Here is a 1093159-nt window from a genome sequence, read left to right on the forward strand (position 1 = left end):
GCGGGCACGTGGCCCCCCCGCCCCAATCTTTGCATGGGGCAAGGGCGGGCTGCAGCTGCGAGGTGAGCTGGGCTCTGCTTGTCCACGACCCAGCTCAGCCAGGGCTTCATTTACTGTGAACGCGGCCCCAGTCAGGCTGGGTCATGGGACAATCCCCACAGTGCAGCAGGGAGCAGGGCAGAGGTGGGGGTGAACAATTTGCCCCTGTCCCTACCCTGCTCCCTCCTGCACTGTGGGAGTCTTGATCTCCCCCCCCGCCCCGAAGCCCAGAAACTAAAGAAAGAAACCTTACCTACCTGCCTGCTGTGCTGGGCTGGCTGCAAGCCGGGCATGCCCCTCCCCCCGCTGCAGCAGCCTGTGGCCAGAGGCATAGCCAATCTTAGGGGTGCATGTGCACCTCTTGTGCGTCGCCAGTGCTCATGGAGCAGGGCAAGTTGTGAGTGGCACAGTCAGGAGCAGGCTGAATGAGGCCTTGTGAGAGGGGGTGGAGTGCAAGAGTGGAATGTAGAGGCCCAGCAAGGCACAGAGTTTAGCTCAGCCTTTGGCTGGAGCTATTAGCAATTGGCGATGCCATCTGTGAGTCATGGAACATGGTGGAGGGATGGTACAGAGCCATGTACAATGCCCTAGGCATCGGGGCATTTAATGGGCAGCCTCCCGCACTCAACATCTTGTTTATTACACCATGTTATGGCAGATGAGACGGGGCAGACTGCCCTAGACAGGTGGGCAGGCCAATGTTAAGATCCAGTCTGGTGAACGGTCACTTCCCGTACCAGGGCTGCTCATAACACGGCAGCACCAGTTCCTCCAGTCCAGCTGGAGAACAGGTATGAGGCCTTGGCAGCCCTGGAGGAGAAGAAAGGAGTGGGTGAAACTGGGGAGGAGGCAACTCCACACTCCCCACATCCCATGCAGGCTGAAGGAGACAAGCAGGCCAGGAAGAGAAAGCACTGTGTGATCGTCATTGGCGACTCCATCCTGAGAGGTACGGAGGGCCCCTTCTGTCGCCAGGACCCCTCGGTACGCGAGGTATACTGCCTACCTGGAACAAGGATTCAGGACATGAAAGGGATGCTCCAAACCATAATCCAGCCCACCGATTATTACCCCATGGTTCTAGTTCATGTGGGCACTAATGATGCGGCCAGATGCCCTGATTGCCTGATGGAGGACTACCACGCTCTGGGGTGCGTGCTGAAGGAGATGGGCACACAGGTGGTTTTCTCTTCTATCCTGCCAGTGAGTGGACGTGGCAGACGGCACGAAACGTGCATGGCAGAGACCAACTGGCGGCTACAGGAATGGTGCTTCGAGGCCGGCTTTGGCTTCCTCAGCCATGACCGGCATATCAGGACGAGAGACATGCTTGGATGGGATGGGCTCCACCTTTCCCCTAAAGGTAAGTGTGTGTTCTTTTCTAGGTTGGCGTATCTCCTCTGGTGGGCTTTAAACCAGGCTTGTCGGGGGAAGGGGAAGTTGAGGGCGGAGGAAACATCGAACTGCCAGACCAAGCAACACCCACAACTACAGCCCAGCCTAGACCAACGAGCGAAACGAATAAACAGGTAAGCGACAGGGGCCAGGGCAACACTGGGACTAGGGGGTCAGTATACACACCCAGAGGAGGCCTCAAATGCCTGTACACAAACGCTTGAAGTATGGGAAACAAGCAGGAGGAACTTACCCTCCTGGTAACTGACACCAGCCCAGACATAGCGGGGATCACTGAAATGTGGTGGGACTCAACACATGACTGGGCGGTGAGTGTTAAGGGCTATAGGCTGTACAGGAGGGACAGGAGAGGAAGGAAAGGTGGGGGTGTGGCACTCTATATTAAGGAGGAATACACATCCTCGTCAATTAGCAAGGAGTCAGAGGAAGGGCACTCTGAAGTGCTTTGGGTTAGAGTACAAGGCAGTTGAGGGGAAAGAGACTTAATGGTGGGGGTCTACTACAAACCTCCTAACCAGGGGGAAGAGCTTGACCAGGAATTCTTAGGTCAGCTCACAGAGGTAGTGAAGTCTAAGGATGTGGTAGTCATGGGGGACCTGAACTTCCCAGACATCTGCTGGGAAGAGCAGTCAGCCAGGTCTGACCACTCACATAGGTTCTTAGGCAGAGTACAGGACCTCCATCTAACCCAGGAGGTGCACAACTCCACCAGGGGAGACGCCTTGTTGGACCTAGTGCTGGCCATGGGTGATGACCTGGTGAGGGGGCTGCGGGTGCTTGACCACCTGGGTGACAGTGATCATCGCCTGCTGGAATTCACCATCCAGCGCAAGGTGGCAAAGGTCTGCAGCAAGGCAGCAGCCATAGATTTCAGGAGGGCAGACTTCAATGAGCTGAGGATAGTTGGGGAAGCGCTGAGGTCCCGGAGGGGAGGGGAGCCAGGTGTCCAAGGAGAGTGGTCGCTCCTTAAGGAGACGATCCTCCAAGCCCAAAGGAAGGTAATCCCAATATGGATCAAGGGGAGCAGGAGGGCACACAAGCCTCCATGGCTCACCAAAAGCATCCGGGAATGCCTCCTCGCTAAAAGGGAGGCTTACACCCAATGGAAAGAAGGGGACATCACCAGGGATGACTATACTGCAGTCGCTCAGGGATGTAGGAGGGCAGTCAGGAAGGTCAAGGCAGAGATGGAATTAGGACTAGCTTCCCAGATTAAGGACAATAAGAAGTCCTTCTTTAAATACATAGGGGGTAAAAAGAAGGTTCTGGGTAATGTGGGGCCCCTGCAGGATGCGTTGGGAAATTTGGTCATCACACCAGATGACAAAGCTAACATGCTTAACGATTTCTTTGCCTCCATCTTCCTAAGTAGGGACCAGAACAGTCACCTCCCTGCTGGGCCCCCCTCGGGCCCCGGGGGAGGCACACCTGGGCCAAGGGTTAGTGAGGAATTAGTTAGGGAACTTCTGGAGGGGTTGGACGTATTCAAGTCAGCCGGTCCGGACAATCTCCACCCTAGAGTTCTAAAGGAATTGGCCGAGGTCATTGCCGGCCCCCTGGCAAGGCTTTACGAGCACTCGTGGTGCTCTGGTGTGGTGCTGGAGGGCTGGAAGAGGGCCAACGTGGTTCCCATCTTCAAAAAGGGGAAGAAGGAGGATCCGGGAAACTATAGGTCAGTTAGTCTTACCTCGATCCTAGGCAAGCTGTTTCAGAAAATTATTCTGGCACGCATCCACGAGGGGCTAGCAGGGGACTCCATGCTTAGGGGCAACCAACACAGGTTCATCAGTGGCAGGTCCTGTCAGACGAAGCTGGTGGCCTTTTACGATCCAATCACCAAATCATTAGATGCAGGGGTAGCAGTGGACGTAGTCTTCCTGGACTTCCAGAAGGCTTTCGACACTGTCTCTCACCCCGTTCTCATTAAGAAACTGGGGGGCTGTGGTGTAGACACCCACACAGTCAAATGGGTCGCCAACTGGCTGGAGGGCCGCACCCAGAGGGTGGTAGTGGATGGGTCCTTCTCAGCCTGGAAGGACGTGGGCAGTGGGGTCCCCCAGGGCTTGGTCCTCGGGCCCGCACTGTTCAACATCTTCATCAGTGACTTGGACAAGCGGGTAAAAAGCACTCTGTTCAAAATTGCTGATGACACTAAGATGTGGGGGGACGTGGGCACACTGGAAGGATGCAACAGGCTACAATCAGACCTAGACAGGTTACAAGGGTGGGCGGACGAGAATAGGATAGGTTTCAACACAGACAAGTGCAAAGTGATCCACATGGGGAGGAACAACCGGCACCATACCTACAGGTTGGGGAACTCCCCTCTTGTCAGCACAGAGGCGGAAAAGGATCTGGGGGTCATCATTGACTCCAAGATGAACATGGGCCGGCAGTGTGGGGAGGCAGTCAGGAAGGCCAACCGCACCTTGGCATGTATCCACAGATTCATCTTGAGCAGGTTCAAGGAGGTGATCCTCCCCCTCTACACGGCACTGGTCAGGCCACAGCTGGAGTACTGCATCCAGTTCTGGGCGCTGCACTTCAAGAGGGATGTGGACAGCATGGAGAGGGTCCAGAGGAGGCCACTCGCATGATCACGGGACAGCAGGGCAGGCCCTATGAGGACAGGCTGCAGGACCTGAACCTGTTCAGCCTCCAGAAGGGAAGGCTGAGGGGGGATCTTGTGGCCTGTTATAAACTAGTCAGGGGGGATCAGCAGGCATTGGGGGAGTCCCTGTTCCCCCGAGCACCGCCAGGAGTGACCAGGAATAATGGTCACAAGCTGGCAGAGGGCAGGTTTAGGGTAGACATCAGGAGGCGCGACTTCACGGTCAGGGCGGCTAGGATCTGGAACCAGCTTCCAAGAGAACCCCCTGGGGGTTTTTAAGAGGAGGCTGGATGAACACCTTGTTGGGGTCGTTAGACCCCAGTACTCTTTCCTGCCATGGCAGGGGGTCGGACTAGATGATATACTCAGGTCCCTTCCAACCCTAGAAACTATGAAACTATGAATGGCCCCCTATCACATCGAGAAGTAAACAGAGGGGAGAAGGAAGCAAGATGTGAGTGGAAGAATATGTTGTAAGGAGGGGCCAGCTTGCTATGCTAGGGCCAGGGGAAAATGGGCTCCCTTTGTCATGTCCAGGACATGGCAGAAAGTTTTGGTTTTATTTGCTTATTTGTTTAAAAGATTGTGCTTTTCTTGGGAGGACTGGCTGAAGAATTCCTCAGGGGGTGCACATGCCTACAGAAAGCAGCAGGCAAAGCAACCCACTTACAAGCTGGTGGAAATCTTTCAAATGAGAAGCGTTTTTTTAATGAAAAAAGACTCTCTCAAAAAAAAGATAATATTTTAGTGAGAAATTACTGGAGGGTATTATTTGATGCAACTTTTTATATTGATTACTATTTTTAAATATAATTGAAAATATTTTTATTATTTTGCTTGCCAACATAGTTTTCATTTTGATAAATGTTTAACTTTTTTTGAATGAAACGTTGAAAAATCTGCAGAAATATTCCAAAACTGTTTCAATATTTCTGATGAATGAGTTCCATTGTGACCTGCTGTACTACCAGTACATTAGATTTTTCTAGCACGGGATCATATACTAATGTAACTTGTCAGGGAATGGGATGGTTTTGTGTGATGCATTCATAGCTTCGACTAACAAGAACAAATGTAATTCCGTGAGTGATTACCTATATATAATGGCAAAAATAGCAATAGATGAACTCAGCAATTTGGAATATTTATTGGAAGGTAGAAGAATCTGAATTATTTTTTATTATAAAAAGGGGGGATCTTATATAGCTTGATAGTACTGGATCTCATTAGTGGCAGTTCAGTAGGTAGTCAAAAAAACCTTTGCTAGCTTAGGCAAAAGTTGTCCAGCCCTCACTGACTTTCATATTTAGGAATCAAGTCTGCATCTGACTATGATGAATGCCGCATGTCTATATTATTTGGCTATGAATAAGCTGATTGAAGGTTTCGGATGCAGACTTTGAAGATTAATGAGAATACTTTTTAATATATAGTGCTATATTTTAAAAACTCAGAGTGAAAGATGATGTATTTTGAATTGATTAGAGAACATCTACAGTTAGAAAAGCTGCTCGACTAGCACACAGTATTGGACATAAATCTTTATTTCTTTTTGCCAATAATTTTTACACATTGACTGATTTATGCTATAAGATGAATGCTAAGATATTAGCAGCATTGATCATGAAAATGGAATAGCTACATACGTAACAGCTAGCCACAAAACTCGTATTTGATGTTTTGAAAATAATAGGTGAAATAACAAAGTGCAAATATTGTTTTGACATAGTAAGTTAATTTAGCAGATTAATCCATTTCTACATATAGAGGCTTGCATTTAATAAATTATATTTAATGAACTGGAAAAGAATCTGTGGTCATAATTTCTACTCTAATGCCTAAGAAAACTTGCAGATTCCCCAGAAGGATTTTCTGAATCCTTGGTTGTAAGGAGACACTTGAGATTATGTAAGACTCATGCAAGGTTTTCTGTTGTCGTTTTGATTTATGATATTGCATTTTAAATTAGGCTAAGTTGTGTGTGTTGTCATTGGGCATGTCTACATGAGACGCTGTGTTGCTGTAGCATGTTGCTACAGCCATGTAGCATCGGCAGGCATGAACCATGATGTCAATGCTACTGGGTAGTAGCAATGACTTACTGTGCAATAGCTAATTGCTACTGCACAGTAGGGTCAGAAATGACCTATGTGCCACCAGGACTATGCAGTAATGGTGGTTACTGTGCAGTCATTTTGTACTTTGTAAGGTAAGTACTAAATGACTACACAGTAACAACTGTAGTCAGGTGCATGTGTAGATGCATGCACTGTGCCTTACTGGGCTGTGTCTTAGCTTAGGTGAAGTTTTCTGTTGTGCTTTGTCATATGGTTGAAGTTGCAAATTGTGTTCAATAAGTGCTCTTTTCAAAGAAAGGACTATTCTTATTCAAACATTTTAGATAGTGGCACTGAATTCATTAGTCTAATTTTAAATTTGGTAAGATGTGGGGGGAAGTGGGCACGATAGAAGGGAGGAATGGGCTGCAATTGAACCTAGATGGGTTACAGGGGTGGGCGGATGAGAACAGGATGGGTTTCAACACTGACAAATGCAAGGTACTGCACCTTGGGGGGAAGAACCAACAGCATACCTAGAGGTTGGGGAACTCCCTTCTTGTCAGTGCAGGGGCAGAAAAAGATCTTGGAGTCATTGATGCCAAAATGAACGTGGGCTGACAGTGTGGGGACATGGTCAGGAAGGCCATCTCAAGCAGGTCCAAGGAGGTGATCCTCCCCCTCTATGCGACACTGGTCAGGCTGCAGTTGGAGTACTGCATCCAGTTCTGGGCACTGCATTTCAGGAGGGATGTGGACAGCATCGAGAGGGTCCAGAGGAAGGCCACCTGCATGATCAGGAGTCATCAGGGCAGGCCCTATGAGGAGAGGCTAAGAGACCTGAACCTGTTCAGCCTCCACAAGACAAGTGGTAAACTAGTGATCTAGTGGTAAACTAGTCGGGGGGGGGGATCATCAGGCATTGGGGGAATCCCTGTTCCCCTGAGTGCTACCAGAAGTGACTAGAAATAACAGTCACAAGCTGGCAGAGAGTAGATCTAGACTAGACATCAGGAGGCATTACTTCACTGTCAGGGCAGCTAGGATCTGAAACCAACTTCCAAGAGAAGTGGTGCTGGCTCCTACCCTGGGAGTCTTTAAGAGGAGGTTAGGTGAACACCTTACTGGGGTCGTTTGACCCCAGTACTCTTTCCTGCTATAACAGGGGGTTGGACTTGATCATCTGCTCATGTCTCTTCCGACCCTACCTTCTATGAAACTATGAACACAGTGGGTGACAAATTTCCACCTGAACCCACTATAGGAACTAGCACCCACAGGTACTAGTTCTTTTTGAGAATGTATGACCAACTTCATTATCATCCAAAGAGTGACCCCTATCTAATGTCCCTCCTGTATACTCTCTTTACCCTGAAAAGGGGGGCACTCCACTTCAGACCTCTACACAGATTATAGTGAGTGGTGATCCCATGGTGACCCTTGTGCAATGTTCCCTTGCAGCATTTGTGCAGGGGGCCATCCCCAAGCCCAGTCACAGAATCGGCTCACCCACCTGTCTAGGGCAGTCTACCCTGCCTCGCCTGCCACACCTCGATGTAATCAAACAAAACAGATGGAAAAATGCAGGAGGTTGCCCATTTAATGACCTGATGACAAAGGTGCAATACACAGTTCCTGCCTACCCTGTACTGTGTCCCATGCCTTACAGATGGCACCTAAATCACTCCTAATTCCCCCAGTCTCATTGCTGGACCATACTAGGCCACTGGCCCAGACTATGCACTGTTACTCCCCTGACATCATTGCTGGGACAGGCTTGGCCTCTGGCCAAACCTGGTCTCAGGCTTCTGGAGACTTACCTTGGCCCCATGCCCCTTCACTGGGGTCTCAATTCCCATACGCCCTCTGGGCTCCTGGCCTCTCATCAGGCTTCTGGTCCCACACATTCTTCCCCCTCACTGGGGCTGAAGCGCCTTATGCCATGTGGGCCTCAGTGTCTGTCAATATGCCTGGACCTCACTCTCATCCTATGGTCCACTCAGGCTTCAGGAGTCTGTTGATGTACCTGGATCTCACTCCTCCTTCAGGCCTCCCACTAGGCCTCACTCATTCAGGGATTGGGCCTCAAGCCTTCCTAGCCTCCATGCTGTTGCCCAAGCCTGGTGCTTTTCTCTCAGCATGTGCTCCTTTAGCCTTTCCCCTCCACAGGATCACCTGCAGGGCAGTGGGGGATGAGGCTTTCTGGCACTCCACAGTCACTGTTCTCTAGGGAGGCATTGGTGTAGCATTTCCTGAGGACTGCCCTGCCACTAGCAGCCCCAGCACACTATCCTCCCCACCAGCATGTAGTTTTTAGGTCATTCCACAGGACCAACACAGGCCTATCTGCCCTGATCTTACTCTTCCCTCACTGTGCTTCTGGATGTTCCTCCTGGGCTGCTCACTCCAGGGCACAGTGTTGCAATCTTCATTTCATACCCTTCCTCTCAGCCACAGGCCCCATTTGCAGGATACCTCCCATCAGGAGCCTGCTTGCTAGCTGACCTCCTATCCTCTCTCAGCAGTGATGTCTTCCCCCCACCTACATGGAGACTCTTCTAGGCTCTGGCCCTGCCTCTAGGCCGCTTGGGGTGCCAGTAGCTCTTCACAGGCCTTGCCTGCCTCTCATGGTGGGCTTCCATGCCCTTCAGCCTATTGGCTCTGGCCCCCTTGCATTGACCAGTTGAGAGTCTGAGGATCAGTGTAGCAGCAGCTGACCTCCCTACTCAACGGAGTTCCCCCTTGGGCCCCAGCATACAGCCATCAACTCTCACTGGGCCTGCCTAGTGTCCCAGAGATCTATGAACAGCCCTTTACTCCACTGGGCTCATCTGAGCCCCTGCATTTTTCCATCAGTCACAGCCAGTTCTAATCAGGGGTTTCCCTAGCCCCTCAGTATGCCCGTACTCTCTAAGACCCTTCCCTAGGCTGGCCTACCTCTCCTTTTGCCCATAGCTATTTCCTCGGGGTTTGGGACCCCACTGGACCCCTAGGAATGCCTTCTTTCCCCATAGCTCTTACCCTGACCTCCAGAATGTTCCTGGGAGCATCAGTACTCCAGCTGGGAGATGTTCACCTTTTGTTTCCCCAGTTGCAACTGCCGGCTCTAGTCCTCAGGGCCTGCTCTTATCTTGAGGCTTCTCCACCCAGGTCCAATCAGGCAGTCTCCTGGCTATCACTGTCTTAACATTTGTGTCTGCCCAAGAGATACCTGCATTTCAGTGATACTGAGCACATAGCTGTTGTAAGCTTTGGGTGAAAGATACCAATGGGAATTTCAGAGGACCTTTGGCTACCATGGCTATGTCTGCACATGTAATTAACGTGATGTGATGCACTCTGGAGCAGTTTGCACTGGAGTACACTGCTCCCGGGTGCAACTGCCTGATTGGCTCTGCAGTCACCTGCAGGCTGCCTCACAGCCTGCTCATGCCCTTAAAGTGGCAAGCACCCAAAGGTGTCCTGCCACACCTATCAATTCCAGAATTTTGGAATGGAGGGCCGGTGGATGCAAAGATCTAATCCACTTAGCCCTCTACACTTACACACTTTACCCACAAACAGTAAGAACAGGCACAAGTAGCCCTCAAATCACTTAACATGCACGTTCATGGGGGTATGTAGCGAAGGAATACACAAAGGTACCATAACAGAACAAACAGAGCATGAGGAAGGTTGCATGGGAACTGGGTGAACATATTTAAAATCTAAAATTCTCCTTTACAGCCACCAAGAAAAGTCTGTCTTTTATAATTGCCCTCCAGGTGTTTGAAGAGCATTAACAAAATGCTCTTTCAATCTTCTCCAGACTAAGCAGTTCTAGTTCTCTCAGCCTTTCCTCATAAGCTATGTTTCCCAGGCCTCTGATAATTTTTGTCACTCTCCACAGGACTTTTTCCAATTTATCCACATCTTTGTTGAAGTGCTAGTCCCAAAACAGGACACAGTACTCCAAGTGAGGCTTCATCAGTGCTAAATAGAGTAAATCACTTCACTTGATATGCAAGAGGTGCTCCTGTTTATACAAACCAGTATGCTGTTGACTTTTTTTGCAACAAGTGAACATTGATGGTTCACGTGGTGAAAGAAGGTGTATATTATACTCTCACTCAGCATTGAATATGTCCCACTGAGTCTGAAGAAGATGCCAAACAATAATGTTTAGGGACATGGAAAAGTTGATTATTTTATGCTGTCTTTTATCAATATAAAGCACACTAATCCACCCAGTGCACTTGCCATATGTAGCAAATGGGAATAAGCTATGATGAGTCAGATGGTGTTCAGGAGCATTTCTGATATTACAATGATGAGGACTGCATTAGGACAAATATAATTTAATCATACTCGTAAATCCTTTCAGTGCGATTTCTACTAGCTAACAGCAGCTGTGTTTCAGGCTCTGTGGAGCCTGCACACATGGGTTTCCCTGGTCTGAGAAGGTCTTAGGCATATAAAGAGGAATAGGTACAATTTTTCAAGTGTCTAATTCACATAGGGTGCATCTACATGTGTTGTGCAGGTGTGTAATTAGCTCCACAGTAAAGCATTACCGTCTACATGAGTCCCAGTATTAGGGTGCAGTAAATTAACTAGCTCTGCTATAAGACAGTACTTATGGCAGATTCATTTACTGAGCTGCAACACACATGTGGATAGGGACAGCAGTGCTTTGAGCTGGAGCAAAGCAGGCCTGGGCTGGCATCAGGGTGGGGTGGGGGGGAGGTCCATCATATGGAGATGCAGTTTCATCGCACCTCATGCCCCAGCCAGCTCCTCCACCACCCGATGCTACCACCAGGAGCCTGGGGCTGATTTCCTGAGCCTGCTGCCAGCTCAGGGCTCCTCCACCGTGGCTCAAAGAGCCTTCTGCTAGGCCAATGCCGCACCCAGGAGCAATGTACTCTGGTGCAAACTGCTTCAGAGTGTATCACATGTGTAGATGCAGCCATGGCAGCCGAAGGTCCTCTAAAATTCCTATTGGTATCTTTCACCCAAAGCTTACAACAGCTATGTGCTCAGTATCACTGAAATGCAGGTATCTCTTGGGCGTAGAGAAACGTTAGGGCAGTGACACCACTCTTAAGATAAATGCCTAGTTCTCTAATGTCCACATAGCATGGACAGTTCCTTTTAATATTTCAGATCTCCACCCATAAGCCTTAATAGCTTGTACTCAACTTCAAGCTTGCCTAAAATTTATACTGTACAAATTATGCCTTCTGGATTGCTGCATCATGTCACATGTTGCTCTTTCCAGAATTTCAGTTTGTTGTGGGACAGAACCAGAAAACTAGTAGCAATTCAAAATGCCCTGGACAATGAAGAGCATTTGTGCAAGACAGGGACAAGGTATTTCTTCTGAAAAAAATGAGAATTCAAATGGTAGGTATTTTTTAAATTTATAACTATTCCAAGAGCACAGCTTCACTTTTATTTCACAGTTGGCTTTATGAAGCTTGCCCAATAGAGCACTTACGTTATATAAATATATCATTGCAAATATCTTGGCCACTGAATGAATGCAAAACCCACTGAATATTACCCCTGAGCAACTAGAGGCATGTTTTATATATACACATCTCTCTGGCTGACCTTGCTGAGGAAACTTGTTAGTCAGTATGGGAGCCATTTGGAGTGGCAAGAGATGAAAAATTATAGACCAGTAAGGCTAACCTTAGTGGTAGGCGAGATCCTAGAGACATTAATAAAAGATGAGATCACAAAACATCTGGAGAAATATGTACTGACAAAACTTAGCCATCATGGGTTTATAAAAAGTAAATTAGGCCTTACAAATCTACTAGAGTTTTTAAAAGTAGGAAATGAGCAAAGCAGAGAAGAATCCAACAGTGGATATAATCTACTTGGCTCTCAAAAAGTGTTTGATACCAGTTTACTTTGCAATACTATATATTAGATTACCAAACACCTCTGTAAAAAGAACAACAACGGCCATGTTCAAAGAGAACTGGACAGGATACTTGAACTGACGCATTGTTCATGCACACAGCCATTAGTTAGCTTCTGTAGCCATTCTGGACGCAATGGGCTCCTAAGACTGCCTTTCATCCATAATATTCCGCTGTTGAGAGTAATTCCCTTAGAGGCGTGTACTGAAGAAAATGTGAATTAAGACAGAGTGAGAACAACCAGATCTTGGTTCTTCAAATTAATTGAGAGAAATTCCTCATGCCAGGGGACTTTCTGTGATTATTTGAATTTTAACTTGGCTCCTTTTTCCCTATTTATGGACCATCATGAGATGAAATATAATTAATTATCTATGTTCCAAACAGCTTAACCTCCCCCCCACCCCCCGGTCTCCACTTTCCATGGGTTCATATTACAAAAGAAAGGAAAATAACTTGGCACAAGAGTGCCAGTGTCCAGATGAAAGATACTTATGAAAAGAGGTGATTTTTCACTCTCCTGCAATACAGTGTACTGTGTAAATTAGTTGGTTGCAACCCTGAAGCTTGCAGGTCACTGAATACGCAGTGGTTTTGTATGTTGGTGATAAGAGCTGGAATTAGTACTATGGGGGCCTTGATGTGATGTCACACCCATGTCCCCTGAACTATTTGCCAGATGGGTTGGATAGGTGATGCTTTACCATAGCACACAAGGAAATAGTATTTTAGGGACATACCGAAGTAAGCTGCCACTTGGTGTTTTGTGCTCTTTAAAAGGGTGGGAAGAGGAGAGGCCAGATAGGTACATTTTATGCTGCCCTGGAAACCATTATCCTAGTTGGTTACCTGTCCTTTTTATTCCTCACAGCCTGTCATTTGTTAAATGGTTTGGTATCCTTAGAGAATGAATGTGCTATGAAAATATAAAATATATTAGCATATCTTTTCACCTTGTAGTTGCTCTCTATGGAAGGCGCAAAACCTTGAACTGCTTCATGCAGTGACCAGGGCATTCTAGCAGTGCAGCAGCCGTGGTCTGTGGGATTCTCACTGAAACCACAGTGGCTGTTTTACAGATACACTGGGAATGTCGACTCCCTACGCTTACAGCAGTACCCTTCCCTTCCTGGCTGACGTGATTTAGCGTCTGCTGCATCTGGCCCAGTCTTCAGGTTCAGATGACTTGCTAAACAAAGAAAAAGAAGAGGCAAAGAGCTTAGTCTGCCATCTTTGTAATTTCCTGATCCTTCAGTTCCCTGGTGACTGGATTGGCCCCCAGACTGCTGTGTCCTCCTGTAACTGGGAGTCACGGGCTCCTGTTGCTTTAGAGAGAAAATACAGCAGGAATGTCCACAGGCGGGTGTAGGCCTCTGAATCTGGGCTAGCTTCTGGGTAAGCATCTGCATGGTGACCTGGGAGGGGTGGGGGGAGGCAGGAGATTGAGTCTTCTAGTTAGAAGTGGCTGCTTGAATACCTGTTTTGTTTTAAATTGGAGTGGGTGGTGGTTGTAAGGGTGGTAATGAGACCATGCAGGGATACCTGAGAGGCATACCAGGTTTTGAGACCTACCAGGGGCAGGGGTGTAAGACAGAGAGACATGCAGGTGGGCTGGGGTCATGAGGGGCAGAGAGCCTGAAAGCAAGACAAAGGTGGACTGTGATGGCCAGAACAAATGGGCCTAGACTAGACAGCTACAGCCAGAATAACAAGAGGGCCAAAGACTATAGTGGAAGGTGAATGACAGTGGCATGGGTGTGGCTATGGGGGGAGGCTGGAGGCCACATGGCTTAATTAGTGCCACTCAAGTCACAAGTTGTGACCACAAAGTTCGGGTAGTACCAGAGAGCATGAGCAGCTCTCACTGGGCATGTGAGCTGCCCACAGGCAACAGGTTCTGTTAGGAGTGGAGGGCCGAGACAGCAGAGCTCAGTTGAGTCAGATAGGCACCAGGACCGTATACTCCACGAGTCAGGGGCAACCTCCCAATCAATACAGAAGGAACATGAAGACATGGCAGGCAAGATGGAACAGGGGATATGGAGGACCTGTAGTGCAGGCAAGATTAGATTGCCCATAGGGATTGCTGCCTTGGGGCCCAATCCTGCTCCATACTGCCTGTACCTCTTTAACTATCACTCTCCTTCATTTTGTCAGGTGCTTGCAAAAGTGCATTTGTGAAACATGGCCTAAGTAGTTGCTTAACCTTAAAGAGGCTGATAATGCTCATTTAGTTCCCGATTACAAGCACGTTTACATGCCCTTCCTAAATAGTTGCTTTCCAGAATCAGACTTAGGGCAGCTTTTAAGACTGAGGCTCTGGGCCACTGTATTCACTTGTAGAAGAAACTGGAATCTCTTTTTACCAGACATATATAAACATGTACCTATATTACCCACTATTTAAAGAACACCTTTTTTTTTTTTTTTTTTAGTCATGCACTTGATCCACATAGCTCAGATTTAAAAGGAACCATTCCTATAACGGAAAATAATAACAAATCACCTTAGGTTTTAAAAAATCAGGTTTTTGCAGAGGGCTCTGCATAACCTTGGATATAGTAGAAAGTTTGTAGCAATGATGCGCAGAGAGGGAACGAAGTGAGCCATGGACACTTTAACAGTTTGGGTAGATCTCGTCAGAAAAAGCTGCACACATCAATACTGGATGAAACAATCTCTGAACATCAGAAGGTTTTTATGCATGAGTTGATTTGCTAACATTGTTTAAAGTGTTGACATTTGCAACACTTTCTGATACTTGGATAGACAGAGCAACAGAATTTCAAAGTACTAAGAATTTTAATACCAGCTATGTGTGCAAACATCAGAAAAATCACTGCGTCACACACCTTTCCTTCAGGCAAGAAGGCATCACATACGTCTTTCCTGGCAAAGGCATGTACCAGTATAAACAACATATTACCTAATACAGATATGTACAGAATACAAACATTTGATTACACTAGGGGTCTGATACTGTAAGTGCTACTAAGGACTAATGCCTAGTACTGTGAGCAGGAAGCTTGTAGGGGAGCCATGTAAGATTTCTTTGGTAATATATTTTTGGACCAGCTGTATACTTTGGGAATGCATTAGCCAAGCTTTTGGGCTCAAAATGCCCTTTCTCAAATCCAAACTGGTGGCAAGTGTTTGGTGATCAAGCCCTTAAGCTCATTTATATTATGCATACCCCTACTGAAAGCTTGTTTGTGCTCCTTTGAGATCAACTGCAAAATGCCATTTGATGCCAATGGGGCGAGATCAAGCCATACTGATTTAAAGACCGTTCAAACTGGCACCACAGAGAAAATATGGAGATGACACTGACTAAACACCAGATTCATTAACAGTGGAGGAGTTTGGATCTGGATACAAGCTCCATGGCTCCGGCCCAGCCATGATTAAACTGCTATTTATCTTATTTGTTTTGGTTGAATTAACTTTTCACTAAATTGTAAGGTGGGTGTAATTCCTTGTTGGTATTAAACTTCCCCCAAAAAAGGCAAAAGCTTCAGTGCTCTAAACTGTTCTCTTATTTATACTACAGGAAACCAATGCAGTTATGCAAACCCACAGCCAAAATAATCATGCGCTGATGTATAGAGAGCTAAACTACCTCATGGACAAATAACTCTAGTTTGGAATTCTTCCCAAATGTTGGGCTGTTAATGCTCCAGCAACTGTGGGTAGGCAAAAATCATGTAATGAGATATAAATGTGAACTGTTGGTAAACCCTTTGGTAATATGATACCATGTTAAATATGTAAGACATCAACATAAATGTTCTTTAAAAGTATGACGTTTGTGCCACAACTCTACAGTGGATAAAAGTAAAATGAGAATTGATTATATATTTAAAATGTTTTATAGTATGATAAACAAAACACAGCCAAAATGTGTTTTCTTAACCTTGCTCTGTCTTCTATTACAAACATTTTTATGCATGGTTTAAAATGATCACACTCAAAAAAGATGCCATATGCATTATATATACACACAAATCCACAGTCACAGAAATTCTACACAGACCAGTGCATGCACAGCCTAGGATGGGAGGCAAGAGGCACATATTTAATGGAGTTATATCAGTTGATAATAGTTCACTGAATTCAATCTATGAGATTTGGCCCCTGAATTCACCACCAGTCACATGGTGACACAGGGATAACAAATTCAACATGGGAAAGCCATTTGGGATCTGACCCCTCAATTTAAAAATATACCCTAAATAACCACCATCATTGCCACCTAAATTGAAAATATGTCTTGTGGTAGCCAACTGTTCCAGTGGAAAATAACAGGCTGCTTGCAGATGTTAACCCTTCCCCCCAATGCAAAAACAGCACTTTATACTTGGGGTGCTCCCACAGTGAGCCCAGCGCATTAATTGGTCCTGGCTTGCCCAGCGTCTGTATGGATTGGGCACTTTAGTGGGGCTTTTTTGGCCCTTTTATCTAATATGTGATTGAATCAGCTTTAGCTAAAAGTGCCAAAAAGCCTTTGTGAAGCTCCTGATCTATACAGACACTGTGGAGCCAGGTTGAACTAACATGCTGCTGCTTCTGGTAAAGTGCATTGCTTTTATTTTTTTTTAAAGTTTGTGAGCAGCTGTAGTTACTAACACCAGAATATGGAGTACTCTTTGCAGAGCTCCACAACCTAACATTTCCATAGAGGTACAAGCAAACATCTAGACTAGGGACAAAAGTTACACACAAATCAGTTTAAGTGATCAGAAACTGACTTAAACCCATAACAGAACATAAGTTCAGTGCACATAAACCAGTTTGAAAATATCTTAAACCAGTTTCAGCCAAACCTGGTTAACTGTAGACTTAACTAATTTGAGATAAACTGTTTTATGGAACTTCTGTCCCAGACCCCATTAATGCTTTAAGTTAAATCAGAGTACCCCAGCATCCCAGCATGCTTTTCAGCCCTGGGCTGGGCTGGGCTTTCTGCTTGAGAAAGCAGGGCTGGCCCCACCCTTCTCCTCTCTGGCTGGCTGAGAAGGAGGTGGGGACTGCAGCGGGGAGACCGGAACATCTGCCTGGCTTCTCCCTACCCCACTGTCCCCTCACTCGCTGCTTAAGCAGGGATCCCCCCTCTCAAGCAGGGATCCCAGGGGAACGGACCCTAGCTGGCATCTGACCATGACACCCCCCCCATGCTAGCTAATGCTGAGAGGGGTCTATGTGTGTGTGTTTCCAATTTCACTGGAACAAAGACAGACAGAACAGTGTCCACTTAAGGCTTTTTTGAACTAATCAGCAGGTCGGCTGGTAATGTCCCTCCCTTCCTTCCTTGGAAAAAGCTGTTTAACAAGAGCTTGAACTAATGAAAGAAGCTGTGTTTTCCTGATGGGCTGGTAAGCTTTGTGTTCTGATAAGCTCACTGTTGACTTGCTTGCTTCAAAGGCTGCAATTTGTTAGTGTTCAAGAGGGGGCAGAGAGAGGTGTGAGAAATGACTTGGTCTGTAATGAAAGCAGTGCCTATCTACTGCAGACAGTATAAAGAAGCATAGAGAGTAAGATTGAAAAGCTCAGTATCATCAACAGATGCATGCAGTCTACACAAGCAGTCCTCCTTCCCCTCACCTCCCTTTTGCCTGAGAGCAGTAGCTTGGAGGATGGGGTCTGGCAACACTCCCCGCCCCTTGAGCAATGAGCTGGCAAAACCCTGGTGAGGGCTGCTTTCCCCCCCGCCCCTTGAAGCACACCCCAGCTGGGGACTATGCAGGCCAGGGTGGGGGTTTAAACCCCTCCCTAATCATAGTGTCTTGCCAGGCCTGGCCCTGCCCTTCCCAGCCCAACACTGTGGAAGGAAAGGGAAGGCTCACTCTAGTGCCCCCTGTCTTCTAGTCTGTGCCACTGCAGGCATATTCTTGCATTTCCTGATTCAAAAGTGAATGTCTATCCACATGCAAATTGGTTAAATCTCTGCAAGTTAGAGTAACCTGCAAAGATTGAATCAATTCAGGCTTGGGCATTTTGAATGTCTGTCCCTAGCCCTAGTCTGTAGAACACTAACAAGAAAGATGGTATTTCTTTGATAATGGTTTTCTGTCTCAGGGTCCTTGTAGAAGACTAGGGGGAGCCCAGAGAGGGAATTCCCTACTTGCCCCCTTTCCCTCAGTCCCTAAGAGCCAAGCTGCCTTGCTAACTCTGGGACGACAGATGGAGTGGGTGTAGAGTTGGAGGAGCCCCTATTATAGGCCCAGCATCTTCTCAGAGACCATACTGGACTATCTTGCCTGAGAGGGAGTAGCCCTGATGACAGAGCCTTCTGCTTCCAATGGGACAGAATTCTACTTAAATTTTCCATCAAGTTGTGGCAGGAAAGTGTTCTTGGAGGGTGGAAAGCTCCCTAGTGGGGTACACAGTGTGGGTCAAGTCACAGACTGGAGCTTAAACACAGTCCTTAAATTAAGACTGTGAGATTTTTCTGAAAGATATGCGTTGGCCAAACTCAAGGTATTGAACTCTATACAGAGCAAAATAGGTGAAATTCTATGCGTTTTGCTATGCAGGTGGTCAGACTAGATCACCAGGTATGCCATGAGGTCCTTTTAAGGATGTTGCAGGGTACTGTACAATATAAGCATCGTTAGGTGTGCAAATACCTACACATGATTCACAAGATAAACCCAGAGCTTTCAAATAGGAATCAACAGTGTCAAATGTTTTGACCTGTTGTGGTCTTTCTGAATTCTTTGTAACAGAAGAATTACTCAATCATTTTTCTGTAGTGAGAAAATGAGTGAAAAGAGAGCTGGCATTGTCTGAGGGCTGCCTTTAGTTTAATGAGGGGTACCTTGAAGGTGAGAACCACTGGACTAGATGTTCAGTCTTTGAAAATTCTTTGTGAAGAGCAGCCCAAGTTTTAAAATAGTCTGTATTTTCCAGTCTTCGTGGATCTCTCTGAAACTTCTTGTTGAAGTAGGCCTTTGGGGGAAAAGGTCCTGAATGGGTGAGAAGTTTACAGTGGAGTGATTTACCAGAGAAAAGATCTTGTGTTCATAATTAAACTTTGTTGTTAGCTTGCAGTAATTTTTACCTGAATGATCTTGTAAAATTTTGTTAAAGGGTGCTTACAGCAATAGTAAGTTACTTTTGGTATAATTTATTATATTACACACAAAAGATAAATATCTATTAGGGCTATGTGAAACTTCACTGGCTGTTTTGTTTCAATGCTGTTTTGACATGTTTCAAGCTCGAAACAGTGAAATCAAAATGAAGTAAAGGGCTTCAAAACAGCCTCGAATGAAACGAGGGCAGTCAAAACTTTTTGAAAGTTTTGAAACATTTTGAGTTTCAAAGCTCAATCTGGGCTTGCCTGCAGGGAAATGGAAGTAAGGAGAGGGAGGGGGAAGAAGGGGAAGGACTGCTCTGATACTGACTGTGTAGCTGGCCAGTGACTGTGATCCTTCCCTGAGGTCTCTTCCAATCCCAATGCTCTGGGGGAGGGATGGAAAAACAGCATAAAAAGCAGCATTGTTTGAACTGGCCTGCTTTCTGCCTTGGGGTCAGTTACTGAGATATCTTCCAGAAGCTCAGCAGCATTAGATGACAAAGGCGACTATCATTGATTTCCTACTTGCTAGCCTAGCAAGTGGGATTCTACACTACCATTTGCTTTCTTTCTATACCCATTTATTTTATTATATTAATTGATTGATTCCTTCCAATTTATTCCTCCTCCAAAATCTCTTTTTTTGTTTAGTCGATTTTTGGTTCTTTTCAACTCTGTGCTTTCTCTCACAGTGTGCATTCCATTCACTGTGCAGGGAAGCATAGCATGATTTTTATATATCTACATAAAAAATATTTTATATATATAAAAATCAGGAGCGGGGAAGGATTCCACTCAGCTCTGTTAACACTACAACCTGCCAGACATCTGACTCCCCAGGTACTTCTCTACTTTTACCTGTGCTGCTACATCACCCTTCCCCCCTCATCCCTCCCCCCAGCCTGTCCCTCTCCCCCTGATGCCTCTATTTCCACTTTCACTGACTGACTTTCTTGCCTGCATTGCATGCCAGCCTCTGGCTTCTTTACTATTCCTTCCATCCAGGAACAGCACACACACCAACTGCAGGTGCTTCCTCTGCCTGACAAAGGGTTTTTTAACCCAAAACCTCACTAAAATATATTTCTGTAACTATTCAGTTGGTCTGCTAAAAGATACCAGATTAGATTAACCCAAAGGACCTTGTCTTCCAGTGCCATGTCCTAGCACCTGACTGGAAGGAGGCAGGGCCCTGGGCACATCTAAGTACCAGGGTTGGGGCTGGCAGAGAGAGTTCTCTGAAGAAAGAAGGGCTCTGTCACAGTTTGGCTGCCTGAGATGCTTCTGGTGCTACTGTGCTGCTGCTCACTAAGTTATTTTACCTGTTGTTATTTAAAGTGGTGGACTGAGCTGAGGCTGTAGGGGAGGAGGTGGACTGAGCTGAGGCTGTAGGGGAGGAGGAGGCCTCATTGGGGCACACTGTTGTGTTGTGTAGAGGCCCTAGTTCCAGTGAGGGTGTGCGTGCGCACGCATGCGTGCGTGCACACACACACACACACATACACACACGTTACGAGTTTTGCTTGTCAGGAGCTTGAGGTGCAGTTTCCCAGAAACCCCTGTATCTATCGCCTTGAAACCCAGCAGGCTTCATGGCCTCAGCAGGGGCTAGCATGCCTGCAGTTTTCACTCCGCTGTGCCTTAACATACACACGTGACATGAGTTTTACTTTCAAGAATTTGAGGTGCAGTTTCCCAGAAACCCTGCACCTATCTGACTGAAACTTAGCTGGCCACATGACCTCAGAAGGAGTTACCATCTCTGCTCATTTCATCCAAATCTGCCAAAAAATGACAAAGTTATAGGCAGTTTCATGCTTCCCCATTATAGCCTATGGGCGAAATGTTGAAACCGCAAAACAGTTTCAACGAAATGAAACAGAACAGTACTTCAAAAAGAAACTTGAAATGAAACTCTGTCCTGGTGAAACAAAAGTCAAAATGAGATGGTGCTGTGTCGCACAGCCCTAATATCTATTTTTCCAAAGCAGGGAAGAGGGGAGTGGTTGTAGTATTGCACGGCTGAGATCACTGTTGACCTGAAATGTGCATGTCTTATGAAAAGACAGTAGGGGAATCTGACTAGCATCTGTCTCATGTCACCCTTCCTTGAATCAATGCTTTCCAGCTATTTTGAATTCATCCATCTCCTCAGCCAAATGTCAGAGATGTAGGAAGTTAACGTTCTATTATTGAAAACTCTGGTTCACACTGAAGGGTTATGGACTGCTCATTTTGGAGCTCACAATCATTTTTCTGAGCAAGCCTAGAAACATTTCAAAAAGTAGCACAGCATACTGGTGTAATTTGTAACTATGGATGATGTCATCAAATATATCTTTGCCAGATAACTAGAGTATTGTATAGTATATTGTATAGGTTATGTATAGGTGCCAGCTGGCAAGGAATCTGCAAAGCAATCTGGAAAACTTAGGACAGCTTGTGGGTAAAAATACTGACATCTAAAAGATCTGCAAACCTCCTACTCAATTTTAACTATTTATTATTTATAGCTGGTAACATCTTTCTGGAAAATACTTTGCTTATGACCCAGTCCATTCATTATAATACTTGATTGAGCAGAAGATAGTGCAATCTATCACCGAGAACTGCATAAATAGTATCCATGTCTGTCTTTTGCTCCCAGCTACAACTGAGGTGCTTGGGTCTCCAGGGCATAGGTGTCACTGGGATTGATTGTCCTTCTTAGAGACAGGTGTAATTAAAGAATGATACATAGTGTGCACTATAGCTTGTTGGGATTACAATTGCTGCAACATCCAAAAGCCATACTGATCTCATTAGTCTCTTGATTGCCTCCTGCACAATCTGCTGGAAATCTTTGCAAGTGCAGTTCAAAAAGGAACATAATATGTCACGCTTGGATAGGTTCCTCCAGTCACAAACAGGTAGCAGAAGACCTGCTGAGACCTGGGAGCTAAACACTGAAAAACCAGGGAATAATCCAAACTCAGTCTGCAAACCGGCTTACCTTCACAACGTGCATTTGCCAAGGTTCAAATTTGTCTAGAAAAGTAGTGAAGCCATCTGGAAAACTCCAGATTTTTTCAATCTGAGATGTTTATTATCTTCTTGATGCTTGTCCAGCCCCCAACAGATGTTAGTCTTCTGTGAGGAGCCCAAAGGGGACATCTGCAGAGTTCTTGGGACTCCCCATTCTGAATACAGCTGGGAAGGAGAACATGCAGTATGGGTGATGCTTTGTTGTATTCATTTCAACTTTACATTCCCTGTTTTGACTGAGATGGATCCATGGATATTAACAACACAGTAACATTCAAACTCAGAGTAAAAAAATTGACTGCTTTAGTACAGCTGAATTTGGGAAACCTTCTTTTGGTCACTGCATCCAAGTAGACTGAAGTAAATTGTCTCTGGACTATTGAGGTTACCCAGAGCATTATGTGCTCATAATCCACCCGTTATTCCTGTTCAGTCGGTGAGAGTTTTTCTTCTGCTCTGTGATGCAGTTAAAATAACATGTTGTCAGCCTGTACTACTGTCACCGTAATTTGGTTTCGGTTAAACTGAACATCCCCTTTATAAAACGAACATAGAGCAAATTTCTCTCTGCAGACATTTGTATAGAAACAATCTCCTAAATTCTAAAAGAACAGATTGGCATATCTTTTGCATTTTTGAAGGCACGGCAGATCCTTCCAGTTATAACTGTTAAACTGAATAGGAACACGAGCTGTTATCTTCCTTACCTGCAGCTGGGTAGCATTAAAATTATGTAGAGCAGAATTATCCCCTGCCAAAGTACCAATAAAATTCTTTCTAATCTGATCCTTGAAGCATAAATTAAGAGCAGACACTTTGTCAAAAGGGGAAACCAATGCTTAGGAAGTAAGATTAGAAGTCATTGTTCAGTAATAACTACAGAGAGCAATCAGCAAAACTAAACACCACTGTGCAGGTATCTGTCCTTTTCATTTTCATTATCCTGTTTTGTCTTCCAGTGAGCAGACAACTTCTCTGCCTGGCATATGATTTCCTGCAGGGCTTGTGCCGGATTTAAAATGTAACTTCTTTTCTGAGGTTTGATTTTTAAAACAAACAAAACAGATAAAAGAGCAATGGACAGTTCAACTGAAGATTCACCCTTGGTTTGGCATCTCCTAGAGGTCTGAATTCATAGATAAGCTCCTTTCTACCTCCGGCTGAAGATCTCTGCCTTTCAGGGCAGCATAACTCTGGAGACTTCCTTTCCCTCTACCTTTTTTTCTTCAGCTGGAGGGCTTCTCCCTAGGTTTCAAAGTGCTGGTGCAGGTACTGCTAGCCTCTGTCACTGGAACAAAAATAAGTACAGGTAATCCCATCTGCCTATGTTTTAGTGCAGTCTGACTGAAAACTCCTTCATAGACCAGGCCTATGAACTCAGTAAAGGAAAATGGCATATTTGTAATGCATATTGCACTGTCCGAGACTAGACGGTGTTTGCAGGAGGCAACCGCACCAGTGAGAGCTCCTGAACCGTCCCTGTCCACTTCTGGTACGATTTTAACTTGTACTGACAGAAGTGCAAGCAGTTGCTCTACTACATCCTATTATGACTTTGTGGTAAAGCTAATTCCAGCTATAACGTGAGTATTGCTCCTACCTCAAGGCTCATCTGTGCACAAATCCCCTTAACTCAAATGTGGCAGCATCCTTATCTTGAGTTCGCTGGCTTGTCAGTGAGCATAGGCTAAAACCGAAATGAACATTACTTGTCAGCTGTTAGCATGACCACTCTATTTTGCTGTTGCCGATAAATGCCACTGCAGCAATGCTAGTTATTCAGTGCCTTCTGCAATTTTCCCCATAAACCTAGGAAGGACAGACATGCTTTCCCATAGTTCATTGGCAAAAGAATGCATAGAGCAGCTCAACTGACTTTGACATTAAGAACCATGAGATGGTAACTTGATTATTTTGCAGGATGTCTGCTCTCACTTGAACTAAGAAAAATTGAGGAGGAATTCAAGCATGGAAACCCCAAGTTGACTCTATAGGGAAGGCATACAGCCCAAACTGTAACCTCTGCTGGCTTGTGCAGAGAGAGAAGCAGCCCTGTCCCAGTCTTCCCCTTCCTAACGGCTGGCTTCACTTCACTGTACATTCTAGTCTCTGGCAATCGCCAGTGGCTTTTTGCAAGTCATTAACTTTATCTCAGTAATTCCTTAGTCTCTTGCGGTTTGTCTTCACTGCAGAGTTAATTCAAACTGCTCTAGTACAGGTGGTGAATCCCCACCGTAAATCCCTCCCCATACCAGACTCATGTAACAACATCTACAATGATTCAACGCTAGCCTCTGTCACTGTGGATTTCTGGCGAGGCATCTCAAGGCTTTAAGCAGTGCATTAAACTAGGCTATTCTAGGAGTACATTCCCAGGGGGCTGGCTCTCTTTCTTCTTTGATGGGGACCTGCTGTCTGACTGTAGCATAAGAATAAATATGTAAATAATTTCCAAGCAGAATTACTTGTTATTAACAGGGATGGTTTTGAAGGCAAAAGCCAACAGCATTTGTCAGCAAAAACTTTGTCAGAAGGAATTGTCTGCAAACCCAAAGTGATTCATAGCACACCTGACTGACTTTGCTGCCTCTCAATTTCTTTCCTGTCCACCAAACATAAAAATGAAATCTTGGGTCTATTTCCTCAAATTATGGGATTTTCTGATATCACACCACAACTTTACCAGAAAGCTAGGTCAGCTTCTGGCAGCTGGCCATGTGGGAGAAAGAGTTCTTGGATGGTCTCCCTGTTCAAATAGTGAAAAGTGAAGTAGGAAAATATGGGGTTAAAGTACAGTGCATATGATTTGGAAAGAAAAATACAGGCCATGTAAAACTGCAGGATGAGATTAGAGGACCAATATGGCATCTGTTTACTGCCAAATAGGTGGGTTACCAGTCCAGGCTAAAGTAAAATCTACACTCAAACATAGACTTAATGTTGTAGGTGCCAAATAAAGCTGAAAAGCACTTTTAGGCCCGGATTAGATTTTTTCTGGGTGAATGGCAAAGGCCTGAGGAAACCCAGGTGTGATGGTGAGACCCAGGGAGATGGGCAGAACTCACTGGGATGCCTCACTGAGACCATGGCTGATGGCCACAGACTGGCCAACTGGAGACTGCCAAAGGCCTGTCTCCTAAAAGACTTACCTGCAGGAGCACTGCAGCAGGCATTGGAGCGGTGGGCAGTGCTGCTGCACTGATTTATAAGCTTCTGCTCCTTCTGGCTCCAGGGATGCACAGCACATGATGTCAATGAGCTGCCATGTGCTGGCAGTATAAAGAAAGACATGGCCCCAGTGAGAAGGAAGGAGAAAGCTGGAAGGCAGACCCCAGCATTTGGAGGACTTGGCAGTCTCCCAAGGGATCCCAAAGGAGTGGAGACAAATCAGGACTAAAAGCTGTTAGCCCCACTGGACCTGGGGAACCAGCAGACCTGGGTAGGGGTATTCAGGGCTGTCCTCTTCCATGAGTGGGGAAGCCCTGGGAAAGCTGAGCACTGGAGCCTGCAGGATTCAGCTCAGCTGAAAGGACTGCATATGCAGTTTCACCTCCATTTTCACTTTATTTGTGAGCACCCCAAGAGGGTTTTTGTTTCCTTGTTTGCAAGCAGTATTTGGAGCTTCAAGGCCCCATGTTATTTATGTTTATTAACTAGACATTGAATTGGGACAGCCCAGGCCCAGAGAAGGATCTCAGCTTAGGGTATTTGGGACCTCTTAGAGACTCACCTGGGGAGACTTTGGGAAATAAGGGATCTCATGCGTCTACCTTTGAAGTATATTATTGTTTATGCTGTTTCTTTTTTTCTCAACAAAATTACCTTTTGATACGCAGGGATTGGGTGCCTTGACTGCAGCAGTATAACCTACCATCACCTAATGGGTGACGAGGAGCAAGACTTCATCTACACAGTTCTACCTTTTAAGGAGCCCAGTGGCTTTGACTGAGTCACTACTGCATCCTTAGTGACACTGCAGCTGGTGTGTGGATGGGGTGTAGGGGAGCTAGAGCCCCAAATCCTTAATATGTCACTCTGTGAGTAACCCTTGGGGGGCTGGGGGGGCACCCATAATAACATCACTGAACCCTCATCTTTCTTTATAACACCAAAGATGTGGCAGGAGAGTCGGAGGTGGTTGTATCTTAGAGTGCTCATCGATAGCCCCTTCTGGAACGCAAGCTCCACAATAGCGTAGGCTGATTCTGTAGTAAAGGCAAAGCTTCTAGTATGAGAGGCACAGGGGAATGTGATAAATAAGGCAGCTTACAGACATGAAAAACAAAACAAAACAGCACTTTACTTTCAGCTCGGTGAACCCCCACATCAACCACAGCACATGCCCAGAAGAGCCAACACATTAGTTTGACTTGGTTTGCTCAATGTCTGAATAGATCACGAGCTTCAGTGGGGCTTTTTGATGCTTTTATCTAATAGCTGATTGAATCGGCTATTAGACACAAGTACCCCTCCCCCCCACCCAAAGCGTGTGATCTATACAGATGTTGGGTCAGCTGGGTCAAACTGACGAACTTCCTCTTTTGCTAAAGCACTGCTTTGGGTTTTATTTTGCACCTGTTAGCAGCATAACATATTAACATGATTTAGAAATTAACAAAATTATAAATAAATCATGGTGGCTGCTCTTGTTTGCAACAATTTTATAGGGAAGGACAAGACCCTGATCCTGCTTCTATGACAAGTCAGTAGAGGGACTCTTCTTCAATGAGAGAGGAATTGAATACTAAATGACTTAATATGTTCTCCTTCCTTGTAATTGCTATTGTTTTATTTACAGGTTGGTGTAAAAAATTGTTTATTACTAAATGTAAGCTGTTCCCCCCCACTAACAACTGTTCAGCTAGAATCAGCTTTCATAAAAAATGCCATTAATGGTAACTGCTTTGGGTACTGTCTTCAGCAGGGGTCATAATTATAAATAACTTATATACTGAATTTTAAACAACTAAACCTATCTAAAATCAAATAAAAATGTTCTGCACTATGAAGGCTTCTTGCATCAGGGCTCTTAAATCACAGCTGAATCTTTTTTTATGAGGCCTGAGGGAAAGTCAAAGGTTGTGTTCTTTGCTTTCTTTTGTAAATATGTTACAGTTCATTTCATCTAGAATCTGACTTTTTTCACAGTTGGTCCTAGAGTTAGTTCTATAGCCTTCATTGTGGCTTAAATAATTTAATATCCTGTTATTTTTTTACTGAAATGTAAAGAACACTAGCACACAATATATATTTAGAGTAAAAAGTGCTGTTCATTGTTTCAGTGGACATCTAAAACAATGTCACTTTTTTTTCTTTTCACATTGGGCATGTGGAAAATGAAAAATACTTTCATTCTGACACATTTTCAAATGTTTGTATTTAATTAATTAAATAATTCACAAGTCAAGTAATTCCATGGTTGTTTAGTTTAGGGAGTGGCCAACCTGTGGTGTGGGTGCCACAAGTGGCATGGGCAGCTTCATTATATGGCATTCTGCAGATTGGGGAGGGTTCAGGCAGCACAGTAACGGATCAGACAGGAAGTAGGAAGCAAAGCAGCAAATTAGGGGAGCATGCAGAAAAAAGCAAAGCAGCAAATCAGGCAGGGGAAGGAACTGGAGTGGAACTTAGGGAAGGTGTGGTGCTTACTTGTGGCATTCCTACCAAAAAGGTTGGCCCCCACCAACCTTGAAACTAGTTTGTTTCAAGATACATGTCTTATTTGCATGGATTCTCTTTTGCTTTATAGACAGCAGATACAACATGGCAAGAAGGTACAGCAGAAATGTACAATTTTCTGAGTAATATACATTAGAGACCATTTTGGCTGTCTCTGCTGTGTGCATGATATTGTTTTTATTGTTACACTGTTCTCTTAGTACGTTCTCCTCTGTCCCTTAATGCTAATCTATCTAGGAGACCTGGGTAGCCACCTTGTAAGTAGCACTGTAGAGACCCACAAAATAGCTGCAGAGAGTAATCTGAACATGACAACATCTTTCTGCATTAATGTAACCATTGCAATTTGAGCTAGCCAATAATTTTATTTTCAAAATTAACTTTTAAATGGAAAACATCTTTTTAAATATTTTTTTACCTCCTTTTCAATTTTCTTTTGGAAAGAATCACAATCAAATATTATTCTTCAGGTTAGAACAATCTCAATTTAAATACTTTGGTTTATTGAACTGAACTAAAATCTTGCATTTAATGTTTAACAGATCTGATTCTGTATCTGTCTAAGCTATCACAGAGCCTTGTGGCATTGCAGTTCTGATGTCTTCTGCCCCAAAATTGGCAGGCTCCCTGGTTAAATTATATTTCCCATGATGCATTGCAGGTGTCTTGGTTGCTGTGCCACCATGGTGCATTATGGAAGTCCAGAGATCACTGTGCTTAATTTTGGGAAGAAGCCCAGCCCACAGTAGCAAATGATGGACAAGCACTTACACTGTGGGGCAGCATTGGATAGAGACCAATATCAAACCAACTAAAATTAAGTAGTTCTGTTTGGGAATGTCATTTAAACAAAAAATGTTGAAAAGAAATGCTTTAATATCTCCAGATGAACATATTTTGATATGTTTATTCCAGGAAAAATAAAGATTTTTTTTGTCCCAATTTGAGGTGGCGGGGGGGGGGGGGAGGAGGGGGGAACAAGAAAAAAGTCAAAATATTGAGATCTCCCGCAAGATGGAAATTCTGGTTTTCTATAATCTCTATTCACGGTGCAATATCATGACAATCTGCTATGGCTATTGTGTCACTGTGGCTTTCTTTTATAATTATCTCCTGTCTTTTCTGTTTCTTTCCTTTTTCTTTTCCTCTGTGGCTGAAGGCAATGAGGTATCTATCTTTTTCTCCATCTTCACTTCCATACATGTGAACAGGTGAAAAATAATCTCTTGTGGAACCATATAATTGGAGCACTTTTACATACACCAGGCTTGCACCTGAACCTTTACAATTGCTTTCAGGTGATTTTGAGGTAAATGGGTACTGAAAGATCCCAAAAGACTTTGGGGCCAGATTCTGGTTTCATTCATACTGGGGTTAATCCAGGGGCACTTCATGTTTCATTAATTTAGTTCTGAATTGTTTATTCCTTTCATTAATCCTTTTATTATTTCTAGTGCCCCAAATTGTGACTGGTGCCTTCCAAAACAAGTAATTACCAAACTTTTGCACTGAGGTGACAATCTTAATTTGACGGTTTTTTTCTGAGTAAATAAGGTGAAAAGCAATACAAAATTACATGATTTTGCTGAAGTAGGAAATATCATACCCATGTGAAGGCAAGGATAGGAAGTCTAAATTCAATCCATAACGCAATAGAGAGCCAGTTAAGTGCCTCAAAGAGGGACCTAAGTGTTGACATAGGTATGACTTTGGAGATGGGAAGACTCTTGTATCTTAAAAGAGAAGAAGGAGATAGTCAAGAGATATGAGGAGGGTTTTAGTTATGGAGATAGAAAAGGTACAGATATTAGAAATGTTTTGTAGGTTGAAGTTATAGTACTTGATAATGGCTTATGTTTGAGCACAGAAGTTGTTGTAAAAAAGGACCCCTAACGTTCTGAACCCAAGGGACATGAAGGAAGAAATAATAATTTATTCTAGCAGAGAATAGAGATTAAGAAGATTTTGAGTGTAGTTTTGGCTACATGGAATTTGAAATGATGAGTGGCTCTTCCATCTGAGATGCCAACTAGAGAGCTGAACTTCCAAAAACAGTAAAGCTTTGACACAAAGGAGGGGTAAGCTTTGTCTCAGAAAGGGGTCAGTTTTCCCATTTTGTGCAACCAGATTAAAAAAAAAAAACACTGAAAAACACCGTAGCTTAAATCGTAAGATTTTTCACAGAGTTTATAGAGGTGAGCTAAAATCAGGGTGCTTCAGTCTTCAAAACTGCTGCGTTAAGATTTTGGTTGATTGATGCCTTTTTTAAAAAAAATCAAAGTTCACGAAGTTGGGAGCTTAATGGGAGAGATGATAAAAAATTGACCTATTTCTAGATGCTTCTAAGTGAAGACTTCTATGTGCCTGAACCTAAAAAATACGTCTGCCCCTCCCCTTGAATGATTCAAGTTCATTCTTGATTTCTTATTTTTTTAATTTTCTTGCCTGCGGGGTAGGTGGATCTGCAGCATGGAGGAAAGATGACTCAACTTGGCCTGAAACTTAACTTGTGGAGCACTTACTGGTTCTGACAGCACACTTTGTTTTCAATTATAACTATTAAACCATGGTTAAACCACCTGTCAACAAAACTGTAATGATCTATAGGGATTTCCAAAACTCCACTGAATAGTGAATGGGGAGCAGAAGATGGAGCTGGTCACTACAACATGTGGTCAATTCTGAAGATTTAGGGTCCTTGCAAATCACTCCATCCCTGACTAGTAGTTAGTGAGGCCATGATTTTTCCCATTTTGTTAGTGACACCTAAATGTAAATCCTGTGGATTGTAACTGTTACCAGACTTTTGCATAATGGTTGTTTTTTTCATTTTTTTTTCTTTTTAACTAAGAGGTCTGGTTTCTAAATCCTGAACAGCTTTTTTTTGCATGTTTTCCTCCTATACAGAGGAAATGCAATGAAATCCATGAAATGGCAAATACTCTGAATGAAATACACCTCCTTTTCTTTCCTGCTGAACAGTTAGTATAAACAGGTGTTATCCTGGCTCATGGTGCTGCCCATGGCTGCCACTGAATAGTGGGATCCTAGGGTGCCCAGTAGCAAGCAACCTCACCCAGCCCTTCTAGGACACCCTTTGGGTTAAGTACAGACCATCAAACAGCCTGTGGCTGAATTGATTCAACCTTCAAAAGTTAGTCTAAGCTACGTAGATTGAACTGATAAGCAAGTGAACAGATATTCACTTTTGATTTTGGAAATGCAGCCACATGCCTGCAGTGGCTTAGGCCAGAAGCTGGGGGGCTCTAGAGCATGCTTTTCTGCTCTGCTGGATCAGACAGGTTGGGCTAAGTCTAGCCCACCCACCCTGCAAGTTTCTGTGTGGGAGGGAAGGTACAAAGCAACCTGGGATGCTGGGGGACTGTGAGTTAACTTGAATATGCAGGAGTTCTGGGATAGAAGTTCAAGAAACTGATTTAACCTATATCAGTTATGACTGATGTTACATCCATCCAAGTTTATCTTAAATCAATTTTGGCCATTTTGAAAGCCCTTTATGTGCACGAAACTCCTGTTGTATCACAGATTTAAACTAGTTTTTGATCACTTATACTGGTGTGTGTGTAATTTCTGTCTGTAGCCCTGGAATTCAGAGTCATATCAGGAACTTCCTGTTGCCTTCTGTACAAATATTTTTAGCAGGGACAAGGAGAGAAAGGGAGGAGGGCAAATCTTTCCTGTTTCTAGTCAGTGTAGCACTAAACTCATAGTAAGACACCAAACACTTCAAATTTGTTGGGAACCTTAAGGCTGATAGTCACAGATTTTATTTTCAATTATTCTGTGTTTGATCAGCTATGGAATTTTTTGATGTTTTATTGAAGAAAATATTAACCAGACCACTAACATGTTTATAGCTCAGAAATTAAGCAACTTGGTTTCTGTAAGGTCCTCCACACCATGCACACAGAGTGCAGGTCAAAAGAGTAGTGACAGCAGCAAAAGAACAATGTGGTAAAAGATGAGTCCATCCATCATGAACACACCATCTAGCATCTGGGAGATCCAGATGATGCACACTGTAGTTTTCCAATATCAGCACTAATGTCTCTGTTGTTGCCTTTTCTAAAGCTCTTTTCTAGTGAGGCCTATGGCATGATTGAACTGCTGGTTATTGCAGTGGCTGTGGCACAATCAATCATCTTGGGTAAAACAAGGCCAACCTGATCTTAGTCTCTTGCCAATTTCCTTTGATTGCAAGTGGCTGTTAGGATTATATTAACTGCCCTAAGAGCTAACAGGATGACTTTTGGCTTGTTTTTTGGTGGTTTTTTTACTGCTTAGTAATCATGGTGCATGTAATTGCTCAGAGCAGACATTTATTTTAGACTGATTCTCAGTTATTTCTTCACTAGTCTTGATCTTTTTTTTCTACATGTAGTGTCCTGCAATTTCCTGTGAATTTGTTTTGAAGGGCATCATGGGTGTGTTGAACATCTGAGCATCCATGCAAATAGTGTCTGCACCTACATATCTATAATAGTGGTGAATCATTCTTTTCCTTGTTAAAATTTTACAGCAAAATCATTGGCTAAACACAAGTGGGAGAGGTCTATTGAGGCGTCAGAATAACAAGAAGGTAGGTGCGTTACACAGGGAAGAGTACTGCCTCAAATATGCATTTCATTTCAATTTAGTAAGTCTAGAACTGGGAGCTACATTTTAAAAGACAAAAGTCAGATACAGACTATGTTATAGGGTCAGATTTATTTTGAGTCTGTGCATGCATAGGAGTCTTTTGCAGAGATGCTGCTTTAGGAAGTCTGTTGAATCCATCATTTTCAGCAGTACTTAGTGCTCAGATTCACAAACTGTTAGAATCAGAGAGGATTTAAGTAGCCTGCAGTACCCTAAAATGGAGACTACTGACAGAGCAGGGGTCTGCTCTAAAGGGTAACTGAAGGATGTGCATCACCTCGCTAGCCTCTGCAAGTGGGATTCCTTTAGAAATCCCAGCCATAAACCCACTCCTGCAAAAACCCAGCTGCTTTTTCTCAGGCAGAATCCCTGAACCAACACTAGGGAACCAGGCCTAGTACTGTTAATCCTTGTATATGTTTAAAAGTGCTTAGTCAACAAGAGGTATTTTAAATAATCCTCCGGGATTTTTTAAACCTAGATGGAACCCACATGTCATGTTTTACATGCGGGCCGTGCCCTCGAAGACATTGACTTCTAGTTAAAATAAATAAGTGGCATAAAGATTCAAGCAATGTGATAAGCTAACTTGGATAGATAGTTTGGGACTGAATGTTATGCTCAGCTGTATCAGTTACAAAACCAATGAGAAGAAGCAGCAATAAGCTCCTCTAACGTCCCAAAGGACTAGTCCCAGTGCAGTCTCTGGACTGAAGCCTGGGAGTCTGAAATGCAAACAAGGCCACCTCCACGCAGTCCAAGCCTTTTCCAAACTTTGTCCTTGCCATTTTTCTCTCTCTTGTTTAGTCCCACAGTAACCAACATTATCACCTGTTGATAGGGCCGACCTACTTTTCCTAAGTCTTATTATGGACACATATTCATTACCACTAACTTGGGTAACTTCAAATACCTCTGTGCCACTGGATCCTACCTGTTCTCAGCTTGTTCAAAATTCAACCACATGATTCCTCACTCGGTGAAGGATAACTGACCATATCACTCGGCCAGCGCTTTAGTGACTTATAGTAAAAGAGTAGATCAGTAGAAAGATCCTGCAGCTTACATCCTGAGCTGTGCTTGGCTGTGGCCTGCTTTCTTTCCATGACCTTATAGCAGCTCTAACTTGCCTGGCCATTGGTACTGTATCTCTTTGTCCCAGTCATATTATGAATAACTAAAATCCAGTTAAACATTACCTGTTTAAGAAAATATACATTATTCTGTTATCCTTAGTACAGAGTTTCATCATGTGCTTTTAAAGCAGCAATGCAGTTTTAAATTTCTGTAGCACTTTCCATCATAGGATCTCAAAAGCTAATTACTAAGCTTTTTTAGTTAAGTGTTGCCACTGTAACACTGTGAGAGAGGTGGATAATTTCCAGTTTACAAATGGGAATATTGAGGCATAAAGAGGAGTAAGTAAGTCTATGGCGGAGCCAGGAAAAGAGCCTCCATTCCTCTTGTTGGAACCACTAGAGCACATTTCTTAGCCTTCCAGGGACACCTTTCCCTTTAAACTAAAATTTTCAGTGCAGGAATATGATTGTTTCTTGGTGAGGTGGGGGAAGGGGAAGGCAGGAGAAGGGCGTTGGTTTGCTGTGGAGAGGGTTAAAAATAGCCCTAGTCCCAGGGGAGAGGGAAAGAGCCCCCTTGTCTCTCCAATCTGCCCCTAAGGATAGCCCTTCTGATCCCACCAGACCTTTGGATTGGATGGCCATTTTTAACTTGATCTAACATACCCCTAACTTCCCTGAATGCCTGTACTCTCATAGCCAGCTTTCTCCTTAGTGAGCTGTCAAACACAACCTGTAATTACAATATATCTGTCGATATTTTATGTTTAGTGTCAGACAGACACTAAACACAATTCAGATGAATCTTTAGATAACACTGATGAAGGATTTGTGAATGTGGATACATAATCCAATGAGAGAGAGGGATGTGCGGCAAAACTATGGCAGTTATGGCTCCAATAGAAGGAAAATGTGCAGCTTTTCAGCAAGCAGAGTGTTGTTCAAGAAGTCAAATGGGCCTAACCAACAACAGGTCATCAGCCTGAAGAACTTAGTTACAGGTATAGGCCTGTGCGACGCTGGCACTGACCTTGGCCATCCCACTGACAGCGGGAAGAGCGTCTCTGGCAGCAGCACGAGTGAGCAGCACGTGGCGTTTGCCAGTCCGTCCGAACCCACAAGGCTGACAGATCTTTCGGTGGCTAACAAGCATTGCTTAAAATGCCCCTCTGCAGAGCATAACAAGCAGGCTGGACTGGCTCATGTGAAAGACTCTTACAGCTGCACCCCTCCACAAAGGAGAGCACCCCTGCAAGTAGTTGTAATGCCCCTTACAACTGTTCAGTATCTTGCAGCCAAGCCCTGTCAAATGCAATCTGTACTTACAATATATATGTTGATATTTTATTACAGCTGCATTATTTTTCAAAGACACTGCTTTAGCTGTGGGCTGTCCCTTTGTCTGCGAGGGAGACTCTGCAGTGATTCTGCGATTCATGCAAAATAAGCAGCTACAATATTTGCCTGACTCAAAAGCCCCTTGTGAGCTCCTGATTAGGTGAGGACCTTCACCTGCCTGTGTTAATCCAGGTTCCCAAAATCCAGCTGTTTTCCTTTTGCTACATGGGCCTGAGGGAGGAGCTGTTGTTTTCTCCTTCTCCAAGGGGTCCATGCCTTAGGATCTGTTGAGCTACTCAACGTTCGAGGCTTAGAAATTTAACCTTCAGCCCTAAAACATCAGAGACAAGTGGCTGATTCATTTGGCTATCTCTGGTGGCCTGAACCTGCCCTTGTGCTTCTGCCTGGGATGGCAAAGCTGTCTTGCTGCTGGCGCAGGAAAAGTTGTGGTGGCCTTTTAGTCCTGAAGCAGCTGTTGTGTAAGTGTAAGCTCAATATAGCATAGGTCATAATTTTTCTCTAAGCGGTTTGGTTAGGTGCCTATTATCTGCTTACTAGTCATTCTGAAAACACTAATTGCCAGTTCCCTCCCCCCAGCACCTTTTATCATTAGATGATATTTGAGGAAAAGCAAAGTGCCACTTTGCTTTTCTCCACCCTGCGAATTTGCTTGCAAGTGTACAAAACACGAAGGCAGGCTGGGTGTTATACTGAGAAGGATCCTGAAATCCTTACCCAGCTGCTCCCTAACCTTGGAAATGCCTGAGCGCTGTCTCTATATACATGCCTTTGTTTTTGAATGGAAAGTGCTCTAGGCTCCCGGAGTTCCCTTTCTCCACGCTTGCACAAGCACCTTGCTCTGATCTGAAGTCAATCAGATGAAATTAAAGAAGGACAGCTGCATGGTTCGGGACTTGGGACAGAATAATTGCATGCACAAATACAGGCTGGGGAGTGATTTGCTAGGCAAGCTATTTAAGAAAAGGACCTGGGGTTACAGTGGACCATAAACTGAATATGAGCTAATACCTAGTATGCTTGTTTTGCAAAAAAACCCAACCCTGACACCCCCCTTTCCATCCCCAGCATACTGGGCTGGGGTGACAGGGGTGTCATTGCAAATCAAGGGAAGTAGGGAAGTGATTCTTCCTCTCTGTTCAGCACTGGTGAGGCCTTCCCTGCAGTTCTGTGTCCAGTTTTGGGCTGCAAGAAGGACGTGCAGAGATTGGAAAGAATCCAGCAGAGTAACAAAAATGATTAGAGGCTTGGAAAGCATGCCTGGTGAGCAAAGACTGAAAGAACTATGGCTATTTTGACTGGGGAAGAGAAGACCGAGGGGCGATTGATAACAGTCTTCAGATACCTGAGGAGTGATTACTGAGAGGATAGAGATAATCCCTCTGTGGCCGTAGGGGGCAGGAGCAAGAACAATGGCCTCAAGCTTCATCAAGAGATACTTTAGGTTGGAGATTCAGAGGAACTTTCTGATTATGGAGGTGGTCAAGTATTGGAACAGGCTACCTAGAGAGGTCAGGGAATCGCCATCCTTGGAAGTTTTCAAGAGCAGGTCAGACAGACACTTGGATGGGATGGTCTAATTGGGGGTAATCCTGCCTTGAGCAGAGGATAGGACCAGATGGTGGGAGCTCTGTTTCAGTCCTATTTTGCTGTGACCCAGGAAAGAATTCAGAAGATCCAGCTGCATCTTAGGCACTGAACCACGCAGCGCTGGGATACCCCAAGTCTCTGACAGCTTTGTTAAAATTATACAGATATTAGCACAAATGCTGTGTGCCCCTGGAGGCTGGGGGGACACAGCAAGCTCCCATAGGTGGCAGCTGTGGTGTCGGCAGTGGCGGGTGGCAAGAGCGACCACCCACAGACACTGCCAGCTGCATTAGCAGCGCTTTTTGCAGGGGATGTACTGCCAAGCTCAGGGGATGCACATGCACCCATGTGCACCCCCTGTGCATCGCCAAGGTTCGACAGGTAGCATTTTATCCATTCTGTTGAGATGCCAAGTAAGCAAATTGGGCCCTGGGAAAAGTAAAGTAACTTCCTTAGGGTTATACTGTCCTGCACATGTTTTTGCATAAGTGGATCCTTGTGCCCCTGTAAAGATCCATTAATGTCAAGGGAGAGCTGCATGTGCAGAAGGAGCTGCCCAGGCTAGTCTTTCAGAAGAGGGCTGAAATTTCAAGCACTGTGGGGGAAAAAAAAGAACATAATTTTGTCTGCCTATTCCCCTGATCTAATCATGCCATACATTGCAAAGGCCAGCTCATTTCCTGCTCTATCACACTACGTTGAAGCGAATGGAAACAGTCGGGAGTGAGACTGGCGTAAATAAATGCATAATTTGGCCCCAAGAGTACTGAAAGTATTCCTGTTCTAGTGCTTTGCTGCTCCATAATATTAACTGCTGTGTCATTTTGGATTGAAGACTTTTTTCTGCTTTGTACTTGGAAATGAGTGTTCTGTAAGTTATATTTTACCTGTCAGTCTCTGGGGAAGAAAAGCTTTAATTAAGTCTGAGTTTAATTATGTTCCATGCACACTGTACCAAAAAAAAAAAAAATATGATGAAAGGATGACACTTCCTACTTATGCTGCCTTCTGGGAAGACATAGGCACCGTATCCAGTAATGTCTGCCTAGTGCTTTGAATACTATTATTATGAGAATAGGTAAAATAAAATTCTTAATAAATACTTTGTAATAATAATAATGGTTAAACAGTTATAATGAAATGCTGAATGGGAGAATGATAGCATGCTAAGGGAATGTTTCGGACCCAATCAGCAAATCACATTCCTGTGCTCATTGAATTCATGCAATACCTATAGAGCTCCATGCAGGTATAAGCATCTGGGTATATGGACCAACCTACTGGACTAGGGCCAAAGCCCATGTTACATATTGATCTTTGCTAATTATACCATAAATGGTGTTATATATTTCTGTATTCTGGTGATCTGATGTGTTTAGCGAAAGCCAGTCCTTGTTAATTCTTATATATCCATTAGACCAGTGGTAGTCATCCTTTCAGCCCCATGTTGTGGTGTGGGGCCAGTCCATATGCCAGATCTTGGGGTGGGGTTAGTGCAAGTTGATCCAATATGAGATTAACAAAAGGTTTGGTCGGTGGGTGTGATCCCAAGTGCCATATCTGGCTGTAGAGCAATCTCATGAGCAGTAAGGCACACAGTTGACAGCTCAGAGGTTGCAAGTTTGACCACAGCAGAAGTGCTCATAGCGTAGCCCTGTCAGCTTCCAATAAATCTGAAAATTGTGCTAAATGCATAAGGACATGAAAAAGGATAGGGCCATGTCATCCAGCCCAAAGGTCCAGAAATATGGCAGCAGGGGAGCCATGGAAGTGGTAATTGCTGTGGCTTCCAAAACTGCAGCAATTAATGGTGCTGCTGCCCCTCTCCTGCCATTGAATTTCGAGACCCTTCAGGCTGAATGACACGGCCCTGTGGCTGGATTTGGCCTTCAGGCTAGAGGTTGAGCACCACTGCATTAGACTAATGAAGATCCTGTGGTTTCTCACTATTGTTGTAAGTACTGCCATTGACATGATTTCCAAAGCATTGTTTTTACAGGTTGTAGATGCTGATGCCCAATGGATTGAATGAGTGGAATTTGTGTTTAAAATAGCCAGTTTTACCACAGGTCTTGAAGCTGTGTCTTCTTCAGGACTCACTTATTTGCTTGTTTGCCTCTGCCTAACTATGGAGAAGTAATGGCAATCCTAGCTGTTACAGTAGGGTAGGAAATCTGAGCTCACAAGGAGTTCTGCTAGCACACGGGGTTTTATTTCTACTGTGTTCTGAGTGAGCAGGACTGTAGGATTTGCATCTAAACTTTTAGAGAAACCCCCTCATCAGAGTTGTTACAGCATGACACTTGATTCATGTTCTGTCAGGTTACATGTTGTCGTGCTGGCAAAAGTTCTTATAGCAACTGAAAATAACATGTTTGTCACCAAACATCAAAGTCAACGCTGCTCATTTCAAGAGCATACAATCACCTCAGGGTAACACAATCTGAGTCCCCTGGGGGATAATGTGCATCTTGCATGGATCCCTAATTTGGACTGTTTTAGCCCCACCCTTGTTTGCTTTTGAACTTCAGTTCTTAGGTTGTCTGGACCTGCTTTGTACCCGGTTGCATTCTGCTATGATCTTCAAGGCCCTTTGTGTACTTCTGAATCTTTCATCTTCTCTCCTGAAATCTTGATCTCCTGTTTATGTACATTTCCACCATTTTCATTTGTTGCTCAGTTAAGCACTTGGGGAAACCATTTTCTTGCATCTTAGTGAAAGACAGTGACCTGCCACATTGCATCTAAAGTGTGGGTAAGTATGTCTCCATGTGCAAATTATACACCTACAAAAGTGGGAATATCATTAGGAGATGCGTCAAGTTCTGCAGCATAAAATGAAGTGCGAGTCTTTCTGGCACAGTCATGAAGGACCTACTTCACAATATGCATCTACACACAAGGCAACTCTAAAGATTGTTTCTCAGCGTAGGCTAGGAAGTACCATGTAGCTCTATGAGACCCATTTAATTGATAACAGGGCGTGTGTACACATTCTTTAATACACCGTAGTTATGGTGCATTAAGTTTCATACCTGTAATGACAGGTACAAACTCAATGTGCAATAGCAGTAGCTTTGGCACATGCTTTTTAAGTGATGCTAATGTACAGTAGACTAATTCTACTGCTCCTTAGTGTATTAGCGCAGCTTTTGTCATGGCGCGCTAATGTGTACTAGAATTAGTCTACTGTGCATTTAGTGTCTCATGTAGACATGCCCACAGAAAGGAAGGAATTTATGTTGTTGAAATGTTTACTGTACCCATTAAAACCCTAATCCTACTTTTAATGATCAGCGGTAAAATTCCTGTGGTTTCGTGAGCTGTTAACTTCTGTATACTGTTGCAAGGGTCTGATCCTGAAAGGTGGTGCTCTTGATGTGAAACATTCATTGTATTATGTCTCTCCTGTGTCTTGTGATTCCATTTCTCAGGAAGATCACCACTGCTCCTGACAGAAGCAGTTTGCAAAGGAGATTGGTTACATATCCTCACTGAGATTTTTTTTCCCTTTTATGATTTGATGTGTGGAGAAAGGAAAGTAATGTCAGTGCAAGTTTGAGGAGAGAATATTTGATGAGAGAAATCACAAACTGATGTTAATGTGTCCAAGGGCATGATACTGCAGTGAATTTGCAAACTGCTGTTAATGAAGATCAACATGTTCTTTTTATGCTTGACCTAAATCTGCTCAAGGTATGAATTTGGCTTTAGACTCAGAATATTCTAATTTATGGTTTGAAAAAAGGTTCCCTCCCCACAATATAGTTCAGTACTCTGAGGTCTACTCATAAAGAATTGTATATCCCTGCAAATACTAAGTCACAGGCAAGCGTGTCCTAGATAAGAAATGAACATTGCTGTTGTATTAGCATTTATGATTTGTTGTACTGGAAGCTGGCTGTCAGTTAGCAGCTTTGAGTAACATGCTTCTGTCCTGTGTCAGAAACTGCTCTTTGAAAGTATGTCCAGAACAGTGACATATGAACTCCCAATGGACTCTGTGCCAGGGTGCTTAGTGTGCCTGTCACTTTAAAAGGAGAGAAGGGTCTACAAACAGCTCAGGCAGCAATTGGGGAAGACACATGACGGGAAGGGGGTTGGGCTTGAGGTGTACATAAGCCCAAGGCCTGAGATAGGAAAGCAGTCTTATCCTGGCAGCTGATGGGAAAGGAGCTCCTGAGCAGGCTACTGAGAGAGCAGCTATGGCTTGCACCAAGTGTGTCTAGCCTTTACACACACACTGAGCCTCACCAACCTCATCACCAGAAGCAAACTTTCAGTGGGCCAAAACACACCGATTGGATCCAGACAATGCCATGACAACAAACGTAAAACCTGCCCACACATCTTCACCACCCCCACAACAAACCATCAATATTCCTGGATCTCACACTGGACCTCCAGAAATGTAAAATCTCATTCAGTGTACTAAATGTCCTGATGGAAAATATGTAGGAGAAACCAAGCAAAAACTGCAAACCAGAATGAACACACACCGAAAATCTATCACAGAAATACCCAATTACCTGTGGGGGCACATTTCTCACAAGATAACCAGTCTCTCTCCAATCTCTCAGTTCTAATCCTCAAAAGGAATTTACAAAATATATTTTGCAGATGAGCCAATGAACTTCACTTCATCAACCTACTGGATACAAAAAATCATGGACTGGCTGGAGCATCGGGCTCAGAGAGTAGTAATCAATGGCTCAATGTCTAGTTGGCAGCCAGTATCAAGTGGAATGCCTAAGGGGTTGGTCCTGGAGCTGGTTTTGTTCAATGTGTCTTCATCAGCGACCTGGAAGGTGGCATGAAGTGCACCCTCGGCAAGTTTGTAGGTGCCACCACGCTGTGTGGATTAATAGATACACTGGAGGGTAGGGCTAGGATTCTGATGACCTAGACAAGTTGGAGGATTGAGCCAAAAGAAATCTCATGATGTTCAACAAGGACAAGTGCAAAGTCCTGCGCTTAGGGTAGAGCAGTCTCATGCACCAGTACAGGCTGGGGGCTGACTGGCTGGGCAGCAGCTCTGCAGAAAAGGACCTGGTGGTTACAGTGTACAATAAGATGAATATGAGCCAGCAGTGTGCCCATGTTGCCAAGAAGGCTAATGGCATATTGGGCTGCATTGATAGAAGTGTTGCCAGTAGGTTAAAGGAAATGATTATTCCCCCTCTTTTCAGCACAAGTGAGGCCACATCTAGAGTACTGTGTTCAGTTTTGGACCCCCCAATACAGAAAAGATGTGGAAAAATTGCAGAGAGTCCAGCGGAGGGTGACAAAAATGTTGAGGTGGCTGGGGCACATGACTTATGAGGAAAGACTGAGGGAACTGGGCTTATTTAGTTTAACAACAAAGAGACTGAGGGGGGACTTAATAGCAGCCTTCAACTACCTGAAGGAGGGGATTCAAAAGAGGATGGAGCTGGACTGTTCTCAGTGGTGGCTGATGACAGAACAAAGAACAACGGTCTCAAGTTGCAGCAAGGGAAGTTTAAGCTAGATATTAGGAAGAATTTTCTCACTAGGAGCATAGTAAACACTGGAACAGAGAGGTGGTAGAAGCTCCATCCTTGGAGATTTTCAAAGCTAGACAAAGCTTTGGCTGGGATGATGTAGTTGGGGCATGGTCCTGTTTTGAGCAGGGGCTTGGACTAGATGTGACCTCCTTAGGTCTCTTCCAACCCTCACTTTCTATGATGCTATTACTAAATATGGACATTGGATTTGTGGGACATTATAACTTGCCTACCACCTGATTCTCCAGGTAACCTCCCTACAATTTACTAGCTACATTCTATCTCCAGGTCACCATTTCCTTTTCCCCCACCTGTCTCTCACCCCCTCTGACCCACACCACCACACGTTTTCATCTTCACTGACCTGCATTCATGCATACTGGCTTCTGTCTCATCCAGGAAGAGTGCAAAACAACTGCAGATGCTCCCTCTGCCTGAAGAAAGGTGTTTATACCCAAAAGCTTGCAAAGAAGAATTTTTCCAACTATTTTAGTTGGTCTAATACAAGATATTAGATATTAATACAAGGTATTAGATATTATTTACCCAAAGAAACTTGTCTGCTTATGGCCTTGGGGCCAGGAGTTTAGCCTTGGGGCTGGGGGAACAGCCAGCATACAGCCTTAAGGCTGAGGAGTGTCTGGTGGGTTGTGGAAGGAACTGAGATGCAGTGAGGAGGTCCCAGCTGGCCCTGGGAGAGAGGGACCAGAGGGTCCAAAGAGGGAGAGAAAGGAGCTAGAGGGCTCAGAAAGAGGACAGAGGGCTTGGGAAGCAGGTAGAGCCAGGATGCCCATAGGTTTTTTGGCCTAGGAGCAGGGCCAAGGCTCAAGAAGGGCCATAGCCAGAGACTGGTGGGGCTGGAGAGCTCATGGGCCTGTCTCAGCTGTCCTAGGCTGGGGTCTAAGCAGAAGGACTGAAACCCAGGAGGGCCACAGCCAGAGATCAAGGGGGGGGCAGAGTGCCCATAGCCCAGAAGCACTGGTGTAAGGCTGAACAGAGCCAGGAGCCCATAGCCCGTGGTGGCGGTTATGATATGATTAGTGTGTGTTACATTTGTGAGGCATGGGGGTGTGTACTGGGGAGGATGGAGCTCTTGTAATTAGCCCTTAAGGCAATGGACACGGATGCCTGTGTTTTTGTGAGACCAGGCTTAGTGAGCCCTGGGGCAGCTTCCCTTTTTCTAAAAGATAAAAACATCAAGGTGTGGCAGGAAAGGGAGATTGCCCAAAGAGAGCAAACTTGACACGGGCTGAGGGCTCCAGGAGCATTATGGCCACCTTTTGAGAGGGACCCTGTTACAATTCCCAACGTGAGCTGTATTTCTCAGAATACTGTTTCTTGTGAGGAGGGGTGTATGTGGGTCACTTACCGTGCTGCCTTAAACAGGCAAGTTAACTCCCTTCTCAATTTCTCAGGCCAGTTTTACTTTTCAAAGAACTACTTTGAGCCAATAATGAAACAAACAGCCAAAATCACCTGCCCTTTCTGGGCATTAGGAAAAGGGGCAATTTTAGACCTGGCATTCTTGCCAGCACAGCAACCAGCACTTGCTTCCTGAAGTTCCTGACTCTCTTTGTGGTTCCACTCCCATTAGCTGGCCATCCCAAGTCTCCCAGCCAGGTAGATTATTATCTGCTGACCACCTGCAGCTGGTTTCAAGTCCTTGAGTAGCTGTTCATCTCCTTACAAGGGGACTCGTGTTTCTGATGTTGCTTCCTTCCAGTTATAATGGTGTGGTTAGGGCAGGGGGTCAAAGATATGGCCCATGGTCTGGATCTGGCCCACAGACCACATCATTCAGCCTGTGGTGCTGGCACTCGGTCTTGCATTGCCCTAGTGCCAGCCACATGTGGCAGGCACCAGACCTGCCCAGCACGCAGGGCCTGGGACTTGTGACATGGCATGCTAGCTCCAGGACCTGTGCTGTATGTAGCACCTGTGTGGGTCCAGCCTGTGATCCTCTGCCCCCTTCGCTCTGCATGCTGGATCCAGCAACGGCAGCACCCACTCTGGTTGGTTCAGGATGGTGCTCCACATGTGGGGCTTGCTTGAGCCAGTCCATGATACAAGCTGCCTCCAGTGCATGCTCTGGCCAGGCCAGGACACATACCACGTACAGTGTCCACTCCAGGAGGTTTGGGACAGTTGCCATGTTCAGCATGGGTCCTGGAGCAGGATGGGGTAGGGTCCCTTGCATGTGTGATCTGGCACCTGCTCTGGCCAGTCCAGGACTGCGCTGCAGGCAGTGCCTGCTGTAACTGGTTCAGTACCTGCTGCTGCACCTGGCACCTGCCTTGGATTGCCTGGCACCATGTGCAGCTTGCATCCCAGACTGACCAGAGGAGGTGCCATGGCTGTTGGGTCCAGTGGCAATGGGGGAAGGGGAATATAAAGCGGTCCATGGGCTCAATCTACTGTCATTTATCTGGCCCATGGATCAGTCCTGTGTCACTCATCCAATCCATGGGCAATCCATGGGGCCAGATGAGTTTGATACCCCCGGTTTAGGGAATACCTCTCAGTGGATGGTTGAGGCATATCCAGCTTTAGTATATATGGAAGGCCGAATGTCTACAGCTATTTCCCCATTGCTCATTGTCAAGGTTTTGTAAAACAGTCATTACACTAGATGCAGATGTTTTCTATGTACGCTACTGTCTACAGGGACTAGTCTTTCTTACCTGTAGGTGCTTACCTACTAACTAAAACTACCAGTACTTGTTCATCCATTTAGTGCTGCTGAATTCTGTTCCCTGTATACATTATCATCTTAAGGCTGTGGTGTAGCCACATACCTGACCAGGGATACAGAGCCTCTATAAAGTATAACCCTGGCCCAAGCAAGGTGTCAGGCAAGGGGAATGGATTTGCTGTACTATCTCTAGTGTACCCAGCCATCTCTCTGGGCCCATGCAGACTCCAGAGGAAGGATCCTTCTGCTGTCCCGCCTCATGAACAGCTGAGCTGTGACCAAGTAATCTCCTGCTCATCCAATTACCTACATTTTAAAGCCCTTATCATACTATTGGCAGTCTCTGAATAAAAAATAATGGGATGGTCAGTGCCATCACCCAGTCATAAAAAGAACTGTATATCATTGCTCCTGCCTTCTGCTTCATGCTGTGCCCTCTCTGGTACACTGGTCAGAGAACAGGCTTCTCCTAATGTCCTCTTCAGCAGCATCATTCATTTTGTCTCTTGTCACATGCTTTGCCAAGTCTCTGCTGGGCTGCGGCTTTATAAATTCTACATGCCTGCATTCTCATCCAAGTCACTCCCTTGATTTTTAACCCAATATCAGTTATTCTAATAGCGTTATATATCTCCTGAAGATAGTTTAGTTAAGACCTGGAACTGTTTCATAAATGCATGGCATTTGCACAGGAGAAAATTTAGCTTCCTCTTCTCTGTGATGTTTCTTCTTTGGCCATCAGTTCCTTTCGGCTTGTCCATAATATTGTAATTATTTTTCTCATCCAACTAGATGCCAACAGCAGAAGGCAAAAGAAAGCAGCAGAGAATTGCAATTAGGCATGGTGGAGGTATTCTTTGCTTGTTAGTGTCTTTTTGATTTTGAAGGATTGATTATCTTTCTTATGAAAGCACCTGTATTTCTCTCTTTGTCTCTCTCTCCCCTTTTAAAGAGTTTCTGAAACTTTAAAGTAGTGTTTTTCCCTTTCACTGAGCTTAGGGCTATTAAGTGACTTCATAGTAAATGTTTCATATGCTTATGTTTGGTCAATGGAAAGGATTTTCTTGTGTAACAGTTACCAGAAAATCAGTTAGCATACAGCTTTTCTTATTGTGGCTGGAATTTGAATTTAATATAAGGCTCAGGAATAAACGCCTTTCTGCAACAGATTGGATTTATTGTTCCTTTGGCAATATTTACCAGGATCTCAAATTTTGAGTATTTTGAAGACAGATCTTGAATATAAATAACGATTGATTGTCCTTAGTGTCCCATCACAAATCAGTGGCTACTTAGGACTTCATGGCTGTCTTTTTGTTGTAAGCCATGGCTGTTTTAGACCTTCATAGGAATAGAGCTTTGATCGCCTTCCCTCTCAAGCTTGGTTCTTACCAGTTGAGACAAAGACAAGACTGGGGTGAGCTGTTATACAACCTACCATTACCCATCCAACCTCCCTCTAGTAACAAAAAAAAATCATGTAAAAAAACCCACATTGCTATAAAACTTCATGGTTTTTCTAACGGTTTGTGAGTGCAGGACATTGAGATCCTGTTATGATCCAGGAATATCCTGTCAGTTATGCCATTGCTGCTCTAAAGAGCTTTGAAACTCACCCTCAGTTGCATCGCTTGGAAGATGACCCATTCAAATCCTTGGGAGCCTCACCATGCAGTTTGAGAGGCCCTTGGGTGCAAAGATGTGCCCAAGTTTCTGATGCTCCATTTCTGCACTTTGATAAGGATGAAAGGGGAAGAGAATGGGGGAGGCGACCATAAATTAGGGTGTTCTTACAGGCTATCGTTAAGCCATTCTAAATGTGTGGACTGCCGGCAGTGTTATAAAGTTAGAGCAGTTTCGGAGCCATCACAGGTTAAGGTTTAATGGTGTCTCTGACCTGCGCAACTGTGACTTGTCACGAGAGGGGCTGGCAAGTAGGGGTGTAGCCAGGAGCCAGGACTCTGCCCTCCTCTGGGAGTGGAGCATCAAAACCACAGTGAGAGCTTGGAGCCCAGGGAAGCATGCCTTCTTGGGCTCCATACCTTTGCTGTCTGGTGGCTCTGCTCCCAGCTGAGCTGCCGGGGGTTAACCACAGTGATAGCATGGAACCGAGAGGGCCATGCCTACCTTGGGCTCCATGCTCTCACCATGCTCGACATTACAGCCCCCAGGAACGTGGGGAGGGAAGCCACAGTTCCCCATGCCCCCAGATTCTGCTGGCTAGGGGAGAGCTGCCCAGATATGGGGCAAAGGTTTAGTCATCTGAGAGGAAGTCTATGTGCCTGGTCCCAGCTTGGAGGCCTGGATTGGGTCTCCTGGAATCCTTGGAGCTGGCAGCATGGTGCCATGTAGGCTGAGGTAATACTCACTGGAGGCGGGTGAAGGCATTGGCTTGGGGCTAACACTGCCCCTGGGTAGTAGAGTTTGGGAGGGTGGAAAGTTTGTCAGGGAGCTGTGTATCCTGGGATGCTGGATGACTGTGAATTGGTCACTTTATCCCTGTGGAGTGCAGTAACAAAGCCAAGGTTAAGTTCTACGGAACAGCTCATAGAATCACAGAAATAGGGTCGGAAGGGACCTTGTAGATCTTCAAGTCCGACCCCCCCCGGGCAGGAGAAAAACTGGGCTCAAATGATCCCAGCTAGGGAGGCATCAAGCCTCCTCTTAAAGACCCCCAGGGTAGGAGCCAGCACCACTTCCCTTGGAAGTTGGTTCCAGTTCCTAGCCGCCCTGACCATGAAGTAGTTCTTACAGATGTCTAATCTAAACCTACTCTCCAACAACTTGTGGCCGTTATTCCTTGTTATGCCAGGGGGCACTCGGGGAAACAAGGTCTCTCCCAAACCCTTCTGGTCTCCCCTTGTGAATTATAGACGGTCACCAGGTCCCCCCTCAGCCTTCTCTTGTGAAGGCTGAACAGGTTCAGGTCCCGCAGTCTCTCATTGGAGGGTCTGCCCTGTAGTCCCCGGATCATGCGGGTGGCCTCCTCTGGACCCTCTCAATGCTGTCCACATCCCTCCTGAAGTGGGGCGCACAGAACTGGATGCAGTACTCCAGCTGTGGCCTGACCAGTGTCATATAAAGGGGGAGGATCACCTCCTTGGCCCTGCTAGAGATGCACCTGTGGATGCATGACAAGGTCCGGTTAGCCCTGCCAACCGTGACCTCGCATTGTCGGCCCATGTTCATCTTGGAGTCAGTAGTGACTCCAAGATCCCTTTCTGCCTTGGTGCTCTCAAGAAGGGAGTTTCCTATCTTATAAGTGTGCTGCTGGTTACTACTGCCCAAGTGCAACACCCTGCACTTGTCAGTGTTGAAGCGCATCCTGTTTTTGCTAGCCCACCCCTGTAACCTATCCAGGTCTTGCTGCAATCTTTCCCTCCCTACTAGTGCGCTCACCTCACCCCAAATTTTGGTATCATCAGTGAATTTAAACAGGTTGCTTTTTACCTCGTCATCTAAATCGCTGATAAAGAAATTGAACAGCGCGGGCTCAAGGACTGAGCCCTGGGGGACTCTGCTGCCCACTTCTTCCCAGGTTGAATATGACCCATCCACCACCACCCTCTGAGTATGACCCTTCAGCCAATCTGCAATCCAGCTGACTGTGCAGGCATCAATGCCACAGTCGCCTAGTTTTTTATGAGGGTGGGGTGGGAGACGGTGTCAAAGGCCTTGCTGAAGTCCAGAAAGACTATATCCATGGCGACACCTGCATCCAGTGCTTTTGTGACCTGATCATAAAAGGCAATCAGGTTGGTCTGACTTGACCTGCCCCTAATGGCACCGTGCTGGTTGCCCTTGAGCATCATCCCTGAAGCCGGCCCATCACAGATGTGTTCCATGATGATCTTCTCAAAGAGTTTCCCTAGGATTGAGGTAAGACTGACGGGCCTATAGTTGCCCGGGTCCTCCCTCCTCCCTTTTTTAAAGATGGGGACCACGTTGGCTATCCTCCAATCATCTGTCGCCTGGCCTGAGCACCACAAGTGCTCGTAAAGCCATGCCAAAGATAACCATCACCTGAAGTGGCATAACTTTTAAGATGCTTAGAGGGTGCTTAGCAAAGTTTAACACCCTTTAGAGTGCATGGGAATTGCTGTTTGAGTGCTGTGCCATTGGTGTTACAGATTACCTTTAAACTATTCTACTCTTGAGGGGATCTTGGGACCTGCTTTAATTTGTGTTTCTGCTGCAGTAGCCCCTTGAAGGTAAAAGGATGGCTTTGTTTATGGACTAGGACTCCAAAGAGCTGGGTTCAGTTCCCAGTTTGGTCCACAGAGGTGTACCTGGATGTCTGAATGCCCTGGGTGGCATGTGGGACATTGTCAGTGGCTGTGCTATCAGTAGCACAGTGCAGGTAGCTGAGCTGGAAGCACAGCTGTTGTTTTTGCACCCCCTCCACCTTCTGAGTCAGCATATGGGGCTGCTGCAGCCCTTGTTCCAGTACCGTGCATCCAGTGAGATCTTTAGGCATGTAACTTATCTCCCTTTGCACCTTCTCCCATTCTGTGTTATTTAAAGTTAAGATGGAGTGATAATGCTTCTTTGCATAACAGATGTGTTTAAAGGCAAAATCCATCAGTGACTGTGGGGTGGTTAGCTGCATCTATAGTGAGGGAGGTAGAAGTATCCAGATAGGAGCTGATGACCAACCCGGGTGAGATGGCATGCAGGAAACTCGACTGAGCCACCTTAATGTTGTCACCCACATTTTAGGAACTAAGAGGGCCTGATGTAAAACTGACTTGGCAGCTCCTGTTTTCAGGGAATCATTCTTTTCACATTTTGATCCCTTCAGAACAAAGGAGTAGCATGAAGTGGCTGAAGTGCAAAATAAAATCAGTCCTAATAAATGTAGTATCATTCTGCAAGCTCTCTTCCACTAACTTCCTTAAGAACTGAGTATGCTGCTGCCTTGCAGGTTAAGCCTGTATGTCCTTACAGTTCTAGGATGCTTAGGTGTCGAAGTGTTGCATGACATCAAATTATTAAACCTTGCAAGTCTTCAGAAAAGGAAGGGTCTCTCTCTGGTATTAATCCTTCCCCTTTTCATGTGGTGTCCTTGAAATGCTGCTTTTCTCTGCAGGCAGCAAGTATTGTCACAACTTCTCTATGAGAACTATTCACCTTTTTAAATGTAGAAAACAGTCTTCATTGTACTCCAGCTAGAGGATAATCCCCTTTTTCTTCAGCTCCTCCATCCTCACTGGTACACTGATGATGATAAGTGAACTCTCGAGCAGTTACAATTTCACAAGTGCTTCCGTGGGTTGCAGAACGCTGGGTTTCGCAGATGCTGTGTTCAATCAGAATGACTTGAAGTGTCTCGGTGCTTTTAAATCTGACTTGTTAATGTCGCTACATTAATCCTAAATATTGTACTTTACTGTGTGAATTCTTATGGTTTCCTATTTAATGCCTTCCCATTTTTATTGCTGAGTGGTTTTTGGTAGCTTTCCCCAGTGCTGTCAGCCCTTAAACTTCTGCATTATGGACTACGGAATTAGAGGTGAGATGAATTTACTAAATTGAGAGAGACTGCAAAGCTATCTTCTTCTACTCTGTTAAGAAATAAAAAATAATTCTAAGGGGGGAAAATGAGCGACAGTTAACAATAGTGATGTAGAAACAATATTATATGCTTTGATCTAGTGTATCTAGCACATAAAGCACCTCAAATACTATTTCATGCAAAAATCAAATTGGTAACACTCTTGATACTTCTAGCTACAATAGAAGGTAATGGTACTGCAGATATGCATGCAAGAATACCACTTATATTTCCATAAGGAAATCTAAAATGAGGAATGTCTCTTTCTAAGCACAAGCCCTTTCCCCATCTCTCAAACCCGAATGGGTCTTTGAAAACAAGTGCTGAACACTGTAAATCTACAACCTACTCAGTAAACTTTGTTTGCCAAATAATCGAGAATTTAATAGAAAAATATTAATTGCATAGGCTCTGCTATATAATAGAGTTCAGTGTAGCTATGTAGGAGTCAATGGCATTCAAACACCATCTTTTGATGAAGTAATCGGGCTGCTTCTGGGGCCTGTTTCAGCTGCTCTGGGCGTGCTTCAAATGTAAATGACTGCCAAATGAATTCTTTCTAAATTCCAGCCAATTAAAATACATTTAAAGTGCAGCTGGTGGAAAGCAAAAGACTTAAACTTGTGCAAGAAACTTTAGGGCAAGGAAACAGAACACCAAAGTTCGGTGAGCAAGATTATTTAATACAGCCTTCTTGGAGAAGTGGAGAAATTAAACAAAGAGCTTCCCCAAGCTGCAGTCAGAAGCAAAGATGACACTTTTAGCACCACCTTAAAAGAGACAAAGCAGGGAGTGTGTTTGTTAGGGTGTCAGTTTTCTACCCTTCGCTCTTTAAACCATGTAGGTTTGGCAGCTTGCCCTCTGTGGTGCTGCATACAAATATTGACAGAACACAGTGGTATTTGTTAAACCCGTTCTTGGGAAGCGAATGATTAAAACTCTGAAGGAAGATCTGAGAACTTCAGACACTTTCTTCTTCACTAGCATTATAACACTGACAGAATGAAACAGAAAATACTGAGTTTGTAAAGTGAAAACACTGACCTTCCATTTCTGCTTTGCCTTGTAGGTAAGGACAGACTTTTGTTTGATATTTTACATTTTATAATGAAGAGTTTACATTTAGCAACACTGAAGGTGCTGCTAACACTTCTGATTTAGTCCTGTGATTTGTGAGGAAATTATGAGAGCGTCTGAGTAAATAGAGAGAAGATGTTACCCAGTAACTATGTACCAGCACCGTTAATTTTACCTTCTTTTTTCAGTGCTATTATAGTGTCTGACTAAATGCATACATTTTTGTGGACCTCTTCACGTTTTATATTCGGTTGTCTGGTGCTTTCCTGACATATTAAGATCACAGCTGCAGGCTGTCTAGCTGCATCTGTACAGAGATTTCAAAGTTTGCTGTATATACTGTACCTAAGAAGTTATTCTCTCTATCATCTAGTTGAGGATTGTGATCCTGGTTTTCAAATGTTTCACAGGCTTTTTTCCTTCACCTTTTCTTTAATGAGTAGTCTCAGCTAAGAATATTCTTCTTTTCTTTTGCTATTTTAAAAGAAATAGCTGAAGAAAAGCATATATTACGTTGTTTAGATGCTCCCTTGAAAGCAGATATGATTTACACTTACTCATGTCTGATGTACTGTAAACTGAAATGTCTGCAGAACTTCACCAATAGTGTTGGTTTCTATCATTTCATTTCAGCACTTTAAATTGCATGAAATTTCTGTCTGTTTCCCATTTCAGTACATGATGGCCAGTTCTTTTTTGGCTTCACTTTTGTTAACTGTGAGCAAAAAATCTTGCACATTTCACAGTACGGGATCATATTGCAACAGTAGGGATTCCGTTAAATGTGCCTTGTTAATCGTTAATGTGCAAGTAGCACTGAGTATAAGCCAAAATGAGACCTGAAGAAATGCTTCATGTGCCTATTGCCAAGATAAATGTTGGTCAGGCTACAACATAATATTTTTCAAGGTATTTTGCAACAAAATTTAACTTGATTTCATATTTCCTATGAAATTATTTTGCATGCAGTAAAAAAGAACAAGAAAATTTAAGAAATATACACTAAAACCCTCATTGTTTAGGGCCTGATTTCTGCAAGTTTATTTGCTTTGTCATTTGGGATGTCACTTTTCATGTGGCTGGTCGTATTGGAGATATGGTTTGATCAAGTATTACTTCTTCTTAGTAACTGTTATGGAATTGGGCTCACAGTGTGTATTTATATTGCATTCTCCATATTTATTAGAGCATATGGACAGATGCAGAACTAAAAGCCACAGAGATCTAGATTCTGCAAAAAATTGAGCATATGCATACGTGTCTACAGGATTGAGACAAAGTTTTTCTTAATGATTCAATGGAAGACCAAAGCTAAAGTATAGATGAGCATGCAGTGGTGGTAGGGAGTCAACACATCACAATGCCCTCCTCCACACGCTAATTAGCAGTGTAGCTGGAGCCAATAATACCATAACAAAAGCTGCTGTCTAGAAGTGACTTGAGACCTCCAGATGGAAAATGCTATATAAATTAGTGCTTATGTGCAAAGTTAAAAGCAATAGAGCAACTTTTCTAGAGGGGATAATACAAGAAGACAGTGAACCTGCTGTGTGGAAACCTCAAAAATGGGTTATTTGCTTTGATACCTGATTGTTATTTTCTACATCCACCCCCACCATTTATTTTTATGCATGCATGCACACTTTCCCACCCTTGTTTTGTACTTCTCTGTAAGTTTCCCTTAGATACATATGGAATGCTTGATACTTCTCTTGGGGCCTCAGGTGCTGTGCAATGCTCCAGTTTTCCAAGAAAGTACAAGAAGGGTTTAGAAAGTATCTAGACAAACAGGTTGGAGGAATCCATTGCTAATTCTGGGTTCCCTGCTCCATAGCCTTTGGCCCTGGTAATAACAATGGAGATCAACGTGCTGATATACTGTGCAAACACACAGTAAGAGTCAGTCCTGCCCTGAGGAGCTTGCAGTCCAAATTCATTCTGTTCTCAAAGAACTTGTGCTGCAGTTTGGAAGGGAACTCATATTTTTGTACATATTTTTGTTCTAAGAATAGCTAAATCTGGATATTTCCAGCTGGGGTTTTGTCAAGCCAGTCCTGGAAGTCTTTACAAAGCCCTAGCTGGAAAGATGTAGGTGGGGATAGTCCTGCTTTGAGCAGGAGGTTGGACTAGATGTGGCCTCCTGAGGTCACTTCCAACCTTCATTTTCTATGATTCAAAATCCCTGTTTTGGGTGCACAGCACAAGTGATCATCAACTGTAGAGCTCTAACCTTCCTAATAGAAACAAAGGATGGGAAGCAAAAGCGAGAGGCAGATGGCTTGTTGAAGGAGTCACCCAGCTTTGGTATGACTACACTAGAAGTGTTGCCTGAGTGAGGCCTGATCCTGCCATCCAAATGTTTGTAACAGCAACCAGATGTGAACATACAGAGTGCACGCTCCTCTCTATGCAATAATACTTCTGTTACTCTGATACTCCATGCTGCCACTACTACTTCACACGGAGCCGGCCTTGGTGGTGGGTGACTACCCAGGGCATCATGGTCAGGGGAGTGCTATGTACACACACTCTCCCCCTGCACTACCCCAGCCAATCCCCACCCCATGCAGGAGTGGTGGTCAGTCTAGCCTGCCCCCCACCTCCAGTCACTGCTCAGGAGGAGCTGGGCCAGGCATATACAGATGGGGTGGCACAATCTCCAGTTTGCCTGCCGTGTTCCTGCCTAGCAGCAGTGGCCCTGAACTTCTGCCTGCTTGCCTCTGCCTGCAGCAGCGCCAGTGACTTGGGCGGAGTGAGGTGGGCAAAATACAAGTTTGCCCAGGGCCCCATTTTCCATAAGATCAGCTCCACCTTCACATGTTTGGCAAGTCATGAAATCCCCATGTGTCTGAACATGCTCTCCCTTCTCCTGTTAAAAGACTACAGCAACATAAAATTGGCTAGTATGATGGGCAAAGTGCTGCTGTTGTACTGATTTCCTGCAAAGAAAAATGTTCTGTGGTTTCCATATGGGAGTATATTATGATTCTGATAATTATTTAGTATTCCACTACTAATAGTATTCATGGCTCTGTACAGGTCACAGGAAGAGAGACTGTACCCTGTGCTTACGGCTGTGGAATCGTGCTGCTTTTATGTCATATGTCCTTTCAACGGCTAATTTGAAAATAACACTGATACGTTGGCTCAGTTGAAGGCAATGTCAAAACTCCCAAAGCAGGATTTGACCCTAAGGGGCAAGTCCTGTTCTACCTGTGACACCTGTAGATAGCACTGGGGCACCTAAGTGAGACTGTATTTCACTCTGTTCAAGTCCCTAAAAGACATTACTTTTGTAATGAGCCTTCATCTTGACTTTGACTAGGCCATAAAAAGTGGAAAGGAAAAGGAGGACCATTTGTCAGGGGCTCAGGAAGTGTAATGTAAGAGTGCATGTGTGTCCCAGTTGTACTTGGCTAAGAGGAAGAATAAGATCCATCCCTAGGTGACTACTACTGTTGTTACTATATAGAATTACACTTGTTATAGAAGTATATGTTTTTATTGCTAAATGTTCCTGGTGCAGATTTATGCTGATGACTACTGCAGGTGATTCATGTACTTACAGAATTAAGGACAGAAACAAATAAAACAGGATTACACTGAAGAGTAACATCAAGGTATTACCTGATATTAAATTGGAAAATTTTAATAGGAAGTTTTTTTCCTACTTTACTTAATTCCAAATTTTTTGGAATTCTAGTTATTCCCCACACCAGGAGACAAGATAGTGTTGATAGCTTGAATTGTTGCTGTTAAAGTAAAATGTTTTTAAGCATGAATAAGTTTTGGCTTCCATGCATATTATTTGGGGATAAAGGTGAAAGTCTGTGATGTTTGTAACAGTGTTAACTTTTAGAACTATGGATTTATGGTAAAACTTGGGACCTAAATATTTGATCAAATATAGTTTCCTTCAAAGCAATTTTTCTGTCTATAGCTGTTCTTGATATATCCAAAGTTTTTCTTTTAGTTTGAACAGTTAGTTTGAAGAATATTTTTGAATCTCTCCGCCACAAAGTCAGACAAGGTTCTTTGGGTAAATCCAATATCTTTTATTAGACCAACTCAAATAGTTGGAAAAAGTTCTTCTTTGCGAGCTTTCCGGTACAAACACCTTTAGGAAGTCCTTCTTAAGGGTTTTTGTACCCGAACGCTTGCAAAGAACTTTTTCCAACTATTTGAGTTGGTTTAATAAAAGATATTGGACTTACCCAAAGAACCTGGTCTGCCTATGTCCTTAGACCAACATGGCTACAACCAACACTCCTCAGCCACAAAGTGCCACTTTTCTCTATTTTTTTTCTTCTTTTTGGTAGCTGCTTCAAATCCCACTGTATTTTTCCAAATTGTTATGCAGGGAATTTTTAAGCAAAATGCTTTGGCTAATGGCAGTTTTGTAAATACTGCTAAATACCAGTTGTTTAGCAACTCATCTAAAAATCAGCATCGAGGAGCATCAGTTATAAGCTCACAGGGTGCCGGATTGAATGTCTAACCTCTGATATTTTTAAAGGCAAAATCTTCTTGAAAGTCATTCCCCCAATAATTTAGTAGACAAGGGTGACTGGCCAGATCAGTGATTATGGTTCTTCCACAGGGACTTGATTATGTTTCTTCCACAGAGACTGGATAAATCCTCCTGAAGCCTCAAGTCTAATAATTGCAGACTGAGAGCTTTATATACATGTGACCAGCTATGAGAGCCAAAACAGAATGGAAATTGTGGTTATAAATTGGGCAAGATAGCTCTTCATTTCACATCCAGAAGATGTGGCCTACTTTATCATGGCCTGCTTTTAGAAATGCAAACAACTTAAAGGCCAGTTCTGCTTTGAAAAATGGCTATATAGTATGACTGCTTACTCAAGACCTCAAATGCTATTGGGTCAGAACTGCTGACACACAAATCTTTACAGGGTTTTACTTATATTAGCATGGAAGAGCTAATACTAAGTGGAGTAAACTATATCCTTGTTCACATGTCATTTAAATACTCCTTCGTTTAAATACTCCTGCAGGCCAAAGTGTGCCCTTACTAGTACTCTGGAGACTCTGGTTTTCTGTGAAGTTGCAGATGTATAAATGAGGGCATGAATTGACCTCTTATCACTGGTGGCAGAAGAAATAAACAAATCTGCTTTGGCTTTCATATCACAGGGTGAGTTCACAGTGCTGGGAGTTGAGAAAAATGCATTTTTGGGGGCAACTAAGCTAATTGTGCACTGACTCAGTGAGACATGAGGGTCTTGTGTTTGCTATAACATTTTCAGATGAACTCTACACTTATAGTAAAGAAGCAAAACTTACCAGGAAAGTAGCAATCCTGCCTTTCTTGATACTGGCATACAGGAATCGATCTGGGGTGGTAGGGGTGGCGGGGGGGGGGGGGGGGGGGGGGGTTCAATGGTGCAGTCACACCTCTGTTAAACTTTGGGTGGACCAAAAATTAAAAACCAACTGCTTGGCAGTGGCAGTAGCATCTCTATTCTGGCAGCAGTGAGGGAATCGCTTGACTTCATGGCTCATTAGAACCGATCTGATTCCTTCTCACGCCTTCATTCCACAGGTGTTAATGACCCCTTTTCCTTTATTTTTAACAGTTCACCAATTAAGCTATCCTTTCTTCTGCAATTCTGCCATCTGTTAGCTGCTCCTCTTAATGTAGCTCCTGCAGGCTGTTCTTAACTCCAGCTAACACCTCAGTTTAGGCATGGAAACATTGACTCAAGTGAACATCCACTCAGGTGTGAAAATAACTTTCAGTGAAACAGTGTATGTACTGTCGGATTGCTCTAGAAGGCTGGATTTTGAGAGATGTACATTTAATTCCAATGAGAACAGGACTGAATAAACAACAGCTCTGGATTAGTTTTGCCTAGTTTCTTGTGATATTATACATTTATGTATGATAGCAAATTAATGCACATTCCAATAAAGTTATATTTGTTTTTGCTTTAGTCTTGAACTGCATAATACACTTTCCAGCCCAGAGCATATTGGTAAAGCTTCTGGTTTCTTTTTTACATGGAGAAAAATGTGTGTTGTATTATGTGTAATGATACACTGCATTATCTGGACCCTCCTTTTCAAAATGTTAGAACTGTCCAAACTGATGTAAATCACTTTTATTGGTACAAACATGATTCTTTTGATATGGAAATATTGTGTATGTGCATATAGAAAAAATATTTATCAACACAAAGTATCTTTCTTTATACTGCATTTACCTTCTCTATACTAAGGCTTTTATGAAAAATTTGCAGCAAAAATTCATATCCCTTGCCAACATAATTGTACTGAGAAAACTTTTAAGTACTCCTCACAGAACTGGAAACTGCTTTGCCACAGTGACTTAATACAGTCATTTTCAGAGAGGGCCACATTTTAGCACATTAACATGATCTGTTATTGCATCCAGGCCTATTTACTATATCCAAGGAGATCCTTTGGTTCAGGGATCTTTGTTTTTCTGCAATTATCCAAATGCAACAAGGAAATTACTTATATTGTTGGGATTTTCTGTGTGCGAGTTTCAAGTTTAAAAACTAAAATCCAGAGGAGAGGAAGGAGCATTTAAGATGGCATGAGTGGTCATAAAAAGTAATGTAACTGTAGGAAAGGAAAATGTGGACTGAGTATCAGGAGAAACCTTATAATGGTAGGAATAATTAGACTGAAATGGTATATCAAGGAAAATGGTGGAAGACCCATTGCTCAAAATTAAATAGGACAAAGCACTAGGAAAAAACATCCTGTAGGAAACTATTTTTAGTGGCTGAGTGGGTAGCTAGATGAGAATATACTGAACTTCTATGATCAGATTCTGTAGACGGGTGTCGGTCTACAGGACAGAAATGTGACCATAAATAGGTAGCCAGGAACATCTCCATATTGAAGAGGGACTTCTTGCTGGTACAAGTTTATAGAGGCAGTTCCTTAGCAAACCTGCCTCTTTCCTATTGTGGGAGCAAGTTGTGGAACCGGGGGAATATAGTGAATAATGCAAAGCTTCCTATAAAAAGCCTATCTTTTGTGGTAGGAACCACTAAACAGGGATGCAGAATTCTGTTGGAGTATGGGCTTGGAGATGGTGGTATGAAATAGAGCAGCCCCTAGCCTACCCAAATTGATGTGAATGGCCAGGGCTGATTCAGATTACTTTCACACTTAAGCAACCATAATCAGTTCCCTGACATACTCTTCTCATCAGTACTCCACCACAGGAGTAGATCTGTCCTTTAATATATGTATCTTAAGTCCTATATAGATATTAATGATTTTAAAACCCTGTAATAACCTGGGGAATATATAGAATAGTAAGTAATTTTGAGCAAGAGAGAGGGAGTGTGTGTGACTTGCCTGAAATTGCATAGTAAGTTCATGACAAAATGGGAATGAGCCTTAAATGTTGTGGTCTTTTGTCTAAGCCTCAGAATTATTATCAAAAGTCTCCCCAAGCCTAAATGGCTCGCCAAGTTAGCACAATTAAGGTATACCTGTTTCTTACACAAGGGAGCTATGCAACCGAATACATCTGCCTTTTGCTCCCCAGTCTGAATGATCAGGTGCCCACTTGAAGCTCATCAACTGGAAACAGCTTTAGCATGAGTCCAGGGGAGACTGAAATGCAGATTTCTGGACTGTTGTGAAACACTTAACCACTTTGTCACCCTGAGCATCAGGCCTAAAATAAATTTGCTGACATCCTTTTCTTTTTAGGAAGCATTTTCTTCCAAGTAGAGAAGAGAGAAATTACCAATAAAATAACATTTAATTTTCTAGATGGGCTAATACTTGCAAACTTGTAGTAACTCTCATTGATAAATATGAGGGCATATTGATTAAATGAATTTGAAGGACTTGGCATTCTGTGCACATAACTGTGGTGCATTAAATAGTATTTTTGCTTTAATGGCATTACCGTTTTTCACATTTGTGCTCTGCCCACAGGGCCATTGTCATTTTCCTGTCCAAAGCCAATGTATTATATATTTTTTTCCTTTTGGTGGTAGGAACCACTAAATGGGGATTCAGAATCATTTTGAAAAGCGGTACTTCTGTGGTAACCCACATGAATGTTGTGTTTGTCACTTTGAGTGGAAGATTCTTTTGAGACAATCTCATCTGGTCATATTAGTGTGGGCTTTGTTTCCAGAGAGCTACGCTGTCTTGGCACAGACTCTTTATAAAAAAAGTGGCGATAGCTGCATTGCCCCAAGGAAGGAACTACTTCCTGTTTTTTGCTTTCTCATGGTGTGAACCAATCCGCTGTTGCTTCTCCACCCTCCAAACCATGCCGGGCCAGTGGGACCAACATTTGTACCCAGTTCTCGCTCACCTGTACTGGAGAGATGTGCCAGCTGTTGACCAGGAGTTGAGAGGACTATGTGAGTGTGGAATCTTAGTGCCCTTCTGCTTCTGTCCCTACAAGATGACACTAAACTAGGCCATAAACTGACCCTTCGCAGGCAACAGTGTATGGTTGTTTGTTGAAACCTCTGGTAAAATGGGGATTGCAGTAGACCATAAGCCAAAAATGAGCCAATAGTGTGCTTTTACTGGATTGCAAATCAATGGAAATGATTCTTCCACTCTGTTCAGTACTGTTAAGGCCTCGCTTGGACCACTGTGTCCCAATTTGAACCCCACACTTCAAGAAGGATAAGGGAAGATTGGAAGGAGTCCAATGGGGAGCAGCAACAAATATGACTAGAGGTCTGGAAAGCATGACTTAACAGGGAAAGGCTGAAAGAACTAGGACTGTTTAGTCTGGACAAGAAAAGTCTGAGGAGGTGATTTGATAAGTCTTCAAATACCTGAAGATTATAAAAAGGATGGAGATTTACTTAACTGTGGCTGTAGAGGACAAGACTAGAAGGAATGGTCTCAAGCTGCAGCAGAGGTAATTTAGGCTGGAGATAAGAGGAACATTCAGACTATGGGGTTAGTCAAACATTGGAACAGGCTGCCTAGAAAGGTCTAAAATTTCCATCCTTGGAAACTTTCAAGAGCAGGTGAGATGGACACTTGGTTGGGAAGGTTTAGTCAGGGATGACTCTGCTTTAAGCAGTGGACTGGACAAGATGACCATGTGAGGTCCCTTCCAACCCTCCTTTTCTATGATCCTGTAATGCAAAATGTGATTTGCATTGCACTTCAACTTAATTTCTGCAACAATGTTCTTAACATGTGAAACCATTATATGGCCTGCCAAAGGAGCAGTTGCATTTAAACTTGATTTAAACAGATGAATTTTGAAAGTTTTTTTTTTCTCATTAGTCACTGCTGGGGAGTAATGCACAGATAATCTTTTGCCTTTGCTGGTTTCTGCAAACTATTTTATTGTTTATACGCAAACTATATACCGTGGCTTTTAAATCAGCTTTTCTAGCTTTTAAAAGATTCCTGTAGAAATTATGTCTGTAAAAATACCAACAAGTCCTATGCAATGGATTTCATGGCTTTAAGAAAAGCTTAGAAATACTGTTGTAATCCTGCCTGGTCTCTCAAGCTTTGCAGCAGTGGCCTGGGTCAGTACTTGAACAGGAGATACCAAGGCTTACCTAGGCTGCTGAATGTAATAACTTTGGTGATTCGGGATGATGAATTCTTCCCCCGAGCCAATGCTTCAGTCTGATTTTTGAGGGCTGCTTGTAAACTATATATCGTAGAGTGCTGTATGGTTCTCTGGTACAAAATGCACAATGTAAACATTAAGGTATAACTATTAATAGTAAAAAGTGAATGCGTATTTTATTAGCTTGAGCTCTTGGCCACAGGCCTATGAGAGCAGAAAACAGCAAGTCCCCTTGCACCATACTTAGTTGTCTCAGGAAAATAAAAGCAAGAGCCAAATATGAGTAATTTTGAAGCTAAGTATCTGTAAATGGATTCTTTGTTCGTTAAAAAGAGACGTGAAAAATATGAAAGCTACGTCTGGCAAACATTCCAGCTTTGTTGTGCAATACAAACAGAGGGCCTAGAGCACCCGTTTAAAAAAGGAGCTTATTAGAAAGCCTCATTATTACAAGGCAGATCAGGTTCTTTGGGTACATTATTACAAGTGTGCACTATGATTTCTCCAGTGTTGATCTGATAGTCTTTCAGTTCATTCTTTGATACTTCCTATTAACTCCTTCCCTAGAGGTACCCTAGCATATGGAAAACTGACCCTTTTCTCTATCTCCTGGGCTAGGGACAGAAATTACACACAAACTGGTACAAGTGATCATAACCTGATTCAAATCTAACACAATAGAAGTTGCTGCTTTCAAAATGGCCCAAACTGGCTTAAGATTAACCGGGATGATTTACATTTCCCTTGAGGTAAAAACTGGATGCAAAGAAGGGCAACTTGAGACCCTCTGGGTCAAGATACAGGGAGAGCGCAGGGAAGGGGACTTGATCATAGAAGTCTATTACAGACCTCTGAACCAAGAGGAACAGCTTGAGCAAGAATATTTTAGAGAACTGGCAAAGGCTGCACGCTCATGGAGTATGGTTGTCATGTGTAACTTCAACTACTCAGACATCTCATGGGATGGGCACTCAGGTAGATCCAATTGCTAACTTCCTCACTTGTGTCGAGGAGCTCTGTCTAACTTACAACAAGGAGTCCTTTTTTAAATACATAGGGGGTAAAAAGAAGGTTCCAGGTAACGTGGGGCCCCTGCAGGACAAGCTAGGAAATCTGGTCATTACACCAGACGACAAAGCTAACATATTTAACGATTTCTTTGCCTCCATTTTCCTAAGCAGGGACCGGAACAGCCACCCCCTGCTCTGGGCCCCCCTTTAACCCCAGGGGAGGTGCACCTAGGCCAAGTGTTAGTGAAGAACTAGTTAGGGAACTTCTGGAGGGACTGGATGTATTCAGATCAGCTGGTCCAGATGATCTCCACCCTTGAGTACTGAGGGAATCGGCTGAGGCCATTGAGGGACCCCTGGCATGGCTTTACAAGCACTTGTGGTGCTCTGGTATGGTGCCAGAGGACTGGAAGAGGGCCAACGTGGTTCATTTCTTCAAAAAGGGGAGGAAGGAGGACCTGGGAAACTATAAGCCAGTTAGTCTTACCTCAATCCTGGGTAAGCTTTTTGAGAGAATTATTCTGGCACATGTCCACCAGGGGCCAGCAGGGGAGATTATGCTTAGGGGCAACCAACATGGGTTCATTAGCAGAAGGTCCTGTTAGACCAACCTGGTGGCCTTCTATGACCAAGATCACCAAATCCTTAGATACAGGGGGAGCAGCAGACATAGTCTCCCTGGACTTTCGGAAGGCCTTCAACACTGTCTCTCACCCTGTTCTCATTAAGAAACTGGGGGACTATGGTCTTGACACAAACACAGTCAAATGGGTCACCAACTGGCTGGAGGGCCGCACCTAGAGAGTGGTGGTGGATGGGTCATTTTTGACTTGGAGGGATGTGGGCAGTGGGGTCCCCCAGGGCTCGGTCCTCGGGCCCGCACTGTTCAACATCTTCATCAGTGACTTGGACAAGGGGGTAAATAGCATCCTGTTCAAATTTGCTGATGACACTAAGATGTGGGGGGATGTGGGCCCGCTTGAAGGGATGGAAGTCGGGAACAACAAGGGATGGAAGTGGGGAACAACTACCAAAGAGGAGTACTCAGCAGCCGCCCACACCAGAAGGGGGGACAGAACAGGACAGCAAAAGCACTAACTGAACATAAATTGGCAACCAGAATCAAGGACAACAAAAAGTCCTGCTTTACATATGTAAGAAGTTGCAAAAGAAAGAAGGGAAGCATAGGGCCCCTGATAAATGAAATGGGACAACTGTTAGCCAACACCCAGGGCAAAACTGAATTCCTTAATGAATACTTCATGTTGATATTCCACCAGTCCAAGGGTATTAGCTTGCTTGACAGCATACAGGATGACCATGGTGGGGGTGATCACCCTCCCATAGTTGATATCGATCTTGTTGGGGAGCACCTTCAAAGACTAAATATCGATAAATCAGCTGGACCGGATGAACTACACCCAAGAATGCTAAAAGAACTGGCCGACATCATTGTGTGACCAATGGTGAAGTTATTTGAAGACTTGTGGCACTTGGGAGAGGTCCCAGAAGTCTGGAAAAAACAAATGTGATACCCATCTTTAAGAAAGGGAGAAGGGTACTACAGCCAGGAGAAGGGTACTACCCAGGATACTACAGCCAATCAGAGGAAATGAAGTTTATGTCATGTGCTTGGACTTCAGAAAGGCCTTTGACCTGGTCTCCCATGATGATCACCATGGTCAAATTCAGAAAATGAGGCCTTAACTAGTTCATGGTCTGGTGGCTAAATAACTGGCTCCATGGTAAGACCCAAAGGGTACTGATTCATGGGACTCAGTCATCAGGTGGAGGGTGACCAGTGGCATCCTGCAGGGGTCAGTACTTGTACCAGTACTCTTCAACATGTTCATTAATGATTTTGATTCAAGTATTACAAGCAATCCAGCAAAGTTTGCTGATGACATCAAGCTATGGAAGAGCATTGTCATGCTCGAATACAGGCTGACCTGGACAAGCATGTGAAGAGAACAGTCCTCAACCTGATATCATTTAATACAGAGAAATGTAAAGTACTCCATCAGGGGAGAAATAACCCACAACTCACTTACAGGCTTGGCAGTGCTCTGCTTGCCAGCACCACAACTGAACGAGACCTGGGTGTTATGATTGACAACAAAATGAACATGAGTCACCGATGTGATGACACAGTTGGCAGAACTAATAAAACACTGGCATGCACCCACTGAGGCATCTCACGCAAGGCAAAGGATGTCATCCTCCTGTTCTACTCAGCCTTGGTGAGACTGCAACTGGAGTACTGCATCCAGTTGTGGGTGCCACACTTCAAGAAGGATGTGGAGAAGCTCGAGAGGGTCCAGAGGAGGGTCACACACATGATTAGAGGCCTGGAGACCACGACATATGAGGAGAGGCTGAGGGACTTGGGATTGTTCAGCTTGGAGAAGAGAAGACTCAAGGGGTGGGGGAAGGAGTTGGTTGCAGTCTATAAGTATATCAGGGGCATACACCAGGGTTTGGGGGAGCATCTATTCACCAAGGCCCCCCGGGGAGGACAAGAAATAATGGGCATAAGCTGATTAAGGAAAAACTTCTTTACAAGCTGAGTGCTGAGGGTTTGGAACAGGATCCCCCCAGAAGTGGTACAGTCATCCACCCTGGCAATCTTCAAAAAATGTCTTGGCACCCATCTTGCTGGGTTCATTTGATCCCAGCAGTCTTTCCTGCTCATATGCAGAGGGGCTGGACCCGATGATCTGTAAGGTCCTTTCTAGCCCCTAACAGCTATGAAACTATGAATTTATTATTAGACTTACCTGATTCAAATTAAATCACTTCCTTGAACTTCTGTACCAGATCCCCTCCAGATTCACGTTAACTCACCATCCCCAGCATCCCAGGATACTTTGCACCTCCTCCCCAACCCCCTTTACATGGTGAGTAGGCAAGCCTTGGCCCACACTGTCTGCTCCAGCCAAGCAGGGAGGTGTGCCCCCTGGCTTCTGGCCTGGGCCAATGCAAACATGTGACTGCATTTCCAGAATCAAAGGTGAATGTCTGTTCACTTGGTTATTGGTTCAATCTACACAGCTTAGACTCACCTGTGGAGATTGAATTGATTCAGTCTCAGACTTTTTGGCTGTCTGTACTTAACCTGAGGATTTCACACAGGGTATGCACTGAGTGAAGAAACATTTTCTTTTAATGGTAAAACTGTGATCTTCTGAGAGAGATGCTGGCCCTTTTGCTCAGCACTGGCCTGATCCAGTTAATGTGGCATTTACTTTGTGTGTTCATACAAAGCATTTCCTTTATATGCTGTAAAAAGTAGAGTAGGACAAATCTGAGCCTCTTCCACAACTTACTCCTTTTATATCTAACTTAGAGCTCATGTTACTCATGCTAAGCAGTATTTCATAGTTTCATAGTTGGTAGGGTCAGAAGGGACCTAATCAGATCATGAAGTCCAACCCCCTGCCATAGGCAGGAAAGAATATGGAGGTCAAATGACCCTGGCTAGGTGAATGTCTGGCTTCCTCTTAAAGGCCCCCAGGGTAAGAGCACGCACCACTTCACAGTCAGGGTGGCCAGGAGCTGGAACCAACTTCCAAGGGAAGTTGTGCCTCCTGATGACTAGCCTGCATCTACTTTCAGTCAACTTATGGCCATTAGTCCTTGTTACTCCAGCTAGTGCTCAGGGGAACAGGGAATCTGACATTGCCTGCTGGTCCCCCTTGGCCAGTTTGTAGATGGCCACCAGAGCCCCCCTCAGCCTTCTCTTGTGGAGGCTGAACAGGTTCAGGTCCTGTAGCCTCTCCTTGTAGGGCCTGCCCTGCTGCCCCCGATCATGTGAGTGGCCTCCTCTGGACCCTCTCAATGCTGTCCTCATCCCTCCTGAAGTGCAGCGCCCAAGACTGGATGCAGTACTCCAACTGCAGCCTGACCAATATCACATAGGGGGGAGGATCACCTCCTTGGGCCTGCATGTGATGCATCTGTGGATGCATGACAAGGTGAGGTTAGCCTTCCTGACTGCTTCCTCACATTGGCGGCCCATGTTAATCAATAGTGGAATCAATAGTGATTCCAAGATCCTTTTCTGCCTCTGTGCTGATGAGAAGGGAGTTCCCCAGCCTGTAGGTATGGTGCTGGTTCTTCCTCCCTAGATGCAACACCTTGAACTTGTCTGTGTTGAAACGCATCCTAGTCTCATCTGCCCACCTCTGTAACCTGTCCAGATCTAGTTGCAGCCTGTCCCTCTCTTCTAGCATGCTCACTTCTCCCCACATATTAGTATCATCCACAAATTTGAACAGGGTGTTTTTACCCCCTCGTCCAAGTCGCAGATGAAGATGTTGAATAGTGCGGGCCTGAGGGAATCCCATTTCCCACGTCCCTCCAGGTTGAATAGGACCTGTCCACCACCACTGTCTGGGTGCGGCCCTTCAGCCAGTTTGCAACCCATCTGACTGTGTAGGTGCTGACACCACGGTCATCTAATTTTTTAATGAGGATGGGGTGAGAGATGGTGTCGAAGGCCTTCCTAAAGTCCAGAAAAACTATGTCCATCACAACACCTGTGTCCAAGGATTGTGACAGCTGGTCGTAGAAGGCAACCAGGTCGGTCTGACAGGACTTGCCTCTACTGAACCCATGTTGATTGCCCCTAAGCATAATCTCCTCTGCTGGTGTGCTCCTAGATAATTTTCTCAAATTTCTTTGTTTTTGAGCTGATTTATGGGGGCAGATGATGTAAATTATCATATCTCTGTTAACACCAATTCTTGAACTTCAGGGAAATTTTGGAAATTTTATAACACCTAAGGATCTGCCTCATTGATTTGAATGGAACTGCGTAAAGAGTAAGTTACTACAGCAGTATAATTAGTGGATCAGGGACTCAGAATCTTGCTGCAGAGGGTAGGATGCATAGCAGGGGCATAAAAGTGCAGCAAATTAGTTAGATTGGATATTGGGGAATATCCAATATTCACTGTTATAACAATGAGGCACTGGCATAGACTGCCGAAGGAAGCCATGGAATCTTCTTCACTGGGGATTTTCAAGAAGAGGTCAGTCAAGCTAGCTGGTGACTTACGGCTAGCAATACCAAGTGTAGATGACAGGGGTGGGCAATTATTTTGGCTGGAGGGCTGCTTAAGGAGTTTTGGTGAACTGTCAAGGGCCACATGGGTATCCCCATCTCTTGATCCTTGCCCTGCCCCCTGGTTGCCATATTAGGACCAGAAGTCCCACTCCCTAACCCCTGACCTTTGCCACTGGAAGTCCCTTTTCCTTGCCCCCTGGAAATACTCCTTTTGGGAGGGGGGAATGCCATCTTAGAACCAGAAAAAAACCAAATCATACACTAGAAGTCAAACACCTACTAAAACTTATTTTAATTTTAGTACAAAAAAGATTTGTCATGGTTTGCGTTTGGGTACTGTATAGAGAAGGGATTGCATAATAGCTCAAAACTAAAGTCTCATTATTTTATATTGTGTGTGATGGGTATGGGGAGCGTGTGTGTGTGTATGATGGGGTATGGGGGGTGAGAGGCTGTAGCTCTGTGGGGGGGAATAGGGTATGTTGGGGCATGTGTATGTGGTAGTGTTATGGGGTACGGGTGTAGGTGTGTGAGGTTTGTAGGGTCTGAGGGAGGGTGGTGGAGTGAGGGGACCCCCCCACATACTTCCCTACAGCAGCAGGTGAGGGGGTGGGGAAGGGCTCAGGGAGCTCATGCCCAGTGCAGGCACTGGTGTCCAGTGGGGCATGGCTTGGGCCAGTGCTGTGTGGAGGTTGAGAAGCATAGCCAGCCCAGCTGCCCCTATCATGGGAGCTCCACGCTGCACACCTACAGCTTCTGCACTTCCACTGGGGGAAGCCCTGTGTAGGATGCTGCAGGGAAGCAGGGGGTTGGGCTCCCTCCTCTCCCAGTGGAGTCTATGGACCTGTGCGGCAGGGGGCAGGCAAGGCAGCCGGCTCCAGTGTGGGAGGTACAGGCATGCAGCCCCCACAATAGAAATGGCAACAGGAGCCAGCTGGGAACTGTGGGGGCTGGACTGACTCTTGCTGCATTCTGTAGTCCTGGCATTGCAGCCAGGAACTGTGCAGTGTGGCATGGACATGACCGGGCACCTCCTGGCTGCAACTCTGGGACTGCAGAATGCAGCAGGAGCCAGCCCAGCCCCCATGGTTCCCAGCTGACTCCTGCAGTTCCTAGCTGGCTCCTGCTGCTGCCAGCCCTGACCCCTGGGGTCTTTTCACCCACTGTCATTTCTCCCCTGCTCCTGCCACTGCTGCCTTTCCCCTGTCACTTCCCTTCCTTCTGCTTCCCTTCCTTCCGCACCTGCTGTTCCCCAGCCCCTACCTGCCAGCTGCTCTGGCACTGCACGGTTCCTGGCTGCTTGCTACACCTCCAAATTCTAGGCTCTTCTGGGAGCCCTACGGGACTGTGAAATGGCTCCATGGACCAGATCTGGCCCACAGGCCATAGACACCCCTAGTGTATGCCAAGGACTTTTATTGTATTTGCATTATTGTAACACCAAAGGTAACCATACAACACACAAAATAAGAAAACCATAATCAAACTTAAGGTTTAGACCAGGGGTGCTCAACCGCCAAACGCAGCCGATGGAAACATTGCATCTATCCCACAGGACTCCCCATGGCTTAGGAAATTTGGTGTTGCAGAAGTGGCAGCGATTAATATGGCAACCCTCACCCCCTTCCCTTCCCTCCCAGCACCCTCTCAGCACCTGGATTGAGGCTGGGCTATGCCCCCTCCCCTCCCCCTTGCACTGGATCAGGTCCCCCCCCACCCGGGCTAGGCTGGGGCTGGAACAAGTCCCCTTCCCCTATGCAGCTGGATTGGGGCCAAGTTGCCCCCCCATCCTCCTCTGTGTGGCTGGATGGGGCCCACCCTCAGCACAGAATCAGGTCCACCAGCTGGATCTGACCTGTGGATGGACTGGGTACAGCTCATCCAGCCCACTGACCAAAAAGGTTGAGCACTACTGGTTTAGACAGATTAAACAATTTTATCCATCAAAGGCACTGCTATAAACTGTTACACTACAACTGTTATTTCTGCCTGATTTTTGTGGTGACACAAATGTAACAAAACTGTTCTAAACTTAATCCTACTTTATGCTAGGGGGATTTATTGCAGTTGTAATATTTAGATTGTAACAGCACTGCCTCCTCTCCTTTTAAAATGTATGTTTGTTCTTATTTATATTTGTTCAGAAATGTATGTTTGTTCATACCCTCTGCTAATACTTTTAAACTTATTCCTTTTGCTTTAATAACACCACTCCACTGAGGAAAAGGAAATCCACATTTGGGTCCTTGTTACACAAAGCATCTGCCCCCGCCCCACAAAACTATAAAAACAGCCAAGATGTCAAACTAATGGGTGAAAAGGCTGTTTTGCAAACTGGGAGCAGAAAAAAAACCCAGTTATTTGCCTAAGGGTAGTAGTGGAAGATGTGGGCAAACCTGGGAGATGAACCTACAGCTAGTTCAGTGTCTAATTCAATGCCTTTACAACAGTTCTTCCTTTGTCAGTGAAGGCTCTGCTCTTAACTACTTTCTTCTATCAAGGTGCCAGACATTAACATGGATCTTTTTAAGAAGATGAGCATATTGTTTTCTTGACAGTTGTGCAGATATTTTTTTCTTTTAGATAAATATCTTCAGAGACCAATTATATTGCATCTTATGAACTTTGCAAAACTAAAACTTCAGGAAAGGATTGGTAATTGCATGCTGGTTACTGCTTAGTGCATCAGTTTAGGACTATCGAGATGAAAGCGGTGGGTTGTGGAACCTTGCTGAAGTCTGAGTGAGCACAACAGCTTGTGCACTGTCAAGCACTTTTTATCCCATTTCGTTGGTTAACAAATGTTCATTTTGTGTGACACTGACTGCAGCATACACAGTCACGTGACATTCTGTACCACTCAAATCTTACTTAAGTCTCCTGGTAAGTGCTTAAGTTGTGTAACTGGCATTTTGTAAAAGGTCTTCTGTGCTGAGACTAATTTTTAGCACTAAGATCAGGCTTTTGCTTTTGATTTGGGGAACTTGCCCCAAATTCTTTTGGTAAACAGGATGAGTTTTGAGCACCAGCCAGTGTTTGGGAGCTCTTGCTGAAAGAGCATGGCTGTTGCATAGTCACTGCACTACTATTGTTTTACATATTTCTTTTTGCAAAGCAGAGGTGCTGAGATACTTTGGCAATGGGCTATCAATATCAGCTCATAGATGGATGGAAAGAGCCATCTGGAATCTCTTATTATGAAAGACAATGTATAAATCCAAATCCAATTACGAATATAGAGAGCAGTATAAGTACAGGACTTGCTACTCTGCTGCTACCATTGTAGAAAAAGTGTAAGGAAAAATATTAAGAAAACACAGTATTTGGATGAGGGCAAAATGAGGCAAATCTTTAAGTGGCATAAAATGACATTACTTCATTGATATCAATCAAGAGTTGATTACACCAGCAGGAGACTTGACAGTTACATATTTCAATACTGGTTGTTATAAAAAAAGAAGCATAGGATGAGAATAAGTAAACCATTTCCCCCCTAAATTAGATCTTTTAATGCTTGATAGTTTTTTTTAATCAAGCCTTTTATTTGAAAAAAAACAACCTGGGGGAATATTCCCTTCTGTGACATTTCTGAGTATTATTTTGAAATATACATGTGATTTCTGTTAGCTTGGGTCAACCTGTCATTGGGATTTTATACAAACTTCCTAGACTATAAAATGTAACTTGATTGAAACAGAACATGAGGATGTTTTAAGACCAATACAAAGAGAGGATTTGGGGGTAAGGGCTGAATCAAGCAAGATGACAAACACTAGGGAAGATTTCAGGGTTGGGGTCATATCTGTACCATGTCTTATGCATATTACTAGATCACAGGAAACTTGGGCTAGAAGGGACCTCATGATGTCATCTAGCCCAGACCTTGCTCAAGGTGGGATTATCCCCATCTAAGCCATCCCAGCCAAGTGTTTTTGTCTAACCTCCTCTTGAAAACTTCCAAGGATGGAGATTCTACAATGTATTTAGGTAGGTAGTTTCAGTGCTTCAACATATCATAGTCAGGAAGTTCCTTCTAATCTTCATCGTAAACTTCCCCTGCTGAAGCTTGAAGCCATTGCTCCTAGTACTGTCCTCTACAGCCACAGAGAGAAGCCCATTTCTATCCTCCCTATAATCACCCTTCAGGTACTTGAAAACTTATCAAATCCCCTCCTCATTCTTCTCATCTCAAGATTAATCAGTCCTGATTCTTTCAGCTTTTCCTTGTAAATTGTGCTTTACAGGCCTCTAATCATTTTATTACTGCTCTCCACTGGACACTTTCCAATCTGTCACTATCCAGTGTGGGGCCCAAAATGGGACAGTAATCCAGGTGAGGCCTTTACAGTGCTGAATAGGTCAGGAGTTGCTTCCCTTGATTTGTAGAAGAACCTTATGTAAACACAAGCCAGGATGCTGTTGGCTTTTTCTTTTTTCTTTTTTGGCAGTAAGAGCACATTGTTGGCCCATTCAACTTATACTTTCATAGTTGGTAGGGTTGGAAGGGACCTGAGCACATCATCAAGTCCGACCCCCTGCCATGGCAGGAAGGAGGTACTGGGGTCAAACAACCCTGGCAAGGTGTTCATCCAGCCTCCTCTTGAAGACCCCCAGGGTAGTTGGTTCTAGATCCTAGCCATCCTGACAGGGAAGTCGCGCCTCCTGATGTCTAGCCTGAATCTACCCTCTGCCAGCTTGTGACCATTATTTCTTGTTACTCTTGGTAGTGCTCAGGGGAACAGGGACTCTCCCAATGCCTGCTGATCCCCCCTAACTAGTTTGTAAATGGCCACTAGATCCCCCCATAGCCTTCTCTTGTGGAGGCTGAACAGGTTCAGGTCCCATAAGCTCTCATAGGGCCTGCCCTGCTGACTCCTGATCATGCAGGTGGCCCTCCTTTGGACCCTCTCCATGTTGTCCACATCCCTCCTGAAGTTCAGCGCCCAGAACTGGACGTAATACTCCAACTGCGGCCTGACCAGTGCCGCATAGAGGGGGAGGATCACCTCCTTGGACCTGCTTGAGATGCATCTGTGAATGCATGACAAGGTGCGGTTGGCCTTCCTGACTGCATCCCCATGCTGCTGCCCATGTTCATCTTGGAGTCAATAATGACTCCAAGATCCTTTTCTGCCCCTGCACTGACGAGAAGGGAGTTCCCCAGCCTGTAGGTATGCTGCTGGTTCTTCCTCCCCAGGTGCAGCACCTTGCACTTGTCAGTGTTGAAACCCATCCTGTTCTCATCCGCCCACCCCTGTAACCTGTCTAGGTCTGATTGCAGCCTATTTGTCTCAGGCTAGCTGGGTGCTCTGAGTGTATCAATTTTATCACAGGCCAACTGGGCTGTTAGGTTCAGTTTTGGATCGAGGAGACAAAGTTGGGAGTGAAATAAAAGCAAATTTATTATAGCTTACACACACAAAACAGTTAACAGAAAGATAAATGCAATAAGCAGATAATGCAGTATTAAAGAGCTAATAGTAAATAACAACAAATAATAACAACAGATGGATCAATTCTGTTGCAGGCCACCTGGGCACTGTGAGGGTATTAGACACTGGGCTGTTCGAAACAACAGATAGACAGATATGGGTTGGCAACTTATCGATAGTCCCTCAATGCTAGGTATGCGTCAAGTGATTCCAGTGAAGTCAGGTGTCCCTTGATCAGGATCCGATCCTCACTCACACCAGGAGTCCAGGGTCCGGGCATGGAACAGAAATGGCCATTCTGTTCCCTCCTTCCTGCTGGTTACTTGATGCACGTGCTTTTTATACCTAGTCTTATGTTAATCTGATGGCCTCAGAGCCACTCATAATGTTGCCTTATAGCTGTTACCCTATGGGATTGAAAGGTGTTAAATTTATCATAAAAGGTTACTACCCAGACTAGGGTTTATCCAATAAGGAAATTATGATTCAGCACCTTTAGGTTTGACATTGACATTGCTCTGTCTAAGTTCCAACCCTTTTTAGGTTTCATTTGAATATGCTTTCTTAGGATATGTTTTCTTGGAACGTGTTGGGTGTGCCAGGCAGTTAGATCCAGTTTTATCATCAAGGCTGAACCCTGAGCAAAAAACCATTAGGTCTTCTAATCTTACAGCTACAGCTTTGCCTATGGGGCCCAGTCAATTCCACGAACAATTAATTTATCATTCTTGGTTAAACTTACGAAAGACAAGTTACATTTGCAGTTTACAAACTTGCAATGTTATATTAATTCATATTACCTGTTTAGGCAAAATACCAAATGCTTCCAAGAAGCACATTTTATTGCTTATTAATTACTCTGGTTCTGGCTGTTACACTTATTCCTCCCTTCTAGCATGCCCACTTCTCCCCACATCTTAGTGTCATCTGTGAATTTGAACAGCGTGCTTTTTACACCCCCATCCAAGTTGCTGATGAAGATGTTGAATAGCGTGGGCCCAAGGACCGAGCCCTGCGGAACCCCACTGCCCACTTATTCCCAGGTCGAATAAGACCCATCCACCACCAATCTCTGGGTGCGGCCCTCCAGCCAACTAGTGACCCATTTGATTGTGTAGGTGTCAACACCACAGTCTCCTAGTTTTTTAATGAGAATGGGGTGAGAGACAGTGTTGAAGGTCTTCCTAAAGTCCAGAAAGACTATGTCCACTGCTATATCTATATGTTCTACTGTAACCCCCAGGTCCTTCTCTGTAGTACTGCAGCCTAGCCACTAATGAGTGTATTTGTGCATGTAACTATCATGTCTTAACTGCAGGACTCCACATGTGTCCTTGCTGAATCTTAGCTGATTGGTTGCAGACCATTTCTCCCAGTCTCTCCAAGTTATTCTGAATCCTAGAGCAACTGGAGTGGCAATTCCATCCAACTTCATGTTATCCACAAATTTGCCCAGTGTGCACTTGATCACATCATCCAAATCATTAATGAAGATGTTGAACAATACTGGAGCCAGGAAAGACCTTTGGGGAACCCTACTTTTTACCTTCTCCCTACTAGACTAAATGAAAACAATGTGCCATTGATTTTATATTTGTACATTAGCCTCATATGGGTTTTTGATCCTGTTCTTGTTGATTTCAATGAGAAATCCTTGGATGCAGGGCATCTGTTTATTTGGATTAAGAAAATCTGTATTGGCAGACTAGTTTTCCAATAGTGGTTTTATCTGCATAAATCGACTGGTGATAGTAAGAGCTTCAAGAGTCTTTGTACTGGATGGAATGTGTAGCACAGCCAAAGATTGCTTTTTGGACAAAAATATATCCCACTGATTTAGTGAATTCCACAAACTTTACCATTACAGTCCAGAGTTGGAAATATAGTCAGAATATGGAAAATGAGAACCAATGTAGTCTTCTACACGATACAGGATAGAGTATTTTTTTTTACTTTTTTCCTCAGCATGGTGGTATTTTGATTCCTGTAATGGGTTAGGTGCCTGAGGGCTTTTGTGATTTCCCCTACAGGCCTCTGCTAGGCTCTCTCTCTTTCAAAGTCTTGCCTTGCCTTCTTTCCTGCCACGTCTTGATGGAAACTTCATGAAAAGGAAGCTGCTCTCAGACTGAACCTAAGGTGCTCTCTCCTCTCCAGTGGTCTATTCTCCTGATCCTGTTTGCTTTAAGGACTTATTGCATGGCTCTAACTTCCCTTTATACCAGGCCTTGCAGATGTTTCCTGTCATTAATCAGGTGGGATCGTTATCCCTAAGTCACCTGGCCGTCTCAGACCTTTATTCCCTTATTGCAGCTTCAGCCTTCCCAGCTTTTGGCCCTCTACTCTAGCTGGTCCCTTAACCAAGGCCCACTGTTCTGGATCCGTCTTCCAGGCTCCAGCCCCTTATCTTGCCCTCTGGGGCCTTTATTTCCCCTCTCTGGGCTATCTACCCTTCTTTGAGTTCTGGCCCCCAAGCTCTGCCCTTCTCTGGGCTTCAGGCCCTATTCCAGGACCTCTGACCCCTTCTGGTCTTGTTCCTAGGCCTTTGACTCTACTCCTGAACCTGGACCTCCAAAAACTATCCTTCACAGTCCCATCCAATCCACCAGTATAGCACTCTAACCCCAAATAAACTCTCTTTATAACACAAATTTATGCCACCTGGCAGCAACACAAACACCCAGTTCACTGGCTGCCTACTGCACTTCCAGGCTTTGCATCAAATCCCTTGGGTTGCTTTCACAAGGCTCCCTGCCTAGCAGTCATCAGTAGCAGCCAGCTCACAGCAGAACTTCCTGCCCTGCTGCTTCCCAGGTCTAACCCTCTGCTCTGGCTTATATACTCCTAAAGCCCTGCCCCTTTCTTGTCATGTGACTCCCCTGTCAGCTGACTTGAACGCAGGCTGTTCCTTAGCTCTGCTGGTTGCCTGTGCCTGTGCTACAAAGACCCTGCACTTAAAGGGGCCATACCACTTTCCAGTAACAGGGCAAGGGATCCCTGTTATAGACATTTTGCTCTGGAAACCACTTTTACTGGTATATTTTTCACAGGCAACTTGCACTTCCAATGCTCCCAAATAAAGAAATTTAGCTTTTTGATGATCAAAAAATACTCCTTTGACCATTAATGGCCCATGAAGAAGTGTATTAAGAACAGTTGAACTAGAGTATTACGTGTTGTGACTTGTTATCTCCACAGCCTTTTGCAGTTGAGGCACAGTCTTCAAGCCAAGGCCTGTGCTAACAGAGACCTGGTAGTTATTTTGCCTTGCTTTATAAGGGGAACAGTTCAATAATTATTTAGGAAAATATTTGTGAATTTGAGATTTTTTGTCTTTATCTGTACCAGTCGCATAACTTGCTGAACAATAAACAATGGGAAAGTTTGTCTCGGTAACAAAACTAACCAGAGTGAAAAAGCTGGAATTCTTTCAACGAAATAAATTCTATTCTTCTCAGATGTCATGAAAACTGATGTCACTTCTAATTCTTTTGCAAAAAAAAATGCTACAGTTTGCAGTACATCAATGCAGTCATTTTTCCCCCTGACTAACCTATAAAAAGACATTGTATACAAACTTCTGTTTTCTGTGCCAGAAATGCATTCCTGGAACATAATGGAGGCTCCTTTTTTTGTTGTTTAGTAATTTAGCTAATAGTTTCTCTGTGAACTTTCATAACATTTATTTACTATCATAAATGATTAGGCCCAGTGCTTTTGGCAGTCATAACTAGAATTCCTCAGCAGTAGGCTTTCTCATTACATTATTTAATTTAGTAAATATTATGCTGAAAATAATCTTGCATGACAGTTTTATATGAGTAGCATAAAGCTTCATATCTATGCATCCTAAAAGCTCTGTTTTATAAGGCACAGTGTTTTAGATGGAAGATGCATAGGTGGTAAATTTCAGCTGAACAAGAACCTTTTCAAGGATCTGGCGACCATCCAACCTTTGCATATATTGAAGTATTTGTTATTCAGACTGACTGGATTGCAGTGTTTCACATCAGAAACACTTCTTTTGATGGTACCAGCTTTACTTCTGTAGCATTTAGGGCACATCTACTCCCGTGACACTTGAATTCAATATTCTGGAAATTCCTACTAAGACTTTCAGTTGCCCAAAGATCATAAATGAGCAGTGATGGTATCCTGTTTCTGTTAAGCTTACTTGATTAGATAACAGATGTTGGTACAGGAGCAACAGCTCTGATTTAGATGGGTTCTATGCTGTATATCATATTGGTGATATCTCTCTCAAAAGAAAATTCTGGATTTCTTTAGTTTTTGATTTTTATCTGGTTCTTATAGCACCCTGCAGTCTTTACACAGTTGCTATGAGTCATTCTTTTCTGGTTACATTTAGCAGCTAGTATTTGATGAAAGTAATTATCACTATGCAACCTGCTTTATTTGGAGTCCAACATTTTTGTGTGTTCATTTTTAATTATCTCAGTTCTACAATACAGTTGTAGATGTGGTGTTGATGGTGCTGAGTTCCTCTGAAAATGAAGCCATGATTGAGTTCCCTAGGTCAGAATTTGTTAGCCTCATAGAATCATAGAAAATTAGGGTTGGAAGGGACCTCAGGAGGTTATCTAATCCAACCCCCTGCTCAAAGCAGGACCATCCTCAACTAGATCATCCAGGTCAAAGTTTTGTCTAGCTGGGTCTTAAAAACCTCCAAGGATGGAGCCCTCTGAGTAACCTGTTCCAGTGTTTTATTACCCTCCTAGTGAGAAAATTCTTCCTAGTACTGAACCTAAGCTTCTCTTTCTGCAACTTGAGACCATTGCTCCTTGTTCTGTTATCTGTCACCACTAGAGTACAGTTTAGCTCCATCCTCTTTTGAATCCCCCGACCACCACCCCTTCAGGTAGTTAAAGTCTGCTATTAAATCCCTTCTCAGTCTTTTCTTTTTTAGACTAAATAAGCCCAGTTCCCTCAGACTCTCATCAGAAGTCTATCCCCTATCCCACCTCAACATTTTTGTTGCCCTTCACTGGACCCTCTCCCATTTATCCACATCTTTATGTAGTAGGGGGCCTAAACTGGACACAGTACTACAGATGCTGAATAGAGGGGAATAATCACTTCCCTGGACCTACTGGCAACACACCTACTAATACAGCCCAATATGCCATTAGCCTTCTTGACAACACAGGCACTGTTAGCTCATACTCAGCTTATTGTCCACTGTAACCCCCAGGTCTTTTCCTACAGAGCTGCTGTACAGGTGCATGGGATTATTTCATCTTAACTGCAGGACTTTGCACTTGTTCTTGTTGAACCTCATGAGATTCCTTTGGGCCCAATCCTCCAATTTGTCTAGGTCACTGAATGCTAGTCCAATCCTCCACTATACCTACTAATCCCTCCAGCTTGGTGTCATCTCCAAATTTGCTGAGGGTGCACGTTATGCCATCTTCCAAGTCGTTGATGAAGATATTGAACAGAACCAACCCCAGGACTGACCCCATGGGCACTCCACTTGATACCAGCTGCCAACTAGACCTTGAGCCACTGATTACTACTCTGGGAGTCCAATGCAACAGCCAGTTTTCTGTTCACCTGACAGTCCATTCATCCAGGCTGTACTTGCTTACCTTGCCTGCGAGAATGCGGTGGGAAACTGTATCAAAAGCCTTGCTAAAATCAAGGTATATTGCATCCACTGGTCTCCCTGCATCCATCGAGCCAGTCATCTCATCACTGAAGGCAATTAGGTATTCAGGCATTACTTGCCCCAGGTGAATCCATGCCAACTGTTCCTAATCACCTTTTTCTCCTCCCAGTACTTAGAATGGATTCCTTGAGGATCTGCTTCATGACTTTTCTAGGAATAGAGGTAGGGCTGACTGGTCTATAGTTCTCTGGATCCTCCTTTTTCCCTTTCTTAAATATGGGTACTATATTTGCCATTTTATAATCATCTGGGACCTCGCCCAATCTCCATGCTTTTTCAAAGATGATGTCAAGTGCCTCTGCAGTCACATCAGCCAATTCCCTCAGCACCCTCAAGTGCATCCTGTCTGGCCCCATGGACTTGTGTATATCCAGCTTTTCTAAATAGCCCCTAACCTGTTCTTTCGCCAACTGTTAGCTGCTCACTTCCTCCCTAAACTGTGCTGCTCAGTGCAGTATTCTGGGAGCTGACCCTACCTGTGAAGATTGAAGTGAAGAAGGCATTGAGTACTTCAGCTTTTTCCTCATCCTCTGTCACTAGGTTGCTCCCCCCATTCAATAAGACACCCATACTTTCTCTGACCTTCCTCTTGTTGCTGATGTATTTGTAGAAACCCTTCTTGCTTCCCTTTACATCCCTTGCTAGCTGTGACTCCAAATGAGCTTTGGCCTTCATGACTTTATCCCTGCATGCCCGAGCAGTAATCTTATACTCATCCCTAGTTCTTTGTCCAAGTTTCCACTTTTCTGAGAGGCACTTCTGTATATGAAACACCACTCCAGCCAAAAAAAAGTAGGAGTGGTCAGCATCTCAGCAGATTAGGTCACAGGAGCTGAAGTTTAGCTCTCCAGCTCTGAATATCTTATCCTCCCATAGGAAGGGAAGACAGCAGGAATAAGTGTCTGTTGATATACTATGTGAACAGCAAACATCAAGAGCAGCACGTACTAAACCTATGATTTTAAAAGGCACTGTAGTCTATAAATGCTAAAAGCATATTTTGTAAAACAAGAGGAAAAACTTTCAGGTAAGACTTTTAAAAAATCTTTTACTGATTTTTAGAAGCCACAAGTCACTTTAGTTATGGTTAATGTATGAATTTAGGGATCCCGAGGCTGTAAATTTCTCTAAAGTGCATGATTCCATCTGCTTTAATTGCTTCAAAACTGAATTTCAGACAGATACTCTGTGGAACTTTGTTTTTAGTTTTCCAACTGCCTAATATGACCTGTAGCTAGAAGTATTGTATATATCATCACACGTGTCTTGCCCTTACAGCTCTCTTGGCTAGAAGCATGACTGATTTCAGCATTATTAGAGGATGAAAGCATTATTTCAAATGTTTTGAATAACATTTTTGGTTTATCATCACATTCAATTTGTCTCTGCCTTGGATCCATAATGTGAGTTCCAAAGAATTTACCTTTCTTCCCTTTAGGCTTAAATCTTGATTTTTAAATTCAAGTTTTTGGAGGTTTTCATTCACTTTAGTGGAACCTATGGGCCTTTTGATCTGAAGCTCATTGAAATCAATAGGAGACTTTCCACTGATGTTGACTAGCCTAGAATGAGGCCCTTCAAGCAGGATTATCTCCCTCTGCTCTGAAAGTATGTTATGCTAGGATTTGTAAAGGGGCTAAAGGTAGATTTACAATGGCACATCCCAACGAATTCCCACTTCTGTGGGTCTTGAATAGCTAACTTCTTTAGAGGCCGTGAGAAGTCAAACAATAGGTAAGTAATCTGAATAAGAGTCAAAAGGGTGGATCAGCCCATTTCCTTTCCAAATGTAGATGATGTTCAACAGGTTTGGAACATTCACCTAGACTAATTCATTTTTCTGACCTTATCACCCCCAATTTGCTATTAGCAAATTAAATGGAAAAGGTAAGAAAGCACAGATTAATCCTATCTAACATGTTGCATGGAAAGCATCATGTACTATAGCTTCTTATGGCATTGAGGGGGAGAAGAGTGGCCTACAATCCTTTTTCACAGAATGGGAACAGGTATACGTTTGTCCTACTAAATCAGTACAGCTTATTAACACCCAGGGCTGGGAGAGCTTAGAAAAACAGGAAGGTATGTTGCTTCCCATTTGGTAGTAGTGCATATAACAATTTCTGTTTTAAGATGAGACAAATGTCTTCAGAGAAATGGGGCAACCAAATAAACATTTAGCTAGGTCCCCAATCCAAGACCAGTTGTTGCTTTGAATCAGACCCTACAACATATGTAAACCTACTCGAGCTAAAAACTTGTGGCCTAACTCCCAACTAAATCCCTCTCATTCAATAACCCCATTATATATGATTGATTTCATCTAATTCCATTCACCATCACTTCTTGCCTTTCACTGGGAGGTGAAAAATGTGATCCATTGAAACATTTTGGGATCTTTTGGTATGTGTCTCAGTTATTCTGTTATAAACAATCACTCATGAGCCCAGCAGGGTAGCTGGCAAACCACCCATACTCCTTTTATTTTTGTGCTTTATCCTTTTAATCTGAGGTTAATGTGCATTCATTTATATGACTATGTAACATCTACAAGCTGGAAAAATGCTCTTTTGAATTTAAATTCACATAAGCATATATTGTGCGTTACCTCGTATTGTAGAGTAAAAATTATGCTACAACACACTTCTTTTGCAGGTATAATACAAACACTTTCTTTTTAGCGATATTAGTTACCAGGGCTTGAAGAAAATATACCTACCATCTCCTAAACACTATACCTACTAGCCAGGGTGTTAATTACCTTTTACCATAATGCCCTCTACAAGTCAGGTCCTATTTCCTCTAAAGGTCTGGCAATGGCAATTCAAAAAAAATAAGACCATTATGAACTATATTTAATTCTAATCTGTTGTGAATTTATTTTGATATAATGTTTCTTTTTAAAACAAGTTACTGCTAGAGCCAGTTGCATACCAGAGTAAAACATCACTTATTATAATTGAATTCCACCAGCATTAGTGAATTGGTGAAGTGTGCCTGCTTAGCTACAGAATGGGCTAGCTACAAAACTGGTATTACTGTATTTACCTGAACCCACAGTGACTCTGGATTTAAGACAATACCCCCCCATCCTTCCCCAATAAATTAGAATCTATACGTGGGGAAAATATACATTTTTGCTATAATTTTCTATGTATAGAATCTAATTAGTGGAAGGTCATCTTAAATTTGTCTTCCAAGTGTTGTGGGAGGGAAAGCAGAGGCAGGCTGAGAGGCCAGACCCTCATTCCTTGACGTTTCTGCCTGTCTGCCCTGTCACTTGCCTCCCTCCATGTTGCCCCCTTGCTGCCTGCCTCTACCATATGCACCCTTCCACCTGCAACCCCATGCTCCTTGCCCTCCCCTATGCCTGGGCCTGATCTCTCCTACCTGGCCCCCTCATACTCTCACCTCTGTGTCTACTCCATCTTGGATTTGAGTAAATACAGTACAAGTTTCTCTCTCTTTATGCTGTATGTACATTCCTGGAAAATGGCGCATAACTCAAATTTTCATAGAAGGAACCCACTTTACAATGTAACAAATAAGGATAAGTTCCAAGACCTTGATTATACTGACCCCTAGACCCATTTCTACCACTTTTACAAGACCATTTTGTTACTCGCCAACAGTAGGAGAGAGGTTAGCAAGCCACTTAGAAGCCATAATGGGGATGGCAACTACAGAAACACGTCGCATACAATGAGTGAGGAGCACAGATCCACACAGGAGACAATATTTTGGTGCATATTGCTCCCATAATGCACTGCACAAAGCAGCTGACTGCGGGCTTCCACCACACCGATTGCATAAGTAAGAGTGAATTTACCTTGCATATAATGAATATTTGGTATTAAAAGGGTCATCACATGAGGGCAAATTCGTACATATAGAACCTGCATAAAGCAAGGGAAACCTGTAATAGACTAAATACTGGCCAAATGTAATAGATGGTTGAGTTTGAGTATCATCCAACAAGAAGGTTGTTCAGACTTTTCTCACTGGCTGCTGTTGAATGAGTTCTCCTGGAAACTGTTGTGTTCATGTCTACTCTTGCTTATTGCATAACGTGAATTTACCACAATTCCTTTCAAAATACATCTTTTATCAGTGAGGAAAGTTAAACTGTGACTTAATTTCCATACCTGTAAGGTTCTTATTAGCCTGGCTTTTCATGACATCAGGCCTTTTTGTGTATTTTTCTACTGCATGATGGAAAATTACCAAAGGATATGACTATGAATGGTAGGTATACAAGTTTTTGTAATTGCCCCTGACAACATCTGTCAAAACAACACAGGAAAATGTTGAGCTTGGTTAGCTATTAGAGAATGGGACTGTTTGTTTATTCAATGGAAGAAATAAAACACATTGAGAAGAAGCCAACAGAGAGACACTGATTCACTTATAAAGACTTCCAACTTCCAGCTACAGGATATTTTGGTTCCAGTATTTCACATCAATAATAAACAATCTTTATGGGAACCATCAAATGATAAAAATGAGAACATGAATTGAGAGCTAGGATATATATTTTTTAATCTGCTGCTTGGTGTAGTTTACATTAGGTTCTATCTGGAGATTGGAAAGAAGCATGTTCCATATCACAGAAGCCTGATTTTTTCAAATAAATGTTTGCCAGCTATGCAAGGTATTATCAATAATTCATCACCCTAGTTCTTCAGAGATGATCTGTTGATGTAAACCATCAGTGCACGCGGTAATAATATGAGCATTCATGTGATTTACAGATCTACAAAATGGCAAATAACTTGAAATTTCTTCAAGTGACAGCCTGCATAGGCTTTGGAACATCAAAAATGGTACGTGTGACAGCTACAGCATGCTGTAAATCATGCTTGACTTTTTTCTAAGTGGTCTCTAGTGATCTTGGGGTACATGCACTTAGCTTGGCATCTTCATAGACCATTTCCAATACCTGATGGATGGGGTTGTATTTTATATAATTGAGCTTTTTCTAGATTTTTATTAACTCTTTATTCCTTTGGGTCTTTCTGCAGTCATAGCAGTACATCTTGGAAGGGGGCATTTATATGGCTCTGTAAATGTTTGTCTTCCCTTTCAGTGTCGGTTGGCTTGCATTCTCTCCAGAAAGGTGTAGCTTTTCCAGCATGCTGCGGGCTGTGTTACTCAAGGGGATTATATAAAGTCATTCCCAACACTCTGTTGTGTAGTAAATCTGGAGTAAACATGTCAACTCCTACAGCATCAACAGCATTTTGCCTTTGTGTCTTGCATGTTCAGGCAAAAGCCACAGTTTTTTGCGGGGGGGTTGGCAGCTGCATGGGCTTATTTTTAAATTTCTTGTCCTGTAAATCCCTTATAACAAGACCCTAGTTATAAGGGATTCACAAGAGTGTGAGCGCATGACTAGGGTCTTGTTATAAGGGATTTCAAGGGGCTTCTCTGTTTATTTCATTTATAGTGAATTTCATCAGTTCAAAACTGCTCCAAATACAGAAAACCAGCATAATACACAAATACCTGTAAAATATCAAGATTAACTAGCTCATGGGTATCAAACTCATTAGCCCCTGAGAGTCATATGAATGGTGTGGGGCCAGTCTACAGGATGGATCAAGCCTTTGGACTGGTCCCCTATAGCAGATCCAGCACACAGGGCCAGGTTGGCACTGGCTCTGTATGCAGCATGTGCCATCTCCCCAGTCCATACCCCATTCCTCTCCAAGACAAATGGGCAGCACCATAGGACAAATGATAGGGTTCTGCAGGCAGAACCCAGTCCGTGGGCCATGTCTTTGACACTCCTGAACTAGGCCGGCCTGGCTAGTTAACATAAAGCATAAACAGTAATTCTACATTGTGTTTGTGATTTGAAGGAAGTCTGTAATTTTGTATTGTACAAATTTCTGTATGCATTTATTGTTAAACATTCATCTACATTAGGGGTGTCCAATTCATTTGACCCTGTGGGCTGGATCTGGCTCATGGAGCTTCCTGTGAGTCAGAAGACCCATTTCTAGCAGCAGGGTGGTGGCTCATTAGTTCAGCTGCTGGAGTTGCCATGGCTCCAGAACCTGGGGGGGTGAATGCCACTGTTATGTTGTCTCCCTCTTTCCTTGTTGCTGACTTTAGTTGCCAATGGTAACCAAAGACCCTGGCTTCAGTGGTAGGGAAGGGGGTGGGATGCCAAATAGCAGTGGTGTTTACTACTTGGGTTTCAGAGTCTTGCCAGCACTGTGGTTTGGCAGCCACACTAATAATAAGCCCTGTGGGACACAGGTTAACTGCTCATGGGCTACATGTAACTCTTGGGCTGTGATTCACACAGGTATACTCTACATCATATAGTCACACAAAACTCCCATCAAGAACATTGATTGAAATAGACAGCAGCTATTGTTGTTTTCTTAGATTGTAATGACTACTTAAATGGTTAGGATAGGCTGCTCCCCTACTTTGTCCTCATGCTTATCCCTGTCAACTTCACTTTGTCCAGACTTTGTACCAAACGTCACCACTCTCAGCGTATTCAATATTTGTTGGTTCATGAGTAACATGTAAATTGTTGTCTGTAGCAACAAAATCCTCAAAGACTGTTTCCTCTGGAATGTTTGTGGCACTAACATCTATGCCCTATATTTTGTCAGTCTTGTATCTGCTTCATGAGTTTCTTCTTTTAGGTCAATGTGTGGTGCCTTCCATTGAAATCATGTCTGGCTCTTGCCAATATTTTACATTGATGTTTTAATGGAACACCACGTTTCAACAAATCATGTCCGTGGGTTTGTTTGAGATCTGGCTTCTCTTCTGTGTAATGATTATTGACATTAAAAAGAATTTGGTTCACCATCTGGCTTCTATGGTAACTTTTACTGAGTGAATTATGCCTTGATCCAGGGGCTGCAATACGGCAGCATGGTTCTGCAGTAGTAATTCAATTCAAACATATTCTAGATGTAGGGCATGTTGTGGATGGAGCCATTGGCAAATGGCATTTGAGTCATGTGGCTTTTTCATTTCCTCTTTGCATAAACTTTTCAGAACCACTAGTTTAACTAAGTTGTTTATCGTCCAAGTGTGTCTAGCATTCCACTAATCATAGGGGCAAATATACACTCTTGAAGCCGTGGTCTTGAATGATTCGCCAGTGCTCAACTCCTCAGTTCCTCATACATTGTTACAGAAGATGTCATCTAGTGTTTCTTACTTGCTCTGCAATGGTCACCTTTTTCATTTACTATTGTATGAGAGCATACAAGAACATACACACACACACACACAAGTTCAAGCACATGCAAATCCACATGTGTACATGTGTACGCTTTCTCTCTTAATCCCACTTTGAGGGAGAGTGTTGTACTTGGTGAAACATGGAAGATGCTGAATTTTAGCCCATTTTGGATTTTAAACTTCATTGCAGAACAACAAGGAAGTTTTTTTACATCCCTGCCTGCCATCTGACACCTCCAGGGAAGGAATCCTACCTGATCAACACATCAAAGAGCTACTTAACACAGCTCACAAAGACACTCTCATGGACCCAGAGGGACAGCCTTCCATCTCCAGCTCATTCTGTGAAAAAATTCATTTTATTTTCTACCTATGGGGACTTTTTACCATCTTATACCATCTACAGTTTTCCCAGAGCCTGACAAAGGTACTTTGATCCCAAAAGCTTGCAGAAATGGGCAATTTTCTTGCCATTTTTCAGTTGGTCTAATAAAAGGTATCATTTTAGAAACAAGAGTTCTAGTTTTTGTATGACTTTGAGGGAGGCAAACTTTCAAAATAGATGGGATCGCTGGCTTTTTGTTGTACTAGAAATGCCATGTACTTTTATGTAGTCAGAATTGAGTATGATTTCTCTTAGCAGTGCATTGAGTGGGGTGGAAGGTATTGTGGAAGTAGAGGACTCCACGGTTTCCTTGGATATCTGGGTGTGATTCCTATAATTAAATAGCAGTCCTGATAGAATAAGTGCCTTCCAACTCTCCTTTCCTAGAGGAAAATTCACCATGATGTGGAGGATTAGAGCAAGATGGAAGTTTAGAGGAAAAAAAGGAAAAGCATGGAAAATAATTAGAACTTTGCTTGACCTGAGAGAAACATAGATGTTAACTAAAAACAGTGTTTCTTGCATGTATCTGCAGTTTTACTGCAAATCAGTGAAGGCACTTGGTCTGGGTTTGTTTTGAGTTATCTGGAGAAAGCTATATATCTGGGTTGGTTTTTGACAATAGACATTTGAAGTGTCAAAGTTTTTTAAGCCAGTGTGTGTAAAATGAATGCCTAATTCATAATGTTCTTGACTTCAGCAGAGTTATGCTTAGGACAAATAAATACATTCATACTCTGAATCAAATAATTAATATGTTTTTGGTGGGAGGATTTGTACAATCTTTTAGCTTGCAGTGCAGGTAAAAAAATCAAAAACAAAAACAAAAAAACCCCAAAGCTCAAGGATTTTTAACACACAGCACTCTCCATCTCAGCAGAGTTTTGTACCATTCTTTTAGCAGCCCATCCTGAAGCTCTGTCAACTTCATGAGTGTCTCAGGTTTTGTACAAGGATTGCCATAGTTCATTGTTTCTGTGGTTTTGTCCTGAACAAAACAAGTCTTGTGTGCCTTCTGCAGCGTGCCATGACTGAAATATTTGTCTGCCTTGCCCTAGAAGCCAAGAGGTTTGGTGTATGAGACATGACAGCTTGACATGGATCAGTCACAAACAGGGCATAACATGTCTTTTGTGGTTTACAGGCTTGGATTTGGATCACTGGCCGGAAACTGGTCTTGGAAACAGAGCAGTACACCACACTTACCGCCTTATCCATATCCTATTGAACTCAATAGGCTCTTGTTGACCTTAATAGGCTTTGCAGTGGGCCCTGGATGTGGAACATATGGAAAAAGCCAGCTTTTGAATAAGTTTTCAGACACATGTTAATAAGCATGATTCTGTGTATGTCGCCAAAATCTGGCCTTAGTTTTGTGGTAAGGATGACTTTACATTTTTGCATTATTCCAGGGTAGCAGCCTGGCTATTTCTGTGGTAACATCAGAAATGTATGAGAAAATTTCTGTTAATTTTAAATTAATCCATTACGAATGCTGTTCTAAAAAGAATAAAGTTGCTTATTACACTTAGATCTTGCTAAGGGTACTTAAAATCCATGTTTAGGCTCATTTACATTTGTGCTAAGTGCCATCTAAGCATCTCAGTCATGCCACTTCAGGCGAGGGTTATTTCAGAGCTGTGCTCCCTAGGGAAGCTTGTCTGCTCCATGGAGATAAAATGAGCAATCTGCAGTCCTCCAGCATCCCAGGCTGTACCATTCCCATCCCTGTATCTTCCCCTCCTCCCCCAGCAGGGATGGAGCCCAGGTGTCCTGGTTCCTAGCTACAGCCCTGATTGCCAGCCCTCTAGGCTAGGGGCAGAAATTGCACATAAATCGGTTTAAGTGATCAGAAACTGGTTTAAACCTGTAACAGAATGTAAGTTTAGTGCATATAAATCAGTTTCAAAATGGCCTAAGCCGGTTTGAGGTAAACCTGGTTGAATGTAATATCAGACTTAACTGATTGAGGTCAAAGTGGTTTATGAAACTTGTGTTCCAGACCCGTTCCTGGTTTAAGTTAAACCAGAGTCCTCCAGCATGCTTTGCAGCCCTGGGCTGGGCTGTCTGTTTCAGCCAAGCAGGGTTGCCCCCATGCCTCTCCTCCCTAGTTGGAGCACTATCACTGCTCCGGCTGGCTGAGAAAGGGGTGGGAAACCCTGCTCTGGAGTGCTGCTGGGTCTACCTGGCAAGGGCGACAGCAGCCCTTGCCAGGTGTCCCCAGCCCCCCCACCTGCCTTGCTGCTCCAGTGGCAGGAACGGAGGTGTGGCCAGACCCCGGTAGCCTGAGAAGCAGGCGTTTAATCCCTCTATTGCAGGGGGTGGTGGTGGTGGGGGGGGTGGTTGGCAGCGACTGGCCTGTGACAGCCCACCCTTCCCTCTCCTGGTGGCAGAGTAAACTATTATGGCAGGTGGAGGTGACGCACCTGTCATCTGCCACTGGCTTGTGTTGGCACCAAGTGCTTGGGCAGGCTGCTGGGGGTCAGTTACTGCCTGTACCCCTGGGTCTGGCCTGGATCTTCCACTACTGGGGTGTCTGGCTGTGCTGGGGCTGTTGCTGCTGACTGCCCGGGAGCCAGGGCCATCACTAAAGGTAAGTGGCAGGAAAGCAGCTTTTGCAGAGGGCAGGTGGCAGGGGAGAAGTGACTGGGGAGGCAGGCACTGGCATGGGAGGAGGTAGGGAGTGGGGTCTGGCTACCTTATTCCACCCCTGCTGCTGCTTTCCATGGAGCAGTGGTAGGGGAGATGAATTTAACATGATCCTTCTCAATATTTAAATCTGATATGTGGCCAGCCAGCGAGCGCGTGGTGGTGGTGGGACTGGAGACCCCTGGCAGGGGCTGCTTCCCCCCTCCCACTCCAGGCAGACCCCGGATTGGGTCACTTCAGGCCAGGTGAGGGTTTAAACCCCACTCCAAACACTTAGCCTGCCTGGGCCTAGCCACACGCCTTCCCTCAGCTTAGTTTCCCTCCAGCCGAGGGCTCGCTCGAGTGCTCCTCAGCTTCTGGCTTGAGCCACTACAGGCATCTTTCTGCATTTCTGGATTCAAAAGTGAATGTCTATCCACTTGCAAATCAGTTTAGTCTAGACAGGTTAAACTAACTTGCAAAGACTGAATCAATTAGACTCCAGCTTTTTGAATGTCTGTCCCTAGTGGTATTTCAGGGCTGTCAGGCAAGAAATGGTATTATTCTTTAATGTGTGACTGCTCCCAGTATGTTTTAGCTTTAACACCACTTAACTTTCATAGATTTAGTATAGTTTAAATGTAATGTGCAACTTTACTCTTACATTGTGATTTAAATTCCTTTCATGTTATCCTTCTGCTACACATTAAGTTTTCAGCGTACTTAGGGAAACTTTTGTAGGGAAAATGTATAAGTTTATCACAGCTGCAGGGATCAGCAGAAGCTGATCAGAAATGGCTGAGGACTTTTTAACACTTGGGGGGAGTATGGGAGTGAATGTGGAAATTGTTGGGCAAGTGTATTAGCTGATTGTGTCTGCCGGAAATGTCTTGTATGTGCATTTTAGTTTGATGTGCAGCTTATTTTTAGGCTTCTCTATGGCTCATACCATCAATTTACTTGGGTAAAAACATTAATTTCAATGACTGGTCTCTTGGTAGCCTTTCTTGCAGCCTATAACTGCTTTGACTTTTCCAAAAATACGTTCTCACCAGCTCCCCACTAAAGCTAGAGATTCTCACAAAACAGCTACTGAGTGACTTGAATAAACTAGGATGTTCATTTAGGGCCTGCTTGGCATATTGCTAGTGGGAGGTCAGTCAGTTTCTCCACTTCTGCTCTTTCTATTTATATAAGTATCTCCATAATGCTCAATTTTTGCCTAAGGAGGAAATCTTTGAATACTTGTGCACCAGCAGAAAATTTGCTATAGATGCATTTGCTTAAACTTGCAGTAATTTTAAGAAACTGTGGCCTTCCACAGAAGCTACAGTACTAGTCCCAGTGGCAATGTAGACATTTTGCATGTGCACACTGCATGACCTTTCCCTTCTTGTGTGTAATTAAAATTTCAGCATCTGAAAAAGCTTTTTGAAACACATACCTCTTTCATGTCTTGGTTCCATGAGAATGGAAGTCAGTCGTATTTCAACATTCCCTCCCCCCATACAATGCAAATAACATAATGCATGAGAGAGACACTGAATCAAAAGGAACAGGCAGAAATAATGAAAAATCAGTTTTAATTAATTTTTGCAACATTTCTTAAAACCAAAAGAGCTCTGTATATTTCTGCAGAGCCTAGAGCATGTTGCAGCACTTTGGAGTGGCGATTTTAGGACTACCATCTTTTTAGAAAGTCTGATCCTACATGCCTGACTTCAGTGAGAATTTAGCCTGAGCTAGGAATGCATGATGAGGCTAACAGTCATCATGCTTCATCCTGTTTTGAGATTAAACCAGAGATGACAGTACAGGGAGCAGCAGCCTTGGGAACCATGGAGGGAGCTCATATGTTTATATTAATTTGTTATGTGCATGTAAAATGTATGTAACCTTCAAGGGCCTGAGTGCCATTGTCTGTTAAGTCTATCATGATAGACTGATAAAATCGAATTTTCTTGTCTATTCCTAAAATAAGATTGCTATCCCTGAAGGGGAAATATTGTAGCAGTGAGACCATTTTTACTAATTGTAGTTTAAAGAGGCCTTTTTGGCAGGAATAAGCTGTAGTTTGCTTTTAGCACCTGCATATACTTGCATGTGATTACATTTGGTTTTGATCTTCTAGTATTTATGTAGCCTTTAGTGTCTGTTCTCGTCTTGATATATTTATACGATTCATATGAACAGTAATGGAAGTTCTGTATGTTTAGTGGAAACTGCAGTCTCTTGTGCAAATTGTTACTAGTGATACGGTCTTGGAGTTTTTTGTCGTTCATAAAAAAAAATAAATTCCCAACTTTTCTTTTATTCAATTACAGGCAGCCCTTGGACTTAAGATGCAATTCATTCCTGAAAACCACATCTTATGTTGAAACCTTGTAACTTGGAACCAATTTTCCCATAGGAAACAATGTCATAAATGGGGTTTAGTTCCTGAACCAAGGCCCGATTACCCTATTTTCACCAAAAATAACCCAAAATGTGGTATGCAATCAATTATAGATGAGTAACATAGCTACATTAATGTATTTATGCTATAAATAGCAATCATATTGATTTGGAAGGACTTCTTTGGGGTGACTTTGCTGGACTTTTTGAAGGGTTCTTTGTTGGACTTGTTGAAGGGCTCTTGGCTAGAGTCTTTGCAAGAGTCTTGGCTGCAGGTTTTTCTGGAGTCTTGTCTGCTTTTTTAATGAAAGTGTCCAAGGAAGTCTGGACAGATGTTCTCCAGGGAGATGGGCAACACAGCAAACATGTTTGCTGGCATGGCATCACATCGGATCAAGCATTGTAAAGTTGAAACTGGCATCAGAAAGTTGAAACGGTGTCAATTTATAAATGTTGTAAGTGCAAAATGTTGTAACTCAAAACACTGTAAGTCAAGGACTGCCCATATTGTCAGTATTAACACTGTCTTAAGGTTTATAATATTATAGTTGTAACCAACTTCTGGCATAATATCTACCACTTCTGCATTGTATGGAGATAATCTACATCAAATTACAATTACAGTTACAGTTTATCTTGCCAGCTACTGTGAACTGCTGAATCTTTCCAAACAAAGAAAATAAGGAGTTTTCTATACTACAGTTTACCATTGTATTATCAGCACAGATTAGTAGCTATTCATCTTATTCCTGTTAGAAAAATGCATCCATTTTGTTATGTGTTTACAGAAGCTACAAAGGAAATCTTGTGCCTGGTATCACCAGCTTGGAATGAATGTAAAATCTTCATGAGATCAGAACTGAGATCAGAACTTTTATTTATTTTATTTAACTTTTATGATGCAAAATGTTATGGACCAATGTTAAGTCTTCAGTGTTGGGAGCAGGGTAGTCCAGATCCTGGCTCCTACTTGCACATTCTTTTATTTACTATCTTTTATTCCTTTAAAGTTTTAAATGTAAAGAAAGGCTCTGTAACCTTACGCTGCCACTGTTCACGCATCATTAACAGTATATATTTAGGTTTAAAATTAAAGTATTATTAGAGTAAATTTAATTTGATTTCTTAAACTAGTGGTGACGTGAGTTAAAGATCCTGGGATTTTTCTGTAAATTATTATTTATGTACTGGCAGTGCCTAGCAGCCACAGTCAAGGATAAGGAACTCTTGTGCCAAGTACACATAATAAAGAGAATTGTCCCTGCTTTAGAGAGTTTAGAGCATGCAACAGATGGTCAAAGAGCAAAGATTCATTAGGAGGAAATCTCAGCTCACAAATTGTCTGGTCAGGCTGACTTGAAGCTTAATACTCTCAGTAAACACTTCATGATCAAACTGCAAAGTAAGAATTTCTGCAAGTACCTAATATACTCCATTGGAATGCAATCCCATGGGGAAGTTTCTATGCAGTAAACTAGGGTGTGGCCTCCCTGGGTGCTTTTGTTCCATAATAATTCTCCATGTGAAAGATTTATGGGCACAAAACTCACTCTTAAACTGAAGCAGGATAAAATGCATTTAACTTACTATGCAGTGAATTAATACTCCAGTTTACTATATAATAATTCCACATGTAGACTAGACCAAGGAATGAGAGTGTTAAAGTTATGAATGCTCAACATAGAAATGTCTGAAAAACATGGGGGTGCAGCTTTATCCTTAGACGTATGCAATTATACTAATAAGGTTTTTGTAATATCATACACAATACAAAGACACTTGTTCAATATCTTGGAAACTCACTTGATGTATTCTTGCTTAAATTTATTACATTCAGTACAGACAATTATAGTCAGATTAGATCATAAATGAACAAATCAGCACCACATTCTGGCTGCAATCCTTGCATTCTGAAATCCTTTGAGTGGCAGAATAATTCAAGTATTAATTGGTCCTCATTACAGAACAGACAAGAGTTCTTGATTATGTATTCTAAGGTTGCATCACAGTAACTTTAATTTGCTTTAGTTCATATGCTAAAGTCAGTGGCACTGGAGAAAGAAACCAAGCCCAAACTATGGGAAGAATTGGAAGAAGTGTGGAAGGGGTAGGAGGAGGGTATTTAGGATTCCAGGCAATAAAGAAAGTGCGTTTGGCCTCATTCAAGTCTCTTAAAGGCCACGCATTCACTGAAGGTATCATATTATAGGTAGTCCTCGACTTACAATGTTTTGGGTTACAATGTTTTGCATTTACAATGTTTATAAATTGTTATCCTGTTTCAACTTTCTGACGTCAGTTTCGATTCTACGACGCTTGATCTGATGCAATGCCACACCAGCAAACAAGTTTGCTGCATCACCCATCTCTCTGGAGAACATCTGTCCAGACTTCCTTGGACACTTTCTTTAAAAAAGCAGACAAGACTCCAGAAAAACCTGCAACCAAGACTCCTGAGAAGACTCCAGTCAAGAATCCTTCAACAAGTCCAACCAAGAACCCTTCAAGAAGTCCAGCAAAGTCACCTCAAAGAAGTCCTTCCAAATCAATAAGATTGCTATTTACAGTATAACTACATGAATGTAGCTATATTACTCATCTATAATTGCATACCATATTTTGGGTTATTTTTGGTGAAAATAGGGTAATCGGGCCTTGGTTCAGGAACTAATCCCCCATTTATAACATCGTTTCCTAGGGAAAAATTGGTTCTGAGTTGCAACATTTCAACTTAAGATGTGGTTTTCAGGAACCAATTGTGTCACACTAACAAAAACATGTTTTGATCTTAATTTGGGTTACAGATGTTGTTTAGCTTTAGCTGGATGAGCTGTATTAAGCTTTCATTGCCAAGACTGGGAAAACTTGTTCTGGGTTTAATGCACTCCCTTCTTTTCACTCTTAGCAATATCAATACATGGGATGACAGTGGCCTGATGTGGGGTGGGTGACTAGGGCATTAACCCCTGGTGCCCACTTTGAGGGGGTTCAGAAATGGCAGGTGCTACGGCCAGCCCAGCTCCTGTCATCACTCCTGCCCCCCAGTGCATAACTCTGTCTCGCAGGCCAGCTGGGCACTGTGAGTGTATCAATTTTATCACAGGCCAACTGGGCTGTTAGATTCAGTTTTGGATTGAGGAGGCAATGTTGGGAGTGAAGTGAAGGCAAATATATTATAGCTTACACACACACAACAGTTAACAGAAAGATAAATGCGATAAGCAGATAATGCAGAATTAAAGAGCTAATTGTAAACAGCAGATAATAACAACAGATAGATAGATCAATTCTGTTGCAGGCCAACTGGGCACTACGAGGGTATTAGCCACTGGGCTGTTCAAAACAACAGATAGACAGACACGGGTTGGAAACTTATTGATAGTCCCTCAATGCCAGGTGCGTGTCAAGTGATTCCAGCAAAGTCAGGCATCCCCGATCAACGCTGTCAGAGGGATTACCGGGGAAGGTCCCTTGATCAGGATCCAATCCTCACTCATACTGGGAGTCCGGGGTCCAGGCATGGAACAGAAATGACTGTTCTGTTCCCTCCTTCCTGCTGATCACCTGATGCAGGCGCTTTTTATACCTGGTTTTATGCTAATATGTTGGCCTTAGAGCCACTCACAATGTTACCCTATGGGATTGAAAGGTGTTAAAATGATCATAAAAGGTTACTGTGAGGGAGAAGAGGAGCCAGCAGGCTCCGGGACTCTCCGCCGGAGCAGAGGGGTGCTGGTCACGTGCTCACAGGCTCCAGGGGCTAGGCAGGAATCCACCTTTCCCAGGTGCGTGGGGAAGCGAGGGACCGGTACTCACGGAGCCGGCATAAAAGAGAGGCCGGAGCTGACAAGCGGGAGCAATGCAGAACTGGAAGGAAGCGGTGGAAGTGATGGAGCCAGTTGGAGGACGTTGCTGAGGATGTGAGCAGTGCTAAAGTGCGGTAGGAACCTCTGGAAGAGGGGTAAGCCCCAGCAGGGTTTTTGAGCCCAGTCGGCTGAGCCTTGAGAGGCATCAGACTGTTTGTTTACCTGCCGGGGGAGGATGGAGCCTGGCTGGGGCTTGATACTATAAAGAACCTAATAGAGGAGCACTATATAACTGTGGACACTGTAGCTCCTGTAATAGCGGCGCAGCTGCATAGTGAGCTTTAACTGGGGAAAAGGAGAGTGGAGCAAGCTCTCCCAGGAGACTCTCTCAGAGCCAAAAAGGGGGTTTGACCCTACAGAAGGCAAGTCGGCATTGAAGGACGGTTGCAAATGCCTGAAGCAGCCTCTTCTATCAAGGGAATCCCTTGGCCATAGTAGTTGTGTTGATTTTTGTACTTTCTTTGGTGGACAATCTGAGCGACCAACGGATACGTGGCTGGACCAGATAGACAGCCACCTCCCGGTGGAATGAGCGAGGGTGTAGGGATGGCGGAGCCCTCAGAAACGTGGGACCCGTGGGACGGCAAGGAGTCTCACATTTGGACCACACGTGTCAGACTTCTGAACTAACTCCATTAACATCAAAGTCGTGGCAGGCAAGGCAGGCGAATGTGACATGCCCGATCAAAGGTGAGCTGACACTCAGCAACCAGTGGGCGGCCCCAACACGGGGACACGGGGCGTGTAACCCCAACAGTTACTACCCAGACTTGGGTTTATCCAATAAGCAAATTATGATGCAGCACCTTTAGGTTTAAAATTGGCATTGCTCTGCCTAATCCCCAACTCCTTTTAGGTTTCATTTGAATATGCTTTCTTGGAATGTGTTGTGTGTGCCAGGAAGTTGGATCCAGTTTAGCATCAAGGCTGAACCCTGAGCAAAAAACCATTAGGTCTCATAATCTTGCAGCTACAGCTTTTCCTATGGGGCTCAGTCAATTCCACGAACAGTTAATTTATCATTTTGGTTAAACTTATGAAAGACAAGTTACATTTGCAGTTTACAAACTTACAAGCTTTATATTAACTAATATTACCTGTTTAGGCAAAATAACAAATGCCTGCAAGAAGCACACATTTATTGCTTATAAATCCCTCTGGTTCTGGCCGTCACAACCCTGGTGGTTTCATTGCTTTTGGACCACATTGTACACTCACTACCTCCCATTTGGAATAATCTGTCTTAAAGTTCTGCAAAGTGGGTATTGAATCTTACTGGTTCGTTTTGGTTGAATTTTGTACCCACTTGTATGTAAGTGCCCACATATGGTCCAAGTATACAGACAGTGGCGTCTGTAGGCTCTCATTCTGGCTTTTATGACAGTGATTCAAAGCTGTCATGCCTCCACTGGTGTCAGTCTAATTACATTATAATTATATTAGGGGAACAGAGAAAAGTTTCAGATCAAACTGTGCAATGTGTGGCTGGCGTGCAACTGCTGTTGTCTTCAGTAGAAGGATTTCAGAGGATGGCTTTAGTGGAAAATGTGTATGCAAGTGTGAGTTGGACTGTAATTCTGTCTTATGTTGGAGTCAACTAAATTGCATTTTTCTTTGTCATTTTTAGTTTTAATGTTAATTCCCAGACACAAAGACAAGTAAAGAAAAACAATGACGACATCCTAACAGCAGAATTGTTCAGATGCATTTCTTTTGATGCATTGCAAATTGTCCTCTCGAACAGATCAGCTTGCTTTACCTGTGGGGAAGAAACAGCTGAACAGCTAGAAGGGAAATCTGCCAGTTCTGAAAATGTATTGTAACTAATCTAACTGAGACAACATTGTTTGTTTAGAATGTTAGTTGGGTTTTGTTGGTTTTAATCTAACTGAAGTCTTTATCAGACTGTTTGAAATAGTCTCTGACCCTCAGGACAATCACTGAAACTTGCAGAGGCACATGAATAGTTACTCTGTGTTGCTCACTGTATATATATCACTGCACAAGTAATTTCTCTCTCTTCATAGTATGCAGTAAAATCTTCAAGGCCTATGATAGAGACATAAGTGTGATAAGGCCGAACAGACCGTTCCTTCATTGGGTAGCCCTACATTTTTCTTTGCAGAGAAAATAGGAGGAGGTTCTTTGGATCTTTTGAAGTAGTGTGACTTGACGTTTTCTCCTTGCAAAAATAATTTGGGAGCTGCGTTAACATCGTTACAGAGAGGTTGGTTTTCCCTCTTTCATGAAGTCTCTAATTAACTGTTGAAATGTGTTTATATCCAACAGATTTTAAATATCCATAGCATATGATTGAAATTCTGTTATGTTCCCAATTTATCACTATACACTATGACAACCTTAGACTTTCCAAGACAGTAGGGAAGATATGTGACAATTCACTTTGAAGTGTTTTTTTAAAGCATTAAATGGCATCTTTTGACAGAGCTTAGAGTGGAAACTTTTGGATTTTATTCTGCCACTGACTTCATCTGTAGTCTTGAGCAAGTAACTTACCCCTATGCTTCTCAGATCTGTAGCATAGAGCATATATGTATGTGTATGTATGTGTGTATGTATGTATATATGTGTGTGTGTGTGCGTGCGTATCTATATATGTATCTTGGAGGAATTTGGAAGCTGACACGTTTGTGTCAGTCAAGTACTATGAGAGCCTCTGAGCCTCCATGCTGTATAAATGCAAAGAAATTAGATGATTTGATCAAAGAGTGTATGAGCAAAAGTAGCTTTGGGTACTGCCAAAGGGAGGACTATTATTAGTTTTGCTCATTTATGTAGAGCCAGTCTATGTTAACATCCTCCATGAGTGTTGGTTTTTCAGTACTCTTAATATAGATGGAAGAAAACTGGAAGATAAAAGGGGTAGTGTGAGTGGCTTTAATTTCAGTGAATAGCTTGAGATGTTCCATTTGTAGAGCCTTCTGGAAAGGATTGGCTTGACTATGGTCACTGATATAATAATGCCAGTGAGGTCATTGTCAGCATTCCCTTGGTACAAGGATGACTGTCTTTTAGTAAATAGGGAAGTCATTGCTAAGTCTGTAAGATAACTGAGGTGACTGATATGAGATCTGCATGTATGACTGCAGATGTGGCAACCAGTTCTGGGAGGAAGGAGCCAGATTACGGTGACATCAATTCTCATCTCTTTCCCTTTATCTCTCTTATTTATCCATCTCCCTGGTGAGGTGAGTTTGCTCATAATGATCAATGCCTTGCCATATCAATGCCCCCACTTCAGAAAGGATGTGGACAAATTAGAGAGTCCAGTGGAGGGCAATGAAAATGGTTTTGGTGCTGGGGCACATGGCTTATGAGGAGAGGCTGAGGGAACTGGGTTTATTTAACCTGGAGAAGAGAAGACTGAGGGGAGGTTTAATAGCAGCCTTCAACTTCCTAAAGGGTGGCTTGACAGAGGATGGAGCTGGACTGTTCTCAGTGGTGGCAGATGACAAAACAAGGAGCAACGGTTTTAAGTTGCAGCAACGGAAGTTTAGGTTAGATACTAGGGAGAACTCTCTCACTAGGAGGATAGTAAAACACTGGAACAGGTTACCCAGAGGGTGGTGGAAGCTCCATCTTTGGAGGTTTTTAAGACCCAGCTAGACAAAGCCTTGGCTGGGATGATCTAGTTGGGGATGGTTCTACTTTGAGCAGAGGGTTGGACTAGATGACCTCCCGAAGTCCTTTCCAACCCTAATTTTCTATGATTCTATGATATATTACAGTGCCACTGGAGATGATTCAGTGCTCAAACCTCACAGGTATCCTTGAATCTCTTCTTTTGCCCACCTCTAGAGTGGTAACTATCGGTGAGTTGGGACTTTAGGACCTGCTTCAGGAGCTGGTTGTCAGCATCCTTATGTGTCCTTTCCAAAAGAGCTGGTGTCATATAAACATGGCTTCAATGCTGGTAGTGTTTGCTTGAGCCAGAATGTTGGCATTTCTTCTTCTGATCCTTCAGTTGATCTGGAGGATGTTCCAAAAACGTTGCTCGTGGTAGTGTTCCAAAGCTTTCAGGTGTGTCTGATGTGTCATCCAAAGGTGTTTTTAATGTGTCATTCACACCTAAACAGCAGGGAAGGGATGACAACAGCCTGGTAGGTGAGAAGTTTGGTTTGGGTCCTGGTGAGATGATCATTGCAGACATAAGTTTGGAGGTGTCCAAAGGCAGCCCTTGTACATTTTATCTGGTGTTGAATATCATTATCTATGGGCATTCCCCACAGCAATGAGTCCCAGAGGTGGCTGTGTTGCCCTCTGGTGGCCTTGAGAATCCTGTGTTAATCTGGTTCCCTGTAGATCCCTTCCTCTTAATTCTACTCTTCCATGTCTTGATGGAAATATTTTTTAGTGAGGAAGAGAGGCTGTCCCAGAGTCCTAGAACAAATCTTAGCCAGCTTTCACACTCGTTGGTCCCTCTTGGATCCCAATGATCCCAATCAGTTTTCATGTCATGAGAGCCTTCCTGGCTTGTATACACATTCGCCACTAGGGCACCTGTTGCCTTATGGGCTATTCATGGCATCTGATCCTCCCCTACAGCCATGCCAATGCCTCACAGGTGGTATCATGTGGTCACTCTCGTGTGGGAGCTTTGACCTTCTTGGCCTCCTCTCCATTTCTCTTGCTGGAGTCTTCTAGCCCAGGCCCACTGTGTTGGTCCTAGCTTCTAGGTTCCAGTCCTCAACTCATCTTCTTGGGATCTTATCTCCACCCCTCCCAAGCTGTGAACCCCTGACCCTGGTCCCTCTGCCCTTCTTGGGCACTGGTCCCCTGGCCCTGCTCAGGCATTGGGTCCCTGGCCCAGCCTCTTCTCTCCTTGAGTGCCTTAATCCCAGCCCCAGGCAGGGTTCAAAGCAGTCACATGCCATTCAGGCACTACTAGGACCTCCACCTCCCCTTACTAGTCCCAAACCTGGGTTACTGGTATAACTAAAATGCAAATGACCATCAACTGCATAACATAAACCTCCCCCTCTGGGTAAAGCAAACCTCAACAGAAAAGTGTGTTACCTTCCCTTCTTCAGCGTCAACAACCAAACACCAAAGCAGCCCCACCCCTGGGGTCTCACTGCTTCTTGTTTCGCGAGTGTTCTGTTTTGGCCTCAGATACTAGATCAGCTACAGCCAGCTTGAGGCAAGGCTCCTCCTCCTGTGGCTTGCAGATCCAGACTTTCTATCTCGGGTACTGAGCCCTTTGGCTCTATAAAACCCTAAACTCTCTGGCAGTAAAATCAAACTTCTCATCCTGGCATGTGGCTTCATGTAAGCCTTCAGCCCCTTGATCACAGTGCATGTTGCTACCAGATCTCAACCAGTTGCTATAGCCATCCCAATCCAGAGCTCCTTCCCTGGCAGTCTTCAGGGCCAGTCTGCTTGCCATGGTTCAAGCCCTGGGTTTATGCGTCTCCCAGGCACTGTCCCTTTCTGGTCAGGTGACTTCCCTGGGTGAGCTATAGGTGTCTCTTAATTGAGCTTGGAAGCTTAACTCTGTGACAGATTTCTGCCTACCTGTTGCAGGACTGCTTTGCTTATTTGCATGGTTCTTCCCTAGCTGTCTTATGGTAGAGCTGTTAGCTCTGCAGTAGGTGCGTATAGCTTGCAAACCTCCCTCCCAAGGCCCTGCTCTTTTGGAGCTCCTATAGGCAGCTTTCCACAGCTATCTAAACCTCGGTTTCCCTCTGTAGCAAGGAACCCTGGCCCTGTTACTGGAGAGTGTTGCATTGCCTTTAAGGGCAGAGGGTTTTTAGCACGGGCAGCCAGCAAAGCAGATAAAAGGATAGCCCTGTAGTCAGGGCAGCTGCCTGGGGGCCTCATATGGCCAGAAGAGGACTCAGGGCAGAGCTATATAAGCCCTAGAATTGAGCCAGTCAAGGAGGCCAGCCCTGAGAGTCATGGAGTGTGGAGCTCCTGACAGGAGCACAGCAGGGCTCCCAAATCTACAGGGAGGATGGAAGAAAGCAGCACTAGAGGCTTGGGAGCAAGAAAGAGCTAACTGGGGCTGAAAGAAAGGGAGAGCTTGTTAATCAGGCAAATGGCCTCTATGTTTTATGTTAACGCTGGTGGCTTGGGTTTGGGCCTAGAGGGGTGGCTTGGAGGTCCCATTAGTGTCCTAGGGGCATGTGATTATCTTGAGCCCTGATGGGGGCAGGTGAAGGTAGAGCAGGGGCTGGGACTCAGAAGCCAAGTCTAGAAGAGTAGGCCATGGCTACGGAACCAGCCAGAGTAAACAGGCACAAGCCAGGAAGGCTAAAACCCCAAGGAAGGAAGGAAGGAAGGCCTGGAGTAGCCTGGAAACAAAGGGACAAATGATTGGTGATTCAAAGTCTGTGAGGCATGGGGCATGGTGTAGGGGAGGTATGGAGCCACGCAATTAGCCCATAAGACAAAGGACCACAACTACCAGGTGGTCCTTAGAGCAAGTCCAGGTCTGGGAAGCCCTGGGGCAGCCTCCCTTTTATAAAATACATCAAGACATGGTGAAGGAGGGACTGTTCCCAGAGCAAGCAGGGGAAAAAGGGAATTTTGGACGGGCCTCCAAGGGCTTACAGTCAACCTGGGGGATGGCACCTTGTTAAACCCTCTTTTAAAGTAACGGGCCATAGGCCCCCTTTTACAGTACGTACAAGTATTCCAACAGTTGAAATTAAACTGTTTAGATTTAGATTAACTGGTTGAAAACCCTACTAGTTCCAGATCAAACAAGTGTTAATTCAGCTGTCTTCCTGCTGTATAGACTGACTGTACTGTTGAGGTCAATCAGCCAGGGGGCCCAAGAGCACATATCCCAGCATGCTTTGTGAGCTCTGTAGTCTGCCTGGAGAGAGGTGGCAGCATGTAGAGAACAGATCAGGACTGATCTGGCTGTGGCCAAAGGGGACGATTTCCCCCTCCTAACAACACCCCTTCCCTCAGCTGCAAGACAAGTGATGCAGAGTAGTCTTCTGTCTTTTGAAGCTCAGGCTTTGGCTATAGAGGGGACACTTTGGCCATAGTCATCCTGGTACTTTGGCTTTGTGTAGCCTCACTGCTGTCACTAGACCTCAGGGCTCTCAAGTCCTGACAGGGAGAATATCTCTGCAGAACACTTCAAAGCTGGTACCAGCTGCCCTGTGCATAGGGCTGCAAGCATGGGGCTCTTAAGTGCTGTGCAGGGCAGGGGGGAAATTAAGTCCCCTGTGGCATTTCAAGCCAGTGACTGTATATGGGGCTGCAGGTACAGAACTCTGAGGTGCTGTCTTGGGGTAAAACTCCCCCCACTCGGTTCAGCAATTGGCTATGGGGGGGACCCCGGGGTGCTCCCTCAGACCCAGGAGGCACGAGTCGCCAAGCCAGGGGGGAGGCCCTCCGCGTGCTCTCTGGTGGACTAGAAGTGGACTGGAGGTGCTTCTAGTCCACTTTGGGGTCTGCTACTGAGTGCACGGTGGGGGGGGGAACCCCCCGCAATCCCATGGGATGCTTCATCCACCCCAGCATCGCTGCATTGATGAGCCACCTGGTACCTTGAGGTATGTAGAAAAAACATTTAAAGCTGTGTGTCCGAATTACTGAATCTTTCCAAATTGATTCAGAGGGTTCCAATTCGATTCGGAGAGATTAAAGGGTCTCCTGATTCAATTCAGATTCGGAGATTCAGCCACTGAATTGGGCCGAATCTTTGCCGAATCAAATCAGGGACCAAAGCTTTGCACAGCCCTAGTTGATAATACCAATGGCTTTCTCTGTTCTTTATTTTTCACTCTTAGGGTTGGCAGCATCATGTGCATGCTTGTATTTTGGGCAAGTACTCTGGATGATTGATTTTATTTTAGAATTGCACAATATTTAAGAGCAATCTAGGTAAAAATAAATTCTGATTGACATCATTTATAATTCTCCTCTCTCTGGAGACTTCTCTTTTTCTTTTTGTAAGAAGAAGAAAAAGATGTGTGGATACACCAAGTGAAGCTGAATCTTCCAGCCTGATGCATATCACCATCTGGTGTGTGCATGTGCGAGGACACTCTGCATTAAGCTGTCTGGATAAAATAGATTCCCTTCCAGGCTACGTGTTGCTGTGATCATTGCCTCTTTTAATAAGAAAGAAGGCATGAAGTTTATTATTGAGGGCTGATAAGGGATGTTATAGCAGTTGTTCATAGTGTCAGAGGATGACCCATCTTATTCTTATATTAGATGTAAATGATATCTGGACCATGAGTTTTGCCTGCCTAAAAGTGTTAGGGTCAGGTGGTACTTCTTAAATAATTAAACTGGTTGTAGGGATGTGAGGAGAGCAGTCCTTGTATGAGAACTGCTGCTCTGATATGTACACAAATGTATTATTTCCACCCAGTGTCTAGTTCATTAAGTAAAAGGTTAAATGGGCTCCTATTCAGGAATACAAAGTAATCCAGAGAACAAGACTATTTAACCACCAGACAGCCATCACAGCTGCTGTAGAACCTGTCACAAATAGATTGCCAGGAAGTCAGATGCCTGTAGTGGAGGAAGGTGTGTTTAACAAATGGATATCTATGCTTTCTGACAAACAGTGATATGTCCAGAAAGGAGGAACAAGAGCTCTAATCAGTCAGTGTTAAGACCCCAATTGTGCTGTCACTTCACCATATACTTTTTTGAAGATGAGGGCACAGTCCCAGTAGAATGAGATCCTAAAGGTACTATTCTAAGTTTCATCCATTATGACAGTCCACTTACAAGAGTCCCACTGGGACCACAGCCATAAACATAGTTAGGCACTGCCTAAACCAGGGGTGGGCATTTATTTGGACCTAAGGCCACATAGGGAGTTCTGATGAGCCATCAAGGGCCAGGTCACCCCCTCCCTCCCAACAACCCACCAAAGCTCCCTATGGGGCTTTGGGTCAGTGGGGAGCAGTGTTCGGGAGCACGACAGGCATGATCTACTCCCCGCATGCCCTGACCAGGAGTGGGAGGGGGGAAGGGAGAGTGACAGGGGGTGTATGGAAGTGTGTGGAGGGGGCATGTGAGTGTGTGTGTTGGGGGGAACCTGCCTGGGAGCCAGCTGGGGGTGAGAAGAGGGAGGGGTAAGTGGGGGGCACGTGGGTGCAGCACTCTACATGGGGCCAAGTGCAACCTGGGGCAGCCAGTGCTGTGCTCCCACCCAAGCCTCCCGGCCCCAGCCCAGCCTCTGGCCAGTGTGCAGCTTCTGGCAGGGCTGTTCCCAGTGCAGCTGCAGCCAGCCAGGCTTGCCTTGTCACCAGGAAGCAAGAAGAGCAGAGCAGCTCCTGGCCAGCTGCAGCCACACCAAAAGCTATGTGCTGGCCAGGGCCAGTGGGGATGTTCTGTTTCCCTTGCCTTCAGCTGTGGCTGCTGCTGCTGCTCTTGCATCTACTATGCAGCTCTGGGTGGGTGGGCAGGAGGCTTCAGCTGAGCAGCTCCTGACCAGTGCGTGGAGCTCTGGCTCTAGCTCCCAGCTACCTTTCACTAACTCCACCCACCTGGTGCGATGAGCTGCCACTTGTGGACGGGTGGAGCAGGTGGAAGGTGGCCAGGAGCTGGAGCAAGATCTCCATGTACTGGGCAGGAACTGCCTAGCTGAGCTTCCCCCACACCCACCTGCCTGCCCACCCAGAGCGGCGCAGTGTGGCAGGGGCAGAAGCAGCAGGCACAGCTAGAGGCAAGGGGAACCGAACAGACCTGCTGGCCCCAACCCCAGCCCTGGCCAGTGCACAGCTTCCAGTGGGGCTCTTCCCAGTGCAGCTGCAGCCAGCCAGGTGCTGCTGTGCTCCCCTCGCCTCCAGTGCCTACACCTCCTCCTGCTTCTGCCCCTTGCTGTGCTATTCTGGGTGTAGGCAGGGAAGCTTCAGCCTGGCTGCTCCTGCTGGGGGTGAAGGGAACAGAAGAACATTCAGCCAGCTGGAGCTGCACTTCAACAGCCCTGCCAAAAGCTGCATGCTGGCTGGGGCCAGGGCTGGTAGGAGTGTGGTATGGGCTGCCCTGGTGGGAGTGGGTGGGTCTCAGCCCTGTGTGGAGCACTGTGGGGGCAGCTGCAGGCCAGATCCAGCAGTTAGTGTGTCGGATCTGGCCTGTGGGATGTATTTTGCCCACCCCTGACTTAACCTTTTCCAGCATTGGAGCCGTAAGCCTCAAACCTTAGAAGACTTACACATGTGATTAACTATAGACATGTGCTTAAGCCTTTGAAAGACGGGGACCTTAAGAAGGCATGATTTTTGATGTATGATGCTGGCCCTGATCCAAAGTCCACTGCGTCAATGCAATTAACTTCAATAAGCTGTGGATCAATCCACTAGTGGTTGAACAATTTTAATAATTACAGAGATGACAGGAAATGGAAAGAAGGAAAAATGGTTTAAACCCTTAAGTTATTCAAAGCCAATTTTACACGATTACTGCAGTTAAATAAGCATGACAATACTATAGTTTTGATGCATACTTTGAGATGGAAACTTATTTTTCCTTCTACCACAAATGCTACATGATGACACAGTTCTTAACAGTTGGACTTAAAACTTGCTTATTTTTTGCGTAAATGAGACAATTTAAAAAGAAATCATATTGTGAATGTGAATATCCTTTAAGCATAATAGGCATAGTGTCCTGAGTCAGATATATATATATATATATATATATATAAGGGTCCTTTACAATTCACTATTAAAGCAGGAATTTGGATCTTATACTATTTTGGAAGGCAGATCATAGTTGTAACGGGAAGAATTGCTATGTTCATTTTAGGTTTCCTGCCTCACTAGAAATTTTGAACAATAAGAAATATATTGTTAGTCCTTTATGCATCCCATACCACTGTAGGCTTCCAACATTTCACCTTTATAAATATGGGCAAAATTTTAGAAAATGCAGGAATTCAGTTGCAGGAGATAATTTTACACAAATGCCCTCTTGCAGGCTGCAATGTATGCTGAACCACCTCCTAAGGTACTAGGACGGTTAATAAAGATCTCGGGAATGCACAGGTCATCACATAAAACTGTCAGTCAGGTACTGGAAGGACTATGGAGGTGCTGTTCTAAGTGCATATATTCATCCCTAGAGCTCACTTGAGACCACTTACAAAAGACATGTGAGATTTATACTGCACTATGACTCCATTATACAGTGGAATAACCAATCAGAGGTCAGTTTACTGTTATTAAATGCTGTTAGCTTCTTTCTGTGAAACCTGACTTCATAACTGTTAAGGGGGAGAAATCTATTGTTTGTTACAGCAATAAAACCTTGCCTTGATTCAAAAGTCTCCCCTCTTGTTGGCATGTAGGGGAGGCATACAAGGAGCTTTGAAAAATTACCTAGTGGGTTTTAAAAACAAAACTGTCTTGGTGATCAAAAGCTTCCAAGGCTGATCAAACTGTTTCAAGTGAAGACCCTTCTTTGACAGTGCGACTCTGAAGCAAACATGTTCTGCCCCCATATGCTTCTTCCCCACCCCCCCCACATACTTTCACTCAGCTCCCTTGTTTGTCCTGTGTGCCAGCTATACCCAAGCTTGGAAAAATGTTTGCTGAGATAACATGCTAGAAACAGATTTGTTTAGGCGTCTATGTTCTCATATGTTTGGGGCTTGTTTATATTGGCCAGAGTGAGATTGGTAAGGATTTTAAAAGTGCCAGACAAAATTTTGGTTTCTGATACCCTAGTACAAATATGCAAAGTCCTTTGATTTCTCAAAAAGTCAGCCAGATTTCTGAGGGACTGTAGATCTTTGATCTATAATCCATTCTGTTAGGATGGGATAAATCAACCCTCTCACCAAGCTAGTAACATAGGTGAACTCATAACATTTGCAAAAGTATAGTAATTCAGGAATACTATCTAGCAATGTTAGCCCTGTAAGCCCTAATGTTTCTTCCAATGCTTGACTTCTCCGCCTGTCCCTCATCCTTAGGAACAGCATCAAATAACACACAAACTTTGCATGTGACCTGAAGGTCAACAAATTCAAGCTTTGGTGAAGTGAAGAGAATGCACATTCCACTGGTGAGGATATGTCTCTGAAAATGATCTATATCCGGCTTCCTCGCTGTTAAATCACAGGAAAGTTAAACTTCAACCCCACCAACATATCATGGGAGGAAAGGTAGTTGCTTAAGTATCAGGACCCAACTTTTGATGGTTATGTGCTATTATGTATTGAGTTTAGTATTAAGTTGAGCATACGCGGGCCTTTTTGAATACCCCATAGAGCCACTATTAGGGCTAAAACAACCTGATATGGTCTTCTCATAGTACGTCAGCCCCTGGACAGTGAATATACAGTATTATGACAAACTCTATCTCCAGAAAAAGAGTATCTCAATTAATAAGAGCCAGGCCCAGACATCAGGATATGAATGCATGTTAGAATCCAAGTATTTCCAAGAGAAAGTGAGGATTTGTGATGGGAAGAAAGAACTAATAGGGAAGACATGAATATCTGTGTGAAATGGTTGTCTCTGAACTGAACTGGTTATTTAATACTTCCTTTACTTCTAACTCTTACACCCAAAGCATGTACTGTAATATATACCTGGGGCCTGGCTATGTAAGCTGTACATGTACCCTCAGTTTGATTTATATTGTGAACAGAACAGAATTTAAAAGGTAAAAGCTGTGGAACATAATTCTGAATGGTCTCTCCTTTAGAAAGATATCTAGCCTGTCTCACTACAGCAGAAATCTGCATACTTCCAATCATTACACAGTAGTCTTTCCTAGTCTATTTAGGAAGGGATAGCCTAGTGAATCAAGAGATTAGATTCATTTCTCAGCTCTGTTGCAAATGTCTTTGGTCACTTGGGGCACTGAGTTGGAGGCCCCTATGTCTAAGCTATTAAGGTCAACAATAGTCCCCAGCAGGGAGAACTGAACTAGTGTGTCTCCTGTTCTGAACTAGTTGGGGAAGAGTTCTGGCTATGTGTGCCAGTATTTGGCTTGGAAATCCATCACAATTTCCTTGCGAGTTGTACGTAGAGTTGTAAGTATTGCATCTAAAATGTGTCTGGTCTCAGCTAAACAGTGTAAATATTCCTTGGGAACAAACAGCATCTTCTTTAAGTGCCATCTTCTTTGTTTTATGAAGTGTTTGGCATTTTCTTTTAAATTAGTAGCTCTTTTAATTTATGAAACCCTGATCCACTCTTTTTTTTTATGTGCATCTCCTTTCACGTCAGGTTACAAACCGATTATGTTATCAAGTGTGCAGGAATTTAACCTGTGTTTTGCAGTTAATTAATGCATATAAATCCTTGCAATGGCAGGGCTGAGTAACAAATCTTAACCCTGTTCTGAGAAAATACATTGTAAATTAGCATCAGATTTAAGCTAAATCTATCCCTTCCACTGAGATTATGGATGGGCCTGTTTCTGTTGAAACAACCTAAGACCTTGATTAACAGACCTGTGCACACATACAGAGCCTTATTAGCATTTGCTTAAATGGGTTTCTGTGCTACTGCACCTACTTTTAGGGCTGGGGACTAAAGTAGCTTTATGAGTTGAAATCCTTATGCAACTAATAATTACATGTGGTATGTTAATACTTATCACTCTTGGACCTCGTTTCACCTTCAAAATACTTCAACAGTTTTATGGGTCAGTTTATGAACTCTTGGCAGGAAAGCATTTATGAATAGTCCCAGTGGCTATTCTTTCAAGTTACTGTCCAGTATTCCTTAACAGGATCCTAATCCTGCTTTCTCTAAAATTAACAAGATTCTTGCTACTGATTTTAATAGAGCCAGGATTGCAGTCTCATCAGTAATAGTACAATTTTACATCACAGGAGTGCCCAAATGTGCCAGGGGGTACATGCAGATACATATGGAAAACCTGAGGGGGGCTTTACAAAAAAATGCCTCTCCTTTCAGAAGACTGTCTTCTTCCAAATCACCTTTATGGGAAGAAACTCTGCAACATCCTTTATCAGGTGTTGTGCTTACTGGCATGAGTCATTCTATATTGACTTCGGTGCTACAACTCAAGGTAGCAAGCATGATACTCATCTATAAGCCGTGGCTAAGCACAGACCTTTAAAAAGCCCGAGCCTGAATTGATTCAATCTTTGCAATTGAGTTTAACCTGCATAGACTGAACTGACAAGAAAGTGAATAGACACTCACTTTTGATTCCAGAAATGCAGCAATATGTCTGCAGTGGCTCAGGCTAGAAGCTGAGGAGCACTAGAATAAGCCCTGCCTTTCCTGCTGGCTGGAGGGAAGATGAGTTGAGGGGGGTGTGGCCACACCCCAGCCTCATGAATATGACTGGGGAGGGACTCAAACCCCCACCCTGGTCTGCAGAGACCACAGTCAAGGTCTGCCCAGCTTTCCCCCCTGTTCGTGGCTCAGCACAGTCACTCTCCAGGTAGCAGAAGGAGCTGCTGGGCAGGAGTTGCTCCCTCAGCTGCATGTTCAGCTCAGCTTGGCTCTGCCCCAGGCTAGCGAGGACATATTTGAGCTTCCCGCCCCCACTCGCAGCCTGGGTCCCTCTGCTTGGTGGGGCTCATGTCCAGGATGGAGCCATTGCTATTGCAATCCCTCTGTGCATATCCCCACCTGGGCTTGGGGCCATTTTGCTCTCCCCCGATCTGGCCTTTGCTTCTGGGCTGCCCAAACGAAACCCTAGCCCCAGCAGCTGGAAAGGCTGTGGGATTTCCCCCTGGCTGGAAGCAGGGTTGAGCTGAGCCATGAACAGGGGAAAACGCTGGGCAGATCCTAGCTGGGGTCTCTACAGGTGGGAGAGGGGAGGCAGGAGGTTTAATCCCTCTCTGCCTGAGCCTGCTGTCCCATGCCTCTGCCCCCTCCACTCCAGTGGGGAAAAGCCTGGCAGGAGCTGTAAAGCATGCTAGGGGACTGTGATTTAACTTGAGCCAGGCAGGGGTCTGAGACAGAAGTTTCATAAACTGGTTTGACTTAAATCAGTTAAGTCTAATACTACATTCAACCAGGTTTTTCTTAAACTAGTTTTGGCCATTTTGAAACTGGTTTACATGAACTGAATTTATGTTCTATTACAGGTTTCAATCAATTTCTGATCGCTTAAACCGGTTTTTATGTGTAGCTTCTGTCCCTAGCCCATATGTTCAGGGCAAAGTATTGGTGGGGCCTTCTATCATTAAAGCAGGTAGCATGGATTATTTTTCCTCTTCAAATGAGACTGTTATAGGCAAGACTCAGATCCTCGGCTAGTTTAAACTGACCAAGCTTCATTCACCTCGGAGCAATTGTACTGCTAAGGATCTGACCCAGGAATTTTGAGCATTATGAAACCTTGATTTTTATCAGGTCATATGATGTGGTCTCCCACAACATTCTTGTAAGCAAGCTAAGGACATATGGATTGGATGATTAGCCTGTCAAGTGGATAGAAAACTGGCTGGATCATTGGGCTGAAAGGGTAGAAATCAATGGCTCGATGTCTAGCACTTGTTGGCAGCCAGTAACAAGTGGAGTGCCCCAGGGGTCAGTCCTGTGGCCGGCTTTGTTCAATATCTTCTTCAACCTGGAAGATGGGATGGAGTAGTAGATATGCTGGTGAGTAGAGCTAGGATTCAGAGAGACCTTGACAAATTGGAGGACTGAACTAAAATAAATCTCATGAGGTTCAACAAGGATGAGTGCAAAGTCCTGCACTTAGGACAGAAAAATCCCGTGCACCAGTATGGGCGGGGGGTTGACTGGCTGGGCAGCAGCTCTGCAGAAAAGGCCTTGGGGGTGACAGTGGACAATATGCTGAATAAGAGCAAACTGTGTGTCCTTGTTGCAAAGAAGGCTAACAGCATACCAGGCTGCATTGGTAGAAGTGCTGTCAGCAGACTGAGGGTAGTGATTATTCCCCTATAAGCACTGGTGAGGCCACATCTGGAGTACTGTGTTCAGTTTTGGGGTTCCCACTACAAAAAGGATGAAGACAAATTGGAGAGAGTCCAGTGGAGGGCAATGAAAATGGTTAGGGGGCTGGGGCACATGATTTGTGAGGACAGACTGAGGGAACTGGCTTTAGTCTGGAGAACACAGAGGGGGGGATTTAATAGCAGCCTTCAACTACCTGAAGGTTGGTTACAATGAGGATGCAGCTGGACTGTTCTCAGTAGTGGCCAATGACAGAACAAGGAGCAATGGTCTCAAGTTGCAGCAAGGGAAGTTTAAGTTTGATATTAGGAAAAACTTTCTCATGAGGAGTGTAGTAAAGCACAGGAACAAGTTACCCAGAGAAGTTGTGGAATCTTCATTCTTGGAGGTTTTCAAAACCTGGCTAGACAAAGCCTTGGCTGGGATGCTCTAGTTGGGGATGGCCCTGCTTTGATATGACCTCCTGAGGTCCCTCTCAACCCTTATTTTCTGTGATTCTATGCTTCTGAGAGGAGCGGGGATGTAGGCTGACAATTTCATCCCGAGAGCTTGAGGAATTTGGAAAACAAAATACTACCTCAGTTTGGCTTTTCTATTCCAGTTTTCTCTGGCTCAAGCTGCATTTTTTTCAGAGGCAATGGAAATGGGTATTTCCTGAGACCCAAGTTCTTTCATGTTGAAGAGCAATCAGATAATAGAGCAGAGGCAGTAGTCCCTCTTCTTGTAGGGTGCCCTGCCAGTGTCTGAAATTCTGGCCTGCAAAGGTCAACATCTGAGAAATAGGAGCCAAGGTGCAGGCTTCAAGTCCAGTTCTAGATTTCTCCTATATATAGCAGAAATTTCCAGAGACTGACAGCAGTGTCAGATTAGAGGCTTGATTGATGGGATCTAACCAGAAACTGTTACTCTGGGACCATTTTTAAAACACCATTTAGTTTCGAGCCCACCGTTTCAGGAGTAAGAGATTTCTTTTTATGTCCTTACCACCTAGTATTGCCTGAGTGACTGCCTTTGGCATAGATGCTTCCTTCCTCTTTATGTTTTAACCTTATAAAAATGAGGGATTAACTCTGATTTGAGCAATACTTTAAATATGTCAATGACATAAGAAGTTAAACTGTCTTATCACTTTATAACGGACAAAGAAAACAAGACATCTGTACTATGGAAGTGATTGTGGAGGTTATTTTTCTAAATTACAAATACTGCTACATTTCAGCTCTAGTTTCCTTTACATATATCTTTATAAAAATAAAATAGCTGTAAAGAAAAAATATATTTCTTATACACACACACACACACACACACACACACATGCTAGAAGAATGATAGCTATAAAGAAAAAATATATTTATTACATACACATACACACACGCATACACATATGCTAGAAGAATGATAGCTATAAAATATATTTATTATACACACACATACACATGCATACACACATGCTAGAAGAATGATAGTTATAAAGAAAAAATATATTTATTATACACACACACATACACACATGCATACACATATGTTAGAAGAATGCAGGGGTATATCCTGATAAAGGTAATGTCTACATTTCAAGCTTTATTTTCCTGGACCCCTCTTTTTCCATTTCAAGTGAGTTAGAATACACTGAGTTTTTTGTTTTTCAAGCAAACACTGTTTGTTCATCCTAAGAAAACATAGTTTGGGTAAATAGAAGTATTTACATATGGAGAACTGGAACTCCTACTAAGATGCAGATTGTGCTGCAGGGAAGATAGTTTGTACTTTTCTTTCTCCTTCCCTTTTCTTTCTTGACAGTCAGTTAATAAAGACTCAACAATAAGCAGCTGCCTGTGATGTCATTGGGACTTTGTCCACAGAGCTTGTATTTACAAGTACAGAGAAACTACATAACAGCAGAAAAACCAACTACCAGCAAACTTCATGTCTGCAGTTACTGTAGGGCTTCAGTAGTGCTGTGGATGGGCTAGCAAGCTAACTCTGCTCTTCTAACCACAGATTTTTAAAGGTTGGTAAATAAACCCTGGCTAAACTCAAGAGAATTTTTGGACTGCGAGAACTACTTAAGGTTCTGATTTCTCTAGGACTGTGGCATGTTTTCACTGAACAACAGCAAGTAAGACTTTCACTGTTTCAGTGTTTTATCTTATTTGCAAAGGTCATTTTCTTTAAAAAAAAAAATGTTTGTTTTAGTGTTACTGCTGCTTTAATTAAAATGAAATCACAAATGGTAAGTATGTAACTCCTACGGGTGCTTTCATTTGAAGCCAGACATTTGAATATGTTTTGAGTGAGGGCAACAGGAAAAATGAAAAGCTCATTCAGAATTTTGTTTCCTATGTTTATGTTGAACTTAATTTTTCTGTATACTAATCTAAGTGTAATTTCAGGCTCCCTAAAAATGTCAGAAATATATATATATATATTTTTTACAAACTGGCTGAGAAATTGTTCTTAATTCTAATTATTTATTGTGGTTTTCTAAGTAACCCTTAGTTCTGGACTATCAAAATTAATTTAAATATTTAACCTAGTTTTCTTTTAATTTTTTTCATTTTTTTCACTGCTTACATATATAGTTTAAAAGCAAAATGAGTGTGTTTCTTCTTCTTCTAATCCCTGTACAAATTCTGCAAGCATACATGTTTAAGCAAGCAGATCATAGTCTTCTTTGAAACTTAACACCTTTCAGTTAATACATTTTTACATTGTTCCTTTTTATATGAACAACGTAAATAATTTTGTATTGTTCATGTGAACAAATGTATTAATTTCTACTAAGGAAATGGTGTTTAGTAAAACGTGCAAATGATAAATAGCACTGCTGAGAGGGACCTCATTGGTAATTACTATTAATAATACATTTTAGTAATTTTTTGTCCTCCATTATGAGGAACATAGCATACTTTTTACAAACACTCACACACTTAGCCTCACACTGATCCAGCACAGTTGACAAGCGCCATGTCCCCATTTTACAAACATGCAAAAGTGAATCACTAAGGGTGAGTCTGTTTGGAAAAACTGAAGACCAATCCCAGATCTCCTGATCCCTGGTACTATACTTTAGGAAGCATCCCATGACCACCTCAAATTACCTATAGTGTCAGATGTACTGCCTATTCCTCAGAAAGCTATCTGATCATAATGCTGAGCATAAAGAGCTCTAGATACTTTATTACCATTGTTGTTAGTACTACTACCCTTTACTTAATTGTCTGTTGTTGTGGAAGCCATGTGTGCTTCCTAAGGTAGGAGACAGGAAGAGATTCCCGAGCGTATATGGCTAAAACAGCCTACACCACATCTAATCCCACTGGATCTGAAGAACATTTTAATTCTAAATGCTACCCAGTGTGGATCCTCACTTCGACTGCATATGCCCCCTTATATGCCATCACTCCTATGTGGGTTCAGAGATGCCATTCCTTCTCAGGGTGGAAGACACTCCCCTCCTATGGCTATTGTATGGATTGGCCATCAGAGGATACCTGTTCAACTTGGGACCATCCCATTCACCATTTATTTACTTCAACACTTTTTAAAACCACCTGCCTTGTGCTATGCCATGGGTGCCGACAATGCTTTTAATAATTCAGGATTGCAATTTAGCATTTCCATGTGGAAGAAGGATAGTCTTAAACTGAAGGCACTGGATCACAGGAAATCTGGCTTCCCTCTCAGACTTCCCATGTAGCTTTGGGTAAATCACTTCTTTTTTTCTTTCTGAATAATCGGTTGAGAGGCTAATTCTGTTTATATTTACAAGGCCAGCCTACAAACCTCCACAAAATAATTACAAAGAAATAAGATTTCAGACAAGGATTGGTCCTGATTCATCTCTCACTTAAGTAAGTTTTAAGTGTGAAGTCCCAGTTGTACAAATGCATACAATGGACGCTAGGCATGTGAAAAGACTCACTGACTTCTAGTACTACTTGTATGCAAAATGACTCATGTGGAACTGTTTAGAGGATTGATGTTTAAATGGGCTAAGGCAGGCCCATCTGCTCTTAAGTGAGGTATAGGGGTTGGATTTTATTGTCGCTGTAGTTGATGGCAAAACTCCAATTTCAATAGGATCAAGATGAGATCCTTGAATCATGCAGAGAGTTATGGAGATAGTTTACCTATTTGTTTCATTTTCCCTTTTTTACCTTTTTTTTGTTTCACTAAAACACATTAGGATAACACTATAAGCTTTGATAAGGCCTGTAGGATGGGGTCCTACAAATATGCCTGAGGTTCTAGTACCTGGAGCGGTATAATTTGGTATGGTATTTAAAGGCACAGTTGCTAGAAAAATATGTTCTTCTAGCTCTTTCTCGATTTGAGAAGAAGCAGAATAAGGACAGTGGGATGAGTAGGATTAAAACTGGGGTAAAACCTTAGCCCAAGCATAGAAGCAGAACTGGTTAAAAAGTTACGTCCTACTAGCACCAAACCTGAGACAGCAAGTTGCTGTACAACTCCTGCTGAGGAAAGTGGAGAAGATGGTACCTTCAGGATTTGAGCTGTGAAATCAAAGCTGCTCAATATAGCTTTCAAAATTTTGAGCATCTAAAATACATTTTTATCGCATACAATAGGACAAATGTATAATATAAATAGAACATTAACCATAACATTCGCAATACTCTGATCCATACTTGCCTAATGTTGTGAATCATGTAGTATGCAGAAACCTCAATTACTTAAGGTATTTCCTGATGTCTATGTAAATTAGTCAAGGTGTTTTTCAGGGCTAGAAGCTGGATAGTTGTTATCTGAAAATTACTCAGGAATCTTGCTATGATTTCTTTGACTGGCATTCAGGTGAATCATGTGAATATGGTTTGTACTATAGTAAAAGGTTCTGAAAATTGTTAGTAAAACTGTCTGAGTTGTAAATGATGTGGGCCCTGTAAAAAGCAGCTTGGATAATAAAACAGGGATAAGCATTATGTTGCTGAAAAATGGTGTATTAGTATTGATGCATGGCAGTGCAGATATTATACATATACCAGTAAAAGTGATTGGAAACCAGTCTATACTGGGTTAGACAGAAGTTTGGCACACACAGACTGGTTTAAAAATGATGGAATCTGGTCTAAGATCCCCCCCCAAAAGGGTGAATGTGTGTTCTGTTCACTACTGATCTAGACTACACCATTTACAGAAAACCGTGTAATTTAGATCAGTTCTGCCTTGGGCTTTTTGAAGTCTGCATCTAGCCACAGAGAACAACCGCTATTGTTAAACTGCATGTTTGGTAAGCTTTCCATGAAAGGACAGAATGGGCATGTTCCCACATTTGCTGCGCTGCTGATTTGCAGCACGACGGGGGTTTTGGCACTGGGGATCCTGGTGTCAACCCCCCCCCACCACTGTCACTAAAAAAAAAAAGCTGTGTGGCACACATGGCAGCAGTATGCACCACCAGAAAGGGAGCCTGGCTGACCAGAGACAAATAGCAGTGGTACAAATATGTGCCACTGTTATTTGTTCCATGGGGAATGCACACCCCTGCATGTGTACGCTTGTGGAGACGTGCCGAATTTGGTTTTTTTCAGAGCCAGGCTAATTTTGGATAGCACATGCTGTCTATGCTGCATCAAATGTGTATAGCAAATTAATCTCTTTGACAGTACAACTTGATTATAATAATTCATCCTTATCTAAATTGTTAAATTCAACAGTTTACCACGTCCTTTTGTTTCTTTATTATTCAGACATCATACAAATAGGGAAGACTTAATTACTGCATGAAACATCAGAGGCAAATTTCACCATCTCCCTTATTTTGATTGCAGTTGTCTCGAATTGCCATTATGGGTATCTGGGAATGGTGGCAGAAATTATTCTGAATAAGAGATTATTTTTGTTAGCAATTAGCAATTTGTTGTTCTCCTTACAGCCTCGGCCAGATTTTGATAACCCATTCCATGCTCAATAGCAACTTAAACCTAAATAGTTTTTCTGAAATTACATGCGGGTATTCATCCCGTTTAAATCCCTGCTGCTGGAGTCAGGTACAGCTCTGCTTGACAATAATGCTGTCTCTAAATGAATTGTTTTACCCAATAGCGTTCAGTCTGCCTTTATCTTCACTATGATTCTGATATCCAGACTTGGATCTGGAGAGCAAAGGAAGCGGTTCTCTTGGCACAGAAACTTTGGGATAGAAGAATATAATGACCTAGTTTATCCTGTTTTTCTCTGTCATTTTTCTTTTTGCTAGTTTCTTGAGCTCTTAGGTAAATCTTCTCAGATACAAAATGACTTGGTGGTAACATGTGCTTCTACAAACAACAGACTCCCTGAATCTTGCTGAATGGATCACACTGATAAGGTTTTGGGGGTGTTGTGCCAGTAGAGGGCCATGTTAAACTGAATAAAATACCTCCCTGCTAGACCAACATTTTCAATGAGTAATGCAGCTTAAAACATATGGATGTTTTCAAGGGCAAAATTAGTAAATAATTAGGGTTCTTTGTGAAGCTACTGCATGATTAATTATTTAAAATAAAAATCACATCACTATTAAAGCCCAGTGCTATATTACATGACCCTAATTAGACTGAAATTCTACACTGGTCTTTTAAAATAAACATGTAGGTATGATGTATTGTAAACTGTTCTAAATTGATAGATAATCTGACATAATACACTGCAATAGCATGTGCTTTCAGTGTAATGATACAAATGAGAAAAGAATTGCTTTCCAAAGGTGCAATCAAGCTTGGATTTGAATTGGGCTCCAAACTTGCCATCATTATTCAGGCTGCAGTGCTGCAGGAACTGACCTTTTGCAAAATATTTTCCTGTCCTTAATCTTTTATACACAGCTTTTGTGAACTCTGCACTGCTTGTGTTTTGTCGATTGTATTTGGAGAGTCATTTATTGCACAGTGTTTGTCCTTCTAGCAGATGTTAAAGGATCCCCTTTTAAAGGCTACTCCTCCACAGCATCTAATTATAACCCACACAAAAGATTAACAGATGTTATAATTGTCTTTATTCTTTGATTAAATAGTTTCTGCATGATTTGCTTTCTTTTCTCCCCCATTCCTAATTTGTAAGGTCTTTCTGGACAATTCATATATGTTTGCAGTTTGGCAGACACAATTTTTACAAATATTTAAAATCTTTGTTTTGATTGTTGAGTATTAACAACAGGTTACATGCACCTCTGGGCTATGAAAATGCAACAGAAATTCAATGATTAGAAAATGTATGCGTGAGTGCTTCCATTGATTTTTATTTTTCTCTTGCACTTAGAGTGAAGTGTTTCAAATGCACAATACCTGGGGAATGAACACTTTGGATGTTTAGTTTGCTCAATAGCACAAGTGACACTACGTATTAGTTGTCACATGCAAAGGAAATAACTGACTAAAAAGTGAAGTAAGAATCCCATCTGATCTCACCTCTCAATTCATTTTGTACACTGTCTAGCAAATGTGGCAGCTACTTTTTGTGGGTGCCATGTTTTTGGGGTTACTATTCAAGCCATAACATGCCATGAGATGTGAGGTTACACTGCAAGTTGTGTGATGCCCAGGAAAGACATCTGTTTTGTGCAGAACATGGTTTCCCTTGCCCCAGGGAGCATGCCTGCAAGCGGCCACACATGGTGAGCCAAGTCTGAGAATGCTGCTACCTGCCCTATCTATATTGCTTGCCTGGCCAGCTCCGTGGACTGTGTCGAGGGGCTGGTCGGAACCCCACCTTTCTACACCATTACCCATTCCCAGGGCTTGCTGAATGAGCAGGAATTTGGGACTTCAGAATCCATGTGGAAGGGTGGCATGTGGAAGGACAAGCAAAAGGATCTTTGTGCCCTGACCCCTGATGCTGTCTTTGCGCTAGCCAAAGGCAATCTGATTGCCATGCTCCAGTGAGCCAAGAAATATATGACCAAAAGGAGTTACCACCTTACAGCTCACTGGTGAACTCTACAAAATGAATTTGGGTGGATGGACCTTTTACACTGGGTACGTAAGGGAATTATGTACTGCCTGGCAGGTATAGTGTCTGCACATGTTGCTGTGTGTGTACATTATGGGAGAAAAAGGGGAATAGATCCTGTGATTGCAGACCTACTGCTCTCTTCTTCAGCTTTCCCCTTTCCTTGCTTCTGCTCTGCTCATGACGCAGAGAGGGGATGCCAAGTCTCTCTCCATTACCTATGGCTCTAGCCTTTACTACCCTGCATAACAAAAGCATCCACACTACCTATGTACTGATTTTTTGGAGTGATTTGTATCCAGCATACATTTTCAACATGGATCTCAAATGGCGTCATAAGAAAAAAATTTCCTTCCCTAGTGTTATGAAATCAAGGTGTCACAGCTTTTGATTTAACTGCACCTCTGGCCCCTTTGTAGGCTTGCTGAAGAGGCATCTTGCTTAGGTGTCAGGCCTCCAGCTGCCACCTTTTTAGTGTACGGTCTCTCAGGCTAGGGACATGTATTCAAAAGCCTGAGCCTGAACTGATTCAATTACAAACCTTTTACGACCAATTCACAAAGTCCATGGATAAGGGCGTCGAGGTGGATGTCATCTACCAGGACTTCAAGGTCTTTGACACTGTTTCTCACCCCATTCTCATAAAAAAAAACTAGGCGACTGTGGCATTGATGCCTACACAGTCAGATGGGTGGCAAATTGGCTCAGTGGTCACACCCAGAGAGTGGTGATGGACAGGTCATTTTTGACCTGCAAGGATGTGGGCAGTGGAGTTTTCCAGGGCTTGGTCCTTGGGCCTGTACTATTCAATATCTTTATCAGCAACTTGGAGGTGGGTGTGGAAAGCACACTGTCCAAATTCACTGATGACACAAAGATGTGTGGAGAAGTGGGCACACTGGAGGTGGGGGGGCAGAATCCAACTAGATCTAGACAGGTTACAGGGGTGGGCGGATGAGAATAGGATGGAATTTAACGCAGACAAGTGCAAGGTGCTGCAACCAGGGAGAAGGAACCTGCAGCATACCTATAGGCTGGGGGACACCCTTCTTGTCAACATGGTGGCAGAAAGGGATCTTGGAGTCACTGCTGACTCCAGGATGGACGTAAGCCACCAATGCAAGGAAGCAGTCAATAAGGCCAACCGCACCTTGTCGTGCATCTACAGAGGCATCACAAGCAGGTCCAGAGAGGTGATCCTCCCCCGCTATACGGCACTGGTCAGGCCACTGTTGGAGTAGTGCATTCAGTTCCGGGTGCTGCACTTCAAGAGGGATGTGGATAGCATCAAAAGGGTCTAGAGGAGGGCCACTTGCATGGTCAGGGGGCAGCAGGCCAGCCGTTTGAAGACAAACTAAAGGGCCTCAATCTATTCAGCCTCCATAAGATATGACTGAGAGAAGATCTGGTGGCCTTCTATAAACTCAGTAGGGGGAACCAGCAGAAAATATGTCAGGCTCCGTTCCCCTGGGCACCACCGGGATAACAAGGAATAATGGCCACAAATTGATTGAGAGCAGTTTTAGGCTTGATATCAGGAGGAATTACTTTATGGTTGGGGGTCTTCAAGAGGAGGTTGGATAGATATCTGGCTGTGGTATTATGATCCCAGCACTCGTTCCTGCCCGGGGCAGGGGGTCAGACTTGATGATCTGGTCAGGTCCCTTCTGACCCTAGAAACTATGAAACTTTGCAGGTTAGTCTAACCAGGCTAGGCTGCATCACTTTGTAACTACACACTCATTTCAGATATATAGGCACATACCTGCAGTAGCTCACACTAGAAGCCGGGGGGTGCTCCGCCCTTCCACAGGGCTGAGCTGAGGATGGCATGGCCAGGCCCACATGGCAGGATTTGGGATGGGTTCCCCCCTCCTTGATAACAGCGCATTTATCAGCTCTGTTATCAGCATGCATCACCCCATGAGAAAACAAACAGCCTTTCTCATTAGTTCAAACTCTTCTTAAACAAAGAAGGAACTGAGGATCATTATCAGCTGAACTGTTGATTAGCTCTGAAAAGAGCTAAACCAGCACTGCTCTCTGCCGCAGCATGGACCATAGCCAGCATGTGTAGGGCAGAGGGGACTGGGGATCCCTGCTTAGCAGGGAGTGGGAAGGGGAAACCAGGAAGAAACCAGGCAGACATTGCTGTGCCTGCAAGTCTCTGCTGGAGCTGCAGCCAGGGAGCAGAGGGGACCTGCCAGCTCTGCTATGGAACAGAGAGCCTCGTGCAGCCTCAAGAGCATGCTGGGATGCTGGGAGAGTCTGGTTTATCTTAAATCAGCAAGGTTGGGGACACACATTGCATAAACTGTTTTGACCCCCCCCGGTTGCTGACTGGTCACTGTGGGGGGGGGGGCACATGCACCCCTAAGGTGGCACCAGTCCCTGCTTCAGCACATGCAGTTCTGTTTATCTGATGATGAGTTAGAGCAGCTAAGCCCAAGCCTTGCTTTTTCAGAACAAAAGCATTTTGAAGAAAACCTGGCTGAAAAAGAAAAGGTTATACAGATGCCTAGCTTACCAGATTGTCACCATGGAGAACATGAAAGGCACTTCCCCTTCATATCTTTTGCTTGTCTGTCCTTGGATTGTATGCCTTGCCCTGCCCACCTCAGGAGCTGTTACCTTATTTGGTTTCATGTTTATCATCTCAGTTTTCATGAGCCAGTTCAAACGACCAGTGATTTCCCCCCAGAAAGATGAAGCATCAAAAGCCTTGTTAACTGCACGGTTTCATCATTGGCCATTTGAATGCACAGCCCCATTGTCTGGATCAGTGGGTGTCCTCTATTTTTGGCAGGTGTACCATAAATTATCGCCGCACACTCCCTGACTGCCACTCTGATTCCTTTCTCTACCCAATCTGCTGCTCCGCTTTTTGTTCCTTGCCCTGTCTGCTACTATGCTGCCTGTCCCATCCCTAATCTGGACACACACAGATGGCCTCTGCCACTTTTGGCACCCACGCTGCAAGTTAGCCACCCCTGCTCTTGATTTTGCAAGACACATTCCTTCTCACCCACTGACCCAGAGACACAATTAATAACAATTGCTTAAAGATGTATATAACATTCACACAACAGTTCCTCTGAATATTCCAGGATGCATCTGTCATGAAAGGTTCCTGATTGAATGCATGGAGAGTATGAAGCAATCCAAGACAATGGAAATCTCTGGTGACTCGTATGTTAATTGGTAAAGTCTCAGGTTGAGTTCATGCTCTTAAACTAATAAGGAAGTAGTTAGTGTCTTACTAACCAAGTTTCTATGTTATTGTCCCATTTCTGAAGTGCATGTAAACTGGGGGCTTCTTTTTTGCCTTTCTAAATCCCATCACTGCATGAAACAGTTGTCATGACTTCTTTTCAAGGAAACTAGCCTACTTGGACATTGAACTTGTTTATCTACTTGTGACTATTTCTATTTTCAGTTCCAAAAATGCAAATACTGCTCCATTTCTGTCCCATGTAGGAACATAGATTTTGGAGCACCAATTCTATACTGCCGTTGCAATTTCATTGAAACGAATGATTTGGCACCTATCGCACCATGTCACTGGAGCGGGGAAAATGTTATTCTCTTGTAGCAGATGCTATGAACAACACCGACCATGAGATTTTGCAATGTGCTCCACACTATTGTAGGTTTCATCAAATGCTGCTTTGAAGTGGTTTGAGTTGAGGTATCTATTGGCAATGTATGTTTATTGGTCTGTACATTCATACTTTTCAGTATACAACACCATTCCCCTGGGTTTCCCAAAGTGCTTTAACTCAAGTGCTACTTTGTTTAAGGATTTCAAAGATGACTGTATCCTTTTTGTTTTTAAATTGAGTTTCAAACTTTCTAAATACTTTCTATTTACAAGTGTGTGTGTGTGGGGTGGAATAGATGAGTTATTAGGAAGAATATTCCAGTGTGTCAACTATGTTGGCTATTTTAATTATGTAGAAACCTGTCCACAATCAAATTAAAGTATTTCACAGAGGTTGTTGAACAGTCAACAGGGTTTCATTCGGTATCAACCGGGTCTGATTTTGAAACAGTGTTGAAGAGGTGAAAGGCTAATGTTCTAATTTCTTATACTCCGAGCCATTCAATTCCCATATTACACTGGTACTAAAATGTCCAAGTGTTCCATGTGGATCTGAGATGCAGAATATTTATAAATTAATGACTTAGATATATCACTAGAATTTTAACATCTATGAACAATTGCTACTGAGATTGTTAAACTATAATATGACCCACGGTGTCCTAATCAATACATTTCTTTGGTAAGCCACAGTTTTGAATGCTGGGAATCTGTTCAGATATCCTCTATAGCCAGAGCTTAAGATCGCACAAGTAAAAGAAATCGCAGAATGAGATTGAAAAGAAAAGACAACAATAGAACAAGACAAAAAGTCTCAGACTGGCCATCCTCTTCCCCTCTCCACTCAAGAATCCTTAGAGTTCTCTTGTATTTAATTATATCCTTTTACTAAAACTAATAACTTCTTCCCCTAAAGCTCAAATTCTGTCATGTTGTTATTGATTGTGTATATATCATGATGTTCATAGGAAGCAGTTTCTGTCGTTTCTATTTACTAGTCTTTAATCAAGTGAATTCCATTTATTTTCCATCACCACAAAAATTTTCTGTCACAAGAAAAAGCTTTAAACAGCCATGGTTTAAAATTTATGGGACAAATGATGATTGTAGGCACAGCCCTGAACAAGGCACAGTGCATAAGCTTCCCCTTACCAGAAATGACTCTGAGACACTGCTCAGGGTAACAATTCCTACATGATTTTTTCCCTTGTTCTCAGGGAGAGGTGGGTAGTAATTTCACTTCTGGCCTTTCCCGTCTGTCAGGTATTGCAACCTTTTTACTTGGCTATTCTGGGCAGTGAATACTGTAGAATTGAAGTGCTGCTCTCTCCCCACCTGATTCTGTAACATGGTAAATTGGAACATGGCCTCATTTAATTCCTTGCTCCCAGATTCAAGTCCTGGATAACTTAGACATGAGGTACAAGGACATTTCCTTGCTCCCTTGTTTGGCTGAATAGTTCAAGTCACAAAACACAACCCTGTTGATTGTATCTTCTGTTCCCAAGGCGTGTGAACAAATCTTTTAATTGGTGACTGTCAGGGGCTCTTTCTTGTGAAAATTTTTGTATGTTGGGTTTTCTTTTAGTGTAAAGTCTTGTAAGTATCCTTTATGTACACCTATATTGGGCCAAATTCGGTTCCCAGTTACACTCACACAATTTGATCATTAACATCAGGAGAATGGGCCAGGTTGAAATGAGAACTCAGCTTGGCCTTCTGTTTGCTTATATACATTTCTATAAAGAACATTTCTATTAAAAAACCCTATTTAAACAGTAAGGAAGCCAGATGGTTGCTAAATGATGATAATAAAACATAGCAGTGGCACTGGCAGAGCATGTTTCATTGTCAAAGCTACTGACAAAAATTAACTTATCCTTAAAATATCCTGAACAAAGTATTTTTACCCCTATATTTCAGGTGGGAATATTGAGATAGAGGAAATCAGTGATTTACCTTGGATTACAGACAACTGCAGGTTTTGGCAGATAAACTCTTTAGTATGTATCCCAGCCTGAGTTTTAAAAATCACCTTAAAAGTAGATTGGCAAAAAGATTACTTTAGACTAAAGTCACTGGCCTTTCTCCCATCAGAAATAGCATGACCATATGCTAATCAGACTATTTCCACACTACACAGAAAGATTCTTTGAACTTCACTAAATGCGGGAGGGACCAAGTGCAATTTAAATACTTTTTAGTAAGTGTATGGTTAAGCAGTGTTTGCGTCATGTTAAAAATGGGAAAATACTTGACAAAAGAAGTTGCTGAGAACTTAACCTCTCTTTCTCCTGATTCTCTCCAGTTGCTCCCTCTGTAATCCAATGTTGTTGCTAATGCTAGTCCACCATATACTGCATTTCTGTTCTGTGTCATTTGATATGACTGAAAACAGATGAATTGGAGATTGGTAGGATGAAAAAAACATAGAAGAGTTATGGACCTTTAAATGAGAGATTAAAGGGCATTTTTAAAAATTTACATTTTTATTAAGTTTCTGGCAGATGGCAAGGTTTGAAGTCAGCCTGTGACAGCCAGTCTCCTCATAGGGAAACTAAAGGAAGACACTGTTAGCAGCTGATTGCCTGGGGGGGAAGGGAGGGGCTGTGCTTTTTTATGTTTTTCCAAAGCAAGACCCTTTGAGCTTAATAGTTTTTAATGTGGATCAGCCATTACAATGGAATTGGGTGAAAAAAGAAATGGAAAAACACTACTGGGGGCTGTAGTCCATCGTATCAGTGCAGCATCATTTTCTGCAGTTTATTGTGTTGTGCTTTATTGTGCTTCAGTTTTAATATGACAAGTCTATCATCAGGTCCCTTGGAAGATGATGCCACAGTCTGTATTGGATTTCACTTTAGGTATCTTCTCTAATACTCAACAGTATTGCTTTACTTTTCTCTGATTCACCCCTTTATCAACCAATAAATCAACCAATTCCCCATTTTTCTGGTATTTATACACTTTCCTCAAGCACATGTAGATTAGTAATGGCTTCTCCAGCCTGTCTTCCTTCCGTCATTGTTTAACAGGACTATGTGAAGCTTTGTTACTCTTTCCCTGTACAAGTTAATACTTTAACTTTTCTTGCTGTTGTCTGAATTCACTCTAACTTGCCTGTATACTTTGGGCCAGCAGCAAAAGAACCATTCTAGGCATAGTTTCACCAGCCTTGCAGGGAAATAGCATGGATACTAACCCCTTTTGTATCATTTAGAGAAAACGTGTTTTTCTCTTCCTCCTTACCCTCAGAGACACAATCCACCCTTTAATTTACCCACTGCAGTTTTCTTGACCATAAGATGCATAGAAATTGAGGAAGGACCTGGGGAGGTGGACCTTTTTTTGTTTATTGTGTACCTATTCTTACATCATCTACGCTACTAAAAAGATACAATCAATTATGTTCAAACTCTCTCAGAGCATTCCTGTTTTATATAAGGTAGGGTCAAATTGCCCCATTTGTATTCACAAGGAGCCAGACTGTCATGTCCATTCAATTCACTTTGTGCCAAAGAGAAGGGACAAGCAGACTTAAGCTGACGTGAGAATCTCCCTGAAGTTTCACAAGTGCAAGGAAAACCCTGCCATTATAAGGTTAGCAGAGGCGACATAATTGTCCTAAACCAGCTATTTTGCTATCACTAACTTAAAGGAAAGGAAATGGTGCATGTGATGGCGCTGTGTATTGCTGGAACTGATCCTTCAGCAATATAAACTTGGCTGAATTTAAGGTGGATTCTCTTTCCTCTGAACTTCTGCCAGGGCCAACCAGCTGTCAGGACCACGGTGCATCTCTCTGTAGCCACCAATATTTATTACGTCTGAGCTCAGCAATGACAGTGAGGTAGTGGCAGACTGGGGCTGCTGAATGATACTTTGTTGCCCAAGGAGGTCTACTGAACAGATTGTTCTTTGGTTTGATTTTGGGAATGTGTCATTATCTGCTGCCTCTCTTCTAAATTTACAGTTGTTGGGAAGTCCAAATGGCAAAGTAAGAACTTTTACATAATGTGGGTGACCATATATCATCCTAAGATGCCCAGATTTGTTAGCAAAAAATTCTACAGACTACGTGCAGGGCACCAAAGTAAATGGGTTGTTCCATCAGAACAGGAAGTGTGAGGTTTGGCACCCAACGTGTTAGTAGTAACAGAAACAAGGGATGTTTATTTAGCCTATGATTTGACCTTTAGAGTTTTCCTTTTAGCCTCATGAATGTTTCATAACATCACAGAGTGCTTCATGGAATGAAATCAGAGGTTTATATGCTACAAAAAAGTTAAGAAACTCTTAATCGTTTCTCACATCCATGATTACGAATGATCAGTAAATAAATGATCTTTCACTTTTCTGGGCTCTGTTCCTATTCAGAATCAAATCATGTTTTACAGTGATAGGTCATGAGACACAGGACACTTCCATTAGCACAACTTTGAAATTTTTGATAAAAGTTAATTTTATCCTAAAAATGAGCAGAGTAAACTGTTTTCATTTTTGTGTATATAACAAGAAATAAGCAAAAACTGTGATTCTGCCATGCCCAATTTTTGGCAAAGATGGTAAAAAAAAAATTTGCCAAAAGTCTGGACTGCTCAAGGCGTGGCAACGAGATGCCTCTCTTTCTAAGTGGTAGTGACTTAAAGTAGTTACAGATGTTCAGAGACTAATTCCTGGTAGCTCTGTGCTCCAGATTGCAAAGCCATGGTTATAACTAGCATTAATTACCATCCCTCTTGGCAGTCCCGGCTAAGCAGGGGAGAATACATAAATGGGGAATCAATACATTTTGGTGATCCCTCTGGAAAACAGGTTAGGCAGGGATGCAGAAGAGATGCTGCTTTTTCTGGATATGTTGTGGAAAAGAGAGGTTTTCTGACACTGCCATCTCTCTGGCATCTGTTGCAAGCACTACACACATTTTGTAAAATTCCAGTTGGAATTGAACTATTTTGCCTGTGGTGGAGAGTTGGAGTAAGATGTTGTTTTTTTTTCACTGGCCAGGGTAACTTTTTTTTACATAGATGTACTCCTGATTAACACCACCACAAGAGATGAAAATGGGACTGAAAGGTCGTGTCTACATGTGCTTTTACATGTGCTTAAACCTAATGTGCATTTGCCTAATGGACATTATAGCAATTCATGTGTATACATGTGCACACACTAATGCACATTAATGTGGGTGTGTGGATTGATTTGGGACTAAAGTTAGTCTCAAGCCAATGGACACACACTGCGTTAATGCGCATATGTGAGTTAGGTATGAGCTAGGCTTCTATCCCCAAAAGTAAGGGCTTAGGTTCCTAACCATAGGAGAAAGTTTGGAGCTGTGAATCCTGACTTTATATGGATGTCTCACTCAGGCCTGCGTGGGGGTACCTGAGCTCTGATGCAGATGAGATTTTAGATGCACTTGTTTTCTGTGTTTTCTTTTGGTTCGCTTAAGGGTCCCCTAACTCAGAATGCTACTCAGGTCCAGGTCCACATTCCCAGATATCTAATGCTTTCCATGCCTTATATATGGAATTTAAATGGCTAATTCATGGACTGTGGTCTCCTCTTTGCAGAACAGTTATTGTGAGTATCACCAAGCTTTGTCCCATTCTTCATGAAGCCCTAAGTGCCATCAAAAGTCATTTGACTTCTGTCCTTGAGTGAAGAATCTACAATGATCAGCTTCTTTCCGAACTTGTCGTTTGTTTGTTTTTTTAGAGACGAAAACATTGCAATATATATCCCTTTCCAATCCTATCAGTCACTGTCTCAGCAACAGCAGATTCAGGCCTACTCGTTTTTATCTCCTGTCATTTTTGTCACAAGTATTTAGTTCCACAATTTGAATGCCTCATATGTTCCATAAAAGCAAACAGCAATGTGTAATCCTTTGACCTTTTCAGGGTTCTTTGGTGTAATTTACTGGCTATTCACTTTTTCTCTCCAGCATAGACCTTACAACTCCACAATAAAAATGGACAGCCAAGCAAAAGGTGAAATGTGGTAAAGGTTACAGCCTTGATTTTGTTAGAAGTCTATTAAATGTTCATGGTCTTTTTATCAGGAAAAAATAGAATAAGAACAGAAAATGGCTTCAGATGAATCATGCTTGTTATGGGATAAAGAAATGATAGAAACGTCACCCATCTGTGTTACCATTCTGAGTACAATCTTGTGGCCACTCATTTTATGGGTGCTCTGTAGCCCATCTTATCCCTTTAAGTGAATGTAGTAATCCCGTTAATTAACTTGGTGAAAGATCAAAATACAAATCCTTTAAACTTGTCTCATGCATTTTATTCTGACAGGTATTTTTACCAAGACGTTGTTAATGCCATCTTTTGTATTTTATGACTCACTGAAATTCCCAGTATTTTTTGAACCCATAAATAGCTTTGCTACTTTTAATCCCTTAATTTTACTAGGTTAACTCCTAGAAATAGTCCTGACAGGTGGTGTTTCCTTTGACAAATGGAAGGAGAATGTCTTGCATAAGGAAGCTGGAAAGGTAGATGGAAAAGTCAAGGTTCAAACAAGGGGAAAGTTTAACAACAGTGCAGGTTTGTGTTATTGTATCTGTAGAATAAAACTTTGGGTAAGATTTTGCCTTTCCCCAGTCCAAACCAATACATGTTTGGGAGGAACATCCTTAATCAGATACTGCAGAGGGAGATCTTGACTCTAGGTTTAGCCTCTTCACATAGAGGACATAGTGGAACAGAATGCAAATGAAGCCGAGTATGGGATGCTCCTGACTGCAGAGCAACTTGCAGGTCATCTTTGTGAAAAAAAATGTTATCTATCTTAAACAGGATTTCATAATTGGCTTTATTGTCAATAGCCAGTTCTCAGCTGACTTTCTTGAAGCTGTTTTTCTTTGGTAGTGGCGATTTGATTTTGCTTTGTAACTTTTTCTCAGTTGACTAGAAAGATTAGATGTTTGGATAGATTGCATGAAGTAGTGTGGTGTTCGCAGCCTTATAGTTCCTATAACGTTCTAGTTAGTTAAGTGTTTTGGCCTCCGAGGCTGGAATTTTTCTGATATAATTAATGCATTAACACATGACAGCACTAGGATTCTCCTTCCCCTTCTGAAAAGAGGCAGTTTGCTTATCTAAATAGTTGCCTAATCCAGTGTGTGTGAACATACAGTATACTAGTGCTGGCAAACTGCTGACGAGTCTGATCACATACCTGGGTGTGCTGAGCTTTAGTTGGTCAAGCTGTCCTCACAGGGTTGCTGTGGAACGTCCTGTAGGTGAAACAGAAAATGTCTGGTTCAGTTTTGAGTTGCAGATGTCACTGCACTTTCCTGTTTCCCTTGTCACCTAGGTCTGAAGACAGATGTCTAGCACATCCATTCACACAAGAACGCTGGAATAAGTTTTCTTTTTGTTGTTTTCAACCCTACCATTACACGAATAACATTAGAGGGAGGCACGTGGGTGTGTTAATGAAGCCATCTTAATAGTCTGATTTTAATCATCATGCAAAATTTTCTGATGCTTTTCCAAGGTGGGGTGCAGTCATTCGACCCTAAAAATATTTTTTAAACGCTGTACTATTTGGAAAGACAGAAAATGGTTATGGAATAGATATCAGCTTTTTGACTGGTTTAGACCTAGGAAGATAACCGTGATGTTGATATTGACTGTTTTAGACCTGGCGAGATAACGGTGATGTTGATATATAATGAACATTTTTTGGTTCATTCAGTGCACTTAGTAATGACCTTCACAATTGGGAAAGCTTTCTTTTTTCTTATCTTTGTTTACTGCAAAGACTCGTGAAGTTTTTACAAGACTTCAGATGTCTGCATGTATCCGTGCCCACTTTCTGAAAGAAGCCATGGATAAACCCAACACACACACTGATGTCAGCAGGGAGCCTTCATAAGGAAGTCTACTGTGTAATGTGTGTGATGTGCAGAGGATAACATTTCAGTTAGAAAACAGATTCCAGAGAGATTGAATGTCTCAAAGGATTGGTGATGAGATATAGAGACTTTCTCCTGTGTCACTTGTTCAGTTTTAGCCAACATCTGCATTGACTGAAAGTTTTTACTAACTGGTAGCTGTTGGTAGCTTATGTTATGCCAGTGACCGCACTTTCAGTTTTTTCCCTCTTTTTTGAGCTGTTATCAGTTCCAGCTATAGTATTTCAAGTATAAAGCATAGTTCTTAAATTGATTGAATTGTTTAAGCTGGAACAAACTTTTAAAGAGCATAAACTTTTAAAGGGGTTATTGGTTTCAATTCAGTCGAGCAGACTGATATCCACGAAGAAATATATTCACTTGTTGACAATCTCTGCAGAAGTGGCTTGGGACTGAAAAGGCTGTTTAGAATGAATTCTTTATTGCCCCATGGACACTCACTTTATAGTATAATTGGGGTATGCAGGAAGAAGATGGGGAAAGCTACTGCCTTCATATACATTTAAAACTACAGCAATACACTCATTTTCATGTTTCAAAAGGATGCAATTGTTGTGCGGCACATATCTGGCAGGCATATATTGCCAGAACTCTATTGAAATCCTAGTTTTGAGCTATCTGATGTACAGGTTTAAATCTCTTGGATTTTTTTTTCTGGGCAATATAACGCTTTTACAACAATATGTACATCAAAGCATACTTTAGTGCCATTAAAAATGAAGATATGACTAACCAAGACAATTTTCTTAAGTAGATTATAGGCAGAAATGTGTGTTAATCGCAACAGCTTGATTCTTCTGGTTTGTAGGTTATTATAATGCAGTGAACATTCTTTGTATATGATAAAATGAGTATTTTCAAGATACATCATCAAGTTGATGACTCTGGCCTGCTACCTGTAGCTTTCTTGCAGGGAGGTAGATTTATCTGGTAGATGTATCTCTCTCTCAGACAAAAATATGTTGCATAGAAATGTCTGGATTTTATTGCCATCAACTTCTTAAAACAGAAACTTGTCTGTCAGCATTTTTGTTAACCGATGACTTTATCTCTTTGCAGAGTGGCTGGTTCTGACAGCCAAACTGGTTCTTGGTTTGTTTGACTAAAGTATTAACTGTTCTGTACAGAGCCATGGAACATCTGTAGGATCTATGACCAGGACTTCCAAAAGCATCTAGTAATGTTTGGGGTAAAGTGAAGTTAATGCCATGTTGGTCCAGGAAGAGACACGTTTTTGTGGATGGTATCTTTTATTGGACCAGCTCCACTGTGCAACTGCATAGTTGCATGCAGGTGGCTCAGTAAAAGATATCAGCCCCAAACAATCTTGCCTCTGGTAATTCTGGGCACCCAGCTTGAGAACCCCTTTTCCATTCTGATTTCTGAAGGGTAAGCGTTTACTTGGCACCCACACTACTTGTTCAGTTTTCAAAATCTTGGCCTGTGTTTTATGGGATATTATCCTTTCACAACTAGCAGATACACTTAGCTCTCAATATTTAACTCTGGATAGGCCTAGACCAGGGGCTGGAAAAATCTGACCCGCAGGCTGGATTGGGCCCATGGTGGACTCCATTTCCCAGCAGCCCCTACCTACATCACTGTGGCTGGTTTCCATGGAGACCCCAGGAGTCCACACTGCTTGGACGGGGCATGCAGGCAGTAGATTGCAGCCTGCCCCAGCCCCCCAGCAGCTCCCCCTCCCGCTGTGCACCCTGCCTCAGCACTGCTGGGCCTGTTCCTGGGATCTCCATGGAAACTGGTTGCAAGGATGTGGGCAGGGGCAGCTGGGAGATGAAGTCTGGCCTCTGGCTGGATCAGCCATTTTGCCCACCCTGGCTTAGCCTGTAAGCAGTCTTGGCTAGGAACCTCGGGGCCTTGTTACACCTTATGCTGTGAGCTGCACAAATGTTGATGGGTGTTTGGTGCTAGCTCGAGTTTGGAGCACTTGTGCTTCAGGCCAGCAGGGGCCTGAAGGACTGAATGGTAAGAAGGCCCCCCCCCCCCCCCGTTCTGGGCTTTACTTCACCCCAGGGGCTCCCTCAGTTTCCCTCCCCTGCCCCTGGGGCTCCCCACCTGCTTCCCTACCCCCACTTATTTGTGGCTACCTGTACTGTCCATCCCGGTGGAGCAGGCAAGGAGGGGTTAACTTATCCGTCTGGTGTCACTGCCGGGCTGCTGCTCTTCTCTGGGCTGGCTGGGCCAGGGATGGGCAAAATGGTGGATCCAGCTGGTGGCCGGACTCCATTTCCCAGCAGTCCATGCTTGTGTCACTCTGGCAGGTCTCTGTGGAGACCCCGGGAGTGGCGGGGCTGTGGCAGTGCGGGGCCTTTGTTTCTCTGGAGACTGGCCTGAGAAGTGCACTGGCAGGGCTCGCTGCTGGGCGGGGAGCTGCTCCCAGGCTGGGGCCAGGATCTCGTGGCAGCGACAGTGCAGGCTGGAGCCATGGGAGAGACGCGATCTGCTGCCTGCATCACCGCCGCAAGATCCCGGTTCCTGCCCTGGGGTAGCTCCCCACCCAGCCACATGCCCTGCTTGATCCGGCCCACAGGCCAGACTTTGCTTGCCTCTGCCTTTGTGTAATACAAGCTGGGTAGCAGGGATCAGAGATAAGCCTTCCCTGGAGAGAGATAATATGGGCTGCCTAATGTATCCTTAAAACACATTTCAGGTGTTACTGTGTGGACAGTCAAGGTGTTAAGAGCGCCAAGAACCACCCAAAATTACCATTTAACAAGAATTTTAGGGTGAGAGTACACATTACAATTAGGCCACAGTTAAGAGCACTTGAGACTTGAATGATCACACATTAAGGCTCATTAACAAGCGCCAAGTGCCCTTTAGGCATCCTGGAGTTATGCCACTTTAGGCAAGGATTATCTTCTGACCTGTGCTACATAGCTTGTGTTAAGTTAACTTTCACATATTCATCTGAGATAAAACCATCAATTTGTGATCTTCCAGCATCCCTGAAGGCACTGCTTCCAGGTGTACAAGTTATCGTTTAGGACTTTACAGCCCTGGACTGGCAGCTGGGAACAGTTGGGCAACAGGTGGGTGGGGATGGGTTGAGTGGGGTTGGAGGGAAAAGAGGTGAAGGGGAGTTGGGGGGGGGGTAGGGGGAGCATGGGGAAAGAGTGACAGAGGCAGGATTGGAGGGAGAAAGAGGGAAGGGGTAGGAGGATGGGGGAGCAGGTGGGTGGGGGTTGCTGCATTCTGCCCTAATCAGTCTGAGAGTGGCGGAGACACTGGGGGAGTTTCTCCTCCCTGCGTGCTCCTGGGGACCATGCCAACTCTGTGCACCCAGCTCCAGCCCCTGCTGGGCCACATAATTTAATGGAGCTGGAGGATCAAGGAGCGTGAGCTTCAGGGAACCTAGAAGCAGTCCCCCCACACTACCCTGCCAGTGCTCTCGGGCTGATTGGTGCAGTAGAGTAGAGATCCAGGGGTCGAGGGGTTGATTCAAGAGTCAAGGCGGGATCTGGGACCCGATGGAGGGATAAGCCCCTTCCTGGTTTATATTTTGGCTAGAGAACAGTGAGCAGGGAAGGCATGGAGCAGATCTGCAGTCCCTAGCCATGCCTCTGCTCATGAGCCCTCTAGCAGCAAGTCTGAGCTGTGCATATTAAGGAAGGTTTTAGCCCTCGATGTGTGACTGATCACTAGCACTTGTATTTATACATTCCCATAGCAGACCTTAAAAATTTTGTCTGGTGCCCAGATAGTTAAACAAGTATTCCTTGTTAGATAACCTCAGAAGTTGCAGCAATAGATAGACTAACACAGACTAACATTCCTTAGCATCAGTTTCTGCTAGTTCTAACATGTAATCTTGCTTTTGTCTTCATGCTTGTGTGGCACATGCTTACAGTATCATTTAAGACTTCACCATATTCCTACACCAGAATTGGGCTGGTCTCTGCTAAGTGTCTCTGCACAAATACTTGGGATAAGTTTATCCAAACTATAACTGCCTCCAGTTTATTCCAGCATTGTTGTATATCCACCGGTCAGTAGAAACAACCTTTCCTTCAGCACATGCACTACAGGCATGACAAGTGTACAAGTCCTGTTAAAGATGATAGGAGTTAACTCTTTCTTTTGCTGATGTGTGGTATAATAAAGTAAAAAACATTGCAATAAATTGCCTATGTCTCTTTTATAATATTTATTGTGGTATTTCTTATCAGCCAGGTTAACTAGTCTGTGAACAACTATGTAGTAGTTTGCTATTGCATTCCTTGATTATCTCAAGAATAGCACATATAACATTATAATTGGTACAGTAGTAAAGAAAGCAGAAGAGGTGTACAGTAATCATCTTTGTATAAAATGGGGGAAAAATGATTACAAAGTAATAACTGAGATTTCTTCATTGATATGTATCCTCCTCATTGTGCACATTGTGGAGATGAATCTCTGTGTGGACTCATTCTTTTTACAGAACTGGCTGAACTCTCATTTCCCATCAATGTAAATCAAAAGTATGAGTGTAAGTGAGATCCAGTGCCCATCTATACTGGGGAGAACAATAAAACTAACATTGGATATCTTGCAGATTCTGATTCCCTGAAGTCTCAGAAAATACACTTTCATTACAGTAGCCCTATTGAAGTACTAGGGCTGCTCATTTTTGAAGGTGCTAATCATAGTGAGCAATGTAGGTCACAACCGGGCTGTTTAGATCCAGATTCTGCCCTCTATCAGTGTGATTTCCCATTACATTTGATGGGTTTAGCACTAATTGCAAGAATGCAAAACTATTATTTTTTACAAATCTCATATTTTTAAAACAGCTCTTGAATAAAGATTTTGGACAAAATCCCCAAACCCCTGTACACTGAAAACTCCCTTTGGCTTTACTGGGAGTCAGCCCAGAGTAACAGCTCTAGAATGTTGTCCTTTGACATTATAGATGCACTCAGTAAGAATTGGGGGAGGAATTTCCTATATCTGGCTTTATATTCATGTACATATCTCTCTGCCTTGATCTGGGCCAGATTTTAATCTCAGTTACCCCATCGTAAATCCAGAATAATTTCATTAACTTCAGCAGTTACCCAAGATTTACATGAGTGCAGCTGAGATAAAATCTGGCCTATATCCCCAAAGCACACTATACAAATGTCAGCTGCATGTTTTACAAGTTTAAAGCTTTGAAATAAGTATCCTGTTATCATGGACATGTTGGGATTTTTTTTTTTTTTTTTTTTTTTTGCTACAAGTGGTAAATTATGACTTGGAAATAGACTTAATAGAAAAATGTCAGCAACCATAAGCCCAGTCCTCTACGGCAGGAAAAGGTAATTACCTCCACTACAGGATTTACTGGGTGATATTCCATGGCTTGTGTTGTGCAAGGGTTCAAATTAGAGGATGATCACAACTGAAACTTCTGACCTCTCAAATCTAGGAACGGTGCTCAGGTTGCTCTGTTTCCCTAAAGAATAATTGAAGTTGAATTCACATTGACTGTTTCCCTAAAGAATAATTGAAGTTGAATGCACATGGACTCTTGCAGGATTTGTGCCTTATAGATACAGGGATGCCTGCAAACAGGGCTTCCTGAAGAGTGTGAATAACATGAAATGAACTGTTCGGTTTTTTTTTCTCAGACAGCTGATTAGCTCTGCAAACACATTTCCCAGCTCTGTTAGTAAAGACTATAAAAACACAGAGTGCCCTGATAAAGGCAACCAAGGACAGTATCAACATAGATTGTTTTTTTCTCTTTTGGTTGAGATATTACCAATATGTTCAGTTCACATTTCTGTCTGGACACATCCGTTCTTTTGGCACACAAAACATGTTCCTGGAACATAGCCTACGCTAAGTCATTAACTGTTGGGTTATTAAAAAGTTAATGATGAAGGACAGAAACTGTTAACCAGAATATTGAAATGTGCTTTTAATTTTTTCAGTGATGCTGGAAACAGCCTGATATTTCTAGTACAGCAAAAGGAAAACAAATAACCTCATCCATGGAGAGAAAAAGACAGCTACAGAAAAGGGAATTTGGGAAAAGATTTTCTCTGGACAGCAGTCTTGTGGTAAGAATGAAAATATTCATTTACTGTATATATGTTTTGGCATTAAAAGTATTGCTCTTTGATTACTCTGCCCCAAAATATTGTCCCTTTTTTAAAGCATATATTTTAAGGCAAGCCATTAAAATAGCAAAGCCTCTGGTGAATATAACAAGAGCCAGGGCTAATGGATTTTTACATCAGCATAACAGCAGCATGTTATGACATAAAAACATGTCACTAGATTCATTGAAGTTACACCAGGGAAATATGGAGTGTAGTATACAAGGGTTATTTTTAAAACAGTTGTCAATGTTTTATAAAATAGAAAAATCTGGTTACATCAGTGTCTGTAGTGTTCTCCTGTATTTTCTCATACTTAGTATAGGAACTACCTTGAATGCTGCAACTTCAAAGGTTATCTAACAGCAAATACTTGTTTAACTATCTGGGCACCAAGCAGAATTTTTAAGGTCTGCTATGGGAATGTATAAATATAAATTACTGTAATATTTAAAGGAGAAATCAATGAGCATCTACTGCAGGTCAATCATTATTGCCATACCGGATCCTTAATTTCATACGAACACATCCGGATCTAAATTTACCTTGAAAAAATCATGTTTAAGCTATGGAATGAGGATAATAAGGAATATTTATTCGTCCTATCGTATACCCTGTTTAAAAAATGCTTCACAGATATTAAAGGTGGGGCTCAGCTTTTACATTCACAGGATTTATGACTATTCTCTAATATTTCATTTAGGGATATAACCTTTACTTGGAGTATATATTTACAACTAAAATGATTAAATGGATCAAACTGAGAGGTCTGACCCAACCTACATTGACCTCTATGACTTCTGCAATGGCTGTTCCACCTTTTTAGTGTCCCCTCCCTGCTGGGAATGATGCTTAGGGTACTAACTGGCATGTTTAGTCCAAAATTGAGTTTGGGCCCCTGGCTGGCAATGTCAGAATGGAAGAAGCCTATGTACGGTGCAGAAGTACAAGGAACTACTCCTTTCCTCATCTCTCAAATGCAGAGATGAAATGAGTCTGAAGGTCATCCATGCTGCCAGGGGTGACTGGTACCTCCTGAGTCTGGTGGGGCACAATTTGTGGGTGGGTCTGGGGGCAGGCTCAGAGCCCCATTTCCACTCCTATACTTCTGTGGTGTGGCTTAGTGACCCCCCTGCCCAACACACTGCCAGCTTGCGTGGCAAAAAACCTTCCCCATCATAAGCAGTGCTGAGTTGGGGGCCAATCTCAGGGGGACTACGTGCCCACTCCCCATGCCCCATACCAGTCACCTGTGCATTCTGCTTTGTAAAATAGTCAGGGAGAGAACAAGGCTCCCCCAGCCTGAAGAGCGGACTTTTAAAGGTCATAGTGAAAGAGTGAAACCTGTTAACTGCTTGGCATGTCAGGCACAGCACTCATTTTTACACTGTAAGCAGCTTCAAAACATCTGGATGTTGTGTCCCTTCCTATAATGGGCCAGCTTTCCTTCCAAGTCAGTCAGCCTTTTCAAGGCCTGTATCCACTTGCCAGGAGCTTGCATAGTTCAGAAGTTTACAGGTACTTTCTTGAGTGTTTCTTGCAAGTGCACTGAACTGGGACTGAAGAACGGAGATGAAGTTTCCTCATGTAATACACTCTAAGAAAGAAGTAGAACTTCATTAAACATTTATTATGCATCAATAGAGTATGGGCTGTGTTATACAGGGGTCCAAATTCTGCTAACAGTTCTAGGCACGGACACTACTGAAGTGGCCTCTGACCTAATTCCTATGGCTATAATTTATTGCTGGGTTCTAATGTCAGCCGTGCGTTCAGAGGTAAATAGAGATGGTAAATTGGAGAGTAAAGCTGAAAAGAATATTCTATTGTAATGTGTTTTGAACATACTAACTGCTGGAATGGTGCTATCTGGCACAGCTATGCTTTTCTTGAGAAGACATCTGAGGTATGTGGAGTTTGAAGGATAGGGTTTCCTGTTTTGCACCTTAAATTTCAACATATATGTGCATATTTTGTAACTGCATGCATCATGGGTCAGGATCTAGCCTGCAGGTTTACAGACCTAGTGGACTTCAGTGGTAGTCTGACAAGGGGGGCTTTGGCAGCACAAAATTGGGTGGCAGGAGGCTGCCCCAGTATGAGGCTTGGCTGGATTGCAACGAGAAGCAGCACTAGCAGCCAGGTCCTTGTGTGGGGTCATTCCCCCACTGCAAAAAGTTGCTAGCTGCTGGCATATGTGTTTACTGTCCAAGGAACCTTTATGCTGAGTAAAATTATTGAATTGATTATTTAAAGCAACATACAAATAATAGTTATTGATATTAGTCACCAAGTGGTCATCTTTTAGAAGTTGGAGAAATAATTTTGGGTTCATCTTTGTTAGTCTGCTACCTTCCCATACTGTGAGTAGGATAAATTTGTTCCTTCACCTGTCAGTTACTTCCTTTCTGTCACTTCAGCATCATGGTCCCCTCTCTCCTTTTCTCCTGCATCCCCAGTGTTTATATATTCCATTAGGTTGCTACGTTTCCAAAATTGGTCCACTCATCTCCACATGCAACTCCATTTCTTTTGTCCACACTTCTCTCTCACACTCTTCTCTTCACATGAGCCTGCTGCCTAACTGTGCCCTTGTAGTCTTCTTGCAGTCTCATTTTCAGGTATTCTTCAAGACGACACACTATTCTTCTAACTGTTGACTCTGATTCTCCATTAAAAAAAATACCACACTCCCTCCTTCATAGATTTCATAGACATTAGGGCTGGAAGGGACCTTGCAAGATCATTGGGTCCAGTCTCCTGCCCAAGGGTTGAAAAGTCAGCTGGGGTGAGATCACCCCAGCAAGATCCAAGCTTTCCTTAAAGGTATCCAGAGTAGGTGCTTGCTTCACTTCTGGGGAGAGTCTATTCCAGACTCTGAAGACTCAGATCATAAAGAAGTTTTTCCTTATGTCCAGTGAAAAACAATCTTCCGGTAGTTTGTGACCGTTAGACCGTGTCTTCCCTTGGGGTGCCTTGGTGGACAGATGTTCTCCTGGTTCCTGATGCACACCCCTTACATACTTGTAGGCTGCCACCAAATCCCCACTGAGCCTTCACTCCTCTACATCCTTTCTAAAGTGCTGAGCCCAGAACTGGATGCCATATTTCAGCTTCCTGGGTCTTGCTTGAGGTTCATTGATAGATGCACTCCTTGCTTTGTGGCATCTTCTAGCAATATTCCGCCAGAGAAAGAATCTCATTTGCATACTTTCAAAAGCATCCCATTTACAGTTTCTGACCTTGGACTATGAGAAACCAGTATAAACAGGAGTTCACATTAAGGAAAAGAGCAGTGTGATATGACTTTACTTAACTACTTCATATTGTTTTCTCCTTGTAGAAGTGAATATTTCCATGAAGGGAAGAGAGAAAGAATAGGAAAAGGTGGCATTGAGCCATTCTATTTTTTGAAATCTGAATGCAAACTTTGCTGTGTACCAATTAAGAAGGGAAAAACTTAAGCTTCTAGTGCTGGGCTCAGATATCAACTTCTAATTTGGACTTTCAACTGGACTTATTTCTAAAATTGGGACCTTCAAACAGTGTACTGTTGGGAGAACAGTGACACATAAGACTCTCCCTAGAAGTACAGTGTGCAGTCTTTTTTTTTTTCTTTTAATTTTCTTATGTGAAGGGAAAGTGAAATGTATTTATGTATTGCCCACCACAAACTTCCCCAGTTTTAAAATAACTACCAGGTCAGGTAACATGAACTTTAACATGGCAGCAGATAAGCTTTATATGAAAGATATGTAGATACATATTGTGATTTCCTGCTGTGAACTTGTAAACATAAATGTATATACATACATACATATGGTATTTACAAATATAGGTTTACATAAACAATAACTCTTATTAACCCTGAACTCAGGCACAGGCCTTAATCCTCTGAGGTCTTCTGGTTAGTCTGCAGTCCCAGCCCTTGACAGGACCCTCCAGGCAGCAGGTAAAGGAACAGCCAATGACACAACACGTTAGACAACAAATCAACAACAGGAAAATCTGGCAGTGATGGGACAATAATTGAACATGCACAGTAAGATGACATAAAATGAGATACACATGCATAAAGATTAGGGCTGTGTGAAGCTTTGGTAGCCAATTTGATTTGAAGGAGATTCGGCCTGATTCGGCGGGTGAGTCTCTGAATCCAAACCGAATTGGGAGACCCATTAAAAGGTCTGAATCAAATCCGAAGACTTCCAATTGATTTGGAAAAGATTTGGAGAGATTCGGAGATTCAGATTGGCCGGGGAGAGGCAAGCACAGGAGACTGCAGGTTCTCCCACAGCTCCTCTGGCTGTTCCTGCCTCTCCCTGGGTGGGGGAGCTGTGGGAGAAGCCCCCATTCATGGCTTCCCTGGCCAGCCCCATCCCTCACCCAGCCCCAGCCTCCTGGCACTTAAAAAAAAAAAAAAAAAAAAAATGCCCTGCATTCACTGGCTCCAGTGGGGGCTCTGGGGTCTTCTGGCAGAGCCCCCCCCAGCTCCCTGATCGCCCGCCCCGATGGCTTCCTTGCCTGGCCCTAGCCTCCCAGCAATTTAAAAAATAAAAAATAAAAGCCCTGCGCTCGCCAGCAGTAGTGGGGGCTTTGGGGCCATGTGGCAGAGCCCTCCCACACAGCCCCAGCTCCCTGATCTCTCCTCCCCGCCCACCCCGGCCTGCCCCTGATTGATGACAGCACCCCAGCAATTAAAAAAAAAAAAAAAAGCCCCACACTCGCAGGTTGCAGTAGATCTCATGGCAGAGCCTCCCCATGCAGTGCGGGGAAGTGGGAGGCAGTGGGGATCGCCTTCCCTGCCTGGCACCCATGCAGTAGCTGTCCCATGGCACAGGTGCAGCACAGCTTGACAGGACGCCACGTGCTTTCTGGGAGCTTTTATTCCTTCTGGAGGCTTTCTCCCCCTTCCAGATTGAAAATGGACCAGTAGGATAGCCTGAGGGGTTAGTTCCCCCTCAGGTCCTCTTCACCTTGCCTCTAGTTGAGGTCAGGGCAAGCCTTCCTCCTGCCTTCTACTGATTGGTGGGGAGGGAATTCCCCCAACCAATCAGCCTAATCCATCCAGCTCAAACCATCAAGCTGGCTGCCAGTGAGCCCACCAGCCAGCCTGCCACATTTTTAAAAATGCTCACATCTTTAGAGCATTGGCAATAATATTTTATAGTTTGTGTTCCTGTGAAATAACTCATTTAATATCAGACAGTGTGAACCTCACAGACCAGTTGTACAGGGCTTACTTTCAAATAGTATCATTCCCTTAGTAGTTTAGTGAAAAAAAACACCCTATAGTAAAGACATTGTTTCTTATAGCATTTAGAAAGATCTCTCTATATATGTGACAAACAAGACAGCATTTCTATGTAAACTGGACAGTGGATTGAGGAGCTTCGACTAGACTGGACCTCTTGTTTTTAATCTTCAAAACGAAACAAAAAAACCCGAAACAAACCACCTGCCTCTGTTGCCTCATTGATTATTAATAAAGGGCTTTGATCAGATCTGCAGACTGGTTATTAGAGGGTAACTCCAGCTTTTCTGTCGCATGTTAGATGCAATCAATTAGAAAAGAGAGAAATTTATGTTCCTTTGGATTACTTGTGGGAGTATAGGGTAAGTCATGACTCATGAGTTACACTGTGATTACTGAAAATACTTCAGTCCAAAATTAAAATATCTTTTGCATTTTATTTTTCATTATAAGAAGTTTATTTACAAGATATTGTTCAGTCATTACCCCTTAGATAACTTGGTGTTGTGTGCTATTTTTCAGACTGGATGTGATCACCGGTAAACCGTGATCAAGCTGCATCGTTGGTCTATAGCTGAGTTATTTTTAATAATAAACTCTTAAAGAACTATTCCATATAAAATTAAGGGAAGTAGTTGAGGACCCAAATGTAAGTCCTTTTGAAAAGAAATATTTAAAGCATCTAATACGATTAAAAATGCTTTATGGTTTTTCTTTTTAAAAACGTGGAACAACCAGAAAATGAAACAAAAACAGAAAGGGAAAAAAATGGCAGCTGACTTCTGTAGCTTGTATTCTTTTTCATCCAAGTCAAAATGTGAAAGGGAGATACACAGCAGACAGAGAGAACAATATGTTACTTTAAATAATTTATCATTTTGTTACTGATTATGAAATGAATATGGAATTTTTAAACTGGCAGTGTTCCTTTTATGTAGCAAGAATGTGTTTTATTTGTTTTGTGAGTGAGGGAGGTCTGGGTGGGGATGCTATTAAAAGAGCTAATGAAAAGATTGATTGTCCTTCAAGTTGTCCTTAAAGTTCTTCCAACAAAACAAAGCAAAACAAAACACCCAAGCCTAGACTAACCTTTAAAGAAGCATATGTAGGCTGGAGAACCTACCTGAACGTGTCATTATCACCAGGAGCACATGTAGCTGTGCGTTCACTCGAAGTACAGTGCTTTGTGAAAATAATAAAAGGCTGACCAGAAACCCAGCTCTTTGCTTGGTGCAAACTGTTCAGTTGTCTCAAAGACGGTGTTTGATCAGAAAAAAAGTTGAAGGTTCAAGCTGTGCTCTTTATTTCTGTGAATTAATCCTTAGCTGACTTCACGTTTGGTTGGAGCTTACAGCTGCAATGGCATTTAGCTGAGTAGGACATTTGACAATAGTTTATCTTTCCAAGCAGCCAGCCTTTACAAAGTAAAAGTTTTCAATTAATGTAAAAAGGAGTTTTTACTTTTAAGAGCAAGCTGCAGTAAATAACCCCTTTGGTGGCTCATGAGCTGTGCTCCAGCCCTTTCAGTTCAGTCATACACTGCTGTGATTGTCAATTGGATTAACTTTAATGACACCACTACCTTGTAAAAATGGTAGCACTATAAGATGATAAATACTACTTCGTGGGTATCCATTCCACCCCAGGTTAGTTATCACATATAAGTTACTGTCATATATAAGAAATGCTATGCAGAATCAAACCTAATCAGTAGTTGAACTGGAGGTCTCTACTGGAAGCAAGCGTTGTGGTCTGTAGCGCATTAAAGCTCAGGGTCGTGAGTCAGGTGTTTTGGGCTTGGAGTCTGTGATCTTGAACAAATATCTCAAACCTTGGTTCCTCAGTTTACTCATCAGTAAAATGCAGATGATAATGATGTCCCACCTCACAAAAATATGGGGAGGCGTGTGTGCAATTGTAAGGTGCTCAGAGATGAACAGATGAAAGATTTCATCTGCAAGGAGTTCTTACATTAGAGCCCTGCATTAAAGCACTTACGACGATTCTGGAAAGAGACTCTTTCTTCTGCCTGAGAATGCAATCAATGTCCCAACTGACTGTTAGGATGATTTGTGTTGTTCAATATCTATCTTTTATCTGATATGCAAGATCAAAAACCTGATCACTTGTGGATATACAGCTCTCTTGGCATTGTTCATAAAAATGAGTGGATAGAGGTTGTACGTATCTGTATTTTGATTCTTTGGAAGTTGCAGCAATTAGAGCTGCCATCACTCACCCTGATTCCAAAATTTGGGATACATGGGGAGCCCTTTAGACTGGATAATACAGTTCTGTGGACTGCACACAGCCCACAGGTTGTATCCCCCTGCTTTAGAATGCCCTAAAATGTATAGATCCCACTGAACAGAATAAACTAAGTGCTTGACTGCCCTTGCATATTTTTCCGCATGTTTGTTGGACTGTGGGTAATATGGATGGCTAGTCATGTCTGTAAAACACCGATGCACTGCAAATCTTTGACTTTTTAGGTGCACGTAATGAAGCCAATTCATTGCAAAAACCAGATATATCAAAGTTTGCCTTGGCGTGTTTTGTTATAGCATGAGCTAACATGTTGCTTAGTTGATAATTCTTACATTTTTTGTTTTTGAAACAACTAAAACATGAACAAGTATTCCCTCTCAGTGGCAATAAACAGGTTGCCTGTTGCTTCAGGGTTCTGCTAGGTTCATAACACATTATCATAGGTTCCTTGCATTTCTGTCCCTGGTATTCTGCACAAATGCAATAGTTATAGGCCATTTCTCCGATCTGAGCACTCATGATGGGCCAATGAAGTGTACATCTTATCAGCCACTTGCATAGGCCCACTGAGAGGTTTCCTCTGAGAATCTTTATCAGGATCTCTGGACACATTTTCTCTAGAAACATGTTGTTGTATTGTTTCAGTCCATTATCCATAGTCAACTTTGTTTCTTTTTTTTATTATTCTAAAACCCACCAAAGCTCCACATCTGCAGGTTGGATTAAATGGCTCTGCAGGCCAAATCTGACGTATGGGCCATGGGTTGGCAATCCCTGGTCTAGTACACTGGAATATATTATTGGATTGAGCATGTAAATGTCATCTGCATATGGATTTTGAATTTTTATAATTTTTCTGGACCGTTTAAGATAGTTGCATTTACTTATTATTGTCACTTTCCTTTTTCTGTCTCGTATCCAAAAAAAGCCCTTTGTCATTCCTCTGTTTTTAAAATGGGGGACTTTAGCTGCATCTACTGTGCAGCTTGTTCATATAAAATGATTTGCTTTGTGTAATTTGAGGCCTAATTTCCCTAGTGAAAGGCATTCAAAGAAGTCAGACCTCCCAAGATCACCAGGTCCAGCACCCCTGCTCTAAGGCAGGAAAGACTGCTGAGGTCCAGTCATCTTCTAAAGATCTCCAGGGAAGGTGACTGTACCATCTCTGGTGGGAGTCTGTTCCACACTCAAACCAAACCATAAAAATGTTTTTCCATATGTCTAATCTGAAGCAGTCTTCTATCAGTTTATGACCATTATTCCTAGTGTTCCTCTGGGGTACCTTGGTGAACAGATATACTCCTAGCCTTGATGGTCACCCCATATATACTTAAAGGTTGCCACCAAGTCCCCTTTAGTCTTCTTTTTTCCAGTCTGAACAGTCCCATGTCCTTCAGCCTCTCCTCGTATGGTCTGTTCTCCAGACCCATAATAATTCATGTGGCCCTCCTTTGGACTCTTTCCAGCTTCTCTACATCCCTCTTGAAATGCGGTGTCCAGAACTGGGTGTAGTACTCCAGCTGTGGCCTCACTAATGCTGAGTAGAGCAGGAGGATGACATCCTTAGTCTTACCTGTGATGCGTTGGTTGACGCATGCCAGTGGTGTTTGATTTGCTGGCTATAGCATTGCACTGACAGCTCATGTTCATTCTGTGGTCGATCATGACTCCCAGGAGTCTTTCAGTTGTGCTGCTGGCTAGTGTAGCACCACCGAGCCTGTAAGTATATTGTGGATTATTTCTCCCCTGATGGAGTACTTTACATTTCTCAGTGTTAAACATCGTCAGGTTTAGATTTGCCCATTTTACGAGCCTGTTCAGGTCAGCCCGTACCCTTAGCCCAGTGTTTCCCAACCAGTGTGCCACAGCACAAAAGTGTGCTGTCAGAAGTGAACAGGTGTGCCACAGAGTTTTGCCATGGCAATGAGCTACAATAGGTATGAGGATGGGGAATGCCTTAACAGAGCTGCTGCAGAAAATTTTTATTAATGTAAGTGTGCCTTGGGCTGGAAAAAGTAGGGAAACCTTAGCCTGTCATCCAGCGTGATGGCACTCCCCCATAATTTGGTGTCATCCACAAACTTTGCCAGTACATTTTCCACACCAATATTCAAATCGTTGATAAAAATGTTGAAAAGCACTGGTCCAAGAACTGAGTTTTTAGTTTGTACAATGTGATCGGCAAGTTTCATCAACCCAGTGTCTCTGTCTGTGTCACATTTTTTAATGCTGAGTGTTAATAGAAATGGGCAAATTTTTAATCAACAGTGACTTCAAGAAAAAATGTTCAAAATAAATGTTGCATTTGGGAAATATTGAAACATTGTACTTAACATTTTCAAAATGCAGGTGTCTGACTTTTCATTTTGGGAGAGCATCAGTCATTTAAATATTGACCCAAAATTACATTTTATCTGTCCTGCCAAAAACCCACAAAATATTGTTGTTTTGTTTCCACCAGAAAATAATTTTTCCCCGTTGTTGCTGTTCAGAAACTGAACCAAAAAAAATTCTTTATTCAACAGCTGTATATCTTTTAGTTATGGGTTGCTGATTATTGGTTATATTTTGGTCAGACTTCTGCTTTATCATATGCATGTCAGGACTGGTACTAGTATTTTCATCTGCTCTATGATATTTACTCATTTATTTAGTAGTATTTTCATCTGCTTTATGATATGTTCTGACCATTCTATTTTTTAAATATTTTTTAATACTAATTTTTTCTCTACTAGTATTTTGTTTCTTGTATATCTTTTTGGTTGATTCTGTTAGCAAAAACATTGTCTTTTGATCTTTAGTTTGGTCTTTTGAAAGACAGAACTACAGCCTGTCTATAATCAAGACTTCTTTAAAAGCTTAGATACAGAATTCAGAGATAGTTACAATTCCTTTACTGATTACCCTTTTTGTATACCAAATCGAGGTACAATCACATTTCCCTGTGATCCTCCATTCAATCATAGCAGATAAGGTATTACTACCACTCAAGTCAGAAAAAGATACAAGAGATGGGTCTATAACCCAGTCTTTTATTGATTTGCCCCAAAACATAAAAATAAGTACTTGTCTCTATGCCTATCTAGCTACATGCAACAGCACAATACAGATTCTCACCTATACAATGTTGGGGGAGATGCAGAAGGGAGGAAGCTGGAAGCAGGTTGTCTTAAATTTGCAGAGGTCTTAGTGAAGATTCCCCGTTTACACCCAGTCTTTATATGTGGACTATTTAAATAAATATTCTGATTGTTGTTCACTTTTTTTTTGTTTCGCTGAAACCTTGGGAACTGGACTGAACCAGTTTCCCTGTGGACTTGGAAGATGCTAAATAGCTGGGGTCTGTGTCCTTGAGAAAAATACGATTCTGGGAGGGAGCATTTGTCATCTCTTTCCCGCACCACCTGGGAATGTTCCTTGACATGTTCTGTTTCTTTTACTTTGCTGACTAGGCCTAGTTCTAATATCTGCAAAGGTTCACTCTGGAATAGCTATACTTTTGCAATTTAGCATAAGTCCCTTGAAAGTGGCCAAGGTTGATCATAGGTTAACAAAGACATGTTATTGCTGCAATAGGATTCTAGCTGACTGAATACAACTCAATTGTTATTAGAAGGCAAAACATTAGTTGTTACTTTTAGCTGCTGTTGCACACACTTTCAAAAAGCAGTTATTCATTTGTGGCCTAGTCTAATATTAATGGCCTGATGAACAGATTCATATTCTACTTTCTCAGGTTATTGCTTATGATTTAACTGCAACCTTTTTGGTTGTTGATTGTATATCAGCTTAAGCACGTATCATTCATAACTTGGGATATTCCTGCATCCATATACTGCTGTAGTAAGTGTGGTCATTAGTCACTGTTCTTGTCTACAGCCTACAGCAGGGGCGGGCAGTGATTTTGAATGGAGGGCCACTTACCAAGTTTTGGCAAGCTGTCAAGGGCCACAAGGGTAGCTCTGCCCCTTGACAGGTGCCACCAGAAGTCCCTATGCTTGCTCCCCAGAAGTACTCCTTTCAGCAAGGGGGTTTGCCATCTCAGAACCAGAAAAATACCAAGTTATAGTCTAAAAAGAAAATATCTATTAAAATATTCATTAATTTGATTTCAAAAAAATATTTTTGTTCTGATTTACATGTGTTTGTGTAGTGTACATAGAGGTGGTTACACAATAGATTAAAATGAAGTCTTACTCTTGTATGTTGTGGGGGTGGGTATAGGTTTGGGGGGCTGTGGGTATGTGAGTGTGTGGGGTTTGTGGGGGTGGATAGGCATGGAGGTGTGTGTATGTGGGGTGGGGGAGCATGTGGGTGTGTGTGTGGATGTGTGGGGTGTAGGTGAGCATGGGGTTTGTGTGGGCTGGAGTGTGGCTGGGGAGGTTTGTGGCATGCACAGAGGGGGAATGTTTGCCTACAGCCCCCTTGCAGCCGGCAGATCCCCAGCCAGAGCTTCTCCAAGCTTGGGCTTGATGCTCCTGCTGCTCCTGGCCCCAGGGTACCAGCATGGGCCCCATGCTCCGACTTACTACCATTTCCCCCCATCTGCCACTGCTGCCATTCTCCTGGCACTTCCCTATCCCCTGCCCCACTCACCGCCCTGGCATCACATCCTAGTTGCATAGCCAAGACCACAGGATGCAGTAGGACCCGGACCAGCCTGGCCAGCACCGCAGTGATCCAGCTGAGAATTGTGGGGGGCCAGGCCAACAGATCTTACGATGACAGGCTGAGAGACATGGGACTCTCTAGCCTGGAAAAGCGTAGGCTCAGGGGTGATCTAATGGCCACCTATAAGTTTATCGAGGGTGACCACCAGGATCTGGGGGAACGTTTGTTCACCAGAGCGCCCCAAGGGGTGATGAGGTCGAACGGTCACAAACTCCTGCAAGACCGTTTCAGGCTGGACATAAGGAAGAATTTCTTTACTGTCCGAGCCCCCAAGGTCTGGAACAGTCTGCCAGCGGAGGTGGTTCAAGCACCTACATTGAACACCTTCAAGAGTAAATTGGATGCTTATCTTGCTGGGATCCTATGACCCCAGCTGACTTCCTGCCCTTTGGGCAGGGGGCTGGACTCGATGATCTCCCGAGGCCCCTTCCAGCCCTAATGTCTATGAAATCTATGAAACTCCTGCTGAGTCCTGCAGTCCTGGCATTGCAGCCAGTTACCAGATGGTGCTGGAGTGGTGAGTGGGGGGTGGAGAGGAACCGCAGCAGTGGTGGTGAGCAGGAAAGTGGGGAAATGGCAGTGGCAGGTGCTGGGGGAGTGGCAGCAAGTAGGCATGCAGGAGTGCAGCGACATCTGGGTGGGAGTGTGGGGACAGAGGGGGCATGGGGCCCAGACTGGCAGGGGCTGTATGGAGCTGGGCTGGGCTGCAGCAGCAGGGAAAGCAGGGAGCCGGCTCAGCTCCATAGCCTCTGCCAGCCTGCACCCTGTGTTTCTGCTGCTCTGCTCTGGGCCCCTGCCAGTGCTGGCCCTGGCACACTGGTGTGGGCCCTACGCTTCTGGTCAGCTGTCACTGCACTCCCATGCACCCTGCCCCTCCCTGCGTGCCACTGCTATTTCCTCACTTTCCTGCCTGCTGCCATAACCATTCCTCTCCACCCCACCCCCATACCACTCTGGTACTACGTAGTTTCCAGCTGCAGTGCTGGGACCACAGAAGCCAGCCCTGGGGCTTGGCCTTGAGGACTGGTGTGATCACCTGTGGTCCTCCCCACCTTTCCCCCTCTTCTTATCTGGATTTCCCTCTCTGGTGGAGGAAGGCAGGGAACAGCCCCAGGCTTCTGGCTAGGGGTGGGATGAGGCGGGGCAGGCCTTGCTGTGGCTTCTGGGTTCTGCTGCTGGCTCCCCCTGGGTCCTACTGCCCCTGATGCCTTGTCATCTTTGACAGGCAGCCAGGGCCAGATAAATATTAATTTTCTAAATTTTTTTAGGGGCCCCGCGGGCTGGATAGAGAACTGCTTTGCAGGCTGGATATGGCCTGTGGCACCCTATTTTGCCCACACCTGGCCTACAGTATCTGTTATGATCCTATTCTTCATCATAGTCTGTTGTGTAAGTCTGTTTGTGTAAGTGGTTTATGCACTTACCGATTCTATAAACAGTTTATCCATTTATCACCTGTTTCAGTAGGACCATGATTCTTCTCATAGAACATTTTTCTTCTTGTGGATGTGGCTTACTATGGACAACCTAGATTTCAAATAGCTCTAGCAACCAATCTGGAATTTTCATTTTGGTGAGCTTGCTGCTAGAGACAGGCTATTCAGCTGTCTCTGCCCTTGCCCTGAAATATATATAAAAAAAAAAAAATGAATGTGCTGCATTCAAAAGCTTGTCTAAATCTATCCTAAACATGCAGTTGGTCCAATCAAAAATATCACCCACAAAAATCCTTTTAAAAATCAGCTTTCTGTGATGCAGACCACTTATTGTCCCATTATACAGAGATCAGTTTCAGTATCTCTTTCTGCTTAGTCCAGTTACCTTCAGTGTTTCCAGTCTCATAGTCCATAGGCAACATTTTCTTGCATTGTTCTGCATGAAAGCCATAGTTAGTCTGATTAGTTATGACACTGTGTGTTATCTTAGTTTAGACTGTTCAAAGCAGTGGAGACAGGGTACATTAAATGGGTTGTTATTATTAAAGTTGTTCAAACATACTCTGCTCTAGATAGCTCAGGAGAAGACACATTGAGAGAATGACCAAGAAGCATCTTATAGGAACATTTTGTACCTCTCATAGTTTTTTAATATAAAGGAAATCAATGGACAGGTAAAGATACAGAGACCCATACCATTTCAGGTTGCTATATTATGTTGCTAAAAATTTATGCTCTGCAATTTCCATTAGATGTGCTATTTTTAAAAAAATTTCTTCTACAATATATTGTGTAGTATTACAGATCAGTGAAGTGTATAGTAGATGAAAGATATTCTGTGTACCTCCGTGTGTGTATGTGTGCAGTTGGGGTCAGTTGCTTTGGAAAAGCTTAAAAGTAGGAATAACTTGATAGATTATTAAATAAATAGCAGAGGTTGAAGGAAAAATAGTGTTTTCGGCTTTGTTTATTCTGCTCTGCGACTCACAATAGAGGCAGTATAGTCTTAAGTCATATGCTGTATTTTGACCTTGATCAAAAACCATAATTTTCAATCTGTGAGGAAATTCTAAGAGTAGGAAATTTGGACCAAAAGTTGAAAATTGAGACTTTGCCATTAAATATTTTGTTTCACCTTGATCAAACAAATATTTTGGCTTTGTTCTTACCCTTTCGTATCTTATACTAATTGATATACCTGATATATAGTTAAAACATTTTTTACTTCATTTAAATGAAACACTTCAAATTTATCCTAAAAAAAAAGCTTCCCATAAAAAGTTAACGAAGTGGATACACTTTGATTTGGCAAAATAAGTATTTTCTATGGAAAGCTCTTTCATGTGGGAATCTTGACCAGATATGTTATGCTCCTCTGTATTGCGCCTCATGCTGTTAACGAAGGTGGTCAAACTCATACAGCTTAAATGGAGATACCTGTTCTCCATGACTCAGTAGACAAAGCCAAGGGTCTCTGGAGATAGACCTGATACCAGACAGATTTCTTATCTGGGTTTTCCTTAAAGTGCTTGTGAAGGCTCAGCTGCTATGGATAAATGTCTCGAAGCTCTGCTTTAGCTGTCCTCCCGCAGATCTTTTCAAACTGGTCATCCACTCTCTTTTTAGGAGCCAATCCTACCCAGATAGGAAATGAATCAGGATCATTGTTGAAGCATTCAGATTCCCAAGCAGGAACAACTGGCTTCAAGGGAAGTAGCCTATATAAATCCATGCAATTTTATGACACCGATGGATACTTTCCCAATGTTGAAAGTAAAGCAGGATAATATTGGCTTGAAACAGTCTCCTTGTTGATTTTCCAAAGGGCTTATTTTCACCATTCTAAATATCTTACAGTTTTTTGTTAAAGTGAAAATCTCTGATAAAACTGAGGGAAAAATTACCTCTACTGTTTCTAAGCACTCAATATGGTTTTTTTTCTAGTTTCAAATTTAAGAGCTTTGGCAAAGATAACTGGCAGTGTGATTACATTTCAGGGTTAGTGTCTGATTGAATCCAAAACCAACTCATAACTTTTCATAGCACTCCTTTGTGTCTTCTGTGACATATACATATAGTTTTTGGACTAAAAATATCTTTCCATCCTGTCCTCCCACATATAATAAATATTAAATATCTCACAAGAATAGTGTTTTTATTGGGGTAATAAGACAGTCCCAACTGCTTCCAAAGTTTTTTTTAGTATACAAATTGCAGTCCCACTCGAAATGGATATCTTTTTACACAGACAAAACCTGCCATGACTACTAAATGCGCATTGAGTACAGAAGTGGTTTGCTGTGTTACTCTGAAGTCAAGCAGAAGCTAAGGTAGGAGCACACCTTAGGGACTAACTGGTTGAGAAAGACATCAGCCAAAGTTATTGCTTATGCAAACAGGTACCTCTTTGAACCGGTTATTCTCTCAGGCTGCCTATGGGTATGCTTATTTTGCATTCTAATTAGAACACGCTGGAGCCGATTCAAATAAATCTGCTCCATGTCCTAATTGGAAAGTTCCAGCATCGCCTCACCATTAACCCCCTCCATGCTTCAAAATAGCTGTGGGCATGAATGGGGTGTGCCCCTGGTGGTGGGGGGGGCACAGCTGCGGTGGTGGTGGTGGCAGGATCATGGCAGCGGGGTGGGAGCCCAGCGGCAGTAAGTCCAGAGCTCCCGCAGATGCTGCTGGCACTGTGGGTAGTTTGGGGGCTAGGGTTGCAGAGCGCCGACCAGGGGTCAGCCACTACCCACAGGCACTGCTGGCAGCGGAGGTCAGGGGCGATTTTGGACCACCCACAGACGCCGCCAGTGGTGTTGGCAGTGGGGTGGCAAGTGGCGATCACCCACAGCCACTGTTGACAGTGTCGGCAGCGCTTTTTTTGTAGGGGGTGCACTACGACACTCAAGGGGTGCATGTGCACCTGCGTGCACCCCTATGCATCTCCCTTGGCTGCGGGGGTGCTTTAACTAAACCTTGTTCAATAAGCTTTAGGTAAAGTGCCCCCACAGCCATTTTGAAATGCTAGGGGACTTAATACACATGATAGTGAGCCATTTTAATTAGATCATCTGTCTGGGAACCTGTTGTACAGGCAGCCTAAGGGTATGTACAGGTGTTACATTTAGATTGACCTGCCAGGGTCAGGCATTTGGAGGGTTTAAATTGCCCAAAACATGGTGCATCCAATCTCAGTTAGTTCACCTGAGGATGTGCACTAATTTAGACTGAGATTAGGTTAACTCAATCTAAAAAAAGTTAACCCAATCATGAATGCCTTCCTGCATTTGCAGCACAGTCCTAGGGCTCCACTATTCGCAGCTCCCTGACCCTGACTGGGCTAGTTATAATGCTGCAACCCTGGCTCCCTCACTAGGCAACCTCTCCCTGCCCCCACCTGTAAACTCTCCAACTCCCCCCCTGACCCACTAGAGCCCCCCCCCGACCCTGAATCCAAGACACCTTTGAATTTAAATCAGCCCCCCAATAATTATTTTCTATACATGGAAAATCTACAAATTTGTTATTATTTTCCATGTCTAGAAAGTTAGTGGAAGGCCATCTGAAATTTTCCCTCTGTGCTTCTGTCATGGGGAAAGCAGAGGCAAGGGGCCAGAGCCTTGCCCCATGCTTCCTGCCCCGTGCCTGCAACCTGCCTGTCCCACTGCTGCCTGCCTCACTATGTTTCCCCCTGCTGTCTGCCACTCACCCAGTTCTCTCCCTGTAGCCTGCCCCCACCCTCTTGCCCCCACGTGCCTGAGCCTGTCTGTGACTGTGTAGTCTCACCCATGCTCCCCTGGCATCACACAGGTTGGGCTCCTCTATTTCCCACCATCATCCCATGGTGCCGCTTGTGTTTCACTAACTGTGAGCTCTGTCCAGGCTCATCCCTGAGCCCACTCAGATCCAAGAGGAGGCATTTTTTCCCTCATGCTCATTAGGGGAAACCTCATTTGTGATTCAAGTAAATACAGTACGTGTGTATTAAAACACATTATTCAGTGGTATCTACTTCTGTGGCTCTATATAGGTGCATCATTTCCCTGATGAATTAAGCTATAGAAAATGGAAATTTCCATCCCTTGAGAAATTCTGGTACTTTGAAAATTGTTTTCATCCTAAACTGGGGAGAAATATGAAGTTTTCCATAGAAAGAAAAGTGATCGAGAAAAACTGCATTTTTTTCTTTGTTGAATGGATTTTATGGATTTTTTTTTTAATTTGGGGTTTGTTGTGCTATGGGGCTGTGGTGCCTTCTGTACACTGTATTTTGTGTGCCTTGTAGCTCTCTTCTCCTACTGGATAGGCTCCTTGTCTGGACTACATCTTGTATGAAGCACTGTGGTATTGTGAGTCCTATGATGTATGGAGCTGTATGACAAGAAGAGAAATTAAAATATGTCAAGGGAGATGTCGAATAGATGCCCAATAAATGAAAAAGGGCAAGATGATGCCCAAAATACAACTTCCATAGTGACTCCAAGAGAACTTGAGTGAAACTGGCATTTGCCTTATACTACTTGCACATGTCTTATACCACTTAAACTCTTTGGTCTTAGTGATATAATTACTGATTTACACTTTCATAAATAACAGCAGAGTCAGATTCAAAGCGTATGACCAATCTATAGGTACTTTGTTTCAAGAATTTCCATAACCAACTAATGTATTTTACTTCCATTATCATACATGATATATGTTTAGGTTTGTATATATTTCTTCCCACATCTTTGGTAAATTGGGTTGATTTGTGATAATTACTATAATGGTTAAATTTTGATTAATTTTGAATTATAGTTGGCTTCTACTACTGCCTGAGCAGCTGGCTTTTTTTTGCTTGTTTGTTTTCTGGGTGTTTTTTTTTTTTTCCATTTATGGTTCCATCTGATGTGATTTATTTACATTATAGCCAGCTTGTAATCTGGGTTTCATCTGTGACTTCAGGCTTTCCTTTGAGAGTCACATCAACCGCATTGTCAAGACTTTATTATCTGTGTAGGAATTCAGCAAAGCTCAGGCATTGCTGTCTCAGCAGAGGTTTGATTTATGTCTGGGTAACAGCACAGTTGAATTATTACTATATCTGGTTCGCAGACCTCCCAGATTGGCTGTTATATGTTACTCTTTGGTTTGGGCAGAACTGAGTAGCTGAAGGACAAACAGCTAAATGTTCCAAGCAATCAGCACACTGCACCTGTCCCAGGAATTGTGTGTTGATTTCTATTCAAAAATGAAATTTGTTTTATAGTGCATAACCTATAAGGTCCTGAATTTACTTTCTTTTCCACATCTTCATGACCTATTCTTTTTCATGCTTCAGGACTTCCCCACTCCTCAGTTAGTAATGTATATCATTCAAGAATGATTTGTTGTAATCAATATTCAGCCCTTTTCCTTGAAAGTTTGCAGAATTGGCACACTTGACATTATTCATTGTCCCCTTCATTGGTTGTAAAGTTTCTGAAGTGACCTGCGAAAATCATCTTTTTGAAGAGTAGCATGTAACCCAAAGTTAAGTTTCATAATTTAAGTTTTTTTTTAGCATATCCTCCCCCAAATTACATCACTTACTGATTGAGGACAGAATAAATTTTCTGAGAATTTATGATTAAATTAGTTAATATATTTACATGTTAAAATTAATTTACAATTGAATCCGCATTAAATTCAAAACTGTGTGTAACACTTTGGTCTGAATGATCATAAGACTGAAGAAATGCAAACTCTTCAAACTTCCTGTTTACGTATATAGCTAACAAAACTGTCCCACCCCCCACCCCAAGGGTGGTGAAGAGGGCGAAGAAGGAACAGAGGCCTCTGCCACGTAGGATCCACTCAGCTGTGCTGGCTTGGGTCTGGGGGGTGGGTCCACATAGTGTGGGCCTCCTTTCCTCCTTCCTTCTTTGCTGATGCTGACAGCCAGCCACTTTTTGAGGGGAGAGGAGCCACACTAGCCAGCCAAGCCAGGCAGTGGTGGGGGGAGCCCTCACCATGCAGCCCCTTCTCCCCCAGCTGTGCTAGCTCTATCTGGGGCTAGGGCTAGAGCTGGCCCTTCCCACTTCCCAGCCACTACTGATAGTGGGCACAGCTTCTAGCCTCACCTTCTGCCTGCATCTGGCTCTGTGAGAACCCACTCAGTCCAAGCAGACAAGCACATCCAAGGCTAGCACACCACCCTGTGAGCGGGAGTTAGTGGGGACCTGCAAAGCAGCCTGGGATGCCAGGGGACTGTAACTTAATTTGAGTTGCAGGGGATCTGGATTCAGTAGACTAGTCTAATATAAACCACTTAAATCTGATACTATATCCATCCAGATCTATCTTAGATAGTGGTCTGCCATTTTTAAACTTGTCTATGTGAGCCAAACTTCTGTACTTTTATTGGTTTAGACCAATTTATGGTCACTTATACTGGTTTATGTGTAATGTCTGTACCTGGCCTTTGTGTAGAATTGGCCTTTTTCAAAGTGGCTGCTAGATTCACTATTTTTTTGGTATGACTAGGAACATGAGTGTCTTTCATTAGGGCACCCTCTTTCAAAGTGGCTAGTGAATCTAGTTGAAAACACAGGAAGTGAAATTAAACTGTCCTCAGAGGTGGCCCCAGACAGCATAGTTTTCTGTCTTATAGTGATATATGGCAGGTAAAGATTTAAAAAAATTGAAGGTGGGTTAATCAGTTCAGTATGATCTGTAGCTATTGGCAGTATTATTGCATATCATAATTTGGAGGATGTATCTGAGTAAACATTTAACAAATTTGAAGATGAAGATAGGTTAGAAGGAGTTGCAGACATACTGGAGGAGTAGGGCTAGGATTCAAAATGACCTTAATTAACTGGAGAAATGGCCTGAAATCAATCAGATTAAAGTTAACAAGGACGGGTACAAAGTTCTGCACTTGGGATGGAAAAATCATATGCACAAACAGCATGGGGAATGGCTGGCTAGGCTACAGTAGTGCAGAAGAGGACCTGGGGGTTATAGTGGACCATATGCTGAATATGAGCCAACTGTGTGCCCTTGTTGCAAAAAGCAACAGCACATTGGACTGTACTAATAGGAGTGCTACTTGCAAATCAAAGGAAGTGATTCTTTCACTTCATATGGAACTCTGGTGAGGCCTCATTGGAAAGACTGTGTCCAGTTTAGGCCCTTCACTTCAAGAAAAATGTGGGCAGATTGGAAAAAGTCCAGTGAAGGGCAAAAATTGTTAGATGTCTGGGAAACATGACCTCTGAAGAAAAGCTGAAAGAACTAAGGTTATTTTCTTCTGAATAAAAGAAGACCGATGGGGGAAATTGATAACAGTTCACATAACTGAAGGCTGGTTATAAAGGAGGATGGTGATGGACTCTCCTCTGGCTATGGGAGACAGAACAAGGTCTTAAATTGTAGCAAAGAAAATTTAGGTTAAGCATTGGAACAGGCCAGAGAGGCTGTGAAATTTTCATTCTTGGATGTTTTTAAGAGCAGGTTAATGAGACACTTGACTGGGATGGTTTAGTCAGAGATGATCCTGCTTTGAGTAAGGGGTTTGACTAGATGATCCCTGAGGTCCCTTTCAACCCTATTATTCTGTGATAAGAGTAATGCTAATTCATGACATCATTGCAGTCTCTTTTTGTGTCTTACCTGCGTATTTCCATATTTCAACATGTTTGGGTTTTCTTTAATCTTACATCTGAACTTCTGGGTTTACAATGTTTGCTTTCAAATAGTTAGTAGAACCTCATAATGTTTTTATCCTTGGGAAACTGATAGTTTATACTCTTGTTTCAGACAGTCTTTTATCTGGGAACTGTATTCATTTAGGTGCATAGCTATTTGTAGCCATGGTGCAAGGTGGGTCCTCTTCTGTAAGATTTCTAACAATGCACAGGTTTTGCAGTAAGCATGTTGGTGATTCAGTAGGTGGTATTAGGGTCCCTCTCTGTAGGGACAGATTTTAAAAAAGCCTGAGCCTGAACTGAATCAGGCTAGTCTAGCCTGCAGAGATTGAATCAATTTGCAAGTGAATAGACATTCACTTTTGAATTAGGAAATGCAGGCACATGCCTGCAGTAGCTCAGGCTAGAAGCCATGGGGTGCTAGAGTTCCCTTCCATAATGCTGAGCTGAGATGGGGCATGGTCAGGTCCTGGCATGATGATATGATTAGGGAGGGGTTTAAGCCCCCCCCCCCCGGCCTGCACATTCCCCAGCCAGGGTGTGCCTGGAGTGGGAGGGGGGAGCAGCCCTTGCCAGACTTTTCCCCGAACTCGCTGCTCCAGGAGCAGGAGTGTTGCTAGATACTGGCCCCCAGCTAGCACTCTGAGGCAAAGGGTGGGGGGTGGGGCTCCATAAACCAGTTTGACCCAAATCAGTTAAGTTTGACACTACATTCAACTAGTTTTATCTTAAACCAGTTTTGGCCATTTTGAAGCTGGTTTATATGCACTGAACTTACGTTCTGTAACAGATTTAAACCAGTTTCTGATCACTTAAACTGTTTTTTTGTGTAACTTTTATCTCTAGCCCCAAACTTAAAACCAAACCAGTGTACCAATTTTTATGGGATTGGTACCTCACTGAGCTGCTTTTGAACTTCTACCTTTACTCCCTTCCCTTAGCGTGCAAAGGTACAAACATTACTAGCAACTATAAAACTGTCCATCCCTTTTACAAAGTTAGGCCACAGTTTTTATCTCAACGACCTCTTGAAATCCTGAAGCTATAGGTATAATCAGTTGGGATTAATGGTACTACCCATGTGCTTTTTGTTAAGTATGTTCTTTAGTGCTTTGCTGGACTGATGCCTGCAAGGACTAAATTGGGAAAGAGTTTCAGAAACTAAGGAACTAATAAAAGGTAGAGATGGGTCAACCTAAACCCTTGGAACCAAACATCCCTGATACTGGCTTGAAGCCCATCTCTAATAATAGACAATAATAAAGACAGCATATTATCAGCAAGTGGCATTCAAGATTGCAGGAGGTCATGAGATAATACTGCAGTTGCATTTTAAAAAATGCTGGATAACTTTATGACCTCTAATAATGTTTGTAGCTCTGAAACCTAAGTTAATGATAACTATAATCTGATCTCTTGCTTCAGGGCATAAGGTAATTGCGTGTGGAGCCAGGAAAGAATTTATCCCCTGCATATATAACTAGAAACAACTGGTTGGCCACAGTAGCCAACACCTTACCTTTCTCTGGCTGCCCATTACCAGAGGGAGCATGACTACTTGGAAAATAGACTGATAGTCTTATCTGGTGTTAGCAGACCATATGACATGCTTCTATAGAATGAAAACTAAAATAAACTAGAAAAAGAGCCTAAAGATGTCTGAGTTTAAATTTGTATAAACCAGAGTTTGCATTTAAATACTACTGTAATATACCCTGAGTTGCTTTTCCCAGTTTTTAGGTGAAAAGCCTTACAAACTTGTCTTGTAAAATACTTTCATGAATTGAGGCCTGGGCTGATCCTAACTTGAAATTTCAAAGCAGTTATTGAGTTGACTTGTGTGTGAAAATTCATCGAAAATGGAGGGGAGGGAAATTTCTAACTCTTGTTTACTTTGTTTTGGTTTGTGATTTCTACCTTCTCATTCCATTGGGAACATTAACTGATAAAATTGCCTCTCATTGCCTGTCATGCTAGTTAAAATACGAAGTCCTGTGTACATGATAGTGCATTCAGCTCAGCTTTGAACTCACTCTTATTTTCGTTCATATACATGTAAAAATGTTTTAAAGTAAAAAACACTAGAGGCGACTATTTTTTTTTAAAGTTCAAACCACTTTTAATAGGATTTGAACACCCAAAAGCAATTGTAAGAGGATATATGCTGTCTGAACCTGTTTTTGTTTATTTAGAGGAGCAGCTTAAATGATATGGTAGATTAAAGCAAGCAGAGGGAGGGGTATTTAGTTAGCTAAGTTGAGTGTTAGTTAAGGTTCACTTTCTGTCTCGCTAAAGCTGCATGTCATAGTAGTACTTTTCTTTTAGCACTTCCTTTGGAAAGCCTATTCCCTTCCAATGGCAAAATGATATCAGCTTGAACTTTGATTTAAATAAGACACAGGGCTTGATTCCACTTTGGTTTGCACCAAACACATGAGAAGTAATGCAATGGAAATTAATGGACCAAATTGTCCTGTTGTGTGAAGCAGCATTGACTTCAGGGAAGCCACTCCAGTATACACCACCTAAGAGTACACTGACATTAGAAAATTACAGAAGGGCAATTAAAATCTGGTCTCTAGTTTAGAAATCATCTGTCCCTATATTGGTGTAACTGAAAGCTAGTTTAAGTCCAGGGAAATTACTCAAAATTTATACCAGTCTAAATGAAAGCACAATCTTGATCCTGTAGCTTAATAATATTGTTTTTCTTCCTTGGGTGAAATCTTGGCAGAGTCCTATGACTTCTGGATTCTTATGAGCTAAAAAATGTTAATTGCATGAACCTTTATTTAGTGTTTGAGAGCTGATTATTGTGCTTGTCTGGCCATCAGGTGAGGTATTCTTCCACATCTCATACAAGTGTAAGGGCCAGATGAACATGAGTTTCAGGTGGTCCTCTGCCCATTCATAGGAGAAATGAATTATTACAATCTCTGGTTACAGAGATGTGTAACAAATCATACTTTTAGCTCTGTAGGTCCCTTGATGCCATGTTGGCCAAGACAGCACCTATGGCCATGTGTAGATGAAATGAGGGGCATGTGTGTGTGACACTTTAAAGGGGGCTGGGCTGAGGAATTGAGGCTTGGGTTTACTTAAGGTCAAGTGGTTACTTGAGGTCACTGGTGCAAGGGAAAAAGCCCGGTGGCAAGAAGGAATCATAGACTCATACAAGTAGGGTTGGAAGGGACCTTGTAGATCTTCAAGTCCGACCCCCCACCTGGGTGGGAGAAAAACTGGACTCAAATGAGTCCAGCCAGGTAGGCATCAAGCCTCTTCTTAAAGATCCCCAGGGTAGGAACCAGCACCACTTCCCTTGGTTCCAGCTCCTAGCCGCCCTGACTGTGAAGTAATTCTTGCGGATGTCTAATCTAAACCTACTCCAATAACTTGTGTCCATTATTCCTTGTTATGCCAGGGGGCGCTAGGGGAAACAGTGTCTCCCCCAAACCCTTCTGGTCCCCCCAAGTGAGTTTATAGACAGTTACCAGGTCCCCCCTCAGCCTTCTCTTGTGAAGGCTGAACAGGTTTAGGTCCCGCAGTCTTTCATTGTAGGGTCTGCCCTGCTGTCCCCGGATCATGTGGGTGGCCCTCCTCTGGACCCTCTCCATATTGTCCACATCCCTCCTGAAGTGCGGCACACAGAACTGGACACAGTACTCCAGCTGTGGCCTGACTAGTGTCGCATAGAGGGGGAGGATCACCTCCTTGGCCCTGCTAGAGATGCACCTGTGGATGCACAACAAGGTCTGGTTAGCCCTGCCAACCATGACCTCGCATTGTCGGCCCATGTTCTTCCTGGAGTCAGTATTGACTCCAAGATCCCTTTCTGCCTCCGTGCTCTCAGGAAGGAAGTTTCCCATTCTGTAAGTGTGCTGCTGGTTTCTACTGCTCAAGTGCAGCACCCTGCACTTGTCAGTATTGAAACACATCCTGTTTATGTTAGCCCACCCCTGTAATCTATCCAGATCTTGCTGCAAGGAGACAGCCAGGAAAGAGAAAGAGGCAGAAACTTGGGAGCCTGGGACTGGAAACTGAGGCAGCCAGTTGAGAGACCGGGGCTGGCAGATAGCTGGGAGTTTGGGGCTGGAAACTGAGGCAGATAGCTGGGAGCTTGGGGCTGGAAACTGAGGCAGACAGCTGAAAGATTGGGGAGCAGAGAAGTGGTGCAAGGAGGAAACAGACAAAAACCCAACTTGGGGTTGCAAAATAACAGGCTTATTAAACAGACAGCACACTACACAGCCTCATGAAGTTATTGGTTTAGACACACATGCACACACAAGCACTTACAATGGCAGCAGGAGAAGGAGGCTCAGTGAAAGGGTTGGAGTCCAGGTAGGGAAGAGAAACAGAGTCCATGTCCTTGGTTGAAGATGGGGTGGGGGTGATAGCTACCTATCCAGGCTGGAAAGGGGTCTTTGTCCAACAGGTGTTCTCCAGAGGGGGGTCGCTGGCAGGACCTCTGGGTGGATAGGTGGTGTGGCATGGTGCTGGTCCAGATGGAGAGGGTGTCTCAAGGAGTCAATCTTCACTACCCCTTTTTATGGGGCTACCTCTGATCTCCTTGGGGGGGGGGCTGTCCAGGAAATGTCAGTCCTATTCCAGAGGGTTCCAGGTGTTTTTACTGAGCATGTGCAGCCTTGGCATAATGGTGGGTTGCCTTGTCTTTTGTTTCTTGAATGCTGAGGGTGGTTCCAATGGCTGGGTCATTAATCCAGGTATTGGTGTTGGTGGTTCAGTCATTCAGAGGGAGCTATTTTTAGACCTACTGCCATTGTCTCTCAAGCACCCTCATTCATCCCCATTCGTTCAGGGACCAAGTTACATAGGAAGGGTAGGTATGAGTCATAGGTTACAACATACTTACACAACAGGGCATGGGGACAAGATGAAGACTTGACAAACAAAATGGAAACTTGACATGACTTATGTTAACTTATAGATGTAGGCCTAAATCATATAGTATCAGTAAAATGGTAATATAGAATAGTAAAAATCAATATAAACATAATAATTATACAATATAAAGAAGGAGAAAAAATGAAACGCATACAACTTGCTACCAAAATAAATGCTGAAGCTTATCCTATGTCTTAGCTCACTTATCTATAAGGAATAGAGAAGGAGAGAAAAAGTCAGAAATTGTTGGGGAAGGGGAAGGAATTCATTTTAAAATAAGAAAAAAATTAAAAAATGGGGGTTTTGCTACAGGCTTTATGTTTCCTCCCCTCAACTCCTTAGTTCAGAAGGTTTTTTGCAAGCTGTGTTGTGATTGGCTTACATTTCTGCCCCCTCACTCCCCTTTGAGGCTAACCAAAGGTTCAGAGTTATTGGTAGAGCAGCATTTATTACCTCCTGGGTTGTTCCTAGGTATCTAGGTGTATTTGGAGGAGACCATGACTTCAGATTAACATTTCTAACTACCTCTCTGTGTGCATGGAGGAAAGCTTGCCATAATAAAGCATGTCCCCTTCAGGCTTGATTTAACAGAGCCATATGTGCATGAAGTTTTCATTAAGGACCTTCATTTATGGGAAGAAAAGGAGGAAAGTCTGCAGCTGCATCAGCTGTTTTCTACTATATTGAAGGGAGGGGGCAGGAGCAGCATGATTTTGCCTCTTATTCCCTTTTCATAAAGGGGACATCTGGCTCAGATGTCTGCATGAAGCAGATGGGATCTCACTAGATATGTTGACCTGTTTTTATCAAATATTATACATTCCATACTCTGCGTATGGAAAGGAGTTTCTTCTTAGTCCTCTAAGGAATAATACATATCCTTTGCACTTACCACAATATGTTTCTTTTTAAGAGAGTGATAGAAATAAAATAGCAGTGACCCAACCTAATTCAGCAGAGGCATAAATGACGGTGCATGTTATGTGTTGGGCGTACATGTCCAAGTACCATAACTTGCATTGGTTTGCTGTGTAGAATGTACATGCCCCTGGCAAACCGCAGGAAGGGGAGCTTGAATGACCTTTTTTGCATGGTTAAGGAATGCCAAGATGGTATGAGCTTCACTCCTTTGCGGTTTATAATAGTTTCATGTCCAACTGTGCATGCAAATGATCTCCCTATTGCTTTTGTCCCAGACTCTTCTTGGTAAGAACACCTGCATAGATTTCGTAGACATTAGGCCTGGAAGGAACCTCGGAAGATAACTGAGGCCAGCCCCCTGCCCAAAGGGCAGGAAGTCAGCTGGGGTCATAGGATCCCAATTAGCCTTATTACAGAAGGTCTGGATTTGGCTTCTTATGCGGCAATGACATTCTACTTGTGATAGACACAGGAATCAGCAAGGCACTACTGTGTCTGCTGCATACAGATGTGCTATAAAGAATGGAGCTCCATAAGCATACGTGGAATTACACTATGGAAAAGGTGCTAAACAAAGAACAAACTACTGCTCTAAAATGCTTGCAGACATACAAGCCTTGGCTGAATATGATACAATGAACAAACAAAGTGACAGGTGGTCTGACCTTTCTAGGTGGAATGCTTTGTGGAAATGATGTGCCTTTAGAAGTTTTTCTGAAGGAGCAGAAGGGGTGGAGGGCGAGCTGCGTGTGTGCAATTAGTGAGAGAAGAACAAATGCCTCCAGCTTTACTTGCATTGTGGTTGGCAACAAAACACATCAACACTTGATTTAGGGCTGGAGGTGTGTGTGTTAAATTGAATTTCCTAGCTGCAGCTGGCTTGTTTCACAGACTCGGCATTACTTTAAATGTACTTTTTTGTACTAAATTCATTTTCTTTGCATTTTTCATTTTAAGAAATGTCAGGTTATTACAAGTTCCAGGAGAAAGAATGACAAGAAGCTCCTTACAAGTCAGATATTGTTTCAGCTCATGCGGTACCTGACTTTAAACTAGATTTATTAACTTTTTCCATCTGAAATTTCTCTTTCTCTCAACAATACCTGCGCAGTGCCTTCAGCCCTTCCCTTGAAACATGTTGCTTGTTACAGACTCCTCGTGCTGAGTTTGCTTCTGTAGCTGTTCCAGGTTGTGTAACTCCCAGGGGCTTCAGTGGAAGTTTAGCATGTGGACCTGCTGCTGCAGAAGAGGCCGTAACATTTTGGGCATCCTCACTGAAACTTAGTGGGCTTCACACCTATAAGGAAGGAGTAGGATTGGTCAGTTCTCTGCAATAAGTAAATGCAGCTGATTTGTATTCACATGCTCTGCTTTTGTAGAAAAAAATGACTGTCCTCTGAGGCTCCTTTTAGGTGGAAGGTGAAAAAGTCAAGGGAGGATTAAGGACTAAAATGTTTAATGCTGAATTAGAAGTAATAGCTTAACTAGGCATGGGTGACTGTGGCACCAGCCCTCGGTGCTGATTATGAGGGGGTGCAAGAATTTTGGTCACCAGCCCAAAATGCAGAAACTGCTTACGATGCATCTCACTGGAAGCTTAAATTCTGTTCTGATTAATGCTAATAAAGTTGAAGTTGGGAACCCAGCTAATCTCTCTGCAGCTAATTAACAAAGTGAGCTACATTTACAGTTGCACTGATCGTGTGCCTGGTGAGGTCCGTGTGTGCTTTTGGGAAATGTCAGCAAAGTTATTAATTCTTAACACATGGATTGAAGTACACGAACAATTGATTTCAACCTACATTTTCTGTTCAGGGCTCTTTTCTCTGTTTTCACCCAGGGCTAGGCAAGTAAATACATTTCCTGATGGTGAGAGAAACTGCTTATCTGAATCCATGTGGAATCTCCTGGATATTTAAATTTTCCATTCCCTTCCCTGGAATTGGTGTTTGTTAAAGATACCACAGGCTTAGCTGTTTTTAGAAGTTGGGTATATACTGCAGTTAGGCAATGTCCATTAACTGGCTCTTATTTATTTATATACACACCGTTTATATTCTGAAATCTTTCCACATACAGTACATAGCATTTCACATCTTATCTTTCCAACATAGCGTTCCGTTGTAATGATGAGTGATTGTGAATATAGGTTTCGTGGCTACTTTTTTCATAAGTAAACTGAACAAGTTGACTATAAATAATGACAAGAACTTGACCTTGTTCCCTAATCTTGGTATTTTGCAAGAACATTCTGAAGGATATGTTTGATTGCAGCACGTCCACATCCTTCAATATTGTCAAATTTGCAACCTGTCTGTCACTTCTGTACTCTTTCAAATTACAACATAGATTCTTCAAGCAAAGACAGCTATTCAGTTCTCTAGAGTGGTGGGGTTAAAATGAAATTATGAGGTCAAGACTATTCAAGCATTTCTTTAGTCAACAAAGAAAATAAGCAAGAGCCAGTTTTTGGTTGTGCACTCGAGGATTCTTTTGGGGGATGTGCCTTGAGACTATTGTGTTATCAAATGCTCACTTCAAATGTAATATTCCACATAAAGCAAGCAAAAACACATTCACTCTTTTGGTTCCCTTGCAATTTGCTATGATGCAGTCTTGTTTGTCTCAGAAATATTTGCTATAACAGGCAAGTAACAGAGTTATCAAAGATGGAATTCGGTTTTTCAAGAAATGTAATAATCATGCTTGTGGCTAAAGCTAAAGCTACACAAAAAATGAAACACCAAAGGGAAGAATTACACCAAAAAAAATCTCTCTCTCTGAAAACTTAGTTTTGGGTAAACTAGATAAGAAAAATACGGTTATATTTTATTATGGTTTTGCCTCCAAGGATCGAACTTATTTTCATTTGGACACATGGGGTTAAATTTTGAAGTGGGGAGAATAAAAAATAATTCTTCATTTAATGCCTACATATTCTAATCTCCAGTTAATTCAGGATAACACTGGGAAAAATGTTGGGTTCAAAATGTTTATAATTAAATCAAATATTAGAGGTTTTAAAGGTGATGGTTCTCATGATGTATTAGGGTTAAAATGGTGTTGTAGCATGATGATCCAGAGATACATACAAGAAGCAACGTTTGTTTGATATATTTTACTCATATCTTTTAGAACCAACCTTTGGGAGAGATAAGAGAGATTTGGGCAAGCTTTGGGGCATGAAATGGTCCAAAGGTCTGGGAAAGAAGCTGAAAGAGCCTAAGCTAAATACTATGTAGAACAATAACTTGTTTAACAACTCCATTATATAAATGAAAATAGTCTCTTAAAAGGATGAGGGCAGAGAATCTGTGGGGCAAAAGAGTGTTTAATCCTAGGACTTGTGCTTGTGTACTCAAGCCTCTGGATGGCAAGCAAGTAAAAACCAAATTGTGGTCTGAAGCTACCACCTAAGTTTAATGAACAATTTGAAAATGTAATTCCTTTTTGTGTGGCCAATTACACCCTTTTTCTCAAAATATTACAAAATCGAAGTTAAGCTCATAAGAAAGGCTTTGTTCAGCAAGGGTGTAAGTGGGTGGAGCATTGAAACCTAAAAAAATTCCACAATATATATGAATGCATAACACAGAAAACAACAGAGATTAAAGAGATTCAGAGAAAGCCATAAGCAGTAATGCCCAAAGCAACCAATTATGTGAGCTCATCACTTGGGAGGCCAGATGCAAATTTAGGTGTGCACGAGCTTCATTTAATCAGTCAACATGTTCCTGCCAGTTTTGTAGCCCCACATGTGAAAACTATCAGAAAGAGAAAAATCTCAGAATTTTTCAAGCAAACTAAAATACCAAGCCAATGACCAACTGAATCATTGACTCAAATTGAATACTTCCCCAAGGTCTCCGTCATCACTATATGTAGTATATCCGTGTTCTTTCACTATGGCAGCATCTAGTGCATCTGTGGCTCATGGTACTTACATTTCTGCAACTTTTCTGTACACTTAGAACAGGGATTATATCATTTCAGACACACTTGGTTTGTTGTACTTGTTATCTAATTGTTATCAGGAAAAACTTCCTTGCTGTTAGAACACTGGACCAGTAAAATAGATTACCTGGGGAAGTTGTGGACTCTCCTTCATTAAAGGTTTCCAAGAGGTTGGATAAACATTGGACAGGGATGATTTAGACATACATGTGTTCATGGTGAGGGCTGGACAAGATGATCTTTATCCAACTCTTTGATTCAATGACATGTCTTCTGCAACTGTGCCACATGTGAGCACACATGTAGCCAGGCTGACAAGTGTCTTGAGAAGAAGAGGAAGGTGTAATTGTTGACTAAATATAATGGAGGTTTTTTCATGGCATCAGATACCTTCAGCTTTTTTATTTTGGTTGCGGGGGAAAATCAGGGGAGGAGAGAGAGAAAATCAGGAGGCAGCTACTCTCTCTGGCATCCTCCCACCAGATGAATGTAGATTCCCAACTGGAAATGCACCTGGATACCAGATGCTACCCGGAGAAGATGGGGATGTTGGGAAGTTTCTGCTGTCAGTGCAAGGTGGTGTTGCAAGGATCATAAAGAATTGGGGCTTGAAGGGACCTCCAAAGGTCATCTAGTCCAAGCCCCTGTCTGAGGTAGGACCATGCATATCCAGACAGTTGTATACAATCTGTAGTCTAAATTCTGTGTAAGATGTTTGTCAACCCTGACACAACACAGACCTAACACTTTAACCTGCAAAGCAAGGGAACCACAACAGCCAATGTCCTGCTTCTATAAAATGTTTTTCAATATACGCTCAATGGTTCCTGGGTAGAGGCCTCACTATTCTAACAGTGAAGAAACTTTTATGGATATCCAATCTAAACTTCTTTTGCTGGAACTTCAAGCCATTGGTTTGTGCCCTTTTCTCCACAGGATGAGAGAAAAGTTGCTTTCCCTCTTCTTTATGGCAGCCCTTCAAGTATTTGAAGACTAATATCATGTCCACTCTTGAGCATCTTTTCTGCAAGTTGGATGCGCTTAGCTCCTTCAGCCTCTTCTCATATAACTTGCTTTTCAAGCCTTTTATCATCTGGACCCTCTCTAACTGCTCCACATCCTTTTGAAATGTGGAACCCAGAACTGCACACAGTACCCCAGATGAGGCCTAATCTGTGCTGAGTAGAGAAGCACTATCACAGCCCATGTCTTTTACCTAATCCTTCTATTGATGCACCAATGTGGCAGTGCGACCTAGGGGTGCCGTGAACTCCCCTAGCGCCCCTGCCTACCGTGCCAAATTGGGTCCAAAAGCACCCTTTCTATCTCGGCTGCCACGTCTTGCTGGTAAATATCATTAAAGGGAGGCTGCCTTCTTGCCATCCTTGGCATAGTGCCTTGCTGTACCGGGGCTCTGTCAAATTGCCCGCCTGCGCCCTCATGGGCGCCCCCTCGCTTCCCTTGTGGCCCTCGCCACACCGGGGCCTGTCTCCTGCGGCTCCCCGCCCCCAACTGGGGCCTGGCTCCTGTTCCCCGCCCCCAACTGGGGCCTGGCTCGTGCTCCTGATATTGCCCACTCTGGGCTAGCCTTTGCCTTTATGCGAACCGCCTTCCCTGGGGCCTTGCTCGCGATTCCCCGCCCGCACCGGGGCCTTGCCTCGTGATTCCCCGCCCACACTGGGGCCTGCCTTGCCTCATGATTCCCCTGCCCGCACTGGGGCCTTGCCTCGTGATTCCCCGCAATTGGGGCTCAGGCGGCCTCAGCCTTACCTGGCTCCCAGACCCCCTTCCTGGGTCTTATGCCCACTGGGCTTCTCCTAATTGGGGCTCAGGCGGCCTCAGCCTTTCCCGGGTCTTATGCCCCACTGGGGCTTCTTGCCTACGCCCACACTGGGCTCCTCCTGATGCTGCCCACACTAGGGCCGGGACACCCCAAAACACAGCGCCACTCTCCAGTGCCAGGAACCCCCCCCCCCACTACTGGGGAGCTCCCATGCGGCCTCCTCCAACTCCTACAGCCTCGCCCAGTCCTCCGGTGTAACACAACAACAAAACAGAAAACACAAAGCCCCTTGGCTGTAACATAAATCCCAAGCCAACCTGGCTATGCTTCGTCCATATCCCTGTCAGGGTTCTCTCCACCCCGTACCATCATGCCAACACTGCTCAGGCCATCAGGCTTCTTTACTACGCCCGCCCTGCTTGCTCAAGCAGAACTCCCACTTCTTAGGCTGCCAGAGGGGAACTGACCTTCCAGCCTCAGCCTGGCTGTTTATATAGGCCAGGCCTTGCCCCCTTCTGGTCAGCTGACCCAACTGGTTGTCTCAGCAACCCCCATCTGTGCTGCCCTGGTGAGTGGCAGCTGAGCCCATATTGCTGTTACCAGTAGCAGGCACCCTAGTGCCCTGCTACACATCCCAAAACCACTTTTGCCTTTTGTGTGGCTGCATCACACTGCAGACTCATATTAAGGCTATTTGCTGCCAAGACTTTCAGATCCTTTTCCATAGTCTTGACGTCCAGCATGCATTTTATTTTGGTATTTTTGACTTTGCCTCCCAAGGCAAAGCACTTTCCATTTGTCCACATTGAACTTCATCCAGTTAGCTGTAGCCCAACTTTCCAATCTGTCAAGATCCTTCTGAATTGTGCTCATCTCCTCCAACATGTTCACAATCCTTTCCTTTGTGTTGTCTGAAAAGTTGCTTAAGAAGCTTTCTATGATAGCACCCAAATCGTTAACAAACGCATTGAACAGCACCAGGCCTAGGGGACTCCATCTGTGGGACTCCACTCGAAACCTGTCATTCCGACATGGACCTATAAATAATTACCCTTTGCTTGTGGCTATTGAGCCAGATAGCTATCCACCTTGTAGTAGCTGTAGTAGACCACATTTCTCCAATTAGTTTGAGAAGGTTGTGTAGGACCTTGTTGTGGAAAGCCTTGCTGAAGTGTAGATGCACTATATCCATAGCATTCCCTTCATCCATCCAAGTTGCTACTTTGTCAGAGAAGGAGATCAAGTTTGTTTGATGTGATTTGTTTTTCATAAATCCATGCTGGCTGCTTGTGATCAGCCTTTTCTCCTCCAGATGCTTGCAAATGGTCTTTCTCAGGATAAGCTCCAGTAACTTTGCAGATGTTGAGGTAAGACTAATCGGTATGTAGTTCTCCAGGTCCTCCTTTGTGCCTTCTTTAAAAAGGGGCACTGCATTGGCCTTTTTCTAGTCATCTAGTACCTGGCCTATCTCTCACAACTTCACAAAGGTCATTGCCAAGGGCTCCAAGATCTCTGCCAGTTCCTTCAGTACCCTGGGATGAAGTCCATCCAGCCTGCCCACTTGAATTCATTCAGACCCAACAAAAGCTCTCTGTCTCCTTTCTTCATGGCAGAAGAGGAACCAAGGGAATTGTGTAGAGGGACTTCGGCTTCCTCAGCTTAATGCAGGAATCACGAGATCATTGCAGATGCCACGACATCCAGATGTTTAGGTGACTAAATCCTCTACTGCTCCAAAAAATAGGTGACAAATACTGCAGGCCTTCTATTGTGAAGGGATTCAGAGGGAATTTCCCAAGTGGGGATTTATCAGAGTTTCTTACCAGTAATTATTAGGTAGTCTGGGGGCAGCCTCTTGCCCAATGTGGCCGCAAGCTGATCTTTATTTATTTATGGATGTCAGACATGACTAGTATAATCTGTCCTTGGAACAGGGCCAGCTTCTGGAACATATTGTTTGGTTGCTTTTGCATGAATGCTTGCCTAAGGGAAGAAGATGCTGGTGTGGCTTGTGCTGTGATTTCTGCTCTTGCTCCTTGTTAATTTGATGACAGTTGTATTTTCTTGCTTCCCTTATTCTCTTCTTACCATGCAGTGCTCCTATATGAAACAAGTACACATGTCATCAGTCGAGCAGGTGAAGCAGTTTGGTAGATTATTTACAGCTTTTAGAGATGGAATTGCCTCTAGGTTCTTAGTTCAAATATTGTCTCCCGCCACTTCTGTATGCTGCTCCCAAAAGGCATCTGTGCAGCACTGAAAGGGACAGTACTTGTGAGAAAAGACAGTATGAGTATGGTTGACCTTTTCTTTAACTGTGAATTGAAACTTTTGGCTTTGTTGAAGTGAAAAGCAGTTTCTTGACAAAACTCATTCTGATTTGTTGGTGTTGTTGATGATGGTAACAAATATGGAAAATGCAGGGCACTGTTGTAAAAACACCAGTATTAGCTCTTCCCTTTTCCAGTAAAAAATATTCCCTTGTGGTTTTATTTGGTTACATTTTTAATCAAACTACAAGGTAAACCAAAGTGCCACTTCTAGAAGCTGCCATATCAATTTTGTCATTAGAGACTGGCTCAAAGGAGCCTGAGAATTTAAAGTGTCTGGGAACCTAAGCCTGAATTCATATTGTAGTATGCTGTCAACACAAGGTGCCCTGGCTAGGGACAGAAGTTACAAATACACTGGTTTAAGTGATCAGAAAGTAGTTTAAACTTGGAACAGAACATAAGTTCAGTGCACACAAACCAGTTTCAAAATGGCCTTTTAAACCAAATCTCTGACTTTGAACATTGAACTCTAAAACTGTGGATGGCACCTTGTCTGTTGAGGATGCTGAATCAACCCCTTTGGTCACAACTGAGTTGTGTGGCATTGGTTATGCCAGAATAGATGGTCAGAATAGAGTCTTCTGACATTGCTGCCTATACAATCCAAAAACTCTTGTACTTCCGGACAGGTAGAGGAAAGAAAAATAATCAGGTGCCTCTTTTGAATGTTGCATATCAGAGCTGTCTCTCTTTATTATGGAATTCACCTGGGTAATGAAGCCATTTCATCTTTAGTATGGTCCTTAATTACCCTTGTAAGGAACATGAGGGTTTTTTTGTAAGTAGAGAGCTAGGGAGCAATCATAAAATCACAGAATCAATGAGTTGGAAGGGACCTAGACAGATCATTGAGTCCGACCCCCTGCCATGGGCAGGAATGACAGTGGGAGTGGGCGGGGCCATAAGACCCCAGCCAGGTGCCTGTCCAGTCTCCTCTTGAAGATTTCCAGGGAAGGTGAGAGCACCACCTCTCTGGGAAGCCTATTCCAGGCTCTGGCCACCTTTACAGTGAAGTCGTTCTTCCTAATATCTAACCTAAACCTATCGTCCCTCAGCTTGTGGCCATTGTTCCTGGTGACTCCAAGGGGGGCCCTGGTGAATACACTTTTCCCAAATCCCTGCTGCTGGCCCCTGATAAGGTTGTAGGCAGCCACAAGATCCCCCCTCAGTCTCCTCTTGGGGAGACTGAAGAGATTCAGGTCCCTCAGCCTCTCCTCATAGGGCTGGCCACGGAGGCCCCCAACCATATGAGTGGCCTCCTCTGGACCCTCTCCAGGTTCCCCACATCCCTCTTGAAGTGCAGCACCCAGAACTGGACACAGTACTCCAGCTGCAGCCTGACCAGCGCCGCATAGAGGGGGATCCAGACCTGTCTGGACCTGTTAGTGATGCCCCTGTTGATGCAGGACAGGCTGCGGTTGGCTCTGCCTATTGCTTTGTTGCACTGGCGACTCATATTCATCCTGGAGTCAATCCCGACTCCAGGATCCCTCTCTGCCTCTGTGCTGCCGAGAGGGTCAGCCCCTAACCTGTAACCACAATGCTGGTTCCCTCTCCCCAGGTGCAGCACCCTGGACTTGTCCTTGTTGAACCGCATCCTGTTCAGATCCGTGCACTTCTCTGACCTATCCAGGTCTGCCTGGATGCGGTCCCTGCCTGCTGGTGTATTCACTTTACCTCACAGCTTGGTGTCATCAGCGAAATTGAACAGGGTGCTCTCCACACCCTCGTCCAGGTTGCTAATGAAGATATTGAACAGCATTGGCCCAAGTACTGCGCCCTGGGGGGCTCTGCTGCCCACACCCTCCCAGGTCGACATGGACCCATCAACCACCACCCCCTGGGTGCGCCCCTGGCGCCAGTTTGCCACCCATGTGACTGTACATTCATCCATGCCGCAGCCCCTCAGCTTGCCCACCAGAATTGGGTGGGACACTGTGTCAAAGGCCTTCTAGAAGTCCAAGAAGATGACATCGACTTCCTCCTTTCCATCTAAGCTCTTTGTTACCTGGTCATAGAAAGAGGCCAGGTTAGTCAGGCAGGATCGGCCTTGCATGAACCCATGCTGGTTACCCCTCAACATCACTTCCCCTGAAGGGCTCTCACAAATGCGGCCCTTGATAATTTTTTCCAAGACCTTCCCCAGGATAGAAGTGAGGCTGACTGGCCTGTAGTTGTCAGGCACTTCCTTCTTCTCGTTCTTGAAAATAGGGACCTCATTGGCCCTTTTCCAGTCCTCAGGGACTTGGCCCAAGCACCAGGAGTCCTTGAACAGCCGTGCCAATGGCTCCACAATGACACCAGCCAATTCCCTCAGCACCCGTGGATGAAGGTCAGCCGGGCCTGCTGATTTGGACACATCTAAGCCCTCCAGGTAATCCTTAACTAGGTCTGAACTAGCAGTCAAAGGACTCGCATCCTTCCTGGGTCTCTACACTGTCACCTGAGAGCACCCCATTGTCATCAGACAGGAACACGGAGGCAAAGAACTTGTTGAAGAGTTCTGCCTTCTCTCACGCGTCCATCACCAAGTGCCCTGCCCTGCCCTGCCTCGTAGGGGTCCAGTGTTACCCCGAGACTTCTTCTTGCTACATATATACTTGAAAAAGGACTTTTTGTTAATCTTAATTCGAGAAGCTAATCTAAGATCCAGTGCTGCTTTCGCCTTCCTTACCAAATCCCTACAAGCTCGGGTCAGGGAGGTGTACTCCTCCTTTGTCCCTGCCCCCTGCTTCCACCACCAGTACGATTTTTAATTTGCCCTCAGGCCAGCTTGGATATCTGCGCTCAGCCATGAAGGTTTCTTGGACCCTTTTCCTGCCTTTCTGCGCAGTGGATTTGCGTTCTGCTGCACCCCAAGGATAGCCTCCTTGAGGAAGGATCACCTTTCCTGGACCCCCATACTAGCTATACTCTGGGCTCCGAGTACCTCCCTGACTACTGCCCTGGGCACATCGAAGTTGGCTTTCCTAAAGTCAAGCATTTGTGCTGTGCTAGTTACTCTCCCCACCTTTCTCTGAATAGCAAACTGGATCATTTCATGATCACTGTCCCCTAGCCTCCCTTGTACTAGCACATCCCCCACCAGGTCATCCGCAGAGGCTAACACCAGATCCAGTATGGCGTTCTCCCTGGTGGGTATGTGTACCTCCTGCATGAGGTGTAAGTTCTGTACACACATCAGGAACCTTTCTGTGTGGCTAGACCTGGGCGACTGCTCCTCCCAGTGGATTTCAGGGTAATTCATATCACCCATGACCACAACATCCTTTGCATGCACAGCCTCCCCCAGCTGCCTGGAAAATTTCAGATCCATTTCAGCTCTTCCTCCTGATGTGATGGCCTGTAGTAAACCTCTACCAGATTCTTCTCCCCCCACCCTCCTTGAAGTTTGACCCACAGGATCTCAGTTAAGCCTTCCTCTGGTCCATTTGGAAGGTAGAACTGGTATACTGTTCTCTAAAAGAGAGCGTAACCCCCCTACCTTTTTTCCCCTTCCTATCTCTTCTAAACAACCTATAGCTCTCTATGTCTAATGCCCAGTCAAAAGTTTCATCCCACCATGTGTCCACTAGGCCAACCAGGTTGATTTTACTACTTGCAAGCAGGAGAGCAAGCTCCTCCCGCTTGTTCCCCATGCTTCTTGCATTAGTGAAGAGACACCTTAATCCCCCCGATGGAGCCCTGGGCACCTCCCCTTCCTGAGAGACAGCTGGTCCCTTGGTATATACCGTATTTTTCGGACCATAAGACGCACTTTTTTCCCCCCAAAAGTGGGGGGAAAATGAGGGTGCGTCTTATGGTCCGAAGGTGTGTGTCCCGGGGAGACGGGACGGAGCTTGCCCGTGGAGGCGGCGGAGCCCGAGCGGGACACCCGCCGCTTGTTTATGCCGTGTTCCGGGGAGACGGGGCGGAGCTTGCCCGCGGAGGTGGCGGAGCCCGAGCGGGACATCCGCCGCTTGTTTACACCAGAAGCCGGCGCCCGTGCCGGTGGCCGGGAGCCGGCAATAAAAATGGCCGGCCACCGGCACGCATAGTCTCTCCTGCGATAAAAACTGGGTGCGTCTTATGGTCAGGTGCGTCTTATGGTCCGAAAAATACGGTACCTGAGCTCTTACCTGGGCAGATCCTACACCTGGTTGAGTTTTCTCTTGCTCCTGTGGATCCCCATCTCCTGATGAACTTATTTTAAAGCCCACCAGAGGAGGTCAACTAGCCTGGAAGAAAACAAACTCTTACCTTTGGGGGAGAGATGGAGACCATCATGCCCCAGGACGCCCTCTGCTCTGAAGTGCGGGTCGTGGTCCAGGAAGCCAAATCCAGCATGATGACACTAACTCTGGAGGTGCCAGTTCACCTCATGGATGCAGGTGCTCTGCCTCTGACGGCCTCCACTAACCAGGAGGAGGGATGAAAAGGTCACCTGGGCCCCCGACTTTCTAAGCTTGCCCCCCAGAACCATGTAGTCATGCATGATCTGGTCCGGACTACTCTGGGCTGCATCATTGGTTCCCACATGGATGAGGACCATAGGATAGTAGTTGGAAGGCCGGATGAGGTCAGTGATCTTCCCTGTGACATCCCTAATCTTGGCTCCTGGGAGACAGTACACTTCTCTCACATTGGGGTCCATGCGGCGGATGGGTCCCTCCGTTCCTCTGAGGAGGGAGTCCCCTATGATGATGACCCAACATCTCTTCCTCTGGGTCACTGGACGATGCTCAGTTGGTATGGATGCTGGCTTGCTGGATGAGAGCATGGCTTCCTCCCTTCCTCCTTCCTTATGCCCAGTCTCCTCCAGGGCTGCCAGGGCTGCATACCTGTTCCCCAGTTGTACTGGGGTGACAGCTGATGCAGCTATGTGCTGCCTGCGATGCCGCCTGGCCCTGGAGGTGACTGTCCTCCATTCGCCTCCTGCAGAATCCTGGGTGGTGACAGCCTGAGGGGACAGGCCCTGCAGAGAGAGTAAGGACCCATCAATCTCGTTCTCCATGGCCCTGATCCCCCGCAGCCTGCTCACCTCCACCTGGAGCTCTCTCACCTGCCCCTGCAGCACTGCAATCCTGGCACAGGTGGGACAGGTGAGAGACGCCCCTGCCTCCGCATCCCTCCCCGGCCCCAGGGACCAAGCCAGGCAGCCCCCGCAGGCAGGTGGCCCCACCTGCGTGGAAGCCTCACCGGTCCCTGGGCCAGGAAGCAGCCATGTTCTCACCCCCACTCACTTATTTGGAGACAACTGCTGCTGCTGCTGCTCCCACCGTTGGCTCTTCCATTGCCTGCGGCCTCTCGCGCACCTCCCTGCGCGAACCCCGGCAGAAACTCCGGTGCGCCCCTAAAGAACATGCCTGTTCGTGCGGCTCAGGAGCGCGGCTCCCAGTCGGTGTGGCTAAATGGGATCAGGCAGGGAAAGAGTCCCCTCCCCGATCGCCAGCACCTGGCCCCACTTGCTCCCTTCCCCTGGCTTACCTCCTCGTTGCCGCAGCTGTCCCTTAGCTGCGGATCGCTGCTGCTGCTGCTGCCATCACCTCAAGGAATGGGGGATATCGGGGGCACATGTGCTCCCTCCGGCATCCTCAGCTGACTGCTTTGGCCAGCCAATTAGCCCGGGTTCAGATTTCCAGGGCCAATCAGCAGGGCCAATCAGACAGTCAGCTGAGCCAGTCAATCAGCTGTGTCTGCCTGCGGCCCCGCCCCCTGTGGGAACCCCACTTGCCGGCCGGAGCTTCGTCCCACTAGGGGATCCCTGGTGAGTCGACTCTTGGGCTTCCAAGCTCCTAGCCCTCACCCGCCCTGGCGCAGACTCTGGCGTGCGCCTGTTTGCGCTCCCTGTTTGCGCGGTTCGGGAGAGGTCAGGAGATGTAGAAGAATTTTGTCCCAGAAACTCATGGGCAACATTATCTAGTTGTTAGAGAAGAGGACTATGAGTGAGGACTTCTGCCCTGAGGTCTGCTGTCTTCAGCCTTTGGAGTCTCAATTTCCCTATCTGGAGGCTTGGGTTAATACCCAGTCAAGCACTTTAGAATTGGGTACCATGAGACTTTCAGTGATGTCCAGAATCAAAGCATTACCTCATTTTTGTCTTCTGGGAAGTATGACTTCATAACTGGGGAACCTTTCATCACCTCCACAAGGAGCAGCATTTATAATAGCTTCATGTCCAACTGTACATGCAAATTCCCTCTCTGCTGGGGGGAAAAGCAGGGGAGGAGAGAGAAAAAACAGAGGCAAGTTTAGAAAAAGAGCAGTGTTAGAGGTGTTCTGCCATCCCTAACATCTATGAATCTCCTAATGCTCCATGCTTCCAGCAGCAGATAGCCTTGAGCTTTTTCTTCTCTCACTGACTTTCAAGAACAGCAGATGAGAGAGTGCCTCTGCTTTAAATAGAAACAGGCCAGATTTAGAAATCCACTGACCTTTCGGCTGGAGGAAAATATTCAATTTGAAAAAACTAATTTAGAATTGAGAATAATCCAAGGAAGTATAAATAGCAGCCAACAAATGAAATTCTTTTTCAGTAAAGGGGCCACTTCAGAAAATGAAGCTGCATTGAGAGTGCTGTAACAAGGGGGTGGTGATGAGCGGAGCAACTGCCCCAGGCACTGGAGTGAAGGGGCGCCAACAGTTGCTGCCTAGCTGGGGTGAGGCATGGGATGGAGCTGCGAGTGACTCGTTTGCGGGGCATGGGGTTGGGGGGGGGGGTCCTGCTGCTCTGTGCATTCCCAGGCCAGCATGGGGGGGCCTTCAGATCTGTGCGCAGGGTGAGGGTGGGTTGCCACTGCAGGCTTTGCCCCAGGCACCAAACTTCCTTGCCATGGTACTGTGCATTTATATTATGTGTTAGACTGGTTTGCAAGAGACCATGTCTATTCCTGCTGTCTCTGGACTGACACATCAGGTAGTGACTTGTCATGTCTACTTGTATTAGTAGCATGGGCTTATGCTAAATGAGTTAACATAACATGACTTGTCTTACCTCTCCCAAGCTGTAAGTACCAGACTACCATGATGAAACTTTTAGGAATGTGTCTTTGTGGACGCCCCTTTCCCAGGACTGTGCTGATCCCTTAGCTGGAGCTGTGCTATTAATTTCAGTCTTGCTATTTGATATGTGTCTTAGCCTGTATCCCCTTTGCCCTATTGATTTTTATATTTCCTTTTCTGATAGGCACTTTTACACAATTCAGCTTGAGAGTTTGATGGATGATATCCTTTAAAGCAGCTCAGTCCATAAATTCCAGAGAAACGGTAACTTGCAATTAAAGCAGGTTGGGAGGTTTTGACAAAATGGTTTCCATTCTAAAATGCCAGTTCATCAAAAGCAAAGGTTTTTTTCTAGAAATGTATCAGATCACTTTGAAGGGTATTTTTAACAGAAATATTTCTTGGTCCAGGATGGTAAAAAAAAGATGAGAACAAGTCCTACCAAAATATTGCAAAATACTTGGGCCATTCACCTCAGTTGTAGAAGACCCACATTCAAGACCTGCTTTGGATTCTGGAACAGTGGACTTTGGCTTTGGGCTGCTCATGTCTGAGGAGAGTCTGCTCTCCACTTGGCTTTTTGGGGGTGTTGCTTTTGAAAGGTTTCTGTTCTGTCTTGATCAGAAACAGAAAAAAAAAGAGAAATGGGAAAACTGTTTCCTGCCCAACTTTATTTGAAAGACTTGCATCCCTTGTGAGAGATCACAGCATGTTTCTACGTAGCTTGTCATCAATATATCTTTGGAAGTAGAAGAGGCTATAGATGGAATGGAAACATTTCACAATGACAGGATATGGATACAAATGCTGTACCTGTATTCTGAAATTGGAGATTTATTCCAAAAATCATTCTGAAGCAGTCTAGTGAGCATAGAAATAGGAATTTGGATCCTACACCCAGGCTGACAATATTGTACTGGCTTTGGGCTGAATATTGCGTTTTTGCTACAAATTTCCTTTTCAGTAAAATGGGAATAAAAATACCTACCCCACAAGGCTTCATAAATCACTTTGGAGTGAAAATTGTTTTGCTAATGAAATGCTAAATATTAATATCATGTCCTCTTTGTGTTAACATTTTTTTAAAAATTAAATGCTGTTTTTGGTATCAAATGGGCTAAAGTGGGTCCAGATTTATTCTACTTATTTTTGACAATTAAGGCCAATAGAAAAATTCAGAATTTTAAAAACGTTTTTGATGACATTTCCCCCCCCCATTCCATTGATATTATTTAAAATATATTTTAAGCAGATGTTTGTATCCCCACACCCACAAAGCACACATACCTAAAGCACATACCCTTTTTTAATACTCAGGGAACAAAATTTGCTTCACTTGCACACTTGTAGACAGTGTTTCTGAGGGTAGTGCTTGGCTCTCATTTAGTGCCATATGTTTCTGGAACTAATGTCTATAATATTTCTTTAAAAAAAAGTTTTGCCTTTCCCCCTCTAGCTGAGTATAGGCATTTACATTCAACTGATCCTCAAATGAGATGTGACTGTAGCAATTGTAGCAAAAGTTAGAAAAGCTGAAGACTGAAACATTTAAAATCACATTTTAAAAGATTATCCTTTACTCAGCATTCAGAGTATTTGCTGTTGACATATTCTGAATTTGTCAGAGCAAAAGGAACTAGGAACTAAAGGGAAAGGCACTGAAGCCAAAAGAATATGCACTTCTTTTGGTTAAACTTGACTATGTTGCTTGACTATAACATTCATGTACAAAAGTGATTCAAAACAGGAAAGTTCTGATTAATGTATAAATGCAAGAAAAATCTATCACTACATCCTTACCTTGGCCCGTTCTGACTAGATATTGTTGTTTATAGAGTTTATTTGTCTGTCTGATAACACTTAACAGTGTTAGACTTCCTAAGAGGCTCTTGCAATTCTAGTGAAAGAGTGATATGGTACATATATGTAGTTAGATATATGTTTGTGAATATGGTAATTCTGAAAATGAACATGCAGCATATTGGGAAATTTCTTCCAAGTGCTAAAGGAAACTACCCAATGTTCTGGGATGTCTGGTAGCCCTAATACAACATATCCTATAGAGTCTAGTAAAAGGAGTGCTCAATAAGGATTGGAGAAGCTTTAACTGAGAACTCTCTTGGTGTTTATAACCACTCAGTTCTCTTTTGATTAAGAATATCCAGACAGAAACACACTCATCCTAAAGCCATATTTCATAGATTTCATAGACATCAGGGCTGGAAGGGACCTTGGGAGATCATTGAGTCCAGCCCCCTGCCCAAAGGGCAGGAAGTCAGCTGGGGCCATAGGATCCCAGCAAGATAAGCATCCAGTTTACTCTTGAAGGTGTTCAGTGTAGGTGCTGGCAGACTGTTCCAGACCTTGGGGGGCTCGGACAGTAAAGAAATTCTTCCTTATGTCCAGCCTGAAATGGTCTTGCAGGAGTTTATGACCGTTCGACCTCGTCATCCCTTGGGGCGCTCTGGTGAACAAACGTTCCCCCAGATCCTGGTGGTCACCCTTGATAAACTTATAGGTGGCCATCAGATCACCCCTGAGCCTATGCTTTTCCAGGCTAAAGAGTCCCATGTCTCTCAGCCTATCATCGTAAGATCTGTTTTCCTGACCTCTGATCATGCGCGTGGCTCTTCTCTGGACTCTCTCAAGCTTCTCCACATCCTTTTTGAATTGCGGAGCCCAAAACTGGACGCAGTACTCCAGCTGCGGCCTCACCAAGGCCGAGTACAAGGGGAGAATGATGTCCCAGGATTTGCTCGAGAAGCATCTATGGATGCAAGACAGCGTTTTGGTCGCTTTATTAGCCGCAGCATCGCATTGGAGGCTCATGTTTATCTTGTGGTCAATGATGACCCCCAAGTCTCTTTCTTCTGTAGTGCTATCCAACGTAGCACTGCCGAGCCTATAAGGATGCTGCAGGTTTTTCCTCCCAAGGTGGAGAACCTTGCATTTTTTGGTGTTAAACACCATGAGGTTCTTGTCTGTCCATTTCCTGAGCTTGTCCAGGTCAGCTTGGATCACCTGCCTATCTTCTGGCGTGGATGCTTTGCTCCAAAGTTTGGTGTCATCGGCGAACTTGGCCAGTCCACTCCTGACTCCAATGTCCACATCATTAATGAAGATGTTGAACAGTATGGGTCCAAGGACGAGCCTTGAGGGACCCCACTGGTCACAGGGCACCACGATGAGTGACTGCCATCAATTACAACCCTGTGGGTCTGACCACGGAGCCAATTTCCCAGCCAGCAGATCGTGGTGGAGCCAAGGCCACAACTGGGAAGTTTGGCCAAGAGATGATCATGGGATACCAGATCAAAAGCTTTTTTGAAGTCAAGATATATGACATCAATCTCTTCTCCCTCATCCAGGTGATAGGTCACCTGGTCATAGAAGGAAATGAGATTGGTCAAACAAGACCTACCCGCAACAAACCCATGCTGACTATCCCTTAGAATGTTAGCCTGGGCCAGTCCATCAAGGATGGCCTCCTTAAACCTTTCTAAGATCTTCCCCAGGATAAAAGTCAGGCTAATGGGCCTGTAGTTAGCCGGATCCAATCTCCTCCCTTTCTTGAAGATCCGCACCACATTGGCCTTCTTCCAGTCTTCAGGCACTACACCAGAGCGCCAGGAGTTTTCAAAGATCCGTGCCAGGGGCTGGGCTATGACGCTCGCCAGCTCCTTGAGTACCCTGGGGTGCAGATTGTCAGGGCCGGCTGACTTGAAGGTATCCAGCTTCTCAAGATGTTCCTTCACGAGGTCAGCATTTATGGAGGGTAGGGGATCCCCATCACCCAGATCTCCCTGTCCCATAGCAGGCATGGGCGTCCCATGTGACTGATGAAAGACTGACGCAAAGTACCTATTTAATAGGTTGGCTTTTTCCTGGGCGTCAGTTGTCAGTTGCCCCATCTGGTTTAGCAGGGGTCCAACGTTGCCCTTGCTTTTCCTCCGGCTCCCCACATATCTGAAAAAGGACTTTTTGTTGTCCTTGATGCTTGAAGCTAGTTGGAGTTCAGTTGCAGCCTTGGCTTTCCTGGTTTGGTCCCTGCAGGACTGGACCAGTGCAGAATAATTCTCTTTGGAGGTGAATCCCGTCCTCCATCCTTTGTAGGCTTTCCTTTTTAGCCGCAGGAGGTCCGCTAGGTCCCTGGAGAGTAAGGAGGGTTGCTGTGCCTTCTTGCTGCCTTCCCTCCGTGTTGGAATAGATTTAGCTTGTGCACTGAGGATCGCTTCCTTGAGAAGCAACCACTCTTCTCGAACTCCCATCTCCCTGGGGTCATGGTCCCTAAGGGCCTGACCGACAAGCCTCTTGAGCTTGTCAAAGTCGGCTTTTCTGAAGTCAAGGACTTCTGTGTTGCTGACTGACTTGCCAGCTTTATGGCGGATGGTGAAGATGATCAGCTCGTGGTGGCTGTCACCCAGCTTCCTATCGATCACTAGGTCGCCGATTAGGTCGTCCCCCGTAGCCAGTACCAGGTCAAGCAGCGCTTTGCCTCTCGTTGGCCCATAGAGTTCTTGAGTCAGGTAGAGGTCATCCACACACGAGAGAAGGCTTTGCAACCGCTCGGATTTAGCTGAGTGATCTTCCCACGAGATGTCCGGGTAATTGAAGTCACCCATGACAACCAAGGTCCTGGAGCAAGCGGCCTCAGTCAGTTCCCGGGCGAACTCCTGGTCAAGCTCAGGACTTTGAGTGGGAGGTCTGTAGTAGACTCCCACCGTTGTGTCCCCTGTGCTGTATTCCCCATGAATTTTTACCCAGAGGGTCTCTAGCTGTCCATGCCAGTTGCCAACATCAGCTTGCAGGGACATGTAGCTTTCCTTGACATAGAGAGCTACACCCCCGCCCTTTTTGTCAACACGATCCCTCCTGTACAGGGTATAGCCCTCTATAGCCATGGTCCAGTCATGGGTGGAGTCCCACCAGGTCTCCGTTATCCCAATGATGTCATAATTCTTTGCACTGAGCAGGAGTATGAGCTCGTCCTGCTTGTTGCCCAGGCTCCTGGCATTAGTGTAGAGGCAGGCAAGTGTGCCCTTGGGGCCTCTTGCCTTGCCCACAGATTGTGCCAGGGCTGGGGCAGGGGTGGGCTCCCTTAAGTGCCTTGGTCTGCTGGCTCTGCAAGGGTTGCTCAGCTGGCCGGCAGTGGCAGTAGTCCCCCCATCCCCCAGCGGGCTTAGTTTAAAGCCCGGTGGAGCAGGTCAGCCAGCCTGGCTGAGAAGAGCCTCCTCCCTGGGGGGAGAGGTGGAGGCCATCTCTTCCCAGCAGCTCACTGCCTCTCTCGCCAAAGAGTGGGCTGTGGTCATGGAAGCCAAAGCCTTCCCGATGACACCAGCTCCGCAGTCTTTGGTTCAGTGCATGGATCCTCCTCTCCCTCCTCAGCCCATAGCCTGAGACTGGGAGGATCGACAAAAACACCACCTGACCTCCCAGACCCCTAAGCCCCGCTCCCAAATCCCTGTAGCGCCTCATGACCTGGCTGTGGGTGCTCCGAGCCGTGTCATTGGTGCCCATGTGAATAAGGAGCATGGGGTAGTGGTCTGTGGGCCGGAGGAGCTGTGGGATCCTCTCCGCAATGTCTCGGATGCGAGACCCCGGGAAGCAGCAGACTTCCCGGGCTAAGGGGTCGGGGCGGCAGATTGCCCCCTCAGTCTCCCGCAGGATGGAGTCTTCCACAACAAACATCTTTCGCTTTGTCTTGGGGAGAGTGGGGGCAGTAGCTGTGATTGAGCCTGGGTTGCCTGCAGGAGCCGGCAACTGAGCAGGCTCTGCTGGGGCTGCAAGAGGTGCAAACCTGTTGCTAAGCTCCGGCGAAGGAGGGGCCTTAGTGCGGCAGGCCTGAGGGCCCTTGACCACCGTGATCCATGCCCCTGGCTGGGGAGAGTGGGAGGTCCCAGAGTCCTCCTTAGTTCTGGAGGGAGACGGTGCTCTACCCTGGGGCTCCCAGGGGAGAAGGGCCTGGCAGTAGGAGTCTATCTCCTGCTTGCAGTCCCTGATGGCATGCCGTCTCTGGACTGTGGCCTGGAGCTCCTCCAGCTGGCGTGCCAGAGACCCCAGTAGGGAGCAGACCCCGCAAAGGGAGGTGGCCATGCTCCTGGGCCCCAGTGCCTGAAAAAGGGACAGGCAGCCCCCGCAGCCAAGAGCCAGGGGCTCCGTCTGCGAGGAGCCCAGAACCATGGGCTCCGTCTGGGTGGCCGTCTCTGAGGTGCCCAGTGGGGGGGCCACAGAGCCCGAGGGGACCCTCGGGGTGCGGCGCGTGCCCATCCATGTCATGCCTCTGGTAGGCTGGCTATAGCTGGGACTGAGTACTCTGGGGGGGTCGCAGGCAGGGTCTCGTGCCCTCCCATGCCCTCTCCTGCGCGAACTCCGTGCTAACTCGAGTGCCTGTTTACACAGCCTGTTCGCGCGGCTCCGGTCGCATGGCTCCCTGGGGGGCTGGGCCAAGTAGGTTTTGATATGTGGCTGTTGGGTCCCCAGCTTCCCCGGAACAGAGTCCCATGTTTTTTACCTCTCTCCCTAGATTTGTTTAAGTTTGGGCTCTGATGCGAGCTTAAATCTACATATTGTATTTTGTTATGCTTGCTTTATGATCCAAAATACACGAGGTGCCCTGGCTAGGGAGAGAAATTACACATAAACTGGTTTAAGTGATCATAAACTGGTTTAAACCTGTAACAGAACATGAGTTCAGTGCACATAAACCAGGTTCAAAATGGCTGAAACTGGTTTAAGAGAAACATGGTTGAATGAAGTATCAGACTAAATGGATTTGGGTCAAACCTGTTTATGCAATGCCTGTCCGAGACCCCTTCCTGGCATAAGTTAAACCACAGTCCCCCAGCATCCCAGATGCTTTGCAGCCCTGGGGTGTGCTGTTGGCTCCAGAAAAAACAGGGCTGGCCCCACCCCTCTGCTCCCTAGCTGGACCTCCAGCAGAGACTGCAGACACAGCAGGGTCTGCCTCGCTTCCCCCTTCCCCCCCTCACTGTTCAAGCAGGAAATCCCTCCCTCTCTCCCATCTCCCACAGCATAGACCCCAGCACCATGGACCTTAGGCACATGATATATTAGCTAATGCTGATAGGTGTCTTTTGCAGTGGTGTGAAGCTTCAGTCACTGATTCAATTCAAATCTGGCCTGATTCAGCAGCTGAATCTCTGAATCTTAATCGAATCAGGAGACCCATTAATCTCTCCAAATCGAATCGGAAGCTTCCAATTCAGTTTGGAGAGATTCGATGATTCGGCCATAAATGAATCATCAAATTGAATCAGGACAGTGAATTGAATCGGCAAATCGAATCACTGTCTTCCAGATTGGGCCAAATCTGAATTGAATACTACCTGCTTTGCACATCCCTAGTGTCTGTATATGTGTGCATCTCCAGTTTTACTGGGACATGACAAAGGCAGACAGGACTGTGTCCTCTTAGGGCTTTTTGGAGCTAATCAGTAGGTCAGCTGGTAATGTCCCTGTGTTCCTTTTTTGGAAAAAATTGTTTAAGAAAGTCTTTCACTAATGAGAGAGGCTTTTGTTTTGTTGATGGGCTGCTAAATGCTGTGTTATCACCCCACTGCTGGCTTCCTCGCCTGTCAGGTTTGCTGCAGACAGTATGAAGAAGCAGGGAGAGGGAAATTGAAAAGCTCAGTATCATCAACAGATGTATCCACTGCACACAAGTAGTTCTCCCTCTCCCTCCCCCATTTGCCTCAGAGTGCCAGCCAGTTGCTGGGGTCTGGCAACACTCCCGCCCCTTGAGCAGCTAGCGGGGGAAAGCCTGGGATAGTGCAGGCAGGGTGGGGATTTACACGCCTCCCTAATCAGAGCATCCTGCTGGGGCCTAGCTATGCCCCCCCTCAGCTCAGTACTGTGGAAGGGGTGGGGAAGGGCTGCTCTAGCACCCAGCATCTAGCCTGAGCCACTGGAGGCATGTGCCTGCATTTCCTCAGTCCAGAAGGAATGTCTGTGCACTTGCAAATCAGTTCAACCTAGGCAGGTTAGACTAAGCTACAAAGATTGAATCAATTCAGGCTCAGGCTTTTTGAATGTCTGTCCCTAGCCCCTAAGTTTTCCAAAATGTGCACCTGCTGATCTTTACTTTGGCAAGTATATACCATCCACTGTGTGGAAACTGAAGGGGCATCAGCAGGCAGGAGAGATGCATAACAGTTATGACTATAACTTGGAGGCCACACAGCTGACAGCCTGGTGCTAAAGTCCTGCCAATTGCCTTCGGGTTTAAATCTGGGCCAGGCAGTCAAGGGCCGAAAGAGGGGTTTGTATGTTGCAGTTGGTTGTCAATTTTTTTTATAGTAAGTGCTAGATGATATTAAAACATGACATTCTGGTCCAATTCGGGTGCTGATTCTGCATATTAAGAAACAACAACTTGTCCAAACCATATGTGGGATGTAAGGTATTTAAGCTCATTACTCTTCCTATGATATCAAGCCCTTCTGTGACTTGAGGATGACAATTTAGTTTTTTCATAAATAGTAACCGTATTATTGCTACAACCAGGGCCAAACATAGGCCTGGGTTATCTGGGTGGCCGCCCGAGGCATGGACAGAAAGGGGCCTGAAAATGGTTGGGTTTTTTTTCCCGTTGTCCCATTATTATATTATCTCTGGTAAAGGGGAGCCCAATACTAAAAGTTTGCCCGGGGCCACCAGGAGTCTAGGTATGGTGCTGGCTATCACTTATGCCTGACTTTCACTGCTGAAGTACTTATAAGCCTTTGTTAAATAAAGGGTGAAATTCACACCAGCACATCACAAAAACCTCCACATTAACCCTGAATATGCAGGTTAAGCAATAAGGGAGGTCATTTTGAACTTGAGTATGTCTTGCCCTCAAAACCTCCAAACTGTAGTCCTATCTTCTGATGGGTTAGGGAAGACTACGTTCTACTAATAACTGACTTTCTTGCTGGGAGTGAAGTGAGTGAACAATGTATATTTTACACTAGGATGACATCCATGCAGTTCCCATGAGACTTCACTCTGAAATCACTTATTTTTTTGAGAATGTATCTACAGTCACTGTTCGTTTATATTGGTCATATTGCAGCGTACAACTCCTTATGGCTTCAGCAGGACAAAGCTACCTTTACCGGTTAGGTGGCTGTTGAGGAAAATGGAGTAATCTGCACTTAAATAGGGTTCTGTTCTATTCCAAGCCTTTTCCTTTTCAGAGGTAGTCTGTACTGAAAACTCCTTGTCCCATGATACCATAACATAGAAGGTTCAGTGTCAATGCTACAAGGTCCTTGGCCCAGCTAGCCACTGGGCTCCAACCTCCTCCCCATTGCTTCCAAGCACTCTGGGTCCTGTCTCCTCACTGTTATCTTGCTTGCTATGACTTGATGATATAGGTTTGTAGGGAGGCTGAACCAGGGAGCAGATGCAGGTTTTAGGTTCTTGTCTGAACTCAGGCCCTTCTGGGCCTTGGCTCACATTTAATTTGGCTAGGTCCCATGGCCTGGGGTCCACCGCACCAGGACCCTAGGGTTTTGGGTTCCACTTGCTCCAATTTGCTTATCTGGATTATGCAGTTCTCACTCCAGTCTTCCTCAGTCGTCCCTCTGGTAATCTCATAATGAATCCAGTACAAGGGTTTAGACTCTGTGTTGTTTTGATTTCTTAAACATTGACAAGCAGAGCCACAAGAAGACAAGGTTTTGTTTCCTAAATGGATTTTTTTCATTTAGATGAAAGATTTTTCAATCAAGACAGCAATTTCACAAAGATATTGAATAAATGCACACTAATAGTCATGCTCTTTTATGGGATCCTGCTCTCTTACCGGATTAAGCTACTAGATTCTGGAGTACACAGAATAATTTTGTTTAGAGGGATAAAGTAATTATCAAATTCTTTAAGTCTTTGACAACTATCAGCATGTAAACATACAGGGAGCTGAGCAACTCCTTTAAAGCAAACAAAGGTTTGCAGTACTGTCTGTGTACTTTATTTTTTTAAAGACTGTTTCCAGCAGGCCAACATTTGACTGGTCCCTCAAGTTGCTGTAGAAGAGGTATTTCACAGTCCACCCTCCCAAGCACTGGTTTGACTAGCAGCCTAGAAATTGGCAATGCTTTATGCGTCAGGAGGACATTCAAGTGTTTGCACTTTAAATTAGTACTATTGCACATATAGTAGTAGTTGTGTTAACATCAGAAGGAACAAGTGAATTAACCTTAACGTTGTACTTTTTTTTCTAGGAAGCACAGGGTCAGATACCTGACACGAGCCAGAAGCTAATGCTCTATTGTGGCACAAGTGGGTTGGAGAATATTTTTCCTGCTCTGTTGTTTTAAATTAGTCTACATAAGGCACTTTTCAACTGCTCATATTTCCTCTACACAAATATTAATGTTGGAATAAGCGAACATTGAGAGTCTTTAGGAGCGATGTTGCTGTATGTACCGTTACAATGCAGAGACCTGGCCAGCGGGTTTCACATCCAGGTTTCCAGATGCAGCGTGAAAGTTTTGACACTATGTCTGCAAATGATTAAAAGACAATAATGTGTGCGTCTGTGGGAGGAAGATATGTTGGTGTGGTCTACCACAGGAGTGTCAAAGTCACCCTGGTACTACAGCTGGATCCAAACCATGGGGCTTCTCATGGGCCAGCTCCAGATACAGCAGTAGGGTGGGCAGTGTCAGAGTAGGGTGGGTGGCAGTGGCAGGGGTTAATACTGCTTTTGTTCATGCTTTGCCACTGACCCGTACGCCCCAGATTTAGGCAGCAGGCCCTGGCCTCTCTTCCAGTCCTGCAGGCCACACAACACAGCTTTGCAAGCAATAAGTTTGATTCCTCTGTTCTACCACAGAAAGATCTCTCTAAAGAGCCATGTTCCTGGAGAAGTAGTGCCATTAAATATAATATTGCAGTCTTTCTTTTCGATTATGTTATCTTGAGATTCTCAGATGAGAATTTGACTCATAGGAACAATGGAAAAACAAGTAATTTCTTTCAAGGAAATTGCTGTAATATCTTACCTCAAAAATTCACAAAGGGATATATTCATGGTGGCAAAGAGCTCTTTCAGTTATTTGTAAGTATCTGTCAGTCAAATGAAATAAAATTGTGCACAAGAAATAGCAGACTCTTAGAGAAGTGATTTCAGAACCTAATTGCATAAATGAAAATGAAAAAGAAATTAGCCACATCCTTTTTCCACAAGGACAGCATCATTGCAGTCAGTGATGAAAAGGACCTGGACAAATTGTCTGGTGCCTGCTAACATAAGGCTCATCACTACTTTGTACTTAGTCCCAAACAATAGGGTTTATTTCCGTTTACCCATTTTCTTGGTGTAAAGAGTACAACTGCAGTGTTTTTGTGGGTTAAGTTATCTGAACCCTGTTCTACTTCTCTCTTTTGCCTCGTAGCTTCACCCCACTCCAATTTCATAAGTATATATGTGGTCGGGTGCTTCTGTAATGTAGTCCTAGACAGAGAATGGTACTATCACATGCTTTCCTTTACAAATATGCACAGCAAGCCACAGGAAAGGAGACTGTTAATGTGCAAATTGAAATATAAATTTGGAAAATTCATAGTGCCACCATAGTTTTAGCTTCATAGGTAAGCCTTGATCTAAGACAAAAGAATAGCTCTACTATAGCAGACCAGATGTGATTTATTTTTTTTATATTTCTTCATGTCCTTTGGTAATTCGTCCTAGAATTGTCACCCAGAGTCTGACTGCAAGCTGAGTTCCAGATACAACATTTCCCATGCAGATGTCTATGAAATGAAAACTGAAAAACCATCCCAAACCCAGGCTCAATTAAAATAAGGAGCTAAGCACTGCAGCAAAAGAATTGGCTTTAGAAGAGGGTTAGGATTTTGGCCTACGTTGACTACTTCCTTGAGGCCTACACTGTGATACCCTTACTCATGTAAGGTGTATGTTACTCTTCAGATGTTCACAGTCTGACCAGGACACCTGGGAAACAAATACTTCAGATATTAATTTCAGTGACATTTCGTGAGGCATGGTGTGTTTCCAAGTGTGAGATGTTGGAGACCAGAATCTGTCTTAACGTGAGTATATTTACTGGCTGGTAACACAAATGGAATTATTTTGAAACCTCTTATCTTTCACTGGGAATAAGATTCGAGGTTTCTTTGTAGTTCCTTGAACAGTCTCTGAAGCACTTTATGGGTGCTTCAGAGACTGTTAGAATAGTCTGGGAACTCTTAGGTGTTAAGGGAGTGGTAAGAGTGCAAAAACAAGAGCCTTGATTGCAGCAGAATTTAAAAATATATTCTCCATCTCTTGCCACATTTTCAAACTAGTTTCTGTTAAAAGCCCTGTGTTTTGTAGTTAAAATAACAAATCAAATGGATAGTATCATTCTTGGACTCTCTGTAGATTCCTCCTCCTTTTAGTCATAAGAAAAATATTTTGTCTGTCTATGATCATGTTGTAAGATGTATTATCCCAAACCATAGATATTGACAATTAATATAAATCAAGCAGAGCAAGACTAATTAAAATCTAATTCTAAGTTTATATCAAAGGTCCTTAAAAGTGCAGCCTGAGGGCACAGTGCATATAGATCATGGCCAGTTTCCAGTTGACTTTGGGCCAAATTCTGACATTCTTAGTTAATCCTCCTTCAAGAAAAATTCCCATGTACTTTAAAGAGTCTGTGGGTGTTTAGTCTGGGTAAGGATTCAGTGAAAGAGGAAGGATTTATACTTTAAATATGATCTTTGGAGACCTATGATTTCTAACAAGTCAGTGCATGTAGTAATCATCATACTGATTTCTAACAACTTGGTATTTTATTTCTATTGATGGCAATTTTAGCTACCAATAAATTTCTTATGCATTTTTAAAAATGAAGGCATTTCTAGCAAATAGTATAGTTTTAGCTGTTTATTTTCTATTGAAATTGCATGTCAGTTGACTAGAAAAGATGGCCATATGAGGAAGGTACAAAACCACACACACAAGATTTTGTTCTGCGTTCTGTTCTTCACTGGGCTATGGGCTTTATGGGCTTTTTCTGTGCTGGGGGTGCACAACTTGGATGAAGGCTGTTTGCAAGGTGTAGTTTCTAATGGAGGGTTGCCCCGAGTGGAAAACTGAACTGCCATGCGGCAAGGACACAGTGTCTGGTGATAGACAGAAGAGTGGCGGGGAGCACCGCACCTGGGGCAGCCGTAATGTGTGGGACAGCTGCTGCCGTGCTGATTGTGGTAGTGTGGTCAGTTGCCATTGCAGTGACTGCAGGTTTTGCATCCCCTACCCCACCAAGGGTGGTGCCCAAGTCTGTTGACACATTTACCCCCTACTCCCATCCCACGAAGGCTACTAGTGATGAAGAGTAATTTGACTCTCTTGTACCTTTCAAATCCATTTCTTCACTTGCAATGCTCGTGGATCAGCAATGAGTGAGTGATTTAATAAAGGTTATGGCAGGTCAGTGGGATTCCCCTGGTGGGCTGCATGTGGTGCCCACCTCTTGCCTGACCTTTTGGTAGCTCACTTAATGTCTCAGTCTCCTCATGGGATAAATAATCTTCCCAGGGGATAATAGCATATTTTTATTGGCTTTTTTCCCACACTTGTTTGTTTAGCTGGTAAGCTCTTAAGGGTGTAGGCAGCTCTTGCTACATGCAAGGACAGTGATTCCTGATCTTAGATGGGGGCAATTTGCTTTACTCCTGTACAAAGAATTAAATAATAATATGTGATTTGGTTGCAGAGCTGGGACTCCTGGAAAGTTGCCAACCTGGAGTTGTCATTCATTTTTATTTGGGTGCTGTAGTTTACTAGAGGCCAATAATCTACGAAATGTAAATGTGCATTTCAGCAAATACTAAAAACCTGTCTGAGCTGAATAATACTCCCTTAGGCCCTGGTCCTGAACATTCTTATCTATGTACTTAATGCAATGCTTTGTGCACAGTCTTGTTGACTTCAATGGGTCTATTTGTGGTATGGAACGTTAAGTAAGTTTGTAAGTCTTTGTAAGGTCAAGCTTTACTGACTGTAGTGCAATTGTATGGGTGTAATTGAGAATAAGGTTTGGCCCCAGGTCATTGAGAACTATGTGAAGGGCTTCTGAACCTAATGGTATGTCTATACTGCAGACGGCAGTAGATGGCAGAAATCAGCGAGGTTGAAAAGAGCTGACTCTGGTACCAGAAACAGTCACTGTGGAATTCAGCACAGGCTAATCAAATAAATTTAGCCTATGCTGAGCTCCATGCTGCTGTGACTAGACTGCTACTAGAATTCAAACTAGCTTGTCTACAGGTAGCATGGGTATCTCTATGCTATGCTGCAATCTTCAGTGTAAGCCAGCGTAAAGGAAAAATTACTAATTTGGAAGTAGTCTTTTCCCCTCCAGGAACCTACCCAATAGGCCTTAATTGATCCTGACAGATATTTTTCAGGAAGGGTTTGAATACCTTTCAACAATTAAAGTCAGATTAAAAAAAAAAAAAAAAAAGGCTAAATGCTCCCATCCTTATACCAAGACAGAAACTCCCAATAATGGAATAAGAGGATTAAGTAAAAATATGGAGATTTGTCTCCAAATTTCTCTTTGGATCACATAAATCTTTTGTCTATTACTGCCTGGCAGGTGGCAGGATAGGGCAGTAGGGCTGTGTGAAGCTTTGGTCCTTGATTCGATTTGGCAAAGATTCAGCCCAATTCGGTGTCTGATTCTCTGAATCCGAATTGAATCAGGAGACTTGGAACCCTCCGAATCGATTCAGACATAGACACAGCTTTAAATGTTTTTTCTACATACCTCAAGTTACCAGGCAGCTGGTGAATGCTGCCATGCTGGGGCAGATGGAGTATCCCACAGAAGCACGGGGGGCTCCCCAGCACACTCAGCAGCAGACCTGGAATTGGACCAGAAGCACTTACAGTCCACTTCTGGGTCCGCTGGGAAGTGTGCACGGGGCCCCCCCGGTTTGGAGACTGGTGCCTCCTGGGTCTGGGGGGATACCCAGGGTCCCCTTGTGGCTGATCACCAAGCTGGGGGGGCACAAAGGGCCCCCCCAGTGTGCTCCCCAGCAGACCCGGAAGTGGACCAGAAGTGTTTCTGGTCCACTTCTGGGTCTGCTGCCAAGTGTGCTGGGGAGCCCCCCATGCTCCTGTGGGACGCTCCGTCTGCCCCATCATTGCAGCATTCACTCATTCTTCTTGTAACTTGTATGTAGAAAAAACATTTAAAGCTGTGTCTATGGCTGAATTGCTGATTCTCCGAATTATCATCAAGTCTTCAGATCAACGAACCGAATCGCTGTTCCTGATTTGGGCTGAACCTGAATCGAATACAGCCCATTTTGCACAACCCCAACAGAGCAGCACCTTAGAGACTAGAGACTATGTGGTTCAGAGAGGCATGAGCTTTTGTAGGGAACAGTCTACTTTATCAGATGCAATGACTAAACTAAGTGATTGAGAATTTTTCAACAAAATATTTGCTAATGAATTTAGACTCTTCTGCTTGTAGAACAGTTGCAAGCAAATAATTATTGTATGGACAAGTAGTTGGATGTGAGCATTCAATGTGTTATATTGAAAGTCAAATAGTCTTTCTTGGTTCTAAGCAAAAGTCAGATTTTTCTAATCATGTGCATTAGATTATGATTCTCATTCCCACCTATTCAATATATAGGTGCAGAAATGCTAACACAAATGGCACCCACTAAAAGCAAGGCTAAGGCTCATCCCTGTTGAAAATGTCCATGACAAAGATTCCATTGGAAGAGTGGGGATAGAAGCTTACTTCCATGATGTTCCTGTTTCCTTTCCCAACATGGGGTGTTTTGTCCTACATTCAGAACTAGGTGCATCATTCTTTGAACCAGTATGTCTTGGATGAATGGGGAATTGAGGATTTGGTTCTTAATCACACAAACCTGCATGTACTTAAATGTGGTTACCTTTATTCATGACTAGGTTTGTTGAGATCAAAACTATTCCTTTGTGCAGCTTGGATTTGAACCATGCATGTCAGGATTTATAAAATGTTTTATCATTGTTGTAGTGAAAAATATGACATATCTGTGCAACAAATACAATTTCATTTTTACTGTGCATGTTATGTGTCAGGTAGATGCAATGACTTAACCATGCTAGACTTCTTGGGTTTCCTGTACTATAATGAGAAGTCATATTATTTACTTTATATCCTGTGTAAAGGAATTTTTACAGTAAGGAGGTTTCTTTGAACTAGCTATGGAATTGGTGTGTCAGAGTCTCTGAGTCTACTTATCTACAAAGTACAATATATATGGCAAAAGATGTAGGGGATATATTTGGGAGAACTGGGTCAACCAAATTACCCTTAGAAGATTAAAACCTTAATTATTAAAAGGCTTGATTAAAAATGCTTATTAATTCTACTAGTGCTCTTACTGTATATATTAACTATGATAACATACCACATATGGTTATGACCTAGTGCCTACTTCCTGCTCAGGCCAAAAAGTTTAAAGAATTAATGCATATTCGAAGATTAATTTTTCTAATACACCCAGTTAAGACATTGATGTGATGGAACTGTATCTGGGAAATCAATATAGTACCAGATTACGTATCTAACATTGATAACTGTTCTTGTAACTTAAGAACTTTGTCAGCAAAATTGGCAACTTTAATTACATTGGCATGCCCATCTAGAGCTTTTGAGTGCTGGATGATTAGAAGTGTTGAACCTTGGTTAATGAAAAGCCCTAAAGGTTAGTAAGTTGTGTTATATAATTGAAGAGAATCTCAATTAACTGATAAGGTTTTTTACTTTTTAATTTTATTTTATTACTGAGTTAAGATAAAAGTGAGATCTCTCTTTTTGCATTCCATCCAGTTGAGAGGTTTATTTAGATAGAATCAGTGAATTAAGTAGTAAATTTGAAGACGTTTTCACTGCTTCAATCACCCATTATAATGAGGCAAATTATGGCCTTATTTCTACCCCTCCCCCACCCCTTGACTTCATTGCCATTACTTGATTGTAAATGGAGACAGAATTTGGCTCTGTAATAAATAGTGTCAAACACTATCTTTTAGTTCAGGGGGTAAATATAGACCAAAGTATTCAGATTGTCTGGCATTTTATTGAGTTAACTTCAGAGTAACAGAAAAGGCCAAACATGAACATAACAATTTCAACAGTTAAAATGGTCTGGATACAGAATACTTTGCCAAATGTGTTTGTGCCTATCTCAGTCAAAGTGCAGATACAAGGTGCTATCTGAAGCTAAACAAGATGATTAATTACACTGACACACAAGAAAACAACTTTACCTGCAATTTATGATAAGAAAATGCTGATCTTTGTTGCTGTAATGAATTGGTATCTTTCCCCTTTCTTCCCTTGTGTTCAGACGTGATCATTGTAATTAATTAAATAGACAAGAAGAATATTGCCCAGAAAATGTATACCCTTCCCAAAGTGCTACTAATTCCTCCATCTAAGAATGAGAATTTGGGGCTGTAAACCCAGATTCACTGAGTCAAAGAGCAAGGAGCTTAAAGTTTTGCTCCATTTGGTGACTGCAAGACTGCTCTAGGGATACAGTTTAGGGATCTCACTACCAGAAAAACAATGATATATTGGAGATAGTTGAGAGGAGAGCACAGATTGGTTCATAGATTGTAAGGCTGGAAGGGATCTTGAAAGATCATCAGGTCCAGCCCCTTGCACCAAGCAGGAAAGACAACTGGAGGTCAGGTAACCCCAGCAAGGTGACTGCCCAGCCTCCTCTTGAAGATGTCCAGGGGAGGTGATTGCACCACTTCTAGGAGGAGCATTTTCCACAGTCTGGATGCCCTGACTGTGAAGAAGTTTTTCCTAATGTTGAGCCTGAATCAATCTTCCAGGAGTTTGTGGCCATTACTCCTGGTTTTCCCCTTGGGTGCCCTGGTGAACGGTTGCTCACTGAGCCCTTGATGTACTTCCCTAGTGTAGCGGTAAGCTGCTACCAGGTCCTCTCTCATCCTTCTTTTCCTTAGGTCATGGGCAACTGATGCTGCCTTAGTCAGGGGGGCCTTGTGCCCACCCAGTGACCAGTCAGTGGCCGGGGGTGCCTCCCTCAGTTGATCTCACTGACTGGGGGGGGGTCCCCCCCGTGGCCTATTATGGGACAGCTGATCACTGCAGCTGATTGCTGTGGCTGCTTCCAGAAGTGGCTGCAGCCACTTTTGGCAATGCCATGGCATTCCACTCCCCGGCCGGTGCTTGTAGGGAGGGGCACCGGCGCTCCCACCAGCCACCTTTCCTGCCTGTCACCTAAGCGGTGAGTGCAGCTGGTCAGGGGATGTACCAGCACTCTCAAGGGGGCACACGTGCACCCACATGTGCCCCCTATGCATTGCCACTGCCTCAGGGTGAAGAGTCCCAGATCCCTTAGCCTTTCCTCATATGGCTTGCCTTTTAAGACTCTGATCATATGGGTGGCTCTACTTTGGACTTTCTCAAGCTTGTCCATGTCATTGTTAAAGTGTGGTGCCCAGAACTGGTTGCAGTACTCCAGCTGCAGTCTCACCAATGTTAAGTGGAAGAATCACCTCCGTGGTTTTGCTGGAGATGCATCGATTGATGCACGCCAAAGTATTATTTGCCCTACTGGCTACAGCATTGTACTGCCAGCTCATATTCATACTGTGGTCTATTATTACCCCTAGGTCCCTTTCATTCATGGTGCTAGTCAGTTTGGTGCCACCAAGCCTGTAGGTGTGTTGGGATTTGCTCATCCCGAGGTGGAGCACTTTAGATTTCTCGACATTGAACTTCATCAGATTCTGAACTGCCCAACTTGCTAGCCTGTTCAGGTCTGCCTGTATCTGTAGCCTATCTTCAATCATGACCATGCTTCCCAGTAACTTGGTGTCATCTGTGAACTTGGCCAGTGAGCTCTTCACCCCCACATCCAAATCATTAATAAAGATGTTGAAAGGTACTAGACCAAGCACCGACCCCTGTGGGACACAGCTGCCCACTTCTCACCAGGATGAAACAGATCTGTTTCCTATGACTCTGTGGGTTCTATCCTGCTGCCAGTTTCTCACCCACCTAACTGTCTTGGAGTTAAGCCCACAATCCTCCAATTTTCTCACGAGGATATTGTGGGATCAAAGGCCTTTTGGAAGTCAAGTTACACAATGTCCATCTGCTGCCTCATGTCCAGGTGGCGAGTTATCTGGTCATAGGACGAGATGAAGTTGGGAAAGCAAGACCTGCCCATCATGAAGCCATGCTGGCTATCATTCAGAATCTTACCTTCTGCAAGCTTGTTGCAGATAGAGTCATTGATAAAGTTTTCTAGGATATTCTAGGATTCTGAGATTTTCCCTAGGATGGAAGTTAGGCTGATTGGCCTATAGTTACCTGGGTCCATGCAGCACTTCATATTACAGTGTGCAATTCAGTTAAGCTACATGACTCTGCAGAGTTAGTCCTGAAAACTTGGATATGTATACTTATTCCTGAAGTATTGGATGCTGGATTGAGGTTCATTTGCATATGCAGCCCATAAGGCCTCACTGGGTGCATCTACATGAGACACTTTACTACAGAATTGACTAATTAGCCCCTCAATAAAGCGTCACTGTCTACACATGTGCCCCTATTAGGCAAGAGTAAACTAATCCAGCCATAGGATTATACTGCCCAACATAAGTACTGTCCTATGGTGGAGTTACTTGCTCTGCCCTAACTTATGTATAGATGGTGACTGGGGCTGGCTGGGGAATGGGGCTGCTACAGTATGAGGGCTGCCTGCCAGCTAGCCCTGTAGTCTATACCCCTGTGCCCCAGTCAGCCCCTCTGCAGCTTGTTGAGCCAGGGCCAAGAAGCTCTAGGCTGCCAGCTGAGGCTCTGCTACCCCAGGTCGACATGCTGTTTCCAGGTGCCTGTGTAAACACTTCACCCAGGAGCAATAAACTCCAGTATGAACTGCACTGGAGTTTATTGCATCGCATTAATATCACGTGTAGATGTGCCTACTGGGTCTGTTTTTATAAAAAAAAACCTTTATTCTGTTTTGATCATTCCCAGTGGGAAGTGTCATTCACTACTAGATTTATGGTTCTAAAGAGAACATACAGATGGCTAAATGGCTTAGTTGGGATGAATGACTTAGCACAGCTCACATGGATGGAACAGAGTCCTGGCTTAATTTTAACTCGGAGCATGGCTACAAGAGCTTTACATTATGCCCTTGTTCTTTGCTTGAAACTCAGAGGATGATTGCTGCCCTCCAGGAGTGAAATCTGTGTTCCACTGAAGCCTAATAGATTATTGACTACTGGCCAGATAACCAAATGATATCTTACCAAATTTACTTCTTAAAATTAAGTTATGAAGTAAATGACTAGGAGAAGATCCAGAGACAACCCGAATGGACTTACTAGTATAACACCAATAATTTAGTGGTGAAGTAGAAAGAAAGTAGTATAAAAATACAAAGTACAAATTTTTACCAAAAATGATATCCTCTTTTCTTCTGGTATCGCAGATTATATTAAGGATGTATTGGACATTTTTACTCAAGGTCTTTTAGCTACAGGCTTAATTTGTGTAGGAAAATGATTGCTAGATGTATGGATGGAAACTTTGGAAAACTTGTTTTGGGGTTCTCTAGGAACCCATCCAAATTCATTTTACAGTGTTTGTGGTTTCTGGAGGTCTCTGGTAGATGACATTTAACACTTTGAGAAACTCATTTTTAAGAACAAAATCTTTCTTTTATTTGTTATGTAGCTGGTTTACCATTGCCTCAGGCTGTCCAAACTGTTGCCCATAACTGAGACCCTGTGGGTCAAACTTCAAGGAGGGTGGGGGGACAGGGATCTGGTAGGGGTTTACTACAGGCCATGACATCAGGAGGAAGAGCTGAAATGGATCTGAAATTTTCCAGGCAGCTGGGGGAGGCTGTGCATGCAAAGGATGTTGTGGTCATGGGTGATATGAATTACCCTGAAATCCACTGGGAGGAGCTGTCGCCCAGGTCTAGCCACACATGAAGGTTCCTGACGTGTGTACAGGACCTACACCTCATGCAGGAGGTACACATCCCCACCAGGGAAAATGCCATACTGGATCTGGTGTTAGCCTCTGCGGATGACCTGGTGGGGGGGATGTGCTAGTACAAGGGAGGCTAGGGGACAGTGATCATGAAATGATCCAGTTTGCTATTGAGAGAAAGGTGGGGAGAGTAACTAGCACAGCGCAAATGCTTGGCTTTAGGAAAGCCAACTTCAGTGTGCTCAGGGCAGTAGTCAGGGAGGCACTCGGAGCCCAGGGGGTAGCTAGTATGGGGGTCCAGGAAAGGTGATCCTTCCTCAAGGAGGCTATCTTTGGGGCGCAGCAGGATGCAATTCCTCTGTGCAGGAAGGCGAGAAAAGGGTCCAAGAAATCTTCATGGCTGAGTACGGATATCCAGGCTGGCCTGAGGGCAAAGAAAAAATCGAACTGGCAGTGGAAGCAGGGGGCGGGGACAAAGGAGGAGTACACCTCTCTGACCCGAGCTTGTAGGGATTTGGTTAGGAAGGTGAAAGCAGCACTGGATCTTAGATTAGCTTCTGGAATTAAGGATAACAAAAAGTCCTTTTTCAAGTGTATAGGTAGCAAGAAGACATTGGACCCCTACGGGGTAGGGCAGGGCAGGGCAGGGCAGGGCAGGGCACTTGGTGATGGACGCGTGAGAGAAGGCAGAACTCTTCAACAAGTTCTTTGCGTCTGTATTCCTGTCTGGTGACAATGGGGTGCTCTCAGGTGATAGCGTAGAGAGGCCCGGGAAGGATGCGAGTCCCCCGACTGTTAGTTCAGACCTAGTTAAGGATTACCTGGAGGGCTTAGATGTGTCCAAGTCAGCAGGCCCGGCTGACCTTCATCCGGGGGTGCTGAGGGAATTGGCTGGTGTCATTGTGGGGCCACTGGCAGAGCTGTTTGAGGACTCCTGGTGCTCGGGCGAAGTCCCCGAGGACTGGAAAAGGGCCAATGTGGTCCCTATTTTCAAGAAGGGGAGGAAGGAAGAGCCTGGCAACTACAGGCCAGTCAGCCTCACTTCTATCCTGGGGAAGGTCTTGGAAAAAATTATCAAGGGCCACATTTGTGAGAGCCCTGCAGGGGAAGTGATGTTGAGGGGTAACCAACACGGGCTCGTGCAAGGCCGATCCTGCCTGACTAACCTGGCCTCTTTCTATGACCACGTAACAAAGAGCTTAGATGTGAAGGAGGAAGTTGATGTCATCTTTTTGGACTTCCAGAAGGCCTTCGACACAGTGTCCCACCCAGTTCTGGTGGGCAAGCTGAGGGGCTGCGGCACTGACGAATGCACAGTCACATGGGTGGCAAACTGGCTTCAGGGGTGCACCCAGAGGGTGGTGGTGCATGGGTCGATGTCGACCTGGCAGCGGAGTCCCCCAAGGCTCAGTCCTTGGGCTGGTGCTGTTCAACATCTTCATTAGCGACCTGGACGAGGGTGTGGAGAGCACCATGTTCAAGTTCGCTGATGACACCAAGCTGTGAGGTAAAGTGAATACACGGGCAGGCAGGGACCGCATCCAGGCAGACCCGGATAGGTTGGAGAAGTGGGTGGATCTGAACAGGACGCGGTTCAACAAGGACAAGTCCAGGGTGCTGCACCTGGGGAGAGGGAACCAGCATTGTGGTTATAGGTTAGGGGCTGCCCCTCTCGGCAGCACAGAGGCAGAGAGGGATCTTGGAGTCAGGATTGACTCCAGGATGAATATGAGTCACCAATGCGATGAAGCAATAGGCAGAGCCAACCGCACCCTGTCCTGCATCAACAGGGGCATCACTAACAGGTCCAGACAGGTCTGGATCCCCCTCTATGTGGCGCTGGTCAGGCTGCAGCTGGAGTACTGTGTCCAGTTCTGGGTGCTGCACTTCAAGAGGGACGTGGGGAACCTGGAGAGGGTCCAGAGGAGGCCACTCGTATGGTTGGGGGTCTCCATGGCCAGCCCTATGAGGAGAGGCTAAGGGACCTGAATCTCTTCAGTCTCCCCAAGAGGAGACTGAGGGGGGATCTTGTGGCTGCCTACAACCTTATCAGGGGCAGCAGCAGGGATTTGGGGAAAGTGTATTCACCAGGGCCCCCCTTGGAGTCACCAGGAACAATGGCCACAAGCTGAGGGAGGACAGGTTTAGGTTAGATATTAGGAAGAATGACTTCACTGTAAGGGTGTCCAGAGCCTGGAATAGGCTTCCCAGAGAGGTGGTGCTCTCACCTTCCCTGGAAATCTTCAAGAGGAGACTGGACAGGCACCTGGCTGGGGTCTTATGACCCCTCCCCACTCCCAGTGCTCCTTCCTGCCCATGGCAGGGGGTCGGGCTCGATGATCTGTCTAGGTCCCTTCCGACTCATTGATTCTGTGATTTTATGTTTCCTCCAAAGACCATAGATACTCTAAGAAAGTTTGGCCAGAGGGACCTTGAGCATAATTATACGATTATAATATATAAGCCATGTATTATTTTGTGTTTTATGAAATAATATCAAGATACTAAATACTTAAACTAGTTAAACTACTTAAAACAGCATGCACATGGTATACAGTTTGGATTGCTTATAACCTGTGTCAGTGAATTCAATTTAAGAACTCCCATCAACTTCAATGGGGATGAGAATTCATCCTAAGTTTCCTGCTCTTGCATGCTTGCCATGGGGAGGAAGGGATTTAAATTATTCTTATCCCAATATTTGTAAAGTAAAAAATACAAACAATGCTAAATGGCAGAATATTCCAGAAAATTGTCAAGCTTCCGTGCCATGGTACTGATACAAACATATGTACAGTAGAACCATGTGATGAAGTTAAGCTGGTCTTTGGTAAGGATGAGGTTAATGCTGTTCTACAGAATAGTCTCAGGAGCAACATTAGTCCATTTCCTAGAGGAGGCATACACTATTTATTCACTCATTAGGTCCTCATTGCCATATCACACATTGAGGGCCAATGTTTCTTTAGTAAATGGACATGTGAGGTGTTCATACATACGGCATACTCTTGCCAGATATAATTCAGATATGTTTGAAAAATAGCCTTAAATCTTTCTCTCTCTGTTGCTCTCTCTCTCTCTCTCTCCCAATCATAAAATAAATACAAAAAGAGCAACAAAAAACAACTTATTGAGTAAAAAAAGATGTATGAAGCAAGTTGGCACCGTAGGTGTGCGCATAATACGGATGTGTTGCAGACTATTGAATGCATATATTGCAATCTTACTTTTTGGAAAATAATTGTTTTTAAAAGGAAAATATGTAAATTAAGCATGTTAGTGAAGGTGAATAGCTACCACATTCACACTTTTTTTTACTGTAATATTCATGCACTTGCAACAACAAATAAAGTGGCCTGGAAGATGACTAGAAATAGAACAATATGATTAGGGGAGTTAAAGCCTGATTTGCATCTAAAAAATGTAGTATGTGCTCATTTATGTGCAAATGTAATGGAAAAAGGCTGCAGGTAAAGTGGCTAAAGCCTAAACAAAATAAACACTTAATTTTCTTTTATTGTACTCTGTGACTATTAATAATATTATGGTACTAAGGCAGAAACATTAAACTAAGCAGGGGAGCAATAAATGTTCCTAGACTGTGCAATGCTGTTGATATTAGTGGTTAATAGCTCCAGAGTTCACATAAAATGCAGATTGAAGTACAAAGAAGATGTTTAGTGGAGTCAGCAATGGCAGTGAACTGTTTACAGGTGAAACTAATAACCAGAGGGCAAACACAGCAGGGGTGGTTTCTGCAAAAGATATCAAGAAAGGAACGTTGTGAAGCACTTACGTGGAATGTCTCTATCCTTAGGGAAGAGATTTGATAAACTCAGTTTATTTCTCCTCAAAACTAGCTTTTGAGATGATTAATTAGAATGTGCTGTTTTTCCATTTACAAAAGTTGGGGACTATGGAGTGTGTCAGTATGAAAAAAATGCATTGATTTAAGAAAATCATTCTGGAGGTATGAAACATGTTTTGATGTAATATTATTAGGTAATAATAATATTATAATATAATTAGAAACTAAATTTTTGTTAATTAATCATAATTATGCTTACAGAAGGATGTAGCAGCAGCTAAAAATGTAGCAGCAGCTAACAGGGTAGTTCTGTGTTAGATTATCAGAAGTGGGCATTTATTTCCTGCAGATTTCGATGAAAGAGCATGAGAGAAAGTATTGAATGAAAAAAGTATTTTTCTCAATTAAAGAGAGTTCATTTATTTCTCATCAAATGTAGTTTGTGTTAGTGTAATTGTTTTTTATTCTTTATATTTTTGTAAACATTAAAATATTAAAAACCCAAATTTTAGTTTATATTAAGCTAACACAGTGGTGAACAAGTATGGTTTCTGATATGCATCAGTTGTTTAACCAGAATCATTTTCAAAGTACCATATTTACTCAAATAGAAGATGACTGCCCCTACCATCAGCATAGAGAAAAAAAGCCTCGTCTTAAATTTGCATACAAGAAACCTAACTAAGTACCTCATCTATCATTAAACTGCTGCCAAAAGCAGCACATGCTTAGTGATGGAAACCAACTATGAAGTTGATTAAATGCAGCCAACACAGAATCCGACTATAAAACACATGGCTCATGTGTGGGAAACTAGCACAAGGGTAGGTTAGTGCAGCTCAACTGAATAAGATATATGGTACTGCCCACTAAGCACAGTCCCCCTCAGTATCGACTTTCTCTTCACTTCCACAGCTGAGCTGTCATTCTTTTCCCATTTCCAATGATTCCTGTTTCTTCATTAGCCTTAAGTGCCTGGCAAACATCAAACGGAGCTCCAAACACTTCACCTAGAATCCCTTCATTGCCCCCTCTCTCAGCCTGTTGCATATGATTAGTATGGTCCTGCCTTCCATGAGGTGGAGCTGGACCAGGCTGCCCTGCTCCTCATCTGCATATAAATTTTTGGAGCACTTCAGGACTGGTGGCAAGAACACCCAGTTCCAGTCATGAATGGGAGGGGTAGGGGTACATGTAATTTATGCATGGATCCTTTGTGGGGGGCTATCTGGAGTACACACACATACTGAGCAGTGCTGAGCTGTGGGGGTCACCGTGACTTGAAATGCTGTTGACTGCTGGACCCCAGCCCAATAAATTATGTGATAAAACATGAGCCTTTTGGACTAATTTGATGCGTACAGGCCCTGCAGCCTCTCTTTTTGGTATTGGGTGGTGGAACCGGAGCGTGCTCCATCCGCTCCATGCATTGACCTGGTATTACAGTGCTTCCAGGACCGGTGCAAAAAAAAAAAAACCCACAACAACAAAAAAAACCCATACATAAGTACGTATAGAAGTGCCACTTAAAATAGTGTTTATGGATAATCTGTGCTAAAACTTGCAGCAGTCGTAAAAAAGGTAAAATGTATGAACTAAGTTTATGGGTGCAAGCAACCCCTGCTTAGTGCTCTGAATTAGTTCCTGAAAAACGAGTCTTAAGTGAAATGAGCGTTAAGTGAAACTGAAAGTATTTGACAATCCAAGATGGCAACCACAAATGTTTTTAATGACCCAAGATGGTGACCACGAGTGTTTATAATGAAACTCACTGAGCACTAAGTGGAATTAGGTATCAATTTAAAATGAGCATTATAGCAAAATAGCACAAAGCAAAACAGCATTAAGCGGAGGTTTCCTGTACTATATGCAGATTACTAGAGGTATGTGTTTCACGATAAGTGTTTTCAGATTTGCTCCTCACTTCCATGTGCTCAGGGAGAGTGGGCTCTGACAGTAAGGATGGGGAGAAGAGCTGCAGGACAAGAAGCTAAGGGAAGGAAGAGGGCAAGGGGGCTACTTGTCCCACAGATTTATTTTCCCTGCTGTAGCAGTGGGGAGGAGGCAAATTCAAGGCAAATATCCAATAATTAGATTCTATACCTGGAAAATTACCATGTTCAGCATCTAGTTGTTGTTGTTGGTGGTGGTGGTGGCGGGGGGTCATCTTCTATTCAAGGTTGCCTTACATTCAAGAGGCTATGGTATTATTATAAAGCTATGCCACTTCATTGGAGAACCCTTCAGGTAAGAAGACTATTTAACCAGCAATGTTCCCAAAGACAACGGAAGTTGACTCTACTGTGCCTAGCATAAAAGGGTCACTGTCTGGCTGATCACTGTCATTATATGCTAAAAATAATTTCTGGTGATAATTTAGGTTAATGGCTGACCTGGAAAAGTTTTAGCAAAAATTCTTATGAAGAGTGATAGATTAAAATTTCAAATAAAGATGCAGCGAATTTTATCTTATTCTTCTAGTTTTATTTATGTTTAAGACTCTTCTGTCATTTTATTAAATAGTAGGCACTTCTCTTTAGTCATTATATTGTCAGTTAGAACACTTCTTTACTGATATCTGCCCATTTGCTCAATACACTCATTTCTGTAAGTTGTTCCCTTGTTTGTATTTGTGATTCGAGTGGCACTGTAAATTACCTGAGTCATTAAAATGTCTCATCTGTGGGTAGAATTACACAGTAGGTACGTACTGATTTGTGTGTGCCTATCACAATGTACATTTCTCCAAGATAAAGAGCACAGTTTAGAGTAAATTAAGCCCTAGGCTATTGAAGTTAATTAAGAACACAGTGGAACAACATAAAAATCGTATGTGCTTCTCATCACATCAGGGATGAGCTAGTCTGTCTGCTTTTCATGTACAAGCAGAAAGAATAGGCCCAAAGAGAAGAATTCAGCTGAGAACATATAAAGACCTGTGGTACCATTATTCTTTAATGTACTTCTGCTAATTTTCACACCTACATATTTGGGAAAGGGAGGAAAAAGATATCTGGAAGTGCTAGGTGCATTGTTAAATCAAAGCTAATCAAAAAATGTATTGGGATTTATTGGGATTTAGGAGTGAGTAGATGCCTGTTACTAAATAACTTGGTTAAAGAGGGATTTAATAAATTGCTTCAAGCTTATTAAATCATTTCCAGCTATCTATATGGTGTGGTGCAATGCTTGGCTTTGCACTAAAATGCCATATAATTTTCTCTCAGATGGTATTCTCAGCATGTTAATTTGTGAGTGTAACATGATCCCACCCCAGGGCTGGCTTTGATGCCTGTGGAGCCCCCCATAGCTCTCATCACCTTAGCTTTCTTAGGGCAATATCCTCTTCAACTTGTCTGCCATGCCTTGATGTAATTTTGCTTTTGGAAAAAGGGGAGGTTACCCCATGGCTCCCCAAGCAAGATCTTATCCCCATGAACACAAGTGTTACTGCTAATCGCTTTAAGGGAGGGGTGGGCAAGATACAGCCTGTGAGCCAGATCTGGCACATTGAGGGATTCTGTCTGGCCTGTTGCAGTTCCCTCGGTTCAGCCCAGCCCAGCCCAGCCCAGGCATGGGAGGCAGACCAGGCTGTGGCATGGGGCGCAGTGAGACTGGGGTGGTGCAGCAGCCAGACTCCATTTTTCAGCAGCCCCAGCAGCAGTGCCTCCTTTCAGCTGCTTCAGTTGCCAGACCCATCCCCACTGCCTGGGTATACTGACTCATCCACCCTGCACTCACCACTGAGGACCATACCCCTGCAGACAGGGAGCTCAACCTGCTGGGTTTGATGGGGCTGTGGCCAGGCAGGGAGGTGTATTCAAGAGCAAGATGGATGGATGGAACCAGTGAGACCCTGGGATCTTGGGGTGGGTTCAGGGCTGGGGGCAGGGTTACAGCCATGATCCTCTGCCTGCATGTCCCTGCAATGGGTGCAGGTTCTGTGGGCAGGGGCATGCAGAGCAGATTGTGGCTCTGCTCCAACTCCATGCTATCACCACTCCAAGATCCTGGCCTTAGTCCCACCCTGGATATAGCTCCCTGCCTGGCAGCATCCCCATCCTGTCCACCCAGCTGTGCACCCTGCCTGGGCGGATCCCAGCCAGTCTCTATGGAAACCCCAGGATTGTGAGGTGGTGACAGCACAGGGCTGAGGCTGGAACAGATTCCTGGTTCTGCAGGCAGGGACATGCAGAGACTGGATCATGGCCCTGGCTCCATGCTGTCACTGCCCTGTGGTCCTGGGGTCTCCATGGAGATGAGCCAGGGGGACAGGATGGGGCTGCAGCCAAACTGAGAGCTGTGCCATGGGCTGTGTCCTGGATTTTGGGGTGGTGACAGTGTGGGGCTGGGGCCCAAGGCAGAGCTACAGTCCACTCCTGGCATGTCCCTGCACAAGGAATCAGTGCCTGTTGCAAGGGCATGCAGGCAGAAGATTGTGGCTTTGTCCTGGCCTCATGCTGTCATCACCCTGCAACTCCTCCTTTGATCATGGCCTCATCCATCTGTATCACTCCTGAACATCATTTCCCCACCCGGCCGTGGTCCCATCCCAGACAGGGAGTTTTGGTGAACTGTTAAATGGGGGCCGGGGGGTGAGGGGAGAGCTCAGCAAGACTCCTGATGTCCTTTTAGCCACCCAAGCCTCACAGATCTTATCAGTCACTTGCTCGTCTTTGAGCATTAAGTGTCATTGTCCAATCTTGTAAATTTCTCATCTATGGGCCTTCAACCATAGTATCAACTACAGTCAATACAGGCCTCTAATAGTCTCTGCCACTACTAGGGCCTCTTGCTCTGGTGCCGTTAACCATCCCAGCCCCTCCTTGTCTTGGGTCTCTGTATGTCAAACAGTATCCACCCTTCTTGGGCTTAGGCCTGCATTTTTACCTCTCCAAGGCTCAGGTCTCTGTCTCTTTAACTGTACCTTCAACTCCAACACAGACAATTTTTTTCCATGAATTTGTGAAAGAGTACAGCCCAAGGGGTGGGGACTGCAGGGCCTTAATTTGCTTTTTCCTTCAGTAATCTCTTAGCCAATAACCAGTGGTGAAAGAAATACTTCAGCTTGTCAGCAAGGGAATGAAGGGATCATTTTCGTAGGCCATTGCTTTGACCAGCTTATCTTTTTCTTAACGTTCCTCCATGTGCTCTTCCACCAATCATTCAAGCCACTTGCTGTAGCTTTCAGGGTTCATCATGGCCTGTTCTCATCCTACCTACCATGTCGTATTCAGCATTGAGAAGCTAATTCCTTCCTTTTATTTCTCCAGTGTGCCAGTTTCATTGCCTGCTTGTTACATTTGCAAACAAGTGTATTAATGCATTCTTCCTTGCTGCCCTCCAGTTTGGAGATAGTATAAATATCTACAAAGCAATTTCACTTCTGTCCTTCAAAGGCCTCCTTAAAACTGACCTCTTTCTGATGTCAGGCTTTTTGCAGACAACAGTTAGGTACCAAGACCAATGGTTTCCGTCTCTCTGTTTCCTTGTAGTCTCCTCAATGTATCCATTTTCTCCATTTTCTCCTGTCTTGAGCTGAGATTTTTAAGCTCTTTGAGGGGTTTCATTTTGTTATGTTTGTATAGAACCTAACACAATGAGTTCTTGACTTGGGACTTCTAAGCCCTATGGTGGTAAAAAATAAAAAATAATTTCTTGGCAGCCATGTGTTTTTCCTACATCAAAAAATTCTGAGTCTTGAAAGAAAATACTTGTATTTTTCATAGCATTCAAGATCTGCCCCAGAACTACATGAAACTGGAAATAAATTTTGGTAGTTAAGGGTTTTTCTTTTGGCATCTGAAGGTATTTCCACCCCCTCACAGACAGTGTTTCTGATGTCAGCATTTATTTGCATAACAGCAACACTTAAAATTTCAGTCCTTGTTATACTATGCTCTATATAAATATGTGTTAGGATGTATATTCTTCATAATGGGGGCTGCAGTTTGAGTAACTACATTTTATGGTGGGAAACTTGGAAGTAAACTGATTGAGCCAATCTCAGGAGTTTTGCTGGGTTGTTGTAGACTGGGTCAGAACAGCAACAACTCACCAAAACTGTATGTGGGATAGGGCCCGAGAAGGTGGGGAGCAGTGTTCAAGAGTGCGATGGGTGGGTGAAGCCAGGGTCACAAGGTAGATTGTGGGGAGCTGATAGCATAGGGCCAGGGCCCAGGGCAGAGCCACAATGTGCTCCCTTCATGTCCTTGCTCATAGAACCAGGGCTCTGCCCTGGCCCTGGCCCCATCCCCACACTGTCACCAGCACCTGATCCTGGGGTCTCCATGGAGTTGAGTCAGGATCTGCATGGGCAGAGGAGCTGCATATGGGGCTGGGACCGGCATCTTGGGACAGTGACGCTGTGGGGCCAGGGCCCGTGCCAGGGCAGAGCCACGATCTGCTCCTTGCATACCGCTGCCTGCAGAACCCATGCCTATTGCAGATCACGGCTCTGCCTCTGGCATCAGCCTTGTGCTGTCACCAGCACATGGTCTGAGGGTCTCTAGCTCTACCCACCCATCTCACTCCTGGGTGCTGCTCCCCACTGGTCTGGTGCCCCATCGCAGCTGCTGGGCTGTGCACCATGCCTGTGTGGGTCCTGCCCCCAGTAGGAGGATGGTCTGAGTGCCTGTGTAACACAGTTGGCAGCAGCACCCAGAAGGAGCTGCCACTGCCAGGAAATGGAGTCTGGCCATTGCACCACCCCAGCTGTGCTACATGCCTGGGGGTGGCAGGACTGGCCGCACATGCCTTGGCCCGGGCTTCCCTTTGTGCCTGTGCGCCGGGGGGGTGGGGGTTGAAGGACCTTCCGTGGGTCAGACAAAATTCCTCAGTGAGCTGGATCTGACCCACGAACCATATTTTTCCCACCCCTGCTGTACGGCCACCCCCCTGTTCTTGCTAGCTGTTTTCTGCCATACATGTTACCCAGTTAAGCAAAACTACAGGATGTGACCAAATTCTATTGTCTCCGTATTTAACTCAGCTCAGATACTAAGGCTACATAGGCTGAAACCCATGGGAGTCATTCACATGCTTTAACTTAGTTTTTAGTATTCAGAAACTTTATGAAAGTTGCCATATTCCTACTGGAATATTAAATATTACTAGTAAGACACAAGAAGGTACACTGATTTAAAAAAAAATTGTTCTCACAAAGATTATAGACACTGGATTTTATGAACATTAAGGCATCTGTCTTCACTGAAACAAGGAGGGCTTTTTTTTTTCTCTTGCAGCACAATAACAGCCACTCTGATACTGATTTTACTGTAAATTCCTTAGTGAAGACGAGCACCTCTTTTTACTAAAAGGGGCCATGATGTCATGTTGTCATCTTAGCTGTGATGGTTCAGGGAATTTGTAAGAAACAAGATTTGTGAGGTGAGGTAATATTGTTTTGTTGGATGAGCTTTATAGTGGTAGTAATGTTAGACAAACTTTTGGATAATGAGACCTGAGAAAATGCATTTTGGCCTCCAAACTTGTCTAACTGCTCTTGCAAACTATAAAATTGTCTAATAAAAGATATGATCTCAGCTCACAATTCTCACTTCTTAAGTACTAAAAGATAGGTAATCAAAGTCAGCACCCTACTCCTGTCTCAGCCTCTGGTTGACATCCCTGGTCAGTCTTGTGGCAGAAATACAGGGGTTTATCTCAACAGTAGAGTTTTAGAGCAGGAAGATAATGCACATTAGTTGTCTTACGAGAAAACCAAACTTCCTGTAAAAGAAGCCTGGTATAGCATCAAATGTTTTTGGTAACGTGTTGTGGAAGTGTCAGGGGTGGGTGCCTGAGCCTGGGTACTCCCCTTACCAAAATTGGCCTATGGGTGTCACTGTCTCTTGTCCTTCTCACCTGCCATAACTTGTTCTTAAATTTTAATTCATGTAACAGGAAGGCAGTTAGCTGATATGACATGTACTTCTACAGCAGGCAGGATTTACCACTCAGAGTAGTCACAGTTCAAATTGGGGCTTGTCCCTTTACAGGCTGGCCAGACTTGCCGGTTCAGTTGCCCTGGGGGTTTAAACAGGGCACTGCTGGGGGAGCTCCACCACCCCTACACTCCCTCCACATCCACTGATGTCCAACAGACAAGACAAACATAACAAAAGACCAGGAGCCCTTGACTCCTCCTACCCCTGTCCAGGGGTGTTGCAGCCAGGAGTCTTTACTATCTTCCTCTCTCTCCTTCCAGTCCCCACAGTTGCTACTTGTTTCCCCGTGGGTGCCCCTGGCAGCCAATCTGCTGCCTTCTCTGCCAACTGCCAGTAAGCTGTCCCTCTGGTAAGTGCCCCAACCTGGGGCTCCTTTGAGCCTCACTCCGGGCCAGGTTTTCTCTCAAACCCTGTAGCCGGCAGTCTCTCCGATCCCTGCAGTGCTGTGGGGATCAGATGGGGCCGAGGGAGGGCTGCAGAGCCTTGCTCTTCTCTGCTGCTCTGCTACATGTATAAATGACAAAACATGCAGTTTTAGTCATCCTGAAACATTTTGTGAATTTGGGTTGCATTTGCTATGTTGTTTCACCTGGGAAAAAATGGGGAACAGGAAGTAGGTTAGATTCCTGGAGGAGGAAGAGGTATTGTTATTCTTCTTTTATCCAGTCACTTAGTAGCTAGATCACTGACCTGGGGTGTAGGCGATCCGGGGTAATTCTTTTATTCAGTAGAGGAGACTGGAGCCAGCATCTCCCACAAGAGTGACCTAATCATAAGGCTTTGGCATTTGGGGTTATGAAGATGCATTCAACCATTCCTGTTGACACCATTCTACTTTGTATAAATAATTACATATTCACTAAAGCCAGAACCAAAATTCCTTGTCCCACCTCCCAGGTGAGGGTCCTAACCACCAGGCTAGAGAGTCATTCTCTGTCTCAAGGACCATTAAACATACAGTCAGGGAGTTAGAGCAGATGACCCTGGAGGTCCCTCAAGGTCCCATCATATGATTCTGTGAAAAGCAAAGCAGGAAGCTGATAAATTAAAACAGAATCCCAACAGAACAGTGGCATGGAATAAAACTGAACTGAGTGATAATTATCACCAGCAATTGACAATAGTTTACATTCAGTCCACATTACAGAAAACATTTCTAGTTAAGACCCAGTGCACCTGTTCATATCCCAAGACACAATTTATCATAGTGAGCTAAATCCTAATTTGATGTGAACTGCAGCGTAGCTTGAGATTTGCATCCTTGGAAGTCTAAGGATGCGCTTAAGCTCTTGGAAATTACTACTTCCCTCCCACTAAATAAAAGCTTCCCTTTGTCTAATAGGTACATTGAGACTGTTTCGGTTGTACAGTGTATGGAATGGCTTGGCTTCTTTTTTCTTTCCTTAAGCCTTCAATCCTTTTGGTATGCTGGATTTCACACCTTTGTTTTTCAGACATCATTTAGTACTAGTAACGTGAGAACCCTTGAACTGCAGGTTGTCTCTATGAAAACAGGAAGTGTTTCAAGAAAAGTAGCTTGCACTTAATAAGTTGCAGGTTTCAGACATTGGTTTCAAGCCAGGCTCTTGTTGTTTTTGGCCTACATATTTTCCTCTGAAGCTGATGTAGTTGAAATATTAATGCCATGGAATTAACTAGGTAGTTCAAGCTCAAGAGACTATATTTTGTCTGACACCTGCCTTCAAATGTACTCAGAGGGGTCTTTGCAGCTACGTCTGTTCTATCGAATTAGTGCTGATGAGAGTTTTATGCACCTGTGAAAGAGTGACTTTACACTTATTGCACCACATCCTGCCATCAAATATACACATGAAATTCCTGTGGACTATAAATCAGCTACATATATGAATGAAGGAACTGGTATGTTATAGAAACAAAGGACAAATTTGTTGATGCAGTTAGCTAGGTTAGGAGAAGAAGACTGGCATTTTTCAGTGTTCTTGTGTAATGTACTCAAAACCCCCAAAAAACCCCCAGTGTTCCAAGTGTCTCTCCGAGGGTCTGCTGCATGTATGTGGGGAACAGACTAGATTCTGCCCTTGGGATAATGCCTTATCCAGGCAAATCTTAGGATTGCCTGCCCTGACTGGATGTTGCAGATATAACATTTGGAAAAAGTAGGCTGTTGCTCATGAAAGTTCATGCCTCTGAACCAATTAGACGCCTGGCACAAGTTCATGTAAGTGAACCACCACATCTGTTCCCTGAACCCAGCAGTCAGTCGTGTCTCCTCCTTTGTCATATGAGTAGGGCAAGAAGTGTGGCCTTGGATTCGGCATTGTTCTACATAGAACATTTTTATGGCTGGCTTAAGGCACCATAAATTAGCAAACTGGGTGCATGTGTAGCACCCGGCATTTATGCTTTAATTAACATGTTGATTGTAGTATAAATGTAACATATAGAGGGGCCTAAGGTACTATGCTGTCCTGCCTTCTGCCTGTTCCATTCTCAGGGGCCCTGTGTATTATACCAATAATGTTCTTCCTCTAGACAGACCCCTGTCTGTCCTGTTAGGTATCCTTCCTGATTCAATATTGTATTTGAGTAAGACAGAAATATTTACATATTTCTGCATATGATTTCTGCTTCCAGATGGACAAACCCTTGGTAATATTTTTTTCAGCTATCACTTACTCAGGAGAGAGACACTCATTCAATGTGAAACATCCTTCAGAAATGCTCTCCAATCCTTGTCTATGTAAACAGAAGTATTTTCCTTTGATAGGTAAGCAGTCACTGTTTGGGGTTGACACTTTTGCTCAAGGACATATTGCAAGTTATGGCACCTTTCTGGCTGCTTGATAAGCATGCCAATTCTAGCTGTATGTTCTAGAGATTGCATTCCTCCTGGATAAGTGAATAGCTGTTGTCTGGTGTGCATCATGCCTGACACTTGGTTTAGCAATCACCTCACTGCCTATTTCAAGTCATGTTATAAAAACAGAGAAATACATTCATACCAAGTATCCCAGTTTGCATAAGAGCAAACATGATAAAAGTGAACATGGCTCAACATGAGCTGTACATAGAGACCAAGCAGGAAATCCAGGAAATATCCATGTATGACACAGATAGTACCGCAGTATTAATCCTGCATTTGTGTGTCCCTAGAACTGATGTCAGGCACATGTCTATGTACTAAAGAGATGCTGCAGAAGGATTCTGAATAAGGGAAAGCTGGTGGTACTGCTCCTGCCTTTAGGGACTTAGAAGGAGGTAATTTTCCTCATGTTGGTGTTCAGCAGGGTAACAGCTGCTATAGAAAGACAGTGAATCAATACAGCTCTCAACCATCTTGGCTACACGCCTTCTTTGTTTGCTGTTGTAGGGACATGCTTGTCCCTTCTAAATGGCTTTTCATTAGGAAGACTCCTTTTTCTTTCTGATGATAAATTTTTCCCCATTGTACTTGCTGCCATCAGGGATTTTTGTCATAAGCTAATATATATCCTGACGCAAATTCAACTAAGCAGCTTTGAAAGGCACAAGCATCATGGTGTCCAGAGCACCATGGTGTTTCTTTGATTTCCTGGTATACAACCAAGGAAGAATAAATATTATCTAATGCTATGAAGAAATGCCACAGGCAAAATTAGGTTTTAGGTAACGAATTAGCTAACTCTGTAGTAACGTGCAAGGCCTAGACTCAACATAGGTTAAGTTCCATCTGAAAGATCTCTATAGGCAACGAAACAACTGTAAATAAAGCTACATTCCCTTAACAGGGTAATAATTTTGCTCTGTAAGTTAATTAAAGGCAGTACATTTTTTGGACTTTTATTAATATCTTTGCAAGACGTTCAATGCAGATAAAACTGGCTTCTTTTCATGATGCTCTTTTACCCCCCATCTATTTATATCCAGGTAACTTTCCTTGTCACAGATCATACTTATCCCAGAACTTAATCTACTAGCTATGTCCATTATGGGCGCCTATACACATGCAGGGAGGCCGCTCCGACGTGCTGTAATTACAGCGTGTTGGAGCAGACTCAATTAGTCAAGTCTGATGGAGCGTGGTAATTACTGTGCTCCAGTAGACTCCACTGTCTTGTCCCCATGCTGAAAAACGGTGGTGGGGGCGGTTTAATTAAAGCTTGTTTGACCATCTTTCATTAAAGTGCCCCCGCTGCCATTTTTCAGTGCAGAGACAACTTGACATTCTGGGCACTTCAATTAGAATGGCTCTTGCGGGTGCTCTAATTAAAGTGCCCCCCCCCACCCTGGAACACATCTATAAACATCCTATGCTATGTCACAAAGGTATGACATGGATGTATAAAGGAAGCACACTTCACTTCCTTTATATGATACCATTGTTAATCTCTCAATCCAGAAGTACGAAAATTATTGAGAAGTACAAAGATGTGGCATATTGAAGCTGTGAGAGGCAAAAAAATAAAATCTATGTGGCTGGCTGCTTTTTGAGATGTGGGTAATGCAGCTTTTTGTCCTCTTTGGTATGGCTGGATGAGTAGTAAATGAAAGCAAGAATATGGAGAAATAAAAGCCTCAAGTTAGAAATCAAGCTGTTGGTAAGAAAAACAACAACAAAGAGTTGCAGATGAAAATCTGCACTTTTTCTTTTGGAGGCCCAAGGACTTGAAATCCCAGTCTGTACCTGTCAGGATATGGGCATACAATTAATTCTTAGTAGGAATTTTTGAGGGGAGAGAGCAGTACTAGGGTTATAGCTCCAACCACCCTACAAAACCTGCACAGAAAATAATAAATTTATCATGATCTGCGCTAGGGACAAACATACCTTTCAACTGCTTTAAAACAGGAAGGAGAGCTTCCATTTAGGTATGTGCATTAGGTGCTACAATCTAACTGTTATGTCTACATGATCTATGGGAATACAAGTTATCTATATCACTTGAACTTTCACACTGAATACAATAGAGTTAAAGCGGCAATAGTTTTTCTACACTTGTATTGCTACAGAATCATACAGACATAATAGTCCCCTCGTAATCTCTTATATCGGTATTTGATATAGACACAATTGTTATGTCTGCCTATACCCTACTTCCTGCCTGTAACTGTCTTGATCATCAACACATCTGGCAAAAAAAAGACAGATGGCATGTGCATGAGGTACACTTTACTCAGCCTGAGTGCCTGTCAGGTAAATGAAAGAGCCTTTTAAAGAATAGAGTCTAACACAGAAAAGCAGTTTATAGAAGTTCAGGGTCAGTCAAAACGGCATCAGAGAAGGTCAGACAGTTCATAATACCAATATACAAATTGACCTACAAAGATTGAGATTTACACCCAGACCTCCCAGTACAATCAATGTACTGGGAATGCAGGATGAATCATGAAGGGAAGGCTGCAAAGAATGGATCCCAACTGTGGTAATCACCAGATTCAGTAAACACAAGTGTATGTGAATTAGAATAACTCAACAATGAACTTTAATTGAGGAGCAGTAGGCAGCCTGTTTAGTCTTTCTAACTAACCAACTGGTTATTTAACTGAGGGACCATTTCCCAGTTATCAGCTTTCTCAGTATCCTTACTAGGGAGCATCTTTTAATTAAAACTTCTATCACTGCACTACTATTTTCAGCAGCTGTTGTAATGAACAAATTCAGCAAGCCAGATTCTCAATTGTGTTGAGGTTCCTATACAGTGTAAAGAGACTTGTTCTTGGTGAAAATGAGCATCTGGCATGATTACTTAAATAGACAGCAGAATTTGGGCTTTACTTTGGTTACAAATAAGAATTTAACAATTTTAAAATGCAAATCTTGAGCTTTATATTCTACTTGAAAGAACTTGATAAGCCTTTAAATACTTGAGTTTTTCACAAAAACAAAACATGAGAGCAATTTACCAAATGTTTGACCTGTCTCAGCAAAATTGGACCAGTGAATAGTGAGATTTTGGTACAGCACAGAAAAATCTTTACATCTCAGCAGGGTGAAATACTAGCCTCATCTGCAGCTTTGTACTGGTAAAGGTAGATTTCATGACAAACCCAGCCTTTCCTTTTCCCAGCTTACTTCTTCCTTTTCCCAGCTTACTTCAGATGAATCATCCAGGAAGTCTACCTGTTCCTCCTCCCCTCCTATCCCAAAATTATGAATATTTCATTTTACCCATTGCTTCTTGGAAAGACCCTTCCTTCCTGAAAGTCTGCAAAGCACCAAACACATTGTGGATGCTCCTGGGAACAAATGCATTAGTAAAAAAATCTATCACAAAAGAATAATTCTAGCATTGAGGACTGGAAAACAAATCAAAGTTTTTGTATCATAAAAGCCCAAGCAAAGAGCTACAAGTCCTCCCATCTCAACTGGGTTGGGGAATTCCTCCTATGATGTGTTTGATATTGATACACAGAGCTGACCACATGTTTCAAACCTGTCTGAGCCAATATGTAGATTCAGGGCTTGCTCTTCAGCTGGGATGAATCTTTGTAGCTCCATTGATGTTCGTTGGAGCTATGTTAATTTTACTACCACCGCCTCTTAGGATTTCATCTCAAATCGGTGTGTTTGTTTCCTTTTTTACGGTCCACAGCTCCTTTTTAATGTTTATTATTTCTCACACATTTTGTGATTCATAGTCCAATTGCAGGATTTGTGTGTGCTTGGGATTAGTAATATGATGTATACCATCTGAGAATTTGGCCCTGAATATTAGTTGTAGGGACAGAAATTGAAAAGAACAGCTCTCTTTCTGAACTGCCTGTTTGTGTTTGGAGGGATTGGCGGTCTCTTATGTATGCTTCTCTTATTTTCTTTCTATCTCAGATGCCTGTTTTCCAGTTCATTTCCAGAGGGCACTGAGTGAACAGCTCCCTACTTGCTACATATGGACTTGCTTTGAATAAAAATGCTCCTTTGCTCATTTATTTTGGAGCACAGCAAGTTTTGGCAACTAATGCTGCCAGGAGGCAGCTTTTATGAACCCTGGAGCAGATGTAGCACTGGGAGAAGAATAAATATTTTCTTTTACTTACAAACAAAACAAACCCACCTATTTCAACCCTTCTGCCAATGCCTTAACTATATGCAAGCCTAACAGTCTGCCTCTAACCTAGTGGCAGTTCCTGAAGCTGTAATTTGTCCAAGACCACTCTGTGAGGTGGTCTGGTAACTGCATCGTGGTTCTATGTTGGTCTTAACATAAGTTACTAAACTGTCTCCCCTCTTAAAATACATTACTAAATTCTCACTTTATTTCAGAGGCATTGGAGGTCTGAATTTGTGCTAAGATGAAAAGGCTTTACTTGGAAATGCTACATTTAAAGCATACAGATGCATTGCAGCATGCACTGGGATACAACACTGGCTGTTGTAAAACATTTCTAAAGGCACTGTTTTATTAAATATCTGCCTTAAAACAGGGTATTGCTGCAGTCAGCAATGATCTCTGAGCAGCCCTGTGTCCTCTTTCATGTCCATTCATTAGCTACCAGCGAGTCTCCTAAGACACCATAATGCAATCCAGGTAGCCTGATTTTCAAATATTCTATAGTTTGCATTGTGTTATGTACGTAACCCTCATTTTGAACGTGTTTGGGAAATAAAAATATGACCTGGATTCAGTTCTCTTTGGCTGAAACAAATAGCAGCAAACTCAAAGCTATACGAGGCTGAACACCAGTATAATAAACTATGGCCATGATTACTTGATAGCAGAGGTGCCCTCAAATATGCCATGATAGTCCAGGCAAGTTACCTCTTAAACCAGAAGTAGAGTAGCTATATCCTTGTGCTGTTCCAAGGGGGTTAATTAATTGGGAGGCTAGGGTAGTTGGCACTGGCTGTATCTATGGGGTACAGTTAACCATCCTTGTCAGTGCCATGTTCAAGCATGTACTGCTCCAGATGGGCTGCTTTTCAACCAAAAGCATTAGGGCTGCATCCACAGGACATGCTGGGTGATCTCCAGATCTCTAGGGCTAGAAGCAGACATTATACATAAACTCGTAAAAGTGATCAGAAACTGGTTTAAACCTGTAATAGAGTATAAGTTCAGTTTACTTAAATGATTTTCAAAATGTCTGAAACTGGTTTTTAAGATAAACCTAGTTGAATGTACTATCAGACTTTACTGATCTGGGTCAAACCGGTTTATGCAGTGTCTGTCCTAGACCCCTTCCTGGTGTAAGTTAAACCAGAGTGCCCCAGAATCCCAGATGTTTTGCAGCCCTAGGTGAGGCTGGGCTGTACTGTCTTCCAGAGACAGGGCTTACCCCTAGGATTGTGCAAATAGGGAGAAGTTTTTGATTCAAATCACTGTCCCCATTTGATTCAGCTGAATCAGAACCAGAGATTCGGCACTGATTTGGACATTCAGACAAGCTGAGGAGAAGCAGGCACAGCCAGGTGGCTGCAGGTTCTCCTGTGGCTCCTCTGGCTGTGCTTGCCTCTTCCCAGGTGAGGGAGCCACGGGAGAAGCCCCCATGGCTGCCCTGCCCAGCCCCAGCCCCAGCCTAGTCCCCGCACTTAAAAAATAAAAGGAAAAAAGTCCCCCACACACCGGCTGCAGCAGAGGTGATTGGGGCTCCTGGGTGCTTGTGGCAGAGCCCCCCCATGCAGCGTGGAGCAGTGGGGGGCAGTAGGGATTGCCCCCTCCCTGTCTGGTACCCGCATGGCCACTGTCCCGTAGTGTGGGTGCCGCACGGCTCAGCAGGGTGCCATGTACTGTCTGGGAGCTGGGGCTGCTGGGGCTGCAAAATATGTGGAGCTGCCGCAGCTCACAGACAGCATGCAGCACCCTGGGGCCATGGGGCAGCTGCTGTGTGGGTGCCAAGTCAGGGGGGTGATCCCCACTCCCCCATGTTGCATGGGAGGGGGGCTCTGCCACAAGCCCTCAGAGGACCCCATCACCGCTGCCAGAGCTGGGGAGTATGGGGCCTTTTTCTTTCTTAATGTGCCAGGAGCCTGGGCCAGGCAGGGGATGGAGATGAGCAAGGAAGCCATGGGAGCATCTTCTGCAGCCCCCTACCTTCTTCCTCCTATCTTCCACAGTATGGAACTCAGTCCCATGGTATGCTAGCTAATGCTTATGGTATGCTAGCTAATGCTGAGAGGTGTCTGTGAGTAGGTGTGTGTGTGTCCAGTTTCACTGGGACAAAGGCAGACAGAACAGTATTCACTTAGGGCTTTTTGAAGCTAATCAACAGGTCAGCTGGTAATGCCCCTCTGTTCCTTCCTTGGAAAAAGCTGTTTAAAAAGAGCTTGAACTAATGAGAGAGGCTTTGTTTTGCTGAGGGGCTGATAAACACTGTGTTATCAGCTTCCTGCTGGCTCCCTCACCTGTCAGGTTTGCAGACAGTATAAAGAATCAGGGAAAGGAAGACCGAAAATCTCAGTGTCATCAACAGATGCATGTACTGCACCCCCCCCCCCATTGCTTTGGAGTGGTAGCTCGGGCCTGGGGTCTGGCAATACTTCCGCCACTTGAGCAGCAAGCAGGGTCAAGCTTGGGACGATGCAGGTGGGGTGGGGTTTACACCCCTCCCTAATCAGAGCATTCTCCCAGGGCCTGGGCACCACCTCCCAGCTCAGCACTGTGGAAGGGAAGGGAGAGCTGCTCTAGCACCCCCTGGATTCAAGCCTGAGCCACTGCAAGCATGTGGCTGCATTTCTTTAGCCCAGAGGGCTAAAGAATCAGTTGCAAACTGATTCAATCTAGGCAAGTTAGACTAACCTGCAAAGATTGAATCAATTCAGGCTCAGACTTTTTAAATGTTTTTTCCCTAGCCCTAGATGCCAGTGTGCACAGTGATAAGCATTTGTCAATACCATAGCAATAAATGCATGATTTTCATTGTAATGTGCTTGTCTGACATCTGACAGGAGCAATGTTGCTAGATATACAAATAGATATCAGGTTTGGGTGTTAGAGTCAGCCCTTGTGCTATATATGATAGGATAAATTGTAAACATAGCCAAAACGTAAAATACTTCTGGAAGAGTCAAAGGAGAACTTTGTGGGTGAGTCACCTGAAGTAATTCAGGAAAAAGAAAAAGCAGTTCTTGGTCATGAAACCATTTTTTATCAATAGGAAGACGCAGATGGGGCTGCAACGGAGCTTGAATTTGAAAGGCAGTTTTCCTACTCAGTTAACTTGCCACCATCAGTCTCCTAAAGATCACCTTTGTGTCATCCCTCCTGCACATGGCTGCACATATTACATCTGTGACTGTGCTTCTAAAAAGTTAATGTGTACAGCAGCAAAATGCAGTGATTCTGGAATGGAATTTGACAGATATATTAAAGTTCCAAGAAGTGACAGTGAGTGAAACGATCAGACTATTTGCTCTCTATAGTGTCCTGACCACATATTAGGGATGGGAAAAAAAAAAGTTTTCACATTCGGACATTTTTTTTTAATGTACAATAGTTTTTCATTAAATATGATAATTTAGAGGTCCCAGTAGCTTATTTCCAAAGGGGTTCCTGATACTACATCAGTCTCCAGGAAAAAAATCCCACACAGTGGCTTTGTCTGCCATCAGCACAGTGGTGAAAGCTATTTGTGACTTAATAATGGTGAATGGGGCATTAAAAGGGCAACAGTTCTTTTCTTTAACATTGACTGAACAAGGGTCTCTTTCAAATACCCTCTGCCTCTGCCTCTGGTTGCTGCTGCTCTCCCCTCTGTAACCAGCCATCCTATCTGTTCTCCTCCTGGTCCAAATTTTCAAATGAGTAGTCCAATACACATCACTTTACAAAATAATTGCCGGAAAGCTGGGAAAGTTCACCCAAGCCCTTGGAATGAATCAAAAGGTATGGGGTTTTCCTCTAGGTGGAGAGGTACTAGGTGTTAAAAGAAGCAGGACTGGAGCTTGGGAGGGACAGTGGATTTGTCTAAGGAGGTTGGGAAGCTCTTACATGGTTGGAAGGCCCAGACAGAGCTCTCAGATTTGCTTCTGCAAGTATTTTCCTTTGCTTCTGATCCAAGCAACCTCAATTTCTGTATTGCATTTGGATGCACTTTGCATATATAGGAAAAGCAGCCCTCTGCCAGGCCAGAGGGACTGCTTGATGCTGACCTCCTTAGGTGCGTCCAACCTTTACAGTTTGCTCACTTGTTTCTCTTGACATGGAGGCTCTGGTTTCTGAGTGATCTCTATCTGCTTGCTTCTCTGTGTGCTTCTGCTCTTCTATACTGTTCAGTGAAGTGCCTTGCCTCTAAAGGACTACTAGCACTTGTGCACTTTTGAGTGAGGTTTTGTGTGTGTGAATACTTCGTAAGCTCAGAAAACATGCAGGAACAGTGAGCTACATTTTCCATAATTAGAAGTCACAAACACTTTCCTCTGCTCCCAACCCATGTGCATGAGTTTGGACTGGACCAATCTGGTGCAGTGTTCAACAGAATTGGATGAAATATATGAAAGATCAGTGTTGCCAGCTTCAAGTAGTCAATGTCATGGATCAGGCAGGCTCCCAAAATGATAACATTCATTTTGAAAACTCACAAGTAGAAAAGTGCATTTGGGTTTTGACGATTCTGATTTCAGACCCTTGAGATCATGCGTGGATGACATTTGTCAACATTTTTCCTCAGCGGTGAGGGCTAGAAACTTTCTTTAAAAAGAGAGCCGAGATTTTCACCTAATCACAGACTTCCAGGAATGGAGGCTTTAAAGAAAACACAGAGGCCGCTATATGATTTGGCAGCAGTTTCATACTGAAGTTGTGAATATGCTATGGAATGGTGAATGCATAAAGAAAGTATGCCCCAGTAATGGAAACAAGTGGATTTCGGGCTATAAAGACTTTATACTTTCTATTCCCTACTTATCACATCATTTCCCCATGGAAATATTGTGCAGGCTGGCTGGCAAGCAGTGCAACCGACTCAATCCATTCATTGTTAAACTTAATATAATGCTATAGAGGTAGTGTGTGTTTCATATGTTTTTATAAAATACCTCGGCTCCAAAGTCTTTGAAGTCTTCCAAATGGTTTTACACTGCATTGTGGTATCAATAGCCTGTCAGCTTAAGCTGTTTTTATTTGTCTGTATTGAATACCTGGACTTAGAGCTTCTTCAGACTGTTTAATATAAGGCCACTGAGTCTGTATTCCCAGTCCCCAGAAGCCCATTTTAAATAGTTGTTAACAGGTGTTTGATTCTCTTATTCCCAAGCAAAGTCTAATGGGGAACGTGAAGTGCACCATAATGGTGGTTTTCCCTCAAATCTTTTAACCTTCAGTCTTCCCTTTTTCAAATTCTAGTCTGACTTTTTCTCACCTATTTCCTTTTGTGCTATTAGCTGCTGCCTATAGAGACGTGGACTTGATCTGATAGGGAATTGTTATATGATACTGTAAGTATTTTGTATAGTCTTACAACTTTCATTCAGTAATAAATAGCAAAATATTGTCAGCATCTTAAAAAGAAAAACCACCTCAGCACAGTGGTAGCAGGATATGACTTTGGTGCCATTTTTCCTTTACAAAGAAACCATACAGGGTAATTTAAGTGTAGTGATTTGTTCTTATTAGATAGTGCCCTATGCAAGTTCCTAATCATTACTTTTTATATGAGTGGTAGTGAATTCTGTAACATTTGTATGAGGATTCATTTCTCTTTGGATCACTTTCAAGTATTCTGCAATACTATGCCTGAATCAAGAGCAATATATCCTCTCAGCTGCTAGCTCTGGATTCCTGTCGATACTCTCTATTGTTTGAAGGCTTTTGAGAAAAATGAATCCAATAACTTTGTATGGATCAAAGTATTCAAATAGCAAAGAGTTATAAGATCAAATACAGTCCAAACAAGTTAACTTGCCTTCCAGCTATTCAAATATACACCAGAATTTTATTTCCTATTGTCATTTTATTGCTAATGCAACTCTGACATTTAATACACTGAAGCCAATTTAAATAAGTTTGAATTCTTTAGTGTACTTGTTGCAATATCCATTTCGTTTAAAATGCTGTGGAAAATTTGATATAGGCACAGAGGAGATCACTCAGCTGCAAGAATCTCTGCCAAAGATTACAGGTCAGATCCTTCATCTGGAGTCCATCTAAGGTAGGTTCAGTGGATTTACAACAGGAAAGATGTGGTAAAAAAACCCGAACTTATATTTGTGAATATTTATAATATTGGCAAATATAATTTAGGTTGTTTTGTACAGGAGAGATGGAATCAAGCTTTTTGCAGATACCAATCAAGAAATATTGTGCAGGACAGTCGTGTGACATATTACAGAGCTAATTGTGATACTTTCTGGGTATGCAAAGCTTCTCGTGTTGTTTTGAGGAGCTGAGCTTTAAAGTACTGTTCAAACAACATTACTTGAGTCTCCTAATATTTCTGGTAAAAAGTAAATATTTGCAGTAATAGGCAGTCTGAATAGTGGACGCATTTGACAATAAGTACATTTGCATTTTTTCACTGTGCTTATAGGAGTTGAACAAACCACTTGCAGCAATGATAGAAAGGTTAGATTTTGTTTGTCTTCTGGGTGCCCTATTAAAGGAGTTATGTAAGTGATAGGCATGTACGACCTTAATTCAGGGTAAGAAAGGCTATTTCCCACCCCCCTGGGACTCTATGACTTGTTACTTCTTTGCCTGCTGGGCTCAATTCAGGACTTACTGAAATCACTTTTGTTTTGCAATAATAATATTTTCATAAGAGAGAATCATAATGTTCTTTGCTGTTCACTGGGACTCTCTGACAATTGATATAGGCTTTTGTGTACTGGATAAAAGACAGCTATGGACTTTCTTTAACTGTCGATACGTTTTTAGTTCCATGCGCACTTAAATTTATTGAAGTCAGCCATACTTTTTTGGGGTGGGATTTAGTGCACAGTTTGGGTCTGGCCCATATTTAAATTCGAGAGATCTTCAAGGAAAATGTGGGTCATGGGGAAAGTGTTGCTGGAAATGGCATGCATGGCTGCACTACTGAGCTGATTACCCAGAATATGCCAGAGGACCTTTGTTGTTTGAAGTATTTTTGTTAAAAGAGAAAATGGTAGGCCATTCAAAACTGTGGAATGTGCAACAGTACTGAGTAAGGGAAGGCTTGTGGTCCTGGGCTTTGACAATCATTGCCTCAGCTCTTGTCAAAGGACAGGTTTACCTATGGAGCTGTAAGGCCATATCTCAGGGACTATAATAACACCTACTATGGGCATTAGTTTGGGAGAATTGAGTTTTTCCTCCTCACCCCCAGAATATATTTAGTAATTGTATCTACACGAGATGCTGACTCTGCAGTAGCCCAATACTACTGCACAGTAGCATCATATGGCAACAAACATGATGTGTCGCTACTGCACAATAATATTAGGCTGCTGCACAATAGAGTTCCAAAAAAGATGATACAAGTACTAAACGACTGCATAGTAATGGCTGTGCAGTCAGCAGCTCACATAAATACGGCCACTGTGGAGCAAAATATGGGGCAAATTATTCCACATTATTTCTATTGTGTATCTGAAACATAAATTCACCTGCCATATTGGTTAGGTACAGACATTCAAAAAGCCTGAGGCAAATTTGAACTGACACAGGTTTCTCTAAGGAGACTAGGTTAGTCCAGGAGTGAACAGAACACAAGTTCACCCTTTGGTTGGGGGGGGGTGATGGGTACACAGGCTGCCTGCACTGGCTGGGGCCAGCAGGTTGCGGATGCTCCTGCACGCCCCCCCAGAAGGATGCTGAAGAATGCCAAGTGCAGCCAGCAACTAGCCACTCCCTGACTGGCCAGTGCAGCCCCTCACCCCAGCCCTGCCTCCTGCCAGTGGATGGCTGTTAACCATGGTGGGTGGGCATTGGGGCGGGAGCGGAGTGGGCCCCTCCCAGCTGTGCTGGCTCAGGCTACAGCAGGTGTCAGTGGTAGCCAGAGCCAGAAGGTGAACCTGTGTTTTGTTCACTCCCAAACTAAACTGATCTGTACAGATTTAGCCCTGGTGCCAGCCCCCCTCCTCCTACACACACAGCATGGCCCCCTCCCCCATTGTATTGCATGCCTACAGCTGCATTTGTGTCCCTGTGTCTGTGTCCCTGCACAACAGAGCAGCAAGGGGAGGGGAACTGCTCCAACCCCCCTCCCCACCCCCTGTGCCCAGCATGAGGAGAGCAGACCTCCTCCCCTCACTGGTCTGTTATGCAGGGACACAGACACAAAGATTCCCTTCCCCCAGCTGCTGCTGACAACTGGTTGGAGGCCAGGGCAGGGCTTGGACAGGGCGGTCTGAGTTCCAGCATGCCACTCCATGAGGGGAGGTTAGTGGGAACCTGCAAAGCAGACTGGGATGCTGCCAGACAGTGACCTAACTTGAGTCAGGAGGGGATATGGTACAGAAGTTTGATGCACCAGTCTAACCTAAATCACTTAAATCTGATAGCACATTGATCCAGGTCCACCTTAGACCAGATTCCACCATTTTTAAACCAGTCTGTTTTCTCTGAACTTCTGTTCTATTACAGTTTTAGACCAGCTTCTGATCACTTATACCAGTTTATGTGTAATGTCTGTATCTGGCCATTCTGCTGCCCTTCCAGTCGGTGCCCTGTCTCAGAGAAAGAGAGAGAGAGGAATTAAGATTATGGCTAGGGACAGACATCACACACAAACTGGTTTAAGTGATCAGAAACTGGTTTAAACCTGTAACAGAACAGACATTCAGTGCACATAAATAAGATTGAAAATGGCTGAAACCAGTTTGAGATAAACTTTGTTGAATGTAATATCAGACTTAACTGATTTGGGTCAAACTGGTTTATGCAGTGTCTGTCCCGACCCCTTCCTGGTTTAAGTTTGCATCCCTGTGTGGGACTCTCTGCTCCTTAACTGGGCTAGCCCCTCCCTTCTGCTCCCTTGCTGGATCTCTGGCAGAGACTGCAGGTCCAGCAGGGTCTGTCTGGCTTCTGCCTGCCTCCCCCACCACCACTCCCTGCTCAAGCAGGGATTCTCCTGCTCCTCTCTCCCAGCACAGACAGTAGCCAGCATGTGGTATGCTAGCTAATGCTGAGACGTGTCTGTGTAAGGCAGACAGGACAAAGGCAGACACAAGACAGTGTCTGCTTCAGGCTTTTTGGAGCTAATCAGTAACTCAGCTGGTAACGTCTCTCTGTTTCTTCCTTGGAAAAAGTTGTTCAAGAAGAGCTTGAACTAATGAGAGAGGCTTTTGTTTTCTTGATGGGCTGATATATGTTCTGTTATCAGCTCCCTGCTGGGTCCTGCCAGGACCTGGCCATGCCCCCGCCTCAGCTCTGCACTGTAGAAGGGAAGGGAGGGCTGCTCTAGTGCCTCCCAGCTTCTAGACTGAGCCACTGCAGGCATATGCCTCCATTTCCTCAGTCCAGAGGGGATGTCTGTACAGTTACAAACTGGTATAGCCTGGCCAGGTTAGACTAACCTGCAACAATTGAATCAATTCAGGCTTAGACTTTTTCAATGTCTGTGCCAAGCCTAAGTCGACAAAGGTTTATACAATTTTTTACACTTCTCAGCATGGATCTCCTGCTCTTTAAGTAAATGAACCTGAGATTTCAAGCTGTCAAAACTTTGGATGGTTTACAGAAAGTTGTAGCCACTTATTTGAGCTTTGTGTTAATTGTGAGTAGCATGTGACATTCTGTACCTTTAGTCAGTTAGATGGACAGAAACAGGAGTGGAACTTTGTACGCAATCAGCTGCATGTTCTAATGCTCTAAAGCATGGTGGTCCTGTTTATGTGAGCTTCAGAGACACTTTCAAGTTACTACAGAAATCATAGCATAGCATCTGTTGCTTAGGTCTGTGGGCTCACAGGGTATTGCAAAAACTGGCAGAAGTCTGCAAGCAACTCATATTTGCTCTGAAGGAAAATCTCTAGTAATACCTTTCCTTATACCACTCTGTATGATAGTTTGAAGAAGTCATTGAAGCCTAATGATCCTCATAGAGAATGACCTTCAGGTCATGAAGAGCGGTCCCGTTCCAATAGGTGTATTTACTCTAGGTATTTACTAGGATTGATCATCCCTCCTTGGTTGTTTATACAGTTAGGTTGCTCTATTCATCACAGCGTCATCAACTTTCATTGCTTTGAAAATGTTGAAAGCTTGATAAATGTTGATAAAGAAGAATATTCTTTTTATTTCTACAGATGCTAAACACTATTAATTTCTTTGAGAAGAACAGGCAGTTCTTAAGCCTACAATGCAGATCTAGTTCCACATGAGAGAACAATATATGTGGTTAATATTTCTTACAAGATATCCAACCAAGGTGAAACAAAGATACAAATCAATGTGTTAAATAATACTTTATATTATGTGGCTGGGTCTGCTGTATGAAAACAAATTACCCAGTATGCATGTAGGTGAAGTGTAGGAGGAAACACATTTTTCCATTTATAGGTTTTGTCAGCCTTATCTGCTGCAAAAAAAACTTTAATAATTGATGAACGTTTTTATTGTTTCTCATGAAAAAATCATATCAGTTTGTTGCATGATGTAGATTATAAGAGAGTGTTAGTACTGCAATTATACTGAATACTGTGTGATGTACCATATTCAAATTTTAATGAGAACACACCGAGACAAAGGGCAACATTATGAACGTAATGAAAATTGGCCTCCCTACTTAACTCACAGTGTTATAAGTAAGTTTTATAAGTGAGTTCTAAACACAGTGATATATATTCAGTGTCTTTTGACATTTGCAACTCCAGTACTCACTTAAGGTAGATTTGCCAGATTATAGGCTCAACATGGTGCAAAGGAAGTTTTGGGCTTTCTGCTTCAGTAGTTCTCAACCAAGGTGCTGTGAGACCCCCTTAGGGGTGCTCCAATGCAGGCCCCACTGCCACAGTGTTGGTGGTCAGATAAGACTGCCTGATATGCTTCTCCAACATTAGGGATCTCTGATAAGCCTAAGCAGCCAGGAGAGGTGCCTCACACTGAAGCTTTTCCCAGTCTGAACCTCCTCCTATGCACTCACTTCTGGAAACAAGCATGTGGGAAAGTTATGCCTGTCCCACACACCTCTGTTTCCAGGAGATGCTGTGCAGGGTTAGACCAGAAAGGGCTGGAGCATGCTTGTTCTCCTGCCTGTAGTAGGATGATTGGAGAACCCTCATTCATGTGGAGTACATGCACGTGCCACAGCCTTACTGGTCTTGCCTGAACGGAGTTCACCCAGTTGAGAAGCACTGGCTGTAAGTTGAGCAGAATGGTTCTCAACTGGGGAGTCATTACATTCAAAAAGGTTATGGACCACTGTTCTGCCTCAGTAAAAAATGACTTTTCCTCTTGTTTTCAGGATCTGGACTTTCAAAAGTATTAGGTTGGCTCTGTTTCCACCGAGGGCAGTGGAAGTCTAATCACTAACTGACTTCACTGGAGCACAGTTAAACTGATGCTGAGCATTGTTGAAATTTGTATCTCATGCCTTTTTGTACTGCAAATGAGACTGTTACCAGCACTACACATTTTCCCTTCTGAATATAAGCTTGATCCAGGCCTCCTTTCATTCACTCGGGTTGAACTCCCATTGATAGCAGTAGGAGTTTGATTTGCATTAAAAATGGCATGAAGTCTATAATATCTGCTAGTAGCTTGGCAGAGGGAACAAAACTGAAGTCAGTGACTGCCATGAGTGCATCGGAGGGTTAAATCTGGGAGTACTACCATGCGCTTTTTACCATCACATCGGCCCACTAAACTTGGGGTGCATGTCTTAGGCAGGAAAGCCGAATTCTTCTGCCCAGAATAGAAGCATGGAACTGCTGTAAAATGACTCCTGCTTCTTTTTCTTCTCTCTTCACAGTTGGGGGGGGGGAGTGAGGAAGCCAGTATTCAGCAGCAGCCTTTCACTGGTGAATCAGAGCAGGGACAGAACCTAATCTTCAGCTCACCCTCCCTTTCCTACACTGACAAAAAAAGCAGTCAATTCAGTGGTCAAAGGGTTAAAACTGTATCTTTTGCCTAAGCAGGAAAGGGGGAGTGAGTGAGTTACAGATTAGCTTTTGTCACTGCTTCAAGCAGCCATAACTCCGGAAAAATCTTTTTTTTTCCTTCCACCTTCCTGAAACCAAGCTTCTTATCTTATTAGGAGGCGCACGGTGTGTAAGAAAATGCAATGTGTTTTGAGGCACTGAAAGCCATGACATGGCCATGTAAGAATAGACGTATTGATGTATTTCAATAAAAAGGCAACATTTCTCAGCTTTACAGGGTAATACTCACCTGCTTTCCCAGCCTGTGCAGGTAGAACCAGACACAGAAACAGTCTCTGAGGTTTGTATTTCAATTAAAAGATTTTTAGAAATGGAAAATAGGGATTTGTAATTGAAATGCAGTAGTAGTTTGTTGACAGAGAGATCCTTCATGATGCATAAAGATTTAGCAAAATTGCAAACATTTGAGATGTCTCTCAAATAATCACACAACTATTAAATAACTGTCTAAAGAAGGGAGAGAAGCTAAATCCATCTAGGCTTTCAGTGTAGAACTGGTTGTCTCATGCCTGTCTGCAGTGTTGGTCTTCCTCCCTAACTACCATCAGGAGGGAGATATTTTCATTGACAGCAGTTGTGGAAAGCTGGGCTGAGTTAACAAGCCCAGCAGCATGGTGGTGGTGGGGGCAGGAACACAGCTTGTTAAAAACAAACAGCAAGAATCACAGTATATGAGTAAAGGTTGCTTTTGGAACAAAAAGTATAATTTTCTCTATGGCTCATAGTATTCTGCCTAACTGGGTGGTGACCTGCCTTTTTAACTGAGTCAGATGAGCAGTGCCAGGTTGTCCATGGGCCAGATCCCATCCATGGGCCCTATCTGGCGTGCAGTGCTCGCCCAGGTGGGGTCTTATGCAGCTCTGTGGACATTGCCTGGGAATGGGGCCCAATCCCCATTGAAGAGCTGGCCTAGCCAGGGACAAATACAGTTGTGTGGAGCTTGGAAATTTGGTGGCAAGTAAGCATTGACAATGTTAATTGCCCCCGCTGCCAAATCTCTGGACAGTAGGGGAGCTCTGCAGGCTGGAATATATGACTCCATGGGTTGGGGGTCGAGCAACACTGACCTAAACTAAGAAATCAGGCATATAAGGTATGAAACAGTTCCAGGTTTTTTTTTTTCTTATTTCCCTTTTTCTATCAATTGTGAGTCAGATTCTGTATTGTCAAAAACAAACAGGGTCTCTTCCCAACACTCCCCGCCCCCAAAATCCAAACCCCATAGATCCTAACTATGAAATAGAGTCCTGCCTTTGTGACGTCTCGGTTATGAAAGTGCACTCGAACCTCAGGTTTTTAGTCTCTTGTAAGGACTGTCTTAATATTTAGCATTTGCAATATTTTCTACCATAAGTCGTGTGATTGAGTTATTGTTTGTCTTTGAGCTTAGTGTTATTTTTTAAATGAATTCTTAACTACGGATTCAAGTTTCAGGTCCAGGATTATTTACCAATACTCTATTCACTGACGGTATTTGAAAATATCTATTGAAATTCATTAAAAAAATGCTTGGCTGCCAGAGTGACATATGTGGCATCTTGTAATCCTAATGGTAGATGGTAACTCCCATGCAATATCCTTTGTAATTGGACAAAAGTCCCCTGCCATTATCTGATTAATAGCAGTAATTGTACACTCTGTCAGTGATGAGTCTACCTAGTTCCCCTGGTGAATGTGTTATTTAATAGGATATGCTAAGAACTTCCCCCTTTTAATAAAAAATAATAAAAAAGGTTAATAACCACATTAAAAGACTCTGCCACATGTTCTCTGTTCTGTTTCAGCATGTTGATGCCACATGCTGTAAACTAGAACTCGCTGATCTGAAAGCAAACCCTACTTAGGGATATGGCTTATAGCAACCATGTGCTCTGGCTTTAATGATAGTGTCAAAGAAAACTTCCTCCTTACAGAGCTTCAGCAGCTGTGATATATGGGTCAGATGCTTTTACTATGATGATGGAATGTCAGTTAATATTTATCAAAGACAAAAATATCTTGCTGTACAAAGCTAGTATTTGTCCCACTGGTTTCAGAGAAATATTGCGTGAAGCTTAGGTTTAGAACTGCAGAAGAGCTTGTGGCTGCTTGAGGGCCATTATCTATTTCAGCACACTTTGTGAACTTCAGGGGGAAAAAAAAACCTGTGTGTGCAGGAAAGATTGGATAGTTCAAGGGGCTGGATGTGGGTGATAATATTCTTTCTACCTAGAACATCCATTTGTATTGAGAGGGTTCTTGGCTGATGATAAACTGGTTAGTTATTTTGAGGCTCAAGCCCCAAAAATCATCACTGTTTTGGACCACAAACCTAGTACTCCATCAGGGTATGGCATTGTGAGGAAGTTTCTGTGTTTATGCATTCTAGTGAAGTAAAGCCTTATCCAGAACTGAATAAAATCACAGAAAAAAATGGCGCGTCTTATCATAGAATCATAGAAGTAGGGTCGGAGGGACCTTATAGATCTTCAAGTCTGACCCCCTGCCAGGGCAGGAGAAAAAACTGGGCTCAAATGATCCCAGCTAGGTAGGCATCAAGCCTCCTCTTAAAGACCCCCAGGGTAGGAGCCAGCACCACTTCCCTTGGAAGCTGGTTCCAGCTCCTAGCCGCCCTGACTGTGAAGTAGTTCTTGTGGATGTCTAGTCTAAAACTACTCTCCAACAACTTGTGGCTGTTATTCCTTGTTATGCCAGGGGGCGCTAGGGGAAACAAGGTCTCTCCCAAATCCTTCTGGTCCCCGCTAGTGAGTTTATAGACTGTCACCAGGTCCCCCCTCAGTCTTCTCTTGTGAAGGCTGAACAGGTTCAGGTCCCACAGTCTCTCATTGTAGGGTCTGCTCTGTAGTCCTCAGATCATTTGGGTGGCCCTCCCTACTGTAGGGTCTCCTTCAGTAGACTTTGTATAAGACACATAAAGAGGTTGCAAGTGTGTTCCATCAAGCATGTTCGATAAGCACTAAGTTTACACGCATACGTTCATGACTAGAAACATACTCGCAAGCTCTGTTAAGAGGAAAATTCTCTTAGACTTTTACACCTAGATAGCACAGACACAAGTTACAGAAGACACGGTTTTGAAATGTCTTCAGCTGACCCCTCATGCAATAAGGGTTCAGACTATTGCTTGATTGGCCATTTTTAAGTGATCTGCAGCCATGCACTTGTGTTTGGTCACAGCTATAAACTGGTTTCTGTGTCCAGATTGGGTGAGAGTTGTCACTTCTGTCTGCAGCTGGGAAGCCCTGCTGAAATGACTCAGGCAAGACTTGTCCATAAATATTCTCGTGTCTTAATGGCATCAATGTCTATATTATTCCTGTTATAAAAGAGGGCATGAGGCTTTCCTAAAGGTCATAAACTCATGCACATTAGAATGGGAAGTACCATTAGGACATTCAACATGTTTTCTTGCTAACATACCCTTTTGTTACATTTGTTTTTCAGTGTCATTGAGCAATAAAGCTTTCACCACTTTCATGGCATAGTCTGACCGATCTCCCTGTCCCCAAGCATCTCCTTCTGAGAGAACGCATAAAGAGAAGAGAGAGGGGAGGAGACAGCTGGAGTTTTCTTTAATCATTCCAGATCCCCCTGCTCTTCCACATCCCAGTCCTCCTAGAAATAGGCAGAAATAGGCTCATCATTAGCAAATCAAAATTTTAATAAGAATTTCCTTTAGAAGAATTTTATACACTGGCATAAAATAGTCTTAACTATCATAAGGACATATTCTAGTGGGTTGGCAATGCTTGACTCTTTATGGTAACTGTTGTACTTTGAAATACTATAACGCTTCTGCAATCATCTTTTTTGCTAGGTTCTGTGATTTGAGCCTTTGAATCTGTAGTGCAAGAACTTTCTGCCACTGAGGACTTGCATTGGCAAATTGCCTGAGGCCTGAGAGACACAGTTACTTTGCATGTAAATGTACATAAAATATATCAAGAAATAAATTTGCACAAGGCTAATAGTGGCTGGGACTTAGAGCTTCACTGAGTCAAATGGAAATTGTTTGTTTGTAAACCCCAGAAATAAAAGCGTGCAGTTGAGCAGATCTGTCATACTACCAACTTACATGGAGAGGGCAACCACAGGCCAGGTTCCCCGACTTTGATCACTGAGACTGTCCCTCAAGCCATGCTTTGTTTGACCTTCTTTACACCCAAACTCTGAAATGCTTTGTCCTGATGGTATATTAAACAATCTGTTAAAGAATTTGTGTATTTCTGAGTTCTTAGTTATTGATTCTGTTGTCATCTTTTGCCATAGAAGATATTTTTATATTTCTTTTTAAGTTCTGTAAATAACCAGCAGAAAACTTAATTGCATATGCTGCTGGGCTACTGCAGTAGAAAATAGAAATCCTTACAGTTTATGTATATTGTTAGCTTTTCTCCCTGCTGAAACGATTTGGTAAAATGTACAATATGCTCCACATGTGACAATGTGCATAGGAAGAAATCTGTGTTCCTTTTCAGTCAAACAGATGTGAGGTTGATAAGACTTTAATATTTGACTAAGATGCTGTACCTGACGTACACCCACTTAAATGGAATTACAAGAGTAGGGGTTAGAGCAGGTGATATAATCTAACTTGACAAAGTAGTTAAATATTGACGAGAAGTGAAAGAGCAGCCGCACTCAGGCGGAAGGAAAAAAATAAGGTCTGACTTTTGTGATTCAGCATATCTGGGATTTCCCCAAGTAAAATGAACAGCTGCAATGGTCCTAATGATCCATCTGGGTATAGTCATTTGTAAGGTTTACTTTTCTTCAGCTGTTAAAGGTAAGTCTATTTGTTCAGCATAGATAGTTCTTATTGGTATGGCACATTTTGACAGGAAACTTGGGTTGATGTTTGGAGCTGATTTAACTTCAGGGGGATATTATTGCGGATTGCACATTGCGTATGGGCTTATACTGTTCAAAATTTAATGAATGAAAAACCAGGACAGCCCTTTATAGCACATGGTATATCGTGTAAAATGACCTTTTAGAGTGATTGTGTGCTTGGTATTTATTGGTAAATGTCTATTTAGTTGATAGAATTTCCATGAGACTGCATTTTAAAAGGGTTATGTGCTAATGGAGAGCTTCCTATGTCAAGAGTATTATGAGATTACCACTTTATTTAAAATAATGCGCAGAGATAAAGCAGTGAGTACAGTTTGCTTCTTTATTAAACATTTGTGTGGCATTCTATTTCTATCAAGCAGATCTGTTGAGAAGCCAGAAGGCTAGGTAGAAGTGCTGTTCCCAATGATAACTGAAGAGCTGTGTAAATAAAAACTGACACATTAAGTGCCTTGGGTTCTCGACATTCCATATTTAGAAACTAGAAAACCTAAAATGGACATGGAAACAACCATGTTTCCTTTTCAGAAAGAGTAATTAAATAGTAAGCAGCTGGAACTCAAAGACTATCTTTGAAACAAAATACAATGGTCAGTCACCTTCTGTCTCATTCCCACAATAGCAATAAAATGGTGACATAAAAGAAAGCAGAAAATATGCGATCTTCTGATTTTTTTTCATCATTATTTTTTTAAAGAAGAGAAATAAAACATAATTTTACCAATAATATCCTATAAAGCAAGCATAAAGCACTTGAAATATATTTTAACATGACTATTGATTAGAAAGCTTTTCCTTAAAATATAATAACATTTATGTGATATATTGGCGGCTGGGTATTCTTTTGAATTGTATATTTGCAGTGTGCCATCTGGCCTGTACATACCATGCACTTCACTGGTAAATACAGTGTGGATTTATGGAACCTCACTGGAACATAGCAACATATGAATGTAAAGCTCCTGGACAAGTTTGTTGGTTCACTTGCTAAAGCTTTATATAGATCTGTGCTGCGCACATTCAATTTGATGTCTTTATGTTTTAAAGCCTGGAATCCACCTGCACACTTTTTTGGCTAGCAATTTTCCTTTATGGAGCCTGATATTCTCAGAGGGAAAGTACTTTTACCACTTCTGTTCTGGAACCCTGTACCCAGGAGAGCTGGCTGTACTTCAAAGAGAGTGCAGGAACAAACCATCCCGATGCACAAGAAGACTAGCAAGTATTGCAGAAGACCAGCTTAGTTTAGCAGGAAGCTCTTTAGTAAACTGAATCACAATAAAGAAGCTATAAGAAGTGGAAGCTTGACCAAACAACTAGGGAGGAGTATAAGAGTATTACGTGGGCATGCAGGGATGAAGTTAGGAAGGCCAAAGCGGAATTGGAGTTGCAGCTGGCAAGGGATGTGAAGGGGAACAAGAAGGGTTTCTGCAAGTATGTCAGTAGTAAGAGGAGGATCATGGAAAGTGTGTGTCCCTTACATGACGGGGGAGGCAACCTAGTGACAGAGGATGCAGAAAAGGCTGAAATGCCTTTTTCACCTCAGTCTTCGCAGGTAGGGTCAGCTCCCAGATTACTGCACCAGGCAGCACAGTTTGGGAAGGAGGTGAGCAACCAACAGTGGCAAAAGAACACTTTGGGGACTATTTAGAAAAGCTGTGCAGACACAAGTCCGTGGGGCCAGATGAGATGCACCCAAGGGTGCTGAGGGAGTTGGCTGATGTGATTGCAAAGCTGCTGGCCATCATCTTTGAAAACTCATGGCAAGTGGGAGTGATCCCAGATGATTGGAAAAGGGCAAACATAAAGCCCATATTGAAGAAAGGAAAAAAGGCAGATCTAGACAATTACAGACTGGTCAGCCTCACCTCAGTCCCTGGAAAAATCATGGAGCAGATCCTCAAGGAAATCATTTCTAAGCACTTGGAGGAGGAGAAAAGGTGATTAGGAACAGTCAGCATGGATTCACCAAGGGCAAGTCATGCCTGACCAATCTGATTGCCTTCTGTGACGAGATGACTGGCTCTGTGGATGCAAGGAGACCAGTGGATGTGATATAACTTGATTTTAGCAAGGCTTTTGATACAGTCTCCCACAACATTCTTGCAGGCTAGCTAAGGCAGTATGGGCTGGATGAATGGACTGTAAGGTGGCTAGAAAACTGGATAACCTCCTGAGGTCCCTTCTGACCCTCATTTTCTATGATTCTATACTGGCTTAAAACTCGGAGTGTGTCAGACACTGACATTTACCTTTGTTCTTCTTTGGGCAAAGCTCTCGTTGAAAACACCCGTTTTTCCCATTAACAAATTGGAATAAAATCTGAGCAAGTTTCTCAGGATTTGGCGCACAATATTTAATCTGAGACAGAGGCAACAAACTCATCTGGCCCAGAAGGCCAGATAACTGAACCAGGACTGATCCATGGGCCAAACGAACAGTGTGCGGCTTGCTTCGTGGGCCAGATCAGGCCCATGGCTGCCCCTACCCCTGCATGCCAGATCCAGTGCTCTGACTGGTTGGGTACTCTGCCTCACTCAGCACCCACTATGGCCAGATCAGGATGCATGTGGCATGTGGCGCCCATTCCAGCTGATCTGGGCGGAACACTGAGTTGGGCACAGACCAGCTGCAGTGGGCACTACATGCAGTGCATTCCCAGGATGGTGGGATCAGATGCTGCATGTAGCTCATGTCCTCAACCAGTTAGAGCAGGCACCAAAGCTGGCTCACATGCTGGACTGGCTAAAGCAGGTACCATGTGTGGCTCGCATACTAGACTGGCCAGAATAAGCACTATGTGCAGCTTGCATGTCAAATTAGCCTGTGTGGATGCTATGTGTGGCACAGTCAGATGATGGGCTGCGTCTTTGATATTCCTGTCCTAAGGTATACACCATATATCAGTAAGACCTTATAGGTTAGGGGCTACTTTGAATTGTATTCTGTACCTTCACCTGATACAGAATCAGTTGGTGAATTACCACAGCAATATTTTTGAGAATAGCATGCAATCCATGTGGGATAAAATATGCCAGTATTATATATAGAGTTGGCTGAATATTCTTACCAGTAATTGTGACTGGCATAAATTTAGCTATGTCTCGAGGTACAATTTTGCTGTAATTTAGCTTGATAACCTTACTTTCTAGCTTAGTTTAGGTCTTAGAACAATACAATGTCACTCTACAGTGTACACTATCACTAAAAATATAGCCTGGTTGGTGATTTTTTGTGAATTATTGGGAAATGTGTTTGAATAAAATTGCATAGTGCGGTTACCTGCATTCTTGATGAATACTCAATATTGAGAAATAATTATAATTTGAACCTACCCCATACTCTTCCATGTGTAGAATTCCCTGGCCACCACTGTCTTATTGGGTGCTATTCGGGTATGCCTCTGCTGAAATCAGGGAAGTTAAAATGCAATTACACAGTAGTGAATCAGCCCCAGGTAGCCCAAGACAGAATCCAGCACATGAAAGAACTGCAGAATGGGACATACAGTTTAAAGAAAGAAACACAAAAGCACTGAGGTTGGCCAGCACTGACATCTTATATAGTAGGTAAGGAAATTATATTCTATGATATTTTTTACACCAAAATACAGTTCTTTCATTAAATAATGAATAAAAACACTGTGTTAATAAAGGAAGATATAAAATCAGTCCAAGCTAGGTGAGGGAAACAGCTTTTAATCTTATTTTACAGACAGCCTGTAACACTCTGATTGTCTAAAGCAGAGATTTCAACAAGGCAGTAAAAAAACCTTTGCTTAACTACGTCACATCAAGGGGAATCCAAAGACAATTTCATGCAAATTAGCTTGCAAATGTACTGGTTTAAAATGACTAAGACTAAGAATGAATTTGATCCCTATGGGGCAAATATCCCACTAGATCATAACCACATTATAGATGATCTTAACGCTAATGGCCCATATGCTCCCACGATGCTGATGCAGAAGGAAATAAAGCTGTGGAAAGACCACTGAAGAATTTTGGTGGGGACAGTGCTTCTTGGAAAAGTACACAGAATATTTCTGTTCTTGTTGGGGGTGCACCGATAGAGATTTTTGGGGGCAATACCGATAGCCAATTTTTAAGGAGGCATATCATCCGATACCGATCTGATTTCCGATATGCAGCTCTTCAGCTTGAAGAGCTGCTCCAGCTGGTAAGTCTGGTGTGGTAGAAGGGGAGGGAAGGGGTGTTGGGGGGAGATTAAGGCCCCTGCAGTGAGGGAGGGAATAGGGCTGCGCATGGGGCAGGGGAAGCACTGCCTAGCTGGGGCAAGGAGGGTTGTGGGATAGAGCCTCAAGCAGCTCATCTGGGGGACGTGGTGGTGTGTGCCCCCTGGATCTGTGCTCTGCACAGGGCAGGCTGCAGGTGCAGGCTGGGGTGGGTGTAGGACAGAGGTGTGGCTCATCAGGGAGGTGCGGGGGGGAGCGGGGGAGTGGCTTCCACTGCTGCATGTGGCTCGTTCAGTGCTCATCTGGAAGTGTTCTGCCATTCGTATGGGAAGGCATGTGGGTGGGGATGTGCCCCTGAATCTGCCCAGCCAGGAAGAGCCCAGCCTCAGCCCACCCCACCCAGTGAGCTCCGTGGACACCCCCTCCCCTGTGCCCACCTGGATGAGCGGCGGGAACAGTGGCAGAAGCTGCCAGATGGGCACCGGACAAGCCACGCACACCCTGCTTGCCTTTACCCTGACAAGCCACACCTCCCTCCTGTATCTGCCCAGCACCAATCCCAACCCTAACCCCACACCCTTCTTCACCATGATCTGCCTCCCCATGTCCCTCCCCTTCCCTCTCCCACCTCCCCTTCTCTTTCCACCACACCAGACTTACCAGCTGCAGGCAGCTCTCCATGCTGCCAGCTGTGCTCCTCACTGCCTATGTGCTGCGCTGCGGCTGAGCGCAGGCACAGGCATTTATTGGACAAATTATCTGCTGCCTTGGGCTGATTTCTGATACGGAAAATTCTTTTATATCGGTGCCGATCGGATATCAGACTGATCTATTGGTGCACTTTTAGTTTTGTAGATTTTCATTCGGATGGCATTTTCCCTTTTGCAGAAAAAGCAAGGAAAAACAATTTAGAAATAACCTTCTTGAACAACATGTTCCTGCCTTCGAATATGTGGGAGGGGTTTGGGAGGGGAAGAGAGGAACTATCAAAAAATTCTCCAAATTTGGATTGAAGCAGAACGGACTGTAAGAAAGAGCACAAGACAGTCATAAAGCCTGAGACTGAATTCATTCAGTCTTCACAAGTTAGTCTAAGCTGGGTAGATTGAACTGATAAGCAGGTGAACAGACTTGCACTTTTGATTCTGGAAATGCAGCCGCATGTCTGCAATGACCCAGGCCAGATGCTGGGGGACACTACAGCACACCTTCCTTGGTCCAAGGCTAGCTTACCCACCCTGCAAGGGGCAGAGGGGATGGGCTTGTGGGGGAGGTGCAAAGCATCCTGAGATGATGGGGGACTTTGAGTTACCTTGAATCTGGAGGGGATCTGGGATGGAAGTTCAATAAACCAGTTTAACAGTAAAGTCTGTTAGTACATCCATTCAGGTTTATCTTAAACCAGTTTTGGCCTTTTTGAAAGTGGTTTATGTTCACTGAACTTCCAGGCTAGGGACACAAATTATACATAAACATGTATAAGTGATCAGAAACTGGTTTCAAATCTGTAAAACAAAGGAAGTTTGTGTGGATGTGTGTTCATTTGCTTATTGGTTCAATCTACAGAGTTTAGACTAATCTGCCAAGATTGAATCGATTCAGCCTTGGGGTTTTTGACTATCTGTACTTAGCCCAGCTGTTGTGTTACAGATTTGAACCAGTTTCCAGTCACTTGTACTGGTTTATGTGTAATTTCTGTACCTAGCCCAAGAGTCCATCCTGGGCATATCAGTGCTGTCTGTGCCAAGCACAGGAAACCCACTGAAAAGCAAATTTTGTCCAGAAATTAGGGAGTGTAGACAGTTTAGAAGATGCCAGAACTTGCACCAAAAACATCAAATCCAAATTCCTTTAGAAACTTTAAGGATTAGGATTTGAATCTCTGAGTGTAAAACCAGGAGACACCCAAGTTTCACAAGAAGACATCTTACATGGTTTTGGTCAAAAGCAGCCAGCAGAAACATTAAAAAAAAATCCTTTTGTGTACGGCCCAAACCCTGCAAGTAGAGCTGGTAAGACTGCGGTGCTCACAGTATTTGAATTATGGCCCTGATTTACTTTTGAACCTTAATGTTCAATCCTATCCTAAATCTGGTCCAGATCCCAAGAATGTCTCCCACATCTCACTGATTTTTGCAGTTCTGTTAAACTAATAAAATCCAAGCAGTTTATAATCCAGGTTTCAGATTATCTTTTGACGCCTTTCCGGGTTTGCCTTTATAGAGTGAAACGCTATTGTGCAGGGTCCCGATAAGCAAGAGTTAAAAAAAAAAAAAAAAAAATGACTGTTTGTTGCTCACAAATCATTTGGTGCAAAATTAAATAAAACCTCAGTATGTCCCATGTGACCTTGCACAGGCTACTGTGGTACAGAATCAGACAGAGCTTTTATTGAATCTGGCCCTGAAGTTGTAAAACAAAAATAAATTAAATGGAATTGATTTGATCCTTCTGCTTCCTTTAGTCTAGTCATAGAAAATATTTGCTTGTGTAGGCGCATCAAATATTTTGAACAAGTAAAGGGATGCAGTCGTTATATTTCTCAGAAACCAGTAAGAAAGCATTGTGATTCAGTGGAAAAAAATAACTTTAAATGATCAGGTTTAAAAATGTATTTTCTAGTTGCTTGTCACTGTATATCATATTCCAGTTCCTTTCTGCAACACTGAAAACCCTACAGCTGTTGTGTATGATAAATCTAAACCAAATGTTTGGCATAGAGTGTCAAAATTAAAAGATGCTTCTTTTGGAGTTTGGTTTGTTGGAAACTGAAGCTTGTGTCAAACAGCCTTTTTCTTTGTGATTAAGCTGATGAAAAGTAGAAATGAATGTAAAGTGTCCTATGTAGAAAAGAACTGGCAATTTTTGGCTTTTCATTGGTTTTCAAAAAAAAATTGTAAAAAAAGTCTTTCATTTCTTTTGTCGTAAGGACAAGACAAAATAACAAAAATGTAAAAACAGAATTTTGAGCCAAATCTACAAAATGACTTAAAACATTATTAACAACCATTCAACAAAACCAAGCAAAGTAACTGCGTGAAAGTTTGGCTCAAAACAAGAGATTTACCCAATCTCTCTTTGGTGTTTTGTAGCACTGGCAACTTGGAATCAAATGATAAATTTCTACCCTACTAAAATCCCTAATAAAATCAAGAGGTATTTTTGCTGGATAAAGCTTCACTGAATTTGTTTCCTTGCCATTCATAAAATATGGGAAGATCCCACAGATTGGAATTGGTCTCTTCTCATGCATAAAAAGTAAAGTTTTGTGACGGAAGAAAAATATTGTTTTGTTTTAGGGCTTTTAGGGGTGCATCCTTATATTCCAGTAGCATGTGAGATTTAGCACCATGTTATCAGAATCATCTCTTAGATACCATTTTAATTATAAACTATTCAGTTTTGCAACACAAACCCTTGGAGCTAAAGACCATGAATCAAATCCCTCTTCCATATGCAGAATGTTTTGATTCACTTTAGTTGGGATCCATCACAGATCTGAAATTCATTCTGTAAATCTATTAAGGGGAACCAACTATGTTAGAAACAGCAGTCCCCAAGGTTGAGGTGTCAGAAGTCCATTCGGGGATCTTAGTTTTGTAAGGGAGTGGTAATAGCTGTATAATTATTTCAGCTAACCTCCCCAGCTAAACTAAGCTATGGTCACATGCACAAGTATGATCATGAAAAAGTTTATTTTCAGGTGTATTTTATGCAATATTTTCACTTTACTGCATGGAAATAAAGGCTTTTTTTTCTTCAAAAGGATGAAAAGAAATTGTGTGTGCCATATAATGTCTGGCAAAAAAAATGTACTGACCAAATGAAAGAACAAGAATTGATTTGAACAAATGATTTTGACAGTGAATAAATCAAATCTGTTGTTTTGGGTTTTTGTTCTTTTATGTTCAACGAAGTGGTAACTAGTAGACCTGTGCATGTTTTATTGCAAACAGTCAGCAAGCCTGTGGCAGGTAAAATCCTTTTATGGCAACTACCAACCAATACTTCTCTGACCTTTCATTGTGTCATCCAAGAGAGTGATGGTCATTTGGCTATCCTAGTTTGTTGGGACTCCATCTGGTATACCCGCTGGCTGCCAGACATATGGGAGTGAAGAATACTTGGGATCATGCCAGCTAGCATCATCAGATGCACTGCAGTGATGTTCAGTTAGTTCAGGAGGGCCCAAAGCTGTTGTGCTGTATAGCACGCATGAATGTACCCGTGCAGGACTTTCCTACCCTTATAACTTAGTATTGCACATCTGCTAATTTCAATACATAAGTATTCAAAACAGTGAGAGTTGCAAGGCACAGAAAACGAGCACAGAAATCAACATATTTCAGTACTTTTATAACCAGATAAGTCTCTGTTTGGCAAAATATCCATTAGTCAGTGCCAATACACAGCCATGCACATGCAGAAAACAGTGATGAATTAATTAACAGAAAAACAGGCTTAAGCAAAATACTTGAGCATGTGTACAAGAGCAGGCATGTGAGTATCCTCACTGACTTTAGTTGAAGTGTTAGGTGATTGGGGCTGGATTTTAAAGGGCATTTAGGTACCAAATAAGCATTATTTGAATTGCTTTTCTAGATTGATGCTGTTAATCAAAAATAATTTGAAGGGAGTACAATGAAGTTACAACAGTATTGAAGAGATCAGAACAGGGCCCAATGTGTATTTGTAAGTTCACTGACATTTGAGCCTCCTTTTACAAAGCATTCCCCTTATGAGCATGTTGGAGAAGTGCACTGTTTGCTTAACTTTATGCAGGTCCCCCCCTTTCCCCATTGCTAGCATTAAAACAAACATTGGAATCTGCATATCAGTCAAGTACATATACAGATTAAGTGAACAGCATCTTTCAGCTTCATTGTCTGGTCTGTATGGAACTGTACTCTGGTTAACTATACGTTAGTTGGCATCAGAAATGATAAAAGGGCAACAACTATCAAAGGATTACTATTAAAATCTCACAAATGTTGGGGACTAGTTAGTTTTTGATGGCTGCTATTAGACGGATAAAAAACGATGGGAGCTAAGTCAGTGTAAAGCCTGCTAATACCATAGTGCTCTGTACTAGACAAACTTTGCATAGCTTTAATGTGGATAAATGTGGGTTCTGGAGAAGCACATGGTGAGTTCTTAATCTTCAGGAAGCCATTTGTACAGTGATATCCAGACCATGTAAATACATCTTGTTACGTTTTGATTACATTTTGACTTTGGTAACTTGTAAGTGGAAGTAGAAGGGTGAGAAACTCTTCTCCCATTCAAGGGACCTGGAAGATGCTTTGGAAACATGATGCAATCTGACATATCTAAGAGAGTCTCACTTTCAAATAAATATGTTTATCATCAGCTGGGAATAGTAGTTCTTGCCAGCAATTTTGATGAGCAACGCATAGGGAGTGCCTAAGGATCAAAGAGTCTTGGGCTAGGGACAAAAATTACACGCAAACTGACATAAGTGATCAGAAACTGTAACACAACAGAAATTCAGTCCACTTAGATTGGTGTCAAAGTGGCAGATCCTGATTTAAGATAGAACTGGGTGGTTGTAGTATCAGATTTCATCAGTTTAGGCTTGACCAGTCTATTGAACCTCTGTTCCAGATCCCCTCCCAGCTCAAGTTAGGTCACAGTCCCTCAGCATCCCAGGATGTTATGCAGCCCCCCACTAACCCTCCCTCACTGGCGTCTGCCAGTGCTCCCCTGCTCCAGCTGAGCCAGGCTGGCTCTGCCTTCGGCCTGTCACAGAGATGAGGCAGCAAAGCCTCTGCTCCCCAGCCCTGCATCCTGCCTGCACGTGTCAGTCTGGCAGGGGAGTTGGGGGAACAGAGCCCACTTCCTTGGCCCTGGGCTTCCCCTGAGCTGGGGTCTGCCCACCCTGGGGGGTGGTCCTCACCATGGGAGGATTTCTCCTTCCCCGCCTAGCCAAGCTTTACAGCCCTGACCCCCATGAGGCTCTGCCTTTGACCCACAAGGAGGGTGGAAATGAAGCCCACCGCCTCTGCCTCAGTGCCCCCACTCTGAACTGGGGTCTTCCTAGTTTGGGGGGGGTAGGCCCTGGGCAGCAGGGGTTCCCCATCCCTGCCTAGCTGGGCCTGCTCCATAGAAGGAAGAAGTGGGCCCTACCACCTGGCAAACCCCCCCGGGCTGCCTGGTGAATCCCATTGAAACCCAGCATCAGTGGAAGCCAGCAAGATGCACAGGAGCCCCGGGAGTCCTGCACTGGGCAGCAAGGCAGAGGTACTCCATAGAAGGAGGGATTGTGGGGGGCTGAGGCTGGGGCCAGGGCAAGGGGCTATGTTCCCCCCCACTGCAGTGGGGGGACAGCAGGGTGTTGGGGGCATGTGCTGGGCAGCCAATGAAGGATGCCCCCCCCACACTTGATTGCTTGCAGGTGCCCTCAGTTACGTCCAGCACACTGGGAGGCATGCGAGAGCGCCTTCCACCTTCTGGCCTCAGCCAGTCGGGCATCTGCCTGTGTTTCCCAACCAAAGAGTGGACCTGAGTTCTGCTCATTAATGGTCCAATCCGTGCAGCTTAGAGAAAAATGTGAAGATTTCATTAATTACCTCTCAGGCTTTTTGACTGTCTGTACTTAACCTTCATGCCTCTCAGTCTGTAGCGTGACAGCTACACAAAAGGCAAATGCAACTTTGGGCTGCTTCAATGGGAGCATTAGGTATAAGACACAGGAGGCCATAGTGCTCTGTACTTGGCATTGGTTCGGCCTCATCTAGAGTATTGTGTGCAGTTTTATGCTCCACATTTTAAAAGGGACATGGTGAAATTAGAGGAAGGCAGGAGAAGTCCAGAGGCAGGCAGCAAAAATGATAAAGGTCTTGGAAGGCAAGTCATATGAGGAGACGTCAAGGAAATAGGTATGTTCAGGTTGCAGAAAAGGCACTTAAGAGGACACATGACAGCAGTCTTCAGATATCTGAAGGGCTGCATAAAGAGAGAAACCACCTTTTCCCTGGATCTGAAGGGATTAGGATGTAGACCATTGTCTTGAAGTCGCAGCAAAGTAAGTTTAGATAGGATATCAGGAAAATTTCTCTACTGTAAGAGCCCTGAGGCAATAAGGGAAATTGTGAAACAGGGTCTCTATTCTCACTACTTACATACAGGCATAAAGGACTGATTTGCCCTTATGCTGAAAACTTTCCTGTCATACACTTTATTACTTTGGCTCTTTTTTTTTTTTTTTTGCAAAAATTGCAGAGTACCATATATGCTTGCAGTGCTTTATATACCCAGACCTAATCTCCAGATTTGTTCAGATTTTGCATTTCTCTCTGCTAAACATTTGACAACATGTCTCCCTTGCACTGTTCTTCCTTATCTTGACTTTTCAGCTCTGCTTAGGGCACTGACATACCATACATACATTTGGACTGGCTTCAAAAGGGCAAGGGGAGCTGCTGCTCAGAAGTGTGCAGCACCTGGTGTCCTGTAACTATTAGATGTGCTCCAGCCTGTAGTGATACAATTGAGCTTAATCACCCAATTTTAATGCTCTAGGCTTGTGCACACATAGGACTTAGAGCAGGGGTGCGGACCACCAGGCCATACTATCCAGCCCATAGGGCCCCTAAAAATGTAGAAAATTAATACATATCTGCCCCGGCTGCCTGTCATGTGGCCCTCGTGGCTTGCCAAAACTCAGTAAGCTGTCCTCCACTCGATATTGCCCGCCCCTAACTTAGAGCATAACAACTGCTGCATGTGGTACAGAGGAGCAGCTCCCTCTGCCTTTTTGAAAATATCCCAAATACACCTTTCTTTATAACCTAGAAAGCCTAGGAGGAGGGAGGGGAGTATCTTTTCCTGTTTCATTTTGACTATAATTTTCTTACCCTTGGTTCATCTCCTTTCATGTCTTTTCCTTGTGTGGTGCTATCTTTCTTTCCTCTTATTATCTTTCCTTCTTCTCTCTTTTTTCAAAGCCCCTTAGCCAGTTACTGATGAATGTTTTCAGATATGGTTCCCTAATCTCACCCAAATCTGTTCTCTCATAGCCCCCTACCCCACTTAGCTTACCAGTCACCTACGGGCTCTCTCACTCATCAGGTTACTTAGCTAATCCCATAACATCCAAATAAAAATTCTTTACAAGATAATAATGTAAGGTCCAATTGTGCTTTAAGTCAAATTCTACTTAGAGGTTACCAAGGTATTTGGAAACAAGTTGTTTCACTGTATGCCTAGGCTTTAGTAATTACACATCATCAAGGACCTAGCAATTCTGTTAAGATCTGGCAGTTGTGTTCTCTGAGGGGTGAATTTATGTAATAGCATTCTGGAAGTAATGGCCTAAATACTTCTTCAGCTAAATCTAAGGTAAACAAATACTTAACCATGTTGGCAACTTAACTATGTTCCTATTTATGCTTCATTGTGTGATTTTGTTTTGAGGTGCTTAGAGGTAGACAGCTTAATTCATGCTTAATTATTAATTTCCTTTAATCAAGTATCCTAGTTAGGATTTGATTAACTTAGAAAAAATGTGTGTTAAATAAACTCAGATAAGAGCTTCCCCCCCCCTCAAGCTAACACACAAATTTGTGACATGCTCAATGAGGTATATGCAGCTCCCCCACTCTAACTCGTGGCTCTTCACAAAAAGTGCTGTGAGTTAGAGTGCCCCCTCTGACCCAATGTACATGTGATCCACTTTGGAGCCAAACCAGTGAAGAGAGGCTGCTGTCTGGTGCTGTCTGTAGGATGGGAAGAGGGAGGGGAGAGTCAGTGGGGCTGCAGTGTGCTCTGCTGGGTGCAGCAGTGGCAACCCCACAGAGCCACCTCCACAGCGCTTTGCAAGCTGCACTCACCCCAAGCGGGGGTGAACTTCCTTGTCAACAATGAGATAAATACCAGCCCAGCGTATGGCTGGGCAGGGGAGTGTGTATATGTGTGTTGCTTCTAGAGGGAGACTTTGGGTGCCTATACACATGCAGTGGGGCTACTCTGATGCACTGTCATTACAGCACATTGGAGCAGACTCAATTAATCGAGTCTGCTGGACTGTGATAATTACCATGCTCCAGCAGTCCCCGGCATCATGTGTATCAGCATCCATGCACTGAAAAATGGTGATGGGGGCGCTTTAACTAAAGCTAATTCGATGAGCTTTAATTAAAGCTCCCCTGCTGTAATTTTTGGTGCGGAGACGCTGATGCATGTGGCACTCCATGAACTTTAGTTAAAGTGGCTCTTGGAGCCTCTCTAATTAAAGATCCTCTCCCACTACTCCTGGAGCATGTCTATAAATGCCCTATGTGTGTATGGCTTGGAGGGGAAGTATTTGTGTGTATGTGGCATAGAGGGGAATTATGTACGAGAGAGAGAGAAATGTCTTTACTTTCTGATTGTAATGACTTCTACTTTCTCCCCTCATTCCTCCTTCCTCTCATCCTGCAGACAGCAACAGGGGTAGGGCCCAGCCCTGCTTATGCACAGAGACTTACAGAAGTTAATGAAGGCGCTCCACTTTGGAGATCTCCATCTGAACCCTCATCACATGAGAATTAATTTGTCACATGATCCAGCACTTTTAAAGCACTCTGCAGCTGTGCCCTTCTGTCAGAGCATGGCTGTAGAGCACTTTCAGGGGACTACTACTGTCAGCAGTTAAGGAGAGGCTGATGGAGCCTAGGCTGTTTAGCTTGTGAAAAAGGCTGTGATGGCAGTTTTCAAATACTTGAAGGGCTACCATAAAGAAGGAAAGCACTTTTTTCTCTTGCTATAGAGAGGAGAGCATGGACCAATGGCTCAGAGTTGCAAAGTAAGGTTAGACTGGATATGTAGAAAAACGTCTTTGCTGTTAGTACAGTGAGGCAGTGGAATGGATTGCCTAAAGGAAGTTGTGGACTTTGTCACTTGGAGGTATTTAAGAAGAGGTTGTACAGGAACTGATTGGGGATGATCTAGGTGTAACCATACCTGTGTTCTACTATGGTTATTTCCATGCTTACAGGCTTTGCTGGCTGCCCCTTAACCTGTTTCCCCTCCCTGGCTACATGTGTCAGGGTGTTTTTAAGACTTCCTCAGAGGCACTGAGTGGTGGCTACAGCCAAGGCTGAGGACTTTTAATGTGTTTGTCAATGCTCTTGCTCAGACCAAAACCCAGAGGTTAGAGGGTCTTGCCCCTGTGCCCATAGCCAGTCCAATCGCCATATTTGGGGTCAGGAAGGAATTTTACCCCATGGTCAGGTTGGTATGGACTGTGGGGGTGGGGAGTGGGTTTGCTTTCCTCTGTAGTGGGGGAAGTGGCTGTCTACCCAGGATCACTTGAGGATATATTAACAACATTTCATAGAAGCAGGATGTTGACTGTCTGCTTTATCTGTGGTAGGTCAGGGTGCTAGGTCTATGCTGTGTTAGGGTTGGTGGTAGTCTTATGTAGAGTTTAGATTATGGGTTGTATAGCATGGTTTGGATAGGGATGATCCTGCCTCAGGCAGGGGGTTGGACTGGATGGCCTCTTGAGGTCCCTTCTAGCCCTGCTTCTCTCTGATTCTATGATCAGAGGACAGCAGAGTAGCACCTAATTCCTGGACCCTGTTAGGCAGGAAATAGATACAGTTCTGGGCATGTGCAGAAGCTGGTTCTAGGTGCCTGAACAACACTGATGTCACAGAGAAGTATTTAGGAGCTCACAGATTTAGTCAGCTGGGAAAAGTGGTGTTAGATCACAGTTTTGAATACATGCATTAAAAATCTGCCTATGATCATATTTGGAGGTAAGTCCTGTTCTCTTGTTCAAACTGTAGAGAATGTCCTTTCCAAGGCTAAGCCATCCCTGTGGGCTCTCTTTTCCGGGACTACCTGTGTGCCAGGCTACACCCATTCACAGTTAAGGGCAGCCAGGAGAACTAGGATGGCATGGCCCTATGAGGAGTTCTCATCTAGACCTTGAAAAGCCCTCACACCTTTGGCTCTGGGGTAGTAATACTAGTCACTTTGAATATATGTCTACACCATGCTGTTCTGCAGTATAGTCTCATGCAACAGCTATCACAGTGTTTGTGATGCAAGAGAAATCAAGTTCACGTTAGTTCATAGCTGCATTTTAGAAAGTAATTTCTTGTTCTTGTTTTACCATGAATTGTTAAATTCTGACATCACAAAGCACCTCTGTGTTGTTGCTGCATAAATAGACAGTAAGGTTTCATTTTGGCAGGATGCGTGGCACCACCAGGACTTCAGTGGAAAATTATATTATACGTCACTTTCTTCTTCCAGTTTCCTAGTTGTGGCTCCTGCAGTCTGTGTATTGCAGGTTTTACAGACAAATTGCCTGCAGGTTGGAGGGTGAGGGCAGCAGCTTGTTTAAGAACTTCAGAATAGGGTCCCTTTAAATAGAAATCATTGTGGAGTAGGAAAGCAAGGGGAGTTTAAAAAAGATGAGGAAGCAACATTATAAAGAAGCATAGCAGCAAAAGTAATAAAAAGCATTGATTGAACCATCCGTTAATAAATTGTTCTTTATAGGATGGATGTGACTGTTGTGAGAAGGAAGAGTGGAGAGATTATTAGTGGAAAGTCCTTTGTTTGCCAAAATTGTGCATTTGTAGATGTACGCACAATTGTTTTGTATACCTGTACTGTGTGAAGATTTATTAGGAGCAGAAAATCTGGCTAATATTCCCGGGACTTTTCTCCCCTTGGCTGGCATTAATCTGCACTTGCCCTGTGGACTGGGTAGTATTTTTCTCAATCATTTTGTTTGTCCGTAATTTTAACTCAAATGAGACAAAGCCGGTATATTTAGACAGCAGGATGCAAGCTGTTTATGGAACATTTTGCTGGCAATGTGAATCTATTAATTCCTTTTTTGTGAATTAATATAGCATTTCTATGGAATTGCTGTGCAGTGTTAAAGATACCGTCTGTTTTAACCCTAGGAGTAACATGTGGTATTAATAATGCATGTGCTGTAAGTGTTATTAATAGTTTCCTCAGTTCCTCCTTCATTATATAAAATGTTCACAGAGCTTCAAGTCTCTCCATCCCACAATGTAACTTGGGCCTTTACAAGCATACAGACATTTAGAATAAGCTCTGAAGCATGAGTAAATAAATATGGTGGCAAGCTCATAAAAATTTTGGACGCAGCTCCAGCAGTTAAAACCCCTGTTTATCCAAGATTCAGCATGTATAGAAATTACTTTCATGACAGAATGCCAGGAACACTATCCACCAAAGCCTGGCTCTTTGAGATTCCAGTTATTAGCTCTGAAATTTATGTCTGCTATGCACTAGCTTCAGGCAGAATAGGACAAACACTTCTAATGAAGGAACACTAGATTATTCTTCTTGATCCATTTAAGTTAGAGTTAGATGCTATCTTGAAGATAACTAACACATATACAGTTTAAATTACAACTGCAATGAGTTGTTTGCTCCTCTAGTCAGCAAGCTCCTCAAAGCTTCCCAGTATGCTGTCGTTCACCCAGATGGCCACCCTTCAGTGCAAACGTGTCCAGTAAATTATAGTGAGGAAGATGCTTACACCACAAAATGGTAAAGCAGTGTATTAAAGGGCAGATACTGACCCAGGAAAAGGATGATGAAGTGGGCACGGAGGCATGAGTTTTATTTCAAAGCAGTTTTTCTTTTCCCACTTCCTGGGTGTATCTACATGAGACACCTTAATCAAGATTAGAGCTAATTACTGCACAGTAAGCATCACTGTCTACACGTGCAGACACTTACTGCACAGTAATTTGGTCTAATTGCAAATAAAATTGCTACCTGCAAATGCAACAAGCAAATTTACTCAAGATTACTTACTGTGCAGTAGTGCTTATGCAGATGCCTGACCAGGAGCAAATGTGCTCCCAGTCAGCCAGGCAACAGGGGCAGGAGGTTGCTCCCTGCCCCCAGGAGCTGCCTGCTGCCAAGGTAGGCTCTGTCACCAGAGTCTGGGCAGGAAAAATATCCCCCTGCCCTGGCAGCAGGAAGCTCCAAGGCCCCATTTTGTGATCATGGGACTGGGGCTGGGAGATCCATGTCTCCCAGCCTGAGCCCCATGGTTGTGAGGCCCAGGCTGGGAAATCCTTTTCTCCCAGTGCCAGTTCCATAGTCTGGAGCTGAAGGTGGGAGATCTTTCTCTCCCGGTGCCAGCTCCATAATCATGGGGCTGGTGTTGGGAAATTCTTATTTCTCAGTGCCAGCTGCACAGTCATGGGGCCAGCGCTGGGAAATTCTTCTGTCCCAGTGCCAGCTGGGTAAGATCCTAGGTAAGGATCTCCTAGTGACCATGGAGCTGGTGCTGGGAGAGAAGAATCTCCCAGTGCTGGCCCTGCAACCATGGAGCTGGAGCTGGGAGATGAGGATCGCCCAGCCTGGGCCCCATGACCCTAGGGCAGGGGCTGAGAGCTCCCTGTTGCCAGGGTAGGGGGTCATTGTCCTCTCCTGGGCTCCAGTGGTGGAGCCCACCTTGGCAGCAGGTAGCTCCCGAGGGCAGGGAGCAATGTTGCAGCCTCCACCAAGAGAGAGCTGTCTCCTGACCCCTGGGCTAGCACCCAGGGGGAACCTGAAATGTCCTCTGGCTGCTGCAGGGGCTTGGTGCAGGGCCACAGGGAGTGGGAGCAGTCTGCTGCTAGGAACAGCAAATCTGTTCCCGCATCCCAGCACATGTAGACGCAGGCCTGGGAGACTTTACTGTAGAGGAAACTACTTTCAGCTTGTATGCATAGGAGATGTGAGTAGACACACCCCTGTTTTTTCAGTATGAACTTCTGCGTGCTGACTAACTTTGGAAATCTGCTCCCAAGCAACAGCTTGCCAGGCCTTTGGTTATTACCTATATGTGATTCTGCAAGATTTGTTTGTTTCTTTCTTTAGTCTAACTCCTTTCTAGTAGCCTGGAAAAGCAAGAACAGTCATAGTAGAAGAGAACTCCTAGGCATACTGAGATTACAGAGGAAAACTGGTCCATAAAAGTATATGTTACAAGACACTTTTTTCTTCAAGGGGTGAGGTTATATGTTCAGTATGCTAACTTCACAGCAGTTTGTTTCTAATATAAAAATTGTAGAAATAAGAAAAATTTAAGATGGAAGAGTCTTCGTGGTCATTATGTTCAGTACCTTATTCAGGTAGGACCTTTCCCAACAGTGCACTTTGGAAAGGGCTTTGAACTGTTCTCAGTGGAAAGTGGAGGTTCTGAGCACTTGGGAATCTTTGATCCTTGACATAGGGTTGGATATTTTCCAAGCGGAAACAATTTGAAATCTTTCCAAAAATGTGGGGGTAGCAGTGGCAAAATGGAGATGTTTCAAAAGTACCTTCTACTTCAGTGTTCATTGCCTTGGAAAGCCCAGGAGCAATTCTAGCTGAGTCAGCTAGTCAACATGGACTATGTCTTTACAACCACAATTTAGAATGTGCCAGTTAATTATCCATTTAGCTATTACTATGATTCAGTGTTTAAATCAATTTACCAGACTAATTTCTTGATAACTAGAGATACCACACTGTATTGCAGAGACTATGTTTCACATTGGACATCAAATACCAAGTGCCATGAAGCCAAAATAATGAATAACATACACTTTGAAATTCAGATTAAACTCTTAAGGTTTTCATTTTTTGGCTGTTTAAAATTTTAAGCAATGTAAAGGAACTCTATTGTACTGCAAACCCTTCTGCAACATGGCTTCAAATGATTACTCTGTTAATCCATGGTGGCATCCTTTATATTATAGCCAGGGGTATTTCAGCTCCAAACTACAAAGTCTGTACCTTTATGCACTATGAAAAAAACCTTAACAAATGAACAGTAGCTTCTCTAAAGCTATTAAATTCCTCTTCTTTCATGAAGGAGCCTCAGGCCTAACTACATATCCGAGGGTGCATAGTAAGCAGGATTTACTTGGAAGGTTTCTCCCTTAGCGCAAAAATTTGAGCTAAACATAGACGTTTCTTGTTTCTCTGACAAATCTCTATACTATATTTTGTTACATTCTGATCCAGATGCCTAGCGTCTACAGAAATGGCCCCTTTGCTTCCTTAATTATGTACTTCAGAAGTTTCCCCTAAATGTACAATATTGAAAACTATAGGACTTTCTGGACCCAAATCCATTGACTTAGTTGTGTCATTCCTTTCATAATATTACAAACCACAGAGTATCACTGACCCATATGTCCTACTTAATCTCATAATAATCCCAGTGGTCTCACTTTACTTTTGTCTTTACCTCATCTATTTGAACTGTGGGCCCAGGTACAGACATTACACTTTTACTGGTATAAGTGATTGGAAACCAGTCTATACCCATAACAGAGCAGAAGTTTGGCACACAAAGCCAGCTTATGAGTGTAACAGAGCAGAGGTTCAGCACACATATACTGGTTTAACAATGATGAAACCCAGTGTACGATTTGTCTCCCCCCTCCCACCACAAAGGGCAAATGTATATTCTGTTTGCTACCAATCTAAACAATGCTGCATACAGAAAACTGCATAACTCAGATTGATTTGGGTCCAGCTCCAGCGTGAGACACACGGGTAAAAACCTATTGTGCCCCCATGAGCCCAGGACCCCGGAAGACTCTCTTGGATGCCCCCAACTGAATCCCCCAGCATGGAGCTGGGAGGTAGGTAGGGTCCGTGGTGGGTTGGCATTAGGTGGTGGTGGCAGCTGAGTGGAGCCAAGGAGGGTCACGCCCCACCCCAGCTTTGCCCTAGCCGATCCTCCTAAGGCGTTGTGCAAACAGGCGCACTCTGAGTCCAATGTGTGAGTTTGTGCAGGACACCCAAGCAGCCACATGACTGGGGTCATCTTGCATTATGGTGATAGGTATGCGCCACACCCCTGGGCTTCCCGGACTGAATGGACCACCCTCCAGTGCCTCAGAGGTCTCCACCCAGACAGAGCCTATGGTCCCAGCTTCCACACAGATGGAGCCCTTGACTCCAGGCTGCAGGGGCTGCCTGGCACATCTGCTGGATGCTGGGATCAAGGGCATGGGCACTCCTACTTGTGGGATGTGCTTCCTGGTGGAGGCTTTGGAGGGCTGGGTGAGGGAGCTGTAAGAGGAAGCGGGCAGGCTGTGTGCCGTCAGGGAACATGAGGGAGAGATTGATACTTACTGCCGACCCTGCACCTGGAGAAGATCACCACAGAGACCAAGTTAATGAGTGGGCCTGAACAAGATACCCCAACTGATAGTGGGTAGAAACTGGTCACGTCAGGACGGAAGCCACAACATGAATCAGTTGTCCCACCAATAACACTACACAACAGTTACAAAGCCCTTTCACCATTGATGAATCATGATGCACCCATGTGGGATCAACCAACCCAGAAAGGAAGCAATGTAGAGTGATGGCATTGATACCTACACAGTCAGATGGTTTGCAGATTGGCTGAGGGGTCGTACTCAGAGAGTGGTGGTGGACGGGTCATTTTCAACCTGGAGGGTAGTGGCCGGTGGGGTCCCCCAGGGTTGGTCCCTGGGCCTGCACTGTTCAATTTCTTTAGTAGTGGCTTGGATGACAGGGTGCAGAGAAGCCTGTTTAAATTTGCAGATGACACCAAGATTTGGGGTGAGGTGGGCATGCTAGAAGGGAAGGACAGATTACAGCAGGACCTGGAGAGGTTACAGGGGTGGGCAAATGAAAATAGGATGGGATTCAATACTGACAAGTGCAGGGTGCTGCCCTTGGGCAGTAGGAACCAGCAGCATACCTATAGGCTGGGGAACTCCCTTCTTGAAAACATGGTGGCAGAAAGAAATCTTGGAGTCATTATTGACTCCAAGATGAACATGGGCCACCAATGTGAGAACACAGTTAGTAGGGCTAACTGTGCCTTGTCCTGCATCTACAGATGCATCACAAGCAGGGCCAAGGAGGTGATCTCCCCACTCTGTGCGACACTGGTCAGGCCGCAGGTGGAGTACTGTATCCAGTTCTGGGTGTTGCACTTCAGGAGGGTAGTGGACAGCATTGAGAGGGTCCAAAGAAGGGCCACTCGCATGATCCGGGGACAGCAGGGCAGACCCTGTGAGGAGAGGCTCCAGGACCTTAACCTGTTCAGCCTTCACCATAGAAGGCTGAGGGGGGACCTGGTGGCCATCTATAAACTTACTAGGGGGGACCAGTGGGGTTTGGGAGAGACCTTGTTCCGCAAAGCACTTCCTGGAGTAACACGGAATAATGGCCTTAAGTTGCTAGAGGCTAGGTTTAAACCAGACATTAGAAGGCACTACTTCACATTCAGGGCAGCTAGGATCTGGAACCAGCTTCCAAGGGAAGTGGTGATGGCTCCTACCCTGGGGGGTTTTAAGAGGAGGCTCAATGTTTACCTGGCTGGGGTCATTTAAGCCCAGTTTTCTGTCCTGCCCACAGCAGGGGGTTGGACTAGTAGGGTCGGAAGGGACCTTGTAGATCTTCATCTATGAATCTATGATAGGCATGGGAGACTCTCTGCTGTGGGGTACAGAGGGAGCCATCTGTCGGCCAGACCACTTTGCTTAAGATGTCTGCTGCCTTCCAGGAGCTAAGATTTGTGATGTTACAGTACGTATCTCTAAATTGGTCTGCCCTACTTACCACTACCCCATACTCCTTGTCCATATGGTCACCAACAACACAGCAATAAGTAGCTCTGGGAGGATCATGAGAGACTACAGGACCATGGGGCAAAGCTCAAGGACTTAGGAGTACAGGTTGTCTTGTTCACAGTCCTCCCAGTCAGGGAGGAGGGTGGAGTGTATTGAGGAGGTCAACCAAAGGCTTAGAAGATGGTGTCACTGCATAGGCTTTGGATATCTCAACCTTGGTATGCAGTTTAACTACAGTGGCCTATACACAAGGGATGGTATTCATTTCATGAGCAGAAGGAAGAAGCTCTTTGCTACGAGAGTTGCCAACTTGTTTAGATCACTAGGGGAGAACTCAGATGCCTTTATGGGAACATCAGAAGCATGGGAAATAAACAGGATGAACTGGCAGTCTTTGCTGAAGAGGAATTTGACTTGCTTACGTTGATGGGGACCTGGTGGGATGATACACATGACTGGGCAGTAAATATTGAGGGTTACAGGCTTTATAGGAAGGATCAGATTAGGGAGAAGGGAGGAGGTGTCACCCTCTACATGAAAGAGCAGTATTCCTCTCTGCAGGTCACCTTTGACACCCTTGAGACCCTCTGGATCAGGCTACAAGGGGGACCAGGAGAGGGAGACCTGATGGTGGAACTCTATTACAGGCCTCCCTCCCAAGAGGAGGCGAGCGATCAAGCATCCTCAGGAGAAGTGACAGAAGCAGCTAGCACTAGAGACATGATCGTTATGGGTGACTTCAACTACCCAGACATCTGTTGGGAAGACCATTCAGCTGCCTCCAGCAGGTCAGCCAGTTTCCTGGTAACAATACACAATCTGTTTCTGACACATAATGTGGAAGAGCCTACCAGGGGCAAGGCCACTGTGGATTTAGTGCTGACCAAAGGGGAGGACATCGTAGGGGATCTGAGGATTAGTGGTACTCTGGGCGACAGTGACCATGACCTGACAAGGTTCATTATCCACCATAAGATTGGGAAGTTAGTCACTAGAACAGAAGTCCTAAATTTTAAAAAGGCATGTTTTGGCAAACTCAAGAGGCTCATTGGAGAGACCCTCTGCAACTGGTAATTGGATGATTTGGGAGTGTAGGAACAATGGTGCTTCCTTAAGGAGGCAATTCTCACGGCTTAAAAATAGGCCATCCCCATGTGGGCAAAATGCGGGAAAGGAGCCAGGAGACCCACTTGGCCCACTAGGGATATTAGGAAGCTATTGGAAAATGAAAAAAGAAGTGTATATGCAGTAGAGGAACAGCTCAGCAACCAGGGAGGAATACACCTGTATCGCCAGGGCCTGCAGATACGAGACAGAGAAAAAACTAAGGCACGCATGGAGATCAAACTGGCAACCAGTATAAAAGGAACAAAAAAGTCCTTCTACAGATACAAAGGGTGTAAGAAAAAATTGGGCTTCAAGGTGGGACCCCTACTAAATACAGTTGACGCCTGCAAAAAGTCAGAACTCCTAAATACGTACTTTGCATTGGTATTCCTGAAACAACAAGGGTGGCTGACCTGACCAGAGACCTAGGAAACAGAGGGAAGGTAACATGAAATCAGCCCAGAACAGGTGAGGGATCTTCTACAAAGTCTGGATATTTTCAAGTCTGCTGGGCCTGATGACCTGCACCTAAGAGTCCTGAAAGTACTGGCTGAACTTATAGCAGCACCACTGGTCAAGCTGTTTGAAGAGTCATGGAACTTGGGAGTGGTCTTGGATGACTGGAAGAGGGCCTATGTGGTGCCCATCTTTAAGAAAGGGAAGAGGGATGACCCTGGAAACTATGTATTGGTCAGTCTGACCTCAGTCCTGGGTAAAATCTTTGAAAAGTTGGTTAAGGAGCCCATCAACTACAAGCTGATAACAGATGGGGTGCTAAAAAGCAATCAGCACAGTTTTGTTGAGGGTAGATCATGCCTAACTAACCTTGTGTCCTCCTATGACCAGGTAATTAGCCATCTGGACAAGGGACATGAGGTTGACATAATCTGCTTCAGTAAAGCCTCTGACTCTGTCTCCCATGGGATTGTCTCTAACAAACTGGAGAGTATTGGGCTGGACGAGTCTACAGTGAGGTGGGTGGACAACATGGCTTAGAGGCCACTCCCAGAGAGTGATGATTGATGGGATGGCCTCATCCGTGAGGGCCATCTCCAGTGGTGTCCCCTAGGGATCGGTGCTTGGACTTGTGCTATATTCATTAATGACTCGGATGAAGGGGTGGAAAGCACAATGATTAAGTTCACAGACTAAGTGAACTTAATCATTAAGTTCCTCAAGTTGTGGGGAAGTGCGGGCACACCACACATCCTGGGCAAAGATCCAGGATGCCCTTCACAGACTGGATTTATGTGTGGAACGAAATCAGATGAAGTTCAACAGGGAGAAGTGCAAGGTCCTTTGCCTGGGTAGGAGGAACCCCACCACAGATACACGAGCAGTGGTCCACTGGGTGGCAAAGTATCTGAATGAGACCTCAGGGTCACGATCGACTGGAAGATGAATATGAGTCAACAGTGCGATGAGGCTGCCAAAAGGGGAAACAAAACTCCTGTGTGCATCAGCCACTGTGTGGCCGGTAGATCCAGGGAGGAACTCCTTCCTCTCTGTTCAGCATTGGTGAGGCCTCAGTTGGAGTACTGTGTCCAGTTCTGGGCACCATATTCAAGAAGGATGTGGATAAGCTCGAGAGGGTACAAAGAAGGGCCATCTGTTTGGTTAAGAGCATGGAGGGTAGGCCCAATGAGGACAGACTCTGGGAACTGGGCCTGTTCAGCCTGAGGAAGAGAAGGTTGAAAGGTGACTTGATAGCTGCCTACAAGTACGTCAGGGGGAGCGTCAAGAACTAGGAGAGCAACTATTCAGAAAGACATCTCAAGGAAGGACAGGGACCAATGGGCAGAAACTAATAGAGGGTAAGGTCAGGTTGGATATGAGGAAAACCTTTTTCTCTCTAAGGGTCATGAGAATCTGGAACACACTCCCAGCAGACGTGGTGTAGTCACCCGCCTTGGAGGTGTTCAAGATGAGGCTGGACAGGCACCTTGTCGAGCTCATCTGAGCCCAGTAACTTCCTGCCCACGGCAGGGGACCAGACTTGATCTTAAAGGTCCCTTCCAGTTGTGTTTCTATGATTCCACGTCAGGCTTTTTGAATGTCTATACCTAGCCAAAAACATCAACAGGAAAAAATGTAAAAGCCTATATGGCCCAAGGCTAGAAGCTACCAGAAAACATCCAGTTTATATCTAGGCCAAAAAAAGCCACTTGTGTCTCCATTAAACAGTCAGCAAGAGAGTATTGATGGGCATGAGCTGTGTTTGAAAGCCTTTGGGATTTGGTCAAAACACAACCATTTATATGGTGTATTCTATGTGCCTTTAAGCACCTCTGTACCTCTGGTATTGGTCACAAACCAATTACAATAAAGACCATAACATAGTCAAAGCACAATAGACTACCTGTTTTTTCACCCTTATATGCTGCCTTCTAAGTACGTGTAAATGGCTGTACTCCATGCTATTTATTTTATAGATTTCATAGACATCAGGGCTGGAAGGGACCTCGGGAGATCATCGAGTCCAGCCCCCTGCCCAAAGGGCTGGAAGTCAGCTGGGGTTATAGGATCCCAGCAAGATAAGCATCCAATTTACTCTTGAAGGTGTTCAATGTAGGTGCTTGAACCACCTCCGCTGGCAGACTGTTCCAGACCTTGGGGGGCTCGGACAGTAAAGAAATTCTTCCTTATGTCCAGCCTGAAACAGTCTTGCAGGAGTTTGTGACCGTTCGACCTCGTCATCCCTTGAGGCGCTCTGGTGAACAAACGTTCCCCCAGATCCTGGTGGTCACCCCTGATAAACTTATAGGTGGCCATCAGATCGCCCCTGAGCCTGCGCTTTTCCAGACTAAGGAGTCCCATGGCTCTCAGCCTGTCATCGTAAGATCTGTTTTCCTGACCTCTGATCATGCACGTGGCTCTCCTCTGGACTCTCTCAAGCTTCTCCACATCCTTTTTGAATTGTGGAGCCCAAAACTGGACGCAGTACTCCAGCTGCGGCCTCACCAAGGCTGAGTACAAGGGGAGAATGACATCCCGGGATTTGCTCCAGAAGCATCTATGGATGCAAGCCAGCGTTTTGGTTGCTTTACTAGCCGCAGCATTGCATTGCAGGCTCATGTTCATCTTGTGGTCAATGATGACCCCCAAGTCTCTTTCTTCTGTAGTGCTATCTAATGTAGCACCGCCGAGCCTATAAGGATGCTGCAGGTTTTTCTTCCCAAGGTGGAGAACCTTGCATTTTTTGGTGTTTAAACACCATCAAGTTCTTGTCTGCCCATTTGCTGAGCTTGTCCAGGTCAGCCTGGATCACCTGCCTATCTTCTGGCGTGGATGCTTTGCTCCAAAGTTTGGTGTCATCGGTGAACTTGGCCAATCCACTCCTGACTCCAATGTCCATATCATTAAGGAAGATGTTGAACAGTATGGGTCCAAGGACAGAGCTTTGAGGGACCCCACTGGTCACAGGGCACCACGATGAGTGACTGCCATCAATTACAACCCTCTGGGTCTGACCACGGAGCCAGTTTCCCAGCCAACGGATCGTGGTGGAGCCAAGGCTACAACTGGCCATTTTGGCCAAGAGGTGATCATGGGATACCAGATCAAAAGCTTTTTTGAAGTCAAGATATATGACATCAATCTCTTCTCCCTCATCCAGGTGATAGGTCACCTGGTCATAGAGGGAAATGAGATTGGTCAAACAAGACCTACCCGCAACAAACCTGTGCTGGCTATCCCTTAGGATGTTAGCCTGGGCCAGTCCATCAAGGATGGCCTCCTTAATAAACTTTTCTAAGATCTTCCCCAGGACAGAAGTCAGGCTAATGGGCCTGTAGGTAGCCGGATCCACTCTCCTCCCTTTCTTGAAGATCGGCACCACAGTGGCCTTCTTCCAGTCTTCGGGCACTACACCAGAGTGCCAGGAGTTTTCAAAGATCCGTGCCAGGGGCTGGGCTATGATGCTCGCCAGCTCCTTGAGTACCCTGGGGTGCAGATTGTCAGGGCCAGCTGACTTGAAGGTATCCAGCTTCTCAAGGTGTTCCTTCATGAGGTCAGCATTTATGGGGGGTAGGGGATCCCCATCACCCGGATCTCCCTGTCCCATAGCAGGCATGGGCGTCCCATGGGACTGATGAAAGACTGATGCAAAGTACCTATTTAATAGGTTGGCTTTTTCCTGGGCGTCAGTTGCCGCATCTGGTTTAGCAGGGGTCCAACATTGCCCTTGCTTTTCCTCCGGCTCCCCACATATCTGAAAAAGGACTTTTTGTTGTCCTTGATGCTTGAAGCTAGTTGGAGTTCAGTTGCAGCCTTGGCTTTCCTGGTTTGCTCCCTGCAGGACTGGACCAGTGCAGAATAATCCTCCTTGGAGGTGAATCCCCTCCTCCATCCTTTGTAGGCTTTCCTTTTTAGCCGCAGGAGGTCTGCTAGGTCCCTGGAGAGCCAGGAGGGCTGCTGTGCCTTCTTGCTGCCTTTCCTCCGTGTTGGAATAGATTTAGCTTGTGCATTGAGGATCGCTTCCTTGAGAAGCAACCACTCTTCTTGAACTCCCATCTCCCTGGGGTCATGGTCCCTGAGGGCCTGACCGACAAGCCTCTTGAGCTTGTCAAAGTCGGCTTTTCTGAAGTCAAGGACTTCTGTGTTGCTGACTGCCTTGCCAGCTTTACGGCGGATGGTGAAGGTGATCAGCTCGTGGTCGCTGTCACCCAGTTTCCCATTGATCACTAGGTCGCCGATTAGGTCGTCCCCCGTAGCCAGTACCAAGTCAAGCAGCGCTTTGCCTCTCGTTGGCCCATAGACTTCTTGAGTCAGGTAGAGGTCATCCACGCACGAGAGAAAGCTTTGCGACTGCTCGGATTTTGCTGAGTGATCTTTCCACGAGATGTCTGGGTTATTGAAGTCACCCATGACAACCAAGGTCCTGGAGCAAGCGGCCTCAGTCAGTTCCCGGGCAAACTCCTGGTCAAGCTCAGGACTTTGAGTGGGAGGTCTGTAGTAGACTCCCACCGTTGTGTCCCCTGTGCCGTATTCCCCACAAATTTTTACCCAGAGTGTCTCTAGCTGTCCATGCCGGTCGCCAACATCAGCTTGCAGGGACATGTAGCTTTCCTTCACATAGAGTGCTACACCCCCACCCTTTTTGTCAACATGATCCCTCCTGTACAGGGTATAGCCCTCTATACCCATGGTCCAGTCATGGGTGGAGTCCCACCAGGTCTCCGTTATCCCAATGACGTCATAATTCTTTGCATTGAGCAGGAGGACGAGCTCCTCCTGCTTGTTGCCCAGGCTCCTGGCATTAGTGTAGAGGCAGGCAAGTGTGCCCTTGGGGGCTCTTGCCTTGCCCACAGATTGTGCCAGGGCTGGGGCAGGGGTGGGCTCCCTTAAGTGCCTTTGTATAGTATCTCTAGCGTACATAAAAGAGATAAAGCTGTTTTATAAATGAATTGTCATTCCAAGGCTGCATTCATACAGTCTATACCAGGTACTACAATGAGTAGTTTCAGAAGCTTGCCATAATCTTCAGTAAAGTTTGTGACAATTGGATGCACAGATTGTATTAAATTTGCAGTTAGATTTGAGTCAGCTTCATTAAAGATACATTAAGTATGTATTGAACAGACTTTAAACTCTTGTTTATATATTCTGCTCACCAACATACTGCTGTGCTGAGGACAGGGAAGACATGGCATGGCATCACAACTGAAAAAGACTTCTATTTTGAATTCAGGAAAAGCAAAGGGACCTCAGTGGAATGATATGAATTCGGTGGGTCAGGTTAGCAGAGGCTCTGGTGAACTTTCCCTGTAGTTTCTAAATTTTCCACTTAAATTTTATTTTTTTCCTTTTATGTTAATTTAAACAATGTTTTCCCTTGGCTTGGAGTTGTAATTATTGAAAGGAACCAAAGTTCTAATGTGTTTAATCCACAACGACCATGCTCAAGGTTTGCTTGGAATTCACTACCATAGTTGTGAATGAATCTTCAGTGGCATTTGCAGAAAAGTTTGTGAACCTCAGACAGCCTGGCACAAGTTTCATGTTTGTAATGAAGTGGGAAATCACCTGCAATCCATCTGGTTTTGAGTTTCTTCACATCAATTTCAAGCTATAATCTACTGGAACTTGCACTTAGATAAGCCACGTATTTCCTCCAACTCAAGAAAAAGAGTAACAAAATGTGGATTACTTGCAAAAACCTCTGTCTATATGCAATATATTAAGGGCAAAGAAACTGTTTGCCCTCTCTTTCTGCTGAAATTGAAAAATATAATTGGATCAATCTTAAAATCAACACAGTATTTGCCTGCCTACTTCTTAGTTCTATAATTTTAAAGAATCGGTGAAGCATGTGCTAGTTACATACAACTAAAAACTTATGAATTATGTACATTTGTAGGAAAATTTCCAGTGACAGAGCTCTTTAGCCCTTTTCTATTTGTTAAAATCGTTTGGTTTAGTATATATTACACCTTGTAGCCAGGGTGATGGGCATCTCTTCAGTTGTTAAAATAAGCTAAATTATTACATGTGCACATTTTTACCTTTTCCAGTATATGTTGTAACCTCTAGGCACCAACAGCTGAAGCTGACGTATCTTGCATTGGTTCTCACACCTTCTTCCATTGTAGGCCAGTTTTTGCTACCACTCTTTTCACAGACACTTCACCCAGTCTCTGATCCCAAGGCTTTCTTGTGGCGAGTGTGGTGCTCTGCTATTTTAAAGCTAGTAATTTTAGACCATTCCTACAAAGGCAAGAGGGAGCCTAACTCATTTTCATGCAGTGGATTGTGATTTCTTACGTATATTCCCCCACCAGCTTTGTATCTGTTAATTTACTCCCCTGATAGTAGGGCTTTACATTTATTAATAACAAATCTCCCCTTTTTGCCTGAAGTCTCCAGTGCACTAATCAGGGCAGATCCCCAGGCAGCCTTGCTGCATCTCCATTGTGTTTGTTAGCCACTCAACCTTGTTTGAGCAAATTTGATGATGGTTGAACTTACACGGAAAGAACACCCTACAAAGAAATATTTGTTAACCCTCTTAGGTTCCTGTGCAACAATCCAAGCAGAGTTGGTTACGAGGGAGTTTTGGCAGGAGTAGAAGAACCCAGGTGACACTTTTGAGGGCAGCATGACTGCCTCTTTTTTTAATCACACATGCTTGGTCACTGTGATGGAAGCTGCTCTGCACACCACCTGGAAGCACTCCATGAGAGCAAATAACTTCAAGTTCCATCTGTGACCGGCCAGAAAATTGCACCACAAGCTATTGGATACAGACCTGGCCATGCTGATCAGCACACAATCTCCAGGCTTGATTATTACAGCTCATTATATCTAGGAATGAAGCCACAAGCCCTGAAATAGGCTCTATGTGGTATAGCCAATCTGCTTAGCAAGGCAGATCATTATGAACTTCCCCCTTGTTCTCCGGTCTTGGGGCTGACTTTGCACTGAGTGCAGAATTCATTTCAAGGTCCCAGTTCTCATATTGAAAGCCCTCTTTGCCCCTTGCTACTGGTGAGATCACGTTTTCTTCCACAGACCCTATCTCCTGCAACAGCTAGCCACATTCCAAAAGAAAAATAAAACTGTTTATGAATACGAGACTCTTGAGTAGGAAACAGTTTTTCCAGACGCCAAATTGAGATGATTGAACTCGCATCCTACTACAGATAAGAATGACCACAAAGTTAACTCCTCACAGAACCAAGAGCACAATTCATTTCTTTGACATCAGTTTCCCAGCAGTTTCTTTTCTCACACATCACAGCCTCTCACTCACACACACAAAAAGAAACAAGGAAATCAGAAAGCCATAAATAAATCAAGCTATTTCTCTTATGAAAAAAAAAAAGACAACTGCTCCTTCATTCTGGAAAAGGAGAAACAGAGATTATTGTTTCTCTTTTTAAGCACTTGGGAGATTCTCAGATACTATGGTGGACTGGGTCATATGAATACACTGAAGAGTAGCTGGGAAGAGAGTTTAAAAAAATGCCAATCTGGATTACTGTGGTTTGGTGATTTCCCTTCATACCCCATTGTGGATTTGTCAGGGCGTGTTCATGCACTTGTGAATAGGAAGATTAAGTCTTTGCTAATGGCTAGAAGCTATACAGCCCTTTCCTTTTTTTCTTTTTAACCTATCTTGGATGCATCACTGAACTGAAGCAAAACACTAAGGTTAACAAACGAATGAGAGAATTACTTAATAGATGTCATCACTGAATATTATTACTTGATCTAACAGCCAGAAATCCAAAATCTGACGTTACTTTACTGTGCCATTCATCTTAATAAACAGAAATGCTGGAGGGCTGAGTGACACACAGGAAAAGAAAATGACCCCTTCACATTTATTTAGAGCATATTTAAAGTAATATCATCAATGAGATATTGTGCTCAGCATACTGGGATACTTGTAGTCCAAAAAGTCCTCCTAGAAGCAAGTCTGTTGCTTCCTGGGAAATGATGCCAGATATTTCTAATGAAGAATGAATCTAGGTGCTGACTACTGCACTTGAACCACCAGTCTATCACATGTACAAGTCTTGCGGTATCTGCCAGGTAACACTGCTGTTGGAGTTTGTGAATCAGAACAGAATTAAAGAGTAGGGTTATAAATTGGTGTTAAAGAGAGAGAGAGAGAGAGAGAGAGAGAGATTCCGATCTTGTTTTGAGCCCATTGTACAGAAAGGAACTAGTTGCATAATTCAGATCCAGGTTCAAACTATGAACACGGCTAAACGTTGAGAGGAGAACTTATGCATAATATTGCCCTGCATAGTGTATTTACCCAGACCCATGCCGTCTGTGCCTCCTGGTGCCTGGACCCTTCCCTGGCCACTTGCCAGCCCCACTTGGCCCTGCCACTGTCTGCTCTCTCCCCACTACTACTTGCCCTCAGTTGCAGCTCCGGCTCCAACTCTGGTGCCAGGGCATAGAGCACATGGTGGCTCCATCCCCTCCCTTGGCCAGGGTTGTGGTAGTGGCAGCTCTGACCCTGGGACTGGGTCAGAGATGGAGCTGAGCCAGAGCTGCTGCTGCCATGGCTTCCTGGCCAGGCAGAGGCCAGAGCCACCATGTACTACATGTCTCCGGCTGAAGGGGGGCAGAGCCAAGATTCAAGGTAAGCTGCAGCAGGGAAGGGGGGGGGCAGGAGAAGGGAGGTGGAAGGGGAAATGGGGGGCAGCGGCAGGTGGGAAGAGGCTATGGAGGACAGTTGGCAGGGGAGCCAGGAGCAGGGGCAGGGACAGGTGCAGTGGTTGTGGCTCTGACTTCAGCTCAAGCATGTACTGGGGCTGGAGCCAGAGCCAGAGCTGCAGCAGCCACTTGGCCCCCTCCTGGTCCCTGTCTGGCCAGTATCCCCTTGTACTTTTAGGGGGTAAATGCAGTATATAGAATTCTGTGTCTTTTGAAAAAAGTCTGAAATGCATCTGGGAAGGAGGGGGTGGAAGTTCACCCCAAATTCATCCCAACCCCTTTTCTACTATAATCTGAATAATTCAAAAGTTGGACAATATGATTCAATGGCTGCATTGTGTATCAGTGTAATATGAATGCACACTGGAAATGATAGCAAAACCTACAAGCAGCTTTTTTCTTTGCTCAGAGCACTCGAGTGTGAAATAATGTTTAAAGTTGTTTGTAGATGCATAACACAGTCTACCTAATGTGATAAATCCCATTCAGAATAAGGCAACATTTGAATAGAATGTAAATAGCAACTGCAAGATAGCTGTGTTTTGTATATTGCATAATAAAATAAATGCTTTTTTCTCAAGGACTCTGTGAGATGAACAAAGCACCATTAGTAGTAATAGCATAACTGTACTATCCAAAGCTGGAGAATATCAGAACTTACTTATTATTCCATTTTCTCATAAGTTGCCTGATTATTAGAATTTCCTGTAAAGCTCATTTATTGTAATAATTAGAAACAAATTGTTCAGATCCACACTGCCAGACTAATCTCCTTTACAAATTACTACTCCAAAGTCATTGTAGTTCTTTATCCTGAGAACTTTATCACAAGGAAGAAACGAAATGTCACGTTTTTAAAATTATGTGATAAACTTCCAATGAGTGTTGGACAGCATGTAATGAGCCTAGTTACCAGAGCTTTCCCAGACACTTTAGTGAGAAAATGTAGCAGAAATTAAGGTTTTCTTTAGTTCTTGGTATGAAACTAAACGTGTATGTACACATGTACTAATTTTCTGACGGTTAAGCCGATTTAACTTTTTAAAGTTGACATATTTCAGATCGTACACATGTATGTGGAACAGAGTCAACTTAAATGTGGCACAAGATAATATATCTACAAGGTGTATTATCTTGAGTCACATTAAGTCCACTTAGCTTACCCGATGGCTGCCAGCATGAGAAGGAGCTGTATGTGTGTATGCTTCAATGTGGTTTAGCTTAAGTTGACGTAATTAAGTCGCTTTATTTTAACTCAACTTAGTATGCGTGTATTCACTTAAGGTGTTGATAATGTTATGCTTTTGAATTGAGTTCTTCAAAATAGACAGTCCCTGTTGCTCCAATATTCAATTCACAATAGAAAAAAACAGTTTTGCTTTTCTGACACTTTGCAGCAGGATATTCAGCTTATGAGAGACCTAGGAGGCTGAGGAGCAGCTAACAAAAACTTAATTTCTTGTAGAGACCTGAAAGAGCACTCAGTAGAGTGAACCTCACTGAATGCTATGGCTAGGGTGACCATATGGGAACATGGTAAATCTGGGACACTTTCCCCTCCCCAAGTCAGTGGTGTTGCTGTAGGGTAGAGGTGGAAGTGGAGTGACATGGTGTGCCAGATAGGTGGGCAGCAGCAGTGCCTGCCTGCCCACCTGCCTCGAGCACCATACCACTTTACCTTCCTGCCAGATTGCAGCCTGTCCCCCTGTGATTTCCCCATGGTGCATGCACCCTCTCACCTGGAATGGGTTGTTTGGCCCCCTCTTTTGCTCCCAGCTGCAGTGCCTGAAAGGAGGCATGGACTGGTGCATAGGGAGTACTGGGCTCTGTGCAGACCCAGGTGCACAGGACCCTCATGGCCAGGTACATGCCTCTGCCACCTCTCCCCACCACCCTATGCCCATCCTGCACAGGCAGAGCATGCAAATACCTGATGTGTCAGTGGCTGCAGCTGGGATGCTTCTTGCTGCTGCCAGCCACCAATTGGCCTGGCCCAACTGAGACCACACTCCCAGGGCAGAGCCTGGAGCCCAGAGTTGCCCCCACAAACATGGGTCTCCACTGGCATCTGGGTGGGCAGAAGGAGGAGAGGGACCCCCACTCCCCTTAGGGTAGGGGTCCGAGCTGCCCCAACCCCATCCCCTCAGGACACCACATATACACATGCACTTTATTTTTCCCCTTCTGGGACAGCCTATGAAATCTGGGACTGTCCCGGCCAAACCAGGATGTATGGTCACCCTAGCTATAGGTTTTGCTTTTCTGTGTCCCTAGTGCTCCTGGGGTGGGTCACTTCCAAGCAGGTACCGAATCTGTAAAGGCAGCACTGAAGCCATATTTTATTAGGTTTGTTCACTTATTTAGACTTTAGAAATTTAAATACTATTGTTTCATTTTAAATGCGGTATTTTGTCCAGCCATCTCTACCTAGAAGATTTAAAAGCCACAGAATGGAAAACAAGAATGCTCTAATTCTAATATTATTTTTTCATCCAATTGGGGATGGAAGATGTGAGAGAACTGGGGGAAAATGAAGGAAGCCCTGACTTCTCTTTTCCACTATTCCACTCCCTGGATGCATCCCCACAGGCATGCACGTGCAGTTTGTGGCACCACGAACTGCATTTACTGCACATGCAGGTGTTCACCATGCTGCTAATTTTCAGGAAATCCCAGTGTCAAAAAAACCCATGCTAGAAAAAAGCAGGATGGCATACATGGTAGCATCATGTGCCCCCCAAAACTGGATATGGCTGGCCAGAGCCACATTCCAGCTGTCAGCCAGGCTCCATGCACCTGGATTGATGCTGCTGGGGCCCCAGGAGGCCCCCAGGCCTCCAGGTAAGGCTGTTGGAGCCAACCCAGGTGCTGACCCCAGCCTCCCCTACCCCACCTGGGGCAACTTGCTAAACGACAAAGCACACATGCAGGGACATTCCCTGGGGACAGCTAGCAGTGGCACAGATATGTGCTGCTGCTAGTTGTCCCCAGGGAATGTACGTTCCCACTTCTGGGGATGTGCCCCCTAAGTCCATCAGATCAAAATCCCAGTTTATCAAGAGAACAGTTAAAGGAGCAGATAGAGAATTAGATTTTCTATAATTTTCTATCTAAATATACCAATAAATTTTACAGAATTCTTCTTTATGCACAAAAGATCCTACTTTGTCAGTTGTTCTTGCCTTTCTGGTCACTCAGTTCAGGGGTAGAAAGGAAACCTAAATGCCTTAAACATATTTAAATATTTTCAAAGGAACTTAATTGAGTGTGTGTTGCCTTACAGCTCTGCAATATAACACTTACCCATAATTCCCTTTTTTCCATTTTAATAGGTTAGTTTACAAATAATATTATTGTAGGTTAGTTCTAGATATTTGGAAAAATGTATACTGGAATTTCTGAATCTTACCTGAACTGTACTGAATTGAGTGTATGATTTATTCTGAGAGTTGGACTTTTTGTCATGCCTGTTATATTTTAGAGCATTTTAACTCATTTTTAATTAAATGTCTTTTCATTTTTTTTGCTGAAATTTTGCGTGTAAATTTACAACCACCTACAGTAGATGGTCTAACTGGGCAGCTTCTCAGAATAGTCTGTATTGATTTGAATTACCCATTACCAGCATGCATATATTAAAACCATTTTAATATTTTGTTGAAAATGGGGAGGATCTGATACATTGTTGAAATGAAAGATAAGCATTCAAAGTAAACACCTATACTGCTACATGGAGAAAAATAATTGATGTGACATTTTCCTTACTCTATAGTTTCAAGCAAAGCCATATCTGTGAATCCTTCAGTGGTTAAAATGTTGTGATGGGCTGGCTGGCAGTGATCTGGCCCAGGGGTTTTGAAAGGGCAAAAGATGGTTGGAGGGCTTGGGATTCCCTTTTCTCACCAATCTGGTAATGATTTGGCCCAGGGGTTTTGAAGGGGTAAAAGATGATTGGAGGACTTGGGATTCCCTTTCCACACCAATCAGACCCTAGAGACTCACCCTCCCGTGTTCCCTGATTGGCCCCTTGGGTCACCTGGAGGGGGATAAAAGGGGCAGCATGGGCTGACTCAGGAGAGACCAGTGAGGACAACAAGGAAGGAGCTTCACAGAGCTGGCAAGAGCTGAGCCAGCGGGGCAGGAGCAGTGCCCCAGAAGAGCCTGAAAGAGCAGGACTTGCAGGCAGCAGTGGTCTTCTTCCTGAAAGTACAACACACTTCTGGACTGGTAAATAAATGCTACACATGCCACATCCAAGAATTGCTTCTGGCAAAAGTACCCAAAAGTTACTGTGTCTAAGGAGGAAAAAACCCTTCTCTGAATGCAGTGCTGATGGCAAGAACCAGATGAATAGCTGTAAAAATGGAACTCCTCTTTAGAGAAGTGCAAAGCTGAGGGTTACAAACATGGTAGGATTTACCAGGTGTGATAGCACAGTTGTGCCCCCTTGTCTGTGCACTGCACGTGCATTGAGCTTTCTGAACTCACCCGCATGTTAGTGCAGTGCCTGCTGGGAGCTCTGGATGTGCCTTGAGCTCTGAGCTCATGAGCTGGTTAGTGTGGGGTCAGGCCGAAACCCACCACTCCAGAGCCCGGGGGTAAGCATTTCTGCTATTAGTCTTCTCTTTCCCCTCTCTCCTCTCCCTTTTCTCCCCTCCAGTTCAACAGCGAGGGAAGAGAGGGGATGAGTGGCAGCAGCACTCAACCCCAAGGCTCTGGAGTTATGTAAAAGCAGGAGATGTGCACGGGGGGGGAGGCGGGGGGGGTGTCTTTCCTTCCTTCTTCATGGCAGCTGCACTACAGAAAAGTCACTGCTTCTTCCTCAGTGGGTCTTGTGGTCTGTCCCTAGGAGAAGCCCCAGGGTGGCCTGATCCCCTCCCTACTCAAATGAGGGGAACCCCACCCCATCCTGCCACTGTACTCCTTGCCCCAACCCTCTCCCATGTTCCACCCTCCTCCCACGACTATTCATACATACGTAATAACGCCATTTTGGGGTTGGTTGATCAGGAATGATGTCAAGTAAGCATGGCAACCTCAAGTCCCATAAATTATATAAAGAATTATTAATAAAATATTCAGCTTACATGCTTGCATATATGTACCTCTCAGGAATGCAGCAGTGTGCTGAGAACAGTTCTCTGTAGTATGTTCCTGTAGTTTGCTTCATACTACATAAAGTAAAATAACTAGGTATTGTAAAGAGACATCAGGGACTAATATCAAGCTCTCTGCTTGACACCAGAACTTAGGCTGGTGGCATGAAATCTTGACCTTACTGAACTCAACAGGAGCTTTGCCACTGATTTCTGGAGAGTCTAGGTTTCCTCACAGATAGATAGGTCCTCACTTTGATCAGCAGGATGACTCTCAGTAATTCCTAAATGTCCTGGAACAACTGGGGGCTATGGGATTCATTTAGGAAATTTGAATGAAAAAGGCTTATTATATGGAGAGATGTATGTGGAGCGTATCTTAGTTTTTAATGCATTAAAAACAGCATTGTTTGCCAATAAAACTGCTAATTTTTCTCATTTATATTCAGTAAATTTAGTTAAGGGGAATTGTACGTTACTTATTCCCATTGATTTGTAGCTGTTTCTTCATCAGATCTTTGATTCCTTTTTATTTTACAACTATTATTACAAAATCAGAAAACTATTTTTTTATCCATCAAGTAGCTGGGATTTGTTTTCTCTTAATCTCACAGTTAAAATAATCTCTTACAAATCTGCAGTAGAATTTAGCTCATAGCTATTTGTTATTTCAGGTCAACACAAGGCTAAATTTATATATTAAGATGCTAATTTGTAATTATATTATTTTTGAAATATAGTGCATGATTTCCATGTAATCTTAATTTACATACTTGGCCCAATATTATAGTTTTCCTATGAAAAATGGCAACAATATTTTCCAATACAAACTTAATAGGTTTTTGTAGAAATTATTCTTAAATCTGATAGATTATAGTAGTCTGGCATTCTTTTAAATGGGTTTTGTGATTTTTAAATGGGTTTTATGAACCATGTTATAGAGACCTGTAGTAAAGACAAAATTCATATTAAATTCTTAATGATGGCTTAAGAAAAGACTTTATATTTTCTTATTGAAGTCTATAGGATTCTTCATTGTTTAAACAATGGGAAAAAGAAAACTGAAGAAGGCAAATGAACATTAAAATCTGTTCAGGAGATCTAACTTTTAAAACACTAAGCATGCATTAGTAAAACTTAAAATTGGCTTCATTAACTTTCCTAAATAATGTAGACATTAATAGGATCCTTATTATTAATTCATGTAATTTGTTTATACTAGTCTCTGATAGGATTCCTATTATTTTTTGCTATTCTAGCTATGCATTGATGAGACTCATTAAACATAATGGAATTTGACAATTTATCACACAGATTAAAAGCCCTTTTCATATCACCTCCACTCACCCTTTTTATTTGGAGAACATCTTTGGCATAAATCAAGGAGGGAATGCAATTTCCCAGGTTTTGTTGGAAACAAAATCTCTAAAGCTGTATGCATGAGTTCCCCTCCCTCCCTTATGTAGCTCAGCATTTGACAACCATTCTCTTCTTTCCCTTTATTGCAAAAAGAAGTATTCCAGACTTCTACAAGTGCTTAATTCTTATCACAAAAGGGTTTAAAATGTAGTGTAATATAATGATACTGGTGAGTGCAGTAGTTGGTTTCACCTGACCATATTTCACTGACTACCTGCAGAAGTACTAGAAAGGAGTATTTACAAATATTATAAAGCTCTGTTTTTCAGTACAAATTTAATATTAGCAATATTAAGAACAATATATTCCTGCCTGTGCATAATGGACTTGTAAATTCCATGAAGAGTTTGGGCAACAAACCACAAGAGCAAACTCAACTACTTTTTGATGCCACCAAAGCCAGGCAATGAAATTACATGGCCCTAGGAGCAGATCATCCTTTCCAGTGTGTGGTGGGGCTGGAATAAAAGCATGGCAACTCTCAGATATTCTTGATGGCAAGTGAACAGTATGAGGGAATTGGAAGTTACAGAAGTGTCAGCCAACCTCCTGTCCTCCCTGCACGTTTGGTGTTGTCTGCATTTTTTAAAGGAGTGGCTGAAAGGAAGCAGTTGAAGTGGAGAGGCTGTACTTGCTTATACCTAACATCAAAAATCAGCTATTAACCCAAGTAGTCTACAGTAAAGTTAATCAAGTGCTGTGTTTATAAGTCACAAGTGTATACAAAGGATATCATCCATAGTTAAGTTAGGTCTCAGTGTTTTGCAATGACTGCTCTTCATCTAAAATATGTTCCCCCAAGGTATATCCATCGGTGCACGATACTTTAATGAATTTTTTAATGATGGTTTGTTGGCTGTTTAAGCAAGTGAACATGAATGCATGAAGGATCATCAAAGGTCGAAGTTAACGAGGTGCTGAGGAATGGTTATGGGGCATAAAAGAAAAGAGTGCTGTAGGGCCTTGGATACTCATTATCTTGTAGTGCTATATACCGTTACAGCGCTACAAACACTGAGCGTCTATATCTTTAGGCTGTTTCTAGTGCTACAGAAATGTTTTCTACACCACAAAAAAGTTCCTGTTTCAATTGTGAACTTCTTTGCAGTGCTACCACAGTCACATGTAGTGTTACGGGGGCTCTCAGCCCTCCAAGGGGGTGGGGAGGAGAGTGGCTGCCTCCCTCACTCACAGGGAGCAGAGCTGCTGCTCTCTCTGCCACAGCAGCTGTCACAAATCTGCTGCTGCCCCATTCCGCTGATCAGTCGGTGAACCTGGGTAGCAGAGCCCACCAAACCAGATGCTCCCAGCTGCCACCTGCAGGTACCCCAATCAGCTGCTGCCACCTGCCAGCAAACGGTGATTGGGTTACTATGGTGGCAGTACCTGTCACTGAACACAGGAGGAGCTAAGGAAATGCTTCTTTGAGGGGAACTCTGTAGTACTCAAGGCATAGTGTCACAAATGAACGCATGTCCAAGGCCTAGGACACACAGCTGGAACGAGGGTCCTTCATCATGATCTTAATGTTCTTCTGCATTTACACTTTTCTACTGCTTCATCCAGCCACAATGCATAGCTTGAGCTATAGATTGTATCTTTCATGGGTTTGTAGCTTTGTAGTTGACATTAGAGCTGTCACATCACATGGGTAGGCTCCTGATAAGAGTATCCTGAGCTCTATTAATCTTATGCATGCCTCCTGGTTGTTGATCTTCATTGTTTTTTTCATTTACCTCCCCCCACCCCCATATCCTCAATCCATGTCTGTTTGACATGGACTTTGTTTTTTCCCCTTAAAAATCCATGGTAAATTCTTTAGTCAGATCTTCCATGCAGGAAGTTTGATTCTGCATTCTCATGCATTCTCATGCTTATTTTCTATGCAAATAAATGTGTTTTCTTAGATTGTCCCCAGTCTCAGGAAAGTGGGAGCTTGTCAGATGGGCTGAGGAAGAAATAAACCCATGACCTTGTTGGAGGCTGAAGCTAAGCCCCCAGCTATTGTTCAGCCAGTACTGGATGGCCTGAATTGCTTGTGACTGACATGCAGTAATCCATCACATCCTAAGCTTTTCCAGTTTTAAAAGGACACACAGCTTGCAGAAAAAGGAGTAAGTTTTTGTTCCAGAGCCTTGCTGTTTTGGCTGAGTTTAAAGCTCTCTTCCATAAACTGTATCCAGCCTGAATTATTCCATTATTATAAATACTGAAAAATGGATACGTGTCAAATCATGAACATCATTTGAAGGCATTTTTAGCCAGGGAAAAGACTGAATTGTAAAGACCTTTTTAGTGTACTCTTATGGCATCCTTGGCACACCAGAGTCTACATTTTACATAATCATTACCTTGTACGAATTCCCATCCCATGTGTTTAAAATGGACAGAAGTTCAGCCTCTGTGTTGAGTATAATAACACTAACTTTGCTTTTTATAAAATCTGGTTTATTCATAGTTGTTAACATCAATGCAGATAGTTTCGTCTAACTCCTGGGGGAGGAAGAAAAAAGATTCTAAGGTCATTAGTGTGCAGAATTATCTGAAACACAATAGATTTTCCTCATGACAAATCACATATAATCTCCATAGCAACCTCACATAATTATGCATAAGTTTTCAATGTAGCAACAAAAATAAGTATGGCAGGAATTGTAAAGAATAGCTATACAGGGTGAGACAGATGCGGGGGGAGATGGTGTAGAGAAAGATTGAAAAGCGGCTGTTCTGAAATGTGAAAAATGAACAAAAGACAAAAAGATTACTCGCTTTATATTTTGGAGAGTGGTGATTAAGTCAGTACATTATCTGGAAATTGGAGACTAGGGGCTCAAATACCTACCAGTAATAGAGAAGTTCCTGCTAGTGCCACAATAGTTACTAGAATGTCAGCAGCATTTTTATTAGAAGTCCCACTTTCATGGGAGTACAAAGGCTATAAACATTCTCTGTAGGCTATAACTTGGCAACCAAGATCTAAAAGGCACAATGGTAGTTTTATTTTCCAAAAGTCGTTTCAATATATTTGGAGACCGTTGACTAATGGAAGTTTAAGAATAATTGTATGGTTCTAGAATCACACTTTTCTGATAGTGCAGAGATCAAAGATTGTTTGTAACACATACGAAGATGGACATACCGGGAAGATGACCAGTACTTAAAGAGGACTAGAACTTTTTTGTAGTTTCTTTCCTCCAAATCCGGTGTACCAAGGGAAAAAAGAACAACCCAAATGCTAAATTGCTGTTGGCTCATATTTTTACCCAGACGTTGTGAAAACATTTGTTGTTTCATTGCTGAGTGTCCTGTATTCATATCTAGTCCTTGCGCTAGGTAGTTCATGTGCACAGTTACTGAGCATTAGCCGTACAAACACAATACACAGATTATGCATCACTGTAACATGGAGAAGTGCTAAATGCCTTTTGTGAGATGCTGAGTACCCTTACTCTTTGACTTGTGAAGAGTGATTGAGTATCCTCAGTACTTCTGAAGACTGAGCTCATGCTTAAGAGGCTAATATTTCTATGTTAATGCTTTGCTATGATTAAAATTATGATTGACCACACCAAATTTTTAATTATTATGGGTATGATCCAACCCAATCTCTGGATTTCAATTGATTTGGGGCCTGACCTTATCAGATTGTTGCATTTATTTCAATTAACATTTTGTCTTAAGAAATATGGAAAAAGACAAAAAATTGATCTCTAAAAACTACTTTCAATTAATATTATTTGCTTCATTTAAACTTAAGAAATGAAAAAAATTCTAGGCCTGCTATTTAATCCCTGTTAGAAGTGGATACAACTCCCTTAATTTCAGTGGAGATCCACAAATGTATACAGCTTCTATATTTCTTATCTAGCTTATCTTCCTAATCGGCGACCTAGTGATCGATGGGACGTTGGGTGAACAGCGACCATGAGCTGATCACCTTCATCATCCGCCGTAAAGCTGGCAAGGCAGTCAGCAAGACAGAAGTCCTTGACTTCAGAAAAGCCGACTTTGACAAGCTCAAGAGGCTTGTCGGTCAGGCCCTCAGGGACCATGACCCCAGGGAGATGGGAGTTCAAGAAGAGTAGTTGCTTCTCAAGGAAGCAATCCTCAATGCACAAGTCAAATCTATTCCAACACAGAGGAAAGGCAGCAAGAAGGCACAGCAGCCCTCCTGGCTCTCCAGGGACCTAGTGGACCTCCTGCGGCTAAAAAGGAAAGCCTAAAGTATGGAGGAGGGGATTCACCTCCAAGGAGGATTATTCTGCACTGGTCCGGTCCTGCAGGGAGCAAACCAGGAAAGCCAAGGCTGCAACTGAACTCCAACCAGCTTCAAGCATTAAGGACAACAAAAAGTCCTTTTTCAGATATGTGGGGAGCCGGAGGAAAAGCAAGAGCAACGTTGGACCCCTGCTAAACCAGATGGGGCAACTGACAACTGACACCCAGGAAAAAGCCAACCTATTAAATAGGTACTTTGCATCAGTCTTTCATCAGTCCCATGGGACGCCCATGCCTGCTATGGGACAGGGAGATCCGGGTGATGGGGATCCCCTACCCTCCATAAATGCTGACCTCATGAAGGAACACCTTGAGAAGCTGGATACCTTCAAGTCAGCTGGCCCTGACAATCTGCACCCCAGGGTACTCAAGGAGCTGGCGAGCATCATAGCCCAGCCCCTGGCATGGATCTTTGAAAACTCCTGGCGCACTGGTGTAGTGCCCGAAGACTGGAAGAAGGCCAATGTGGTGCCGATCTTCAAGAAAGGGAGGAGAGTGGATCCGGCTAACTACAGGCCCATTAGCCTGACTTCTGTCCTGGGGAAGATCTTAGAAAAGTTTATTAAGGAGGCCATCCTTGATGGACTGGCCCAGGCTAACATCCTAAGGGATAGCCAGCACAGGTTTGTTGCGGGTAGGTCTTGTTTGACCAATCTCATTTCCCTCTATGACCAGGTGACCTATCACCTGGATGAGGGAGAAGAGATTGATGTCATATATCTTGACTTCAAAAAAGCTTTTGATCTGGTATCCCATGATCACCTCTTGGCCAAACTGCCCAGTTGTGGCCTTGGCTCCACCACGATCCGCTGGCTGGGAAATTGGCTCCGTGGTCAGACCCAGAGGGTTGTAATTGATGGCAGTCACTCATCGTGGTGCCCTGTGACCAGTGGGGTCCCTCAAAGCTCTGTCCTTGGACCCATACTGTTCAACATCTTCATTAATGATGTGGACATTGGAGTCAGAAGTGGACTGGCCAAGTTCGCCGATGACACCAAACTTTGGGGCAAAGCATCCACACCAGAAGATAGGCAGGTGATCCAGGCTGACCTGGACAAGCTCAGCAAATGGGCAGACGAGAACCTGATGGTGTTTAACACTGAAGAATGCAAGGTTCTCCACCTTGAGAGGAAAAACCTGCAGCATCCTTATAGGCTCGGCAGTGCCACGTTGGTTAGCACTACAGAAGAAAGAGACTTGGGGGTCATCATTGACCACAAGATGAACATGAGCCTGCAATACGATGTTGCGGCTAGTAAAGCGACCAAAATGCTGGCTTGCATCCATAGATGCTTCTGGAGCAAATCCCGGGACGTCATTCTCCCCTTGTACTCGGCCTTGGTGAGGCCGCAGCTGGAGTACTGCGTCCAGTTTTGGGCTCCGCAATTCAAAAAGGATGTGGAGAAGCTTGAGAGAGTCCAGAGGAGAGCCACGTGCATGATCAGAGGTCAGAAAAACAGATCTTACGATGACAGGCTGAGAGACATGGGACTCTTTAGCCTGGAAAAGCGCAGGCTCAGGGGCGATCTGATGGCCACCTATAAGTTTATCAGGGGTGACCACCAGGATCTGGGGGAATGTTTGTTCACCAGAGCGCCCCAAGGGATGACGAGGTCGAACGGTCACAAACTCCTGCAAGACCGTTTCAGGCTGGACATAAGGAAGAATTTCTTTACTGTCCGAGCCCCCAAGGTCTGGAACAGTCTGCCAGCAGAGGTGGTTCAAGCACCTACATTGAACACCTTCAAGAGTAAATTGGATGCTTATCTTGCTGGGATCCTATAACCCCAGCTGACTTCCAGCCCTTTGGGCAAGGGGCTGGACTCGATGATCTCCCGAGGTCCCTTCCAGCCCTGATGTCTATGAAATCTATGAAAAGTTTCATTATTATGACCATGTTAAGGATGGCGGTGCAGTTCATGCATTTGGTGCATCTGCAAAGGGTGTTGTATTAAACTGTGTTATTTGACAGCAATCTGTTGTTGGAGGTATTGATTTCCACACGGTGAACCCATAGGCTGCATCCTCATGTGCAGGAACATGCGGTTTGTGGTACCTCAAAGCCTTCTGAGGTGCCATGAAATTCATGTGGTGCTTGCAGTTCTGTTTGCCATGCTGCATATTTGCAGTGCGGCGGCAAAATTAGACACCAGGAAATCCCAGTATCTAAAAAACCCACAGCAGAAAAAAGCAGGGCATGTGCTGTCGAAAACTGGTGCCTGGCCAGCCAGAGCCACACTTCAGCTTACTGCCAGCCTCTAGGCACCTGGATTGCAGCCAGTGCAGCCCCAGGAAGGTGCCCAGGATCTCTGGTAAGGCTAATGGGGCCAGCCCAGGTGCTGGCCACAGCCTCCCCTCCCCCATCTGGGGCAATGTGCCACGCACCAGAGCACACATGCAGGGGCATGCCTGGGCACAACTAGCAGTGGCACAATTATGTGCCATTGCTATTTGTCCCTAGGGAAATGCACATTCCTGCTCATGGAGACACACCTAAAGATTCCAAATTGTAATAAAAAATCTCATTGAATAATTGGCAAGGTTTTCCATCCTCTGCAGCCATAAACCTATCTGGCATCTAATCCCCTTCTTCCTACTCCTGCAAGTTCTCTGGATACTCTCTGCTTCCAGTTTACCATCTTTCTATGACTCTTATGTCTTATTGGCTTTTAGGAAACTTGCAGACTTGGAAACTATTCTCTCCCTATAGTTGGTGGCAGGAAGTTGGCCATCTCTTACATCTTTTGCTTTGGAGCATCAGGAAAAAAGTTCACTGAACTGCAGATCCTACAGTATCCTATTATAAAGGCAGGCAGCCCTTTCTGAGTCTCACTGGGCACGTCTACATGACAAATTAGCGAAATTAGCATAGTTTATTGGGAAGTAAGCATGTGCAACTACACATGCACATGCAGAGTAACTATCCCTAATTCCCAGTAACTTTTCTACCTGCAAATGCAAATTTACTTAGCATTAGTGATGGTGCCATAGCACTCGTGTAGATGCTTGACCAGGAGTCAAATCTGCATCCAGTCAGCCATCCGCCACTGAGTGGGAGATAGCTCCCTGCCCCCAGGAGCTGTCTGCTCCCAGGGTAGGCTCCACCACAGGAGCTCTGGCAGGGACTATGTCCCCCTGCCTCAGCAGCAGGGAGTTCCAAGCCCCTCGCTCCAAGTCACAATTAGGGGCTGGGGGCTGGGAGATAAAGCTTTCTCTGCCATCATGATCAGGGAGTGGGGGGCTGGGAGACCCTGAGCTCCATGGTCATGGGACTTGGGCTGGGAGATAAGTATCTCCCAATGGTGGTCCCATGGTTGCAGAACTCCTGCTGGGAGATAAGGGTCTCCCAGCCCAAGCCCCATGATGAAGGATCGTGGAGCTCAGGCTGGGAGATAAGCATCTCCCAGCAGTGGCCCTGCAGTCATGGAGCTGGTGCTGAGAACTCGGTGCTGAGAACCCTGTGCTGACAGGGTCTGGGGAGCTTGGTTCCTGCCCAGCTCTGGAAGTGCAGAGCTGTGGGGGGATCAGCTGGGGAGCCTGGGAGATAAGCTCTGCAGCCCCCACAAGCTCCCCAGCAATTGTGATCATGGAGCAGGGACTGGGAGCTCCCTGCATGGGGACAATTTCCTGCCCAGCCTGGCCCTGACTGGGACAGTTCCCAGCCAGCCCCAGGGTGCATGGGGAAGTATGTGCAGCCTGGAGGTGTCTGAGGGCTGTCCTGTTTTGGCTAGTCTCCAGCCAGGTCTGAGCTGCACATGCAGACTTCCTCATGCATCCCGGGCTGGGCAGGAACTGTCCTGGTGAGGGTCAGGTCCTGGCCCTGGCCCTACCCCCAATCGTGGAATCGAGGCATGGGGCTTGGAAAAAGCTGCAGGGGTGGGGCGGGTTCCAGCCTTCTGTCCTGATCTGCTGTTGGGATATCTAGACAAGGCCAGGTACTCCCTGCTTCAGGGGCAGGGTAACATTGTTTCCACCCCAGAGCAGGTGGCAGCAAGGACATATTGCAGGGCTGTAAGGAACTGGGAGCAAATATTCTCCCTAATCACCACATGTGTAGACACCTACCCAAAAACCCTTACTGTGCAGTAGCACAGTAAATCTAGGCTGGAGTACATGCATGTACAGATGCACCCAGTGTAGACAGCAACCATAAGTTCCTAAGACTGCCTTTCACAAGTTTTGCACTAGTATAATGGCATTGGATACAGTATGTTGTCTTCTGTTTTACATGGGGATGAGATGAAATTCAGGACCTGAGTAGTCTCAGAAATATAGAGAATCTATCTTTTTACTGGATTTCAGTAATTTTGACTTCCAGTCCAAATGAACAAAACATTGGTTAACCCTTTTATTTTGGTCACTTTTAAGTGGGGTTCCGAATCCTGAATGAATGTTTAGGCCTTTTCTTAGATCACTTGAACAATTTTAGATATCTGTAGTCTATTACCTTGTGATTGCCATCACATCCTATATTAGCCAATGAGTAATAATGAGGAAAAAGCTTAATGCTGGGAGTTCGAAATTTCCTCTTCTCATGAATTTTGAATACATTGATGACCAAAGTGTGTTAGGCTAGATAATGTGGGATGGCTTCCGATGTATCATGATGAATTATGTTAACTACAAATCATCTTCCTCCTGGGATATAATGGCCTTTTTGTTCGGAGAACTTGAGTTAAAATGTACTAATGGCTTTGAATTATCTGTAATAAAACTCTCTGCATTATTTCAGTGTACCTTCTTTTTTGTTCATGTAATCATTATCATTCAGTTTGTGTACAAATATCAGACATTAATAAAGGATTGATTTACCTAAATACTTTCATATATGAAATGCAATAGATTTCAAAAGGTACTCATTTAATTTTTTTCCCAAATAATGGAAATATAGGTAAGTAAAATAAAAGAACTACAATTATAACTAAGATTTCCCAAAGACAAGGAATCAAGTATTGCATCCTGTTGAACTCTATTAACATTTCATACCACAAGAAGTTCTGTCTATTAATACAAAACATAATAAGATGATTTTTCAGTAGATATATGCTGAACTTTTTATTCAACTCTCAGTATATTGTATTTGCATATAAAGTGGCACATTTATATTCAACAATAACTAGCCTGAAGGGGTGATATTTAATAGGAGAATATAATTATTTGACTAAGATCATAAATGGGTTTTTTAGGGCAGTGGGCAACTGTTTAAGAAAAGCTTCATAATCATTCATGTATACTACAAGAATATTACAAAACTGAGCTGGCAAAATTGCAGAAATATTGTAAGTTTATTTTAATCAGAGGTGTACATTTTCCTTAAGAAGCATTTTAGAGGTTATGTGAATAAAAGCCAACATGTTCTTTATCTTTTATACCTTGTTATGCATCACGGTCCCACCCTGTGATAAGTTTTTAGGATACACATATAGTGTGTGTGATCATCTTTTGTCATATACTGTGCAAACCGATGGAAATCCGTACATTTTCAGGTATTCTGACTGCTTTATACAGAAACTCCTTATTAGTTATTGTAATGCTAATAAAGGTTTCTAATCCATTTCAAAAGGCTTCAAGCAGGTCTGCCCAAATACAGAGCACATCCCAAAGCTGTTTGCCTGATATATGTCTTTGATACAGTTTCTTGTAAAGGCTGCCATCATAGTCTTTAGCATTTTAACATGTGATCCAGACTGTCTGAGGAAAAAGAAAACCGGGTTGCATAGGCTAGGGACAGACACTACACATAAACTGGTTTAAGTGATCAGAAACTGGTTAACACGTGTAAAGAACATATGTTGAATGCATATAAACCTGTTTGAAAATGGCTGAAATGGGTTTGAGATAGACTTGGTTGAATGTAATATCAGACTTAACTGATTTGGGTCAAACCGATTTATGCAATGTATTTCCCAGACCCCTTGCTGGTTTAAGTTAAATCACACTCCCCCAGCATCCTAACATGCTCTCTGGGCTGGGCTGGGTGGGGCTGTCTGCTCCACAGTAGGACTGGCCCCTCCCCTCTGCTCCCTGGCTGCAGCTCCGGCAGAGACTGCAGGCATCTGCCTAGCTTCTGCTTTTTGCATCCCTTCCCCTCCCCTCTAAGCAGTGATTCCCCAGTCCCCTCTGCTTTATACAGACACCTTTCAGCATTAGCTAGCAGACCACATACTGGATACGGTCTGTGCTGTGGCAGGTGGGATAAAGGCAGTATCAACAGGTAGCTGGTAATGTCACTCTGTTATTTTCTTAATGGGCTGATAAACACTGAGTTAGGGGTGATTAACACTGTTTTATCAATTCCCTGCTGGGCTCGTCAGGAGGGGGGAACCCCACCCTAATCAAAGCATCCTGCTGGGGCCTGGCCATGCACCCATTAGCTCAGCACTACAGAAGGGAAGGGAGGACTGCTCTAGCACCCTTCCCCCCAGCTTCTAGCCTGAGCCACTGGGGGCATATGCCTTTATTTTTTTCAGTCCAGAGGGGATGTCTGTGCAATTACAAACTGGTTTAGCTTAGCCAGGTTAGATCAACCTGCAAAGATTGAATCAATCAGACTCAGGCTTTTTGAATGTCTGTCCCTAGTCATAATACTTAACTAAAGACAAAATTTAGCTCACTGAAGCAGATAGACTTCAGCAAAATACACCCTTGAAATAATTACACTTACACAATCTAAAGGAACTCCACTGATTTTAAAATGAATAGACCCAGATTTATACATGCATGGGACCCAAATCGTTCAATGCAGAAAATGTAATGTGGAGACATTGGCTATGGAGACCAGTCCTTTGCCCTGGGTTCTGATTTTAACATTTTACCCCATTTCCTAACCCTCATCCCTATCTTACAAACAGCCATGTGTTTTCCTGAATGAAAAAGGCAAGAAGACTCAGTCTCTATAGCACAGTCCATATGCTTGCTCTTTGAAATAGAAGACTGTTATCACCCTCTTTGGAGTGAGATGTGCTTCTTTTTATGTTTTCAGTTTAAATATAAGACTAAGACTCCAAAATGTGTGGATTTGCATTTACATCTCCTATAATACAATACAACATGCATGATCTTTGGGAATCTTACATTAGACTTTCTCAGTTGTTCTCAGTTTTCATTGTTTTTATTGTTATAGCATTCAGATTTTTTTCTAGATCAATGGTGCTCAACTTGTTGTGCTACAGACCAGAAGAGTGGTGCAGGGCCAGTTCACAGGCTGGATCAGACCCTGCATACCTGATATGGTGTTCAGGCATGAGGTTAAGTATCCTTGGTCTAGATGCTTCTAGAAGATATAGCTAAGAAAACAGAGGTACAATTGATATGACTTTTATTGTTAGCCAACTTCAAGAACTGTGTTGAGAGCAAATTATGGCTCTTTTGCCTTTCTTGATACCACACAGGATTTTGATGCAGCCAGAAGAAAGACTTTGGAAAGTATTAGCCAAAGTAGATTGTCTGAAAAGGTTCATCTAGATAATCTATTGCTTACATGACAGTGTGAGGAACAGAATAATTGAAAATGGTGACGTATCTTCCTTTTTCATGGCTCTTTGAAGTCAAATGGTGCTATATTATGCTAGTACCCTCTTTGATTTTTATGGCTGTCAGGTGCTTGGGTAAACATTTACACGTACTATAGGATGGTTAGTAAATTCTGTAGTCTTTACCATCCAGAACTAGAGTCCAACCTAAGACCTCTGAAGAACTAATTCAGGAGCTCTTGTTTGCTGATCATTTTTCAGTGGCTTGTAAAAAATTTAGGATTATTTTTAGCCTTAGGAAAACAAAGGTCATATACCCACAAGCTCCTGGCCAACAATCTTTATGTACTATCTCATATCAATATTGCTAGGTATCTGTCATTGGTATTGCTAGGTAGTGAATTCATTCATCTATCTAGGAAGTATCATGCCACATAGTAAACATTTAAATGATTAAATAAGATTGTCCAAAGCCTCCAGTGCCTCTCTTAGACTCTAGCTGAAGTTGTAGGAAAAAGGGGCATTACATTACATTAGAAAAAATGGATGTTGATAATGCATTAGTTATACCACACGTGTGTGAGAGCTGGACCACTAATGTTTGCCTCAAAGATCATGAAAATTCACTGATGGCATCAGATATCAAACACCAGAATTCTGAAAGGAGTAAATATGTTAGGCATAGGAGCCATGATAGCAAAGACACAGTTGAACTGGGTTGGGCACAGAGTCCATACCAAAGTCCATCAGACTACCCAAGATACTTGATAAATGCTCTCATAGGCCTGTTCTAGACATGTAGGCATGTGCAGTTTGTGATACCACAAACGTCTTTGCAGCACCACAAACCGCATGCACTGCACATTAAACTGTGCACACACTGCTCATTTGCAGGACTGGGGCAAAATTTGCTACTGGGATTTCCCAGTAGCAAAAAAAAAGGAAGAAAAAAGCAGTACAAAGTACACCAAAGTGGCATGCACTAAGACAAATGTGGAGACGGGGTAACAAGCAGCCCAAGGCTGCCCCATCTCCACACACTGCACAGCCTTCATGCTGAAGCACACTGTGCCCCAGCCAGCCTCTGCCCAGCTGGCTGGGGTGCAGTATGCTTCAAGGTGGGGGAGCAGGCAGCTCTGGGCTGGCTGCTTCTCCATCTTGAGGCACACTGTGCCCCAGCCAGCTGCTCCATGGCTGGCTGGGGTGCAGTGTGTCTCAGCACAGGGGCTCCGTAGCCCTGGGCTGCCTGTTCCCCTGTCTCCACATGCCACTCACCAGCTGGCTTGGGCACAGAGTGCCTCAGCATGGGGGTTGCCTGCAGGTAGCCCCATGCTCTGGCACCCTGTGCCCCAGCTATCCCCCTCCCCGCAGCACATGGACGCCCCAGCTATCCCCCTCCCTGCAGCACATGGAGCAGTGGGACAATGTGATCCATAGCAAAGCACACGAGTAGGGGCATACACTGTAGCACAACGTAGTGGCACAAATTTGTGCCATTATTATTTGTGCTGCTGCAAAGGCATCCCTTGCTCAGGTGGACCTGGTCATAGAGGGCAACCCAAGAAGTCAAATATCACCTAAAATGTAACCTAAATTTTGAAATGTCCATTTACACATGGGAGCATGATGATTGTGACTGAAAAGGGTAGCAAAGCTGATATATGATGGTTGAATTAAGTTTGAAGAACTGAGTATTCAGGTAGACAAAAGGAAGAGTATTCAAAGTTAACTTTGAATAGAACAGCTTTAGAAATATCTGACATTTGTAGTCCTGTGTGTATGAAAACATTTCTGAGATGTACCAGGAAAGAAGTAATGATAGCAAAGGCATATTTGAGGTGGATTTATCACTTACTCCAAAAGTCTGATTTCAGACTACCCAAGATCGTGATACTCTTGTGGTAGTCAGAATTGGGTGAGAATTTGCTTCTCTAGTCCTATTACAACTCTTAATCACAACTGTGGAGATGAAATCAGCAGCTGTCATCACTGAATATGATGAACAGCCACTAAATACTCCCCCAAACCAGTGGACTTTATGCAGAAGTATATATAATACTAGCCAATTTTCCGTTGAGAATGACAGGGAGGGGGAGGGGGAGAGGGCTGGGAGGGAGTGCCGCCACTTAATTCCCCATGCTGCCACTGTCCTGCCTTTTGCAGGGAGCAAGGTGAGGGAGCTGAGGCTCTGTCCAGTCCTCGGTGTGGCTTTGGACAATAATATGATTTTATCACTAGTTTGACCTTGTATTTAATTTTTGCTTAATAACTAGGTGTGAAGCTACTCCTGTGGTATACTCTCCTCTCATTAAAGCCAAAAAAAGCTGGACAGTAAAGGCTTTTACCATCTGGAATGCTCTATTAACTGGCATCTATCCCACCATGGCACTTCCGATTTTGCCTCCGTGAGCCGAGTCCCATTTCTTCCTTGTGGACCACGGCCCGGGGCAAAGCAGCCTGTGTGTTGCCCCCACTCCATGTCCCCTGGCACACTGACACGAGGGAGTGAAAGCCCTGGTGCAGCAGGAGAGGTGGCAGCCTGAACAGGCAAAGATGCCTCCAACCCGCTGGGCTGGAGATAAGTATAACTCTCAGATAACCAGCATATTTGATTAATCGGCACCCCCATTTCCCATGGATGCTGGATAACAGAGCTTTTACTATCTATAAAGTCATAATTTGGCCCTAGTAGTAATTATTATATTAAAATATAGTTCAGGAACTTCCTATATATTTCTAGATCCATAAGCATGCAAATGGAACTGACTTTACATTCCTACTGAAAGAGCAAAGGGGAAATGGTAGTTTAAGAAATGGTAGACCTTCAGAAAGTGCAATGACTGGGAAAGTGCTTTGGTACTATATTATAATGTGTTCCATAGAAAAAATAAAAATAAAACAAATGATGGTAATATAACCTTTCAGAAACAACTGAAATTCGTCCATGTGCATTACCCGGCAAAACCGGGTTTGACAAGCTTGACAAAAGAACAAAGGGAAGTACAAAGTGATTCATTTTTAGTGGCATCATATACATTTTAATATTTTTTTTCTGTAAGTAGCTGAAGGAAATAAATACATTTAGCTTGTCATAAAGTTTCCATCAGAATATAAACTTATGCAGGTGCTATAGCTGCAGAAAGCTGTTAATCAGGAAATTCAAACTCTGATCTCTAAACTTGAGTTCAGGTTTGCTTTAATCTCACGCTGCCAGATAATTCAAACTGTTCCAAGTGCAGGACTTAAAAGACTTGCTGCAGTAGCAGATTGATTTGTCACGCTCTCATTATCAATGCACTTCGGCTTTGGGGAACGCAGAGTTTAGCTGAAGCTTGAGAGATGGAGGAAGTGGTGATGAGAGTACAGAGGGATTTGTTGTAGTGTATGAGTATTGTACAGAATATTATTTTATATAGCACTATATGGGAATGAGATTTTTTTGCTGTGATTGGTATTTAAATAGATTACATAGAGAGAAGGGTTCTGGAGCAAATAAAGAGAAGAAAAGGAGCTCTTTGATAATACTTATATTTGGTGGTGGTTTCAGGTTCTCTAGTTTTACCAGACTTTTAACATGTAATCTTGTGTGCTCAGTGAGATTTCAGGCTCTCTCTACTGGAAAGTTTCTCCTACACACATAAGACACCAGCCCAATAAATATTCATTGTGCGTGGCTGAACAATGGGTGTGCTGCTACGATATGGCTTTTCATTCTGCTATTTCTGTATGAATGTTTAAACTCATGCAGTTGCAGCCTCGTGTGCTCTTGTCTGGTGGAACAGCTTTTTACCTCCCTTTTCATCGGGTCCTGGATCAATCTTGGCAGGGAGAAAGGAGTGGAGTGGGAGAAGCAATTAGAGGAACACAGGGTGGAGAGTAACTGAATATGGAAATTTGAAAAGTGCGAGTTCTAGCGTCAGTAAAGTTAATGGTGCCCATATAGCTCCCTCAGAAAGCAGTTGTCTCTGCCACATGACAGGAGCAGCAGTAGCCTAGCAGTAGCAGGGAAAATCAATGACTAGCCAATTGTGACTAGCCAGCTGCTTCTGTTAAGTGCAAACTTATTGATATCCCAGGCAGATAATAACAATCACTCCATTCACACTATAGAAATCTCTTTCATGATAGCAAGATAGGTGTAATAATGGATGCTGCTTCTGGAACTGACAGTAGTTTATTGAGGTGATCTTCTGGCAAGGAAAAATTTGAGGGTAGGAAACACTGATCTTAAACCTTCCAACTTTTTTCCATCTTGTTTTGAAAGGGCCCTGTTTTCTCTGAGATATGAGGCCGTGTCAGCTACAGAGCCACAAAAGGTCATATAAGGCAGTGCTTTAGCAGGCTAACCTATTTGAGAGACAAGGCAGCTTATGCTAGTGAAAGAAAAAAAGTCTAAACCACCCACATCCTGTATCCTGGAATGTAAGGGCTGTTTGTGGAAAAGCATGCAAATAAGGCTTCCTGTCCCATGCCAGTTAGAGTTATCCACCTCAGTCTCTATTCCACCGTACCACTATAGGCAATGATATTTCCTGCAGCCTACAAAAAAGAAGAAGCATGCCTACTTACAGCCTGGTTCGTTATTAAAATAAAGAAATAAATAACCCCTCAGGATGATCTCCTGCTCCAGTAAGACACAGTAAGCCCAACACCCAATGAGTGACCCACACAATCAGAATAAAATAGCACTGGAAGGGACTTCAGGAGGTCATCTTCTCCAAAAACTCTGCTCAAGGTAGGATCATTTTATTTCCTATGAAATTATAGACTTGTCAGTTTGATGCTGATACCTCAAAATTTACAGAACACATCAGCAAGGTAACTAGAGAGTAACGCTGTCATGAGGAACAGCCAACTTGGATTTGTTAAGAGCAAGTCACACTTGGCCCTTCTGGTTTCCTTCTATGACAATTTGATGGGCTTTGTCAACAAGGGAAGAGCAGTGGATGTGATATAATTACTGAGGTAAGACTTTTACACTGCCTTTCGCGGTGTTCTTATAAGTAAGCTAAAAAATAATTGTCTAGCTACCTGAAAAAATTGTAAGGCTAAAAGAAAATAGTCATAGAGAAGTAGGGCTGGGAGGGGCCTCCAGAAGTCATATAGTCTGGTTGGACTATAGGCAGCATCATTCCTATCTAAACCATCCCACACAAACCGTAATTTAAACTCTGCATAAGGCTACCATCAACCCTAAGCAACGAAAACCTAACACCTTAACCTGCCACAGGTAAAGTAGGAGGATCATAGCCAATGTCCTTCTTATATGAAATGCCAATATATGCTAAAGAGATCCCAGGTAGAGGGCTACACTCCCCACTACAGATGAAGGCAAAATCCCCAGAGTCCATACCAATCTAACCAGGGGGTAAAATTCCTTCCTGATCCCAAATATGGTCACTGGTCTGACCCAGAGTGGAAGAGTAAGACCCTCTCTGGCTTTGGACGCAGTGTAGCATTGGCACAGTCTAGTCAAAGTTCCCAGCCTTGGCTGTAGTCAATACCCAATGCCTCTGAGAGGCTTAAAACCAGCTTGGTGCATGTAATGGAAATGGGGGATGTGGAAAGGGACAACCAGCAAAGCCCAGAGGCATTGGAAAAACCCACAGTAGAACATAGGCATAACTAGATCTAGAGCTTTCCTGACCAAGGTCTGTCTAACCTCTTCTTAAACACCTCCAGTGGAGAGTCTGCAGTGTCCCTAAGTAGTCTATTCCACTGCCTCACTATTCTAATGGTGAAGAAGTTTTTCTGGATGCCTAAGATAAACTTACTTTACTGCAACTTCAAGCCATTGGTCCACACTCTCCTCCCTGCTGGAAGAGGGAAAAGGTGCTTTCCCTCTTCTTTATGGAAGCCCTCCAAGTATTTGAAGACTGCTGTCGTATTCTCTCAAGTGCCATTTCTGCAAGCTGAACATGCCTAGCTCCTTCAGCCTCTTCTCATATGACTTGCTTTCCAAGCCCCCCGATCATCTTTTTTGTAAGATGGATGTATAACATGTTGTATTATTGGGCTCAAGAGAGCAATCACCAAATGGCTTGGTATCTAACTGGAAGGAGGTGTCCAATCAGGTTCTCCAGGCATTCTCTGTCCTGAATCTAGTAGCATTTAATATGGTCATTAATGACTTGGAGGATGAAACTGTGTGTGCATGTAATAAATTTGGAGATGACACTAAATTGGGTGAGGTAGCAGACATTTGGATGACAGGATTAGGATTCAAAATGACCTTGATACTTTAGAGAAATATTCTGACATGAATCACATGGAATTCAATAAGGCTAAGAGCTTATTGAATTTGATGATTGATGAGCCGAAGGGAAACAAGGAAGGAGAGTAGTAGAATAAGGACCACAGACTTCAGAAAATCAGACTTTGACTCCCTCAGGGAACTGATGGGCAGAATCTCCTGGGAGGCCTGTCTGAACAGGAAAGGAGTCCAGGAGAGCTAGTTGTACTTTAAAGAAACTTTACTGTGGGAGCAGAAATGAACCATCCTGATGCACAGTAAGACTAGCAAGTATGGCAGAAGACCAGCTTGACTCACCAGGGAACTCTTCAGTGAGATAAAACACAAAAAGGAAGCTTACAAGAAGTGGAAACTTGGGCAAACAACTCGGAAGGAATATCAGAGTATTGGTTGGGCATGCAGGGATGAAATCAGGAAAGTCAAAGAGCACTTGGAGTTGCAGCTACTAGGGCTGTGCAAAATGGCTATGTTTCAATTCAGTTTTGGAGGGACAGTGGTTCATTTAAGTGCTTTGGATCACTGTTCCATTTTGATTCAGCTGAATCTGTTTCGTAGTTTTGATGCTGTTTCATTGATTCAGCCATAGGCTATAATGGGAAATCACTAAAATGCTATACCTTTATAATTTCTTGCCTGATTCAGATGAAAATTACAGGGATGGTAGCCCCTTCTGAGGGCATGAAGCCTGACAAGCTGCAAGGAGATACGCGCAGGGGTTCTGTGAAACTGAACCTCAAACTGTTCAAAACAAAACTCGTACCACTTGCTGGCAGCGGCAGCATGCTGTCATCCGGCATGCAGATCCAGGAGCCTGCACCCCCTGGGAGGGCTTCAGAGATGTGCCAGACACCAACCAGAGGGTGTGGGCCCCTGGATTTGTGCATGGGATGACAGCAGGCTGCCGCTGCTGGATGAAACCAGTGGTTGGCACAGCCCATGCTGAGCGCTGGAAAAACTGGTGCTGCCACTGGCCCCAGCTGGCAGTGGCACCATGCTGTCATCCTGCATGCAGGTCCAGGGGCTTGCACTTTCTGGGAGGGTTGCAAGGATGGGCCAGACACCTATGGCGGGGTACAGGCCCCTGGATCTGCACATGGGATAACAGCAGGCTGCTGCTGCCAGCTGGGACCAATGCTTGGCACAGCCCATGCTGAAAGCCGGGAATACTGGTGCTGCTGCTGGCTCCAGCCAGCAGCAGCAGCATGCTGGCATCCCACACACAGATCTGGGGGCCTGCACAGCCCAGGAGGGCTGCAGGATTGTGCCAGACTCTTCCCGGGGGGGCGCGGACCCCTGGATCTACAAATGGGATGACAGCAGAATGCTGCTGCTGGAGGCCAGCACCAGCACTGGGTTCTTTCCAGCACGTGTTATGGGCTGCGCCGAGCAAACTCGGGTGTTAGTGCTGGCCCCATGCACCATGGTAGGCTTGGGACCAGCTGGCTAAGCAGCAGCTCTGCAGAAATGGATCTAGGGGTTACAGTGGTCAAGCTAAATATGAGCCAACAGTGTGCCCTTGTTGCAAAGAAAAGGTTGTATTAGTCGGAGAACTGCCAGTAGACTGAAGGTAGTGATTATTCCCCTCTGTTCAGCACGGGTGAAGCCACATCTGGAGTACTGTGTTCAGTTTTGGGCCCTATAGAAAGGATGTGGACAAATTGGAGAGAATCAGGTGGAGGGCAACAGAAATGTTTAGGGGGCTGGAGTGCTTGACTTCTGAGGAGGGACTGAAGGAACTTGGCTTATTTAGTCTAGAGAAAAGATTGAGAGGGGATATAATAGCAGCCTTCAACTATGTAAAGGTGGTTCGAAAGAAGACTGAGTTTCATAGATTTCATAGATTTCATAGACATTAGGGCTGGAAGGGACCTCGGGAGATCATCGAGTCCAGCCCCCTGCCCAAAGGGCAGGAAGTCAGCTGGGGTCATAGGATCCCAGCAAGATAAGCATCCAATTTCCTCTTGAAGGTGTTCAATGTAGGTGCTTGAACCACCTCCGCTGGCAGACTGTTCCAGACCTTGGGGGCTCGGACAGTAAAGAAATTCTTCCTTATGTCCAGCCTGAAACGGTCTTGCAGGAGTTTGTGACCGTTCGACCTCGTCATCCCTTGGGGCACTCTGGTGAACAAACGTTCCCCCAGATCCTGGTGGTCACCCCTGGTAAACTTATAGGTGGCCATCAGATCACCCCTGAGCCTATGCTTTTCCAGGCTAAAGAGTCCCATGGCTTTCAGCCTGTCATCGTAAGATCTGTTTTCCTGACCTCTGATCATGCGCGTGGCTCTCCTCTGGACTCTCTCAAGCTTCTCCACATCCTTTTTGAATTGTAGAGCCCAAAACTGGACTCAGTACTCCAGCTGCGGCCTCACCAAGGCCGAGTACAAGGGGAGAATGACGTCCCGGGATTTGCTCGAGAAGCATCTATGGATGCAAGCCAGTGTTTTGGTTGCTTTACTAGCCGCAGCATCGCATTGGAGGCTCATGTTCATCTTGCGGTCAATAATGACCCTCAAGTCTCTTTCTTCTGTAGTGCTATCTAACGTAGCACTGCCGAGCCTATAAGTTAGACTCTTCTCATTGGTTTCAGATGACAGAACAAGGAACAAGGGTCTCAAGCTGCAGCAAGGGAAGTTTATGTTAGATATTAGAAGGAACACTGTCACTAGGAGAGTAGTAAAGCACTGGAACAAGCTACGTAGAGAGGTTGTGGACTCTCCATCTTTGGAGGTTTTTAAGACCCAGCTAGACAATGCCTTGGCTGGGATACTCTAGTTGGGAATGGTCCTGCTTTCAGGAGAGAATTGGACTAGATGACCTCCTGAGGTCCCTTCCAAACTCAATCTTTTTATGATTCTATGATTCAAAGTAGTGCACTTTGAGCAGAACAAATAGATGCTCTAATATAAATAGGGGAATAATCAGCTAGGCTGCAGTACTACAGAAAACGACCTTAGGATTACAGCAGATCACAGCCTGAATATGAGTCAACAGTGTGCTATTTTTGCAGGAAAAAAAGTCAAGAGCATTTTGGGATATATAAACAGAAGTGTATTCAGCCATCATCATCAGAGATGTGTGAAATGCTTGCTAGGATCTTTAACTCACTTGGATTCAAATTCCAGTGCCATCTGTCAGGGCTGGAGCCAACATTTGGTAACGAGGAGGAGCAGTGAACATTGTTGCAGAAGTGGTTGCATCCTCTGCTCCCAGCCTCCCTCCTCCCCTAGGCAGGCAGAAGTCTTTTATAAAGGGCAGCAGCCAGGGTCTTTTATAAAGTCTATCAATCAGGTAACATCCTTCCCTTCCTCCTGCTTTCCCCTCCATGCATACTGGCAAGTCTCCTCCCCTCCCATTCTTCCTCCTCCCTTGCTCATTGCTGTTCCTGTCCCCAGCTGACTTTGGGGTAGGGAGGAAGACTTGGAGATGCTCCTATCCTGTTCCTGACAGGATGTACATGGAGCCAAGTTTGGACAAAAAGCAGTGACGGCAGCAGGAGGTGAGTTCCCTTCCCCCACACCTGCTCCCAGGCTTCCAAGGAACACCCAGAGGGACTGGGCAGGAAGAAGGAACCCACCTGCCACTGCTGCTGTTCCTTGCTGAGCCCAGCTCCACATGGAACCTTAGCCGTAGCAGGCAGCAGAGTCTCTAGAGCATTCCCTCAGCTCTACCTCTGGGGCAGCCAGAGATAGTGGCAATACTGGACAGGGAAGGCAGTAGGGACGGGGGGACAGAAAGGGAAGAGAAGGGAGGGGAGGTGCCTCTGAATATGGCGGGGAAGGGACGGGGTGGAATTCTTACGTGATTTGGAGACTTTAAAAAAGTTCCCTGCTGCTGCTCCCATAGTATCTTCAACTGAAAAGGGATGACTCCATGTGACTTCTCTTCTGGATCCACCCCTGCTGTCTTCTAGGAACACTAGGCCATACTATCTAGTGAATGTTGATAAATGATCCTAAGGATTTCTGTAGTTACTGTGCTTAGACTTAAGAGTCTCTGCATGCCATAGAGTCGGTGCTATTTTGACAGACAGGCAGAAATGTTTTTAGCTGTGTTCTGTACTCATGAAAAACTTTGTGGATTGGAAGAGCAGGCAATAAATCATAGTTAGCATACCCACTGCCACCTGGTACTAACTCAAGATCCTGGAAAAATTGAGCAGGATGTCTTGTTACTCAATGAAAAAGAAAACAAATGAAAATTTGGGGACACCGTCTATTTAGTGGATCCTTGGGGGAGGTACCTTGTACAAGATATACCCACCTGTACTGGGGTTCCATTGAGTAATTACTACTGAGTGTTTTTACCGAATGCTTGCCCTTTATTACCTTTCTGTGAAGCTCCCAGGGCTTCCAATGAAATTTGTTCAACTGTTTGCAATCACATTAACCCACCCATCCATCCCCATGATGTCACACATAAAAATTCCAAAATGTCAAGTCATGGATATTTTTCATTAGGTTTGGAATCCAGAACTCTTATGCTATGCTTGATCTACGTCTAGTCTTATTTATGACTTACAAATAAAGTAACATACTTGTTTTTTATGAGTCAAATGCTCATGAGATTAGTTTTAAAACAAAAGCTAAAAAAGGACAAGGCTGAAATATCTGTCATTTCTGTAATATTCAGGACTCTCCCACTTGTTATAATGCAATTGGTATGTTTCTCTATTGATGGTACATACTAATCATGTCTACATACTAATCATGTCAAGATGGCTAAAGATGGTCTGTTAATTTGCTTTAATCCTTCCTACTTGTCATCAGTGATCTAATGCATTCACTTTAACCATAATAATGATGAATTGTGAGGTTACTTTAAAAAAAATGAAGCTACTTCTCATTAATCAAAAAGTTTCCCTTTGTAAAGAATATTTTTGAAATATTTATGATCCAGATGGGTAGTGTGACTCTTGCTACTGTGCTTGCTATTTCAACCATGTGTGATGTTGAGGAAATCCTAATGCACTACAACTTAATGACTGAGTTTTCCATCAACCACAATGCAAAACATAGGCATTAAATACTTTCTTCTTAATTAAGTCAGTATTACTTTCTACTTAAAGCATGTGGGGATTATATTGAGTTTTTATATTTAACATGGCATAACTAAACATCAAGATTAAATGAAACATTATTTATGGTTGATATGTCTGAATAACTCACATTATTCCTTTCATTGCTATTATAATGTGCCTTTAAGGAAAAAAGAGAGAAACTGGAAACATCCGAAATTGCTGAAAATATTAAAGCTGTCAGACAATCAGATAAGCCTTTAAAATTGTCTCAACTGAAGTCCTAACCCTGCAACTAGACGTATTTATGTGGCTACCTCTTTTGGAGCGGAGTTTTACTGACTCTGATGTACTTACTTGGGAGCAAGAACCTCTCTATCTACCTACATTTGGAAGAGCATGGCCTAAATTTGCCAATATATTTATAGTGCTGTAATCCCTTAAATCCTTCATTTTGTTCTATTTTTATGGTTTCAGGATAGAAGTGAAATCACGAGTTTTTAAAACAATGATCATAGCCAAGATTTTCAAATGCTGGGTGGCCAATCAAAGACATTATGGCCAGGTACAGACAGCCGTCCCCAGTGGGGGAAGAGTTGGGGTGATCGCCCTGGGCCTCATGCTTTGGGGAGCCCCATGGAGCTGGGAGGAGTGGCCGTGGTGACTTGGCGCTGCCGCCGACTTTGCGTCCAGCTGCTCAGTACCCCCCCACACCAAATCTGTCACCAGCTTCTTTGCATCTGGGGGTGGAGCCCCACGCAGGCTGATTTGTCCTGGGCCATGCACCCTGCTCGGGTCATTTCTGGGTACAGATGTTATACTTTTAGGCTAGGGAGTGAAGTTACACATTAACCAGTTTAAGTGATTAGAAAACGGTTTAAACATGTAACAGAACATAAGTTCAGTCCATATAAACCAGTTTCAAAATGGCTCAAACTGGTTGAAGATAAACCTGATTGTATGTAGGTTTATCTAAATCAGACTTAACTGATTTAGGTCAAACCCGTTCATGAAACTTCTGTCCCAGACCTCTTCCTGGTACAAGTTAAATCAGAATCCCCCTGCATCCCAGCATGCTTTTTAGCCCTGTACTGGGCTGTATGATCTGCTTCAGACAGCAGGGCTAGCCCTACCCATCTGCTCCCTTGCTGGAACAGTGAGGGCTGGCTCACTGGGTTCACTGGCTGGCTCACTGGCCCCTCTCAGGCAAACTCCAGCTGGGGTCTGGGGCCAGGGAGGGAGGTTAAACTCACCTTCCCCCAAGCATGGAGCTACCCTGCCCTGCTGGCTTAGTGCTGGCTGTGACTGTGGACTACAAGTCCCAGAGGCACCTGGAAGCAGGAAGAGGAAGTAATGAGGAACCCTGCAGAGTCCTGCTGCTGTGATTGTAGACTGCAAATCCGAGAGACCTCGGGGGCTTCAGGAAGAGGAACTGAACACATAGCTCATGCTGGCTACATGCCAGAGAGCTGTGATCTAGCGCATACTGGTTTCTGGCTTGAGCCACTGCAGGCATGTGGCTGCATTTCCTGAATCACAAATTAATGTCTATTTATTTGATTATTGGTTCAATCTTTCAAGCTTAGACTAACTTGCAAAGATTGAATCACTACAGCCTCGGACTTTTTGACTGTCTTTATTTAGCCTTACTGGTATAAGTGATCAGAAACCAGTCCGGTTTAAAACAATGGAACCCAGTCTAAGATTTGCCCCCCTTCCTCCCCCCACTAAAGGGCAAATGTGCTTTCTGTTCACTACCGATCTAAACTATGCTTCTTGTGGAAAACTGCATAACTTAGATTGATTCTGCCTCAGAATTTTTTAATGTCTGTACTGAGCCTAAGAGCTCTGATTTTCATAAAATACTTGGGGATCTTCCAACTGAAAATCCATCCCATCGAAGGCCCTTGGCACATTTTATCTATTGAGCAATTCACTTGTAAATTGCACAGTATAAGATGTTCCAAACTAGCTACCCCAGACAGGTAGAAGCAAAATAAGTAACCACTGATAAAGATTTTAGTGCATGGCTTTTTCCTCTCTATATCTTTAACCCCTTTTGGCATTGCAAAAAAATCAATAATAACATAAACACAACCCTTCATTTGCATACACAGATTAATACAATTGCACAAATCAGTTCTTATGTTTTAAAATAGGTCTCTGTTTATACAAATGAGTGGATTTTCTGCATACAGTGGGGTACAGTGGAACTTTTTTATGGCTCAAAATTTTGCTTGAAGATATGGCTTTGGTTTGTGCCACATGTTTGAGTAACAAAATGATCTCATGGATAGTCACAGATTTCTTTCTGTTGCATTCTAGTCTTCCTGAAAAGCACATTTTAGCAATCTTCGGTGGGTTTCAAAACAATCCTCGTTCCTAAGAAATGAAAAAAAAACCACTCAAAAAACCAAAATGAAGGATGTTGGCATAAGGAAGAAAATAATCTTTACTTTCATTCCTACACTTTGTCTTTTAACCTTTAATAATTACAGATTATCCTTATACTTGTCACAGTAGTTGAAAATCATGGTAGGCTGACATTGGGGCATCTGCATTTAATTCAAACTCTCTCTAGATTGATTGGCTCCAAAGGATAAATAAAGTCATGCAGCTGCAGCCATGTGCAATAATAGATCTTTGAAAGAGATTTAGTGACTTTTACTTGCATACCATTAAAATTTTGCCTTATTTCATTGACATTTTCGTCTAAATCTATAATAAATTGACAGAAATCACATTCTGATGACAGTGTCACTTACAATTTAGCAATATACTTTAAATAATGCACAGCACTAAACCCTGAATTTGAAACCGGGAATCCATTTATTTTGTTTTAATAGATTTATAGCCTGTTTTTCACAACCCCAGAAGCCATTATTGGTTTTGGACTAGGAAACATAACTTGTAATTATTTCAGTTAGCAAAGCAACTAAAAGCTTGCAGTAGCCAAAATGATTACTATAATTTTACCTACATAACTAAAATTGAGGAGTGAAATATTATTTATACTAATCTAATTTCAGTTCTGCAGATTTATTCAGACATCTGAGTCACTTCAATGTAAGTTGTCTCATTGAAGATATATTTTAACAATGAGATTTTCTCTGCAGTACAGGATTACAAGATGGCTGTAGAAGTTACCAATATTCAGTGCTTTTATGAAGGTGTAGCTCTGCAAGGTGTAGTCTGGTATGTTCTGGGTGCATCTACACAAGACATTTACTACTGAGTTGATCAATTATCTCTGCAGTAAACTTCTCAGCATCTATATGTGCACCCCTTTTAAGGCACAGGAAAATAAGAAACTCGACAGCTGGGTAGTACTTGTAAATACAAGTAGTATCCTGAGGCAGAGTTTTTTTGTGCACAGCAGTGCATGTGTAGACACTGACCCAGATGGCTGGGGCACGAGGGTGCTTCATTGGACGGGCTGCCTGCTGGCTAGTCTGATGCTGAAGCAGCCTCTTGCCCCAGCCAGCCCCTGTGCAGCACACTGAGCCCTGTCAGAGCAGCCTCAGACTGGTGGGCTGACCCCTGGGGCTCCCTGCCATCTGTGGCTGCTCCAACTGGGTTCCATGTGCTACACATAAATAAACCCTGGAGCTGATTGCTGTGGAGTTAATTGCTCCTAGGAACATGTTCAAATGGCTACCCAGGAGCAAAAAACTCCAGAGCAATAAGCTCCGACTTTTATTCTCTTGCACTAAATGCATGTATAGATGCATCCCCTGAGTGCATCTACACATGTGCTTTATGGTAGAGTAGTCTAATGAGCTCGGTAAAGTGTCATTATCTATAAATGCTCTGGTATTAGGGTGCAGTAAACTAATTAGCTCTACTATGGGGTAGTACTGTTGGGGACAGTGCTATCTTACAGTGGAGTACTTTACTGTTATTAAATACATATATAGATGATGATCAGGGATGTAAATTGCCCCCAGCCAGGGGCCTTGCTCCACCCTGGCTTCTGTCCCAGGCACACTTGTAGACTCTGTGCCTGGAAGCAGTTAAACTCCATCTGGACTTTACTGTATCACATTAATTGCATATGTAGATGCAACCCCTTTGAGTGAGAAAGGATCAAGGAGTTTTTGTGATTAAGCAACCATTGAAGGCAATGGATCCTGTTCTATGCTTCTGACATTTAGAGAGTTCTCTAGAAAGGACTGTGTGTCAGCATTTAGAGACCCCATGTTACTATTTCAGTGGTAGCTCATTGTTGAGTCAAAATATGTTCTTTTACAAGTCCTACCTGTAAATGTCTGCTATTAGTGCAGACAAGATCCACAATTACCATAATTTTATTTTCATAATGGAGTGGAGAAAGGTGCTTCATAAAGCTCAGCTTAGTAGGATGCAACCATGTTGGACAAATTCCGTTTTTTCCCCAATTCCTGCAAAATGTGCTGAAGTTATAGGAGCCATACCAATGACTTCTCATTTTATTGCCTGAACTTAAGCCTGATCTAGGAGTGTCAAAAATTTCTTCAGCACCAATGCAACCTAATTTTTCACATGAAAGGTAATCCACCTCTAAATTTACTCCATGGATTCTGATTACAAGCTTGGTGCCTAAGCCCAGCTATTTACATTCACGTTACAGAATTATATGGATGTTAGTGGTTTTTTTCTTTATCAAAGTCTATACCATGTATGTCTCTGATTTTGCATTCAACTGACATGTGAATTTACGTAAGTATGCTCAGTAGAGTTAATCTGATATCATTAGTCATAGTTATTGTATTTGGTGAGTTCAGAAGTCAGTGCATGAGTCAGGGGATAGAAGCCACAGGGGAAATTGGTGTGGCATTGGTGAGGCCACAGCTGGAGTACTGCATCCAGTTTTGGGCACCGCACTTCAAGAGGGTTGTGGATAACCTGGAAAGGGTTCAGAGGAGGGCCACTTGTATGGTTCAGGGCCTGCAGGTAAGATCCTATGAAGACAGATTGAACGATCTGAATCTCTTCAGCCTCCACAAGAGAAGGCTGAGAGGTGATCTTGTGGCTGTCTACAAGCTCATTGGGGGGTCAGCAGGGAATAGGGGATACTATGTTTACCAGGGTGCCCCTCAGGATTACTAGAAACAATAGCCATAAACTGAAGGAGAGCATATTTAGATGGCACATCAGAAAAAAATTATTTATAGTGAGGGTTGCCAAAATATGGAATGGACTTCCGAGGGAGGTGGTGCTTTCCCTACTTTGGAGACATTTAAAAGGAGATTAGACAAGCACCTGGTTGGGGTTGCTTAACCCCAGCACTCTTTCCTGCCCAGAGTAGGGGGTTGGACTTGATGGTCTAATAGAAATCTAAGAAATCTATGCAAGTAAGGGACTGTAGACTGTAGTCCCAAAGGAAGGAAATTCTTTTGAAACAAAAGCTAATATGTTTGATTTACCCACGAGATGTTACCAACAGCCAGCCAATCCATGGCATGTAAGCCTAGCAGCAGTGAATTTGTAAGGAAAAGGGTGCAACAAGGTTGGATGTTCATATCTCACTTAGTTGAGGTTTTTAGCTGGCTGATATAACCCCTAAAAGATGGTGGAGCAAAAATTAATTAGTACGTATCTTGGCTTTTGACACTGATTGGATAAATCTCTAACATGCTTCTGGTCAGCTTCCTCATCTGTAAAATGGGGAAAATGCTTACCTACTTCATAAAGATGTTATTGTTGGCACTGGATTTATGACCCAGACCTGATACCTTGTTCCAGGCAAACCCACATGCTCAGACTGACCATGACTTCTTCTGTTCAATAATAGGCAAATGTATTGATACACAGTGATAGCAGACATGAGTAATGCAGGCAAAGCAAACAAAATAACTCCCCCCGCATTCTATTTATCTACCTGTTCCAGGGTTCACAGAGGGAAGCTGTGACTGGCGAGTACACAAAGTTACCCCATGGTGCTTTCTTGAATGTCAGCAGTCTTGGAGGTTGAGGGTTGAGGCCACCCCCCTACTCCCCCAACAGGGTGGGTGAGATGGGAAGGTGGTGCGCCCTCCACACCTTTTGTATTCTTTGTCTTCTGACGACTCTTCATTTCTGGGTACTGTTAATTGTTTTCCCTGTGGTTGCCGTACTGTCCACGTTCTGTTCTGTCAGCATATTCCTTTGTTTCTCAAACCCATCACATGCATACATCTTAATTTGGTCATTTACCAGTGTCTTAATTTGCACAGCTAGCCTTCTAATATGGTCATTTCACCAAAACCAGAAATCCCAGGGGCTTTGCAGTTGTTCACTGTGACCTGATGCTACCTTATCTCTTATTATGGGTTTTCAGTAGGGGTGCACCAATAGAGATTTTTTTGGACCAATACCAATGACTGATTTTTAATGAGCCATATCTGCTGATACTGAGCCAATTGCTGATACGCAACTGGGCAGCTCTGGCTGGTAAGTCTACTGTGGGGGAAAGGGCAAGGGGGGAAAGAAGGGGCATGAGGGGTACAGATCAAGGCCCTACAGTGAGGGAGGGAGTGGGGCAGGAGCAGGTGCTGCATAGCCAGGGTGGGGTGCAGGACTGAGCCATGAGTGGCTCATTTTGGGAGTTTGGGGGAAGGGGGTGGCTCCCAACGCCCAGGAGGGCATGGGGGACATGTGCCCCTGGATCTGCGCACGGGGTGAGAGCAGGCTGCCACTGCAGGCTGGGACCAGGGCAGCACCAGGCTCTTTCTGGAAGGGGGATGGGGCAGGCTGCACTTGGGGCAGGCAGTGGCAGCACTGGGAGGGTAGCTATAGCAGATTCTGGGGTGGTTGCAGCCCTCCCCCCCATAACTCCCTTTCCAGCACTGCTGCCGCCCTCCCCAAGTACAGTCTAGCCCAGCCTCCCACAAGGAAGAGCCCGGAGCTGCCCCTAGTCCCAGCCTGCAGTGGCAGCCTGCCCTCACCCTGCGGAGGTCCAGGGGCATATTCCCCCCCCAGGCCCTCCCGGGGTGCATGCAGCAGCAGGAGCCACCCCACCCCGTACTCCCAGACAAGCCACTCATGGCCCTGTCCCACTTCCCGCCCCAGCTGTTCAGCACCTTCCCCTGCCCCAGCCCCAGTCCTTCCCTAACTGTGGAGCCTCTATTTGCCCTCCCATGCCCCTTCCCTCACAACAGACTTACCAGCCAGACCTTGCTGCTCTCCATGCTGCCAGGCTGCGCTCCTGGCCACCTACATGCTGCGCTGTGGCTGTGCACGTGCATGGGGCAGATTGCCAGTACCGTCAATTTTCCTTATATCAGTGCTGATCCAATATGGGACTGATGTATTGGTGCACCTCTAGTTTTCAGGGAACAGTGTGTTGCATGTCTTCAACTTCCCAGGCTGTTTGTCTTCTGGCTTTGGCCTCAAAGACTGAGAACATGAAACTTTTTCACAAACAGGTTTTAGAAACCAATTAACCCTTGCCATTCCCCATAACCATTGTTGTAATGCAATATCTACTTTACCTACAAGCTAATTCCCAAAAGCAGATCTCCAAATACCATATTCCAGCCATTGGTTATGAGTGCTGTATTGTAGAAGCGATGTTTTTTTCTTGTAAACAGACAGTGTTTCCAGTGGAGGAGTTCTGCGTAGAATTCAATGGTTTCCTGATTGCCCAAAGTTTATAAAGCAATTTAAATCTTTAAAAAACTATATAAATGCTCAGCATTGGTATTCATAAGTAATCGGCTGTATGGTTGACAAATATAATGGGATTCTTCTTACTTGCACTTTTGATTTTAAATGCCTAAAGACCAATATTCCATAAGGATAGAGAAATTTTACCTTTCATTGGTGAGTAAATATATGAGAAAACCAACCACCTGAGGCTAGACTAATGGTAATAGTATTGAAAAGGCAGATGACCTGATGTGATTTGTAGTCTGTTGTTGGGAAGAGAGGAGAAATACAGAAGTTTCAATCTGCATTCTTTCCATACACTTTACTGTAGGCCTTTGAATTATATGTGTTGTGATGCAGGGTGAATCTGGTTGTAAGGGGTTGAAAAGCAGAAGACAAAGAGGTATCTATAAGAGCAATAGTGTAAAAGTCAACCCTGCCTTTGATTTATCAGTGTTTGCAATGAGCAATTCAGAGCTTGCTACAGCATTTCATTAAAAGATACATAAATAAAAATCAATCAGTTAATCATATAAAATACATACATAGTAGATTTTGGCAACTCTTGTTTGCAAAATAAATTAGGGAGGAAATGCCCAACGTGGCCATGTTTATATTGTCACTGAACCTTTTGCTGTGTCTCAACAAAGACCATATGTTATATTTATTTTCCAAGTCATGGTTTAAGAAAAATTTTATGGGTCAAGCTATAGAATGAAGTTTATGAAATAAAATCCTAGTCTTGAACAGTTACCGATTCACATGCCAGAATGGTTGAATTTGGCAGAGTGCTAAAAGCTCTAGTCTCTAGCAGATCATGTGAAAAAAAATTGTGTGGTGTGTGGCCCCCTATTTTCTGCTGATCTGTTTCTGGCCTCCTGAGAAGTAAGTTTTCAGGAAACTAGAAAGGATCACTGAAGTAGAGGCAAATGTACTGAAGAGCAGGAGGTTGCTCTTCAGTATGGCAATTTTCCAAACTTTTACCATCATACTGCTAGAGAAAATAAACTGCACTGAAGCACAGGTATTTGGGTTTGCAACAAAGTAGTTTTCTTTAGGAAACTCCTAGGCAAGAATATATTTTAAGGGGTCAAGGGACATCTAGGGAATATTATATATTACTCTATACACATCCTTGTTCACCTCAATTTAACTCATTGAAACAGCACAGGGCAGAGTTCTGTCCTTGCAGAAAGTATTACATAAAGCTAAACCATGGGGCTGTTGTATATTAACTTAAACAAGTAGGTGCTATTCATTACCAGTCAAGTTTCCAAAGACAGTATCATACAGCTTTTTGTGTGCATTCATTTCCATTGGAAGAAGTTTTTTCCAGGAGCAAAATAGCCAGGGGGTTGGATTATCCAGATGTTCCTCCAACCCCAAGGCTGGAGTGTTTCACAGGTGGGCTTTAGAAGAGCCCATTAATTGACAGGCTGCCTTGCCTGGGAAGGTGGCTGGCTGTTAAGTGGTAGTTGGCAGCTGCTGAGAAGCAGCAGCCACCACAGAGAGTTGGGGAGGGTTCCAGCCCGAGGAGAATGCCCCCAGCCCACCACCCCCATGCAGGAGAATAACCCCACTCTTTACACTGCAGGAGTGCAGGGAGTAGGAGGAGCACTCAGCTGCCACAGCAAATATGGCACTGGGAACAGTGCAATGGGAGGTGGATGCATTTTGCTGCAGTGGCAAAGCTCCAAAGCCTTCCTGCTACAGCACAGCAGCCTGCCTCACACTACTCTGCTCCAGGTCAGCTGGGTAGTGCAGGTGGCAAAGGGAAACTGAAGGGCCAGGATTTGAATGCATGCAGACTTTCCCCATGCCTGGCTCCTGGCCCCTCTAGCTTTTAACTTGCTTCCCTGCTGAATGGTGAGGGAGAGGCAAGGGGAAGCCAGTGTGGCTGAGAGCTGGGCTTCCAATCCTGGCTCCCAGATGGACTGGCTTTGCAGTCACCAGAAAGGGGAAGCAGGCTGGGGGAATGCTGCCTACACTCAGCTCCTGGTGCCAAGGAGTTGAGAAAAGGGAGCTGCATGGCAAAACCCTTATCTGCTTCCAGCACTAGGAACTCTGGAGTGAGAAACAGGCAGAAAGAAGCTCCCCTGTCTTCCAAGTCTATGGGATGAGGGGAGCAGCTGTGTCCCACTCTCCCCCCACCCCCCTCACACTTTCTCTAGGCTGGTGGCCTTGGTCTTAGGAATTCATAGGAACCTTTCCCCCAACTTCACTCCTCCTGGTCCCTGGGGAGAGTTAAGCCAGGGGAAAGTGTGTGGAAGTTCAGTTCCCCAGGAGAACCTCTCTCAGGAGTAATTTAACCCTGGTCATTCCCTGGTTATGTTAGGCATCTATACACATGCTCCAGGATAGACGGGGGAACGCTTTAATTAGAGCGGCTCTGAGAGCCACTCTAATTAAAGTGCCGTCAGCATCACATGTATTCAGTGTCCTGTGCTTCAAAATGGTGGCACCATTTTGAAATATGAAAATGCTGAATACGCATGACATGGAGGCTGCTGGACAATGCTAATTAGCATACTTCAGCAGACTTGCAGCAGACTCCTTTAACTGAGTCTGCTCTAATATGTGCTAATTGCCACGTGTCAGAGCAGAAGTCCATCACACGTATAGGTGCCCTTTTCTCCCAGAGTGGCCATTTTTACACTGGGAGAGAAAATATGAACATTTGCACACTTTAGGTTTTTACCAGAAGAACAGCACTTCTCCTGGTAGAAACTGAATGTCTCTATGTGGCCTTAGTCAAACAAAAAGCAGCCTATAAGTACATTAGGGGTGTGCATCAGGATCTGGGGGAACACCTGTTCACCAGAGCACCCCAACGGATGACAAGGTCCAACAGTCACAAACTCCTCTAAGACTGTTTTAGGCTGGACATAAGGAAAAACTTCTTTACTGTCTGAGTCCCCAAGGCCTGGAATAGACTCTCTCCAGAGTTGGTGCAAGCACCTACTCTGGATACTTTTAAGAAACATTTGGATGTTTATCTTGCTGGGACCTTTTGAACATAGCTGACTTCCTGCCCCTGGGGCAGGGGGCTAGACTCAATGATCTTCCAAGGTCCCTTCCAGCCCTAAGGTCTATGAAATCTGTAAAAAATGCATTGCAGTTTAAATAGTATTTAGGAAACTATGAATAAAGGTTAAAATCTATTAAACCATAAATCATCTAGTGTTCATCAGACAGACATCTCCCTATGTTTATCTTATAAAGTTAGATGTAAAGGCTAACTTGCAACATAATGTTTACATGTCCATAAATATACACAAACATATTCTCATCTTATCGTCTTTCAGAGATGTTTTCTCAGTCTTTACAAGCTGACCATAACATGTAATGTGTGTCAATTGAACTCTTGAAAGCTTCAAAAGCACAGCAGTAATTCAGCTCTCTTCCAAATACTTCATAACACTTTCAGCAAACTTACAGTCTGGGAGTCTTCACAGCCAGAAAGTTTCCAGGCCATGGGTTAATAGTTGACTGGTTCTCAGTTGCTGATAACAGAGAAGTCTGTAACTTGTATCTAAACTAGTACCAGTTTTGAGACGGGCTTGAGAATTATCCATTCTTTGCATCTTTATAAAGTTGTTACTCTCTAAGGTTCTAGTTTTCTCCATAGGCCCAGAGAATCGTGGAAAGAATATGAAAACCCTTGTCTTGCTCAGCAGTGCACCTTTCCTTTCTCTTACTGCGCTAGAATTTAGTTACAAGAATTAAATTATGGCTCAATTGTATAGGCATTTGTAGCCTTTAGAGGGGCAAAAACCTTCCATTCCAGCTCTTTTTCTAGGTCCGTAAAATGCACAGGCCTGGACCAGACATTATCTGAGCATGGGGTGCTGAAAGCATGTTGGCTTGATGTGGGTTGCAGACCCAGGAAATAACAGTTGTAAAAATTAAGTCAGGTTACTGGGAGCGATTTTTACTCCTGCCTGGGAAAAAAACTCCTTTCCGGAAGCTGTAGCTGTTTCAAATGGCAAAATTTGATATCTTCCACGCTTTAGGGTTGTTGGTTGTAGCTGTTGTGCTTCACTCAACATAACACCAACATAGGAATGCTACCTTAGAGATTACTTCATAGGTAGAGGCCTCTCTAGGTATGCTCTACATATTTAACATTACTTCATATATAAAGAAAACATTTACAACTATCCTTCCAACTTATTTTTGTAGGCAATGTCCATGGTGTTTTGTTAGGAACAGGAGTATATGAAAGGTAGTGTTTATTTCCAGTTTTCTTCAATAGTTCAGGTAGCCCTTTTAGGTACAATGTAGTACTAAATTAGACTGTTAAAAACTTCAAATTATTCTTAGTTTTGACTAGGAAAAATATTTCCCTTTGTTTCTCAGTGGGGATACAGATGACAGCAAGGCTGGAATAAGATGTTTTTAATTCTCTCATCTGAAAGCTACCCAGTGATGATTTTTAGCGTTAAAAGTTTTCTTGCATAATGACTTTTCATGTCTGCATTCACATATATTCTCACCATTCTTTTGTTTTGCTTTCCCTTCCCTGTATCAATGTGCGTTCTGTTGTATTAATGAATATGAAAATAATACTAATTTTATTTACCTAATATACTGCTGATAAGATACTCCTGCACATATGTATTGAAATCTGGAATGCTTTTCATGTGTACCCATGTGCTTTTTTAGTTGCGTACCTACTAACACACACATTTAAAATGGGTTTGGTTTCCTTATTGCTTCCTGCCATGGGCAGCTGGTATGGAAGTGCATGTTGCTTCACATCCTCTCTTGATTATAAAACTTGTTCTGTTTGATAATAATAGATTTCATTGAGAAATAGGATCTGACAACGTGCAAGTAAAATGCTGGTTCCTCTGTCAGACAGGTTTATGGTCATAGAAGAACACATGAAAAGAAGTACAAATGAGGTCAGATGCAAATCTTGGTGAAGTGAGAGTAAAAAATACAATCTGATTGGACAGAAGCAGGAGGAGGAATCTGATTTTTAGACCATGAAGTCTCATATGCAGAAGCTGAGGGGGTTTTGATTGATTGGTCATAGTTACTGGAAAGGGACTCAAGTTTGGCAACCTTCCTACTGTTAATAGGCGCCTAAAGTGACATCTGCTGGTATCTCAGCTGGGGTTCCAAAGTGTTTAACCCCCTAACCTGGCACAAAGCATGATGTTTATATATTTAAGTGGCAAAGCATACACAAATAAGTCCAAGATTTAGCAAGGACACAATAATTGCTTTCCTTTCAACAGCAGGTGCTACATTTCCCACTGAGGAAAATATAAGCCTGCTGCTTTTAGTCATAACAGCAGCAACAGGAGAAAGATACACGAGGAAATAGGAAATGTCACAGAGCTATGTACTGGCCATCCTTTTTGCAGATGCCGTTCAAGTCTGTCGGTATGTAAAATGAAAGTGTTAATTGGCAGTTGGAGTTATAGCTCATTTTGTGTGAGCTGCTAAGCAAGCCATTGAATAATTTTATTTAATCATTAATTCAAAACTTTCAGAGGTCGGAGAGTTTTACAACTGTTTGGCGTCCTTTTTTATTTCTTCTGTTGCTGTAGTCAAGGGGTGGAAACAGACGGCGCAAAGAGAAAGCAAACAGTTGCCCATATCCTCCATCACAACACAAATACTCAACCTGTGACTGTGACAGGAGGCAGGATTAAATTGGGTTGATATATTGCATCCTACATCTGTTTGCTTATAACAGAAAAGCTTTGCCCACAGTCTTCAGTCTTCTCAGGACCGAGGCTCCATGGGCTTGAGGGGCAGGATAGGTCCCCTCAGACCTTGGGAGTACCTACCTCACTTTCCCAGACATACACCCCAGAGACATGTCTGGGTAAGGAGGGAAAGTAGGAGCTTCAGCATGCATATCTACAAGTGGGTGTCCAGGTTGCAGACACATCCTGTGCAGTGCATGGGGAAATCTCTCTTCAGAGAATTTCCCTGCACACAGTGGCAACGCACAGGGGGTGCACCAACGCTGTCATGGGGTACCCGTGCACCCCCTGACTGGCTATGCTCACCACTTAGGTGATAGGCAGGGGGCAGGTGGGAGCACCGGTGCCCCTCCTGCAAGCGCCTGCTGGGGAGTGGAGTGCTCTTGCGTTCCCAGAAATGGCCGCAATCGCTCTTGGAAGTGGCTGCAGCAATCGGCTCTCCCCAGGTCAGTGGGATTGGCCAAGAGGGGAATCTCCCCCCGGTTGCTGGGGCATGTGCCCCCCTCCGACTAAGGTGGCACTAGGCACCCATGCCTGCAGGTGTAGACTAGGGGGAAACTCTCAGAGGGGGGCTCCCCCTCCATTTGAAACCCATTCTGCATGGCTGCCAGGAATGTACACCAGGTCAGAGCACAGCCTACAAATGCACGGGGGGACGGACCCCCAAGGAAGTTTCATCCTTTCCAGATTTGCAGACATGAGCAGGGAAATCCCCTGCAGAGGGACTTCCCTTCCTTCCTTATGCCCTTGTGACAGGGTATTTAGCAGAATTTGCAGATTCATTGGAATCTGACAGGGCCTCACCATGAATACTTCTGCTGTGGCCTTGAACTTGCGACCACTGAGCTCTCAGCTGTACACCTTAGCACCAACGTCACCCCCGGCCCAGGCATTTTCTTGCATGCCTGCAAATGCAGAGGAGGGACACCTGTGAAAGTCCACCCCCGCTCTGCCCCACCCCACCAGGGCCGGCCTGTCTTATATTGCAAAACAGGCAACTGCAGGGGGCCCTGCAGCTAAGGGCCCCCCTGCATCCGGCTGCTCACCCTTCCCACCCCCCCACCACTGCCACTGGTTTCTTTGGGGCAGGGGCCCCCAAAGCTATTCCTTGCAGGGGGCCCCAAAAAATTGTGGGCTGACCCTGTCCCCCACCCTAGTTGCAGACCCACACAGAGAAATACCTTGCAAAAGTGATTTCACCCTACATGTCTACAAATGTGGATGGGGGGACCCGAGTGTTCCCCTCCTTGTAGATGGGGCACAGCAACTGGGGACATCTATAGGCATCCCTGGAGCATGATCAGCTGTGCCACAATATATTGCGGCACAGCTGATCGCACTCCACTGAAAGCATCTGTTTCCAGCCAGTGTGCCTTCAGTATGCAGTGAAACAGTTAAGAGGACAAATGCTGTAGCCGTTGCAAGAAGTATTCCATCCTATCTCAATTACAGAGTGTAGGTCAATAACATTCAGCAAGTGCTATTCTGTAGTTTTATTAGACCTGAAGTATAATTTTTTTCTGCCTACTGTGTGCAAGTGTTTGTGTGATTTTAATGCTCAAGACAGAAAGCTGCAAATAACACACACACAAATTTATATATTTGATTGTATCCTCTCCCTGAATCTTTGTTGCATTTTTCCTTGATCCTGAAATTAGAACTGGTTTCATGGACTTTCAAATCTATATGGAACAAGCATCTTGATGCCCACTTTGCTGGGGTCATCAGACCCCAGCAGTCTTTCCTGCCCAACAACAGGGGGCTGGACCCAAAGGTATTGTAAGGTCCCTTCCAGCCCCTAACATCTATGAATCTATGAAACTTCAGTTAATTTAATTGGGCTCCTCATGAGTGCAGGTGATTTGACTGCATCTTGCTAACTCTCCAGGACAAGAGCTGTCTCTTCAGAGTATATGCATTTAGGTAGTGATCCTACAATCTCCTTGGACTTCTGGGGACAAAGAGAAACATCACTACTACCACCCAAATCACCACCTGTGTTGATGATATTAGCAAGATATTTCTGGATAAAGTCCAGACTACTAAGGTGAAAAACATTCTATCAAAATAATGCCATACCATTGAAAAACTCTCTTCTACAAACTTTACAAAGACTTTGTCAGGATGTAGTCAAATAGGATCATGCCAAAACATTCCTGAAACTTGGGCAACTGATGGTGACTAGATTGTAAGGAAAGGATCATCCCAGTCTCCTTGACTATAGCTTTACTTTTAATGTGACTGTTAAATGAATGATTTTCACTGATCTATTTTCCCTCTGATATTACTCAAAAATATCTATTTCAGGACGGCATTTTGGGGTGGTGGCACTGGACTAGAATTCAGGAGATCTAGATTCTAGCCTTCTCACTCGCTTAAGCTTCTTCATCGACTCTAAGTAAATAAGTATTTTTTGTGGCTCAGTTTTCCACTTGAAAAATAGAGCCAATAATACTTCCCTGCCTTTCAAAGTCAGTTGTGTGGGTATTTCTATCTCAATGAAGTGCTGGCGCTGTGGATTTCGTTTAGGGTGGTTATAGGCCTGTGTATTATATCCTTTGGTACAGATAACCAAAAGCTGTTTTTCATATAAAGAAGCTATCAGATGTTAATACCATGTGGAAAGCTTATAAATAAGCCTTTATGAAGTTCTGTACAGCTAAGACTGTGTATTCTAAAATGCTAGATTAAGAATGCTGTTTGCCTTCCTTTTTATCCTCCCCTCCCTCCACTGAGAATTCCATTTGTCTCCTTTTTTATACTCTTCCACCTTCATATTTACTTTGTGGCTAGACAGATACTTGCATATTCGGCATGCCTTCTGCCCCCAGACACCCGATGCATGTGTGCATGCTAACATGAGAGTGGAATTCAGCCATCCACATAAGTGATCATGATTTTTAAATATGCAGACAGGATGTTTTATTTTGCCTGATATGGTACAAATGTAAATATCAAAGAGAAAGAGTATACTATCTTTGCTTCTCTTATCCCCATCTTGAAAAACAAAGAAACAATGTTTGACACGGAAGATATTGTGAGCCAGATTTTTCGAGACACTTTGGTGCCTAAAGATGTAGTAGGATTTCAGCCTAGTAGGTTTGCAAGTGTCCTTATTAGATCCCCTTAAAAGTCTCAGTTAAGTGATGAAATAACTGTGTACATCAGAGGTATTCAGCAGACTGAATCTGGCATGCAGGGCCAAGTGATCTGGCCCACGAGTTTCCCCATTGGCTAGAAATTTGGCAGCAGGGGAGAGGAGCCACGTTAATTGTTGTGGCTTCCAAAGCTGTGACAATTAACACTGCCAGTATTGCCCCTCCACCAAATTTCTGGACCTGTGGAGAGCCCTGTGGGCTAGATGACACAGCCACGTGCACCAGGCTGCACTGGTGTGTGGGATCACCCTATGACCAGGTTGGTGTACAGGATTGCTCTGTAGCCAGATCCAGCACCTATGGACCAATGTGTGTGTTAATCCCATGACTGATCTGGGCAGCAGACTAATCCCACCCATAGGATTTGGCTTGTGGACTGACTCTGCATAACATATCAGCCCTGCAGGGCTAGAAGCTTGAGCACCATTGCTTTAAATAATTAGGTCTATTGCTTTAAATAATTAGGTCTATGTTCTGTTGATTCCTTCATGATATATGCTTTTCTAATTAAAAAGGAATAACAGTAGTTGTGGTCTTAATGCAAAAAAAGCCAACAGTATACTGGATTGTTTTTACATGGGGGTCTCTTGCAAATCAAGGGTAAAGACTATTTCACTCTATTTTGCACTGGAGAGGCCTCACCTGGAGTACTGGTCCTGTTTTGGGTCCCGCACTTCAAGAAAGATGTGGACAGATTGGAAAAAGTCCAACAGAGACAGACAAAAATGATTTAAGGCCTGGGAATAATGATATACAAGGGAAGACTAAAAGAACTAGCATTACTGGCTGCCTATAGATGTGCTGGATCATGTTCTAATTACAGTGTTCCAGCATCACTCACCATCATGCGTATTAACTCCCCCCACCCCACAATTGTAAAATGGCCATAGGGGCGCTTTAACTAAAGCTTGTTGAATGAGCTTTAGATAAAGCGTCCCCACAGCCATTTTCAAACACGGGTGGCTTAATTCACATGATAGTAAGCCATTTTAATTACAGCAGCTGTCAGGGAACTGCTCTAATTAAAACAGCCCTTTCCCACCCGCAAGCACACATATAGGCATCCATTTAGTCTAAGAGAAGACCAAGGGAGGATTTTGTAACAGTCTTCAAAAATGAAGGGTGATTATAAAAAGGATGGAGATAGATTTTCTCTGTAGCTGTAGAGAATAGGACTAGGAGTAATGGCCTAAAACTGCAGCAGAGGAAATTATGTTGGAAATTAGAAAAAAAACTTTCTGACTAGGAGAGTGATCAATCATTGTAACAAGCTACCTAGAGAAATTGTGGAATCTCCATCCTTGGATTTTTTTAAAGAGCTGGTTGACAGATGCTGGACTGGGATAGTTTGGATAGAAATGTGAGTAGGGGGCTGGATTAGAGGACCTCATGACATCCCTTCCAGCCTTACTTTCCTACAATCCTGTCATCCAATGAATTTAAATGATGCAGAGCTACTTAGGAAGAGGATCTGTATTGAAAGAGTTGTTCCGTGTTAACTTGTGTGGTATATCTGGATGCATAAGGAGTCAGGCATAATGTGTGCAGTGTCTATCAGGAGTACCACCATAAAAAGATACTATGGTTGGGGACCTCATTATTATGTGAGGTGTAGGGCCTGATTCCCATTTAGATTATGGCCATGTCTGCCACATTCTAGTAGTATCATGGAACCTTAAAGGGAAAATCATTCATTTTTGCACTTTCCTTAGGGCCCGGCTCTGACTACATCTCTATAAGCAGTCCTGATATACATGAGAATAAAGCTTTAGGAAGTTTTTTAGAGGGAAGTGGGGTAAGGTGAGCCCATTGGCTGTTCTCAATGGTAACCATTTTCTCTTGGCAGAGGCCACAGAACAGTATGGGCCATTTCTTTCCCAGGGATATAATCCATAATTTCATAGTCTTTATGTGCTGCTATGGAATTTAATGGCAAAAATTTCTCTTGAATTCAGTAAGACGAGGCATTGGTATGATGAAATCTAATTAGAATATTAGATCCAAAACCAATGTAACTGGAGAGGGATTCTTGAGGAGGGGCAAGATCATAACTAGGGCAGACCCTTAAAAATGGATTCATTTATATAGAAATATGAAATAATGTGAAAACCTTTACACTAACAAGCCTAAATTAGCTCTTAAAGCTTAGGCATATGATTTATGAAAAGTGTTATTTCCGTTACTCAGACACACATAAAAAGAAGCAAATTATCTTATTACATCATATGGACAATCAAAAGAAGAGTTAAATGGACCATACAAGGTTCTCTCAAAACATTAATTTCCTTGTGCTGTCTTTAATTTCCATGATAATGAAATGTTCACAATAGCCACTGGGTATTATTGTATGAAAGATAAATTAGATCATTCCACTTAGATGGAAATCCTCTCCTAGAGTTGTCATCAGGACATGATTACTGTAAATGTTTCTATACATGTGAAATGTCAATCTTTCAAAGCATCTCCTGCTTGAAAATAAGCAGAGATTTTTTTCAGGGTCCTCTCATTTAAATACTGACAAGTTGATGACAATGAATATGCTTTTTAAATGAATGATTAAATACTGAATCCAATGTTTAAAAATGACTTTTCCCCAATATCAGCTTAATCCTGACAGCTTGGTGGGACTTCCAGATGTTCAGCTCTTTTCAGAATCAAACTGTATGAGAGAGGGTTTTTTTTAGAAATGTCTAAATTCCCATACTTTTAGTGGCATTTTGATGCTTAACTCCCTTAGGTGGTTTTCAAGTCACACAGTTGGTGGTTTTCATGATACACACAGTAAGTTTTAGTAAAATGGGTGAGGTGGCTCCATCCCTGGACTTGTCTCTTCACTGCAGTTGTAGATTCATGTACCCAAACATAAGGACCATATAAGGCTGCTCTTCAAGAGACATTAAAGAGGGGACTTGCATGCCTTAAATCGTGGCAGAAATACTAGGTTCTCCCATTGTACACAGTCCTTCCTGGAGCTTTCTTTCAGCCACAATGCAGGATAGTGCCTATAAAACTAACTCAACCCTTTGCATAGAAACATATGTGTAATGTTCAGTAGGCTGGAGGGAGGGGGGAGTTTCTCTATATCGTAATTAGTTTCTGGGCCTGAACTCTCAATGTTGATTTTTTTTTCCACTTCTGATTTAGTCACAAGTTTATGTGAACCCAGTATTTTAGCTCTAGCAGATAATTCATGTAATTTGGACATACATGCAAATTTCTCGAAGGTTATGTTAATTACCCCAAACATCAACCCTTCTGAACGCCATAAGGTATATTGTCCATGTTCTACGCATGGGATGCATTTGTAGATTAAGTGCAATGCACTGACCTCAATATGCAAATTGTTGCCATTATTTCTGAGTGCTGAAGAGCATCATGCGCTTTACAAATGCCGTGTTTATAATTAGCCACTCTCCAAAGAGTAAATGTGTGCAATAAATAAAACAGCCCAAAACAGCTTTAGAAACCTAACATTCATGAAATCTCACTGCCCAATTACTATGTAGATCTGTCATCGAGACTACAGGGGAAAATTGCAGTTATTTGGGGCACCCTATGTTTTGGCTACTGCAGTGAGACTATTGTAGTTTGATCAAGACAAGATGTATTCTAATATGAAGCTGAATAGTTACATGTTTTCCCACCCTTCTGGGAAAACCAGCTTTGGAGTGAAGAGTTAATATATTATAACCATTTCTGATGTTCCTTTTCTACTCTTTGTCTCAGAATAGTAAGAACTAAAGCTTCTATAGTGAGAGAGGGCACTATGCCCCCCTATGGCAAGTCAATGGCTAAACTTTCTCAAAGGCTACAATACAGCTTCCAGGACACTAGCATGACCCATGTTACATTATGGATGTAGATTTTTCAGTTGAAAATTAAGATCTTTAAAATGTTTGTGCTCTAATCAAGGTAAGTGTTATAACAGCTGTTTTTCCATTGTGTTAGGTTCAGTGATGAGAATCAGTTTAGTGGTAGCCTAACGGCTTATATACACTTGCTGACTGCCCTCAGTCATCCTAAGCATCATGTTTGATAAATGGACTGTAATGGCCGATTTAAATTGTCATTATCTTCTCAGAAGCATTCAGTGGATAAGTATCTAAGCCTACATTTTTAAATATTTCAAATTTTCCTGTCCTTTGCCTTGTGCTTTTTTTGGTCTTCTCTGAACGTATGGAATATTTTTCAGTAACTGCTTACAATGCCTCTAGGCATATAACATTAGGAGTATATTTTTGAAAATTTTCATATGCAGGTATTAAGCTCTACAGTTGTCATTACTATTACTAAGAACTGAGCTACAACATTAATTTTTCCTTAGAAGGTACATTTTTTCTGTGAATTAGTCCCGTAAGTTATTACATTTATGGATACAAAAATGCTGAGCTAAGAAGAATTTTTCCAGCTATTTGAGTTGGTCTAATAAAAGATATCAGATTTACTCAAAGAGCTAAATTAAAGTTTTCTGCTTATTTTTCTTCATAGAGGAAATAAATTAATTTTAAGCTGTGTAACGTACCATTACTTTGTATGATTATTATTTGTTCAGTGCCTACAACTACAACTGCGTAATGAAAATTAGCTATAGAGCTTGCAGCTACAGTGCACTGGAATAAGTAGTGCATGAGTCTTTTTACGTATAAAATCACAGGATAATCATCATTAAAACGGCAGTTGTGTGTGAGCAGCAAGAGAAAAATTACACATTTCTAATTTCTCAGAAATTACAGCCAAAGTCCAGTGAAGCCACAGTTTGTAAAGGTTCCACATGAGATCTCATAAAAGTAATCTCCTTTCTTATTTCCTTTGTGAGAAGCTGGAGGGCTCAGTGTAGCCTCACTTCAACCTTTACTTTGGACTGTGAGATATTATGTGCCTTGCTTCCTCCCCAACGAGACTTGCTGTATATGCCAGGCCACTGCATATACTATGTTTGTTTGGAGAGATCCATCTTGCACCCTTCTTGCAGCAGGGTACAACCGATTCTCAGGAGATGGAGAGGCGTTGCTGCATGGCCACTTGCAGTGATCTGCACTGATACCTATTTATTATCAGTGCAGAAATACTGAGGGGTTATGTCTTGTATAAGACTCAGCACCAGGGGGTATTTATATCAGTAAAACCACCTGTTTTTGTGTAATATAGTTATGTTTAATCCATCTGGTCCCTGATCCTTCAAGTAATTATGTTATTAATACTACTTGCATAAATATTACTATGTATCTGTTTGCAGTTATCAATGTATATCAGAACTGGCAGAACTGGGAACGTGGCTGGAGGTTGCAGTTCAAGTGATAGATTGATTGCACCCTGGGATATACCTGTTGACTTTCAGTTGGACTCAGGGGTATGACTGAGGTCCAGTTTGGCTACAGGTGTTTATTAGGCATATGAAACACACACACATATGCTTGTACATAAGCACATATATTTCAGTTCAAATTTCAGATGTATTCCTTGCTGGGATTTTACTGGACTTGTTTGGCATTAAAATGTTGTGGGTTTATTTTGCTAAGTTTGTCCAGTTTTGTTCTACTAAAATAAAAGATGTAGGAACAGGAGTGAACACATATGGGCCTCTCAGGGAATTTGGGTGAGGGTCAACTTTGAGACCCAGGGGGAGCACTGGGGGCCAGATCTGTCCTGTGGGCCATGTTTTTGATACCCCTGTTGTAGACATACACAGTGTATATATATGCTTGTACATAAACATGGAGGCTAAGTATACATGTTCAAAAAGTCCATGGTGAAAGCGCTCTATCATGCTTTACTTAAAGCAGTATAAGTTAGAGTGCATTCAAATCAAATAGCTTCTCTCATTCCTTGGAGTCTCAGAACAGCAGAGACTTCCTATGCCTGAAGAAGGGTGATTGCACCCAAAAGCTTGCTCAGAACTTTTTTTCAACTACTCAGTTGGTTGAATAAAAGATATCACATCTACTCAAAGAACCTTGCCTGCCCTTCAAACCTAATAGATGTTCACTATTTGGTAGGGCGGAGGGGGGGGGGGGGGGGCCCTCACACTGCCCAAGACCAGCAGGTAGTGGAAGCTCTTGCATGCCTCCATGCATGCCCTATGGACTCCCCAGGCTGCTGTAGCATCCTTGATGCAACCATTCCTGATTAGCTGCCTGATATGGTGGAGCATCACCCCTGGCTGTCTGTCAGCAACATAAATCAAAGAATCACAGAGAAGCATGGCTGGAAGGGGCCTCTAGGCCAGGCTGGGGATGCCAGGGGCTAGGATCCAGGTGGAGGATCCCATCTGCTGAGTGCTGATGGGGGCAGACTGGGCACCAGCATCTCCCTAGAGCCATGATGAGGGCTGGGTGTGCATGTCCTGCCTGGATCTGCTGTGGTTTGGGGGAGGGGAGGGGAGGGGAGGGGCATGGGGCAGGATCACTCAGGGCAAGGCGACACACGCACACACATAGCACACTCTCAAAGCCTATGCTCTGTCAAATGCCAGTGGTAGCAGCTCTGGTCTGCATCTGATTGTAACATGGCCCAGCTTGGGGCCTAGCTGGAAACACATGTACACATGCATACACACACACATGCACATGCACATACACATGCACATGCATACACCTGAAGCCCTGCTCCCTGCAGAGAGCCAGTGGGAGCAGCAGCGCTTGGCTATACTGGTTTTCACTGATCCAGGAGCTCTGGTCGGGGGGGCCTGGCCTGGCCCACACCATAACCCAAGTTGAAAATCTGGGGGGGGGCACCATTGGGGGTGCGCCTTTCCCCCAAGTGCAGCCAGGAATGGCAGTGCAGGGCTGAGCCACTTTTCACTGCACCAGGAACTCGTGTGTGTGTGTCGGGGGGGACAAGGATGCCCTTGCTGTGTGTGCCACCCCAAGCTTCCCATCTCAGGTCTTGGTGGGGTGAGTGACAGCTGAGAGGGCAGGGCTGGCCCAGCGCTTGGGCAGAGCCTGAGGCAAGCATGCTGCCCTGCAAGGGGCTCCTGGGATTCTGGTGAATGGGACCTAAATTAACTGTGGCACAGACATTAAAAAAAAAAATCGGTAACGTAAAGCGCTTTAGTCTGATTGCACAGCCATCAAGGATTAATTTAGAGTGGGATCCATCATTTTTAAAATGCTCTGTAAGCCATGAACATCTATTCGGTTATGACTATAGAGCGCTTTCTGCATGCTTATGGCACAATAGGACTAGGGACGTAAGTTACGTATCAGCTGGTTTAAGTGATCAGAAACTGGTTTAAATCTGTAACAGAACAGATGTTCAGTGCACATAAATTGCTTTCAAAGTGACCAAAACCACTTTAAGATAAACCTGGTTGGATGTACTATCAGACTTAACTGATTTAGGTCAATCCATTTATGGGACTTCTGTGCCAGATCCCTTTTCGGTTCAAGTTAACTCACAGTCCCCCAGCATCTCAGGATGCTTTGCAGCCCTTGGCTATGCTGCCTGCTCCAGTAGAGCAGGGATTGCCTTGCCCCTCTATTCCTTAGCCTGCATCCTGCCTGTGTCTGTCAATCCATAGGGACAGGGGGGAGGGGGAATAGACCGCCACTCCTCTGAGCCAGGGTCTATACATCATATGGGGGAGGGGAAGTCCCCATGGTGGTGACTTTTTGGACCCTGGCAGCCCTCTCTGCTTCCCCCTCCCAGCCTGTGGTTGCTTCAGTGGCTGCCACAGGAGGGAGGAAGAAGGACATCTCTGGGCCGGGTGCCTGCCCATACAGCCCAGCGTGGGGGACCAGCCCAGAGGGCTTTCCCACACCCCAGCCCAGGGTCCCCCAGCCCCAGGAAGCCCAAGAGAGATGAGGAAATCCCAAATCTTGCCTTAGAACTTTGTCTTAGGCCCTGCTGGTCTTGAGGGAGTGGAGGGAAATTCTTCTGCTCCTCCACAGCCTGTTTTGCCTTAGCTGCTGTGAGTCTGAGACAAACCTAATCCAGAGGAGCAGAGGAATTTCCTTCCACTCCCTGGCTATCGCTGAGACTCACTGAGGGACCCTGGGCTGGGACGGGGGAAGCTCCCATGGTGCTCCCATGCTGGGCTGCACAGGCAGGCACCTGGCTGGCAGGACTGCTTTTCTCTCACTCCTGTGGCAGTGGCTGAAGCAAGCAACAGCTGGGGGGGCGCTGGGGAACCCAGGCTGGGGGAACCCCTCTATGGTGGGCCAGTACCTGGCCAGGAGGCTCCTGCACCCCCTGTGGGGGAACAGCAGGGATCTGGAGACACCTGGCTGGGCTGCCAATGGTCAGTAGGCTGGGAGATGAGCTCTAGCACCCCCCCACCTAGTGGTCTCAGTCAGTGCAGGACTCCCCCTTTCCCAGTTGAAAACTGAATGTCAATTCAGTTGGTTATCGGTTCAACCTATGCAGGTTAGAGGAAGCTTCCTAGCTTGAACTGATTCAGGCTCAGGCTTTTTGACTGTCTGTACTTAGCCTCGGTATAACATCTCTACCTAACCAGACACTTCAGTGTTACTTTCTGTGTGAACGTACATTGTATATATTTATAATATATAGGTTTGTGGTGCCATATTCTCTGCTGGAATAAAATGAAGTGTGTGTGTGTGTGTGTGTGTGCGCGCGCGCATGCTTGTGAGTGTGTGTGTGTACATACATGCACACACACATACACTTCATTTATATCTATGTATATATATTATATTTATATATATATAAATGAAGTGTATGTGTGTGTGTATGTGCACACAGACACGTGCACACACATATATATACACACAATATATATATATAATACAATACAGACCTACCTACATACATACATATATATGTTTTGTGTGTGTGTATGTAAAAGGTACAAGGCTGCCCATAGCAACTGTTGTAAAAAGTTGTGAGAGGATGGTTAGATGTGTAATTTTGAGATTAATTTCTCTTAAAAATGAATGTTTACATGGTGTTATTCCAGTAACACCATCAGTGCAGCTGTTACTTCAAAAAACCTGTTTCAACAAGTCTTGATCTCCAGTCAGAAAAAAAGTTTGTGGCTAAGCAGAGTTTGCTGCTAGGTGAAAAAAAGAGCAATGGCAGGAAACAATGAAGGCAAGATTTCTTTCAGCAGTCTCACAAAGGACTGGTGAGGGGGCGGTGGAGCGGGGAGGAGGCAGAGAGGGAGTGTGTCCGGGGAGAAGGAAGCCTCAGCTACTGCACTCATATTTCTCTCTCATTGCTAATCTCCTTCTCTGTTTTTATGACAGACCAAAACATACAGTAGCTGCTGTGCAGGGCTTTGGTTTTTATCAACATGTCATTTGCTAGATAGCAGGCTAGCTGGGTGTAGAGAGGGAGGCTGAAAACTGGAAATCCGGAGGCGGCTTTTCCACTTTTACCGACTGGCTGCGTGTGCACGTCTGGGTATCTCCTTGAACATCTTTGTGCCTCTACTTACCTATTATGGCATAGATGTCAGACTACTGATATCTTCTGCTTAATATTTGCGAAAATTGATGGTCCTCTAAAATGGTGATGTTTGCTAGAATGAGGCTGGTGGTGCTCAGGAGATAAAAGAAATGGATCAAAAATATTCCTTCTTGGAGTGTACCTGTTGTTACATGGCTGACTGATTCCTGCAGTTGTCAGCTGGTATTGCAAATGAATATGCAGAATAAGTAGTCCACTTAATGTGTGGAACCACGGTACACTTTATCCATGAACACTCCATATCTGTGAGAGCCTCGGAAACTCTTAAGTGGATTTCCCCAACCCTTATAATGGATCTTCTGAATACGTTTCCATCCCTGTTACAGTTCCTTACCTCCTTTACCACATCCATGAGTCTCATGCAAGTATTATGCATTTATATAAAGCAGATGCCTCCAGTAAGTGCTTACTTTGCATGTTCTGGTTGATTTATATTTATAAAAACCCAAAAGAAATTATCACAAATTGTAATTCCCTAGTAATGTCAGCAATTGAGCAATTAAAGTTTAAATCTTTACTTTGCATTTCTCCAATTGTTAACATTTCTGGGCATTTTCTATAAGCATTAGTGCCTTTTCTGTGTGATGTTTATTTATATAAATTGCAATGAACATAAACAAGACCATAGTTAATACTGTGTAAAAGCAAACTCATAAAAATGTTGTCCAGTGTTCACTGGAGTTTTTTCTGCTTCTCATCTGCTTTTCTATCTGCCAGATTTCTGTTCCCCATGAAATGTCATTCACCACATTTTCACCATGTCATCTTTAAGTCATAGTGACATCTCAGATTCTCTCTTTCCTAAATTACACGGTCATTAACAATTTATAAAGACCTGAATGTCTCCATCGCTCCTAGAACCTAGATCAATCAATAAAAATAAATGTGTCATCACATTCAGCTAACTTTGGGCTGCACCACTGCATGTAGACATCTCATACAAAGGCGCAGATTTTTCCCTGCATGGGTGCTGCGTAGCACAAAGAGCCATAAAATGGCGCAACAAGCCATGAAACATGATCAGCCCACTTTAATAGAATTTTTTGGTGATGAAAAGACAGTGTATTTGATTCTAAACCACCAGCGATCCCAGTACCTCTGGGTGATAGAAGGGGCAATGGAAGGATTTACTTTCTCTCAGCAAACCATAGTCTTTTGGGCTCATTGGCAGTTTGTGCAGGTTTGGAGAGTACATAGACTGTTGCCCTTATGCTGGGAACCAGCCCAAGGTCAAAGAAATATGTAAGGATGCCTTTGCTAATTCCTTTTACCATCTCTAGCATTTTGTGCCATCTGACTACAACTGAGGATCAGGACCTAAATAGTCAGTTCAGTTTGTTTCATGATAGGTCATGTTTTCTGGTATTTGCTATTCTTTTCTTATTCTGGATATTTGTATACTGGTGTCAGTGGGATTTTTTTTCTCACTAAATGAATGACTATAAAGTGACAAAAAACCTTCAGATTTGACCCTATTTATGAACCAGAAGTAACTGCTTTCGTGTAGGAGGCGTATATGTTGATATGGATAGCATTTTTATCGTCCTTTGGTAGAGATTTGATAACCACAATGATCATCTTTCTATCTGATATACTGGTCACCTCGGTTGCTATTAGATGTTAATAGCTCCAACTTATTTAGGAGGGCTTCAACAATATTTAAACTTCCTGGCATTATATTGCTAGTTTCTATCTCAGGTGGATGCCAGTGAAGACTTGAAATATCCTCATTTGCTTCGACTGTCACTGATTCAGTTTGTTCTCTAGAAGAAAACAAACAAACAAACAAACAAATCCCCAGCTGTCTCATGAATTAAATACAAATCATATGTTTCCTCTGAACAAAATGCATTATTTTTTTAACTTATGCAGCCAAACAGAATAGTTTTCTCAAGATTTAAGAGGAAGGAACATGAGTTCCCTACTCTACTGATGCCTTAGAAGGTTTCTGGGCCAAAACGAATGCAAACTTTCTTTGGTGTAACAAATGCTTGTGTCAACAAGAATGCTGTATTTAGACGTATTCACTTTGTTTTTTCATTCCTTGTTGCCCCTTCCTTGTTACCTCTTCCCCTTGGAATTCATAACCCTCTCTTGTTTCTTTTACACATAATCACTTCTGCAAAACCTTTCACCAGTAATCCATCCATTATCCTAGCGTGTGCTTTTTAAATGGACCACTGACACATTTGATACTCCATCTGTGCATCTTGTTTCTGTAATTTTTGTCAACTTCCTATGTACTCTGTTTTATGGTGTTTCACAAATCAGAATATGCTTTTGATGTAGCTGAGGCTTGACTATTACTTGTTTTGAAATCAAGGCATTGAACTGCCATCAGAAGCTCAAAAGGAGCGGTGAAGGATTTGAGCGTTCCTGCTAACTTCATGGGGCTTTACACATTGCTTATGATGAGGACAAGAAAAAAAATCAGTCTGGGGAATGTGAGCCAAATAAATGGAGAATTAAGTTACCTTCCTAGCCACCTTCTTGTCCTGTACCTCTGGATCATGTCAGTCCTATCCCAGAGCTGTCTCGCTGCCTCCTCTGGGTCATCTTTCATTGCAAGGCACATTTCATTGCATGCCTAATTTAGTCAGAGCCGTAAATATGTAGATGTTAAGTCTGTTGGGTAAGAATATAAACATGGGTCTGTTAACAAAAAAGCACCTTCATGCTCCAGCAGATGCGAGCCGGCTAGAACTCATTAGCACCACTCTTAGGTTAGCCGGTGCATAGCCGTATTGAAATAGCATGCTGTTCAACTTCCCTACTGCTTCTGCTCTCAAGGGAAAAGTGGTTGTAGAAAACTCTAGTCTTCTAGTCCTCTAGTCCTGGGACCAGTAGCCTGTTTCACAGAGGTTGAAAATGGAAGGGATTATTGGACAACAGAGATTGTCCTCCACTGTATCCTTAACCATTACATTTTACCTAGAAACCTTTATATTGAGGCTGATAACTTGAGTCATATTAGTCATGTGCCACAGGTAGAAAATGAGGAGTGGGGAGACCAAGATACTGTCAGTGCATGAGGCCTTTACAGTGGCAAGGAAATGATTAGACATTCCTAGCAGGTAAACCCTGGCCTGTGCTGTGATGGAAGGAGCAAACTCCCCCAAACTTCATAACAGTTTGATACGGGGGAATATTCCTGCTTGACCACAGACCCATCACCAGTTTAACTCTGAACACATGAAGAAAATACCAGGCAAATATCTCAGCAAGAGAATTTTTGTGCTTGCTCAGAGCACTGATCTCCCTTATCTAGCCTCCATCAAAAGCTGTGACTAGTCCATGATGCTCCAGGGGAAGGGAAAGGAACCTCCCAGAACCCTGGCTAATGGTACATAGAGAATTTCCTTTTTGATCCTGGTGGGTGACCAGCTGAAACTGTGAAATGTAGTTACAATCATTGTCTTATTGCAGAACTGCAAGTATTATTAGCATGCTGAGGCCAATGCAGAGGCTGCTATTTTCTCCATAGTCCATGAAAAAAGAGAATGAACAAGGATTCATAGATTAACCCTTCTTCTTGACAGTATATTCAATTTGTTACATGGTGTCCTAAAGCAGGCCTTTAGTTGTTGTGAACTGGCATACTTCCACTCATGTCAGTGTAGCAATGCTGTTTTCTAGCAGATGAGGATCCTGCATCCCTCACTTGCATTGCATTATACTTGAATGAGTCGTCCTTTTGAACTCACTGTAGCTACTCAGAGTGCATAAGGGTTGCTGAATCAGTCCCTTAACTAGCTAGTGCTATTTCAAGCTTTATTAAACTCCACTCTTAGATATGTGACTATGATGTTCAATAGGATACAAAGCCAGAACAAGGCAGCAGTAGCAATGAGACCCAGCTGATTTTTATGAAAACAACTGGCTTCAGATGAGTTGGTAAATCAGTTTTAATCACTTCAGTTGAGATTTAATATGAAATGCTCACTGAGGCTTAAGTAATTCTGAACAATTAAGAAATCTGCTTGACATATTTGTTAAAGCAATCATTACCGTTTTCCCTATAATGTTCGTAATGCACACAGCATGTGGAAGAAAGCTCTTGCCAGCTTTTCGGTCCATTGAAATAGTTTCAGAATGTGCAGCTTGGTTTTAATTGTTAATAACATTAACAAGGAAACTACCACTTTGATATCAAGTAGGAAAATTATAAAAGGGTGAAAATGACAGATTGAAAAGACCTTATTTTCTTTAGCTTTTACCGTTGAGCCAAACTGTTACTTAACACTAAAGGTGAGCAGTCTAACCAGGTGTAGTGTTGAAGGGAGTGACAGAAATATCTAATATAAGGAAGTTTTGTTTTTTCCATGTGATTTATTTTTAGTGCACAGCTGAGTAATGCACATGAACAGACAGCATGCTCATATCCCTGGTTCTCTGAACATTTTCAGACATGTAAAAAACACAATCCAGAAGGCTATATATTAAAAAAAAAAAGTCCTCTTGGTCTATTGGAAAAAGCCTACTTTCCATCCAAGGTTTTTGCAGGAGAATGATAAGGAAAAATAAACATTTTTAGAAAATTATAATACTCTCTAAAAGAATTGTCTGGAGGTCTAAAGCTTCCCCGCAAGGCAGACTTCTAAGATCCTTCCAAAGATGAATTGCTGTCTCCCCACATAGGATCACAGTTTAATTCTCCATCTCTTAGGTAATGTAGCTGCTTTCTCTTTGCTTCTGCCACTGTGGTGTCCAAGTTTTGGCAAGTCTGTGATCTGGCTGGAGAAGGATTTTTTTTCCCCAATTGCTTAGCCTTTCCTAAGGAATATGGGACTGTGTTGTAAAAGACCAGGGGTGCATCCCTGTCTCTGACAATGGATGACTGGATAGTCTATGGGATAGTCACTATCCTTAGTTCACTTCAGAGGAAAATGAATACAGTGGATTTCTGGCCAGTTGTTCACTTTCTATGTTTCTCGCTCTCAAGTGACATGCACCTTTTAATCTGAACCATGAGGTAGTAGAGTCACTGTGATCTTATCACAATGATTTAAATGAAAATGTTGCAGGGGTGAAATTCCCCCTGGTGCCGAGGAGCAACTTGAGGCACTCAGCACAACACAAGCCTGCTGTGGGAACTAGGGGAGGGATAACTCTGTGCACAGGATGGTGGTACTCCTGAATCCTGCAGCTGGCACATGAACTCTGGTCCTGCTTGAAGGTGGCTTGGAGGACAGAGATAGGGTCATGCCTGAAGCTCCCACACAAAGGTAATCACAGTTTTATGTGAATCCATACAGAATACAACTAACCATGAGATGAGGGAGAGAGGAAATGATGGTTTTGTCTCCTCCTGCACTGACAAACTGATCTGCTCCACCAGAGAGTACAGACTGTACTACTTTAAAGAGTATGAAGAGTGTATCTGGGGCCAAAGTGACAAGACAGGCTTCTGCTGGAGTGGGATGGTTCAGCACCAAGTGCAAGATTGACCAGAATCCTCTGGTCCCCTTCCAGTTAAGCTTTTAAGCACTCCTATTGACCAGAAAGTAATCTAATTAAATGTTTGGCTGACTCATGGGCTATTAGACAGATCTTGTAGGGGCCTCTACAACAATTTCCAAGAACTACCAGGAGTGACCAGGAATAACAGTCACAAGCTGGCAGAGGGTAGATTTGAGCTAGATATCAGAGGGCGCTACTTCACGGTCAGGGCGGCTAGGGTCTGGAAACAACTTCCAAGAGAAGTGGTGTAGGCTCCTACCCTGGGGGTCTTTAAGACAAGGCTAGACAATCACCTTGCTGGGGTCGTTTGACTCCAGTACTCTTTCCTGCCATGGCAGGGGGTCGGACTTGATGATCTGCTTAGGTCCCTTCCTAGAAACTATGAAACTATGAATTAATATGTAGATGCTTTGTTCCCTAGGTTAAGGTACATAAGCTTCCTAAACACTGAATAGGAACCTAGGTGTCTCTTAAATGTGATCCAGACCTTCAAATTATTCAGCAGGTAGCTAACAGGAAATGCTGGATACAGGGGGGTGCGGTATTTTCCGCTCTTCCACAGTTTCAGTGCCTCAGCTGGTTACTCCAGGAAGCTGGAGATCTAAGTTGCAGCTTTTCCTTATCTTGAAGGGGTGTTAGCCCACTTTTCCCACTTACCAGGAGAGTACCTTAACTATCAGTCTTTTAGGCTAGGGCTGTCTGGGGTGCCCTTGATTCCTCTGGTTAAAGCTGAATCACTGACTAGCCAGGAATGCAAAATTCATGGGACGGAAAGAGAAAAAGTAAGATGGAACGCCACTCTTAACCCAGTAGTTATGGTACTCCCCTCCTTCTCCCCATCCATTTTGTACTGTCCTGTATGTGCGATCTGTCTCTGTCTAGGGGATGTATGTAGAGTTTAGACATTTCCCGGGACCAAGCTGAATTGCAACAGACCCCAGATTGGAGTTAACCCCCTAGGTGGCTGGTCTAGACTGCTTCTGAATATAAGTTTATAAGCCCTATATGCTTAGTTCTCTTAAATTTTTCTAAACTCACTTTAACAGTAAGATCTACATGCTTTATAAAACATCCAGGGGCAGATCCAGGACTTTGAAAAGTGGGGGGTGCATATGGTGTGGCACGTCACATATAACACAACACATTTTTCTCTCTTTAAAGAGAAACTTGAAGCTTTACTAATACACTAGTGCTAAATTATTCAGTTTAAGTAAAAGCAATAAAACTTTACTGGAATGTGCACTAATTTGCTTAATTATATATTACATTTCAGAACAAAAGGTAGGCAAAAAAGGGTCTAAAGATGTTGTGTTATTAGTTCTGTCTCCATTATAGTTAAATGTACATCTCTTATTCAGTTTCATAAAACTAAACCTAGTTTTCTTGAGTGTCTTGACAGTGCTTCCAATACCTCACTGGCAGTCATTTCTATACCCAAGTTAATATCATCACACCTGAGTTAAGGTTTTTAGCTAGAGCTAAAAACAGTCAGCAGAACTGTGAAATAGAAAAGAGATGTTACTACGGATGGCTAACAGACAGCCAGAAGAAAGGAAAAAGTGGTTTGAATAGTGGAACATCAAAACCACCAAAAAGGAAAAGGGGCATTAACATGTTTGAAATGAGAGGGATTAGCAGAAATCAGGGAGATGATAATGAGTCATGAATCTGATGGACTCCTTTAGTGCTGCCTTAATAGAAATGTCACTGCCCCTCCCAGGCATTTGTTTGTAAAGTTTGTGTGGATGTAAGCAAGAATCAAGGGATGGGGTACTACTTCACCACTGCACCCTCACCTCTGGATCCACCCTTGAAAACATCCATAAATATATTTTATTTTATTAGTTTAAATTGTTACTCCAGCCTTCACCGAAGGAATCCTTGTCCTTGCATTATAGGTCCATAGTTATTCTAGATTTTCTCCTTAACAGTTGATGGAAACATGTTCTCAGTGGGTGTGTCTACAGGTGCATTAATGCACCTTTTCTAATGAGCATTAAATTTAGTACCTCCAATGTGGTATGTATTAGGCTTCAGTAATGAGCAGTAGTGCATTTTCATGCTTTTTTAGTGATGCTTAATGAGCAATATACTTTTATGGTGCATTAACGTAATGTCATTTTTTTTACATGATGCTTTAATGCACAGTAAGATAGTCTATTGCACACTGAAGCACACATGTAGGTGTGCCCAGTATGTCTCATCTACACTCATGTCAGCATGGATATGCCACAGGAAATACCCCAAGGAAAGACAAGATCTAATGGTCGCAAACTCTGGGAAGGGCATTTTAGGCTAGACATAAGAAAAAATGTCTTTACCGTCTGAGTCTCCAGAGTCTGGAATAGATTCCCCCCAGAAATGGTGCAAGCACCTACTCTGGACACCTTTAAGATACACTTGGATGCTTATCTTGCTGGGATCAGTAGACGCCAGCTGACTTTCTGCCCCTTGGGCAGGGGGCTGGACCCAATGATCCTGCAAGGTCCCTAGCAGCTCTAAAGTCTATGAAATCTATGAAAGCTGTAAAAAAACAAAAAAACAAAAAACTGAAAAAAACATAGTAGTGTGGTTGGGAACTAATAATTAATTCTTTAATAAACTGGGAGCTTATCAACAGGAAGAAATTGAGGAGAAGGAGCCTGGTATTGATCACAGGATGACTATGAGTTCTTTATGTGATGCAGAATGAAAGAGGCAAATGAAAGCTTAGCATATAGCAATTGAAGTGTTAGTACAATTGGAAGAGACTTCTAGAACATCATGTATAGTTCTAATCATCCAGGTTTGAGAAAGATTAACTTAAACTGATGTAGCGAAGGTATGCTAGGATGATCTTGGGAATCAGCAGTCAATTGTGTGAGAGGAGATAAGCTTGACTTTTGTAGTCTAGCAAAACAAAGGCTAAGAGGCTGTCTGTAAAAACTCCAGAATGGGAGAAGGGCAATTTAAGCTAAAAAAAGGTGTTGACACAGGAACAAATTGCTGTAAACTTGCCATAAATAAAGTTAATTTGGAAGATTTCTATCATAAATTCAGTGAAATTTTGAAACTGCTTTACAATTGGCAAAGAAGGTACCAAAAAACCCTAACTGTTTTTAATGTGGATCTTGATAATTTATACTTAATTAGTTCTGATGGCTGACCAGCATTTGTAGTGCGTTGATGATGTGCGTTCATTCTTGTCTGTCTTGATACTTTACAAAAGGGATTATGATGAAGTGGTGCCTACAGTGAAATGAGACTTAATAAGGTTCCTGGTCCTAGCCCCAAATGCCTGTTATTGGAAAGCAGAATAATATACTAATATCTTCAAGACAGTAAATAGGCTTGTTTACTTTTATGTTGCTCAGGTTTGAGCTTTCCAGCAATAGTTCTGCCTTGCCTATCTGATCTAGTACTGTTGACAATAGGTGCCGTTCCTGAAGTCTTTCATGAGGATTGAAAGGTCTGGCCTGCTGCAGACAAAATCAAAGACTTGCCTGGCATGTCATGAATAAATTATGGTATTTCAAAATATTTCCCATTCAGTCTTTGTGAAGGCTGACTCTTTTTGCTAACTGAAGTGTTCCAGATATGTGAAAACAGGTTAAATGGGTTACTTTCTGCTGGTACTGAAACCAAAGGCAAAATTCCTGTCACATGTGCAGGTAGAGAAGTGGACAAACATTGATTTGGAAGTATGGTACTTTTCTAAAGTAGAGTTCTCTTTCTGCAATACTATATCATTTTATGTACCTTCAAAAGACAGCAGAAAGCAGATGTTTCTGCTATTCATAAAAAAAGGATATTTGACTTGTTTTTGATTTTTTTGGATATCATCTATGCCATAATAACAAATCACCCACCAGGAGTTGGCAGTCCTGTATGCAGAAATGAAACCATATTTCAGTTTTGCTACAGGACGAAGTTGGCATTATAGCAGAAATTATAGAAAATAAATATATACATTCTTTTCCCCAATTGCTTATATGGCCTTAACCATATTTCTCACAAAAATTGCTACAAAATTAAGTTTTCACATTATCATAGCAATATTGTGTGAAATAAAACTTGGTTTCTTGCCTTGGCTGCTGTGCGAAGTGCACTGAAGGATAAACCGAAAGTGTTTAATATTCCAGTAAAATATATATAAAGGAGTTATTAACACTAATTTATGCTAGCTTTGATACAGTAAAAACTGGTGAATACAATGGAGGCTTGTTTTAGAACGTGGTACCTAGGCAATAATCTTTACATGATTGCATAATGCAGGTTTTCTAAGCCATAATGTGCATTCACTACAGAATGATTTTTCTCATCTTGGCTTCAGAAAAATTCATTGTCCGATTTACGCAATGTACTTTATGTAAAATTTAACTCAGTCTATTAAAATACAGACTGCATGGGTCCAAGATGAAGCCAACATGCTAGATTCTATTCTCTGTAGCATTTGAGATAAAATTCAGAATAGGCCTATTGAAGTTGATGGAGTTCCTCTGGTTTCACATTATTTGACAAAGAACAGAATCTGGCTCAGTGGGAAATTTGGCTTAAAAAAAGAATGCAGCATCTGCCCTCGTACTTGGGCCCAGATCCTACTCTACCTTCTAGATGTCTGAGTCTTTGTGGCTGCTTGGCCGAAAGAATGTATCTTGCCTCAGAAGAGTGATCGTATTTTCTTGAGGAGGTACATGACCCAGTGGACAGGACCTTCAAAAAGCCAGTCCTGTTTTGTATTGTGGAGGCTCATAGCTCCTCCATTCTGGCAGTCACCACCATTATGAGCTTCTGGAGCACACGGGATCATTACAGCCAACCAACATGTAATGCTAGGTACACACACTATGGTGTATGTGAGTCAGGGCTGCCCCTGGGATCTGGGATCATATTTTGCCTTGTGAAGGCATTTTTCCGAATGAAAGCGAGAAAGGCTCCCTCTACTGTTAGTCTGGTGCCTTGTAGTTAGGACACTTAATTAGGAACTGGAAGACTTAGGTTCCTGGTCCTCCTCCCCTGCAGGGGTTTGAATCCATATTTCCCACTTACCAACCATCAAACGGTGGGCTAGGAAGTGCTGATGCATAAAGTGATCCCAACTCTATTTATAGTAAACTCTGGTTAATTTGCCACTTCAAGGGTAATGCAGGTATGGCAAATTATTCAATAGTGACCAATTATCAGGAGTCGATGAAGAAAGGGAGGAGGCATTGGCACTGAACTGAAACAAAGGTGAATTAAACTAGAACAAACAGTTACCCCAGAGATGAATAACCTGATTTACTGTATTCATTTTTATACACTTTATTAGAATAATAACATAATTGCTGTGGGCAGAAGCATACAGCGTTTTGTAGGCAACATGTGGACTGCAGAGCAGAAACCAGGGCTGCTTCCCAAGGCAGTGGGCTGCAGGTTCCCTCTGGCTTGCTATTTGTCTGGCCCCTTATATACCTTTCAATCCAGTGGCTTAGTGGTAGCAGGAGGAACAGAGGATGCTCTCGGTCCTCCCTAGCCCATTGCTTGGCAAATAAGAGGTGTGAGTTCAAACCCCTGAGAGTGAGGGGAGCTGAGAACCGGTTCTCCCACTCCCTGGAAAAGAGAGAGGGAATCTTTCCAACTCCTCCCCCCTTTTGTGACTTAGACATTTTAAGGCTCATATGAAGGCATGTTGCAAAAGGAGATGTGTTAATGGCTTTCTGAGGACTCAAGCATCTTAGAATAGGATTATATTTAGGACACTAAACAGCTGGCTGAATTCCACTTAGCCATCTCAGAGGCAGAATAAGATCTGAGCCATGGAATCTAGTGCATGATTTAGAAGCTTAGGAGAGCTAAGGAAGCCAGTTGAAAGTTGCACAATAATTAGCTGCTCTTTACTAATCACACACAATATTACTCAAATTATTTTCATTTGCACAGGTTTTTTTCAGACTTGGAAAAGGTTTTACCTCATACTTTGGGGAATTTCTATACAAAGAGTTTTCATTATTGTTAAAAGCTCAGAAGAGCAAGCATATCGCTTTATTAGAACAGTAAAATAATTAATGTGGGCAGAAACATATGCCAGAGCATTTCATAATACCCTAATTGTAAAATTCCTACCAATAATACTATTCCAGTTGACTCAAACATCTGGTCCCTTCTTTGCTGTTCTGTTGCCCAGAGGTGCAATCAAAGAAGTCTACCTTAACAAAGACATTGTTGCAGCTAATAAATTTCACGTGAGCCATCTTACATTATATCAGTTACCATGCAAGAGGCAAGGATGTTTGTGGGTGACACCTTTTATTGAACCACCTGCATGGTTGGGATAGACTTCAACAGCAGTGTAACCTAGAGGGGAAAGTGGGGCACCACTCCTGGGTGTCAACTATGGGGGGGTGCCAGAATTGCTACCGGGGAGAATTTGCCACAGCAGGGGCAGCACTGTGCTGCCCAGCCAGAAGAGCCAGGTAGGTGCAGCCCTGCTCTTAGCATTGTATCTGGGGGCCTGGGAGGCAAGTAGGGTGAGCAGAAGATGCCAGAGCAGGTATAACCGTACACCCAATAGCATATTTTGGGTACCTATTTCCTGGGCTATCACAGCTACAACATTAGTTATCATGAAATACTTATCTTTTTGTTAGAATAGTACTCTGTTTTGTGTCTATGAATATAGTGAATATAAGAACATGAGAGATGCCATATGAGCTGAGACCAAATATCCAGCTAGACCAGTATTCATAGCAGCATAGATCATGCATCTAACTTTTTCTAGCTTAATTTAGCTGTAGCTTACAAAAGTTCATGGACATCTGAACACGTAAGTTTAGAACACTGGTTCTTAACTTTGGGGCGCGACCCAAATCAGGGTCATGGGGGGGTCCTCAGTAGGGTCATGAAGGGTCTACACACACATGCGCACACATGCGCGGTGCAGGAGAGGTGGGTGAGTGGGGCCAGCGCACACAAAGGGGGCAATGGCGGCTGCCCCTGCCCTGCCCGCAGGCCACAGTCACCTCTGCCACCACACTCCGCTCCCAGCAGCCCCTGCGGTGCTGGGTTCGGAGGTTGCTGGTGGCCAGTTTAGAGTCATAGCAGAAAAAGGTTGGGAACCACTAGTTTAGAAGGTGCCACCCTGGCCTGCCTTCTGCCTAACTTCAGACTAAATTGAACTTGCCTCCATAGGTTCCCACGTTGCTCTTCTAGCTGAGTCACTAAAGGCTGTATATATTTAATTGAGTTCCTAAAAGAAAGGATGGCCTTCTTTTTAGGAATCTATGGCTAGTATCATATGGCTAACTATCTCTCTTTACTTATTCTTTTTGTTATCAAAACCCACAAGTTCTTAAAAGTTTAGCAGTATTCCAGAAGAAGTTCTGTTCTTATCCAAGTCTAAGCTTTTATAATGTTGCACTGTCACTTAGAATAATTTCAGTCCTGGAAAATAAAAATGTACATTGTATACATAAAGTATGATGGCTGGACTCTTATGACATTTATCTTCACCTTGTGGAAAGAAAGGTGATGTACTGTCCCTCTGGTAATACTACCTTCCATTCCTGTACCATGAAGATAAATGTGTAAAATAAGACAAGCCACTATGCAATAAACATGCATACATGTACACAATGTAAATAATAATATTATACAGCTACCCATAGTAAATGGGGATATGATCTCATCCGGGGGCATTCTGGTGAATCCATAAACCATTAAGGAAGAACATTTATCTCCGGGAACCTATCATAGAATTTTTCTCCTGGTATTATGTTGACATCTATTATTTTCATGGTATAAAGTCTGACACATTTTCTCTTTTTATTATTTGAAGGAGTTATATTATTATTGATAGTTTGTCGGTTTAATTAATGTGGTTGTACAGATTCCATAGCCATGGGAATGCAGTATATTATGCTATATGCTATTTTGTGGAATCTTTCTGAAATATTTCATATAAATACCACCCTGGAGTTATTTTCATTCTGAAAATGAAGTTATTTTTCTATTGCTAAAGTAAGTGTTTCTGTAGTGAAAATAGTCATTTATTTAAAGAACAGACAGCATTATTTTAGCAAGAGGAAAACAATCATCATTTTAGTGATGATACCGATACATTTTATTGTGTATTATGTATGTTTATTTGGTATATTTTGTTACTGCCTACAAATGCAGTAGCTTTCATATGCCCAGTAATATCACAAAGTTATTGCACTGGGAGCTAGGAACTAAATTATAGCTCAATATTCAAATATAGTTTTTGTGGTAACATTTTTTAAAACTCGCATGGCATTAACAAATAAGCATTTTGAGACAAAGTTTGGTTGCCTAGTGTACATAAACTCATCCCATAAATCTTGAGATCTGTAGGGAAAATTGGTCCATCCCAAGTCGAACTCTCACCCAAGACCTACAGAGAGGCGGTTCTGCAGACTTTCTGTATCAGGGGATCGGTGGAGGAAAATTCTAGGTATATTGTGTCAATCAGTGATTCTCAGCCAGGGTGTCTTGCCATCCTTTGAAGGCACCACGGGAAATGTGAGGAGGTAAGGGAGAAGATCCGCAGATAAGAGCAGGCTCAGGCTCCAGGTGTGAGGAGATGAGCAGAGAAGGGCAGGCTCAAGCTCTCCTGTTTAGCCTCTCCTCTGCCCCCACTGCCCGGCCCCTCTGCAAGGAGGTAAGTACTATACTAAATAAATGAGTTTTTGAAATGAGGTACTACTCAGTTCACAAACAGTATGGTAGGAGCCTTGAGTTTAATGAGGGATGCTTTGAGTCGAAAAAGGTTGAGAACCGCTGGTGTAGATACCGATGACACTCATGCATCTAGCCCAGAGTTTCCCTAGTAATCTCTGTACAGGGCAAGGGATTTATACAAGAACCCTCTGGTGCACGTGCAAGCCTACATTACAACTGTATTTTTTCTGTTGCCATGAATTTTGTGCGTCGGGATTCCATTGGCCCCCAAATGAACTTGACCTTCATAAACTGTAAATCAGCATTTTAGCAAGGTTACAAAATATATGCCAATCAAACATTTTGATCCTTTCTTTTAGGAATATATGGACTCAAATAAATACATAGAGCATTTAGTGACTCAGCTAGAAGAGCAACGTTGGAACCTATGGAGGCAAGTACAATTTATATTATTTTTAAATGAATGTAACAGTCCATAGCTTTGACTCCACATGTCAAGTAAAATGGACAGGTATCCAATCTGAACCTCTCCTGAGATGTGGCCTATGGAGTATTGAACTTTAACCCAATGAAATATCTCAGCCATGTACAACACAGACAGTTGTCTCTCTAAATTACAGCTTTGGCTAGAGAGATCGATCCTTTGATATATCATAATTCTCAGTGTATGAAAGCTCTGTTTTTTAAACATGCTGTGCTAACTCTATTTTGAAATATAGGCAGCTTTATTGGAGTAGATTTATCAGAGCTTTTAGTATCTTTAATTATCTGTGTCTCCTTCAATGTTATGTAAAAGGACACACATAACTGCCCCCCAAATGGTAATAATTTGGGCTGCATAGGAAATTCAGAGTTTTAAAGCCTAACTTAGCTGCTTTTAGCAATCCTGCTTCAGTGAAATGAAAGGAGTACTGATTGTCCAGTAAGTACTTTTCACATTATCCTCTCTTACTACACAAGGTCTATACCTAATTTGTATATACAAATCTCATGGGTACTCCTGGCTCACTTAGAGCAACCTCTATAGAGTGCTGCTTCCGGAAAAATAGTATAGTACCAGAAACATTTATGTCATCAGGTCACTAGTTGTCACTTTTGTGAATGACATTTGAATAGATTTAGAGAGATGTAATTTGGCCTACATAATGAGGATGGGCATTACTAGTCTGGCATCACTAGTAACACATCAGCAAACGATCCAAGTAAAACATCCAATCAAATTGCTGATGCACACAGAGAAAACATTTTTAGGATCAAATGCTATGTCTGCAGATGTGCTGGGAGGTTGCTCCAACGCACTATAATTGCAGTGTGCCAGGGCAGACTTGATTAATCAAGTCTGCTGGAGCATGCTAATTAGCGTGCTCCAGCCAGCCTCTGTACCTCATATATCCGTGTCTCCATGCTTCCAAATGGTAGCGGGGGCGATTTAACTAAAGCTCGTTCAGTGGGTGGCTTTGCACAATGTTTGATATAAGTCTGATGAACTTTCCTGTCCTTTAAAAATTGAATGATTATAGTAAAAGAAAGGAGGTTTATATGCAATATTACAGCATTCAGTAAACAGCATTTGAATCAGAATGAAGGATAATAGAAGCAGTATAGTGAATAGTGAAAAAATAGACACGAACAATAAAGAAAATTAAAATCTCCTTGAGAGCCAGCAGAGAGTAAGATTTTATTGAATTATGAATTGACACAGCAATGTTTTAAAGTGAGTGTTTTTTAAAAATTAAAGTCAGCATTTCCTTTTTGTTATTTTTTACAGAGTGATAAAGGTAAGGGTGTCCCATTTGCAGGTCATTGAGGCACTTAGGTAAAAACAACAGTCTGGCAATGAGTCGTATGAAAAAAAAGCCCTTTGGGTTTGGATAGACTATTTTAAATTACTGGATTTAAAAAAAAGGAATCTCTGATATGTGGAGGATTATGAGACTAGCTCATGATATTCAAGGGAAGTACTAGATTTTGTGTAGTCAAACAGATGTTCTAATAAATCAGCATAGACCACTTCTCAGACTTCATTATGTCCTTGATTTGTGACTGCCACGTTTTTAACCTATTGGGTCATTGGGCATTGAACCTGACATTGAACGATAGCCCCCAGTTTACTCTAGGCTAGCTAATAAAAAAGACAGACACAAATTCTGAACATTTAGCTCTTTCAACGTTACTTACAGCCTGGACTGATTTATAGCAACCAGTCTGAGACTGAGGAGACTAAAACTGATGTCATGGTGCTGATATAGAACGTCTACATTACCACATGTACAACAGCAAAATAAAAGGCACTTAATTTGATGCGGGAGCAGAAATTTCTTTTTTCTTCTCATTTTACAGCACTTGATAGATTTTACTTTCTTCATGTGGCATAACCATCTGTTGTGGAACATAGAAATTTATTGCTCTAATCACACTCCCAGGAGGACTGGTTATGTTTAGCTCATGTTTCATAGCTTTCTGATAAAACAGACCTCTAGACCAGGTCCAGATTATCAATGTCGAAAGAATTTCAAAAGCATAAAGAGAGTAACCTTGGTAGTATGCAGAAGCGCAGCTGTTTTTGACTGGTGCGTTTTTTTTTTTTTAAACGGAGGACCATTTAAGGATTATTGTTAAATGAAAAATTAAGACAGTGATTAAGATAGAAGCTCATAAGTAGAGAGGTTGGATCATGAAATAAGAGATATAAAAGCATATATTTGGGGAGAAGGATGGTTTTTTTTTTTTTCCTTGGCTGTATCCTCACATGTTCGTTCCTCCAGTTTATTTGAAAATATTAACATATATACAGAGGGACAAATTCAAGTCCAGTCAAAGTCTGTTGAAGCCACTGGAGTTAAATTCATTTTTGATGCATCTCAGCCTATGATCATGCACTGGAACATTTGAGATTATTTTAGACTTTTTTTCTGCCTAATCACACATTTAAAAATAGCATAAAATATTTGGCCAGAAAGGATTTTTTTTCCTTGCACTGGTACTTTCTCATGTACTCATTCAGTGCTGTGGCTAATTTGACAAAATTGTAGTTTCTATGTATAATTCCCATGTGAAGAAACCCTAAGAAAAGTAAACTATTTGCTCCTGCCACCTTTGCAGAATGACCACAATTGGGTCAATTGCCTAAGTAAAGATTACAACAGTCAATTTTCATGTTCAGTTCTTGTTTGTGTGTTTATTTGTTATGTATTTCTTTATTAGATTGACATTTGGCCTCAGAACTGTAATTCACTATTTCTTTTAGCATAAAGCAGAATTAATATTTAAACATGGCATGCTTGTTATAAAGGGTCTGATCTTACTCCTGTTAACCTCTATTTTATTATTGACTTCAGTGGAGCTTGGATCAAACCTAAGTCTTTCCATTTGTGAAAATGTTTAAAAAATGTTTTGGATTTCAGAGAGAGTATAATCAGAAAATAAACTGAGGATCCATAGCACTTAGATCTTACAGTGAAGGAAAACCCAGAGAGAGAGAGAGAGAGAGAACAAGCATACAACAACACAAGCACATGTATAAAGACCTAACAGCATTTTTTCCAAAGACAGATTTAAAAAACAGACTTTCTCAGATAATTTTGCTATGCTTTCATCTAAATCATTAACATGTCTCTATACTCATGGGTTTAATGCTTGTAAATGAAGGCAGTGCCAAGCATTAAACAGTTTGCTTTTGTCGTAATCATAAACTTCCACTGGGAGATTTTAATTGGTCTGCAAGGAAAATTGCTCCGCAAGAATTCTTAATGGTGAACCCAGATTAAAATAACAACTGTGATTAATTTTAAACTGCTTGACTAGAAAGCACTAAACTTTGGGGAATAAGATGCATGACAAATGGAAACCTTAATGTCCTATATGGTGTTACAGAAGTGAAGGCTTTGAAAAAAATATCTAATGCTACCAATGAAATAAAGTTGTACTTTGTAATGCTACCAATGAAAATGAAATGCTACCAATGAAATAAAGTTGTATTCTGTAATGCTTTTTCATTTCCTAGTGGCTCTTTCACTATCTTGGCTGAAGAACCCACAGGCAGGATCATAGGATCATAGGAAAGTAGGGCTAGAAGGGGCCTTGTAAGGTCATCTAGTCCAGTCCTCTGTTCAAGGCAGGACCATCTTGGGGAGCTCAGCCATGTAATCCCTATTTTGACCATTCCTGAGTAGCCTACACCAATAAGCCTGAATGGGATTTACTTTAGAATCCAGGAGTATTGCCTTTGGTCATCTGACAGAGATCCCTATGAAGAGATCTGAGGCTTTCCTTCTCTCTCTCTCTCTGTCTTTTGTGCCTCAGCCTTGTATCTTCTGACACTTCCAATTGTTGTTATTTGATAAAGCGAGGGGAAAAACACAAGTTTTGGAGTGTCACTTAAATCTTGATCACTCATGTTTGTCAACTTAGTTGCCATGTTTGTTTGATCCTAAAACAGTACATTTATAAAACAAAAGAGGCACAAGCACTGACATGCGTCTTAAAATGCTGAAGTACAGTTGTGAGTGAGGCAAGACCTTGGCTTGTAATACCCATCTCTGTTTTTCACGTAGCTGCTAATTACAAGCGATAGAACATGTCTTCTATTTATACTTTCTGTGAATTTGGTTCTTACAACAGCAATGAACAAGGAGAATCGGCATGATTGAAACATTAGAACACGGATAGTAGTTTTTCCAGTGCAGCTGACAACGCCACTTCAGTTCTTAGATACATCATATGCTTTACTGGCAGTTGTGAATACATTTCCTCTAAGACCCAACATTTAGGCTCCAGAGGGAAAGGCTATTAAGAACACGTCTGATATTTGAACAAATGTACATGTCTTTAGATCAATGTAAATTTGGATGGTTCAATGAACAGGGCATATGTTGTAACTTGGTTACAAAAAGCACTACCACTGCTTTATCTGTGAATTTAAAAGGCTCGCTCGCTTCCTTTGCATCTCTGGTACAATGTCTTGTGTCACACCATACTTTTTTAAAGAGCCTTTTTCATGATTTCAAGCTGGTTAGGTTGGCATTGTGGATCCTCGTGTATAGAAAAAGTAGATATTTTGTCATATGCTAAATTGTATGTATTGTAGAACACTAAGAACAATCTATGTCCCTACAGAAAGATATGCTAAAAGGAGAATGCCTATAAAAATGGTCATGTAACAGGATAATTTAAAAATAAAAATAGTGATTGCATTAGCTGTATAGTGGACCAAAGATAACAAAGACACCAAACTGCAGAATTTTATTGCAGTGTTAACCCTCTAACATAAAGGATAGCACAGTGAAGGTGAAGACACTAGAATACTTATCGCCTAAAAATGGTCATAAAAAGTAGCTCTGTATTTGTTTACAGTGAATATTAGTTGTATCAAAGTGCTGTTGAAATAATTTTAAACAGTACAGTGACACCTTTTTTAAGCTGGCACCAATCCCAAAATCTAATCCGTTCTTCTGATATTGCTTGTGCTATACCAAGAAAAAATGTCATGAATAGATATAAAAAGTGTCTACTGGTCAGTCATTTTGTAAGTTCAGAAATTGTGTGTTTATTTAAATCAACAAGAAATATTCATGCTAAATTACACTGTCATGGAGTAATACCTACATTACCGATACTAATTTAACTTATTATACAAAGCACAGCTTGTAAAAAGCTCTGGTTCATGAGAAGTATGAGGCAAGGTGCATGATCAGGACAGAACATGTGCAAAGCAAAATTCCTATCAGAATATGGGCCTTCCCTGCACCCTTAATTCAGATATAACTCCCATTCACATTACCAGCAATATTTCATAAGTAAGAACTTAAATTTTGGGATCTGGTTATCTACATCATTTCCAAAGTGATTTGGAGCTTTTTACGTACAGAATATTTTTCATATTAACAGATTGCTATACGCATATAATAAATAACCTGGAGTAAAACTTGGAAGTTAACAAAAGGATCAGTAGTTTCATATAATCACAGTAACAAACTTAAATAAATTAGCCAGTGTTTTAATTTATAAATATTTTAACAAATGTATGTAATAGATCAGGGTTTTTTGCACAGATGTGTGGTTGTCTTAATAACAAGACCGCCTGAACCATGAATTGATTTGTTTCTCTGAAATTAAAAAAAACAGGAGCCTTGAGCAAAATATATTCCTCAGATTTATTTGGTAGAATAAAGATCACAAATGTTCCCTACTAAGTTGAAAGAAGAAAACTCCAGCAGGGAAGAGTATAGATGGTCTATCTGACATATGGATGTTTGTTAAAAGCAAAATACATGAACAGCCCAGAGTGAATTATTTTCTCATTTGTATGCAGAGAAATGAAATGTATAATCTTAGCATGGTTCACTATTTGTTTTACATTTTTATAAAAATGAACCCCTTTTGTGTATCAGATGCTCTTATTACTTCAGTAATTATTTAGGGTTCAACAACTGTTGGGAGTTGCTTTTACCTGATCCCGTCTGTATTAGGCAGATGGTTATAGTCTGGGTCTCTTGAACTATATGCACTGTGGTTCAGTCAGAAGACATTAGGCACAGTATGCATCTATATATACAACTCTGTCACACCATGGGTCAAGTACTGCTCTAGAAAATTAAATGTTTGCGTTGAAAAAATATTGGAGCATTTATTAATCTGAAACTCTATCCCAGCTTTAGGTGTAGTACTACAGCTGATCGTCACGATCACAATGTGTAATGTGGAATATGCAAAATATATGTAGGTGATGCATTTCTGTCAGTTTAGCAAGTTCTTTTTAAAAGATGAAATACTCTCCTAACTTATTTAAGGGCAAGAAAATAACCAACGTGAAATAACCAACAGTAACTCATAACAGGTTTAATCTTCTGTTCTCACTAATGATGAGATTCTGCTTCACTTAACTTACTTCTACCTTACCAAGGAAGAAGTGGCTGTAAGTAACAATGACAAGATCTGACTGTAAGTCTTTAATACGGGTTACTTCTAAAACCTTACTCTGAAAAACTCTTAGAAAACTAATAATATATGAGAAAATATTATGAGTGAGAGAGATTTTACAGATCTCTTTCTCTCTCTCTCTCTCTTTGTAAAAACTCTCACTCATTATAAATGCTTTCTTACATATAAGGAAATGAGGTAGATATTGATCCATATTAAACCAGCGTAAATATGAATCATTACATGCCTACCATTGGAATTAAATCAGATTTATAAAAGGCTAGCAGATTGGTGCCTATACAAACAGTATATACTATTGTAATATGCTGTTGGGACAAGTCTGCATATAGAAATGTCAGTAGCAGTTTTTTTATCAAGTGTTTTTTAGTCTGCATGGAGATAGAGAAAATGCTCATAAATTAACTGGAATTATAGAAAATCATGACTGAGCGTAGAAGAGAAGAAGAATCTTATCCTAAGAGAGAGAGAAGAAAAAGAGAAGAAAAAATGTATACTACGGTGTCCTTTTACTCATGCAGCTACTTATGGAGAACAGTGCATTCCAGTCCTCCAACTGGAGGATGCTAGTCTTTCTCAGTGCAGTCAATGGAGTTTGATGCACCTTAATGGAAAACATTATCAAAATTGGGAGCATTTGATTATGCCCTTTTTTGTCTGTTTCAGTTGAGAGGCTGATGACAGAATGAGCCTGAAATTGGAATTATTCTCACATCTTTGGTCTTTTTGAGGAAGCTTACACTGCTGCTGCCCTGTCTGGGCCTTCCTTTGATGTGTAGATAAAGGACTTTGATCTCCCCATTTGTCAGACTGCCATCTTTCCCTGCAAACTTTTTTCACTTATAAAACACAAGTTCAGTAATGGGCTGACACTGATGATAGGGTGCAGACAGCAGTGCAGCTCCCCGCTGTAACTCAGAACACTTGGCAGGAAGCGTTCTGAGTTGCACCAATCCCTTGGACCAAACAAGTTCATCCTTGGTTGCAGGGGAGAGGGGAATCTGCAGCCAGTTTCCCCTAGCAATGGCCTCTCCTCCCTGCCAGCTTGTGCTGTTTTCACAATGGGAGGGGAAAAGGGAGCAGAGGGAACTCATTCTAGGGGTTCCCCAGCCAGCGCTGGAGCTGGGGTAGGTGGATTTGTGCTCCACCACCCTGATTTCAGGGGGGCTCCAATCCACCCACCCCGTTCTTCGGCAGGGGCTGAAAACACCCCAAACCAAACTCTCTCTGCTCCCTCATACAATGAAGGTTCAGATTTTTGCTGGATTGGGCTCTTTTAAAACACTCTGAAGCCATGCTCTTCTGTTTGGTCATGGCTGTAGAGCACTTTCAGGGGTCAGATCAGGCAAAAACTGTCATTTCTCTCTGTGCCTTTTTTATCACCACATCACAGACCCCTTGACCCAAAGAGCAGGAGGAGGGGAGTATCATCAAGCCTGTTTTACAGATGGGGAGTGACTAACAAATATATTAAGCAACGAAGATGGTATAAGAAATCTGTGGTCAAGCCAGAAATTGAGCTTAGATCTCCTGAGTTTTAACCCAGTGGAGTAAGAACAAAATATTATTTTCCATCAAATCACAATGTTCGAGGTCAACTAATCCACAGATTCACAGATGTTTAGGGCTAGAAGGGAGCTCATGAGATCACTGGGTCCGGTCCTCCTGCTCTGGGCAGGAAAGACTGCTGGGGTCAAATAACCCAGCAAGGTGTGCGTCCCGTCTGCTTTTGAAGATCTCCAGGGTAGGTGTCTGCACCACCCCCTGCTGGGAGTCTATTCCAGTCTGGTCACATGAACTGTGACAAAGTGTTTCCAACACTCCAGCACCTAAACCATCTCTGACAAATGCTTTTCCCTCTTTTTCTTGAAAAACTCCAACAAAAGAGGTTCCATAACTTCCCTAAGCAGCTTATTACATTGTCTGGACAGATATTTGGCTGGGGTGATATGACCACGGTACCCATTCCTGCCTGGGGCGGGGGGTTGGACCTGGTGATCTGCTTAGGTCCCTTCCAACCCTAAGCACTATGAAACTGTGAAACTATTGTGATTGTTACAAAGTGAGATTTTATACCATCCTACAGGATGGTGCCCCAAGTTTGTCAGGCTTTATAAAAAACCCTTTCTCTTTGGCTCAGACTATTGTAATCTCCCTCCTTTACTCTTGTGGGAGAAGGCATTTTGTGTGGATTGTAAGAATGGATGGTAAATTTGTATTTTTGAGGTGGGTTATTTTACATTGGTGTACCTACACTGGTGCAACAATTCTTGATATGGGCACACCAACAGGCATTTTTCTGGACGAGTCAAAAATGCTATACGTAGCTTTAAAGTAAAATAAGGACATCTGTGCAACAAAAATATTACTGTGACATTTTCTCTTCCTGTTATTTGATATATCAAGCTTATTCTGCTCTATATTTTTTCCCTGTTTTCTACCATGATAGTTAACACCTCTGTCCACCCTTTGTATGCATTTGGCAATTGTAAAATCCAGATGTACAAGACCATATTTTTGCAAGAATGACTTTTAGGTCTGTGGTTAGCCTCATCCAGATCATTCATCTGGTTGCTTGTTTAGTTCCGGTGTTGGCTGTAATAGAGGTAGGAGAACTGGGAGAGGTATGATTTAAGAGCACTCTCCCTTTCTGGATACACATTTCCTCCAATTATGAAGAATTTGGCTGACCTCCTGCCTCTGTATGTTATATAACGAGATCCAGTGTATGTTTTCTATAAATTCTATGTGCTGCATGAGCCCATTGTACATTAAGGAATGACGTTTTTCATGACTTTGTTTAATATTATGTATGTAGCAACCCATATTTGCAGATACGGTCCATTTGCACATTGAGGTTATTTTGGGGTTTTTTTCCTTTAAAAAAAATCAGGAATACATGCCAATACAGTCATCTTCAGGGGAATAAAACATACATTATAATTTAAATCTGTGTAAACATTATTGTAAAAAGTCCCACAAGGGATGAGGTTTCAATTATAAATCAATATTCATTAGAGTATTAAAAACATAAGCAGATTTTTTCCTATTTAAATCAGCTTGATCCTGAATTTGCAAACCATTTCTCATGTGAATAGTCCCATAAGGGTTGGGAAATTGAAAAAAAGTTTGCAAAATCCAGTCTGTTGGTTTCACTACCAGGTCTCTAATTTGAGGTCACCAATCCCACCTTGATCTCTGCTGTATCTGGAACAGTAGTCGTAAGAGAAATGCTTCGGGATAGTTCAGGATGTTTTAAACCATGCCACATTCTATGTGAGTGTGAATACCAGACAGAAATAACCATAGATGTTCCCTGTTTTGCTAGAAATGGGTGTGAATACTTCCATACTTCCCTAATACGTGAGGATGATCTGGTGCTCCAGTTCACACTTATATTTCCCAGGGTCAAATTATACCTGGTTAGGGGAGGGAGGTCGCATGCAAAGGAAGAGCAGATTTTCCTGCATCAGCCCTCTCAGAGCCACAGTCATTAATACAGATCAAAGGCTTTAAGCATTCTGAATCCCTATCCCCTTTTCCTACAGATAACGCTTTATTAACATGCTTGAACAATTGGCCAGATGCTACTATTTTCCTGGCCTCAGATGAGCAGGGATTTCACTTCGCTTTTGTTCTGCAATATCAAACAGCAGCATTATTCAGACATTTAAAAAATATAATTGGAATCCAATCAATACTAAAACTTTATTGACTTCATTGGGAGTAGGGCTGTGCCTGTTGGGCTTGATCAAATGCCAGCTGAAATGAATAAGATGATTTCAGTAGAAGGCAACGGTAGTTGGAATTTCAGAGTCTTTGTCTACAGTGGGAAATTAACTGGCATAGCTGTTATGGAGTATTGACTGTGTTGGTTTGTCTCTGTTAAGATAATCAATAAAAGTAATTTTTCCTTTGAAATAGTGTCTAATACCTGTACCAAAAATACCTTATGTGGAGTAGCTCTTTCTAGAATGCCATAGTGAACGTCTGTATGTAGGAGCACACTTGCCGCATACCACGCTACCTCAGTTCTCCCAAATTGGTATTGGAGAGTCTGAATATCTCTCGGGATTTGACTCGGAGTGAAATGGTTGTGATTCCCAAAAATGATATTACTATATGACCTTGCTAATTGTTTAATATTTTAACACTATTTGTTAGTTAGTAACCTTAGGGCCTAATGTCTTAACATTTAGTCTTACATTCCTTCTATTCTGTTTCACTCTTGTATAAGGAGAAAATATAAATTGTTATTAAGAAGGGCATGGAGAGTGTTGAGTTTCGTACCAGACTTCAGTACCTTTCTTGCTTTTTTCTTTCAGATTCTTCATTATATTTCAGGGTAGAGTTTTGATCCTGAAGGGTAGAGTTTTTTTTAGATGAGATGGTCAGACTGATATTAGTAATTACAGGTGAAATAATAATTCCAGATTTTGGTTGCCTATCTAAGATGTGCCCCAAGTTATTTTCACTTTGAAAAGAAGAATGGAATGAGTTGCAGATGATAACAATAGATAGGCAAATTCAGTTGACAATTTCTGGTCCTGATCTCACCTGCACTAATTTTATACTGAATATACTGGCCATGTAGGCCAATGCCCTGCCTTCAACAGTGGCCAGTTGCTTCAAATGAAGAAGCAAACCTCACATACTGGACACAGCTGTTTAGTCTTACCAGCTGCTTGCTTTCCACAAGTAAACCCTTTGCTAATTACTTGTATGTTAAACTTCTGTTGTTTGCTGTTAGGTTTACTCTAAAGAGTTTTAAAATATGAGCTTTGCATTTCTGAGATCACTCCAAAGCAAAAATGAAAGTCACGGACATTTTTGAGAGCATGGTCTCTTATCTTGTAAACATTTATGCTGGATAAAATTGCTTTGGTCTTAGGGACAAGAAACAATGGTAGGAACAATCAAGTCAGCTATGCCAAATATGAAACCCTGAAAATCTATCAGTTTTGAAAAGCAAAAAAGCAGGTGAGGAACAACAGGGGTTCAGGAGGAGCATAGTTTGATTTCAGAAATATATATTGTTTGTAGCCACCATTATGAGCTGCAAGTTATTGTAGAAAAATGACAAAGCAGAGTTTTTGGATTGTTTCTTTGTCTTTGTTTTCATGAAATGTTTGTACTGATAGAGGACACTCCTGTTCTTAACATCAGTAGGTGCAGGATTGGTCTTAAACCATTTAATACTTGGAAAGACATTGCCATTATCTAAATATTGCTGTTTACTGGAGACTACACTGGGAATTTCAAGGAAAGCAAGACTGGAGAAATACAGATGGGGTTTGAAAATGAACCAAGAAACTAAAGTTTGTGGTCTCAAAAATGGCATCTCATAATCAGACACGTAATCATGAAACCAGAAGAGAACAGTGGTTACTCTCAGACTTTAAGAGTTGTCACGCCACATTGAAACCAGAAAGTTAGCCTTTGCTGTTGTAATCAGATAATACAAGATGGGAACTTACTGTAATACTGTAGTTTAAACCAACGTACATACCACCTGATGGGTTTTGGTGTTACTTGAATGCTGAGGTGAAATCATATGTGGAAAATAAATTATCCAGGTGAAGCTAAACTTTGTATTTTCAAGCCAGGATTATGAAAGCAGGATTATACTGAACTGTAATGTTGTTGTTGTTATTGTATCACAAATTTAATGTTGTTTAATCCAACAATTAAAAGATTGGTTATTTGGAAAAATGCCCCCTATGTTCTCCCTACACTGAAGCAATTAAGCATATATGTGACTTCAGTGTGGATAAACTTAGTCTTCATTTCAATGGGACTAGTTGTGCGCTTACATGCTCTGTCGGACTGGTGTGTAACACTGCAGGCTTATGAGATTTCAACTGATTTTAAAGACTATCTTCTGTATGATATTTGACGCCACTTTATTTATCTTGCTCATGCTCCTTTGTCACTTCCTTTCACAAAGTTTAACACAATTTAAAGCCAGGAAAACCCCATAAAAACACTAGATCATTGAGTCTGATTCCCTGTATAATATAGGCAATTATGTTTCCTCAGCTGCTTCTGAATTGAATTGACTGTTGTTAAAGCAGAACACTTGGGTCCTCAAGATCATCAGTAATCCCTCACAGTCAAGGATGACTGTCTTCCATGATTTATCTGTGGGCCCAAAGATGGGCAACAAGGCCAATCTTGGATCGATAGGGTCTGTTGCAACTCGGGCACGTGTTTCTGTGTGGGGTGGCTGGCTCTGGATTCTTGGTTTGGTACCTGACATGCTGCTCCTGCTTTTCCATCTCCTGTCACCGTTGTAAGGTGTCAGAGTACTGAGATCCTTGCAGCAGATGTTTCCTCCACTTGGCGCAGTCCCCCACAAGTTGATGTTGTATTTTTTCAAGTTGGCCTTGAGGACATCCTTGAGGTGCTTTCTCTGCCCTCTTCCTGAGCATACACCTTGACTGAGCTGGGAGAATAAAACTTGCTTCAAGAGTCTGGAGTCAGACATCTGGATGATGTGGCTAGTCCAGCGAAGTTGATGTCAGAGGATCATCACCTTAATGGCCATGGTGTTTGCTTGCAAGGGGATGCTAACATTGGTGCATCTGTCTTCCAACTGGATTTGAAGGATCCTCCACAGGCAGTGTTGACAGTACTTCTCCAGCAACTTGAGGTGTCTCCTGTATGTTTTCCAGGTCTCAGCTCCATATACAGTAAGGTGGGGATCATAATGCTTGATAAACCATGAGCTTGGTTTTGAGTCTGTTGCAGTCTTCGAACACCCATTTCCTCAGGCATCTGAAGGCTGCACATGCACATCTGAGGCAACATTGGATTCCTTTGTTGATGGCAGCCTTCTGCTAAACCCCTATTATGGTGCCACAGACAGGACACAGCTACACAAGACATTTACTGTGGAGTTGCCCCAAGTAGCCCTGCAGTAAAGTCTCAGTGTCTACACATGTGGCCCTATTAGACTGCAGTAAACTAATAAATGGCGCCATAGGTTAGGGCTTGTAAACACAAGCATATGGCAGCATTATTTTGTGTACCTATGCACGTGTAGACACTGAGTTGGAGCTGACCTAGGCTTGGCAGCCTGTCCTCCCCCCCTGGACCCTTTGCTATCTGGGGCTGCTCCAACCCAGCTCAACATGCTGCAGTCCCAGGCAAACGTGTACACGGCATGCTTGGGAGTGATAAATTCATACTGCCTCAGAGTTTATTGCATCATGCTAACTGCATGTGTAGATGTGCCGACAGAGGACAAGAGAGACTGAGATACCACCAGTGCCCAAGGCCTTTCCAGGGTCAGGGGGTTGATTAGATGACATGGACTCAGATTATCACGGCAGGTGATCTGTATCTGTGCTACTGAGGGAGGTGCAAAATTCCCATGTTCCCTGGTGAGAAATTCCTTCCTAATCCCAGATCTGGCAGTGAGTTTAACCATGAGCCTATGAGCAGGATGAACAAAGGCAGGTATCTAAGAAAGAGGTTTCTCTCTGCCACCTCATGGCAGGGACACGGACGGATAGGTTTTTCTAGGGGTGGGACAACATTTGAAGCAACCTCCCAACAAACATGGGGCTCTGTGAGGCAGTGCACTGCCATGGGGTGTGGCCTGGGTTGGGGGAGCAACTTTGCCGAGGTGGTGTTGTGTGGGGACCTGGAGTAGTTTGGTAGCCACTGAGGAACTGTCCCTCTTGCCATCTCTACACTCCTGCTTCAGGGTACTTTTCACTCCAGCCAGCCTCCAGCTGTCGCCAATCTCTACATTCAGTTTTAATAATACTGCTGTTCTTATTTGACTTCTGTTTCTCTCCTCTTCATTCTCTGCTTTCTCCTCACTTTCTGCTACTACTTCATTACCTTCTGCCTGTGCATAGCTTTCTTAATTTCAGGATATCCCAAAAATATCCTATGAATTCATAAGGAGAGAATGCTTTATCAAAATGTCCCTGCCTTTGCCATTATGATATCGTATGTTATATTCACTAACCTAGGACTTTGACTAAGGTTGTGCTTTCCTACCTATTTCAGGACTGCGGGTATGTCTCAATAACAATAAAAAGTCAATTTCTTCACATAGCCACCAACTCTGAAGCCGAGCTATTGCCTAAACCATGCAAAGGAAGTTTAGCCAATACTGTAAATACTGAAACGGTCGAATCTGAGTTTTAAGGAAACTTCCTGATTGTGTCCATGTGTAAATGGTACTATTTATGTCCGACAGCGCCCTCACAACTATTTCACTGAAATTCTTTTTCCTATCTTCTTCTTGACTAATGTGACTCCTTCCTTTATGTACTTCCTAAATCCCAAATTACAAACCTCAGTGACTTGTACATATTTGGGAATGTAGCATTCCTTTAAAGTTCAAAAGTCACAAAAAACTACTTGTAATCTTCAAGTTCTCTTGATACACTGATTTCTTGAGCTGTGCAACTTCATCTCTACAAGGTCTGTTCTCTGCAATTGATTCTCTGCGTGCCTTAAATTTACTTCCCAACTTCCTTTTGTCCCCATCTGTATCTCCTTATAGGCACCACATCCAGTGCGCCACCACCATCATTATCTTCGTCATGTTGTTCTTAGCTGCCCTCTTGTCATTTCCCTGTTATGTCAAGCTCCATCATTTTCCCTGGTTTGTTAACCCTTTCTCTAGCTGAGCTAGAAACCCCCGTTCAGAGCACTTTGCCTTCCATAATTTTAGTCCTTTTTCCTGAAATTTGACAAATGGGCCTTTTGTATCACGAGGTACCACATTTACAGTGGACACCCACAACCTGTTGTAAGCTAGATAGAGAGAGGTATTGGGGCTGGTCCTGCTTTGAGCCGGGGGTTGGACGAGATAACTTTCTGAGGTCCCTCCTAACCCTAATTTTCTGTTCTATGAGGTAGTTGATGCCCTTGCCCTTTGCAAGGCCGTTCGTAGTGTCTGACCAAGTTGGTTGCAGCCTATGAAAGCTCACGCCTCTCTCAATGAGTTAGTCTATAAGGTGCCACTCTGTCCAGCTGTAACCTGGAACACTTGTATTTGCATTTATGGCCTACGAGCTATCAGTTTTCTGTGATTTTCTGTGCATATCAAAACAATGTTTAGGGTTTCTTTATAGGATTTAAAAGTATACTGTAGTTTCCTGTGTGCTACATTGGTCTGATCACTTTTTTGTACTAAGTTCTACATGGGAATAATAGTCAGGCATCTGGCAAAGCAACCTGACTGGCAAATATTTCACTTTACATAACTCTTAATTACTCATCACTGTTTTGATAATTTCAGCAAAAGGAGCTGGGAGCCCTCCATGGTGCTAAGCTTCCCCCCAACTTTTGATGAAAACTTTTAACAAAGTATCTATGTAGAAAGAATATATTTCTGAATATTTCAAATGACCATTATTCTATGCAGTTGTGTCATCAGGGAGTCATTTACCAAAAGAAATACTTTGCCTCGCCAGAAATAGAAAAGGTTAACAGCCGTGCTCCCCTCCACCCCTAATAGAGCAAATTTCCATGATACAAACTATCAGCTTGCCCCAGGCCATGAATGTGCCGCCTCCCAAATTACCATCAAGGGAAAGATCCTGGCAGCTGAGCACTCCCTCTCTCTGGGTAGGGGTGCTGAGCTAGGAGGAACTGGCTGCTGACCAGCCCCAGTGGTGCAGCAACCTCAATTAAGCGGCTGCCTGATTCAAGGTAAAGCATCTTGCTCTCAAAGCGGAGAGGAGAGTGCTGAAGAAGAAAAAGGAGGGGAATCCAAGCTTGCCACCTACTTTTCCTAGCAGAAAGACCCTCAACTTCTGTGGATGGGTCTGTGCAGGGCTGGACACAAGCATGGGCAAACCGGCCTGGACAGAAAGGGGCCCTGAAAATGATAATTTAAAAAATTGTTATTCTCACTATCTCTGGTGAAGGGGGGCCTGATGCGAAAAGTTTGCAGGAGTCTAGGTACGCTGCTGGTCCGTGACTCCAGGATCCGACTCAAGTCACCTCAGGAGCCAACCATGAGCAGGGGCAGGGCTCATCCTCCAGTGCAGGGATTGCCCGTGACCGTCCTGGCAACTCTTCCTCCCTCTAATCTGTGCGCGAGAAACTGTAGGCATTGACATCCTGCCCAGGCGTGGAGGTCTGTATACTTCAGCCCCTCTTGCCTCGAGCTTGCCCCTCTATTATCGCTCCTCAGCCTCTTGAAGGCGCAGCTCAAGTGTAGCGGCTTCTTCACCTGGCAGGGCGACTACCACGTATCTGCGTCCAAGAAGGCAGATGTCCTGAACCACCCTGCGGGAGAGATTTTCTTCTGGCGCTCCAGCGCCTTTCACCCTGGTTGCTGGAGTCGGGGAGGCAAAACTCAGGCACATCTAAGACCTGCATGGCGGACGCCCGCCAGAGGTTTTGGAAACATCTGAAGCCCCAGGTGCGGGTGGAGGATGTTTGCCCATAGTAGGGCCCCTTCTGCTTGTGGATTAGTTTGGCCTCATTTGGCCTTGGATGCAGTGATATCTATATATCTATATAGATATATCTATATACAAAATGATCTGAAGCCTCTGGTGGCACACGGACCCCTTCCCCCCCCCCGCCCTTCTCCAAAGCTACACGCGAGAGCATCGTCCTCCACGTGGCCACGGTGGGGGGGGCAGGGGCTGCCCCGGGTTGTCCCTGCAGACAAAGGGAGCCCGGGCTGTCCCCTGCCGCCCCCTCCCCCGGCTGCCGGCGCAGATTTGTCAGAGCCATTCAGTCGAGACGGATGATGATTGCCGCAGATGGGCTGGAGCGGGCGGCCCCGAGCCGCGGCGGCGAGCAGGGGCCGGGGCGGCCGCGCCGGCGGGCGCGGGGCGGCGGCGGGGGCGCGGGGGCCGCCGCGGGCCAGGTAAGCAGGCACCTGCTCCGCGCCACGAGCAGCGGCGGCGGCGGCGGCGGCGGCGGGGGGGCGCGCTGTTGCTACTAGCAACCGCGGCGCCGAATTGCTCCGCATCCCTAAGCGGCTTAATGCTGATGGATGGCTCCGAAATCCCCCTCCCCCCCCCCTTTTTTTTAAAGAGGAGCGAGGCGCGTGTCGCCGCGGCTCGGGATGCTCGGGCATGTCGGTGAATCCCCGCCTCCCCCGGGGTGCGCGGCCCGGGCGGAGTCTCCCTGCGGCCCGGGGCGCTCCGGCTCCGGCGCCCGGGCCCGGCCAGCGGGCTGCTGCTGACCCCGACAGCTCTCCGGAAACAAACTTGCTAAAGAAATCAGTTCCTTGTAGAGCCCAGAAATAGCAATTTCCTTCTCTGGTTCCCCCCCCAACCTCCCCTTATGGGGGAGCTGAGCACTTTCTCACTGCTTTTCAAGCAGAGGAGGACAGCACAGGTAACCGGTGCACTGGGGGGTTGGGGTTTTTTTTGTTTTTTTAGGGGTTGTTTTCTGTCTCTCTGCCTTTTTCCCTGTGTGCCTGTGGGGTTGGTGCGAACAGCGACTGCATCCAGAAACGGTCTGCTTGGCTGAGCCTGGGCAGCGGCGAAACCTGGGCTAGTGACACGTTCAGTTGGTGTTTGTGCACAGCTGGTGCTGGGCAGCTCTCTCCTGCCGTGCAAAGCGTCTCAGAGACTTGAGGTTGCGTGCAGACAGCGTCTTCTGTGTTGTCCTCCGAATCCCGGCGACACGAATGGCCTGACACGACCATGATTTATTTTCCTTTTTTTTTTTTCTTTCCTTTTTCTTCTTTTAGGATGGAGGAAAAGAAATCAGATCAGTGCAGCGTTCTTAGGGGTTTGCCTTGAGCAGGAGCATGATGATGAGCCATGTGATGTTTGCTTTCTATATGACGCTTTCCTAGAGTGAGCCTGTCGACCCTGTTGCTTCAGAGGCGCTGTATTTTCTTTCTCCTTGTCTCGTGCGATTCTGGTAGAAGCAGCCAAACGATTTGGCGCGCTTGTTGCAGTGAAATAGTTTAAAAAATGAATCGGCATGATGCGGCACAAGTGATGTGGTGTGGCTGGAAGGGAAAAAAACTCGGAAGAAAATGAAGTCAAATTTGCCAAAGTTTAAAGTACACAAGGCAGGAAGAGAAAAAAAATAGAGTGCTGAGTGATCAATCACTGTTCCTGTCTGAGAAACTTTCAGTTGTCCCTTCTATAAAGAGCAGTCATAGACCCCCCATCCATTTTTTCGGGGGAGGAGGGAGTTTGCCCATGAAGTGAAGGGTTTACCTGGGAAGTGATGTAAAACCAAAAGTATAATGACCTTGCAGCTTGCTTCAAGGTCCATTTTTTTTTGTAAGCGGCATAAATTCTGGAGGCCTCACAGCTGACACGGTGTTGCTAAACGTAATATTCTGTTTGAAGTTATATTTTAGATAACTGGCTCCCGTAACTGGATATAGTAATACTCACGGCATTGCTGTTGAAATGGTTTACAGGCTATCCAGTTGTAAACTTGTACTGATTTTATTTTTAAGCAGTGCTCATCATTTATCATTAGAAAGTTTGCTATGCTAACTTTTTAACAAGCAAGGTAACAATTCATAGGCAAGGGATTTCAATCTGAGGGGCTGAGTGTGTATATTACTGGATCGCAGATAAGCTATGTAAGTAAACAAGGGCAGCGATCTGTTATTGTGCATGACTGTGGAGCTGTCATGGGACCTTTTCACTAGTTAATAGCAGAAGGCTTCGTGGGAACTGTTTGATCTGCAGGACTTTTGCTTGGCAGTCGTTTACTTAAGATTATTACACTTTGTTTGCAGTCTTGTATTTGCTAGCCATTATTGCATTTTTAGTTCCAGGCTTCCCAGAGTTACAGGTTAGTAGGTCAATAAAAATTACTCAGAGATGCCGGAACTGACCAGTTAAGTTTTTCAACGTAGTTGGGAATAAGCTCGCCAGTACTCAAAACCTGTAGGATTTTTTCCTTGGGATCTTGGTGCAGATTATCAGTAATGAATTGGTGTTGAGATCAACATGTTTCTTGTGACTTGAGTATCTAGAATGCTGCCCCGAATGCTCTCCTTGTTTAAAGGGAAACAAATTGGAGAAATTCAATAATTGTACTTTTGGGGGTGGGGGAGAGGGTGAAGTACTCAGTATTCCTAATTTATTTGCTGAGGCTGAGAGCTAAGAGTCTGAGCTCAGTTCACTTGGTGTCTAGTGGAGCTCCACTGGCTTGACAGTGGTAAAACTGAAATCGCTGTCCTATTTGTGGCGCTGCAAATTTAGATGTTTTCTCTGTATTTGTGACAGTTTACTACACTTGATATGGATTGTAAGGTCACAAAAATGGTGATTCGATAAAGTGCTATATATACCGGGTTTCTGCTTCAGAGCGTTGGGTATTTGAAGGTATCCCAGAATTTGTTTCTGGGCCGTTAGCTATTGAAAGCGACATAGGTAGGTAGGTAGTGCATGCAACTCACTGTGGACTTGACTCTTCAATTCCTTCTCTAGTTGAGTAGTATTTGAGGAATCTCATTGAGTAATGTGATCTCATTTCAGCAAAATATTTACCTGCCTGACATGAATCTGGAAGTTCAAAGGAAGTAGTCATGCCCGTGTCCCTACGTAATCTCAGTGATATACTGATGAGACGTTGAGGAGGGAAAGGAAGCTCCATGTAGATAACCTGGGTGCTGACAGATGCGCAGGTCCTTGCTCTAACTCATGGCACTTTACAGAAAGCGCCACAAGTTAGAGCGACTGTCCCCATCACTCAACAGACATTCTCCTGTTGGGTTTAGGGCGGGGGAGGGAATCAAGCTCCACTTTGGAGCTGATCCAGCAGAGGAGCCTGCCTGCAACCTCTCTTCCCTAGCCCCCCCCACTCCAGCTCCAGTGCTGTCTGCAGGAAGGGGGCAGGGAGCTGGGAGGGAAGGGAGCTGTGGGATGGGGTTTGGCCTGCCTGAGCTAGAAAAGGAAGAGGCTGGGGGGGCAAGGTGAGGGGGACTCCAGTCCACCTGCCCCCCACTCCAGCTCAGGCTGGGCAAACCCCAGCCCACAGTTCTCTCCCCCTTCCTTCCTTCAGGCAGCCCTGGGAGCTGGACTGGGCAGCCCAGCCCTGATCACGTGAGGGGGTGACAGAAGTTCCCTAAGGTGCTCCACTTCAGAGCGCTTTCAACTGATCCCTCATTAGATGAGGGTTAATTTTTCACGTGATCGGCCACTTTTAACGTGCTCTGCTGCCGTGTACTTCTGTCATAGTATGTTGGTAGACTGCTCTAAGGGGGCTGATGGTGCAACACATGTCACTTCTGTCCGCACCCTTTGACAGCAAACTGGAAAAAAAAAGCTTTTGGATGATTTAGTGTCTCCTTTGTGTGGTTATTGCTGGACCATCTTTCTAAGAATAACATTGTGGCTGTTCTTGGCCTCAGAAGTATATCTTTCCCTCTTGCATCCCAAACACTGGGGTTGGGCATCCCCCTGGGGTGTGTGGCCCCCATTGGCGAGTCCCATACAGCCTGTAGTTGCTTAGTTGGACAACCCTGCCCTCTGCTAATGAATTGCTTGTTAAGGCCCTAGTCCTGCAAATCTTTATGTGCATGACTGACTGAATTGCTGCCTCCTTGAAATCACTGGGCTACTCACAGCAGTAAAGAACCTGTGGGATATTTTCAGGACAGGGGCTTTAATGACAAGCTACTTAGGAAAGGGAGTAGAAGGCTATTCCCCTCCCCCACCTTTGTTGTCGTTATCTTCAAGGACTCCCCCAGTTATCTACTATTAGTTTGACCCTGGTTAAAATCTAATCCGTGTAATCCAACAGTTTTAGCATGGGAAGGGTTGTAAAGCAAATATGGTTTCTATTGCTAATTCCCTACCTTGCTGTGATTATTATGGAGGTTTGAGACCACAGCTCTTACCAAGACATCGGCCACATGTTGCACTGGAACGAGGCTGAGGGATTTGCTCAGACACTCTTTGCCTTCTCTTCTTTCTAGTTCTGGAGCTGTTGCTGATCAGGAAGTAATTTTGAAGATGGTCTGCAAAGGAAAGCCTGCTTCTGTCTTTCATGGCTGAAAGTATTATAAAGAGACACTTTTGCCTGTTCTAACTTAAAATTTAGGTCGGTACTTATGTACTCTGATTGCCTCTAGCAGTGGCTGAAGGACTAGTAGAATTAAGTTGTCAGAGAAGTTTTGAAAACAAAATCAGAACAAGTGAAACCTGATTTTAAAAAATCAGACAAGTGAAAATGTTTTTTGGTAATACATTTAATTTGAGTGCATTTGAGAAAAGTTCTGTGCTGTTGCCAACAACTCCTATGATGTCCTTAGTGTTTTTCTTAATGTCCTAGCGCCAGGCATCATTTGCTTATGCAAGAATCACTTTTAAAAAGTGAATTCTGAAAGTTTGAGCTCCCCAGTCTTGCAGGGAAAATCTTGAGAACAAAAAGTCAGTCTCAAAAACTGGTCAAGTTTGTATTAAAAGGTGGGAAAGAGGGATGGGAGAATGGCAAAAAAAAAAAATCAGTTCTTGGGTTGGGTAATGTTGGAGTTCTGTTGTTGTTGTTAAAACTTCCTTACTTCCACCTCTCTTCTTATGGATTGTGTGTTCACAGTTTCATCAAAATAAAAAAAGATCCTACTATAAAAAGAGGCAGCCTCAGACTCAACCTACCTTAGACAGAGCAGGAAAAAGCAAAACAAAACAAGACGGAGAGAGAAGAATAATTGTTAAAAGTGGGAGAACCAGAACAAACTTCCAGGATTTTATGATGTCATAAAGAAGCAAAAAGGCATTGCCTCTTTTTCTCTTCTTTTCTAGGTTGCTTTTAAACTGTGTAATACCAAACTATCTCAGCCAAGTTAAATGCCTGCCAATTGGTTTCCCTACATCTTTGTTCAGTGTTATAATAGTTGTCCTTGTATTGTTTATAATATCCCTTTTGATAGAATCTCAGATCCTGTTGGCCTTTGTTGCCCTAAATGGACAATGCATTCATCTCATTAAGCTAACTTTTTTATATCTCAGAAGACTCTCAGTGACAGTACATTCCTGGCCTTTGTCCAGTAATGTATATTGTTCTCTGTGACATGAAAGGAAGAAAAAAATCACTTCCTTTTCCCAAGAGGAACGTTACCAGCCATTGGATATACTACTGTACTCTTGCGCTTATTTTTTTCCTGAAGATGAGCTATGTTGCTTATAACAATTCTGTTGTCATTGGCGAATATTAAAGCTGTAGGCACAGTCCTGGGCCAGGTCATTTCAAAGCTAATTGAAATGCAATGTATACATAACTTTCCCAGTACTTATTTTTCTCTACTTTCAAGCTGTTGCCTATAGGTTATGCCCAGTGTACAAGTTTACATACGGTATGCTGGCCAGACAAAGAATTAGAAGCCAAACTTGTACTTTCTTAAACTACTGATGACCTCGCTGACATCAGTAGTTTTGCTTGCACATACGTTTTCTTTCTCTCTTTGCTATGTTGTGGTTCACTGAAGGCACAGTGGAATGTGACATCATAAATACTGTAAGTCTTATTGAAATCCATGGTATGTGTTTAATGTACGTTGCCATACGTAACGGTGCATAGAATGTCATATTTGTAGAGTCTGATCCAAAACCGGTGGAGTAATTTAGTTTTCCCATTAACTTTGGAGTTGTTCCAAAGTAACTCTTTGAGTCACACTGAACATGCATTGTCTGACCTTGTGTCTCATACCAGTTTTATATTCCTGCAACTCCACTCTAGTGATTTTTTTCCCTCGTTTTCTGTTGAACATCTAATCAGAATCATGCCTAGTTGATGGGATTGTTGCATGCCAACATACAAGCAGATTAGTGTATGGTTAAATTATAAATAGTGTGTATAATAATACAGGGGAATGCAGGGATTGCCTCCAATTTTTGCTCTTAGATGAAGGATTTGAAGTTCATGAAGCAGAGCCCTCTGTTAGCATAAACAGTCTTTTTGGGTGCTTTTTCTTTTGCTTGGCATCAGATATCAACTTCCAAATCTCTGTCAGTAGGCATGTTGACACGTTCATTAATGTATGGTGGTTACTGCACATTCAGATTAGTACCTGTAATAATGGGTACTAACCGAACGTGCATTAACTGGTGCTACTGCGTAGTAGCATGGGCGCACAGGTTTTTTTTTTATGCTAATGCTCAGTAGACTAATTCTACCGCGCATTAGCGTGTTAGCATGGCTTTTGCCATGACATGCTAAGGTGCAGTAGAATCAGTCTACCGTGCACTTAGGGTCTTGTGTAGACGTCCCCACTATTTGGTATTATCAATCAATGTGTGGATTCCATCTACCCTGTCTGGGCATTTGTAAAGATTGCAGCTTTTGATGAAGTGCTGTGCTGTTTGTTGGATACCACATTCATGCAGAGGGCTGTCCAAGATGTTCATTTTGTGAAGTGTTGTTCTGAAGCATCCATATCCAGATCTCAGTCTGTTCTGCTTAATCCATACTTCTCTGTCAAGGTCATGTCCAATGGGGGACTTATTTGGTGTTGATATAAATGCTGTAGGAATAGGTGTGACCTTTTCCAGTGGTTGGCCCACTCTGTTGCTGCCCATAGGTTTGATTCAGCTTCCCCAGTCTCTTCCAGGATCTTGTAGGCTTCATGTACAAACGGTTTATGACTTCTAAGCCTCTTAAGCCTCCATCTGTTTGCATCTTCAGTTAACAGTTGATGAAGCTGGTGATTTTCATCATCTCTTGTCTCTATTGCTAGTAATGGTGTTTGGGTCTGTCTTATATCATTTGGTCCAATGCCTGAGAGTACAGGGAGTACATCTGTGTGCGTAGGTTGTGCAGCCTGTTATGAGCTCAGTGCACCATGAAGTACAGTGTTGATCTTTTTAGAGTGACAAATTCTGGACCATACAGGAGCAAAGTATTTTGCTGGGGGAGTGACTACCTTCTTGTGGTGCTGCCTGTGAGTAGCTGCAAAGCAAATTTAAAAGTCCCTACCAAGGCAATTGGACTTTCTATTTTTGTTTTTCCAGTTTCAATACAGTATACTTTCCAATTTTGATATACTAACTACAGGATGAGCTAAAGGAAGCCCTCTTATTTACAAAGGGAAAGCTAGACCGTTCTTCAGCTTAATATTGGAAGATATACCTAGCTCAAGCAAACAGTACTGTGGATGGTTACAAAGAGGTCACAGTTTAGAACCCAGTTGCTACTGCTGGCAAAATAATAGCTACCAACAGAAATTAAATTTTACTGTGCTCATGTACAATTCTGTTCAGTTGGGGTAATTAATTTGAACTTGGGCAGAAGGCAGGGCAGGTTGGCACCTTAGGCCACAAACAAATCTTGCATTGGTCCTGGAAGAAACCATTTCATCTTAGGACAAAATGCAGTTGTTCAGGTGTCCATGTTCATTGTCCTGGGACAAGCTTTACAAAGGTTCATGGGAAAACAAGTGCTAACAGCTTGTCCTGGGGTACCGTGAAGTGCATCTTAATGGTTGTTAGAGGATTGCATCTTCGAATAAATGGCAAAAAGCATCAGTGCATTCAGCCGCTTGCTAAATCCTAACTGGAAGGGCAGTGTATACACACCAATCCCAGGATATTTGTTTCAGGACAAACATGGGGACAGCTTGTCCCAGGACAAATGCAACATCTATTCTTGCGTTATGCTGTCATACTTATATCAATATTCACATTTGTCAAAGTAAATTCACATGTTTATTGGCAGTTGACTAGGGGTCCTACTCAAGGGCTTCATTGTACTAGCCCTGAACAAAAAAGTGTTTGCTGCACAGAGCTAAAAATGTAAGTGCAAGATGAGACAAAAAATGCATAGAATAATGTGGACAAATTCATTCATGAAAGCAGAGAAATGTGGTTGACCAGCTTTAGAGCTGGGTGAAAGTCAGATGTTCTGTCCTGTGACAAATTCCAGATTCTTAAAAAAAACAAAACGAAAAAACTATTTTGGAACAAAGACTGACGATGTCAAAATATTCTGTGGAAAGGGAGAAAATGTGGAAAATTATAGGCGGCGAGGAAAGAGAGTCAGGAATCAAGGATTAGAAGACAGAAAAAAATAGAAAAAGTTGGCCAAGAGGGCAGGTGTAGATTCAGCCGAGTCTGAGAAATACTGTATGTCAAGGGAGATTGCAAAACAGATTGAGGAGAGAGAAACATTGTCATAGAGGACATCATTCTAGCCATGAGATATGCCAGACATGTTCTACAGCACAAGAGCAGGAATGAAGAAAGTGGCTATTGGGATGAGTCAGGATTAGGGGATTGATTGGGTGGAATATGTGCTGAGATGCAGGCAAACTAGCAACTTCCCCACCCCATGCCTTTTTTATGGGAAGTGGAATCATTTTGCATTAAATCAACATTTCAAACTTCAGGGTTTCTTATTCAGAAATATTTCTTACTGTATAACCATGGTGTCAAACTGAAACCTGTTGGCAGAGCGTATTCCCTGCTTTACAGACACCTGAGGGCCATACCCATAATCTCTCACCCTGACCAAGCCCAGCTAGGTGTGCAACATCACTCGCATTTGTGCTTTCATCAGTTGCTACTGAAAAAGTCTTCACCTTGTTCTGGAGTTGACTGCAAATTATCAGATTAGTTAGATCTGTTGGCTAATATTTCCCAGGGCTTGCTGCTTCTCTGGCCACATCTGCAGCCTTTATCATACACTTTAAGAATTTTTCCCTTAGCAAAGAGTTGTGAAGAAGTGGCAGTTCCTTGAGAACGGACATGGGTATGTCTCACTGCTCTGTTACCTGGGTGGGTGGTTGTGTGCAGAGAAATTGTTGCTTTTTCAAAGACTGTTCTAATATGCTTAGTTTGTCTTCACACAGCTTCCTAGGAAACTTTGATGCCACAGCCTGACTCATAATTAGGGAGCTACCAAAATTGCAATTTCGTGGATTTCATGGAAATGAAGGGAAAGAGCAAGCAGACACTGGGGGTGAGCTAAGAGGCTCTGGTGTCAGTCAACTAGTCAAGAATAGTATTGGCTGATACGGAGTAGTGAAGGAGAATGAGGCCACCTCCAACTCTTTTTCAACATTAAACTCATGCAGGGAACTGAAAATGTCAACAGGCAATTTCAGGAAAGCTCAGCAGGCCAGATGACCCACTTCCACCGGCCTGGCGTTTGACTCCCTGGTATAAAAGCATGTTCCATATGAAACAAATACAGGAATAATGGGGCTTGGGGGAATCTTGAGGGTCTTCTTGCTCAAATTCTACACGTTGCACCTAAGTTATTTTAGACGGAGGCGTAACTACCCTGGGTGGCAGCAGCATGCAGTGCAGTAGTAATAATTGCTGCTAGGGGAGATATCACCTCTTTTGTCTTTAACATGCATGTCAAGTGGACAAAAAAAATCCATCACTTTATTTCCCTCTGTCCCCCCCCAAGTGGCTAAATAAATGAGGTGATACCTTCTTCCTCTGTGAACCACCAGCCACTACTCCTGCACCAGTGCTGCTGCTCTACCTTTAGTGAGGAGGGCAGAATAGGAATAGGGGTGAGGTGGGGGACACACACACAAGGGTGAGGTCCCTTCCCCTTCCAGTGCCCCACATTGAGTATTTCTGTTGTTGCAACATGAAATAGTTTTGGCTTGTTTTTAACAGCTTTGTATTGCTGACCCATGTTGAGATTGGGCTCCATCAGAACATCTTTCTTGGCAGCGCTACTGGAAATCCAGTTATCCCCAGTTCCACATTTGTACATGTGTCTTTATGCACAGCCAACTGAAACTCTGTTGCCCAGTTCCCCAGTTTATCAGAATTTCTTTCAGTTTTGTCCTCCAAAGTGTTTGCAGCCTCTCCCACGTCTGTGTCATCTGAAAATAGGTTCAATGTACTCTCCATCATCTGCATCATTTAATAAAAATGTTAAACAGCTCAGACACCCAGACAGACCCCTGTGGAACTGCATTTGAGACCTCCTGCCAGTCTGACATTGATCCGATAATAGCTACTCATCTCTTGCAGTTATTAAACCAATTATGTATCCATGTAATGGTAATTCATTCTACCCCACACTTCTCCAAAGCATTGGATGTCTGGCGTTGGCTGCAACTAGATGTGGGAGTTGGGGTGGGCTGGTGCTCCTAATGGTGCTGAAAACCTTTCAGTTGTCTAGATACTGGGTTTAGCTTGTGTGTGTGTTTGTTTGTTTGGACTGATTTTTTTTTTTTTTGCCTTTCTTTATAAGCCTACACTCATCTGAGCATATTTTTAACCTAAGCAATTTCCTGGCACTGCAGTGTCAAGTCATTAGTAGCGCCCTTGTCCTCTTGCCATTTGTTTGTGGTTTGGTTTTTCATGGGGTGCTTTGTGACCGTGGTATATGGTAATGTTCTTGTAGACGTTGAGTGATTTGATATTGCCTTCAAATGTAAGATACCAGCCCAATTAAATTGGGAGGCTTGCAGTCCTGTGTTCTTCAGCTTGTTTTGGGGGAGTGGCATATAGTACTGTCAAAAGCCCGTGTCACCACGTTCCCTTTATCCACCAAGCCAGCTCACTCTTTTCTGCCCTTCTATCCCTTTCCCCTGCCCCCCAAAAATTCAAATTGGTTTGGCATGATTCTTGGCCACCTCATTATCCTCCCAGTTATACTCCAACTTAAAGACACAGGAAATTACTAGGAAGAAGTTGTAAAAAGTTGTATCATTTGACTGGCTGGTCTATAATTCCCTGTTTTTCCTCTACCCCCACCTCCCCCCCCGGGTCTCTCTCTCTCTCTCGCGATGTATGGTGTTATCTCTTCTGGGACCTCATCGGTCCTCCAAGGGTAGGGACAGAAGTTTCACATAAATTGGTTTAAGTGATCAGAAACTGGTTTAAACCTGCAACAGAACAGAAGCTCCGTCCACATAAACCGGTTTCAAAATGTCTGAAGCTAGGTTAAGATAAACCTGTTTGAATCAGACTTAACTGATTTAGGGCAACCTGGTTTAAGAAACTTCTGTCCCAGACCCCTTCTTGGTTCAAGTTAAATTACACTCCCCCAGCATCCCAGAATGCTTTCCAGCCCTGGGCTGAGCTGTGCTGTCTGCTCCAGAGAGTAGGACTGGCCCCACCGCTCTGCTCCCTAGCTGCAGCAGTGAGGGCTGGCTGATGGGGGCGGGGGGGATGGGACAAGTCCAGCTAGGGATGCAGCCCAGTCTACAGGGTGAAGATCGTCCCCCACCCCATGGCAAACCCCAGCTGGGGTCTGGGGCCAGGTAGGGGGGTTAAACACCCCTTCCCCCACTCAAACTTACTGCTGGCTGCAACTGTGGACTACAAATCCCAGAGGCACCTGGAAACAGAAAGAGGAAGTGATGAGCAACCTTGCTGAACCCTGCTGCTGTGATTCTGGACTGCAAATCCCAGAGACTTTGGGGGCAGCAAGAAGAGGAAGTGAACACAGCCAAAGAGGCGTGCTTCAGCACTGCCCCGGCTTCTGGCTGCATTTCCTGAATCAAAGGTAAACGTCTGTTTCAGTTTAATTTCTGCAGGTTAGACTAACCTGCAAAGAATGAATTGATTCAGCCTCGGGCTTTTTGACTGTCTATACTTAGCCCAAAAGTGAACATTTTTTGCTAGTGGTTCTGAGATCATTCTGACTTGAACTCATTTACATGAGTTAAAAGTTCTCTGGGCCCTTCTCTACTTTTCATGATCTGAATCCTTTCTTTTTTTTACACTAATTTTACTATTGTAATTATTAATTGCAGTACTAAAGTACCTGACAGACTTTATGGAGTTATTGGGCTCTTTCTCTCTTTCTCAGGTTAAACAAAACATTAGTTGCACTTATGTTTTGGTTGGATGGTTTGCTAATAATTTTATTTATTTTATTTTTGGAGAGTGGGAATGTTCTGTTATCACTCTGGTAGAAAGCATTACTTAAATATAGTCATGTTCTGGCTTCATCTGATGTTAATGCTTTCTCTTGTCCCAGGGAACATTGGTCCCAGCTCAGACATACTGTATCCAAGCTTTGTGATCTGCACTTCCTTTTGAAGTGCCAATGTCAACATTTTGTCTTTAAAGTAATTCGGAGTATGGTCTATTAATTGCTTTGAATGTTAGGAAAGCCTGATATCTGAAGCTGAGTGGGAACCAGCAAAGATACTCAACTATGGGCTGATACACTAAAGGTAGTCCAGACCAGTGGTGACAAACATATGGCTGGCTCATGACCTGCTTGTGGGCCAGATGCAGTCTGCAGAGCCACTCCATCCAGCCTGCTGGCAGACTAGAAGAATGTGGGGGCATGGCCAGTGGTGGATGTGGCCTGCTGCAGAATCTGGGGCCCCAGCGAACATGACCTCCTGTGCAAGGGGGGGAGTGAGGGCAGTACAAACACAGTTGCCCTTCAGCTGCCTGGCCACTGCCACTTGTCCCACTGCTGTGGCAGGGCCTGCTGCTGCTGCAATGACCACCCCATGCCCTAGGCTAGATGTGGCCTGCAAGGAGCCCTGTGGGCTGGACCAGTTTGGGGCCCCGGGTGAGTTTGACCCCTCTGGCCTAAACCGTAACAGCAGCACAAGAGTTACTATTAGCTCTGCGTGCGTGTGAACACACAGCAACACTAAGAAAAATCAAAGACGTTTTGACTGACATGAGCATGGAGCTGTGCTCCAAGAACAACTTCAGTCTGAGAAATTCCAAATATAGTATTGTAAATTCCAGACCTTTTCTGTTTGATAGCTTTTCAAAGAATGCTGCTGAAGTTTCTTTTGAGGAAGTTAAGAATTAAAAAAGGAAAACAAATTAACCCATGACCAAATTCTGCTTTTAGTTAAACAGTTGCAGCTAGTTTCATTGCTCCGATGAAGAATCTATAGATTCAAATTCTGTTTCCCGCTCCCCCCAATACATTTTAAAAGATAAAAGTATAGGTCTGATGTTATTAGATCAAATCTGGCTTATAGTCGAATCAATGCAAAGCCCCCCATTTTTTACCATCTGGATTAGACTGTATTGTGTGCTCAGCTTAGTATAAAGTAAACAACACTATACTGATTATCTTTTTGTAACATAACGATATCTTGCAAGCTTACACTGATAAATCTAGGAAAAGATAGGTGTTATCTTACAAGAAGACATAACTGTCAGGCTCAAAATATCATTAGTAGTGCCAATAAATTACATTAATCATGTTAAGAAATCTCTTTTTGCATGGCCTAGGATGAGACAGAAACTTTCATATATAAATTCTATAAATAACATTTCCACTTTGTGTGTGTCTTGTGGTTATGTTGTTATTGTTGTTATTTTTAAGACTTTTCTGTAGCAGTGTTTAACAAACTTAGAGCCAGATCCTGCTAATGTGAATAGCCATAAGACTGTATGAGAGGTAAACAGGATTTGTTTCACGAGTTTGTCTAACACACTTTAGGGATCAGCACCAACTGTTTTTCCTCCCCTTCTCCCCCGCCCCAAACTCAAACTAGTAAAAGAACTCTGCTTAAAAAGTCATTTCTCTGAATTTCTGTTTTTAATATGTGCTGCAACTAAGTACACATTTCTGAGATGCTACATCAGATATTTAATGAAGGCCCTAGACATGGAATTAGTTTATAAATAACCAGGGAAAACACATTCAGTAGCAGCGTCTTTAGCAAAGTCGGCTGTCGTGTTCACCTCTTTTGTGTTGAGGAGGAGGCTTCATAGAAACTCAGGTTTAAAAATGACGTAATGATAGGAAGTCCACTTGGAAGTTCACTGACGGTCATAGATAAGTTTATGAAAAGCTAGACTGATTTGGCTGGACAATGCTATGTGGACTTTTGTCATGGTCTCAATAGCTGCAATCTGAAAGCAGCTGGGAATCAATACAGAGGCTCTCCAATCAGCAGTTTCTTAGTAGTTGTCCCGATTTACAGGAAGGGGTGAGCTTAATTCCCAGACCTGGATCATTTAATAGGGCTAATTTGGTCAGTGGTCCTGAGCAAAGGAGTTAGGGGTCTGAGTCTTTGCTCACATAAAGTAATATAAAAATTCCCATTGACCTAATGGAATAAACATACTGTATTTGCCTGAATCCAAGACGATTTCAAATTTAAGATGACCCCTCCAATAATTAGATTCTATAATTCTATACATGAAAAATTTATAAATTTTTCATACTTTTCCAGGTATAGAATCTAATCAGAGAGTTCACCCCACTACAAACTTCTATAGTGGGGAAAGCAGAGGCTAGGAGGTCAGGCTGCTGGGAGTCGGGGGTAGGTGGCCCTTTTACCCTTTGTCCTCCACTGTTCCTCACAGCATCTTCCCCCTTTTCCCCCTTAATATGAGGCTTGGGACTGGAGTCAAAGCCACAGCAGCTGTTTCCTTCCCCCGACCAACTTCCCGCCGTGTACTTGAATCCAAGATGAGTAGATTTTTTCCCATGCTGAATGTGGAAAAGGACCTCATCTTGTACTGGAATAAATACAATAACATGTTGTGAGCCACTGTTTTATAATGGATTGGTATTTAATCAGCATGACTGCCATGGACTAAATAGGGCTATGCCAATTTATGCCTGCTGAGTAACTAGCCTGTATGCTCAATTTTTTTGTATCACAGTTCATTTTTCAAGTAACAAAAAAACCCCTAACCCACATGGTAATCAACTTCTCTGTGACACCAGGATGGTGGCATTTTAAACATTGTGAAGTCAGATCCCCCACCCTGCATGTTGCCATCACAGTCCATCAGCTCAAGTCAGTTTTTGGATTCTATATGTATCAAACACAAGATCCATATTTTGATCACATAGGTCACTTCTCAATTTTTCTGTGTCAGATAGAAATATATATATGTTAGACCTAACCTGTTCTTGGCAATATGGTAAATCAGCTGTGATGTACACGAGGTCTCTTCAGTGCACCATGATGGCATATACTGAATTTACTTTTTCCCTATAGAGCATGAATGAGGAAAAACCTTGTCTTATGTTCAAGTATAGGCCAGGCAAGCAGCTGCTGTGGCTCTGGATGGAGCCAGGGTGGACCATGTGGCAAGGTATGGGGTGAGGGAAGCGTAGTGGAAGATGGTGCGCGGTGCAGGGGTGAGCATAGGGAAGGGGTCACATGGGGCAGAGTCATGGGGACAGAGATGCATGGGGAAGGGACAGGTGGTGCAGGGTAAGCACAGGAAAGGGATGCACAGAGCAGGGACAAGTGGCAGGGGACTTTTGTACTGTGGGAAAGGGGGTTGAGATGGGATGGGCGAACAGGCTGCCCCTGAGGTGGTTGTTTCTGCACAAGTGTCTCTACGTAGCCATTTCAGCTTTCCAAATAAACAGCAGTGTCTATACCATTTTTATGGATCTTGTATGCCAGGGACTGTATTTCCTGTTGTCCATATTGAGCCATTAGGGCAGCGGAAAAGTTACCCCATTACAGAAGTTGCCTGAGGGCTTCTGGACGGGGACAAGCACAGAGGCCAAGTGGTGGTGGTGGTGGTGTGGAGGGGAGGGATGACTAGGGATATGGGGAAGGTTCCCTGCCTTCCAGTTGCTGTTTTCCCTGTGGCAGTGGTGTAGGGGATGAATTTAAGAAGATCCTCCAACAGCTATATTCTAGACATGGAAGATTCTAATGTATAGTTTTTCATGTCTAGAATATAAATGTTGTGGGTGAGAGTCTTCTTAAAGTCAAAGTCATCTTGGATTTGGGTTAATACGATATTTAAAAAAACTGTCAATGTTGGCTTGTTTTGGGGTTGGGTTTTTTTAAAATAATGATTTAGGACCAGATCCTGAAAGAAGCTTTATGCCCTCAATTGCCATTGATTCCTTGGGGATTGATTGCACTCAACACCTAGCATGGATCATTTGTTGGTTGGTAGATTTGAGTTTTGATGAATGTAGGCTGGATCCTGCAAGGCTGTCTTTTGTGAGTCGTCCCAACAAAGCTATTTAGGTAAGGTTTGCTAGAGTGGGCCAAAATATTAAAAGGTTTTGCAAGTGTTTCAGAGTGTCTGTAGTGGAAAGGAAGTTTCGAAACCCACAGCATCACAAGATAGTACAGTTTTTAGCAAAATACTGACCTATGTAAAAGAGGAAATATATGTATACTTGAAACATTCCACTCCTGCCTACTTCCAGGTTGCTAGGTTTCTTAATGAATGAAATCTTTCACTACTTTCAGAATACCATTCTACAGGGGGAAACATCTTTCTTCGAAAGTTTTAAGTGGATCATTAACCATTTACGACTTACTGTCCTACAATAACTGTTTTGTTTGGCTGGCTGAGGTTCTCAGACTTATTTGCCACAGTACGTCTCTCTTCAGCTTCTTTTTCAGTTTATTTAGTGGCTCCCACCCAGCCCCACCCCCAGAAAGTAAGCTATCAGCATTTATAAGTATGTTTGGCTACCATTTGATATTTCAGCATTTGTGCAGCTTTGCGTTTGATATTTGCAGAAGAAAGAATGTTAAAGGATAGGTAAAGGTGTGTTTCTAAAATAGAGAATTAAGTGAGAGTACACATTTTCTCTTTGTCAGGCCTGAGAATAAGGCATTTACATTGCACAGGAATAAAATACATTTTCAATTAGGAAACTGAAGAATCTATATATTGATTGTCTTTTTAGATTATATCTAAGTGGTTTTATAATTTTTATGTACTCCTCAATATCAGGTTATCATAAATACCAACACGAAGCACGTTTATAATGTCTTACATCCTTAAGAGTAGATTTAATATCTGAATATTATCTTTAATAGTGATACAATTGTATGTCAAATTTATTTTTAATTAAAACAGTGAAAATCTTGCGTTAACTTGTGCAGTAGAGTTGGATATGTTGAAATTCAAGGCTACTGCTACTGACTTAGTGCAAGTAGCATTTTTATTTTATATGTTGTACTGGGATGAAGGCCAGTTGGCCTCTAAAGGTAGTTTCCATAGCTACTGTCCTGCATAGAAAGAAAATGCTGCCACAGCATTTTTCCTTTGTACCTTTACAGTTTTTATGCAAGCTGTCAGGAACAATTAGTTTTCATCAGATTTATTGGTTATCAGATTGTTGAAAGTTTACAGATATGGGTGGACACAAAACTCTTTAAATAGATTTAACATTAAATGTATGCATGTGTGCACATACATACATATATCTATGTGTATATATGCACACACAAACGTGTATGTGTGTATAAAATTTGCATGCATGCTGATGCTTGTATTCCATAGATTGAAATCACTGTCATGTTTTCTTGTTTGTGTTGTCAATGATTGTCTAACTGTAGTAACTTTCTTCTGCAAATCTGAAACATGATGCGTTCTGAGCATAAGTGCACTTCTAGAAGTACACTTATGCTCAAAACTAAAACCCTCTGCCTTTTGCTAGTTCCAGACTTCCCAAAGTAATCTTATCATGCCTCTTAAAAGTAAAAAGATATTTGGAATTTGAAATCTATTTTGGGAGAACAATGGCAAATTAATCGTAACGGTGGAATAATGCATTTGCTCTCTATAAAAGAAGAATGTTCAGTACAGCATGGGGAATGTAATTCCTTATTCATTTCATGCATGCAGTAATTGCTACATATAAGGCTGGACTGGTGTGGAGATGTGTGTACTTGACTGAATACTTGGTACTGTTCCTAAGAGCTCTACTGCAGGTTGTCATGGCAATAATTTTAAACCTTGGCCAACCAAAAGAACACCAAACTTCCTGTTGACCAGTGAGACAGAAATATATAAAGAAGTGTGCAAACCTTAAGGTTGGAAGGAACTTGGCCAGATCTAGGTGGAATGGGATCTATTCTCTTCACAGCCTAAAGCTCGTGATTATCAATTTTGGGTCTAGGTGTTGTCTAATCCTTCCCAAACTTAGCTTCCATTCTGGTCCATTGGGAGATATCACAGAGTCCCTCTTTTCCCTCCTCTTTCCCCTCTGCAACCTTCCCCCCTGGATACTAGCTTGAAGCTAAAAAGCTGTGAAGGGTTTGTACTGCGTGGACTATAAACTCTTCTCCTTATCCTGTCATGGCTGAATCATACACATTTTTCTTGTTTCTGATGGAAAAAAAAAGAATTTATGCTTTGCTCCACCCACGTAGATGTTACTGTTTCTGTGTGATAGGTAGTAGTATATAGGAAAACCTCCTTAATTCAAAATGCAGGGGACCAAGGAGTACCAACTTCAAAATAAACAGACTTAATTCACCTATGTGTAGTCCTTACACTTAAATGGACCAAGGTTAGGTTTGGCTTGTGCTCTGCTCCCAGAGAGATCCATGTTTTTATTCCTCCCCAACCCTTAAAGGGGCAGTGCTTCTGCCAGCTCTGCCCACAGAGGTTCCCTGCTGCTTCCCTGCTCTTTGCACCTTAGATTGTGCTGGCATAAAAGGGCAGCCTGCTGAAAGGTCACGTCTTTAAATTAAAGCATATCCTTCTTCACAACAAAAACAGCAGATTTGAAGCATGGGACAAATTCCTGTGGACTGATTTGTTTTGCATGGTTTGAGCTGTTCATCTGCTCTCTGCCCCAACCTGGCACAGCTGCTTTCCCCTCTGTTCACGCACGCACCTCCTGAAAACCTGGTCTACCTCTAGGCTGCTGTTGCTGTGAGGTGGAGCTGCCTAGTACACCTTGGTTTTTAGGAGACACATTGGAGCCAAACCAGAAAGAGTTGGAGTAGTAGTGCAGCTACATGCATAGCATGATGCAGGCAGATGTGATTCTCTCCTGGGGCCACCATCCCTCAACTGCACCTGATGCTGCCAGACTGCTCCTCATCCCGTCAACCTGCCAACCCCTAATGGACTTGCTAACCCCAGATCACACTAGACTGACCCAGATCCTGCCAACTTTTGATCACCCTTGACTTTGTGCCAAGTGACCTCCAATCCTACCAACTTCCTGCCCCTGCCAACCTGCTAAACCTCAGTTGCACCATCCTCCCCCAATCCCACCAACTTGACCATGGTGCAATATCAGATAGTTAAAGTTTTGGATACTTTGACACTATTTTCATGAGAAAGCAAGGGCAACATTGGACCCCTGCTAAACCAAAAGGGAGAGCTGATGACCGACGCCCAGGAAAAAGCCAGCTTGCTAAATGGGTACTTTGTGTCAGTCTTTTGCAAGTCCCATGGGACGCCCCTGCCCATTATGGGACAGGGATGCCTAAGTGAGGGTGGTTCCTTGCTCTCCATCAGTGCTGACCTTGTAAAGGAACAGCTTGAGAGGCTGGACACCTTCAAGTGAGCCGGCCCTGACAATTTACACCTGGCTAACATCATAGCTCGGCCCCTGGCACAGATCTTTGAGAGCTCCTGGTGCTCTGTTGAAGTGCCTGATGATTGGAAGAAGGCCAGTATGGTGCCTATCTTCAAGAAGGGGAGGAAAGTGGATCCGGCAGACTACAGGCCATCAGCCTGACCTCTGTCTTGGGGAAGGTCTTAGAAAAAATCATCAAGGAGGCCATCCTTAATGGAGTGGCCGATGGCAACACCCTCAGGGACAGCCAGCATGGGTTTGTTGTGGGTAGGTCATGCTTGACCAATCTCATTTCCTTTTACAACCAGGTGACCTGTCACCTGGACAAGGGGTAAGAGGTTGATGTCATATATCTCAACTTTAAAAAAGCCTTCTATCTAGTGTCCCATGATCACATTTTGGCAAAACTGGCCAATTGTGGCCTTGGGTCCACCACAATCCGCTGGCTGGGGAATTGGGTCCGGGGTTGGACCCAGAGGCTGATGGTTGATGGAAGTCAATTGTCACGGTGCCCTGTGACTGGTGGGGTGCCTCAAGGCTCTGTCCTTGGACCCATATTGTTTAACCTCTTCATTAATGATGTGGACATTGGAGTCAGAAGCGGACTGTCCAAGTTCCCCAATGATACCAGACTCTGGGGTAAAGCATCCACACCTGAGGATGGGGGTAATCCAGACTGACCTTGACAGGCTCAGTAAATGGGCGGATGAGAACCTGATTTCCTGTATTAGTAAAGGAATGATTCAAGGGGCATAATGTTTTTTTTAAAAAAGTGAAAGATCATTTAGGCTGCTTACCTTTTTAGTACAGTGGATCTCCTGTAACTGCTTTGGAGCAGTAGAGGCCAACCTTTTGGCAGATGTGCCACAAATTAAGCATCACACCTTTCCTGAGTGCCACTTTTTATCCCTTTCTCCTGCCTGATCTGGTGCTCCAGCTTGTGCTCCCAGCCCTATTTGTTGCTGTGTTCCTTGCACCATCCCCAGTCTGCTGTGTGCCATACACAGAGGCTGTCTGCACCAGCAGTGGCATAGTGCTGCAGGTTGACCACCCCTATCTTAGAAAAGGCTTGCAGCTACTTTTGTAGAAGCTACTAGGTGACTTGAGGTATGTACAGGTGTTGGGTAAGTCTAAATGCCTGGCTATGCAGGCTGTTGCAGGGATTAAATTACCCCGAAAATGGCATGCTTGAGCTAAATTAGTTCACCTCTTGTGGTAAAATAACTTTAGATCAATAATAAGATGATAACTATAGATCAATAAAGGGAGTGGGGTAATGTTACACTGAATAAAGAGTGCTTTAAGCCACTTAAAAGGTGTTAACATGCAGCTAGTCCAGGGGTCAAGAGATCCAGAAGCCACCTAAAGTTACCATGTAACAAGGCCTGGATACTTGTGTGCATCCATAAAAGGTGCAGAGCCATTTGTGTCATTATTCAGTTTACAATGTCAAGTATCTGTTCCTGCTTCTCAGGCAATGAAGTATGCCACATGCCAGAATCTGTAAAAGGATGACAGAGGGAAACGGTAGAGAAGCTAAAATTGTCAGGCCTGTCCCAATCCAGGGAATTCAGTCTTAGGTGGAAAAACTATGTATATGCAATACATATATGATGTATATATGATGATTTTCCATAAATGTTTTTCTTCTAAATTAAAAGTACTTTAAGGAAGATTTGTGCTAACTGCCCATGGAAGAAACAGAATTATACATCTGAGCATTAATCAGACCTGCTGAGGTAAGCACAGCTTGAACCAGATGACTCTTCTGAGAGTCAGAGTCTAATTATTCTACTCAGAGCCTCGTGTTCGCTAGGAGTCTAAACCCTGGCATGAGGTTCACCTCGGAGGGTCAGAGGTGCAGTTCTAGTTGAAACTTTTCAGTTGGTTGAAGTTTGCTGTCTAGGTTAGAGGCAGGGGAGTGATTTGAAACAGTCACAAGCTTTTAGCAACCAGCAGAGACTAGTAGTAATCAAGGCCCAGCTGGCTGATACCAGTAGTCCGCTAGGATTTCCAATAGATCAGGTTGAGCCCCATTGTGTTCCTGAGCAGGTGCTCAAATTGTCCAGATTACCCACTAAGCAGTATTGGGCACCACTGTCTGACACTTGCTACATGTTGATGATTCACAGAATTCAATAAATTTGGAAACCCATTGATCTGGGCTCTGTAATCATGTTTATGGGGCTGATTCCCCTTTGAAGCATTAGGGCTGGTTACTTAGAAGCTGTAAACCAATTGATTAAACTGATTTCAGTGGTGCTTATGTTGACTTGTAACAGCTGTGGTTCTGGCCCCTTTCTTCCTATTCCTACAGATGTCTAAATCAGAAATCACTGCTTATAAACCACTTGAGTAGTGATTGTAGGGTGGTATTGGGAGAGGGAAGAACAAAAAAAAAGAAAAGGAAATAGTTAAAATGAAACAATTATTTCAAGAACATGTTGGAAGTTGTGTGTTTTGAGTGCTTAATTTTTAATTTTGGACTTGGTTGCAAAGTATGCTAGATGAAAGTACCACTAAGTTCTTTGAATAAATTCAGTATAAGATCTGACAGATCTGCAGTCATTTTAGCTTAATGAAAAATTGCCTTCTAGTTAGATCAGATATTGGGGGAAAGGAGGTTGCGTGCTGTAAAAACTTATATGGAATAAATAGAATAAATGTTAAGTGAAGAGACTGAATTACAAAGCTCTAATTTTACAAATAAACTTGATAGCCAGTAGTGCAAACAAGACAACTTTTTACATTCTGGTCATACATTCATAAGCCACACTCATAAAGGGCATATATTATACTTCTGATTGAATACATTTTGTGCAGAATAGGATACTAATGTTTCATTTCCACATGAAATTAGGTAATAATAGCTTTCAGTGTGAGCTATGATGATTTGTTTCATAATATGTGCAGTGATGGAAGGAGTAATAATGCAATCAAAAAGCTTGTTTTTTTCCTTTTACGATGAAGTTTTACTCTTTAATAGATGCCTTTTCGGTCTGTCTATTATTGCAGGTGGTGTGTCTTTGTTGACAAGTTCTTATTAAGAAGAATGTGCCAACAATTATATGTTTCAGTGTATCAAAATGTATAATTGTTTTTTGCACCATAGCCATGGTCTCCTTTTCCCTCCCTGCCCTTCCATCGTGATTCTCAAATAGGAGACCAGGTGTGAACGTCCCATAGATGTTTTTCTTTTTCAGTTTGGTAAACTTCCAGAACACAATATATTAATAGTTATGATTTTAAATCCAGATTAATAAAGTATGCTAAGTTATTTTTCAGAAAGGAATAGTTCCTTCAAAACAGTATTTCATCAACTGATGCAATTTTTGTTGGTAAGGAAGTACATTTTTTGTTAGCTTTCTCTTAAAAAAATTATTGTGTGGTGTTGGTGCTGGTAGTGGTGTGCATAAAGGTTGGTTGGTAGTATTCTGAAGTAAGTGCTTATTCTAATCCTTTAAATTTAGGGTGAATGTTTGCATTTTGGATTAAGTGGTAGGTTTTCTAAATGCCTTTTAAAGGGCATATATTCTGCCTGCTGTTTTGACCTCTGTGAACTTAAAGGCATGGTTCTGTGATGGCATGTAGGAGTCAGCTGCACATGATAAGTTTGTCTCCCAGTTTCACGTGTGGCCACTGTCCTTTTGTGTTTACTGGCCCGTGCTCTTCCACTGCATCCAATTCTGTCAGAATAGAGGATATTGATTTCAAAGGGCTGGGAGAATTTGTTCCCATTTTTTTCTAATCTGAGTGAGAGAATTCACTTACATAAATCACACACTGGTATTGTTCTGTGCCATGATTATTTGCACCAGATGCCATATATTTTTAAAAGGAGGTGTTTTCTCGAAACACCAGTGGGGTCTAAAAGAAATTGTATTTAGGGTCACTGTGAAGGCCAGTTTCTTCTGTCCATAACCTGCTTGAAATATATCCTGCAAGCTCTTTATCTGCAATTGCACATACTTGGACAGTGCGCCAATTCTTGATGGTTTGCAATAAAGGCAGCATGAGATCGAGCCAAAATGTCTTGGCTGACATTAGACTGAAGGAGAACTAAGGACTTCGGCTGAAGCAGGAAGAGAAGATTATGGGTGCAGACAAGTGACAGTTTTTGAGCAATCTGGTTTCTGAAAGCGTGACAACACATGTGCATGCCTGCAGAGCACTTTTAAAATGGTTGATCATGCAAAAATGTAACCATGGTTAAAGTGGGTATTAAGGTGCAGAGTGTCTTGGGGAACTTGTGTTCCCTCTAGAGTTAATTTTTTGCATTGGCTGGGCCAGTGCCCAATCCCATCCCTGGGCTGTCAGAGGGAAGGAGAGGGGGGCTGGAGGCAGCCTGCACCAGCCCAGGCCAGCAAGTGAGGGTGCTTTAGCCACCTCCTGGGAGGCTGCTGAACAGTGTACGCCCCCCATCTCTGGGGCTGTCAGTGAGGAAGTTCTCAGCTGTTGAATGGCTGGAGCTGGGAAGCAGCAGACAGCAGGGCCCCCTTGCCTCATCCCCCCCTCCCCCAGCTACTCCAGCTGGGGTATTGGGGAGAGCTAGGTTGGGCCCCTGAGGCACGGGGGCTCCTCCCTCCCACCTCCCCCAACCTCGGACCATTCAGCAGCTAGGAGCAGCCAGCATGGAGCTGGGGGAAGGAGGCTAGAAGTGAGCTCCCTTGTCTCAAGGGCCTGACCTGGCTTCCCCAATACTCCAGCAAGGATAGCTGGGGTGGGGCTGCAGGGCAAGTGGGGACCTGTTCCCTTCCCCCCCCCCAGCTGTGGCCACTCAGCACTTGGGAGCTCCCTTGCTGACTGCCCCAGAACTGCGGGGGTGTGGGGCTGGGGCAGTTCGGCAACCTCCTGGGGGTTGGCCTTTGCTGGCCTGGTATGGTGCAGGCTGCCACCAGCCCCTTCTCCCCCGACCCAAGAGGTTATACCTCTTATACCTGTGGATAGTCTATAAATTTAAAATCTGAACAGTTTTTTAATTTTGGTTTTTGGCTGGATGTTTTGCTCTGAATTCCCTCCTTTCTTTGACTGTTCCTTCATTACTGATTCCCCTTTCTAATAATTTCCTTATTTTCATTCTCTCTTTCCTTTCTTCTGCAGTAGTATCTCTTTCTCACTTCATCTTTTCTCTCTATATTTTTAGCACATTTACATTCAAGACTTCTTTTAAAGTGATGTTGAACCATCAAGTTGTACACACAAGTAAGTAGAGTAATATAATCTTGAGAGAGTCCAGAGGAGAGCCACATGCATGATCAGAGGGCAGGAGAACCTTATGAAGAGAGGCTGAGAGCCATGGGACTCTTCAGCCTAGAAAAGCGCAGGCTCAGGGGTGACCTGGTAGCAGCCTATAAGTACATAAGGGGTGTGCATCAGGATCTGGGGGAACATCTGTTCACCAGAGCGCCCCAAGGGAAAACAAGGAGCAACTGTCATAAACTTCCCCATGAACATTTCAGGCTGGACATAAAGAAAAACGTCTTTACTGTCCGAGCCCCCAAGACCTGGAACAGACTCCCTCCAGAAGTGGTGCAGGCACCTACTTTGGAGTCACTCAAGAAACATTTGGATGCTTATCTTGCTGGGATCCTTTGACCCTAGCTGACTTACTGCCCCTCGGCAGGGGGTTGGACTTGATAATCTTCAAGGTCCCTTCCAGCCCTAAGGTCTATGAATCTATGAATCTAATCGCTCTTACTCTCATCCTTTTCCCCCTTTTTTCCTGCTCTTCCTATTAATTTGTGTACTCACTGGCTGTGTTCTCTGTGCATCTACAGAATTTATCTCTTTGGGAGTGAAACTAGGTACAGTACTATGCTCAGGAGATCCATTTTGAGGGATGCTTTCGTACTAATATAATGCAGAGATTCAATGTTATGGTTCAGCGTGGTGTATACCTCTGGTATTAATGCAGCTTGTTTTGTACTCTATATGATAAGGTACTTTAATGTAGTGCATCCTTGGTTATCTAATCCTGTTTGGGAAAACAATTTGATAAGAGAGACTGCGGCATCTTGTGAGGAATTATGCCTCCATGATACATAATGTAAAACTGTATCAAACTAGACAGTACATACAATAATTGCATTAAAACTTAGACGAGAACAGTGTATTTTAACTGTTGGTATTATATATGGACTTATCAGTAGAAATGCAGTACTGTATTGAATAAAATTTAAAAAGAGAACAGTATACAATATCACTAATTACAAGTTTAAAAACAAAACAGCTGCTTGGAAAACCAAGGAAGTAGTATATATTAGAAACATGCATTTGTTTGATATTGATATTAAGGGATATGGTGCATTTATATGCTCAAAAGTAACACATGGCATCTCTCCTAGATTTATTTATAGACTTTGTTCTCCACAATTAAGGTTTTGTTTTCAGGTTTTTGACTTGCCTGATTCAGGTACATGACCGAGGTAACGCTTGTAGTGCAGCAGGTTGGCAATGGGAAGGATGGCTGTGGGGGGAATCAAACAGACAGACCCATGCCCCCCTACCCCTGTGTTGCCGGCACTCCTGGCATCTGCCTGCCCCCCTCTCTCCCCCCCACCTTCCTCCCCCCCTCCCAAGAGCCACTGCCACAAGCTGCTCTTCCACTCCCCTTGTCTCTTACTTTTGGTTCTGGCTCTAATAGGCTCTATACCAGTGGTCACCAACCTCTTGGAGTCGATTCGAGGCTGGGGTGGGGGCTGAGCCCACGTGCATGCACACACGCACCCCGGCCCAGCAGGTCAGTTCATGGGGGAGGGAAGAGATGGGGGCTAGCTTGAGCCCCTACAGTGAGGGACAGTGCTGCAGAGGCAGGAACAGGGGTAAACTGAGTGGGTCCCTGGCCAGGTGGGACTTACTTGCTAGGGAGGCATGCCCCCAAATAATTTTTTCTCCCTCTGCCTCAATCTGCCCCTGCCACTTCCCTCCCCACAGACTTACCTGCTGGGGGTGGGGGGAGGGCGGCAGCGCACAGTAGATCTTGGGTTGCTTTTAAATGCCAAAGGTGATTTACTTAAAAACATTGGAGACTACTGCTCTATACCCACTCTAGTGAGCCTAGGTCAGGGTGCACGTATCTGTTCTGGCCCCAGCCCAGCCTGGTAACAGCTGCTGCAGCGGGGGCAGGTGTCTGAGCAACACCAGCTGTCTCGTCCCCCTCCCCCTTCCCCGGCTTATACTCAGTTCCATGATGGGGAGGAGAAACCTGGCTTTGATTTGAGTAAATACAGTAATGATATTTGTAATAAATCATTTTTAGAAAACAAGGGTATAGACAACCTTATTAGGGACTGAAGTATATTTCAGAATGTATTTTTTTAAGCATTTAGGGAATTTGGACAAAATGTATGGGTAATAAGCTGACCACACTCAAACAGGTTGTTTTAAAGGTAACATCCAGGTTGTGAATAAGATGTACACAAACTTTCTATATCAATGTTAACATATCAAAGAAGGATCTTTTAATGATAGTGATAACAATAATAATAAAGCTTAACTAAAGAGCATTTGAAAGGAAAATTTCAAAGGCTCAGATGGCAATTGAGTACGTAACACCCACTGAAGGCCAATGGGAGATGGGTGCCCACTTGCCATTTGTGCTTTGAAACCCTCTTACTAGGTAGGCAAAACAAATCTTGCAACTGTGTGGATGAAAAATAATTAAAGAGTGGCCTTACCAGGATTATCTAATTCCATAGGTCACAGGATTGTAATTTAGTGGTAGATTGTTTTCCTGATGCAGCTTTAAGTTGAAAGGATCCCATCTTCTGAACTGTTTACTTGGAAAGTGATTACAGTGTGTTCAGTTTTTACGTTTTTAATAATTGTGATAAAATTTGCACTTGTATTTGGAACAACTAGAAACACAGTTCTATTTAAATTGGGTAATGCTTGAGTTACACTCTTGTTTTCTCTGATATACCCATATTTCTTTTTGTGGAGTAATAAACAGGTAATTTCTGTGTCATTCAAGAGCAACTATTTTAATAATTCCGTTGTGGACCAAACCTGCTCACCTTATGCAAGCTGTTTTGCAGAAGACACATCATATAAATGCGACAGATTGAATTTAATTGCATGCTGTGCCAGTATTCGCTGTTTTCCTTTCACTCTTCTCAGATGTGTTTTCTGAATTTTCTGTGAACTAAAACCTTCCCATAAATATAACAAAACATTTTGTTATTATGCTAATCTCCTTGACATGCTCTTGCTTTTGTTTCAGCATTTTTAAAAGGTAAAGTGCCTTACTGAGGTAGTCGTGTATCCTGTGATAAAGCTGTCATTGACATACTAGCGTATTTTTTTTGAGCTCATTTTAATTGGGTCGAAAGATTGATTTGAAAGATTTCTGTATTTAGCATTTGGGGATATGCCCACTATTTGGAGTGACAGCATATCCTGTATTGAAATAAGAGTCCACGCCAGTCACTGTTTGATTCAGTACAAATAATGCTCTTTATGTGCCTATCTTCCTTCAGTCATTTTGGTCAGGGTCCCTTTGATTATATCCCTTTTAAAACCAATCTTTTCACTCCCTTCTTTCTTAGGTCTGTAGGGACACAGTGCATTTGAGCTTGATGGTTCCAGTTAATCATCTAATTTGTCAATACACACAATCAGCCAGAGGCCATTGGCTTTGACTTCACTTGGCCTGCCTTTATAGCTAGAGTGACAGTAGAAACAATTGTCATTAGTATGTAACTGATTTTAATGCTTGAAGGGTGTATACAGATGAATTCACCAGATTAGGTTTCAGCATTTTAACATTTGTTGTTTAAATTACAGAATGGGATTTTAAAACAGAACAGTGAAACTAATGGAATATGCTGTTTAACCCACAGCTATTTAACGCCTTATAATTTTCCTCAAAGCTCTTATGATGCCACAGTTTAGAATTCGGATGCCATTTTTGTTTCTGGTTATACCTTTTTTCTCATGTAGTAAACATGAGAATGTAATAAAAGTGTGCACGCTGATGTTTACAGTGATTTACAGAAATTATTGAACTTGGATTTTACACTTAACGATGTCAGTAGCACGGGTTTAGAGCCCTAGGAGCAGATCCTGTGTCACCTTTACACACCTGAGTGGCACTTATACACTTGCATAAGTGCAATGTTAGGCACTTACATAGAATTTAGGTTAGATTTCCACTTGCCTGTGTAGCCTTTCCATGTTCTTCCCTGTGCTTAGGTGGTTGTGCTAGGATTGCTCAGGCTGAGACAGAATAGAATTGTTCAAGTATGCACATAATGGTGTAGAAATCTCTGAAACTTTAGTTAGAGAAAAAAAGCATGGCTAGCAGCATGAGGACATGAAGCAGGGACAGTTGATGAGGTTGGAGGATGAAGGGAAAAGACAAGGCAAACCCAGTATCCTAGTGATTAGAGTCCTTGCTCTTTCCCCAGTTGGGCATAGAAAAGTAGGGCTGGAAGGGACTTCTGGAGGTCGTCCAATCCAGCTCCCTGCCTGAGGCAGGATCAGCTCTATCCAAATATCTGGTACAGTCCTTGCGTAAACTGTTCCTAAAATTACACAATCAACTGTCACGCAACCTACATTGCCGCAGATAAAGTAGGGGGCAAATTTCAGTCAGTCCTGCTTTTGGTCAGCCTTAAAATATTCTTGAGAGACTGGAAAAGAGGACTATGCCCTCTGTTACAGAAGAAGGCAACCCCTTGCTCATGCAGTCTCTACTACTTGGACCATGGGGTAAAATTCTTTCCTGACCCCAAATGTGCCAATTAGTCTGATCCTAAGCAAAGGAGCAAGCCCCTCTAGCCAGGAAATTTTAGGTTTTAGTTCAAATGGGAGCATTTGCACACCCTAGCCAAATGCTCTGCCTTGGCTGCAGGCAATACCCAGTGCTTCTGAGGAAGGGGGAAAAAGAAAACTTTGACCAGGCCCCAGGTGGCAACCAGCAAAACCCAGAAGCATGGAAAATGTCCATAGCTATGCCTGCTCTGCTACTCCTGGATCCTCCCTGACCAATGGCTATTAGGGCTGTGAGAAACGGCTGTGTTTCATTTTGTTTTTGGATTTGGCATTTTGGAGGGACAGTGTTTCGTTTTGGTGTTTCAAATCACTGTCCTGTTTTGTTTCAGCCAAAACTGTTTTGAAACTGTTTCGGAGACTTGGCACTGTTCCGGTGTTTGGGCCATAGGCCATAATGGGGAATCACAAAACTGCCTATAACTTTGTCATTTCTTGCCTGATTTGGATTAAACTTGCAGGGAGTCTAGCCCCTTCAGAGGCCATGGAGCCTGCCATGTTTCAAGGAGATAGGTGCAGGGGTTTCTGGGAAACTGCACCTCAAACTGTTCAAAGCAAACCTCATGTCACTTGTGTGTTAAGGGGTGTAGGTTGTAGTCATGTTGGTCTAAGGACGTAGCCCAGACAAGGTTCTTAGGATCATTCTGATATCTTTTATTAGGCCAACGGAATAGTTGGACGAATTCTTCTTTGCAAGCTTTTGGGTCTAAAAACCCTTCATCAGGCTGAGGAAGCATCTATCTGGTGTGTGTGCACTCTTCCTGGATGGAAGGAAAATTTAAGAAGTCAGAGGCTGGCATGCAATGCAGGCAAGAAAGCCAGTCAGTGAAAATGAAAATGGAGGTATCAGGGGGTGAGAGAGAGGCTGGGGTAGGGGGAAGGGAGATGTAGCAGATAAAAGGAAAGGTACCTGCTACCTGGGGAGTCAGATGTCAGGCAGATTGTAGTGTGTCATAAACCCAATATCTATATTGAGTTCATAAGTATCTAGGAGGTTGATGAAGTGAAGTACATGGGCCTGTATGTCAGAAGTGGTTTGTAAATTCAAACAAGCACCAAACCTTGCTAACCTCATCACCAGAAGCCAACTTCCTACAGCCCAAAACACACTGAATGGATCCAGACCATGCCAGGACAAGAAATGCAAAACATGCCAACATATCTCCCGTACCCCCACAAACTATGCAGAAGAATCTATCAAAGACAAGAATACCCAACTACCACTCTGTCTCCAGTCTCTCAGTCCTGATCCTCAAAAGGAATTTACAAACCACTTTTCACAGCCAGGCCTATGAACTTCACTTCATCAACCTCATAGATACAGAAACTCACGGACTCAATATAGACATTGGATTTATGACACATTACAACCTGCCAGACATCTGACTCCCCAGGTAGCAGGTACTTCTCTAGGTTTATCTGTTACATCCCCCTTTCACCCCCCTCACCTCCCAGCCTGTCTCTCACCCCCTGACACCTCCATTTTCATTTTCACTGACTGGCTTTCTTGCCTCCATTGCACGCCAGCCTCTGACTTCTTTACTATTCCTTCCATCCAGGAAGAGCACACACAGCAACTGCAGATGCTTTCTCAGCCTGACAAAGGGTTGTAAACCTGAAAGCCCATGACTCACAGATGGCATCCCAGGCAGCTAAGCTCACCTGGAGCCTCACAACTCCACTGCGACCAACAAGCCTCAGGCCTCAAAGATCTTACAGGTCTGGGCTTTCCCTAGCCAGGACTGTGAGTGAATGTGGTGGCTGGAGGTTATAAGGCACCTCCTACCCGCTTTTCACCAGAGAGGTCCTTGGTTCTGGCATTTCTTGGGGGCTGCCACGCCACCAGCAGCCCTACCAGGCCTCCAGTCCTGGCAGGATGCAGTTTTAGGTCATGTCCAGAACCTGGGGTATCCTTCTTCCCCATAGTCCCAGTCCATTTCTCCAAGTTCATCCTGGCACAGGAGATCAGTGGGGAGATGTTCTTCCCCTTTTGACTGCTGATGTAGTGAGTGCCACTTCCAGCTCTGAGAGCGGGGCATTAAATGGTTTTAAACATTTTTTTTTTTAAAGGAAATAGGTGCAGACAGAGTGAGGAGGGTGGCACTCTGTCTGCATGTGAAGCTCAGGGAAACCCAGCAGTGAGAGGTTCGCCTTGAAGAACAACAGTTGCTCCACCAAAACAGGATCCAAGGAGGTGTGGTGGGGTGTCACAACATCCCCAGCAATGCTGAACACCCTCTCGCTTGGAACACTAGTCAGAGGACAGGGTAGGTGTTGCCAGGCAACCGTGGCCAGATCCTGCCATATCTGGCTGTGGGTTGCCCAATAAGCCAAGGGTTTGCAGTCAAGTGTCTTCACACCCTTGCTGAGATAGGTTGCCACCAAGGCCTCTGCACTACTTGCCTGAGGCTAGGATCCAGTGCTTCTGAACCCACCATTGAAACCATGCCCTTGGCCCACGTTGTCAGAGGCTGTCGTGGAAGAGACCAGCTGCTGCTGGAAGTGCTGGTACGGGAAAGTGGATCCCCCCATTTCATGTCCCCCCGCCTGTTCCCTTCTGCTTCTCAGACTCTGTTCACTAGGACCTCCGTCCAGTGATCCAGGGTTTTGCTTCTGCATACACTCCCCTTCACCCTCGGGTAGCACCTGGATGCCAGCACATGGAATGTACTGGATCACAATGGATCCAGCTGTTCCTTGATGCCCTCCCTCAGCTGCTTCACCTCTCATGACAGCCGCTTACCCCATCCAGGAACATCGAGCCCTTGGAACTTCTCCATTTGGTTCTCAAGTTCTCTCACTATGGGGCTCACCTGGCCAAGGAGAGCATCACCAGTGCTGACAGTCTTGGTGGCCTCTTGGAATGGTTTGAGGACCACCAAGATCTGGGAGATAGTATTCCACTCAGCTTTGTTTGGGCCCCGTAGCAGAGCTATCTCACGGATGGCATTCTGTTGCTCCACCAGACTTTCCAGCATCAGGTATTCATAGATTTCGTAGACATGTGGGACCTCGGGAGATCGAGTCCAGCCCCTTGCCCAAAGGGCAGCAAGTCAGCTGGGGTCATAGGATCCCAGCAAGATAAGCATCCAATTTACTCTTGAAGGTGTTCAATGTAGGTGCTTGAACTACCTCTGCTGGTGGACTGTTCCAGACCTTGGGGGCTCGGACAGTAAAGAAATTCTTCCTTATGTCCAGCCTGAAACGGTCTTGCAGGAGTTTGTGACTGTTCAACCTCGTCATCCCTTGGGGCGCTCTGGTGAACAAACATTCCCCCAGATCCTGGTGGTCACCCTTGATAAATTTATAGGTGGCCATCAGATCACCCCTGAGCCTACGCTTTTCCAGGCTAAAGAGTCCCATGTCTCTCAGCCTGTCATCGTAAGATCTGTTTTCCTGACCTCTGATCATGCGCGTGGCTCTCCTCTGCACTCTCTCAAGCTTCTCCACATCCTTTTTGAATTGTGGAGCCCAAAACTGGGCGCAGTACTCCAGCTGCGGCCTCACCAAGGCCGAGTACAAGGGGAGAATGACGTCCCGGGATTTGCTCAAGAAGCATCTATGGATGCAAACCAGCATTTTGGTCGCTTTACTAGCTGCAGCATCGCATTGCAGGCTCATGTTCATCTTGTGGTCAATGATGACCCCCAAGTCTCTTTCTTCTGTAGTGCTAACCAACGTAGCATTGCCAAGCCTATAAGGGTGCTGCAGGTTTTTCCTCCCAAGGTGGAGAACCTTGAATTTTTCAGTGTTAAACGCCATGAGGTTCTCGTCTGCCCATTTGCTGAGCTTGTCCAGGTCAGCCTGGATCACCCGCCTGTCCTCTGGCGTGGATGCTTTGCCCCAAAGTTTGGTGTCATCGGCGAACTTGGCCAGTCCACTCCTGACTCCAATGTCCACATCGTTAATGAAGATGTTGAACAGTATGGGTCCCAGGACAGAGCCTTGAGGGACCCCACTGGTCACAGGGCACCACAGTGAGTGACTGCCATCAATCACAACCCTCTGGATCTGACCACGGAGCCAGTTTCCCAGCCAACAGGTCATGGTGGAGCCAAAGCCACAACTGGGCAGTTTGGCCAAGAGGTGATCATGGGATACCAGATCAAAAGCTTTTTTGAAGTCAAGATATATGACATCAACCTCTTCTCCCTTGTCCAGGTGATAGGTCACCTGGTCATAGAAGGAAATGAGATTGGTCAAACAAGACCTACCCGCAACAAACCTGTGCTGGCTATCCCTAAGGATGGCCTCCTTCATAAACTTTTCTAAGATCTTCCCCAGGATAGAAGTCAGGCTAATGGGCCTGTAGTTAGCCGGATCCACTCTCCTCCCTTTCTTGAAGATCGGCACCACATTGGCCTTCTTCCAGTCTTCGGGCACTACACCAGAGCGCCAGGAGTTTTCAAAGATCCGTGCCAGGGGCTGGGCTATGACGCTCGCCTGCTCCTTGAGTACCCTGGGGTGCAGATTGTCAGGGCCGGCTGACTTGAAGGTATCCAGCTTCTCAAGGTGTTCCTTCATGAGGTCAGCATTTATGGAGGGTAGGGGATCCCCCTCACCCAGATTTGCCTGTCCCATAGCAGGCATGGGCATCCCATGTGACTGATGAAAGACTGACGCAAAGTACCTATTTAATAGGTTGGCTTTTTCCTGGGCGTCAATTGTCAGTTGCCCCATCTGGTTTAGCAGGGGTCCAACATTGGCCTTGTTTTTCCTCCGGCTCCCCACATATCTGAAAAAGGAGTTTTTGTTGTCTTTGATGCCTGAAGCTAGTTGGAGTTCAGTTGCAGTCTTGGCTTTCCTGGTTTGCTCCCTGCAGGACCGGACCGGTGTGGAGTAATCCTCCTTGGAGATGAATCCCGTCCTCCATCCTTTGTAGGCTTTTCTTTTTAGCTGCAGGAGGTCCACTAGGTCCCTGGAGAGACTTTCATCAAGTCTCCACATCCTGGATGGTTTTGTGCTGCGGGACACTCAGCTCTGCCTGTCTGTCCTGCAGAATTTTGCTGCCCTTGATGCTCTGGTGGAAGTAGCCTGACACCTACCTGCATTTCAAAATGAGCTGGCCAGATGTGATGGTGCTCTTACTGGCTGCCCTGTCGCCCTCCAAGGCATCCCTGACTATGAGGCAGGACTTGTGTGCCACACAGTGGATGCCAACAAAGTTGACATCACAGACTGCCTTGACCATATTGTTGACCATATTGTTGGTGACCATGAATCCACGGGTGAGCTCTCCCTGCCCAGTGAGCTACCTCCGCACCATGTGGTTCATGGCCACCGTGATCTCCATTGCTGTGTGGGACTCATCCATCACCTTGGCTTGAAGGAGAGCCCACCAACACCCTGAGTAATGGCACCAGCACCCTGTGAGGGAGAGTTAGGCATGATCTCAACCCCGGCTGCTTCAGATGTCTGAGGTGAAGTGCAAGGCCACTTGTGGACCTGCCTTGTGGGACTCCTCCCTCAAGTACTTTCTGCGTGCCTCATACAGGGAGGGTACCACCATCCTGCTGAAGGTGGTGCATGTGGGCACTTGGTAGGTTGTGGACACAAGTGCCATCAACTGTCTGAACCCTGGCTGCTCAACTACGGAGGAGGGCTGGCCATCCAGAGCAGGCATCTCCCTGATGCTCTGGGTGATCTTGCTCGCCTTTGCAGTGCGCCCCCCTTTCTGTCCACCTTTGCCCCACTGTTCCAGGGTGTCCTGCTTCTGTTTCTTGAGGATGGGGGCTTGGAGCGAGAGGGGGCCTTCCTTTTGAGCATGCTCCCACTGGTGCTAGGCTGAGGAGGAACAAGGGCAAGGTGGTGGTGCCTCCTGAGATGCATCAGCATCCTCATGGTGCTGCAGTGTTTCACTTCCTTGCCCTGTCTGGTCTTACATCAGCAGTGCAGGCAGATAGCATATGTGGGATCATCTGCCACCTCAAAATTATCCCACACTGAACTACCCCCTCGCTTTTGGGGTGCGGGTACGAATCCTGCCTGATCCCCCTTCTCAGCAGCCAGAGGCACAACAACAGGAGGAGCTGACTCAGCTGAGCCACTTGCTTCCACAACCTCAACCTTGTCTGAACTGCTTTCTGGGGAAGGAGACCTGGCTCTAGGGAAACTTGAAGGGGAGTGGAGCAGAAACTCAGATTCCTCCTTGGTCCCCAGACTTTCTTTTGGTAGGGTGCTCAGGTCCTCTGCTTCCAGATCCTGCTCTTCCTCTGGCACTGAAAGACTCAGGCTGGGAACTGAAATGGGGGTGGAGGAGACTGTCATGCTGGTGCTGCTTGTCATGCTGGTGGTGCTGGGGGTTATTTTTATGGCTGGTGTTATTGGAGGCAATACAGATGCAGGCACTGGTCTCACCTCCTTGCTGCCACCAGCACCAGAAGCCTCATGCCTGCTAGTACTACGGAAGAGGGTGCATCTAAGTTTGGGGGAGGGGGAACTTACAGCTCTCCATCTGCCCTCTCTGGCTTCCCTGCCAGAAGATCTGGCACCTGGCTTTCCAGCACACTTCATATTTCATGTGCTGGAAAAAAATATGTGTCTGTGTGAGTGTGTGCGTAATGTATGTGAAGTGCTTTCCTGCAGTTGCACAGTGATGAGAGACTGCCAGACAAAGCACTGCTTTCTTTTTGTTTGGAGAGGGGCAGGGGATAAGAAGAACAAATAACAGGATTTTGGGGGGAAGAAAAAGTTTCAAGGGATAACAATAGGGAGGGTAGGCAAGGGTAAATAGGAGAGGATTGGCTACAGCTTGGTAGGAAGGCATTACCAAGCTGTAAGCTTATAGATGCTGCTCTCTGTTGCTGCTCCTGCTGCTACACAGATGCAGCGGCAAAATGGCAGAGAGCAGTTCCCAAACAGCATTTTATGGTACCTCTCTGTTCCTGCAGCAGTGTACTGGGGTTGGAAGGGACCTCAGGGACACGTCGTTGTCACTGGCTCACTACAGATGTTAATATCAGAGCAGTCCCTCCCTCCCCCCCCTTATTTTCTCTTCCACTGCAAGCCCACCTCCAAAACAGTCCGAAACATCCAAAACATTTCCGAAACATTTCGGATGGATCTGTTTCGTTTCAGAGCCTTGTGTCTCATTTCAGATTTGGTGTTTCGGCCACCGAAACATCCGAATCCAAAACGAAATGGCCGCCAAAATTTCGCACAGCCCTGATGATTATGCAGTGTTTTCTTGAATACCTCCAATGATGGAGGTTCTACAGCTTCCCCAGTCTATCCCGCTGCCTGACTGTTCTAACAGTGAAGACGTTTTTTCCTGATATGCAATCAAAACCTTCTTTGCTGCAACTTCAAGGCACTCGTCTGTGCCCTCCTCTCTGTGGCAAGAAAGAAAAGGTGTTCTCTCTCATCTTTATGGGAGCTCTGCAGATAGTTGAAGATTCCTATTATGTCCGCTCTTAAGCAACTCTTTTTTTTCAAGCTGAATGTACCTATTTCCTTTAATTTCTCCTTGTACAGCTTCTCTTCCAGGCCCTTTATCATTTTGTTGCCTGATTCTGGACCCTCTCTAACTTCTCTCTGTCCTTGTTAAAAGGTGGAATCAAAATCTGCATCCAGTATTCTAGATGGTGCTGAATGGGCAGATATTATCCTAAGTACTGTGTGTTCATTTATAAATGAATATTAAAGGTGAGGTTCAGAAAAGCCTGGGGACAGGACCCAGGGTCTCCAGCTTTCAAGAGCACTGTCCCTGTCACTGAGCCATAAAATCCCTCTGGCATGTTCTTCTCTTTGCTATCTTCCCCTTTTTTAGCTGCTCGGGGCCAGTTTGAATGGGACTTTCGGAGTACTCTGGGCAATACCCTGCCCGTGACCTGATGGCTAGAGCACTTCATCAGGAAATGAATCCTAGAAGCTGCACACAAGAGGTAGAAAAGGTCCCTTCCCCAACTAAGTAGATACGAGAGGAGAAAGAGTGGTGTCATGGCAGGATGATTACAAATCTTAGTGGTTTGATGCCCATTTACTTCAAGGAGCTTTAAGACTGGGCCCCTCCTCCTCAAAGGCATACCTATGGTGTGGTTGAATTTCCTTTTTCATGATTTTTAATACAAAGTACTTAGATTACCAACTTTGGGTTAACTTCCATTGGAAATAGCAAGATGTGTTTCTTGCGTGTACTCTGTGCCCAACACATTCTAATTTGCAAGTTGTCCTTTTTAACTATTGGATATATTTTCACTTTCCATCCAGCACCACCAGTTATTCATATTGCCATATTTTCTTTCTTACCATGTGCCCCAACATAAGGCACACACTTTGTTTTTTGGAAAAGCAGAATAAAGAGAAAAATAGTTTTTTTCCAGAGTTATGGTTGTGTAGAGTAGGGATTTATGGTTGCACAAAGCCTAATATTTAGTTCACTTGCCCTGCCTTTCCTGCTCAGCCAAAACCTGAAACTCTAATTGCTGCTGAAGACTAGTCTGCATGGGCAGATCCATGATTTTTATAAAAGAGCTAAAAACAGCCTGTAGGGCTATGAAATAGTAGAGGAGAGACCAGGAATAACTAGCAGGCAGTAAAATTGCTGGATGAAAGGTCAAAATAAATAGTGGAACATCAAGAACTATTTAAAAGGAGAGGTGGTTATTAACACATGTGGAGTGAAGCACAATGAGCCATTAAATGAACTGACTCTCAGCTATCTGAATAGAAATTCTACTCCTGCTGTGAAGTGATAACTTTTAAACTATGGGTAGAGTAGGGATCAAAGTGAAATGTTTTTCTATTCTGGGAGGCAAACTGGGTTTTCTGCATAAGATGACCACCCCAATTTTGGAAGACTGATACTTGGGAAAAGATGTGTGCATGTTGCATACAACTAATTACAGTAGTATGCATTTTGTTAGATGTCCCATAACTACAAATGGCTAAATATCCCTTAACCTCTTTAGTTTATTTTTCTAATGTTTTTTGTGTTTATTATTTCTTCACTAGAGCATGTAGTATTGAACACTCATAAAAGAAATAATTCAGAATGTAGAGAAGGAGAAATCTAGGGAGTGAAACAGTAAAACTAACTGGAGTGTCCCTGTCCACCTCCAAAAAATGGTGGTGAATGTTTTTATTTTTAAGGCATTTTATTTGACTATTTGGACAAGACATGAATGACATTTAGACGGCACCAAAGCAAATGCAATAAATGAAACGTTAGAAAGAAAACAGTTGTGATGTTGGACAAATGCAACCTTATTGAAAGAAGCACATCTGCATGCCAAAGTGATTTTTTTTTAATGGTTGAAAACCTTTTTACACTGGGTAAAGCTGTGAAAAGAAAGATTACAATTACAGTGGTTATAAACAAGATGTTACAATGATTCAGGTTATTCTGAAGGAAAATAAGAGATAAGTGGCCAACTTTAATGAAAATATCTGCTATTGCTTATTTAGATGATAATGGCACTGCAGAGACCTAGATGAGTCTATAAAAGTAAGTCTAAATGTTCTTGAAAACAAATGAGAAAGTGAATGCCTTCTTTGTCAACTGAAAACAGAAGGAAAACATTGCAATCATCCCCTGGGTGATGAAGGCATGATATAACCATTGTGCCATATTGTTTGTTTGTTTTTTAATCTTATTTTCCATTTTCTGCTTTGAGAGACTTTAATCATACATTTGAGGTCTTGTTTATTAAAGATATCTATTTTTCAACTTGTTTCCCTAGAATCATAGGAGTGGACTCAGGGCCTTGTGTTTCAAAGATCTCCATTTTTTCATTAGGTCTTGATCCTTGCGTGCCATAGTAATACCTGGATAGGTTTAGAGATGCATGTTTTGTTGGGACAGTTCTTTGTCTTGAGCTGTCTCTACAAATATTATAAGAATACAAGTTTGGAAAAAGTCTCACTTCTTGGATCAGTATCACATCTGGATTTTTACCTGAGGAGCTAGAAATGTTAACCATTATCAAAGGTGGATTAGGACTAAAGAAAAGATGTGCAGACACTGATCAAAAGTTTCTATAAGAAGGAAGACAGACTGTAGAAAATAGCAGCCCATGGTTGCTTTTCACCGCTACTTTACAGCTAACATCACTTCTCACAAAAAGTTGTAAAAGATCTGTGTCAAACAAGATATTTGAATCAGTTTCATAAATCGTAAAATCTTTGCAGACAACAAAACTAAAGAAGCCTGTATCCTTTTGGACTTGAGTTGAGACATACTGTTGGGAAAAGTTATATTGCTAGCAATCATGATATGCATTATGTTAATAAGAGAGGACTAGAGATTACAATACTGTCAATCTTGAATCTTTCATGGGCATTAAAATCTCATAAAAAAACAACTTGCACGGGAAACCCATTGCCCTTTCAGAAAAGTTCCTACAGCACGTCCTGTCCACGTGACAAATCTCCAGGGAAGATTCAGATAAACTATCATTTATCAAGGGATTTATTAGCTTGAGCTCTTAACTGTTTTATGAAGAGAGATTTTAACATATCTTTGTGGCTTGTCTCCATATCATCTTTCAGTGACTGAATTTAGAAGAATAAAAAATTTCTGGTTGCTGGATAATGGCTGAATTATATCATATTTGAAACTAATTCTCTCAACAGGCCTCCACAAAAATTCTCATATGTTTTCTATGATCTTTTGACTTTCAATTTTTTTTCAATTTTAAAGGGAAAAAAGCAGAAAAAAGGACAAACCTATATACATAGAGATGTAATACTGTAATTCTTCATAAAAGAAACAAGTTGGAGATGAGGCTGTCCACTTTTATTATGACTTTTCTATCAAGTGTTAAAACGAACTGTGACACATGAGATAGAAGAAGTCAAAAACTAAAATAGCAAATGATGAAAGTTGCTTGTAAGAGCCATTTTTCTGTTTTCAGACAACAGAAAAATCACACTAATTGCTGTTAGTAAAACAGAACATGTAAATGGCTTCTTGTTTTAGTCTAGAGTAGAACTGAATTGCTGAATGAGACAACATGCTGGAGGAGGAAACTGTAAAAAATAAGCAGTTCCACTGCAAATAATAGCAGGAGACAGTAACTAGAAGGAGAATCCCCCAAGGCTGCAGATAAAATATCTTCCATTGTCAGCTTTTTAAAAAATCTTGCTTATGTAGTTAAGTTTCTAGAATAGCTCCATTGATTTCACTGAACTCACTCAGGTTCTGGCCAGCACTCCATGAATGTCATAGATTTCATAGACATTTGGGCTGGAAGGGACCCCGGAGGATCAAAGTGCAGCCCCCCGCCCCAGGGGCAGGAAGTCAGTAGGAATCATAGGATCCCAGCAAGATAAGCATCCAAATGTGTTTTTAAGGCGTTCAAAGTGTGTGCTTGAACCACCCCAGGTGGCAGTCTGTTCCAAACCTTAGGGGCTCAGACAGTGACGAAGTTCTTTCTTATGTCCAGCCTGAACTGGTCACAGTGGAGTTTGTGACTGTTTGAACTTGTCATCCCTTGGGGGGCTCTGGTGAACATTCCTAAGTAATGTTCTAAGCTGTTCCAAGACCTGCCTTCAGAAAAATACATGATCACAAGCTTAATTTTAGGTATACCAGTAATCCACTAGAATTTTGTGAGCCTACATAATTGCTACAAGTTAAGCCTAAACTTGTATACCTTCCTGAAACAAGATCTGAGAAAAGAGCTGTGGGAAGCTTTATACCATAAATTTCTTGTGTGAGAACAGTAACCAGCTATTTATTGAATAATTCTGGTCCTATTGAATGTATCCCCCAGATCCTGATGAGCACCCCTAATAAACTTATAGGTGGTCACCAGATCATCCCTGAACCTGTGCTTTTCCAGGCTGAATAGCTCCATTGCTCTCAGCCTGTCATTGTGAGGTCTGTTTTCCTGACCTCTGATCATCCTCTGCATTCTCTCAAGCTTCTCCACATCCTTTTTGAATTGCAGAGCCCAAAATTGGACGCAGTACTCCAGCTGTGGCCTCACCAAGGCCGAGTACAACAGGAGAATGACGTCCCAGGATCTGCTTGAGAAGTATCTATGTTTTGCTTGCTTTACTAGCCGCAGCATCACACTGAAGGCTCATGTTCATCTTGTGGTCAACTGTGACCCCCAAGTTCCTTTCATCTGTAGAGCTAAGCAGCGTAGCACTACCGAGCCTATATGCATGGTGCAGGTTTTTCCTCCCAAGGTGGAGAACCTTGCATTTTTCAGTGTTGAACACCATCAGGTTCTCATCCTCCCATTTCATGAGTCTGTCCAGATCTGCCTGGATCACCCTCCTGTCATCAGGTGTGGATGCTTTACCCCATAGTTTGGTGTCATCGGCGAACTTGACCAGTCCACTTCTGACACCAATGTCCACATCATTGATGTAGATGTTAAACAGTATAGGCCCTAGGACACAGCCTTGTGGGACCCCACTGGTCACAGCACACCAAGACGATTGGCTCCCATTGACCACCACCCTCTGGGTCTTACCGCAGAGCCAGTTTCTCAGCCAGCGGATCATGGTGACGTCAAGGCCGCAGTTAGCCAGTTTAACTAAGAGGTGATCGTGGGATACCAGATTGAAGGCTTTTTTAAAGTCGAGGTATAGGGCGTTGATCTCTTCACCTTTGTCCAGGTGGTAAGTCACCTGATCATAAAAGGAAATGAGATTGGTCAAGCAAGACCATAGAATTCTACCTGCAACAAACCCATGCTGGGTGTCCCTCAGGATATTGCCTTCAGCTAGTCTGTTAAGGATGGCCTCCTTGAAAGTCTTTTCCAAGACTTTCGCCAGGATATAGGTCAGGCTGATGGGCCTGTAGTATGCCGAATCTACTTTCCTCCCTTTCTTGAAGATAGGCACGACATTGGCCCTCTTCCATTCATTGGACACTTCACCAGAGCGCCAAGAACTCTCAAAGATCCATGCCAGGGGCTGAGCTATGATGCTCGCCAGCTCCCTGAGTACCTTTGGGTGTAACCCATCAGGGCTGGCTGACTTGAAGGTATCTAGCCTGTTGAGGTGTTCCTTCACGAGGTCAGCTTCGATGGAGGGCAAGGAATCTCCCTCACCCAGGCCTCTCTGACCCATAGTGGGCAGGGCTGTCCCATGGGGCTAATGGAAAACTGATGCAAAGTACCCGTGTAGCAAGTTTGCTTTTTCCTGGGCGTCAGTTGTCAGTTGCCCCATCTGGTTTAGCAGGCGTCCAGGGTTGCCCTTGCTTTTCCTCTGGCTCCCCACATATCTGAAAAAAGGACTTTTTATTTTCCTTGATATTTGTAGCTAGCTGGAGTTCCATCGCAGCCTTGGCTTTCCCGATTTGCTCTCCGCAAGTCCAGACTAATGCAGAGTATTCTTTCTTGGTGGCAGTTCCAGTCCTCCATCCTTTATAGGTCCTTCTTTTAAGAAGCAGGAGGTCCACCAGTTCCCTGGAGAGCCAAGGGGGCTGCTGTGCCCTCCTGCTGCCTTTCCTTTGACACAGGATGGGCTTTGCTTGCGTATCCAGGATTGTTCCCTGGAGGAGCATCCATGCATCCTGAACTCCCCTCTCCATTGGGTTGTGGCCTTTTAGGGCCTCTCTGACAAGCCTCCTTAGCTTGTCAAAGTCAGCTTTCCTGAAGTCAAGGACTTCTGTACAACTGACTGACTTGCCAGCTTTACGGCAGATGGTGAAGGTGATCAGTTCATGATCACTGTCACCCAGCTTTCCTTCTATTGCTAGGTTGCCAGTGAGGTCATCCCTGGTTGCCAGTATGAGGTCAAGCAGTGCTTTACCTTTTGTCAGCCCGTAGACATCCTGTGTCAGGTAGAGGTCGTTTACACATAAGAGAAAGCTTTGCGACCACTCGGATTTGTCCGAGCACTCCTCCCAGGAGATATCTGGGTATTTAAAGTCTCCCATGACAACCATACACCGAGATTATGCAGCCTCAACCAGTTCCCTGGTGAACTCCTGGTCGAGGTCTTGACTCTGGGTAGGGGGTCTGTAGTTAAAAGAAGAGTCTGACTTTGTCTTATCACTAAAACCCTGTTTTCAGTTTTATTACTGCACACGCCAGGCCTCGATCATCCGGTCCCTAGCCGCTGGGCTCTGGATCTTGGTGATGGTCTTCCGCTCCATCCCAAAGGTAAAAGGGCCACAAGCTCTCACCTTGGGCAGTCTTATCCCCTCCTAATCCCACCTGCCATGACTTTGATGATTCTATTAGTGGTGGAAGGGTCCAACCGTTTGGGTTTGGTTATCTCAGGCCGAGGGGTGATGATCTTCACGAGGCTTCAACCTCCCCTGTACCTCACCCTCTACCCAGCCTCAACGGTGTGCTGATGTTGTCTTCCATGGCCAGCCTTCCCTATGCGAGAACGTATTCTTGGGTCTCGCTTGAGCCTGACTTGTATGGCTGAGTCAAACTAGACCCTCTAAATCCTTGGCCTGTCGTAGCCCTCCGCCTTACTTTACCCTGGTGTTCCGGGCAATAAAAAATTAACAAATAAAAAGAAAAGATGCTAGTAACAAACTGCTTGCTACCTCTCAATAATCCATTGATTACTATCCTGTGGCATCTAAGTTACAGTGTGCCCCCACCACCGACTGCCCCTTCATGCTACCTATTCCCTACCCTTAGTGTACCCTAAGTGCATCCAACCCTTGACATCCGTTTCCGCCTCGGAGAAGAAACCTTCCTTCGACGGGCTCTCCCGGCTCTTTCATCCAGGATGAGTTGGTCTTAGCTAGCCCCTTGGCCGTTCACCTTTCTCCTGTGCGATCCACTGCAACCAGTCTCTGTCACTGAGGACCCTCCTGGATGCTCTCCTCGCGGCTTCAAAATGATATGCAGCCTGGATATCTCAGTGCTTCTAAGCCCAGTAACAGTGTCTGTATACTGATGCTTGTCTGGGCATTCTCCTGCCCTATGGGGCCATGTTCTCCAGCTCCCCCTCCTCCTCAGTGGGTCCAGGAGCTACCTTCTCTTCGCTCTTCCTCCACCTCTCCTCCCCTTCCATCTTGCTGTCTTCCCTTCTTACCCTTCTGTGCTGACTCTCCTCCCCCTTCTCTCCAGCTGCTGTCACTTTAAAAAAACCACGGCTAATGAGCCGCGCGGCTCCTGCCACCGCTTCCCGTCCCGCCGCAGTTCCTGCAGCAGGTAGGGCATTTTTGTTTGTTTTTCTTTCTCTTATGTTTTCCCTGGGGTGTGTTGCCCCCCAGAGTCCCTCCTTGACCCTTCAGGGTCCGAGTCCTCCCCTTGCCCCGGGACAATTGTCACTATATATCTCATTAGGGTGGGGGTTATTTTTGTTTTTTAAACTTGATGAGAGATGACTAAGAAAGTATCTGGATTCTACTGCTGTGTGCACTGAATCTTCACCTCAATAGTTGAGGGTAGTCAGCTCTATGGTTGTAGTCTTGCAAACATTTGTGTGTGATTTTACACAAGTGAGTCGTTCCACTGAATTGGTTTGCCTGTTTGCAGATTGGGCTAGATTCTGCAAATGAATCTGCCCAAGTGAACTGTTGTGCCTATCTACCCATCACTGGAGTTCAGTGAGGCCTGACACAACTTCTAGGCCAGGACTATCTACAGCCCCTAAGGAGTTAAATTGTGGCCCCATGATCCCATCTGGTTCCCACTTGCCCCCTTGTTTTGGCTGTAGCAGTAGCCAGGCTTCTAGGCTCCTCCTCCCTATGGCTTCTCCTTCCTGACCACTCAGAAGTTGAGGAGCCCTGTGCTAGACATTTTTCTTGAATGGAGCCACTGATAGAGTCTGGTCCTCAGAGAGGGCCTTGCTATAGCACAATAAAAACTCAAAGCTCTGATGAGGTCGGCTTGTTTTCGTGAAGCAAATTTGTACCTAAAAAGACAGGATGAACGACCATTCATCTAGAGGAGGTGTTGGATTGACATGCAACTCCTGTCTTCATAGTAATCTGAAATGTCCTATGCTTAGTTAACATTCCAGAATGGCTTGTATCAGTCCTCCTTTTCTTTTCTTCTTGTCGGTCTTAACATTGAGGTTTCCCGTGATGATAAGAGTTGGAGCTTTTGGCAGCTTGCCTAATCGTACAAATTTACCTCATATGCTTTTTTGATTGCAACTTATTGGCAGAAATAATACAATATTAAATACAAATATTAATGTTAATTCAACATTAAGATTGATAAATCAGTCACTTAGATCAGGAAATTACAAAAGTTCCTGCTACAATATGGAATTCTGCTAAACTGTGCTTCCTTTATATTTTATAGTGTAGATTATATAACAGAAACATTAAGGCTTACATTTATCGAGGACACACCGATAGAAAATGCAGCATATGTGCTATGTAGATGAATTAGTAGTAATGTAGAAATTATGGGCTGTGTTTTATCCAATTTGTAATGTGTGCTTCAGTTCTACTGAAGTCTGTGGGGGTTATAGATCAGAATTCAGCCCAAGTTTACAAAAACGTTAGGCATATTAAGCATTTGCTAAATGTAGAGCATGCTTAGTATTTTACTTATGCCACAAAATATACACAAAATGCAGTTTGTCTGAGTTCAGTACTTAGTAGACACTTACGGTGTTTCCTGCTAAGTATCTTAAGTGCTGCCCCTGATATTGCATTAATGGTATTAATTTCTGCAATTTTCCTTTGTGGTGTGATGATGTTATTTTTTAAGCGAAATCTTTTTTTGAAATGCCACCTAAGCACTTCATGTATGTTAACGATGACTCAGCGTTGCTAAGATTTGGCTTGTGTCACTTCCACAACATGGGTATACACTTGGGTGAATCTAAGTAATGTTCTAAGCTGTTCCAAGACCTACCTTCAGAAAAATACGTGATCACATGCTTAATTTTAGGTATACCAGTAGTCCACTAGAATTTTGTGAGCCTACATAATTGCTACAAGTTAAGCCTAAACTTGTATACCTTCCTGAAACAAGATCTGAGAAAAGAGCTATGGGAAGCTTTATACCATAAATTTCATGTGTGAGAACAGTAACCAGCTATTTACTCAATAATTCTGGTCCTATTGAATATATAGCAAACTCTGTTAGACTTCAGTGGGGTAAAGGTTTGATAGTTAAAAATTATATTTTTGTAAAATCAGCCATGATGAAGATGCTGAGAAAAGGTTTCTTATATAGGCTTAAACACTTCAAAAGATAAAATGTTCATGAGAGACATACAGAAGGGGAAGAAAGACATAGACGTGGTTTATTTTTAACACGCTCATTACTTTCATACTAGCGATTCAAAAATAATTCATTTGATTCTGATTTTGCTGGATTTCCTCTCTCTTTCTGCCCCCCCTTCCTGCCCTTTGCCCATGTACTATCTTTGGTACATAGCTAAGTTGCAAAGAATGTATTTGAGAAAATTATGAGCAACTGAAAATAGCTTGGGGTGGGAGGAAATAGAATGGAAACTACATCTCAGTTTTAACTTCTACAGTTACTTGCGCTGGATGCTATAAATACCATGCTGCAATACACCATGCAGAGTAGTCCTAAAATGTTTACACTGAGTTGTAAGATGACCTACTGGGAGAATTGGTCATGGTACTAAAGGGATTTAGAATTTGGATTTTATAACAGCCAGTCCAAATATACAAAAGAACCCCCTAGATAGAAATCCTAATTGTCTTGATATTTTTAGGTGAACTCTTGTCTCTTTGTTATACCTCCCTGATATTCCATAGCATAGCATCACAGAAAATGAGGGTTGGAAGGGACCTTAGGAGGTCACATCTAGTCCAGCCTCCTGCTCAAGTAGGACCATTCCCAACTAGACTGTTCCAGCGCGGCCTTTGTTGAGCTGGGCCTTAAAAACCTCCAAGGATGGGTGATTCCACCACCTGTCTAGGTAACCTGTTCCAGTGTTTTACTACCCTCCTAGTGAGAGAGTTTTTCCTAATGTCCAACCTAAACTTTCCTTGCTGCAACTTGGGACCATTGCTCCTTGTTCTGTCATTTGCCACCACTCAGTATAGTCCAGCTCCATCCTCATAGAACTCCCTTGAGGGCTGCTATCAATCCCCCCTCTGTATTTTCTTCTGCAGACTAAATAAGCCCAGTTCCCTCAGCCTCTCCTCACAAGTCATATGCCTCAGCCCTCTAATCATTTTTGTTGTCCTCCACTGGACTCTCTCCACCTTGTCCACATACTTTCTATAGTGGAGGACCCAAAACTGGACACAGTACTCCAGATATGGCCTCACCAGTGGTGAATACTACCCTTTATCTTCCGGCATTACTTCTACTAATACAACCCAATACACTTTTAGCTTTCTTTACAACAGGGGTACACTGTTGGCTCACATTTAGATTATTGTCCACTGTAATTCTTAGCTCCATTTGTGCAGAGCTGCTGCCCAGCCAGTCAGCCCCTAGCCTGTACCGGTGCATGGGATTGTTCTGTCCTATGTGCAGACCTTTGTACTTGTTGTCATTGAACTTCATGAGATTTCTTTTGGTCTAATTCTCTAGTTTGTCCAAGGTCTCTGAATCCTAGCCCTACACCCCCCAGCTTGGTGTCATCTAAAAACTTGCTGAGAGTGCCCTCTATGCCATCTTCAGGGTCGTTGATGGAGATGTTGAACAAAACTGGCCCCAAGAGTGCCCCCTGGGGAATGCCTTTTGATATCAGCTGCCAACTAGACCTCGAGCCATTGATCACTACCCATGGAGCCTGATGACCCAGGAAGCTTTCTATCCATCTTACAGTCCATTCATCCAATCCACTTTTCCTTAGCTTGCATGCAAGATTATTGTGGGAGACCATATCAAAAGTCTTACTGAAGACAAGGTATATCACATCCACTGCTTTCCTTGCACCCAGACAGCCAGTCATCTCATAATAGAAGGCAATTTGGTTAGTTAGGCATGACTTGCCTTTAGTGAATCTATGTTGATTGTTCCTGCTCACTTTCTTTTCCTCCAGGTGCTTAGGAAATGGGTTCCTTGACGACCTGCTCCATGATTTTTCTGGGGACTGGGGTGAGGTTGACCAGTTTGTAGGTCCCTGGAGCCTCCTTCTTCCCTTTCCTAAAGATGGGCCCTATTTTTGCTGTTTTCCAATCTCCTGGGATCTCCCCGATTGCCACAAGTTTTCGAAGATAATGGCTAGTGGCTCTGCGGTCACATCAGCCAACTCCCTCAGCACCCTTGGATGCATTGCATCTGGCCCCATGGACTTGTATACATCCAGCTTTTCTACATATTTCCTAACCTGTTCTTTCACCACTGAGGGCTGCTCACTTTCTCCCCAAACTGTGCTGCCCAGTGCAGTAGTCTGGGAGCTGACCTTGCCTGTGAAGACGGAAAGAATACTTCAGCCTTTTCCTCCTCAGCTATCGCTAGGTTGCTTCCCCCATTCAATAAGGGACCACACTGTACCTGAACTTCCTTTTGTTGCTAACATACTTGTAGAAACCCTTCTTACCCTTCATGGCCCTTGTTAGCTGCAATTCCAGTTGCGCTTTGACCTTCCTGATTTCATTCCTGCGTGCCCAAGCAGTAGTCTTATACTCCTCTAGTCATTTGTCCAAACTTCCTCTTCTTGCAAGCTAACCTTTTTGTGTTTAAGCTCACTGGAGAGTTCTCTGCTAAGTCAATCTAGTTGCCTGCTGTATTTGCTAGTCTTATAGTTTCATAGTTTCATAGTAGCTAGAGTCGGAAGGGACCTAGGCAGATCATCTAGTCCGACCCCCTGCCTTGGCAGGAAAGAGCACCGGGGTCAGATGACCCCGGCAAGGTGCTCATCTAACTTCCTTTTAAAAATCCCCAGGCTAGGAGCCTGCACCACTTCCCCTGGAAGCCGGTTCCAGGCCCTAGCCGCCCTGACTGTGAAGTAGCGCCTCCTAATATCTAATCTAAACTTACCCTCCGCCAGCTTGTGACCGTTATTCCTGGTCACTCCTGGCAGCGCACGGGGGAACAGGGACTCCCCCAATACCTGCTGATCCCCCCTGACCAGTTTGTAGCAGGCCACAAGATCCCCCCTTAACCTTCTCTTGTGGAGGCTAAACAGGTTCAGGTCCCGTAGCCTCTCCTCATAAGGCCTGGCCTGCTGACCCCTGATCATATGAGTGGCCCTCCTCTGAACTCTTTCCATATCGTCCACGTCCCTCTTGAAGTGTGGCGCCCAGAACTGGACGCAGTACTCCAGCTGCGGCCTGACCAGTGCCGCATAGAGGGGGAGGATCACCTCCCTGGACCTGCTCGAGATGCATCTGTGGATGCATGACAGGGTACGGTTGGCCTTCTTGACTGCCTCCCCACACTGCCGGCCCATGTTCATCGTGGAGTCAGTGACGACTCCAAGATCCTTTTCCGTCTCCGTGCTGGCAAGAGGGGAGTTCCCCAACCTGTAAGTGTGGTGCCGGTTCTTCCTCCCCATGTGCAACACCTTGCACTTATCAGTGTTAAACCCCATCCTATTCTCATCCGCCCACCGTTGCAACCTGTCAAGGTCAGCTTGTAGCCTATTGCACCCTTCTAATGCACCCACATCCCCCCACATCTTAGTGTCATCAGCAAACTTGAACAGGGTGCTTTCTACCCCCTCATCCAAGTCACTGATGAAGATGTTGAACAGTGCGGGCCGGAGGACCGAGCCCTGCGGAACCCCACTGCCCACGTCCTTCCAGGTCGAGAAGAACCCATCCACTACCACCCTCTGGGTGCGGCCCTCCAACCAGTTGGCGACGCATTTGACTGAGTGGGCATCGACACCACAGTCTCCCAGCTTTTTGATGAGGACAGGGTGAGAGACAGTGTCGAAAGCCTTCCGGAAGTCCAGAAAGACTACATCCACAGCAACCCCTGCGTCTAATGATTTGGTGACCTGATCGTAAAAGGCCACCAGGTTGGTCTGACAAGACCTGCCACTGATGAACCCATGTTGGTTGCCCCAAGCATGCATTCCCCCGCAAGGCCCTCCTGGATGTGTGCCAGGATAATTTTTTCAAAGAGCTTACCCGGGATTGAGGTAAGACTAACTGGCCTGTAATTTCCCGGGTCCTCTTTTTTTCCCTTTTTGAAGATAGGGACCACATTGGCCCTCTTCCAGTCCTCCGGCACCTCGCCAGAGCACCACGAGTGCTCATAGAGCCGCGCCAGGGGTCCCGCAATGACCTCGGCCAGTTCCTGTAGAACCCTAGGGTGAAGATCGTCCGGACCAGCGGACTTGAACACGTCCAGCCTCTCCAGAAGTACCCTAACTAACTCCTCGCTAACCCCTGGCCCAGGCGTGTCTCTCCCGGGGCCCGAGGGGGGCCCAGCAGGGAGGTGGCTGAACTGGTCCCTACTTAGGAAGACAGAGGCAAAGAAATCGTTAAATATGTTAGCTTTGTCATCTGGCGTGACGACTAAGTTGCCCATCGTGTCCTGCAGGGGCCCCACTTTACCCGGGACCCTCTTTTTACCCCCTATGTATTTGAAGAAGGACTTCTTATTGTCCTTAATCCGGGAAGCTAGTCCTATCTCCATCTCTGCCTTGGCCCTCCTGACTGCCCCCCTACATCCTCGGGCGACTGTAACATAGTCCTTCTTGGTGATGACCCCATCCCTCCATTGGGTGTATGCCTCCCTTTTAGCAAGGAGACATTCCCGGATGCTCTTAGTGAGCCATGGGGGTTTATGTGCCCTCCTGCTCCCTTTGACCCTTGTTGGGATTACCTCCCTTTGGGCATGGAGGATCGTCTCCTTAAGGAGCAACCACTCACCTTCGACATCTGATTCCCTTCCCCTCTGGGTCCTCAGCGCTTCCCCAACGATCCTCCTTAGCTTGTTGAAGTCAGCCCTCCTAAAGTCTAGAGCTGTTGCCTTGCTGCAGCCCTTTGCCACCTTACGCTGGATGGTGAATTCCAGCAAGCGATGATCACTGTCTCCCAGGTGGCCCATCACCCGCAGCCCCCTCACCAGGTCATCACCCGTAGCCAGCACCAGGTCCAACAAGGCGTCTCCCTTCGTGGGGCTGTGCACCTCCTGGGTTAGATGGAGGTCCTGCAGTCTGGCTAAGAACCGACGTGAGCGATCAGACTTGGCTGACTGCTCTTCCCAGCAGATGTCTGGGAAGTTCAGGTCCCCCATGATGACCACATCCTTAGCCCTCACTGCCTCTGTGAGCTGACCTAAGAATTCCTGGTCGAGCTCTTCTCCCTGGTTGGGAGGTCTATAGTAGACTCCCACTGTTAAGTCTCTCTCCCCTGGACTGCCTTTTACTCTAACCCAGAGCACCTCAGAGTACCCCCCCTCTACCCCCTTGCTAATTAACGAGGAAGTATATTCCTCCTTGATGTAGAGTGCTACTCCTCCAACTTTCCTTCCTATCCTGTCCCTCCTGTATAGCCTATAGCCCTTGACACTCACCGCCCAGTCATGCGATGAGTCCCACCACGTTTCTGTGATCCCTACTATGTCAGGGCTGGTGACAGCTAGGAGGAGGGCGAGTTCCTCCTGCTTCTTCCCCATACTTCGAGCATTCGTGTAGAGGCATTTGAGGCCTCCAACGGTTGCACATCAGGATGGTTTGTCCCTGCATATTCAGTAAGGTTTCTTTAAAATACAACCAGGTCTCCTGGACTCCTTTCCCTCTCAGACTGGCATCCCAGGGGACCCTGCCTATCAGTTCCCTGAGAGTCAGTCTGCTTTTCTGACGTCCAGCCTCCATACTCTGCTGCCTTCCTTTGTTCCCTTTGTCAGGATCCTGAACTGGATCATCTTGTGGTCACTGCTGCCCAAGTTGCCATCCACTCCTACATTTCCCACCAATTCTTCCCCATTTGTGAGCATCAGGTTGAGAAGAGCATGGCCCCTAGGTGGTTGCTCCAGCAGTTGCACCAGGAAGTTGTCCCCAACACTCACCAAGAACTTCTGGATTTCCTGTGCACTGCTGTGTTGCCCTCCCTGCAGATATCAGGTTAATTGAAGTCCCTCAGGAGAACCAGAGCCTGTGATCTGGAAACTTCTATCAATTGTCTGAAGAAAGCCTCATCTACTTCATCCTTCTGGTCGGGCGGTCTGTAGCAGACACCCGCCATGACATCACCCTTGGTGCTTTCCCCTCTAAGCCTTAACCCAGAGACTTTCAACAGGCAGTTTCAAAGTATGATCCATACTTTCCATTCTTAATCTTTCCCTGAGTCCTTTTTCTCCAAACAGATAGCAAATAATTATTGTGATGGAAAAAGGTTGTTCAGTTTCTCCTTGGTTGGATTCTTTATCTTACCTGATCAGCTGTGCCTATCAGCTCAAATGAAACTCGCAAAAGATGTACCAGAATATTTATTTCCTTAAGTTAAGTGGTTTGAGCAAATTTTATTGTAGTTGTTATTGCTGTTATTAATGTTATGATTTAATACCATTATTTAATAATATGTATTATTAATGGTGGTAGCTTTCCATATTTATTTTATTTTCAATTTTTAGCATAATGGGATTGAAGAACAATTAGCAGCTGAATACATAGCTTTTGAATAATGGACATAGAGGAGTTTTCACAGTTTTGTGAATACATAATTTAATTCAGAATTAACTTTGATTTGTCATTATGCCTTATGGGTGTTTCCTTTATGCCGAATTGAAGGGATAATCAGTGAGTGTGGGGAAAAGTCACTATTCTTTCTCGACAGAGCATCAGCTGTGAAAAGTTGTGTTTTCTCTTCTTGAGGAAATGAGCTGTATCAGTGACTTCTTCTTTCTTTTTACATTTTGGGAAGTGAAGTTCTTTAAACATGCTACTTGTTACTCTTTGCATGTCTGTTGGTCAGCAGAATAAAAATTGAAAACTACTCTTTTGAGAGCAACAGGTTGTATATACTTCCCTCTTTAACACCCTGCTGACAGTTAGCTGTTACTGAGGAAAACTGTTTAAAGGTCAACAATTAAAAAAAAATATATTGACTCCTGACCTACTTGCTCTTCTACATTGCCAAAGTTAATCATGATCTGAAAGCATGAAAGAAAATCAGAGTTCAGCATTTTAAAGTTTGAGACTAATTTTCAGAAAGGTTTAGTATGATCTGTTGAGAAGAATATAAACGTGTCGTTTCCTTAGTGCTGTGGAATCAGCACTACTTCAGTTCTGAAGTAGAAATTATTTAAATGTGCACATGCATGTACACACAAAACCAACTGTATAGACTGTAAATTAAAACAAAAGGAAGGGCTTGAAGCTAGAATCCTACAGTAAGAGTTACACTACCAATCTCAGTGTAGTAAAAGGTTTGAGATGAGCTCTCTGTGGAATACAGTGGTGGTGGCAGCAGCCTATTTTGGGGCAGGATGGGACAGCCTATTTTTGGAGTACCTTTTCTAACCCCCTCTCCATCAGGGTGAGCATAGGGTATCCTAAAAAGGACTGCTCAGTCATGGATGCAGCTGCCAAAGGACACCCCTGTCCCAACACAGACACCTGATAACCATTGCGCATCTGCTGCCTGTGTGCAGATTCTTGGCTGGGGGCCTCCAGGTGTCGCAGCCCTGCCCTCATCACCAGTCCTCCATCGCCACAGGGCTTTTGGACCTGATGGAACTCTGCACATGGCATGTTTAGCATGGGGACTCTGGTGCACAATCGGGTCCCCACGGTTTTTGTGGTTGGTGGTTGGGTTCAGTGGCATGGTGAGCCACGATGACTGAGGCCATTTCTCCATTGCAGCCTTCTTCCACCTTCACAGCTATTGGGGCTGTAGCCTTCCTCCACCTGCTCCACCACTGAGGACTTCTTGGATCATTCTTTGTCTGGAACCTCCCCCTCAATCTTACCACTGGGGTGGCCCTACCAGGAGCATGAGCTCCAGATGGCATCGCTCTCAGGGTCATTGGAACATGCAAGCATCTCCACCACAACAAGATGATGATCCTCGGAGAGGTCTCTGTGGAATATCAGCCCCCAGATAGTATAAATCCAGGAGTATTAGTTCAAGTGCCCCAGCTGATCTGAAGTTAGCATAGCTGTATTTGAGAAATGGTCTTTTTAATAAAATAAAAAATGATTTAACAGTGATGTAGAGTTCTGAGAACTCCTTCTCTTTCAGTCCTTTTAGTTGCTCTCCCACCTTTTCTGCACCAGATTCATGCTTTTGTTCTCCAAGCAGGATTATCCCAGATTAAGCCATCCCAGCTGAGTGTCTGTCTAAACTGGTCGTGAAAACTTCCAAAAATGGGGACTCTATTTTTTCTAGATACCCTGTTCCAGTGCTTGACTATCCTCATAGTCAGAAGGCTTCTCAACCTAAATTTCCTTTGGTGAAGTGAAAGGCTATTGTTCCTAGTCCTGTTCCCTGCTGACACAGAGAAAAGCCCATTTCCATCCTCTCTCTAATAGCCTTCAGGTATTTGAAAACTGTTATCAAATCTCCCATCAGTCTTCTCTTCTCCAAGCTAAATAACTTTGTCTTTCAGCCTTTACTCATGAGTCGTGTTTCTAAAGCCTCTAATCATTTTTGTTGCTCTCTGTATAGGCCTCTTTCCAAATTGTCCAAACTAATCCTTGCCTCAGTCATCCATTAATTACTCACGTGTCTTTCTGTGTTGTCTTCCATAGTATGTGTTCTATCTGTGACTTCTTGTCTGAGAACAGCTACACAGGGGCAGGCAATTATTTCAGGCACAGGGCTGCTTACTGAGTTTTGGCAAGCTATCAAGGGCCACATGACAGGCAGCCAGGGGCAGATAAATATTAATTTTCTAAATTTTTTGGGGGCCCCATGGGCCAGATAGAATAGCCTGGTGGGGCACGTCTGGCCCACATTTTGCCAACTCCTGAACTACACAGTCATGTTTCAATTTTTAATTTCTTTTACTTATTGTCTACCAGAAACTGTCAACTAAATGTTAGGTAGTCAGTGGGCACTGCTGATGATAATTCCTGTTATTTTCATACTTCCTTTTTCTTAGGCCCTGATTCTGTCCTATCTATTTGGACTGCAAGTTATTTGGAGCAGGGACTGTGCTTCTGTGAATCTGGACAGTTACCTTGCCCAGCTGTGGCCAGGTCACTTGACTTCAGATACAGGCTCTATGAAATTGTTTATCAACTTATTCTTCCATGTAAATTCAATAATGTAATGAAAACAAGTATTTTATTTATGATTGCAAATAAATAGAAAGTATACCTTGATCATTTTCTTCAACAAAAAATATTCTAGTTCTGTTAGGCCCCTTCTACATGTTACATGTGTCATGCAGTTACTGGGTTCATTGCTCAATTAATTTAGACCAGCTACACATGTAAATGAACTGTCATACCATAAAAAGGTCCAGCCAGCTATAAAGTGATTGCTAGAAAGTGTGTAAAAGCTTTATAGCTGGCTGCTATCCAGCCTTAAATTTGCACATGTTGCAGGGTCTACCCCTGTGGCTGGGAGCCCCATCATTGACCAAGCTCCTAGCCATTGGGGTGTACCATGAACAGCCAGGGCAGGGAGTCCTGCAGATGAAGGGACTGTCAGCCCCGGCAGCACACAGCAGCTGTGGACTCTGGCTCCTGGTAGCCATGGAGTGCTGCTGTGATCTGTCATCCCCAGGAGTGGGTGAGGTGTCCTGCAGCTGGCATTGCAGCAGCTGCAGTCTCCCAGCTGCAGAGGTGCATGGGGTGCCTCTGTGGTCAGGAGCCTTGTCATGGTATGGGGTCCCCAGGGATGGCTGTGGGACCCCTAGGGCCCCTTGACCGTGCCAATTTGGCCCAATGGACACCCTCGTTCTTGCCCGCCATGTTTTGATGTAGTTCTAAAAATAGGGAGGCTGCTTCAAGTCCACTTGGACACAGTTGTGATAGACCCTCTGAACCCCATGGATTCCCAGACCCCTTGTGGGTCCCGTTTCACAATGGATGTCTCGGGACACCCCAGCCCTATGGGCTATATGCGTGGCTCCAAAACACCCCTTTACCACATCTCAAGCCTCACAGATGGTATTGACACAACGTCCCTCCGAGGCCTTGGTTTCACTCGGCCCTCGAGTCATTACAGGGCTCTCTGCAGCCCTGTCTCGGTCTCTGAGCCCACACTGGCGCTGGGGCCTGTTCACCCCCCAAACATTGCGCCCTATCTGGTGCTGGGGCCTGTTCACCCCCCGCAAACACCACGCCCTCTCTGGCACTGGGGTCCCCACACTGTAGTGGGCCCCGATGAGGCCTCCTCCCTCCCCAACAACCTCACTCAAACCAATGGTCTTATAAACAAAAGTGAAAAATGCAAGTGCCTAGGCTACACCATAACTCAAACTCCACAAGGTGTGCTCTGCCCCTTAACATTACCAGGAGCAGAACTTACAGTCAGGCCTCTTCACTTCCTCTAGGAGGGCTCCTATCCCCTTGGCCACTGCCAGAGAAGTGCCTTCCCTAGTTCCAGCCTGGGGTTTGCATGGGCCCAGGGCCCTGCCTCTTCTGGTCAGTTGACTGGGTGCAGGTGCAGGCTAATTTGCTCGCTAGCCTGTTGCCTTGGTAACCTGCATCTGGGCTTCTGCCCATCTCTTTGGGCTCTCCCCTGGCAGTTTCTGCTCTTCTAGGAGCAGGCACCTTGATGCCCTGTGACAAGCCCTGTCAGTTGAGGGGACTCCCAACAGCAGGAGCTTGCTACTTGCCAGTGTGGGGTAAGCCCAGGATTGGAGTCCCCCTGTGCCAGCAGTAAGACACGATGGGATCTAATGTAAGATCCCGAAGTCAAGCCTTCCGCCATATGGCATGGCAGGAGGCAAAATTGTATGAATTACGGATTAGATCCCATCACACCTTTACCTCCATTTGTAGAGGGGCTCATATAGAAGACTTAATTACAAAACATACTGCCATGGTTGTAAATTAGAAACTTCTTTGAAATAACACTTAGTCTGTGTTGCAGCATCTAAAAGGTCCCATACAAGTTAAATGTCTCTGTTAGCAGACCCAGTTTAAAATGGTTGATTCCAAACAATTCCAAAATTGAACATTAAATGGCCGTTTAGATATGATGAATCCTGTATGTGTATACAGTTTCTTTCAGTAGAAAGCAAGAATTTAACGCTGCTAACCACAGCGTGCAAAATGCCAGTAAAATGAAGCATATTAATTCACTGTAGCCATACCACCTTGGGCTGTGCTCTTGTCAGATTTAATAAAAGAAATGAGGTCAAGCCTGGGCAGTATTTGGATGGGAAGCCTCTATGGAAAACAAGGACGTTGGAGGAACTTTCCCTTCAGGTCAGTCGTGGCATCATATTGGTTTAGTGGATTTCTAAGGAGAGGAGGAAAAAGAGGATTTTTTTCTGAAATGTGTGAAAAACAAGGGTCCTGTCTACTAATGTTTATTAAAGATCCACAGGTATGTTTTTTTTTTTTGTAAGAGATAATGAAGGTGCAGTGTTCAAATTAAGATCTCTGCTGCTTGCTTGTATCAGTTTCTACTGCCTTTTAAGCTGGATGAACCACATTGGCATAATCATTTTAATAAAGACATGATTTTAATAGTATGGTTTTCAATCTGCCAAGTTATTGTAATTTAATAGAAAGACTAGAGCTTAGACTTAAAATAATAGACTTCTAAAATAATTATTTGAATGTCTAACAAGGAAAACATGAAGAAAAGCAGGAGTATAGTTATATAGGAAAATGATTACTAACAGCATAAAAGTGATATTCTGGAAGCTGCTTAATGTTAAGAATGCAAGATGTGTGCGCATGGCAGGAGTACTGGTGTGTGATTAAGAGTGGGGAAAAAGGACTTTGTCAGAGTTTGATATGGGTATTGTGCACTAGATGGACTCTGGGGAACTCAGTTCATTGAAGCATTAATAAGTCAGCCTCTAGGTGCAATACCAACAAATGTCAAATTCTCCCTGAGTTTTGATTTGATGCTAAAATGCTCTTTTATTATACAACCTTTTTTTTGAATGACAAATTCTTACCTTTCACTGATTTTTTTTTTCCCAATTTAATTTAATTCATTAATTTATTTTTGCACATTAATTTAACTGGGCATGCTAAAACCATCCTAGCAAAGGATAAGATTCCCTTAAAGACCGGGCTGAACCATTGCTCTAGAGCAGGGCTGTCAAACATACAGTCTGAATCTGGCCTGCAGAGCCAGGCCATCTGGGGGGACCTTCCCACCGGTGTAGCCATGAGCCTGGGTGAGGGCTGGAGTGCTGTAGCCTTACAGCAGCGTGGGAAGAAGCCCAGCATCATAGCTTGTTCCCATGGTGGCACTCAAGCACCTGGGACACCAGGCCTGTCTCCAGCTGGGTCGCAAATCTGGCCCTTGGGACCAACCCTGACCATTCATCTGTTCAGACAGGTTTGATAACTGTGCTCTAGAGCACGGTATCATTTTGTCTGTGTAAGGTACTGAACCACAACTCTGCCTCGAAGGGCTCCTGATTTGATCCTTCTATTACATATTATAATCCCAATTTAATGTTTTGGAGGTTCAGTGTTAGGGTTTGGCTCATTGTTGGGAGAAATAGGACTAGGAATTCAAGGTCAGAGCACAGAACTGAAACATCTTTCAGCAAATTATTTATATAAAAATGTGGCTCTTTTGTTTCTGAATTTGCAGGAAGCAAATCAAATCAGCGAGTGTGCATGTTTGGCTGTGGGGTTTTCTTTTTCTTTCTTTTCTTTTTTTTCCCAGTTTTTTTTTTCTTTCTGGGGTTTGCAAAGAGTTTGAGTGTGTGATCCCCGATGTCGAAAATCTGAGCTGTGCTGTTTAGCTGTGACTAGTCATGTGATATAATATCTGTTCCCCAATTGAATGGATCTAACTCATAAGGAAGATGGCCTTAAGGGGAAATGATAATTTAGGGAGAGGTTACAATACTGGCTGGATTATTCAGAACATAATAAGCCTTTTTCCTTTCTGGGTCAAACAGGCTTTATTCATTATACAAAAAAGCCAAGCTTCTAGATGATATAGTGGTAAAGTGAAGAGTTTAAATGTGGTTTCTTGCATTGCATTAATACAACACAATTTCATTTATATGCCTAGTCCTAACTGCAGAGGAAATAACTGGATCCCCATACGGCTTCTTTAATTACTTTTCTGCAGTGTCTTTGATTTGGGGGATTCAGTCCCCTCCCTGAATTTACAGCCTATAAATTGTGCCTTAAAAAGTATACCACTTACAATGCAAATATTAACATTTTAAGGTGCACAATATGCTTTCTAGGAACACATTTGTAAATGTCTTATGTGAAATCTTCAGAAGCAAATATATCTGAAGTGATCCCTTGTTTTTTTGGTTTTTTGGGGTCTTGTGCTTAGTTTTCCCAGAAGATTTTTTTTTTCCTTACAAGCTTTCTCTGGTTGCTAATTAACTTTGTCAGTTAATCATGCTGAAGGATGAAGTATGTTTGATTAAATAAAACCACCTAGCAATAAAGATAGGCTAAGCATTTTTTCTCTTAAAAAAATAGATGAAAAAGAGATGAGATTAACTTTTGAAGCTACATGTCAAAATGCTCCTAGCATCTGAGAAGCTAAAGCAGCTAAGAGCCTCTTGTCTTATGTATTAAAAGTGCTTATCCAAGTACAGCACTATGCCAGTATTAAAAAAGAAAAATCCCTCTAGGTTGAGAATGCCCAGAATTCCCTGAGCAGTGGTGACAGTCTTATTTCATCACAGTTAAACATAATGTGTCTGATTCTCACTTGCCACACACCTTGTATAATTACAACAATACACACTTATATAAAATACTACTGTACTAACTCAAAAGCAGAAGCATTGTGTGTGTGCTTCTCAGTCAGACCTGGTTTACACACTGTGCAATGCAATAGATTGCTATGCCTAATGGCTTTAATTCATCCCGGTTGGCAGATCATACAGTTACACCATGAATTAATTTGGTCCAAAGGCACTACTGTGCTTCTGAAATGAGTTCTCCTAAATGAAGATGACCATCTGCCCAGGTCTGGACTTGAATGCACATTTTCTTCAATTATGGCATAAGGGGGGGGTGTGCATTGGGACCTATTTAAAATGGAAATATAAAATTGATTTGCCTCCTTGTTTTAGACACCATGCAACAGATGGCTGTCCCCTTATTCAAAGTTTTCCTTATACATAAAAGGCTTTTTTGGTAGTGTTTTTGCTGCTTTTTTTTTTAACCAATTGACAAATGGCATTTATTTTTAAATAAAGAATTTAGATCAACCTGGGAATATTTATATTAGCAGGATACTGTGAAAGTGGCCATCCTTGCTCTGGTTCAGTTGTAAATTCTTATAAGAAGTTCTTTTTATTTTTCTGTTTTTGGGACTTCCTAGGGATGCTCAAAGATTCTTGTACCAACAATCGCTTGATTAACGAAGCATGGGAGGGATTTGGGGTTTTCAGCTCCAGAATTCTCTGGCTGTTTTTCCGTTGGGGTGCATGTGATTTGATTGGGGAAAACGATCAGTTCTTTTTTTCCCTCTCTTTTCTAGAAGTAAACAAGCAAATATTTACAGACAGCTGTTATGAAATAGATACAGGGGCAGCCTGTGGTTTTTTTTCTCCATGCATATTTTAACATTCTCTTCTTTTCAGCTGACTTTTTAAAAATATGGATAAACAGTTCACATGTGCTTTGCTTATAAAATATCTATAGGCATTTATTTTGCAATTAACAAGTCAAAACCGCTCAAAGCATATGCTAGCTTTTTCCACTAACTCGTATTAAAGTGGTGAAGCAATGCAGAAAGCCACAACTGGCCATTTTTAGTAGATGAGCTAAATCCTTAAAACAGGATTTACCAATTTTGTAATTTCCTTGTGATAATACCCAAGCAACGTGCTTAAAATAAATAGTAATAATAATATTGAAAAGCTGCGTTTTTAGAGCCTCATATTGGCATGAAAGGTGCCCTTGTTGGCCCAGTGTGTGTCGAACTGAGGCTGCCCATTAGAACACCGTTAATCCCTGTGGAAATCCTGTAAATCCCCATGCAGGGCAACTTCACTGCTGCCTTCCCGTTGACGGTATGGTCCCTAATAGCACTCTGCTGACACCATCTCACATATGCCTGAGTTGATGCCTCTCAAAGTGGAGAGCAGGATCTTTAGGGAATTAATGTTGTTGCCAGCATTCTTCTCCAGGAATCCCTTCCAGCGGGATGATGCTGTACCAACCAGTTCTGTTGCACCTCCCCTTCTGTAGAAGCCCTGCTAGGACAGAGGTTTCCCTGGTTTGGGGAATGGAGATATTATATGTTACACTCTTACCTCCTTTTTACTAATCCCTGCTCCAGATCATTTACCAGTTCATCTTTCTTTCCTTTTTGAGTTTCATAGTTTCATAGTTTGTAGGGTCGCAAGGGACCCGAGCAGATCATCTAGTCTGACCCCCTGCCATGGCAGGAAAGAATACTGGGGTCAAATGACCCCAGCAAGATGTTCATCCAACCTCCTCTTAAACACCCCCAGGGTAGGAGCCTGCACCACTTCTCTTGGAAGCTGGTTCCAGACGCTAGCCGCCCTGACTGTGAAGTAGTGCCTCCTGATATCTAACCTAAACCTACCCTCTGCCAGCTTGTGACCGTTATTCCTGGTCACTCCTGGCGGTGCTCGGGGGAACAGTGACTCCCCCAATGCCTGCTGATCCCCCCTGACTAGTTTATAACAGGCCACAAGATCCCCCCTCAGCCTTCTCTTGTGAAGGCTGAACAGGTTCAGGTCCCATAGCCTCTCCTCGTAGGGCCTGCCCTGCTGTCCCCTGATCATACGAGTGGCCTCCTCTGGACCCTCTCCATGTCGTCCACATCCCTCTTGAAGTGCGGCGCCCAGAATTGGACGCAGTACTCCAGCTGCGGCCTGACCAGTGCCGCATACAGGGGGAGGATCACCTCCTTGGACCTGCTCGAGATGCATCTGTGGATGCATGACAAGGTGCGGTTGGCCTTCCTGACTGCATCCCCACACTGCCGGCCCATGTTCATCTTGGAGTCAGTGATGAACCCCAGATCCCTTTCTGCCTCCGTGCTGACAAGAGGGGAGTTCCCTAACCTGTAGGTATGGTGCCGGTTGTTCCTCCTGAGGTGCATCACCTTGCACTTGTCTGTGTCGAAACCCATCCTATTCTCGTCCGCCCACCCTTGTAACCTGTCGAGGTCTGATTGTAGCCTGTTGCATCCTTCCAAGTTGGTGATTGCCGAGGTATAATGAAGTTGTTCAGGTTTGTTTTCCTCTCTTAAGTTGGAGATCATGTTCCAGTATCATCATTTCAGTATAGCCACATTGCTAGTTAGGGGTGATGGAGGGACCTAGCTCTTTGAGACTTCCTCCTTGAGCCTGGGCCTATCCGTGTACACCGTTGACCCTTTCATGGATTTCTTTGTTGCACCTTAACATGGGAGGAGTCTGGAACTTTGCTATGGTGCACCGTTGACTACATTTGCTCTCCCTGAGTTCCAGACTGCCTTGACTGGTCTCTGCTAATGCTAAAACTCAATCACTAAAAAAGTCTTATTTCATTTGAAGAGTAAGAAAGCAACTTGGGAAGTGTTTGCACATTTCCTTTTCTTTTGAGTGGTGATTCATTCCATATTTCCTACCTGCCACATCTTTACCCCCTTCTTTTTCATGCCCCTTGATTCATTTTTTCTATTTTAGAATAATTCTTTTTTAATTCAAAATTACTGTAAAGGCATATTTTAAGCCATGGTGTTATGCTGTCTGTTGTGCTGTCAGAAGAGAGGGTTGTACGTAGGTGTTGGAACTGAACTTTTTTTTTTTTAACTGAAAAGAGAAAAGGTCTTCCTTCAGTAAGCTAATCATCTTCAAGATATAATATTTTCAAGATTTTAAAAATTTGTCTGTTCTGCATCAGTGCAAACCAGCAACTTTCAGAAATTTTCATAAAGAACATGAGAGAAGCCAACAGACTGGCTGGAGCTTTCATCGGGGGAGTTTCAAATCCCTGCTCTGCCTAGTTTAAGTAAGGACCCAAACCTCACAACATAGTTGAGTGACTTGACCAGCAGATGCATTTCTCTTGATTTGTCTTGGTGGAGAAGTGGTTTTCCCACACCCCAAGTAAGCATTGTATGCTGTTTGCTGTGTTGGAGGAAGCAGGAGGGTATATCATTGATATCGTATAATAATTCCAGAACCCAGTTGAAAAATGCACTTGAAAAATCATAGAAAAATAGAACTCAGGAAGTTATCTAGTCCAACCTATGCTCAGGTCAAGATCGGATTATCTTTTTTAAGCCATTCTAGACAAGTGCTAGTCTGGCCTGCTCTTAAAACTTCCAAGGATGCAGATTCCATGACTTCTATGGATAGCCTATTCCATTGCTTAACCACCTGCATAGTGAGAGAGTTTTTCCTAATATCCTACCCATTATTGCAATTTAAGACCATTTCTCCTTGCCTTGTCCTCTGCAGCCACAGGGAATATTCTGTCACCATCTTCTTTAAAGCTACCCATCAGGTACTTGAAAGTTGTTACCAAATCCCCCTCCGTTTTCTCTAGTCCAGACTATAATCCCAGTTCTTCCAACCTTTTCTTCTAAATAATGTTTTCCAGACCTCTGACCCTTTTTGTTGCCTTTCCTAAAACCATTTTAAAGGAACTCACTCTAGCATATCAGCTTATTTTTCTCCCCTGCTATTCTCCCCTGCTACTTTCCTTGATTTTTTTTTTCTGTGCTTCACTAGTAGAGGTTTCCTTGGTGTTGCTTTATATTTTCTGGGAAGAAGAGATGTAAAAGTTCTTACCTACCATGTTTTTTTTCATGCCATAAACAGTTCCCTTCCCTCTTCCCCCCGGTCAGTAAATGCTGTATCTTTTGTCTCTTAACCACAGCTCCTTAAAGAGAAACATCTTGTGTTTTGTGGTTAGTTGTACTCAGAATTGTCCCCAGTTCTTCCTTAAGAAAATAATCCTAATGGGCCAAGTTTAGGATTTCACTGAAGATTTCATGGGATGGGAGACTGCAGGATTAGGCTGTAAGGGTGCTTGTACATGAGCGCGGAGGCTGCTCCCATACGGTGTAATTACAGTGCGTTGGAGCAGGCTCAGTTAATCAAGTCTGCTGAAACCTGGCAATTACCACACTCGAGCAGCCTCCTGCTTCTGTGTATCAGTGTCTCTGTGTTTCAAAATAGTGGTCGTTGAACAAGCTTTAGTTCAAGTCCCCTTCCCCCCGCCACCATTTTGAAGCATGGGGACACTGATACACAAGATGCTGTGGCATTTTAATTAGAGCAGCACTTGGAGCCGCTCTAATTAAAATGCTGCCTCCCTCCCCACCCAGGAGCATGTGTAAATAGGGTGGTAACCTTTTCAAATTGGAAGGCGGGACACATGCCTGCCTTCCCCACCCCCCTGCTGCTAGCATGGCTGGACAGAGTAGGTGGGGGTACATGTGGGTGGTTCACTGTGGTCTCAGGGCTCCCTGCCCTGCTGCCCTTCCCCCAGGAACCCCATGCCAGCTGTGCACCCCCTGCCTGCCTGGTAGCATTGGTTGGCAAAGCTCCATGCCGCTGCTGCCCTGTGCCGGTGTGGGGCTCCCAGGGGATGGGAAGTGGGGAAGGAAGCCCCAAGCCTGCAGAAGGCAACCCACATCTGCCCACACTCCATGCACAATTCTGGGGGGTATGTGCCCCCCCAATGCCCACCCCTGAGGGGTGCACACAGTGGTGAGGAGTCACTCCCCCACATGCCCTGCACACCCTGGATGAGCCACCCATATCTGTCCCACTTCCCAACCCAGCCCCAGGGCTTCATGCTCCTCCCTGTCTGGGCAGCACCACCAGAGCCTGCTCCACTCCCTCCCTCACCATGGGGGCCTTGATCTGCCCCCCATTCCCCTTCCTCTCACCATACACTTACCTGCATTGAGCTATCCAACCTGTCTGGCTGCTTCCCGGCCATGTGCATGTCTGTGGGTGAGCACATGCACGTGGCACTCTCTGCATCCCGCTCCTGGCAGTCCCTTGCAGGCTGGATTATTGCCCGCCTTTAGGGGGAAATCCTGCACAGTGCTGCAAATCTGGGATAAATGCTGTCCTGGAGCCATGCAGCCCAGGACCAGGACTTGATGATCCTATTCCAGGACTATCCTACCTAATTAGGGATGGGTGGTCACCCTACATGTAAAAGTACCCTAAAGTGTTTAAGTAGTAGTATAATACAAAGCACTATATACTGTTCTTGTGAGTATGGTTGGAGGGCACATGCTGCTTGTTCAGTTTATTGATCATATAACACACACGCACACACGCACGCACGCGCGCGCACACACACACACACACACACACACACAGAGTACCAAGGATCCATCAATCTATCTAGCCATCCTTGTTACTCTATTTGTATTTTAATATGCCAACCACAACTGTCACGGAGCAGGGTAAAGCTGATCTGTAAATTATCGGGGGAGGGGGTGGAGATAAAAGGTGCCACTATGCAATGTAACTTACAGAAGTTTTGAAAGTCTAAATTTATGGGCTACTTTGTTAGCTGTTTCAGTGAAACAGTGGGTCTTAGATTATTTGATTTACTGACATTTTGTCAAACTGTCAAACTATCACAAATGCAACAATAATGTTGAACCCCATGAAATATTTTTAGGAAATATGGCAGAGAGCTGGATCTGCCAAGAGGTTACCACAGCAATGTCCAAGAATGCTACAGTGACGAGTGACCGGCGTATTCTCCCTACTTGTGAAAAATGAACTGCTATTCATATGCTTTTCTTTCCATAGGGAGAAGCTGTCTGTGGCTCGGCTGCAGCGGGAAGTTGCACGAAATAAGAGTGAAGGAACAATGGTAAGCTTTGGCTATTATCCTATTTGCAATTCTATTGTACCCTCTCCATTCAGATCTTGAACATATTTCATCTTGTTGAGGATGGCCATTGAGATATTAATCCTGCATGAAGCTCAATGAAAGTTTAGCTGATTCTGTGTTCATAACGCTGTTTGGAAAACCCTACAGCTAAAGATACTGCTGTCTTGGAAAAGTTTTCCTTAGAAGTCAGTTCCTCTTTCTTTGCTTCACTGAGAAAGTTTCTGGAAGTTCAAGTTTGGAACCATATATGCAGCATGGGGAACGCAGACACATTCTGACTGAGGCATGAAACTTTTTTAGTCATTATTCAATGCTACCAATCTGTAAAAGATAGGAAAATGAAAGAGAAGGAACTTTAAAAAGGAGCAGTCTTGACTGTAAATAAGTTTAATTTCTTTATTTTTACTTTTCTCATTTTACACATTTTCTCATTTTGAACATTTACTGAAGGTAATTATTTAAAATCCAGCAAATGTTTTACTTCTGGTAAGAATTTGGTTTCCCCCTGTATTAGGTGAATAGCTTAGGGGAATCCAGGGGATAAAAGAGATGTGTCTGGGAAGCTTAAAACAAAAACAACAAAACAACGACAACTAAAACCAGTTTCCTAGAACATGGTCATGCAGCTACCATTGACTTAAATTAATTGCATACATGGATCTCAATGAAGAATTTGACCCATAATGTGTTTATTAGCTCAATGGAGAGAGCCAGAGGTGATGATCAGCTGGAGAGTCTACCTTTGCATTTAAATGCTCTGTTAGTCATGTGAGGCAGTCTTGAAAAAAAAAGTCCATCGGTCCCCTTAAAATTTTTCAGAAACCCCTTTTATAAGACTTTTTACAATAGATTGAAAGACATTTGAGATGCATAGCTGATGGTTTGCAGGAAAGATTGAGTTTAATGTTGGTATTTTATACATGGAAGCAAAGGTTTGATATACACGTTGAGAAACACTTGTTTCAAATGTTAAGCCACAATCCAGTCTGCAACTATGATAAAACATCTGCTTAAGTACAAGAGAGGGTTTTGCCTGAGGAGGATGGCCAAGATCAGGCTTCAGGTTTGTAATTGCATTTTGGTTCTCAGTGTAAATAACTTTTACAAAATCTAGAAACTGATTTTACCTTGATTGAAATGTGTCTGTCTGTTTTAATTGTATGAACTAATTTTCAGGTGAAGACATAGAACTAATGCAATACCTTGAGTGTGGAATACATTTTGCAGGATAATCCAAGATTCTGTTAAATAAGCAATATTGCTTAACTTTCTATGCAGGGTAACATTTATCAGTATATATTAATCCAAAGCACTCCTACTGCTTCAAGAAAAAAAATTAATGGGTGGATGTTGTCCTGACTTATTCTCGTGTTTTTTTGCAACAGGAACACATTGTTGGTTCATATTTAGCCTATGGTTTACTGTAACCCCAGGTCCTTCTTTGCAGTACTGCAGCCTAGCCAGTCCTTCCCCAGTCTGTACTGGTGCATGCAATTATTCCAGTTCAAGTGCAGGGCTTTGCAGCTGCTCTTATTGGCTATGTTGAAATGGGTGTGAACATGTGTCGTATGTGGCACTTCAGACCCGAATGCGACGTGATACGCCATACATGCAGGCATTCCCCATGCTGCTACCTTGCAGTGCGGGGGCATTTTTTGGCTGTAGGAGATCCTGGGGTCAAAAAACCCCACGTCTTAAAAAAAGCTGGGTTGCACACGTGGTGAGAGCCTGTGCTGCCTGAAACCAGAGCCTCGCCTGCAGGAGCCACACTCCAGCTGCTGGCAAGGCTGTCAGCTCCAGGAGCACCCCAAACTCCCAAGACCACAGTGTAAGACTGCTGGGTCCAGCACAGTTGTTGGCCCCAGCCTCCTGTACCCCACTCAGGGTAACCTGCCACACACCAGAGTGTGTGTGGTGTGGGTGTTTCCCAGGCACAAGTAGCAGTGGCACAAAGTGTGCCATTGCTTCTTGTTCCTGGGGAAACAAATGTCCATGCTTGTGTGGACAGGGCCATTGAGTGTTATTTGATTGATTGTGGACAATTTCTCCAATCTATCCAGTCATTCTGGATCCTAGCTCTGTCCTCAAGAGTGTTTGCAATTCCACCCAACTTGGTGTCTTCTGCACATATGCTAAATGTGCACTTGATCCTATCATCCAAATCATTAATGAAGATATTAAACATTACTGGGCTCAGAACAGATCCCTGGGGAACCCTAGTTGATACTTCTTCTCAACTAGACATTGAGCCAGTGCTGACTGCCTGTTGAGTACTGTATTTACTCTATTCTCAGTTCCCCGCCCATTTAATGGGGGGGGGCAGAGAAAGACCCTCATTTTAGAATTGCATACAAGAGTGATGGGGGGCAGGCAGCTGCTGTGGCTTGGCTCATACCCCTACCCAGGGTCAGAGCCATAACAAAAGTACAGCTGCTATGGGGCTGGGTTGGGGCTGTGCTTGGTGCCCCAGGCTAGAACAAGAAGGGAGTCTCCTGGTGTGGAGCAGAGGGTGGGGGAGAAGGGGACGAATAGAGGCTGGGGAGGAATCGGGGAGCAGAGACTGGGAGGAAGTGGGGGCAGGCAGGGGACAGAGACAGTAGGGGGCAGGCATCAGCAGGGGACAAGCTGCTTCACCTTCCTATACCACCTCTTCCTCCACCCCTGCAATAGTGTGGGTGGGGGAATGAATTAAAGATGGCCCTCTGATTATTAGATTCTATACATGGAAAATTATAGCAAATTTATTAATATTCCATGTATAGAATCTAATTATGGGGGGAGGTCTTAAATTCAGGGTCATCTTAGATTCAAGTAAATATGGAATTTAGCCATAAGGAAAGTGACAATGGTCAAAAACCCCAGAGTCTGTCTGGAAGAGTCAGGTTGAGATCCTGTGTTCTGTCCAACTCCTGATTCATTTGGCTATGGTGGAACCATTTTGTATTTTCATTACTGTGGACACTCAGATCCATGCATGTTCATAGGTATGTATTAGAAGTGCTAGCACAGTCGCTGCTAAATGTATTCCGTGGTTTAATTTGGAGGTGGGAATTCTGGGACAGAGTGAAGAATTACGAGATGAGAGAAAGCTAGTAATGTCAACATAAAATGTGCTGATGGATCAATAGAACAAGCGTGTACGGCTGTGAGAATGAGACAGGACTTTGAGGGCTAGATGCCAGAATGCTCCAACATCAAGAAAAACTTGTCCTCAGGAGATGAAGCAAGGGATCTATAATATAAAGAAGTCGTAAAGTTACTAGAATTGAATCTTCCATTTCATTCCATTTAACATTTTGGTAAAAAAATTAAATAAAATTGAGCATCTAATTAACTTATACAAATATGTGGTCCCTTAAATATTTGCAGCACATGTGCCACAAGTACCCCACATGGGCAGCTGGTATGTTTGGCACATGAGACCCAAGCACTGAGTTAGAGGGCACCAGTGGTGGGAATTGGGGTGGGGAAAGGTATCTGGGTGGGAGTTGGGGGTTGGTGCTGCCTTGAGGATTTGGCCCCATGGGAGGTACAGAAGTAGGCATTGCCAAATTCAACACTGCCATGCCCCTCTAGCACATCCAAAGTCAAGCAATCTGCAGTAAGAAAAGGTCAGAGTTGGTGAACAGTATTTATGCTCCTTTTTTCTCACTATGCCAGTAGCATCACACGTTATTGCAATGGCATTATCTAATAGTTTGGACTTGCCTTGTGGCAGGCTTTTCAGAAAGGTTGGCCACCACTAACTTAGAATGGGGGAGTGAAAAGTCTTGTAGAACCACCTCTATTCTTGAATCAGCACCACATATGTGATTCCTTGTGATGATGGGCAGCCACTTCCATGATTCAGAAGGGCTACAGGAGAGGTGTCTATCAGTTTTGACACCTTCATCCAAGGTTATTGAGGTTGGAGACAAAGGAAAAGAGCAGTAAGAAGTGGCATCAGTCAAAGAGGAAGTTGGACACAGTATCTGTCAGGTACTGATGAAGAGATCCTTGCAACAGCATTTATTCTGGATCTGACTTGCTACTGGACAAGTACTCCAGCAAACTGGAGGTGCAGTAGCTTAGGAAGTTGTGATGGAGTACTTTAGGCATCTTGTGGATGCAGTGACCATCTCAGTAATAGCTACAGCAGTAGTGTGTCAACCGTAGCAAACATCCTTCATTCACTTGGGGTCTATCTATTTGGTGACAATGTTGGACCGTTTCCTGATGACGGGCTGCTGCCTTCCCTGGCACAGAGCTCTCAGACTGAATAGTTATTTTCTCCTGCTGCTAGCTCATATCACTTGGCCTCTTGCTTAGACTGGACAGATGGTTCCTGCTGCTTCTCTGGCTAGTTTAAACTATAAGGAATAGCGTCTCGTATTTTCATCCAATAAATCACTGTTAGTATTCTGTATTGTACTGATGTAAAGCATAGCCTGAGGTTTGTTGTTGTTAACTTCATCATATCATGGTAATGCCCAGGCACTCTAGTCAGGTTGGGCCCCCAGTTCCCTAGGTTTTGTACAGGAGACATGTCCCACATGCCTTGCAGTCTAAAAGACAAATCCTATGTAATGCCTGGGAGAAGGAAGGGAGAGGAAAATGATCAAGTATTTAAAAATGCAGGTATAGTTACAGTTTAAACAAAACTATAAAGTCATACCAAATACTCATATTTGACCTTGTTGACTTGCACTTCCAAAGCCGAACAGTTTGCAGTAAGAAAAGGTCAGGGTTGGTAAACAGTATTTATGCTCCTTTTTTCCAATATGCCAGTAGCGTCACACATTCAGAGGCCAGGGAGAATGTACACTTATGGAGGTGCACTAATTCCTCCTTCGGGGAGGGAAGTGAATGAGCACAGCTGAAAGACTTCCAGGAGTTTAGGTGTGCATGTCATTCCTGTTTATGTCATGTGCAGAACAGATTAAATGCAGCCTTGTGATTAACATAACGATGTTAGTGTTCTTGCAAGAAATAGCTGTCAGCAGTTTTTAGCCAGGCCATTCCTGTACACAGACTTGTGCATCTTTACTCCAACTCAGACACATTAAAGTCCCTGACAGGGACCCTGTGCGTTCATTTGATAAGTATTCCTGAGACTTACAGAGAGTATGTAGCTGGCCTTTGCCAGGAGTATGCAAGGCTGGGGGAATCTACCATTTAGCTGTCCTCCTAAATCTTGTTGCCCAAGCAAAGGGGCTATCCACAGGTTCAGTCATTTGCCCTGACAGACGTTATCTGCTCTTTTGCTGGTTTCTCTGGCTTCAGTTATTTTCTGCTAAGAAATTCAAAAATGAATTTGGCTTTTGAGACCAGAGGTGGTCCAAGTTAGTAATAGGTGGTCTCTTTGCACTAAGTTATTAAGTCAAACCCATGCACAATAAAAGTCTGACCCATGTCAATGAATGTCGTGTATTCATACCTTTCCCACATGTGTTACTCCAACACCTGTGCAATTCAAGGGAGAGCATATGGTGCTACAGCTTTTGGCCTCTACTCCCCCACTTTCCATCTGGCACCCATTTGGTCACAGTGTGAGAAAGTTGTGGATACTTTTCCTTTTTGCCTTCCCAGCATGAATCATGTTAAGAATACGCCATTTAGGATTTGCTTTCCTGCACAGAGGGATGCCGGTTAATCTCTGCCATAACTTATGACCAGCTGTTGCCTTTTGCATAAAGCTCATAGAAATTATAGACAGGAAAGACTTGTTGCATTCTTGTCCACCCACCATTACAGGAATTGCTGCAGTGGGGATTATTCAGGCACTAAAACAATAATGAAAAGTAAATACTAAGCATGTGTTGTAGATACTATTTAAGTTGCAATACATTTGTTCAATAAATGAGTTTTACACATCTGTATAAATAACATATGGTGAGCAGTGAGGAAATATATTTTTTATGAAAAAAGTATCTTTTTATAAATGAAGAGATTAAGAATTGCATATAGTATGTGATCACCATTTTGTCAGGGTACAGCCTCCTAGGAAATCAATTTTTATAATTCCAAGATTTTACATTTTCTCGGGGTCCAATTCATTCTTGGCATAAGAGGGATACTGAGAAATGCTGAGGTGAAAAGACTAAATGAAAGTATTTAATCTCAGGACAGATCTTCACCACCAAAGATATAGAAATATATTTTATTTGTATAAAAATATTGTATTTAAGCTTGTAGGTATTGAAAAGTTGGTGTCACACCTAGAGCTGAAATCAATATAAGGAATGCATTCTTTGGAATAGAAAAAGGAGAGGCCACATTTATACATGAACATTTGATGATTTGTTTGGGCTTATTTATTTAAATTTGTTTTTGTTGAACCCCCTCAGCAATATCTTCCAGTTTGTAGACTGGTCACCTTCAAATTGCACTGTCCCTTTACTGATGTTACCTATTGAAGTGGAAACAATAAGGATACTCCTAGATTGGATGGTGGCTCTTCCTCCAGGTGTACTGTCCTATTCTAATTTCTTCTAGTATGTCCAATGATATTTTCTCTCCCTATAGACTAACTCAGTGTTATGCCCTCATACTTGCATAGCTTTCACTGAAGTGAATGAGAAATGTACATTTTTAGTAAGTGGTTGCAGCGTATATTTAAAATCAAGAGATTTTTTTTTTAAGATTAAGCTAGCAAAACATTTATTTTATTTATGTTTATTCTAGAACAGAGAAATATATGGGATCATCTTGAAATCATTAAGGACCTTATTTCATTAGTCTCACATAATTTAACCATGGTAAAATATCTTACCAAACTTCCTTTGCTTTCTTTGGATTCAGAGTGAACGATAATTAAAGCTGTGAATATTTTGTGTCTTTTAATGTATATGTGTGCACATGTATGTTTTCTGTTCTTACTCCTGCATCTAAGTATTTTAATGCAAATCATTAGTTCATTGGCCTGTAAACCATAGCAATCCTAGGACTCAGGGAATTTATTTATGAAGGTTAAAGTGGTGTGATATTGTCTTTTATGTCTACATAGGTTTCACTTAGGGTGGGCCTTAGGCTCTGATTTACCATGTTTCCTGCTGTGTTTTTAAGTGATGTGAAGTGATTATCATGGCATCTTCCCTGTATCCATCTATTTCACACCTGCACCCTTTTGTTATAAACATACCATGTTAACTGAATGTGAGGTCCCCAGTGAATAGGTTTCCACCCTCCTGTAATCCTTCTACATTAGATTGATTTGTAAATGTATCAGATTCTTTGTTAGCATGTAAACCACTAATTAATTTAAAGCTCTCTGTGGAGAAATTAAAACCCTGGTTAAGACTTTCAACAGGCTCAGATGGTGCTAATAATGGGAAAACAAGTTATATTAATGAATTTCACTGTGAGCTGCACTACTACTGCTTTATAAGGAGTTTTTGGCATAAATTGGTACAAACTGTCCATTTCAAAAGAAGGAAAAGGGGGGAAATATTTGCACAACCAGTGAAATGATTCATTTGTTACCAGACACTGAACTGTGTTACAGCTTCATTGCACTGTTTTGTATATTCAAGTTAAGGTAAACTTGAATGAAACTTTTATTTGTTACGGTTTGAAAAAGTTTGACTAATTTCCTCAAATCCTTTCATCTTCATGTGCCTCTGAAATTTGTATGTTCCACTTAGAGATAGAAGCAGTGAAGAACAGAGAAAGGAGCTGATCCATCTCATAATAAAATTGATGGGAGGGTTTAATGACTAGCTTCGGTTTATTTTCTTCTTAGCTCAGATTTGTATCCAAAAGGTCATATAAGGAACAACTAAACTATATAGTTTTTGAGCTTCAGCCTGCACCAATAGTAGAGAAATAAAAATGTATGTATACAGATGTGTGTGTACATATGTATGTGTATATGTAGATATGTGTATGTGTGTATATGTAAGTATATGTATATACCTTTATGTATAACTTCGTCATTTCCAGGTTCTTGCATATAGAGTGTCACTTAATCACCCCCAGACAGCACAGTATTAGCCAAGCTCACCCCATTATTATGGAGACTCTTGGCATTAGTGTTTCTGCTTCCTCTCCCCCTCTTTGGCTGTTATCACTGTTGTGGCACTTAGTCCTGCAGCAGGAGGCTATGTGGCCCGCACCAAAGCTGACATTATTACTGCTCCATTAATCAGCTAGCAGGGAGTGTTCCTAAAATCTGTGCAATCAGCATTTTTAGAGACCCAGCACATTACATCTGCAATGTGCATGGTCTTCTCTGAGGAGTGGGAGTCCTGAGGTTTCACTCAAACTTGGGTCTTACACAATGTACTGCCTCCAGCTTGGAAGCATTTTCTATCAGAGAAGTGATAAATCTGTGCAATAGCCTTGAGCAAACAGAAAGTCTGTTGATGCAGAAGCACTTGGGTCATTCAAAAATAGATGATATTTAGCAATAAATGAACTGTTAAAGATGAGATACAAAAAGCTAAATTATCTTTTTGAAATCCCAACTTTTATGTCCCTGCCTCTATATAACTGTCTGTCTGTACTGTAATTTAAAAAAGTAGTGCATAATGAAGCAGATTCAATATTTCTTTTTAACACTGCTTGAATTTATATTCCTTGTTGATTTAAATATTGATAATTAAGTTCGTTCACATTTTTGCTTGCAACAGCTATTGAGTGATAACCTCCACGTGAACCTTCAGACATTCTAAACCAGAAAGAATGGATCTAATCCCAGTGTCTTGTCTTTTGTTCCCGTTACCTGGCCTATCTGCACTGTTTCCCATTCTTTTTAGGAATTCTGTGATTTTAATGGCAGCTAAATGGTGGTTACAATTGATAATAATGATTGAGCTTCTTTAGGGCTAGAAACAGAAGTTACACATAACCTGGTTTAAGTAATCAGAAACTTGTTTAAACAGGTAACAGAATAGAAATTTGGAGCCCATAAACTGCTTTTAAAATGGCCAAAACTGGTTGAAGATAAACCTGGTTGGATGTAGTATCAGACTTAACTGATTTAGGTCAAACCAGATTATGGAACTTCTGTCCCAGACCCCTTCCTGTTTCAAGTTAACTTTATCCCCCATCATCCCAGGTTGCTTTGCAGCCCTGGGCTATGCTGCCTCCTCAAGCAGAGCAGGGACTGCCTCGCCGCTCTGCCCCTTAGCCTGCATCCTGCATGTGCCCGTCAACCCATAGGGATGGGGGGAAGGGGAACAGACCCGCAGCCCCTCCTAACCAAGGTCTACACAACACGTGGAGGGAGGGAAGACCCCTGTGGTGGGGGCTTTTCAACCACTGGCAGCCCTCTCCCTTCTTTCTTCCATGTTTTCATTGCTTCAGAGCCTGCCATAGGGGAGAGGGAAAAGAAGTCCTCTGGGCCAGGTGCCTGTCCGTGCAGCCCAGCATGGGGGCACCAGGGAGCTCCTGCCTTGGGGGTCTTCCCTCCACCCCAGCCCAGGGTCCCCCAGCTTGGGACAGCCTCAGGGAGCTAAGGGGAGTTCTTCCCCTCCTGAACTACAGAGTCCTTGCCTCAGCCCCTGCAAATCTTACACAGCTTCAGGGAGTGGAGGGAAATTCTCCTGGTCCTCCACAGCTGCTGTGAGTCTGAGGCAAAACTGATGCAGAGGAGCAGAGGACATGGGTGACTGGTGCCTCCCGAGTTGAGGGGGCACCAGATCGCTGATGAGCTTGGGGAGGGGTTGGGGCCCCCAGCGGCTAATCGCAGAGCCAGAGGCGAAATGGGAAGTGCACTTCCACTGGCACTTCCAGCTTCGTAGCTGCTGGCACTTCCACGGGGTGCACAGCTGATCTCAGGGGGTGCACGTGCACTCGCGTGCATCCCTTATGTGTCGCCAGTGGCAGAGGAATTTCCCTGGGCTCCCTGGGCTATCCCCGAGACAAGCAGCAGCTAAGGCAAGGGTTTGGGGTTGGGGTTGGGGAGAGGAAGAATTCCTGTAGACTCCCTGGAGCTGGCCTGGGCTGGGGTGAGGGGAAGCCCCCCAAGGCCGGGGCTCCCTGGTGCTCCCACGCTGGGTTGCACAGGCAGGCAGCTGGCCCAGAGGACTTCTCCCTCCCTCCCTCCCTTGGCAGTGGCTGAAGCAATCAGGAGCTGGGAAAGGGAAGGGGGCTCCCCAGGGCTGCCTGGGCTGGGGAACCCAGGCTGCAGGAACCTCCTGAGGGGGAGGCTCCCCTAAGGTGGGCCAGTACCTGGGCAGGGGGCTTCTTAACTCCCTGTGAGGGGACAGCAGGGCTTTGGGGACACTTGGCTGGTCTGACAATGACCGGAAAGCTGGGAGACATGCTCTAGCATCCCCTGCCTACTGGCTTGGGTCAGTGCAGGCCTCCCCCTGCCTTTCCCAACTGAAAACTGAATGTCAATTCAGTCGGTTATTGGTTCAGCATGGAGGAAACTGCTTAGATTGAATCACTTCAGCCCTGGGCTTTTTGACTGGCTGTACTTATCCTAGAAGTTTACCTAATGCATTTGGACCCAATTAATTGCCATACTTGGTAATCAAAGTCGTAGGCTCGTAGGATTGGAAGGGGCCTCAGGTGACCTCATTTACTTTTCCACAACTGTGTTTCCTTCGTGCAGTTTCAGCCATTAGCTGAGTCCCGTCACTCTTCTTGTAGCTTCTGGTGCATTCTATTTCATTCACTCCAAATATGTAGATATTCAGTTAATATTGATGTTTTTCTTTTTAAAAAACAAAGACGAGTTTTCACAAGTTTAAAAAAAGAAATTCAGACATTTTAGCACTTGTTTAAGAATAAGTAAGACAAATCAAACTTGTTCAGTCTTCCTGAAATGGAAATACTGAAGCCCTATAGTATCAGCTGATTTTTTTCCCTGTTTTTAAAAATCAGTTCTTGTCTTTCCAAGACAGTTTCAGAGTTTGTCTTATTTATCAAATTCTGCTGTAACATGTGAGGAGCATGTTGATTGAAATCAATTTATTTAATTCCATTGTTGTTATAAGTTTAATAGAAATAAGGGCATACAGCAGGAAAGGGAAAAGTCCCTAAGGGTGTGTGTTTAATTTTTAGTTAGTACTCTTGTTTTCTACCAGAAGAGGGAGCTACATTCATTTAAAATAGCATCCCTAGTGAAAGCTCGGTTGAAGTATAAACCATCTGCGGCATATTCAAAGTGCAGCACTGGCAACGGTGTGGTTCAAACTTTGTAGACAAATTCTGTTCCCATTTGAATTTAAATTTGGCCTTGTAGATAGCCATTGCAACATAATAAGACTAGTAAGGTCTTCTCATTTGTCAAGCAGACCATTTGTCTTTGTTTCCAGTGGTGGGGAAGAGAGACTGAAGACCTTCTCTACAGTTATTACTACTGTAGGCAATGTAGTTACGTAAAACAGACTTTGACCTTGTTGCTCAAGTTAACCTGATTGGTTTGTCTTTGTTGTGTGCTTCTGAAAAGTATTTAGAGTCAACCTGGAAGGAAGCAGAAAGTGTATAAGTACCACTGGAAAAGGAAAAGAGTTGCTATGAAAGGTCATGTTTTATAAGACCTGGAACACAGAAAAATTATTTTAAAAATCAGCATAAACTCAGTTGCCTTCTATAGAAACTGGCAATTAAACATCAGGCAACCCATGCAGGGGCTGATCAAGGCAATATAACAATGGTTCAGAGAGCTATCCAGTGAGTACTTTAATATCAGAGTAGCAGTTGCCTTCACCGTGGAGAAAATCCCATTTTATGGCTAGAAACAGATGTATGCTGCCCTAGGCAATATCTCACTGGCTAATAGGAATGATGCACATATACGCTAACAGTGAATTGTGGCCACTTTAATATTAAAAAGGTTAAGTTCTGCAGTTCTGAGCACCTCAGGCAATAGGATGAGTTGGATGGGGGGGGAAGAACATCAGAATTTATTGAGGAAATATTTTTACAAGGGTGACCTGAATATAGTCACTATTACAAAATATAAGGAAAAGGTAAATATAAAGGCATGTGTTAGTCTAGTACAAGGAGAGTAATTTGTCAACTAGTTGTAAGGTTTCTTGTGATTCTAAAATATAGAAGTTGCATAACAATTTACATTTTGTGCAAAATAGGAGAACAAGTCTATACTTATGAATAGCAGTAAAATTGCTATTGTGTATTTGGGGTTGTATTTTTTTTTTTAGCTAGAGCTTCTAGGAAAATTCTTTAAAAAAATCACTGAGTTTTTTCTCTTGCTTAATTGCTAGAATACTTCTATGGCATTTATATTAGTAAACAGTAGCATTACCAAAATAAAGTGTCCTACTGCCTTAGCTCTGGGAACAGTTTAATTTATTGTGTTAGCCCAGAGTTCATTGACTTTATTTTGTAAAACAAACTTTTTGTTACAGGTACTGTTAATTTCTTGTTCTTATGTAGAACGCAAGGTCTGGATTAAGTTAAGATATTTCTCTTGATGTGAACTTCTATGAATATCATTGAAACTGCTTCAGGATCTGTTCGTTGTCCTAATATCCTTTGTATCAGAATTAACACAAGTCTTTTTAGTGGTTACAATAATAGTTGTACTGGTGCTTCTTTCAGTTTGTGGTTTCTTATCAGAATTACTTGTGACTTGCCATAGTTATGAATTAATGAGGTAACGTGAAGACAATGCAATGCAAAGGATGTTACGCTGGAACATCTCATACCATCTTTAACTTAGGTACTCCTGACAAAGTCAAGTGAGTGGGGTTTGGCCCAGTACAAGGAGCAAAATCATTATTTCTTTACTGCATCTGTCATCTAAAGATGGGACTTGCTGCCTTTTTCCTACGATTTTATTTAAATTTTATTTATATGTACCATGTCGGGCAATGTCCTGTGTACTTCAGAAACTGTTGTCCTAAAGAACTGTCTTATTTTAAATGTGACACAACAGCAGTGATATCATATCTATATACAGGTGAGGAGGGAGAAATGGTAAAGGAAGCAGGTTGTTCCATCCTTTTGATTCCATAAAAATATAGACATGGTTCTTTGAGTGAATGAGGGGCTGTTGAAATAAAGCATCCGAACAACTGTATTTCTCTAGAGAACAGGTGAAGCACAAACAGGAGAGCACATAGTTTGGATTGTACGTTCTTTGGGGAAAGGACTACCTTCTTTCTTTCTGTTTGTATTGCAGTTAGGACAATGAGTTCTTGTCCCTTGGCTGAATCTCCCAGACTCTGTAATAGTAAAAATATCCCACTCCCTTAAAAGAAGTTTATATAAGATAAAGGTATAATTTAGCCATCAAATCCTTGGCCCTCTCACATAAGAAAAGTTTATTAGAAACCGGAAAGAATTAATGACTGAATTTACTTGAGCTCTTGAGTAATTTCAAATGTCATGATGTCTGCTCTCTATTAATACCAGCCAGGTTTGAACTGGAGACTAAAAGATGAAGGGTCTCTATGCTGCCTTAACCCATACAGGTTTCCTTCAGCACAGAAAAATTCCTTCACCCTCCCTTAAAGTCTCATTTAATATCCCTGTTTGTGAAAAGTTATAGGGAAGCAGTATTCCTAGGTGATCACTAGAGGTGCACTGATTCATCGGTCCATATTGTGTAGGCACTGATAAAAGGAAAATTGCTATTATTAGCAACAGCTTTATTGGGCTGATGTGGCTGATAATGTTGCTGATAAATGCTGCATGCATCTGCACAGCCGCAGCATGTGTACAGCAAGTTTGGCAGCTTGCAGAGCAGCGTCTCGCTGGGAAGTCTGTTGGGAGGGAAGGGGCGGGGGTGGGGCACAGATCAAAGCCCCTGCAGTGAGGGAGGGAGTAGGGCTGAGACTGGGCCTGGGGCAGGTGCTGCCCAGCTAGGGTGGGGTGTGGGACTGAGCCATGAGCAACTTGTCTGGGTGGCATGGGGGAGGCAGATCCTGATGATGTACGCACCCCTTTTGGAACCATGGGGGGCATGTGCCTCCTGGATCTGTGCACAAGGCAAAGTCAGGCTGCCACTATAGGCTGGGGCTGAGGGCTTTGGGGTTTGGACTGGGACTGCACTTGTTGTGGGTTGTGGCAGTGCTCTGAGGGGAGGCTACAGGAGGGCTATGCAAACTTTGGGGTGGCTATAGCCCAACCCATAATTCCCGCCCAGTGCTGCCGGGGCCACCCCTGGCCCCAGCCTGCCATGGCAGCTTGCCTTTGACCTGTGCAGAGATCTGGGGTACGTGCCCCCCATGGCTCTCCCCACAGCCCCCGGATAAGCCTCTTGAAGCTGTGTCCTGTGCCCTGCCCCGCTCCGGCTGAGCAGTTCCAGCCTCACTCCTTCCCTCACCGCAGGGGCCTCTATCTGCACCCTCATGTCCTTTCTCTTCTCCTGCCCCTCCCCACCAATAGATTTACCAGCTGGATGCTCCTCTCCATGCTGCTGAGCTGCGTATTGGCAATTGGATTGGTATCAGCCGATATGAATTGTTAATAATTGGCCATTCGTATTGGCAGAGATGACCTGAGCAGGGTGTGGGGCCCAGGGCAAATCACCCTGTGCAGGGCCCCATCCCTGGACACAAGGAAGCTGGTGGAGGATTCAGTGGCTGGGGAGGGGGGTGCTGAGTGGCCAGACATGAAGCCAGTGGCAGCGCGAAGGTGCCATGCCGCTCCACCCAGCTCCATAGGGCCCCCCAAAGTGCGGGGCCTGGGGGTGGTCACTCTGATTCACACCCCACCCAGGGATGGTCCTGGGTATCTGCCCAAAATATCTTTATTGTTGCACCTCTAGTTGATCATTTAACTGTGTTTAATAAATTAACTACTGTATCTTTCATCTCTTTGTCTCGTAATCTTTAATTCAAGTTTTTCCTTGTAAAACAACTACTGACATATTTTCTATTAAGTTGGCTCTCGAGTCAGAACTATGGATGCCTATACACATGCTTGGAGGTGGTGGGGGTAGGCATTTTAACTACTGTATAGACCAACTGCCTGGCAGCTACTCTACTAGATTACCACAGCGTCACATATATCAAGTCCCTGCGCATTTAAAAATGGTCACGGGATAGTCTAATTAGAATATCAGTGAGCACATGTGTAGACAGCCTAAGATACTAAATCTTTCACAATTAAGATCTTTCATAATTTTTCACTCACTGCATAGTTTCCCAAGTCTGCAACTGGTATACAGAGTTTATGGTATGTCCTATAAGACAGGATTGTGTCTAGACTGTGGAAATGACTTTTTGATACTTGGATTGTATTATTTCCATAATGCTTGGTATGATGCATTCATTGTGCTTTTGTAGTTGTTCTGAAATCTTATAAAAGGAAAAATACCACACAGTCCCTCATTTCAAGTCTTACCTTGCTATGACATGATACTATGGTGATTTCCATTCACATTTCAAGCTATAATGACAAGTAATACTCTCTGCGTAGAGCAGGGGTGCCATGCCAAACTGGATCACTCCCTTGGGCTGGATCTGGCTTCCGCCTTGTTGGATTCAGTGACAGTGGGGTAAGTGGCAGTGGGGGTTGATGTAGCCACTGCTTGCCCCCTTGCTGTTGAAGTATGTCCCCAACAGGACTCTGTACCCAGGAATTTGGTCAGAACCTAGTGAAATGGCTTTCTGGGCTAGGTCATTAAAAGCTCTTGTGTAGAGCATAGTGGCATGTCAATTAATATGGTAGTTCTTAGTATTCTATCAAATGTTTATAATGGGATGCATCCTGGTTAGTATGCAGAAGTGCAGAGGATGGCAGGATCGGTGTTGTCGCATTTGTTTGTGGAGTACTAAAAGGTTTGGGTAAACTGCTTGGTGGATGCAGAAGCCAGCAGTCCCATGCCGTGCAAATTTCATGTGCTTATGGGATTGGGACTGGTGGATATCTGTGACAGTTCTCTGGTCTTTCCACTTTAATGAGAAGCACAGCTGTGAAACATGTTCATAGCCTAAGGAGAGGATTCTTCCTTTCCCTCGTTCTTATTTTGTTGTTTAGGCTCTCGTTCAGAAGTCCTGGTTTGATTCCATATTCTGCTGTACACCTGCTGTATAATCTCTGCAAAATTACTTATTTTCAGTGCTCAGGTCCCCTATCTGTTAAGCAGGGCTATTAAAACTCCCATCCTCCCACTCTTTGTATGAATTGTCTCTATGGAATGTAAACTCTTTGGGTCAGGGACTGTCTCTTGCTGGGGCTTTGAACAGTTGAGAGTAATTTGGAACCCAGAAGACATACTAGGATATAAATGATAATAGATCAGTCACTTGCTCTCTGTGTTGGAAAGTAGATTTGGCCCCAAATACATAGCCTTTATGACAATAGTTTTGTAATTACTCTTTCCATTTTCAGTTTGTGATCAGCACTCTATGGTGACCCTAACTATTTAGAAGCTATTTCTGAACGCTGGAGAAAAATTATCCTCTCCTGGGAGCATACTAAGTTTGGTGGTATCTATTAACCTCTGCCCTGGAGCAGTGACTGGCATAGTTTCCCATTTAAGCAGCTTTGTTCGTGACTTCCACTAGAGGAGTAGGTCATAATTCTGTGACTGTTCCTGGAAATCTTGTGTTATATAAGGTTGCCCTATGTCAGTGATGATAAACTGCCTCAGAATGAAAATATGTGCAGTTTATTGCCTGAGATTTCATAGGGAAAAAAATACATGTCTTAAATCAGAAGCTTAAAATAAATCTCTCATACTAAAACTAGATTTTGAGTCTTATAGGTTGTGTATTCTTAAATACATTTTTTCAAGTGTTGGATGTAATCTTTTTTGCTATCATCAGACTCTCCCCCCCAAAAACTAAGTAATTTGAGAAATTATACTGAAATTGAGAAAATTTTCCCTTTAAAGAAGGAGGATGTATTATTTATTTATTGCTAATACTTGCCCTTTGGTGCAAACTGGTATGTTTCAAAAGGAATTGCTCTTTGGAAAGTACAGCAAAAGATTAACAAAAGTAACCTTTGGAGCTTTCAGAAAAGTTGTGCCTATCAGTTTCCTGACATAGGGAAGAAGAAGTAGCACAGAGACTGACGCAGAAAGCAGAGATTTCCAGCCCCTAGTCCTTATCTGAAAACCTGGGGGAGGAACACTCTCATTGGTCCTTGATTTTTTTTTTTTTTTAAGTTTTAAAATAAATGTGCAAAATATATCCGAGTTAATTTGATTCTGCTTGAATTGACATGAGGGTGAATTTGGTTTATGAATTCACTCTTAATGGAAATGCCAACTCTGTGAAGTGCTCTCCTTCCTGTTTATCCTTTCAGAAGAGGGTATAGCTACTGCCTTGTTCTTTGAGCTTCCCGTCTCCCACCCTCTGGTTCTCGCTCAGTGCAGCGATGTCAGTGTTGTGTTGCCTGAGTTCTCAAGCCATGATCGCAGTGTGGTGCTCTGGCATTCACTATAGGATTGTCCTTGAAGGTCCTGATATTGATTGTGTGTCTCTGTTAATTTCAACCATAGTAAAGGCGATCCCACTGGACACAGTTATCCAGTCAGGGAAAAGGTAGTCAGACTGTATAGGGTACTGTTTTCTAGCCCCCTCTCATGTGGGTAAGTAGAGTGGATCCTAAAGAGGGCTGCTAAGTCACAGTTACAGATGCTGCATCACACTTCTGCCTTGTCCAAGTGCTAAATGACCTTTTTGTAACTGCTGCCTTCATGCCAGTTCATGACCAGGAGCTTCCAGCCTTCACAGTCCTGTTCCCATCTTCACTAGCTAGTCACTGAAGGGCCTGAAAAAATGTGCTAAAGCCATTTTCATTGAAGATGCTTGTGCATGATTTCTTCTATTGTGGAGAAGCTGCTGTACATCAGTTTCCACACTTTTCTTGATAAAACGGGACCTTGATCCAATGGCAAGGAGGCCAAAACAATTGGAGATATCGTTCCACTGCAGCCTTTGTCTGCCTTTGAAGTCGTTGAGATTCTAATATCTTCTGCCTGCTCTGCAGTTGAGGACTTGTAGTCCCATGCTAGGGGCTGGACAGACTTCTTATAGTGTTGACCTGTACTCACCATATCACAGTGCCCTCAGAGGATATATGTCGCTTTTCAGGAGGGAGAGAGCTGCTGGTGGTGCAGCAGCTGCTTGGTTTGCAACTCTTTATTAATCAGAGTTACCACTGCTTATTTCACAGCTAACCTTTCCTGAAGGTCATTCCACTATCTGCCACATATGGACACACTAGGTAACAGCATAGCTCTGCCACCAGATAAACCAACTCAGTGAATTCCTCTAATTGGAGTTAGAATACCTCATGTATCTCCATGTCAAATTGGCAGGAATCATCAGTGGCTACTATCATTAGTGTGCATGCCCTGACTCTTGATGCTGCCAACAAAGCCAAGAAGGAATTCTATGCCAACTTTGACCAAGTCCTTTCTGATGTTCTGTAGGGAGACAGGCTTCTTCTGCTTGGCAGTTTTCAATGCCAGAGTCAGAAGGGACTTGACCCATTGGCAAGGAATGAGTGGAAAAGGTTAACTCCAGTGACATTCTCCTCTTGACCAGATGTGCAGAACATGGACTCACCATCACCAACACCCTGTTTCACCAGAAAAACATATACAAGACATCATGGCAGCCTCCACAATCTAAGCATTGGCACTTGTTGGACTATGTCATCATTCATGATTGGGATTGCAAAGATGTCTGCATCACTTGAGCTATGCTAGGAGCTGATGATTGCTGGACTGGTTACCTACTCATGCACTTGGTTTTGTCACTGAAACTGGCTCCCAAATGATGGGTGCAGCAGAAGCAATGCTGATGGAAAGTCAGTGTTGAAAGACTCAAGGACCCAATCCAGCAAGACCTCTTCGACCAGCTCGTCAATGAAAAACTGGCAAATTCCAATCAACAACAATAGGAGAGTGTTGGCAGCACTTGGGATGTCTTCAGGTCCAATGCTGTCAGCACCTGCAAAGGGACATCCCTTGGATTCCCTACCAGGAAACAATACTGGTGTCATGAGAATGGCTGACTAGGAGATCTAAGAATTGATTTACCACAGACAAAAGGCCTTTTGTGCTTGGCAGAATGACACCAACTCCAAGCAAAAGAAATTGAATCACCAACAAACCAAGGTAGAGATCCAAAGGAGGACCTGCAATATTAAGAACAGATGGTAGGAAGATGGTGACAAGGTGGGAAGACATCTTGCTGGAATCCATGATAAGTGCAGTTTTCATTAGTGCCACCAAAGAAATCTATGATCTGAGTACTCAGGGACCAACTCTAAGGATGGAGGAGACCTGATCAAGGAAAGGGGACCCATCAGTGCCAGTTGGAAGGAGAATTTTGAAGGCCTTCTCAGTTGAGACTCTGTTGTTGATGAGTGTTTCAATTCAGTCCCACAGCACTCAGTCAGAGACTATCTTGGAATACTTCCAACCCTTGGGAGGTGAGGGAAGCCATCAAGCAGATGGAAAATGACAAGTGAGAGAGGGAGTAGATGGAATGAGTCCCTGCTGAAATCTTCAAGCACCAGGGGGAAGAGCTTACATCACAGTTCCATGCCCTCATCTTGAAGATCTAGAATGCGAAGGAAACCCCAGTTAACCTCAGGCTTTCCATGATTGTGACAGTTCTTTAAGAAAGGCCACAAGTCTGACTGGAAATTAGAGAGGGATCGCCTTGCTGTCCACCACAGGAAAGATCATTGTGAGAACCTTCCTGAACTGTCTCCTTCCACTTGCTGAAGTGCTCCTCCCAGAATCTCAGTGTGGGTTTGGAACATCGTGAGGCACAATTGATGTGATTTTCACTGCTTGCCAGCTGCAGGAAAAATGCCAGGAACAACTTAAACCCACGTACAGAAGGCTGACATTGATGAAGAAATCCAACATCACCTCAAATGTGTAAGTGCAGCCTTGAGGGACGCCTAGGGAAATGAGTGTTCAGAGAATGCAACATCAGATTCAAAACCAAGCTCATGGTTTATCAAGGAGGCATGATCCTGATCTTACTGTACAAAACTGAGATAGGCAACACAACACACAGAAGGCATGTCAAGTCATTGGAGAAATGCCATCAATGCTGCTTGTGGCAGATCCTTCGAATCCAGTGGGAAGACAAACACACCAACATTAGCATAATAGAATCACAGAATCATAGAAAATTAGGATTGGAAGGGACTTCAGGAGACCACCTAGTGCAATCCCCTACTCAAATCAGTGCCATCCCCGACTGTATCATCTCAGCCAATGGTATGTCTAGGTGGGTCCTAAAAACCTCCAAGGATGGAGATTCCACAACCTCTCTAAATAATCTGTTTCAGTGTTTTACAGTAAAAGCTGTGTTACCTGGCATTTTACTAACCAGAATACTCTATTAACCAGAATTTCAAATATCCCCCAGTACAAATTCTCACTTCAGCAACTGAAATCTTTTCTGAGTCTATCTGGGATGCACATCAAGTATTTCTGTTTTTTTGCATTAGGTAGTGATGCTGTGGATAGAGGAGCTGCTGCGAGTCTGCAGGGGAAGGAGCAGGAGGGTGGGACAGGGATCTGCGCGGGGTAGGGTGGGCTGCTGCTGCAGGCTGGGGCCAATATCAATCTCAGTTAACTGGAATTTTTAGATAACTGACACCACTCTTACGCCACTCATGCCAGATAATGAAGATTTTACTGTACTGCACTCCTAGTAAGAAAGTTTTTCCTAATATCTAACTTAAACTTCCCTTGCTGCAACTTGAGACCATTGCTCCTTGTTCTGTCATTTGCCACAACTGAGAATCTTCTTTTGAAGCCCCCTTCAGGTAGTTGAGACTGCTATTAAGTCTCCTCTCAGGCTGCTCTTCTCTAGACTAAATAAGCCCACTTCCTTCAGTCTTTCCTCATAAATCATGTCCCTCATCCCCCTCACCCTTTTTGTTGCCATCAGCTGGACTCTCTCCATTTTGTCCACGTCTTTTCTGTAGTGAAGAGCCCAGAACTGAACACAGTACTCCACATGTGACCTCACCAGTGCTGAATGGGGGGGAATAATCACTTCCCTTGATCTGCTGGCAACACTTCTACCAATGGAGTCCAGTATGCTGTTAGCCGTCTTGGCAGCAAGGGCACACAGTTGGTTTATATTCAGTTTATTGTCCACTGTAATCCCTAGGGCCTCTTCTGCAGAGCTTCTGCTTAGACTGGCAGTCCCCATCCTGTACCAGTGCATGGGATTATTCTGTCCTAAGTGCAGGACTTTGCACTTTTCCTTATTGAACCATGTGAGATTTACTTTGGTTCAATCCTCCAATTTGTCCAGGTCTCTCTGAATCCTAACCCTATATTCCAGCATATCCACTACTACCCCCAGCTTGGTATCATCTCACTGAGGGTACACTCTGTGCCATCTTCCAGGTCATTCATGAAGATATTGAACAAAACTAGCCTCAGGATGAACCCCTGAGGCACTCCACTTGATACTGGATGCCAACTAGACATTAAGCCATTGATTACTACCCATTGAGCGCGATGATCCAGCCAGCCTTCTATTCATCTTACAGTCCATTCATCCAACTTGTACTTCCTTAGCCCGCTTGCAAGAATGCTGTGGGAGACCATATCAAAAGCCTTGCTCCAGTCAAGGTATATGAAGTATATCCATGCTTTCCTTGGATCTACACAGCCAGTCATCTTATCATAGAAGGGAATTAGGTAGGTCAGGCATGACTTGCTCTTGGTGAATCCATGTTGATTTTTCTGAATCACCTTCTTCTCCAAGTGATTAGAAATAGAATTGCGCAGGACCTCTCCTGATCACCATGACTCTTCAAAGATGATGGCCAGTGGCTCTGCAATCACATCAGTCAATACCCTTGCCACCCTCATGTGCATCCTGTCTGGTCCCATGGACTTGTATATGTCCGGCTTTTCTAAATAGTCCCTAACCTGTTCTTTTGCCACAGTTGCTTACCTGCTCTCCAAATTGTGGTGCCAGGTGCAGTAGTGTGGGAGCTGACCTTGTCTGTGAAGACTGAGATGAAAAAGGCATCAAGTACTTCAGCCTTTTTTGCATCATCTGTCACTAGGTTGCCTCTGCCATTCAGGAAGGGACCCACACTTTCCCTGATCCTCTTCTTGTTACTGACATACTTACAGAAAACCTTCTTGTCACTCCTCATGTCCCTTGCTAGCTGCAACTCTGATTGTGCTTTAGCCTTCCTAACTTCATCCCTGCATGCCCAAACTATAAGCTTCCTTTTTGTGATTTAGCTTACTGAACAGTTCCCTGCTAAGCCACTCTGGTCTTCTGTCGTACCTGCTTGTCTTCCTGAGTATCAGGATGGTTTGTTTTTGCACCCTTAGTAAGGTTTATTTAAAGTACAGCCAGCTGTCCTCTCCCCCTCAGACTGGCCTCCCAGGAGATCCTGCCCATCAGTTCTCTGCAGGAGTCAAAGTCTGCTTTTCTGCATTCCAGGATCCTTACTCTGCTGCTCTCCTTCCTTCTTTTCCTTTGGGTCCTGAACTCAATCATCTTATGGGTGCTGCTGCCCAAATTGCCATCCAGTACTACATTCATCACCAGTTCTTCCCTGTTTGTAAGCAGCAGGTCAGGAAGAGCATGGGTCCTAGGTGGCCTCTCCAGCACTTGCATCAGTCCCCAAGATGCTCTAAAAACTTCCTGACTTGCCTTTGCACTGCTGTGTTTCCCTCCCTGCAGATGTCAGGGTAATTGAAGTCCCCCATGAGAACCAGGGCCTGTGATCAGGAAACTTTTGATTGGGAAATGTCCTTTTGCAAGCAAACACCACAAGCATCAAGGCAATGACCATCCAACATCAATTTTGCTGGGCCGTCCGTGTCGTCCGGATGTCTGACTTCAGGTTCTTGAAGCAGTTTTATTCTGGCATCTCAGTCAAGGCTTACACTCAGGAGGAGGGCAGGGAAAGCGCTTCAAAGATGTTCCCAAGGCCAACTAGAATTCAGAGGCTCCCACTACACGACCCCTTTAGACATAATAGGTTCATAGTTTCATAGTGCTTAGGGTCAGAAGGGCCCTAAACAGATCATCAGGTCTGACCCCCTGCCTTAGGCAGGAATGGGTGCTACAGTCATGTTACCCCAGCCAAATATCTGTCCAACCCCCTCTTGAAGACCCCCCAAGGTAGGAGAGAGCACCACCTCACTTGGGAGCCCATTCCAGAGCTTGGCAGCCCTAACTGTGAAGTGATGTCTCCTGATGTCCAGCCTGAACCTTCTCTCTAACAATTTGTGGCTGTTATTTCTAGTAACCCTGGGTGGTACCTGGGGGAACAGAGCCTCCCCCAGTTCACTCTGCCCCCCCCCCCCCAGTGAGTTTTTAAATGGCCACCAGATCCCCTCTCAGCCTTCTCTTGTGGAGGCTGAATAGGTTCAGGCCCTTTAGCCTCTCTTCGTAGGGTCTGCTCCGCTGCCTCTGGATCATGTGAGTAGCCCTCCTCTGGACCATCTCAATGCTGTCCACATCCCTCTTGAATTGCAGTGCCCAGAAGTGGATGCAGTACTCCAACTGTGGCCTGACCAATGCCACATAGAGGGGAAGGATCACCTCCCTGGACCTGGTTGTGATGCATCTGTAGCTGCACAACAAGGTGCAGTTAGCCTTACAGACTGTTTCCTCGCATTGGCGGCTCATGTTCATCCTGGAGTCAACAATGACTTCAAGATCCCTTTCTGCAGCTGTGTTGACAAGTTAATACTGGTAGGGGTCCCCTATTACACCACCTTACAGTACTTTCATTTAGTCTATATATCCTTTTCTTGTTAATACTGCCTGCTTTTCCCCCATCCATAGAGCCCATCCTTATAGATGGAAATCAGGCTGGTTGTGCATGACTTGCTCCTGGTGAATCTACGCTGGCTGTTCCTAATCACCTTGTTCTCCTCAAGGTGCTTCACAGTAGAGTCCGTGTGATCCAGGACTCATCATCTGGAGTCCTGCTCTATGATCCTTCCAGGTGTTCCCCTTTCTTCCCTTTCTTAAAGATGGGCATTATGTTTGCCCTTTTCCAGTCATCTGAAACCTCAGCCAACCTCCATGGGCTCACAAAGAGGATAACCAATGGCTCTGAACTTACCTTAGCCAATTCCTTCAGTGGCACTGCGTGTATCCCATATGGCCCTGCCAAGTTGAAAGCATCTAGCTTCTCTAAATAATCCTTAACCTTTTCTACCACTATTTCAGTTCATTTGATTTCTTCCCTACCTTTGCTGTCATCTGCGTTTGTCATCTGGTAGCTGCCTCTAGTAAAATGACTATGTTTTCACTTTTGTAGTGTAGCAGGAACTGAACTAAAGTAATTGATGTTAAAATAGAGTGTAATAATAGTGAAATGTAACCATGTTAGTCTTGTCCTGTAAGCAACTTGAAAACTCAATTTTGTATCCTTCTGCTTGACATAAGTGAATGAACTCTGCATAACCTTTATGTACAAGTCTGTGTAAAATGGTGAATGGTGACAGAATGGCGTAGAGATGGGAGAAGGAAGATTTAAGTGTTTATGGAAGCAAAAGGGCACCAAATGTAAGTTACCAGTCAGTAAACTAATTAACGAATGACAAAAGAATCCCTTTGAGGCTAAGCACAAAAGAGATAATGAGGAGGAAGAACGCACACATCCTGCCAGACAGGCAGCAAGAACACTCCAAAGCTGAGATACCAACTTTGACAATCAAACTGACCTTGGGCTGAGATAAGCTGAAGATGAACGAAGAACAACCGGAAAAACGGAAGCTGGGTATGGAAAAACCCCAAAGTGCTGAAACAAAGGATGCCAATCCTTATAAAAGAAAACTTAAAAAATGCCCAGTTGGGTGAGTCTCTCTCTCAGCTGCTGTTTTGTCAGAGCACAGAGAAATCTATTTCACCCCGCTCCAAAGCTGCTATCTACAGAATCTTTGTCTCTCTTAATAAGGCCAGGGGCTGGCCACCCAGTGCCATTATTGAACAACTGATGCTGGTAACTATAAGGTCTGAATGGAATGCTTGTTTTGTGGTTGTGTCTGTCTGTGTGTGTCTATATGCGTGGTGTGTCTGAACCTCTATGTCTAATTCATGCAATCAGTAAACATAGCATTTTGCCTTATCCCCTTTATAAGGTCCCACTTCTGATTTGACAATTGAAAGTTAAAGTAACATTTTGATTTCTTTTTAGTTTCAACTCATTGAAGAGATTACTTTCCAGCCAGGCTGGCCTCCTCTTACACTTGCCATTCTTCTGCCATATGGGAATAGTGAGTGATTTAATTGTGTGTATTTAATAATTTCATAGATTTCATAGACATCAGGCTGGAAGGGACCTCGGGAGATCATCGAGTCCAGCCCCCTGCCCAAAGGGCAGGAAGTCAGCTGGGGTCATAGGATCCCAGCAAGATAAGCATCCAATTTACTCTTGAAGGTGTTCAATGTAGGTGCTTGAACCACCTCCGCTGGCAGACTGTTCCAGACCTTGGGGGCTCGGACAGTAAAGAAATTCTTCCTTATGTCCAGCCTGAAATGGTCTTGCAGGAGTTTGCGACCGTTCGACCTCGTCATCCCTTGGGGCACTCTGGTGAACAAACGTTCCCCCAGATCCTGGTGGTCACCCCTGATAAACTTACAGGTGGCCATCAGATCACCCCTGAGCCTACGCTTTTCCAAGCTAAAGAGTCCCATGGCTCTCAGCCTGTCATCGTAAGGTCTGTTTTCCTGACCTCTGATCATGCGCGTGGCTCTCCTCTGGACTCTCTCAAGCTTCTCCACATCCTTTTTGAATTGTGGAGCCCAAAACTGGACGCAGTACTCCAGCTGCGGCCTCACCAAGGCCGAGTACAAGGGGAGAATGACGTCCTGGGATTTGCTCGAGAAGCATCTATGGATGCAAGCCAGCGTTTTGAATATAATATTGTAGCAACTCCTAACTGTCCGGTAAGTTACCTTCTTCCAAATTCTCCTTCCTCTTCCTTCTAAGCCTCACAGCTCTGTACAATTACTCTCATTTTTCTAGTCTAGTGTCTTGAGAGATGGTATACTGCATATACAGATTTGTCCTAAGGCAAATTTGGGAATGTAACACTATTTTATTGCAGCAGTTTGATGCAAGTCTCTTTTGTGGGGATATTTATCCCGATCAGAAATTGGAATTCATCCTGTTTACAAAATTGTGTTCTTCTTCTCTCTGTCTTTAGTTTTTATGTTCATGATGCCAGGATGCTAAAGAAATGCTAGCTTTCTGTAACAACTTCTGTTGCAGAAAGTTATCAAAGAACAGTTAGCCTACTTAACATTCATGCTTCCTAATAACCATTGCCTGCCATTTCTCTTGGGATTATTTTTAATGGAATGATTCTTTGCCAGGGAAATAACTCAGAAAGTAGTTCAGCAAAGGTTTGAATATTGTCTGCCTTCTTAAATGCCCATTTAAAAATCTTTCCTGTGTAAGAAGAGAATACTGACAATAATATTGAGTCATTGTGCAGCAGCTAAAAGAATCTTTTATATATCTTCCCTTTTGATAAAATTTGAAAACAGATGGGCTTAGTCTTATAGATTTAGTTTATTCAAGCAGCACAACTGTAAACGGCATTGGAATTAATGCTCATACATTGCATTTTCTGTAGAAGTATTTGTCAGTTACAGTTAGGTATATTTTGCATCCTGAGCTATGGACTTCAGCATAATAAGGTCAAGACTGCATACATATGCTGTATATTTGAGGTGGTAAAAACAGTGCCTGTGATGGGCAAACACTAACATTTAGTAAAACATATTGCTAAATATGAAAAGCAGTCCTACCACAACAAGACACTGATCTTAGTTAGAGTCTCTAAGCAGTACTGTAATATTTTGCTTATATGATTTCTATTTGATCTGGAAAAAAGAGGAGGGAATCCCAAAGATTTACACAGCCTTTGGTGCTCTTGGTCTACCCCTTGCAGCAGTGCCATTGATCTCAAGTAGTCTGTAAAGATGTATATCTAATGAAAGTGTTGGGAATAAAATTGACATTTAAGGTTCTTTTTTCTTCTGGTCTTCACAGTGTGTTTTCACTTGACCCCATTCATTTCATGGATTTTTTTTCATGCATAGACTATAGCTCCTCCCAAGCTTGCAACATAAACTATCATTTTATTTCTCTCCTGCTCCATTATAACACTAAACAATACCATATTATTGAGAGTAAAGTCTATTGTGTCAATCTCTGCATAGAAGTGAGGCATGTGAAGTCAAAACCCGGAATCTTGGCATGAAACAAGGATCTTACTACATCAATTTCTGCTGTAACACTTGGACTGTGTCCAAGTGTCATCTAGCTCCAGATCTGATCTCCACTGACTGCTGCAAGGAGAAACCACTGCAGGAGTAGTTGGGGCTACATTACTTTTCACTTTTATTTGTCTGTCTATTTTCCTCCATTCCCCTTTTCATCATGCCTTTGCCCTGTTCACTGCCTTGTCAACAGTGGAATGAAACTATAAAAAGCTAAGGTCCATTTCACTGCTGGCACCACCTGCTCTGAGCAATTATGACACCAACCAGATTCTTGCAAGTTTTACTGGCCTTCTCAGAGACACTGTGCTATAGCAGCAACAGAAGTGACTTGGGAGTCCATCCCACATCTGTCTGCCTCCAGCAGGGAGGACTGATTCTTCTACTTCCTCAGCTGTTACAGAAGGTTTCTGAGCAGCGCAGTCAAACTTGCAAATATCTGTTTTGTGTCACTGCTGCTTAGAGAAAGAGATTGCAATAATGAAACCTTACAAATGTGGTTCACTGTTTTGCTACCGTTATCGGCTCATTTGCCAGGGAATGTTTCCCAGTTGTGAGTGAAGCAGCCCTAGTACTCTTTAAACCTTCTTTATCGTGGATTATTCCAGAAAACTGTTCCCTGAATTACAAAGTCTAAAGTTCTTAATCTCTTGGGCCAGCCTATTTGCGATCACAGAGAGGTTAGGCTAGTGGTTCTTGGATAATTAACTCTGCTGTTGAAGATGGAATGGATGTCATGCCAGAACAATACAGTAAAAGTGACAGTATTGTGTGGCTTGTGTTAGAAAAAAGAAAATCCATTTGTTGGGGAGATTTCACAGGTCCAGGATGGAACTTGTGTTCAGAGAAACTTGGAAAGTTGAGAGGAGAGAGAGAGAGAGGGGGCATGTGTAGATGAAATGGGGGCCCTAAATTGAAGTGCTGGCTTTTTAGAAACACTGCTTGAACATAGGGCCCTTTAAACCCCTGTGTCGTGCACACACCCAAACTTACCTGCCTCTCTGGCACTGGGAAGGGGAGGAGATCTGCCAGCTGGCAGAGCCATCCCTAGGCTGCGGGGGGGTGAGGGAGGAGGAGTTGGTGCTGTCCTCTGCAGCAGCGATGCTACCCCTCTCACCCCAGGTGGCACCCACCCACAGGCATCTGGCTCGGGTGGTCCCAGGGGGTACTGCAGCTGTGGAGGGAAGCACCAGGCCCCCATGCAGCTCAAGCAGGTAGGCAGGTTCCAGGGGAAAAAAAAAAAAGATCCTGGGTGGAGCCTGCCTTCCCAGGCTGCTGCCAGGCTGCCTGCAGAGCCCGTGATCTTCACAGAGCCTGGTGCTTTGCTTCATGGCTGTAGGTGCAGCAAGCTCCAAGGAGTTTTAGTTTGCTGCCCCCCAAATCATTTAGGGCGCATTACACTGCTGAATGTGCTACAGTGGCTGGAATTACTATGCAATATGCCGCCAACGCGTGCAAACATCAACACCATGAAAGCACTGTAAAAGCACTTAACCCACTTTAAAGTGTTGTACACACATGCTCCTCGTTTTGTCTGCACATGGCCAGAGAGACCAAAAACTACTTAGGGTACTTTTCTGAACTAAGACCCAGGCTCAAGTCCTTGCTCTGAATCTGGCAGGATTTCAACCCATCTCCTGCATGCTATGGAAATATTCCAGTCATCAGATTATCAAATCACTTTCTCTCCCTAGCTGAAGTATATATAGGTAATACCTTAATAATTTGAAGTGGATAAGCATTAAGAGGACTTATTGAGCAGGAGTGATTCTACAGCTACAATTCTCAGTGAGGGTGCCACAAGATCCTTTCAAGAGTGCTCCAGGGTGCCACTCAATGTTAGCATGATTAGGTGTGAAAACAGTACTCACAAGATAAACCCAAAGATTTCAAACAAGAATTCATTGTGTTAAAAGTATTCTGACCTGTTGTTGCTGAGATTTCCTTGTATTGTTTTCCCATAGTGAAATATAAGTGAAAACTAAGACATGGCATTTTCCAAAATTTGAGTCTAAAAATGTTGAGAACCTCTGCTCTACATGATGGTGTTGGGGGCACTTGTTTGTGCTGTGGAAAAGTGAAAGTCCTTGCTGCCAGATTCAGAGCACTGTGGAAAGGTCTTGTTTTACTCTAAAATCAAATTCCAGAACCAAAAAAATATTGCACACAGAAATTTCTGTTTCCAAAAATATTTTCTGTATAGTGTTTCACAGTGGTTAAACCATCCCTTTGGGAAGTCTCACAGCTAAGAGTTGCAGCTCTGACATAAAATACTGTATTAAATGATTCTGTGGCTCATCCAGTTAAATTTCAGCCTGAAGTGTAGTTCAGCCACCTATTTCTTAGCAGTCTGTTGGTACAATACAACTTGGCTCTTAGGATAATAAGTTACTTGGCTGCCAATTACTCTGAGCTAAGAGTAAATTCTCTGAAGTCAGGCAGATAGGAAATAGACCTTTTAACCACTGAATACATTTTTACATAAAAATTCAGAATTTACAAGGCTGTAATAGAATGACGTCATTGGGAGATTCCATATAACATTTTTCTTAGTTTTAAAAAAAATGGGTAACTGATACTCTCTAGGATTTTTTATGTTTACTTAGACAACTTGATATGAAATAAGTCACCTTGTAAGGACAGTCTGTTAAAATTATTTCCAAGCATTAAACACTGACATGATACAGTGAGATTTTTTTGTGGCATTACTGTTACTCGCTTTGCTGTTGACTTAGAGTAACTCTGCATACTTTTGAACACTAGATTTTCATACAAATTATCTCTGCCCTAATATCAGTTCCAAGTTTGTATTTGATCTTGAAAAACATTTCATTATGTTTAATTTAGGGAAATGAGATTTCTTTAATTACTGTCTGTAGAAGCTATTAGAAGCTCAATTACATTTGCAAATTCATTTTTGAAAGGCTTTATCATTTTAAGATAAAAATTCCATGATCTGACTATACGGGGCTTTCTTCTTCACTAAGGAGTCTTTTCTTTTATTCCCTATCCATGAAAGAAAATACAGGCGGAATGCAAAATTAGTTTTGCTAGGAAGCTAAGATCAATGCATATCTTAAACCTGGACTCTGAACTGCAAATTTAAATGCATAGTAAATTTTTATTAAAGAGAAAGCACTGTCAAAATATTTATTGCTGCTCTTGAGTCAGTGTTGAAAGTACAATAAGGAGGTTGATTTTGAGAAGTTCAGTAAATGGGAATATAAAGATGGCTACCATAGATCCCGATGTTTCATATGCATATGGCATGCCTGGAAATAGTTTGTTTTGCTATAATAGATTATATATTACCACTATTATGTCTACAGCAATGTCTCCGATAAAGATTGTAAAAGAAGTCCACATCATAGCTTCTAGTTTATTAGTCTCTGGAAGGCTCTGAGTGGTTTTAGTGGTGACTCAAGTTTTATGTGGCCTGGGTTGCCTATTTTACATAATTAAAGAGCTATGTGGAAGTAAGAACTCCCTCTCCCCCCACCCCACAATTGTGTTTGGCTGTATACCATAGTTGTAGAGAGAGACAGTGAGACAGTAGTGCTAACCATCTAGCTCTGTCTTAAATGTCACATGATTATTTAAAATTTCCAGTTTAAGACAAACACTGCCATAACTCCAACTACATGTAGGTTACCCAGCAGATAAGAGCCTTTTAAAGTTCTAAATGCAGATTAATTGTGCACTTACAATGATAAAAGAGCTTTAGGACAGCAGTTATCTTGTTGAAAAGATATAATTAAAATCATACTTGTGTGTTTATGTGTGTGTGTATGTAAATGAAGTTACTGTCCTACCACATGGTGGCGATTTTGAGCTACTGCACAGTGAGAGCCAGTGTCCTATTTTATTTAGAAATAGTAAATGTATCAAGAAAACATCTTTAATTTACTTGAATTGTTTTGGAGCAATGCCATCTTCTAAGAATATAAACCATGTAATGTACTGTCTATTGTCACTAAAGTATCAACCAGCAATAATAAAAGTTCTACAGTCCTTTCTTACTATTCAACATAGAAGCAGCACAACAGCTACCCCTTAAATAAACATACTTGTTGTTTGTTGAGAAACCCAAGCAGGGATATGTTTAAACTTATTCATCTTTAAGGCTGCAAATTGAAAATGTGTTTTAATTATTGCTATTATGTATGGGCCATGTTGCATGTTACACTTAGTGGGTGCGTCTACATGAGGCATTACAACAACACTAGACTGTGATGTAGTGTCAGCAGGCATGAGCCATATTGCTGACTCTGCTGTGCAGTAGGGCTGGAAATTACCTGTGCACTGCCAGGGCTGCACAGTAATGGTGGTTACTGCTCAATCATTTAGTAACAACCGTGCAGTCAGGGGTACATGTAGACGTGCCCAGTATGCATTAAATGCACTAAAAATACGAGCAACCATGTATTCAAGCAGCAAAACACATGCTAAGTACACTCATATGATAACATATTTATGATTTTTTGTGCAGGAAGTATCTCCAGATTGTAAAGTAACTTATATTTAGCTATCATTAGACTGCTCTGTGAAGATAATATGAACAAGTTGCAGTCCTCCAACATCCTGTGATACACTGCTCCAAGCATCAACCTATGTCTATCAACCTACCTGAACTCTACTGCCTGGGAGGGTGGTACCAGCCTCCACTGGAGCAGTATTGGCCTTAAGGCTCACATCTGCCCCCCCCAGGAGTGTGACCAGCTCACATAGGCACCCATTGACACCCCCAAGGTTCACAAAGGCCTGCCATATTTGCTCCAGCACTCCACTGTGGTCAGCTTTGTGAACTGAACTGAACTGAACTAAAGAATGGCCTCCTTAGACTCTAGCACATAGACCTTGAACTGGAGGTGCTGGACTTCATCATGGTCCGGTGTGAGGAGAGGACCATCACCAAGGCTGACCTTCGAGTCCAACAACAGCAGGTAGTTTGTGCGTGCATCGTCTCCCAAATGGCAACTTGGGAGCATTGGCAAGACTGGCTGAAGATCTACATTAAAATCAAGGTACAAAGTCACAGTACATTTTGCGGCAGGGATGTCAACAACGTCTCAGAAGCCACAAGGACTGTGGTCCATTCCTGCAAGGTGCTAGTCAGGATCCTTGAGGAGGGCCACACCATCACTCTCTGCTACGCTGTGCACTATACGCTTGCAGGCCTGGTGCAGTGTGCCAGTGATACAAGCATAGATGGAATCGCTTCTCTACCTCCTGTTACTGAACTGGCCATAGAGAAGCACAAGGATGCCTCCTGCTTAATTTCTTCCCCAGCCAGGCCTTGACTTTGACCCTGACACAGACCCAGACTCAAACCTAGAACCAGGATGCACAATTCAGAGACAGCTCAGGCAAGACTGTCATTGAGCAAATGGAAACAGACAATATTACACCAGCCACTGGTATTTGCAGCAACTCTGGGGGAAAGGGTGACTGGTGGTATGTTTGGGGATCTGGGGCTGTGGGGGTGGCTCATGGTTCAGGGGTGACTTGGGTCTCTGGTTTAGGGGGGTAACTCTGGGTTCTGGGTTTGGTGAATGGCTTGGGGAAGTGGCTAGGTGTAGGAATGGCAATGGGTGCAAATTTCTCCCTCACCCCTGCAACTTACCAAAGGGGGGAAGGCATTGTGTTCTGCACAGTGCGGAATTGAGAACTGGTGGAAAACCCCTGTTTGGGCTATGGCAGTTTTATGTATGAATTAATGATTAGGTTATGACTTAATGGACCAGTTAAGGCACTCAATATGCTGGGCCAATTAGGGTACTCCATGGCCTACGTTATTTAGGTGTATCTGAGCATGAACAGAGGTGTGAGAAGAGAGGACTCGTATGTAGCCCTGTGCTGCCTCACATCCCTGTCCCTCCAAAGGCACTGTTGGTATATGGCCAGTGGCAGTCCCATATGCTCCTTTCTGAGTGCCAGGTGAGAACAGGTTTGGAGCCAGGGAGTGCTGTCATCTTTTGGGTCCTGGGAAGGTAGCTGCCTCATGCTCTCCCATGAAAAGGAGGGTAGGAAGCTGTATTTCCTTTCATACTGCCTTAGAAGTTTGCAACAGTTGCAGGTTCAATTCTGCTGTCCCTGCACTGTTGTCTTTGCACCTGCCAGTGTCTGAGTGGGAATTCAGAATTCACACACACGCTCTATCAACTTTGGAAATGATCTCAAGGCCGTTTCTGCTTTTCTCATTCCTCAGAACTCATTCTGATGCATGAGAGCTTGGGAGGCTCCAGCACTGCGGATGCTTCAAGGCCACAAAGGGACACATATGCTCAGAGGATGTTCCATAGGCAAAAATATCTGTTGAACTACTGGAATCAAATGTTGGAGGACCTCTGTGTCATCTCCATACTGAGCTGCTACCAGTGAGAACTGGCTTGCTGCCTACGAGCACTGGCAGGACCGGTCAGGGGACTTGCTGAGAACTCTTCAGCAGACTTTTTTGTAATGTAGGACTGCCAGTTCGTGGAACTGGTACACAGGCAGACAAGATTCTTTGGGTGAATCTGATATCTTTTATTAGACCAACTTAAATAGTTGGAAATTTTTTTTTAGCAAGCTTTCAAGTTTAAAAACCCTTCATCAGGCTGAGGAAGTCTCTGCAGTTGGTGTGTGCTCTTCCTGGATGGACTGAATAGTAAAGAAGCCAGAGGCTGGTCTGCAGGCAAGAAAGGCAGTCAGTAAAGTTGTAAATTGAGGAGTCAGTGAGTGAGAGACAGGCTGGGGGTGGGGGCTGGGGAAAAGGGGATGGTTGTAGCAGTTAAATAGTGGAGAGGTACCTGGGGAGTCGGATGTCAGGCAGGTTATAATGTGTCATAAATCCAAAGTCTCTATTTAGTCCATGATTTTTTGTATCCAGGAGGTTGATGAAGTGAAGTTCATAGGCTTGTCTCTGAGAAGTGTTTTGTAAGTTCCCTTACAAAGTACTGAACAAAACATTAAAGGCATAGCACAGTGAATGAAGGGTTCACGATCACCTAGGGGACCTCTACCCCCACTCCTACCCAGAAAAAAACTGTTCTAGAACAGGGGTAGGAAAAATAGTGGATCTGGCCAAAGGCCAGGCTCCATTTCCCAGCAGCTCCTGCCTGCATGGCTGGGGTTGGTTTTCATAGAGACCCCAGCACCAGCCATACTGGGATAGCGCAAGGCCAGGGCTTCCGTGGAGAACAGCCCTAAGAGCACTGACAGTGGGTAGGGCAGAGCATGGATCTGCTCCACAGCCAGGCTGGGATCTTGTGGTGACAGCATGGGCCAGGGCAGAGCCATGATCTGCAGTCTGCAAGGCCCAGGCAGGGATGTGCATGGTGCAGATCATGGCCTGCCCTGACTCTGGACTATGCTGTCACTGCTGCAAGATCTCAGCCTTGCTCTGGAGCAGCTCCGTGCACTGCTGCATGCCCTGCCAGCAGGGGCAGTGCTAGGGGCAGACCTGGGGGGGCTATAGCCACCCAAAATTCCCCATAGCAAACTCTCCCAGTGGCACCACTGCTGCTGCCACTGCTCACTCTGCATAGGCAGCAGCAGCTGAGCCTGCCCCGCTCCCACCCGCAGCACAGTGCCTCTTAGCTCCCCCACCAGGAAGAGGCTGGCACTGCTGCTGCCTGCCAGTGCTGCTGGAGTCTGTCTCCATGGAAGCCTTGGCCCTGCACTATCACAATGAGGCTGCTGGGTTCTCCATGAAAACTGGCCCCAACCACGCAGGCAGGGACTTCCAGGAAATGGAGTCCGGCCACTGGGTGAATCCAGTCCACAGGCCAGACTTTGCCCGCTCCTGTTTTAGAAAGTAGTCAGGCAAGACTCCCCTAGACTGAATGGACCTTGGGTGGTTCTTTCCGGGATGCTCAGCTGGGAGCACTTCTTCAGCCTGAGCACCATCTGAAGTGCCAGGGTTATACTCCGCCATGGTTTCCTCATGCCAGTTTGCTAGAAAGCTTCATCTCTTGCCTCACATCTATTGTGGAGGGTGCAGATGGCAGCCATGAAGCTGGGAATGTTCCTAGCCTGAGTTCAAGGTGGACTCCCAGGGACCTCCAGCACACCTTTAGGCACTCAGAGGCACACTCCTCCCCCATCTGGGAGCTGTTCAGCCGTAGTCAAAGAATTCCTTCCTGGGGTCCAGCTGGCTGGTGTATGGCTTTAAACCAGGGGAGCAGTGGGTAGGCTGAGTCCCTGATTATCAAGGTGGGAACAGTCAGCCCACCCAGATCCATGGTGGAAGCACTGGGGGAACCTCGTCTTGCTAAATCATGTCCAGGAAACCAAAATTCCTGAATATGGATGCATCTTGGACCTAACCTAAGCTCCCTACATTGGTTGTAGTGAAGCACTCTGGGTGGTCTGCAACTTTCTGGAGTATAACTGAAAGGAATCTCTTACAGTTTATCTAATTTGAGTCACAGTGAGGCAACACAGAATGGATATATGGATCCCATCAAGAGCCTCCACACAATTCAGGAAGTCCATTGTTTTGACCTGGCAGTGACTTTCTGTGGGGCCCCAAGATGGATGAACTGAGGCCTCAGCTCCTCAAGTACGGCCCCACATACCAGGCCCTGCTGTTATCCCCATTGTCCACACAGCACTGAAGGGCTTGGTGATAGAACAGAGGCTGTTGTTGTGCACCAACTTCTATATCATCAGGTCCACAAATCTCTCAATGGACATGGAGAACAGAAGTCCGATGTCATTGCACTGGAGCAAGTGAGCCAGCTCAATGCTAAGGTCCATGAATATGCTACGGAATGTCCAAAACTTCCTCCACTATGTGGCATCCTAGGTTTAAAGCATGAGCTATTTCCATCAGTCCAAGCTTGCTGGTAGTGTCCAGCAGTGGTGAGGTGGCATCTGATACCAGGCTGCAGTGCTCCAGCTTGAAGTGTCATGTTGTGCTTCCTCCAAGTGCTCCAGCAGGTTGCTCATGGCAACAGCATGATCCTTAAAATGGTGCCTCAACAGCTTTTACTGCCAAAGCTTGGAGCACCTGCAGATTACATCAGTCACGGCAAGGGTTTTAGTCTCTTCTGACAATTGTCATTTCTTGGAAGTCCCTGGAGATCTGATGCATTCTGGAATGGTTGGTCAAGGAAGATTGGAATTTGCATCATCACCTCACCTCAACCAATCAGCTCTTTTGTCTGTGCTTGGCTCTCTTCAGATACTGTTGGAAACATGAGAAGAAGTTGCTCCAGCAAAGCATGCTAGGATGTCTGTTCACAGCCCCCCGAGCCACAAAGCATGAGCTGTACGTGTTAGAGATCCTAGTAAACTTTACTATGTGACTGCTCAGAACATATCCCTATCTTCAATAGTGTGTACCATTCCATAGATTTAGCACGTGTTACATGTCCCATGCAACAGGGCCCTGAGAAACAAGCTTGAAAAAACCTTTTGTTTAAATTGTTCAGGGCCCTCTGTATTTTCACAGGATGTTTTTTCATCTGGTTTTCAATAGGGAAGCAGAAGATTATTCTTTAGAATACTTGCAAAGTGCCTGTCAAGAATGACGGGTGGGCAGCAGGGACAAAGTGCCGCCACCCCCTACCCTGCAATGTCGCTACTCCGTATCCAGCCACATGCAACCCCCGCCACTCAGTGTCTGGCCTCATGCCCCCTTCCACCTCAGACACACACCCAGCCACACGCCACATCCACCCAGCCACACCCACCCGTACAGTTACACACCACAGACATGCAAACCACCCACTCAGCCACATGCCACACACCCACCCAACGACACACCACTCACACCCACTGATTGTGGGTGGTGAGGGGTGGGGTGCATGGATGCAAGGGCATGTGAGGTGTGGGCAGCACCTGCTGCCTGTAGCATATAGGACGAGGCGCACCCCCCCTGTGACCACTCCCTGCGCGGCACCCCGTGGCCATGCCCCCCCATGCGGGGAGTGCCCGCTGGCTCTGGATTGCAGAGGGGGCATGGTGCATGGCTGCAGGAAGCCCCGAGGTGAGTGGGCAGGGGAATGCGGTCAGTGCCCACTGGCTGCAGTGCATGATGGGAGGGTGGGGCATGCCTCTCGCCCTCCCCCACATGGCACTGTATGGTCACGCTCCCCGCCCCTTCCATGTTTTGGTGCTCCCGGCATGGAGAGGGCATGGCATGCAGGTGGGCGCCCTTCCTCACAGCTGTGTGCTGCAGCCGGCAGGCGCTGACCGCACCCCCGTGCCCACTCTCCTCATGGCAACCTGCGGTGGTGCACCATGGCCCCTGCCCCACGGTCGCAAGCCATGCCCCCATGGCAGCAAGCCACGTCCCTGCATGGCCACTCCTCGTGCCCCACAGCGGGGATCACAGCCTGTCCCCGCCTGCCTTGACCCCCACCTCCACCTCTGCCTGTCCGTCTGTCTTTCCCAAGGCTCTGGGCCATGCATGCGCAGTTGTCCCAGAGTGTTATGGACAGAAGATGTAAGTGGTAAGGCTTTTATTATATTAGAATTCCCTTCTGGAAAGAGGGGTTGAGTGTGAAACACTAATGACTGGAGAGCTTGCCTAGATTCCCAGACAATACTGTTTGTTGTACTGTGAGTCCTGGTGTTCTAGAGTCTTAAAGGGAATAGGTTTAGGAGACAGGACTACATTTAGAAATGATGGGGAAAAATTAAAGTGAAAATAAAGCCCTTTCTGACTCTCTCTGTACTACAGGCGTGTATCCGATTACAGGGCTGTTTCACTTCTGACCAACTACAAAGCAACCACACCACATTTACAGCTAAAAAGATAGATAGCAGTTATGCTGTTAAAATAAATAAATAGTCAGATTTGTAAGATTAAGTTCTGGAATTTGTAGGTTATTGCTGTTTATATATTAATTCTTCACACTGCTTAAATATGTCTTACAGCTTCATTGTGGGAAAAGTTTTTAAAAATACTGTCAGCTTTATTAGCACATTTTGAAACAATAATGAAAGACATATTAATCACTATTGCTGGAAAACTAGTATTCAATAGTTGTCTAATTTAATAATGTCTGGTTATAGAAATATGATTCAGCTGTAAGCAGCTTGTAAAAGTTGTAATAAGGACAAATATCAATGCACGTCTTTTTTGTTCTTTAAGGGTAGTAGTTTTTCAAGCTGTCAAAGCCGACTACGAGGAAGGGTGCTATATGCTGCAGAGCTGTTTGTCAGAGGCTGTGTTTATTTTTATAAAGAAGTATTGATTACAGAACGAGAAACATGTAGTTTAACAGCAATCAATAAGGAACAGATAAAGGATGTTCTGAAGTTTGAATCATTTTAAATTTAAACTAAAATACACAGCCCAGAGTAATTTATGGCTGAATAAAACTAAGATAGATTATGCACTTTTTGTAAGGTCACAGTGGTTTGCCCCAATATTTTTCATGCTCGTAAAGATAGAGCCACAAAGGGACTTGGGCACCTCACTGTCAAATCATTAGGTACTTAATTCCATAGTGTAGCTCTTAAAAACATTTGCTCAGCTGCTGCCTAGCACTAGCATCACCTGAGTTTCTCAGAGTAAATTTCTCTCTCTGCCTTAAGTATCTGATTTTGGTCGTGTGCAAAACCACCCCACTGTTGCCCACACTGAGCTGTTTCACTTGGCTCACACGTAAGCAGCATTTGGATTCAACAACTAGGCAGATGTGTGAGACAGACTGAAGTGAACAGACATCCACATCTCCTACCTCCTGGGAGAATGCCTAACAACTGAGCAACAGGGGGTTCTGGGGTACGGCCTGTCTTTTCTGTTCAAGCTTTTCCACTTCGTACTCTTAATATTCATTGGGTTAGAGAGAGTGTGAGAAGGATTCTGCTGGGGAAAAGAGACCTGGATTCCAGTCCCTGCTCCAGTGAATACTTGGTTACAATTATGAATCATATTATGAATATATTATTTATCCAGGCATTCATTCATTCACTTATGAAGGCATTATAATTGGAAACATTTGCTGGCTGGGGGGCTGAAATGACCCAGCTTGGATCAAAGAAGGTGGGCTTTGGATCCCAGCCGCTGCTGGTTCTCCCCACTGCTCAGCTGCAGCCTGGTATGGTGAATGCCCCCCCTGCCAGAGCGGGGCACAGGCAGAACCACCCTCCCCCAGAGCCCCGGGCACCTGACTATGGTGGTGGTGGTGCAGTGCAGGGGCAGGTCCCCTTTGCTGGAGTCCCGGGCGGCTGACTGTACCACAGCCCCTCACTGCCAAATGCCACTGAAGCCATGGCTTCATGGACTGGATCTGATCCACAAGCCATAAGTTACCAGCCACTAAATTATAATGTTTTGTTATTTTATTATTTATTGCAATACAGACTATTTTATTGAAAAGTAGCATTTTAGTTGTTCCATGCAGAGTGGGAGGCTTTCAAAGGGAGAAAATAATAAAGCCTCCTTACAAAGAATGCCATGTAGTGTGGTGGTTTAGGCACTTTTCTGGTAGAGGGAACTATGGATGCAAGTCTTCTCTGACACAGGGGCCACATCCAGATCTACAGGAGTGTGCGCCCACAGTGCATGCCCCTCCACTTGTACTTTGGTGGGGGACAAATTGTCCCACTTCAGGAAAACTACCCTTGCCTGGCTCCTGGTGTGCTGGAGGAGCCAGGGCACAACTGCAGGAGTGGAGATGCTCTGGCCAGCAGGCAGAGTGTCTCCCTGGAGGACCGATCCTCTGCGTCTCCTGGTGCACATTCCTGTAGCATGCGCTCCACTGCTTTTCTTTTCCTCCGGGCTTTTTTTCACTGCTGGAATGTCTCGGTAGCAAATTTCGACCCAGTGCTTCAAATTTGCAGCACAGGGCATATTTTAATATTCCCTGCTTGCCATTTGCGGTACTGCAAAGAGGTTGGCGGCACCACAAACTGCACGTGCCTGCATGCCTGAATGCAGCCTTGAGGGATTTAAATTTGGGTCTCACACATTTTGGTAAGAGCTCAACCTAGTGCACAACAGCTACTGGGTAAAAATGGGGCAACCACCACCCTCTCACCTCCCACACAAACTCACTTTGTGAGGAAGGACTGACTGGGAACAGTTGCCTAACTACACAAGACATTTTATGACTGAGAACACCTGAGCTTCATTCCCATGGGAGACGTTGGGCTTACTGGACTGAGACTTGGATGTTCAGGATTCATTTCCTGGCTCTGCCATGGGATTTCTGTGTAAACTTAGAAACCTGTGAGTTTTCTGAGGTTTCAGGGGTGTAGGTTGTAGTTGTGTTGGTCTAAGGCATAGGCAGACAAAATTTGGGGGGGAAATCTGATATCTCCCCCCCTACACACACACACTTCTGCCTCTCATCCACTGACTACAGCTACATTCATTCCCCTTCCCACCCCTACCCCCACCTGGTTCTCACTTATTGACCACCTCAGTTTACATCTTAACTGGCTGGCTTTCTTGCTGGCCTCTGGCTGCTTTACTGCTCCATCCAAGAAGAGCACAGACCATTTGCAAAGGCTTCCTCTGCTTGATGAAGAGTAATTGTACCCGAAAGCTTGCAAAGAAGAATTTTTCCAACTATTTGAGTTGGTTTAATAAAAGATATTGGATTTTACCCAAAGAACCTGGTCTGCCAGAAGTTTTCCTATACTTTCATTCTCCAGCTGTAAATTGGAAGTACTAATTCCTTTTTCTGACCTTTTCATTCTTGTCTATTTAGATTATAAACTCTTCAGGGAAGAGAATTTCTCTCTGCTGCGCCTAGCAGAATAGGACCTTCTAATAGGGGACTCTAAGATTTGCTGGACTACTTCTGCAATAATGGTTGGAATATGCTACGTGCTCTGATCTTCTGGAATTCCAGGCTGATGGGTTCATCCGCTATGAAAGACCATCTCTTGTTCAGTGAGAATTTTTTGAACTCCTAAAGTATAAGACCTGCTCTACAGATTGTAGTGCCTGTTTAAAATGTCGGACCAAACTAGTTCAGCTGAATAATTTCACAAATGGGTTTGACGTGAAGAATTTTTAATTTGTTCAGAAATCTCTCTGTGGATCATATTTTATCCTTGATTTGTGTCGTCTGTGCAGTGCAGCAAGCGATAAGAATTAAGTCAGGAGAGGCAGCAAGACTTGCATTTTGATGATTTAAGCACAAAAATAAATACTGTCAGGGATAAAATGAAAGGGGCAAAAGTTTTGTAGGTGAAAGATCATGAAATCACTAGAATTACATTATTGAAGACTTGGTTAAAATTAATGCAGTAAGATGATTTCTATCAAATAATACAGGATCATAGAAAAGGAGGGCGGGAAGGGCAAGGACAGTCCAGTCCAGTTCCCCGCAGTGCAGATCATTCCTGTCTGTCTAAATTGTTCCAAGGATGGAGATTCCAGAATTGTGCTAGGTAGCGCGTTCCAAGATGACCACTCTCAAGGTCAGAAAGATCCTTCTAATCTCCAGCCTAAATTACCTCTGCTGTAGCGTGAGGCCATTGCTCCTAGTACTGTCCCCTGTATCTAAAGAGAGAAGCCCATCTCCATCCTCCCTGTGATTGCTCTCCAGGTGTTGATAGACTGTTATCAGACTTCTCTAAACTAAGTAACCCAAGTATTTCAGCCTTTCCTCATTTAGGCACACTTTTCAGGCCCAGTTTTTGTTTTTCTGTGCTGGACTCCTTCCAAATGGTCCACATTTTTCTTGAAGGATGGGGCCCAAAACTGGACAGAGTAGTCCAGGTGTGGCCTCATCAGTGCTGAATAGAGTGGAAGAATCACTCCCCTTGTTGACCTGCAAGAAACACTGCTGTTAATGCAGCCCAGTATGCTGTAGGCTTTTTTTTTTTTTTTTTTGCAAGAGGAGCACACTGTTGCCTCATGCTCAGTTTGTGGTCTGCTGTAACCCCAGGTCCTTCTCTGCAGTACTACAGCCTAGCCAGCCATTTCCTAGTCTATATTTGTGCATGCAGTTATTCCATTTCAAGTCCAGGATTTTGCTGTTGTGCTTGTTGAATCTTATCTGATTGATTGTGGACTGTTTTATGGTCCATCCATGCAGGTGTTTTTGGATCCTTGCCCTACCCTCCGGAGTATTTGGAACTCCACCCAACTTGGTATCTGAAAATTTCTTTAAGCATGCACTCGATCCCATCATCCAAATTATTAATGAAGATATTGAACATAATGGACTAAGGACAGATCCCTGGGGAACACCACTTGATACCTGTTCCCATTTAGACAGTGACAGTGAACTATTGGGGCTCCTATACACATGCAGGGAACCAGTTCTGGCACGCTGGAAATCCAGCACATTGAAGCAGACTTGATTAATTGAGTCTGTTGGAGCACAGAAATAAACACGCTCCAGCAGACTCTGGCATCATGTGTATTGGCGTCATGTGTATTAGTGTCTCCATGCCAAAAAATGGCAGCGGGGTGCTTTAAACTAAAGCTCATCTTATCACTCTGATAGCACCCCTCTGGCTTTGCTGTCACCCCTCAAAGGCTCTGGTTTTACCCCTCAAGGACTCTGGTCTTGCTCCTCTTGGATTCTGCTCTTGCTCCTCAAGGGCTCTGGAAATGTCCCTCAGGCCTGTGGGCTCCTGGCCCTGTCTCCATCTTTCTCTGGCACTGGCAGAACACGGTGGGTGCCCCACACCGCTGATTGGCCAAGTGGCCCCAGAAGTCCTGCCCCTCCCCAGAGACTGACAGATGCTTGTGGGGGGAAGGGCAACTGCCCAAAATTCAGTATGTGCCTAATTATTAGTGTCCAAATGGATGAGCAGCATGGGGCAGTGCAACCTTTTTGTGATAGCTCAGATATGGGCTCCTTGTAGGCAGCAGAGCTCCCAAGCCAAGAGGTCCTGCCAGCAGAGGGATGTCTCTGTGCTTTGTAAGAGGAAGTCACCAGCCACCACAGCTCATCACTTTTTCTTGCTAGCACTGGTCTTGACCCTTCTTCCCCTAGATATGCATGGCTTGGCCTCCCCTGCCACTGGAGTGTGCTTCTTCTCATCTGATGCCAGAGCTTCATATCTGTTCTCCAGCTGGACAGCCACAGCTCTGAAAGAGCGCTGACTGTTCCCAGAGGAGACCAGCTGGCATCTTTTACCTTCTAGAGTACCTGTGTTCTGTGTCTTCCAGGATTTTCCCTGCCTGTCCTTCTTTCATGATGCTGGAGGTCTCTTTGTGCATTGAGTTGATGTATTCTTCTGAGCGCATCCACCTGCACCTGCAGCTCCCTTGCTTGATTCCTGGGAGAACCTGTTGCCCCGAGGGGTCAGGCCAGTGCTCAGGATCTCAATATTGTGCTGTTAGACAGGAGGGCATGATGTACAACTGCACATGCACACATAAAAATCAATTAAGTGTACACTCACCAGGTGCATACACCCCTACTAGGCATACACACTCACACTACCAGCTCAGGCACATATAGCATACACCCCAAAAATTAGACACAGATCACCAATTCATATATCATGCACACAATGCCATATATTTTACACACACACGCGCACACTCACACTAGCAACTCAGATGCATGCACATTCAAAATAATTAGTCTAGGTTCACGCACACTACACACACCAAATTTAGACAGAATCAGTTACCAACACCTGCATATTCAATACACATATGTGGATTACTAATCCATATGCCCCCCCCACACACAATGATATCTATGTATGTATGTAGATGTGTGTTCACTAATTTACACACATACCACCCACCTACACATACATACAGGTGAGTTCCTAAATTGAGTGTTGTGATGTGTATGTATGCATGTGCTTGGTGTACTTGGGATACCTGGGGAAAGGTTAAGGTAAGAAAGTAGAAGTGTAGGGGGTTAAAGTTACCAGGACTGGGATTAGAACCGGTAGACTACAGGGGCCTGGGCTGAAAAACTGAGGCTGGGTGGGGGGGTAACTTCAGGTTAATTGATTAAAAGACAATGCCCAAAGCCTGCAGAACAGGGATGCATGCTGCACAGAGTCTGAGACTGGAGCCAGAGCTATGGGGTGTGGTGGGAAGTGTCTTGGCATCTATTCAGATATGTGTGTGGGGGGGTGCAAGAGAAGCCCATCCCTGACCTGGATGTGGTGGGGGGGAGGGTCCAAGTAGGGGCAGAGTGGAATGGCCCGAATCAGGATGCAAGGGGGGTGGGGGTGGGGATGAAGCATCCCAGCTCAGGTGCAGCGTGGGGGCAATGGGGAACAACCCAGACCAATGCAGATGTGTGTGCGGGGGGCGGGGGGGCAGCTCTGATCCTACTGTGTGGCAGTGGCCCAGGTAGGGCTGGATCTGGCCACATAAATTTTCCATTGCTCTCCCACTGCCAAATTTTCTGACCTGTGGGGGTTCCAGGGGCCAGGTGCCATGGCTTCATGGACTGGGTTTGGCCCATGGGCAGGAGGTTGAGTACTCCAGTGTCAATTGTGAAAACAAGACCTGTATTTGTACGTGCAAAAATTTATGCTGACCAATTCTTTGCTTATGTGTTTATACATTCTACCACTTCTGCATGTGAACTACAAAACGCAACACTGGCAAAACACCTTTTTTTCCATGCAGATCATTTGGACACAGGGTTTTTTGTGCTTGTAATTCTTATCATCTGTTGGCATGGTGATGATGTTTAAAAAATCCTGCGTCCAAATTATCTGAATATCTGTGCTTGATTGTGCATGGTGCACACAGTTGTCAGATTAAAAATATGAGCCAGAAATGCTTTTAGACATCATTAAGAGAAGAAAAACCCTAGTATTCAATCCTGAGCATGGACCTTCTGACTTTGTAGGATATTGTTCTCCAAGCCAACCCACAGGGCTGTATTTCTATTTTAGTCTGATTATTATGGAGAATTTTAGATTTTTTAATATAACTATTGAATATATTTCTGCAAACAACTCTGAATTTTGAATAGCAGGGATTTAACAGTATTTGTCTAGAGAAAAAGTAGTTTAATAGGGAGTTTTCTTGTTACCTGGGTGTAAATCTGCCGGAAGAGTTTTTGCCAAAAATCAATATTAGTGGAAAAGAAGTTGTGGCCTTGTTTTCAAAACACTTGAAAATAGTTGGCAAAAATCAAGTTTTAGGGTTATTAGCCAGTCTCAGGAATTTTAACCTTTTGCTTGTGTTTGAATATTATATTACTTTCACGATAACACTTCTCTCTTTTTTAAAATTAATAGTTGCCATAGCAAGTTCACTGTCATAATTTCTCATTCAGAATACATGCAGTCAGAAAAGAAAGAGATCTTTTTCTCATTTATACTGAGGGTGTTTATTTTGAGAGTAAATTACATTTATTCCTACTTCAAGGCCCATTTACACTTAAGTTAAAGGGTTTAATTGGGACTAGGGGATGTGAGAATCAAACCCCAAAGTTTACATGGTAGGAGATTTTTTAGGAAGCAGGCCGCAGTAGTAGTGACTTGATAGGTTGTATAAAGGCCAACTGCACTGTATTTCCTTACCTATCATAAGAAATCTACTAAGGAGTTAAATATGAGATTAACAGAACAGCAATAGCCTAATTTTCATGAAGCTCTCAGGTTGCTCTCTTTTTCCCCTGTGCTCATGTTGCTGCTAAAGTAAAATATGTTAACTTTTTTTGTACCCATAATTAACTGTGGTCTCAAACCCAGCTGTTTGCATGATTGTGGATATGGCTGAGATACAGGGACATACTTGTCCATCTGAGTGGTAGGGTTTGCACCTGATGAAGCAATTTGTGACTGCAAAATAAAGAAGATGGCCTTTGAAAACATTTTGTCACAGATTTTCATAGTAAGATTAAAGTAACTGCCTGACTGGGGCCAGGTGAAAGGAAGATCTGATTAGATGAAGCACAAACAAATGCATCATCTTTGACAATGGAATTTTATGTAGAGGAGCCCTGAGAAGACACAGACTGGAGGAACAGGAGATGGATAGAGAGTCAAATGAGTCAGTGAGGAGAGAGGCTTGAAAATCAAAAAACTTGGTTTGAATTGACATCAGTTCAATTCAATGGAATCCTATCAGAGAAGGAATAATTTGATTATAGGACATTATGGTGTAAAGCGTGAGCACTCAAGACAAGCAGATCATTTACCTGTTGTGCATACCACCGTGATTAGAAAAGTCATCACAAGTCCTAGGCTGTTCAGGCTTGGGTGCCGTTTAGGTAGAAGTAACTACAAATTGAAAGTAAACAGTGAGGTCAGCCAGTAGGCATGGGGAGGGTTCAGCAGCAACCTGAATGTAATCTAAATCAGACTGAACTGATTTAGGTTTCATTGGTTTATTGAACTTGTGTCCCAGATCCCCTTCAGATGCAAGTTAACCCACAGTCTCCAGTATCCCAGGATGCTTTACACCTCCTGCACAACCCTCCCCCCCTTGCCAGGGGGGTGGGCTAGTCTTGGCCCAAGGTGTCTGCTTCAGCCAAGCAGGAAGCCATGCTCTGGCACCCCCCGGCTTCTGGCCAGAGACACTGTAGCCATGTGGCTGCATTTCTGGAATCAAAAGCGAATGTCTGTTCACTTGCTTATTGGTTCAGTCTACTCAATTTAGACTAGCCTATGAAGATTGAATTGATTCAGCCTGAAGCTTTTTGAATGTCTGCAGTTATCTTAACTGTGATTGTGCATTCAAGCATTGTTTCAGACACCTGACTGGAGAAGAACTGCAGCACTTCTGTTTACTTATGCAAATAGAAAATAGTATGTTACACAAATATTCAGGCACTCTTGAATTTGGTTTGCAAATGTTTAGTTAGTAAAACTTGTTTGTTCCAATGTTCACAAAAAGTGAGTGCTGAGTGAGCTCATGCGTGACAAAGTACTTTTAAAAGTTTGACTAGTAAATCTTAAGATACTGTTTGCAATGTTTGGCCAACCAGGCTCTAAACTCTTGTAAAATAATGAATTTAGTACCATGAATTGTTCCAGAACCAGACTGAAAACCTCACTTTGCAAGGAGATGCAACCAGAAATGAGACCTTTTTTTCAGAAACTTGTAGATGACAGCAGTATTGGAGGTAGAACAGCCATTGTGAGTGAGAGAGGGTGCGGCAAGGATTCTGCTTTTTCTAAGATAAGAAAGTAATAGCAACATTTCCGAATGCAAGGAGAGGAATACTGATGAGAAATAAGAAGTAAGAAGAGGAAGCATTTGGTCAGGAAGTTATAACTAGAAAAAAAACAAGGAGTCATGAACCATATGAATGATTTCACTGACAAAATATGTATTATTCTAGTGCCATTGCATATACAATCACTAATTAAACATATTTTCATTTTTACTATTTCTTTTATTAGCTTCCACCCAGTCTGTTCCACTTAGGCAGTGGTGCTCAACCTACCGCCTGAGGGCTGTATCTGGTCCCCAAAATGATTGGATCTGGCCATGGCATGGGGAGGGTTCAGCAGCAAGCATCTCAGCCTGGTGTGTCCCCTTCCTTGCCCTGTTGTTGATTCCCTCCCTGCAGCTCTCCCTGCTCTTCCCCTCCTCCCTGCCCTACAACAGGCTCTGCTTGCTTTCTCTGTCTTCATTTCTCCCCTGCTTTTGGGCAGGTGCTACTCTCTCTACACTTTCCCCCCTACTTCCTTCACCCGTCTCTTCTTGCCACCATGCCCCGTCAGAGGCGACTTGTGGTCCATGGCACAGCTAAATCCAAAGCACCTAGCCCACTGCTCTAAAAGGCTGAGCACCTCTGCTCCTGGGCACCCCCACCATTAAGTTTCTACCCAGTGTTAATTGTTAAACCATTCGACTGGTTAATACATTTTTTTCACCTTCCTTCACTTTGCTTAGTTAAAAAAGTCAAATGCAAGATCCACAACACAGAATTTGTAGGAGAGTCAGAAATTCTGCATATATTTCCAAGAAGAAGGTACTTTATCTTGCTCTTGCCTTTACATGAGCTGAGGTTGCTGTTTCTCTGAGCATCCTATTGTATCTTTCTGCTGTAAATACAAATATTGGCCTTTTTCTATTTATAGGTAAAACCAGAGAGATACTTTTTCACTAAGTTAGGTACATAAGTTATTTGTATTCTGAAAACTTTGCTGTGGGGAGTTTCCTGTTCATACTCTTACTTGGTCTCCAGAATAGCTCCTGTGTAGTTTTGATTAAACTCTAGATCTTAATTCACTCCTCCTGGGCATGGGAACTATATAGGCTTGTCCTATTCTCACATAGGAAGTCTGCTAGTCAGGAAAAGAACTCCCAATTTGCTGAAATCTCATGAAGGAAGACATTCTTGTTGTTCTTGCATCCCTTTCTCTCATATAGTTTCTGTCACAGGCACTGAAAAATTATGGGTCCTGTACAACATAGATTGTGATTTGAAAATGGTGTCATGCATACTTACAAGCAGGCTGAATTAAAATTCAGCGTCACTTTCACTCGTTCTGTCAAGGAACTAGTGTAGCTATGTAATGTTTTGACTTTACAAGCTTTTTGTTCTTTGAGTGTAGTTTTTTTAAGGTAATGTCCTAGGTTTTTAAAAACCTAACTGACAAAAGCAAAACTTCTACTGCATGCAACCACAGGGATCCCCTTCCATAAGAAATCAGAGAGTACAAGCCTTTGTTCTGTAATAAGGACTCTGTCACGTGACTTCATAGTAGCAAGTGTATTCACCTTTAGCACCTGGATCACTTGGATAGTAACATCCACATTATCAGTAGCTTATACCAGAGCTTCCCAACCACCGGGCTGTGGCCTGGTACCAGGCCATGAAGGCTTGGCTCCTGGTCATGGCACAAGCTTTACCCACTGCTAGCAACAGTTCTGTGCCCAGGCCACGCCCACACCATGCTGATTGGCTGGGTGAGAATGTCCTCCCGTGGCCAATGACTGTGACTTCAGCTTTGAAATTGGACTGTGGTACCAGTGGCGAGTCACTTCAATATCTGCGAGACTGCCATAGCTACTGACATCTGGCTTGCTGCCTCCTTATATCCTCGGCAGCTAACTAGCTAATGTTAGCCAGCTTGTGAGATGTATATATGATTTTTAGCTATTGTCACCTCCTTTATTGATGATGTTCCTGATGTTCCTTGCAACCCCCCCATGTAAAAATTTAATTTAAATATGTAAATTAGCTTGTTTCTATGCCCGATCCGTCCAAAGTCTTTGAGTGAGTTTGCCGGTCCACATCATAAAAAAGGTTGGGAACCACTGGCTTATGCAACTATTCATTGTTCAGCTGAGGATGCTTGCAATTAGGAATCTTGAGCTCTGTTCTTTTTTTCTGAACAGGCATGTCATTTGATCACTAGTTGCGCGGTCATTCACAGGGACACGACAAACATTCAGTAAGGCAATGCAGATGAAACCTTGTGCAACCTGTACCAATACAGCAGACGTTCCTTCTGTAAATCAGGTCAGGATAGAAGTTTTGAAATTGAGATCTGTGAAGTGCACGATCATCCTTAATCGTGCTAACTTAATAACATTTATGATCTCCTCAGGGCTTTCGATCCAGCATACCTGCCTTTAGGCTGGGGGTGGGCAGTTATTTGGGCAAGAGGGCCACTTACGGAGTTTGCGTGACCTTTCGTGGGCCTCATCACCTCCCCCACGCCCCACCAGAAGAGCTCACCAAAATTTCCTAAGTATCCCTCTGGTCCAAATAACTGACCACCAGCTAGACAAAAGTTAGGGAAACCTAATCTTTGTCTCCTCCTTCTCCCTGAACCCCTCCCCAATCCCAAGTGCCCAGTACACGGCCAGGCCAGTGCTGTGCTGTATTCCTGCCTGCTACCTCAGGCCATGTGGGCACAGCTGGTACAGCTTCTGCCTGACCCGGCGGCATGCTAGGGACTTGCGGTGATGAAGAGGTGCAGGGAGAAGTGGGGAACAGAGCATGGCACCTGCCAGGTCGAGGCCAGATGAGACACGGCTCCTGGCCCCCTTCTCCGTGCACCCTGTCTTCTGCCCCAAGTCCCCAGCACATGGCCAGGTCAGGCAGAAGCTGGATCAGTCCGCTGCATTCATGTGGCCTGAGCTGGCGTGAAAATACACCGTGGCACCAGCCCAGCCTGGCCGTGTGCTGAGGACTCAGGGTGGGGGAAAGGGTGAAGGGAGAAAGGGGCTGGGGGCTGGGAGGTGCAGGTTATCCAGGCCTGGCCAGGCCAGTGCTGCGCTGTTCCCTCTTTCTCCTTGCACCCCCTCCCCTGCCCCAAGTCCCTGCAATGTAGTTGTGCCAGTGCTGTGCTGTGTTCCCATGTGCCACTTCAGTCCATGTGGGTGCAGCTGGCACGACTCCTGTCCAACTTGGCCACTGCTGTGCACTCGGGATTAGGCAGAGGACATGACAGCCACTCCCGCTGCACTTGTGTGGGGCAGCCCGAAATGGTGCATGGGTACATACGGTGGCACTGGCTCCTGGCCCTCTTCCCCTTGCACTCCCTCCCCTGTCTGCAGAAAGATCCTTACCTGAGCTTGACTCACCAGGTGCAGGGTTGGAGCAGCACACAGACAGCCACCCTGGGCAGGAGCCTGGCCAGGAGCTCAGTGCCTTGGGGCTTACAGTGGAGGTGGGACATGGTGGGCCGGCAGGGGAGGGGAGGGGAGTGGCTGCTGCTGCAGCTGACTGGCATGGGGAAGGGAGAAGGGTGAGAGGCCCCGAAAGCCAGGGCAGCCATGGGCTGGATACAGTTCTCCTTGAAAGGAGCTGCTGTGGGCCAGGTAAAATCATTTGGCAGGCCGCGTCTGGGCTGTAGGCTGTATTTTGCTCACCCCTGCTTTAGGCCAAGGGGCTGCTTCTATATCTCTCTTTAATCTTTTTCCTTAGAGCTCTAACTCTGCACCTAATATATAGGTGGTTTATTAGGGGCTCAGAGCATATTGCATGTGGCACATAGGGCATTTTGGGGAACTGGAACACGTTCAGTATAGATTAAGTGTTTTTTAATGCCTGTTGTGTCGATAGCTGAACTCTCCTCCCCCAAAGCTAAACAAAACTGGAGCGAATGCAGGGGTGAGGAACAAAGATGTTAAAGAGACCGGGAGTAAAAATGGAAAGAACAAGATATGTTTTGTTTGGCAAAAAAAGAGATCAAGGGTGGACATTATAGCAGTTTTCAAACATTTGACAGGATGCCATAGAAAAGAGAGAGAACAACTGTTCTCCCTGGCAGAAGAGTACAGGGTACAGAACAGTGGGTTTAAATGGCAACAGAGAAGATTTAGATTAAATCTCAGGGGAAAAAAAACGCTTTCAGACTGTAAGAATCGTAGGACAGTGGAATCTCCTTCATTGGAGGTTTTCAAAAGGAGAGCGTAGGAATAAGTGCATCCTGTAATTGTGTAAGGTGGTGTACTCACTGACTCATCCTCCTGTGATTCGGTAGCTCAGACTGCAGGCAGGTAACTCCGGATGGACCTCTCTGTGAAATGTGGTGTTTAGCTCAGCCGAGGACCTCTCAGTGGGAGATGACTAGAGATAGCTTCTCTCATAGACTGGAGACAGCAATGGAGGATCTGTTGCTGGGATCAGGTCTCTTAGGTCAGCAAAAGTCTTGGGTTTGACCAGAATGCTCATCTGTGCAGTCCCAGACACATTGGAGGACATTCAGGGCTTGCACATGAATGAAAGTTCAGTTCCTTGACTTTTTGGCTATTTCAGCCTCAAGCTCAAGTGTGAACTCTAGACATTTCTTTGCATGTAATTTTTCCCCCAGCTGCCCTCTGTCTTTCTAGGAGCTGCTTCTCTCAAGGGACGTTTATAATTAATAGCTTTGTCAGAAGTGCTCAGCATTGGCCAAACCCTACTCCCATTAGAAGCTGTGGGAGTTTTAAAGTTGACATCCAAGAGTACTGAGTTAAGAAAATTCTGACCACTTTTGAAAACCTCCCCTAATATCTTTAGCTTGAGTTCCCCTTCTGTGCTCGTGGAAAGGCAGGATTTTGCTGCAGCGAGGTGCTGAGCACTGCCTCGTAGGTGCTGAGCAGTCCTAATTCTCCCTAGACGTCCAGTAATAGCAAGGGACTTCTCAGCATCTTGCAGAGTTGGGTTCTGAAGTAGCAAGAACATTAATTGGATAATTTAATTAGAACAATAAATTTATTTCGTGATAATTCATTTCCCATTTTGAAAATTTCCATTTTCTAGATATTATGTATGACTAGCTAGACAGAAGCTCTCTATTCGCTGCATAATTCCCCATATTTTTCCAAGTGTATAGATATTTCATTTAATCCTTTGCAGCTTCCCTTTGTGGCATCTGCTTATTTATCACTGTCTTTAAGATCTTTTTTCCACTTGGTAATGCTCGTATTTTGGTCCCTTGGTTACTGCTATTATAAATTATTATCCTATAAGATTTATAGCTGTGAGACTTGTACAAATAATCTCTCCCATTTAATGGCTTAACAGTACAAAACTTTTGTTATTTTGTAATGAAACTGTATGTATAATATCTTGATTCATTTTTGCAGGTATGTCATAAAAATTTAGGTCAGCAACAGACCTACATCAAAATCTTTGACAGGCGACAAATTGTGCCACCCCATGTTTACAGTGTTTTCCAAAGCATATAAATGGTGTGCCTAGTGCAATTTGATAATGCTTTTAACCAGCTGATGCCTGAGCTCTCTTACTAGTGGAACATAGTACGTTAGTAAGGCAGTTGATGGGGTTTTTGCATTGACTTGTTTGATGCTATGGAATAATCACATATACTTAGATTTAATTTCCTTGTAGTAGTTCCCATTGAGAATGCACAGGGTTTTTTAAAATCCCAATACTAATTTCAGTTTTATTTTCCCCCCTGAAATCATGTGTGGCCAGTTATGTATAACAGAGGTGCTTTTGTATCGGGGTTGAAGCTAAGGGGTTAATTCAGAAATGACCACGTGCTACATATTGACATGTATGGTATGCTGTCGCTGTTTTGTTCAGCCTTATGTTTCCACAGCCCATGATATCAATATACTTTTATGACTTTGTCCTAAAGGGCAGTGCTGTTAAACTTTTGAAATATTTTTCTCTATGCTGCTTCTTTAATAAAGCACACAGGCTATCAGGGCAGGATTCTTTACTAGAGTACTTTATCAGAATAAAATAAAATACAAGCACCTCCACACCTGTTGATGTAAAGATGAGCTTTGCCGTTGACTTCAGGGGCTACGGGATGAAACTCCAGATATGCTCTTGAGGCTCTAAATCATTTAGCGATGGATGTAATAATGCCATTCCAGTGAAGGATGAAAAGGACTTGATTTGTGCTAATTCTGACCTCTACAAAATAACTAACATTTAAACATAAATTGCATCTCAAATACTTTCCCAAACTTGGCTTCCAAGTAGGCATGACTCTCATGCATTCATTGTTACTGTCTCTTCTCAGGTACTTCAGTCTCTTACCCCTTCCAGGTTTAGCTTTAAATGTAACTATAGTTCCCTGCTTACCAACCCGAGCAGTCTGGGACCCTCCCCTGCTCCTTTAGGCTTGTCATGTAGTTCCAGCCCACACTTACGACAACTGTGCCAGGTCTTTGCCACCAATCCTCTTCTTGATGGCCCTCCTAGAGGAGCCATCACTCTTAGTTTTAGGCTCAGGTACAGTAGAGCATTGAGGCCTATCTAATTCAGTGCCTAGTGGGTTGTAGCCACCAGCAGGGGAACTGTTAGTTCTTGATAGTGCATCCACTCTTGTCCTGGCCTCTGTTGTGACTTGCCATTTTATGACACAGGTCTGGTATTGGGTGCCACAAGCCCCATGTTCTCTATGCCTAATGGCTTGTAACCATTAGTGGAGACAGGCAGTCTTTGTGGCAGTCATGTCACCTCAACCCAGTGTTGCCCGAACCATTATCCTTTGCACAGGAAGGTGTCTTGCCTGGCCATTAAAATTTTCAGTTGCTTACGTAAGTGATACACGTCACATAACACTACAAATACAACGATAGCCAATAATATTTAAGCTAAGAACTACTGATACTACTAATATTAAAACAGCTTAAAATGTATGTATAAAAAGAGAACAAGGAAATAAAATTGCATTACTGTCCTTCTGTTTCTCTTCCTGCCATAATAGCGAGACATGCTGTTCACTCATTTGTTACTTCTATCATTTTACAGACAGATGTAACCAAACTATACTACAAGGAATTTGAATCAATAATGCAATAGTCTGGGGGTGATCATGTGAATAAGTCCTTGGCTGAAGTTCCAGTGGATCAGTTTATCCCACCAGTTTTCTTTGACTCTAGCACTCAGTTCCTTTAGCTGCTTGGGTTTTTTTTTCATGCATAAGCATACCCGCACCTTTTCCTTCTCCTTCACTATAAGTGCAGTCTTCATCACAGGTGTTCAATGAATCACTGCCCGAGCCATTCTTCCGGATCTGTTGAAACATAATTAATAATAAGGTCTTCACCCCTCATTATTTTTCTTTCCAAGCATTTAGTTGTGAAGAGTGAAACCATTTTTGCTTACATGTGGAATTTTGGCATATTTCTATCTGATATACAGTTGGACTGGCCTTGGTAACTATTTGGACTGGTCCCATCCATAGAGGACTGAGCGCATGATCTTTATTTTACCTCTTGATACAGCACCTGGTCTCTGATCTCTCATTCCAGAGGATGCAGTATGGGGCCTAGCTGCTTGTCCATTGGACATTGGCTACTTGGACATTGGCTTTCAAGGCTGTGGCCACTTGCCGCTGTGTGGTAGCCACTGATTGTGACAGGTTTGTGGTCTGGTAGGATGTGAGGTTGGAGGCTATCTAGAGGCTCCCCTCCTAGCCACCATTGCTCTGGCAGCTGCATCTCTCACTTGTCATGACTTCATTTAGGGTGATTCCAGGTGCGGCTACAGTTAGTGCTGTCAAAATTAAGTGCCATCAAAATCAAGGGTAACTTTTGATCCCAATCCTTCCCTTGTTGGTTGACCACTTTTTGCAAGGCAGTCTTTATGGTTCTATTTGTCCTTTCCATTTGACCTGAACTACAGGGGGTTGTGCAATCTCTGTTGTATCTTAAAAGCTTGACAAACTGCCTGTGTGATTTCTCCAACAAAATGAGAACCCCAATCTGACTCAGCTTCTTTGGGGACCCACCACCTGGAGAGCACCTGTTCCACCAACACCCATGCTGCGGTGGTAGTTGTGTTGTTACAAATGGGTGTAGCTTCAGTTCAATTTGTAAAGCTATCTGCTATCACCAGGCAGTATTTATTCCCTCTTGCCATTTGAGGCGTGGGTCCAGTGTGATGTATTCATGGCCTACTCCATGGACCACTAATTCTTTGATATCCTGGGAGTCCCTTAATTACTTTGGTATCAGGATTATTTGCTGCACATGGTAAGCAGTTGTTAATGTATTGTTTGACTTCCTCCCTCATACTTGGCTACCATCCCACTGCCTGCAGTCTTATTAGGATTGTATCTGTCCCTAAGTGTCCATGTTCATGTTCCATAGTTATCATTTCTACCCGTAATTTTTCCAACACTGGAACCTCCTTCTCCTCTTGTTTCTGGGCTACAGCCAATCCTGATGGCTCTTGCCAAATTTTCCATCCTTTCCCCTGCCCTTTGTTTACCAAGTCTTTTATTTTCTTGCTTTTAGCCTGTAATACTACCAAATGGACTGCCTCTTGGGTTCTCTATTGGTACTTTATCAAGTATCCATTGTGGCCCTTCATTCACTCCACTCTTTGCGTGTAAATCAACCTCCTAATTTCACTTGATTTCTTCAGTTCCCTTTTTATGGGCCTTTACTTTACTAATATAGGTGGGTTCAATCCTTTTTTTTTGGATAATTTCTACACATGCAACAATTTGGAAGCATGAGCCACTGTCTTTCCATCAGTTGACTTCATACCTCTCTCTTGCCACACTGGTAGCAAGTCCAAAATGGCTCTTACTACCCAATCTGAGTCAGAAGACACTGCCACTTGTTCATCTTGTGCAGTATTCTCTAGCACAGCTGCCATGGCCACAATCTCAGCTGCCTGTGCTGAATGGGGGTGTACTTTCCTTTGACCACCTCCTCGGTTTAACATTAACTGTAAGATAACCTGCTCTGGAAGCTGGATCTGTTCACAAACCAAACAACATAAGGTCCTTTGTCTGCTTCAGCGACAACCAAGTTCCCTCTAAGTGGAGAATATCTCTCTCATTTTGTCTCAGGCAATGGACATTCATGCTTTTTCTTCCCTCTATGAGCAAGCTATATGGGGCTTGAGATAAACTGTCTGCTTTCTTTGTTTATTGGTGCTAAGGTTCATTTTGCTAATCTTGGATTGGATACATGGCCTTCATTAGCGTTTCCAGGCAGTGGGCACATGTACATGTGCACTGTTACTGCTCAGTAAATAAAAACTATTAGTTTGCAGTAACTATGGCAGTTTATCTTGACTTGGGTACTGGAAATAATCCTGAGTAGTTACTGTGCAGTAAGGCATGTGTAGACGCCTTACTGCACAGTAACGCTGTTTGTATGGACTGACTTGGGACTAACTTTAGTCCCAAGTCAGTTCACACGCAGCATTACTGCACTGTAACACCTGCATGTATAGATACTGGTGTAAAAGCCTCTTACACTGCAGTAAGTTACTGCTCAGTAAATGCATGTGTAGACACACCCAAAATGTAGTTTACTGGCATCGGTGTTGTCCTCAGTATTACTGGGGCCAGACCAACCAGATACTTCCAGTGATGCAGTGGCCACACTAATACCAGTACTTCCTTCTTGCATGATGTGAAGGCTTGCTCTACTGGATTTAGAAGCTGGGCCACGTATGCCACAGGCCTCAGGTTGGTGCCATGGTCTTGACTCAGCACTTCTCTGAGTCCTTGCCTAGTGGTTGCTACCTAGAGGATATATGGGTTATTCACTTGAGGGTAAACTGAGGCCAGTGCTTGTATCAAGCCTTCCTTAAGGGCCTTAACTGCTTCTTGTTGCTCCAGCCCCCTCCCCCCCCCATTCCTTTTTTAGAAGCTTGTATAAACGTGCTGCTTTTTTTGCAAATTCCTCTATTAACCCCCAAGGGAATCCTGTCAGTCCCTGTAACATCTGCAGGGTGGTTATCATAGGTTGGGGCTGGTAACTTCTGTATCAGCTCTATCTTTTGCTTGTCTGAGGATCACCCTTCATGCCCTAAAGTTATACCTCAATAGAAAAACTTTCTGATGTAGCTGCACCTTACTAGGGCTCACCTTAAAGCCTGTCTTTTCTATCAGTTGTAAGATCTGTCCTAACAATTCGAGAGTCTCTTCTCAGGTACTGGAGTGTATCAAGATATCATCTACATATGAAATCACTTTTTCTTGGTTGTCCAATTTATCCCACACATGCATCACACGAGTGTGGTTATATAGCAGGTGCAGCATGAATTTTCTGTGCTACCAGAGTGAAGGTGTACTGTCCTTCTCAGAATATAAATGCAAACTTATACAAGAAATCAGGGTGAAGGGGAGTGGAAAAGAACGCATTAGACAAATCTAGCACTGAGAACCAGTTTGCCCTCCAACAATTGCTGCCATCACTTTGCTACCACTGAGTATTTTGCTACCACTGAAACTGTCATAGGGGTGACCTTATTGAGGGCCCCATAAACCATCTGCTGTTCTTACAGGCCATATGGGGGCATGGTTGATACTCTGCTGTTCTACAACCTCCCTCTGCTCTAGCAAAGCATTTATAGTCTCCTGTAGGCTGCTTTCAGCTTTCAGTTGGATATTTGTATTGTTTTTGGGGTGGGAGATCAGGTTCAGCAATTAAATCTGGGCTTCAATTCTCCCACGTTCCAATTTGTGTTGAGCTTGTGGGAACTTATTGGTTACAGTTTGGGCATCTTTTTCCCATTCAAGTGCCCATATGCTTGAGCAGCACATCTGTGAACCACGAGCCAGTGAGTCAGCCCTCACTGCTCAGCTAGGGAGCGGGGCCAGCCCTGCTCTGGAGCAGACAGCACAGCTCAGCCCAGGGCTGCAAAATGCTGGGATGCTGGGGGACTCTGATTGAACTGGAACCAGGAAGGGGTCTGGGACAGAAGTTCCATAAAGCGGTTTGACCCAGATCAGTTAAGTCTGATACTGCATTCAGCCAGGTTTAGCCTAAACCAGTTTCAGCCATTTTGCAACTGGTTTAGGTGCACTGAACTTATGTTCTGTTACAGGTTTAAACCAGTTTGTGATCACTTAAACTGGTTTATGTGCAACTTCTGTCCCTAGCCCAGCTATTATATTTTATGGGTGCTAGAAAAAGACTTTCCTGTCCCTTTCGGTCCATTATTATTAAAGGTGACAGCTGAGGCTTTTCCTTTCCCTTTCTGATAGGCCTTATTACTTACTGCATTGCACATGCAATACTGCATTCTGAATTGTCTTCCAGTCTGACCCTGAGTCGCACAGCAATGAGAGCTTGCTTTTCGTTTCCCTGTTGAGTACTCCAAACAAAAGCTGTTTCAATAATGGATTGACATCTCTCATATCTTGCCCCTGCAGGGGTGTGGTTAAATTGACCACTGTCCGGAAGGCTAGCTACAACTTGGTTATAAATATTATTGTATTTTCACGCAGTTTCTGCACAGGCCTGGCCACTGTGGACAGCATCCCATCATGCCCCACAAATACTCCTGCAACTTCCCTCAGGATGGCTATTACATTTGTTTCTTCACCCTAATAAGCCTTTTTAGACAATAAGGAACTATTTGTTCCTAAGGCCACTTTTACAATTTGTACCACATCTCCCGCTGACAGCTTGTCTGACTCCCATACCTGATTTACGGAAGATAACCAATCTCAGAAATTATCCCTGTTTAGGGGCCCCAGATTTTTAACAATGACAATTGCCTCCTGTCCAGATAAGAGTTAGGTAATAAGAGTGGTCATTGGCCCGTTCTCTCCCTCCATATGGGTGGTGGCCTTTTCAACGGGAGCCATAGGTCCTTGACAAGCATTGCTTTTTTGTCATTATATTTATTCATTTTCATATTATAACAATAAAATAAAGCCAACAAAAACAGTAAAATATAAATGAAGTAAGATGCTATAAAAAAGCAAAAAAAAAAAGTATTACATAATAGATGATTAAACATACATGCTATAAATTTAGTAGACAGTAGGGGAAGGGGAGAATTTGACATTGTATACAACCAACTAACAAATACATATATACATTTAAAGGATGCCAAACCACCAACAAATCACTTGATAAACTTAACATAAGATTCATATCGCGTCAAATTTCTTCATATTGAGCCCAATTATGTCTATTTGCATATTTAATCTTCTCTAGTAATGCAATGTGCATACCTTTTTTTAACCATTGCAAAAATGAAGGTACATTGGGAGTTTTCCATTTCTTTAAAATTACCCATTTAGCCACCAAAAAGATTACAGCTAGCCATTTTTTCATGGGTGCAGACAATGGTAATGAATCCATAACCCCCCAATATGCATATATCTGACAATGATACCTTGTTAATTTTAAGTATCTTAGAAAGTGCTACATATATGCTAAGCCAAAAATGAGCAATTTTAGAACAAAAGAATAAACTGTGAGTAAGAGATCCAGTCTGGTTTCCACATCTCCAGGAATAGTCATCTGAGGCTAGCCCTGCTTTAAATAACCTTCTGGGATCCAATAAAACCTATTTAATATCTTGTTCGAAACAAATCTTAAGAGCTATGAATTAGGTATTTTACAGAGTGATTTCCAAATACTATCCCATTTCTCAACTGTTAACAATATCTGTAAATCCTTTTTCCCATTTACCTTTAATGATAATAGCCGCTGGATATAGTAGTGTATTAAACCATTTGTATGTATTACCAACAAAGGACAAGCATCATTTAACCCTTGCAAATCTCTCCTTAAGGGGGCAAATGCGAATGGCAGACAAGGAATCTCACCCCAACGATCGTTCTCATATTCATAAAGGGAAGAACTTAGGTTTGGGCTGTCGTCATCCCAGTCTTCCAATTCAGAGTGATAGGGACCAAAACATCAGAATTAAATAAATTCAATAGGGTTGCTGGTCTCTTTTCACAGGTTTTACTATCTTTATCCTCAAAGAAAGCACTTTTAAAAAAAATTAAATAAGTACTCTGCCACAGCCTAACGTGTGACCTCTGGTGGTGTTTTCCAGCGCGAGAGGCTGATACATGAGTTGGAGGAAGAAAGACATTTGAGACTCGAGAGTGAAAAAAGATTACGGGAGGTGACACTGGAGTCAGAGCGTAGCAGAGCTCAGATGCGTGGATTGCAGCAGCAGTTTTCGAGGTATGTCATGGTTCTATACACTTTGTTCTCAATATGGAAAGAATATGCTTTAATTCAAAGCACAGGACATCGCTCTGATAGTTTGGATAACATAGACATAAAGGAGACAAAAACTCCTACAGAGTGTAATAAGGATAAACCCAATAGGCTTCTGGATAAATGACTGTAAGCAGGCTATGGAATTTAAGATGATTATACCCTTGCTACACAATCCCAGAGCCAGTTTAAACAAAATCTGTAGAAAAGAAATTAGTACAACCCCTACTGTTTTTTTTTTCCTATAAAATCATAGGTTTTAACATTTCTCAAGAAATGAATGCCATGGTTGAATCAAAGTTTTATTTTCTTCATAATCTGGTTCGATGAATAAATGCTGTACCTGTTGTTATCTTTCTTACAATTGTAAATAATGTTTGTTTATTAAATTACTGAAATGGGAAAATTTGTTCTGGGCTATTGCCAAGTATGCAACATCATAGAAGATAGAAGCTTTTTCTTTGTTTGAACACGTTCAGGCCTCGATTCTGCATTGGCTTGAATGGGGCTCTGTGTTAGAGCTTGGGATCCGTTTACAGGAATGATGTTGCAGAACCAAAATCTTAATTTATCTCTGTAGTCCAGTGGTGCCCAACCTTTTGGCCCCATGGTCCAGATGAGCGGGGTGAGTCTAGTCCGTAGTCCGATTGAGCCCTGTGCACCAGGATCAGGCCCTTCTGCCCCACTTAGTTTGGTCCCCAGAGGCCTGGTGCCACCCCCTTCCACTAGGATTAGTCCATAGGAGCCTGCCCCTTACCCCCAGAATCGCAGGATTGGGTTTTGAGGCCCAGCACTCCCCCCTCTCAGCCCGCTGCATGCAGGGATTGGGCCCTGGACTTGGTACCACTCCTACCCAACTGTTTGTGGTGGGATCAGGTGCCTGATCCAGCTTGCAGAACCACTATTCTCCAATCACCACATTTCTGGACCTGTGTGGAGCCTCGCGGGCTGGATGACAGGAGGCTGCAGGCCAGATCTGGCCCACAGGCCGGGAGTTGAACACCCCTGTTGTAGTCAATCAATATACAAAAATGGCTGAGATGGAGGAGAGGGCCTAATTGTTTTTGTGATGCACAGTGAGGTCTTGTTAGCCAAAAAATGCAATTTTGGATGCTTCTTATTTACACAAGGAAGAGCAACCAATACAAACAAAATCAAAATAGAGAATAGTTTCACTTTTTTTTTTATTATCCAACACAAAGGAACTTGTGCATCAACTCTCTTGCAGTGTCCCCCCCCAAAAAAAAATCAGATCTAGTTTTGTCTTTACAGTGAAAGAAAACTGTTTTGTACGACACTGAACAGCATGGTTTCTAGTTCCTGTACGACTCGTTCTCAACCAGAGTGTTACAACAGCCCCTCCAGGGTGCCATGATGCAGGCACAATCTCATCTGTGGTGGCTAGGTGAAACTGCCCCACAGGCAAGATTTCAGTCTGCGTGCGCACTCCTACTCCATTTGGGTTCTCTGAGAGCCCTAAAGCAGGCAGGAGGGCTGGCTCGTGCTGCAGCCATCTGCAGTCTGGCCCACTTCTCCCAGAAACAAAAGGTTGTGCGACAATTCCACATGCATGTGAAAATCTAAATATCTCCACCGCTGAGTCAGAATATGTGTTTCTGATTTATATGTACAGGCATTAGGATAATGTAAATACGGGTTTAGAGCTTGTGCTCAATAGAAGGTCTCTCTCTACCTTCTAAATGTATTTTCCCTGCATCTTTAGAAGGCTGGGCGTGACAGCATGTGAAACACTAATTAGACCTTTTATAATCAATGCAAAAGGCTGTCTGTTCTTAACTTGTGTGAAAACATTTTAAGCAACCATACAAACATACAATTTTGAGGCTTTGTCTGTGAGACTTCAGAAAGAAAGCCTTTTTTTTTATTATTGATTGAAGTCCCTGCTTCTACCATGTCAGCAATATTTCTGGCTAAGGTTCCTTAATAAATCGAAGTCCTTCTCCTCAGCATCTGTGTAAATCTACCAAACCCTTGAAATGACACAGTAGTCACAGTTGCATTGTAAATTTCTGACCATCGCATTTTACAAGAAGGAACAGTTTTATAAAATCAAACTGTAGATTCCCACATTAGGTAGGACGCTGGATAGGTAGGTGCTAGTTTGCTATCTGATGCCACGTGTTCAAAATATAAATGCTACAAGAAAACTGTTTATTATTTAAACGGCAGGATTTTACCTTGTAGTTGTGTAGTTACAGATATTGTGTTTTCTTGTAAAAGTGTAACTCCGATGGTGTATTTTTCCCTTCAAATCCACTGATACCTTTTGCTTGTTTGTAACTCTTCAGTTCAGTTCCATGAGAATTTATCGTCATAGGGAAGTATACAGCTGTTGCCAAACTAAATAAGAGAGACCAACCCTTCAAATATTGATCGGTTAGGTAAAATCCTTTCAGGACAAGGCTATGCATTGTCTGGAGATTTTGATCTCCTCTTCCCATTTATCAGTAATGTTCATTCCCAATCTGCTCACAGGTCACTGTAGAGTGCAACACTATCCAGTCATTTCCTGGCCTTCCAGCATTAGATCCAGTTCTTACTTAGTGCCTTTTTCATCCGATGTCTTTGCTGGCTTCTCAGAATTTCCAGAAATTTCCAGTTTATGCTTCCTTGTGTTTTGGAAAAAGTGCCCTTCTGTCTGACTATTTTGTCTGGCCTGTACTGAGCATTTCAGCACTTTTTCTAACAGCTGTATGTCCAGAGATGTCCAAAAAGAACCAAAACAGTAGGTGCAATTTCTACCACTGTTGTAAAAAGCACATTAAGTACTATGCACAATAGAAATTGATTACATTTCTCTTCTGTCCATCAGCAAACAGTAGAATTGTTGCTTGTTGAATGCGTATAGTCCATACAAATCCATGCAGTGATTAAATGTTAAAGCAGTAATAGAAGTGGCTTGGACTTCACTTATTTTGATTACTGTTTTGGTGTACAGAAACCAGGTTCAATAAAACACATTATTGTAAAGTATATCTGCAAGCTGTAATTGAAGAGGTGAGGGTCAGTGCCTTAAATTCCACTTTGTTTGAACTGCAAAAAGTCTTTCTGTTATGATAGCCTTTTCTTATAGGTATGTACATCTGTTGCTAGCACACTGTCTAAGGCTTTTAAGAATGCATGTTACTCAAAGTAGGAAATTGCCCATTTTAGAGCAGTAAAGGTCTTGCAAATGTAATTCTGTAATACACATTAGACTGTGTATCAGTATTATCAGTATTCCTTTTGCACTAGTATTGACTATTGGGTTATGTCTCTCACTCCCAAAAGGCAGACATGCCCACTACAAATCCAATAACACTTTGCATAAAGTGACAGTGTAAGTAGCTCCAGTATTGTGAACATGCACTGTTTAGCTTTCTTCTAGTGTTTTTGACTCTTTTTGCTGTATTCTATTTGGTGATGTTTTGTCAGCAGATCAGACCAGAATTGAGAACTAATTATCTAGCACTTGTGATGAAGGCATGTTTGCATTTCTGTCAGAATTTAATCACATCAAAGTGACCTAGCAGTTGCCACCTATTACTCTTCAGAGAAGAATTATAGCAAAACCCAACAATCAGGCTCTGGCAAATACTTGAAACTTGGGTTGGATGGGGTACTAAGACAGGGGATGTGAACCGGAGGTACATGTAGGGGGTACGTGAGGGCGGGCGGGGATAGAGCGTGCCCTGAATCATGGTGGTAGCATTTCCCCTGGCATGTTTCATACTTTGCTTCTTACCCGGGGAGGGGCACGCCAGCCCCACACAGTACACCGCAGCGCATTCCTGCCCCCACCTCAGCCTGCTTTCAGTGCCTGCTCCCAGGAGCAGTGCTGGGGGGGCAAGGGCAGTGGTGCCCCTCTGCAGGCTGGACATATGCTGCCTGGCCAGCTAGACGGGAGGGTGGAGGAGGGCTCGCATGCGGCAGCTGCCACCATCACTGCCCCACACTGCTACTGCGCCATATGCCGCTTTCTCATGGCAGGTCACCTGTGCAGCTCTGTGGGCTGGTAATGGGCAGAGTGTGATTGGCTGGCCACGAGGCCTATCACCAGCCTGTAGAGCTGTGACCAGCCATGAGAAAGCAGCAGGGGGCAGTGATGGTGGCGGTGGTGGCCTCCGCGTAAGAGGCCCCCGAGTCCAGCCACCTGGGTAACACATGTGCAGCCTGCAGAGGGGCACCGCTGCCCTCACCCCCCCCAGCCCTGCTCCTGGGAGTGAACAGAGACAAATTCCCTTCCTCCCCCGTCATTCTCAATCTGGTCCCACCCTGCCCCTTCCCCACAACATGCTTACCTGCTGAGGCAGGGGTTTGTGTGTTTTTGCATCTGCATGTATGTGTGCTGGTGTGCATGCATCTGCATCTGCATGTGTGTGTACATATGTGCATACATCTGTGTGTGACTGCATCTGTGTGTGTGTATATGCCTGTCTGTCTGCATCTGCATGTGTCTGTCTGCATTTGTGTATGTGTCTGTCCCCTGCCCACCTGGAAGCAACAGTCACACAGCATTGTATGGCAATTGGGGCAGTGGCAGCAGGGTGCAATCCAGTCTGCAGCAGCACCTGCCTCTACCCCGCATGCAGATCTGGGGGGCACTTGCCCCCTGGGCCTCTGCTGGGGTGAGCCGAGTGGTGGGAGCCATCCCCCCTCTCCATGCCCCCTGGATGAACTTCTTTCATGACTCCATCCCCCAATCCACCCCGGCTGTACAGCCCCAGCCCCAGCCCTACTCCCTCCCTCACTGTGGGGGGCCTCAATCTGCTCTCCTCCCCCGCCCCTTAAAAACGAGAGAAAAATATAAAGGGGTACATGAGCTAAAACTTTGAGGTAGAAGGGGTACACTTGTTTAAAAAGTTGAAGATTGCTGTACTAAGATGTAGCTTTGGGATAACCCCTAGCCTAAAGTAATTGGTCATTTTTTTCTAATATCCATTAAACTCTGGTCAAACTGCTAATCTTATTTCATTTCATCTTGGTCTTTGGACGCTGAAGTGTAGATATGTTGCCCATTCATGGCAAAAGGGTTGCTTCTCCCTCCTCCCTGCCTCTTCTTTTCGGAGTGAGCTGCCTTCTCCTTTACTAACAAAGTGTCCATTCAAGTAAAGTGTCATAACAGTGTCATGTCTGCCAGTGTTAGTGCTGTCATACGCAATTTCTTTGCTATTAGTTGTCCTGTGGAAATGAATGTTTTAATGCCTCTCTACACTCAGTTTTTTCTAAAGAGCAAAAAACTTGTAATTTAACAACATGCATAACAAGATACAGTGAGTTGGTACTGGCACTAATGTACCTGCTACTGGTGCAGGCTGTATCAAAACTGTCTGCATCAGTGGCAGTGGTATGCTAGCAGTCAGCATTGGGGCTGAGGTAGCCACTGCCTAGCATGTCAAGCTGGCCCTAACACTTCAGTATTTAGCGCTCCAGGACCTGAAACTTTGACAATCCTGAATTTTAAACTCTGAGCCAGATATGAATTGATTTCTGGTGCCTAAGTGGAACTTACATGGGGATTGGACACCTAAGTTCCAAAAGACTCATTCAAAAATCATCCTATGCCAGCAACCCCTGAACTCATTAGGTGTCTGAATAAATGTGTGCAGATTTCCTGGGCATCCATGCTAGGTATTCTGGGGATGCTCAGAAGCAACTCAGGTTCTGGGGAATACCTGAACTGCCTGCCTAATTCCCACCTAACATTTGTTGACATTTGTTGAGATCTTGTTTTTGGAAGACACCTAAATCCTCTCAAGTGTCTAACTCCCAGCCAGGGTTTAGTACCTCTTAATCAACTGATCTTTAAATAGCTAAAATAGCAGAAAAAGGATTGGTGGAATCTGGTGAACAAAATATAAAGAAAAGGGACCTTCTCTCCAAGATAAATGCTTCTGGTTTCTGAGTCTGTAATGTTCTGTCTTTCTTTGTTTGAACTGATGTTCATGGGATTTTTGCATTGTAAGAAAGAAGCAATGTTGTCATAAAGGAGTTCTTGTAAAGGTCTCATCTTTTTTTAAAGCTGCCAGCGTGACTAATTTAATCAAGTCTCTCAACCATTTCAGGGGTCTGGAGCAGGTCCACTTTGTATCAAAATAACTTCTATATTTGACTTTGGAGCCTTCTAAGCTATTTTCTATGCACTGAGCAATTTAGAAATCCTTCATCTACAAAAGCAAGGTACGTAGTGAAGCTCAGATGTAGATGAAGTAAAATAAGCACAACAAACAAAAAAAAACAGAAGCCAAAGCTGAAGGAGTATTTTTTCTGTTTCCTTTAAGTATTTTGCTAGCATATACATGCCAATTGCATAAGATCCTGGATTCAGCCCTATTATCATATTAGGTCTCTAGATAATACTTCCAGCAGAATTTTCCATCATGAAGTGAGTGCCTGGTTTTGCGATACAGTGTGCAGAAAAAGGCAGTTCCTCCGTTTAAGATGCTGGCAAGATAATAAATCGAACTCCTTCAAAACTCAGAAGGCATTCCCCTTGAGAGAGGAGATGGTCATTTTTCTTCTCAAAGTGGTTCTAGCATCTGCAGACTAAACAGTATCTGGAGGTTACTTCTGTGAAGTTACACAAGAGTTTAGCTTGCTGCTTAGAGCCAGGTTGGTGAAATCCTGCAAACTCCCAAATCCATGAAAGGGGAATGAAGTCTATCTTTTTTTTCTTCCTGTGTGGAGAGGTTGGGATGTGTAGTATATTTGCTCTCTTCCTTCTATTCAATTGAGCATTTGGCCTGATCCATTGTGCAGTGCTCTCTTGTCCCATTGGCTGGTAATATTTTCCTACAGATGGAGAAAGGGTAGCTAGCAAAGCTGGTCTTGGTAGTATGTATACCTTTGCCAACTCTGTAATGGAGTTAACAAGGTTAGGCAGAATTGTGTGGGAATTCCTCAGCTACTGCCTCTGTCAGAAGAGGGTAGGATGACCACTCATCCCTAATTGGGCAGAACAGTCCCAAAATGGGAACATCAGATCCTAGTCCTGAGCTGCATGACTCCAGGACTGGATTTGTCCTAGATTCCTGGTATCATGCAAGGATCCATGTTTTCCGTTCACTGTGGGAAGCAGTGGGTTTTCCCTTGCAGGCTGACAAAGCTCCATGCACGTGGCCAGGAATACAGCCCCAGGCAGAGGTGGAGAACAGCTCCCCCAGCTGCCTGCAGGTAAGTCTGGTGGGGGGGGAGCAGAACAGGTTGAGGCCCGCATGGTGAGGGACAGAGTGGAGCAGGGGCTGGGCCTGGCCCTGGGGGAGCCGCCCAGTCAAGGCAATGAATGGGGCCCAGGGCTGTGGCAGGGAGCGGACCACAGTAATGGGTGACTCATCCAGGGAGCAGGGGGGGTGGCTCCCTGCCATTGCATGTACTTCCAGGGAGGGGCACATGCCCCTCACAATTGTGCATGAGGTGGCAGATGCAGGCTTCCCCCTGCGGCCTCGTGGCTTCCCACCCTCCTGCCCTACCCGTGGGAGCCCCATGCCAGCTGTGCCACCATTTGTGAGGTGCCCCCTGCCCAACTAGCAGCAGCGGGAGAGGTGACATGGAGTTATGCCCCCCCGCTGCTGCTGGGCAGGCCAGGGGTGCCTTGTCATGGCAGTGCTGCCAGCATGGGGCTCCTGGGGAGGAGATAGTAGGGCAGGGAGCCCCAAGGCTGCAGCGGGCAGCCTGCATCTGCCCCCACCTCCCTACAGGTTTCACTTGGCTCAGCTCAGCTCTGCTCTGGTCATGCTGCCAGGGTGGATGGGGGGCTATCATATTAGCCCTTCCCACCCCTACCCCTGAAAAAATAAAAGTTGTCACCTATGGACTGCAGAATGCTCTTTCCCTATTTCCCTTACTCTTCTATATACAGTTCTGCATAATTCTATTCTGTCATCTTTCTTGCTCAACTTGTTAAATCATTAGTGAGGCAGCTTGTCACAAAGGTAGAAAGAATTTGTATCTGAGGCTGACTTTGCAACACATCCCTATGCTTTATCCATCTCCAGGTCTGATTGCATGGGCTTATGCAAAACCTCTGAGAAGGGTAGAATGCAATAATCCGTTAAATAAGCAGTGGTAACTGGAAGGTACATATCACACTTGTATGTTGAAGACCACAAGACTGCTTGTTTCTAGTTACAATTTGAATATTTGACCTTTATCTTAAAAGAAGGATGGTATGGGTTTTAGCTAGCTAAGAAACCAGTTCTTTCCCTATATATTGCAATGATATAGAGCAGTGGTGCCCAACCTTTTAGCTGTGGGGCCAGATGGGCAGTGCCCAATCCCTTTGTGGGCTGGATCCGGCAGGGCCCCAGCCAGCTGTGCAGAGGAGGGAGCAGGGCAGCCTGACTTGGATCCAGCCACATAGTGGAAGGCTGTTGGCTGACCCCAACTTGGTCCTATGGCTGGGAGGGGATGTGACCCAGCCATGATCCCACCCTGTGGGTGGAGGGGATATGGCTGGGCCCCAACCTGACCAGGTGGAAGCAAGGGGTGTGCTCCTTGCCCACACCAGCTGTTCAGGGGGAGGGGACATGAGCCAGATCTGCAGGAGGAAGGGGACATGGTTCAGCCTCTTGGGAAGAAATGGGAACAGTATGGGAAGGGGGCATGTCCTGTCTCCAATCTGGCCATGCAGGGGGAGAGTCATGCCCCAGCTCTGATCCACCCCACATGGACTTTAGCAGCAGAGAGGGGTGGTTGTACTGTCGCTGCTTCCCCACCACCAAATTTCCTGACCTGTGGGGAGCACCGCGGCCTGGATTTGGCCCATGGGCCAGAGGTTGAGCACTGTTGATGTAGAAGGGTAATGGCTGAGTTCTTGCTCATGTTCAAAATTTGGTCTCTTCACTTCCTTTTCTTCCTCATGTCTTTGTGACAAGCTATATAGCAGAATTTGTAGATTTGTTGGAATCTGACATGGTTGTGCCCTGAGCTCTTTTACTTTGGCCTCAAACTCCTGACTTACGGGCTTCCAGCTGCTCACCCCAATGTCCATGCCACCAGACCAGGTGATCTTTTCAATTCTAGGGACAGAATGTTTTTAATGAAGGATGGTGTAACCCACTTTGTGCCCGCCGGGCCTCGAATAACCACTATCGGGTGGCCTTCGCTCTGGTGGTAGACGTCAAGTGACTTACAGACTCATATCACAGACCGAGTGTCAGGGAGTGGGGCCTAGGAGTGGCCGTGAACTCCCTAGCGCCCCCTACCATCCCTCTAGGTGATTCAGCACCCTCTGATTCTCGCCCGCCATGACTTTGATGATAATTAGGTTTATATGGGAGGCTGCCTCTATCCCCTGGGTGAACGGTACGTGTGGTCCTACCCTTACTCCATATGGGGTGCCTCTGCGCACCCCTGCCTTAAGGCCTATGTGTGCCTCCAGCCTCCCCTTTAGCACGCCCCAAGCCTCGCAGCTGTTCTCTGGACGTTGTTTGGTCCCTTGCCCTCCTGCGCTCTCTCTGGCGTCCCAGGGCCTATCCCGCCCTGGTGCCCCTCTCTGGCACCCCGGGCCTATGGTGCACTCCTCGCGCCCGCTGCCCCCTTCTGGGGCCTATGGCGCGCCTCTCGCGCCCGCTGCCCCCTTCTGGGGCCTATGGCGTGCCTCTCATGCCCGCTGTCCCCTTCTGGGACCTATGGCACGCCTCTTGCGCCCGCTGCCCCTTTCTGGGGCCTGTGGCTCACCTCTCACGCCCGCTGCCCCCTTCTGGGGCCTATGGTGCACCTCTCGCGCCCGCTGCTCCCTTCTGGGGTCTATGGCATGCCTCTCGCGCCCGCTGCCCCCTTCTGGGGCCTGTGGCATGCCTCTCGCAGCTGGGTTACAACCCCACACCCCAAGCGCCTTTCCGGCACTCCTCATGCTGTACCTAAAGTGGCACTGCGCACTGTGCCCCTACTGGGCACCGGGAACCCCCAAGCTGCTGGGGAGCCCCCGTGAGGCCTCCTCTCACCCCTACAGCCTCACCCGGTCCTCCGGTGTAACCATAACTGAAACCCGAGCCACCTGGCTACAACACCAACAACACAGAGCCTCCCTGCTCATAATGTAAACTCCCAACCATACCTCCTTTCAGGGTTCTCCCCTTCCTAGCATCATTGCGGCCGGTCAGCAAGGTAAGGCTGCAACTACCAACTCAGGCCGCTCAGCTCTGCCGCAGAGCTCCTGCTCCTGCGGCTGCCAGAAGGGAACTGCTTCTGGGCCCAGGCCTAAGCTGTTATAAAGGGCCCGGCCCTGCCCCCTTCCGGTCACCTGACTGGCTGGTTGCCATAGCAACCCGCAGCTGCACTGCCCTGTTGATTGGCAGCTACTTACTTATCTAAGGCACAGGACACCTCAGTGCTCCTGTGACACTGAGTAGATGTCTCCCCCTCGAGTCGTCTCCCCTGTTCTCACCTGCCACGACTTGTTGTTTCTCAGTAGGCAGGATTGGTCGTCGAATGTACTTGGCCCGTGGTTCGCCCAGCGGTCATTCACGGGGCTCCACCACCCCTACACTCTGGTCTCATGCCTCGTTCGGTGCATCGTCCGACTGTTGGCCCCATCCCCTCCGTTGGGATAACACCTCCTGACTTGGCATCTAGGTGCCTGTAGCCTATAGTGACATACACCTGTGTGGGCCTACCCCTCATCCCTCCTTGCCTCTGCCCCTTCATTTGGGGAAACACGAAAAAGAGGTAAACCTTCCGAGGCTTCTCCTCAGCCCCGTCCCTCGGGGATACCTGCGCTCTTCCCCTATCCCCTTTCTCACGGGGTAACTAAATAAACATAGCAGCAAAACATAAAATAAGCCACTTCCGGACATGGTGGCCCTCTGCCTCCTTACTATCCTTCCCTGGACTCTAGTGGTGGCGGAAGAGCGGTTGCTTCACTCCTGACCCGTCGCCTCCAGTATTCACTAGCATCTGCCTGTCAACCCAGCTGGGACCAGCGGTGATACCCACCCTAACTGTAAACCCCTCAGGGCTCTCCCAGGGACTTCTCCACCTGGTGTGGCTTCCTCCTCACCCCCATCCTTCCGGCACTCCCAGCTGGGGTCAGCTCTGCCTCTGGGTGCAGCTCCAGCTCTGCCTCTGGCCGGCGTGCTTGTCACTCCCTCTCCATCCCGTGCAGGCTCCAGTCGGGGCGCTCTGCCTTGCCCTGCCAGCGTCTGCCCCTGCTTGCCAGGCTCCGAGGGTCCTGTGGGGAGGATCCCTTTCACTCCCTGCAGCAGCTACAGCTCCTCTCCTGTGCTGCCCGCCTCCTGCATGGCATCGGCCGCCGTTTTTATTTTCACTGGCCGGCGTCATCAGCTGGCTGTAATTGAATAAAGAGGTGGCTGACGAGCCGCGCGGGCTCTTCATTGCGTCCCTTTTGCGTTGCGTCTCATGCTGCCGGTAAGTATCCTCCATTACTTCTGTCCCTGGGACACACTTCTACCATTGGATGGACAGGAGTCAAGGTTGCTAAGTGCCAGGGCCTGGCATAAAGCCCATCTCAGTCGGCTTTTGGCCTGAAGGGTTGGTGGTTGAGCGTTCACTTTTTATTAGAGATGAATGCAAGGAGATGCTGGGTTTGGCTTAGTAATAGTAGTTAATTTATTTACAGCTTTTATGAAATCAATAAAGTAAAATGAATAAAATGTATGTGTTAAAAACAATTATATAATTTATATTTTTTGATAAAAGCATGCAATAAAACTGCACATTCTAGCAGTTTGGTTTACTGTTGTCTGACAGTGGTCAGGTAAACAGTATTATTTTTATTTCTGTATACATGTATGCAGACAGTATGATGGGTACATTTAAATTAAATACAATTCAAGAGAAGACAGTGCAAATTTTGTAATATACTACTATTGCTAATACCTAAAGAAACAAAATGTAACAGAAATAGTAAACAATATGTTAAATAATAGCAAGCTTTTTTGCTGCTGTTTTTGGAAGACTATACTTTACCTTATGGCTTCTCATATGGTAAGAAAAATGAATTGTTTATCAGGCATCTTTTGTTTCAGATCCCTAAAGGGGTATGCACAAGGTAGAATTTGGAATTGGCATTAGATTTCATTTCTTTCTATTCACAAGTTTGAATGCATCAGTCTTCTAGCTTCTAGGAGTTTTCCACTAATAAACAGTTGAAAAGGGGTGGTCCCTTTATATCAAACTTAAATTTATCAGTTTTTCCATGCCAGGTGTAAATGTAGCTAAAATAAATTATGATCCAGGGACTTGCTTCTATTTAGTAATATTCTTCTTGGGTTAAGAAAGTACATGTGTCTTTATATTTTATGTATGGTTTTCCTTCAAAAACAGTCTTTTCTCACCATGATGGGCTATGTTTTTTCTCTTATGGCATATATGATTCCTTTTCACTGGGCATCTACATTTGCCCACCAGGGTGCAGTTGTTACTGTGCTGTCATTTAGTACTTGCTTTAGGAAGTCCTAAATGACGGCTCACAGTTATTTTAGCAGCTACGTTGCTGTCATGATGCGCTATAGCGAAGTAACACATCGCTACAACGACATACTGTTGCCATCATGGTTTGTGCCCACCGATGCTATGTTGCTGTAGCAATGAGCTGTTGTCAGAGCACATCACTACATCATGTGTAGACATGCCCAGTGGGGGCAAAACAGATCACACTTTTATTATATAAAAATTGTCCTCTGCTCAAAATGACTTTAGAATTTCGGATACTCTCTGAAAATAGAAGTAATTCAAGTAACAAAAGTTATAAAAGGCTGTGTTCAAATGACAGCTTTCAATTGATGTCACACTTGTAAGAATGCTGAATTGCTCCACTCCAGGCATTATTAAGGTTGTGCATAAGAAAATATATAGTCCCTGAACACCTGTAGGCTTTTTAGACAAATAAAGCTACAATAATAGCCAGCCGTATTTCAATATACTGACATGCTAGTGAATAATGTGCATTGCTGTTCCGTTGAATCTCTTATTTGCTGTGAAAGCTTCTTTTAAAGGGTCTAGGGAAATGAGTAATTTGTGTCTGTCATGAGCAAAAGCAAAGTAATTTATTTATTTTGTCTGATGCCTACACTTTTAGTTAGTATATATGTGGTGTCAGTATATGTCCCTACCAGATACTTGTAGTTCTGGTCCCTTTATCTATGAAGTTCCTACCCTTGATATATAGGAGTATTAAACAGCACTGAGCTCTCTCAGGTCTTTGGGCTAGCATTACAATTTAGTAGTTTGTATGATATTTTTTCTTTGTATAGTGTTATACTTCAGTGACACTAGAGAGCAACAGAATTAGGCAATACTTTAACAGCATACCAAATGGTGCTTTGCATACATACAAGTTTATGAGTACATCAAAAATGCAAGCAAATTCAACATTAGGTTCCCCTGGTATCTTGGTTCACAGAGCAAAGCATAAGCTCCTCCAGAAAGGCTTTTTTTTTGGCTTTTGTTACTTCAGGACAAAATGGGTATAAAAAGCTGAGCCCAGTCGGTTTCTGTGTAGAACGGGGTGGGCAAAATGGTGGATCTGGCTGGTGGCTGGACTCTATTTCCCAGCAGCCCCTGCCCGTGCCACTGCAGCTGGTTTCCATGGAGACCCCAGCAGTGGTGATGCCGCGAAAGCAGGGCCAGGATTTCCATGGAGACTGGCCCCAGCAGTGCTGGCAAGGCGTGTGGCTGAGCAGGGAGCTGCTCCAGGGCTGGGATCTTGCAGCAGTGACAGTGTGGTCCGGAGCTGGGGCAGAGCTGCAATCCAGGGCATGCGGGTAGCAGATCACAGATCTTCCCGCGCTCTGGACCATGCTGGCAGAGGTGCAGTATCCCAGCCCCGGGGCGGCTCCTTGCCCAGCCACACATCTTGCTAGCACTGTTGGGGCCAGTTTCCATGGAAACCCTGGTCCCGCACTGTCACAGCACTGCTGCTACTGGGGGCTCCATGGAGACCAGCCACAGCAATGTGGGCAGAAGCTGCTGGGAAATGGAGTCCACTGCAGGCCTGATGCAGCCTGTGGGCTGGACTTTGCCCGCCTCTGATGTAGAAGAACCGTAGGGTAAGCTGGTGTAATTTTCAGTTACTTGTTAATTTTCTTTCTCTTTTGTTTGGCCTGATTAATTCCCCAAACAGGGTCCTGGCTAGCTCCTAAAAAAATCCGTGGTAGTATGACTTTGGGACTGCTGACAGGATGTCTCCAGTAAGATCCCAGATGTCCAGGTGTCAGAGGACAGAAAAGCAATAACCATGCAGAAATGCCTGGGAAAGGGTGGGAGAGGAATGCTTTGCCAGTGCAAAAATAAGGAGTGAAGACCCCATGACTCAAAATGTTAAGGCTTTCAGAGCCCTTGGTTTTAAGAATAGGACCCCTGTACTGAATGTGACAGGACCATGGAAAACTGCATCAATCAAAACTGTAAGCTATTGTGTATTGCATTTTGCACTCTAAAATGGTTACATTATTATGGATAATTTCACAAAAGTGCTCTTACCTCAAGTCACCCTTACTTCATGATTTTTTCTAAAGCACTTTTAAATCTATGAAAAAGAGGTGCTAACAAAGAGCTAAGTGTGATTACTTTCCTAGGGGCACGTAGTATACACAACTGCCTTCAACCCTTACAGTTCTTCATGTTGAGATGCTTTCAAAGTAAACATGACCTTTAATAACAAGGATATACTTCTGTTAGTTATTAGTAGTGTATAGTTCTTATAGATATATTTTTAAATGGTATTGGAATGTGCAAAGTACACTAAGTGCTGACTTTTTTTTTTACTGTGGGATTTCTTATAGTTTGGTTCCTTTGAAGAATGTTGAAAGGAGGAAAGTCTTGTGTGTCACAAATGTATAACTGTGGCTTGCCTTGATGCTGTATAAGGTTCAGCCAGTGCTCAGAATGAACACATTGCTTCACCCACTTAACAAAAAAATCCTCCTGCCAGACATGTTGATGTACCTTATTCACAAAGACCTCAATTAGATAAACACAAAATGATGTGTTTTTCATAGTGGTTTTTTCCCCCTAAGCAGCACTATTTTTATATTAATTGGTACTGTCTAGTCTGAGTTTGCTGTGGGGGAGGGAACTCCTTCAAACCCATCTCAGTGCCATTATGTTCTTAAGGGGGTTAGGCAGCAAGGGATCAGCCATGACCGGAGCCCCTGGTCTTTTTATCCATATCTGCTCCCCAGTCTGTACTATCCAGGACAGAAAGATCAAAACTCAGATACCTACTTCAGTACCTTCATTCAGAGTGAGGATATTATATTGAAATCACAATAAAGGTAAATTTCCAAAGAAAGTAAGTACAGAAGAAAAACAAACACCCCCCTCCCCTCCGCTCCCCGCCCCCCCGATGTTATGGAGTACAAATAAGGTGAATTTGTCAAAATCTTTTCCACGTAAATTCCGATGGTATGTTGCATATTGCCACTTCATTGGACTTATTTTAGCATATTTAGAATTGTCAGGGTGGGTTTTGTTACGTAGTGGGAAATTGGGAGTGTTCTGTAATAAACCATCAAGAAATGCCAAGCAACTTTTTTCTCACTCTTTGCAGGTAGAGACCATTTGATCTTGAAAGATAAAGGCTGAGCTGGGAATCTTGAGTTTTATCCTCACTTCTGCCAATGATTGACCCTATTGCTTTGCTCTCTGCTTAATAAAACATTACTCCTGTGAGGTAGATACATAGTGATGCAGGTGGATGAAACTCTAGCATAGAATGAATATATGTGGCAGGCCACAACTTTATCATAATGGCAAAAGGCAATATCTGCCCTTTTGCCCTCAAATAACAGGCATGTAATTGCATCCCGTGTAGTTGGATGAATCATCGCAATTTTAACTCCCTGGCCATGTCCACACAAGTGTGCATGTGCATTTTGTGGCACCTCAGAAGCTGTTGAGATACCACAAAATTAACCCCGAGCACATAATTTGGTTCTCCAGAGCCAAATTTAGAAACTGGGAAATCCTGATATAGAAAAAAGCATGCAGAACAAGAGCAACACAGCCCTGCTCTAGTTGCTTGCCAAGCTCCACATGCCTGGTTTGCTGCCACTGGATCCCAGGATGGCCCCCAAGAACCGCCAGGTAAGGCTGCTGGGGCCATCAAGTTACTAACCCCACATACAAGTCTGTGCCCTGGGGCAAAAAGTAGGGGTGCACCGATAAAGATTTTCTTGGCCAATACTGATGGCCGATTATCAACCAGCCATATCAGCCAATAGCAATCTGAGAGCTGATTTACAGGAATGCAGCCTGGCACCTTGGAGAGCAGTTTTTGGCCTGTAAGTTCGTGGGGGTGGAAGGGGTGGAGGGAAGGGAAGGGGCATGAGGGGTGCAGATTGAGACCCCCACAGTGAGGGAAGCAGTGGGGCAGGGCCAGGTGCTGCTCAGTCAGGACAGTGAATACAGCCTCGGTAGCAGGACAGAGCCACAGGTGGTACGTCTGGGGGGGGCACTCAGGTGTGTGGGGGGGCAGCTTCCTGCTGTTGCGCGCAATCCTAGAGAAGGCATGGGGGACATATGCCTCCCCGGATTTGTGTGCCGGCCAAGGGTCCAGAGCCAGGGACTGTGCCAGCCTCTTCCTGGTGGGGGGGAGGGTGGTTGGGCCAGAGCTACTTTTGGGGAGGGTGGGGGCAGGGTGGGTGGCAGTGGTGGCGGTGCTGGGATGCAGGGCTACGGGTGGCTATGGGAATTTTTGTGGTGGCTGTAGCCCACCCCATAGCCCCTGCTCCTAGTCCCACTTCCCACCCTTCCCCTGCCTGCCCCAAGCACAGCCGTGGCCCAGACCTCCCCAGTTGGGCAGCGGCTGGCACAACTTCTGGCCCGAGCCTGCAGCAGGCATCCCACTCTTACCCCATGCACAGATCCAGATGGGCATATGCCTCCCATGCCTCCCTCACGGGTTTTGCATTGTGGTAGGGAGCCACTCCCTGTCCCTACCCTCCTGCAACCCCCTTCCCACTCCTCTGTGCCCCCACCAGACAAGCCACCCATGAGGCTAGCTTGCTCTTGGGGCCACATTAATCAACATGGCTAGGCAGTGCCTGTCTCTGCCCCTGCCCTTGTCCCACTCCCCCACTCCCGTCCCTTTCCCACCCATGTTAACTCGTTCAGTATAGTTCCATTGCAAGATTTTAGTAACCATAAAGTCAGGTTTTAAAAAAATACAGAAATTTTTCTGGGAAAAACTGAGTTGGCAGTGGTACTGGAATGAGTAACAAGAATAAGACAGAGGGCAGGGCAAGTCAGGAACATAGATACAATATGATGTTCTAGAGTAGTGGCTCTCAACCACATTAGACTAAACCCCCCCCACCCGTCATTAGACCTAAGGCACTCCTTTGAAAATGCCAGCTCTTGACTTCCACTCGTTTCTTTAATAGAGAAAAATCAAAGAGCTATTCTTCTGTTGCAGAGAACTCATAAATACCACAACAGGTCAGAATGTTTCACAATATGGATTCCTGCTTGAAGTCTCTGGATTCATATTTATCTATGGTGTGAATCATTGCTCTGCAGAGTGGAAGGGAGAGAATTTTGCCTGATTAGAGAATTGGATTGTTATGAACACTGGGGTTGTGTTCCTGGCTGTCTCACCAACCCACTGGGTGATTGTGGGTAGTAGGGGTGTACAAAACAGGCCATATTTGATTCAGATTCAGATTCCGCCTGAATCAGGGACAGTGATTTGATTTTTTGATTCGAATCACTGTCCCAATTCGGTTCGGCTGAATCCGAATATGAAGATTCAATGCTGATTCAGAGAATCAGCCATTTGGCCATTGATGCAGCTTTACATTTTTTCCTACATACCTTGAGGTACCAGGCATGGCTTGTGAATGCTGTGATGGTGGGGTGAATGGAGCGTCCCACAGGAGCGGGTGGGAGCGGGTGTGCTCGGATACTACTTGGAAGTAGTTCCGGTCCACTTCCAAGTCTGTCCGCCATCCTCGGAGATCAGCTGCGGGGGGACCCCAAGTGTCCCCCCACCCCAGACCCAGGAGGCACCAGTAACTTAGCCAGAAGGGATATGGGGGGGCATGTGCTCCCTGGTGGACCTGGAAGTGAACCGGAAGTACTTCTGGTTCATTTCCAGGTCTGCTGCTGCTCCATCCTCCCCGCCATCTCAGCATTCACAGGCCGCCTGGTACCTTGAGGTATGTAGAAAAAACAGTTAAAGTTGTGTTTATGTCCGAATCATTGAAACGTTCTGAATCTCTCTGAATTGATTCGGAGGGTTCTGATTCGATTCAGAGAGATTAAAGGGTCTCCTGATTTGATTTAGATTTGGAGTTTTGGCCACCGAATTGGGCTGAATCTTCACTGAATTGAATTGGTGACAGACCCTTTGCACAGCCCTAGTGGGTAGCCTGTCCTAGTTCACTTACCTGTCCTAGTTCACTTACCTGTCCTAGTTTCTCCATTTGTTTTTTAAAAAAATAGTAGATGGTGAACACTGGACTAATATGGAAAGTGCTGTGGGATGTATTGATGAAAAATGCTATATAAAAAATAAAGTTATATTGCTGGTACTGCTATAATCACTAGCAAAGGTTGTAAAAGACTAAAACAAAAAGATTCTTGAAACATATTAAGTTGCAAGAGAGTGACAAAGGAAAATGTAGATCGCCTCATAGCTGCTTTGCTTTACCCTTCCCTGAAAAGATCATCATAATTCAGTGCTTAATGCAACAGTAATTAAGAAGGAAAGAATGAGGTCACAAGGTAAAATCTGGAAGGAACAGGTTAAAGAGAACAGGTTAGAAAGGTAAAATGCATTCAATGGGGCATGGTTATTTGCTGAAGTGCTCAAAGGATTTAGCTGACATAGAATCACTGTCAACGTTATCTGTGGGCTACATGGAGGATGAGGAGTTCTAGAAGGCTGGCAAATGACAGTTTTGGTACCTGGTTTTACAAGACTGACACATGGGATCTAAAAGATTACACACTAGTAAGCCTAACCTCAGTATGTGGCAGATTGTTGCAAAAATTAATATACCAGCTGTTGTACGATTTCCTAAAGAATAATAGGCAGTATAGATTTGTTAAAAACAAATCGTGTCAATCCAACATCATCTATTTGATAGAATAACAAATTTAGTAGATAAACTAAAAGTGTATCTCATTTCCTTTATCTGGTTGCACATTACATTTTTATGGGAAAACTAGACAAAATTTAGTTTGATGTAACAGCTGGACAAATGCTATATTGTAGGTGCTTATAACAGACTAAGCTGAAGCAATTTGAGTAATTTATTTAGACCCTGGGATTCAACATTTAGCACATTTTAAAGGACATTTTCATAGGAAGGTGGAAAATAAACTCATCAGATTTTTGGTAATAAAAATCTAGAAGGGAACTCAAGGGTTATGGAGTTTTGAGGGTAGAAAATGGTGTCTCGGTAAGAAATGGACAGAAAACAATAATAGATGTTGTTATGAAATCCACTATAAAAGTAGTCATTGTAGGAAACAGTATTTTTGCTCTGCTCAGTTCTAGCTGGACCTCACTGGGTTTTATGTCTTTGAGTATTATAGTTTAGAAAGGATCTATTAGTTCTGAACAATCCTTTCATTTCTGTGGAATACCAGGTGGGAATTTGGAAACAAACTGTGAGCTTTCTTCCTTTGATACTGCTGAGAGTGGGCCAAGGCTGAGACTTAGATAGGGTTGCGTGCCTCTTCTCCCTAACTGAAAAATCTCCTGGCATTAGATGATGGAGGGAAAACTCACATTGTCCACAGAGGAGTGTTCCATGGAGGCATAGAGCATATGCCGGCATGGTTCTGGTCTCCAGTAGATCTTTAGTATCCTGGATTTTGGTTCTAGAGACTCTGACCTTTGCTATTAGGATATGTTATGGTGGAGAAAATGTCAAAAGAAGGATGACATACAGGAATTCCCTCTGTATGGTTGGAGGGAGTTCAGAGGGAAAGATTGAGCATATTCAATATGCAGAGACATTACTTGAGAAAAGCCATAATGGGAAGTCTAATCACCAGGGATAAGAGCACCAGACATTACCATAACCAGTGGCATTAATTTGAGCCTCAGTAACTGATAACCTAATGAGTAATGGGAATACGTTTTAGTATGATTTATGTTTAAATATAAAGAAAAAATTATATAAGTTAGGCACATGGGCTAGGCACAGAAGTTGCACATAAACCAGTTTAAGTTATCAGAACCTGGTTTAAATCTGTAACAGAACAGAAGCTCAGTGTACATTAATCAGTTTTAAAATGGCTGAAACTGGGTTAAGATAAACCTGGTTGAATGTAGTATCAGACTTAACTGATTTGGGTCAAACTGGTTTATGGAACTTCTGTCCCAGATCCCTTCCTGGTTCCAGTTAAATCAGAATCCCCCAGCATCCCAGCATGCTTTCCAGCCCTGGGCTGGGCTGGGCTGGGCTGTCTGCTCCAGAGAGCAGGGCTGGCCCCACCACTCTGCTCCCTAGCTGGAGCAGTGAGGGCTGGCTGACCGGGGGTGGTGGCAAGCCCGGCTGGGGATGCAGCCCAGTCTAGGGGGGCAGGGGTCCAGGGTTTGGGGCCAGGGAAGCAGGTTAAACATCCCTTCCCCCCGCTCAACCTTACTGCTGGCTACAAATGTGGACTACAAATCCCAGAGGCACCTGGAAGGAGGAAGAGGAAGTGATGAGCAACACTGCAGAGTCCTGCTGCTATGATTCTGTACTGAAAATCCCGGAGACCTGGTGGACAGCAGAAAGAGGTAGTAAACACAGCCAGAGAGCCATGCTCTAATGCACCCTGGCCTCTGGCCTGAGCCACTGCAGACATGTAGCTGCCTTTCCTGCATCAAAGGTAAATAAATGTCTGTTCACTTCTGTTTCAATTGAAGCTCTGCAGCTTAGAGTAACCCGCAAAGACTAAATCAATTCAGCCTCAAGCTTTTTGACTGTCTGTACCTAGCCATGAGGATAGGTACTATCAGGGGTGTTAGAATAAATAGAGGTGTTAGAATAAATCTACTCTGTAACACCTTGAGTAGGAGGTTCTTCAAGTGTTTCAGGGAGGTCTGAACTGAGAGGGCCTGCATGAAACACAGACATCAGTGTGCTCTGTTTGGGGTGTAAATGAGTTTTGACTGGTGATTAGAACTGTGGTGCCTCAACACATGTCTGTGTGAGAGAGAAATAGTTCTACAGATGCAAAAATAATACACCCAAACATTAAGGGCTTGTCTCCATGAATAAGTTGCACATGTAACTTAAGTTTTGCTTTAAAATAAATAGAGCTAAGCTGGTGCAAAAGTCTCAATTTTAGTCTCAAGAATGGGCAGTTTTAGTCTCAAGAATGGCTTATTTCAGTTCAGCAGTCAGAATCTCTTTGTAATCAGCTCAAAATGTGCTCTGACATGAGCCTTCACACAGCCTTTTTCACCAGTTTAACTATTTTGGTTTGAATTCATACTGTCTAAATGACTTAAGACAGATTCTCCAGGAAATTTGAGGCAGAACTAGAACTCAGCCCCAGTGTTGTGGCCTGTGCCTTCCTCTCTGCCTTTATAAGGCTAGAATGCAGTTGTATTTCTAAAGCTTTATCCAAAGAAGAGGAATGGTTTAGTGGTGATGAAATTCCTATTAATCTAAGGCCTAGGTTACAGTAATGAGAGGAGGAAACAGCAACTGTCCTTCCTCTGGCACATCTTTTCCAGTATCTTCTTTCACTGCCAACTGCTTTGGAAGAATGTGGCTGGAATCTCTAGTAGATGACTATCAGATGATCTGCTAAAAGGGGAATTTTTTTACCTAATGCCATGCAGCCAGTGACTGGACTGACTAATGTCTTGAAAAGTGAGAGTTTGTATCCCTCTTTGCATAGGGTTTCTTCCTGTACAATTTATTGTAACATTTGACAATATGAGGAAATTAGTACAATTGTATTTAAATGGAAAAAGAAATTTTGTTCAGTTTTACAATCATGCTAATTCAAGCCAATTTAAGATATACAAGAGTGTGTTAAATATTCAGACATTTAAAAACATATTCAAAATGGAAAGTTTGATTTAATTTACAAGATTTGCTATCTATGCCATCTGTCTTCTTCTCATTAGCAGGCCCTTAAAAATATTCTACAAAAGATTTATATTTAGCTGTAACTGTATCAATCAGAACATTCTTTGGCTTCCAGAAAAGATTTGCATTTCACATCTCTGCCAGTGTTTGAAAAATGTCAAAAATTATTCCCTTGCAATATCCATTTACACATTAGTACAAGTAAATGGTAGGAATCATTTCTTTATTTTTCTTTTAAATTTTGAGTCCACAGTGATGTGGAATTTTTAAAAGTTTACTTTATTCACTACAAAAGAGATGGATTCCTTCTTCAGTCAGAGCTTGATGTGGCACAAGTCTGTATTTCTGATTTAAATAAGTACATCTCTCTTTTTTAAAATTGTCTTTGTATTATTACATCCATATGACAAAGGACCGGTAGAAAGGTGATGGAAAGAATACTTAGGAGATAAAGACAGTGTGATGATAAAGATCTTGAATCTCTACAATGAAACACATTACAAAAAGTCACCTTTGTAACAGTAATTGTCATTTACAACTTTGAATCTGGTAATACAGAGGTTTCTGTCTAAATGGAAATTATGTCACACTGAAATGATTAGAGAAACAGAAATAAGATAACAAGACCAGGAAAGGAGAAGATAGGGGAGAACAGATGTGACTTTTAAGACCTTCCTGCAGGCCATTGAGATAAGTGAATGGCCTGTTTTTGAAAACATGGAACTGGTTTAAGTTAGCATGCAGGTTTCTACACCAACAAGAGGTACAGGCTTGGGTCCATGTAAATATCGTATTGTACAGACACTTGGGGGTTTATATCAAGCCAAAAATGGCAGGCTTGATCTAAGTTAGTTTAAATAAGTAGGTAAGGTGAGCAATTTTAGAATGGGTTAACCCAATCCAGTGAACATCTGCACACATTCAGAGCACAACCCCAGGGCTTAGAAGGCCTAGCCCCAGGGCTGCATTCCCCTGCCGTACCCCGTCGATCAGGGTACTTTTAGCTTCCTGACCCCTCCCCACCCAAACCCACTGGCTCCCCCACAGAGCTGCTATTCCCTTTATGCTTCCTGCCCCTCTTCACCCAAATTACCATATTTCCTTGAATATAAGATGAGCCCCCCCCACTCCCATCAACATGGTTGGAGAAAAAGTCCCTCATCTTACATTTGCCCACAAGGATCCTACACTAAATATATTGCCTACCTTTGAACCACTGCTAAAACTAGCATATGCTCTACTGGAAATCTACTATGAAGTTGATTTAAATTAGGGGTAGACAATTATTTGGCCCAGGGGCCTCTTAGGAAATTTTGGTGAGCTGTTGTGGGCTGGGTCAGCACCCCCCACCCCAGCTGCATAGTATCAGTCTGTCTCTCCTCCCCACCTCGCACAACAGCTCACCAAAACTCTGTAAGTGGCTCTGCTCTATATTTGGCTGGGTGGATGGGTTGTGGCTGCAGGTGGGTAGGGAGCGGTAACAGCACAGGGCCAGGGCAGAGCTATGAAGACCAGCTTGGGCCCAAGTGTAACCTAGCCACATAAGGTATGCCGTAGTGCCCATTGAGCACAGTTCCCCCTTCAGCACCGTTTTATGAGTCATGGTGAGCTACTACATTCCACACATTTTTGACTTCCTCTTCACTCCCACAGCTGAGCTGTGTGTTTCTTTCCCAGTTACAAGGATTCCTGCTGCTTCACTAGCCTTAAATGTCTTGCAACCATCACCAAATGGGGCCCCAAACAGTTTACCCAGAGTCCGTCTGTCGCCCCTTCTCTTGCATATGATTAGTGTTGCCTGCCTTCCATGAGGTGGATCCAGACCAGGTTGCCCTGCACCTTGTCTGCATATAAATTTTTGGAGGATCTTAGGACTCATGAAAAGTACAGCCGGTTCCAGTTATGAGTAGGGGTCTATTTAACACATGGATGCTTGGGGGTGGTATCTGGAGTACACACACATACTGAGCAGTGCAAGTGAAAGTCTCCCGTTTTTCTTGGCGTTAGTCCTACACTGTGGTACCTCTTTAAAAAAGAAAACAAATGCCATCATGAGAGGTTCTGTCTTTTTAGTGCAATTCTTTACTGCAGAAAGAATAATCCTAAAAATAGTAGAAATGTTTATATTACCAAACTATGTAAAAAAAACATTTCACAGGTGGCAATCTTTTTTTCATACTCTAAATCAAAGTTTACAGTTCAGCAGTATATTGCTGTATCTACACATTGAGACCCATGACAGTATGGCAGATTTCTTGCAAATCATAACAACAAAGAACAAATTACCACATGCTTTTTTTGTTTTTAACACTGATGTAATTGTGGAAAAGTTTTGAATGAAGCTGAATTCAAGATGCTTTCCAGATTTGTTCTGTATAGTTTTTGGATTATGCCATACTTCAGACTTCTTTTGTCAGATAAGTGTAAATCTTTAAAAAACATCTATAATTTAAATGCAAAGGCTGCTGTGAGACGTTTCTGATAAATAGAGTATTTCTCTTTTCTATGTAGTGTGGACTTGAATATCTGAGTTTAGAATCAGGAATGTTCTGCTTGTCAAAAGTTTTTCACTACAGTGATTGAGATGGTTCATATTAATAATTCCCCTGAACTGCAGAGTTTGTAGGGCAAATGGTAAATGTGTCATTAAATACCATTATCATATATTCAGATAGACTATTTCAGGTAAATTAAAATGACCTATAATTCTGTCATAAACATTTGTCATAAGGGAATATTGTGATGAAAAAACAAAATCTAAATCTGTTTTCTTAGGGACACGATACTATACTCGATACTCTACTTTTCAGAGTTGTGACTGACATCTTAAAGGGACACCATCAAGATTGACAGATCCCCAAATTTACATACTTTCACCATGCCCCTTTTTATAAACAGACTTCTTACCTGCAAGAAGAACGAGGCTACTGAGGACCTGCGTCAAACTTTGATTTAGAGTATGAAAAAAAGATTGCCACCTGTGAAATGTCTGTGTGCCCTCAGCTCCCATGAAAGCTCGTAGATGTTAAGGGTACCATACGCTTCACAGGATTGAACCCCAAAACGCAAGATTTGTACTGCAGAGAATAAGAGGATGAGATCCTAGATATATACTGCAGTAGTAAAATATAGTTATATACTGCCATATACTGCTGTGTCTTATAACTAACTTTTTCCTGATTTTGGTGGCTGTTTGCTTCCTGCAGAATATAACACATGCAAAGGAGGAGGAGAGAGCAAAATATGAAAAAGTAAGTGACAGACAGCTTATGCATGGACAGTGAGCTGCTGGTTGTCATAACAGAGCTCTCACGACTTGATAAGGAGCGCTGGCATTCTCTCCAAAACAAAGACTATAAAGCATGTGGCTTATACAAACATACATCACTACTTCCCATTTATCCAAATATTTGCTAGGACTTGTTTTAGGATCATGTACTGTGGGGGTAAGCATTATTAAATAATGTTAAAAGAATCAAGGGATCATTTAAGACTGGGGACACATGCATTTATCCAATACATGCCCTTTCTGTAGTTGGGAGACATTTCTGCAACAAAGCCAGACAGAATGTAATTTCTTTCACACTTGCCCAGGGTGCTCACATCCTGCTCCTGTCTGCTTACCACAGCAGGGAGACCAGAGGAGATTAGAGGCAAATCAATACATCACCAAGATGTACCAAGATTTGTCATTCTTGCAAATGTATCTAAAATACGGGCCAGTCTGCTCAAAAAGTGGGACACAGCTCCTTGTGGTGGTGTCGTGATGCTGTTGTGTAGATCTGTTCAGTTTTCAGTCAGTCTTAACTTAAGGAAAACCACATTTGAGTCAGTGAGAAGTGCCTGAGACATAAGTGGAACTTGGGATGTAGCTCAATAAACCCGAAGCAAGGTTTAACATGAAAAGATGTATTTTGCAATGGTTGGAGCATGAGATTGGGAATCAGGACTTCTGAGTCCTCTTTACCAGCTACATTAGGACCTTGGCATGTGGACCTGGGTGAGTTGTTTTGGAGCACACTGTGATTTGGTCCATTCCTGAATATCTGTGCTGAGGATGGGCCTTCCTAAATCTTATGGCTGATGCCCAGATGCCATGTAAAGCTACAAATCCAGTTCCCTCTCTATGCAAGAGCTATTATCTGTTAATTCCCCCTTGGATTGCCAGCCATTCTATAAAGTGGAGGAAAGGGTAATGGTTTGGAAATTTTCTTCTTTGGAACATCAGTTAGGGACTAAAATATAAAGTTGCCTTTGCTCATGTTGTTTTGAGTTGGGTCTCTGATGCTATATGGAGCAAATAAAAGAGCCAGTCCCTAAATGTAACCAATACACAATTTGTAAATATAATCAGTTTATTGTTTTGCTCTGCATAACCTCTTAAGTAGCTACGATAACTAATGAAAATTGAATAATTTATCTGCTTGACTTGAGCTGGTAATATATTTTTTTCAATCTAGTAGCAATTTGTAGCCTGCATAGATTGGATTGTTTCACAGAAGAATTATTATGCTAATTTTAATTTTATCTAGGAACTTGTAATTATTCCATACTGTTGTTTTAAGGCAATGGACTATACAGCAGTTCATTTCTTGACAGTGCTCAAAATAGGACAATGTAACTTAGAAAATTTAGTTTTAACCTTTGTCTCGTGTGAAAATATTTTGGAGGGTTTTTCTTAGAGAAGTATTTTTAACTATATTTAATTAAAAGTTGTTATGAGTGTATTTAGAGCTTAGACACCATCAATAAACCAACTGTAATTTCAGAGTTTTGCTTATACAGTAACTGAGAGAAACATTAAAGGAAATGGATGGAGTCTGCCCGTGTTCGGACAATGCAGCCTGTGACCCAAATACCTCTTCTGTACCTTTTATAATGTGGTGCCACCTCCTTGTTTCTTGGCACTGATCCCAAGGATTGGGGAAAGACATATCAAGCAGGTGGATGAAGCAATCAAATCCGGGAGCAGGGAAGAGGAAGGAAGATGGGAAAACAAAATGATAGAAAGGGAGTGAACAGCAGTAATGACAACTTCCAAAGTACCTATGCAGTTTCTACCTAGCCCTGACTGAGGAAACATGAGTTTCTTTTCGCAAGGACAGAGTGAAACTTAAGGAATCAATCCTGCAAAAGCTTTACAACTTGAATACTCTGACATGAACTGAACTGTTCATTTGAGTCAAAAATACTCAGCAGCAAGGTCCTAAAACGTGCTGGCAATTCCCTGGAAAAAGCTGGATATCCTTGTAGTGCAATTAAGTCAATGAGAGTGGATGTACTTCATATCCTAAGGGTTGGGCCTTCTGTGAGTAGGATCAGACCCTGAATAATTACCATGGGCTTTGACTGCAATACCGGAGTAAAGAGTACAAGAAATAATTATACTGGCTAACCATTTAAATTCCCGTGATATTTGTTGCAATGTCATTAATCATGCTGAAGTTACTTGATACTAATATGGATGTAATATCTAATTCCACAGAGACTCTACTGTGATTTAGCAACAATTACTGTCTACTTATTATAAAGTAGATGCCTAATATGATTATTTTTGGTCACACTGTATAGTGTACTTCCATTTTCAGACATTGCAAAAAGATAGATTGATGTGAGCTATTAAAACTATATTTACCTGGAAATAACTGCATTTGTAACACTTGCGATACTATATAGTCTTGCACCATATAAATGAGATGACATTACCTCTTTACCACAAAGCTGCATTTAATAGTATTAGGTATTAGTTCGATATGCATTTAGGGAAAATTTAGGTCACCCACCAAATATGCAGAGTACTGGTAGTAATTGTTAAGAGATTATGCTGGCAACAGTGCCAGAAAGTTATCAGTGGCGTGTTGTATCACCCAAAGCCATGAGCTTTTCTTTTGGGAGTCAGATTAACTAAACGTATGCTACAAATGGATGTAAAGAAAACTACATGTCTTGTTAAGAATGAGTCTGGAGAGCATTGATTATCTAGTAAACTGATAAATGCTATTAGTCTGCATGTGCCTTTCAAGTAGACTTTGCTGTGCTTTGTTTTGTTTCTTGATAAATACCTGAAAGGGAACTGAATCATTTTCAAGATAAAGGACATTTGCTTTACTAACTCTTGGAATGTGTCTGGGCCTTTGGTCTTTGCCTTTAAATAATCTGGCGTAGCCCTGGATCCTGTGCTTGCAGTTACTTTCCGGTACTCATTAGCAAGCTGCCTTATAGCAGCCATTCACTCCTGAGTGGGATGGAAGGAAAAATCTAAGGTATGCTGCAGGCATAAGCAACTGAACTACATGGAGAGGCCCAATGGGGAATCTTATCTGAACCATTGGAAGAATGGGGATTTCTTTAGGTAGCATTCATTGCACCATTTCAGTCAGAACGACTGATCTCTAAGAAGCAAAAGAAAAATCTCTCACGGTGAGCAATTGTATAGAACCTCAAAGCACAAGATGGTGTAAACTGCAGGTGGCTGCTAAACAAGTGAAGTCCTTACTGGTCCCACTGCACTTGGATGGTCTCCTTAACATTGCATTGCAGGAGAAATCAGATGTGTAAGGGAGTAGCTATGATTCTCCCTTGTATCACCAGGATAAAATTCAGTTATCTAAGATGACACAATGATCACAATCCAGAATGGTAAAATACAGACCACAATATACAAGAAACCCGCTGAACAACATACATGTCTGCACAGAACCAGGAGTCACCCTAAACACACCAAAAAGCTGTAATATACAGCCAAGCCCTCAGATGCCACTGAATTTGCACTAAGGAGGACAGCCATGATTGCCACCTCACAAATCTCAAAAATGCTTTTACTCAACAAGGACACTCCAGAGAGAGAGATCTCACTATTAAAAGAGCTACCTGGATACCACGGTGAAGAATTGCTGCAGTGCAGAAGGAAAACCCCATGAATAGCATATCACCCCTCCCTGGAACCGATACACAAACTCCTCAAACAATTGCAACCCATACTAAAAGAAGACCCTATTCCTAAAGGGATCTTCCCAGAACCGCCCATCCCAGCCTTCAAACAAGCACTGAACCTCGCTAACCTCATCACCAGAAGCAAACTTCCTACGGCCCCAAAACATACCGAGTGGATCCAGACCATGCTGGGACACGAAATGTAAAACCTGCCACTATATCTCCAGTACCCCCACAATTACTACACCCCAAAACAGAAACATTGCCATTCCTGGATCTTACAACTGTACCTCCAGAAATGTAATATTTCTTATTCAGTGCACCAAATGCCCTGATGGAAAATACGTAAGAGAGACCAAACAACTCAGCACCAGAATGAACACACACCGGAAATCTATCAAAGACAAGAATACCCAACTACCAGTGGAGGCACATTTCTCACAAGAAAACCACTCTCTCTCCAATCTCTGAGTTCTAATCCTCAAAGGGAAAACAGCTTGCACAGATGATCTTGTGGACTTCATCAACCTCCTGGATACTAAAAATCATGGATTAAATATAGACATTGGATTTATGACACATTATAACTTGCCTAACACCAGGTACTTCTCCACTATTTACCAGCTACATTCATTCCCCTTCCCCCTCCCACCCCCACACCTGTGTCTCGCCCATTGACTCCTCAATTTACATTTTTACTGCCTGGCTTTCTTGCATGAAGCCCAGCCTCTGGCTTCTTTACTGTTCGTGCCATCCAGGAAGAGCACACACCAACTGCAGGTGCTTCCTCAGCCAGACAGAGGGTGCTAAGAAGAATTTTTCCAACTATTTGACTCGATCTAATAAAATATATCAGATTTACCCAAAGAATCTTGTCAGCCTGTTAGCTAAGATGTGAGTTTGCTGGTGTTAGGAACAGAAGACCTCGAGATTCAGTGGGTACGAGGCAACAAGTTTCTCCTGCATCGTGTTCTGGAACAGAGCTTGCGCCCTGTTTCAGATAGCAAAATACCTACCTAAATAAGTATTTCTAGTCATCTTCTGTAGTTAGTGCATTCCCGTTAATTCAGAAACCAGTCAGTCTCAAATCCATTGTATTTTCAGTGGCATTGCATGTTATATTTAACAGCAGAGCTGCTTCTTTCTGTATTAGCAAAGTAAATCGCAAAGCATCACTGGCTGGGAAATGCACATGGACTGTTTGTGTCTAGCATAGTTTGTATTCCCTGAGAATACAGATTAGATCATTAAGGTGTAGCACATTTTGTCCACTTATCAGTGTTTGCATACTGTGGAGTCTATTAATGAAAGAGCTTGGTGAACACTGATATACCATCTCACTCCATCAGAAGGTTACTCTCTTGTCTTTCTCAGTGGGTTCCGTCCTTAATCCTAATGATTGCTTGAACATACACAAGTGGTTGGCTTTATTTGCATGTTCCTTTTGTTTTTCCTTTACTATGTTGCCTAATTTGCAGACTGTTTTAAGTATTTTCTTGGCTAATTATGTTAGTGCAGTAGACCAAGCAAATCACAACAACCAACAAACTGTTATGTGTCATCCAGTCTACCAGACTGACTATAAACAAAGAACTGGGAAACTCCATTGCACTTGCACTTCTCTCCAACAAACTGGGCAGAACTGATGGCTGTAAAAGCTGGGTCAGACCTACACATGCCATTTACATTGTTAAACTGCTAAAACAATACCTTTTGTATAAGAATGCAAGATTGTGGTTGGGACCTTGTGAAAGAAAGCAATCCCAAATTGATCACATCCCTGTGTTACATTGCAAATATACCCAAGGTTTATTATGCTAAATCAGTCTACTGATTGCATCTAACCTAAAACTAACTCATACTTATTGGCCTCAGTGGGCTTTGAGCCTCACTACCTTGCATTTGCATTTATTAATTAAGGTATATTTCTCAAAATAGGCAGTCAGTCTCTAAATGTTTATTATGCTAAACCAGGAGACTTTCCTGAAACTCACATCTATTGTTCTTCTTACCTACATTTACATTTTAACAAACCTGCTTTGGTCTAATAAAACTTGTCCTGTACCCCTGAAGAAACTTGTAAATCAAGACATCTCTCTCAAAACAGGCATTTAATGTGTCAAATGTCTGTCATAAGCCATTCGATGCAGCTCCATTGTTAAAATAACTACCGGAAGATAGTTGATTCTGTAATCAACTTCCTGAGGGTATCTCATTCAATCACTACCCTTCCCATTGAATTCCAAAACTGATCAAAAGCTTGCAAATTTCACAAACACACACACCAACCTGAAATGATCTCACAAACTCCTTTACGACTGCTTTAGGCTTGAACATAAGGAAGAACTTCTTTACTGTCCGAGCCCCCAAGGTCTAGAAGAGTCTGCTGCCGGAGGTGGTGCAAGCACCTACTCTGGACTCCTTTAAAAGACATTTGGATGCTTATCTTGCTGGGATCCTTTGACCCCAGCTGACTTCCTGCCCCTGGGGCAGTGGGCTGGACTTGATGATCTTCCAAGGTCTCTTCCAGCCCTAAGGTCTATGAAATCTATGAACCCAACAGGATATAATTGTAATATGTTCATTCTGTCCTTGCTGGCTTTGTTTGGACTTTGATTAACCAACTATCAAGAAAGAATGCTTTAAAGCTGTACAATTGAACAAATATAAGAAGAACAGAGTTGCCAGCAGATGGTGGGCATCTTCTCCAGAAGGAAAAAAGGGCACTAACCTGCCTCCAGCTGGATCCACCCTTTGAGAAGGCTGAAGACTTGAACCAGCTTCTGGCCTGCATGAGTATAGAGTCTTCTGCAGCTAATATGAGGACTATGTGGTAACAGAGCTAATTTATTTTATATTGGGAAAGAGTCTTTTTCTTTCATTTAGTTTTGTAACTTGTTGGTAGTTATTAAAGCAAGCCTTTCTGCTATTCATCAACCGAGTGTTGTGTCAGTTCTTAAAGCACTAGGGTAAAAATCCAGTTTGTAAGTGCAACAAGAACCAAGTGAGGTAAAACAAGAGAGAGCGTGCCAGAGGGTTGACTTTTGAGTTCATAATTAAATGCAGAATTGCAGTGAATCAAACTGGAGCTGTGTTTAACTGAAGGTGTAGATTGGAGTTTCTCTGTCTGGCTTGCTTGCCAATCTGTTGTGCATCTTAGAATAAAAGATTTCTGCTCAAGACTAGAAATATTTTCTGGTCATCTGTGAGTGAATATATAGCATGGTAGCTGTTGAAGCTTGCCATATTTTCAGATAGGCTAACAGTCAAAATCCTCTTTGCTATTAAAGACATCCCTCAGGTTTCCTTCTGAGAGTTGGGGTTTGTCCTTCTATTCTGCTCACTTTCCTGTATGGCTTTTGATACGCTAGGAGCATGCTTGGCTCCACTCCATCTTTACACCTGTCTTGTTGTATATAGGCAGTGATTCTTTGCAGAAGGCTGGGTACTGTACGATGGGTATGGGGTAATGTGTGTAAACACATTCCCTTGTATGTGATTCAGGGCAGACTGATGAAGAAGTGAAAGAGTGAAAATGACACCCAGAAACTGTTGAAGGATATAGAGTTAAGATTCATCCTACTGTCACCTGTATCCTTTGGGTTTTCTGTTGTGGGTTTTTCTCTTTACCTAGGCAGAACTCCTATTTACATGACAGAATATTTTTCCTAAGCAGAGATCGCTAAAAGAAGCTGATTTTCTTTTTTATTTGTAAAGTGAAATCGAACACTTCATGTTGTTTTAAATTAGTGGTTGGTCTGATAAATAGCATAAGCTCACGGGCTGTTCAGGGCTTCCCTCGGTAAATGGTCATATATAGTAACGCAGGATCCATTTATGGTGTTTGAAGGGGATGTGGCAATCTTAGTTAATTGTCCTGATGATTGTTTTCTAAAGTGTCAGCTGGGATATGTTAGTAAGTAGATTGCTTTTTAATTAGCCCTGGCAAGCCTTTTTAATTATTAAACTTCTTCAGACAAAATACCATATCCGCCTTAAAGAATTGTTTAATTAATTGGTAATTTGATTAATAATCTTCCCTAATCCAATCTGTTCTTAAAATGCTAACAATATGATTTAGTGATGGTACATTTGGGTGTCTTTGCTCAGCAAAATTTTACAGATGGCATTAGATTGGAAGACTATGGACATCAATTAATCAGATCAGGGTAACACCTGGTATATTGATCTCAGAGGGAAAAATGGTAAGTTTGCCCCAGACTACATTCATAGTGGTCACCCAATATATGACATATATTACAATTCTTGGAGTGAGTGCCCCCATTATCCATCATATTTCCTAAGCATGGTTGCATAGATACTTCTTTTTTTTTAAATGTGTATATTTTATTGTAGCACTTCTAGAATACAAGAGATGCAAAGAAGAACATCTCACAGTTATACTCTATAACTAGTGAGTAGTCTTATTAAAAATTGCTTGTAATAATGTTTTGTTTAGCCCTTTTACTCTTGTACTGCTTTGCTGAAGTTTGTTATAGTAAAATGATGAACAATATTTTCCTGTTCCTGATCAGTCTGCTGTTTTGTTGTGAGCCCTCAGTTGCATATTTTGTGACATGTTTATTGCCGTGCTGTATGTGTATTTTCTCAAATCAGTGTACTTGTAATGGGACAATTATATTGGCAACTGTTCCCTAGAACACTCACATGATGATCCATTGCAGTGTTGGCAGGCTGAGAAATGTCAATTGAGGTTGTTGTAAGAGGTTTCCTAATCCTGCTGAACTAAGAAGTGAGATTCTTTCTGAATCACTGCCATCTGGAGTGTGTAAAGATGTGAAATAACCTTTCATCATTAGGTTGGCACTTGTTATTGGAACAATGTTGGCACTGGCAAAATTTTAATGAAATGAAATACGTATACACTGGAATAGAAAAAATCCCCACTTTAGCTTTTTCTCTAAAGGAGGTTAGAAGAAAAACAACAAGGTTTTGGATAATTAATATTTATGTAATCTAAAATGTGCAATTTAAAAAAAATTAAATAATCTGGTATCTTAATATAAATATTAACATTAATATATTTATAGTACAAAGCTATGGGAGGGCAAATATTTGAAATGCAGTTTGTGTTCAGTAAATGTGGCTCTTTTTGGTCACTACTTGTATTTATTTGACAGTTGTCCTGGGATCACAACATTTAGGAACATATGACTGGAAGAGACTACCTGGGTTGCATTTTTACACGTGCAAGCGCCAGAGTGCCAGGTGCTTTTCAAAGCACCTGGCACTGCAATGCTTGCAGTTGTATAAGCAGCAAAATATGTGCCAGCACTGAGAAAATGGCGGCGGCGTGCTTTTGAACTAAAACACATACAAGCTGCTTTAATTCAGAAGCTCCCCGCTGCCATTTTCTGCACACTAACACACATTTTGCCGCTTATACAACTGCACGCGGTGCAGCGTGTTGCACATCAGCTCCCGAAGCGGCGGGTCTCCAGTGTATCATGGGAGGAAAAGGTATGTATGTACATGCCAAAAGTCCAGTTCCTGCTGTTGCAAAAACCACAGTATTGAATCCCATTCTTTAAATGATCAAGCTCTATCTTAAAACTTATTAAACACTTTGTCCTCAATCCTTTGATGTTTAGAAACCTTCTCATTTCAAACCTAAACACATTCATAGTCATTTTGTACTTGTTCATTCTTATGCCATTGCTGTCTAATACATTAACCAAAAGCACTCATATCCCTTCCCAACTGCTGCTTCGCTAGGCAAAGCAAGCCAAGCTTTTTCTGTCCCTCTTGCAGGATAGGCTCTCCCTTCTCCTGTTCCCTTAGTCACTCTCTTCTGTACCTGTACCCATTTTACTTTAAATTTTCACTTTTGTTAACACGATTGACTAGAAATATATGCAGCATTCCTGGTGAAGTCTTCGACTCCCGCTGACAGAAAAAATGAAAGCTATAGTTTCAGGGAAGACAATCCATTGTTTCCCCAGCCACTTGTCAAAGACTGTTACCCCATATGTGAGTTAGTTTTCTCATCCAGTAAGTTTTTCTGATAGGATCTGCCTCTCCTACCACCACGGCTAAGATAGGTTAGAAGTTCTGGTTGCATTAATGCTATTGGGCACTACAGGTTATTGTCACAGTCCTTTTGTGAATGTAAGTATGCATTGCTGACAAAGGAGAAGAGATATTATGACATGGAGTGTGGCTCTGTGAAGTGCCAAAGTTTCCAAGTGAAAGGTGCATCCTCAAATACAAAATATATTTGCAGAAACGCTTCTATTGAAATAAAGGTAAAAGCGGAGTAAAGCGTCTGTGTTGTTGCAACATTTTGTCCAGACTATTTTCCTTGCAGAATTAGGACAGTAATTTAATATTTGCTGTCCACTTGGATTAGAGCAGCTAAAATGGTTGGATAGTTAAAATAGTTAAAATAATGTGCTGAGTCTGATGTGGAATCCTAATTACTTTGAGTTCTTAGTCTCTTTATCTGAGTTTTTCATTTGTAAGGGTTAATCAACATGGAATTGAGAGAACTGGATGACAGTCCTATTTATTCTTCAGATTAAACAATATGCAGCATCAGAGGTAGAGTTGGATTTAGAAAATGAAGGATTAGTACTATTTTACTAAGTCCTTTGAGGATACAGTTTTGTTGCATTTTGTTTAAATTCAACTGGTCCAATTTTTTGTGTTCCCTCATATATATTGTAGGTAAGAGTATTTTATTTTGACCATCTTTCTTTGCCTCTACTTTATTTTGGAATTCCTGTCAGTAATGTAAATTTACTTGCAATGCTGAGATCAATAAGGGTATGTACAAGCACTGCATGTTAACCAGAGTTCAGTCAGTGGATATGCAAGGTGTTCACAGTGCTTCAAAATGGCAGGCATGGAGAAAATCTCAGTTGCAATGCATGAGGATGAAGTTGCTTCCAAATGAGGCTCAAGGGAGTAAACAAATGTTTATACAGCTTCCCAATCAAATGAAGCTGCCTCATAGCCCTCCAGCATCTCAGCATGCACCTTTCCCACTCTGCCCATTCCAGGGACCCAGGCTCTGAGCATGACCCAAGCTCCACCCCTATCAGCTTCAGGCCTATGAAAGCAAAACCCCCCTCCATAGCCTCACACAGTCCTCCGGATCCCATCTGAGCCAGACCTAGACCCCCGCACCCAGTCCCAGTACCCCTGTACAACACCCACACACAAACCCATACACCCAGACTCAAAGACCCCAAAGACTTCCTATACTCAGCCAGAGATCCAAAGAGCCAGGACCCCAACACTCAGACCCAGATTAGAAAACCCCAAATCTAAAACTGAGAGCAAAATCCTCAGACCCCACTTGCAGGATAGCTCCCACTCCCTACATGGGGAAGCCAGTTCTGGCATTTTGGGGTAAGGGTCAAATATCACAGAGTAGGCCCAAGAAAGTTTGGGGCTTGTGTGGAGCATGACCAGCTATGTTAGGGACAGTAGGTAAAAGCTCCTCGAAAAGTTGGGGCCTGGAGGCCATAGACAGCCATCCTGGGGCTGACAAATAGAAGCTCAGGGTTCAGGGCTTGGTGGGGCATGGCCAGTGAAGCAGGAATCACTCTGGAGTAGGAGATACACCCAGCCAGACCTGGATCTAATCAGAGTGATAGAGACATGTGCCCAGACCTCTATCCTTATGCCAAGACCCTCACCCACTCAGTGACATCCAAACTGAACCATGCTCACTTAGACCCCAGCGGCATAGCCAATCAGGACAGCAGAGCCCAGCCCTTTCTCCTCTGGTGTTTACCTTTGGAGGCAGAACTGGACCATCAAGGCAACAAAGAATCTCAAAGCCATCTGGAGCAATAAGATGGTGCAGGAGAGGCCCTGCAGTGTGTACAAGATGTGTACAAGAGGATTGCCAAGAGGACGAAAACATGGGGCCGCAACTGAGATGTGTCACAGTGCAGGACCTGAACAAGGTAGATGAAAGCCTACTCCAGAAAGGCTGAACAAGGCCTCCAGGACCAAGGGGCAGATTGTGTCCTTCTACCAATGCTGACCCACATCCTCACAGTGGATATAGCTGTCCACACTGTGCACACCTTTGCCACTGCTGGGCATAAAGAGCAGCAGGTGGCAGAAGCTCCCCAAGAGCAGATGGTGCATGAGGGCCCCAGAGATTCAGGGCAAGGGAGGGCACAAGAGCAGCTCCCCAGGGACACAGGGGGACTGTGATCTATAAGGCAGCTGGAGCTTGATGTAAGGTCTCTTGATGTGCTCCTGAGAGCCAGGGCCCTAGATACTGAGGAACGGGACATGGGGCACAACTCCAACAGTGGAGCATGGACCACAGTCCTGTTCCCTCTGTGTTGGCTGCATCCCTCTGATGCACACCTGCTCTCCACTGGACCTCACCCCTACAGATGCAGAGGGATGCCGTGACCCTGGAGACACCAGTCTTCATGTTGGGACCAAGCAGCTAGTCCTTTGAAAGTTCCTCCTATCAACTGCCACTGACCTAGAAACCATCTGCCTATTCCCCTTGTTTCCATGCAGGGACTCAAAGACCTCCCACCCCACCTCCCATTCCCAGCACAGAGAGTGGTGAAACTGCAGCACAAACTTCCCCACATGAAGGTGAGGGATTATGATGGACTGCATGGAAGTGATGGGGACCCAGGCATGGAGAAAACCCTCAAACCCTACCACCCTGTGGGAGAGCCAGGTGTGGTCCTGACCACGGAACAGGAAAATGGATGGTACCTAGATTGAGTCCCCTCCCTGCCATAGCCCATTGTTTGAGACTTTTACCTGACAGGGTTTTTGTGTGTCCTACTCTGCATAGTGGAGGAGGGCAGCTCATGGGTGGCCACACAGTTATGCCCCCCAGTTCCTTGTCAGCACCCTAACCCCCCCCCCAGGGGAATGTTCCAGAGCATGGAGAACAGGGTGGACAGTCGGTGGGTGGTTGGGAGTTTGCCTAAGTACTGTCCACCCTGGATGACAGTGCACAAGGCTCATGGTGCTGATCTTTGTGCATTCAGTCAATAGTTATAAAGTCACACCCTCCACCCTTCTTTTCTCCACTGTGGACCAAGGGCACGCATCCTGTAGCCTTGGCAGTTTCACACCTCATGAGTTGCCAAGGGAGAAAATCAGTCATGCTTAGGCACAGTACCCTGTGTCTTCCTCAAGGCTATCCTCCGATGCCAGGACAAGCAGAGCAGTCCCTCCAAAAACATTGGAGTTTCACCCCTTCCATTGCTTTCTAATGCAACCAGAAGCATGACCCCTCCTTCATCCAGACTCCACATTGGGTGGATTCAGAACCAATAGCCCACTCTCTGTGGCAAGAGCCAGCCAGGCAGACCCATTCCCGTAGCCTGGAATTAATACCGATGACTTTACTTCCTAAGCGTGCAGAGGGAATGCAGCAGAAACAGGGCTTGGGGTTCCCTGTGCTGCACCCCACCAAAGGCACAGGAGGCTGATAGGAAGATCAGGTCAGGGACATGGGAAAAGGCACTGTTACAGGAAGCACTGGCATGTCAATACCTCAGAAGAGAAAGGGTTGAAGTTCTCCTGCCTGTGGTCCAGGAGTCCTGTGTAGGTCTTTGTTAGCCAAGGGAGGAGAGGGTAGGCTGGGTTCCTGATGATAAGGGGCAGGACAGCAACTCCGCCAACCTCAGTGCTGGGAGCCCCGAGAATATACTGTCCATTCTCCACCAACTAGCATCATGGGTACTGACTTCCCTGTTAGTGAAGACGTGGGTGAAATGGCCACGGTGGCTGACATTACCTAGCAGCACAACAATGAAGAAGCCTTTGTGGTTGATGGACTCTTGGGAACCTTGTGGCAGGCAGAGGATGGGGATGTTGATACTATCAGTGGTCCCTATGCAGTTGGGAAAGCCCAGGGCATGAAACCTGGTGACAATCTTGTTCAGGTCATGAATGATGTGGTTTGCCAGCATGTTCTGGATGAACAGGTATACCTTCTGGACTGCTGCTTCTGGGCTCATTTGCAATGGAATGGAGGTTGTCAAATATGATGAGCAATGTTGTCAAGTATGAAGTGCAATGAAGAATAGTCATTGCACTTTTCCAAGTAAGGGGTGGGTATATGCTGATGTCCTGCTGCTTAATGTTGGGGGGCCACAGCTCAGCCATGATGTTGATGAAGATGGCCTAACACTTGAGGAAGTTCTGCAGTCACTGCTTATTGCCCCACTTGAAACGGATGATCTGTTCTCACCAGCTGCTGCTCATCTTGTGGGCCCCAAACTGCTGATAGATGGTCATGAGGTGCTCTGTGAGAAACTTGTCTTATATGACATCCAGGAGGGCACCATATTCATTGGCCAGGTGGAAGCCATTGGCTGCCAGGGGAGCTGATGGCTGTAGAGTCTCTTAAGTGTGTCTTCCCAACTGCAGATGGGCATGTTGCATGTCCCTGAATGTCTGTACAGATGCAGGTAGGGCAACAGGGTTGAGGTGGTGCTGCTCCTGGATCCTCTTGCCTCTGCAAGAGGGGCACAGGGCCATGGTGGAGTGCAGAAGAATAAACTGATGTGCTTGCAGTTCGTGAGAGAAGGGGCTTGGTCCAGATCTTTCTTATGAAAGCCTCTGGGCTGGAAGAATAGCTACCATGTTCAGGAGTTCCCTGTGAGGGATGTGACCCCTGTGGCAGCCAACCAATCAGGGCTATCCTGTGCACTTGGCTGCTCAGCAATCTCCAGCAGCCTGGGGAACATGCAGAGCAGGCTGGGGTGTATGCAGAAGGCCTGTTGGCTGGGGGCTGCCACCAGTGCAGGCTACCTGTATGGCTTCTCATTGTACACTGAAGGCACATGCCCCGGAGGTGGGGAAGTGGCACTTTAAACAGAGTAGTTCCAAGAGCCACTCTAATTAAAGCACGCAGTGTCTTATGTATCAGTGTCCCTGTTCTTCAAAATGGTGGCAGGAGCACGTGAACTAAAGCCCATTGAATGAGTTTTATTTCAAGCACCGTCACCACCATTTTGAAATATGGGCATGCTGATACACAAGATGCAGGAGGCTGCTGGAGCATGGTAATTACCATGCTCCAGCAGACTCAATTATTCGATTCTGCTTCAATGCGCTGTAATTACAGCATGTCCAAGCAACTTCCCCGCTCATGTATAGGCACCCTGAATGCTTGTAGAGTTCTCACAGGGATGGGATTCTAATGGGTTGCGTGACACCACTCTACTTCAACCAGTTCATTTCAAGGTTTGTACAAACCATCCGCTAATAACCAGTAGCTAGCAGTTTTCAAAGATTATTCCAGTTATATCAAGATTATAACCAAAAATATCAGTTCTTTAGTTTAAATCAGTGGTGGTTAGCCTCTAGCCTGCTGGCCAGATTCAGCCCATGAGACTCCTCATGGGTCCAGATGTTTGGCTCTTGGGTAAGTACTTTGGGGCCTGGTCCACAAAGACCTCATGCTGTGGTTGTGCTGTTCTTGGTCTCTGAGTAGCTTTTTAAAAGCTGGTGTTGACACATCTACCCAAGCTGCATTTAAACTCTTGACTGTAGCATAGATGCATCCAATCAGTCTGGTAATGGCCAAAGCTAAATTCACCAAATAGAATTAAAAGGAGGGATAAGAAAACCTCTGGGTATGAGCCAATCATGTATGCAGAAGTTGAAATTCTAAGTTTTTAAAATAATTAATCTTGACTGGAAATGGGATAGTCTGATTTATGGGTGTTTTCTTGCTTCTGTTGGCTAATAAATGTAAATGATGCTGTTTTACGGCAAAATGAGCACAGAGAAATTCTGAATGGTTTACTAACCAATAATACTGTGAAATATATAGCACCACAAAATCAAATGGAAAGTTCTTAAATAGCAAAGGAAGATTTCTGTACCTACAATTCCCATTCACCCTACCTAGGGCAGGTCTGTATAAAATAAAAAAGCACAACTGTAGCTTAATATGCGAGTAGTTCTTATACACATGTGCATGCACGTGTGCACACACACACACACACACACAACCTGTATACCCATAAAAAGGAAGATGTGAAAAACATCACATCGCTAATGAATTATGGGCAAAGTATCCCATTCCACTTTTCCTGAGGATCAGCCAAAATCCTTCTCGATCCCTGCTGGAGTAGAGATTATGGACAAGGAAAGTACCAACTCTATGGAACCTCCTTTTTTAACCTCCTTGTCCCAAACCTGGTTCATAACCTTTCTAGGGTATCAGTGGGCATCTCTACATGTGCCCCTATGGCACCGTAGTTTCTGTGCCATCATTTAGTCCTTTTGGAAGGACTAAATGATGGTACAGTAACAGCCCATACTGTTTTTAGTCACTACGTCACTGTAGCAATGCGCTATACTGAGGGAGCGTGTTGCTACAGCAGTGTAGCTGCAGCATCAGCTGAAGTCCCAGGCAATCAAAGGAGACGATTCCTCTTCAACAAAGGCAGAGGCAGTGCAGCAAGAAGTTCTTGCCCCTTCCAAGGGGTGAAGCAGTTCCTCTGTTTCCAAACCAGCCGTCACGGCTCTGAGCACTCCATATTTAGCTTAGTTCTCCCCTCTTTCTAGTCTGCACAGCTCTGAGCACTCTAAGGTTCACTTCCTTTTCCAGTCTCTGCAGTTCTCAGGCTGACACCCTCCTTTCCAGGCTCTTCCACCCATTGGGTGATGCTTAACTTCCTTCTTCCCTTGATGCATCTGGGGCACTAGGGTGTCTGTCAAGAGGATCATAAGGTGTCAAAGAGGTTAGTCAATACTTTGTTGCTGAAAGTGCATTTGGCCTCATTCAGCACATGAGCAAGGCAGTTCTGGCTTCATGTTTTAACACCTTTGTTTCTCCCCTGTACAAGCTAGTCGGGGAAATTGAGGCATGCACCATTATTAATTACATTGAGCTCAGAAATATCACAGCAAAATTACGTTCTGTCCCATTAGAGTATGTTGGATTCTTCAACAAAATATTTTTGTCAACTGTTATCAAAAGCAAAATATTTTGGAGAAATGTATTCAAAATGATGAAAGTTTCCAGAGTTCAGGATGGAATTTTTGTTTAAACCCAGAGGCAGAAAGAGACCCAAAGATAGACTACTTACTCTAAGTTCAGATCCTTTACATCTGGGATCCCCACATCTTAAACAGCATCATAATTACTGACCTGTATGTTGGCTACTTTGGGAGCAAGGGTAAATCTGAATTTTTTTATGAACCATTTTGCAAGCTCTTAATGGCTATGTCTACACGAGACACGTTACTGCACATTGGACTAATGTTCTGCACAGTTAAGCATCACTGTCTACATGTGTGCAGCAATTAGGGTCCAGTAGACTAATTTACTGCGCTTCTGGATAGTCCTGTCAGTTACAAGTGGTATCCGGCAGCGTGTAGATGCACATGTAGATGGTGACATCAGGTTTAGTTTACTTTGGCTCAAATTGAGCCAGAGTATATTCAGTTGCATTAATTGCGTGTAGATGCACCAAGTTTTATTCTGATTTGGGCCAGAACCAGATAGCAACACCTCAGCATTTTTTGATGAAGGAGAATTCTTGTTTTCTAGCCATTTTATTTTCCTAGTCATGCTGCAGCATCCTGGGCATGTCTACATGAGATGCTATTGCACAGTGGCTACTGCCCATTTATTTAGTACTTGTATAAGCAAGTACTAAATAAATGTTGAGTAACTGGAGTTACTATGCAGTAGCATCAGCAGGCGCCTTTTAAGTGACGCGACTGCACAGTAGCCTAATACTACTGCACAGTAGCACCTCGATACATTTTTTGCAGTAGTATCAGACTACTGCGCAGTCAGCGTCTCATGTAGACATGTCCCCTGCTTTCAGGAAGTGAAGGGCACCTGCCAGAAACAGTTTCTTGATGGTACCGCTGCAGGGAACAAAGAAATGGAGCAGAGATGGAAAACTCTGCGTGGATTCCCTCATTTCTGAATAAATCCTTCCTCTCACCAATGCATCCGAAGGAGATGCCAGGAAAAAATAATATAAAAATAAGCTTAATAAACATTTTAGGACTTCCTGTCCATGGAATTTTAGGTGCTTAACAAAGAAATTCACTTTTATTACCTCCATTTAACTACCTCCGTTTAAATATACAGAGAGATGGTACAAAATACCCGAGTTACTGACAACAAGTCAATGGCAAAGTTGAGACTAGAAGGTAGGTCTTCTGGCTTCTATTCCAGGAACCTAATACCCAGGCTATATTGTCACAAAATGACCTTGAAATTTCAGGCGTTGTTGCTACATTGTTTGGCCCCTAATCAGGTAATAAAAGTTCAGCTGACAAGATTAAGAAACGGCAACAAACAACTCAGTGTAATTGTAAAAAAGGTGAAAACTATGTATGAAACAGCCTTGCTTATATCAAGGTGTTGCTGGATTCATGTTTGTATTTTCAAGCTGTCTTCAGACCACCAATATGCTGGTTGTGATAAAAGTATTTTTAAAATTCCCTTTTTTTTAAGAAAGCAAAAAAAGTATGTGTGCCTTAATTGATGAATATTTAATATATCTTTCTAAAGAAGCCTTCCAACATGAATCAAAATTCGAAGTCACTGCTTGTGCTCTTACTACTTCAGAACATGAAAGCTCTGGCTACCTCTTGTTTTAACAGTCTCCAGAACCTCAAATCAGCTTAGCAGTAAAACATTCAGAGAAAAGAATCCAGTCATTAATAGTGTTGTTTTTATCAGTTGGCATCATGTAAATTAAACTAATAAGCTTACTTGTTAAGAATACAAATTGCATGTACAGTATCATTGGTACTTATTATAAGAACATCATAAAGATTACTTATTATAAGTACATTGTTGTTGCACTTAATTTTAAGCATTTATGGAATATGTATATACATAAAAATCCCAGGTGCTGTCTCACATATTCGGCAAACTACATTCCCGAAATGAACATGTGTTTTAAATTTGTATACTATGCTTATATTGGATTACTGTAAGAGTACATGGTGAAATAACTTTTGAAAAGAGAACAATTCACATTAAAAATGAGAAAGTAAACCAGTGCTTCTTGTCACATGCCTGACCTTTCTGCTCGAGGTTTTAAGGGTTGAAAGTCTGGCTATTAGGTTGTGGATTAGTAGGAGATTCATTTTTCTTCGCGATGTAGGTCAGATACCAGCAAACGTGGTAAGAAAGAAAGCTTGCTCTCCCCACTAGAAAGTGGAAAGCGTAGCTCTAAGGACTTTAAAACAGAGGACTGGACAAAATGATTAGATTTGATGTCCCATGTGCTATGCAACAGATTTGAAATGTATGAGTAATGAAGGCTTCATGCAGAAGAGTCTCTGACTGCACAGTGTGGGGCCAAGCTAATGCTTTTTAAAAAAGCAGCTCAGTTCCTGAGTAGCCTTTTGTGAGAAGTCATTTATCCTAGTCAGAAAGAGGAACTATAACTGACAATGTCCCAGCACACACACAAGAAGAGTATCACTGTGAGATCCTATTCAGAAGATCCTGAATTTAATCTGATGCTAAGAGAGGCTGTTTGCAGGTACTAAGTCCTTTTGGAGAAAGAGTTGTTGTTGTTTTTTAATTGCCTAAGTCTGAAAAGAATTAAGATGAGTAATACAATAACATTCATAAAATTGATTACATACTCATAGTTATAGTTCACCCTTTGTAAACAGTCAAATTGGAAGATATCTGCAGGAGTAGCTCACTGTCCTTCTAAAACAATTTAAATCTTGAGCTGAAGAATTGTCTTCTCGCAACATTTTATGTGCAATCTAATTGTTCCTTATACCATGTTAAGCACATAACTGTGATGTACAGCAATGATGTTTGTTATATACAAGTGACAATTCTGAGTGTTGTTATTTATCAGTTATTCATAGGTTTTTATTATATTTATAATAATGTCATGTATTTGTCAGGAATTTGAGTGGTTCTGCTGCCAGTAAAAGGACTTTCTTAATCTATTTTTCCAGTGTGAAAATGGCATGATCATCTTAGAAATGTTTCAGTTCTTTTGTTTCATTTTCATTTCATGATTGTTTAATTTTTTTTGCAATCTGCATAACTATACATGTCCACATGCACGTGACTACTGAGAAATGTTTGTACATTAAAAGTCATTAAGTTTAACTTGTCTCTCAGACTGTGTGTAGCTTTCTTTAGAGAATATTGCTTTTCATGGGCAAAAATACAATTATCATTAAAGTATTTAAATATATTTCTAAAGTTGCAGCTTCTTGCTCTCTAGCGTTTAATGTTTATTTTCTGTGTTTGCTCTTTGATAACATTTTGCTCTTTGGTGGGCTAGGAGTCAGACTTAAAATCAAAGAAAGATTAAGTAGAGAAACAGAAAAAGTAGGTATCTGTTCTTCAGTTTCTTGTCTTCTCTGTCTGAAGTTTCTGTTACTGAAGTCATCAAAGTTATAAGAGGAAAATGGAGGATTAATTCTTTGCTATTAAGTCCCTGTGGTTTTAAGCTTTGATATTTACAATGAGCCTTGATGTCTAAGAACAGACATTACATAGGTTTACAAAGTATATGGAAGGATTTCCTTGAGACTGATACGTTTGTATACAGTATAAGCAGAAGGAAGAAAAAATGGCTTGAAATCTGTCAATTTGCATATCTTGCTGGTTTTTTTCTTTATTCTGAATTGTTAGCAACTTAAAAATCCCTCAGAACTACATTTCCACATTTGGGGTCTTAAGTGGGAAGAAAAAAATATAACTATACCATGATCAGATCATCAAACAATGGCAAATACGTTGCTCATCTACTTTCTTTGAGTAGGAGTGCAGGGCACGCTTACAGACTAGGCACCATGGCTGAATTTCAAAAAGGGGTCTCAGAGATGTGAACTGAGGAAAATGTGTTTTATCTGAGTACACGGCCAATTAGATTAGCAATCAGGTTATTGTGAAAGTAATTGTTGGAAGACTTTTTGGCTGTACATCGTGATAAGCTGTTAGGCACAAATGATTCTTTGCATTTACAGATGACACGCAATCTTTTGCAGCATTTAATGTTTTTTGTGGTAAGTTGTATTGTGTAGAATTTCTATCAGGAGCAAACTCGTTATATGTGTATGTCATAAGAAAATGAACCGCCTGAGTTGTAGGTCAAGCTGTATACAGTTGGCATGCATACAAATATATTTTCATTTTATCTACTGTACTTTCATTGGTCTCTCGAAAATTACATCGGCCCACATTTGTATATTTAAGGCAGTTTATTGTGCATATTTTGATAATGGAAATATTGATTATGTGCCCAAAGCATGACATTTGGAATAACATCTTCATTTCATTCCTGAGGAACAGAATGATTCTATTTACCCCCTAGAGGCATTTTAGCAAGTAATCTGAATGAATAAAGTCATTCCTGCTGAGTGTAATTAATTTTGAGGCCAATCTAATATTTTGCAGACTCCTTGTTTGGTATACATTTGGCTGATCATAAAAGGGCCTTGCATAAATTAATATTTTGAAAGAGTAGGTCTGCATGCTTACAGCTAAATTCTGACTTTGGATGGAGGTATATTTTTCCCATCGGCTTCAGAAGGAGTTACGTATGTGTGGGTGGCTTCATTGTGCCAAAAACACTGATATTCTCCTCTCCTTGTGGGAGATGCACAACTCCAGTTTGCAACTGAGCGCCAAAAACTCAAGCTCTTTGCCTCGTGGATGCATTTAAATTTATGGTAACTCTGTAGAGATTTTGGATTACTTTAATCTAGGTGTTATAATATTCTGTAAAATCAAAGGCTACTAATAGACTATTTGGTAAACTCAGCCATAGGTATATACTACATTTACTTGCATGACACACACATGCATGCACACACATATACACACAACCTCTTTCCAATTATCAGCCCTCCAAAACTGAGATGCATGTGTTAAGTGGGGAGGCTGACTTTCTACGCCAGAACTGATATATGCAGTGGCTGCAGAGCGAGCTGCAATGGCTACCCTGCCTATTCTTTCCAAGCCTGAAAGGGAAAGGCCAAATGCATGTCACAGTTGGTTTTAACCCCTTCACAGCTGCTAACAAAAGGCTGGTAGTCTTTGGTTGAGCAGCCAAAAGCTGCTGCCAACTTGGCAGTGGCTGAGAGAGGGGTAAAACGGTAGCTTTGAGCTGTGGTTCATCTGGTCAGGATTCTGCTGTGTTCAAAATTCAGCCATGACTTTGGAAAATTATTATTATTATTCTTCATTCTGCTTCAACACAAGGTATTTTTATTTTGGGGGCATGTTGTATGGGGAAAATAGCATAGTAAAAGTCATGCCAGTATTCCTAAGTGATTATATATATGATGTTACCAGTTAGCATGCCTCATGTGTGGTTACTGTTGTTCAGAGATTAGATTGCTTAGATTACAAACTCTTTGGGTCAGGGATGTGCGCCTGTTTTTGTACAGTTCTGCTGGGAGAAGGAAGGCTGTTCGGTGACTTGAGTTCCTGGATGATCCACAGGATGGGCACTGACTAAGGTCAAAGCTCAAGCCATGTGTCCTTTGGTACGACTCTGCCGGGGCAGAGATTGAGAATGAGTGATTTAGTGTATTACTTGTTCTAATTTATTTTTAATTGAGCTATGTGTTTCCATATGGTGGTTGGAATGGGGAATGAGTGGATTAGTAGAAGAAGGAGGAATGGTTTTGGAGAGGGAGAGGGAGAGGGAAATTTCCCTGGGTATGAGGCAGGGTAGTGGGATCAGCTAGGGTTAGGAGGGAATATTTTGTGTTGGGGGCAGGGGGCAGGATTCTTGTTATTCTCTTATGGAGGCATTAAAGTGAGTTTGGATTGGGCAAGAGGGATTCTCATTTATTATTAGCTGCCCTGAGCCTTTGTTGGGACAGGTGGCATATACATCTAATAAATAGAAATAAATAATAGAATCTGGTTTCAGGGTTGGTGTTCCTCTTCATCAGTTCTTTCAGGTCCTGCTCCTGCAGTTATATCCTTGCAGGCAATTTTAAGGCCTGCAGTGTGCCCTTGACTCTAACAGTGCTGCTTCATATAGGTGTGACAGCCTATCCACATGGATGGATACAGCTGCAAGGTGGGAATCTTAATTTGTAAATGTATCATAACTGACTGACTGCTTTCCATCTTTCTCAGCCTTGCATGAAAGCTTGACTGAAAAATCACATGATAAGTTTATAACCCTTCCTTCTTCCTGGTGAATTATTTTCTGTTAGACTGTTTCAGCTACAAGAGTATTTTTTGTGCATGAAGCTAATGCTTCCTGACAGCTTCTGCCATGTAGGCTTGTTTTTCTTTAGTCTGAGCATTCATGTATCAAGGCTTTCCATGTAGGACTTGTAGGTTTGAAGGAAAGTAACTTATCTGTATTTACAATTCAAAGTGTCAGGAATAGTACAGCTCTTTGATATTGCCATTTCAAGATATTACACACGTTTCCTGTTCTTTAGTTGTTAAGTTTAAATTTCACAGTTTTCAAGTATTCTCTGAATCATAATTTAAGTATGAGTCAGACCCGCTCATTTATTTGACTGAATAGTATCAATTCTTTGTGCACTTATGAAGGCACAAATTTGAAACTGCATTTGATGAATTTCATTCTTCAAGGCACAGTAGTTCAACTAAATCTAGCCTACAAAGATGTTACACTACATATATATAGCAGAATAGTGGTTGAATTTAAACCTAATTCAAATATAAAACTGGTGATCTTCCAACCCACTGATGCCCAAAGTGGTAATCCCAATCTCTTTATAGAGTTACTCATATAAAGAAGTACTTTGGCAATTGTTTTGGAAACCTACTTCTAAGAGTGTAAATTGTATATCCATTCGGGGTAGGAGATGTTAGGGAGCTATATTAAGTATATTGGAAAGATACACCAGAAAAGGAAGTCTTGTGTTTCATCTATGTCAGCTAGTTATTTGGTATAGGAGAACCTGGCTAATTTGAAACAACAGTTGGAAGACCTATTGCAAATTGATGAATTGTGCAAATTAAAAAATAAGCAAAAGGCATGACAGAAAATTCTTTGTTCCTATAAATGAGAAGTACCATTTTTCTTCTGTTATTTGTGATAATATATAAATATTAAATGTTGTGTAGTGTTGATGTCATGAAGAATAATGCAAGAACTCACTGTAATACTCAAGTAGTAAATTTGTTAAAAGTGTGGCTATAAACGAGACTGCTGTTTTAGTGTGCACGCAAATTATGGGGATTATCACAGTGTGAATTAGCAAGGTTAGTACATAATCAGTCTAAGGTATTTAAGATTTCATGGAAGATTATAATCTCATCCAACGACAGCTACCTGCTTTTACTCAGTAAGTATGTGTGAGAGGGAAAATGGAGTTCATGAGAAAAATGAAACTCATCAGTAGTCTATTTGATTGTTTCATCTATGGTTTCAAAGCAGTTATGATCAATGAGTGTTGAAAAGCACAGGTGGGGAAAATATTTATCTGAAAGTGAGTTTAAAAATTCTTACAGACATCTGGAGCATACAGCATCAAGATAATTGCCAATAAGCACAACACTACTTCACATTTATATAATATTTCTCTTTTTTTTGGTGTTTGATTTTTTCAGTGTTAGGAATATTAATTAATTACTAGGGATCTTGGTTTTCTCTGTTTAAAAATCCCAAATTCTCTGATTGAAAACCCCCAAATCCATGTTTTTCTGCAATTAAAATGAAATGCCCCTATATAGATATCTATATATCTATATAGGGGCATTTCATTTTAATTTTAAAGCAATTTGGAAGCCTACCAGTGCTCAATCATTATAATAAAATAAATACCAAATACCTATATATTTTGGTGTTTGATTTTGGTTTTTTTATCATGGAAAATCAGAGTTCCCCCCACCCCCTTCACTCACCGGGACATGGGTCCAGCTGCAGCTATTTCCCTGCTGCTTTGTGGCAATGAGCAGCCCTGATATGCCCCTCACTCCTGACCCAGAGCCCCCTGGCTCTGCCAGTGCCCTTCAGTCCCAAGCCACAGTCCTCCCAGCCCTGATGGTGCCCCTTATTCATGACCCACTGCTCTTCACCACCCTGTCCTTGCTGCCACATGCATGAGTGTGCAAGCACATGCATGTGGCACCCGCTGCCCTCTACATCCCGTTCCCCCCAACCCCTCGCAGGCTGGAACTTTGCCAGCCTGCATGGGGAAACCTATGGTTTCCCATGTTTTTCTCCTTTAAAGGAGAAAATCCATGTTTTTCTGCAGCAAACAGTTAACCTGGATCCCTGCTAATTACATTTAAAACTTCCACTATAAGGCAGGACATTGATGCTACATCTGTTCCATAAGCATACTGAAATACAGGGGCACAAAGTTTTTAACCTATAGTTGGACCGAAAGTGAGAACTGGAACCTTGAGTAGTATCAGTCCTGTCCTGTGATGCTGAGACCATACTGCTGGGAAGTAAATGCAAAGAAACATCATTAAATGAAAAGACGATGTTGCTGTATGATATATTTCTGGAACTGTATTAAAGGCTTCCAGTTGTGCTTATGAGAACACGTGTAGTCATTCTGTGAATTAGTCTTGTCGGGGACTTCAGAATACTGGCAAGAGTGTGGGCTGTAATGATTTCTGGTGCTGTAATTCAAAAGAAGAAATTGTAGGTGGGAAAACTATATATCCATGCTACTGAGAACAAACGAGAAGGCTGGCACTGGAGTAGGTTGTGCTAAATCAGTGATGCTCAAACAAGGTGCCTTGAGATCTTTTCAAGAGTGCCGTGGCACAACGTTAGTATTCTTAGGGTATGTCTACACAAGACCCTTTACTCAAGATTAAAGCTAACTACTGTGCAGTAAGTGTCAGCATCTACATGTGCAGATGCTCACTTTGCAGTTCTGATTGCAAATATATTTACTACCTCTAAATACAAGTAGCAAATTTAATCCTGATCACTTACTGTGTACTATGGCACGTGTAGATGGCCGACCAGGTGCAAATGTGCTCCTGGTCAGCTGGGCAGCATGGGGTGGGAGATTGCTGCCTGTCCCCGGGAGCTGCCTGCTGCCAGGACTGGTTCCGCCACTGGACCTCAGGTGGGGGCAATGTCCCCATGCCCAGCAGCAGGGAGCCCTCAGCCCCTGCTCTGTGACTGGGGAGCAGGGCCTGGGAGCTCTGCAGTCGCGGGGCCCAAGGTGGGAAATAAGAACCTCCCAGCCCAGGTCCCACGACCGTGGAGCTTAGGGCTGGGAGATAAGAATCTCCCATCTCCAGCCCCACAGTCGCAGAGCTGGGTCTGGGAACTCCCTGCTGCCCCATCTCCACTGGCCACCCTAGCAGCAGACAGCTCCCGGGGGCAGAGCAAGCAATGTCCCATGGGGGGAATGACCCACTGGGGACAATGTCCCACCTCTGCTAAGGGACAGCTGTCTCCTGGCTCCATGCTTCCTGTGTAAGGGGAGCCTAGAGTTCCCCCTGGCTGCTACAGGGGGCCGCTGAGGGCCAGCAGGGGTGGGAGCAGACTGCTGCTATGAGCAGTAAATCTTGCTGCCCATCCCTGCACTTGTAGACACCTGCCTGGGGTGGGCTTGCTTTAGAGTAAACCTATCCTGGAGCATTTGCACGTGTAGATGTGCCCTTAGGTATGCAAACATGATTCACAAGATGAACTCAGAGATTTCAAATAGGAATCCATAATGTTAAAATAATTTTGATGTGTGTGGGCTTTTTGAGTTCTTTACAGCAGAAAAATTGCTCTATTGTTTTTCCATAGTCAAAAAATGAATGAAAACTAAGACCTGGCATTTTCTGAGGGGTGCCTTGATTCTAATGAGTGGTTCCCCAAAACTAAAAAGGTTGAGAGCCACCATCCTAAACAGTTTCTGGTGAATAATACTGCCTGCCCTCCTAGGTAAGTCCCATGCATAAAAATTTTACCATAAGCAAGAAAAAATCATTTCTAAAATATTTCTGATGGTTTTGCAGTAGAAGAGATCATAATACCTCTGTTCAGTTTCTGTCCAATTCTTACTGTGTTCAGTGAAATCTCCTACTGACTCCTCCAGTGTGTATGTGTGGGGGGGTAATAATACCATCAATATTCCTTTAATTAGACTTTTATTTTCCCCTTTGGCCTATTTTAATGTTTTTGTCTGTAGTAATGTAGTTTGTCGCTTAAACTTATTTTATCCCAAACAGCTTTATTTATGGCTAATGCAAATATTTTTAAAACCTCACTGTTCTTGTGCCTCTTTGCAGGATTCCAGGGTATTTGTATCTAAACAAAAGCTCTCTTCCAATCCTTTCTTTCTGCAAGATTTACTGAATGATGCCATATACCAGTGTTTGTGATATTATAATTGCTTCTATAGCAGGGAATGTCAAGAGCTGAACTGAAAGAAATATGTGATATAAGCTGATACAAGGAAGCTGATATAAAAGAGAGAGCTTCTGTTTACCAGCAAAGGCCCCCAAACAAAGTCTACTTTATTCACATTAGAAATCTATTGATTTGCAAGCTGTGACGCTGGTACTGAACAAATCCTTAGTAACAAAGGAGGAAAATAGTGAGAGAATAACTAGCAGTTAAATGAGTTTTAGCCAAAATAACTTTTTGATAGTGTTGTGATGGTCTCTTTGTTTCTTTATGGGTCATTTAGTTTTTCCATCCCCTCCCCTCCATCCCCTAGTTTTCAAGGATTTATAATTCCACCATTTTAAAGTGCATCTGGCTGGAGCTTTGCTTGCAGCTGATCACTGAATATATACTTTTATTTTGAATAAGAAATACTTAAAAGGACACTTCTGAGATGTCTTTGATTTTAAATTATGCTATTTTGACTTGTTGCTGTTTTCTGTATTATGCTTCCAAGGGGTATTATCATTTCTTTACTAACTTTATTATCCCTCTGTTGTGCATATTCACTGCTTTGTTTCAGGATGCACATATGCACCAGCAACTGATGACTTCGAAAAAGACCCCTCCCCATAATCCATATCTAATGTAAATGAGTTTCTTTATGCCAGCTGAGGAGCTGTGTTAATAACTGAACTTTGCAAACCAGTATCCAGATAGGCCCAATATATGATTTATGTTTTTCTTGCTAGCAGTCTTGATTGTAGCCATAGTTTTCTTTTCTAGATAACTCCCTTACTACTAGGCTTTTTAAAATTATTATTATTGGTTTCTTTTCAAACACTTCCATTAGCTCTAGCAAAGGAAAGGTAGTTAAAAGATTATGTCTCAGTGGTTGATGAAATCAACTTAATATCTCCCTAGGAAACAGATTTAAATATCGTCCGCTGAAGATAAATAACTGGGACAAATGTCTGGGTTTTTTTTATCTATAAAATATTTATGTTCATTTTGCACCTACTCCGTAGACAACATGGAATAGAGTGAATGCGAAATGTTACGGTTCCTCAGTCATGTTATTTTATAAAATAAATATTTTGTATAAAAATATCTCTTTATATATAAACAACATGACTAAGCAACCATGAAGTTTTGCATTCAGTCCGTTCCATCTTTTAGGGGAGAATGCTCAATGAACATACATTTTATTTATTTGTGTGTGTAATCTTGTAAACATGTATATTTAGTACTTTCACCTTTAAAACAATTGTTCTGGAGAGGGAGAGGGGGAAGAGGGATGGATGGTTCCTGACTTTCCTGTTGGAAAACCTCCTAACTACCCCTGAAATTCCTGGGAAGGGAGCTGACTATTAAATATCACTAGCTTCATCTATATATAGGAAAAAACTAATGGCTAAGATGAATTTTCTATGCAGTTGAAAAATATTTTAATAGACTGATCCTGCTTCCATTAATTTATTTAATAACTAGAATTGCCTTTAATAATGTGCTGCAATGGAACTAAAATGCCTTATTCAACTGGTTTCTTTTCAAAATTTCACATTGAGTGGTACATTGGTACAGTGAGTGGGGTCTTATAGTAGCACTGTAATGGGTATGTGCACATGTTTGTGGGACCTGATCTACAATCAAGCAGCTTACTTTAAGCCGCCTGATAATAGATCAGGTCCCACTTGTGCAAATGTTTGCTGGTGCTGGGAGCCAGTCTGGGAACCCAATCTAAATAAGTCAAGGTGGAGGGAGGGGCAGGTGGGATCAAGGAGGGCTAGGGGGTGGTGGGATTGGGGGAGCCTGATGGGTGCAAAGGGGGGAACTGGTGGGTCGGGGGAGGTTGTCTGTCTAGGAGTGGAGGCATCAGGGGGCTAAAAATAACTTGCTTTGGGGGTAGGGGGAAGAGATGAACACAGGCCTGGGCTAGGCAAGCCACTGGGCTTTCTCAAGGCCCAGGGCTGCATGTCTAAGGTGTACGGATGTTCATTAAGTTGGGCTAAGCATTCCCAGTCTAACTTAGTTCACCCCCCCAGGTGAACAAAGATCAGGCCAGCAATTTTTCTCCCAATCTAACCTCTCCAAATGTGTACAGATCAGCACTTAGATCAATCTAACCCTTTTTAGCTCAATCTAAGTGTAACGTCTGCACATGTTGAGTGACTCTGGGTCTGATCTAAAACAGCTGCAGACTAAGAACACAGTCACTGGATGAATCTAATACTTATTTTGTTTCCATTGATATTTCATAAGCTGTAAAAAATAACATTTGCAAGGACTGAAATTTATTTTCTAATTTATCGGAGTTGAGAGAGTGTTACCATTTATTACCAGAACAGTATAATTGTATTAAAGTCCTTGCCAGGTTGGTATTGCATAAATAGAAGGTAGTATTACGTGCAGTACAAAACTATTCAATGGCTTGTTTTAAAGATCATTTGGAATCAGTTTCACCTTTTCTGAGCTCTGTTTCAGAAAACAGGATTATTTTGAGAACGCAGAATACAGGGAGAATAAGCTTCTGATGGGTAATAAATACCTATCTGCAAATGGATACGTGCCCAATTTTGATTTCATTATTGAAACTATGTAAAGGACTTTGAAAAAATGTAAAATTGTATTGAAGAAATTACCACATTTACTCAAATATAAGATGATCCTAAATACAATCCCTAATAATTAGATTCTGTAAATGGAAAATGTATAAATTTGTTATAATTTCCCAGGCATAGAATCTAATCATTGGTGATTTGCCGTTAAGTTGTCCCCCTCCCACTGCTATGGTAAGGAAAATAAGTATGAGGTTCAGGTAGCAAACTTGGCTTCTGTCTCCCCAACTTCTTCCCCTTCAGCACCTGCCCTCTCCTTACTGTCAGACTCTGCTCTCCCTGAACATACGAAAGTGAGGGGCAAATGTGAAACCACTGACCTTAAAATAAATGTACTTGTAGTAATTTGTATATAGGCACATTACCACAGGTACCTATAGGACTTAGTTCACCCAGAACTGATACATTTTACCTTTTTTGAAACTGCTTTAAGTTTTAGTACAGGAATTCCATAAACATGCTTTTAAGCAGCATTTCTGTACCTACTTATATATGGTCCAAACTGTGCATATTAGTCCAAAGCCAACACGCTCATGATTTACCATATAGTTCATTGGGCTTAGCTCCAGCCGAGTCAACAGCATTTGAAGCCTTGGTGACCTCATAGCTCAGCACTGCTCAGTATGTGTGTATAGCATAGATACCACCCCCAAAACATTCATTTGCTAATTGGCCCTCCCCCACCACTCATGACTGGAACCAATGTTCTTGAGTCCTGGGATCCTCCAAAAAATGTATATGCAGATGAGGTACAAAGCAATGTGGTCCAGCTCTACTTTGTGGAGAGTGGGTCCACATTAATCATATGTAACAGGCTGAGAAAAGGGGTGACAGAGAGATTCTGAGTGAACTGTTTGGGGCCCGATTGGGTGATGTTTACAAGACATTTAAAGCTGGTGAAGAAACAGACATCATTGGAAATGGGAAAGCTGAGCTGTGGGAATGAAGAGTAAATTGAACTTATTTGGTTATTGGCACACCAGGACTTGGAAAAGAGTCGGCACTATGATGTATCTTATTCAGATGGGCAGCACTAACTGGTCCTATTAGTATGTTTGCTGATTATGGACCATGTGTTTTATAGTCATGCTCAGTGTGGGCTGCATTTAATCAACTTCATTGTTTACCAAGTCCATGCTGCTTTTGGCAGCAGTTTAATGATAGACAATGCGTTTAATAAGGTTTCCTTGCATGCAAATATACAATGAGGTGCCCTTTTCCCCGTGCCAATTGTGTGGCGGGGGCACCTCATCTTGTATTTGAGTAAATATGGTAGTATCATTTTTAACTTTGTGAATAGATCTCCTTGCAGACTTCGTTGCAAAGTTTTGTAAATATCCAAGAAAAGTAAATTAGTAGCCAACTCTGTTGAACTGATTAATGGGTTCAAATCCTCTGTGCTGTCAGTAGAGAAGCACCAGGATTAGATCTGGGCCAATGAGTTAATAGTTACTATAGGTCTCAGTATTTCACCTTCCTTTACATCGTTTCTTAATTTCTGATGGCAAGTTGCTAAACCTATATTGCACAGGTGCTTTAAGTGTTCAGTTTTATTCTGTACCTTGTATTATTGAACATGTCTTGTATTATTTGTGTTTTCAGTTTAACTGATTATTTAAGAATTGAGAGAGAGTGAATTAAATGATTATATTAGGCAAAAAGTGAGTTTCCTTAGTAACTGAAACCAAAGTGTGAGAGAACCTGAAACTTTCCTTTGAAATCTTACCCTGTAGGCAGCTCACACAATGAAAAATAAAATGCAGTTCAACCAAGAAGCGTTTAAAGAACAAGGAAAGCTGAGAAAAGATTTGCCAGTCATGCTCGATGCCACATGATCCTGACAGAAAATACAATTAGCCTTTTGTTTTATCAGAACTATTTTAAATGCATTCAAGGTTATAATATTCCTCTATGAAAATGAATTTGAGCAACCTAAGGCTAAGTAATTATGGGAATAGTAGCAAGTGATGATTGGTGCAGTGAAGAGATAAGTTCTTGTTTAAGCAATGAACCTTATTGACTATGTGTGCTACAGTATATTTAGTTCAGGTACTTGGTTAACTTCTATTTATTTTCTAGTAATGCCTTACCTTGAAACCAGGTTAATGCTTCATAGAACATTCTTGAGATATGCTTGGAAGTTGTAGAACAAAAGTGAAGGTATTTTGTTCCTGCCTTGTAGCTGAAGTATGTTGCTTTCTAAAACTACTAAAGATTCTCAGACTTTTCAGTTACTGCAGATATAGATGTGTGAATATACTGAAACAGGATATAGGAAAACAGTCTCCATATTACTTCTACACTCAATATAGTGGATGAAGAAACAGCATTTGAATACATAATACATTGTGGTAGGGAAGTTTAAGAATATATGATGACTTTCTGAAAAACTTTATTGCAGTCTTATAATTTAAACTGTATACATGCAGTCTCATATTGCTTTTCCCCTTTCCTTTTCAATTGAAACTTATATTACCAGTAACTTACTTTAATGAATAAATAAATGCCAACCAAAACTTATTTTCTGTCCACTCTTATTGTTGTCTACTCAGCTCAATCAGATACTGTATTTTTTCTTCAGCTAATATCTGCATTATCAGTTTTTTTGTCTGGACAGCTAGCTTCACAAAACCTGAATAACTTCTCTGACATTTGTCTTGCAGTGAGTGGCAAAAAGGAATTTAGAAATGACTCCTAGCCAATGAACCTATTAATAAAAGTAAGCTGAAGAGTTTCCCAACAGGAACTGGCCAAAATGGGATCTAGGATTTGGATTTAATTAATTCTGGCCCCTGAGTCTCATATGTTTGTGTAGTAAATGATTTGGAGAAGGTAATAACATAATGTAGGGCTAATATCTGTAATGACAGCTTCAATATAGAATTCTGTAACATTTATTTTGAGAATAAAATAACAAAGTCTTCTTTAATTTTATGGTTTCGTTAAATTAATTCTGAATAATGTTTCAGGAAGTCATTATTGCCAGTAATCATGGGTTCATAATTATACATATCATTATATATATTTAAATAGGCTGTTTAACACATTATATGAATGGTTCTAAGCTGAAGTAATAATTTGACAATAGAGGCTGGATTGGATTTAGTTTAACATGCAGATTCCAAACTAAGGTCAGGTATTTCCTACTTCTTTTTAATAGTATCTGGAAAGGGCTCTGTATTGGCCTACCACTGAACAAATAATTTAGCTGGGGGGTTTCACAGAAGTACTTCAGTACAAGTTGGCCTATGCTGACAGTTTAGTTACCAATTCTGTTGTCTTAAACTACTGACTCAACCTGTAGGTAATTTTGGTGCCATTGCATAGTCTTGGGCAATGAGATGAGAAGCCAATTTTGGCTTGCTACATGCCTGTGGCAGAGCAGACAGCAGGGCAACTGGCAGGTGTGGCCAGCCCTGACGACATGGTCACATGGCCACTGGAGGGGCTATGTGATTGGAGGAGAGGACTGAATGGCCTCCATTTTAACTCAGGTACTAGTGCTGAGCCAGTAGTCTGCTGCTGGCAGCTGGAACAAGAAGACCCAGTCGAGCTGCTGCTCAAAACACCTTGGAGGTAAGGGAGGAACTATGGGGATGGCAGGAGGTTCCTAGGGGCCATGTGGAGTCCCACGCCCCAGGAAGAAGGTGGGAGGCCTAGAGAGAGCAAGGCCCAGCCTAAAAGGGGGGTTAGAGTTGTGGGCAAGACCCTGATTAGAGCTGCCAGGGGTGAGGCCTATGGCTCAGGTGAACCCAGTTGAGAGAAGACCTGCTCCATTACGATCTCTGAGGCACTAAGCAAGCCCAGGGGGAGATGCCTGTATGGTGGGGCCCACAAGGGGACCCCTGTTGTCTGCAGAGGGCAGCAGCTGCTAAGCTGACTTTCTGATCCCTTGACTCAGAGGTACGCAAAATGTGGCCTATGAGCCGGATGCAGCCCGCCAGGCCATCCTATCCAGCCTGCGGGGCCCCTAAAAATTTAGCAATTAATATTTATCTGCCCCTGACTGCCTGTCATGTGGCCCTCAATGGCTTGCTAAAAGTCAGTAAGTGACCCTCCACACAAAATAATTGCCTGTCCCTGCCTTGACTGGTCAGTGTAAGGGGGCTAGGCCCAAAAGGCTGGTAGGCAATTGAGCCCACTGCAAGGGGCCTGCCAGGGCTGCAGTGATCCACCTGGCACCCTGACTGGCCTGGAGGCAGGGCCAGGGCCTCAAACAGGCCAAAGGCCCTACCGTTGGAAAGGACATCCAAGCCGAAAGAGGGTAGGGGGCTGTCAGCATGTACTCTATGAAGGTGGCAGCCAAAAGAAGAGGCTGAAACAGAGGTCCCGGGAGAGAGAGCAGCCCAGGAACAACACTATGAGAGAAAGGGCAGAGGTAAGACCAGGGCAGGTAGGTCTGCTTGGTCCTGGGTATGACTGAAAACTGCACCCTGCTCAGGAAGGATGGCCTGGTGGGACTCCCTGTGGTGAGGTAATTCCCTAGAAATGCCAGGTCAGTTGCCTCCCCAGTGAAAGGTGGGTAGGAGAACCTTTTAACACCAGCTCCTACCATGCTGTGGGTAATTAAGAGCAGGGGGCCAGGAACGTCTGCAGAAACCTGAGTCCATGGGATGTCACCTAGGGAGGGGGCGTGGGGGTGGTTCCAGAGAGGGGACAGGAAGGGCCAGGTATGACTACGTGATGCCTGAGCCTCAAGGGGGTGTAAGACCCTGAGGCCCCAGCGTCAGGGCAGAGCATTGGTCCCAGTGAGGGGACCTAGGAAGAGAACTGGCTATGTGGAGTAGGGCCTCAAGGCCTGAAGGGTATGCAGTACTGATGTGTGCAGAGTAAGTTTAAAAGGGGCAACCTGAAGGGCCGCACTAAAGTAAGTTAGTGAGATGGCCTCAGTGAGGGGAGTAAGTTGTTGCCCTAGAGTGGGGGCAGAGGAGAAGTTCGGCCAGAGGCAAAGCTGGGTCTTGGCAAGAGGGTGTGCAGCGTGTGTGTTCGGGTACCTGGGGCAAGCAGAGCCCAAAGGCAGAGGACGGCCAGTAAGGGACCAGGGGAGTCATACTGAGTAGCTGAATACACAATGTGGTGGCTTGGTGCCGATGAGCTCCAGGGGGGAGTGAGAGTCCCGGTGAGACCCTGGAGCGTGGGTCGTGGTGAGGCACTGTGCAATACAGTGCCATCTGTGAGGCATGGGGCAGGACAGTACAGAACCATGTACAATGCCCCCTAGCATCGGGGCAGTTAATGGGCAGCATCCTGCATTATTACAACTAGTATCATAAAAACAAAGCATGGCAGTTGCAACTGGGCAGACTGCCCTAGACAGGTGGGTGTGCTGGCACTGTGACCAGGCCTGGGAGTTACCCCCTGTTACAATCCCACCATTTTAAAAGTCTATTTCATTGCTCAAATGAAAGATCCCACAGTTTTAGAAAGTCACCAGCTCATGCCATTTGTTCTGCAGTATCCTGTTTCCAAAAGGGTCTTGTACTACACTTTGTTGAAATATTGCAGGAATGACCTAGTGAAACTGGTTATAATGAACAAGAGGGAGAAAGAAAATATTGGAAGTGGGGAAGGGAGTAAAGGAAAAAAGACCTGAGAGAAGCAATGTTTAAAATATAGCTTTTAGATTAAATTGGAGAAGGCTTGATATTGAATGTAGACTATAAATGTATTTTATTATTTTTATGTGTGTTATTTTAAATGTATGTTAAATGTATACTGACAATGACTGTTAAAATACTTTGGATCATTTTGATGCATATAAATGTTCTTGAATGCAAAAGCTAAACCAGTATTTCTAGGTATCCCTTATGATCTGTCCTGGTTAAAGAAAGAATTGGTTATGAAAATATAGGAAGCCAGACTCTGTAGTATCTCATATTTTGCTATAACATCTGTATTCTTAGCATAGTGATAAAATAGCATCTGAAACCACAACAAGATCACTAAGTTTTCTGTCTCCAAACTCTTGACTTCATGTAGGGATCCTCAGGTTTTGTCCCTATTTAGGAAAACTTGTTAAGAAAACTCACCTTACAGATGAAAGTATTATTGATTTAAAGAAATGCTTATACAGTACAGTATCTGCGAGATACAACTATTTATATCCATGAATTGGTAACCTTTTGAGTGACGTATATAGGACCCACCCTGCACTAGAAATTCATTGATGGTGTCCTGGTGTTACACACTAGATTCTCTCTGTGCACTATTTTGATTAGCAAGATCATGTTGGGATGTGAGCCAGAAGCAGTGTTTCAGATCCCTAATGAAGTTTTGCTATGCCTTCACTCAAGCCCTCAAAAGAGTGGGAACACTTCTATGTGCAGCCAGGCATAAGTTACCATCATAGAGAAGCTTCTAAATTATACTTGAGATTGAGTTGGGAGGATACGGCTGTTGTCTGATGTGCAATATGTTATAAATCAGCTGCCATTAAAATGATGTAACAACTTCATAGTCCTTCCTCATTACAATGCTTTACTAGAAGTCTAAAGCACTTACAGTCCTTTTTTTTAAAAAAAAAAAAAAAACCACAATGATGGTGATAGATTGATGGTAAGAGTGATGGTAAGAGTAAAACTTGTTGTCAACTTTGTTCCCTTTCTTCACACAAAAAACAGGCAGCCAGGTTTCTGTACCCACAGTGGTAATCATCAAATCTTTGCTACACACTAAAGATGTCATTTTGTTTACTATTACTTTCTTGTTTGAACTGGAAGTAATCACTGATTAATCATAACCATTAGAGTGAAGGAATGAATGCTGCAATGGCTGATCATAAATGGTAACTCACAGGTCCCTTCTGAAAACAAGCTGCCTGAGCCATCTTAATGAGGTTTTCCTGGAGCATGTACAAATTTTAAATAATTAAAATTAAATTGAATCAGAGTCCATTGTAATTACAGTGGAAATTATATGATTATCATTACCACAAGGGGAGTTTGCAGGTACTTTCACCGTTTTAAACAGCGGTGAAGTTTTCGGTCACTGTGTATCTTTGTTAATTGTCTGGAAGAGTTCATGAAATTGTTGTGCCATTTAGAGTGTTGAGAATGCCCTTTATCATAATGGTCATCAATACCTCATGGGTAGATCCAGGATATCCCAAAGGAGGGTGTGACAAATTGACCCTCAAGCCAGGGAGGTTTAGGGGCAAGAAATGTCTGAAGCAGGTGCACAAAGTAGGGGGCCTGCGCTCTGCCAGTGCTGCTGACCTGGGAGCCATACAGATCCTGTGCTACAGGTAGCAGCTGTGCAGAGGACCAGGCTCAGCCAGGGATAGGGGCAATGGCAATGTGCAGGTTCCTCCTTGCAGCACTAGCTCCCTGCTGCCACCCTGCCTCTTCAGGTGTCCCCCACTGTCCAGGACCAGTTGCTGCAAGAAGAAACCTGTATTGTAGCCACTGCTGTCTGCTGCCAAGCCTAGCTCCCTGCATGCCTGCTCCCTGGAGCCTGAGGCAGGAGAACTTTTAGGACTTACCTGGTCCCCAAGTAGTATATATGTTGATAAAATTTACCATCATTTGTTATAGTGTTATGAAGAGCCTTGAAGACAGCTGTATTTTAGCTTAAAACCAATAGGATAAGAAAGCGTTCTTTTTTTGGTCTGAAATCCAGAAATTCTGTGTTTCTAATGAAAATATAATTTGAGCACATGACGGCAGGAAACAATCTCTAGAGTTTGCTCGGTGGTATTTATCACCAGTGTCTGAGTGTATTTGTCCATAAGGGAACATATAGGGAGGAAAAAGTTAGCAACCCAAGGATAATGTTGTCATAAAGTCATAAATTATTGCTCAAGCCATTGAGACCAGTAGGAATTCTGCTTCTGATTTCAGTTTGTGCAGAATTTAGCATGCCACCGTTTGCTGCCTGTGCCTGGGCACTGTTTGTGCCTGCCACTTTAAGGGTCTGAAGACAGCAGCCGGCAGGTGCCTCAGTGGCACAGGAGCCCCCTGGAAGTGCCAGGCCAGTTACCACCCCAGTAAAAGGTGGGTCGGGGCTCCTTAACCCCTAGCTCCCACAACCAGGTGGGTTACCCCTCTGTAGGGTCTGGAAGGTGGACCCCAGAGAGAGAGAGTCGGGCGATAGACTCAACCTGTCTTAACATCCCCTGACTGGTCCAAGCTGGGGCCAGGACTGGAAGGGTTGAAGGGCCAGGAGCCCACCACGAGGAATGCCGAAGAGCTGAGGGCCTGGGGTTGTGCCTGGCTTGGTGGTGGGCCAGGGCTAGTGGAGCCAAAGGTCCTGGGGGGGACCACACCCATAAGGGGGGACAGCTCAGGGAGCTATGCAGCTGGGAATGAAGGCAGAGTAGGCAGAAGGCAGAATGGAGGGAATCTAAGTGGTGTTCAACTAGTAGGATTCTGGGGCCCAGTGTGGGGCCGGTGATGTTGGTAACATCTGGATGCCATCGGTGAGGCTTGGGCTGCGGTGTAGGGGAGGAACTGAGCCACAGATCGAGCGCCCCCTGGCATCAGGGCAAAAACACGGGCAGCTTCCCACCTAATTAACATCAATTAATTAATTAATAACAAGGAGTGGTGGGGGAGAAGGTGGACGGCTAGCCCAGAAACAGGTGGGCAGGACACAGGAAAATCAGCCCCGAGAAGGCCCCCTGTTACACTACCCAACATGCTAGTAATTAAAGCAAATGTCTAGAGTTGTGCAGAATAGGTTGGCTGAACATTGGTTACAGAATGGTGTTAGATGTAGTTTTAAAATAGTCTTTCACTGAGTGATCTTACATAAAATTATGTACTATGTAACACTGAATTTACAAGGACGTGCGTTAAAGTCACCACATTTGCTCTTTAAAGCAGAAAAACACACTTAAGTAATGTTCCTTAGTTAATAAAATATTCATAGGTTCCTGTAGAGGTAAAAGATGCTTGAATAAAGATGCATTTTTCTGAACTATAGAAGTAAATGCAACCAAAATGTTAAAAGGCTGTCCAGCAAAGCATCTAGGAAAACTTTTTAAACTTTATAATTTGGCTTGGAATATTTCTTCTGCATCACTTATTCCTTCAGTTAAACCTTGTGTTCGTTTTAAAGTTCTAGGAGTTGAGGATATGAGTAAAATAAATCTGAGCCACATACCTGTAAGTCAATCAACACAAGCCACAGCAATGAAATCTTAGTATTAAGTTTTCCCAGAAACTGAAAGCTCTGGCACCAAGAAGAGAACTCTGTAGCAAACTCATTTTCATGAAACACAAAGGTTATGATGAATACTTTTCAGTCAAAATGACAGTGAAGCTCTTAAGCAAAAATAAGAATGAATAAAGTAGAAACATTTTTAGAACAAAACTTCTATCACTTTATTATTTAGCTACAGTATATTACAAATACCGTTACTTTCTGATGGTAGTGTGTGTCGATGCTGTCATGAAAAAAACAAGCACATGCTTGCCACAACACACACTTTGTGGTCTTCATCAAGTTAAAACCTCGCTCCCTTCCCCAGACAGGTTATGTAAAAATTGTGTCAGTTTATAAGATAAATGCAAAAGTAACAATAAAACTCTTGGACCAAATGATGATGTGGAGAGGCATCTGCCTGGCGTCATCTGACCCCAGCACTCTTTCCTGCCTAGGCAGGGGGTCGGACTTGATGATCTGTTGAGGTCCCTTCTGACCCTGGCATCTGTGAATCTGTTTTGACTGTTTGGAGGTACAGGAGTTGTATTGTGTAATGTGGGGACAGTAGAAGGAAATGTAATGCTTTTAGGGCAGAAGCCTAACACTTGTTTCCATTCCAGGGTGGGGGTGGGAAGGGGAGAGGTTGAGGTTTTTTACTTGCTGGAGCTCTCCAATCTCTTCACTTCACTTTCATGGAAGCTGCTGCTGCCATAACAGCATAGGCTCCCCCACCCTCATTCTACAGATTCACTACGGGGCTTGGAGCTGTGCAGGGTTTCTAGGGCTGGGCAGGGGCTACACAGGGTTTCCCCTGTTTTGGCAAAGACTTCTACAGGAGTCATAGTGGCCCCTCCCTCTCATAGTCACCACCTGTGGCTGGTGCCCCTCTTGCCCCACACTAGTTCTACTCCTATTTCCAGGGCCTTTGGAGAAGACCACATACAACTGACTTGTTGAACTTTGAAAAATAAGTAGTTGCCGCTTCAGGTTGGTGCTTGCTGGTTAGTTGCAATTCACAACACTGCCACAGTTGTAAATTTATTTTATAGAAGCAAAGCATTGTTTCCCTTATTTTTATTGTTCATAAAGTTGTATTATGTAACATATACTGCATGAAAATAGTTGTTTTATCTGACGTAAAGACGCACACATGTTCCTATTGTACAATGTATTCTATCATTACTATATGATGTAAACTCAGTTGTTTTAATGAAGTAGTTATAATTTCAATTTTATTTCTGCAGTTTGTACAGTATATGTTCCAAATTAAGATATCCAGCAAATGTGGCTATCCAAAAGGTAACAGTGAAATTAAAAATAATCTAAAAAATGTTCTCCATGCTATTTAAAAAATAATACTGGCACGGTGTTATTTTGGAGGGGTTTAAATTAAGCTATTTAATCATGTATGATTTAAAAGATTTCCAAAAATGTTTCTGCAAAATTAGCATTTCATATTTGATTTTCATTGTATTCATGGGGAATTATGTTTATTGACAATTCACCTGTATATGTTCTCCTCTTCCAAATTCTCCATGCTTTATACTATGTGTGTATAATGAAATCCACGTACGTGACTTTTAAGTAATTGTTTATGCTTTTACTTTGAAACAGTTCAGTTCTGAATTTCAGATATTTGATACGTATACGCTGAATTTACCCAAATCCAAGCTGGCTTGGAATTTAAGATAACCCCCAATAATTAGATTCTATACAAAGAACATTTAGAATTCATAAATTTGTTATATTTTTCCATGTATCAGATTTAAATATTAAGGAGGATCATCTTAAATTAATCTCCTCTACTGCTGCTTCAGGGAAAGCAGCAACAAGGGTAGGGTAAGGTAGCTAGACCCCATGCCCTACCCCCAGCCCCCATGCCAGTGCCTGCCTCCCCCACCACTTTTCCTCTCCAACCTCTGTTTTCCTGCCACTTACCTTTAGTGATGGGTCTGGCTCCAAGGCAGTCAGCAACAGCAGCACCAGCCCAGCCAGACACCCCAGTAGTAGAGGTTACAGGCCAGGCCATGGCAGGTCAGGGTCGGGACCAGAGCTAGAGCCTAAGGTAAGCAGAGGGTGGAGAGGAGGCAGGCAGAATGGCCTACCCCTTGCCAACCCCTCAACATTCTGTGCAGTTTCCCCTCTGACCCCCACCCCCACAGATCTCCCCTGTGCTTCCCCCCATCATGCTGTCTTCCACAGGCATTAAGCAGTCTCCCCTTCATTACCTCTACCGGCTAGGGTCAGAGATTCAAAAAGCCTGAGCCTGAATTGATTCAATCATTGCAGGTTAGTCTAAGATGGCTAGGCTAAACCAGTTTGTAACTGTAGAGACATCCCCTCTGGACTGAAAAAATGCAGTCAGATGCCTGCATTGGCTCAGGCTAAAAGCTGGGGTGTGCTAGAGCAGCCCTCCCTTCCCTATCCACAGTGCTGAGCTGAGAGGGGTGTGGCCAGGCCCTGGCAGGATGCTCTGATTAGAGAGGAGCCTCCCCCCCGCCCGGGAATTGCTAACAGTGTTCATTGCCCCTAATTCAGTGTTTATCACCCCATTAAGAAAACAACAGAGGGACATTACCAGCTATCTGTTGATTTTGCCTTTGTCCTGTCTGCCACAGCACGGACTATAGCCAGCGTGTGGTCCACTAGCTAATGCTATGTGTCTGTAAGGCAGAGGGGACCAAGGAACCACTGCTTAGACGGGATGAGAGAAGCAGAAGCCAGGCAGATTGCCTGCAGTCTCTGCCAGACCTGCAGTCAGGGAGCAGAGGGTAGGGGCCAGCTCTGCTGTGGAGCAGAGACCCCCACCCAGCCTAGGGAACATGCCAGGGTGCTGTGGGAGTGTGATTTAACTTAAACCAGCAAGGGGTCTGGGACAGACGTTGCAGAAACCAGTTTGACCCAAATCAGTTAAATCTGATGCTTCATTCAACCAGGTTTATCTCAAACCCATTTCAGCCATTTTCAAACTAGTTTATGTGCGCTGAACATCTGTTCTGTTACAGGTTTAAACCAGTTTCTGATCATTTAAATTGTTCATGTGTAATGTCTGTCCCTAGCCACTGTGTGCCCCCTCCCCTACAGTTTGAGGACCAGGGCTGGCAGGGCCAAGGGCTGACAATGGCTCGGTTGCCACTTTGCTACAGGCCCAAAGCCAGGTCCACACAGTAGCTGCCTGCCCCAACTGGTACTCCAGTCCAAGACCAACTCCTGCCCGCTCCCATGTTGACTGGGAAAAAACCTCATCTTGAATTTGAGTAAATGCAGTATTTAATTGTAATAGTAAGCTGCTCTTAACGTTATCCATTGTTAGTTTTTCCATTGACATAACCCAATATATAGTGTTCATGAATTTATTCCAAAACTGGAACATGCATTTCTCTTATGAACTTTTATACCATGATAGTGATAGAATACCTGCAAACAGTACTCACAGAGCACCTTCAAAAGATTGTCCAAGGAACAAAAATTCCTTAACTTACTGGACACTAAGAACCAGGACTTAACAGTAGTATTGAGTTCATATTATTGTTGACTTCATGGCCCATTACAGTGTAACTGATCTGCCACTTACCTCTCTGCACTCCAAGGTGAAAACGACCCTCTCAAGTGATTCTGCTCTTCCACTTACCAGGTTATCCTTTCTACTGCATTTCTCATGTCTGTCAGCTATGTAATATCTCTTATATCCTATTTTTGTTTACATATGAAGTTGTCCATGGGCCTTTGTTCTATCTTCCGGTTAGTTCAAGCTGTGTCTGCTTTTTCTCAGAGACATAAGAAGGGTATGTAGTAGTAAAAGTTTGTCCATGTCCCAGCTATATAAAAGTTCCAATAAAAGATATTGCATGCAGAGGTCCTTCTTGTATTTCCATTTAGCAACTTAAAATAAGGGTTGGGTTTTCTTACTTTTATTGTGTATCCCCTCATTCCTGTCCTTTTTAAATAAGGGTTGAACTCTGGCAGCTGCTGAGCAGCCTATCCTAAGAAGGAATACCACACATATTGAAGCACTTTGATAGACGTTGTGTAAATAGTTGACTCTTTTTGGTAGGTTTTTCTTCTTTCTGCTGTCAGTTCAAAAAAGATTGGGAAAAATGTCTAGCATTGAATGAAACTGAAATCACAAAGCAGTGTAATTAGATTTTGAGCTTTTTCAACTTTTAAAAAAAGTAATTAAAAGGAATTTTGGAAATAAAATGGTACATTGAATAAGAAAATTGAAATGTTTCATTTTTAAGATGTCTAAATGAAACTTTTCTGTTTTCCAGATTTTTTTTCCATTCCTCCACCCCCAAAGCAGAATTATTTTTGGCAAAATAAGTTTGGGGCAACAAACTTCTCCCAGCTCTACAGAAAAGAAATCAGTAAAACTAGGTGTAACCAAGCTTTACATTCAATATACACACAAGGGGTTATAGTGGATTATATATACACTTTAAAGATGGTACATATATGCACAACAAATTGACCTGTGTACTTTTCATTATCTCTTATATATATTTGCTTAATGTCTGTGTTTGTTCATGTACTTTCTGAACTATTAGATATCACTAATCTTTTCTTTTTAACATCTAGAAGTGATTTCCTGCCTTCAAGTAATTTTTGTTGTCATCCTCTGGACTTCCTGTACATTCTCCATACCTTTTTGAGATGAAGTAATAAAAGTAGAGCTCAGTGTTCAAGGTGAAGGCTTACCATTGATTTCTCTAATGATGATATACTATTTTCAGTATCTTTTCTTCTTTTTTCTTAATATAGTTTAATATGTTGTTTGTTCCTTTGACCAGCACAGAACATTAAGCATATGTATGCAAAGGGCCATTTACAAGGACACAGAGGTCTTTTTTTCCTGACTGGCTGTACTTGATTCTAAATTACCATGTACGAGCAGTACAGATTTTTCTTTCCTTTTGTACAGTGCTCTTAACTACATTGACTCTTAAAAATGTCATTTCATGGCCTGGTTGCCTTGTTTTGCTAGTTTCTTTTGAGGGTATTTTAAAATTCTCTCCATACTCGGATATTTGATAAATTTGTTATAATATTCCCTATATAAAATCTAATTATTGGAGACTCATATTAAATTTGTCCTCTGGGCTGCTGCAGCAGGGGAGTAAGTGGTTGGGGAAGCAGTGAGGGGCAGGAGGAGGGGCTAGTTCTGGGGTGGCTATAGGGGGATAGGTAGTGGGGGACAATAGGGGAAGTTGTAGGAGGCAGGCAGTAGAGGTGGGTAGTGGAAGGACAGAGCTGTTTTTTCCACGGCTTGCCCTCTGCCACCTGCTTCAGCTCCAGCCCAGCCCAGCCTAGCCAAGTAGCAGTGACAGTTCGCTTTATTAAGCAATTATACTTAATACCTTGGAGAATAAACATTCTGGCTTCACTGTTAAAAGATTTTAATCATACCTACAGAACTTAAAATATTAATGATATATACATTTTTTCAGTAGTGTAACTGGGGGGAAATTGAGGCAGCCACCAGACTTGGGTGCTCACTTAGAGCACCAAAATAGCACCTCTTGACCCCTCTCAGCCCCCCCATAACCCCCCCCCCCCGCAACCGGTCTTTGCCATGTCAAAAACTAATCTGTCCTCCCATGCCATCCTAGGGGTACAGGGAAATTTTGCCCATGGCACAAAACTTGTTAGTTACACCTTTCATTTTTAATATATGATCAACATTGTGTTTCTTTAATAAGGTATTCACCAAGTCTCTTTCATTGAGACACCTTTGTCAAAAAGTCTTTCCAAATGGATTACTGTTTTAAAATGAGAATCATAGAGAAGTAGGACTGAAAGGGACCTCCAGAAGAAATGTACCAATAATGAGATGTTAAGGACTGCAAAGTACACCTGACATTCTGACTTGTTTCCACATTTCTTATCATGAATTTTTAAGGTGTGGTTTATAAAAGTGCCCTTTGATCAGAATGCTCAATAATGGGAACAACTTACTAAGTACAGTGCAATAGTGTGTCCTCTAAAACAGATCCCACACTAAGTCTTTCTGTTTAAAAAAAAAAATCACTAAAAACCAAGTTCTTGCACTGTAAGTAATTTTCCTGGAAAGTACTGATTCTTCATCTTTTAGCAGCTCATCAAATAGGTCAGTGAATAGAACTTCTTATACAATTGTCCTACTCTTCACTTGTGACACAGGAAGGCCTTTGGGCATTTTGATTATTGTTTTGAATTTAACGGCTCAGGTCAGTCAATATTTGTTGGTTTAATTTTCCAAAAATTTAAGCATTCCAGTTATTACTTTTCCTCTTCATTTAAAAATAATTGGAGGAAAAAACCCTTCTTGTGTGTAACTTATGTAGATCTTTTAATTCTGACTCATGAAGCTAGTTTTAGTTCTCAGATTTTCAGTCTTTTACCGTTGTCTGATCTCTTATCTCTTTACAATAACTTGGTTCCAGGACTGTGAGACCCTTTACACTTTACTACATATTTTGAGTTGATGAATCATAGAAAAAGCAGAAAAATGTATGACAACATACATTTAGCTTAGTTTTAAATATTTTAGAATACTTTTCTACCTTCATGTAAAGGAATACTAAAACACATTGTAATAACATGCATTTTAAGCATCTCAGATTTCACTGAATTCTTAGTTGAGAAAAAAAAGTGAAGCTGTTTGAAATATAGAATGCAAATTTATTTTTGTTTGCTTGTTATATGACATGTGACTGGGGGGAACCAATTTAACATGTGTATAAGGCCAGGGAAAGAAGTTACACACAAACTGGTTTAAGTAATCAGAAACTGGTTTAAATCTGCAACAGAACAGAAGCTCAGTGCACATAAACCATTTTTCAAAATGGCTAAAACTGGTTTAAGATAAACCTGGTTGAATATTGTGATAGGCTTAACTGATCTGGGTCAAACAGGTTATGAAACTACCAGTCCCCTTCCTGTTTCAAGTTAAATCACAGTCCCCCAACATCCCAGCATGCTTTCAAGCTCTGGGCTCTGCTGTTCACTCCAGCAGAGAAAGGTTTTGCATTGGAAGGGTGTGGGGGGGGAAGACAGAGACTGCACCACCCACCCCCCCAGCAAACCCTGGCTGGGATCTGGAGGCAGGGAGTGTGGGGGGAGGGAAGGCGGTTAAATCCCCCTTTCCCTGAGTACAGAGCTGCCCTGCCCTGTTAAACTTACTGAAAGTTACTTCTGGCTGCAACAGTAGACTACAAATCCCAGAGGCACCTGGAAGCAGGAAGAGGAAGTGATGAGCAATCCTGCGAGTCTTGTTTCTGTGATTCTGGACTGCAAATCCCAGAGACCTCAGGGGCAGCACGAAGAGAAAGTGAATACACAGCCCATCCTCGCTACATGCCAGAGAGCCATGCTCTAGGGCCCCCTGGTTTCTGACCTGAGCCACTGCAAACACATGGCTGCTGTAACAGAGTAGCTACTGGGCCTGGTCTCCATGCTGGTCTGCCTCCCTGTCTGGGCAGTCTGCCCACCTATGCTTGCTTGCCATGCCTTGATGTTTAAACAATAAGTTAGAGGGGAGGGGGTTTAGACAGGAGGATGCGCATTTTAAAGCCCAATGCCAAAGGCATATTACATGGCTCTGAACTTCCCCTTATACCATGTTGCATGCCTTGCAGGCAGGATTCAAATTCTACTAGCACTTTCCCGGGCCCTTACTGGGCTGTTCTGGCCTCTGGCCCGACTAGGCCTCAAGCATCTTTGGACATGCCTGGGCCTTAACTCATGCCTGCTTACTGGATCCTCCACTCCAACTACTCCAGTCAGCTTGTGTGCAGTCCTTCAGGCCATCGTAAGACCCTACTGTACATGGCTGCAGGCTGTGGTTAGTCCAGCCAGCCCCTGTGGAGCTCTTCTGACTGTCTTGAGGCCCTACTCTACATGGCTGCCAGGTCTCTACTACTCTGCCTCCTCATGGGGGCTTCTGGGCCTCAGGCATCTGATGACTTTCCTGAGCCCCCCTAACTCAGCCTACAGCTGTTCAGGCCTTGGGCGACTGTTGACATACCTGGACTTTTCTGAGCATTATGCCCCTTTGGGCCTCAGGCATCTGTTGACTTACATGGACACCACCTCAGGCCCCACTCAATGGGCCTGGGCCCCTGTGCTTTTCTCTGAGGGTGTACTTCCCTAGCTTTTCCCCTCCATGTAGTAACATGCAAAGCAGCAGGGGTTGATGCTTTCTGGCACCCCATACTAGCCCTTCACTGAGGAGGCACAGGTGTGGCATTTCTTGGAAGTTGCCCTGCCAGAAGCAGCCCCACCACACTATCCAACCCCAGCAGGGTGTAGTTTTAGGTCATTCCCCAGGACTAGGAATCTCCTCCATCCCCATAGCTCCTACCCTGTCCTTTGGGTGTTCCTGAGCAGCAATTCCAGCCAGGCAATGTTCTGCCTCTGGCTATAATGCTCAAGTCTGCTCAGTGCTCAACTGCTGCTGGCTATAATGCTAGCAGCTGAGCCCTCTTCCCCAATCAGGCAGCCTCCTGCTGGCCATGTGACTCCTGATTGGGGAGTGCAGCCACCTGCATGCTGTCTCTGCTGCCTACTCAGACCCTTTGAGTGACAGGCACCAGAGGTGTCCTGCCACAGCGGCACTTCCTGAATCAAAAGTAAATATTCATCCAGTTGTTTCTCAGTTTAATCCCTGCAGCTTAGACTAACCCGCAAAGGCTGAATTGTTTAGCTTTGGGCCTTTTGACTGTCTGTACTTAGCCCAATGGTTTAGTCTTCATTGAAAGTTTTATATAATTTCATCCCACAGGGTACTAAATCTACATACAAACATGTTAGTCATAAAGAGGTGTCTTCCTTCCCTCAGGAAAATATATCCACTTCTGAGATAAGGGTTGGCAGCTTTTACAGACATGAGTCAGGTTAGGTAGCAAAAAATACTCTTGATGAAAATATCTAATGGAAAATAATTACTGTTGTATTTTCCCACATATCTTATGCCCCCAAATAAGACATGCACCTTGTTTCTGGGAAAGCAGAATGAAGGAAAAGATTTTTCCAAACTATGGTTGAATAGAACAGGGGCAGAGCCTAAGCTTTAGCTCACTCACCCTCCCTTTCCTGCTTAAGCAAACTCTGAAACTCTAGTACTGCTGAAGACTGTGCGTGGATTTGCGATTTTGAAAACAACTAATAAAAGAGTTTCCAGGGTTTTGAAACTGGAGCAGTTAACTGAAAGCAGAATTGCTCAAGGAAAGGTTAGCGGAATATCAACACCATTAAAAAGGACAGACAGTCATTAACAATGATCCATTAAGTCAATTGACTCCCTGAGTTGCTTGAATAGAAATGCCACTGCTGATCCAGTGGACCAAGAATCAGAGTGCATGCTTCTATTCCAGGCAGAAAATCAGCTTCCTCACTTAAGACACACACCCCAATTTTGGGGGAAAAGGTGTGTGTGGTATGTGAGCAGGTAACTGTACTTTTTCTCTTAGTCAATACCACATGGTACTTTAATAATAATTGAATAGCATGGAGTGATCATGTAGGGAACATCTGTTTTTCTTCTTATCAAGAAGTATTTACTGCAAGCTTCATTTTGGGGTATTGGTTCAGAATTGACTAAGAAGGGCTTTGGAAGGGACTAAAGAAGAAATTGAATTAGTGTATCATTTTTAGTACCTAACTGTTGGTCAGATGTGAAAAACCTGGGATCTCAACACACTGCACGTTTACTGTGGTGTAACTTAAATCAGTTTTGAGTCATGTGGTAAATTACACTAAGATCCAGAGTGGACAGAAGTTCGGCTATTCTGGGGTACCTGCATGTAGTGGGTCACTAGATGGCAGGAGCATATATTAGCTTGTTTGATTTGGGCAAGCAGGTAGGCCAGTGGTTCTCCAGCTTTTTAGATCAAGGAAACCCCTCCATACCTTTTTTTCTGAACTTGGTGGCATGCCAGTTGAGAACCACTGCTGTACTCTTTCAGCTTCAGTAGTTCTCAGCTAGGGTGGTGCGACCACTGCCAAATAAAAGTACCCCACACCACTCCTGCGGAGTCAGATATGGAAGAAGTTTCATCAGGAGCAAGCAGGTGGTGCTGCCTGCATTAGATTTATTTGATTTATCTGTGTGCATTGTGTTTCTTCAGGTAGCCACTGCTGCTGCCAGGTAGAGCTGGCCCCACTTGCCTCTGTTTCCAGGAGGAATGTGCAGGCTGACCCAAGAAGTGCTGCTTGCAAAAGCAAATGCTCCTGCTGCAGCTGCTTCCAGATCTGGGTCTGCACAAGGTGTGCAGGCCACTTTCACTTGATAGCAGTGGTGCCTGTGACAGTGGCAGCAGCCATACTGTGGCACCCTTAACAAGGTCTTGCAACACACTGGGCTTCTACAGCAGCCTGACTGGGAACCACTGGGCTAGGCAAACCACAGAGAGGTTACACCTGTTTGGTATAATTTAGGTGGTGTAGTATTAACTCGAATCTTTATAATGGATTCAAGTCCCTGTTGACCCCTTAACTTAAACCACTGTAAATTTGTTATGTGTATGGCACCTTTGTTGGGCTGCTTCCTTACAGTCAGAGTTTAAAGGAAAGCCTTAACTCTAGCATGTGTGTTTAGTTGGCCTCAGAACCTGATCCTGTAAATTTAATTACCTTTCTCTATTGACCAGCAGCCAGATTGTGAACCCCCATTCTCGTCAATAATCAGTCACTCACATGAATAATCACACTGAAATGAACCTGCCCTTGTACTATGTAAACGAGTTTTTTTAATATCTGATTTTCTCACTACAAAAATAGAATACACAAATAAATATTGATACATATAATGAAACAGGGACGTTTATCTTTGTGGTGATACAGAATCCAGGAGAAATTCTCAGGAAGAAATATGTTAAAAGAAAACTAAACTAAACCAACATCTGGCTGTTTTTCAGACACCATAATCTTTTATGGGAGATGTAGTCGGTCTTATCACCTCAAGAAGATATATGCTTGATTCTGTCTTGTATTATGATGAACAGATCTATGTACAACTGGTAGGCATTGGTATGAGGCAATATGGAAAGATATCAGAAAACCAGGCAAAATGATCATAAGTTTTATCTTTATGGGAATAAGAATTTTAAAAAGTTCATTTTGAAGACAGAATAATAGGAAACTTAAGTCAAAAAAGAAACCCTAATGTATTGAAGTCAGAAATAGTCTCACATACTTGATTGCATATTTCAAAACCAGGTAGATGCAATAAAATCATTAATAGAGGATATACCAAGTTAATTACTCTTCCACATCTGCTTTCAGAAAACTATTACATGTTTAAAATAAGAAGTGCAAGTTTATTACCTACCACTTACTGCATATAGAGGGGGTTTTTTATTAACTTTTAAAAAATGTTCCTGGTGCAAGTGTTCGTATGATGATAAAAAGAGGATACAGCTAACACACTGAAAATTAAATACAGTACAATATTTTTACATTGGTTTAACCGTGATAATTTCAACATGAATATAATTCTGTTGTGTTTTCACTGATGAATTGCACCAAGTAACTTATACAATGATTTTCAATATACTCTTCAAGCAGATAAATTACATCAAGTTATTCTGCACGGCTTAGTTAAAGGTAAACAATACCTTGTGATTTGTTGCCTTGTCATTAATCAGAACCAGGTATCTTTTACATATCTATCTTTTTGTTATTTGTTATTGAGTCAAAGGTAAATGTTCTTATGGTAGGTGAAATTTACCTTTTAAAAATATTTTTTTTAACTCAGTAATGATCTGTAAGTTCTGGTGTGATTTACCAAGCTGCCCAGATATCACAGTTTAGTCATTTGTCATATTTTGCCTGTGTACCATACCCATTGGTTTGTGCATTGTCATCTTCTGTTCCCAGTCCTCCAACAACATGCATCTACAACAGTTCTTAGTTTGCATTTGCATCTGGTCAATCACCGTAGCTGCATCTGCACGCGTACTTGGCTGCGGAGTAGACTAATTAACTGCACAGTAGGGCATCACCATCTACATGTGCAATGCTATTAGACCTAGTAAACTAATTTACTCTGCCATAAGATAGTACTAGGGACAGTACTATCTTACGTCAGGGTAATTAACTGCAATTAAACACACTTACAGATGCTGGCCGTGGGTGTAAATTGCACCTGGTCAGCCCAGCCAGCAGGTGGCCAGACTCCTGCCTGCCACTTAGCCTCATGACTCCATACTTTCAGCACCCTTGTGCCCCAGCCAGCCCCTCAAGAGCCTGGAGCTAACCTCCCACATGCCCCAGGCCATGGTGTAAACAGCTCTGTCCTGGCTCAAATTGCTGCAGCTCAGATTGCTTTGGAGTTTAGTGCTTTGAATTAATTGAACATGTAGATGCACCCAGTGTAGACTAAAATGATCACTGCCACATTTAGAGATGTCTGACATAAAAGGGCTTGTCATTTAAGAGAATGTGCTGTATACTAGCAGGAAAGGGGGAGCAACAGGTAGATCTGTTGGTGCAAAGCAAGCATACATGTCTTCCTGCTGCAGCTGTTTATGGTTACATTCAGCTTCTGCAAGGGTGTGAAAGGCTATGAAGAGTTTTTGATTCCTGCACAGACATTCCCTTCAGGTCACAAGTTCTTAAACATGAGGGCTTTCTTTTTTTCTGCACTTGTCTTTAATAACTTTAAAGTGAAGATAAAATTTTACATACACAAAGAATTTACTAAGGCATCTGCCAGCCTCCCTTTAGGAACAGAAATCATCCACAGACTGGATTGTATTAAGTATGACCCAAACCAGTGATTCTCAGCCAGGGTGTTTTTTATATGTTTCAAATATAAATCAATGGCTGTTGGGTTTTTTGGTTGTAGCGATGTTGGTCTAAGGACGTAGGCAGGCAAGGTTCTTTAAGCAGATGTGGTATCTTTTACCAGACCAACTGAGTAGGAGGAAAAAAGTTCTGAGCAAGCTTTTGGGTGCAGTTGCCCTTCTTCAGGCAGAGGGAGTCTGCTGATCTGAGACTTCAAGGAATGAGAGAAGCTAAAAGTGTGGCAGGATGTCACTGAAAATGTAACTAGATAGAGGCTAAAGGGAAACACTACAGTGATAATAATACAAGGTAAAAAGAGGCTCTCAGTGTAAAGGGAAATAGTTGGAAATCAGGAAGACAAAAGGCAGAAAAGGAGGGGAGGGGAGAAAAGGTGGAGATAGGAGGTCAGGTCAGGCAGGTACCTGATGAATCAGATGTTAGGCAGCTTATAATGTGTCATAAATCCAATGTCTATATTGAGTCCATGATTTTTTTTTTAGGGTTACTGTATTTCCAAGATCAAAAAAGAGGGCACCTGTGGGGTGGGGGGGAGGGGTATGCCTGTACCCTGCTTCTGCCCCTCACTCCTAAGAACCTGCCCTCCCAACCCTGCTAGTGCCCTCCACTCCCGACCCACAGCCCCTTGCTCCCCCCCCAACACTGCCGGTGCCTTTCACTACCAACCGAGAGACCCCTGCCCCCTAGCCCTGCTGCCCGTGCAGCTTTTGCACATGCACATACATTCTTGCCAAGCCCACATGCAGAGCATGTGAGCCCCAACAGCCAATCACATTGCCCGCTGCTCCCAGCTCCAAGCATTCCAGCTGCTTCTGCCCAGGAAATGCAGAGGCAGTGCAAAAACCCAGACATTTGTTTGCATTTTAAAAACCTGCCCAGACATGAGGACAAGGGACCAAAAAAGAGGACATGTCTGGGAAAACCCAGACATATGGTAACCCTAGGCTCCTGAGGAGGCAGCAGTTCTCCCTTCTCACTCTGGTAGCCCAACATGCCTCACATGGAAGGATGATGGAGAATGCCAGTGCAGACACTACCAGTCCCCCATCTCCTCCATCCTGTGAGCCCTAGGTCAGGCAGGCCCATTCTTGCTCAGAGGCCTGAGAATGAGTATGGGGGGTTTCAGTGGAGCCCCTTCCTGGCCTGGAGAAGGATGAGAGACACTCCTGAAGTTAGAGGTGCAAGAGGAACAGTGGAGAGCAGAAACTGGACTCACTGGAACAGGCTTCAGGAGCCCACAGGCTGTGGCTTACACTAGAACATCGTTGTGGAGGAGCTGTGCCCTCAGGCAGGCACTGCAAGCTCCTGGTGGGAGTGGGCATCAGAGTTTCCTGTTCTGCCCATATGGCAGCCAGCCTGGAAACTGTCCCCACATATGGAGGTGGGGAGTTAAAAAAAGCAAGAGCTTAAAGAAATCATGGCTGCCTATACACATGCTCAGATGTGGGATGTTTTAATTAGAGTGGTTCCTGGGCAACCACACTAATTAAAATGCCTCACCATCATGTGTATTAAGCACCTGCATGCTTAAAGATGGTTGTGGGAAGCTTTAGGTAGACCTCATTTGATGAGGTTTAGTTAAAGCACCCTGCGGCCATTTTGAAATGAGTGGGGGTTTAATACGTGTACCGCTATGGTGCTGTTTGTTGCAGCATTCTAATTAGAACATGGAGCAGACTCAATCAGTCATGTCTGTTACAACACATCCTAATTAGAACGCCAATGAACACATGTATAGGCAGCCCATATTAAAGAAATCTTCATTATTTGAGGGCCAGCCCTAACTTTGGGGCTCTTCTCCTGAAGCTTTGATTTTTCAGGGTAGGCAGCAGTGACCTTGGCAGTACCGCCCCCAGCACCAGTCATTCAGGCTTTCAGGGAAATGGGGCACAAATTAGAGATGGGTCAGGGATGATTTAGACCCTCATAGGAGTGAGTGTGAAGGCTCCCCTGGTGACCCTGAGCTCCCAAGGGGAAGCAGGAGTCCAGGACACCAACATGCCCTTCACTCCTCTCTGCTGCCAGGCCAAGACAGACTGGTCCTTAGTCCTGGGTGTTTGCTCTTCTCAGGCAGCTGTGCCATGCCGCTCTTCTGCTTAGAGAGCTTGGGTTAAACCCCAGTCACTATAGCTAAAGACTTAGAAAATTGTTCCCTCTGTTGGTGCTGAGAATGATGGGTCAGCACCTGTGATTCCAGGGGCTTCTGATCACCCTGTGGTCCCAGGTAGAGAATGCTGCTCTCTCCAAAGGGCATTATGTGCTGGCTTTAACTCCCCACCCTTGCTAGGTGGTACCTCCAAGTTATCTCCAGGAGATGTCTGGCCCTCTGTGGCACTACCTACTGGTTGGGCTGGCTCCTGACCTCTCTTTCTCCAACTCCCCTCCTGTGGCACAGCCAACTGCTTGGGAGCGCACCTTAACTCCTGAATGACCCCTCCTAAAAGCAGCCTCTCTCCTCCCTGTGGAGCAGGCCTCCTGTCTGCCTTCTCTGTCTGCCCTCTTTGTTGAGTCTGACTACATGAGAATGAAGTAGCAAACGATCACAAAGTATCATCAGCAGCCTCCACCAGGCCACATTTTTTCCTTACGCTATTTATATTTTTCCTAAAACAATTTAACATGTAGGTATAGTCTCTGGTGTGACTTTCTGAAGTTTCCTATGGTGCGGTAGGCAACTTGAGAAAAGAGAGCGCACTCTGGACAGAGCATTCGGTATCTTCTTAAAAAAGGAAGACCGTTTCTTTGGAGCACTGGCAGCAGCTGCTGTGGAGAAAAGAGAGCAATCATTTAATATAGAACAATAAAGCAAGGGTCTCCAAAGGTCATTTAGTCCAATGTTCTTCCACAAGAAACAAGCCTCTCCTGTGGACAGGATTTGATTTTGTACAGGAAACACCTTTGGATTTCCAGTCCAGTCTTGTTATCACTCAGCCATTGCACTTAGCCAAAATGGGGTCTACAGGCAGAGTGAATAAGCCCGGTGTGCTATGATGGTGTGTGTTAGGCTATAGCAGTGATAACCAGCTTGACTGGATCCCCTGCTGTCAAGCTCTGCGGAGTTTAGTGCCTGAAGGTTAGGAACTAACCACCTCTTTCCTGCAGTGCTGCATGAGAGATGGTGGGTAGGGCAGCAACGATGGTCTCTGGGCAGGTCAGTGAATGCAGATTCAGGAGGCCTAGAGTTGCTTCCTGGCTTAGCTACAGACGTCCTGCGTGACCTTGAGTACATCACCTAACTTAGCCAGTGTCACTCCCTCCTACATACCTGTATCAACCCCCATTTCTCAATTATTACAGTAGCCACTTCTTGAGGGAAAAGTGCATTGAAACCTGTTACATCATCATAAAGGTCTTGCTCAGATCCAGATTTTTGTAAAATATTCCTAGAAATAGAAAGAACGTTCGACGGTGCTTGTGCAAGCTGAAGGGACCAGGTCTCCCATAGCTTGGCTGTCTTCAGTGTGTAGAAATTCTCTTTTGCTGATACATTTGTTCATGTTCATCTGCTGTTTTGTCAGGAGTACTTGCAAAGCACGTCATATTTTTCTAGTTGCGTCATTCGGTAACAAACTCTTTTCCGCATCCAAATCTGCAGTGGGAAAGAGGGAAGAAAATGTTGACAAAAGAGTTGCTTCTAGTTTTTCTGTGATAAGATGAACTATTTTATTAAGATCTGATGATAAACTGTTTGGTTTATCCGAAGGCTCAGTAATATCTCTTGGTGTATTTTCAACAGTATTGTCAGCTTCGGCACAGCGGTGAAGTGGTAATTGTCCAGAAAGAGAGTTCTGCAATGGATTCCCAGAAATCTCTTGGCAGACCAAGTCACAAAGAGCTTCAGAAATAATCATGCACCCCCTTCTTAAACAACACCTGCATGTGGCAACATCTGTCTACTGGGCGCGATTCAGCCTTTTAGGAGAAACAATAACAGCCCCCCACAAAAAATGACATGCATCACCAGAGCCTTTTGGATAGGGTGGGATATAAATCTAACAGAATAAATATAGGAAATAAAGAAACAGCCCGTTCGAGAAAGGTCAGTGAAGGACAAACTAGGGTAGGCATTGCTTCTCCCTGAGTTTGTTTCTGAAGAGCCGATGTGCAGTCTGAAGACCGTGGGAGAAAATTGTGACCATCTTGAAGCCTGGGGGAGGTTTGACACTGATTTCAGCAGGACCTGGATTCCCCCACATAAGCCTAGAGATGACCAAATTTTCCCAGTTTACCCTATTACAAGTGTCAGGGGGGCTAGGAGTTGGATACACCTCTGGAAGCTGGGGAATGGACCCTGCGTCCAGAAACTCTGCCGCATGCTGGGTGGGAAATGACAGCAAATCTTACTTCCGTAGTCTAGATTTGAACAGGTGCTGAGGCCTGATATTGGGCCTGTCTCTAGTTCCCTCCCGCCCCAAAGAAAGCGCTTATCAGCTAGCTGACTTTGCCTTACAGAAGAGAATCAATTAATTTGCAAACATTTTCTCCATCTTGCACCAAACCTCAGAAGCTGTGTTCTCCCTGGGCAGTGCTGCTCCCTGCTCTTTCTCAGGATGAGGCATCTAAACACTGTGTCTGCTGTACAGCTTTTATGTTTTTCAAGGACTGTGCAGGTTTTTGCTAACTCACACCCTAGCCCCTAGTGCAGGAAGTAAAAGTGTCCCCCCCACACTTTACACATAGCAGAACTGGGTCAATGCTATTACCCACTAAACTGTGGCCACCGGGCTGTAGTGCCTTCTGTAGTTTTGTCACTCCATTGTTGCCCTTGGTGTTAAGAAAAGAGTATCTGTCACGCAACCCATTACAATACAGCACCTCTTGTAGCATTATATCCTGCTCACTTGTTTCCGGAGAGAATGTGGAAGGTTGTGTGGAACAATGCCGCTTGTGACCCCTGCACAACAATGCGCGTCATGGCAGGGTGCACTATATCTTTCAGTTTTGACATGATCAGCTTCCACTTTTGACATCTCCCCATGCCCTGACTTCTTGCCTGAGAGGATGATCTGTTCTTGTTTGTGCCTTTACTAGCAATCGGCACAAATCTAGGCAGCTGATCACCTGGCATGAAAAACAATAAATTCTAGGATAGTCCTAAACTTTGAGTGTAAACTGCTTGCAGGTCCAGGAGTCTGTCCCCCAGACTCTGCTATAAAAGCCCAGCTGTGGGGGTGATTAAGGGTAAAAGCTTGGCCCTACTAAATTAAATGGGGGTTTTGACATTGACTTTGGTGTAGCCAGAGTTTTGCCTGAAGTACTATTAACTATTAATGGTTCTATTAACCATTTTAATAGAAAGACAGTGAAAAGACAGATACATCAATGGAGACAATACCTGGAGATCAGGACCTTCAAGCATTATAGAACTCTGCTCACCAAATTTAAAAACTGACAGGGTCCACTTTCCTTTTGTGTTGTACCCTGATCCTGCAAACATTGATGCAGCTTGCTAAGAAGCAATCATGGGAGAAGTCCTATTGAGCTCCCTGGGATCACAGACATTTTAAAAATAAAGCATGTGCATGTTGTTAGATTGGGGGATTTAGTCATAAACTTCTTTATGAAATTCTAAACAGAACTGCCAGCAAATCCATTGGCTCCTATTTACTCTAGCCATTTACCAATTACCTCGTTAAGGTATGTATAAGATATATCTATCTAGCTAGCCATATAAATTGTACTGTGGCTTTGTTTCTAACCTTCATTGCTTTATGAAGCATATGTTGTTTCTTTTTGCTCTGTTGCTTTCTCTGTCTATCAATCTGATGTTTTTCTTCTAAGAAGGTTTTGAGTTTTCCATAGTCGTGTAAACTCTGGCTAAATCTCCTGAGAAACATGTAAACGGTTGGTTAATATCACTTCTGCTGCAATCAATTTCTGTTCCGTCCCCTCCTTTACCTGGGTTTCTTTTTGCTAAAGCGATTGTAGCATTTTTGAACAGATTCCAAGAAGTTGCTAATACCATTTGTGAGCTACAGCTTGGAGATTTGCAAACTGTTTCAGTGGGGAGTGTATTGCTGATGAATTAACATGGGCCACATTTTGTCTTTTTGAAGGCACAATGAGAGTGGAAGGATGGACCTTTCCCTTATGAGCCAGGAAGGAGACCATGCTCCATATCTCTCTTTTCTATGAGATGTTCTAGGTCACCTTCTCCATGCATTTTATAGTAATGCCTTGCAACGGGATGTTAGATATCCAAATGAGTGCTTGGATGCTTGGCAAGGAGCCAAGAATGAGGGAAAGTGGAACTGGGACAAGGCCAAGTTGGAGGGGACCCAAAAGCAGAGGTCATGCTTGTTGAGGAGAGAGAATGGGCACAGGGCCCTGGGGTCACTAGAGTGCACCGCTGTCTAGATCCTGGAATAGACCTGAATATCCCTGAGTCCCACTCTTTTGCTGTCAGCAAATTTCTGTGAGCCTTACTCGTAAAGTGAGCTTCCCCCCACCCTGTCTCTCTGTCTCTCTCTTTCTCTTTCTAGACTGGTGAACAGCCCATTGCTGCTGTCAGTTCCTGAGTTAACTGAGATAGCAGAACCCACTCCTTCTAATTTCTACCAAGTGCCATTTATTGCCCCCTTTTCTCCTTGCCATGTACTGCTGCTCGGTCCTTAGTTGCTGCCTTCCCTTTCTTGCTGCATGCAGAGGGGCTTAGAGAAAAAGATTTCTCTTTCTCAACTGTGGAGTCATGGCTCTTTGGCCAGATGATGAACTGTTCCCCTAGGACTCTCCTCTTCCATTTTGTATTTTTTGTAATGTTTTTCTCAGTTGTATTCCTCATTATCTTCAACTTGGAGGGATTAGATGATTAGAAACCACTGACCATGTGATGTGAAGTCATGGCCATATAATTACAGGTTTAATCTCTTCTCTCTTTGGCAGTATGGAATTTCATTGGATCACAATCACGTTGCGCTAAGCGACAACCTGGCCATTGTCTCCTAGCATCAAATGCTCTGCCCTATGATTGGCTCTGTCTGTCTCGTTTATATGCAAGCCATATCCTTCCTCTCAATAGGGTTTGAGTATTGTTGTAGCCATGATGGTCTGGGAGATATGAAAGGATCAAGGTGATTTTAGGGACATCTTTTCTTGCACCAGTCATACAGGTGGGAAAAAATTCCCCACTTTAATTTCTGTTTTTTGTGTCACATTTTTCTCCTAGTCATAGTGGGCACCAGGTGCCCTTCTTCTGTGCCCTTGTCTAACATCGCTCCCAAATTTTACACCTGGTCCAATAAAATACACCCTCAAAAGTCCCTCCCCCTCCCCGCTTCTCACTTGCATTGCCTTTGTCAGGCACAGAGACACAGAGTACTTAGCCCCATGCTTGACTTCCTCAAACCCCTTTGCCTCCTGCCTGACCCTTTTCCTTCTTGACCCTGAGCCCTCCCTGAAAGGAACCTGAGGAGAATCCCAGTTCCTTTACTGCCTCCCCCAGATCCCTTCAGGCACAGCTCAGCTGCTCTGCAGAAACAGGTGGAGGACTAGGGAAACAGCAGGAGGAGAAGGGAAGGGAGAACTAGAGCAGGGAGGATGTGGAAGTCAGAAGAGTGATACGGGGAGCTCTTGTTGGGTCTGCAGCAGTCTGCTTGATCCCCAGGGACTGAGACTTGGAACAGCCCCTTTGTTTTCAGTGCAGCAGCACTCAAGTCAGAGTGACAGACAGCTGGAGAGACAGACAGAGCTGCAGGGGGATATGAGGATAAAGCTCCCCACCCATCAAAAGGGTACAATTGGGTATTTTGTCCTGAGCCCAAACATTGCAGCAGGCTTGAACTGGCTAAGATTTGGCAGATCTCACAATTAGCTTTTACACCAAAGTTACTACCATGTTGTTGCATGATGGGGCCCTGTGACCTGGGTCTGAATTACAGACTGTGACCCAAGAAGGGCCACAACCCTGAACTCATTAACCACGAGGAAGGGTTGGGGACCAGGCAGAGTGAGGGGCCCAACTGTACCACTTGGCCCAAACCTGAGAGTTTCTGGGGATGGCACCTGTAGAGCAGGAGGGATGGACAGGTAAGAGAGGTGGCCCTGGGACCAGAAATAGGAATCAGATTCTCCCTCACCTGTATGAGCTTCAGCCAGAGAGACCTGCCACCGCGAAGGTCTGTTCAGATATGAGCCTCTGGCCTGGGGTCCTAGAATTTGCCCTGCAGGCTGATGTCAGCCCTCTATGATGTCACTGTCTCTCTGGCCCAATGCGCGATATCCTACCAAGGCATCTCTATGAGCTCACTGTCTGCCCCACCCTCCCCACCCAGCCAGGCTCACCCCCTACCCATAGCAGCCCCTTCACTGAATAGTCTAGCATATCCTGTATCACTTCCCTGACAATGGCCAGTGCCAGAGGCTGCAGAGAACAATACAAGAGAACCCCATCCTGGACAATGCGGGGACTAGTCTGGCCAGAGAGGGGACAGTTCTGCCAGAGTCCATGCAGTGATTGCGACCTGTCCAGCAGCATGAGTGACAAAACCGAGGGTGTTTATACATGTGATCCAGGAGTATGTGGGGGCGGCCCTTTAGAGTGACTCCGAGAGCCACTGTAATTAAAGATCCCAGAGCATCATGTGCATCAATGCTCCCATGCCAAAAAATGGTGGTGAGGGTACTTTAATAACAGCTCATTGAGAAAGGGACGCTGATACACATGACGCTGGAGTCTGCTGGAGCATGGTAATACCACACTACAGCAGACTCGAGTCTGCTCTCACATCCTGTAATTCCAAGTGCGCCGGAGCAGCCTTGCTGCATGTCTGTAGGTGCCTCAGGTGACCATGTGACAACCAAGTGGCAGACACGGGAGTTAGGGGTACAGCCTCTGAATTACAACTACCTAGACCTTAAATGCTGGAGGCTGTAAGTAAGAGAGGAACAGCGGAAAAACCCTGGCCATGGCCTGTTCACTCTCCTTTTTAGCAGCCACTCCCTGGGCAGCGCATCCACATGAGGTGCTATGGCGACATAGTTTGTCACAATGGCAACATATCATAGGCGGGCACTAACTGTGACACTAAGAAGGTTGAGAACCACTACACTACTGTGCAGTAATTCGTAGTTATTGTGGGAGTGGTGGAAATGTGTTGGCAGGTTTTGCATTTCTTGTCCTGGCATGGTCTGGACTCCCACAATTACTACACAACGGAACCATCACCATTGCTGGATCTTGCACCTGCACTTCCAGAAACGGTATGTCTCTCTTCCAGTGCACCAAATGCCCTGATGGAAAATATGTAGGAAAAACCGAACAGCAACTGCACACCAGAATGAACACACACCGAAAATCTATCCAAGACAAAAATACCCAACTAGCTGTGGGGGCACACTTCTCACAAAGCATCACTCTGATCGCTCAGTTCTAATCCTCCAAGGGAACTTTAAAAAACACCTTTCGTAGACGATCCTACGAACTTCACTTCATCAACCTACTAGATACTAAAAATCATGAACACAATTACTCAATATAGACATTGGATTTATGACACATTACAACTTACCTGACATCTGATTCACCAGGTACCTGCCAGACCTGACCACTTCTTTTTTCGCCCCCCACCTTTCTCCACTCCCCTACTTTTCTGCCTTTGTCTTTCTGACGTTGAACTATTTCCTTTTTCATTGAGAGCCTCTTTTGTACCTTGTATTATCATCACTTAAGTGTTTCCCTTTGGCCTTCTACCCCCCAGCTTTCTTCCCCCTCCCTTCCCTGTTTTACCTTCTAGTTTTTCTAATTTCTACCTATTTATATTTTCACTAACAACCTGTCACACATTTAGCTTCTTTCGTTCCTGTTTTCCTGATCTCCAACTATTTCCTTTTTCACAGACAGCCTCTTTTCTACCTTGTATTCTACCACTGTTGTTTCCCCTTCTTGGCCTTTTCCCCCCATGCTTTCTTCCCCCTCCCTTACCTGCTTTACCTTTTGTCTTTCTCATTTCTACCTGTTTACATGTTCACTGACATCCTGCCACACTTTTAGCTTCTCTCATTCCTTGGGGTCTCAGACCAGCAGAGACTCCCTATGCCTAAAGAAAAGTGACTGCACCCAAAAGCTTGCCTAGAACTTTTTTTCCAGCTACTCAGTTGGTCTAATAAAAGATATCATCTACTCAAAGACCCGTGCCAATCGATGGTTGTGTTTCTGAGTTCTTTGCAACAGAATACCTGCTCTATTATTTTTCTAAAGTGAAAATTGGGTTCTGGGATTTTCTGAGGGGTGCTTTAAGATTTTTATCTCAATTCCTGGATTAGCTTTTATAACCCCTATGTCCCTATGGGTTTACTGTTTTTCTTTTCCCTTCAACTCACCTTTGTATCTCAGCAGTGCCCCTCTCCTTTTCTCCCTTCTTCCCTATCCATTGTATTTAAATTACTGTTTCCATTTGAACACCTGCTCCCTAAAATGTCTTTCATAGCATCTGACAACCTAAGTTGTTGCTTAGGAAAGCTTATGAATCTCTGAATTATTATTTAGTCAGTCTATGAGGTGTTATCTGCCTTCCTTCAGACTTAACAGGGCTAACTACCTCTCCATTCAGGAACAGTGTCAGCAATCAATCCTGGTTCTTTGTCTGATTCTCAGGCAGCTGCATCACTATTTCTCACTAGTTCTAGGGAACTGTCCAATGAAATACACCACAGCAAAACCCAGGACACTAGCACTGTAATGCAAAACTGAACTGTTGCCGTCAGCAGCGTTTTGACAATTGATACAAAAGCATATGTGTCTGTTTAAGGTTTTATGTTAAGGCCCAGGTCTAAAGTCTAGTTTTAGTGCTTTGGTCTTTCTGTTGGAGACTGAGCTGAATGCCTTTTGGATGGCGCAGGTTGGAAATTTTAGAACAAGTTTATGTCCAAAAAAATCTGATACTGTACAGTGAAGAACTTCCATGAGAACGTGTCAATTCCATCAAAATTCTGCTGGAATCTAACCTGCTTTCCAGCTCACCCAGCTGCCTCCCTGGTTCCTGAGGATCTAGCGGGGTCCAGACTTCCTGGCTCTGAGGCACTTTATCTTGGAAGCTGGCTGTGGAGTTGGGGTTCCAAAGTCTTCCAGGTTCCTGGTTCCAAAACTGTTGACCACTTGTTTCCTTTGAAGAGCTGTAGTGTTCTTCCCTTTCCTACCTCCCTGTGGGGCTGTACTCTCATTTTCTACCTCCCTACAGGGTGAAAAGAAGAGGGTTCCTGATGCCTGTTGTCCAACCCAGAGCTCATGAACCTTATAGCCCTTTAATGGGAACAAATGATCAACAGTTTTCTGAGGAAGCTGCCTTGGAGTCAGAAGCCTGAAAGCCCTTGGAGCCCCAGCTCCACAGCTGGTTTACAAGATAGCTCAAAACAGACGTTCAGCTTCTCCTGGAAGAGTCGCTGATGTCCTAGGACAAACCATGAGTGTACAGATGTTTAGGCTTTTTCTCCGAGAATAAAAATGACCGCTCCAAGAGACAGATAACTTGGGAACAGCAAGGATTAAATCATTCCCAGGAGAATATCTTCGGGAGAGGGAATGTCTGCACATGCTGTGACTGCTCTGAGAAGAGAACAGTCCTCCAGCATCCCCCTCCTCGAAGGAGACAGTGTGTCACTTGCTGGACTTTACTGCTTCAATCGGGAGAAGAACACCCCCCGCTTCACAGTTCACACTTTGTGCTGCAGGGAAACGTAGGCTGGCCATGGGCAGTCTGGGTCAGGGCTGTTCTGTGCATTGCTTCCATCTGTTGCCAGGCAGACTAAGTGAGCCTGCAGAGGATGCTGAGATGTGTGCACAGCCCTGTTCCCCAACCCCCCTTTGTCTGTACATGTATGTGGATCTGGGTAAGTTTTTCTTCTATGAGAACAAACTTAGGAGAATTCTTCCATTCTCAATGTGTGTACACAGTCTGAGTTTCAACAAGTGCTGCTAGATTCTGTAGGCAGCACAGGGACTTGCTTGGAGTCCAACCACTTCCACACTGAAGAATGTAATGACATCTGGTTCCATTTAGAGTAACAGAACAGTTCGCTTCTTTTTATCTGAGTGTTGGTATTATTCTGCTGCCCATGAGCATAGTGTCTAAGCCAGTGAATCTCAACCAAGATATAGTAGTACCCTGCAATACTGTGAGATCTTGGTAAGGGTGCTGTGGGATGTTGCACAAGGTAAGCACTGTTAGGTGTGCAAACACCTACACTCAATTCCCACGATAAACAAAGATATTTCAAACAGGAATCCATGGTGTCAGAAACATTCTGACTTGTTCTGATCTTCCTGAGTTCTTTGCAAGAAAATAATTGCTTTATTATTTTTCCATAGTCAAAAAATAAGTGAAAGCTAAAAGCTGGCATTTTCTGAGGTGTGCCTTGAGTCTGAAAAGGTTAAGAACCCCTGGCCTAAGCTCTTTCTCTCTAAAACTTAGCGAGAGCAAAGTCCCTAGATTTTCTATTTAGGATATCTTTTTTTATGCTAAATGTAACAGAGAAATCAGGTTTGCAAATATTCTGCAAATTAAATCTTCAGGCAAAGCTCTCATCAGACTCTAGTTTCTTTCCTCTCAATGTGTTAAAAATTCTACAATACTGTGCCAATTTAATGACAAGTAGGGGTTGGATTGGACCTGGATGCTTAGGCTGAGGCAGACTTCAGTCAACTTGTTAAGTTGCTGGTGTCATGCATATTATAAGCTATTAGTACTTCAGCAGGGCTATCACATTTGCAGATGTAATTGAGAGGAAAAAAATCTTTGGAAATAGAAAGGTCGCATCTTTTTTGTTTTCTTCTGTTAGCTACTTCCTATATAATTTTAATTTATATCAAATTACCTTTTCTTTTTCCATTTTTATGTGATTGTATCTCCAGCTTGGTACCAAAGCAGAGCAAACAGGAGCCAAAAATACCTCCCTCTTTCATAATTATTTTTGTCTTCTTGCCAGAGTACAAGAATAACATGCTCTCTGCTATTCACATATTTAAGAAAACCATAGAAAAACGTTGCAACCATATGCATAAAATAATAAGAGTTTAGCTTTATATTGTCCTTTCAATATTGGGATTACAGTTTAAAAAATAGCTAAAAACTGTCTGAAATGTAAAAGATGTTTTAAGACAGCTGACAGGGGCAGGAGGCCTATATGTACTTGGTATGATATGGTGGCGAATGCAAATGATGAAGCCAGGATCACTAACTTTTGTTTCTGACATTACCAATGAAACAGCGAGAGACAGTTCCACTGAAGTAGCTCTCCCTTTCTAGCATAGGCAGCTTTATGAGCTTCCAGGGCATGGAAGTACTGACTACCTCTGGGCAGCCAATAGGACATGCTAGGCATAGGACATGTTTGAACTCTTACCAGCTAAGTATCTTGGTCTGGGCTGCACATGCCTCCATCCACCATTCCCTTGGGAAGGATGGAGGATATCCTGCATTCTGCCCGCTTGTGCCCAGTGCTAGTTATACGTTTAGTGAGTGAATCTAATTGGTAGACCAGGGATGACCAGCCTGTAGCATGAGGACCACAAGTGGCACAAGCAGCCTCTGTGTGTGGCACATAGCAGATTGGGAAGGGGAAAAGCAGCACAAAGGTAGACAGGGAGGAAGCAGAAAGCAGAACAGCAAAGCAGATTAGGAGCATGGGGAAGGAGCCAGAAGCAGATCAGGGGAAGGGGATTGGAGTGGCACTTGAGGAGGATGGAGGGCTAATTTGTGACACTTGACAAAAAAGTTAGTCTCCATAGTATAGGCTATTGAGTTGTCCTCTTCATCGTCCACTATTCCCTCCATTTACCTTAAAGTTAAGATGAAAGTTCATTTCAAAAGTAGATGCTTTTGCAGTTTCCAGGGCCTTGAGCAGATTGGACTAGGGCTGTACTTAGAGATTCAGATGGCAAAGGCTGCTGAAGTGGCTTTTAGACTTCTTAGGCCAGCATCCTATTTTAGCTCCGATTCAGTTTGCCCATTTATTAAAACGGGGGGTGGTGATAACCTGTTATATAGGGTTGATTTTGGCGTTAATGGCTAATGTTTTCTGAGTGACTAGCAATTAGGGTTAATCAATATGAGGTGTATTAAAGAAGGTAGAAGCTCATCAGGCTTAAAGCCAGGCCTCCTTAATTGGCATGCTCAAAAATTGAAGTGTATAGAATCACTGGTCATGCGTCTACCTCTTGCTTTATATGGGAAAATTGAGAGGGTTGAAAGGTAAAATTGTATTTGCTATTGGATCCTCGAGCAACAGAAAATAACAGGTTGGATTTTAGAAACACTCTGCGGAGTGTGCACTTCACCCCACAATTTAGTATTGTCCGCAAACTTGGACAGAGTACACTTCACACCCACATCCAAGTCACTGATGGGGATATTGAAGAGTACAGGTCCAAGGACCCGGCCCTTTGGGACCCCACTACCCGCATCCTTCCAGGTCAATACCAACCCATCTGCTACCACCCTCTGGGTGCGACCACTAAGCCAATTTGCTACCCACTGGACCATGTAAACATCTATGTCAAAGCCTCTTAATTTATTTATGAGAATGGGATGAGATACCATATCGAAGACCTTGCTAAAGTTCTTCCATCCACTTCTACTCCATCCAAGCTGTGTGTGACCCTGTCATAAAATGAAACCAGACTGGTCAGGCATGATCTACCTGCTACAAATCCATGCTGGTTTTCCTGCTGCATTTTTTTTCCTGCTGGACTCCCACAAATATGATCCTTCATGACCTTTTCAAAGACCTTTCCAAGGATGGAGGTGAGACTGACTGGCCTATAATTACTCAGATCCTCCTTCCTCTCCTTATTGAAAATACAGACCACGGTGGCCCTTTTCCAGCCCTCAGAGACCTGACCCAAGCACCACGAGTGCTCAAACAGCCAGGCCAGTGGTTGTGCTATGACATTGGCCAATTCCTTCAGTACCCTAGGATGCAGCTCATCTGGGTCTGCTGACTTGAACGCATCCAGTCCATCCAAGTGACTGCACCAAGTCAGCATTGACAGTTGGAGGGCTGGTGTCCCCCTGATGCCCGTCTAAGAACCCATGAGGAGACTTATCTTGAACCCTGTTCAGGAACACCGAAGCAAAAAACTCATTGAAGAGCTCAGCCTTCCCCCCCTGTCTATCACGAATTGCTCCTTCTTGTTCAGTAGGGGTCATATGCTGCCCTGTGCTTTCCTTTTACTCCCTACATACCTAAAAAAACACTTTTTGTTGTCTTTAATTTGTGTTGCCAGCCTCAGCTCTGTAGTTGCTTTGGCTTTTCTAACTGCCTCCCTGCAAGTGCGGGCCAAGTAGGTATAGTCCTTCCCCCTGCTTCCACCACCTCTATGCCTGCTTTTTTGCCCTTAGGCTCCCCTGGATTTCCCTGTTTAGCCAATGACATGTTTTGGCTCCTTTCCCCCTTTTCCCTCATACTGGGATCGTCTCTCTCTGTGCCCGAAGGATCGCTTCCTTTAGAAACGACCACCCTTCCTGGACTCCCATCTCACCAATACTCTTATCCTGCAGCGTGTCAGACTAGACTCCTACGCACACTAAAGTTAGCCTTCCTAAAGTCAAGCACTTCCACCCTACTACATATGGCATCTCATCCTATTCTCATAAATAAATGAAGAGGCTGTGACATAGATGTTTACACAGTCTAGTGGGTGGCAAATTGGCTTAACAGTTGCCCCCAGAGAGTGGTAGTAGACAGTCTGGTATCAACCTGGAAGGATGTGAGTAGAGGGGTCCCACAGGGTTTGGTCCTTGGATCTGTACTCTTCAATATCTTCATCAGTGACTTGGATGTGGGTGTGAAGTGTACTCTATCCAAGTTTGTGGATGTTACTAAATTGTGGGGTGAAGTGCACACTCCAGAGGGTAGGGAACGATTACAGGCAGACCTGGACAGGTTAGAAAAGTGGGCAGTACACAGTAGGATGCAGCACAACAAGGACGAGTGCAGAGTGCTGCACCTAGGGCACAAAAATATCCGCACACCTACTGGCTGGGAACTGACTCTCTCAGCAGCACAGAAGCAGAAAGACATCTTGGAGTCATAGTGGACTCCAAGATGAACATGAGTCGTCAGTGTGACAAAATCATCACCAAAGCTAACTGCACTTTATCATGCTTCAACAGATGCATGACAAATAGATCCAAGGAGGTGATACTTTCCCTCTATGCAGCACTGGTCAGACTGCGGTTGGAGTACTGTGTCCAGTTTTGGGTGCTGTACTTCAAGAAGGATGTTGATAGACTTGAGAGAGTCCAGAGGAGGGCCACTTGTATGGTTAGGGGCTTCCAGGACCAGCCCTATGAGGACAGACTGAGAGCCCTGGACCTCTTCAGCTTCTGCAAGAGAAGGCTGAGAGGTGATCTTGTGGCCGCCTGCAAATTCATTACGGGGAGGCAGCAAGGGATTGGAGATGGTCTGTTCACCAGGGCGCCTCTTGGGGTAACAAGGAACAGTGGTCACAAGCTGACAGAGAGCAGATTTAGGCTAGATATCAGGAAAAACTTCTTCACAGTAAAGGTGGCCAAAATTTGGAATGGGCTTCTGAGGGAGGGGGTGCTCTCCCCTGCCTTGGGGATCTTTAAGAGAAGGCTGGAGAGGCATCTGGCTGGGGTCAACTCACCCCAGCCCTCTTTCCTGCCCAGGCAGGGGGTCGGACTTGATGATCTGTTGAGGTCCCTTCCAACCCCAACATCTATGAATCTATGAATGTCCAATTTTTATTTAAGTGCATGAAGGATCATCAGAATTGTTTAAAGTTATTAAAAAATTAAATTATTTTAAAGAAACAGATAATAGGAAAGATTTTTGTCATCATAATTTCAGATTGACTGTACTCCCAGGTATTAATATACGCGCCCTTCCAATTTTACTCAGATTAACATGTAGATAGATCCTTAAAACAGCTCCCTTGTGCTGTTGATCCAATGGTATCCAATTGAAATCAAGAGGGAAATTGGTAGTAGTTGTTTGCTTATGTTTTACATGAACAATAAACATTTTTCTCCAAATCCTTTATAATGTCTCATTAGTTACAGTTTAATATACTTACCCCTGAGGGAGTTTTAAAAATGGGATGCAGGAGCTTTCCACTTGCCCAAAGCTGTGTGGATGCATTTTGTAAGATTAAATACAAAGTTATTTGTTCAAATGGGAAAAATTCATGTTATTAGCAAACAACTGTAAGAGTCACAAATTGAAAGTGAACATTCAGCACATCAGATACCTCTCGTCCTGCTAATGGATTAATTTCCAGTTGGACACCTCTGTATTAGCAAATAATACTTGTATTTCACTTTGCAAGGTACATGACTTTAATCACAGAATGAGTCCCTCACATCCCTCCAGCAATCCCATACAGTGCACTGCTGTATTTATACTGCACAGTTTTATACTTCTGAAACAATAACACTGTATTTTTTAGCAGGTTTAGAAATAGTCTGCATGCCAAGGGATTTCTCCAAGCACGTGATATGCTAAAGGAATGCAGACAAGAATGTATAAGAGGGTTTAGGGTAGTAGGGATTAAGGAAATATATGACACTTGCTCTAAGTAAACTGATAGCAAGGAAAAAATTGCTTTTGAAATGAGACATTAACAGATGGCTTAACATAGACACGAGAATATTATCCCCATACCTTGCTAATAAAAGTACTGCTAGCATCTTCATTTTCTGTCGGTCCTGAAATAATATCAGTACAAAGATGCTTACTGTACAGAAGAAAGGTAGTAAAGCAGTGACTTTAATTTGGAGTGAGTCATTTTAAAATATTCTATGTCCCTCCATTTCTTTTGTGATAGTCCCATTTATTACAATATCAGGCTTTATTCACAAGAGGACCCAAATGTTATAATATTTGTATCAAGGAGGTTTTCATTTGCTTTGATGACCACAGTTAGGCCTATGTTATGAGCATTTTGCTGGTGCTGCTACTATACTATGCTGGCAAAGCAAACTAGATGTGGATGGCATCTATGTTTGGAAAGCTGTGCTATACCAGCATACCTTGTTCCACTGGTCCCCCACCCACACTTCCCAGAGCAAAACTAGGTATACCGGCAAAAGTGCAGTTTTGTCAATGTAACTGTGTCTGTAATAGCAGACTTTTGCCAGCACTACTTAGAGACCACAACAAACTGACATGGCTCTGTCACCCCCAGCTGACATGCCCGCAGAAATCTATAGTATCAATCTGGCCTCTCTCACATGCTTCTGTAATCTTGGTTTTTATTTTTCCACCCCCGGAAAGCAATGAGATCTGATCCACAATTTGAAAATGTCAATCTGGATCTACATCTGATCTTTGAAAACATCAATTTAGCCACAACCCAAAGAGGCAAATATAGTGTTAGGAATTGTTAAGAAGGGAATTGAAAATAGAACTGAAAATGTCATTATGCCGCTGGAAATCCATGGTGCACCCATGCCTTGAATACTGGTTCCAGTTCTGGCCCTGCCACCTCCAAAAGGATAAGTAGAACTAGGAGTGCAACAAGCATAATCAGGATCATGGAGAGACTTCAGTAAGAGGGGTGACTAAGTAGGGAGGGACTTTTCATTTCACAGATTCAAAACATTTAGGGCGGGAAGGGACCTTGTGAGATCATCTGGTCCAATGCCCCTGCTGTGGGCATGAAAGACAACTGAAGTCAAATAACCCCAGCAAGCATAGACAATGCCTAGGGGGGACACAGGGAGGCACATGCCCCCCGCCCGAGATTCTGTGGGAGGTTGCTGCTCCCCCCCCCCCATCACCAACGTGGCTGTTGGCGTCTGGAGGTGGTCGCTGCTCACCACCCCATGCCCCAACTGCCACCACTGGCAGCTACGGGCAATCTCTACTTGCCGCTTGCCACTGCTGACACCGCCGCCAGCATGGTGTCGTCCCCCCAGTCTTGGGAGGCACCAGTTGTTCATGCCTGCAAGATGTGTGTCCAGTCTCCTTTTGAAGGTCTCCTGGGTAGATGTGTGCACTACCTGCACTGGGAGTCTATTCAAGAGTCTGGTCACATGAACTGTGAAGAAGTTTTTCCTTATATCCACTCTGAAACCTTCTTCAAGGAGTTTATGCCAGTTGCTCCTGGTTTTCCTTTGGGGGGCTTTGGTGAATAGGTGTTTGCCTAGTGCCTGATGCTCACTCCTGATATATTTGTAAGCTGCCACCAAATCCCTCTGAAGTCTTCTCTTTTCTAGGCTGAACAATCCCATATCTGTCAGGCTTTCCTTGTATGGATTGCTCTTGAGACCTCTAATCATACGAGTGGCTCTTCTCTGGACTCTCTTAAGCTTCTCCACATCCTTCTTGAAGTGCGGTTTCTAGAACTGGGTGCAGCACTCCAGCTGCAGCCTCACCAATGCTGAGTAGAGCAGGAGAATAACTTCCTTAGTTTTGCTTGAATGCATCAGTTGATGCATGCAAGCGTAGTTTGCTCTGCTAACTTTAGCATCACACTGGTGGCTCATATTCATTTTATGGTCAATTTAGGGAAAAGATGATGACGGGAGCAGGTGGGAGGAAGGAGGAATATGATAGAGGTCTTTCAAATCATGAGTAGCATGGAAAAGAGTAAATAGGGATTTACTGTTTCCCATCTCATAATACTAGAAGTAGATTATGTACAATGAAATTATTAGGAAATAGATATAAAACAAAAAAAGGCAGTTCTTTTTACACATTGCTACAAGATGTTATAGAAACTGATCATTTAACCAGGTTCAAAAGAATACTGGATGCATCCATGCAGGATACATTGCTCACTAGGTATTAAACATTATAGTTAAAAGTGTAACCTAGAAATCAGAGCTTGCTAAGCTTCTGAATACTGAAAGCTGTAGGAGAAGAGGGGCGGAAGTCAGATCAGTCTGAATAGACCCTGCATATATATCCTTCCCTTTATCGTCTGTTCTCAGTCACTCTAAATACAGAAAACTAAGCTAAATGGATCTGTAGTTTTACCCAGTATGGCACTACCTATATTCTTATCTTAAATTAGTTTGCAAATAGGCAGGGAATCTTAGGACTTGTTAACACAAAAAGGTACATTTCTCTATTTGTACTGGCTGAAGGCAGGGTAGGGTAGCACCTTAAGACTAACTCATTCAGAAAGTTAAAAGCTTGCATAGGTGATAGCTTAATTTGTCAAAGGCTACAAATAGTAACCTGCAAAAGCATCTGCCTTCTAAGCAAGTTAGCCTTTAAGGTGACACCTTGTTCTGCGTTTTGCCTGACTACAGACAACTGCAGCTAAATAAATCTTTTTAATATGCTGGTATCAATAACAACGTGCAGCCATGCCAGCAACCAAATGCGGATATTGTTAGCATAAAGGTGTTTATTTCCATTTGGAAAGAGAATGGAATAAGCTATACTGCTGCAGTGTGCATTTATAGCAGTATAACATCACCCACACTGGGCTTTGTACTGTTTTTACTTTATTACAAAATATATACCCCCAACCAACATAGTTCTATCTGTGTCTGTACACAAGTAATCCACCTTAGATCTCCACCTGTTCTGCAAGCTTATTTCAGTGCAGATTACTGGTACTCCTTCCTGAGGAAGACCGAATACAGTCTCTCCCTGCAAGAATAGAGTTTCGAGCTCCAGAACTGCAGAACGTTCTTCCATACTCAGGCATCTGCCATCCAGAGGCAGTCTTTCACATATCATTCAGGTGTTTTTCTGTTACTGTTACCCTTCTTCCCTGCTGTGGACATCCCTGTCTAAACTGGTTGCTTCAGAAATCAGGCTGTCACGCTGCAAATGTGCATTAGAAGATAATGATGCTTTTTTTCCAATTTTTATAATAACTAAGGACTCCAAAGGATATGTTTCTTTGTGTTTATTCTTGCTTAGAGAAGCAACACACACAGTCCCTCAAGAGATCTGCTAAATTGTTTCTTAGTATAGGAGGCTCTGGAGGCTTTATTTTCCACCAGCTTTGGGTGAAATAAATGCCCTTCATTAATTTACAAAACCTACCAAAGCCCCCTTCTGTGGATCGCCCGGTGCAGTCCAGTGGGACTGCTACAGAACACTGCTCAGAGTTTTCAGGATGGGGCCATGCTGTGTGAATTTGCATCTTCCTGTATCCCACTTGCCTGTGTTAAGGATCTTCCAAGTGAAAAATCTATTATGCAGCAACAGATTTACTGGGGGTGTTAGATTTAGATTTAATGCATAATCTAAATCTAACACCCCCTACCAAAAGACAAAGAAAGGGTTTAACAGTTTTGCTTGGTATGCCCAGTTTTGACAGAATTGAAAACTCAGACCTTTATTCAAACCCAGTAATGTCCAGATAACGCCACATTTTTTGTGATGCCCTAAATTACATAAATAGGGTAAGAACTGAATGAATGTGTTGGTAATGGGCTACATTAGTAATCAGAATAAAGCTGTGCATAAATAAAGCTATATATTCACACCTAAGCTGGCAAAATATTGAATTGGCTCTGATTTAAGACAGCTTTCCTGTTTTTTCCCTGCAATTGGTGGTGTACCCCCTGCAATTGGCTGCTGCTGCTGGCAGTACCTGTGGGCAGTTGCCGCTCGCCATCCAGTTTCTCAGCTAGTGTGAAGTGGTACAGCTTTGTATCCAGATTTGTATCATATAGTGATATGCATGGTTTTACCTCTTCTAATTAACATACTAAGTGCTTCCATGAACTCATTACTTGGAGGGGGCATGTGTACACAAGACGCTTAATGCGCAGAAGACTAATTCTACTGTGCATTAGTGCAGCAGGCAAAGCCTGTCACTAAAAAGAGCATTCATCTGTGCTAGTGCTTGGTAGCACCAATTATGGCACATTAAGTTTAGTGCCTGTCATTGTACCTGTCATTGTAATGACAGGTACTAAACTTAATGTGCCATAATTATGCCACATTAATGAATGTATAGACACTCCCTGGGTAACTTTTTTTTTTTTGTTTCTCCAATCCTACAAGAATAGTGGAACTAAACTGAATTGATCAGGTTTAAAGATACACCAATTTAGCTTTCACTTAGGCTTCTGGCATTACACTTAAGATGCAATTTAATCTGTTAATCGCATTTTAAATAGTAACTTGGCCACATGTTCAGGCAATTAAGCATTACAAGATGGCAAACATACACAAAAATATTCCGGAGGATATGTGTAATATTTTTGTGGCTAGTTTCCATCACACCTTAAATTGAATGTGCAGCAAGCTCCCTGCCATGCAACCTGATGCTAGCTGCCTGGCGGGGCTTGGTTGACAGCTCCCCCATAGTAGCAGGCTGACAGCTGTGTGGTGCAGCCCTCCATGGGGGCAGCCCTCCATGGGGGGGGTTTCAGCCCTAAGACCACACTGGAGTCTCAAACAGGCTTTAGTACAGTCTGGGGCTGGGACCTAAAATCAGCTCCGGGATTGCACCAGTCAAAACCAGGCTGCAGTCACTTGGCTTTCAGCTTGCCAGTGTCCTGGTAAGTTGTAATTGCATGATTTGGATCTGATTCCCAATCCCAAAACCATTCATCCTGCCATGCATAGGATCATCTCTCATTGCTCCATTAGGATCAGATCCCATTGTGCCATTAAATGCACGTGCCAGCAGCCTTAGAGTGGAATAGCTGAGACAGATGAAGCAGTGGATTAGCTGGAAAGTACTGTAATTCTAAATGCATTGATAGGCTGTCCATACTATTACTGAAATTGGTGGACCTACTCATGGAATAAAATGCTACTCAGTGGGTCTGTCTACACAAGATGCAACTGTGCAGTGGTTACTGTGCATTTATTTAGTACTTTAGTACTTTATTTAGTACCTTATTTACTTTAGTACTAAATAAATGTGTGGTAAGCTGAGTTATTGCACAGTAGTACCAGAGAATGCCTTTTTGTGATGCTGCTGTGCAGTAGTGTGATGTTACAGTTTTTGCCACGCACCCACTGTAAATAGGATATTAGAATGTGGTTTGCAGCAATAGAGGAAGCATTGGTTAAAATTGTACCTGCATAGCTTTATTTTGAATAACACCCAACTTTCCTGATGAAGAGGACACTGAAGGTAAAGGGTAGGTGAACACATGAAGAACTTGTTGTAAGGGGTGGTTTACCTTGAATGTATTTCTGGTAAGAGCAGTTACCAGGGAGTACCTGATGTGCTATAAGTTCATACCATAGCCTTGCAGTAACCTGCTCATGTGTCCATGTCCTAAGGTCTTCTGTATATAGTGCAGGTAGATTGCAGGCATTGCTCAAGTTTTCTGGGACTGCTTCAGATGTGTACCTCAGGCCTGTGTAGAAGAAAGACACCTCCCCTCTAGCAGAAGAAGCAGAGAATATTTTCCTTTGCTTTCTTTCTGTATATGAACAAATTTCTCTGTCCCTTCCCCCCTTGCCCTAGTAGCTCAGCACCTCAAATCTGTGAGGCAGGAGCTGCTATTATCCCCATTTTGCAACAGGACAAATAAAGTCACAGGAAGCAAAGGAAGTCTATGGCAGAGCATGGTCATGAATGGTGGTCTGACCACTGGATCCTGCATCCTTCTTGGGTTAAAGGTGGAATGGGTTGATTTAGATTCTCTTCCTTTTAAAAATAGCTGTGATTTGTTTTAATAATGAACAAATAAATCTTAGTGGTCAGTAGGTTTGTGTGAAATGGTCTAAGAACAAAAACTCCCTCAGGAAACAGGTGAGTTTTCCAATACATATTAGCAAACAGAATGATACAGCTTTACAATCCTTCAGGCCTTGTTTCACTTCAGTCATGGTCTGTGACAAGTTAACAAGATAGCATTCAACTAGTTCATTATTTAGATATTTTAGAGTACATTTTGAAAGCCTCACATAGGGCTTTAACCACAGGACTCCCATTAAACTCAATGGGAGCTGTACAGCTAAAAACCCGCACAGCAGTTATAAAATGTACCCCATGCTGGGCTGAAGAGAGATGCTTAAAGGAGAAGTGTTTGAACAGGGAGGAGGGAAGTGATGGCATGACTCTCAATCTTGGGTTGTGATCAGATCAAAAGCCTCCTTCATCTTCCACCCCCACATTCCTTCCAAGCGATCTTCTCTCGTGTTCAATAAAATGTGTTGCAAATAAATAGAATAAACTTCTGAGCTTTAAAGATGCCTGGATGTTCTCACATTTTCTTTTTCTCAATTCATGTCTTTCTTTCCGTTGTTCCAGTCCTGCTGTCTCTATGAATCTCAATTATGCCTTCATACTTGATCCCTCCTTTCCCTTTCCCCAAATGTTTAGTTCTTTTATCTTCTCTCCTCTGATCTCCAATTATCTTTCTCTCCTGTTGTCCTCAGAACTTCCATTTTCCCTGCCATTCTCTCTGGCCCTTTTGCATCATTTCATCCCCCCGATCTTTCCAGTGTCTGTTTCTTCTCAGACCCATGTCCTTGGTATATGGCTGCTATGTTCTTGCACAGGTTAGGTCCAGGGAGTATGACTTTTCAGGGTCTATATCTCTCCTCCTTTCTTCTACATGTGTGCAGACAGAAATTCTGAAAAACGTTCCTCTCCTTATGCCTAACTACATAATGGCCTCATGCTACTACCCTTTATAGGAACTAGGGACCCCAGATCTCAAACTATATACCTGGGAGGAAGGAGGGGGTTGGGAGTTCTGCACAGCTTTTTGCACAAAGATGCAATTAAGGAGATGTAATTGTAGAGCAGACACAAAAAGTGCTAGAAGACTTTCTACATCATCTAGTGGCTGGATACAACAACACAGGAAGGTGTAAGCAACAATTTTAACACTGTTCTGGTTAGCTTCAGTAGTTGGAGACACAAAGCAGTAAAATGTTAATATATTGTTAATGTAAAATAAATGTCAATGTAAAATATTTCCCGTTCCTTTGATAAATTTCACAAATGGTTAATTCAGACCCTGCTGTTTATCGATATCCAGGCCAGTATGAACTATATGAGGTTATTTCAGTCACCTTCTCTGTGCGTACGGTTGTGTATTTTTACTGCCTCATTATCAATTGCTCGGTTGTAGAAAGGCTGTCAATATCATTTTTAGGGAGACTAGAACTGCCTAATGATACAGATAATTAAGCCCTTGGAGACCATTATTCTAACCACTTATTACTTATTCAACCATTTTGCTATACCACTAGAATTTGGGGCAGACTAGAACTACGGTGCAGACTAGAACTATTAAAATTAAGTCCTCCCTTCCCTATGTATCTCTAGCACAACTTGTTTTCAAGTTTAACAACCTGGAGTTTAATACTTGAAGCTTAGACCTTACTATTCAAAGCTTACACATTCTGCTACTGTATATATACTGCTAATTACTTTATGTCATCCATATTAGTCAAATCTTACAGAAGGAAGAGAGTACCTTGAAGCAATCTATGTATATTCTTGAATAATTCCTCACATCTTGTCTCAGCTGTAGCTGCAGTTCTGTGTTAGGGACCAGTGGAGAATTGTATAATTTTGGAGTGTGTAAGCACTGGGCAGGGAACAACTGAAGGACTGAACTGCAAGAAATACAAGTCTTACAGTTTCCAGGAATGTAAGAGTGCTGCCTCATGGACATACATCCCTGCCTGGGTCAACCCAGTTTTGTTCACGAGTGAGGGGTGGAAGGACAGATAGATGTTTCCATGCTTCCGCATAGCTTAGCTGTTGACCTTGGAGCCCACAGCCACATGTGGCCTTCGAGGGGTCAACTTGTGGCCTCTGGGCTCCCATCCAGCTACTGTTCCCCCCATTGCTGCAAAAACTGGGGGTCTCTGGGCTCCTCCCCTTCCATCTTCTACTTTCTGCCCCTGATCTAAGGGGTGGCGTAACCTGCTGTGCTATGAGAGCCTGCAGCCGAGAAGCTGCAGGTGAGGCTGGGGTGCCCATGTGTGTCAGGTGGGGGGAAGGGGACCACGCGGTGTGTGGCCCATGGAGGTCTGTGGTTTGTGTTGGTGCAGCTGCACAGTGTGGATTTTTTACTGGTGAGCCCCATGGGGTGTATGGTCCCCAACCACTTAGAAGTTTGACAACCCTGTTATAAAGATACTAGCAGCTCTGGTACTCTGAAGTATGCAGGGACTGAGACTGGGCTTTGTTGATTGAATGAAGCATGCCTGGAAGAGGGTTCCTGGCAAACTGTTTATTAAGGCTGTGCAAAGCGTTGGGTGCTCATTCGCTTCCAAGGAGATTCAGCCTGATTTGGCAGCCAAATCTCCAAATTCGAATCAAATCGGGAGACCAGTAAAAAGATCCGAATCAATTCAAAGCTCTCTAAAAAGGTTTGGAGAGCTTTGGAGATTTGGTCCATCCCCACTCACCACTGCATAAAGCTGGACCCAGACTCTGTGCCAGTAAGTAAAGGGAGAGGGAGGGGGGGACCTGGAGAAGGGGGAGGGGACCATCCCCTGCCTGCTTCCCCAGCCCCACTGAATACCCTGCCACCTCCCACTCACTCTCCCAGCTCCCCCGATGGCTGCCCACCTGGCTGCAGCATCCTGGCTCTTTTTTTTTTTTTTTGAAGCTCTGCACTCACTGACTCCTTCCAGGTGGGGTGGGGGTTATCTCTGCTGCCCCCCCCCCACTGTCCCATGCTGTGGGCGGGGCTCTGCCATGGACACCCCATCCCCCACTGGGTCTCCCAGCCCTGTCAATGGCTGCCCCACCCAGCCCCAGCGTCGTGGCTCTTTAAAAAAAAAAAAAAAAAGCCCCGTACACCAGCTGCTTCAGTGACTGTCGGAGCTTCTGGGGACCCAAGGCATAACCCCCCATGCAATGCAGGGCAGTTCAGGGCAGCAAAGATTGTCCACCTGCTTGGCAGCTGCTGGTAAATGCAGGGCTTTAAAAAAAAAAAGGGCCGGGATGCTGGGGCCAGGTGGGGCAGCCATTGATGGCACTGGGTGAGCAGGCAGGGGATGGGGGCTTGTGGAAGAATCCTGCATGCAGCATGGGGCAGTGGGGTACAGCAGGGATCGCTCCACCTGCCTGGCAGCAGTGAGTGCAGAGCTTTTTTTCTTAAAGTGCTGGGATGATGGGGCCGGGTAAGGTAGCCATTGATGGGGCTGGGAGAGTGGGCAGGGTATGGGGCCTGTTTGATTCGAAGATTCAGCCAATTCAGTGGCGGCCAAATCTCTGAATCAAATTTGGCTGAATTGAATCTCTGTTCCCTGAATTGGCCAAATCCAAATCCGAAGTGAATACTAGCTGCTTTGCATAGGCCTACTGTTTGTAAAGCATGCTTCTTATATGGGGGACACTTGCAAATTTCTAATAAGTTTCTCTTAGAATGGAGAAAACAAAAGCAAAATCCTGGCCCAACATGTACTTTTTGGAAATGTCATACGCATGATCTCTACATCAAGATAATTTCTCAAGTATACGCATAATTGTTTGGTCTATGTTCTCTATATTATTGATACCTCTGGAATATTCTGCCAAATGTGTTCATGCAGCCTTGCTAGTTCATGGGACCTTATTGTAAGTCTTATAGATGATATTTTTTTAAACTCTTAGTCATGTGATCACATAAGACTTTTTCAACTTTTCAAAAGTTGTATTATTAGTTGTATAGAAAGGCTTGAAAAGACAGAACCAGAAGATCATAAACTCAGAATACAAATACAAATCCTAAAATATTTTATTTTTTAAATCTCATTTTTTTTGGACTCTGTATTTTTACAGTGCAAAGCTTATGTGTAGTGGATTTTCTGTGCCATCTGTAGGGAGCCAGAATCAGAGTAGGGAACTTCCATGTTTCAGTAGTGCATAGACTATACAAGTGTAGTCCTCTGTGGGAGTTTGGACCAGTATCTGCTGTTTTCCCTGTAGCACATCGAGGAGGTAGCAGTTCTTTCTCATGAAGGGTATTTTTATACAAGAAACAGTTTTTTTAAATAAAATATTCTGAAGTTCTTGCCCAATTTTTATCCAGCCAAACTTCCAAGTCCAGTTAGCACCTTAATTTTTGAGAGTGCTAATTTCACAAATAAAATTTAAAGGAAAAAAATATGGGGTAACTTAGGAAAACTTGACATACTTCAGTTTGGAGGGAGTTAGGTTATGTTAAATCAGTCTGACAGACAGCTTCCCCTATGACATTAATAATACACATTCTTAGTAATCATTTAATCCAAAATATTCTACTGATACAGAGTTTGTTAAGTATTTTTATTCCAAAATAATTGTAAACTATTTGAAATATACATGTTTATTAGGGGTGTGTGAAGTGGGCCCTATTCGATTCGGATTCGGCCTGAATCGGGGACAGTGATTCAATTCGTTGATTTGGATCACCGTCCCAGATTTGATCTGGCTGAATCTGAACCTCATGATTCAGTGTTGATTCAGAGAATCAGTCATTCTGACATAGACACAGGTTTAAATGTTTTTTCTACATACCTCAAGGTACCAGCATGGCTTATGAACACTGTGATGCTGGGGTGCAGGGAACATCCCAGAGGAGTGTGGGTGGGCCCCCCACGTGCTTGGCAGTGAACCCAGAAGTGGACCAGAAGTACTTCCAGTCCACTTCTGGGTCTGCTGGGAGTGTGCTGGGTGCCCCTCCCCATATCCTCCCCCAGCTCAGTGATCAGCCATGGGGGGGACCTGGGTGCCCCCGCAGACCCAGGAGGCACCAGTTGCCAAGACTGGGAGGTGCGGAGGGGCCCCTGCACACTCCCTGGTGGACCCAGAAGTGCTTGTCCACTTCCAGGTATGCTGCTGAGTGTGCTGGGGAGCCTCCTGCGATCCTGTGGGACACTCCATCTGCCCCAGCATTACAGCATTCATGAGCTGCCTGCTATCTAGAGGTATGTAGAAAAAATGTTTAAAGCTGTGTATCCGAATCTCTTAATCTTTCTGGATCTCTCCAAATCGATTCGGAGAGTTCCGATTCAATTCAGAGAGATTAAAGGGTCCTCTGATTCGATTCGGATTTGGAGATTCGGCCACTGAATTGGGCCAAATCTATGGCAAATCAAATCAGGAACCAAAGCTTCACACAGCCCTAATATTTAGTCTTTCACAAATCTGCTGGCATGTTTTTAAATTGTTTTTCACTGTAGAAGTGCAGAAACTCCCAAACGAGTACAAAGACAGAACTAAAATCATTACTGCTGTGTTTCATTCAAGATCAAATGGTTTGTTTAAAATTGTGCAAGTACAGACATGAAGTATTTACATGAAATGTGCAAAACCATTAAAATATTGGGAAAGAGACAGAAGATTTCCCAAAAACTTAAAGTTGAATTTAAATAGTTTTTTTGCTGTATGGAACTTAGATCATGGATGGAAACAGCTCGAGGTTTGTACAGCCCTAGTAAACATGAAGTAAAATAAAATAAAATAATAAAAAAGAATGTTATCTGCTGTTCAACTTGAGGCAGAAATTCTGGGCTCTATTTCTGTTTGCCTGATATATGCCAGCTTACTTAACTAAGCCTCAGTTTACTCACCTGTAAACCGAAGATACAGAAGAACTGTGGTAACCTGCACATTCCAAAACCAGCAGGTACAAAGCCCATCATATTCTGACCATATCACATTAAAGATTCACTGTGCATTCAAGTGAAGTTCTTTTTATTAACTAAGCACCATCAGATCTATTATATGGTGAAACTGATGATGTAATTACAGTGCATTGTTATAATAACTGATAAAAGCAAACCTTCATTTTTCAAATACATGACCAAAGTACGTTTTATGAAGCATTGTCCCTGCTTTTTTATTGTGTTTGTTCATTTTCTAATTTGCAAAATTCACTAATTCACAATGGGTCTCCCAGCCATTTGCATGAATTAAAAAGACTGTGCAACAGTAGTACTCGCGGGGGTGTTGTGAAGATTAATCAAGGGCGAATCTGTCACCAGATACACACACTAATTGTATTGTCTTCAGTTTCATGGGTATAACCAAGGGAGAATTTAGCTGTTAATGATTGCAAAGCGCGTTGAAATCTCTGAATGAAAAGCACTGCAGAAAAGAAAAAAAATAGTAGTAATAGTATTCGTTATTAGCCAGATATTGAAGGTTGCCCCACTTCTGTAAAATCATACCCATCTGTAACATACCCACTTGTAAGGCTTTTTGGGAAATGTTCAGGCCTGTAAAACTTCCATAAGAGTTACAAGACTTTTGGAAAGTCTGGTACCATGATAAGAAGGTGGGATGACTAGGATAGAGATGGTCCCACACACAGAATATTCTTACATCTGCAGTCCTCTGAGTTCAGTTATGGAAATGTGAATGATATGCTCTTTGATATTGGATGAGGAGATTTTTGATATCTTCAAGAAACCCTATGGGAGAGTCACACATTGAAAACTCTGGAAATTGCAACTGGAATAAAATACCCGCCCTGCATGTTTGCTTGCTGTCGGCTGCCTAGAGTTGCATGTGTACTACAAAACAACAGAGTACAAATCTGAAAATTTCATGACTTCTTGTGTAGTGTGAAAATACCTGAGGAAACACCTAAAGAAATCTGTTTTGAGAGGATTTCCAGAAATACCCATCCATGACAGACCTAGTTTTCATCTTGTACTTCTCTGTATCCACCTCATCCTTTCAAAAACTGCCTCTCTCCACAGAGCACCTTCACTGTTCATAATAAGCACATGGAAATTTATGGAGCTCTGTCAACACACGCAGATGGCCTTGGAGTGACTATAATGCTACAAATCCAAATGAGGCTGGCACTTCTGATTGCTTTTAAATAGCATACCATACACAGGAGTAAGTTAAAGCCATGCAGATTTCTCTGTGACAGTGTCCTTTTTAAAAAAAATACATTGTACCAAACGAAAAGCTATATATACACATGGGTTCGTGGGTGTACGCGTATGCTTAGAATCTGCTGTAAATATTAGAAATCTTATAGCAAGCATGTTTAGTTTGTTCTGAATTTATTTATACTTTTAAATGTCTGATGCCCTGCATAATTGACTCTATTGCATGATGTATGAGTAAATATGGAATGTACGGGCATAAATTAAAACTAACCTCAGGATCAACTTTTTCCACACAAATATATATGTATAAGCACATAGCCATATAGCAAATGAGATTAATACCCATACAGCAAATGAATTGATATATACAATGTTTGTGGCCATTTTGCTATACCCATATAGCAAATAAATTGATATATACACTTTTCCTAAAATCCAAGACCCATTAATGGGAAAAGTGATCTTTCCATTTGCCGAATCCTTCCTAATGTACTTCCCAATGACCAGCTTCTTGGGATTTAAGATCTAGTCCACTTTTTTTCATTGGTGATTCAGATAAGGGTGAGTAGGGGTGGATGAGCTCCATAAGTCCATCCTCAAGGTTTTTCTGGTTTCCATTGTACACTGGAAATTTGTTTTCTACATGCAGATCTTAAAGGTGGCATGTATAGGACTACAAGAATCAGGCCTTTTGTTGTGGGCGACCTAACTAGGAGTTAAATCAGCTTTGGAGAAAGGTCAGGTCTGCTCTTGTGCTACTGACATTTAGACTTCAGTGGGAAAAGAAATAAGCCAACACTGGACATTGTTTTCAAGACCCTACCTTATTTATTTATATGTAATGTCTGTGTTTAAAAAGTGCTTCTCTATGACTTGAACGTACATGTGCAATTTTAAAAAGACCCATTTACCAATGTTTGTCTTCCCAACACTGTGCCCAGTGCTTCAGATTTGCTTAAGTGTTTTTTCCGGGCAGTGTGGTTCAGTGAATGGAGCATTGGATTATTCCTCAGGATATGTGTTGCACTAAAGTTAATGCAGTTTTGCCCCTAAATCCAGGGGGCCAGAACTTCAGCCTTCAGGTCTGTTCCCAGCATTGCCATCCATCTCCTGTCTGACCTCAGACAGGCTGCTTTATTTCTTTTTGCCTGTCTCAAAGCCTCTGTGTCTCTCCTTTTATTTAGATTGTAAGATGTTCAGGACAAGGCTTGGAATCGGATATTTTTTATATACTACCTAGTACCAGGGGACCATCTTTATGGTTCAGCCTCTCGATGCTTATGTAAAACATCCCATACATCATTTACTTGAATATAAAATAACCCTAAATATAAGACAATCCCCCAATAAGTAGATTCTGTATATCCAAATTTATAAATTTGTTATAACTTTCCACATAGAAAATCTAGTAATTTAGTGGAGATTTGCCTTGAATTTGACTGGAATAAAAATCTAAATAGTAAGGCCTGGCTCTGTCAGGTGGAGGGAGAACGCTCTAGGGGTGGATCAGCTGCTCAGTGCCTGAGATGGAATAGGGCCAAAATGATAATGCAGCCACAGACTCCGAGCTGGCATTTCCCAGTTGGTAAACATTAGTACTGACGAACATTTGAGTTAACAAATCGAAGGACAAATTCTATATAATAAACACATGCACACACATACACACATTTACACAGCTACATTTCCAACCTAAATTGTCTAAATGGGTTTCGTGGTGATGTCCACTACCTCCCACGTGGTGCTGCAGTGCACATGTTTGTTGCAGCTTAGTGTCCCAAAAAGAATAGAAACCTTTCACTAAAAAGCCTTACGAGTAGGAAGAGTCACTGTTTCTTGGTTGTCGTTTTGAAAGCTTTCCTCCCTCCTGCTCTTCCATCTCTGGGCTCTGTTTCTCTTTGGGACAGGACCGTGTGTGTGTACGCCCATGCCGGTCAGTTCCTTTTCATCTGTGGGAACTAGAAAAATATTGACTAGATTCTAAGATAAGGGCTTTTCCCCCTCATTTAACATGAGGGTGGAAAGCCCCTTGTCTTGAACTGGAGGACAAGGTGCAGGGAGGGGATGGGGCCCAAGCAGCCACTGTAGCTCCAGCTCTGATCTCAAGCCCGGGGCAGGGCCAGAGCTGCAGCTGCTGCCTGTGCACCCCTGCCTCTTCCACTCCACAGCCTTGGGCCCTTGCTGCCCTCCACTGTCTCCCCCCTGCACTGCTTCTTCCCCCTCTGCAGCTTCAAGCCCCTTCATCCCTTCCCCCAGCAACTTCCCCATGTAGCTCCAGTGCCTCTCTTTATCCATCCTATTTAGTTAGTCTGTAAAGTGCATATCTACCCTGTTGTGTAGTGGACCAAGACCGTAAAGCTGTTTCTTTCTTGGTTGTCACACTGGTTCCAAATTTTTCCTGCTCTTACCCAAGTGGAGGCTTAACTTGAGAGCTGAATCCAAGCAGAACAAGGCTGTGACTGAAGCTGGATCTAGAGATGCCCTGGCAATCTTTAAAAAGCACATACATTTTACTGGTGTATCCTTTAATTGTGCAGATTATAATAAAAGAACGAGCTTGTATTAAAGCCACCGTTAAATCAGCAATCAGTCCTAGTGTTTGAGGAACAAGATTAAATTATAACAATATAGAATATTTGATTAAGCAATCTCTCCTGAAAATGGAAGACCAGGTTTCAAATGAAAAAGGACAGTTAACAAAAGCAACTTCTAAACCACAACAGCAGGGCTGGATAAACTTTGCAGGACAGTAGAGTGTAAGCATTTTTGACAAGTAGAATATAAGCATCTTTGACAGAATCACGTTCATATTATTGTTGTGCTTTTCCCCTGACACCTTATATAAGGGATCTTAGGTGCTTTGAGAATCTAAAGTAAATTTTATTGTATGTAGTGACTCAGAATTACATAGGATCCATATTTCGTTGACAAATTTCTGTAAAATACAGAAAAAATAAGTAACCCCAAACAGTGTTTTTAACCTGTAGTTAAAACAGCTCTATTTGTCACTTGGGAGAATCTGTCTCTGCAATTTTATTTGGTAAGTGGAAACTGTAGTCTTGCTAGAAGAAGGTTCTAATTATATTCCACAAGGATCAGTGTAGACTAAGGTTACGGTTAGTCATGACAAAGCTGTTAGGCAAGATGGATTTCTGTTTTTGTTTTAATAAAGATGCAATCCAAAAGGGATAAACCAAATTGTCTATGCAAAGAAGATATACATTAAGATGAACTCTAGTCTCATAAAAAACAACTATGTGAGTTGAAGCACTCTTTATATTTTATTGTTTGAAGTGGTTTAATTTGTTTGTTCATTTGCACTTACATATTATTGTGTCTGATACAGAGACACTGAAGTCTCAATAAGAAACTCCAGTTTACTTCACTGAGAGTGAGATCTGTCCTTTATCTTGTTTCCTGACTTGCCTGTTTATTCATTTGCAAAGGTTTTTCAACGGATTATAAATTCATTGATATATAAACGAAAAGAAGACCTGTCTTTATTATTAACTTCAGAAATTAGGAGTGCCCATTTTAGGAAAGAAAAACCCATTTGCTGTCTTCTCTTATGGATTCTCTTAGGAACCAAAGGATTTGGCCTCATGAGTAAAAATGATCTGATTAAGGTCAGCCTTTGAGCAGAAATCTGCTACTGAATAACTGCAGCACTGTCTGCACTAGAGATTAGAGCTGGCTTATTTTTATTCACATTTGGTCAACAGATGGTCCAACTATTCTGTGAGCAGTCCGAAAAACCCCAAAACATGGACATCAACTGAAATAAAATATAATAAAAATAAGCAAAATGTCAGTGGGGATATGACTAGGATGAATGCCTCACAGTGTCAGCAAAGGAAGTAGGATGTTGCTGACTTGAAAGAAGACAGCTCAGTAAACAGGAAGGTTGTCACTAGATTAACATGTACTATAAATTCTGACCAGATTGAAAGATTAGAATGACTATCAGCTACGCAAAGGTTATATAAAGACAAGACTATTGTCCCTTGGCCTGAGTGGTTAGCCAGTGTTTGGGATCTAGCACAGCTGTTCCTTTAGGAGGAGAAAGTGAAGATAGGAGGTATGTGTTTCTCTGGCACAACTGTGTTTTCTTATGCTAAATGAGACACAGAGTGATGCTTCCCTAAATGCATTAGCGACAAACAACAGCAGGCATGTGTTTTTCATAGATTCATAGAAGCTAGGGTTGGGAGGGACCTCAGTAGGTCATCAAGTCCTACCCCCCTGCCCTGGGCAGGAAAGAGCACTGGGGTCAGACAACCCCAGCTAGGTGCCTGTCCAGTCTCCTCTGGAAGACCCCCCAAGGTAGACCCCCAAACTCCCTTTGCTTGCAAATTCAAAAAGCAGCCTGCTTCCCTCCCTAACAGGGTCTTTTAATCAGAAGGTATCTGCTTATGCATCTCTGATTCAGTTAGACTATAAGGTGCACCTCTCCCTTGCCTTCTGCCTGACTTCAGACTAACAGAGCTACCTACCCATCTCTAACAGGGTCTTTGCGAGACCGGAGGCTTCGGGAGAGAATTCTGGTTGCAGCCAGACACTGCTGAAAATAGGAAAGGAAGTAAAACATCAAGTGGTTGCTTATTGGGAGGTGAAAGTTTGTTTTAATGAGGGTGTAAGTGTGCATATGAAACTCTGCAGATAAAAGGTAAAAGTCTCAGGAATATGCACTGGGACCACTCCAAACTCTGGAGTCGATCCATAAAGTTTTACAAGCGTCTTAAGTAAACCTAACACATTAAATAAAGTAGGTGCTCTAAACTTACCCTTGTAGCCATTTCTGTATCCCAAGGGTCTCTGTGCTCTTTGCTTGCTTCTTCTGACACGTGTGCATATGCATGTGCGTATCTACACGCGCGCGCGCACACACACAGACACACACTCACTCTGTTTTATGCCCAGCATTTGCCATCAGTTCAGGGAATCCTCTTCATTGAAATGACTTACTTTCTGATTAGCCTTGAAAGTAGCCTAATGCTTTCATTGTCTTATGCTTAATTACTACGTCCACTTAGCCTGAATAAAGAGTGACTACCATAACTTGGAACCTATATAAATTGCAACAAGACAAAGGGATTTTCACAGGCTGCTTGAGACTCATGGAGCTGATTTTGCAGTCTTTTCACAGTGAGCCCCCCTCCCCTGCCACTGATTGGCTGAGGGGCCTGGTGTCTCCATTCATTGCTGCTGATTGGCCTAGAGGCAAAAACCACATCATAACTAAATAGCAAAATCTGCAGAAATATCAAATAAATTACTGTATTATCATAAACCTTAGTATTAAATTTAAATCTAAATTGAAATATATTACGAATATACATTTATACACAATATGAATTATAACTAATCATCATACAAAAAGTTCTACAAAAAAAATTAGTAATACTAAATACTGCTAACCTTGATGGAAACAATTCATGTTAGTTGTTAAATGCTGGCATGCAGCATCCACCAGCAGTTGTAGCTGACATCCTCTGTCTCTGCGGTGTGAACTCTTGTCCATTCTGCATCCACTGAATTGGCTGGAATGGTACGGCAGCATTTTGCCAAGTTGTAGAGATGTGGCGATCACTCAAAAACAGATGCCCAAAACACAGTCACAGTCAAAAACATCTGCCACTCTTTGATAAAGTTAATATAAGCAGCACATTCCTTGTTATGTTCTTTCTGCCATCCAGAGATTGATTTCAATGACTGAGGGTTGAAATTCAGAAAAAGCATCTGATTGATGTAAAAAATGTGAACGGCACTAAAAAAGAAGGCAGCCAGTTGTTTAAACGGTGACTGATTGTACGTGTAGTACTGATTCAGCTTTGCAGCTATTGCCTAGAACAGTTCTTGTCTCTGCTGGTTTCATGGTCACAGTTTGAAAGTTGTTGTGATGCCATGACTTTGACCCAGCTTATCAAATCCACTAGCTTGTAGGGTGCTTGGTGGATCAAAGCCTGCTGACTTTCAAACCACATTAGAAGCTCCATGAACCGGATTGCATTTTTAGCCACAAACTTAAATTTGATCTTCAATGTCACTTTGTCTTAAGAGATCACTTAGACTAAGTATGCATTGTGTATCAGGCGTGATTTCAAGCTCCTTGAATACAAATTGAGGGTAGTGCTTCATATTCTTTGCATGGTAATGAACTGTGTCAAACCACAAATTGCACCTTGTAAGCATGGGCTCTGGTAGAAGTGACACGGTCACATGTAGATCCCTGCTTTGATTGGCGAGGGTCTCCCTGTATCAAAGCTTATGGCCTGGACAATGTTTGAATGCTTTTTTAAAAGAGGAAATGTAGCTGTCCATATCAGGAAAATGTGTGCGCCAGATGTCACTTATTAAAGAAAGGATGTGTACATTGCAGGTAATGTAAATTGTGTTGGGCATCATTCCATGGCGCACATCAGAGAAAGCTTTGCACATCCACATTGTAGGTCTTGTTCAATTCTAAGCTGTAGTTTATAACAGCCTTCACCACAGCTTGTGCCACGGTAGAAAAATTTGACAGAGGTGAGGCAAACCAGCTGTTTGAAAAACAGGCAGGTCACAGTCTGTCCAGTTCCCGGTTACAAATAAAATGTGCAGAACATAGTTAATGTGGGCGTCTTTTGCTTCATCTGCTACAATGGAGATTGATTCATAATCTGCAAATGCAGATTTTGAAGACTGAACATGTGAAGCAATTACTTCTAGTAGATAATCTTGGCGAAGCTTTCTTGCACAGGGGAAAGTGCCAGCATTTGTCACGTGTTTGTCCAAGTAGTCCCTTAATTTAGGTTCATCAGTTTTCTCCAGAGGAATGTTGGCGGTCATGAATGCCCCCAGTAGTGTAAATGTAGCCTCTCTTCTTGCCAGACTGCTTTCAGTGGTGCTTTTAATGATCAAGGACATAGTTGTTTGTTTCTTGCTCTGACCTTCAGCCTCTACAGCAGCCTTTTTCTTTATATGCAATTCAGCCTCTAAATACTGATCAATGCTGTTTTTCTTTGACATATCCAGAGTCGCATTGTTGCACAGCGAACAAAATTTACCACCATCTGCGTGCAAGCTTCCTATAGGGAACTGCCTTATATGATCCTGAGCTGAAATGTATTTAGGTTTCTTGGATTTCTTTTCACTCATCTTCAGACTGCTGCATTGCTGCAGCATTGCATCTGGCTTCTTAAAAGATGGTGTCAAAACCCTTTTGCTTTCCCGACTGGCACCTTCTCCGAGTCTCTGTCACTAGCTCTGCCTCTCAGTAGTGCTCTCTCAAACCACGTGCTTGTTGGCTGCAGGGATTGTCATGCTTTCTTTGCATTCTAGTAAGCTTTTATTTTTTCCAGGCAATTCTGTGCAGAATCACAGGAAATGCCATTTTTCCATGGTGATCATGGAAACTGCAATATAAGTAGGTCCATAAACACATAGGTAACTGGTGCCTCCTGATACTGGAGGGGCACCAGTGGCCGATCACCAACTGGGGGCGGTCCCCCAGTGGCTGAAAGTTCCAGATCTGGAAGTGCCACCAGCACTTCTCTCGGCATGCCCGCAATCTCAGAGGGGTCACCAGCCTTCACCCCTTGCTCCCCGGCCAGCAAGGGCCAGTCTCAGGGTGGGGGGCACATGCCCCCCCATGTCTCCCCTATGCGTCACCGAAGCCTAACCATAACCATCAGCTTTTACGTGGGTTGCGATTACTGATAGGCTACAGATCAACTCCATTTATGGTGTACTTTCAGCCCAACAATATTAAGTTTCTTCGTTTAATGTCAATATTGAAGTGACTAAACTCTAATAAAATTACAGTTTTAGACTGTCTTAGACCTCCCCTGTCTTACAGGCTTACAGTCTTAGACCTTCCTTGCTGGTCAGTCCTTCAAGGGAGAACAGATCAAGGACACGTCTGGCGATGCTGCCAGTCTTTGTACTGTTCCCTACACTCCGAATTTGTTAGGAGAGTTCACTCACAAAACTGTGTGTCCTACATCTGGCGTGAGAAGGCAGAATTCCTCTAGGCACAGCTCATCTTCAGTTCTCAGTTCCTGAGGGAGTTGAGATGGCTTTACTTTATATGCAAACTTCACAAGCTTCAAGGGTGTCCAGGCTGGTTTGTTCCTTTTTCCGCACTTAGTGTTTTTTCCTCTAATTGTTGGCTTTTCAGTGCTAGCTCACCTTACTTCCAGGTTTTCATATCAGTCAAAGTTACAATACGAACCACCTAACTGAAGGCAAAATGGTGGGAAACCAGCAAATTCATCAATTCTATTGTGCATTAAAATGAAATATAGCCCAGTTTCCCTTTTCCTTTATCCCCTCTTTTAGCCCTTTTACCAAGCTTTTGATGTTTTCTGCAAAGCTAGGGAGCCTGTTCTGCATTTTCAAACTCCTTAAAGATCACCAGGGATCCTGGTTTTCTGTGTTTAAAAATCGTAAATTATCTGATAAAAATGGAACTTCTCTAATTAAAAACCCCAAACTCCACATTTTTCCATGATTAAAGTGAAACACCACTATATGTGTAGGTATCAGTTGAACACAATATTTTATTGATATGTTTACAATTTTAAGGGAGTTTGGAAGCCTATCAATGTCTCAATCATTACAATAAAAAGAATTCTAAAGACCTATAAATTTTGGCATTTGATTTTGGGCTTTTTATCATGGAAAATCAGAGTTCTCTTTGACTTCTTTGCCTAACAGGACATGTGTCCAGCTGTGGCTGTCCCCCACCCCACTGCTTTGTGGGGCTGAGCAGCCCTAATCAGCAGGTGCTCTGCCCATGCCATTGCATCTCATTCCCAACCCACAGCCCCCCAGCACTACTGGTGCCCCTCACTCCCCAACCACAGGCCCCTGGTTCCCCTCACTACCCACCCACAGCCCTGTGGCCCTGCTCGTGCCCTTCACTCCCCATCCACAGCCCCCCCAGTCCTGCCAGTGCCCTGACTCCCCACCCGCAGCCCCCCACACCCTTCAGCCCTGCCAGAGGAGGCCCCCAGCTGCCATGGCTGTGGGACCAGGGACCCAGGTCTGCAGCCCCCTGCCCCCCAAGCCACCCATGGGAGGTGATGGCCGTTATGTCACAGCAGAGCATAGAGCCGCAGCACGGCCAAAGCAGAGTCCGTGGCGGGGCAGATGTGGTCTGCCAGCTGTGGGCTCAGGCTCCCTGCCCTGCTGCCCTCTCCCTGGAGCTTCCATGACACAGCAGGCAGGACCCAGTGCAGCAGGGCAGAGCAGGGAAGCTTGGTGCCATGGCCACAAGCCTTTCACTGCCATGGCAAGGCACCCTGCATCCACTCAGCAGCAGTGGGGGGCACAGCTCTGTGCTGCCACCCCCCGCTGCTGCCAGGTGGGCAAGGTGCCTTGGTGCCTCGGTGGCACCAAGCTTCCCTGCCCTGCTCTGCCCTGCCACATCGAGTCTCACCTGCTGAGCGGGGAGGGCATACGTTCTGGGGAGGCAGATCACTGGTACACTTACAGCATGTAACGGGCAGGTTCTCTGAACTCTGGTTTTGAAGTTTCATTTTAATGTACCTGAGCATGCACACAGGAGAAATGTTTTATAAGAAGTTTTATTTTGGTGACCCTGTAATATATATAATATTAGAAATGTTATTTGATGACCAACTGTCCTATTGTACTAGATTCACTAGGGATGCATGACGTCTGCGCCAATATCTGTGCTTGAGAACATCATGCAGGCGAGAATTTCCAATAAATATCAGTTTGGTAATAACCAGTAAAGCAATGAATTTTGTCCCTTATCGGATCCTAAACACTGAATATGTCTCTCTACTATATGCAGTGATTTTTCATCTTTTACATGTTTTCATACTTCAGGATGGAAGAGACCGTGAGAAATCTACTGCAGAACCAGGGACCCACAGACCAGAATGGGGAGAGGACTGTTGATATCATGAAGGTATATCAGGTATGGGTGGCTTTTTTATTGTTTGCTTGTGACACACACAAATACTCGCTAGTGATAGATAAATAGACACTCACACACACGTATATCTAACATATGTAATGAGTATTTTGTGTTATCATTGTTAATTAAGAATGCTAATAACCAGTGATTAAATAATTCAGTTTTGCGTGTTTCCTTTCACCTTCTCCATGTTTTCCTCCATTACAATCTAAGATTTTCTGTTTCTAGTACCATCACGTTAGTATCTTCTTGCTTCTTCTTAAAACTCTTTCAGTTGTTACATTCATTGTCCTTTCTGCCATTTGAAAGGGGACAATAAGCACATTTTTAACATTTTAAGGAAATGACAAATGTGTCTAAGTAATGATTGTAAATGATTTTGCATTTTATAGCCCAAAACAGTAGCAAGCTGTTTTGTCAGTGCACATTTTCAGAAGGTACTAGGCCAAGGGAAGGAGCGTTTTTGGGCAGAGTGCCAAAACACCCACAACCTCAACTTGGAAGATGTTGGTGTACAGGGGGTGGGTGGTAGGGGAGCCACAAGGGACAGCACAGCTCTGGCCTCTTCTAAATTTTCCACCCTGAGGCACACGTGCCAGGCAAAATGCCTTTGCATGCCACACTCTGGTACTTGTGCTGGGGTTTGCCTGCCCCTCTATTTGACCCCTCTTTTAAAAGGCAAATATCGTTCTTGTTTCTTGTGGCAATTTCCTTTGCCCATACTGCAGAGTATGTTTTGTTCCTTTTGTTTTACTTTATCCAGATGATGGTAATAATATTGAACACATAAAAAGGATATTTGTGTTCCCATGAGGATGAAGTGGGTTTCAGCCCAGTTATGCAGGTGCCCCAAAATCTCAATTTTTAAAAATATTTAACAAGGACAGTCCCACTAAAATTAAAACTTGCATGGCTTTGGTCAGAAAAAGTCTACTGTGGTTATTTCTGCCTTTACATTAAATTAGATATTGAAATGCACATTAGTTTCCAGCCCTCTAGATAATGAGACACTTTTTGCTTTAAAAAAAAAAGGGGGAGGGTAGTGATCGGATAATTATTATAAGATGCCTCCTTGCAAGAAGAAGAGAATGGACCAAAATGCATGTATGCGCCTAAGTAACAAAAGCACACTTAAGCAGAGGCTTCAAAATCTTCAGGTGGAAACTGATGTAGTCTGACATTTCATTTGCACCACCTTAAAACTTTTTAGGAGCACAGATGCTGACCAAATAGATGTCCTTGCCTTTTATTGTGTCTCGTGACAGGAAAATCAGTGGCGCAACAAAAGGTCCTAATAGCCTCTGCTACTTTATTGTGGCGGATGTCCATTATCTTTGTGCACGTTCCCTGCTCTGCCGGCCCTATGGAGCTCACTGGGCAGGGAAAATCACACTGTGGGCTTGAGGTAGCAGCAAGTGGTTCCTGGCTTATCCCACTCCCCGGGATCATGCTGTGTCATGGGCAGTGGGGAAAAGTCCTTCCCCACTCAGTGTGGGACACAGTCATACCACATTTGATATTAACAATGGATGCAAGATCAAATATGAAAAATGTTACGATGTGGCAGAAAACTTACTATAAATTACTAGTGATATGTATGTAATGAATGCAAGTATAGTTGCTACCATTTCAAAAGTGATCATCTGGGAATAGTGACTGCTCAGTGGATTCTGGGATCAAGCCCATTTCCTGTGGTTAATGCCACAATAGCTGCCATATTGTGCCATGAATGTTAAACAGAACATACCTCTGAATGTGGACGTCTGCAGAAAATTTTTGACACAATCCAGCTACATATTTTGTAACAAATGAAGAAACCTACTAGGAAATCTCCAGTATGGTTATGCAACATGGGTCTCATATTCCCTGACACCATGGTAAGTTAGTTTTACTGTGTGCAGCCTGTTCAAATTAATATTTGAGTAGTCATAAAAGTAACTTCTCTGTAATAAACACTTTTGATCTATTGACCATTGGCCACATATGTGGGTTTTTTTGCAAACTTAATTATTGTTCTGGGATATATAAAACAGAGTTCTTATAACAATATCAATATACCTGGCTCCTGAATAAATATTGCCGCTAATGAACTTTAAATGTTGCATAGTGGTCATGTCAGTGGAATAAGTAATAAGATACAGCCAGAGCATGCATCTTTATTGGTAAATGATGTTAAGTCTTGTCAAGATTCTCACCCTTATAGCAGAGACAACCTCCTTGAGGGACTTCTGTATACAGAGCTTACAGACAGACGGAGCAAGTAATTTTTATAGTAGGGTGCAGATAAAATTCTCCTCAATTATAGTACATGCATTTTGTAAAATACCTGAGAGAGAAATTACAACGAATATTCAGGTACATTAAGATAGCAATGTAGAATAAGGAGCATGGGCTCTTTAAGTAATGAGGGGTGAAATTTATGTCCGGAAGATCAGTTCAGTGAAAGGTTCCAGAATTCATAAACTACTCTGAAGTTTGAGAGCGCTATTCGCTACTTAAACCTAAATTCATTAGAGGCCGCACACAATCCTGTAGGCTAATGGTTTATCATTTAAAATACAAATACTTTTATTTGAGAGGAGAAATAGCCTTTGATGTCAGTAAGGAATGGTCAAACACTCATGTCTGAAACTAGGACTCTGCAAGCCTTTGGTTTGTTCTCATCACCTGGGAATCCAGGGCAAGTATTTTTCTGCTTTATCCTGTGGCTGTGCACGAACTGTACAGAGAGACTTCCCTGATTACAGATCAGTTAGGCAAAGAACGTTTCAGGCTTCCTTTTGGCTTTTCTGTTGGCTGGTACAATAATCAGTACAGAAGAAGAAGGCAAAAAGTTGGCTGTAAGATCACAATTAGTTATGGTTCACAAATTGTCAGTAAGATACTTGAAGTGAATTGCATGCACTTCTTTGTATAAATTAGATATGGTACATCAGAGAGAGAGTGATCTTTGGGTTCAAGGCAGTAAATAACTCTAATGTATATAAATAGGTCTGAGAATGCTAGTGGTCGGAGTTTTTCTCTGCCACAGACTCCTCTTTGACCTTGGTAAGCTCACTTCACCTGTCTATTTATTAGATGTTTATCTCTGAATAGAGCTAAATGGAGGGTTTCCTTTTATCCCAGGGGTGCTGAAGATTAATCTCCTCAGTGTTTGTGAGCTTCACAGAAAATAATAAATAGATATAGATGTAGAATCCAAGGCTTTTCATGTTTCCTTATGAACTTGAGAATAGGCTCATTTTCACAGAAGAGCTTGCTTGGCATGCAGTTTTTTTCTCAAAAAAGAACAAATACCAAAGTGGAAATTGGACCGTTTTCAAGTGAAATCTATCCTCTTTTATATTAAAAGAATGAAGAAATGAGATCGTGTTTTTGCAAGTTTCTGATACATAAATAGCCATTTTCATGCAAAAATGCATGTAAAAAAAAGGAATAATTACTTGTGGTTCTCTAAGATGCATTATCCATACAGATTCTAGTCTTCGTGGGCATATGTCCCATAGAAGCAAGGTTGAATTACGTTAGCCAGCAGTGTTCATTAAAGGCAGAAATCTGAGTTCGTATCTTCAAAATTGTCCCCCTCCAAAGAGATAAAGAGTGGAGCAGGCCAAACTTCCCGCAGTGTCTTTGCCAGTACAGAATCCCGTAGAATTAAGACTCAGTAGTGGCTCTCTGGAGGCCTGCACATGGACGCTCGGTGTGGAGACTGCATCAGCCCTACAGACTTCAGAACTGGACTCTGGGGAAATGAGCTAAGAGACAGCAAAGTGATTATTCTAACCAGGCTAATCTACAGCATGCCTTTATACAGTTGCAGGACCACTGAGATTGTCTCGGAGAGTGTATTGCTAGAGCTTTTATCAGCTGGAAAGGCTACAAATAGTAGTAAGGATGCATGTGTATCTTGTCAGAGCAAAAAGACAGTGCGTGTAGGTGTATGAATATTACCTTCTCTTGATTTTGAATGTGACTTTGGGAGGAGAGCTGGGAAATCAGTGTGTTGGTTCATACCAAATTTGGAACAACTTGGGCAGGAATTTGGGATGAGCTTTACCTTGTCCTCTTGAAATACAAGTAGGAGTGATCGACCCTGATAACCTGAGACTCCCCTGCCTTCTGAGCTGATGAAATGGTCAATAGTAAAATGGTCTTAATTGGTGGGTGGCTAGTTAAGGGCTTAAATGTGTGACTCATCGACCCCATTCATTCTACGCTGAGGTGCAAAGACGACAGGTTCTCCTGAATAGGGGAAAGGTATGACTCAGGCATTGAGCACTGTAGAGTGCTAAGGGCAGCAAAGTATAGTACCATCCTGGATGGGAGGGCTGTGTGAAGCTTCGGTCCCTGATTCAATTTGGTGGCGATTTGGCCTGATTTGATGGCCGACTCTCCAAATCTGAAGAGAATCAGAGGTCTCTTTAATCTCTCTGAATTGAATTGGACCCCTCCAAATTGATTTGGAGAGATTTGGAAAGAGTCAGTGATTTGGACATAGGCACAGCTTTAAATGTTTTCTACATACCTCTAGGTAGCAGGGGCTCATGAATGCTGTGATGCATGGAGCGTCCCACAGAAGTGCAGGGGGCTCCCCACCATGCTCAGCAGCAGACCAAGAAGAGGACCAGAAGCACTTCTGGTCCACTTCCGAGTCTACTGGGGAGCATGCCCCCTGCGCCTCCCTAGCTCAGCAACTGGTGCCTCCTGGGTCTGGGGGGGCACTCGGTCCCACCACGGCTGATTGCTGACAGGGAGCCCCCCTGCATACTCCCTGGTGAACCCGGAAGTGAACCAGAAGTACTTCCAGTCCACTTCTGGGTTTGCTGCCCAGCATGTGCCCCCCCCAAACGCTCCTGTGGGATGCTGCATCTGCCCCAGCGTCACAGCAATCATGAGCCATGCCTGCTACCTCAAGGTATGTAGGAAATACTTCTAAAGCTGTGTCTATGTCTGAATCACTGATTCTATGAATTGGCATCAAATCTTCAGATTTAGATTCGGCCAAATCGAATCACTGTCCCAGATTCGGGCTGAATCCAAATCGAACAGGGCCTGTTTTGCACACTCCTACTGTGCAGATATTGTTGCTTGGTGGACTCTTATGGAACTGGCAGAGAGCTAGGGGATAGGCATGGATTGTCAAGGGACACAACTAGTGATGTAAGAGCCAAATTGAACACTTCTTCCATTTAGTTTTTAAGTCAGTCTGGTGACAGGTCCTGCTTTGGGACAGAATGCTCTGAACTTCGGCTGAACAGCTTCTCTCAGTAAATGTTATCCAGGCTGTCAGGTGGAGTGAAACTACATTCGGACATAGGAAGTAATTGATACCTGATGAGACTAGGGCAGGTCGGGCTATGGAGGCCTCTACTGAGAGAGTCATCTCCTGTGAATACAAGACTGGCCTATCCCAAGCTGGTACTGTTATGAATACTGCTTTTTCCCCACTTTTCTCGGAACTATCATGTATCAAGGGAATTGAAAGAAAAGCATACATCAGTTCTGCTCTCTACAGGATGAGAACAATTTCTGTCAGGGAAGTTGAGCTACAGCACCCTTTGGAAGAAATTCTCCCACTTGTTCTGGTCTATTTCTGGCAATCCCACTTGTGAAAGACATCCTGTGGGGCTGCCTGACTCTTTGACAGATGACTCACGATTTTCTGAGAATGGTCCGAATTGATCTGACAAGGTGTTTTGAAGGTTAGGCAAGTGAAGAATCATTGGCGTGATCTCCTTCAGGATACACCAACTCCAGAACTGAATAGGTAGAAAACAATCTTCCTATTATACATGGCTGTAGTGGTGTCTTGTATCAAGAAACTTCAACTAAAATACCCTCTGGTTGGTACTGCTTCTATTTATACCAATTTCTATTCCACAAGAGGAAAACACCCTGTTGTGTTATTCTTGCATAAACAGATACAGAATTGATGGATGAGCCATTAATTAGCAGCATTTCTGTTTATAGATGTCGGTGTTGCTGTAACATTTGTTCCTCTTGTCACACATTTCTCCTTTTGATGGTTCTGGATACACAGCTAGATCATATCAACGTTGTCTGAAAAAAATGAAAAAGCTTGGGCAACAGCTGAAACTGGTGATTCTGTCAAAAAAAAAAGCTTCTTGTTAAATTTAAAAGTTCTAAACCATTACCTAAATCGGGGTCCCTAACTGTGGGCATGCAAGATATCTCTGGGGGTTACACAGGAGAAATTGTGTAATGGCGACTTTAATTTTCATTAGTATACTACTTGGCATTTAAAGGGTTAAAATGTCAAACCTGTGTTGGTAGGGGTACACGGGCAGCTGGTAAATCTGGAAGGGGGTACACAGTAAGAAAAAGTTTGGGAACCTCTGACCTAAATGAAACACCACTTTTTTAAACAATACCTTCTAACGCCATGATAACTTTTGTCTGACCTGCTTCTATTTCAAAGGCAAATACACAAGCCAGGAGTCAGATCATCCAGTTTATCAAAAAATAACCCATCTCTATATTTTTTTACAAAGTTTTCACATCCATTTAAAATTATGGCACAAGACCAAATGTTACTATTTCGAAACAAAACAAAACAAGAAACCTCCTAAAGTTTTGGTCTTAAGGGGTAGATGTGGAAACAAAGAATGGGCAGCAGAAACCAAAAGCTAATAGCTTTAAGGGCAGTCAGGGAAGGTTTTACGTTCTCCTAGAAACACATCTGAGACAGTTGAATAGCACGTACTTTAAAGGCAGTAAACCCTCGCTATTCGCGGGTTCAGCATTCACTGTTTCAAATATTTGTGAGTGCTGAACCCACATCTTAAATACACTTAAAGGAGCTCCTTGGGAGCTCTGCACTTGCTGCCACTGGGCTCCCATCACTGCCAGCACCAGTGCAGTGGTGCTTTCCCCTCCCCAGCCACCGGGGGCATTGCAGTCATGAACGCAGTGCCTTATTTGCGGATTTTGCCATTCGTGGGGGATACGAGAACGTATCCCCCACAAATGGCAAGGGTTTCCTGCATGTATCTCTTTAAATGAATTAAACCTGTTAAACCTCTCAGGTTTTAAAGTGGAAATGTAGCCTTGTAAATAAAACCAGAATTTTCTCATAGGTTCGGTAGGAGGGACATAGGCTCCATATCAGATTTTAAAGAAAAATAGGACCCCGAAGTGTATGCCTGCTTTGGTTTGGAGTAGCATTGACTTGGCTTGCTCTGCTACCACAAGCATTCCTACTGGGATGGCCTACCAGTATTTTTACTGCCACCCTTCTCCTGAGGAAGATTGAGAGACAAGCCTTTTCTTCTGGCGGCTCTTTGGAAGATCTCTAGCCTCTTTGGACAGCTCAGTCCACTTTTCTAGCTCACCAAGCAGAAGAGGAGTCTGCAGTTGCCTCTTGACACAGACCTGTGCTGTGGTATTTTTGCTTTAGGTGCTGGCCTCTGCTTTACAGGCACTGCTAAACCCACCCACCATTTACATAAATTGAGGTTACATTCCTGCGTGCAACCGTACATCGTTCAAAGCTAAATTGTCATCACAAAGAACATATCTGCGCAATAGTTTTCCAGTTTCACTGTATCTGCAGAGTCTGCCTATAGACTCGGTAATGTAGACCAACAGAGTTATGTATAATACAAGGGTGTAGGTTGTAGCCGTGTTGGTCTAAGGACATAGGCAGACAACGGTCTTTAGGTAAATCTGGTATCTTTTATTAAACCAACTTACATTTTTCCAACTGTTTAAATTGGTCTAATAAAAGATAACAGATTCACCCAAAGAACCTTATCGGCCTATGTATAACACAAGGAAGTCTAACAGAGTATTCCCATGTCTATATTAAAAATATACAATGCACATGCTTGTCATTTCTAGAAAACAAGCCGCTCTCAGAGCACTCTGTCTACACTCATGAGTGGTAAAGACCACGCCACATGTGGTACTAGCAGTATAAATTAGAGCTGGCTTGCACATCTGCCTCTCATCTGAAACCACCTCTATGTCTCCCTTTCTCTATCTTTTCCTATGAGTTCATTCCAAAGGTATCAAAATAACCAGCCTATTTCTCATTTGTACAGGTATCCTACAGTTCTCACAAAGATACACAAACAAAAGAGCTGTGAAAAACTCTGTGTGTCGTATCACCTCTAGCTCTGGCTGATTCACACCTTGATAATGCCTGCAGATAGCACCAGTCTGTGTGTAGAGCTGGCCTACACCCTTGATCAGACTCTTGTCTTCCTTCTAATGCAAGGCAAAGGCTGTCACATGAATGGCAGTCTTGGCAGATAAAACAACCACAAGGGGGTAAAAGACAGCAAGTGGGTGTGCCTTCTACTTTAAAACCTGAGAGGTTTCACAGACCTCAATTCATTTAGTTTGTGATGCAGCCTTAAGGGCAAGATGATGGTATGTTGCAAAAATAGATGCATTCATACATTTTCAAGACATAAACAGGGTGGAATACGTGCACATTTAAAACACCTAAGTCCATTTATACAAGTGGTCTCAAGGTCAAGGGGAGTACGGTGGCTCTAAATCTCTGGTCCAGAAATCTGGATCAGAGGATCTAGCACACAGAGGCTGCCTACCCAAAGCTTCCCATTATTAGAATGAGGTTTGTGCCCCCAAAAGTTTAAGACGAATAAAATCCAGTTATAGTAGTCAGTCAGATGACTTTCCAACACCTGGTTTCTGTCCTCCAGCCTCCTTCTTTTCCAATTCTGCTCATCTGAAAAGCAGACTCTGCTCCTGAAAAACTTTTAAACACACAGGTTGGCATGTTTGATGGATAAAGCATGAGACTGGAAATTTGATTATATGAATTCTGTTCCAAGGTCAAGTATGGATTTTCTGTAAGGTCAAGTATTTTTTAACCTCTTTAATCATAAATTTTCCCTTTGTAACATCAAGGAAATCTTACTGCCCTGCCTGCTTCATTGGTGTTTGGAAAGCACTTTGAAACTGTTAGATGGAAGGTGCTATAGAAGTGCAAAGGATTATTTTTATAGCTATTTATTTAAGAAGTTTTAACAGAGTTAGAATACTGCTCTCCCTAAATATAGTTTTGTTTGGGTAAAGAGAATGCAATGATTTATTCATATTTTTTCTATTTGGCAGGATATTACCATGGTACAGGGTACACTTCCTCACATATTAGTTTATTTTCTTTTTCTGGAAATAGTTTGCTGCTGCTTACATTATCAGTTTATTGACCCAGACAAGGGAGCTTGCTGGATGTTGTTTAAAGGATTCAGTGTGAACCTGGACCTCTGTCATGAAATTAATTCACATATTTCTTAACCCTGAACTCTGAAACTGTTATTTATCACCGGAGTTTTGATATGAAGTTTTCTATCATGTTTCTTAAATCGTTAATTAGTCTTAGATTTCCACCTTTTCCTAGCTTTTGCTTCACTGATTAAAACTAGCAATCAAAAATAAAGGAAGGACAAAAGAATCAAAAAGGATGCCCAGGCTTTTGAAGGTAATTATCAAGGCTTCACATTCTATTTTTAGATTTGGGTATGAATTATCAGCTCACCTTTATCATTGTGACGGGCTGGGTTATATGGACACTGAATTTCTAAACTAAAGAGTACTCAGATCTTGGTTAGATTCATTGCAGCGGTGTGAAGTTCATTGTGAGATCCAGCCTTTGGTGCAGGGCCACCTCTAACTAAAAGTAACAATATTTCTAAATTAAGAAAACAAAGCAATTTTTTACCCGTTGTAAAAGTGACACACTTAAATGCAGGAATGGTAAAAACAATTGTATCCTGTTGTCAGTGATAGGCAAACGCTTACTTCTGCAGCTAGATTTGATCACAGTCCCATAGTAGTAGCCATCTACTCCAGGGGTGTATCTATTCCAGTTACAGGGGTTTTGGTTGTAGGTGTGTTGGTCTAAGGACATAGGCAGGCAAGGTTTGTGTGACATAATTTATTAGACCAACTGAGTAGTTGGAACAAAGTTCTTTGCAAGCTTTTAGGCACAAGCACCCATCTTCTGGCATTGGGAGACTCTTGGTGATCTCAAAACAACAGCAGAGTCTCCCAATGCCTGAAGAAGGGTGTTTGTACCTGAAAGCTTGCAAAGAACTTTGTTCCAACTACTCAGTTGGTCTAATAAAAGATATCACATCTACACAAAGAACCTTGCTTGTCTAAGCCAGTTAGGCATCCTTTAGCTCTTACATCTCTAGCCAAGTGAAAGGGGAATGTCAGCCTTTAGATCTCTGTAGTTTAGCAGAGCTTTGAAACCTTGCCTCTATCACAGTGGATTCCAGTGACAAAAGAGTTTCCACATGCAGAAGAGAAATCCTCTGTTTACATACGTTGTTGTCATGATGGGATTGCACAACCAGTCAAATATTCCTGAGCACCTGCCAGAGTTAATCGTAGTTTAAACAGTACTACATATGCTTTATGTCCAAATTCTGTATGAGTTTTATTATACCGTACTATGCTGACATTACCTCCCATGAGAACTAATCAGCTAATACGTTGCTGTCATTCCAAAATACCAGCTAATATCCTTCTCTAGATATGTGCTTTGTAGCTTCCTTGTGGTGTTCCCTGAAAACAGAAGGACAGGAATAACAGATTAACAAGCATAGGTCTATGAAGCTCACGTAAGGCTCTTTAGTGCATCTGTGTCTCTGGAAATCTGAAAATGAGACTCATGGCATGGAAAAGCTCATTAGTTTATTAAAATAAACAATTTGACCTTCATCTGGGTGGTGAGAAAACAAATGTTAAAACAGTTGAGTCAAATTCTGCTTATTCTCTTAGAGTAAATCTTGGGTTACTGTGTTGTCTTCAGTTATTTCAAATTTCCCCTATGCAAATGATTGTAGAATTTGCCTCGTCATATTTCAGTCAACTGTAGATATTTTAAGATAGACATTTTTCCACAGAAAAGATAAATCCATGTTTTGTTTTTTATCATGAATGTAGGGTTTGTTGCAAGAAAAGAAAAAATTCTTTCTTTGCAGTACTGTAAAGACTACTGTCAAACCAGTTTATAGTATGATACATATATATTTGAGAATGCTATGCAAATTTTGCCTATTTATACTTACACACACCATCAATGGGAGCTGCAAGTGACCACCCAGACAGATCCTATTCCATCAATTCGGCACCAAAGTATGATCCTGTTCCATCCTACTCGGTTCCCTGAAAAAAATATTAACATGCTTACTTTTGTAACACAGTGTCATCTAAGCATTAAGACTAAGTCACAAAAAGCTGAGAGCACAAGGACAATTCATCCACCTTTTGCATTAACTGTTTTACAGAGAATAAGCAGGGTAAAATAGGATCATACTTAAGTGCCTATGTCTACTTAGGTATCTACTAGGTCAAAAAAGAGATGGCCTTTGGTATCATTTTATCAAATTTTATCACCATAAAATTGATTTGGCATCTTCTGTTTTATCTGTTCATTAAAGCACAGATAATAAGTCCAGCCATATACTGTTACACTGCCCTGCTATAAGGCCTTTGAAGGGTCACCTCCAAAACTGAAAAGTTGCTCAGTTCCCATGCCCAGAAAGTCCTTGATTTTCTCTGCTGGCAACAAAGGAGCCCAGTAAAATGGTCGTGTTTGCAGTAGATTCATATTACCATATGGACCAGGTGGGATATATATATGTCAGGTCTGTGTGAACAGGGAAGCATTCAGAGAAAACAGTGATTCGCTTCGGAGATTCGGATCACTGTTCTGAATCTATTCGGCTGAATTGGCCTCGGAAGATTCGGCGCTGATTCGGAGTGATTCAGTTTTGGAAGATTCGGCTGTAGACTGTAATTGGGAATCACTGAAGTATCAAACCTGTGATACCCCTAGGGCTGTGATACCCCTAGGGCTCCCTGACTGTGCCAATCCTGCCCAACGGGCACCCTCTTCCTCTCCTGCCATGTCTTGGTGTAACTATTATAAATAGGGAGGCTGCCCTCAAGTTTGTTTGGACACATCCTGATGGACCCCACTGAACCCTGTGGGTTCTCGGACCCCTTTTGGGTCACTCTCCAAAACAGATATCTTAGGAAACCCTCAGCCTTATGGGCTAGATGCTTGACTCCAAACCACCCCTTTACCACACCCCAAGCCTCACAGATGGCATTTGCACAGTGTTCCTCTGAGGCCTTAGTTTCATTTGGCCTCTGGTCATCGCTGGGCTCTCTGCAGCCCTGCGTCTCTCTCTCTGCACCCCTTGGCGCTGGGGTCTGTATACCCCAGATACTGCACCCACACTGGTGCTGAGGTCTCTACACTGTAGTGGGCCCCTCAGTGAGGCCTCCTCCTTCCCCAGTGGCCTCAACCCGATCCTCCGGCTTACAAACAAAAATCAAAATATGAGCCCCTGGGCTATAACAATGCAAGCAGCTCAGGGTATGCTCTGTCCCTTTAAATGAATCACCCTTCCACCAGCACAACATGCCTTGTAGGCCAGGGTGTGGTGAACTCCTGAAGTCCCTTGATCTTACCAGATGCAGGAGATGGGCCATCAAGCCTCTTCACATAGCTTCTTCTAGGAGAGCTCCTTCCCCCTTGGCTGCTGGCAAAGAACCCCCTTTCTGTCCCAGCCCCAGGGTTTATATATGCCCCAGGCCCTGCCTCTTCCAGTCAGCTGACCGCCTGCAGGTGCGAGCTAATTCCCTCATTCTTGCTGCCCTGGTAACTTGCAGATGTGGGGTTCCTGAGTGACTACTAGGGCTATTTCCCTAGGCGGTTTCAGCCCTTAAAGGAGCAGGCACCTTAGTGCCCTGCGACACCTAGGAGACTGATGAAGTGAAGTTCATAGACCTGTCTGTGAAAAGAGGTTTGTAAGTGCAAACAAGCATCGAACCCTGCTAACCTCATTACCAGAAGCCAACTTTCTACAGCCCAAAATACAAAACCTGCCAACGATCTCCAGTAGCCCCACAAACTACACACCAGAATCTCTCAAAGACAAGAATACCCAACTACCTGTGGGGGCACATTTCTCACAAGAAAACACTGTCTCCAGTCTCTCAGGCCTGATCCTGAGAGGAAACAAATTACAAACCACTTTTCACAGCCAGGCCTATAAAGTTCACTTCATCAGCCTCCTATGTGTTGTGTTTAATAATATCTGACTTTTTCTTCTATGATGTATGTGTGTGAGTGTGTATAATGTATGTGCTTCTCTGCACATTGATTAACAAGCCAGGGAAAACACAGCTTTCTTTTTAAAAAGTGTGTGTGTGGGTGGGGGAACAAGAACAAACATAAGTTGAAAGAAATGGATTGTTTAGGGGTAAGTAGAGGGGTTCTATTTAGTAAGCTATATCCAATCCTTTCCAAGAACAGAAACTAGCAGGAGACTGACTAGGTAGGAAGCCAAGGCAGTCCAGTACCTTTCAGACACTGTTCCTCAGGTACAAACAGCTCACAAAAGGCACACAAAGCCTGCAAACAGAGGCTTATATGCTGTTTCTACATCCCTTCTCCAGACCACTATGACTGGAAGGGGACTCAGGGAATGATCACTGTCACTGGCCAGAGATGTCAGTCTTTCCCCTCCTGCTCTCCCTCCCTCTTCTCATAGATTTCATAGACATTAGGGCTGGAAGGGACCTCGGGAGATCATCGAGTCCAGCCCCCTGCCCAAAGGGCAGGAAGTCAGCTGGGGTCATAGGATCCCAGCAAGATAAGCATCCAATTTACTCTTGAAGGTGTTCAATGTAGGTGCTTGAACCACCTCCGCTGGCAGACTGTTCCAGACCTTGGGGGCTCGGACAGTAAAGAAATTCTTCCTTATGTCCAGCCTGGAACGGTCTTGCAGGAGTTTGTGACCGTTCGACCTCGTCATCCCTCGGGGTGCTCTGGTGAACAGACGTTTCTGGTTCTCAGTTTCTGGTCCCCTGAAAGACTGCCTTCTGAATCTCCGAATCTTTTCCAAATCTTTTCCAAATCAATTTGGAGGCTCCAAATCAATTCAGAGGGTTTTTTTCTTTTCCCAATTTGATTCAGATTCAGTGATTCAGCCTCCAAACTGGGCTAAATCTTCTCTGAATTGAATCACAGACCGAAGCTTTGCACATCCCTAATATATATATGTGTCCCTGCAGTCCAACAGCAATACATTTTGTGAGGATCACCAGACAGCTATTCTACTTGGTTACTACAGACTACATTTGAACAGATAATCTATAGACAAAAGACTCTGTATCTCATTATCCATCCATTAAGCCATTTGCTTCATTTAAGACGTTTAATTAAGGTTAATCTTAATTTTCTTTTCAATATTTCATTCCACTCTACAGGTTTCCTTTATTCCACATGTCTCTTAGATTCAAAGTTTTTCAGAAGGAATAAATGTTACTGATAGATGGAACAGGCAATAAAAGCATCATTAGAAAATTTATTAATGTAACTGCAGAACTGTTCAATAGGGCTGATAGCCTGCAATATTTAGGAGTGTTTTGAGTGAAGAATAATGTGTAGTAGATTTTGATTGATATGCCAGTGGTCGTAGGTTCATATTAGAGACATAAAGAAAACACTTTGTTCTCTTATCCATCACACACATTTAATCTTGGGGATTTTACTGCTCACTCTTTTCACTTTGTAAGTCAAATCCAGAGATGAAAAAGAGAATTTTATATGTTTTGCCTGACAGCAGTAATGTTAAACTGTGAACAATTTGTGATGTTTCTGTAAAATCTTCTGATTTATGTGAATCCTTTTCTTTTCCTTCAAATTTGGTCAGCTTGTACTGAACCAAAGCTGCTAGCTATACAAGAAAATATTATTATTGCATTTCTTGATGTGCTGTCTAAAACAAAGGTATAGTTTTCTCTACCCTACCAGCACTGGAAAAGAAAACAAGTGACTAAATAGATTTCAAGCAAAGAAAAACTAGGTTCATGTGTGGATATCAAGGCAAATAGACAGTGCATACAGAGTTGGAATGCATAGTCATTATGCATTCCAAATTGATTGCTTAGTTACTTTTTCTTCAGACATGGGTCACAGAGCTTAATAGGTAGGAGATATCCCCATTAGCAAGTAAAGAGAATTTTAAAAAATCCACTTAGAGAGCAAAAAAGTTGATGTCACTGTGACCTCATCATTTCTTACTTTACAAAGGACCTCACTGGAGACGCATCTTTAATTCACTGCATCCTCCCTCTCATGTAGCTTAGACTTATTATACCTAATGACTTTATGCACTTCAGGTCCCATGGAGTGGAATAGGTTACGAAATGTACAAGAGGTCTCTAGTAAAATTCACGGGGCACTTTTACGAGTGAGTGAGTCACAGAATATAGTATCAAGTTATGATGAACTAATCTCTGCTATGATTAAAGATAAAAAGACCCTGTGAAAAATACAGATGCCTCTGAGAAAGTCTTCAGGCTTCCTTTTGTCCGCTTGCCAATTCAAGTTGTTTGAGCTTGTTGTGCATAGTGCAGGCTGTTTCTCTCCTCCCACCAGGAATAAGGCCTTGTGCACATTTTTTATCCACGTAATACTTGTTCACATTGTGAGCGCTTGTTCACAGTGAGGAATAGTGCTGCACCTAGCAGGTCTATGGGGGAAATAAAATTGAATGTACACTATGGAGGAACAGAGAAAGACAACACAATAGCATTGCAAGAAATGATTTTCAGAATTTATTATGGCATCAGTGGTCCTGTATATTGTTTGAAAACTGGAGAGAGAGTATGGAGTTAGTGTGCATTAATTTAGCAGAGTAGAGAAGGCTCAAAGAGAATTAAACTTATGGAAGTTTTGGAAGCATTTCATATGGAAGAAATCAAAATTTACTAAGGTAGGGGATGGCAAACTTTTTCCACCATGGGCCACTGATTATGACTCAGCAGTAATGAGTCCCCAGGGATTCCCAGGGCCCAAATTTCTGCATCCCTCTGGTGAGTAGCAGATGCTGAAGAGGGAATACATTAAAACAGGTAGGTAGTAGGACCATGGAGAAACCTCCTTTGCTGGTCTGGCTGGAGTGTTGCCTATTCCCTGAGCTGCCATTGGCCAGATCCAGTCTTTTCAAATTCAGCCCGTGGGCTGTAGGTTTCAGACCCCTATACTAAGGAGTTTGTAGTTTAATTGCATTGGGGATGATAAGCAGAAGTGGCTTGGGCTGCTATTACCTCGATATCCATGTCATACAGGCATTTTCTGGTGTGTGTACATGTAATCATAGGAAATCAAAGGACCTTTTCTGCCTTTTATTTATGTTGGAAGTTATACATAGTCATGTACTAAGTTAGATGTGTATTTAAAGTAGTATTTTTGCATTCTGTTTTATAAAGTTACAACTATGGATATCCCCTTAGTAAAGAATTACATTAGTGATCGGTCCCTATATTTAATATCATCTGGTGGCTTAAAAATAAAAGGGACTGTATCCAAAAAAGTAGAATTAAAAACATCACTCATTTCTGACACCTGAAGCTGAAACGAAGAGATTGTTTGTAGTTGTTGAATACGGTACTCTGTTTTAAAATGAAACTGATTTGAGGCTCCACAAATTTGCATACCAAGCCTATAAAAATAATGGAAACGTGCTTTGATTCTTGTGAGTGAAGATATAAATTTTCCAACAATTCTGTGTTATTTGCCAGAAAAGTAATCACTTGTAACACACTAATGGCCTCCTGAGACATTCCTTAATTTTTATCTGGTAAGGGAAAGCAAGATTTCTGTCTTGTAATCTGAATTTCCCCCCTTACAACCACCCAATATTTGGTAATACTGCAGCTAGTATAGATAGGTCTAAGGTTTTTTATCGTGTAAATAGGTTTTCATGATAGAGAGTGGTTAAAATGTCTCAAACTATCTATACTAGCACTTACACCACTGTTGCCACTGACACAGCTATAAAACAGGTACTTTTTAGTGCTCTCACTACCAAGATGTGTCCTATGATCAGCAACCACTAATAAAGAAATCAGCAGCTCCAGCAACATAAACAATTTGAGACCTGTTTCCTCCTCATTTGCTTTGAACGTCCCTTTGTTACAAGACACTCTGAAAGTATGTTGCACATGACCAACAACCTTTTTACCTTGATATGTACTCCAGTGCCAATGGCTTTTCATGTTTCATGAGTCTTAATGTTTGCCACAGGCAAGTGCCCAATTCATCAATGCCTGACAGCTGATCAATGACGCTAATGGCTTCTGTTCTCTTAACAGATACAAGGATTCCAATCTGTGAAAATAGCTCCTAGGTTGCAAATTAGATTGTAAGATCCCAAATTGGATCATCAGCTCCATAGGATAGGGATCATTTCATGACATACATTTGTGCAGTCACAGTGGAGTCCCTGTTCTGACTGGACCCCATAACAGAATAACAGGAAAAAAATCCTACCTACCAATTGCTGCTGTTGTTCTTCTCTCTCTGTTATTTTATAGGAGTAGCAGAGTACTGCAAGAAATGTGTCCCTTGTGACTGTTTCAGGGATTCTTGAAGCTGTTCTTAACTGCACTCACTCCTATTTTCCAGTGATTCATTCTTTTTGTTTAATGATTTGAAACGTCTTTTTTATCCAGTGAAATATTTTAATAGCAATAGTTGATTTTTCTTGCAAATATTTTTCATAAATGTGTGTTATTCTTAGACATGGGCAGATTTCTTTTTCGATGTCACAGCAATAGGGGAGTATAGGCAAGTAACGTGGCATCACCATTAACACATACCTTAGTAAAGTGCATTTCTCAAATGGATAACAATGCAAATTTTGGTTAAAAAAAGTTGTTGAGACACGCATTAATATTTGCCTGTCCAAGAGGACCAGATACTATGGTAAGAAAGCTGCTAGATCTGTCTCCTTTATCCAATTTCCATTCTCTTTGCCCTTCATGGACTCATGAATAGGAATGGAGCACCCAACTTACCACGTGCTTCTGAAAATTCTCAAGTGGTTCCTTTTAAGTAGGTAGTTCTTGTTTTGTTTATAACTGTTGTTGAAAATGCCTTTTTGTTAATAAGACACTTCTCACCATTGAGATGAAAGGAAAAGAGTGTGTTTTTATTGTATTCTAAAAAAGCCGATTTGTCATTTTGAGTTTCATCAAGAGTTCAGCCTACCTCCATTTGTAATTTTCATTCAATTTTTTTGTGGAGAGAGGGGAAAGGGGCAGGCAGGGATACTGAGCTGCTCCCTCATAATTCATTGTACTGAAAATCAGTTTTCCGACAAGTTTCAGTCGGGTCGCTGCATTCTGAAGTTTCCTAGCTCAGTGTCGTCAGTAAATGGCTATCTTCACATTGATTCCAGTACTCTTACCATTTCAAGATTGCTGGGCCTGCCTGCAGCTGTTACTTACTATTGGCCATAATGTATTAGAACAAAGGGTTCATCATTGCATGCTACTTACATCTTTTTAAAAAATACATATGTAGTGATAAAGGCCAGACTGTAGGCCATTTTAAATCACAGCTTTGTTGGATTAAGTGGAACAACGAAGTTACAGTTAACTAGAGAATATGAACCAAGACACTTCTCCAGTGAATCCAGTGACAAAATTCCCATTGACCACTGAGGGCAAGACTACTTCTGAACACGGGTACTCCATCCTTATATGTAGGTGATGATAAAGTGAGTTATTTTGTTTCCCCCGCTGGACAATCACTGAGCTATTGTGGGTCCTATTATGCTGGATCCAGGTGTTTTAAACTTCACGCCATCCATGCTCCATTGTTCCTCTCACTGTCTTTTGATAGGCCTACATTTCTGACTCTAACTCCATTAAGGACATGGGGCCTTGAAATCCGGTGCTGTAGGCCTTCAGTGTAGCACTGATCCCATAACACATTGGTTGCTAAAAAACACTTCCATCCCTAAATCTCCAGCTAGGTTTTTAGTTCATCCCAACTCATGGCACTGATGGCATAGAACGCAGACTTTTCAAAAGGTTAAGAAAAATGGATCACTCTTTATTTGAGAAATCCCAAGACACTTATAGCTCTACACAACATACTAAGCACGTGTATAAGCCATTTTCCTAACTTAGCTCACTATTCTGGCATATTCTTTGAAATTTAGTCAGGGTCCTCCAGGCTGTCCAGGACCCTTGTCTTGAAGCTTGTTGCTTCTCCTCTGAATCATGGGGCATGACATAGCATGACCTTCAATAATAATATCTTATCCAAAGGTCACAACATTTGCAATGAGCTAAAAATAAGACATTTCTGAGGCCACTGATGGATACTAGATTAAAGGTGTAATGGGATCTGATCCATGATTCCAACAGTTGCATTTCCTACCATGCTGTACATGTATGGCAGGATGCACAATTGTGGGATCAAGCATCAGATCCCATTGCACCACTGAGTAGCAAGCTTGGCTCCCTGCACTCTCTTCCCCCAGGAATTGCAGCCAGTTAATCACAGGAGAACCAGTTAATCACATCTTAAATGTACCACCTGTCAGAGACCTTAGTTGCAAACACTGTATTATATAGTTATGTAGGGAGCAATTGCTGACTTTGGAAACTTGGTTCCAGATCCTTGAAAACTTGTAGGTTCCAAATCTTTGAAATTGGTTGGAGTAAACAATCGTATAGTCCAGAAATGCATAAAAAACTCAGATTTTGTGAAGTGGTGGGGGTTTTTCCATTTTCCACCAGAGCTGAGTCAGCTCCTTCTAAATACGTCTTTGTGTATATAAGGAAAATGCCCTGTTTTTGCAAATACCGTTCAATAAATGTGCTGTCCTAAATGACATTTAAGCACATATATTTATGTATGTGAGTGCTATGAAGAAGTGCCTTAATAAAAAAGTGGCCTTAATATATAATTGTCTCAGTTTTTTGTAAGGTCACCCACCCCTTTGTATCTGTATCCCTTCTTCCCACTTCCTCTTTCTACAATTATTTGTTTTCAATTTTTGTGTAACAAACAATTAGAGTTTAAGCTCGGTAGGTACTTTGCCTATTTAATTGCCTGTGCTGAGTATTGTATGACTAATGAGAGAGAGAGAGAGTATAAATACCTATGTGGGTATTTTTCTTAGTTTCTATTTTTTTTGCACCTCCTCCTCTGCTCGTCTCACACAATATTTTATTTTGTCTATCTTCTTTTCCTCTCAGCTCAATTTCCCCGGGGACTGTTTGCTTCTAAATATAGAATGTTAGCCCAGAATTACCCAGATTAGTAGGGTTCATCATTCAAATCCAGGATTTTGTGGGTCTTTTGCAAAACCCAACAACCAAAGTCCACTAATTAAAATCAATAAACCAAATTTCTGACAGATCCACATCAGTGAAACAGAGGTATCTTTCTGTTTACTGCTTAAGCTCTGACTCTACAGTTTCTTCTACAGATGCATAAATTCTATGTGTGTCAGTATTCTCAGTAGTTTCAATGGAGCTGTTCAGGTGTATAAAATTATGCATGAGGAGAATTGTTTTGAGGCTTGGATTTTAAATTTGATTAGATGATAGCCCATGTTTCTTTCTACTTCTTTTCATCATGGGATACACTGTTTATTCACAACAATTAATTAGGGCCCATTGTTCTGTTGCCTGCATGTCTGCAGAGGGGCATAAGGAGAGGTTCCCCCCGTCCATACTCCTGCACGACTTACCCCCTGATGCATGAATTTGCAGCAAGCACGTGCCCTCCTAGGCCACTGCCAGACATTAATATAATCATGTGGTGGGATCTGAGGCATTTTGTCCTGGTTCCCAAAAATAGCATGTCCTGCCATGCCAGACATTCAAGTTCTGGCATGGCAGGACCTACAATTGTGAGTATCTGATATAAAATTCCTCAGATCCCATTGTGTGTCTGCCACTGCTCAGTGAAGGTGGCCCAGGGACCAGCTTCCAGCTGCATGCACTCATTTTGACCATGTCAGCCTGTGGGGGAGCCTAACATTTGGGTGGGTAGGTGCTTCCCAAACCTAGGCTCCCTCTGTGCATAGACATTTAAATGTCATGTGTGCATCCCATCCACACCTGTGTCCTTTGAACAGGGTGCCCAAGATGAGGGAGCTGCTCCCCAGTCTCAGGTTCCCTGTGAACTAGTATGTTGAAAAGTCCTGCTTTCAGCCCAACCCAACCGCACACAGGCTTTTCAAAGCTCCAGGCAAGGAGCCAAATCGAATCAGCGACCGAAGCGTCACATAACCCTACCAATCCCCCTGCACTAGGCAGGAAAAGACAACTAGTGTTAAGTGACCCCATCGAGGTGACTGTCCTTTTGAAGATTTCCAGGGTAGGTGACTGCACTACCACTGGTGGGAGTTTATTCCACAGACTGGACACCCTGACCATAAAGGGGTTTTTCATTGTTGACGTTCCCTAGATAAATTGCCTTTGTAGCCTAGTGAAAGTATACTCAGTGGAAGCTGGCAAGTCAAGTTCATGTCCCAACAATTTTTAAGGAAAGTACAGTTGTTTCGTTAATGAAATGTATAATATAGATTCCATATCTTCAAAAGGCCAATAGGGGCATCTTGCACAGTATTGCATAAGTCAGTGAAAATGGAGGTAGGCATGAAGACTCACCTGTGAAGATTTCTCCGCAGAACTAAGTTTGTGATGTATTTAGCAGAATCTTTATGACTCGGTTATTCAGAATTGTAATCATATCAGTACTGGCTCTCATTAGACTGATGACATTTACTCTTGTCTGGTTTATTTGATCTCTTCTTGGGAATATTGAAAAAAAATGTTAATCATTTCAGGAGAAGCTGTCTGAGGACAAAAACCACAAAGAAACTATGGAAGATGTTCACACGCCAGCAGATGAGGGTTCAAGAAGTGAAAGCAGCAGTGCTGAAGAGGAAAAAGAAAAGACAAAATTGCTGTTACAACGATTGAAAGCTCTGGAGGTAAGAAATAAAACAACTTTACACATAAAAGGTCCCCAGCTCTTTTATTGGTACTGAATCACAGTGTGGTATAAATCTTGTCTTTCACAGTTCACCTAGACTCATGTTACATAGTATTTTTTTATCATGATTCATTTACCAAGGATGAGCAAAAAGCTCAATTTTGAAACCACTGAAAGGATCCTTCTCTAATGTCAAGGATCATATATCCTTAAAAAGAACTTCATAAATAATTTTAATTCAGTTCCATCAAACCCACTGAGACTATATAATAAGAAAACTAGTGTCTTTCTATCTTTGTTTCAAGTGTTAATTGTGTAAATCTTGTATAGCATGCACAGTTTAATAACTGTCATAAAACCAGCATTGTTTCCCTGTAGTGTTTATTGCTGAATTTGCAATAGCTAGACTAGTTGCCTGAAGAGGCACTTTTTCTATAGGTAGTAGTCACTGTCATAATGTGGAAAATGTCGCATTCCTTAGAAGACCACAAAGAGAACTGTTCACAGAGGTTACTTTGTGTATTTTTTTGTGGCATTGTTGAGAGTTTATAGGTAGAAAGTACGAGATATGATGACAGCTTCCCCCACTTCTACAATGCATGGCAATGGCAGTGAGTAAAGTGTTTCTGTGTTGTTAGGAGAAATGTGCAGTCAACATTGAAATCTTGCAAATGCAAACCATGATGCGAGCTTAATTTTATGGAAGAGTAGTCGCATAGATTTCAACATGTGCATGGTTGCAGGATCAGAACACATGTCCGAAATAATGTCAAATTCTAAAGTTTTTATTCCATTCTTACATCATTTTCTTCCATACTGTGCTTATCAGTCTGGAATACAAGGCCGCTTGTACACATGATGGAGGTTTAGTCCCCTAAAGTGAAATGGTGGGTTTTTAATTGTGACGATTAAAAACCTACTGTTTCAATTTAGGGGTTTCCATCACCGTTATGGTGAGGGGCCCTATACTTTTTTTTTTTGGGTGGAGCCTGCCCACCTCTCCTGTGGCTGTGGGAAGAGGTGCTGGCATGCCCTGAGCTGCAGGGAGCCCTGGACCTTTCCTCCATGGCAGCAGCACCCCCCAGGGCCACCTGGGCAGGTGGCTTACAGGTGGGTGCTGCCCAGTTCATAGGCAGCACTCAGCCCAATCCATCTGTTCCCTGAGCCCAAGCTGGGGCAGCACCCGCCTGCTACTAGCCCTCCCATGCTGCCCCAGGTGGCGTCACCACCACAGATGGAAAGGCCAGGGCTCTCTGCAGCTCAGGGACCACTTGGCCCACTGGCAGCTCACCCTCTGGCCACGGGAGACGTGGGCAGGCTCCGTGGGATAAAAAAAAGGATTTTGGCCCTCACTGCTTCTGCCTTCAACCCACCTTTCCTGCAGGGGGGGAGGAGGGGGAGGTGAGCTGTCAAGGATTGCAATGTTACAAATAGCAAACTAAACTATTTTGGATGTGGTTTAGTTTGTAATGTAATAAACTCGTTTAAATCATTAAAACTCCCTGCACATGTACAGAATGATGCAGTTAAACCGCAAAAATGGCCAATTTTGATCATGTGTACAAGCAGCCCAAGTGGTTTCTAATGATCTTAGCAACCATTTTGCTTGAGTAGAGGCAGTAAACTATGAATAAAGACTTCATCACATGGGCTACAGATTTTTGGTTAAGCAAAAAAGGAGGTTTTCCTTCTGTTTCTTACTCTACTTTCTGCCTTCATTTTCATTCCAGTCAAATTAAAAATCAAGCCAAATATTGGTGTCAAGGAAGTGTTTGTTTTTAAAAATAATAGAACATGAACAGTTGCTGTGGGTTCAGTTCTAAATGCAAAGGACTCTGATACTTAGTATTACAAAGGACATTTATAGTTGTAGTTTCACATTACTGTATACTTGAATTAAAGATGAGGGTTTTTTTTTCCCCTTCTGTCCTCCTTCAGCCTCTACCCCTTCCTGCAGCTTCTGTCTCCATGCCTGCTGCCTCCCAGGCTCTGCCCCATCCTCCCCCACCAGTTACGGTCAGGTGCAGCTCTGGCTCCATGTCCTCCCAGACATGCTCTGCCCAGACATGATCTCTGTGCCCAGGAGGAAATGGAACCAGAGCCTCACCTGACAAGAGGTGGGAGGGGAAGGGACCAGAGACTGCAGTGGGGGTGAGAGGGGCATCAGGCAGGGGGCAGAGGTTGTAGGGTGCAGAGGCTGCAGCGGGGTGGGAGAGGGTGAAGTCTGAAGGGGTAGGTGGGGGAGAGAGGCTGTGGGGAGCAGGTAGGGGGTAGGGGCTGCACGGGGACAAGCAGCATGGGGTGTAGGTACAACTGGGGCAGGCTGCAGGGGGGACAAGTGAGAGGGGGACACGTTGTGGAGCCACCTGCCCCCCTGCTGCTGTTTTCCCCACTGCAGTGGGGGGCGGGGCAGGGAGGGTAACTAATTTAAGACTACCCTCCAATAATTAGATTCTATATATGAAAAATTATAACATATATAGATTCTAATTATTTAGGGGTTATCTTAAATTCAGAGTCATCTTGGATTCAGATGAATACAGTAATTCTCAGCAGCCCCCATAGAATAGTTATTTACTGTTAAGTAGACATTTTACCTGGATCCACAAAATTTGAACAAGTCTTTTTTTCACTTCACTCCTGTTTTTATCAATTCATGTTGAATGACTTAAGTCTCCTTGCAGATTTCTGTTTCTAAATATGCATGATTTATGCTCCCTTGGCCTCGATCGCAATCAGTTTGCATGATTGTTTCAATTCTTTCTGTCCTTTCAACTGATAAGAAGTTGTTCAATAAAGTCATAACCCTTTTATTAATTATGGCAAACTGCCTAGAAGAAAAAACATAACACTGTAGATGGACAGGATCTGGTTCTGGAAGGTCAGCTCCCTTCATTGATGTCAGCTTTGTGCAGTAGCTTGTAAAAAAAAACACATATTAGCGAATGCCAATACTTCAAGAATTAATCTACATAAATAGTCTAAGGAGCTATCAAAGAAGAAAAATGAACTGCAGAGCCAACATTAATTGCACCCAAAGATAATTAAAACAAAGTGTTGTTAATTGTGTACTGGTTTAATGTTATATATCCTGGCCCTTGTTTTTTTTCTTAGGGATTATAAATTTTGATGTCAAAGACTGAAAGCTCTATGCTTTATTAATTAAGAGACATACATTTTCTTAGTTACGTGCAATTAGCAGTTCTAATCCTTTAGTATTGTGAGAGCTATTAATCTTAGTCTTTCATTAGTGTGTTTGAAAAGAATACAAAAAATGGGTATTTGTTACTACTTCTACTATGGGTACCAGATTCCTTCATCTTGGATATTCACATTATTGCATTTTATTATAATTAGTAAACATATTTCATAAAGTCAGCAAAATTAAAAATGGATATAGTAAAGTTACTCCAACCTTCTGCCCATTATCATACATAAAAAGAAAATTATCATTAAAAGGGTAGAATTAAATTGTGCTCCACCTATTAGACTTAGTGGAGTTAGACAATCATACTGTGCATTCAGGTGCCTAAATTCATTTATATGCCTAATAGGGGGAGCAGCATATGGCCCTTAGTGACATCCACGTAAAATCATGTTTCCTTCATCTTACATTACTATCTGATGCAACCAAGAGAAGGATTTTGCTCATTCTGTTGGAATCAAAGAAACACAGATCTGGAAGAAACTGTGTGCATCTATACATGGTATTAATTCGAAGTAGGCTTACTGCACAGTGAAAAATACTGGTCCTGGCTCCATGATTGGAGTGAAGGCTGGGAAATTGCTTCTTGCCCCCGGGAGCTGCCTGCTGCCAGGATGGGCTCCAAGCCCGGCCGGGACAATGTACCCCTGACGTGGCAGCAGGCAGTTCCTGGCCTGCTTCTGGTCCTGGCTCCTGGCCTGCTGCCTGTTAGGGCTCTGAGCTCAGAGCACAGCCAGGACAATGTTGTTTGTTTTTTAGTCATACTCAGTGCTGACTGTATTTAATCAGGGGAAACAGCAGGATCACCAAGGCAGTTTTCCTAGCCACACCTGGAGAAAACCGCTGTCCAGGGTAGTATTCACGGAGGTAATATATAGTTAACCTCCCACTTCCACTTCCAATGGGAAGATCTTGGCTTTATGCCCACTTTATGGAAATGGGAGACTCCTCCCTAGATCGCTCCTGGGGCCTTATGGCTAAGGGCAAGCGAAACTCAGGAGCATCTGAATCCCAAGACTCCAGGCTTGGGCCTGCACATAGGATGCCTGCCAAAGGATTTGGAAACATCTAAAGCCCCAGGTGGGGTAGAGGATGTTTGCCGGTAGTAGGGCCACTTATGGTTTTCGACTGACTTACGGATTTGGAACTGATCTTGCTGATTTGCCTTGGAACACAAAAATTTTTCCAAAAATAAAAAGTCCCCCTGCCCCAGCAGCAGGCAGCTCCTGGTCCTGAATTGAGTAAGTTACAAATATAAATACCGCATGCTGAGTCCTCTCTGCCACCGGCGTCGGCCGTCGTTCCATCCCCAAGCTATCCCCCCCCTTTTGCTGCTGTGGCCGCCCTTTTTATTGCTGCCAGCCAGCGTCTGACACTGACATCACTGGCCAGCTGTAATTGTATAAAGAGGCAGCTAACGAGCTGCGTGGGTTCTGTTTCCACCCCATGTATGTCTTGCCCCCAGCTGCCGGTGAGTGCCTTGCGTTACTTCGCCTCCTGGGACACAAGCACAATTAGTATTTAAAGTAGACTTATGGCTACAATACATAGAGGTACCTAGAATAACAGATAGTAAAATAGGAATAGTTCATTTAGACAGTTTAAATTGTATTCTGGTTCAGATGGGAATTAGCAAATACCTCCTTATCCTCATTAAACTAATAAAAGATAAGATAAAACATCTGATTAGAAATAATTTAATATCTGAGACTTATATTACCCTTTTATGCTTCTTTGTATGTCCAGCTCATTAAACCTATGAAAACCCTAACTTAAACATCACCCTGTCTATCCACCCAGAATGATCTTCCTCCATCAGAAACATAAAAGCTGGCAGAACTACAGTGCAGTGAAGCAACAATATTTTCAATTTATCATTTTTTTTCACAAAAGACATGAGACAAATTAGCTTTACATATATATCTGGAAACGTACGCCAATGACTCATGACTCTTCTCACTTTTTTAAAAGAAGAGAAGACTTGAATTAAGTGAGTTTTCAAATACTTAGCCAATTATACTGTTTCACTGCTTAACAGATTCCCAGAGTGCACACAGATCTCTGTCATTCCCTAGCCCTTCCTTATCTCCCATTTCTAGGGCAGACTTTTCCTGAACTAAAAACAGTGATGTATCATTATTAAAGGGAAGAGTTTGAACTAGTAACATAAAAGTTTTATAATATCCTGTACTCGGATCTTTGAATAAAAACAGATTAAAGGAGAGAAGATACCCAGGAACACCCTGGCTGTAGGCAGCATACTAGCCCGTTAGGTGGTCCATATGAAGAAGAAAAAAAAGATTCTTTGTCCTAGTTATAAAACATAAGTGACTTGTTTCAGTGCTATCAGTATTTAAGTTACTGACCACCACTACAGGAAACAGAAGAGGACTGGTGATTTTCTAATAAATTGTCTGTCACCAAACTAATAATTGTGATGAACCTGTTCAAGCCAAATACAGACATTTAGTTTTTCCTGGGAGACTCTCTGCTCTTCCATGGGAAACCACAAGTGTACAGATGGTCAGGATTTTTCTCCAAGAGCAAAAATGGCTGTTCCAGGAGAAAAACAACCTGTGACCAGACAGAGGTAGATTGTTCCAGGGGAGTTTCTCCTGTAAATGTGAATATGGTCTTTTCTGAGAGAAGCACAGCACAGCCCTTCAGCTTTACTCCTCCCTTCTGCACCCTCCTAGGGGACAGTGTGTCACTCGCTGGACTCTACTGCTCCAGTCCAACAAGGAGCATAACATGCCCCCTTCATAATCCCCACATCCCATGAGCAGTCTGGGTCAGCCAGTCTGGGCTGCCCTATGCACTGGTGCCATCTGTCTTCAGGCCGATTGAGGGAGCTTGTACAGCATGCTGAGATGTCTACAGGGGCCCTTGGTTGCACATGGTCAGCAAGCAAGCTGTCTTCTCTTCAAGGGCTCAGTATTTGAATGTCTGTTTAGGAATCTCTGGGTAAGTTTTTCTACCAGGAAAACAAAGAAGAGAGAAATCTCTCAGATCACTTGAATGTGCATATGCAGATACAGTCTGATTTCAACCAAAGTTGCAGTTGATCCACTGTAAGGAAAAAACAGTTCTATACTTCATTTTCAGGTAATGTTGTGCTTAAATGATAGAAATGTTTCTGAAAGCAGTGGAGTGCATTTTTAGTCCATTTTTCCTCTTGATTCACTATCAAGTGCTTTGCCAAATAAACCACCACAATGCAACTTAGCATAGCTGTTTTCTCCATGAACAATACGGAACAGTTCCCTAATGTCTTTGCAGCCAGCCCACCCAAAAGTTATTTTTTCTCAGATATAGTTTTGCATGTGCTATAGATATGTTCAGTTAAACAAAATTCAGTATTCCCTCATTTACCCTTTATAGCAGTAATCGTTCTACATCCGTTATCAGTCATAGCAAATTCTATTTCTAATCTACTGACTGATAAATAGCATATGTTTGTAATCAAATGAAACAGATGACAAATAAGAAATGATTCATAGCCCATTACATCTCACTAGACGTAGTTGGAATTCGTGTCAAACTGTGATCTCTTGGATATCAAAACTCCCTTGTGCCATCAGCATTCTTAGTTGGCTGCTCGTGAAATCCCAGTTAATTTACTCCAGCATTTATGATCAAATGCTTTATAACTCCTACAAAGCAAAAGTAATTCCTCTGATAACTCCTCTGTGCATGTGGCCTTCTGCAAAAGATAAAATATTAATGATTGAAACAGAGTAAGGTAACTCTTTGGTAGATTCTCATTTACTGGTCTGCTTTTATCACAAAAAGGATTGGAGAATTTTTGTTTAAAAAAAAAAAAGCACCTGGGAAACCTGAGCAATACTGGGTATTTTGAATGTACATCCTCCCTCTGTGCAAGTAGATGTCACACTGACAAAGAGCTGCTTAGTTAAGTTGGCAAAGACAAACACTCAGAAGTTTGGGAATATCCATTCAACCTTCATTCAGCCTTCTTTACACTTTGGCCCTAGTCTTTAATTACATAATCAATTATTTGTTTTTAGAATTTCAGCCTCCTTCTAAATGGTCTAACTAGTCTAAGTGCTTAAACTAGTCATCTCTTATGTAGGGCACCCTAACCCTGTTACAGGGAAGAGGGGGCCAGGGAATAAAAGGCAGTGGGGCCCCTGTAAGGCCCAAACCTTTGTAGCACAGAGAAGGGGAGGATCACCTGCTGTAAGGAAAGACCCTGCCAGTATCCCCAGGCTAGAGGAGATCTCAGCTACCAAAGGAAGTCCTACTTGGACAGGTGGGGAGAAGTAGTTTGTGGTAGAAGGGGAGCAGGGACCCCAGACAGGAAATGCCAGGGGCTCACACTTGCAAAGCTCAGCCCACCATCAGCAGCTTCAGGACCCAGCTGAGATTGACTACAGCTGTGCCCAGGGAGCAGGAAGACTGATCTGCTCACCAGGTGAGCATGGTTGACTGAGATGTAAGATCTCCCCAGGCTAGAGAGAGGAGGCTGAGGCTAGAGAGAGGGGGCTGGCTCTGGTGGTGGAGAGAGACAGAGCCCTGCAGAGAGGGAAGCATGGAAACACCTCTGGGCAGGAGAGCTGCTGCCTGAAAGGAGGGACTTCTGGTCATGGGACAGACATTCAAAAAGCCTGAGCCTGAATTGATTCAATCTTTGCAGGTTAGTCTAACCTGCTAGACTGAACCGGTTTGAAACTGGACACACATTCTTTCTGGACTGAGGAAATTCAGGCACATGCCTGCAGTGGCTCAGGCTAGAAGCCAGGGGGCACTAGAGCAGTCCTCCCTTCCCTTCCCTTCCAGTGCTGGGGGGTGTGATCAGGCCCTGGCAGGACTCTCATTCGGGAGGTCTGCCTGCATGGTCTCAGACTTCTCCCCACTGGCTGCTCGAGGGCTGGGATTGTTGCCAGCCCCCAGCCCCAGGCTAGTACTCTGAGGTAAAGGGAAGGGAGGAGATGCAGTGCATGCATCCGTTGATGATACAAAGCTTTTCAATCCCCCTCCCTGCTTTGTCATACTGTGTGCAGCAAACTGACAGGCAAGCAAGCCAGCCCAGGGCTGATAACATTTATTATCACCCAATTAGCAATAAAATGGCCTCTATCCATTACTTCAAAATTCTTAAACAGCTTACCGGCTGACCTGTTGATTAGCTCCAAAAGCCCTAAGCAGTTACTGTACTGTCTGCCTGTCCCAGTGAAACTGGAGAGAGAGACACACACAGACACACGTGCTATACTAGCTAATGCTGTATGTGTCTCTCACTGGAGAGAGAGAGACACACATGCAGCATTAGCTAGCATAGCACATGCCTAGGGTCTGTGGGGCTGGGGTCTCTGCTGTGGGAGATGGGAGGGAAGGGGGGAGGGATTTCCTGCTTCAGCAGTGCAGGGGGGGAGGGGGAAACCAGGCAGACCCTGCTGTGTCTGCTGTCTCTGTCAGAGCCTTACACAGCATTAGCTAGCATACCACATGCTGGCTATGGTCCGTGCTGTGGCAGAGAGGAAGAAGAGATCCCTGCTTAAGCAGGATGTGGTGAGGGGGCATGGAGAAGCCAACAGACCCTGCTGTGCCTGCAAATCTCTACCAGAGCTCTGGCCAGGGAGCAGAGGGGAGGGGACAGCCCTGCTGTGGAGCAGAGAGCTCCACCCAACCCAGAGAGCATGCTGGGATGCTGAGGGACTCTGACTGAACTTAAACCAGCAAAGGGTCTGGGACAGACATTGCATAAACCAGTTTGACCCAAATCAGTTATGTCTGATACTATGTTCAACCAGGTTTATCTCAGACCAGTTTCAGCCATTTTCAAACTGAAACATGCACTGAACAACTGTCCTGTTACAGGTTTAACCCGGTTTCTGATCACGTAAATCGCTTTATGTGTAATGTTTGTCCCTAGCCCTGTTGACCAAGAATGAAAGAGCAAGTACTCAGAAAGTGCTAAGGATTTCCCTTTTTTTTTTCTTTTTGTGCCTTGGGAGGACCTGGGAAGGGGATACAAAGGATTGAGGGTTGTTTTATGTTCACCCTGGTGGAGCCCCAAGCAGATTGAAAACTGTTTGTTTTGGCATTGGAAGGGCCCGGGGGAAAGGGGTACCCTGAGGACCACAGACTGCTTATGAGAGCTTGGTATGGGCCTGCTCTTTGTTCTTTTTCCTTTCATTTCTGCTCATGATATTAGTAACATCTGGTGGACCAGAGAAGCTCTGAGGGGAGGCAAGGAGGCTGCAGAGCAGAGTGCCCAGCACACCATGATTTTTTTTCCTGCATTTTTTTCCCCAACTTCTTTTGACAGTTTCTGAGCAAGAGCCCTAGGAAGGGGCCAGAGCCCAGGCTAAAAAATAAGGCTGCAGGGCTGGACCTCTACCTACCAATGGAAAGACAGGCAGGAGAGAGAGACAGATCAGAGTCCCACATTACCCATTCAGACTCGGGGCCAGGGGCAGGATGGATAGATAGGGTGTATTTGGCACGGGCTTTGATTACTTGAAGGAAGCCTCTCGAGGAAACGTTACCAATAATACCAAGATGTGGCTGGTGAGAGAGAGAGAAAGGGGCCAGACTAGGGAGCTGGAGTAGGTAGCCAGGTGCAGCCCCACCACAAGGGATGTCCAGTTGCCCCCAGAGAAACACCCTATTACACCCAGTCAGTCCCAGCTAGCTCTTTCCCCAGCTTCTGTCTCTCTGGCCCAGCTCCCCATTCTAGTTTCCTCTTTACCCACCCTATCGGTGTCTAATCACAGTCATCAGTCACAGCCCTATCAGGCCCTTTTCCCCCACCCTACTGTTTTCTAACAAAAGGCAGCTTTTTCTATAATGCTCCAGGGGCCCAGATATGGGGGTCATAGAAAATGGATGGCCCCTGCTGCCAGTTCTCACAGCGTGGTGTTCATTGCAACGGCAAGGGAAGTCCTGCTTTGCCTTAGGATGAAACATGCTCACTATGGATGGAATTTGGGGGAAATTTAGCTGCAGATGTCCAGAAAGTCTCTATTGAGCGTGGGCCATATTTCGTCAGAGCTTCACAGGGAAAGCAAAAATATATCCCTGATATAAAGGCACCAGGTTCCGATGCAGCAAGGGAAGCAATAACACCTTTTCAGAGAAAACACGGACAGTGTGTTCTACTACGGACAAAACAGCAACTGCCTGTTTGGCAACAGATAAACTGTTTGGGTTGGAATTAAAAACAAAAATCTTTCAGCATAGCTACACCTATGCAACCCAGTATGGAAACTTTCAGTGTCAGCAGTTAAGGTTTGGCAAAGCTTTCAAGTGGGTAAAAACAGGGTCTTATATTAGAAAAATGTCAGCTACGCCAAATAATGACGCCACGAGATCTGTAAAACAGTTTTGAAAATCAGTGAAGGATTCTTATTGTTTTTTACATTTATTTTCATTGCTAATGCATTTCACTTTAATGTTCAGTTTCATCCGTTTGAGGACATGCCCCCGAAAGGCTTAGCCTTGTAGGGCTTGGCTACCTATCAGCCTAACATTTCCCTTCCAATTATGCAGCAAAGAAATAACAACTGCTGTGGAAAATCCCAGGACCCTTTTGTTGTTCACAGTTCTGCATGCTCAGAGACCACATCTCCAGCAAGGGAAGAAAAAGGACTGATTTATGGCTCCACCCCTTCCCATGGATCAGGGCCGGCATAAAAAGTTTGAAGATGTGAATGGATCAGTTTGCACACTCCTAGTGTGCAGAGGGAACCCTTGGGAGAGGTTGTTGCTATTTGAAGTGCATCCTCTCTCATGGTCTTTCTGGAATGAGGGAGCCCTGCCTTACCTGATAAAGGGTATGGTTTCAATTACTTAGTCTAGCTCTAAATGTCTAAAACACACTCTGCCCAAGCACCTGCATAATTACAAGCAACTTAAACTGGTACTCCGAATTACTGTCAGATTCAATCTAAACATGTCTGTGTAAGCCACAATTATTTTGATTTTAAAATTTTAAATTAACAAATCAGTGATAAATACTTTGTCAGCTTTGAAGGCTTATTAAAGTCTGTCATTTGCACAGACATTTATGCAGTATGGATAATTCAGCATGAATTAACTTGATCTAACTGTATTAAATGTTCCAGCTGTTCCAGCCTTTCTTTCCTTTAGTTATTTCATTGCAACTTTTCAGAACCTATTTGCTTTTGATGGAGTAATAAGAAAGCAAGCAATCTTTATTTCAAACAGTGGTATTCTCAAGAAAAAGAAAAAGGTGCTAAAAGGCTCTTTCAAAAAGATTTTTTTTTTTTGTAATGGAAACCATAATGGGAAATTATTTAAAGGTTTCTGTAAAATAGTCAAATTTCTGTCTGTGTGTGTGGTGGTACCTTCTTTCCTGGGTCCTCCAATTTCTGTAGAGAGGACTGTGGTTAGAGACTGGATTAAGAGTGAGGAAATCTAGGTTCAGTTCCCAGTTCTGCTACAAACTGGCTGGCTACTGGCTTCCCTTTCCCTCTGCCCTATTTTATAGATATTGGCCAAAAAGCATGAACCTAGGAAATGCAAGAAAAAGGGCCATGGCTAGTACAGTATAGTCACAACTGAAACATATTAGCCCTTTATGGGAGCATTGTACATACTGGGTAAGGAGGAAAGCAGGGGTCAGAGAGGAGATAGTAAGAGGCTGGTAAGAAAGTTCTTTTTTCAGACTTCTGGCTAAATTTCTTTTGCTGCAGCTTGAGGCCGTTATTCCCAGTCCAGCCACAGAGAAAAATGTGTATCCATATTCACTATAATCACCCTTCAGGTGTTTGAAGACTTATCAAATCCTCCCTTAGTCTCTTCTTCAAACTAAATACCCTTAGTCCATTTAGCCTTTCCTCATTAGGACATACTTCCCAGGCCTTGACTCATTTTAGTTGCTCTGCACTGGGCTCTTTCAGAATCTGTCCTCATTCATCTTGAAGGGTGGGGCACAAAACTGGACACGGTACTCCAGATGAGGTCTCACCAGTGCTGAATAGAGTGAAAGAATAACTCCCTCTGATTTACTACACTAGGAGGGTAGTAAAACACTGGAACAGGTTACCCAGAGAGTTGGTGGAAGCTCCATCCTTGGAGGTTTTTAAGATCTGACTAATCAAAGCTTGGCTGGGATGATCTAGTTGGGGAAGGTCCTGCTCTGAGCAGGGGGTTGGACTAGATGACCTCCTCAGGTTCCTTCCAACCCTAATTTTCTATAATTCTGTGATTTGCTAGCTGCACTCCTGTTAATACGATCCGGTATGTTGCCAACCTTTTCTGCAACAAGGGCACATTGCTAGCTTCTATTCAACTTATGGTCCACTGTAACCTACAGGACTTTCTCTAGAGCACTAAAGCCTAACCAGTCATTTCCAAATCTGTATTTGTGCATGCAGTTATTCCCTCCCAAGTGCAGGACTTTGCTTAATCTGAGCCAGTTTATTGCAGACCATTTTTTGCAGTTCTATCCAGGTCATTCTTCCTCTTTACCATACTCTCTAGAGTGTCTGCAACTCCACCCAACACTTATTAATATGCATCCACTCAGTTCCATCATCCTGGGAATTTATTCACTTACGTTGTCATGCACCAGAAATTCGCTGGTGGGAGCAGACTCGATTAATCGAGTAACACTGCGCTGCGTGCAGTTGTATAAGTAGTGAAATGCGCATCAGCATGCAGAAAATGGCAGTGGTGCACTTTTGAACTAAAGCACCTCCAGTGTGTTTTAGATTGAAAGCATGCTGCTGCCATTTTCTCAGCTTGTACTGGAGCACCGGACACTTTTCAAAGCGCCCACCACTACGGCACGTGCATGTGTACAAGTGCCCTCAAAGCTTTAATAAAAATATTTAATAATAAGACTCAGGACATACCTCTGAATAACCCAATTCAATACCTGCTCCTCCCAATTAGACAATGAATCTTAATGACTACTGGTTGAATATTTCCTTAGCTTGTTAATGAGAATGTCATGGCAGGTAGTGTCAAAAGCCTTGCTAAAGTCAAGGTAAATCGCATCCACCACTCTCCTCCCACTCACTGAGCCTGTCACCTTATCTTAGCCCCCCTCTACATGTAAAGACAAAATGCAGGTAAAGACAAAAATGGGATTTATGCACAATGCACATAATCGTGCCTCCTGCCATGCCATGTGTAATTTTGGGATCATGCATTAGATCTCATCATGTCTTACAGCTGGTAAAGGGGGAGCTTGATCCTGGCAAGAACCCTGCACCAGTAAGAAGGAAGTTCCCACAGCTGAAACCCCTCTCCCCACCCCCCCATCCCTGGGGAGCCCCACAAAACCTGAGGGTTTCGCATACCCCCAAGGCTGGAAGACTGCAGAAGCTAGGGTTTAGCAGCCGTGGGGGTTTCATGCACCCATGAGGCTGGGAGATCACTGCAGCTGTAATCTTCCTGCCCCAGGGGTGCAGGGACCTCCAGAGGCTGGAAGACCACAGCATCTGCAATCTCCTAGCCCTGGGGGCCCCACGCATCCTTGGGGCTAGAAGATCACAGCCACGCCCTGGAGCACTGCTGACATCTGTAACAGTGGGAGCCAGCATCTGCAACTGTGGGACTCTAGGTCTTGGCAGCTGTGAGGTGCTGCCAGGACCCAGAATCAGCAGCTGCTAGGTCTGAGAGTCCCCTTGCTTGCAGGACTCCCGGCCCCAGCTGGGTATGCTGCATCCTTGCACTTGGGAGCCTTGTCAGCTGTTGGGGCTCCCAGCCACAGAGGAGACCATGCTACACCTGCAAATTAAACCTTGATAGCAACCAGTTATAAAGTTAGTACACATTTTTGAGGTCTGCCTTTATAGCTGGTTGGACCTTTCTGTGGTGTGATAGCTACTTTGCATGTATAGCTGGTCTCAAGGTAATGCTCAATTTACCAGTTAATTTCACAATACCTGTAACATGCAGAGGGGGTCAGAAGGAAATCAGGTTGGTCATGCATGACTTGCTCTTGGTTAATCCATGCTGACTGTTCCTGATTATCTTTTTCTCCTCAAGGTGCTTTACAGTAGATTTCTTGAGAACCTGCTTTATGATCTTTCCAGGTACTGAGGTCATACTGATTAGTGTTTGACTCCCTGGACTCTCTTTCTTCCATTTCTTAAAGATGGGTAATATATTTGCTCTTTTCCAATCATCTATGACCTTTCCCAGCATCCAAAAGTTCCCAAAGAGGGTAACCAAAGGCCCTGAAATTACCTTAGCCAATTCCTTCAGTACCCTACTGTGCCCCCTCTTCCAGCCCTGCCACTTTGAAAAGCAAAGTATGTAATCTGTAACGTGCTGGCACTAGTCTAGGCTGTTAGACTCTTTACTGCTAACTGTGTTTGTCATCAGGTAGCTGTTCCTATTTGTGACGACTGAAGTCAAAAAGGCATTAAATATTTCAGCCTTCTCTGCATCACCCGTAACTAGATTGCATTCTTCATTCCATAGGGGACCTACAGTTTCTTTGGTCTTCCTCTTACTCTTGACATACTTGTAGAATCACTTCTCATTCCTTTTAAGTCCTTGGCCAGTTTCAACTCAAATCCTACCTAGGTCTTCCTAACCTTTTCCCTATGTGCCTATGAGAACTCTTCCCTAGTAATAATCCCAAATTTCCACATTTTGTAGGATTTCTTTTTGAGTTTCAACTCATTGAAACGATTGCTGCCTGGCCAGACTGGCCTTCTGTTATGTTTCCCATTCTTCCATAGCATCAGAATAGCTTGTTCTGCCCCCTTAAGGAGGGGCCTCCGTAAAGTACAGCCAGCTCTCCTGGACTCCTTTTCCCCTTAGGCTTGCCTCCCAGGGAATTCAGTCCACCAATTCTCAGAGTTTGTTGAAGTCTGCATTTCTGAATTTCAATGTCTTTATTCTACTGCTGCTCTTCCTTCTTCACCTTAGGATCCTGAATCTGTCATTTCATGGTCACTGTCATCCAAGTTATCTTCTAGCTTCATGTTTTCTACTAATTCCTCCCTGTTTGAGTTCCCCCACTAATTGGTCTCAGTTCTACCATCTGTATCAAAAAGTTATACCAACTAAATTCCAAGAATTTATTGCATTGCTTGTTCATTTCTGTGTTTCCCTCCCAGCAGATGTCCCAATAATTAAGGTCCCCCACAACAACCAGCCATTTTAATTTGGAATCTACTCCCAGTTGTTTAAAGAAAGCCTTATCCACCTCTTCCTGGTTTGGTGGCCTGTAGCATATGCCCACCATAACATCCCCTTTGTTGCTCTGCCCTCTTACCTTTGCCCAGAGGCTTTCAATGAGCCTACTTTCTACTTCATACTGCATCTCTGAATGTGTGTACAGCACCCTTATGTATAAAGCAACACCTCTTCCTTTTTCCCTTGGTTTTCCTTTCTGGAAAAGTTATACCCATCTATGACAATACTCCAGGCATGTGAACTATTCCAAATAGGGGGTGGGTGAGTGTGTCTCGGTGTGCACACCCAAGAGCAGGATGAGGGCAGTGGTGCACACACGCTGCCCGGATGGGCAGGCAGGCAGGGGGGTGGCTCGCGTGCAGTGGCCACCACTGCCATGCCCTGCACTGCCACTGCTGCCACTTCCTACACCACTTTCTTACAACTGGTCACATGTGCAGCTCCATGGGGTGGTGATGGGCCTCACACCTGGCCAGCCCATGGAGCCACACATGCAACTGGCTGTGAGAAAGCAGCATGGGATACAGAAGTGACGGCAGCATGGGGCAGGGGTGAGTCAGTGGTGGGGGTCCTCGAGAGTTGGGAAACTGAGTGTCCAAGATGAGTGGTCGTTCCTTAAGGAGACGATCCTCCATGCCCAAGGGGTGACAGTCCCAATGAGAATCAAAGGGAGCAAGAGTGCTCAAAAGCCCCCCAGCTCATCAAAAGCATTCAGGAACACCTGAAAGCCAAAAGACAGGCATACGCCCAGTGGAAGGGAGGGGCTATCACCAAAGAGTAGTATACCTCCGTCGCTCGGGCTTGTAGGGGAGCTGTTAGGAAAGCTAAGGCAGATACAGAACTAGGGCTAGCATTAAGGATCAAGGACAACAAAAAGTCCTTTTTTTAAATACATAAGGAATATGAAGAAAGCACCAGGTAACTTGGGGCCCCTGAGGGATACAATAGGCAATCTGGTGGTTGCACCAGAGGAAAAGGCCAGACCTTTGCCTCCTTTTTTCCTTTTTTTTGTGCTGGGACTAGGACTCCCCCAGTGAGACTCAGGAGAAACTCTGACAGGGCTAGTGTTGGGGAGGACAGAGTTAGGGAACTTCTGGAGGGGCTGGATGTGTTCAAATCAGCAGGTCCAGATGTTCTCCACCCCAGGGTGCTGAGGGAATTGGCAGGGGTTATTGGTTCTCTGGCCAGATGACAGATGATTGGAAGAGGGCCAATGTGGTCCCCATTTTCAAAAAAGGGAAGAGGGAGGACACGGGCAACTATAGGCCCATTAGTCTTACTTTGATCCTGAGGAAGCTCTTTGAGAAGATTATCCAGGAGCACAACTGGGAAGGACCAGCGGGGGGTGGGAACAATGCTCAGGGGCAACCAGCGTGGCTTCATTAGCAGCAGGTCCTGTCAGACAACTGTGATTGCCTTCTATGATCAGGTCACAAAATCACTGGATGCAGGTGTCGTGGTGGATGTAGTCTTTCTGGACTTCAGGAAGGCCTCTGACGCTGTCTCCCACCCCATTCTCATTAAAAAGCTATGCGACAGTGGCATTGATGCCTGCACAGTCAGATGGGTCGCAGATTGGTTAAGGGACCACACCCAGAGAGTGGTGGTAGACGGTTCATATTAGACCTGGAGGGATGTGGGCAGTGGGGTCCCCCAGGGCTTGGTCCTTGGGTCTGCACTGTTTAATCTCTTTATTAGTGACTTCGATGAGGGGGTGAAAAGCACCCTGTTCAAATTCACTGACGACACCAAGATCTGGGGCGAGGTGGGCACACTAGAAGGGAGGGAAAGGATACAGCTGGACCTGGACAAGTTACAGGGGTGGACAAATGAGAATAGGATGGGATTCAATACTGACAAGTACAAGGTGATGCATGTGGGCAGTAAGAACCAGTAGCATACCTACAGGCTGGGGAACTCCCTTCTCGTTAACACAGTGACAGAAAGGGATCTTGGAGTCATTATTAATTCCAAAATGAACATGGGTCACCAATGTGAGGACGCAGTCAGCAAGGCCAACCGCACCTTGTCATGCATCCACAGATGTATCATAAGCAGGACCAAGAAGGTGATCCTCCCCCTCTGTGCAACACTGGTCAGGTCACAGTTAGAGTACTGCGTCCAGTTCTGGGCATCGCACTTTAGAAGGGATGCAACCACCATCGAGAGGGGCTAGAGGAGGGCCATTAGCACGATCCAGGGACAGCAGGGCAGACCCTATAAGGAGAGACTATGGGGCCTGAACCTGTTCTTCCTTCACAAGAGAAGGTTGAGAAGAGACCTGGTGGCCATCTACAAACTTACCAGGGTGGACCAGCAGGGAATGGGAGAGACCCTGTTCACCCATGCACCTCTCAGAGTAACAAGGAATAATGGCCGTAAGTTGTTTGAGAGTAGGTTCAGTCTGGACATTAGAAGACACTATTTCACAGTCAGGGCAATTAGGATCTGGAACCAACTTCCAAGGGAAGTGGTGCTGGTTCCTACCTTGGGGGTCTTTAAGAGGCCTGACAATTACCTAACTGAGGTCCTATGAGCCCAGTATTCTCTCCTGCCCATAGCAGGGGGTCAGACTTGATGATCTGCAAGGTCCCTTCCGACCCTACATCTATGAATCTATGAATAGAAAATCTCATTGCTTGCAAGTGAGTGAGACTTAATGAAAGTTTCAGTAAACTGAACTATAGTAGACCTAATTTCTGCTAGAGAAGTGTTACAAAGAACCTATCCCATTATTCTAATTATAGTATTTGGCCCTCTTGCCCTTTGCAGTTCATCATGGCAAAACGTATTTTGTTTTAATAAATTAAGCTTTTGGGAAAAAAACTCACTTAGGATCATAAGCTAAATGTTCAAATGTATTAAAAGGGTAATTTCCCTCATATCATCACCATTAAGCAAATGAGGAAGTATGTCACATATTTCCCATATTATGCTTTTATTACCCTATAGAGAGGCAGACTATTTCATAGCCAAAGAACTCTGAGACAAAAAGAGTATGAAGACATTTATTTCCTTTGGGTGAACTGAAATTTCAGAGAAGAAGCAGACTCGTTTTCATCTTTTAAAGTGGCATTATATAGATTCTAAGCTTGATTTTTTTTAATATATTCTCATAAGCATTATGATGTAAATTGAGTACATTGTCCTTCTCTTTGTATGATAAGACTTTTTTTAATCCAAGAAAGCATACAGCTTATAGCAGCAAGGTTTCTAAGGTCCCAGACATAATTGGGACAAGAAACTCATTGGTTCCTGGAAGTGAAGTGCTTCATCTGCAATTATTGCCTACAAGAAATTTGATTGACCTTATGTGGAGAGTTTAGCATAATCACAGAATTGCCTAAAATATTCTGCAACAGTCAGTATTCCTTCAGTCCCCACATGTAATTTGATTTATCTAGAAACGGCCTCTCTCCCCAGCCCCCTGCCACCCACATGACTAGATTCATTATTCTAAAATCGGTCACCAAAGGTCACTCTAGTTAATCCCAATAATATGATCCTTTTACTTTTGAACTTCTTCTCCCAGGGAGATTTTTTATCTTTGGATTTCTGAGCTATGTAGAGACCCAAACGTCCTTTCACAGATGGCTGGGAGGAGAGGTATTCCAAATTCTGTAGCTGTCAGATAATAAAATAATTATGAGTTATATAATTGATTTCACAAACTTTAGGTTTTTTCCACTTGTATATAGAACACTCTCCTCAAACAACAGTGCTGTTGGCTGGTAGCACTGACAGAAAACTTTTATCTTTCTAAGGTGCAAGCAGTTTTGAAAAAACATGATAACATTATAACATAACAGCATGATCATTAATGCATATTCTACTAGTGCTTTTTAGAAACACACAGCTTTCACATTTTTTTACTTAACTATTTTTTGTTGGTCCTCCATAGCTATTACTCTCAAACAAAGAAAAAGGCCCAAATTGGGCACATCTACACATGGAAATGCTCCTGTGTGGGTTTACTCTAGAGTAAATTTGCGCTGGAGTAAACCCACCCTGGGTAGGCATCTACACGTATGGGGAAGTGGGGGCAGATTCGCTGCTCATGGCCTTGTACATTCATTCAGTTCACTACTTTTCCAGGAGAAACCATGAGTGTAGAGATGTTCAGGATTTTTGTCCCAGAGAAACTAAGGCCACACCAGGAGAAAAATAACCTGGGAACAACCAAGGTTAAATCACTCCCATGAGAAGAATTTCTCCTGGAAGAGTGAATATCTGTATGTGGTTTCTCATAAAAGACAACATAGTTGTCTTAACATCCCCCTGTCCAAGGAGAGACTGTGTCATTTGCTGGACTCTGTTGCTCCAGCAGGGAGTGGAATATGCCTTCTTTGCAATTCCCACATTGCGCTCCAAGGAAACACAGCCTGCCCTTGAGCAGTTTGGGTCATCACAAACCCATCACTCAGAGCACTTGCTTTCTCCCAGCAGAATTCTTTTAATGAGTCTGAACTGAGCATGTGCATGTATCCCAACCATTTATACCTTCGAGTTCCTACTTCCATCCGATTTCTACGTAAAACAGACATGTTTTAAGCAGATTATAATGACTTCTCTACCCTAAGAAGCAGAAGAAATTTCATCAAAGCGCATCCTTCAAAACAGATTCATAATTTCTCTCTTTCTTGATGTGTAGGAAATGACAGTATATGAACTATTTCAGATATTAAAACTGCATACAGTTACCTTCAGTTGGGGAGTGTAGATTGTTGGGAGATAGAATAGAATAATAATAGTAATATGTATTCCCGTCACCTGTAGGTCATTGTTGAATGCATTCAGGGCTTGATTACTGTAGTTATTGATTGCTATAGTGCAACGAGTTAAGAGTATCAGGCTAACCCCTAGTAGAAAATTATTCATATCACCATAGGTAGAGGAAGAAAATATTATTTGGAGGGGCTAAGCACATGTGCACACCCACATACATGCACACACACACACCACCCAGCAGGTAAGTGTCTGGAGGAGTAGAGGGGGCAGATCAAGGCCCTTGTGGTGAGGGAGGGAGTGGGGCAGGGGCCGGGGTGGATAGAGTGCTGGGGTGGGTGATGGGATGCTTGGTGCCCAGGAAGTTAATCCAAGGGCGCAGGGGGCTTCTGCCACCGCATGCACCCTGGGAGACATGGGAGGGGTACATGCCCCCCCCCCATCTGTGCATGGGGTGAAGTCAGGCTGCCACTGCAGACTGGAGCTCTCCACCCCATTGCTGTTACCTTGAGTTCAGCGTGCCACCATGTGCCTGCTGCCACCAGGCAGGCAGGGGACCCAGCACAGGCACAGTCAGCGCACAGCAGGCACATGGCATCATGTGGCTCTGGAGGCAGCAGGGTGCAGAGCCCCAGCCCACAGTGGAAGCCCCCCTCTGCCCTGCACACAGATCAGGAGGCACATGTCCCCCACTCCCTTGATTCACCCAAGGCATGGGACTACCTGATGCACAGTTCCCCACACTAAGAGGGGCATCCTGAGAGTATGATCAGCAAGCTTGGTATGTAGAGAAGAATGGGATATTTGAAGGATAACATTATTAGGTACCATAGCCTTGTTTCGAAATTGGAAATAGTTCATTTTTCAGCCACAGTCCTTCAGATTTCAATTTTTCACCAAAAGGCTGAAACCTTCCACAAGAAAAAAGTCTCAATTTTCTTACTGGCTCTAATGCTCTTTCTGTGTGGTAATGTGACACCTTTCAAAAAGTTACTCAGCTTTCAGAAGTTGCTAATTCTGTGAACTGAAGGGCAGAACACTCTTCAGCAGATTTTCTGATGAGGTGAAATCTCTAAATCACATTTCAGTGATTGAGTGTGATATCATTATGCATCCCATACAGGGTTTGTTTAACTGGAGAGTCAATATAAGGCAGATTTTACTCCTTTAGCCCGTACACACAATTACTTTAGTTATCAAACATATTTTGCAAGCTTTATAATTTGCTGTAAGATATTTTAATTATTAGATAGCTTATATCATTGCTTATTTTTATTGACTTAACCTAGATTGACACTTTTACAGTGCAATAAACTTTTTATAAAATGTGGTTTGATTCTCCATCAGTATTTTAGCCTGTTGTAATTTATACATAAAAAACCCTAAAATTATATTTAAAATCTAGGATCTACTAAAATATGTTATTACTGGATTTACAGAAAAAGATGAGAACTAACATCTTTTATATTATCTGCAACACAACTAAGTGTAATAATTTATAACTAAGTATTAATGCAGAAAGATTCCAGGCTCTCCATAAGAATAATTTCATATTTTCATATTCAAAACAATTGCTTTTCCCCTACGTTATTTTTATGGGTTTCTTTGGCTGAGATAACAAATGCTTTTTAACTAGTTTCAAAGTATTAAATATGGAGAATACAAGAATAATGATTTGGTGCCAGCAAATCATTTAGATACAAGTGTAGTCAATAGATAAAAGGTAAGATAGGAGTTAAGAAAAATCACATTTGGATTTATTAAATCTTTGAAAGTCACTCTAGAGAAATAAATGCCAACCGCCTTCTGTAGTGAGTCCCTGCTCAGTTATAATTAAAAAATCTGATATTTTGAAGATCAAGGACTTTCTTAAGTGTTTAAAAGACTTTTATAATCATTTTCAGTATCCTCCAATCATTGTATGTATAGTAAGTACCTCATCTGTAAGTAACATAACTTACCTACTTTAACAATCATATCCTGTTCATATTATCATCCTCAAAAGCATCCACTACTGCCACCAGTCGAGACAGCATATTAGATTAGATGGACCATTTGTCTGACCCAAAATGGCATTATATTCTTATTCCCAATTTACATGCAAATGAAATGAATTGTATGAACCAGCAAAGCAAGGCACCAGCCATAATTCATGAACTATTAAACTAAAAATAATATATAGCTGGAATTTGTGTCCAACAGATCTAAATAGGAAAATCCCTTAAGTCATTAGCATTCTTTGCTGGTTTCAAAGGAAAGCCCATTCCCTTTACTATAGCAGTTAGAATCAAGTTTCTCAACTATTTCATAATGAGAAGAAACTCTCAATTCGTTTTGGAAGAAGATGAATTGTTAACGAGGCCTTGATGATAATACAACGTTTTATTCAACTTGAACGACTAGACAGGGTAAAGGCCATGGCCTAGGAACTCAGCTGACAGAAATTGGTGTCACTCCCTTGAATTCAGTTGTTACTAATGCTGCTCTGGCTTCTATTGCCTGAGAGTCTGGGCCCCTGTTTTTTATAACTGTGGTACATTTAGGTATATATTGGCACAATTGCTCATCCTGGGGATGATCGAGACACCCCTCAGGGGCTGCTTAGCCCTTGCCACCCTGGTTCTCCTTGGGCTATTCCCTTTCTTTTCTCCTGCCACACCTTGATATCATTATCTCTATGAAAGGGAGACTGCCCCAGGGCTTCCCAAGCCTGATCTTGTTCTTACAGCCACAGGTGTCGGAGGTCATTGCTTTAAGGGCTCATTGTGTGGGCTCTGTCCTCCCCAATACCCACACCCTTGCCTCACAGCTGTTATCAAGGTGGTAGCAGTCACCAGGCCTTTTGGGCCACTGCCTCAGTCCTTGTGATTGGGTTTCTGTGCCTGGGCTCTTTGCCTGTCTTAGCTACTCACTGGTGTCATTTCCAGGCTTGCCTGCATTTCCCGGATACTTCATCTACAATAGCTACTGCTGGGAGCAGTCTCCCCCACTGTATTCCCCACCCGGGCACTTCGCCTCCTCAGGCTACTCCCAGGCACTGCTTCCCACCCTACCAGGCTCTTAGCCCAGCTTCTTCCTGGGCTTCGGCATGCTGGCCCTGAGCTCCAGGCTGCTTTACGCTTACTCTGCTCCTTGCTGGGCTTCAGGGTGCTGGCTCTGAGCCAGTTTGCCCACCTGTCCTTTCCAAGGCCTGCTCTTGTCCTGAGCTCAGGCCCTGCTCCCAAGCATCTTTGCCCTGGCCTAGGCTCTGGTCTTGTTCCCAGGTTTCCAGCCCTATTCCTGGGCCTATTGAGATCTCCTCCATGACTTCCACAACCGCCAGAGATGTTTCAGTGCTGCTTACCCCAGCTTGGCTATTATACCAGCAACTCCTCTTGTGCCACTCAGGGCTAGTCCACCTGAGCAGCTGACCTGGGCTTATATAGCTCAAGCCCAGCCCCCTTCTGGTCTGGTGTCTCCTTAATTGGCCCCTGCCACACCTGCTGCTTTTCAGGCAGTCTGCCTCAAAGTGACAGGTGCACCAAGCGCCCTGTCACAATACAATACATAAAATGCCTACAAACCTATGACATATTGGTGTGATCAGAAGATCAGTGACTCAGGATCTTGATTTTTTGCGGTCATTCGGTTGATCCACAGCAGTTAAAATGCAAATAGCTACTTTGATTTTAAGAGGTCAGTTTAACTTGTCAATGTGGTTTCTGATGACCTTGCAAAAATGTAAATAAAGTGGATACATCAAACAAGGAATAACCTGATTTGGCTACAGTACATTGTATTTTTATACATACATATATATATAGAGAGAGAGCACACACACACACACAGAATGTGTGCATGCACATGTGTGTATATGCATATAACATACACACGCACATGAACTGAGTCAGTGTATAACCTGACAAAGATTTGGAGTGCTACTAAATAATGCATAGAGGGAAGGATTGAAAGAGAGAAACAACCATTTTGGAGCCATTTTTTCATTTTTTCTAGTGCCTGCAATCTTTTATAATTTTGGCTTTTTTCACACTTTGTTATCTCACCCATCCCTGAAAGGGATTTTTAGGAGAGTCTTAGTTTTCAGGAGGTGGGGTTGTCTTGCTATTTTGCAGTATTTTTCTTTCCTCTCTTGCACCTGTAGTAGTAATAACATGGCCAGGGAAGTGGTTTTCTCAGAGGATGGCCCCCATTCTACATTTTAAAAGTGAACAGCTGTTACCCTCCCACTGAGACCAAGAGCTGCCATCTGATCTTTTTGCCCAACATGCCTGCATTGCCCATGTGGATAGAGAGGAGGATACTTTACCTGGCTGGCATTCTGCCCCATTAATATTTGAGATAGACAGGTGAATAATGCCATCTAGAGGGCACAGGCTCTTCCTTTTCCATAAAGGTAATGCCTTCCATTAATGATAGTGTTGGTGATCAGAAACGTTCAAGGATTTACTTATTCCAGTCCTAATAGATATATTTTGCATGTGCAGGATCAAAACCAGAAACATATTTTGGAAAAACAACTGGAAATGCTCGATTATTAGCAAAAAAAATTCTTCCCTTTCTAATTAGCATGCATTGTTGTGCCCACACAGTAAGTCTCTCAAGCAGTTCTTACAAAATAGTTTTTGCTAATTTTAACATTCATTTCTCTTAGTCTGAAATCTTTATGTGAAAGATAGTTATTTTCCAGAAGTGCCAATAATAAGTTCCCAGTTCTTTTGCTCAGATGTTCTGTGGTTTGTTTCAAAGACTGGGTTCTTACCAGTTAGGTATTTTGGTATTCAAAATCCTCTGATGAAAAGTTGTTCTGATGGCCATTTGTGTCAATGAAGAAATGAGTCCAAGAGTTGAGGATTAGTAGTTAAAATAAGAGAACAGAATTATACATGGATTTAATGCTATTGTGCTTGTTAATTAGGCCAATTGCATGAGTCTTTCATCTTCACACTCAGGACTGCTTCTCTCGTCTCCAAGTGGTCACTGACAGGAGTACTCATCGTCCGTCTCAAAGCATGTTTGGGCCTGTAAAATTTGCACTTTATCTGGCTGTACCCTCACATCCTTACAACTGTTAGGTCTTCTTTACAGCTGAGTTAACATTCTGATGACTTCCTGCCCTTCATAGTCTCACAGCTTTTTCACCAGGCACATCAGATCTTCCATGCTGTCTTGCCTTGAACTTGTCTATAGATTATCACTCCCAAAATGTCTCATATCATCATAGTTTCTCTGTAGACAGCTAGAGTCTTGCTTATATGTGGTGTTTCATTTGAAATGCACAGTTTGCACTTCTGTTAATAGGTTGTGATGATCTGGAAATCACACATGCAATTCTTCCGTTAGAAGAATTGTTGTTCTCCTGAACAAAACGATCTGGTTTGAGCACTTAGGATTTGTCTGTGCCATCCTCATGCTGTGTCTTAGAAAGGTGATTTCATTCGTACAGCATTTACCTGCTTGCTCTCAGTTCTGCTCTATGCAGTGTTTTTCATACCCCAGTCTCTTTCTAGCTTTGTTTGTATATTCAATAAATAATTCTCTCAGCCAAAATCCATTGCCAGTTGCTTAGCACTCTTTCATGGTTTTATCATTGCATTTCGTTTTGCCACATTTCAACTCCTCCCATCTCTTAAAAGGAACAATGGTAGATATGTCTTTCTTTGTTCTTAAACAGACAATGCCAGTTTTTTTTCTCTTCAGTTCCCAACACAGATCATCAAAATCCTAATTAGTCTTTAAATTTTTCAAAAAGGACCCAAAGTCTAGGCTTGCTGCCATTTCTTTAATTATTTCTTTCATTTTTCAGATTAGTTACCCTTCTATTTAAAAGAAATTTATCACAAATATTAACATAAGCTGGAATACTTTGTTCAAATCCTACTTGTGTTTTGAAATAATTCTCCTGGATTTTAACAGCTCAACCCAGTGCCCACTGAGTGTGTAGGTTGCAGAGTGAAATGGGAGAAGGAGACTCAAAAGGGGACTTGGATCCTGTGATACTGGGTGCATCTACGTGTGCCCCTATGGCGCTGTTGTTACTGCACCATCATTTAGTACTTCCTTTAAGAGTACTAAATGATGGTGCAGTAACAGCAGTTACTATGCCGTGCCTGCAGCGCAGTTATTTTTAGCTGCTACATTGCCGTAGCGGCACACTATACAGAGGGAGCTCATCACTATGGCAACATAGCTGTGGCATCATGGTTTGTGCCCACTGATGCTACGTTGCCATGGTGCACTGCTACAGTGACGTAGCATCATGTGTAGACATGCCCACTGAGATCTAAAGAATGCAAGCTGGGGCCATCACGGTATCGTAGAAAATGAGGGTTGGAAGGGACCTCAGGAGGTCACAACTAATCCAACCCCCTGCTCAAAGCAGGATCATCCCCAGCTAGATCATCCCAGCCAAGGCTTTGTCTATCCAGGTCTTAAAAACCTCCAAGGATGGAACTTCCATCACCTCTGTGGGTAACCTGTTTCAGTGTTTTACTACCCTCCTAGTGAGAAAATCCTTCCTAATATCTAACCTAAACTCCCTTTCCTGCAACTTGAGACCATTGCTCCTTGTTCTGTCATCTGCCACCACTGAAAACAGTCTAACTCCATCCTCTTTCAAACCCCTCTTCAGGTCATTGAAGGCTGCTATTAAATCCCCACTCAGTCTTCTCTTCTCTAGATTAAATAAGCCCAGTTCCCTCAGCTTGTCCTCACATGTCACGTGACCCAGCCCCCTCACCATTTTTGTTGCCCTCTGCTGAACTCTCCCAAGTTTGTCTACATCCCTTCTGTAGTGAGGGGCCCAAAACCAAACACGGTACTCGAGATGTGTGGCCTCATCAGTGCTGAATAGAGGGAAATAATCACTTCCCTTGACCTTCTGGCAACACATCTACCAATGCAGCCCAGTATGCCATTGGCCTTCTTTGCAACAAGGGAACATTGCTGGCTCATATTCAGCTTATTGTCCACTGTAACCCCCAGGTCCTTTTCTGCAGAGGTGCTGCCCAGCCAGGCAGCCCCCAGCCTGTACCGGTGCATGGGATTGTTCTGTCCTATGTGCAGGACTGTAGGCTGTAGCAGGTCAAGCCCTGGGACAGCCACATCACCCCAGGGTGGCTGTCCGGCTCCCACCCTAGCCTCTCAGGATCCCACTCTGCTGTCCTGTCTGGCATGCCTAGATGTTATAATTGGACTGGGAGGCTGTCCCTAGAGGTTGGGGGCAGGGTTTGTTGCAAGTCTTAGATCCTTGTCTGGGATGAGGCCTCTGGCCTTGGCCCTCTTTACTCTGGTTGGTCCCTCCACCCCAGGTCCACTGTCCCAGGACCGTAGGCTCCTGGACCCTTCACAGACTCTGGGCTTCCTCAGCCTCTAGCTCACCCTTTGTGGGCTTTGGGCCCCCTTGACTCCAGGATTGCCCTTTGTGGGCTCTGGACTTGTATCCTGCCACACAGTGCAGTCCTTCAGCTGATAGCAGTGCTTTCCTCATGTGCTGCTTGTGACCTTCAAGCTTTTTAGCGCTCACAACTGGGCCATGGCCCTCTCAGCCTTAACCTATTTATACTACTTGGCCCTGCTTTGAAGTCCTTATTACCTGAGGTACCTCTGGCACCCTTCTGGGTAGCCTCCTACTCCCCTACAGCCACACCTCAATCTTCTAGTTCAACTTCAGCCTAACAAAAAATACAAGCATCCACTTCCAAACAAAAGTCTTACCCCCCGCACCCTCCAATTCTGAGTCAATGTCACAATGTGGTAATGAACTACAACATAAGGCCAAAATATTTAGCTCTGCTACCCGGTGGTTCAGCCTTCAGTGCTTCCTTGCAGCTCCCCACAGTCTGGAGTCTTCCCTCCATGGCCAGCCCTCCAGGACACTGGAGCCAGTCAGCCGCTTCAGTGATGGGGTAGGGACCCCATTGCATTGACCAACAAGATACTCTGCAATATAGATTTTGAACTAGCACACAATGATGATTTCTTTCCTACAGTTCATTCAATCACTTATCACTACCAAAAGATATCATCTCTTCCTGTCACTTCCACTTTACTTGCCAAAATATTTCTCTGTTCTTATTACTCTTTTTCTCTGCTTTCACCCACTCTTTTTGTCCTCCATGGGGACACAAGGATAGCTATTCACAAATGTCTCAATTGGAAGGAGAAAAGCAAACAAATCCATTCTTAGGTGCATGGTCCCCTAGGAATGGTTAACGCTGAGAGACAGCCAATTTTTTTTCACCGAGGAGCTGAGTATAAATAAAGCGAAGAAAATTTCTTATGTTGTTAAGCAACTGATTTGCCCTGCTGGTGACCTTCTGAGAGCAGGGCTGTTTCCCAATTGTGGGCCCATTTGAGTGGGCAGTAATATGATCGATCCCAGGTATCTATTACATTGCATAGTATTTCACACATTGATTTATTCTTGTTCTCTTCTCCACATTTTCCCCTTAGGCCAATCAATTAATCACTGATATTGCACTTGAACAGCAGCTGGGAATAAGATAACAGCAACATCTCCTTACATTCAATACTAATGTTAGTCTGTTTTTGGGCTAGTATAAGTGGGTATAATTCCAGGGACTGCAAGAGAAATTACACCTACTTATATCTAATCTGAATTTGGCTCTTTTGTGTCTGGCTACACAAATCAGGTAAACACCTTTATTCTGTTCTCTTTTTCATAGCTGCGCCTCTTGTGACATCAACAAGAATAAGTTCCAAATATTGCACAGACTTTTGCCTAACGGTATAACATTGTAATTGCAGATGGGCAAATGATTCATTGTGAATGTGCTCATTCTATGATTATTTGTCAAAATCATGTTGATAATTTTTACAGTTTTCAATTACACTTTGTCAGGTAATTATAACAATGCCTGTTCTTTAGCTGCTGGAGGAGCTTACAAAAGGATATTGTATAAGATATGTGATCGAAAACATAGATTGTGTCCTCTGTATAGAGTGCTTTGAATAAAAGATTTATTTAGGTTTAGTTGAAGGCTCTATAGCAGTTACTAAAAATGACTTTACGTAAATGATACATTACTTTTCACACAACTGGTTTCCTTTTATATCCACTGTTTTGTACCTTTGCACATTTTCAGTTTTCCATGAAATGCAAATTAGCAAAATTGGCCCTTTGAAAATGTGTGAATGTGTCTATTAGTATCTTACAAAAGGCCTCGGCATTGGCTCTAAGGTGGCTTTCTCCCAGGAGGATGTCTTTAAACAGAGTTTCCTTGCTCATTAGTTTGGCCTTATGGGAAATTTCATTGTCACGAGATATAACTCCTTCGGAGTAGCCCACATGTTAAGCAAGTCCCAAGACAATTGGTTGCAACAATATCAGACAAACTTAAGGGTTTTCTCAGTGCAAGAAGCCCTATCAGTGGTGCTGAACCTCCAGCACTCATGGAGCCAGGTCATCCAGCCTATGGGTCTGAAAATTTGGTGGCAGGAGGGCAGTAGCAGCTTTACTTGTCACTCCTCTACTGCCAAATTCCCAGACCTGTGGAGAACTCTGTGGGCCCAATAGCATGAGGTGGTGTACTAGATCACACCAGAACATGGGGTTGGGCCCTTATGCAACCAGATTACACCCCAAACTCCCACCGTGCAAAAAATGCATCCCACAGATCAGCCCTGTGCCACACGTCTAACCCACAAGGCCAAAAGGTTGAGCACGACTGCCCTGTATGACTAATTTAAAATTGCAATGGACTGCCGTCATCCTATGGAGTTACCCCAGCACTCAACATGGGGCAACCAAATATTGTGAGCTCAGATAGGAAAACAGAGCTACAGATTATAAAAGTAACTACATTTGATCATTTGTTTTCTTTTTTTGCGCTGAAAAAGCAACTTTGTTTTTAATTTTTTATGTGGTTAATGTACTCAGAGCTTCAGTTTCACATCTGATGGAACAAAATCTGACCTTTTGTGTATTGTGATGTGCAAACAGAATGATATACAGAATGTGTTTTGCTACTTATTGTGCCTGTAAGAATCAGGCAGCTGAAATTCAAAGCTTTCAGGGGAAGAAAATAGAAAACTGAATGGAGTGGTGTTTCAGTGGGCAGTTGGTAAACATTATTTGCCTGGCTCAGTTATTATAAGTTAGCTGTTGGCTATGAAAAGATTGCATTATGTGTTATGTCTTATTTTTAGCATAATGGGCCAAGTACCTGCTATGGTTGTTGGCTCCTTTTTTTTTTTCTTAATTCCTTACCTGTAAGGGAAGTAAATAAAATCTATGTGCAAAGATGCTCATTTTAAAATACCTGGGGGCAGTTTACTTATGGATGTCTTCTGAGGAATAAAAATATTGCAGCAACTATTATCTTTTAGGAATAAGCCAAGGCAACCATGTAGTTTATATAGAGAGAAACACATGTTATAGGTTTCTTTTATGAATTGTGAAATGGTTCACATTAATAGCTTAAATTGCGAGGAAACCCTTTAAGGCAAGTACTTTAAGGAGTTGAATAAAAAAATATCCTGAAAAACACTGCAGGAGGACAAAAATAAAAGTATTTTATCTTGAATAAAATTATATCAAACATACTTTTGATACATGTACTGTCTAAGTTATATCATTGTACTATAATTTAATTGTTCCCTTTGCAAAAGCCAAAACATTGTTCAGATGAGAATTCTTTGAGGTTTTTAGAACAGTTTGACAATGATTAAAAATTAGCATGCTTCTTACTCATATGTATTTATTTAGGTTCATAAACCATATTCAATTCAAGAATATGATTTATTCTCACAGTTTTGGGAAGACTGAGTTAAAACTGTCACAGAGAACAACTAATTCTGTATGTTACAGAGAAAGAATTGCAGTCACTGCTGTCTTATAATACTTTATTTCTATTTGCAGCTATTGATATGTGCCATGAAAAGTGAAATTATCTAATTCATTCATATATGCTTTCAGGGTATCATAAATTGCCTAAACTAATAACTGCGTTTAGTCTGCAGATCTCAAAAAGACCATCTTGGGAATATCAAAAACTTATCCTATCAGAATTAAGGTAGCAACATTTGAATTTTCATAGGCAAATCTGAAATATTCTGTCCTCTTCAGACTTGACAGCAGATTTAAGTAGAAGATTAATATGCTTCTAGGGGATGGATAGATAAGGAGATCACAGAGTGCAGAAAGATTACTCTAATATGTTAGTGACAAAAGAACTATGCTCATCCCTTCAGCAGTCTGAACTAAAAGGTGTTAACTTTCTATGAAATTCTAAACTTAAGTTCTCCATGCTGCAAAAGTGTACATATGCACTTAATTTTAAATGCATCTATAATATCACTCAGGGAAAAAATAAAAAAAAAGAAATACTATGATATGCTACAGCGTGTTTTCAAAAAACAAAATTTGATTTCTTAACAAATTCTTGTCCAAAGAACAAGAGTCAGTGCTCACTGGAGTTAGCAAGAATTTTTGCCCTTGAGGGCTAGGGATACGCATTCAGAAAGCCTGAGCCTGAATTGATTCAATCTTTGCAGGTTAATTTAACCTAGCTAAGCGAAGTCAGTTTTGTAACCAGACACATATCCCAGAAATGCAGGCATATGCCTGCAGTAGCTTAGTCTAGAAGCTGGGGGGCACTAGAAAAGCCTTCTATGGAGCTGAGCTGAAGCGGGGGCATGGCCAGGCCTGGGCAGGACACTCTGATTAGGGAGGGTTTCCCCCCACTTCCTGACCAGCTCAGCAGGAAGTGTTTGTCACTTCTTACTCAGTGTTTATCAGCCCATTAAGAAAGCAACAGAGGGACATACTCCAAAGAGGAGTATATCTCCTCTCCTCGGGTCTGTAGGGGGTGCTGTCAGGAAAGCTAAGGCGGACATAGAGCTAGGACTAGCATCCAAAATCAAAGGTAACAAAAAGTCCTTTCTCAAATATATAGGGAGGATAAAGAAGGCACTGGGAAATGTGAGGCCTCTGCAAGATCCTCTGGGCACTCTGGTGGTTGCGCCAGAGGAGAAAGCAGACCTCTTTAACCAATTCTTCACCTCCATTTTCTTGGGCAGGGACCAGGACTTCCCCCTTGTGATGCAAGACAGACTTGAGGGGAACACCTCCAGACCTCAGGTTGTGGAGGACCGGGTTAGAGAGCTTCTGGAGGGGCTGGACCTGTTCAGCGGGTCCGGATGCTCTCCACCCCAGGGTATTGAGGAGCCAGCAGGGGTTATTGCAGGGCCTTTGGCATGGCTTTATGACTGCCCGTGGTGCTTGGGCCAGGTGCCAGATGATTGGAAGATAGCCAACATTGTCCCCATCTTTAAAAAAAGAGAGGCGGGAGGACCTGGGCAAGTATAGACCCGTCAGTCTTACCTCAATCCTAGGGAAACTCTTTGAGAAGATCATCATGGAGCACATCTGCAATGGGCCAGCCTCAGAGATGATGCTCAAAGGCAACCAGCACGGTTTCATTAGGGGCAGGTCATGTCAGACCAACCTGATTGCTTTTCATGATCAGGTCACAAAAGCATTGGATGCAGGTGTTGCCATGGATGTAGTCTTTCTGGACTTCAGCAAGGCCTTTGACACCGTCTCCCACCAAATCCTCATTAAAAAATTGGGCGACTGTGGCATTGATGCCTGCACAGTCAGATGGATTGCAGATTGGCTGAAGGGTCATACTCAGAGGGTGGTGGTGGATGGGTCATATTCGAAGTGGGCTGCAGAGTCCCCCAGGGCTCAGTCCTTGGGCCTGCACTGTTCAATTTCTTTATTAGCGATTTGGACGACGGGGTGAAAAGCTGTCCAGTTCTGTGCGCCCCACTTTAGGAGGGATGTGGACAACATTGAGAGGGTCCAGAGGAGTGCCACCCACATGATCCGGGGACAACCCTACAATGAGAGACTGCGGGACCATCACAAGAGAAGGCTGAAGGGGGACCTGGTGACAGTCTATAAACTCACTAGGGGGGACCAGAAGGGTTTGGGAGAGACCTTGTTTCCCCTAGCGCCCCCCAGCATAACAAGGAATAACAGCCATAAGTTGTTGGAGAGTAGGTTTAGATTAGACATCTGTGAGAACTACTTCACAGTCAGGGCGGCTAGGAGCTGGAACCAGCTTCCAAGCGAAGTGGTGCTGGCTCCTATCCTGGGGGTCTTTAAGAGGAGGCTTGATGCCTACCTAGCTGGGATCATTTGCGCCCAGTTTTTTCTCCTGCGCAGGCAGGGGGTCGGACTTGAAGATCTATAAGTTCCCTTCCAACCCTACTTCTTTGATTCGATGGTTCTATGACATTACCAGCTATTTGTTGATTCTGCCTTTGTCTACGTGTGCCACAGCGTGGAGGTAGCCAGCATGTGGTCAGCTAGCTAATGTTGAGGTGTCTGTGAGGGATGGGGCAATGCCTACTTAGCACAGAGTGGGGAGGGGAGGGGGCAGCAGAAACCAGGCAGATGCCTACAGGTACAACTGGAGCTGCAGTGAGGGAGTGGGGGGGGCAGCCCTGCTGTAGAGCAGAGAGCCCCACCCAGCCCAGAGAGCATGCTGGGAACCTGGGGGAGTCTGAGTTAATTTAAACCAGAAAGGAGACTGGGACAGACATTGCATAAACTGGTTTGACCCAAATCAGTTAAGTCTGATACTACATTCAACCAGGTTTATCTCAAACTAGTTTCAGCCATTTTCAGACTGGTTTATGTGCACTGAACATCCATTCTGTTACAGGTTTAAACCACTTTCTGAACACTTACACTGGTTTATCTGTAATGTCTGTCCCTAGCCCAAGGGTCTTAGCTTTAGCCCTTAAGTCACTATGGTGGCAATTATATCTGATCAAAAAATAAACTCCCAGCCTGATAAAATTCCTAGAGTTCAAAATCTCCACCCATTGCAAATTGGAGTTAATCATTGACATTCAGATAGTGACCACAGACTGGATATTCTGAAATATTTTGTTTTAGAAACATTAAATATAAATGTTTATTTCACTAATGCCAGCTATCATAAAATCAATATATATGGAATATGTAAATAACACTGTATATAAATGTTGCAACATTTATATACAATATATAGGTAACATTGTATATAAATGTCATACTATTAACATTTTAATTTTTTAAAAAAAGGAAATGAGTATGTTAAACTGAATGAGAAAGTCATAATGCAGTAAAAAAAAAGTCAAGACAAAATACTCAATTTAAATTAGACTCTTTTCAGGTGTTTTCGGTGGAAAAATTCATTTAAATCAACATACCTCCATGAACTGTTTCAGTTTTCACCAAAGTTCATTTTTAGTGCAAAATTGTTTCAATGGAAATTTTACAGTCTACTCTAGTGGTGAATGCATTCATATTAACATAGTTGTCAAACCACTCTAATGAATACTTTATTGAATTCCATGGGTGGGGGGAAATATTGGTCTGAAGGAATTTTCTTCAAAGATTATGTTTCTTAAAACACAGAGAAATGTAGCTACTCAGATAAACAAACCTCTAAATCAAAAGTATCGGTGATCCTATTTAAATGGAAAATGAAGTGACTCTTCTGTGCATGTATCTGAATATAATATAATGGTGTTATGCTGTAAGCAAGTACGTATAATTTACAAAATGTTCTTAATGACTGTTGCCAGGGCTTATTATGTTTATGGCTTTGAATTTGTAACAAGTTTCACTTAAAGTTTTCAATTCAATTTAATAATATTTAGAAGTGTACTGATACATTGGTCCAATACTGGATTGGCACCGATATAAAGGAAATTGACTGTATCAGAAATCGGCTCTTTTTGCCTGATGTGGCCGGTTAATGTGGCCAATAAATGCCCCATGCATGCACACAGCCACAGCGCAACACATAAGTGGCGAGGAACATGGCTGGACAGCTTGGAGAGCTAGGTCTAGCTGGTAAGTCTGTTGTGGTGGAAGGGGAGGGGGGAGGGAAGGGGAATGGAGGTGGGGCAGATTGAGGCCCCCATGGCGATGGAGGAAGTGGGGCTGGGACAGGCACAGGCACTGCCCAGCCAGGGTGAGGCATAGGATAGAGCTGAGGCTTATCCAGGGGAGGTGGGGGGCAGCTGCCTGTGTGCCCCTGAATCTGTGCGGGGCAGGGCGGGTTGCCTCTGTGGGCTGGGGCTGGGGCGGTGCCAGGCTCTTCCCAGTGGGAGGCAGGGCCGGGCTGCACTCAGGGCCAATCAGAATGTGTTTCAAACTGGCAGAGATTCAGGTGGTTTTCTACAATTTGCCAAGGCTAAATACACGAGGTTGAACATTGGAAAGCAAGCATTGACACGTGTGTGAGATCACCTTTTTATTGAAAAGCTCAATGCTGTTCCTTGCATGAGCATTCAGCTTTCTGTCTTGTAATATAGCCTCACTGCCTGCAACATCATGTCCTGAAGAAATCAGGAAAGTTCTTGGAGAATACCGTATATTCGCACATACAACACACACCGTTTTTTCCAAAAACCAGCTGCTGTAATAGTGGTGTATATTAGAAGTGAGAAATATGGTAGAGAGGAGTCCTGCTGATTTGGGGCAAAAGACAACGTTACATTTGCATATGACTGTCAGGGAGCAGAACAATGAGCAGGCTTTGCTTCCTAGCTGCTGTGGCTCAGTGACTTATTAGAAGGGAGTATATATAGTTTTAATACATTCTACCTTTGGAAAACAATATATGCTGGGGCATGCTGTGTGAGAGGAGATGCAGTACCTCCTGGTGTTAGTGCTCTGTGCATTGTTAATGCGAAAGCTTTTTGTTAGACTTGGTGACATCACTTTCCCGCACTAGCAACACACGCTGTATTTTACACAACCTCCGAATTTTTTCTTTGATAGTTCTGTGTTGCTGTTACTTGTGGAGCTGTCTATTTGTGCCTGCTTACATTCAGCTACCCCTCATCTCCAAAAACGTACTGTTTGCCAAAACCAGTCTGGAAGAGTGCTATCCTCCACAAATGTTATGTAGGGAGATACATAGGATTTTTTTTGTACATGGCCATCTTATTATAAATAAGATAGACTCTGTGCATACATGCAAAGTAAGCTGAGATTTTCTGTTTTCTACAATTTTCAAAAAAACCCCTAAAGACTATTATTGATATACTTGCTTATAGCTTCGGTATTTATTTGCTGGTAGATGAGCCTTGGCTTATAGTGCAGGCTGTTTAGCTAGATCCTGTTCCTAGCCTTCTTTTAAAATGTCAGCTGCAGACATTTCTGTAGTGTCAGGAGGGAAAATGTTGAAGATTTTAAAGGCTTGTCACTCTTAACTGCTTAATAGTCACCAAAAATAAGAAAGAAGATTATTATGATTCTGGAGCCAGTTAAAAATATCAAGCCGTGGCTATAGCATCCCCTTGCAGGATCTCAAGAAAGCAAGGAAAATGGGATTTATTTTTTGAATTTTCCAGGAGGCAGCCTTGTCACTAGTGGCTTGTGAACCTCAAACGGTTGGGGTTGGTTTGGTTGAGCCTTGTGAAGTTCTAATATTTATCCAGCATAAGTAGATTTGAAAAATACAAGTCAAGTTTATACCTCTTTTCCCCCCCTCAAGTTAGGAAAATGAAAAGAAAAATGACAAAACGAAGCAGAGCTCTGATTTAATAATAATAATAATAATAATAATTTTCTGGGACATTTTGAAGATCTTGGTTGATGTCTCTGTCATGCTTCATATTTTCTTTTGCTAATTGGTGAATCAGTGGGATTAATTACTTCATTTCATCATTGAAATTGAACTTGACTTGTTTCTTTTGATAGAAGTCAGAAACTCTGCCTTGACAGAAAGGATAGACTGGATAGGGTAGATTGTCATGTTAGAGACCGGCTGCAAGAATGATCAGAAAGCAGATCAGACAGAGTTTTTAAAAGAACTGGAAATTTCCAAAGACAATCAAAACTTTGGTAAAGCCAGAATTAAAGTTATCCCGGGTAACCTCAGTTTGGGCTTTTGAACATGTATGCAGTTACGATGTTCCTAACACGATTTCATCCTGCCTCTTCAGTGAATGGGCTGAATGCTCCTCATGGAGTGGAGCTGTTTGCCGGAAAAATAGGATGCGTATTGTTCATAGACAGGGTATTTTAGGAAGGGAAAAGACAGGCTTGTGGTTAATGCTGTCGAATGAACTGCCCAAAAGAGAACATCTAGTGTAGATTTAGTTATATTGATGTAAAATGAACTGGGGAACTGACATAAGCTATACCTATGGAAGCACTTATATAGTGATAAAACTAAGCTAGGGTTTTTATCAGCATATGTTGGTTCACACATGTCGCTGACATCACTTCTGGGAAGACTCCTGTCCACAGGGACCTAAGGGATGCCAGCAACATTGCTCCTTTCCATACAGCTTATTACTTAGACTGGTTAGTGCAGCTGTATACAGCTCTGAGCACAAAATGTATGAAATCATAGAGCAAACACATGAAAGAATTGCTGAGTGCATTTGAAGTACTTGGACAGCTCTTAATGTACTATACAGGGCATGACAAATGAGTGTCTGTGTAAATCAATAAACCTTTCTATAAAGGGACTAATGGTTTAGTATGAATAACAAGGAAGTGCACATGGTAACCAGTGCTCTAGCATTCTGTCAGTATTTTTAAAGTTCACTGTCATAACTCTGTTCCCCTTGACCTTTATCAATGATACCTTCAAAGACTTCTGAGTTGCTAACTTGACATACAACCTTTAAACCCTCATTTCCTTTTCCCTCAGTGCTGCGTTAATGTCTGTTCTATTGTCCATATGCCCCCCCCCCCCGTTCGGTCTGGGTTTCCTGCGTCCACTCTGTAGTGATTGGTTCTTGAAAGAAAATCGGTTTACATATGCTTTTCCTCTGTCCTTTTTTGTGGGAACTTCAGGGTTTCTGTTGTCTTCCATTGGAATTACAGCAAGTCTTCACTGCTTTTATGATAGAATCGAAAAAAAATAGTAGGACTGGAAGGGACTTCAGGGGATCAACCCCCTGCTCAAGGTAGTATCTGTATAATCTGCTCTTAAAAATAGTCAAGGATACAGATTTCACAACCTCTCTGTCTTGCTTTACCTCCCTTGTAGTCAGAAAGTTCTTTCTAATATCCAACTCAAATTTCTCTTGCTTTAATTTATGACCATTCTTCCTTGTCCATTCTGGCCACAGGGAATAATCTGTCACTGTCCTCCATATCAGGCATTTGAAGACTGTTATCAAATCTCTCCTCAGTCTTCTCTTCTTCAAACTAAGTAATCCTAACTTTTTTGTCCTAGCCTCATGTTTTCCAGACCTCTAATTATTTTTGTCACTCTCCGCTGGGTGTTTTCTAATTTTCCACATTTTATTGAAGTGAGAGGTTCAAAACTGGACACAGTATTCCAGGCAAAGCCTAACCAGTGCCAAATATAGTGAAGCATTTCTGTCAACACGCCTATTAATACAGCCCAGTATGCTATTTTTTATTTGATTGATTGATTGTTTAGTTGGTTGTTTTGCAGGGGATTTTTTTTTCTATTTTGCAGCAAAAACATGTTGTTGGCTCATGTTCAGCTTACGGTCCACTATGATTCCCTACATCCTCTTCTGCAACCTAGCCAGCCCTTCCCCTGTCTAAATTTGTGCATATGATTCTTCCATCCCAAGTGCAGGACTTGCATTTGTTCTTGTTGAATTTTACCTGATTAATTTTGGACCATTTCTTCGGTTTCCTAAGGTCATTCTGGATCCTACTTCTGCTCTCCACAGTGTCTACAACTCCATCCAACTTAGTGATATCTGCAGATTTGTTAAGTGTGCACTCATCTTATACCCAAAGATCTCAAAGTGTGTAGTCAGCATAAACTAATAACTTGTGGTTCGCAAAACCCTTGCCAGGTACCAAAATAATGTTATCCTAGTTTTACTGAATGAAACATGGAAGCACATAAAGCTTCAGGGTAATTTTTTCAAAAACATGTGACTTAAGAGTCTAAGTCTCACTTAGAAAGGTGATTTTTAGCACTCAAATCTTTCTGAAGAAAATAAAAGATACTTCCATGTGTGATGAATTAGAGGCAACCTCCCACATAACCAGACCATGAACAATTTAGACCCTTGAGAACAAAAACCAAAACCTTGAAAGGTTTTTAGCAGTAGATTGTAAGACTAGGGTATTGGTATCATATGATCTTGTCTGTCTTCTCGGTCTAGGTAGTGGAGAGCAACATGTTGACTACATTGTACTCCCCATGTGATTTTGAAGGTCAAACTAAAGTAAAACATGAAAAGTGGAATCTAGTAATAAGGATTGTCTAACACACTAAGCTTCATGGTAGATGAAGCAAAGCTTTGTGAACTGAGCGCTTGTGTTGGTTGCAAACACCGGGGCCTGGAGGTTGGTTGGTATCCTGTGTGTGGCAGATGCACAGAAAGAATTGTGAGTGGGAAAGGGGCAGGTTTAGGGCGTCTTGGTTTGGCTGGAGAGGGCATGCTTATTTTGACTGTATGCAGTGAAATGGGACACTGTTTTGCAAATAAAATTACACCAAGAACACATGGGAGACATATCACTAATTTTTTACCCTTGTGGAAACAACCTGCAAGGCCCCCAGTTTTGCTACCCAGGACAAAGTTGTTATTCTTTTGTTTCTAGATTTCATCTTTCAACTAAAGGTACCAAAATACATCACACACAGATATAGTTATCTACCATCAGCCTTTTACAAATGAAGTAACTTGAAGCACAAAGTATGCATCTACACATCCACTGATGTGCCGTAGTTATTGCTCATTAAGTTTAGTATTTGGTTAAACAAGTCTTAAATGAGTGCACAGTAACTGGCGCTGCTGCACAGTAGTGCCAGTGCATGGGTTTTTACAGACTCTAATTGCACAATAGCCTAATACTATTGCGCACAGTAGCATACTAGAATGGGTTTTTCCCAGCATGCTACTGCACAGTGTCATTAGGCTACTGAGCAGTTAGCCTCTCATGTAGATACACCCAGAGCGATCTGCTTTAACTCCTCTAACAAATCAGTCTCTGTTACAAGAAAGAATAAGAACCTTTGTCTTGGCTAGGGACAGACATTACACATAGACTGGTTTAAATGATCAGAAACTGGTTTAAACCTGCAACAGAACATAAGTTCAGTGCACATAAACCAGTTTAAAAATGGCTGAAGCTAGGTTAAGATAAATGCAGTTGAATGTAGTATCGGACTTAATGAATTTGGGTCAAACTGGTTTAGGCAATGTCTGTCCTGGACTCCTTCCTGGTTTAAGTTAAACCAGACTCCCCCAGCATCCTGTCTGGGCTCTCTGCTTCAGACAGCAGAGCTGGCCCTGCCTCCCCTCCTCCCCTACTCCCTGGCCAGAGCTCTGACAGAGACTGCAGGTACAGCAGGTTCTGCCTGACTTCCCCCTGCCCCCCGCACCTCACTGCTCAAGAATGGATCCTCCCCTCTCCCCCTCCCACGCATCTCCCACAGCATGGACCCAAGCCCCATGGATCCTAGGCACATGGTATGCTAGGTAATGCTGAGAGGTGTCCTTGTGTGGAAGGGAAGGGAGGGCTACTCTAGCACCCCCTCCCCCAGCTTCTAGCTTGAGCCACTGCAGGCATATGCCTGAATTTCCTGTCCAGAGAGAATGTCTGTACGGTTACAAACTAGTTTAGCTTAGCCATGTTAGACTAACCTGCAAAGGTTGAATCAATTCAAGCTTTTTGAATGTCTGTCCCTAGCCCTTTAGAAGATGCACCCTTTTCTTTTATAGCATCATGTACAGCAAGTCAGTTTGGATTAAGGAACTTTATACCCTCTGTGCAATCAGAAAATATTTAATCATATTCAAAGTGAACCAGAGGTTTTAGGAAATTGGAATTACAGCACCTGCTTAAATTGAAAACATCCCCTTTCTCTCCTTGAAATTATTCTGCTTCTGATATGGGAAATAAATGACAAAACTTACACTGACTTCAATAGGAAATGGATCAGGACCTTGGTCTGCCAAGTGAGCAACCTATTTTTTAATAATCCTCTTAAGTGAGTGACCCAGTCATTATCATAGAGCAAAAAAGATATAAAACTGTTCTGCAAAAATCATGAAAAGGACAAAGAGTTCTGAACTGGCCTAAAAATATTTTCAGCTTTGCTGGGGTTATTATAAGTCTTTCTCACTCTCAAAAGTGGATCAAAGTTAGAGTTGAGTAAGTCTCGAGTAATTACTGTATCCTGGCAAGAGCATCAATACTGGCTAACCCCTATTTTATACAAGTAATCTAAAATTTTCACTTTCTAATTGATTTTCTATAAATTCAGTCTTAAAATTTAGAACAAAGTTGTCTCTAATTAAGGCAGTTGAAAGCTGCTTAGATTATCTAATCCCTGATTTAAAACCTTGTTTTTTTCTCTGTTTGGAGTCTGTTCTATGGCAGAAACCATTTTCTTCCAATTTGGCAATTTGAAATGCATATCCTCTCTCCTGGCATCAGTAGAATATTGTAGCATCTTAATAGCCTACAAAGCAATATGTAATGATTCATCTAATGGCAAGTTACGTTGCAAAGTAGGTTCGGCTGACTGAATCATACTGTACACTGGGGACTAACATCCCAACAGGGAGATGCTTACCCACAGTCCAAGCAGTTAGTAGTAGAGGCATGTGCTTTGGTTTCTAATTTTGTATGCCATGCTTCGGGAGGTTTGAGTTAGTATTTTGTTTTTTGTTTTTTAATCTTTCTGTATGTAATGGGACATAAGGAAAACGTGCAGAAATCTCTGGAATGAAAAAACAAAAGCATTTAAAACCAGAAACCACTGCAGAAATCAGTCAGTTGATACCTAAGGGAGTTCTGTCTCCAGTAATCTTCCAGCTTCCTTTCCTCTGATTTATGGACTCTCTTCCTCAGTTATGTCAGGGCTGTGAGAAGTGGGGACTGAAGAAGGAGATGGAATTCCTCTATCATTATTTCTGGGGATGGTAAACATGGCATAGTTTTAATGTGTAGGGGTCATCTACTTGTTATAACATAGTATAGGTATAGCTTGCAGTATTGTCACGTGCACACACACAGTGCAACTGAGGCACCATGTAATAGAGTTCCTTAGAGAGAGGAAACTGGTTTGCTTAACAGACTCCTTGGGCGTATCTACACGTGATACTATGTCACCATAGCAATTCACTACAGCGACATAGCGTCCACAGGTGTCTACACGTGACCAGCAGCTACTTCACCATAGTAGTGCACTCCCCCATTATAGTGCACCACTACGGTGAAGTAGCTGCTAGAAATAACCATGCACTGCAGATATGGTGCAGTACAGGCAGTTACTGCACCATGCTTTAATACTTCCTTTTGAGAGTATTAAAGCAAGGGACAGTAACAACATCACCATACGGCAGTGTGTAGATGCACCCCTTGTCAGATAGCTATAAGGACTGATGCTGTTTGACTCCACATGAATCCAACAAGCTTTTCTTAGCCAGAAGTTGTCTTGGGGGTTTAGGACAGAAGGATCATTAGGATTCCCATTAGAGAACACCTTGGGGAGAAAGGCGTGAATGTCAAGGGTGATGGAAGACTTCCAGAATTCTCTGTGATTCACCTCTTCAAAAGAGAGAGCACATGGGTTTCCCTATTGTAAAAGGAGATTTGTGTTGTTGTTTTTTTAAACTACGCTCTACCCTCAGTTTTCTATATATATAATTTGGGGGTGAGCTTGGGTTACTACTAAGTGTTTTGTTGCTATATGGTATATATAAACTATTGGTCTTTGATCCTCCCGGGGATTGGTATAACAGTCTTAAATGAAGGCAGTGAAGTGTTCCCTTCCTGGCTCAGTTCTCATTACAGAAATGCCAGATAAATGGGAATGATTTGCTCAGCAATCAAGGAGCACAGAAACCAAGCTACCATGGACTGGATTACATCCCTTCAGTACACATTGAAAGCCACTGGTGTGAAAATGTTCGTATTATACAGATGTTTCCACTGTGGCTGGCTAGGAGGAAAAATGTGCTACTTATTTCTAATGCTGTCAAACTCGAATTTCCTAATTTTGGTGGTGTACGCATCAAAAATAGTTGCTGAAATCTGATATTCAGCAAAAGGATTCAGGCAATCTTAGCTTCCATGCTTTTTCTATATCATAGAGTATGAGACAAGATGGTTAGAAGAAATTCAGGGAACTCTTCTGATAGTTTTTTCTCTGCGCTGTACAACTACATGTTGCTATTGTAGTCTAGACATGGATACAGTTTTCAAACGTCCTATTTTAGAGATAGATCATATGTAGCTATTAATGTTGATGAGCCTTGACTCATCAAGATTAATCCCAGAGTGGTCTTGTTTGAGCAGATGTCCAACATGAATAAGTATTGCACAATCTAGCATTTTAGACTGCAGACAGAAGTTACATATAAACCAGTTTAAGTGATTAGAAACGTGTTTAAACCTGTAAGAGAATAGAAGTTCAGTGCAGATCAACCAGTTTCAAAATGGCTGAACCTGGTTTAGGATAAACCTGATTGAATGTAGTATCAGATGTAACTGATTTAGGTCAAACTGGCTTCCAGAATTTCTGTCCCAGGCCCCTTCCTGGTTCAAGTCAAATCGGAGTCCCCCAGCATACTTTACAGCCTTGGAGTGCTGTGCTGTCTACTCCAGAAAGCAGGGCTGGCCCCGCCCCTCTGTTCCCTGGCTGGAGCAGTGAGGACTAGCTCACTGGCCTCACTGGCCCTGCAAGGCAAACCGTGGCTGGGGTCTGAGGCCAGGGAGGGGTTAAACTCACCTTCCCCCAAGTACAGAGATGCCATGCCCTGCTGGCTTACTTAGTGCTGGCTGCAACTGGACTACAAATCCCAGAGGCATCTAGAAGCAGTAAGAGGAAGTGATGAGCAACCTTGCAGAGTCCTGTGATTGTAGACTGCAAATCCTAAAGACCTCAGGAGCAGCAGGAAGAGGCACAACCCATGGTGGCTACGTATCAGAGAGCCGTGCTCTAGCATTCCCTGGCTTCTGGCTTGAGTCACTGCAGGCATGTGGCTGCATTTCCTGAATCGAACATGAATGCCTGTTCATTTGCTTATTGGTTCAGTCTTTGCAATTTAGACTAACCTGCAAAGACTGAATCAATTCAACCTTGGGGTTTTTGACTGTCTGTACTTAGTCTTAATGACTGTGTCAGAGCACTAAGGTGACATTTATCTGGTTGTACATTTCAGAGTAATGTTCATAGGAAGATATTGACTTTTATCTTATACCCATCAAGATGTAACTTCATATGGGTAAATTTTATTCTGCAGCCTGTAGGTATGTGCCAGTAAGAGTAAACTTGTAACATGGAGCAGCCTCTTAGGCACAAAGCGCTGTTTAACAGTACAACTCCCAAGCTCTTACTGCTTCTTTTCTTACTCCGGTTTCTGCTTTTACTTGTACTTCTGGTTCGGTAGTTACGATTGCACCTTATGCTGTCAAGTGTCAGCACTCTGCAGAAACTTCTAGATTCTCTTGTACTCATAGGTTGCATCAATGTTTATTTTCTATGATTCCAGTAGGATACAGATATTTCACTTTCTCTCCTGATAGGTATATTTCCATGTGCCTTTTAAGCGTGCTGTTGATTCTGTAAAATTATTTAGAAATGTATATGTGATCTTCATATATTACTCTCTCTCCTCCTTCTCACCTTAGCTTTTCTCTGTGTTTTAAAATACTAGCTAATTATGAACAGTTACCTTTCTCTCCCAGTATCTTCTCTTGAGCTATATTTTATTTTGAAATTAGCTAATTACAGATTTCTGTGGTTAGGCTGATGATTGCATTATTTTTAGAAACAACTAAAACTGTCCCTGTAGGTTACATCATTTAACTTTTGTCTCTAGAATTGCAAATATTAGCCAAATAGTGACCATTTTATCTTAACCACAATTCTTTTGGAATCCCATTCGTTAAGCTTTTATGGATTGACAGAGCAGTAAAAGTGAAGCAAGCATTGTAAATTGTGTAATGGTTGTAATTATCTGAATATTGATTGTGGTGTTATGGTTACATGTTGTGAAGTTATGAGTGGGAAGCATGTAGAGCACAAAGATTCTCAAAGCCAGCTTTAATTTTTATATTTCAGTTTTTCATTTTTGAGAGAGAGAACAGAAACCCTGCCCTTGTTTAAAGCTGATGTATTTGTACCTGGTACAGTTGGGGAATTCTTCTTTCCCTATGACAAGAGTTCCCCAAACTGAAGGCCGAATTATGCAGAATAATTTATTGATTTAATGCAATTTAAATTTTAAGGCCAGATTGTACTGCTTTTTCATGTGCATTATGCAAAAATCTGAGAGTGGTGGATAATTACAGACAGATTAAAGCCAAGGAAAACTTTGTAATGTTTAAACTGACATTTGTTAGAGTAAAATTTATTAATTGACTTTCAGATTTCATTTATAAAGTTCCTTTTCACTGTTGTAATAACATACTCTCACATGTGTAAAATCAGCAGATTAAGGAATTCATTTCCGATCAGAGTATAGGGCACCCATCACTTATTATAGGAGCACTATATACACAGTTCTACATTACAGCAGCCTCTGGGTTATGGCTTATAAGAAATTGTAGAAATAAAAGGTGTAAAGGGCTCCCTTTCACTTTGCCCCCTCACTGGAGTAGATTCCATTTTTCTCCAGCTAGTTTCTCCACACAGCTTATAAATTAACCATAACAGGAAAGCTGATGTATAAATATTTTTTGCAGTGTTTCACAGCCATGCTTTTTCTCATCTTGCAAAACTAGACCATAAACATGCTTAGAACATCAGTGTTGGTATTTTTTAAATTGCAGTGTATTTGGTTGGTAATTTCATAATGCTAATACTGTTTGCCTTTTTATTAAATATGGAAATTAATGGAAATTAATTATGGAAATAAGGAAGACCACTTCAGTAGGAAATATGTTTGGTATTTTTTAAAAGATGTTTGTGGAGCTTGAGAATATATATATGGAAAAGAAATTGAATGAGCTAACATGCCACACAACATACCTATTGATTCATTTGCATCAATTGTTGTATCCCACTACAGGCAGAGAATTCAGCATTGGCTCTGGAAAATGAAAATCAAAGACAACAGTATGAAAGGTGCCTTGATGAGGTAAGCTAAATGGAAAGGTCTTATGACGTAGCACCTTAATACTAGGGTTCCCTCTCTCACTCACAAAGTTTACATTTATTCTTCAGTTTCTCATTATCTCAATCTAATGAGATTATTATCTCATTAGAAATTATCTCCATCTAATGAGATAATTGCCCAGTGGCATCTCATAATGTCATACTTAGCACTACCAGTGCAGGGCACGCTTTTTTGACCTTGCCTTCTCTAGCATAAACACTCTTGTCCTTTGGCCTGAGAAGCTAGCCAAAATGTCAGGCTTTACAGGTTTATATTTCATTAGGGGAAGAAAATGACCCCACAGGTCAGGGGTATGTTTAGTGTACTTTGGTATTTATAGAGATCTAGACAAACAACAGCAAGTGATTTACTTGTTCAGAAATCCCAAACCCTATCTTTCTTTCATGTTCCAGACCAAAAGCACTGTGTGTCCACAAATGCACAACTGCTTTCCCCACTGCCTGTTCTCTTTCAGCACACAACACTTGACCAATGAACCTCTTGCTGCAATATTTGCAATCAGGAGACTCCCTCCCTCCCAGTCTGTGTGGCTTAGCTTCTGATTAGGGCTTGCCATTTAAAATTAGAGAGTGTAATTCACTCATCAATTATTACATGACTGCGATGCACATTGTAGTGGCCTCTGGCTCAGGGTTTATAAGGCCTTAGCATGGGTTTCCATTGTTTATAGCTGTCACTATAAAAAGGTCCAAAAGAAAGGTGTATCTTCTACATTAAAGCCAAGGAAGAAAAATAATTGATATCAGATGCTGCTAACATGAAGAGGACACCATCATTTTGTCCTGGTGGATAACCCCTAGGGCAGCATCCCCACATGCAGGGGCGTGCACTTGCAGTGGCACAAAAAGTAGCGGCACAGCTGTTTGCTGCTGCACATGCCCCTGCATCTGTGCTGTGGTGCAGGGCATAATGCGTCACTGTGCAAACTGCTCATTCCCCGCTTCTCCCAGCCCATGTCATGCTGCAGGAGCTGGAGTGGACCTAGAAGAGAGTAGACATTCTGGCCAGCAGCCTGAGAGTTTCCCTGGGGCCTCCACTTGAGGTGTGAGGCACCGCAAACCACACATGTGCACTGATCTGGGTACACCCTAGGTGACTGATAAAACCCGAAGATGCTGGGGGAGTTGGCAACTCCAGGTATGAAAAAACAAGGAAGAGAATATGTGGCAGTACAGACCAGCAGCTGTTGCACAGCTCCCGTGTATGCTGGGACCTCAAGGGGCCACTGAAGAAGGGGGCTGTAGTGACCCACCTTCTCTTCTGCCATCCTTCCCTGTGCTTCCCCTCCAACCCCTTTGTCTCAGTCCTTCAACAAATGCTGTCCTGTAGTCCCTGCTCTTTAATCTCTAGTGACCAAGGAAGACCACTTCAGTAGGAGCGTCCTAATGCCAACCCCTTTTCTCATGTGCCAAATCTACATACCACTTTCTCCATCCTGTGGATGCTGTCTTCTCCATAAAGGATTATGTGTGAGAAACCCTTCCAGGCTTTCTGATCACCATGTTGGATAAGGAATTTTCCCACAATTTTATCACTAGCGAGTCCCCCTTTTGTTGAAAAATGTCTGTTTTCTAAGGCTGTGGCTTGAGGCTTCCCTCTTCAGGATTTTTATTAACAGCCCAACTTTTTCCTGCTGAATTCTTCTTCTTTGGACCTTACTTTGCGTTGGATTCTGGCAGGTTCTTCACCACTCAGGACCAGAAACCAGAGGCTGTAATTAGTGTCCAGATTTCAGTAGCTCAGCCATATGCTAGAGAATTTCCCAGTCCATGATAACAATTATTCTTAGTTGCCCATAGGGAATTGGGTTGCTTACAAACATGTTGTACCTGGATCCAATAAATTCTTAGCCTTATAGGCTAGGGACAGAAGTTACACGTAAACCAGTTTAAGTGATCAGAAACTGGTTCACAAATTTACAGAAGTTTAGGGCTGGAAGGGACCTTGTGAAATCATTGGGTTGGACTGGGCAGGAAAGACCACTGGGATCAAATAACCCCAGCAAGGTGTGCATCCAGTCTTCTTTTGAACATCTCCAGGGTAGGTGCCTGCACCACCCCTGCTGGGAGTCTATTCCACACTCTGGTCACATGAACTGTGAAGAAGTTTTTCCTTGTATCCAGTTAGAAATGTTCATCTAGGAGTTTATGACTGTTCCCCCTGGATTCCTCCTCGGGTGCTTTGCTGAACAGTTGTTTGCCTAGTCCTTGATACTCACCCCTGATATATTTGTAAGCTGCCACCAAGTCCCCCCAGAATCTTCTCTTTTTTAGGCTGAACAGTCCCATAACTGTCAGCCTTCCATTGTGTGGCTTGCTCTTCGGGCCTCTAATCATACAAGTGGCTCTTTTCTGGTCTCTCTCAAGCTTCTCCACATTCTTCTTGAAGTGGCGCCCAGAAAAGGATGCAGTACTCCAGCTGCAGCCTCACCAATGCCAAGTAGAGCAGGGGAATAATTTCCTTAGATTTGCTTGAGATGCATTGGTTGATGCACACCAGCGTATCATTTGCTTTGCTAACTGTAGCATCACACTGGTGGCTCATATTCATTTTATGGTCAATTGTGGCCCCCAGGTCCCTTTCGGACATGGTGCTAGCTAGACTAGCTAGCCTAGCACCACTGAGCCTGTAAATTTGTTGTGGATTTTTCCTCCATAGATGAAGCACCTTACACTTCTCAGTGTTGAACAGCATCTGGTTCTGGTCCACCCATCTAACTAATCTGTCTAGGTCCGCCTGGATCATCAGCCTACCCTGATGCATGGCTGCGCTTCCCCACAGCTTAGTGTCAGCGGCGAACTTTACCAGTGTGCTTTTCACCCCCATATCCAGATCATTGATGAAGATGTTGAAAAGCACTGGTCCAAGTATTGAACCTGGGGGGACCCCACTGACTACCTTCCACCAGGGCAACACAGATCTGTCTATTAGTACTCTCTGGGTCCGACCCCGAAGCCAGTTTCCCACTCATCTGACCACTGAATTGTTGAACCCATAGTCCCATAGTTTTACCTTGAGAGCCTCACGGGACATCAAGTGAAAATTCTAAAGTCCAAGTAAATGATGTTGACCTCATCTCCCTTATCCAGGTGGTGAGTACCCTGGTCATAGAAGGAGTTGAGGTTAGTCAGACACGACCTACCCACAACAGGCCTGTGCTGGCTGTCGGGGTTTAAACCTGTAACAGAACATAAGTTCAGTGCATATAAACCAGTTTCAAAATGGCTGAAGCTGGTTTGAGATAAATCTAGTTGAATGTAATATCAGACTTAACTGACTGAGTTCAAACTGGTTTCTGCAACTTCTGTCCCAGACCCCTTCCTGGTTTAAGTTAAACCAGAGTCCCCCAGCATCCTGGCATACTCTGCTGGGCTGGGCTGGGCTGGCCTGTCTGCTCCAGCAGAGCAGGGCTGGCTCTGCCCCTCTGCTTCCTAGCCACAGTGGGAGCAGGAAGGGGCAGGAGTGTGGCCCAAAGGGCAAGCACCAGGTGGACCCCAGCTCAGGTCAATGCCACTGGGACAGGGAGAAATAAATCCCCTCCCTGGCCAGTTCACTTGAGGCTACTGCCAGGGCTAGCCACCCCTCCCCCAACACAGCTTCCCTACAGCCGAGGGGAAACTCTAGCATCCTCCCGGCTTCTGGCCTGAGCCACTGCAGGCATGTACCTGCATTAAAAATTAATAACTATTCAGTTGCAAATTGGTTCAATCTGGGCAGGTTAGACTGACCTGGAAAAATTGAATCAATTCAGGGTCCAGTTTTTTGAATGCCTGTCCCTAGCCATAGAAAGACTCAGGCATCTTTCCCCAGGCAGACAATATAGGTATATATCTATCATGGTATGATCTCAATAGGTTGAAAGGAAAATTCTGAACCAGTGTGCATTGCATCCTCCTGTGCTCTAACCCACACTGAAGGGCCTTTTGTCGTCTGTCAGACATTTCTTTGCCCTTAAATCAGAGTACTAGTGATTGCAAAGATGGGCTATAAGATACTGGACTGGTTGGAGGGAGCTGTCAGTGTTCTTCCATACTGGGCTCTTCAAAGCTGAGCTTTCCTCTGTAAATCAGTGCAGGTGAGGGTTGGGCAAGACAGCCATGCTCACCTAGTCAGAAAGTAAGCTTTCAACCTCAGCAGTGGAGTCTGCCTTTGACCACTTATGCATCCCCAGCAGAAGGTTTTGTGAAGCTGTTTCCCTATCATCGCCCTAATCAGTAATGCTCCCCAGTATGTATGCAGATTCAGTACACACAAAAGCACCAAGCAAAATTTCAATCAAACGACCTCTAATTTTCTGTGAAGCAAAAACCCTGCTAGATCTCATTTTCAAAACCTGTGAATGTAGTCTTTTATATCCTTTGTCTCTCCTCCTCATCTCTATCATTCAGTCATTCCTTGTAGTTTTTTCTTCATTCATTTGATATCCTACATTTAATCTTTCAGTGTGAACATTTGCCCCGTCACAAAAAAACTCATGCTCCATGACCTTCATTGAAGAAGAGGCTAGATAAACATGTATCTGAGATAATTTAGGAATTGTGCATCTTGCATTTGTGCATGGGGTTGAACTAGATAAACCATGGGGTCCCTGGCAAACCTATGACACTGTGAACATTTTCACAATAAAACTCAACCAAACCTCTATTCATAAATGGCAAACCTTAAAGGGCTTAATTCTTTAATAATTCTACAAAATATTCACAGATTTTAAATTAATTACCCATTTCTAAAGTACACATATAACGTCTTTGAAATAGTATTTGAAAGTAAAGATCATTGAAGCTTTCTAATGCTGTCCACACCAGAAAAAGTTCATTTGTTTAAGATTCAGAAATATACTGTAAACCTATCTCTCCTGTCTCTAGAAACATAATGTAAGAAACAGGATTATCTTCTTTTACCTTTGGGGCTTGAGTTTTACATGCTTAATCCTAGTTTCCTATTTTGTAATTTGACTGTCAGTTTATGGGCAAGAAGTAGTATAATGTTTATTCACATAATTGTGCCAGCTAGGATTGCTGTCAAGCTTGACTATACCAAGGTATAGGAAATCATACAAATTACCACCTTAGTGGTAGTTGATAGCTTTAAATTATGCCTTATTAATGTTGTTATACGTTTCAATTAGTTGACCTAAAATATAGCGGCTTTTCCAATATTCATTTTATTACTCTGAGAATTATAGAAAAATATGTTAAATTCCTGTTCAATACATTTGCAATTTGTAAATGCTGCACAAAGCCATACATGAGAGAAATGGTTCTGCAAATGTATGTATGCTTAGTACAGCAGACATTTCAAAAATAAGTGACACCGATATTTTTTCACATAAGTTTGACTCATTATTTCTGCTACTTCCTCTCCAAACCATGGCATAATATATTTTTGCAAACATAACTGTGCAAGGAAAACGTGTAACATACTCTTTTATCTCTTGTGTTATGATCCACAAAAAGAAAATTAATCTAAAATATTTAGTTGTGGGGCAGTGTAAGGAAAGGCAAATAAAGTGAAGGCTGGCACTGCTGTCTAATGTATAACAGGACTTCTGTATTATATTCTGTGCTTTTTCTGTTTTAACAATGAGACTTGCAAAGTCATTTTAAGATCTGCAGTTTACTAAGCACCAGTGGTTCTAACTAAAGTGGTTATCCATTACCTATAAAATCTGGCTGTAAGCTAAGATTTCCCATTAAAAAAAATAAGGATTGTATTGACCTCACAAGCATGTGACTGCATGCTCTAATTTATTGCCATTCTCAGGTGATAGCAGTACAGGTACAAGGTATGATTGCAGTTAGCAAATACTTCCCTTTTCCACATATAATTACATAGACTTTATTAGAGGAAAAGGATGAGAACATTTAAGCTCTGGGAATGTGGATATTACTTTAATTGGTGACTGTCTTCAGTGCAATTCCTAAATAAGCAACAGTTGCTGTAGAGTCCTATCGTGCAGACTTCCAGCCTGTCTGAGTCCATCGCCTCTGCTTTAAAATATCAGTCAGAGCACTATGCTTGAAAAATCTTACAGGGACAGAATTTTCCAGCTACAGTGCTTAAAACAATATGATGGCATCCTGATGTTCAGATAAATTGAGTGCCCGCCCCTCCTGTTGGGATCAGTATGAGTTGTGGGTCATTAGCAGCTGTGAATATCAAGCGGCTTTCATTGAGATGCCTAACTTCAGTCACCCACATTGGAAAATGGTATTCAGCTGGGGGATTATTCCATTTGCAGTACTGAGTATAGTATAAAGCCATGAGAAAATTTTGTAGGCAATTTTGTTGCTAGTGATTTGTACACACGTCAAAGAACCTTGTAGTCCTTCTTGCTAAAGTAACTCCACGTCAAGAAGTAAAGACATAATGTATTAGATGTGGTCTGTTCAATTTTCAGGTAGAGCAAACAGACATTGGAAGTACATGCCAGAAGGAACACTGTTGGATGTGGACTAAAAGCCCATAGGGCAACACACGTGGATTTCAAAGATAACATATTTAGTCCTGTGGGTTATTACAGTTCTATTATTAGTCTGTGTCTTCTGTTAAATCATGTATAGAGCTATTATATGTGACCCTTGTTCCACAGGTTTCCTTAAGTTAGGGACTAGTTTGAGAAAAGAATTGATAGTAGGCAGTTTTTTGAGAATATGAATCAAATGCAACTTCTGGATCTAAAAGAATGGAATTATTTACAGAAATAAATTAGCTTCAGCTTTCTGTTCCTGACTCAACTCACATGAACAGTCTTATTTTTTTTTAAAAATTGACTACCTTTAGGGAGAGTCAGTGCAGATTTGCACTTCCAAAGGACAGCCTTGTGTGTTATATTGTAAGATTAAAAAAAATAAATTGTACTGTAAATCGTAACTGGAGCCTCTTGATACATGCTAGTTATGTCTCTGATTATGTTACCCATCTATAAGATTGCTGAGTGGAATTTGAACAAACATATTGCAAATGTGACAATATGTGTATGTACAGCTTCAAATTACATTTGATTATGGCAGCACTAAAATGAAACATTTATCTAAAGGCATCAACAAGAGAAAATATTTTTTTTCCTCAGTGTCAGGTGTAAATGAGAGGATGTTTGTACAAAATAAATAAATTTAAAAATTCCCTGTTGAATATACAGTACTACTAATCAATGGCATGTAATCTGATTCAAGTCAATTAGACTGTGTGTTGTGAATGCCTCCCAACCACATTTTGATGTCAGTAGGTATTTTAATTTTCTGTGGCACTTTATGGTATCTGCCTGTCATGATAGATGTTCTGTTTTGTCAATATTGAATCAAGAAACAATTAAGCTTTATGAAACCATTCATGACCATATCCTCAGCTGATGCATTTTATCTCCTCTGAACTCACTACATCTATGCTCATGTATACTAGCCAAAAATATGACCCTCTGATTGTCATTGTCATCTCCCTCCTGCTTTAGATTAGAGAAGTAAAGCAAACATCTATAATGTCTTTCTGGAGTTTTTAAGATTCGTTCTAATGGGGTTGAGGCTACATGTTATAACCTACATTATAGACATCTCTATAAACAATTCTTATTTAGGGGTGAGTGTTGTGGGGCAAAACAGTGAGGTTCCTCAAAAAGAGTATATCCATCGCCAAAAAAAATCAATATAATATACTCATCTATTTTATTTATTTTAGGTCGCCAATCAGGTTGTTCAAGCTCTACTTACTCAAAAGGTGAGTTGCTTCTCTGATTATGACATGTTGTAAAGGGCCAGATGCTGACCATTGAATAAGAGGATGTATATTTGGACATAAGACCTTTTTTTTAAAGAATGCACGCACAAATTTCACAAACACAACTGCAAAATTTCAAGGTATAGCTTATGTTCCTCTTACAACAACAACAACAACAACAACAACAACAACTATCTATGAACCTGGATACCTCAGAAGATAGATAATGGAATACATCATTGCATGCCATTAAATACTTAGAATATTCCTGTCTAAAGTCAGGAAGACCTGAATGTCCTTCCCATCTGATGGCTCAACAATGGCTAGTTCTCTCTCCTAGTCCAGTTCCTGTTTCTCCGAGTCCAATTTAGGAAAACATTATTGCATTTGTCACTAATTGGCCCTCTTGTTTCTCTCAAAAGAACGTAAGGATCAAATGGGAGATCCTGCGCTCCATAAGGGGCAGTGGGAAGGCCGCGGTATACGTGCATGTCCATATAGTATAACAGATGTGAAGGAAGAGGTTCTTTCCCTTCCCACTCCCTGTCCTGTGGAATTGTGCTTTCTGGTATGTCTGCTCTACAGCGGGTGCACAGAAGGGATTTGCAGGTATATGTGTGGGAGTCATTGGTTTTACAGACTGTACAAAATCAAATGAGAAATGGTGGGAGGAATTAACAATGTATTCTGCATCTTTATACTCAGTAGCTATGACCATAGAAAGACTCTACACCTGCTACTGCAGATGGAGATTCATTACTCAGTTTTCCACTACTGTGTCTTATAGGTTTGAGCCTTTGGCTCTGTGCTCAGAATACCACTTTACAGAGCTCTGGACAAAAAAACCTACAACCTAAAACCTAGAAATGATCTATGCAATTCAGATATAAGCCAGGGCTGCATAGGGAAGTTTGCACTTTGTTGTCCATACTATATTCTCTGTATAGTTACAGGAATGCAGTCTCCGGAGCTGTCACCATTACCCATCGTGAACAATATTTCAGCTACGCTAAAGGAAGGCCAAAGTCAATGAGTTTATTATTTTGTGTATCTTAACTGGAAACAGAGGCTAGTCCTTGAGTATAAACATGAAACCTAATTTGTTTTGTAATATCAAAACATAGGTGATGACGTATTTGCTGAAGGGTTGCTTTCAATATAGTAATCTCTCATTTAGGAAGCATTTTGCTGTTTTCCATATGAGGAGAAAAGCTGAATCTCTTTGCAGTAGGAGGCAGACATGTTGATGACAACATATTTCCCTAGCAGTGAAAATACCCAGACCCACTAGAAGCCAAGGAACTCACATGGATATAATAAAAATGGATTTAAATATATTTAGTAAAGTGATTTTCTTAGTATTGTTGAGCTGTAACAGCTGCTTACCTACTACTGAGTAATACCAGCTAATATAATATCCACAGAATGATGAAAATGGGTACTCTTCTAAATGTTAATAAATAATAACAGTTACAGTACTTCTAACAGCATTCATATGGGTCTTTTTACCAGAAAGGACAGGAAAACAATAGTGTTTAATAGGAAATTGGACTATTTGAGTCGGTCACAAATTGGTAGCTATACAAATCCAAGTAATAACTAGTAAACAGGTAAATCTACTCTAGTCCTGCTAAGCAGTAAGATGCAGCAAGTCATGGCAGGGTGAGGTAACACACCTCTGGGGTCGAGAGAGGCATGAAGAGAAGCAGAGAGTTTTCAAAGATTCAAGAAGAGTAATAATGCACAGTAACATGTATTGTGTGTGTTTTATCGTGGACTTGAAATTACACATCCAGGATTAATTTTTGTTTAAATTAAGTGTATTCTGTAATGGAGGAAATAAAGTACTGTACACACAACATTATATGAGGAAACTGTGACTCCACTGAGGGATGCTGGTGACACAAACCGAGAGAGCAGAGCCTGAGTGATTTATCAATGTCAGTGAAACCTTGAGACGGAATTATAGTCTTAAATGTGCACTTTTGGAGTATATCATTTGTTATAATACATACAGAGTTCCTCTGATGTGCATAGTTTTTCACCAGGAATATGGAAAAAATGTGTACATTTGAGAATTGTCCTGAATTAGCCTCAGAGCAAAAATTCACCACTTTATGCAACAAAATGATATGGGTTTTCTTCCTCCACAAACAGCAAGTTTTACATCTGGGAAATTTAAGAAGTCATAAAAACAACAAAATTATTTTGAGATAATAAGGCTGGAGGTTTTCTTAAGACCTGGATCGGCATTGTGAAATTGAAGTTTACAGTCTATAATAGATCTGTTTCATGATGTGTGGATCCAACATGCCATCCTGAGATGCTAGAGAATATCCATATTCTTCACTCTAGGGTCTGCTGAAATATTCAGTGTTTTTCCTCACTTAAGAAATGATCTCTTGATGTTGACTCCCCAGCCAGCTATCACTCTGTTTCCAACCTCCTTTTTTGGGTAAGATAATTGAATGGGTGGTCACCTGACCACTCAAGGCACATCTGGATGCTATCAGATTGCTGAACCTTTATCAGTCTGACTTTTGTCCCGGTATAGCACAAAGACTGTGCAAATAGCCTTGCAACAGTTTTTTGCTTGGAAATTGACAGGGGAAATAGTGCCCTGTTGAGCTTACTAAGGCCTTTGAGTGGCCTTTGATACAGTTAACCATGAAATGTATTTATGCAGTGTGGTGGGTTTTTTGCAAAATTGCTCTTAATGAGCAATGGTAATGAGCAAGTGCTTATTTTTTCCCTTGGGATCTTTCCTGTGGGGTTCTCCAGAGCTCCATCTTGTTGCCACTCCTGTTCAACATCTACATGAGACTCTTACGCAAGACCATGCAGAGATTTGGAATGAGGTGCTATCAGTATGCTGGTGACAGCCATCTCTATCTCTCCTTCTCATCTGACCCAGACTTCATAGTCTCCGTCCTTATCCTCTGCCTACTTTCAGTTGGGGACTGCATATGAGTGAACCAACTGAAGCTGGATCCAGACAAAACAGAAGTGATGGTGGTTGCCAGAATCTGTGGTTTGTGGTAATAAGGGTATCTAATCTATCACTGAATGGGTTCAGCCTTCCCTCAATCAGGTTTGCAGCCCTCACTACACCTGGATTTTCAGGTGGCAGTAATGGCTATGAGTACCTTTCACCATTTGGTGAGAAGGCTCCAATGCTGTCTTGTCCAATCCTCACCTTGCCACCAATCTTAAAAAGGCTTTCACCCAACAAGGACAATCCTCACCTTGCCACCAATCTTAAAAAGCCTTTCACCCAACAAGGACACTCCTCCAGAGAGATAATTCACACATTTGAAAGAGCCACCTAGATACCATGTATAGAATTGCTGCAGTACAGAAGAAACCCCCCCACGAATCGCATACCGCTGGTCATGACATATCATCCCTCCCTTGAACCCATATGGAAAATCCTCAGACAATTGTCCTGCATACTAGAAAGAGACCCTATTCTTAAAGAGATCTTCCCAGAACCACCCATCCTAGCCTTCAAACAAGCACCCAACCTCGCTAACCGCATCACCAGAAGCAAACTTCCTCAGGCCCAGAACACACCAAATAGATCCAGACCATGCCATGACAAGAAATGCAAACCTGCCAACACATCTCCACAACCCCCACAATTATTACACCCCACAACAGAGCCTGCTTCCTGCATCTTGCAGCTGCACCTCCAGAAATGTGATATATCTCATCCAAAGCAAAAAATGCCCTGATGGAAAATACGTAGGAGAGACCAAACAACAACTGTGCACCAGAATGAATGCACACCAGAAATCTGTCGAAGATAAGAACACCCAGTTACCTGTGGGTGCACATTTCTCACAAGAAAACCACTCTCTCTCCAATCTCTCAGTTCTAATCCTCAAAGGGAATTTACAAAACACTTCTCAGAGACGAGCCTATGAACTTCACTTCATCAACCTCCTGGATACAAAAACTCATGGACTAAATATAGACATTGGATTTATGACACATTATAACCTGGCTGACATCTGACTCCCCAGGTACCTCTCCATTATTCAATTGCTACATTCATTCCCCTGGCCCCCACCCCACACCCCCGGTCTGTCTCTCACCCATGGACTTCTCATTTTAAATCTTCACTGACTACCTGTAGTATGTAAAAGCAAGAATAAAAATAGAAGGCCAATGTTATGCCTACCTTCAAGAAAAGGAGGAAGGTGGATCTGGCAAACTACAGGCCCATCAGCCTGACCTCTATCCTGGGAAAGGTCTTGGAAAAGATTATCAAAGAGGCCATCCTTAACAGACTAGCTGACAGCAATATCCTGAGGGATACCCAGCATAGGTTTGTTGCAGGTAGGTCTTGCTTGACCAATCTCATTTCCTTTTACGACCAGGTGACCTATCACCTGGACAAAGGGGAAGAGATTGATGTCATATATCTTGACTTTAAAAAAGCCTTTTATCTGGTATCCCATGATCACCTCTTGGCAAAACTGGCTAACTGCAGCCTCGCCCTCACCATGATCCACTAGCTGAGGAATTGGCTCCACAGTAGCACCCAGAGGGTGGTGGTTGATGGAAGTAAATTGTAATGGTGGGCTGTGACTAGTGGAGTCCCTCAAGGCACTGTCCTAGGGCCTATACTTTTTAACATCTTCATCAGTGATGTAGACATTGGTATCAGAAGCGGACTGGACAAGTTTGCCAATGACACCAAACTCTGGGGTAAAGCATCTACACCTGAAGATGATCCAGGTGGATCTTGACAGGCTTATGAAATGTGCAGATGAGAACCTGATGGTGTTAACACTGAAAAATGCAAGATTCTCCACCTTGGGAAGAAAAACCTGCAGCATGCTTATAGGCTCAGCAGTGCTATGCTGGTTAGCACTACAGATGAAAGGACTTGGGGGTCACAATTGACCACAAGATAAACATGAGCCTTCAGTGTGATGCTGCGGCTATTAAAGCAACCAAAATGCTGGCTTGCATCCATAGATGCTTCTCAAGCAAATCCCAGGATGTCATTCTCCCATTATACTCAGCCTTGGTGAGGCCACAGCTGGAGTACTCCGTCCAGTTTAGGCACCATAATTCAAAAAGGATGTGGAGAAGCTTCAGAGAGTATGGAGGAGAGCCACGTGCATGATGAGAGGTCAGGAAAACAGACCTTATGATTAGAGGCTGAGAGCTATGGGACTCTTCAGCCTGGAAAAGCTCAGGCTCAGGGGTGATCTGGTGGCCACCTATCTGGAGGGGCATCTGTTCACCAGAGTGCCCCAAGGGATGACAAGAGCAAATGGTCACAAACTCCTCCCCATCGGATTCAGGTTGGACATAAGAAAGAACTTCTTTACTGTCTAAACCCCCCAAAGTTTGGAATAGACTGCTGCTGGAGGTGGTTCAAGCACCCCACTTTGAACACCTTCAAGACATATGTGGATGTTTATCTTGCTGGGATTACTTCCTGCCCCTGGGTTAGGGGGCTGGACTTGATAATTGTCCGGGATCCCTTCCAGCTTGAATGTCTATGAAATCTATGAAATGAATACTATAAAAGTACCTGAGACTGATACCTCTGGTATTGCCTTCTTAATTTCCATTAGTTCTGCTCTCTGGAATTCAGATAATGAGTTCCTGAAGATAACTTGAGGTACCATATTAAGTAATTGCTATATAATTTTAAAATAATAAAACCAGGTACATACATATTCTTATGTTAATTTTTTATTCTTGCTTTTTTTCAGTTTTTTTCTGCAAATGTCACTAGGTCTGGCATAGTTTACAGTATCTTGGATAGCAATCTGCCATCTTCAATTGTGCACTTATTCTTCAGCAGAGAGCCAAAATGTTGAGCTGCATAAAACTTCGAAGTTTAAAACTTAAAAGAAAAAGTTTGAGCAGAGGCATTGTTAAGGCTACAGCATTGTTTTAAACTGTCGGTTTCTGTGAATCATTTTTCCTCTTCACTGCACTCAGCACAGTTGCATCTTTATACTTCACAGGTTCAGCCAAGGCTCTGTTTTAAATTCTTAGATTATTTATGAGAGTTTTATAAATGAGCCTGCATGCTTGTCCTTCCCCAAATGAGCCTATGCCACACTGCCCCATGTGAGGTCATAGACAAGAGAGTTATTAGCACTGTATGAGTTTTCACTCACACAATTAAAGGTTTCGGATTTCACTCCATTTCAAATAAAAGATATCATCGCCTGCTTGTCACTTTAGAAGGCACTGAATAAGTAATTTGGGCAGCCTGAGGCCTATTTAAAATAAGCACTACCCTACTACTTTGCCCAGAAAAATAATTTACTTCATCCACTGGTACCTTTGTAACCAAAGATACTTCAAAATGTTTCCAGTAGTCTCTGGACAAGTTGGTTCATTGTCATCACCTTTTTCGTATTCTCTGTGCTAACTACAGCACACTTGCTAAGAACGGGCATGGCTGCAGACAAACACCTTGGTTACTTCTGGCTATTACTTCTCACTCTTGAGTTATCTTACCAGGTCTGTGTACTTCTATTGGGTCAATATATTGTTAATCCTCTTGACAGGCAAACATATGGGAAGCCAAAGGCCTGTTTCTCCACTTTCAGTTGATGAAAATAAAGTCAGGCAGTATCAAAGGATAGCAACTGTTCTAATGTTAGGGAACAGAGCAAAGTGGTTACCTTTTTGAGGGGCAATAAATGTACACATGGACTATCTGTTTATACAAGCACCACTAAAATGGTATACAGACATTCAGTTTCTCCTGAGACAGTCACTGCTCTCCCCAGAGAAACCATGAGTGTACAGATGTGCAGGATTTTTCTCCCAGAGCAAAAATGGCCACTCCAAGAGAAAAATACCCCGGGAACAACCAGGTTTAAATCACTCCCAGGAGAGTTTCTCCTGGGAAAGTGAATGTCCGTACACATTCTAAATTTACCCACTTCTTAATTTTTGCAGGTACATTTTTATTACACAGAGGTCTCCTGTCCAGCAAGGTAAACTAGCACCTGCATCATATGATTCTGTACAGTTATTGTGAATCAAATTCTACTCTGAATCCTTTCGAAGTCCACTGTAGAGCAGAAGCCTGCTTTCCTTCAAATGGCCAGTTAAAACAAGTCTTATGCCTTCATCAGAAATTGGCAGTCAAATATACTTTCAGGTCAGCTATTCCAAGGGCCAGTTTATGGCCTAATGATTAGAAGTTGCTTTGTCAAGATGCACTCACAAACACCTCAGGTCTACCATACAGAAGGGAGAAAATAAATACAGTGTAATATATCCAGTGTAATTGCTTGTGCCCTATTCCCCATTGCTTGTGTACTTGCGTGGCCCAAATATATATCAGTTCCAAGTACCAGGAACTGAACAGTTCTAAATTTCATTGGAACAAAAGAAGTTGAAAGGAAGTGTAGCACCCGGTACAGAAGGTGGAGTGATATGGAGCAGTGAAGTTATTGCAGGCAATACCAAAGGCTTTTTTTTTTAAAGTAGAATATCATTTAGTTTTCTATTATTTGTAAAACCCACTTAGAAAATTGCTATTAAAGTTTCTCTGCACATTACTTTTGTCATTTTTATTGGGGAAATGTTGGTTTCTTACTTCCCCTTCCCTTTTGATCCTGATGGAATATGTATCAGCATGGCTGAGCTTATGTGTATTTCATGGCCTGCGTACCAGCGGTACCAGAGATGCCACAGCAGCTCTCAGAATAAGCATTAGCTAGTGACTTTGCAGTCCTTATGCTGTCTGGGCAGCATCTGTGGTAGCAGAACATAAAACATTGATCTTTTACATCAGTTATGGCTCAAGTGGAAAGTTTTATTTGGATATTTTTTGGCTAGCAAGCACCATAGTGGTTGCAACCCCTCCCCGCCCTTCCCAATATCTGGATATACATTTAGCCCTAGACCCAGCAGATTTCTTTAGCACTTGCTTAATTTATGTTGGACAGCTCATCTGCTCAGTCTCACATGCTTTATTGCCAAAGCAATGGGGTCCTACTTCTGGCGATGAAAAACAATGTTCAGTAAACTGTATGGCATAGGCAAGCTAACAGTTTAATATGAGGACAGTGAATTGCAGCACGCTGGCCTGGGCCTGCTCTTACTCTTTGGTAAATTAAAGTTACCCCACTGCGCCTTCCCCCTCCGTGGAAGATACCAGAGTACATTTCCCATTGTATTATTAGGAACAAATTTTTGTGCTTGGGCAGCTCTTTTTTTAACAAGTTGCAGTGAGTTCCTTCAGTTACAACACTGCATCATCAGATCTAACTGAGATATTGCAGGGTGTATGGTCAGGCTGGGGAAATGCAAACCAAAACACGCTTAATTTTATAGATTATTTGATTTCTCTGCTTTGGACTGTGACCCAGCTTATGTGGGAGGGGAATTAACCCAGTACAAGCAATGAAGACTTTAGGAATGGGTGTATCATAACAATGTGGTGCTTTGAACTTTCTCTAAGCAATAAGTAGAAGGTTGTGAATCTATAGGGACTTTAGCTAAACGCCCTGAGCCTTTTCACTCAGACAGTGACTGTTCATGCTTTGTGATCCAGAGGTCTCATGTACAATCTCTACTTCTGATGACCCACCCTAGAACAACATGGTACAAGGGGTAGCTTTCATTTAGACTCGCACTAAGATGGATTTCCCCAGACAAGACTGTAACAACCTCACTGAATTTATGTTTGCAGCTTAGCCACCTCAAATGTGGCAAGCTCAGAGACAGTGGGCAGGGAAGAAATGCACCACCCCCGATGTAGCAGTGAATGCTATTGAGCTAGCAACAGTGGTGTCGTGGTACTACTCCAGAGCAAACATGAAGCGGGTCAGACAGCACATGAATGCCTCCAGGGGCCACCAGACTACCCCTTGTGTAGTGTAGCTTACATGGCCTATCTTGTTGCCCAAGTTTTCCGGCAGATTTATATTTTTTTGACAGATTTTGCAGTCATGTTGGTACAATAAAACACACTGCTGGCAAAGTCCCTTTTTAGATTGAGACAGCACTGCAGAAGGATGCATATTGTGACTAATATTTTTGATTTCAAAGTTTTCAAAATATCCTTTGAAGATGAAACAATCTGGAGAAATGGTATGGCATATTTTTCCCATTTATTTTGCTATTTCATAAATTGTCTGTTTGCCTTTTCTTTATGTGCCATATTCTAAGAGAGATTTCAGATGTTTCTGTTAGATTTTTTTTTTCTAATCTTCCTTGTTTCTACTCCCCTGTAGGATCTAAGGGAGGAATGCATAAAGCTGAAAACAAGAGTTTTTGATTTGGAGCAACAGAATCGGACACTAAGTGTACTTTTCCAACAAAGAGTCAAACCAGCTTCTGACCTCCTCCTCCAGGTAAGGAGAGGTCTCGGAAAGTTGAATCTGTTCAATTTATATTCAGTGCAATTATATAATGTTTTTCTTCTTGCAAAAATGTCAGCACAAAATGACAGCTGACAGATGTCACACATTAAAAAAATATCAGTTATCCTTTTCATACTTCTGGATCTGTCACCCTCCATTTGCTATTTTATATAAGGGTAGGCAACCTTTTCTGGCTGTGAGCTGGAACACCCCACCTGGGGTCAGAGGCAGGCAGGCACTAGTGCCCTGCCACAACCACCGCTCGTCTTCCCAGCGGTATGAGGAAAGAGTCCGCAGCTGGCACTTTTCCCTAGGGCACAAGGGGAAAACAGCTGCCTCTGGCATGCATCCCCATGGCAGCACAGAAAGAGCGTCCTCGACACCGACCGCTGGGGTTTGGGCAGGGGGCTGGACGCGATGATCTCCCGAGGTCCCTTCCAGCCCTGATGTCTATGAAATATAAAATCTATACTTTGATGCTGTTGAAACTGAAAGTGTACACTGCCAAACTGACTGCATGTTGTGTTGAGAGAAAAGTGTAACTGAGAAAAAACTTACTTTTTGAGATGCTTTTTCAGTATGATAAATGGTCTTTATCTGTAGGGTAAAATCTCTCATCATAATTTTATAATAATGCACCTGGTAGTGAACAAAGCATGAGTTTCTGTGAGAAGAAAATCACTGTTTTTACCTTTTTCATCTTGGTTGTGCTATTAATATATTACATGAATATGTTACAGCAATTTGGGGCCTTTTGTGAAAGGAAGCCATTGAGGATCGAGACATAAAATGATCAATCTCCCCGTCTCACTTGCCATTCTCAAACAATCAGAAATTTTCTAGCATATTTTGCCTTGGCCTATTCCATTATTATGAAATTACATTTCTGTCCCCTATTTTTCCCTACTACCATTCCAGTTAGGCACAAGATGCCTAGCAGCACTTCAGCTTGAGCCAGAAAATCTGACTTTGGTGGTGGAAATTAAATTAAAGTTTATTTATGCTGAGAAGCTTCTTTTAGGGAACAAATTCTGCCCTTAGCTATATGCATGTAATTGCCACTGACTCAAAGGGCACGTGAGGAAAGAATCTGGCCTGGGTGACATTAGTTTGGCCTGCATGAAATCATGTGCAACTCTTACAGAAATCACCACATGTACCTGAAGGCAAAAACTGGGCCCTTGCATAGCTTCTCAAAGGAGGTGATTGCAAGCTTGTTATTTGAGTTGTTCACAGCTAGACTGCACTGAGTGCTGAGGAATATATTGAAGAAAAGGAACATGCATTGGCAGAAGAAAAGACTAAGTGCTCAAATACTCCTCTTCACTGGGTTTCAGAAAATTCATTTTTATTTTGCATAGAAAAATAAAATTAAAAATTGGAGACATCAGAAATTAACTCATCCTCTAACCAGATATTTCCTGCATAAGTCTAATTCATTTTTAAGATTTTAAGAAAGGCATTTCCTAATAATTTTACTTAACTGTGTTAGATTGGGAAAGCATTATGTCTACCTTTTGGAGCATCACCTCAATAAATTATACTCTTTCAGAAATGCACTTACTTGTGTCCATCCCTGTTGATGAAAGCACTAAGTTTGTTCCTAAGTACATTTCTGAATTAGGGCCAAGGGCCATAAAATTATTTGAATGGTTTGGTTGAATGGTTAAAAGGAGCCATATTCAGGTTGACTCCTCCATTTACAATGAGAACCACGGCTGTCTCCAAACCAGTGAAGATGACATTATAGTTTTCCTTGAGCCACACATGGTTGTTCTCAGGCAGGATATATGAGCCAGATGTTTTTGAATAGAGTCCCAGATCCTTTGTCAGTTAATACAGACCATTCTCCATATAGGTTGTTCTTATTTTCAAATTATTTGGTTTATTTAAAATTCATTAGAGAATCAGAATTGACTAATTTTACGTTCCTTACAAACATTTATAAATTCCAAAAAGTACACATGTGATTTAGGAATAAAAGTGGAATTTTTCAGAATACCCAAGTCATTTAACAGAAGAAATTTTGAAAAGGAAAGTTAAATCTGCTGTGGCAGTGTAGGTGCACAAGTACCAGAGTCAATGGGACTGGTACTAATAATTCACTTTCATACTTCTGGATCTGTCACCCTCCATTTGCTATTTTATATAAGAGTAGGCGACCTTTTCTGGCTGTGAGCTGGAACACCCCACCTGGGGTCAGAGGCAGGCAGGCACTAGTGCCCTGCCACAACCACCGCTCGTCTTCCCAGCGGTATGAGGAAAGAGTCCGCAGCTGGCACTTTTCCCTAGGGCACAAGGGGAAAACAGCTGCCTCTGGCATGCATCCCCATGGCAGCACAGAAAGAGCGTCCTCGACACCAACCGCTGCCCAAACCCCATGTCTGCAGGCTGGAGTCAAAGATTCTGCGGGGCATAGGTTGTTAACCCCTGAATGTTTATAATGTATTTTATATAATGTTTAATTATACATTCATGCAGTTACATACTCAAATTATTGATAGAATTAAATACATTTACAAATATAAAATTAAAAAAGCCCTGAAAAAGAAGAGTGGAAGGAAGAAAAATCACATGTCCTTGTTCTACCGTAACCATGATTATTATTATCAGCAGTAACTTGTTTCAAGGGTATTCTTTGATGAGCCATGGCTCTACTCTTTTGCTTAGACTTAAACATACTTGTTAAACTATATACACATCTCTTAGCATACCAAACAGGTTCAATTTAAATGGTGCAGGAATCTTGTGCCAGTGAATAGAAATGCTTTTTAATATCATGACTCATGAGTCTTTTAGTGCATTCAACTTTAAACAAAACCTTTACAATCTGTTTGGTTTCTATATATGTAAACAAGAGGATAATATAATTCAAAGTGTTATCATTTTTAAAAAAAGCAGTATAAGTGATTTAAATTTGAGTGCAGAGCATGTTTTGTGTATAATACTGATTGCACTGTGTTGATTTTCCTCCTGGTTTACACACAGGTCAAAAGAAAAACTGATTACTTCTGTTTTAGAAAATTTCCTGCAGTGAAGGTTTTCATGGCTACTTTAAGATGCCTTCATTGTAAAACTATTACTAAGTATTACATGTTCATGAATTTTGGATAAATAGAAGTACATATGAAATCTTACAGACTGATAATACTGGGGGGGCGGAAATGACTGTGTTTATCTAGGGGATTTGATTATGCAGATCAGTACATTAATTCTTTGGCACTAGAAATTTCTGTGCATCCATTGCTGGCAGTGGATGTCACACAGGGGAAATCTCATTCCTGTCACAAGAAGATTAAGTAACCCAAACTCTGACACAAAAGACCAGTGTTTCCAGAAGGAAGAGGTAATTCAGACTGCCCCATCATCTCTTTCATGCTGTTAGGTGAGTTTGTTTTGAGAGCTACCCTGCCTCTTTGTGGATATGATTTCCAGTTGCTAGAATTGATTAAAGCATTAGATTAGGAGTAGACCTCAGTTTTCTAATTTTTAATCCTTTCCAGACATGGTTTTTTGGGCCACTGCAGTAGGCAGCTCCCTGGATAAATGCTACTACTAAAAAATGGCAGTACTAGGAAGTAGGGGAGTGTCCACAAATGCATGCATACCTCTGTGCTCAGATCCTTCAAGAGAGGTGGAGGAAGGTTTGGAAAGGAAGGCTGGAAGCTCAGTTTTAGGTAGCCGTATTATATTTAATCTGGCAGTGGGAGAACCAAGGTGGGAGGTGACCTTAGGCCTTGGTTTAAAGATTAGATAATAGCATAAAAGGCAGGAGTGAAGAGGCAGGTTTGTAAATATTGGCTTAAAAGGTTGTAGTGGAAATGTAGATGCCACGCTGAAAGGATAAGATAACCAGAAGAGAAGGTGAAGAGGAAGAAGTCACCTAGGATCAAACCGATCTATTGAATTGTGGTTGTACAAAATGCCGCTAAAATACAAGCAGAAATGACATCCTGCCATTTCTTTCTGCTTCATCTTCGGTTATATTAAATGAATAAATACTTTGTTGCTAAGGAAAATATTTTGTCTTGTAATATCCTAAATATGAACTTTTTTCTGTACCCTTCAGCTGGTGCTCCTCAAGACATTCTTGTGACAGAAAGGAGCTGAGAGCTTTTTCTATTTTCTTTTTTCTTTCTGTAGTGGCCATAATGGAATTACAGACATGAGACATGATTGTAATCCCACATGCGCTGCTTTTATAACAGAGTCATTCCATTGTCTTCACTGCAGTTATCCTTGATTCAGAGCATTGTAATTATTTGGCCTGTACTTAATATAGAACCCATTTTATAAAATCTTGTACACTATGATGAATCAGGAAAATCTTTTTTTAATAGGAGGGACATATACAAATTTGTTACCTGAACTCTTTCAGCAACGTGTTGTTCTTTTATCTCCCTACACCAAGTTATTGTCTTAGCTGTTGGCAAAGCACACTAAGAGCCTGGATGAAAGGGCTAAATAAGTACAAAGTACTAGTAGTATTTATTGATTTGATTTATTTGATTAAATGAAAAGGAATATTTATGAAGAATGTGGATAGCATAAAATAATATTATAAATCATAAGGCTGGGGGAGTCTCTGATGCCAGACTATTTTTTCATTACCATGTTATATATGTCATAAACATCTCACTTTTGCAAATCCAGGACAAGCAGAGAGAATATCTGAAACATCCACATATGCCTTGTGTACCTGGAGCTGGATTGTCATGATCCATGATCGTGATGGATCCATGGCTTTCACATATTGTTTAGTTTTCTGTCCGAAATGTGTTTGGAATGATGCAGACAGATTGCTGAAATCTCAGGTGGTTTATTTAGGCTATAGCTAGTTTTGCATTAGCTTTGGTAGTGATCTGAAGGGTAAATCTATGCATTTAAGGGTAAGTGTAGGTGTTCAGATGGAAATAGTTAGTAGAAAGGGGTAAATTGCACCAACAACAGTATTATATATATGGCAACAACTAATTGCCCTAACTCCTGATAAGAGAAATGGAATGCCTGGCTTCAGTATCTGTCCTCATGATGATGTTTGTAATTCAGAAAGTTAAAAGAGAATCCATGTTGGCTTTTTTCAATGGAAAACACAAAGGAGATTTTTAAAATTTCAGAAAAGTAAGCCTCTAATACAGGAATTCTCAATCCCTAGGCTGCAGTCCGGTGCCGGGCTGTGGTGGGTCAGCTGCTGGTCCACAGCATGGTTGGCTGCCGGATTGGAAGTGGCCGCAGACCAGCAAACTGTGGCCCCCCCAGAGCTGGGCGGAGAGGCCACAGCTCCTTTTGCAGGGTCCATGGCAGTGCAGGATTTAGCCCACCCCCCTGCCCAGAGGGTGGGGTTATCCTTACGTGTCTTCTGGCTGGAAATTTGGGCCATGGTCAGCTGTGACTGCTGGGCCACAGTTTGCCGGGCCATGACCACTTCCATGCTGTGGTTGGCCGGGCCGCGGTATAAAAACTTTGAGAACCCGTGCTCTAATAAATCAGAACCATCTTAAATTGTTAGAAAAGGGGTTGTCATCGGTTAGCTTTTCATTTAAATAACCGTGCCAATTTGGAATGACAGCTACATAATTTAGGTCTGATGGCATATCAGCATATCAGATCCTGCCTCATGCCAGCCTGTTCTTTATATGTAATTAGGAACAAAATTAGTAAACTAAGTTTCAGATCCCTTTAAAGCATTGTCATTTCTGCAGCTGGCCTGTTGATCTGTTTCTCAACTTTGTTCCTTTGCATTCGTAAGTTTGTTTAGCTACATTGGAGAGCTCCGCAGCAAAATCGGGGACAGATTACCCATCTTTAATTTTCCCTGAGCCTGAGGAAGGACACCTGTGCCCGAAAGCTTGCAGAATTTTTTTTTTTTTGGCAATCTCTTAGTTGGTCTAATAAAAGGTATCATCTCTGAACCAAAAGTTACAGAGTTTTGCATTTCTTTTTGTCTCAGACCAACACAGCTACCAACTCCAGAACAAACTCTGTCCCCTGTCTTCATTTAATGAAAGTCACTTAAAGGCTGGTGAATCAAAAGTGAAAGTTAAGTCCAGAGATTCTGCTTGTTTAAGCAGAAACACAGTAAAGGGAGATATTTGCTTAAAATATTCTGATGGTTGCCACCACTGTGATAACACAAGGGGACAAAAGCATCTTCCCAGGCAATCTGCAGCAGCCAAGTTCTGTTAAAACCAACCAATTTAAACTTCATCCAAGAATTGGTTAGCAGACAGCGAAGACCATGGAGTCTACAGAGGTTGAAGAAGAAGAGCTCTAAAATAGCATGTGTGAGGCCATGCATGAGACAGCCTGTTAAGCACGTTAGCAATTCTTGCTGAGAGATTTCTCACAAAGAAAGGAAATAAGCCACTCAGGAGTGATTCCATGTCATACTGCTAGGCTTTTTGAACATCTTAATACTGTTGTGTCATCTGTTGTATCAAAAGAAACTGATCTAGATGAATGAATCAATGTATTCTGAGCGGTGATTTTCAACCGTCTCCAGGAGTTATTGTCAAATATCATCAATACAGTGCCTATACATTTCAAGCCTGAGATCAAAATTACTAAAGAGATTTGGCAACTCAGGAGCTTGCTGAAGTTGCTTTTCAAAATCTCCTCAGTAATCGTCCCCCAAAATAAAAATATATATATTTTTGTCATTAACAGAATCTCCATCTCTATACTAGCCATTTTCCAAGAACTCAAGAAGAATCCCTGCTCCAAGTAGTTTGCAATTGAAAGGCAGGTAAATAGAAGATTGAAGAAACGGAAGAATAATATATAAATTTATGTACAACTCAAGTTGATGTTCCCATGGGAAAATTGGATGGTTCCAGGCTTAACTGTTTGACAGTTAGGTGGGTAGGAAGTTGGCCATGGGGTAGGACCCAGAGAGTCCTAATGAGCAGATCTGTGTCATCCTGGTGAGAAGTGGCCAGTGGTGTCCCTCAGGGGGCTGTTTGGTCCAGTGCTTGTCAAGATCTTTATCAATGATTTGGATGTGGGGGTGAAGAGCTCACAGGCCAAGCTTGCACATGACAGCAGCTTACAGGGAAGTGGGGTCCCGCTTGAAAGTAGGCTGCAGATACAGGTGGACCTTGATAGGCTGGCAAGTTGGGCGGATCGACATTGAGAAATGTAAAATGCTCCATCTGGGAACAAACAATCCCCAACATACTTACAGGCTTGGTGGCACCAAACTGACTAGCTCCATGACTGAAAGGGATGTAGGGGTAATAATAGACCACAGTATGAACATGAGCCATCAGTGCGATGCTGTAGCCAGTAGGGCAAACAATACTCTGGCATGCATCAACCAGTACATCTCCAGCAAAACCAAGGAAGTGATTCTTCTGCTTTACTCAGCATTGGTGAGACTGCAGCTGGAGTACTGCATCCAGTTCTTGGCACTCCACTTCAACAAGGACATGGAAAAGCTTGAGAGAGTCCAGAGAAGAGCCACCCGTATCATCAGAGACTTGCGAGGCAAGCCATATGAGGAGAGGCTGTGGGACTTGGGCTTCTTCAGCCTTAAAAAGAGAAGGGAGTTGGTAGCAGCTTACTGCTGTATCAAGGGATCAGCAAACAAGTGTTCACCAGGGCACCCTTGGGGAAAACCAGGAGTAATGGCCACAAACTCCAGGAAGACCATTTCAGGCTTAACTGTAGGAAAATCTTTTTCACAGTTAGGGTGTCCAGACTGTGGAATAAATTCCCTCTAGAAGTGGTGCAATTGCCTACCCTGGAAATCTTCAAGAGGAGACTGGACGGCCACCTCACTGGGGTCACCTGACCACAGCTGTCTTTCCTGCCTAGTGCAGGGGGCTGGACCTGATCATCTTGTGAGGTCTCTTCCAGCCCCTTCCAATCTATTAATCCATGAATCTATGGAACTTGATTGACTATAAGCAGTACAGAAGAAGAGGTTCTTTAGGGGGGATGTAAATGTGGCCGAAGCACTGGGTTTGTAGGTAAGCTTGGAACAGATGTTGCATAAAGGCTGCAGAGAAGGTGAGAAAGTGGTTGTGAGAGACTCCCAAAAAGGCTAGATGTATAAGCACAGAAGAGTGGGCAAGTACAAAGCAGAACTTAAAGGTGGATCCAGACGGGGAGAGACAGCATTACACAGCTCTGTATTTGTCAACACGAAGCTTAAAAATGATGCAATATCAGATGATCAAATTGACCAGTGAGGAAGAATTCCACAGCTCTATTTTGCATAGACTGAAAAGAGGCCATGTGTGCACTGGAGAAGCCAAAGAGAAGGATGTCTCCATTGTCAATATAACGAGGGTGGCAGAAACAGATTAACTTGTTGGGTTGGAAAGGAACAGATATAAAATGGAGCAATAACTGAGAAGATTTTGTCAAGAGGTGGGTTAGGTGGGCACATTGACACATGCATTAATGCACCATTGCTACCGCACATTAAGTTTAGTACCACCTCTAATATGAGGTACTAACTAAATGCGCAGAAGCCAGCACTGATGCACATTAGAAAAGGCTGAAGGTGTTTTTGTGATGTTTAATGCACAGTAGAGTGCAGTAGTTCTACTGCACATTAGTGCATTAGCATGGCTTTTGCCAAGACTTGCTTATGTGCAGTAGAGTTAGTCTATTGTGCATTAAGCGTCTCGTGTACATGCACTCTGTGGTAAGTAGCTTTTTAGCTTTGTGCCTTATGTTTCCTTTGACAGTCATTGCATGTGACTTCCAGCAATGGCTGTTGCTAGACTCAAGAATACAGATATAACTCATAGACTGATACATACATTTGCACAACTTCTATGTATGTTATTAGCTGATATTGAAGCAGAAGTTTTTGGCTTTTTTTGTGCTCAAGAACTGCTTCTGTACCCCCGGGGATAGGACGCTGCAATCATTCTTCTTGGCTAATAATTTCAGATGTTGTCCAGTTGTGCATGCAGATGATTCTGGAGGATCTCTGCTGACATTCTGGTCACATGCACCACACAACCAAAAGAGGAGTATAACCATGTCACCACATCCCCCCCTAGATCTGCCATTGAGCCAGATCCTATTCCTGTTAGGGACCTAAGTGGCCTCGGGCACGAAAATATCATCCTGCTGCATTCTATACAACCCCCTGAATAACAACGAATGCAAAAAAGGGGAGGGGTCCTCCTCCTGCTTCCTGCTTTTAGGGACTTAGTCTAAAGACGTAAAGGCATGTTATACAAGTAAGCATGGGGAATTTTTGAGACAGTGGAATAGCATCTGGCCTAAAAAGGCTACTTGCATGCAGCCAGACTGCTTGTATTAAACACTTGCTAATGTGTTTTTCTGAACCAGAGTCTTCTTTGAGGTGATCCAGTCTTGCTGACCATGAAATCTTGGGCTGTGGAATAGCCTCCTAAAGGGAAAAGTGGAAGCATCATCACTTGAGACATTTCAAACCAAACTGGATAAAGAACTGGCAAGTGTTCAGCATAGAGTAGTTTTTCATATGCAGTGAGATGGATTAGTGGACCTAAGCACTGTTTTGTGGGATTCTGTGATCTTTACATGTCATTCTTGGCCTCTTATTTTAGCATCTAGTTTCTTACCAATCTTTTTCCCTCCATACAAAATGAATTAATAAAGCGCAACCGTAATCCTAGTGTGAATGATAAATGTTTTAAGAGAAAATTATTCTCAGTGACCAGAATTTCTCAGGGCCTTGCAACATAGATGATTAGTCTTTACAGCTGCCAATAAACGCATAAAAGAGTTTTCCATATCTATACAATCATGAGGTTTTGTGATATTTTAAGGACACACTTTCCAGATTCCAACATTAAAAGAAAGATTTGTCCATTACCCCACTAATGATAAATTGTTGGTGATAGACCACCAATGATAAATCACATGAGTACACAGCCTTGAGGCAAAACAGAAATGGTATTTCATAAAATATTTATCAATCATTTTGAAATAGGAAATTATAACTGTGCAGGAAGAAAATTATATGGATCAAGAGAATAGTGAAACTACACTGATGCCAAGCCCTTAATGGCAAACATAAGATTTTCCTGTTATTCATTCATCCTGGTACAGCCAAGCTAAATACATGCAACTAAAACTGTGAGCTTTATATTCCATTCCATCTCATGCATCATTAAAATAATTGTTTACTAAGTGCCACATGAGGACACAAGCAGTAGATAAAGTGGTCCTATAGGTGTAACTTAGGTTTTCAAGTTTTTTATTAATGAAGATGATGTATCCATTGGAAAAGATCCAAGTGGGCCTTGGGTGGCTGTCTGGTCATAGTCAGAAAAGTATCTTTATACTTATAAACTGAATATATTCAGTATGAAAATCTGTGAAAGGCAATAAACAAGGAGTCCCACCATGTCATTTTAGATACCTTTTTCAAGGTAACTCTATACTTATTTTTTTTTAAAGAAGTAGAAACTTATATGTTCCTTTATTTTCTAGTGTTGCATTTATTTTTCACTCGTAATCATACCTACCGAAGAGAATTAGCCAATGAACACAAAAGTGCCTTGGTATTTCAACCTGCTGTGTTTGCTGAGGATATGAGCAAGAGGTCAGTTTATTGTGTAAATCCCTATGTAAATGGTCAGAGTTTAAATTGGAGCTCTTTATAGGCAGCTTTTATCCCAATTTCTGAACTTGGTGAAAATTCAGAGAACTCTGATTGTTTTTGTTCTTTTATGACCAGTTCCGGTCTATTTCCTCACTCCTTTGGGATAGAGTTGCAGATGGAGAGAGATTTTAATGAAACAGTGGGTTTTACTGTGTATGTGTGTGTCTAAAGTGCATCTGAAGTCCACACACACAGCAGGAGAAACTTCATAATAAATGCAACCTTGAAAGTGCAAAGATTTACTGCCATTGGTTGTATGGCAGGGCCAATATCAGAAATTTGATGGAAGCTGTAAGCATATCATAGTTGATGCCTTTTTGTATTTGATGTAGATCGCCTTTTATTTTCTTATAGAATATGTATAGTTAGGCCAAGATTCATGCAATTTCCTATTAAAATGGAAAAATCTTTCTGATTAGGATGCAGATACTAAAATATAAGTTTGTCTTGGAAAACAAGCATCATTCTAGTCACAGTAGGCATAGCACTACCATGTGATTTATACAAAAGTGCAATTTCATGTCATCAGGTCAACTTTCAAAGCTTCCTATTTGAAATTATGTGGTAGAGTATAATATCTACTGCAGGTCCTTCTTAAATACAATATGCATAAACAACAGGTGTGCTAGATAATTGTTTTCTCATCATGGTGCGTATTTCACACTCCATAACTCCCAAATGAAATACCAAAAGAATGCATAAAATTAAATGATTCAAAGATTTTGAGGGCTTCTGTTCTTTATGTTAAAGTAGAAATCTGTTGAAATTCTAAAATGGTATGTCAGTGTAACCACTACTATTAATGTAGCTAAATTTGTTATATTATTTTAGTTATCTTAAAAGACTTTGAAATATAAACAAAGGACGAGTACTTGAAAAATTAAGTGTATGTGTGTTTGAAGTTAATGGCTGGAATAGTAAATGAAAGATTAAGCTTCCGTGTAGTATTACTTTATTATGTGAAAGTTTCTATGAAAATTTGACTTATTTTATCATCATTGTCATCATCATACCTATTTTTCCTGTTACCATTTGACTACCATGGTACTAAAACTTTGGGAATGAAACAACATGAAACTATGGCTCCATTACCTTAGATGTGTATGCTGGTAAATATCCTTCCTGATTACATTTCAAGCCACACAGAATTTTATCAAATCGAGGTAATTTGCTAGTGATTTTAAAAGAAATATTTTTGTACACCTCACCAGATGAATCTAACTGAATTTACGCTAAGTGATGTTAGCACACAAGGCCACTATAAGATTTTGTCTTGCCATCTGTTATGAAAGAATCCACTTCCCTGGCATTTATTCTGTATACTATTATCTACACTGTGCAGGTATAGGAAAAGAATGGTTAAAAGTGAAAAGTTCTCTACAGTGAATCATGAAACAGCTAGTCAAACAACCCAGTCTTTTCATACTAATTTTTACTAATATGTTCCCTCCTTTCTCAGATGACCTACCCTCTGTAATGTTGGTTTGATACTGGTAAAATGTAGGTCCTCATCCAGAGGCTATGACACCATTGACTAAATCTCTGTTGACTTTGCTGAGAATGTGAAATACTGTATAGCAAGATAAAATCAGCATGTAGATGCTCAATGTAACTGAAGAGTCCATTAGTGCGTTAACTCTTAAATTACCATCTGGTTGTCTTTCTTGATAAGAGCAAGCTGAAATGAACAGTTACCGTTAACGTTAACATGATATTGCAACATGATATTGACAGACTTAACTTTCAGCATATTTTTCGTTCTTTGGTATTCATATTCATTTCTGTCTCTGAATGTGAGTAGCCATGTTTCATTAGTCACTCACGTATGTCGGAGTACAGGAAGGAGTGGTGATTTGTCTGTGTCCTATGTGCAGTACAAGGGCATCTTGAACATTATGAATTAAACTCTAGCTTACTGCATTAACAGTATGGAAACTACTGTGTCAGAATAATGACATCCTGAATTAATAACACTACTTCAGGGAGGCCCACTTTTCAGTTCTTCTATTAAATCACTGATATGAACTTTTCTTTATTCTGCTCCCATATTGTAGGGTTTTGATTCTCAACTTAGACACTTAATTGCATTTTAAAAATGGAAGTACTCAAGCTAATCTTTCCAGGTTTCCCTTTATACATTCTGGATCAAAATTCTGTCCTAGATGCCGACTGCATGCCTACTTCTGGTAACTGTAGGTAACTTCTGGTAACTATAGCATTTTATTCTATTCTACAGACTATCTCATAGGAGATCATTAAGAATAAAATGATGTAATGTCTCATGCAAGAAATAGAATTACCCAATCTTTACCAGCTCTTGGGGAGATAACTAACAGAAGGGTGGAAGCAGACATCTCCATAAGTTTTTTGGTTTTTTTATGGCAGGACAAAGTGAAAGCAAACAGACATCCATACCATCTGTTGTGCCACAGATGCTCCAATTCATAGCCACAACAGAAGGTAGTAAGAAACTGAGTTGCTTTATTGCAGACAACATCTGTGCATTTATGGCAGGAGAGCACAGGCAACCAAAAGCTGCCTGTGCTCTCTAGTCATCTGGGGCAGAGGCTCAGCAGGCTTGAGGGGCCAGGTCCTGCTGATCCTGCTCCTCTGACAACATCCATTTCCAGTCAAAGTTATCTTTAATTTGGTTTTCCATATAATAGAACATAGGACCAGGTTTTCAAGCATTCAGACAATTTGGTTGCTTATTCAAAGCCAAATACAGGAGCTGACTTCTTTTGAAATTTCAGTGGAAGCGGTATTACATCTTGGGCCAAGTACTAGCCCTGTTTTATCTGCAGAAAACAGTTGGTGAGGGTTGAAATGTATAGAATTCTAATCAAATTTTAGTACCCCATCCTCCCAGGGCCTTGTTGCACTTTACCCTGTGAACCACACAAATGTTGATGGGTGTTAGTGCTAGCTCCGGTTTGCAGCAGTCACACTTCAGGCCAGCAGGAGACTGGTGGAATGAAAGAGAAGAACGTCCTCCTTCCCATTTTGGGCTTCCCTCCTGTCCTCCCCACCCCCCAGGACTTCCCTCACTGTTCCCCCCTGTCTTCTGCCTCCCCCTGCCCATGGGGCATTATTATTATTTCCTTGTGACTGCCCACACTGTCTGTCCCAGGAGAGCAGTCAAGGAAGGGTTAAATCTGTCTGCCTGGTTTAGAGTAGCCAGAGAGAGCAGAGTGGTGACAGCAGATGGGCAGACAGCTCAACCTTCACCTGCCTGCTTCCTAGGACAGACAGCATGGGCAGCCACAAGTAAGTGGGGGTGGGGGGTAGAGGGGCAGTGAGCAGGGATCTGGGCTGCCGGGGAAGCGGGGTAGGTGGGGTGTTTACACTAAGGTGTAGTTTAGTGTGGCTACAACTTAGTGTAACACAGCCTGTGGAGCACAGATCAGAGATAATGTGCCCTGGAGCCACTTCATTTTCAGCTGCATAACAAGTGCTTAAAACCAGTTTCAGGTGTTAGCATCAGGACAATCCAGGAGTTAAGAGCTCCAGGAGCTAAAAATTACCATGTAACAAAGCCCTCATAGAAATAGCTGCACAGAGGAGACCCCGGGGCAGAATTCTAGATCACCTTCCCTGCCCAAGCCATAGTCTTCCAGCCACGTAAGAACTTCAGCACTTACACAAAGCTTGCAATGCTATTGCCCATGCAGTATAAGTGGTATAAATGTCCACTTCGCTGCTAAGTCAGTATAATAAGCTATGCACCGGCTGAACAGTTACATGGCTACATCTGTACATACCTGAGTACAAGTCCTGAAAAAACACAGAAGAGCGGGAGGGGGTCCTCCCGTGTCCTATTCTCTATCCCCAAGCCAGCTCCATGGCAGAACTTAACCTTTTATCACTGCAGTAACCTCTGCAGACCCAGCACAAAGAGACAGGGAGACCGGGAACTACAGAAGGTTGGTGAATGAAAGTAGGGATTCTCTACTTCTTCCCCGTAAGCATCAGATCCACGTAGAGTCCATCTGTGTTGAGTTAAAGGATTCAACACTCCTTACTGCATGACTACAAATTGTCTCAGTAATAGTGGTTCTCATCTTCATCTCACTGGGAATCTTTCCAAGAAGAGATGGCCATATTGTTCAGAGCAATTCATTTGTCTTATGTGGCCCTTTTCCCTTCTAAGAATTGTATGGGAACAGTTGTGATTTGCAGAAGTTATTTCCCATACATAATTATTTGGTTAATAGTTTTTAATAAATCTGTCTTGTGATCCCTTGATAGCTCATCGTTTCTTGAGTATTTGATATGTAGAAGTGGCCTAGTTTCTTTTTCCCTAGTTATTAAAACAGGACCCTGAAAAAATAACTTGGAGAAAGGTTGAGTCTCTCAGGGAGATGTAGGGAGCACTTTACAGAGAGCAGCCCAACCCTCATGTAACATTTTCCTGTTCTTCTTACAAAGGAGAGAGGGCTTTGTGGGTTGGTTTGTTCGTTCTTCTTTTAGCTGCTTGTTTATATGGACCTAGATGATTCCTGTGCAAGGTGGGAAAAGTCAGATAGGTGTATTGACTATGCAGCAGATTTTACATTAACTGTTCTTGTCTCACAAACAGAAAAGTGTGTTCTGTGGCTTTACCATCTACACCAATTGGAACCAATCCTTGCAAGGGGGCTGGTAGCCATTCAGGCTCTCACTGGCCCCTCATGCCAAACAGCTCCTATGAGGCTATAGTAAAATGAGAACCAGTAGGCATATCTACATGTGCTATTAATGAGAAGCAATAAACTCCAGAGTTTAATGCCTCCGAGTTTATTTCTCCCAGGCATGCTGTTCGAATGTGTGTCCCAGACAGCAGCACGTTAAGCCAGTTTGGAGCAGCCCCAGCTGGCAGGGGGCTCCAGGGATCAGCCTGCCAGCCTGGGGCTTCACTGCCCCCCATCCCCTCCCCAGCTGAATGTTCTGCAGTGGGGCTGGCTGGGGCATGAGAGTGCTCCACTGTGGGGCTAGCCAGCAGACAGCCCCCACACTGAAGCACCCTCATGCCCCAGCCAGCCAGCTCCATATCCACACATGCACTGCTGTTAAGTAAAAAAACTCCACAGCAGGATAGTACTTGTATTTATTTGACCTTGTACTTGTACTTAGAAGTACTATCCTCCTGCTGTGGAGTAAATTGGTTTACTTCAGCCTAATTGCCCTATATGTGTAAACACCGAGGCATTTACTGTGGAGCAAATTAGCCAACTCTGCAGTAAACATGTCATGTAGAAACACCCAGTGTTGTATAAAGTTTGGTTCCACAGATTAATTTTCCCCGATATGGGCCTTTGGCCCTGCCTTCATATTGGCTTACACTAAAAATCTTTGTTCCATATTCTAATACATGTTCAACATCTCCAGGCACGGGAACTTCCCCTGCTGCTCTGCGTATCTTCTGGCCTCTCCCTACTCTTTGCCTTTCGCTGCTTTGACTGGATGATCATGCAGTTTGAAAATGCTTGGTTTACCTTTCTCACTGTCCCAGTCTCTCCCTCCTCCTAATGTCCTCTACCCAAAGCACAAAGTGGTTTTATATTGGAGCAGTTGAGCTAGTGCTTTTGGCATGAATGTGCTTTTCTACTTGTAAATGTGATTATCTGCAAATGAACTGAAGCGCCTTCATTAATCTGAACAAAGCCAAATGCTTTTCCAGTTCCTGGAAAAGAGAAGTTAAAAATGGGCCTTGTTTCCTTGACTCAGATTGAGTCAGATTTAGGAAGCAAATTATTGAACACTTTTTTTTTTTCACTATTTATTGCTATTCATAACACCACCTTGAGAAAAGTATATTTCTGTTTTGCAGATGGAAAACTACAAAAAGTTAAGAAATTTGCTCATCTCTTTACCTTTACACACAGTGTAAGTGTGTGCAGCTGCTGCACAGTAGATTAGGTTAATGGGCAGTTTTCTATTAAGCAGTTTACTTACCTGTAAATACAGATACTAGATTAACTGCACATTATCTACAGCGCAGTACCCTTTATTTTGACACTGACTGGGAACAAATTTTCTCCCAGTCAGCTATACCAGTGGGGGCCACAGGGGATGTGGGGGAGTTCTCTACCCCCAATTCCTGGTGCTACTCAGCTCCTGGCTCCTCACAGGAGCTGGGAGTGAAACAGCACTGGGACTGGGGACCTCTCTGCTTCCCCTCTCAGCTGAGAGCTGCTTGGGAGCTGTCCCACTTACGGGGCAGCTGCTGGTGAGCCCTTGGCTTGGTGGGGATTCCCTGGCAGGTCTGGCCAGCCCCCTGCTGGGCAGGGAAGTCCCACCCAGCCAGGGAATTGGTGGCAGCTATCCCATAAGTGGGATAGCTCTGGGTCAACCCCCTGCTGGGCAGAGAATCCCTGCTGGGCACTGGGCTTGCTGGCAGTTCTGTATCCCAATGTACATGCGACCGGGACAGCTCTGCTGGCTACAGCAGCAGCTGTCTCCTGGCATATGCACATCTGGACTCCTCCTGATACACACAGGGCCAGGAGTAGGTACCACTGCAGTTGGCAAAGCTCTCTTGGCCCCATGTGCATTAGGACTCCCCCCACCTCCCGTGTCCTCTGTTCAGCCCCCAGGCTAGCACTTTGGAGGAGCCTGGAGTTCCCCCTGGCTGCTGCAGGGGAGGAGAGCAGGGCAGGAGAAGCCCTATACTGGGCTGCTCCTGTTAGGAGCAGATTTGCTCCCAACAGGATGCAGGTTTGCTCCCAACACGGTGTAGACGTGCTCTCAGGGAAGGCTTACTGCACAGTACTGTATTGCCCAGTAAGCCTATATCGCTTTAATAGCACATGTAGATGTTCCCCCAGTGAAGCCACTGGAATGGAGCAGTGGTTTTGGTTCAGTAAAACATCCAAGAATTGGGATGCTTATTCAAGTCTCCAAAGCTGTGCTCTGATACTGCAAAAATGGACTGTTCTGTAACTTTTATATATGTGCATACATTTTCCAGAGCTGTGCCCTGGGCTGGAAATCTGCTGGGATCAGGTTTTCTCTTTGTATTTTGGGGTTTTCAGACCAGAACAACAACAAAAAGCTGAGGAGAGAAATGTTAACAAACAGCACAGAATTTTATTTCTAAAAATAGTCAAAAAGGTTCAGGGAGTCTTTGGTGCAAGATCTCAGCTGGTGTGAAACTTCATAGCTCCACTGAAGATTACAAAGCTGGCGACTTACTTTTACCTTCTAAGTCTTTTCAAACTAGTTGGTCCATCTGCCAGACAGCTGTATTAAGAAAAAAAAAGTATAGAATAAGATACTTTCTGTTCCTGATGATTTGAAATTAAATTATCATAGCAGAAAACATAGTGTTGTCTATTAACAAGAGAAGTTATAAAAGCCTGAATATTTTATGGAAAACCTTCTACTATTTTCCTACTTTATCTGACATTCCTATACCATTAAAAATATTCAAAGAAGTGCAAATCATTCAGGGAAAGGAGAATACAGCATGTTTAACATTAACCTTGACAAATTCATGCTGCTGCAGTGTAAGTAGATGAACCTTTCCTTGTCTAGCATACCTGCCCTGGAAAAACCACAGTGACAGAGGACAAGAAAGAGATTCTTACCTCCTTTGATTTCTTTTAACATAATAAATTAATGATTTTAACAAAATCCAAGCGAGAAGGAATCCCACTTGGGAAAACAGCTCATTGTCACCGAGTTTCCTAGCAAAGCAGTGCTTGCTGTCCTCTGTCATCATGTATTGATCTAAAATACTGTCCCTGAGCCTTGTCTCTCCTTTTCCTCCTACAGGCAAAAGGGTAGAGTTAGATAATAGTATTAATTTTCCAGACATCTGCACATGTTTTAATAGCCTTTAGAAGGCTTGAAATGGTTTCTGTTTGCCCACCACAGGGCTGAAATACCATTAAGACCTGGATTGTAGCAATACATAACCATCATAGCCTCATAGTTCAACCTGGCAATAAAAAAGCTAATTTATTTTATCGGAGATTTAAATTAATGTGATGAACTCCTCTCTCAATGACGGTAGCACCACTCTTACAAAAGTACCTTGCCTGTGCACATTTTTGTACAAGCATTTTTTGCAATACTGCAACAAACTCTTGTATAATTTTTGTTCTCGGCAGTATGCCTGTGTGTGCATGCACACATCTGTGCACACATGTGCTTCTTGTCATTCCAGAGACCTGAGTTTTTCTTCCTAGTGTTACAACTATGAACAATCTCTTAAGTCTTTGCTTTGTTTTCTTCTGTTACTCATAATGTAAGAGAGGATGAGGAGCTGGCCCAGGACATTTTCTGGCGCTTAACAGTTAACTCACCCCCACGCCTGGAATTGTAGAATGGGAGAGAATTGTAAGGGTTAGGCAAATTCAGTTTACATGATCTTTGCTTACTATGCATATATACATAATGATTAGTATATTTGTGAATAGTGGAGTAAGCAGCCTCTAGGTTCAAGACAGTTTTCATTTCCAGCTGTATGCTGGAGGAAAGCTTTAGCTTATCCCATTATAAAGTGATAAAGCAGCATTTGATAGCAGAAGCTTGTGTGATAAAATGATCATGGCAGCAGTGAGAAAGAATCTAATAAGGGAATTGATCTGCAGATTCCAATTCTGTAGGAGCCAACATCGATCAACATAAATGTCAATAACAAGATCGTATTGAGGTCTGCCTAATTCCTTTAGATGATTTTTGGTTCTAGTGACAGTCAGAAAGTGAATGTGAAAAGAAGTTTTTAAAGTATAAGAATTGCGAGGACAAAGGCCAAAACTATATTGTGCTCCAAGAGCTTTCACTGGCCATCCTGATGCTAACTTGAAAAAATTAGTGAATGGTGCACTATCAAATAACTTCTACATTATACAAAGCACTAAAACACTAACTTCTCTTGGATACCTTGGGACTGGGGTGCTCAACCTCTGGCCTGTGGCACAGTGTCAGTTGGCGCACGGGTCTGAAAACTGAGCAGTGGGGAAGCAGTGGCTCTGCTCCCGTGCTGCCAAATTTTTAGCCCTATGAGGACCCTGAGTCCTATGTGCTGGACCCAGTGCCCAATCCCAGCATGCAGGGGCAGGTGTGCAGTGGGTAGGAAGGGGCAGTGCCAGGCCTCTCTCAACATGTAGGGGGTGGGAGGGGTTACTACCATGCCAGTCCCAGCACTTGGGACAGGGAGTGGTTGGTACTTGGCCCCCAGGGCCAGATCCAGCCTGTAGACAGGCCCTGTGCCAGTCATCTGGCCTACAGGGCCAAAAGTTTGAGTACCACTGCGTTGGAATAATAAAAGACATGCCTGCCCTTTGGTGTGAGAGCGCAGAGATGTTATGAAGGCAGGTCATAAAAATGAATAGTATAGTTCTTTCTTATCACAAAAGTTTAAAGTATAAAAAGGGGGTAGGGGTTGGAATGAATCTGACCACCCTGAAATGTAATGGTAAAGTCTTTGCTATTGTGTACATAATCTAAAAAAAAATAAGGTGTCACAACATGCAGCATTTTGTGTTATACTCTTTGATGTCCCATACCTATGTGATGTTGGACTTTATACTATAAAGTGGGATGATCCTTTTCATTCATTCATTTTAGATCAATGGAAAGCTATTTATGAAAAGTATTTGCTGCTTTTCCTATTAAATGAATAAGCACAGAAAGTGAAGATAGCTATTTTAAGCAGGTTCATATTTTTAGAATGTATTTTGCTAATATACTTGAGCCTTCAGTGAGCAAGGTCAGGTAAATGCATTCATTTAATTCATTATTTACCTCTGAGTAGATTATTACCAGGTTATTGGTGCAAACTGTTGACTCTAAAATAATCATAATCCCTAGGGAATTTCACTTTACACATATTTTCCCAAGAAAACTTGGGAGTTCATTTTATCATTACTGCAGTACTTACAGACTCCTAATTTAGTGCTATGAAAATGAGAAGTAAGAGCTTGAAAACACTGATAAAGTTATAAACTGAAAACAAGCATCAGAGAGGATTACTTTGTATCTTTTAATGTAACTTTTATTTAAAGCAGTTTATAAAAATTAATAAAACTAGGCGGATTTGGAAGGGGAATAGTTTTAGGCTTATAGAAGCACTGGCAAGTGTTTTAAGAATATAGAGAGATTATGTTATTTGTGTTGCTACATCAAATACCTTCTTAATACCTCACAATTTACACTCTAGGACATTTATGACTTTCCGTTTCAACCTTTGCAGTTACTTTGGAATATTCCCCTTTTTTTTTTCTTTTTCCAAAATGGTTTGACTAGAACCAAGTGTAATGAGTCGGTAGAATCTAAAACAGACGTGAGACCTTTGTTTTATATTCTGTGCTGGATTTGCCTTGTTAACAGGATTTTCTGATGTAGTTGTAACTCCCTAATCTTCCATACAAATGTTTGTAATATCATATCCGTGTACTTTGTCTTGGATGTTGTCAGTTAAGTCTCAGTAAACTCGCCTGGAGGATTTGCCAGCAAGACTGACAAGCCACTGTTAATGCTAGTTTTGAATTTAAAGTTTGGCATCTTTTGTATCTCCTGACTTTCAATAATTTTTAGCAACTTCACCCTCCCAGGAAAGAAAATAAAAGAAATAAACTTGAACAGGGAAATGTTTTTTGCTAGATTAATAAAAAATCAAAAATAAATCCACTTGACTTGGTGAAATTTCTGGAATAGCTGGAAGCTGCCTTTTTATACACTGAAATGATTTGGCTTACTGAAATGTATTTTACAGTTAATCCTTTAATATGCCTTTAATGTCTAACTTTTCCCAATGTTAATACTGAGCAATATTGTAAGCTTCTAATTTTATTCTCTACATTTCAAACACTGATAAATAACTATCTCCAGCTTCTTGCTGATACCACCATGAGGCATCCCAGACCTTGGGGCTCACTTACTGTAGGTTAAAAAAAATTAGAAATAAAGCTATAGGAAACAATGATGCAAGTCTGCAGAGACAGTTTACAAAATCTGTCATTTAGGCTATAGGAAAAAAAATAAGTACTGTATGTCCTGGCATATAACTTGCCCCTTTCCCAACCTAAATCACCTGCCCGCCTCTCCAAATTGGGGTACAAGTCTTAAGCAAGGAAACTGATTTTCTGACTGGACTAAAAGCACCCTGAGCAGATTCTTGAACCAAAGTAGAGCTGCTTTTACATTATAATTCAGGTAGCTGAGGGAGTCGGTTGAATTAATGGCTCAGAGTTCTTCATTCCATGGTTGTTAATAACCAGTTCTTCTTTTGAACGATCTTGCTGTTCCACTAATTAGGCTAACCTTCCTTAGCGCAATTTTGTTGTCTGCTAGCTGCTCCTGGTCTCACTTTTATTTCACAGCCTTGGAGATTCATTAGCTCATTTTAGAATCATTGATCTACCCATAGAGACTAGTCTTCAGCAACAGCCAGGGTTTCAGCTTCAGTTCAGCAAGAAAGGTAGGCCGAATCAGGTGAAGATTAGTCTCCGTCCCTGCTCTGTGCAACCATAACTCTGGACAAATCTTTGTTCCTTCATTCTGCATGTCCAAAATACATTGCATAACATATTCTGGGCGCATGTTGATTGTGAAAAGATATGGCAGTACTTTTGAATGACTGACAGTGTCACAAGTATGCATCTACAAGTGTGCTTCAATGCACAGTAGCCCATTTGACTGGTCATTAAAGTGTTGTGTAAAAAGTGTGCAATTACGCTAATGCACAGTCAAATAGGCTACTTAAATAGGCACATTAAGCTTCACTTAAAAAACATGTGCTTTTCATACTACGCATTAGGGCAGCCTAACGTGCATTTTTTTAGTACCTCACATTGGAGGTACTAAAGTTAATGCGTATTAGGGAAAGTACATTAATACACATGTAGCTGAGTCCCACTAAATATCATGGGAGGTAACGAACAAGCTTTAATGGCATATTCAAGACTGAGATCACAAATATCACCATGTACCAGAATTAGTTGTGTGTAGTGTTAAAACCAACCATCAAGCCTTTTTTTTTTTTTTTTTGGATTTTGCATTTTACACTTCAGCATCAGTCCTCTGAGTCCTTGTAGTTCCGTGAGTTACAACTGTTAACATGTCCCAGCTGTGGGTAAGAGCAAAGATTTATTAATGGTTTTACTGGTCTGAAGATACTGCTATCCATACATATATAGTATGGGTTTAAATTTAGCAGTCACTGGCAAACATTAAATCATGTCAAGCAGCATAAGGATCCTATTCTAGTTTTAGCTTATGGTCTTTAATTCTGCACTTGCATACACTAGGAACTTCTGCTCAGATGTGGAAGGGAGACGTTACTCACTTGAGCAGCTGGCAGATTTACTACCTGTGAACTGTTCTCCCAGTTGGTGTAAGCAAATAACTTTTGGGGCTCCTATTGTGTAGTCTCTCTTTTTTCTTCCCTGTAGCCATTTTGCTCCTAAAACATAGAAACAAACCAGCTCTTCCCCCCCTTTCCCATCCCCTGCATAGACACACTGGATTTATTGCTTCAGATTTTCTTAGCCTCGAAGTGCTCTAGGAATAATCAGTATAAGGATATTTGAGGGCAAATGGATACCACTCTGGGCTGTGCTAACTTTTGTAAGATGACTCCATGTGGCTAGTACACTCCCCCGGTGTAGGCCAACCCTATTCCCATACAGGTATCCCTCAATCAAGACATCCCAGAAGCCCTCCATCAGGCACAGATTCCAAGGTGAATACTGTAATATCCTCCCGTTTCCCCTTATTATTATAGAGAAAAGAAGCGGGGGAGGGGAATGTTCATATTTTTACCAGATAGTTTGCTTTATTGCTCTGTGACTGCATTTGTTTAATTATCTAATCCAAAAGTACTTTTCTTGCTTTAGAGTTTGTAATGCAGGTAATTCTGCATTATACATCTGTTACAGTTGATTTGTCTGTGTACAGGGAAAAGGGGGGCGGGATATTTCCAGTATAATGATTTCTTAATAAGGCTATCCAATGCAGAAATGTTATGCTGTGCATCTTGAGAACACACTTTCCTGGCTTATTAGTCATTATTTTGTTTTGCTGATTTATGCTTATTATTTATTTATAGTTCTATAGATTAGTTGAGTTTAAGGTCAGAAAGGACCATTAGATCATCTAGCCTGACTTCTTGTGTATCACATGGATATACCTGCATTTATCTTAATAACTTATAACTCTTAACAATTTATCTTGTCAATAATGCTTTTAGGTTAAGGTATTTAAAGGTTTATTTCCTTCTTGAAGAGTTATTTTTCTCATGCCTACTTGATAGGCTAAAAAAACTGAGTGGGCTGGGTTTATAAGGATGTTGACAGCAACGGTTGACATTTCATGTGATAATGTTATAACAATTTGCCTTGTTCTCTATGTCACCTGTTGCCGTGTACGCTGCTAACTTGTACAATAACATTCTTTTGTTAAAAATAGTGTGAAGAGCCTTAAAAAAAAACTGAAGTAAGCTTTCAAGCTCTGTGATTTGGGAAGTAATATTGCTGGAATATTTTTCTAGGAAAATAAATGTTAAAGCATCTACTCAACTCACATGCCCCTAGTCTTCAGCTCTAGTATAGAAATTTTCTCTAAATTGTGGTGCAGGATTTTGGTTTCCTTGGAGAAGTCATCCTTTGGCAAAAAAAGACCAGCACAACACCTGCTCATAGAATCCAGTGACTTATCTGTCTGGAAGAAAATGGATATTATAGTGGCCAAACCACTGTAAGACCTTCAGATCAAGATTAACAGTTGTACTCACTTAAAACCTGTGAGCTTGGGAATGTTTATTTGCTAGTATTCAATTCTTGGGTGAACACCAGGTGGCAACTCCAATAGCAACATTTTAAATAATGCACACTAAACAGGTAGAGACCAGATAACAGGGATGTTAAGATGCTTACACTAGGTATAGTAAATATTTATAATGGAAAGCATATCGGATGCAGAGTGTTTATGGCATTCAAATCTACTCAACAGTATGTTAGAGGAAATATGATTATACAGTACATCGATCATGCAAACTGTTTCCCATAATCTTGCCTGAAACAGGATGGCATCAATTGAATGAAAGCATTGAAAGAAAACTCAATGAATATGTAGCTTGTGACAAATTACTCACGAATTAATAATTAGTGGTTTAAAATATTACTGAATTGCCTGAAATAGAAGTTTTCAATACCAGCTGTGAACAGCAAAGGCTTTCAGAATCTATTTGTCATTTTGTTCATTTTTTTAGTGGATGGCGTTCCAGGAGCACAGTCTGAACTAGCAGAGCATTAGGTACTAAAGCCCCATCCTGCCACTTGTTCTCCCTCCGACACAGCTCACCAGCACAACAAAAGAAATGATGGTTCCTATACATTTTGATTCCCCTACAGTTGTAGGCATGGGTGGATTTAGGATTCTGAAAATGGGGATGCAGATGATGTGGTGCCTCATCAACTATAACCCAACACACACTCTTCTCCAGGTAAAAAGAAACTAGGGCTGGTTTGATGGGGTTTAGTTAAAGTACCCCACAGCCATTTAAAACATGCAGGGACTTAATACACATGATGCTTCAGTGTTCAATTAGAACATGATGGAGCATGTGTATACGCACTCCGGACTCTTTACTAATGTGCTAGGGGCCTAAGGCTATATTAATCAGTTTAAGTTCAAAGTTAAAACGAGTATAACTACTGGAATGTGCTGTATCATGTATTGTATATTAAAAAACACAACAAAAATATTTAGACAAAAACACTCAAATGAAGCTGTTTCTTTAGTCTTATAGCCATTAGTATTAACTGTAAACTTTGGGTGGACCAAAAATCAGAGTGACTGCACCACTGCACCCCCTGGATCCACCGCTGGTTATAGAGTTTGGAGAAGCCAGTTAGAGGGTGGCAAGGATTTTACTATAAGGTCTCATCCGAAGACCACTGAAGTCAGTAGAAACCTTTTCATTTATTTCATCCGGCTGTGGATCACAGCCTTCATATCTATAATCCAATCAATTGGCTCACATGACTGATGGGACAGCAAATAGGATCCATTTGTTTGTTGAAGTCATTGGCCAAGAAAGAATGTTTATATAAATAATGAATTTTATTGTATTTGCAATTAAAAATAGGGCTTAATACACACAGAAAGCTTTGGTAATTAGGATACAGATTAATATGAGGGAAATGGCACCAGTTTAGCAGTCCTTCCAAGCAAAACTGAAATAAAGAACTGAGTATGTAATCGAACAGCATGTGAATATTAATGCACAAAATCCTCTGAGTCCCTTGCTCCCTGATGCAATTATTTTCCATTCACATTAATTGTTCCTAACAGATGACATTAATGGCTTTGAGTTAAAATGTGTGCAAGGGAGGGCTTCACAAGATCAATGCTGTTTAAAAATAGGGTCACTTTTACAATAATTCACTCAGGCTATAACAACTCCAAAATAAAACAAGGTTAATATGTTGATTGCTTTATAAATGTTAATTCCATAGTTCATTTTTTTATATTTTTTTATTCAAACCTGTCAGACTCTGAGGGTAGATATGGCTGCATTCATATTCATTTATCATTGTTCAACATGCAGTAGTGATAAGTTGTGAAACAATAACAAGGAGAAAAAGTGCAGTTTCCTGTAGATGAAAAATCAACTGTTCTTTCTTCTGTGGGTCTTGGTCTTGGTACATGGTGAAATGGCAACCTTTCTAAATAGGACAAATACTCTTTTACCACGGGGCTTGTTCTCCCTTGAAATTTAAGTGTGCCGTTTGGAGTTTTAAAAATGCTGATCTATTGCATATTCATCAAATGTTTATGCTTTGGTCATTCCCTTTCCCCCCTCATCCCCCAGAAACTTCATTCCCGCATCTTAGATCTCTCGTCTGGGGATTTGCTTTCAGAGGTAGAAAGGAACAGAAGTTTGATGCAATCACGAACTGCTGATGTTCAGATTCATGTGAGTGTTTGTGCTGTCTTTGAATCCCTCATTTGGAATATTCATTTCTGTCTGTAAAGTGTGATGTCATGGGTGAGCCATAAAGCTCATCCTTGAATTGCAGTGCTGTCGAGGCAGATAACAGTACTTTCCTTTCTCTTGTTCTCTAAAATTCAATATCATATCCTGAGTTGATGCAGAAAGCATCACTCTGAGCAAAAAAAAAACATAAATCTTGGCAATGTCCCCAAGATACCTTTTTGGGTATTGATTACATCTCAGAGTCTCTGAGAAATGGTCAAGGAGCTTTTTATTAAAGCCCGTGCACCATATTATTCATCCTCCTTTTATGATATATTATGTATGAACTTTTAAAAATTCATGGGCGCTGCATTTTTTTTTCAGATGGGGCTAGCTTTGTGCTTATTTGGCAAAAGTTTAACCAGCGTGGCTTTCATGTTTCATTGACAAAGAGGAAAAAGTAGCTTAAAAAACAGAAGTCACATAAAGATGGAAAGAAATAAGGGGAAAGAGAGCAAAACCTTGAGCCTTTCTCTGTCTTTGATCTTAAAGTATAAGAGTGTTGACAAAAATGCACTCTGCTTGATAATAATATGTATTTTAATGAAAAGCCATTCTTTCTCAGAGCTTCACAAAGATATTATCAGCCCCTCATACACTCTGTAATTTAGCCTTCAGGTTAGGTTTTTCTAAATGTGAAGTTTCGTCTCTGTAATTGTTTGATTCATTCAATTGTCTTTCCTTTTTACCAACAATTATGTATTTAAATTGTAATCTGGCATTCAGCTTTTGTACTCTGATTTCATTAAAGGTAATGGTTTAAAACTCATGTTTAAAAAAAAATTCAGATTATAGAATGTAAATTAATAAATTAATCTTCAGGTTAAATATATGAACTAAATGTAATCTTTAAGGCTGGCTAAAGAGAATCTAGAGAAGTCAGGCAAGTTGTAGAAGAAAATGTCAGTGTCCTTTAAAAAAACTGCTGCAATTTAGCAGATTTGGAGAACGTTCCACAATGCCTATATATTTTCCAGACTTTCTCATTTGGCATAAATAATAAGGATATTTATATGAACACAGATTTTTTTCCCCTAGATATCCATCTGCTACTCTTTCTCTGTAATTATAGGACTATCTCCTTCTTTTAGCATAAAGGGGAGAAAGAAATACCTCCCAGAGCAGCCAAAAATGGGAGCGCAAAGGGAGGGGTCTGCAACATGATGAGTTCTAACCTTCCCCGCTGGCTCCAGAATGCCTTCCATGCAAGTGCCACGTAGATTAGGTGGTACAGATTTGGTGACATTTCTAGCTTGGCATGTAGGGTGCAACCTCATGTGCTGTCTCTCAAACCAGCATGTTTCTCTAGCACCCCAGCTGAAACAGTTAGCAAAAGATAAATCTATTTTGCCTTGCATGGGGTAGACATGTCCTGTGCTGCTATTAGCCACTATGCCCTGAAGGGGGGAATGCAGACATAAACAATGACAGCATTTCCCAAGGGTGCCAGGGGTAAAATGAGATTTGTATCAACAAGGCAAAAGGACTCTGCCATAGACCCCTGAGCCTGAGATGTAGGATCTGTGCTCCCTTGTGGTCCACAAGACCTGAAAGTCCCTCCTCTCATACTTCTTGCTCCCTAGGAGCACATGCGCCAATAATTCCCGGAGGTAAATAAACCTTGCTGCTGCTACCAATGACTGATTTTTCCATTCATGGGTTTTGCCCATGACAGAGAATAATGGTTTGCCCTGTAGTTAGGTTTGTCAAAAACAGAGCATTATGATGTCAGGTGAGGAATGAACAGCAGTAGTGATGAACTCCTCAGCAATAAAAATCCTGTTCTCAGGCTCTTGGCTGAGTACAGCATCAGCCATGGTGGCTAAAAAATATGAACAAAAATCCAACCAGCCTGTTACAGATTAGAAGAAGAATAGTCTCTAAATGAAATGTTTTCCTAAGATTTCTATGAAACATTTACATGTTCATTGAACCTATCTGATAGTATTGCCAGCTATTCTTAGATTATATAACTTCGAGTTTCTTTATGTCCTATTGGGATATAAATGTGAAAACACCCATCTAAGCAAAACCATATTAGGCTATAAACAAGTGCAGAAATCAATAAATATTGCTTAAGGCTTGGCTGTAAGATTATTTTCTAGTTTTAATGAAATTCAATGGAAAAGTTTCTGAGAAAATAAAGTAGCATCACTCTTTTTGGTATTGTGGATAATTAAAAAAGTGTCTGATTTTCTATGGCAACTAGAGAATACCAGAACAGCATAACAAAGCAAGCACTTACCATTAAAGAAGGTCTAGAATTGTTAGGCATAGGAGTATTAGTTTGAAAACAAATTAAACACATCCTAGATAGTCCTCCAAAGGTTTAATATTTTACTTAAAGTGCTATCTGCTCTTCATTACTCCCTTCCTCAAAGCTGGCATTTAGTCACAGTCAGCTGAAATTGCATTTGGAGAGGGGCGATAACTACACTAGTACTAAAGGCAGCCATAAAGTGTCAATAAATTGCATAAGCAAGAGGCTTCAGCTGTCTGGGAGTGACACAAAGATGGATTGTCCTACATCAGAGACTTTCTTAGACAAAGCTTTGGACTAGATAGGAAACCAAAATTAGACTGTAATGGAGAGTTTCCATTCTCAGTGGACATTCTGGTTGGGACACTAAATTAATTTACCTTGTCCAGTTTGTAGAGCCTCATCTGTTACATTGTGGGACTATAATGCAGTTGTCAAGATGTACTTGTACTCTTATAACTTTGTTTGCTGTATGTTACTGAAACATGCTGCTGATATAAACGCCAACATTCAAATACACTCAAAACACCCTTATTGAAAAGCCAGCAGACTAGAGGAGCCAGAATAAAGAAAGAAAGAAAATGGAATGAATTCAGATGTGTTTCCATTTTAATATATTCAGAATGAGAGCTATTTATTTTACTTACACGTGTTCATTTTACATGTTCTTAATGGTGCAGTATGAAAATAATGAACTGCATGCTTGCATTTTGCCCTTCTAACTAAACCAGGGGAAAGTGGACATGATCTGTTCTCACCCATATGATACTTCTATCTCATCTGCTTTAGGAATGCCAGCAGAATGTGAAAGCCAGTATACCTGCCTTGAAATGTCAGAGTCAATTAAATATAACAGGGTCCAGCCGCCTTTATCCCCGGAGCAGCTGCAGTAGCAGTGAACTCTCCCTGTCAAGTGCTTGCAGTGAATATTCCAGCGGCTCCTCCTACACTTGGAATGATGGAAAGACGTGCAGCAAAAGGGTGAAGCAAATTGATTTCTTTCTTTTATTGACCCAAGTTTATCTGAAACAATACAAAACAAGATTAATTGAAGAGTTGATAATTTCTGAAATACATGCTTTTCTTCCCCTCCTTCCCGTCCCCCCTCACTTAATTTATCACAAAAGTTTAATGTTAGAGTTCAGCAGTGGCAAATGTGCGGATGTGAGAGGCAGGACTCCTTAGTTATTTAAGTTAAGGGGCATAAGAGCCTTACAGAATGCAACCTTATGCGCAGAAAGAGCATATGCATTTATACATGAAACCAATATCTGCCCCAATTTATACAAGTCCAGTGATTCATTTGGGCTGCTCAGATTTTCTAGGATAGCATGTGGTATCATCCTATGAGTAGACTGCTCTTTAAAATCCTCTGCTGGTAAGTGGGTTTTTGGGAAACATTGCCAATGGCTTGTGTTAGAGGAACCACAGACTGCTTTGCAATGTGCACCAGGCTGCAGTGAGACACCAAACCTGGGTATGTCAGACAATCTGGCCATGAATGACTCTGAGTAATAAATAATCCTCTCATCCCTAGAGGCTGGTACTTCTAAATATGGTCTTACAACAAAGCAACACACATTGATACTGCATTTACCATTCATAAATGACGGGCCTGACTTTTCCAGACTTCGACTTCAGTACCTTTCACAAGCATTACAGTCATTTAAACAGAACATTATAAGAAATGCAGCCCTTCTGCAAGGCACCAGTCAGCAGCAAGAAGGGCTGGGTTCACATGTCAGGGTACCCCCTAAATTATACCAGTGGCTCAAGTCCCTACCCAGAAATCTGGGAACACTAAATTTGCTGGGGTGTTCTGTTTAAACAAAACCCCATCCTCACAAGCAGTACAAACACAAAACCCACATTTATTACAGAGAATAAAAACACCCCCAAAACATTAAATGTAATTTTAAAACACTGTTGGTTCCAAAGCAAAGTCTATAGGTGGCACCCTCTTGGGGGAAGCTTCAACCATACCGAGGCAGTCTGGGACTTGGGGCTTCCCAACAGGTAGTTCTGGGGGCCTGCACCCTATACCAGCCTTTCAGCAATGCAAAGGAGAGGGGGGTCCACACCAGAGATTGCTCCCTGGGTTCACTGCACTGGCAAGAGCTGCTCAAGAACGTGAGTCCTTCTGCATTGCAAAGGGCTCCTCGTTGCTCCTGGAGAAGTGGCAGTGCCGATCTTTGCTCCCACGGAGAGGATGTGGGAGGAGTGGGGTGGAATTGCAGCTCCAGCTAGCATGCATGCACCCCAAGACTTCTGGGCTGGATTACATGGCCTGCTGAAACAAAAACTACAGGACAAACTCAAAAGGGAGTCAGATTGATTACTGGCTACAGCTGACCCAAGTGCACAGCTTGACTGGAGCAAAGGACCATCAAAAGAAACAAAGGGGAAAGCCAGGCCTACCCTCTAGGCTTGGGCTGCAGGTAGTTTGGGTCATACAACTCCCCTGGGAGCAGAAAGTTACAAACTTCAACCCCAGCCCAAAAGTAGCAGAATTAGAAACTCCCAGGTTTCAACCATGTTTAAAACTGCCAGGCCTAATTGCTGGCCAGCCAATCCAAGGGAAACCAATACCTTTCTCCCTAGTATTAATCCCTTAGAAAAGGGGGAAGAAAAGAAGGAGAGAGGAGATCCCAGACACTGGGACAATTCTCCCTCTCTCTCTGTCTCCTCCACCCAAGTTTCCCCTTTCACTATCTGCAAATCACTTCTCCCTTGGAGGAGTCTTCACTCTTCAGCAGCCCCTACCAGCTCCCCCTCCACCCCCAGCCAGCTCAGCTCTCCTTATATCCCTCTGCATGACATCACCCCGGCCTTGGCCAGACAGGAGGTGCCACACTCCACTCCTCCTCTTAACCAATCTGCCTGAACCATCTTTGCTACCCCTAGCCGATCAGGCCAGAGAATTTTACTTGTTTTGCCTAGATACAAGGCCTCAACTTTCCATATGCAGAGCACATGGCCAGAACAACCGGGGCCATCTTGCCCACATACAAAAGCACGCACGTGCACACACAGAAAATCACAATACACAAGAGCCAAAAGCACATGCTTTGCATACACAACCCAAGTGTGTGGGGGTGTTACAGAAGCACGCCTTTTCATTGAGAGTAGGCACCTTGTCATTTGTATCCAGGGGGTTTGCAACCATTTAAGGATGAGCCACGCAGCCTCTTGCTGTGGCCTTTTACTTCCACGGGTGCTGCTTCTCCGTTCCCTGGAGCTGTGTGCTCCATTGCAGCTGATTGGAGAAGTGCTGCGCTTTGAAATGAAGCTTTATAACAAACATCTGGAGCACTTCAGTGGTCTTGTGCAGCTGGCCAGCTGTTTGTAGTCCCTTCACAAAACCTCATCTTCACAGGAAAGTAGGGAACCTAATCTTGCAAAGCCTGCATCTCCTACTGTATTACATCTCATCTACTCCTTCTCCCTTCCGGTGGAAGATATTACCATATAGTATATTTTGCTAGAGTTTCTCCAAATGTTGCTTTAAGATTCACAAAAGAATATATCTTCTACCGTGCCCTTTGAGGAGCACAGACTACTCTAAAGTCAGAAAAATAGGTGTTTTATCCTAACATTTTTAGGTGAGGAATAATTTGCCATCATTTTAGGTTAAGTAAGATCATCCCGGTATCTTTCTGTACAAAAACATCCTTTCCCAAGTATGCATAATTCTTGTTCTGCTTTGTAAGTGAGAGCTGGGCACCTGCTCTTGGAAGGAAGCGAATCGGCAACCCGGCATGCTAGGATGCATGTCCTGGGGGGCAGCCTTGAACCCTGTTCCTCCATGTTACCAGGCAGCCATGCTATGGCTTAAGGCACAGCAAGACCACCTGGCAATAGGCAGGTGCTGAGTTTAAGGCTGCTCCCCGGCACAAGTGTCCTAGTGCTCTGGGCTGTTGGTTCCTGGAGCATATTCACTTCCTTGCCAGAGCAGCTGCCCTGTCCCCTGGCTGGTGCAACCTGGGACCCACGCAGGAAGCAGGCACTTGGCCAGGGACAGGGCTGTTACTAGTCAGCTGTGCTGGCAGCTTATTCAATTTGGACTTGCCTGCTCTCCTACTCATGCATTTTTCTGTTCTATTGTGATTGCTACTTTTTAAAAGTAAATAAATAAAAAGAAAACTTTAAAAGTGATGAAAAAAGACTTCCATGTAAGAAACTATGACAGACCCTGGGGTTTTCCCTCAGTAATAGATACCAGACCCTTTGATTAATAAAAGATGAAGTTATACCCATTTTATTAGTAGCTATGTGTATTATAGCAGGACAGACAAGACCAGCCACAGGCCTTTTATGTCCCTAGTTCACTGCTTCTTCATAGATGAATACTAAAAAACTAAATAAAAAATCAGCAGTTATAAGGAACTTTCCATCATCCCTAGTTGTTTTCTGGGCTATTTGGTTGGCTTTAAACTTCCTGAGACACATCTAGTTAAAGTTATGAAGTTCATAATTGCCGGGTATCACAAGTCACATGCCAAACAACCCTACTTCTTCACCACTGCCACCACTGCTGCTTTACTAATTCTGGCAACGGCTCACTACCTTACCTAGTTACATGTCCCCAATACCATAATACCTGAGACCCTCACAATCCTAAATCTATTTTTAACTCAAAACGGTTGTGAGTGCTAGGGAAATATCTGCAGTAGAAGGAGTGTTAGTATGGTGTTGGCACAGGGCCCAACTTGTCACAGTGATGTTGGAGCCCCTAGTAAATACACAGTATTTGGTATATCTGCTGTCTGGCTCTCACTATATTTTCCTTGCATGTAGACTGGCAGGTCAGCTGCGCATAATTAGGCCTGTAGGAATACAGCTCCTTCACCTGCCTTCCTCATTCCCTTATTATTCACTCACTCCATTGTTCCCATTTCCTTTTTCCCTTTAATTCAACCAGTCATCCTTTCACAGTGCCTTTCTTGCTCTGATTTAATCTCAGTCTTCTCATTTATGTGTGTTCCTTGTCTCTTTGACACTCGAAGTCCTTCTCATTTCCATTTTACCTCCCTGTTCATGTTCTCTCTCTTTGATTTTCCAATTGCACACCCCTTTTCACTTTATTATGAGAGCCTTCATTAAGGAATAACACTGGCATCAGTAGCAAAAATGGTAACCTTGTCCAGAGTTGGGACCTTAAGAGTATATGGAATTCATAACATATGAAATAAGACATGTTGTGTTTTTCTTCTTACCAGTTTTCAGTAATTTCTGTTTTGTTTTGGTTTTTAATAGTCATCTATAAGCTGGGATCAAAGGATAAGCATTGGTTCTTCATTCCCAAGCAACCTCTCAAGTCCCGCCGATGATCTACCTCCAACTCGTATCAAGGAAAACCATATTTTGGAAGGGCTGAAGAAGTTACAAAAACGAAAAATATTACTTGAGTCACCTTCAGTAATATCAAAATGGGGTTACAAAGATTGCATGGACTCCAATGAAGGAATATATTCTCCTGGAATTAAGTGTGGCAGCCATAAAGAACTGGTTCGTTGTAAGCCGGTGGAAATAGGGAGCATTTGCATTGAACACAACAAAGCTTTCACTTATGATTCAGATTCACACGATGATGCAGATGATGAGGCTTCATCTTTACTTCTGCTGCATGAAATACCAAGCAAGGACTGCCGGATCTATTGCAATAAATTAACCCACAGTATTTCTGACAGTCTATTTGGTTGGAAGTCTAATAGAAAACATTTACCGGACAGAGGTTCATATTTTAATTCAAAAGAAAGACCTGAAAAATTAACTAGTTTTGTCAATGGACTTCAGTTAGAAGTAAAATCATGTACCAACATGAAGCTGGATCAAAGCCTTGCTAATATGGGCTGGAAGGACCTTAATTTACAGCTCTCAGATACCGATGACAATGAAGTCCTGGATGAATTACATATAGAAAGCAGTGATGAGAAAAGTCCATCAGATTTATTATTAACTCCCTTTGCTGACAGGCATACAAAGAGCTCTGACATGCTTTCAAGGATGGAGAGTTCTCAGTGTATATCTACTGATAAAGAAAAAAAACAAGAATCCGCTCAGATGGATATTAGGCCAAAGACTTGTAATTTCATTAAACAAGAAAAAGTTATAAAAAAGACTTCTTCTGAAGAGTGCATTACTGTAATATTTGATGCTGAGGATGGCGAGCCTATTGAATTCAACTCGCATCAAACTGGAGTTGTCACTGTAACAAGGAATGAAATTTCAATCAACCAGTCACAAACTGGGCCCCGTGCAGAATACATTGAACTTATACCTCAGGGAATAACTAATTTGCAGACAGGAACTGATGCTAGAAACTACACTGTTTTAGAAACACCTGACGAGGTAACAGAGAAAAAGACTGTCCAAGATAATGTGGGGAATAAAAATACAGCTGTCCCTACAACATGCAATGAATCTTTACATTTTGGAAGAGTTATGTTGCAAAATACTCTACGACAAAAGCTAGTGAAGCCAGTGTGTACTACATCATGCAAGGCCAATTCCATCTCCACTGGGCCTGCAGGTGTCAGTCAAAAACAAAACTTGAGTAAAATACCCAGCAGAGGTAAGTTTTCACCACAGAAAACTAAGATGACAGATAGTGAGGAGAATACCATGGCCTCATCAGCTGGCTCTACAACCCTAGAAAAATCCCCAGCTTTTCCACCTGTAAAACTTCCGAGATTCAAAAAGGCACAAAGTCCAACTCATCATTCAGATTCAAAAATAGAGTCGCAGGTTCCCAAGCATCCTTCCCACTCGTCGCAACATCCTCAAATTCCAGGCAGAAGTGACTGGACAAGGAATCCAAAGAGCCACGTTCCAGGTTCGCCGTTGTTGCCTCAACGCCTTGTAGAGCCCAATGTCTGTGGAGAACCCCCAACTAGAGATGTTCATTCTGATTTAGCTGCCACAGTATCTCGGTCCCCTTCCCCGCCACCCCCTCCAGACAGGTCAACATCCCTGTTGGTAAGACCAAACTATGAACATTCCCCACCTTTATCCATAAAGCCAGGAGCCCCGCCTCCTGGTGAACCAGCAAAAAATGGACTTAAATCATCTCCTCTAAAAGGAAATGCAAATCCTACTTTCCATAACCAATCCAGTCATGAAACGCAAGCAAGAAAAGCATCCACCGAGACTAAAACTGAGTTAACTTACCTTCCAGAGAATTCAGAAATGAGTGCACAAGCCAAATGCACCTCTCAGCAATCCCACAGCTCCCCGGGAACCTCCCAAGGACCTTCCAAAGTTTTCACCAAGAGAGCTTTCCCCAAAACCTCTAATCAGGTGGCATCCTGCAGCAACAGGGAACTTTCTAGCCCGGGTTCACAGACATCCAAGCCTCTTTCTTTGGCTTGTATGCCACTGGAAACGAACTCCTCACAAAGCGCACACTCTGGTAGAAAAGGACCATCTAATGGCAGTGGAGCGTCTCAGCAACAAAAGATACCAAACAGTCCCCCCACATCCCCACAATGTCACACAGCTAATATTAGTGAGCCTTTTCTCTCTCAGGTAAACCATTCTCCATTGTCGCCATCGTTTCACGGCAGCGACACCTCAAATGCTGCCCAGAGCTCTCATGAGAAAGAAGTTAAAACCCGTCTCCCTGTAGGACTGAAATTACTTGTCAAATCTCCCCAGCTTCTCAGGAAGAGTTCGACGGTCCCAGGGAAGCAAGAAAAAGACAGTATCAATGCAGCTTCCAAAAGCACTGTGAGTTCGAGTAAGTGCAAGCCAGAAGAATCCCAATGTCGAACTGCCACAGATGCAACTGGTACTGAATTAAAAGTCAGCAAGCATGATATGGAAATAAAAGATAATTTTGCTGTGGGGCTTGGTACAGATACACTATCACCTCATTCCCCTGAAAACTGCAGCTTGGTAGAGAGAGGAGATGGATTAGAAAACAAAGTTTTTAAGCGATCTATTTCTTCTAGTAACAAGTCATACTTGAAACCAGCTCTGGGCATGAATGGAGCAAAAGCCCGTAGTCAAAGTTTTAGCATTCATACAGGAGAAAAAGCATCTACCCCTTTGACAGAAGGGCTTGGAAAAGTCCGGACTCAGATTATTACTAACACTTCCGAAAGAGGCAATTCTTTAACACGGCAGAACTCTACCACGGACGGATTTCAAACCAAGGCCACTCCTGGGCCAGCAGTGACATCTGAGACCCTTTCAAGTACCTCAAAAGCCTTAGAAATGTCCTGTTATTGCAATAGTCAGCATGGCAGCCCAAGCAAACTACCATTTCGAACATCCCCAAAAGGAGACTTATTTCACAGCATTTCTAAATGTGAGGGAAACAAATCACCATCGCAGAAAGATACACCGAGTCTGTCTATCCACAATGAGAAAAGCAGCGATGGTTCTCAACCGCAACCCCTGACCAAAAAACGTGCCATGCAAACAGATTTGGAGCTGGAGCCAGCACCTGCTTTTTCATCAGAGCAGATTCCATCACTTCAAAACACACAGTATCCTGGTAAACTTGAAGCAGCCAAATCGCAGAGACAACAAACTTCTTTAAAGTTATCTGAAGCCCCTGCGAAGGTTACTAGTGCTTTGAGTTCACCTGTTCTACAACCTACGATAGAAGAAAAAGTCATGTTGTGCATCCAGGAAAATGTACAAAAGGGTCAAGGGCAAAATAAATCTTCCACATCTGAGACCAAACAAAAGACTGGGCCTTCTCTAGCTAGCTGGTTTGGTTTCCGGAAGAGCAAGCTGCCAGCCCTGAGCAGTAGGAAGACAGAGGTTTCTAAAACAAAAGTAGAGAAGAAAGATACAAAAGGTTCCACTTTGGGAAATAAGCAGGCAAAATTAGAGAAAAAAAAAGATAAAAAGAAAACCGAACAGCACTGTGAAGCAGAAAATGAATTTAATAGGAAAACAGAGAATGGCAATATTTTAGATGATGTTTTGAAAGGCAGAAAGAATACAAAGGCTTCACAAGATGCTCTCAGCCAAATTAGGTGTGAACAAAAGAGCAGCTCCTCCACAATTCCCTACTCAGCAAAAGATGGCTTTATGAAGGAGCTTTTAAACAGGTAACTGTTTTGTGAAACAAAGTTGGGATGTGCAATATTTTTCCCCTCAGCTTTGCTTGCTGCTTCAATGTTAAATACAATGCAAGCATGTTTCTTCTAGAGAAGGAAGGCGTAGCAGCTTTCATTTTGTACATTCCCAGGATTTTAATCTCTGAAAAAAAAAAGGTTAGCAATAAAATGATAATTTGTTTCATGTTACTTTGTTAACCAAGCCATTGGTCTTTGAAATTAAAGAATGGTAAGTTAGATCAAAGTTGATAGGAATCCAAATGACACCAGAAGCCATGAATGTAGGCATATGGTGTGAAACAGAAGAAAATTAGATACATGTTTTTTATGTATCCCATCCTCATTGATTGTAACCAGCAAACATGTATCTGGTAAGTAGCCAGAATTAATTACATTTGCAACTACTGTAACCTTAGGCCACAAAGGGACTCAGCTATCAATGTATGGTGTTTTCCAGTTTGCCCCACAGCAGCCCCACATAGAAAATAAATCATTATATGTGAAAGACTAAATTGATATACTACCTGAAATTGCAAGTGACAGATTTGATCAAGGCTAGTTAGAAACATTTATCACTCAAAGGTCCAGAGACAGAAAGGTACAGAGAGGTTACTTTAAACATTAAAGGAATGGGAAAAGTAGAGTGATTGAAGAAGGGCAGTGTAATTTATCAGAGGAATCACTTTCTACCTGCAGAGTTGATAAGAAAGCAGCTCAGCAGACAGAAAGTAGATCAAATAATGTTTCCTACAGGAGTGTGTCGAAGGGCAGCTCCCAGGGCTCCTCTCTTCCCAGCAACTCTATCAGCACTCAAGGAAGCCACAAGAAAAACAGCAAAACAAAAGCTGATATGGAAATGCAGAATCAGACCCTGGTAAGTCCTTTTGTACATGAAAACATTATTACCCTCTTATTAACTTGTGAATGTGTTCCTTATTGTCAGTACAGACAAACAGGATAATAACTGTTTATATGTGGTAGAAGTGTTTTTTTGTTGCTAGAGAACTATGAATTAATGCAAAAGCTGGTAGTTTGATTACGGGCCAGATTATGCTTCTACTCGGGAAGATCCTCCTGCTTCTACTGGCAATTCAATTTCTGCAGATATGCAGAATGATGCCATAATCGTAGTGCAGTTCAGTGAAATAATAGGGCAATTTTCTTCTTTTTCTTTTTCATTTCTTCCCCCGAAAATTATATACTTGTATGGAATAATAAAAAACCAAGAAGTCCAAAACCCAATAGAGAAAGGCAAAGTGGTACACCTCTTTTAAGGAATATTTGTCACATTTGGGTGGAGACTTTTCAAAGTCACAGGTCTGGATTAGGTGCCTTGAAATTTGGTTCCTTCACTGCCCTTTCAGTCTCTGAAATTCTCTTCCCCAAATGTCTTGGAGTGGGCTTTGTGCTTCTCTTCAGATTTAACTGGATCCAATACTTTATCTGGAGAACAGAAATGTAACAATTCTCAAGTAAAATGCCTAATCCATTATTAGACCCTGATTCTGCTAAGATTATGCAATTTTTTAATATTCTGTCTTGTGAGAAGAGCTTGTGGTGTATCAGGAGTGCGTAAAGCTAGAACATGTCTGTATCTTTGCTGGACTGTGATGTAGGATCTTACTGTACAATTACCCTTTGCAGTGTAGCTTTTAATACTTAAACTTAGAGACCAGTGGGTGCATCTACACATGCATTTGATCTGGGATCAGTTTACTTGCGAGTAGGGCAGGCATCTACACATGCAGGAAGTGGGAGCAGATTTGCTGCTGATGGCAGCAAACTGCTCCCACTTCCTGAGGTCCTGCAATGGGTCTCTGCCACCACCAGAAGGAGCTCTAGGCTCCTCCTGAGAGCTAGCCCAGGAGCTGGGGAGAAGCACCAGGCCAGGAAACACCTGTCTCCTGGCCTTGCCTAGGGCATTATACCATGCCCCCTTGGCTGCCTGCTGCTGGAGTGGGGAAAATGTCCCTCTGCCCTGGCAGTAGGGAGCTCCTGACTTTGGCTTCCCTGTCAGGGCCAAGGGATTTGGGATGAGCTGCAGGGGAGGGCGAGGCCTCAGCCCCCTGCCCTGATCTGCCAATGGGGCAGTTAGCAGGTAGCTCGCTACTAGCTGCTGCACTGGCAGATTGGGACAGAGGGCTAGATGCAGCTCTTTCCAAGCCCTGTGCTTTGATTGAGGTTGGCAGGGGCTGGGGAGCCTGGCAGTCTTGGAACAGGAGCTTGGAGCTACCTGCTGCCGGGGCAGGGGGACATAGTCCCTGCCTGGGCTCTGGTGTCAGAACCCACCCCTTCAACAGGCAGGGAGCAGGGAAAAATCTATTTGCCCCCTGGTGGACAGCTGACCGGGAGCAAATCTGCTTCTGGTTAGGCGTCTGCATGAGCACGGCTGCACCATTATTAACTGAAAGTAAATTTGTTACTTGCATCTGCAGGTAGCAAATTTACTTGTGGTTAGCAAGATTTACTGTGTAGTAAGCATGTGCACTTGTAGATGCACGTACTTACTGCACAGTAAGCTATGTTACTGCACAGTTAAGTGTCTCATGTAGACATGCTCTACAAATGCGCCCAACTGTGCAGTTGTTACTGCACAGTCCATCAGTGCAGTCATTTAGCAGGTACTAAATGACTGCATGGTAACCGCCATTACCGCACAGTCCCGGCAGCACACAGGTTGTTTCCAACCTTACTGCAGTGACATCAGCATCATGGTTTGTGCCTGCCAAATATACATCACCACAGCAATGAGCTACACTATGTAGCATCTCATAGAGGCGTGTCCAGTGGGGAGTAATCTTGCTTTTAACATGGGCCTTTCTCAGGATGTTTTAAACTTCAAATACTGGTACAATACAGGCATTTTAACATGGGCTGCATTACTTTGGTGTCATAAAAACACTCTCTCTGCTCCTTGTTGTAGCCTCAGTGTTATTATTTTTCCCCTTTTAGCAAAATAATTTGAACCCTCATACACTGTCCAGCATTAATTTAATCATATCACTTCTGCTTTGAGAGGAGTGGGTTATTAAAATACAGCATGATGCCACTATTTCATATGAGAAAATTTGAAATATGAAATAATTATTTCTCTGGGACTTACTTCAAAGGTAAAGCAAGTTCCAAGAGAGCATCTTAATAGGAATTGGAAAACCTATTAGCTTAGTATTGATGTTTAGGGTGCATAAGGTTAAAGTATCACACACACACATTTAAGTTTAGGCAAATGTGTATTTTTATTTTCATGCAAATAATTTCTCTACTAAGAGGATATACAAGGTCATTTGAAAAAAAAAACTCTCACAAAAAGCATATGCAGAATGAATGCTCTGGAAAACTTTTGGCTCCTGGCTTCTATGGTATCATCTCTTCTTTGAAAATGTAGATGTCCCCTGCATTATAAAACCACAAATTATAAGCATATCTAAGACTGTCCTTGTAGTGTCACTGAAAGGAAAGAAAGAGAATGAAAGTCTGGAAATGTGCAATATGCAGGAAATTCAATCCAACTGATCTAGAACTTTGATAGCAAAGCAGAGCCCCTTATCAGAGCCACTCAATTTAACTATGCCCCATTTAATATGGTCCTGACAGCTTAGGGTATATCTTCACTATACAGAAATACAAAAAACACTGCACATTCCTTCTACAGTTTCTTTTTAACTTACTATTTTTTAATGCTGCAATAATTTCCTTTGCTTTTTTCCCCTCTCATTTTGTAAAGTCTTTCTAATATAACAATAAGAGTCATTTAGGACTTTAAGTATATCTTCAAGAAACACACTTCATTTTATCGGTGAAGTACAAGATTGTCCTTAATATACATAAATAATGGAGAAATGCTAATTTTTCTGTTTAGCTTCTAAGGACAAATTAGTCATAGTGAAAAAGCATTTACCTATCCTATACCATACAGCTCTTTGTTAAGCTGGAAATCAAAGTATCTTTGCCATATTGTTCTTGAAAATTAAATTACATTATATGCTTCATCTTTGCAAATTCCTTATTATGGATTATGCCAAGTTTAATTCCTAAATGAAATAAGTAGTGCCAAAATGCTAAGGACATGTATAATAAAGAGAATGAAATCATTTACTTACAGCTCTTAATGCTAATTTTTTAAAGAATTAGGCTATAACACAAGATTTCAAAATCACGTGGAATTTCATCTTGTCCTCAAAAGTCCTGTATGAGAAACAATTGGGACTCAATGGGTGTTTATGGACATGCCTGGGAGGTAGGAGAAGCTTTAATTAGTGAGCTGTGCTAATTAAAAGCACCTGATTATCATGTGTATCAGTATCCCTGCACTGAAAAATGGCAGTGGGATACTCTGAACTGAAGCTCATCAAACAAGCACTTTTCAGCGCATGGATGCTGATGATACACATGACACTGGAGGCTGCTGGAGCGCATTAATTTCCGCACTCCAGCAGACTCGATTAATCAAGTGTGCTCTGACACTGGATTTACAGCACATCAGAGCAGCCTCCCTGCATGTCTGTCAGAGCCATTTGAATGTAAATGCATGCATCTTATTACTAGTTACTTCACTTATTCTTTGGTGCCTGCTTACTTTGAAGCAGATTGCAAAGGATTCAGTTTCGAGAGACAGCTGTGACTGAAAACACTAGCATGTGGTAGCATGGGCTATCATGCATTTTTTTTCAGTTAAAAGGCAAAATAATTGCCTTTTGAGAAAACTATAAGCCTTTTTAAAAGCCCTAAACTAAGAGGATTCCTTTTTTCTCTTGACAATGTAAAGTACATTGAGTGACAAGGGTCAGCACTGAAACTACCGTACTTCAGTGCCTCATCGGGTATGCACTGCTTTTTTAAACCTGACAATTACATCAGGCATTCTAGAAGGTGCTTTCTTTACAGTGTTTTATATTTCACAGAATTAAATCTTTTCTCTTTCAATGTGCCAGTTAAAGGCTGGGGGCCCTATTATGCCATTGCTTCTACACCACTCATCCTAATTTTTATGCAGTTTATGCAAGAGAACACTGTTACTTCAGCTTTCACATTTAAATCATGTTAAAACTGCATTCCATCAACAACCACCTTGTGCACGCACCTTGGGAGTGACACTCGGCCACCAAATATGTAGTGACAAGTTATTCAAAAAATAGCACCTCACTTGAAGGGCCAAATGCCATTCAGTTGCCGGCCTGCATGGATTGGCCTACCAACACAAAACAAAAACATTCATTCTCTTTTGTTGTAAGCCCCACGTCTTTTTGCCATTGCAGATAACTGCAGGTGAGATGTTACAGCTTTACATTGCAGTGCTTCCATGTTTTGGCCCCAGATTATAAAAGTCATCTCTGTATGATCACTATAAAGAAGAGGTGGTATAGCATTGACATGTAGCCACTGAAATCAGCCCTACTGCTGCAGGTGTAACAAGGGAAGGGGTTTGTCTACAAGAAGGGGCCTGGTCAAGACACTTATGCCATGCTTATCCTGATTTCTTTTACCTTGTGACTATTACACCTCAACATATGTAAGAACAAGCCAAGAGGCTGCTCTAATAGGGTGTGAGGTGGGAGAAGAACAGAGGAGCACTGTAATTCAGGCAGTGAGAGCTGAGTAAGCTTTTCCTGCCTTTCTGGGTGCACCTGCATGTGCGAATGCTGCTGGATGGGTTTACTCCTGAGTAATTTACTAGGGAGTAAACAACCCACCCTGGGCAGGTGTCTACATGTGCATGGATTTGGGAGAAGCGCAGTGGCCAAGGGGAGCTTCCCCTGGGTGCTAGCTCAGGGGCTACACAGGGGCATGGGGCCAGGACATAGCTGCCTCCTGGAGGCGGCTAGGCGATTGCTCCCTGCCCCTGGGAGCTGCCTGCTGCCGGGGCAGGCTGTTGTGGCAGAGCCCAGGTGGAGACAATATCCCCCTGCCCCAGCAGCAGGCAGCTCCCATTTCTGACTCCCCAGTTGGGTGCAGAGGGCTTGGAAAGAACTGCAGGGGAGGGGCAAGTTCCAGTCCCTGTCCCCAGTTTGCCCATGGGGCAGCTGGCAGTGAGGGTCTGGATGTGTAGATGGCCTTGCTTACTACACAGTAATTTGCTCTACTACACAGTAAAATGTCTCATGTAGATGCACCCACTGACTTGCAGTTAGGGCTCAGGACCATTAACAAGGCACATACTACTAGGAAGTCACTGGCATAGTGTGATTCCTGTATTTTTCTTTTCATTCTACATGTCTGGAAGAAGATTTTCTAAAATCTTTATGGTTAATAAATTATAAGTGGCTTTGCAAAGATACAGAACTGAATGCTTCTTGTCTACTAGTTGCAAGAAGTCAATGGCACTTTATGTGTAAGGAGGCAGAATTTAGGCTCTGTTAAAAAAAAAATATCAGTGCTGGTTTATGCAAATGAGCATAATGAATTCTAAGATTTCAGGTTGTGTGTCATAGTTAAGGCTATTTTGAATAAAGTAAAATGGATACTGTAAGAGGCACAGGACAACAGAAAATGGTCAACAAGTAGTTGTAACAAGGCCACCAAGCACTTGAAAAGAGCCTGCTGAAATTTTCTTCATTCCTGTGTCATTTATACATACTGGTGTGATGTAAGGAAAAAAACATATGGCCTTGTTTCTGAATCACGGCTACAAATATGTGTGCTGTAGATGGTTTTGTCTGTATATGTAAGGAATCAGTTGACAAAATGCTTAAGAGCGGGGGGAAAAACTCACTTATGTATGCACCCATTTTGGAGAATGGAAGAACAAACAGGCTGTAAAATATGCATTCATATCAAGCATCTCATAGCAAATCTATATGGATTAGAATGACAAAATACTTAAAATACTTGAAATCATTATGAAGAGATGAGAACAGGGCAATGCATTCGTATTGTTGTGATTGGCTTTCTATGTAGATAAGGAGATGCTTATTAACAGAGGTGGAAGAAAAAGCCTTAATATGAAAAGACTGCAAACTGAATTAAGGAGATACCATGTGATGCATTAAGTTCATGTCATCTTTTCCTTGGCAAAAAGAATGAGACCTGATATTCCTGGAGAGAAACAAAAAAATGGTCATGAGACCTGAGCATACTTCTTTTTTCTTATTAAAATAAATTGTAGCAGAAGCTTTTTTCCTCTTGAGGAATTACATCTCCCCAAGTCTTAATTTTTTTTGACAGCTGCATATGATGGCATTTTTTAGGGGATTTAGAATCAAAGCTATTATCTTTAGATATTTTTCACAGAATATTGTAAATTCTCACATTTAGTACTTGGGCAGTTGAATTATAGTACATTTCTAAATGGATATTATGGTAATTATTGTAAATAATCAAGATAAAACAATAAAGTAAATCTATGAAATCACATTAAAAAATAGACTTGTGAAGGATGTTATCTTTCCTAATTTTGTCATAATGTTTCTAGACTAAAGATGTCACAGAAAACCAGCATGAAGATGAAGAGGACGGTATGACAAACAAGACATGTCAGAGTCATGTGATAGGTACAAAACTATATTTTACAGTGGTTTCTACTGATGCTTTCTTTTTCTGGCAAAACGACCTTTAACTGTTACTAGCTTACCATCTGGCTGACTTTTCACTTGAAAATAAGGGCTTTTGTTTGCCATATGTCACGTTTGGCCAAATTCCGATACCCTTCCCCCGCTCTCCCATGTACACACCATTGTAGGGCAAAGTGCAGAAAAGCCACGGTGGTCTTCACAGCTAGAGTCTTGTGGGTGCATCCTGTGCCTGTTGTGCATGCAAAACTGCCATTTATTCTCAGGGGAATGCTACATGGTATATAGACTGGAACTGTAAGCATGGTACCTAGCCACAGCAGTTCAAAGGCAGACCAAAGAACCCTTTGTAGATGAAAGTCGTCATTCCTTACCCAAGTAACCTCCCTTTTTTCTCATGGGTAAGTCCACCTTGTTTTGTGAAGCAATTTACTGTGCTCTCCGCAGCAGCTGTCTACAATGGGCAATGAGCAGAAGTAGTAACCAAGGTTTCTCCCATTGCAGTCCTCTCTGCCTCTCCCCATCCTTTTGCTTGGGCAGGTTTGTCCCCTTCTCTGTGACCAAAGTAGCAGAGTAATGGTCTGTGCAACAGACTAAGGATTCTGCCAGTCTAGCCCTGAGTGAGTGCCAGCTCAGTGCCTATTTAGAGGGAAGGTAAAACTAAAAGGTATTTGAAAAAATAAAAATAATAATTACCTTTACTGTATGCTTTGCAATGGACAGCACAATTCAGTTTGCCTCATATTTGGTTTGCCTGCTCTCTTGGCAATGGATTTATGACCCAAATACCTTGTTCCAGGTGGACCCAAACCCTCAGACCAACCACAACCTTTCCATTTGATAAAAGCCAAATTTTACTGATACACAGTGATAGCAGATAAGAATAGCACAAACAAAATCTGTATCTACCAGTCCTAGGACTGTCACAGAGAGAAGGGTCATCTGGCCAGTATGTAAGCTTCACCCTATCATTCTTTCTCGAATGTCAGATGTCACCAGCTTGGAGGTCGAAGGCCGAGGCCCATTCTCCCCCAGTGGGATGGGTAAGATGGGCTGGTGGTGTGCCCTCTGTCCATGGTGCCCTCGGTTTCCCCTCTCAGGGACCCTCTGCTGCTCCAAAATCCCACCTTTTGTATTCTTTCTCCCTTCTGATAACTCTTCATTGATTAGTTTTCCTGTGGTTGTCATGCTGTCTGTGTTCTGTCCTGTCAGCATATTCCTTTCCAACAAACCCAGCACGTGCACACATCTGAATTTGGTCCGTTCACCAAAGCTAGAAATCCCAAGGGCCCTGCAGTTTGTCACTGTGACCTAATGCCACCTTATCTCATGTGATGGAACAGTGTGGTACATGTCTTCAGTTTCTCAGCCTGTGTGTCTGCTGGCTTCAAACACAGTGGGCCTTGAAGGAAACTTTGTCACAAATAGGCTTTTAGAAACCTTTTAACCCTTGCTGTTGTCCTGGACCAGTATTCTTATACAATATCTACTTTACCTATAAGCCAGTCCCCAAAAGCAAACCTCTAAATACCATTTTCTAGCCATCATGCTCTAGCTTTTCATTTGAAATAAACTTTCAACATTTACTCAGAATTTGGCCCCATGAAAGGAGCTAGCATAGAGCCATTATGTAGGGAATCAACTATGTTAGAGGAAGATTCTGCTGTGAGGATTTCCAGCCCCCTTTGCCGTGAGGGACTGTAAAAAATAGAGAATCTGATTCAAAGTCTCCAGAGCACTATTAAGACTTATTCCAGGCAAAGGCTTCACTGGCATTGCCATTTTAGCATGATTGAGTATATGGGGGAGAGACAGAGACATCTGGTCATGCCATTCTGAAACCTCTTTCTGGGCCAGGAGAAGTTTGCTGTCTCTGCTAGCTAGCCCCTGTTCACAACCCCGACAGTCCCATATCGGAAATGCCTGTGCAGTTGTGCGAAGTGAGTTCCTTGAACACTAGTTTCTTTGACATCCCCTCAGATTCAGCCATAATTTGCCAGTCATTTTAATAGCTACAAATAAGGCCAAAGAGTTATGCAACATGTGATTGATAATGTTTCCCTTGACTAGGGCTGAGTCTTTTTTTTTCTACAAACACTTTAACAAAAAAAGTACAGTTTTGTGGTTGGCTCAAAACTACATGCAAATTCAGAGAAGCAGACATAAATGAACCAGGGTGGAGCACTACCCTAAGGTAGCTACATTGCTTCAAGTACCCAAGGCAGTTCATTCATTCATTTGGAGTTTAAGTTCATTTAGAGCTAGCTTGTGTATTTCTGTGTGATGCTGTGTGGTGCCATCTTGGCATGTCCTAAAATGACTCTGGGACCCCTCCATCTCCTGAATCAGCTGATGAACCAGGCAAAGCAAAGGCAGCTTAAAGTGGCTTTCTCCCTTGCTTCTTCTAGACAGCAAATTCTGTCCTGTGTCTTTTAAAGGCTCGGCAGAGAATCTCATCTCTGTATAGGGCAAAGTCACTTGGGATTGTTGTGAGGATTCATTTGTTAGCGTTATGAGGCTTTTTGATGTACAGTGCTTTGCATTATTACAGGGATTATTGTGAAGTATGTAGCCTTCTGTTTAATATTAACAAATCCTGGCCCTAGTTTAGGAAAGCATTTAGGCATATGCTATATTTTCTGTAATGAGACTTGAACAGAATTGTAAAGTTAGAGACTTTCTTAGGTAGCATTCCTAAATGCCGATGTTGTTCTGAAGCCCATGTGTTATGCTAACCTGTCATGTGTTGCTTCCGTTGTTGCTCACTCTCAACATGCTTCTCGATGAGAAACAGACTCCAAAAGATGTGTATTAAATACAGTCTGCTTCTGACTTCTTTGCTAAAGTAACTGGGAACTTTTTGGCAATGCTGGCTTTCATCATAAAAGTTCATTTGTCAAAAAAGAAATGTTTTGTGAGAATGTGCCAGTTTTGACAAAACTGTTCCTGGGAGCTATTTCAAGATGGATTTCTGGTTAAAATGAGAAAAAATGAGAAAAGAGATTGAGATTGATTCACTCTACAATGGGCGAATGTTTAGGGGAGCCATCTTGGTTGTTAGTAGAGTTAGCCTGTTGGTTAGAGGAGTTATCTAGGATTCAAGTCCCTTCTCTGCCTAATACAGGCTAGGGATTTTAAGTTAGGGCTCCTGTTTCTGTGATCATGAGGATAGTTGCTATTCTGAGATGATTCTTACTCTACCTGTTTTGTTTTGTCTTTGAAAAACTTTGGAGGTCTTGGTCCCTTCCCAGTGTGGAATGGGACAATTTTGAAATCCTGAAAAATTTCACAGGGCGGGAAAACCACTTTCCAATCCAGCTCTATTCTTCATAATTTCCCCGTTCATTTTAACACTATAAAATTCATTGTGGTGGGTTTTTATAGGTGTATTTTAAATGAAGCCTGTCTTCTATTTCCCTTTGGTGCTCTGAAGAAACTAAAGTCATAACAAGCAGAGGTAAATGAATGTAATCTAAAAAAGACTTTTGGGGTGGCGGGGAATTCTTTAATATGGTTGTCAATGAAAAATGTCTAAATTGGTATCAGTTCTGCCCCACTAGCTAATGAGCCAGCTAGATGATATTTAACAGCCTTCAAACTTGGCACCGTGTAAGACAATGCTGGTTCATCACTTTCTAATAATTGGATACTCTAGGGCCTGTTAAATAACATGTGTAAACTGTCAGTTGCTAATTTTTTTATTGGCATTTGGTGAATATAAGTAGATTTAAATATATTAACAACCCTTTGGATAAGCCAAAAAGAGGAGAATATGGAATGCATGCTAATAAAAATATATCCGGGGAACATGCAGTGCTTTATAAGTATAAATTAATTAAGACTCACAAGCACCTCTTTTAGGTAGATAAGTTGTGTTATACCTACCTTGGGTGTCTTCTAAAGGAGGCTGGATAATCACCTAGCCAGTGTCATTTGACCCCAGCATCCTTTCCTGCCCATGGCAGGGGGTCAGACTAGATGATCTGCTCAGGTCCCTTCCAACCCTACCATCTGTGAAACTATGAAAGTATTTTACAATTGAGGTAAACTTGAGGTATAGAGAGATGAATGTGTGATATGCCTGGAATGATTGCCAGAGGGCAGAAGATGATACAGAACTCTTAGTTCCCATCCTGTGCTCTAACAAACATACCTTAATATCCCTTAAAGGATCCAAAACACAGCATGTCATAAAATCTTCAGAACATAATAGTTCTTTGAGTGCCCTTTCTTGTGCTAAAAGATGATGTGGAACCAAGCACCACTACAGTTTCTTTCCATTATACTTGGTCTGAACTGGAGCACAAGTGTCCATTGCTTGGCTCTCTACATTGGTTTAAGTTCCTATTTCTAGTCTTCGATGGTTGATATTTTTGTTGGAGTATATCACCATAGGCAACGATAAACATGCCTTGTTTGGGAGAAATAAGGAACTTAGCTCTTTTAAAGTCACTACCCTCTCCCTATGTCTCCCTGCCTTATCCCTAGGGGGACTATCACACCTAAACACTGGGCTTTAAAAAGTGTATAGTCTCTTTGCATCCTTTACAGGTTATTCCCTGTAAAGAATAACCACAGCACTAGCTTATATTGTTTAGGGGAGACAAATATCCCTCTAAATGGTAACATGTGTAAGTCATTTTCTCAAAGGCTAAAAAGTTAAGGGAAACTTATCCAAGGGTGTTTTTAATCAACCAGGGAGTGGGGACTGAATTAGATCTCAAGACCAAAGATGTGCCTATACAGTGGACTCAGTCATCTCCAGGGCTCTTTCCCTCCATCATTCATCAAAGCCTCACAGTACTCATAAGAATGATGGTGAAGAACTGCCAACCTCCCTGTAAGGAAAAGGAGCACAACTTGTCTTTAAAATCTTTTTTCAAAAGAAAATTAACCCCCTTTTCACTCCAAGTGTACTGAGAACTGACAGTAGGGACTCTGGGGAAAAAAACTACAGTGCCTGTAATTCAGTGCCAAAATTAATGAGCTCTGTTTGGCTGCCATGTCTGGTAATTAAGGTCATGTGTATTCCTAAGGCATTTTGTGCCTCACCCTCAGTATTGCATAAAGATACTCTGATTATTTTCTGGTATGCATCTGACAGACTTTCATGATTACTAATCAACCAGAACCGTGATCACTAATCATCCTCTCACAAGATATGTATGCTCAGTATTGAGATAAGAACCCTAGTCCTCATTGGTACTGGATTTATCTGGGTTACTGTGTACCAGGTAAGATACACAGTTATATGTTCCTTTAGCCAGAGACATCCTTTAGATTCTGAGGGGTCATATTTCGGGGGTATATCCAGACCGTGCAATGAGGGCCTCCCTCTACAGCCATTCTCAAGACTTCGGTCTCTAAATATGTGCATGATTTTGGTGATTTTCATCAACCTCCATCCAGCTTCTGGAGACAATCCCAGAGAAGTGTCATGGTGTATTTCTGCATTTGGAGTGTGACCAGAAGGAGGCAAACAGGACATGCGTGGGAATGCCCTGGCTCTGCATTGTAAACAGACCTATTATCCTCAGGTCTCCAAATAAAGGATCTAATGTAAAACTCTACATTTAGGGACCACCAGCCCTATATGACTTGGTTACCCTGTTCCACCTCCATTTCTAGGCAAAAGGCATACGTATAGTGATGAAACCCTAGAACACTCAGGATAGGAGAAGGTCACCAACTGGCTGAGGGCTGTACCCAGAGAGTGGTGGTGGATGGGTCATTTTCAACCCGAAGTGATGTGGGCAGGGGGTCCCCCAGGGCTCGGTCCTCGGGCCTGCATTGTTCCACATCTTCATCAGTGACTTGGATGAGGGGGTAAAAAGCACCCTGTTCAAATTTGCTGATGATACTAAGATATGGGGGGATGTGAGCACGCTAGAAGGGAGGAATTGGCTGCAATCGGACCTAGACAAGTTACAAGGGTGGGCGGATGAGAACAGGATGGGTTTCAACACTGACAAGTGCAAAGTGATGCACCTGGGGAGGAACAACCAGCACCATACCTACAGGTTGGGGAACTCCCTTCTTGTCAGTACAGAGGCAGAAAAGGATCTTGGAGTCATCATTGACTCCAAGATGAACATGGGCCAACAGCATGGGGACGAGATCAGGAAGGCCAACCGTACCTTGTCATGCATCCACAGATGCATCTCGAGCAGGTCCAAGGAAGTGCTCCTCCCCCTCTATGCGGCACTGGTCAGGCCGCAGCTGGAGTACTGCGTCCAGTTTTGGGCACCGCACTTCAGGAGGGATGTGGACAGCATGGAGAGGATCCAGAGAAGGGCCACTCACATGGTCAGGGGGCAGCAGGGCAGGCCCTTCAAGGAGAGGCTGTGGGACCTGAACCTATTCAGCCTCCAAAAAAGAAGGCTGAGGGGGGATCTAGTGGCTGTTACAAACTAGTCAGGGGGGATCAGCAGGCATTGGGGGAGTCCCTGTTCCCCCGAGCACCGCCAGGAGTGACCAGGAATAAGGGTCACAAGCTGGCAGAGGGTAGATTTAGGCAGGATATCAGGAGGCGCTACTTCACAGTCAGGGCGGCTAGGATCTGGAACCAACTTCCAAGGGAAGTGGTGCTGGCTCCTACCCTGGGGGTCTTTAAGAGGAGGCTTGATGTACACCTTGCTGGGGTTGTTTGACCCCAGTACTCTTTCCTGCCATGGCAGGGGGTCGGACTCGATGATCTACTCAGGTCCCTTGCAACCCTAGAAACTATGAAACTATGAAGGCAGGAGACAATTAAAACATGCCAAGTTTAGATTGCTCAAAGGAGCAACAGTTTGAGGATAAAGATCAGCCTGAACATGAGAATAGGTCCTCCTCTTTTCTAGATGAGGTGGGGGCAGCACAGCATCACCCTAAGTTTCTGATTTCACAAATTTCACTAGAGGAGGTTGATAAAAATCACCAAAAATGAGTGGACACACTCAAGACTTCAGAATTATCCTTCCTATTAATGAAAATCTTTTAGAGTTTACAAAGACAGCATGGCAGACTCCCAGCACTATTGCAGTTGTCAATATGTCAAAGAAAACCAAGAAAAAGTATCACACTCTACTTGGGGGAACAGGAGATCTTTACTTTCAGTCCTTCTTGAATTCCTTCATTATCACAGTGGTTTAAACAAAAGGTAGAAGCAGCACCAATCAGAAGTTATCCTTTTCCATACAAAAACTAAATGTCTGAATTCTTTGGAAAAAGTATTTGTCATCAAGTTTACAGTTCCATATTTCAGATTTAATATGGAATCCTCACTGAATTTGATTGTATTAATTATAATAAGTTAACAAAGCTAACTAATAAACTGCCTCCAGAGATCAGTGAACAATGCACAGCAATCATAAACAAAAGGAAGTTGTTGGTACAGTCTTCATTACCTTGGATCTGTTTTGACATCCATATTAGATAATTTTCCTAGCTTAGCTTCAGAGAAAAGGAAATTTATTAGAATCATATTGAAGGTGCATTAACATATGGTATATTCTTCTATAACACTCTTATAAATTACTGTGAAAGTATCAGAGGGCAAAGAAGCAAAGACGTAATGTTCAGCTGCCTTATCTACCGTTACATCTTCCCTCATCAACTAAACGCAGAAGAGCTACACACTAATAATCCTCTTGGATCTAGTTTTATTTCCCCACTTTTCCTTCGCACATGTAGAATGTCTTTGACAATTTTAACAGCATGAAATACAATAGCAGTGGACAAATAAGGACTGGAAAATATTTTTACAGGCTATGCAACACATTTTCACAAACTACCCAATCCCAGTACATCTTCTCTGTCTTTTTTCAAGGACCCATCTCATAAGAGAGTTCTGATAGAAAAGTAGTCTTTTCTCCAATTGGTTGCACTAGAACCTATATCAAGGCGGGCAGTTATTTTGGGCAGAGGGCCACTTACCCAGTTTTGGCAAGCTGTTGAGGGCCTCATGGGTAGCCATGCCCCTTGACAGGTGCCCTGCCCCCTGGCCACCATCTTGTGACTGGAATTCCCACCCCTTAGCCGCTGAACTTTGTCACCAGAAGTCCCTCCCCTTGCCTCCAGAAGTACTCCTTTCAGCAAGGGGCTTTGGCGTCTCAGAACCAGGAAAATACCAAATTATATTCTAAAAATCAAACATCTACAACATACATTAATTTGATTTCCAAAAATATTTTTGTCCTGGTTTACATTTGTTTGTGTAGTGTACACAGAGGTGATTTTATGTAATAGTTTAAAATAAAGTCTTACTCTTGTATGTTGTGGGGGAGGTAGGTATAGGTTTGTAGGGGGCTGTGTGTGTGGGGAGGGTGGCTGGGGTGTGTGAGAGGGTGTGGGTATGGGCATCTGCATATATGGCAGTGCCAGGAGAGTTGTGGGTGTATGTGTATGGTGGTGTGTGCATGTGGGACTCACCCTACGAACTCATGCACAGAGTCCCACCCTACACACACAAATCCCTTCCTTACGTGCACACACACACACTAGGGTGCTAGCATGGTCCTGTGCTCCCTGGTCTGGTGATGCAGCCAGGAGCCACATGGTGCTGGAGCAGTGCAAGGGCAGGAGGGCAGGGAAATGGCTGGGGGTGGGGCAGGGCTGAGCTGCTGCATTCCTGCGGACACTCTACCTGGGCCCTACTGCCTCTGGGTCCTGTCATCTATAACAGGCAGCCAGGAACAGATAAATATTTTCTAAATATTTTAGTGGCCTCATGCCTGACGGGCTGGATGAGCTCTGCACACCATATTTTGCCTACCCCGACCTATATCTACCTAACATAGAGAGATTTTGTTTTTCAGAGCCTTCTTTATCCCCCCAAAAAGGTGACTCCAGGCCCATCTTCATTCATCAACTGAGAGTCTCAGTGATTATTTTGTCCTCACTAATTCCTCTGCTAGATCAGTAAGATTGTTTTGCAGCTCTCACCCTGCATATTTTCACTTAAACTAAAGACCCATGACACAAAAGATTTCTGAGATTTGCCATTGGTACAAGCCATTATCAATACAAAGAGTTGTTGCTCCATCTTTCAACATCACTAACAGTATTTATCAAGGTCTTGGCAATAGTTATGGCTCACTGACATCAGTGTGGCACAGAAGTGTTCCTGTATCTGCGCGATTAACTAGAATAAATGAATAGTATAAGGAGGGTCAGTAATTAATATATACACTCCTTCATCTCTTCTGTATTCTCAATTGTACTGTATTTTTGAAAACAGTCACATGAGATTTCTGAAAGAATTAGTAAGTCTTCCCAGTATTGAAACTGACACCATCAATTTAGAATTCATATCTCTAATGAACGGCAACATTTGAGCTATTGGTCTCTGGTCGCACTTCCTGTGAAGGTGGCCCTCCTTATACTGGCAACTAAAATTAACTCTGCTGGGATAGTGCAAGCATTGGAAGCCCTTATCTCCAGCCACCTTCTTACTGTATTTCATCATGGTAACATTTTACTTAGACAACATCCAACATTTCTTCCCAAAATAGAGTTAGAATGGTGTATTAATCAGGTTATTTGCCTGCCTGTGCATGTTATTGGTTCTTCTATTATGAAGAAAGAAAATGACACTCTCTTTGCATTCTACTACAGTGTGCCAGGCCCTTCAGACAATGACTTAAACGGTGTCACTTTCTTTGAGAGAATAAGAGATTAGGTAATTTTGCACATAGAGGCAGTCTGGGGATAAACTACTTTTGCTAAGACATTGACAACACATAGTATCAGGGTCTACCTAACCAGACCTCATACAGCTTCAGTAGCTCCTCTGAAGAATGTCCGTGTCATGTATGCATGCAAGGCGGCAATACGGTATACCTTTACCAAGCATTAAGAGTGAATATAGGCATCTGCTTTGAACGTTGCTTTTGGGTTGGGTTCCCTACAGTTTGCACTAGAAAAGGACTCTGAAGTTCATGACTTGGAAGTCACCCCATGGTGACACAGACACAGGGACAAGCACTTGAAGGAGAAAGAAAAGTTACTTACCAATATAGCAAATGAGTTCCTCCGAGCTGTGTTGTCACTACATGCATTTGACATCCTTCCTTTGTACTTCAGATTCTCCTCTCCCCGAGGGGAGTCCACAGTGGAAGAGGAACCAGGGTGGTAGTTGGTCCCTGACTACCCTTTTTATCCGCCATATACTCTTGGTATGGTGCACAAGTATGAAGCAGTGGTGACAAAATTCCTCTCACCTCAAGAGCATGAAATATTTCACCATAGGGTCAACACGTCTTGAAGACCTATAAAGTAACTAGACTGCATTTAATGTGGCAAAGTCAGGACTAGAGAAATCTATCTGCAACAGCCTTTGCACATGATATAATTTTTCTTTACCATGTTTTATTTTCAATGTCTCTGGTTGAGCTAACTCACTGAAGGTAAATGCTGCTCCCTAATAAAAGCAAACAGTGATTTGAAATCAGTTGGAGCACTACATATAGAATTTGGCCCAGAGTACACAGAGTGGAGATGTTAGTAAAATGAATTAAGAATGAGCTGAGTTATGAATTGAACTGTAATTAGTTTAGCACTGTGGGTGGCATGCAAAGCAAATAACTGACTGAAGTAGGAGTTAGAGAGAGCAATCCAAAATATTTCAGGATTCAGTGTTTTGAGAACTGAGCTATCCAAAGCATAACATTCTGTCAGGTGGGATGTGCAGATCTGAGATTTATGTTAAATTCTTAATTTCCTCAGATCAGGGGTTGTGAGGACCACAGATGTAGAGTTCACAAGAATTGGGAGGGAATGATCCACCTATGGTTCTAGCTCTAATTGTTTGTATGGGACATTTGATATAATGTTACAAGCCAGCCAAGCATTAAGAGATTTAAAACATTAATTAGACTTTTAGAACCTCTGAGGAAACGAGTTTGGATTAAATTTCTTTCAAAGTTTGAGAAAACATTCGTGTCTTTTTTTCCAATTCAATTCCCCCCACAACCAGCAGACATTGTAGATGCTTGGTACTTCAATAATACACAGAAAGAGCTAGCAGGTAGTTAAAGGATTTATGGAAGTCCTCAAGCTGGACAGAGGGGTGGGCATCCAAAGTATAAAGTCACATTAAAAATATGTTGCAGAGTTGGTTTCTTTGTGTCAGAACAAAAATACACACTTGGATCAAGTGTTTCTTTTATAGTTCTGCTGTACCATCATTCTCAGTTTTATTAAAAGTTCTTGATAATCATCTACCTTGTAGCAGGCATTTTCCTTTTAACATCAGGGTTTTTTTCGTTTCTAAGAAAAACCTGGCAGAAAAGTTTTGCTATTTAATTTAAAGGCAATCCGATCAGGAAAAGGGCTGTCTTTCATATAAAACTTTTTAGACTTTCTTTTCTTTAAATGAATATTTGGTGAAATTCAGTGGAGTTTTCAATGCCCCTGAAATTGGTGTTGTTGGTATTGTGCAAGTAGGACTGTATTTTTAAATCTACCCCTCTAAGCTTTGCACATAGGAAAGAAGACAAGTGTTCTAAATAAGATTTCAGTGGGAAACGTCCTTGATAGCAAGTTTTATAGATAGGTTGGATAGCAACTTGATAGCAAGTCTTATAAATAAATTGATAGCAAGTTTAATACATATAAAGTGTCGGTGACTGTGAGCAGGATTGACTTAAAATGAAGTGTCAACATAATAATTACTTTTGTCGAAGTACCAAAACGTTAAACATAATATCCTCATCCATAACTGAATTCTAATATCCCAATGTTGTTTAATTCAGTACTACAGGCATTTAATCCAGATAGCCTTAGACACTATATAAAAAAGAGGGCACTGTAGTACCATAAATTAACATACTAGTTTTTCTTCTTATGTTATCAATCTGTCTAAGGTACTTATAAGTCACCAATCACCTTGGTATTTAAGTCTGTATCTGCCATGTTCAGCTGAAGGATAAAGGGTAGTGTCTTTCTTAGGGATAATAATTCTGATCTCAAGGTTTTGCCTTGTAGATATGGACCCACACATCACCTAAACAGAAGACCATTTTGGTGGTAATGATAATCATAGAATCTAGAAGTCATAAAAATTAAGGGCTGGAAGGGACCTCGAAAGATCATCGAGTCCTTAACTAAAGACACATGAGGAGACAGTACAAACAGGTCCCAGTCAGGTTCATCAGGTACATGTAATAGCGTAGATAATAACAACATGTGGAGTTGACAGATGCTAGGTAGGGCAGAGAAGTATTTCCCCTCCTTGTTCCTGTTCCTCCCATCATCTTCCCTACCCTAATCCCTACCTTTAACCTCACTGCTCTAAGCTTTACTTAGGATCAAGACCAGAGTTTCCAGCGTGCATTTCATGCTGCTGCACTGAAATAGTTCTGCTGCTCTGATTACAGAATCATAGACAATTTGTGTTGGGACTAGAGACCTCAGGAGGTCACATCTAGTCTAACCCCTGCTCAGAGTAGGACCATCCCCAACTAGATCATCCCAGCCAAGTCCTGGTCTAGTCAGGTCTTAAACTCTCCAAGGATGGAGATTCCACAGCTTCTCTGGGTAACCTGTTAAGTGCTTTACTACCGTCCTCATGAGAGAGTTTTTCCTAATATCTAACCTATACTTTGCTTGCTGCAACTTGAGGCCATCGCTTCTTATTCTGTTATCTGCCACCACTGAGAACAGTTGTCAGCCTACCTTTGCTCTTCTCTGATGTTCCTAGGTTTCCTTCTGGAGTTTACAGCTGCAAAAACAAGCAAAGTTAAATAAATTCATACATCCAGACACAATTCAAAATCTACACTCTTACCCAATGCTTACATAACTTACTCAAGGCCTGTACTAAAGCCTACTGAAGTCAATAGCAGTCATAGCTGGACTCCAGTAGGCTTTGTGTCAGGCTTCCAATCCGAAATGATCTATTATTCCCTTTCCCTCCAAGAAAATGGTTAATTAATATTACATCCCTCATCATTTGAGGAAGTGTTGCAGCTGTTTGTTTTGTTTCTTTTATACCAAATAAGAGGTATCAGTTTCGTGCTTTCCATTTCTGGGACTATAAAGATATTTGTGATGGAAACATACTCAACTAATGCAGTGAATGCATTAAGCTTGACATGTCATCCTATATGTCAATTAAGTCTGACATATTTAAGTAAATACATTTTAGATTAGAGAATCCTGAAAACCTGAAGATGTTAGGTAAAGGCTAAAATGAATTACTGAGATAAAATGAAATCATGTAGCAAAACATATGGCAGTGAACAAAATTGATCTGTTGTAGGCTGATCAATTTTAAAGGCAGCCTAGCCTTTTAGTGGGGGAGGGTGATCACCATCATGAGCATGGGATGAGGAAAAAGGGTAATCAATTGTTTGAGTGTGGGGTATATTCTTTGACTCCCTCTGATGTGTCTAATGAAGAGCTATCCCCAGCTGATGAAAGTATGTGTTGCCTGCTAATGAAATCCTCTTTTGTCATGAAGCTCAGTGGCTGAGAAAGTAACTTACCACTGTCAGTCTTAATTCCTTTCATCAGCCCATTGATAGAATTTGAGAGGAATCATTTAGCAATCGTCTTATCACTGATATAGAGGCTGATTTGTTCATTTTACACATGATCAGATAAAGGAATGATGTTTGCTTTATCTCCCCCTTCACCACCCAAGTAAAGCTATACAATAGCTAGTCTACGGATGAAAGGTCTAGGTTAGTGGCTGTAAAAACACTAGCAGACAAAACGAGTAGCATTGAATCAATTTCCAATCTGCTTCTGAGGTCTTTGGAATTTACACTCTTGAAGGTGTTGTTTTGATACAAGTAACGAGAAGGGCCCAGTTTTCCACAGTTAATTTAGACACATGAACTGATACCTGCAGTCATGTAGTTACTTGCACCCATGAATGAAGTCCATTTTCAAAAACCCTAGGGACACAAAGGCAGACAACGTTCTTTGGGTGAATCTGATATCTTTTACAAGACCAACTTAAATAGCTGGAAAAAATTTTAAGCAAGCTTTTGGGTTGAAAAAGGGACACAACACATGGACCCATCCACCAATTCAATGTGTGTGTTCGCTGAGCAGAGATTTTGAAATAAGGCTTTCATGTATGAGGCAAATTTACGGCTCGCTCTTCCTTTCTCCCTCACCAGCATGACTATGCACCAAATAACCAGATCCCCAACAGCTAAAGCAAGAAAACATTAATCAATGGCAGAAATAAGCTACTTGTCTCTTGCAGCATCAACCCAAACTAGATATTAGTCAATAAAGTAATATCCAGGGCCTATATGTACTCTAGATCAGGGCTGTACAACTGGTGGCCTGTGTGTGGTTTGCTCATAGCCTTTAGGCTCCTGACGATTTTAGTTCTTTGGTTCCCTGTACTTCCCTCCACAGGTCTTGGTGCAGCTCCCCATGGCTATCACCTCTCCCTCCATCACCTACTGCTGCTGCTGCTGCCATCACCACCCCATGCCCCAGGAGGCTGCTAGTCTCCAGGCTTGTCCTCTCTCTGCCAGCTTCTGCTTCCTGATGCGGCCTTTACAGGGCTGTTTACCCCATAGGCATTCAAAGGTTGACCAGCCCTGGTCTAGATTATGTGGGATGGTGTTTCATTGCATCCCTCACTTACCATCTTCTAATAGTATCCTGGTTGTTGTATGACAGTGAAGCCTCTGTGGACACATGCATAGATTCATGGACAGCACATTGGTAATCATTGGAAGAAGATGAGTGCTTTCACCCACTCTTATGGTCTGAAAGCACCCATTGCCTCTGCTGACTACTTTGAGCTATAGTGCCATGTGCTCCCGTAAGAGTTTTCAGAGACAGTGTAGGCAGTCTGGAGGCATAGGACTGTGGAGTGCTGTCAGGCTGCCATATGTTATTGATCTACTAACGTATGTTAATTATGTGGCCAGCAACAGTAAAAAATATGCTGAGCAAAAGGCAGAGATGCTCAGATAATTAAGTGACTCGGGTGGTATGTCTCGGATTCCTCCCCTCCTCCATCCCAGCGCAGGTTTAACATTAGTTGCTTGTCGCTCGCTATGCTTCTGTGCAGTTCTCTGAAGCATTCTTACGCCCCAGCCAGCAAACCTGTACTGCTATATCTCTTCTCCCTAAAATCTCCTCTTGGTCATTCAGATGGTTGGCTGTCTCTTTTGAACAGGAGTGGCTGAACCTAACAACAAAACCAGAGGTTCACTGGGGATGTCCTTTATGTGCACCTCATAGTTTGCACATGCCAAAGCCTTACCAAGCCTGCAGGTCTTGCTCATCTTGTATCGATGAGTTCTGTGCCTGTGCATGATTGCCTGCCCAAATGATTACACTCAATCTTTTCCTTTGATGTATACACACACTTTGGACAGCCTTTGGGAATACTACACGCATACACCTCGAACTTGCACAGTATTGGAAATTTTGCTTAGATATGAAGCATAGCATTCATTCAAATGGACTGCCTCTGCATCAGACATATTCTGAATTCTTAGATCTCTCATTTACTTCAAAGGGAGAGCATGTTTTCAGTAGGTCCTTAACAATTCAGGTCCTATCCAGCAATGAAACAACTTTAAGCTACATTATATGTGTGAGGGACAAATCTACTGTCTTTCTCTGAGACCAAGGCAACCTTGGGGAGGACCAGAAGTAATGGCCCCAAACTCCTGGAAGACCATTTCAGATTTAACATTAGGAACAACTCCTTCACAGTCAGGGTGTCCAGACTGTGGAATGAGCTCCTTCCAGAGGTGGTGCAGTCACCTACCCTGGAAACCTTCAAGAGAAGACTGGACAGTCACCTTGCTGGGGTCACCTGATCCCGCCTCTCTTTCCTGCCTGGTGCAGGGTGCTGGACCCAATGATCTTCCGAGGTCCCTTCCAGCCCCTTCCAATTTATGAATCAATGACTTCTCTAGCAGAGCGTTGGAGTTTCCTTTTTTCTTGTGTGTTTTAGTGGACTAAGTTCTTTGCTAAAGAGTGTTTTGCAGATGAGACAACTCTGTCTGTGCTTGGGCACCTTGGAAGGTGGCAGGTACTGTCTGGTGTAGTGGCCCTTACGTGTTATTTGGGGCTTGCATACTTTTGTCAGAGATTAATGCTTAAGTGACAGTGTGAAGGGGTCTGTGATCATGGGATGTAGTTTTCTTTGTCCCCTTGTAATTGCTACTCCAGTAGTTTGAAGGTGATGGAGAATCTTGTCATTATGAATAAGAAACTGACATGCATTAGTGTCTCCTAAAATATGTTATCTTCCTTCCTCAGCCTGCCAAAGACAAATACGTTTTTGTATTTCAAAGAAATAATAAACATAGCAACTGTTTAATTGCCAGTTTTCTTGCAGCACTGCCATAGCCTACTGTTTCTACCTTTCTTTGTTTTTATAGGGAGTATTAACTTTTTGGATCAACACTTTCTTGTTAGCCACAATTATTTGTTGGCCACCCAGAATTACTAAATTACGTAACCAAATCACGTAACTGGAATGAAGGAAGGCTTGACCCTTCCTGCAGTTGTACAGACCTAATATTCTGATTACTGTTTTACATACTGAGCATCTGCTCAAATAAGAACTCTTATTCTGGATTTAAAATATTATCTAATCAGTGGCAGATCCCCAGCTCAGGAGCCACCAGAGCTATGTAGATTTACTCTGTTTTATGACCTGGCCCAACTTCTCCTAGTTTCTGTCATGCATATCAGGGAATATGCCTAATTATCCCAGTTACTTCAAGGTACTTTACACTATTATTTTCCATATAAATCTGATGTTCCCTTATTTTGCTTTTTTAAATTATTGTTTCTGGTTAAGATGTTTTATGGACACATCTTCACCTGCCTGTGTGGAAGTTTAGCTTTGTGCTTCCATTAACTATACTTGTAGGGCTGAGCAAATATTGCAAAATGTTTTCTATGAATGCCTGTTCACATTTTATTATAAATTCATTTTGATTGATTTTTTTTGTTTTCTTTCCACAAATACTGTAGTGAATGGGTTTTAGAAGCATGAATATTTATAAAAAATGGTGCGCCATATTGCTCATGTATACGTGAGCTGCTTGAGCATCTGATTCAAAATTCTTACTCTTATCTGATTGTTATTTCTATTTCTCATCCATGACCTGTTCCCAATCCAGTTGAAGTCAGTGGCAGATATTTCACTGACTTCAGTAAGCTTTGTGCCAGGCCTCCAAGTAGAAAAGTATTATCATGTAACTTGTAATTAGTCAACTTGGCACAAATTTGAAGCATTCATTATATGCTGTCCACAGTATCTACAACCAAGAAATATTCACTGAAGAAATGTATGCATCATTTTTACTACCAAATAAACTTGAGAATTTCACAACCTATGGACAATTTGCTGTCAAAAAGAAAAAAGGAAGACAGAAAGAAAGGAGAAAAGGAAACAGAATTCATCATATTTATTTATAGTGAATTATTTGTCTGCCTCCAGTTCGTAACAGGCAGAGAGGTATGTTACACTGTTCCCACATGCTCAAGCTAATGGTGTTTTTGAAACACCAGCTAGCATTTATATTACACACATTTGTTATGGGAAAAACACACTTTCTGAAAGAAATCAGTATTCATTGTTCTGGCTTTAAATCATCACCATTTGTCACCAACTGCTGCATCCTGCTTACATACAGTTAGCTTTCAGAGACACTGATTAGAATATCATCTGGTCTAGAGGATCTGAACTTGTGTACTGAAATGAAAAAGATTATACTTCAGCTGAAAGTCACTCAGAAAGTCTGTGTTAACAAGTTTTCACTTCATTAATTGAGAAATAAAACCAGTCAGTAGCAGGTATAGATATATATGTAACTCATTATTACCTTTCCTCTTAAGTAAAATCACCCTGAAGGCATTACTAATATAAATTATTTAAAGCCTTGTTAAACAGGGATGTGGCTTCTATTTTGGGCATGCTTTATGCTCATAAAAAAGCAGAAAAATTACCAAAATGCATCACACATTTTTCGTCTGCATTTGCAAAATTTGGAGCTTTTGGTGTGCCACTTTTATAACTGAATCAATGCTACCAACATGCTACTAGGGGCAACATAGGCAGTCTGAGACAACCGTCACTGGTGTTGTCCAGTAGAGAACCGAAAATCAAAGGAGGCACCCATAATGGGAAGAAGACTACATTCCAATTACGAGAGGTTCCATCAAGAGCATGTAATCAGTGGTTCCTAACCTTTTCAGTCAAGATTACCAGGTTATCCAGCTTAACCAGGTGAAGACTGCAGCTACCAAACCAGCTAGTTTTAAGCTGTGTTGGGTGCAATGTAGACATATGCTATATGAGTGCATTGACATGCCATTAAGACAATATAATAAATGCTAGCACAGTTTGCACCAGAGAAAACTGCTCCCCTAGGCACAGTGTTTACACATGCACCTGAGACCACAGCACTTTGAACCTGGGTGGAGCAGCCCTGGCCTCACAGAGAGTCCAGGGGGATCAGCCCCAGGTTCCTGGTGGCGACACTGGGTGGCAGAGGAGCTGGCTGGGACACAAGGGTGCTGAAGTGTGGGGCTAGGCAGTAGGCATCCCCTGCACTTCAGCAACCTCATGCCCCAGCCATGCATTTTGGCAGAGTAAATTACTGCACCCTAATACCAGTGCACATGTAGACTGTGCCACTTTACTGCAGAGCTAATTAGTCAACTCTGCAGTAAAGTGCATTGGGTATAGATGCACCCAATGTCTGATACCAACAGTTTTATCCTCACAACAATCTTGTGCACTATGGGAGCACTATCCTCTTAAGAATGGAGAACTGACGTATAGCAAGGTAGAAGGGACTACCAAAGTAAGCCCGTGCCTGAGGCAGATACTCAAATCATCTTTCAGTTTCCTGAGTCCTAGTCCAGTACCTATTTTCTACAGTCTCAGTGAACTGTCACTGATCTTTTAAAAAAGTCAAAGGCAACACCTGTGGCTATCATTACAAACCCCAAGTACAGGAATTTCCCTCAAGAACTTGTTATTAATGACTCTGAACCCATTCAATTAAGTGTGCCATGTGACACACATGGCCAGTTTCTCTCGGGTTGTGGTATTACACATCTGGATCATGGAAACATGGAAGAACCGCATTTCTGCAGTGTAGTAGAAAGAGTCTATTGTTTCTGCTGCTTGTCTTGGATGCCACCTGTACATCTGGTGTGAGGATTGATCTTTCCCTTCATTTATTATTTATCCATTGGGAGGGTTTAAGAACGCTTGCAAACTCTTAAGGACAATTGATAGGTGAGAAGGTATAACTAAAGGGACGTTAGAAGATTTACCCTGTCTGATGCTTCCCCAAAACATTCCTTGATTAGCCTTACTCACACCTAGTCAGTCCACTTCAGTTTTAAAAATTAGCAACCCCTCCTACCTATAGAGATAGAATTCACCCATCAGTAAGAAGGCATGGCATGCTGGCAAGGCAGAATTTGTTTTCCTGTATCTAATTATTCAGAAAGAAGAAATCCCGAAAGTCTTGGTAAACTAGTTGGAGGTAGAGCTCATGTGGGGGAAGAAGAGGAATAGGTGAAAATGTCCTTATAAACATTTGTTCTTACAGACTCCTGTTTTGTTTCTATTTTGAGTTGCCCCCAAAGTGCCAAGTGCAAGTCATAATACAAAAAAAGAGTACATGGGCTGAAACCTTATTGTTCTCAATGGGAAAAATCCTATTGACATAAATGAGGCCCATCTTTTCACCATGAACCCTGGCTGGAAAAACTTACCATCTATCTTGTCATGATTAAAAGAGGGGAAGTTTCACAAAGGCCAAAGAGTACACAACGAAGTGGTTTAGAAAGAGGATTATTACTTATTGCTAATCAAACTATATTGTGTATGTATTGATGTAAGCACATATGTGTTTTGGGGAGAGAGATAAATGAAGACAAGCGGTAGTCTCATGTTTCAGTTCAAGAAGAGCACTCCAAGAATAGGAAAGGTCATGGAAAACAACATTTGTCAGCCGTGATAGAATTGGACAAGCAGGTTACTGAAGCAAAAAAAAAGGCTGGACAGGGTAAAGCAACAGAAACAAGGTTGAATAGATAGGGAAGGGCAGGTAAAGTCAGGGGCATATTTTTGTAGACAAATTTTAATTATAAATGAGCCTGAAATCTGACCTTACATGCAAGCAACCCTAAATTTGGACCAAATGCACATGGATATGTGTATCCAGACAGTGCTGTACACAGCCTGGCGCTGGAACTGGAGGATACAGCTACATCAGCTCAGTGCTGTACTTGAGTTAATTAGCTCGACTGAGAAGCTGGTCTTAGCCCAGTGAACTTGGACTGGTAACATGACTGTACTACTAGATTTGGAGCTCCTGTGGGCAGAGCAAGTTCAGGTTATCTGCACAGCCGCAGCACCTTCTGTGCCATATGGACATAGCCTTCAAATCCTCCTTTAAAACTAAGGGCTTGATTCTCCTATGATGCCTAGTATAAATGAGAAATAGCTCACTTTTATTAATGTAAAATATATTGTGATTGAATGGAGAAAATTAGGACCATACAAATCAGGACAAATGTTTATCACTGTGACTCTACCCAAGACATTCTCAGCCTTGTCAGGTTTGCATAAAGGTTGTGCTTCCGATCCAGGGAGTAAACAACCAATGCATTCATCTCTGATTAATTAGATCAAAGGATGGTGTAAGCCCAAAAGAAATCGTCTACTTTAAAAATGACATTGATTTGGCAAGAGAACATTCACTTTTTGTGGTTGCTTCAGCATTGCAGATGAAGAGAAGGATGTGCAAATAAAGAGATCTGTTCTGCCATCTGTAGTTTAAGTTCTCCCTGCCAATACCACATGTAGCTTAAAGATGTTTATTAACTGGTAACACAATTTTGCATGGACCTATTTACATCAGAGACATTATTATGAAAGAAGGACGAGTGATAAATAATAAGCTGGCATTTTACAAAATACTAAAAAAAATTAGTTGACCACCCTATCTGTCTCATAAGGCAGGTCATATCATCTGCTGTGTATGCCACTTTAATTTAAAGAGACAGAATGGAAGTTTCTAATTCAAAGGAGGAATATTTGTTAGACTATTTCTTCTGGGTTCATTTACTGGTTGGATTATGTCCTTCTCATTTTGAATGCACTCTGGATGAAAACTGTCCTTTCCAGACAAGCCATTCAAATATTATTCTACATTCCAAAATTATTCTGAGGACTTAGGTTTGGAGAAACTAAGAAGGGGGTCCTTGAACATTTTCCAGGTTTTTAACTGACTTTTAATTTTTTTATTTTTTTTTTGCAAAAACTGTTTGCTTTCTGCAGAATTTTTTTTGTCAAAATATTTCAGCCAAAAACTGAAAAGATTGAAGCCCAAAACTTTGTTTTTTGTTTTATTAAAACTTGAACATTTCCATAGCAGAAAATATCAGACTAGTTTTAATTAGGAGCATCACAGCAGATTTTACCTACTTTCATAAAAGGGTTATTGAACTGGGAACCCAACCCCCACGCCCCCCAAAAAATCCAGAACTCTACACAAAGTCATCTTTGAATGAAAAAACCCTATATTCTCTTTGAACACACATTTTGTAGTTCCTTAGAATATTTTTCTGTTTACTTAAAATTTAAAGGTGGGTTGGTTTCCAATGGTATTTTTAATGATAAGCCATATAGATAAGTCTTGCACACAATTTCCTAGCTCTGCTATATATAAATACAAACTGAGTATGTCAGTGCCTTGAAATAAATGTTTTCCTCTTGCAATAATAACATTAAGCTAACCAGCCAAACATTTATGTTAACCTTGTGGTTCTATCTGATTGGGAACTGTTGTGATGAGTGAACCGTTTCCAGAAATCCCTGACCCTTTTGGCCATGATATTGGTAGCTGACAACCCTCTATAGTTCAGAGCACAGATCCATACACATATTTGATTATGACATGCTGGAATCTGAAACTAGTTCCATTCAAAAGTCCCTGCCTGCATGCACATCAGGAAACTTCAGTTTGTCATAGTTAACTTCAAGTATGTGGATGGTCCAGTAAGTTCGAATGAGACTGTGCTTAAAAGCAAGGACTTAACTTGCTGTGCTCAGGGCCTTGTATGCTATACATTTTATTTCAAGTTTAGGGGATTCCATGAGTTAAGTATTCGGTATTATAGAGCATTATTTTTATTACACCGTGAAACCTGATAATCCTCACAACTCAAAAAGCACCTTAGATTTTTTATATATGACAGGGGGGTGGGTGGCAGGGCCCCTTCAGGCCCAACCCTGTCCCTCCCGGGAATTTGGGTTCAGGCCACTCTCCCTCCTACCAACCCCCGTCCATAGTGGCCCTGTCCCCTCTTTGGGGCTGGGTTCTCTCCCCCCACCCTCACCCCTGCTGCTTCAGCCTTCCCACCCCTGGTCTTTCCCCCCATTCCAGAGCCAGGCCTGTGTCTGCCCCCACCCACCCACCGCCCACCACTATGGGCCTGGGTCTGTGCCCCCTCACCCCGCAGCTTTGGGCCCAGACCTGCTCCCCCCTGTGGCCGTTGCCACAGCCATGCCACCACCACTCCGTGCCTCCAGGCCCAGTGGTGGTCACGGGCCTGGGCCCAGTGTTGGCCACAGGCCCAGCAGTGGCGGTGGGTACAGGCCTGGCAGCAGTGGTGGTGGGCCTGGGCCTGAAGGTGGCGGTAGGCTCAGCGGCGGAGGTGGGCATGGGCCTGGCAGGACGGCTGTGGGCAGAGACCCGGTGCGATGGCAGGTGGCAGCCGCAGGGTGGTGGCTGCAGCTACTGGTAACCGCCCCCTACCTTCTCCTCCCCCCACCTCCCCTCCCTGCCAGCTCTTGTTGCGGGATCAGAGGGGGTGCTCTGGCCCCTGGCTCCAAGGAGCAGATCGGGGGGGGGGGGGAGGCTAACTCCGGCCCCTGTGCTATGGCAGGGCTCCAGTTCCCACTCTTCCCCTTTGCTTCCAAGAAAGGATGGGGGGCTGGCCTGCCTCACCCCTGCCCCGCTCCAGCCCCTCAGTCCCCACTGTCATGGCAGCAGTCTGCTATCTGTCCTGTCTGTCTAGAGCACTGTGATTGGATGCTGAGACAGCCACTCAGAGCACGAATAAAGCATTACAGACAGACAGACAGAAAGACAGACTAAGACTTTTATAATATTAGAATATATACGTATACAGATACACATGCACCCACACACATGCACACACACACACAAACAAACAACCAGATCACTTATTCCTTTAAAAAGAAGTCTTATTCTGGGAGATCCCACTTCCCTCTCTCTCAGAATAAGAGTTCTATTTAAAGGAATAAGTGATCTGTTTGTATTATTGAATACTTCCTGAATAGGTCAAGCAGTTGGTCAGGAACTCTATTCATATATGACATTAAAAAATTATGAGTAGAATGTAAATCTTCGCTTCACCACTTTGGTTGATTGAATGTTTTGGAAAGCGCTCATATTATTTAAGAGAAATTGTTTTAAAGGTTTGTTTAAAAAAGAAGTATTGCAACACATCCCCCTTAGTAAGAATATTTTCATAAATTATTGAAGCAATGCATCCAAGAAATGGCATTTAAAGGCTGTGTTAGCATATCCATTGCAATTTCTCAATTTCAGACACTTATATGGTCTCTCCAGGTTGAACATTCATTTATGGAGGTTCAATCCAGGCCTGACTTTTAAAGTTACAGAGGCCCTAATTTTGCCCAAGTTACTCATAATGGGTAGTACCTAGTTTGCAAGCTGAAATCATTTATGGAGATTACCTGACACTGGGGATTAAGATGCTACTAAATACACAAGTAAAGGTGACCAAGCATGGCTCTGAATGACTGGTTCTTTACAGACAAGTTTTCTTTTTATGCTTAAGAATCCTCGTCTGTGCTCAAATCCCTGTTTATATCCATGTGGAATTTTACCCTGAAAAGGACAGGAAGCTCAGGCCTATATTTCTGATTGCAGTGGTGCAATCTATTCAATTGTTGTTAATTTAATTTCATTTTTAATTGTTTTTCCTATCTGTAGGAGAAATAAGAAAACAGTAGACGTGTGAAACGTTTTATGTAAGCCTTCATATAGGTAACATGATATACATTAGATATTTATATATACAACCCAGCAATGTAATGTATGATTAGGTTTACTAATGTGCTGCTGGTATTTTAAAAGCTCCAATTTTTTTAATATATCTGGTGTTGGGTATCATGACTGTATCAGGATGCAGAGGTAAAGTTATGTGTCCCTGGTTTCCAACCTAGGGGTATGCATGGTCTTGCTCTTGGTTTTTAAGTAGTATATGAGATATACCAGTGGAACACAGGACTTGCCAGATAAGGTCTGCCGAGTTCAGCATCCTGTCTTCACCAGTGGGCCGTACCAGATGCAGTATTACCAAATCTCATGATTTTTGGCTTTGTTCTGAAAGTCTGTGCTTCAGGAATGTGAAAAACTTAGCTCTTTCTTTTATCTATCTATCTATCTATCTATCTATCTATCTATCTATCTATCTATCTATCTATCTATAGATAAAAGAAGGAGCTAAGTTTTTCACATTCCTGAAATGTAGACTTCAAGAACAACACCAGAAGTCATGAGAGTTGGGAACACTGCAGATGGAAGAGCCCCCACAGCAGAGAGATGCAGGATAGTGCTTACTAACTAAAGATTGATGCAAATTCAAAGCATGAGCTTGATATCCCTTCCAAAACACTTTTTTTAGAACCCACTCCTGATCCCCCCGCTTCCCACCCCCACTAATAGCCAGGAGTTAGGACGGTTGGGGGAGAGGTAGAAATCTTTCAGTTATGGGCTTTGATTCTGAACTGTTTCATCAGTAGCATGGCAGATGGTAAGACAATATCAATGGCTGCTGTTACAAGTAATACCTATGCATTAACTCCACTCTTCCCTGGAGGAAAAACATAAAAAAAACCAAAACAGAACAAAAACAACAAGCAAGGCACTTGGCATGCTTGCTCAAAAAAATTCCCTAGCCAAAGCAATTAAGTTCAGATATGACTCCTTTAGGGACATTAATGTTCTGCTGAATCATTTTTCATCTATTGATTATTCCTGTTGCAGCATCAAAAATTTAACTTCTCAGAGTTTAATTATGGACCCTTATTTACATTGTGCAGCGTTTACTGATGTGAATTGGCCTACTGAAGCCCCAGTGCAAGGCTGGGAGAACCTGAGATGATTATATCTCGGCTTAAGCAGTCTATTTTGGAAGCCATCCCTGCCACATACTCTTTGGTCCTGCAGCTGTTCCATGAAGGACGTTAAAAGGCAAATACAGTGAAGTGTTTGAAATTTATCTAAATAATATTTGTACTAAATAAAATGCGCTTTAGGCTGTGATGTGGCAACACTAATTATTAGTGAAAAATTGTTACAGTGTAAAATATTGTGAAGGCCTTCGCCTAGATCAAGGGCCAGTATATTCAAAATAACTATGGACAAATTAACAGAAGCAAGTTAAAAGCTGCTCCGAGGTAACTTTCCATGTACCTTCTCTTAGCCTGTGGTAAGTGAAGGCTGGCCCACAGTAAGTTACCAGTCAATGAAACAAGGTAAGTTGCTGTGGTTTAGCCTTCTCTTACCAGGTACTGGAAGGTATGTGGACCATTATTATGGAACATCAGTAAGATCTTGCCCTGATTTAAGTCACTGTACCTTGTTCATACCCTCAGCTCTTTGGGTTCATAGCAGTTTTGCAAATCTGGTTATAAAAAGTTATAATAGAAGCTGCTGAGTGCTGAGCACTTTTTTAAACTACATCTCAGTTGTGGGTGTTCAGCTTTAAACAACTGCCCTTGAGCTCTTTGGAGAATCTGTTGTTTGATAAGCTGAATTTCCCTTCACAAAGACTGCTACATAGGCAGTCTCTATGCAAGAAAACAATTCTTGGTGAAAAGCATCCATCCTTTTTCCTTGAATTAATCAGTTTAGGCATTTTTGGTCAGCTCTGAGATCAGTCACTTTGAGTCAATTATTTTAGGAGTAGCCAGAGATTTTCTATTTTTCAAGAATCATTTTTAACAATCAGTACTGCCCTTAGTGTACTTACTTCTCTTGATTATGAGCTGCATCTCTCATGGATCATTCCTACGTTTTATAAAGTGAGTAATGGAGGAGAGAGAATCTCTGGCCCTAAATGTGTTCTTTCCAGAAATTTCTCCCAAGATTGTTGATAGTCTTGCATTTTCAATTTGCTTTTTAAAGGCCCCTGTCTCTTTCTTGCATTATTAGCATGTGTTGTTCGATTTGCTTCTACTAGTTATCATTTCCATGCGTGTGTTACTATTAGGAAGGAAATGGTATTTGTCTGTGAAAGAACTTGACGGTAATGTGCTGCTATAAAGGGAAAAAGACATTGCAAATTGTGTGCGTCAGATTGCAAGCCCTTAATTTGCAAAATTCCAAATGAATTTTAGATTAGGTTGTAGGAGCAGGCCTTACAATAACATAAGGGAGGTTTGTTTAAAATGTTCGTGTAGTAAGGTGCCCTCCAGGGTTTGCTGTGAAGCTCCTGGGTGGTCCCTTCAGCCCTTACTCACTCTGGTCTCTGTGGTCAGTCACCCCTTCATTCGCTTGCCACACCTTAATGTGTATAAGGGAGGACTTCCCAATGTGCTCTCATTCTAACGATCACCAGGTGTCTGTGGTCATTGCCTTATGGGCTAATTGCATGTTTTTTTCCACCCCTACACTACTACTCATGCCTTGCAGGTGTCATTACTCACTGATGTTCCCTCCAAATAGCCTGTCTCTGGCTTCTGGACCTCCTGGTCCCACACCCTTGGGCTCCTGCACTTTCTGCTCGGCTCTGCCCTTTTTATCGATTTCTGCACACCCTCCTGGGCCCTTAGGGACCTTTTCCCACCCCTCCAGACTGCTGCTGACTACTCTCCAAGTTGGCATTCCAGGGTTGCACCCATCCTGCTTAAGAGATGTTCCCACGGTAGCCTCCAGGATCTTACTACCTATTCCACTCAGGGTCTGAGCTTATATCCTGTCTAATCCCAGGCCTCTCCTAATCAGGTGAGGCTCTCATTAGCCCCATTTGCCATCTGTTGGCCGCTTTCCAGGCTGCCTCTCCTCCTAAAGTGGCCAGTACACTCATCATCCTGCCACAGTTTGATTCTGAAGTTTTCTGAAGTTTTGTTATTCCCATCTTATTCCCTGTACTGCTAAAAACCTAGAATTGCCACCAGACTTATACTTCTACAGACTATAACCCCACTTAACCATCATCACTTTTCCAGCCCAAAGAAATTAAGAGAAATCTCTTCTCGTGCCATTATTTCCTTTTGCTGGTAGATGTTGACAGTAAATGAACCACTGTCTACTTATGACCTGTTCCAGGAGTTGTCAGCTGTGGATACGCATACCCCCAGGGATACTTAAAAAGGCCCTAGGGGGTACATGCAGGTGGGTGGGGACAGAGTGCTGCCATGCATTATCCCACGCTGCCACGCAGGCACTGCCCACCTGGCCGGATGCGGGGTGGGGGCGGGGGAAGCTTGCACGCGGTGGCTGCTGCTGCTCCGCATCCAGCCATACGCCATCCCCACCCCCCAGTTGATGTCTGGCTGTGTGCCGCCCCCTGCTTGGCAGCCAGGGACACACTGCTCCGCGTCCAGCCACCAGGGCGTACAGTGATTCAAAAAGGTTGAAAACCCCTGACCTATGCAATTTCTTACCCCTGGCAGCAGAGAGCATAAGGCAAGGAATGAACTATAGGATTTGACCTTCCTTTACATTAATATTTCCTAGGAAAAGTCCAAAGAATTCTCAGGAATTATTTTATTGTGGCATGAAAAAGAGGAAAATGCAGAGAGGATGGTTCAGTGGTTAACTTGCTCACCTAAGACTAGTGACCTGAATTTTTTTCCCTGTTTTGCCACACACTGTATATGGCCTTTGGCAAGTCATAAAAGATATATCTAGGCAAGTGTATATAACTTACAATAGTATATAACTTAAATGCCACAGATATACCTTCTCATGTTCCAGGTAGTCTGCACTGCTCTGGGCAGACTACTTCATAAACCGGGAGCAGTATAGCTGCATCCATGCAGTACTTTAGCAGAAGGAAAGGTTTATTCTTTATTAGCAAAAGGATGGGCTAATTGGCACTGTCACACATCTCTGGCAATTACATGGATACACAGTTTCCAATTTAGGAAGCAGCCCTTTTGGCACACAGCAGTTTTTTTTAAAGGTACCAATCTGAAGTATGATAAATTTACTATACAGAGATAGCCTTATTCCCTCACTGTGCCTCAATTCTCCCTTGTAAAATGGGGATAGTGATTCTTCCCTACTACACAGGAGTGTCATGAGGGTAAATACATTACAGACTATGAAGGGCTCAAATCCTCTGGTAATAGGAGCCATTTAAGTACAGTAGCTGAATGGATAAATGTTTTAGTTCCTTTACAAAAAAACTGAACACATAAAGAGCAACTTAATTTTGAGTGTGTGTGTATAAGTCCTTGGATCCTTATCAAATTTGGTCCATTAAGATGAATATGTCAAATAAAAACTGTTGTGTTAATTTCATTACATCAGAAGGCAAAAGCAAAATCTGTAAGAGAGAAATATTTTCAAACCTCAAGGAGAGTATTAGAAATGCTGCAGAGGAAAAATAACAGCAAATGACTTGCCAGAGCACAGCTAACTATAACAGAGTTAAATAACAAATGGGGATATCATAAAGAGATCAATACATAGAGGCATAGAAAATAGAGATGGAAAAGATCTATTGGGTCATATTGTGCATCTCCTGCCAGGATACAATTGTTCTCTACAGTATGTTCTCAAATTCTTTATCCAGTCTAGTTTTAAATTGCCCAAGCAATGGGACTTCGACTACTTCCCCTGGGAGTCTCTGTCACAGCCTGATAGATCTCATTGTCAAGAGATGTTTCCAGATATTTAACCTAAATTATACTCAGTTTCAAGCCATTAGCGCTAAAGTTTCCTCCTTGGTGTTTATATCTTTGAAAGATATGCAGATTACCATCGTAACACTTTCAGTGTTGTTTGGGAAACCTAGCTGTGTTTCTACTGTACAAGGCAAAGGGATGTGTATGTATGAATAGACAGTGACGGGATAGGATTGTACTCTTAAATACCATCCTCAAACAGAGCATCCACAGTTGCAACTATCTTCACTTCATGGCAGATGCAGAGCCTTCACAGCAGGGCAAATGACCCTGGGCACAGCGTTGCGCTGCCGTGGTTATGCTATTCCAGTACCTGGGCTAATTCAGGTATCTACACGGCACAGTATTCCCTAGTTGAGATGAACTGAGCAGGGATATGAGCCACGCTGCCATTGCTCCAGCAGGCGTGGGTGAAGGCCAGATTCTGATCACCTGCCAAAAGAGATGGTTGCCTTTTGGGAGAGTTGTTTCACCACACCCTGCCCCTCCTACATACGTTAGAGCAATGGTTTGGATAGTGGCTGGGAGGGAAAGCTTTATCTTTTGGTCTTTTACTGTTTCTTATGTCTGCTCTTAATTTCATGACTATTTTTCTCTGAATTCTCTCCAGCCCTTTATAATGTGCCACTCAGAGAATAGCATCCCTTCATAGCAACCCTCAAGAGCAACAATTAATTTCTAATACATGATCTTTTTAAACGCCAGGATGACAGGAATCTAAGTCTTGCCACTTTGAATGTTTTGGCACTTGTTTATTGTTTGATAGTACTTTTAATTATATCTCAATGTGATGTTTGGCTGTGTTTAATTAAATAAATGTTTCATGCCACAGCACTAGAAGTTACAATTACATTTACAATTAACACTGTGCTGGCTAAATGAGAAATATTTTTCTTCTTTAAAAACCTTCCTTCAAGATGCCTTCCCCCCCATCATTCCTTTCACTGGTTTTAAATGCTAGCAAATCCTTTAGCTCCAGCCCCGTCACATCACTTTTCTGTACCTTAGAGTCTTGCTGCCAGATGAGAACTTTGGACAGTGGGATTGGGACCTTCCCTCTCCCAGACTCAGGGAACCGGTCAACGGCACGACACGTTTCTAAGCAAGAATTGACCTTAGAAACTGAAGTCTTCACGTCTCCTGAGGAAGTCCTTCCTTCAGCTCCTTCGGTGAAAGCCAAAACTCTCGAGCGAGAAGTGCCTTCCACGCCTAAGAGCCAGGGATCTGTCGAAAGCATAATGAGTCATTCAACATCTGATCCTACCATGACAGCCAAAAATATACAACCTTTTCAAAGTCGCCTTCCAAAACCAGCCTCCTCAGGTAAAATGCCAATTACATTGGAAATTAGATTCTTTATGTCCTAACATCTGTTTCGATTAGCAGAAGTCCTGTAATAATGACATTAGATAACAGGAAAAGTTAAGCAGGTAGCTGAAAAGATTCCTTATGTGAATATATAAGATTAACAAGTTGGTGACCTGAGCCGCATGGAAAATTTGTTATGCATAATGCTTATCTTATCTGGTAGAGAAAAAAAAATGTATAAAATATTAAATCCCTTCCCAAGAAACAATATTTGACTAAAAACGTAGGGCAGGCCGGACAGTCGGCTTGAAAAAGAGTGGTGGATATTCATCAGCTTTCAGGAATAATCTCTACATTTGCTGCCGGGAATAAAGAAGGGTCATGTTGTGATATTAAAATGTGAAACGACAAAAAAAGACTTGCTTTCAAAATTGAACTTGGACTACATTGCAATTTGGACTCCGTGCATAAATTTGGTATCAATGAATGGTTGGCGATAACCATAAACGTTTAGTCTTGTGATAAGTTGCTGTGTTGTACAAACATATGGATTTACAGTAACATAAAATATGCATTTTAATGTAGCAGCTGAATGTGCATAAACTATTAACATATAACACAGTAGTCAACAAAGGAATAAGAGGCATGTAAAGGTTCTACTACAGTGCACATATGCATATAGTTGTAAGCGTGAGGTTGCAGCTGTGATGGTTCAGAAATTATGTGAGGCAAAGATTTCTTAGGTGATATCTTTTATTGGCCCAGCTATATAGTTGGCCCAATAAAAGATATCACTCCAAAAAAAATTTGTGCCTCTCAAATGCATTTACAACACACATAGCTTTACATGTGCACATAATTTACTGTAGCAAACAGTGTGTATGTGTTTTTAAAGAACTATTACTGAAAAATACACGACTAAGAAAATTGATGTTTATCCCTCAAGAGCAGTTATCTTTAAAACTGAATGCTTTTCTTACTCAATATGGAAAATATTGTAAATAGCACAATTGTTTTCACTGGTAAAGGAACAGAAGTTCATTGTCCAGTACAGTATTATGTATTCATTTCAAGATTGGGGCGTTATGTTCTTCAAAAATGAATATAAACTCAGAGGAAGTATCAGCTTCAAAAAGTTTCCATTTAAAAAAATACCAGTAAGCACCTGAGTATACACACACATGCACACACACACGCACGCACGCATACGCGCGCGCACACACACACACACACACAATGCATGGATTAGCTTTTAGATCTTTTTTTTAGCGGTTTGTTAGAGTAAAATGTTTGTTGCAACTATGAGCTGATCCTAATGTATTTGACTTGCATGTATCATTTTTATCTGTACCACACTGACAAAGAAATTCGGTCCCCTGAAGATGTGAGGCTACACAACAGATTTAGCTTTATGTAAGGACATCAAGCGTGTGTTCCACTAATGAACTGATGTTTAAATTGAACCTAAATGTGAAAAAGCTCCTGTTATACATTCATGAGAATTTACAAAAGAGCCATTCAAATTAAATATCTTGGAATTTAGTTGATTTAGAAAAAATTCCCAGTCCTGAAATGCAGTGGTATAATAGAGTGCAAACACACGTCATAGGGTTCATTTCAAACTCCCTGGTCATTTTGCATCAAACCTAAATAAAAGATATTTTTAATACATATTATTTTTTAAATAAATGTACCGTTAATTAATGGCACAGCTGAGAGAAAGTCAGAAGAGAAATCTTAGTTATAGATTATATGCTACATGCTTGAATAGCCACATGTGTGACCTCAATTCAGCAGAGTGCTATGGAGTACACTCCATGATTAAACACTGTCATTATAACAAATTGAATAGAAACTGCAAGCATTGAATTGCTTCGTAAGAAGTTGGTAGCAGTAAGATTGTTCTGATCTTAATGCTAATATTCACAGTGCCAACCTTTTAAGGTTTGCATCTTAATTAAAATGTCATGAAGAGATGTTAAAAAAAACCACCCAGTATACATCAGATGGTGAGGTCAACTCATTCTTCCATGGAATATTTTCATCTGACCCTTCTTCCTCTCACTTCCTCTCCAAAATCACAACTCTCATTTTGTACCACAATGCGCTGTTTATTTTCTGACATTTTAGTTGTATGTTGTATTAACTTAGTAAATAAAAAGACTAGTTGATTTAGAAAATTTCTCCTAGGAAAGTATCAGGTCTTTTTATTTTTGTTTCAAAACACAAGTTTGCTTTATTCCTCTCTGTCAGAATACAAACAGAACAGATCCTACAATGTTATCTAGGAAACAGGTATTGCATTTTGTTTCTCATTTGAAAAGCATTTATATTTTAAGACTCAAAGAGGGGATTTAAACTACATCTTTCTCCTCTTCTCTTGCTCTTGGGGAAATTAGATTAGACTCGTCCACCTTACTCACAATAAATTCTTCTGTATTATACAAGTTGTCCTACAGAGGTGAAAGTATATTTGACTGACATAAAAGTATCAGAATCTGGCCCCAATTTGGACACAGAATCACACTTGCACAAAACCAATCGTTACTGTTAACGCAGTGACAACTAGATCTGGAATTTAAATCGTCTCTTTTTAAAATCAGGAATTATTAACTTAAAACAAGATGGACAAGAACAGAGTTCTGTATCTTCAGCATCATTAGAGCAGACCGAAAAACCAGTGGAAACCAAGAAGATTCTTCCAGACTGGACCAGCAAGAAAGCTACTAAATCAAAGGTATACATTTAAATGAATGCTTTAGTTGCATTTCATGGGATACACTGTAGTCTAAACACAGCATTTAACTGTAGAGTCAAAAATTGCTAACAGTTTTTAATACAGTGAACAATTGACAATCTAATAATAATGGTAATATTTACCACATATTCTCTCATACCATATTCCTCCATAAGACATGTACCTTGTTTTTGGATGGTAGAATGAAGAAAAAAAGATTTTTTCAGAGTCATGGCCTACTATGTGACATAGATTAAGTCTTCTTGGATAGTGTCCAAGAAGTGGGGCGTCCGAGAAGACAGTCTAAAGACCCTGCTACACATGCAAATTAAAACTTGACACCTTTTTGAGGTCTAACTTTTTGTTGTGTGCTACGTACTATACACATATAGGTCTCAGGGTAATTGCACATTTAACCAGTTACTTGTACAATACCTGTAACATACACAGGGGTCCTAAGTGAGGCAACAGAATGTCCTGATATGGCTGGACATCAACAAGGCTAGGTCTGAGACTCTTGCAAGGGCAGTAGCAAGACTGTTACTTCTTTCAGTGAATGAGCCTTATGATAAGTTCCAGTAAATAATAATAATCAACCCAAACCACAGTCCTCATCAAGATCCTACTGACTGCGTATAGAGCTCACTTCCTGTGAGCTAACACAATTGTTGCTTACAGCATAAGATACAGTGCTCACCCAATAGCTACTACAAATTCCTTAGCAGCTATAAGAGGGTTAACACTGGATTACAGGGTTTCTGCTTGCTAGGACCACCGAGAAATGGCAGGCATTTTGTCAGTGTTAGAACACAGTGTCTGCATACTTCTGTTCTTCCCATTTTCTAATCCAGTTAAGAAAAATGAGTTTTCCCAATTAAGACATGAAGCTGAATTTTGGAGGGCTGATAGGGGAGAAGGCATGGGTGGTATATGAATATATAGCACATTTCATCAGGGGACTTCATTTTTATTGTTAACTCTACAGTCCACAAAGCTATGGTAGGTATTTTATGTCATGCTTAACAAACATTCATTATTGAATATTATCCCCAGGCATTTTGTAGAGGTCAAGATGCCATAACAAGGTACACTGTTTCTTTAAGGCTAGGTATAGACATTCAGAAAGCCAAAGCCCAAACTGATTCAATCTCTAACCTGCAGAGATTGATTCAGTCTCTAACCTGCACAGGTTAATCTAACCTGCATAGATTGAACTGATCTGCAAGTGAATAGACATTCATTTTTGATTCTAGAAATGCATGCACATATCTGCAGTAGCTCAGGTCAGCAGGCAGGGACACTAGAGCATGCCCTCCTTTCCCTTCCACACCAGCCGCAAGGCTAGAGGGAAGCTGACCCACAGGGGTGTGGCCAGGCCCTGGCAGGCTGCTCAGGATGACCGAGGAAGTGTTTAAACCCCCACCCTGGCCTGCAGGGACTCCAGCTAGGGTGTGCCTGGAGGGGAAGGGAGAAGCAGCCCCTGCCAGGTTTGTCCCCTGGGGGGGAGGGGGCATGGCCAGACACCAGCCTAGGCAACATCTCAGGCAAAGCAGGAGCAAGGAGGTGTATTAAACTCCCCTGTCTAAGGCAGAGGGGAAGGGGGAATCCCTGCTTAGCAGGGAGTGCTGGGGGAAGCCCGGCAGATGCCTGCAGTCTCTGCCAGATCTCCAGCCAGGGAGCAGAAGGGAGGGGCCAGCTCTGCTGTGGAGCAGAAAGCCCTACCCAACCCAGAGAGCATGCCGGGATGCTGGGGGTGTCTGGTTTAACTTAAACCAGTAAGGGGTCTGGGATGGACATTGCATAAGCCAGTTTGACCCAAATCAGTTAAGTCTGATATTACGTTCAACCAGACTGATCTCAAACTGGTTTCAGCCATTTTCAGACTAGTTTATGTGCACTGAACATTTGTTCTGTTACAGGTTTAAACCAATTTCTGATCACTTAAATAGTTTATGTGTAATGTCTGTCCCTCACTTAAGAGTTTTCCTTTGGAGAGTTAGGCCTGTTTTTTTTCCCAGGTCTAGCTCTGCTTATTTATATGAAGTGAGTGTTTGGCATAGATGTGATATGAAATTAAGGTGAAAGGGAAAAACTCTTTTTTTGTTTTCTGCCTTTTCTTTTGATGAGTCTGCAGTGATCTTTCAGTCCTTCCCTGAAAACTACAAAAAAAAGCAAATGAGCAAAGCTGCACACCTCTGAATACCTTAACATACACATGCACCTATGGAAAAACTACCTTTAATGGCTACCAGGCTTCTCTTCCGTAGAAGAGCCACATCACCATGGCTGGTTGGACACAGAGAAGGTGGTAGTGGCCATTGTTAATAAGTAAAAAAAAAAAATCCTCCCTGAAGAAAGGGAATAATTAGGCAATTCTGCTCCAGAGCTGGCCAGCAACCCTCACGTTGTTTGTATTCTTCATGCCATGCTATAATTTATGCTTACTTCTGTTTCCATATGGTGGAGTCTGGAGTATTTTGTGGGGCGGTGGGAGGGAACAGGGGTTTACTGAAGCACTTTTTTCTGTTAAATCAGCTCAAACTCTTACATAGACCCAGAAGGGTTAAGTGACTTGCTTTGTGTCACATTGGCAAGGCAGCTACAGACCTTGATTGGAGTCCAGAGCTGCTGACTCTCCCTCTGGTGCTTTTGTCAGTAGAGTATGTTTCTTATCAGATGAGTAGCTGCTATTTTGAATTTCTCAGTGCTGCATGGGGAGATTCAGAGCTACTGTAAAGTGTTTTTTTTTCCTAATAGGTTTAAGAGTGCTAGGGAATTGGGGTTTGAGTTCAGGTGATTATTGTACTTGTGAATCCAATTTTTTGACATATAATCAGATCTCCAAGCGGAAATATCAGATGTGGCTTCCTCCTTTCTAGTTTCTGGGTTTCACCTACTGAGCTGCTGCCATTGCCATGGCATCTCCAGCCCTTTTCATTTTTCATTCTTTTATTTGATTTTATTTTATTTTATTTTATTTTATTTTCAGAGGGACCTGTTAAGTTTTGCATGAGAAACTTGACTTCTAGAGCCAAAAGACAGGTAGCCAATTGTGGAGTCATAGGGAGAAAAAAAGTTGTGGTGGGGGGGGAGACTGCATGCACACATGTGCACCCCCTTCCCAAGCAGGTATGTCTGTGGGGAAAGGGCTGGGGAAGGCAGATCGAGGCCTCACCCCACACAGCTGGGGTGGGGCACCGGACAGATTATCCGGGGGGGTGGCCAGCATGGAGGGGGGCGGTTCCCACCACTGCGTGCACCCTGGGAGGCATGGGGAACGTGTGCCTCCAAGTCTACACGGGGCAGAGTGGGGTGCAGCTGCAGGCAGGAGCCACTGCACGCACCCCAGGAGGCGTGGGGGGTATGTGCCCCTGGGTCTACATGGGGCAGGGCAGGCAGGGGCCAGGACAGTGCCAGGCTTTTCCAGGCGGGGGGAGCTGGACTGGGCTGTGCTCGGGACAGGCAGGAGCAGTGTTGGGAGTGGGGGTTACAGTGTGGGGGGTGCAGCCCCCACCCCTCCATAGTCCTGATCCCAGTGCCACCACCATGCTACCCGAGTATAGCCCAATCCAGTTCCTCCCCACCAGGAAGAGCCTGGCACAACCCCACCCCAGCCCACAGCTGAAGCCCACCCTGCCCTAAGCAGATCCCAGGCAACCACCCCCCATGCTTCCTGGGGTGTATGTAGCAGCCGGAGGCACTCCCCCTGGATGAGCTGCTCACAACTCAGTCCAACGCCCCACCAGCTGTGTAGTGCCCACCCCAGACCCATTCCCTCCCCACCCCTGCTGCAGCTGCCAGGCTGCCTTACATCCTTACAGCTGCCCTGAATTTGTGGGGGGCTAAGCCCATTAGCCCCTCCCTTTCCACTGCCTATGTGTGGAGTTTATTCTTTCCTCTATGGCCCTTCCAAATGCCAGGGGCAGGAAAGGGGACAGGACTTTCTGATGGCTGTTTTGGGCAGAAGTACAAAAGCCAAGCATGTTTTAGGCTGGTCATGCTAAATCATTATCTGTAACCTCTTTGCACTGAACTATCTCATCACACACTTTGTGAAACCCCTGCATGTTATCGACTTGCTATCTTAGAAATTTTTTGAGAGCTTTTAAAATTATACTTGATGGCTACTATTTACTATGAGCACATGTAAATAAATAATCTGAAGAAAGTTCATAGCCTTGGAGCAGTTTTACAGAGGGAAAGACAATCACAGAATTGGCTATGTATCAGCAGGGACTTAGCAGGATAGTAATACTGGTTATCTCCTATGTTGTAAGGAGTTTGATTCCTTGCTCCATGATAAGTTGATGCAGTTAAATTAGTAAATCAGCTTTCTTTTTTCCAATTGAACTATCTGCATGCACCAGGTGATGAGTGCAAAATGTTCTCTTTCCTATCAACATACTTGATTATTGGGATGAGCATGAGCTACCTGATTAATTGTAATGCTATTATTTGTACAGGACAGAACACTGCGAGTGTGCACGTACTCTGCCAGCAGCAACAGTGACACTGAGACAGAGACAGAGTATGAAACAAATGAGTTTGGAACCGAAGAGGAAAAGTTAGTAGAGTTAACACAGAACAACAAACAAGGTAATTGAAAATTTGTACATGGGAATTTATAGTTCTCATCCCCATCTTGACTGCAGCGGATTGTGTCTTCCTTTGTGCTATATATATCTTGTTTTCACTTTTTAACTCCACATCTTTCTTCAGATCTAATTTTCCATTATGTACTTTTTATTGTATATGAACAACTTTTTTTTCTCTTTCTTTCTTGCACCTTTTTTTCTCATCAGAAGCCTAGCTAAGTCTAAGGCTTTATTCATATATCCCTATGGTGCAACTAAAAGTCTTCAGTTGCATTATTGCAGCAATAAAGAAGTGACTATAAAGAACTTTTTTTTAATTCTTTGGTATGTTAAAATAAACCAGTGATCAAGGCCATAGTTTGCAAACCTCCCTGTTACAGAAGTACTGGTTATGCTGGTATAGTTAAGCCTGTCAGCCTCCTCATTAAATATTGCCACTGTCTGAGGACAGTACTCAGTTGCTGGAATTCACTGGGAATAGCAATCCAATAAAAAACTCAAAAGTGAATTTCTTGGGGTTATTTATTTATTGTGGTGGGCTGTCAGGCTTAGAGGCTGCGGTCCTTACTTAAGCACCAACAGCATTTTTACACGTGTAAGCACTGCAACACCAGGCATTATGAAAAGTGCCTGGTGCTGTGACACTTGCAGATGTATAAGCAGCAAAATGCACAACAGCACTGAGAAAATGGCAGTGTATGCTGTTGAACTAAAACACCTCAGAGGTGCTTTAGTTCAAAAGTGCACCACTGGCATTTTCTGTGGGCTGATGCACATCTCACCACTTTTCCAACTGCACACAGCACAGAGCAGTTCACTTCAGCTGGTGTGCAGAGTGGACTCAATTAATCGGCAGATCTCTGGTCTATCACGGGAAAAAAAGTATGTGTATAAATGCCCCAGAATAAGAAAACCACGAGCATTATTAGTACAAGTTACCCTACAGCATAGTTGAGTTTCTCTTATGGTGAGTATTCCCTGCATTTGTTAAGAGTGCAATGACGGCCCATTCAGTCCTTGGCTTCCTTGCCAGGGAGAAATGCAAGGGGGTGCATAGGTCCAGTGCAAAGTTTCTGCACCACTGAAGCCCCATTTAAGCCCTGAGAACTTAATTGAGATTTCAGTGGTGCATAGGTTTTGTGTTGTCCTTTTACGCAGGACTGAACCTGACCCAGCTGAAACTATCACCTACAGTAGATACTGCAATGATATGTGCATTTAAAATGCCACAGGCAGCTCAATACTTGAGTTAGATACACAAGTGCCATTTAGTGTCTGCCAGGAACTAAACTCAGCGTTTGGCACTTTTAAAGATAATCCATTTGGAGGTTTTTCTGCAAAGAGATTGTAGGAGAGTGGGAAGTTAAGATCACTTATATATTTAGGTCACACTCCTATAATTGTGGGTTAATCTTTGGTTATATGTCCAATGCTGCAGGTGAGTAACTGAAGCAAATAAGCTTGCCTGACATTTTTCTATCACCAATGTCGTTATGTGAGAACCCTGTTTTATTTTATTAAACAGGTGATGTCAGACAATTACCATTCTTTCTTTATCCCTCACACTTTTTAAAGGATGTTATTCAGGGGTCTTGGTTTTCTCTGTTAAACAATCCAAAATTCTCTGATGGAAATCAACTCCCAAATTCTCTGATTTAAAACCCCCTAATCTGCATTTTCCCATGATTAAAATGAAACACCACTGTATAGATAGGTATCAGTTGAGCACAATGTTGTAGTGATATATTTACAATTTTAAAGCAATTTGGAAGCCTACCAGGGCCTCAGTCATTATAGATTTCATAGATTTCATAGACATCAGGGCTGGAAGGGACCTCGGGAGATCATCGAGTCCAGCCCCCTGCCCAAAGGGCAGGAAGTCAGCTGGGGTCATAGGATCCCAGCAAGATAAGCATCCAATTTACTCTTGAAGGTGTTCAATGTAGGTGCTTGAACCACCTCCGCTGGTGGACTGTTCCAGACCTTGGGGGCTCGGACAGTAAAGAAATTCTTCCTTATGTCCAGCCTGAAACGGTCTTGCAGGACTTTGTGACCGTTCGACCTCGTCATCCCTTGGGGCGCTCTGGTGAACAGACGTTCCCCCCAGATCCTGGTGGTCACCCCTGATAAACTTATAGGTGGCCATCAGATCGCCCCTGAGCCTGCGCTTTTCCAGGCTAAAGAGTCCCATGGCTCTCAGCCTATCATCGTAAGATCTGTTTTCCTGACCTCTGATCATGCGCGTGGCTCTCCTCTGGACTCTCTCAAGCTCTCCACATCCTTTTTGAATTGTGGAGTACTAGACGCAGTACTCCAGCTGCGGCCTCACCAAGGCCGAGTACAAGGGGAGAATGACGTCCCGGGATTTGCTTGAGAAGCATCTATGGATGCAGGCCAGCATTTTGGTCGCTTTATTAGCCGCAGCATCGCATTGCAGGCTCATGTTCATCTTGTGGTCAATGATGACTCCCAAGTCTCTTTCTTCTGTAGTGCTAACCAACGTAGCACTGCCGAGCCTATAAGGGTGCTGCAGGTTTTTCCTCCCAAGGTGGAGAACCTTGCATTTTTCGGTGTTAAACACCATCACGTTCTCGTCTGCCCATTTGCTGAGCTTGTCCAGGTCAGCCTGGATCACCTGCCTATCTTCTGGCGTGGATGCTTTGCCCCAAAGTTTGGTATCATCAGCAAACTTGGCCAGTCCACTCCTGACTCCAATGTCCACATCATTAATGAAGATGTTGAACAGTATGGGTCCAAGGACAGAGCCTTGAGGGACCCCACTGGTCACAGGGCACCACGATGAGTGACTGCCATCAATTACAACCCTCTGGGTCCGACCACGGAGCCAGTTTCCCAGCCAGCGGATCGTGGTGGAGCCAAGGCTACAACTGGGCAGTTTGGCCAAGAGGTGATCATGGGATACTAGATCAAAAGCTTTTTTGAAGTCAAGATATATGACATCAATCTCTTCTCCCTCATCCAGGTGATAGGTCACCTGGTCATAGAAGGAAATGAGATTGGTCAAACAAGACCTAACCACAACAAACCTGTGCTGGCTATCCCTTAGGATTTTAGCCTGGGCCAGTCCATCAAGGATGGCCTCCTTAATAAACTTTTCTAAGAACTTCCCCAGGATAGAAGTCAGGCTAATGGGCCTGTAGTTAGCCGGATCCACTCTCCTCCCTTTCTTGAAGATCGGCACCACGTTGGCCATCTTCCAGTCTTCAGGCACTACACCAGTGCGCCAGGAGTTTTCAAAGATCCATGCCAGGGGCTGGGTTATGACGCTCGCCAGCTCCTTGAGTACCCTGGGGTGCAGATTGTCAGGGCCGGCTGACTTGAAGGTATCCAGCTTCTCAAGGTGTTCCTTCACGAGGTCAGCATTTATGGAGGGTAGGGGATCCCCATCACCCGGATCTCCCTGTCCCATAGCAGGCATGGGCGTCCCATGGGACTGATGAAAGACTGATGCAAAGTACCTATTTAATAGGTTGGCTTTTTCCTGGGCATCAGTTGTCAGTTGCCCCATCTGGTTTAGCAGGGGTCCAACATTGGCCTTGCTTTTCCTCTGGCTCCCCACATATCTGACAAAGGACTTTTTGTTGTCCTTGATGCTTGAAGCTAGTTGGAGTTCAGTTGCAGCCTTGGCTGTCCTGGTTTGCTCCCTGCAGGACCGGACCAGCGCAGAATAATCCTCCTTGGAGGTGAATCCCGTCCTCCATCCTTTGTAGGCTTTCCTTTTTAGCCGTAGGAGGTCCGCTAGGTCCCTGGAGAGCCAGGGGGGCTGCTGTGCCTTCTTGCTGCCTTTCCTCCGTGTTGGAATAGATTTAGCTTGTGCATTGAGGATCGCTTCCTTGAGAAGCAACCACTCTTCTTGAACTCCCATCTCCCTGGGGTCATGGTCCCTGAGGGCCTGACCGACAATCCTCTTGAGCTTGTCAAAGTCGGCTTTTCTGAAGTCAAGGACTTCTGTGTTGCTGACTGACTTGCCAGCTTTACGGCGGATGGTGAAGGTGATCAGCTCGTGGGCGCTGTCACCCAGCTTCCCATTGATCACTAGGTTGCCGATTAGGTCGTCCCCCGTAGCCAGTACCAGGTCGAGCAGCGCTTTGCCTCTCGTTGGCCCATAGACTTCTTGAGTCAGGTAGAGGTCATCCACGCACGAGAGAAAGCTTTGCGACCGCTCGGATTTTGCTGAGTGATCTTCCCACGAGATGTCTGGGTAATTGAAGTCACCCATGACAACCAAGGTCCTGGAGCAAGCGGCCTCAGTCAGTTCCCGGGCGAACTCCTGGTCAAGCTCAGGACTTTGAGTGGGAGGTCTGTAGTAGACTCCCACCATTGTGTCCCCTGTGCCGTATTCCCCACGAATTTTTACCCAGAGGGTCTCTAGCTGTCCATGCCGGTCGCCAACATCAGCTTGCAGGGACATGTAGCTTTCCTTCACATAGAGAACTACACCCCCGCCCCTTTTGTCAACACGATCCCTCCTGTACAGGGTATAGCCCTCTATACCCATGGTCCAGTCATGGGTGGAGTCCCACCAGGTCTCCGTTATCCCAATGACGTCATAATTCTTTGCACTGAGCAGGAGGATGAGCTCCTCCTGCTTGTTTCCCAGGCTCCTGGCATTAGTGTAGAGGCAGGCAAGTGTGCCCTTGGGGGCTCTTGCCTTGCCCACAGATTGTGCCAGGGCTGGGGCAGGGGTGGGCACCCTTAAGTGCCTTGGTCTGCTGGCTTTGCAAGGGTTGCTCAGAGGGCCAGCAGGGGCTGTAGTTCCCCCATTCCCCAGCGGGCTTAGTTTGAAGCCCGGTGGAGCAAGTCAGCCAGCCTGGCTGAGAAGAGCCTCCTCCCCAGCGGGGAGAGGTGGAGGCCATCTCTTCCCAGCAGCTCGCTGCCTCTCTCACCAAAGAGCGGGCTGTGGTCATGGAAGCCAAAGCCTTCCCGATGACACCAGCTCCGCAGTCTTTGGTTCACTACGTGGATCCTCCTCTCCCTCCTCAGCCCATAGCCTGAGACTGGGAGGATCGATGAAAACAGCCCCGCTCCCAAATCCCTGTAGCGCCTCATGACCTGGCTGAGGGTGCTCCGAGCCATGTCATTGGTGCCCACATGAATAAGGAGCATGGGATAGTGGTCTGTGGGCCGGAGGAGCTGTGGGATCCTCTCCGCAATGTCTCAGATGCGGGCCCCCGGGAAGCAGCAGACTTCCCGGGCTAAGGGGTTGGGGCGGCAGATTGCCCCCTCAGTCCCCCGCAGGATGGAGTCTCCCACAGCAAACACCTTTCGTTTTGTATTGGGGAGAGCGGGGGCAGTAGCTGTGGTTGAGCCTGGGTTGCCTGCGGGAGCTGCTTAGCTCTGTTGCTAAGCTCCGGCGAGGGAGGGGTCTTGGTGTGGTGGGCCTTAGGGCCCTTGACCACCTTGGTCCATGCCCCTGACTGGGCAGAGCGGGAGGTCCCAGAGTCCTCCTTAGTCTTGGAGGGAGACGGTGCTCTACCCTGCGGCTCCCGGGGGAGAAGGGCCTGGCAGTAGGAGTCTATCTCCTGCTCGCAGTCCCTGATGGCACGCAGTCTCTGGACTGTGGCCTGGAGCTCCTCCAGCTGGCGCGTCAGAGACCCCAGTAGGGAGCAGACCCCGCAAGGGGAGGTGGCTATGCTCCCAGGCCCCAGTGCCTGAAAAAGGGACAGGCAGCCCCCGCAGCCAAGAGCCAGGGGCTCCGTCTGCGTGGAGTCCAGAACCATGGGCTCCGTCTGGGTGGCCGTCTCTGAGGTGCCCAGTGGAGGGGCCGCAGAGCCCGAGGGGACCCTCGGGGTGCGGCGCGTGCCCATCCGTGTCATGCCTCTGATAGGCTGGCTACGGCTGGGACGAGTACTCTGGGGGGGGTCACAGGCAGGGTCTCGTGCCCTCCCATGCCCTCTCCTGCACGAACCCCGTGCTAACTCAAGCGCCTGTTTATGCAGCCTGTTCACGCGGCTCCGGTCGTGTGGCTCCCAGGGGGGCTGGGCCAAGTAGGGGCCTGGGCGGGGGCTTGACCCGGCCCAGCTCCACGCAGCCGCCTCCTCCCAGGGAGCGAAGAGTTAACCCCTTCCCACCACGAGCCCACTTACCTCCAGCAGTGCTGGGGGTCGGCAGGGGGCTCTGTGGTTGCTGAGGGGGTGTCTGGGGGGCTTCGGGGGAGCGGGGGCGCAGCGGGCTTTCACCCGCGCGTCTCTCACTGCTCCGGAGCCTAACTGAGCTTTTTTTTCCCTGTTTGGCGGGCCCTTTTAAACTGTGCACATGCGCAGTGGGCCTGCCGTCGGGGAAAGCTGATTTCTCAGGCCGGGGGGGTCCCTGCCTGGGATTTGGTTTTGATTTTGGTTTTTTGTAACATGGAAAGTCAGAGTTGCCCCTGCCCCCTTTGCTCACCAGGATGTGGTTCCACCTGTGGCTGTCTCCCCCCCCCACCTCCTGGTTTGTGGTGCCAAGTAGCCCTGATATGCTGGTGTCCCTCACTCCCAAGCCACAGCCCCCCCAGCCCTGCCAGCATGACCCACACCCCCCTGTCACTGCCAGCCCTGCTAGCATGACCTGTAGGCAGAGTTGGCTTTAGTGGTGGTCAGTGAGAGCAACCACCCAGGGAATGCACCAAGGTGGCAGGGGGCATCACAGCTCCCCAAGGCAGAGCCCTGCCTCAGCTCAGGTGGGGGCCAAGGAGGAGGCAGGGAGCCAGAGGTGCCTCTAATTTCCAACCCTCAGCACCCTTTCTCCCACCCCCAGCTTTGCCAGAGGGGACCCTCAGCTGCCCCAGGCCCAAGTCCCCCAGTGTGTGGGGTGGAAGCTGTGTGTGGGGGGCAGGGAGGGGTGTGGGGTAGGAGTGGGGTGTGTGGGGCATGAGAGTTGCCCAACCGTAAGTGATGCCAGAGGCAATGTGTTGGGGGGGCATTGGGAGCAGCTGCTCTGCCATGGTGAGGTGCCTCCTGCTCACACCCCCACTGCAGCAATGGGCAGGGGGCACCTCACCTTGGTGGCTGTGGTGGCACGGCTGGTGTGGGGCTTGCAGTGACAGCAGTAATGAGTCTCACTGCCCCACTTCACCCTCCCGTGCCCTGGAGGCAGCTCTCATCCATTGCCAATCTGGGCAGGACACAGCTCTGTGCCCTCCCACTCCTTCCCTACACATTGCCTCTGGTGCCCATAGCCTTCCCAGGAGTGCATGCAGTGGCAGGGAGCTGGTCCTTCCCTCTGACCAAGCCACTTGGAATGCATGGCTCCACAACCATGCATTCCAGCCCCAGGCACCATGAGCTGCCCTGGGTAGGCATCACCCCCAGCTGCCAACCTGCCCTACTCTCCCTCACCATGCAGGCTTGGCGTGAGCCACTGCCTCCATCTCCCCACAAAATGTATCCTCCCGACATGTCACCTATGCCCTCCCCCATGTGTCACCAGCTATGCCCCCTCCCCATAAACTTACTTTCAGGCAGATGCAGGAGTTACTTTCCACCATGCTGCCTGGGGTTGTATTGCCAACCATATGCACATCATGTTCCCTGCCTCTGATCACCCTCCTCCTGCTCCCTTCTGCTCCAGACAGCTGCTTGCAGGCTGGAACTGCATCAGCCTACAAGGCAACACCCATAGTTTCCCACGTTTTTCTCCTTTAAAGGAGAATATCTGCATTTTTCCATGATAAATGGAAAACTTGATTTCCTGGTTATTATACATCTGTTTTAAATAACAGCAAAGCTACCAGACCAAAGTGCCTTAGTCGTCCACTAACTAAAATGTGGCTTCCACAGAATATGCCCATTTAGGTTTTAGGCTAGTAACAGAACCAAAATGGTTGCAATAAGATGTCTGTGATTGCAGCAAACAGAAAAAAAACCAAATTTCACTACTATAATACCTTTATAGGACCAGTGTATCTGTTCTGATCACGTCAAATTCAGGTGCCCAGATCATATTAGTAAAAATTATTTGCATTTTGCATCCAAAGATCTCAATAGATTTAATGGAAAGTAACTGATTTGGCTTCACAGCTAGGGACAGAAGTTACACATAAACCAGTTTAAGTGATCAGAAACTGGTTTAGACCTGTAACAGAACAGATGTTCAGTGCACATAAACCAGTTTGAAAATGGCTGAAATGTAGTATCAGACTTAACTAACTGAGCTCAAACCAGTTTATGGAACTTCTGTCCCAGACCCCTTCCTGGTTTAAGTTAAACTAGAGTCCCCCAGCATCCCAACATGCTCTGCAGCCCAGGATGGGGCTGTGCTCTCTGCTCCAGCAGAGCAGGGCTGGCCTCACCCCTCTGCTCCTTAGAGCAGGGGTGGGGGCATGGCCAGATGCCAGACCCCCTAAGGGGACAAGGAAGAGATTTATTCCTCCTCCCTCCCCGGTCCCACCAGCACAGACCTGCCAGGCATTTCCTCGCTCACTGCTCCACCAGCAGAGGCATGACCAAAGAGAGGGTTTAATTCCCCCCTCCCTGTCCACCAGTGAGGACCCTAACCGGGGTCAGCCTGGCTCTGTCCCCTCATTGCTCCAGTGGTCAGGGTGCAGCCAGATGCTGGTCAGCGTGGCCCCTGAGAGGATTTTATTCCCCCCTCCACTCCCTCTACGCCCAGGAGACCGCAGCTGGGTTCTGCCAGTCCTGACCACCACCGATCACTCCCTGTGCAGGGCAAGTGACAGAATATGCTCCTTTTCTGCCCCATCTGCCAGATGCCAGGAGGGGAAAATAACCCTTCTCCCTGCCCCCTTGCCTATGCCATGCTGGCTGGCCTCTGGCTGCGCCCATGCTGCTGAAGCAGAGGGGAGGGACCCTGACAAGGGCAGCACCCTCTGTCATAGTTTCCCAGAGGCACAAATCTCTTCCCAGCGGGGGGCTGCGCTGCGGGTGGGGGTGGAGCAAGGCAGGGTTGTCAGAGCTGCTGCAGACTGCATAGGGTGAGTAGTGGCACAAGGGCTCAGAGGGGTGGCCATTGCTCCCCAAGGCCCCACCTAGTGCAGGCTGAGGCAGCTCTGAACATCCCACCCTGCTCCCACCCACAGTGCAGCCCCCTGCCAGTAAGAGGCTTGTGCTCCCTGGGAAACAATGACAGGGGGTGCTGCCCCGTCAGGTCCCTTCCCCCTTGCCACTCCAGCAGCAGGGGCGGAGGTGTCACCAGAGGCTGGCCAGCAGAGCTCCTTAGGCAGGGGGACGTGGAAGGGGGTTATTTCCCCACTCCCTCCGGCATCTGGTGGAGGCGGCAGGGAAGAAGCTTATTCCACTGCTCACCTCATGCAGGGAGCAATCGACGGCAACGGCGGTTGGGGCTGCAGTTCCCTGGGGGTGGAGGGGGAAATAAATCTTAGGGGCCATGCCCCTGCCCCCACCACTGCTGTAGCGAAGGGCAAGCAGCAGGAGGACCCCAGCTCAGGTCTGTGCTGGTGGGACGGGGGGGGAATTAAACCCCCACCCTGGCCAGTTCACTTTAGGCTACTGCTGGGGCAGGCCATGCCCCCCCCGCCCCCCCCATCCCCCCTACAGCTTCCTTGCAGCTCTAGCACTCCCCACCTTCTGGCCTCAGCCACTGCAAGCATGTGCCTGCATTTTCTGAATGTCTATTCACTTGCAAATTGGTTCAGTGTAGGCGGGTCCTGCAAAGATTGAATCAGTTTAAGGCTCTGACTTTTTGAATGTCTGTCCCTAGCCCACATCGTCCAAATGAAGGTGTGAGGTATCCATTTTACACATGAGCGAACTGAGGCACAGAGACTACCTAAATGCTATATGGTTCCATCACTTTATTCTCTAAGTGTCTTACAAAAATTAATGAACCAGTCTTCACTATACTCCTGTGAGGTAGTTTTAAGTACCACTTAAAAAGCAGGGAACTGAAGCACCAAGAGGACAGTGGCCCGAAGCAGAGAACATCTAGAAAAACTGACACCAGTTCAGTGGGCTCTGGATCAGGCTCTCATAAACTGGCCCAATAATCCACAGAATGTGACATAACTGGGGTTTTGCCCAAGTCCCAGGCATTGACCATTGAGTCCAGTCTCATCTGGGCTTAATATCACCGTGATTTTGTTTAATCTAGATGAGGCAATAGCTTTTGAAAAGTCCGTGGAAATACAGTAGTTGGTTTGGGTAAAATTCAGGTTTGTGTAACAGTATGAACTAGCAGGGAGGCAAGTGTTGCATCTAGGCAGGGATGGGCAAAATGCAGCCTGCGGGCCGGATGCAGCCCACTAGGCCATCCTATCCAGCCTGCGGGGCCCCTAAAAAATTTAGAAAATTAATATTTATCTGCCCCTGGCTGCCTATCATGTGGCCCTCGATGGCTTGCCAAAACTCAGTAAGCGGCCCTCCACCCAAAATAATTGCCCCCGCCCCGCACCCCTGATCTAGAGCCAACTTCTCCTTTGCTCTCCCATAACATCATAGAGGTTTTCTGTCTTTGTTTTTTGGCTTTGCTTTTACCATGGATTTCAGGCCTGAAAGTCTGAAACCCTGGGTTTTATTCCTTGCTGTCTTCCTGTACGGTCTATGACATGTCATGCCATCCTGTGTTTGCTCTTTGTGAGACAGATTTTACACCATCATATTTGTAGTTTAATCAATTACCAAAAGATTTAAGATTACTAAAACTAAAAATGTAGCTGGGGGGGAAGAAATTTCAAGAGTAAACCAACCCAAAGATAGGCACATGCCTGTGGAATTTAGCACAGGAAAGCTATTAACAGATTGAAACAAAAATTTAAACCAAAAAATACAATTAAAATAAAACAAAACTCTCTACTCTGAAGTCCAATTAACAATCTCATCTACAGTCACAAAAGAAAGGAAATTACTTAATGCTATCTTATACATTCTTCAAGGGTGGCAAGTCATACTGAATGTTAAGTATTAATTCTAAATTTCTTTTTTTTCCTCTTGCTATAAATCTTACTCTTAACTTGCACAGAGTTTTTAATGCTCTTATTACAAACCACTTCCAGTTATTTTAAAACATTTGCATTACTATTAAAAATTACATCATGGTGCATTTAAGCTGTACATGAACTTTCTCTCAAATGTGCAGTGTTTTTAAATGTCTTTTGTAGTTGAGCAAGAAGAACATAGTGTAAGGAAGTCCTTTATTGGGAACCCCATGTCAATCTTGGATTTGTACCAGCACAGCCTCTATGGCCATTATGGAGAAGATGGACCCGAACAATTAACACATTACAGTTTTATTGAGCAGCTGAGTGGAACTTCCAGTAAAGATGGCAAGAACAAAGACATCCCTAGTGTGAGTTATTTTGCTTTTACGATATTACCTCTTCCTTGTTCCAAGAGTATTTCTCGTGTAGTTTATTTTTTCTGAATGCAGCATTAGTATCTACTAAAACTCTGGAAAATGCACTTTGAAAAAAAATGGCATGAGCTGATAAGAAGATAAGACTTTACAGCAAAGAATAAGAAGCATTTTAGAAGAGGTTACTTAAGTGTGATGATCTGGTAGTTATCTCTAGCCTACAGCCAACTTCCAAAACTAATCACTAGAGATCAGCTAGGACTTCACAAACTTATGTTTAAGGTTAGCAGGAAAATACAGTATTTCTCTGTGTGGCTGCTTTCACTGAGCCAGCTGATGTCAGATAGTTTAGTGCATGCTGCACTTGATGTAATGTGATGCAACTGAATGGCATTCTTTTTTATATTCAAATGCAGCCCTTCAATTAGCAACTATTTTCTCTTCTATGTTATGGTTAAAAAATATTTTCTCAGCTTCTGAAGCATCTTGTAGTCAAGCACTGTTTTATTAAGATTAGGTCTTATTGCTAATATTCTGCAAACTCCACTTGGCTTGATCAAGAGTGCTCCAAATAAGTCAGTACCAAGCTGTGGTCCTTCCTGAACACATCTGAAATAGTGGGAATTCTGCAACCTTGTTTCCATAACACCAAATATACATGCAGTCCTGCTGAATGAGGTGTACAATTCCAACTCTGAGGATTAAAAGGGGAAATATTTTATAGCAAGCAATTGCAGGTACAATGTGTTTTACTGCCCATTTCACAAAGCACTGTTTTTCTATGCATCAACCCACTGAACTTCTTTAAACACATTTCATTAAGAAAATTAAGAAAAGGGAATTATATTGAAGGAACATCCTGAACATGTGTCCGGGACCGCTGAAGCATATGTCACTTCTGCTCCAGGAAGGCAGCAAACAGCTTCACACACCATCCTGGGCAAGGTCTCATACACTTCTCCTCTTGGAACTTCATGCTTTATGGACCCTTGTTACATTTAAATGTGCATGCTTAATTACATATTGCAATACATATTAAAAATGCATATGACATGTTAATGCACATCCATGAAAGCTGAACTTCTGCTTAATTCGCTGTTTACCTTACCTCTGAGAAGTGCAGGCAGACTATGTAAGGGAGTATGTAGAGGACCTATGAGGTGGCTGAGAAAGGCAGTTGTCAATCAACAGGGATCTGAGTTTTCCATGTTAAAAAAAAACCAAAATTCCCCAATAAAAACCTCATAAAAATCTGTGGTGGTGAGCCCCTCCCCCCCATGCTGATTCAGCCCCAGTCCTCACTGCTGATTGGTCAAGAGGGCTGCCATTCATGCAGCCCTGGCCCTTGCTACTGATTGCTGGACTGGGGCAGGACCATATAATGGGTAGCCCTTTTGGCCAATCAGCGGTGGAGGGAGGAGGGGCGTCTGACATCCTGGCTGCTTTCCTGTGTGCCAGCAGGTTTGCCCCCCGACAGGCTGCCACAGTGGCCATATGAACTGCTGGAGCCAGCGTTTTATTTTAGAAAGTTTCTTTCCCCTCCCCCCCCGTGATTCTAAAGATTCTCTGAAAAACACAAATTCCCCATTTTTCCATGGCATATGAATGTGTAGGATCTCTGATAATCAGTGAATGCAGTGCTTTCTGGATGCTTTGGCAATCAGTCACATGTGATGGAAAAACAGGTACTGTGGATTTCCTGGGCAGTCTGACAGCCTGGCTCCTTCCTCTGCCTTGTAGAGTTTCCAGCATAAAGCTGGTCACTTCATGTATGGAGAAGCAAAGTCCTATGAAATAGGTTTGGCTAACTATTATACTGGTTATTCAGGACTGGTGAGCATGTCCCAGCCTAACAGTTTCCCCTCTACATCCCCAGTACCCATTTGAACAAGGGCATATCTAGGGTAGTTCTTGGTATACAAGGGTATACCTAGGGAAGCAACAATCTTCAGAGAGCTTGCAGGAGAAAAGCTTTGAAAAGCCCCAGACTCATGAGGGATCCATCCCCAAACAGCACAGCATAGACTGAAGCTGCATTGCAGAGTATAAACCTCCAATTTGCTCTCTCGGCAGTGGGCTAGAACCTCCCACCATTACTGTATTCATTCAGTTCTAAAACCAGGACTCACATATGTTATATCCTGTGAATCACTGTTTGCAACTGACCCATCTTCTTCCCACTTCTCTCATTCTTCTGCATCTGCTATATCCCACTTTTGCTCCTTCCCTACTCTTTTTTTGCCCCCTCCTTCTTCCATTCTCAACATCACTTCAGTCCAAATCGTCCTACTGAAAACACTCAGGGCCTTCTTACACATTAATTTGAGGTGGCTCCTAGAGCTCTTACCCCCTGGATTGTCCACTCGTTAACACCCAAAATTAGTTTTAAGCATACTTTAAGCAATTTAAAAATTATGCCTCTCCAGGGCAGGTTTCTCTCTGATCCATGTTATCCAGGTCATGTTCCATTAATGTAGGATGTAGAACCATCCGTGCCCTAATTAGCTTGCATGTGCTCTGCTGGTGGTTTGCACAGGGGGTGGGAAGGTCACACCCCTGGGTGCAGGAGGGAGAGTTGGCTTGGTACCAGAACTACCCCCTGGGCAATAGAGTTCAGGGGATGAAAAGTCTGTCCACACAGAACAGGAGGGTCAGGGAGAGGACAGTGCATCCTGGGATTTCATAGATTTCATAGACATTAGGGCTGGAAGGGACCTCAGGAGATCATAGAGTCCAGCCACATGCCCCAAGGGCAGGAAGTCAGCTAGGGTCAAAGAATCCCAGCAAGGTAAGCATCCATATGCTTCTTAAAAGGAGTCCAGAGTACATGCTTGTACCACTGGAGGATTGCAACTTGGGCAGCTTATTTGTGGGAATGGCCACACCATGGGCAACTGGTGCCTCCTAAAACTGATTGCTGACTGGGGGAGAGGGGGTCCCCAGCAGCCAATCACTGACCAGGAAGCTGGGGGTGGATGGAGAAAAATAATTGGTGGGTGGGCTAAGTGTGCACGTGTGGCAAAGTGGGGGTCGCCAACTAGCCACAGGGCTAATTTCCGCACCTGCCTCTGGGCACGCCACCTACCTATCTCACCTGCCACGCCTTGATGGAACATAATTGAGTGTTAATTAGGCAGGAAGCTACCCATTTTACACCTCGATATTGAGAGGGGCTATCCACAGCTCCGTTCCACCCCTACAGCATGGCCCAAGCTTCACAGATGTCATCTCAGGCAGTTGGCTCAACTGACCCCTTCACCCATTAGCTGCAGCCCCACTCATGGGACGTTCAGCTTCCGTAAGCCCTGGCCCTGTCTCAGGCCAGTTGGGACCCTGAGCTTCTTTGTTTATCATGGGCATCCCTCACAGTGGGCCCCTGGCCCTTTTGACCCTTGTGGTCCTAGCCCCAGCATTGACCAGTCGAGTCCCAGCTGGGTTTATGCCTCCTGCCTGCACTTAGGGATTGGGGTCCCCATTCCTGGCTCAAGTGCTCCTAGAAGCATGCCCGCCTGAAGGTGAGGGCTGAGGTTAAGGCGCCCCTACTCACCTTTCACTAGGGTAGTAACTAGCCTGGCATTTCCTGGGGCATTTCCACACCACTGAGAGCCCCACCAGGCCACCCACTCCCAGCAGGATGCAGTTTTAGGTCATGCCCAGGACCAGGAGCCTCCAAACCATCCCCTACAGCTCCTGCACTTACCTCCAAGATGTTGCATGGAGCCTTGCAGCCAAGCAATGTTATTGCCTGGCCTGCCAGCAGGTAACTGCTCTGTTTATATAGGCAGCCAATAATCTAAAATGGCTGCCACAATCGAGCACCTTCTGGCTCCTTGACTTTGCCCTTAAAGTGGCAGGCACCAACAGTCCCCTGCCACAGCATGTATGCACATATGCACCTCCCCCCCCCCCCATGAAAGTCTGTGGGGAAAGGGGAAAGAGGAGGGGAAAGGGCCATAGTGGGGGAAGGAGCAAGGCTGGGGCTGGCACCAGGGAGGGCTCAGGGCCAGGGTCTGCTGCACCCATGTGGCTGCCCCTTCCCTCGTGCCAGGGGTCAATACGCAGCATTGGAATCCACCACCCCCCAGCCCTGCACTGGCCCTGGGTTCCTCCCTGCACTGGCCCCTGTCTGGCCTCAGCCCCCCACCACCTGGGGGGGCCCAGAGCTGGAGCGGAGCCAGCCTCGGCTGTGCCACTGGGTCAGAAGAGATGGAGACCCCAGGACCCCCGCCCCATCTAAGTCATCCCTGAGAGAGCCTGGCAGCCCCCACAGAGTCATGGTGCTGGTGAGCCAGGGGAGGCACATGCCCCTCCACATCTTTGCACGGGCCAAGAGCAAGCTGCAACTGTGAGGTGAGCTGGGCTCTGCCTGCTCTGTGCCTCTCTGCATCCTTTGAAAGCGGCATGCTGCCATGTGTGTCCTGCTGCTTGGCAGGCCAGGCAGTGAGGCACATGGTGCTGTGCCATGCTGCTTTCAAAGGCTGCAGCAAGGCATGGGACAGGCAGAGCCCAGCTCACCTTGCAGCTGCAGCCCACCCTTGGTCTATACAAAGATTGCAGGGGGAGGGGGAGCATGTGCCCCTCGACCTGGGCATGCCAGGGCTCCATGCATTGTGAATGGGGCTCCGACCAGGCTGGGCCATGGGAAAATCAGAGCCCAGCGGCTTGTCCAGGGCAGTGGCGTGTTGGAGCCAAGTGGTTGGGGGAACATGCTACCCCGCCCGCAGATCCTCCACAGTGCACGCAGCAGCAGGAACCACTGGGCTCCAATTGCCCCACAATCCGGCCCGGCCCAGCCAAGGCCCCACTCTCCATTAATGGAGCCCCGGCTGGGCTGGGTCTTGGGACAATCCCCACAGTGCAGCAGGAAGTGCAGGAAGGGGTGGGTGGGGGTAAATGATTCATCCCTGCCCCTACCTTGCTCCCTTCTGAACTGTTGGGGTCTTGATCTTCTCCCCCACCAAGAAGAAACCTTACCTACCTGCCTGCTTTGCTGGGCTGGCTGCAAGCCCAGCATGGCCCTCCCCCCTGCTGTAGCAGCTTGTGGCCAGGTTGCCCAGTGGCAAACACAAAAGTGCCACCAGCGCTTCTCTCAGGGGGCGCACAGTCAATCTCAGAGGGTGCACATGCACCCACTACATGTCGCCAATGGGCCACACATTAATGGAACAGGAGCTGGGTGACACAGATCAGAGATATACCTGCTTAAAACTAGTTTCAGGTATTAATGTGTGGACAATCCAGGGGTTAAGGGCTCTATGAGCTGCCTAAACTTAATGTGTAACAAGGTCTTAACATCAATCAATATTTGAGCAGCTCAAAGTGCAATGTGTAACAAGGCCCTGAGTCTGAATGATTATAGCAGAAGCTTAACAAGTTTGTTCATTAAAAAAGAACTAACCAGTCATGCCAGTCATTACTCTGATCATCAGGAATTCTGATTTTCTCTGTAAAAAAAATCCCAGTTTTCTGATTTAAAAACCCCAAATCCACATTTTTCCATGATTAAAATGAAACACCACTATATATATAGGTATCAATTGAACACAATGTTTTATTGTTATATTTACATTTTAAAGCAATTTGGAAGCCTACCAGTGCTTCAATCACTATAATACAATAAATTCTAAGTATCTATATATTTTGCTTTTGCTTTTTGTTTTTTTATTATACAAAGTCAGAGCTTACCCTGCCCCCTTCACTCACCAGAACACAGGTCCAGCTGCAGTTGTCTCCCCCACTGCTTTGTGGTGCTGAGCAGCCCTGATATGCCAGTGCCCTGCCCCTGGCCCTGCTGGTACCCCTTAACCCTGCTAGTGCCCCTCACTCCCAACCTGAAGCACCCTAGCTTTGCTGGTGCCCTTCACTCCTGACCCACAGACCCCCATACCCCGAGCCTTGCTGGTGCCCCTCACGCATGACCTGCTGCCCCCTGGCCCTGCTGGTTCCCCTCACTTCCAACCCATAGTCCTCCAGTCTTCCACTCTGTTGGTGCCCCTCACTCCCAACCTGCTGCATGCCCCCAGGCCCCAGCCCCCCACTGTGTGGGGAACGAAGTACGTGGGGGGGTAGGAAGTGTATGTGTATGGGGGGGAAAGGCAACACCATAGGCTATGGATTGGGGAAGGCATGGGGGGGCACATGCCCCCCCCCCACCAGATTTCTAGGACCACAGCAGGGCATGGGGTACAGGCAGCCTAGCTGAACCAACTCAATGGCTCCGGAGGCACGACCTGGCACAGGAGGGAGTGCTGCCACCATGGCTGCCGAGATGAGGTGTCCTCTGCCTGCTGGCAGCAGGCTGGGGGGATACAATTCCACATCACTGCCCATGCTGCCTTTCCATGCTGGGTCCTCCCCACTGGGTCGCGGAGGGGGCTCCTGCTCAGTTCTGGTCCAGCCAGGCTGCAGCCCCATGCCCTACGCCCCACTGTGAGCACAGAAATCTGGGGGGCACATGCCCCCCCAGTGCATTGCCTATGCCCCCTGGCTTCTCATGCGTCACCTATGCCCCCCATACATTACCTGTGCTGTCCCTGCCACTGCCATTCATTGCCTTTGCCCTCCCCCCATAGACTTACCTGCAGGGAGCTTTGGAAGCTGCTGTATACCACACTGCCTGGCTGCACTGGCATGCACGTGGCCCCTTGCCTCTGATCTCCTCCTCCCTTCCCCCAGTCCCAAGCAGCCCTTGCAGGCTGTAACTCTCCCAGCCTGCAAGGGGATACCTGCAGGTTCCCAGGTTTTTCTCTTTTAAGCGGGAAAGTCTATGGTTTTCTCCTTTAAAGAAGACAGTCTATGTTTTTTGCATCTTGCCACAAGAAATGGAAAACCCGATCCCTGCTGGTCATCTTGAGTCTTGCCTTGGTTGTTTTCATTCTCTGTGATAGTAAACTATATTGGGCAAGGGCTACAACTTATGATGCTGAGCATATTTTGAGCACTGTTGTAACCTAAATGATGATATAGTAGAAAATAACGTAGGAGGTGCTACATGTAGCACATTGGGTTAGATCACAAATGGAAAAGGACTTTTGTCTTATCCCAGAACCCAGTTTTACATTTCAGAAAAATTACTGCACGCTGTTGTTTCAATAGAAAAGGGCACCTAACTCCTACTTAGGTGGCTTAAATACCTCTGAAATTTTCCAAATAAAAATGGTATTGACCTTCTTAGGCCTTGCCTACTCTAGTTTTACTGAACGTACTGAAATTCAGTCACAAATTGAAGGAAAAATCCCAGTCCATGCCTACTTTATTTTCTAATTTACCAGATGGACATACTGTGTTTGAGTTTGATTGTTATATTTAAATTGATTTTAAAAGAACAAAACAGTTTATCAATATCTAGCTTCACAATTAGAAAAACATAAGGAAAAGAATGACTGTAGAACAGTATTAAGAAGGATAAATGAGGAGAAACAACTTGAGCTTCCATTAGAGAGTCACAGCTTTAATTTCATGCAGACATGATGAATTATATATACATATGTTTTCCAACTCTGCCTTCTCAAGGCCAAGGTCTCTTGCTATTAAGAGAACAATCAAATTTGGTTGTATTATATCAAATAGACTAAAAGTTGTCTCTGGTTTCAATTCATTCTTCTGGTACAGTACTTAAACATGACAAATTTCTGTAATGTGCAAAATCAGCATTGGATTAAACTTAAACAAAACTCATTAAAATTGCCGTAAGGGCCCTTTGAACATCCACTGTTAAACTCAAACATAACAGGTACATCGCAGCACCAGCATTTCTTATGCATTAAGTTGCGGGGCTTTTAAAATTACTTTCTGAAGACTTGAAACAGTGCTCAAAAACAGTATTGCCTCTTGGTGAACAGTGAAAGCTCAATAAAACACCAGGGATTTGCCTATTAGTATTAAACTTTTCGGAATGACAAATGAGGAGCAGTGACCATGAAAAGCAGGTTGCCCCTGAACTCCTTGTTTGAACCAGCACAGCAAATTTTTCTCAGCTGTAATTTGTCCACCATGAGAAGATCCATAGTCTGTTTAAATTAGGCTTATGTGATTCGGAACATTACACACAAAAAAGGGGGCAATACCAGAAATGAGGAACAATGTCAAGACTTCTGAAAAAATCAGGCAAATTTTGGAAAAGCAACTTTGATGGAGAATGTGGCCTTTTAAAAAGAAGATGCAACGTGCTCTGAATTTAATTTGTGAATGGTATATGTGAAACCTTTAAAAAAAACAAACGAAAAAACAAGTGTCATGATGGACAGAATGAGTTTACCCTGCTTGTCGAAAGAGCAGTGTGCCGTGGCAGTGCTTTAGCTCAATTAAATTGGACTGCAAGGCACCACTAAGATGGTAGTTACAGACTGGGTGTTCTAATGAGACATTTTGGCAGGGAGCTTTGCTAACCTGGAGCTATTGTAGCTTGATTTCTCTCCCTTCCCCTAACATTACCCGCAACGTACACATGCAGAAATCTGTTTGGTCAGCAAAAGGGCGTTGCATAGCCGAGCTTCAAAATGCAAAGTAATTGGGAGAAACAAAAGCCACCTATTTCTAATAGAGGACGAACTGAACAGCCCATTTGAAAAGTTAAGAAATAGAGACATTTTAGCAATCCTTAATTCGATCTTTATATAAGTATAAACTTTCTCTTGTGGAAATGATTATTATTAGGTCATATAAACATGTGCTTCATAGCAAGAGATCTCTTTACGTGGCGTAGGAGAATATAGGCGCGTCGTTCACGTTCTGAAACCCAGCGAGGCAGTGGAGGAGACTGCCTTAGGAAATTGTGAAGGTTTGAAAGAGGAGGTTAAAATAAGCATTGGTCAGGAATGATTTAGGAGTAGTAATGTCTGGAGCGTGCTGAGAAGAACAACAGTTGAAAGCCCAGGAGACCCACACCCAGCGTTCTTTGCAGATCGTGAGAAAAACTGTGCAGGCCAGAGCAGGTGGAAATAGGGGAGGACCAGGCTCAAGAGCAGGAAAATGAATAAGAACTCCACAACTGGCTTGGTTATGAAACAGGACTAAAGAACTGGGACGAGCTTACAGAAGGTCTGGGTGATAGAAAGAGGAGTTCTGGCTCTCCACTAAGAGCATGTAGTGAATGGAGTTGTGCTTGGAGTCCCCATAGAGCAGTGCCAAGTGGAGGGTGTTCGGTTTCCCCATGCTTCTGGGCTTTGCTGGTTGCCCCATGAAGCCAGGAAGGATTTTTTTTCCACCCTCTGGTTGATACAGGTTTTTGTCGCCTTCCTCAGAAGTACAGTGTGGTGGCTGCTGCCAAGTCTGGGGCTCTTGCCTGGGGTGCGCCAGTGCTTCTTCTGTGACTTCAGAAACTCAGAGGTTTCTAGTTACAGAATCTTGCTCCTCTGCTAAAGTTCAGAGCAATTGAGATGAGGAAGGAATTTTACCCCACAATCAGAACAGCATGAACAGTGGGAGTTTTTGTGTTGGGGGTCATGGTCCTCTCCCTTGGATCTTTTAAATGTATTTTAACAACCTACTTGCTGTCCTTGTAGTGGCAGCACATTGAGTTCTTGATGTTTTGGAGCATTGTGGTGGAGAGTTGTGGATGAGGGTTGATGGTGTAGTTTTGAGAAAAGGTTAGACAAACACTTCTGTAGGGTGTTTTTGCTAAGGATGATCCTGCCGTGAGCAGGGATTTAGACTAGCTGACCTCCGGCGGTCTCTTGCAGCCCTGCTTTTCTATAATTCTAAGATTCTCTGTGAAATATCATTTTTTATGTGAACAAATCATCAAACTATCAGATAAAAGAACAGCAAGGTAAACAGAAGGATGTGTTTTAAAAATCCGTCTAAATTAACAGGCTTAATATATTTTTCTCACTGGATTTCTGCTAATTGCTGAATTTTAAAATGAGAGTACAGTTATTTCCTATGCATCAGTTAAATCTGATTTTTAATTAAACAATAGCTGATCTGATTTAATGAGTGTCTATAGACCCTGATCGAAAGTCTGTCAAAGTCAGTGGAACGACTCCCATTTGGCAAGCTTTTGATCAGGCCTATGGCAAAACAAACACTGCTTCTACTACGGGTAGGTAATACCTTTAATAGTCTGCTAACTTTGTGCAGTCTGTTCTGCTTGAACAGGCATCTGATTCATGACAGTTTAGTGATGGGAATTAATTGATTAGTTAAAAATTAATTAATTTAATGCTTGTACTTTTAAAAACAAAGTGCTTTAGGTAGGAGTTCAGGGAAAGGATATATTTGTCTCATCCCACCCTATTATTGACCAAATTGTTTTGTGATGTAATGAGAACTGATCAAGGACTTTTATTGCCTTCTTCCTTTCTGCACAGAAGTAGCCCGAGCAGTCAAAGATCATATTAGTCCATCATCTCTATGACCCCAAAGTATTATGAGAAATACATCCCTGTCTCTGTCTGTATTGGGCAAAGTCACCTTTTTTTATGTAATTCTGACAGGTGCTTGTCCCAGGGGTGGCCACAATGCCCCCTGGTAGCTGCTTAGCCCTTGCTCCCCACTCATTTCTCAGGCTTGCTTCCTTCATCTCGCCCACCATGTCTTGTTCTTAGCTCTTGAGAAAGGGAGCCTGCCCCAGGGATCCCCAATCTCACGTGGGCATTCAGATGTCTCTACTTCACTTGAAGGGCTTATAATGGGGCTGCAACCACCCCTTAGACCGTGCCCATGCCACAGTGATGTTATTAGTTATTTCCATCATCAGCCCCTTTGGGCCATGGCCTCAGTCCTTGTGACTGCTGCCTCTCTGCCCAGGCACTTTGCCTACCTTGAGTACTCCCAGGTGTCATTTCCAGGCTTGTTTTCTCCACCTGGGCACTTCATTTCTCATGGCTACCCTGAGTGCAGCACCTCTTGTACTCCCCATCCGGGCACTTCATCTATGTGGGCTAGTCCCAAGCACAGCGTCCTGCTCCTGCCTCCACCCCATCCTGGGCTTTGGGCCCCTCACCCCAGTCTCTGGGCTTCTTTGTCCCGTGTATGCTCCTCTTCAGGCTTTGAGCACCTGGCCCAGATCTCTGGGCTCTTTTGCCCTGCCTATGCCCCTCTTTGGGCTTATCTCTGGGCTTGTTTGGGCTTCAGGCTTGATCTCAGGCTTCTGGCCATCTCTGCCCTGTTCCCAGGCACTGGCCTTACTCCTGGTCCTGTTGGGACCTCCTCCACCCCAAAGTCCCATCCACAAACCTCCAGAGCTGCTTACGCTGGTTCACTATAACCAAGTAGCCCTGCTGCAGCCTTGCTGCCCAGGAGCTCTTGTCTGTGTGGCTCTCAGAGCTAGACTACTGGACCGGCTCAGGCCCTGAGCTTATATGCTGATAGCACGGCCCCTTGCCTCTCAGGTGACTCACATGATTGCCACCTGAGCCATCACTGCAGCCCTCATCTCAGGGCATTGAGTGCCCTGTCACAATAACAGTCAATTTTTTTTCTTTTCCTCCCTATGTGTTGCTCAGTTGGAATCATCATCGAGATTTTTCTTCATTATATTTCCAGGTATGGCTTGAGAGGATGAAAGAAAGAAAGCATCTTTTGTGGAAAGGAATGATAACTTGCTTAGACCCACCGCAAGGCTGAACTTCTACTTCCGTCCCTCCTCACTTCTGATACATTACATGTAAATTCTGGCTTTTCAGCCACACAATATTTGCTATATCAGTGATTTAACTACAGACTTCAATTAACTAAAGAGGCTTATATGTGAAGTTCTCTTATTCTATGCAGCAGACTGCCTGTGTATTGTACAGCTGATTCGTGAAGGAGATTTGATGCTCAAATCACCGTGCTTTGCAATTCAAGTAGGCTTTAGAGCTAGCTGGCAAAAGCGGGCAAAAGAAAAATAAATATATTAACAGTGAAGCCCTTCACTGTTTTGGCTGCCTTTACAAAGAGAATCAACATGGCATCGTTCCCAGATAAACTTGGGCATTTTTGTGAGTGAGTGAGTTGATTGGGAGTTAATGGTACAAGCATGTCTTATTGTTCTTGCAAGTCTTCTAATCTATCATGTTAACACAGTGCAGTATCCAAATCAGGTCTAGGAGGAGGAGGATTGGTAATGCTGTATTGCCTGTTGTGCTCAAAGATCCTAAAGCATTTTACAGATACAGCATGGGATGATTCAGCACCACTCAAGTGCAACCATACCTAGAGGCTGAAAGCAGCATTCAGGCAGGACACCAGGATACACTGCATAAGAGCAGACGTTTGGTCAGGGACTGATGAGCAAACACCTCCACTTATTACTTGTCTACAGAGGGGAGCTAGTGTACATGAAACTGCAGTCTGCATGTACACAGTGGCATTGCACTTACTCCCTGGTGTGTGACTGTGCATCTGAACTTACCTCACTTTTAGCGGGGGGAGGGCTACCTTTTACTTAGTGTGCATTAACAGTCTCCAGGTTAGGTCTCACGAGGTCTTTGGCCTAGAGGGGAGTGTGCTGACTCTGGGCCTATAGAGTTGCAAGTTCAAGTCTGGCTGTGTACCTAGGTTCCTCACTGTACCCTGAGGACCATGATCTTTTGGGAGGAGAGCAGGGAATTGGGGATACGCTGTTTACCAGAGCGCCCCAGGGAGTAACTAGGAATAATGGGTGCAAACTAGTGAAGAGTAGATTTAGATTAGACATTAGGAAGAAATTTTTTACAATAAGGGTGGCCAGAGTCTGGAATTGGCTTCCAAGAGAGGTGGTGCTATCACCTAACTTGGAGTCTTCAAGAGGAGGCTCGATAATCACCTAGCTGGGGTCATCTGACCTCGGTCCTCTTTCCTGCCAGAGCCAGGGGGTCGGACACAATGATCCATTGGGTCCCTTCCAGCTCTATAATCTATGAATCTATGAACGTGGGGAGTTAATGCAAGAAATAAGCTTGCCCTAAATTTACAACCTAGCTTACTGTGCGGTGCAGGGAGGAGGGGAGGGCGTAGCAGTCATTAAGTCAGTTAGCAACCATTTAATTCAGGCCTGAGTAGTAACCAGATATGGTGCTGGCCACATCACTCCCTTGTTTGCTGCTGGCTACAGAAACTCCTGTGCCGTGATCACATTAGTCTTATGGGCAGTACGGCAAGGCATAGTTACTCGGTAGTAAGTTCCCATGTAGATAATCATTTATTGCAGTGGCCTCCGATAACCTTGAGTTGACATGATCTCATGTTTTAAGGTCAAAGACAAAAGATACAAACATAGGAAACATGACTGAACTCAAAGGATGAGCTTATTTTACTGTCTAGGGAATCTGTACTTTTAGGAAACTTACTTATTTCACATCTGGTGTTTGAATGAATAAGCCAGCCCCTTTCACATGCTTAAGAGCACGCTTCTTCCATTTTGTAACGTATTTTAGACTACTCTTGACAAAAGTAGCTGGATTGATGAGCCTGGGGGTCATTATCAAACTGCAGAAGAGGTACTGACAAAATCTCAGTGTCAGTGTCCAGCTGACCCCTCCCATAAGTCATTCTGCCTGCCCATGCAAGTCTTCTCCTGTTTCCTGAGGCTGACAAGAAAAGTAGCAATTATGATTTCCTCATGCGAATACCTAGGAACTGAAGCATGCTACCACTTCACATCATCCCATGAACAGCCATTATTAAATTACAGAAACCATTGCTCATTACTGACTTGGACAGGATTTGCACCATCCTTATCATGGTTTGATATTAATATACATTTCAAGGGTTACTTTATTAGCCTGTAAATACTGTACAAAATGACAAATGTTCCTTACAGACATTAGACTTAAGACATAATAAACCCATTAATCATGTCCGAAGCAGTGACCCGGCCACCCATTCATTCAGTTACCGGTGTGATAAAATGAGGAATAAGCCACAGAATTATTACACAAAATATTTTGTGTACTAACTGTGTGGGTGATTCCTGTCATAGTTTTAATTGTACGTGTGGTCGGTGTTCCCAGCCTCCAGAGCATACTGGAGCCCTTCAGGACTGGTCAGCTAATCAGGGCTCCCAGCTGGGAGAGCACATGGAGCCTTTGCTGTCATATGCATCCCTGGCATGATCAGCTGGTCAGGAATCGGGAGCTCACCATGCTGATGGGTGCTCCCAGCTGGAGGAGCAAAGGCAAGCAAAAGGTGAGAGCTCCAATCAGCTGACAGGAGCTCCCATGGCTGATCAGGACTTCCAGCTGGGGGGGCTCAGGGAGCCAAGTGCGCTACTTGCCAGTGCAGCGGCAGCCTGGGGCTATGATCCTGGGCTCCTCCTGCACTGGCAATATGGCATAATGGGATCTGATGCTGGGTCCCACAGTTGCACTTCCTGCCATGCAGGTGTGCCCTGGCAGGAAGCACGATTGTTGGGATCCTACATAACATCCCATCACACCTTTAATTTATCATCTGTCAGGGGCCATAGTAATTAGGGGTGTGTGAATCGCATTCGATTCAGTTTTGGATTTGGCCCAAATCAGGGACAGTGATTTGATTCATTGATTCAGATCACCATCCTGATTCAATTTGGCTGAATCCAAATCTGAAGATTCAGTGCAGCGATTCAGTCATAGAAACAGCTTAAAATGTTTTTTCTACATACTTCAAGGTACGAGGCATGGCTTATAAATGCTGTGATGCTGGGGCAGATGGAGCATCCCAAAGGAGTTGGGGGGGGAAGGGGAGAGCCCACCTGCTTGGCGGCTAACCTGGAAGTGGACCAGAAGTACTTCCGGTCCACTTCTGGGTCCACCACTGAGCACACGGGGGGAAGGGGGGAGACCATGCCCCCTCAGTTCAGTGATCAGCCACAGGGGGACCTCAGGTGCCCCCACAAACCCAGGAGGCACCAGTTGCTGAGCCGGGGGGGCGGGGGGAGGGGCTCCCCAGTGTACGCCCCAGCAGACCCAGAAGCGGACCAGAAGTGCTTCGGTTCACTTCCGGGTCTGCTGCTGAGCATGCTGGGGACCCCCTCTCCCCCCGCGCTCCCATAGGACGCCCCGTCTGCCCCAGCATCGCAGCATTCACAAGCCTCCTGGTACCTTGAGGTATGTAGAAAAAACATTTAAAGATGTGTCTATGTCGGAATTCGTCAAATCTTTCTGAATCTCTCTGAATCGATTCAGAGGGTTCCGATTCAATCCGGAGAGATGAAAGGGTCTCCTGATTCGATTTGGATTTGGAGATTGGGCCACTGAATTGGTCTGATTCTCCACCGAACCGAATCGGGGACCAAAGCGTCACACAGCCCTAATAGTAATACCTAGCCCTAACATAGTGCACTTAGCTATAGGTCTTGAAGTGCTTTACCCAGGAGGCCATTTTCCAGATGGGGAAACAGAGTGAAGTGACCTGCCCATATCAAGTTACCAGGCCTGTGGCAGAGCTAAGCCTATAGCACATGTTGTGAGCCTGCTGCTCCAGACTGGACTGCACTATGAGAAGAGGATGCTTTGTTACTGTCCACGTGCTGAAGCTATTCTTGCTGTGGTAAAACAACAAAGATAAATTCCAGTTCAACCCTGCAGGCACATGGAGGTACGATTTTCATTCCCCAAAGTCTGAATTGCTGCTGTATTAAATGGAAAGTAGCTTGTTCACCTTGTAAATGGAATAAGAGCTCCCAGATATGAATGCAATCCGAGTTTGTCCACTTGGGGAGTTAGTGAAGAGCAGTTGTGTAAGTGTGTGGGGGCACCAACCCTAGGTGCTGACTTAGGGGGATGCAGAAAGAGCAGCTCCTTACACTGCTGGAACAGCTGTTGTTACCAGCAGCAGCTCAGCGACAGTTACTACCCTGTGCACCGCTACCACCCAGGGCACAGAAACACCCAGCTGTGCCTCTGGTGCACAGTTACGTAGTGCACTGTAAATTCACAGCCCATTGACTATGCAGGCACCTCCCCTTGTAGATAATGCCTCAGTAAGGGCATTCCCCATGCATGAACTTCTATTTATCAAAATTATAAGTTACCTACCTTGAAGGAAGCTGTGAGGCTCCCTTTATGTTTAAAGAGGGCTTTTAGATCCTCAGATGAATGATGTAATACTTATTCCATCAAAAAAGAGTCTGGATAATTACCCACGTTGATGTAGGAGCTATTGTCATGGGTGTCTTGTAGGAATATTTGACAACCCCAGTAACAAAACCACAGGATCCTGATCCAATAAAATAATAGACTTTACTGTGCCACCCATGGGAGTATTGAGAATTAAAAAATATATTGCCTAGCCTCAAGTCTGATTTGGCTGAGCATAGAGAAACATTAAATCAAAAATAGATTAGAATGTCCCCAGACACCAACAAATCCCACATCTCTGCACATTTCCCATAGGGTACATTTCGATTTCAAATCTTTTGTCTGTAATCAGATCCAGGACCTACTTAAAATATCTAGCAGTACAGCAAAGAGAGAACAAAACAAGCCATCAGGCAGTTTACAAAAGCAAAAGTCTCATGTAGACCCACATCAAGTAAAAGACCTGCTGTTCGGAGCGTAGGGAAGATCTAAAGATTCCACAACTGGCTTTAAGATGCAGTCCACGGATATTAGCAGAGGTTTATCGGCCTACATAACTGAAGAATATTTAAGGATTACATAGGTGTCATGGTGATTATGCATAAGTAGATAGAACATTTAGTCAATTGGTAGAGAGAACTAAGAGTATCCGTTGAATACAAATCAAATTTACTGGCTGATCCTCTTAAACAGAGATCATTCTATGGGATGTGTCAAAAACTCGACAGGTGCAGCCTTTCTGATTTACACTGGGGCTGAAGTATGGGTTTCTGTCATTTGTTCCTGTTCACTCCTCAGCCCTGCTGCAGTGTAAATGAAGCTTTGGGATTTATTTCCCTTTGCATTCATATCGTTGCCCTGATTTGGAATGCTATAACCTAATATAGTAACCCAACATGGGATTCAGAACACATTAACAGCAACACATGACAAATATTATTTTGGAAGTTGGTACCATAGTGCAATTGTTCTAATGGTAGAAATATCATTAGTAATAAAAGAAACAGATAAAAAGGAAATTGAATACAATAAACATTGCATTGTCTCAATCAAGATGAGAGGAGGAGGGGCAGAGATATTCAGAAAAACTCTCTGTTTTGTGAAACTGGAAAATATTTTGACTCCAAAAGGAGCATCTGATTAGCAGAGTTAAATTAGATGAATAATGCTACAGCATTTTTGTGAATTGTTTTTTCCAGCTGAGACTTGCCTCCTCCATTAATAATAGTGATATGTTTTGCATATCATGAAGAAGGGGTAGGAAATGACTTATCTTTTTAATATGAGAGTTATGTTCTCAGCACAATGCATAAGCAATAAGTTATGCAGCTCGTGTTAATGGGAGCTGTATCACTACACTGAAAATATACCACTAAGCCATTCTAGAAGTGCCCCTACAAGGGAAAGTAAGCTCGTGATGAATATCTTTCAAAAGTTACATGCTAAAATCATTTTGCAGTCTGTTCTAATCCAGCCATTTTCTAAATCTGTATTTCATCTCTGAAAAGCGATTCAACTTGTATTTAAATATGAAGTCATTAGCTGTGTTTTATGAAACCTGACAAACAGATTGGCAACATCCTGGTGAGAAATGTGACTATAAGTACACTGGTTGTAGTTAAGGATTTGTTTTGTCTACCCCACCTGTTAATTTTTAATCACAGTAGGCCACAAAGCGAAACATTCGTCTTTCTACAATATTGTTTAAACCGTTGGACTTGGATTTCAGTCCCCTGTGTAGCATTTATATTGTTTTTATGAAAAGCAATATTTATATCTAGGATGATAGACCAACAGGGGACTCAGCAGACTTAATAGCAACGAGTGACAAAGATTATTTGGGAAGTTTGTAAGAAACAGCTGTGTAATTTAAATGTCTTTTAATAACCTTTCACAAAAGCTCAGAAGAGTGATATAAACTTTAGTGGCACATATCAGAGTCTTCCCAGCCTGAACTGCCCTCCATTCATCATTGAGACGTATCCTGACAGCTGAGTTCCCAGAACTGCCTTCTTCTCTGGATTATTCCATTCTTTGCTTGATCATTAACAGAGGTTGCTGAAACTTCTAGACACTATTCAAAGCCTGTAGCCTTCAGGATTTAACTGCTCTACTGGTATTCTTAGTAAATAAAAACCCAAGTGGTTATTTGAAAAATTATTTGAATAATTGCTAGTCGTACATTTAAAAGTGATCCCTCTGATATCCTGTTATATATGCACATATCTTGTCTGTAAAATTGAATACACTATTAAGCACACTGTAAAACAAGGCCTCAAATGGATTTCACTGGATGTCAAATAAAACACAAGTGGGTGGGAGTGAAGAAATTAAATATGAATAAATTATATTACTGAGTATTTTAAAATTAAAATATTAACCGTGCATTAATAGTACATGACATTTTTTATAGCAGGAGCGTTTAAGCTTCACTGAGACACTGTATCTGCCGCAAAGTTAGCAGGTTGGGTGCTTACACATGCACAAAGACACCAAATGGATTTGAAATGCAGGAGGTATGTTTATTAGACTGCCTGAACCTGATTAATAGAAGTGGATGAGCATAAAGCATATGGCTCGTAGTTACTGTTGCAAGAGTTATTTTACACTGCAAAGCCTAGTTCTAATGCCTTATTTATAGGCCCTTATCAGTAAAAATATAAGCTATTTTTTCAAGCACGGTTTCCTAATACAGGTGCTCCTAAATTCATATTTATGCACTAAAATAGCTGGATTTTCAGACCTGAGGAGCTCTTGCAGCTTTTGATGATGTCTGTGATAGTTCTCTTGGCTCAAGTCCTCAGAGAACAGGTTGCTGATATAGGCGTGATTATAGATTTAGGTGATTGCCTTTGGGCACCTAAGTGGGAGAATTTGGCTTATAATGTCTAATTTTTGTACTGGGGTAGAGCGAGCAATTCCCAAGAAACTCCAAAAGGCATTTTATGTAGTTTACAACAACAGCAAAGACAGGTCCTGTGATTCTAGAGTTCAAGTTGTGTCATGGTAAAACTCTTATTGTTTTTTTAGCTATTTTTTATTACATTTCCAATAATCTTTATCGCTCTGGCAAAAAGCAAGGGCCAGCACCAGGTCTGTCATTCTACAGGCTTTATTTCATTTTAAATGTCCTCTTTTTTCCTTTTTTCTCTTGTGTCACTGAAAACTCACCAGACCAATCAGCACCATTAAAGATTAGGTAGCCCCCAGTGCAGCACTCCTATAAAGGAGTTAAATGCGAAAGGAGGAATCTACACTGTGCCATCGTAAGCTGGGTGTTAGTCATAATAAAACTGTACACACCAGGAGTGCAGAGGCAGGAGAGCCAGCCAAAGAGCAGCAGTAATCATCCAAAAGAGCTGAGTGGCATGAGGGAGGGTGGTTTGTCTCCTCCAGTTATCTGTGAATTGCTTAGTGGACCTAAACCCTATCATTTCTTGATTATTTCTGTCATTTGGGATGGGAGTAGGAGGTGACTGCATATACAAAAGTATAATTATTAGTTCTTCCGTATTGCAACACAGGGCAATTTCTTCTTCTTCCTCTGGAAGGATAGCGAAAACCCTGTCGGCATAACTAATACTTTTCATTTGTAGAAAAGGGGTTAAGTCAGATGGAGTCATGCAGTGATACTTGCAGTGTTATGGTTGCATTTTTTGCCTCTCTGCAGCTGAACTCATTTTCCACTACCATCTCTGGGTACACTGTGTGGGACACTGCTGGGTGCTGGGAGAGGGCAGGGATTATTTTAGCCCAAGACTTTCTTCCCTTCTGAAGATCCATTGCTTGTGGCCTGAAAATTCAAGCTATGTGCTAGATGGGTGGATTTGGATCTATGACTGAATCTTAACCAACAGCCACTTATATATAGGGCAGAAACTAATTTTCCAAAGGTTTTTTATGCAGGACAACACAGTAGGAACAAATTTAGACAACCCCAGTTGATATATCAGAATTTGGCTTAAAGTAGCTGGTGGCACGAGCATTTGCTAACCTGTGTTAAGCCAACTTTTGTGAGACAGTTGGGAGTCTAATAAAACCCATTTCAGATATTATTTGGAAGAATCTCAAGCATGGGGAACTGGTCATGTTCTGTTCCTTGCAGCAGATGGTGTCCCATTTGGTGTTTGTTAGCTGTGTTTGCAGCTCAGTATTTTGTTTCTAAGGGAGTTGGGTAAGTTAAATCATTTCTCTCTCTAGTGCCTGATCCAAAGTCCACAGAAGTCAATGGAAAAGTGCCTGTTGACTACAGTGGCTTTGGATTGCACTCAGAGTCCTCTCTTCTCTCAGAGGATTGTGGGATGTTTGCTTGGGAGGAGCCCACTGCAGCCTTTATTATCTTGTCAGGGAGAATTTCCTGCCTGCAAAGAAAAAAAAATCTCTACTGTGAGAAGAAGCTTTGCTGTTTAATAGTTAAGCCCAGGACCATGGGGTCAGGGTATTACTTCCAGTTCTGCCCCTGGCTTTCTGGGTAGCATTGATCAATCACTTAACCTCTCTTGGCCTTACTCTCTCTGTCTGTAAATTAAAGGTAAGCAAGTACTTTCCAGGTGCATTTGGACTGAATCCATTTAAGGTGGCTGTGTGGTTTGAGATGCCCAGAGGAAAGGGGCAGCAGCAGTGCTAAGGCATTGTTTTTATTAATTAGTGTCACTTAATTAAGAAGTGTCATGGTGCCATCCTCACTAATGGATCAGATTGGAGCTTCCTTTGTCTTAGCTGCTAGTCAAACCCATGGTCCCTGTCCCAAAAGAGTAGGCAAAATGCAGTAAATCCAAGTCCTAATCCAGGTTCTAATCCTACAACAAGCTTTGACATAAGTAGAGCCCGGTTCACTTCAGTGGGGCGTTGTGCTAAGCCAGGGGTCTGACCATAAAGAGCTTGTTACTGTACCTCTGCATAGGAGAGGCTATTTTAATTAAACCCTCATGGCCGTTTGAGGCTGGGACGATTCAAAATATGGAAGGAGTTAACAGTGGAAGTAGAATACAAGTAACAGATTTGCTTGTTTTCTAATATCTGTCACACACAGATGTATTTTATTGTTCAACAAAACTTTTCAAACTGTTAATTTCCTAATATAACCTGGTGTCTGATTTTATTTGATATTTTCAACTGCGTTTGTTATTGTGCATCATCTGTGACAACATCTGATCACTCAGCAAATGAATGCATGTTAGCACACAGACTCCCGCATGTGTGCCTGCATTTCAGTTGTATTTTAGTCCTCCTAGTGGCCTTTTATAATAACAATAATACCACTTAAATTTTATATACAGGAACATGCTGCATATAATGCAGACCTCACATCAATTTATCAAATTAATACTGCAGTAACATTTTTCTAATGCGAAAGGCAATAAACCTTCTAAAATATTCCTCCTACAAACTCACTCCGGTGTCTGGCTATCTTACCAATTATTATACATTCACATCTCTCCATGCATTATGGGCTGCATCATTCTGTCACTGAAATAAAACCCACAGACGGGAAAGTTTCCTTCATTCAGCTCTCACTTTCTCATTCTGCTCACAAGATGAGTTACTCAGAGCTGGGGACAGGACTCAGACTCCTAAAACAGGTTGTCCCAGTCCTCCACACTACCTGCCTCCTTCTGCTGTGTTTTCCCCATTTTCTTGCAAAATGCCTCCCGGTTTCCTAAGGGGTTGGGAGGGAGGGGTGAGGATTGCAAGCCAGGATGGAAGCCTCACACATAACAACAAGCCTGAGTTTCTGCTACATGTTGAGAATCTGCCCTGCTTGTTTTCATGGAGGGGTGAAAAGAAAAGCTGATGAAGACACCCGTTCTACTTTCTGCCCCACTTCCATCCTGCTTCTCAGGCCAAGGCTGTGCTCCTTACATGGGGACCTACAGCGCCTTATATCCACTACAGTGTCCTGGACACTGTTCATAATGTTCCAGATGCAGCATTCTCCACTTTGTGAATTCTCAACGGATAATTAAGCCTGGGTGTTTTCCAGCTTGAGATATATGGGCCAAAAAGGTGAAGCAACAAGCTTTAAAAAACCAGCGTATTTTTTATTAATCCAAATGGGTAGCACTTCAGCTGTGTGGGAAGAGGAGTCTTTCAAATACATTTTACAAATCTTCTAACAAGAGCAGCCTTCTGTCTGTGTAACCTGCAGTGCTCTTCTCAGCTGCAACATATTCTGCTCATTGCAAATGATGTTTCTTTTTGATAATTCTCCAGAGGCGCGGTTGAAGAGGGTGTCGTCTGCAAGCTAGATTTGTGTCTGACATGAACCACCTATTCCCTGCATATCTTCTCGTCTCTCTCATTTCCTTGTGGATAAAGCCAGATGGGTTGTGTCCCAGGACTGTATCCTTGAGTTGTCTGGCAAATATTAGATTAGTCTATGATCTATAAGTGTGTCCACCCACATGTATTTCAGGTCACAGACTAGACTACTCACTCTAATTTTAGCCTCTTACTACCTTCAGCACTGTCCCCATAACGCACAAACAAGTCATTAGTGGACTGCTGTTGTGCAAGGCACTCAGTTACAAATAGAAACTCTTCTGTATCGGGAATGCTTTAGCATCCAAAGATATAGCAGGTGCTTTACAAATCAGATGAAAAGACCGTGTCTCTAAACCGAACCTCTTGCACTCTGATCTCAGGTGTAATGGTAGATGTAAGAGCAGTTAATAATACCAATGAAGAAGAGCAAGTGTTATAGTTGTAAATTATGTGGCTACTCAGTGATAATGCATGCAACCGTAGGTTTAGCTCAACTAACCGGCTGACGTTGCTATGAAGCTAGTAGTGTTTTTAGGAGAACGAGCAGGAAAAGGTAGTTGTTCGGTGAAGCAGGAATGAAAAGGGTGCATTAGTGAATATTGGGAGAAGTAATGGGCATGACAACACGGGAGGAACAACAGTGGGAGTTGAGGAAATGCCAACGTTGTAACAGAAAAATCGTTAAAGCAGCATAATGTATAGATAAGGCTGAAATGTGGAGTCTGCAACTAGGCACTGCCAGGAACTCCCCTGAACTGGTCTCTGATGCACTTGATGTGCCTACAGAAACATAATCCATGGTTTCTAATCCATTGCTTGGCACTTTGTCCACGTTTCTGATAGCTTGGTGGGTTGCACCATGCCTCAATCAGGTGCATGGCAGGGTCCCTGATTGTTCCTCTCTCTCTTTCACTCTCTTAACTCCCCCTCCTCCCCCCCCCCACACACAGTTGTTTCATTTTCTACCCCTATTCCATCCCGCTATTTGTTCCATGATTTAGCAGATTTACATAGTTCTCATTCAGCTTTTGGTGGGACGTCCCACGTATTCTTGTATCTCAGTTCTTGCTTTGAGATCAGGAACAAAGATTGGGTTGAAAAACAACTTCCTGAGCCATTGCCATACTGCACTGGAGCTACCCCTTTGCCCACTTGCAGCCACAATTACTGCGGGAGCAATCGAGGAAGATGAGTTTTAAAGAGTTACTGGTGCTTCCTCCACAGCACTGCCTTTGTAGTAGGCTAGAGAGTTAGGGTGAAGTAGATTCAGTTTTCCAGTCTCCCAAGACAATCTGGAATCCTTGATGAATCGCCCCTTAGCCGATTCCAGTGCGCTCATATGCTAAAGGTGAACCTTAAAAATGAATTTCTTGGCTTTTAAATAATGACTTTTGTGGGCTTGATTATATTCATTCTCAATATAATGTTTGGTGGGCTACTTAATAATAAATTGTTTACTTAACTGATTCAGATAGCAATTTATATGATTATTGCCTTAGTAGAAAATCTTTTAATAGAAGGTGATTTTTTTGTTGTTGTTTCCAGTAGAATAACAAGTTATTTTATTATTCAAATAGGGCTTACTTCCTGCTGTTTTCAATAAGATTTTTAATAAATATGTAAATTTAAAAATTAATTTACTGCATAAGTTTGGCAGCCTGATTTTTGAACTGACAAAAGTTTGATGGATTGTAAAATTATCCCCGTGAAAATCATCAGTCATAGTAAACAGAATTTATCAACCTCTGGTAATTTTACAGCTTTTCTTCATCTTATCTTCTGTTAGGAACTCACTTAAAATTGATTATAATACAGTATCTTTCTAGAGCCATAATTCATTCATAGATTAATTAGATTTTAGGTTAATATCCCATCATAGCATGGGACATGAGCCAACAGAGTGTTTTCCAGTTGTTACAGAGCTGCAGTAGAGAAACCTTGATTACTGTTCCCATGTGGTTTAAACCGCCAAGACTAATCACTAATCAAATTCAAACCACATAAAATGGAACATCCCTCATAGCATTTATTTTCTAGCTAGCTTATACTATGAGCTCTTTATTGACCCAACTAGGTAGGCTGAAATAAACTTTAAAAACAGCAAGGGAGTAATTTCTGCCTTACTTAAATCCATTTTTGCAAGCCTTTATATAAAGGAGACTGTTCTGAATTTTGCATGTGTGCCTACATCACTTCTGCCTCTCCGCTCTCACTTGTGTTCTTGGACACAGGAAAGGTAAAATGGCTACAATTTTTTTTTTAATAGTTTTTTGAATATATTCATGTGCAGGATTTGAGGGTGGGTGGATCACACACACAGCTTTCAGTACGGACAGAGAAATTATTGTTTTGTCTGTATGTTTGAACGCTTTCTGAAAGTGGTGGAGAGCTCAATGTCAAAGTAGAAATGGCAAGAAGAACCATTACCCTATTTAAATTTCATGCTTGCCTCAGCCTCCTGTGGGTGCAGTGGGACGGTTGTAGTTCTACTGTATAGGCCAGAGTGACTCACCAAGAGCATGTGGGAGGGCAACATGCTCTAATCATTCCTCAGGCTTGAAAGATCCTTTATGGTTACTTACATAAGGCTGGGGTAGGACAGAAACAGAAATGTGGGCAGTGGAGCTGTGTCTTAAGCAGATTCACAAGAGAGCAAACCCATCCTATACCAAGAGGTTTCATTGCAACTTTCAGACTTGCAGTGGAAGGGAAAGGAGGAGATTATTGATCCAGAGAGAATCCCTGCATACAGCCTTTTAACTAACTCATGCTTTGGCACAAACAGGGAAGAATTAGTCCTTGGTGGTAGCCTATCCCCGATTCATGTTTGCCCATGTGAGGGCCTGCTGACAGCAGAAGCCATTTCACTCTGTCTCTCAAGGGAGGTTGGAGTTGCAAAGCATAGCGCTGCAGTGGTTTGAAGTTTCATTCTGCAGGGACTGACTGTACAGGTGTGCCCAAGAGAGGGGGTGTGGATATGAATGTCTGGCGTGTCTAGTGGTGTACTTGGTAGCTGTGTCGGTCTGGGACAAAAAGAAATATAAAGACCTAGAACTCTTCGTTCCAAAACGATACCTTTTATTAGGCCAAATGGGAAATTACAAAAATAAATAAATCTTTTTCTGCAAGCTTTCAGGCTCAACTGCCCTTCATCAGGCTCTGGGAAAAGTATAGATGGTAAAGAGTCCCCATAGATAGGAAATAAACTTCATTTTTGCAGAGTGGGAGCTGGAGATGGAAGGCTGTCCCTCTGGGTCCATGAGAGTGTCTTTGTGAGCTGTGTTGAGTAGCCCTTTGATGTGTAGATCAGGTAGAATTCCTTCCCTGGAGGTGTCAGATGGCAGGTGGGGAGGTAAAAAAAATCTTTCTTGTCCTGCAATGAAATTTAAAATCCAAAATCGGCTAAAATTTGGCATCTTCCATGTTTCAGGGATGTACTTGGTAGCCATGTTGGTCTGAGACATAAGGAAATTGCAGAGATCTAGAACTCTTGGCTCTGAAATGATATCTTTTATTAGACCAGCTGGGAATCCCCCCCCCAAACAAAAATTGCAAAATTACACAATTCCCACACACCTCCAACCCCCGGCAAAATTGCAGGAAAAAAAGGAGTGTCTGGCAGGTCTGGGCAGATCCCGAGATGCTTCCCCTGCACCCATTATCCTTACAGAGGGAATGGCCAAGTGTTGTAGTACATATTTTTGCCATTTGCATGGAGTATTTCTTGAGAAGCCGTGTGAGGAATTAGTTCCTTTGCAGCTGTTCCAGCCAAGCTACCTGTGCTGAGGGGCAGTGGAAAGGCTGCCCCCCTTAGTGCATACAAATGAACTGCTTTTTATAGGTGTGAGAAGAGAACTGTTTCTGGAATTCCCGCCTCGTAATACCACTTAAAACAGGTTTTTCTACATTTGCTGCTTCTGCTTCTCTTCCATTGGATTAGATGATGTACTCTGGATGTTACCAAGCTAAGAATCTAGTTCAGTCCCCAAAAGAGATGGTTATTAGTGCAGAAAATCATTACCCGCCACCCATTACAATTCACTGCAGAGCCTTGTAGGAAACCCTGTGGAATGCAGTCCTATTTTCCATCATTACACTGAGGGGCTGCAGTCAAGGAGCTCTGACATAACTGGAGAACTAGGGGAGAAATGTCTGTGTAACTTCCAAAATAAATAGATTTGCTGAAAAAAGCCAAAGATGGAAGATGAAGACTGGTAAGTGTATGGCTAATGCTGAGGGAAAATAGTGAGGGAACCGTTCAGCTTTATGAAAAGATGACCCCAGTTATTGAGTGTGAAGAGTGTGTCAGAATATTTGCTGTAGGAGCCTGATTTCGTGCTTGTTGAATTCATGGGGATTTTTGCCCTTGTCCTCTACGGGGTAAAAGCAGGCCTTCTAAGAGCCGCGTTTTGAATGAGCTTGCCAAAATAATTTGCTCGTTTGAACTAACAATTGAACTAAGATTAGACAAAAGCTAAATGCTTTCAAGTTAGTGGAGCTGAATGGGATATGCATAGGGTACTGAAGGAATTGACTAAAGTAATTCCAGAGCCTTTTTCACTATGGGGGGATCAAGCATTGGAACAGGCTACCTAGAGGAGTTGTGGTATCTCCATCCCTGGACATTTTCAAGAGCAGGCAATAGCCTGGGGTTTAGTCAAGGATGATCTTCCCCTAAGCAGAGGGTTGGACTAGATGACCTCATGAGTTTCCCTCCAGCCTCATCTTCCTGTGATCCTTTGAACTGTTATTTTCCTATCTTATTGCCTTCTAAGCAGGCATGCTCTTTAAACAATTCAGTTAAACCATTCTAATTTTGAATTATTTAGCCAATTTACATCCATCTCATCCCTTCTGTATTTAAAGAGGCATGCAGAACAGAACCTCGGGATGTTTAACTCTTACGTAAAATCTGATTAAGAACGTAACAGATGGCAGTATTTAGCTTAAGATTTCATGGCTTTCACTAGCATGGTGTTCAGTGGGTTATCATTGGCAATATAGCTCTAGCAACTTCTGTCTAGAGCTAGTATTGAACTTTATTTAGTTTGGTAGAATAAAATAACTTGGTCAGCATTGTAGAGTTTGGCCCTTCAGTCTGAAGTTTTAATGTATTTTATCCCATACCGAGAAAAATCAGAACCATTTTGTTACCGTCTCCATAAATCAAACAAAATTCATTTCTAAAATGTGAAGTTTGTCCTGTAGATCTCGTACTCATTTTGAAACTTTCAGATGCTAAAATCAAAAGTTTTGGCCTTCTTTCTATAGATATTCATTCATCAAAAGTTTCGGCCTTCTTTCTATAGATATTCATTCCGTAATATTTTGCATTGAGACTATGACTGAAGAAACTGCTTTTACTTACTCAATTTTGTCCACAAAGAATAAACTGGATGCTTCCATGGCAGCTGACTATAACTCTGTTCACTCTGAAGTAAGCAGTGTTTAGCATTTTTAACTCCTCTGGACATCGTTGACTAAGCAGCTATTCTTACATTCTTGCCATTTTTCCCTACTAAACTCCATTCTTCTTCTTTTCTCCTCATGTGCCTTTAAGTAAAATCTGTCCATGTACATCTATGTGATGCAGCCAGTGGTCATCATGTGATGCCAAGTGAAAAGCAGAAATCTTTTGATATTTGGCATACCCGATTTTCCTACCTGACCAGGAAGTGTAAAGTAATAATTACCTGAACTGTTCCGAACCTGAAATATTGAGTTCTAAAAATAGGCAAAGCTCAATGAAGGGACACAGAAGATTGGGATATGTCTAGTCTAGTCTATGTATAAACAACCTGCTGTACAAATAAAGGTGTAATAGCGTTTATTAAATTGTGACGATAATATTACTAGTATATAAGTATTGCTGTTGTAATACTGAAACTTTTAGGTGCAATGGAATACCAGCGCACAGTACTTCCAAGTTCACTTAATCACTACTAAAAAGCAGGTAGTCATCTAACCCTATTAGGAAAATTGTGCTTTTAAAACAGTAAGGCTCAGTTCACTAGGCTCAATGCACTAGACAATATCTTTTACCTTCCAATTCATGCAAGGATTCAAACCGCAAATAGAACAGCTCTTAACTCTACATCCACTTGTTCATGCAACACTAGCCATTTTGTCCAGGTCTGCAGGTATGAGTCATGCAGAGCTCATGCTAATGAGCTTTCTTTCCCCTTAGGTAATTTACTTACAATTTAGGAGGACCAAAAATATTCTCCGGTTGCCACCAAAAATTAAATATTTATGTAGAATGTTGTGCACCTATATACGGCATGCTAGATACTGGGGTTTTGTCAGTATTATCGTGTTACACATAATACCATATGTAGATGACTTTTACCAAGTATATATTGTTTTCCCATAAAATGATGAACAGATCAATAATTTCACAAACACTTCATATCAATGCAATTTTTCCTTGAGGCAAGAAACAGAGGGCTTATTATTTATCTTGAAATCTGATGGAGTTTCTTTGAGAAGGTCATTGTCTGCTACAGCAAAATAATCATGGGATTTCTGTTCAAGCAGGAAAAAGAAAAATGATTCATTATTTCAAAAATTATTTTACCATCAGTCCAGAAAATAGATGGAGGCTTCTGACAATATACAAGGGAGAACAAGGCTTAACTTATTATTTAAGGTTACGCTTTAAAAAGAAAAGAGTTCAAACATTACATTTTTAGCTCAGCTGTAATATAACAGAGGTCATTCAGTTACAGCTTTCACCTTTGTAGTTTCCTGGATGTGATTGTACAACTATTTTCACTGTGGAGCCTTACCTGTCCACCTAACGTTATCATCAGTTTGGCTAAATGAGATCTGGAGATTGTTCACTTTCTACTTTGAAACTACGGCTGCATTCTGTCCCTTTCTGTCTGTCTGAAAGAAAAGTACCATACCCCAGCTCAACGGTAAATTGAACCTTTTCATATTGGGAACACAAAATGCTGTGGGTCTGCACCTGATCTCTCTTCCAGTGATTTTACAGGAGTGCAACTCCAGTGATTTCAGTAGAGTTGCTCCTGATTTGTGCCAGTACACCTTTGATTAGAAGCAGGCCGTGTTACAAAAACAATCCTTGTTACAAGAGGAAGCTGTGAACCTATTAAACATAAGGTATGATGGTAACACACACCGCCCTGCATCTGTGTCATTTACCACTTAATCTTACCATCAACAATGCAAAACGATTATAGTAATGAGTCTAAGACATCCAAATTGGTAAGACCCTGAATTTAAAACGATAAGCAGAAGAAACTGTGGGATCAATATGACCTTGAATATACACAAGTAATTTAACGTAGGAAATTAAAAATGTAAAAAGCTGGAAAATTGTTTTGTCTCATAATAAAGTTTTACATATTAAAAAAACAAAATCCAAATCAAACAGGCACCTCCTGTTGGGGTTGAGATCTGAAATGAAAGACCCCGAGTTGTGCAATTAAGTATTGATTTTGTTGATCTATATTTAATTCTCATAGCAATTTGGTTGTTTTTACAAAGTAATGTCTTGCAGATATACTTCACGTGAAGCAGTGCCCCTTTCACTGTGTGTTAATCTAAAAATTAAATTGCTTAGTGCATGTGAGACAAAGATAAAGTTCATTTTACTTTCATGTGGAACTGCCTCTGAACCCCTTAAAACTGCCATTTACCTAAACTTAGAAGGAAGCAAGATACGTTTATACCATTGGTCATGGCTAATCCTGGGCTCAGGCATGCCCTGTTAACAAAGTGTGGCTAGGAGGCAGCGGTGAGTGCAGCTCTACATTATAAGTGCTAAGTCCCACAGCAGAATAGGAGTGGACTTGCTACGTTCCTTTAAGTGTAGATGTTTGTCTGCAGCGATGGCACCACCTCCTTTTTATCATTCCAAGTCTCTTTTTTCAGTAGTCCCAGACATTTATGCTGCACAGGTCACCATATAGAGTGCAGTCCCTGAGCCTGAAGAACAAGGGGGGTGCGTCGCCATGTGGGCTTTAATGCACAGTAGCTTATTTTACTACACATTAAAGCGTTGTGTGAAAAAAAGGCTAATATGCTAATGCATAATAAAGTAGGCTACTGCACATTAAGCCTCGCTAAAAATCATGCGCTTTGGCTACTGCACATTAGGGCAGTGTAATGCGCATTTATTTAGTAACTCACATAGGAGGTACTAAATTTAATGCGCATTAGGAAATGTGCATTAATGAATGTGTAGACACACCTGGCAAGATGGTCTTTGCACCCCACCTGGCCAAAATCTAGCCCAGTAATTTTTTAATTAAAAATATGAATAATCAATTGGTACTAAAGTAGAAATAGTCAATGTGAATATATAGTACTTCAGTGTGAATGTAGGATAGATTTGTTTTCTAATTTGCTTTAGTAAGGTACACCTGATTTTATTGCACTACTAATGGATTTTAGTTAATCCCTTGAGCATATAGCCAAAGTGGAAAAAATATTCTGATTCATGACTCAGCAGTATATTTCACATAAATTGACTCCTAATTAATGTTTGTTTTGTGTGAACTACATTTTCTCGTCCCTTGACAACTATATACCTCTCTCAAACTGGTGCAAAGTGTCCTTCAATGGATAGCTAAGAATTCCTGCAAAGCAAAGAAGCTCTCAGCTTTCAAGAAGTGGAACAAGCATCTCTTCTGCTAGTTGTCCACCACACATTGGTGTAAGGTGTGTCATAGGATGAGGTACAGTGGGCCCATGAATCATAACTGGAGTATGGCCCCATAGAGGATGTAGCCAGTTAGCATCAATAAAAGAAGATTGAAGCTGGTTTAAGAGGATGGGCTGAGGTCATTGCAAATCAGGAAGGCTGAAATTGCTCTTTGACACCCCTTTCTGCACTGAACATATCTTGGCTTACAGCAAATCTGTGCTGGAATCTTTTATATTTTCTTCTGAGTGAAGTTAATTTTTGTGAAAGACCCAGGAGACTACTGCACAGCCTAAGTGTCTTCAGAATAGGTACAGATTGCTCAGCAGCAGTGAAAGTTTTTTCATGCTGACCCTGCTTTATATCTCAACAAGAACCATGTCTGAAGGGAGAATTCAGTTCAATATCTGCCTTGGCCTCTCTGGTGACACTGCCAGTAAAGATGTCCATTTGTGGGATTTTTTTAGTCATGGGAACCCATGTTCACGGAGGGCAGGGAGCGGATGGATGCAGGCCGATCTGGACAGGTTGGAGCAATGGGCAGAATGAAACAGGATGCATTTCAACAAAGATGAATGTAAGGTACTTTACCTAGAGAGGAGGAATCCCCTGCACACCTATAGGTTGGGGGATGACCCCCTCTGCAGCTCAGCGACTGAAAGGGATCTTGGAGTCAGGTGACTCCAAGATGAACATGAGCCGGCAGTGTAACAAAGCCAATCGCACCTTATCATGCATGAGCGGATACATGACCAACAGATGAAGGGAAGTGATGCTCCCCTTCTATGCAGCACTGGTCAGGCTGCAGTTGGAGTACTGTGTCCAGTCTGGGCGCCGCATTTCAAGAGGGATGTGGACAACATGGAGAGGGTCCAGAGGAGGCCGCCCATATGATTAGTGGCCTCCATGCAAGACCCTATGAGTGGAGGTTGAGGGATCTGGATCTCTTCAGCCTTCACAAGAGATGTCTGAGGGGAGACCTTGTAGCAGTCTATAAGTTTATCAAGGGAGGACAACAGAGCATTAGAGATGCACTATTTACCAGGCCACCCCTAGGAGTAACTAGGAATAATGGGCACAAACTAGTAGAGAATAGATTCAGGTTAGACATTAAAAAGAAATTTTTCACAGTAAGGATGGCCAGAATCTGAAACGGGCTGCCAAGAGAGGTGGTACTATCACCTAACTTGGAGGTCTTCAAGAGGAGGCTAGATAGGCACCTGGCTGGGGTTGTCTAACCTCAGTCCTATTCCTGCCTGGGGCAGAGTGTTGGACATGATGATCCTTCAGGGTCCCTTCCAACTCTACGATCTATGAATCTATGACATAATAGTGATCACTGCCTAATGTCACTAAGAGGCGTCTGCTACTAATGATTTCACGCACTACTAACATGGCCCAGATTTGATTTGAACCAATGACATAAGGCAAGGGTGAACCAACCAGTAGAACAGGTGCCACAAGTGTCATCAGCAGCCTCTGTATGTGGCATGTAGCAGACTGAGAAGAGGACAGGCAGCACAGAGGCTGAAATCATTAGGTAAAGCAGCAAATTGGGCAAGGAGCACAGGGAAGGAACAGAAAGTAGAGCAGCAGATCAGGTAGGGGAAAGGGATCAGAGTGGTAGCTGGGGAAGGCGTGGGGCTAATTTGTGGCATGCCTACTGAAAAGAATAGTCCCCACTGACCTAGGGGTTAAGGGCTCTGTATACCATTACTAAATCCCTGAGCCATCCAGTTCTGCAGGATACACTATCTATCTGATATCCTGCTGAATGGCCCTTATCAGCAGGAAAAGCTACTGATTCACATTAGCCCTGACACTGAAAGTGCATTAGTAAATTAATGACTTAAACATGAGCAAAGCTAGCAACCTTGGGCCAAACTCTGTTCTTTTTACATCTGCACTTGTCTTCATAAGTAAGTAATGGATCAGAATGCATATAACTGAGGACATAGTTTGTCCCACTATATAATGTATCAGCACAGTCTTGTGCTCTTTATTATTCGTTATTTTGCTTTGTTGCATATTGTGTAACAAAGCTTTGTGAACTCCTGCAAAAACTAAGAAACTTAATGCGTTCTGCAGGTAAATAAATAGTCTTTTATATTTCCTGTCCTATTTGTACCCATCTTCAGTTAGTACTCAATAGGTTGTTTAAAGAACACAGGGGACCATTTCTTGCTGAGGCACCAAGTTTCTAAAAGTGATAATGTATTTTAGCCTTTGCAAAATGGATATGCAAGTTATTTTGTTATCGTGAGGCAAGAACAGTTTCTTGTCTGTCAAGCTTCTTACATAAATAAATAGAGCTTAAACTCGTTCTTTGTGAAGGAGGCTGGCATGTAATTGGGTTTACTTTCAGAACTATAATTAATGAAATATAATTCTGTAATTTTTTGTCTACACAGAATAAGGATTATATTACATGCTTCCCCTTCCAAATACATCATGACATGTGCTTGCCTATCACATTAACCTAAGTGGCTTGCAATTTAAACAATGGAATGACCTCTTCATACTAAACTTGTCTAATAAAGACAATAACTGTCTCTATTGTGGTCTACAACTCCCACCTCCCAGAGTTCCCTATTGACATAGCCTTTAGATCACCCAGTCTTATCTCATGGTTTTATTACAAGACTGGCACCATTTGGTGTTCATACATTGTATCTGTAAAGCATTAGCTAATATTTTTTCTTTGTTTTCTTCTTTTCCCCTAGAAAAGGAAATGTCTGTCTCTTGTGGTTACCTAGAGCTTTGTAAAGACAAATCCTAATGATACAAAATCAGAAAGCAAATAAGAGGAACCCAAATGCTATTATTAAAAAAACAAAACAAGCAAACAAAAAACCCTCCTTGATATTTGTGCCAGTCTCATGACTACAGGAGCTGACTCATGACTGTTGACTGCTTGGGGCTGGCACTGCTTAATACCTTTCAAAGCAGAAGGAAACCCAGGAGGGAAACATTATGTAGTATCCAAAATAAAAACAGTACATCAACATCAAATGAAAAAGAATGGTAAAAATTACTGCACGTATCACCCAAACAGCATCAGTATAATGTGCATCTGCAGTACTGTGTTAGAAGAAAGAGCCAGACCATTCTCTTATCTTATATCAGATTAGACCATTGACTTTGGCAGTGAGACATGGATAAAATGGCAACCTTATATCCTAAAGTATTTCAAAGTTAAATACAAATGCTATTACCTCCACTTCAGTAACAAGCGTTAAGTGAAGGAGATGATGACATCCAAGTCCTTATGATCGCTTTTTCCAACTGTCAGCAATGCATGAAACACCTGCATACTCCCATCGGTTATTTGCATCGCCACCCGTACAACTTACTCTGTCTTTTAGCCAACCAGAGGTATTTTTGTTATCTTACCAGGGTACAATACAGAAACAAAATATAGTTCCATGCAATCAACCCATGTACCCATAAATCCCAGGGCAAAATACTTTCTCCCAGGGTAAATGAAGGTCAAATTAGGGATGAAACCCTAATCTTACTGAAGTCAATGGGCACCCAGCAACCTGATGTGTACTCTTCAGTCTATGCTAATCGTTCCTCTTTCATTAATCCAAAGTGAAGTTGAAAAAACAATTAAAAAGAAAAAAACCCCACAGAACTCAAATGTATAAACCAGTTTTTCATATTGTAAAATGTTTTCAAAGTTGATATTCTCTAGCACAAAAGGCTCTATATTCATGTTTTACAAATAGCACGTATGCATATGCAAGTTATATGGAGATCCTTCCAAGCACATTCCAGGGAATTTGAACAAGGTAGTTTGTCCAGTGTAGCCTCCCAGATTTCTATTTGGCCACAATACCAAAGACTACACCCCTACACTTTCAGAAAGTACTCCGAGATCTTTAATCAACAGAGTGGGTAAAGGATCTGTGGTATGTACCATCCCAAAAGTGGCACTGTTATGACTACAGTGTCCCCTGGAGCAGTCCCATCTTTTTTATTACTGGTTAAAGAAAGGAGTCCCATCAACTAGCATCACTGCTACTTAGTTCACATTAGTTTTTCTGAAAGGTTTCACTTAAGTTCTTACCTGGTCCAGTTAACAGCAGCAGAGTCTCCCAATGCCTGAAGAAGGGTGTTTGTGCCTGAAAGCTTGCAGCGGAGTCTCCCAATGCCTGAAGAAGGGTGTTTGTGCCTGAAAGCTTGCAAAGAACTGTTTTCCAGCTATTTAGTTGATCTTAGAAAAGATATCACATCTACCTAAAGAAACCTTACATGGTCCAGTCTGTTTTAGTTAATAAAATATTATATGGCATAATAAAATATGATAAACTTGGTGCACAGACTAAGGATGGTTTGGATAGATATCCCCCTCCCCCCCCCCCCCACACACACACTTTTACATAATTATTCATTAAAAATAAGCATCCTGTTCCACCTAATCTGTTTTCTGTTGCCAAGTTCTCTGAGGACAGAGCAGCAAGGGAGGAACAAAGCCTGTTATATACCAAAACGTAATCTTTTTCACAAATGCCGCTGACCGGCGTTACACTGCAGGTTTAATCATCCATGGTTCCAGTTACACTATACTCTTGCATGAGCCTAAACTAATCATTTCATTTCCCACCTAAACCAAGTAACAGTATTTGTTCTCAGCTTGCCAATAATTTATTGATCCACTTGTTGCTATTCAAAACTAATACTGAAAATGAGGAGTGGCTGAGGAGTTTTTGGGGAGTTATCTATGATAGCAAATGTACCTAAGGGCATTTTGCCCCGTGGGTCTCTCAACATAAAATGTTGAATGTTATCTTTTTTTTTTTTTTTTTTTTTTTTTTTTTAAATAATATTATCTGTTACATGAGTTCGTAGCATAAGAAAAAAAAAGACTGGTCATTCTTATCGAACTGCTCACTAAACAGGTGATAAACTATTCTTTGAGCTGATTGCTGATCGGAAATTCCAGGAACCATCAAAGGGATAAAATTACTCTTGTATAATCCTACTGTGCGTTTTTAATATAATGTGCTAATACATTGTCCGGCTTTTTCAACAGAATTACAACACTTCCCAGTGTAGACTTAGCCAATATGTGATTGATTCCAGTCTGTAGGGATTGGACCGGTTCAGTGTAATTTCCTGTCTTGTTGCTTTCATTTCTATTAGGGAGTCTTTTGGTTCATGGAAATCAATAGACTTACACATGCAAAATGTGAGGTTATTTTCCAGCAAGTTTCATTTGTGTCTGTACTTTATGGAAAATGCCACTTTTCTGCTCTTAGTATGTCTATGGCATGTTAGCTTTTTGGCAGACATCAAAACTTACTCATAGACAATATTCATTTACTATTAAAAACCGAAATCCTGAAGGAGAAGAGAGACGTAAATCATTATGAAGAGGCTGGGGATACTTTACAAATACAAATTCCAGAATCTGCCACTTAAAACGTTAATGGTACTTAACTGTTTTGCAAATTGGGTCCTGTTTGTCTCAGCAGAATCATTAAAGCTATGATTTATCCTAAAACAGACTTTATTATTCCATTTAATTATAATGGAGGAGTAAGCCTACAAACCCCTAGCAATCGATTCCTTTAACACAGTGAACTTTGGACACAGATAATTATTTCCGTACAGGAGGAGAACTTTATTTTTGCAAGAAATATGTTTCTAATATTGTCCTTACTTGTTACAGAAATTGAAGCAAACTGAAGAAACAAAGGAAGATTCTGAGAATAGATTATCTAAAATTTCCCTGGAGTCACTCAATAAATTTAACAGCAATAATATGATTTTATTAGAAAAAGAGAAGAACTGTCTGAACAAGGTTGAAGGACAAAAGGAAGTAAATGGAAAGAATGAAGATGCTTCTTTAAATAGCACCGATAGGCACGGTGTAGACAATATAGAATCCTTGAGTGATTCTTTATATGATAGCTTCTCATCTTGTGCCAGCCAAGGCTCTAATGATGTATAAAGACACTTTCCAGTGGGCTGTGAATGGAGCACTTAAGAAACTGGGAAAAAAAAAAAAAGCAAGCAAGCAAGCAAGAAAGGAAAGAAACAACTGTTGAAAAACTTCAGCCTAAATTGTTGGATGCTCAGCAGGGAATTTGGTGACTTATCATCGTGATACAGCAATAAGAAAAGACGAGACTGCATTTATGGTGGTGCGTGAGACTGAGAAGCGACCGCAAAAATGCTGTTATACAAAAATGTCTTAATTTTGCACTTTTATGAACCTTGTACAGAAGTTGTACATTTTTTTTGAAAACAAATTATATTTGTAGAAAAAACGACAGCAATAAATATTAAATTGGCGCCATTCTTCTGGAGTGGCAGATGACTAACTTTTAAAAGGTGATGTTCATATTAACAAGAGAAGCTAGTAGATTTTTAAAGAAAGATTTATAATTGTTCTAGTCTTAAAACTGTATCTAGGAACACTGCTTTAACATAAACCTGAGCCTGCCAAATCATCTGTAATAAACTTTCTTGGACCCTCATTTTAAAACATACATTTTGATTTTTTTTTTTTTTTTTCCCCCATTTTCATACAATTTCACCTAAGGGTCGCTAGGGCTATGTGCATTTTGGTTGGTGCAGTTCCACAGCTTGTCTGTTGATACAGCAAGAGGGTTTTGATGATTGATACAATAAGAAAGCGTTTGGCTCCAAAGGCCCTGTCCTCTGTGGCACGTACGTAGTCCCCGGACTTTGTACATCGTAACGTTACCCACGTGCGTAACTGAGAAAGATCACCATCACAGACGTACCACTTCAGTTTGAGTTTTGCCTCACACGACTGCAGGATCTGGCCTTTATTTCTAATGGCAGGATGTACTTTAAAGCATCCCTACTTCTTTGCCCGTTATACAGCCATTTAACAAGAATCATTTCCGAAGGCGCTGGGTTGCTTTTTTTTTTTTTAACATCTCAGACCCACTGTGTCCTCCAGGTTACTGGTTAATCCTGGGGGGGGAAAAAATTGAAATACCGTTCATATTTCCGATTTACAGCTAAGGAAAACAAGTAAAAAGCTCTTGGTGCTAACGACGCTTAATTCAACATATCCGGGTGGTTTTCTACAGCCACTAGTTATATGTACGGGAAAAGTCTATGTCGAGAGTTCGGTGTATTTTTTCTAGTGGTGAAGTATTTATACTTGCTTTTGTACAGCAACCTGTAAACGGGGTATATTTGCCTCTGTCTAGACTCTGCACTGTTTCTTTCGCGCGCCTGTTACTCGTTGGCCGACGCTATTGTGCGGTAACGCTTTGTGGCGGCTGTTACCGTCGTGGGGGCTCTCCACCGCGCCTCATCGCCAGCGGGGCCGGGCCGCGCTCCCCGGCCGCCCAGCCAGGTCATTTGCGGCGTATGGCTGAATAAAAGCCCTGTGCCCTATCTGGCGAGCCCCGGCGAGTTAAACGGAGGGGTTTTTGGCAGCGGGAAGTTTGAGGCATGGGTTAAGGGGTCCCGACCCTTCCCCCCCCCCACAGAAGAGTCTTTCTAGACATGCCAGGGCTTCGTTTCGACTACAGGGGGGAAAAAGAAAAAAAACCCCACCACCCAAGAGCTCTTCTTCTGGTCCAGCCTGTGAGCAGCCGCAGCCGGGGCGGCCCCGGGCAGCGCCGCTGCGGCATCCCCGGCGCCCGCGCGGGGGGCGGCCGAGCCAAGCGGCGCGTTGAGGAGCCCCCCCGCGCCCCGCCCCGCCCCGCCGCCGTCACGTGGTGCGGAGCCGCGGGCGCCCCCCCGGCCCGACTTTCTTTTAGTCTCCGCTCCGAAGTCCGGCGAGGCCGGAGCGCGGCGCGCAGGGAGCGGGCGGCCGCCGCCGCCGCCGCCCGGCTCATGCCCCTCGGCGCCCGCAGCGCAGCCCGGCGGCCCCGCGCCGGGAGGATGTGGCTCCTCGGCGTCGCTGCAACTTTCTGCGGATTGCTGCTGGCGCCGGGTAAACGCGCCCCCCCCTCCCCGCTCCCCTCCATCATCCCTCCATCCATTCCGGCCGGCCGCGCAACAGCTGCCGGCCCCGGCGGCGCAGATCAGAGCCGGCGCGCGGCTATTAGGCGCTGCGGGGCCGGCGGCTTCCTCCTCTGCCCTCTGCCGGCTGCCGCGCGCCCCGGCTTCGGGCTCCCGGAAGCCGCCGCGGCGCCCCCCGCGCCGGCCCGGCCTTGCCCCGGAGGGGGGTGCTCCCTGCACCTGTTGCTTGACTCCGGGCTCGCCCCGTCTCTCTCGCAGGCGGCGCGCTGCAAATCCAGTGCTACCAGTGCGAGGAATTCCAGCTCAACAACGACTGCTCCGCGCCCGAGTTCATCGTCAACTGCACCGTCAACGTCCAGGACATGTGTCAGAAAGAAATCATGGAGAAAAGTTCAGGTGAGCCCCGACATCCTCCCCCAGCCCCGTGTGCCCTCGGCTTCCCCCGCCCCGCCGCGCCGCGCCGGGCGGTGCTTTGCTTGCCACTTGGCGAAGGGGCCGCGGCGGCCGAGCCCCACTTAAATATTTCCGAGCGGCTCTCCAGCGCAACGAGGTTCACCGCCCTCCTTTTCAAACGAGGAGTGAAATTTCCAAGCCAAATGTTAATACAGCTGTTAAAATGGTCTTGTGGGCCTCCCATTTCATTTTTACAGCAGTGGGAAATTAATAACAAGTCAATTTAATCTCATTCCAGTTAATTACAGAGCGTCCCCCCCCCCCCCATGGGAGGAAAGAGCATTAAATGAATAATTCCTTCCTTTCTTTATTTACTCTAGCATTTCTCACGCGGTAAAGGTGGATCTCAAGCAGGGAGAGGCAGGGAGAGCTGGGCTTTCACCCATCAAACAGCCGGTGGGTGGAAATAGATGAGGGATGTGTGAACTGTTTCTGGAGTTTATTGCTGATGGGATGCACGGGGCAGGTGTAGTCTCGCTTAACAATCTTCAGAGGCTTTTGCCCCATTCAGAGTATTTTTAGCAAACACCAAGATAAAAATGCTTTCAAGAGGGAAGAAGCTGCCTGGTAGCTAGTGCTCCTTCCCCTCTGCACAGGAATCATTGTGCTGTGCTGTGCTGTGCATTGGTCTTTTCCACATCAAACACTGCACATTTTGGGGAGGGCTACTTGTGGTTTAAACAGCAGATCCTGCCTGCCTCCTGCACTCAGCTGCATGCAGCAGCTTTATCGGAGACTACTGGGGCAGGTGCGGTGGGTAGATGAAGAGTGCTCAACTGTTGTTATTTCATGTAGCTTCCTGACCTTATCACAGCTGACAGTGGCGACATTTGGAGAACTGGAAGGATGGAGGGCAGCAGTGGCTCCTTGAAGTTTTTTGAATTGGGTATTACCTCTGTACCCCCAGGTGGAGGAGGGGGTGAGAAACCCACCTCCAAAAAGCAGGAGCACATCGCTGGGCACAGGTCACGCAGTACTGCTGATGGGGAATGAAACACTGGTTCGGGCCCTGTGGAGGATTTGTACTGAAGATTAATTTATACTGAACGACTCAAATGGGAATAGGATATTGGGAGTGTTTTGGCGGTCGTGTCCATGAAGCTGCAGTTTGTCTCTGTCCAATAACAGGGGCTCCATCTATTAATGGGAAATGTAAATGCAGTCGAAGTTCCTGAAATCTAGAATATTGTTTTGCATACCCAGCATTTGGTAATGAATACAATTTACAGCTTTAAAGGATATTTCCAATATACTTATCAGCAACTTTGCACCGTACTGCTAGCCACAGATAACCTGGGGGGTGGGAATCACTGAAAAGAAATGCAATCACCCCTTCCATGCACAGTGGCTGTGTTGTAGGCATTTGCCCTCACTGCAGGTAATGCACCGAGCAGTACACTTCATCTTTGTGAAGGAGGAATGGAGAAAAAGGGAGGGCAATCTAAGGGAAGATTAGTACCTGTCAGTAAGAGAACTGAGTTTTAAAAATGTGAACATAAACTATTTCCCTCAAACTGTGTTGCTGGAGCATTTTATTTTGAGATGTGTTTATGTAGAGAGGATAGTGGCGGTTTGAGATGGTTACAGCTTGTGAAGTTCTTTAAACCTAGGAGCAAGTAGACAAGTGCCTGAAATGCAGGCTTTGCCACATGCACACCGAAATTGTCTGCATCTTTTTAATAGCGTTGAATGAACGATGTGGCGGAGTCTGAAGTGCTATCAAAATTCTGGATAGACAGATGCAGTTACCACTCCATAAAAGTGGCACCTGTCCTCATTTAACTCTTAGCGCTTTCATTCCCTTGCACAAGATTTTCATTCGAGTTGAGAATTTTAAGCTGTGTCTCCCTCCCAAGATCCAGATCTGTAATCATCTCTTCACTTTGCAGCCAGACCTCTTTTAATCTAGGAACGGTTTACTTAAAATATTTATCTCACTCTTTCCAAAAGATTTAAGGGGCATTTGCTCATATGACGTATGTACTGCTCAGGCTTCAGAAAAGTCAGATTAACAAGGAAGTTTGCAAACTGATTAAACTAGCGTGGCAATACTGAACTGAGAATCAGAACCATTCTAATTGGATCTTACAAAAATTAAGGGTGTATAAACTTGTCTTCATCACTGTGAAGAAATTGATTTGCTAGGGATTAATGAAAGGCGGGGAAATGGTAATGACATTTTCTTTGTTTTTTCACCCTCTCGAGTATTACAGTAGTGATAACAGCAGCCAGAGATGGGTTTTTTTTTGTTATTTGAATTTCCTTTTTAAAAGGAAAACTCTCCTGCAGTGTACAGCACACTAAAATCCATCTTTCATGGTTTAATTTTATAAATGCAGCTCTTGTTCATTTGAAGTCAGGCAGTTATAGACTCCTTGTAGCAGGTAAATCTTAATTTATGTATTCCAAGTGGAGTGAAATTTGCATTATAAAAACTTACCTTCTCCTCAGTCAGTTCTGGAGAGGGTTGGTATTAAAACTGGAGGAAACTGCCATCATAAAGGCCTCAATTCATTTATTATTTTTTCTTCTAATATTTAAATGAATGCAATATAAAATGCCTTATTCTCCCAAATTATTATTTAACAAATTCAACCTCCTTTAACTGTACATTTTATAACTGTTTCTTTCACTCCTGCTTATCACTGAAAGCTGAAAAGTGTTCCAAATATTGATTTTCATTTATAATGGACCTGGAGTCTGAATTTTTAACCCAGTATATAAAGAATGTGAATTTTCAATTACTTGACAGCAAAATCTTGTAATTAGAGTTTTTCCTCTCGACTAGATGCAGTCAAAGAAGTATAATTTAATTTTTATAGACTAACCAATTTGTGCCCTTAGTAAAATATAACTCTGTCAGTGAGCAAAATGTTACAGGTTCTCCTGGACCTTATTTAAAAGTTAAATGCAGTATATTAAAATAAAGTTCATGGTCTGAGTCAGTAAGCTAATTGATCCAGGTCACCCATCCTTGGCAACACACATTAATCTATTTGTCTGTTTTGTAATAAAAGGGGGTTACTGATTTACATGCTGTGGTATGTCTGTGTTATAGTCATTGGCATGTAGGCAGTTGCTACTTTCTTACATTAAGTTAAGCAATGACAGCTCCAAATATGGCTTAATATTATACCTATACCAACTTCTCACAGATAAGACTGCAGCTCTTAAGAATCTTTTTCATTTACGTTGTAAAATAACTTTCTTAAGCCTTGCTGTAGTCCAGGCAAACCACTCCACAGATGAAGGTAAAATTAGGTTTCAACTTTTTCAGAACTCGCTATACTTACTCAGGGAAATCTCCTGAATTTTAGTATAAAGGCAGTCTGACGGTGTGTATCGTTTTGGACAAGAAAGTCTACAAGTATTACAAAAAGTACCAGGCCTTTAAGAAGGATTTTTTTTTTTTTTTTTTTTTTTTTAACAAGACCCCAAGTTAAAGTAGTTCATCTGTATGAACTATTTAAAAGCAACAGTTCTGAACACGGATTGTCAAAATTAAATGATGAATCTAACATTTCCGGGCCCATTTATATTTAAATCAGATCAGCCTAAGTGTTGCCATCCAGTTGTTTCCAGTGGTGCTATATACTACCTAGTTCAAAAAAAAAAAAAAAAAAGTCAAAGTCAGGAAGTATGAAGTTGTTAAGCAGGTGACTGCTGAGCTAGTATAAACCCCACTGCCGTCCCCACCTGCACTTTGTTTTATATCCATGTTGTGATAACACTTAAGGGGCCTATCCAGAATGTACAGAACTAGAGGTTTCATGAAATAAAAGAACTAGTATATATTCTTTTACTCAAGTTTTAGTGGAGTTATTTATTAAGTTTGATAGACTAGGGTTTGTCAGTTGGCTACATTACTCAGTTCCAGTGGGAGATGCAAAAGGACAGTGCTTCACTACTGGCAAGACATCCCAGGAATTAATTTGTTCATTTAGTCTTTAAGAAGCACCAGTAGCTTTTGCTGTTCGTAGCATTGGAGGCGGCAAAGAGACCATATTGGGTCACTTTTGGTCCCATAGCAACTAACTTAAGGGATACCTTTTTAAGGTTAGCTTTTCAGCTGAAACAGCACCTGATTTCTGAAGACAGATCATATAGATGAACTGTTTGACAAATGAGTTCATTTCCCATCATATTAATTCCACTTGCAAATATTTCATGGAAACATCAGTAATTGATTTTCTTTCCTAATACGGAGTTTGAACACTAAAACATCAAAGCTGCTGCTTTTCAAAGTGAAAACAGAAACTAAATGCACCACTTGTTGAGACTGAATGAAACCTTTTAGCTATTCATTCATTTATTCTATATAAATGAAGCTGATATTAAAAAAAAACCCAACAGTCTTTCTTTTATTGAAGATGAGCTAACCATGTAAGGGTTGATCCAAGATCCAATGTCAATAGGAGTCTTCAGAGCCATGAATTCTGATAGGCTTTGAAATCAGACCCACAGAGCCGGTTAAGAAAAGGTCACCTTGTTTTAAATCTCCAAATGGAGAAATCGTACACCCAACATTAAGGTGCATTACAAAATGATTACTCATTATAAAGAAATGATTTTTAAAAAACAGATTAAACTTGCAATACAAGGAGTGTAAAGAACCAAATATAGTTGGGGGCGGGGGGGGAAGAGGGGAATCAAAGGAGAGATGTGGAAATTGGTTTCATAATTTTTTCAATCTCAATATTCAGTTGCTATAAATATACCAGGCTGTTTAATTTTTAAAACAAAAGACTTCGTGCTCTTGCTACCTTTCCATTAGGTAGCTGTGAACCTACTTCACACCATTTATATTATACCATTCCCCAGCATTTGCATTAAAAATGCCATTCGGAACCGACAAGAGTAGCTCTGCAATGGGAATTTAAAAAAAAAGTGGTATCTGTAGAAGTTAAGGTTGTCAGTTTCTTTTGTAAAGGCAGTCGCACGCAACTTCGTTAATTCTATTAATCTGCAATAAAAGCTTCTCGTGTTTGTTTGGTTTACAATGGCATTTTCCATGCATTCATTTGGTGTAGAATACAGCAATGTAATTAAAGCAATTACTGTAAGTGTTCACTTAAAGCAATTCATAGGAACAAACAGGAACATGACTGTCATTTCACTGGTGAATTTTAATCGCTGTTTGTAAGAAATAAGCTTCCTGAAGAGTGTAAGTCACCCATTTTAGTAAATGCAGGGAAGCTAAAGTCAGTATTCTGCCTTCCTAGCCCTAGAGCGTCACTGCTCATCTTTTATTTACTATCCCACGTGTGACTCCCGGAGATCATAGAAATGCACATTCTTCTCAGTGCATGTGCACAACTCTGTTGATACAAATAGCAATTATACACTTATGGCAAACTGAGACTGTTGCCTATTTTAATCTTCTGTCAGCAAGTATACATAGAGGATCATTCTGGGCATTAAAGTTTTATATGAAATGGCTTTACCTTCAGCACGCATTAAAACACAGCAAGGAGCACCCGTCAGTCAAACCAGTTTTTCAGGTTCTATACTTTAAAATAACTTTACACAATGTCCTTTAAATAATCATGTTTGACAATATGCATACAAATAGGTATAGAGGGGAAGCATCCACATAGTATCTATTTTAAAAATGAATATAAAGTATACTATATATTGCCAGGTTAGGAGGGAAAAATTCTCTCTTACCAATTAGCAATTAGAATCTTATTTTGCTCTGGTAGGTGCCCAATGGAATAAAAGCATAGTAACCAATATCCACAGCATCTAAGCTCTGCTGATGCAGATAAAAGCTTGCATGTAAATAAAAGAATGATGGTATATGTCATTAACTTTCACTATATGCTGTAAATTCAGAGCTGTGGATATATTACCATTCAGAAACTGTTTTCAGATGCCAAGCTGTAGGGCATGTTCTCTTATTAATAAATTGCTTCCAATTTTTAGTTGCCTATAACACTACCAAGCAAGCAGGAGATGAACTGAATTAAGTGCATTAGGTAAGGCGAAACCATGGAGATTTTATAATAAATTGCTATTTTGAGTGCTTTTAAATATAGGGAAGCAATGATGGAGCTAGCAGTTGATTTCCAGTAGTTTATGACTTGAAAACCATGAAAAAGATCCAGACGCACAAGTGTTGAAGTACTGTATTATTTTAAGGAAGTTGTGATATCTGGTCCAGTGAATTTCATTTCTCACAGGACACGGACAATAGCTTTTTATGCTCTTTTCTATTTCATGGACTTGTATAAAAGGTGTATACATTGATGGGATATAATGCCCAAGGCTGGTAGCTCTGTGCTGTCTCCTCCTGGTGCACCATTTTACGCATTGCGTTTCATGTCTAAATTAAACTTAATATCAAAAACAAATTTCCAGCGACCGAACCAGAACTTTCACTAGCTCCCAGTGAGCTTCTCAAACGCAAGAAAGTAGAGTTTGTGCAATAATTTTCCTTTCATGCAGTTGTTTTTCTTTTTATAGCCCGATATCTGTTGGCAAACTTGAGAGAGATTTCACATGCCAAGTTTATAGCATTTAAGAGCTCTAGTGATGCTGGAACCAGAAACTAAAAATAATTTTTAAATGCAGCTTTCTGGTGCTCATACGGAAGTCACTGAGAGCTGGTTTGGGCTCTTTAGTATTAAATGTTCAAAATAAATAGCAGCATATAAAGTTGCATGTAAGCAACATATAAATTCTTAAAAGGTCTTCTTTTATATGAAGGACCTGTGAAGAACCAAAACCAGGTTTCTATGACTTTGAGTACTACGCTTATGTTGTGCTAGTATAGTTATGTTGGGTAGGAGTAAGGGTGATAATCAGTCACTGAGATAGCTGTGCTGGCAGAAACCCAAGTCTCAATACAATTATACTAGCAAAAAAATGTTGCTGGGATGGGTTTTTCTATACGGGGAGCTGATTTAGGCTAGACTGCCAAAAGAGGTCTCTTGCTGGTATAAACTGCATCTTTCTGGCATTGCTGTACCAATGTAGCCAGGCTGGCCAATCTGTTTTAAGTGTTGTTATATGTGAATCTTGACTTGCAAGAGGTGAGAGCATTGTCCCTGGCCCTGCATATACGTATGCCAGCAAATAAGTTTACAATGGAGATAGTCCCATTGAACTCAGTGCAACTCCTTAAAAAAACAAAACAAATAACACACATTGAATGAACTGGAGCTGTTCACACAAGTCAAGTTATCCATGGGTGTAAACATTTGCAGGGTTTCCCCGGTTCATTTAGTGGAATTAAGACTATATTAAACAGTTATACAAAAAAAACCACCACTCGGCTTCAATCCAGAGTGCTAGGAAGCCAGCTTTCACTTTTCACACTGGAAGCAAAAGTACACTTTCAATCTCAATATCCAAGACTGCTGTTTACCGTTTGAGAGGACCATGCAAGACAGCTTTGCTTGAAATGTTGCACGATTTGCCAGTTGGCTGTCAGTGGACATTACAGAGTTTTAAAAAAATAGATACAACAGCAAGACATAAAAAGTTAAGCTAGTCAAATGAAAGCTGGAACTGTGGCTTAACTGTTGGAGCATCATTGTTTATAATCTATACTTGGCGTTTGCTAAAAAAAAGTCTATTTGATGACACCATAAAACTAGAAGCTGCACTTACACTTTCCTAATCAATGCATATTTTTAAGCAGTTTAATGCCTCACTTGTGCTTTGTGAGGCTGCAAGCAGTAGGATGGATTTTCTTGTGTCATTATTTAGAACAATATTAACAAGTCGGTTTTGCTTTAGACTTCCAGTGCCATAATTGGGCGGCATGATTTGATGCCATGTTCTACAATATTGTAAAAGAAATCACAGCAATCCAGTCCCTTGTTCTCTGTATCCAGCAATTATCCTGTTTCATCTAAGAGATTTTCATTTCCACAAAACATGATCATGGCACATAGGTCAGAAGAAAGAAAAAAAAAAAAAAAATCAAAGCTTAAAAAAAGTCTTGCGGCTCAAAACTGCCTGTCGATACTGTATTTGCAGAAATTTACAAACAAATCACTGAATAAAATGTTAATGTAGTCATTCCACGGCAGCATTAGTTGAAAATGTATATGAAATACTACTTAAAAACTATATCTAGCATCTTAGCTGTTTTCCACATATGTTATGCCACCAGCAATGGGTATGTTCATCAGAATTATATACTTATTATACTTATACGGTGCAATTTTTTTTACCCCTGAATAAAGATATGAAAGAGGGAAGGACAGCCACAGCTCTAAATCCTGGGATTAAGAGTCAGGACCTCTGTATTGTAGTAGCTACAGACATCAAATCTTTTAACCTCTATGCCTCAGTTTCCTCCTCGATACAATGAGGATCATAATTTCATATAATGAAGATTGATTAATGGTTTATAAAGCACTTTGAAAGTCTTTCCTGAAAGGTACTACATGAATTCAGATTGTTATTAAAGGCACTAATTAGCTTCCGTGGGAGTTCTGAGAGAGTAGGGCCTGCTAGATTCAGTCTAAAATGAAAAAAATGTCATTTTAAGTGAGTGTATACATAAAATAAAACCTAGCCAATTCTTTTTGTTTTTTTTTCAAGCAGCTTCTTCGCTTAAACAAAAAGCACAAATTAACAGATTAAGTTTTTTTCTAGCATGAGTCTTTCTAGCTGCATGTCAGCAAGGGTGGAGTAAACAAATGTTTGCTCCTAGAAGAATAATGCAAGTCACCATTGCTTTTCAACATTCAGAAGGGCTCTGTCAGTCACATTTTAATATATTTGGGACCTTACTAGATAAAATATTCATAACCACTTTTTCTATAAGGCAGAGAGCAAATCCCAAAAGAACTAGTTGCATCAGATCACTGTATAATGAAACATTTGAACAAATACTAAAGCAGAGATACTTTGCTTCACAAACTATTGAAGAAGGGAAAAAATAGCCATTACAAAGGTCTCCGTTGGCCGTTAATATAAGCCATTCCCTGATCCAGGACCTATCCTAGTCCCTGTGTGATTTTACAGTGTGGTCTTGAACATCTCTAGATGCATTGAAATTGGAAATGAAATAAATCAAAATCTCTTGTTTTATATAAATTACATTATATTTAATTTGATTAAATATTTCAAATAATCTATGTAATTATTCTGACTTTATGGTAAGTGCTCACTTTATGTTTCAGTGAACACCTTGAGGAGTTTCTATTACACTTAGCTTCAGAAATGCAACGATCAGTAGGATGAAATGCAGTAGTCATTAAATAGCTCACACACAATTTAGGGCAAGAAATAAAGAATGACATATACAATTGAAACTGCAGAGAGAATTTAGGTAGACAGATGAGACACAGACTAAGTACATCAAAAGGAGATAAATTTACAGATTCAGAAGTGGAAAAATTCAGAGAAATAAGTGAGTCCATTCAGCAAGCTATTATAACAAAGGTGGCTTAAGGAGTCTTTTCAGGTTTGTACACACAGCATTCAGTCTTCTTTTTACGAACAGGCAAATGAGAACAACATCCAAGACAAAGAAGTGATATATCATGAAAGGGCATCATTAAAGCTCAGATAATTAACCATTGCCCATTTCACATGGGAGGTGCGTTTGTGCTAAAGTGTAAATTGCAGTTTATACAGAATAGACTAATGGAGGAAACACCAAAAAATGCTAGTGAGCTAGGGGCCAGATCTATAAGAAGAGCATTTAGAAGTTTTAGCTGACAAGCTAATAGTACAAGGGTGGGCAAAATACAGCCTGTGGGACAAATCTGGCCCATCAGGCCATTCTAGCCAGCCTTCAGGGCCCCTAAAAAATTTCAAAAATTAATATTTATCTGCTCCTGTCTGCCTATCAAAGATGACAGGAGCCAGGGACAGTAGGATCCAGGGGAAGCTGGCAGGAGCCAGCAACAAGGCCAGCCCAGCAGCACCCTCCATCACCCCCGCCCCCACAATCGGAAGCCTGTCTGCCCCAGCTTCCCTGCGCTCCTGCTTCAGCACCATGTGGCCCCAGGGCAGCTGCACTGCCAGGCTGCAAGAGTACAGGGCCACACGGGTACACCGGGGCCAGGAGCGGAAGGGTGTGTGCAATGAGGTAGGGGGGAGAAAGAGAGAGAGAGAGAGAGGCACAGAGAGTGTGCGAGTGTGAGAGAGAGAGAGTGTGTGTGAGAGGCACAGAGTATGTGGAGGGCATGGATCTGTGCATGGGGTAAGGTGGGTTGCTGCTGCAGGCTGGAGCCAGGGTGGCACCAAGCCGTTCCTGGCAGGGGGCTCAGCTGGGCTGTGCTTGGAGCAGGTGGCTGCAACGCTAGGAGGGGGCTATGGTGAATTTTGGGGTGACCGCTGCCCCCCATGAGCCCCTCCCAGCGCCACTGCCATCCACCCTGAGTGGAACCCCAGCCCAATGCCCCTGCTGGGAAGAGCCCAGCACCAGCCTGCAGCGGCAGCCCACCTCACCCCACATGCAGGTCCAGGGGCACCCCCCCCGCCATGCTCTCCCAGGGTGCGTGAAGCAGCAGGAGTCCCGTGTCCCCCAGACGGGCCACTTGCGACTCCATCCCCCTGCTCTGCTCCGGCTGTGCAGCGCCTGCCCCTGCTCCTGCCCCAGTCCTACTCCCTCCCTCACCACGGGGGCCTTGATCTGTCCCCCTCCCCATGCCCATTCCCTTGCCCCTTCCCCAACTGACTTACTGACCAGACACCACTGTCCATGCTGCCTGGCTGCATAATTGGAGTTGTATTGGTACTGGCCAATATGGCTTGTTTAAAAAAATAAATAAAATCAGCTATCGCTATTGGTCCCAAAATCCTCAATCGTGCACCCTTACTTACTGGTTATCCTTTAGCTTTGAGCAGGCACAGTCTTGCAGGGAAGGGAAGCCCTGTGTTGTCCCAGCAGGGAACAGAAGACGGCAGAGCAGGGAGGAGGAGGAGCGGCAAAGGGGCCTGGTTCCCATAGCCTAAGAAAACAGCTCGTGGATCAAGCAAGTAGCTGCTCCTTCACAGGTGCTCCCTCCCTCCCAGCACAGGGCATCGTGTGGGCTGTGTTGTCCGGCTGGCCTTGCCTCCTCCCTCCATCCCCCTAGTCAAAGGGCTCTGGGAGCCGGGAGTGGCTCCCAGCAGCAGCTGTGTCTGAGCTGTTGCATTATCGGTTAATCATTTAACTGATACAATTTGAGGAGATTAACCCAGTATTTTTAAACTACACTTGCATCTAAAGTGCCTAAATGTCCCATCTACTGCCTCTTCCCCTTTCTTTTGTAGGCGAGATTAGGTATGGGCACACCTCCCCTTCCAGGGCACACCTTGCAAGTTGTCACAAGTGGAAGAGTGTAGTTGGTGACTCGGCAGGGTCAGACATGACACAGATGCTAAGCCTGCCAGTTTTGTCAGGACTGAGATGACTGTGCCCATGCCCAGAAACATAAGCCGAGGTGTGTTGGAGATTTTGCCAAGAGAAACATTATATCTGCCCTAGAGCTAGACAGCATGGTGGGCAGTAGTGATCGCCATAGCGCTCCAGTGTTGGGCTCAGACCCTAGCAAGGCTTGTAGGTGCCCAGTCCTCATCTGACTCTAGCCTATAATGTTATATTCGACCCAGACCTTTTTTGGGGTTGCCCCTTTACGTTGTTGTGAAAAGGCTTGTGGGCAGCTATACACACTGTAGTGGAAAAGGCATGTCTCCCTTTATGTTTGGAAAGCAGCATTTTGTAACACTAGATAAACAAAATTTAAATTATGCATGGTAAAGTCTATGGGAAAACTAATGAAATGGAGCTGCCAAATCCCTTTGGATTTTCTGGTTTGTTTTTGCTTCTAGTAGATTAGAGAACAAAGAGAAGAGAACAACATGGAGCTAGAACGGTTTCTCTTGTTTAAACAGTTGTTCACTGCACGCTTCATCTGCACTAGAAAGTCCTTAAGCAAAAGAAGGTTGGCCCTACCTTAGTTTGAATAAGACACTACTATATGCACCCAAATCCAAGACAACTTTGAATTTAAGACAACTCTCTAATGATTAGATTCTGTACATCAAAAATTAGGAAGTTGTTATAATCTGCCATAGATAGAATCTAATTATTGGAGGGTTGTCCTAATCTGCCCTCCACCCCGAAGCAGTGGAGGGGCACAAAGGCCCAGACCCCCAGCTCACCTGTGCCCACCCCCCACACCTGTTGCTTGCCTCTTCTCTCCCTTACACCTCCCCCATACCACTTTTACCGTCTGGGCGGTAGCTCTGGCTCCAGAAGAGTCAGCGATGGTGGTAGCTCTAGGCCCAGATGGGCTGGAGCCAGAACTGGAAGTAAGGTGGGGGAGGGAATTGTTGCATGGTCTTTGCCATACTCCCTACCCCCCCCCCCCCCCCACACAGGCCCCGTACCCCACTACACAAGTACCCCAGACTGGTACTCAAATCCAAGATGCTGGGTGCCCCCCTTAGTAATGGGGGGAGGGTGTAAAATCTCATCTTCCGTTTAAATAAACGTGGTACACTTTACCACCAAGTCAGACTGTTTGATAGTGCTACTATCACAGTACGACAGGCATTTAGGGCTAGATCAAATCGAGGACCTGGGCTCGGTGATGCTGAATGCAGAAGCATCTGTCCCTGGCATGGGACCTAGAAACTTGAATGAGCCCGAGGCTCCCAGCGCAGCACAGAGCTAGGCATCTCAGAACAGAGTTTAAAATAGTTAGCTTGCCAAATGGAGAGCCACAATCATTTGCCAGTAGGAAAACACTAAATATGATGTTTTTTTAATCTTGTTGTCAAAAGCAAGGACCTAAGGAGTTCAGGTGACTGTACAGCCTGGCCCAGTTAAAAACAAGATTTAGGCACTCACCTATAATTGTAATTAAAAACAGAAACAAAAAACCCTGCTCAGCAGCTTTAACCCTGGAGATGAGTAAGCTTCCTAGGGCTGCATGCATGTTCTGTAAAGCAAATGGCCTCTCCAGTTTATACAGTTTAGAGCTTCTTTTCTCTTGTCCTTGTCCCAAAAGGGAAACAGAGGAAGTATAGTTGTATTTGATTAAAACTTGAACCAAACAGTAAACCACATACTGGCAGCATTTCCCTCCCATTTTTAAATTAGCTTTCATCATGCCACAACAGCATTGTAATATGACAAGTGCAGAAGCATTTTTCCCTGCCTAAACTTAGATAACGCATGGCAGCTCCTGGAGCCCTCCTGACGACTAAACTAGTTATTTATGATTGAAGCATATTTCAGACCTCAGAAGGGTCCCTCTGTATTTGAAATTAGTATAGGTATAGGTCCTGACCCTGGACAGCTGCAACCAAGCCAGATTGCTACCACAAACTTAATGGAAGTGCTGTAAATTTGTAATTTGCAAAGAATGATCATAGTTCTTACTCCTGTAGCTAGGAATGTGAATAGGCAATCATTTGGGAATGGGATTTCCCATAGGAAGACAGAGTTATGAAGACCCACAAGAGAACGTCCCAGTGAGATTATATTGCTGGGCAGATCATTTCTTCTCTTTAAGCATGAACATCTTCCATCTGTTAATGAAATTACAGTCCTGGAATTTCAAAACTCTACCTAATCTGTAGGAACGTCGTATTTTGTTTTCACAGGAGCTCATTAACTGGAATTCACCCTGCAGGATTGCCTGAAAGCAACTGCAGGAGGATGGAGTTCAGGTTCCAGGACTACACGATCATCTTCCAGAGTTCCCTAGCAAAAGCCTGGAAGCTTACATTTAAGGGCACGATCAAGTTCACAGGACTGAACGTAGGCCTTCAAAAAGTAGCACAGCTACAAGGATCTGACAACTTCAGAGATGTAAAGTATAACCCAGTATGTGTGCAAATCATGAACAAGTCACTTATTGGACCCATAGCCATCAAAGTAGAAAGCTCAGTAGGAAGGACAAAAGGGAATTTCCCGATTTATGGAACAGGAATCCTCCACTATTGTCAGCATTTTAAAAGCTTCCCATTTAAACAGGGGGAAAGTCCAGATTTATTGCTATTTGCACAAAAGCCATATAGAGGAGTAGCTGACCTAGAAGTTTGGACAACCGGCGGGGGGGGGAAATCATAGACAAAACACTAGACAACTTTATGAGGGGGAGACAAGTTGGGTCTCCAACATAACAAACACCAGTGGTAAAAGGTACTGGAAAGTCTACATGATATATTTTCAAATTTCCTTGCATGCAGACTACCTTGAAAGCATCATTTCTAGAAGGTGGAAGAAGTTGTAGTAAAGTTTACTCAAGCAGGAATGCTTTCTGGTGCTGAAATAAAGGTAAATTGAGGATTAGACAGATTAAAATTGATATTCAAAGTTTAATCCAAAATAGGTGTAATCCCAGCTCTGGGTCTGCGGGAGGTATGCCTTTGCCTACAGTGGGACCAGGTCTTCACTTGCACATAAAAATTTTCTCTAGATAACTTTCAGAACCCAGAAAGTCCTACCTTATTACTGTATTTACTCAAATCTAAAAGGATTTCTTCCCCCCACCCGTTCAGCACAGAGGGAAAAAAAAGCCCCTCATCTTAGATTCAAGTATGGGCAGGGGAGGAGGTGGCCGGCTGTAGCTTCAGCTGATATCCCCGCCACTACCTGCCGCCTGCAGCCTCTGCTTCCCCTTGCAGCTCTGGCTCCAGCTCAACTCAGTGCCGGCCAGGGGCAAGGAACACGCAGTATACGCAACCTCTGGTTCCCGCTCAATTATGCAGCAGTGGCAATACCACCAGCCCCTGCTCCAGGGCCAAAGCTTCTGCTGCCAGCACCGCCGCATGGCTGGGCTGGGGCCAGAGGCAGCATGGGCTGCATCCTCCCCATCCTTGGCCAGAGCTGCAAGGGGAAGGTAAGCAGCATTGGGAGGTGAAGGACAGCATCACTAGGAGGGGCTGGAGGTACGGGCGGGAGAGGATAAGTACCAGGACAAGTAGGCGTCAAGGGATGCATGCACCATGAGGGAGGCAGGCAGGAGTGGGAGTAAGTGGCGGGGGGGCAGGCAAGAGGGGTGCAAGTGGGGGAGGGCAGGTGTGGAGCATGCAGGCAATGGACAGGGGAAGCAAGCAGCAAAGGGAAGAGGTCACATCATCTGCCCTCCCTTACCTACCCCCACTGCTGATTTCCATGATGCGGCAGCCGGGGGGGGGGGAGGGGGGGGAATTAATTTAATACAACCCTCCAAAAATTAGATTCCAGCCATGTTTAGAATTCAGTTATTGGGGGATTCAGGTAAGTCTTGGATTCCAGTAAAAACAGTAACTCTGCACTAAACTTCAGCGCAGCATGTAGGGATCGATTAACATAAGACCAGCCTGTTCATCTCTTCCTGCTTGGGACTGGGAGTCCTTTCCCCAGGGCATAACTGAAGTAGACTTGCACTACAGAGATGCACGGGAAGGGGGCAAGGGGGTTGTTCTGTGCCAGTTAAGACTGGCAGAAGCCTCTGTTAGACTCTGTGGTTGCCTTGTTGCTCCAATTCCCAAGGGATCGAGCTGGCGGCTGTACAAACCGTAATTGAACTCACAAGCCATACTCCCAGTTCTTCCTTGGCCTCTCTCAAAAGTCCTGTCCCACGTGTACTAGAGATTCAATGCCTGGTGGGGCTGAGCGTTGGAGTACAAAGCAACACATCATCCCTTCAGGGGAATCCTCCTGTTCTCGCACCCCCTTGGGTAACACCTGGGCTTAGAGGCAAGGTGGTTTTCACAACCTTGGAAGTGTGTTAGTCACCTAAGGATTGCCTACGCCTCCACCAGGTCCTCAGTCCTTACGGTAAATCTAAGGGTAGTACATGCTAAGGAGAACCACGAGGAATAAACTACAGAACTACCACAAGCGGTTAACATGGAGGAGGGGGCACAATGGTTTATTTTATAACCTTGTAAAACACTTGAAAATACCTTCCACATACATCAGACTGTGCTCGGCTTCCATCCGTTAAAAAGCAGTTTGTGATGAGTTTTTCCAGTAGGTTTACTTGTAAATCAAGTAAACGAATGTTTTGGAAACTGCTGATTTCAGAGTTGTACATCTTTCCAGCTTCTGCCGCTGGCTTGCAGTTTCTGGTTTTAAAAGACCCGTGGTTTAAAAACGTATTCTGTTCATTTTACAAGGCTCTATCGGGTTATTTTTAACAAATAAGAAATTTAAACAAGGGCTGTCATTTCCTAGCGAAACAGGGGCCTACGTACCACCCCGCTTTAGTTGTCATGGATTTATACTGCTTGTATCAATCTGAACATTTCAACATGAACATGTAAGGATCTTCAAACTGGTGGGCTAATGTTCACCTTCATATCAAGCTAATTAAGTCATGTTCTGTCTTGCAGGAATCCTGTATCGCAAATCCTGCGCATCTTCTGCAGCTTGTCTCATAGCCTCCGCTGGATACCAGTCTTTCTGTTCCCCAGGGAAAGTGGACTCCGTTTGTATCAGTTGCTGCAACACTCCGCTCTGCAATGGCCCTCGACCAAAGAAGAGAGGAAACTCTGGCACAGTGCCTAGGGCAGGCATGATAACTACTATTTTGTTCCTTAAATTGGCTCTTTTTTCATTGTATTGCTAAAACTTTGAGGATGCTTTATTGTCCTGGCATTGTTTGTTTTGTGTCTCCCTTTCTTCGAAGGACACTGCTCTTCTTGCTGTTTGCTTCCAAATCACTAAAGAGAAGTTTGGTCCAAGAGGGGTTTGTTTTTTTTTTTTGTTCGTTTTCTTGTTCGGTCAGCAACTAATAAATTCAAGTACCAGATCGAATCTCTTGTGCACTTTAAAAAACACAAAAACAAAACAAAAAAATCCTAACAACAGCACACACAACTCTTGCTTCATTTGTGTAGCTGGAAACAAGTCTACCAGAAAAACTATTTAAGATCAACAGTTGTTTTAGGTCAGCGCTCAACAAACTTTGCCTTGTGTGGAGTCACATTTCATGTTCGCGAAGGCCGTTCTGTGCCGCTAGACTGGGCTCTACATTAGTCTCCAGTGGCATTTCATCCAAGTTGGGCTCCAGCGATTCAACACTCAGTTTTTGTGGACTGCAGTCAGGCTTGGTCTCATTCTGAAAAGTACTTAAGAAAACCTTGTTATTGGGCCTTGTAGAAGAATTGCGTTTTGACGACATGAAGATCAATGGACGCATAGAGCGGGCGCTGCTGGCTCTGGAATTCAAATGGGCTCGCAGGAGCTTTTGTTTGTTGGCATGCTCGACCGTCAGATGACAGCGGAGGACCTGCAGAAACACATCCCGGAACTGCTGAGAAGAGATGTTGTACAGGAGCGGGTTGACTACAGAACTGAAGTAAAAGAAAGCGTCAGCAATGGGGAGAAGGGTGATGTACGCTCTGAAGTAGGGTATCGTCCAGTCTTGTTTGGGCTTAACAGCGGCCATGATCCTCCGAATCTGGTTTGGCATCCAACATATTGCCAGAGTTGCAACAATCAGTCCTGTGAGCAAAAGGAAGAGAGAGCGCGCATGTGAAACAAATCATAAAAATATTTAGCCTCTCAGTTCTGCACTTACTGGTTAGTAAATGGTACTAATTTTTCAATGTTTTGCTTGACAGCTTTTTCTGCCACTTGCATTTTTTTTTTTTTTTTTAAAGTGTTACAAGGTCATTACAGCATATGCTTCAAAGAAGACGTGTGATATTTAGGTAGTGTTTATTTGTACCTGTTGATACTCAGTTAATTTTACAAGTGTTCTTTCCGTCATATTTGCATCTCTGGAAAGAATGAAATGGGTTTCTTTAAATCAGCCTGATTTTCGTGGGTTACTCCTTTCCCTCCTTTCTTTTTCTGTTTTAAAGATAGCCATATTAGACTAGGCAATACCCCAAATAAACCACGTTTTGTTTGTATTTTACAAAAATGTATGCATAATAGTATATTTGGTGTTATTTTTGGTAACTTTCCTCTTACAAAGATATTTTTCAGTAAAAGTATGTATGAATCTTTTTATGATAATTATGATGTATGTTGGGCTTTCATAAAAAATTCCAGGTGAATTCAGTTCATGAATGTAAATGGGAGGGAAAAAAAAAGTTAGCCCTGCTATGGATATGTAAATTTGAAATCATTATATAAAATGTGTTAAAAATGTGATATATGTAAATACAGATTATCAGATATAACGTGCTGCTGCATCACTATACTGTACTTCAGTTTTTAAAAGATTGGGGGAATAAATGTACATGATGGGCGTCTACAGAACCCACCCTTGTGGAGAGAGATTAAGTAGAGAAACAGCGACCATGAAGGCTCATCGAGAACAGTTGTGCAGGCAGATATGCATCCAAAGACTGGAGGGTTTTATTCACTCTCTGGCAGAAGATGAGGCAAGGTGGCACCTTGGAAACTAACTGGCATCTGACAAAGCAGGTTGCTCCCAAGTCAAGCGCAGGCCTCTCTAAACCAGTTGGCCATGCTGCCCTACTTTCTGCCTGCCTTAAGGCTAGCAGCTAAACACCTCTCGCTCTCTAGTAAGTACAAGAAGCTATGCAATTTGAAGCTACTGGATGGAAACAAGTGACAGAAAATTTCCCCTAAATATCCTCCCAGAAAAATATCTATTCTTTAAACAATAATTCTAACGTTCACGTTTTCCACTTACGTTCCTTTGGCCTTCCCCTGGCTTTGCAGCGAAGCTGCCTTTTGTATAGCACCTAGTGCAGTGGCGGGCAATTATTTCAAGCGGAGGGCTGCTCACTGAGTTGGATAAAATGGCCTGGTGGCTCAGATCTGGCCCGCGGGCCGCCTTTTGCCCACCCCTGACTTAGCGGTAGGATCATACATCCTTCTCCCCTTACAGTTAGATCTGCAGAAACAGTCTAAGGAAGCGGTGGTGCACAGCTACATGTTCGGACCAGATTTTTGCTACTTTTATAGCTTCTCTGAAATCTTCTCTTTGAACAGAATCACAACATATTCTGGTTATTCCTGTCCTTGCCCGAATAGCTTTGGCTTCATATCTACTTGCTATTCCCAAATATATAGAAATCAAATAAATTGAAAGGAAAAGGATAAAATCCTATTGGGAAGACCTAGAAATCTAAGACAGCATGTTAGATAACATTTTCTCATTTGAAAGCCAATATTTTACTGGATTTAAAAAAAATGACTTAAAAAGAAGGGAGATTTCTGCCACTAAGAAGCTGCAAAGGACTTAAAAAACAAAACCGTCTGTGTCAAAGTTTAAAGGAACTGCAATTTTCACATTTTATATCGACTTTCCTGAGTCTTTATACAAAGAGTGAATCGTTTTCTTAAAGGAGAGCAATTGCCATTAGGTTTTCAGAAGGGCTTTCAAAGATTTCTTTGTTTGTTGAGCCATGCGCACCAAATAGAGACCTCCCTTTTGACCAGTTGTTTCCCAGCACATTTGAAGGAAATTTAATTTTAGAAGACATCATGCCTTGAGAAAAGGAGCATCAGATATCTGTTTGACCAACAGGTAAGTGACCAAAATGAGTCGGGGCAACTTCATCTAGTCTACTTTCCCCTTGTACGACTCTTCTTTCTGCCGTCTTGTCCCCTCCTGGATCTCTAACACCTGTGCCGCCTTTTGCTACTCACTTCTTCAAATATTACCTGTTGCATCTGTCCTGACAAATTTTGTGCTGTGGAGATGAACATTTCTAGACTTCAGTGCTTTTCCTCACTGTCAGGACAGTGAGCACACAACACCAGAAAGGCTTGGCAGTAAAGAGCACTAAGGGCAGAAGGTGGGAGGCAGGGGGGGTCTCCAAGGTAAGGAATAAGGACTCTTCTGATGGATAATACCAGCAGCCTTCAGAAGACAGCACGAGTCCGTGACCGGGTTGAATGCTGCATTCTGCAAGCTAGAAGCCCTTGTCACTATAGCATCTTGCAATCAAATTCTTACCACACCACAACAAATCGCTTTCGTTTCAAGCAAGCTGTATTATTCTACTGCTACTACTAAAAGTGGAAAGGCATTTTGCATTGCTTACTTGATAAAATCCCCATAAAGAAAGGAAGAGGAGGAGATCCAACGGTGAAAAATATTTTGAAACCAAACGGTAATTTAGTGCCATCGTCAAGTATAAACATGCTGGGAAGCTTCTAATTTTTATCATGCATCTGACTGGTTGGACGCTGCCCTTTATTTTGAATCCTTACTGCCAAGTGTTTTAACATTCCTCCTTACGTTCTTTCTGTTCTGGGGAATTGACCATTTGGTCGCGTGTACAGCAGGTGAAAAATGACCTGCTTGTGCCCTTGTGTAGCATCACGGAGGTTAGACTTGCAGGAGAAAAAAGCAGCCCGTCTCTAAACTTTGTCATTTTTATCAGGATAAGTAATTATTCATTTTTACACTTGAAAAAAGAAATAAGCATACTGTTTTCGGAGTGCACTTCACGAACAGCCACAGACAAAATAATCGCTGTTTCTTTTAATTGTTTATATTTGACTTAAACACCCAGTTACTTCATACCACCAAGAGAAAGCTTTAAATCCTCATTCAGGTCTTCGTATAAAATGTAGTGTTTTGACCGAGTTACTGTTGCAATTGATTTCATCTTGTACACCAGCCCCAGGGGGAAAGTCTATAAAGTTTTAGTATTTTCTATGTAAATGTGCAGAATTAACTTAAATTTGTGTATGAACTTAAATGATGATCAGTTAAGTGAATGTTCGAACAAACTGGGTTAGACCAGAATTGATGCATCATTTCCCTAGAACTGATACATGCAGGTCAGCTACCTGCCGTGCACGTAGCACATACAAACTGTTCTTTAACCTCTCACCCAAAACCTCTCAGCTTCGTTTTTCCTCTTGATAGCAAAACTATTAAAAGCCATTAGAAGAGGACAGAGATTCATCCTCCCCAAAAGCCGTGTTGCTTAAGACTCAAGTAATGCAAGTGTCTAAACCCAGCACTGGTGCTTCAATTTTCCAACATTAGAAATCACCATGCTGGGTTTAGCCTTCAGGAGTGCACTAAAGCCAGGCAGCCAAAAGCTTGGAGGCCTCATGCTTTATCTGGTTGAATACATATTAAAAGCTGGCATGTGTTTACTAAGTAAGCCTTTTATACTTATAATTCATTTTAGCACCGACTCTGTTATTCCAGAGAGCTAAATATATATACACACATACATATATACACACACATATACATATACACACATATATACAAACACACACTTAACCCAGCACTTCAGCATCCTTGGATGACAGGCATAAACAGTTAAATGTTTAGAAACCATGCAACACCTCACTGCAACCTAAAGCAGCTCATTGTCCAGGCAAGTTCATTTTAAAATACCACTTTCCCCCCTCCCCCACATTGCACATTTTATTGTGCAAACCTTGAGCAGTACTGCCAAGTTTAAGTAATTGTTATTGTAGATTCCCAAAAGCGTTTTTATACTATTAATTCTTAATAAGTGATAAAGGATCGTTTTTGTAGTAAACAAAACCTGGTGTATAAGTGCCAATAATACAAATATGCATCACTGGCACAGGATAGAAGGAGTTTGGCAGCCCTCTCTCCCTTAACAATACTTTTTTATGACTCGGAACATTTCTCTGGGCTATGAATTAAATTCATTACTGCCTTTAGTGGGGGATTTTAAATGCATTACAGCTAGCAGCATCCGAAGCCTGGTAGAGCACGCAGGGATTTTCTACAGGTTTTGCTTGTTCCAATAACAAACAGGATGTGCCTGTACTTGATGGCTCCTTAATCTCCCCTTTCCTTTGTAATCCAAGCCTGTCATTTCCACGCTGCATCCTCGCTGCTGCCAGCCCAGCCCACAGTACCTGGGGTCCTGGCATGAAATTGTAATTAGACACCAAGATACTCCAGCAATGCCTGTTTGTTTGGTTTTGTATTTTGATGCCCATCTGTATTAACCGCTTCCACCACGGTCACTGCCGCCTCATGTACAATCTTTTTCACCCATTCCAGTTTTACTGTTCGCCCTCACTATTCGTATCGCACAGAAATTTGCTCCTAGACTGAGTCACAGTTGGCAGAAGCAAGGTTAAATCCCAAACTTTATTTTTCTGTTATTAAATTAATGGCACAAAGGAGGGTTCTCAACATCTGCTTCTAAACTGACATTTAAATGGCAATTGTCAGTGGACTATAAGCATATGGTTAGTTGAGTTATGAGTCAAGCGCAAACAGCCGCACACTGGTTCAATGGGAGAACGTTTAGCTTTTTTCTATCTTCTATATTCTCATACTTGGCCTGGTTTTATACTCCAGGGTATAATGCAACATTAGTGGTCTATACCACATTGCAATCCTGAGTTTCCCCACAACCACCAGATTAAATAACCTTTTGTAAGCAACACCCCTAGTAGAGGAAAATATTCAGGAAAATCTGAATCCAAGTAAGTTCGGCATCATGGGGACACCCCTGGTTTGATGTTTGTTATTTTCCTCTTTAAAAAAACAAGATGTCATTATTGCTTCCTTCCCCTCCCTCTATCCCCCCCACCCCGTTCCTACACTCAGAGTCCAAGTCAGCATTCATCAGTTTCCCCAGTGAAGAATTAAAAAAAAATAAAAATCCACCCAGCCAGCAATAATTGTTAACTGATCAAGACAAAAACTACCTTCCAGTTCTGGGGAGGCATAGGCTTGAGTGCCACTCCAATTTTAGGCAACTCCTCCCTTTAAAAATGGGTACTCCCAATATTCCAGGCTGGGGGGCAGGGGATAGAGAAGCAGCATCATTCAAGATACATGGGTCCGCCATATTCAGTTGGCTAAGGAAGCTGGCATACCGTCTCGATTGAGACTTTTACATTGGTTCAAGCAAGGCTTGAAAATCTACTTGTTTTCCCTTGCAGACACGGTGGTCGGAAACATCAGATGTCGCAGAATTTAATCTACACCTATCAGCAAAGAGCCATTTTCCATGGATCCCACGTGCCTGCATTGTCCATTACCTTGAAGGCCATGGAAAAAAAAAGGTTGTGAAAATACCTAGACTGAGAATTTCACGCTGGACCAAGTGCACTTCCGCCTACACTTGAGTCATAACTTGGCTAACCATATGCTTATGTGCTACAATTACTATTTAAAATGTCAGTTTACACGATGATTCTTTTACTACTGTTATTTAAGAGTCCTGAACAATGCCAAATGGATGTTGATGCTCCTTAGAAAAAGCAACAAGCACCAGGAGAGGCAGAACATGAAGCTATTTATCCACCAAAATTTCAGGAAGATGCGAGTAGCAGGGCGTTTACCTTGCAGAACTCAGGATCGCCTCTCCCCTAGGAGAGATTATTCCTCGTGCAGCAGCCAGGGAGGCTTTGGAGGCTCCTGTTCCACTTATTGTGAGAGTCAGAGCATCAACCTACCCAACCAGCAATCTGCTTTTTGCATTAGAGGCCAAAAGACATCGCTCCATTCAACCTTCCTTTGTGAGCCACTTAGCAGTAACAGGATAGCTCGCTTCAAAGAGGATGGGTACATCCTACTGCCCCTCCCTTCCCTTCCCCCACTATCTTTCATCTCCACTTCCAGCCAAAGGTTTTTTGAGGTTTAATTGTTTGGCTAGGACATCTCCAATCAATTTAACAAGACACAATTGAACTGCAGGCATACTCCTTTGAAAGCACTCGGTGTCTATCACTATCAGACTCGTACAGTTGTTAACGGGAGCAGAACTAGTTTATCCGCTATGCCAGTTTCTCCGTCACGAGCCCGACACAAAGCCAGCTCGCTATGTACCACTGTGGAGAGGAGGGCTCAGAAGAGGACCTGGTAACCAGAATTAGTTACGAAGCTGCCGTGCACTTATGTAGGAGGAGGATCATCTCTGATTTGTATTCTTAGTTTACTCCTCTTCAGGTTAGGGGAATGTGGATTAAATGCTGGAAGCGTGGCTTAAATTGTGGAAACTACAAATGGTGGAATAAGAGCAAGTAATCCCCTTGAAAGGGGCTCCAGTCCAGAACTGCTTCCATGCAAGTTATATTGTGAATGCCAAGAAAATCAGCCTAAGGCACAGAGAGTGGCAAGGATCAAATCAACTTTCCTAGGACACGAGGGATTTAGTTACCACGATGCCCACTCTTGCAGTGCTGCCACCTAATGGAAACCACAGCTTGGAATTAGATTAGGAGTTGGCAGCCTGCAGCCCATGAAGCCATTTACAGACGTGGGGCTTCAGCAGCAGTCACCCACCACAGAGAGGAGCAGCGGGGCAGAGTTAATGACCAGTTTCCTCATAAAACAAGAAGAATTAAGCACCCATGAAAGGCATTCACAGACGTCAGCACACTGAGCATGGAGACATCCACCTCTGCTCAGGAGTCACCACCAAAAATAAATTCACCTGCAGTCAGTCGCTCATACCCAGCCAGTCCATTTCCTCAAAGACAAAAAAAGACAGACAGACAAACAGATACCCTCTTGCCATCTTGTTATAGCCATTTGAAGGCAGTCAAAGTGAGAGTGCCCTGTGCACTGGATTATTGGTTATTGTGGCGAGTCGTGCTCTTTTGCTGAAGATGAAACTTAGTATAAACTCTTCCCCCATTAGTCCCCAAACCAACCAACCAGCGTTGGTCAAACTGCCACGCTCTCTTTGGAATATATCAAATGGAATAGCGGCAGGAGGGAGAAAGCCAATCCCCTCAATGGCCTGAGGGTTGCCGGACTTTGTTATGATGCGAGAGGAATGGATTCAATTTCCTTGATCAGCCGGACTTGAAAACCTGCCCTCCACTTCTCCCATGAGTGCCCTAGCTCCTGTGTATAAGATGCAGCTAGCTGCGAAAGCATCTTGTGCTTGGCCGCCTGTTGCAAGAGGCTTATCTACTGCTCTGCGGAGGCCTGCTGAATTAGCCCCCCTGCAGACAAGAGGCCTTGGCTGGGATTGAGCAGCTCAGCAGGACACGCACATCAGCAGAGAAACTTAGATGGCCACAGCAGCCTGGGCAACTGAACAGGGGCTTGAGTATTTCTATGGTGCTTAGAGTTGCATTTAAAGTCTGTTCATAGATGTAGTGTCTACTTCTAGTCCTGCATGCATGCACCTTTTTCACCAGGGGGGAGGAGGGGGGTGAAGTGAAGGAGACAGATGCAGACAAACACAAACAATTCCTCTCTACCATACCAACTTGCTGCCCTCGGGACAATGGCCATACAGTCTTGGACTGCAATATGAAAAGTATCAGAAGCAGTCAGACATATACCCATCACGCAGCATGCAGAGAAAAGATTGCTGGGAGAGACAGGCAGGAGAAAGCTTCAAATGCAAGGATCCCAACCAGTGGGCCAGTGTCAATACCGGACACTGAGGTGTGTCGTTTTGTGGGTGCGACTCAAGACCTTGTCTGAGAATCAAAAGCCTCTCAATTCTGCCTTCTACATTGAGTCGGCATCTGTTCAGTGCACTGTTAAACACACGTCTACATAGTTACCACAAAACACCATTAGGAAGCTGTGGAAACTATGCAGTTAACTTTACCTTTCCCAATAAATTAGTAACCCAATCCCCCACTCAGTGCTCCAAGTGCCATAAACATCGATAGGATTTTTGCTTGAATGAGGACTGCAAGATTATGCTCCATGTCCAGAATAAAAAGTACCTGGAAACATCAAAACGTGGGAAGAATTGTAATACAAACCCACCCTGCCTGCCCCTCACCTACATGCAAACCTTTGCTGAAGGACAAGATTATAATAATTATAAGCAGATATCGATGTATGTGGAGGTGAATGTAAAACTGTATTAACCTGAGAGATAAATATTGACTCTGCTTTGTCTGTGTCAATATTTAGTTCAGGGGACAATACATTTTGATGTTCACTGAAACAGTCAATATATGTGTTGCTACATACATTTTGTGTGAGTGCCAATTATTTAGCAGATCTTTTTCTTATAGCACCACCTTTCCGAATCTCAAGTCTTTTCTTTAAAAACCTGTGTTTCAAAGGGGAAGGAAGCTACAGTTTAATCCAAACCTGGGCGCTGACTATAGAAGTGACAGTGAGGGAGTGCCTCTTTTAATGGTTCCCATATTAAGTCTGCTCCATTCAACAGCCAGCTGTGCAAATTCAATTTGGAGGATGAAAGCACAGTTAACAGCCAACCCAGCCGACATCTTCAGCACACAGAAGATAGTCTGCAAGCCAAGGTCTGTCCACTTTGACAGTCAATTATTCACTTTTTTTTTTTTTTTTTTTTGCATTTGCACGGGTAGAACAAAAAGTGATCAAAAGGTAACGAACAGTTAATTGAATATGGAAAGGCCACATCAAATCCAGCTTCTCTTGCTGTTGCTGGCTCTGCAGAGGTAACAGGGCTAAAAAAAAAAAAAAAGTGGCAGTCATACTTACATCACTAACACAAGCAGATATGTTTGAATGCACACAGTGAGCAACTGTGAGCAAGCAGCTGTCCTTTTTAAACAGTGGCTCAGAATAGAAATGAAGCCATTAAGGAAATTTTAATACCTCTAATCAATTAGCATTGTTCCAGGCCACATGATTCTTTCCTTCAGTAAACCATTTAAAGTGGCTCCTAATGGGTCTGATCCCACCAGCAGCCTCCTCTGAAGCTGTGAGTACCATTAACTCCCAAAGCCTTCAGAGGAAGTTGGATGCATTTATCACCTTGCAGGTTACCTTCCCGTATGCCTGAGAGTTAAATCATCCCTAATACCACCAGAACGGAGTGCTTTGACATTGCGCAGTTTGATACTCGAAGTAAAAATAACATAGCCTTAATGAAGGAATCACAGTGCCAGGAAAAGAGCGCAGTAGCTATTAAATATTTATATTATGGCAGAACTAGCAGCCAAATTATAATCAGAGCCCCATTGGACTAGGTACCATAAGAACAGCCATAGGGTAACTGCTCAAGAAGCTAAATTTAAAAACTAAAGTTGTTCATATATACTCCTGCATGCGCGTGTGAGAGAGAGATGAATTGTATACATTATAAAGCTGCGCGCCTTTCGGTGCAAATTGTGTTGAGCATTATACAAATGCCCTATGCATTTAAAGAATGGCGACAATGTTAAGGCCTTCAGGGGTTTACACATTCAATATAAGGGATCCGGACATTGGTCAAGTGTACTGAAAACCAATGATGTTTGGTCTTACAAAGCCGTCAGGGGGTTTCTGTCTCTCAGCACAGCTAATGAGAGACAACTGCAAAGTTTTAATAAATAAATACATCACTGGTGTTCAACAACAAGTTGCCTCTTTCCCAGTTAGGGAAGCTACTAATGGTTTCAATAAATCATAGATTTAATGGAATTAGTGCAGTCTTCTTGCAAATTGCATTTTTAATGCTTTTGGCAGTTCCTCTCTCAAAACAGCCATACATCTAGTGTAGAGTACCAACAACCTTGGATTTATGTTTATGCTTTTTAAAATGTTTCACGGGTGATTGCAGTAGCAAGTGCCGGTGAGAGCGAAAGTTGCAGTGCCAGGTCTGGGTACAAGCTTCCCCACATAAAAAGCTGCAAACACACCCCAAATGGCAAAAAAAAAAAAAGCTTGAGCTTTTGCCCTCAGAAGACCTGCATAAGACCATTGTCTTCCCTGTGTCCCCATCTCCTAGACCAGGCAGTCAGCAGGAGTTTACTGGTGGCAAACCTGCTTTGTCAGGAGGCTGCCAAGTGTTGGATCAAGCCGATGACCATTAAACAGAATGCAAATGTTTCTCCCCACTTGTTTCCTCTCTTACTAAAAAGTTGTGTCTCCAAATCCTGACAGGCAGAAAAGTGCTGCTGAAGATAGTGTTGCATGGCCACTGGTGGCTGAAACGGATGACAGCGGCAAAGACGGCAGAAGAAAGCAAGCTACTCGGAGTTGTTAGCTATTTTTTGCTTCTTCAGTAACAGCAGCAGCAATCTCCAGCAGACGTTACTGCCAAAAAAACTAAATGACAGGCTTCCAGAAAACAAACAAACACACACTTTCATCAACTGTTTTTGTGCTTGATAATTTTTGCAGAGTTCCCTCCGACTGCATGGTGGCGAGGGGAATGTGCGAGATCAGCTATAAGGTGTAAAGAAAAGCTTAAGAAGCTCTTCATTTAGCCTAACCAAAATTTAGGGTCATATCAAGGAATCGGCATGTCAACCTCACCAACACCTCTTCTTTGTGAATTACAGGGAACGTGTTTCATAGTGGAGGACCCCATTGGGTTATTCAAACAGAAAATTGCTTCTAGGGATCATTGCACATGCACCATCAATGGCACCTCCCATGCCCCTGAAGAGAGAAAGCTACTAATTTGTTCTCGCTTTGCACTGGCACTTACCAACCTTCAACTGTTGAGGCAGAGAAATATTGTATTTATTTGAAATGGTCAGAGGACATAACGATGCCGAATATGATTAGTCAAGAAAATTTACTTCTTTGCAATTTAAAATGGCTAACAATCTCCTTCCATTTTTAAAGTGGGACAAGTTTAGCTTTTCAAGCACTCTTAAAAATGCAATCATTCCAGTGTAAACATTAGTACAACTATTTTCAATTCCTAGAATTTCTCCCCATTTGCTTCCATCCGTGGCTTAGTCAAGAAAACTGCATGGCAGAGATATGATTACTGAATAAGCACAGTAAATTTTCAATATGTATGGATTATTAGGGATGGTGAACTTCCAGATGAAGAACTTTTATTTTACTTACAATAACTTTTAAGCAAATGGTCTCCGCAAGTGATACATAGTTCCATTCACGTGTGTTTATAGAGAGAGTTTCTCTCATATATTACTTGTGGAGATGGTTTAAATTATTGTAAGCACTTAACTCAAATATGAAAGATAGGGAAGCTGCCTTTTAAAGTATCCCTCCTATAACTCATTCTAAAAAAAAAATGAAACTTACATTTATCTACATTTCTTCCCTATTAAGATGGAAATGGAACCGTAGATGTCTAACTAAAGTGCTTCTAGCTTGAAATCTTATATTCAGTACACTGCAACCATTCATGATGCTCATCATTGGACCGTTATTCATTTGAAGCATGTACATATCTATTGATTTCTTCCCCACCACATCAAGGACATGTCAATACTTTATGAACGAGGCTATAAGTACTGGGGTCTGGGGAGGAAAACTGACTGGTAATTTACTTTTCCTAGATCTTTCTCCCTTTCAAAATACAATGCCAAATTAGTGACACCAAAGAGATGGAAGTCTCGCTTTCCATGCAGCAGCACAGCCTTCCAACTTCCCATGCCAGCAAATCCCATCCAGTCTGGAGGGACCGCACCTCAGTAAATGAGAAAGTAATTCATCTCCAAGACAGTTCAGTTTCCAGAGACAAGAAGTCTTGTGGGTGGCATCTTTTACTGGACCACCTGAACGGTTGGAAGAGACATGGGTAAGCTTTTGGGTGTCACAGCACCTTTCCTTAGACCTCTAGGTGAGAAACAGATGCAGCAGAGTTCAGTAGCAGAGGGAACCATATCTTGTGTAAAACTCCATATGTAAACCATGGAGTTGGTCCAATAAAAGCACCCACAAGAATTGCCTCTCGCATGCTTCCTGGACCATCACTGCAACACCACCTCAACACTACCAATTTGGTATTTAGCTGTTTAGTCAGACAAGCAAGAAAGATGAAAAATGAATAGGGTGTTTGATGTGGATAGCTGTTCAGTTTGGTCCTGGACATGCAGCCCTTTCATTTCACATAAACGGCTAAGCTACCATTAGACAGTAATGACTTAAACAGCGACTTGGGTCCTGTTTGAATCAATAGAAAACTCTTCTGTTTAGGCTCACCACCCTACTTAGAATTCAGAATCTCATCATTGGGGTTTTGAGTCATCCTCTCCCAATCATTATAAGGAATTGATGAAAACATGCTAATCTAATTGAATTTCAAGTTGCCTTTTTATTAAAAAAAATTACATTTTCATATTCAGTTAATATAGTCGTTAAATAAGACTGGAGTGCAAAGTGCAATCAATACATTTTACACCCATTCCTCTTTGAGAATTCTATATGTCCCGGTGCTCAAAGAGAGATTGGCATTTCTAATGTATGGATCACCATCATTTTTTTTTTTAAATGAAGGGGAAAAAACGGTATTTTAAAAATGTTACTACAGGCATAAAACTTGAAGGGGTGAAGGGGGGGGAGGGAAAACGGAAAGTCTAGTTTTTATTGATGATTCTCCCCTGCAGAACAATTCCCTTGGAATGGTTGTCTGATTTCCTTTACAAAGAATGAAGACTTGTTTTTTCTCCGTGCTGGAAAAACACTGAAAAGGACTTTTTCCATACAAATCTCATTTAAATTCAGAGTTTCAAACCAGCACACACACAATTTGGAAGTTTTTAAGTTACAAAATTAGCCATTGCTGCATTAGACAGCTGTACCAGGAGTCTCATGTATTGCGAGCCAGTAAGAGAATTCATTGAGCAATCAGCAGCCGAATACAAAACACAGAGGGGGAAAATATTAGATCAGCAGATATAAGAGATACTGAAGAGCTCTGCCAGAAAGACAAACCCAAGCTATATTTTATATGGAACCAATTGTCATCGTGTGAATCAGCAAGGCTCTTCCAGAAGTGAAAAGATATTATCAGGTGCCAAAGATAGGCTTTTGTATTGAAAACTTAGATGAAGAAAACTTACTGCTCTGTAGCTAACAAGTTGAAAATGAAATTATTGGGACACGATAGCAAAAACATGACTGCCAGCTGATTTTCAAAAGGGGCAATGAGAGATTACGTGCAGCAGTCTGAGTGAGAAGCAAACTCCACAGAAGTTATAAGCAGCCATCTGAATGCGTGCATCAGAATCCAGACGCAACATCTACCGAGGGGAAGAGAGTAAAATAATGAATTAGGGTAGTCAAACTACAGATAAAAACAATCAAGTATGTTGACTAAATTTTGGAATTATAAGTGTGACTTTAGGGCTTCTCCCAGCTCTTTCACTGAGCTGCCAAGACTAAGAAAAGCATTTAGCATGTAGGTGCCTCTGTAATATAGAGGTAACAAGGAATCCACAGTATTGAGAATTTTATTTCAAAGTAATGTTAAAAAGAGTGCTTGGTGTAGCACTCGCATTCCTTCTCAAAGTGCAACGTCTAGATCTACGTAGGACAGGGGCTGGCAATATTTTTGGACGGAGTGCTGAAAACACCCACAAACTTGGCTTGTAAGATGTTGGCGTGCCAAGGGTGGACAGTGGGGGAGCTACAAGGGGCCTGAACCTTGTTGTGGCAGTGGAGCCCCCACCCCCCTTCCCTGCCATCTGCCCCGTGCCAAGCAAAATGCCTTCACGTACTGCACTCTTGCACCCATGCCAGGGGTTGCCTTCCATAGAAACCTTACATGGCTGCCAAGAAAGAGATGCTCCCTTTTGCAAAATATCTTTGAAAACGCATCTGTTGTGTCCACAAATTAGAGCTGTAAAGAATGTGGGATTTGCACTGGGGTGCGTCAGTGCTCCTGCTTGGACTAAAAGCCAGAGGTTCCTGGTTAAAGGATTTGCCCTTCTGCTCGGGGTCAGACTGATCGCCATATTTGGGGTCAGGAGGGAATTTTCTCTCATGGTCAGATTGGTATGACCTGCAGGGGCTTTTGCCTTCCTCTGCAGCGGGGGGTAGGGGGGGGTGCTTCTTCCTGGGATCTTTTGAGCATATATTAGCAATCTTTACACAATCAGGACATGAGCTGTCATGTCCCCCTCCCATCCCCACCCCGCCCCGATTCACCTCTGGCAGGTTAGGGTGTTGTCAAGTTGACTGCATAGTTTCACTAAGAGATTATGGATTTCTATAGGATAGTTTGGATAGGGATGATCCTGCCTCAGGCAGAGGACTGGACCAGTGGAGTTCCCTTCCCAACCTGCTTCTCTACAATTTGCTCATGTACTCAGTGGTCTGCGACAATCAGTTCATGAACCCAGATGCCTTCTGTGCCCCAGCGTCAATAGAGACTATATCATCACTGGACCAAATAATCAGGATTAAAACATCCGAGGTTCATTTAGCTGCACCTTCACCGATATGCTGTCACCAGCTTACGGGGCCTCCTGTTTGCATCAGTCAAGACTGGGCAATCCCTACGTGACGGACCAAATGAACACGGCTCCGACATCAGCTGCAGAAACGCACAACAGCCTGCGGCAGAGCGCTTCGGCTTCCCTGGACGCTGCATCGCTGACCTGAGAGTGGCTATTCTCAGGCAACAAACTTGAAGAAACAGATTTGAACGGGAAATTGCAGAATGAGAAATCATCCACAGACTGGATTGTGCTAAGTACGGTTTAAACAGGACTGTGTATTTTTATTCCATTACCTGAATCATCTGCTTTTATACTCCTTTCTTCCTATGCATTTACTGCTTGCTTGTTTGCCTCTCCCATCACTGTCCCCACTCCTTTCCCCTTCCCTTGTCTTTTGCAATATAATTTCTCTCTTCTTTTTTATACTCTGCCTTCTGTAATCCTTTCGCAGCATCTGATGAAGTGAGCTTCAGCTCAGAAAGGCTTGTTGGTTAGTCTGTGACAGTGGTTCTCAACCTTTTTAGACTTGAAGCACCCCTGGATAGACTCGAGGCACCCCTCAGAAAATGCTGGCTCTCAGCTTTCACTGTTGGACTGAAGAAAAATACAGCAGTTTTTCTGTTGCAGATAACTCGGGAAGATCACAACTATGGATTTCTATTCAAAACCCCTGGCTTTATCCTCATGAATTATGCTTGCAAACCGAACAGTGCTAATGTAAGGTGGGACCCGCGGCACCCCTGAAAGGACCTCAAGGCACCATGGCTGAAAATCACTGGTCCATAAGGTGCAAACCTACCCTTCCTTCTGCTCGACTTCACACTCACATGGCTAACTATGTCCCTCCTGAAGTTTGCTTAAGAGAAGAAACACGTGACAAAGCCACGCAGTTCTTCAGTGCAATCCTGCTTAATCCCATTTCCTTGACCAGCGCCAGGATCAAGCCAGCTCCACAGGACCGAGCCAGGGACCTCACAGCCAGCACTCAACCCCAAGAGCCCCGTCTCAGCACTTCACCTGCTCGAGCGCCACTGCTCTAATCCAACCTCTCTCTCACGCCTGAGTTTGTTACCAGGTCACAGTGAAGCACGTGGCAAACTCCTAGTCCAGCCTTACACATGACTTGGTTCTGGGTAGAGGGTCTTTCCACCTCAGCTTGCTAATCTACATAGGAGCGCAACTGCTTTTTACATCCATCCTGAAAGACAGCTGTTACACCTACCAGGCTCAGAGTAGCTTACCCAAATCTTAACAACATGTTTGGCACAAGACAGATGGGACAATAATCCCTTTAGCGAGAAAGGAATCAGCCTTTAAAGCTGTCTCTTGATGGGAAGCAGAGTCCAATTTACCTCAGCTATTAAAGCTGCTGGAAAGACCGAGTGCTTTTCCCAGCAGTCTAATGCAAGGATGGGCTCTTCCCCACTTCCTTAATCAAAGCAATCAGCTGGAAGAGAATGATGGAAAGGTCTGCGCAACCCAAATATTTCCTTTCACCCTCCCAAAACCCTGACTAGTAAGAGAAAGAAAGAAAAAACCATCATCAACAAAAGGTCATTCCTGTTACCTAGTTTAGAAAAGCTATTTAAATCAGGAAAAAGTCCAGTTTTGGCAACTGGGTGCAGTCCCCATGAGAAAAGGGCACCAGTCCAACGAGAACCTACTCTAGCTGGACCTCTTCTGCTGTACAGGAGTTAGAGCTGCTTACACGCAACAGACCCTTGGCTTGCACACCAAGCCAGAAACCCCCTAGAGATCAGCCCAAGGACAGCTGCATCCTTAGGACTAGGCAGACCTGACAACAGCAGATTTTTTTTTTTGTTAACTTGGTGCCTTTTGGAGAAGGAGAAAGTGTGGCCAAAAACAGCAGGAGGGAATCTATTAAGTCTGAGGTTTCAATTTTTCCCTTCTTCTTGAGCAATTAGTTTTCAGCTCCAAAAATGTACTACCTGTCTGGGAGTGTTAAGTGCTTACTTTGGCAATACAGTAAAATCCCTGTTATCCAACATTTGAGTAACCGAAACAGTCTATTAACTGGAATTTCCAGATGGGGCGGGGGCGGGAAGCTCGACGCGGCAGTTGCCACCACCATCCCGCCAACCCGTGCTGCAGCCGCTCCGCCTCTGGCCACCGCCACCCCCTCTTGCCCTTCCCCACGTGCGGCTGCCCCCCGCATCCAGCCAAAAACCTCTGGCCTCACGTCACCGGGATTTTTAGATACCCGGGACCCCCCATTCCCTACTCGTACTGGATAACAGGGATTTTACTGTACTGTAATTAATAATAGAGTCCAACTGAGATCAAGAATGAAATATCCCATACCACTACTGCATCCTCCTAAAAGCGGTGGAGAGCTTTAAATCAGTGACCTAGCAGAGACTGTAAAGCCTACCCTTCACCTTCCTTGAAAAGGATGGTTTTAAAGTAGAAAAAGATACAGTGTTCCCAAACTACCTCCTGACACTGAATTATACGTCCATAGGCCCCTGGGAGAGCTCTGATCAAAGCCTTCTTCAGCAAGTCAAACTATCAAAACAACATCAGCTACTGCCCATTTTGCAGCTTCCCTTCTCGGAGGAGGTCACCGGAAGCATGGTGGCATCCAAGCCGCAGCACAGCCTTAACATCCTGTAACCCCTAGCGATCACAGTTTCAGATCTGGAGGATGCTGATGAACGACAGCATCTCCTTTCTCAAACCTTTGCCAAGGAATAAATGGAACTAAATTAACTTGGGGTTTTTTTCAAAGGCACTCAACACTAGCTTAACTATTTTTTTTCATCCGCTAATAAGCAGTATAGCAAGGCAGAATGCTTTTGAAAAGAGCACCCTGTATAGGATTGAATATAGATTAGCAAACCCCTCTAATGCAAGCAAACAGAAAGTAAATACCCTTACAGCTGAGTTTTGCTTTTTTTTTTTTTTTTATAATACTTACATTGAGCAGTGAGATAAACAACATGCAGGCACTGGTAAGACCGCAACATCTAACACTATATGTAGCGTAAAAGGGACATTTCCTTTTATCTTATAGTTATCCTAATCCTATGGCATGAGAAGAAAATGATTAGTCGGACAATTTCCTCCATTATTTTATTTTATTTTTTTGAAGAGTCCATCAAATCCCCATTTACTGATTATTAGACTAAATAAATGAAGTATTTTCATTCCTTTTTATGCAAGCCTCACCAGGTACAAACATTTTTGTTATTCATCTCTGATTTAGCTTTAGCCTTGAGGTAAGTTGAAAACTAACTGGAGTATTCCAGGTGGAGTTGAAGCATGCAGCTCTCTCTATCTTTTGTAGCACCTTTCCGAGGAGTATTAAGTACAGCGAGATTATAATGGTTGACTTGAAAAAAGTAATTAAACCAGAGCCCCCGCTATCGACCACCTACACACGCACAGAAAAAATAGTTCCAAGTGGGGACGCACAAGCCCAGACAGTGATTTTCAAAACAAATTACATTAACAAGAGAAGAGAAGAGCAGGAGTGATTTTAATTATATGATAGTACATCTGGTCTAATTATGCCAATCCTTAACAGTTCTTAAATGGAAATTTGGGGATCTTACATCAAGGAGGATATTTTTGGAGCACAATGAGGTTGTGCCAAACTTCTACAGCTTAAATGAGGTCACTTACCCCCTTCAGAGTCTCTTGATCCTGAATCTAGGTTGCTGCAAATTTTACCGCCTTCCTCAATGTGGATCCTCTTCCAGGTGTGTGTAGTCACAACCACTTGAGACACATGACAATCATTGACAGAACTGGACTGAAAGGAAGACAACGCGCTATCCTTGCTGCCCTTTACCCTCAGAAACACAAACCTCACCCAGGAGACGGAAGATCCCTTCCACATGGCCAGAAGTGTATGGCTGCTAGCAGACCGCCTTCCTCAATGTGGATCCTCTTCCAGGTGTGTGTAGTCACAACCACTTGAGACACATGACAATCATTGACAGAACTGGACTGAAAGGAAGACAACGCGCTATCCTTGCTGCCCTTTACCCTCAGAAACACAAACCTCACCCAGGAGACGGAAGATCCCTTCCACATGGCCAGAAGTGTATGGCTGCTAGCAGACATGGGCTTTGTGCCGCCATAAAAATGCAGCATGTCAACATTTGCCATAGCCATGTGTTGCACCACAAGTGTTTAAATTTGGTGGCACCAAAGGTTTTTTTTGTGCTGCCTTTTTGCAGCTGGCATCTGCTTACTTGTGGCAGGAGACTACCAGCTGCCGGTGGGAGCCTGCACTCTCCTGTCACCCCAGGCAGAATTCCCCTGTCCTCAAGGGCCCAATCCTCAGGGAAAAGACATCCACTCTGGGGCAAGGGAAACGGTGGCAGGGCACAAAGGAATCCCCCTGCACGGGAGCTTCCCCTCCACTTGCACATGACCTCCAAACTGGAGGCGGCAGCATGATAGGTGCTCTGGCACCCAGCCTGTTCTCCTCACTGCCGTCCCTCCCACAGGTTGAGGGGCCACTACAAGGAGGGGGCAACCCCTAGGGGAACTCCCTCCTGTGCTTTGCAGAGATGTACAGGGTGGGGATTCCCTGTAGAGGGAGCAAAAATCATCCATGCCCAAACACAGGGACACATCTCCAAGGGCAGGAGGTGGAGGAAAGGTTCCCTACTTGCAAACACATGCTTCGAGTCAGGGCAGGGCACCCGGAGCCTTTCTTCTCCCTCAGATTGGGCTCCTGAAGCCCTGGAGAGGGATAGGCGATTGACCCTGGGGCAGGGCGGATGGAGGCCCACAGCCCAGGTGATGTCTGTTAGACATTCATGAACCAGATCAGCTGTGTAGCAACATACTGTGGCACAGCTGATCCCGCTCCAAAGGGGACATATATTTCCAGATAGGACTTTAAGTACCAGGTAGATTGGTTTGTTGAATGCCTTCTGGTTACAGATGATGTTCTGGCACATGCATAACAAGCAAGTAAAAGGTAGAAACAAAGCCATGAATAGTGTTTCTATTTCCATCCAACTCGCATCCTTGCTTTTTTCTTCTTCTATTTAAAGTTTCCTCTTCCAGCATAAGTTTTTACAGGATTTTGCTATGCACTTCTATAGTACCTGACACAATGGGGTCTCAATCTTGATTTAGGAACTACCACAACAGATAAATTAGAATTTAACATCCCTGAGTACTCTATGCAATTTATTTGATAACTTGCTCTTTGCAAGGGTCTTCTCTGTTCTAATCACCATATGGTTTTTCTAATCTGTTTTCCAAGGCTTTTTTCCTGCTTCTGTTTCCTTGATTTTTCCCACCCCAAGAATAGGCAGGAATTAAAACAGATAGAAGAAAGTTTCCTAAAAGGAGGAATTTCTTCGTTCCTTCAGCTTAAAATTCTTAGCGCTTCGTTAATTATTCACCCTACTAGAAAGTAGAGATGCACCAATATATTGGTGACATATTGCATTGGCACCGATAAAAGGAGAATTAACATTACCAGCAATCAGCTTTTTTCAGCTGATGTAGCTGACAATGTCGCCAATAAATGCCGTGCCCGTGCGTGCAGCCACAGCATGTATATGCCCAGGAATGCAACACAGCAGCTTGGAGAACAGCATCTGGCTGGTAAGTCTGGGGGGAGAGGGTAGGAAAGGAGCAGGGTGGGGGCATATAGAGGCCACCATGGTGAGGGAAGGAGTGGGGCAGGGGCAGGCGCTGCCCAGCCAAGGTGGGGATTATGACTCCGGGAGCAGGATGGAGCCATGGAAGCTCATCTGGGGGGTACAGCTCCCCACCACTATGCACACCTCCAGGGGAGGCATGGGGGATGTGTCCCCCCCCCAGATTAGTGTGCAGGGTAGAGCAGGCTGCTCACTGTGGGTTCGGGGCCAGGGGCTGCGCCAGCCACTTTGATGCGGGGGGCTGGGCCACGGTGGGCAGGAGCAGCCCGGTGGGAGGGCGGTTATGGGGTGGGCTATAGCCTACCCCACCCCTGCCCACCCTGCCCACATCTCTGATTTAGTCTAAGGTACAAATCCACCCTGCCTTCTTCTTCCTGTTGCCTTACATGCATTAAAGTTAAGTTTATATAACAGAAAACTGAGGAGTGGCACACACAACAGTAATATAAAGTAGAAAGTAATCTTGTTGAGGCCAGTAACAAGAAAGCTGCTGACTTCTGGAATATTAAAAATATACTTATTCTGCTACTTTTTACCTCATTACTTCAGTTAATATAATAATCTCAGTATATTAACTTAGAACATTTCACTAGGGTCAGATTTTGAATGCGACTAAAGATTTAATTAGTGACTGATCAACAAGACCATATGAATTCTTACATCTTCTGTTAGTATGAAATCTTCTGTTAGTGAGGAATGAAACACCGACACTGTTACAAAATACGTTGTTATTCTATATACAGCAAATCTTATTACTACACACTACAGGAGGGTCTTAGCAGGTTTTTTTTTTTTTAAATAATATATACACCGTATACAGAAGCAACACAAAATATCATAAAGAGGCACATTTAATTTTGTTGGTTTTTTCATTCGGTCAAAATAGTAACTCTGCCCTCTTAAACTCATATTTATGATAAAAAAAAACTCATATTCATGATAAAAAACATTCACTTGCTTTTATACTAAAGAAACAATTCATGACTGAATAATGTGCCAATTCAAAAGCAATCTCTCCAAGCTACAGGAAACCTCTAGAGTTGCTCGTCTGAACAAAATGGAGTTTCAACAGAGTGAACCACTTTAAAACTAAATGAAAATTTAGCAAATTGATCTGAACAGGAAAATCTAGCTGCAATGCACTACTTTTAGACACAATCGAAAAATCTGTCACAGACCAACGTGATAAAAAAAAATCCCACCAATAAATCAAAAGGTAGCATAATTTTTAGTCTTATTTTATTACAAAGCAAACACAAAGATTTACTTGCATAAAATGAAGTAAGGGGTCTGCATTTGTGTTTAAACATGTAGCACCTGAAAAGGGGAAGGTGGTTTTTTTTTTAATTAATAAAACACAGAAGGCCACAAGTTGGGGAGGGGGGTTGTTTTGTTTTGTTTTTTAAAGGAATGGTCTCTACCAGTCCTTTCACATGAAGCAGCCATATCAGACTGAATGTACCTCATCACATCTGAACTTGGATGCCTAGTGGTCCTAGACTGGTATCTGAGTGAGAAATCACACTGGAGCCCCATGGGTCACACACACAAGAAGCTAAATGAGATGCCAGACTTCATTCTGCTCCAGTGCTAGGGCTAGCTGGCAGACAGGGATAAAAATAAAGAAGGGAAGATATTTGCTTCATTTACCATCCCTTTTTATTCACTTCTTGGTGTACGTGGCAGCAGAGGAAGCACCATGCTTCCAAGATACCAAAGGATCAGAACTGCCGCTGCTGCTATAGGCTTTCGGGCACGTGCATGAGCTCCAGCACCAAATGGATTTCATCAGATCAGTTGAGGCTCCTCAGTAGGCTAAGGAATGAAAGAAAGAAGTAGAGAACTGGCTGCAAGAGGAACAGCCATTATTGCACAGGCAGTCAGCAACATAATGAGAACCAGTCATGGAGAATGAAAAAAAAAAAGAGAAAAAGAAGAATTAACATTGGTATTTAAAGTACAGACACATCTAGAATAAAATTTAGCTAGGAGAAGGCCACTATAAAACTTGGACCGGACTGATTCGTTTCAGTAGACTAGAGAGAGCAGAAAAGGTAAGAATGATTCAAGCAGAGGAGTGGAAGAAAAAAGGTTTGGATAAGATTACAATCCTCCAACACAGTCTGGGGAAAAACAGTGTAATTCAAGAAGCCGGGGTATTACTGGAAGTGGACACGTAGCCCTATTTCATCTGTAGTTACCACGATTGAATAAGATAGGTACTTGCAATAAATGTAAGTGTCTGAGGCAAAAACATTAGCAGAGTTAGAAGCACAAGTTATGAGACCTATTACACTAGGAGCAAGTTCGCTGGAGAATCAAGGAGGATTTCTGGTCCTGGGAGCAAAATTAAAAGGTCTGTGCTAACTAGAATAGCACAAGACACCTGGGACCTAAAGGACATTTTTCCCTGAAGCTCTGAAACATTCAGGATGAGGAATTTGCACTGTGCATGTACATGAAAGAAGGGACTTTTTTTTTTTTTTTAATTTAGTGGTATTGAAATATGCAAACGATGCACTGCTCTCCTGCTCTACTTGAGTTGGTGATTTACGGTGACAGTTTACATTTAGCTCCACACATGGAAATCAGAGATAAATCAAGTAATAATCTGCCACCAATGGTCTCAAAAATGGAGCACACTTTATCCCAGAGTTCATTCAGTTTGCTGAGTTGGCACTAAAATTCCAGCAGCTCTGACAATATTATGAATTAATGACAATAGTGAAAGTTGGGCAAGACAGTTAAGCTTTGTTAGCAAAGCTCAGAGCCCATAAGCTCTTAAAGAAAAAAAAAAAAGAAAAGAAAATCCAACATCTTTGGCATATGGTTTGTAAAACTTCTGGCTAATGTTCAGTTAACAAGGACCCCGAGCATATGTAGTTTCAAAGAGACATCCTCTCTAGAAATGACGAGCTACACTACGTTGAACTCCAAAACACTGGACAGAACAAGACAAAAGCCCAGCTGTTAGCAGCTTGAACTGCCAAACAAACCAGAGCACATTTTCACCGCAATTTAGGGCAACCAAGAATTTTTTAACCTCGCAGGTCACTACAAACAAGGCGTGCAAATAGGAACATGGAAATATTTGAACACTAGCTTGAAGCAGAGCACTGTGGGATGCTAAGGGACCCAGGAGTCCCCCATCTCATCCTGTAGATGAACATGCCCAAGTGTGAGGAAGCTCTTCAGTCTGAAACATTTTTAGTACCCATTTTCTTGCGGATGATTTTTTAAATGCTTCTGCCTTTTTGGAGCACTTCAGAGGGAGCGTCCGTCTTGCCAGTCTGTGACAGTTCGTGGCATCCATATTTTGGGAACATGCGCACAAAGATAACTTAACCAGAGCCGGGGCGCCCAAACACATTGGCTTCCTCAAACATTTTAAACTTCTTCTGAACAAGTCAATGAATTTCAACTACAATTTAAATTAACCGAAGTCTCAGAGTGTTTCCTGCTTTAGTAAGCACCATAATGCTGACTCCTCCTTCCCCTAGCCCTGGCAGAAAGGATCCTGTCCAGGTCAAGCTATTGTTGGCGTCCCTCCTTACCTGCACACCTCCTTTGGGAGTACAAGTTAGTCCTATATAAAACTTCTAATAGAAGAACTGCTCCTCGAACCCTGCTCCAAGTCCCACCAAGCCTTCCTCCATGAACACCACGCAGAGATGTGAAGACGACAAAAAGGACTAGATAAGTTTGCTACCCTCCTCCTTGAAAGAGGGAGAAAATTTGCATCTTTTTTCCCAACTCATAGAGCAGAGGGAAATTGGAGAACCAGAGGTTGTGAGAGAGTTCAGAGGTAGGAAGACCCCCCAAAACTCACACACCACACAGCTATACACCCCCCCCAGAGGCAGCACTCAAAGCATCATAGGCTGAGCCCTGCCTCCGAGTAACAATTCCAGGAAAATGCTGCTGCCAGCACACGCTGACTTCTTCTACTTCTCTTCATACCTATACCAGTCAATGTGGCCATATAATTTGGCTGTGCAACATTGTTTTTCAAAGTAATGTGACTGGGAAAGTGCGATGGTTTCTCTAAAGTCTTTTCAGCTCGGCAAGTTCTTTAAAGATGCAGTGTTCCACCACAATCAACATGTCTAAATAAATAAATGAAACATCTTTTACAGCTAGAAAGCTTTCCAAGAAAAACCAGACCATTATTTCTTATTTAGCAAAATTCAGAGCAATATATATATTTGTAGTCAATACCAGTCATAGGCTTGAACACAGAATTGAAACAAAACAATGTGAAGCCAGATACTGGAGCTCTGAAAATATTAACTCAACTGAAATAAATGTAGCATATTTGTAACCTGGAGCACTACCAAGTTGAGCCTATTGTTAGAGGGGTTTAAAACATTACTCAGTCTGGAGATTCGTGGAAAAGCTTTTTAGTATTTTATGTAGAAGCATCCTGATCATTCCTTATCCATTATCATCTCTTTTGTGTTTGGTTATTCATATAGAACGACCATGCTAAGCAAACACATTAAGTGCTCAAAAAGCAGGAAACACTCAAGTCAAAATGATCCACATACCTTCAGCTTCTGTCCTTGTGCATACATGCAGCATGCTGCAGACTATTTACTGAATATTCATGACACGGGGCAATGTTCTACCCTTATCCATTGTGGAACAGTTGTAAAAAGTGAAAACTTACAACCTTTCTGAACTGAGAGCACGGGCAAAATGAAAATGCCAGAAACTGGAGGGCAACAGGGTTCAGATTGGAAAAAGATGCCTGGAGAAAATAGCAACGTGCAAGTTTTGATGAAGTGAGGTAAAGAATAAAGGTGTCTGTAAAGCCTTAAGTAGGGAAGTGACAGCCAGGGCTGTGCCATTTAAAAGGTCTTTGCAGGAAAAAGTATAAAATAAGATTTGCCATTATGTTGGCCAGTAAATAAGCTCCATCTCCAGCAAGGAGTCCAAGTCACACTAGGGCCAACACCCTGAAAATTTGTTTTTAAAAAAAAAGTCATGAATAAGCTATTGGGAGGCACAGCACTGGAGGGCTACAGTGACCGGTACATTCCTTCTAATTCAAACGCAGTCCCAGTTATTAGGTCCTGGAAGCTGCACCAAATAGATTACTAGTCCCTAGGCCCCGGCTGAAGCAAGTTGGTTGCATCTGCCCCGTTCCACATGACATAAGCCACAGCTGCACTTAGAAACCTAAGCAGAGGCACCAAGGGCTGAACGTCGCTATCTGCATTACAGCAGTGCAGGGTCGGGCAATTGTTTCAGGTGGAGGGGCACTTACTGAGTTTTGGCAGGCCATCGAGGGCCGCATGACAAGCAGCTAGGGGCAGATCAATATTAATTTTCTAAATTTTTTAGGGGCCTTCCAGGCCGGATAGAACGGCCTGGCAGGCCGCATCCAGCCACTACCTCCATTTTGCCCATCCCTGCTGTAGTGCCTGGAGACCAATCTGAGACCACTGCCCCTTTGCACCAGGTACTCTAAACGCAAAGTGGAAGCTAAGCTCTTAGACAAGCATGAAGTGAACTAGATGGAAAAAGCATGGAGAAGAGGAGTGTTGTGCCCTCCATCTTACTGAAGCACTAGGCATATTAAGTGACTTGCCCAACATCCCCCAGGAAGTCCGTGGCAGAATAGTAAGCTGAACTCAGATCACCAGAGTTTTCTGTTCCAGTATGCAAACCCAGACACCAGACCATGCTTTCACTTCACAACAGACCTGGAGACTGTTACTCTTTCCAAATCTAGTAACCATCCTTCAGCTCAGTCTGGTGGACAGATATGGGTAGGGAAAACTGCATCCCGATCACCCATGCTGCATCTGCTCCATGGCTCAGAGCCTTTCAGTCTCTAGGGCTGACAGCCAGCCTTCTAGTCTAACAATTTAAAGCAGTATTTTGAAAAATGAAAGAGCATCTCTTGGCTCATAAACCATGATGTTAAATGCTTCGCCGTGACACTTAAGTGGCAAAAAACAAAACTAAGTGAGAGGTATGTTTTTCTCAAGATCACTAATCTTTCAATTGTGGGTGGAGGGGGTGCAGCTTTAATTGCATATCATACTTCCCTCTCTTGAGATTTCATTATAGGCCTGAAACCAGAGAATTGCATTGCCAGCTCTTGCCTGCTCTTCCAGCTATTTCTGGTTTTTAATAATTATTCATTAATTGCACACTATGATAAGATCCTTGCTGTTTTGAAACATTTTCCCTCTGGCCCCCATACTATTAAAGACCCTGATTGCCTGCCAACAGCGTAAAATTAAAAATCAAAGCACTACCTCTGAAAGGTTTAATATGTGCCACATTGAAAGAGTTTCTACAGCTTACAGCCATGTAATTGCATCACCGGCTAACTGTGCACTCTCTCCCAGCATTTGAAGGGTTTTCCTTTGAAACATAAGCCAGCTGAGAGTAGAGGTTTTGTTTAAACACCCTGATTTGAACTCTGTGCATGCCAGAATTTTATGCATCTTCCATGTCTGTCTCCATTTAATTTCCACTTTCTTCCAAGAAGGTCAGAGACTCTGGCCATCGTATTGTAAACTTTCATTCCTCCACTTGAGGAATAAGCACACAGTAGAAAAATTACAAGTTCAAGTAGGATTTTCATTCCAATTTATCCTCTCCCTGTCCCTCCTTTTTCCCCTTACCCTTCAAGTTCACTTCCAGATTCCTTCCAATATTACACGTACAAAGTGTTTTAGTTGTAATTATAACTGCAAGGCTAGACCATCTCCTCCAACTAGTCGCTAGGCAGTAGTGAGTAACATCTTGTGCTTTACCTCTGTAAACTGTCAAAATTTTACACATGCTTCTTGCTATGCATTTTCCTGCTCCATTAACCCATTACACTCTGTTCTTCAGAGCCTCGGTTTGCTGCTCTACTACTTTCCCTCTGGATGCACAGCCTCTTTCCTTTATTCTTTCAGTTTTGAAAAAAAGGATGAAATAGTACATTTTGGCAACTCATATATAGATGGTTAAGATCCTGATGTTACTGGCAAGAACTATTAACTGATCCAGATGCAGTTGCATATTTGCACACCACAGTTTCCTCACATAGTCATGTCCCTGAGGGCCAACAGCTGCATGCCATGGTCAAAAGGACAATGATAAGAAGCAGGGTGTTGGGCAACAATGCTTCAAAATCTGCTCCTTGGGGACCATATCTGTACTGAAGAATGACTGCAGTCCAATTGGTCTAAAGCCCATGTAGAGAAAAGAAACATGGCAATACTATATGAATTTATTTTGATTACAAAGACTAGACATTGAGTGATTTATAAAGGGAAATAAAGAAAGGTTTGTGCCCCATTTATTTAATGATGTCTAAAAGGTGGCTTGTAAGCCTCAATATGCCCTCTCTTACATTTTCCAGCTTGCTAATATTATGAACACCAAACTGGGATTCTGTGTTGGTAGAAACCTTGCCTGGAGGACAGTTGTGAGAACTGAGAGAACTCCCTCTCCCTCCTGCTCTTCCCCCCCACCCATATACACCCCTAATGCAAATTCCAGAACAAGATGTTGAATAACTACTTAGAGACAAAAAATAATAATAAAGTGAAGCTGCTTGATTGCTGATCACTTCCCCTACCAAATCAGTTGGATTTCCCTTTTTCTGATTTCCCAAAAAGGCCAGTTCTCTGCAGTCTTCGCAGTGGGGCATACTGAACAAATATACCCAAGTTCCCAAAACAGCTGAAACCATGCACATACGCCCTCCTCCTTTCACACATTCTTTTCCATTTTTCCCGTATCGTCATCCCAATTAAAAAAAAAAAATGGAAGGACAACTTAAAATCAAGGGATATCTTCAGGACCTTACACATTTTTAAAAAGAAGTCAGCTTCTACTTGCGTTTTTGACCACAAAACACTCCCTTCATTTTGGAGTCAAAGCATCTACAGCAGCAGTTTCCAAGCTGTGGGTCGTGACCCCAAATGGGGTTGCAACATCAGCAGAGGAGGTCACCAGGGTGGGAGGCTGCGGGTTGGGAGCAATGGAGCCAGAAATGGGGCCATGCTGCAGAAAAAAGTTTGGGAAGCGCCGGTCTGCAGGGTCAATCCCTGTCCTCAGAGAGGGAACGGAGGGTTTCAGCACCAAGGACAGAGGACGCGGGAGATCTGAAGGGGGTGGGAGGAGGCTCAGCCGTTTCATGCGTTGCCCATGGCGTGTGTTCTGTATTACGTCCAATAATTCAACTGGTGCTGCAAGGCGTAAGCACCAGGCTGCCATTCTGATGCCCCCTCTAAATTGGCACCTGGGGCTGGTGCCCCACTCATCACCCCTAGTTATGCTACTCTCTAGACACAATACAAAGTACTGCTAGAACTAGTGGTACTTCTGGAAGCAGCAAACATTGAAACCATGTGCTGCAAGCAGCCTGATTGTCAAGACTAACAAGCATGCAACAGCTTCCATTAAATTAATAGGAGCCAGACACTTGCGACTGGAGGCTGGGGGGGAAGGGGGAGGAAGGGGGGGGTGGGAAAGAGGAATCTGCCTCATACACAAGGACTTGGGAGCCTGGCTTTAGTCACTCAGTCTAAAACATCTTTGCTTAAACTGAAATACCCATTTCTTTATGCTGGAAAGATGCGCGTACACACACACACACACCCCACTGAATGCACAGGCGCACACAAAATGTCACTCTGGCAGGGGGTATGAAATCAATATTGCAGCCACATGAAGATGGCGTAACACAGTAATGTTTCTAGATGCTATTTAGAGGTTCTCTGTGTGAGTAGGTACTCCACAAGGAGCTTTAATATAAAGTCAGAAGATCGTGAAGCAAAAATGGAATAGTTCCATGCCAAAGGCAAATTATAAAATGAAAAACCCTCTAACACAAACAGCAGAAAGTCTACAAGCAGCTCACATTTATAATAGATGAAACTATATACAATATCAATTTCAAAATAAAATTCCCCAATGCCAAGTGCAATGGAACACGCATGCCTTTCCACAACCACTCCCATGGTGCAAGAGCACTCCCGATTAATATGTCCAAGGATGAAAAATCACCACAATGTAATGAGAGGGTTTTAGTGCATCTGAGCTGCTTCCTGGAGGGAATCAGTGGCCACTCTTGGCACTTCCATTTCTTGCCATTTCTTTCCTTGTAATAAGTGCCGTTCTAGTTGCACATCTTTGGCCAGCTATGTACTTGGAAGAGTGCCATGCACCACATACCCATACACACAGGGAGAAAAGACACGGTGGGGCCTTTTCGTCATAACACCTCCATCCAGTCCCTTCTCAGAGCACACTTCTGATTTGGTCCCATCTCATTTTCCCATGCAGCATATCAGAAACAATTCCCCTTTAACACTTTGTGTACAATACAAAAACCCAATAACCTATACTATGTATGCCTCTTTCTTGGCACTTCTTTCTCACTCCATCTCTCCACAGCCTCATGTCAGACCTGACCGAGACCATTAATCTGCCACTGAATCGACACATTTTCACCTCCATGGAGCTTCGCTGAAGTCCAGGAGCATTACATGAGCAGGTCCAATCACAGGATCAAGGCCTTAGGTTGGAAATCTCGGGGGAACAGATCATGTCCATTTATCCATGAACATCTGTAATGCTATTTAAATTAAAACAGACAACTGCAAATGGTCAAGAAACTGCAATTTCTTCCTGAAGCCAAAGTCCATTCTACATTTGGAAGGAGATGAAATATGAACTTTTCCATTTATTGGACTCTTGCAGGTTAGGTTTGCATGCAATATTACATTCCCTACTGCTCCCTGGCCTGAGCTACTTAGGAACAAGGAACTGGAAGGGCCACAGAATTCAGTGCCCTTTTCTCTATGGTAGGTAACATCACTGATGTGCAACATTTTGATCTTTCTGGTTACACTTGTCTCTCTAATTTGTAGTACTGGATTGAAAAGCAGACTCCCACTATACAGGCATCAAGCTCTCTTCTCACTTCTTGGGGCCTGCATTTGCATTCCAGCTTCCTTTCCCTAGGTTCCGTCCTTTATTGACTTACACCTTGTAGCTTTTCTTACACAAGGGCAGAATGAACACACAACCACCTTGCTTAACTGCAAAAGGCATAGGACAAGGAAGAATAAGAAAGCCTACTTTTTCTCTAGCCAGAGATTCCAAAAGCCATGTCCTGTCTGTCTCCCCAAATAAAGTAACCTTTCCAAAGAATAAATCAGGTTAGACAGAAGGAAAATACATTACTACAAACTACAAAATATTATGCCTGCAGCAGCTAATAATTTTGAAGTGGTACATGGTAACTTGATATACAGTACTAGATGTAGCAGGCTTTTTTTCTAATGAACTGTCTTATTTATTAAATTGCATGCTTATGCCTCTCAACTGTTTTCTCTTGCACAATGAAGAGAAAATCCTAGAGTTGGGTAACCTTGGAATGGCAGCCATCTTTGCTGCCCAGAAAATCAGACTGCTGATACCTAAAATGGGCATTATAGACAAAGCATTGACAGCAGACAATCCAGTCCCTACAGCCCCATGAAGAAGCTCAACTGCCCTTACCAGTGCTTAAGCAGCTGCTCAGATGTATGCATGACAGTCTGGGCAGACGAGGTATTCTGGCTTTTCCCTGTGTAGCAGAGTACTAGGGTGGGCAAGCAGCCAGAGGGGCAGTTTGCAGGTGGCAAGAGGGAAATCACCTGATCAGCAGAGGATAGGGCTGGAGCTATATAAGCCCCTGGCTTCAGCTGGTCAAGCATTCTAGCCCTGGGAGCCAGAAAAAAGGAGCTCCTGGCAATAAAGCAGCAAGGCTTCTGAAGTCACAGTGAAACTGGGTAAATGACTGCATGTCTAGGAACTAGAGAAAACTGCCTGGGGCAAAGAAAAAGGCCAGCTTGTACAGACAGGGGTTCTTTATTTTATGTTAGTCCCAGAGAGAGTTTGGGCATCTGCCAGAAGGCATAAGTATTTTGTTTTAAAAAAGTACACTGCTGGTTTAGCCTTAAGCCCTACTGGGGCAGGCTCAAGGCCTACTCAGAAAGCTGGTAGCCCAAGAGGGGCTTTAGAAAGACTGCTGAGGCTGGGGAAGCCAGGTGGTCCCCCAACTGGCCCAGGATTAGGATCAGGGTCTAGGAGGGGCCAGAGGTCCAAGGTAGATCACTGCCAGGGACTGGGAGGGTCAGAGACCTGCTGGCAGGGAGGCTGGACGCTAGAAACCAGGTTCTGTATCATGGGCTTGGGCTGAAGGGCCCAGCAAGAGCACAGAAGGAGAAGGCTGATAAGGCCAAGATCCCTGCAGAGTAGATAATGGTAGTGTCACCTGCGAGGCTTGGGGCATGGTGTAGGGGAGGAACGGAGCCACAAAAGCTACTCTCAAGACTACAGGTGCCCTACAAGGGCATAAGCAAACTGAGAAGGGCCTATTAGGCCTGAGGGCCAAGCTGCGGTGAAGGGGGTCCAGAGGAGGGACTCGGTAGCAACTTGCATGGATTCAGGCTCTCCCCAACAGCCCACACACAGTCTCCTTTACACTACCTCTAGTAAGAACAAGGTACGGCAGTAAAAGTAAACAGGGGAGGGCTGCATTAGATCCTTAGCCAGGCAGGGAATGCACGGCCACTGGGAAAGCATCACATTCACCCCAGCAGCCATGAATGAGCAAAACAGGGATGCAGTCTTGGAGCAACCCTCTTCCCACAGTTCTGCACAGATTATAACCGAACAGTCAGCAACCCCCAAGTGCACGGGAACATTTTTCAAACGGTTGGAAAATGCTCCATCTCTCAACTGCAAGCAGGGTCTAAGGTGCCAAGCAAACCATCCCAAAACACCTGCAAGTTGATGACTATGCAGGGGTGATTTTCTCCCGATGGAGAATGGATAGATAGGGCCCAGGCAATGTTGGACTGTGCATACAAGATGGATGATGGGGAAATGAGCAAGCAGCAGCTGTATGATGAGACAGAAGGGGACAAGTTCTATGGATCACTGGGAGTCTGACTACAAACAAACACCAATGGTGCATTAGGAGAAGGATAGAGAATAGAGGATTTTGAACAGTAATTCAAGTGAACTGGAAAAGCCCATAAAAATGAAAAGAACAAAACAGAAGCAGAATGGTTTAAGGGTGAGTGGGGACAAATGATTTGTGGAAAAGGTTGTTTGCTGTGCATTGGCCATCCCAGTCCCATGTGCATCCACCATGCCCGATTGTAACGATGGGGTCATGGTGCCAAAGTACACAGGATGATAATGCCATTTATCATACAAAAAATACGGCAAACAGTTTCCCTAGATCAGGGATTTAATATATTATGAATATGCAACTACACAGAACAGATTTTTTACAGACACAGATAGTTGGGACTCTTCAGAGAGGAAATACCTGCACACATAAAAGGACAAAAAATGCCCATTGAGAGCTGTTGGACGCTCCTCCAAACACCACAATTCACCCACACTCCGCTGCATCAGTTTGCTTACTTAACAGTGCTACTTATCCTGGGGAAAGGAAAGAGTCCTGCATGCTGTTTAACAGGTCCTAATTCACACTTGTACTTTCCCATTCAGGGAAACAGCCACATTCTTGGCCATGGGAACAGGACAGGACAAGACAGGACATGGGGACAGGAATTTGAAAGGCTACTATGGACACCAAAAGAATGCCACAAAGTCAGAGGTGATTTATGCCAATCATATCAGACAAAGCCAAGCCCTCCAAAGCCTTTTCCCAGCTTATTTCTAGAATTCCAGAAGCAACGGCATTGTTGGCCTCTTCCCCCGCAGTTTTGAAATTGCATTCCTTGAGCCCCACGCCTGGAGTCCCTGGAGTCTGAAACTCCTAGGGTACTCACCGACTCGAGTGAAGGGGTAACCAAGACAGCCTGCAGGCCAGAAGAGAGCCACGACAGCTCTAGAGCATTACTGGAACCAAAAAAACACCTGCCTTATGTCTAAAAAAACCCAAACTCCTTAGGTCAAAGAAGAACAAAGAAATTGTCCGACTTGTAAAGTCAACGTCTCACTGCAGTTTACGTGAGCAATACCGGCAAGCCACAGTTGCAGCAACAAAGCCAAAGAAAGAAAACAGGAACTCCCAGCAGGAGTCAGAGTGCAGGTTAGTCTTTAAAAAGTACATTTTACCTTCAGGACAGACTTAAGTAGTACCCGGGAATCCTGCACTTTCTACAAGAACAGCAATTGCTTTCTGGGGCTGTTTTACAACAAGAACATGGGCTTTTGTTAAGTCTCCTGTACAGGAGCTATTTTCCACAATTGATTAAAAAAAAAGATCTGCCAACATTTTAGTAGTGAAATAGTGTAAAAGCCTCACCCTCTTCATTAGCCAAGCATAGCAGAAAATTTGAGTCAACAGCGTGCCCTTGTTGCGAAGAAGGCTACCGGCATACTGGGCTGCATTAGTAGGAGCATTGCCAGTAGGTCATGGGAAGTGATTATTTCCCTCTATTTAGCACTGGTGAGGCCACATCTGGAGTCCTGTGTCCAGTTTTGGGCCCCCACTACAGAAAGGATGTGGACAAATTGGAGAGAGTCCAGCAACCAAAATGGTTATGGGGAAGGGGAATGTGATTTATGAGAGGCTGAGGGAACTGGGCTTATTCAGTCTGGAAAAGACTGGCGGGGGGACTTAATAGCAGCCTTCAACTACCTGGAGGGGAGTCCCAGAGAGGATGGAGCTGGACTGTTCTCAGTGGTGGCAGATGACAGAACAAGGAGCAGTGGTCTCAAGTGGCAACAAGGGAAGTTTAGGTTAGATATCAGGAAAAACTCTCCTGCAGAGCATAGTAAAGCACCAGAATAAGCTACCCAGAGCGGTAATGAAATCTTGCATCCTTAGTAGTTAAGACCCAGGTAGACAAAACCTTGGCTGGGATGATCTAGGTTGGGATGATCTAGGTTTTAAACAAAAAGGTTTTAATTTATATAGCACCCAAAAGCACAGGCAATGTTTGAATGGTTTGTTTATTTGATAGTAACAGAGAGAGGCAACTATCCAAAAGCTTTTGGCATTTGCAGCACCAGCTACAAAGCCCAAATGAAAGCCAACAGATTCCACATGAACAGGCAATAGAGCTGGGACCCTTGCAAAACTTTGGATGCGGATGCACGTTTCTAATCCTCACTTGAATCAGCTTAGCCTGAAGGCAGATTTGTCTGAATGCCCTAATGTCAAAGTAGGGTGAGCACAGCTCTGCTCTTCCTTTACCCACAGAGAACGCTGCCCACTCTGCTGCTTCCTGCTACCAAAAATAGTTTCCTATGGTGAGAAATCTCCTACTTCAGCACCTCATCTGGCCTCATGTTGGCAATATGACTTGAACAAAGGGGAAGTCTTGTGAACAAGAAGACTAAGCCTCCTAGGGCGCTACCAAAAAAAAAAGCTGTATATTTACCTTAGACACATGTAAGCAACTAAGTTTTAATCAAGTGTTGTGAGTGACTGCAACAAAGTTGAGCACTAACTAGGCTGCCACATTAAGGACCAATTTAAGTTTAAGTCTACTGTAATTAGAGTTAACAGAATGACTCACTCCTTTAAAAGTAAGCAAGCTTTTTGCAGGATCATGCCCTATGATAGTAATCTAGTTACAGCACTTTTCACTTCTGTAATCAAGGAAGAACCCATGAGTATCACTTCTTGAACACAGCAGGTACTGCCCAAACAGCTATTTATAAAGTCTCTAACATAGCAGGGTGAACTAAGAATAATTTACATTGAGCAGAATTGCCACATTTTAATAATTAAACCCCTACTTTTCTCTTAATACTCTGAGGACTGCATTCTTCTCCAACCACATCTCCAATTAAAGTTCATAAGATTCTGACTAACCCATTAAATACTAACAATCATAACAATTTTGGTCACAGGTGAACACCAGGTGTTTTTCCCCTACTTCTGGAAATGAGCTTGAAAGATGTCACTATCTAGGAAGAAACCATCTAATGGGATGTGCATGCTCAGGGAGCTGACTAGCACAGTTATAATTAAAGTTTCATTATCATTTCTATTAGAAAGTACTTTCTAAGGGATTTTACTCAACAGTAAAAATTGGCTCTGTGATGACACTTTACATGCAAGGTTTCCATGTGTGTCAAAAAATAACTTTGACTTCAAACTGACATTAGACCAATTCATAATACAGTACAATTGCTGCTGATTTTAGTGCCTTCACACACAAGATGATTCAGCCAAATTAAATGCCATTTGGCATCTGTAATACTTTGTGGTAGACATTAGACAGCATTAGGATTCTGGCACAAACCAGAAGGATTATGCTTAATTTTTGCCCAATACTGATGGGCACGGATGGGATCATTAAATGACAAGGAAAGGGTATGCTGTACAGCCTACCACACCACAGCTGTCATTGTGATGCTGATACTCCCAAGATACCCAAGAGCTCCCTTCTTTTAACTCTGGAGCTGCCCCTATTCTTCACTTAAAGCCAGAAAAACTAAAATAAATGAGAGAAAGAATTGATAGAGCAATTTCATAGAAAAAATGGAAAAAGTACACCGCATTTCCCAGGGCAGTCCCTAAGAGATGTATAGGGAGCCAAATCAATTTTTGAAAATGTCAGTCAGTAGCTTTAAAAGTTGATCTAGCCATATATTTAATATTATTCATTTTTTGCTCCTTTTGGTTTTAAACGATATTCGTTACCCCCACATCACCATCCAATGATCATTATCACTTGGGGTAATTGCGTATCAGATTCCACTTTATGCTTCCAATCACTCGCCAAGACTTCTCTATAAGGAGAGAAGTGTATACATGAGACCCAAAACATGCACAGACTATGTGTGCACGTATGTGCGTACATATGTGCGTGCATGATATCATATATATATATAGTTGCTTTCAATCTTTTATATAAAAAAGCCTTGTTATTCTATGGGAAAATGGAAAGCTACTCTCCCACCATTCTTCAGAAATCGTGTTATTATGTATTTTCTTTATGGATTTTAGTTACAAACAGCAGGATGCAAGGCATAAGCTCCTTCATTGCTTTTCCTCTTGTGCTAAATCCTTCTAAAAAGGTTGAAATTATATGAAACACATTTCCAAATATCCTGGTATATTAAAGAGTAACGCTAAATAAATGAGGGGGGGTTGGTTTATATTTTCTTTCCATTTAATCTAATGAGGAACGTTGGTTTCAGTTTTAACAAAATATTCCTTTTGGTTTTCTGCAAAAAGGCAAAAAGAAACATTTTACAAAACAAAAAACAAAACAAAAAAAAACAACAAAAAACCCTCCAAACAGTTCAATATTGTGTGTAAGGTAGCTTCAGAAAAGTCTTTGCAAGGGAATGCATAAAAAGGAATATATAAAAGTCAACCCTGGTTGCTGAAATGGACGGGCTAAGAGCAAGAAGGGAGACAGCAACTAGAATGGTGCAGTATGTGTCTAAAATTAGTGCCATGTAAAAAAAAAAAACAAAACTGTTCACAGACATCTCTTACTATTTCAGCAAATGCTACAATAATGGAACTTGCACAACATCATTTTTTAAACAATAAAGAACTGTCCCTTCCTGCTTAGGCCCATACACCACTGCCAAATTATCCAGATTCTTTTCACACTCCAGTTCACATCTTCAACTTAGTTTTTTCTTTATTTTATCCTTCGAGTATACGGGGATAATATGGGCCATAAGTTGCTTTTTGTTTAGACAAGGGCAAGCTTTCCTTGCCTGAGTTTATTCTGTAAAATAATAGAATAAAATAAGCAAGTGATTTGAGCTGTTGAGAGCAAAATAAAAAAGAGAGAGAGAAAGAAAATAAAGCCTTATTAGGATTAATGGATGACATGACGCCAAAACATATTGCTTTATATAAAAATGAAAGCTATGACTGGAACATACACAGACAGTTGGGCCAAATTCTTTTCAGCTCTGCAAAATATGGAGTTGCTATAGCTTGTACTTCACTAGTTTAAATGCACAGAGCTTCTACTGATGTGCAGAATACAAAGAATGCAAAAGAGATCAGGACTCCCGATAAAAGATCTGAAATTCAGCCTAGAAGGGAGGAGAATTACTTATTAACTGGAATGAAATTAGCCAAAAGCTTTATCAGATAAAAAAAAAAAAAATGGAAATTGTATCACTGCTTAACAGAAACTGCATTCTGGAAAGCAAACCTTTCAGATACAAAAAATGTAGCAATTCCATAATTAGATACCAAGGACCAGCTTTTGCTACCCTTTTTGCAGATCGAGTAGTAACCTGACTCAATAGGATGACTTGGCTACAAAAAAACAAAACACACTTGGGGTAAAAGAGAAAAATTCAACCCGATTGCAGCCACTACTACGAGGGGAACCGAATGGCACAGAAAAAAGGACTCTGGCTGCCATCTGAACTAGGTTGGAGGCAGTACAATGCTTTCATTGCCAACTTGAAGCAGCCTGGGTCATTTGCGGTCACGCTTCTTAGCTGATACGGTCCTATTCTAGTAAGGTTCTAGCTGTATCAGGTTTTACAGAGATGCTTCATTCTGATCACCACCTTGTGATTAGAAACGTCTCCTCCACCTTAGGGTTAAGGCAAGTTGGTGAGATCATGTGGTCTGCAGTGAGCTCATTTCTAACTTTCCATTACTGTTAGTTCTCCATCTTTCACAAACTCCGAATACCAACATTTTGGACATCACTATTGATGATGTCCTCTAATACAGTGCAACAGCAGTACCTGCTACTGATGCAAAGTTCTTACTAGATTATAAATTGATGTATAAATGAGAAAGGCAAATAAAAGATGCCACCTTTGGACATACATCCCTGACTCCCTCACTGCTTTGACATTTTCAAGTTCATAGAAAAGGGTTACCAGCAAAATCAAGTGCCACACCGTGCACCGGCTGATCAGAAGTTACACCCAACTTTACTTCCATTTGAACCCTTTCAGGCTCACTCAGCTGGAGCTATTAAATTCACAGCACAGAGCAGTTAAAGCTGGCACATACTAGCCGTTTGAAAACAGTTTCCACATCCGGTCTCTTACTGTAAGGAATGTTATGTTGCCACTGAAATATGAAACAGGTTGCGTACAACACTTCATTCACTAACTCTGGGTACAGCAAGCTGAGTAATCTCAACCCTGGAAAGCACCAAGTTGCTAATTTGCTTGATTGTGCTCAGACCTTCCACTAAGACCTCAACGTGAGACTTAAAACAGTGGCGCAGTCTGTGCGCCACCACAGGCAATGAACATAAAGCAGATGGAGTACTGAGTTTCCGCTGGCAGAGGTCCATTGACTATGCAGAACTGGAAGGTCATAGGTGGCAGGCTTGTTTCAACTTACTGAAACATTAGTTTGTTTTTCTTGTCAGTAGCCCGGTTTACAATACACCTAGCTGAATAATTCATTACATGGGTCTTCACGTGGATACCGTACAGCTGAAATCTTTAACACACTGCACTAATCTATAAATACCAACTATAAAAGTCCCCAGCAGCAGATAGCTTTGTTTTATGTTGCACTGGTGTTTTTTATTTTCTCCAAGTGTTGTAGGAGACAACATAGATATTTTATTGTCTCTCTTTTAGAAACACCAAATGCTACATTAGTGTTATTAACATATGCATTAGCTCAAGCTGATTTGCTCTTCCAGCTGCTGTTCCCAACTCCCAATGAGAGACTGCAGCAGTGAATCAGATAACGCTAATGAGCGTGCTAATGAAGTTCCTGCAGTGGAATGCAGCTCAGAGAGGGGCATTAAAAGCCTATCCTACAGCCTGGGGGCAGGGAAAAAAGAACAAACTCAAATGTTCAGAGCGATTGATTTTATTTATTTATTTATTTATTTATTTATTTATTTTCTCACTTGCGGCTCAGTGCAAATTCCTACTTGCTAGAAAGATTCAGGGACAGAAGTGCATGCGATGGAGAAATGACAGCATCGCAACCCATTCCGAATTCAAAAGCAGAGAATTAAAGTTAATTAGGAAACACAGTCCAGCTGGCCTTTTGCCAGCTCCACTCTGCCCTGCAGAGTATTGCCAAAGCCTCACTCGCCTTTCATTAACTTTCTGCTCTCCTTTCCCCTAGTTTGTACTCAATAAATTGTTTCTTTCACTATTATGACTTTAATTCCAGAGTTGCTGTTCACATGATAGCAGAGATTCTGTTTCTGCAATTTAATTAAAGCTAAAATTTCATAAATCAAAAGGCTGCTTTTATTGGCACAGGGTAACACGTGCACACACACAAAATATATAAAACTGGCTGGGGATAGAGGAGAAAGTCATAGTAAAACCCCTTCCCCCTTGCATTGAGCATGGTTTCCATGGAACTCAAAAACCCATTAAAATATGAAGAGTCCTGGAGATAAAGCCTTGTATATGTTTTGAAAAAATGTGTAATAAAAGTGGCATTAAAAAAAAGCCAAATCAATATGGCATAAATAAGTGCGACAGCTGGCATCACCATAGAGGAGCTTTAATAGAAAAACCCTGAAGCATTTCGGCAACACTACCAGCGGGTTAGTAAGCAGCACCACTTCCCCCATTTCTTGATGGATCATTCTTCCAAATAGTGCAGATATCATGCTTCACAGTTACGTCTTCTTTCTCTCCTCAGAAAACCAAGTGGCGTGGAGTTTGTTTGGCAGGACTTGGCGCCGCGCTTCAGTTTGTCTATACAGAAGCATGCTCTGGCTGGTGCAGTAGCAGCCAGTGACAAGGGAGACCGCGGGAGGGCCAGGGCTTTTGCAGCTGATTCAGTGCATACACTAAAATACCAGAACAGGGTCAAGGGGGGTGGGAGGAAGCTGAACAAGTATTTTATTTTCTGCTGACAGGATGATTTGCATATGCACATTTGGGTTTCTATGGACTGTTTACTTCAAGATAGAAAGACAAAGGTGATGCATTTTTCAAAAAACTGGATAAACTGCTTAGAGTTGCAGTATTGTGGAGGTTTGGTGCTCTAAAGGAAAAAAGTTCGCAGGAGGTCAAGCCTTGAGCAGCCAAAGTGAGTGTTGGAGAGCGCCACCTCTCCCCTCCGAACTACAGACTAATCAGAGAATTGGGTCCAGACATGGATTTGTAGCCTTCCCCCGCTACTTACCGATCCAAGTACCCAGAGTTCAGTGCAGCAGCACCAGTACCGAGTGAGATGCTCCAGAGATAACAGGGCAGGCCCTCCAATGAGAGACTGTGGGACCTGAACCTGTTCAGCCTGCACAGGAGAAGGCTGAGGGGGGACCTGGTGACCATCTATAAACTCACTAGGGGGGACCCGAAGGGTTTGGGAGAGACCTTGTTTCCCCTAGCGCCCCCTGGCATAGCAAGGAATAACGGCCACAAGTTGTTGGAGAGGAGGTTTAGATTAGACATCCGCAAGAACTACTTCACAGTCAGGGCGGCTAGGAGCTGGAACCAACTTCCAAGGGAAGTGGTGCTGGCTCCTACCCTGGGGGTCCTTAAGAAGAGGCTTGATGCCTACCTGGCTGGACTCATTTGAGCCCAGTTTTTCTCCTGCCCAGGCGGGGGGGTTGGACTTGAAGATCTACAAAGTCCCTTCCAACCCGACTTCTGCGATTCTATAAAATGCAGGATAGGAGCCGTACAGCTCCGGTACAGTTAGTTCCCTCCGCAATATGTGAAGGTACACACCAAACCATTTAAGTTGCAACACAGCTATTTTTGCTAGAGAGAGAGATAAAATATGCCCTTAAGATTTCAGGCATGTCATTTCCACAACACACCTCTCATTTAATCACTACTGGCTCAGGTAGTTACAAAAAAAGGAAAAAAAAAAAAAAAAAAAAAGCAAGGCTGCTGCCATAGTCACAAATTCCATGAAGTTATGCTGCCTTCTAGCCAGCAGGCCATCTGTATTAAGTTGTTTAATCTTTTTTTTTTTTTTTTTTTTTTTTTTTCAGGGGGGGTGGTAGATCACAATAAATTACTCAAAAAAAGTATTAAAAAAAAATATGGAGTACCTGGAGTTTGTGATATCCAAGTTTATACAACCAGTGTTTAGGAAACAACAATGGGGACAAAGACTTAATAGACCTTTTTGCAAGGGGGATCTTATCTCCAGTCTTTGTCATTTTTTCGGGAGTTTTTGCAGATCAGCCAAATGGAGTGGCATGGGAGCAGACGATGAAACCTGAATTCTCACTCCACCCATCACTGCATTAGGAATCCATCAGAGGGGTTTTCACAGGGGCTTATCCCACCTGCTGAAGTGTAGAGAAAGGTACCTTCACATTTTCACTCAATGAATTTGCATAGCACTGCAAAAGCTATAAAACACAACAGTTTGCCTTCTTCCCTATTTCTCCAATTTCCCATCTGTATTAAAATTGGGAGAGGAGTAACTTCATTGTTTTGTTAGCACATGGAGGATCCAAAGTAAGTGTCGGTCTCCTGCTTGGGCCCTCTGGGCTCAGCTGAGGTACAAATAAGTTATAAGTAGAGCTAGTAGGAATTTTCCAAGAAGTTTGTCAGAAAAATGAAGATTTAAAAAAAAAAAAAAAAAAAAAGAAAGAAAGTTTTGGCAACACAAACACATGGTTGTGCTGACTACTTTTGTTGGGAAGTGTTTGGTGGATCCAGAATGGGATTTAAAGACTCAGCTATGCATTGTAAACATGAACACCCCTCATTTGCGAGATGAGATGCACCCATATGCAAGACCCCAAAATCACATAGATGAGGCAATGGTCATTCTGGAAGGACTCGCTCCCTCTCTGAATGGTCTTTCATGGACAACTTTAAGTCTGTGCTGACACGAAACAGGAGCATCCCTGCAGGATAGAAAAGCATTTCTCACCTAGCTGTTCTCCTTTCTAATCGCTCTTTCTCCACCTTTCTGTGGCCTTCCCCACTGGTCTATATTCTTCGTCTCTTTGCGTGCAGGTAATCCCCATCCGCAAGCACCAACCCAGCCAACCTGTACACTAACAACTCAGACCTGCCCCTATATTCCAGACCTGTCTCCTGCTGCTATCCAAGCTCAAATCCTAGCCTGGTCTCCCACCACTGCTGAGGACATCTGGCTGTCAGCTCAGGTTTAACATGGCTAAACCAGAGCTCAATCTCCCTCCCCCTCTTCTTAATCACTGCGGACCTCACTACAAGCCTGCTCAGTCAGGCCCTTAACCCGAGTGCCATTTTCAACTCACAGCCATGCTGCATCTCTTTTATAAAGATCCTCTCAACATCTAAGTTAAGATATGCCCTCTCCCATTACCTACAAAGCCAAAACTCACACCCCAGGCATTCTCCTCAGTTACTGCAACATCGCTCTCTCTGACTATACTCAATGCAATCTTGCCAGACTCGCATCATTTCAGAATCTGCTATGAAGATTATTCTCCAGGCCTGTTGATTCACCCATATCAATGCTCTCTGAATGTCTCCACGGGCTGCTCCTCTCTCCCCAAGTAGAAGCTACTGGTCTACAGTTTCAAGATCCTCCATGGCCCATCCTCATCTTGCCTATCAGCTCTCCCATTTCAAAATGCCAAGTCCTGTTTCTGATCCATCCGTGATACAAGCCTCTGACATTCACTGAAGTTTTAAATCCACCACCTTTGTGTTCTCTCCCCTGCCCCCTCCTGCTAGGGACGAGTTCCCAGGACCCGCATGCTAAAACTCATCATCCTTTTTTTCAAACCTCTTGCTAAAACTCTTCCAAAACAGCCCAAAGGGAGATGCTGGGGTAATAAAAGCAATTTAGCAGTGTAGTGCTTCCTGCATGGGGTGGAATAGGATTGTGCCTAATGAATTAGATGCCTAAAAGCTTGAACAAATGCACTCAAATGTTTTAGAAGTGAAATAGAACCTGAGCCACAGAGGTTAAATGACTCGCTCAATTGTCACCAAAGTCAATAGTGGAGTCGAGAACAACACTGAGATTTCTGACTCTTATAGTCCCCTTTCTTAACTTCTGGGCCATTCTTCCTTTCTGCACAAGCATTCAACTTCAGTACCCCAATATGAATATTAGACTTAGAGTTCAAAAAACAAAAATCACACACATACACAGACCCCATATTCAAGCTTGTAACGCATAATACTAATATAAATATACATGCATTAAAAATACTTGATTTGGGAGAAGGACACTTTATTGTCCCCCCCTTCCCTCCCCTCCTCCCCCTTTATCTTCTGCATTTAATGCATCTTTGATTAAAATTCTTTTTAAATAAAACAAATCTAGTTTCTCCATCAGGCATTCACAGGTCAGACGATGCTCTTGATTACATCCATGCAATTTAAATAAGCAACAGGCACAAGAGGAGGAACCATGTGGCTCAGTGTTCATATTTCCAGGAATTCTGGCCTACAGTAGGTTTATAATAGTTTGATTTAATTTCCTGAGATCTCAACCTCGAAAGAACTAGGGCTTTTTATATGCTTTTCAGAATTTCAAATGGCCAAGAGAGAATCAGAACTTGTTTTCTCTTATCTGGCTTTGTTGTGAACTCTAAGAGATGATGAATGAAAGCAAAAGAATAGCTTTTTACCAGATATTGGTTTTCTCTAAGCAACTGATATCCTGCAGTCCAGAAAGTAGGTCTCTTCCTCTCTTCACTGTATCGGTGGCAGATGCCAATCGTGTTCAATTAGTCTCACAGAATTCATTTCACAAAGCTCACATTCTCAGGTATAAAACTAGAGTGTTTCTTCAGCAGTCAACTGCTTTTTCCATTGAGAGTGTCAATCAATCAATAGAAAGGGAGGGACCTTAGACTGATGGGTCTAGATGTTCAAAGGAAAAAGGGAAAAACAATTTATAAGTAAGAAATTGCTTTCTCTGTTGCTTCAAGTGTCTACCACTATGGGAAGTGGCAAGCAGTAATGATTAGTTTCTGGTCTTGTGTTGGGCAAGGATACGCTAGCCATCAAATCCAATAGGTGTATCTTCGTATCCCTAATCACGTACCTGACTTTGAGCCTTCCACACAGATCCCCAAACATCTCAACTTCAGAGAAGTCAAGTTTATCTAAAAAACACTGTTTTGGGGAACACAGTGTGGTCACACACCCCCTTAAAGACCAAATCCATTTAGCCCATGATTTTTCTGAAGTATGCTTAAAAAGCGTTTAGGACCACAATGCCTTTAGTGATGATGTATATTTAAAAGACCCGATCCTTCGTCCAGAATACCATATTTTCTTGCATATCACTTGCCCCTGAATAAGGCATACACCTTTTTTTCTGAAGGCAGAATAAAGAAAGAAAAAATCCTTCCTTTAAAAAAATACTAGTTAGCATGGGATAAAAAAAGTCTGCTGCTGGCAGCACAGCAACAACCGGAAGTCACTGCTTCTCCTATGTGTGGCAACTGCCCAGGGTGCCCAACCACATCCTTATGCCTCTGATTTTTGCAGGGAAAATTCAGGCAGCTGAAACCTGTAGTCACTCTGCTACCCCTCCTAGCTGCAGAGTAATGGCTAGAAAATGATACTTAGAGACTTGCTTTTAGGAAATGGCTTGCAGGTAGAGTAAATATTGCATTAGAACAATGGTCCAAGAGAACAGTGAGGGTTAATTTGTTTCTAAAAATCCCTTTATGACGAAGATTTGCATGCTCAGCCTTTTAGCATACACTGTGTCCAAAGCTAAACAGACTAGCAGACAAACAAGCTGGGAAATTCAAAATATGTCCTGAAAACCCATAACAAGATAAGGACCTACAGCACTGGCACCAGGTCACAGTGACCAGCTGCAAAGCCCCTGGGATTTCCAGTTTTGGTGGACTGACCAAAATCAGAGGAGGTCAAAGATGCCCAAATTAAGACATCAGGAAATGACCAAATTAAGATGTATGCCTGTGATGAGTTTGTGGGAACGAAGAATTACACTGACAGAACACAACATGGACAGTATGATGACCACAGGGAAACCAATCAATGGTACCTGGAAATGAAGAGTCATCAGGAGAAAGAATACAAAAGGAGGGATTTTCAGAGCAGTATGGGGAATTGTAAGGCCACCATGGGTAGAGGGTGCACTACCAACCCATCTCACCCACCTTGTGATTGGTGGGGGTGGGGAATGCAACAAGAGTTGACCTGTAACAGATATAAGCTATGGGAAACACAGGATCTCTCCTGGGTCACTTAGGGTGGCTCATCTCACTGCAGGAAGCCACACCACTTACTTCCTTTCATAAGCTTATCATGCTCCACCTTCAAACTAGTTTAGTTTCTTGCCCCACTCATCCTATTGGGAAGCTTCCATGGAACTTCATCTCTCTCATGCTTCAAAACCTACCATACTTTCCAACATAAAATCTATTCATGGATAATTTATACATGCCCTTTCTTGTGCAGACATTGCTCTTTAACTTAAATGGCTCTTCTTAGTAATGTTCTCCCCCACGCCCCCAACCCCACCCTGAATTTGAAAAGAATTAGTTATCTCTTCATTCTGATAGATGATGCAAGGGAGGCTCCTCTCACAGGACAAGATCCCTCTGATTATTCTCTGGCCTCCAGTAGCAGAACTAAGGGCCACCCCTCTTGTAGGGCATACCAGCCACTGCCACAGCTCCATACACCACTAATGGAGTTCTGCATCCTGGACAGTATACTTCTGCTGGATCCTACTGGTAAATTTGCCCACTCATTGCCTGGGAGTTTTTGGACCTTTGGCAAGGAAATTCTCCCCCTACAGAAATTCCAAGTCTCCCATCATATTTAAGTCCTTGAGCTCCACTGACTTCACCAAGTTGTTTCCTTAATTTCTCAACTGGTTTTGTTTATTCTTCCATCAATAAAACTTCCAATTACTCAGTTCAAGGTTATTTTCTATAAACAGCTATTCTTTGATGTCCTCCCAGCCTGCAAAAAGCCTCATCTAAAATAGCATCAACTCTTGCTGGTTCAAAAAAATTATCTGATGAAGAAATCTGTCTGTTATCACATCTTGGTATAAAAGGGCCTTAGTTACTAGTGACATTCATTCACCAATCCACCTCTGGACAGTTTAATAATATTAATGGAAATTTTAAAGATCTTTGCCCACGGCTGAAAAATGCTGAAACAGGATTAATACTCAGCTCCAGGCTTCTGGAACTGTATGAAAGCAGCGAGCAAGTGTCACCACTATTCATCCCCTCTTTTCCCCTGCTGATAAATTCAGAAAGGGTAAGGAGATGACAGAGGAGGGTCAGGTGACAATGGCCCTTTACCCCTGGGTTCTGGAATTGTGCAGAAGTAGGGCTCTGCCCAGATCCTGGGCAAATCAGCTCTCAACCTCACTGGCATCCAGGACCATAGGCCACACCACCAACCAACTCCATTTTATCCAAATCATTGTTCTTTCTTCTTTACTCCAGTTCTAACATTCAGTATTGCCCTACTACCTTTACTTTGACCTCTTCTGAACAGCACTTACCCTCCAGTCCCTATATTCTGGTCCTGATTTGCTATTCTACCAAGTTTTGGATTCCCTGTAACCTGTTTTCATATCTAGCACAAGTTTTCCTAGTTTCTCCATTGTGTTGCCCAGTCAGCACCACCCCTTCTGTCCTTGCTCAGATTTCTGTCCCTTTATCCCTTACAATATTGTCATTTACCCAGTACAACTCAGACCTGGAGATTTAACCAGGAGCCACTCTCCCAAGCATCATTTCTTTATCTGAAAATTAAGCTTAAGATCCCAAAAAGAACAAATCAAGTCATCGCCAAGGGCTGTTCAGCAAAAGAAAGGGTCAATTAAAATCAAAAAGACAATAAAAAGCACTCTCCTTTTGCCCCCAGTTCTTACTCAAAAGGGCACGTCCAGAAAAGTGAAGACATGTAGTCTGTGGTACCGCACACCCATCTGCAGCACCACATACTGCACACACTACATATGCAGGCATTCCCTATGTTGCTAATTTGCAGCACACAGTGGGGAGGGTTGATACCAGGAGATCCCAGTGTCAAAAAACTCAATGCAGCTCCTGGAGGCCCTCTGGATCCCAGGTAAGGCCACTGGGGCCAGCCTAGGTGCTGGCCCCACACTCCCCTACTCCACTCAGGCAAATTTGCCATGCACCAGAGTGCATGTGCACAGGCATTTCCCAGGGACAGTGTTTGTCCCCAGGGAAATGCACATTCCCACTCATGGGGGTGCACCCAAACTGGCCAGAACCTACAATGCTGCCTGTGCCCTTATTCAACCAGATGAGAATAATATAACTTTAAGAAGTTCAACCGTTTTATCTCTGCTGTGAAGGAAATGGAAAATACAAGATAAATCAGGAAAAGTGCCCTTCTGTTTTGCAAAAGTCTTCCACAGCCCTCAAGCACCTGGTTAGTTCCCTTATTTTCCTACCTCTTTACCCTTTATATTCAGAAAAGCAGTACAGTGCTAAAGTCAAATACCAATTCAAGGAAAAAGATAATACACAGTTTAGATTCATTCTTGGCCTCCTTCACATACTGGTAGCTTAACAGCTCTGTATTGGACTCAGCAAAAATCCAGACTACACTCCCAGTGCCAACTACTCTGACAAAAGAACCTGGCTGAAACTTGATGGATTCTGGGTTCAGTAAGTCACTTTTGCATGCTGGGAAATATCTGCACAACTATACTTGGGCTGACTGTAACATCTGGGGCTGACCTCTGAAGTGCTAGGTGACAAAGAGCTATCGATGTAACTCTGTAACGAAATAGCAGAGCCACCTACTGGTGTAAATAATTCCTCAGTCCTCTCAACTCTCTCCACTTTTTATTCATATTACAGAGCACCTTAAGCGTGCATGGCATTTGGACCCCTGTCTTACACAGTCCTGCATGCAATATTTGCCTTTCTTCATTTTTCCTGCTTTTAATTTTTCCCTTGCTTTATCTTTGAAGGAAATTTAAAATCACCAGAATGCACAGCCAATAGAAATGGGCTCCCTGCATTCATACAGAAATATATGAATCTCAGTGATATTTCAGAGATTAATAATTTGCTGGAGATACCATGATCTGGTTACTGAAAAGTAACACGTAAGTGGGTGGCAGGGCCAGTTTTTCTTCCTTTAAGAGGAATCAGGCTATCTCGATTGGAATCAGAACACAAGAGGATCCGGCCATGTGTCTTGTCCTGCTGGCAAAATCCGGTGTGTGGTAAAGAAGATTTTACTGCATTCTTTGGGGGTGTGGGGGGGTGACTTTTTTTCTGGAAAATGACAATTTGTTCATACTGAACATACTATTTTTGATGGGCAAAAATTGAAGGGCAGGCTTCTCAGCTCAGCTCTGTAGGCATAAATTCAAGCTCTAATCTAAGCCCCACACAAAAGGTGCCCCAGTTGACCTAGCAGTAAAGGAGTCCCTGGCCATGCTGCTGGGGAGTCAAAGGCGGCTGGAGATACTGTTAGACATGACTCCCTTGCATACATACTCTTGCCTAAAGAAACTGGTGCACCTCAAGCACACTAGCTCAACAGGCTGTTAGGCTTGGAAGAACCTTTGACCTTCTGATTAGTGTTGAGATGAATCTTTCATTGGGAAAACCTTCACAGGTCAAATGTAGAAGTGCTGGTCAAAACCAGAGAGCGGAGGCACACTACTTGTGAACAGCCAACATGCAGGACCTAGATTCAAAATCTGCAGCTCAACCCAGGACAATGCCTGGCTATTCCCAAATCCATGTGACGGGGAGGAAGGGTTCTTAGGAAAAAACTTAAAGCAGATTATGTTCATCCCAGGAAAGGAAAAGATTCTGAAAAAAGCTTTGCTACCCCATGAAGCAGTTTCCCACCCAGATATACTTCTCTGTGTTGCCTACATTTATCGTTCTTTAGCATTTTCAGTTTCTCAGCTTCTATCAAGAAATCCAGAAGTTGCAAGGCAACATTTCCTGGACTTAAGATAAAGACAATGGAAGTTAGTCTTGCCTATCCCAAACAGATTTCACTCACTAAATTCTATTGGCAATAAAACATATCATGGAATTGCCTGAAGAAGGCTTCTGCTTGAAATGATCTTCACTCTTCCTGAGGCTAGATGTTTCTTCTGAATATTAATAACATAACTAGGGAGTTCTCTTGTCTTGTGACTAAATTAGTGTCCAAACTAGTTTAGGGATGGGAGAACCTCAGGTTTCTAGCTATTAGTCCAAATTTGGAAAATGTGCTACCCATAAACGCAAGCAGTTTTAGTATCTTGTTTCAGAGGCTCAGTTACATCAGCCATTTCATATAAAATTGCTCAATAGGTATATTCTTCAGGCAGTTGACTTGCGCTTTGCAAATCTTCAAAAGAGAGTCAGGTAAGGAGACTTGAGTACCAAAATTGCAACCACTGAGAGTTTTCATTAGGTATATTCCCACTGCAGTCACTGAAATGGAAACTACATATCCAAACTCAGCACTTCAGGAAAACTGTTCTAAAAATCCCCCATTCAAATCAAATCAGGCCTACATAATTAACAATGAGATATGGAGACCTAAAGCATATTTGAACAGCTATTCCTTCTTTCTTCTTCGTAATCATCTCTAATTGTAAATTTGCAATATATAGGTCCAAACAGCATCTTCATCAAGCAAGCAGTTAAGTACACATGAAATATTTAATACTGAATGCAATGGAATGACTTGCACTCCTAAATTTTGGAGGATTTCAGCAAGAACGGAGGACTCAGTACTAGCACCAGTTACAAATGATACCCATGACTCAGCAAAGCAAATACTCTGTGCCCCAAATTCTTCAATTGGCAAATATGTGCCCCAATTTGTGCTCAGGGTCCACCACCTAACCAGGCTGTGGGAAAGCAGATCAAAGTTACACATTGATCCTGCCCAACACATACAAAATGGCAAGGCAGGGTGGCACCAGAGGTATGCACTTTCACAGGCGACAGCCTACCTACATTGATGATAGCATGTGACCAAGTAGGCTGTCTCCTATGAAAGTGCATGCCTCTTGGAACCAGTTAACCTAGATACAGACGTTCAAAAAGCCTGAGGCCCAATTAAGCTAAGTTACTCAGTTTTCTGTAAGTGGCTTAGTTTAGATCAGTAGTGAACAGAACACCCTTTTCACCCTTTGGGGAGGTGACTGGGCAGTGGGGGGCAAATATTAGACCGAGTTCTGCCATTTTTTAACTAGTCTGCGCACTGTATTTTTGCTGTTCTGGGTACAGACCAGTCTCTGATCACTTTTATTTCTTGTAAAAGTATCATTTCTGTGCCTTGCCTTAAAGGTCTCTAATGTGCCACCCTGCCCTGACTTCTTCCTGACACCAGACAAACACCGTTAACTAATCCTCTCAGCACATGCAAAAAAACCAAACAAAAAACATTGCATAAGTTTACATCTCAAAGATTTAGCTGCTTTCTTGAATCTAAATGACAAAATGTTCAACCCAAGGACGAGCTCTAGGCCTTGAGATTGGCAAGACCATAACCAACCTACAGAATGGACTTCAGTTTTCATGCTTTCACCAGGGCTATCTAAGCGAAAGATAATAAAACAGAGGCTTTAGCTACAAACAGAGCCCTAATATACAAGAGGTATGTGTTTTTTACTATGAAAGGCATACAACTAAAATTCAATACAAAGCACCTGTAACTCCTGCTAGCCCTCTGGCTATGTTATGTTACAAATGAACCCATTGATACTGATATAAATGATTCCTCCCTTGTTTTTCCTTCTTTGTTTTCACTAGCCATGTTAATGCCTAACTTCCTCTATCGAGTGATTAAAGCCATTTGTAAGTGTGCAACGTTAATTTAGAAATTATAAAATTAAGGCTAATGGATTCAATTATAATAAAATGCATGGGTCAGTGCTTGTGGCAATTTCTCAACCCTCTTTTTATTTTGAAGTTCAACATAATAATGAACTCATTTCACATTACCGTTAGCAGTGTGAAGCCCAAATCTGTATTTCTTACTCCTTCCCAAAATGGTTTTGAAACAAATTGGGAGGAAATTTTTTTTCCATTTAACTAGCCAACGTGGGGTTTCTGGTAAGTCTTACACTGAAACAGATTTCTTTAACTTTTCTATGACATGAGAACTATTAACCAAAAACACTCCAGCTCGTTAAGAAGGCTTGTGCCTATTGGGAAAGGCTTACGTACATGCTCCTGCAACAGGGAAGGTAGAAATGGCTTATGTGAGAGGATCAAGAATGATCTGACCAGTCCCAAAGGAAGAACCCATGCTCAATGAGAAAAATTTTAGCTGGATTTCATTGTTTAGTTCAGTGTTTCGGGAGACAATCCCCTGTGGGGAGGTTTTTACCATTTAACTGATCTCGATACTGGCTCTAAACATACAATTAAAAAAACCTCCATCTTTAAAAAGGGGCAGCTTATCCCCCAGGAAGATTTTGAAGAAGTCAGCTCAGGTCTATTTACATCTCTCTAGGTTTTCTTTCTATTCTTCTCTCCCCTGTAGTTTCTTTTTCAGAACCAAGGACCTTAGTGCTCCGCCGTCTAAGTAGACGCATTTGCTTATTCCAGAACTAAAAGTCCTCCCGATCCTGTGGCTGGGATGTCACATTCGGTTACTAAGAAACTGTTTGGAAACGAGTCGAGGTTTCTAGCTTGAGGGATGAAACAGCAGGAGATGATTAACACTTCGGGAGCAGTTGTTTATAGTGCTTTAAACAGTGCAGAATAGTTTTGTTTTCAAATGACTTCTAATTAGTGCAATGCAAGCCTATGTGCATGCGCACACCTGATTTCTAATGTCATGCGCTCCAAGGCCAGTATTTAACAGACTTGTGGTAAACAAACATAAAAAAATGCAGAAGTTGGAAGACGACCAGCTGTCGCTCCTGCGTGAACGTGCTCTCTGCTGGTCTTCATGGAGGGAAGAGAGACTCAATTATCCATCCCTGAAAGCATGGGGTATTTTCTCAGAGGTTAGACATAACAGAAGGTTAAAAACCTGATTCCATTGAAGTCATAAGGCATAAAAAAAACCCATCCTTAATGATATCAGCCTTGTTCCTGAGTGTTTCTTCTCCAAGGAGTTTAAAGACCTACCTCTATGAAGTGCAGATGCTAAACCACAGGATTTTAGTTTATGGTCATTCTCCCCGCCCTCCGGCCATCCTAGGCATGTTTCAGTTGAGGTATTTCACTCCCCTCCGAACACCGCAGAACAAAACAAAAGTCATACAATGAACCAGCTGCAGGATCACATTGGTGACATGGTGTCCGTCTCTCATTTGAAAGTGATTAAGCACATTGATTGGTATTAAGCTTATAGACTCCGGGTTGGTTCGATTTATTTTTGCCGGTGTTCCACTTTACGCCATCTCCGATTTTTAAAAGCGTGCTCCTATTCAAAGTGTACTCTCATGTGAGCCTCTTAATTACTAGCAGTTAAGCCACCTTGATTAGAGCTTTTCCACTATTCCCTTGGTTGCTTCAGAGAGAAGCTTCGTCTCACTGCTTCTGTAGTTCCTTGCCCTTTGAACCCAGATATGCCCATTAAACACAGATGCAAAGCAAAAGAAAAGCATCACACCTAACTACAGAACTGTTTCCATTGCCGCATCAGTGGCATTTTTGTCACTAACAAGATACTGCTGTGTCTGACCAACAACACAACTGATGAGTGGTAACTTATGGACCATTGCCATCATCCTCCACTCTATAGGCACTTTGTGAGAAGCATATCAGAGTGGTTGGGTGGAGTGAGAGGGAACAAGTATGTGTCTGACTCGTATTGAAGTTTTTGGCTCAATAAAAAAATCAGTCGTTATTGAAAACACACATAACCCCTCCCCTCCAAAAGCAAGAACATAGGCAGTACTGTGAGGATAACTTCATGCTGCCTCCACTCCCAAGGATGATCTGATATACAAAAGACAACTCTCCATGCTGATGGCTTTGGGGCAGACTACAGTCATTGCAAAAGGGGTCAAAACAAAAACAGAAACCTTACCCCTCTTGAATTTACGGCAATAAAAAGGTCAGTCGAGAACAAAAAAACCCAAACAATTAAAAATGAATAGAAAGAGATGAGATTTGTCCAACAGAATAAGAAAAAATGGCTATGCAGCCAGATGGAAACCAGGCACACATTCTTCTTTCAGACACAAGGATGCTTCACACTGTATAAAAGCACTGGAGCCAAAAAGCTTTGAGTATCTTTTCTATCATAAAAGAGCCACTAGATACTTTCGCCCCTCTAACGTAAAAGGTGAAGTGTGCAATATGCAAGCAGTCTCTCACCAAATATAGGAGCAATGATTATCAACTAAAAGCAGTATGTGGGAGACTGGGGTTGCCATAAAAACAAACCTAAAAATGCCTGTCCCTAAAAGGTCCATAGAAAGATGGAACTGTCCATAACAAAATTAAGATGACATGGAGTTAAACTCCTTGGACTGAAACTGGAGGCAAGCCTGATGCAGAAACAGAGCCTGGTATCTAAGTGGAAGCACAGGACCCTGTACAACACATTCCCTCAAGACTTTGTAGCCCATGCCCACCTCCTCCTCAGCCATGTGCCACTGCTGCTGCATCCAGTCACTTGTCTCCATCACTGCTGAGCGGCAGGTTGGGAGACAGTAATACTCCTTTAGGGGTCTGTGCCAGGATAGGGAGGGTGGAGTTGGGGGGTAAAACAATGTTGGTGGGGGGCAAGTAAGGGACCCCTGGAATAGGAACAGTTCTACTGCTACAAGGTTGCTAACCTTATTTATTTTACTGACAGCCAAACATTTTTACTCTGGTTGGTGTTAAACCCCTAAACTGGAACCCAACCCTTGTTTGGGGCCTGCCAAAAAGTTACTGCATTATGTAAAACCTGTCAGTAAAAAAGTTTGGTTGTCAATAAAAAGTTTTCAGATTGTCAGTTAAAAACAATTGTCAGGTTGGCAACCCCATGGGAGACCAAAAAAACCCAAACCCAAACAACCCCCCCCCAAAATCTAATGCCAGAGGCCATAACTACTATGACTGAGGAGACAGAGTACGAATGTGCATCTGTCACTCTCTCAAGATTGAAAGAGAAGGCTATTCCATCTGATCATTAAGAACAACATCTTCCTATCAAAAAGCTGACAAATACACCTTTAGGCACAACCCTACACAGGCAGACAACCAGGGACAATGTTGTCCCTTATTGTAAGCCACTCAGCAATAGGAAACAATGACAAATGGATATATCGGCTAAAACTCTTTGCACCCAAAGCCTCATCTTTGTTATATTGTACCTATTTCTAATGGAGACCTACAGATTGATTCCTTCTGCACTTTCATTTTAATGATAGCATCACATATGCAAAGCAGACAGAGGCTAAATTTTCCACACTTACTTCTACCGATCCAGTCCTTTCTATAGGATTGGAATGCATCATACAACCACAGCATCTGATAAAGTGAGCTCAGGCTCATGAAAGCTTATGATATACATCTCTGATTTAGCAAGTCCAAGGTACAAATCTTCCCTGCTTTCTGGCTGACTTCAGACTAACGCAACAGATACGTACCCATCCCTACATAGATTAGGCGGTTTGGGGAGGGTTTTTTGTTTGTTTGTTTTTTCACCACGTCGAGGTTGATGTTCAAGGTCTGGCTGACAAATTGATAATTACTTTTACGCAGGTCAAGAATCATACACTGCAGCTCGCTTAGCTTCTGGAATACTCCGTGCAACTGCAAAACACAACAGTTTTTGTCTGCCAGCCTGTTCTTAAAAATCATGGCACAGACTAGCTACTCTAGTGGCAAATGAAAGAGATGCTGCTGCAGGTATTAAAAAGAAAGAAACATGCAAACTTCTTAATAGGGTTCTTCAAGATCAAGGGTGATTAACGAGCCAACATGTCAAAAAAGCCCTCAAATCAGCTCTGTCTGCCCCCCACCCCAAAATTGATTAGAGAGTCATCTCAGCCAAATGCCTTCACAAGGTGAACTCATTTCGCCTTGGCTGCCAGAGGTTGTAACAGAACATTGCGCTAGTCTTAGACATTACTTATACCGGCAATAGGGACGTGGCCACACAGCAGTGACCACTGCAAATATAGCTCCTTTGTATTTTCTTTAACAATACACATGCACTTAGTATTAAAAATTGAAGTCTTGAAATGCTTCAAAAACACTAACTTCTGGTATTTGCCGGGAGGTGCTCAGGGCACCAACCCAGAGCATATATCATTAACCTCCATTTCAAATAATGCCCAACACACAAATTGCACACTAAGGGGAATAGAGGGCATAACAATTACTTATATTATGGAATATAAGAGACATACACAGCAGTGCGCGCACAGTTTCATGCTAATCATAAATCAGAGCAGAATGAATGAGTTCTAGCTTTTCAACTGTATCAAATGTTTAGTTATTCCTTTACAGATATATCATAGGTCTGTTATCCAGGATAACATCAAGGTTAAGATGATTAAGCAAGCAATTTCGTTAACAATGATTAATGTGCAACAGAGTGGGACACTGGATGAATTTGCATAGAAGCAGATTATGTTAAAGGATTCCTAACACCTTGTGTAGACCACAGGCTTTTTGTTTCTGCATACCTGCTTTGTTCGGTTATTAAGCATGGGCAGTTGGGGCCTAGCTCAGAACAGCCTCAAAGTGCCCTGTTGAACTCCTGGCCTACTTTCCCCAGTATGACCGTGCACCGTTCACGCCCGAGTCTTGGCAGGAAAGAGAGACTGACTGACAGGAGTGAGGCAACAGTCCAGAGGTAAAGGGGAGAGATAAGTGCTGCCGAGTGAAAGCTTGGTGAGGCTTGGATGAGTGGCAGGGAGACTAATGTCCAGCATGTCCATAATGACCAAACCAGGAAAGCCAAGGCTGCAACTGAACTCCAACTAGCTTCAAGCATCAAGGACAACAAAAAGTTCTTTTTCAGATATGTGGGGAGCCGGAGGAAAAGCAAGGGCAATGTTGGACCCCTGCTGAACCAGATGGGGCAACTGACAACTGACGCCCAGGAAAAAGCCAACCTATTAAATAGGTACTTTGCGTCAGTCTTTCATCAGTCACACAGGATGCCCATGCCTGCTATGGGACAGGGAAATCTGGGTGAGGGGAATCCCCTACCCTCTATCAATGCTGACCTCGTGAAGGAACACCTTGAGAAGCTGGATACCTTCAAGTCAGCTGGCCCTGACAATCTGCACCCCAGGGTACTCAAGGTGCAGATGCTGGCGAGCCGTCATAGCCCAGCCCCTGGCACGGGTCTTTGAAAACTCCTGGCGCTCTGGTGTAGTGCCCGAAGACTGGAAGAAGGCCAATGTGGTGCCGATCTTCAAGAAAGGGAGGAGAGTGGATCCGGCTAACTACAGGCCCATTAGCCTGACTTCTATCCTGGGGAAGATCTTAGAAAAGTTTATTAAGGAGGCCATCCTTGATGGACTAGCCCAGGCTAACATCCTAAGGGACAGCCAGCACGGGTTTTTTGCGGGTAGGTCTTGTTTGACCAATCTCATTTCCTTCTATGACCAGGTGACCTATCACCTGGACAAGGGAGAAGAGATTGATGTCATATATCTTGACTTCAAAAAAGCTTTTGATCTGGTATCCCATGATCACCTCTTGGCCAAACTGCCCAGTTGTGGCCTTGGCTCCACCACGATTCGCTGGTTGGGAAATTGGCTTCGTGGTCGGACCCAGAGGGTTGTGATTGATGGCAGTCACTCATCGTGGTGCCCTGTGACCAGTGGGGTCCCTCAAGGCTCCGTCCTGGGACCCATACTGTTCAACATCTTCATTAATGATGTGGACATTGGAGTTAGGAGTGGACTGGCCAAGTTCGCCGCTGACACCAAACTTTTGGGCAAAGCATCCACGCCAGAAGATAGGCGGGTGATCCAGGCTGACCTGGACAAGCTCAGCAAATGGGCAGACGAGAACCTCATGGTGTTTAACACCGAAAAATGCAGGGTTCTCCACCTTGGGAGGAAAAACCTGCAGCATCCTTATAGGCTCAGCAGTGCTACGTTGGTTAGCACTACAGAAGAAAGAGACTTGGGGGTCATCATTGACCACAAGATGAACATGAGCCTCCAATGCGATGCTGCAGCTAGTAAAGCGACCAAAATGCTGGCCTGCATCCATAGATGCTTCTCGAGCAAATCCCGGGACGTCATTCTCCCCTTGTATTCGGCCTTGGTGAGGCCGCAGCTGGAGTACTGCGTCCAGTTTTGGGCTCCACAATTCAAAAAGGATGTGGAGAAGCTTGAGAGAGTCCAGAGGAGAGCCACACGCATGATCAGAGGTCAGGAAAACAGATCTTACGATGACAGGCTGAGAGCCACAGGACTCTTTAGCCTGGAAAAGCTTAGGCTCAGGGGTGATCTGATGGCCACCTATAAGTTTATCAGGGGTGACCACCAGGATCCGGGGGAACGTCTGTTCACCAGAGCCCCCCAAGGGATGACGAGGTCGAACAGTCGCAAACTCCTGTGAGACCGTTTCAGGCTGGACATAAGGAAGAATTTCTTTACTGTCCAAGCCCCCAAGGTCTGGAACAGTCTGCCAGCGGAGGTGGTTCAAGCACCTACATTGAACACCTTCAAGAGTAAATTGGATGCTTATCTTGCTGGGATCCTATGACCCCAGCTGACTTCCTGCCCTTTGGGCAGGGGGCTGGACTCGATGATCTCCCGAGGTCCCTTCCAGCCCTAATGTCTAAGAAATCTATGTGACTGGATAATGAAGAAGTAGCAAGTAACCAAGTGCCCGTTGCTATAAACAGACACTGCAGAAGCATCTCAGCGCTCATCTGTACATGCATTCAAAGCGGCAAGTCTGGGTCCCTGTGACACGTCCCTGGATCTGTCTGTGCGCCCGAGAGCTGATGAGGTGTTGAGCTGTGGAGTTGTTGCTGCGTGCTGAAAGTTTAGTTGGTTTACTGCGAGTGGCCGGACCACTCCAGAACCAGACCAGAGAGCGATCAGCAGTCTCCCTGCAATTGAGGCCACCAGTTATACCAGGCGCCAGTGAGAGGACACCTCAGACCTCGAAGACGACAACAACATCTGGCAGAGAAGCAGGAAGACATCTGCGTGGAAGGCCTAATGTACATATGTCACTCTTCTGTTCCAGTTGTGTGTTAGTCATCCTAACAGTTTAATCTAGTTTTGAAGCCAGACCAAACAGCTTCACTAATCGTTCAGTCGGTTTTATCCACCCCTTTTTGCCAAATTGATTAATTATTTCATTTGGTGCAACATCGGCCCACGTAAGTGTTGGCTCTGGATTTAGGATCCAGATACCTTGTTCCTCAGGCCAACCATGACCTTTCCATTCAGTAATAGGCACATTTATGAGGCACAGTGATAACAGAAAAGAAACAATACAAACAATCAAGCAATTCTATATACTACCAATCCTAGGGCTGTCAGAGTCAGGATACATCTGGCCAGGATGCAGACTTCACTCTGAAGCTTTCTCTTAGGTGTCAGCATGTCAGCAGCCTGGAGGTGGGATGCCGAGGCCAACACTCCCTCTCCGGCGGGGTGGATGAGACAGGCTAGTGGTGTGCTCTCTGCCTCAGGGACTCCTCCCAGGGCTGGAGACCCATTTCAGGGATCCTGCACCCAGGCCCCTTCTTGGAGCCTGTTTTGGCAGGGAGGAGGCCGGGGGGGGACCCAGGCGGAGGACCCTTTTGTTATTCTCAAGTCTCTGCTTTTGTATTCTCCTTCCCTCCTGATGACTCTTGACCCGTGACTATGCTGGTTGGTCTCTGTACGGTCACTACACTGTCTGTGCCCTGCTCTGCCAGCATATTCCAAGCTCATCACATGCGCACCCTTCCCGAAACAAGCATCTTATACCCCCCCCTTTTGCTTGTGAGCTGGTGCCACCTCATTTCATGTTATGAAACAGTATGGGACATGCCCCCAGTTTCCCAGACTGTGCATGTCCTTTGGCTTCGTTATGTTAGACTGCCTGTCTGCTTTGAAGGTTGTGTGAAACTTGTATGCGAGATCCAGGCTCTTAACCCCTGCTGCCCATCCTGAGCCATTCTAATGCACACACACACAAGCCAATTCCCAAAAACCAAGCCTTTAAATATCATTTTCTAAGCCAACAATTAGAGCTAAACACACTTACCACAAAAGAAGTGACATAAAAGCATTCAAGTACTATTGATTTTGCACTAGGATTGTAAAATGTCAACACAGTCCTAAATGAGATCATTTCTATTTATCATTAGTCTTCCCAACACCACCGCTTCCGAACCCCCTGGGACTCTTGACCTCCCCCGTCCCTGCCCTCGCACTCCTCCCTTAACCTGGGGAGATGCTTGCAGTAGGATCCCCTTTTCTCTCTTTCCTGCAGGGATTCACTGATCTTCCCATGTCCCTTCTGGGTGTTGAAGGGAGGAAAGGGGAGGGGGGAGACATCCCCTCTATTGGAAAGACGGCATAGAAGAAGAGGTTTCTGAGCTTTTCTGAGCTACTGAACTCTTCCTCCTTCCTTCTCAGAGAACAACATCTACTCCTGAGGGGAGGTACAAGAAGAGGAGAGACCTCAAGTGAGCTTTGCCTTTTTCCTGAACCCACTTAGATTGGCTGTCCTACCTTAAGAGGATCAGGCAGCCAAATCACAGGGCAGAAGTTCCCCAGGGAAGATCAGAAAAATGTGTGCCCCTCACCAACTGGCTTACTGTTTGCAGACTCACTTTCCTAGGTTTGAGACTTTGCATTGACCACATCCAATTTATCACAGGAAGTTTTGGGATTCACCAACGTTAGTACTGCACATTAAAGGAGTGCGTACTCAATATGGCATGGTACAAGAGGCAAAAAAAAAAAAAAAAAAAAATCTGCCAACTAGAAGCATTTACAAATCACGTGATATTTTTTCTGGTAGATTGGGGCCTAAGCAATGTTTTTTAAAAATCCAGTTTCTTAAATTTGCTTTCTGTGCCTCTAGGGCTCACTTGTGTCACGTCTGAAAGTTTTTGACAACAATCTTGCGTTATTTTCTTTAAAGATATTAAAATAAAGCAGAGATTCTCATTTGTAACCTAACACATGCAAGTCTTGATGCTTCTAAGACTTGGGATACTATTGAATGCTGGCTACACTGATAAGTATATTAATGCTGCACATTTTAAACTGAAAAGAGAAAATACAGACTTTAAAATGCATCTAATGCAACATGGAAATCCTGTAATAGCTCAGCCAGGTGATAGCTGTTAAAGGAAATTGTGATCAACTCAGCATCATCCTTACCATACGGTTCCCCTTTTCAGTTTTGTACTGCTGCCCACTTGGACTCAAAAGGGTTAAATCAGATTGGAGTGGGCATTGGTCCATGCAGGAGAGATGAAGTAGTAAGACAGTCACAAATGCACACATTCAAAGTAGGTAAGGGGATCATATGGGCTATCACCGGGATGTGTAAGTCCAAACAACTAAGTAGTTAGTGTAGGTATGTGCAGTGGTACGGAGAAGGGGAGCAGCAGCGGGGGGAGGCTGCCCAACATGCTGTCAAGTGAATGCATGAAGAAGCAGCTCTCTATAAAAAGGGTGTAAAAATATCTAATCAGGAGCAAAAAAAAGCTAGTCAAGTTCTGTGGAGCTCCTTTTTGTGAGGGGAATACAGGGTACTCATAGTTGGTAGGGCCGGAAGGGACCTGAGCAGATCATCTAGTCCAACCCCCTGCCATGGCAGGAAAGAGTAGTGGGGTCAAATGAGCCCGGTTAGGCGATTGTCTAGCCTCCTTCTGAAGACCCCCAGGTACGAGCCAGCACCGCTCCGCTTGGAAGTTGGTTCCAGGTCCTAGCCACCCTGACTCTGAAGTAGTGCACTTCAATTAGTATCTCCAAATTCTATTATTCCTAATGTTAATAGTCTCCTATACTTAAGAAAGGTGTGCAGAGCTTGTGCATTAACCCCCAAGCACAACTCTGCAGATAAATAAGCAAAACACCAGCTGATCTTCTGACTTGGTACCAACTTCATCACTTGATACCAAATGTGCTAGAAACTAGGTCTGGCTTTAGAGTAGGCCAAGCACAAAATTTAGACCAAAGAGAGGTCAAAACTGAGGCCTGACACTTGTGATTTGGCACTTAGTAAAACCACAAAATAAGGGGCAGCTTTATTAGTAACTGTAAATAAGCTTGGTACATTAATGTTTGGCATTAAAACAAGGGTATAAAAATACACAGGATAATTTTTTCCCCCCATTACATGACTGAGATAACTAAAGCATTATGGAAGAAACTTTGACAATAGAGATCTGAAAGCCAGTGCTTCATTTTTCAAGCTTAACATTATATTAAAAGCACTAGTCCTGCATTATTTGAAAATTTCCTACATTGCATTTAGGTTCTTGTGTGTGTTTATTTTAAAGAGAGAAAGGAAAATGTGCCGCTTCATGCCTAAGCTCCATCTGTGTCTGACCAAAGGGCTTTAGTGGGACAACTTTTAACGGGGGAAAAAAAGGAAAGGCTCTTCAATTGATGTAGCCTTAAATCCTCCAAGCTGATCTGAGTTAAAAGCATTAGAAAACACAAACCCTAATGTGCATGCATAGGAATGCTGATTTTCTAAATAGTCCAAACTTCAAGCACGGAGCCGATTTTCTCCAAACTTGGGACTCCCCAGTGAGGGCTATAAACAAGCTAATTTGACGCTGCTAGCTTCAGCCAGCTTAGAGTTATGAGTGTGCAGTTTTTCACTCTGTAGATATGGGAAAAGTATATTTTCCCCATGCTTGCATAAATCAAAACCAGCTGAACCAATGCTGCTTAATAATAAAAAAAAAAAAAGGACCAAGCACAGAAAATTTCAGACTGCAAAGAGTGAGAAATGCATGAGCAAGTAGGAAGTGATTAGAATAGAAAACTCAGCCAGAAACACGGTACCCCATACCTATGTATCCTTTCAAAAGGCATACCGCTTTGAAATGTTCGAACATGGTCCTGTTTTACGACTTGCATCACGTGGGATACAAGATGTTACACTTAGATTGACTTAACTAGTAGGGCTCTGCGAAATTTCAGCAACCGTTTTGTTTCAGAGGTGTTTCGAGCCATTTCAGTGCCTGAAACACTGAATCCGAATAGAAACGGAAGACTCTGAAACAGCTCCGAAACGAACTGGAAGGCTCACAAAAGTTTCGGAAATGTTTCAGAGAATTTCGGCGTTTCGGAGCCAGGCTTGCAGGGAAACAAAAATTAAGAGGAAGGCAGGGACGACTCCTCTGATGTTGACGTCTAGCTCCCGGTTCGATTTCCCAGCTCTCCGATTGCTTCACCCAGGTCTTCCCGGGGGTGGCGGGGGGGTGCAGGCCCCCGATCTGCATGCAGGGTTTCAGCAGGCTGCTACTGCAGGTCAGAGCCAGTGGTGGCCATTCAGCACTACCTGTGCTGAGTGCTGGAAAGACTGTGGTGGCAGCCTGTTGAACCCCTGCATGCAGATCCGGGGGCCTGCATCCTCTGGGAAGAGCTGTGGGAATAATCAGCTGATCAGAGAGCTGGGGAATCAAACTGGAGGCTGGGGAATCCCTGCTGCACGACCTGGTTCTGCAGGGAGCAGAGATCTGTGCCGGGGTCTCCTCCCCACCACTGCCCACCTTGTGCAGCTCCAGATCTCTGCTCTCAGGTCACCCAGTAGGGACCAGCACGGCCCTGCCATGCAACCTGGCTCCACAGGGACCAGATTCACACCAGGGTCTCCACACCACCACTGCCTGCCCCACGCAGGCCCATGTTGCTGGGGCAGTGTGGGGCGGGCAGCAGCAGTGAGGAGACCCCAGTGCAGATCTCTGCTCCCTGTGGAGGTGAGTCGTGCAACAGGGACCAGCAGGTTTGCTTGCCACTGTGCTGCTTCCCTGCCCTGAGGACCCAGCCTGACAGGGATCAGAGATCCATGCAGGAGTCTCCTCGCCTGCACAGAGGGCAGCGGGCCTCCCCCTCCCCTGGATAAGCCACCCACAGCCCCATCCTGCTCCCCGCTGGGGCCCTGCAGCCCTGCCTGGCTGGGTAGAGCTGTGTGAATCTTCCCTTGTAGCCCATTTGAAACAGATCTGGAGGAGGTTCATCCTAAATGAAACAGGACAGTGATCTAAAAATCACTGTCCTCTGAAACAGTCAAATCCGAAACACAGCCATTTCGCACAGCCCTACTAACTGGGGTTAGATCAACCTATGTGCTGAGCTGCACATATGTTCAGGGAGAATAGATTAGGCAAAACTGGCTGCCCAATCTAACTTCCTTTACCCACATAGAAATCAACATAAGGAGTCTAGCTGAGACTTGCATGAAATGATGCTTGATGAAGTGGCCAGTGAAATTCTCTCTTCTACTTAGTTATTTAGAGAGTCTTCCTCTCCTCTTTAAATCCCTCCAACTTGCATCTTTCACTTCTCTTTCCCACCCCTTTTTCGTACTCTGTGCTTACCCCGTTCCACTCATAGCAAGCAAGTACCATCAATGCGGTGAGTTCCCCTAGCTAAAATGCACAGGTTGTTCTCATCAGCTGTCCCTCAGCTCCAGGACCCTCTCTTTTGAGGCCTGCCAAAGCCTACGCCTGGACATCTTTTGGAAGCACCATAAGATCTTCTGATGTGGGCAGCCATTTAACACACAAAGCTACGCTGGGGTATTGTTTAGGGGATCTTTCTTGAACACTGATAATCTAGTCCTATGTTAATTAGTTTTGTTCTCTTCTTGTTTTCCTGTTTTATAAAGTTATTCCCCTCATTTACTGTAAGACACCCTAAAAGCCTTTGTTGGGATGGGTGTCCTACCTACCTACCCACCCACCCACCCTTTCACACTTCCTTCTCTAGAGGTTTTTATTCCTCCCTAATTTAGGGGCATGGAGCTTAAAAGAGATTTCTGCTATTGCAGAGAACCATGCATCTTAAAGCTTACTCATCTTCAGACTAGTTTTGTTTGTTTCCTGCCCCTATTAGGTCACTGTTTTAGATCATCACCACCCTCAGGGCCAGAAACCTTTTAACTATAGCCTAAAAGCATTCCTGACCCCATTTATACCAATATTCTCCTCTCCCTACTTCCCATGGATACTTAATAGACCCTTGCCTTTTCCACTAGTGGTATTCAGCAAACTAGATGACCTAGGAAGGAAGAGTAAGAGGCAGTGCTGGGCAGAGAGAACAGAGCTCTGATCAGCTATGCAGCATCAGTTTTCCTTACAAAGCTACAGCAGAAAGGAGCCGGCACCACAAGCAGAAGCCCTATTTTCTATGGTTACCACTCAAGAAGGTTCACAATTTACCTGTACTGCACAGCTGTTCCTCTACTTGGACAAATGAATGCCAAAGAGCAAAAAAGGGGGGAGCAGGAAAGAGGGGTACAAGAGTTAACTGAATGGCTTGGAACGGCCAAAACAGGTCATAGATTTTTCTAACTTTCCCTGAAAATATTCCAGTGGTTACCTCCTTTGGGCCCAGTCCTCCACCACCCTTAGTCCAGTGCAACTCTAGTTTTCCTTGCCATGCACGCTCAACTACTCTTTGTACACATGATCCTGAAACATATACACACGGCCCAGACTCACTGCTCTTAGGTCTTCCTCTATCACAAGTCATATTAGGTGGGATCTAAGCCAGTATTAAGCACAGGAAGGAAGTCTCAAGACACCCACCTCCTGCTTCCTAGCAATCAGGAAATGGTGGTACTGGCTTTGGGAGAAACTTAAGCAGCTGGAGGTATGCTGGGAAGGCAAGCAACTAGGCTAAGTTTTAAACATGAAAGTAAGTAGGCTGTGGGGAAGGAGCAACATGCAAGCACCTCAGTTTGCTACGGAGCAGTTTGGCAGAGGGTCCCAGTAAGTCTGGATGGTACAGAGCTGTGGACATCATGCCAGCTCTGCCAATAAAGCTAATTTTTGTCTGCCACTGCTGCTTTCCAACCCACCTTCTCTTTTGCTGCTGCCTAGCCACTGGAATAACTTCACATTATGATCTCCGAGACCACTGCACTCTCTCTTCCTTCATAATCATCCCTAAAGTGCCTACAAATGATACGGATGGCTTCTAAGCAGCCAGCATTCAGGGGCTGCCATTTACTACGCTTACACTAATTGCCATAATCTTCTACTCCGGCTGTCTGACATTTCTACCAGTTGCCTCTAACTTTACACACAGATTATAAGAGCTGCAGAGCAAAGACTTTCTTTGTTGTGTGCATTTCGCAGTCTAGCCCATGAAGAGGACTGGGCTCTCCAGACACTGCAGATGACCTAGTAGGTTTTTAATCATCTCTAATTACTATGATCATTTATGAAAATTAATTACTTGGCATTTGCTTTGCAAGTGAACTTAGAAGTAAAATTCAAAATGTCCAAATTACAATATGTGGTTAGATTTTTAAGTATTAAAAAAGTCAAATTTATTTGGCATTCTAATAAAATTAAAAGCAGGGGGGGAGGGGAATCCAGCTAGATGACAGTTCAAAATAGTCTACCACAAAGAGCCAATTTTCATAATAAAGTGAATAAAGTGAAAATGGTAATCCTACTTTAGATATAATTTTCTACAGGCTTGTGTACTTCATAGTTTATAAAGTTACAGAAACTAAACAGGAACATGGACGGGATCTCTTGAATTAAAACTAAAGGAACTTGGTGGGTCCCTACAGTAATTATTCATCATATCTGCTGTAGAATAAAGATACAGGGAACTGGGGCAGTATTTCCAACATGCACCCCCTCAAAGAAAGCACAGATGCATACAATAAAACCTTTCCATCCTGCACCGGAGATACTTTTGCCACCTCTAAATTCATACTTCATATTTAGGTTTGGCAGGATTTTTCAACTGATAAACATCAATAAACATTGATTTCACCTCACACTCGCAGACCAACGGAAAAATATTTGCATTGTTAATAATCAAAATTTGTACAAAAAACGATGGCCCCCCAAACAGAGTTCATTAACATGTATAAAACACAATAAGTAAAGCAACTATTTACATCTCTGGCTAGAGCCGCCTACTCTGCGGCGGAGCTGTGAAAAATTTATGCTATGCATCATTCAAGCTTATGGTGTATCAGAGTTAAAGTTGAAAACAATCGTATGTCATACATAGTTACAACTGTCAAGGCAGGCTTTTACACTGCCCTATAATAGGTGGTGGGGGGGGGGGTTTGGTCTTATTTCAGTAATGGGTTGCAAAAGAAAAAGTATGGAGGAATACCGCAGTGAATACCCTGACCGAGAATTAAAAGTGATTAAAAAGACGGAGGAGATTTTGCACTGCACAGTTTGTAAGACAAGACATCCAACAGGCAAATCTCATTACTGAACATTTGAACAGTAAGACTTGAAATTAAAAGAAAGTCAAACAGACTCTGATGGAAGTCTGCTTGGGAAGAGCGAGACAATGGAAGGAAGCAGCGGTGGATTTTCCTCCGGACCTGGTACGCGTGTTGTGCTCCGACGCAGCGCCAATGAACGGGGCCTGGGGTTCAAGTTATTTATTTGCTCCGCTTCGCCAATACACACCAGCAGCTCACACCTGCCCAGAACACTGTCAGCTGGAAGAAAAATACTTGCCTGAAGTTTTCATCCACTGCCAAGCAACTATTAAGGAACTTCTGAGCGATGAGAAACTTTCTTTAGTAAGTGATGAAACCCCCAAGCTTGCAGGACAGCTGGCAATTGCTACAGGAATAAAAATAAGTCAGCAAATAACATTTTATTAAAATCCTCTGTTGTTCTTCAGTGCAACACAGGGGTCGTGTCAGTTGGGATTCAAGATGCGATGAGAAAATACAGCCTAACACTGGAAAAGTGCGTGTCAAATCAACCGCAACTCCACAATGTACATGCAACGCCTAGTGAAGGACTTGAACGAAATGCATCCACATCTGCTGCACATTCTACGTACTGCTTCTCTTTTGCATGTGGCCATTGGTCATGCATTAAAAACAGATGGGTTCTGTGGCATCAACACATTGGTGGTACATTTTCCAGCAATCTTTAAACATGCCAACAAGCAAAAGTTAAAGTTTTTTCAGAGTCTATGCCAGCAACAACACACATCCATCAGATTTGCATGTGCTCCCCACTCTCCCCTAGAGCTGTGCAAGTCTCACAGGTTTTCCTGGCCTGCTGCATGCAGCAAAATCTATTCATGCACATTGGGACTGTGAGACAGCCTTTCTTACTGAAGAACCAGATGCAGTCACTTTGAAGAAAGCAGCGAAGCTATGCAGGATGGTTGAGGACAATGGAAACCAACAAGAACTGTACTGCAAGGTTATCTTTTGCTTGTGTATTTTTAAGGAAAATGCCTGCTGTTCATTTGCAAATGGAAACAAATGCATCACACTGGCACACTGCTTAGGCAAGTTGCTGTTGATGTAAATAATGATTTCAAAGAAGTGGAACTCGGGGCAATGGGCTCTAAAGGGCAGCCCCTTTCATCTGCAATGCATGCTTTTGCTTCAGAAATTTCAAAGCAAAGCAAAGGCAACCACGTCTCACGATGTACCAGACGGACTCTATGGATCAGAATCTGTCTTTCCCAACTGTAAAGTGTTCAACCCATTTATCAAGGCTCAAATGTCACACAATTACTAGGAGTGCACCGATAAAGATTTTTTTGGCAGATACTGATGGCCAACTGTTAACCAGCCATATTGGCCAATACCAATCCAATTGCCAATATGCATCCCAGCAGCTTGGAGAGCAGTGTCAAACCAGTAAGTGTGTGTGTGTGTGTGGGGGGGGGGGGGAAGGGGTGGTGGTGCAGACTGAGGTCCCTGTGGTGAGAGAGGGAGTCAGGCTGGGGCAGAGACTGGGGCTGTGCACAGGACAGAGCCACAAGTGGTTTATCTGGAGGGGGTGGGAGTGGGGGTGCATGTGCCCGCCTCTTCCTGACAGGGGGACTCAGTGGCAGTTGTGCTGGGGAAGGGGGCTATGGGCGGGGGGGGGGGGGGGGGGTGTCCTACACCAAAATTCACCATAGCCACCCCGTATCCCTTCTCCCAGCGCTGCCACTGCCTGGCTCACCCAAGCCCCCCCCCGCCAAGAAGAAGGATGGCACATTCCTCAGCCTGCAACAGGCATACCACCTCCACCCCATGCACAAATCCAGGGGGCACATGCCCCCCATGCCTCCCCTGGGGGGTGTATGCAGCAGCGGGATCCACCCCTGCAACCTGCCGTGCTCCCCAGACATGCTGCCCACAGCTCTACCCTGCCCTGGGCCCCACTCCCTCCCTCACCATAGGGGCCTCAATCTGCTCCCCCTCCCCCATGTCCCTTCCCTCCCATAGACTTACTAGCCAGAAGCTGCTTTCCTAGGTGCCAGGCTGCATTCCTGGCTACATGCATGCTGCAGCTGTGTGCATGCACATGACGTTTATTGTTGACATTAATTAATCAGTCATATCAGCCAAAAAAAGCCAATTGCCAATAATATCAATTTTCCTTGTATCAGTGCTGATACAGTATGGACTGATATATTGGTGCACCTCTAACAATTACTGGAACTACAAAAATTGTCTGCATATTTTCCCTTGCAAGGCAGAAGCGTGACTGACTTGTACATGGCACATTAAATGCCCTACGCCAGCAATATAACAGCACTTGATTACTGAAAAAAGTGAAACCAGGTCACTGCCCGTTATGTCCGGTGCAGCATTATGTGCACTCACAGCACCAGTAACTTCAGTGTCTGTGGAAAGACCATTCAGTTGGTTCAGAAAAGTTCAAGACAATGTTGCATGCACCTCTCTGAAGACTGACTTGGACAACTCAACATTTTGTATTGCAATAAAGACAAACTCAAATTTGGAGAGCTTTCACTGGACCTAGTGAGTTATGCATTCCAGCAACTGTTACAAAAGACCCAAAATTAAAACTTTTCCATTTTTTTTTTTTTAAATGAGTGCACCACCAAATGAACAGAATGATTTAAAGCAGGTATGACTGATTGGTTTATGGATATTTAAATTTTGACATGCAATTTTGTAAAGCTTTTAACAGTATGCTATCATTAAGTTGTCTGCCCCCACACCCTTAATTTCACACCATCCTGAAAATGTAAAAAATCAACAGAAATTTAAATAAAAACCTTAAAAGTAAACATTGATAGTATCCGCCAAAATTATTACAAAATAAACACTGAATTCTGCCAAGCCTATTCATATTACAAGAGCCCTTCTTCCCTTAGTATGTTGCTGCCCCCTTCTGGCTGAAGGCGTGTTTTGCCTTCACAGACTGTAGAAACAAAATTAAACTGTCCCACCCAGGCTCAACTATCCTGTGCGCTAGGTTTGGTGAACAGCCAACTAAGTATTCCTCAAAGTTTATCCACTTATCACCTTTTGTCACATATTAGGAAGGTAGCTGGTAAGACACAGCAAGATGTAGCATAGCGGAAACATCTGCATGAATAAAACAAAAGGTCGTAGCCACCGAGTCTAGGTGTGAAAACATGCAGCAAAGTCCCCAGCTCATCCACAACCAGGGCCGCAGAACACGGAGTCATCCGAGAAGCCGCTCACAGAACGCAGCTTCCTTCCAGGACACTGGCATGATACACCCACAAAATAAATCTCCCACATGCACATCGTTTGTGCCCATGCTGCAGTTTAGAAACGCAAAAACTATCCTAAGGTTGCCCAGAAAGTCAGAGTCTCATCACATTCACATGCTATTTTCTGAGACGACAGAAGGAGAGAACTGCATTTATTTTGAGCATGCTGAATTACTAGGGGATGTTGGCTCTTATTTTGAAAAAAAGATTTCACGCATTCAGTGGCACTATATTATTCTGTTGTTCTGCAACAGCATAGATCCATAGATGCTAGGGTCGGAAGGGACCTCAGTAGGTCATCGAGTCCAACCCCCTGCCTGGGCAGGAAAGAGCACTGGGGTCAGACGACCCCAGGTAGGTGCCTGTCCAGTCTCCTCTGGAAGACCTCCCAAGGCAGACCCCCAAGGAATCTGCCAGCAAACTCCCTTTGCTTGCAAATTCAAAAAGCAGCCTGCTTCCCTCCCTAACGTGGTCTTTTAATCAGATGGTATTTGCTTATGCATCTCCGATTCAGTTAGACTATAAGGTGCACCTCTCCCTTGCCTTCTGCCTGACTGCAGGGTCTTTGCAAGACCAGGGGCTTCGGGAGAGAATTCTGGTCGCAGCCAGACACTGCTGAAAATAGAAAAGAAAGTAAAACATCAAGTGGTTGCTTATTGGGAGATGAAGGTTTGTTTTAAATGAGGGCGTAAGTGTGCATATGAAACTGCAGATAAAAGTCTTGGGAATGTGCACTGGTACCACTCTGAACTCTGGAGTCAATTCATAAAGTTTTACAAGCCTCTTAAGTAAACCTAACACATTAAATAAGGTAGATGCTCTATAAAGCAATCTAAAAATAGCACTGCTGCTTCAAAGAGCTGAAAGCCAGATCGGCATCCTACAAAGCACTTAGTACCAAGCAAAGTGCCGACTAGTAAAACAGCCAGTGGGGCTACTTCCAACTGCAAGCACTGTACCCCATAGCAGAAATCAAGTATACAGGTTTCTGCGGAGGCCAGATATACACTAGAATTGCACTTTGACCTTGAGAGTCATTGCTTTAAGAGCTCTCGGCTAAAATTCACATATGCATTTGACATTTCCTAGCACAGACACCGAGTAAGAATGGTTGGTTTCTACAGCATTTCCCCCCTAAGTGTCAGCATGTTTCAGGAAGGATGCTAATAAATCAAGTTTGCATACCCCCTCTCCAACGTCCTCCTGCCTGGGGGTGGGAAGAGGGGGCTGGACCCAACCAGTCCATCTGGAGAACAGATATGAGGTCCTGGCAGCCCTGGAGGAGGAGGGAGCAGTGGAAGATTCCAGGGAGGAGACTTTGTGCACACAATGTCCTGTGCGGGCGGCGGGAGTCAAGAGGCCTAAGAGGAGGAAGCGTTGCGTCATCGTGATTGGTGACTCCATCCTGAGAGGTACGGAGGGCCCCATCTGTCGCCAGGATCCCTCAGCACGTGAGGTATACTGCCTGCCCGGAGCGAAGATTCAGGATGTGAAGGGGATGCTCCAGTCCATCATCCAGCCCTCCGATTATTACCCCATGGTCCTTGTCCATGTGGGTACTAACGATGCGGCCAGGAGAGCCCCTGATCGCCTGATGGAGGACTACCATGCTTTGGGAGGCGTGCTGAGGGAGATGGGCGCACAGGCGGTCTTCTCTTCCATCCTGCCAGTGAGCGGACGCGGCAGACGTCACGAGATGTGCATTGCGGAGACCAACTGGAGGCTACAGGAATGGTGCTTCGAGGCGGGCTTTGGCTTCCTCAGCCATGACCGGCATATCGTGATGAGAGACATGCTGGGGTGGGATGGGCTCCACCTTTCCCCTAAAGGTAAGCGTGTGTTCTCTTCCAGGTTGGTGAACCTCCTTCGGCGGGCTTTAAACTAGGCTCGTCGGGGGAGGGGGAAGATGAGGGCGGAGGAGACGATGAGATACCAGGCCCAGCAACAGCCAGCGAGCCCAGACCAATGGTCAAAACGGAGAAACAGGTAAGCGTTGGGGGACGGGGCATTGCTGAGACTAGGGGGTCAGTGGGCACAACCGCTGAAGGCCTCAAATGCCTCTACACGAATGCTCGAAGTATGGGGAAGAAGCAGGAGGAACTCGCCCTCCTCCTAGCTGTCACCAGCCCTGACATAGTAGGGATCACAGAAACGTGGTGGGACTCATCGCATGACTGGGCGGTGAGTGTCAAGGGCTATAGGCTATACAGGAAGGACAGGATAGGAAGGAAAGGTGGAGGAGTAGCACTCTACATCAAGGAGGAATATACTTCCTCGTTAATTAGCATGGGGGTAGAGGGGGGGCACTCTGAGGTGCTCTGGGTTAGAGTAAAAGGCAGTCCAGGGGAGAGAGACTTAACGGTGGGAGTCTACTATAGACCTCCCAACCAGGGAGAAGAGCTCGACCTGGAATTCTTAGGTCAGCTTACAGAGGCAGTGAGGGCTAAGGATGTGGTCATCATGGGGGACCTGAACTTCCCAGACATCTGCTGGGAGGAGCAGTCAGCCAAGTCTGATCGCTCACGTCGGTTCTTAGCCAGACTGCAGGACCTCCATCTAACCCAGGAGGTGCACAGTCCCACCAGGGGAGACGCCTTGTTGGACCTAGTGCTGGCCACGGGTGATGACCTGGTGAGGGGGCTGCGGGTGATGGGCCACCTGGGAGACAGTGATCATCGCTTGCTGGAATTCACCATCCAGCGTAAGGTGGCAAAGGGCTGCAGCAAGGCAACAGCCCTAGACTTTAGGAGGGCTGACTTCAACAAGCTAAGGAGGATAGTTGGGGAAGCGCTGAGGACCCAGAGGGGAAGGGAATCAGATGTCGAAGGTGAGTGGTTGCTCCTTAAGGAGACGATCCTCCATGCCCAAAGGGAGGTAATCCCAACAAGGGTCAAAGGGAGCAGGAGGGCACATAAACCCCCATGGCTCACTAAGAGCATCCGGGAATGTCTCCTTGCTAAAAGGGAGGCATATACCCAATGGAGAGATGGGGTCATCGCCAAGAAGGACTATGTTATAGTCGCCCGAGGATGTAGGGGGGCAGTCAGGAGGGCCAAGGCAGAGTTGGAGATAGGACTAGCTTCCTGGATTAAGGACAATAAGAAGTCCTTCTTCAAATACATAGGGGGTAAAAAGAGGGTCCCGGGTAATGTGGGGCCCCTGCAGGACACGATGGGCAACTTAGTCATCACGCCAGATGACAAAGCTAACATATTTAACGATTTCTTTGCCTCTGTCTTCCTAAGTAGGGACCAGTTCAGCCACCTCCCTGCTGGGCCCCCCTCGGGCCCCAAGAGAGACACGCCTGGGCCAAGGGTTAGCGAGGAGTTAGTTAGGGTACTTCTGGAGAAGCTGGACGTGTTCAAGTCCGCTGGTCCGGACGATCTTCACCCTAGGGTTCTACAGGAACTGGCTGAGGTCATTGCGGGACCCCTGGCACGGCTCTATGAGCACTCGTGGTGCTCTGGCGTGGTGCCGGAGGACTGGAAGAGGGCCAATGTGGTCCCTATCTTCAAAAAGGGAAAAAAAGAGGACCCGGGAAATTACAGGCCAGTTAGTCTGACCTCAATCCCGGGTAAGCTCTTTGAAAAAATTATCCTGGCACACATCCAGGAGGGCCTTGCGGGGGAATGCATGCTCAGGGGCAACCAACATGGGTTTATCAGTGGCAGGTCTTGTCAGACCAACCTGGTGGCCTTTTACGATCAGGTCACCAAATCATTAGACGCAGGGGTTGCTGTGGATGTAGTCTTTTTGGACTTCCGGAAGGCTTTCGACACTGTCTCTCACCCTGTCCTCATCAAAAAGCTGGGAGACTGTGGTGTCGATGCCCACACGGTCAAATGGGTCGCCAACTGGTTGGAGGGCCGCACCCAGAGGGTGGTAGTGGATGGGTTCTTCTCGACCTGGAAGGATGTGGGCAGTGGGGTTCCGCAGGGCTCGGTCCTCGGGCCTGCACTGTTCAACATCTTCATCAGTGACTTGGATGACGGGGTAGAAAGCACCCTGTTCAAGTTTGCTGATGACACTAAGATGTGGGGGGATGTGGGTGCACTAGAAGGGTGCAATAGGCTACAAGCTGACCTTGACAGGTTGCAACGGTGGGCGGATGAGAATAGGATGGGGTTTAACACTGATAAGTGCAAGGTGTTGCACATGGGGAGGAAGAACCGGCACCACACTTACAGGTTGGGGAACTCTCCTCTTGCCAGCACGGAGACGGAAAAGGATCTTGGAGTCGTCATTGACTCCACGATGAACATGGGCCGGCAGTGTGGGGAGGCAGTCAAGAAGGCCAATCGTACCCTATCATGCATCCACAGATGCATCTCGAGCAGGTCCAGGGAGGTGATCCTCCCCCTCTATGCGGCACTGGTCAGGTCGCAGCTGGAGTACTGCGTCCAGTTCTGGGCGCCACACTTCAAGAGGGACGTGGACAATATGGAAAGAGTTCAGAGGAGGCCACTCGTATGATCAGGGGTCAGCAGGGCAGGCCTTATGAGGATAGGCTACGGGACCTGAACCTGTTTAGCCTCCACAAGAGAAGGCTAAGGGGGGACCTTGTGGCCTGCTACAAACTGGTCAGGGGGGGATCAGCAGGTATTGGGGGAGTCCCTGTTCCCCCGTGCGCTGCCAGGAGTGACCAGGAATAACGGTCACAAACTGGCGGAGGGTAAGTTTAGATTAGATATTAGGAGGCGCTACTTCACAGTCAGGGTGGCTAGGGCCTGGAACCAGCTTCCAGGGGAAGTGGTGCAGGCTCCTAGCCTGGGGATTTTTAAAAGGAAGTTAGATGAGCACCTTGCCGGGGTCATCTGACCCCGGTGCTCTTTCCTGCTAAGGCAGGGGGTCGGACTAGATGATCTACCTAGGTCCCTTCCGACTCTAGCTACTATGAAACTATGAAACTATGAAACCATCTGCAAGGTCCCTTCCAGCCCCTAACAATCTATGAATCTATTTCTGCAAGCATAAGAGATTTCATTCACGTAAGAGGAAGACCACCAAAAACCTCTGTGCTGATAAGTTCCTACCCCAAAGAGCACATTGGACATTAAGGTGTTACGTTGACAGCTCAATTTAGTCCCCACCTTTAAGGGGAAAGAGACTTCTCTGGGGCTTGTATCTAGTTTTAGATGTACATCCATGCATTATAGCACCGCAAATGCGAGCGGCTACTAGGTGTTCAAACATATGGGTTACAGTAAGAAAAGCCAACATGGAGCCAAGCCCATACGCAGGCTGTACAGCAGTCTGTATCCACCATTCTAGCTCTTTTTGCCTCCTTTTACACCTGTCTTACACGCCAGGCTTCCCATGTCACTTAGGGCCAGGCTCGGTTCAAATACTAAGAGAATTTCCCAATCCATCTCATAGCATCAGCATAAACCCCTTAAATTGTATTCATAGGCAGGCTCTAGCTACCCTTCTCTTTAATGCCTTGCCCTAGAAGGTGAAAATCATTCAGCCTCTCCAGATAGTCTGAAAATTGTGTTTCAATCACAAAGGATCACATGGTGTAAATGAAAAGAATTGAAAAATGGGAGTGGGTGGAGAGGGGGATGAGGAGCGGCTAACTCTGGTTACAATAGGAAAGAAAATGCACAATTACAGCCGGGAAATTCAGCAAAACTGATGCCAGCAATGGACGCCCCGGGGTAGGGCCAGTAAAGAGTTTTTCCATTTCTAGACAGCACTTTCTACTCCCTTTGCTTTCTCCCCATTAAAGGTTCAGCCCCTTTAGCAGCAAGTTATAGATCCAGCCCCCAATTCTTCAGTAGGTGCCTTCCCTTTTTAAGTTCCTTTGATTAGAGATCAAAACAACTTAGAAGGTATACCCACAGCCTTCCCCAGAAGCATCATGGAAGACAAGGACCCCGTCTTTCAAAAGGTCTGTTATCTCCCAAATCAATTTAGCCTTTTATTTCTTCCCTTGAAAGTGTACCCGGGTACACTCTCTTCCCATTTTTACTGAGCATTATGCACCAAATTCTGCCACAAGTGAACACACGCGCATGCCCAGAGTTTTAAGGTCTGATTCGCTAGCAATGCTTCCCGGATTGCCTCAGGTCTCCCACAATCACATCCTACTCCAGGGATTACTCGGGCAGAAACACTCTCGATGTTTTTATAGTCTTACCTGACCAGCCGGGTGGCTGTTTCTGTTCAGCAAGCTGGTGTTTCTGGAAGTCACTGGGAAGCATGACGCTCCCTAATGCTCTACAAATGCCCCTGCGATTCTAGACTGCCTGCGTGAACTCTGCTTCTCATGTTTCTCCCTCTTCATTCCCACAATCTTGGGCCTTTGCCCAGAAAGAGCCAAAACACCCAGTACATACAAAATGTTATTCCATGTTGCCACTAGCTGTACACCAAGTAAATGTGCAACACTTCTGCTTTGATTTACAATATTTCTAGATCCAGAATCCACAAAGCATCTCTCAGATTCATCCTCAGTGCAATTGCTAATCTATACCCTCAGGGATGTCAAACTCATCTGACCCCATTGGCCAGATGAACAGTGAGGGATCAACCCTGTGGACCAAATCTCTCTTCCCCACCCGCCTCCAAAACATGCTGGATCCAGTACCCATGAAGCTTGCTCCTGCCAGTCTAGGTCTGCGCCACACGTTTGCTCTAGCCAGTCCGGGGAGGACATCATGTACAGCGTGAATCCTGGACCAGGTGGGGCAAGTATTGCACGCAGTGCTATCCTATAGCAGCCAGAGCCCAGATCTGGCATACGGGGGCCCCAGGAAGCTCCCCCTCCCCTCCTACATGCCAGATCCAATGCCTACTTTGGCTGGCCTGGGACTGCACAGCACCTGCTCTGGGACCTACATTGCATGAGATGCCTGTCCCAGACGAGATGGAGTGGGCACCATGGGTGGCTCACATCCCAAATCGGTCACGGCAGATGTGGCATGCTGCGCAGGCCCTAGCTGCACCGGATCTGGCATGCAGGGGACAAGGTCCCAGGCTGGTTGCATGCAGGGCCAGCACTAAGGGCTGGATGATGCGGCTCCACAGGTGGGATCTTTGACACCCTTGCCGTAGTTCATTGCTACCTGGAAACAACATGGGAATTTACATCCATTCTAGCTGAGCTCGAATCTCTGGAACAATTCTCCCCACCTGCAGGAGCCATCCAAGTGCTGAACTTCCTTCTGGAAGCCCTGCATGTCCTTGGTTAATCAATCTATTGGGGAGATGAGAAGATGAAGGATTCAGGCCTGGAAGCACAAATTCCATGCCCTGATGGTTTCCTTCCTTGGCTCTTGCATAGAAAGGCATGTACCTTTCATTGATCTCCTATATAACTGGAGATGCATTTGCAGAAACACTAGTGTGCAACCAAAGAACAAACTCTAATCATCGCTCAAAGTCTCAGGAATACTTGGGAGAGGCTTACTAAGAACGTTAGGATATGTACATGGAGGGCAATGCCATCCTGACATGTGGTCTAGCGAGCCATGTTGTATGTAGTGTAGAAATATATACAACCCAAGATAGTTACTGTGGATGTGCGGTACTGCAGGCCATTCATGCTAATAAAAATCCTGTACATTCAGTTCCCAGCTGCTTTCTACTGTAAGCACAATAGGATATCTCGTTATAAAGAGAAAATAAGGCTTAGTCACAACTTAGTTCAAGTCTTGTTGCCAAGCTCTTACTTTCTTACAACTAAAAGGCACATTTTCCTTTTCTTTACTTTTCAACTAAAATAAAAAACATATAAAAAAAAAAGATATTGAAACACACACTTTTCAGGGACATTGATTCTCAGGTACCCATCACTTAGTCACCCAGTGGCAAAACCCACTCTGCAATGAAAAATGACCGAATAATCTTACAGTAATTTTTTTTAAATATAAAGAGTTCCTAAAAATATATATATCTGGACGAAGTGTCATCTGCAGATATGCAAACAGGAAATAAAATAATAAGACAGACATAGTCCTTGTGTGCGAGTGGGGGAGAGAGAGAGAGAGATTCAGATCTAAAGGGCGCCTTACAATTTGTAATTATTTTAAGGAAAAAAACCCAAACCATTGCATTATAGATATACACAAAAGAGTAAGGCCTGTCCTATGAATGAGGACACAGCACATTAAAAATGTAAATTAAGAATTAAATATCAACACAATGGAATTCTGCCAATAGTATTATAACTATACAAATTGCTCATCAGTATCCAGTGTCATGTTGGCAGATTCATTCAAGAGAGGGAGTATGAAGCCGGAGACAAGATGACAGACTACTCTTTCTAAACAACATAGCCTCCACTCCGTGCTGCAGGGTGTTGGCATTTCCATCCTTTAAAACAGAGGTGAGCATATCGGTAACACTTCAGTGATGTGTTACAAAATAAGATGAGAATTGTAAACACAAAAAATGGGTTTTCTAGGTTTCATGAAATTTCTTTATAAGCTTGGTCATCAAAATTGTAATATCACCCATTTTAAATTCCTTTAAAAAAGCACTACTGTCAAAACATTACTGCATGCCCAAGTCTTTTTTTTTTAATTTCAGATAGCATGAAAACTAATGGAGACAATATTTTATTGTTAATCCTACAGACCGTATAAAAATCCTGCATCAAGAGAGCAGTTCACCAACAAAATGCTTATAGAAGCCATTCTGTTTCCAAAGAAGTCCATCTACTCTTAAGTCTTTGAAGCACACAATAGTTTTTAACATTTCATCTAGGCTGTAACCAGAAAACGGCTATAAAAAAAACCACCCTATTTCACTCTTTGTAGAAGATGGGTCAAAAGTCCAATTACATATGCTTAAAACTTTTCACTGATAAATGCCACTAATTTGTCCGTATTCAAGGAACAGATAAGTCTTTGCAAACACCCAGTGAAGCTTCAAAGAAACCAAAGGAGAGAAAAATGCTGCTTTTAAATCTAAAGATTCCTGCTTGTAAAGTAAGAATTGATTTCTCACTGCAAAATCATTTGTTCCTGCATTGGTGATAATGGAAATCCAAAATCTCTGAGATGAGAGAAAGTCTAGGTTACTGACCTGTACCACTGGTTGTTTTTTTTAATATTTTGCCCTTGCAGGTACACATATTCCCTTCTCTCTCAATTAAGAGGGGATCTACAAAGCACAAACTCGACATGTCAAATTTGTGACTTACTTTGCCAAACTATCTTTCTACCTGGAAACTGTTACTAACTTCCTTTACAACGGTGAGGTGAGACAAAACTAGAGAGCCTTGCCATAGAACCTCAAATATTTTATCTTATTTGAATTTTATGTTAAGCAGCCTATAGACATTTAAAATATTAAGATAGACATTTAAAATATTACGCCAAAGTAGCTAACTTATCCTTCCAACTGTATTTCCATGACCTCTCCACCTTACTCCATCACCTGACTGCAGGACCACAAGCCTAGTAGAAAAACCTGGACAGCCTGTCAAATAGGAAGTCTGGAAGAGAATACCAAGTGTTGCCTGCAAAAATCGTATGGGTGAAATTCAACGTGGCAAGCACATCACATTGGGATGGGAGACTGGGTAAGCTACAACACAAGCCTTCATACCAACTGGAAGAAAGCCTTCCTGACAGCAGCATTCATCATCTGCTGCTCCCCACTCCATTCTGCTGGTCCAGGGGTAGGAGTAGCAGCTCTAGGAGTAGTACAATAGCTTCCCAATTGCCTATACGTGCACTGATAGAGCATTCATCCACTCCAATGCTATTTCTTGCACAACATACATAGTCCACCACTCAACACAGGACCATAGATGATTACAAGAATTATCCCACCAGGATGCATGGAGTACATATATCTGGTATCCCCAAGATATCCCAGAAGAGATGCTCCTAGCATGCCTCATTCACCTGGTCCCATCCAGGCACTCCAAACCTGAAAACTAGACACGCTGGTGAAGCTGCTCTAGGGCATTGCAAGCATCCCTATCAAGCACACTAGAGACCAAGGTCTCACAAGTGACCTCAAGAGGATCTCCTTGATCAGGTTCAGCATCACATTCCCAGGTTTGGAGCATGTGAGCGGAGTGTTCCTATAAGGGGGTATTCCTACCAGGACACCTTGGAGACAGAGTACGGACACCAGTAGTTACTCAAGACCAAATGTGGCACTCATGTTATTGTGAACAGTCTCTCTTCCATAGCCCTCTCTCCACATTTACTTTTGTCCTGTTATTCTAGTCTTATAGGTCTGTGGGCTCAGGTCTAGACCTTCCAACATGCCTCTTCACACTTACTGCACCAGATGAAAGATGACAAGCCAGACAGGAACAACAGTCTTGTGGTTGATGGCAATAATCTGAACTGAATGCAATGTGGCGGGTTCCATTTGCAGCCCAGCTGCAACCAGTTCTCATGCAGCTGCAGGGAAGTCTTTCCGTTTATCTTGTGCAACACGTCTTGCATGGAGAAAAGTATTCTCTTCCCCCTACCTTCTCTTTTATTGAATTAGATTGTAAGATATTTTGGATAGGGACTGACTCTTGCTACATGGTTTTACATTGCCTTACAACCCTCATTGATCCTAGGACTTTGTGGCCAAGTACAAACCGTCAAAAAGCCCCACAGCTGAACCAATTCAGTCTTCACAGATCAGTCTAAACTGCATAGATTGAACCAATATGTGAACAGACATGTACTTTTGATTCCGGAAATGCAGCCACATGCCTGCAGTGGCCCAGGCCAGAAGCCAGAGGGCACTAGAGCATGCAGCTCTGCTCTGCTGGAGTATAGTTTGGGCCAAGGCTAGCCCACCCACCCTGTGAAGAGGGGGGTGGGGCTTGCAGGGGAAGTGCAAAGCATCCTGGAATGCTGGGGGGCTGCGAGTTGCCTTGAGCCTGGAGGGGATCTGGGACAGACTTTCAATAAACCAATTTAACCTAAAGCAGTCAAGTCTGATGCTACATTCATCCAGGTTTATCTTAAACTAGTTTTGGCCATTTTGAAAGTGGTTTGTGTGCACAGAACTTCTGCTCTGTTACAGATTTGAACCAGTTACTGATTACTTAAACTGGTTTGCGTGTAATTTCTGTCCCTAGCCTGTCAGGTTAGCTTCTACTACAATACAAATAAGACAGCTACAAGTCAACCTCCCTGTGCACCAGCCGGCATGCATGTGAGCAAAAGAGTTTTACTCTAAGGAATAGAGCAACGCACATTCATGCTTCATAATAAAGAAATGGGCTGAAACATTAAATGTAACCTGAATGTCAACAGCACTGTTTTGACTCTCAGTAAACAGCACAGGAATCAGGTATAAATCCAACCTGGAACCCAGAACAGAAACAGCAGGTGTAGAGATGATTCAAATCCTAACATCCAAGCAATCCATAGGGGCTTGGCTCCCACAGTCTGGTTTTGGCCCATCTTGATGGGGTGATTCATTGTTAAAAAAAGCAATGAATTGCAAACTTTCAAGACTGTAGAACAATTCTTCGAGACGTACAGTGATGACATTCTAAACCCCAGTGCAAACACTCCATAATTCATAATATTCCCTCTATCAAAGCACATTGGAAAACGGATGTGTTGTATTTCTCTTCAGACCTTCAAATTCTATATTATTAAAACAGTTTGGAAGGAGGGAAGAGGAACCCGATAGATTTAATGTTAATACTTTTATCTTAGTACATTGCCAATAAGATAAACTATTTAGTGGCTTCATATTCCCTAACCATATTTTTCACAATGTGCTTCACGCTCTACTTGCCACAAAAGTTGCGACACTGCGGTCACTCTTCAAATAAAAAGTATGCATTTTCATAGCAAGAATAAATAAATATATAACCTCCCTTTTTTAAAAAAAAAAAATTACCCTGCCATGGGTTAAGTCGAGCTCTGATAATTAGGACATTGGATATTTATGAGGAGCTATTCTGCCTTTATTATTGCTTTAGGTGCATGTTGACAGATGCAGTAAGACAATTTACATTGATGTGTGAATTTGCCAGTATTTCAGTAATAATATTTAAGTCTAGATCTATTAGAAAAAGGGTCCATAGCTCAGTCTTGGAACACACATTTTCAATTAATTTTTTTTTGTAGCACTTCCTCCTGGCGTGTTGGAATTGAGGGCGTCTCATTTCTCTTGTACTCCAGTTGAAGACTGGTTCAAAAAAACTACCCCCAGAGGGTAACAAGATTAACGCACCAAGTCCATTATCATCATCTAGTCGTACCTGACATATATAAACATAGTCCTTGCAGCGTCCCTAATAATGGTTTAACTCAGTCAGGAACTCATTAAGTGATGGCAGAACAGTATGTCCTTCTCTTCGTGGCGGCAGTAGTTAAAGGCTCTGAATACTGATGCTAAGCCATTCTCTATCCTTCCAACCAGGCCAAGGGGACAAGAAGTTGCCTTTAGAGCAGCACTGGCATGCTGATCAGTAGAGGAGACAGCCAGATCACAAGTCAGTCTCACTCTTAACCACAGCCTGAATCCAGGCTGCAGTACATGTGAGACATATAATGAGACCTGTTCTTGGAGCAGCCCTTTTCTTTAAACCAAGGGTGGGCAAAATGTGGCCCACAGACCATCTCTGGGCCACCAAGGGATCCCACAACAGGTTCCTCAGCCCCACTCAGCCCAGATATGGGGGGCAGCCCAGGTCGTGGCATGCATGGCCAGTCCCGGCACCCCTGGGCACGCAGCAAGGCTAGGGCGACAGTGGCAGGACTCACTTCCCAGCAGCCATAGCAGCATCCAGGAGCAGGACAAGCAGGGAGGGCCAGGATCATGGGGTGGTGATAGGTGGGGGCTGGAGCTTATTTTAATGTTTTGAACCTTTGACCCCCCACGTCACCCCATCCTGTTTTTTCCTTAGTTGTCCCATGAAATCAGCTGTTCCATTCATCCGCTATCCCCATATTGTGGGGGCTACTAGTTTACTGGGTGGGCCTTAGATCCCATGGCAATTTTGAACGGACAAATAGACAGGCCCTGATCCTTGGCCCCATGCTGTCACCACCCCACAATCCTGGCCTCAGCCCAACCCATCACACAATCCCAGCCCTAGCCCCACCTGCCCATTCTCCCCCCAGATGCCACTCCTTGCCCGCCCACAGCCCCATCCCAGCTTCTCGGCCAAGCACAGAGCAGAGCCAGAGGGTAGTGTTGATCCAGCCCACAACAGCTCACCGCATCTCCGTCAGTGGCCCTTGAGCCCAAAATAATTCCCCATCTCTGCTCTAAACACTGGAGAGCTGCTCACCCCATCCCCCCTTTCATTTCACCATTTGGAGTTATTCAGTCTTCAGCGGATGTTAGGACTAGAGAAAGAAGCGTTGTTTCCACCGATTCTAAAAACTCTCCCGCAGGCCCACAAATCATAGAAAATTAGAGTTGGAAAGGACCTCGGGACATCATCTAGTCCAACCCCCTGCTCAAATCCATCTCCAAGTATTCTTACCTTGTCCAATTTTTAGCAATTTCCCTCTGCTCCCCAAGAAATCCTTCAGTCTCAATTGATCTCATGCTATAAAAGTGCACTGATCCATTCCCAGTTAATCTATGCTTATTCTACACGTAAATGGGTCAATAGTTCCTCTAATGATCTGTACATTTTAGATTTACTTATGGCTGAATAAGCTCCAGCAGAGTTTACGTGTGCAGAACTATAAAGCTGGTCATGAAGCAATATATAATTGCAGCAGACTAGTACTTGGACCACAGACCTAGAGCAGAGCCAGCTAGAAAGCTTAACACCTGCAAGCATGTTGGATCCTTCAACTGTATCCCATGTATTTGCATCCAACCTAGGAGGGATGAGAAACACTCACCGCAGCCTGATATACATAAAGTGACATTTCCTGCTTACTGTTGACAACAGATTGATAACTTTTGACAGTGCTACTCGCTGGATGTCAGAAGGAGGTTTTTCCCCTCAGAGTTTAAAGAGAATCACAGGCCTACATATTGTCCAAAGGGGATCTACAGATTTGATAGCCAGGCACTCACACTAGGAAGACATTGCACATAGTTTTGCGGGGCTCCTGAATTTAGGATGCAATGGAAGCAGGTTGGATACTGCTCGTAGCTCAGTATAGTTCATCCTAACAATAGTTTCTATTGCCAGTGTTGGCTTAGACAAAGGTTTGCTCTTTAGGTATTGGCTTATAGGTATAGATATATGTATTAGAATGGCTTAAGATGGGTAGCAGGGGTTAATTGATTTCTAAAGAGCCTGAGTCTCACACAGAAAGTTTCTCATGGCCCTGGAAGCACACAGGTTGTCCAACACAACAAGGCTGGCAGATGAAGCCTGAGAATTGAGGGGGCATGCCACAAAACGAGATCACAGCCTTCACGGTTGTCTAACACAACAAGGGCATACATACTCCCGTGGTTCCCAGACTATCTCGTGTTATGGCTCAGCATGATAACAAGCTGACAAGGCCCCCAAGCAGCAAGGGGGCCCCCCCGAGTCTTGGTTTTGGGGGAGCAGACCAAATTAGGAAAAGGCCTGAAAGACCAAATCAGTAGATGCGCATGTGATGGGCCTGGAATGTGGAATGTGCTGATGACACGGTACGTGGACAGTGTGACCACAAAGAAACAACTAGCCAGAGACAGCCACGGATCAAGAGTCATCAGGAGGGAAGGAAATTACAAAGGCAGAGACTTGAGAGTAACAAAGGTCCCTCTCTATCTCTCCTGGTCACCCTGCCTCCCAGATCAAGGCCTCTGCGTCCTAAATCCAGAGCCAAAGGCCAGTTTTCTCCACCACCTCAACACTCCTCCATAAGCTGCTTCTCACTTATGACAACAAGTCACACGTTCCTTACTCAGTGTGGCAAATTACTGCTGGCCACTCTAAACAATTGTGTATTATAAATAAGGGTGTTTTGTTTTGTTTTGTTTTTACAGCACTTAATGAAATTTATAATAAACCACAGTGTTGGTTTTGCCAGTAAGTCAAAATGCCATCATATCACTAAGTGCATTTTCTAGTTTGTGTGGCCTCACCTGGAACGTTTTTATGCCAAGCCAGGGAACTTCCAAGTGCTATTTATGATTCAGGCATAAAAAAAAAAATCCAAAGACAGTAAGTGCATAAAGATCAAAACCATTTCATCCTTGCTTTTCAATATGGTTTCAGTCCAATTAACCCATTCACCTGTGGAGGCACGACAGACCTTGTTGTGCCTCCACAGGTGCATCTCAAGTAGGGCCAAGGAGGTGATCCTCCCCGTCTATGCAACACTGGTCAGGTCACAGCTGGAGTACTGTGTCCTGTTCTGTGCACCACACTTCAGGAGGGATGTGGACAACATGGAGAGGGTCCAGAGGAGGGCCACTCACATGATCTGGGGACTACAGGGCAGACCCTACAATGAGGGACTGCGGGACCTGAACCTGTTCAGCCTTCACAAGAGAAGGCTGAGGGGGGACCTGGTGACAGTCTATAAACTCACTTGGGGGGACCCGAAGGGTTTGGGAGAGCCCTTCTTTCCTCTGGCACCCCCTGGCATAACAAGCAATAACAGCCACAAGTTGTTGGAGAGTAGGTTTCAATTAGACATCCGCAAGAACTACTTCACAGTCAGGGCGTCCAAGGGAAGTGGTGCTGGCTCCTACCCTGGGGGTCTTTAAGAGGAGGCTTGATGCCCACCTAGCTGGGATCATTTAAGCCCAGTTTTTTTTCCTCCTGCCCTGACAGAGTGTCGGACTTGAAGATCTATAAGGTCCCTTCCAACCCGACTTCTATGATTCTACGGAAGTTGGGTTAGCACAATTCTTTGGCCTGGAAGTCATTCACCAAGTAGAGTTTGCTTCAACACTAGAACCCATGTATAGTGGACAAGAGGGGTAGAGGAAAGCTTTACAGGAGGTAGAAAGCATAAAGTAGATTTTAACCCTAACATACAAGTTACATTAGCTTAAAATTTAGATAAACATGCATCTGGCTTGTAGCATCCAAAGGATCTCCATGAGCCTGACAACAGAAAAATGAAGATAGACAGGATAACTAATTAGAATGAAGCCCTTAAAAGTGGTTCTTAGAAGGGCTGTGCGAATCTTTGGGTGCTGATTCGATTCGGAGGAGATTTGGCCCGATTCAGTGGCTGAACCCCCAAATCCAAAACAAATCAGGGGACCAATTAAAAGGTCTAAATCAATTTAAAGCCTCCGAATTGATTCGGAAAAGATTTGGAGAGCTTTGGTGATTCGGGCTCCAAGCTGGTAAGTTAGGGGCCGGAGGAGGGGGGCATGAGGAGGGGGAAGGAACCCCCACCACTCCCATGGCTGCCCTCCCCACCCCAGCTCCCGGCCTTTTAAAAAAAAGCCTCCACTAATTGGGTGCTGCCCAGTGGGGGGGAATTCCTGCTGCCTCATGCTGCATGAGGGGCTCTGTCATGAGCACCCTGACCCCCCGACTCTCCCAGCCCCCCCATGGCTGCCCCACCTGCCCCAGCTCTGGCCCTTTAACACACAAAACAAAGAAACAAACCCCACACTCACCAGCTCCTGCAGCAGTGTCAGGGCATCTGAAGGCTTGTGCAGAGCCCCCCAGGTGGCATCCCTGAGCAAAGCCCGAAAACCCCAACATACCTCCCTGCAACTATTCTGTCCAAACCACCACAGAAGCAAACCTTCCCACCCATCCCATCCCATCCCATCCCAACTGCCACACTTCCAGATTGCAAAAGTACACATTTCCCATCCTCCTCCACTCCCCATCCCCACCAGCCAGCCTCAATGGGGCAATGGGGGGAAGCAGGGATTGTCCCCCGCTGTGCAGGAACCGGCAACTGAGGACTTTTTTTGGTTTGTTTTTTTTGGTTTTTTGTTTTGTTTTAAAAGGGCCAGAGCTGGGGCAGCCACAACAGGGCTGGGGGAGCAGGGGAGGGTTGTGGGGGCTCATGACAGAGCCCCCCCCATGCAGCCTGGGGCAGCAGCTGGTGAGTGGGGGCTTTTTTTCTTCCAAAGAGCCAGGAGCTGGGGCCAGGTGGGGCTAGAAGAGCGGGCGGGGGGATGGGGCCTATGTGATTCGGAGACTCAGCAGATTTGGCACCAGCTGAACCTCTGAAATCAGACTTGGCTGAATCGATTCAGGGCATTGATTCAAGTCACTGAATTGAATCACTGTGCCCCAGCGCCCCCCAAAAACAAACAAAGAAACAAACGAACGGACAAAAAACCCGGCCGAATCTGGATCCGAAGTGAATGCTAGCCACGTCACACAGGCCTAGTTCTTAGGATGTGGCAAATACATTTGAGGATTGACTTTTGCTCCCCTCTTTTGGTTTGTGAGGAAGAGCTGGACAGGCATGAGGCCTCTGAGGGTCATCAAGGTTTCGTTTCCTACCCCTCCAGTTGTTTAATTCTGAGCCTACCAGACACGGTTGCTCTCATCTGGATTAATCATTCATAATCCTTCCTCCGAACAATTCAAACTGATATTTGGTGATAACTGCCTCACAGTGAAGAGGTCAAGAAATACAATTCAGATTTTTATTTACCATCTTCTACGCACAGAATTAGAAAGAGAACAGGAGGATTTCTAACTCGAGGAAAAGACTTAGTATGAAAGCTGAAGGGAAAGGATTAAAGCCAAAGGTATAGAGAGAGAGAAGAAAGAAAGAGCTCAATACTAAAGGGAGGGATAGTAAACAGAGCCAGAGGAACTTAAGGAGGTAACACAAATCCATGAACTTGGAAACCCTCATTTCATGGAAAGCGAATGGGCGACTGCCATTGGCATCCATATAGCCAGGATTTCACCCTTGGGTTGTAAACACTCCTGGTGTATAGCACTGAATACGATTGAGAGAGACTGATTAGGAACCAGTGAAAGAACATGGGCCTGAATGATTGGTTCAAGATGTTATGACTAGATACAGGATTAAAACATTTAGCTTTGCCTCCTGCCCCATCCAAAGGGCTCAGAGCAGCTTATAAACAACCCAGAGATGAGAATCCCTGAACAAAGCCCGAAAACCCCAAGATACCTCCCTGCAACTCTTCTGTCCAAACCACCACAGAAGCAAACCTTCCTGCCCATCCCATCCTATCCCAACTGCCACACTTCCAGATTGCAAAAGTACACATTTCCCATCCTCCTCCACTCCCCATCCCCACCAGCCTGCCTCAACCTCAGGGGAGATTCCCCACCTTCTTCCAGCATCCCCTCCAAGCCCATCTGCCCTCTGCTACAGAGGGGCTGGAGCTGTCACTCCCCTCCCAGCCCCAAAAAACACTTAACTCCTCCCCCACCCCAGAACCTATGAGACAAATACCAAGAATCCTAACAAAAAAGTAAAAGTAAAAAGAAAACCTTCCATCTTTACCAAGTTACTAAATAGCATCATGGAAACACCCAGTAACTTTACTCTGGATGTTGCTACTTTGCCTCATCATTAACACAACCTAATGGCTTCATTGCTCCAATAGAGCATCTAGATCCTCCAAAATACCACACATCAAAAGGCTCTTACAGATGTGCAGGGAGCCTGCTCCAACACACTGGATTTTCAGTGCATCAGAGCAGTCTCGATTAATCGAGTCGGCTGGAGCATGGAAATGTATGCACTCTGGAAGCCTTCCGTGTCACATGTAACAGCATCCCCATGCATCCCCACACTGAAAAAAATGGTGGCAGGGCTCTTTGAAAAAAAAAACAAAAAACTTTAGTTCAAAGCACCATTTTTTTCACATGGGGATGCTGATACACGAGATGCACAACCACTTTTAAGTAGCACAGCTCACTAATTAAAGCTCCTGGTTCTGCATCCCAGAGCACATGTAAAAGTGCCCTAAATTTCTAGCTTCCATTTTATTCCATGCTAGCATGATCTGGTATGACCTCTTGAGGTCCCTTCCAGAGCTATTTTTCTGTGAGCATAATTTTGGTGACAGAGCATAAAGAAATTAAAAGGGTATAGAGCAGAAGTACACGGAGTCTGCCAGATGTTTTTGTTGCAAATCCTATTACTTGCAGATCACAGCAAGATGAAATTTAGCAGGCTTCCCCTATTTTAACAGGTTTGAAGCCTTCTAACACAGCACAGTACTATTTCAAAGGAGGCTCTACATCCTTCAGATGTCCTTGTATGCTGTGCTCAAGCAGAAGCATAACCCCCCCCAAAAACTAAGAGGCAAGATGACTGAGAGAGTCCTTACTTTGTGAATCCAGTCCAACAGTGCGAAGAAACTTGCTCAACCTGGGTTTAACTGACTCAGGCCCTAGTTGCCCACCCCTCACCTCCCTACTAGAAGGAGGAAGAATCAAGGAGTGGAGCAACCACTGCACCTAGCTCTCCATCAGATCCATCCCTGGGTCTACTGGACTGGACCTCCACAAAGGAGCTCATCACTTGTGTGTCAGTACTTGTTCAGTACAGTAGCCATGAATTCAGAAGTTACAGATGTAAGCCAAGAGGCTCTGAAGATATTTGGGTGCGTTAAATGCATTGCAAATTAACATTTAGTCAGTATGAACAGCCGCTCAGAATGACATGTTTTTTTAAATTGGTAGCTACATTTTTGACTTCACAATTAGGCCTTCTACTTAATAGCTCACTCTTCAAATACTTATGAAGAGTCAATTAAGAGTTAATTGAAGATTTAGCAAGTGCATGCTTCCCTTTGTGCCCAATCCAGAAAGGATGAGCCTTTCATCATCTATTCCATCTCCTTAGTTCCAGTACTAAAGACAGGAAAATCCTTAGCATCATTTGAGAGGATTGGTCCTGGATAAGCACAGTAGAAGATGATGCTACTAATAATTAGACATTTATAAAAGTGGTTTTATTGGTGTTCCCTGGAAAGGATATGCTCTTTTACATCTAGCTATTTGTGTTGCAAAGACAGTCAGTCATCTTCAAGATATGAACCAAGGCCCAGGCTTTCAAAGTTGTTTAGACATCTAACTGCCATTGATTTAATGGGAATAGTGAGCTGCTGACACTTGCATGAAGGATGCCTGTAGATGTAAAAAACACAATAACAAACAAACAAAAAACCCACCCGGTGCTTTAATTTAAACTCAGCGTATTCCTGCGCCAAGTCCTGCGCATGCCTAGAAAAGGCAGCATGTGAATTCAACCTGGCTAGCCCAATGTCTGTAAAGATTGGGTGCTTTAGTAGGTAAGGGTCTTTGGGTAGATGTGATATCTTATATTAGACCAACTGAGTAGCTGGAAAAATTGTTCTTTACAAGCTTTTGGCTTTTTTGGTGCTTTTATCTAATAGCCGATTGAATCCGCTTTAGCTAAAAGCGCCAAAAAGCCCCACTGAAGAGCACGATCTTTACAGACCGCAGAGCTGGGTTGCAGTAAGGCAGTGCTTCTTCGGGTAAGGTGTGTTTTTTGTTCGTTTGTCTGTTTGTTTTTTTAACAATCAACAAGCAGCTTGATATATAGGATGTTTGAGAGCAGGCCCAAAAGCCCACAAAGAAAAATACTGCTGAGAGGCCACAAACAGGATAATATGACACTTGGAATGTGAACTGATAAACAGTGATGGTACAAACTGAACCTACCTTGAACCCACTAGCATAAGTAACAGTGCTGAAAAGGAAGTTGCATGTTTGATGATAAGGAAGATACTTATATGTAAGAACTGCTCAAAGCCTCTTCTTGTGTAGCTGTAGAAATTAACTAACAAGACCATAGATAACAGTGTAGAAGTTAACTACAAAGCAGATTCAGTGCTTCAAAGACACAGCTGAAACAACCAAGGATGCAGTCCTCCTCCCTGTTACTTAGTATTTCAAAATAAGCATGTAGCCAAAAGCCAGTTTGAACTAATTAGGAGTTTTCCTCACGCTGACCTGATATCTTGTTTTCTTTCATAGTGGAAAATTCCCACCTGCGCGTGTATCTTGTCATGCGCACTAGAAGTTTCTAACTAACCACGGAGGTTGAGTCAATTAGGTGTAGAATCTGAGACGCAAAACTGTCTATATAAACTTGCTTACTTGTTATCAAGGGGGGCTGGTTCTTGGAGGAGACGGGCTACTCTTTGTTGTTGTGTGCACGCTTCAATAAAGAGCTTGAGATAAGACCTTGCTGGTGTTGCCTGTCTCTTGCAGTCAGACAACGGACCTGGGAAGCTGGGGTTCGAGTCCCTGACAAGCTGAAGAGTTTCATCTCCAAAACCTAATAGAAGTAAATTAAATTGCCAGCAATAGCTATTTGACTGCTGATCAAAGCATGCAAGAGAGGAGACTGACAGTCATATTATGTAGACCTGATGTTTGGCGCTGTCAGCAGGCTTTGCTTAGGCTCACACCAGGTTTAAATTGTTTACCTGTTTTCCAACCCCTGTATAAAGAAGGGAAGAGTGGAAGCAAAGCAGAAGGAACAGTAATGAAGCAGCTCGCAGCAGCTGCTGAACAAGTGACAACTTCGGGAACTTTCATTAAAGAAACTACCAACTACAGTCAGATACTTCTATTGATGTCTGAATTAGAGGTTAAGGGGGAACTTCAGTGCCTGTGATGAAACTCGGCCTGCTCTCTGGATACCGCTAAGCCATCCCTGGCAGGGAGAGAATTTTATCCCTGGCTCAGACTTCTGAAGAGTAAATCTTTTTGCATTCTGAATGCACCAGATGGTATGTGCTTTACAAAACCATCCCCTTGGGATGATACCTCCAAACCCCACCATGCAAGGGCTTTATCCCTTTCTCCCTGCAAATTACTCTGTTCAAACACTGTTTAATACAGGACGGAAGCATATGTCTTTCCTTTGGCAATTGCATTGTGTTATGCTATTAAGAAATGTGCCAGATCTGGCTTCCCCTTCAGTTCAGTATATTATACTTCCATTAGATTGATGTATACCTCAGACCAAATAGTTTTGCATGGCCTAGGCTCGGGTAATTGGATTACATTTGTGTGAAACCCAAAATGCTACACATTTTCAGGAGTGATTTTCTTTTTCTTTGGCCATTAGAGTCCCAAGGAAATGAAGCACAAAAGCCTAAACTAAATTTCACATTGAACAGGATTTTCATCATCAAGTTGTGCAGGGAGGTTGATTTTTAATAGTTAGTTGCGCAGCTACAAGTCTCCCAAAACTCTTTGAAAAATTTACCCTTGTGGGAACAACTTCAAACAACAGAAGCAAGGAAATCTGCATTAACACCCACACTTGTGTTCAGACTTGGCCTCTGCTATGCCCCTTGCAGCATTTGTAGTTGGTGAATTCACACAGCAGAGACTGCTGTAATAAATCCGTCTGGTGCATCAAAAAAATACTTTGCTGTGACAGAGCATTTTGCAAAGGCGATGGGGATTGTTATTCCTCCTCCTCCGGTCACAAGAGGCATAGTGACTTCCAGAGCTCACTCAACACAGGGGCAGAGCCATGATCAGAAAACCCAGGTCTGAATTCCAACCCTGTGCCCTAGCCAGTGGCATACAGTACGCTAAAGACCACAGATTTCTTGGCTTGTCAGTTTATAGACTTGCCTACAATGACAAGTTTGACTGCTGTAACTCTGCTGTCACAGCGAAAGTGGCACCCCCCCAGCACAGATGCAATTGATGCTGGTATAAAAGCAGCGCTTCTGCGGGTATAGCTCAGCTAGTTCTGGAATAAGCTACATCAAAATAAGCCGGTTACAACCCATGACCCAAGAATGCCATTGAACTTGTATAGCCACGCTGGAGTCTATTAATTATGGATCTTAAGTGACAGACTTCACACAGAGGTACGAGGATGCTTTCTGATGGCCCCTGTAGAAATATCATGCTTAGGACAAGAAATGTACATGTGTAAGGCAGAGCGAGAGTCAAATTACCTTCGATCTGCTCCGTCTGATATAGACAATGACTCTGAAAGCAGAAGAGCCGCTGGTGAGTACGTATTGTGCTGCATTTGTGTAGAACTTGGCTGCAATCATGGCTGAGACCAACATAGACTGGGGCGCTCAACCCCTGACCCATGAGCCAGATCCAGCCCGCAGGGCTACCAAAGGGCCTGGAAACTTGATGGCAGAGAGGTGGCAGTGTAACTTGCTGCTCCCCTGCTGCCAAATTTCTAGACCCCTGGGGAGCCCTGCAGGCCAGATAACAAGGCTAACCATCCTGGTCTGACCAGGTGGTGCTGCATCTGTCCCGCGGCCTTACCCCATACTAATCATCTGGCTCCTGGGGCCAAAAGGTTGGGAGCCACTGGTAGAAACAAAGCCTGCACGTAACCATGGGCTGCTAATCCTACAATTTTGTTCATAAAGCAGATGGATCCAAGTACCCCAGAAGTAACCTTCCAGGGACTCAACAAAGCAGAGTATTTATTAAATTGCTCTGAAACTCTGCCACAAAAAGGTACTGCAGCAGCGAGTCACAACCAGGGTGCCACTGCAGATCCTCGCATGGCCCCACCACACCCTTCAGCGTGTGCATACCTCAGCGCTAACGTAACGCACAAGATCAATTTGGAGATTACAAATTGGAACCCATAGTCTTAAAAACATTCTGGCTTGTGGTCTTTCTAAGCTTTTTGCAACGTAAAAACTGCTCTGTTCTTTTTTCTGCTGTCAAAAACCAAGTGAAAGCCAAGAGCTGGCATTTTCCAAGGGGTGCCTCGAGTCTAAAAAGGTTAAGAAACACTGCCCTATACAAAGGGCAGAGCATTATATGCAAGTATGTTTGCAAAACAATACAGTTTTTACTCGACTAGATAAAAAGGAACTATACCCATTACCTTCAATTCACAGAGAATGAGCATTTTTCAAAAGTGAATGGAGCTGTGCTGTAAGGGCTGGCTGGAGACCAAGGCAATTTTAGGCAATTTCTTTGAATTGGGAGGTTTCTAACATCCATCAAACATCCATTTTGGATTGTGAAAGGATTATTGTTTCCAATGGGAGGAGAATTTCTCAATTAGAAATACTGCTTGAAGATTCTTCCAAGACTACTTTGAGCCAGAGGGAATAACATTCCTTTGCTGCCATGATGCGTTTTAACAGTTTCCCATTATCACACTAACCAACTCGTAACATACTACTAGTGTGTCTATTTTTATTAGTGTAATGCCAGTGAATTACATTTAGTGAAAATCATGAAGTCGAAACAAATCTGGATTGGGAGTAATTAAATTGAAGTCTGGGCTTTTATCGTGTAAGCCTGGTAGCACAGAGAAGCACAGATCTGCCTTCTGGTCCAGGAGGATTTTTATTTTTAGTAGCATCAAGGTTACTGGCACAGCACAGCTCAGATGTATGGGTCAAGAACTGGACAAATGGACCCAAAGTCTAGCCCTCAGGGAAAAAGCTTTAAAAATAAAGCACATAAAAGTTGAATTCAAACTGAATTAAGAAAACTTCTTGCATTAGATATTCATCACCTTGGATTAGAGATGCACCTCCTCTTTCACCTCTATATCCCTAAAAATTACAAAACTGGTTTAGGACTGCAGCCAGCACAAAAAGATACCTCTCATCTTAACCTGTGCCGTTTAAGGGATACAGTGACTGCAAAAATGGTTTAAATAGGAAGCAAGAAGCAAAGGCAACTAGGATAGGTGTAGCTAAGCAGCTGGAGTTTGGGCTTCTGAAGTTAAATAAACAACAAACCTGAAACGGTTAAATCTAAGGTCAGATTTTCAGAGCAAGAATGCAGGGAGTTGCACGCACATGAACAGACAACGGTGTGCAACAGCATAATCACTCCATTAATCAGAAGACTGGCCACCGGCGTGTGCAAGATCCAACATTTCCATGTAGCTAGTTTACATGCAGCGTAGACACAAAGTCATGTACAACACTTTGAAAGCTGGGCCTAGCATCACTACACTGGAAAGCAAGTCAGATGGCGTGTAGCTTGCAGAGAAGGCACTGGCTACCCAGAGGAGCACCTGGGCTGCTCCATCTCGCGCTTACCAAAGTGCATACATATGTACAGGATGGCCACCCTCCACGATGCCAGTCAGCTTGTCCAGACTCACTGACCACAAATTGTAGCTCCTGATTTAATAAGCTCCCTCTGCGTCTTGATGCTTTCCCACTTCCACATCTTGTGCTGGCCCTGCAAAATCTGCTGTGCATCAATTAGAGAGAGCATTTGTTTCCCCCTCCCCCCCAACTCCTTTGACCGTGCCAAGATTTGTTACCCTCATGTCAATCCCCATCAGTTTGCCTCCGGGCATTTTGCAGTCTTCAATCGAAAACTTATTTTTTTCTGTTTGCTTGTTTGACACTCCAGGATTACAGAATGAACTGCCGCTGCCCGATACTGTGGCGGAGCGTGTGTCAGGAGAAAATTACTGTGCATTAGCAACAGTCAGTCAGGACTGGAATATTCACAGTACAACCTGAACTACCCGAGAACAAGGTCGCGTCCTCAATTCTTCCCTTCCTCACAAAAAGGTTTTTGCTAATTACACTGAAGATTCCCTTGACTATTGAATACCTCAAGATTATCCATTACTCCAAACAACAGTCTGCACTGCATGGACAAATGCATACGGTAACTTTTAAGGGCTACTTGTATGCGGAGAAATGTGGTGTTTAAATCCAAGCTGGTTAACCTTTTCACTGCAGACACTTTTGTCTAATGCTATATTTGCAAATGAGAGAGGTATTTAAACAAGGACAGGCTCCTTCACAAAGGCTGTCAATGAAGCAGCAGGGAAAAGTATGAAATCAAAGCTGCATTTGAAGCATCACCTCTGTTTCAGCAACGGCCAGTCGTCAATTGATTTTTCTGCAGGATTAAGCAGAAAACTGGATACTATGTTAAAGTTGGATTCCAATATTGTTACCACCTCTAATACCCAACTCTGTGGCTCTCAGATCAGGAAAGCTGTTTTGGGAGTGAGCTCTAAAATTTAGCTGAAGTAAAAGGTGTCAAAATTTGGCCAGCTCTAAAATAGACTAAAGGAAGGGAAGTCCCATGAAGTGTCAACACTTAAGGATGGCAAACAAAACGACACAGATTATAGACCTTCAGTCTAACATCGATCCCAGACAAGATAATGGAAGGACTGACATAGGAATAATAAAGAATTCAAAGCAGGTAGAATAATTAATGCCTACTAACATGGATTTATGCAAAATAGATCCTGTCAAAACAAATCTTGAAATCCTTTTTTTTGATGATACTGCCAGCTTGGTTGATGAAAGTAGTGTTGATATAATATACTAAGACTTCTGTGGAGCATTTGTAGCACATGGTGGGGTTTTGTTTTTATTAGAAAGGCAGGATCATGCCAATCCATGTGCCAGATGGTAAAGAGACAGCCGATGGGGCTTAAGATACAACTATCAAGAGGGACTCATAAGGTTCTTGGCCCTGTGCTATTTATCATTGTTAACCAATTGCCACTGGTGCAGTTTGTGAACGATACAAAGATGAGTTGACTCGTAAACGAAGAAAACAGAATGGTATGGATCACTTGGCAAGTTGGGTACAAGCAAAACAACACGTTTTAATATGACCATATATACTTTCATAGCCAAAGGTATAGGCTATGCTTACCGGATGAGACCCCCTGCAAGAAATGTAGCGGTCTTAGTGGACAGCCAGCTGACTACCAACTCTTAGGCAGCTGTTTTGACAAAACGTTAATGCCGTCTTTGGATGCATGAATAAGGGAATCTCAAGTAGGAGTAAGGTGGTTGTGGTATCTTTATTTGACAGCAATATGACCACTGCATCTACTAGAACTGGACAGAGAATTTCCGTTATTCATGCAAGATGCTGATGAGCTAAAGAGGATTCAGAGAAGAGTCACGAGTTCAATTAAACAGGTATACCTAAATCTTACAACTTCAGGCTAAAATTAGACTAACTCAACAAAGGGGCAGCTACTGGGTCAACTCGGCAAGGTTTCTGGTCTGTTTTCCATAACTATTTTTATACATTGAAATTGAATGGGTTTTCCAGGAGGGAAAAAAGGGTGTGTTCTAGCACAGTTCATTTGGGGAAAGTCCTGTGGCCCATGGCAATTTGGCTAGGGCTTCTTTACGAATTTAGAAGGTTTCATTATGATAGTCTAGGACAGTTACTTCCATCTAGAGCTTGATTGTGCAAGTTCAAAGTGAAGCAGGTCACTTAATTCCATCCTAAACTTTTTCCCATTAAGAAGTCCATCTAGCGGAAAATAATCATTTTTCAAACGTTCCTGGGTTCGAAGAAAAATGGAAGATGTTTTAATTTTGAAAGCACATTTGGAGGGGGCAAAAAAACAACTCCATACCTTTTCCTCTCTCATTTTTGCCCTTTCAAAAACAAATGTCAGGAGCAAAAGAAAAGACGGAGTGAGAGAGAGAGAGAGAGAGATATGAAGAATTTTGTTTTTTGTGAAAAATATTAAGGAAAAGGACAAAAACACTTAATCATTTTCTCAGACCAGTTCTAGAGGCAAACATCTCTCACTTGGAAGTGGAGCCAGAAAAGTGCCTATTACACCCAGTTTGCATGGACTTTATTTTCAAATAAGGCCCTTCCAAACTGGCTGGACAAGATACTTAAAAACATGCACTAGGGAATAATTTTGCATGGGAAGTGATACATGATTTAATGGGTTTCTTCCATGCCTTATTAGCAAAGGGAATATGGAAAGTGACTAGCCCAGTAAATTGCTTTTTCGGTGTAAATGCTACAATTTCCAAGTTTGCTCCAAAATGAAGGAACCTGTTAAATTAGCATATTCTACTTACAATGGAGCAATAAAGTTAACTCAGACCTAATGTACTAAAGAGAGTCAACTTGATAATTATCATCAAGAATATTTCCCATGAGCAACACTGCAACATTACAGTAGATGTATTGTTATTTTTAATGCATTTACCTATAGACCTCTATTACAACAAGCACATCAATCTGACCATCTATGCTATGGTACAAGTATTTGACAGCTCCTACAAATTCAACTATTAAAACCTATTCTAAAAACACAAATCAAATAAAATACTTTACAGAAATTTTGTGGTGTAAATCTTGAAATGTGTCATTTTAATGGCTTTGGTACTGCTGCTTCAAAATATTGATTCCAGGGGAAAGATTTCCAAACAAGCTCTCTGCGTATTGGCAGCTGAATGCTGTTTTTCCCCCTTCTATATCTACCTCTAAGTTTTTATCCCCCACCATCTGCTTTTTCTTCTAAACCCTCAAGTATCCCAATTTTTATTGCCTCAACATCCTGGTGTCGGGGGGGAATTACTTCTTTGAGCTGCTAACCATACAGAAGTAGGCTTTGTCATTAATAGCAAACCTGCTAATTCCAAAAGGTGGAGGGGAATCAAGCTTATTAAAATCAACTCATCAAAACTATGGCGGTGAAATGGGAAAAACACTCAAAAATAAAGCCAAGTTTTCAGGAAGAGGGGCTGCTGACACCAAGCAGCCCAGATGTGCTTGTTTAACACTTCTCAGGTGAAAGAGGCAATTTATTTGCAATTTTGCAATTTATTTCCCTGAAATCTGTTTTTGGAGAATCCTAGCCTGGTTGCAAGTGTGATGAGTATGTTTGATCACTCAAGAATCTGGTTTTAGTGAAAAAAAAAGAACTAGCAATCCTGTAAACTTCCCGTCTTCCCAAACCATATTATATTTGGCTGAATCCTAGCAAATAAATACATGAAAGCTACTCTATAAAGGGAGGCAGGAATCTAAATAGATTATGAAGGGCAACCACATCCAAGTCTGCCCAAGCCACTTTCCCCCTACCCCCAATTTGGGCCAACATCAGTTGCCAGTTTGCAGCTCGTCTGCCTCTGTAACAAGTCATGTTCAAGAGGTTTAGGATGCTGCCAGCCCCGGCTGAAACTAGGCAGCTTAAAATTCTCATTAGTTCAATCTCCAAAGCAAAGCAGGGGACAACGTGCTCTGTTGTTTAATCAGGCTGTTCAAGTGCCGCCTGCTGACGGATTTGGTGCTGGTCTCGAAGATGGTTGTCCTGTTCGTTTGAAGAATACAAGGATGAGGAAGCCACAAAGACCTGCTGTATGTGGGAGGCAAGGGTGTATGATAACCTCCACGAACATGAGACAAACAAGCACGCCAGGCTTAGAGGATTAAGTGGATTATGAAAAAGCACAACTACAGATGTCCTCAAATGGCAGAACGATGGGGGTACGTTCACAACCTTCTCAGGATTGAGCTTGCTTAGACAAAGCAGGGCTCTGAGGGCAATAAAGACAATGAAACAATTGCTCAGAAAATCTAATCTTCTACCTGCACCCTCAGGCAAACACCCAGGTAGGACATGGCCCATTAAAGACACCAAAAATACTGACCTCCCTCAGCCATGGAACCAAATCACAGCCCAAACCCCGAAGTTTGGAACTGGATCGAGTCCCACAACTCAGTGCACCCATCTCAAGTTTTAAATTGGCTTTCCTGAAGCAAAAATTAGGTTGGAAACTTTAGGATTCACTAGCTGAAAGCCTGATGCAATTCATCTCTCTCCCTTTTTAAAACAAGCATCATTTCACTTCCTTACTCTCACGATCTCTTTCTCTACCACAAGGGACGAAAACCCATCATGATATCGGTGACTCAGAAAAGCCGGCGAAATTGTATCCCATTATCAGCATCAGCTATTGGTCTTTGACAGTGTCCAACATGTTTTCCTGCCTGCGTGTGCAGCAGGCATTAAAATGATGCTTACATTACTCAGATGGAGATTCATTCTTGTGGACTGAACTGTGTCTGAATTAAGCTGTCCAGGTTTCACTGCTCTCTCTCCATCTCCTCCTCCCACAAAATTCTTTCCCCCATGAAACTGCAGATTTATTACAAATTATAAACCTGCATCCTGCACATCACTGGACACCTGCCACCCTAAATGCATAAAGTGCGGGCATTGATGCAACCGAAAAGCATCTCAGTGCTCAGGGCTACAAACAAACCAACCACTATAGACCATGCCCCTCTTCTGCCAAGCCACAAACAAATGAAACAAACACAAAAAGACACTGCGGGGAAGTTATGCTCAATCCATTTGGAGGTACAGCTACACACGAACGACAAAGACGCTAATCAAAGCAGACCATTAAGACTTGCACACATCTTTTCCTCAAGATAAAACAATTCTCCACGTTTAAGGGAAGCTGTGAGAAAGGCGGAAGCATGGAAAAGCAGCGCAGCCCCTCCACCAGAAAAGCTAAAAATAAAGAGGGATTCAAAACACAGAAAAGGGAGCCAAGGTATTTAAGCATGTCAAGGAGAAAATGAAAACAGGCTGCTTTTGAAAGTCTCACTCCTACGCAATTTGGGTTAGAGAGCTTGCTGTAGCTCGGTAAAGCCTTCGTCTAGTTTGTTTTGCAAGTCAACAAAGGTGCGTTTCCCTCTGAGCAGCTACTGACACATTTTAAATTAATCCCCTTCACTTTCCAAATATTAATATGTGGCTGGTAATTCAGTTCTGCAAGCAACATTTCACAGACACCAAGAAGCGTGAAAACCCCACCAATTGACTGTAGTTCATTTTCATCCCAGTAATCTGTGCTGAAGATCTCAAAAAATTCAACTCCCAGAGGAGCGCCTGCTAGGAAACAAAGATAACACTAAGCTTCCAAAGTATAAACTAAAACATGGCATGTGGTTCTCAAAAGTCATTAGCCTATTTTCCATCCGTAAATAAGGGCATTTCTAACACAGTCACGAAATAATTTTAATATATTTGGTATTAAATGTGCCAGAACCGAGGAGAGATCAGTTGGCTCATCTGGAAAACTGTGATACTTCCTCGCCATCTTTTTTGCTTGTCCTGTTTATTTAGAAAGTAGTCTTCAAGACAGGGATGGTCTTCTACTATGGGTCTCTCTATGTGAATACAACAACAGTCCTGAGCCCTGCTGTAATATAAATAGTTACAACAAGATGCATATGTGAAATTGCTTTGAATGCACGACCCTATGCTCAGGGCATTCAATCTAAAGTGGTCCGTTCTAGACAGAGGCCTTCACTAGAGGCTGACAATCCTGAGCTGTGTCCATCTGCTGCTGGGATTGGGGGTTTTTTTCCTTTCAATTTATTAATGCAACTAGAACTATGTCTTAGTTGTGAATTTGATCAGTACTTTTAGAACATAGTTATATATATATATATATATATATATATATATTTTTTTTTTACAGCTGGCCTGAGAGCAAAATTCAACTTTACTCTGAAGTTCACCAGATGCAGACCTTTTTGCCTGGTCTGCAATAATTTTACGCTTACGTTAAATTGTCTCGGAGAGGCAACTTTCAAAAAGAAGCTGCCCTTGATTTTCCCCCCAGCCTGTTTAAGTGGCATATGTTCTTCCATCAGTGCACAAATAAACTCTCATTAATGTTTGCAAGTATATGTATGTGCTCCAGTGGGAAGACAGACTTAATACTGAATCTCCCTAGTCTGCCTGAAATCATGTTGATAGTTTCATTTATTTTGGCTAGAGATGCATATCAGCAAGTTATTAATCCTTAAATATGTTTTTTCATATTGAATTGGTACTTAATGTAAAACTGTCTTATTACGTCTAAATTAATAATGTGTTTAAGGATATTAGAGCTGCTGAAACATCTGATTCAGTGCATAGTTTTACATGGCCCAGAAAGTCAGTAGCAGGTAAAGGGAATTAAACATCCCAAGTATAAAATTGTCAACACTACAATGGCACCTTAATTCATTCAGACCTATGAAGTACACTGGAGTCGAATTTAAAGGGACGGCTGTGTAAAACCTGAATCGAACACCCCAATGCCTTAAAAATCAGCAAGGGGAGAAATAAAATATGGAAGCCATCTAAAGTGCCTAAGAAATTAGTTCAGACCAGTGTTTCCCAAATTTGTGATACCTGGAACACACTTTTTTGGATTAATGATGGCAGCACGCTTCACCCCTATGCCTGAAAAAGGATAAGAGCAGCCACAGGTGCTGCTCGAGTAGCTGGGGCAAGTGCCAGGTGCTAGACAGGGGAAGAGAGCATTTATCTCTTCACACAAAAGGATGTCAAGCGCCTTTCCATCACTCTCAAGGCACATCCTTTGCAAATCAGACTGGTTCAGACCAATGCCTATTAAATGTTTTTGCACAGATTTGCATCACTTAGGAAAGTCAGCATGACAGTAGCAATATAAACACAACTAAGAGGAGAGATGAGATGTTACACGGACCGCAAGAGAAGCTTAGGTCTATGGTTTTTCACTGTCAGCCCATACACCAGTACATCTCTGCGGAGGGCAACACATAGCTCTACTTCAGGGAATTGCAGTTAGTTAATAGCATCATAAATGTTCCAACAGCATCAAACTTGGGGTCCAGAAATCTTTCCCCATTTCATTATCTGGCTAGGATAGAGGAAGGAGACGAGGAGGGAGAACTAGATTTGAACCTCAAGAAGTGTAAACCAAATATCTACATTGCAAACTGAAGATGCTATTGAAGCACAAGCAGGCTCATTTATGCTTCCTTGAAACTACCAAACATGGGTAACAGTAATGAAATGTGGAAACATGAGCTAACAATCAGAGGATATGTTCTGGCTAGATTAAAGACTAATAGAGGGATATTACATTTCATAGATTTCATAGTTGGTAGGGTCAGAAGGGAAACACAGCACATTTCAAACTGAAGAGAGAAAATACAGACTTTAAAATGCATCTAATGCAACATGGAAATCCTGCAATAGCTCAGCCAGGTGATAGCTGTTAAAGGAAATTGTGATCAACTCAGCACCATCCTTACCATATGGTTCCCCTTTTCAGTTTTGTACTGCTGCCCACTTGGACTCAAAAGGGTTAAATCAGATTGGAGTGGGCATTGGTCCATGCAGGAGAGATGAAGTAGTAAGACAGTCACAAATGCACACGTTCAAAGTAGGTCAGGGGATCATATGGGCTATCGCCAGGATGTCTAAGCCCCAAGCCCTGAAGTAGTTTGTGTGGGTATGTGCAGTGGTACGGAGAAGGGGAGCAGCAGCAGGGGGAGGCTGCCCAACACGCTGTCAAGTGACATGAAGAAGGGCAGGCATGAAGAAGCAGCTCTCTATAAAAAGAGTGTAAAAATATCTGAGATCAGGAGCAGCTAAAAAAAAAAAAAACTAGTCAAGTTCTGTGGAGCTCTTTGAGCTCTTTTTTGTGAGGGGAATGCAGGGTGCTCATAATCTCATAGTAGGTAGGGTCGGAAGAGACCTGAGCAGATCAGAGTCCAACCCCCTGCCGTGGCAGGAAAGAGCACTGGGGCCAAACGACCCCAGCAAGGTATTCATCTAGCCTCCTCTTCAAGACCCCCAGGGTAGGAGCCAGCACCGCTTCTCTTGGAAGTTGGTTCCAGATCCTAGCCGCCCTGACTGTGAAGTAGCACCTCCTGATGTCTACTCTGAACTTACCCTCTGCCAGCTTGTGACTTATTTCCTGTCACTCCTGGTAGTGCTTGTGAGAAAAGGGACTCCCCTAACACCTGCTGGTCCCCTCTGACTAGTTTGTAACAGGCCACCAGATCCCCCTCGGCCTTCTCTTGTGGAGGCTGAACAGATTCAGGTCCTATAGCCTTTCCTCATAAGGCCTTCCCTGCTGCCCCCGATCATGTGAGTGGCCTCCTCTGGACCCTCTCCACGTTGTCCACATCCCTCCTGAAGTGCGGCGCCCAGAACTGGATGCAGTACTCCAGCTGCGGGCTGACCAGTGCCGCATAGAGTGGGAGGATCACCTCCCTGGACCTGCTCGAGATGCATCTGTGGATGCACGACAAGGTACAGTTGGCCTTCCTGACGGCCTCCCCACACTGCTGGCCCACGTTCATCTTGGAGTCAATGATGACTCCAAGATCTTTTTCTGCCTCTGCACTGATGAGAAGGGAATTCCCCAGCCTGTAGGTATGCTGCTGGTTCGTCCTCCCCAGGTGAATCACCTGGCACTTGTCAGTGTCGAATCCCATCCTAGTCTCGTCCGCCCACCCCTGTAACCTGTCTAGGTCCAATTGTAGCCTATTCCTCCCTTCTAGCCTGCTAACTTCTCCCCGCATCTTAGCGTCATCTGCGAGTTTGAACAGGGTGCTTTTTACCCCCTTGTCCAAGTTGCTGATGAAGATGTTGAACAGTGCAGGCCCGAGGACCGAGCCCTGGGGGACCCCGCTACCCACATCCCTCCAGGTCGAATAAGACCCGTTAACCGCTACTCTCTGGGTCTGGCCCTCCAGCCAATTGGTGACCTATTTGACTGTGTAGGTGTCAACACCACAGTCCCCTGGTTTTTTGATGAGGATGCGGTGAGAGACAGTGTCAAAGGCCTTCCTAAAGTCCAGGAAGACTATGTCCACTGCTACCCCTGAATCTAAGGATTTGGTGACCTGGTTGTAGAAGGCCACCAGGTTGGTCTGACAGGACCTGCCTCTAATGAACCCATGTTGGTTGTCCCTAAGCATAACCTGCCCTGCTGGCCCCTTGTGGATATACACTAGGATAATTCTCTCAAAAAAATTTCCCAGGATTGAGGTAAGACTAACTGGCCTATAGTTTCCAGGGTCCTCCTTCCCCCCCTTTTTGAAGATCGGCACCACGTTGGCCCTCTTCCAGTCCTCTGGCACCACACCAGAGCACCACGAGTGCTCGTATAGCCGTGCCAGGGGTCCCTCAGTGACCTCAGCTAATTCCCTCAGCACTCGGGGATGGAGATCATCCAGACCAGCTGATTTAAATACATCCAGTCCCTCCAGAAGTTCCCTGACTAGATCCTCCCTGACCCTCGGTCTGGGTGCGCCTCCCCTGCTACCCATGACACCTTCATTTTGTTGCAATGAAGTCTTGCTCCCAGGAACACATACCCTGATCCACATGTAGTTCTACTGAAGCCAATTTAGTCCCAAAGAAGAATCATAATAAAAGGTAAATAGGTTAATCCATTTTAGATCATAATGGAAGAGCTATTCTGTTGCGATAAACAGTATTATTTTTTAATGATCCTGAATATCAAGCTATTTATATCACCCCCAAACTATGATAGATTATTTTACTCGTATCTGATTCAGCTTGTTTCCTTTTTAGAAAAGACAGGGGGGACTCGTTTGTTGAATTTCTATAATGGCGTCCATTTTTTTTCTTCCCTGCTTATACACTGAAAACTACTAAATTGCAAAAGAAAATCTTAAAGACAAAACAAGAGCCCCAATGTTATTTCAAGGATACACATAAAACAAAACAAAAACAAAAATCAAACACACACACACAAATCAGAGCAATAAATAAATTCCGTGTTCTTGGGATGGGAAGTGAACAATTACTCTGTTTCTTTAAATAAATTGTGGTACCTAATGTTAATCAGCTTTAGTAACCTAAAAAAAAGTGCAAGTGAATGTTCATTCATTTATATTCATTCACTAGGGAACTTTTCTATTTTAAGGAGCTATCATGAGATTATTGTTTCAACCCCGCCTGTGGAACATCAGTCCTCAGATCAAAAGCATTGACTTTCACTTTAAAGCACAGATTTTTTCCTGGCTGTTAATTTTCATCAAAAGCATGGAACAAAAGTTATTAGAACTTTGATATATTAATAATGGGAAAGCCAAGCAGAAAATAGTTACTAAAGAATACAGTCACAGGTCAGGCAGACTGGATTGTTCAGGGTTATGCAAAGAGATATGAAACTTGTCACCTCTAGGTCACTGTTTTCAATTCATTCCAGCCTGGACTGGGTTGAAAGTTGTTAGTGTTTGATGGCTAGTCAATGAGCTGTTTGAAGTGGACTGACAGACTAATTCCAGTTCCTAGTGTGCATTGTAATAAGTCCTTCCCTGCAGTTTACGAATGAAGGACTGGTACCTCTAGAGAATAAAGTTGCCATTCCTAAAGCACAAGTAGGCTCATGCTCATCTTGGTTGAGGACCAGACCTGAAGTACCTTTGCCGAACCTACAAGAATCCATGCACACAAAGAAATGATGGTTTCCAGCAGAGATAAATAAAATGGTACTTTCCAGACAAAATCCGACCTGCCATCTCCTGCTGAGGCTCTACCCTGCTGTGTGTGAAGACACTCAGTTCCTAGAACAGGAACTTTGATCACTATATGCTGAGCACTCACTCCACAACAGGGATAGGCAATTCTTTTGGCTGGAGGGCTGCTTAATGAGTTCTGGTGAACTGCTGAAGGCTCCAAGGGTAGCCCCATCCCTTGGTCATCACCTTGGGATCTGAAGTCCCACCCCTAACTTTTGCCACCTGAAGTCCCTCCCCTTGCCCCAAAAAGTACTCCTTGGGGGAGTTGCCATAGTTTCATAGTTGGTAGAGTCGGAAGGGACCTGAGCATATCATCAAGTCCGACCCCCTGCCATGGCAGGAAAAAGTACTGGGGTCAAATGACCCCAGCAAGGTGTTCATCCAGCCTACCCCAGGGGAGGAGCCAGCACCACTTCTCTTGGAAGTTGGTTCCAGATCCTAGCCGCCCTGACTGTGAAGTAGCACCTCTTGATGGCTAGTTTGAGCCTCCTGATGTCTAGCCTGATGCCATCTTGGAACCAGAAAAAAAAATCTCCCAACAACAGATTTTATACTAAAAACCAAATGTCTAGTATAACTTATTTTAATTTTATTTCAAAGAATATTTTTGTCCTGACTTGTGTTGGCATAGTATCTACAGAGAGAATTGCAAAATAGTTCAAAATACAGTCTTACACATGTATATTGTGTTGAGGGGGCATGTGTGAGGGTGTATGGGTGGGCATAGGGGGTGTGGAGGTGGGGAAGGGGGTATCCTCAGAGGCCCTGGAGTTACATGTGATAGCAGCAAGTGGGGCCAGCCCTGCCCAGCCCCTTAGCAAGCAACTCCCACCTCCCAGCTGAGTTCCTGGCCATATGTAACAGCAGCATGCAGAGCCAGCCCAGCAAAGCCCAGCCCCATGGTGCACAGCTCCTATGCTCCTGCAGTGTGCAGTGCCAGCCCAGCCTAGCTCCACACTACATGGCTCTCTGTGCTCCTGGCTCCTTCCCCCAATGGGAGCCCCTGGCCCAGTGGGACTCTTACTTGAATTTCCACCTCTTGCAAGGAAGGAGGGCTGGGAAACAGCCACAAGGTCACCAGGCAAAAGCCTTTGCCAGGCAGGTTTGGGGTGGGTGAATCCAGGCTGGGGTAGAGGGTGGTTTCTTCGCAGCCGGAGTCTGCTGTATGGAGCCACCAGCTTGCAGAGGAGCATCCCAGGGTCAAGATCCAGGATAAATTTTTCCAGTTTATGAAGGGGCCCCGCGATCTGGATGGAAAGGCACAGTGGGCTGTATTTTGCCCACCCTTGCGCTAGAAGGATAGTAATGGAGAGGTTCACAGTGCTCTACAAGAGCCATTCCCAATGACCAGCCACTACAATGAAGAGAAAATCATCTACTGCTATTTCCCTGAAGGATGATGATTTTTGACACCCAAGAGAGCAGGAGGAAGACAAAGAACAAGGAATAATGACAAGGACTTTTCTGAACTGTTACCAAGGGGAATAATGCTTGAGGTTGTGCTTCCTTCCTCGAGACAATGGAGGGCAAAACCCAACTGAGCTCTCTGCACGGAGCACCAGGACAGCTACTCTTCAGGTGGCGTCCCCAAGCAAGTCTGCAGGTGTGATCCAATAACACTACTGCCCTGCCTTCCAAGGTACTACCTGGCTCAAAAAGCCCAGTAGCCAGCAGAGCCACAATACACTCTTACTTCCCTCTGTAGCTAGTTCTGAGACTTTCCATCCATCTTTGCAATTTCCAGGCTTCTGGAGGGAAATGATGCTATAAGCATCATAGCCCAGCCTCTGGCACGGATCTTTGAGACCTCCTGGTGCTCTGGTGTAGTGCCCGAAGACTGGAAGAAGGCCAATGCGGTGCCTATTTTCAAGAAAGGGAGGAAAGCGGATCTGGCAAACTACAGCCCATCAGCCTGACCTCTATCCCAGGAAAGATCTTAGAAAAGCTTATTAAAAGAGGCCATCCTTAATGGACTCGTTGACGCCAACACCCTGAGGGATAGCCAGCATGGGTTTGTTGTGGGTAGGTCTTGCTTGGTCATTTGCTTTTATGACTAGGTGACCTATCACCTGGACAAGGGAGAAGAGATTGATGTCATATATCTTGACTTCAAAAAAGCCTTCGGTCTGGTATCCCATGATCACCTCTTGGAGAAACTGGCCAATTGTGGCCTTGGGTCCACCATGATCCGCTGGCTGGGAAATTGGCTCCATGATCAGACCCAGAAGGTAGTAATAGATGGCAGTCACTCATCATGGTGCCCTGTGACCAGTGGGGTCCACCAAGGCTCTGTCCTTGGACCCATACTGTTCAACATCTTCAGTAATGACGTGGACATTGGAGCCAGGAGCCAACTGGCCAAGTTTGCCGATGACACCAAACTTTGGGGCAAAGCTCCCACACCAGAAGACAGGTGGGTGATCCAGGCTGACCTGGACAGGCTCAGCAAATGGGCGGACAAGAACCTAATGGTGTTTAACACTGAAAAATGCAAGGTTCTCCACCTTGGGAGGAAAAACCTGCAGCATCCTTATAGGCTCGGCAGTGCTACACAGGCTAGCACTATGGAAGAAAGAGACTTGGGGGTCATCATTGACCTCAAGATGAACATGAGCCTGCAACGCGATGCTGCAGCTACTAAAGCAACCAAAATGCTGGCTTGCATCTGTAGATGCTTCTCGAGCAAATCCCAGGACGCCATTCTCCCCCTGTACTCGGCCTTGGTGAGGCCACAGCTGGAGTACTGCGTCCAGTTTTGGGCTCCACAATTCAAAAAGGATGTGGAGAAGCTTGAGAGAGTGCAGAGAAGAGCCACACGCATGATCAGAGGTCAGGAAAACAGACCTATGATGAGAGGCTGAGAGCCATGGGACTTTTCAGCCTGGAAAAGCGCAGGCTATGGGGTGATCTGATGGCCACCTATAAGTTTATCAGGGGTGACCACCAGGACCTGGGGGAACGTTTGTTCACCAGAGCGCCTCAAGGGATGATGAGGTCGAATGGTCATAAACTCCTGCGAGACTGTTTCAGGCTGGACATAAGGAAGAATTTCTTTACTGTCCGAGCCCCCAAGGTCTGGAAGTCTGCCAGCGGAGGTGGTTCAAGCACCTACATTGAACACCTTCAAGAGTAAACTGGATGCTTATCTTGCTGGGATCCTATGACCCCAGCTGACTTCCTGCCCTTTGGGCGGGGGGGCTGGACTCGATCTTCCAAGGTCCCTTCCAGCCCTAATGTCTATGAAACGGTCCCAAGCACTAGAAAAAAGGGCAAGACAGGATTTTACTTGAAGTGAATATTTTGTCTTCTGAAACTGGTTCACTGACGACAGTCAAGAGCCATTTTGCTGAAAACTGAAGCAGGTTAGTGTGGCAGACAAGTGACATAAAAAGCAGCACAGGACACCGGCCTGATAGCCAGAACACTTGAAGGAAGCATGTCAAATATAAAAGAAAGGCATATTTTAATTTGTGATGGAAGATCGTTGGAAAAACTCCCCTCTATTTTGGAGGAGCCAACCTGGATACCAAGGCGCTTTTGGTGAAATTTCTTTCGAAATGTTTCAAGCAAAGTTGTTACTTTATTTTTTGTGGTAGAAGCTGGAAAGGAGGTAGAGCGAGGGAGCAGGTTAAAGACACCGTCACTAGGAAATGTTTTGTATTCTAGGTTAAAGGGAAGCAGAAAATAGGTGTCACACATCATTTCTAGGAAAATAAATATATTCTCTTAAAAGAGCAGATGAGCTCTCCATTAGAATTGAACAGAGTGTTCTGTTTTTGATGAGAGCTCTGAGAAGTGTTTCTGAGAAGCAGGAATGACTACAGGGTCAAGCTATCAGCTTCAACTAACATAGGAGAAATCTGAAGTGAAAACTGGTATTTTGAAGGGGAGAGAGAGCGAAACAAAATTCTGATGCAAAGGAAGTAAGTTGGAAAGAGAGGAGAAAAAAAATCTGATCAAAAGCAGGCAAAATTCACTTGAGCACTATAACTTTTAGGAGTCCAAGACACAGATCAGGCCATGGTAGGCACTATACAAATCAGATCTCTACACAAGAGCGCCACATCAGTTGATGACTCCTCACTGGTCCCCCACTCCCCAGTTTTAAGATCTAATCCCAGCCACCAACAGGTTTTCCCACCAACAACCAGCCTTATGCCAGGGGAGGACTCAAGAGGCAGAGCTTTTCCAAGCTCTACCCTGTCTCCACACTAGGAGTGCAAAGTCAGAGAGACTGAAGGGCTAGTGTAAAGTTAGCCGTAGCAATTTTCTGCTAATAGCTTGATGGTGGGCTATGGTCCTCCAGCACCCAGGGCACAAAGCTGCGTGGCCAAGCTTGACATCCGGCCCAGGGTTCCCCAGCGCCCGCTTCCACAAAGCATTATTCTGACAACTGCTGAAGGAGAAAAGGATTTTAAACTTATTTACCTTGGAGACAGTTCAAGAACATACACAAATTACAGCATGCACCACCACACAGTAACTATTTTAGCGTAGCTCTGTCTATTCAACACACCGGAGCACAAGATGAAAATTGTTACTGGGGCAAGGGATTTATTGCACGTCAGCTGCTCATGTGTACGGCCCTACTTCACAATAAGCTAATCCTCAGAAGCTTGCCTCTATTTTGTTGTGAGCTGAAGTCCGCCAAATAAACTTACATACACTGCAGGATAAAAAAAAAAAAAAAAAAAATCAGGCACATAAGCAGTTACTGCAGGCTAGGTGATGCACTGCAAGTTTTCCATCCACTTACTTTTCATTATAATTAGTTCATCTTCCAAACCCAAAGGATCAAGCTTCTACAGTTTACAAGCCCCCTACCTTGCCCAGGTTTTTAAGCAGGTTACGCAGAAAGCATTAGCTTTCTTCTCGGCTAATTTGTCGTACAAATAAGGGTTAAACTTTAGATTTCCCAAAAGAAGTTAACCCGAAAAAGGTGTCTGCCGCATTCATTCTGAAGAGAAGAAAAAAAGAAAAATCAATTCAGGTTCCCTCGGGTGGGATTTTGCCACTTGATTAAAGAAAGAAATGAATCTTTAAGTATGCTTACAGTAAAGGTATGTGCCACCTGCATGAGACGCTGGGAATCGCTGAATCCCGAGTTAATGAAATCAAGTCTTCAGTGGCTCTTGGAGGAATTCATCTCTTTGAATTATGCAAATATCAAATATACCATCACTGTATAAGACTTCAAAATGAGAAAACTCTGCATACATCTAGGGAGGCCCAAACACTATCCTCACTGCCAAAGCCTAATGTGGTTTGATTGAAGGCTAACACGAGGTTATGATTTGGTTCTACAGCACTTTGTTCACACTGAGACAGTCAATCTAGAGGACATCACCTGCCTGTCAGCAAATAAACATCCAGTCATTTTAAACTTCACTTCCATTTGATAAGGTTAAACCAATTCTCTCTTAGAGAGAAGAATTCATAACAGAGCCTTTTAAGTCCTAGTCACCAGGCACAAGAGGACTCTCAACTTGAATAGATCATGGATTAGTATATCCAAGGCAAAGACTTGGCTGGGCCACCTGGGAAGAAGAAAATAAATGAGGGCTTCAGCATGGTGCAGTCTTTGCTATGGGATAGAAACAAATCCAGCAGAGCCTACCAAGGGCAAACAGGCATCTCTGCTTCAGAAACAGCATATCCTTGGTGTTTTGCTGAACACGTCTAGTCTTCCTAGGCCACAACACTACTGAAAAAAAAAAGGCCTGGAGTGGTGTCTACAGGTAGGAGCATTCATGCACAAGCATTTCCATTAAATCACTGGCATCTGCTCCCAAACTGGTTTCTTATTCTAAAAATTTGAACTTGACAGGCCATTGTCACAGCAGTCTGCTACGCCCCAACCGTGCCTTCCAGAGCGCCAAAGCAGGTCAAACAGACACGTAGCAGCCATTTCAGCTCCGTAGCACTACAGGATCTGATTCTACCATTAAAAAAGAAAAAAAATCCTCAGATTCTAGTAACATAGGGCTAGAAGGGACCGCTCACATCTACTTAAAAGCTGCATCAAATCCAAAATAAAATAAAAATTTCCCATGAAAAGTACAAAACCGTTTTGATGAAAGGGCAGAAGAACTGGTGCCATTTGCTAGACAACCGTGTTTACTCATTGACTTTGACTGATCTTTCACCGGCACTACCAGTTTCATTTTTTGTTGGTGCAAGCAAAGCCACAGTTCGTTTAGCTTCTCAATTGTTTGCTTTTTTAAAATTTTTTAATGGCTTGAATTGCTCCATACACCATTGCTAAGCTGGCATCATGTGGTTTGGTCATCTTTTAGAAGTTTAATATTTTCATTGCTTAGAAACAATTTTTCAATGTCATCTGCTTGTGAATATACATATACTCTTACAGTTACAGTATACATACACTATTACAGTTTAAAGATTTTCAAAACATTTTAGTAATTTTTTGGTTCTATTCTACTAACATTTTTCCCCTTAAATTCTCACATAATTGGCTTCTCACATTCATGGCTCCAAATTTTTAGCACCTCGATTCTTTGTGCTCTTCTTTTAAAGAGCGGTCGGTCATTTTTCAGCAGTGAAGAACTGAGAATTTTCTGAAAGTCCGGACTGTTAAAAGGGGCATTTCAGGTCGGGTATTCAAGAGCTGATGCGCTAAAAATAAAAATAATATTTTTTGTTTTCTTGCAAAATAGTCAACAACTTTTTTTTAGATCCAACTTATTCTTAAAAAAAAAAAAATTAAAAAAAAACAAACAAACAGTTGGTGGGATAGGAGAATGGAATGAAATGATTTGCAAAAATTGAAAAACTACCTTGGGTTTGTTTCCTGTTTTTTAGTTTGATCCAAATTCTCAGTTTCAACATCCTCCCAAAACTTATTGAAAACAATCATTCAAATTTTGATTAGAAAGCTATTTTTAATTAAGGGAGGAAAAAAACCTCTTGCCAATTCTCACTTAAAAAACAAACAAAACTTTTACTTTCTGTATCCATCCACAGTGCTTGTGCTGCCTTCCAAGATCTTTGGCTGAGCCACACTTCGGAGTTTGAACAACACTGAATGCTAACAGCAAGGGAGTTACACCCATTAATCCCACTGATTAAAGTGAAAAGCCGACAAGCATGCAACATCTGAGACATTTGTTTACCTATACTGGACAATACCAAGGAAAAAAATATTAGGAAGACTCCTATTGCATTAGTTTTTTATATAGATACCTATATGAGATTAAATGTTTCCTAGATTTTAAGGCTTCTCACATAACTGAGAGCTGAAAAATAAGCAGAATCCAGTATAATTTTTCCCTGTTGTATAGCAAGCAGTTTACCAACTGTTACAGACACTGTTACTTTAAATTGGTCTCTCAAGTTATGAAGTTTTAGATTTGATGTAATTAGACCATTTCCACCCCTACCCACACACACACACTGGGGATTGCAAAATGGTACCTGGGAAACAAAAAGGGTAGATTAGAGACCAAGACAGACTAGGGGCCATCAAGAGGTTATTACTGTCTCCATTAAAACTGCAGTGTAATTGCCTTCTGCAGTAGGGTCCTTAAAAATTGTTTCAAACAAGAAACCCATAGTTTTAAAAGCAACCCAACCCCATGTTAGAAATAGAATATTGTTAGAAATGCACAGCTTGCATCCTGCACCTGATAAGCAAGAGATACTGTCACGGACTTTTTTTCCTCTCCCAGCCTTGCTACAGCCTCTCTCATGCTAATTGCAGTTTCTCCCCCATCCTCTCCCTAGTCTCTCTCATACAGATTGCAGGAGCCAGAATTCAATTATCTGTGTCCTTGAAAAGGTGGGGGGGGGAAGTAAACTCTTGGTGACCTATTGTAGTTTCTGAGCATGCTTAATTAGCTGATGCATATTTACCTCTCCACCCTGCATACTTAAGTAGTTAATTATACTATACATGCGATATATGTAGTGATGTAACCACATGTATGCTTGTATGAAACGGAAGTGAGCTGTAAGAGTTCCTGTTTCTGCACACGTGCCCAGGAGGGAGAAGATAAATACTGCCTGCAAAATTCCTTGGTGGGTTCGGAGTAATCTGAGTTCTTGACTCTGCTCTGACCCTATTTGCAAATACACGTTTTGTGCCATCTAATGTATGTGTGTCTGTGATTTTTTGTGGGCCTCCAGAGAAACGAACCGCTTTATGCATCACCCACAAATATTGTAGAGAGAGAACCATGTATTCCTTATTTACATGCTAGGCATTTTAAAGATGTTGCAAGATGGGAAGGATTTGGTGACAGTTTCTCTTACGTGCAGGTTTTATATACATCTACAATATACTTTTGCCTTTGTACCCACACCCCTAAAAAAAGTGGAAAAATTTCAAAAGCAGTATCTTACTCCTTTCATTTCCTCTGCCCCAAAGGTATCAGGAAAAAAAAACCAACATCATTCCCTTCAGATGATACATATGAGGATACACAATGCAAGAATACATTCATGTGAAGACACCCATCAGCTGCCTGGCAAAGGGAAACAACACTAGTATCTGCTCTGCTCCATCAGAGGCCTGGCAAGAAGACACTTGAGACCCTGCCTCTCTGTCTACCCAGAGCCCCTCCAAATGCCAGGAGCATTAGGTGGTTTGCCATACCCTCTCCATCGCGCTAGGAGCAAGTTGCGCCTGTCATTTAACATCATCTGGTTCTCACTTTCAAACTGTGAGGGTAGCATGCCTGCTGCTATCTATCAATATGCACTTTAATAGAAAGAAGGAGAGCAAGATCACCTAGCATCCTTCCCTGATGCATCCTTCCCCCCCTTGTTGGCATGGGTAGACAGTAATTAGAGCAAAGGAGTCTTGTCTGACAGTCAAATTTCTAGCTCACCCACCTTGTTCGATATAAGCCTCTGCAGAATCCAAACTGCCAGAACCTCCTAAAAGAATAAAGTTCCCTCCAGACAGTACCACCAGAGCCAGCCCTTTCCTCAAAAGATGGGTCTGGACAGGGACCTAGGAAGACACCACTGCCTTCCCCCTACCCCCAGACAAGTTTCATCCAACCAAAAAATACTAGGGAGGGTCAAACTGGACAGAGAAGGGTGAATAATAAAACAGAGGCTGCCTCCAGTAAAACAAGGGTGCGCACATGTTCATCATCAAGCCAGACCTCTCAATTTTGGAATCGCGCCCTCCTCCTTTCAGCAGTACATCATTGTCTCAAGCACTAATTTCCCCCTTTGGCACCGTATCATTGCTATTACCCTCTGAGCCTGATGCCAAGTCAAATGCAGATTGCTCACAGATCTCCCTCAGTTTCAAGAGATAGGGCTCATTTGTGGCAAGTTCACAGATGATTTATTGAAGTCCTCACCTGTGAAAATTAAATGCATTATCTATTCCCCTATTGTTTCATACTTCCATTATGCTACATTTCGCAAAATTAAATCTTTTGTTTTCCTAGCTGACATTAAGACCATTATCTTTAAACAATGATTGCTAGTCTGTGAATTTTAATGGAAGAGCGCTTCAATATCTAAGACTTTATTAGTAATTTGGAGCTTTCAATTTGATCCAATGTAGCTCCTTGACTTCCTAAAGGCATAGTTTATATTAGAAACTGAGAATCCAGTGCAGTGCAATGGGACAGTTAAACATTATTTTCTTCTTCTTCCAAGGCAGGCATTAATTAGCATCTCTCTTGAACAGGCAGAGTCAGTTTTACTGGGTGGCAAGTACACATGAAGAACAACCAGGAGACATGTCGGGGGGGCAACCCCCCACCGCCCCCAACCCCCCCCCCCCAACAACCAGTAACTGCTTCTTTGCAGTGATGGATCCGTTTCAACTATATTTGTGCCACAGCCAGCTCATTGCAGGCTAAACCAACTGCAGATTTTTCTCTGGAGTACCGTAAGCATGTTTCTACCACTAGCCCTTGTCCACGCAGCTGCTAAGCAGAGATGGCATGGTTTTCTGAGCCTTTGCATCAGCTACAAGAGCAACATATCACCAAGTTTAAATCACTATTACTCTAAACCAGTCTGCTGATTTCTCACTGCCATGAATAACTATTTACAAAGGAAGGAGAAACAGAATTAAAAATCACCAAATCCCCCTTTCTCCAGTGTCATTTTAGCACTGGTCCCCCATTTTGTACCATCCCACCCCATTCTCATTCACTCCCTCTCCTTAACAAACCCATTCATTTTGCCCCTTTGAATTTCTGAGCTTGCTGGGGTCTTTCAAACACAAATGCACATTACCAGGTAATCAGAAACTCCGTGTAGGTAGGACACAGGCATACCAGGTGCATTCATTACCTACACAGAAGACCTACTGCACACAGGAGAAAAATGAAAGTTATCCTAAAACTCAGAAATACACAGCAGCATGACAAAACCACCTGCAGGCGGCCCCGCATGCATCGAGACACGTATCAGAGAAGATAAGTTTCTGAACATCACAGCAATCATCTCCCCGTCACGTTCACTTGGCTGAGAGATGAACAGGAGAGAATAGATTCCCTCCTGGTGTTTTCCCGGCATACCTGATTCTACCCTTGCTCAAGTTTTATTAGGCAGTTTCTGCACAGACGCTCAGCCATCCTCCCCTCTCTAATCTCCAGCTGAAACCTCGGGAAGAGATGCACCCATAAAAGATGCCTTTGAAAAATCTTATTCTCTGTTTCAGCATGCAGTGGTAAGACAACTCCTTCATTTTTTCCCCTCAGCAAAGCATTAAGATACAGTTTATCCCCATTCGGATATTACTGCAGCAACTCTTGTCTTGGTTTCCCATAAATGCAATATTCTTATGTCCATATTTGTGCAACATAATTACTACATCTAACAGGCCAAAGAGGCTCCTGAGAATTGAACTGGTCTTCCCTGCTAGTTAATGATGTGCCCAGCACTGTTGTGCTGGGCATGCCGTTTTCAAGAGACTTGATTTTTTTTTAAATTTATTTATTTATTAAAGCTTTGATCACTTGTGGCTAGCAAGCCTACAGAGGGCAATACAGAGGCACTGTTATTCCTGCCAGCCAGATTCAAAATCTAGAAAGTTGTATTTTAGCTGAAGGAAAAAAAAAAATCCAGAGTTTAGTTTTACTTGGAGAATTCAATCACTTGCTCTTATTGCGTGTCAACCAAAGTTGACAATACAGAATGGATGCTTCACAAGAACAGTTTCCTCACTAAAAGTAGCTGCTTTTTAGTACAGGACAAGTCACAAGATCTTTGGCAAAACCTTTTCCCCAGAAGTTTTACACTATAATCTTAAAAACACTTGGACTGCATTTCAGTAGAGAGTGATAGAGCTATCTCTGGGATAAAGTCCAACAGTTGTTTGACAGCACATGGCACCAGAAATATTGACTTACAGAACTGAAGGACGGCTTCACCCAGCCGAACATACGGCAGAGCGTGCTATTACCCAGGTTTGGCAGCAACAAACATTTGTGGAACAAATGACAGCAAGTTTAGCAGCCAGACTTAAGCAAGATCTTTGGCTTTGCAGGTCTCGCGTAAAAGGCAGCATTTTATACAATGCCAAGGTACAGGCTCAGCGACTCAACGTGGGTGTCACTAACTGAATCAAAGCAGTTTCTGTATTATATCAGACCCCCGCTAAGTGTATAGGCTCCGACTATATCACAGCACAAGGCAGCGTCGGTACATAGTTTTCTGATTAAATTTTAATCCATACATGCAATTTCTTCTCAAAGAAGGCCTTTCCAGAAAATATATGGGTATGGACATTATAACATGAAAACACTCAGCCTACAACATATGCACCTTCGGGCACATCTCCAGTGGAAACTATGGAGAAACGCGGTTGAGTGAAATGATTAAAGAAATGAACCGCAAGGAGTCAATGGAACCGAGTTTAAAGTACATGGGCTGCAGTTGTAGTCTTCTGGAAACTAATCAATCAAGTTGTTCTTTCAATTTTTGTTCTGTCCCCAAACTGTACCTTTTTCTGTAACGAAAGAAAGAGACACAATTTCCAGCCTATGAAGAAACATCTAATTTTCCTGTAACAGAAGTCCTACCATTGTCAGGTTTTACAGTGCCCAAGTCATCTAGAGATGACAACCACATATTTTTAGCAGAGTAGTTGAAGTAATCTGTCCTCCTGAAAATCCATTTGCCAAGTGCCTTACAAAATATATTTCCTTAGTGATCTTTTGAAAGGCTATTTCGACACACAATACTTTTATTTTGAGCTACACATTAATCTGCCAACACTAGATTGTTCATGGGGAAAAAAAAAATCTAAAAGTTCTACTTTAGGTTTCAGAGTTTTGTTTTAAATCCCTAGTTTAAAAAAACCCAACCCCGTAACTCCAAGAATGGGTCTCTCTAGTTATGCTTCATTTTAATATATTGCTCGGATTCACCTACATGCTTATTCAAACTGGCATTTTAGAATATGGAGAATGAAAGATTGCTAAGCTGATGAATAGCTCAGGGCAGCCGTATTTTCCATAATCATTCTAACTAGCTCTTTATATGCCATCCCTCATGGTAATATTTTGTTTATAGAAAGAGAGAGAGAGAAAGTAGTGATGTTTTATTTCAATCATGGAAAATGATTACACATAGAATACCCCAGGATATCAGTGCACCTTGTTGCTTAGCAGGGAGAGAGAGAGATATCTATACAGCCTTACCTTTCTTGCAGAGCAGCAGAGCCGGTTCTCTCTCTATATCTATCTATATATTAGTGGCATTTCATTTCAATCATGGAAAAAAATGTGGGTTTTGGGTTACTTTTCTAAATCTGAAAATTGGAGATTTTTTTTTTTTTTTTAAATCAGAGAAAACCAGGATCCCTGCTAATCAACAAGGCACACTAATATTCTGGGGTACTCTATGTATTGGTCCAACGTTCTTAGCATTCAACTAGATCAACACTGGAAAATAGTACGTGGCAACTCTTTGGAAGAGAGAGACCGCACAAAGCATTATGGACATCCACAGAGCCTGGAGGACACGGACCGTCAGAGCACGCAGGTGACATCTACCTTGCGAAAGGGTGGTCACGGTCTGCCACACCTGGAGGGGCGGTACTGTGGAACCGGCATGCAAATTGCTCTGTGCCTTGAGGGATGGCAGAACCGGCTCTGCTGGTCTGGGAGAAAAGCAAGGCCAGAGAGTACCCAGTTATGCAGATACCGTAGCAGCCAAAAAAGCAAGCTGCAACCCTATTCTAATGAAATGGCTGGGAGCAGCAGCCGCTCAGAGGCTACAGGAGTCCTTTACACCACCCAGCAGGACACGTGGCTTTCTTAGCAGCTGTTCCGCTGGAGGCAAGAGGGTAGGACAGCCTCACATCCAGGACAAAGGAAGATTCGAGGTCCAGAGCAGTCCCTGCAGTGCCAGCCTGCACCCACCCGGCTCCCAGCACTGCAACTCCTCTGGCAGATGGCAGACAGGCGGGAGCTGAGCAAAGAGCACCCTCTCCTTCAGCAAACGGGGAGAGGCTGTGGGGGATCTTGTGCTGCTCCTGTCTATGCAGAAGCTGAAATCTCCCGCTTTAATGCAAACCCTGTCCATCCAGCACCTGCCTGAGAAAATAAGGGTGCCCAGCTTCTGCTGCTATAGATAAAAGGCACAAGCGTTTAAATACTGAACAAAGTGTGATCCATACATGGCTATGGAGATGCAGTATTTAAGTAGATTTTAATACGCTTTGCTGGTCATAATGCCTACTGTGCAAAGTAGCTCTTCGACAGAGACATGCTTTCTATTAATGTTTATATACATACAAAGCTGATGTTTTTATAGCCATGAGACCATAGCCATAAGACCCAAGACAAAACCCCCACATAAACACCAGAACCAGATTCGACTGGCTTCACTCCCAGGAGAAGTCCCAGAACAGTCTTAAAAGAAGCAGGGTCAGGTCTTAAATGATTAAACACATGAAAAATTACACTGGAGATGGAGATGACAGCAACAATTTTTTTTTTTTTTTTTTGCAACCCCCTCCCCACCATCCCAAGTTCAACAAGCCTTGTAGCACAGTGCTTACATCCAGTGTAACTTCTAGGTATTCACGTTGTAGCCATACTGGTCCAGAGGAAAAAGCAATCAGGACTCATAGCAGAGATAATATCTTTTGTTAGACCAACAAGATTTTTGCAAAAATAATTCTTTAATTGCAAGTTTTCAGGGACAAACACCTTTCATCAGGCATAAGAGTGTAAAACTTCTCCTCGGTAGAACTTTTACACCCTTTTCCCCAATGCCTGGCAAAAATTTTGTTAGTCTAATAAAAGATATCTCTACTTTGAGTCCCGAGTACATCTTCTTCTAAGCACACAGCAATCAAAATAGAAAGCTGTATGAAAGAAATACCACTGTGCTACATTCAATGGCTTTATCAACAACAACAAAAATCAATTCTTCAATACACTGAAGCAACGCTGCCATAAATCCACCACCACTGGTGGCCAGCCATCAGAAGGATTCCCCAGGCCTAGTACAAGAAGTGTTATTGTGGCCTCTATACCAATCACTCCTTCTTGCCAGCATAGGCAAGGACCTGGGAAAAAAGAGTCGCCAAGCAGCACCGTTCGCAGCAGTTAAATAACATATTCCTCAGACACTTCAGTATTGAAAAAGGCATATTGTACTGTCAGACTAGAAGTCTACAATTACACCAGATACTATGAGTCAATATTGCTGTCTGTCACCATTAAGTAAGAAGAATTCAGGCCTGGGCAACTTTTAGCTGTACCTACTTTTGTCCTCTTCCCCATCTCTCAAGCCTAAGCTACACCCGAGCCCATCTCCATCTTGATTCTTATCTGCAAATTACATTGTAAAGCAATACAGTCAATATTTTTTCTTTATCTACATTCCCAATTTGTTTTCATTATTCCCAAGCACGGTGCTATAATATGACACTAAAAAAGCATCAGTTCTTCCTTCTGTCTTTCTATTTGGGTTCTTCTCATCTTTGGTAGATTTATGAATTCAATTTCTCTTTTATAGAAGTTATCACTTTTAACAACTAGAAGAGGAAAATGCTACATTATTTTTATTGCTGTTAGATGCCCAAAGACATCTTGCTATATGCCGTCATTTACATTTCACATTAAAATGGGAACTATATTGGAAATGAGCAAAGATTTGTTTTAATTTGGCCCATCTGTTAAACAAACAACCCCCCCCAAAACACCAAAACAGAGCTGCTAAATCAGTCTATTTAAATTCAGCGATTTGTAAACAATTTGTATGTTCATTTCTTCGGGGTTAAAACTACCCTACAGCAGAATTCTTATGAAACCCACAAATTAAATTGCATTGTATTATTCGCATGGACACAGGCCATGATTTCTTCCTCTTCAGTTTATTCATTTATTTCCTAACCCAAGTTAATTACTAAGACTCATATTAAGAACCATTTGAAGTATATTATAGAAATTATTTCAGGGAAGCCATGGAAATGCCTAATGGCTCCAGGAAGCTGAGGGTTCACAGAAGCCGTCAGTTATCAGTGGTAAATTCCCATAAGATGAAGGGCAAGCCAAGTGCTTTAATTTAGCTTTTGAACACCCTGCCTGTGAACAGCCTCATCCTGACGTACTTCAACTTAGACTTGCACTAAGTAGGAAGCATAATTAAAGGGAAGGAGAAAAGCCAGAATAATTTAGCTTCACCTCTACACCCATGTGGCTGTATTTGGGTCTTTAACTGGAATCAAATGTGGTTTGAGACGGCACGCGAGGGGCGAAACCTATTTACAGGTACCGGAAAGACCCTTGCACACTGAAGTATGGAAAAGCCAGGCCTTCTAACTGCCTTGCTCTCGTAACCAGCTCACATTAGTCATCAGCACCTTCCACCCCAGAAGTTAGTTTCAGTTCCTTGGAGCAGCCTCTAGAATCGTTTAAAATCACTTTTATTCCAGAGGACCCCAAACTCATCTGCGTTAGTAAGACACAACGCTGGAGGAAGGAGAGGATTTTTTGAGCAGCACATCTTAGACACAAGGAGCAATGTTGCAGAACAAGGAGAGTGGCTTGAAGCCTCCTATCTTGCATGTTAAGTCTACAAAGAACCTGGAGGGCATGCATGGTCCCACTTTGCCCCCGACCTTTAACCTGAACAGAGAGATGCTGCTGCAGGAGCAAGTTAAGCCTCTGCACGTCCCATAGATTTCATCTCAGGATACAGAAGGACCCAAGCAGACACGAGTTGCCTTTCACCAATGGTAGTGATCCTAGCTCTCCCCCTCCAACCCTATTCTAAATCAGCAAACTGCTGGAAGGGCCTTCATGAACCACAGAAGACAAGAAGGGTTTAAATTAAAGGCCTGCTTGTATCAGTTCCCTCTTCAGGGTTTCATACTGAGCTTCAGAAAGCTGCATAAAACCCTAGCTCTTCTGTGCATTTCACACATTCAACAGTTCTATTATTATTTTTTTTTTTTTGGCAGCTTGTATTGTATTAAGCAATCCAGCAAAACAAGAAATTGCTGTAATTCAACCAGGACATGATTAAGAGTACCTCCTAGAGCCTCAACAAGATGCAGAGGCAACATGGATCACAGACTGAAAAGATTCTGAGTTGGCGAAATGACAACTTGATTAGTTTTGGTCTGACAAATGTGGTGAGACAGATAATAATCAAACATAATTTCAAGGTTATGGGCCTTCAAAGGAGACCAAAAGGAAAAAAATATCAAGAAGGGCAATAGCAAATCTGAGAGACCAATCCCACCCTCCCAGCAGTTCCGCTAACACTCAGATGCAGGACAGGAGCAGTTGACAAAAGTGGCAGAGCATACTAGCCTTGCTAGGTGCAGTTCTGAATTAGAGCAATGTGCATCCACCTGGAAGACAGATTTAGCTCAAACTGGTCATTTTGCCTGCATCCCAGATCAGCTACAGATACTAAGGAATTCTAGGGGGAACAAAACCCACCAGCAACAAATTGTAACCGTATTTCCCCATCATATAAATTAGCCAAAGCTCCACCTTAGCACACTAGATTTTTTTTTCCAGACTCAACCTAGCTCCGCGCAACCCCTTGGGCAGCCCAAACAGACACAAGAGACCTCTACCACACTGATGCTCCTCCGTGCCCCATGGTCTTACTGCTCCTGCCATTTCTTCCCATCCCCAAAATATAAAATGCGTTCTTACCTAGGAAGAGGATGGTCTGTCTCCTGGAATTCTTGCTCTCGGCACTCTCGTTTGTCCTTAGCTGCTGGTTTTGAAGCCCCGATCCTCCTCTTACTGCAATGGTGCCCTGCTTGCGTATCATCAGGGCTTTCATCATGCTGCGGCACATGAAAGCCACAGATGCCAGCACCAAAACATACACAACGAAGGCGCTGAAGATGCTGGACTGAAAGACAGTCCACTTGGAAGAGAGGTTGGTACATATGGTCATATTACTCCTCCACTCGGGCATGTGGTGCCTGCCAGTCGGCTGGGTGCAGGCGGTCACTCCTTGGTGGCCCTGGATAATTTCTAAGGGGTATTCTATGCCCATGGCGAAAAGCTGAGGCAGGGCCACCAAGATGGAGGTAACCCAGACAAAGGTGATGAGCAGCTTCACCTTGCGGGGCCTGGAGCCAGCTTTGAATTTGAAGGGGTGGCAGATGGCAGTGTACCTCTCAAAGCTGAGAGTGGCCACATGCAGCACAGTGGCATAGCTGCAGGCCTCAAAAAGAAAGCAGTACAGCTTGCAGGCCACGTTGCCATTTGGGGTGGAGAAGGGGCTCCAGATGGTGGTGTAAAACTCCACAGGCATTCCCAACAGGATGACCAGGAGGTCTGAGCAGGCCAGGCTCACCATGTGGTCCGTCACTTCCTTCTGCAGGTAGCCTTTCTGCTGCAGGATCCTGGTGGTCTTGATGGTGATGCTGTTCCCCATGATTCCCGCCGCAAAGATGACGACATAGACGATGGCCAGCACGATCTTAATCCACTGAGCCACCTCAAACTCTTGCACGTAGCTGTGATCAATCACATGAGAACAGTCTAACTGACCACTCTGCCCAGCCATGAGCAGTCCCCTCCAAGAAGAGCAAGAAACTCCTAGTCCCTTGAAGCAGCAGCAAATAGATCTTCCCCTTCACCAGCCAGCGCACTCAGGCTGCAGTGGTTACAAGCCACACCTGAATCAAAGCTGATTTGCTAGCTACAAAGGCTGTGTCAATAAGCCAGCACCAGAGAAGGTGAGCCAGCAGTAGGGCTGTTCTCAGCATTTGCCTCCTCCAGGCTCAGAGACGGCTTCTTTTCATTGTCTGTGCTCTCCCAACTCAGATCTTCCCCCAGCACCCCAGGTCACCCTCCGCAGCTCTGTGCCTCTTTCGGTCCTGCTGCCATCTGCTCCATGCAGGATTCAACTTGCCTTTTGCTACAGAAAAATGTGGGTTGTCTGCAGCTCCAGCCTCTCTGTTAAACATTAACTGTGCAAGGAAGTAGTCACTGGGGAGCAGCCAGGTGACTTGAAAGGCATCTGCCATTCAAGCCCAGGTGGGCCCGCCCTATTCCCTGAAACCAGAGCTCTGCCCCACAGGGTCTTTCCTTGAAGCTATCAGCCAGGGCGCAAACAAAGGTGAGGCTGGTAGACACTGGAGAGAGAGGATTGGTTCATTCAGCAGCTGAACTCTGATTAGGTTGTTGTTTGACTAACATCCCTTTGTGTTTTATGTACCCTTTGATCAGTCCTTGCCATGGGAACAAATGCACTGACTGCAGTGGAGCTGTGCCAGTTTACACCAGCTGAATACCCCAGCAATTACTTTTGTTTCAGCTTTTATACAAAAAATACAAAAAGAAGAATTTGAATTTAGAAAGGCCCACAGGTGATAAACTGATCATGCTTCTCTAAAGTAATCATTTGGAAAGTAAGGGTTGGCCTAATACGTTTAAAGTCAGTCAAACACTTGAGTTTAAACAGGTTAATACTATCCCTTTAAATTTCCATCTTTTCACACTAGATAACAAAATGATGCAGATAGTAATCCTAATCATGTTCATACTTCCTAACAAACGTGGCTAGCAGAGGATTGCCCTCTCCCCTGCTTCACTGCAGGGAATTGAATTGAATACACACTTTAGCTTTAGTTTCAAACTATGACACTTGTGCTGACCCTTGGAAACATGTAATTAGGAAGTGTATGGCTGGATTAGGAGTACTTGAAATTGCAATGCAAAGTGGCAGGGTAGCTTTGCAGTCATAATCATGTTAGACCCTGGTATGGTGAGCTGTCCCAGTATGAAATCTAAAAAACTGGTTTCAGAAAGTAATTTTTATTAAGTAGACAAGTTCAGGTCACTTCTGATCTAGAGATAAAAGAAGAGCATTAGAAAGCTGTTATTAAGCAGTCTCCTCACACTCAGTGGTTATCACTACACCTAGGCAGCCCAAGCGACTACTGAACAAAGGATGCCCAAACATGGATAATCAGCACCTGTTCCAATAGATTATTTATGCAGTCCTTTTTCAGAGAAACCACCTCAGACTTTGTGCAACTTCAAGTCTGGTAGCTTCAGTCATCTTTCTTTCTGTTTGATAATTCAAATTTGTTCTGCTTAGACAAGCTTTCTATTATTACCCAATTTCTTTCACTTAATTTTACTTTATAAAAGTGTGAACAAAGATTACATATGCATGACTGAATTGTGGAAATGAAGCTAATTAAAATTTGCTGCTTACCATCAAAGGGGAAAAAGAGAGAGAGAGAAGACCCAATAGGATTAGATCTCCTCCTTTCTCCACGCCAATTATAAAATGCATAACGCAATTTTGCAATTTTCAATATTATCTTTGGAATATATATGAAGTTTATTAACTCTCTAATAAAGAGATTTGGTCCCACAAAGGGAATAAAAGTAGGAAGAGGATAGCTCTGTATTTGTGCACTTAGACCATAAAAAGGATGTAATATGGGCACTGCCATGCTAGATCAAATGAATGGGCCATCTAGACCAGCATCCCATCCCCTGCATCGGAAGCTTCAGAGGAAAGTATAAAAATCCCTATGGTGGCCAATTATACAACGATCTATCCTCAGGGAGCCATTTCTTCCTAACCACATGTGGCTAATGATAGTCTGCAGCCAGAAGGTTGATAGCTCATATATTTTATCCTAGTTAATGTTACTACAGCAGATCATAATCTTATCAGTCCTATAAGTGTCTAATCTGCGGGGGAATCCCACTAAATTCTTCACCCTTTGAACACATTGTGGCAATGAGTGCCACAGGTTAATTTTGTGTGGCTTTACAAATTTTATCATTTTTTTCGGCCAATGTCTGTTGATAATCCCTTATTATTATATGAGAAGAAATGATCGTTTAAAGCATCCTTCTGATCTTGTCTGTGTTGTTTACTGTGTTTTGTTATCCAGAGTTCGTGCCCTTTGTGCCGGGCAGAAGTCTGTGTATAAAAAACAGAGATAACAGAGTTTCTTTCCACTCTAAGCTAAGCTGGGAACTTGCAGTCAATGTTTTATCAGGCAGTGGATAAAGACATTGTAGGAAGCTGCTAAAACTGGGGATTACAGGCATACAAGGTAGATGCAGTTCTGAGAATTCACTCCACCTGCAGCTTGTTTTCCCCATTAACTAACCAGTTCCAATCAACTCCTGCATCAATATATTTTTCGTTGTGGATGATCAAACAATAATAGAAAAGTAGGCTGGAGGGGACCTTCAGAAGTCATCTAATCCAACCCCTACCTGCGGCAAGATCATCCCTATCCAAAACATTACTATCCAGCCCACGGAAATCCATTGTCTTAGCAAAACTACAGTCAACCTTGGCCCAACACAAGGCATAATACCCTAACCTGCCACAGGTTAAGCAAGGGAACCATAGTGGACAATGTCCTACTGCTGCAAGGTTAGTGAAAATACACTTGAGATCCTGGGGAGAGGGCTACACCTCCTGGGACAGAAGAAGGAAAAACTCCCACAGTCCATACCAATCTGACCATGGGGTAAAATATGGCAGAGAGGCAAGATCCTCTGACCAGAAACATCCAGCTTTCAGTCCCAGCAGGAGCATTGGCACACCTCACTCAAAATCTCCAGCCTTGGATGCAGCCAACATCCAATGTCTCTGGGGAAGGCTTAAAAAAAAAAAACCCCTGACACATGTAGTAGCAGGAGAAAAAAATCCCTTCCAGTGCCATGCAGCAACCGGCAAAGCCCAGAATATGGGAAATACCATTAGTAGAACAGAGAGATACCTACATCTAGATCAGTGTTGCTCAATCTTTTAAGTAGCAAGTACCCCTTAACTTCTGAAAATTTTAATAAGTATCCCAGCGCTCAATTTTCCAGGGGATTTTATATCTACAGACTAATGTGTGCCATATGTTGGCAGAAGGGCTGTGTATATAAGGCAGTGATATGACAGATGTCTGATCTGGGGTGGGTAGGGTTGCCACCTTTTACACCAGGGGTGCACAACTCAAGTATGTACATGGGCTAGAGGTGATGTTGGCCAAAGCTAGGAGGGCTGAACCCAGTGCTACGCAAAGCGTGGCACACCAAATTATTACTGGGGAACTTAATTTTTTAAATTGCACCAAATGTTTTCCCATAGTTTTGAGAGGAAAAGAGGATGAGAGAAAGAGAGTGTTGGGGTACCCGCATACCCTCTGCCCATGTCTCGTGTACTCCCAGGAGTACACGTACCGCAGGTTGAGAAACTATGATCTAGATCATATCTGACCAGTGGCTGTCCAACCTCTTGAACACCTTCAGTGATGGAGAGTCCACAGGTTTCCCAGGCAGTCTATTCCACTGCCTGACTGCCCTAACAGTGAAGACATTTTTCCTGATATCCAATCTAAACCTACTTTGCCGCAATATCAAGCCATTGGTATATGTCCTACTTTCTGCAGCAAGACAGAAATGGTGTTTTCCCTCTTCCTTATGGCAGGGGGAAGCCAGGCAAGTGCCTTCAGTCCCCACCCCCTTCTCAGCCAGCCAGAGCCTGGCTAGGGAAGAGAGGGGTGGGGCCAGCTGTACCCTCGGGCACAGACAGCCGAGTCCAGATCAGCTGAGGGCTGAAAAGCATGCTGGGATGCTGGAGGACTCTGATTTAACTTAAACCAGGAAGGGGTCAGGGACAGAAATTCCATAATCCAATTTGACCGAAATCAGTTAAGTCTGATACTACATTCAACAGGTTTATCTTAAACCAGTTTTGGCCATTTTGAAGCTGGTTTATGTGCACTGAACCTATATGCTGTTACAGGTTTAAACCAGTTTCTGATCACTTAAGCCAGTTTATGTGTAACTTCTGTCCCTAGCCTATATGACTTGCTTTCCAAGCCTCTTATCATTTTTATAGCCTGCCTCTAGACCCTTTTCAACTTTTCCATGTGCTTTTTAAAATGTGGAGCCCAAAACTGCACACAGTACTCCAGAGGAGGCCTAACCACTGCTGAGTTGAGAGGCACTATCACTTCCTGTGTCTTGCACGTAATGCTTCTGTTGATGCATCCCAAAAATGCATTTGCCTTTTGTGCAGCTGCATCACTCATATTGAATCTGTGACCTACCAAGACTCCCAGATCCTGCTCAGTAGTGCTGCCATCCAGTCAGGTGTCACCTGTTTTGTAGTTGTACTTTTGATTATTCCTCTGAAGGTATAAATTTCCATCTTTTCATACTATATGGCAGTGTTGAACTTCATCCTTTTCATCCTCTGGCCTAGCTTTCCAGTCTGCAAGATCCTTCTGAATTGCACTCCTGTCTTCTAACATGTTTACAATCCTTCTCAGGTTTGTATCACATACAGACTTGCTCAAGGAGCTTTCTACATGAGCATTCAGATCATTGATAAGCCCATCAAACATTACTCAGTCGAGGACAGACCCTTGTGAGACCCCAGTCGAAACCTCCTGCCATTCTTACATGGATCCATTTATATTTACCCTTTGCTTGTGGCTATTAAGCAAGTTGTCTATCCGCCTTATAGTAGTTTTGTACCAACCCACATTTCCCCAGTTTGTTCACGGGAAAGTCACGTGAGACCTTGTCAAAAGCTTTGCTGAAGTCCAGATACACTATATCCACGGCATTCCCTTTATCCAGCCAAGTAGTTATTTTGTCGAGTTGATGAAGGCCATACAAATACCCAGATGAGAAAGGCAGATTGTGGTAGTATGTGAATCATTCTTGTCTTTAGAAGGCCAGGAGGGACCTTTGTGATCATCTTATCTGACCTCCTGCATAATGCAGGTTATAAGACTTCCCTGAATTCTTTGGTTAGTATTCCTCTCTAATCCTTGTGCAATTTTAGTTCTGATGAAAATTGCTTGATTGACAGCCCTGAAAAGCAAAGCCTTCTCTCCCACATACTAGGCATTGCACAGGTACTTGTTGTCCAAAACCTCCCCTTATGCCCCCTTGCCCATGTCAGAGGTGAAAAGATATATTGCAAGTGGTACACCATTCAGTTCTTGGCCTATTTATTTCCTCATGAAGGGCCAAGTCTTGCAAACCTTACAAAGGATCAAGCCACTGAGGGGAGCGGCATGTGAGAGAAATAACTGGAACTAATCTAGAAACAACAAACTCATTTGACAGATGCCACCATATTTTATGTAAATCATTTGTAGATTAACCTTTTCCAGTGTGCAGAGATACCATGTAGTTACTGACTTATAAGTACATTTTTCTTCTCAGCTGTGTAATTACCATGCACATTGATAGGTTTTGGGTGCCCAATTTGCATAATCATTACATGGTTATTTCTCTATTACCATATAGCATGCCAAACACTGTATTCTGATGGGTTGATAGGTATTATTCAATTTGCATTATCTCCCTAAAACTATTTCTTGATGACCATGTTGTGAATATGCAAATCAACCCTAATTGGCTACTCTAATCATATTGTTCTGACTGAATTCTATGGTCAAAAGTTTGTGCCACATGACAGCAATAAAGAAATCACCTCAGCTTCTCACTTCTTCCAGTTGAGAAATTCCAGAACTTCTGGGAAAGAGGAAAGAAATTGCAACAAAAAGAAAATGAAGTGGTAAATGGGTAGTTTTCAAGTTAAAAACACTTTCTCACCTATTTCTCTAGGTGAGATTACATGTTACAATTAGACAGTGTTAAAAGCACCTCAGGCTTGAACAACTGCACATAAAGACTCATTAACAAATGCTGAGTGCCCTCTAGGGATGCGTCTACATGAGACATCTACTGTGGAGCTGACTAATTAGCTCCGCAGTAAAACATCACCATTTACACGTACAGTGCTATTAGGACAGAACAAGCTAATTATCTCCTCCTTACATTAGTACTACCAGGCACAAGTTTATGCAACACAAATATACATGCTGACAGGGATGTCTAGGGCACAAGAGTGCTTCAGCATGGGAGCTACCTGCTGGCTATCCCCACGTTGAAGCACCTTTGTGCCCCAGCCAGGCCTTCCACAGCATATTGAGCTGGGTCAGAGCAGCCCAGGGCTGGCAGGATGACCCCCTGGGCTCCCTGCCATCTGGGGCTTCTCTGCCCCAGCTCAACATACTGCTGTCCCAGGCACACGTGCAAACACAGTACCTAGGAGCAATAAACTCAGTTCAGTTTATTCAGCCACATTAATTTCACATATAGACATACTCCAGGAGTTTTGAAGTGATGCCACTTTGGGTAAAGATCATCTTCCCCCTTCCCTCTCCCCGCTTCTACTCCTGCCCCCTTCTCCCTTCCCATACCCCTTCCATTCTAACCTTTTCACCCCTTTCCCCTCCTTCGCCATTCATTTGCTGCCCAGCTGTCCATCCATGGCCATAGAGTCCTGGATGACAGCTATACCATCTGGGACCAGTGCCTCCTGGGATACTGGAGGACTGCAAATTGATAGTTTCATTTCAGGTGAACAGCCAGAAATTAATTTAACTCAAGCTAGGTATCACAGTTCAAAGATAATCCTTGCCTGAAGTGGTGTAACTTTAAGACGCTTAGCCCATGTCCAGATGAGCGTGGACTTTTGTGCCGCCACTAGTTGTCCCTAGGGAAAGCCCATGCCATGTGCGCACAGCAAGTTGCCCCGGGCCAGGTAAGAGAGGCTGGGGCCAGCACTGGGCTGGCCCCAGCAGCCTTACCTGTGGTCCTGGGGGCCTCCTGGGGCTGCAACAGCAGTGATACTGCTGCTCATAGCTAATACTGCAGATACTGCAGTGCAGCTCTAGCCAGCCAGGCTCTGGTTTTGAGCAGCACCTGCTGTCTCTGTATGCACTGCTCTGGTGTGGGGTGGTTTTTTGCACAGGTTATTTTGACCACTGGATATCCAGGGATCAAAAACCACCCCCACACTGCTCCCTTGCAGTGCGAAAAACAGATGAATCACATACCGCACAGCCACGCTCATCTGGACATGGCCACAGAAGGCACTTAACACTTGTTAACGAGCTTTGAATGTGTGCTCTTTCAAGTTTTAAGTACTCTTAACATAGTATAATTGTAATGTGTGATCTCTAATGTGATGTGTAATCTGACCCTCTTTTACTATTGTTTGTTTCCATATTCAGCAACAGTCTTCTCACTCAGAAGCACTGCTACACATTTTTCTTATGGTTGCTTGTTTAGAAAGGAGGAATTTCAGCTTCTCTCAATCCTCTTTGAAATAGGAGGTCAATAAAATAATATTTCTGTGTTAGTCTGCAGACAGAAGCCTCAATGGCCTGTTGAGGGAGGGAATAGAGTACCTTGGGAAATACGGAAATAATAGCAGCGAAGAAAAATTAAGGCCAAAATGGTTTTCAGCATTTTTTAAAATCAGTTTGCCTTTGACAGCTTCTATTGGCTTTAATTATTATGTTTCATTAAAAATGTAAATAATTTAAAAAATCATTCAGATAACTGGAGCAGGCTTGCTGTTTTCTCTTCTCTAGTAACCTAATGTCTTCCACTAAATTCTCTGTATTTGCCCCTGAGCTCATTCAGTCCACCTGAAAGTTATTTTCTCCTTAGAACAGTTATACTCCTAGTAAGTAATATGGAAGATAATTAAGCCATTTAAAAATGTTGGGTTTTGTTCCTTCAAGTCTGTAAATATGTCATTTGGTTTTAAATATCTTGCTGCATATGTATAGAGTACAGCGTTCAGTGAGGTGACAGAGTCATAGAAAAGTGAGGCTGGTAGACACTTTAGAGGTCATCTAGTCCAACCCCCTGCCTAAGTAAGGTACGATCATCCCTGCCCAAACTATCCCATGCAGATCCATTGTCTAACTTCTTAGCAAAACTACAGTCAACTCTGACCCAACACAAGACATAACACCCTAACCTGCACCAGGTTAAGCAGGAGGAGGTGGTCATTGTCCTGTGACTGCAAAAGTTGGCAATATATGCTCCAGATAAAAAATCTCCTCCCACCCCATGTGACAATCAGTGAAGCCCAGAAACATTGGAAATATCCAGAGTGGAACATAGACATAGCTACGCCTACGTCATACATGACCAGCGGCTGTCTAACCTCTTCCTGAACACTTCTAATGATGAATATGCCACAACTTCCCTAGGCAGTCTATTCCATGGTCTCACTATTCTAACAGTAAAGATATTTTCCCTGATTTTCTGTCTACCTCCTTTGCTGCAACTTCCATATCACTATGCCAGATGCTAGTTTGTTAATATTAATCTCAGTTGTGTGAGATTTCTAGTTGTTTGGGGGGGTTGGGTTTTTTTTTGTTTGGGGGGCTGGTATAGTAGCTATTATGGTCCACACCAAGATTGTTCATTGTGTAATAAAATGGCTCCTCTCCAAATTGTCTGTTATGGTAGTCTAAACTGACAAGACAGACCAGCAGATAAAAGCAAGGTTTATTACCTACCTTATTTTACTAATTTACCAAGGTCATAGAGGAAATCAGCAGAAGAGGTAAGAACTGAACACAGATGCTCAGAGCTGCAGTCAACTGTCTTGGCGGCAAGACCATCCTTTTTTCTTTTGATGCCAACATCAAAAGCAGATGCTATAGTTCTGTGGTATGATACTCTGTACACCCAATTAATGAGTAACAAGTGTCCATGCCCACTTCTTTACAAATGTTGCCCTGATTATTTATTTTTCTTATTAGAAGTAGTTTACAAGCATGGCTGCAAAGCACCCACTTTACTTTAGTTCCTATCTAGACACATAAAAAGTAGAACTGCTGTTTTCTGTCCACAAAGAATAGGATTAATTACCTTCACAGAACTCTCTCTCATAGATAATGTTGTCCCTAGCACCAGGGCCGTCCCTGGGTGGGGGCTGAATCAGGGCAACCGGCCCAGGCTCCGTGCTTTGGGGGGCCTTGCAGAGCTGGGCGGAGTGGCACAGTGACTGCACTGCTGCTGGCTTCCCATCCGGCCGCTCGGCACCCCCCTGCTGCCGAATTCGCCACATCCAGATGCTCGACACCCCCCCCCCCACCGAATCTGCTGCTGGCTTACTTGCATCCAAGGGTGGGGCCCCGCACAGGCTGATTTGCCCCAGGCCCCGCACCCTGCTCAGGTCATCTCTGCCCTAGTACACCCCATGTATTATGGGTTCTTGACATCAGGGGTAACTTGTGAATCACTGGAATGGTTGCCAGTGCCCTTTCCCTAGCTAGAGTGTGAAAGCATTAATCTTTGGTATGGCGGCGGAGAGGTAAAGGCATCTGGCTCTAGCGGTGTGAGTTTATACTGGTTGGCCGACCTCTAAATGGTTTCCTGGTCATTCAGGCTGTGGAGTTTCAGGTAATGAAACATGATGTTAGCCATTGGCTATAGAAATTATGACAGCCCAATGGATTGCTAGACTCAGATTGACCTTTAACTTTTAATTATTTAAGTTTCAAAAGAAAAAGAACAGCTTCTTCCCCCTGATGCTGCATGGAAGGAAAGATGTTCTAATATGGCTTGATAATGTGAAACCTGACGCTAGATGGGTTGGTTTGGTGGCCTCAGTCAAAACTCTCCCTCTTAGGTAAAGGAAATATTATCATTCAAAACTATGAAAAGAAAGACCCTTATAAGCATGAACTGGCCACAGTGGATGTGTTTAGCCTGAAATAATTTGTACAGAATCCCAAGGGTCTTCAACACAAGAACAGTGTCCAGTTCAGGAAATGATCACCCCTTAACCTTGAACATAGCCCTTTGCTCATCAAAGCAAAACTCATTTTTCTTGATATGGTTTTTGAACTGTTTGTCCAGATAGATATTTAATGGCTTTAAAACACATGTCAAAGCACCTGCTCAACATCTTGCTGAGGTCCCTTTGCTGCGTTTTTAACCCATCAGTTAAATGTGCCTGTAACACATATACTCTGAATGTATGGCAGCTTTTGTAGTAACATAGTGTTCCAGGCAGCGTTCAAACAGTTTCATCCTTTTGAGTAGCTCCACTGTAGCTCCCAGCAGGAGTTTTGATTTTGTTTCTTTGACTGTAACTAATAGTTTCAGCTAACAAGAAATAAATGGACGACTGTGAAAAAGGCATCTTCCCCAAGCCTGCCATCTCCACCATTTCCATTTCTTAATCTACAGGTTTAACACCCCAGTTCCTCAGGAAATTCCTGGGTAGGGGCATCACTGCAACAGTACTAAAATGCTGTAATCCATGCAGTTGTACTTTCTTCTGTTTTTAAAGCAAATTTCCTGTGGAAAGAATGGAAATTGGTGCTAACTGCCATGTTAAGTGATGCCCCTTCCAGCAGAAGCAATGACCTCATTGCTAATTACCACCTCATATTTGTTGTCTTGCCATCTTCTGGACTTGAACTCATCTGGCCAGATGACACTGAAATAAGACATTTTATCTGTACTTCAAAAGTCAGATAATGAGGTTTACTGCAAAGGGGCCGAAAAAGGTATGTTTTGACCTGTTTCAGAGAAAGCCATAACAGGTGCATCACTAAAATGGATGCATGTCTTACTTGTTTCTCATTTACATTACAAGTGCCCTATGCTTGAAGTACTGTACCATTCACTTCAATTAAATACTGTTTTACAGTTTTATGGTGTGGAAGACCTCCATCCCAGCCTCCTCGCTTTTGGGGTTGCTTGTTCCCCGCTCTCTTTCATGTATCTGTCAACCTGGCTGCCCCGGGTTACTGCGTACGTGACTGACCTTGGGTAAGAGAGTGTGAATGTAACCTCTCTGTTGTGCTGAGCTCTGGCCTCACGACATGGTAGGGCGGGGGCTTAAACCCACATCACTCCATTAGGTAACTGTAATGTTTTTCAGATTGATTGGCCAGCATCAAATGACACCTGTCCCTGACTGGGTCCAGGTGGTGAGGTTAGGAGGGCTATTTAAGAGGGTCCCTGCAGGAAGAAGAGAGGTGAACATTTTAAAACACACACACACACACACACACACACACACACACACACACACACACACACACACACACACACACACACACCCCCCTTTATAGTGTTCTCATTTGCTGGATGTGGAAGTGAGTAACTTACCAGAAATTCAATTAGGAATTTAGCTTAATGGACTCTAGTCATGTATCAAGGGGCTATGGAGCTGTTTCTGTTTGCTCAGGGTTAATCTTTTGCTACTTCTCTGACTTGTACCCCTCCCCATGCCTACCCTCTCTATAATAAAGCTATCCATTATAGCCAGCCTTGTTGTACCTGCTTGAGAAGGATTGGGCAGGCCTTCTTGCTCCCTTTACTTGGCTGACTAAGGGAGGCTACTTTCTCTACTTCAGTCTATAAGAAGTACCCAGATATATTGTGCTGTGGTCAAGCAACCCCTAGGTCTACAGGGTGGGTGTATCCTGGGGGTACAGGGCACAGGGCACAGGGCACTGGGGGGGCTGGGAGAGCTGGGAGGTGGGGGCCAGGCATAGCAGGGGTCAGGGGCCTTGAGGGGGGGCAAGGCAGGGCTGGGGGAGTGGGTGGGGTTGGTAGGGCCCCCCATAGTCCCCTCCCCCATCCTCCAGCCCCCCTGACCCCTTACTTATGGCACTGGAGCCCTGGTGCTAACCACAGAGATGCTCTGGCAACCAGAGCATCGCTGTGGAGGACCCCGCCTCTGGTTGCCTCAGGGCACAGTCTTGAATCATGCCCTGCCCCGCTTTTTTTAACTTTTGAGACACCTGGCTATCCAGGGCTCTAACTTTCTCCCCTCGCTGCAAGTTTGTACCCTGCCACGCCAGCATCCCCATAGTTTAAAAAAAGAAAATGGCACTTCCTGGCAGCCCAGCTGCTGTCTGGCTCACTGGGCCCCTGCCCACACAGCACGGAGCAAAGGGACAGCCCCAGCCTGGGCTGTCATGTCCCCCACTGCCCTGTGATGCCCAGGGGGCTCTGCCAGGAGTCCCCGGAGTCCCCCCACCCTGCTTCTAGGGAAAGTGGGGGGGGTCCAGTTTCTTTTCCGTTTTTTTTTTCCTTTAAAGTGACAGTGCCAGGGGGCAGTTATGGGGGTCTGGGAGTGCAAGTGCGGGATGGGGCTGGGTGAGGCAGCCATTGGGGGCCTGGGGGAGCAGGGGGTGGGGCTGTGTGGGGCAGCCATTGGGGGGCTGCAGCAGCTGGTGGGAGATGGGACCAAGTGGGGCAGCAATAGGGGGGCTGTGGTGGGGCATGTGGGCCCTGTTGGGTGGGCATATGCCCTGTTGGGGGGCAGCAAAATATATATTCATGTATTCATGAAACATGCATTTAGAGTTCACTTTATTATTATGATAAGAGACTTGCTTTAAAACTGTAGATATATCAATAAAACATTGCCCAACTGATCGCTGTCTCTGTCTTGCTCTCTCTTTATAGTGGTCTTTTGTTTTACTTGTGGAGGAACATGGATTTTGAGGTATTTTACAGAGTGACTTTGGGATTTTTTTTATCAGGGATTTTTCAGTTTTCCAATAGGAAGCACCAGAATTCCTGCTAGGGAGGCCAGTGGCAGGACCCTGCCTGCTCAGAGCTGGCATCTTGGGCCCAGCTGGCTGTGGCTGACCTCCTGATCAAATGGGGCCAGGAGGACAGACTGTGATGGTTCAAACACCTAGAACATCTTCCAGGCTATAGCTGCCCACATGGCCGAGCAGAGGGCACACATGGCAGTAGTGTTGCACAGAGGCCAACCCTGCAGCCACAGCTCACTGGCAGCTGGCCCAGAGGGGCAGATGCCTCTACTGGCTGTACAGTCCCCATCTGGGACTAGCAGGTGCACAGCAGGTCACAGTCAGGCAGGAGCCCCCACTGCCAGACTGCTGCAGTGGGTAAAGGGTACAGGGAACACTCAGGGCTGCTTCATCAGTCTGGCTGGCACAGGGGGTAGTGTCCCCCGGTATCAAATGGTCAGGCCCCAGAAGCTCCTAAGAGCGAGTAGCCCTGAGCTACTTGCCAGGGCAGCTTTTTATACTGAGGGGGCCAGGACAGGGCAGCGTTTCATACTGCTGGGGACAGCACAGGTGCTGGCCCTGGGCTCTAGCCACCCTGGCTGCAGATCTGGGAAGAGCCAACTTGCTCCTCAACAAAGTGCATTTCTAAGTATGTGTGCTGAGGCAAAAAACCCTGGCTCAAATTTGCACTGCTTCTATTTGAGTTGCTGCTAGTGCACGTACTTGCATGTGTGGATGCATCCAAAGAGTTTAACCTTCAGTCTTGCAGTGTGCCATGGATTTTTATTTTTATCTCATGAGATTGGCCTATGAAATCATTTGTCTAAAGGAAAAGGAGGGGATACTATGTGTCGGCTACTAGGTAGTACCTCCTTGTGTGTACACTTCTACCCCAGCGTAAATGAAAGATCCTCCTTAAAAAGGGGTTCCATTGTTTCTGGTTTAAGAGTTAGCCCATCTGGGGCAGTGTAGTGCATTTGAGAACACCTGCTGCCGGGCACATTAAACTTATCCTGTAGATATTGCCCTAAGATTTATGTTAAGATGCCACTGAGGACATGACTCCACTATTATCTAGTAGTTTATATTTATGAGGGAGGAATACCATTTGTTTTCTTGTAACACCTAAGTGTTCTCTGTATGTACTTAGAAGTATAGACCCAAATGCAAACAGAAAACACCAGAGTTATTGGTATTCCAGTGCACTGGGAACTGAGTCAAGGAGGTAAATAAATAGCAGGCAAACATGAAAGTGAGTCATTGTTGAATCATACCGCAGAGGTGGTAGCCTTTTCTGAGCAGGGGTGCCCGAGGCATTCAGTATGACTATATCTTATATCCCTGGAAAGCTTATTTTTTCCCACTTCTGACTTGTAGTTAACCCTGCTTTCTTTACTTCCAGCAGCATTCCCTTTATACCTTTGAAAACTCCTTCAGCCCAATGCCTCATGCCTCCATTTTACTGAGCAGGGACTGGAACAGCCACCCCCCACTCTGGGCCCCCCTCAGACCCCAGGGGAGGCACACCTAGGCCAAGGGTTAGTGAGGAACTAGTTGGGGAACTTCTGGAGGGGCTGGATGTATTCAAGTCAGCTGGTCCAGACGATCTCCACCCTCGAGTACTGAGGGAATTAGCTGAGGTCGTTGCGGGACCCCTGGCACGGATGTACGAGCACTCATGGTGCTTTGGTGTGGTGCCAAAGGACTAGAAGAGGGCCAATGTGGTTCCTATCTTCAAAAAAAGGAGGAAGGATGACCCCGGAAACTATAGGCCAGTTAGTCTTACCTCAATCCTGGGCAAGCTTTTTGAGAGAATTATTCTGGCACGTGTCCATGAGGGGCCAGCAGGGGAGATTATGCTTAGGGGCAACCAACATGGGTTCATTAGAGGCAGGTCCTGTCAGACCAACCTGGTGGCCTTCTACGACCAGGTCACCAAATCCTTAGATGCAGGGAGAGCAGTGGACATAGTCTTCCTGGACTTTTGGAAGGCCTTTGACACGGTCTCTCACCCCGTTCTCATTAAAAAACTTGGGGACTGTGATGTTGACATCTACACAGTCAATTGGGTCGCCAACTGGCTGGAGGGCTGCACCTAGAGAGTGGTAGTGAACGGGTCATTTTCAACCTGGAGGGATGTGGGCAGTGGGGTCCCCCAGGGCTCAGTCCTTGGGCCTACACTGTTCAACACTGTTCATCAGTGACTTGGGCGAGGGGGTAAAAAGCACCCTGTTCAAATTCGCAGATGACACTAAGATGTGGGGGGATGTAGGTACGCTAGAAGGGAGGCATAGGCTGCAATTGGACCTAGACAGGTTACAGGGGTCGATGGATGAGAACAGGATGGGATTCAACACTGACAAGTGCAAGGTGCTGCACCTGGGGAATAAGAACCAGCAGCATAACTACAGGCTGGGGAACTCCCTTTTCGTCAGTGCAAAGGCAGAAAAGGATCTTGGAGTCATCATTGATGCCAAGATGAACATGGGCCGGCAGTGTGGGGATGCAGTTAGGAAGGCCAACCACACCACATATCAGGAGACGCTACTTCACAGTCACGGCAGCTAGGATCTGGAACCAACTTCCAAGAGAAGTGGTGCAGGCTCCTACCCTGGGGGTCTTTAAGAGGAGGCCAGATGAACACCGTGCTGGGGTTGTTTGACCCCAGAACTCTTTCTGCCATGGCAGGAGGTTGGACTCGATCTGCTCAGGTCCCTTCCGACCCTACAAACTATGAAACTATGAAATGTCAGTGTACTAAACAGCTTACTACCCTAGCCTTCTAAGCCAAATGCTAGATGAAAACCACACTTGTTGGTAATCTAGCATTATTATAATAAGATTGGAATTATTTTATTATTGGGGCAGATGGCATGATCAACAGTCTGTAGTGAATTCATGTACCAGGAAAGAGCTCTTTTAAGTATTCAGGGATGATAAAGGAATGGTTTTCAGCTGTAGCAAAATGACTGCCCTTATATTACTTCGGTAGGATAAATGACATGGGGTTCATCTGGATATACTTTGAGCTACTGCTTTCTTACTACCACTCTTAAATTCTCCACATGACTTTCAGCAGGTTCCATCTTTGTCACTTAGTGTGCAGTCAATATTATACAAATCGCTTGTCCTTTTAAATAGTATTAAAAACAAAGACTCTTGCCCCTAGGAAGGACAGATTTCAAAGGCATTTACAAGCCTACAAGGACAGATAAGTACCCAGTGGGCACCTCTACATATACAATTAGTGCACCTCAATAAACTTTGGTGCAGTTTGCATTGGAGTCAGCTGCTCCCAAGTACCACCTCTTCACACGCAGCCAGGACTGCAGCAGTTTGAGCCATGGCAGAGCAGCTCTGGGCTGGCAGCTAGGGCTGCATGAAACAGAAGCGTTCCATTTCAACCAGCACTTCAACAGAACGGTGTTTCATTTCGACTTTTGTTTCGAGTCGAAATGGCTGTTCCATTTTGTTGTGTCAAAAGGTTTTGCCATTCAACCCTGTTTCAACATTTCGTCCATAGGATATAATGGTGAAGGTCGAAAAAGGCTATAACTTTGTCATTTCTGGCTAGGAGCAATGACCACAAACTCCTGGAAGATCGTTTCAGGCTCAACTTCAGGAAAAAGTACTTCACAACTAGGGGGCCCAGAATGTGACCGTTACTCCTAGTTTTCCCCAAGGGTGCCGTAGTGAACAGTTGTTCACCAAGCCCTAGATGTACGCTTCTGATGTAGTAGTAAGCTGCTACCAAGTCCCCTCTCAACCTTCTCTTTTTCAGGCTGAAGAGTCCCAGGTCCCTCAGCCTTTCCTTGTATGGCTTGCTATGCAAGTCTCTGATCATATGGGTAGCACTTCTCTGGACTCTCTCAAGCTTTACCACATCCTTGTTAAGGTGTAGAGCCCAGAACTGGATGCAGTACTCCAGCTGCGGTCTCATCAGTGATGAGTAGAGTAGGAGAATCACTTCTTTGCAACGGTTTTGCTGGAGATGCATCAATTGAAGTATGCTAGCGTACTGTTGGCCCTGCTGGCTACAGCATCACACTGCCGGCGCATGTTCATACTGTGATCAGTTATTACCCTCAGGTCCTGGTGACAACTGATGGGGGATCTTTAGTCCTGCTGCCTTATGAGAGGCAGCAGCTGCAGAAGTACCCATGTCATGAGTTTTGCCTGTCAGCAGCTACAGGTGCGGAGCCCCAGAACCCAGAAGCCCTACACCTATCTCCTTGAGAGCTGGCAGGCTTTGTGGCTGCAGCAGGGGCTACCATCCCTGTAGCTTTCACCCTGCTGCACCTTAACACACAGTGTCACCTATGTCATGAGTTTTGCTTGTCCACAGTTTGAGGTGCAGTTTCCCCCAAACCCCTGTACTTATCTCCTTGAAACATGGCAACAGGGGCTAGCATGCCTGCTGTGGCTTAATACATACACATGACATTCATAGATACTAAGGCTGGAAGGGACCTCAGATGATCATTGAGTCCAGCCCCCTACCCCAGGGGCAGGAAGTTGGAAGGGATCATAACACCCCAGCAAGATAAGCATCCAAATGTCTCTTGAAGGCATTCAAAGTAGGTGCTTGAACCACCTCCGGCAGCAATCTATTCCAAACCTTTGGGGCTTGGACAGTAAAGAAGCTCTTCCTTATGTCCAGCCTGAAACGGTCATGGAGAGTTTGTAAGCATTTGACCTTGTAATCCCTTGGGGCGCTCTGGTGAACAGACGTTCCCCCAGATCCTGGTGAGCACCCCTGATAAATTTATAGGTGGCCATCAAGTCACTCCTGAGCCTGTGCTTTTCCAGGCTGAAGAGTCCCATCTACAGATGCAAGCCACTGTTTTGGTCACTTTACAAGCCACAGCATCACATTGATGGCTCATGTTCATCTTGTGGTCAGCCATGACCCTTTCATCTGTAGAGCTAACCAGTGTAGCACTGCCGAACCTATAAGCATGCTGCAGGTTTTTCTTCCCAAGGTGGAGAACCTTGCATTTTTCAGTGTTAAACACCATCAGGTTCTCGTCCGCCCATTTCCTAAGCCTGTTGAGGTCTGCCTGGATCACCCTTCTGTCCTCAGGTGTGGATGCTTTACCCCAGAGTTTGGTGTTGTCAGCAAACTTGGCCAGTCCGCTTCTGACACCAATGTCTACATCATTAATGAAGATGCTATATAGTATAGGCCCAAGGACAGAGCTTTGAGGGACCCCATTGGTCACAGGGCACCACAACGATTGACTCCCATCAACCACCACCCTCTGGGACCTACTATGGAGACAATTCCCCAGCCAGCAGATTGTGGTGTGGCCGAGGACACAGTTAGCCAGTTTTGCCAAGAGGTGATCATGGGATACCAGACTGAAGGCTTTTTTAAAGTTGAGATATATGACATCAATCTCTTCTCCCCTGTCCAGGTGATAGGGCACTGGTCAAAAAAGGAAATAAGATTGGTCAAGCAAGACCTACCCACAACAAACCTGTGCTGGCTATCCCTCAGGATGTTGGCATTGGCCAGTCTGTTTGGAATGGCCTCTTTGATAATCTTTTCTAAGACCTTCCCCAGGATAGAGGTCAGGCTGATGGGTCTGTAGTTTGCCAGATCCACTTTCCTCCCTTTCTTGAAGATAGGCACCACATTGGCCTTCTTCCAATCTTCAGACACTTCACCAGAGTACCAGGAGCTCTCAAAGATCCATGCCAGGGGCTAGGCTATGATGCTTGCCAGCTCCTTGAGTACCCTGGGGTATAAACTGTCAGGGCTGGCTGACTTGAAGGTGTCCAGCCTCTCAAGGTGTTCCTTCACGAGGTCAACATTGATGGAGGGTAAGGAATCTCCCTCACCTGGGCCTCCCTGGCCCATATTGGGCAGGGGCATCCCATGGGCCTGGTGAAAGACCGATGCAAAGTGCCCATTTAGCAAGTTGGCTTTTTCCTGGGCGTTAGTTGTCAGTTGTCCCATCTGGTTTAGCAGAGGTCCAATGTTGCCTTTGCTTTTCCTCCAGCTCCCCACACATCTAAAAAGGGACTTTTTATTGCAGCCTTGTGGTGGATCCAGTCCTTCATCCTTTGTAGGTCTTTCTTTTAAGAAGCAGGAGATCCACTAGTTCCCTGGAGAGCCAAAGGGGCTGTTGTGCCCTTTTGCTGCTTTTCCTCCAAGATGGGATAGACTTTGCTTGTGCATCCATGATTGCTCCCAGGAGGAGCAACCACTCGTTCTGGACTCTTCTCCCCTTTGGGTTGTGGCCCTTTAGGGCCTCACTGACAAGCCTCCTTAGCTTGTCAAAGTCTGATTTTCTGAAGTCAAGGACTTCTGTATTACTGACTGACTTACCAGCTTTACAGCAGATGGTGAAGGTGATCAGCTTGTGATTACTGTCACCAAGCTTTTCTTCAACCATTAGGTTGCTGATTGGGTTGTCCCTGGTTGCTAGTACCAGGTCGAGCAGTGCTTTACTTTTTGTTGGCCTGTAGATTTCCTGCATCAGATAGAGCTCATCTATGCATGAGAGAAAGATTTGTGACCGCTCAGATTTGGCCGAGCACTCTTCCCATGAGATGTCTGGGTAGTTGAAGTCTCCCATGACAACCATGCATCGGGAGCGTGCAGCCTCAGCCAATTCCATGGTGAACTCCTGGTCAAGGTCTTGATCCTGGGTAGGGGGTCTGTAGTAGACTCCGACCATTGTATCTCCTGTGCTGTGTTCCCCACGGATTTTAACCTAGAGGGTCTCAAGTTGTCCACCATGGGTGCCAATGTTGGCTTGCAGGGACATGTAGCTTTCCTTCACATAGAGAGCTACTCCCCCGCCCCTTTTGTCCACTCTCTCTCTCCTGTACAGGGTATAACCATCTATACCCATGACCCAGTCAGAGGTGGAATCCCACCAGGTCTCTGTTATCCCTATGACATCATAATTATTTCTGTTTAGCAGGAGGACAAGTTCCTCCTGTTTATTCCCCAAGCTCCTGGCATTGGTGTATAGGCACGCAAGGGTCCCTTTGGGGGCCCTTGCCTTGCCTACAGTTTGTTTCAGGGCTAGAGCAGGGGTGGGCTCCCTGAAGTGCCTTGGCCTGCTGGTTTTGCAAGGGTTGCTCAGCGGGCCAGCAGTGGCAGTAGTCCCCCCATCCCCCAGCAAGCTTAGTTTAAAGCCTGGAGGAGCAGTCTGGCTGAGAAAAGCCTCCTCCCCAGCGGAGAGAAGTAGAGGCTGTCCCTTCCCAGCAGCTCACTGCCTCTCTCTCCAAAGAGTGGACTTGTAGTCATGAAAGCCAAAGCCCTCCTGATGACACCAGCGCTGCAGTCTTTGGTTCATTACCTGGATCCTCCTCTCCCTCCTCAGCCTGTAGCCAGAGATTGGGAGGATTGATGAGAACACCACCTGCAACCCCTTAAGCCCCACTCCAACCCCTTAAGCCCCACTCCCAAATTTCTGTACATTACCTGGCTGGGAGCGCTCTGGACCATGTCATTTGTGCCCATATGGATAAGGAACATATGGTAGTGGTCAGTGGGACATGAGTTTTGCTTTCAGGATTTTGGGGTACAGTTTCCTTGAACTCCCTGCACCTGTCTCCTTGAAATGTAGCAGGTTTTGTGGCCTCTACAGGGGCTACCATGCCTGCAGTTTTGACCCCACCGTGGCTTAACACATACTCATGACACAAGTTTGGCTCTCAAACTTGTGCAATTTCTCCAAACCCCCTACACCTATCTTCTTGAAACTTGGCATGCATCATGCCCTCAGAAAGGGATACCATTAGTGCAAGTTTTATCCAAATCTGGCCAGAAATGACAATGTTATAGGCTGTTTTGACCTTCTCCATTATAACCTATGGGCAAAAAGTCAAAATGGCTTTGAAACATCAAAACATTTAGACTTGCCTTGTTTTCTTTTGAGGCTGTTTTGACCATATCTGTTTTATTTTGATTTTGCTGTTTCAACCTCGAAATGGGTCGAAAACAGCATCGAAACAAAACTGGTGACGAAATTTTGCACAGCCCTACGGGCAGCAGGCTTGGAGCTCAGCCCCAGACTCCAGGTAGCAGTGTCAGGCAGTAGAGGGGCTGACTGGGGCACCAAAGTGAAGAGCCGTGTGCCTGACTCCCTGAGCCTGCTGCCAGCCCAGGGCTGCTCCACCCCAGCCCAAACCACTGCGGTCCCGGTCACCGCCTACACATGCTTTCTGCACAGTAAATGATTCCACCATAAGATAGTACTGCCCCCGACAGTACTATCTTACAGCAGAGCTAATTAATTTACTGCACCCTAATGCCAACACATGTAGATGCACCCACTGGGATTTATAAAAGCACTTACGGTAGTTAGGCACCAAATTCTATGGAAATTGGTACCTAACTACCATAGCTGGCATGGGAGGGGAGAAAAAAAAAGACAGGAGACGATGAAAACCTGCGCTTTGGCCAAGGAGGATTAAGCGATAGCTAAATTTGTTGTTAACTCAGTGTATTTGGAAAATGGATTCTGCTGGCTTGTGATTGGGACTTACAGATGTCTTGCAAGAGGCACATGCAATGGAATAGCATGGTCTACATCAGTTGGCAAAATAAGAATGTTTATTTTAGTTAAACTATTTTGATTGTAAAAAAAAAAAAAACCCACACAGAAAACCAAAAAACTTCTCTGGCATGTCTGTGAGTAGGAGCCTCTGTTTTGAGAGTTGTGGAGGACCAAACAGAGTGCTAACAACAGAAAGGAACCAGAAGTCTTTTGCAGTCCAGCAGGCCTGGCTCGGATTTGAAGTGGGCTGGAACCAAGCAATGAATCTCCTGGTAAGGCACTTAATCCTCCTGAGGGACTTCATCTCAGGGCAGGGACTGGACTTTGTAACTAAGGAGAATATCTGTACTGATCAAGACAACAATACAAGACTAAGCAAATGAGAAGCGTCTTGGGACCCCAGCTAAACAGATCAAACTTGTAAACAGCTCTTGGAGTTGTAAGGATGCTGCAGGGAAAACTGTGTGCGCAGGTGTTTGTAACGTCCTGCAATCTGTGCATCGCGTTTGGTCTGTGAGTGAAGTGTGACAGATTTACAGAGCCCTCTGCAAAGTTTTTGTGTTTGCTTTAACTTTCATGAAGCCCAAGGAGGGAAAAATATTAACCTAGGGAGACCTCAACAATTATATTCAAGCTCTGAATGTGCGTTAGTTGGGAAAGTTGTATGTGAAGCTGGTTTAAGGCCTAGGCACTTAGGATGCAGAGCCCCTTATCTCAAGAAATGGTACAGTATAAGATCTGTTCCCCTAATTGTGTGTTTGTGGGGTTCAGCCAACTCTTCCCCAGCTGAATCTCAGCTAGGGCTTTACAAGTTGGTGGTAAGATGAGACGTGGTTGGCGCACAGCACGGCATGCAATGAAGTGAGTTCATGAAAGCTTATGCTGCGTGTATCAGGTTTAGTCAGCCTAAAATGCATATGTACCAGACCTTGTGCCTGCCTTCAAACTCAGGTGGCTAATGACCTCTCTGCTCATGACAAGTCTAGTGATGTGGGGACTGTTACCCCATGCATCTCGGGCCAGGTGAAGGTGAAGAATCGAAAGCAAAAAGAGGAACGGTGAGTTTGAGTAGGTGTCATGCTCCAGTTTGAAAGGAAAGGGCTGCAGAAGGCTAGATTTTCATTGTTTTGGTGGTAATTGAGGTAAAACTGAATGTGTGAGTCTCAACTTAGATCACCACCAGCAAGAGGCCTGTGGAAGGATGTGAAAAGCACGGCGGTGCTCAGCGCAGTCGTGTTTGTCTGCTAGGGAAACCATGAGGCATTCTGCTGTTACTAAATAAGCTCATTTAGTCCTAATGTGGAAACATTTGAGAGTGCAGATGTAGAACGGTCCCCCTCTCCACTACTGCGCTGCGTAAACCTGCACCCTTTCATTCCCACTTTGATTGCCATTGCTGCAGGGCTTATGAGCCGTCCATCACCCAGACAGCTGCACCTCTTGCTCTTGAGCTGTGAAACATCTGAGTGACTGACTGCTTTCCTTATGACTGCTTTCTGTGACAGCCCCGTCTCCACTGAAGTCATCAGGAGCCTTGCCCAGGGCTTCCTTCAGCCCCCATCAGGACCGTCTCTGGCCCTGCAACAACAGGAGTCCCGTTCTAACAAGGTCCATGGGTGCACCTGGTTTGATTATTGTTGCTATTCCATTTAAGATACTACTGGGAAAAAGAGTCCTTGAGAGACAGTTTCTCGTCAAAAAAATCTAAACTTTGGCCAACAATTACTGGGGACTTCTACAACAGTAATAGAGGAATCCATAAGTACTTTCTCTTCTTTCGATCACAACCCTTTTTAGGACCAATTATGTTTTCAGTATTGACCATTTTCCAGGCTGATGAAGCTTGAATGTTTCAGGTAAAAGGTACTGGCGTGTGGAGAGGAAATTAATTCCAGCAGACGGTGCTGAACAAGCTCAGCGATTCTCAGACACTTTCCCTTCTTGCAAAGCTCTACAGAACACAGCAGGAATGAAAAAACCAACAGGCCAGGATTAGGAATAACACAGGTTTCTGTGGAGATTACTCTGAAAATGATAGCATCAAATAGAAATCGCAATCCATTTCTAGAAGGATGCATCTATGAAGTTTAAACCTCTTCCCTGCCACTGACTTCAGGGAATTGTTTCATATTGCATAGGAATGTACTTCCCTATCCACTTCTACAAGATTCTTCCCATAAGGCTCTTACTAATTATAGCTCCTTCCCTTTAATACTGTAGTTCGATAGTGATGTGAAATACTGTGCAAACAAGGATTCATTATTTTGAGAACTGATCTGATGCATATGAACAGCAACACCTGGGGGCAGGGTTTTTAACAGGAGGCAGGAGCAGTGCTCAAGTTAGATACACAAAGCAAATCCTGCAGGACTCACTCAAGCAGAATCTCATCTGTCCTTCTGCTTCTTTGTTTTTTTTATAATTCGGTTTCCTGGAGTTTAAGGCCAAAAGGAAGCATTCAGTCACTTAATGTGACCTCCTGTATATCACAATTTTGGTATTTCATCCAGTCACTGCTGTAGCTGCTGCCTGGCTGATGCAGATCTTCCAGAAAGGCGAGGTTCCTTCGGGTAGATGCGATATCTTTTCCTCGACCAACTGAGTCGTTGGAACAAAGTTCTAGGCAAGGTTTCAGGCGCAATCACCCTTCAGGCATAGGGAGTCTCTGCTGGTCTCAGACCCCAAGGAATGAGAGAAGCTTCAAGGATGTCAGTGGAAATGTAAAGGCAGAAATAAGAGAGACAAAAAGGTGCAGCAGGTAAGGGAGGGGGAAGACCAAGGGGAGATGTTACAGTGATAGAGTTCAAGGTAGAAAAGAGGCTGTTTGTGAAAAATGAAATAGTTGGAGATCTGGAAGACAGAAGGCAGACAAGTAGGGGTGGGGAGGAGAGAAAAGGTGGGGGATGTAAGAGGTCAGGTCAGGCAGGTACCTGGTGAATCAGATGTCAGGCAAGTTGTAGTGTGTCATAAATCCAATGTCTATATTGAGTCCATGATTTTCTGTATCCGGTAGATTTATGAAGTGAATCCAGTAGGCTCGTCCACAAAAGGCATGTTGTAGGTTCCCTTTGAGGATGAGAACCAAGAGATCGGCGAGGGAGTGACTGTCCGTGAGGAGTGCGCACCCGCAGGGAGTTGGGTATTCCTGTCTGTGGTAGATTTTCGGTGTGCGGTTGCTGTTTGGTTTCTCCTACATACTTCCCAGCAGGGCATTTGGTGCACTGGATGAGATCTTCCAGAAAGACATCTAGTTTCGACTTGAAACCAGTAAGGGATAGAGTTCTTGGTTAATCACTGTCACTGCTGAAGGCATGTGCCCAGTTTCTTTTTTTAATTTGGCTTTAGTTTAAAGCTAATGGTGCTTGTAATACCTTTCTCTGCTAAGTTGAGGAACTACTTTCCCTAGGAAGATACCTATACATTGGGTCTCAAATCACCCCTCCATCTTTCTGCCGAGTTAAATTGCTTTTTTTCTTTTAAGCTACCTTTTTGGGGACTGTTTTCAACATCCTTTATTAAAAAGTGGGTATCAGTACTGGATGCATCACGCTAGAATTAACTTCACTGGTATTGTATGCAAATGTAGTTGCCTCCATGACTCTCCTCGTCTCTCCTGTGTTTGGGCAGCGAAGGACTGTATCATTCCTTTTTGCTGCAGTATTGCACAGGGATCCCTTTGTGAGTCATTTCAATCCCTAAATCCTTTCCAGAACTAGAGCTTTCCAGAGTGCCCCATCCCATATGTATGGCTTTTACTCCTTGTGCCTAGTTGCTCGACTTTGTATTTTAAAATTTTGCTGCATTAAAATGCATTTTGTCCAAAGGGGCCCAGATTGCTACTTTTATAGGTGCCTTTCCCTGATCATGTACCATGCCCTAGTCTGTGTGCCAACTACAAACTTTACATTTACTTCCACTTTATTTAACATGAAAATGTTAAATAGCCTCAAGCCTGCAAAAATCCAGGGGAAACACTCCCATTCAACAACAATGATAATCCATTGTTAATGGCTCTTTGAGATGTGTCAGCTAGCCAGGGCTTAATCCAGTCAATGAGCACTTTTAATATTACTTAATGCTTAGTTTTTAATCATAAAATTCTTTGTGGTCTAATGCATCTCCACAATTAGTTTATCAAATCAAACATATAATACTGTCAAGGAATTAAGTCAGGGGTTTTTTCCTCACAAGGCCATGGGGATCTTTACCGGTTGAATCCTGCATCGGCTTCCCTATTATTTTGCCCGGGACTATTGTCAGGCCATCGTTCCCAGTCATGTTCCTTACCCTTCTGAATACTGGCATGACAGCAGCGTTCTTCCAATCTTCTAGATTTTCACTAGTATTCCAAAATTTGTCTAATATTAGTGTCAGCGGGCCAGAGATCTCTTCAGCCAACACTTCTAGGAGTCATGGTTTGATATTATTGGGCCTTCTGATTTAAGCGTGTGTGTGTGTATCTAACATTCTCCTTGGTTACCAATGAACTAGAAAGTATTTCACCATCCTCACGCAATGTAAGCAGATCGTGTTGCTTCTTTCCCACTAGAAAACAGCATTATTTTCACTTCTGCTCTTTCTACATCAGCACTACCCATTTTACCATTTGCAGCTGGTAATGGTGCTGCTGCTTGTATAAGATCTGTGGGATTTGGTCCCTGGTTTGATTGGAAAGTTCCACTGCTCTCAGATGGTTCAGTGTTTCATTTCATTGTTCCTCCCCCAACAGCACTTTTTCTATCATGCTTGATCCACAGCACATTGAAATCAATGATAATCTTTCCCTACTTTTTAATGGGCTTGGATCAGAACCTCAGTTAAATTAGTCATGGAATGACATACTGTTACAAGGTTTTGCAGCCATTCCTGCTTCCCTCCCCCTTCACCACTCTTCTCATGCCATTAATTAAAGATGACAAAGTGATCTAAGATCCAGCCATTTTTGACCCAAATTTTGTAAGTGATCCTAAGTAGAGAGCTGGTACCTACAAGAAATTAATCTGATCCATTTGCAGCACTATCAAGCTTTTTTCACCTACATTAATGCGGTCTTGATAGTATTCAAGGCATGTATTAAAGATCAGTTTTTTGATCTTGAAGCACCTAAATTGGTATTGGAAAGCTCAAAGCATGACCTGCAAAAACCTCTCATAATGAATGATGCTAGTCAAGCAACTAATGCAAATTCTGAAGTAATAGTAAAGCTGGATTTCATATTGTATACCATTGTTCCAAGAAACATAGTTAGTTTGAACTGCAGGCAAGGCTCAAGCCAAGCTGCATGATTTTTTTCCTGTAGTTAGTTACAAACTCTGTTATTACTGTGAACTTTAGACACGGGTATAAACTTTTCATCAAGCTGTTATTGATTATAATACTCTGCTAAGGTCATGTGATAAAGCTCTGGAAAAAAAAACAACTGATTTTTGTTTGAGCTTTTAAACAAGAAAAGGCAGACATGATTTTGGAGAAATAATGACAGCAAAATATTGCCCAAATGAAGAGAACATTTAAAATTGTATCAGGAAGATGTGAAATCAAAAGAATTGCTGCCCAATATGTCAATGGAAAGGATGTAAAGCAAGACGGGGGTCTAATGCCCAATTAACAAACTCTGCATCATAACTGGGGACCTTAGGGGCATCAGGAATTGAATGGATAGGGAGACTGGGATGATCTCTTACCTTTAGAAACGGTCCTTGAGAGACCTGGCTGGGTCATTCAAATAAGCCCTATGCACCATTGCTGCACCAAAATGTGATCTAAAACCTGCCAAGGATTCAGCAGAAATATGGCTGGCATAAACCACAAGCCCATGCCAGCCCAGGGAGAACTAGGGGCAATGGTAGTCTGTGGGGCAATTCTTCAAGAGCTGCTCTCCACCAATGCAAGTCAAAACAACACTGAGGTGGTTTTATTTTTAGGGCACAGAAAGGTGGTATAAAACCATGTGGACCAACTCATTTCCCCGTGTGTGCTACATGTAGGAGTATAGCTTCTTGGGGAGAATCTTCCCCCCCCCCCGTTTATTTCCTGTCCTTCTAATCAGAAAATATGGGTTAAATGTGACATTTTCTTCAGCTGCTATTGTTTAAGTGGGAAGATAAATGTTAAAAATAATGGGCACATTTTCAGAAGTTATGGTTAATATAGATCTCTCATAAGATGTATTTATAAGTAGCCATCAAATGTTAATGAAACATTTACAGACTCCCTCTTGTATATCTTATGAACTCCTTAGACTGTAAACTCCTCAGGGCAGGGACTGTCTTTTGTTCTGTGCTTGTACAGTGCCTATTACAGTTGGGTCCTACCTAATCTACACCCCTGCCCAAGGCAGTACCTCAGAGACAATAATGTGCTGCTATTTAGCATACAGGGTAGGAAGATGTGGAATATTTTTCCTCGAGCTGAATAGACTTCATCACTCCACCACAGCCTTGAGTCTCAAGACACTTAACTTTGGCTCCCACTGAATTACTCACATGCATAAAATTAAGCACGTGCTTACATTTGTAGCTGCAATAGCCTAATGGAGGTCTGTGAACCTGGCAGCTTTTGCTGGTGAGCATGGTGCAGAGACACCCTGGCTCTTCCTCCAAGCCCATGGTAGTCTCTCCATACTCCAAAGCAGGGGTGTCAAACTCATCCGATCCTCTGGCTGGTCTGTGGCTCGGACTAGGACCAAATCCCTGTGTATTGTCTGCAGTGCCAGGTCCAGCCCATGTGCTGGTCCTAAGGCTTGCTGTGCATGTGGCAACAGGGCCGGCAGAAGGCCCGTGCTGCCCACAGTGGCAGCTGGACCCAGCACTGCAGACAGCACAAGGGTCAGTCCAGGGCACTATATGCAACCCATATCCTGGACCCTCTGTGCTCTATGCAATGCTGGATCCAGCCTGCACAGCACATGCCCTCTGCCAGCCCCTGCTGCTGTGCACTCAGCAAGCCTTAGGACATGGACTGGCCATCTGCACAGCACAGGTGGTGAGTCCGGGCCATGCAACACCACCAGACTAGTCCTGTACACTGCTTCCAGACACAGACTGGTCCCCGTGACCCCTGGGCTGGATCATACAGCTCTGCAGGCCAGATCTGGCCCATGGGCCATAAGTTTGACACTCCTACTCTACAGCATTTATGCCCGCCATATGGCACATGGCAAGCGGAGGGCCTGGGACCGGATGCCTCTTTTCCCAAAGACTAACCTGTAAATTAATGCTGACAGCGCTAATTATCTGCATGCCCTCTGTACACTGTGGAAACCCCACTTGGCTCTTGGGAGAAGTGGAAGCAGATTGAGAGCAAGTGCTGAAGTGCAAAGGTCACACATCTACCGACACAGAGGCATTCGACCTACTTCTGTCTGTTTAAAGAGAAATGCATCTGGATCCAATCCCACTTAAGTGGCATCATTCAGATTCTCTGCAGCAGTGTCAGTGGAGAGACACAGGTGTAACTGAGAAAGCCAGCGCACCCATGTATAAATATAAGGCAACCCAAACCCACATGTCCCTTGTCAGCAACCTTTTCAGGCTGCTGGCCAGAAAGACCCATGTTCAATCCGAGGTGGGCAGGCACTGGGTCCCAGCTGCCATCACCACTTTTCTCCACTGGAGCACAGGAAGGAGCACATACCAATGAAGGCTGCTGAAGCGCCTCCACCACAGCCCCACATGTAACCCCAGTTGTCTTCCTACCTAGAACAGGGGGCCTGGACTCTATGATCTGCAAGATCCCTTCCAGCCCCTAATAATCCATGGATCTGCTGGCTGGATCCAGTGGCTCTGTGGATCTATATGCCAATCCCTTCCATATATGAAGCTCCATGTAGGGGGAACAGCATGGCCCAATGACACTCTTCCATCTTTTCAAACTGAAGGGGCAGATCATGGAACAGAGCTAATTAGTAACCTAGTAAGGGAAGAGAAGGAAATGCCTGATAACAAATTCATACTTGCATAGATCTGTTGCCGAGCCACCTTTGTACACCTGTTCTTCCTGAAGCAGTTTAAGAATATGATTTTCTTATTGAGCAGTTGTGTGACCTTGAGCAAAATGCAGATTCAGTTTATTAAACAGCAAGGAGAATACTTGCTGTATATTTTTTAAATTGGATTCACAGAGCCACTGAAGAGTTTATCAAATTGCTTCTTTTACCCTTGTGGGGGGAAAGTACTGATGGTCAAGTCTGTAGGCAGTTGGCAAGACTGCTGTTCGTTTCAGATAGCTCCTACCATTTCAGCTCCCAAGAAATGTTGCTTTATGTACCTATGTGAAATAATTATTTAAAGTCAAAGATTTTGGGTTACCTGGGCAACCTATAAATGAAGTCTTTTCGAAAAGGGACCTGAAAAGGAGGAACCTATTGAGTGTCTTTCACAATGTTCCCTGTACATTGTAAATGAGACTCTTTCATGAAAGATGCATTGAATAGAGGTGGCATTTTCCTCTCTGAAATTTTTCTGTAGTCAGTAATATTAACAAAATACATTTATAAATAAAAACAGTAAAGCTTCTCAGAGTCCTGCATGGACCTACCAACTCTCACAAACAGCTAGGGAGCTTTAGTCCTCCGTAAAGGAATTAACTATATTTTCTTTCCTCCTTTAGGTAAATTCAGTCCTTTGAAAAAGTAGATTAGAAGCCAGACTGGGCACTCGACAGTGATGGGCTGGAGCATAGCAAATGTCTCTACTTGATCCCAGTCAGTGTCCCTGGACCCTGGAGGGATCACATTGAGATGTCATCTGGTCCCAAAAGCAGTTTCTGACAGTCTCACACAAGGATCTTGAGGTCAGCTTCTAGTTGCCTAGAAAATATCCTTCCCTGGTGTTGTTATTCTCAAATGAGATTAGGCCAGACTGTCCAGAAGGAGAGTGGGGGCCAGGTAGGAGCCCTGTCCTAAGTGAATTGATAGAGTACTTCCAGCCCCTAAACAGGGGACATGCAACTGGCAATGAGACAGCCTGGAGGAAACTGTGGAAGGAAGAATCCCCAATCTTCCTTCTACCCGAGCTACTCTAGGGTGGCGGACTAACTCGCATCTACCCCGCAGTGTCAGACTAGCAGCCAATGCATTGTCTTCACTCCAGCTTTCACTTATCTCCCTGGTTGTACCCGCTGCCTTGTGTCACTAGCACTCCTACACTCAAGTGGGCAGTTTGTGTGCACAGACTGGGCTTATAAAGGAATAAAATAGCTATAATACAGAGCAACTTTGCAGTAGAGAACCTGTCATATTTTATTCAGGGAAGTATTTAATATGTTGCTAATTGCGATGGTGTTGTCTAGCCATCCTTGAGAACCCGCCTCCACAATAATTTTGTCTAGGTTATTAAATAACCATTGGATGTTAATGACCTTTGTTCTTTATGAACCTGTGCTCATAAAACCAGAAGACTGAAATCTTCTGCGCTCTGCTAAGGGTCTACTTGGCCTTATGAAACAAATGTCACTGTAAAAGCATATTTATGCCATCTTGGTTAAAATTAGCACAGTCCCTTTCATTATCATCTTAAGTGAAACACTAAGAAAATAAATTATATGTAGAGTCTATAGTGGATATCAGCCAGTATTAAATACTGGTGAGTCATAAATATGTTATTCAGTCTACATAATATCCTTTTCTTTTTTTAAACCAAGATACTACTTAAGATTGGATCAGATGCAATATTGTCAGTTTTGCTACTATCATGTTAATGAGAAAAATCAAAACCTAGGCATTGGAGTTAAAAAAAATCCTGAGAAAAGAGGGAAAAAAAGCAAAAAATGTGGCTCCTTAATTATGCTTGGAGTCTGTCCTCTTTAATGGGTGTTCTTTGCCAAGTCAAGGAGAGAAGCGAGCTCATGCTGGTTTCTGCAAATGCACCAGCAGCAGTAGCACACATGCATACAGCTGTAAATATCTGGTGCACAGATGTCTGATTTGGTATTTACATTATTTTAAACATAAATTAGAGGGGCAGATGTATAATCTGGGAACACATCCAGGGTTTCATTTATTTATTTATTTATTGAGAAAGAGAGACATTCAGGAAGGCTTTTTTCTCGTCTTTGGGTTTGTAGCAAAATCCATTAAAAATGGAAGCAACAAGAAATATAATTATTTTGGTTTACGCATTTGTGTGTGTAAGCATCACAATTGATTTAATTCTGCAATATGTAGCCAAAAGGCCCGATTTTGTTTTACATTCGTTCACATTTGCACAGGAAACTACAGTGTCTTTAAACTGTCTGTTGTTTGAAAGGGACCCCAGGGTAACTGAGAGTTCCCCAAACCCATAAACAGGCCTAAGTTATTTGTTCAGGTGCTTCAGCTTTTTTCCTTCACAGTTCCTACAGACAGACAGACAGACAGACAGACAGACAGACAGACAGACAGACAGACAGACAGACAGACAGACAGACAGACAGACAGACATCCTCTAAAAGCACCACAGGAAATGAGGCTTTCACTAGGACTTTTGTTTCTAGCATTACTTCTCTCTGCTGTAAGTAGCAAAGCAGAACCAATCATAGCTGGAGAGACTGATTGTTTCACTGGCAGGATCCAAGAGTTCAGTATTGTTTCTGCCTATTCGAATCCATACAGGAAAAATGCCAAAGTAATTAGAGAATTGTTGTGCGTTCTGTCTTTTAATAAAGGAGTTACCACTTAGATGGATGGGTGAGAGATTGGTGACAAAAATCTTGCTTAGAGATTGACCCCAGCTACATCTACAACTATTGTTTTCCAAGCATCTTGGAACAATACAAGATAAACAGCTTAAATAAAAAAAGTTTGTCCTTGCTTCTTCACTGCAGCATTAGAATCCCATACACAAACACAGGCCACTTCAACTGGTGTCATCAGCATTCATTCCTACAGTTGTGAATCCTTTGAGCTTAGCGATAGCGTCTTCCGTGATAGACTATGTAGAGGGAGAAGAGGACCATTGTGAGATTTGTTAGCTATACTGTAACATTGGCAAGTTCAAAACAGAAAGGAAATATCTTTGCTAAAGCTAGTGTTTGTTATACAGTACTTTCATCTCTGGCAGAGAAAGAGGGCTATGGAATTTGATAATTACAATAAAGTCAGCCACTGTTTAATCATCCAAAACCTAAACCTTAAGCTGTCCTTCCATGGAAGTGTCACATCCCACAAGCTTCATAATTAGGCTTCGTGATGAATAAGAGCTATGATGCTGAATACATAAGCTCAATAGGAAGCTGGCATTGGGTCTATTACTGGTGAAAGGATGGGAAACAGTCGGAACATTTTTGAAGACTTGAAAGCTTCACAGTAGGCTTCGTCCTTGGAAGGAAGAAAACAAACAGAACACAGGTTTTTTTCAATCCTCAGGTTACAGCGATGTACATCCTTAATTACAGGAGAGGAAGTCGAGGTCTCTTACTCTCAAATCACAGGCTGGGTGTTTCTACATGATCAACTGATCAGATCAGAAAGAATGGAATATGCAGCAAGAGGATATGAACAACCTAGACATGGTGCTCAATTAATCAAGTGGCAAAATGGAAAGTTCACCTAACGACAATAACGTCCCTAAGTACAAGGGACACATTCAGCCAGTTTGTACAGACAACCCCTTTACAACCTATTTAAAGTGAGCCTATGTTTGGCCAGGTAGTAATTAGATTACTAATACCTGCCCCATTGCCAAGTAATTTGGTAACTAGTAGCCAAGGCAACGAAAGTTTATTCCTAGCTCTTCTACAGATGCTATGTGTAACCTCAGGCAAGCGTTAACATCAGCTTTCAAACTTGGGTACATAAAACTAGGACTATATCTATACTTATAATGAAAAAAACACCAGGTAATCAAAATAGGGGTTCCAGTGAGTTCAATAGAAGTACAGGGACACACTGCAACTAATTTGTTCTGGTAAGCGTTTGTAAACCCACCTCAGATACTGTTACCAAAGAATAAGGTCTACAGAGCCCTGGACTTGTCTTCCTGTACCCACCAAGGGGATACCCACTTATGCAGATGTCACCGACATCTTGGTTGGGGCTGTTGCTTGGAGAATTGACTGTTATTGTTTATCATTTATTGTAAGCTGCTCTCAGCCTTTCTAGATAGAGTGGGATATCAATCTATATAATGCTAATAAATGCACACACCTCAAACCAAAAGGACACATAAGTGTTTGTGTAGTGTCCATGTCTAATCCCATTGAAGTAAAAAAGAAAACACAAGAGCTCAGTTAATTTCAGCAGAAAGGGTATGTCCATACAGCATAGATTGTAATATGGAGATTGCAGAAACGGAAAATGTTTTACTTGGTTTATTTTCATTTTTCAGAGACAAGGAAGCACCCGCAGATTAAACAAGTATATTCCAAGCACTGTCAGGTATCCGTCTTCCCAGAACTCAATCAAAAACTTAATGGAAATCAGTTGAATGTCTAGAATACAACACTCTGCACTATGCAGTGCAATAATTATGCACAATTAAAGCCTACTGTGCAATTTTGCTACCATAAAAGCTCACTGACTCAGACCAATTTAAAAAACTAAATGGGCCTGTTACAGAATCTCTTTCCATGATTAAATGCCAATTCACAACTTCGTCTCCATGGCTCCTATACATTTTCCAATTTGGTTCCCTCTTGTTTTTCATGGTTATAATGTTTAAAGCCTAAGCTTTGAAAAAGGGGACCAGAATAATTACCATTAAAATAGCTTAGGAGGATACTTCCATGTTTAGTACTGTATTTAGGAAGTGTGCTTCTGATACCACCCTTATGGGTTCATGCTGGGGGAACTGAATAATTAAAACAATCATAGCACTTAGTAAAGGTTTTAGAAATAAAAGCAAGCTGTATTTATGCTGTATATGGTAATAAGTCAGGCAAGCTCCCTGCCTTGTACAAAATCCACAGGAACTGATAGGTGTACATGTGTATTTTTCATTGCCAGAACAAAAAAAAGTAAGAAGTCTAACATATGCATTAGGCTAGGTTAACTATATAATACCTAGTTTTAAAAGGTCAGCTAAATACAAGTCCCTTTAGAAGACGTTGCAGAATTCTTAAAGAATATGAAGTTTGCTTAGACTCCACTATTAATTAATAGACATAGTAATATTAAGTGGAAAGGAGAAGTCATAAGGGGCTGTAGCAGGAACCATGGCTAAAATTTCAGTAACTTGTTGCTCAGTTGTCAAGGTAATATGCAAATCACAGAGCCCAAATAGACTAATGTCTCCTCATGGATAGCCACTAGCCAGCCTTTCCCAGAAGTGCTTATTTTCATCTCTACACCATCAGGAAAGTTGGAAAGAAATCTTGGTCTTATCAAAATCAAATGGGTTTTTCACCATTGACTTGCATAGGAACAGGATTTTGCCCTTTCTGCATCTCCAATATGTTGAACTGGCCTCCTTGCAACAGCTGGATGTTCTGTTGTTGGCAAGTGTATATGTCCAAATCAACACTATACCTTTTTGGTCCCCAAACTTTTCTCTGGGTTTCCTCCTGCCCAGCTTCAGCCTTTTTCATCTGGCTGAGACCCGTTAGCCCAGGTCCACCACCACCTTGGATCCTAGCTTCCTGGGTTTCAGCCCCGAGTAATAGAGAATACATTTAAGGGGATCACCCACATGTAGCTGCAGGGATGGAGAAGGCCACAAGCTAGCTCTTCAGTTTTAAGCATTGTCAAAACAAACACAAGCAAACCACTTTCCAAGAAAAAGTCACCCCACTTGCCTCATTGCATACCCTAAGCTCCCCCTTGGCTTTCTCCTAGGGGGATTGCTTAGGCATTAGACAGGCTATCTTCTACAGACCTCTTCTTCTAGAGATCCACTCCCCACAGAGCTAGACCTTCCCTGCTAGCTCTCAGGCCCTGGTTTTATGTACCCCAGAGCTTTACCCTCCCCCCACCCCGTCAGCTGGCTCTCCAATCATACACAGGGGTTTCTGCCTTTCTTGATAATCAGCCTACCTCACCTCCCACCCCAGCTGCTGCAGTTTAGCTCAGCTGCTTCTATTTGGATTAATGAGATTTGGCTGTTCCTGCCCTGCAGCCTCCCAAAGACATTAACAGAGCCCAGCCTCACAGCCTGTACTCATGTTGGGGCTGGCTTTTGTAGCTGTTGGCCACTATAGGCTACAAAAATCCTGCTCCCCCTCTGATCGCAGTTAACAGGGTTGGAGTTCCCTGTTACAGGCTGGTAACCTTGGGGAATCTTGGACCTCATACTGGAGATGGGGCAAAAACAACCCCAGCAAGCCAATAATGTGGTCTCATAGGTCTTGAATCTCCAGGAGAAGCTTAAATCACTGGGTGAATTTGCTCAGGAAAATCTATGATGGGCCCAAGCCTCTCAGGAGCAGCACTACAATAAAAAGGCAGTGCTCTGCAAATTCAACCCTGGGGATTGGGTGGCTCTTCCTTTTTCTGCCTTCAGAGTCAGAACTGATGGCTCTCTGGCAGGGACCTAATGAAGTAATCTGGTGGGTTGGGTTGGTTAAGTATGAAATTTAGGCAATGGGACTGGCAGAAGTGCTAATAGATCTATCAAGTCAACCTTGTGAAACCATAGAAGGCTAAGGAGTGCCACTTTATAGCTCCCCGTACTCCTGAACCAGAGCTAGGACTGCAGGCAGGTAGGGGGAGGGGATGATGCAGTTTGGGAGTGACTTCACTCTGGGGTAACTGAAGCAAGCCCAAAGGCTGGTCTGTCCATTCCTCAGCGTGTTTTCCTTACATCTAGGATAAACCAACCTGGTGGCCTACCAGATCCAAATGGAGCACCCAAGAAAATTCCCATCCCCCACCCCAAAGAATGAAGGAGATGGTGAAGCAGGAACTACGGGCCATGCTGAACCTCTGGGTGATGAGGAATCACACAGTGACTGGAGAAGTCTGATTGCGCTAGTCCTAAAGCAGTGTGGCACTATCAGGTTTTGCAGTGACTTTCAAAAGGTCAATGCAATCTCAAAATTCAGTGCTTCAGGTCAACAAGTGACTGGACCAGGTGGGACCAGGTACATTACAACCCTCAATCCAACAAAAGCGCTTTAGGAGATCCCATTAATACTGCAGTCTAGGGGAAAGAGAAACTTTGCAACCCCCTTTGGCTTATACCAATTCTGGACAATTCCTTTTGGGTTACATAGGGCCTCAGCCACATTCCAGAGGTGGGTGGACTGGATGCTGCAGCCCAATCAGGGGCATGTGGCAACATATTTGGATGACACAGTGTCTACCACCAGACATGACCAGAGTACCTGGACCATGTGGCCAGTGTTGCAGTCACCCTGGGAAATGGGTCTAATCAGAAACCTGACATGAATGTCATGTGGGGAAGATGGAAACCACACACCTGGGGTACACTCTAGGGAATGGACAAATATGGCCGTTGGTAGATAAGGTCCAGGTTTTGCAGAGGTTTCTATCACTGAACAGCAAAATCCAGGTACACCCGTTTCCAGGATTGGCTGGGTACTACCAACAGTTTATTCCTGCATGCTCTTTAATTGCAGGCCCCTTCATAGACCTTCTGAAGAAGGACCACCCCCAGAAGTAACTAATAGGTCCAAGGAGGTGATACTTCCCCTCTACGCAGCATTAGTCAGACGGCAAATGTAGTACTGCATACAGTTTTGGGCGTTGTACTTCAAGAAGGATGTTGATAGACTCAAGAGGGACCAGAGAAGGGCCACTCGTATGGTTAAGGGCTTACAGGACCAGTCCTATGAGGACAGACCGCAAGAGAAGGCTGAGACGTGATCTTGTGGCTGCGTGCAAATTCATTAGGGGGACACAGCAAGGGATCGGAGATGCTCTGTTCACCAGGGCACCTTTTGGGGTACCAAGGACAATGGTCACAAACTGACAGAGAGCAGATTTAAACTAGATATCAGGAAAAACGTTTTCATGGTAAGGGTGGCCAAAATTTGGAATGGGCTTCTGAGGGAGGTGTTGCTCTCCCCTACCCTGGGGGTCATTAAGAAAAGTCTGGATAGGCATCTGGCTGGGGTCATCTGACCCCAGCACTGTTTCCTGCCTAGGCAGGGAGTCAGACTTGATGATCTGTTGAGGTCTCTTCCGACCCTCGCTTCTATGACTCTATGAATATATAAGGTTATAGTGGACCAGAGAATGTGCCCAGTTGCTCTGCATATTGAAGGCTTGACTATGCCAAGAACTAGTCCTGTACAACCCAGACTTTTCAAAGGACTTTATACTCCAGACCCGTGCTTCCAGTAGGGGATTTGGGGGAAGTGTTGTCCCAAACAGTGAATGGGGAGGAACACCCCCGCCTCTATTTGAGCCAGAAAGCTATTCCCAAGGGAGAAAAAATACTGTCACTGAGAAAGAAATCCTGGCAGTAAAATGGATGGTAGAGGCCCTCCAGTATTACCTGCTGTGTGGGATCTTCACCTTGATCATGGACCATGCACCCCTCCTCTGCTCACACACCATGAAGAAGACAAATCCCTGAAGTATGCAGTGATACCTGGCCATACAGCCCTTCTCCTTCCAAATCCATCGTAGGGCTAGAAAAACCCAGCTCATTGTGGACTTTTTTTTCCCTGAGAGGGGGAGGAAGAATCCAGGGAGGGAGGTACCCTGAAAGGGGCCCTTGACGGGGAGGGTGTATGATCGAGTGGACTGGCTAGCCCCAGATGAAGAAGAGGTTAAAGAGAGCTGCTGGGCTGGGTTGGCCCCACCCCAGTAGACTTGCAGCCAATGCCAGGCCTCCAGGACTGGCATAAAAGGGAGAAGTCCCGCTCAGAAAGGGGAGGATTCCTGGAGTTGATTGAGCCTGGCTCTTGGTCAGACATCCTGGGAGAAGCTAGCTCTGGGGGGTCCCAGTCAGTGTAGGCACATGGGTAGATTATAGCCAGGGGACTGGGGAGGTGCCCCTTTACATGGAGAGACCCATATCTTCTTGTCTCTGAGGTCCCTTTCTTGTATATCTGTCTTGTTTTGCCTATGAGGAAGAAGGCTCAGACAGAAACAGCTCCAGCCTATCTCAGCTGTCTTTTCCTGCTATTCCCCCAAAAGGACAGTTAATACCATTTGGAAGTCTGTCAAAAGGATGAGGATTTCCTTAGAAAAACCCTGCAGCTAAAGGTAAAAAGAATAAGGAATATTATTTAAAAAACCCCAGCCCTACTTAACATGTTACATTTCAAATCTTCAGCAAACTTTTTTTTTGGGTATCTTTAACAAAAGGGGGGCTCTTTTTTAACAGTGCTTGCTTTGATGGGGCTATGTGAGACGATATCTCTATACCCAAGATTGTGTCCTTTTCTTAACTCTTAGTGTCATCCAGGTCTCATTCTTACCTGTTGGTGTCATAATATAGGTCATATTAACCTTTTTATTCCCTTGTTCCACTTGTTCCATCAAAAATAACAAACCGGTGTGCCTTCTGTTCACATTAGGATTTAATTGCTACAATATATAAAATGAGCTTGAAATAGAAAGGTTGAAAAATGTGGATTTTAGTAATGAAGATTTATTTCTTCTTGTCTTTGTCCTGACAGAATAGTTGCATAATTTTCCATTTTAAAATGTAACAACACGAACAACTTGTATAAAAAAACAAACACACACAAATCTCAGTTTCTTGCTACTAAAACTTTACTATGTCTTATTTTTAGCTAGGTCTACTCAGGCAGACATTTCAAAATTAGAAATGAACCAACAAGTGAAACCTTGCCTATTAGGCAGGTTAAACAGATATTATCCGATTGTTCTGTGCCCAGTTCAAGCTAACAGTCCAATTCCAGGTCTGTTTCAAGCCCCTAAATAATGAACTATGATGTGCCTTCCTCTGAGATCCCTTTTCCTTTATAACACTACACTATAGAAACTCCATTCAGTGGAGATTCTTGGGTTGACTGAGCCCAGAATTTGATACCCGGGATTTGTGGCTACAGTATTTTCCATATTTGCATGCTCCACTTCTAATGATAAGGCTGAGCCAAGGTCTTTAAAACCTCTGGAACAAAATGCCAGGCTCATCTCCTTCAGCAGTCATTTCCTTAATAAACGTTTAAGCAAATGATCAAACAGCCAAGCAATGACACATGGATTTTATGACAAGTGTTGAAGAATATCTTGACAATGAGATCTTGAGAGTTCTTGACAAGATATGCGTAGCCTACAAATTCCCAATGCTCCCTACTGCAGAGCATGTGGATGGAACATAGCTCCTTATCTATAAAAAGGCATTCAGAGTAGAGGGATCATGCCAGTTTTATAATGTTTTTATTCCAACTAGGCTTCTTTCTACTTGCTTGAATGGCACTATGGATTGTCCGAATGATCTTAGAGTGTTCATTGTACAAAGCTGGCACACAAATCAATGGCAAAATAAGTTCACGGGAGCTTAGGGAGGCCATTCTACAATGTCCAGATGAAGCCAGACAATGTCAAAGCAAGGCTGCAGGGACCACATAAGTAGATCAAAATGAAACGGCATCAATATGAGCTTTTGTTAATAAGATTATGATTTCAAGGCCATGCCAAACTGTCTTGGTAAGTCTTTATATTAAGATGGTAGGCAAATTTGTATCCATGCATGCCGTATCCGAACAGGCTGTGACTGCAAGGTCATAGGAAAAAGAAGATGGTTGAATGGGGTAAAATATGGAGGAAGAATGACACACACACACACACACACACACACACACACACAGTATTTTTAAGTTACTAAGGAAACTTTAACTTAGAACAATTGTCCCTCAGACACAGACGTATCATACTTTCACTCATTTACTTCCATTGTACAAGTCAATACCAAGTGTCATTAGGAAGAGATCTGTTTCACCACTGCACATTTCATCTTTGCATCTTTATAAGCAGTTCATGTAACACTTGTACTTCAGCAGGACAGTTTGGTAATTTAGTAGAGGTGCACCCTCTCCCTCTCCCAAAGGAGGTTCACACTCTACATCTTATGAGGCCCAGAAATAAAACTGAGTTAGTTTATTTATTTCTATCCCTAGTACTCCATCAGCTTTACAGTCAAATCTCTTGCTTTTGTCTAAGAGTTGTCTAAGAGTGTTTTGGTATTTGTGCATAATGGGTATGTTAATATTTTATTAAATATAAGACCCCCAAAATACAATATGCTGGGTAATCTTTGGCTGGAACCTAGATATTGAATTTGTAACTCCAGACTGTCAGTCACACTGAAACATAATTTTATTTCCAATATATCAGCAGCTTTATTCTTGTAGCATACTTCACTACAATGATGCCTTCACGTTTCCTGCATTCAAGGCAGCCGGTAAATGAGTTGATTGAATAAAGATAGGAGCTAAATATCAAACCAGGCTATTAGCAGCAGAAAATCCTACACTTATCTATTTGAGTAAGATGGAAAATGTATAGGTCATTGACTAGAGCCAAAAAGGATCAATTGGTTATATACCTTTGTCTCATATAACCACAGGCAAAGAAATCCTGCCAACCTTGGATTTGAATTTGAAGAGTAAGCTATCAGGAAGGGATCATTAGTAATAGCCCTGAATAAGCTCACACGTTAATTAAGAGTAAACACTGTTTCTAACAGCAGTTTCTGATTCTGAGTAAATCTTATTAAATAGAGATGGCACCAAGAGGAAAATAAAAAAAAATAATAGCAAGTGTCCACTTATATTCCAAAAGGATGAAGAGAATAGCTTTTATGAATGAGCCCCTAAAGAAAAACTGACAATAATGATACTAATAGAGGTGACATGTAATCTACCCTTCTCTTCTCCTGGTACAAAACATATGTTGCATCCCAGAATTTCTAGCAAACATGCAGGTGATGGTACTGCTAAGAAGCAGCTAGATAATTTAGATACTAAATTATTAAAGATAAACAGAACCGTTGACCAAACAAGCTCTTTCTTACATATTAAACAAGACTCCTCAAATGCAATACATAGCAGAGCTGAAGTAGTAATTTATACCTTTGATTCACTATATATTTAGTTTATTATATGTTTTAGATAAAAGAAGCCAGACTGGTTCTGAAAATGGTTGCATCACCAAAACATGGTCCATACTTTCTACTCATCCCAGAAGCTGAATGCTTCGTGTTCCCTTTTCTTTACACTTGAATGCAGTACTCAACTTTTAGAAAGCCTGCAGATCTGAGTGACAAAACACTTTGACATTTTGAGAACCCAATATTTAAAGTTGACAGGGAATGAGTTAAGAAAAAAAGAAGGTATATTAGCTGTGTTTTAACTGAAACTCATTCTTAAAGCCAGACCCTCAGCTGATGCAAATAGTCATAGATCTATGCCTATTTGTGGCAGCTGATGATCTGTTTTGCTCTGTTCTTGGTAGGCAGTATCTCCTTCAGCTCAGTTTGTTAACTGCCGTTCATAGCAAAAGTTGCCCTGCTGAGATGTTGCCATTGCCCTTCATTCTCTGATAGTCCGTTTCCTCTGTGGTTGAAAAATTAAAAGTTAAGTTCCTTAAACAGGAATTTTTAAACCCAGAAGGATGTACAAAAATTTCAGCACCTTAGCAAGTGAGTGCACAGGTAAGATGTAATCTTTGAGACCTGCATCTTCACATAACAGCATTTACATGTAAGCAATTCTCCCCTTCTAGAAAAATACATCTCTGACACTCAACCTTTGAACACCAGAAAACACCAGGGTTGTCCCTGGAAAGGAAGGAGGCAAATGCAATAAGCCTGCAATGGGCACGGTGTGATTAAAACAACATATGACCGGTTGCCACTCCTTTTAAGATCAATTTATTGACAGGGGGATTGATCTGATAGTTAGACTTCCATAGTGGTGCTGCAGGCCTTCTGAGAGCCAAGTAGATGTTTTTAGGTGGGATAGGTGGCTGAGGGGGTGTAGGAAATTTGAGGCTCTAAAGATGGGGAGAGTGAACATAAGATCATAAGAAATACCATACTGGGTCAGACCAATGATCCACCTAGCCCAGCCACCTCCGTCTCCAAAAAGGTCGCCAGCACTTCCCCCTCTAGCCTGCTGCCTGGCAGGCCAGATGCTGCTGGCTCTTGTTCCTACCCCAGGCTCAGACCCATGCTGCCCTCCCCTCTTTTGGGGGGTAGAGGGGGAGGCCTCCTCTTGCTGTTGCTATAGCCATTCATAGCCTAAGGGAACCCCAGAGGCACCAGTGGAGCCCTCCAGCAAGTCTAGCTGCAGCGGTAGCTGCAGCAAAACCCATTTTTCTTTGCGTGGTGAGTCCTGTACTCCACTCCCCCACTCTGTTGTGTTTATGACCAGAAGGAGCAAGCCAGCAGTGTGTGTCCCCGTCCCTCCGTTGTGTGTCTAAGTTTGTCTCTTTGTGTTTATTCCCCACTCTCCTTCCCCTCCCCCTCTTTGGCAAATGACACCCCTTTCCTCCACCACCACAAACACCAGATCCATGAGAACTTTACACAGCCCCCCTTCACACAAACGACACGTGCCCCCGGCGGCTGAGGGGGGCATGGCGGCAGTAGGAGCTTGGCAGCAGTGGCAGGAGCATGGTGGCAGTAAGCAGGGGAGCTCCTGCAGATGCCACCGGTGCTGTCAGCAGCGGGGGGGAGGTGGCAAGCACCAACCAAGGGTCAGTGACTACCTGCAGCTGCTGCCAGCAGCATTGGTGGCAGCCAGCGGGGATCACAGACTGCCCAGAGATGCCGCTGATGGTGTCAGTGGCGGGATGGTGAGTGGTGACCGCCCACAGGTGCCACTGACAGTGTTGGTGGTGCCTTTTTGTAGGGGGTGCACCGCCATGCTCAGGGGGTGTACGTGCACCCACTACGCATCACCCTTGCCCCTCCATACACACATGGCCTTGCCAGCCTCCTTCAGTGGCTATGACCTAACCTGAACTTGGACCACTCTGTATGGGAGAGGGAGGATGGCTTACTGGTAGGCAGGGGCAGACCCAGGATTTGGTAAACAATGTCACCAAGTTAAATGAATTGGTAAGAAAGTGAAGGTGAGCTTCAATGTCAACCAGTGTCTTACTATGGTTATCCAGCATCCTGACAGATGAAAGGAGATGCGACTAGGTCAGTCGGTGAGCGGTGTTTGGCAGTGACGTGGGAGAAAAGCCCAATGCATGGGTGGCAAGCCTTCCCACAGTGGCCCATTTGTCAGATGGAGGTTGAAGTACACTCTGCTTCCCGGCTCACCTGCGGGTCTCAGCCTGGGCTCTCTGATGGTTCTCTGTGATGACTACACCAGCCCTGACTCAGCTTCCCCAGACTAAGTGGTTGTGGGCAGGGTTCTCCTAGTTGTCAGTGGGAATGCTGAATTTCTTAAGACCTTGCTTGACCTCATTGCTTTATCTGAGCTTTGGCTTTTCTCTGAGTTGCAGGCTGTTCTTGAGTTGGCCATAGAGCACAGCCTTCAGCAGATAGTCTTGAGGCATGCACTCCATGTATCCCAGCCAGCAAAGCCTACAAGTGTCCAGTGTAGTCTACATGGGCTTTAGGCCAGTCCTCTCATGGATCCCACTGTTGGTGATCCATTGGTCCCAAGTGACTCTTTTGGATTTTTCTGAGCCGGCAAAGGTGGGAGCTGTTCACTCTCCACTTCTGTTTGGAGTACGTGACCCAGCTTCCAAAGCCATAAAGAAGGGTACTGAGGACATGAGCTTTATAGATGGACACCTTTGTGTTCAGGGTCAGCAGCTTGTTGTTTCAGACCATGAGTTAAGTTTGCCAAAGGTGACAGAGCCTTTTCCAGTTCCCACATCTGGTTGTCTATCAAGGTTAAGCGAGCTGGTAAGAGTTGAGCCGAGATTGCAGAAGCGATCTGCGCTGCCCAGCACTTCATTATTGATGGCCTCCTTAACTCTGCTATTAAACCATGCAAGGGTGTTATTGGACTGCTCGATACCCTTTTCAATTTGCTGCATACACTTTTTGCTCAGCATCTCATGTGTTATTTTTAAACATCTTCCAGGCTGCCTGCAGGCCTTTTATGTTCTTTGACTGCTACTTTAACTTCTAACTTTCTGATTTTTGTATAACTTCCCTTTCTAAAGTTGTGTATTGGCCTGGTAGATTTTTTGGGTAGACTCTCTGCTGCTAGCATATTGAACGTGTTTATATTATGGTTGCTATTACAGAGTGGCTCACCAATAGATACCTCTTGAATTAGGTCCTTTGCATTATGCAGGATTAAGTCTAAAATTGCTTCTCCTTGTGCGAGTTCCAGGTTGTTCTGGAAAGCAGTCACTTATTATCACATCTAGAAATTTTATCTTTGTTTTTTGCTCTGAGGTGTTCACCCAGTCTATGTGGTCTGCCCCACTCTAGTAGCTTCTCTAATCTCCCTTAGCATTTTGTAATCACCTTCAGCCTCCTAATCAGGAATTCAAATACAGAATCTCTACCCACAGAGATTATATAGTGGTTTTCCTGTTTGGTTTTTTATGCCGTTTCTGTCTATTTTGTCCTGAACATACAGCACCGCTCCCCCACCTGCATGTTCTACTTTGTCATTACTATATTGTTTGTAATCCAGCATAACACTGATTGTCATGTTGATTTATTATCCTTAGACCAACAAGATTTTTGCAAATGAAAGGTGTTTGTGCCCGAAAGTTTGCAATTATTTTTTTTTGGAAAAATCTTGTTGGTCTAATAAAAGATATCATCTTACGATGAGTCCTGATTACCTTTTAATATGAGGCATTCCAGTTCACCCATCTTATTTAGGCTTCTAAAATGCGTGTAGAAGAGTTTTTGTCCTTGTTTGGTTGCTTATTACTGCATGTGCTATTTGATTTGGACGCTACACTTCTTCCTTCCCTATTATCCTTTTCAAGAGGGGGTAGACTTTGTACACTGTCCCACTTTGAGGCTACTCAGTCTGACCTATGTGTCTTTCTGCATCTATTGGTGTATAGATAAAACTGGCATGTGTTAAGGCCCTGGGTGAGATCGCTTCTGAATGTATAAAATAATTATATTTCACTGGTTTTGAAGTAAAGAATTTCATTTCTAGAATGAATGCATTTTCGAAACATCTTTTGTGTATGTGCTCAGACACTTGGGAAGCTTGGCATAACTGCCATAAAATGTGCAGAATAGCTATTCAAGGATCCCCAGTGCAGATGAGCACTTACTAGCACACAGCTGTTCTTACAGGTTCTAAAGTACTAGCATCAAGGGCATACGTGAGGATGAAGGGAGGTGGTTGGTATTCCCTGGTATGTGAAGATACCCAGAGGCTGGGATGATTCTTCAGCGTTACAGGCAGCTGGCATATATCTGAACATCAACAATGCTAGGATCTGCTTGAGGCCATCTTTGCACACAGATCACAACACTGCTCTTGTACTTTTTAAGAATAAATATTTTGCCAGTACAATTCACTCCTCGCACCCCCACTGCCACAATGAATTCTCCTGGCTTCTGTGGGTTTTTTCAGTTTTGGTTTCTTCCTTTCTTTGCATCTCTCTGAGGCACTGAGATTCTGGCCACTGCTAAGATTGGGGGATTTTGATAAATGTGCTCAGCTATTTCATGGTACTTAATCCCAGATATTCCTGGCTCTTGCTCTTCTGCTTTTAGTCAGACCAATCAACTCTACTGGGGCAAGAAAGTATGTTTCCCGTGTATCAAATTACCATGGATTGTACGGGTTTTGCCTTTCTCTGTAACAGTGAGCGTGGTTCTTTTCCTAAGATCCTCAGAGCAGGTTATTCAGCCACTTCCATGTTGCTGCAGTGATGGGGTACTGGCAGTGACCTTGGTTGCTTTTATGCTCGTCATGATTTAGGGTAATGGGAGCCAGGCCTACTAGAGCTTCATCCTTTCTGGGTGTCATGCCAATCCCCTTCCCTTGCCTGATCTGCTGCTCTGCTTTCTGCTTCCTTCCCTGTGCTTCCCTGCCCAATTTGCTACTCTGCTTTCTGCTCTCTATGCTATCTCCTGCAGTGCTCCCTGCTTCCTCCCCCATCTACCATATGACGCACCGAGCTGCTGCCTGGGGCACCCATGCCACAACTTGGCCACCCCTGGTTTAGGGTGTTCTAGGGAGGCTCAGATATCATTCCTTGTAGCTGTGGGTGAGCATATATGGTGGCGATTTGGGGGACCAAAATTGTTAACATTTACCTGTGAACACAGCGGCTGAACTCAATCCAAAGGAGGCCCTTTCCAGTCTTATCAATTCCCAAGCCACCAGAACTGCTGTGTTGCTGCTGCCATGGGAAGTGAGAAAGAGGTGGGTGGACAAAAGGGGCAGTTGCCTCGCATGAACTTTTAATTGGGCTGCCACAGTCTCACTGTGTCTGCTGCTCCTAGTACCCTTTTTTCCTGCTCTCATCTACATGTCATGTTTGAGCAACCAGCCTGATTCCCCATGCACAATGAGTCCCAGCCAGAGTCTCCAGCCCTAATACATCTCTGCTACTGCTGCCAGTTAGGCCCTTTGGTATTGGCAAGGCTCTGGGATGGCATCAATGAAGATATACTACCATTTGTTATATTGAATAAGTAAGTCTTATAGGTATTTGGAACACTGTCTTTAAATAGCTAGAAGACTTACTTTAAAAAAAGCAACAAATGGTAGTTAATCTTCATTGCTGCCACCAGGGAGATATCAATATTAAAGGGTCTGGACCAGCAGTAGCAGAGGCAAGAGCAGAGATGTATTATTGTTGGCATCTCCAGTCGGGACTCATTAAGAACTAAAGGAACTGGGCTGATTGCCCAACTTGTACAGGTGGGCAGCACAAAGAGGAGAGGAGGCTGCAGGGGAAGACGCCAGGAAGGATAGCAACAGGAGATCAACAGGATGGAAGGCCGTCTGGGCTGAAAGCAGCCTGCATGCTTTGAAAACAGCGTCCCTTCTAACAGCAAATAATCATTTGTTTCTCGGTGGTGATTTTCTCAGCTGAGCTCAAAGATCTTTGGAAAGGAGAGTGAGCACCATTATTCTCCCTGTGCAGAGGGGAAAAGCTGTGCAAAGGTGATGTGACTTTCCTAAGGACGCACACCAGTGCCCTGTCCAACCTTCAGCAACATCAAGAGAAAAAGACCCATTTGGCATTGTGGTTTGTGCTTAATTCAGCAGCAATAACAGAATATCTGTTATAAGATTGCACTTCCTCTCCAGGGTCCTTTTTGTATTCTGAGCAGCTACGCAGCAGTCCGTAGGAACCAGCTTGTTTTCAAATGATGGCAATGAAGCCAGACAAAACAATACTGCGATATACTTCTAGTGACATATTCAACAAGATCCCAGTTCCCCTTCTTAAAAACACACATCTTCTGGAAGCCGCAGATGCATCAAACCTAAGCCAGCTCAACACCTTCTCCTTTCCATAACTGTATGACAGGACAAAAATGAATAAAGATGCAAAGTCGGTAACTCTATTCCCCATATCCACATCTGTATTTTAGATTTTAAGATCTTTGTGGAAATAGGTTTCCTCCCACTTGTGCTCCTAGCACACAAACAGCACACAAAAAACATTATTTAAATGTTGAGAGGAAACATAAGACTTAAGGATATGCTAGGCATTTTATTTTGTATAAATCAACAGCAAGATGCATGACACTTACAATGGGAGATGAGTACCAGATAACGCAGAAACTATGAAAAGTTTAACAGAAAACAGGTATTATTAAAGATATCAAATAATTGTCACTAAAAATTACCCTGTGCCTCTTTAATACTGCTTCTTGGAGGATTGCCAGTCTTGCCAAGCACAAATACTTAAGAAGTCATGAGTCAGGCTCTGAAGATCATAATACAGTGTCTTTTTCAAATGATGAATTCTGACAGATGTGTTCTGATATTTAAGCTTTCATGGTTCACATTCTCAAGCTTTTATTTGCAATCATGATGGCGAAAAACTTTCTTTTTTGAAAGGTGAGATTCTCAGACCCACTAGAGCCCAGGGGCTAGGGCTCCAAGACAATCAAGTATTTCCAGCTCTTGTGATATCTTCAGACCAAGCTGCCTCTTTGGAAAACAGCTTCCTCTGAGAAGTGGTTTTATAGCTCCTCACGCTTTTGAAAACCTGTGCCTGCCTCACTGAAGGCAAGAAGACAGAAACTAGGGCGAGCTGTTTCGCAGATACCAGGTGGCTTCATCCAACTCATCTTATCTTTTGTCCATACCTGGTTAGTCTCATCACATTTCTCCAATCAACATGGCTGGTATTTATAATCCTCAAAATAGAGTTTGTGTCTTCCTCTCACTCCCTTCCCTCGGGAACAGCACTGGAATATATCCCTTTCCGCTTGTTCTGTGTATAGGAGACGAACTACTTTATCAGATCGTCTACCTGTGTCATTCAGCACTGCTCTGGATAAAGAGCATTTACTAGACTCAAAAGTTAGGTAGGGCTGGAAGGGACCTCAGGAAGTCATCCAGCCCAGTCCCCTGCCCAAGGTAGGATCGTTCTTTGATCATAATTACCTGTCCAGTGTCCATTTAAACTGCTCTTAAACTCCCAAGGATGGAGATGCCACAACTTCTCTGGGTAGCCGGATGGTGAGAAATTTCCTCCAACCTGAATTTCCTGTGCTCCAATTTAAGACCACAGCTCCTTGTCCTGTCCCCTGAGACCACAGAAAATAATCTTATCTACATCTTCCATATAGCCACCCTTCAGGTATCTGAAAATTGGTATCAAATCCCCCCCTTAGTTTTCTTTCTGCCAGACAAAATACCGTAGCTCTTTCAGCCTTTCCTCATAAATTGTTCTTCCCAGGTCTCTAATAGTTTTTGTCATTCTCCACTGGACTCTTCTCCACTGGTCTACTTCTTTCCTGAAGCGAGGGGCCCAAAACTGGATGCAGTACTCCAGGTGAGGCCTCGTCAGTGGTACGTAGGAGAATCACTTTCCTCGATTTCTAAGTGATGCTCCTATTGATTCAGTCCAGTATACTATTAATCTTTTTGTAACAAGAACACACTGCTGGCTCATATTTAGCTTATGGTTCACTGTCAACGCACCTGGTCATTCTCTGCTGTGCTGCAGACTAGTCATGCACAATTACAGACTGTGGAGTGACTATGATTGTTCTGTCCCAAGTGCAGTTGTTTGCACTTGTCTTTATTGAATTTCATTCAATTCCAGACCACTTTTAGGTTATCAAGGTAGTTCTGAATTCAAAGTCACCCTCCAGAGTGTCTGCAACTCCACCCAATTTGGTGTCATCTGCATATTTGTTAAGTATGCTTTCAATCCCGTCCTCCAAATCATCAATGAAAATATTAAACACTACCAGACCCAGGACAGACCCCCTGGGGAACCCTGCTCCATGCCTCCTCTCCACTTGACACAGAGCCATGGGTGACAATTTGCTGAGCCTGATGATGATGTATCTAATTATGCATTCACTTCACAGTAGTTTCAACTAGACTGTATTTCCTTAGTTTGCTAATGAGGATTTTAGGGAAGGCAGTGTCCAGAACCTTGCTGAAGTCAAGGAACATCACATCCACTACCCCCCATCCATAAAGCCTTGTTTTAGAAGAAAATAAAGTTGGTTAAATTAGTTCTCCTCTGGGTGCTTCTAAGTAGTTTCCTTGAGGACCTGCTCCATCATCTTTCCAGGTATCAAGAGCAAAATGACAGGTCTGTTGTTTCCCAGATCCTCTGTCCCTTTCTTAAAGATGTGCACTACATTTGCTTTTTGAGTGATCCAGGAGCTTACTGGACCGCCATGTCTCAAGAGCCAATGGTTATGAAATTACATCAGGCTATTCCTTCAGTGTCTTGTGATGCATCCCATCTGGTTTTGTTGATCTGAAAAAAATCCAGCTTCTCTAAGTAATCCGTAATATGTTCTTCCACTATTCTAGGCTGCTTATCTCCTATCTTTGCTGCCAAGTGCATGTCATCTAGTAACTGACCTTATTTAAGAAAACTAATGTAAAAGGTGCCAAATCCTTCAGGCTTCTCTATTACTAGATTGCCTTCTGCATTCAGTAAGGGAACTGTTTTCCTTGATCTTCTTCCTCTGACATACTCGCAAAATTCTTGTTTTATTACCTTTTGCATGCCACACTAGTTGCAACTCATTGTGCTTTGCCCTTCTACTTTTTTTGTTTTGGCCCATGTAATATTCTTATACTCTTGCCTAATTTTCACTTGCATTTGATAACCTCCAATGCTAACACGAGTGGATCATAATGATCATTGTCTCTCTAAAGACTTTTTACAGGAATGGTTCCAGTCTCAGTAAGGCTCATTACTAGCCAGGGAAGGAATTTTTCATTCATTTTTATTTATACACTTCCTAGTCTCTGAACAGTCCCACTTACAAAATAAAAAGCAGCAGGAGCAGGTCTATTGGCTCTGATTAACAAAGGATGGTACAGGTGGGTTAGCACCCAAAGCATGCACCTGGGAAGAAAATGAGCAGGGCTGAATCGAGTGTTGTAAAAACACATTTTAGCTGAAATAATTTAATACCGTTTTACAGAATGCCTCTAAGCACTTGTTTATGAAGCAAATCCTCTTGGTTGAAGAGGCTTTAGTGCGCATTTGTTTGTGATGGTTTGATTGGGGGTAGACGTGTAAACATTGGACACAAGAGAGCCTAGGGAGAGATGAAGTGGATGGGGTGGATACGACTCTATTCCCCTTCAGATCAATTGCTTCCCTTCCTGCACTCAGGTTACCACATCTCCAGCAGGAGACCTCAGTCTCACATACTGATAAAGGCTTGATTTTACAGCCTTTATTTATGAGAGTAAGGGGTCAGAGCCTCTGGTTTGAAACTGTTGTGCTGCCTACTACCCCGCAGATCTGATATTACACTCATATGTGCTATTTATATACATTTCTCTGGAAGATTACAATAGGGGTCTTTGTTTGAAAGAGGCATTCAACAGACTGGTACCTAAGTTCTCTGGCAAGTTGCCTGGGAAGGAATGGCTCAATGCTATAGAGCTAGAGGACACTGTAATACATTTATGAAGTAAGTGATGCTCTCCTTGTACTGTGTAAACAAGCATTATACTTGCACAGAGTAATAATGGGTTTCTCATCACTGTTAACAGCATGATTCTAGTAATTAAGCCAAATAAGCCCAGTAAATGATGCAGCAATGGTAGGCTCCAACAAAGAATAGTCAATTTAAATAATTAACCAGTCTTTATGGTATGACCATCTTCATGTCACAGCAAAGTTGTTGTGCACTGGATAACATTACAAAGAAGGAAAAAAAAAATCCCCGTTTAATTTTTAAACTAAAATGAGCTCATCTTACTTTTTATGTAGGCGTCTAACAAAAATTAAAAATAAGCTTACTCCTGAGGCAATAAGCCATGGTTACTTTAAAAATATTGAGAGTTGACAAGTTTTTGTAATCAATATGAATGATGTTCTTGGTTTACAAATGAAGATACAATTGACAGGAATGTCTCCGGTGTATATTTTTCTTTCAGAATCACAGGGCGGAGCAGGGAGGAGAGGGGGTTGCATTTTTATTTTTTTATTTTAAAGGTTTTAACTCAACGTTGCTTAGAAGCTTTAAAACTTCACACCTGAAAAAAGGTCATTTAGCTCGAGCCGGACAGGAAGAGTCACATGTGAATTGGGGCTTCCCCAAACGAAGGAGGTGATGCTGGAAAGAAAAAAAATGGATGCAGAAGCTGCCCTAGAGAATGAGGAATAAAGCTAGATTGCCAAACTCTAGTTTGTGTGTATATTTTGTCTTCAATTTGTTTAAGCATTTGCAGAGTAATTTTACTAGGCAGCCTGCAATCACAAATCATCTAACAAGATGGCACTGGAAACATTCAGAGCAACAGGCTAATGAGATCTGATAACGTAAGTCCCCAAAGTCAGTTCAAAACTGGAGATATTAGACCTCAGGAATTCCTAAACTCCATCCCAGCCATAGCCCAAGTGTGCAGGGCACTTAGCGCATCTTTTCTTTTAAGAGGGGAAGAGAAGCAGCCCGTAGGTGTGGCAGCCGCCAATTCGAGTCGTCTGAGTAGAAGGGGGCCAGTTTGAAGCATAAGCCCAGGGCCTGAGCTGGTCAGGCAGTTGAGCCCTGAGATCCACAGGGAGAGGAGCTCTTGGGTAACATCTGAGCTAGGGGTAAGCAACTCTGGTGGTTTGTGGAAGGGACTAAGAGGAGGCAAGGAGGTCCCCAGATGGTCCAAACAGAGAAAGGGGCCAGAGAGCCTGGAGACTGGCAGCCCAGGAGGGGGTGCCGGCAGGGCCAGGGATCCCATAGGTCTCACTGGCCCAGGAGCAGGGCCAGGGCCCAGAGATAAGCTGAAGACTGAGAAGGGCCACTGCTGAAGACTGGTGGGGCCAGGGGAGCCCAGGAGTCTCAACTGGCCTAGCGGCAGGGCCAGGGCTCAGGCCCAGAGAGAGAGGCCAAAGACCAGAGGTCACAGCCAAAGACTAAGGGGGTGAAGGAGCCTGCAGCCCAAAAGGGGTGAGGACTGGGGCTGAGAGCCTATAGCTCAGGTGGGGCATATATGCATCATTTGCAAGACGCGGGTGTGGTGTAAGGGGCAGTCGGAGCCATGTAATTAGCTCTTAACGCAAGTGGAAGGGGAGGTTGCCCAAAAGAGAGCAAAGTTGATAAGGGCTGAGGGGGCTCCAGGGGCATTAGTCACCCATGCAGCAGGACCCTTTTACACTAAGGGATGCCAAGTTTTAGAATACAGTTGGCTAACAACTATTTCTGAGATCTATTGTACCATAGTACCGAAGAGGAAATCTGAACATGAGTGTGCCTGTGCCAGTGCATGTGCACACGAGAAGGTCAATGAAAGGGATTTAGAAAATGGCTCCGGTTCCATCCACTGCCTAAGCCATTAGGAAGCAAAAAAGCCAAGGTAAATTAGTATTGAAACTTACTTTGCAGACCAGTAAAGCTGTTTGGAACAGATCTACTCGAAGAGTCTTATTCCAAGATTTCATTCATTAGGAAGCATATAATTATGCAGTAATAAGAGACAAACTATAATAGTCTGTCTCCCTCATAGTCTCACAGTTTCTAGGGTCGGAAGGGACCCGAGCAGATTATCAAGTCTGACCGCCTGCCATGACAGGAAAGAGTACCGGGGTCAAACGATCCCAGCAAGGTATACATTTAGCCTCCTCTTAAAGACTCCCAGGATAGGAGCCAGCACCACTTCTCTTGGAAGTTGGTTCCAGACCCTAGCCGCCCTGACCATGAAGTAGCGCCCCCTGATATCTAACCTAAACCTACCCTCTGCCAGCTTGTGACCGTTATTTCTAGTCACCCCCTGCAGTGCTTGGGGGAACCTGCTTTTACCAATGCTATGTTACAGAGTATCTTGGCATCTTGGATATTGTTTCTTGTGATGGTGACTGAGGGTTTAAACTGGGAACTTGGGGGATATTTAATGACCAGATTTAATGGCCCAGAAAGCTCCTTCTAGTCTTGTGTGTCCCTAAGAAATCTGCTGTTTCTATACCAGGTTGATTACAGGCATATGAGAATTGCAGGCACAAATATATCTGAGTGCAGAATTCAACCCTACGTATTTCAATAAATTGAGAATAGATGAACAAAGTAAAATACATTTTAAAAAAAAGATTAATTCCCTTGGTATTTGGAGGGTAGTTTCAATTCACAGAAATGTTTTGAAGAAATAATTAAAAACATTGAAAGCTCAATTACACGAAGGAAGGTCAGCATGAAGTGCTGATTAACTCTAAAACCAAGGGTCAGCAACAGACGAGTCATAATCTTTCTATCACATTATGTCACTTCTCACATAGGCAAAAGCTCTTACCGAACAATGCTGGAACATAGATGTATACTCCTGTAGTACCCCCTGCTGACCAAACATGATATTGAAGAATATACAGAAAGGGGGCAGGTTAGTCTCAGAATAAATCAGAAACCAGATAACATTTTTGAAAAGGTAATAATTTATCTTTCACTTGAATCAGTCCAACTGAGACCCAATAACATGCATTTGGGGTGTAGTCGCTTTTTAATAAGGGGAAAAAATAACTTAGGAAGATGTAAGTGCCCATTTTCATATTACATCATTTCTCACAAGAAAGTTCTCATTTACACTGCTGTTGGAATTCCAAATCTTGTTAAATGTATTGGTAGTAAAGGGTGACAATTGCTATCTGAAAGAGCAGAATGAATGCTAGGGATTTGAGTGTTATTGGATGTAGGCAATCACTTATACTGGAACTAAGGGGCACATCTCTGGGCACTTCTACGTGTGCTCCTAATGCAGCTCTGGGTGCTTTTAATTAGCGATCTGTACTAATTAAAAGCACTTGTGTATCATGTCGGTGGTGCAGTGCGTCCACACACTGACAAAATGGCAGTGGGGTGCTTTGAACTAAAGCACACAGAACATGTTTTATTTCAAAGTGCACTGCTGCCATTTTCTCAGTGCAGAAACGTGCTGCGCCGTTGATGCACGTGATGACATACTTTGGCAGGCTCGCACAATTTATGTGCTCCAGCAGATTTGACTGAGTCTGATCTGATGTGCTGGATTTCCAGTGCATCGGAGCAGGCTCCTGCATGTGTGCAAGTGCCCACTATGTGTACTTTAATGGGCATTACTGTATTTTAATACACATTAAAGTGTCACAAAAACATGCTCTTTCACTAATGTGCATTAAAATAGACTAATGAACATTTTCTAATACTTCACCATGGAGGTACTAGATTTAATGCACATTACCTAAAGCGGATTACTGAATGCATAGATGTGCCCAAGATGACACACAAATAATTAAGGTAGGTGAAAAGGTTCATTATTATAAAACTCTTTATAATAAGAGGTGGGATAAATCTAAAAGCTTGTGCACCTGCCTCTCCTGCAAGGCTCACTTTGTGAGAGTATTTATCGAGGGCTAGCACATGATACGCATCTCAAGTTATACCTCATGGAACACCTACATTTTCCTTTCTATTCATGATTCCATAAACCAATTTCTTTACCCACTGATGAGTGAAACACTCCCCCACCCCCCACTCCCTTATAGCACCCCCTACAGCAATAGCTGATACAAAAAATAATCTATTAGGAATGCACTTAATGTGATTTACCAACAAGGGAAAAGAGGTGGAATGATAATCATATGTTTGCTGGCTCTTAATTATTATGGGCAGTATAGGAACCAATGAATTAAAACATTAACCAAATGCTCATTTCTGTTAAGGAAACAAGACATATAATTTTTATTTTTACTGACATACAATAAATATAATACAGAACAAAAACATCACACCGATTGTATTACACAAGCTGTTCATTAGAATACATAATATTTTCTTTTCATTAGCCCTTTTATAGGGTTTTGGTATTGGATATTATTAAAAATTCCAATTTAAATCTGTCAACACAACAATCTTTTCTCATTTTCATCATTATATATTTCAAATAATCATACATACTTTGATTTTCTTTTAAAAATATATAAGCAGTGTTTGAAATTCCTAATATATGCCTATACGTCTTAGACCTCTACTCATACCATCCAAATTCCAAAATAATTAATTAATAGTTTAATCTGATTTTAATTTTTGTGGTTTAAAAAATACAACACTATGCTATTTGTTTAATTTAACTGACATCCCTCAGAAAATGAAGCAACAGACAAAGGAACTCCCTGTTAAAGCCAGTATTTACTCATAAAAAGTAAAGGCAAGTCTCTGCTTCACTAGTATAGAGTCTGGACTAAATGGGGAGCATAATTTGGTAATCAAGCAAGGAACTGGAGGTATAGTTCCCATAGGAGACATATATCTTTACGTCAATTTCTAGTGCCATCCTGCTGCTTTCTTGGTTTTAAATCACTGCGTCAAGTCAGTATATTTTTCTCTCCATGCATATATTCATCACTGACTGGAAATCAGATAAAAATGCTACATTTCTGTTTATCAAAAATAGATCAAGGTTTAAAACACTTTGAAACTAGGATTTATTTAAGTGCAAATGCAATATGCATCAGTGACCAGCAATTGAGGCTCTAGTCTCACGAAGGAAAGTGTGTTACAAAATTATGCTGACAAAAATATTTCATAGAAGATGTGTACCTAGAACTTCTGTGCTTTTGAAACATCTGAATAATTAGGAACCTCTAAACACTTCATACAAAAATGCACAGCATCTTCATCACTTAAATCTAGTGGTTTTGCGACACTCAAAAGTGGCTGTCTGCTTTAAGTCTTGCTTCTCAAATAATTTCAAGATGCACAGAGCTCAATTTTATTACAACATTTTAATGCCATAATCTGAAGCAAAAAAAAATTCCAGTTAAAAATTATGGGTTTTGATCATCTTTAAATTCTAAAAGATTTGAAAAGGTTAGTTAGCCACCCGCTATCACAAAAAAAAAAAAAAAAAAAAATGCTAAAGAAAATTTTGGAAATAAGCTCACCTTTTACATCTCTACCTCAAAAATGAGTCAAGCTATCAAAGCTGAAGTCACTACCAGGAATCACTCAGCTATCATGAGCCAGTGCTAAAATCAGATCTACCTTGAGTTCAACATGGAAGTCAACAAAAGGTTGATTAAGTGACTATATTTAATGTAAGTTTGTTTAAACTGCCTCTCCCAATTTGGTATTGACTTTTAAGCCTAAATGCACAGGACATTTACTAGCAATTGGATCACAGTTTTATCTATCAGGTCACTTTAAAACAGAATCAAAATTACTTAGCACATGCATGATCTAATCAAAGTACTTCCAAGCCTTTCACAATTTGCAATTAAACAATTAAGATTCAAAGGCCAGATTTCAACATTGTTACTCAGTTAACTCTAGAGCACTCACCGAACTAGTACGCACATTCCGTGTTAAATAAGTTTCCAATGTCAAATGGAGATGGGTCTATTAACCCAGGATACAGTTATTGCCAAGTTAACAGCAAGCATTCCTAATTAGAACTGTTGTTTTAATGAGTTCTCCTCTCACCATTTTGCTGCTAAAAGATGTTCAACAAAGTTGTGATCTGTCCAATGAATTTTTAAAACTTATTTTTACCTTTTAAAAAAATGAAAGCCCTTGCCTGGTGTGAAGGCTGGATTCCTTCTCCCCCTTCTATTTCTGAATGTAGAAGACAGGAGAAAAAATAATTTTATCATTTAATTTTCTTAACAATTACTCATTAGGCAAGGCAAATGTCCCTCTAAAACAACAGGTCAGGTTTATAAGGGCAGTGTAAAAAGGATGGAGTGATTGGAAAGAGTGGCCATGTTTGTTGTCAAGAGCTGTAAAATGTTAGGCTGTAACTAACGAGCATGTAGGGATTTGCATATTATACACTTAGTGCTAAGCTAGCTACCCTCAGCATGGGACTAGGTATTTTTATAACAGAACATCATCAAATTGTGCATCAATAACCATACAAACATCCCTGGCATCATATTTACTCTGTGGGATATTCACATCTTTGCGGAGCATTCCCAGCCAAAATGCTCAAGGTGCACAGCAACAAAAATAACAAAACAAAAAGAAAACAAACCCACCAATAATATAAAACAAAAATTCATTTTTTTAAAAACACAGAAGTACAGCAATTGTAAGGAAGGTATTAAATGAATGACTAATAGTTGCCTTTCTACAGAACCCTTTTTTGGAGAAGAAGAAAATGATTGTTTTTAAAGGATCGCTGGATTTTTTTTACTGCATTAAGTCCCATTGGATGATACCATGCAATATTTTAATAAAGAATATTCCAAAGGTAAACTGCATGTGGAAATACTGTACAAAAAGAAAGATCAAACTGATTGAGATAGCTTTTCAGTATGTCCTTGGCAGACATTACTTAAACCAGTTACTTAGACCATGTTACTTAGCTGTGATTAAGATCAGTTAATTGTATCTTACAGTGTTGCCTGGCCACAAATTCAGGTGATTAATGGCACAACAAAAAGCAAAGAAAGCCACAACATTTATTACGAAAAAATGTGTACTAAAATTTGTGGCTGATTTCAAATGGCAGATGAATGTGTGGCCAGGTGGACCACACTGGGGCTCTAATGGCCTCCAGTGTGGTCTCTGCTAGTCACCGATCAGCTGATCAGGGACTGGCCCTGGGGGATCAAACTGGCCCAGTCAGTCTCTAGGGCCAACTGACAATCAGCTGGCTGCTGGGCATCTTTTCCTGTCCAGAGGGAAACTAGGATCATGATCCTGGGTTCCCTCTGTATTGGCCAATAGGGCATGATTGGGGTCTCATCCCTGATCCCAAAACCGTGCATGCTGTCAAGCATGTTTAGAATGGCAAGAGGCATGATTTTGGAGATCACAGATCAAATCTCAACACCCCTTTAACCAAATGTGTGTCAGCAGCCAGTAGGTCTGACTGGCCATGGAATGGCTCCTACAAACTTCAGTAGGCTTTCAATCAAATCTTAAGTTAGCTCAGGAAGTAACTTTGCTAAGAGAAAATACACAAAAACTGAATGGTCTGTCCTTTGCAAAATTTCATTTATATTAAGGAATGTATTGGTGTTAGTACTTGGACACTAGCACTCCACTCCGGTATCAGGGATTCTGCCTCAGTTATGTCTTAGATTAGAATACCCTGAATATTAGCATCACTATACTACCACTGGTACAGAGGCAGCTTTGGAGGGGGTGGAAATCAGCATGGTCCTATTAACTGCTATGTTATCCTGGGCAGATGATATAAGGTACAACCATGCAGATAAACCACATGAAGTATAAATCTATGTATGCAGCTGTTTTTCTGAAAGGAAATTAAACATGAAAGCTATGATATTAAACAGCTGAATGAAACTTACAAATGACTGCCATTTTGTTTTCAAATCACCCCATTTGGTATAAGTAATCACTTTGTGCTCTGTAGAAAATCATTTCCATTTCTCTCAGAGATAATACCACAAGACATTTTATATACAGCACAAAGAACTAGTAGTGTTGCTTCAGCAGTGTTGGGAGGCAGGAGAAACTGAACACACTCCCACATTCTACCTGCCATACCCTGCCAAGAAATATTACGAGAAAGCTTTGGCTGCAACCCCCCCACCCCGCAAAAAAATATATATATAAAAAAACCAACCTAACAAATAGCTGAGGCAACTTATATTATGGTATACAGATCTTTAAAAAAAAAAAGATAATATCATAAGGGTTTACACTGGGATAAAAAATATGAATACAGTGTAGTCCTATCACTCAGAACTGCACTAGAAACCTTAGCTCCTAACATTAACTTACTGCCTTTTAATTTTATTTAGAGTCACTGAAGCAATAAGAAATCAGCTAAGAGTCTATGTCTTCCTGAGGCTATTTCAATGCTAAATTAGACTTTGCATGCATAAATTCACCTTGCATCCAACTGGTTTTCTAATCCTCTCTCTTTTTGTAACTTAAAATAGGCTCAGTGCAATTCACTTGTTTCTCCAAGACAGATGTCTCTTTTAAATAGGGATCAAAAATTGCAAAATTCAACATAATCAGCATTTTCTTCAAAAAAAAATTATAAATATGGAGCCAGGTGTCACAAAGTTGTCACTCTGACACCTTAATTAAAGCAATTACTACAGTAAACAGCAATACCTAGGCACAGTTGGGATAAGCAAAAGACAGAATGGCAATTACAATGGCATAAGGCAAGGAAAATCAATCATCAGACTCTAACTTTTCTTGCCTGGCATGTTAAGAGAGGTATGCAATGCAAATAGTTATGGCTACATGCAGTGCATACAAGCGGTGCAGTGTCAAGTATCACATGCCCAGCATGTTCAATACTGTATTTTCAGCCTTCACTTTAAAATGCCTTTGTGCATTTTAAAGGATACGGTCACTGAAGACACCAGTCCAGCAAAGTATTGAATCATGTGTGTGATACTACATCAGGGTTACTCAGGTGCTTGAGATCACACATGTTTAAGTGCCTTGCACTGCAGACACAAGCAGTAAGAAGTTAATGCAATTTTCTGTATTTAATGGATCAAGCTGAATGCAACACAAAAGCTGGATTGCAAAGCACTATATTATATTGATCACAAGACTCTCATCAGACTCCTAAATTCTAGGATTCATTCTGTGACATCTTAGAAAAATGAGTTAATGTAAAAACATCTTCATGTGTAGAAAAGATGATAATTATTTAGCTGCCTCATAAGGATGTTACAAAAATTAGTTCATTGCTAGGCAGAGCTTACACACGTGGCATTCTTTTTCTATGTAGGCATATATGGGAATCACTGCTCTTCACGTGTGCAACAGCATTCAAAGTAATGCTTAATTCAAAGTTAGAAGATTAGGATCCATTAAGTGTATGCACTTCCTACAGGAAATAAGTCAGAATCAAGACATTAAAGTGAAACAGAACATTGTCCAGTTATGCCAGCACACAATGATGATGCAAAATTTAAAACACGAGAATTCCTTCACATTACTGTAACAAGAAACTGATTCCAGTTGCATGTCATGTAAAAAATATTCAGCATGTCACTACTATATCAGAGGTACCTGAGATTCAAAGCTAAATCTCTTGTGCATTTTCCAAGCACCTATTATAGAAAGCTACAAGATTTACATTTCTAACAAGACAGTATATTTATAAAAGGTGTTCTTGTACTAAAAATCACAAGTTGATATAGAAAAAGTCTCATCACATTCTATTAAATGCAGGTGCGATGTAACATGTCATAACATAGCCTCAGTAATTAATACTGTAATGTATAGCTCTTGTAACCTAGGGGCACCATTGTTTAAAAAAACTAAGGCCTTCCAGGAACAATTTATTTTATATTTTACATACCACTCCCAATAGCTTAATCAAAATATTTATGAAGAAGTCATGTCAGATATTTAACACTTTTCCTTTCTTTTTTTAAATAATGGCACTAAGAATTCTAGGACAATTAATTTTATTATTTTAAAGAAAAAAAAAAAATCAGTGAGGAGGTGGCAGCATTTGAATTGTTTGGTTAAAACACAGTGTTGTTTTAACCTTTTTAGGGTGCTCAGAGAGAGATATTTTCCTTTGCACATCAATGTTATTTTTTTTTCCAAAACAAAGTACATCTCTACTCAACTTAATATTGATGTGTGTGTGTCCAGGGGGGAGAGGGAAAGGGAGGGAGGACGGGATTTGATGACTGACTGTATTTTCAATTATATGTTGTAGAGTTAAATATGGGTTCTGGTTGACTGTTATACCTACAGTTCAATACTACTCTGGGTCAGTAATCAATCTGAAAAGCAAACATTAGTATTCTCCCTAAAATACTGCAAGACACCTGTTTGAAAGCAAAATTAGCCTTGCCAAGCTTATCTCTGCAGATGCCACAATTCTTCCTGTCTAGTTGCTATGGAGAACATAATTAGTGTTGGCATTAACTAAGCTAGCTTGATAAAAGCCAAATCTCAATGGAGGATCAAAATATTATTTAAGGAAATAACTATTAGTATTCCACATACTGGTTTGTCTGAGCCTGCAGGAAGTATGTAGCTCACATACTCTGTAATTGTCATGCTTCTTAAAAGCAATTTTTAATCAAAATTCTTTTCTTGCCAAACAGCCAAAATTGTACTGAAGGTCAGCTATTAAGAGTCCAAAATAGCACTTCAAGTTCCTTTCCGCTTGGAGACGCCGGGTAACTGAAGCAATCAACAACTGGACATATGCTTACGGGCTTCTTATCTAGTCCAGATACTTTATTAATTTTAATGTATAGCATCAGTATTTCTTTCCAGGGTTTATATCCATTGGCCAAAGTTGTACTATTTTACTTTTCTAAATACAGCAATGACAATCTACAGTCCTATTGAAAACATTGATTCATTTATGACATTTCAACAAATAGAGCAGCGTGGCAGTAGGTTGGAAGACTTGAGCCATACAAAAAATAGCCATTACACAATAATTTCATTATTAAATTAGGCATCTCTGACTTTAAATTACTTATCAGATGGTGGTTGAGAGGAGTCAGTAATTACAAAATTTAGAAGTCTATTGGATGCTTTCCAGAAATAGAAAGCTCATTCAGAGTTCTCAATATTAAATAATTTGGACTATTAAAACCATTTAAAAAATAGATTGATTCTATACTATGAACTTTCACTTAGAAGATAAGAATATATTAAGTGCCATACTGGGTCACACCAGTGGTCCACCTAGCCCCGAATCCTGTCACTGACAGTGGCAGTAGTGACTTCAAGTACCTGACCAACTATGCTTATAGTAAAGATAGATAGATAACCTTTTTATACTGAAACTAAAAGTTTCAGTTTGTTAGGTCATAATCAATTTTTAAACATGAGCACCCACTGTGTTACAAGGATTCTTAAACAGGATAAGACAATACGTGTAGTGTCTGAGAACCTTACAAAGATCCTGCTCCAATAACTTGCAAAGAATGCATTTATTCAATAAATTAAAATATTTTCTCTATTTTCTTGTATATATATTCAAATAGGGTTTGCACAACATAAAAAAAAGTTAATCCGTACCTACTACAGGTAACTTAAGCATTTAGCTTTTCATATGAAAGCCTGTAAGAAATGACAACCTGCAGATTTATATGATTCACTTTAAAAGTATTTTTTTAAAAATAATTTTGTCCAGCATTTAACAAAAATGAGAAAGCTTAAGGAAGAAGAAAAAAAAAGTCACCAGAACAGCAGTCACTTCTTGGATTATGTCAAGTAATTTCACCAGTTGAGTTCTCTAAGGCAGGCTGGTTGTTCAAATGGATTAGAATTTTCTACGGCCATAGGTGATATGCATGTAATCAAGTTGTTCATTTATAAAACAGATGAAAACAAGCACGTATGAAGAAAAAATGGTTTTGAGTTTCAAAAGAACTGAAACATTTACACTACAAATTCAGAATAGGCACTGAAAAATGATTCCTTAGGTGTTTTCCAGAGATTGTCTCTTCGCTGATCATCATTCCATCTTTAAACTAAGAAAAAGAAATGGAAACTTAAGTCAATTTTTATGCATTTTTTGATTCTACAAACCTTTTATACATTTTTCCAGGCAGGGTATTAAACACATTTAATGGACACTGGCTACACACAGAGGCATAACTGGTAAGGCCTGCACCCTGGGCAGCTGCTGCAGGCATCACTGCAGGTGGGGTGGGGGAAGCCTGTGCTGACCCCTTGGCTGCTGCCTGTGCCTATACTTTCCCTCAAAGGAGCTGTACCTCTGAAGCACCATGGGACTGCCAAGGCCAGTGGCGGAATTGGGGAAACACACTGCCAGGTGCCTCACCAACTGCAAGAAACTTCTATTCCTGCTCCAGGGAGCCAAACCCTTGAGCCAGCCCCCGCCTTCTGCCCCCAAAGTGCTACAAAATCTCACTGTCAGTGGCAAGGGACAAATGTAGATTTGGGAGCACAATAGGTCAGCACCAGGGACACATGCCCTGGCTGCTTAACCCTAAGTTACACTACTATTTACACAAGATGTTGAAAAACACATTGCAAATTTATTGAGATATTTTTCTATCAAGGCCAAGCAGGCATTCTAACAACACAGAAACAAATTTTGCCAGATGTTTCACTTCTGGTTTTATTATCCCTGGAAAATTCTACAACTTCTTGTCAGGAAAGCTAGTTTACCTTCTTTCAAAGAATAATAAGCTTTATTCATTAGAAGTTTGGTAAAACGGTGAAAAATTACAATTTACTTTACTGGTAAATTTCAATGACATTTTGAAAAATTTTAGATCATGTAAATGAGAGGTCTGGGACAAAACAATTAAAGCTACTGAAGAAAACATTAACAAGTGTAATTTATTTTTTAAAATTGTAACGGAGGCCTGCTCGGGGCTGATCTCCACATGGCCCGCCCACCTGTTCTTGGGCTAACCACCCACCTTCTTGCCCACCACGCCTTGATCTTAATAATTAATTAACGGCTGTAAATTAAGTGGGAGGCTGCCCATTTTCTGCTCCGCTCCTAGGGGGCGCTATCTGCGGCTCCATTCCTCCCCTACACTGCAGCCCAAGCCTCACAGATGACATCATGTTCTCCTATGCGCCAGGCCTACACGATGGGCCCCAGAATCCTACTGTAGGGCCCCACCTGAGTTCCTCCCTTCAGGCAGACTCTGCCGCCATCATACCGGGCCACATATCTCCCTGCCATCGGTTCCCCTTTGGGGGTGGTCCCCTCCCTGGGACCTTCGGCTCACACTAGCCCCAGCCCACCCCCAGGCCAGTTGGGACCCCAGGCCCCTGGCTCTTAGGCAACCCTCAGCTCACAGAGGCAGTGAGGGCTAAGGATGTGGTCATCGTGGGGGACCTGAACTTCCCAGACATCTGCTGGGAGGAGCAGTCAGCCAAGTCTGATTGCTCACGTCGGTTCTTAGCCAGAGTGCAGGACCTCCATCTAACCCAGGAGGTGCACAGTCCCACCAGGGGAGACGCCTTGTTGGACCTGGTGCTGGCTACGGGTGATGACCTGGTGAGGGGGCTGCGGGTGATGGGCCACCTGGGAGACAGTGATCATCGCTTGCTGGAATTCACCATCCAGCGTAAGGTGGCAAAGGGCTGCAGCAAGGCAACAGCCCTAGACTTTAGGAGGGCTGACTTCAACAAGCTAAGGAGGATCATTGGGGAAGCGCTGAGGACCCAGAGGGGAAGGGAATCAGATGTCGAAGGTGAGTGGTTGCTCCTTAAGGAGACAATCCTCCATGCCCAAGGGAGGTAATCCCAACAAGGGTCAAAGGGAGCAGGAGGGCACATAAACCCCCATGGCTCACTAAGAGCATCCGGGAATGTCTCCTTGCTAAAAGGGAGGCATACACCCAATGGAGAGATGGGGTCATCACCAAGAAGGACTATGTTACAGTCGCCCGAGGATGTAGGGGGGCAGTCAGGAGGGCCAAGGCAGAGATGGAGATAGGACTAGCTTCCCGGATTAAGGACAATGAGAAGTCCTTCTTCAAATACATAGGGGGTAAAAAGAGGGTCCCGGGTAATGTGGGGCCCCTGCAGGACACGATGGGCAACTTAGTCGTCACGCCAGATGACAAAGCTAACATATTTAACGATTTCTTTGCCTCTGTCTTCCTAAGTAGGGACCAGTTCAGCCACCTCCCTGCTGGGCGCCCCTTGGGCCCCGGGAGAGACACGCCTGGGCCAGGGGTTAGCGAGGAGTTAGTTAGGGTACTTCTGGAGAGGCTGGACGTGTTCAAGTCTGCTGGTCCGGACAATCTTCACCCTAGGGTTCTACAGGAATTGGCCGAGGTCATTGCGGGACCCCTGGCGCGGCTCTATGAGCACTCGTGGTGCTCTGGCGAGGTGCCGGAGGACTGGAAGAGGGCCAATGTGGTCCCTATCTTCAAAAAGGGAAAAAAAAGAGGACCCGGGAAATTACAGGCCAGTTAGTCTTACCTCAATCCCGGGTAAGCTCTTTGAAAAAATTATCCTGGCACACATCCAGGAGGGCCTTGCGGGGGAATGCATGCTCAGGGGCAACCAACATGGGTTCATCAGTGGCAGGTCTTGTCAGACCAACCTGGTGGCCTTTTACGATCAGGTCACCAAATCATTAGACGCAGGGGTTGCTGTGGATGTAGTCTTTCTGGACTTCCGGAAGGCTTTCGACACTGTCTCTCACCCTGTCCTCATCAAAAAGCTGGGAGACTGTGGTGTCGATGCCCACACGGTCAAATGGGTCGCCAACTGGTTGGAGGGCCGCACCCAGAGGGTGGTAGTGGATGGGTTCTTCTCGACCTGGAAGGACGTGGGCAGTGGGGTTCCGCAGGGCTCGGTCCTCGGGCCCGCACTGTTCAACATCTTCATCAGTGACTTGGATGAGGGGGTAGAAAGCACCCTGTTCAAGTTTGCTGATGACACTAAGATGTGGGGGGATGTGGGTGCACTAGAAGGGTGCAATAGGCTACAAGCTGACCTTGACAGGTTGCAACGGTGGGCGGATGAGAATAGGATGGGGTTTAACACTGATAAGTGCAAGGTGTTGCACATGGGGAGGAAGAACCGGCACCACACTTACAGGTTGGGGAACTCCCCTCTTGCCAGCACGGAGACGGAAAAGGATCTTGGAGTCGTCATTGACTCCACGATGAACATGGGCCAGCAGTGTGGGGAGGCAGTCAAGAAGGCCAACCGTACCCTGTCATGCATCCACAGATGCATCTCGAGCAGGTCCAGGGAGGTGATCCTCCCCCTCTATGTGGCACTGGTCAGGCCGCAGCTGGAGTACTGCGTCCAGTTCTGGGCGCCACACTTCAAGAGGGACGTGGACGATATGGAAAGAGTTCAGAGGGCCACTCGTATGATCAGGGGTCAGCAGGGCAGGCCTTATGAGGAGAGGCTACGGGACCTGAACCTGTTTAGCCTCCACAAGAGAAGGTTAAGGGGGGACCTTGTGGCCTGCTACAAACTGGTCAGGGGGGATCAGCAGGTATTGGGGGAGGCCCTGTTCCCCCGTGCGCTGCCAGGAGTGACCAGGAATAACGGTCACAAGCTGGCGGAGGGTAAGTTTAGATTAGATATTAGGAGGCGCTACTTCACAGTCAGGGCGGCTAGGGCCTGGAACCAGCTTCCAGGGGAAGTGGTGCAGGCTCCTAGCCTGGGGATTTTTAAAAGGAAGTTAGATGAGCACCTTGCCGGGGTCATCTGACCCCGGTGCTCTTTCCTGCCAAGGCAGGGGGTCGGACTAGATGATCTACCTAGGTCCCTTCCGACTCTAGCTACTATGAAACTATGAAACTATGAAACCCTCTCGGTGGGCCTCCTTGCCCTTCTGACTCTCCTGGTCCTGGTCCTGGCCCCCGCCTGGGCCAGTCAGGGGAAGCTCTGACCGTTACTCTTTCCTTGGGGTTCCCCTCTCAGGGTCCTCCTTCACAGACGTGGGGAGCTGGAGTACCTCACACCACCATGACTGGTGCCTCACGGTCTCACAAGGGACTCTCACTCCCCCAGGCAGCAGGTCGTGGTGCTACTCCGGATGTTGCCTTTGACCCAAACTCTGCCTCCCCACATTGGAGGACTTACTGGGGTCAGGACTCAGCTGTCTTACTCTCTGGCTGAGCCCCCATTCTTCCCTCACTGGGGCTTCTCACCGCAGCCCTCTCTCACACTGGGGCTTCTCACTGTGGCCCCCTCTGTTCTCACGCTGCCCCCTCACAACTGGAGGCTTCCCACGCTGGCCCCCTCGCAACTGAAGGCTTCCCATTGCTCGCAATGCCCCCTCTACTTGGGGTCTTGGGACTTCCCTCCTTGGGGGGGGCTCAGGTTACTGTAGCCATGCCTGGCCCCAACTCTCCAGCTAGGGGTCCTGAACCCCCACAGGGCTCAGGCGGCCTCAGCCACACCTGGCCTCCGACTCTCCACTCTCCTGCTCGGGGCTTGTACCCCCGCAACTACCTCCAATGGAATGCGACCCACCCAAAGGTGAGGACTAGGGGTCAAGGTGCCCCAGCCCGCCTTTCACCAGGGTGATCACTGGCCTGGCATTTCCTGGGGGCTCCCATGCCACTAGAAGCCCCAACAGGCCACCCACTCCCAGCAGGGTGCCATTTTAGGTCATGCCCAGGACCAGGAGCCTCCTACCATCCCCTACAGCTCCTCCCTTACCCCCAGGTGAAACTCAGCAGCCCTCTGGCCAGGCGGTGTTGTTACCTGACCTCCAGCAGCCAAACTGCCTTGTTTATATGGGCAGCCCTGAACCTAAAATGGCTGCCCTCATTAGGCATCTGGAGGCTGCCAGCTCCAGTGCCTTAAAGTGACAGGTGCACACAGTGCCCTGCCAAAAAATCATATGAAATATTTAGAACAAAGCTGAAATGTGCATGGCTACATACAGTTAAAGAGTACAGTTTAAATCTCTTAGTTTGTGGTATAAAACTCAGTATTAAAATACTGTTCATAACTACTAATTCAGAAAAAGGAACTCCATATTATGCTTAGCTTATTACTAAATATTAAAAAAAATTACTTACAGCAAAATAACTGTAAACCACTTAAGGAAAGCACCAACAAACTCAAAAGGGAAAAAAATTGCCCTGGTATTGTCATTGTATAGAGTCTGAACTTTCATTATGCCCTTTGAAGTTCACTTGTTGAACATACCTCTTGTTTATGAGCAACCGTTATCTCCATCCTCTTGAGAAACACTATGCATAGGGATGAGACTTTCACATTGTTCACTTTCCTCTGGTGTTCTTAAAGAGATAAAATATTCATGTTATAATTAGAAAAAAAAAATTAAATTGCCTTAAGTTCTAGGATAGACATGAATGGATGGTAACATCTTGAGTTGCATTTATCTCAGTAACTCAACGTTCTGTAATTAAGAGGTCGGTCATAATTAAAAGCAATAAAATAACCATTTTGCATCATAGCAGGGGTTTCAAATATATGGTCCATGGGGCTCCTGCAGGGGCTGTGATTGGCAGCAGAGCCAGCAAGTGGCAGTGGTAGTACACACATGGTGAACTGAACCTACAAAGTGGATAAGGAACCTGCATGGATTAATGCCACCATCACTCACCCTACCACAGAAATCTTGGGTATGGAGCCCTGTTATGGACTCCTTTTGGCAGCAGCGAGGTTAGTAACAATGGTATTAACACACATGGTTCCCTGAGTGGACACGGTGGCTTAGGCTGCTGGGGGCATTAATGCTGCCACTGCTAGCCCTGCTGCCAGAGGTGGGTCTAGATCTGGCCAGAGGGCCAAATGAGCTTGATACCTGGTATTGAGGAAATATCACAGGAACAATAAATTAGGAAAAAGTAAAATTGTAAGTGGTTGTCACTTCAGAAAAAAAATTGAATATGTTTTTTTTTTTAAATGTATTCTTCTTTCATTGGACTGCATTGCATTCCACAGGTTAGTGAGTGGGAATATGATAAATGTCCATGTAAATTCTTTAATATTTTCCCTGAAATGACCTGAAAGAAGGAAAGATACTAAAAAAACAGGAAACAACACTATGATTTATGAAAGAGAAAGAAGACAGGAAAATTACCTCTGAATTCGATGCTTTCGACAGATGAAGGCAAAAATCCTTCTAATTCCCACCATCACTGGATCCCAGTTGTTATAATGGCACAACAGAGTTGCAATGAAAAAAGAAAAAAATACAGGGATTGCCCCTGCAAAAAATAACCAGGAAAACTGCGCCTGGATTTTAAGCATGGAAATTATTAAATCAATATATCAAAACAGAATATTTTTCACATTTTTGACAAATGCAATAAAAGTAAACTAGTTAAGAAGAGTGCACATTTAGTATTGTCACAGGTATCACTTATATCAAAACTGTAAAGACTTGCATTTAATAGAACCTTTTGGAGCTGCAATAACATCAGCCTGTGCATTTACTTTTCCTATGCGGTACAAAGGTCTTAAAGAGAGTCTATTTGGGAATTTTGAGTTGGTTTTATTTCTTTTGGAGTTGGAAAAAATTTGCAATTTTTCTTAAAAGTTACCTGTAACAATTTCTATAAGCATTACAATTCCTCTGGACAAGAATATAAACATAAAGGCTTTACCCAAGTGTAGTGCTTGCACTGTGATATAGATTAAAACAAAACCTGGCATTTTTCAATATGAAGGCTGTATTTTATAAGTTTGACATAAACAAGAAATTGCCCCAGACTCCCTCAAACTACATACAACCAAACAATAAAAAGCTCTGAATTGGCAAAGACTTGTATACATGCTTAAAATTTATGCACCGTGAATGCTCTCAATAAGTCAATGTGTCTAACGGGCATCAGTCTTTATAGTTTGGCCTTTATATTTGAACATAGTATGCTTTCAGACCTTTGAGATAAAATAGCCTATGGGTCAAATCTAGCAATGTAGTCTCTGGTGGAAACCCCAAATGAACTTACTGTATCTAGCTTTCAAAATAAAACTTCACCTGAAGTTACTTATCTAGTTAGCAGAGAAACACTGACCACTTCGAAAAAAGCCTCCTACTCTCTTTGCCTTTATAGCTGGCTTCTCCCAAAGCAACAGTCATTTCAAATGCTGACAAGAACAGTGAACATTTTATATAGGTATCAAGAAATGTGTAAGGGTGCATCAGTGTACATTTACGGCACTTCCCATTGTTGCTTGGTCACAACTTCTTTAAGCCTATGCTAAGGAAAGACAGATTCCGAGCTCAGTTGCAAAACCTTTGAATACAGGCTGCATACAGACATTCAGAGAGGTTAAGGGGAGGTTAGAGTTAAAAATAGCTACCTGATCTAAGGTAAGTCGGGATGGAGGGGCTAAGGGAGGGCTGAGGTGGACTACGGGGGCAGGGTTGGAGTCCTAGAGGGTCTGGCATAACCAGGGAGGCTCACAGGTTTGACAGGAGGGGATGGGGGGGGGGGGCCTCTCTCCCCAACCCCCCTGGGATCAGGGGCTTCTTTTAGCCCTCCCATTTTCCCCTCTCAGACAAACAACCCCCATGGTGAACCTCCCTCCACCATCCTCCCCTGGGACTTACTTTTTTGCCTCCCAGCATTGGCAAATGCTGATAAAATCAGCACCAGGAGCAGCTTGTGGGCTGGGGGATTTGGTGGGCTGGCGGGGTGGTGGGGAAGCTGGCTGCCCTGTGGAGGGATACTGTCTGTCTGGAAAGGAGCTAAAAAATAGTCTAGTGCCAGGAAGGAGGTAGGAAAAGCACAGGCCTGAGGCCGGTGCCAAGAGCTGGGCTTTCCCAGCCCCAGCCCCAGGGAACTCTACAGAAGTCTGGAACACTTAGATCAGTCTAAAAAAAATGGCCAACCCAATCTAAGTTAGACTACCTCGGAGACAGGGTTAATTTAGATCAGGCTGGCCATTTTCCAACCAATCTAACCTTCCTGGAATTTCTGTACAGTTTACCCTTAGTTTGACTTACCTAGGGACCCAAGTGTACAATCCGTACCTGGGTGAACTAAGTTAGAACATCTGGTGACCTTTTTTAACATGATCTAACCTCCCTGAATGCCTGTATGCACCCACCGAGTAAAGTAAAAGTAGCCAAACCCTTATGACAATGCAACTCAGAATTAAAATTTAAAACAGAAAAAAGCAGAATTATGGTTCTCATCTTAAAACTGCCGCACTATACATTTAACATACACTTTAACATACATTTAACATTCATTTAAAAGTTGAAAGCAATTTGATAGCAATTAACTCAGGCAAGGTTCATACTTGCCAAAAATGAGTAGGCAAGTTATACAACTGTAGGAATGTCCAAGTGAATTGGCACGAAGCTATACCTCCACTCCAACTACGCTGGCATTTTAAACTAATTGTTCAGTTGAAATGTATTTTAGTGTGAATTTTTCAGTCTTGCTTTTACAAGTATTGCAGAACAGTGCAAACACCAACATTCCTATTTTAAAAAGGTATTTTCAGAGACTTGTGGGCTTTAGTTTAAAAATACCACTCGCCGTTTTGGAGGAGAGTATCCATAGAAGGTATGGATGGTAATAACAAAGAAGTTCTAATTTTGTCAGCTATTTGACTGGTCATAGACCAAACAAAGCACATGAAAAAGGAAGAACAATTGAAAGATTATAAGAAATTGTTCTTCCTGGGTGGAAATAATAAGAATAGCAAGCCTCTATACTATTTTTCTTATTAACGAGTGTTTTTTACTTGCTGAAACTTTTTTTAAAGTATAAAACACTTGTTAACCATAAGCATGGCTCCCCCTTGTGGAAAGAAAAGTCTTCTACAGTGACTAAAACAGCCTAAGATTTTAACAACATAGTATAGACACTTCATTACTGTACATCTAAATCTAAGATAATTGGAATGCTTGAGCTCCAATAGTGACTCTAGCAGAAGCTTTACCTTAAGAAAAATTGAAGGAACTAAGTGAACTAGAGCTAGAAAAAGGTAAGCAAATAATTACAGCAAATTTGATACTTTGTGTCTCAAGCACGCATGTGACATTCTAATGTGTTGCCAATACAATAACAAATGAAAGCCTAAAATGTCATTTTAGTTATGCAATTGACATAATTACTATACAATAAGCTATAAAATACTGTTCTGACAGAAACTACTTCAAAAAAGCACTGAATACGCTAAGTATTCAAAGTATTAATCATGTCAGGGAGATTGTTATGTAGTCACCCTATCATTTTGAGGGCTCTGTGGAATAAGCTCCCCCAGAGAGCTTAGCAAAAGCAATAACTATACAAGCAAAGCTGAAGAGAAAAGTTTTCTCTACCAATTTAGCTGATTGAGACCTGGGCAGGTTTGAGGTATGAGGCAGAAAAGAGCTTGTTATGGCTTTGGGCCAAAGACATGCCTTGAAAACCAACCTTCCCAGAAGAGCCTGCCCAGATATGCATCCAATACAAGTACATGTGTTTGAAGAAATCAAGGGATTTAAGTAAAGCAACAACAGGAGATATAATTTCTCATTTTCTATGTCTAGAAGCCGATCCTCTTCTCTCTTAAGGAGATAACTTAAAATAGCAGTCTTTTCTTTTCTGCCTATGAGCAGGGGGACTGGCTCGGATGATCTCGCGAGGTCCTTTCCAGCCCCTAAATTCTAGGAATCTATGAATCTAGCTTCCCTGGGGATTCCTGCCTTACCTGACTGTACCCAGAACAACTCAGCTGTCGAAGGCATCCACAGAAACCTAACCTAGCAAGGTTTGTACCCTGGGGAGTCTGTGGTGGGTGGAGAAGGGGGGTAAAAAGAGAAGAGGTACTGCTGAGGGTTGGGGTTACGAGAAGCAGGAGTCTTACCTGCTGCTACTACAATAGCGTGGTCTACCTGTTCTGGCTGTTGCTGCTACACCAACAGCACTGACTCTCCAGAGATAGGGGGAAAGGTCCCCTGACTACATCCCGTTCTCTCCCACCCCCAGTTAAGACAACTGAGTATCAGACGGTAAAGGAGGAAAGAATTTAGACACCTTCAGCACTCAGCCAGCCACAGCGGAAGCTACTAAAAAAAGAAGACAGGCAAAACCTGATAGTAACCTGGATGGCAGATGACACCTAGACACCTACGGAGACAAAAAGAAAAAGCTAGGAAGTGTGCAATTGAAGTAGAAAAGCAAGGGAGAAGCAGGAGAGAGAAACCAACACTGCTACCACCTTCTGAGTAGCAGAGTGCACAGTTGGGGGGGAAGGCTGTCAGAACAAGCACAATCATAAAGGCAGACTAAAGGAAGCAGCTGCAGCAGTTTTCAGTAAGGGCGAGGAGACGGTAGGAGGTAAAAGAAAAGGATGCTACTGATTTTACTGTAGATGGGACAGGAAAGCCAAAAGAAGCAGGTAGAAGATCAGAAGGAAAGGAAAGGGAGAGATGGAAAAAGTCGCAGGGATGGAGGGGGAGGAGGGGGAAAACAGTAGTAGATGATACACAGGAGCAGGATTAGAAGAGATTTTGCCAGCAGGTAGCGACAGACTGCAAAGGGAGGTAAAGATGTATGAAAACAGGAAACAAGGTTAAAAGCAAATAGAAATGACAGGAGTCTAGGAAGTTAGATGAATTATTAAATGCTTTGGGCTTCTTAACAACTCAAACATCTAAGAGAGACTAAAGGTGCTCAGATAATAGTGAGGAGTGTCATAAAAATAATTACATACTGTTGCCTTTACATTAGGATACACAGCATCTCCCATCTAACAGTACTTTAAAGCTGTCTCTGCCATTTCATCTGTCTCGATAGTTGCATGCATTTTGCATTTGTACCCGCATAGAATAAGTTTGATTCATTTAAAGGACTGAGCTGCAAGTCTGTTCTGCCTAATAGTTCAGAAAAGAAACTGTTAGTTTTTGGGAATGAATTATGAAAGCGGACCCTTGTCTAACAAACTATTTCCATAGCTAAATGTAAACAAACTACCTCAAAGTGGAACAAAAAAACCTTACAGTATCTAATATTTCAGAGGCAAGACATAAACACGATTCTCTGCATACAATGGAGAGAAGTCCCCTGGATTTTTGGAGGCGACTGCTATGCCCACCAGAAGGTTCTTCCCCCACCAGAGAGGAGAGGTACAGTTCAACAACAGTGTAAACGGACCGCCATGCTGAATAACACGTCTTGAATTTCTAAGCTGCTCCTGTAGACATTTTTGTGAATTCAAATGTACGAAAGGAGAATATTTTTGCTAATTCAGACCGTCTGCTCCCATCTAAAATAAGACTGCTACCAGGAATACTTCCATGTGGGGATTTATAATTTAATGGGTACTCTCCCCATTTTACAGATTGGTAAAATTTAGGTACTGGGAAGTCTTGTGACTTTTACAGATAATAGTTATGTGACACTATTTTTTATTAGTCACAAACCAATCTACCAATATATATGCTGGAAGTATTTCCTTTCACTCCCTATCTCTGTTTTTCTCTATTATCTTTCCCTGCATCAACCAGATCTTCTTATGCTCATGCTTTTATATAAGCAGCTCTCTTCTCACTTGTTAGTGTGCATATCTAGCATGTCAGGCCCTGTTGTGGAAGACAGGCTGAGGCACAGCCCCTTGAGCACACAACTTGGTGTGAGCAATGGTTGGAAACGACTACACTAAAAGTTAAAATGCATAACACTCGATATTTGCTTACACTTCGGTTTGAGTGTAGCCATCTTGCTATCATGCATTTTCTTCCCTGTGGGGAAGGCCTGAAGAAAGGTCTTTTTTTTTATAGGACTTACCACAGTAGTAGAATCCAACACCGCAAAAATCCTGACTGACCTAAAATGTTACTACAAATATCTCCATAACAAACATATACAGCGATGAACTCATTGGAAGAGTCAGCCTGATATGATGTAATTAAAAGCCTTTAACAAATCAAACTAATTGTACTTTGAGCACTTCACTTTCACAAGGTACCGTATTTTGGAAAGCTACCACTAAGTTGTCATGTATTTAACATTAAAATATAACAATAAATACAGCAAAAGGACGACCTACAACACAACAAGATATTGCTACTTCATATTACTGATGTAGCAAGCTATGCATTGAAATGTTATCATACAGATCATATACCTCCTATTGAGCACTGCAGTATTCAAGGAGTTGCACACATTTTAGGAAGTCTTAGTCATGAGTAGAAAAAGGTTTTCCTACATAAGGGTTTTATCTGGCTGCTTCCTGAGCAACAGATTTTTCTCAACCCCCACTTACTGAAGTTATTAATAAAATAATAGGGAGCCCTTGGAAGGTGAGAAACATCTTGAGTTTTCCTATTACTTTTCAAACAACAAATGGCTTACAAAGAGCAGAACAAAAAGACCTGCTCTCACCTGGAGCAATGGCTGTGGCAGCATTAACAGAAGCTAAGGCATGAAGCCTCTCTCATCTGAGTTAAGATACCAGTTGCTCACCAAATCAGGCTGTTTTGCAACAGAAAAAAAAACTGGAAAAAACTGGAATAGATTTCAGTAACCTAGGGTTTTATAAATCCCCTTCTTCAGGAGATGAGAAATTTAAAAAGGGAGCTTGAAAAACCAAGAAGTAACCTAAAAAAGTAGGTTTCCAAAAACTGATAAACAAAGCTATGCATTTCAAAGGAAGAAAGTCAGAATGTCATGAGAATTGAAATTTTTTCTTGGGAAAACAATCAGTTTTTAAATGCTCCTGTTGAAAGAAGCTGATCGACTTTATTCCTTCCCTACTTTTATGTTTCACAATAGGGGGGAAATTGTAAACAAACAAAGAGAAAAACTCAAAAGTAATGTAAGAAAACCCAAATGAAACAAGGTATACAAGGAGTTAAAAATTACAACAGCTCATTACCTTCTGAAATAAGCTTTTGCTGAAAAGGTGGCATAAATTGGAAACTACAGATAATACACGATGCCTGTACAATTCATGCAGACACCTCCAACTGCCTTACTTAAGCAATTTGCCTGAGATATTCATATAAATGTATAGACTTTTATTATATCAACAACTACACTGATCTTTGTTTTTTTCTGACACCTTTCAAACTAAGAGGCAGATTTTGATGAAAAATGTCAAGAGAAAATACAAAAGAATGCGAGTCTGGTGAAAGTCACAAGCAACAGGCAGACTGAGCTGCCAACAGGCACTTGGCACATTGGTTCAAAAGACCATGGATATTAGGGCCCTGCTACGCATACAAATTAAAGCCAGATAGAAACCAGCCATAGAGTTGTTACACATTTCCAAGCAACAGACCTTGCCTCTTTTTATAGTTGGAGAGTCATTTTATTGTGTGATAATTACTGTGCATGTGTGGTTGGTCTAAGTTTATTGTGTAATTAGTTGTCACGATTAACTGATTAATTGTGCAATAAAACTTAGAGCAACCACATGTGCAAAGTAATTATCACATGATTAACTGCTTGCAGTGCACGTGTGGCCGGTCTGAATTTAATGCACAATTACTGAGTTAATTGGGCAAAATATGTAATGTGCAGCAGAGGCATTAAGAGACGCATGGCCTCATCAGAGTAAGGGGGTTAACCCTGAATGACCTGACTAGAGTCTAATTTTGGCAGCTGGTAACACTTCCTATCCTAAGTTGCTGTGTAGTGTTAAACATTATACTCCAAAGGAAGCTGCATTTCAATGACAGGCAAAGGTCTTACCTACAAAGAGCAGCTCCTCAGAGTTATAAAATATAGTATCAGCAAAAATAAATTACTTTTAAAGTACCATGCTGCTTAATGAACAAGGTAAAGATTTACCATCTCATACAAAATTTCCAGTATTTCAGTTGCGTAACAGAACAGAGACTTTTACATTTATTTATCAAATTTTAAATTGCAGCACTAACATTTTAATATTTAATTATAACAAAGGGAAAAAAAATCACTAGAACTCTTCCATTAACTGTTACAAAATATTTTTCATTTTAGCTGGCATAGGAAACGAATGTGTGTGCAAAAACAATATCTGATTTTAAAAATGCTGTGCACAAATGTCTTTCTGCCACTTCCTCCACAAGCAGTATTATGTGCCAGGTTTGATAGCTATTCCAAAAAGCTGCAAAAGTTCAAATGATTTATGTTGTGATAAGCCTCAAATTTCTAGCAAAATGGTTTATTTGTTCCAAAACTACTTCCAAGAAGTTTGGCATCAGGAACATCCTGCTGTGGCAGACTATCTCCTTTGATACCACATTTCTGGGATGTACACTATGCTCCCAGGAGCATTTACTTTGTCACACAAGGTTAAGTCTCCCTAGACCCTTTCAAAGGACAGCAGCAAGACTGTTAGTTCTTTAAGTTAACAGGAGGGAATATAAACTACCTAGTCTCTATTTTGAACACCATATTTTCAGATACTTACATTTTATCACGTACAACATTGTTTCACAGGTATTTAACGCCTAATATCCATGGAATTAGAACAGATTATAAAAGGGTATTTAATTGGGAACCTGATTTGCACATTTCATCTAATATTTACCAACTGATAAGGTTTAAAAATTAAGCCTTAAATTCTCTATCTGCTGTGGCATTAGTCTACAGTTGAATTTTAACAACACAAATTGACTATTTTAAAGATATGCAGGCCACAGGAAGAATTTTATATACTTAAGTCCCTCTGTAGGGAGTCCTGGTTCTATAAATTTTTACAGATATATGATTGACTATGTAAGGTGCTCAGAGTAGGAGATTTTAATAACTTAACATTTTGATCAAAAGTAATCTCAGCCAGATTAATTAAACAAGCAATACAAAATACAAATCTGAGATGAGATGAAATACAGGATACAGATGAAAGGGATGACTGAGAAGGCACTTTGACAATTACTAAGCGACAATAAAGATAAAACACAATCCACTGCATAGTTTAACAATGTAAACACTGGCACTGCATTAAAAAAAACAGTGTAGGCATATTAATATAGCTCAAAATGTATCAGTAAACAAATGTACATTACCTTCCGGATGCACATGTCAGCTATTATAGACAGAGGTATTGTAAGGCTTAGCGCAAGGGTGCCTATCAGTGATGAGGTAAGAAAGCAGCCCCTAAAAATATGAAACATGAAATCTTATTTAAAAGATTTAAAGAAGAACAACAAAAGTAATACAGTAAAGAATAACAGAAATTTAAATCAAGGCTTAACTGTTGGTTAATGTTTGCTTTAACCATTTCATTTACCCTGGACATATAATTTCTGATTTTAAGGTGAGGAAGAATTAACCACTTCCCTAAGGAAAGTGACTATCCTTTAAAACAGTTCTTTATTTCTATTTTGAGTGTGTCCATCTGGTTGGCCTTCATGTGTTAGTTTAAAAAGCTATTCACTTACCAAAGATTTTCTCCCACACACAGATACTTCCAGATCACGATCAGCTCACCTTCTTCAAATAAACCATGATTCTTTAGTCTTGCTCAAAAATAGTTTTGCAGAGCTTCAACTCATTCTCTGAATCCTTTCTAAAGTGTCAACACCAACATTTTTCTAGTAATAGTGTCACACCAATACCCCACACAGGTAATACAATCTTCCTGTTCTACACTCTCGTTTACCATAGGGCAGTGGTTCTTGACCAGGATGCCATAAGACTCCCCCAGGGGTGTCATAACGCAGGTGCCCCTGTGTTGGCCAGATAAAAGTGCCCCACACACAGGGCTGTGGCGTGCTGCGCTCCTCCTGCATTATAGTTTTATGATACTCTTAAGGCAGTCAAGAGCTGGCTCAACGTTCAGCCCTTCTTGGTCCAGCATGCCCTCCGTTCCTTCCCCAAAAATACTGCTCCCAGAAACAAAAGCAGACAGGACAGTTCCGTGCCCCAATTTCCATGAGATGCTGTGCAAGGTTTGACCATGAAGGGGTGCAGCACAAGACAGCTTTCCTGCCTGCCCTAAGATGATCAGAGGACCCTAATGAGCAGGGATCCTGGTTTCCCCTTTACCACAGAAAAATGTGGATTTTCCCCTTTACCGGATAAAAATGCGGGAAATAGCAGGCTCCCCTTGCAGGCTGGTAAAGCTCCAGCCTGTAAGGGGCTGCTTTGGGTGGGGGGAGTGGGACGTAGTGTTTCATTTCCCTGGTGGGGAACGGGACAGGGGGCACCATGGGCATATGGATACACATGTGGCAGCCAGGCAGGGTGGTAGGAAGCAGCTTCTGCTGCTCCCTCCAGGTAAGTTTATGGGGTGAGGGAGGTCACAGGTGATGTGTGGGGAAGCAGGGGGGGCACGTGTCCCCTGAGATTTTGGCGCCCATAGTGGGGTGCTGAGCTGCAGCCAGGCCAGACCAGCTCCAGAAAGGAGTTGCCTCTGCAGCCCAGCAGGCAGGACCCAGCACAGGAAGAAGTGCTGTGCCATCACGGCCACCAAGGTGACGCATGGCGGCACTGACACAGAGTTGTGCGCAGGGAGGGGTAGGGGCAGGGCACCGGCATTTCAGAGCTGCTCACCACCACAAAGCAGCAGGGGAGACAGCTGCAGCTGAACCAGCATCCTGGTGAGTGAAGGGGGCGGGGCGAACTCTGATTTTCCATGATAAAAAAAATCACCTAAAATCAAATGCCAGAATAGACAGGCATTTAGAATTTATTTTAGTATAATAACTGAGGCACTGGTAGGCTTCCAAATTGCTTTAAAAACTGTAATGTCTCCATAAAACATTGTGTTCAAAGTGTTCAACTGGTACCTAGATACCGCCCCCCGCGCGCGCGCACACACACACACACACACACACACACACACACACACACTTCATTTCAATCACGGAAAATGTGGATTTCAATTTGGGATTTTTAATCAGAGAATTAGCATTTTTTTTTAAACAGAGAAAACCAATACCCCTGCTAATGAGGCAGGAGAGCCATGCCATGACCCTTCCTGGTCTGACTGTGCCCAAGGCACGCAGGACAGTTTTACCTGGTGGCAGCATCACCCACTTGAGACCCACTGAGAAGCCAGGGAAGCACAATGGTGGTTCTCTATTGCAGTGGTCTCCAAAGTGGGGTGCACGCATCCCAGGGGGTACACAAGACAATCCATTGGGGTGTGGGAAGAAAATATTAGAACTTCTCTTTATATTTATATAAATATACATATATTGGGGGTGCATACTCAAAAAATTTTTTACTGATAGGGGTGCGCAATCAAAAAACTTCGGAGATCACTGCTCTATTGGGTTCTGCCACATTCAAAAAAAGGTTGAAAACCACTGACATATCCAAAACCATTAGCCTTCTTAAATGTGTGAATCACAAAGGAATCTCAAGTTCAGCAGGTTATTCAACTTACTGAGTAATAAACAATATATCAGTCTCTTTATAAATAGCCAAAGAGCCCAGGCTCCTTCTTTAAAACGCCTTTGCAGAACAAATTTAATTTAAAAATGATTAAGCTACTGAGTAGTTTAAGGGGAAAAAATAAAACCACCACAAACTCAATACCATGCACCTCCCTATTTTCATGGAACTTTTACTCTGAAGAATTACGGAGCATGTGAAATATTCTTTAGTTCTACACGTTATTGAGTGCAAAAAAGGGTGCAGGGTCAGACATGTCTAGTTTTAACCATTTTCATATTGTTAAAGGCACTTTCAACACAAAAGGCTGTAAATTAGACTCTGTGATCCAACAAATCAATGGTCCCAAACACAAAATAAAGCTTAACAACAGATAATGCCTTCATAAGAACTCTTCTGGCCTGACACAAAGAATCAGCGATTCAATAACTTTGAAAATGCTTGCTTACTCACTTCAGTCAATACTGTTCACTGAACTAATTACCTATTCACTCAGTCTCTAATGGCAGCAGAAACATCTGGACTATCACATAAATCTGTAATCTGGATGCTTTAAGGGAGATCTGCAGAAATGGAAACCCTGTACCCTTTGGTTTCATTATCACAGTCAAACAACAGGAGACCAGCCACACTGTTTTTTAGTTCCCAAAAAATCCGTGCCAAGTACCGAATATAAAACAGGATACTGAGCTTCAATTGAAAAATATCATTTTTTTTTTCATTTAAATTTTGTCTATTTTTTCCTGTGCAAATATATGGATGGCTTGGAAAGTCTGTGTAACATCACACAAAATGTGTGAGAAACCGGATTAATTGAAGGGGAAGGTATTTTATTCAATAATAAGAACGTTCAATTTCTTAACACTTCTTAGACTCAAATATCTGAACAAACATTTAGAAATGCTTTGTAAGTCAAGATTTCATGCGTGAGCCAATTTAATTCATGAGCCTCTTCAATTAAAGTATGAAAGAACTCCCAATTCAAGTCACTGGATCCTCCTGAGTGACTTCCACAAAACAAAGGATGACCTGACTGGCCATTTATAATATTTGTAAGACTAAAAAAAAAAAAGCAAGAAGCAAAAGTAAGGATGAGGAAAGTTTTGCTGGCTGCTGAAAAAAGTTGTGTGAAAGAAGGAAAGAAATTAATTGAAAGTGTAGATTAAAAAACAGAAGCAGCAAAGCTGCTGGTGTGGTAGTAAAGGGTGTCTACGCAGCAAAACAAGACTGTTGGAGAAATTATAGAGTAAAACTGGGAACAAGAGGAGACTTTTCCTTGATTGGATTTATACCAAATCACTAAAGTCATGCAGTAGTTAAGGTGTCAACATTTAAATGCCTTGTCTTTTAAAAGGGGCTAAAAATCAAGGTAGTGTTAAATTGGTAATTTGATCATTCTTCCCTGCTCCTCCCAATTTAGCAATTCTATTCTGCATTTCAGCAATGATTTCATCCATAACTATAGTGAGGTATAGGTGGTGTTAATACTGCAAAGCATCTCTCTAATTAGTTTTTTTTTTAAAGTAACCAAAACAGAGAGAAACGACGTTCCACCATTCATTTGTACTCCAGAGCTGAGATTTTTCTGATGAAACAGAGTCTGTCCTTGTAGCTTGCTCCTAATACCCTCCCTGGACTCTTGTAGGGCTACTTCAGGGCCAAGGATTTCAGAATGTCAGGGTGTTGGGACTCCAGGCAACTGCTGAGTGAGACTCATATTCTTCTTAGCTGTAACAGCAACAGTGAAACAGCTGAGCAGCAGGAGAACCTGTGACACATGACATTTGGAGATACCATACTTGTGCTGGAATTTCTATTTTGTGGGAAGTTACAAAAACAAATTTAATTTTGGTCCAATTTGGACTGAAACCAAATGAAAAGAAAAAGCCTGCACACCAAAAAACCCTGCTCTGGAGTCCGGCATGTGTAATCCTGTCACCCTTGGGTGCAGTGGTTCTCAACATTTTTAGATTTGAGGCAGCCCTGGATAAACACTGAAGATACCCCTCAGAAAATGACAGCTCTCAGTTTTCACTTTTTTTTTTTTGCTTACAGAAAGATGATACAGCAGTTTTTCCACTGCAAAGGACTCAAAAGTCCACAGGTATGGATTTCTATTTGAAATCTCTGGGTTTCGTCTTGTGACTTGTGTTTGTATACCTAACAGTGCTAACATTGTGTGGCACTTCACAGCACCTTTGAAAGGACCTCAAGGTACTCTATGGTGGCATGGCATCCTGGATGAGAATCACTGCTCTAGTGGATAGTCTACATCAGGGGTTGTTAACTGGGGGTACACATACCCCTGGGGGTACTTGAGAAGACTCTAGGGGGTATGCACGGGTGGGCAGGGACACGGCCCTGCCATGAACCATCCTGCGCTGCTGTGCAGGTGCTGCCCAGCTGGCTGGACATGTGGAGCAGGGGAAACTCACCCACAGCACTTGTGGAGTGGGGCAGGGAGGAGGTAGTGCACATCCGGGCACTGTGGGTACACTGATCCAAAAAGGTTGAAAACCTCTGGTCTACATTAAGGTTTTGCAAGTCTGCTACAGCTTTTGTGCAGCAGACCAAAAAAATCTGCATTTCAATTCTTGCTGCTGCTGCTGCTGACCTATATAGTGGCATCATCGTATTATACATTATACTTTTGTTTAATGACTTACTATTTTGCAGGGTACCTCCTGGAGATTAATACACACTAATGGGATTCTAGGGAACTTGTTTTTTCAAAGCTTTAATTTACTTAAACTTTTCAGGTAATGAAATACTTCACTAGGTATTATTCTTGCACTGCCTACTTGATGCAAGAGATTGGAATTTGAAGAACTGCTGTAATATAAAATTCATACAATTAAGAAAATGAATACTTGCTCATTTAAAGTTTGAGTATGTATGACAAATCTCTACAGTAGTAGTACACTACCTGAAGTGCTTAAGTTTTTTCACCTCATAACATTTTTATATTGTTTGTGTTTAATCTTCTCAGCTCTTTTTCATAGTGCTTCTTTCTACAAACCCACATCATTTTCTCCTTAAAAGTTATGTGCGCATTTCTCTTAAACAGCATAGTGCAATGCATCGAATGACTTTCCCTAACTCACTGCCTTGGTAGATCATTAGAAAGCAAAAAATAAAGCCTAATCATTTTAATATCTCAACAGATCACAATTAAATGGGCACTAGTACAATTTGCATGCAGTAAATAGTACATACCACAACCAGAGGAACTCTGACAGAACTGTTCCAATAAGGCCATTAATGACAATGCACATCCATACTAGTTTATTGGGAAACTCAAAGGCCTCAAATCCAGTATAATGAAGTAGGAAAAATCCTGGCCACAGTAGCAGCAGATTAAACAGACCTACGAAACCTGAGCATAAAACCAAAGATAATGTTAGTAATTCTGAATTTTCATTCTTATTGGCTTAATTTTGTAATTACCTCTTCCTCTCCATATTCTGCTATTCTTACAGTGCAAATGCTTTCAAGGGCTGCAAAATACCTACTTTAATAAGTTATTCCTTTGCCTAGTTTTCTATGCAAAAAAACCCAACCAGGAATACATATAGCCAGATATTTGATTTATGCTTGCTTTTTGGTTTTTAACTAGTCCCCTCAACTTTGAAGATGTTTGCTTTTCCATGAACCAAGCAATAATTCTGACTCCATGGAAGAAAAAACTTAAATAAGGAACAAGGATCTCTGAGAACATAGGGATCTGTGGGGTAGCCCAAAGATCCCCAAAGATCACAACCACTCTTTTTTCCCTCCACGGATTCAACAGCAGGTAGTAAAAAACCATTGGAGGGGCTGCCCTGAGTTTTTTTCTGCTGTAATACAGGGTCCTGGTATGATAGCTGGTCATGAAACAAGGCATAAGCAGTAAGAAAAATGTCACCAGGACATAGCTGCATAGATTTCTGTAGGTAGTGCAAGCCAATAAGTGCTTCTGCAGGAGTCCACCTGGTCAAGTGAAGCAGGGATGCACAAGACAGACACACAAATGTCATCATCAAAAGAAACGGATCTGAGAAAACAGGATTTCAGTGTCTGTCTGTGAGAAGAGAAGCACATAGACAACTCTTTAAGAAAACAGGTTGGAACTTTAATTCCAGGTTAATAGCTACTATAGTGGTTTTCATGCCTTGGCTCAAAAGCTTTCACTGAAAGACTGGCCGGTCATCTGGAAGAGTTAGCTGGCACCAGCTCTATTTTCATCTACTAAATAGTTTTAGATCACTAAAAATATAAAGTAATTTCTAAAAAAAAAATCTTCTAATAAAAAAGATATACTACAGCAGTTGCCACAGGGATGTTGTACAATGGCAAATAAAAGAAGTAATAATATGCAAGATACTGTCCATACTATGAGTTTACAAATCTGTGTTCTACTGGGACAGCAGTTCTGTTTCTCAGCTGGAATACTGATACTCTATTATAATTTTTCTTGTGTTAATTTGCACAGAAGACTGAGAGACTCAGAGAAAAATTACTGATTTGTGTGAATTGACAGAAAAAGATAATTATCATAAAATATACTTTGCTGATTTCATGATCAATTCCCATTTTGTTTGGAAATTTTATGATACAAGAACATTTACCACAAATATATTTAATACAAAAACTTACAATACCACTTTGCTATTAAGTCTTTGCTTAGAAAGGCTGATGGGACACCAAATCTCTGCAGATTAACAAGGCTCTATTGTACCATTTGTTGTTTCAGATCTACAAATCAGGACTCCAGACATAATAGGGTTGGCTAAATGTAATGGCTAGAGAACTACTCACTAGGCAACCAATATTCTATCAAAGGTGATTTCAACACATCAGTACAATTTTTACTGAATAAAGAATTCATCAAGGAAATTAGCAGCAGCAGATTACTCCAATGTCCATAAATGAAATTTATAATGCAGCTGAGGCTGTGTACACACGTTCACATAGTCTGGGAAACATTCCCAGGTTTTTTCTCGTGGTAGGAAAAAAAAGAAAAAAAAAAGAAAAAAAAAAAAACTTACCTGGAGATACCTGAACAGACATTAAAATGCTGAGCACCTCAAGAGCAGAGAGCTTGCAGAGCTGACAGTACACAGCCAGGGGGACTCTGTGAACACATTGCAGCATCTCTGTAGACCAGGGGAAGGCAATTATATTGGGCTAAGGGCCACTTACTGAGTTTTGGCAAGCTATCGAGGGCTGCATGATAGGTAGCCAGGGGCAGATAAATATTAATTTTCTAAATCGTTAGGGGCCCCACAGGCTGGAAAGAATGGCCTGGAGGGCCACATGTGGCCTGTGGGATGCATTTTGCCCATGCCTGCTGTAGACTCCCTCAGTCTGCCCAGAGACAGAATGGCAGCAGTGTACAGGGCAGACCTGTATACCCATTCTGTACTGCAAGCTTTCCAGTCTTCAAGGGCTCAGCATTTGAGTGTCTGTTTAGGTGTCTCCAGGTACGTTTTTCTATCAGGAGAAAAACCACTGGGGAGAATTTTCTCAGATCATTTAAAGTGTGTATGCAGCCCGAGACTCCCACTAACTACAGGGAAAGTTGCTGCTGTTTGTTTCACACATATCAAGATCAGGCCCTAAATCTGAAATAAAACTGGAGTGGGTCCTCCCAAATGCAAAATGCTTAGGTATGCTTAACTTTATGTCAGCATTTAACTGACTATAAGACTGGAGCCTAAAACAGAAAAAAAATGCATTTGGTGACTCAGAGAAAGTTTTTCATTAACACAGCAATTTCTGTCCTTACCAAAGAACATTGGTATATCGAGCTTGTCTTCTCTGTCTATTTTTCTTTTTATCATAACTATATAGACAGCATATAGCATTGCTCCTATAAGAGACCAAAGGGAACCTGTAAAGATCAAACAAACACATTAGGCATAATATTATGAATCACATTTTCTAGAAATACGCTCAGTTAAATCTTAAACACTCTATTGCAGAATGTTCTATTACAAATAAGTGTTTATAGAATCTATTACTACATAAAATGAATTAAACTTGAAACTCCATAATCACTCCCTTCTGGCAGTCGTTTAAACAATCTTCTGAAGTCTGTACATAACAGGTGTTACCTTTCCACTCCCACCCCATAGCTTTGTGTCATGTCAAATTTACAACATCTTTACCTTAATTTCACTTTAAGTATAAAAAGAAAAACATTTATATACCTAGTGTACCTCTTCCAGCAGATTTGTCAGACCCAGATAGATTAACAAGTACTGCACCACCAATGCTAGAAAAGGAAATATCAACTGTTTAGGCATTAAAAGTATTTAAAATGATAATGTGAAGTGGAAAATCCACAAAGATACCAATCTAGATATTTGTACATTTGAGTCGTAAAGCCAAAAGGAGTACTATTTACTAACCTACCTAAATATTTAAGAGCTCGGAATTCACATTACTTTTCAGAAACGAACAAAACTTGAGTCAGCTCCCAGGTGATAGATACTAATGCATTTGACCTAAGAATAACTTCAAGCAAAAATATTTAACAAACTATTGGTTGCAGAGGGGCCTTGTAACACCGTAAGGTTACAAATTCAGTTCTTAATCCTAATCCTCCTTTGCTTGCGTTTCTGAGAGTTCTGAACTATTGGGATTTCAATTAGCATAAAAAGAATACAAAAAGTTTAACATTAAAGAAGCAGGGCCCCTTGGTACCAGCAGATTAAAAAAAAAAAAAATTAACAATTGAATTTCCCTGTAAACTTACCAGTATTTGCTACTCTTGAAATTGTACAGGTAAATCCATTTACTTAGAAAAGAATAAATGAAATTAGCATGTTGAAGGAAAAAGGAAGATTAAGAAGTTTACATTCCTACCTTAAAACAACTGCTAGGAGTTTGGAAAGGGTGAACCGATCTCCACTGTTACTTGGAAACACAGCAGCTAAGATTAAGGTAAAAAGCCCTGCAAGAGAAGTTAAATGTGATCAAACTTGGTTACCAGCCTGTTTAATAAACTGACCTGCCATCAGTTTAGTTTCTTTTTATTTTATAAATCGTCTGTTTAACACTTCAGTTTAGTTTTCAAAAATTCATTCTCGATCTCTGTGATGGAGCTAGTGTCTAAATTTGTTGCTAATTTTATTTTGTTATTCAGATATATCGATTATGTATAAACTGAGATTAAAATCTACACCCTCGACAAGCAAACTACTTTTAATTTAGCTTATGTTCTGCATGTTTAAACCGCAACCTTAATTTTTAGTTAAGTCTAGAAATCAGTCCAAATTAAAACCGTGCATCACTGAACATCCTTTTAAATAGTAGTAACTACCGCATGCCTCAAAATGATGGATTATCTGATATTTATAGTTTAACATCATATTCAAAACTGAGATGTGGGACAATTCACATCTATCATGCCAAGCAAAATTAGACATTTCACTGAACATGGATTTAAAGAAAACCATTTTAGAAAACCTGTCAAGGACAAAAAGAGATACAAGGGGTTGGCGCTAGAGACAGAAGCCAGTAATGAATAGGGGATGGAACACTCTAGATATACCTGGTTCAGTGCTCTCCCTCTAAAACATTCACTCCTGCCACCATCAGTGACAAGACACTGGGCTAGAAGAACCACTGATCTGACCCAGTATGGCATTTCTTATGTTCTTACATTATATGAGGTGTCCCCTGTAGTTCAGTGATTGAATCCTTGTCTACCACAAAGGAGACCTAGGTTTAATTCCTAGACACTTACGCAACTACAGCCATGGCTGCACCAAACATCTGGACTTGGTCAGGTCTTTGGATTCTATCTCAGTGGCCTAAAGGGAGGATGGAAGGTCTGGGTAGCCTCCACTCCTCCAAAAATTCCTGCCCAGGCATATCCATCGAAAGTCTGGGTGGCCTTTATGCATACAACACGATCCAGGAGGATGGATGGTTGCCACGTTAGATGAAAAATATACCTCATGCGTTTTTAAAATTAAAATGTACTACAATGGAAGCAGAGTAAGATCCTAGAAATATTGGCGCGTGGGACCTGTTATCTCACTTTTCAGTAAGATAGCAGAAGAGTCTACTCTGTAAGACCTGAAGCACTTTATTCAAATTGCAAAGGGAATAAATAAATCACAGCAAGCTAAAGAGGGGGCCAGAACTTAATGTACTGCTCCAAAGTAACTACCCATGTGTATGCTTTCACACCACTAAGTAGGAGCTAAAACTGTGGTGTTTTAGCTCTCAGTACTCTATATCAAATGCAAATTTCCATTTGAAAGAACACCTTTTTATGCAGCAAACTTAAACATGCACATACCCTGGTCCCTTCACTTGTCCTCATTTGTACAAAAAACAAGATTTTTCCTTGAGAGATCTACAACTGTAAAATGCACAAAACTATTAAGATTATGTATTTAATGCCTCTGGAAGCCAGTTTAGGAACATTCACCATTGAAATTACTGTAACTTCCACCCTTTTTCCATCATCCTGTGGTATTTAATATCACTTATATTATCTACCAAGTCCTTGAATGACACACACATGCATTCAGTGTACAAGAGAATACTGTTCAGGGTTTTTTATGATTACACTAGCTTGAAATTTTTAACAATTTATCAATACTTAAAAAACCACAAGCTAGCTTGGAACATGAGATACATAGCTTTCTCGCATGGCTGTGTGCTCTAAATAACTAGGACAATCTACATGGAGAAAGCAATTTGTTTTTAAAAAAATAATCTGTGAGCAGATTTTTACAGTGAGTTGTAGCCACTTGAAAAAAAAAAAAGAGCATCAACTTTCCTCTGAACTGTTACAGTCAAGAAAGTCTTGCCTATACAAATGTAATGTACTTGTGAAATTCTAGGCAGATAAAAAACCACGTGGAACAAAGCAGGAAGACATAACGAGGATAATGAAATAATTCTGATAATACAGCAAACACTTCCAGGCCACTGCATTTGGTTATTTTAAGCTTTACACTTCTAAAAGGAGGCACAATATGTCAATGAAATGTAGTGCTGACATAAGGAAAAGTGCTTTAACTTATAAACATGCATTTCAGTAGGCCTTACAATGCACATTTCCCATTTTAAATAGCTTACCAGAGGTCGAAGATAAGATATTGACTATGGCTACTTGTGCGTCTGAGAGAGCTTCTTGATAACAGAAATTTGCCAAGAACCACTGCAGAAAAAGAAAAATAGTTTAATGAATACAAGGACAGCAGCAAGCTGCATTAAAAATCTGTTTTCCTTGTGCATTTATTCATGCCTTGATTTTCCTATATTTAGAAAACAAAACATTTACACTGAAATAAAATCAAAACAGAACAGGACTTTCAACTAAGCCCTTCTACCTAAACAACCCTTCTAACTTCTATCAGGAAGTAGATGCATTAAGTAGCTAAAGCAAAAATAAAAACAGATAATCAAAAACAGTTTCAACTGAGTCTGCCACATAATGTACTGTGGACTTAAATTCTTAAATATGCTTTTATGAAAAATGGCAAGTCAGCCTCAATCAAGGAAACTATGTTCATAAGTCATTTTTAAATAGCTAAATGGAGAAAAATCTACTATTTCCAGAAGTCTACAGAGATTATAGATTCATCTAATTTAAACTGATTAATGCACCAGAAGTATGGCAGATATTTGGTAAAGTATTTCCATTTCTAAAACAGTGATATTACTGTACTTACATCAGATACATGCATTAATAGTCATAAAATACCTGCGAGATAAGATTCTTTGTAAATGCAAAGCAGCAAGAATTTTATTATCTCTTGAATCCCCAGGGATGTTGTTGGTGACATTTTCAAGAGGACTATCTTGTTAAATACTGAACAAGAAAGCAGCATATGCTGTGTTCCTTTTACAAGAAACTGTTTTTTGGTTTCTGTGCAGGACATGACCAGTATATGCTTCTACAGAAAATGAAAAAATAGCTCCTATTCTATATAATTTGGAAGTATATGCATAAAAAAATTGAGGAGTATTTTTAAATTGCATGCGTCTGTGTGTGTGTGGGGGGGGGAGTGGTTATAGTACCTGTGCTAAACATTAAACAGCTGTTTTTCCACCTAATGTTGGAGACATGCTCAGTATTATCCATGCATCCCATGAAGCTTCAGTTACCAGATCACTTCCTTATTAAAGTAACATTCATGTTGTTCTATTTGTGAATCACCTCCTGTTGGCCAAAGAGTTGCATGGGTTCTATTATTAGGGGCACTTTAGATACAATCTCTGAAGTGGCAGTGATAAGCTGCCATTAGAAGCAGCATTACTCTCCTCCCTTCCACTTAATGTTGTTTTTTAATAAATTTGTCATTACTACCTCTATTCCCATGTCACTGAAAAGAACAAAACCACGTGAAGATGACTAAACTGCGGATGAAATTAAGTAAATCTTGCAGCTCACCCCCTTCTAATGGGGTAGAGTTGAAGAGCAGTCTCTGTTCCCCCCAGTAGACCTCTTCACATCATTGCAAGGCCAGATATAATACCACAGTATTAGACAGACAGGGTGGCAGCTTTCAGGAGTACCACAAAAAGCAAGCAGGACATCAGCTAGTTACAAGTTCTTCTTCCTCATCCCCCAAAATAGAAAGAGAGTTGCTTCTCCATGGCTGCATCCACAGAGCTGTGGGTAGGTACACAGCCAGGGCCTGACCCCATTCTGCAACAATATGAAGGAACAGCAACTATTGTTTCAATAACCCTGGACTTCTGCCAGGGTAGGCTGTTTGAATAACTTACCACACCCATGTTGGGTAATAAGGGGTGTGACCTGCCAGCAGCAGAACTTATGTTCCAATTAACCACAAGCTTGAAAATCCACTTTACATTTTAGCATTGCATTTTAAATGCCAGATTGAAAGCTGTATTGCATTTAGCATATTCATGAAGCAAAATACAGATGAACTACTGATAAAAAGAGGCATCTCATTTCCATTACTATGTGTGCGTGACTGCTTAATTTCTTGAAAGAAAAAGCACATACCACAAAGCAAAAGAAAAAGCTGATTTTTGCTACTTGAGTTGTAGTGAGTTTCCCTACAGTTTTTAATATTGATTCCTGCTCCTTTACAGTTGGATAGGACATGCGAGACAACTTTGCTTCCAATGCATGGCTCGATGGGAGTTGTCGAATCTCCATAATATTACTGAACCTTACACGAGGCTTTTTGGGAGCTTAAAAGGAAAAAAAAAAAAAGTGGTACATGATCATTAAACTTTTCACTCAAGCACAACAGGGAAAAAAAAGTGTAATTTTCTTTTTATCCCATTGATTATAATGCTTCACAAATGACAACCAAATACTTCTAACATCCAAAATATTTATTTAAATTTTTATTTATAGAATCTCTATCGTGTTACTATGTACCCACCCTGCTAATGAGCCAAGACACCATCATCGTTTTAAATCATTACTGCTATGCATTCAGGCTAACTCCTTGGAAACTTAAATTAACTTTATTATCTTATTTCCCCCCCCCACTTCATCTTATATATACACTGCATTTAAAAAATGCAGAGTAGCACATGTTCTTGGATTTTTGCTTTAAAGAAATCACAGCTTGCACACAATTTTCATATATAAGAAAATTACAGTGATGTTTTTGCTCTTACAATTTTGCTATACCCTTGTAATCAGATTTTAAAGGCTTCCATAATTTAATCTCTACTTTTATGAACAGCCAGAGTTGGTTCAGAAACAAGGTGATATTTATATTTTAGTTCCAGCAAAATCATAGTCCATCTAAAATCAATGAACGTTTCTGTCAGGCATTCAATGGCACATGTTCACCCATGTTTTTGCTACTTAGAAAAGGAGAGCTGGAGATGAAACATTTGAAAGAAAATAAAACATCGATCCTTTAAGCACACGGGATTATCTTGCATTGTTCAGTCACCTTTTTGGAGTCTTTCATTCTAAAATGACTCATGTGCATTAAACTACAAGAACAGAATAGTAACAGTACATTGTTGAGGGGAGAAATGCCTAACAGACACCCCCCACCCTCAAAGAATGTCAGCTGGAGTCTGGCAAATACTTCTAGGTTTGTAAGAAGAATATAGCCAAGGATCTAATGGTTGCATTCACACAGGTAACTTTAGCATTCTAACTTCTGGAGTCCTTCTGATCTTATTGAAATGTCATTATTTTCTAAGAATACCAACTATAATTCAACCTGAATATTTTCTACAGCATTCATTACTAGCATAGCAGTATGCATATCTATCCATCATTATTGGTTTATGTTATGGTAACTAAAATATAGTAGAGATAACAGATAGGGAAGTACACTCTAATAAAACAGTGTTTGAAGACTAGGGTATTGGAATGTTTGCCCTATCTGTTTTTAATTTAATTTGAGACTATGTTAATCAAGCGGGAAGGGAGGAAGTGCTTAAGACAAAAAACCTCAAGTGTCTGCTATGGGGTTTCACAAGATACTTGCAGAGCCTACCTGGAGAGCTTTGAGAAGAAAGCCTTTATTCAAAGAACTGTGGCTGGATAAAAAAAGTGACTCTTCTTGGGAACCTGATCAAGGGTTAGAGTCCAGGACCTGCTAGGGTGTCTACAGTTACTAAGCATGCCAGCCCTATCATTGCAAGAGGGCAGAGCTCAGGTAATACGAGCACATGTGGATTTAAAATTCTCTTTTCTTCAAATGCTTTGCTACTGCTGTAAGATGGACAATTTTTTTTTCTAAAGGTTGCTTGGTCACGGACAGCCAAAAGAATGAACCACGAGTACCACAGTTGGTCTTGCTGGGTTACCATGTTTGATATACAAAGCACTGCAGGCCAGGGCTGAATTTAAGGTTGGGAGAATTGAAAAATTCAATCCCAGGAGAGGTAATAGCATAAGGAAGCCTGAAACCTGTGTGGGTACAATCAGAGATATGAGGAAGGCAAATGAAATGCAGCTAGACCTGCAACTATGATTGCAGTATACAGACATAAAGGAAGGCAGTCCATGCACCAAAGAGCTTGCATTTGAAAATTCCAAAGTCTTTACTCACTTTTTTCAGTATCACTATTAGTACTGCCACTTTTTTCACTTGGCAAATCGTGAAACTTTACAGGAACATATAAAGGTTCACTCTGAAATGCAGCAGGACAAGCAGCATATGCAGTTAATATTATTGCTTACAATGTAACTGTTCTTTTTAATGTAGTATATCAGAGAATTAAATGAAGACACTGATGTAAACAATGTGGGTGAAACAGCAACAGAGGCAGGGTATTTAGACAGCAGCATCAACTCTTTCACTAATCAGGAAATTTCATTTTAATGCATTTGTCACATCTGGACAGATTAAAATATAGATTTTAAACTATTTTTAAAATTCAACATTTAAAAAATATATGTGAACCCTATCAAATACATTAGCTTCACTCAAACAGAGTAAGTTTCATGCAAGTCCTGGAGATGCTTAAAAATAAAAATGTTGGCAAGCCGCTGTCCCAAAGCCTGATGTCAATACACTATGGACAAGGCACCACAGAAAGTATGTATTGACACACTCAACAGATTAAGCTGTTTAAAAACAGAAGTGTTAATACAGAACTATTAAGCATTCCTAATTAATTTTCGTTAATTTAATATATAATGTACTTAATAGTCTGGGAGGGAGTGCAAAAAATAAGAATCCTGTTAACTCCACCATTGCCTGGGAAGCACTACTGTGCACTCACTTTGTGTGACATCTATCAGCTTGAAAATGAACAGTGTGCTCCACTGCCAGTGTCAACTGGCCCCTACTGTACATCTGTATAATTTAAGTAAAATACCCCAGTTTTCTAACAGAGATTGTGAACTCTTTTGATATGGCTGGATGGGCAGGAAAGAAATGCAGGGCAAAAATGGGATCCCAACCCACACCTTCCACTAGGAGATATTCAACTTTTCAACAACCAGTTACTTCTTCTCAATCCCTTAATGCGGGGTGAATCTTTTGCAGAAATTTCTATATTCTTTATGAACCTGATTTTGGGCATCCAGACCAAGCATGATTAAGTGGGGTAGTGACTCAATCAGATCAGTGTCACAAATAAGCACTAGCTTTCCCTGGAATGCCCACTGGATTTGATCCCTTTAAACAGATTTTTTTTTTCCACCAGAGGCAAAGGCACTCCCTGTCCCTTTCAAGCTGTAGGAAGGGACCATAGTATCCTAATATATTCTAGTAAATGAAGGACTGTGTTATATTGTGCGGCCTTGGATTGAAAGATAGTTAGATCTACATTTTGCTTTGCCAAGTATGGAAATGGATCTGGGAATATCCCCCTTTTAGGACATGCAGAGATATATTACCTAGTCCAGCGTAAATTCAATTTCAATGTTTATCTGAGCAAGAGATCCCACATCTCTCTCAAAGTAAGTAGCATTATGCCTTGTTTTTCACATATTACTGCCATTTTGGCTAAATGCTTTTTAATCATTTTGGTTAAAAGAGGTTAAACTAATCCTATTTACAGAATGCTTTCAAATCTAATTCAAATGTGTGAACTGGGAGGGAAATGACTGACATGGTATATCATTATCGTACAAAAACAGGGCAGTTTAAAATTAAGAAACTTACCAAAGAACTCTTTACAGTGTTGTCTGTTGCACAAGCAGCAAAATAACTTTCAGCATCTGCAAACTAATTAGAAATGGTACATTTAAAACTCTATCAAGCCACTGTCAAATGACACTAATGAATGCAAACATTTTGTATAAAAAGGTGCTTAATACGCAGTTTAACCAAGCCACATTATGGTGAACAGGAGTACTAAAAGCTCTGCCAGCGTTCTCTTGCACTCATACAGAACTCAATGGGCCTCAATCCATTCGCACAATTTTCAGCACAGGACTAGGCCCAATCACATATGGCACCTGTATGTAGGCTCCGACACATTCCAGTTGGAGCACATCAGAGCAGACTCGATTAATTGCAGCAGATTAATTGAGTCTGCTGGAGCAGTCCAATGGAAAGCTCCAGTGTACTGCAGCATCTCATGTATTCAGTGCCCTTGCATTTCAACATGGCGGTGGGGGCACTTTAACACTCGTCAAATGAGCTTCACTGAAAGTGCTCCCGCTGCCATTTTGAAAATGCGGACTGCTACAGAGGTTTTAGTTAAAGCGGCTCCCAAGGGCCATTCCAATTAAAACGTCCTCCCACTCCAGAAGGCGTGTAAAAATGCACACGAGGACTATGAAGTCCAGTTTCAATGAGTATTTCCTACTGACAATTGGTATAACATCTGTCAGATAGCCAGTTCCTTAGACCATTTACTGTGTGCTGTACTGCTGCTGTGCAGAGAAGTCTACTCTTATCAATCCAACTGTCAGCTTCTCTAAATAAAACTGATTTCATTCTTTAAAAGGATCACTTTAATGCTTTGATTTTTTTTAATGATCAACATTTCTATTATCTTGCCTAGAACTGGTATCAGATCTACTGTCCTAGTTACCAGAACCATGCTGCTTGTCTTTTTTTATACCTGTGCAATATGGTTTACGTTCAAAGTCTCATGAAAGTTTAGAGTAGTTAGGTCCTTAAGATAATGCCCATCATCAAATGCAAATATAAAATATGCCTATGGTAGGAGGAATATGATCCCTGTCTATAAGAGCAATTTAACAGAAACTGCTATGCATATACTTTATGGGAGATAAGGGGTGGGGGGGAGGAGAACCATTCTACACATTTTCCTGAGCATGATCTCAAAAAACAAGTCTGATCAGCATGAATGTCATATTAAGCCTGCAATCAAACCAATTAGAATTCTTCTAAAGAAATAGGATATAACAAAATGCTAAGCCACAATATGAAAGTACCAATTCCAGGTGCATCTTGACTCTATAGTGAATCTTCTGATTTTAATTCAACTTACTATTACAATTACCACTCTATATTCCGCAACTTTGGTTGTAATATTATTCTAAAGGAAAAGTTGCTTGTCTGCCTCTGGAGTTCAGCTTAGGCTATTCAAATCCTTTTCTGCCCAATTTGATTTTTGAACTATTCTGCATGTTTGTACGTCACAAGTTATTTATGAAGTTATTGAAGACTTACAAAAGCTGTGTGCCTTCCACGAAATCCACGTGTGCACTGTTGCCTCCATGGTTTCCAAACAATAAATCCCAAGAGGTATAGAACAAACATGGATGTTTTTGCAAAGGTACTGAAAAAAGGTTTGTTGTAGGTCGCAAAAACATACTGTGAAAGGAAGATAATTATAGCATTCATAATTAGTAATTGGGTGAGAAGTCAGATGACTAATCGGTGCATTTAAAATAGCATGGTTCAAACCAACTCTATAGGTGTACTTGAAAAAAAGAGGTGCAAGACTATATGAATGTGTGATCAAACTGACAAATGGTTCATTTTAGCCCAGCAGTTCCTTTCTAGAACTAACCAAAGCATCGTAAGTATAACATCACTAGAGAGAAGCTATTGATAAAATGCCTCAAGAGGCAAGCTAAATTCACTTTAAGTAGTCAATATACTTACGCATTTTAGAATCAGACCATTCCTGAAATGTGATTTGAATTAAAGAAGGTTTTCCAATAAAGGATCACTTACAGATGTAGATAAAAAGGACAGGCCACTAAAGATAATAATATTAAAAAAAAATCCCAAGAAAGCAAGCCTTCTTTCTCATAAAATACAGGTTCAGTGTCAGAAAGTACCATATACTTCACAGGCAGACAAGGTTCTTTAGGTAAATGTGACATCTTTTATTAGACCAACTAAAAAAAAAAGTGGAAAAATTGTTCTTTGCAAGCTTTTGGGTACAAACACCCTTCTTCAGGCACAGGGAGAGTATGTTGTTGCTTTGTGTTCTCTCCTGGGTGGAACTATTGATTTGATCTTATAAAAGATATCACAGTTACCCAAAGAACCTTGTCTGCCCATGTCCTTAGACCAACATGGCTACAACCAACCACCCTAACACATAGTTCATACACACACAAATGGGGTACTTAAAGTGAACTGCAGCATATTTACAGCTAGCGCTTTAATATGGAAAATTCCAAAGTTGGTAGAAGTTACATTTCAAGGGAGTTTAGAAGAACATGCTTGATTTGAACCCAACTTGTCTCAATCCAACACCTGGGTATTGTTGAAGAACATAAGTAACAAACTTAGTGTTTTTGCCTTCAACATCAACACTGTTGTTTCTTCATTATAAGAACAATATGGCCAGAGTTTTGGTACTAGGCTACTCGAAAGTCCCTGGAACAAACCTCCAGTAAGGTTAGCGGGAACTAACTAATTTTAAAAGAAAGTGTAATAAATGTATGAACTGGATTAAATAGTAGTACAATTGCCTGCAGTAGCATAGAATTTATTCAATAACTGAGGATTCTTCTAGACTTATGTCCCTAAATTTTGTAAAGCCAGATTGACAGGTTCAATCTATAACCCAATTTTTAAGAATATAAAGTAGATTACTAGGTCCATGGGGAAACACTTGGCAGTTTTTAACCAATATGTCCATCAACAAAATCAGCTCCTGACTTCAACTAACTGAAAGTTAAATACTTATTGATTCAAGATATTGAAAATTTTTTAATTAAATATTTGATTTTGAAATTAAAATGATAACCCTTATATTATGCTTGTTTGGAGATTTCAGTTCACACAGCTTTTGTTATGGTGAAAGGAAAGAAAAAAGGGAAGTAGAATACTTTCAGGTTAAGGTGCTCAGCCCCCAGCTCATGGGCTATATCTGGCCTTGGCGCTGTGTCATCCAGCCTATGGGGTTCCCCCGTGGGTCCTAAAATTTGGCAGTTAGGGGAGCAGTGGCATCACTCACTCTACTGACACAGTTTAAGATCCATGGAGAGCTTCACAGGCTGAATAACATGAATCAGCACACGGGGCACCCCAGAGCCTGCTTCAGATATGTAGAGCCCAACAGAGGTAACACGTGACGACAGAGCCTGATCCAAGCACTTGGGTGCCAACCAAAGCTGCACAGGGCCTGATCCAGAGTGCAGGGCCAAGTGGAGACAGCAAAGGGACCGATCCTGGTGTGTGAGGCCCAATCTGGCCTGCAAACCAACCCTGTGTCACTCATCTGGCCCCCATAGCCAAAAGATTGAGCACCAGGTTGCTAATAGTGGAAAACTGTGTGTTAACGTACTACAGTGTCAGCAGGAGCCCCCTCTTTTTTATGCTTAAAATAAATGTGTTTGTTTGTTTGTTTTATTTAAAGCAACACTTACCGATGTAAGCTCTGACGAGGCAACCCATATCACATCAACAAGGAGAAGTATGACAATCCCAAGAGCCATTCTCCTACGTTGAGTGGATGAACTGCTCTGGGAGCTCATGCGATTCATGATAAAAACCCACACCATTTGTAACCTATTAAACATCAGTAAAAGATGAACGGAATGATTAGAGAGGAACCAATTACAAAGGAAAAATGAGATAAGAGCAAGAGCATGTAATGAACGTTACATTAGTATAACACGCCAGGAAACGCAACCTTTGGCAGTTAACTGCAAACTTGGAACTCATCTGGCATCCAGATTTTGTGGGATACTGGGGCAGAGGGAATCAAGAATTTTCAAAAAGAAGCTAGCTGTCCTAGCACTGAAATCAATTAATACAATTAAGCAAAGGCTGAACAGGTTTCTAAAGCTTACCAAGTGTTCTGCAAAACAAACTATTCTTTTCAACACAACTCCCATTTCTTGGATGTAAAAAACGGAATACTGATTTCTACATGATGCAGAAAATGATTCCATACAAAGCTTAAATTTTCTACTCAGAAAATTAACGTGTTCAGGTATTTAATATTTGGGGGGTGTAAAATACTTTTGCACAGTTGAGGGAAAAGTAACAAAAATATCCATATATCCAATAAAGGTTGTTACATGCATACAACTATCCCTGTTAAAAGATATGGTGTCTGTATTTCGCACATTGCCACATATGTTTAGGCACTACACAAGATCTTCTGAATTAATAACAGATCTAATTATGACATTAAGTCAGATCTAATTATGATTGAAGCCTGACTATATAACCAGTTTGAACTGTAAGTTATACTTTTTAAGTGTCAAACTGCAAGTGGGGCTGGAGAGGCCGGCAGGCAGGTGAGCGGGGTGGGAAAAGGCAGCAGCAGTGAGAAGCAGCGAGGAGGGGGTGTGGGACCATGCCAGTGCCCAGGGCCAGGATCAGCAGGGGCCCAGAGCAGGGCAGTAGGAGCACAGACCCTGGCTGGTACATGGGGCTGGAGCGCCAGCAGGCGGGCAGGGGAGTGGGGAGAGGCGGTGGCAGGGCAGACAGTAACCAATCAATCTCTACTTACATTCATTTCTATAGAGAAATAGGTTTTGCTTAGCGCGGTTCTGTTTAATGCTCAGTTTTGCTGGAACCAATTAAGAGCGCTAAGTGGGGGTTGCCTGTATTCTGCCACATACATCCCCCCGCACTTCCTATTTAGAAATATCTGCCAAAGACTAATACATTTGATGCAAATAAGGTAGGGTTTAATTAGCAAGAGATAAGCAGATTACTGAAATACCAGTACAAATGGATGTGTGCATTTATGACAATACCTGCTCTTAAGCACGAGAAGGATACACTGATTCAAAAAGGGGCATTAAACATGTTACTAGGGTGGCAAAAAAGGAAATAGATAAAAATCTGTAAATTTTCTGATACACAAATTAATTTCCTGTACACATACAGTGTCTAATAATTTCCCCTCTTCACAGGATCCCTGCTTCATTCAATGTAGATATAACAAGACTTGTATGACAAGGATTTACATAGCAAATACTGAACTTGAAGGTATAGTCAAAGGGCATTCAAGTTCTTTCCAAAAGGCAGGAAGTCAGGCTTGGTCTTTTCTACAAGTTGTTGCTGCTGACTTTGAAATCACAACCTCTGTTGGTTTTACTCCAAACAAACTGTTACCTTCGCATACCTAGTCTACCCATGTTAATGCACTCACCAAGGTTATAGAAGGAAGCTTCAGGTTAACTAGAATTTTGGCCTCAATTTACTTAAGGCTGCTCACCGAAAACCTGGAATTCAGTAAGACAGTCACGTTTACGATTAAAAACAAACAAACCCTACAACCAAATACCTGTTTATAGCACACCGTATTATTGCTAGAAAAATAAATCAGTATGTGTCAAGTGAAACTTGGGGAGCGATATGGAGCTGGCATCTTAATTGTTCTAACAGCACTTCCACACATGAATATTTTAAAAGTCAATTTATTAGTCTGACACACAACATCCCTTCCTATATATCAGCATAAAATCCTCACCCCGTCAGAATTCCTGAATTAACTGTACTAAATCATGCACCTGTGTGCAGCAAATCTGACTCCGAAAGATGAGCTGATTTAGGGGCAGAGTCAGGTTATTTTCATCGTATTTGGTACCTTCTCCATCACATACTAAGTTTGTAGCCTACCGATCGGAGACGTGTGCAGCATAAAGTGTGCCCCCGGCAGCAGTGGGAGCGCAGCAGTGCAAAGCAGGAGATGTCACTGGCGCTGTCGGCAGGTGAGGAGGGCGCAAGTGCTGACCAGGGGTCGGCGACCACCCGCAGGTGCCACCGGTAGCGTGGACGAGCCGTTGACAGCAGCAGACACCGCCGGAGGCGTTGGCACTGGGGGTGGTGAGTGGCGACCGCCTGCAGGCCTTCCCGCAGGGGGCGCACTGCCACACTCGGGGGGTTCACGGGCATCCCCCCACACCCCCTGCGTCCCCCATCTGCAGCCTCTGGTCTGACCTCAGGGTGCCAACTCCCTCCGGATCTGTGCCAGGAGGTTTCCTCACGTGATGCAATGACACGAATTACTTTCGGTCTGGAAGGCCAACGCACATGACTGTCACGTTTTAAAAACCCAGGGGCCTGCTGTATTCAGCACTGCACATTTCAGCCTCCCCTCCTGATTCCCATCTGACCCCTGCAGACTCCTGACTGGGGTGGGGAGGGCCTGCCCGAAGCGTCCTGCCCGCTCGGCTCCGTCTCTCCTCAGTCTCCCAGCCGCTCCCGACCTTCCTGTGTCTAGCACGGCCGCCAAGGGCCGCGGAGGGGGCCGGAGTGAGGCCATTTTGGCGGGCGGGCGGGCAGCGGCGGCGGGGTGTTGGGGCAGGCCCGGGGGGTCTGCGCGTGCGCGAGCACTGACCTGTCGCAGGCCGGGCGCCCACCCCCGCGGCGGTGCCGGTGCCGGTGTGGCGGCGGTGGCGGTAGGGGGGAGCGGGGGCCGGGCCGTCCCCGTCCCCGTCCCCGCGCCGCCGAGCCCGAGCGGCGCCTGCCCCTTCCGGGGGCCGGGCCAGGCCGGGGAGGGCGGGTCTCGCGGCCCGGGGACAAGCGGGCGCCCCGGCCCCGATGTGGGATCGGCGCTGCGGCCGGGGCTTCGGGCAAGGCCGCGCGTGAGAGGCTGATCTGGGTGACTTGTCATCAGGAAGCGGGACTTCTTTTATTTTGTTTTTTAATTTCGACCTCACTTTGCCCCGTCCGTGAGGCTGCGGCGTTAAAGTACCTTCATGCCAGGCGGAAAATATAAATGTTCGGTGTCACTTGACAGGCAAATAAATGCAAGACGTCACATATACCCGAAGATCTTGGCACCGCCGGCAGGGGAACGCAGGGAGGGGGGTGCGAGGTTCGTCAAGCAGACACCACGTCTTGTAATCCAACGACCGAGTCGTTGGAGTGAAATTCAAGGCGAGTTTTCGGGCGCAGTTGCCCGTCTGGGGCCCCCCGAGGAATGAGAGAAGCTAAAAGTGCGACAGCCGGTCCAACAGTGACAAACTGCTGCAAGACTGATTGAGACCGGACATAAGGAAAAACTTTTTTACTGTCCCAAAACTTTTTTACTGTCCCAAATCTTTACTGTCCGAGGCTCGGGAGTTAGGAAAAGACTCCCCCCTCCTCGTTGCTATGCAGTCAGTGAAAACGGAAATAGGTAGAAATTAGGAAAACAAAAGGTAAAGCAGGGAAGGGGAGGGGGGGAAGCCAGAGGTAGTCTCTACAAAGGTAGTAATTCAAGGTAGAAAAGCGGCTGTCTATGGAAAAAGGAAATAGCTGGAAATTAGGAAGACAAAGGGCAGAAAAGGGAGGGGAGGGGAGGGGAGAAAGGTGAGGAAAAGAAGAATGTAAGAGGTCAGGCGGGTACCTGGTGAATCAGACGCCAGGTAGGTTGCAATGTGTCAGAAATCTAGTGTCTATATCGAGGCCATGATTTTCTGTGTCCTGTAGATTTACGAAGTGAATCCAGTAGGCTCGTCCACAAAAGGCATGTTGTAAGGTTCCCTTTGAGGATGAGAACCGAGAGGGAGTGACTGTCTGTGAGGAGTGTGCACCCGCAGGGAGTTGGGTATTCCTGTCTGTGGTAGATTTTCGGTGTGCATTCATTGTGGTGTGCAGTTGTTTCATTTCTCCTACATATTTCCCAGCAGGACATTTGGTGCACTGAATGAAACATATTACATTTCTGGAGATGCAGGTGTAAGATCCAGGAGTGGTGATGGTTCTGTTGCAGGGTGTAGTTGTTGATGGCACGTAGGGGGTGCACGCGGGTGCATGTGCACCCCCTGAGTGTGGTGGTGCACCCCCTGCGAAAAGGCACCACCGACATTGCCAGCGGCACCTGCGAGTGATCGCCACTTGCCACCCCTTCCCCTTGCTGCAGACACTGCTGGTGGTATCTGCAGGTGGTCCAAGGGTGCTGCTGGCCACTGCCAACACTACCAGTGGCATCTGCGGGTGGTCGCTGACGCCCTGCACTTGCCACACACCCCCTCACTGCAAACAGTGCTGCGACTGCCTGCTGGAACTCCTTGCTTGCTGCCGCCGTGCTCTCAATGCTGCCACCGCCGGCAGGAGCTCACCATGCCTCGCCAGCCTCCAGGAGTACATGGCGTTCATGGGAGTAGTTATTGTGGGGGTGATGAAGATGTGTTGGCAGGTTTTGCATTTCTTGTCCCGGCATGGTCCAGATGCATTGAGTGTGGTTTGGACATGGGAGGTCAGTCATTGGGGGTTTGGATCATAGGGGGTCACAGGTACCAGCCCACCCCCAAATCTGCCCCTCCCTCTCTGCTTATATGAGGTAAGTCCGTGGCTCTGGGTGGCAGTTAGCTCAGTAGCCTGTTGGGGCTGGGCTTGATTTCTGCAAACAAGAGTTTAAGATTGCATATTATTCCATTTATTTTCCTATGTTAAATTATTTCAGACTTAGTTTTTGCCTTTTCTCAAAGCAGTTTGTACTATTCACTTTATATTGCTCTTTTCAATAGATTCATATTCAGCTTTTGCACTCTTTCAAGCCAGTTCACATGAATCAGCTTATTTTGCTTTGTTATATTGATTCATAATCAGTGTTTGTGCTCTCAAAATAGTTCATACTGTTCGGTTTATTTTACTCTGTTAAATCATTTCTTATTCGGTTTTTCACTCGTTTAAACCAGTTCCTGTTTTTCGGGTCTTTATTAAAACAGTTCGTATTCAGTTTATTTTGATCTCTCTACTTTGCATTCCTAGATTTAAGCACTTCATATTACTCACTTCTTTGTGTGTGTTTCTGCTCTCTCATGCCTTTTTAGAAATCCTTACCCAGATTTATACATGCTTCAAACAAGTCAATTCTTGCTTATTTTTTGCTTTCTATTTGCCTCTCTACGTTGTTTGCACTGCCTTTGGTTTGTGTGAACTTCAGGAAATTTTACAGTTAGAATGCATATAGGTATATATGTACAGTAAAAAACCCCCAAAGATATTCAAAAGTGTCAGCCAGCATGGAGAGAATTGTATGGTTTTGTGCAGCAAGGGGATCGTGTTGGCTGTAGTCTGGGCTGCGAGAGTGTGGTATCTTGTACTTCCAGTGTCCGGCACCATTTGGCAACCAAGCACAAAGCCAAATTTCCTGTAGTCGATGAAGCAGACAAACATCGATCCATTAGAAAAGCTGTTGATTCATTTAAAAAACAGGCAGCTTCTCTAGTTTTGTAAATAGAAATACTCTTTCCACACAGGCAAGTTACATTCTAGCTGTAGCTCGGAAAGGCAAGTATTTTCCAGAATACTTAAAGGCTTCTCTCTTAACATGTGCAGAAGATCTGTTTCAGGATCTTGCAAATAAGAAAGACATCATTGCTTGTATTGATGAAATGTCATTGTCACCCATGCTTGTGATGTGATGAGCCTTGCACTGAATGAAAGCACAGACAAATGATTTATATATACACTGTCTTGATATAATTGTTCAATATTTGATCTCTGGGGAAGTTCGGGAGGAATTGTTTTCTTTGAGTGCTATGCATAGCACAACAAAGGCCAACAATATACTTAATCCGGTCAAAGATATTTTACACAGCAACAAATTGACCCACACAAAGTGTTCTCTGTTACCACTGATGGTGCACCTGCAATGGCAGGTAAAACAGCTGGAATAATAAGGATTTTGGAAACAGAGATTGGACATCCTCTTGTTAGAAATATTATTAGGAATGCATAATAAATAAAGTGTTGTTAGAACTGCACAGTTTGCATCTCATACCTGATAATAAGAAACACTACCAAGGACCCTTTGTGCTAAAGTATCACTCCCTTTCTTTCTTGGCCAATCTGTCAGCCTTTCTCACACTAAATCACACACTCCCCTGACATTCACATGCAGATTACAGAAGCAGTAATTCAATTCACTGTGTGTCCTTAAAAGGGGAAATTTCAACTCTTGGTGACCTAGAGAGCTTTCTGAGCGTGCGTAATTAGCTGATGCATATATGCCTATCCGCCCCGCATACTTAAGTAGTTAATTATAATGAACATGCAACGTATGAAGTGACGTATTTACATATATGTTTGTATGAACTGAAAATAAGTTGTAAGAGTTCCTGTTTCGGCACACGTGCCCAGAAAAGGAAGTATGTTAGAGCCGACTGCTGGTTTCCTCGGGGACAAAGTAATCTGAGATTTTCTGTCTCTGCTCTGACCCTATTTGCAAATATACCTTTTGTGCTGCTAATAGTGTGTGCCTGAAAAATTATTATTCGCGAGCCTCCAAAAGAAACGAACCGCAAATTTTTGCATTACTCTTTTGAGTTTCCTTTGTATTATTTATCAGGAGAGCTTGTGTGCTAAGATCCCATCTTCTGATTTAAATGAAATCATGACAGTGGTTGTGAAAATTGTCAACTTTTTGTTGCCCATTCCTCTTTGACACACAGGTGATTCCATGAACTTTTAAAATATATGAATTCTGCATATGGAGATTTAGTGCTGCACAGTAATGTATAGCTCAGGGGCAGGCAATTTTTTTGGGTGGAGGGCTGCTTACTGAGTTTTGGCAAGCCATCAAGGGCCGCATGACATTTTCAAAATTTTTTAGGGGCCTTGCGGGCTGGGTAGAATGGCCTGGTGGGCCGCATCCGGCCGTGGGCTGCATTTTGCCCACCCCTGGTATAGCTCCTCGCTTACTATCATAGTTATGACTTTAAGCAAAAAGATATTAAGCAAATCCAGTTACATCACAGTAGTTACCTACCAGCAAGAGGCAGCCAAATATTATAACCAAACATTGCGTGACTTTAAATGAGTATGTTCCCTAATAGATCAGCAATGTAATAATGAAACAAAGTTAACCGGGACAACGTTAAGTGAGGAGTACCTGTACGCTGGTTGAGTCATGGTAACATGCTCAAGTGATTGTTGCTTGTCTCTCGAATCCATCAAACTCTTTCTTGAGGAAAGTGGTCAGCAATATGCAGACCTTACTGATGACAGCTGGCTAACAAAACTGATGTTTTTCACAGACATCACATCACATTTAAATGATTTGAATACTGGAAGGAACACAGAAAACCATCCTTCAGCTGTCTGAAGACTTGGAAAGCTTTTTGTGATAAGTTGTCTGTTTTCAGACTAGATCAAAACGTCTGCCTTTCAATACTTCCACAGTCTGAAAATCCATTCGGAGCAGTATCAATTGAATAATAGCAACTATATAGCACAGCCGGATGATGAGTTCACTAGATGCTTCCAGGACTTTTGCAACAGAGGACCCATGTTTTCATTTCTTGTGAACCTGCATAGTATCAGGGAAAGTGATATAAAACTGCAGTACTTTCAGTGGATGAACTTTGAAGGATTTGAATTGGAACTGATTGACTTTCAAAGCTCATGCATCTAGGTATCGAAGTTCAAATCGCTACAAGGTGAATTTAAGAATGAAAGGGACTTACGACTCAAGATTACAGCATGTTGGCTTTCCCTTCCTGAAAAGTATGCCTGCATGGAAAAAGTAGCTTTTGCCTTGCCGTTCGTTTTTGGATCTACTTATTGCTGTGAACAAGTGTTTTCACAAATGAAAGCCATACTCAGTCCTATGAGAAACTGTCTGACAACTGACAATTCAGATTCATGTATGCATTTGATGACAAGCAACAGCCTAACATCACCAAACTCAGCTGTCAGAAGCAGGGCCAAGGGAGCCACTAGGAAAAGATCTTTTATTTTAGAGCATTTTTACTTGTTTACGGCAGTGAATAACGAGCATCTATTTTAAGGAATTAAGTAAACATATGCTTAAAGAACCAACATCTTCCATTACAACATCTCTTTGGAGAAGTGTAGGCATTGTGTAGAGGTGGCAGAGCCATGCGAAGAACCAGGATGTGATCTTCCAAGTCTCACTGTAAAGGCCAAGGACAATCAGATGCCAACCCCTGTCTCTCTCTAGTCTACCTGCCATTTACAGCCAAGGTGTGGTAGGTGAATGAAAATAAGACAGGAGTGGGTTAGGACCCTGTGACCAAGGGCCTACTCTGCCCCTTGCCACAATATCACCAGGTGGTTAGTGCTTTTCTCTTCTCTTCTCTTTTTTCTTTCTGTCGTCATCACAACATGCTTAAAGAAAGAACACACAACAACAAAGGTAGTATACGAAGTTTTATTTATTGTCACCAGGTTTAGAATTTTTAGAAAACCTGGTATTTACTGTAAAAAACCAAAAAAACCTCCCCCAAAAATGCAATATCTATGATTATTAACTATGCAGTGTGTCCTGCTATGGAGCCCCCACTCTGGTTTTGTTTTTCTGGCATGCCAGCACTCCAGCACCTTACAAGGTAGATATTGCAGTTTTTTCAGCACTCCCGCCAAAAGTGTTGCCCACCCCTGCACTAGAGCTGTGCTAATATAATTCTCTGTTGCATTGGTAGACTTGTACATAAAGGCTAGGGCCAGACATTCAAAAAGCCAGAGCCTGAATTGATTCAATCTTTGCAGGTTAGTCTAACCTGGCTAAGCTGAAGGGGTTTGTAACTGCACAGACATCCCCTCTAGATTGAGAAAATGCAGACACATGCCTGCAGTGGCTCAGGCTAGAAGCTGGGGGGTGCTAGAGCAGCCCTATTTTCCTTTCCAAAGTGCTGAGCTGAGGGGGGTGCGGCCAGGGCCTGGCAGGACTCTCTGATTAGGCATTTCCCCCCTCGCTCCTGATCAGCCAAGCAAGGAGTTGCTAACAGAGCATTTAGCACCCTATCAAGAAAACAAAAGCCTCTCTCATTAGTTCAGGCTCTTCTTAAACAACTTTTTCTAAGGAAGGAATGGAGGGACATTACCAGCTGACCTGTTGATAAGCTCCAAAAAGCCCTAAGCGGACACTGTCCTGTCTGTTTTACACAGACACCTCTCAGCATTAGCTAGCAGACCGTATGCTGTGCTATGGGAGAGGGGAGGGGGGAATCCCTGCTTGAGCAGGGAGTGATGGGGGGGAGGCAGAGGGAAGCCAGGCGGATCCTGCTGTGCCTGCAGTCTCTGCTGGAGCTCCAGCTAGGGAGCAGGGGGTGGAGCTGTCCCAGCTCTCTGGAGCACAGAGAGCCCTGCCCAGGGCTGAAAAGTATCTAGGATGCTGAGGGACTCTGGTTTAAGTTAAACCAGGAAGGGATCTTGGACAGACATTGCATAAACCAGTTTGACCCAAATCAGTTGTCTGATACTATTACATTCAACCAGGTTTATCCCAAACTGGTTTCAGCCATTTTGAAACTGGTTTATGTGCACTGAGTTTCTGTTGTTACATGTTTAAAACAATTTCTGATCACTTAAACTGGTTTGTGTGTAATGTCTGTCCCTAGCCAAATTGGTAGTGGTCTGCTGGCATATCCCTATGGTTCTGCAGGTTAGTTGCCCTATAAAAACAAACTTGTGTATGTCACTTCCTCTATAAATCCTTATACTGCCTTATTTTCCTCTACCTCATCCCATTTAGCTTTTTGTTACAGTTTTCAGAAACAGAAGCAGCTTCTCCATTTATTTTCCATTTTCATTCTATATTATCCTCCTCTCTCTCTCCAGTCAACTTTTCACACATTTATTGTTTTCAGTTATGCTTGATATGTGGAAATATCCTTCCAGAGCACATTCTTCCAGCCATTACCCTTACCACAATCAAGTGCTTCCTGAAAACATATCTACTACTCTGCCACTTAAGAAACCTACTGCCCAAATGGTAAGTTTGAAAAGCAACATGGTATATAAATTATAGATAGAATGCTACGAGGGCATTTCAGAAAGTAACAGCAATTTCAAAATAAAACCATTTTGTGTGCAATGTTCATTTATGAGACTACATCACTTTTCTACGTAGTTGTTGTAAATGATGGGTGAGTTGGACAATGCCACCATCTGTTTTCCCACTCATCTCCCACTCAATTGCACACATGATGGTTTTATTTTAAAATTGCCATTATTTTCTGAAATACCCTCATATATGTGTTCCATACCTTTCCCCTACTCACTAACTTTAGATTGTGACCTTTAGACAGGGGACGTACCCTTTCATGTTTTGAAGACTGACTGTTGGTACTACAGAATATTAGTAAAATTATTTGTTTGCAATAGAGTACCACCTATAAGCTCCCATCAGGATTAGACCCATGTCACACAATGCAGAGTATGAATGGAATAAAAAGGCCTTCCTGGTCTCAAAGAACTTAACATCCAAAACAGATGAGATAAAAACACTCCGTAGCAAATACGCAGAAAAAATAGGAAGGAAGATGTTGAAATGACAAAAACATGGAATTATGGAAGCCAGGGCTGTGCAGTTAGACCTAATGATTTTGCAATTGTCTGCAAGCTACTGATTATTTTTTTTCATTTGAGATAATTAAGATAAATATCTGACATCAGTGCTGGCCATTCACATAACCATTTTTAATACACAATTTCCTCATAGGCATCACAACAGGAGTGGGCTACAAGGAAACATCTTAAACATAGGACAGGGTGTTTTCAGAGCAGATCAAGGGAATATACTCTATGCTGGCGATTCTCACCCTTGGTGCTGGAGCACCCTGGGGTGCCACGCCTTTCAAGGGTGTTGTGGGGGTGCCACATTGTCAAGTGTGCAAACATGATTCACAAAATAATTCAGAGATGTCAAATAAGAATCCACAGTGTTAAAAACCTTCTGACTTGCTGTGGGCTTTGTGAGGTCTTTCAATGGAATTGCTGTATTATTTTTCTGTAGTAAAAAAATGAAGGGGTGCCTTGAGTCTAACAAGGTGAAGAACCACTATTTTATGCAAAGGTGAAGGGTACTGCTGATAGAATTGGGCTTGACAACTAAGAGAATGGGATAAAGGACATAACTTGACGGAATGGGAAATGACAGGGAAAAGCAATCAAGGTACTCAAAGCAGAGAATGGCATGATCAGACCACTGGGCCAGAAAGATTATCATAATAAATAATAATGCTGTCTTAAGTGCCCAACCTTTTATACAATACTTATCCAAACAGGAATTGTGCCTGGAAGAATTTCGTGGGAGCTGCACAAGCTCTGGGGCAGGCAAGGAGTGGATTTCCAGTACTTACTGCCTCAAGTCCACCGTAATCAATGGCTTCTGTGCCCTGTTTCTGTAACAGCCAATGGATCTACATAAAGGTTGATCCACTGATCTTACCATCCCACTTGTGCTATATGCTTTGGAGCAGGTTCCCATGAAGGTGGGGGGATCTGGGATGTGAACATCTGGATTATTGTGTAGCCTCTTAACATTTTATCTTATACTTTCACACTAGACTCACTCCAGTTCTCCTGAATCGAGCCTTCATATATGGAGAAATACAGAAAGTAGGAATCCCCCCTAAAATCATTCTTCTGATTTTTCAGATGAGAGGCTCTCTTAATTGGTTCGTATTGATGGATTAAAAAGATACATGACTTTTTCTCATGATTAATAGATTTGAATTGATACTTTCAGTTAAAAAGCCCCCTTATATCTGAAGGGTTTTTCTGAACAAGCACCAGCCAATTACTGAAACTGAAAGATTAGTTTCTTTAGTTTCAGTTGCCTACTTAACTGTAATGTGTCTATTTAGTATCTCCACTTGCCTGATGTGCCCAATCTTTTGCTTTGTGACCAATCTCTTGCACACAGATTCAAAGAGAAAGCTTAAAGTACTGTCAAATCTCAGTACAACAGACTCAAGGCTAGTCTAACCTGCCTTGAAACTGCAGCCAGGATTGCTGCCAAGATGCACACCCAACCCCTTGCTTCTGTGCCAACATGTGCCAAAAATGAGGTGATACAACTGGCTTGATGCTGTTGTGAGCACATGTCCCAGCACCATTTTCAGGCACTCTGCCCAAAGTGTTCTACTTGGAGGGCACCCTGAGTGTGCACTAAGCTGATCACATTAACATAGGTGGGACACGATTCTCAGCACCAGTCCCAGGAGCAGCGTCAAAGCAGTGCAGATATGCCTTCAAGGACAGGTGCTGCCATATTCTTCAGCTAGTTTTTGACTGTAAAAAAAATAAAGGGGTTTACTAGATGACAGGTTAACAGCATCCTTCTGAATGTCTGTTCAGATTCATAATGTCAAAACACATGACTTTTAAACCATTATCTCAAAGATAAGGCATCTTTTAGTACCACATGCAAGGACAGAATTAAAGGTTATAGAACTGAACATAGAATTTGAGGAGGCAGAAGACAAATTAATTATTCTGCATGGTTTCAAACAATTGTCCCAGAACTTGCCTCCCCCTCCCGCACAATATACAAGGAAGTTTCTACCAGATATGTCAAAAAACAGCAAAAATAAACCTGGTCACCTAACACAGAACCCATTAGGCTGTAACAGAGAAGAATGCAAGGGAAATACATGTCAAGATGTAAAGATTTATTTTACGTACTTGCACAGTAATTTTTATGCAGAAAATAAAAGCCTTCAATGTTAATAGATTCCAGCTGTCATGCCAATACACAGATTATCTCTTAAAAAATAAAACCATATTTTGAAATAGCATGTATTTTTATTACAAAATTAAATGCCTTTTTAAATATGTTAGTTGAAACTGATTCCATCAAGCCCTTGCTTGCCTAAATGCTTGACATACAAGCATAGAAGATCTTAACAATTCAGTCTATATTTTAAGATTTGAAAACACTTGAAATAACACAACCAGATTGAAAGACTATGTTAAAAAAAAGAAGAAATCTAAATACAAGAAAACCCTTCCCTTCCCTTAAGTCCCTCCTAACAACCAACAGATAGAAATAATTTTCTTTTAAAAAGTGTATTTAACTACATTAACTCCTCTCAGTCTCCCAAAGGGGACTGTCTTATCTGAATTACACAATGCAAGCCATTTAGTACAGAATCTGCTTTGATATCAGTGTTTCATACAGCATATTAAGCAACACAAAGAGAGGAAAGAATAAATTTACCTCTCAAATGAAAGTCCTTATTTCTTAAAGTTATGCTTATCCACAATTTTATCTAAAACATGGTTTAGATTCAAAAGCAATGTGGAAAATACCAATTTATTTTAGCAGGTCACTGTTCTGAAGACTAACGAGTCTCTATTGTAAAGACTCCAAATCTCTCTCCCCTCCACGGGAAATGAAGTTGCTACTTAAGTTACAGAACTTCTGGGCATTTTTACACATGTATGCGTCTCAGTGCTGGGCGCTTTGAAAAGTGCCTGGTGCTACGATGTATGCAGTTGTATAAGTGGCTAAATGCGCGTCAATGCTGAGAAAATGGTGGCAGCGTGCTTTTCAACTCAAGCCCCTCGGACAAAATGCTGACGCACATTTTGCCATTTATACAGCTACTCCTTGCTTAACATCGTAGTTATGTTCTTGAAAAATGAGCTGAAGTGAAACGATGTTAAGCAAATCCAGTTATATCACAGTTGTTACCTATTAGCATGCGGTGGTCAAATAATGTTAAAACCGAACATTGGACAACTTTAATATGTTCTCTAATAGGTCAGTGACATAATAACGAAACGTTAACCAGGACAACCTTAAGTAAAGAGTATGACTGCACGCGGCGCAGTTCGCCTCGGCTCATGTGTTTCGAAGCGGTGGATCTCCAGCGCGTTGCTGGAAAAAAGTTATGTGTATAAATGCCCTCTGTGACTGCAGCATGCAGGTGTTTCAGTGATCATTGAACAAAAATCCACTGCAGCCCAGCTCTTTTTTGTTTGTTTAGGAAAGGAGGCTCTGCACATCACGGAGGATAAAATCCTTACGTTAGACAGGGACCATTCAACTGGCAACGTCTGGGCTGAATGTGGCCTGCAGGTAGTTCATTCACTGCTCCTGGGCTCCCATCTAGGGCCTGCTCCTGAATTGCTCCTGCTGCTGCTGCAGAGGTCGCTAGGCTCCCCCTCCCTCCTCCACAGCTTCCACTTCCTGCCCTTGGACATGCGGGTACGAACCACAGTTGCTCAGAATTGGGACGGCCGTGCACCTGACTGATCAGCGGTCCCTCTAATTCAGTATCGTATCACAGCTAGTGGCAGTACCCAATGCTTTAGAACAAGGGTGTCAAAGATATGACCTACAGGCTGGATCTGGCCCTATCCAGCGCCTGGTGCTACCTGTTGGTGTTGAAGTTGACCCACAGGCGGCAACCACACATGGCACCCACTCCGACCACTCCAGGACATGCTGGAATCTGGTGCGGGGGGGCAGAGAGGGGAAAGGTCTGTGGGTCTGATTGATCCAGCCCACAGATGGGCCCCATGCCACTGCTTGAAGGCCACTGCTGCCTTGAATGCCAGCGCTTTAGAAGGTGTGGAAAAAAAAAAAGTCAGTTGATCTGCCTATATGAAAACTTAATGAAACATCTGAAGTTAATGCTCAACAACGTAAGGATTTTCTTTCAGTTTTGTCCCTATCCTATCTGGGATAACTGCGCATATTTCCCTTACCCACATTATGTCTAATCTTTTTTTAATCCTCCTAAGCTCTTGACTTCAGTAATATTTTGTGTCAATAAGTCACAAATTGGAACAGAGGGAGCAGTGAAAGGCAATTTTTCTTTTTTTAACTAAAACATCCCCTCTGATTACCTGCCTGTAGCCTGCAATGTCTACTAGAGCTTGTCAATTTGTTTTCAGTTTAACCGATGCCCTGCTACCACTTCAAAATTTAAACTGAAGATGAGCTATGAGGAGTCATACAAGCCCATGACTCAACCCTTCAAAGCAATTAACAGCCTCAGCTCCCACTGAATTCAGTGAAGGTTACACAGTGCAAGTCCAGACCCGTAGACATTCAGCAGCTGCTGAAGAACTCCAACTGGGCTTTCAATGAATTTAGACCAATGGTTTACAAACTGTGGTCCGTGGGCCCCTGGGGGTCTGCAGACCGAGTCAAGGATGACTATAAGCAATCTAAAGTGTGTGAATACCCACACTTACAATTTAAAGGGGTCCACAAATAAAAAAAAGGCTGAAAAGCACTGACTCAGAATAAGCAAATATTATGCTTCTTATTTTCAGTTAGGAGCAGCCGTGTCAAACATATGGCTAGCAGGCCAGATTGGGCCCATGCAGCCCTAGCGTGTGGCCCGTGGGTCTCAGACCAACCACCACTTACTGCACGTGGCACACAGAACCAGTCTGGTGCACAGGCTGGATCCAGCACTGCAAGTACTGCAAGCAGCACAGAGGATAAGTCTGCATGTGGTGCACGGGGCCAGTGTGGCAAGGGGTGCAATTCAGACCAGCCTTGAAACCAATGTGCAGGGCCAGTCAGTCAGAGTGCCCCAAGCAGTGCACAGCACAGCCTGTGCCAGACCCGTGCACCATGTGCACAACAAGCCCCAGGGCAGGGCCAGTGAGTGCAGTGCACAGGGCTGAACCTGCTGTACATATGGCAGATAGTACATGGGACCAGCACTGGGAGTGCACTTTATGCAGCACCCTGCCAGCCAGGCCCTGCAAGTTAGCTCCAGCATGGCCGACCCAGCCAGCAGACTGGCCCAGTGACCTTTATCTGGTTCACAGGGCCAGATAAGCACTCAGAGCACAGGCTCAGAGTGGATTGCTAACTGCAGTGCCCTAACAGGCATGCTATACCTGCTAGTTATGTTACACTTACTGTACCAGCCTGCCATACTAGGACTAGCACTTCAGAAAACTAAACATCTTACATATACCTCCCCTACCAGTGCAGTTGTGTCAAACAACTACCCTGTGGCTTCTTGCAGTATTTTTGAAGACCTCTTGAGATTCCAACACTGCAGAATTATACTTGTCACACCTTTCTAAAGGCCTTAAAATACAATATTTTGGAGAAGTGCAAATTTCTCACTTATGTCAGTAAGGTAACTCTGAAAGTCATCATTTTGAAGGGGGGGGAACACAGTTTGTTCACACTTAATTTACACATCTAGCAGTAGTAACCAAACACATCCCCAATCTTATATATAGAGGGCAGAAAAAGACATCCGTCCTAAAGTTTTTTTATATCTTCTCCTTCTAGGAACAAACAAAATAGAATCCAGGAATTATTTACTAATGGCTGAATTGCATTCAGTAAAACAGACTTTTTTCCCATTTGTAACCAAGTGCAAACTATGCACCTAACAAATTAGTTTCCACATACAGAACCACATCTACCCGCTAGCGCTTGTGCCTGCCTCACTTCGGGTTAGATCCCTGAGAGGGAAATCCAATGAAACCTAAGGACAAATTTAACATCTTAATTTTATACCTGATGCAAAAATTTGCGGTTTGTTTCTTTTGGAGGCTCGCGAATAATAATTCCTCAGGCACACATTATTAGCAACACAAAAGGTATATTTGCAAATAGGGTTGGGGGGAAGACAAAAGACCACTCCGCCCCCGAGGAAACCTCTCAGCCGGCTCTATATACTCTCCCTCCTGGGCACGTGTGCAGAAACAGGAACTCTTACAACTTATTTCCGGTTCATACAAACATATATGTAAATACGTCACTTCATACATCGCATGTTCATTATAATTAACTACTTAAGTATGCGGGGCGGATAGGCATATATGCATCAGCTAATTACGCACGCTCAGAAAAGCCCCTAGGTCACCAAAAGTTCAAATCCCCCTCCCCTTCAAGGACACAGTGAATTGAATTACAACTTCTGTAATCTACATGTGAATGTCAGGGGAGTGTGTGATTTAGTATAGGAAAAAGATAGTAAATTGGCTAAGATGGGGGGGATGTCCCTGGTGGTGTTTCTTTTTATCAGGTACAAGATACAAACTGTGCAGTTCTAACAACACTCTATTCATTATGCATTCCTAATAATATTTCTAACATACCTAAGGCCCAAGAACAAATGCAGATGTTAGCCTTCTCAAAGAACGTGTCTTTTAGACATCACACCTACTCCAATAGATGCAGCGATCTATGGTGAATTGCAGTTACAAGAAGGAAAGCATGTAGAGATGGAGATGGCAGTTTTCAACAGATCTTGGCATTTCTTTAACCTGAAAACAATTAAACAAAATATACACCTTAAATTTCTGCTAAGTGTCTCCGCTTATTTGGGAAAAACCATACTGCTTGCTTCAATCATTATATATAAAAAAAATAAGCATGTTTTACCATAAGGTTATATGCTGCAACCTACACGGAAGAGCTTTCCTTACCATGTTAGTGCTGATTTTGTCATTCTGTGGAGCCATTTTTCAGTCCATTATATGAAGACCTTTGTAGAATGCCAAAAACGAATAGCGATTTATGAACACCCTTTTTCCACACCTTATAATTCTTATGAACACTGGCATCCAGATTTTATTCTGACATGGCAATCCCAGAGATCACTTAATTTTATATACAAATGCATTGCATAAACTGCTGATATTCCATAATGGAAATAATAGCTCTGACATCTTAAACGGTCTTACCTAGTTGTTCCCTTGGCTGGCTATATAAAGCCAATAAATTGAAATGGCCTTGGGCCAGCTCTCAACACAATAGAACGCTGTGCCAACTCTCAAAGTGAAGAACACAATATTCACACAGATGTGGATTTAGAAGGACAGCATTTACAATCTTGCAAGTGACATTAATTTTGTGGTAAGGCCCATTGTCTGGAGTGCCCAGTATTTCATTACCACTGTGCTATTACAATGAATTTAACAGCAGGAGAGAAAATAAATGATATATATGCAAATCTAAAGCATAAAAAAAACTTCTGCACTGTTGCGTAAAACTCATAACAACACAAGGATTGCTAAACCATGGCAGCACATGTGATTATTGCCCTATGGGCGTTCTGCCCCATGACATGAGATTGAGGACAGCAGAACAATCCCAATAGAACTGGAAAGACAAAAAAAAAAAACCTAGCTTTTCACCCATCATAAACATGAGGGTCAATATTAAAGTCTATCACCATATCTATTCAATGTCTCTCTGTCAGATAGGGTGCCAAAAGAGACTTGGCATACACTATGCCCAGGGGAATCTTACTTCACTCATACCTAGGGTGACTATATGCCCTGGGCAAACTGAGACTCTTCCAGCTGCCATAGCCTGGTCCCAGATGGTTGATCAAGAGTTCTAGAGCGAAGTCCAGCGAGAATGCATAGCAGTGCGGTGCACCAGGCAGGCATCGCTGCTGTTGTATGTGAGCAAGTGGGGTGGACGAGAGGAGGTGCCACCCACTCCAGTCCACCTGCCTTGTTCACACACAGGAGCAGCAGCACCTGCCTGGTGCACCATGACTTTCCATGTCCCCACCAGACTCTACTCTGGGACTTTTGACCAACCAGCTGGGACTGGGCTACAGACGCCAGGAGCATCCCAGTTTGCCTAAGATGTATGGCCATCCTCCCCATACCTAGAGCATGAGAGTTTTATGTCAGGATAAAGACAAAATTTATTTTACCTTATTTTAGAAACAAAAGTGAACCATTCTACTAAATTCTTGCAATACCCATCAGAGAGCTAGGAAAAATATTTAAAAAAAAATGCAATGAAAAGAACCTGGAAGAAGTTATGAAGTAGTACTATTTTTAAGATTAAGATCAGCATCCCCAATTTCCCCCTCACCATTTCCATTGAATAGCAGAAATAATCAAAAGACAAACCAGGTAGCAGAGTATTCTGTAGAAATGCTGGTTAAAAATCTGCAGCTTTACACCGGTCTTTTTTATTGTGCAAAGGCTTCATGTCAATCACTCTGCTGCAGAGGAATGCAGACTACCCCCTTCAAGGTCAATGCCAATCTTTAAGTCAGATAAGCAAGAATAAAGGCCTGTAGGCTTTACTCAAGGAAAACTCCACGTCTCACGATCTAACTAAGGCAATTCTCTCATGCCAGGACTAAGTACTTCCGGCCTAATAAAAAATCATTTAAAAAATAAATAATGAACCTACTTACAAGAAGCATGGTGTTCTTAACCACTGAAGTAAAAAAAAAAGCAGCTTATCTTCAGAAAGTGCCTGGAGTTCAATGTGCAATACACCCTTAAAAACAATGCCACCGTCACATCAAGATATTCTGCACGGCTGGTTCCCAGCATTTAAGAGGAAGAGGAACACTTAAAGGAATTTCTGAACTCTCATAATAAATTGAGAAAACTAAATTTTCGTTTGAAATATAATTTACAAGTGGGAATAGTGATGGCTTACTCAATAACAGCTTCCAATTATCAGAATAACTGACCACAAACTCCACTAGCACGGGAGGAGAGCAGGCAGGGGGGAGACCACATCAAGATACATGTACGTATGTAGCACTTTCCATCTCCCAACATGGTTGTCATTAACTGGCACATGAACTATACCACAGCTCTTACTTTTCCCACCACTGAAAAGTATCTACTTGGCCAAACACACCACCACTATGCAACACTTTGGGACAGGAAATGCAGATTATTGTATCAAAATGGGAGCACGGTATAGTTTTTAACGGGCCAAAATACCATTTCCCAGTTGGCACGTGGCCAGAAAGTTAAGCCCTCTCACTCACACTGTTGTGAAAAGTGCAGGGAGATTTCTAGTAAGGGCCAGAGCCTCAGCTGTACCTGAACAAGGGGTCCCCAGCACAGGGTGGGTCATACCCTCCATGCATTGAGCACTGTACCACCCTGACCTCTGCTTCCCCCGCCGTCCTGGAAGAGCAGGATGAACCAGAGGAGAATCCTGCTGGCTGGGGGCGCAGCTACAGACACGCACCCCGCTACGCAGCCCCCGCCCTGCCTCACTGACTGCGAGAGATGAGCAAAGCAGCAACAAGAACCAATTGCTCCTGGAGGGAGCCCATCCTCTTCCCCCACATTACAGCAGCTTGGGGTAAGCAGCCCAGCAAGAGGTGAGCGAGGAGGTCTCTAAGGAGGGGACAAGCCCCAGCCCCCACACTGGATCTAAAGGGGAGGAGGACCTAGGATCTCACCCCCATTAGAGCTAAGAGGGGAAGGACCTGGGATCACCCTCCTCCCCCACTAGATCTGAAGGGGAGAAGGACCTGGGATCACCCTCCTCCCCTACTGGATCTAAAGGGGAGAAGGACCTGGGATCACCTTCCTCCCCCACTGGATCTGAAGGGGAGAAGGACCTGGGATCACCCTCCTCCCCCACTGGATCTGAAGGGGAGAAGGACCTGGGATCACCCTCCTCCCCCACTGGATCTGAAGGGGAGAAGGACCTGGGATCACCCTCCTCCCCCACTGGATCTGAAGGGGAGAAGGACCTGGGATCACCCTCCTCCCCCACTGGATCTAAAGGGGAGAAGGACCTGGGATCACCCTCCTCCCCCACTGGATCTGAAGGGGAGAAGGACCTGGGATCACCCTCCTCCCCCACTGGATCTGAAGGGGAGAAGGACCTGGGATCACCCTCCTCCCCCACTGGATCTGAAGGGGAGAAGGACCTGGGATCACCCTCCTCCCCTACTGGATCTAAAGGGGAGAAGGACCTGGGATCACCCTCCTCCCCTACTGGATCTAAAGGGGAGAAGGACCTGGGATCACCCTCCTCCCCCACTGGATCTAAAGGGGAGAAGGACCTGGGATCACCCTCCTCCCCTACTGGATCTAAAGGGGAGAAGGACCTGGGATCACCCTCCTCCCCCACTGGATCTGAAGGGGAGAAGGACCTGGGATCACCTCCTCCCCTACTGGATCTGAAGGGGAGAAGGACCTGGGATCACCCTCCTCCCCTACTGGATCTGAAGGGGAGAAGGACCTGGGATCACCCTCCTCCCCCACTGGATCTAAAGGGGAGAAGGACCTGGGATCACCCTCCTCCCCTACTGGATCTAAAGGGGAGAAGGACCTGGGATCACCCTCCTCCCCCACTGGATCTGAAGGGGAGAAGGACCTGGGATCACCCTCCTCCCCTACTGGATCTAAAGGGGAGAAGGACCTGGGATCACCCTCCTCCCCTACTGGATCTAAAGGGGAGAAGGACCTGGGATCACCTCCTCCCCTACTGGATCTGAAGGGGAGAAGGACCTGGGATCACCCTCCTCCCCCGCTGGATCTAAAGGGGAGAAGGACCTGGGATCACCCTCCTCCCCTACTGGATCTAAAGGGGAGAAGGACCTGGGATCACCCTCCTCCCCTACTGGATCTAAAGGGGAGAAGGACCTGGGATCACCCTCCTCCCCCACTGGATCTGAAGGGGAGAAGGACCTGGGATCACCTCCTCCCCTACTGGATCTGAAGGGGAGAAGGACCTGGGATCACCCTCCTCCCCTACTGGATCTAAAGGGGAGAAGGACCTGGGATCACCCTCCTCCCCTACTGGATCTAAAGGGGAGAAGGACCTGGGATCACCCTCCTCCCCTACTGGATCTAAAGGGGAGAAGGACCTGGGATCACCCCCCTCCCCACAGGACATGGATCACTCCCCTCTGACCTCTGAGGAAGGGGACATGGGACCGACCCCTAGCCTTGGGGGAGGGGCTTAGGCCACCCCACATGCCCCGATGGCGTGGGGAGGGGATATGGCCTAGGGAAACAGCACCTGGGGAGTCATGGACAGGGCACTGGGTCCTGCGGGAGGCCTGGCTTGACCCAACCAGTACCTGCGTGCATCGCAGGCCCCAGGCTCCGACTGACCGTGCCGTCCACTCCTGGTCCCCTCTCACTAAGATGGTGGCAGGTGAGAGTCAACACATGGGCCATACAGTGTCTGCTGCTGAGACAGCAAGTGCAGGTCAGTGCCACCCCTCAGCCAACCGGGCAGGGCCACCACTGATGTGCTTTGGGGATCTGCTCGGCTGCCTGCCGGCCCAGCTGCACAAGGGGGAGGAAGGTGACAGGAGGGACAAGGGCAGGGGGGTGTCCCATGGGGGGGCAGCACCCTCCAAGGGGCTGAGGCAGGCCCCGGCCCCGGCTAGGCGTGGGAAGTAGGAGCCGTCTCCTCCTGCAGCACAGGCAGACCTGTCAGTCAGCCCAGGGCCCGACCAGCCCAGTTCAGTCCACTTGCGTTCCCTCTTAGACCCTGTTTGAGGTTTACAGCTGTGTTTTTTTCCCCCTTTGCCTCATGCAGAGGCTGGCACTGCTCTGGCACTCCCACAGGTTTGCCCTTCCACCCCAGCCTCCCCTGGCCCCTAACTTAAATTTTCTACCCTTGCCATGAATGGGGAGCACTGGTGTCAGTCTGGTGAGAGCACTGGACCTGCCTGTCCTGCCCACCATCCACAGCTCAGGAGTCATCCAAGCCTTATGGAGCTAACACCCACACCTGCAAATCCACCCCCCGCCTCCACCTCGGTGATTCTTCACTTTGAGACACCCCTCAAAATGCCAGCACTCAGCTCCCCCTTGTAGTTCTTTGACTATGAAAGCAATAGTGCTCAAAAGGCCAACAGCAGGGCACGGCATCTCCAACTCCGTGGGTTCCTATTTGAAGCCTCTGGGTGTCTATCTTGTGAATCATGAGTAGGCGTTTGCAGTCCTAAGGGTGCTAATATCGAACAGCACCCTACAGCACCCTAAAAGGAGCTTGTGGTATCCAGGGTGTTGCATCCCCTTGGTTGAGAATCTCTGCTGTAGCTAGCTTCACTGTTTCTATGATCAAGAAAGTTGAACCTTTGATAGCAACGATGAAACATTTTAAAACAATATCTATAGACAGAAGGGGTTGTGGTCAAGAAAGCCAAGCTACTATAAAAAGATCCTGACCTCAGAACACTGTAGTGATGATTCATTATTTGATGTCTGACTATAGCTGAAAGAATGGTATTTTTTTATTATTAAACCTTGTACATTTCTTTGTGTGTCTTGGGGTTTCAGTATCCAGCAGGGATGATGCACTGAACAGCTGTTTGCAAAATCTAGGAGCTGAAGTTCCATGGGTTTTCATGCAATAAAGGCTACTCACAGTTGTAAGCACAATTCTGGTTTAGACTTTGGCATTTAACATGGTGAGCAAATCCAGTTACATCAGAAAATTCTCCATTAAACCAGGGAAGGATGAAGAATGCTTGGTTGCAGAAAGTACAAGGAAGCAAGTACAAAATTAATAAATCAGATGTTTACAGAGGGATGAAATCATAGGAAAATAAAATAAAGACAAGAATTTGAAGAACAGAATTTGGAAGGGGGTATGTGACAGACTGATGTAGTACTTTCTATAATCAAAGGATCTCTGCACTTTATCAAAAGATACTTTAAATAGTAGTATTACAGCAGCAGTGTGGCAAATGGAGCAGTCTTTATGCATTCAACAATAGCACATGGCAGCAAAACACATGGGAGCAAAACTATTAGAACTCATCATGCCCAAAGAGGAAAAGATGGCTGAACTTCTGCTCAAGTTTCATATAATCCCTGACTTCCCTTTGGATGGTCCACTAAACAGGCAGTCCTCTTTCTCCCCAGGATACCTTACCTGAACACATCTAACCATTCCGTAACTCTCGGTTGGTACTCTACTAACGTGTCAGCATTGAATTTGAACCTAACTTCTAAAGAAGTTCTTACTTCCTGTAAGAGCAGGAAGTTGGAAATAGCAAACAGAAATCTTAACCCAGCTGAAGAACAATTTTAACAAGAGGATAGCCACTAAAGTAAGAGGCCTTGATTCTCTGCTCCAAACTTTACTTGGACAGATGTGAGCTAGATAGTTCCTTTTTTTCAGGGAAGATTTTCTAGAGCAGGGGTGGCCCATCTGCAATACAGGTGCTACAGGTGGCACAGGCAGCCTTTGTGTGTGGCACGTGGCAGATCGCGGAGGGAGCAGCAGTAGGGCAGGGAACAGGAAGCAGAGGGACGTATCAGCCAGGACAAGAGGATTGGAGTTGCTCCTGCGGAGGATATGGGTCTTAACTTGTGGCGTGCCTGACAAAATGGTTTGACCTCCTGCTTTAGACGCTGTCTGCATTGATTTTAAGACCTATTTTGTGTTGCTTCCAAACGGTTTAAGTGGACCAGATAATCCACCCTAGTTTTTTAGTGAAATGTGGTGGTTCACATGACCATACATCCCAACACAGGGTGCTCCATTTACATGCATACTGAAGAAGCACAGGATTCACTTAACTGCACAGTGCAAAGTCAATCCTGAGGTGCTGCATATAACTAACAATGGCCACAGAACAGCTAAGTGCATAAACCACTTATGTATATAGCATCTTTCAGTTCTGCTGCCTGCTTTGTGACTCACTTGGACTCTATATAAGGCAGTCTTAAAAACAGAGTAACCACCAGCCTTGAAGAGGTGGGGAAAGCTTTAGCTCAGACTGCTCATTTAGCCTATAAGGTATATCTCTATCCTGCATTTTGTAGTTAATGAACATTGTTTGTACTGAGGGCAGGTATGGTCACACTTCAGGTAAGTGCACTGCTTGTTTTTCAGTCCAGAGGTTATATGATTTAAAGGAAGGTACTGGTTTGGAAGAACAATTTTGTTATTTCTTCCAGGTTTTTATTCCTGTTTCAGCAAATGATGATATATTTGGTAACCTACTTGTGCTATCCATTGGCACTGCTGGGATAGACACTTACGCAGAGTAGCATTATCTCTGGGTAGGAGAATCTCAGTCTTCACTGTCCATTTTTCAAAGACTGAACAAGATAGCCTTGATGGAAGTAAAAAAAATGGAAGAAAACCAATATAGGTGCCCTTTTCATAAACTTTTCAGAGCAGTGCTAAATTAAAAGGAGAAATAGGTGAGAAGCAGAGATAAAAGGGAAAGAAGGGAAAATAGAAAATCCGAAAGGAATAGTTTACAGAGAACAGGACTAGAGGAATAAAAAGTGAAGTAGGGTTTGGACCTAACATGGTAAAGGGTAAGAAACCCAAGACTCATAAGCAGCAAGTTAAAACTACACTGAGATGATAGAATTTTTTTTTGTAATTATGGTCATGATATTTATAGTCCCATGACATAAAATCTCATGGGAACGACAAGTTACCACACATTGAAAACAGTAACAACAGTGTAAAAGAAAAACCCTAAAAATATTGCAGGCATCACCTGCTTGTCAGGCAGTATGAAAACTGTGGAAGTGATGTCAGTTGAACCTTGTGTGTTAGGATCAGGCCCTGGGGGCCAGCACCAACCCTTCCCCCCCATGCACTGGGATTGGTCCCCACGGGCCTGGTGTCATCCCCTCCAGACAGGATTGGGATTAAGCACCCATGTTGTACACAATTCATTATTTTTTAGTAGAACATTAACATATCAATATACTTCATTAAGAAATGCGTTGATATCATGTTGAATGGGAAAGAAGAGCAAGAGGAAAACCTGCTAGGAAGAATATAGCATTTGTGTGTAATGTGCACTTAAAAGTCAGCGAATTTAAATTTTTGTAAACATTATTATTCAGTGGCAACAATGGAATTCAAATCATTCTTTTACAAGTTTCAGAAACAAAGCAAGCTATTCTGTCCTTCCTTCAGTTTAGCGATTGCAATGATATACTATACCATTCTTTGTATTAAAAGCTGTCAAGTGACACTTGGTATATGCTAGTGGTGCTCAATATTTTTCCCCTTTCAGCCAGATGGGCAGTGCCTGGTCCGACCATGGGCCGGAAGGTGATTCCAATCCAGCACCCATGCCATGCCTACCATCTGGCCAGTGGAGTAGGGTGGGGAAGCAGTGCCTGTGTCCGGCACTGCAGGGGGAGAAGAGGGCTTCATCTGGCCTGACTTGGGGTGGGGGCCAAGGAGGAGAGAGACATAACCTGGCCCCACAGGGAGGGAAAGGGGAATGAACTGGGTCCAACCCAGCCCCGTGGTGAAAATGGGGCATGGCCTGGCTTTGAACCTGACCCCATGGGAGAAAGTGGTCATGACCTTTGTGGCAGAGTGCTTAGTGTACCTGCCTCTTGAAGAGGAGAGGCAGCCTGAAAAGCAGTATGCAGGTGGCAAGGGGGGGGGGGTGCTAATGAGACCCACATCTGACTAGGAGAGGGCTGGGCTAGACAAGATATAAACCCAGACCCTGAGTTGAGCAGGCAATAAGATCCTGGAGGCTGCCGAGTGAACATCTCCTGAGCAGAATGGTTGCAGCTCCAGAATGGCAACACAGAGAGTACAATCAGCAGCAGTCTGGAGGCCTGGGAAGGAACAAAAGGGACCCAGCTAGGGGGCTGGAGCCCAGAGAGGGGCTGAGTGAGAGATCAAGGGGTCTGAGTGTGGGACCAGTGGGGTCCAGGACCCCAGAGAGAACCTATGTGAGGAACCAAAGGGTCTGAGGGTCCAGAGAGTGACTGAGTGAGGGGCCAGGGGGTCTGAGAGCCCAAGAGGCTGAGTGTGAGACCTGAGGGTCTGATAGCCCAGAATGGGGCTGTGAGAATAGAGAGTGAACATCAGAAAGTGATGACACCTACGAGGCATGGGGTGTGGTGTAGGGATGGATGGAGCTCTGCAATCAGCCCAGAAAGCAATGACCACAGAAACCTGTTGGTCATTAGAGTGGCAGCAATTTGGGAAGCTCTGGGGCAGCCTCCCTTAGATATAAAGTGAATACATCAAGGTGTGGTGGGTGAATGAAGGGGTGACTGCCCACAGAGACCAGAGTGAGTAAGGGCTGAAGGAACCCAGGAGCTTCATGGCCACCCCTAGAAATGGCTCCATTACAACCAGGCCTCATGGGGGGAAAGGGGGCTTTGCCTGGCCCCAAGGGGAAAAGGAGGCATGGCCCAGCTTTGTGAGGGTTGGAGGAAAGGGGGGCATGGCTTGGCTCTAACTTGGTGCATGGGGTTTTGGGAATTTGGCAGAGGGGAGGATATCTAAATACCATATCTAAATGCCATGACTCCTCTGCTGGCAAATTTCCTGTCCTGTGGGTTGCCCGGTGGGCCAGATGTGATGGCTTCATGGTCTGCATTTGGCCCAGAGGCCAGACGTTGAGCACCCTTGGTGTACATAGTCTTCTCAATGTAACACCTTGAATTTATTTCCTTTGTACAAAATCAAACTACTACTTAGGAGAAAAAAAAACTATGTTTATACGAATATTTTAATCTTGGTTAATGGTCACTCCTGCACCTGATCCTTCATTTCCTACTTGTGGATACGTCTACCCAAGACGCTAAATGTACTGTAGCCTAATTCTACTGTGCAGTAGTGTGCAGGGCAAAACTCGTGCTAATACACTACTGCACAGTAGTATTAGGCTACTGCACAGTTAGGGACACTAAAAAGCTGTGTGCCAGCACCACTGCACAGTAGCACCAGTTGCTGCTCATGGATTTAGTACTTGGTTATCTAAGTCCTAAACTTAATGTGCAGTAACTATAGCACATTAATGAACATGTAGACACACCCAGTTATATCTATTTTGTATTACAAAACCCCCATGGGGACCAGACAAGATTATAAGAACTTCATTGTATTTAAGTGCTGTATGCATGCAAAGTAAGAGAAGGTTTCTGAAGAGTTTACAGTTTAAAATATACAAACCAGTATAACAATTATGATCTTGATTTCATCCTGCTTTTCCTTTATGCATAGTATAACATCTAAATGTATGCCTCTGACATCATATCATATATATTTAGATTTTATATATTACACATAAAGGAAAGGCTAGATGAAATCAAGATCATAATTATATGTACACACATATAGCTATAATCTTGATTTCACTTGCTATAAATGTGCAAGTGAATAGCTGTGTGTGCATCAGCCCTTGCCGTCTTTTTCTTCACACACCCAAATTACCAAAACTGGCTTGTCTAGAATTTCCACCTGAAATGTTGACTGTTTCGACCTTTGAAAGCACATTATACGTAGAAGTGAATTTCTTGATCCAGTCTATGGAAAGTTGCCAGCTATTGAAATAGTGAGGGGTTTTTTTTCCTGAAATTGTGAGGTCTTAAAACAGTATAAAATGAACTGCCAAAAACGTGCATTCTATTTAATCACATTTTTTCACCAGTTGTCCTTATCCCTGCAAAGTATGTTTCCAAAAAGATAAACTGAGGCTCAGAAACTTGTGTGACTCTCCAAAGGTCAGTCCAGCTGGTAAGTAGCAAGGCTTGGAATAGAGCTGAGGAATTATGACTCAGTCCTCTGATGGAAGCACTAGATGTACTACTTATTAATAGTGCTGCCTAATAATATCTTTACTGAGCTGCATATTTTATACTTATCACAGATAATATCTATTAAAACAGGATGACTCTTTCAACTATATCAAAATCAAGCTGCATGCTCTGCAGGAGTAAATCTAGGGGCCAGATGCTCAGCTGCACTCTAGTAGCCTTTGTAGAGCTGTTTTAAAGCTGACATGGCTGTATACCAGTAGCAGTGAACAGTCATCAGGAAGGGAGAGTGGGTTGCACACTCACTCTTCCCATTCTGCTTGGACAGCTCCCAAAGTGAGCGGCACTGGCAGATGAGGCGGTATGGCCAGGCATCTGGAGTTGCACTCATTTAGTGTATTTTTTTCTGCTTACTTATGAAATGCAAGCCACAAATTAAGGCTGTCTCTCCTATGGCTGGAACCCCACTGGAGGCATCAGTTCACATGCCACATGTGCTTCCTCAGATGTGAGTTCTCCAGTCAGAGTTTCACAAGAGTATGCAATTTGCACCTCGCTGCACCTGGAATCAGTCACACTTTTCAACGTCTTGTTTTAAAAAGAATCTAGATGAGATGCATGCAAACAGTAGAAACCACAGCTTTCCAAGCTGCGGTGCTAAACATTTCTCCTTCAGAGGACAAGGTACCTGTGCTCGGTGGTTCTTAAGGCATTTGGAGAAAATGGGTCACTGTGGTAAGAAGCCCATAATTTTTTCTAAAAGGGTAATTTTTGTGTGTGCGCGTATTTAGCGCCTGATACACTTAGTTGCTTCCCATTGCAAAATCGCCTGGATTCTTATGCCTAACGTGCACTAACTGCCACTTGAATACTTCATTTCTTCTTTTATTAAAATGATTTTGCATTTATCTGAGTATGAATTAAAGAGAGGGAATAGCATTCTTTAGAGTTATGAAACTGCCGCCTTCTCTATACTTCATTTTTGTGTACTACATCTGAATAACATGTTATGGCACTCTATAAAATCAACTACAAAAACAATACGGAGTCCCATGTGCAACCAAGCGAAGGCATTTCTGGCTCACAGTGACACTGTTGGGTTTTCTGAGTGGAAGCACCTTCATGAATATAAGTTTTAGAAACTGGGCTAACAAATGTTTTAATGAGCAAGATTAACAATTAGGTTCCACTCCTGTTGGTTCTCTTCAAGAGTGAGTTCTGAAGTTTACTTCAAAGGATTTGAATCAAACCCTGCAAGTGAATTTACTCCTCTACTCAGGCCCCATACTGGTCTTCCGCAAAGCAATCAATTTCTCCCAGTTTGAAAGAGGCTCCCACTGCCTTCAGCTGATTTTTACATCAGGCCCTTGAAGGGCAAGCCGGTAGAATACATGGAAGAAAATGCATATCAAAGATGCAATTGTTAAAGCTTCAGTCTTGATCAAATAACTTATTTTAAGGCTTGGAGCAGGAAGGGGTGGTGTGTTCAGCCTGTTCAGTACCAGACATGATATAAGACCCAGTGCACCAATGTGCTTAAGCATGCGAATATTGCTACTTCTATATGCTAAAGTAGTTAAGTAAGTGTTTATATTCAACTGGACTATTGGCCCCAATGGAAAAGGAGGGGGGAAGAAAACAAGTCTGTGGTCTATTGTAAATGTCTCCCAAAGTTCTCAGATTCTATTCTGGCTTCAACTGCATATAGGTTATTTATTCTGCATATAGGTTATCTATTTTGCTTTACAGTATGATATGAGGAAGGAGTGGGGGAATCATTGCTCTTTTTAAAAAATATATAACTACAGCTCATTAGTCTTTAAACTACCGGTATACAAGGAAAAATGTTTCAGTGTGAACATATTAGAGGAAGAGGCTTCATGTGATTTTGGCTATGCAGGTTTTTCTGAAGCATCAGTCTTCATAACTGTAGAAAGTGAGAGTAGGATCTCAAGGTTTTCTACTGTGCTCTATGTTACTGAATATTCCTAACAAATATTAGCCAGTGGTATTATTTTAAATTTGCAGAACAAATTTGCTTTTTTTCTCATATCTGAGTTTCCTCACACTTTTATTTACAGTATTTATGGGAACATCAATATCTGAGAGACTTAAACACTGAAATGTCCTTTCGGGCGCTGTGATATACAACAAGACATCAATCATTTTAAGCAAACTGCCTTCATATCAAGGCGAGGTAGATGAGACAGACAAAGGGAAAATGCTGTGACCCAACATTACCAAAATCTACTTCTTCCTTCCAGCATTATTTGCCACCTCTGCAGTCGAACATGCAGATCTCAGATCAGCCTTGTCAGTCGTCTTTGGACTCACGGATGACTTCCCTGTTTACTGGAAGACTGCCATCCTTGTATTGAGGGACTGCCAGTGATGACAACGTAGGAGAAACACGTATTTTAACTGGTAATGGAATTTCTAAACATGAGAATGTAACTATACTGCTGTCGCTCAATTATTTTCAGTATATAAATGATGTTGATGATACTTCAACTATTTAAAATAAAAAAAAACTTTTAAAAGTCAACTGAAAGCTCTCTGCGAAAAATGAACAGAAAAGCAAATATTCATGATTTACCAAGCAACATACACAAACTGCAGTCCAGGGGAATGAGCATGAGATGGGGCTATCTGCATCCCTTGCCCACACTGGTGAGCAATTGGTGAGCATGTGACGTCTCATGAGTAGTCACATTTTTAGATAGTAGTATTATATTTATGGGAACAGCTGCCTGCTCTTTTGAGGAAGGCAGCCAAAATATGTTCCTCCAGATCAGAGGTAGGCAATTATTTGCAGCTGCAGGAGAGAATGATCTGGGAACACAGGCAGGTGGATGGGTGGGTGCTAAGACCCAGCTGCTGCTGCTGCTTGTCTCCACAGTGGCATGGGGGAAGCTTCCCCAGCCATTATTCATCCTCATAACAATGGGGGAAGATGCTCACAGGAGCCCAAAGTCTGCTGCTGCTGAATTCAGCCAAAGCCCCATGTCTTTGGGAGCTGGAGCTGGATCTGGCCCATGGGCTGTAGATTGCTGACCCCTGTTCCAGATGACTCCAATTTTATTTCTGTCATTTATGCTATGTAGTACTTGTATAGTACCTATAGACACTGTTTATAAACTAAAGATTGCGTAGCTTGCATAGGGCTGGTATGGGAGGGCAGCATTTGACCTATATTTTCTCAGACATTTCTGTAGGAAAGATTTTGATGTCTTTACTTATGATGAGGAACACTATACTTTATGAGGAATCCTATTGATTTCATTGTCAGTATTTCTGAATAAGGTGCTACTCCAAGTGAAACAAAATCAGTCTTTATTACGTCACCCCCAATGTAGGTGCGTGATTTTTCAAGGTGGCTTAAGCATTCTCTTAAACATGAGAAGATGTGATAGAGCAGCGTGAGCAGAGGCTGTGGGGAGGCAGGGCTGCAGCTCTGTATGTGAGCCTGAATCAGGGCCAAAGGTGGAGCTGCAGCAGCTGTCTTCATCCTCCCTCTTGTATTGAAATCCAAGATGAATCCATGTAGAATGGCAAAAAAACACCTTGTCTTAGATTTGAGTAAATGTGATAATATAGGAAGGGACGGGGGCTTGGGCTGATATAATCATTCCTAAATAACAGTGTAAACATATCCAATAACATTTTACAGCATTTAATAAATTTCATTGGGCTTTTTATCATTGTCAACTTTGATTGAAGGACCTAGATTGTAGACATTGAGAATCCAGTTCAACATTTATCCCCAGTTGTAGTAGATTTTCTAGTGTAGAGAAATATAGCAAAGGTATTTCCATTTGCCTTCTCATCATTAAACCAAGGTTGCCATTTAAAACCCAAGGCACTCCCCCTGTGACCTCTTCTATCTCTGGTCACCCCATTCAGGCATTGGCCCCTCAGCCTCAGTTCTACCTGTGCTTGGACACTGACCCCTGGGTCTCAGGCACAGGCCCCTCTAGGGCTCTTCCTGCTTCCAGTCCTAGGCCAACCACCCTTCAGGGCCCTTGCTCACCCTCATCCCAGTTGAGCCACCCTTCAGGCCACCTATCACTTGTGCTGAATCCCTCTCAGCCTTAATCCAGCTCACTCCTCCTGGCCTTTGCAAGGCTCAAAACCCAGAGTTCCCCAGGCATCCTGCTATGTAGGCCCCTTCTCCCCTACAGCCACAACCTGGTCTTTCAGTGTAGCACAAACCCCAAATAGCAACAGAAACAAAAACACACAACTGATCTCCCCAGATGCCACACCTATACAACTCTTTGTGCTATGAGGATCTAAGTCAGTCTGAGCCTTGGGCTCCTGGCTCCACCTGACCTGGCATGTTGTTAATAAGGCCCAGGTTCTGCTCATCCCTTATTCATCAGCCAAGTGTTCTGCTGCCTGTAATTTGCAGGATGAGTCCCACAGCCCTCATAGCTGGACTTCTTCTGGGCTGCATTTGCTTTGTGACTCTGCTGTTCCTTCTTCCAAGAAACAGGAAAGGGGGGTCCCCTGTTACATGCTGGTGGTAACTTAATACATCAACAAGGGTGTATTTGCTATGAGCAATCACAGGGTGGCAGCATAGAGATGAAAGCACTACACAGTGAATTTAAATAAAAATGTGATGGCTTTAGTGGGAATTTGGTGGCACATAGGATTTGTGACGGCCCTCAACATGGGGTTCAGTTTATCCTTTTGTTAGGGTAGTTTGTTATGTTTAATGCTTTGAAGATGTACCTGCTTAAAATATTGTTTATATTTAGCCTTAATTAATCATTGCTTAAGTTTTGTTCTTATTCAGTTTTTATTTTTATCATTGCAAGAAGTTTTTTTAACATAACATAATAATGGCCTTGTTGTCAGCTCCAGTTAATTGAATTTGGCACTAACAGGCCGATTCAGAGGGATGAAAGGATTGGCTATATTAATGAAAGGTGATAAGGGAGACCAATGGACAATGCCCAAAGTAAGACACCCCGAAAAAGGCCAAATTAAGAGGTGTGCTTTTGATGGGTCTGATAGACAAAGGAATATGCTGAGGATAAAAGACAGACAGGATGCTGAACACAGAGAATGTAAAAGGGGGCAGCAAGAAAATTCATCATCATTGTCATAAATACAGCCTTCTACACCTGTCTGGACCGTCCCAGCCCACGATGAACTCTTTGCTTCCAGGAACTGAGTGGTTGTCTTCTCTGCAGAGCAAAGTAAGATCTGGGATTGGGTGAGATTATTGTAGTGAATGTTTCTCTCTCTCTGAATATAGAAACTACTAAGATAATACTTGTTGTATTAATAGAGTTTGATATTAAGGCACTGAATTTTCTGCATTCATATTTCATGTTCCTTTTAAGGGTTCATTGTGCTTTAACACAGTTGTGGTGCTAACATTTTATAACGACAAGATTGTTGTTGTCTCATCTTTGCATTCCTAGTTTTCGTCTTTTTAAATCTCTGGTTAACCCACTGATATGGAAAATTTAATTTCCATAGCGATTCTATACCTGAGCACATTGTGTTTGGTCATACCAAAGGTGGCCCTGAGAAAGCATCACTGTTTTATACCCATAACTGCTTTAAGCGAAATGCCTTCTCTCTGCCTGCTGCTATATTTAGCTATACCAGGATTGACTAGTCATTGGCATTTTGCTTTTTAGTCTTCCTGGAAAAATCAGCAAATGTCAAATAAATATCATGGATGCAAGACTAACCTAACCCAGCACAGTTCTGACTTAGTAATTTTCAAGTTAATAGTGTGTTACTACAAAGTGTCCTTAGTTTCTCACAAAAAAATTCAGAATGGAATCCTAGGTAGTGTTATGCTAATATTTTTTCCAGCTACCGATAAGGGCCAAATTTGCAAGGGATATTCACTTTGTTCAAGACTGGGTAAAGTCTCAGCACATTCACCACTAAATTCATAGATTCATAGATTATAGAATTGGAAAGGACCCAGTGGACCATCGTTCCTGGCAGGAAAGAGGACCCAGGTCAGATGATCCCAGCCATGTGATTGTCAAGCCTCCTCTTGAAGACCTCCAAGTTAGGTGACAGCACCACTTCTCTTGGAAGCCCATTGCAGACTCTGGCCACCCTTACTGTAAAAAATTTCTTCCTAATGTCTAACCTAAATCTACTCCCCACTAGTTTGTACCCATTATTCCTAGTTACTCCCTGGGGCGCTCTGGTAAACAGTGCATCCCCAATTCCCTGCTGCCCTCCCCTGATAAAATTATAGGCGGCTACAAGGTCTCCCCTTAGCCATCCTTTGTAAAGGCTGAAGAGATCCAGATTCCTCAACCTCTCCTCATAGGGTCTTTCATGGAGACGACTAATCATGCGAGTCGCCCTCCTCTGAACCCTCTCCAGATTCTCTGTGTCCCTCTTGAAGTGCGGTGCCCAAAACAGGACACAGTACTCCGACTGAGGCCTGACCGATGCCACAGAGAGGGGGAGCATCACCTCCCTTGATCTGGTGGTCATGCATCCACTAATGCATGATAAGGTGCGATTGGCTTTGTTGATGGCTTCGTTACACTGCCAACTCATGTTCATCTTGGAGTCAACTATGACTCCAAGATCCCTCTCAGCCGCTGAGCTGTTGAGGAGGTCATTCCCCAACCTATAGGTGTGAAGGGGATTCCTCCTTCTTAGGTGGAGTACCTGACATTTATCTTTGTTGAATTGCATCCCATTTTGTTCCGCCCATTGATCTAACCTGTCCAGGTCAGCCTGTATCTGCTCCCTGCCTTCCAATGCATTAACTTTGCCCCATAACTTGGTGTCATCGGCAAACTTGGAGAGGGTGCTCTCCACACCCTCGTCCAAATCACTGATGAAGTTATTAAATAACCCCAGTCCAAGGACTCAACCCTGCGGGACACCACTGCCTACCTCCTTCCAGGCTGAAAATGACCCATCCACCACCACTCTCTGGGTGCAGTTGCTAAGCCAGTTTGCCACCCACCTGACTGTGTAGATGTCCACTCCACGGCCTGTTAGCTTCCCTATGAGAATAGGATGCGAAACTGTGTCAAAGGCCTTCCTAAAATCCAGATAGATGACATTGGCCTCAGCTCCTGTGCAAAGGCAGTGTGTGACCTGGTCATAAAAGACTATGCAGTTTGTCAGGCGGGATCTACCTGTGACAAACCCGTGCTGGTTTCCTTTCAGAATCATTTCCCCTGCTGAGCCTTCACAAATGTGCTCTTTGATGATTTTTTCTAGTATTTTCCCTGGGATAGAGGTAAGACGGACTGGCCTAAAGTTACCCGGCTCCTCCTTTCTCCCCTTCTTAAAAATGGGCACCACGTTGGCCCTTTTCCAGTCCTCAAGGACTTGGCCAGAGCACCAGGAGTGCTCAAACAGCCGTGCCAGTGGCTCAGCTATGGCACTGGCCAATTACTTCAGCACCCGTGGATGGAGGTCATCCAGGCCGGCTGACTTGTACCCATCCAGCCCCTTCAATCGCTCCTTAACTAAGTCAGCACTAACCTTTGGCAGTCTGGTGCCTTTTGGACATCTGTCTATTCTCAAGGTGGAGGAATTGTCTTGGTCGGTATTAAGAAATACTGAAGCAAAGAACTGATTGAAGAGCTCTGCCCTTTTTCTCTGTGTCAACCACCAAATGACCTGATTTGTCCCGCAGGGGCTCTATGTTACTCCGCACTTTCCTTTTGCTCGCTATGTATCTGTAGAAGGGCTTTTTATTGTCCTTAATTATTGCAGCCAGCCTAAGCTCCAGTCCTGCCTTGGCCTGCCTAGCTGATTCCCTGCAAAAGCGTGCCAGGGAGGTGTATGCCTCCTTGGTGTCTGCCCCCTGCTTCCACTGCCTATAAATCTCCTTCTTTGCCCCCAGTCTTTTCTGGAGTTCCCTGTTCAGCCAAGGGGGCTTTTTTATACCCTTAGCCCCTTTCCTGTGTAAGGGGATAAACTCCTTTTGTGCCCCAAGGATCACTGCCTTGAGAAACTTCCAACCTCTTGGACCCCCATTAGCTCGATGCTCTTGAGTTCAGCCACCTCACTAACTAGCCTTCTAAGTTTACTAAAGTTGGCCCTTCTGAAGTCTAACACTTCAGCATCACTGGATATTTTTCTTACCCTTTGCTGGATTGTGAACTTTACCAAGTGGTGGTCACTATCACCCAGGTTACTGTGTACCCGCAGGTCCCCCAGTGGATCATCCCCTGTTGCTAAGACCAGGTCTAGCAAGGCGCTACCCCTGGTGGGACTGGACACCATCTGAGTTAGGTGGAGGTCCTGCACACACCATAAGAACCTCCTTGAGCAGCTTGGTTTGGCTGCCTGTTCCTCCCAGCAGATGTCCGGGTAATTTAAGTCCCCCATGACCTCTGCCTCCCCCACCTGTATGGCATCTGAGAGCTGCTTGGAGAATACCTCATCTAGATCATCATCCCAGTGAGGAGGTCTGTAGTAGACCCCCACTACCAAGTCCTTTTCCCCTGGCACCCCCTGGATCCTGACCCACAATGCCTCAGTATTCCCCTCCTTTACCCTTGACTTGATGACAGAAGATGTGTACTGTTCCTTAACATAGAGGGCTACACCCCTGTCTTTTCTCCCCACTCTGTCTCGTCTATACAACCTGTATCCCTCAATGCCTACCGCCCAGTCATGCACAGAATCCCACCATGTTTCAGTTAAGCCGATTAGGTCACTGTGTGCTAGCAAGTAGGAGTGTGAGCTCCTCCTGCTTGTTCCTCAAACTCCTGGCATTTGTGGAAAGACATTTTAGCTCCCCAGTGGGTGCTCTTGGTGTCCCTTTGCCTTGATGGCATGTGCTCCCCTTAGTGCTTACCTGCTTAGGTTCAGTGCCTTGATTATGGCTTTCCAACCCTGGGTTCTCATCGACCAC

General features: G+C 43.4%; 4 protein-coding genes and 1 pseudogene across 14 annotated transcripts; 2 read left to right on the plus strand and 3 right to left on the minus strand.

The window, feature by feature from the left end:
• Positions 1–112354: 112354 nt before the first annotated feature.
• NCKAP5 (NCK associated protein 5) lies at positions 112355–814401 on the plus strand. 6 transcript variants are annotated; one of them, XM_090045889.1, is made up of 20 exons: positions 112355–112477; positions 135878–136006; positions 336828–336905; positions 419899–419958; positions 480134–480267; positions 597574–597664; positions 619342–619488; positions 665575–665643; positions 673357–673395; positions 682626–682745; positions 709169–709273; positions 712383–712574; positions 716850–720658; positions 721421–721541; positions 728076–728154; positions 758102–758416; positions 761005–761138; positions 765602–765734; positions 776808–776995; positions 813579–814401. In XM_090045889.1, exons 2-20 carry the CDS (start codon positions 135938–135940, stop codon positions 813858–813860), a joined length of 6165 nt encoding a protein of 2054 aa, XP_089902015.1. In that variant the 5' UTR covers positions 112355–112477; positions 135878–135937; the 3' UTR covers positions 813861–814401. The 6 variants fall into 6 exon arrangements, with proteins under 6 accessions (XP_089902015.1, XP_089902013.1, XP_089902009.1 ...); XM_090045883.1 differs by lacking the exons at positions 112355–112477; positions 135878–136006; positions 336828–336905 and adding an exon at positions 354058–354256 and having other exon boundaries at positions 419895–419958; XM_090045886.1 differs by lacking the exons at positions 112355–112477; positions 135878–136006; positions 336828–336905 and adding an exon at positions 354504–354732 and having other exon boundaries at positions 419895–419958.
• LOC149867656 (uncharacterized) lies at positions 593175–594873 on the minus strand (annotated as a pseudogene).
• A 1091-nt stretch (positions 814402–815492) lies between the features above and the next one.
• On the plus strand, positions 815493–832834 carry LYPD1 (LY6/PLAUR domain containing 1). 3 transcript variants are annotated; one of them, XR_016442112.1, is made up of 6 exons: positions 815493–815831; positions 816119–816256; positions 817128–827706; positions 829877–830099; positions 830465–830552; positions 832598–832727. XR_016442112.1 is itself a non-coding variant. In XM_090045891.1 (3 exons), exons 1-3 carry the CDS (start codon positions 815732–815734, stop codon positions 832831–832833), a joined length of 474 nt encoding a protein of 157 aa, XP_089902017.1. In that variant the 5' UTR covers positions 815515–815731; the 3' UTR covers position 832834. The 3 variants fall into 3 exon arrangements, 1 of the variants encoding a protein (XP_089902017.1); XR_016442113.1 differs by lacking the exon at positions 830465–830552 and having other exon boundaries at positions 832598–832732; XM_090045891.1 differs by lacking the exons at positions 817128–827706; positions 829877–830099; positions 830465–830552 and having other exon boundaries at positions 815515–815831; positions 832598–832834.
• Positions 832835–833173: 339 nt separating this feature from the next.
• GPR39 (G protein-coupled receptor 39) lies at positions 833174–957545 on the minus strand. Its single transcript, XM_090045890.1, has 2 exons — positions 956307–957545; positions 833174–833711 (listed from the first exon to the last, which is right to left on the minus strand). The coding sequence occupies exons 1-2, from the start codon at positions 957172–957174 to the stop codon at positions 833188–833190; spliced, it is 1392 nt and encodes a 463-aa protein (XP_089902016.1). The 5' UTR covers positions 957175–957545; the 3' UTR covers positions 833174–833187.
• Positions 957546–1012592: 55047 nt separating this feature from the next.
• Positions 1012593–1058855, minus strand: SLC35F5 (solute carrier family 35 member F5). Of its 4 annotated transcripts, none has more exons than XM_090045892.1 (16): positions 1058717–1058855; positions 1057526–1057598; positions 1055784–1055925; positions 1053625–1053768; positions 1052143–1052205; positions 1050580–1050661; positions 1048551–1048741; positions 1046651–1046732; positions 1044419–1044506; positions 1043761–1043825; positions 1043337–1043441; positions 1040786–1040945; positions 1035235–1035325; positions 1026376–1026530; positions 1025475–1025566; positions 1012593–1020328 (listed from the first exon to the last, which is right to left on the minus strand). In XM_090045892.1, exons 3-15 carry the CDS (start codon positions 1055916–1055918, stop codon positions 1025482–1025484), a joined length of 1446 nt encoding a protein of 481 aa, XP_089902018.1. In that variant the 5' UTR covers positions 1055919–1055925; positions 1057526–1057598; positions 1058717–1058855; the 3' UTR covers positions 1012593–1020328; positions 1025475–1025481. The 4 variants fall into 4 exon arrangements, with proteins under 4 accessions (XP_089902018.1, XP_089902022.1, XP_089902020.1 ...); XM_090045896.1 differs by lacking the exon at positions 1057526–1057598 and adding an exon at positions 1057996–1058392 and having other exon boundaries at positions 1058717–1058812; XM_090045894.1 differs by lacking the exon at positions 1058717–1058855 and adding an exon at positions 1057996–1058084.
• Between the last annotated feature and the right edge of the window lie 34304 nt (positions 1058856–1093159).

This window comes from Crocodylus siamensis, chromosome 4 (assembly GCF_052110815.1).
Source record: "Crocodylus siamensis isolate JL-2025a chromosome 4, ASM5211081v1, whole genome shotgun sequence".
Classification (NCBI taxonomy): domain Eukaryota; kingdom Metazoa; phylum Chordata; order Crocodylia; family Crocodylidae; genus Crocodylus; species Crocodylus siamensis.

What these genes read in the sequence shown, in the direction of transcription:
- NCKAP5 (XM_090045889.1), top strand. Translation starts at nt 135,938, where the DNA reads ATGGAGAGAAAAAGACAGCTACAGAAAAGGGAATTTGGGAAAAGATTT. An exon ending in AACGATTGAAAGCTCTGGAG is followed by an intron (nt 619,489 to 665,574) that starts GTAAGAAATAAA and finishes ATCCCACTACAG; the next exon opens with GCAGAGAATTCAGCATTGGC. An exon ending in AAATGCAGAATCAGACCCTG is followed by an intron (nt 721,542 to 728,075) that starts GTAAGTCCTTTT and finishes TAATGTTTCTAG; the next exon opens with ACTAAAGATGTCACAGAAAA.
- LYPD1 (XM_090045891.1), top strand. Translation starts at nt 815,732, where the DNA reads ATGCCCCTCGGCGCCCGCAGCGCAGCCCGGCGGCCCCGCGCCGGGAGG. An exon ending in CGGATTGCTGCTGGCGCCGG is followed by an intron (nt 815,832 to 816,118) that starts GTAAACGCGCCC and finishes TCTCTCTCGCAG; the next exon opens with GCGGCGCGCTGCAAATCCAG. An exon ending in AATCATGGAGAAAAGTTCAG is followed by an intron (nt 816,257 to 832,597) that starts GTGAGCCCCGAC and finishes TCTGTCTTGCAG; the next exon opens with GAATCCTGTATCGCAAATCC.
- GPR39 (XM_090045890.1), bottom strand. Translation starts at nt 957,174, where the DNA reads ATGGCTGGGCAGAGTGGTCAGTTAGACTGTTCTCATGTGATTGATCAC. An exon ending in ACAGACCATCCTCTTCCTAG is followed by an intron (nt 833,712 to 956,306) that starts GTAAGAACGCAT and finishes TTTTGCTCACAG; the next exon opens with GACTGATTGTTGCAACTCTG.
- SLC35F5 (XM_090045892.1), bottom strand. Translation starts at nt 1,055,918, where the DNA reads ATGGTGTGGGTTTTTATCATGAATCGCATGAGCTCCCAGAGCAGTTCA. An exon ending in CTGACATGTGCATCCGGAAG is followed by an intron (nt 1,026,531 to 1,035,234) that starts GTAATGTACATT and finishes CTTAAAATCCAG; the next exon opens with GCGCAGTTTTCCTGGTTATT. An exon ending in CGAAAGCATCGAATTCAGAG is followed by an intron (nt 1,025,567 to 1,026,375) that starts GTAATTTTCCTG and finishes TATCTCTTTAAG; the next exon opens with AACACCAGAGGAAAGTGAAC.